This window comes from Schistocerca nitens, chromosome 2, assembly GCF_023898315.1.
Source record: "Schistocerca nitens isolate TAMUIC-IGC-003100 chromosome 2, iqSchNite1.1, whole genome shotgun sequence".
Classification (NCBI taxonomy): Eukaryota; Metazoa; Arthropoda; class Insecta; order Orthoptera; family Acrididae; genus Schistocerca; species Schistocerca nitens.
Window position 1 is genome coordinate 1068148218 of NC_064615.1, and position 1094877 is coordinate 1069243094.

The 1094877-nt window shown below is 42.4% G+C and overlaps 8 protein-coding genes and 1 pseudogene across 13 annotated transcripts; 5 read left to right on the forward strand and 4 right to left on the reverse strand.

The window, feature by feature from the left end:
* Positions 1-26952: 26952 nt before the first annotated feature.
* Positions 26953-142943, forward strand: LOC126237458 (farnesol dehydrogenase-like). The gene is made up of 7 exons (XM_049947595.1): positions 26953-27070; positions 58994-59259; positions 69433-69596; positions 77283-77412; positions 105435-105564; positions 129044-129199; positions 142697-142943. Exons 2-7 carry the CDS (start codon positions 59123-59125, stop codon positions 142736-142738), a joined length of 759 nt encoding a protein of 252 aa, XP_049803552.1. The 5' UTR covers positions 26953-27070; positions 58994-59122; the 3' UTR covers positions 142739-142943.
* Positions 142944-158923: 15980 nt separating this feature from the next.
* On the reverse strand, positions 158924-580277 carry LOC126237454 (dehydrogenase/reductase SDR family member 11-like). 2 transcript variants are annotated; one of them, XM_049947588.1, is made up of 6 exons: positions 580096-580277; positions 260616-260778; positions 228379-228508; positions 213579-213708; positions 187482-187646; positions 158924-159097 (listed from the first exon to the last, which is right to left on the reverse strand). In XM_049947588.1, exons 1-6 carry the CDS (start codon positions 580231-580233, stop codon positions 159056-159058), a joined length of 768 nt encoding a protein of 255 aa, XP_049803545.1. In that variant the 5' UTR covers positions 580234-580277; the 3' UTR covers positions 158924-159055. The 2 variants fall into 2 exon arrangements, with proteins under 2 accessions (XP_049803545.1, XP_049803544.1); XM_049947587.1 differs by lacking the exon at positions 580096-580277 and adding an exon at positions 292861-293063.
* Positions 175428-176227, forward strand: LOC126237461 (pre-mRNA-splicing factor SPF27-like). Its single transcript, XM_049947599.1, has one exon. The coding sequence runs from the start codon at positions 175584-175586 to the stop codon at positions 176223-176225; it is 642 nt and encodes a 213-aa protein (XP_049803556.1). The 5' UTR covers positions 175428-175583; the 3' UTR covers positions 176226-176227.
* Positions 294189-294306, forward strand: LOC126238517 (5S ribosomal RNA; annotated as a pseudogene).
* LOC126237453 (dehydrogenase/reductase SDR family member 11-like) lies at positions 338504-387389 on the forward strand. Its single transcript, XM_049947586.1, has 6 exons — positions 338504-338745; positions 349964-350126; positions 355672-355801; positions 372886-373021; positions 381456-381620; positions 387276-387389. The coding sequence occupies exons 1-6, from the start codon at positions 338608-338610 to the stop codon at positions 387315-387317; spliced, it is 774 nt and encodes a 257-aa protein (XP_049803543.1). The 5' UTR covers positions 338504-338607; the 3' UTR covers positions 387318-387389.
* LOC126237457 (farnesol dehydrogenase-like) lies at positions 407734-479262 on the reverse strand. The gene is made up of 6 exons (XM_049947594.1): positions 479075-479262; positions 471700-471862; positions 449661-449790; positions 448265-448394; positions 444244-444408; positions 407734-407920 (listed from the first exon to the last, which is right to left on the reverse strand). The coding sequence occupies exons 1-6, from the start codon at positions 479210-479212 to the stop codon at positions 407879-407881; spliced, it is 768 nt and encodes a 255-aa protein (XP_049803551.1). The 5' UTR covers positions 479213-479262; the 3' UTR covers positions 407734-407878.
* LOC126237456 (dehydrogenase/reductase SDR family member 11-like) lies at positions 509879-772684 on the reverse strand. Of its 4 annotated transcripts, none has more exons than XM_049947589.1 (6): positions 669982-670173; positions 655244-655406; positions 632144-632273; positions 544696-544825; positions 526553-526717; positions 509879-510070 (listed from the first exon to the last, which is right to left on the reverse strand). In XM_049947589.1, the coding sequence occupies exons 1-6, from the start codon at positions 670117-670119 to the stop codon at positions 510029-510031; spliced, it is 768 nt and encodes a 255-aa protein (XP_049803546.1). In that variant the 5' UTR covers positions 670120-670173; the 3' UTR covers positions 509879-510028. The 4 variants fall into 4 exon arrangements, with proteins under 4 accessions (XP_049803546.1, XP_049803550.1, XP_049803548.1 ...); XM_049947593.1 differs by lacking the exons at positions 509879-510070; positions 526553-526717; positions 544696-544825; ... (1 more) ...; positions 655244-655406; positions 669982-670173 and adding exons at positions 610022-610207; positions 725703-725861; positions 736849-736978; ... (1 more) ...; positions 757576-757738; positions 772497-772684; XM_049947591.1 differs by lacking the exons at positions 509879-510070; positions 526553-526717; positions 544696-544825 and adding exons at positions 610022-610207; positions 619667-619825; positions 626483-626612.
* A 37019-nt stretch (positions 772685-809703) lies between these two features.
* On the forward strand, positions 809704-905045 carry LOC126235547 (dehydrogenase/reductase SDR family member 11-like). The gene is made up of 6 exons (XM_049944264.1): positions 809704-809841; positions 862228-862390; positions 868274-868403; positions 892469-892598; positions 896580-896744; positions 905004-905045. Exons 1-6 carry the CDS (start codon positions 809704-809706, stop codon positions 905043-905045), a joined length of 768 nt encoding a protein of 255 aa, XP_049800221.1.
* A 45223-nt stretch (positions 905046-950268) lies between these two features.
* On the reverse strand, positions 950269-1052594 carry LOC126237459 (dehydrogenase/reductase SDR family member 11-like). 2 transcript variants are annotated; one of them, XM_049947596.1, is made up of 6 exons: positions 1052409-1052594; positions 1016185-1016347; positions 1003053-1003182; positions 973230-973359; positions 968582-968734; positions 950269-950605 (listed from the first exon to the last, which is right to left on the reverse strand). In XM_049947596.1, exons 1-6 carry the CDS (start codon positions 1052544-1052546, stop codon positions 950564-950566), a joined length of 756 nt encoding a protein of 251 aa, XP_049803553.1. In that variant the 5' UTR covers positions 1052547-1052594; the 3' UTR covers positions 950269-950563. The 2 variants fall into 2 exon arrangements, with proteins under 2 accessions (XP_049803553.1, XP_049803554.1); XM_049947597.1 differs by lacking the exon at positions 968582-968734.
* Between the last annotated feature and the right edge of the window lie 42283 nt (positions 1052595-1094877).

Below are 1094877 nucleotides of genomic sequence, written 5' to 3' on the forward strand. Positions count from 1 at the left end.
CATGACAGTAACGGGAGAACCAGAATCCAGAACTGCTTTTAATAGGTGTTTGCCTACTTGAATGGTAACAACAGGATGACAAAAATGCTGCATAGACTGTTCAGTTTCATGGAACAGTAAATCCCTGATGTCTTGTAAGCGAATCATACGCTCTATAATGTGTGCAGAATGCGATGTACCCTGTGTTGGCGCAGCGTCGGCGTCATCTGATGCCTGGTCAGCTAGTCATTGTTGCGTAGCGTCTGCACCGTTAGTGCGTTGCCAGATGCAACTTCAATTATTTGAACAGTGCGCTGGACTTCTGAAGGATTTCGATTATCTTGACGCGGATGAAAATGTGAATCTGATTCATTTAAGCATTAAGACTTGTTGTTATTAAACTGCCCTTTATTACTGAAATTATGATTTGAAAATGGTGGCCATTGCCATAAGAGTTTTGCTAGTACGGTTGTTGTCTGTAATGAAGGAAAGTGTTCCTACGAATAAAATTATTACTAGAATCATTTTTCGAGATTGATAGCTGCTGTAACAGCTGTTGCGGCAACGGCTGATTTATGTGTTGTCCGGAATTAGCAGGTTGCTGACTAGACTGTTGAAAATTGTGATTTTGCTGTTGGTAGTTATTAGGAAGACTTTAGTTCTGCTGAGAATGTCTTTGATGATTACCATTAAAATTCTGGGTGCTGTTGTCAAAATTCCTGTTACGTCTTTCATTTCAAAATAGTTACTCTTATTGTGACTGAAAAACGTGGCAGAATGACCACCGTTGTGATTGTAGTGAAAATTGCGGTTGTTGTTAGAAAAGTTATTATTATTCTTCTGCTGAGAAAACGACTGATCAATCTCAAGTAAGAGTTTTGCTAGTACGGCTGTTGTCTGCAATTAAGGAAAGTGTACCTGTGAATAAAATTATTACTAGAATCATTTTTCGAGATTGATTGCTGCTGTAACAGCTGTTGCGGCAACGTCACGAAAAGCATGTATGTTAGATGTTTGTTGACCTGCTCTTAACGCACATTTCAAATTTCCTGGAAGCTTTGAAATACAGAGGTGGATCAAACTTGACGGGCTGAACGGCTCAAGTAAATGCTGGTTTTGTTGTACCATATGTTCAAAGTATTGTGTTAACGTTTCCAAATTCGAGTTGTTGTAGTTCGGTAAATTTATCAATTTGTCTTTTACAGTACCCTATGTCGTCTCAGACCAGTGCGCTGCGAGGAAAGCGCTTTGAAATTCTTCAACTGAAAAACACTGGCGTGCAATCGGTAGCATTCTCGTCAATGGTTCCCCTTCCAAGAAGTTACAAATAAACTCTAATTTAAGAGAAACAGGCCAATTTGCCGGTAAAGAAAACTTAAATTGCTGAATCCAGTCCAAGGGATGCAAACTATTAGGAGCATTACGAAATAATTTGAATTTTCTGACAGATAAAAAAAATGCTTGTAGTCAAATCCATCGGTTCTAAAATTATCGAAACAATGTTGTCGACTGAAAAAAGTGCGAGAGTTGTCATGTGATTGCAGAACATCTCTTTCTCTGACCGGATTAGGAAGCTGAGGTTGCGAAGAATGTTGTATATTCTGATCGATACAATGCATGGCAAAGTTGTGTGAGCAGTCCTGAGAAATGGTATCGTTTTTATTGTCAGACAGGCGAGCCTTAAGTTCCTGTTTAATTTGGCAATTAATTTGTATCTGTCCCTGTCGAAAGTTTTCAAGTGATTGAAATTCTTCAGTGTCAGTGAAGTGTACCGGTTGTGTATCTTCAGAGTGATTGTCATGATTTAATTTTAATTGTGCTCCTGTGTCGGCGAGTTCATCTTATTCGGCTTTCAGATTGTCGTATTGGTCGTGAATTTTCTTAGTACCATCTTTAAGTGACTGTAACTGTACAGCATGGCTATGCGTTTTCTTTTGCAGAGTAGCAACAATTTCACTGGGTACTGACTTTCGAATTTTAGCAATAAGTCGAACTTTGTCTTGCAGCTGAGTTTCAGCAATGGTATTAAGTTGTTCATCAACGGCTGTTTCTCTGTCTGACACACTTTGATTAAGGTTGTAGCTATTTCTCTTAAAGGAGATGTGACATTGGTAACCTCTGTTGAAATATCATTTACGCGATCTGTTAAAGCTTTGTAACTGTCTTTTAATTCATCAGAAAGTGCTTTCTGATTGTCACGGAGCGCATCTAAAGATTTTTTATGCTATTCGAATTTGCGATTAAGCTCTTCCAAATGAGTAGCCTGTGCATCAAAACGTTCGGTAAGAGTGTCATGATTTTTAGAACATTTATCATTAAGTTCTTCAAGTTGTTTTGTAAGAGTCTCGTTGCTATTTTTAAGTTCGTCAAAACGAGTGTCAAAACGAGTAGACTGTTCACCAAAACGAGTGGACGTTTCGCAAGTGTGCTTTTTTCTTTGAGTTGCTCAGCAAAACGAGTGGATTGTTCCTCAAAACGAGTGGATTGTTCCTGAAAACGGGTGGATTATTGATCAAAACGTTCATTATTTTGTTTTTGCATGTGACTTACGAACTGAAACAAACGATCGAAATTAGCTTGCTGCGAGAAATTCATACTGTAGTCAAATGAAGTTGTTGCGTAACAGTTCTGTTGGAAAAATTCCGTAAAGGCTGAGTGTCGCGTTTTGCCCAAGGCAGAGAATCTTCCATAGTTGTATGTGTGACATCAGTATTCTCTGAAAATAAAATATCAGAATTACCATAAACATTATTATCTGAATGAGGAGTCCTGTTAGTATCAAGAGTGTCTACAATGTTCGTGACCTGTCTATCCGGTTGCAAAGACAGAATCTTGCATTATTACGTCAGAAATATGATTAGTACTAGAAACAGCATCATGATCTGCAAAGGTATTGTTGCTGTCGGTCGCATTTTGCAAATCAGATTTTTGCGAATTCATCGTAGTGCGTATTCTGTTGGTAAACGCACGATGCGGCATGATAATAGAGAAATATAAAAACAAAATCACAGATGTAAAGACAAGGTCGAAAACAATAGTACCATATCTGAAAGCCAAAACACAATATTAGGAAAATATGTGTTGCGCTAAAGTACAATAATAATTAAGACGGAGCAGTACACAATTCCTGACTACTTCTCAGAATAATCCTGTGTCTCCCGTACTGTACAAGGACGTCGCCAAGTGAAAGTTATCTAAGTACATCAAAATATAGCCTCAAGTACACTGTTTCTGATTGTAAACCTGAGCTGTGACAGTAAATGAACAGTCGTAAAGGGGAAGCAAAGCTGCACTGTAATAATAATTAATTGTCATAATGAAAAGAAGTGTTTCATATTGCAGAAGTTAGCAATCTGACTGCAAGAATTTTCTACAGTATAAACTGCCTGAATAACTTCTACATCTACATCTACATACATACTCCGCAATCCACCATACGGTGCGTGGCGGAGGGTACCTCATACCACAACTAGCACCTTCTCTCCCTGTTCCACTCCCAAACAGAACGAGGGAAAAATGACTGCTTATATGCCTCTGTACGAGCCCTAATCTCTCTTATCTTATCTTTGTGGTCTTTCCTCGAAATGTAAGTTGGCGGCAGTAAAATTGTACTGCAGTCAGCCTCAAATGCTGGTTCTATAAATTTCCTCAGGTCAGATTCACGAAAAGAACGCCTCCTTTCCTCTAGAGACTCCCACCCGAGTTCCTGAAGCATTTCCGTAACACTCGCGTGATGACCAAACCTACCAGTAACAAATCTAGCTGCTCGCCTCTTAATTGCTTCTATGTCCTCCCTCAATCCGACCTGGTAGGGATCCCAAACGCTCGAGCAGTACTCAAGAATAGGTAGTATTAGTGTTTTATAAGCGGTCTCCTTTACAGATGAACCCCATCTTCCCAAAATTCTACCAATGAACCGAAGACGACTATCCGCCTTCCCCACAACTGCCATTACATGCTTGTCCCACTTCATATCGCTCTGCAATGTTACGCCCAAATATTTAATCGACGTGACTGTGTCAAGCGCTACACTACTAATGGGGTATTCAAACTTTACAGGATTCTTTTTCCTATTCATCTGCATTAATTTACATTAATCTATAGAGTTAGCTGCCATTCTTTACACCAATCACAAATCCTGTCTAAGTCATCTTGTATCCTCCTGCAGTCACTCAACGACGACACCTTCCCGTACACCACAGCATCATCAGCAAACAGCCGCACATTACTATCCACCCTATCCAAAAGATCATTTATGTAGATAGAAAACAACAGCGGACCTACCACACTTCCCTGGGGCACTCCAGATGATACCCTCACCTCCGATGAACACTCACCATCGAGGACAACGTACTGGGTTCTATTACTTAATAAGACTTCGAGCCACTCACATACTTGGGAACCAATCCCATATGCTCGTACCTTAGTTAGGAGCCTGCAGTGAGGCACCAAGACAACGCTTTCCGAAAGTCAAGGAATATGGCATCCGTCTGATACCCTTCATCCACGGTTCGCAAGATATCATGCGAAAAAAGGGTGAATTGCGTTTCGCAGGAGCGATGCTTTCTAAAGCCGTGCTGATGCATGGACAGCAACTTCTCTGTCTCAAAGAAATTCATTATATTGGAACTGAGAATATGTTCGAGGATCTCGCAACAAACCGATGTTAAGGATATTGGTCTGTAATTTTAAGGATCCGTCCTTCTACCCTTCTTGTATACAGGCGTCACCTGTGCTTTTTTTCCAATCGCTCGGGACTTTACGTTAGGCAAGAGATTCGCGATAAATGCAAGCTAAGAAGGAGCCAATGCAGTGGAGTACTCTCTGTAAAACCGAATTGGAATCCCATCAGGACCTGGCGACTTATTTATTTTCAACCCATTCAGCTGCTTCACAACCCCAGGGATGTCTAACACTATGTCCTCCATACGGGAATCTGTACGAGACTCAAACGGCGGTATGTTTGTACAATCATCCTGCGTGAAAGATTTCTCAAATGCTAAATTTAAAATTTCAGCTTTCGTTTTGCTGTCTTCCGTTGCCAGGCCAGACTGATCAGTGAGTGAATGGATGGAAGCCTTCGACCCGCTTACCGATTTTACGTAAGACCAGAATTTCCTTGGGGTTTCAGCAAGATCTTTTGCTAAGGTATGACGGTGATAGTGGTTGAATGCTTCACGCATCGCTCTTTTTACAGCAGCACGAATCTCTTCTAACTTTTGCCTGTCCTCATTCTCCCGATATTTCTTGTACCGCGAGTTCAACTGCCTTTGCTTCCTGAGCATTCTCCGAATTGCGCTGTTAAACCACGGTGGGTCTTTTCCGTCCGTAACCCACGTTTTCGGCACATACTTGTCCAATGCGTGATTTACAATGTGTTTAAAATTTGCCCATAATTCTTCCACGTCCATCGTACCGGAAGTAAATGGCTGGTTCAAATGGCTCTGAGCACTATGGGACTTATCAGTCCCCTAGAACTTAGAACTACTTAAACCTAACTAGAACTTAGAACTACTTAAACCTAACTAACCTAAGGACATCACACACATCCATGCCCGAGGCAGGATTCGAACCTGCGACCGTAGCGGTCGCGCGGTTCCAGACTGTAACGCCTAGAACCGCTCGGCCACTCCGGCCGACGGAAGTAAATGAAGTCGATTCATTTACTAAGTGGGATGCCAACAATTGCTTATCTGCTCTTTCTAGTAAGAATACTCTCCTAGCCTTTTGACCGACTTTTTAACTTTCGTAACCATAGTCGTAATGACAACATCATGATCACTAATCCCTGTCTCAACACTGATGAGGTCTGGTCTGTTCGTGGCTACCAGGTCTAAAATATTACCATTACGCGTTGGCTGTCGATTTAGCTGCTCAAGACAGTTTTCGGATAATGTGTTCAAAAGTAATTCACACGACGGATTGTCTGTACCACCTGTAATGAATCCATAGACATCCCAGTCTATACTAGGTAGGTTGAAGTCGCCTCCGACTAATATAGCATGATCCGGGTACTTCTGCGATACAGAATGTAGACTCCCTAGTCAATTCGACATGAAACCTAGATTAATTAGGTTGGCAAAATCTGATCATAAAAACTATCTCTGAATGACGTAATTTGGCCGTGATTGAATAAATAAAACAATCAAATGATTTTCTCCTTACCTCTAATCTGCGCAAATCTGGATAACGCGTTGCAGTTCTGCTCTGTCTTGCGCGCCGCTATGCTAAAGCGGCAAATTACTGTATCTGCAGAGACACTCGACAGGTGCAATGAGTTCTCTGTTAATTGCAAATCGAACATACTTGGATGGATCATTCGTTACAGTAATTGTAAGAGAAAGGTTGGTAAGAAAATGAAATATGCACATAAATGACAACAATGTGTTTTCTTTTGTTAATGAGAAAAATTGCTCAAGGCAGATTTTAAATTTAATTAACTTTTCAACATCCAAAAAATAAACTTTCCTATGTCTCAAATCTAACAAATTGCAGAACAACAACTAAGTTCGTTGGATGGCGCAGCAGTAGTAAAAAATAATAACATCATTATTGTATTTACATCTCATTCCATTAGATTTCTTCGTTCACAGATCAGTTTCATAGTCATGTTGATTGAACAAAAGATAAATTTTACTTCGAATCATAATATCGCCATAGCTTCCTCCCTAACACTGCTTAACATTATCAGCTTCACTCCAACACAGTTGCACTTCGACTCCACTCGCTACCAGAGCTAAACATTGTCTGCTTTACAGTATGTTAACTGTAAGACGGTAGAGTTGTGAGGGGTGGTGCGGGGAGAGGAGGAAGCATGCATTGGCTGGCGAGGGGAGAGGAGCCATTGGGGAGGGGGGGGGGGACCAGGCACGCCTACCAGTTGCAGTGCTGCCACTACAAATTGCGCGCCATGCTTACACGAAAGCAGACGAAAGGCTTGGAAGTAAAACTCGCTTTAAATGTTGTTCATAAACGGAACTGAAATCGTCATGTACATTAAAATCTATATATATCAAAATGAATGTATGTATGTTTGTCTACTATGCGCTCACAAACCATTCATCCAATTGCAATAAAACTTTGGTGAGTTGTTCTCCAAACGCCCGAAAACAGTAATGGGCACTGTTTCTACAGTTAGGTCAACGTTTTATGCGTAACGCAATTGATTAGGTAAAGGCTTGTCACGCGTTTGATTCCCACTATTCGCAATTTTTTTTTCATTTTATTTCATTCCCCGCAATGTTAAACTATTAATTATAAAATTTAAATATCCTTAAACAGGTCATATAGTATAACGTAACTGTCAATCTCTATATATAAAAATGAATGTATGTATGTCTGCCCTCTGTTCGTTCCCAAACCATTCATCCGATTGCGATGTAATTTTGGTGATTCCTTCAAAGTGATCGCGAACAAAATATCTGAAATGGAAACTCACCTTTTCTTGCCAGGCGTTTGTGGTGATACGCCAGGATGATTCTTGGAAAACTGTTTGAATCTTCCAATGCTACGCATGCTTTGTACTGTGTATGTAGCAGCTCTCACTGAAGATTTGTAAATGGGGTGAAGCAATTTTTTCTGCTCCCTTTCCCTTTCGCAGCATTCAATCACACGCAATATAATTTTGCGAGCCTCGCTACATAATACCTGTCTCCTTCTAACCGTAGGCCTACCGGTAGGGGTTGTTGACGACTCCCGAGATGGGCCAGCAACTGCCTCTTCACTCATTTTGATAATGTTTAGCACAACTGGACAATAAAAACAAGCAGAACAGTACAGCGCAAAACAATAACGAAGCAGACGACAATGGCTACGTTGTACAACACAGTCAGCTACGTAATGTTGGCAGCAGTCTAAACTGCGTCCCTACCGAAGCCTCCCGACGTTTACCGACTTCTGCCGATTCAGGACTAGGGAGAGGTCTGCCATCTAAAAGTTTACACACTGTACACTAGAGTTGGGCGACACGATTCTTTTTCCCGATTCGATTCCTACGATTCAATCTCACATTGCGAATCGATTCCTACGATTCGTTCACGATTCATTCTAGTCTGCGATGGCACGATTCTTACGGAATGCAAAAAGTTCTACGTCTTACTCACAGATGGCAGGACATGTCTGAAATTGTCAATGGGGTTAGAATCGAACTGTATCATGATATGCCAGAAATAGTTTATTTATGAGTAAACATGCATATGACGTTACAAGTGTGATTCTCGATTTATACGTGTAATGCCTTAATTGATGAAAGGTCACGTTTGATTTGATTGCATCTATTGTTTTATTTCAGTGTGCCAGGACAGAGGAGTCGATTTGTGCGAAAGGTGGTGCAAAATTACGTGGTATGCCAGTTTCGTTGTGTGGCTTGAACGTATTTAACTACAGACGTCTGTTTTATAGTAACAAAATCTAGCAGTGAGGCAGACGTGGTTTGGCTCATATCATCCTATGTTTTTCTGTGCTAAGATGTCTTTCCAAGTCCACATCACCCTTGTAATTCATAACGCAGCTGACAGCCCTCCCACACAGCAAATTTAGCTTAACTTTCATTTCTTCTAAATACAAAGCATAGGTATTTTGCTTTTAATTTGTGTGAGAACTTGCCGCTGTCACTATTATTTGCGCGAGAAGATGTACTTCTAAACAGTAGGATTCAATCGTATACAGCGACATTACTTCAGTAAAATTTAATGTGAATCTGAACACGATAACATTCGAAAACTCGAACTTGAAATTATTAATTAAAAAGCTTTTGTTTAAAGACGGTAAAACTTCGTTTGTTCGTTCCGAGCTTCCTTTGTTCACACGCATCCTCCATCTGACTGCCATCTGGCGGTCGTAATCATTCGGCACGACTCGGCATGATTCGGAAGTTGCCTTCGAAGCATAGCGTACTAAGAATCGATGAATCGTTGGACTTGGAATCGTCACGACTCGGAAACACGCAGTCGTTCTTACGATTCTTTTGAACGACGATTCGTCAGTATCACGATTCGATTCTTACGATTCTTTATTTAGAGTCGTTCAAATGAACGACTCATTCACGAATCGCCACAACTCTACTGTACACAAACACAGCAAAACTTCGACTGCTCCCCTGCGCCGTCGCGCAGCTCAAAGATGTTAGCTTAACTTCTGCGATACAGCTTACCACATCGCTGCTCGCTTACAATAGATTCAAATACCAAGAATTCACATACCAAAATTATACAAGCCACCTATCGTCTTGATCACACTGGCAGTTTTCAGTGTGCCACGGCCCCTCGTGCAACCCGTCTCTCAAATTATTCTTAGACGTACTTGTAATTCGAAAACAGCCAACTCGTGTTAGCGTCTAAGAGTAAGCACTCCAAAAATGTGAAATGGGTATTAATTTTTTTTGTGAAAAAACTTGAAGTATTAGGATGGAGTCTCCCCCTAACCACAACAAGTATGTAAAGTGCATTCTATATAACAGCAGGCAACATAGGCGTCGACAGTATTCTAAGATTTTTCAACTGTATAAATGCATCTAACCCTTGATGACAGTGACGCAAAATGAACCACCCAGATAGCTGTGCACGCTTCTGGGATACCGGGAGACAAGCCTGGCCTGGATCAAACCAGCCTCACGCATTAATGACGAGGGTTGGTGAGCAAATCTGCTTGTATGTCGTTTTTACGTGGCTTCCCACATCCATGTAGGTCTATTACCCACGTTCCACCTCCGATTCACGCTAAGCAAACGTTCAGAAAACCTTCTCACACTTGAATGTGGTATTATTTACTCTGGACACCGACAGATGGGTACACAAGTTGCGTCCTGGGGGGCGGAGGGGGGGGGGAGGGGGCATCTGGCCACGGCCAGAAGCTGTCACTAACGTTGCCAAAACCCACGGAAGAGACGGAAAAAGGCAAAGAAGGAGAAGACAGTCACATTGACTGACGTTTTATAACGCTGTTATCACTGCCGCCAGAGGAGGAGGATGTCATATAGACTGCTGTAAAAATTGCCTGATGATGACCATATACAGGGTGAGTCACCTAACATTACCGCTGGATATATTTCGTAAACCACATCAAATACTGACGAATCGATTCCACAGACCGAACGTGAGGAGAGGCGCTAGTGTAATTGGTTACTACAAACCATAAAAAAATGCACGGAAGTATGTTTTTTAGCACAAACCTACGTTTTTTTAAATGGTACCCCGTTAGTTTTGTTAGCACATCTGAACATATAAACAAATACGTAATCAGTGCCGTTTGTTGCATTGTAAAATGTTAATTAAATCCGGAGATATTGTAACCTAAAGTTGACGCTTGAGTACCACTCCTCCGCTGTTCGATCGTGTGTATCGGAGAGCACCGAATTACGTAGGGATCCAAAGGGAACGGTGATGGACCTTAGGTACAGAAGAGACTGGAACAGCACATTACGTCCACATGCTAACACCTTTTTATTGGTCTTTTTCACTGACGCACATGTAGATTACCATGGGGGGTGAGGTACGCGTACACACGTGGTTTCCGTTTTCAATTACGGAGTGGAATAGAGTGTGTCCCGACATGTCAGGCCAATAGATGTTCAATGCGGTGGCCATCATTTGCTGCACACAATTGCAATCTCTGGTGTAATGAATGTCGTACACGCCGCTGTACATCTGGTGTAATGTCGCCGCAGGCTGCCACAATACGTTGTTTCATATCCTCTGGGGTTGTAGGCACATCACGGTACACATTCTCCTTTGATGTACCCCAAAGAAAGAAGTCAGAGGTGTAAGATCAGGAGAACGGGCTGGCTAATTTATGCGTCCTTCACGTCCTATGAAACGCGCGTCGAACATCCTGTCAAGGGTCAGCCTAGTGTTAATTGCGGAATGTGCAGGTGCGCCATCATGCTGATACCACATACGTCGACGCGTTTCCAGTGGGACATTTTCGAGCAACGTTGGCAGATCATTCTGTAGAAACGCGATGTATGTTGCAGCTGTTTGGGCCCCTGCAATGAAGTGAGGACAATGTTTCAAGCGTCAACTTTAGGTTACAATATCTCCGGATGCAATTAACATTTTAAAATGCAACAAACGGCACTGAATACGTATTTGTTTATATGTTCAGATGTGCTAACAAAACTAACGTGGTTCCATTAAAAAAAAAACGTAGGTTTGTGTTAAAAAACATACTTCCGTGCATTTTTGTATGGTTTTTATTAAACAATTACACTAGCCCCTCTCCTCACGTTCGGTCTGTGGAATCGGTTCGTCAGTATTTGATGTGGTTTACGAAATATATCCAGCGGTAACGTTAGGTGACTCACCCTGTATAGTATATCTGTGGTGTGACAGATATCGAATTTTGAATGTATCGAGACAGCCGTAATACAGTCAAGTAAAATTTGCAATACTGACCTAATGTAAAAACCGAAGCATTATGTACAGTGAAACATTACAAATGCAGGTATGTCATGAAGACTTATTGCGCTGCTGTAATGTGTACACAAAAAATGTTTGAAAATGTTCTCCTTCATATTTTGTTAATAACATTGCATCTTCTAATGAAGATAATGGTGTGGAAATGAAGAAAAATTTTCAAAACTACTTACCGATAAATATACTCTGACGTAAATCTTAATTAACAAATTACAAAACTTGGTTCATTCGTTACTGTATTTTTCTAGCGGTCAATGAAGTTAGTAATGAAAAATTCAAGTTTCGCCCATTAAACGCGTTCAAAATAGTTGCTTCATTGATTTACTGAGTTACGTCAATGCTGTTCAGTTATTTGAAACACGTTTTTGGAGAAAAACGACAGTTCGTTAAACGGTGATTGACTTGTCATAAAGTTTTATTGATTTTTCACACACTTAGTTTTTATGACAGTATCAGAAATGGTTTCGGCTCACAATGGCCATATTCATACATTACTATAGACAAAAATAAAGAGCTTACATTAACACCTTAAAACAAGTAAAAATATTTTTACTATATCTATTTTTGAATTAAATAATGTAAAATTAAATTACACGTTAACAAGCGTTTATGCCACTTCAATGTGAACATAAAACCAATCAGGGAAATATGCAGGGTGAGTCACTAACTATTGCCACCTAGAATAACTCCAAAAGTATGATAGGAGCTGAAACGTTTGTGGGACAAATGTTGCATGGGACAACGGGGGCCATAATATGACGTTGGTTTTTTGTTGCTAGGTTGGGTCGTGTCAGAGATATGAAGGCCAACTTTTTTTTTTTTTTAAATGGGTGCTATAGTTTGGTACTTATTTTCTGATAGCGGCTATCGAGACGAAAGCAATGATGTGTAACAGTAGGGTCTTTGAAGGTCAACGAAGGTCAAGAAGGTGACATGAACGTCCATTTACAGAAGGTGTTTGAAGTGCTGACCGTTGGCATCACTGCAGTGCTGCAATCTTCTTATGATGGGCTGATTAGTATTCCTTATCACTGCGTCACTTACCGAAGCACATGCTCTGACAATTCTCTGTCGTATATCGTGCAAATAGTAAATATTCACCGATTACGGCGTATCCATCTAACGTGCCATTGTCATGTAAACACCATTCGACGGTTTCCAACACAACACTAATAGGAACAGTAAGACTAGTACCGTCGAATCAAGCGAATGTGAATGATGTATTACTTCGAAGAACAAGTCGATATGCTTCTCATTTACGAAGAATGCCAACGAAATTCAATGAGAGCTAAAGTCGTATACGCTGACAGATATCCTCAACGTACTCACCCAACACGTCGTACGTTTAAATATGTGTATGATAAACTGGATCTTTAACACAACGGAAACATATTCGGCAAAGGAAAGTTACTATCGAGGAAATGGAAACTGGTACGCTTGCCACTGTGGTTTGAGATCCTTGTGTTAGTTCGCGTCAAGTCGCATGGGCATCTGGTATGAGTCAGAGTAGTGTTGTTCGTGTTCTGCATCGTCATATCAGTCTCCACCAACGATTAACTGGTACGGATTGTATGCGTCGCATTGAATTCTGCCGATGGGCTCAACTTCAGATTCAGAGAGATGACACATTTATCAATTTGATTTTATTTACTGACGAGGCTACGTTCACGAACCATGGAAACGTTAATTTGCGTAACATGCATTATTAGGCAACTGAAAATCCATGTTGGCTGCAGCAAGTTGCACACCAAAAACCGTAGTCGGTGAATGTATGGTGTGGGATTCTGGAGGACAGAATTATAGGCCCCTATTTCATCGAAGGAAATCTTAATGGTGGGAAGTACACCACATTCCGGCAAGAAACGTTAGGTCTGTTATTGGAAGAAATACCTTTAGGAATAAGGAACAGAATATGGTGCCAACACGATGGCTGTCCGGCACATTTTTCGCTGACGGCTAGAAATGAGTTGCAGAGACAATTCCCAAATAGTTGGATTGGTCGCGGAGGAGATGTGTCGTGGCCAGCTCGTTCGCCAGACTTGACACCTCTTGATTTTTTATTGTGGGGATTCGTAAAAGACATTATTTATAAAGACGTTCCAATTACACCTAAAGATATGCGAGAGAGAATTGTCAGAGCATGTGCTTCGACAAGTGATAAAGAATACCTCTCAATCTATGATAAGAAGATTGCAGCACTGCATTGATACCAATGGTCATCACTTCGAACACCTTCTGTAAATGGACGTTCATGCCACATTTGTGACCTTTACTGACCTTCAGAGATCTTACTGTGACACATCATTGGATTCGTCACGATAGCCGCTATCAGAAAATAAGCATCCCATTAAAAAAAAAAAGAAAGTTGAACTTCATATCTCTGAAGCGACCCCACCTAGCAACAAAAAACCAACGTCGTATTATGGCCCCCGTTGTCCCATGCAACTTTTGTCCCACAAACGTTTCAGCTCCTATCATACTTTCGGAGTTATTCTAGGTGGCAATAGTCAGTTACTCAGCCTGTATACACTGTGGAACAGAATTAAAGCTTCACTTTTTCGAAACCCTTTAATTGCCTCCCACTGCAACACAGAAGTTTGAAATTTGTTTCAAAAGTGGCCACAAACTCCCTCTGTAATGGTACAAAAGCGAGGCGTCCTGAGAGGTCGCCCTCGGGCTCCGTGAGACTTCAACAGCAATGTGTTTTCACACATACACAAAAAAAAAGGCCACAGCCCAAAAGTTCTTGTGAGATGTAAGGTGGGTTAATGATGTCACATTGGCACCAAATTTCACCACAATTCTGCCCATCACCATCGTGGACGTGTCGCACGATGCGAATGACGTCACAGCTACTCTTATCCACATTTCATCCCTTGTTTGAAGTATCTGCAATGGAGTTCATATCCGCGACACCCAACGCTGAAATCGCGGTTTTCTTATGGGTGGCTGAGAAAAACACTTCAGACACACCACCGCTCAGATGCCTTAGGGGCTGGCATAAAGGACGTCAGTGAAACCACTCTTTCCCTTGGGACCCTGATTCCCACACATTTCGCGGTCGAAAACGACATCTATGTTGGCTGCTGTTATATAGAACGCACTGCGATGACCATCGCAAAGATATTCTTGACAGCTTTTGACACTGCTGACACCCTCGGACGTTTCAACCCTTCTCTAAGAACATTGCGAGGACGCATCATCATTGATCACGGTTGCGCCTTTGGAGTGCAGCGCGACCGCCATTTTTGCCCTCGTGCGTAGGCTGAACCAATAGGGACCGCTCAGAACCATTCGACGGAATTTGAACGTGATCCGAAACAACAAAGCGTACTTAAGCTTTCCCATCCTTCCTGTTTGTCGCCCTACTGTAGTGTGATCACGAGGGAGTGCAACATTAACATGTGCTGAATAAAATGACAAGGACTTCCTCTAAGACCTTCAAATTCGGCAACACCGTCGGTGCCACCCACGCAACTTTGTTGAGCACTTAAAAATGCACCTTGAAAGGTGGCTACACTGAGCCACAGCGCCAGAGATCGCGCTAGAGAGCATTGTTCCGCCGCCTCGACTGGCAGTGATTATTGAGATGTCGTAGTGGGAGTGATTATTGAGAACTCGTAGTAGTCAGTGCTTGGGGAGAGCTCGTGGTAGTCAGTGCTTGTTAAGAACTCGTAGCAGAGAGTGTTTGTTGAGATGTGATACTGAAAAGTTCTTGTTGAGATGTGGTAATAGCGAGTCGGTGTGGAGATATATTGTAATGATTAGAGTGATTTTGGTCAATATATGAAGGTAACGAAACTTGATTTATTTTTCATTATTTAATGTCGTAAATAATGCTTCATTACAGGTTCAGTCAACAAAGCATCTGGCTTGTGTTCTGGGATTAGAGTGTAATTCTGGTTTTCTTGAGTAATTATGGTATTTCTATTTCCTTTAATTAATTCAGTATAAATGATATTTAAAATTTCTTGTGTTGTTGAAGAAGAACCGTGCCAGATGCGTACGTTGAGTCATACTTCCACACACAGAACAGTTATACTTGTGCTTTGATTTCGTAGGTTTTATAGTTGCTGGGGACTTAATTAATTAATTGTGTTAGTGAAAATTTCCATTTCATTCTTTGTTATTGTTCTATGCAGTCAGACAGCGTAATAATACTAGTCAGGGCCAACCGTTTACGAGACTTCGTAATCGGACAGACAGCTACTAAAGCAAAAAATTAAAAATTATTTGCATTCTATTTTAATTAAGCCCCCATGCACGTGGCCACCGCTGCTTCGGATCGTCCCTTGGAATTCTTCTGATTGTGTAGACAGTAGTATTGTTGTAGTAATTTGTAGTTTAGTAATTGTAGTCTATATTGCATGTGTAGATTTGGTAATTGGCATTCTTGTAATGGTATTTTGCAAAATTTTTTTTTGTTGTTGTCTTGTCTACGGGTTTGATAATTTAGTGCAATTATTTCAATTGTTCGTTAATCGTGTTTGAGGGAAGCATTTCGTGTGAATGGTATTGTTGGAGATAAAGTGTCATTGTGTGTAATTTTGGTACAGTGACGAGTTTTGTATGTTTTGTAAATGATTACGCGATCAATGAAAAAGGCAAAAATGATGAATAGTGAGAATTACGAAATTGTTAACATGGCGAACTCGCCAACAAAGGAAAACAGTATCATGAATAATGAAGTTGAAAATAATTTAATAAGTAGGGAAAATAGTCCGGAAACAGTTCAAAATTTTTCACAATCGAAAAATTCTCAGAATACGAGATTAACGACAGAAGAGATGGAGCAGTTGATGGGCGCTATATTAAATTTGGGATCACAAATAAGAAGATTTAACACGGAGATGGAAACTTTGACAATACAGTTAGGCTCACAAATAGAAACATTTGGAACCGAGATGAAAGCTGAGATGGGAACAATTAGAACTGAGATGAAAGCAATGACAACACGGTTATGCTCACGAATAGGGACATGTTTCAAAAATACGAATGATGAATCAAAGAAAGAAATTAGAGAAGAAGTACAACCGATTTTGAATGCTCACAATAATAGTTTAATTTCAACAGAAATCAGACAAGAGGAACAGGACAGAGAACGGGAAGAAAAAGATCGCGTGATAGTACAAAAATTTTCAGAGTTAAATTTACAACGCGCACACGATAAGGAAGAAATATTTGAGAAAATCGAGGAATCCGTACCAAATGACAGAATAAATAACTTAACGCAACAGTGTGAACAGTTAACTACTAAATGTGACAATACCGAAACCCGAGTTGCGGCACTTACGGAAGACGTAGACTTGTTGGAGGGAGATGAGGAGATTTCGGATAAATTGACAGGTCTTGGATTAAATGGGGACAGAGATTCGGATGATACAGCTCCATTGCCATTTGCAGAAACCGAAGAGTATCAGAACATAAATAAACATGTTGAAAATCAGGGAAAAATTAATGAAGGCGTTAAAAAGGAATTTGAGGCATTACGAAAGCAAGTCAATCAAATTGAAGGCGAAATTGTAGGAAAAGGTAGCAAAAGAAATTTAGAATCACAGGTAGCAAAGGGGTTTGAAGAAAGTAATTTATTTCATTTACGAGAAGCAACAAGAGAGCGCCAGGCGCGCGAACTTGACAATAATCGACATTCAAACTGGGACAGACGCGGTAGGTCTTTGTTGCCACGAGGCGAAAACTTTGACTATAAACACTTCTTGACTGTTCGGAAATTTAAGATCTTCCGCAATTCTAAGAATGACATACATCCATGTTCATGGTTAGATCAATTTACGTACGCACTTCCGCCAAGTTTGCCACTAAGTCACAAACTGAAATTTATGTGCAGCTATTAATGTCCTCAGGGGATTCATTACACTAAGTGAATATGTGCCGTAGCGATCACAGGGCCCCGAGCTGTAGTGGTGCTATTTCCCTTTTAGTTTTCTGCACCGCTGCCTACTCTTTCACTATTCTTTGCATCTATAAAAAACAATTCTTCTACTATCCATCTATCTAGACAGTAGATAAAGAATAACCGGATTTGACTGTTTTACCCAAAAGTGACTTTGGAAATTACCGTTTGGACTTACTATATTTTCTGCAGCATTCATTCGTAATTTAAACGAAATTTTACCTGTTTATCTTCGTGACAATATTACTTCATATGTTGACGACATTCTTATTGTTAAACGTTCTTGGAGTGAGCACAAAAAAATTTTGGATTACTTATTACGTATCTTTGCAAGAGTTGCCATTACAGTGAACTTAAAAAAAAAATCTGAATTTGGTCGTTCTCGGGTGAAATTTCTCGGTCATATTATTTCTACAGACGGTATTCTTCCTGATCCAGAGAAACTAGACGCTATTCGTAATTATGCTGTTCCCTCCACAAAACGTGCTGTTCGTAGTTTCCTTGGTGTCTGTAATTTTCTTAGACGCTTTGTTAGATTGGATGATTTGGTACACACATTTCAGTTATGCACACTTTGGTCCCAGAAAATGCTTTCATAAATTACGAGAAAATTGCTACTTCAGTAATATGGAATAACGTATTCGATCTGTTCTTGCCAAATGCAAATTATGTCAAAAGGCTAAGCCGCCAACTGTTTCTCATAGAGCACCGTTGTTTCCTATCATTCCAGCGAAATTAAAGGACATGGCTGCAGTCGATTTGTTCGGTCCAGTGGTTCGTTCTACTAATGGTTTTGCGTACATTTTCGTAGCAGTGGAATTGACATCAAAATATGTGTGTTTTACACCTTTACGCAAAGCAACAGCTCGTTCAGTATCTAATGCTTTCATCAAACATTTTCTTAAAGAAGTTGGTCATGTTGATAAGGTTATATCAGATAATGGATCACAGTTTCGCTCTAAAATTTGGCTTCGTACTCTACGGCGTCGTAAGATTAAACCAATTTTTATTTCACTTTTCCACCCTCAATCTAATGTTTCAGAGAGATGGATGAAGGAAATCAATAAATTGTGCCGTCTTTATTGTCATCGGAATCACAGAACTTGGGATCAGTATCTTCATATTTTTCAAAACATTCTGAATGAACTTCCTAATGATTCAACTTCTTTACCGCCTCTACTGATATTAAAAAATAAAGCACCGTCAAATCGCATTTCTGAAATAGTTCCTTTTCCGCCTTCACGGAAACTGCGGCATTCTGAAGTTGTCAACCTGGCTCTACGAAATATTGCGGCTGCAAGAAGAGAGAAATCAGCTAAACGTCCTGGTCGTTTAAAAATTTTGTCAGTTGGTCAAAAGGTGTTAATTAAGTCTCATCGTTTGTCTCATAAAGGAAAAGGCTTATGTCGCAAATTTTTTCTGCTTTATAACGGTCCATATAGGATTCGCAAAATTATTCATGATAACACTGTTGAAGTAGAAACTCTTAAATCTCGGCGCTCTAAGGGAATACATCATATATCGAACGTAAAAATTTTTCTGGAATGACATACTTTAGAGAAACTAACAGCTACATGTAAACATGCAGAGAATACAAGGATACCGCGCCGTATTCTGGCGGCGGCGCGTACTCAAAGCAACAGTGAAGTCTGCGCGCCGCACAAGGCAGTCGTTGACCGCAAACAATCACTTTCTACGTCACGCGCCTACAGCTGATCGAGCGCTCAGTGCGAATGCACTGATAGACGTAAACAAATACACAGTCTAATTTCTCCGACTAAATTCTGTATAAAGCTATGGTGACTTTATAAATTATGTTATTAACGTTCAGTATTTTTCAGGATACGGTTGTATAAAATATTTAAGACCTTCAGGTAAATTCTGTGCGTGTCCGACGTTAAGACGACTTACTATGGAGAAAATTTCAGGAAGAATGTAATTTCGAAGAAAAAAGGAATAAACTAAAAAGGGTAACTATTAATTGAGTTTATTTTTCAGGTAACATATTTCCACTTAGGTACGTACTTTAGACGTAATTTGCTGCTTGCGATTACGTGACTCATACTTTGTGCTACATTTCATGTTCTATGAATTTACTTGTGAAGCGACGTGCTTGTGTACATTTACTGATTTTGACAATGTTTTATTAATGAACAGTGTTATTACTTGCGTATATTATGCATCGCTTGGCTGCTATGCTTTTTCACTGATGTCATATTTTTTATTATGTGCCTGCTGTGCTTATTTATTTAAATTGTAATTGTCAACTGATTAATTGTGCTGACTGTGGTTATGTATGTAAGTTATACTTTGTGATTTATCTGCTAGCGCCTTCATGTTTACTTATTAAGATTATATATGAACATTTATTTGCTTATGCTGATATGATGCTAATGACCTGTTTATTATGTGAGATATATATTTGCTGCTTTGCGTATGGATTGCATATTAACACATTTCCTTTTGTTGTCATAAGTACTCTTTAATTTGGTGTATAGAAATGTTGATATACTGTGTACGAACATAGAGTTTAGGTCACACCATGGTGTTAATTATAGATTGTTCGCTTGACGGAGACTCATTATAGGGATTGTGCTGCATCCACTTGTTGACATTCTGTTCTCTACTGGTATATTTACTCGCTATTGCATGTTTTGCTTACGCTCAGTGCCTGATATTTTTAAGATAAGAAAATGAACTGCTATAATTCGACGAACGACATTAGTACAAGAAACTTCATAGAAGTCATCTGAGCTGGAGGTTTTATGGAAGCTGTATAAATTTATGCTAATAGGAAGGAAGCTAACGACATGACATACCAACACTAGGTTAGACCATTGACAGTTATTACACTGCATTTTTCGTGAGTAATTGAAATAGGAAGTGACACTTGACACAAGAAATACTCCACATGTTTGCTTCTGTTTGCCATAATATTTGAAGTGGTGTACACACTGTGAAATATTATGATCATTCACACTCCGTAATCGTACTTAATTACTGAGAGTTATTCGAACTAAGTCTGTTAGAGGTCATGTATTCATTTCTTTTATTTAATGATGGACAAGGAACCAAAATGTATCTTATAATTTATAATGAGTAGAAGATTTGGGTCAGATGGATTACACAGAGGTTGTGTGTTGACACTGTGTCTTCGGATTGCATGGGATGATGAACTGAAGTTTGCACTAGAATTTTATCTGTACTTGTTCGAGGAGACTGACTAGAGGAAAGAGGTGTTATGGAAGTGAAATGACATTGGTGATAAGGTTTATATATATCGACGTATTGAAGAGGTATGATTGAGGTATTGAGATTATGTGAAGTTGATGATTATTGGAGTTTTCGTGGACAAGAGGTAAGGTAAATGATATTGATGATCGACGTATTGAAGAGGTATTATTGAAGTATTGAGATTATGTGATGCTGATGATTATTGGAGTTTTGGTGGATAAGAGGTGAAGTAAGTGAGGAGCACATTTTTTTTTGTTGGTCTATATGGAACAAGGAGGATAGAGATGGCAGACTAGAACACTCAAGTAGAAGGAAGATTGTCTACACACACACTTTGTTAAATCACTAAGCAGTATATACTTTTTTTGAAGAGAGGAAGTATTTGCATATCTTGGCTCACTGACAGTTGTTCAGCAACCGTACATTTTGATCTGGCTTGGCAAACATTGGTTTTGACATGATGACTATGACGTTGACTAACTATTATTGACTGTTATACATTGCTGCCACTACTACTTGATACACATGATGAACATAAAATTTTGACAGAATTGCATTTACACAGTTAACACTATTCAATTACACAGTAGCACTAATGTGGATGAAAGATGAGTGAGTGTGTTTTGTGTGTTTTCCTTTTATAATCCCAGAGAAGTGATCCCAACCTATCTCCTAAATATTATTTTACTTGTTTGTTGTGGCTTGCACTGACACCCATAAATATTATAGGTTTACTGGTATTTGTGTATTGTAATAGTTAATAGGACAATTATCTGATATCATTTGTGTGTTTGTTATGATTTGTATGTTTAGTGTAAAAGCATTGTATGTGTATTCAAACTATTGTTCATGCCTGAACTGTCTGATTAGTGATGGTGCTGCACTTATCAACATGATGTGTGACATTTAGTCATGTTTAATTTCTGCTGATGAACTGTGTGATTAGTGATAGGGAATATTATGGACTGTTATTTGCACTTTTTCTACATGATTGGTGCCACTAGAACATGTTTAATTTCTGCTGATGAACAGTGTGATTAGTGAAAGTGAATATTATGGACTGCGGTCTGCACCTATTCAACATTGCTGGTGCCACTAATGGAACTGCTTATACTGAAATGGTGTTACTTGTTGGTGTCTGCACCTATTCAACATTACTGGGTGCCACTGATGGACTGCTTCTACTGAAATGATGTCACTTGTTGATATCTGCACCTGTTCAACATTGCTGGTGCTACCGATGGACTGCTTCTACTGAAAAGATGTTACTTGTTGATGTCTGCACCTGCTCAACATTGCTGGGTGCCACTGATGGACTGCTTCTACCGAAATGATGTCACTTGTTGGTGTCGGCACCTGCTCAACATTGCTGGGTGCCACTGATGGACTGCTTCTACTGAAAAGATGTCACCTGTTGCTGTGTGCACCTGCTCAACATTGCTGGTGCCACTAATGGAACTGCTTATACTGAAATCGTGTTACTTGTTGGTGTCTGCACCTATTCAACATTACTGGGTGCCACTGATGGACTGTTTCTACTGAAAAAATGTCACTTGTTGGTATTTGCACCTGTTGACCATTGCTGGGTGCTACTGCTGGAACTGTGAACTACTTGTTTCTTGGGCTATGGAAAGCGTTTATGTGAATATTTGTATAAACTGATTTTTTGTGTATTACTGTTTGTGAAAAGTTATGAGACTCTTACCTGCACATATTCGTCATTGCTGACGCTATTGATTGAACTGTTTAAACACATAATACTTGTGTAAACTGTTATGTAAAGTCACATGTATGAAAGAATTTGTATTGCTTACTGTATTTTATGTATTAGGTTATTGAAAGGTCAGTGCAAAGCCAAAATTTTATCTAGTTATATGATATTTATGCATGAATATTATCTTTTATTTTTGTCTGTATTTTTTTTTTTACGAATTTGGTGGTATTTTCACCACCAATGCTGGCAAAAATACCATCAAATTCTAGCCCGTGGAGGAAGGGCATATGAAAGGTGGCTACACTGAGCCACAGCGCCAGAGATCGCGCTAGAGAGCATTGTTCCGCCGCCTCGACTGGCAGTGATTATTGAGATGTCGTAGTGGGAGTGATTATTGAGAACTCGTAGTAGTCAGTGCTTGGGGAGAGCTCGTGGTAGTCAGTGCTTGTTAAGAACTCGTAGCAGAGAGTGTTTGTTGAGATGTGATACTGAAAAGTTCTTGTTGAGATGTGGTAATAGCGAGTCGGTGTGGAGATATATTGTAGTGATTAGAGTGATTTTGGTCAATATATGAAGGTAACGAAACTTGATTTATTTTTCATTATTTAATGTCGTAAATAATGCTTCATTACAGGTTCAGTCAACAAAGCATCTGGCTTGTGTTCTGGGATTAGAGTGTAATTCTGGTTTTCTTGAGTAATTATGGTATTTCTATTTCCTTTAATTAATTCAGTATAAATGATATTTAAAATTTCTTGTGTTGTTGAAGAAGAACCGTGCCAGATGCGTACGTTGAGTCATACTTCCACACACAGAATAGTTATACTTGTGCTTTGGTTTCGTAGGTTTTATAGTTGCTGGGGACTTAATTAATTAATTGTGTTAGTGAAAATTTCCATTTCATTCTTTGTTATTGTTCTAAGCAGTCAGATAGCGTAATAATACTAGTCAGGGCCAACCGTTTACGAGACTTCGTAATCGGACAGACAGCTACTAAATCAAAAAATTAAAAATTATTTGCATTTAATTTTAATTAAGCCCCCATGCAACCTTCAGAAATTTCGACACCAAATCAGCCTGGCGGCTGCTCCAGCGCCTTAGGGTTAGGCCACCCCTTTTCGTCCCTTTGGTACGATTTGGCTACCTTCAGGCGCTAGAGAAGCCACCAGGCTGAATCGGTGTCAGAGTTCCTGACAGGTCTTCAAAAAAGTTGCATGGGTTACACTGAGGGTGTTGCCGATCTTGGGCTCTTAGAGGAACCCTTTGCCGTTTTATTCAACACATGTTGATGTTGCGCTCCCCCGTGATCACGTCACAGGGGAGGGGGAGGGGCGGAAAACAGATGAGGTGAAAAAGCATATGTACCCTATGATGTTTCGGATGACGTTCAAGTCGAATGGTTTTGACTGGTCACTGTTGGTTCCAGTCTGTACACGAGAGCAAAACTTGCGGCCGCCCTGCACTCGAAGGGTGCGCAATCACTTTCAATGGCGTTTGAGCCCCTTAGTGTCTTTATAGAAGGATTTGAACGGACGAGGGTGTCAGCACTGTCAAAAAGTGTCAAAATCTTCCTGTTGCTCGTCGCATTGCGAAATATCGTTGTCTGCGCGAAGTGTGTGGGAATCAATGGCCAAAGGAAAGGACTGGTCTCATTGACGCATTTTCTGTTACCCCCCGAGACCTTTTCGTGTCAGTTCTGAGCGGCGAGTACCTTAAATGTTTTTTCAGACATCCATAAGGAAACCGCATGATTTTAACGCTTGGTGTCGCGGTTCTGACCTCAGCCATAAAGGCGTCAAAGGAAGGGGTGAAATGTAGGTAAGAAGACCAGTGACGACCTTCTCATCAAGTGACACACCTACGGCGGCTCTTGACAGAATGGTGGTGAAATTCGGTGCCAATGTAACATCACTGGCTGGCCTGTGTGGCCGAGCGGTTCTAGGCGCTTCAGTCTGGAACAGCGCGACCGCTACGGTCGCAGGTTCGAATCCTGCCTCGGGCATGGATGTGTGTGATGTCCTTAGGTTAGTTAGATTTAAGTAGTTCTAAGTTCTAAGGGACTGATGACCTAAGATGTTAAGTCCCATAGTGCTCAGAGCCATTTGAACCATTTGAACATCATTAACCTACCTTACAGCTCATAGGAACTTTCAAACTGTGGCCTTTTTTGCTTTGTTTGAAGCGTCGCTGAGCCTGAAGGTGACGTCGCAGGACGCTACGCTTTTGCACCATTACAGACGGAGGTTGTAGGCACCTTTGAGTCACATCTCAAACCTACGCACCGCAATGGGGGACAATTACCGGGTTTCGAAAACGTGATCCTTTAATTTTGTTGCGGATTGTAAATATTATGTTGGTGCACAACTTCGTAGCGTTTTCTTTTTGTGTGTTGGTATTACAGATGCTATGGGTTTATTGATCAATTGTCATTTTTTATTTGTACTTCACTGTTGTTATTTTAGTTCACATATTGTCATTTTGTAATATGGATATAGAGAGTGGAGCTGTGGACGCTAGAAAATATGCCAAGTGGAGAAATCGGAACATTTCCGGCTTATTCTTTTGTTTGAGTTCAGTAGAGGGGTGACAATATCGGAGGCAGCCAGAAACATTTGCGCCATGCGTGGGAAAATGCCATTGGACGGAGCTCTGAACGGTAATGGTTTTCTCGTTTGTAGCAGGATCTTTTTGGCAGTAGTGACTTTCCACGTTCAAGAAGACCGGAAGATCGTGTAAACGCATTAATCTACGTCAGTGTACTCGAGAACAGCCAAATGTGACGACTGCGATCATTACACTGCCGTGCGATATTTACATGCAATGGGGTAGTTCAAAGATCAGGTGTGTCGGTAACGCATGCTTTAAGCCAAAATCACAAAAATCAGCTGGTAGCCATATGTGCATCTCTGTTTGGTCGTCATCAACTAGTTCGTGAACAACACCGAACGAAGGTAAGTGTCTTTTTGCTTACATAAGGATAAGAAAGGAATGGGTGAGCCTAAACAAAGCAGAAATTTCCCATACAAAGACCTCCGTACATCCACCAAAGATAATTTTATGCATGTGGTGGAACAGCTCCCCCGAGACGGGGTGTAGCCAAAGCTACTGACATTTAGTGTCAACAACTGAGACGCTTCACAGACGCAGTCCGAGAAAAATACCAGAATGACTGCATGCGGACAACGCCCGCCCGCATTGTTCTAGACTGACAAAAAGCACTATACGGGAGTTATGTTGAGAAGTCAATCTGTACCCACCTGATTCACCTGATCTTGCGCGCTCAGATTTTCACCTTCTCCATCTACCGAACAACCGTCAACGAACTTCCTTTCCGGAAGAAAAAAGGCTCCGAACATGGCTCGACTAGTTCTTCACTTCAAAACCACGTGATTTCTACAGTCAGGAAATCGAAAAGTTACCCCAGAGTTGGCACACTGCTGTAAATATCGAAGGAGAGAATGTATTATTGATGACTAAAGTCTCTGTTGTGTTTATTAAACTTATGGAAAAACGCTATGAACTTATGAACCAACCTAATACAGATAAGTATACTTTTCTTTCCCTACTCTCTGTACTAGATGCGCGCATCCTGTGTACGACAAATCTTTAAATGTTTAAACCATAGAACACTTCAAATTTACGTTAAATCTTCAGTTAGTTATTCGTAAAACATGAAAATACAGTACAAACTGTTGAAATAGTAAGTTGATGATTAATCTAACAAAAATAACAGCAAGGCAGTTGTTATGATAGACATTTCCGGCGGCTGATGGCGCTCCAATTCGGGCTGCTAGATGTTTATGCCACTGTTCGTACGTTCAGAAGAGACGACACGGACCGAAAGACAGGACCGGCATTCAGTTGGCAGTCCTCTTCCGACTGTGACGTGTCAACGTCAGCTGGGCAGAAGATTGTGCCCGGATGGCAAATTGCAGCAGGAAGGCTCCATAATGAGCTGGAACACACATGGAGGACGCACGGGACCCCTCAAATGAATACATCGTCTAAACATTAAAATATGCATTGTTACAAACACTCCGCTCATTGAGGAGGTTGTCCACTTCCTTCCGTTTCGCTGCATAAATCTCCAGTTACCTAAAATATCCAGCCGTTTACTTTTTTCAACTTCATATAAATTTGTAGTTGTTATTTTGGAAACATGTTTCGGTATTTATTAAATGCTGAAACAGAGGTAAAATTACTTCAACATCCACAAATGCGCTCTCCTCTTAAGCGATATTTAATTTGTAAGACCAACTCTCAGATGCAGCAACAACAACAGTTTTGAATTATCATTTACACAGCTCTCACTTTGTACTCAGCTGCTTACCATGTTAGTGATTTCAGATGTAAGGAAGTTGTCTTGCGCTCGATGCACCGACAACGTCACGAGGCATGCCCTTCGGAGGTCAGTTTAGTTTCCGCCGCTATACATAGATTTCCAGAACGCGCTAATTTTAGCACAGTGGCGATTTCTACCCGCATATCTTCGTCAGCACTTTCTTCCCAGTAAGATTGTTTCCACCATTGTTTGTAATTACAAAGACTGTCAATTTGCACTTACAGAAAGTGAGTCATTCGTACGTCAATTTTACAATCGTATAAAGAACAGATTTACAACTCTTTGGCAGCGATGCAATGGCAGTACCATCTGGCGGAGATTGCAAGATGCGCTGTCCTCTCACTAGAGTGCTCTGTAGTCACTCCTCCACGCCATCGAGGAACACAGTGTCGCAGAATCTCTTGTGTGCTCTGTGGTGATTCAGCAGCCTGCGTGACATCTTGGTGTGACAGCGCTACGCCACAGGTTCTCTTCTTCAGGTACAGTACTACTTGACTGTTTCAGACTTGTGTGATGAAGCGGTTCTGAGCATCTCGTGGGAGTTACCAATGACTCCTCGGAGAGTGCTTGTTAGAATCAGCTTCTACATATAAAAATGCTTCAGATCTACCGAGAAAATGAACTCAACGTTAATTTCAATAGCAGACTTGGGAAAAACTTAGTGCTGTTGAAAAGATTCGTACACTGAACATCTTTTTTTGTCTGAAATGTTACTTTTCTGTATTTTGCTCAGTTTCAATGACATCACAACCTGATCCTAGAGCTGAGGATTTGAATAACATTTACGAGAAGAAAATGAAAGTTTATATGATAATGGATGTACTGTTTAATGTTGCAATCAGAGATAAATTTTGTTCACACACTTAAGTTTGAACCAGAGTTTTTCGCAATTGTAATACCCCTTAAACAAATTATTAGAAAAATTACATTTTTCTGTTTCGGTTTACTGTAATCGGTGTTTAATACGCTTTCCGCCTTGTTGTGAGCACAGTCAAACCCTGTCTTTGTGCACTTTACGTTGTGTTGTTGTTGTTGTTGTTGTTGTGGTCTTCAGTCCTGAGACTGGTTTGATGCAGCTCTCCATGCTACTCTATCCTGTGCAAGCTTCTTCATCTCCCAGTACCTACTGCAACCTACATCCTTCTGAATCTGCTTAGTGTATTGATCTCTTGGTCTCCCTCTACGATTTTTATCCTCCACGCTGCACTTTACGTACCCTTCCATATCTGCATAACTACTGCACCCTGCATCCATTTTAAACCTACTTACTTCATTCAATTCTTTGTCTTTCTGTTTACAATTTTACTCCACCCCCTCCCCACATTACCCTCCTTACAAAATTAGGATTTCTTGATGCCTAAGGATGTGTCCTACCAACTGATCCATTCTTTTATTCAGGTTGTGCCACAAAACAGTTTTTCAACAAGTGAATTAAGTATGGTACCTGTTTATTAGTTACGTGATCCGTGTTCAGCATTGTTTTTGCAGCGCCAGATTTCAAAAGCTTCTGTTCCCTTCTTGTCTGTCAAATTTGTCGTCTGCCACCCACTTCTGTATAAGGCCATTCTTCAGACAAATACTTTGAAAACAGAATTCCTTACAGTCAAATCTATCTTCGCTATTAATAAATTATCTCATTTCAGAAAATCATTTTTATTGTTGCCAAACTACAGTTTATGTCTGAGCTTCTCACTATTACCCTAGGTACCTATACAATGTAACAGGCTCCAAAAAATTACCACTGATCTTATAATGAAGTACTGGAAGGTTCTTTCTCTATGTTATAGGCGATATATTGCATTCAGCCATATGTCAATAGAGCTGCCATTTAATAAACTAATAGGAAGTACTGCCGGATACGATGCTTTCTTGTAGACAACGGACTTGTCAGCTAACAACCCGGCAGTGCTGCTGATCCTATGTGAGAAACCGTTCATATACGTGTTTTGAGAACATTAAAATCTTATAACGCTTTTTTTGGAACACCAAAAACGGAATGAAGCTAGGGATATAACTAACAACATGGTCGAGTGCATTTTTTGAGAATTAATATTTAATCTGTAAAGTAAAATGCCGTAACTGAAAGCAAACAGTTCAATAAAGGACTTTCACGAAACATTTGTGTTCGTTACTCCACGTATGTCTTTTATTTTTATACCGATACTAGGTGCGAAATCCCGTAGCACGCATGTGGTACCAGCAGCGCATGAGGTAGGCGGAGCTTGTTGCTCTCACATCGCTTCTTTCCCTGCGACACTGTGTTTGATCATCAGCAACTGCTTCCGTTGCTTTCCTCACCTATCCTGTGGAAACCTTCAGAGAAGTTCCACAATTAGCACGTATATGACGAGATGAAGCATGACAACAGCGATTTTCTACACGCAAGAGTTTGTTTGGTTATATGTATATTTCACCTGGCAGTATTAGGACCTCCGGGATCCACGTTGAGCCAACACAACAATATGCATGAGCGGAAGGAAATAGTAATGATATTATTAATAATAACAGTAATAGTTAATGAAAAATTAGCAAACATAATTCGTGAAACTGTAACAAATACATCTATAGTTACATTTATGGGGAAAATATCTCTGCCATTTGAAGTAAAAACTGTTGTTAGACAAGGGGACGGCTGCTTACCGTTACTGTTGAGCTGTGTTGTGAAAAAAAAGCTCAGGAATCTGGAGATAAAAAATCGCAAAATAGAACTAATAATTCCGGGAAGGAAAACGAATGGAATCAAGATAAAACGCGTGGCTTTCGCAGGGGAATTTGCGTTAGTTTCAGAAAATCTGACGGGGGCAGTTACTCAGATAGATCTTCTGGAAAAAATAGCGAAAAAAACTGAACTCAGAACCTCAGCTGATAAAAAATCCAAGATAAATATAAAAACACCAAAGTACACAGAAACACAAATAGGTAAAATAGAGTGTGGTAATTAATTTAAATATCATGGAGAAACTGCACTGCAGAATGGACTAGAAAAATTTGCAATAAATGTAAGAGTTAATAGAATAGAAAGAGCATATGACTTGACAAAAACATGTGTCAACAAGAAAGGAATATCTAGAAAAACAAAACTACTACACTACCCGACAGTGGTAAGACCAAAATATTTATATGCGTGAGAATGTTGAACGATGGACAGAATAGAGGTACTTGAAAGACCGATTATTAGAATAATAATCGATGCAATGGAACTACAGATGGCTGGAAAGTGAGAAGCAAAGAGGAAAGATACGAAATATAGAAAAAAAAATACCAAAAGTAATGACAAAACGTCGAAACTTCTACCAACACCTCTACCGACTGAATGAGATAGCGTAACGAAACGAATATGCTTGTACTGTAGGAAAAAGAAATCGATTACAGAAATAAAAAAGAACTGGGAAGAAACATCACAGAATCAGAAATAACAGACAGAAACCGTTTTAAGAATAAATCCAGAAGGCTTTTCCTCTATGAAAAAGAAACATGGGAAGAAGATGACGGAGTACTGCAAAAATAGAAGCAACAACAAAGAAAGCAGAGGAAATATAGTTGTTGCATGGTCCTTGTTGGTCAATACAAACATAAGCAAAAAATAAGCTACTTTCCTTGAGAAGACATACAGATTTTCTGAAATGGCAACATTTCCGCCTTAGCCGGTAAGTACTGTTCACTTTCCACTATTGGCAAGCAGTAGTTGACATGCTTGAGGACAGTGTCCAGCCACTGGCGTAAGGCGGTCAAACAGAAAACCTGTTACACGTAGTCATGCGTAAAATTGCCGTAAAAAGAGTATAAAAAAAGTAGCATAAACAAGGACCCTGGCCATTGCGAGTGAACTGCACCAAAATAAACCGTCAGAGTAGCGGCAATCGTGAAACAGGTAATTAACATAGCAACTGTACCAGCAATGCAGTACAGAACGAATCAGTGAGGAGCAGAAGTTGACTAATCAGAGTAAGAGCGAGAAACGGTTGTGTAAGTTTAGTCGATGAAAAAAATTAATTATCTTAATAAAATTCAATAAAACAATTTTGCGTGCAATAACTAACATATACTGTAAATGATGCATCGAAGCTCTTTTGGAGCATATCTGTTGATGAAAGTTTCTGTGGGTTCCTCGCCCCCATCTGTTGACACCTTCACACAAACTTGAAGCGTATCCCGACTTATCCTGTTTCTTAATTTTGTCATCACCCTATTCAATGTATTGAATGGACTTTCTACGCTGGAAACGGAAACGGAAATGCACGGCACAAATTCAGCGAGTGTTCTCAGTGCTACATAGCCGATATTTGTCCTTAATATAAAAGAAGCAACGTCATCTGATATACTACGCGCAGCATACTTAAACGAACGCAAGCCTACAATAACATCGTCAACGTTTTTAAGTCCTAACGTCATGCAAGTTCGAAGTATGCACTTATTGTATCAATTTCACAGCCCTCTCATTTAAATGTTTTAATTTTATTTAATGTTTCATTTTCTACACTATTTCCGTCGCAATCGCAAAACCAGTCGACGTGTCTTAAATGTCATTGAGTTCCAGTAACAAGTATACGGAGTTGCGAAATTCTGAATGATCGTTTTTTCGAAACTTTACTTCAGTTTGAGACGGCATTTAACGTATCGTCGAAAATCACTAAAACTGCAACGAAATTGTAGCTCACAATTTCTAACAAGATTGCTCCTGCCAAACCCGCACAGTCCTTGTGTTGTGTTCAATTGCTATCATAATGGACTTCTAGCATAGGAATATTCCATGCACTGTGCAGTAGGTACTGAACCAGCGGATGTCAACAGCTTCGGGTATTTTTAAAACACATTCTTCCAAAGCACATTAAATTTCATGAAAACGTTTTCTCGTTTCGAAACAGGGTGAAAAGCTCTATAAATGTCCTTAACAATAAGTAAAGTGCTTTTTATTATAGTTTGTTTATTCCTACAGTTGGTGGCAGCAACTGACAAAACATTTCTCTGATAACCAAGCACGGACCCCAGCGACGGACGCACAGCAGCATGCGAGATCCCCTCACTTTGCTAAACGTCCTGAACAGAAGTATGTCACCAGTCTCGCTAGTGAGTCCGTAGAAAGAGGTTATAAGAGGCGTACAGTTTGGTTGGCCTGCATTTTCATCCGAGATTTTCAGAGATTAAGATAATCCATCCTTGAATTATTTTATTGAGTAGTGTAGGATTTCCTCCTCCCTCTTTTGCCGTTAAGCTCTCGTGGTTGATGTCCCTCGCAGAAGCTGTAGTAGCGCGATGATATTCTCCAGAAAATACAGTTCTATGCCGTGTATTTCTAACTGACAACGCGGGTAACTATATTACTTGAAAATTATCTGTCGGTACCATTGTGATGTGTTTATTCGAAAAAACGCCGTAAACTGCTAATAATGAAACAATATATCACTTTTACGACAGAACTCGCTGGAAAGTCACCCTCTTGGTGGCTGGCGAGTATGGCGCGCCTTCGATATCTCGCACTTTTTTATCTTTTTTTGAATCATCAATCTTCTGACTAGTGTTATGCGGCCCGCCACGAATTTCTTTCCAGCGCTAACCTCTTCATCTGAGAATAGCAGTTCCAACCTACGTCCTCAATTATTTGCTGGAGGTATTCCAATCTCTGTCTTCCTCTACACTTCCTGCTCTCTAGAGCCCTCTGCAGTACCATGGATGTCATCCCTGATGTCTTAACAGATGTCCTACCATCATAGCCCTTCTCCTTGTCAGTGTCTTCCACATATTCCTTTTCTCTTCGATTCTGCACAGAACCTCCTCATTCCTCACCTTATCAGCCCACCTAATTTTCAACACTCGTCCTTATCACCACATCTGAAATGGTTCGATTCTCTTCTGTTCCGGTTTTCCCACAGTCCATGTTTCACTACCATACAATGCTGTACTCCAGACGTACATCCTCAGAAATTTCTTCCTCAAATTAAGGCCGGTATTTGATATTAGTAGACTTCTCTTGGCCAGAAATGCCTTTTTTGCCATAGCGAGTCTGCTTTTGATGTCCTCCTTGCTCCGTCCGTCATTGGTTATTTTACTGCCTAGGTAGCAGAATTCCTTAACTTCATTGACTTCGTGACCATCAATCCTGATGTTAAGTTTCTCGCTGTTCTCATTTCTACTACTTCTCATTACCTTCGTCTTTCTCCGATTTACTCTCAAACCGTACTGTGTACTCATTAGACTGTTCATTCCGTTCAGCAGATCATTTAATTCTTCTTCACTTTCACTCAGGATAGCAATGTCATCAGCGAATCGTATCATTGATATCCTTTCACCTTGACTTTTAATTCCGTTCTGAACGTTTCTTTTATTGCCATCATTGCTTCTTCGATGTGCAGATTGAACAGTAGGGGCGAAAGACTACATCCCTGTCCTATAACCTTTTTAATCCAAGCATTTAGGTCTTAGTGGTCCATTCTTATTATTCCGTGTAGGCTCTTGTACATATTGTGTATTACGCGTCTCACCCTGTAGCTTACCCCTATTTTTCTCAGAATTTCGAACATCTTACACCATTTGACATTGTGGAACGATTTTTCCAGGTCGACAAATCCTATGAACGTGTCTTGACTTTTCTTAAGTCTTGCGTCCGTTATCAACCGCCACGTCAGAATTGCCTCTCTGATGCCTTTACCTTTCCTACATCCGAACTGATCGTCATCTAACACATCCTCAATTTTCTTTTATTTTCTCGTACTGACAACTGTGAAACAGCTGTTTTACAACTTCGTTAGCTTAAACATTGTTTGTTTGGTTACTGAATTGAACCATTTCTTGCTTAGTAACACTGGTGTAAGGGAGTTTTTATGACCGTTAGAGCTTGATGATGTAGAACTCACATGTAGTACGACTGCAATCGCTACATATTTCAAAAAGAAAAGCGACAGGAAGCGATGACGGGCGAAAAAGTGGCTTGGAAGGCGTTCTAGACACGGCCGTACTAACATGCTAATAGAATTTGAAGCAGAGCCTGTTGACTATCCGAATTTTTTAAAGAATGAACGAGGAATCTTTCAACGAATTGGTGAACTTCCTTACGCCTTGTTTACTCAGAAAAAGATAGTGGAAACAGTAAGATACATTATTGTGTAGGATCGGGAGGTAGTGCTGTTACGTATTTCAGTAATGAATAGTTAAAGCTTCTGAAACGACAAAAGTAAGTAGTTGCAGTGCTATTTTCCTGTACTTAAACACATTTATCGAATGTTTCTACAGCTGACTAATGAATAAATATTAATTACGTAATCAAACTACTCCTCCGAATGCACTTCAATAGATGATTCCTGTCATCTGCTTTTCCTGATGTATTCATATTCATATGGCGTCGCTTCATCAGTTTGCATCTCCACACATCACGATTTCTCGGCAGAATCAGCCGTTTATTACTCGTCTCCCTTACATATTACGACATACTGTGCAATACGTCGATTGAGCATCAATATTTTTAATGTTGTCCAGTGCCCTTCAGTATACTGGGCAAACCATCAATACCGCTCTCAGACGGTCAGTTTTATTGTGCAATACCGATACTGTGCAATAAGTTTTGAGCATGTGAGGGTCCCTTTACGGCTAGTCAGTTCACCTCACCCTACAATCTATTGGCAGCGCCAGATGAGTCAGTGATTACTTTAGCTAGCGTGAGAACTGAAATCTTAACGCGCGCTTAATGCCTTCTGCAGTAGAGATGGGCAAAACTGTTCTTTTCAGAGATTGGATCAGAACTGTTCACTCCCTGAAATGAATTAGCTGTTTTTCATGACTCACCACTCATTTACAAAAGAAAATAAATGAAAGGCACATTGCCCTTTAAACTTGGTTTATTCCAGTACTATACCTGTATTTTGATCTTATTTGATCCTATTTTGAAGTAACATAGATAATGAGTAAGAATTTTGTATTGTTTATTGAAATTTCTACGATATGACAAAGTTTTTGATTATTGATTTATTTTGCACTAGCGTGGTTTTTTGGGTGATCGGAAAATGTTGTAACTTGAGATTTACATTAACAATATATTTGGCTATAATGTATTAAAATTTCATTAACCTCATACAAATACATCGCAAGCCATATATTTTTCCTTTCGAAGACGCCTAAAATCGCAAAATCCGTACCAGAATAAGAAAAAAAAATATAAATTTGACTGTAAAACGAAAGTGCTGCATATAGCCTTACGCAGAATAAAACAAGGAAAATATTGGTGTATCACATTTTGCGATACGTTTATCGGTTCGCTCGTAATTAAAGCGTAAATTCGAGTGTCCATAATAAAAATACTATAGTAAGAGTAGTCATCAGGAACCTAATCTAATCAGTTTAAACAAATAAAAATAAAATAAAAACAATTGATGTATACATAACATAATAATGTAATATACATAGCGGTATTACTATGAAGAACAATATCCAGTGGGGACAAACTCCGATGCAGAGGCGCTGAGTCGAGCAGGTCGAGCCGCGAGCTGTATTACTGTGTGAGCTGAGACCGCAGAGACCAGAGTGACACCAGAGTCGCTTTGCTCGACGCTCTGGCTAGAGTCGAGACGGTGGGGAGAGCGTTGAGCGGGCGAGTTCCGAGGGTGGGGGGAGCTCACCCGCTCCGAGACAAATCGTCCGCTCCCTTGCGAGCAGGTTTTTGCAAGTAGTTCCTATGTTATCCGCTAGGTGGCTCTCTGTCCTGTTGCTGGCATCAACTGCCCAGAGGGCAGGACGTGCGACTGAAACGATCGCCGACAGAGTGCGATGCGAAGTTAAGCTGCGCCAGACACTGCACAGTGCACACGGCAGACGACGCACAGAGACGGCCCGGCATATGTGAAACACAAAATCCAATGGGGCACTGCACAATGCAGGCAGCCAAGGTAGAAGCAGGGCAGAGGCCGGCGCTGGCTGTGTTGTGTGGCGTGCACTGTGCTCTGACCAGCAGAGGCGCTGCTGATATGCTCCGTCTCTCTCTCTCTCTCTCTCTCTCTCTCTCTCTCTCTCTCTGCCTGGGAAACGTTTGGAGCTACCGTTCTTTTTTTCTGAATCACTGATTGTTCACTCCTTTGAAAGATTGAACTCTATGAATTAGTTCAAGAGCGGATCCCCCATCTCTATTCTGCAGTACTGTTTGAGCTTACTCAATACTACTAATATCTGCAGACGCCAAATAAAACGTAAGTTTGGAAAATAAGGTAAATAAAAATATGGTTAGAAAATAAGGGTTACATTACAAGACCATCGAAAGAGCATGTTATTGATTTGCTACAAGAGAGTTTTCATTTCTTAAATTCACCTTCAGTTGCTATAAATCAAGTTTCAGCTGTAATACTCTTCAGTTGAACCAGACAGAAAAACTGTTCGAAGACGAAGTCGGTGTAACATAACAGAGTAGCAAAAACAATTCACTTTGGTTAAAAACACTTGTAGAATTGTCTGCCACTAAGGAAAAGTATTTACCATGGAGAACTGCTTCATCTTGACTGTCTGAAACGTCAGTAATTAAATTTAATAATTATGAAGTGGTGTATATGCTAACGTATGTGGTCCTTTCACTCTAAAATTTAGCGCATTTTTTAGTACTACCTTACGAATTAGAGGTTCGTATTTCGTTGTGTGGATATAACAAAGGAAATACACACTTCGAACTAAAGAACACACCGCTTGGCGATTTAGCACTTCTTCAATTTAATTTTTTTAATTATCTGCGATTGAATTGGCGCCTTTAATCCCCGTAATTTCCAGTTTTCAAGTGCATCGGATTTTGCAAGCTTTTCTGACTTGGCGTGCTTTTGTATTTTTCCCGTGCTTCCACTAACTTTTTAAAATTTTGTGAAAGACGCAAACATGAACACGATCCCTGTTTTTTGTACAGCTTTGATATCATTTTCTCACACAATATACAAAAAGCCCCACCCCGAAAGCGGTCAGAGTACAAGTTTCAACACTCTGCTTAGGATGGAGACTCAAGGATGGATCAAAAATATTACGTTCGAAGACTAAGGAAGAGTAACTAAAGATTCAGAAAGCATTTCACCATCACATCCACTAGCATTTCTTACAATGAATTCACGCTCGTCTAATATGTCTTCTCCAATATGATTATGCTGTATTTTACTAGAAAAGAATGCCAATAAAGTTTGTTGTTTTGACATTGTATTACGACGAATTGATGAAGACCGCATGCACAACTCAGTAACGTGGGGGTTGCAACAGTACAAAGAGAGGAAACTGAAATAACAATATTCATTCATTACATTACTCGGCATTGACACCTTCAGTGATACTACTAACTAAACTTATTAAATCAACAACACTTAATATAAGACATAAGATTCACACAAGATACATTTTTGTTTCCAAAAGATAGTTATTCCTACATATGTCAGCATAGACAGCCGAAAAGACTTGAAACTGCTGCTGGTTCAGAGCGAACATCTGTCGCACTGGAGTCATGACTCATTGGGTGAGACATCTGCCTCGTACTGTCTGACTGACATAGATGCGATACTAGGCTCTACGCCTCAGTCTCTTAATACTGGCTGTTGTACAGAAATGTAAGATGACTTAAGAGTATTCCTAAATAACTCCACCATGTCACTTACAAAGAACTAGCATACTAGGTCCAAAGAGTCTTTGATACGCACATTCGTAAACAGTGCCACCAAATCAAAACTGACCATAATGTTACCAAGACAAAGGCGGTTCATTCTGCCGATAAAATCGGATGATCTCTTAATATGACGTGCGCAGTGAACCACATGCAGAGCTAGGAGGCTGACTAAGTAGTTCGGCCGTTTGTATGTCAGTGAATCAATGATGACTGCGATGAGGCGGAAGCGTGTCCCATTCTTCTGGGTCTTAGGTAGAACATAAACAGCAGGTGGTCTTGGTACCTGACAACACCCTCTTCCAACGATGAGCGCTTAAGAAGCTCACATGTAACATTTATTATTCTCAATGATGGGTCGCGCGGGAGCTCCCAGTAAGTGCCTTTATCCAGCAACTCACAGATCTTCGTGTTGTAATCCGCGTGTTCCATAATTACGGCTGCGTTTCCCTTGGTAAGCAAGATGGACCACCATGCTTTCGTCATTGCTTAGTGGGTGCTCAATCCTGGTAATGTTTGGTTCTGTTGGCTTTGCTTTCGTGACGATACAGCTAGTTTCAGGATGTATCTCGTCCACTGTTTTACTAGGGAATGGCTGCGGAGTACTTGGTGACTGCTCGTGCCATTTTAAAAACTTGTCGATAACGTTTTATTCAATTTTACCTCCTCGAAACTCTGTGTTCTTACATAGCATCGCGTGTTTCTCTCTCTCTCTCTCTCTCTCTCTCTCTCTCTTTCCACAAAGATTGAATCTGTTTTTGGCAGTCTCCAGCTTCTTTCATATTCCGATAACCTAATTTCCACAGCTGTACATACTGAAAAAGCAATGTAACGATGGCCTCTGAAGTGGTTACTTGTATCACCTTAAGCACGTATGCCTTGAAAATGAGCATCAACCTAAGTTTCGCTATTACATTGTAAGTGGGAAGGGAGTGTCATTACGTGTTCTATGCCATTTAGGACGCATAAGTCAGCGAACTGAGGCCACGTTAATGGTGAGCCATCATCAGTCTTGACATTGAGTCAGCATTGTCAGTGATGCCTGTGCTTGTGAGGCCACTGACGTCAAAAATTTTTGTCAACGCCGTGATCATTAGCAACAGCGTGGTGCAATCAAGTCGTACGACGAAGGAAAACAACATTATGTTGACAAGTACGAGGTGCATTCAAGTTCTAAGGCCTCCGATTTTTTTTCTAATTAACTACTCACCCGAAATCGATGAAACTGGCGTTACTTCTCGACGTAATCGCCCTGCAGACGTACACATTTTTCACAACGCTGACGCCATGATTCCATGGCAGCGGCGAAGGCTTCTTTAGGAGTCTGTTTTGACCACTGGAAAATCGCTGAGGCAATAGCAGCACGGCTGGTGAATGTGCGGCCACGGAGAGTGTCTTTCATTGTTGGAAAAAGCCAAAAGTCACTAGGAGCCAGGTCAGGTGAGTAGGGAGCATGAGGAATCACTTCAAAGTTGTTATCACGAAGAAACTGTTGCGTAACGTTAGCTCGATGTGCGGGTGCGTTGTCTTAGTGAAACTGCACACGCGCAGCCCTTCCCGGACGTTTTTGTTGCAGTGCAGGAAGGAATTTGTTCTTCAAAACATTTTCGTAGGATGCACCTGTTACCGTAGTGCCCTTTGGAACGCAATGGGTAAGGATTACGCCCTCGCTGTCCCAGAACATGGACACCATCATTTTTTCAGCGCTGGCGGTTACCCGAAATTTTTTTGGTGGCGGTGAATCTGTGTGCTTCCATTGAGCTGACTGGCGCTTTGTTTCTGGATTGAAAAATGGCATCCACGTCTCATCCATTGTCACAACCGACGAAAAGAAAGTCCCATTCATGCTGTCGTAGCGCGTCAACATTGCTTGGCAACATGCCACACGGGCAGCCATGTGGTCGTCCGTCAGCATTCGTGGCAACCACCTGGATGACACTTTTCGCATTTTCAGGTCGTCATGCAGGATTGTGTGCACAGAACCCACAGAAATGCCAACTCTGGAGGCGATCTGTTCAACAGTCATTCGGTAATCCCCCAAAACAATTCTCTCCACTTTCTCGATCATGTCGTCAGACCGGCTTGTGCGAGCCCGAGGTTGTTTCAGTTTGTTGTCACACAATGTTCTTCCTTCATTAAACTGTCGCACCCACGAACGCACTTTCGACACATCCAAACTCCATCACCACATGTTTCCTTCAACTGTCGATGAATTTCAGTTGGTTTCACACCACGCAAATTCAGAAAACTAATGATTGCACGCTGTTCAAATAAGGAAAACGTCGCCATTTAAGTATTTAAAACAGTTCTCATTCTCGCCGCTGGCGGTAAAATTCCATCTGCCGTACGGTGCTGCCATCTCTGGGACGTATTGACAATGAACGCGGCTTCATTTTAAAACAATGCGCACGTTTCTATATCTTTCCAGACCGGAGAAAAAAAAAAACGGAGGCCTTACAACTTGAATGCACCTCGTAGTCCTGTGATTGATCAGCCGGGGCTAGCCATGATACTACGACTACGGGGCCACTGCCTACCTTGTTGTGCAAGAGTAAAAGCCCTGATGACGGGTCCTATGTTAGCATCAATTCATGGGCAATGTTAGCGGTTATGGCCAAGGCATTCATTCAAGTGGTGCACCAGTGTATGGGATGAAGCAAGACCAGGAACTTTAAATGTAGGTGTGGAAAAAAACTGAACAATATTGACTAGTTACTGTCACTTCCGGCAGATTCTTTGTATGTATAGTAGTGTGGTTTGTATTTCATAGCAAGCTGTAGGTCCACCCGTAAGCCTTTTCTCGGGCGAAGAACGAAAGGACCATGCCTAGCATGAGGAACAGTGGTAAGGTTTGCCATCTCGGAAAATTCATGCTGCGAACATGAAACTAAATGATCTGAGTGCTTCTCTGCGTACTTATCCTTCAGTACGACGCGTTTTTTTTGTCAACGTTGGATGATTTGATAGTAGAAGCCTGCGGTTTGGTTACTCAGGAGAAATTCGATCTCGAAAATTACCTCTTTCTCATCAGAGGAAACAGGAACAAGTCATTCATCTCAGGAGAAGACTGGGGGGTGAAGCAAAATGTAGGCAGCCAAACAAACCATCTGGATCGGCTTGATACTGCTGCGACATTTCCGCTGCCTGCTCGGTTTGAACGGTTTTTCAACTGGTGGGAGCAGTCGTGGAACAAACTGGGCTGTGACCCTCCCATGTCATTTTTCCTCCATGGGGGACAACAATCATTTAGAACTTCTTGAAAGAAATTTCCGCCACTTGGCTGTAAATTACTATTAGTTTATTTCACACAGTCATGATTTAGGCTTTGTAGCAAGCTCAAATGTCCGACCTGCCTGAAAGATATGTCAGCGTCGAAGTAAAGTACACAGTAAGGTGACAAATGTCGTGGGATACCTTATAATATTGTGTCGGACCGTCTTTTGTGCGGCGTACTGCAACAAATAGACTCCGTTGGAAGGCCCCTGCAGAAATACTGAGACATGCAGCTTCTATAGCCGTACAGCATTGCGAAACTGTTGCCGATGCAGGATTTTGTGTGTTAACTGACCTCCATATCATGCTCCATAAATGTTCGAAGGAATTCACGTCGGGTGATCTGGGTGGCCAAACCATTTACTCGAATGTTCTTCAAACAATCTGAGAACAACTGCGGCCCGGTGAACGGAGCATTGCTATCCATAAAAATTCCATCGTTGTTTGGGAACACGCAGTCAATGAATGGCTGGAAATGGTCTCCAAGTAGCCGAACATAACCACGTCCCGTCAATGATCGATTCATTTGGATCAGAGGACCAGTCCATTGCATGTAAACACAGCCCACCACCAGCTTGCACAGTGCCTTGTTGGCAATGTGGGTCCATGGCTTAGCGGAGTTTGCACCACACTCGAATCTTACCACCAGCTCTCACCAACGTAAGGTTCTCCATTCGTCTACTGTCCAACCGATATGGTCAGGAGCCCATGAGTGCAGCGCCGTCGTGCTGTAAAGACACTCGCGTCGGTCGTTTGCTGCCGTAGCCCATTAACGTCAAATTTCGCAGCATGGTCCTTCTGGTCATACGTTCGTCGTATGTCCCACAGTGATTTCTAAGTTATATCACGCAGTATTGCTTGTCTGTTAGTACTGACAACTCTAAGCAAACGCCGCTGCTCTTGGTCGTTAAGTGAAGGCCGTCGGGCACTGGGTTGTCTTTGGTGAGAGGTAATGTCTGAAATGTGGTATTCTCGGCACATTCTCGACACGTTGGGATGCGGAATATTGAATTCCCTAACGATTACCGAAATCGAATGTCCCCTGCATCTATCTCCAAGTACCAATCCGGGTTCAAAGTCTAATTCCCGTAGTGCGACCATAATCACGTAGGATACCTTTTCACATGAGTCACCTGAGTAAAAACGACAGCTCCGCTAATGCCCTGCCAGTTTATTATACCTTGTGTACGCGATACTAACGCCATCTGTACATGTGAATATCTCTGTGCCATGACTTCCGTCACCCAGTTTAACTCGTTTTATAAATTAGTCTGAGTACATATCAAAGACACATAACATAACTGACATTGGGCACCGAAAATAAACGTCAATGAGGTGTATGGAGTTTTTGACAGCCAATGTATTGCTGTGACCTGCACTCATCACTCCAGATATGTGTCTTTGATTTGTACTCAAATCTTCTTATACGACAACTGGCTGGAAAGACCAGATAACACTGTCTAGTCACGTTACTGTGACCACCTGTCAGAATCCTGAATAACCACCTTTTGCAGTACGGGAGTACAGGAAAAGAATCAATGTGGTCATGGCGGAACGTACCAACAAGGATGTCGAGCCACGCCTGCCTTGACCAGCTGCGCTAGTAGCAAAATTTTTGGAAATTTGTGGTAAGGTTCTTTGGGATCAAACTGCTGAGGACATCGGTCCCTAGGCTTACACACTAATTAAGCGGCTACCCCACATGGCTCAGCTCTCGGTTGAGGATCCATGGAGTGAACAGCCCAATCGAGGAGGTTCCGCAGATTCTCGGTCGGTGGCCGTGGGAGTACGGTAAACCCATCCTGGTGCTCTCGAACCAAGCACGCACACTGCGAGCTGTGTAACACGTTACGGTGTCCTGCTGGTAGATGCCATCCTCCTAGGAAAAACAAACTGCGTATAAGTGTAGACATGGTACCCAAGGATAGATTACATACTTGTGTTGATCATCACGTTTTCCAGGATGACAAATCACCCAGGGAATGCCACTAAATCATTCCCCAGTCCATGACACTCCCTCCCTGTTTGCTTTCAGGCGTTGCACGCCTGCCAACGACCATCTGTCCGATGGAGCATAAAACGTGATTCCTCTGGAAAGGCCACCTGTCGTCACTCAGCGGGCGTCCTGTTTGCGGTACTGGCGTGCAAACTCCAGCCCTCGTCACTGATGAACAGCAGTCATCATGATTGCATGAACCAGTCGACGGCTGCGGAGGACAATACGCAGCAACGTTCGCTGAACGATCGTCAGGGAGACACTGTTGGTAATCCCTTGGTTCGTCTGCGTGGCCAGTTGCTCAGCAGTTGCCCGTTCACAACTCCGCAGCCGTCGGTCACCCCTGACAGTGCATGGCACACCACAGTTGCCTTGGAGCCAGTTTTGGAAACGCCATTTTGCCATACACCATATACCGTGTGGTTATAATTAAATTTCCCTGTTTAATGCGTTGTAACACGAAAACTAATTACCACACGAGTACCAAACTTGGTAGCATTAATATCCAGAGTATGAGGTGCATGATTTCCATGCGTCACAGCGCCATCGTCCAGTTCCAACTACGGCCACCAGGTGCCGTGATCAGTCTTCATGACTCATAGACTCACACACCTGACCAGACGGAGGGCACTTGCTGATGTGTCAAGATGAGATTGGACAAAAGGAGCTGGCCATTATTGGTGAAGCTCTATTATCTAAACAACAGTAATGTTGCAGCTTTACTTCGAGAATATCGCCAGCTTAAAGGATTACGGAAGGGTCCTCTTTCTCCGTCTGCTGTGCTGAGCATGATGAAGAAGTTGGAATCAACTGGAGAACTAGGCGTCGCTCAGGGAAGAGGCCGACTACCGGCTGCTCTACAAGTGGTTGATGACCTCGCTGTTGCTATGGCAGACAACGCTGCGCGCAATCCCCGACCGTCAGGCAGTGCGCGTGCTGTGTAGCGACAGTTGAACATCCTGTGGTCCACTGTACGGAAGGTGCTTCGAACCATTCTCAAATGATATCTGTACAAGATACATATCGTACAGCAGCTTGCACCACAGGACGCACAACGACGTGTTGACTTCGTTCTGCACTTTCTTGCAAGGATTGAAATTGACTTCTCTATGGGTAGACGAAGCTCATTTTTCTCTGATGAGTGAGGTGAACACACAGAATTGCCAAGTGTGGGGATCTTCACCTCCAGTCACTGTGCATGAAGTTCCTCTGTATGGTGAACGTGTCACCGTATGCTGTGGTTTTACGGCTGCGTTCATCATTGGCCCATTATTTTTTGAACAGGACCAAAGACATGCAGTTTGACTGGCCAGCGTTACTGCGATATGCTTCACCAACATGTCATACCGGCCCTACGGTAGAGAGACGCATTGAACTCAACATTTTTCATGCAGGTTGCAGCTCCACCGCATATCGCTCATGAAGTTCACCTGCTTCTCCGAAACACGCTTGGAAACGATCGAATTATCGGCCGATCGTTTCCAAATGCTTGGCCGGCACGATCACCTGATCTCACTCCCTGTGATTTCTGGTTGTGGGCCTACCAGAAGGGTAGGGTTTACCAGAGGAACATTCACACATGTGCTGATCTGAAGCGCAGCATATCGAGAGAGGTAGCCAGCACACGTACGGAGATATTTCCTTCTTCTGTGCAGAATGCAATCCTGCGCTTTGAGGCTCTTCTGAACACTGATGGGCGCCATATTGAGCCCCTTTTGTAGTAATAGTGGTACCAGTATGTAATGGTATCATGTACCTTAGCAGCGCATTAAAAGTGTTTCAATTGAATCAGTATCCGTGTTATAACGTGTTAAATAGGGAAAGTTTAATTATAACCACTCGGTACTTTAACCACGGTGACACGCGGACAGTTTATAAATTTTGCCGTTTCTAAAATGCTTCTACACTTAGCCCACAAGCCAATAATCATGCCCTTTTGGACGTCAGATAAATCGCCCCGTTTGCGCTGTACGACAACGACTATACTGTTTTCTGTGAACGCTGGACACGCTCTATATACTCTCCACTGCTAGTGCTGCCACCTGCGGTCTCTGTGTGTGGTTATCGTACGTTACACATTAATATGACTGGACCGTATGTAATTATGTATATGACGACATGTCATGTAGCCATGACAGTCATTTTGTGACATTTCAACGTGCACTCGCGCTTGAGAATGGCCATAGAGCCGAAATCCTGATTGTGTGAAATAAATGGATAGTAAATTACACTCAAAGGACGGCAATTTCTTTCAAAAAGACCGTTGACATTTTCAAAATGTAGTACAAGGTGTTAAAAATGCAGCCATAGTTAATTTTCACTTTTTCCACTATCACCTCGTCTGATAAGCACAGTTATTCCAACACCAGTCACCATATCTCTTGTGATTCCCAGTCCTATACGGAGAGATGGTCTACCACATCGTTTTTCGTCGTCAGGCTTGTTCGATTCTCTGTAAACATCTGCACCAACAGACCATTGTGTTTCATGATCGTCCATTGTTGCCAGCACTTCCACCAACGTGGCACTGATTATTGCTACATTGTTTCCCTGTAAATGTAGAAAACGAAATGTCGACGTACTTCATTTTATTAGTGGTTTGAGTCACTTTATTTTGGCCCCTCTAACGGCGTTCTTTGATACTTTAAAGCGGGAATTTGAAATTGTGACAAGACTGCTGACATGTACCTGAAAACAAACAAAAAATTATTTAACCATTTTTCGAGATGAAAAATAAGACCTTATGACTATGCCTCTTAAAAACAATGTGGTGTGGAAGTCCACAGCAATGTCTCCTTTATTTTCGTTACATGTAAAGCATAATGTACGAAATTCTAATGAATCAGTTCTGTTTTTGTTTCATAACTCGACTATACTATTTGTTTATTCTCTGTAATTCATTTTTTCTCTAACAATACTTACATTTGCATGTTTTGCGTCACTGATAAACGGTTTCTTTTTAACACATTCTAAGAAAAAAAGGACGCACCACGAAGGAATTATGTGAATGGGACGGAAATCGGCAGATGTGATGTGCATGTACAGACCAACAAATGATAACAATTTCAGAAAAATTGGGTGATTTGTTCAAGAGAAAAAGCTTCACAAACCGAGCGGTTCAATAACGCGTTGGTCCCCCACTGGCCTTTATGCAAGCAGTTATTCAGACTGGCATTGATTGACGAGAGTTTCTGGATGTCCTCCTGAGGAATACGGTGCCAAATCCTGTCCAAGTGGCTCTTTAGATCGGCAAAATCCCGAGATGGTTGGAGCTCCCTGTCCATAACGTTCGAAACGTTCTCAACTGGAGAAAGGTCTGGCGACGTTGCTGGCCAAGATTGAGTTTGACAAGCACGAAGACAAGAGGTGGAAACTCTCGCCGTGTGCGGGCGGACATTATCGTGCTGAAATATAGCACCAGGATGTCTTGGCCTAAAATCGACAAAACGGGGCGTAGAAAATCGTCGACGTACCTCTGTACTGTACGGGTGACGCAGATGACAACCAAAGAGGTCCTGCTATGAAAAGAAATGACACCGCAGACCAACTCTTCTGATTGTTGGACCATACGGCGGGCAACACCCAGGTTGGTAACCCAACACTATCCAGGACGTATGCAGACCGGGGCTCAGTTCGAAGCAAGACTCATCAGCGAAGACAAATTGCACTCTAGTGAAAGAGATTTCAGACCGAAGACGTCTCTGGAGGCGCCACGGACAATGGTGGGTTACCAACTTAACTGTCGCCAGTCGTACGGCTCGGCAACCAGGAGTGATGCTCTACGGTCTCACTTCTTTTCATAGCAGGACACCTTTGGGTGTCATTCCCCCACCCTTATAGCACAGAGGTACGTCGACGATATTCTAAGCCCCGTTAGTTGCCCTTAATGGCAAGACATCCTGGGCTTAAATTTCAGGCACGATAATGCCCGCACGAACACGGCGACAGTCTTTTATGCTTGTCTTCTTGCTTGCCAAATCCTACCTTGGCCCGCAAGTCACCAAATCTCTCCCTGAATGAGAACGTTTGGATTATGTATTATGAGCAGGGCTCTCCAACGATCTTAAGATTCTGACGAGCTAACGTGTTAATTGGACAGAATTTGGCACAATATACCTCAGGAGGACAACAACAACTCTATCAATCAATCCCAAGCCGAATAATGATTGCATGAGGGCCAGAAGCGGACCAACAAGTTACTGGCTTCCTCAGTTTGTAAAGCTCTTTCTCCTGAATAAATCATCCAATTTTTCTGAAATTGTAATTATTTGTTTTTCTGTACATGTGCATCACATCTAGCGATTTCCGTACCATTCAGATAATTCCTTCGTAGTGCGTTGTTGTTTGTGCCTTGGAGTGTATCTGAAGTTCCTCCTGACTCATTTAGAAGATAAATGAAACTGTTACTCACCAACATAGTTTACGGGTACTGCGCAGTGTACCGCTTATCAATTGATTTCTGACAGCTTAACCGTGTAATTAAATTTATCTCTAGGAAGGAGCCTGTGGTTCAAGAGAAGAGACATTTCTAGACACTTTTCACTAACAAACGTGCGTATTTTCCAGGGGCAACCGCAACTCGATACCTTATCGATTAATACTGATAAACTATCTCAGGATCCGGGAATCTGTAAGGCAGTCGGCATCGTTTCAGTCACTGATAAAATGTTTCTTTGTAATCTGCAACAACAGATCTGACTCATACAGAAGTAGTGGCGGTTAGTGAGTAATTCGTAACTGTAATCGCTTTTTAAATGTTTTTGAAAGAACAGTATTGTTGTAATTGCTATTATTGTCATTGTTACTATTGTTTACTATTATCCAAATATTAATAACAGTATTGTTATTATTATTATTTTGACTTTTATTATTATTTTATTGTTTACGATTATCCGTTATTGCGTCGTGTCACGTGTTAACATTACACTGAACAATGTCGTATGACATCTGTTAAAGTACAAAGCCCAATCTCGTTAACAGTAGGGTTACTGAGCGATACCATTTATGGTATCACCACGAATAAGGATGATATTAAAAGTTTCTCTACTCGCAATTTTATTTATATTTCAGGTTAGTTCCGCGATCCTTCTGGTCGGAAACTTCAGTCACAGAGTCGTGGAATGGCACTGTTTCACGAACTTCAGCAATCGATTCCAGTGGATGACAAAATAATGTGAGAAAGTCTGCTTCGCAACTGTATATTTCGAAAATGTTTTGTTTCTCTTTAACGCCGAAAACGATCTTCCCGCCGAAGCACGGTTAAAATTAATTTCACTGGTTTTGATGCTGCAGGTACTTCTCCATTGAAACCACAGAAGGGTGAGATATTGACGTTATCTAAATACTGGCTGGTTCTGGAGTTCATGGAGTTATAGAAAAAGTTTATACCAAGAATGTAAAAAAATGCATCTATCTGTAACTGTTCCCGGCGATTACAACGGTTACTATCACGCCCCGCCCATGCACAAAAGACAGTTCTAGCAGTCGAAGAGCGATCATAAAGGCCAACCTAAGATTTGGCAATTTTTTTTTACCGAAGTTGCAATCGATGTAGAAACTTCAGAATCATCGCTTGTACAATCTAACTATACTCCATGCTTCCTGATTTATTTTTCATTCTCGTTGGACCAAAGGATAGCACCTAAATAAACAGTAATCTGAGAAACACCCGAGTGGCCATTGCGCCTGAGAGAGTAGGACACAATGACGACTTAGCTAAAAATGATTGAATAGGTTGAGGAAACCAGTGTCAACTTTTAAAAGGTATATTGAAAGAAAAAAGAACTTATTTACACCACAGATTTCATGTAGAGAGTACAAAATTAGTTAAATAATATAAATTACTTTTTTACAAGAAAAAATTCATTATCACTACTAGTGCGAAAACGTGAAGTAAAGTAATTAAAAAAAGTAGTCACAGTTTTCGCACAAAAGACCTTTTCGGTCTCACCAATAGCCACACACTCTAAGTGGGCCATAATTTTACAGCCTGGGACCTTCACCACAACTTCAATTTACTAAAATTGTGCGTAAGATTATTCCTCACGGACAGTTCAAATGCTGCGCATCGCAGAGCCTTAACTGTCATACCGAAAAATCTTGTTCCAACAACAGGAGAGGGCGGTAAAATTTCGTTCGCCGTTTTGAGATAAAAATGACCGAAATCGTCCAGATACCTTGTTGTTGTCAGTAGCACATCGATTCATGTTTAAAACTCACCTCTTCAATGTATTACTTATAGACCCATGGTCTAGGGGTAGAGTCTTTGATTCATGATCAAAACGTCTCCGGTCCCGGGTTCGATCCCCGCCACTGCCTAAATTTTGATAAATAATCAGCATTGGCGGCCGAAGACTTCCGGCATAAGAAGAAGTCAGTCTCATTCTGCCAACTGCCTTGTCAAAGAGGGCGGAGGAGCGGATAGAGGTTCAGGGCACTATCTTGTCCTAGGGGTGGGAAATTGCCGCTAAAGGCGGAAGAATCAGCAATGATCAACGACATGAGGGTGCAGAAGGCAATGGAAACCACTGCATTAAAGACACGTAACGTGTATCTACAGGACATGTGGCCTGTATTTGAAGAAGTGTCATGATGATCTCTCCATTGGCAAAAGATTCCGGAATAGTCCCCTATTCGGATCTCCGGGAGGGGACTGCCAAGGGGGAGGTTACCATGAGAAAAAGATTGAATAATCAACGAAAGGATAACGTTCTACGAGTCGGGGCGTGGAATGTCAGAAGCTTGAACGTGGTAGGGAAACTAGAAAATCCGAAAAGGGAAATGCAAAGGCTCAATCTAGATATAGTAGGGGTCAGTGAAGTGAAGTGGAAGGAAGACTAGGATTTCTGGTCAGATGAGTATCGGGTAATATCAACAGCAGCAGAAAATGGTATAACAGGTGTAGGATTCGTTATGAATAGGAAGGTAGGGCAGAGGTTGTGTTACTGTGAACAGTTCAGTGACCGGGTTGTTCTAATCAGAATCGACAGCAGACCAACACCGACAACGATAGTTCAGGTATACATGCCGACGTCGCAAGATGAACAGATAGAGAAAGTGTATGAGGATATTGAAAGGGTAATGCAGTATGTAAAGGGGGACGACTGGAATGCAGTTGTAGGGGAAGGAGTAGAAGAAAAGCTTACAGGAGAATATGGGCTTGCGACAAGGAATGAAAGAGGAGAAAGACTAATTGAGTTCTGTAACAAGTTTCAGCTAGTAATAGCGAATACCCTGTTCAAGAATCACAAGAGGGGGAGGTATACTTGGAAAAGGCCGGGAGATACGGGAAGATTTCAATTAGATTACATCATGGTCAGACAGAGATTCCGAAATCAGATACTGGGTTGTAAGGCGTACCCAGGAGCAGATATAGACTCAGATCACAATATAGTAGTGACGAAGAGTAGGCTGAAGTTCAAGACATTAGTCAGGAAGAATCAATACGCAAAGAAGTGGGATACGGAAGTACTAAGGAATGACGAGATACGTTTGAAGTTCTCTAACGCTATAGATACAGCAATAAGGAATAGCGCAGTAGGCAGTACAGTTGAAGAGGAATGGACATCTCTAAAAAGGGCCATCACAGAAGTTGGGAAGGAAAACATAGGTACAAAGAAGGTAGCTGCGAAGAAACCATGGGTAACAGAAGAAATACTTCAGTTGATTGATGAAAGGAGGAAGAACAAACATGTTCCGGGAAAATCAGGAATACAGAAATACAAGTCGCTGAGGAATGAAATAAATAGGAAGTGCAGGGAAGCTAAGACGAAATGGCTGCAGGAAAAATGTGAAGACATCGAAAAAGATATGATTGTGGGAAGGACAGACTCAGCATACAGGAAAGTCAAAACAACCGTTGGTGACATTAAAAGCAACGGTGGTAACATTAAGAGTGCAACGGGAATTCCACTGTTAAATGCAGAGGAGAGAGCAAAAAAATGGTTCAAATGGCTCTGAGAACTATGGGACTTAACATCTATGGTCATCAGTCCCCTAGAACTTAGAACTACTTAAACCTAACCTAAGGACATCACACAACAACCAGTCATCACGAGGCAGAGAAAATCCCTGACCCCGCCGGGAATCGAACCCGGGAACCCGGGGGTGGGAAGCGAGAACGCTACCGCACGACCACGAGCAGAGGAGAGAGCAGATTGGTGGAAAGAATACATTGAAAGCCTCTATGAGGGTGAAGATTTGTCTGATGTGTGAGAAGAAGAAACAGGAGTCGATTTAGAAGAGATAGGGGATCAAGTATTAGAATCGGAATTTAAAAGAGCTTTGGAGGACTTACGGTCAAATAAGGCAGAAGGGATAGATAACATTCCATCATAATTTCTAAAATCATTGGGGGAAGTGGCAACAAAACGATTATTCACGTTGGTGTGTAGAATATATGAGCCTGGCGATATACCATCTGACTTTCGGAAAAGCATCATCCACACAATTCCGAAGACGGCAAGAGCTGACAAGTGCGAGAATTATCGCAGAATCAGCTTAACAGCTCATGCATTGAAGCTGCTTACAAGAATAATATACAGAAGAATGGAAAAGAAAATTGAGAATGCGCTAGGTGACGATCAGTTTGGCTTTAGGAAAAGTAAAGGGACGAGAGAGGCAATTCTGAGGTTACGGCTAATAATGGAAGCAAGGCTAAAGTAAAATCATAGGATTTGTCGACCTGGAAAAAGCGTTCGGCAATATAAAACCAAGAGGGAATAATAAGAGTGGACGATCAAGAACGAAGTGCTCGTATTAAGAAGGGGGTAAGACAAGGCTGTAGCCTTTCGCCCCTACTCTTCAATCTGTACATCGAGGAAGCAATGATGGAAATAAAAGAAAGTTTCAGGAGTGGAATTAAAATACAAGGTGAAAGGATATCAATGATACGATTCGCTGATGACATTGCTATCCTGAGTGAAAGTGAAGAAGAATTAAATGATCTGCTGAACGGAATGAACAGTCTAATGAGTACACAGTACGGTTTGAGAGTAAATCGGAGAAAGACGAAGGTAATGAGAAGTAGTAGAAATGAGAACAGCGAGAAACTTAACATCAGGATTGATGGTCACGAAGTCAATGAAGTTAAGGAATTCTGCTACCTAGGCAGTAAAATAACCAATGACGGACGGAGCAAGGAGGACATCAAAAGCAGACTCGCTATGGCAAAAAAGGCATTTCTGGCCAAGAGAAGTCTACTAATATCAAATACCGGCCTTAATTTGAGGAAGAAATTTCTGAGGATGTACGTCTGGAGTACAGCATTGTATGGTAGTGAAACATGTACTGTGGGAAAACCGGAACAGAAGAGAATCGAACCATTTCAGATGTGGTGATAAGGACGAGTGTTGAAAATTAGGTGGACTGATAAGGTGAGGAATGAGGAGGTTCTGTGCAGAATCGAAGAGAAAAGGAATATGTGGAAGACACTGACAAGGAGAAGGGCTATGATGGTAGGACATCTGTTAAGACATCAGGGATGACATCCATGGTACTGCAGAGGGCTCTAGAGAGCAGGAAGTGTAGAGGAAGACAGAGATTGGAATACGTCAAGCAAATAATTGAGGACGTAGGTTGCAAGTGCTACTCTGGGATGAAGAGGTTAGCACAGGAAAGGAATTCGTGGCGGGCCGCATCAAACCAGTCAGTAGACTGATTACCAAAAACAAAAAAAAGCAAAAAAATAGGTAACTGCAGCGTATAGTCAAATCTTTATATCGGGAGGACGACGGTTCAATCCCGCGCCCGACAATCCTGATTTAGGTTTTCCGTGATTTCCCTAACTCGATCGAGGCAAATGCCGGGATGGTTCCTTTCAAAGGGCACGGCCGACTTCCTTCCCCGTCCTTCCCTAATCCGATGAGATCGATGACCTCGCTGTCTGGTCTCCTTCCCCAAAACAACCCAACAACCGAAATCTTTATATACTCACTTGCGAAAGAACTGATTTTACATTCGCTTGCCATATCTGTTGGCACACGGCTAATCAGAAATATAATTCTGTTAAATATTACCACAAAAATTAATTTTTTGGAATAAATGGATAACGCAACGGATTCTTTGTTCGTCACGCTCATGTAATTGCTATGACAAATAGGATGTAATTCGATAACATGATATTATTTCTGAATTTATTTTCAGTTCAAATTAATGGCCGTGTCTTCATATAATTATTCATACTCTCTGAAATGCGAGGTATGTAATACGAAAGCGGTACTCGCTTTCTCATTTAATCACGTAATCACTGCGTTTTTACAGACTATCAACAAATAATCATTTTTATTACTGTGAATAATACAGATACCATTTTATTAAGACGACTGTATTCCTCCAGAATCTACGAATGAGTGCGATTTCACAATGGCCGTACTTAATTTTATATTACTCTTTAGTGACAAGCGGGTCACGTCAATATTAGCAAGGATTCATTTTCTGTGCCTACGGTTTCTCTGTGTCGTTACGTAATCTCTGGCCGGCATCTCATGCCAGAGGTGACGCGAATTTCATAATATTTCGTAAGATGTATGCATGGAGGTAAAAATAAGGGGGGTTATGAGGCCGTCAAAAACTTGAAGCCAACTTCCACCGTCTCAGTTGCCTCAAAACATCACATTCAGGTGTTCTGGCTGTTTCAAGTCATGAAAGTTATATTACCAAAATGCTAGATTGGGTCGTTTTGAGGGTGTACTACTCGTTCTGATAATCCTTTTCGCAGATTTACCAAAAAAAGCAAATGACTATTGAATGAATAAAATGCTACCCGTCTGCAACAATCAGCTTCTTTGGTTGAAATATTAGGAAGCGAAAGATTCTTCTGGTAATCCAAACAGATTGCTTTCTTAATCACAGATTTTATGGACTTAAGCGTTTGGAACCTTTAAATTCGTAAAAACTTTCTGCTATACTCTTATGTAGTTCATTTCAAGACTTTAGATGTTGCTTCTGCTTATTCAAAGATTGTATATCAGTTGCGTCTTTCTAGCTGTTAGTCTATAAATCAAGTTAGAACAGTCTGTTGTAAACTTGTCACACACTGAACATTTGTCACTTCTGAATTACACGAAACTTCTGTTGTAGTTCGTCGCGAAAAATCAGTCGATATTATTCGTATGACATAGGATTTGGAGGATTTTTCTTTTTAATACACCAGGTGAAACACTTGAACATTAAGTTCTTCTGGTAAATAAAACCGCTTGCTGTCATGAATGCTATAATGTCATTTGCAGCCTCTTCAGTCGCTGTGTATGTTGATGCGCTCTAGATATGGTTTCTCCTTTAAGTGTGTTTGGCCTACTGTTATGTTTTCATCTGGTCTCCCCATGTGCTTTTCCTGTAGTAGCCAATACCATTCTAAGAGTAATAAGACGTCTGTTGGTGATGCAATGCAATGTCATGAATGCTGGTTGACACATCTGAACATCACGTATTTGTCCACCTCTATTAGTAGGCACCTTACACATACAGGATTAATCATGACATGCCTCTTCATCTGCACTTTACTTTGGTCTTCCTCGCATCACAGGATTTACATTGATAAGACCAGTCAGATGAGTTTTGAGTATCATACGAAGCTATTGATTGCATTCCTTCGTTAATCTATCTCCTTTTATAATTGTACATTCAGAAAACATTGCAATAGTAAGCACTTAACGTTCGTCAGATATAACGTGATCATGGCCCGTAATCTTTTTGAAGACTCAGAAATACCCCTCCCCCCCCCCTCCTATTTCTTGTATTCAGCACAGAACAGGAATGTTCATCTTCATTCTCCGACGTTTCTGATGCCTTCATTTCATTTGAGCATTAACTTTATGCACAATCTTTGTAACAGTAACACATGAGTGTTCCTGCTCAACGTAATGGAGAAAAATTAGTTTTCTAGTCTAATGTGGATAAACAATGTGGCGAAATTTTGTATGAGTCTTTACTTTATTACTAAACAACTTAACAATTTGAACTTCGTTTACAACCTGTGAGTGGCTGGCAAGTATTGTTGGAAATCCAGTAACACGAAGCTGCACCATTAGGAGGTGACAGAATATGAGAAGAAAAAGTTCTAAGTAGAAAATAGATCTTGATCGTTCTGCTTTAACACCGAGTGGTCCTTGGTCATTCTTCTTGAGCACATCAAAACTTTAGCACAGATTTTTGAGCACCTTGATCGCTCTTACCAAAAAACAAACCTTACCGCATTATAGTAATTCTGTTCCTCTATAAGATAACATTATAAACTAAATTTTAAATTTTGATGGACCTTGATTCTTATTCCTGTGTACCTTTCATATTTCTTACTATGCACACCCATGTGCATGACTGTATTTGAGAAATACATCATACCAAATTTCATCTCCTGTATGAAAGATAAATGAATGATACCATAATAACTTGTGAAAGGCATTGAATTGCTAGTTGCTCGAACACGCTTTCAGAAATGAATTTATCTCTTTTGCTATTATTAACCAACCAATCTGCAGGTCACATTTCGAACAGAGAAGAGTCGTAAACTACCATGACACTGACTCAGTGACAGCCAGATATAACAATAACTCATTTCTGCATGGAGATATACCTCCATATTGTTCTGTTTCTTTGACATTTCAATTATCTTTCACTTTCCTGACATTCACACGTCATATGGCATGCTGTGCTTACTTCTTTCCTCGCTGTACAAATTTATGGGCTAACAAAAAGAGCCTAGGTAAGTTTCCTGCAAACTTGAGCATAAGCATGCTGTACATGTGAACTGAAAGTTGTAAATTGAAAGTTGTAAATGTAACGACTAACAATTATAAATCCATTCATCATAAGAATAACCTGAAGTAAACAAACACAAATGCGGTGAGTGGTCAGATGCCGTACCACACGTACACTGGTATTCTTACTCCCTTGGAAGTAGATCCTACTTATGTATTAGGTTTATTATTACTAAGTTACGTTAAATGAAGCTTTAAGATATTCAGATGTATTGGCAGTCATCAACATTTTTGTTAATCAAGGTTTAGCTACGTAGTTTTTATTTCAAAAATTGTGTACAGTCACAACCTCTGCAGCGTTGTGCTCTGATTGCCGCACTGTTCACGTGCAGAATGAAAATGGCTGAGGCTGCTTTCCGTTCCGTAGTGAAACACGCGTGTGGAATACCGTGCCGAGAAATAGGCCGTTCTTAATGTTTTTCATAATTTTACGGAGATAATCGGCTTTGAAGTTTTCGCAGCGACTATATATAATACAGTTGACTTATAAACCCATTTTGGAAGAGTAGTGCAGTCGGAAGTGTAGCGGAATGTCAACCAAATACAATTACCGATTCGATGGATCACATTTTGCCAGTACCATTATTTTTTTTTAGTTTAATTTGAAACACCTACATCTCGCAATTATAAAACTCATCATCATTTTTATGAATAATGCACGTCTTCTTTTTTCTAATTACATATTTGACTCGAAATACCTGCATTCATTTCAAATACAAATTCTTAATTATCGATGTTGCATGAAAGACTGTTCATAAAAGTTGCTTAAATTAAGAAAACATAACAATTTAATTTTTAAGGCAAAAATGAAAAACCGAGTTCTCTTTATTTGGACTATGTCCATCGTTTTATATCACAGAGGTAGATACGTATCGTAGAAACATTAAAAACAACCATTTTCACAGCATCGAGCACATCATACAAATGGTGCATTTTTACAGTTGTTACTGCACCACAAGTGTATGAACCCAACAGAACTGATCTCGAGCCAAGTCGCGGGATTTGGCCAGAGAAGTAACAAGATTGTTAAGCTGCCAGACCTACTGGAAATAACGCACGCAGCTTTTTCACTTGTCACTGCCGAACGCTGGGTGGATGTAGAACGGCTCGTCACAAAAGAAGAAGAGAAAATGCGGCGCCTGGTTGGCTTTGAGGATTCTGTTGTTGATCGAGTCGTTATCAACGTACCAGGTGACACTTCCAGAACTAAAATGTATTTCTCGGATTCGGATAAGGAAGGACCTAAGATATAACCAGACCTGACTGTTACACACAACTCGCTCAGAAAAATTACCCAATGTTTAAGTTAGAAATTTTCATTACTCTTGTTTGTAATTAGAATACTATGTCAGGTGAGAGCGAGTGCATTTCATGCTTTCCGTCTGGTCACCTAAGAAGCACGCGGTAGTGCTGAAGTTTCTCCGAATATTATTTCGGTCTCTTTAAAAATTAAATGAAATTCGAAGCTATATAATTTCTTTGCTTGTCTCTTTTTACATCTGAACCAACTGCTCACATCACTGCAGGTTTAATTCGCATTATCGGTCAGTCTACGTGCGTGTAACACAGCATAAAACGTATCCCTATGATCGTACATGACTGTACTGGTCACAGCTTGGCTTCGGCTCCACGTGAAACGAAATCCAATGAGATTCAAGCAAACACGGAAGAATACATGGCGTAACGTTTACATCAGGTTTATTCTTATGATGAACAGATTATAGTACCTGTAAGCAAACAAACATTGTTTTCGTAGTTATAACTTCATTAGCTATCAACGCATATACAGGAAAAGGCGATTTAAATGGATTACGAAAGAAGCCTTCTCAAATAACTTGCTTCTATTCTTAGTTATCTGCAATGTATAAGTAAAAATTAAAGTTACATTTACAATGGCAAATATGTCGTATTACAGGATCAAATACGCGTTTAAGACCAAAAATAACATTTGAAAATGCCTCAATGACACTATGTTATTTGTGTGAACACTGCAATATTTAGTGTTTAAAAGAACTATCATGTGCACATTACAAACAAAAAGCGGTCGTAAACAATCTCTATGTAAACAATAGTCTGCTAACGTTTTGAGGCATGTATCATGGCGACACCAGCTTCAAACCATGTACAGTCATCGCCCCTTATTTTTACCTCCATAGATACTTATGCTATATAGCCTCAATGCGTCAAAACTATGTCAGACTGTGGCAAGACTTTTTTAAGCAATAAACGAAGCTAATGACATTTTGACGCAACTCTTTCGTTCCTTGAAAGGTCATTATTTTGACCAAGATTAAGCCTTTCATTGCTTGACGGGGAACTTTGTTTTCGTTTTTGTGATATGAGGCTATAGTTATTCATTTTTCTATTAGATGTACATTTTTTACGATTACTTTGAGTTTAACAATGTGTGTTATTTTTGTTATTCTTATTTACAAATTGTGTTTTTAGATATTGCTTTTTGCATTGTCGAACACTGGAAACGTAATTTTATTCATCTTAAGTTTGGGTTTCTTGTTCGAGTCGCATAAATTTTAACTTCAGCTTACCAATCGGTTAACGTTCGATGACAATACCGGGAAAAGCCACGAGTGAGGCTTTCGACCCTACGTTACGATTGCTTTTGTTAGACTGAATATTTTTCATTACATTTGTAAAGAGCAGACAATAATAGTTCTACGATTACCAAAAAACACATTGTGTTTAAGCACGTCTTGTCAAATAGTTCCATATAAGTATGTTTCTCTCTTGTAGTACACGGTTGTAGTATTCTGTCGTCAACGAAATAACATTTTATCAAGCTACTAAACTGTTTTTAGCCTAAAATAGATCTTTCCTCTCAACAACTCTGCTCCAGAGCAAGATTGAAAACGCTCGCAGCCAGTTTTCAATATGCTAACAGCCAGTGGTTTATTATCAAGTGAGTATGTTGCTATTTGTCCCTTAATGATGCTCACCTGCCCCAAGCTTAACGAGGAAACATTGCTCAGCAGCAGGAACCGAAAAACGAATTTACTACACAATAAAACTCACAATAAATTTCTGATTTTAACTTTGTGTTTTTATAGAGCACTCGAATCACTCAAAGCCAGGATCTTTTGAATCTTATTGTTTAACTATTTACACAGGGAAAGAACAACTTGTTGGCTTTGCTGAGATTCAGTTTGCTTTCGAAGGATAACTATTACCACATACATTTTCTCAAATATAAACATATAATCATCTTGGGGTTGAAGCCCTTCCGTGTTTGCTTTAACAATACGTATGTTTTTGGATAAGGTCCGCCTTTAGCAAAACACAATTTTGTTTCTTAACCCAAACATCTTTTACTGCAGTTGCAGCATCTTCAGTAGGCTTTTATTTTTGATCTGTTAAAGATAAAGAGTGTTCTTTGCTATTTGTATACATGTAGCTATTAGTTTTTAAATCGTAATTACCAATATCTGGAAAAACACATAAATTACGAATTCATACCTTTTTACCACATGGTGTGGTTTTTCTGATGTGTTGTGTTTCTATAGTGACCGTTTTGTTCCACAGTTTGTCATCTGCAACCACTTATACCTTAAAGTAGATAAAACTACCATCGTGCCTGCAACTTATCAACTTATTTAGCTAATACCACTGAAAAGAAAAACTCTGAAAAAGTTTAGTCATAAAATTAAATTTATCAGTAGGATTGAAACGGAGCTCCACATTACCAGTGGTTCTAGCAAAGACACATTTTCTAGACACTTTTCAACAACACGTAACGTGTAATTAAATTCGTTTGTTGCAGGAGATACCCGGAACTTGATATCTTATCGATTAAGAGCGATAAGTCATCTTGGGATCCGGGAGTCAGTGAGGCAGGCCATAAAAACACCGGGCATCCACAGTACTGTCACAAGTACTGCTGCTGCGGACCATGGGCATCGAGGAGTACAAGGGACGAGTCGCTCTGGTTACTGGCGCCAGTGCGGGCATCGGTGGCGCCATCGTGCAGGCGCTGCTCAAGCATGGACTCACTGTCGTCGGACTGGCTAGGAGGGCTGACAACGTCAAGGTAATGTGGCTGTTGCTGCACTTCTTGACGGTCTACTGTACGAAGGGACTTTCCCATGTCGCCCCGTGCTAAGACCACTGCACAATCTGAATAAAATATTTTTGGTTTTCAAGACGGCTCAATTCGAGTAAAATTCCCGACTTTTCGATAGCTATCTCTGCCATCGTCATCAGGAGAAAAGCTATTGACTGCTGGGGCTCCAGCGTGACTCTATAAGGCTTTTTGCCTTGGTATGACGTAGGTCCCCCCATGAACCATGGGGCCGGCCGGTGTGGCCGTGCGGTTAAAGGCGCTTCAGTCTGGAACCGCGTGACCGCTCCGGTCGCAGGTTCGAATCCTGCCTCGGGCATGGATGTGTGTGATGTCCTTAGGTTAGTTAGGTTTAAGTAGTTCTAAGTTCTAGGGGACTGATGACCACAGATGTTAAGTCCCATAGTGCTCAGAGCCATTTGAACCGTTTTTTGAACCATGGACCTTGCCGTTGGTGGGGAGGCTTGCGTGCCTCAGCGATACAGATGGCCGTACCGTAGGTGCAACCGCAACGGAGGGGTATCTGTTGAGAGGTCAGACAAACGTGTGGTTCCTGAAGAGGGGCAGCAGCCTTTTCAGTAGTTGCAGGGGCAACAGTCTGGATGGTTGACTGATCTGGCCTTGTAACATTAACCAAAACGGCCTTGCTGTGCTGGTACTGCGAACGGCTGAAAGCAAGGGGAAACTACAGCCGTAATCATTCCCGAGGACATGCAGCTTTACTGTATGATTAAATGATGATGGCGTCCTCTTGGGTAAAATATTCCGGAGGTAAAATAGTCCCCCAATCGGATCTCCGGGCGGGGACTACTCAAGAGGACGTCGTTATCAGGAGAAAGAAAACTGGCGTTCTATGGATCGGAGCGTGGAATGTCAGATCCGTTAATCGGGCAGGTAGATTAGAAAATTTAAAAAGGGAAACGGATAGGTTAAAGTTAGATATAGTGGGAATTAGTGAAGTTCGGTGGCAGGAGGAACAAGACTTTTGGTCAGGTGATTACAGGGTTATAAATACAAAATCAAATAGGGGTAATGCAGGAGTAGGTTTAATAATGAATAAAAAAATAGGAGTGCGGGTTAGCTACTACAAACAGCATAGTGAACGCATTATTGTGGCCAAGATAGACACAAAGCCCATGCCTACTACAGTAGTACAAGTTTATATGCCAACTAGCTCTGCAGATAATGAATAAATTGGTGAAATGTATTACGAGATAAAAGAAATTATTCAGGTAGTGAAGGGAGACGAAAATTTAATAGTCATGGATGACTGGAATTCGTCAGTAGGAAAAGGGAGAGAAGGAAACATAGTAGGTGAATATGGATTGGGGGGAAGAAATGAAAGAGGAAGCCGCCTTGTAGAATTTTGCACAGAGCATAACTTAATCATAGCTAACACTTGGTTCAAGAATCATAAAAGAAGGTTGTATACCTGGAAGAATCCTGGAGATACTAAAAGTTATCAGATAGATTTTATAATGGTAAGGCAGAGATTTAGGAACCAGGTTTTAAATTGTAAGACATTTCCAGGGGCAGATGTGGATTCTGACCACAATCTATTGGTTATGAACTGCAGATTGAAACTGAAGAAACTGCAAAAAGGTGGGAATTTAAGAAGATGGGACCTAGATAAACTGAAAGAACCAGAAGTTGTAGAGAGTTTCAGGGAGAGCATAAGGGAACAATTGACAGGAATGGGGGAAAGAAATACAGTAGAAGAAGAATGGGTAGCTCTGAGGGATGAAGTAGTGAAGGCAGCAGACGATCAAGTAGGTAAAAAGACGAGGGCTAATAGAAATCCTTGTGTAACAGAAGAAATATTGAATTTAATTGATGAAAGGAGAAAATATAAAAATGCAGTAAATGAAGCAGGCAAAAATGAATACAAACGTCTCAAAAATGAGATCGACAGGAAGTGCAAAATGGCTAAGCAGGGAAGGCTAGAGGACAAATGTAAGGATGTAGAGGCCTGTCTCACTAGGGGTAAGATAGATACTGCCTACAGGAAAATTAAAGAGACTTTTGGAGAGGAGAGAACCACTTGTATGAATATCAAGAGCTCAGATGGCAACCCAGTTCTAAGCAAAGAAGGGAAGGCAGAAAGGTGGAAGGAGTATATAGAGGGTTTATACAAGGGCGATGTACTTGAGGACAGTATTATGGAAATGGAAGAGGATGTAGATGAAGACGAAATGGGAGATAAGATACTGCGTGAAGAGTTTGACAGAGCACTGAAAGACCTGAGTCGAAACAAGGCCCCGGGAGTAGACAACATTCCTTTAGAACTACTGATGGCCTTGGGAGAGCCAGTCATGACAAAACTCTACCATCTGGTGAGCAAAATGTATGAGACAGGCGAAATACCGTCAGACTTCAAGAAGAATATAATAATTCCAATCCCAAAGAAAGCAGGTGTTGACAGATGTGAAAATTACCGAACTATCAGTTTAATAAGTCACAGTTGCAAAATACTAACGCGAATTCTTTACAGACGAATGGAAAAACTGGTAGAAGCGGACCTCGGGGAAGATCAGTTTGGATTCCGTAGAAATGTTGGAACACGTGAGGCAATACTAACCTTACGACTTATTTTAGAAGAAAGATTAAGAAAAGGCAAACCTACGTTTCTAGCATTTGTAGACTTAGAGAAAGCTTTTGACAATGTTAACTGGAATACTCTCTTTCAAATTCTGAAGGTGGCAGGGGTAAAATACAGGGAGCGAAAGGCTATTTACAATTTGTACAGAAACCAGATGGCAGTTATAAGAGTCGAGGGGCATGAAAGGGAAGCAGTGGTTGGGAAAGGAGTGAGACAGGGTTGTAGCCTCTCCCCGATGTTATTCAATCTGTATATTGAGCAAGCAGTAAAGGAAACAAAAGAAAAATTCGGAGTAGGTATTAAAATTCATGGAGAAGAAGTAAAAGCTTTGAGGTTCGCCGATGACATTGTAATTCTGTCAGAGACAGCAAAGGACTTGGAAGAGCAGTTGAACGGAATGGACAGTGTCTTGAAAGGAGGATATAAGATGAACATCAACAAAAGCAAAACGAGTATAATGGAATGTAGTCAAATTAAATCGGGTGATGCTGAGGGAATTAGATTAGGAAATGAGACACTTAAAGTAGTAAAGGAGTTTTGCTATTTAGGGAGTAAAATAACTGATGATGGTCGAAGTAGAGAGGATATAAAATGTAGACTGGCAATTGCAAGGAAATCGTTTCTGAAGATGAGAAATTTGTTAACATCGAGTATAGATTTAAGTGTCAGGAAGTCGTTTCTGAAAGTATTTGTATGGAGTGTCTCCATGTATGGAAGTGAAACATGGACGATAACTAGTTTGGGCAAGAAGAGAATAGAAGCTTTCGAAATGTGGTGCTACAGAAGAATGCTGAAGATAAGGTGGGTAGATCACGTAACTAATGAGGAGGTATTGAATGGGATTGGGGAGAAGAGAAGTTTGTGGCACAACTTGACTAGAAGAAGGGATCGGTTGGTAGGACATGTTTTGAGGCATCAAGGGATCACAAATTTAGCATTGGAGGGCAGCGTGGAGGGTAAAAATCGTAGAGGGAGACCAAGAGATGAATACACTATGCAGATTCAGAAGGATGTAGGTTGCAGTAGGTACTGGGAGATGAAGAAGCTTGCACAGGATAGAGTAGAATGGAGAGCTGCATCAAACCAGTCTCAGGACTGAAGACCACAACAACAACATGACATAGGTTAAGCAGCTTGTACTGCTGTTCCTACAGCTGCAGTGTTTGTTTCTTTTCGCTTTTTCTTCTCAGTGTCACTGACTTGTCGTCTTCGTCGCTTTTTTCACTGCTGCTGCCTGTTCGCTACTCTCGGGGTGGGCTGGCAGTGGCACAATACGCTGCTCTTCAGCCAAGAGTGGTACAAAAAAACATAAGCACATGAGGAAAGAATGCATAACAGAGAATGGTAAAAAGTGGTGAATAAACGATAACAGAAACAGATGAGTATATAAAGGTATATTAAAAAACTTAGATAAGAGCCACAGACATTTGCAGAGAATGGTCACTGTAGGTTGAAGCGAAAACAAAGAAGCACCACAGTGGGAAAACAAAAGACTAATAATGGCGACACTGTTGGTGGTGATGAAATGAAGCGGTGCACACAGCACCTGAGAAACACTGACACCACAACAAATACGTTAAATATCACTGCACCCAGGGGGGGGGGGGATCTACCACGTGGTGAAGGGTAGTGGGGGAACAAAAGGGGGGGAGAGAGACAGTAGGTGGAAACCGGAGGGGGGAGGAGGGGGCAGGGGAGGGGAGAAAAGGAGCCGGAAGCCAGAGGGGTGTTGGAAAAGAGAAAGAAGTTGGGTGGCAGGGGTAAAGGAGGAAGAAGAGAAGGTGGGAGAGGGAGGGAGAGGGAGCCCTGAGGAGAGGGGATGAAGGGATTAGATCTGGTAGGAGGGGTAGATGGAAGGCGAAAGGACATTATCTGGGAGGAGGAGTTAGCAGAAGCTGCCTCGGGTGAGGGTATGGAGTGTGTGAAGATGGAGACCACGCAGGACACTGTGGTACAAGTGCGGCAGTGGGCTGGGGTGGGAGAGGATGGGGAGGATCCAGTTTATGAGAGACATATAGGAGATGCGATAAGTGAGGCGGAGTGTGTGGCTCTCAAGGATTTGTTGTAGTTGGGGAGGGGGCGGGGCGAAGATCCAAGTGGGGTGGGCATAAAACAGGTTGGGGCGGATAGTGGAAGGGTGAAATCGACACATTCGACCGGAGAGGAATTTGAGGAGATGCAGATGGTTACATGACTCGGCTTGGACTGTGCGGAGATGGGGGTCGAGGAAAGGTGGTGGTCGAGGGTGATGCCAAGGTACTTGAGGGTGGGAGTGAGGGCAATGGGGCGGCCGTAGATGGTGAGATAGAAATCCAGGAGGCGGAAGAAGGGGGTGGTGCTTCCCACGATGATTGCCTGCGCCGAGACGACGCGATTTTCCGCATATATACCCTCGATTATGGCTGCTGGCACCAATCAGAGAGCACCGAAACGACGCATGCGCGGGAAGGTGTGTTGGGCAGCTCTGGCCCAAGGGGCCGGCGCCACATTTGAAACTGCCACTCCTGCCTCCCTACAAGCGTAAGGCCCCTGTATACGATGAAATATTTCGTCAAATGTAACTATGTTTGCCATCTTTTGACCGTGTACGGTGTTTGTCAAGCATAGGTCATCTCTGAGGTGTTTGAGAGAAACCTTGATTGACAGAAAGTTTGATAAGAGGGCGGACATTGTTTGTATTGACATTTCGCCGCATATGTTGAAACGTCCCCTTTCGAACAATTTATACAAGACTGTCCTTATACTGACACACAATATTTTTTAGCGCAACGCAATCTGACTTTCACTAATCTCTACAAGAGAATGGCCCTGACTAACATTAACCTGTACTTTTCACAAATCACTTACCTCACAAAAATCTTGGTTACTCCCACTACTGCAATACTGCGAGCGCCACTACTGCCAGCTAAATAAAAGATTCAAACTATGGAAGGCACTAACTACTGATAGGGATAGTTAGCAAATGAAAGATATTAATAGAGAACAAACAATGTATTTACCTTGATATCATCATACACTCCTGGAAATTGAAATAAGAACACCGTGAATTCATTGTCCCAGGAAGGGGAAACTTTATTGACACATTCCTGGGGTCAGATACATCACATGATCACACTGACACAACCACAGGCACATAGACACAGGCAACAGAGCATGCACAATGTCGGCACTAGTACAGTGTATATCCACCTTTCGCAGCAATGCAGGCTGCTATTCTCCCTGGAGACGATCGTAGAGATGCTGGATGTAGTCCTGTGGAACGGCTTGCCATGCTATTTCCACCTGGCGCCTCAGTTGGACCAGCGTTCGTGCTGGACGTGCAGACCGCGTGAGACGACGCTTCATCCAGTCCCAAACATGCTCAATGGGGGACAGATCCGGAGATCTTGCTGGCCAGGGTAGTTGACTTACACCTTCTAGAGCACGTTGGGTGGCACGGGATACATGCGGACGTGCATTGTCCTGTTGGAATAGCAAGTTCCCTTGCCGGTCTAGGAATGGTAGAACGATGGGTTCGATGACGGTTTGGATGTACCGTGCACTATTCAGTGTCCCCTCGACGATCACCAGTGGTGTACGGCCAGTGTAGGAGATCGCTCCCCACACCATGATGCCGGGTGTTGGCCCTGTGTGCCTCGGTCGTATGCAGTCCTGATTGTGGCGCTCACCTGCACGGCGCCAAGCACGCATACGACCATCATTGGCACCAAGGCAGAAGCGACTCTCATCGCTGAAGACGACACGTCTCCATTCGTCCCTCCATTCACGCCTGTCGCGACACCACTGGAGGCGGGCTGCACGATGTTGGGGCGTGAGCGGAAGACGGCCTAACAGTGTGCGGGACCGTAGCCCAGCTTCATGGAGACAGTTGCGAATGGTCCTCGCCGATACCCCAGGAGCAACAGTGTCCCTAATTTGCTGGGAAGTGGCGGTGCGGTCCCCTACGGCACTGCGTAGGATCCTACGGTCTTGGCGTGCATCCTTGCGTCGCTGCGGTCCGGTCCCAGGTCGACGGGCACGTGCACCTTCCGCCGACCACTGGCGACAACATCGATGTACTGTGGAGACCTCACGCCCCACGTGTTGAGCAATTCGGCGGTACGTCCACCTGGCCTCCCGCATGCCCACTATACGCCCTCGCTCAAAGTCCGTCAACTGCACATACGGTTCACGTCCACGCTGTCGCGGCATGCTACCAGTGTTAAAGACTGCGATGGAGCTCCGTATGCCACGGCAAACTGGCTGACACTGACGGCGGCGGTGCACAAATGCTGCGCAGCTAGCGCCATTCGACGGCCAACACTGCGGTTCCTGGTGTGTCTGCTGTGCCGTGCGTGTGAGCATTGCTTGTACAGCCCTCTCGCAGTGTCCGGAGCAAGTATGGTGGGTCTGACACACCGGTGTCAATGTGTTCTTTTTTCCATTTCCAGGAGTGTATATATATATATAGAGCAGTTCATGACAAATTTCAAAACTCTGCCATCTCTCTCCCCACATCCACCACTGCTGGCGGCTCACCTCCAACTGCCCAACGCTACGCGCTGTTCACAGCCAGCTGCCTAACACTACAATGGCGAGTATTACAACAATGAAAAGCAGCCACAGACTGCACACGGCACAGCCAGTGATTTTCATACTAAGGTGGCGTTACCAATAAAAAAACCTAAACAGCCTACTTACATAGCCCCCATGCTACCCACAAAAAATTTTACAAAATTTTTTTGGGCACTGGCCAATACATATTTGTTAAAATTTTTCATAATCGTAATTACAATAACAAAGAAATCAAATACACACACTTATTGATACAATGTTGGTCAAAAGCTAAAATTTTCTCACAGTCCATAAAGACAGTCCTGATCATTCATCACATTGCAGTGTTTTTTTCAAAGTCTGAGCAGTAAAAGAAAATGCACACGGAAGTAGTGGATTTCCATGCAGTCTTGAAGAAGTATCGTTGTCCTTCCAACGGAAAGACAGTGCTGACTCTCGACATGCAGACAGGTCATGGGCACCAACAGAGCAAACCCACAGCGGAGTCAGTCGAAGTTTTGAAGAGTATTGGTGGGTAGGTCATCACAGAGCAGACCCACTGTAGTCCTTGTAGAGATTACGGTATTGGTGGGCCACCAGAGGTGCAGACCCACTGTAGTCCTTGTAGAGATGGCCAGCAGCCATCTGTTGTGACTGTGCAGGTGCACAATCACCATTGAAGAGTCTTGCGGATAATTTAGCAAGACCATAACCACCACTTGTGCACTCACAAAGTTTTTGGAATTGTCCTTAGAACCAGCAGTGCTGTTATCCAGTCCCTTGCTGAATTATTAACACACATGCAAACACTATCAGTCCCTACTTCTCAGATATTGTGCATATGCTATGACCAACAGAAACGTGTGCAGTGAAAATATACTTAATTTGAAGACCTGGTGTCAATTACAATTTTATAACATAACAATACAATTACAAAGATACAAAATACATCATTAAAGAACATAACAATACAGATAACATTTGTAGTACAGGTTTTACAATAGAATAGAAATAAACATATACATCAATGTTACAGGAATTATGACATAAGTAAATACATAAAATATCAGAATAACTTTTGGAACATCAACTTCACACATAAGCATTAAAACAAAACAGAATAAATAATGTCTAAGCATCTGTACAAGGTAAATAACATATTATCAGAAAAAATTCTACAACTCTCATCAGATAAACACATAAAGACAGGAAGAACACAAACGTACAAGAGTACACAAACACATAGCGGAATAACAGAAAGGGAAAGGACAGGGTTTGTTACTTTGACAAGCAGAAAATGTGTTTTGACTTATTTGAGAAAACGGTGATGACCCAAAACCTGAATCTACAGTATTTGCGAAATTGTGTCCTGTCATTTCGGATTCCTGGGGCGAGCTGTTGCCGACCGACCGATCGATAATGCTTCCCTGCTCACTAATTGTTTCACTGTCTACGCCATTGTTTGCCGCCCGCTCCATTTCCCTATGCACAATTACCAAATTATTACTTTGAACATCAGTTAATTCATTACTCGGTGGCGCTAACACACTGCTTTCGTTTTCACTGTCATTTCGCAGTTTACTTTGGAGCCTAGTATTACGTTTTTCACACGCCATTATTGTCACAGTATTTCACACGACAACACAGAAAAACACAATTTGAAGAGCAAAAATAAGAGAACACATTAACATAACACTGAAAATAATATCTAGTTAATTGCAGCTGCGAAATACTTGGTGCAAATCTACATGCGTGTCACACCTGTTTTACTGTACAACAATGAAAGACTGCAACTACAAAGGAGATTCTCTCTACAATTACGCGCTAGCAATAAACAAAATCTACACTAATTACACAAACTACAAGAAAAAAAATCATAAGATTCCAGTGAGGTATCCTAGGCTAAGGGTCGACATATGAAACGTCCCCTTTCGAACAATTTATACAAGACTGTCCTTATACTGACACACAATATTTTTTAGCGCAACGCAATCTGACTTTCACTAATCTCTACAAGAGAATGGCCCTAACATTAACCTGTACTTTTCACTAATCACTTACCTCACAAAAATCTTGGTTACTCCCACTACTGCAATACAGCGAGCGCCACTACTGCCAGCTAAATAAAAGATTCAAACTATGGAAGGCACTAACTACTGATAGGGATAGTTAGCAAATGAAAGATATTAATAGAGAACAAACAATGTATTTACCTTGATATCATCATATATATATATATAGAGCAGTTCATGACAAATTTCAAAACTCCGCCATCTCTCTCCCCACATCCACCACTGCTGGCGGCTCACCTCCAACTGCCCAACGCTACGCGCTGTTCACAGCCAGCTGCCTAACACTACAATGGCGAGTATTACAACAATGAAAAGCAGCCACAGACTGCACAGGGCACAGCCAGTGATTTTCATACTAAGGTGGCGTTACCAATAAAAAAACCTAAACAGCCTACTTACAATGTTAAGTGCAAATTTTTTTATTACGATTAATCTCACTGGATCGTGAGTTTCCACTATTATGAAAACTACGATAAAGTATAAAAGCAAACTAGCACTGACAAGTACCAGAACGGTAGAGGTACCACATCTTTCCCAGCCATATATTGCGCATCAAGAAGCTATGAACAAAATAAATATTTTACGCATACAGTGAGAGACAAGTGGAGTGGAATGAAATAAAAGAAATCGAATTTCTCCGGTTCTTCCACGGACGATGTCGGGTATGTGTTCCCACGTTACGGTATTTTAATGTCCTGTCATTAAGGAACCAACTAGAAGAGAATAAATTTTCGCATATTTTTGTCTTCTTTTTCAATGTGAGGGTGAAGTAACGCTATACAAGTTATTAAACGTTTCACTGTCAATCCACAGAAAGTTGATGTAACCATCAGGTTATTTATTCTCCATGATATCGGAATTATGTTCGTGTGAAGTCGTGACAGTTGCTGCTAGTAATTTTTTTCGTATTAAACCTTTCCGATCTGTGTTCTCCCTTGGGCACTAGCACTGAAGGATACTCCTGGTAAACTACATGCGCTCGCTGGCAACGTGAGCAGTGAAGAAAGCATCCTGTCAGCTTTCAAATGGATCAAAGAAAACCTGGGGGGAGTTGACGTCCTCATTAACAACGCCGGCGTCTTCCCATCAGCTGACCTGACAGGTAAGATAAATGTTTGGCGTGATTAGTTATAATTTACTAAAAAGGAATTAATTTTTTGTGCAAAAATAGTTTCTGTGAGCTACGACAACAGGTGCCTACCACATTTTCAGATATCAGCACAGCCGTCTAAGTAGCTGACTTCGACATTTTGCTTACAACAGTTTGTACTTGTTGTCAAATATGGTCTGGTCGTATAAAGCCGCAATGAAGACAAGTCCTCGTAGTATGCCCAAGGTTCTGTATTATGTCTGATTTTCCTCTCGCCGTACGCATGACAATAACGTGTCCACAGTTCTGTCCCGCTATAAACACCACATGTGTGCTGACGAACTCCATTTATACGGAAGTGGAAACTTCGGATTGACGTGCGTGCTTTGACACAATGGGTACAGATTATTATTATTAACCAGCTGTACAATGTATTTACATTTTCCTGTAACTCAGGACTTTACATCAAATGTAATTTTTGTTCTCCATTCTTGCATACCTGTCCACAAATTTTCTTGAACATTTCTTCTTCTAAAATGTGTGAATTCCTTGTATCCTTGTGGAAGGTGGCTGGTGGTTCCTGCTCCATGATCCGCTGTGGCATTATCTTCTGACATCCTTTTCGTATGCCCATTCCACATGAGTTGTTTTTGTTCTACAAACTCAATAATCGAACATGTAACACCCATTTTCCTCCTGATGACTTCATTTCTGATCCTTTCCCGCCAAGATATCCCTACAGACCGTCTGCAGAAGTCCATCTCAGTTGTTATTAACCCTTTCACTAACTGAAATGAACTGTACGTATGGCATAATACTTCTAATAATTGTTACGAACATTTTTCCTTCTGTTTCCTTGCAAATCTGTCGATATCATAATATACCATTTCGGAGTATGTTGGACTAGCAACGAAGGTTAAGACGTATGTCTGTTTGTCGTTGCAAAAGTCTTTGAAATAGTAGTGCAAAGCAACTGTTACAGTTTGTGAGCGTGATTGGGTTATGGTCTAATTCACAAGAGATGTTGTAGGCTAATTCGTTTTAGCGCAGACGGTACGATTCCTGTGTAATCGAGTTAAATAGGGCAGCTTCGTCGGTATGGCGAGCTCCTTAAACGGTTACAGCGCACGCTACAGTCAGTTGTCAACACTTAAACTACGAATGTGCCGGAAATGGGCGCGCTATTGAAACTTCCAAGACTGAATCGTCTCAACAAACATCGGCTGCTCCAGCAAAACAGTAATCTTCTGTTACTACCGATAATGTGAACTCACCAGAAAAACCTGTCATCATCGACAATATCTCCAATACCTCAATAGATGACTATGTAAAATCGGTAAGTGACAAATCTCTTGCAGCAGTATGACGCATTGCCGTCGCATGTCTGGAGACATTATTTGTATTTTCACAAGAACTGTTGAAAACATAGATCGATTATTGCAAGGGGATAATTTGTGTGTTAAAGAGATAATGACGCCAGCGAGGCGTTTTAAATGTGCCAGTACACTAGTTGTTTTTCTAATGTATTCTCATTTTTTAGTAATGCTGTAACAGTTTACAAAATGTCTAAATGGAGGACGTTTGCTAGGGCATGTGAGAGAGGTTCCAACCGGCTCCACGGTTCAGGGATGCTCCCCTATGAAGGAAATTATTTCAGTGTGTATATTACCATGAATAACGTTGCATGTCATCATGGCAAAGGTGTTGGTCATATCAAGAAAAATTGCTCACAGTTACTATTCGGAATGGTGAAAGTGAATTTCCTGCTCTCGTACATAATGCAACCACACAAAAGTCCGTGCCATTGGTATAAGAAGTAGCTCCAAAAATTCCTCAGCCTCCCACAGTCTGGAAAAGAGCAACATACATCTGGAAGTGAAACGTGGTCGATAAGTAGTTTAGACAAGAAGAGAATAGAAACTTTCGAAATGTGGTGCTACAGAAGAATGCTGAAGATTGGATGGGTAGATCACATAACTAATGAGGAGGTATTGAATAGAACTGGGGAGGAGTTTGTGGCACAACTTGACTAGAAGAAGGGATCGGTTGGTAGGATATATTCTGAGGCATCAAGGGATCACCAATTTAGTATTGAAGGGCAGCGTGGAGGGTAAAAATCGTAGAGGGAGACCAAGAGATAAATACACTAAACAGATTCAGATGGATGTAGGTTGCAGTAGGTTCTGGGAGATGAAGAAGCTTGCACAGGATAGAGTAGCATGGAAAGCCGCATCAAACCAGTCTCTGGACTGAAGACCACAACAACAACAACAACGTCTGATTCTTCTACTACAATACTAGAAATATCACTATCGGTACAAAATGCAGTCCCTATAATTCCTCTTCCCCCCTCACGGTCTGGAAAAGAGCAACATATGTCTGACTCTGGCGCTACCGTTCTAGAAATATCACCTACACACACTAAAAGACGTCGATGTGATTTCTATTTTAATAAGGATATTGTCAACAGCTCAGCTGTCACTAATAATATTATTTCTTCCAATGAACACCAGCTTAAAAATCCGTCAAATGAAAATGTCAATGTCCTTCCTAAGGAAACTAAAGACTTACGTGAATTTGACGAGCTGACGAATCTAATACTAAAGTTCGCTCAGCAGCTACTATTGACCCACTACCTGCTTCTGGTGCTACACAACAAAACGATGGCGTGATAGATATGGAATGAGGTTCATCAGTATCAGATTCCTCAATGAGAGGTGCGCTACTGGCGGAAGATATCTATAAAGATGTCTCCAAAAGAGATCAAAGCCTGTTTGAAAACGACAAGAAATCAGAAAATAATACTTCCCATTACAAAATGGGATGCTAAAGATTTTGTAGCTTTCCAACAATTAACTGATAAACAACTTACAAAAACCAAAGCAATCGACGAACGCCGTCACTTACAACGATTGTTAAGTGAGATTAAGAAAGAACCGCCCGCTAAACGAGATATGTGTTCGTCACTTCTGCGTTCGAGCAAGAACAAAGCAGAAGCAGAAGCGTGGATACATCCGAAGTAAATACTAGGCTGAGTCAAATGAAAACCTTAAATATTTTTTTAACTATTATTTTTTGTGCAGAAGTGGTACAAAGCTGATCACTTTTCAACATAATCTCCCCCACGCTCAATGCAAGTCCTCCAGCGCTTTGCATAAATTCCTTTAGAAAAAAATTCTTTTGGTAGTCCGTGCAACTACTCATGTACCGCGTGGCGTACCTCTTCATCAGAACGGAACTTCTTTCCTCCCATTGCGTCTTTGACTGGTCCAAACATATGGAAATCACTTGGGGCAAGGTCTGGCGAGTATGGTGGATGAGGAAGACACTCAAAATGGTCTGTGATTGTTGCAACTGTTGTACGGGCAGTGTGGGGCCCTGCATTGTCATGTTGCAAAAGGACACCTGCTGACAGCAATCCACGCCGCTTTGATTTGATTGCAGCCCGCAGATGACTTTTTAGGAGATCTGTGTATGATGCACTGGTGACAGTGGTCCCTATAGGCACGCAATGCTCCAAAATGACGCCTTTTTCGTCCCAAAAGAGAGTCAGCATAACCTTCCCTGCTGATGGTTCTGTTCGAAACTTCTTTGGTTTTGGTGATGTGGAATAGCGCCATTCCTTGCTCGCTCTCTTCGTTTCCGGTTGGTGGAAGTGAACCCAGGTTTCGTCCCCAATAACGATTCTTGTAAGGAAGCCATCACCTTCTCGTTCAATGCATCTAAGAAGTTCTTCACAAGCATCAACACGTCGTTCTCCCATTTCAGGAGTTAGCTGCTGTGGCACCCATCTTGCAGACACTTTGTGAAACTGGAGCACACAATGCACAGTGTGGCGTGCTGACCCATGACTAATCTGTAAACATGCTGCAATGCCATTCAGAGTCACTCGGCGGTTTTCCTTCACTATGACTTCAACTGCTGAAAAGTTCTGTGGAGTCACAACTCGTTGTGCCTGACCTGAAGTCACACCATCTGTGAACTTCCTACTCCATTCGTAGACTTGCTGCTGTGACAAACATGCATCACCGGACTGAAGAGAGGCCTTAGGCAAACAGGTAAACATCAGCAAGCTGACATCGACGCTGTAGTACCTTGTGACCTGGAGGTTGACTTCACCGACGGCAGATGATGCATGTAGAACAGACCAGTAAATGAGACGAACCGCTAGCTTTGGATGCTATTTCAAATCCCGGCACTCAAAGGTTCAAATGGTTCAAATGGCTCTGAGCACTATGCGACTTAACTTCTGAGGTCATCAGTCGCCTAGAACTTAGAACTAATTAAACCTAACTAACCTAAGGACATCACACACATCCATGCCCGAGGCAGGATTCGAACCTGCGACACTCAAAGCAAACCGTGGACTACCCAGAGAGGTGCTATTTTTTACAACCATCCTGACTGTGTCCATTTTCACTACCTTAGGACGGCTGGTCAGATCCGTTAGATTGCCAGACATTGACGTCTCCTAACGGATGAAACCCACACTGTGATGAATCCATGCGCAAAACAACGTTCAAGTTCCCATAAGGTCTTAAATTTAACGGGAAACAACATCTTGGGGAAAGTTACTAATATCACAATGAGATGGACTAACGAGTCGAAAAAAAAAAAAAGAAAAGAAAAAATCCCTCTACACCTGCACTATCTGATCAAAAGTACCTGGACACCTATTATTGGACATTAATATGGAGTGTGTCCACCCTTCCCTTTTTATGATGTACCTAACACCGCTTGGGACACATTCAATGAGCTGTCTGAATGCCTGTGGAGGATTGGCAGCCCATTCTTCCTCAAGAGCCGAAACCACAGAAGTTGTTGGGCGATGTTGTCTCAACCGAAATCTACGTTCTAAGTCATCCCGGAGTTGTTACATTGGGTTCAAGTCGTGAATCTGCGCGTGACAGCCCATTTCCAGAATCTTATTATCCATAAACCACTGCCTCACAGATGCTGTTTTATGACAGGGCGCATTTTCATCGTCTCTGAACTGTTCGTCTACTGTACACAGTACACATTGCTATAAAATGTGTTCATATCTTTCTGCACTTAGCATTTTCTTAAGCTCAATAATAGGATCATGCCCTAACCACGAAAACCATCCCTCATACCGTAACACCACATCACCCATACTTCACTGTTTTAACTAAACACGATCCGGGCATCCTCCACACCTAAATCCTTCCATTGGATTGTCTGCGGATATAGCCTAATTCGTCATACGAAATCATTCGTTTTCAAATATCCACTGCCCAGTGGCGTTGCTCCTGACACCACCTCAAGCATCAATTAACAATGACTACAGAAAATTGTGGTTTGTCAATAGTTGGTCGACCAGTTCTCCGTTTTTTTCCTTGACTCCGTACGCGCAGTCATTGCGCTGGCTGGACTGGTGGTGGCGCTTTAAAACTCACGAGTGATTCCTTCCGCTGGTTTAATGCAATGTTATACAACCATTGTCCGCAATACTCGACGGTCACTCTCCGTCAGTATGTGAGTTCTTCCTGATCTTGGCTTAGCTTTAGTTGTTCCTCCGTGTGTCCACTTCACAGTTAAATGGCCAACGGTCAACATTTGACGCTTCAGATGGATTGAAATGCTGCTGATGCATTTCTTACTCTGCTGACATCCAACGATTAGACGACGTTGGAAGTCACTGAGCACTCCTAACCGAGAAATTCTGCTGTGGCTTCTATACGACGACACAACTTTTTACGCCTTCTTTGGTAGTGATCAGTCCGACTTTCTTGACATCTAGTAATTAGTTCCACTTTACGTAGGGGTTATCAAATACTTTTGATCACATACAAAGGGTGGTCCATTGATAGTGACAGGGCCAAATATCTGACGAAATAAGCGTCAAACGGAAAAACTACAAAGTACGAAACTCGTCTAGCTTGAAGGGGGAAACCAGATGGCGCTATGGTTGGCCCGCTAGACAGTGCTGCCATAGGTCAAACGGATATCAACTGCGTTTTTTTAAACAGGAACCCACATGTTTAATTACATATTCGTGTAGTACGTAAAGAAATATGAATGTTTTAGTTGAACCACTTTTTTCGCTTTGTGATAGGTGGCGCTGTAATAGTCTCAAACGTATAAGTACGTGGTATCACGTAAAATTCCGCCAGTGCGGACGGTATTTGCTTCGTGATACATTACCCGTGTTAAAATGGACCGTTTACCAATTGCGGAAAAGGTCGAAATCGTGTTGATGTATGGCTATTGTGATCAAAATGCCCAACGGGCGTGTGCTATGTATGCTGCTCGCTATCCTGGACGACATCATCGAAGTGTCCGGACCGTTCGCCGGATAGTTACGTTATTTAAGGAAACAGGAAGTGTTGAGCCACGTGTGAAACGTCAACCACGACCTGCAACAAATGATGATGCCCAAGTAGGTGTTTAGCTGCTGTCGCGGCTAATCCGCACATCGGTAGCAGACAAATTGCGAGAGAATCGGGAATCTCAAAAACGTCGGTGTTGAGAATGCTACATCAAGATCAATTGTACGCGTACCATATTTCTATGCACCAGGAATTGAATGGCGACGACATTGAATGTCGTGTACAGTTTTGCCACTGGGCACAAGAGAAATTACGGGACGATGACAGATTTTTTGCACGCGTTCTATTTAGCGACGAAGCGTCATTCACCAATAGCGGTAACGTAAACCGGCATAATATGCACTATTGGGCAACGGAAAATCCACGATGGCTGCGACAACTGGAACATTAGCGACCTTGGCGGGTTAATGTATAGTGCGGCATTACGGGAGGACGGATAATTGGCCCCCACTTTATGGATGGAAATCCAAATGGTGCAATGTATGCTGATTTTCTACGTAATGTTCTACCGATGTTACTACAAGATGTTTCACTGCATGACAGAATAGCGATGTACTTCCCGTATTTCTTTCTGTGGTGAAAGTTGAAGGATATTTGGTATCGTGATCCACCGACAACGCCTGACAACATGCGTCAGCGCATTGTCAATGCATGTGCAAACATTACGGAAGGCGAACTACTCGCTGTTGAGAGGAATGTCGTTACACGTATTGCCAAATGCATTGAGGTTGACGGGCATCATTTTGAGCATTTATTGCATTAATGTGGTATTTACAGGTAATCAACGCTGTAACAGCATTCGTTCTCAGAAATGATAAGTTCACAAAGGTACATGTATCACATTGGAACAGCCGAAATAAAATGTTCAAACGCACCTACGTTCTTTAATTTAAAAAACCTACCTGTTACCAACTGTTCGTCTAAAATTGTGAGCCATATGTTTGTGACTATTACAGCGCCATCTATCACAAAGCGAAAAAAGTGGTCCAACTCAAACATCCATATTTCTTTACGTACTACACGAATATGTAATTAAACATGTGGGTTCCTGTTTAAAAAAAACGCAGTTGATATCCGTTTGACCTATGGCAGCGCCATCTATCGGGCCAACTATAGCGCCATCTGGTTTCCCCCTTCAAGCTACACAGGTTTCGTTCTTTGTAGTTTTTTCGTTTGACGCCTATTTCGTGAGATATTTGGCCCGGTCACGATCAATGGACCACCCTGTATATATGTATGTCACTTAGCGCGCCAGACTATGATTTAGTTACCGCTGTTAAAATTGATTTATTAATTTTCACGTCCTCAAGAGCGTGTGTCATCACACTGACTCTGTGCCTGTCACCAGGCGGCAAGACAGAAGACTGGAAGAGCATCCTGGACGTGAACGTGCTGGGTCTGAGCATCTGCACGAGGGAGGCCGTGCAGGACATGCTGAGCAGGGGCGTCGACGACGGCTTCATCATCCACATCAACAGGTGGGCTTGTCATACGTCCTGTGTCAACATGGTACTCTTTTATTTAGTAACGTATGTCATTTAGGAATACTGCTTCAACAGTTATACACTGAAAGAAGAAAGCACATAAAAATAATTAATGTCCAGTAACGAAATTTCGGGAATATATTTGTCTGGAAGACATATTTACGCGACTAACATTGCGAGATGAGGGGTTAATGTAAGAGCGAGATAGGCCATCACCAAATGTGAAATACTGGTACATTAACAACGAGTGTAAGCGCCAGAATATTGAAAGCGAGCATGCAAACGTGAATGCATTGTGTAGCAGAGGTACTGGATGTCAGTTTGTGCGATGTCAGTTTCAGCTACTGTTCGGTCAGTACAGGGATGGTTAATGCTGGTTGTGGATGGCGCTAGACTTGTCACCAGCTGATGTCCCGTATGTGCTCGGCTGGAGAGAGATGTAGTGATCGAGCAGGCCAAAGGCACATGTTGACACTCTGTAGACGTAGAGAATGTTGAGTTACAAAGCGATATGTGGGCGAGCGTTGTCCTGTTGCAAAACACCACCTGGACCACTGTTCGTGAATAGCAGCAAAACAGTTCGAATCACCAGATTTGACGTACAAATTTGCAGTCAGGGTGCCTGACATAACTGTGGTGTCACTGCCAGACACCACACTTGCTAGGTGGTAGCTTAAATCGGCCGCGGTCCATTAGTACATGTCGGACCCGCGTGTCGCCACTGTCGTGATCGCAGACCGAGCGCCTCCACAAGGCAGGTCTCGAGAGACTGACTAGCACTCGCCCCAGTTGTACGACGACTTTGCTAGCGACTACACTGACGAAGCCTTTCTCTCATTTGCCGAGAAACAGTTAGAATAGCCTTCAGCTAAGTTAATGGCTACGACCTAGCAAGGCGCCATTTCTACCATTGCATGTACCTCAAGATAGAGTCTCACTTGTATCATCCAGAATGCTGTATACCAAAGGACAATATAAAAGTTAAGTGTTCTAGTAGCTACGTTCTTTTCTTTATCACATTCATTACGAATCCTGTTCCAGACTTAACGCCAGACGGCGTGAGTTGACGCGTGCCCTTTCGGCTACTTCACTGTGGACTGGCTGCCTTAACAGTCCACTACAATAACCATGAGCCATAGCCATTGGTGCATGTTCTGTGCAAATAGTCCATTATTCAGAAGTGTACGTTGTGGTGGCTCGTTAAGCCAAGTATCTGATTCAGAAGAAGACGATGCTGACTTAGCCGATATGTTACTTGCAGAGCTGTAATGGAGACCCTGGCCGACATCTTCCAATCCATCTTCAAGCTGGTTCAAGCACACGTGACTTGTTTAATGTGTGGCGGACAAGTTACGCCATATGAAAAATATGGTGCCTTGGTTACCATATTAATTTTCATATCAATTAGAAGTGGTTGCAGTTGCTGGTTTTCCCATGAATCTGATAATTTGTATAAGCAATTCTCACAAATAGTATATACGAATTGTTTATAAGTAACTTCATAAAAAAAACATTTTAATTTTAAATCTACTTTGCCAGAATGCAGTAATATCAAAAAAAGACATTGTAATCAAAGCGAGTGTTTGCCACGGAACTGGAATTCCCGCTCTTATTTTTGAAGAAGCTTCTACTGCATCATTTACTATTTCATTAATCCAGGGAACATTTTCACTTCTATCAAATGTATAACATTCTGGCAGTCTATATGAATTTAACATGAAATTGAATTTTGAATAACGGAATTCCAATAAAATATCTTCTCGTATAGTTTGTGGTATCTCCAATTGATAAACATCCAAGGCATTTTGAAGTCTTCCACAAACGGCAATTCCTGCAAGTTTGTACAAAGTGTCCATTATACAGAAATGTACTTACTGTTTCTGGCAGCTCGTCAAAGACAATAGACGTTCTCGCAGTGGATTCAGAGGACATACTGTGAAGACAACAATTTCATGCCCCTTATATACTCGATTGGTTGCTAAGCAATTTCAGTTATCAATACTCACGTGTCTGTCACTCCAAAAAGACAACTTTTACACGCGCCAACCTTTTGCTGGCGTGGGTGCTTGCTCAGATAATTGTCCTAAAAGGACAAATTATCTCGGCGGGACAGTGACGCCGCCATCGCGACCTTGGGACCCCGGGGGCCCCTTTTTTTATCAGTTGCTGACCCTCGAATCATGAAACGACGCGTCATGTTTCGATTACAGGTGTACGTCCACTTTGTCTATCCCGCAGATACGTTGGTTGCAGGCCTTACACTGGCCTCCTTTCAACCAGCACACGGCCGTCACGGGCACCGACACAGGATCAGCTTTCATCAGAAAACACAACAGACCTCCACCATGTCGTCCAGTGACCTCGCGCCTGATACCACTTCAGTCGCAAATGGCGGTGCTATAGGCTCAGTGGGATGCACCCTCCAGGGGACCTGGCTCGGAGCGTCCTAGAAGTAACCCATTTATGGCGCCGACTGCTGCTCAAACCGCAGCTGCAGATGCAGTGCAATACGCCAGAGCCATATGCCCAGCGCGGTAGTCTTCCCTTCGATAGTGCCATATGACTATCTGCAGCCCTGTCTTCTGATCTGACGCCTGAGGGCTAGAATATAGAGTAGACGATGGATCGTGTTTATCATTACAAGTATATTATTTAGTGTGCCTATTAATACACTACTGGCCATTAAAATTTCTACACCAAGAAGAAATGCAGATGATAAACGGGTATTCTTTGGACAAATATAGTAGAACTGTCATGTGATTACATTTTCACGCGATTTGGGTGCATAGATCCTGAGAAATCAGTACCCAGAACAACCACGTCAGGCCGTAATAACGGCCTTGATACGCCTGGGCATTGAGTCGAACAGAGCTTGGATGGCATGTACAGGTACAGCTGCCCATGCAGCTTCAACACGATACCACAGTTCATCACGAGTAGTGACTGGCGTATTGTCACGAGCCATTTCCTCGGCCACCATTGACCAGACGTTTTCAGTTGTTGAGAGATCTGGAGAATGTGCTGGCGAGTGCAGCAGTCGAACATTTTCTGTATCCCGAAAGGCCCGTAGAGTACCTGCAACATGCGGTCGTGCATTATCCTGCTGAAAAGTAGGGTTTCGCAGGGATCGAATGAAGGGTAGAGCCACGGGTCGTAACACATCTGAAATGTAACGTCCACTGTTGAAAGTGCCGTCAATGCGAAAAAGAGGTGACCGAGACGTGTAACCAATGGCACACCAAACAATCACGCCGGGTGATACGCCAGTATGGTGATGACGAATACACGATTCCAATGTGCGTTCACCGCGATGTCGCCAAATACGGATGCGACCATCAGGATGATGTAAACAGAACCTGGATTCATCCGAAAAATGACGTTTTGCCATTCGTGCACCCAGGTTCGTCGTTAGAGTACACCATCGCAGGCGCTCCTGTCTGTGATGCAGCGTCAAGGGTAACCGCAGCCATGGTCTCCGAGCTGGTAGTCCATGCTGCTGCAAACATCGTCGAACTGTTCGTGCAGATGGTCGTTGTCTTGCAAACGTCCCCATCTGTTGACTCAGGGATCGAGACGTGGATGCACGATCCGTTACAGCCATGCTGATAAGATGCCTGTCATCTCGACTGCTACTGATACGAGGCCGTTGGGATCCAGCACGGCGTTCCGTATTTCCCTTCTGAATCCAGCAATTCCATATTCTGCTAACAGTCATTGGATCTCGACCAACACGAGCAGCAATGTCGCGATACGATAAACCGCAATCTCTATAGGCTACAATCCGACCTTTATGAAAGTGGGAAACGTGATGGTACGCATTTCTCCTCCTTACACGAGGCATTACAACAACGTTTCACGAGGCAACGCCGGTCAACTGCTGTTTGTGTATGAGAAATCGGTTGGAAGCTTTCCTCACGTCAGCACGTTGTAGGTGTCGCCAGCGGCGCCAACCTTGTGTGAATGCTCTGGAAAGCTAGTCATTTGCATATCACAGCATCTTCTTCCTGTCGGTTACATTTCGCGTCTGGAGCACGTTATCTTCGTGGTGTAGCAATTTTAATGGCCAGTAGGGTATATTGAACTCCCCCTCCCTCCCGCTAACATTACTATTATCTCCTTCAATCAAACTCGCGTTCCTGTAGTGTTTGCACTTGTACCACTTTCGTCGCGCGTCTCTGATTGCGTCCTTTAATTTTCCAACCAATCAGATCTAAAAATCCAAAGAATTAAAAACGAAAGAAATTTGGTACACTTTTTATGGATACTGTAGCTCTTTTGATTATTGCACTTGCAAACAAAAATTGATGTGGAAATACCCGCCTTGTGCAAGACACTATGAATTAATTCCACCCCCATACATATATGTTACAGGACCTTACGTGTTGAGGATGATGCAGATATTTGTCAAGTTTGTATGGTAAAGAATAAGAAAATTGTGACATATAATATTTTAATACAGTTATAAGTTGGAGTAACAGAGTTATAAATTGAAGTCCAATGCTTATCACCTGGTAAAGGCAGATACAATAATGCAAAAATTAGACTCTGAAACCCCCTTTTTTCGTTTGCTTAGTCATTATTAGTTGTTTTTATATTAGCGTTATTTATCATTTATGCTGATGATAGGTTCAGCTATACATTTTAGTTACTCATTATCATTATAATCAGGGTTGTGGAAGTTACTTTTTGAAAATAACTAACTTAAATTTGAAGTTACTCCCCAGAAAAAGGAGCTTGGTTACAATTATAGTTCCTGTGCATCAAAAGTAACTGTATCATTTACAGCTATTATACAGTTATTTTTACAGTTACTTTTAAAAATTATAACTGTAACCCATTTGTAAATGAATAATGAGCTCTATACATCAAGAAAAGAAATAACCTTTGATGTCAATCGATAACTAAATACAAAAATGGTTCAAATGGCTCTGAGCACTATGGGACGCAACTGCTGAGGTCATTAGTCCCCTAGAACTTAGAACTAGTTAAACCTAACTATCCTAAGGACATCACAAACATCCATGCCCGAGGCAGGATTCGAACCTGCGACCGTAGCGGTCTTGCGGTTCCAGACTGCAGCGCCTGTAACCGCACGGCCACTTCGGCCGGCGATAACTAAATACATTGTCTATAATAATTAAATACATTGTATACAGCATCATCCATCCCAGTGCATTTCGGGTGAACTGCTTGGTCATTTCCAACAAAATATGTTTTTCAAATGTTCTAGCCCCAGCTTGCCCTCATTGCCTTCAACACAATACCACCTCTCTACATGTGTTCTGGTTCACATGCTTGTGTTACATTTACTAAAGAGAATCTTGATTGTGGGAAACATATTGAGAACTTGTGTATTTGTTGAATTTCCCAAAGATTGTTCGAGACCCTGTTGAGCACTTGAGATAAGAGTATTTTGTCTCTCAAAGCAGAAAGAAATCTTCTCTCGCATCCTCAAGTACTTCTACTTTTCCCTGACAGCGTCCATTAGTGTTGTGGTTTACAGTGTGGATTCCATCATATGGCCCTTCGCTACATAGGCATGTGCTTGATCATCCAGTTAGTTTTGAATTTTGGGTGGAAACATGCAGACAGATGGCTCTGAGCATTACGGGACTTAACACCTGAGGTCATCAGTCCCCTAGAACTTCGAACTACTTAAACCTAACTAACCTAAGGACATCACACACATCCATGTGCGAGGCAGGATTCGAACCTGCAGACAGAACTCGATCTGTTTTTGTTAAATGCATGTTCAAACCTTTTCTGCAATCCCAGAAGAACTCCATCAAGCAGAAGCCTGCACAGTATCAGCTTAGTGGATAACTTATTCAGCTTTTGTTTAAAAGCAGTCAAAGTTGCGAGAAGAACTCCCATGAACATGAAACTTCCTGACAGATTAAAACTGTGTGCCGGACCGAGACTCGAGCTTCTGTGAAGTTTGGAAGGTAGGAGACGAGGTACTGGCAGAATTGAGGACGAGTCGTGAGTCGTGCTTGGGTAGCTCAGTTGGTACAGCACTTGCCCGCGAAAGGCAAAGGTCCCGTGTTCGAGTCTCGGGCCGACACACAGTTTTAATCTGCCAGGAAGTTTCATATCAGCGTACACTCCGCTGCAGAGTAAACATCTCATTCTGGTCCCATGAACATGTTGTGTTCACCTTGTAGCAAAGTCCAAGCCTGTGCCAGTGGACCCTTCACTACACAGTATTCTCTCAGGAGAGACAATGGTTAATCTTAGGAATGAACAAAAATCCATGCAACTGGCATTGCCATCATCCACCGACTTGCAGTTCTGTTGGATAGCCTCATTCATTGAGTACCATTTCGTAACTACAGGTGTTAATAAATAGACATTGGAAGTGTTTTTGATATGGTCTGCAGCTTGTGTTGACTGATGATGTTTGTTCCAAAACTTGGAGCATTTCGCCATGGAATTCCTTGAAGCTTTTTTGAATTTCATAAATTCAAGTGCATGTTCAGAAACTTTCACAGAAATCAAATTTAATGTACGACTTACACAAGGTTGGTAAGCAGGCAATAGTATCTCTTCCACAGCGCTTCCAGTTCCTCTTACTGATTCTAATATACTGAAGGCATTTGTATTTACTAAAGCATTATAATCATTATCAATTTTATCTTCTTGTTCATCATTTATGTTTTTGCCTCTGGAGCAACGCAAAAGCCTTGAAAAATTTGTGCCATCGTAAATATGCCTTCCTCTCATATTCCTAGTGCCAGTTTTCTTTTCAACGCGACTGGATCAAGCCAGTGACGCTTTATTACAACGAAGCTCCTAAAACACAATAACGTAATATAACAGAAAAATGAATGAATAGACGTTGGAAACACAGGGAAAGCTAGTGAGAACTATATTGACCTTCACATTAAATTATAAAACAGATTAAGTAAACAAATAAAGTAATAAATAAACTAATCTCAAATACGAGACTTTCATGAGAGTACCTTTTCCCTTTATTGCGTACATCGGTGCTATATAGTTGCTGCCGCATCCACTTTCTCGACTTCACATTGTATTTGATGTTTCATTCTCTCAAATTCCTTGTTCAGTATTTCGCTTACAGTGTTTCTTTGTTGTGTTCTACCCACGCTTCTTATGTAGGGTGCCTAGGAAAGCTGCTCTCTCCTAATGCAAGACAATTGAAGCAAATCGTATTAATGGAGTTTAATACAAAAGAAAATGATTACAATACGTAACTTTTTGAGATATTGACGTGCCGCAAGCAGGGGGTGACAGACAAACATAAGCAGGCTCTTCGGTATATACACTCCTGGAAATGGAAAAAAGAAGACATTGACACCGGTGTGTCAGACCCACCATACTTGCTCCGGACACTGCGAGAGGGCTGTACAAGCAATGATCACACGCACGGCACAGCGGACACACCAGGAACCGCGGTGTTGGCCGTCGAATGGCGCTAGCTGCGCAGCATTTGTGCACCGCCGCCGTCAGTGTCAGCCAGTTTGCCGTGGCTTACGGAGCTCCATCGCAGTCTTAAACACTGGTAGCATGCCGCGACAGCGTGGACGTGAACCGTATGTGCAGTTGACGGACTTTGAGCGAGGGCGTATAGTGGGCATGCGGGAGGCCGGGTGGACGTACCGCCGAATTGCTCAACACGTGGGGCGTGAGGTCTCCACAGTACATCGATGTTGTCGCCAGTGGTCGGCGGAAGGTGCACGTGCCCGTCGACCTGGGACCGGACCGCAGCGACGCACGGATGCACGCCAAGACCGTAGGATCCTACGCAGTGCCGTAGGGGACCGCACCGCCACTTCCCAGCAAATTAGGGACACTGTTGCTCCTGGGGTATCGGCGAGGACCATTCGCAACCGTCTCCATGAAGCTGGGCTACGGTCCCGCACACCGTTAGGCCGTCTTCCGCTCACGCCCCAACATCGTGCAGCCCGCCTCCAGTGGTGTCGCGACAGGCGTGAATGGAGGGACGAATGGAGACGTGTCGTCTTCAGCGATGAGAGTCGCTTCTGCCTTGGTGCCAATGGTGGTCATATGCGTGTTTGGCGCCGTGCAGGTGAGCGCCACAATCAGGACTGCATACGACCGAGGCACACAGGGCCAACACCCGGCATCATGGTGTGGGGAGCGATCTCCTACACTGGCCGTACACCACTGGTGATCGTCGAGGGGACACTGAATAGTGCACGGTACATCCAAACCGTCATCGAACCCATCGTTCTACCATTCCTAGACCGGCAAGGGAACTTGCTGTTCCAACAGGACAATGCACGTCCGCATGTATCCCGTGCCACCCAACGTGCTCTAGAAGGTGTAAGTCAACTACCCTGGCCAGCTAGATCTCCGGATCTGTCCCCCATTGAGCATGTTTGGGACTGGATGAAGCGTCGTCTCACGCGGTCTGCACGTCCAGCACGAACGCTGGTCCAACTGAGGCGCCAGGTGGAAATGGCATGGCAAGCCGTTCCACAGGACTACATCCAGCATCTCTACGATCGTCTCCATGGGAGAATAGCAGCCTGCATTGCTGCGAAAGGTGGATATACACTGTACTAGTGCCGACATTGTGCATGCTCTGTTGCCTGTGTCTATGTGCCTGTGGTTGTGTCAGTGTGATCATGTGATGTATCTGACCCCAGGAATGTGTCAATAAAGTTTCCCTTTCCTGGGACAATGAATTCACGGTGTTCTTATTTCAATTTCCAGGAGTGTAGAATTCGTAATACAAGTGAACCAATACAGTTTCTAAGTCACTGCTGTAGCGTTCATAGGTCGGCTGGACTTCATGTCGGGCCGTAGCTAGGCTGCCCGGCGCTTATATTATCTTCGTGTAGACTGTAGAGGCCGCTGGTGTCTCGGTGTCGTCCTAGAGAGGGGTGCGTCAGCGTACTATTGGCTGACGTCTCACAGCCTTCTCTGCTCCTCCGTTCTTCATCGTCGTGCCGGCGCTTGTGGTTACGCCGGAACATTCTTGACACAACTGTCACAGACTTTGGCAAACCCAGACATACAAGATCTCTAGATGGTGGCTCCTTTGCTATGTGGAATGCCTGAGCAGTATTTATGATAAAGTTCATTCCTGCAGTACCTATGATAAAGTTCATTCCTCCTTTGTCAACCAATGTTTGACTTACATTTTGTGCAGTTGAAGGATTGCTCCAAAAGTTAATTGTTGTTTGTTTTGTGATTGAACCTACACTGTTACCGCTGTACTTCCTTTTTGCGCCATGCCTTTTGTTTTCCTCAGTTTGTTTTAGGAAGCATGGATGTTTGCTCTATACGAAAGTGAAAATTTGTTATAATAGTTTTTCATGTTTATATTTGTAAATGTTGAGAATATTTCTGGTTAAATAAATCAATGGCATCAATCACAATTTTATTTAAATACCGAAAGTCGCGTTTACGCTGAGTTTAAAAATGTATTTCTGTTCGCAACAGTGTTTACAGCTTGCTCTGTAACGTGATGGCAACATTGTTCGCCGTTTGCGTCCACGTCTAAACTGGCGACAAACATGTCTGCATATTCACATCGTTTTCTACGCTGAACTGACAGTAAATATTTCACATTGTGTAATCGCATCAAGAGCTACGCTACGACAAGTGAAGAGGAAGAATTAGTATGTGGGGCTGCATTGATAGTACTCGACGAAATAAGAAAAAAGACGTAGTTGTCGTTGGTAGACCAAAAACATATTACAGATAACGTGACGGGGATGACGCGCTGTGTGAGCTTTAATTTGGAAGATGGTTCTGGTTTTCGTAACTTCATCAGGACGTCGCCGTCCGATTTTGAAATTATAATAAATATTACAGATCCAGTTGTTTTAAAGGAAGACGCAAATTTCAGAAAAGCAATTCTTCCGCAGCGAGGGCTTGCTGTTAATTTTCATGTTTTGGCAACAGGAGATTCCTCTCAAAGGCGTGCATGTTTATTCTGTTCTACATTTTAAAGCCTGCCGTGTCTCACATAGCTCCTGCTGTTTTTGAAGCTTTGCATGATGGGTTATGTAAACGTAATTCAGTTATATTTGTAGCACTGAAACATTTATTTGGCTCATTATATATTTATTTTCACTTAAAAATTAACCCAAACTGTCTTTTTCAATAAATAAAACTAACTTGCCGACGATAAACGTTCCAAAGTCAGATACCAAATCTTCTTCTTGTTATTGTTGAGAAATGAGAGACTTGGTTGTTGCATCACACTTCACTGCTGCTGGTGACAGGCAACGTAGCGATGTTTTGTAGGGAGTCGTGCTTCTGTCTAATATTTCTATAAGTAGGACTTCCAACATTCCGAAGGCACTCCTCTGCGTCACGCAATGTGACGAGTTTGTAAATTGTGCTTGTTTTCCACACCGTTTGGTAAAGGATCATACGGAAAGACAACACTCAACACTACAGACAGAGCAAAAACGAACACTAGCGCTGCGGAATCGCATTTAGTGATAGCAAGCCACGAACATTGTTCCTTTACCGACACATTCGTGTAACAGGTTTTCTGTTGCCAACATGTTGCGAACATCTGTAATCCAGTACTAGCAGCGAACAATTTTGCGAACAGTGTTACAGAACTTGCTTCGAACTCATGATGTAAGCATGCCTTAACGCCAACAACAAGCAAGAAACTATCCTGTACTTTGTAACAACAACAACTGTACATATAATATTTTTCTTCTGAATTTCGATAAATTACTGTAATCAATATTCTGAATCCATTTCTTTTCTTGTTATGTCATTATGTTAAAGAAACTGTAAACACATTTCGATGTAAATTTTAATATTTATGTTAAATTTCAAATAATGTTATAATAGAAATGAAGTTTAAATAATGTTGGGAATATTGTAAGATGTGAAAGTTGTAATTGTACGCCTGGTCCATACGTAGGCAATGTATTAGGATATGTGAAATGTAAAACCTGGGGTGAATACCCTATCTGTAGGGGAGAGGTAAAAGGTGGATGGCAGGCGAGCGCGGGAAAATGCACATGGGCACGGCACGGCATAACGAGCTCAGTAGTAACAGTCGGAGTTGGGCACCGGTCTGAGGAACACGTTCCGGATCGAGGAAAAAGTGGTTTCATTTGAGCCTCGGATGTGCCGTTTCCGACGACTATACAGCATGGCTATATCCATTAGGCACTGAATTGGAAAGGATTACAACGCTAAGAAGAAGCAAAGTGCCGATACAGCAAGAGCCATAGCTGTGATCGTATGTGTGCTGTACGTCTCGCCATCTCGCTGCCCGCCAACCGCCGCATCGACTTGCACAGGTCAAATCTTTACAAGTGTATCCGTATGGACCAGTGTTAAATTTGTTCCTAACTGTTCAATAATAACTTGACTTTTACCAGAATTGCCCTATTAATTAATTATCCTAATCACTAACCTGGGCAGGGTCCTTTCCGCATGTTGTGCAATCCGAGTGTCCCGAAATGAAGATTCAAAATTCATGTCAATAAGAATTACGTGCAGAACCATCTATGCTAGAAAGATATTTAAAGAACTTTGTTGTTAATGAATATTTTGGTAAATAATAGACCTGACAAATTTTGAAGATAATGTTGAAAGTGGTTTAGTAATGAAGCTTAATTAAACAGAAACAAAAATAATGGTAGTTAAATGAGGAATTAATAAGACAAAAAGAATAGTAACCCAAATTTTTTAAATCTTGAGTGCTTCATGTTTTCAATAGTTAATAGTTTCAACGCAGTGACCATAACAGTTTCAGGGTCCCCCCACCCCCCCTTCTTTCATTCTTTTCATTTCTATTCATTTAAATGCTAAAGTGCACTGAACTGATTTGATCTGCAAAGTGAAAGCCAATATAAAACCTAAATTTATCAGTGTTTTTTCCTTATTAAGATTGACATTGTATATGTGTTTCAAAAGTGCTATTTCTAGGGCAACCTATGCCCGATTTCAGTTGGATCAATAGACAAAATGCAGTGTGTAGTAATCATTGTAGTGTAATGTTGTGTATTTGTAGCTTGTCCAAATCAGTACAGAAAGGGAAAATACTAGTTCAATAGAATTTTCGGGTTCTAAAATTTTCCATATAATGCTGTATTACTACGTGTTGTTATGTTTGTACGTGCATCCACTTGTACAAGGGAAAAACTCACGTAATGCCTAATTAGGCTGGCGACCGTATTATTAACCATTGGTAGCATCTGCTGTGTAGGTTTCTTGCCCGTACTAACGTGTAGTTACACTTTATACTAGCTTGACGTATCATTGTTGTTACTGACTGGGTATAAGTCCGATTTTGCTTCCATTCAGGTACACGCGGTCATCTTATTTAATAAAATCCTTTCTGATAAGGTGAAGCCCGTCGACTTATCATAGTACAGGCTTTAAAGAGTTAACGTACGCAAGAGCGGGGACGTTACAACTTCCTCTTTTTTAAAGTTTGCTGAGTGCCTCCGACTATTTTTTTCCATCTGCGCATAATTTTTAACAGAAGGAATCTTTTTTTTTCCATCTGACGTCAAAAACACAAACACGTCAGCATAAGCTGGCCAAGGCATGCATACCTCTGCTTCCTTCTCCATGTCGGAAAGGTGTGTGGAATGAGAGTAAACTCGGAGATAGCATGCTGTTTACGTGTGACGTGACTAGAATACACTGTTGTGTATGCAACTTTCAAATACAAATGTTATGAATGCACGAGTAGGATTAAATACAGTAACGCGACTAAAAGGCACAATTCAGATATTTCCTATGTAAACTGTTCAAAAGATTTAGCTTCGAAACAAATATTATTTCTTTTTTTTTCAATATAAAGGCTGGTGTTATGCTGTCTTGTGATTCTTACAATATCTTGCGTTACATGCTTTTAAAAAAGTAACGACACTTTCGTTAAATCGTTAGCTACAAGAATAACTTAGTTGTAGTTAAAGTTACTTTATGGAAATAATAACGCCGTTACTGACCATTGCCTTTGAAATGTGCCTGTTAACTATATCGCATTCATCATAAGAAAAAACCTGATTTAAAAATTACACCACGCATTCTTCGGCGTTTGCTTGAATCTCATTGGATTTCGTTTCACGTGGAGCAGAAGCCAAGATGTGTGCAGTACAGCGAAGTATGATCATAAGGATACGTTTTATGCTGTGTTACACGCACGTAGACGGAGGGATAATGCGGGACAATAGCTTTAGAGGCGCACTGAACTTGGGCGGCAGTGTCCAGCCCGCTGGTCCAACTAACCTCCAATTGCAGTTCAGACGTAAAATGAGACCAGCAGAAAAATAATATAGCTTCGAATGCCATTTAATTTTTAAAGAGAATGAAATTATATCCCGCAAAAATGCAGTACTACCGCACGCTTCTTAGGTGACCAGACGGCAAGCACAAAATGCTCTCTTTCTCACCTAACATGGCATTCTAATTACAAACAAGAGTGATGAAAATTCCTAACTTAAACACAGAGTAATTTTTCTGAGCGAGCTACGTGTGAAGCAAAGCATACTGCAAGGATTCCATCGTATTGTTGAATACTGAAGACAGAGGTTTTAACTACAGCCAGTCTTCTGGTATTTTCTTAGCTCCTTTCTTATCCGGATCCGAGAAATACATTTCAGCTCTGGAACTGTCATCTGCCACGTTGATAACGAGTCGTTCAGCAACAGAATACGAGGTGTGGCTAGAAAAAAACCGGACTAGTACTGGTGAAACAATAAAACGAATGCAATAAGGCTGAAAGTCGCGTGGCCTGTCACGTGACTCTCGCTCCGCCTACTGCTCGAGTTTCATCTGCCTGTCGGTAAACTTGTTCGACAAGATCGCCGTTTAACAATCAGAGCAGTGTCTGAGTTAACAGGAGTTGACAAGGAAAGTGTCGAACAAGTTAACCGATTTTTTCAATGTTTGCATCAGTTTTTGCTGACAATGGTCTGCCAGTGCGAGTGTCATCACTGGTGTCTTCGCGGCCATCTTTAAATCGTTTAAACCACTCAAACACTTGTGTTCGCGATAAACAATCATCGCCGTACACTTGTTGTAACATTACAAACGTTTCACTTGCAGATTTTCCTAGTTTGAAACAAAATTTGATGTTAACACGCTGTTCTTTCTGTTCACTCAACATTTTCCGACGCACAGACAAAACGTCAACTACTTAAAACAGACGCCACGGGCAGACTGAGTGCAGGAGGCAGATGAAACTCGAGCAGTAGGCGGAGCGAGAGTCACGTGACAGGCCACGCGACTTTCAGCCTTATTGCATTCGTTTTATTGTTTCACCAGTACTAGTCCGGTTTTTTTCTAGCCACACCTCGTATACGAAGCCACCCAGACGCCGCATTTTCTCTTTTCGTTTACGACGTGCCGTTTCACATCCCGCCATAGTTCGACAGTGACAAGTGAAAAAGCTGAATGCGTTAGTTCCAGTACGTGTTATTCGCGAGAAATCCCTTAACTTTGTTCCAGATCAGTTCTTTTGGGCTTGTACTGCAATGGTACAGAGGCAACAATAAAAATGCAGCATATGTGTGGTGTGCTTAACGCTATGAAAATTGTTTTCATGTTTCTACCCGCTACCGATTCCGCTATACATCCAATGTGTATTTGTATCACAATTGCTCTCGGAAAACTTCAGAGATGATTATTTCTGCGAACTTGTGAGAACATTAAAAACAATTTGTTTCTCGCTATTTTTAACGGTGTTCCACAGGCATGTTTCACTAAGGAGGCAGCAGCAGCCATTTTCACTCTCACTGCCTATTAACAGCGCGACAGTCAGAGCGCAACAGTACAGAGGCAGCGACTGTACACGATTTTTAAAATAAAAACTATATAGCTAAAGCGCGATTAAGAAAAACATTGTTGGCTCTTAATACATTAGAATATCTTAAAGATACATTTAACGTAACTCAGTAACAAGATATCTAATACATAAGTAGGAGCCGGACGGTGTGGCCGTGCGGTTCTAGGCGCTTCAGTCTGGAACCGCGTGACCGCTACGGTCGCAGGTTCGAATCCTGCCTTGGGCATGGATGTGTGTGATGTCCTTAGGTTAGTTAGGTTTAAGTAGTTCTAAGTTCTAGGGGACTGATGACAGCAGATGTTAAGTCCCGTAGTAAGTAGGATCTACTTCCAAGAGAGTAAGAACACCAGTCGACGTGTGCCACTGTTTCTGACCATCATCGCGCTTGTGTTTTTTTACATCGGTTTTATTATCATGACGAACAGAGTATAGTAACAGTTTTACAGGTAACGCGCTTCTCCACGATCCTAACTAAATATAATACAGCCTTGTCATCAAATTCAAAAAATGGGATTACTATTGATATCTCAGTATGTTATTACATTAAATTACTATAATTACAAAAAAAACAAAAAATGGAACAGACTAACGCAAAGACTTAAGAAACATGTATGTGTCGGGAAGAAAAGAAGTTCATAAGTTAATTACGCTTCATCAGTTTTTTAAACAGCGACAGCAAACCTAAATTCTGCTACTGAAGTAATCTTTGACAGGATCTCTTCACTTGCAATGTCTGGTATTGAGCAAATCTGCTTCTGCCTGCTAGAGGAATCATGTTTTCCGTTGGAAACTCCTCAGAGGTTTTCAACCAATCAGTGCCTCTTGCGTTTACGAACAAATATTTCTCCTTGAGTATATTGTGTAAACAGCAATACACAACGCTATTCAATTTGCAGTTTCAGTTTTTATATTTATGGGAGAGCTGTAAGTACTAAAAATGGCGCTACTGTTCTGAAACCATTTTCTGAAGCTGTTCTCGGTCTATTCGTTTCAAACACACGCTTATTGCAGTACTTTTTCGTGACATGTTCGCACAACCTAAAGGCTTCACACCTTCTATCACATGTGGTAGCAAGATCCTCGAACAAGGGAGATCCTGTGGTGAAGATGCTGAGTTTCATTTTCTACCAGAAGTCCCATTTCCAACTTTCTAACACCTTCTTTACTATACCAATCCACATCAACAAACAAGAGCTTGTAATTGGCATCAACCATGACAAGAAGCACAATCGAAAAATATAATTTGTAGCTGGAGAACAAACTTCTAGTTTTGCGGATGCTATCTGTTTCACATGTTTACCATTACATGCTTCTGTTACAGTTGGGAAAACCCGAACAAGTCCAGAAATCCTTAGCTTTTCCTTCGCAGTTTATTTGGTCAGGCGGACGTAGAAATACCGGCACAAACTCTTTTCCAAGATACAATTTTGGTAAACATTTTTGGAATACAGTGATCAATAGATTAATATATTTTAACTAAAGTTCAGGCTTGATCACAACACTTTGTCTCAATAGCATAGGTGACCGGTTTCGGTTATATTTATACAACCATCTTCAGACCTGCGAATAAATTTTAGGAAATACTAGAAACCATCTTAAAATAAAATGAAAAGTGTCTAATGACGACTAAATTTTAACAAGATAAAATAAAACTTATTATACCCATGGCTCCCTTGGAAGATGGTAGACGGAGCTCTCTTCAGCTGCTACGAAATCAACTGATGGTTATGAGTGCTGAGCATGAGCTTAAATATGCAGAGGCTCCGCCTACTTCCTCTCACACTACTTCACAACTGCCAATCAGCGTTCATAATATGACGTTATCGTCAAAGTATAAAAAATATGAACTACACTAATAACATAAAATTGATTCATTTAAAATGTCTGATCAACAGATACTTAGTATGAGTAAAACTTATTTATATTTTAGATAAAAAACCTTAATAGGTTGCCCATAGAGGGCACAACTATTACACATCGTAGTTTACGATGATTGGCAGTTGTGAAGTAGTGTGAGAGGAAGTAGGCGGAGCCTCTGGATATTTAAGCTCATACTCATCACTCATAACCAGCAGTTGATTTCGTAGCAGCTGAAGAGAGCTCCGCCCACCATCTTCCAAGGGAGCCATGGGTATAATAAGTTTTATTTTATCTTGTTAAAATTTAGTCGTCATTAGACACTTTTCATTTTATTTTAAGATGGTTTCTAGTATTTCCAAAAATTTATTCGCAGGTCTGAAGATGATTGTATAAATATAACCGAAACCGGTCACCTATGCTATTGAGACAAAGTGTTGTGATCAACCCTGAACTTTAGTTAAAATATAATCTTTTCAAAGAGCTGCCAGTAATTGTGCTATAAACAAGCATATACACTCCTGGAAATGGAAAAAAGATCACATTGACACCGGTGTGTCAGACCCACCATACTTGCTCCGGACACTGCGAGAGGGCTGTACAAGCAATGATCACACGCACGGCACAGCGGACACACCAGGAACCGCGGTGTTGGCCGTCGAATGGCGCTAGCTGCGCAGCATTTGTGCACCGCCGCCGTCAGTGTCAGCCAGTTTGCCGTGGCATACGGAGCTCCATCGCAGTCTTTAACACTGGTAGCATGCCGCGACAGCGTGGACGTGAACCGTATGTGCAGTTGACGGACTTTGAGCGAGGGCGTATAGTGGGCATGCGGGAGGCCGGGTGGACGTACCGCCGAATTGCTCAACACGTGGGGCGTGAGGTCTCCACAGTACATCGATGTTGTCGCCAGTGGTCGGCGGAAGGTGCACGTGCCCGTCGACCTGGGACCGGACCGCAGCGACGCACGGATGCACGCCAAGACCGTAGGATCCTACGCAGTGCCGTAGGGGACCGCACCGCCACTTCCCAGCAAATTAGGGACACTGTTGCTCCTGGGGTATCGGCGAGGACCATTCGCAACCGTCTCCATGAGGCTGGGTTACGGTCCCGCACACCGTTAGGCCGTCTTCCGCTCACGCCCCAACATCGTGCAGCCCGCCTCCAGTGGTGTCGCGACAGGCGTGAATGGAGGGACGAATGGAGACGTGTCGTCTTCAGCGATGAGAGTCGCTTCTGCCTTGGTGCCAATGATGGTCGTATGCGTGTTTGGCGCCGTGCAGGTGAGCGCCACAATCAGGACTGCATACGACCGAGGCACACAGGGCCAACACCCGGCATCATGGTGTGGGGAGCGATCTCCTACACTGGCCGTACACCACTGGTGATCGTCGAGGGGACACTGAATAGTGCACGGTACATCCAAACCGTCATCGAACCCATCGTTCTACCATTCCTAGACCGGCAAGGGAACTTGCTGTTCCAACAGGACAATGCACGTCCGCATGTATCCCGTGCCACCCAACGTGCTCTAGAAGGTGTAAGTCAACTACCCTGGCCAGCAAGATCTCCGGATCTGTCCCCCATTGAGCATGTTTGGGACTGGATGAAGCGTCGTCTCACGCGGTCTGCACGTCCAGCACGAACGCTGGTCCAACTGAGGCGCCAGGTGGAAATGGCATGGCAAGCCGTTCCACAGGACTACATCCAGCATCTCTACGATCGTCTCCATGGGAGAATAGCAGCCTGCATTGCTGCGAAAAGTGGATATACACTGTACTAGTGCCGACATTGTGCGTGCTCTGTTGCCTGTATCTATGTGCCTGTGGTTCTGTCAGTGTGATCATGTGATGTATCTGACCCCAGGAATGTGTCAATAAAGTTTCCCCTTCCTGGGACAATGAATTCACGGTGTTCTTAATTTCCTGGAGTGTAGCTGATGGAGAGATGCGGTAAGGAAATGCCAACTATCAGTACGATTCTCCCGTGGTAATGAACCTAAAACAAAATACAGGGGATAGACAAAATAATGTGAACACCTGTACTTACTTGGGAATAGTTTATTAATAAGGGGTTGGAACCCCATTTGCCGGATAACAGCTGCGATTCTCCTTGACATACTGTCAATAACGATTGTATAATCTCCAGTGGAACTTCATGCCACTCTTCGATCAGAACCTCCTCTAACTCCTGTAGTGACGATGGGGGGGGGGGGGGGGGCGAGGGCGGAAGTCCGCTCCAGAGTCTGCGCTCCAATACCACCCACAGGTGTTTGATAATGTTCAAGTCCGGGGATTGTGCTGGCGAGGGAAGACGCTGCAGTTCAGTTGCATGCTCCTCATACAAAGATTATAATGTCCCCGCTGTCTCAATAGTTGCATTATCATCCTGAAATATGGCATCATTGTTGGGAATCAACATTTGAATCATGGGGTGCACCTGATCACCTAAAACGTTCACATAATCGTTGGCTGTAAGACGGCCTTTGAGAGTAATGGTGGTACCAGCAGAATACCATGATATGCCTGCCCACACCATCACACTTTCACCTTCATGATTAACCGTTGGAATCAAGCAATCAGGACTGTAGACCTATGTTGGAAATAACGAAAACGTTGATTCGTCGGACTATATGACGTGTTTCCGCTGATCAGCCGTCCGAGATTTATGCTCCTGACACCGTGTTTTACGCTTCTTTGTGTTGTGTTTGTAGGCTGTCATGGCTGTTGAAACAGTTACTCTTGAAACATTCAATAATATGGCTGTCTTGGTTATTGATGTTCCAGCTAATCGGGCCCCCATTATTTGCCCCCTTTGGAACTCTGTTAGGTCTTTGGTTGCACGTCGACGTCGGCCTCTGAATGCAAAGACGAACTGTGCACTACTCGTAAACAACCTGCATTGACGCCTAGTCCGTACTGAACACGCACATTCCAGATCGACGCGTGCCATAGCTGCGTTGTTGACCGTCAAACATAACCATCCCATTACAACCACTGTTGACACTATTTCGTAGATTTGAATTACTTAATTTTTGTGTAACTGACGCACAATCCACCATTTCCCACACATCACGTGTAGAGTGACTAGTTAATGCAGTTGCGGTTTCATTTTCTGGGAAAGCACAAATGCGCGACGTATTCAAGTTTTGCGCTGTTGGCAGCGCAAAACGCTCTGTTCCGTTCGCGCGACTCAAAGTTCTATTTCTAGTAAAACCTTGCTTGACACAACGCTGAATATCGGCAGCTGAAGCTAGGGCACTAGTCTTGCAGGCCGGAGCTAGCTGCGCTTAGCACAGACGCGGTGGCTTCACTGGATTCCACGTGTAGAGTACCGCGCACGCAGGATACGGTAGACGGTGGGCAGTGACCAGTTTTCGGCTGAAGCTCTGGGCGAGTTCATTCGTTTGTTTGAAAGGGGAGTCCGACAGTGACTGCCCTCTTTCGGCCGGTCTGTTACCCGCTAGGATATCAGAATCGATGCGCACGTCGTGCGATATTTCTCAAACGATTTGACACAAACTATATAAGGTAAAAAAATCATTTTTGATTTAATTATTGGTTTATATGTCAACTTTATGATGATGAGCCCATCATTTCGTTAATGGTCATAGGTACTGTGATATTTGCGTGTAAGTAAGACAATGCGCGAAATTCTAAATGTTTGCTATGAAAAACAGGGGTCACTATGATTTTGCGTTTCGACCGTATTACATACTTTGCTGCTTATGGAATTTAGCTTACATACAGAATAACTCCTTAGACTCTGGTGGAGGTCTACATGTTATTGCGAAAACTGATCTGATGTAGCACACTCATTTGCAATCGTGCACGCCAGCGATAAAGCTAGAGTGAAATATCCACACTATTTCTCATATTTCATATTGGCAAAGGATAGGACGCCAACTGCCATATGGCTATTATGCAAAACTTCATTAACTACCGTGTCATTCCACTGACAATAGATTTTTCCGACGAAAGAACATTATTTTTAAGGGGGCGTCAATAACTGGTGAAATAATAAATGCTATAGGTTTTGGGACAATGTAAGTATAGAGGTAATACGTTTATTTTTGCACAGAGGAGGTGATTTTTCATAAGCTAGTGACGTTACTTTTCCTCAATTCCTCTGTAATAAACCACTGTTTCAGAATTCTCTGCGTCTGCACAACATTTTATTGAGGTGACATTGTGCGAACTCGCCTGTGTTTTGACAAAAGAAACAGATTTTAATATGGCCACAAGAGAAGTGTGTATTTGTTACTGAAAATTCGCCACTCATGACGCTCCTCTTAAAGTTAAAAAGCCGCGCGGTCTCAGGCGCCTTGCCACGCTTCGCGCGGCTCCCACCCCCCCTCCCCCCTTTTCCCGTCTGTCGGACGTTCGAGTCCTCCCTCAGGCATCGGTGCGTCTGTTGTCCTCGATGGTGAGTGTTCATCGGAGGTGAGGGTATCATCTGGAGTGCCCCAGGGAAGTGTGGTAGGTCTGCTGTTGATTTATATCTACATAAATGATCTTTTGGATAGGGTGGATAGCAATGTGCGGCTATTTGCTGATGATGCTGTGGTGTACGGGAAGGTGTCGTCGTTGAGTGACTGTAGGTGGATACAAGAGGACTTGGACAGGATTTGTGATTGGTGTAAAGAATGGCAGCTAACTCTAAATATAGATAAATGTAAATTAATGCAGATGAATAGGAAAAAGAATCCTGTACTGTTTGAATACTCCATTAGTAGTGTTGCGCTTGACACAGTCACGTCGATTAAATGTTTGGGCGTAACATTGCAGAGCGATATGAAGTGGGACAAGCATGTAATGGCAGTTGTGGGGAAGGCGGATAGTAATCTTCGATTCATAGGTAGAATTTTGGGCAGAAGTGGTTCATCTGTAAAGGAGACCGCTTATAAAACACTAATACGACCTATTCTTGAGTACTGCTCGAGTGTTTGGGATCCCTATCAGGTCGTATTGAGGGAGGACATAGAAGCAATTCAGAGGTGGGCTGCTAGATTTGTTAGTAGTAGGTTTGATCATCACGCGAGTGTTACAGAAATGCTTCAGGAACTCGGGTGGGAGTCTCTAGAGGAAAGGAGGCGTTCTTTTCGTGAATCTGTACTGAGGAAATTTAGAGAACCAGCATTTGAGGCTGACTGCAGTAGAATTTTACTGCCGCCAACTTACATTTCGCGAAAAGACCACAAAGATAAGATAAGAGAGATTAGAGCTCGTACAGAGGCATATAGGCAGTCATTTTTCCCTCGTTCTGTTTGGGAGTGGAACAGGGAGAGAAGATACTAGTTGTGGTACGAGGTACCATCCGCCACGCACCGTATGGTGGATTGCGGAGTGTGTATGTATACGTAGATGTAGTTTAAGTTAGATTAAGTAGTGTGTGTAAGCCTCGGGAACGATGACCGCAGCAGTTTGGTCGCATAGAAACCTACTACAAATTTAGGAAAAAAAGTTACAAATGGTCAACAAACAAGGCGAAAAATACATCACAGCGTTTTTTTGCATTTCAACGGAATTCTTTTTAGATATTAATCAAAGCAGAGGTGACAGTAGATTAAAGTTGCCATCCAAGTGCGGGCATGGAGAGGCTCCACTTAGTATTTACGAAAAATATTAGCGTTGGCTTCCGTTCAGAACGCCATTTCCCTACCATCGTCTGACATTTCCCCTACAGCGCCAACCTGTAATCCCCATCACTACTGCTCTCCCCACACGTGCCCTGCCAACAGCACATCTACCGGCCATGTTATTCTGCATGCACCCTAGCTCAGCGATGTCGAACCTCGGACTCCGAGGAACGTGGCCAGTGGTTGACAGGAAGAGGCTAACTCACCAGTCACGTATGTCCACTACACTTGTTGGTGAACTCTTCCCCGCCTCTGGCATACAAATGGCTGGCTAATTATGATTTCTGTTGGCTAGTATACTCCATGCAGTTTACCATGGCCGGTAGATGCACAGAGAGCAGGGCGTTTGTAGGGAGAATGGTAATGGTGGGGGTTACGGGCAGGGGCTGTAGGCGAAATGCCGAGTGCTGGAGGGCAAGTGTTGTTCTAAACTGAAGACTACACTCATATTTTTTGTAAATACACACATCAAAAAAAGTTTTGCATCACCCCTATTCCCAGAACTCCTGAAGATAAACGTTGACTGTGGATATTGCATCACAGACACAGTCTCTTTGACCCGAAGATGTTAACAACCATGCATGAGCAGCGCATACTAGACAGAGGGGGGGGGGGGAGGGTCCAACAGCCGATGAGTTCCACCAGGAGGCACACGGCTCCTGTTGCCTGCAGTTCAACCATGCCTAGACGGTCAATACCGCGGTTCGATCGCGCCCGCATCGTTACTTTGTGCCAGGAAGGGTTCTCAACAAGGGAAGTGTCCAGGCGTCTCGGAGTGAACAAAAGCGATGTTGTTCGGACACGGAGGAGATACAGACAGACAGGGACTGTCGATGAAATGCCTCACTCAGGCCGCCCAAGGGCTACTATTGCAGTGGATGACCGCTACCTACGGATTATGGCTCGGAGGAACCCTGACAGAACGCCGTCATGTTGAATAAAGCTTTTGGTGAAGCCACAGGACGTCGTGTTGCGACTCAAACCGTGCGCAGTAGGCTCCATGATGGGCAACTTCACTCCAGACGTCCATGGCGAGGTCCATCTTTACAACCACGACACCATGCAGCGCGGTACAAATGGCCCCAACAACATGCCGAATGGACCGCTGAGGATTGGCATCACGTTCTCTTCACCGATGAGTGTCGCATACGCCTTCAACCAAACAATCGTCGGAGACGTTTTTGGAGCCAACCCGGTCAGGCTGCACGCCTTAGACCCACTATCCAGCGAGTGCAGGAAGGTGGAGGTTCCCTGCTCTTTTGGGATGGCATCATCTGGGGCGGACGTACGCCGCTGGTGGTCATGTAATGGCTGTACGATACGTGAATGCCATCCTCCGACCGATAGCGCAACCATATCGGCAGCATATTGGCGAGGCATTCGTCTACATGGATGACAATTCGCGCCCCCGTAGTGCACATCTTATGAATGACTTCCTTCAGGATAACGACGTCGCTCGAATAGAGTGGCCAGGATGTTTTACAGATATGAACCCTATCGCACATGCCTGGAATGGATTGAAAAGGGCTGTTTATGGACGACGTGACGCACCAACCACTCTGAGGGATCTACGCCGAATCGGCGTTGAGGAGTGGGACGATCTGGACCAACAGTGCCTTGATGAACTTGTGGATAGTATGACACGACGAATCCAGGCATGCATCAATCAACAGCACACGCTACTGGGTATTAGAGCTACCGGTGTATACAGCAATCAGCACAACCACCTCTGAAGGCTCGCTGTATCGTGGTACAACACGCAATGCGTGATTTTGATGAGCGATAAAAAGGGCGGAAATGATGTTTATCTTGATCTCTATTCCAATTTTCCGGATCTCTCGGAACCGATGTGAAGCAAAACTTTTTTTGATGTGTGTATTAAGGTGGGCTCCATCAAGCCCACACTTGCATGGTGACCATTCAAAAAGATCTGTCACTTCTTCTTTAGTTAGGATCTAAAAAGAATTCCACCGAAAATACAGCGTCTTATTTACGCCTGGTTTTTTAACCATTTGTAACTTTCAGAGAAGTTTTAGGGTGGTTAATTTTGAGTAAAACCTACACATTAGTCGTGTTTCTATGTTAAAATTTGCTTCTTTTTCCAAAACTCAGCGGAATTTACACAGTTTCACCTTACTAACATATTGCGCAAACGCAATTGCGAGAGATTTCTGAAACAATTGTTTATTAAGTTTATTAAGTGAGGAAATGAGGAAAAGCGAGGTCATCATATTATGAAAAAGCACATCTTTGGTGGAACGTGTAATGGCCACTTATGTTGGTCCAAAACCCATAGCATTTCTCGTTTCACCAGCTATCGACGGCCCTTAAAAATTACATTCTTTCATCGAAAAATCTGTAATTAGTGGAATAACACGGTAGATGATGAAGTTTTACATAATAATCATATGAAAAAATACTCTCCTCTTTGTGTGCTACCAGCCGGCCGTAGTGTCCGAGCGGTTCTAGGCGCTACAGTCTGGAACCGCGAGACCGCTACGGTGCAGGTTCGAATCCTACCTCGGGCATGGATGTGTGTGATGTCCTTAAGTTAGTTGGATTTAAGTAGTTCTAAGTTCTAGGGACTGGTGACCTCCCATAGTGCTCAGAGCCATTTGAACCATTTTTTTGTGTGCTACCATTTGCCAAAATCTCATTTTAATATGTTGCACCATTTATGAAAAGTGAGGAGTGTTGTGGATATTTCGCTCTGGCTTTATCACTGGTGCAAAAAAATGGCTCTGAGCACTATGGGACTCAACTGCTGTGGTCATCAGTCCCCTAGAACTTAGAACTACTTAAACCTAACTAACCTAAGGACATCACACACATCCATGCCCGAGGCAGGATTCGAACCTGCGACCGTAGCAGTCTCACGGTTCTGGACTGCGCGCCTAGAACCGCGAGACCACCGCTGCTATCACTGGTGCAGTGTGATCGCAAATGAGCGCTATGAGACTGCTGACACAGATCTCCAGCTGTTCAATAAGTTATCTAAATTTCATATGCAGTAACATATTATGTAATACGCATCAAGTACAAAATCATAGCGACCCGTGTTTTTCATTGTCAACTTTTTAGATTTTCGCGCAGTGTCTTACTTCGACGTAAATATCACAATAACTATAGCCATTAACGAAATTATGGGCACATCATTATAACCCTGACATTTAAAGCTACAAGTGAAACAAAAATGAATTTTTTTTACCGAATAGTTCCTGTAAAATCGTTTGAGAAAAACTGCAGCGCGTGCACATCGATTCGGTCATAGCCTACTGTCCGAAAGGAGGCAAACACTTGCCTGTGTCCCCTTCCGACGACCAGCGCTTTGGACAAAAACTGCGCATAGCTATTATATCCTGCACGTCCTACAGATGTTGGGGGAGGGGGGGCTCACTTCGTTGCTTCATGTGCGAGTATAAGTAAGCCCTGATCACCGTTTGGTCGGCTGTCTGACGCCTGTGGCAGTACTGCGTCGACGAACCGGTACCATCATTTTACCGTAATGTGTGGTTAGGTTTGCAGACCACTGTGCCGTCAGCTTTGTGCCTTTGGGACGATAAGTGGATCACTGTGTCGCGGAATTCGTTGTTGTCGTGGCACGATCCGCACCGCAAAATACACTCCTCGAAATTGAAATAAGAACACCGTGAATTCATTGTCCCAGGAAGGGGAAACTTTATTGACACATTCCTGGGGTCAGATACATCACATGATCACACTGACAGAACCACAGGCACATAGACACAGGCAACAGAGCATGCACAATGTCGGCACTAGTACAGTGTATATCCACCTTTCGCGGCAATGCAGACTGCTATTCTCCCATGGAGACGATCGTAGAGATGCTGGATGTACTCCCGTGGAACGGCTTGCCATGCCATTTCCACCTGGCGCCTCAGTTGGACCAGCGTTCGTGCTGGACGTGCAGACCGCGTGAGACGACGCTTCATCCAGTCCCAAACATGCTCAATGGGGGACAGATCCGGAGATCTTGCTGGCCAGGGTAGTTGACTTACACCTTCTAGAGCACGTTGGGTGGCACGGGATACATGCGGACGTGCATTGTCCTGTTGGAACAGCAAGTTCCCTTGCCGGTCTAGGAATGGTAGAACGATGGGTTCGATGACGGTTTGGATGTACCGTGCACTATTCAGTGTCCCCTCGACGATCACCAGTGGTGTACGGCCAGTGTAGGAGATCGCTCCCCACACCATGATGGCGGGTGTTGGCCCTGTGTGCCTCGGTCGTATGCAGTCCCGATTGTGGCGCTCACCTGCACGGCGCCAAACACGCATACGACCATCATTGGCACCAAGGCAGAAGCGACTCTTATCGCTGAAGACGACACATCTCCATTCGTCCCTCCATTCACGCCTGTCGCGACACCACTGGAGGCGGGCTGCACGATGTTGGGGCGTGAGCGGAAGACGGCCTAACGGTGTGCGGGACCGTAGCCCAGCTTCATGGAGACGGTTGCGAATGGTCCTCGCCGATACCCCAGGAGCAACAGTGTCCCTAATTTGCTGGGAAGTGGCGGTGCGGTCCCCTACGGCACTGCGTAGGATCCTACGGTCTTGGCGTGCATCCGTGCGTCGCTGCGGTCCGGTCCCAGGTCGACGGGCACGTGCACCTTCCGCCGACCACTGGCGACAACATCGATGTACTGTGGAGACCTCACGCCCCACGTGTTGAGCAATTCGGCGGTACGTCCACCCGGCCTCCCGCATGCCCACTATACGCCCTCGCTCAAAGTCCGTCAACTGCACATACGGTTCACGTCCACGCTGTCGCGGCATGCTACCAGTGTTAAAGACTGCGATGGAGCTCCGTATGCCACGGCAAACTGGCTGACACTGACGGCGGCGGTGCACAAATGCTGCGCAGCTAGCGCCATTCGACGGCCAACACCGCGGGTCCTGGTGTGTCCGCTGTGCCGTGCGTGTGATCATTGCTTGTACAGCCCTCTCGCAGTGTCCGGAGCAAGTATGGTGGGTCTGACACACCGGTGTCAACGTGTTCTTTTTTCCATTTCCAGGAGTGTATGAGCGTTGGCTTCAATTCAGAACGCCACTTTCACTACAGAGCCCAGCAATTCCCCTGTAGTGCCTACTCGTAACCCCCCGCCCCCCCCCCCCCCGCCACACACACACACACACACACACTATCGCTCTCCCGACTGAACATACAAGGGCCACGTTACCCTGCATGCACTCTAGCTCAGCGATGTCGAACCTCGGACTCTGAGGAATGTAGCCAGTGGTTTGACAGGAGGAGGCTATCTTACCAGTCACGTATGTCCACTACACTTATTGCTGAACTCTTCCCTCAGTTATCATCGTAATTTACCGTACTGGGAGGAGATGATGTGTAACTGACGAATTCCTTCTATGGAAAAATAGATATTGAGGTCTGCAAATGACTCTTAATGTGCCAGATTCGTCCATTGACAGTCCATTTGCTGTACAGGCGGCGAATATACTATGGACAGTGTGTATTACCTAAGATGACTACAGGAACTGTCAAGACATTTTCTGTTAAAAATAACTCCCGTAATCTAGCTCATATGTTGTAAATCAAATCGGAAAACTTGTTAGATTTGAATTCGAGAAGTAATTAATACTACTCTCAATCCGTCAACTGGTACGAGAAACAATTTCTCAGTAGACGTACAGCACAGCTTTTCTTCTTGTTGTTTGTCCCTCTTAGTGTATAGACAGCGCATCCTGTAATACGCTGCTTCCTTATTTTCAGTCTGATCGGACACGTGTTACCCACGCACAGTTCCTTCGCCATGTACTGCGCCAGCAAACACGCTGTAAAGGCTCTGCTGGAGGGGCTGCGGAAGGACCTGGTAGAAAAGGGCAGCAAGATACGAGTCGGGGTAAGTGCTGCGCAGGGACCGTGTCTGCAGTAAGCATAGGGATGACGTCTCTTTCTATGGTCCAGAGTATCACCGTATACAGTGTTGAACACCACACTCTCAAGCCCGTAAATATAATTTTTTTATTAGCAAGACTTACTTCATACGGAACGTTGTGGCGCCTACTGTTGATAGTAAACTTAAGGCTTTGGGCTAGGGACCACACCTATGAATACTGATATTTCATGTCAGCACAGGGATTAGAATTAGCTGATGTAACTCCCTCTCACGTGAAAGGTAAATTGCTATAATTTTACTGAGATGTAATGATTCATGAGAGGAGTCATTATTTCACCCAGAACCCAGTTACTGTATGGAGATCTGTGTTGAAAATATCCTTTCAGAGACAAAAAGTAGCCTCGATGAACTGCTTTTATTATTATTATTATTATTATTATTATCATTATTATTCATTTAATCACTGCTTTGATTTTATTATTATTATTACTGATTCAAGCAGTCAGTTCTTTAGTATTCAGTCTCTCTAAGAAAAGGGTTTAGGTCTTTGAAATGAATAAATAACCGAACAGATCTCACTAGGTGACGTTTATGTTCAGGGGATTGTGCATGGTAGACTAGAGACGTGCTACTGCACGCTAACTATAAGCTGTACTCAGTGTCTCTGCCGGTCGTCGAACTGCATGCTGAATCTGTAGGAATCTTAGTCTACGTTAACTACGGTCCAATTCTCTTTCTACGGAAGCCTGTCCGTCGATGTGGATTTGTTTAAAAGTCTTTAAATTAATGACCGTATAGAGTTTGCTGGTTCGAGCTTCCACAGTCCGAAGAAATGTCTCGCAGGCATGCACAAATATTTGAAAATGTGAAACCACAAGATGGAGAATAATTTACGCAATACACACCTTGTCTGTGCTGCCGAGATACTGGTTTATTGGCTTATTATTCTCGCACAAAATCAGAAAATGACTTTCAATTAAAGATAGCGGTCAGGCAACAATGCTTTTTCTCTGAAGCCGTAATATGTACATTCGCCCATACTCATTAAGATCAGAAGTTAGACTATATCTTTTCACAATAGGTAACATCGAAACAAAGATCTCTTAGTTCAAGGAATAGAGAGACGTCAGCGATAATGCTACTTTCTCGCAGTCAGTTGCGCGCGAGTAAGCTTCAAATAAAATCTTGTTGCCCCAATTGTTCACCGTTAGTGTTGTTGTTCTGCTCTTCAGTCCTCACATTGGTTCGGTGTAAGCTTCTTCGTCTCCCAGTACTTTAGAGATGGGCAAAATGAAACACGTAACTGTTTCGAAACAAATGAAACAGTACAATGTGATGTTTCGATACGCTGTTTCGAAACAGTGAAACAGTTTGTGTTTTGTAATCCAATAAACCTACACATTTTATCATCTTAACTGTCTACTGTATAAGTATGTCCACATAAACACAAATGAGTTGCGAGAGCGCTAATCATATCGCAGAAAGTATGAAATTATCACTTAGGCGTCTTGGCAGTTTCGTATTTCTGCAGCAAATGCGCTGCTTTCGTGTCGTGTGACTTTCATACTTTTCAATTGGCTGAGGACAGCCATAGCTGAAGACAGAAAGGCCACCACGAACGGAACTGGAGGTGGGAGCAAACTACTGGGATTCCCACATTCCGTTAGTATGGGTAATATACCCATCCTGCTGATTTCCAGGCACACAAAGGGAATCATTGAGGATAATAGGCACAGTGACTATAGACTCACAAATAACGCCAAATAATTCGAATAAATAACAAAATATAACAGAAAAAAATTTAGTCTTCCAAGATGTTTCGAACCGTTACTATAAATTCACCATGCTTCCTAGTCCTTCCCGTTCACCATTACACTATCAGTGATATGTCAAACAGATTGCTTGCAATTATACCTACATCAAATTTATGTATATGTCTAATAACTGTCACTCTACGCCTTTTTTATTCAAAATGTTGTAGGCTTACTTACGTTTCTTAATATGATTACTGTACATGAGCAGAGAAGCGTATGTTATCAAAAAGTGTAATTTAACTGAATGATTTTCACATATTTATTATTTTGAATGTGAATAGTATGCGTTGTTTTATTGCTTGGTTAGTGTTTATAAAGCAGATGTTACGCCATTTCGGAATATGACAGTCAGCTAAAAACGAAGCTTTGTTTTCGGATATCTTAAGCTTCATGCTATTGCTTGTCAAAAAGATTTTGACACTCTTGAAAGTATTTCATGAAGTGGTGTGTTAAATGTGTTTCAGTACCTGTGCCGAGCCCGAATCTCGTCCGACAAAGAGGGGAATGAAACATCACTGTTTCGATACAATTAGTCCGTTCCAAGCACTGGTGGACTGAAACAGTTTCTGTGTCTGGCTCGAGACCGAATCTGGTCCAGTTATCCGAGACTGGGGTGGAATGAAACACCACTGTTTCGAAACAGTGAACCGTAGCCGTTCCGAAACACTGAAACAGTTCCACGTATCGATACACTGTATCGAAACATAGAAACAGTGGCCAAGTCTACAGTACTTACTGCAACCTACATCCCTCTGAATCGGCTTAGTGTATTCATCTCTGGGTCTCCCTCTACGACTTTTACCCTCCACGCTGCCCTCCAATACTAAATTTGTGATGCCCTGATGCCTCAGAACATGTCCTACCAACCGGTCCCTTCCTCTTGTCAAGTTGTGCCACAAACTCCCCTTCTCCCCAATTCTATTCAATACCTCCTCATTAGTTATGTGATCTACCCATCTAATCTTCAGCATTCTTCTGTAGCACCACATTTCGAAAGCTTCTATTCTCTTTTTGCCTAAACTATTTATCGTCCACGTTTCACTTCCATACATGGCTACACTCCTTACAAATACTTTCAGAAACTGCTTCCTGACACTTAAATCTATACTCGATGTCAACAAATTTCTCTTCTTCAGAAACGCTTTCCTTGCCATTGCCACTCTACATTTTATATCCTCTCTACTTCGACCATCATCAGTTATTTTGCTCCCCAACTAGCAAAGCTCCTTTACTACTTTAAGTGCCTCATTTCCTACTCTAATTCCCGCAGCATCACCCGCTTTAATTCGACTACATTCCATTATCCTCGTTTTGCTTTTGTTGATGTTCATCTTATATCCTCCTTTCTAGACACTGTCCATTCCGTTCAACTGGTCTTCCAGGTCCTTTGCTGTCTCTGACAGAATTACAATGTCATCGGCAAACCTCAAAGTTTTTATTTCTTCTCCATGGATTTTTATACCTATTCCGAATTTTTTTTGTTTCCTTTACTGCTTGCTCAATATACAGATTGAATAACATCGGGGACAGGATGCAACCCTGTCTCACTCCCTTCCCAGCCACTGCTTCCCATTTAAGCCACTCGACTCTTATAACTGCCATCTGGTTTCTGTACAAATTGTAAATAGCCTTTCGCTCCCTGTATTTTACCCCTGCCACCTTCAGAATTTGAAAGAGACTCTTACGTGTCTTAATTTGCTGGACTTATAATTTGTAAGTATTCTTCACAATTGTGAACCTATCAAAATGTTTGCTTGATCTGCAAGGACAATGTAGCCTTGTATAACACTCAAATACGGTATTTGTAGTAATTAGCTGTCAGCACGAAGAATAAGTGAGGCGATTATTATATTTTCAAGAAGTGAAGACGGTTGATGCACACAGCATAATTACACTGAGTTGCCAAAGCCACGGGATAGTGATATGCACATATACATATGGAATAAAAGGACAGTGTATTGACAGAGCTGTCATTTGTACTCAGGTGATTCACGTGAAAAGATTTCATACACGATTATGGACACAGAATGGTAGTTGGAGGGCAATGGCCTTGCCGCTGTCGATACACCGGTTCCCGTGAGATCACCAAAGTTAAGCGCTGTCGGGCGTGATCGGCACTTTGATGGGTGCCTATCCAGGCCGCCATGCGATGTTGCCAATTTTCTGGGTGCACTCAGCCTCGTGATGCCAATTGAGGAGCTACTCGACCGGTTAGTAGCGGCTTCTGTCAAAAATACCGTCATAACGACCGGGAGAGCGGTGTGCTGACCCCACGCCCATCCTATCCGCATCCTCCCCTGAGGATGACACGCCGGTCGGATGGTCCCTGTAGGCCACTCGTGGCCTGAAGACGGAGTGCTTAATGGTAGTTGGAGCTAAACGCATGGGATATTCTGTTTCGGTAATCGGTAGGGAATTAAATATTCCGCGATTCACAATGTCAAGAGTGTGCCGAGAATACCAAATTTCGGGCATTATCTCTCACCATGGACAACGTTGTGGCCGACGGCCTTCACTTAACGACCGAGAGCAGCAGCTTTTGCGTAGAGTTATCAGCTCTTCGTGAAATAACGGCAGAAATCAATGGAGGACAGTGCAGCAAAATTCAGTGTTAATGGGCTATGGCAGCAGACAGTCTCCTTGAGTGCCTTTACTAAAAGCATGACATCCCTTGCAGAGCGTCCCTTTGGCTCGTGACCATATCGATTGGACCTTAGACTACTAGAAAACCGTTTTCGTTGGTAATAGCTGATGATAGGGTTAGAATGTGGCACAGACCCCACGAAGCCATGGACCCATCGAACATTTATTTTGAGATGTAATCCTCTCTACTTCGACCATCATCAGTTATTTTGCTCCCCAAATAGCAAAGCTCCTTTACTACTTTAAGTGCCTCATTTCCTACTCTAATTCCCGCAGCATCACCCGCTTTAATTCGACTACATTCCTGCACACAATCCTACACTAGCAACACTTTCGGACTTACGGACGGCTACAGAGCAACACGCCTGCGTCAATCACCAAGATACAAGCATCAAATATGTATTCTTAAAAGTAATTACGGCACGAGAGCTTCACGTGGAGGTTTTTACATCGCCATAGCTTATTTCTCGGACATTTTTGCGAAGTGTTAACAACAACACTAACAACCGTTATGTCACTGTATTTGCCTTTCCAACATCCTTCAAATGTTGTTAAAATAGCATATCGGCTCAATTTTATACAGGGTGGTCCATTGATCGTGACCGGGCCAAATATCTCACGAAATAAGCGTCACACGAAAAAACTACAAAGAAACGAAACTCGTCTAGCTTGAAGGGGGAAACCTGATGGCACTATGGTTGGCCCGCTAGATGGCGCTGCCATAGGTCAAACGGATATCAACTGCGTTTTTTTAAAAATAGGAACCCCCATTTTACATTACATATTCGTGTAGTACGTAAAGAAATATGAATGTTTTAGTTGGACCACTTTTTTCGCTTTGTGATCGATGGCGCTGTAATAGCCACAAACATATGATTCACAATTTTAGACGAACAGTTGGTAACAGGTAGGTTTTTTAAATTAAAATACAGAACGTAGGTACGTTTGAACATTTTATTTCGGTTGTTCTAATGTGATACATGTACCTTTGTGAACTTATTATTTCTGAGAACGCATGCTGTTACAGCGTGATTACCTGTAAACACCACATTAATGCAATAAATGCTCAAAATGATGTCCATCAACCTCAATGCATTTGGCAATACGTGTAACAACATTCCTCTCAACAACGAGTAGTTCACCTTCCGTAATGTTCGCACATGCATTGACAATGCGCTGACGCATGTTGTCAGGCGTTGTCGGTGGATCACGATGGCAAATATCCTCTAACTTTCCCCACAGAAAGAAATCCGGGGACGTCAGATCAGGTGAACGTGCGGGCCATGGTATGGTGCTTCGACGACCAAATCCACCTGTCATGAAATATGCTATTCAATCCGCTTCAACCGCACGCGAGCTATGTGCCGGACATCCATCATGTTGGAAGTACATCGCCATTCTGTCATGCAGTGAAACATCTTGTAGTAACATCGGTAGAACATTACGTAGGAAATAAGCATACATTGCACCATTTAGATTGCCATCGATAAAATGGGGGCCAATTATCCTTCCTCCCATAAAGCCGCACCATACATTAACCCGCCAAGGTCGCTGATGTTCCACTTGTCGCAGCCATCGTGGATTTTCTGTTGCCGAATAGTGCATGTTATGCCGGTTTACGTTACCGCTGTTCTAAATAGAACGCGTGCAAAAAATGTCATCGTCCCGTAATTTCTGTTGTGCCCAGTGGCAGAACTGTACACGTCAAAGTCGTCACCATGCAATTTCTGGTGCGTAGAAATATTGTACGGGTGCAATGGATGTTGACGTAGCATTCTCAAAACCGACGTTTTTGAGGTTCCCGATTCTCGCACAATTTGTCTGCTAGGTATGTGCGGATTAGCCGCGACAGCAGCTAAAACACCTACTTGGGCATCATCATTTGTTGCAGGTCGTGGTTGACGTTTCACATGTGGCTGAACACTTCCTGTTTCCTTAAATAACGTAACTATCCGGCGAACGGTCCGGACACTTCGATGATGTCGTCCAGGATAGCGAGCAGCATACATAGCACACGCCCGTTGGGCATTTTGATCACAATAGCCATACATCAACACGATATCGACCTTTTCCACAATTGGTAAACGGTCCATTTTAACACGGGCAATGTATCACGAAGCAAATACTGGCGGAATTTTACGTGATACCACGTCCTTATACGTTTGTGACTATTACAGCGCCATCTATCACAAAGCGAAAGAAGTGGTCCAACTAAAACATTCATATTTCTTTACGTACTACACGAATATGTATTAAGAAAGGGGGTTCCTATTCAAAAAAACGCACTTGATATGCGTTTGACCTATGGCAGTGCAATCTAGCGTGCCAACCATAGCGCCATCTGGTTTCCCCCTTCAAGCTAGACGAGTTTCGTTCTTTGTAGTTTTTTCGCCTGATACTTATTTCGTGAGATATTTGGCCCGGTCACTATCAATGGACCACCCTGTATAAAAAAGGGACGCATACATGCTTGAGTATCTCGGTTGACACGAGACTTTCGTGGATTAGACGCGTAAAAGGATTACGTGCTCCTCTGCGTGCTATAATGTGCAGAATATCTCGTTTAGACATCTTGAACGGTTCTCAAAATAAATTGCGTCCAAATTTAAGTTGATTTACCGTTTGTAGACTGGGTCGGTGTTTCAGAAGGAATAGTAAATATTTTCGGAGGTGGTAGCATAAACTAATTCGAACAAAATAGTCCGTATGACATGTGTTCAATTTTTTATTCATTACGGAGATACAGCTGTTAGAATGTAACGCAAACGCATACTCAGAGAATTAAGCAAAGGTAAATGATTAAGTTAAAATTTGATTTTCATAAATTTCACCCTAGACTTCAATGGGCTTTCGAGCTCTCTTGACAACACGACGTCTAGCTCCTCCGAAATAGTCTTGGCTTTCTTTTATGACGGCCACTTTTTTTCGTAATGTGAATGATCTGTTCGTCTCTTGTGTTCAATTTTCCTTTGCAGACTTCTCCTCTTAACCACCCCACCGGCGAAACCTAAAGGGTTGTGGTTAGGGGACCTTGGTGGACAAGTAACGTGACCATTTCTGCCCCTCTGTCTTCTGGAAAATGTTAAGTTTAGATGATGCATCACCTGAAGATTAAAATTTCCAGGAAAAACATATCCATCCTGGAACCCAATACCACTGGAAACTCGTTTTGAAGAAAGTCTAGCTAACGCGGCCTTGGACGACAATGTGCTGTGCTTAAACGAAACATTATGAATTGGCCACAAATCACAATCACAGTCAAAGTTCAAATATTCAGTTACGCCAACTCAAGCACAGCTTTACAGCCTTGAGTTTCAAAATAAAATGAAACCCCTAGCAACTGGAGTACCACACGTGAAGTGAAAACACCCATCGGCGCGTATGTAAATAATTACAGTTGCAGTTCCTTGTGACAGGGAGAACGCCAACCAGAGTGCATTAGTTTTATTTGTGCTTTGTGTTGTTACCAACTCTGGTGGGATACATACTCGTAAGGGAAGGACACGGAGATGTCGCGTACTCGTGTGAGACAGCGCTTATCAGCACCTGACAAAGTTTGAAAGAGGCCTTATTATGGGTCTCCATTTCGCCAGCTGGTCGTCTCGAGTAATATCTACATCTGTGGGGCAGTCGCATGTGACAGCGGCCCCATGGTGGACTGCATGGGATGGTGTAGGTAGGCGTACTCGTCGCAAAGGTTCCACTCGACCACGTCTGACCACCACAATGGAGGATCACCGTATTCTGCTCCAGGCACGTTGTAGTCCCGTGACGTCCGTGCCTGTCATCTGACAACATGGTAATGCTCCTCCCTGCAATACTGTGTGTTATCCCACACCATTGGTCAGAGACTAGCAGCAGCCGGACAAGGCAGCTACTGTTGTTGTTGTTGTGGTCTTCAGTCCTGAGACTGGTTTGATGCAGCTCTCCATGCTACTCTATCCTGTGCAAGCTTCTTCATCTCCCAGTACCTACTGCAACCTACATCCTTCTGAATCTGCTTAGTGTATTCATCTCTTGTTCTCCCTCTACGATTTTTACCATCCACGCTGCCCTCCAATGCTAAATTTGTGATCCCTTGATGCCTCAGGACATGTCCTACCAACCGATCCCTTCTTCTAGTCAAGTTGTGCCACAAACTCCTCCTCAGTTCTATTCAATACCTCCTCATTAGTTATGTGATCTACACATCTAATCTTCAACATTCTTCTGTAGCACCACATTTCGAAACTTCTATTCTCTTCTTGTCTAAACTATTTATCGTCCATGTTTCACTTCCATACATGGCTACACTCCATACAAATACTTTCAGAAACTACTTCCTGACACTTAAATCAATACTCGATGTTAACAAATTCTCTTCTTCAGAAACGCTTTCCTTGCCATTGCCAGTCTACATTTTATATCCTCTCTATTTCGACCATCATCAGTTATTTTGCTCCCCAAATAGCAAAACTCCTTTACTACTTTAAGTGTCTCATTTCCTAATCTAATTCTCGCATCATCACCCGATTTAATTCGACTACATTCCATGATCCTCGATTTGCTTTTGTTGATGTTCATCTTATATCCTTCTTTCAAGACAGGGGACTGATGACCATAGATGTTAAGTCCCATAGTTTTCAGAGCCAGCCTTTCCAGACACTGTCCATTCCGTTCAGCTGCTCTTCCAGGTCCTTTGCTGTCTCTGACAGAATTACAATGTCATCGGCAAGCCTCAAAGTTTTTATTTCTTCTCCATGGATTTTAATACCTACTCCGAACTTTTCTTTTGTTTCCTTTACTGCTTGCTCAATATACAGATTGAATAGCATCGAGGAGAGGCTACAATCCTGTTTCACTCCATTCCCAACCACTGCTTCCCTTTCATGTCCCTCGACTCTTATAACTGCCATCTGGTTTCCGTACAAATTGTAAATAGCCTTTCGCTCCCTGTATTTTAACCCTGCCACCTTCAGAATTTGAAAGAGAGTATTCCAGTCAACATTGTCAAAAGCTTTCTCTAAATCTACAAATGCTAGAAACGTAGGTTTGCCTTTCCTTAATCTTTCTTCTAAGATAAGTCGTAGGGTCAGTATTGCCTCACGTGTTCCAACATTTCTACGGAATCCAAACTGATCTTCCCCGAGGTCGGCTTCTATCAGTTTTTCCATTCGTCTGTAAAGAATTCGCGTTAGTATTTTGCAGCTGTGACTTATTAAACTGATATTTCGGTAATTTTCACATCTGTTAACACCTGCTTTCTTTGGGATTGGAATTACTATATTCTTCTTGAAGTCTGAGGGAATTTTGCCTGTCTCATATATCTTGCTCACCAGATGGTAGAGCATTGTTAGGCCTGGCTCTCCCAAGGCATCTATCTTACCCCTAGTGAGATAAGCCTCTACATCCTTACATTTGTCCTCTAGCCATCCCTGCTTAGCCATTTTGCACTTCCTGTCGATCTCATTTTTGAGACGTTTGTATTCCTTTTTGCCTTCTACACTTACTGCATTTTTATATTTCCTCCTTTCATCAATTAAATTCAATATTTCTTCTGTTACCCAAGGGTTTCTACTAGCCCTCGTCTTTTTACCTACTTGATCCTCTGCTGCCTTTACTATTTCGTTCCTTAAAGCTACCCACTCTTCTTCTGCTGCATTTCTTTCCCCCACTTCTGTCAATTGTTCCCTTATGCTCTCCCTGAAAGTCTGTACAACCTCTGGTTCTTTCAGTTTATCCAGGTCCCATCTCCTTAAATTCCCACCTTTTTGCAGTTTCTTCAGTTTTAATCTACAGTTCATAATCAATCGATTGTGGTCAGAGTCCACATCTGCCCCTGGAAATGTCTTACAATTTAAAATCTGGTTCCTAAATCCCTGTCTTACCATTATATAATCTATCTGAAACCTTCTAGTATCTCCAGGATTCTTCCATGTATACAACCTTCTTTCGTGATTCTTGAACCAAGTGTTAGCTATGATTAAGTTATGCTCTGTGCAAAATTCTACCAGGCGGCTACCTCTTTCATTTCTTAGCCCAAATCCATATCCATCTACTACGTTTCCTTCTCTTCCTTTTCCTACTGTCGAATTCCAGTCACGCATGACTATTAAATTTTCGTCTCCCTTGACTACCTGAATGATTTCTTTTATCTCATCATACATTTCATCAATTTCTTCATCATCTGCAGAGCTAGTTGGCATATAAACTTGTACTACTGTAGTAGGCGTGGGCTTCGTGTCTGTCTACTTTCCCATGCAAAAGCTGCCGTTGACACCACAACACAAGTAGCTGTAGATCTGATATAATTAAATTTTCCTCGAGACATATGAAGGAAGCTGAAGAAATGAATTAAAATTCTTGCGGTTACCGGGACCTTCTTTTTGATCACGGCTCGTATAAAGAAAACAGATATTTACGGCAACTGTCGCCATGTGATGTTTCGATCCATAAGTTTTTTATAATTACAAAATATTCAGTCAGCCGAACATCCTCAGCTGAGGAACATGTTAACAAAATAAAAAAAAAAAAAAAAACGGCTGCAGTTGCCAGCAACCTCTCATTCACCGCAAGACCGGCCCCGAAGCCCAGAACTTAATCTTCATGTGGCACTTCCGTGTAGTGCTGTCGAAGTTGGCGCCACGGTTGCTCCCATGCGTTTATTTGACGTGGACATGACCCCTCCACCTCCCGTGAGTGACTGGACCCGCCGCCAAAAGTTTATGTTTCCATAATTAATTGCTGGCACCTGAAGATGAAGCTCTATGCTCCGAAACCGGCCGTGCAGTAAATAAGAAACCGCTGGAAACGGAAGATGATTTCCATTCTATTAATTTTTTGTATTTAGTTCATGTTATTACTTACCATTTTATGTTTCTGAAGTATTGTTGTTTGTGAATTTTTGGAAATACTGAAACAATTTTTTTAATGTCAACTGACCGCTTCGTCAGCCTTATTGTCATCGTGACGCGGAGTGTATGGCTAAGGACCAGCACACCGCTCTCACAGCCGCTGACTGTGTTGTAACGGCGACCGGAACGGTCGCGGGGTTGAAGTGACAGAAAGCGCGGCGGGACCCGCGGAACGGCCCGTGAACAACAACACAACGGGAGAGGATGGACACGACCAACGAAGGACAGAACGAAGAACAACCAGATCGAAATAACGGACTCACAAGGAAACCTAACAACCACGTCCACTCGTACACAGAACAAGAAAGTAAATAAGCTGTCTAAGGCGAGGTGATGTGTCCAGAGACGTACGCCAGATTAGACTAGCTGGCTGAGTTTTTTTTTTTCTTTATTGTGATTTCATTCCCCTGCCCCATATGGGCAGGGGAGGGCTGTCAGCGTCACAATCCGCCGCTATTCTGCCAAGTGACATGACAACTAAAATAAGAATAAAATGTTACATCATAAGGCGAAAAAAAGGGGAGAAAATTGAGGTAAAAATACACTGACATGGAGACGTTCACGGGGGACAGTTAAAAAGTCACCAGAAAGTTAAAAAAACACAGTTGGCGATTCTTAAAACACAGAGAAGACACTGAATGCGCATGCACAGGTTAAAAGTTGGCCACAGTATTAAAAACACTCCGAAACAACACACTTAAAACCCACTTGGAGCAAACACGACGAAGAATAAAACTACCAGGTGGGACCTGCCGAGGGAAAGGTCAGAGAGGATGGAAAAGGAGGGGAGAGCATGGGGCAGCTGGGGAAGTGGCGGGATGAAGAGAGGAGGGGAACCGTGGGTTCACGAAGAGGCAGGAGACACGTGGGGAGGGAGAGGAAAAGGGAAGACAGGGCAGGAGGGAGTGCAGATACACTGAAAGGAGGCACAAGAGATGGAGGGGGAGTATGAGGGGGAAGCCACTCAGGATGAGGGAGGGGGGAGGGGGAGCCCTGAGGAGGAGGCAGGAAGAGGGGGTTAGAGTTGGTAGGAAGGGTAGATGTCAGGGCGAAGCTCATCATCCGGGAGGGGTAGACGGTGGAAGTTGTGTTGGGAAAGGAGATGGAGGGTGTGGAGATGGAGAGAGGGTGGGACACAACGGTAAAGGCACGGCAACTGGTTGGGGGTGGAGAGGAAGGGAGACACCAGGGGGTGAGGGGGATCAAGGCGGCGGACACTATATAGTGTGCGGATGTGTTCAAGGAAAAGGAGAAGGTGGGGCTGGCTGAGTGAGAGGCAGGCGCTTAAATATTCTATCGGGGGCGCCGCTACTGGCTGCTGGAACCACGTGTTCGGTGTGGCGCCCTCACACTAAATGCAGGCCAGGACAAGCGCGCCGCCACAGTTTACGGTGCGGTGGTGCAGAGACCTCTAGGGGTCTTCGACGTCCATGACGTCTGGCAAGGCCGGCCGCTGGTGGCCGAGCGGTTCTGGCGCTACAGTCTGGAACCGCGCGACCGCTACGGTCGCAGGTTCGAATCCTGCCTCGGGCATGGATGTGTGTGTTGTCCTTAGGTTAGTTAGGTTTAAGTAGTTCTAAGTTCTAGGGGACTTATGACCTCAGCAGTTGAGTCCCATAGTGCTCAGAGCCATTTGAACCATTTGAACGTCTGGCAGGGATTCAAATTCCGCGGTGCGCGGTACCAGAGACTGGTTCGCAGATCTAGTGCTGCTACTGATAATTAGGTCCTCAGTGGCGTTACAAGGCTGAATGCACCCCGTTCCAGTCCTCCAACGAAGAAAAAATCTCTGACAGTACCGGGAATAGAACCCAGGTTTACCAGCAGCCAGTCCGCCACACTGACCACTTTTTTTTTGTAACTTATAATCCTGACACGTTTTTTTCTAATATAAACTAGAAGAGTAACAACCCCTCGGTTTCCTTGAGATTGGAACCCGGGTTCTCCGTTTCCCATCCAGTTACCTATTTTTCCCGCCCCTGGCCGGGAAAGGGAAACTACAAAAAAATCTCTACTTGCCACCGTCACTTGTGTCCTAACAGAAAAAATAAAAAATAAAATGCACCTCTTCAGGCGCTGGAGCCTAACTACGCCTGTCCCAAAACAAAGAACCTATTACTACAAGGGTGTGGGAAAGGAAGAAAGTAGGGGGGAGGAACATAGAAAGTAGCGATGAAAATGAAAGTACTTGTGTGTGGGCTTTTGTTTTTTTAGTATATTTTATTAAATTTTTTTTTGCGTTTTTGTATGTATATTTTTTACAGATTTTCTTTTATTGATGTTTTGCTTTTTATTTTTTATTATTGTATTCTTTTTATTTATTAATTAATTATTTTTCATGTTTTAGTCTATGTACCAGAATTCTAGGAGTCGCTAGCGTCTTTCAATTGGCGGAACATCCAAATGTGTCTTCGCGAAATTTTAATGGAGGTTCCGTTTGTAGTGCGTTCAGAACATCATATCAGTAAAAAAGCATCAGCACCTCATGACTTGGACGTTCCAGCTATAAGGCAGGTCATGAAAGGCGCTCCATAGAAAATTGGAAAAGAGCTACTTGTATCTGGGGGCGCGAAAAAGTGCACAGTGTCGATCGTTAAGGTACGCTCGCTGCGTGAGATTAGCCAAACGGTCTAGGGCGCTGCAGTCATGGACTGTGCGGCTGGTCTCGGTGGAGGTTCGAGTCCTCCCTGGGACATGGGTGTGTGTGTTTGTCCGTAGGATAATTTAGGTTAATTAGTGTGTAAGCTTAGGGAATGATGACCTTAGCAGTTAAGTCCCATAAGATTTCACACACATTTAATATTTTTTAAGGTACGCCCAATGAACTAATTCTGATTTCTCATTGGGGCCAAAAAAAGGTGGCAGACCGTATGACCGCATATCCGATTCACAGAGTTAGTTTTTGTTGCGGGGTAATGAATCACATCTGGGAATAAAAGCGTCTGAGTAGGTGTCTGTCGGGTGAGGAAAGCCAACATATGCTGCGCGAGACTCCAGACATCAGACGACGGACCACATGAGAATCGACGAGCGTTCGTGTCCTCTACACCACAGTGAACACAGAGGGGTGTGTCAGCGAGGCGGATGCGGTGCAAACGAAACTGGCTGACATGTTTGCCATTGACGGTGATATACCAGGTGGACTGAACCCTGGTATCGAGATAACCAGCATGCAGCGCTTTCCACACACGACGCCACATGATCTGGGGAAACTTGTTTTCGATTGGGTTGGGGGTTCGACACACTCATAATGTGTCATGTACAGTGCTTGTCTGGAGTACATGTGCAAGGGGTAAGGAGTGCAGGATGTGACTTAATTCAAGAAAGAAGTGCCGAAAGTGATAAAAGGGGGGGGGGGGTGGAATGTCTGATAACATGGCTGCCGCTGACATGGAGACTGCCGCATATTCATGCAAAAGCAGTCCAGTCAGGCTCGTCGGGGAGCGACGCCAGACTTTCAGTTGGGAGCTAACAAAAAGTACCGTAACCCTGTCTGGCACATGGCATAAGCCTACACCACCACACTCCCACGGGAGGGGAAGGAAGGAGTATTGAACTTTAAATAACATCCCGGTACAAACAAAGGATCCCAGCGCCTTCAACATACGACGCGCGAGAGTAATCGGAACGGGGAAGACTTGTACCTCATGGGGGATGCGTGAGGTGTGGTAAACATTCACGTATTGCGCACGCTGTACAAAGTCCAGGAATCTAAGCTGGTGGTCCACAAGGTAGCCCTGATCGTTTGGAGGAGACATCTACTATTCGTTGCCGCTGAATGACGGAGGTTATTCATAAAATCAATGCCCAAACAGCGGACGCTGGAGGCCACACTTAGAGGAGCGACATACCTCTCAGGTAGACCCTCACGAATGAGCAGAACCTCCGATTTGGAAAAGTTAAGAGAACTGCCCGATGTCTCCCCATATGTGGCCACCCAAGTCAGAGCCGTGCGAACATCGTCTTCATTGTGGAGGTAAGAGACTCGATCGTCAGCATAGGCTGTACAACAGAAGCGGTGCTCATGCAATGTCATGCTCACCAGGCATTGGGAAGCCCCTGGAGTAGGGGCTCTAATGCCAAAGTATACAGTATCGTGGAAAGTGGGCAACCCTGTCCGACAGAGCGCTCGATCGCAAGAGGCGCAGTGAGGCGACGATTACAGAGTATCCTTGAAGTCGCCCCGCTCAAGAGCCACATTACCACTGTTACTATACTAGCCGGAAAACCCATGTGTTGGAGGACAGATTTCGGAAAGGTTTGGTCGACGTGATCTGACTGAAGTCAAGCGATGCTAATGCGCCAGGTGAATGTTGCGACCGCGATCATGTCACTGTAACGGCAAAGGGCCGTATGGATGTTGTTGCCACCTCCCAGCGAAGTCCGATCAAGGGAGGTGACGTATCTTGCTGCCTTCTTGATTAGTGAGGCCAACAAATGGGTAAAATTTTTCATGTCACTGTTGAGTAGAGTGATGGGCCAGTAATCCGTGATCGCCGATATGGCTTAGGGACCAGGATGATGACCCCATCAAGGAAGGTGGCCGGGATTGTCGTGTGTGACATCAGTTCACGACAGATGGACGTCCAAGTAGATACCAAAAGATAACTAAAACACTTGTACAATTCGAGGGGGAGGACATCAGGGGACTTGTTGGCAGCTCCCACCTTGATAGCATCTAGGTCTTCATCGGAGGTAACTTGTTCCTGGAGTTCTTGAGCCACATACTCTGGCACGGTGTTGACAGTCAGAGCTGCTACCTCCTCAATTAAGGTCGGGGGATGTGGGATGGCAGCATAGAGCTGGCGAAAATGAGAATAGAAAGCGTGACCAACGTTCCGTTGCACAGTGTATCGTCGTCTTTCTGCATCGGTGAAATCATGGATGAGAGCTCGACGACGACGTCGGCGTTCTTTGAGGAGGTGCTACATTGATGGCGTTTCGTGAGGCATATGGTCACGGGTGCAGGATCTGACAAGGGTCCCTTTCAAATGTCGTCGCATGAGTGAAGTGATCAGCACTTTAGCACGATGCACTGTCATCTGACCAACAGGAGAGAATGCCATCGAAGTGCACTCTCGAAGCACCGAATAATAAAAGTCCATGGTGCTCGCTTGCCAAGCTTTGAAGTCTTTGCCATATCCCATCTGTGCCATGCATAGAGCTGGTTTCACACAGGATAGCCTCCAGGAAAAGGTGGATGTGTATGCGGGGCGACATCGACGACAGAGGGCCCACACATCCTCAACAATCAGTCGGCAATCAGGGAGAGTCAGGTGGAAAACGTTTAATTTCCACAGGCCGCAGCTATGCCACACCTGTTGGCAGGCAAGGATGACATTGCAGCTGTAGGCATTGTGGTCAGAGAAAGTCAGAGGCTATACTTCGGCGTGTCCAGTGTTGGCAGCAAGGGAACGTGTGATGTATATGTGGTCGAGGCGACTGGACGAATGCGCCGTATAGTATGTGAAACCTGCATGTGTGCCATAAACTTTTGTCCATGAGTCAACGAGCTGAAGTCTGTCGACGATGACGGAGAGGGGTGCATATGGAGAATGACGTGGAAGTTGGTCAGCAGGCCCTTGCGTGGGGCTGAAATTGCCACTGAGCACCATTTCATCCAGGGGACCCTCAAAAATCTGCGTTACCTCGTCAGCAAAGAAGGTGTGTCGGCAACGACGTCGACTGGAGACGAACGGCGCATTTACATTGAGGATGAGGACGCCGAACAGCGTGAGAACCATGCCTCTAGCATTAGGAAGGTAAACTACATCTTCAGCAGATCGGAGGAGGATGGCGGCTCCACTACCAGTGTCAGAAGCATGGGAGATGTGTGCCGTTTAGCCAGTGGGGACGTAGAAATCAACGACGATCACTTCTTGGAGGAGGGCAATATCGACATCAGCAGCATAAGTGGTCTCTCGAAACATTGCCAGATTGTGGGAAGCCCGAATGGTGGCCAGATTCATCGTCGTGATGCGGTACTGTCGTGAGCACACATTGGCACAGATGTTCCGGCCGATGTGTAACATGTGGTGCAGCCACTGTAGCCGCAATCACATGGTGGAAGGAGGGTCAGGCACCTCCAAGGGGCACTGCCTGATGGGAGGGCCACCATCTCGATCTGGTCCATTGTCGACATCATCAGTCCAGGAGAGTGGTAGAGGTGGCAAGCTACTGTCGCACTCATCGAGGGCGAGTTGTGGTGACGCTGCTGCAGCGGGGTCCAGGGACTCTCCCTCCAGGGGATCCATCATTGTTGGGTGGGATCGTTCCTGAGATGGGACATCATGAGCGACCCCTCCTGTCAGTAGGGCGCTCGAAGGGATATCACTGTCTTGTATCTGCTCCACTGCCTGTGATGCCACATGAATAAGTGTGTCGTCGGATGGCGTCTGATTTCTCTTCTTCCGTTTTTGGGGCACCGTTGCTTTCGGAGGTGCTGTTCTGTATCAGAATGTGGGCATTCAATGACCGAGGTCGTTCCCGTCTGAAGAAAAGCAGAGATAGGCACCGCACTCGCATCGATGGCCATTGCAGCGGACGGGCTGATCATCGAGCTCGGGAGAGTTGGTGGAAGTAGTAGCCATCGGAGGAGATGGTGCCGCTGAGGCCGTGGCAGTACCACCATTTCCGGTGGGGAGTGCCGGGGGAAGATCGAGCGCTTTCTGAAGTGACGCATTGGGGCTGCGTACGGCTGTGGCGTAGCTGTCTGATAAAAAGTGACCATTAGTTTGGGAGCTGCGTCACCGGTCGGGACCTGGATCAAACGTCGGCGGAGACAAAAAATGGTTCAAATGGCTCTGATCACTATGGGACTTAACATCTGAGGTCATCAGTCCCCTAGAACGTAGAACTACTTAAACCTAACTAACCTAATGACATCAGACACATCCATGCCCAAGGCAGGATTCGAACCTGCGACCGTAGCGGTCGCGCGGTTCCAGACTGAAGCGCCTAGAAGCACTCGGTCACAACGGCCGGCTCGGCGGAAACACTCTGACTGAACATGGCCCTCTTGTCCGCAACCGGCACACATCCACGGCTGGCCATCATACATAATGATGGCTCGCACGCCACCTATGAGCAGATAGGATGGTACGTGTTTGGAGAGTTCGATTTTGATTTGGCGGGTACCAATCAACACGTGGTTTGTCGTGAACGTTTGCCATTTTTCTGCGATGTGCCGCACAACATTGCCTTAAGGTTGGAAAGCTTCGACAACCACATCGTGTGGCGCTTCGAAGGGGAGCTCAAAAACCGGAATGGTTCGAAGACCGAAAACATCGAAAAGTGCAAAGAAAGGCAGCCCGTTTCGTGTTATCACGCAATAGGAGTGAGAGTGTCATTGATATCATACGCGACTTGGGGTGGCAGTCACTGATACAAAGGCGGTTTTCTTTGCGGAGAGATCTGTTTACGAAATTTCAATCACCAACTTTCTCTTCCGAATGCGAAAATATTTTGTTGACCTCCACCTATGTAGGGAGAAATGATATCATAGTAAAATAAGAGAAATCCGAGCTCGGCCTTAAAGACTTAGCTGTTCCTTTCTCCCACGCGCCATTAGAGAATGGAATGGTAGAAAATTAGTATGAAAATGGTTCGATGAACCCTCTGCCAGGCACCTAAGTGTGAATTGCAGAGTATCCACGTAGATGTACCTCACGCTTAGGTGAGATACAGATCTAATATAATTAAATTTTCCTTGAGACATTAATTCATTTCCTCAGCTTCCATTTCCTCAGCTTCCATCATTATTGTAGATAAAGATGAGACTCAGATTTCTCGAGTAAATTTAACTGTATCAGATCTATAGATCTCCTACAGCTGAGATACAAGTGTGATTTCCCCATCACGTCCAACTCTGGGGTGCTCTTCCAGAACTGGAGAACCTCGCCAGTAGTGATGCTCTGAGAGGATGTGACTTGAAATTTGTGTTAGGGAGGGCATTGGACCAGGGTAGTCCATGCAGCTGTGTTAGGTATAATGCTGTGGTGGTATAATGGCTTGTATACCTGCCTAGTAAGCAAGGAGACCTGGGTTCAAGTTCCGCCCATGCCACAAATTTTGATCCATTTCTTCAGCTTCCATCATTATCTTATACAGGGTGTTACAAAAAGGTACGGCCAAACTTTCAGGAAACATTCCTCACACACAAAGAAAAGATGTTATGTGGACATGTGTCCGGAAACGCTTAATTTCCATGTTAGAGCTCATTTTAGTTTCGTCAGTATGTACTGTACTTCCTCGATTCACCGCCAGTTGGCCCAATTGAAGGAAGGTAATGTCGACTTCGGTGCTTGTGTTGACATGCGACTCATTGCTCTACAGTACTAGCATCAAGCACATCAGTACGTAGCATAACAGGTTAGTGTTCATCACGAACGTGGTTTTGCAGTCAGTGCAATGTTTACAAATGCGGAGTTGCAGATGCCCATTTGATGTATGGATTAGCACGGGGCAATAGCCGTGGCGCGGTACGTTTGTATCGAGACAGATTTCCAGAACGAAGGTGTCCCGACAGGAAGACGTTCGAAGTAATTGATCGGCGTCTTAGGGAGCACGGAACATTCCAGCCTATGACTCGCGACTGGGGAAGACCTAGAACGTCGAGGACACCTGCAATGGACGAGGCAATTCTTCGTGCAGTTGACGGTAACCCTAATGTCAGCGTCAGAGAAGTTGCTGCTGTACAAGGTAACGTTGACCACGTCACTGTATGGAGAGTGCTACGGGAGAACCAGTTGTTTCCGTACCATGTACACTGTGTGCAGGCACTATCAGCAGCTGATTGGCCTCCACGGGTACACTTCTGCGAATGGTTCATCCAACAATGTGTCAATCCTCATTTCAGTGCAAATGTTCTCCTTAGGGATGAGGCGTCATTCCAACGTGATCAAATTGTAAATTTTCACAATCAACATGTGTGGGCTGACGAGAAGGCGCACTCAATTGTGCAATCACGTCATCAACACAGATTTTCTGTGAACGTTTGGGCAGGCACTGTTGGTGATGTCTTGATTGGGCCTCATGTTCTTCCACCTACGCTCAATGTAGCACGTTATCATGATTTCGTACGGGATACTCTACCTGTGCTGCTAGAACATGTGCCTTTACAAGTACGACACAACATGTGGTTCATGCACGATGGAGCTCCTGCACATTTCAGTCGAAGTGTTCGTACGCTTCTCAACAACAGATTCGGTGACCGATGGATTGGTAGAGGCGGACCAATTCCATGGCCTCCACGCTCTCCTGACCTCAACCCTCTTGACTTTCATTTATGGGGGCATTTGAAAGCTCTTGTCTACGCAACCCCGGTACCAAATGTAGAGACTCTTCGTGCTCGTATTGTGGACGGCTGTGATACAATACGCCATTCTCCAGGGCTGCATCAGCGCATCAGAGATTCCATGCGTCGGAGGGTGGATGCATGTATCCTCGCTAACGGAGGACATTTTGAACATTTTCTGTAACAAAGTGTTTGAAGTCACGCTGGTACGTTCTGTTGCTGTGTATTTCCATTCCATGATTAATGTGATTTGAAGAGAAGTAATAAAATGAGCTCTAACATGGAAAGTAAGCGTTTCCGGACACATGTCCACATAACATATTTTCTTTCTTTGTGTGTGAGGTGTGTGAGGAATGTTTCCTGAAATCTTGGCCGTACCTTTTTGTAACACCCTGTATAAACAGCTATGTTTGTTGTGTTACTGCGACCAGGAAGCATGGGTTGCTGAAGAATGGCATCACATTGTTTTCAGCAGTAAATCTTCAGTGTGCACTGTCGCGAATGACCATCTTCATCACTGAGTGTGGTGGCGTTTTGGGGGAGGTCCTGAGGTCGTGTCATGCCTGGAGCCATGGCGTGGGACTTCAGGTCATGGCTAATAATTACTGAAGGGACTCTAATGGCACAACAGTTCATCACAGATGTCCTCCATCCTGTCACCTGCCATGTGGCTGTATTGTACTGCCATTTATCAATAGGGAATGCTCGTCGTAACATGGCTTTCGTTTGGCATGGCGAGTGAACTGTCTGCATTATGTCGAGATATGCCCATGGCCAGTAACGTCACCAGATCTGTCGCCTATAGAATGTGCTTGGGGCCAGCTGAGATGTCCATTCCACCCTGCCCGTGTACAGGCTACCAAATACCAGTTAAAACAGTTGTGGGTCAGTTTGCCCCAGGAGAGGACACAGAGGCCTTATGACGCCATTCCTAACCGAATCAATGCAGGCCCCGATGTGACAGGAGATGCGACGCCATACTGATAACTGGGTGCATAGTGCCAAGTCCATTGTGAATCTATTTTTTAATCACATACGCTCTCAATCTGTGAAGTTTCATTTCATTTCTTGCTCCCCTTTTGGATAATTCACCTGTTTTCGTCTTGCAGTGTGTGTAGGGAATATCTTAATTAATAGAGAAAACTGACATGGGACAAAATACACGGTAATAGAGGAAAAGACATTTCAGCAAAAAATAAGTGGCAAACGAGCTGTTTGCGAGAGGACTGCGAATGTCAGGGCATGAGCAGCCACTGACTCAACTATGGAGTATTTTCGTAGTTATTACAAACGTGATTCAAATGCTATGCATTTGATTGAATCCATCTTCTAACTGGGTTCAGATTTCATCCTCGGCTTGCTATGATTTAATTACATGTTACTCTTCATTTTACATGCGTGTCTGTTAATGGACGTATTTCTCAAATTTGGATGCAGCACTGCAATAGCCTTTGTGGTGTGTTACGAATTCTTTCAAACACCTCTTGATCATCTCTTAAATATTATCAAGACCATACAGTTCGCTGTTCCAGTGCTTCAGTTACAGTATATCAATGGGAGTATTGTACACTTCACTTTTGTGATGACAGAAAAATACAGAGAATTGACATCAGGTGATCCTGTTGGGCATAGTACATAAACGATCTATCTAGGACCATACTGACGCTTTGTATGCCGTCTAACGTCGCCCTCAAAATGTACCAGCGCCCAAAATGATCTGCTACATACTCCAATCACGGTCATGGATGTACTTTGAATCTAATTAGATGGTGATTTAATCAAAATATTGACGTTTCAAATACATTTGCTTAAGAATTTTTGAGACAGAACGCAACCAGGCACAAATATTTTTATGAAGCTATATATTGCCCATCTTCAAATAACCACACTTGTTTCATTAAATTTGTCAGTAGCGTACCATCTGGTCCTCTCCTTCATAGGATTATTTGAGTGATAGTGCCACTTTACATGCTGCGTGGGTGACTTGTCTAAAATAGAAAGATATGCTAAACTGTATATAGTTGATAACATGCAAAATGAGTGAGTTATAAAGAGGTTGATTTCGTGATGATGTTAAAAACATTTCGGGATGAAGAACAAGGGTAAATGCATCAATCTGAGCTAAACGACCGAATCTAAAGTTGTAATCGAAAATCTTTCTGATGCCACTGACAGTGGATGTCTTCTCCCTCAAGCTCTTTGCTTTGCATATTTGTGGAGGAGCTAGTATCGACCAAAACAAGAAAACAATCGTCTAGTGCATATGTGTTCAAAATGCTTACATTACGAGCTATGAGCACTTGTTCAGTAGAAGAGATGTATTTCACAGTAGCAGAGATGAAGGGTGCTCATTGTTCCTGAGGTAGGCGCTTTAGAACCCATGTTTACTGAACATTTCTGATGCACTCCTCCATCATCCCTGAAAGTTTGTAACATCATCATTGAATCACTCTGTACACTTATGTGTGTTGCAGTGAATGACGTATTGTCTCTTTTTTTATCCTTATGTATTTATAGGAGGATATACGAAGTGTCTGAATGCAAACAGCACGCACTTATTATACAATTAACTGTGGCAGATAAGCATTTCAGAATATTCTTCATGTCAGTTTTGAACTTCAGGCATGTGCTTTAGATGTAATATTTTTGTACCTGGATCGTTGTGTGTATGTTCGTCATAACGATTTACTGGTGAAATGAAAGAATTATATTCGCAAAAAGAGGCTGGAAAACAACGTTTCGAAACATGCCACCTGTTTCAACTATTATTAATCCTCTGTGTATTAGAAAATGCCTTCCTAGTTGTGATAATGCATTTACCGTACACTGTGTTGCAGGAAATATCTCCTGGTTTAGTGAAAACGGAAGGAATTATTAGAATCAGCCAAGATGTACCAAAAGAAGTGAGGGAAGCGAGTGACTTGGCCATCTTGGAGCCAGAAGATATAGCAGAGGGCGCCATATACATGTTATCCCAGCATCCTCGTGTTCAGGTACGTATTACAATATATAAAGTGAGTCATTTATATAAATTTGGTCGTAGCTGATAAGTTGTTGCTTGTCTTGAATGCATGGAATTAGCATACTTTAACATAACAATGGATACTCAAAATGGGAAAAATGTACAATGGACTCGAAAAAGGCCATATTATAGACAGGGAGGAACAACTAGATGGAAATGGGATGCTGAATGCGATACCGCGAGAAGACTCGAAGGAGCACCAGAAGACCTAAGTCGACACAAGACCTTGGAATAGGCGGCCTACTGAGCCATAACAAAACTGTTCCATACTCAAGACGTATGAAGCAGGCTTAAAGAAGAATATAAAAATTCCAATTGTAGGTGCTGACACGTGGAGATATTACCGACTCTGTGTCGTGGTTGCAGAATGCTAACGCGAATTATTTCCAGAAGAAGGAAAAAAAAATGCAGAAGCCACCCTTAGGGAAGATCAATTTGGGTTTCAAAGAAATGTAGGAACATGCGGAACAATGCTGGTAGTATGGCTTATCTAAAAAGATAGGTTGGAGAAAGGTAAGCCTACGTTTATAGCATTTGTAGATTTAGAGAAAATGTTAGCAATGTTAACTGGAATACACTCTTTCAAATTGTGAATGTTTCAAGGATAAAATACAGGGTGCGGAAAGTTATCTACTATTTGTATCCAAACCAGGCTGCAGTTATAAGATTCGAGGAACATGAAAGGGAATTACGAGGGGAGTTCAACAATTAACGCTAAGACCAGGTACACTAGACACTCCGCTACCACCTCTTACTATGGCAACGGTAAACCATCCATTTCCAAGTGAGAAATTGTCGTTTATATCCAAACTAAAATCAAGAGAACATCCACGAAATACACAAGGTCCGTCGACGAGAGTATGGGCTGCAACACTCTTCACTGGAATGCGATTTTTCTTGTCTCCTGATGTTGTTGTAAGTTCGATGTTTTCAATGGTTTTGTAGACTGTTTTGCGAGTACGTCGATACCTTCTGTAGGGCATGTTGGCGGCGTTCAATGCAGTTGCCTGTGCAGCAGCAAGACACAGACTGAGTGTAGCGTGGGAGCGCGCTCTCTTATATACTGTGCGAGGTCTTTGACCTTAGATAAGGAGTTTTCGCAGTAGCCAGCGGAGCGTTATCCCGGACGCGTGCTGTAGTCACTTTAGCAGCACGCGTGCTGTCCCGCTGGCGCGCCGCCAACGCCAACAGATAAGAGTGTTTACATAACAAAGCTGTTGCATCCTTGAGCCTCCGGTTCTAGATGTACACTCGATGTTTAGTGGCTGACGCTAGAACCAGAGACATGGAATACGAGCCCCTATCGGACTGCCAGGCGCACCAGACCGAAGATGGAACACCCAGAAGTGGGACTGGTGGGCGCGGACCGCAGAGGGAACATCCAGAGCTGCAGCGGACGAAAAACGGAGCGGCAACGCTCCAATAGGTCGTGGTGAGCGGACGCGGACCGCAGGCGGAACGCTTGGTACCCCAGACCGTAGATGAAACCCCAAGGAGCGGGTTTGGTGGGCGCGGACCGCAGAGGGAACACCTAGAACCGCAGCGGACGGAAAACGGAGCAGCAACGCTCCAGCAGGTTGCAGGGAATGGGCGCGGACCACAGAGGAAGGGCCTGCAGCCGTTGGTGGAGGGGGAAGGCCATAGGCATAAATACTGGACCAGATCCACTCGAGGAGCAGTCTGAGGTCGCACCTGATGAAGGTTACGACCTACGTGACCGAAATATCGTGCAAGTACGACGCTGATATCCGGCAGAACACCCGACAACCCAAGATGTCAACGCTACACATGTTTTTTTTTTTTTTTTTTTATGAAAGCAAAGTGGTTTTCTTCAAGATTCCAATACATCATACTATTTACCATCCTTTGACTACAAAACTGTCATCTTCAACATAATCTCCGTTCACTGCGACGGCTTTACGCCACTTTGCTGAATGCCCGCACGGTACGACTATACTGCTCGATGTCGGATCGACCGTCTTGCTACACCTATAACCTCTACATCGCCCACGTACTGCTTCCTGCAGAGTATATCCTTGATTGGGCCAAGCAGCAGGAAGTCGAAAGCTGCGAGATCCGGGCTGCAGGGTGGATGAAGAAGAACAGTCCAGTGAAGTTTTGTAAGCCACTCTCGGGTGGGCAGAGTCGTGTGACCCCTTGCGTTGTCACGGAGAAGTTCGTTTGGAATTTTGTGGCGACGAACACATGGTGCACAGAACACTTCAGAGTTGATTGTTGCACCATGAAGGAGTCCCAGAAGGCCTTCTCCATGGCTTTACCGCCTGAGGGTGCGGCTTTGAATTTTTTCATCGGAGGAGAGGTCGTGTAGCGTAACTCCATGGATTGGGGTTTTCTTTCTGGTTCGAACTGACGAACCCACGTTTCATCGCCTGTGACGATGTTCGAAAAAAGCGCAGATGGTCCTCCATTGCTCTTAAGGGGAGTTTTACGATCTTTCGCCCAAAAAAAGCATGTTCTTTGAGGTTTTTTCTCGGGATGTGTTATAGATACTCTACTGGGCATTAAGATTGCTACACCACGAATATGACGTGCTACAGACACGAAATTTAACCGACAGGAAGAAGATGCTGTGGTATGCAAATGATTAGCTTTTCAGAGCATTCACACAAGGTTGGCGCCGGTGGCAACACCTACAACGGGCTGAAATGAGGAAAGTTTCCAACCGATTTCTCATACATAAACAGCAGTTGACCGGCGTTGCCTCGTGAAACGTTGTTGTGATGCCTCGTGTAAGAAGAAGAAATGCGTACCATCACGTTTCCGACTTTGATAAAAGTCGGATTGTAGAATATCGCGATTGCGGTTTATCGTATCGCGACATTGCTGCTCGCGTTGGTCGAGATCCAATGACTGTTAGCAGCATATGGAATCGGTGGGTTCAGGAGGGTAATACGGAACGCCGTGCTGGACCCCAACGGCCTCGTATCACTATCAGTCGAGATGACACGCATCTTATCCGCATGGCTGTAAAGGATCGTGCAGCCACGTCTCGATCCCTGAGTCAACAGGTGGGGACGTTTGCAAGACAACAACCATCTGCACGAACAGTTCGACGACGTTTGCAGCTGGGAGACCATGGCTGCGGTTACCATTGACGCTGCATCACAGACAGGAGCGCCTGCTATGGTGTACTCAACGACGAACCTGGATGCACGAATGGCAAAACGTCATTTTTTCGGATGAATCCAGGTTCTGTTTACAGCATCATGTTTGTCGCATCCGTGTTTGGAGACATCGCGGTGAACGCACATTGGAAGCGTGTATTCGTCATCGCCATACTGGCGTATCACCCGGCGTCATGGTATGGGATGCTATTGGTTACACGTTCGGTCGCCTCTTGTTCACACTGACGGCACTTTGAACAGTGGACATTACATTTCAGATGTGATACGACCCGTGGCCCTACCCTTCATTCGATCCCTGCGAAACCCTACATTTCAGCAGAATAATGCACGCCCGCATGTTGCAGGTCCTGTACGGGCCTTTCTGGATACAGAAAATGTTCGACTACTGCCCTGGCCAGCACATTCTTCAGATCTCTCACTAACTGAAAACGTCTGGCCAATGGTGGCCGAGCAACTGGCTCGTCATAATACGCCAGTAACTACTCTTGATGAACTGTGGTATCGTGTTGAAGCTGCATGGCCAGCTGTACCTGTACACGCCATCCAAGCTCTGTTTGACTCAATGCCCAGGCGTATCAAGGCCGTTATTACGGCCAGAGGTGGTTGTTCTGGGTACTGGTTTCTCAGGGTCTATGCACCCAAATTGCGTGAAAATGTAATCACATGTCAGTTCTTGTATAATATATTTGTCCAATGAATACCCGTTTATCATCTGCATTTCTTCTTGGTGTAGAAATTTTAATGGCCAGTAGTGTAGATGAACATGAACAAAAGTGAAACAAGATTAGAATTAAATCAGCCGATGTGGAGAAATTATATGAGGAAATGAGACACTAAACGTAGAAGCTGAGCTTGGATATTTTGAGGCTTCACAACTGACGTTGGCCGAAGCAGAGAGGGTACATAACGCAGTTTTTTCTTAACATGGAATATAAGTTTAAGTGATGGGGAGTTCTTTTTGAAGATATTTGCCTTGAGTGCAGCATTGTACAGAAGTGAAACGTGGACTACAAACCTTCCAGGCAAAAATATAATACAAGTTTTGTAATATGCTAGTAGAGAACGCAGAAGATTAGATAGGTACTTTGGATAACTAATGAGGAGGTACTGAAATAAATCGGGGAGAAAAGAAGTTTATGTCGTAACTTGACTAAGTGAAGGGATCTTTAGTAGGATACATCCCGAACAATAAGTTATCTTCAGGTTTGTGACGAAGAGATTAAAACTTTTAGAACCACATTCTACAGTACGTGCTGTACATAAGAGCTGTTCATCGTGTGGTTTCTCTCGAATCATTAATAGGTGGACAATCGTTATATTTTACTCAACACTAATCGCCGCGTGAATAAATAGCCAAGTTGTGTGTTTTGCAAAAGGAGACGATGCAATAAGATGTCGAGATTTACGTCGAGCTCTAAGAAAAAAATTTTTTTACGAGCACATGCACGCGAGAATTTCAAATCCAGCTTTTTTTCTGTCTTTGCAATCTAATATTGGTAAAATTTCTACAAACTGGTGAGGAAGGAGGGATGTCAAACGCAGGTAAAATCATACAAACTCCTAGAAACTTGCGGTTAATGTTGTGGCTGGCAGGAGAGCCAACCCGTATGAATGGAGGAAGCCGAAAGGCACGCGTTTTAGTTCACGCAGGCAGGCGTGAGGTCTGGAACAGCACAAGGAAGTTAGACTAAAAAAAAGGATGTAGCTGGTGGAATACTTTAATCCATTAATGTTGAACGTAGCTCTTGTCTGTACATTATTTACAATATCAATAGTAACTGAACATGGCGCCATGCTAGGTCGTAGCAAATGACGTAGCTGAAAGCTATGCTAACTATCGTCTCGGCAAATGAGAGCGTATTTTGTCAGTGAACCATCGCTAGCAAAGTCGGTTGTACAACTGGGGCGAGTGCTAGGAAGTCTCTCTAGACCTGCCGTGTGGCGGCGCTCGGTCTGCAATCACTGATAGTGGCGACACGCGGGTCCGACGTATACTAATGGACCGCGGCTGATTTAAAGGCTACCACCTAGCAAGTGTGGTGTCTGGCGGTGACACCACATTCCTCCCCCGCAAATCGGCGCACGGTTGTGGCATAAGGCTTCCGCCCGCCGTGGGGAGGACCCCATGTTGACGTATGCGACGAGGTGGGGAGCCTAACAACAGGCGAGGCTGTGCCACCCGCACCCTGCCATTCGGTCCGAGGGGAGTTAGGAAACGCCTGAAAACCTGCTCCAGGGTGCACGTCGACATGCGGTGTATGCGCCCGCAGAGAGACAGGAGGGGCCGAAGGGTCGACCTCCATCGGGCCGGGGCACCCGACGGGCGAAGGCGCCATATGGTCCGGAGCGGGCAAGAGGTCCATGTCGGAGGACAATTGGCCACGGGAAGCATCGGCGGCGCGTGACCCAGGGAGGCGACCGGCGGTTGCAGCGACGCGTCCACTGCGGGCGTCGCCGGCGGGAGAACAGGCGGCGGCGGCGCGTCGCCATGGGGCAAAATGGAAGGCAGCGTCGGTAACGCCTGGGGCTAAGGCGTGCCAGTAGATGGGTCCCCAGGGCGCTGACCGGACGGCACCGTCGCTGAAAGCAGACGGGGAGTGGCAGATCCCGTGCGGCGACAGAGGCGCAGCTGGTTGAGATGCCGGCGCACCTCACCAGAGGCCCCCAAAACCAGATACATAGCGCGGCCGAGGCAGCGAAGAATGCGCCCTTCGAGCCAACGCCGTGGACCTCGATAGTGACGAGAGTAGGCAACGTCGCCTGGAGTTAAAGCAGGTGGCTGCCGCTGCACAGGAACCTGATGCGGCGGATGTAGCAAAGACATCAAGGTTCGAGGAGGACGACCGTGGAGAATCTCAGCCGGCGAGCGACCATCTCGGGGCTGAGAGCGATACGAGGACAAAAAGGGCAATAACGCGTCCTCCCAAGAATGCGACTCTTTCAACTTCAACATCTGTGACTTGAAAGTCCTGACCAATCGTTCAGCGGCACCGTTTGAGTGAGGCGAAAACGGCGCGGATGTCAGATGTTGACTACCATTGGCCTTGCAGAATGACTGAAATTCTGCGGACATGAATTGTGGGTCATTGTCGGAAACAATAGTCTATGGAAGACCTTCAATGCAAAAGATAGCAGATAACGCTTGGATGGTGGCAGATGACGTCGTGGAAGACATCCTGAGAACAAAAGGAAAATTACTGACTGAATCGACCACAACCAACCATCGAGCATTCCAGAATGGACCATCAAAATCAATGTGTATGCGTTGCCAAGGGGAAGTGGCTTTTGGCCATGCAAAGAATTTCCGCGGTGGTGGTGATTGTTGTTTGGCACACGCCAGAGGACTGTAACGAACGTGGGACCACGACCCTGGACTGATCATTATCTGAACGCTACAGCAAAACACCACGTCGAACAAAAAGTCTCTTCTTGTGAGCAAAAAATCGGCGAACCAACGGATCCCCGATCCGCGACTTTGACAAGGGCCATTGCGTGGTAACAAAATGAAGAACGGTAGCAAGGACAGGGTCAGCAGCTGTGGCTGTAGCTACACGACGAAAATCAATGGGAAACGCTTCGACCACATCATCGGTTTCCGCATCAATGAACATGCAAGCAAGTTCGGAGGAATCGAATGCTCTATCCGCAGTAATAGGCAAACGGGACAACGCATCGGCGTTTCCGTGCTTAGCAGTGGACCGATACAAGATATTGTAGTGGTACTGCGAGAGGAAAATAGACCAGCGAATGAATTTCTGCGCTGTACGTGGAGGTACAGGCTTGTTCGGATGAAAAAGCGATGTCAAAGGTTTGTGGTCTGTGATGATGGTTAAGTGACGTCCATACAAGAAATCATGAAACTTAGTAACACCAAATACGAGAGCCAATGCTTCTTTCTCGATCTGTGAATAATGTCTTTGCGCAGACAAGAGCAATTTGGACGCAAAGGCAATAGGGCGATCGTGCGATCCATCTTTGTGCGCAAGCACAGCACCGATCCCGAAATCCGATGCATCCATCCTCAACAAAAGGGGCTTCTGGGGATCGAATGGCGTAAGGCAAGTATTGGAAAGCAACGCCGATTTCAGCTGGCGAAAGGTGCGTTCGCATTCCGCCGTCCAGACGAACGAACACCTTTACGGGGTAAGCGACGAAGCGGAGCTGAAATGGAAGAGGCGTGCTGCACATATTTGTTATAATAATTAATTTTTCCCAGCACACTCTGTAGCTGCTTCAAATTCTGCGGCGAAGGCAAGTCTTGTATGGCACGGAGGTGCTCTGGACTCGGACGTATGCCTTGGGCATTGATTACATGTCCCAGGAAGGGGAAGTCACGAGCAAAAATCACACATTTGTCCTTCCGCAAGCGAAGACCATTTTGTCGCAAGACCTGAAATAATGTTCTGAGGTTGGCTAAATGTTCTTCTTCCATCTGTCCGGAGATCACTATATCGTTCAGATAGTTTGCTGCAGTAGGGACCGATGTACAAACAGTTTGCAGATATTGCTGAAACAATGCAGTGGCGGATGCACACCCGAATGGCAGTCGTTTGAATCGATACAAATCAAGATGTGTGTTAACCACCAAAACGCGCTGGGAGTCTTCGTCCACCGGTATTTGCAAGTACGCATCTGCCAGGTCCAACTGCGAAAAATATTTACCCGGGCACAGTTTGTCAAAAAGATCTTCTGGGCGGGGTAAAGGAAAAGTTGCAATCACTAGTTGTGGATTCACTGTTGCCTTGAAGTCCACACAAAGTCTCAATTTTCCGGAAGGTTTTGGCAAAATTACTAAGGGTGATGCCCAGAGAGAAGCCTGCACACGTTCAATCACACCTTGTGATTCCAAATCGTGTAATGTTTTTGCGACCTCATCACGCAATGCGTGGGGAACATTGCGCGCTCTGAAATTTTTCGGTTGCGCGTTTACTTGCAGTTCCAAATGTGCTTTATAGTTCTTAGTGCAACCAAGGCCCGGTGCAAAAATGTCTGCAAATTCTTCACATAGACGAGAAACACTGTCTGAAGGCACAGTCTGGTTCACTGATAGGACCTGATTGACTATAGACAAGTTAAACAACTGAAATAAATCGAAACCAAAGAAGTTCACTGCAGAAGAACAAAGGACGTACAATGACACAAGTTTTGTTTGCCCTTTGTATGTTGTAAGAAGGCTGCACTGTCCTAACACAGGGAGCCCGTGACCTGAATATACAGTTAGCTTAACATTTGCGGCACGCAATGGAGGCGTGCCCAGCTGTTTGTACGTGTCTTGATTGATGAGTGAAACTGCAGCTCCGGTATCGAGCTGGAATGGTATCACTTTGCCGTTAATGTCCAAAAGTTTATTGTCCTGCTGACGACAAGAGTGACTGTCTCGTGCAACGTGAACTGACACTGGTATAGAATCACTTGTGACTTGACGGGATTTCTGGCGATGTCGACGCACACTATTTGTGGGACGAACACAGTCACTGTTAGAGAGAGTGGCACTGGGTGGAGTGGAATGAACTACATGAATTTCCATGGGCGAAGTGTCCCGAGCCAGAGTATCCATGGTTCGATTCCGATTCCGGCGCGAAGCAAAGGGCCTGGAATGGTTGTGAGTGTCCGATCTGAGTTTTGTCTGGCAAACACACTGAACATGTCCTTTTTTATTACAGAAAAAGCAAATAGCTTGGCGTGACGGGCCATTCTCACGCGAATATCTAGTAGCACACTGCGGGCATGATTTTAGCACTGCTTTTGCATGCCTGCGCGGCACACGTGCCTGAGAGCCTGGCGGCCGTTGCGCAGCCGGGCGTGAGGACTGTTTACTCTTCCGTGCAGCGCGCCCGGCGGGCCGGTTAACCTGACACACGGGTGGCGAAGTTTCAGATGATTCCTGAGCAAAGTCAAGTGTGTCCTGCCGATCCAATATGTCCATCACTTGTTCAAGGGAGGGATTGACTAGTTTCAAAATTTGTTCCCTTATACGAACATCAGGAACGTTCTGTGCAATTGCATCACGTACCATAGTATCTGAATTAGGGAGGCGACATTGACACTGAAAAGCACAATCCCTAGTAAGGCCTTGCAAGGTTGCAACCCACTCCCGATTAGTTTGACCGGACGTACATTTTGTACGAAAGAAGGTATACCTTTTTGCAACTACATTGACTGATTATTTGAAATATGCATCTGATGCAGACAAAACTTCGTCGTAGGACATAGTTGCTATTTTGCGTCGGGGAAATAATTTCACTATCACACGGTACGTTTGGACGCCTACGGAGGAAAGGAGAAAAGGCTGCCACTCATTACCTTGAATTCTGTAGGCGGCGAGATGGAATCCAAATTGGCGTGACCACTCCGTCCAGCTTTCCAGTGCAGCATCAAAAGGACGAAAAGTTGGTGCAACAGCGTGTTGTGGCTGCGGTAGCGGTGGAGCGGCGGCCGCCACATCATTTTGCATTGCTCGTTGACCCTGGACAAGCTGTCCAAGGGAATCCAGTAAGGCCTGCGTCTGCTGATTCTGTAAGCGATAATATTCGGACAGTACATCTGGAGATTGTGGCGAAGCCATTACACAAGTAAATCAGGGCAATATCGAGAAGAACGCGGAAAACCTCGTCGCCAAAATGTTGTGCCTGGCAGGAGAGCCAACCCGTATGAATGGAGGAAGCCGAAAGGCACACGTTTTAACTCACGCAGGCTGGCGTGAGGTCTTGAACAGGACAAGGAAGTTAGACTAAAAAAAGAGGATGTAGCTGGTGGAATACTTAACTTTAATCCATTAATGTTGAACGTAGCTCTTGTCTGTACATTATTTACAATATCAATAGTAACTGAACATGGCGCCTTACTAGGTCGTAGCAAATGACGTAGCTGAAAGCTATGCTAACTATCGTCTCGGCAAATAAGAGCGTATTTTGTCAGTGAACCATCGCTAGCAAAGTCGGTTGTACAACTGGGCGAGTGCTAGGAAGTCTCTCTAGACCTGCCGTGTGGCGGCGCTCGGTCTGCAATCACTGATAGTGGCGACACGCGGGTCCGACATATACTAATGGACCGCGGCCGATTTAAAGGCTACCACCTAGCAAGTGTGGTGTCTGGCGGTGACACCACAGTTAACATGTAGACAGTGCTAGAATGAAAAGACATCTCGAGTGAAAAGATAAAACGTCATATGGGGCTTATCTCTACATCCAGCACAGTATTCAATGTGCGTACTATCCTTAAGAAGATCGAAAAACGCGTAATTTAATTTCTGTGAACAGTCAAAACCTCTTGCAGACTCAGAAATAACATCGCAACTACTGCTTTCGTTAATTTCTGTACAGTTTGTTTTGTCCTTTGTTGAGAGAAAACTGAGTAATAAAGTTTGATACAGTTAAAGTGCGGTTTTATTCCAGACAATACTAAATTTACTATTTGATTCTTTTGAAGCAGAAACAAAAAGGGAGTCATACATTGGAACCACGCTTACTCGTTAACGCCGATTACGTCCATATTTACGGAACATGCAGGGCTTGGCGAGAAACGAACAGAAGTGGGAACTCCAGACGGCCAGGAATTTAGAACAAAATAACATTTTTTACGCAGGTCTGGGCGAGACATGAGACATTTGTGTTGGCACAGTTTCGAGGCAGTGGTTAATGCAGCGGTAAGAGTACATAACTGTAATCCAAAGGCCGTGGGTACGAGCAACTCTGCACAAAATTTTGCTTCTTTCTTTATTTTCAATTTTTACGTTATCTACGTTGCAAATAAACCGAAGTAATGTTCCATGAATTTTTGTTATTGATATTTTCGTAAAATGAAGGAAAAAGAGATACAAAAGAAAATTCGGGTTTGAAATGAATTGTGGCACGTAAGTAAATACTGGGCCAGAGATAACAAAATCTGTGTAGCAGTTAAACAAAAACAGTGTAAAAATTGGGGATCGAGACCCAAACACAAAAAATATTCAGGTTTAATGTCAAATATGTGTTTTTATTCTATGTCAGCAGGCGTAAGAACAAAATCTGAAGAAAATGAAACGTTCTGTATCCAACGGCTTTAACATAAATGACGATAAAAGTGTGATCATACCCACTTTCACTTATTTCACAAGGTTCTCGTAAAGCCACTTGCTCTCCTCTTTCTCAAATGGAATCATTGTAGCCAAATCCCTTCTCTTTTCTTCAGACGTCCTAGGTTCACAGTGTAGTGTTTCCAGCTGCACCTGTTCAACATCACGAGGTTCACGTTCCTCTTCACGATGTAATGTTTTTTGAACTTTTCAGTTGTATTGAGAGTCGACCGAAACTGCAGTACACTGAGCCGTTACGTGGTCAGTCTGATTCACTTTGCTTTTGAAATATGCACATTCGTGAAATTCGTATTTTTTTCAGCACCTAACTTAAAGTCGTAAGAATGACTTTCTTTCGTAAGAGTCGTAAGAGTCACTGTGAACAGTGTCGTTCGTGTAGATTCTGTGATGAAGCTAACTAAATCTTTCGGAACTTCGCACACAGTTATCCTCTTTCGTTTCTCAAGGTGAGCAAAATCACGATCGCAAGACATAAAACAATGTCCTTTCACAAAAAACTTGTCGTCTATTTCCGTAAAGTAATCCTTTTCTGTTAGGTAAGTAAATGATTTCTTGGAAGTCCTTAACTGTTGCCTCATAATCAGAACGATGGTTTTTGAAAATGCGAAATTCGTTTCAATAATAAATTAAAGGTATTAGAATAATTTAACATTACTTATATTCATTTCAAACCTTATAATAAAAGTTAAAATGGAAGTCAAGATCTACCTGGTGCTAGGAAGTCTCTTTAGATGTAACCAAGCTCTTGTCTTTTCGAGTATATTCGTTTCCTTCAATTCTTAGTTTCTTCCTTTCACATTGAGCTCTGCGATCACCTCTCTTTCTCCGTTTTGATGTAATTTTGCTTTCCAACTTGCAATATTGTCTATTATATACAGGTAATAATTACATCAGCAATGCTCTATTGTGGCAAACAAAACACAGAGATACTTCAATTGTGAGCAGTCTGAGAATTTGAACATCGATGTTGGTTGTAGACACAAGAGCGGTCTTTAATACACTGTAAACATTGTTCTCCGCTGTTGAGGTGCTTATGTCGGAATATATATTACTGGCCTTGGCATTTACAGCGGAATTTCACCAGTAACCCAAAATTTCCGTTTTTGGCGCTTCGCCCGTTTTTTGGGTACACGCCTCAATTTCCAAGTAACTATTGTAATTAAAGCGTACAGGAATTCGTATACCTTTAGTTTCATTTTGTTCTTCAAGAAGATGTCAGCATCGGCACTCTGAAAATAACTTCCCGGCGTGAGTAAAATCGGCCCATCGCACATTTGGGACAGCGCTACGTACGGCAGAGGCGTATGCCTACAAGAGAGTACTGGCTGTCTTGGACCGAGGAGTCAAGGGACGGTGGATGAGTACGCAGAAAAAATAGGAATGTCATAATTACTTCATTAAAATCGAGGAAAATTACAACAGCCTAATCAATTTTTCTTTTTTTCACGGATGCGATGAAGTCATGCATGGAGGAGAGCAAATTTCTACCTTTAATTGCCTCGTGCAGAGGGCAAACAAATGTATAGTTTCCTGCATCTCCCCACAATTTTCTAGCGTTGCGACTATATACAACTATACCATCTACGAAAAGCCTCACGGAACTTTCGAAGTTATCCACCAGCCAAAGGCAGAAACAGGAGTAGGAGCAGCCATAGCAGCAGGAAGTCAAGAAGAAAGAGAAATTTGAGCTCTTTTAGTTACAGCTGCCAAAACAATTAATATAGTAATAAGCTTTATTTCAAAAGAATTAGAAATAAATTCATAATAATAAATATAATTCAAACCATCAAAATTCAATATTCAGGCAATAGAAATTAAAATAGCAACATCATCTGTACGTAGTGTGAAAAGTAATGGTCCAAAAAGACACCCTTGTGGTAGCACAAAGTTACTTTTACGTCTGGAGATTTCTTCCCGTTGAAAATGACATACTGAGTTCTGTTTGCTAGACACTTTTCAGTCCAATCACCCAGCTGGTCTCATATTCCATACACTCGTATTTTGTTCATTAGGCCGCATTTCGAGGGAGTTACGGGATTATTCCGTAATAATGCAGCTATAAAGCTGCACTTGAAAAATGTGTTGGTAAGTGGTGAAGTAACTAGTAGTCGAGTAAATTAGGAGAAAAATGAACATTGCGTTCAATAATATCAAACTTTGTTTTCTTAAATTCAGTGACATGATTCTACTGTAAAAGGCAGTGCATTCTGCTAGCTTGTTTTTAATCTTGTTCCATTTCTTGTTTCAGGTGTACGAAATGATCATAATGCCAACAGGTACTAAGATGTAAAAGATGTTCGACGTTATCAAATATGCCTGTTGTGAATACCAGAATGGTAGTGTATGATCCTGTCCATGTTTTGAGAGTGAAAGTGTAATTCTCCCAGGAAAATAATTTGCATGTGAAATCTTAATCGTACTAAATTTTGATTGTTTTATTTCGCATACTCTGGATGGTATTAAACAATAAAATTGAAGCCTGACTTTAAATTGAACACCTGCATGTATAATTCGTGTGAATTGCTAAGGATCCGCATGAGTTCAACACCACTGCGCTTTATCAACATTTATGCTGCTCGAATCGCCTTATGGTGTGGTGGAGGGTATTTTCTGCAGCATTACAAATCATTCACATATATTTCAGTAGTGGTAGTAGATGTGAAAATCAAAGGCATAAATTTGTTGTAGTGCAGCAACCGTTCTTAGTCTGCGTAAAGTGTGAGTACATGCCCTTCAGTGTAGCTAGCCGGAGATGAGTGTAGCAAAATAAACAGCTCCCTGACACTCAAATGGAGCAAGGTATCGGCGCGATATGAATAGGAGTAAATATGCCAGACACGACCGGTGAGTTAAACCCATTAGGAAGAACTGAATTAATGGTGGTGACGGCATACACAACTCATCGAAGAGCAATTATGAATGGAAACCAGTCGGTCGACATTCGTATTGCTGAAAGCTAAAGAGGATTGCCACAATGAATCATACAGCTAATGTGACACAAATGATGTGACACATTAAATTTCTCGAACGACCTGCTTATTATGCATTCACAGTACAAGCAGTACCTGTGATTGGGCTCCGAATTACGGTTGCTGGCGTTACCCCTAGCAAATTGCGACTTCTTCAGTTCGAGGGAAGCTGAAAACAGTTGCCGAAGTACATGATAACTCGTAATGGCCGCAATATGTTCATGTTCTTATTCACTGACCGTAGTATGCACATATTATCTGCTACGGTCCCCTTACTTTTCTGTGTCTTTCAGTATCTCATTTATCCTTTGGACTGAAGTTACGGGACTAAATTGGCAGTTGAATATTTCGTCGATAAGTGACAGCATTATGAGGAATGCGACTGTTAGTAAATGCAAGTCAGACAGTTTCTGCGTTGTTCATTTGCTTATGTTTCGATGGTTCACACCATCATTTTCATTGGAGAATTGTTTATTTACATAGCTTGTGGTCGTGAAGAGTACAGACCTCTTTTCACAGTAGCAGACCAAGGGTAATGTAGTTTATGTTGCGTCTTTCGAGGGGCGGTAGAGTCGTAACAAGTCTCCATATTGCTACCTGATTATGTTGTCTCCATTGTACATTATATTTACACACTGTAAATATAATGTACATTGGAGAGGACATACGTTAGGCAGCAGAACGCAGGTTTTCCACGACACTGTCGACCCTGAAACAACGCAACATAAGCTACACAGCCCTTGGTCTGCTAGTGTGAAGAGACCTCTGAATTCTTCACCAACACGAGCTATGTAAATAAACAAGTTTCTACCCTAACAAAGCAAAATGTCTTATAAACAAGTAAGTGATAAAGAAACTGTTTTATTTCTAAATTGATAGTGTTTTTGGCTTCATTACCTGCCGGTGTTCATTCTATTTTTTTCCGTTTTCTTGTACACAAAGGATCGTGATTTATTTCCTAAAACCTTCATGTATCTTTTGATACCACGTAAACATTAATTTTCTGCACTTTGGTTTCGTGTTTACTAAAACCTGTCGATTCACTTCTGTATTACAAGTTGCAGAAGCGTTGAAAATTTTATTTTGAATTCTTCTTGTTTTTTTTTTTTTTTTAGATTTTGGCACCAGTTGATTGTTCCACATTTCATATTAAACGTGTCTCCTATATTTAGTATATTCTTTTCAGTCAGAGAACAATTTACAATTGAAGTAACCTTATCTAATATTCAATAGTCGACGAACATTTTAGTTCAAAACGGATTTTTGCTTAAAAAGTCAATATTTTAATCTAATGAGATCCAAAATATTACTGGCTGCAGAAAGAATAGAATCATTCTACTGCTGATTTAAATAATAAGTTAAAAATTAAATGGGTTGTTATAAAAAGCACACCAAACAAATGTAAAGAAAGAGTTGCTTTCTGCGTGAAAATGGATATACAAAAATTAATAACGATTTTATACGGGAACCTGCCAAAAATCCTAAGAAGTTTCCCATTTACCTTACTATTTACCAAGAATACTTAAGACTGCATGTGAGTGTCGCAGCAGAAACATCGATCACAGACGGATGCCAGCAACTGTATCTGAAGCCGCGCAAACCGCAAGTATGTACTGGAGAAGAGTTGTAATGAAAGCTGTAAAGACAATAACCGGAAACATTCGGAAGAAAACTCCATGCCAGTGCACAACAAAGACCTACACTGGAAGACGGTACCGGCAAATCAATCAGCCTATAGACATATGCCACGGTAAACGTGATTTAATCCTGGCAATATCAAGTCGCCGTAGTGTACACATTCTACCTACCTCTGTGTTTAACAGTGTAAATCCTTTTGTACACTCAATGTGACACCTTTGTTTTTAATATCACCAACGGTTATTTCGACTTAATGGAAAAGTGCGTATGAAATGAATTTGAGAGAACTTTCAACAAAATCTGCACTATTAGCTGTTGAAAGCTCATTGTTGATGCAACCTGTTTTAGTCATGATCATTATTAGACAGGCACCTGCCATACGCTGGTAGTTATAGGCTACTGCTGTTCTCCCCGTGGAATACTGTGTTCAGTAATGTCTATCCATGATGCAGCTTCTTCATTTCTAATTTCATTCACCCGTTTTTAATAATATCATCACCTCATCTTTTGCTATTTCTTTAAATACTGAAATGGACTTATGTTGTCAAGCAATTTTTCGTTCCTGTAGCTGCTACAGGCAGTGATAAAGTTTTAATTATAACCTAGAGAAAATAATGTCACGACAATGAAACTGGATAATAGTGTCAATCGTTCACCACATACAGCCTTCTATGTGACAGATTTGATCAACGATGAATGATTTGGTTGAGGCCTTGGAAATAGGAAGAAGTAAATGGGGGCCGTGTCAGGAGGATAGGGAGGGTGAGACAACGTTTGACAGCCCAAAGAAGCAGCAACGCGAGTGTGTCCTACGCAGAATGAGCTGGAGCATTGTCGTGAAGCAATAACCCCCCCAACACTCGGCCCTTGCCTTTAAGGCAACAAAGACGCCATTATCAACATCTCGCTGAATTTGGACGTGTTCGTACTGTACACGATTGCTGATAGCGGCGGTCACAAGAATGTACGAGGGTGAGTCAAATGAGAACCTTAAATTTGTAATAACAAATCGAAATTTCCCGTCGTTATCCTGTTAGTTGGTAAGCGTGCTACAAACAGCGTGCAGAATGGCCTGTAGGTGGCAGCATAGTGCAGATGTACGCATACCGTCGCAGTATCAGTATAAAGATGGCCGCCCCACTTGCGACTAGCACCAGGAAAGAACAGCGTTCTGTTATTCGGTTTTTGCGTAGTGAAGGTGTCAAACCCATTGAAATTCATCGACGAATGAAGGTTCAGTACGGTGATGCGTGTTTGTCACAGAAGCAAGTCTACGAATGGAGTAGGAAGTTCGCAAATGGTGTGACTTCAGTGGAAGATGCTCCTCGTGCAGGTCAGGCACAACGAGTTGTGACTCCACAGGACATTGCTGCAGTTGAAGCCATAGTGAAGGAAAACCGCCGAGTGACACTGAATGACACTGCAGCATGTTTACAGATTAGTCATGGGTCAGCACACCACATTATGCATGATGTGCTCCAGTTTATCAAACTGTCAGCAAGATGAGTGCCACAGCAGCTGACTCCTGAAATGAGAGAACGACGTGTTGATGCTTGTGAAGAACTTCTTCGGCGTTTTGAACGAGAAGGTGATGGCTTTCTTGCAAGAATCGTTACTGGGGACGAATCGTGGGTTCACTTCCTTTTTGAGTGTCTTCCTCATCGACCGGACTCACCAGACCTTGCCCCAAGTGAGTTCCATATGTTTGGACCACTTAAAGACGCAATGGGAGGAAGGAAGTTCCGTTCTGATGAAGAGGTACGCCACGCGGTGCATGAGTGGTTGCGGCGGACTACCAAAAGAATTTTTTTCTAAAGTAATTTATGCACTTTGCAAGCGCTGGGGGAGATTATGTTGAAAAGTGAGACAGCTTTTTACCACTTCTGCACAATAAATAATATTTAAAGAATATTTAACGTTTTCATTTGACTCACCCTCATACATTCGCAAGAAGACCAGGCTCCAGATGGCCACGTGGCGCTACCGAGAGGGAAGACCATGGTGTACGGTATATGGCTCTGGCGCATTGTACTGCATCTTCAGCAGCATCCTGAGCTGCAGTTGACAGCACAATGATACAACGATCTGTTGTAAGTCGGTTACTTTAAGCACAGCACAGAGACAGGCGCCCTGAAGTGTGCATTCCACTGACCTCAACATAGCGCCAGATGTGACTTCAGTAGTGTCAAGAGGGAGCTCACTGGAGGACAGGAGGGGCGGGGGTTCTGATGAAAGCTGCTTCCGCCTCAGTGCCAGTGATGGGCGTACGTAGATTAGATGAAGGCAACCAACCTGTCTGCGTGCAAGATGCGCTGGACCTACTCATAGAGTTATGGTCTGGGGTGCGGCTTCATATCACTGCAGGAGCACTCTCTTGGTTATGCCACGCAACCTGACTGCAAATTTGCACGTCAGTCTGGTGATTCGACTTCTTGTGCTGCCATTCATGAACAGCAGTCCAGGAGGTGTTTCCCAACAGGGCAACACTCGGCCACACACCGTTGTTGTAACCCAACATGCTATACAGAGAGTCGATATGTTGCCTTGGCCTGATCGACCACCAGCTCTGTCTCCAGTCGAACGCATATGGGACATCATCGGCCGACAACTCCAGCGTTATCCACACCCTGAATTGACCGACCCACTGCAACAGACACGGAACTCCATCCCATAAACCTGGTACCTGTACAACGCAATGCATGCACGTTTGCATGCCGCATTCAACATTCTGGTGGTTACACCAGTTATTAATGCTGAGCCATGGCTGGCATGTCTTATGCTTTGCATCAAACCTTGGTTGCCATTCTGTGTTTAGCCTCCAGTGGTTATCGCGATTATGCTATTATCGTCTCTCTCCGCGAGCGGCAGCAGCACCGTGTGTTGTGAATTGGCAGGAGCCAATTCACGGGGTTTGGAGGAAGCCGAAAGGCACGCGTTTAAGCTCACGCAGGCTGGCGTGAGGTCTGGAACAGGTAAAGTAATTATACTATGAAGAAAAGTACGTAGCTTCAGGAATACTTAACTTTAATCCATAATTGGTGAACATCGGTCTGACGGTACATGCATCACAAGATTAATAGCTAATGATAATGGCGCCTTGCTAGGTCGTAGCAAATGACGTAGCTGAAGGCTATGCTAACTATTGTCTCGGCAAATGAGAGCGTAATTTGTCAGTGAACCATCTCTAGCAAAGTCGGCTGTACAACTGGGCGAGTGCTAGGAAGTCTCTCTAGACCTGCCGTGTGGCGGCGCTCGGTCTGCAATCACTGACAGTGGCGACACGCGGGTCCGACGTATACTACCGGACCGCGGCCGATTTAAAGGCTACCCCTAGCAAGTGTGGTGTCTGGCGGTGACACCACACCGTGTATCGATATTCGCACCCTTGTACTATCTTTGGCCTTGTGCCTATAGTTCCCAGCTCTGGCGTGTATGGGCAGTTGGTCAGTTGGCGTGGAGCAGCGAGGAAGTCTCCGTGGTGCGTGTCTGGCCGGGCCAGCTGGCGGCGTCTACGCGTGGTCAGAGTGTGAGGGGCTGTTCCCATTGCTACGAGGTCCGTGGCTCACCGATTCCAGACACGAAAGTTTAGTCTTTACTTCATCTACCACCCAGTCCCAACTGTTCACACTGTGTCGTTTGAATTTCCACTAGCAACAACGTATGTTTTCAAGTTGGTGAAATTCTAGCCACCCTCCTGTGGAGTGATTATTTTTGAACGAAGTGTACCAGCGGAATCTTCTGCCTTGTGGCCGATAACGTTCCGGTTACCTGCCCAGCTGTTGTCGTAAATTTAGGCAGTGTATTTTCCTCGTCGCGTTGTGGCTGTCCAGCATGGCGTGTAGTTTGAACAGCTGAATGTGTAATTCGTTGTGGGAGCCGATAGCTTCTGCGTTGTTCCATTGAAATCCCTGTTGTGTGCTGGTTGGGTGGAGTGGAAGTTATCTTGTCGCTTGGTCCGTTGACTGTCGGTCGGTTGGGTTTCTGTCCAATTGAGAATTTGTTGGGCCGACTGCCTGACTCACCTAAGCGAGGGTTAGTGTTTGAATTCCAGGACGACCCTTGGTAACTTGGAAACTTCTGAGCGCTGTTTGATGTGCTGCCTTTTCTTATTTGTCCTTGTTTTTCGTTTTTGTATGGCTTCTAGGCGTCTTTAAATTAAAGTTGTTTTGCCCTTAAGGTGTGAGATTGTTTGGGCCTTCAGCCTAATTTAGAAGAAATGTTTGAAGATGAGGCCTTCTGCCTTTTAAAATTCTTGTTTTTGAGTCTTAAGTGATTGGCCTTCAGCCGCTTTCAAATTAAAGTTGTTTTGCCCTTGAGGCATGAGATTGAATGGCGCATTTAGCCGGTAATTAAATTCTAAAATTAATGTTTGGCTTGCTGTGTTGTAATGTTTTCTTTACTCTTGTAATGTTTGTCAAATGAATAAAGTAGTATGTTCGAGTGCAACTGACAGACACTCATTTTGACCTCTTTCCACAAATTAAACTATCTGTCCTGTCCTGCGGGTATAGCAGGGGATCTGAAATGTACCAGTATTATACGTAGGCATTGGCTTATCTCGCGCTTACATTAACCTGTAATCTTGTAACGTTAAGCACTTGAATATGTTACCTAGACAAATGTACTCCTGAAATTTCATTACTCTGCAGTAATTATTTTTTGGTGTCGCAATTTTTTTCCTTCATTGTAGATAAAGTGTCTAAACAAGTACTCCTATGTGTGTGTGTATGTGTAGTTGTATCAGTGGGAGCGGGAATGATTTTATTTATTTAAACATTTAGAGAGTCTGTTGTTGCACTAACTAGAGGGTCATCGCCGGCCACATCACTGAGACGGTAAGCAGGCTCTCGATGTGCTACTTCTAGGTTGTGCTGGCGTCCCCTGGACACCGCGCCCCATCGGATCGGTCTTCTGTGTTAGCTGAACGACGAGAGATGTCTTTGACCTTTGTATTTAAACAATTACAAAAGAACAACCAACAGTAGGTTGATAACTCAGAGGTGAAAGTGTTCGTACAGTCCGAGGAATTTATCAAGCCATTCGGAGAGGAAACTAAAGGGACGGAGAGAAGCAGGAGTAGTAGTAGAGGGTTTGTTGGGCGCACGACAGCAAGGTCTTCAGCGTCCGCTCAGTAACACAGTGAAACGGGTGTCAAGAAAATACTCAGAACAGTAAGAGAAAACAGAACATAAAACACAGGTAACAGGCTTTGGAAAATATGTGCCTTCCCACACCCAAGCGTGGGACGAAGCATGTCGTCAGCAGTAAAACATGGACGACACAGGAAGAAAGTGGTAGATGGAGGAAAAACAATGGAGAAGATGGAGGTGGCTGGCTGACCGCAAGGAAAAAAGGGAGGAGTCAGCCACTCTGCAATACACTAAAACCTCCAGCCTAAACGTTTAGGCCAGAGTCCGGACACATCACAAAACTTGGAAACCCTAGACACACACGTCTCATCATTAGCTAAAACACAGGGCAGATCCCTATCAACTTGTGCTTCTGCCCTTGCATCACGGTATAAAATGCAGTCCGTTGAAATGTGCCGGACAGAGATGTGCACACCACAAGTATCACAAAACGGAGGATCCTCCCGCCGTAATAAAAAGCTATGCGTGAGAGGACAGTGCCCGATCCGAAGGCATGTGAGGGTCACTTCTTGTCGCCTGAGCAACCGGCAGGAGGGACTCCACGGCCGAGTTGTTCACTTCACCAACCGCAGTTTATTGGCCGTCACCGCCAGCCATTCTTCCTCCCACAACTCTATGCACTTCCTATGGAGTGCAGAGATGACAGACTGCAAGGGAATAGGACACTGGACCACATCCTGCTCTCTGCAGGCCTCTTTGGCAGCCCGATCAGCCTGTTCATTCCCCCATATGCCGACATGACCAGGCACCCAGCAGAAGGATACCTCCTTACCCCGCCGTTGGAGCAAGTACAGTTGGTCGTGTATCAGCTGGACCATCTCCTCAGTCGGGTATAGGTTCTGTAGTGATTGTAAGGCACTAAGACAATCGGAGCAGAGAAGGAATCGATCGCCCCGAACACGATTCGTCTGCTCCAGTGCCTTCAGTATCGCGTGGAGCTCCGCTGCGAAAACGGTATATTCAGCAGGGAGGCGAAGCCAGGTAAGAGAAGCAGGAAGAAAACCGCTAAATTGAAGTTTTTGGCCGGCCGGGGTGGCCGTGCGGTTCTAGGCGCTACAGTTTGGAACTGCGTGACCGCTACGGTCGCAGGTTCGAATCCTGCCTCGGGCATGGATGTGTGTGATGTCCTTAGGTTAGTTAGGTTTAAGTAGTTCTAAGTTCTACGGGACTGATGACCTCAGAAGTGCTCAGAGCCATTCTTTGAAGTGTTTGTCATGTCATTGCCTCTTATAGCGGTCAAATACCGAGCAAACATACACTTTTTTTTTTTGGTCATCAGTCTACTCACTGGTTTGATGCGGCCTGCCACGAATTCCTTTCCTGTGATAACCTCTTCATCTCAGAGTAGCACTTGCAACCTACGTCCTCAATTATTTGCTTGACGTATTCCAATCTCTGTCTTCCTCTACAGTTTTTGTCCTCTCCAGCTCCCTCTAGTACCATGGAAGTCATTCCCTCATGTCTTAGCAGATGTCCTATCATCCTGTCCCTTCTCCTTATCAGTGTTTTCCACATATTCCTTTCCTCTCAGATTCTGCATAGAACCTCCTCATTTCTTACCTTATCAGTCCACCTAATTTTCAACATTCGTCTATAGCACCACATCTCAAATGCTTCGATTCTCTTCTGTTCCGCTTTTCCCACAGTCCATGTTTCACTACCATACAATGCTGTACATCCTCAGAAATTTCTTCCTCAAATTAAGGCCGGTATTTGGTATTAGTAGACTTCTCTTGGCCAGAAATGCCTTTTTTGCCATAGCGAGTCTGCTTTTGATGTCCTCCTTGCTCCGTCCGTCATTGGTTATTTTACTGCCTAGGTAGCAGAATTCCTTAACTTCATTGACTTCGTGATCATCAATCCTGATGTTAAGTTCCTCGCTGTTCTCATTTCAACTACTTCTCATTACCTTCGTCTTTCCCCGATTTACTCTCAAACCATACTGTGTACTCATTAGACTGTTCATTCCGTTCAGCAGATCATTTAATTCTTCTTCACTTTCACTCAGGATAGCAATGTCATCAGCGAATCGTATGATTGATATTCTTTCACCTTGTATTTTAATTCCACTCCTGAACCTTTCTTTTATTTCCATCATTGCTTCCTCGATGTACAGATTGAAGAGTAGGGGCGAAAGGCTACAGCCTTGTCTTACCCCCTTCTTAATACGAGCGCTTCGTTCTTGATCGTCCACACTTATTATTCCCTCTTGGTTGTTGTACATATTGTATATGACCCGTCTCTCCCTATAGCTTTCCCCTACTTTTTTCAGAATCTCGAACAGCTTGCACCATTTTATATTGTCGAACGCTTTTTCCAGGTCGACAAATCCTATGAAAGTGTCTTGATTTTTCTTTAGCCTTGCTTCCATTATTAGCCGTAACGTCAGAATTGCCTCTATCGTCCCTTTACTTTTCCTAAAGCCAAACTGATCGTCACCTAGCGCATTCTCAATTTTCTTTTCCATTCTTCTGTATATTATTCTTGTAAGCAGCTTCGATGCATGAGCTGTTAAGCTGATTCTGCGATAATTCTCGCACTTGTAGGCTCTTGCCGTCTTCGGAATTGTGTGGATGATGCTTTTCCGAAAGTCAGATGGTATGTCGCCAGATTCATATATTCTACACACCAACGTGAATAGTCGTTTTGTTGCCACTTTCCCTAATGATTTTAGAAATTCTGATGGAATGTTATCCATCCCTTCTGCCTTATTTGACCGTAAGTCCTCCAAATCTCTTTTAAATTCCGATTCTGATACTGGATCCCCTATCTCTTCTAAATCGACTCCTGTTTCTTCTTCTATCACATCAGACAAATCTTCACCCTCATAGAGGCTTTCAATGTATTCTTTCCACCTATCTGCTCTCTCCTCTGCATTTAACAGTGGAATTCCCGTTGCACTCTTAATGTTACCACCGTTGCTTTTAATGTCACCAAAGGTTGTTTTGACTTTCCTGTATGCTGAGTCTGTCCTTCCGACAATCATATCTTTTTCGATGTCTTCACATTTTTCCTGCAGCCATTTCGTCTTAGCTTCCTATTTATTTCATTCCTCAGCGACTTGTATTTCTGTATTCCTGATTTTCCCGGAACATGTTTGTACTTCCTCCTTTCATCAATCAACTGAAGTATTTCTTCTGTTACCCATGGTTTCTTCGCAGCTATCTTCTTTGTACCTATGTTTTCCCCCCCAACTTCTGTGATGGCCCTTTTTAGAGATGTTCATTCCTCTTCAACTGTACTGCCTACTGCACTATTCCTTATCGCTGTATCTATAGCATTAGAGAACTTCAAACGTATCTCGTCATTCCTTAGTACTTCCGTATCCCACTTCTTTGCGTATTGATTCTTCCTGACTAATGTCTTGAACTTCAGCCTACTCTTCATCACTACTATATTGTGATCTGAGTTTATATTTGTTCCTGGGTACGCCTTACAGTCCAGTATCTGATTTCGGAATCTCTGTCTGACCATGATGTAATCTAATTGAAATCTTCCCGTATCTCCCGGCCTTTTCCAAGTATACCTCCTCCTCTTGTGATTCTTGAACAGAGTATTCGCTATTACTAGCTGAAACTTGTTACAGAACCCAATTAGTCTTTCTCTTCTTTCATTCCTTGTCCCAAGCCCATATTCTCCTGTAACCTTTTCTTCTACTCCTTCCCCTACAACTGCATTCCAGTCGCCCATGACTATTAGATTTTCGTCCCCCTTTACATACTGCATTACCCTTTCAATATCCTCATACACTTTCTCTATCTGTTCATCTTCAGCTTGCGACGTCGGCATGTATACCTGAACTATCGTTGTCGGTGTTGGTCTGCTGTCGATTCTGATTAGAACAACCCGGTCACTGAACTGTTCACAGTAACACACCCTCGGCCCTACCTTCCTATTCATAACGAATCCTACACCTGTTATACCATTTTCTGCTGCTGTTGATATTACCTGATACTCATCTGACCAGAAATCCTAGTCTTCCTTCCACTTCACTTCACTGACCCCTACTATATCTAGATTGAGCCTTTGCATTTCCCTTTTCAGATTTTCTAGTTCCCCTACCACGTTCAAGCTTCTGACATTCCACACCCCGACTCGTAGAACGTTATCCTTTCGTTGATTATTCAATCTTTTTCTCATGGTAACCTCCCCCTCGGCAGTCCCCTCCCGGAGATCCGAATGGGGGACTATTCTGGAATCTTTTGCCAATGGAGAGATCATCATGACACTTCTTCAATTACAGGCCACGTGTCCTGTGGATACACGTTACGTGTCTTTAATGCAGTGGTTTCCATTGCCTTCTGCATCCTCATGTCGTTGATCATTGCTGATTCTTCCGCCTTTAGGGGCAATTTCCCACCCCTAGGACAAGAGAGTGCCCTGAACCTCTATCCGCTCCACCGCCCTCTTTGACAAGGCCGTTGGCAGAATGAGGCTGACTTCTTATGCCGGAAGTCTTCGGCCGCCAATGCTGATTATTTAGGCAGTGGCGGGGATCGAACACGTTTTGATTATGAATCAAAGACGCTACTCCTAGACCACGGGTACCTCACACACTACGAAACCCGTATTCTCCAACAGATTTAAGATTTATTAACATCACGGCGAGAAACAGGTGTGCCCGTCATGACCGAACCAAATTGATAGGGACAGTCATTGTAAATCTCTGCCTTTCTTTTCAGCTTCATCTCAGAAACCTGGGAATGGAGCAAGAGAGCTAATCTCTCGCAACTCATGACTGGCGCCGGAGGATTGCAGCTGTAAGTTTTTTTTTTCAATCGTTTGATTCTTTGTACTAAAAGGTGAAGTGGGCTGTTTGGGATGGGATGTATTGCAAAACATATTTATAGCATTTTAAATTTGTTTCCAGCAAAATATTGGGAAGCGTAAGATGTAAAATCTTATGTGTGTGTGTGTGTTTGTGTGTGTGTGTGTGTGTGTGTGTGTGTGTGTGTGAGAGAGAGAGAGAGAGAGAGAGAGAGAGAGAGAGAGAGAGAGAGAGAGCAAAACTGACTATTTGATCGACATATTCAGCGAACTTGGAGCGTTAATGAAACTATTTGCTCAACATACTCTGTGAACTTGGAGACTTAATGGTCTCTTTTATGTTTCATTTTCTCTTCCAAATGGTTCATCGGACTGATCTCGATTCGCCCTGTTGTAGAATCTTTTCAGTCAAATGCCGGATGACTTAGAGGTCGGACGGAGAAATTCCTTAAACGGGATTGAATGGGAGGGGATTTGCTGTTCCTTCACTTGCCAGACAAAACCAAGAGAAACTTCCTGAAAACCTTGATCACAAACCAAGAGTGGAGATACTTTTAATTTACTTATTTTACATGTAGGTTACCTGTAACTTGTACACAAACCAGACTTTGGTTGTAAGAGACAGCGGACCCGATAGGAAGACAGTACTTCAGCAAAGGTGCTAGGCAGGGTTGTAGCCTATCCCGTATGTTATGCTATCCGAACATTAAGAGAGCAGTAAAAGATACGAAGGAGAAATTTGGAAAGGGTTTTAAAGTTCAGGTAAATGAAGAAAAAACTCTAATTTCGCAGATGAAGTTGTAATTATGTCACAGACGGCAAAGGGCATGGAGCTTTGGAGAGAGGTCGTAAAAAGAATATCAACAAACGTGAATTAAGACTAATTGAATTAAGTGGACTTAAATCAGACGATGCTGACGGAATTAGATTGCGATATATGACAGAAAAAATATAAGGGCGGCAAATAACTGACGATGGCCGAGGTAGAACGAATATAAAATGTGGACTGGAAGTAGTAACAAAGGCGTTTCAGCGAAGGATAAATTTGTTAATATCGAACGTGGAAAGTGACGGGAAGTATTTTTTTGAAGGTATCTGCCTGGAAGAAGTGAAATGTGGACCATTAACTGTTCAGATGAGAAAAGAAAAGAAACTTTTTAAACGTGGTGCTGCAGAAGGACATTGAATATTGGACGGATGAATCCGATAACTTATGAAAAAGTACTGAAGCAAGTGGCGAGAAAAGAAATTTGAGGCACAACTTGGATCAGTTGATAGGACATCCTGAAGCATCAAGGAATTGTCAGTTTGGTGGTGGAGACGTGCGTGCGTTGTAAGGAAGCCCAGACGGATGGTTGATTACTCGAAGGAAGGTCAAGTAATGTGGGTTCCTGTACTTACAAAGAGATGAACAGGCTGGCACAGGTTAGAGTGGCGAGAAGAGCTGCATCAAAACAGTCTTCAGACTAGAGACCATAGCAACTCGTGGATAAAAAAAATTATCAAGTACCTAGTATGGGTTTGAATATGTGTGCATGTGTAAAAAGTACTCAGTTCGTGTATTTTACCTACTTGTGCAGCAGAAGTTTGAGCTAAACTGGTAGCCACATTTTAGAAGGTCGCGGGTTCGAAACCTGCCTCGGGCTTGTATGTGTGTGATGTCCTTAGGTTAGTTAGGTTTAAGTAGTTCTAAGTCTAGGGAACTGATGACCTCAGATGTTAAGTCCCATACTGCTCAGAGCCAATTGAACCATTTTTTTAGAAGATTCTACGAAATATCACTTGCGAGGTGTTTCACTGCGGTTATCGTTGTGAACCTAGCATGTCAACATAAACTGGAACCACTTGTTTCAGAAACCTTAGTTGTCGTCTTACATGTCTCCCGACAATAAACATTTTTGGGGCCAATGGTGAGCCATCTTATAAGATTTACCTGAGAGAGAAAGAAAGTCCAGTATACCCTAAGCACTAAATTCGTCGATTTACTACATCCTCTTGCTTTGGAAAAAGGTCGAATGACTTATATTATCAAACACAAAGTTCAAAATCGCATGTAGCAAACGAACATCCTGAAATACACATTTCTCAGTTACTTAGCTTCGCATATTTTACCACCTGACTTCACAGTTATACGAGAACTGAAACATTTGAAAGGATACTTTCAGGGTGTATAGGGAACAAGAGCAGTCCTACCACACTTCCTTGGGGCACTACTGGCGATACCTATGACGATACCTTCGTTTCAGTCACCGTCCACGACAACTTATAGGGTTCTGTTACTTAAAACGTCTTCGAGCCACTCACTTACATGAGAATCCATTCTGCGCGCTTGGACATTCGTTAACAGTTTGCAGTGGAGAGGGTGCATCAAAAAGAATAATCGGATTTGGTACGACTATATTTCTGAAACTAATAAACATATACAATGAATTTTGTTTTTTGTTGGACGAGAAACTCAAAAAGCTTTTTCATACCTTTTCATAGGTGTTCAATACGTCTCCTTGAGATGCATGGCATATGTCAATGCGGTAATCAAATTGTTGCCACACTGCAGCGAGCTTTTCTTGAGTTACAGCTTCCACAGTTGCTGCAACGCGATATCTCAGCTCATTCATTGTTGTTGGTAACGGAGGCACATAAACAGAGTCTCTTATAAACCCTCACAAGAAATAATCACATATAGTCAGGTCTGGTGACCTTGGAGACCAGTGACGTAAGGCTGAATCATTTGGTCCAGTGCGATCGATCCACCGTTCAGTAATCCCTTGATTTAAAAATTCCGCACATCCAGATGCCAGTGTGGCGGTGCCCCATCCTGTTGGTAAATGAAGTCGTTCGAATCAGTCTCTGTGGTCTCGCGGTTCTAGGCGCGCAGTCCGGAACCGTGCGACTGCTACGGTCGCAGGTTCGAATCCTGCCTCGGGCATGGATGTGTGTGATGTCCTTAGGTTAGTTAGGTTTAAGTAGTTCTAAGTTCTAGGGGACTGATGACCACAGCAGTTGAGTCCCATAGTGCTCAGAGCCATTTGAACCATTTTTTTGAATCAGTCTCTAAGTGTGGGAAAAGAAAGTTCTCAAGCATATCGAGATATGTACTTCCTGTAACAGTGTTCTCGGCAAAGAAATATGGACCATACACGTTTACCCGTGAAATTGCACAAAACACGTTAAATTTTGGAGAGTCCCTCTCATGTTGTACAACTTCATGTGATTGTTCCGTACCTCATATTCTCACATTATGACGGTTCATCTTTCCATTTAAATGGAATGTTGCCTCGTCGCTAAAGACTATGCATGGAAGAAAACTGTCATCCTCGATCTTGCCAAGAACGAATTTACAGAACTCCACAAGTAGTTTGTCACATTCATGAAGAGATTGCAGTAGCTGAATTTTGTATGGTCTCACGTGTAAATGAGGACGCGACACACGCCAGACGCACACCGGGAGCATGTGGAGTTGTCGAGCTGCACGGGGAACGGATTTCTGCGGACTCATTGTGAAACTATGGCGGATGCGTTCGACGTCTGCGTCAGACAGTCGGTGACGGCCCGGCGATTTGCCTTCACACAAACAACCTGTTTCTCGGAATTGTTCATGTCATCGTCTTATGCTCTGTGCTGTAGGAGGATCCACACCACACCTAGTACAAAGGTGACGCTGAACAATCATTACTGCCCGCACTGCGCAAAATACAGAAGACAAAACACTTTCTGTTGTCCCGATACCATTTTTACTTGAACTGAAGTGGCTGCGCACTGCTGCTACCTAGGGGGAACTGTGTAAAACTCGAGAGTTTGCTCTTTCCAACAGCACGTTGTTCATGCACATGTCTCAAATAACACAATAGTTATGATTTTTTTAAATCGGTTGATTCTTTTTGATACAATCTCATATCACATGTTGTTTCATAGGAACTGTGGCTGGGTGTAAAAGATATAAAAACACAGACATACTATTTAATAAGGGACTTTTTATTCTATAAAACATTTCCAGTCATACGATAGTAACACAGCAGTACTGTTCTCGCATCAGCACATTTGTTAGAGAAATCTTTTGCAGATAGATATAGGATCCACTGTAACTTAGTCCGGTTGGCCAGTTGGCATCACAATTATAACGTGTACCTGCAACAAAAGTTTACATTGGTATTAAGAACTTGCAAATAACTGAGCTGCATATTTTTGTTTTTCTACATGATGGATTAATTCTCTGTGAGGATGCCTCACCTCGCTCCCACCATCATTTAGCGCGGACATAGTAAAGACGATGCTAGGACTCATTTCTCAACACAGTCCTACACTACAGGCCACTAAAATTGCTACATCAAAAAGATGACGTGCTACAGACGCGAAGTTTAACCGACAGGAAGAAGATGCTGTGATATGCAAATGATCAGCTTTTCAGAGCATTCACACAAGGTAGGCACCGGTGGCGACACCTACAACGTGCTGACATGAGGAAAGTTTCCAACCGATTTCTCATACACAAACAGCAGTTGACCAGCGTTGCCTGGTGAAACGTTGTTGTGATGCCTCGTGTAAGGAGGAGAAATGCGTACTATAACGTTTCCGACTTTGATAAAGGTCTAATTGTAGCCTATCGCGATTGCGGTTTATCGTGTCGCGACATTGCTGCTCGCGTTGGTCGAGATCCAATGGCTGTTAGCAGAATATGGAATCGGTGGGTTCAGGAGGGTAATACCGAACGCCGTGCTGGATCCCAACGGCCTCGTATCACTAGCAGTCGAGATGACAGGCATCTTATCCGCATGGCTGTAGCGGATCGTGCAGCCACGTCTCGATCCCTGAGTCACCAGATGAGGACGTTTGCAAGACAACAACCATCTGCACGAACAGTTCGACGACGTTTGCAGCAGCATGGACTATCAGGTCGGACACCATGGCTGCGGTTACCCTTGACGCTGCATCACAGACAGGAGCGCCTGCTACGGTGTACTCAACGACGAACCTGGGTGCAAAATGGCAAAACGTCATTTTTTCAGATGAATCCAGGTTCTGTTTACAGCATCATGATGGTCGCATCTGTGTTTGGCGACATCGCGGTGAACGCACATTGGAAACGTGTATTCGTCATCCCTATACTGGCGTATCACCCGGCGTGATGGTATGGGATGCCATTGGTTACACGTCTCGGTCACCTCTTGTTCGCATTGACGTCACTTTGAACAGTGGACGTTACATTTCAGATGTGTTACGACCCGTGGCTCTTCCCTTCATTCGATCCCTGCGAAACCCTACATTTCAGCAGGATAATGCATGACCGCATGTTGCAGGTCCTGTACGGGCCTTTCTGGATTCAGAAAACGTTCGGCTGGTGCCCTGGCCAGCACATTCTCCAGATCTGTCACCAACTGAAAACGTCTGGTCAATGGTGGCTGAGCAACTGGCTCTTCACAATACGCCAGTCACTACTCTTGATGAACTGTGGTATCGTGTTGAAGCTGCATGGGCAGCTGTACCTGTACACGTCATCGAAGCTCTGTTTGACTCAATGCCCAGGCGTATCAAGGCCGTTATTACGGCCAGAGGTGGTTGTTCTGGGTACTGATTTCTCAGGATCTATGCACCCAAATTGCGTGAAAATGTAATCACATATCAGTTCTAGTAAAATATATTTGACCAATGAATACCCGTTTATCATCTGCATTTCTTCTTGGTGTAGCAATTTTAATGGCCAATAGTGTATTTTGTTAAAAATACCTTCAATTAAGTTAAATTGATCCCTTTATCTATGGAATCCACTCAATAAATCGTGTTTCTGTTCATTAAGTTGTCGAGGGTATATGACAGCATTCTCAATAAGAAATATTCCTCCAACGTTTCGACCACAGTTCCAAATGGTTTTCCTCAGGATGTTTTGCTTACTGAAGGAACTAAAACATCTTGAAGTAAACAAAACGTCCTGAGGAACGCTATTTGCAACAGTGGCCGAAAAGTTTGAGGAATTTTGCATACTTCGATCAAATATCCTGAAAATTGAATTTTCTCATTACGAGAATATTGAATGGCGATCTGTTGTAATTGTTAAAACTCACTCAAAAGCCAAGATAGCATCAATATTTTTTATTCAAGACAACCGGTTTCAACCGTCTTTGCTGTCATCTCACATCTTAAACACATGTAGAAAAACATGTTCATTTTACGCTGAACCTTATGCACAAGATGTCAAGTGGAAACCTAAGCATATTATAAACGTTTTTCACCGCTAAAGTATTTAAAAACACGAAGTACCTTGTCCAAAACGCCATGTTCATATACATATTGTTCACAGATGCTTGTTATATGAGACAAATGCGGTACACATCTGTTTACGTGTACAGGACACGTGTGGCTTTTGAATGGATTTTAACAATAGCCTGAAGAATTTTATGGACAGTGACAACTGCCACGGAAGCCTAAGTTTACATTACACCACTTTCCTCTCCACATGGTCTACACAGATACTGTGCAAATCACGTTTAAGTACCTGGCAGAGGGTGGAGATGTTGAAATGCGTAAATCTTTTCTGGACTATATTATCTCATTTTATTCCTTTTTTGTAAGTCATTTTCGCATCTGAAGCATTCTTGTGCCAATTAAATATATCAATGCTAATTACGAATTGCTTCAGCGATAGCAACGATTAAGCCATAACGTCCCGTTTTAGTATTCTTTCCACAGAGGGTAAGCAATTCGGGTGAAATTTTTCTGTGGCTGTATATGTCGCATAATAATCTCGGGAAGGGACAGGGATGGTTCGGTGAGTACAGGCTAGTAGGGTAGTGGGTCAGTCCCGTTTCTAAGAGGAGTGCCGCCAAAGGCCAATGGGCTATGTGTAGGCCAGATAGACCGTCGTCTCTTTTTGAATAAGCCAGATACCGACTGGCAATAGATGCAGTAGCTTGCTCTGAATACGGTGAGCTGCACAGTATGAGGGTCCATCGAATACACCTTTAAACGCCGGTATATGCAGCCATGAGGAAATCTTGCCCCTGTACAGAATACTGCAAATTTTCGCAAGCTAAAACACTGGTCTAGACAGTTAGTTTGCTGTGGTCGGTTGCCTTCCTAGAAAGTGGTAGAGTGGGGTGCCATTCGCAGATAAAAATGTCTTTTTTGTGAGAAAAGAAATAAACGATTCGCATTAGAGATCCTTTTCTCGTTTGTTGAGGTGACGCGTCGCCACCCGAACATTCTTTCCTCACAGGGTAAGCGTCCTCTCATGTTGTAGGAAGCGCAGGAAGGAACTCTATTAGCTGCCCCTAAAACTTTATCCGAGAGTGGGAGATAACAGGCCGCTTTCTAAGAATTACAAACATGGAAGAACCACGGATTGACTGAAATAATTACGTCTGTGAAGTAGTGTGTTGATAAAATATTGATATATCGAAATAACAACTTCTTTTCACCACAATATCGACAGACGTATACTATACTTTTACCCACGATATATCGATACATAGATATCAAAATGGGAATATGGCGTGCCAATATTTTTATTATGTACTATATTTTTTTCATAATTTTCGGTACATATTTGAAGCTGATCTTTTGAAATTGTAGTAGAACATAACTTTGCTTTCACTGTATGGAGGAGTCTTACTGCTTTTTGGGCTTTCATCACGTCGAATCTTTTCTTTGACTGTTTGAAGCAAGTTATTGTGGTACAAAAGAAGAAGTCAGATTGCACTGAGGGGTTGGCGGTTTCAATGGAATCACAAGTTTTGTGATCTGAAGAAACAGCACACCAGTTACGTTAAAAACAAATTTTTTTCGCAAATGGTATGCTATTTCTCCACATAGGCATTCTTCAAAAACAGTGATGAACAAAATTCTAAATGACAAGAGTGGTCTTTGAAGTGGGCGGAGAGGTGTGAGGGGAAATGTTGACGTAATCGGCGCTCGGCGATACCAGCAGAAACTGCAATATTTAGCTTCACCACATAGTTTTGAAACTGCAACTGCTAAGTCGCTGGTGTTGGCAGATATGAAAAAAAAGGAACATGGAAACCGACATGAAGCTTTCCGGACATATCCGATATGTGACGAAACCGAACGACGGCCCCATCGGACACCTTCTATTGTGCCGCTTACACGCAGTTACCATTGTTAGCGAAGTGATTATCACCAAATGGAACGTGCGTAGTTTTCCTTTCAGTTCTAGCTCTAAGAGGGACAGGCAGGCTGCTACTTTGTTCATATACAGAATATCTAATAATAAATCAATACGTAACATACAGCTCTAAAATCGGCAGTATATTTACAATGTGAAGCCGATATTTTTATGGGTCGGCACGTATATATTTTACTGTCGATATACTGATATGTCGATACTTTTTCTCAATACATCGTGAGCCGATAGTGATATCTACTTCAAATATCGATATATCTTATACCAGATATTTTTAACAATATTGACAGCCCTACTGTGAAGAGTGGAAATTTTGCACTGAACTTTGAGGAACGGTGTTTGTGGAAACACAAGCTGTTGTGGTGGCAGAAGAGCCAACACCGTGTTACTAGTGGAGGCCGAAATGGACGCGTTTCGGCTCACGCAGGCTGGCGTGGGGAGGGAAGAACTATACTGACGTGAGGTCTGGAACATGACAAGGAATTAGAATTCAGAAAGCGGACGTAATTAGTTTGATACTTAACTTTAATCCATTAATGATGAACGTCGCCCTTGACGGTACATGATTCACAAGATTATCTGTTCAGAATGCATTCTTGAAGATGAATATGGCGCCTTGCTAGGTCGTAGCAAATGACGTAGCTGAAGGCTATGCTAAACTGTCGTCTCTGCAAATGAGAGCGTATGTAGACAGTGAACCATCGCTAGCAAAGTCGGCTGTACAGTTGGGGCGAGTGCTAGGGAGTCTCTCTAGACTACACTTGCCGTGTGGCGGCGCTCGGTCTGCAATCACTGATAGTGGCGACACGCGGGTCCGACGTATACTAACGGACCGCGGCCGATTTAAAGGTTACCACCTAGCAAGTGTTGTGTCTGGCGGTGACACCACACAAGCCATTCGCTGGCTCTGATGAAACTTGTCCTGGGCGGGAGGGGGGGGGGGGGGGGGGGGCAGGAAGAGAAGATTAGTGTTTAACGTCGTATCGACAGCTAGGTCATTAGAGACGGAGCACAAGCTCAGATAAGGGAAGGATGGAGAAGGAAAGCAGCAGCGATTTTTCGAAAGAACCATCGCGGCATTTGCCTTAAGCAGTTTGCGCTGCCCCTCTCGGGCCTGTGGAGGGAGTTTAGTTTTGTTACGAACATATTCACTGGTCATAAATTGGTTCAAATGGCTCTGAGCACTATGGGACTTAACTTCTGAGGTCAGCAGTCCCCTAGAACTTCGAACCACTTAAACCTAACTAACCTAAGGACATCACACACATCCATGGCCGAGGCAGGATTCGAACCTGAGACCGTAGCGGTCGTGCGGCTCCAGATTTTAGCGCCTAGAACCGCTCGGCCACTCTGGCCGGCTAACTGGGCATAATTTAGTGGAGCCTTGCTGTTGGCGGAAGCAGAGGGGAGACATCTCTGCCGAGGCACTCTGGTTCGAGAGTTGGGAGTAGGCACTGGGGACTCAGCTCTGGTAGAGGACACTGCTCTGCAGCTACTGTTCAGGCGTCCGATTGGAGACGCCTTACTTCTGAGCCTCAAGACGACGTCCAGCAGCCAATCTGTCGGCAGTCGCCCACACTTCTCCATTTTGCAGCTCAAGTAATGGTGAGAGTCTTCGGCGTAGGCGACCGAGAATGAGAGTTGTCAATTGTTCGGTAGGTGAGTGGTTTTCACTAAGTTATAAACTCTTTATCTCGATACTTTTGATTAGGCCTTCCAAGGCTCATCAGCGACACAGTTAGTTATGGTAGTTGCTTATGACATCCTATGTCTTGTGTAACGTCGGAGCAATCACTGTGGGGACACTGTGACCGTTTCTTTTTGTCAGTGATTTGTAAGATGTCTATTATTCCCTCCTTCTTGTTCCGAGCTGATTTTTTCTAGTGTATCAGTCATTAGTTTACACTGCTCGTTATCAGTTTTATTATTTGCTCTATATATTATTCCTGTTGACGTCATTTTGTCGGAAAATTCGTATTATGTATTTGTTGCAGAGGTTTGTAATAAAACATTGAAGGAGTGTGCAAAAAGGGGACAGAAGCTCACAATGTGGATGCCAGAGTGTCTGCTGAAGTGTCGGAAGTAGGCGTTAACGCTTGGTCCGATTCTTCCGCACTTAAAGATGTTCAGCTGAGCTAGCTCAGTAAGTCACAAGCAAATCCAGTTGACGGGCAAGCTACAGTCGACACGGTGCTCAAGGCTGTTGAGGAAATTGGACAAAAAATGTGCCACGACGTAAGCAAGCGGTATAAAGAGATGGCGGATGAAGTGAGAAAAGAGATGTTGGCTGGACAGGAGGCGCGGTCAGTGGATGTTGCGCTCCAACTGGAGCAGGTTCCGATAAGACAGTAGCAGATCAGAGGGATAGAAATCCGGCGAGGGGAGAGGTCTCACGAGGAAGTTTCAGGGCGAAACAGCAATAACGGATGAGTGACGAGAGTAATCAAGATCAGGAAAGATTCGAGGAGAGAGAGCAACAATGTTAAATGGACAGTCAAGGTCTGTGAATAATGACAGTAGCTGGCGTGTAATAACGGCAGACAAGTTAGGAGACTCTACAGCGGAGAGTTAAGGACGGTAGAAGAAAAGGAGACAGAACAGAATAAGGTAAGCAATGATGAATTTTAGCCTGAAGTAGTTGTGGCACTGCAGCAAGCAAACTGTAGCGTTGCTTGCGCAGTTTCGGATGGAACCAACAGGAAAAACGCAGCTTCGAATCGTGATGACAATACTCAACTGAGTACGTGATTTCCCACTCCAGCAAGGGAGTTTGGAGATGATAAAATAGTGGCGAGTGGATCGGAAGATGTGTCGTCTTCAGTTACGAATGATGACGGAAATTTAACGTCTGGTGTGCTAGCTGCAAGCAGTACCGAGAGAAGCTCGCGTGAGCAGATGTTGGACATGCGCAAAGCGAGGTACGAGGGTTGCCCAGAAAGTACTACACCGATTTTTTTCTCAGCCGAAAACATTGCTACGAGTGCGAAACCTTACGTGTGAATACACTCCTGGAAATGGAAAAAAGAACACATTGACACCGGTGTGTCAGACCCACCATACTTGCTCCGGACACTTCGAGAGGGCTGTACAAGCAATGATCACACGCACGGCACAGCGGACACACCAGGAACCGCGGTGTTGGCCGTCGAATGGCGCTAGCTGCGCAGCATTTGTGCACCGCCGCCGTCAGTGTCAGCCAGTTTGCCTTTAACACTGGTAGCACGCCGCGACAGCGTGGACGTGAACCGTATGTGCAGTTGACGGACTTTGAGCGAGGGAGTATAGTGGGCATGCGGGAGGCCGGGTGGACGTACCGCCGAATTGCTCAACACGTGGGGCGTGAGGTCTCCACAGTACATCGATGTTGTCGCCAGTGGTCGGCGGAAGGTGCACGTGCCCGTCGACCTGGGACCGGACCGCAGCGACACACGGATGCACGCCAAGACCGTAGGATCCTACGCAGTGCCGTAGGGGACCGCACCGCCACTTCCCAGCAAATTAGGGACACTGTTGCTCCTGGGGTATCGGCGAGGACCATTCGTAACCGTCTCTATGAAGCTGGGCTACGGTCCCGCACACCGTTAGGCCGTCTTCCGCTCACGCCCCAACATCGTGCAGCCCGCCTCCAGTGGTGTCGCGACAGGCGTGAATGGAGGGACGAATGGAGACGTGTCGTCTTCAGCGATGAGAGTCGCTTCTGCCTTGGTGCCAATGATGGTCGTATGCGTGTTTGGCGCCGTGCAGGTGAGCGCCACAGTCAGGACTGCATACGACCGAGGCACACAGGGCCAACACCCGGCATCATGGTGTGGGGAGCGATCTCCTACACTGGCCGTACACCACTGGTGATCGTCGAGGGGACACTGAATAGTGCACGGTACTTCCAAACCGTCATCGAACCCATCGTTCTACCATTCCTAGACCGGCAAGGGAACTTGCTGTTCCAACAGGACAATGCGCGTCCGCATGTATCCCGTGCCACCCAAAGTGCTCTAGAAGGTGTAAGTCAACTACCCTGGCCAGCAAGATCTCCGGATCTGTCCCCCATTGAGCATGTTTGGGACTGGATGAAGCGTCGTCTCACGCGGTCTGCACGTCCAGCACGAACGCTGGTCCAACTGAGGCGCCAGGTGGAAATGGCATGGCAAGCCGTTCCACAGGACTACATGCAGCATCTCTACGATCGTCTCCATGGGAGAATAGCAGCCTGCATTGCTGCGAAAGGTGGATATACACTGTACTAGTGCCGACATTGTGCATGCTCTGTTGCCTGTGTCTATGTGCCTGTGGTTCTGTCAGTGTGATCATGTGATGTATCTGACCCCAGGAATGTGTCAATAAAGTTTCCCCTTCCTGGGACAATGAATTCACGGTGTTCTTATTTCAATTTCCAGGAGTGTATTTTTAGTCTCCTGAGTGAGCGCGCCAAGTTTCAGTTACTTCCGGCAGATAGCGTAGCTACAGGACAGTTTCTAAATGGCGCCTGTAGGTGATGGTACGTTACAAGCAACGTGCCGTCATTCAATTTCTCACCGCACAGAAGGAAATTGTGGGGAATATTCACAAACGTTTGTGCAAAGTGTTCCGGCGTAACGAAAGCGCCGGCACGAAGTTGAAGAACGCAAGAGCAGAGAAGGCTGTGAGACAACGTCAGCCAATAGCCCGCTGACTAGGACCACACCACGACGGCAGCGGCCTCAATACGAAGAGAATACAAGGACCTCTCCTGCCAGCCTTGTGGACAGTAGAAGACGGACACTAGTAGAAACATTGTACATAGCAAAGAACACTGATTATTTGCATGTCGCCCATCGCATGCGACACGTTCTTGTAAACCAAAGTTAAGTACTGTCAATCTGCTTTATTGTAATAAACCATTAATGTGATTTGCTTGAATTTGTATAGCTAGCCGGCCGATGTGGCCGAGCAGTTCTAGGCGCTTCAGTCTGGAACTGCGCGACCGCTACGGTCGCAGGTTCGAATCCTGCCTCGGGCATGGATTTGTGTGATGTCCTTAGGTTAGTTAGGTTTAAGTAGTTCTAAGTTCTAGGGGACTGATGACCACAGATGTTAAGTCCCATAGTGCTCAGAGCCGTTTGAACCATTTTGTATAGCTATCCGAGAAAGCAGCATCCTTTAGGCACCCTATAAGTGATGAGTGGGCAGGATCCCACACAAAGTTTATGGAGCAAGCATCCTCCGTCGACAGAAGTACATTTAGTTGCTGGGCACGGAGGGTGACGTCATCAGGAGGCTGTTCGACGGAGCTCCACGGCCGAGCCGAGTGGCCGCGCGGTTTGAGGCGCGATGTCACGGACTGCGCGGCCACTCCCGCCTCTGGATCAAGTCCTGCATCGGGCATGGGTGTGTGTTGTATTCTTAGCATAAGATAGTGTGATTAGCGTTTAAGTCTAGGGACGATGAACGCAGCAGTTTGTTCCCTTAGAAATTCACACAAATTGGAACATTTTTTGGAGCTCCACGACTTGCAGCGGTCGGGGAGACCATCCACGGCTGTCACACCTGACATGTTGCGGCGGGATGATGTTGTTTGGGACAGTAAGGGATGCCATTCATTGTAGACATTTTGAGCACGATGAGGAGCCGATTCAGACAGTGAGGCACTGGCTCCACCAACAGGACAAGGATTGGTACTGACAGGGAGGAAGGCCATAGAACGTAGAAAAATAGGGTGTATAGATAAAACACCATTCTTTCGTGTCTGCAATTCTCATTATGTTCAATAAAGAATTGCTGGAGGAAAAAAAAATCGGTGCATTACTTTCTGGGCAACCCTCGTAGTTCCAATCGCAGGCGATGTTAGCAATGACCCGGTTGTTGCCACCGGCGATCATAATCTATTTGTCCCTAGCATTGACACAGAAGGGATGATTCTGGTGAACCTGTTACAAAGTGGAGCTTACTAGGAGCGAGACAGTGCTGAGTAATTTGTTTGAAAATTAGGTATTAATTACTGCCAGCATACAGAGGTCGCCCTGACGGGATGTAGATACAGTCATGGTCGGAACGAGTTCGTGTGGGAGTATGATGTGCAAAGTAGATAATGTGTGGGACGATGTTAAGGTCAGTGGTGACATAATTGTTGATACTGATCACAGTCGCATTCTAGCCCCCTACACAATGAAGGTTATGGTAGCAGCGAGTCCTTCCGACCATGCTGAAAAGACGCACAAAATCGATAAGAATAAGTTTCTGGTAACGATTCATGTTTCCGAGGCGACTGGGAAGACATCGCCAACAAGGGAGAGTCAGTGGTGACGAGTAAGAAAGTTTTGTTTCCACTCGGCAGATCCACAGTGATCGGCAGGAAGGGCAACATTAAGTAGGAAAAGTATCAAACAGAGTGGTATGAACTCTTGGTGCGATATGTAGTATCTAGTAAGGATATGGGGTGTGAGAATAAGTTTCGGAGTGAACCATAGTGGCAAAAGAAATTCTTTGTGCCGAGAGGAGGTGACTTTTGGTGTAGAAGGGCCTGAACAGTTGTTCATCGAAGTGTGCAATGGACTCAGTTGGGAGCAGGTGAGGCTCGAGCACAACTAATGATCAGGTCTCAGAGACTCCTGGCGAGTTGTTGTACTTAGTTTAATGATAACTGTTTGTCCATTACTGTCTGTTTGCTAGATGTAAGGGGTATTGTAGTTAGTTTATTATCGGGGTAGTAGATGTCTGCTGTAACGTACGTAAAATTTTGAAGCTACATAGCATGAGTAGGGAAGAGTTGCAAAGGAAAAGAATGGGTGAATTGTTTCAAATGGCTCTGTGCACTATGGGACTCAACTGCTGAGGTCATTAGTCCCCTAGAACTTAGAACTAGTTAAACCGAACTAACCTAAGGACATCACAAACATCCATGCCCGAGGCAGGATTCGAACCTGCGACCGTAGCGGTCTTGCGGTTCCAGACTGCAGCGCCTTTTTAACCGCACGGCCACTTCGGCCGGCCGGTGAATTGTTTGTTCCAGGCTGTGGCAATACTATAAGACCGTTTTGAGAAGGAGGAGGTATCTGTGTCGTGGCTATACAGGGTGTTTCAGAAGTGATGACCAATAGTTCACACATGGAAAGTACAGGCCAAAAGTAACTAAAAAGCTCCAATAGACGTGCGTCCGAAAATCAACCGTTGCCGAGGTTTCGCATTAATTCGACGCAAATCAACCGTTGCCGAGGTTTCGCATTAATTCGACGCAAATCAACCGTTGCCGGGGTTTCGCATTAATTCGATGGAAATCGACTGTTGCCGAGGTTTCGCATTAATTCGAATTGGGAAGCAACTGTAAACGCCCCTGGATACCGCGGTATTTACGTTGGTATCTCAAGGTTTGGGCTCGATTATCTGTTTGTTTACGTACGCGTAATTGCTTACCCTTTCCCTCCGTGCACTGTGCCGTACCTCCTCACAGTCAGTTACGAACGTGAATGCACCATGGACAGAGGTTACACCAATGAAAAGTACACTGACATGCACTTCATGTACGGCAAAGGGAATGGCAGTGCCTTTGAGGCTGCACGATTGTATGAAGAATCTTTTCGTCTCCGCAGGCAGCCCGACAGGTGTATATTTAGTCGGTTACATCAGCGCCTTAGGGAAACCGGGAGCTTCGCACACCGTGTCGACCCAGATCCATAACACCCGATGTTGAGGGAAGGGTGCTACACACTGTACACGAACGTACGAGTACTTCAACAAGGAGGATTGCTACCCAAGAACGTGTCCTGAGTCACAGCAGTGTGTAGCGATTTTTACATCGGGAAGTACTCTATCCACATGCCCGCCAGGACAGCCGAGAGCGCAAAAAACTCTACCAATATTTGACGTTGACAACACCTTTAGTTCCACTGACGTCTAGTGTGAGTCAGCCTAAGGGAGGATCAACAACAAGAAATCCGCTACAAAACGTGACTGTGCGTGACGTAAAGGGTTGGATTTCCACGTTAGCGGGTGACGACCCTGTACTCCTTCTCCATCCCTCTCAAAACATTGACCATCGTCAAAGTAAAGTCGAAACTCCCTCTCCTCCTAACGCACTCCCCCCCCTCTCTCTCTCTCCCCACCACACCGCTAACGAGACAAATTACGTTGCCGTCCGGTTGTGTTCCGTAGGCGGCCTATATGAAAATCGCCACTTGAAATCATGGAGGCTTCTCTCCATGCTTGAAATGCATTTGTAGAACGTTTTGACCTTCCGTTCTGTGAATCGACCTGTATAAAGCCTGAGCATAGTGTAGTAACTTCGTGCTTTGTTTTTTGTCTTTGCTGAGTTGCTAAAGAACAAATGGGATTGTAGGGATTTAGGTAAGTTCAATCAATGGTTTGTAAGTAAAACCAAGTATTTGCGTCTCTGAGTGGTTTTCGATATTGCACTGTGTATGACGTTGCGAATTGAAAACGATGGCTGGTGAAGTTGTTGTGGATGCATTACCATACATTGACCAAGGTTACGATGAACCTGGGGTGCGAGAAGCTGCTCTGGCCATGGTTGAAGAAGAAACAAGGCGTTATAGACCTACGAAAAATTATTTAGAACATCTACCGCCGTTGAATTTGACAGCTTTTGAGACAGAAATAATGCGAAATGAATTTGAGAGGATGCAGCAACGCCTTCCAATGGATGTTTTGAGTATGAAGCGTTACGAACTTCCACCACCTCCTGCTGGTAAGATGACTGATATAGCTGCATGGACAGAGTGTGTTGAAAATTCCATGGCACAGTTAGAGCACCAAGCAACAAGAATTTGTAATTTGGAACTGATGGTGGAATATGGTTGTGAAGCTTGGAAGGCCTATTTGGAGACTTTGGTTCAGTTAGTTACACAGGCGCAGAAACAATTGCAGAGCATGAGGAAGCAAATTCAAGAGATTAACTGGCAGCGAAAAAACATGCAAACTCAAGGTGGTGAAAAACTGAGGCAGCTTGAAGCACAGTGGGTAGGCCTTGTGAGTAAAAACTATGAAATAGAACAAGCATGTGCACAATTAGAAAAGGAAGTGGAAAAAGTGAGGCCAAAGAAAACAGAAACTAACAATGCATGAAGTTTTGCTACGACTTTGTATTAAAAAGAATTTGATTTACTGTAACAATATATTTATTGCATAAATGGTATGTTCTGTATATTACATATGTACAGCAGTAAAATCACGTGAAACATTAAAAAAAAAAGAAAAGAGCGCTAACGCGCTGCTTCCTGGACTCAGGTAGGGGCGCTGGCCACGGGTCGAATCCACCCGGCGGATTAACGACGACGGCCGGTTTGCCGGCCAGCCTGGATGTGGTTTTTAGGCGGTTTTCCACATCCTACTAGGTGAATACCGGACTGGTCCCCACGTCCCTCCACAGTTCCACGACTCGCATTTGAAACACATTCACTCTATTTTACGATTTACTCTAGACGCAGACAGCTGGGGTACACTAATTCCGTCTCTGGGGGTATGGGGTGGCGGCAGGAAGGGCATCCGGGCACCCTTTACAATTAACCATGCCAAATCCGTACTTAGCCGTACCGACCCTACGCACAATGCGGGATAAAAGCGGTAACGAAAGAAAGTACTCTATCCATATCATCTCCAGAGAGTGCAAGCCCTCAACAGTGCGGACTTCCCTCCTAGAGAGAATTTCTACCAAAGGCACAACAACGGTGTAGCCTAAATCCCCTGTTTGTAAACAGTATTCTGTTTACGGATGAGGCTGGATTTACCTGTGACGGTATTTTTAAATGCCATAACTGTCACATTTGAGCCGACGTCAGTTCTAATGCAACACACGTATCACGACATCAGCTGCGTTATTCATTGAACCTCTGGACAGGACTGCTCAGAGACAGCATAGCTGGACCACACTTCCTACCACAGAGACTAACCGGACAGCAGTACATGCGGTTTCTGCGGACTGTACTTTTAGATGTAGATGATGATGTCCAACCTAACCAACGCCTGAACGTGTACTTCATGTATGACGGGTCTCCAGCACATTTTCATTTACGAGTGCGCCGGCTTGCAACTCGGTCGAGTCTTTGGCATTGGACAGGTAGAGGATTGCCTGTGCCATGGTCTCCAAGGTCTCCGAATTTGAATCCCATGGATTTCTGTGGGTGGGGTCATGTCGAAAGACTGGTCTACGCTACCGAGGTCAACTCTCTTGAGGATTGCCAATTGAAGCAGCCTTCTAGTTATGAAACATCCCCTTAGAAAAATTTATGAATTACTGTGCTGGTTAACCTCTTATGCTGGTTAACCTCTTGCGTTATTTGATTTTCAAACAGCTGAGCAAAACTGAACGTACTCAGACATTTCTCTCTTTACTTATTCTGATCAACACTAAACTGACACACAGCCCGCATCTCGTGGTCGTGCGGTAGCGTTCTCGCTTCCCACGCCCGGGTTCCCGGGTTCGATTCCCGGCGGGGTCAGGGATTTTCTCTGCCTCGTGATGGCTGGGTGTTGTCTGCTGTCCTTAGGTTAGTTAGGTTTAAGTAGTTCTAAGTTCTAGGGGACTGATGACTGTAGCAGTTAAGTCCCATAGTGCTCAGAGCCATTTGAACCATTTTTGAAACTGACACACAATATTTTTAGCGCAACGCAATCTAACTTTCAACAATCCCTACAAAAGAATGGCCCTGACTAACAATAACCTATACCTTTCATGAATCACTCACCTCACAAAAATCTTCGTTGCTTGAACTACTGCAGTACAGCGAGCGCCAATACTGCCAGCTAAATAAAAGATTCTAGCTACTGAAGGCACTAACTACTGATAGGCATAGTTAGCAAATGAAAGATTTTGATAGGAAACAAACAATGTATTTACCTTAATAGTGTTCAAAAATGGCTCTGAGCACTATGGGACTCAACTGCTGAGGTCATTAGTCCCCTAGAACTTAGAACTAGTTAAACCGAACTAACCTAAGGACATCACAAACATCCATGCCCGAGGCAGGATTCGAACCTGCGACCGTAGCGGTCTTGCGGTTCCAGACTGCAGCGCCTTTTTAACCGCACGGCCACTTCGGCCGGCCGGTGAATTGTTTGTTCCAGGCTGTGGCAATACTATAAGACCGTTTTGAGAAGGAGGAGGTATCTGTGTCGTGGCTATACAGGGTGTTTCAGAAGTGATGACCAATAGTTCACACATGGAAAGTACAGGCCAAAAGTAACTAAAAAGCTCCAATAGACGTGCGTCCGAAAATCAACCGTTGCCGAGGTTTCGCATTAATTCGATGCAAATCAACCGTTGCCGAGGTTTCGCATTAATTCGACGCAAATCAACCGTTGCCGGGGTTTCGCATTAATTCGATGGAAATCGACTGTTGCCGAGGTTTCGCATTAATTCGAATTGGGAAGCAACTGTAAACGCCCCTGGATACCGCGGTATTTACGTTGGTATCTCAAGGTTTGGGCTCGATTATCTGTTTGTTTACGTACGCGTAATTGCTTACCCTTTCCCTCCGTGCACTGTGCCGTACCTCCTCACAGTCAGTTACGAACGTGAATGCACCATGGACAGAGGTTACACCAATGAAAAGTACACTGACATGCACTTCATGTACGGCAAAGGGAATGGCAGTGCCTTTGAGGCTGCACGATTGTATGAAGAATCTTTTCGTCTCCGCAGGCAGCCCGACAGGTGTATATTTAGTCGGTTACATCAGCGCCTTAGGGAAACCGGGAGCTTCGCACACCGTGTCGACCCAGATCCATAACACCCGATGTTGAGGGAAGGGTGCTACACACTGTACACGAACGTACGAGTACTTCAACAAGGAGGATTGCTACCCAAGAACGTGTCCTGAGTCACAGCAGTGTGTAGCGATTTTTACATCGGGAAGTACTCTATCCACATGCCCGCCAGGACAGCCGAGAGCGCAAAAAACTCTACCAATATTTGACGTTGACAACACCTTTAGTTCCACTGACGTCTAGTGTGAGTCAGCCTAAGGGAGGATCAACAACAAGAAATCCGCTACAAAACGTGACTGTGCGTGACGTAAAGGGTTGGATTTCCACGTTAGCGGGTGACGACCCTGTACTCCTTCTCCATCCCTCTCAAAACATTGACCATCGTCAAAGTAAAGTCGAAACTCCCTCTCCTCCTAACGCACTCCCCCCCCCCCTCTCTCTCTCCCCACCACACCGCTAACGAGACAAATTACGTTGCCGTCCGGTTGTGTTCCGTAGGCGGCCTATATGAAAATCGCCACTTGAAATCATGGAGGCTTCTCTCCATGCTTGAAATGCATTTGTAGAACGTTTTGACCTTCCGTTCTGTGAATCGACCTGTATAAAGCCTGAGCATAGTGTAGTAACTTCGTGCTTTGTTTTTTGTCTTTGCTGAGTTGCTAAAGAACAAATGGGATTGTAGGGATTTAGGTAAGTTCAATCAATGGTTTGTAAGTAAAACCAAGTATTTGCGTCTCTGAGTGGTTTTCGATATTGCACTGTGTATGACGTTGCGAATTGAAAACGATGGCTGGTGAAGTTGTTGTGGATGCATTACCATACATTGACCAAGGTTACGATGAACCTGGGGTGCGAGAAGCTGCTCTGGCCATGGTTGAAGAAGAAACAAGGCGTTATAGACCTACGAAAAATTATTTAGAACATCTACCGCCGTTGAATTTGACAGCTTTTGAGACAGAAATAATGCGAAATGAATTTGAGAGGATGCAGCAACGCCTTCCAATGGATGTTTTGAGTATGAAGCGTTACGAACTTCCACCACCTCCTGCTGGTAAGATGACTGATATAGCTGCATGGACAGAGTGTGTTGAAAATTCCATGGCACAGTTAGAGCACCAAGCAACAAGAATTTGTAATTTGGAACTGATGGTGGAATATGGTTGTGAAGCTTGGAAGGCCTATTTGGAGACTTTGGTTCAGTTAGTTACACAGGCGCAGAAACAATTGCAGAGCATGAGGAAGCAAATTCAAGAGATTAACTGGCAGCGAAAAAACATGCAAACTCAAGGTGGTGAAAAACTGAGGCAGCTTGAAGCACAGTGGGTAGGCCTTGTGAGTAAAAACTATGAAATAGAACAAGCATGTGCACAATTAGAAAAGGAAGTGGAAAAAGTGAGGCCAAAGAAAACAGAAACTAACAATGCATGAAGTTTTGCTACGACTTTGTATTAAAAAGAATTTGATTTACTGTAACAATATATTTATTGCATAAATGGTATGTTCTGTATATTACATATGTACAGCAGTAAAATCACGTGAAACATTAAAAAAAAAAGAAAAGAGCGCTAACGCGCTGCTTCCTGGACTCAGGTAGGGGCGCTGGCCACGGGTCGAATCCACCCGGCGGATTAACGACGACGGCCGGTTTGCCGGCCAGCCTGGATGTGGTTTTTAGGCGGTTTTCCACATCCTACTAGGTGAATACCGGACTGGTCCCCACGTCCCTCCACAGTTCCACGACTCGCATTTGAAACACATTCACTCTATTTTACGATTTACTCTAGACGCAGACAGCTGGGGTACACTAATTCCGTCTCTGGGGGTATGGGGTGGCGGCAGGAAGGGCATCCGGGCACCCTTTACAATTAACCATGCCAAATCCGTACTTAGCCGTACCGACCCTACGCACAATGCGGGATAAAAGCGGTAACGAAAGAAAGTACTCTATCCATATCATCTCCAGAGAGTGCAAGCCCTCAACAGTGCGGACTTCCCTCCTAGAGAGAATTTCTACCAAAGGCACAACAACGGTGTAGCCTAAATCCCCCGTTTGTAAACAGTATTCTGTTTACGGATGAGGCTGGATTTACCTGTGACGGTATTTTTAAATGCCATAACTGTCACATTTGAGCCGACGTCAGTTCTAATGCAACACACGTATCACGACATCAGCTGCGTTATTCATTGAACCTCTGGACAGGACTGCTCAGAGACAGCATAGCTGGACCACACTTCCTACCACAGAGACTAACCGGACAGCAGTACATGCGGTTTCTGCGGACTGTACTTTTAGATGTAGATGATGATGTCCAACCTAACCAACGCCTGAACGTGTACTTCATGTATGACGGGTCTCCAGCACATTTTCATTTACGAGTGCGCCGGCTTGCAACTCGGTCGAGTCTTTGGCATTGGACAGGTAGAGGATTGCCTGTGCCATGGTCTCCAAGGTCTCCGAATTTGAATCCCATGGATTTCTGTGGGTGGGGTCATGTCGAAAGACTGGTCTACGCTACCGAGGTTAACTCTCTTGAGGATTGCCAATTGAAGCAGCCTTCTAGTTATGAAACATCCCCTTAGAAAAATTTATGAATTACTGTGCTGGTTAACCTCTTATGCTGGTTAACCTCTTGCGTTATTTGATTTTCAAACAGCTGAGCAAAACTGAACGTACTCAGACATTTCTCTCTTTACTTATTCTGATCAACACTAAACTGACACACAGCCCGCATCTCGTGGTCGTGCGGTAGCGTTCTCGCTTCCCACGCCCGGGTTCCCGGGTTCGATTCCCGGCGGGGTCAGGGATTTTCTCTGCCTTGTGATGGCTGGGTGTTGTCTGCTGTCCTTAGGTTAGTTAGGTTTAAGTAGTTCTAAGTTCTAGGGGACTGATGACTGTAGCAGTTAAGTCCCATAGTGCTCAGAGCCATTTGAACCATTTTTGAAACTGACACACAATATTTTTAGCGCAACGCAATCTAACTTTCAACAATCCCTACAAAAGAATGGCCCTGACTAACAATAACCTATACCTTTCATGAATCACTCACCTCACAAAAATCTTCGTTGCTTGAACTACTGCAGTACAGCGAGCGCCAATACTGCCAGCTAAATAAAAGATTCTAGCTACTGAAGGCACTAACTACTGATAGGCATAGTTAGCAAATGAAAGATTTTGATAGGAAACAAACAATGTATTTACCTTAATAGTGTTCAAAAATGGCTCTGAGCACTATGGGACTCAACTGCTGAGGTCATTAGTCCCCTAGAACTTAGAACTAGTTAAACCTAACTAACCTCAGGACATCACAAACATTCATGCCCGAGGCAGGATTCGAACCTGCGACCGTAGCGGTCTTGCGGTTCCAGACTGCAGCGCCTTTAACCGCACGGCCACTTTGGCCGGCTTATAGTGTTCAAAAGTCATAATATACTGTATATATATCAGTTCATGACATCCAGTCTTACATATTTCCTTTTTCTGACGGACACACGTCCAGATCGTCCGCTCTCTAAACTCTGCCATCTCTCTCCCCACATCCACCACTGCTGGCGGCTCACCTTCAACTGCACAACGCTACGCGCTGTTCTAATCCAACTGCCCAACACTATAAATTTGCAACTCATTTCAGAGACGAGTTTAGTGTTGCATTCAGACGCAAGAACAACATTTCCAACACCTACTTTAATGTTTAGAGATGCCACGTGTTCCTAGACACTGATGAACAGCGACAGAAAATGTATTGTATCTCGACAATGATTGATTTGTGGACCCATGTTTATTGGAGCTTTTTAGCTACTTTTGGTCCGTACATTTCATGTGTGAATTATTGACCATCAGTTCAGAAACACCCTGCTTTCAGAGTTGCTTAAGTGACCAATTGAAGCAAATTTTTAGATTGATTAATTGGGTTCATGCTGTATTAAGGTTTGTATTAAGTTTAACGGCGCTCAGTAGTTTTCACCACAAACGGAGATTAATGCAGGAAGACGTGTTTTTCTTATGGTCAATGACTTAAGGTGGTTAGTAAAATGAGACAGATTAACGCGTGCTGAAGTTTATACAGAGATTTTTTACACAGGTTTGTGTGAAATTTTTCTTTTTAGCTAGTGCTGAACGCACTGCAGCCTTTATAGTGGAGAAATGCTGGAGAGGTTTTGTAGGGAGGATTTATGGATTAATTCCCTCAGAAAGTTGATGATACGTAATTGATTATTAAGAGGAAGTAAGCAGTGTTGAGTTATTGGTGGAAGCAGCCTACTTCATCGTGTCTGGGTGCGTTGCGAGTGAGGTTATGTGCGACGTTGGGAATTTGTGAGGCTATAAGAGGGCAAGGTATGTTGTTAATATTTCTTATAACAGACACTGGATAGCCGCCACAGAAATAATTAAAAGAGGTAACTGGGAGACAACTGATTGGAGTGTGGTGGATCGAGTAAGATGACTTTTCTTTTTGTATGGAACCTCTGAAAGTAAATGAGTTTCATTTTCATGGCTCCTTTTTTTTCTTTTCCTCGGCGAATCAAATTTGAGGCCGGCTACCGTCGTTTTTCAGCAGTAAGGTAATAAAGGAATTTTTTAAATGTCTTCAGCGGTACCGTATTTCCTCTAATCTTCCAGGTGTGATGGGATAAGGAAATTATGTGTTATTCGATAGATATGTCTTAATGCTTAATAATGTGGTAGATGTTTTTAGTGAGGTTGCGAGCCGATGGATCAGTACTTCAATCTAGTGGGTAAAATGTCTGGCTGCTTGTAGAAGTAATGAGTAAGCCTACAAGTTTGAACTGGCGACCGAAGTTGTAGATAAGATGTATGAATTCATGTGTGTACATATTAACTGATTAATAGTCGAGGGTGAAATTTTCTTGTATGTTACCATAGGTGAAATCATTTTTTGCTGAGTGTTGTGTAATTTTTTTGTTATCATGAACATGATTTTGAGCTATTTTTACTTTTTACTCTCCGTTCCTGGTAACCTATTTCTAATACTACCCTGTTTAGTTATAGTTTATGTCTGCATAGTGAAGTAAGATGTCCATAAAGGGAATTCTGAGTTGTGTTGAATGCAGGGTTGGTATATGATCGATTTTTGTTGCATATTCCTGGAGAAGCAACAGTAAATCTTTTATATAGTAGAAGGTTCTGAGAGTGTGGGACGACTCGAGTAAAAAAATTTTTTATGTAACTATGGCCCAAACTTAAGTATTTTAAACTGCTGTTCCGTACATTAAGAAAAGAGATATGGGCATTAGGTTTATTACAGTATGTGACCTGATGACTAATGGAATGGTAAATCTTTCTTCTGTGTTTATCTTGTGCTAAATGACGTGGGCTATGTTGTGTTTTTCCCATATTCCGTGTCCAATTATTTTGTGTAGTGTTTCTCTAGTTAATTTTTGCGCACACTGTGTCAAGTAATTTGGAAGTCTATAATGGCTCAGGAAGCAGTGCTTTCTCCTATCAATTTATCGATGGATGGTAGGTGAAGAAGAGTCCATGCGATGTTTGTTGTGGCAGTTTTGACGCCAATTTGGTATCTATTTGTTGACGGACTTCAGAACAGGAGCGAGGGTCTGGAGTAGTGTGTTGCACTCCGATCGTTATGGACGAGAGGAGGTTTTCCTCTTGCAGTAGAGCAACGGTCCTGAATTCTTTGGCTTATGACATCCCCGGATGGCAGAGTGAGTTGAATTATGTCGTCGTTGTATGAGAGAAGAAGTGAAATCGTTTTAGTGTCCAAGTCGCATGGGCGTCTGGACCGTGTATTCAACGGATGTTTGTGAGGTTATTGGAGTATTAATTCCTAATGTTGGGCGTACGAGGGGTGTTCAATAAGTAATGCAGAACATTATTTATGGGCTTATTTCATTTGAAACAATGCGGAATTTGTTGTGAAACGTCCTGGAATATTTCTGCTTCAGCATCTATGGTTTCAGGAAGTGCCGATAGGTGACAGCACTGTATGCAGCCTTCAGAATGCCATCTATACCGGAGATGCGATTCATGTAGAGAGATGTCATTGAGTTTATTTTGGCTGAAAACCAGAGCATCGGTAGATTGTCATAGACGCCTACGGGGACCTGGCAGAGAACAAAAGCACGGTGAGTCGTTGGGCGAGGTGTCTTTCATCATTATTTCGAACCGGAAACAAAACTGCAATCCAAGGAGTGGCGCCACACCACCTCTCCTTCGAAGAAAAGGTTCAAAGCCGCACACTCAGCTGGTGACGGTCTTCAGTAACTCTGAAGGAGTTATTCCGGTGATGTCGTCCTTAATGGTGCGACGATCAAACCCGAAGTGTTTTGTACTACCCTCACGAAACTGAAGAAACGACTTCAGAGTGTTTGTCACCACAACGCAAAGCTTCACAGAAGTCTGCGCACCCGAGAGGAGTTCACAAAACTCCATTGGACTGTTCTTCCTCATCCGCCTACAGCCCGAATCTCGCACCTCGCGACTTCCAGCTGTTTGGCCCAATGAAGGGTGAGTTCTGTGGGAAGCAGAACGTGGATGAGGGGGAGACGATTGGTGCAGCAAGACGTTGGTTCTGATGTCGACCAGTAGAGTGGTACCATGTGGGCGTACAGGCTCCCCAGTTAGGAGGCGTAAGGCCGTTGCACTGAAAGGAGATTATGATGAAAAATAGGGTTCTGTAGCCCAAAGAGTGGGGAATAAAAGAGTGTATTGGAATCCTGAATACAATCAAAGTGTTTTCAGGAAAAAAGTGTTGCATCACGTACTCAACACCTCTCCTACATATGAGACAGAGTGAGAACTGATGCCAGTTATTGTTTATATTTTTGTTTAGGACTTTGGAATGAGCGAGATTTGTCGTCATTAGCTACGCAGGTTTTCATGTCTTACACAGATTAGAACGGGCAATCACAAGCGAGGAGACATAGTGCCGAATCTCAGGAGAACGCACTTGAAAGAACAAAAATTACCTTGTAGAATTGCGAGGAGACGTTGAGAGCACCACAAGCTCTTTCACTTACAAGGGGATACCGCCTGCTCGTCATCACCGATTTAGTCCAAATTTACAGTACATGCAGGGCTTGGCCAGAAATAACAGTGACAGAAATGAGAGCGCCGGTTAGCCAAGCGCCGTGAAAAAATAGCTTTTGTGGCACGGGACCTGTGTCACTATTGGTAGCGTAGTTTTATAAGTAGGCTGTTTAAGTTTTTATGTTGGTAACGCCACGTAGCGCTCTGTGTGAAAATCACTGACCGTGCTGTGTGCGGTATGTGGCTGGTTGGACTCATTGTCGGAATATTCGCTATTATAGTGTTGGGCAGTTGGATTAGAACAGCGCGTAGCGTTGTGCAGTTGAAGGTGAGCCGCCAGCAGTGGTGGATGTGGGGAGAGAGATGGCAGAGTTTAGAGAGCGGACGATCTGGACGTGTGTCCGTCAGAAAAAGGAAATATGTAAGACTGGATGTCATGAACTGATATATATATATATATATATATATATATATATATATATATATATATATATATATATATATATATTATGACTTTTGAACACTATTAAGGTAAATACATTGTTTGTTCTCTATCAAAATCTTTCATTTGCTAACTATGCCTATCAATAGTTAGTGCCTTCAGTAGTTAGAATCTTTCATTTACCTGGCAATATTGGTGCTCGCTGTATTGCAGTAGTTCGAGTAACGAAGATTTTTGTGAGGTAAGTGATTCATGAAAGGTATAGGTTATTGTTAGCCAGGACCATTCTTTTGTAGGGATTATTGAAATTCAGATTGCTTTGCACTAAAAAAAAATATTGTGTGTCAGTTTAGTGATGATCAGAATAAGTAAAGAGAGAAATGTCTGAGTACGTTCAGTTTTGCTCAGCTGTTTGAAAATCAAATAACGTAAGAGGTTTATCAGCACAGTCATTTATAATTTTTCTAAAGGGACGTTACAGTTTACACGCATCAGTTGGCGCATCGGAAAGAATACAGAGTACAGAACGGTCATCCGAGGATTGGTCGACCGAGTTCCTATGTGAAAACAATTTCTTTTTATTTTCACTATTTGCGTTACCTATGCTTGTAAGGGTTTTGTTTTATGCAAAAAATTGGATATCACGCGGAAAAGTAAGGCTTTAGTAGCATTTGAGTAATACTAGGCAACATCTCTGGCAAAGAGGTTGCGCTGCGAGGCACTTGGAGTAGGATCTTTGCTTGTGAGTTTGTGAGTGGAGTGTAGTCTTGGAGAGAGAGAGGAGGAATCGAGTTGTGATGGAGTATAATGTGTTTAGGCTGTGCTGTGTGCTGGCAATAGTTCTCTTATATTATTTTTCATTTATGAGGAGACAACTTGTAAATTCATTTAACGTCAAAAGATATTGTAATTCCGCATTTGCCGAGACATCCGAGCGTAGTAATTGATTTGGTCAGAGATTTAGAATTGGAGATCGTTAAGACAATGTAACAATGTGTGATTGACTGATTTTTCTTCAAAGAGGGATAGGATACTTGTTTCTGAGAAGGTAAAGAGAATTTGTTCAGGTTTTCCACTATTAATGTAAAGTGAATTTTTAATATTTCAAGTGTTAAAATATTTTGTCTTAGTGTTTTTACTAAGCTCTGGTTTCTATTTTTCCATCAGTCAACATTTGTCTCTTTATATCAAATTTCACATATATAATTTTGCTTTCCCAAGATTCTGAGTAACAGAAGTTTGACAAAGAGCTTTGCAGTAATGAGATTTATTAGCATAGAATTTTTGTGGATGCCTCTATAGTTTAAAGCATTGCACATCGTGTTGCTAGTAGTTTGAATTTTTATGGCAGCAGCGACTGCAGTAGTTTAGAGATAGCATGTGCAAACATGTAGGCCATTTATAAATTACGTGTGATGAATTAACATTTCAACAGTGACATACTTTTCAGGTAGGGCATTTTTGGGAGTTACTTATATTTCAGAGTCTTCTCGCAGTCAGATTGCTTCTATTATTGCTAACAGGACAGTTCTCTTAAATTTGATAGAACTGGCTGTACGCTCGCCACGAGCGTTTAATATACAATTTAATGTTGCATTTCTGGTTGACTTTTGCACTGTTCATCACTTTTCAAGAATTACAATATTACTTACAAACAACAAATACGAGCTTAACTGTTTCTTTCATCACGAGTTCAACTTCACAATACCACACAGGCAAAATACCAGTAATTACAACTGTACATTATCATACAAGACAATCTAATTAACCACCTTCACACTGCAAATAAACCAAGGTAATGCCAGATATATTCCATGTGATGCAACGAAATTCTGTGTGCAATAAAACAAATTTCTTCTGTTAATTGACTCGAGGGAGGGAGGGGGAGGGGTAACAAATCCACAATTATACTGCGATATTTTTCAATATAAGTAAGGACTTCCACTGTGCAGTAATAAAATGATTCGCTCCAAACTCACACCGCTAGTCCAACCCTACGGTGTTTATTTTTATCGTAAGCTAAGGAATTCAATCAGAAGCTACGAAACTGCTCTTATCTCCTCGAGAGAGAAAAAGAAATTATATCCCGGGAAGACATCTGACCACATTTCATTGATGACAAGCTATTAACGCCAATATTTAGCGGAACGATGCGTACGCGCTGTTTAATGCGAATATGTGCAATGAGAGGGAGCCTTTTATTTTTGTGTAAGCCAAGTTTGTATTTGTATAGAAACTTTAAAACAACCATGTATTTACAGGAAAATGCGGCGTCTACAGCCTGTGCAAGACGCCGAAAAAATTACTGCTTCCCCTCTAAATAATAGAAGTATCTAATTTCACACGTAAAGTTCTCTAAATAATAAAAGTATCTTATTTCTCATGTACTCCTTTCCTTCCACGAAATTTATTTGCAATCCCACATTTTTCTATGCCTTTCCCTTTCTTGCTTTATACGAAAATATTAATAAATACAATATATGCAACATTACTTCGCTTTATTTGCAGTTTAAGAAGCATAAAAATTATACATAAATTGATTACCGCATAGAGATTCGAACCCACGACCTCCGGATTAGCACTGTGCCAGCGCTAACTACGCTAACGCATATGGTAATTCTTCAGCCGACGAACGTCAAAAATGCTATTTTTATCTAAATACATGGCCATCCGCATCTCCCACTTCTGTCACTTTCATTTCTGGTCAAGTCCTGCGGTCTTTCTTTCTTTCTTTTTTTTTTGGAGTCATAAGTCTTCTGACTGGTTTGATGCGGCCCGCCACGAATTTCCCTCCTATGCAAATCCCCTACATCTCAGCGCAGCACTTGCAACCTACGTCCTCATTTGCTGGATGTATTCCAATCTCTGTCTTCCTCTGCAGTTTTTCCCTCTACAGCTCCCTCTAGTACCTTGGAAGTCAGTCCCTCATGTCTTAACAGATGCCCTATCATCCTGTCCCTTATACTTGTCAGTGTTCCCCACATATTCCTTTCCTCTCCGATTCTACATAGAACCTCCTCGTTCCTTACCTTATCGAATTTTCTGGATCGGCAAATCCTATGAACGTGTCTTGATTTTTTTTTAGTCATCCTTCCATTATCAACCGTAACGTCAGAATTGCCTCTCTGGTGCTTTTACCTTTCCTAAAGCCAAACTGTTCGTCATCTAACACATCCTTAATTTTCTTTTCCATTCTTCTGTATACTATTCTTGTCAGCAACTTGGATGCATCAACTGTTAAGCTAATTGTGCGATAATTCTCGCACTTATGAGCTCTTGTAGTCTTCGGAATTGTGTGGATGATGTCCCGAAAGACAGACGGTGTATTGCCAGACTCATACATCCTGCACACCAACGTGAATAGTCGTTTTGTTGCCACCTCCCCTAATGATTTTAGAAATTCTGATGGAATGTTATCGATCCCTTCTGCGTTATTTGATCTTAAACCCTCCAAAGCTCTCTTAAATTCGGATTCAAATACTGGATCCCCTACCTCTTCTAAATCGACTTCTGTTTCTTGTCCTACACATCAGACAAATTTTCCCCTCATAGAGGCCTTCACTCTACTCTTTCCACCTATCCGCTCTGTCCTCTGCATTTAACAATGGAATTCCGGTTGCGCTCTTAATGTTGCCACCCTTGCTTTTAATTTTAGCGATGGTTGTTTTGAGTTTCCTGTTTGCTGAGTCAGTCCTTCCAACTATCATTTCTGCACATTTTTCATGCAGCCATTTCATTTTAGCTTCCTTGCACTTCCAGTTTATTTCCTTCCTCAGCGACTTGTATTTCTGTATTCCTGAATTTCCCGGAACATTTTTGTACTTCCGTCTTTCATCGATCGGCTGAAGTATTTCTTCTGTCACCCACGGTTTCTTTGCAGTTACCTTCTTTGTACCTATGTTTTTCTTTCCAGTTTCTGTGGCTGTCCTTTTTAGGGTTGTCCATTGCTCTTCAACTGCACTGCCTACTGTAATATACTTTATTGCTGTACCTACAGCTTTAGAGAACTTCAAGCGTATCGCGTCACTCCTTAGTACTTCCGTATCCCACTTCTCCGCGTAGTGATTCTTCCTGACTAATGTCTTAAGCTACAGCCTGCTCTTCATCACTACTATATTGTGATATGAGTCTATATCTGTTCCTGGGCACGCCTTACAATCCAGAATCTCTGTCTGACCATCATGTAATCTAACTGAAATCTTCCCGAATCACCCGGCCTCTTCCAAGTATACCTCCTCCTCTTACGATTCTTGAACAGAGTATTCGTTATTACTAGCTGAAATTTATTACAGAACTCAATTAGTCTTTCTGTTCTGTCACTCCTTGTCCCAAATCCATATTTTCCTGTAGCCTTTCCTTCTACTCCATCCCCTACAACTGCATTCCAGGTCTCCATGACTATTAGATTTTCATCTCCCTTTGCGTATTGCATTACCCTTTCAATATCCTCGTATAGTTTCTCTGTCTCTTCATCCTCAGCTTGCGACGTCGGCATGTATACCGGAACTGTCATTGTCGGTGTTGGTTTGGTGTCGTATACCACAAATTTGGATGATATCGATCGATGCGACCTCTTTGTTAGCGGAGGTCCGGCCAAGGAAGCAGACGCTCGCAAGTGGTCATCTATGGTAGTTTATGTGCTTGGAAAGATGTGGGTCAGGAAAGTTGCACAGTATAATTGCCGAGTAGTTCAGTGCCTACAGCAAGGAAAAAATAATGATTATATAGCTTAGTTTATAGTCGAGTGTGTTGTATGCTTGAGTGAGGAAAGTCGAACCTTCAGGCCGACTGAATAAATCCACAGCTTGGACAGTTAAAATGACGTATGTCCCGCCTACTTCTTTATAAGACCTGTAGCCTAGTTGATATCACTTAATATTATTCCAGAATGTGATGGGGAACTTGTAGAGTTGCAGGGTGTTGATAGGAATTTGCTACCTTCAATCCGTTGCGTAACGGAGGCCAATGCAAAGAGATAGATCTACTACTAAGTATCTGGAGCTAAGCTTTGCAGTCACGCGCCATAAACACGTGATAATCTTTATGTAAAATCATAGAAGTGCCAGGATTTGTACTATTAGTTTCCTTAGTACGAGGTACCTACAGTATAGATATCTTACTACGGAGATTACTAGCAAAAGATGGATTAAATCTCATATTCTTTTAGAGTAACGTCATCAGTCTACAAATAGTATAAATAATGCACTCTACCGATTCTGTAGTGCATGTAACACACCTGAACACGAGGATGCTGGGACAACATGTAAACAACGGCTCCTGCTATGTCTTCTGATTCCATAGTTGGCATCTCCTTCAGTTTGGCGAAAAATTCATTTTCATTTGAAAGGGAAGCCATTACGTTTGATACTCCTTCAGTTCGTACTAGTCCTGGAGAAACTTCCTGTAAGAAAACACATTGCGCTCAAATAAAAGCACAGTCGCAGAAATCAAATTTTAAAAATACAAATTCATTCTGTCTCTGTCTCTCTCTCTCTCTTTCTTTCACACACACACACACACACACACACACACACACACACACACTCATACACTTACGCCCACACGTGCACAGTTATATACGGACACATTAACAACATAGACAAACTCATCAACACATTGGTGATTCAAGGGAATCACGATAAACATCCTCTCGGTATCCCATCAACTATCAGCAACTATAATTACTACTGTACCCGTATAAGGTACTTCAGACCAAGAATTTGTGGTTATAAGCATTATTTAGCATTTAATCGTATGATGTAGACATTATAAGTGACTATTCGAAAATGTTCTTGTCTTACATTCGTTTGTCCTTCCATAGATTGTTTTTGTAGAATCATCTGAACTGACGCCTTAGCGTATGTAGCCATCACCCACCTGGCAGAGAGGCCCTGTCTGCAACATCTTACCCTTCTCAAATCACACCAGTCACAGAGAGTAACGTAGGTAACAAACATGGGGCACATGGATCTGGTTACGGATATGGATTTGGTTGCCTTCTACCACCATAACTAAAGATTCGTTTGCCTTCCTTTCGTGGGCTGTGCCGAGGCATACGTGAAAGTAGGTGTGCGACCGCATTTAATGACAGCATTAGTACTACGCACAGTTACAGGCGGGGCTGCGCTTACAGTTCAGAGTAAGATTTGCAGTATTAAATTTTGCCACAAAAATGTAAACTATCATGTACTGTATATTTCACGTATATTAAACAGTCCAACACATTAATGTTAGCATGCAATAACCACTCATAGACAGCAGATGGCAGCACCACGAGTGGAGGATATATAAAGTGAATCGGGAGCACACGGAAAACAGTAAAGTCGTGGTCATTATATGGAAACGGAGCGATTCGTCTGATGTTCAAGAGATTTGCTCGGCGGAATCAGTTCCGAAACGGCTACGTTTGTAAACAGCTCGCGTGCCGCTTTGGTTAAAGTATACTGTGCATACCAAAACGGAGCTGTCCCACATCCCCCACGCAGATCCTTTATGACATTCCTTTCCCCCCATCTGATGCTTTTCCTCGAACATGTCCACGTCCTCTACACCTCCCACCAACTTGATCCCCCTCATCCCCTGGTTGCTCCCTCCCACCAACTTGATCCCCCTCATCCCCTGGTTGCTCCCTCCCACCAACTTGATCCCCCTCATTCCCTGTTTGCTCCTCTCCTCTCCAATCCCCGCCCCCTATCCTCCACCTCTACACCCTTCATCTCCTTTCCTGAGGTGATTTCCATCAACTCCCCCCTCCTGGATGGTGCCCTCTCACCCTCCATTTATCAATCCTACCAACTATGTCCTCACCTTCCACTCCCTCCCTCTGTCCTTTACCTGGGCTCCCCCCCTTTCCATTCTGTTTTTCCTTCACCTACTCACTCCCTGACTCCATTACCTCCCCCGTGACTCCTTTTTCCCCTCCACTGTCTTCCCCACTCCTTTCTCGTGTCTGCCCTGCTCCCCCCTTTTTCTGTGCCCTCTCCCTCCATCAGCTCCTCCCTTTTTTTTTGCTCTTCCTCTTCTCCCCCGTTTCCTCCCCTCATCTGTTCAGGTCCTCCCCCTCCCCCATACCCATATGCCTTCGTACTCTATAGTACAGTGTTTTCTGTGAGTGTTCGGTGTTGTGCGTCCCCCTTTTTAAAGTGTGGCGATCAGAAACAAGACTGTTGCTGTGTTTTTTTAATTGTGCCTGTCTATTTCTTATGTGTTTTTAACCAGCATCACTGACGCCTTTGTTTTTGGACGCCAGTACTTCAACTGGATGTCCACTGAATGGCGATAGGCGGCCTTTTCAGATGAGTCACGTCATTGGATAGATGGCCCTAGGGGGGCTACAGCATGAAACGTTTCTGAAAGCGAACACCCTGCAACAATTGCCGGATGGATCTAGGCTGGAGGATATTCCCTGGGTGATTTCATCATTCTGGAAGGCAAAATGGATCAAGTATGCATCTATCTGCGGACACCCTGTCCACCCCTTTATGCAGTTTCTTTTTCGTCGGCACGATGGCATCCACCAGCAGGATGTTTCTCCTTGGCATAATGGCATCAACCAGCAGAACCATACAACATTTCACACAGCTCGCAGTGTACATGCGTGGGTCTAAGAGCACCAGGAAGAGTTTACCGTACCCCCATGGCCACCAAACTCCCCGGATTTAAACCCAGTTGAGAATCTGTCAGACGACCTCGATACGGTGTTCGCGCCATGGATCCTCAATGGAGAAGCCTTGTCCAGCTGGCCTTGGCAGTGACGTCAGCATGGCTCCACATCCCTGCCGGTACGTTCCAGGATCCCACTAGCTCCCCTCCTGCACGTCTCACGGCGGTCCGCACTGCAACAGGTGGTTATTTATGCTTGTGACAGGTGGTCACATTAATGTCACTGGACAGCGTGCTGTGGAAGAACTGAAAAGATGAAATAAAGGCTCTTCAGCAATGTTGCGGTAAACACAAACTACTTTCAAGACGATCCTGACTTTATATTCGAGCTTTTGTGTGACGTCCAGCCATAGACCTGGATATAATGAAAAAGAAATTAGAAAAATCATTTTATATCCCGTAATACAGAAAAACAAACATTCAAGACGGAAAACTAGTAAGAAAATGGCTAACAACTACACGGAAATCTGCATTACTTCTAAAATGTAAGTAATTTGCGTCCGATGCTGTACACATGACAGTTGTTCCTAATTTTATAACTATCTATGAAAACATTACCTGAAATGTGACATTTTTGCAACAGGTAATGGAGAAATTATAGCAGTAGACAAGGAGTTACACATTGCCTTTATAGATTTAGCAAAAGCCTGTGACTCCCCATCCTCTAGAGCAAAATTGTGGGAAGTTTTGGAAGATGTAGGGATGACCATTCTTTACTGATTGGTATTGAAATATACAGAGACAATAAGCTACAGATCAAAAAAGGATCAAACTTATAAAAACCGCCGGTCGGTGTGGCCGAGTGGTTCTAGGCGCTACAGTCTGGAACCGCGGGACTGCTACGGTCGCAGGTTCGAATCCTGCCTCGGGCATGGATGTGTGTGATGTCCTTAGGTTAGTTAGGTTTAAGTAGTTCTAAGTTCTAGGGGACTGATGACCTCAGAAGTTAAGTCCCATAGTGCCCAGAGCCATTTGAACCATTATAAAAACCTGTTAATGTCACAAAAGGGCTAAGGCAAGGCCGCAGTATATCACTCACATCGTTCAGTTTGTGTGTAGAAGTACCGTGGAGGTATGGGAATCATTGTTAGTGGTGTACAGGTGTTTTCGTTAAGTTTTTCTGCTGATCAAGTCATTCTAACAGAAGATGAATAGGAACTTCATACAATGACGTTTATCTGAAAAATATGACAAATGGGGACTACAGATGAGTTTACCAAAAACCGAATATCTGATAGGAACAGTGAATAGTGCCACTAGATTTGAAGTTCTGATCAGTGGTAGAGCAGTTATGAGACAAACAGAAAAATTTAAGGACATAGAGGAATATTGACAAAAGTGGATTCGATAATACAGAATTAAAAGACGGAATACAACAAAGTTGAAAGTAAAAGGATGAAAGAATTCATTTTAGTGGCACAAGACAATTGCTAGCAAGAGTAAGAAAAGAGTGGTTTGGATAATGGGTGAGTCTGTCCTGTGCTATAGACCAGAACAATGGGTTTCAAATGCTGGCCTCAAAAGAAGACGCATAGCTGTGAAAATGAATTATGCACACTAAGATGACAGAAGACATGGGATCCGAACTAATATCGTGTCGTACCTCCTGTTGCACAGCATAGTGGAGGTTGCACAGCATAGTACAGCAACTGGACGTGAAGTGGACTCAACAAGTCGTTGAAAATCCCCTGCGCAAATACTGAGTCACGCTGCTTCTATAGCCGTTAATATCTGCGAAAGTGTTGCCAGTGCAGGATTTTGTGCACGAACTGACCTCTTGATCATGTCCCATAGATGAAACTTCTTGGCAGATTAAAACTGTGTGTCCGACCGAGACTCGAACTCGGGACCTTTGCCTTTCGCGGGCAAGTGCTCTACCATCTGAGCTACCGAAGTCGTGCTTCGGTAGCTCAGATGGTAGAGCACTTGCCCGCGAAAGGCAAAGGTCCCGAGTTCGAGTCTCGGTCGGACACACAGTTTTAATCTGCCAGGAAGTTTCATATCAGCGCACACTCCGCTGCAGAGTGAAAATCTCATTCTGGATGTCCCGTAGATGTTCGATGGGAATCATGTCGGGATATCTGGTTGGCCAAATCATTCGCTCGAACTGTCCGGAATGTTCTTCAAACCACGAGCAATTATGGCCCGTGGCATTGCGCATTGTCAGCCATAAAAATTCCATCGCTCTTTGGGAACATCAAGTCCATGAAAAGTTGCAAATGGTGTCCAAGTAGCCGAACATAACCATTATCACTAAATAACCGGTTCAATTCTACCAGAGAACCCGTATACTCGATGTAAACACAGCCACACCATTATGGAGCCACCACCAGCCCAGTACCTTATTGAGAATTTGGGTCCATGGATTCGTGGGGTCTGAACCACACTCGAACCCTACCATCATCTCTTACCAACTGAAATCGGGACTCACCTGGCAAGGTCCCAGTATTCTAGTCGTCTAGGATCCAACCGATGTGGTCACGAGCCCAGGAGAGGCGATGGAGACGATGACGTGCTGTTGGAAAAGGCACGCGCGTTGGTCGTCTGCTGCCATAACTCATTAAGGCCAAATTTCGCCACACTGACCTAACGGATAAGTTCGTCTTAAGGCTCACATTGATTTCTGCGATTATTTCACGCGGTGCTGTTTATCTGCTATCACTGACAGCTCTACGCAAACGCCGCTCCTCTCGGTCGTTAATGATGGCCGTCCGCCGCTTCGTTGTCCGTGGTGAGAGGCAATGCCTGACATGTATTCTCGGCGCTCTTATGACACTTAGGATCTCGGAATATTCATTTCCGTAACGATTTCCGAAACGGAATGTCCCATGCGTCTAGCTCCAACTACCATCCCGCGTTCAAAGTGTGTTACCTCCCTTCGTGCGGCCATAATTACGTCCAGAAACCTTTTCACGTGAACCACTTGAGTGCAAATGACAGCTCCGCCAATGTACTGCCATTTTATACCTTGTGTACGCGATACTACTGTCATTTGTATATGAGCATTCGCTATCCCACGACTTTGCTCATCTCAGTGTACGAATGAGCCCCAGAATAGCAAGAACTGAGATAAAACTAACCATGAAATAAGAGCTGGAATGAGGGCAAAAGAAACTGTGAGATATGGAACTGAAAAAACGTCATTAACATGACGTGGTCATTTGTTGCTAATCCCAGATGACCGGTGGGCCGGCCGGTGTGGCCGAGCGGATCTAGGCGCTTCAGTCTGGAACCGCACGACCGCTACGGTCGCAGGTTCGAATCCTGCCTCGGGCGTGGATGTGTGTGATGTCCTTAGGTTTAATTAGTTCTAAGTTCTAGGCGACTGATGACCTCAGAAGTTAAGTCGCATAGTGCTCAGAGCCATTTGAACCTATGTTGCCTCTGGAGGATATTGCACCGAGAAACACATGATGCTTCTTAGTCAGCCTTTCAGTTTAGTAACTGATTTTAGAAACGCAGGAAGGGATGCTCATCAGAAACCAGTACAAGCAGTTTCCAACATTTTATACTATTTTTTTTTTTTTGCTGTGACGCATGAGGTATTTTGTACAGCAGTTGTAAATGTTAGGAGTCCTACATATTTATCTCCACAATATATAAAATATATTTTGTAGATGCTATCAATTCTTCAAAAAAATGTTCAAATGTCTGTGAAATCTTATGGGACTTAACTGCTAAGGTCATCAGTCCCTAAGCTTACACACTACTTAACCGAAATTATCCTAAGGACAAACACACACACACACACATGCCCGACAGAGGACTCGAACCTCCGACGGGACCAGCCGCACAGTCCATGACTGCAGCGCCTTAGACCGCTCGGCATCAATTCTTCGATTATAGAGTTTCATAATGAGTAAAATTCTGTATATGTTTAAAAGTAGTTACCTAATGTGTGGACGGTTAAGCCGAGTTTATCGATCGTGCGCCATCTTCCACCTTAAAACTTTAGAAGATCTTCTACCACAGAACACTCGATAGCTGCGAAAGAACTAAGTTCTTTTGATGTTAAAATTTTCGCTGTTTTGAAAATGGAAACATGTGTTGGTTACCAGTACGTTTTATTTGAAAATGTTTTTAACTTGTAACTGGTTTTTGATAATATTTCTTCTTAATTTATTTTCAGTTACTGATTTTTGGCGTCTTGTAGAGTAATAATGTAACACATAGACTATTAAATACAGTATTAACAAGATATTCTCAATTGCAATACGTTTAAATTTGAGTATAGTAATTGTTCCTGATCAGATGACCACATTGTACGTTGGGAAGGTTTTTCGCACTTGTAAAAACGAGGTAACTTTCGTAATTTCAAAAAAGGACTGGAGCACACTTTAAGTGAATGCTATCATTTCAAAACAGAAAAAGAAAATATATTAAACTTCTATTATAGGGCTGGTTGAATGCGAATGTGTGAAATGTATTCCGAGTGTAATACTCTATCCTACATAAGAGGTGCACCCCGTTTCAGTTACCTTAATCAAGCAACAAGGATTCTCTTCGAAGGCAAGAAAAAATAGGCTGCACGTGATTAAAAGACGACTACTTATACACCCTCAGACAAAAGAAAAAAAAGACAACGCCCCAGGAAGGAATTATCCGAATTGGATGGAAACCCCGTGTACAGACAAACAAACCGTTACAATTTCAGATAAACTGGACGATTTATTCACGAGAAAGAGCTTCACAAATTGATCAAGTTAATAACACGCAGGTCCACCTCTGGCTCTTCTGAAGCAGGTATTCGTCTTGGCACTGACTGATAGAGTTGTCGGATGTCGTCCTGAGCGATGTCGCGCCAAATTCTGCCCAACTGACGCGTTAGACCGTCAAACTCCCGAGCTGGTTGGAGGGCCCTAGCCGTAACGATCCACACGTTCTCAATTAGGGAGAGATCCAGCGACCTTACTGGCCAAGGCATGGTTTGGCAAGCACGAAGAAAAGCAACAGAAACTTTCGCCGTGTGTAGGTGGACATTATCTTGCTGATATGTAGCTCCAGCATAGCTTGTCATGTAGGGCAACAAAATGGGACATAGAATATCGTCGACGTACCGCTGTGCTGTGAGGCTGCCACGAATAACAACCAAAGGTGTCCTATTTATGCGATAAGTTGCTAACAATTTTCTTAATTTTTTCCACGGCCGGTTTCGAACCTTAACGCTACGTCTTCAGGTACCACCAAATAATTATGAAACCATAGATGTGTAGCGGTCGGACCAATCAGTCATTGGGGATCACAACCGCGTCATACGAACGCATGGGAATCTGTAACGATAGCTCCCGCCTGGAGAGCACAACAGGGAAGTCCTCCTACGGTGCCATAGAAGAACCTCCGTGACTTGCTGCCCAGGCGGGCGCCGTGGTTGTTGGACCATCACTCTTGGTTGTGGGGACATATGGCGGCGGGCGACTTTCAGGTTTGTATCGCTCCACTGTCTAGGGCGTCTCCTGACACCTCTTCGGTCTGGACTCTCACTCACTGGAGTAGAACTGTCTTCTGTGATGAGTTCCGTTTTGAACTGAGGCCCTATGAGCAGGGAAGAAGACGTGTCTGGAGACACCACGGACAGCACTGGATACCAACCCGACTGTCGCCCGCACTATGGCACGACAACCAGGGGTGATGGTCTGGCGGGCCATGTCTTTTCACAGGAGGACCCCTTTGGTTGTCATCCACGGCACCCTTACACCACGGCTGTACCTCGATGACTTTATACGACCTGTTTCCTCGCGCTTCATGACAAGCCATCTTGGGCTTACATTTCAGCATACGCGGTGACAGTTTCCGCTGCTTACCTTGAAAGGTGGCTACACTGAGCCACAGCGCCAGAGATCGCGCTAGAGAGTATTGTTCCGCCGCCTCCACTGGCAGTGATTATTGAGATGTCGTAGTGGGAGTGGTTGTTGAAAACGCGTAGTAGTCAGTGCTTGTTAAGAACTCGTAGCAGAGAGTGTTCGTGGAGATGTGCTAGTAGGGAGTGCTTGCTGAGATGTGATACTGAAAAGTTCTTGTTGAGATGTGGTAACAGCGAGTCGGTGTGGAGATATATTGTAATGATTAGAGTGATTTTGGTCAATATATGAAGGTAACGAAACTTGATTTATTTTTCATTATTTAATGTCGTAAATAATGCTTCATTACAGGTTCAGTCAACAAAGCATCTGGCTTGTGTTCTGGTATTAGAGTGTAATTCTGGGTTTCTTGCGTAATTATAGTATTTCTATTTCCTTTAATTAATTCAGTATAAATGATATTTAAAATTTCTTGTGTTGTTGAAGAAGAACCGTGCCAGATGCGTACGTTGAGTCATACTTCCACACACAGAACAGTTATACTTGTGCTTTGGTTTCGTAGGTTTTATAGTTGCTGGGGACTTAATTAATTAATTGTGTTAATGAAAATTTCCATTTCATTCTTTGTTGTTGTTCTATGCAGTCAGATAGCGTAATAATACTAGTCAGGGCCAACCGTTTACGAGACTTTGTAAACGGACATTCAAATACAAAAAATTAAAATTATTTGCATTATATTTTAATTAAGCCCCCATGCACGTGGCGACCCTGCCAGGATCGTCCCTTGGAATTCTTCTGATTGTAGAAATAGTAGACAGTAGTATTGTTGTAGTACTTTGTAGTTTAGTAATTGTAGTTTATTTTGCATCTGAAGATTTGGTAATTGTCATTCTTCTAATGGTATTTTTTTTTTTTTTTTTTTGCAGAATTTAATTTTGTTATCTTGTATACGGATTTGACAATTTTGTGCAGTTAGGAAGATTTCAATTGTTCGTTAATCGTGGTTGAGGGAAGCATTTCGTGTGAATGGTATTGTCGGAAATAAGGAGGCATTGTGTGTAATTTTCGTACAGTAACGAGTTTTGTATGTTTTGTAAATGATTACGCGATCAATGAAAAAGGCGAAAATGATGAATAGTGAGAATGACGAAATTGTCGACATGGCGAACTCGCCAACACAGGACAACAGTATGATGAATAATGGAGTTGAAAACAATTTAATAAGTCGGGAAGACAGTCCGGAACCATTTCAAAATTTTTCTGAATCAGAAAATTCACAGAATACGAGATTAACGATAGAAAATTCTGGAATAGCATCGAACACAGATAGCCTTTCAGCTATGACGAATGAAACTGGTTTTGCGGGAAATGTTAGGGGCGAAAGGAATTTCGAACAAGTTAATACGGAGCAGTTGATGGGTGTAATATTAAATTTGGCATCTGAATTTAAAACACAGATGGGAACAATGGAATCACTGTTTAGATCTGAATTAAAAACAAATAGGGAAACAATGGAAACACGGTTAGACTCACGGATAGGAACAATGGAAACTCGGTTAGGATCTGAATTTAAAACAGAGATGGGAACTTTGGAAACACGGTTAGACTCACGAATAGGGACATGTTTCAAAAATATGAAAGCTGAATTAAAGAAAGAAATCAGAGAAGAAGTACAACCGATTTTGAATTCTCACAATAATAGATTAATTGCAGTAGAGATTAGACAAAGGGAACAAGATAGAGAACAGGAAGAAAGACATCGCGTGATAGTACAAAAATTTTCAGAGTTAAATTTACAACGTGCACTTGATAAGGAAGAAATATTTGAGAAAATCGAGGAATCCGTACCAAATGACAGATTAAATAATCTAACACAACAATATGAACAGTTAACTACCAAATGTGTCAACACTGAAACCCGAGTCGCGACACTTACGGAAGACGTAAATAAACAGAGAGAAAAAATAGGTGACTTATCGGAAAGAGTTGAGGAAATTTCAGATAAATTGACAAATCTTAGTGTGGTGTCACTGCCAGACACCACACTTGCTAGGTGGTAGCTTAAATAGGCCGCGGTCCATTAGTACATGTCGGACCCGCGTGTCGCCACTGAGTGATCGCAGACCGAGCGCCACCACACGGCAGGTCTCGAGAGACGTACGAGAACTCGTCCCAGTTGTACGGCGACGTTGCTAGCGACTATACGGACGAAGCCATTTCTCTCATTTGCCGAGAGACAGTTAGAATAGCCTTCAGCTAAGTTAATGGCTACGACTTACCAAGGCGCCATTAGCCTTAAATAGCTTGTATATAAAGAGTCACTTGTATCGCCACAATCTCCAGGTGTCTCATCAAGAACGATGTATACAAGGATGTATTAAAAGTTAAGTATATTCCAAAGATACGTATTTTCTTTATCACATTCATTAAGTCTCCTGTTTCAGACCTCACTCCATCCTTCGTGAGTTAGCGCGTGCATCTTGGCCGCCTCTTTCAATTAGTGTGCGTAGTGTTGGCAAGTCTGCCGACACTACACTTAGTTTACATGGGGACAGAGATTCGGATGATACAGCTCCATTACCATTTTCAGAAACCAAAGAGTACCAGAACATAAATAAACATGTTGAAAATCAGGGAAAATTTAATGAACGCGTTAAAAGGGAATTTGAGCCATTACGAATGCAAGTCAAACAAATTGAAGGCGAAATCGTAGGAAAAGACAGCAAAAGAAATTTAGAATCACAGATACCAGGGGGGTTTGAAGAAGGTAATTTGTTTCATTTACGGGATGCAACAAGAGAGCGCCAGACGCGCGAATTTGACAATAATCAACACTGGGACTGGGACAGACGCGGTAGGTCTTTGTCGCCACGAGGCGAAAACTTTGACTATAAACACTTTTTGACTGTTCGGAAATTTAAGATCTTCCGCAATTCTAAGAATGACATACATCCATGTGCATGGTTAGATCAATTTATGTACGCACTCCCACCAAATTGGCCACTAAGTCACAAACTGGAATTTATGTGTGGATATTTAGAAAACGAACCGGCGACGCGGATGCGCGCACTCATTAGAGATTGTAATAATCTAAATGATTTTTATCATGCATTTCTATCGGCATATTGGTCCGAAAACACACAAGACAGAGTCAAAAATAGTCTGATTATGCAGCGTAATTTTAAACAGTCTGAGTTCCGCACGCCGGCAGAATACTTTGAAGACATGATTCGAAAGAATCAGTTCCTGTCCAACCCTTATAGCCCGACTGAATTAATTCGCATTTGTTTAACTAAGCTGCCACAATCCATAAGACAAATTGCTTTAGCTGGAAGATGTAAAGACGACATTGAGACTTTTAAGACTTTGTTACAAGAACTTGAGTATGACAACGACGACGGGACTTCTTGTAACTTTTTCAGTAACAGTAATTACGATAGATTTTCAGAGAAAAGGGATAGTGATCGGAACGGGCGTTATATGGGTAATTTTGAGAATGACAGACGTAACAATAGATACCAGCCTTATGACAATAACAGACGTTCTAACAGAAATTACACAGACAATTATAATAACGGTAATTCTTACCGGAATGATCAATCATACGGAAACAGTAATCGGTATCATCAAGACAGAAATTATTCATACAATACTAGAAACTCTTACTACAGAAATAACCAGGGTAGTAGGTCTAACAGTAATTTCAGAAGTGACAGTCGAAATTATACAAGAAGTAGTTATGCAGGCAGACAGGAAAACAGAAATTTTAATAACAGACACAACCAAGAATTTGCATCTAACAGACAGGAAGGACCTAATTGGCATCCTCCGCGTGACAGAAATTCAGAGAGACAAGTGGAAATAGCAGAAATTGATCCGCGAAATGACGGGAATAATCAAAGACGTGACGCAAACAATCGACCATGACTTGCAGCTTCGGCTTCTGGCAGCAATATAGACGGTTCAGAAAGTAATGACACTACAACTTTACACTACGTACGCCTGGAAGATATGAGAGACATTTTGCTAGGCGAAAAGGAAAATAATGTAGACGCATTTTTACATCCTGTTATTGAAGTATGTGTGGGTAAGAATAAGTTCACTGCAGTTTTAGATTCTGGGAGCCCATTGAACGTCATTAGTGAATCAGTTTTTCGTATATGTGAAAGAACTATTGCCTGTCCTGTGTTACCTATTTCTAAAACTACAATTCGAGGAGCGATTTCTGGAAAAGGTGTGGAAGTTAAACAACAGACCAACCTAAATTTCATTTGTCAAGGATACGAATTGTCTGCTAATTTTATTATTGTTCCATTACTCAGTACACAGATTATATTAGGTATGGAGTTTCTTAACACACATAAGGCAATTTTGAACTTTAAAGAAGGAAGTGTGAATTTGACTGTTGCCGGAATGCCGAAATGTTTGAAATTTTTCGAGTGTTTAGCTAGATCTGAATCAGATACAAAATGTTTAAGGTTTCTTACTTCTGATGTTTTCGTTGAGCATTATGACGACAGTGTGTTTATTCATGACAATGACAATAGATACAGAGACGCGATGGAGGATGTAATTAGTAGCGAAGAATTAATTAATGAAAAGGTTAAGAAAGCTGAAGTGCCAGATGACGTTGCAAGAGAAGAGCTGCACCATATTTTGACTTCACATGCTACAGTGTTTAGTCATCACACAGGAACTATACAAGGCTTACAATATTTATTTAAAGTAAAAGAACACACACCATTTCGCGGGAAAACGTACGCTATTCCTTTGGCTTACAGAGACAAGGTTAAGAATGAACTTCAATACATGTTAGATCAGGGCATTATTGAGCCAGCGGTCAGTCCTTATACCAGCCCATGACATGTCGTTCTTAAAAAGGATGGATCAATTCGTTTGGTTCTGGATTCCAGACAGATAAATAATATTATTATTCCTGAAACTGACCGTCCACAAAATTTAGATGAACTTCTTCAACATTTCCATGGAATTAAAGTTTTATCCACGATTGATATGCGCGCAAGTTTTTGGCAAATAGAACTCCACCCTGATTGTAGAAAATATACTGCCTTTTTAGCCTTTGGTAACTGTTACCAGTTTCGGAAATTACCGTTTGGACTTACTGTATCTTCTGCAGCATTCATTCGTAGTTTAAATGAAATTTTACCTGTTTATCTTCGTGACAATATTACTTCATATGTTGACGATATTCTTATTGCTAAACGTTCTTGGAGTGAGCACAACAAAATTTTGGATTCATTATTACGTATTTTTGCACGAGTTGGCATGACAGTGAACTTGGAAAAATCTGAATTTGGTCGTTCACAGGTGAAATTTCTCGGTCACATTATTTCTACAGAAGGTATTCTTCCTGATCCAGAAAAACTAGACGCTATTCGTAATTATGCTGTTCCTTCCACAAAACGTGATGTTCGTAGTTTCCTTGGTGTCTGTAATTTTCTTAGACGCTTTGTTAGATTGGACAATTTGGCCACACCTCGTTTATGTGAACTATCTGGAAAGAATTCTAATTGGTGTTGGGATGAGGAAGCTCAGTCAGAATTTGAACAACTTCGTGATGCTTTAGTTGCTGCTCCACTTCTTTCACATCCGGATTTGTCTAAAGATTTTTGTTTGGCGACGGACTCATCATACAAAGGCCTAGGTGCACATTTATTTCAAGAGATAGAAGAAAACGGCGTTGTAGTACAGAAGACTATTGCATTTGGAAGTCGTGTTCTCTCTAAATCCGAAAAGAACTATTCGATTACGGAACTTGAAGCTTTGGCTGTTGTTTGGGCTTTCACAAAATTTCGCACATTTTTGTTCGGTAGACATACTAAGGTTTACACTGATCATCGAGCTTTGGAATTTCTTATGTCGACAAAATTAACTCATGGCAGATTGTCACGATGGGCGTTGTACCTACAGGAATTTGGTTTTAGTATTGTTTACATACAGGGATCTTCAAATATTGTTGCTGATGCTTTATCACGTGCACCTATGGGTTTGAAACAAAGTGCTGAAGAGGACTGCAAAGAAAACCATTATTGTTTGATGTACATTCAAGGTGTCGCGTTTGAGAACTTTATTTCGTCTTCGCTCCAGGACATCGCTAAGGAGCAAAATAAGGATCCAATCTGGAAGGACATTAAGGAGAAGTGGAGGAGAAAGGAAAGCGTAGCGATTAGACAGCATTATTTAGTTCGCAATGACATTCTTTTTAAACGAAAATCGGTCGACAACTGTGTTTGGTTAGTTTGTATTCCTGATGAGTGGGTTAATAAGCTGATTTGGTATACGCATTTCAGTTATGCACACTTTGGTCCCAGAAAATGCTTTCATAAATTACGGGAAAATTGCTACTTCAATAATATGGAAAAACGCATTCGATCTGTTCTTGCCAAATGCAAGTTATGTCAAAAGGCTAAGCCGCCAACTGTTTCTCACAGAGCACCGTTGTTTCCTATCATTCCAGCGAAATTAAAGGACATGGCTGCAGTCGATTTGTTCAGTCCAGTGGTTCGTTCTACTAATGGTTTTGCGTACATTTTCGTAGCAGTGGAATTGACATCAAAATATGTGTGTTTTACACCTTTACGCAAAGCAACAGCTCGTTCAGTATCTAATGCTTTCATCAAACATTTTCTTAAAGAAGTTGGTCATGTTGATAAGGTTATATCAGATAATGGATCACAGTTTCGCTCTAAAATTTGGCTTCGTACTCTACAGCGTCGTAAGATTAAACCAATTTTTATTTCACTTTTTCACCCTCAATCTAATGCTTCAGAGAGATGGATGAAGGAAATCAATAAATTGTGCCGTCTTTATTGTCATCAGAATCACAGAACTTGGGATCAGTATCTTCATAGTTTTCAAAACATTCTGAATGAACTTCCTAATGACTCAACTTCTTTACCGCCTCTACTGATATTAAAAAATAAAGTACCAACAAATCGCATTTCTGAAATCGTTCCTTTTCCGCCTTCACGGAAACTGCGGCATTCTGAAGTTGTCAACCTGGCTCTACAAAATATTGCATCTGCGGCTGCTAGAAGAGAGAAATCAGCTAAGCGTCCTGGTCGTTTAAAAACTTTGTCAGTTGGTCAAAAGGTATTAATTAAGTCCCACCGTTTGTCTCACAAAGGAAAAGGCTTGTGTCGCAAATTTTTTCTGCTTTATAACGGTCCATATAGAATTCGCAAAATTATTCATGATAACACTGTTGAAGTAGAAACTCTTAAATCTCGGCGCTCTAAGGGAATACATCATATACCGAACGTAAAAATTTTTGTGGAATGACATACTTTTGAGAAACCAACAGTTATACGTAAACATGCGGAGAATACAAGGATACCGCGCCGTGTACCGGCGGCGGCAGATACTCAAAGCAACAGTGAAGTCGGCGCGCCGCACAAGGCTGTCGTTGACCGCAAACAATCACCTTCTACGTCACGCGTCTACAGCTGATCGAGCGCTCAGTGCGAATGCACTGACAGACGTAAACAAATACACAGTCTAATTTCTCCGACTAAATTCTGTATAAAGCTATGGTGACTTTATAAATTATGTTATTAACGTTCAGTATTTTTCAGGATACGGTTGTGTAAAATATTTAAGACCTTCAGGTAAATTCTGTGCGTGTCCGACGTTAAGACGACTTACTATGGAGAAAATTTCAGGAAGAATGTAATTTCGAAAAAAAAAGTAATAAACTAAAAAAGGTAACTATTAATTGAGTTTATTTTTCAGGTAACATAATTCCACTTAGGTACGTATTTTAGACGTAATTTGCTGCTTGCGATTACGTGACTCATACTTTGTGCTAAATTTCATGTTCTATGAATTTACTTGTGAAGCGACATGCTTGTGTACATTAACTGATTTTGACAATTATTGAGTAATGAACAGTGTTATTACTTGTGTATATTATGCATCGCTTGGCTGCTATGCCTTTTCACTGATGTCATATTTTTTTATTATGTGCCTGCTGTGCTTATTTATTTAAATTGTAATTGTCAACTGATTAATTGTGCTGACTGTGGTTATGTATGTAAGTTATACTTTGTGATTTATCTGCTTGCGCCTTCATGTTTACTTATTAAGGTTACATATGAACATTTATTTGCTTATGCTGATATGATGATAATGACCTGTTTATTATGTAAGATACATATTTGCTGCTTTGCGTATGGATTGCATATTTACACATTTCTGTTTTGTCGTCACAGCTACTCTTTAATTTGGTGTATAGAAATGCTGATATACTGTGTACGAACATAGAGTTTAGGTTACACTGTGGTATTAATTATAGATTGTTTGCTTGGCAGAGCCTCGTTGTAGGGATTGTGCTGCATCCACTTGTTGACATTCTGTTCTCTACTGGTATATTGTCGCGCTATTGCATGTTTTGCTTACGCTCAGTGCCTGATATTTTTAAGATAAGAAAATGAACTGCTATAATTCGATGAACGACATTAGTACAAGAAACTTCATAGAAGTCACATGAGCTGGAGGTTTTATGGAAGCTGTATAAATTTATGCTAATAGGAAGGAAGCTAACGACATGACATACCAACGCTAGGTTAGACTATTGACAGTTATTACACTGCATTTTTCGTGAGTAATTGAAATAGGAAGTGACACTTGACACAAGAAATACTCCACATGTTTGCTTCTGTTTGCCATAATTCTTGAAGTGGTGTGCACACTGTGAAATATTATGATGATTAACACTTCGTAATCGTACTTACTTACTGAAAGTTATTCAAACTAAAGGCTGTTAGAGGTCATGTATGCATTTCTTTTATTTAATGATGGACAAGGAACCAAAATGTATCTTATAATTTATAATGAGTAGAAAATTTGTGTCAGATGGATTACACAGAGGTTGTGTGTGGACACTGTGTCTTCGGATTGTATGGGATGCTGAATTGAAGTTGCACTAGGATTTTGTCTGTACTTGTTCGAGGAGACTGACTACAGGAAAGAGTTGTTATGGAAGTGAAATGATATTGGTGCTGAGGTTTATATGTATCGACGTATTATTGAGGTATTGAGATTATGTGAAGTTGATGATTATTGGAGTTTCGTGGACAAGAGGTAAGGTAAATGAGGTATTATTGAAGTATTGAGATTATATAATGCTGATGATTATTGGAGTTTGGTGGATAAGAGGTGAAGTAAGTGAGGAGCATATTTTTTTTGTTGGTCTATATGGAACAAGGAGGATGAAGATGGCAGACTAGAACACTCAAGTAGAAGGAAGATTGTCTACACACACACTTTGTTAAATCACTAAGCAGTATATACTTTTTTTTTGGAGAGAGGAAGTAATTGCATATCTTGGCTCACTGACAGTTGTTCAGCAACTGTACATTTTGATCTGGCTTGGCAAACATTGGTCTTGACATGATGACTATGACGTTGACTAACTATTATTGACTGTTATACATTGCTGCCACTACCACTTGATACACATGATGAACATAAAATTTTGACAGAATTGCATTTACACAGTTAACACTATTCAACTACACAGTAGCACTAAATGTGGATGAAAGATGAGTGAGTGTGTTTTGTGTTTTTTCCTTTTATAATCCCAGAGAAGTGATCCCAACCTATCTCCTAAATATTATTTTACTTGTTTGTTGTGGCTTGCACTGACACCCATAAATATTATAGGTTTACTGGTATTTGTGTATTGTAATAGTTAATAGCACAATTATCTGATATCATTTGTGTGTTTGTTATGATTTGTATGTTTAGTGTAAAAGCATTGTATGTGTATTCAAACTATTGTTCATGCCTGAACTGTCTGATTAGTGATGGTGCTGCACTTATCAACATGATGTGTGACATTTAGTCGTGTTTAATTTCTGCTGATGAACTGTGTGATTAGTGATAGGGAATATTATGGACTGTTACTTGCACTTTTTCTACATGATTGGTGCCACTAGGACATGTTTAATTTCTGCTGATGAACAGTGTGATTAGTGAAAGTGAATATTATGGACTGCGGTCTGCACCTGCTCAACATTGCTGGGTGCCACTGATGGACTGCTTCTACTGAAAAGATGTCACCTGTTGCTGTGTGCACCTGCTCAACATTGCTGGTGCCACTAATGGAACTGCTTATACTGAAATGGTGTTACTTGTTGGTGTCTGCACCTATTCAACATTGCTGGGTGCCACTGATGGACTGCTTCTACTGAAAAGATGTCACCTGTTGCTGTGTGCACCTGCTCAACATTGCTGGTGCCACTAATGGAACTGCTTATACTGAAATGGTGTTACTTGTTGGTGTCTGCACCTATTCAACATTACTGGGTGCCGCTGATGGACTGTTTCTACTGAAAAAATGTCACTTGTTGGTTTTTGCACCTGTTGACCATTGCTGGGTGCTACTGCTGGAACTGTCAACTACTTGTTTCTTGGGCTATGGAAAGCGTTTATGTGAATATTTGTGTAAACTGATTTTTTGTGTATTACTGTTTGTGAAAAGTTATGAGACTCTTACCTGCACATATTCGTCATTGCTGACGCTATTGATTGAACTGTTTAACCACATAATACTTGTGTAAACTATTATGTAAAGTCACATGTATGAAAGAATTTGTATTGCTTACTGTATTTTATATATTAGGTTATTGAAAGGTCAGTGCAAAGCCAAAATTTTATCTAGTTATATGATATTTACGCATTAATATTATCTTTTATTTTTGTCTGTATTTTTTTGACGAATTTGGTGGTATTTTCACCACCAATGCTGGCAAAAATACCATCAAATTCTAGTCCGTGGAGGAAGGGCATATGAAAGGTGGCTACACTGAGCCACAGCGCCAGAGATCGCGCTAACGAGTATTGTTCCGCCGCCTCCACTGGCAGTGATTATTGAGATGTCGTAGTGTGAGTGGTTGTTGAGAACGCGTAGTAGTCAGTGCTTGTTAAGAACTCGTAGCAGAGAGTGTTCGTGGAGATGTGCTAGTAGGGAGTGCTTGCTGAGATGTGATACTGAAAAGTTCCTGTTGAGATGTGGTAATAGCGAGTCGGTGTGGAGATATATTGTAATGATTAGAGTGATTTTGGTCAATATATGATGGTAAGGAAACTTGATTTATTTTTCATTATTTAATGTCGTAAATAATGCTTCATTACAGGTTCAGTCAACAAAGCATCTGGCTTGTGTTCTGGTATTAGAGTGTAATTCTGGGTTTCTTGCGTAATTATAGTATTTCTATTTCCTTTAATTAATTCAGTATAAATGATATTTAAAATTTCTTGTGTTGTTGAAGAAGAACCGTGCCAGATGCGTACGTTGAGTCATACTTCCACACACAGAACAGTTATACTTGTGCTTTGGTTTCGTAGGTTTTATAGTTGCTGGGGACTTAATTAATTAATTGTGTTAATGAAAATTTCCATTTCATTCTTTGTTGTTGTTCTATGCAGTCAGATAGCGTAATAATACTAGTCAGGGCCAACCGTTTACGAGACTTTGTAAACGGACATTCAAATACAAAAAATTAAAATTATTTGCATTATATTTTAATTAAGCCCCCATGCAACCTTCGTGCTTGCCAAACCCTACCTTGGCCGTCAAGGTCGTTGGATCTCCCCTGATTGAGGACGTTTCGAGCATTATGGGAAGGGCCCTCCAACCATCTCGGGAGTTTGACGATCTCATGCGCCAGTTTTACAGAATTTGGCACGACATCCCTCAGTAGGAATCCAACAACTCTATCAGTCATTGCCAAGCCGAATAACTGTTTACATAAGGACCAGAACTGGATCAACGCGGTACTAACTTGCTCAATTTGTGAATCTCTTCCTCTAGAATAAATCGTTTACTTTTTCTAAAACTGTAATCATTTGTTTGTCTGTACTGGAACATCACATCTACCGATTTCCGTTCCATTCGGATAACTGCTTCATAGTGCATCGGCTTACTTTTCGTAAAGTGTACAACAAAAAGTAACGGATCTTACATACCAGAAACAAGTTCAACTCGAACAAAACTCAAAAGCAGATGATGTCCTTTCACAAAACGTCCAACGATTACTGAAAACATGCGGTGCACTACCTTATCCTATGTGATTAGGATTCGGTCGGAGTTATATCACCGAGGCCTCGCGCTGGCACTTCATGAAGTTGCGAAGGCTACCTGGCAGTTGTCGTTGGATCTGTATCTATTAGGCTATGACTGTGCCTGAAGTTATGACAGACCCAGTTGCAGTGCGCTGTCTCAACAGCTGATATGGTCGTCGCTGCTTTCAATTCAGAATTGCCCTATGTGCTGTAACAGTTCTGCTACAGTTTCTTCGCCGATAGATATGAGAGATTCCCTTAAGGTAATTAACAGCGTGTTACACGCCTACAGCAGTGTTGTATCGTCCAGAGATCACGGTGCCAAACCGAAGTTGGCAACGCGAATCGATTCCACAGACATTAGTGAGGGCTCGTTGCAATCCGCAATGACGTATGGAAGGCGCTCTTGAAGACTACGTCAGTCCCCCAACACTGTAGTCCCATCACACTGAGCTCAACCCACTTCGTGACCTCATTTGAAGTACTCAGCATAACAATGTAGGACTAACGAGTAGTTAACTTTTCTGACAAAACAATCTTTCGTAAAGGTTGCATTTCATACTGCGTGAGAACTGTTTATAAATAAGAGCATCAAGTGATTCTTTGCTTGTCAATGACAGTTGTAAATTATACAAAAATCCTGTGGCAAAAAATGTGTCAAAGTTAAGTAAATCCCTTACTCATTTACGTAATAAAACGAACTAATATTTCATGTGTTCTTGTTTGATGATCCTTCTTCCAGAACAATCAAAAATTCACAGTTATGGCCCAGCTGGCGGTGAGAAAGTTGATCATCTGGTCACAGCAAGTAGTTTTTACATAACTTCAGTATCACAAATAGCAACTGAGTTACGCTGGAAAAAATCACATAAATATTAACTCGCGGAAACAAACAACTTGGGGTACGCGATTATCATGATGGTTCTGCACAAAACTATCACATGCAAACCAGTGACTCTACAATCTGTTTATGTCATTTGTAGATAGAGAGAGAGCAATCGTATGTTTGAAAGAACGATGACAATTGGCGTTCTGAAACTGTTGGAAGACAGCTGTGAAACAGCAGGTCCGCTGTTCAAGATAATCTGAAGATGCGCTAACCAGGAGAAACGTGTCATTATTAATAAAACACTTGCAACCAGGACTGCTTTTTAATCTTGGAGCTTTGAACCACTGTTGCTGCATCAGGCCAAAATGGAGTGGAGCAATGTGTTCAGATGTGAAACCAGTTGGTGGAAAGGTTTCTATATATTATTAACTACGTGATTTGAAAGTGAAGACAGTGGTATATAGGGGACAAGTAATATGTAGAGTTGGAGAAGTGGTTCCGCGTACTTGCATCAGGGATGGTGGTAACAATTTCTAAACACATAAAAAAAATGTGCGAGTTCACCCATTTGAGCGGTTGGATTGGAAATTTCATCGGGCACTGCACACAGGGGTGGGATGTAGGCGAGAGGATGTGGAAGCATTATAAATGGAAACGGTGGGCTCCCAACTATGTGCAGTGTGAACTGCAGGTCAATAGAGGGCCACTCTCTTCATGGATGACTGGCCAAACGAGGTGGCATTCGGGAGCATGGCAGTTCAAATCCCTTATGGAGCACATACATTGATGAATTCCAGTTATTCTTATACATCTTGTAATTAAATTTTCCCTGAGGCATTTAAGTCAATCTACGATTGATAATTGAATTAAAATTTGTGCTACAGCCAGGACACAAACCCAGGTCCTCTTGCTTACTAGGCAGAATTGCTGCACTCTGGTGAAAAGTGCTGCATGAACTATCCAAGTCGAATGCCCTCCCCAACACAAACATCAGTTCATACACTCCTGGAAATGGAAAAAAGAACACATTGACACCGGTGTGTCAGACCCACCACACTTGCTCCGGACACTGCGAGAGGGCTGTACAAGCAATGATCACACGCACGGCACAGCGGACACACCAGGAACCGCGGTGTTGGCCGTCGAATGGCGCTAGCTGCGCAGCATTTGTGCACCGCCGCCGTCAGTGTCAGCCAGTTTGCCGTGGCATACGGAGCTCCATCGCAGTCTTTAACACTGGTAGCATGCCGCGACAGCGTGGACGTGAACCGTATGTGCAGTTGACGGACTTTGAGCGAGGGCGTATAGTGGGCATGCGGGAGGCCGGGTGGACGTACCGCCGAATTGCTCAACACGTGGGGCGTGAGGTCTCCACAGTACATCGATGTTGTCGCCAGTGGTCGGCGGAAGGTGCACGTGCCCGTCGACCTGGGACCGAACCGCAGCGACGCACGGATGCACGCCAAGACCGTAGGATCCTACGCAGTGCCGTAGGGGACCGCACCGCCACTTCCCAGCAAATTAGGGACACTGTTGCTCCTGGGGTATCGGCGAGGACCATTCGCAACCGTCTCCATGAAGCTGGGCTACGGTCCCGCACACCGTTAGGCCGTCTTCCGCTCACGCCCCAACATCGTGCAGCCCGCCTCCAGTGGTGTCGCGACAGGCGTGAATGGAGGGACGAATGGAGACGTGTCGTCTTCAGCGATGAGAGTCGCTTCTGCCTTGGTGCCAATGATGGTCGTATGCGTGTTTGGCGCCGTGCAGGTGAGCGCCACAATCAGGACTGCATACGACCGAGGCACACAGGGCCAACACCCGGCATCATGGTGTGGGGAGCGATCTCCTACACTGGCCGTACACCACTGGTGATCGTCGAGGGGACACTGAATAGTGCACGGTACATCCAAACCGTCATCGAACCCATCGTTCTACCATTCCTAGACCGGCAAGGGAACTTGCTGTTCCAACAGGACAATGCACGTCCGCATGTATCCCGTGCCACCCAACGTGCTCTAGAAGGTGTAAGTCAACTACCCTGGCCAGCAAGATCTCCGGATCTGTCCCCCATTGAGCATGTTTGGGACTGGATGAAGCGTTGTCTCACGCGGTCTGCACGTCCAGCACGAACGCTGGTCCAACTGAGGCGCCAGGTGGAAATGGCATGGCAAGCCGTTCCACAGGACTACATCCAGCATCTCTACGATCGTCTCCATGGGAGAATAGCAGCCTGCATTGCTGCGAAAGGTGGATATACACTGTACTAGTGCCGACATTGTGCATGCTCTGTTGCCTGTGTCTATGTGCCTGTGGTTCTGTCAGTGTGATCATGTGATGTATCTGACCCCAGGAATGTGTCAATAAAGTTTCCCCTTCCTGGGACAATGAATTCACGGTGTTCTTATTTCAATTTCCAGGAGTGTATCTTCAGCTTATAAATATGAGGCTTAAATGTCTCGGGGAAAATTTAATTACAAGATCTATAAGATCACCTATGGTACAGGACTTCCCCATTACATCCAACGCTGTGGTGCTATTCCAAAGTCGGAGAGCGGTGGCAATACTGACAATGTAGGGGGAAAATAAGCTGAAGATATGAAGTTTGTGGTGGGGAAGGCATTCTACTTGGGTAGTTCGTGCAGCTATTTGGACAACACTGCTGCTGTGGTGTAATGGTTTGCATTTCTGCCTAGTACTAGGCGCGCAGTCCGGAACCGTGCGACTGCTACGGTCGCAAGTTCGAATCCTGCCTCGGGCATGGATGTGTGTGATGTCCTTAGGTTAGTTAGGTTTAAGTAGTTCTAAGTTCTAGGGGACTAATGACCACAGCAGTTGAGTCCCGTAGTGCTCAGAGCCATTTTTTTCTGCCTAGTAAGCAAGGACAGCTGGGCTCGACTTCTGGCCCTGGAGCAAGTTTCAATTCAATTCTTCACCTTTCATCATTATCGTAGAATTCCAGTTATGGTTGTCAAGTAGATTGAGAAGTGTTTTAATCTGTTTTCAGTCGTTGAAAATCGGTGAAATTAATGCTTTCAAACGAAACATTGCGTCTCTGCTGAGTGGTACATTTTCAATTTTACATTTCCTGATAGAAATGTGTATGTGTGTTAATCTGCAGACAAAGCTTCCTTAGCAGTTACTTGATACACCCATGTCTGTTCAACATGTAACAATTTCCTTGTTTTAGTTTATGACAGTATTATTGCACCTGAATGCGTTTTTATCATTTATATTTCACGAGGACACTGTGAACCACTTGATAGTATATGCACAACTGTCTTGAAATCATTCACAGTGTGAGCGTTTTCCTTGGACACCACTGTAACTCTTGTACTATAACATCACTACATGTTTCCGACAATGGCCACGGGAGACCAAGAACAATAATCCGTGGTTGTTTGGGCCAACAATGCTTGAACATACACAGCAGAGAATGTTGTTACTGTGCTCTTCAGTCTCAAGACTTGTCTGATGTAGTTCTCCACGCTAGCCTGTCGTGCACCAGCCTCTTCATTCCCACATGCATACTATAGTCTTCAATAATTCGAACCTGCTTACTGTATTCAAGCCTTGACCTCCTTCTACAATTTTTAGCTCCTACATTCCCTTCTATTACGAAACTGACGGTTCCTCGATGCCTCAGGCTGTGTCCTGTCAGTTGATCCTTTCTCTTAGATTGTGCCACAAAATTCTTGGTTCCTGAATTCGATTCAGTACCTCCTCATTAATTACTCAATTCATCTAATCTTCAGTATTCTTCTTTAGCGACAAATTTGAAAAGCTTCTATTCTCCTTCTGTTTTAATTGTTTATTGTGCACATTACACATGTTTTAAAGGCAACATTCTGTACAAATACCTTCAGAAAAGACCTTACAACACTTTGATTCACATTAAGTGTTAACAAGTTCCTCTGTTCCAGAGGTGTTTCTTTCTATTGACAATTTGCAGTTTAAATCCTCTCTGCTTTGACCATCATCAGTTATCTTGATGCCCAAATACCAAAATTATCTTCTAATTTGATTATCTCATTTCCCTATCTAATCCCCTCGCATTGCCTGATTTAATTCGACTGCATTCCCTTAGCCTTGTTCATGTTCCTCCTGTAACCCCTTTTCAAGACACTATCCGTTTCGCTAAACTGCTCTTCCAAGTATTTTGCAATTTCTCATAAAATTACAATGTCACTGGAAAACTTAAAAGCTTTGACTTATTCTTCTAAATTTTTCCACATTTATCCTTCCTTTGCTTTGCTGCTTGCTCAGTGTACGTACAGACTGAATAGCTTCGGGGCTAGACGACAAACTTGTCTCACTCGCTTCGCAACTATTGCTTCATATTGATGTCTTACGACTCTTACAACTGCAGTCTGCTTTCTGGAAGAATATAGCAATTGATTCATTACATGATACGCAGATCTCGATCTTATGAGCTGATTTCACACACGTTTATGATTCTCACTATAGCCATGCTGCTACTCACTGAGTTAACTACCCACACCCCACAAACCAGTTTTTTTTAAAGAAAAATGGGATTCACAATACGAGGAGCACATTGTGTTAACTGACCTATACTAGACTCACCACGCCTGTACGTGGACAACATAGTCTACGCTCAAACATTGATTCTTTGTCCAGAATTGTGTTTTATTGCATGATGCATTATGTGTGATGTTCTTACACTTTGGCTATGTGATTCTATTAGACCAGTTACTTTTTCAATAGTTGGATTTGTACATCTTCTTGATCTATGAGAATCAGGATATTTTTAGGAGATCGGTGTAGGACACTAGGTACATCACTAATGATAATTGGAATAGAAGTACTCAATTTATGAAAACAGACTGAAAGAAATATCAGACTCTTAACAATACTGATATGCAAACATCTTTGACATCATAGCAGTTAGCGTAAACCTGTTGGTCTATTAGACACGTGCACCATGTAATGGATAACTTACGCCGACTCGTATCTTGCTGCCCTTGGCGGCCAGGTCTTTCCTCAGCCCTTCGAGCAGTACTTTGACGGCGTGCTTGCTGGCGTAGTACATCGCGAAAGCACTTGTATCCGGTGTCGTGTGTCCCGCAACACTGAAAATTAGGAAACACGTTGTAACAGTAGAAGCAGGCTACAACATCGCAGTTGAGCGGGGAGTCAGCACGTGAGATACCACCTTGCATGATTACATCAACTAATAATATACCAATGAGGAGCACACCTGGTGTATCACTGGCTATTCGTAAGGTGATACTTCAACATTCATCTTCCAAATCTTTTTTCCTATTCTTTGTCATTTCTTTCTGTCTCCAGTATTTTACTTTCCGTAATCTGAGCCAGCACATAAATCAATGGTGGGCCGGCCGAGGTGGCCGAGCGGTTCTAGGCGCTACAGTCTGGAACCGCGCGACCGCTACGATCGCAGGTTCGAATCCTGCCTCGGGCATTGATGTGTGTGATGTCCTTAGGTTAGTTAGGTTTAAGTAGTTCTAAGTTCTAGGGGACTGATGACCTTAGAAGTTAAGTCCCATAGTGCTCAGAGCCATTTGAACCATTTTTGAAATAAATGGTGATGATATGATGAATTGCGATTATCCCATTCTAGGCAATGTTGATAACTTCCACCGTCATATTAATTCATACCACTGTCATACTGCGTGAAGAGTTTGACAGAGCACTGAAAGACCTGAGTCGAAACAAGGCCCCGGGAGTAGACAACATTCCATTAGAACTACTGATGGCCTTGGGAGAGCCAGTCATGACAAAACTCTACCATCTGGTGAGCAAGATGTATGAGACAGGCGAAATACCCACAGACTTCAAGAAGAATATAATAATTCCAATCCCAAAGAAAGCAGGTGTTGACAGATGTGAAAATTACTGAACTATCAGTTTAATAAGTCACAGCTGCAAAATACTAACGCGAATTCTTTACAGACGAATGGAAAAACTGGTAGAAGCGGACCTCGGGGAAGATCAGTTTGGATTCCGTAGAAATGTTGGAACACGTGAGGCAATACTAACCTTACGACTTATCTTAGAAGAAAGATTAAGAAAAGGCAAACCTATGTTTCTAGCATTTGTAGACTTAGAGAAAGCTTTTGACAACGTTAACTGGAATACTCTCTTTCAAATCCTTAAGGTGGCAGGGGTAAAATACAAGGAGCGAAAGGCTATTTACAATTTGTACAGAAACCAGATGGCAGTTATAAGAGTCGAGGGGCATAAAAGGGAAGCAGTGGTTGGGAAAGGAGTGAGACAGGGTTGTAGCCTCTCCCCGATGTTATTCAATCTGTATATTGAGCAAGCAGTAAAGGATACAAAAGAAAAATTCGGAGTAGGTATTAAAATTCATGGAGAAGAAATAAAAACTTTGAGGTTCGCCGATGACATTGTAATTCTGTCAGAGACAGCAAAGGACTTGGAAGAGCAGTTGAACGGAATGGACAGTGTCTTGAAAGGAGGATATAAGATGAACATCAACAAAAGCAAAACGAGGATAATGGAATGTAGTCAAATTAAATCGGGCGATGCTGAGGGGATTAGATTAGGAAATGAGACACTTAAAGTAGTAAAGGAGTTTTGCTATTTAGGGAGTAAAATAACTGATGATGGTCGAAGTAGAGAGGATATAAAATGTAGACTCGCAATGGCAAGGAAATCGTTTCTGAAGAAGAGAAATTTGTTAACATCGAGTATAGATTTAAGTGTCAGGAAGTCGTTTCTGAAAGTATTTGTATGGAGTGTAGCCATGTATGGAAGTGAAACATGGACGATAAATAGTTTGGACAAGAAGAGAATAGAAGCTTTCGAAATGTGGTGCTACAGAAGAATGCTGAAGATAAGGTGGGTAGATCACGTAACTAATGAGGAGGTATTGAACAGGATTGGGGAGAAGAGAAGTTTTTGGCACAACTTGACAAGAAGAAGGTATCGGTTGGTAGGACATGTTCTGAGGCATCAAGGGATCACAAATTTAGCATTGGAGGGCAGCGTGGAGGGTAAAAATCGTAGAGGGAGACCAAGAGATCAATACACTAAGCAGATTCAGAAGGATGTAGGTTGCAGTAGGTACTGGGAGATGAAGAAGCTTGCACAGGATAGAGTAGCATGGAGAGCTGCATCAAACCAGTCTCAGGACTGAAGACCACAACAACAACAACAACTGTCAGCAACAAATCACATGAACTTAGCGTTGAATGTTTGCCGCGCAATCCGAAGGATGCTTTTGCACTCCACCTGGCAACATACTTCGAATGTTCACAAACCGAAACAATATCATGCTCACTACATACTTTTCTTTCATTTCCAGAGAAATAATTCCGACACAGTGACACTATGGGAACATAGTTTCTTGTGACGACATTGTTGTGGCAGAGATTCCAAGCCCTCTTGCTGCATCAAAATAGAAAAAAAATCGAGCTTTCGTTCATTATCTCCATTGCCTTCATCATGCGTAACTGGCTGTTTATGTGCCAAGAAGACAGAACATTTATACGCAGCATAGTTATAATTACTGTCATGGTTACTTCCTCTTTTATTTGACACACTGATTGGAGAATCTGCGAGTGGTCTCTTTACGAGGGCTGTTCAAAAAATTCCGGAACATTCGTAATTTCGCGCAGTGGTGTGTTGGAGCGAAATGCAGTTGGAATCCCTGCACACGCCGGGGTCTAATGTGTAACTGCCGGAAGTTCCATTCTTGTATGTCTGTTAGTTATTGTTCAGTGCTGTATTGAGTAGAATATTGTAACCCACAGTTTACAATTTCGAGTTGGCAGAGTTGGAGGAGTAAATTTTGCTTGAAAGCGAAGAAAACCTGTACAGCGACACACCAAACGATGGAGGAAACCTGCGGTGATGAGAGCTGAAGCCGTACTCGATGTTACGAATGTTTCACACGGTTTAAAAACTGCCGGACAGAAGTTGAAGATGACCCTCCTTCAGTAAGCCCATCGACGTCTACCGACGACGCTCATGAAGGAACGTCAACGAAATTGTGAGTGCCAATCGAAGACTGACTGTCCGAGAGACTGTAGAAGAATGTAACATTTCATGAAATCCTGACACAGCATCTTGGAAATGCATCTTGTTGCTGCCAAGTTCATTCCACAGCTTATGAGTCAAGACCAGAAAGACCTTGCCTCGCAGTCTTAAAAGAGCTAATGGATCGCAGAAAGAGAACGAGGTGTTCCTTAAGAGAATCACAACTGGTGATGAGACTTGGGTCCACGCTTATGCTGCTGAGACCAAGATTCAGGCTTTACAATGGGCCAGGAAAGGTACTCCAAGAGCAAAAAAGCTCGTTAGATCAGGTCAGGACAAATGTCAACCTGTACTGATAGTTTTCTTTGACTTTGAAGGATTTGTGCCACTGGGACAAACTGTTAATCGATGGTACTACCGGGACGTGTTGTGACGCCCGCGAGAAAATGTGAGAAGGAAACGGCCTGAAATGAAGGCTAAGAGCCCGCGGGCCCTGCAGCATGATAACGTACCCGCACGTTCATGCACGTTGGTGCGTGACTGTTGCACAAGAAAAGGAAATGAGTGTGTTGCCTCGTCCTCCGTACTCTCCAGACCTGGCCTTTGCAGTTTTTGTTTTCAAAGTTGAAAGGACGAAGATCTGCAACGATAGATGGGATAAGAGAAAATTCGTAGACGGTGCTTCGCGCGGTCCAACAATAGGCATACCAAGACTGCTTCCAGAACTGGATACGCGATGGGAGAGGTTGTGACATTACAGCCTTTATCACTGCGATTTTTAACATGTAAAAGTTTTTTTCTGTATTCTCGTCAGTATGTGCGAACTTTTAACATATACCAATGAATTTTGTAACCAGATATCTTTGCCGCGCTCCTGAAAAGCGCAGAATATCACGATAGCTATAAACTGTTATACGCTGCTATCGATCAGTAAAAAAAAAAAAAACGATGCACCTATGTTTCAAAATAGCAATTGCCAATTCTTACTTCTGCAGGGAGCCGCGCCGCTCTCTAGCTGTTCTGTGAATGTGATGCGAGTCGGACGCAAAAGTATTGTGCTCCATACTGATATAATCATTTTATTGTAACTTTAAGAGTTTAAGTGATTAAAAAATGTATGTGGCCACAAACAAGCGAGAATGTATATAATGAAAATTCGCTCCACCGCCACAATGGGTGGCCATGTTAATGTAAGTTTCCGTTTCATAATATAATACTTGAAGCCTTGAAGTTTATTTAATTTCAAAGAAAATCTCTCAACGTTATTTTCATTAATTATACTTGTGATAATCTTTCCTGTTTAAAAGATTTATGCAGCTTATGATCCAGCGTGTGTTCTGTCGGAACAGGAGGCTGTCGTGACGACATCGTTATAGTATTTATTCCAAGTTCTTTCAGTTCCGTTTATATGTTCGTACAAATCCAATTAGTTGGTCCCTTAGGTTTCTTTCATGTAACTTCCGTCTGTTTTTTCCGCGCGATCTTCCTCCGAAAAAAATTTCTGTTCATTTTTTTTTAGTAATTTTCGATATCGCGAATGAGAAAAGACAGCCGCCTCCTGCTCCGAACGGAACACCACGACTTTTCTAACGTCGGAGAGTACCGCACGAATTTTCCGCTAAAAGGTAATAGAATTTCTTAAAGCTGGATCAATTACACATGTTGCTGCTGTTCTCCGACAAATCTGGTATGATTAATAGTAATTTATTCTGTCACGACATAAAGAACCAATTTTATTTTTACCAAAGCAACAAAGCTTTCAATTAAATTGCTAAAAAAAAAAATCATACCAGAAGGTGTATCAGTTGTGGAGGACAGTATTTCGCTGGAGATCATACACAATAAGTAAAAGGGAAGCGTAGAAAAATTTTGTGGTCAAAATTCCAAAATTTTTTGAAGAGACCTCTTACCACGACCTCTTACGTTTTCTGATACGTTCCTTAGCAACGATTCACAAAAAAGAGACCATGACATTTTTACATACCTTTCCCATTAGCCCTTGTAACTGAGGCACCATCCGTCTCCCTAGCAGCTACATATTGTCTTTGAACTTACCTGTAAAAAGCACGTCCGGTTAGCCGTGCGGTCTAACGCACTGCTTTCTGAGCGAGAAGGCGTGCCGGTCCCCAGCACGAATCCGCCCGGCGGATTAGTGTCGAAGTCCGGTGTGCCGGCCAGTCTGTGGACTGTTTTTAAGGCAGTTTTCCATCCGCCTTGGCGAATGCGGTCTGGTTCCCCTTATTGCGCCTCAGTTACACTACGTCGGCGATTGATGCGCAAACACTGTCTCCACGTACGCGTACACCATAATTACTCTACCATGCAAACATTTGGGGTTACACTCGTCTGGTGTGAGACGTTCCCGGGGGGTCCACGGGGGGCCGAACCGTACAATATCCCTGAGTTCGGGTGTGGGGCGGCGGTGGGGTGAGTGGACTGCTGTAGCCTGTTGTGGGGTTGTGAACCACTGAGGGCTACGGCACGGACGAAGCCTCTCCGTCGTTTCTAGGTCCCCAGTTCCATGCAATACCTGAAACACGTGGTACGTCGGGTGAAATCTATTTGCAACGAAATAACCACCATAATTCGGCATTACACTCTTTGCTTGACTGTTACACGTCTACAGCGACTGTGACGACAGCGAATGCAAACACTCTGAGAACTACAGCACACTAATCTACTACGCATCTACCTTACACTGATCGGTAAAAGACTGAATTACAAAATCTCAACAAGACTTTTGTAGCTGATCACAGCTGGTATTCGGTAGCTTCGCTGATTTAGCTTAGCGTCAACGTGGTCGCCTCTTTTATACACTGTGCAACACAATGAAAGCATCACTTTTTCAGAAACGTTGTAATTGTCTCCCCGTTGCGGCGTGAATTTTGAAATTTGGTTTAAAGGTGCCCTACAAAAGCGTGGCGCCCTGGGGCGTCAACCTCGGGCTCGGCGAGACTTCGAACACCAACACGTCGATACACGTGACAAAGATGTTGATGTGTACTGTACGGTGGATTAATGATGTCACACTGACGCCAAATTGCACCCCAGTCCCTCCCAACACCAGCGTGGAAGTGTCACACGATGGGAAGGTCGTCACAACCCCTCTTTCCCACATTTCACTCATTCTTTTGACGCATCTGTGATGGAGGCCAGAACCGCGATGCCCAGCATTGAAACCAAGCGACTTTCTTACGAATGGCCGAGGAAAACATTTCAGTCACACCGCCGCTCAGAATCGACAAGAATAGGTCTCAGCATATGGTCTAAATCGCGTCAATGAAACCACTGCCCTGTTCATTCCCACACATTTCGCTGTCGAAAACGACAGTTCTCTAGGTCATGAGCGACAGGACAACGCTCTTGAAACCTTCGACACTGCTTACACCCGCGGACGCTTCAAACCTTCTCTAAGAACATCGTGGGCCTGTAAGCCTAATTAAGGTGTTCGCACCCCTTTGGAGTACATCTCTGTCACAGTTCTTACTCTGGCGTACGGCCTGGAATCACCATGGACCATTCAAAACCATCCGACGAAATTTGATCGCGATCCGAAGCAGTAGAGGGTTCTTATGTATTTTCAGCCCTCTTGCTTCACGCTCTGCTGTGACGTGATCTCGGACGGATGCAATGTTGAAACATGCTTGAATAAGACTGTAAAGAGTCCTTCTAAGAACCCCCACTTCAGCAAAACTCTTGGTACCACCAGCCTGCTTTTGTTGCGCACTTTAAAAATGTGTAGGGTGACAGTTATTGAAATATATGAAATAAAATCCTCATGACTTCTGAACAGTTTGCGTTAGGACGTTCAAATTGCACACTTGAGCCCGGGGTATCATGAGAATTAGTATGCTCATGTATGGTTAGGTTTAGAGATGAAGCACACTTTGATGTGGATAGGTTCCTCAATAAGCAAAACTGGGGGACTGAGAATCCACATTTCACAATCGAGAAGCCTCTTCACCCTCAACGGGTCCTGTGTGGTGTGCAATGTCCAGCCACGGAATAATCAGTGTGACATTCCTTGATGGCACGGTGACTACCAAACGGTTTGTGAAGGTTTTCAAAGACGATTTTATCCAAAATGGTTCAAATGGCTCTGAGCACTATGGGACTTAACTTCTGAGGTCATCAGTTCAAAAATGGTTCAAATGGCTCTGAGCACTATGGGACTTAACATCTGTGGTCATCAGTCCCCTAGAACTTAGAACTACTTAGACCTAACTAACCTAAGGACATCACACACATCCATGCCCGAGGCAGGATTCGAACCTGCGAGCGTAGCGGTCACACGATTCCAGACTGAAGCGCCTAGAACCGCACGGCCACACTGGCCGGCGAGGTCATCAGTCCCATAGAACTTAGAACTACTTAAACCTAGATAACCTAAGGACATCACACACATCCCTGCCCGAGGCAGGATTCGAACCTGCGACCGTAGCGGTCGCGCGGTTCCAGACTGAAGCGCTTAGAACCGCTCGGCCACACCGGCCGGCACGATTTATCCCCATTACCCAAAGTGATCCTGATTTCGACTAGATGTGGAGGAGGACTTTGGGGATCGCATTCTGGCTCTACGGTACACAGAGGCCACTGACATGGGCCTTCATTGCGCGCCATGTTCTCCGAGTCTGAACACATGTGACTCCTTTTTGTGCGGATATATTTAAGAAAAGTATGCACAGCAATAACCCCAAGACCATTGCTGGGCTGAAAACAGCCATGCAGGAAGTCATCGAGGGCATCGATATTCCGACGTTGCAGCGGGTCATGCAGAATTTCGCTGTTCGTCTGAGCCACGTCATCGGCAATGACGGTAGGCATATCGAACATGTCATAAACTAAATTAGAATATCTGTAGTGACGTTTACATGTTGAATAAAGTGTTTGCAACTAATTTACTTTTCCTTTCATATACGAGGATCAATCCAAAAGAAATGCACACTATTTTTTTTAATCCATCTTCTTTTCTACATGTTTGAAAGTTATACAGTGTGTAGATACATCCTTTAGGAACAATATTTTCATTTCTCCACATAATTTCCATCCGTCTCAACTGCCTTACGCCATCTTGGAACTAGCGCCTGTATACCAGCACGGTAAAATTCTCGACCTACCTGTTGGAGCCACTGTTTGGCAGCGTGCACAAGGGAGTCATCATCTTCAAACCTTGTTCCACGGAGAGAGTCTTTCAGTTTCCCAAAGAGATGATAGTCACACGGAGCCAGGTCAGGACCGTAAGGCGGGTGTTTCAGTGTTGTCCATCCGAGTTTTGTGATCGCTTCCACGATTTTTTGACTGATATGTGGCCGTGCATTGTCGTGCAACAACAAAACATCCTGCTTTTGACGATGTTGTCGAACACGACTCAGTCGAGCTCGAAGTTTCTTCAGTGTCGTCACATATGCATCAGAATTTATGGTGGTTCCAAATGTGTTCAAATGTGTGTGAAATCTTATGGGACTTAAAAAAAATGGCTCTGAGCTCTATGGGACTTAACTTCTGAGGTCATCAGTCCCCTAGAACTTAGAACTACTTAAACCTAACTAACCTAAGGACATCACACGCATCCATGCCCGAGGCAGGATTCGAACCTCCGCCGGGACCAGCCGCACAGTCCACGACTGCAGCGCCATAGACCGCTCGGCTAATCCGCGCGGCTATGGTGGTTCCGCTTGGCATGATGTCCACAAGCAAGAGTCCTGCGGAATCGAAAATCACCATAGCCATAACTTTTCCAGCAGAAGGTATGGTTTTTTCCAGCAGAATGTGTGGTTTTGAATTTTTTTTGCTTGGGTGAATTTGCATGATGCCACTCCATTGATTGCCTCTTCGTCTCTGGTGAAAAACGATGCAGCCATGTTTCGTCACCAGTCACAATTCTTCCAAGAAATTCTGTTCCAAAAGTTCCAAAAGTTCGCTGCATACCGTTTTTCTTGTTTCTTTGTGAGCCACTGTCAACATCCTGGGAACCCACCTGGCACAACCTTTTTTAACGCCAACACTTTCAGTATTCTGCAAACACTTCCATCCCCTATCCCAGCGTAGTGTGACAATTCGTTCACTGTGATGCGTCTGTCAGCAGACAGCAATTCGTTAACTCTCTGCATATTGTCTGGAGCGTGTACAGTACGAGGCCTGCCGCTGCGACGACAATCCTCAATACTGCCGTTCCCGCTTTCATCACGTAACTTGCTTGCCCACCGACTAACTGTACTGCGATCGACAGCAGCATCTCCATACACCTTTTTCAACCTCTTGTGGCTGTTTCCCACTGTCTCGTTTTCACAGCACAGGAATTCTATGACAGCACGTTGCTTCTGACGAACGCGAAGTGTAGCAGCTATCTTGAAGACATGCTGTGACGGCGCCACTCACGGGAACAAGTTTGAAAACAAGCGGGAAGGATGTATCTACACACTGTAAAACTTCCAGACATGCAGAATGAAAACTGTATTTTTACAAAAATACTGTACATTTCTTTTGGAGTGACCCTCGTAGTGCAACAGTTGTCACCCTGTGCTTGTCTAGAGACAAACCGTGGTGGAGACAGGCAACCTCTTGACAGGCCTCCAATTTCGTATGCCTACCAGCAAGCGTGAAAGCAGCAGAACAGCCTGCCTGCAGGTGTATGGGACTCTTGTCACAGTTTGTCCCTGTACAGAGACGTTTTTGGAAGTTCTCGACGGAGGTGGACAGGCGGCACAGAGGGTGTTACTGAACTGGCAGGTTTAGAGGGATCCTTTGTTGTTTTACTCACGCCACCGGAGGGTATGAAGCAGGAGGGCTGAAAATGCATATGCTCTCTTTGATGCTTCGGATCGCGGTCAAATTTCGTCGAATGGTCTTGAATGGTACATAGTGATTCCACGCCGTACACTGTGATCGCATTGGACTCCAGATGGGTGCGAACACGTTAACTGATGTTGCTGGACCACGTTGTTCTTAGAGAAGGTTTGAATCGTACGGGGGACATCTTCAGTGTCAAAGGTTGTCCAGAACGTTATCCTGTTGTACGCTTCACCGCGAGCTATCGTTTTCGACCGCGAAATGTTTGGGAATCAACGCTCCAAGGGAAGGTGTGGTTTCATTGATGCCCTTTATGCCACCTGCTGAGGCCTATTCACGTCGCTTCTGAGTGGCAGTGTGTGTGAAATGTTTTCCTCGGCCACTCATAAGGAAATAGCATGGTTTCAACGCGGTTCTGACCTACATATCGTAGGCGTCAAAAGAATGAGTGAAATGTGGGAAAGTGGGGTTGTGACGAACTTCCCATAGTGCGACAAACCCACGGTGGTGTTGGGAGGGACTGGGGTGCAATTTGGTGCCAGTGTGACATCATTAATCCACCTTACAGTACACATCAACTTCTGAGCTCTGGCCCTTTCTTCGTATGTGTCGACACCTTGCTGTGTGAAGCACCGCAGAGCCCAAGGATCACGTCGCAGATCGCCACGCTTTTCCGCCATTACAGGGGAAGGATAAAGACACCCTTGAGCCAAATTTCAAACGTTTACATCACAACGGGTCAGCCCCGATAGCTGAGTGGTCAGCGTGACGGATTGCCACCCTATGGGCCTGGGTTCGATTCCAGACTGGGTCGGGGATTTTCTCTGCTCAGGTCGCCCAATGTGGTGTCGAATGTAATAAGACCTGCACCACGGCGGCCAGACCTGCCCCGTACGGGGCCTCCCGGCTAATAACGCCAAACACTGATTTCAAATTTTCCATCACTATGGGTGACAATCATGACATTTCAACAAAGTGGTCCTTTAGTTGTACTGTGCAGTGTACAGTGAGTCCATAAAATCCATTTACAATTTCAAAATTTTATTACAACAGCAGTTGAAATATTTTACCAAAATTTATTTTATTGTAATAACTGTTTACTAAAGTTTTTATATATACTAAAATTTTGTGTTTCAGATACTCTGTTGATGGAAGGAACTTGTAAGACGTCGTGGTGTCCTGACCTTCATTGCTTACATATTCCGCCCTCACAATCATATTCCGCACATCAAGACGCGTCATTCGAACCCAGGCTCGAGAAGATAAAGTCAATGTTGTATGAATTCACGTAAACGATATGCAAATAACTAATAAATCATAAATGCGCACCGAGATTGAAATACTCGAGGCTGGCGTACACACACACATTCCAGACAGGACGATCACAGGAGCTCTTAGTTTGGGAGAGGCAGACCGCATGCCGGGAGGCCGGTCCCTTCAGAGGACAAGTTAACCTGTCTATGTTGGCCGGTGACCGCCCGTAGAGCAGACAGCATTTGCCCGAGTGAAAGGCAGAACGACCCCGTGTTCGGCTTAAAAGCAAATTCCGCTACATTATGTGGGAGAGCCCAGCCTACGCATTCTTTACAAACATAGCACACAGTTTCAGAGGTTTTCAGAGGGAGACAGCAAACGCCAAACGCCGATGCTACAGATTTCTGGATTGGTCGCCTTAAACGAAACGTCATTCTCCCGTTTTAGAAGAACAATGCTGAATGGCAGACGATATTCCTGACGCCTTGAGCTGAAGGAGTAATGGAAGAGACCGAAAGATATACCCATTCATATCTGGCGTGGAGAGGGGCCGTTCCGTTGTCGCTCTTGGAGCGAGGACACGTAACGAGAGCGTGTGCACTTGTATGTGTACTCAAAGAATGAGGAACAAGTCTCTCCTCAGTACTTCACTGGGAGAGCACCTCTGTCGAGAGGGAATCAGAGTGCGACTCTATATCGAGTCCTTGCGATTAAGCATTGTTCACTGTGTTGGCTGCCACACTTATTGTGCAGTGTGAACGGACAGATTTATAGTTAAACGCCTGTGAGCGAATTTCTGAGTGGCCTCACGGTGGACTGGTTATCTGACTGGTGTACCACGCCAATAGTTAGACTAGGGGTGAATAGGAGTCCTTGACTTCATCAAGGCATATGGAGAGTTTGATTGGCGAAGGTCAATCCAGATAGAACGAGAGTTATCTTATTTGTCAGCAGCGAGGCGCAGACAGCAGTCATCGCAGCTTACGGTATTGTGCGCTACAGCTCTTGCGAGCCCCATATTTCCTCCACAACAGTACACTTCACTGCATTTCACACATGACAGCCTCGACCGTACCTAGCAACATTCTAAGGGATAATTATTGAAGTTGAGTAGTCGCGGCTGTCAGCCATTCTGCCAAGTCAATAACAATCTTAAACACTGTATAGAAATTTCATTAGCGAATCCTATCCTTAAGAGGTAACTTCACGTTCCGAAAAGAACCCAGAAATAACTTGTTCAGTTCATAATTAAAAGTACCATTGTGATTTCTCAGAATTTTTGCAAAATAAATAATAATTTTCGTTAGATTCATGTGTTTCTTACACTGACTAGCACTACTCCAGTACCCAAGTATCCCACTAGTTATGTAAGAAATTTTGTGAATTTTTGTGTCATTTTCTTACAGCAGACGACTCCAGAAGATATTTATTGCTGAAAGTTTTTCAGGTATTTCTCTTTAGAACGTTAGGAGCGTCTGTCTGACTTCTGTAGTAGTGTGGGGGTGGAAATTTCATCTTGCAGGAGCCACAGTGTAAAGGGTACATCTCAGATTAATCCGTTGCGCAGAATGACAGAATAGCACCCACACGCTCACGAACTGAACCTTGTTACCTCCCCACAGTAAAAAATATTTATGTATAGCATTCACATTCAGTGTAACCTCTCAACAAATTACTATTCCGTAACTTCGCAATAAGAACGTGACTAATCTTCCAATAAAAAATGTGACTCATGTATATAACCTTTCAATAATTAACTGACTGTGAATCTAAACTGATAAATTTGGACGTTAGCAGTGCTGCGTCATGGCTCCGAAAGATCATACTGAACAAATTGAAAATTCTTACATCAATTAAGTCGCCGGACAACGCGTATATATCTGCTCCTATAAGAAATTTTGTGGCACAGCCCAGTGCAATGCTGGCCGATAGATTTGTCATGTATAAAAAGAAATAACTGATTTTTTTACAATAATCGGGATGACCATGGATTGGAGATATTAGTAAATTCTTTAAATTGAGATGAATGATTGTCAAAAGTTAATTTTTATAAGAAAGATTATTATTAAGAGATTTTTTTAAAAACATTTACATGGGACTTGACATAACAATAGTACATATGCGCGAGGCTGCTTTTACTTTATACTACATCGCTGAGGCACTGCCATCGCTCCCCACGACCGGCCCAGACAACTCCACACACACGACTGCTCGCTACTACTTACTCCTACTGCTACAGACACTGCTCTTAGTACATACAACACTGCTCTCTGGTCTGAGATTCTCTTATAGCTTACATATCACAGGCAGCGAGTGAGCAATCCATCGAAATTACATCTGCTCGAGTGCGCTAGCGGCAAATTCCTTAGTCATGGACCTCTTACAACCTCTATAAAATGGCAACGTCTCAAGAGAAGGCATAATGTGTGTCCCGGTTTATTGAGACAAAATCGGATGTTCAGACTCAACGAAACTTCAGAACGAAGTATGGATGGGATATACCATTGCGCCTTTCAGTCCGTGCATGACACAAAAAATTTCTGGAGACAGGGACAGTGTTCGATAAAGGGAGGAGCGGGCGACCAAGAACATCCGAGGAAAACATCGATCGTGTTTTAAACGTCTCCACTCGTTCACCTACGAAGTCCATCCGCACTGGTGCCAGACAGTTGCAACTACCACGTTCAACTGTGCATAAGGTCCTCCACAAGAACTTACGGTTGTACGCTTACAGAATGCAACTGTTACAGAACTTGAGCCAAATTACAAGCCAAAACGGACAGAGTTTGCACTCAACATGTTGGAACGCCTTTCGATGGATGAAGCAATCCTCAAGCAAGTTTGTTTCAGTGACGAGGCAAGTTTTCATGTTTCTGGGACATTAAACAGGCACATTGTGAGAATCTGGGGATCTGAACACCCCCATGTGACTAGGGACGAGTGACCGGTTACTGCAGATGTTTACCTCGACCTTCTGACCGAATATTGGACTGCATCTTCGTCGGTTCCTCAATGAAACATTTCCAGGCAGATATCACTCTCTTGGACTTTTTTATGGGGGTATATAAAAGATATCGTGTATCAAACACAGATACGGGACATTGCTGACTTGAAACAAAGGATTCGTAATGCCATTGCGACCACTGATGACGCTATGCTACTGCGAACATTGCAAGAAATCGAGTACCGTCTTGATGTTCTTCGTGCAACGAAAGGCGCCCATATAGATGTCTATTAAACACTGTCAAAATGACTTTTATAAACACTGATTACAATGAAAGAAATGTTGTTTAAATACTTCTATAACTGCTGTTGTAATAAAATTTTGAAGTTGTAAAGGGACTTTATGGACACCCTGTATTTTAAACCTCATTAACGATTGTCAGTTTAAAAAGCCGTTTAGCTATGTACAAGTGAGCCTATCCCGTTTTGTTTGTTTCTCCTTGCTGGAGGCTTTTCGTGTGTGTTCGGAGTGTGCTACAACATTTTGGGCCTGTATGCAGGTGCTCTACCTAACTCGTGCCCGCGAGAAAACCTTTCAATACAGCTTCTCCTGCTGCTGTCTCGCGCTTGTTGCAAGATGTGTTCACTAGGCGTGAGACACACCGTCATGCGTTATCCTTACGGTCGCGAAGCTGTACCAGAACTGTGTACTTTAGACTGCAAGGTACGGATGTACGTAACTGAATAAAACTAGGAGTACAATGCTGCCACAAGTCCTGTCACAAGCGCACCTGCAGATGTGGATGATGAAGCCGTCGTCGACGCCCCTGTTCAGCATGTCCTGCACGGCCTCCCTGGTGCAGATGCTCAGACCCAGCACGTTCACGTCCAGGATGCGCTTCCAGTCTTCCGTCTTGCCCTCTGCTCACAAGAACAAACAGAAATACTACTGCACTTGCATAAACATTTTTGCAGTATCTACTGGCTCATCCAACTGCAATGGCAGGCGCCAGGGGTTAGACTTACTGTTAAAATCGAGAGAGCATTGTGAAAGTTGGACATATATAGGTGGACTGGACATTTATTTACGGATGGTTTCAGAATGAGCGGAAATTTCAAATTACAAGAGCGAAACAGTCGCGTGTGACGTCTGTGGAGTAGTCTACTTACGGCAGTGACAGTAATATCTCTGAGCTTGTGTATCTTTGGCTCAGTTGTAGAGCGGAGACAAATCGAGTGTTGGACGAGGAATAAGCCGGGAGAACTTTTAGCATAGTGCGTATTGGAGAGGGATTTTGCCGAAGAAAATTGTTAGGAATTATTAATCTGACGGAAGGACTTACAGACGCAGCATTTATGTAACAGAGAGAATCAATTTGATTTATGGATATGTTGTTAAGGTAATAATTTTTGCTGGCGTGTACTGCTAATGTTAGTGATTCTTGCAAGAGAACGGTCAACCTCCTCACCTCAGATTAGGTCATTTCAGTTTAATTCATTTCAATTTGCATAATCGTGAAAGCATTGTCTTGTAAGACTTTTGTAAAGAAAGTAACGTTTTTGGTTTTCTCTGAGTTTTATGATCTTGTGAAATAGTAGTTTAAAATACGTCATTGTCATTATGACGAACAAATTACTATGTTCATTTCAAGTAAAAAGTTTTTTCTAGTATGAGAAAATCATCCTAATCTTTCTCCCAGTAGTTTAGTTTTACTTTAGCATATGTAGCCGGTGCGATTTCTTCATACTGTGCTATTGCTGGCCGGCCGGAGTTGCCGAGCGGTTCTAGGCGCTACAGTCTGGATCCGCGCCATCGCTACGGTCGCAAGTTCGAATCCTGCCTAGGGCATTGATGTGTGTGATGTCCTTAGGTCTAAGTTCTAGGGGACTGATGACCTCAGAAGTTAAGTCCCATAGTGCTCAGAGCCAGTTTTGCTATTGCTGCTGGTACTACTGTAATTTTTCACATGAGATCCTTTTCATATTTTGTTGTTTCTTTCGTTTCTCATCTTACGTTTCCACTGAGCAAATTCTAAGCATTTTCTTTGTAATTCAGATTTTTAATGACTCAGTGAACACTGTGCGTTTGTAGTGTTGCTACGTAATTGCAGTGTTTCAATTTTTTTTGGGCAGTGCACAATTTGATTTTGATTTTGGTTTTTGAGTAGCAGTTTTGATTTTACTTCCTGCACATTGAACGCCAGCTAGTTTTGCCCTTATGTGAATTTGTGCACTGAGACACGCTGTACGCAATATTAATTTCAGTTCGATCCTTTTAGAACACAGAACAGTACCTTCCGTTTTGAATAAAAAGCAGCCGAAAATTTTTATGCTCTTGAACGAACGAACGACCGAGTCGGAGCGAACAACTTTCAATAAGTTCAAAGAAGAGTCAGACAACATATAACTTTCTCTCACATGGATTTGTGCAATGTCAGTGAGGAGAAATTTCATTTGACACTGAGCCTCACCGACGTTTATTCCTCCTGTGCACCATTTGCAAATTCAACATAAAAAGGGAGACGTATGCAAAGTACTCTCCATCATATACCGCAAGATGGCTTGTGGGGTGTAAATGGAAATGTAAGCATGACACAAGTAAAAGGCAAGGATCAAGAAGTCCATATACAAGGTGCCGTAGCAGTCAGCCGAGATAACAGTACGTAAAATCCCTTCCGCTGTCTGATTTTTCGTCATACCAGTCTCGGGTTTCTTAAAGGTCGCTGACATTGCTACTCCACTCGTCATTACCGCCGCGTAAGTGACGTCGTTGGCTGGTTGTAACAGTTAGACATTTCATGAGAGTATTGCAGATAAACATGTACGCTCCAGGCACACATCACGAATGTTCTTTGTACTCACAATGCGCCGTCTACAGATGTGTACCTTAAGCAGAGGATAACTGCAGTTTCACAGACTACTTGGCTCTTGGCAATGTGCATCTAAAGATTTCTTTAGGACCCGATGATAATTTTTATTTATCACAAGATCTATCCTTGTGGAATGTGTACCGCTCGTAATCATAAGCATTTTGAAAATAATGACACACACAATGAAGTAAATTAAAACAAACTCTCACGTTATGTATGTCGATGCACGTTAAACCTCACATTGCCGCCACCCCTGCTTGTCAGTTAGATATGGAATCCCTCGCCTCAAAAGTAGCCAATCAGGGGCCAGGGAGACAACGCTTATTTACAAGGGCGTACTGTGGACAGCCAATCGTCTGTCGTCTTCTGACTGATCACAGACATAGCACGTGATCGTGTCGCAGTATGTGTCACCCAGTTGAGTTTCCTACATATTGCGCAACACACCATGATTTGGTTTCCAAAGAACTAATATCATGTCTGAAATTCTGCAGACCTCGGGGTTAGGTCTTAATCAGAACCATTACAACATATTTATTCTCGAGACTATTATACTTTTTCCTTTCTTTAGGAACCTTTTCTGTGCTTTTACAGGAAAAGTGTCAACAGAGGTTCAAAAAATCTCCAGTCACTTTCCAGAGAAAAAAAAAGCACGCACAGTCATTGTTGTTAGCAGCGATAATTGTTACTGCTCTTCAGCCCACGCTAAAAGCTTCGATAGTAGTATCCGTTGTTATATCACCTGATTCACAGTGTCTGAAATTATTTCTTATCATCCTTATCACCACTACCCACTGTCCTCTCTCACGAACATTTTATCTCGGTCAGCTGTTGCATCACCTGTGAGCGAATATTCAGGTGCACGCAACGAATAGTTACAACATTTATAACGAAAGCCTCAGCTTTAATTTCAGTTTGTACTTGGAGGCAACACTGGTATAAAATGCAAAACGAACACTTCTAAAGATGATGGAACGTCGTTGCATGTTGCAGGTTAGAGACAGCGTTGTATGCAGAGTGTCGGTTAGAACTATTAGCAGCTTTCTTCTGAAATCTGGGCTTAGGAAACGACGAAACAGGCCACTAGGAGTGCCGCTTCGTGACTGGTGCTGTGGCTCGCTGGTCCTTCAATATAAAAGTAAATTCCTCTAGCTAGGTCATTTATGAAGTTACGAAAACTCATTGATCTTCATATAAAAAACGGTGAAAAAAGCATGCCAAATTCAAAAGAACACAAAAGCTCCACGTTAGGCGATGAAGCCCGAAACTTAGAGCGAAATTCAGTGGGAGATGCTTTTAATAACTTCCACAATGGAACACTGCCTCGAAATCTGACAAAAAATCCAAAGAGATTCTGGTCGTATGTAAAGTACACCAGCGCAAGACACTATCGGTACCTTCACTGCGCGATATCAATACAATCAATGACAGCGCCACTAAATTGGAGTTATTAAGCATGGTTTTCCGAAATTCCTTCACCAGAGAAGACGAAGTAAATATTCCAGAATCCGAATCGAGAACGACTACCAACATAAGTAACTTAGAAGTAGATACCCTCGGTGTAGCGAAGTACTCTAAAGAACTTATTCGGTCCAAACAGCTCAGCAATAAGGTTCCTTACAGAGTATCCTGATACAATAACCTCCAACTTAGAAATACAACCGCGCCCTTAACGAAAGATCCACACCAAAAGACTGGCAAATTGCACAGGCCGCGCCAATACTCAAGAAAAGAAATAGGATTAATACGCTGGATTACAGACTCATATCACCAACGTCGATTTTCAGTAGGATTTTGGAACATATACTGCATTCGTACATTATGAATTACCTCGAAGGTAACGGCCTACTGACGCGCAGTCAGCACGGATTCAGAAAATATTGCTCTTGTGAAACAGAGCTAGCTCTTTATTCGCACAAAATAATGAACGCTATCGACAAGGGATTTCAAATTGATTCTGTATTTCTAGATTTCTAGAAGGCTTTTGACGCTGTACCTCACAAGAGAGTTCCAATTAACTTGCGTGCCTGTAGAGTATCGCTTCAGCTGTGTGACTGGATCCGAAATTTTCTCTCAGAAAGGTTAGAGAGTGGAACAGTAGAGAAATAGCCTCAATGTGGTTCGAAGAACCCTCTGCGAGGCACTTAGGTGTGAATTGCAGTGTAACCAGTAGATGTAGATGACGATATAGATGTAATATGTGCCTGGTCGCAGTTTGTCTAGGTGAATAAAAACAGAAATATTTTTGACAAGTGAAAAATTATTGGAGGCGAAAAAGACACACTAGCCCATATACAACATTCAGAAAGTGATGCTCACGGGTTATGTGTTTACGTGTGAGACAGAATATTAGCATCAAAGACAATTTTCATCTTACCGGTACATAGAGTCCTCTGCAGCTAGTAGATGCTGCAGACGGCAGAGTGCAAAGTGGTGGTTCGACAACAGATGTGATTTCTTCATTGCATTCCAAGACTGTCACTGATTCCTTCTGACTGCGTCTCCAGGCTTTGCTTGAGACTGGTTGTGCTGACTGTCAACATCTGCGCTGCTGAGTATTTGCGTAAATTGGGATGGTGAGTCTGACTCCAGTCTGTGAACACTCGACAAGTGACACGTCGGGAGACAGGAAGAAGACTTGTTCGCTTGCAGTTTTTGCTATATTCTTCTACTGCCTCAGCACTCCGTGTCCGTCAGCGATGTGACAACAGTTTTGACTTCCTATTGACAAACGAATACTACTTGTGGTGCAATGACTTTTTTCGAGTACAATACAGTACAAAGTAGCGACGTAGAGGACCAAAACTGGGAATCATGATCTGCAGACCTGTAGCGTCGAATAATCCAGTGTTTGTTGATGGAGCGCTGAACAACTCCGGGCTCATAAAGAGAACCACCCAAGCCATGCTGTTACTATTCCTAGAACGTCATGGAGATGTACTCTCAACAAGACCATGTGACTATGCTCACACTTCTCTTGGAAGTCAGTGCATGTGTGCTATCTCTCCCAACCAGCAGAACGCTATAACTTCCTCCAGGTCAGCCTGGGTGGGGCGTAATGGGGAGGTATTTGATGCGGAGGTGCATTATTTTGCACTAATTATTCTGACAGTGGATGGAAGTTGCAAGGAATAGTCTCTCCGAAGATGACATCTATTTGCCTCTAAGGCGGTCTGTTATGACGAGGCGAAACTACTTTCGTAGAGCCGCAACTGTAGGTTGTTGACTGCTCGGTGAGATGACATATGAAGCTAGGGCGCATGAAATATTAGTTCACTTTCTTACATAAACGAATAGAAGATTTACTTAATTTTGACACACTTGTTTGCTACAGGAGTATGAGATAATTTTGATAAACTGCAACTGTCTTGGATTGGCAAAGCGTCACTGGATCCGCTAATTAACAATTTTTCTCTTGCAGCACAGTGTTCAACAGCAACGAAGTACATTTCATCAGAAGCTTTAACTATCGTGTTGGTCCTGTACTATGATGTTGACTCCTTCAGATAAGGTCACGTCCTAGACGAGCTCTGGCATGCTCTACACTATATTGACCCCAGAGTGAGTGTGCCGCAGGGTTGTTGGGAGAGGCGTGGTCTTCAATCAGTGGGACATCGCTGATGTCTGTGGTATCGAGTCACGTTGATGACTTTGGTGTAGCAATGCGATCACTTTACGGTACCAACCAGTCTCTATGTGCGATCACTGGATATGAACTGCAGGAAGCTAAGCAAGGCAGTGAAGTTATTGTCAAGCAAACTACAGTTATACGTGCACAGCCTCTCATTTCGAATATTTATAATCTACCACGTCAGTATCCTATAAGAAACAATCTAATCGGTTGGGATGATTGTTTTGAGATGCTAATTTCTGTTTTTGTATTTGTTACTGAACCTGTGCTACTTACGAGGACACCACAGTAATAATAATTATTATTTCGTGTAGCGTAATGACCTGGTGTAAGTCTTTCAATTGGATGCTACTTCAGTGACTTGCATACTCCTAACCTACCCCAGTTACCCAACAGGAGAGAGAGGACCTACTGTTTAACGAGGAGTCCGAACGAAGAATCTTCACGTAATTGAGAAGTGAAGTCTAGGATAAAGACAGCCTGCAAAAATCTGTGGTCTGGCCCGGATTCAATCACACGACCTTTCGGTTTCAAGGCACGCGCTTTACATCTCGACCACCAGCCCCGACTGGTTTTTATAAAATAGTATGTTACTGATCACAATACACGCACTATGAGGTATAACAAAGACTCCCATGTTTAGGTAGCTGTAATGAGAGGAGGTCCCATGTCACATGGCAGTATAGCTCACAGACAAGTGGAGTATGTTTTTCTTCAGTGCAGTTGAAATCGTCTCCCGTGGGCGACGTTCACGTCATTTATTGATATGAGAGTCGATAAGCACTTGTCCATATTAGAGAACCTATAGTCATTGTTTTCGTCTGCTAGTTTTTTCTTTTGTTGGGAACTGCAAGGCATGTCTCTAGCCAGCCAATCGTATTACTCAGCGCGGAGGAGAATTCTCTTATCTGGGTCTTCGTGGTTTAGCGGACAAAGATAACCCCTCGTGTTTCGCCCCCCGCCGCGAACGACGTTCTTCACTTGCTGCCGAGAATCTGCTGACTTGTAACCCAAAAGTGGACGAATAGGCGGAAAAAAAATCGTGTAGACACAAATTTTTGTACTGCGGTAGGAGGGAGAGTCATAAACAACGTACTAAACATCTTTAATACTGATTAAAGAGACGAATGAAAATTTGTACTAAGGCTGAGATTCGAACCCGGATCACCTGCTCATTAAGGAGATTCGCTAACCGTTACACCTCCCTAGCACTATGGCATAGTGATTAGCGCATGTGTCTAGTGAGCAGGTGATCCCGGTTTGAATTTTGGCCTTGGTACAAATTTTCATTCATCGCTTCAGTCTGCAAACATACTTTGTAGACGTTTGACATTTGAAAAGGCCCCTGGGACTATGTAGTTTCACGTGATACTGAAATAACACCAGTGGAAAGTGAGCGGGGGGTGCGCTTGAAGGTCCCTTTTTTTTACGTTTTTCTTGAATAACTCTAAATCCGCTGCTTCTAGCGCACATGTCTCCCAGTACAAAGTTAAACCTTATCGACAATGTCAGTATAAAAACGAGGATCAGAGATCATGACATAATTATAGCAACTATGATTACGAAAGGTCATAAATCAGTCTAGAAGGCTAGGAGAGTGTTTCTACTAGATAGAACAGATAAGAAGTTTTAGCATCTCACTTAGACAGTGAATTGGCATCACTTAGTTCCAGTAAGACGGATGTAGAGGAATAATGGGCAAAGTTCAAGCAAATCGTAAATCTAGGTCTGGACAGTTATGTGCCTAGTGACTGGACAAAGGATGGAAAAGACCAACCATGACTGAATAACGAAATTCGGAAGATGCTGAGGAAGCAGAGGCTGTTGCACTCACGGTTAAATAGGAGACGCACAAACGACGACAAGCGAAGGCTAGTAGAGAGTTGTGCGTCTGTGAAAAGATCTGTGTGCGAAGCATACAACTGCCACCTTCACGCCTTTGCCACGGATCTGGATGAGAGCCAGCGGAAATTCCTTTCTTACATAAAACTGCTAAGCAGGACTAAGGCTTCTATTCAGTCCCTTGTTGACCAGAGTGATGTGGCAGTTGAAGATAGCAAAACGAAAGGCGAAGTTTTAAACTCCACTTTCAAGAAATCTTTCACACAGGAGAATCGTACAAACATAGCGTCATTTGACCATCGAACAGACGCCCGTATTGACGACATAGTAATAAGCATCGATGACGTAGAAAAACAACTTATATTTGAAAGAATAACTCACCAGGTCCGGATGGAATACCAGTTCGATTTTACAAAGATTACTCTACAGCATTATCCCCTTACTTAGCTTGCATTTATCATGAATGTCTCGTCCAGCACAAAGTCCGAAGCGACTAGAAAAAAGCGCAGATGACTCCGGTGTATAAGAAGGATAAAAGAACCGACCCGCGAAATTACAGACCAATGTCCTTAACTTCTGTTTGTTGCAGAATTCTCGAACATATTCTCAGTTGGAATATCATAAAGTTTCTTGAGACTGAGGAGCTTATGTCCACAAATCACCATTGTTTTAGAAAGCGTGGCTTGTGCGAAACTCAGCTTACCCTTTTTTCACATGATACGAGTATACTGAGAACTACGTATGAAAGGGAACAGACAGATTCCATATTTCTGGATTTCCAGAAAGCATTTGAAACTGCTCCCCATTACAGACTGTCAACGAAGGTACTAACATTTGAAGTAAGTTCACAGATATGTGAGGGGCCCAAAGACTTCTTAAACAATAGAACCCAGTATACTGTCCTTGAGGGCGAGTGTTCATCAGAGAGAAGGGTATCCTCAGGGGCGCCCTAGGGAAATGTGACAGGACCGATGTTGTTCTCTATATACATAATTGATTTGGTGGACAGCGTGGGTAGCAACCTGCGGTTGTTTGCTGATGATCCCATGGTGCACGGTAAGGTGTCGCAGTTGAGTGACTGAACGAAAGTACGACTTAGAAAAAATTTCCAGGTGGTGTCATGAATGGCAGCTAGCCCTAAATGTGGAAAAATGTAAGTTAATGAGGATGAGTAGGAAGAACGAACCTGATATATTCGGATGCAGCGTTACTAGCGTCCTGCTTGACGCAGTGAAGACGTTTAAATGTGTGGGCGTAACGTTGCAAAGCGATATGAGGTGCAACGAGCATGTGAGAACTGTGGTAGGGAAGGCGAATGTTCGATTTCGGTTTGTTGGGAGAATTTTAAGAAAAGTGTTCATGTTTAAGGAGACCGAGTATAGGGCGCTGGTGCGACCTATTCTTGAGCACTGCTCTCGTGTTTGGGATTCGTACCAGGTCGGATTGAAGGAAGATATCGAAGCAATTCAGAGACGGGCTGCTAGATTTGTTTCCAGCAGGTTTGAACAACACGTAAGAGTTACGGAGATGCTTCGGGAACTCAAATGCGCATCCTTGGCGCGAAGGCAACGTTGTTTTTGAGAAACACTCTTAAGAAAATTTAGAAGACCGGCAGAATCGAAATGAGCGTACGGCATTGTGGGCCGAGAGTCCCCCATTCTCCCTGAGCGGAGAAAATCTCCTGCCCCAGCAGGGAATCGAACCCGGGCCCCTTGGCGTGGTACTCCGCCGCGCTGACCTCTTAGGTAACGGGGGCGGACAGAGGACCGGCATTTTAAGCTGACTGCCGAACGATTCTACTGCCGCCAGCATACATTACGCGTAAGGACCACGAAGATAAGATACCAGAAATTAGGACTCATTGTTGTTGTTGTTGTAGTTGTGGTGGTCTGCAGTCCAGAGACTGGTTTGATGCAGCTCTCCATGCTACTCTATCCTGTGCAAGTTTATTCATCTCCCAGCACCTACTGCAACCTACATCCTTCTGAATCTGTTTAGTGTATTCATCTCTTGGTCTCCCTCTACGATTTTCACCCTCCAAGCTGCCATCCAATTCTAAATTGGTGATCCCTTGATGCCTCAGAATATGACCTACCAACCGATCCCTTCCTCTAGTCAAGTTGTGCCAGAAATTTCTGTTCTCTCCAATTCTATTCAATACCTCCTCATTAGTTATGTGATCTACCCATGTAACCTTCAGCATTCTTCTGTAGCACCACATTTCGAAAGCTTCTGTTCTCTTCTTGTCTAAACTATTTATCGTCCACGTTTCACTTCCATACATGGCTACACTCCATACAAATACTTTCAGAAACGACTTCCTGACACTTAAATATATACTCGATGTTAACAAATTTCTCTTCTTCAGAAACGCTTTCCTTGCCATTGCCAGTCTACATTTTATATCCTCTCTACTTCGACCATCATCAGTTATTTTGCTCCATAAATAACAAAACTCATTTACTATTTTAAGCGTCTCATTTCCTGATCTAATTCCCGCAGCATCACCCGATTTAATTCGACTACATTCCATTATGCTCGTTTTGCTTTTGTTGATGTTCATCTTATATCCTCCTTTCAAGACACTGTCCATTCCGTTCAACTGCTCTTCCAAGTCCTTTGCTGTCTCTGACAGAATTACAATGTCATCGGCGAACCTCAGAGATTTTATTTCTTCTCCATGGATGTTAATACCTACTCCGCATTTTTCTTTTGTTTCCTTCACTTCTCGCTCAATATACAGATTGAATAACATCGGGGATAGGCAGCAAACTTGTCTCACTCCCTTCCCAATCACTGCTTCCCTTTCATGCCCCTCGACTCTTATAACTGCCATCTGGTTTCTGTACAAATTGTAAATAGTCTTTCGCTCCTTGTATTTTACCCCTGCCACCTTCAGAATTTGAGAGAGAGTATTCCAGTCAACATTGTCAAAAGCTTTCTCTAAGTCTACAAATATTGGAAACGTAGGTTTGCCTTTCCTTAATCTATTTTCTAAGATAAGTCGTAGGGTCAGTATTGCCTCACGTGTTCCAACATTTCTACGGAATCTAAACTGATCTTCCCCGAGGTCGGCTTCTGCCAGTTTTTCCATTTGTGGTGTTAGTATTTTGCAGCTGTGGCTTATTAAACTGATAGTTCGGTGGTTTTCACATCTGTCAACACCTGTTTTCTTTGGGATTGGAATTATTATATTCTTCTTGAGGACTCATACGGAATCATAAAGACAGTCGTTTTCCCCTCGCTCTATTTGCGAGTGGAACAGGAAAGGAAATGACTAGTAGTGACAGAGGTTACCCTCCGCCAGGCACCATACGGTGGCTAGTGGAATATCTCTGTTGATGTAGATGAAATTACGTTGAATTTCCTACAAAAAGGGCCTTATTCATTTTTTCTGTAAGACTAACAGTTGATAAATCGCAAATTATTAAAAATAGTGTTTCATTGATATAAAAATAGTATTTTCTGTTAAATAAAGTGGATTAAGAACAAGTGTGTACCACTTATAAGTGCAGTAGAGCCTCATTAAGGGATAAATTGTGTTCTAGGGATGTAACAGGTTGGAGGAAGGATGTATGAGCGTGAGGGTAGGCAGGTCAGCGGATTATGGTCATGCAGTTCCCTCCTTCCTATGGATGCAAATTGAAGAGCGAGCAAGTGATTCTTCACTCTGTCTACCCCACTACATCACAAGAAGTAACTACCTTATGAACTCACTAGCGAGAGAGTGTGCCAACAGGGGGAGCGAGAGGGGGAGGGGAGTATATCTGTGATGCACACTGAACTACATTGCAAGATGGAAACTGATTTTTTGTCATCCTGGACGGTGTCTATGTTCCTGATTTCACTAAGTCACCTATTTTCAGTTTATTAAATATGTAGGTGTTTGCAGTTGTTAACAAGACAACCCGCAACTTCCGATTCACGCTTTGAGCAATGGCATTGACAGAGATAGATTGCGCTCTAGACATCCACCTCTTATAAGGGCCAAAGATCTGGAGGAAAATGGTTTCTGTCTTGAAGAACGCTGGAAAGTGGAATGTGAAGAATCAGCACCGCCACAGGTAAACACCTTACTGAAACCGTCGAACAGACCTCCAGGCTTTGACTTACCACGTAAAACCTGGACCATCCTCAACAGGATCAGGACGGGCCACGGTCGATGTGCGGACTCTCTACACAAATGGGGAAGAGCACCATCCTCAAAGTGCGACTGCGGCGCTGAGAAGCAGACGATCCGGCACAGAGTGCCCTCAGGTCAAACAACGGACTTCCTGGATGCGACTCGAAGTGTAGTTCAATATATTAAAAACCTAAATGTTAATTTGTAATTATATACAGGGTGTTACAAAAAGGTACGACCAAACTTTCAGGAAACATTCCTCACACACAAAGAAAGAAGATATGTTATGTGGACATGTGTCCGGAAACGCTTACTTTCCATGTTAGAGTTCATTTTATTACTTCTCTTAAAATCACATTAATCGTGGAATGGAAACACACAGCAACAGAACGTACCAGCGTGACTTCAAACACTTTGTTACAGGAAATGTTCAAAATGTCCTCCGTTAGCGAGAATACATGCATCCACCCTCCGTCGCATGGAATCCCTGATGCGCTGATGCAGCCCTGGAGAATGGCGTATTGTATCACAGCCGTCCACAATACGAGCACGAAGAGGCTCTACATTTGGTACCGGGGTTGCGTAGATAAGAGCTTTCAAATGCCCCCATAAATGAAAGTCAAGAGGGTTGAGGTCAGGAGAGCGTGGATGCTATGGAATTGGTCCGCCTCTACCAATCCATCGGTCACCGAATCTGTTGTTGAGTAGCGTACGAACACTTCGACTGAAATGTGCAGGAGCTCCATCGTGCATGAACCACATGTTGTGTCGTACTTGTAAAGGCACATGTTCTAGCAGCACAGGTAGAGTATCCCGTATGAAATCATGATAACGTGCTCCATTGAGCGTAGGTGGAAGAACATATTGACGAAACTAAAATGAGCTCTAACATGGAAATCAAGCGTTTCCGGACACATGTCCACATAACATCTTTTCTTTATTTGTGTGTGAGGAATGTTTCCTGAAAGTTTGGCCGTACCTTTTTGTAACACCCTGTATATGTTGTTCATGACATAACTGTATTTAATTCTTTATGTCTAGATTTTAGTTCCAAAGTTATATAGTTATTGTAGCAGCTTATTTCACTATAAACGTGATTTGTACTTGCCATACGCTAAATAAATAAATAAATAACTGAGTTTTTATGTGAAATACAGTACATTGCTATAAACAGTGCATGACAAGCGTATAAGTTGCACTTGCAATGTCAGTGATCTTTCCAGCGTTGGTGGGACAGGGACTGGATTGTTAAATGTTGCACCTTACTGCTGCCTATCGTTGACAGCACATTGTAAAGTCGTCTAATAGTATAGCAGTCACTTGGTTGTGAATTAATCAGTGAACCGAAAATGACTTCACTTCTCCCACCATTAATTGTGTAATTGGTAGACTATGTAAGTCTCTTCCATTCGGGAACTGCAGGCAACCGTAGATTGGGCTGCACTGAGTGGAGTCATCCACAGTACATCTTACATAGTGGGCATGAATATGTCTGGTCGAATGAGATTGAACATGTTCAAGCCTATGAACTAGATGACCTACTTCTTGGTTCAAATGGCTCTGAGCACTATGGGACTTAACATCTGAGGTCATCAGTCCCGTAGAACTTTGAACTACATAAACCTAACTAACCTAAGGACATCACACACATCCATGCCCGAGGCAGGATTCGAACCTGCGACGTAGCAGTCGCGCGGTTCCGGACTGAAGCGCCTAGAACCGCTCGTCCACCGCGGCCGGCTGACCTACTTCTGTTGCGATGGGAGACAACTGAAATCTTCGTGCGCTCTCAGATGTTGGGAGAGCCGAGGCTGGGAGGATGCATTTTACACACCTCATGCTGTGAAAAGTATTCCTGCCAGTGATAGCAGAGACAGTGAAACCGATATCGTCGAAAACATATTGACAGCATGTTACGTCTGAGACAGGCAATTCAACGTGGCAGACAGATGACAGATCCAGCCGTGGAGCTTTTTTACATAACGGCTCACTTTCACAACAGCAAATACGTAACTCACTAAATAAACTGAAAATTTCTCCACTATATAAACACGGGTTGAATGGAGTTATTTTGTCTACTTACATAAGACAACTGAACAGGAAATGCTGGGGTGAAAGAATCCAGAGCGATCGCGGGAAGTTGTCTTTTCCAGATCAGCGCTGTGGCTGCCGTGAGGTCGACTAAGCATCACTTTCCCCTCTAGCAGTGTAGCACAGTGTGCAGATATTTACGTATATTCCGTCCGTACGAGTTTCTACGTTCGTTCAAATGGTGCAAATGGCTCTGAGCACTATGGGACTTAATATCTGAGGTCATCAGCCCCCTAGAACTTACAACTACTTAAACCTAACTAACCTAAGGACATCACACACATCCATGCCCGAGGCAGGCTTCGAACCTGCGACCGTAGCGGTGGCGCGGTTCCAGACTGAGGCGCCTAGAACCGCTCGGCCACACCGGCCGGCTTTCTTCGTTAGTATTTTAACTCATATGTGTATTCCACGTAGTGTTAATGCACGTTGTTGAAAATAAACAACCCCAGACATGTGCACACACTGCGTCGCTAGTGATTCATAGGATCGGTATAACGTTCTGAAACACCACGTAGTTGATTCCCATAGTGTAGTGGGGTAGAGGGAGAGGAGAATCGCCCGCCCCCTCTTCAGTTTGCATACCAATGTATCGCAGCATCTTTGACGCTCATGTACTTTGTAGAGTCTGTCCTTCTTTTCATATGACGTGATGCACATTGAAAATTCGTTTTGTGACCAAACGAAAGTGTTTTATAATGCTGACCGACTTATGTCGTGGTGAAAGTACAAACATCTTTGCGAATGGAATTCATTGGAAAAAAATTACAAAAACGAGTGTTTCAGATCGACATTTCATGTAAGGTGCATTGTAACACAGATCTGTGGTGCTAATATCTTTCTCATACGTTTGTAACTGCGAATTATTGTTTATCCTAGGGCAGCTCACCAGTACGCCGATGTATCATATGTTTTGACGAAAGCATGACAGCCGTCTGTTGATGAATTGTATAAATTCCAAACCGATAACGGTACTCTTTAAATAACTAAAAACAATTTGTGGCTAATCGCTGTGCATCATCAACATTTTATTTCATGTAAGAGCCACGGTCTCCAACCATTTCTTTATTTGACAAAATTGGAGCATTTATAATAATCTGTGATATTTCCATTCCCTACTGCGGAGACTATTAGTCCTAGAGCAAACAAAAATATGACCCTTTCTGTAGGATATTTAATGAGCTGGAAGCCGCAGTGTTCGAGTTATTCAAGAAAAGCTAAAAAAACGATCTTGAAACGCTCCCACAACGATGCTTGCACCCAACTAGTGGGAATTTTTAGTATGTTTTTCATGACTCCCCCCCCCCCTCCCCTCACCAATCTCGATCTACTAATAAACAAAATATTTCCCCAAATTTTCGTTTGTATAACTACTTGTTTTTTCAGGTTTTATTTGTGTGAGGTACTCCGCAGTTGATTTTCATGTGAGCAATGCTAGTTGTTTGCTCGAATCCCTGTCTTGGTTAGAACAGTTGGAGATCTATATCTAACTTCTCTTTGGTCTTCTGAACATAAGGGTCGCTTATCTCATTATCGTCCCACTCATTAAATAATGTTTTAGGCGTTTGTATAAATCATAAACTGCCATAATTAAAAATGACAGTTATCTCTTTACGCTAAAAGCATTGAACTCCTGAATACCTGAGTAAAACTGAAGCCAAGGCCACCATCTTGCCCATAAATTATGGTAATCAACACTACAGTTATTGCCCTTTAATTATGGCGTAAATGAACAACATGTGCCCAAGTGAGCAGTATGTTTACATAAGAATCATTAAATCCGGCTAGTGCAACCGAGCGGTTTGTTTACTTAAGAACAACAATGCCCCCATTACGCCAGAACCTGTCTTATCCCCTTGCTACTAGATACACGCTCCTTCAAATTTCCCAATTGATGCAGAAAGCAAACTGAAAACTTCTTGAACTCCACTCAAAAATTTAAGAGTGACATGCGTGATAGAACTGCATCATTCATTACTAGGCGAAAGAAATTAACCACAAATAGAACAAATAGTGATCTACGATTAAGGTGTACAATTCTTTTTTGAACTCCTTCGTTTTTCCGCTTCATATTCGTACAGTTATCATATCCTTGACAACTTCTAAAGGAATCTACCGTCTTACCAACTCGCTTAACATGACATTCATCATTAGTGCCTGTAACTGGAATATAGCCAAGGAAATGTTCCTTGAAAACTATTTCTTCAGCAGGCTCTATCTCAACAAAACGAATGATTATTGACATTTCCTCTGTGCCACTCATGTCAAGTGTACAGTCTAAAATAATTCAATGGTATGTTGCTTTTTTTAAGATTCATTTAAAACGTACTCTTGAATAGATGCTGATAAGAAAGTGATGAATGCACTTTATTCTAATTTACGGAGGTAGTGAATATTTTTCGTTTTTGAAAAGCTACACTTCATAAATTCACTTTCAAAACAACATCAAATGTAGCGATGTGTTCTATTATTTCCAAGAAATTTCTGTTATTTTATTTAAAGAGAATATCTGCTTATTCTCGAGACGCCAACACCTTTGTCCCCAGGAACTGTATGACGCAAAGTAACATTTTAATACCAAACACGAATTTCAGTCTCAGCCTGAATGAGCCTGTGATTTTCTTTATCAAGCACTTTGCTAAGACGCAAACGCAAAAGTAATGCTTACCATGGGTGGTATGCATTTATATAGTTCGGGATTTTTCCGCGTTGGCTTTGATATCCCGAGTTATTTTTCCGGTCTTAAAATCCCGACGTAACTTTAGGTAGATGATAAGTTTGAAAGAGAAACAAAAAATCCAATATTTCTTCGTCGTTAATTTGTCACAGTGAATCTTTTACTTCTCTGACCACCGGAAAGTTCACATCAGATACGTGAAAAAGGCCCCTTTCAACAAGAGTTTGTCGTAAGGCACCTGTAATTTTATTCGACCATTAACCACAGTGAGCCGATAAGTTAATGATGTGTGAGCAGATTTAAATGCAACATAAAATACAATTTTCAAAATGTTAAATAAACTGATAAGCATCTAATACCCCTATCAAGTAGGCGAAAACCTGATACTGTATACACAACGAAAATCGACAAATCAGTAATTTCCGATCCTTCTACATAGGTCTATTTTAAGGCGTATCGGAGGATAGGGATAGATTTTTCGTATAACTGCGCCGTTTTACGGAAATCGAGAGCAAATAAATTCCAATAAGTCGTTAAATGTTTCTGACCATTCACAGAACTTTAACACACCATCAATCGTAAGGCTACGAGCGTAACCAGTCATTCGGCCTGGACCAACTTCTTTCCTTATTTTAATACACAGTGCTAGAGTCGATGTAAGAATCGTATTGTCTGCATTTTTCACTTGTCAAAATAACAACATATGCCAGGATAAAGCAATGGTACAGAAAGAAGTGAACAGTTGGATACGTGAAACCAGCTTTGACAAATTCAGATTGTAAACTTAGGCGTTGGTTCTCAAACTCCTGAATAGGTAACAGCGATAATCACAAACAAGATTAATAATTAACAGCGAACGTATTTCAGACTGCTTCAACCAATTCCGCAGGGACGTGGGCGTTCGTGTGCGCATAGGATTCGTGTCGTCACACATCTCGACTGAGACACAGGAACCGAGAAACACTCAATACTTATATTGCTGAGTGATGGCAATACTAATGGAAATTCGCAGGAGCTCGTTGCCCTTTTCACCAAAGCAGGTTTCCCTTCTTGGGATAAGTGCAGGACGTTACAGGCCTTTGAACGTCAAAACGTTTCACTTGAAGTCTCCTGTGTGGTGAAATTCTGTTAGATAGGGAAGATAATGGAAAAGCTTACATTTCAAATGCATTTGTACTAAATAGGCCAATATCTGATACGGAATTCGTGGTAGCTCGTTTGAAGACCCGTGTTCACGGGAACATTTTTGCTCCTACACACATCAAAAAAAGTTTTGCATCACCCCGGTTACCAGAACTCCTGAAGATAGACGTTGACTGTGGATGTCGTATCACAGACACAGTCCCTTTCACTGTTCAGAGATGTCACTAAACTCGCCCAAAGATGTAAACAACCACCCATGAGCAGCACCTATTAGACGGAGAGGGTCCGACAGAGGATCAATTCCAGTCATTCCAGCAGAAAGGAGGTGCCAGCCCGTGTTGTATGCAGTTCAACAATGCCAAGACGGTCAATACCGCGGTTCGATCGCGTCAGTATTGGTACTTTGTGCCAGGAAGGGCTCTCAGCAAGGGAAGTGTCCAGTCGTCTTGGGGTGAACCAATGCAATGTTGTTCGGACGTGGAGGAGACACAGAGAGACAGGAACTGTCGATGACATGCCTCGCCCAGGCCGCCCAAGGGCTACTATTGCAGTGGATGACCGCTACCTACGGATTATGGCTCGGAGGAAACCTGACAGCAACGCCACCATGTTGAATAATGCTTTTCGTGCAGTCACAGGACGTCGTGTTACGACTCATACTGTGTGCAATAAGCTGCATGAAGCGCAACTTCACTCCCGATGTCCATGGCGAGGTCCATCTTTGCGATGACGACACCATGCAGCGCGGTACAGATGGGCCCAACAACATTCCGAATGGACCGCTCAGCCGCTGGGATTAGCCGAGCTGTCTGAGGCGCTGCAGTCATGGACTGTACGGCTGGTCTAGGCAGAGGTTCGAGTCCTCCCTCGGGCATGGGTATGTGTGTTTGTCCTTAGGATAATTTAGGTTAAGCAGTGTGTAAGCATAGTGACTGATGACCTTAGCAGTTAAGTCCCGTAAGATTTCACACACATTTGAACATTTTTTGGACCGCTCAGGATTGGCATCACGTTCTCTTCTCCGATGAGTGTCGCATATGCCTTCGACCAGACAGTCGTCGGAGACATGTCTGGAGACAACTCGGTCTGGCTGAACGCCCTAGACACAGTGCCCAGCGAGTGCAGCAAGCTGGAGGTTCCCTGCTGTTTTGGGGTGGCATTATGTGGGGCCGACGTACGCCGCTGGTGGTCACGAAGGCGCCGTAACGGCTATACGATACGTGAATGCTGTCCTACGATCGATAATGCGACCATATCGGTAGCATTTTGTCGAGGCATTCGTCTTCATGGACGACAATTCACGCCCCCATCGTGCACATCTTGTGAATGACTTCCTTCAGGATAACGACATCGCTTGACTAGAGTGGCCAGCATGTTCTCCAGACATGAATCGCAGACATGAATCCTATCGAACATGCCTGGGATAGATTGTAAAGGGCTGTTTATGGACAACGTGACCCACCAACCACTCTTTGGAATCTATGTGGAATGGCCGTTGATGAGTGGGACAACCTGGACCAACAGTGCCTTGATGAAGTTGTGGATGTGTGCCACGACGAATACAGGCAAGCATCAATGCTAGAGGACGTATTAGAGGTACCGGTGTGTGCAGGAATCTGGACCACCACCTCTGAAGGTCTCGCGGTATGCTGGTGCAACATGCGATATGTGGTTTTCATGAGCAATAAAAAGGTGAAAATGATGTGTCTCTAATCCAAAGTTCTGAACAGCTTGTAAGAGGTCCGAGCAGATGTAATACAGATGTAATTTTATGTAAGAGGTCCCAGCTGATGTAATTTCGATGTATTGCTCATGCGCTGCCTGCGATATGCAAGGTATAAGAGAATCGCTGACCAGAGAGCAGTGTTGACAGTACGAACTGTGTAGCAGTAGCAGTAAGTTGTTGCCAGTGTGTGTCTGTTCTGGAGTCTGCTCTAGTCTGGTGTATCATGTTGGCTGGGCCGGTCACGGTGCAGCGATGCCGGAGCCTGAGTATTATTGTATAAGGTAAAAAAGCAGCCTCGCGCATATCTAGTAATATTATGTAAACTCCCATGTATATCTTTTAAAAATGTCCTAATAATAACAAGCATTCATTTCAATTTGAAGAATTTAATATTTTTTTCAATGCATGATCATTCCGATTGTTGCAAAAGAAAAATCATTTGCTTCCTTTCATAAATAACAAATGTATAGGCCAGCATTGCATAGAGCTGTGCCGGAAAAGAGCTATTGTAAGAGCAGATAGTTGCCGACTTTATCGAGGTGAGAATTTTTGCTTTTTATTCAGAATGATCTTACAGGGCCGTGACGCAGCACTGCTGTCGTCCAAATTTTACCAGGTTACTGAATTTATTTTTTTATTACGAGGTTTAGGAATTTTTCTGTTTCGAGCTTATATTAAATGAGAAAGGAATTTTGTGGGTACATTAAATGGGAACCAGTTTTGTTCTGAGGTTACACTAAAATTAGAATCATTAACCAAATAATATTTAAAAATTATATTTTTTGTGGGGAGGTTTCACTTGGCGACATCCGGCCAGGATCATATTTCTTTGCGAATCTCTGAGAAGTAGTCATATATCTGCTCTTAATTACTTAAATGTAGTTTGCATCTGGCGCAATGCATTTACTAATTTGTCACTCTTTCTTTCACAGATCATCGGCAATTTATTGCTCTTTGTTGTAATTGTGTTTGTTCCATTTTTGCTTCGTCTTTGTTTCATTTTTGTGCTTAATTTTGATTTGTGAAAAATGCCGCGAAAAACTGTTAACAGTACATCGCGATGTGCAATGAGTGAAAAAGCTGACTCGAATAATTTGACCGACAATACTAGCGACACTCAGTGTAATGATGATAATCCCCTAATTGCAGATAATCAGTGCGTACCGACCACTACTAATGATTTTAATGCTAATGAGGAGCAAATAAATTTAATAGTGTCCTCTGTTAATTTAACGACAATTGATGACGCGGCACGTTCTGTTACAATGAACGCTGCCCAGTTTAACACACCCGATTTGCAAAATTTACACAGTGAACAGATAATTGTTTCTAATGAAGGTGAACAGTGTAGTCAGAATACGTCAGATTTATTTGATTCCGAGGTAATGACCCACAGTGCACATCCGATTGGCAAACCTTTTCGAGAATCACAGAAGGACCAAATGGTTACACAAAACGTGACAATTGCAGGTACGCCATCAAACAGCACAGAGAATAGAGTAGGTAATATTGGCTAGGATCAAGTTATGGCATTATTGCTACACATTAATGAAAATCACGAAAATCTCAAATAACAACTTAATGAAAATCATGAAAATGTCAAACAACTTAATGAAAATTTCAAACAACAAATTAATGAAATTAATGAAAGACTAGACGACAATTCCAAACAACTTAATGAACAGAACAAACAACTTAGTGAACAGATTACAGCCGTTGCCGTGCAATGTCATGATACTAAGGAACAATTACGTGAGGAAATTAAGGCTTGTGCTAGGAATAGTAGTGTAGAAATTAGATCTGTGGCACAAGAATTAGGTAATACACATGCAGCTACAACGAAATTACTTAAAGATGAAAGTAGTGCAGTCGCTAAACAATGCTCTGAAAACGCAACACAGTTACGCGACGAGTTCAAATTAATGTCAGCAGAACTTTCACGCACACTGGACGCGAAAGTAGATGCGAAATTGGACCAACAGAACAGCCAAATTGACGAACGTTTTAATCACGACCTACAAAACAATGAAACGCGTTACCGTAAATGAATATACAGGAACAGAATAAAGTAAAGCGACAAGTCATGGAAACAATTAATGCACAGAGACGGGAAGATAAGCGTAAATTGTTTACGAAAGCAAAAACATACGTAGACAACAATATTGCTACAGTATCAGACGAAATTAACACTATCAAACAGTTGAACACCGAATTACATGATTAAATCTCTGATCTTAAAACAAAAACAGACACACACACACACAGTAGACTTTCAGACAGTGACCGACAGACTTGAACAATTAGAACTAATACAGGATCCCGATGCCATCAAAGCAGACGTTAAGAAGTTAAACAAAACCACACGTAAAATACAAAAAAAAATTAAGCTTGCGATACTAAAAACGACGATCAGGCAAAAATACTGACTGAAAAATATGATGAATTGGCCAGTCGTATTGATGTTATCGAAAGTAATAATGACACCAAATCAGACGATACGTCACCAGTTTCGTTTAATCAAACACCCGAATTCCAAAATTTACAGCAGACAATCAGTGAGATAGGTTCGTCCAATAATACATTACGTAGAAAATTGTCAACTTTACAACAAGAAGTAACAGAGATGAAAAATGTTTCAGCCTTTAACACATCACAGCGTACGCCACTTTGCGAACATTTGTCAGACTCACACAGCCAGTATAATTTAGGCAATTTACAAAGAGTACGTGAGTTAGATTCCGAACAGTCACAGACAAATAGATTCTCATACAATCCTGAACCTGTTCAGACATACAGAGACGATAATTTTGATTACAAGCACTTTCTATCAGTGAGAAAATTTAAAGTATTTAAAAATGACAGAACACAGATTCACCCATTGGATTGGATACAACAATTTAGCTTTGCTTTTCCACCGACTTGGCCTGTAACACACAAACTTGAATTTATTTGCAGTTTTTTGGAAGACGAACCGGCAACTTGTATGAGACCGATCGCGAGACACTGCTACTCGGTAGAAGAATTTCAGAATGCTTTTCTGTCGACGTATTGGTCGAAGACGACACAGCGCGGAATCAAGGATCAACTAATTAGTTTACCGAATTATGAGAACTCAAATTTTCCCACTGTCACGCAATTTTTTGAACACATGGTCCAACAAAACCAATACTTAAGTGAGCCATACAGTGAATCTGCACTTATCCAATTATGTATTTCTAAATTACCACGATCATTAAGAGTATCACTTTTAACAGGTCAGCAGAAAGAAAATATTTCGGCATTCAGAGATCTGTTACAGCTTTTGGAAGTTCAGCAATCAGATTATTCCTTTATAAACAAAAATTTTCCACATAATAACCAAGGTCAACAAGGATACGGCAATTACGATTAGCCACGCTATTTGAATAGCAAAGTTAATAGACGCTTCAGGAACGACAACCACCAGAACTTTAGTAACAGACAAAATTTTAATTATCAGTATCGTCAAAATTATCAGCAACAGGAACCGCATTTTGGTAACAGTAGAGGTTTTTCTCAAAAACAGCATCAAAACCAGCCGGTTAGCATACCTAACCAGCAATGCAGTCTGCAAGGTCAACCAAGCTTTAATGTTTCGCCGCCTGCACGTATAGCATCGGCTCCACCAAATAGTAACGCACCGCAACAAGGAAAACAGTACGTACAGAAAACACATCATTTCAATTCCTGTCGCAACGCGCCATATAGCAATGACTATCATGACAGACGTAAAAATAATGAGCACAATTTTCAGCGTACGTTTAATAACAGTCGGTCTTACCAGCAGCAAAATCATCCGCAACAACATATTATCATGAATGAACCAGACAGTAGATACCATCCCGAACGTAATACGTCAGGAAGAAATAACAGAACAGTACAAATAGTGGAAATGCCACAGCATCCTCCCGCAAATGATAGCACGTCAGATAGAATTTGACTAGATACAGTACAGGTTGCACCTTCCAGCAACGCAAGCAATGCTTTTGACACGCAGAATCTTGTTCACGAAAATGTTATTACTTTTGCAGGAAAGACCAGTTATTCAAAAAACCATTTCACATCCTGTCATTGAAGTAAAGATTGGATCATCCAAATTCTCAGCAGTAATCGATTCTGGATCACCTATGTCAGTTATAAATGAGGAAACTTTCAACGAATGTAACAAAGAGAATACCTATCCTACGTTACCATTAGGCAAAACTAAAGGAAAAGGAGCAGTATCTGGTAAAGGAGTAGATGTAAAATTACAGACACATTTATCATTTTGTATTGCAGGTCATACATTTCACTCAAATTTTTGGATTGTTCCCTTATTGACAACAGACGTTATTTTAGGTACGAATTTTCTGGTACTACACGACGCAATTATTGACTTTCAAAACTCCTATTTAATGTTAAAGGATGAAAATGTTCAACTGGCTTTAGACTTTCAGCACTCTTTATCTGCAGAAGAACAAACAATTAATCGTACAGAGGTCATTTCCGCATCACGTAACATAGACTGTCATTCCACATTGTTCACAGATACGTACGTACACAAATATAATACTCCAGACGAAGCCGACTATGACGTTATGCAAATGATTTCTGATAAACAGAGCAGTGCAAATACAGACGACGAACGCACACCACTACGCAAAATTCTTTTACAGCAAGCTCCAGTTTTTTACAACGTCCCTGGTACTATGTCCGGTTTTATGTATGAATTTCAAGTTAAACAGCACGACACGTTTAAAGCCAAACATTATCCCATTCCGTACATTCACAGAGAACAAGTTAAGAAAGTATGCTTGATCAAGGAATAATTGAACCGGCAGTTAGTCCGTACATAAACCCACTCCATATTGTTAAGAAAAAGGATGATTCACTTCGTCTCGTACTTCATTCGCGTCACATCAACGACATTATTATTAATGAAACAGATCGCCCACAGACACTAGAAGAACTTCTACAGAAATTTCATGGTACTGCCATTTATTCCACATTAGATTTGAAATCGGGATTTTGGCAAATTCAGCTCCATCCGAACTGTAAAAAGTACACAGCTTTTCTCTGTTTTGGTGACTGTTACCAGTTTTGCAAATTACCGTTCGGTTTAACAATTTCTTCAGCAGCATTTATTCGCGGTTTGAATACTATTCTTCCGACAGAACTTAAAGATAGAATCACAACGTATGTAGACGACATTCTTATTGCAGAAGCTAACTGGTCTGAACACAATCTGATTCTTGAACAACTGTTACGAACTTTTCGTGCACAAGGACTCACAGTTAATCTCAGTAAATCGCACTTAGGGAAAACTTCTATAAATTTTCTTGGACATGTAATTTCAGCAGAAGGCATTGCGCCTGACCCGGAAAAACTTCAAGCTTTACGTGATATTACTGTTCCTACGACGAAGAAACAACTACGCAGCTTTCTGGGTTTAATTAACTTTTTTCGTAAATTTATTCATTACTCTGCCTTAGACACCCCTAGATTAGGTCAATTGACGGGTAAAAACACTATTTGGTCCTGGGATAGCCAAGCACATTCTGAATTTGTGAATCTGAAAGAAGCTTTGTTGAATGCACCACTTTAATCACATCCAGACCTTACTAGAAATTTTTCCATTGCCACTGACCGTTCTAACACCGCTTTAGTCGTACACATTTTTCAAGAAATTGAAGAAGATGGCACTACAGTAATTAAAAACATCGCCTTTGCGAATCGCATTCTGTCACCTGCTGAACGCAATTATTCTGTTACAGAACTTGAAACATTATGTGTTGTATGGGCATTTACGAGATTTAGGCATTTTCTTTATGGAAGACACACTACCGTTTACACAGATCATTGAGCGATACAGTTTTTACTTTCAGCAAAATTTACACACGACAGGTTAAGCAGACGGAAACTTTATTTACAGGAATTTAATTTTACAATTGTTCACATTCCCGGTACACAAAATATTGTAGCAGACGCACTATCCCGTTCTCCCAGCAACAATCAGCAAGACATCGCAACCAACTTCTGCAAAGCAAATTTCAGCGTCATGTACATTCAAGAAGTTGCATTTGAAAATTTCATTTTGTCGTCATTACGAGACATAGCGCAAGAGCAGAGTAAAGACAACGTATGGAAAGAAATTAAACACCTTTGGCAAGATAGGAATAATGTTACCATTAGAAACCATTACACTGTACGCAATAATATTCTGTTTCGCGGCTCTCACCCTGACAGCAACAATTGGTTACTATGCATTCCTGACGAGCTTGTTAACAAATTAATTTGGTATACTCATTTAAGTTACGCACATTATGGAGCCAGAAAATGTTTTCTAATACTGAGACAGAACTGTTATTTTACCAACATGGAGAAACGTATTCGACGAGTTTTAGTCATGTAAAATCTGCCAGAAAGCTAAGTCAGAGACGACTTCACATATTCCTCCATTATATCCCATTGTACCTGTTAAATTGAGACACATGGCCGCTGTAGACATTTTTGGTCCGATTCCCAGAACTAATAGAGGTTTTTGCTACATCTTTGTCGCTGTTGAACTCACTTCAAAATTTGTTACCTTCACTCTGTTACGCAAAGCTACTGCTAAATCTGTTTCGAATGCATTTGTAAAACATTTTTTATTCCATGTAGGACATGTATTGAAAGTAATTTCCGACAATGGATCACAGTTTCGATCTGCAATATGGACACATATGTTACGAGCTAGAAACGTTTGTCCGATCTATATATCCAGGTACCATGCTTCTTCGAACCCTTGTGAACGACTAATGAAAGAAATTGGTAAACTGTGTAGAATATACTGCCATAAAAAACATATTGATTGGAATACACACATACTGTCATTCCAGGATGTAATTAACTCCATACCAAATGAATCTACTATGCTATCTCCGACTGTTATACTGAAAAATGTTGAACCACCTAACAAAATTAAAGAATTAGTATCCTTTCCTACATCTCGTCGACTACGACACCATGAAATAATTGACATTGCGCTGAGCAACATCAAACGTGCCGCAGAGCGCCGGAGAAGACAGCAAAAACAGGTTTGTACACGCCGTGACTTTCACATTGGACAGAAGATATTAATTAGTACGTACACACTATTTATCTAACAGAGGAAAGAATAGATGTACTAAATTTGAGCTTCTATATGCAGGTCCATATCGAATTCGCAGCATTCCTCACTCCAATGTACTACACGTCGAAACTCTGAGAACCAGAAAAAGTAAAGGCAATCACCATGTCTCCAATATTAAACCCTCTATTGAATGAACATACTTTATGATTTATCACACAGTAATGCCATATCCTGATTTTTATATGACCAATGATGCAATTATATTTATGTGACTATTTACTGATGATTATTATATTTTTTCTTGGCAAGTACCCAGCAAGGTAAGGTTAGCAGATCGCTTTTCTTGTCGTTACACATCAGACTGTGCACATTTTTTCTAGATAAACTTACACATTTTATGACCACTTATGCAATTATATTTATGTGACTACTTACTGATGATTATTATATTTTATCTTGGCAAGTGCCCGGCAAGGTAAGGTTAGCAGGTCGCTTTTCTTGTCGTTACACGTCAGACCGTGCACATTTTCTTTAGATAAACTTACATATTTTATGAACAATTATGCAATTCTATCTAGTGACATATTAATTTTATCAAATTCTTTCTCCATTAAAGTCTTCAACTCTCGCCTCTATCAACTACACAACATACAAGCTGAACACAAAGAAAGTCATTTCTTGTCGTTATATATCAGACCGTGCAGATTTTCCATTTTTCATGTATGATTGTTTTCCTGTTTGTTTGTATGCACTATGAAATCTTTAAGATATAACAAACACCAGTTGACTTTGATATTTTTGCCTTATGATATCTCAACATCGTGACTATTTTACAATTTTTTTGCTACTACATTATGATACTCTGTGTACATTTTGCTCCTGCATACTGTCTGTGTTTTTGACATATTACGTTTTCCGTCATGCTATGCTGTATGCTTAATTATATCACTAGAAACCAGTTTTTATTTAATGGGTATATGATTTAAATGCAGGACATTAATCATTGTTCATCATTTTCAGAAAGCAATAACGTGTAAATGAAATAAATGAAACAAACCACAGTGGATTACTATGAAATGGGAATTTCACATTCGGAATGAACGAAAGAATGAACGAAAGAGTAAATGGATCAGAATTAACAAAAATTAACATGAATATACTATACACATCGTATGATAGCAGTCTTAACTAATTATTTTTCTTTCAGAATACGAGGCGATTGATGCAGGCTGTCAGGCAGAACTACACACCTTAGTTTTAGTGATGAAATATGCTAGAAATAAGGAACTCTATACTATGAATAGTTGTTCGAAGTAAATGGTAATATGAATAATGAATAATGAAGTGTCTTTTTGCAGATGATAATGAATAGTGGTGAAGAATATGGTAATATGAATAATGAAGTTTTTCTTTGCAGGTGATGATAATAATGAAGTTATGGTGATATGAATAATGAAGTTTTTGTTTACAGGTGATAGTAGTGATAAACTTTATATGGCCACTAAACGCACCACTTTTAAGTTTTTCTTTGCAGATGAAGATAATGATGAAGTTTATATATTTACTGTTAGTTAAGAAATGCTATGTAGTTATTTAAGTATTTGTTGCAGTTCGTTTTGACAGTATGTCTTATGTCGCATGGTATAATGAGTGAAGGTTTTGGAAAGGACAGCTAGAGTGCATGTATATTGAGTACACATTTCATTACCTGTTAATTTGAAGTTCACTACTTTTCATCGTAATATGCATTTCTTCTTTCAGCTTAATAATCCAGTTTGTATTTTTTCTAGGAGAAGCTATTCATGAAATTAATGTGATATAAGTAGTTCATCATTAAACCTGTTCTAGTACTTGCATTTTTTTTTACACATTTGTGTGTGTCATTCATGAATGTGATGACATATACTCTACTTGTTTCATAACCTTGCTACAGCTGACTCATGACGAATGACGTTACCTATCCTCATTTGCAGCAATAAGTCAAAAGCAAATATTTTCATGCCCCAGCAATTAATTATCGATTCAACGCAATGCATTGCTAGCACAAAAAAATAGACCTTGAGTAATAGTTAGAGTGTGTTACATTTTCATTATTTCCTATGTCACTTGAATGATGAGTTCTAAGTAATACTGAATGATGTTTTATAATAATGCATAAATACTATGCCAATAATTTCTGTAAATAATATTTTTGTTATACTCAATAAATGCTATGCCAATAATTAACTCTCATTTTTAATGATAACTTCTGAATAATACTGAATAAGGTTTTATAAAAATATAAGAATACTTTGCAACTGGCCAAAGAGTGCCAATGATTACTATAACTAGATGAATTATGTAAATGGTATGCCATTAATTAACTCTTGCTTTGAATGATCACTTTTGAATGATGCATAAAAATGGTTTGTAACTGGCCAATGACTGCCAATATTTACTGTCATCAGATGACTTATGAATAATAGTCTGTAATACTCCATACATAGTACAGAAATATTTAGTAACTAGGCGATGAGTGCCACCAATTACTCAAATCGGTTGATAGACTAGTGTAATTCTCAATGATGACTAGCATAAGACTTAATGTCCTTCATCTTCTGACCTAATTACCAGAAATTACTGCAATATACGTTTGTCCTGTTTATCCTTATGATCATGGAGCACTATATTTGGTTTCTGCACTAATTCTACGTTGGTGAAAGAGTGTGGTGTTGACACATCATGGTGTCCACTACCTTGAACAATGGAGATGTTATTATGGTTCCACTGTTTGATGTACCTAATGTACTACCAAAATGATAACATTGAATATTCATACGACATTTCAGTGTCTTGGTTACACTGATTAATACTTCAGGGAAGAGAACTTCAGATTGTCTCACTTGGTGTTGTCCTTCTGTAGAAAGATATGGACTTTCAGTGCAGCTACGTGCAACCTACTGTGCTACAACCATGATGCAATCCTTCCCTTTCCTATCCTAGTTCCTGTAAAATGGTAAAAAAATACTACAGTGAGCATGCACTTTATGTCATTTGTTAATATGTTTTGTACTCATTGCGTATACATTTTGTCATTGCTAGGTATGTTCTGTACTACAGTGCCTATGCACTTTATGTCATTTGTTAATATGATTTGTACTCATTGCGTATACATTTTGTGATTTCTTGATATGTTCTGTACTCAGTGCATGTGCACTCTATTTCATTTCATGTTCTGCACTTATATATATATATATATATATATATATATATATATATATATATATATATATATATATATACTCTGTGACTGTAAACTTAGTTAATTAAGAAAAATTTGTTGCTCATGGCAAGTCCAATTGACTCACCATCGCTGCCAAATTGTTGCCCCCCCCCTAGTGGAGGGTTATGTAAGAGGTCTGAGCAGATGTAATACAGATGTAATTTTATGTAAGAGGTCCGAGCTGATGTAATTTCGATGTATTGCTCATGCGCTGCCTGCGATATGCAAGGTATAAGAGAATCGCTGACCAGAGAGCAGTGTTGACTGTACGAACGGTGTAGCAGTAGCAGTAAGTTGTTGCCAGTGTGTGTCTGGTCTGCAGTCTGCTCCGGTCTGGTGTATCATGTTGGCTGGGCCGGTCGCGGTGCAGCGATGCCGGAGCCTGAGTATTATTGTATAAGGTAAAAAAAAGCAGCCTCGCGCATATCTAGTAATATTATGTAAACTCCCATGTATATCATTTAAAAATGTCCTAGTAATAACAAGCATTCATTTCAATTTAAATAATTTAATATTTTTTTCAATGCATGATCATTCCGATTGTTGCAAAAGAAAAATCATTTGCTTCCTTTCATAATTAACAAATGTATAGGCCAGAATTGCATAGAGCTGTGCCGGAAAAGAGCTATTGTCAGAGCAGATAGTTGCCGACTTTATCGAGGTGAGAATTTTTGCTTTTTATTCAGAATGATCTTACAGGGCCTTGACGCAGCACTGCTGTCTTCCAAATTTTACCAGGTTACTGAATTTATTTTTTTATTATGAGGTTTAGGAATTTTTCTGTTTCGAGCTTATATTAAATGAGAAAAGAATTTTGTGGGTACATTAAATGGGAACCAGTTTTGTTCTGAGGTTACACTAAAATTAGAATCATTAACCAAATAATATTTTAAAATTATATTTTTTGTGGGGAGGTTACAAGGTTCTGGAACTCTCGAAACCGAGGTGATGCAAAACTTTTTTTATGTGTGTATTAACGTATGCTTTGAGCCGCGTGAGCTTTCACTGCTAATTTTGAAAAAACCTTGTATACAAATTTTGCACTTGGGCACCTATGACACCCCTGCCAGCTTGGCGCCCAAAGTGGTCGGTTGTGTTGCTTGGGCCTTAACCTGGCCCGGCACTACTGGGAAAGTGGACGTAACTAGTATTTACCGTACACTGCACAACGATACTACGGCCAAAAACGTACCCAGAGATCATGGGATACATCCTTTTTTCCGGCACAGTGCAGCAACTCGATGGGGCATGGACTCAACAAATCCTTGGAAGTCCCCTAAAGAAATATTGAGCCATGCCGTCTCTATAGCATTCCATAATTGCGCAATTGTTGCCAGTGCAGAATTTTGTGTACGAAGTGATCTCTCGATTATGTTACATAAATTTTTGATGGAATTCACGTCGTGTGATGTGGGTTGTCAAATCATTCGCTCGTATGTACAGAATGTTCTTCAAACCAGTCGCAAACAATTGTGGTCTCGTGACATGTTTTGGAGAATGAAGTCCATGAACAGCTCCAAATGGAATCAAGTACCGAACATAACCATTTCGAGTCAATGATCGGTTCAGTTGGATTAGAGGACCCAGTCCATTCCATGTAAACACAGCCGTCACCATTATGGAGCCACCACCAGCTTGCACAGTGGCTTGTTGACAACTTGGGTCCATGGCTTTGTGGCGTCCGTGCCACACCCAAACCCTGCCATCAGCTCTGACCAAGCCACGGCTTTCCAGCTCTCTAGGGACCAACCGACATGGTCAAGAGTCCAGGACAGGCGTTGCTGTTAGCAAAGGCACTTGCGTCGTTCGTCTTCTGCTATAGCCCGTAATGCTAAGTTACGCCGCACTGACCAAAACCATTAGTTCGTCGTACGCCCCAAATTGCTTTCTGTTGTTATTTTACTCAGTGTTGCTTGTCTGTTAGCACTGACAACTCTACGTAAACGCTTCTGGAGACCGTCGCCACTGTTGTCCGTGCCCAGAGGTAATGCCTTAAGTGTAATATTCTCGGTTCACTCCAGACACTGTGGATCTCGTAATACTGAATTCCCTAACGATCTCCGAAACGGGATGCCCCGTGAGTCTAGCTGCAGCTACCATTAGGCGTTCAAAGTCTGTTAATTCCCATCGTGCTGGCATAATAACGTCGGAAACATTTTCACATGAATGACCTGAGTACAGATGATAGCTCGGCCAGTGCACTGCCCTTTTATACCCTGTGTACGCGGTTCTACCTCCATCTGTTTGTGTGCCTGTCGCTGTCACATGACTTCTGTCATCTCAGTGTACATTTCGCGAAGGGTCCTTGAAGACAAGATAAGAGAAATCCACTTGTGAATGGAGCAAGAAAGCAAACGACTAGACCTGGTTTCATTTGTGAATGGAACAGGAAAGCAAATTAGTAGCAGTGGTTCAAGGTACCCTTCGCCATGCACCGTAAGGTGGCTTGCACAATGTTATATACAGATGTTGAGTAAAGCATTAGCTTTAAACATTTGGTATTTTCAGATCAGCTTAAATGAACGACAGAAGATAATGCAAAGCGTTGATCATACCTGTAACACTAGTCGGCGGGAAGACACCAGCGTTGTTGATAAGGACGTCGACGCCACCCAGGTTGTCCTTGACCCACTTGAAGGCAGCCAGGATGCTGGCTTCGTCTCTCAAATCCCCGGCAATGGCGTGCAGCTTCCCTGGGGCGTCTTTGAGTTCCAGCTCCTGTTGTGAGGCACAAACACCTTACTGTCTTCACGAAAAGACGAAAATAATGAAAGCAGCTCTCTCACTCTTAGTGAAGCCTGGTCTTTAATATTTTGCTCTGTATGAGATTGTGAACTTTCTTACCTTTACTTAAGATATTTGACTAGTACGATTTCCGTGATCCTTTTTACAGCGCGGAGATAACGCAACAAGTTTTGTACTACCGCTAACTGACCATGCCTCGTTCAGAAGTCAGATTACGGCACTTGCCTCGCGAAGTGGAGCATATTGGGTGAGACGCCCGTCTCGTCCCTTCGTTGACACGGAGCGAAACCTGTCCTGGAAGAAGTAGGCAAAGGATGAGCCGTCAGTTAGGGCCTGATAGCCAACTCGGCGTACACTGTCGTATCTCCGGATATTGCATCCGCGTTCATATTCACGATGATACTGTGCGCATACAATGAAGCACCAAAGAAACTGGTATAGGCATGCGTATTCAAATACATAGTTACGTGAGCCGGCAGAATACGGCGCTGCGGTCGGCAACGCTTCTATAAGACAACAGCTGTCTAGAGCAGTTGTTAGATCGGTTACTGTTGCTACAATGACAGGTTATCAAGATTTAAGTGAGTTTGAACGGGGTGCTATAACCGGCGCTCAAGCGATGCGACACAGCATCTCCGAGGTAGCAATGAAGTGGGGATTTTCTCGTACGATCATGTCATTAGAGTATCGTGAATATCAGGAACCCGGTAAAACATCAAATCCCCGTCATCGCTGCGACCGGAAAAAGATCCTACAAGAACGGGACCAACGACGAGTGAAGAGAATCGTTCAGCGTGACAGAACTGTAGCCCTTCCGCAAATTGCTGCAGATTTCCATACTGGACCATCAAAAAGTGTCAGAGTGCAAAACCATTCAACGAAACATCATCGATATGTGCTTTCGGAGCCGAAGGCCCACTCGTGTATCTTCGATCACTGCATGACAGGAAGCTTTATGCCTCGCCTGGGCCGGACGAGTCACATTTCAAATTGTATTGAGCAGATGGACATGTACGGGTATGGGTATGGAAACAACCTCATGAATCCATGGACCCTAGATGTCAGTAGCAGACTATTCAAGCTGGTGGAGGCTCTGTAATGGTGTGGGAGGTGTACAGTGGGAGTGATATGGGACCCCCGATGCGTCTACGTACGACTCTGATGGGTGGCACCTACGTAAGCATCCTGTCTGATCACCTGCATCCATTCATGTACATTGTGCATTCCGACGGATTTGGGCAATTCCAGCAGGACAACGCGACACCCAACAAGTCCAGAATTGTTTCAGAGTGGCCCCAGGAACACTCTTCTGAGTTTAAACACTTCCGCTGACCACCAAACTCCCCAAACATGAACATTAATGGGATGACTTGCAATGTGTTGTTCACAAGAGTTTTCCACCCCTTCGTGTAGTGACTGATTTACGGACAGCCCAGCAGGGTTCATAGTGTCAGTTCCCTCCAGCACTACTTCAGATAATTGTCGAGTCCATGCCAAGTCGCGTTGCCGCACTTTTGCGTGCTCGCGGGGGCCCTACACGATATTAGGCAGCTGTATCAGTTTCTTTGGCTCTTGAGTGTACTTGATGAAGAAAATGGAAACAAAATAAGGACGTCACTGATGAAGTAAGGAATTACTCCGTCGGCGATGCCCATATGAGAAACCATTGAAGATACCACCACTAAATTCGTCTGCATCACTGCAGAATATTTCGGATTCCTTGTGTCATTGATGGATCGGAAAATGGAAAAATATTGGATGCGAAATTGAAAGAGGCAGTAGCAGTTCGAGAAAGGCTAGCTATGACACTGGAATTCATTCGAAAGGGGGATTCAGTCTTTACACTACGTATTTAAAATGTCGAAGAGTACGATATTGAAAGCTGACCCGAAATTTTGTGACGTGTTAATTGGATATTTCATACGGTGTTTGTAAGGTGATTCATCAATCCTCTCTCACAGTGACAGCAGCGGTGTCGATGTTTTCCTCCGCGAGACCAGTAATTGGACGCCGGTTGAAATTGATTGTCTCCCTTCTTAAAAAAATGGTTCAAATGGTTCTGAGCACTATGGGACTTAACATCTGTGGTCATCAGTCCCCTAGAACTTAGAACTACTTAAACCTAACTAACCTAAGGACATCACACACATCCATGCCCGAGGCAGGATTCGAACCTGCGACGTAACAGTCGCACGGTTCCGGACTGCGCGCCTAGAACCGCTAGACCACCGCGGCCGGCTCTCCCTTCTTAACTGCAATTTAAACCATCTTCGAGCTGTGCTGTAGTGAACTCCATAGTCCTACCGTAACCTTGCGCCGATCTCAGCCGAAGATTTGTTAAGCTGCAGTGGAATTTCAACGCCGTATATTGTTCGTCACGCATTACCTCCATTGTTGCGGTAGGCCATAGTTAACATGTCTCAGTTTCATAAATTTAGACAACATTGTCCGTAGGAGAACAGTAAACTGGTGCTATAATTTGGCCAAAAGTAACAGTCTAAATCCCAATGATATTTATTTATTATGACCAGCTAACATCATTCCGATATAGTTTGTTATTTTTAATCAAATTGCACACCATTCAGAGGCGGGAAACAGGAATGCCTTCAACGAAACAAGTACGGAGTGTTTGTTGCACATTAAGCTAATAGAATGCCACAAAATTTAATTCTATAGCTAGAAATTACGACCGTAGAAAATGATGATGATTCTTTAGTGTACAGCCCTTGTATAATTGTTTAAATTTATTTGAGTTCTCCGGTCTCGGAGCCTTATTTTTTGCATGTTCAACGTTTTTTCAGCAGAAAATTATGTTTTTACATAAATCTTTACCAACAAACAAAAGTACATATCTTAAACACCACTTAAATAGTTTTTGGCCAGTAGATTAATGAGCCTATGCAGCACAAAGTGGCGGTCAAATTACTTCTGCGCAAACTGCGCAACTAAACGGTTCGCACGATTGGGGGTGAAATAGAGGCCTGCAGTCAAAATTAAACGAATTTACCTTATCAGAATTAAATTCTCTATGGCATGAAATCAAATTTCCTGAAGTGCATTTCAAAATGGCGGCTACTTGAAAACATAGGTACTGAAAAACTCTGTTGCTTTTAAATGTAAATAAATAACAAGCCTTATGGAAAATGTCTACCTTCTTAAATCTGAAACAGCATCCTCTTTTACTGAGTAGTGGTTTTTAAACCCGGGAACCAGTTTAAAAAACGCTGTCTCAGGAAACCGCATTTAAAGTTTTGATTTCGTTTTTTATGTACGGTATAATTCCCAATTTTTTTCAGATTACCACATATCTGCTATTACTGAGTCACACAGTAAACATTCCTCTTCTTCGAAGATCTCATTTTGCAAACCGCGGAGCTCTCAGGCGCAATTCCAACCTCGATGCTGGTCTGGAACCAGCGCCGGTTCGAACGCTTGAGGCGTTACTCGCACCTTTTCGTGGCGAAAGTGCAAGCCGTGGTGCAGATAACCACTCCCACGAGTTTCATATTATGCAGGACACCCTTAAATCCGTCGTTGTAAATGACGCACTCGTGATTGTTATCAATTTGGACAACTTTTACACTCGAAAATATGTGTTTCGTACCATAAGTCCAGATTAATGAATTCAGTGCTTCATTATCGTTCTGCGTATAGGCTCAGAGGCATCTCGCCTTCATATTGTCGTTAGTAACGATTGTCGGAAGGACTGACTCGGCATATAGTCGTCAAAAAAATCTTCGGTGAATTCAAAGGAGGTAACAGTAAGAGTGCAACGGGAATTCCATTGTTAAATGTAGACGAAAGAAAAAAAAAATGGTTCAAATGGCTCTGAGCACTATGGGACTCAACTGCTGTGGTCATCAGTCCCCTAGAACTTAGAACTACTTAAACCTAACTAACCTAAGGACATCAAACACATCCATGCCTGAGGCAGGATTCGAACCTGCGACCGTAGCAGTCGCACGGTTCCGGACTGCGCGCCTAGAACCGCGAGACCACCGCGGCCGGATAGACGAAAGAGCGGATAGGTGGAAAGAGTACATTGAAGGCTTCTATGAGGGCAAGATTTGTCTGATGTGATAGAAGAAGAAACAGGAGACGATTTAGAAGAGATAGGGGATCTAGCATTAGAACCAGAATTTAAAAGAGCTTTGGAGGACTTAAGATCAAATAAGGTAGAAGAGGTAGATAACATTCTATCAGAATTTCTAAAATCACTGGGAGAACTGGCAACAAAACGGCTATTCACGTTGGTGTGTAGAATGTATTAGTCTGGCGACATACCATATCATCCACACAATTCCGAAGACTGCAAGAGCTGACAAGTGCGATAATTGTCGCACAATCAGCCTAACAGCTGATGCATCCAAGCTTCTGACAAGAATAATATACACTAGGATGGAAAAGAAAACTGAGGATGTGTTAGATGATGAACAGTTTGGCTTCAGGAATGATAAAGGCACCAGAGAGCCAATTCTGACGCTGCATTTGATAGTGGGAGCAAGACTAAAGAAAAATCAAGACACGTTCATCGGATTTATCGACCTGGAAAAAGCGTTCGACAATGTAAAATGGTGCAAGATGTTCGAAACTCTGAGAAAAATAGGGATTTTAGGCTATAGGGAGAGATGGGTAATATACAGTATGTACAAGAACCAAGAGGTAATAATAAGTATGGACGACCAAGAACGAAGTGATCGGATTAAAAAGGATGTAAGACAGGGATGTAGCCTTTCGCCCCTACTGTTCAATCTGTACATGGAAGAAGCAATAATGGAAATAAAAGAAAGGCTCAGGTGTGGGATTAAAATTCAAGCTCTAACGATATCAGTGATATGATTCTTGCTATCCTGAGTGAAAGTGGAGAAGAATTACATGATCTACTGAATGGAATGAAAAGTCTCATGAGAGTAAATCGAAAAAAGATGAAAGTAATGAGCAGTAGCAGAAATGAGAACAGCGAGAAACTTAACATCAAGTTTGATGATCACCGAAGCTGATGAAGTTAAGGAATTCTACTATCTATGCAGCAAAATTACCAATGACGGACGGAGCAAGGAGGACATCAAAAGCAGACTGGCACTGACTAAAAGCGCATTCCTGGCCAAGAGAAGTCTACTGGTATTAAACACAGACCTTAATTTGAGGAAGAAATTTCTGAGAATGTATGTTTGGAGCACAGCATTGTATGGTAGTGAAACATGAACTGTGCGAAAACCGAACAGAAGAGATTCGATGAATTTGAGATGTGGTGCTACAGAGGAATGTTGAAAGTGAGGTTGACTGATAAGGTAAGGAACGAGGAGTTTCTTCGCAGAATCGGAGAGAAAAACATTGACAAGGAGAAGGGACAAGAAGATAGCACATTTGTTAAGACATCAGGGAGTGACTTTCGTGATACTAGATGGTGCTGTAGAGGGCAAAAACTGTAGAGGAAGACAGAGATTGGAATACTCCCAGCAAATAATGGAGGACGTAGGTTGCAAGTGCTACTCTGAGATGAATAGGCAGGTACAGGAGAGGCAATCGTTGCGGGCGGCAGGGCGGCATCAAACAAGTCAGAAGACTGATGACTAAAAAAAAAAAAAAAAAAAAAAAAGGCCATACACATCAGCGATAGCTTCAACAACTTGACTACTCAGTAGTGGCTTAAGGTCAAAAGTATCCAGTGTCCAGTTCATCTCAGCTTGTTTCCATTTACACCTTGTTCCAGAACAATAAGTTCGTTGAACTTCTGTGACATTGTGTCGCCATAACCGCTTTTTTATCTCATTTTCGTGGTCGAGTACAAGACCTATATTGATATTTTCTTTGACACAGATTGTTACAATAGCTTTACACAGATCCCGAACAGAGTCGTAAACTTCCCAAGGGCCGAGACAGGCTTCAGTGGTTGTACATGTGGTCCTATTGAAACGTGATTTTTAGTTGTAAAGAATACATTAGCAAGAAAATCCTTTTGATCACGTATTCTCAAGACTGCAAGAAGTCAAAATATGTAAAAAAATAAAAATAAAAAAGGTTTGTTGAGACCTCGAGACCGGACAACCCCCTTAAATAAAAAAGCTACTTGTAGACGTAAAAGAAAAATGGACGTGTACGAGTATGGAGACAACCTCATGAATTTATGGACGCTGCATGTCAGCAGGGGACTGTTCAAGCCGGTGGAGGCTCTGTAAAGGCGTGGGGGGTGTGAGGTTCTAGTGATACGGGACCCCTGATACGTCTAGATACGACTCTGAGAGGTGACACGTACGTACGCATCCTGTCTGAACACCTGCATCCATTCATGTCCATAGTGCATTCCGTAGGACTTGGGCAATTACAGCAGGACAATGGGACACCCTAAACGTCCAGAATTGCCACAGAGTGGCTCCAGGAACATTCTTTTGAGTTTAAACACTTCCGCTGCTCACAGAACTCTCCAGGCATGAATATTATTGAGCATATCTGGGACGCCTTGCATTGTGCTGTTCAGAAGAGATCTCCACCCCCTCGTATTCTTACGGATTTATGGACAGCCCAGCAAGATTCATGGTGTCACTTCCCTTCAGCACTACTTCAGACATCAGTCGAGTCCATGGCACGTTGTGCTGGCGGGGGCCCTACACGATATTCGGCAGGTGTACCAGTTTCTTTGGCTCTTCAGTATATTAGGGCAGTTATGTTTGTTGGGTTGGGTTGGGTTGTTTTGGGGAAGGAGACCAGACAGGGAGGTCATCGGTCTCATCTGATTAGGGAAGGATGGGGAAGGAAGTCGGCCGTGCCCTTTCAGAGGAACCATCCCGGCATTTGCCTGGAGTGATTTAGGGAAATCACGGAAAACCTAAATCAGGATGGCCGGACGCGGGATTGATCCGTCGTCCTCCCGAATGCGAGTCCAGTGTTATGTTTGTTCTTTATGACATTGTATATATATATTACTATATACATACTATCTACGAACACTTCTTCACTTATTTTGTAGTCTCATACCGCACTGGCGTTCAAAATTAAAGCGACAAACCGGTATTTCCCCGTCCTGAGTCTAATTGACGATATAATCGTACAGACTGTCAACAGATGTCCGTAGGATTCTGTTCTTCACGGAAGACGACATTTCGCTCAACGGAAAACCAGGCCAACTATGACGTCAGGGCACCTATCAAATGTAGTAGAGCTTGCTGGGTAGTGTCACATCCCCAAATGCTGTGTACACAGTCACAGGCGGTGCAGTATGGCACAGAAAAGATTCCTACCAGACTCTCTAAGGTGGAGGACCACAAGAAAAACGGAAGCAGAATAGTCGCAAACTCACGTGCCGCTCTTTTGTTGAGTGGAATGATTAGTCTAATGATTACAGAGTATGGATTGAGAGTAAATCGAAGAAAGTCGAAAGTAATAAGTAGTAGTAACGAGAACAACGAGAAACTTAACATCAGGATTGATGGTCAGAAAGTAGATGAATTTAAGAAATTCTGCTACCTAGGCAGTAAAATAACCAATGACAGATGGAGCAACGAGGACATAAAAACCAGACTAGCACTGGGAAAAAGGGCATTCCTGGCCAAGAGATGTCTACTAGTGTTAGACATATGCCTTCATTTGAGGAAGAAATTTCTGAGAATGTACATTTGGAGCACAGCATCCTATGGCAGTGAAATGTGGACTGTGGCAAAACCGGAACGGAAGAAAATCGAAGCTTTTTAAATGTGTTGCTTCAGACGAATGTTGAAAGTCATGTTGACTGATTAGGTACGGAATGAGGAGGTTCTGCGCAGAATCGTACAGAAAAACACTGACGAGGTGAAGGGACGGGATGATAGCGTATCTGTTAAGACATCAGGCAGTGACTTCCATGGAAGTAGGGGGAGCTCTAGAGGGCAAAAACTGCAGAGTAAGACAGAGATTCGAAAACATTCAGCAAATAATTGAGGAAGTAGGTTGCACGTGCTACTCTGAGATGAAGAGGTTGGCACAGAGGAGGAATACGTGGCGGGCCGCATAAAACCAGCCAGAAGACTGTTGACCCAAAAAAAAAGTAGGTCACTACAGTTGATGTACAATATTTTCTTCTACATTGCTATAAGAATTACAATTCAAAAATTTTTTTAAAAATAAAAATAAATTATAAAAATAATTTTGTTACCCCAATATACTCGGGTTTGAATTACATGGTTATATAATTACATACAGAATACTGTATACTGCATTGCTTTATTTACTCCTTGGATGTAACTTCTTCCTTATGCTTTATACGTTATGACTGCATTTCTGTAAGTTTGCCACTGCAGTGTCACCTGTTGGCAGTTCGTAACATTTTTGCTTTGGACTTGTGATTATCAGTCGTGTTTCATCTGTTGTGTGAATACGAGCTTGTGCAGTCGGTGCAACATGCATGATATTTTATATAAATCTTGTATTATTGACATGACGATGCTTCACTTCCTTCATGTATCTGGGATGACGTATTGCGACTTGGCACTATATATTGCGTATATGACGGAGATTTGTTCTACATCTATGTATATACTCCGCTAGCCACCAAGCGGCGTGTGGCGGAGGGCAAAATTCGCACCAAAGTTATATTTACCCCCTCTGTTCCACTCGCGGATCGCACGACGGAAAAACGACTGTCTGAGCGCCTCAGTAAGAGCTCTAAGGAATGGTGATCATTGCGCGATTTGAAATTAGGTGGTAATAATATATGCTCTACATCCACGATGAAGATCGGATTAAGGAATTTAGTGAGCAGCCCCTTCCGTTTAGCTCGTCGTCTACCTGCAAGTGTATCCCACTTCAAACTTTCTATGAGATCTGTCACGCTCTCGCGATGGCTAAATGTACCAGTCACGAATCTTGCCACTCTTCTTTAGACCTTCTCAATCTCTTGAATCAGACCCAACTGGTAAGGGTCCCATACAGACGGACAATATTCTAAAACAGGACGAACTAACGTACTGTAAGCAATTTGCTTTGTTGAAGGACTGCATCGCTTCAGGATTCTACTAATAAACCGCAATCTAGAGTTCGCCTTGCCCGTTACTTGTGTAATCTGATCATTCCATTTGAGATCATTTCGAATAGACACACCCATATACAGGGTTATTACAAATGATTGAAGCGATTTCACAGCTCTACAATAACTTTATTATTTGAGCTATTTTCACAATGCTTTTGCACACACATACAAAAACTCAAAAAGTTTTTTTAGGCATTTACAAATGTTCGAATGTGCCCCTTTAGTGATTCGGCAGACATCAAGCCGATAATCAAGTTCCTCCCACACTCGGCGCAGCATGTCCCCATCAATGAGTTCGAAAGCATCGTTGATGCGAGCTCGCAGTTCTGGCACGTTTCTTGGTAGAGGAGGTTTAAACACAGAATCTTTCACATAACCCCACAGAAAGAAATCCCATGGGGTTAAGTCGGGAGAGCGTGGAGGCCATGACATGAATTGCTGATCATGATCTCCACTACGACCGATCCATCGGTTTTCCAATCTCCTGTTTAAGAAATGCCGAACATCATGATGGAAGTGAGGTGGAGCACCATCCTGTTGAAAGATGAAGTCGGCGCTGTCGGTCTCCAGTTGTGGCATGAGCCAATTTTCCAGCATGTCCAGATACACGTGTCCTGTAACGTTTTTTTCGCAGAAGAAAAAGGGGCCGTAAACTTTAAACCGTGAGATTGCACAAAACACGTTAACTTTTGGTGAATTGCGAATTTGCTGCACGAATGCGTGAGGATTCTCTACCGCCCAGATTCGCACATCGTGTCTGTTCACTTCAACATTAAGAAAAAAATGTTGCTTCATCACTGAAAACAAGTTTCGCACTGAACGCATCCTCTTCCATGAGCTGTTGCAACCGCGCCGAAAATTCAAAGCGTTTGACTTTGTCATCGGGTGTCAGGGCTTGTAGCAATTGTAAACGGTAAAGCTTCTGCTTTAGCCTTTTCCGTAAGATTTTCCAAACCGTCGGCTGTGGTACGTTTAGCTCCCTGCTTGCTTTATTCGTCGACTTCCGCGGGCTACGCGTGAAACTTGCCCGCACGCGTTCAACCGTTTCTTCGCTCACTGCAGGCCGACCCGTTGATTTCCCCTTACAGAGGCATCCAGAAGCTTTAAACTGCGCATACCATCGCCGAATGGAGTTAGCAGTTGGTGGATCTTTGTTGAACTTCGTCCTGAAGTGTCGTTGCACTGTTATGACTGACTGATGTGAGTGCATTTCAAGCACGACATACGCTTTCTCGGCTCCTGTCGCCATTTTGTCTCACTGCGCTCTCGAGCGCTCTGGCGGCAGAAACCTGAAGTGCGGCTTCAGCCGAACAAAACTTTATGAGTTTTTCTACGTATCTGTAGTGTGTCGTGACCATATGTCAATGAATGGAGCTACAGTGAATTTATGAAATCGCTTCAATCATTTGTAATAGCCCTGTACTTGACGGACGTTACCGCTTCCGAAGACTGGGCATTTATTTTGTACTCATACATTAATGAGGATTTTCGCTTTGTTATACGCAGTAGGTCCAACGGCCTTGCCGCAGTGGTAACACCGGTTCCCGTTAGATCATCGCAGTTAAGCGCTGTCGGGCTGGCCCAGCACTTGGTTGGGTGACCATCCGGTCTGCCGGGCGCTGTCGGCAAGCGGGGTGCACTCAGCCCTTGTGAGGCAAACTGAGGAGCTACTTGATTGAGATGTAGCGGCTCTGGTCTCGGAAACTGACATACGGCCGGGAGAGCGGTGTGCTGACCACATACCCCTCCATATCCGCATCCAGTGACGCCTGTGAGGTAGAGGATGACACGGCGGCCGGTCGGTACCTTTGGGCCTTCATGGCCCGTTCGGGAGGAGTATACGCAGTAGGTTACACTTACTAATATTGAGAGAAAACTGCCAGTCATTACACCACGCATTTATTTTCTGCAAATCTTCATTGATTTGTTCACAACTTCCGTGTTGGAAATGTATACGTTATGTTGTATATATTCCTGTGGTGTAAATACGTCCCTCTGCCTGTTACATCTGACCTGTTTATGCTTGAATTTTCGATCTATACGCTTTATACATCCGATGACTTACAGAAACCGGCCATCATAAATAAAATTATAATTAGCGGTCTTGGCTATTGAAGTTGTTGCTTCTGTATTTCATACTGTACGTAAGCGGAGACCTTGAGAACGGTGCCACTCCAACAAAAATATCGTTTTTAAGGTCTTGTACCCCAGTCGGTAAAAACGGAAACATAATCTGCTAGGCTGAGGAAGAAATTCTTGGGAGAGAGAGCGAGGCGCAGCAGAAGTTTCCAACGGAAGCTTCTATGACAGCTGTCGCATTACTCCATAAACAATATTCACGACTCCTAAAGTAATGCAAACACCTGCAGATGGGGTGAACATAAAATGAGTGTACTCTATACACATGTGTTTTGATGCATTATTTGTTGACGCACCGAATCGGGAAAGGAATGCCATTCATATATCGCCTCACCCCACAAATATTAACGTCACGAACGCTACAGTTTTGATTTCATTTGCTAAGAGCGCTGCTGTCGCATCAAATAATGATATGGCCCATGAGCTTAAGTAAGTACTGAATAAGACCCAGGGGTCACCATAGCTTGCCCATACTAGGATCGCTTCATTGTCTGTCCGTTGGCAAATCAAATTAAAATTTACGTCACATACTAAGGTGTATGAAACCTTGGCGGTGTAAAAAATTTAAACTTCTAATTCAATGTAATGAAAAGATGCGGCCATATATGCCACATTGATAAGTGTTATGTATAATTTTGGTATCTGAATTTTTGGTATCTGAAGCGATAGTGAGAAAGCAGCGATGTTGTAAGCTGTATCGCAGAAGTTAAGCTAACATCGTTGACGTGCGCGAGAGCGCAGTGGAAGCAGTCATTGTTGAGCTTTGGTAGAGTGAGGCAGTCGAAGTTCAGCCATGTTAGAGGTAGGCTGAGAATGTTAAGCAGTGTTTCAGTGTGAGGAAGCTATGGCAATATTATGATTCAAATTTACTGTCTCAATTTATCATTTTGTTCCATCAACATGATTATGAAACTGATTTGTGAAGGAAGAAATCTAATGGAATGTCAGGTAAACACAATAATGTTACTTTTTTTTCACTATTGCTGCACCATCGAACTAACTTGGTTATTGTACTGAAAGTGGTTAGATTTGAGAGACAGGAAAGTGTATTGTTTGAATGTTGAGAAGTTCATTAAATTTAAAATCTGCTTTGAGCACTTTTTCTCAATATACAAAAAAAAAGTGTTGTCATTTCTGCGGATATTTCATTTTCTTAACATCATTTCTCTTACAGTTCTTTTAATGGATCATCCAACTAAGTATGTTCGATAAACTGTTCTATTTGCAATTAACAGAGAACTCATTGTAACTCTCGAGTGTCTCGGTGCAGACACAGTAATTTGCAGCTTTAGAATAGCGGCGTGCAAAACAGAGCAGTACTACAAAGCGTTATCCAGATTTGCGCAGAATACAATTTAAGGACAAAATATTATGATTTTTTATTTATTCAGTCAGGGTCAACCTATGATATTCAGAGACAGTTCTTGTGATGAAATTTTGAAAAGGCAATTACTCTAGGTTTCATGCGCAACTTAATTATTCAGGCAGGTTATACTGTTCAAAATTCTTGCAGTCAAACTGCTAACTTTCACAGTATGAATTACTTCACTTTTCGTTACGACAATTATTTGCTTTTACAGTGAAGCTTGGCTTTCTCATTACGACACTTAATTTATTATCACAGCTGCGACTTACAACCAGAAACGGTATAATTCAGTCATAATTGTTATTTAAATAGGTAACATTCAACATATTTCGATGCAACCTCACTCATCAAAACCTATAGGGTACTTCCTGGTAATTTAGAATCAGGAAATTTGGCAAGAAGCAAGGTTTCACAGTACAACTAGCTGGGAAAATTCCGAATACTGTCTGTTAAGTTGTCATTACACAACATTAAAATGCCTATAACTTCCAGTGCGATGGAGTCCGCAGCTGCGATGAAGATTTTGAAAGATTTCTTGATGCCTTCAGCTGCCATTCTCTTTATTTCATCTACGATTGTACGATTAAGTTATAATGCTCCTAGTATATCTACTTGTTCCTACATCAAAATCACAAGTGTCACTAATGTAACCAACGTATGACACTTCCGTTTTAGATACTTGAAAATGGCCTAAGGCAGAAATCGTACAATCGTATATGAAATAAAGAGAATGGCAGCTGAAGGCATTAAGAAATCTTTCAAAAAAATCATCGTAGCTGCGGACCCTATCGCACAGAATCACTGCCCAGCCAGGCACAGGGTAAAGTACTACAGTGTCAGCGGATCAAAGTGAAGATACTGAACGCCACAGAAGCCATCAAGTTTAACAAACAGTGCATACGACAGAATATCACACCGAAATATGCAAGGATCAAAATTAGAAACAAATCTAGTGTGGCACACCATATAAAAAAACAGTGCGACCGCAACTGGGTGACCAGTGAAATCTGGGATAAATTTAAATGTAAGAATAATTGAAATGTTAAACTAATCGTATATGTAGCTGATTCAGATCTTGCTAATGCCCTATTACCCTTACAAACAAATCACTATTCGACTCAGACATAAAAAGAAGATACATAGGCTCATACAAGAAAAAGATTTAAATACACTCAATGAAAACAAATATCACATGCAGATTAACTTCAAATTCTTCCAAAAGGTTGAAAATCTGACCAACATTAGATTCATACCCACAGAAATGAACGTACTAAACGAAGGTCTAAAATTTAACACGCAACCACACCATGGAAACAGGATGGTTAAAAATATTATTGCAAACACTAAAGTAGCGCTTGATACGATACAGTTCCCACCTCATGAGCGAAACCACATTACTTGTAAAACTACAAAAATAATACAAGAACAAATATAAAAGGGAAGGACACTACGATTATACGTCAGATAAATAATAAGCTTCAAGAAAATAGTGCAGTTCGTGTAAAAACAGGTAAAGGAAATACATTGACGATTATGTCAGAAGAAGATTACAACAGAAAACTTCTAGAATTTTTCGCCCAAAAAATATCAGAATAATCGACCGGGATCCAACCAACAAATTTAATGCAGAAGTAAAGAAATCACTAAAAAGATGTAACTTCATATTCACAGAAAAAGATGCAAAAGACTTCATTATAATGAATCCAACAACACCATCATTGTGTACCCAGCCCAAGATACATAAACAATAAATCCCGATTCGTCCAATTGTTAACATGGCTAATAGCCCAGCACATGCTGTCAGTAAAAATCTCAATATACTCCTTCAGCGGTATTACATATACAAGAAAGAATACACTACAAAAAGTTGTTACGATATTGATAAATTAAGAATATAAAAATACCAGAAAATGGAATACTGTTACCACTCGATATATTTAATATGCCCACAAACATTCCAGTAACAGGAACTACAGAAACAATTAAAAACAACTTTCCCAAATGTAAGATAATCACTCAAGGAGAAATTTGTGAAATAATAGAACTTCTACAATTAATCAATTCCTACAGTTATTTCTCATTTCAGTATAAAATTATCTCCTGAAAGTTGGGATAGGAATGGGCTCATGTTTAGCAGGTACATCAGCTCGTGTTTTCGTTAACACTTGAAACGTCCCCTTTTGAACAATTTTACACGACTGTGCTTAACCTGATACACAATATTTTTTAGCGCAACGCTATCTGACTTTCAAAATTCCCTACAAAAGAATGGCCCTGACTAACATTAAACTATACCTTTCACAAATCACTTACCTCACAAAAATCTTCGCTACTCAAGCTACTGCAATACAGCGAGCGCCACTACTGCCAGCTAAATAAAAGATTCAAACTACTGAAGGCACTAACTACTGATAGGGATAGTTAGCAAATGAAAGATATTAATAGAGAACAAACAATGTATTTACCTTGATATCATCATATATAAATATAGCAGTTCATGACAAATTTCAAAACTCCGCCATCTCTCTCCCCACATCCACCACTGCTGGCGGCTCACCTCCAACTGCGCAACGCTATGCGCTGTTCACAGCCAGCTGCCTAACACTACAATGGCGAGTAATACAACAATGCAAAGCAGCCACAGACTGCACACAGCACAGCCAGTGATTTTCATACAGAGGTGGCGTTACCTATAAAAAAAAACCTAAACAGCCTACTTACATAGCCCCCATGCTCCTCACAAAAAAATTTTACAAATTTTTTTGGGCACTGGCCAATACATATTTGTTAAAATTGTTTTCACAATTACAATAACAAAGAAATCAAATGCACACACTTATTGATACAATGTTGGTCAAAAGTTAAACTTTCTCACAGTCCATAAAGACAGTCCTAATCGTTCATCACAGTAAAATATCAGTGTTTTTCTCAAAGTCTGAGCAGTAAAAGAAAATGCACACGGAAGTAGTGGATTTCCATGCAGTCTTGAAGAAGTAGCGTTGTCCTTCCAACGGAAAGACAGTGCTGACTCTTGACATGCTGACAGGTAATGGGCCACAACAGAGCAAACCCACAGCAGAGTCATTCGACGTTTTGAAGAATATTGGTAGGTAGGTCATCACAGAGCAGACCCACTGTAGTCCTGGTAGAGATTACGGTATTGGTGGGCCACCACAGGTGCAGACCCAGTGTATTCCTGGTAGAGATTGTGGTACTGGTGGGTCATCAAAGATGCAGACCCACTGTAGTCCTTGTAGAGATGACCAGCAGCCATCTGTTGTGACTGTGCAGGTGCACAATCACCATCGAAGAGTCTTGCGGAGAATATAGCAAGTCCATAAACCACCACTTGTCCACTCACAAAAAAATTTGTTTGAAATGTCCTTAGAACCAGCAATGCTGTTATCCAGTCCCTTGCTGAATTATTAACACATGCACAAACACTAACAGTCCCTACTTCTCACATATTGTCCATATACTATGACCAACAGAAACGTGTGCAGTGAAATGTAACTTACAAGTTACTTAATTTGATGACCTGGTGTCAATTACAATTTTATAAGAATACGATTACAAAGGTACAAAATACATCATTAAAGAACATAACAATACAGATAACATTTGTAGTAATAGGGGCTTTACAAAAGAATAGAAATAAGCATATACATCAGTGTTACAGGAATTATGACATAAGTAAACACATAAAAGATCAGAATAAATTTTGAAACATCAACTTCACACATGAGCATTAAAACAAAACAGAATAAATAATGTCTAAGCATATTTACAAGCTAAATAACATATTATTAATGCCAATTATATTTGAGGATAACAGTATTCCTCATCATAGTGAATGTAGCTTAGTATTAGAAGAAGAAAAAATTCTATGAAACTACACAGAGACAGGAAGAAAACAAATACACAAGGGTACACAAACACATAGTGGGATAACACAAAAGGAAAGGACAGGGTTTCTTTTACTGCAGTATTTTGCAAACAAAACTTTCTTTACTTCTCGGAGATCTCCCTTCGTTCCTCACTATTTCCAAAAAGTCCTATCTATACCTGTTTTCTGTATTCTAACCATATTTCTTTCAAAATAATTATGGCTCATTGCACAATACTCATTTTGGCCCAAATCTTTTTTTATATACCTTCAATGCATTTCTTTCCATTCATCACAACTAGTTTCTTATATAGTCTACCCCCTCTTAAGCTAACTTAAATCTACTGAGCTCAGATGCTAAACTAAGGAACGAGGCAATGCAACAGCACATAAAACAATTAACGCAAACAGCAATGACAAAAATGTGCAGATTTGCAAAGGAAGCAGCATTTTAGAAATTAGCGAAGCAATTGCAATATTACGACTAATATAAGGCAATGTGCAGCAAACAAGAAAAATAAATCTGGCTTAGCAGAGTAACACAAATTAAAATTCAGTAGCACTATGCCTGGCAAACAGCATAACTTATACCTAAACATGACAAAGTTCAAGCAGAAAAAGTATTACACTAAAAATGGCCATGTCTAATACCTATGTCACATCTTAACACTAGAGTGATGCATCACAATTTATTCTACAAAAGAAATTAACAAGTACTTGAAAAGAAAACTATGATCGCAGTTCCTGTGAAGGTAAATGTCTTTTTGTGCTCCCTCATTTTTTTTGAAAAAATTATTATTTACTCGATCTGTAGACAGAAAATATTTATATTAGTACATCTATAAAATTTTATTTTAACCAATGCTGCAGTGCAGCTAGAAACTAGATTACAAATGAAATGAGCAATTATGCAAACCAAAGCATAAAAATATCATTCAATAGTCATGTGACATTTCATAAGTTAGTAGACATTCTCTCAACTCTCGTAGAAAGACGCTTGTCATAATCAGGTGTGCAGATGTAAAAATATTTCTCGTCATTTCATTAGGCATTTCTGTAAATATCATAAATTAAGAGCTCCACAGTGTCAACATATGTTTTCAAGTTCGACCGTGTCGTTTTTGCGATGCTCTCTACAAAGGAACGTCAATAGCGAGGATAATGGCCTCCCTTTTTTTTTCTACCTGTGCCGCTGCAAAGGGCTCGCAATAATGGCTTTTTCTCCAGGCGTCTGACACACCTGGCCGCTCACAACGAATTACTTCACGGTCACTTACCTTTCTTAACGAAATATTTACGACAGCAGTTTTCGCTACAGCGACAGTCTCATAAAAAAATTTCATAGGTCAAGAATTTGCGTTACAAATCTGTAGAAACAAAATCCTATAAATATAACAGCGTCCAAAAAATTTTCGCCAGCATTGTGATACATTCACGCATATACACACATTTCATAACTCTTAAAGTACGATTCTTGGTTTCCAACAACCTTCTTCACAAACCATAGTCCCTAACTTCTATTCATTATTCATATACATATAAACACGTAATCACATTCCTTATATAGCATCAGCATTGATCATGAACATACCTCAATAGCATAATACACATCGTCGTCGTAATAATAACATCATAACACCTCAGTCAACTCTCAAAATCGTCGTAGCTTCCTCCAATAGTTTCAAAACCTAAAAAAATTCTCTGCTCATTTCAATAGTGTCATCAACCTCAAACGTACTTTAAAAATCATGATCCCATACCAAATACATCATTCAAAGCTCTCATAGTACCACAATGGCTCCGAAAAAATATGAACAGTTCACAAAGTACTGACAAAATACAATTTCATAAGTATGAAATTATTCAACTGTGTAATTACGTAAACATCTGTCACTAATATAGTAAAAAATGTTTGTTTCTCTCAGGTAAGTAATCAGATAGCTGTGTAATTTGTGTGTTAGAGAAATATGGTACCGATGTGTAAATTTGTATAAGCAAATACCACATTAGCTAGGGCTCCTTGTGCTTGCCAAACACATGGTACACAAAGTAAGTGTGTACCCCCCTGAGGATTAATGTAATTATACCCTCAGGTGTTACAGATTACAGCAATGGAATGAAATGTATCACAGAAAACCTTTGTATCATTGTACTCCAAATATCTTTAAAAATAAATAATTTAAGTGCAAAATTAATCACTCAAATACGTGTCCTGTAGCGCTAAATGAGCGTCTTGTTGCAACATAATCTCTGTGGAAGTGTCGTAATTATCGTCCTCCGAAAGCTAAATTCTGCAGAAGTCAATGTAGTTACCTCATGATAAACAAAAGTGAAATGCTTTGCGTATGGATACCATAGTTATTACGTACCTTACTGTGATAAAGAAAGCACTATAATGTAACGTATTGTTGTGCTACGAAAAAGGCTGTCTCATTGTAGCTATACCACAAAAGTTACTACTAAAACATGTTTTACTTTCCAGAATAACACAGAAAAACTGTGCAGAAATAAAACAGAAACACTGCAAAAGCAACATTGTATATTGTCACTCATTAGTAGCGTCGTGATAAAATCGTGTAGCTGTCACATAAACTAACCACTGTGTCATCTGGTATCTCACAGAAAGTACTTTAAATCCAGAATGTATTTTCAAGTAAACCAAAATGTTGCATTAAAATCTCATTAGCAGTACCAGTATGTGTCCTAAGTATGTACGCCTGATAGTCGTTACGTAATCGTGCAACTAACAAGCAAGAATGTACAAATACAACACTGTGTCGTCTGTTCACTATAACAATGCATTCGTAATTTCTGTTTAAATAAGTTCTCTTGGTTCTTGACTGGATGTTTAACTTCAAACATTGTTGCATGTTAACAGTTTCTTAAGTCTGACAAAGCATACTAGAAATGTGAAGTGAAAAGTTTTATGGCAAAGACAAAGTTAAAAAGCAGATTATCTTTCAATAAACGGTTTTACATGTGAAATGTGGTGTAACCCTTTGCTCTTCCTAGTACGCAGAGTTTCAACTTTAATGCAATTATCATGTGGTATACGTCGGTAAAAAAATACTGGAATTTTTCTCAAGGTTAGCGTCTATGTTATTTTTCCCTGAGCCAGCGCGCGCACGTGGCTGCCTCCGGTGCGAATCATTGTCTGTTTCTTTGTTGGCGCGCGTCGTTATTGGGATTTGGAGACCTAACTTCTACAAATTCACTTTGCCGAGAGGGCCCTGCTCTGTTTGAAGCTCGCCAGTTCTGAAAAAATTCAGGTCTGTCGTTATGTCGGTAGTTTACATAGTTTCTTTTCTCTCTGTCATGTGGTGGAGAATTTCTCCTGGAATCGTAACTGCGCTGTGGACCATTGCGTCTAAAGTTATTCTGTCTCCCTTGATAATAATTGTTTTGGTACCCATATTGCCTGTTTCTATTATTGTCTCTGTCATATTCATTACTACGGAAATGCGATCTTTCCCTGTAATTATTATTACTCTGCCAGTGGTTGTCATATGGATGGTGCCTGTTTTGGTCACGATATGTGTTGTGAGAATAGCCTTGTCGTGTCCAGTTATTATTTCTTTCATCGTGGAATTGTGACAGATGTGACCTGTAATTGTTGTGCTCCTGTTTCCGCGTTCCCCGATTGTCAGTGTCAATTTCCAGTTCTTGTAACAGTCCCTGAAAAGCTTCAATATCGTCTTTGCAACGTCCTGCCAAAATAATATTTCTTAAATGTTCAGGCAATTTCATTAAGCAAATGCGGATGAGTTCTGAAGGGCTGTATGGGTTTGAAAGATATTGATTCTTATGCAACATGTCTTCAAAATATTTCATAAGACTGGAAAATTCTGATTGTTCAAAGTGTTTCATCATCATGATGCTATGTTTTACTCGGTCTTGTGTAGCTTGAGACCAATATGCTGAGAGGAAGGCATGATAAAATTCTCCTTCGCTGTGACAATCGTGAATGACCGATCGCATTCTTACAGCTGGTTCATTCTCCAAGTAGTCACACATAAATTCTAACCTGTGCTCCAATGACCAGTTGGGAGGAAAACAATGAGAGAATTGATGGAGCCACGCTTGTGGATGAATGTCGTTGGCAGAATTCTTAAATGTTTTGAATTTACGTGTGGTAATGAACAGCTTATAGTCAAAGTCATCATGTCGGCGAGTCGCATATCGGTCATTGTTAGGTCGTGTCGGCCGTTCCATCTCAAAATTCGGTGTGCCTTGCCAATTTCTTTCATAATTGCCGAAATGCGCTGTGTTATAATTTTGTGGCTGTTCCGTATTTCTATGTCCCTCTTCCTGTACTGGAGCGCGAGTGTCCTCTGAAATATGTAATTCTTGTATTACCTGCATCAACTGATCTCGTACTTCCCGGATTTCTCTTTTGTACTGTGTATTGATTTGATTTTGATTTTGTTTGAATTTTCTAATTTGTTCATACTCTTCTGTGTCAGTGAAGGCTACAGGTTCTTGTGTCATTCAGATCATCATCTACCTTTGTAGATAAGTTAGTGACCTGATCCGAAAGTTCGGCTACTTTCTCCGATAGGGAACACATTTCCTCAGTGTGTTTTTCTGAACCAAGTTTCAGAGTGTCCATTTGTGTTGAAATCGAATCTACTGTGTCCTTCAAGTTTTCCTGAGTTTTTGCAAGTTGCGTAACCGAATCGGTAGATGCAACTGAGTCAAATTTAGCTTGCAAGGTCTCATGATTTTCATGAACAGTAGTTTGCAGTTCTTTTATGGCTGCTTCGTGATTCTGTAGTGCATTTTCATGACGCGAAAAAATAGGTTGGAAATGCTCACAAATTTGTGTTTTTACGTCATTACAGACTTTTTGACATTTCGATTCAATGTGATGTAACTCAGTAGTTAAATCCTCACGTGTTTGTTCAAGCGTTTGCTCCAGTGAGTCTAACTTTTGAAGATTTTGTTCTATTGTGTCTAACTGTTGCTGTGTTTGTCTCTGGTATTGTTCCATTGTGTCTAACTTTTTAAGATTTTGTTCCATTGTGTCTAACTTTTGAAGCTTTTGTTGTGTTTGTCCCATTTGTTGTATTAATTGTAATAACAATGCACTGGTGTCTGGAACATGTTCCTCAGTGCTTTTCGGCAGTGAATTTGCACCGGAAACATTCACATTTTGACAAGCAGAAAACGTGTCTTGACTTATTTGAGAAAACGGTGAGGATCCAAAACCTGAATCTACAGTATTTGCGAGATCGTGTCGTGTCATTTCGGATTCCTGAGCCGAGCTATTGCCGACCGATCGATCGATAATGCTTCCCTGCTCACTAATTGTTTCACTGCCTACGCCATTGTTTGTCGCCCGCTCCATTTCCCTATGCACAATTACCAAATTACTACTTTGAACATCAGTTAATTCATTACTCAGTGGCGCTAACACACTGCTTTCGTTTTCACTGTCATTTCTCAGTTTACTTTGGAGCCTAGTATTACGTTTTTCACACGCCATTATTGTCACAGTATTTCACACGACAACACAGAAAAACACAATCTGAAGAGCAAAAATAAGAGAACACATTAACATAACACTGAAAATAATATCTAGTTAATTGCAGCTGCCAAATACTTGGTGCAAATCTACATGCATGCCACGCCTGTTTTACTGTACAACAATGAAAGACTGCAACTACAAAGGAGATTCTCTCAACAATTACGCGCTAGCAATAAACAAAATCTACACTAATTACACAAACTACAAGAAAAAATGAGAAGATTCCAGTGAGGTATCCTAGGCTAAGGGTCGACATATGAAACGTCCCATTTTGAACAATTTTACACGACTGTGCTTAACCTGACACACAATATTTTTTAGCGCAACGCAATCTGAGTTTCAAAATTCCCTACAAAAGAATGGCCCTGACTAACATTAAACTATACCTTTCACAAATCACTTACCTCACAAAAATCTTCGCTACTCAAGCTACTGCAATACAGCGAGCGCCACTACTGCCAGCGAAATAAAAGATTCAAACTACTGAAGGCACTAACTACTGATAGGGATAGTTAGCAAATGAAAGATATTAACAGAGAACAAACAATGTATTTACCTTGATATCATCATATATAAATATAGCAGTTCATGACAAATTTCAAAACTCCGCCATCTCTCTCCCCACATCCACCACTGCTGGCGGCTCACCTCCAACTGCGCAACGCTACGCGCTGTTCACAGCCAGCTGCCTAACACTACAATGGCGAGTATTACAACAATGCAAAGCAGCCACAGACTGCACACAGCACAGCCAGTGATTTTCATACAGAGGTGGCGTTACCAATAAAAAAACCTAAACAGCCTACTTACACACTTTAAAAGAAAAAAAATTTAACAACTTCACTCAAACAGCCAAAAAAATTGTCTATTACTATAGATATGTCGATGACACCTTAATCCTATTCGATGACACAATACATGAGTGCAACGTCATGCATTCGCAATTCAGCAGTTCGCATCCAAAAATTAATTTCACTATGGAAAGAGAAAAGGATAAGAGCATAAACTTTCTGAATTTAAGAATTTCAAACGAAAAATCTGAACACATATTCGATATTTTTCATAAACCAACGACAACAGACAATTATCCACAACCAGTCATACCACACGAGAGCACACAAACTCACATATTTTCATTCTATGTTACATAGACTAAACAACTTACCACTGAAAAAAGAAAAAAATTGAGAAAGAACTGGATCTTCTCCGAAATGGTTCTCCTAAAAACTTGACACGTCATTCAAAAAGAAAACCAATCAAACACATGCCATCCCCAAGGATGACATAACTTTAACTAGAGACAAAAACGATCCACAGAACAATAAAGTTCTTGTATGGCCATATCTAGGTATTATTTCCGACAAAATTTCTCGATGTTTCAAGAATAGAAAATTATACACCAGTTTCAGAATCATTAACAATCTACAACGATTATTGAGACACATACCACGTCAATCAGAACCATTTCGCAATCAGGAATCTACAAAATTAACTGTGAAGAAAGCCCAAAATTTTATATTGGGCAAACAAGAAGAAAAGTTAGAACACGATTTAAAGAACACACGACAATAAACGACAATAACCAATCGACATTTGCTGCGTACTTAAAAGACACCAACCGCAAAATACCTAATACAAATGGACCACTTCAGATATTACATAAATAACAGAAAGGATGTAATGGAAGAAATTATAATTTATTTCCATCTAAAAGATCAGTCAAGCAGAGTTTTAAATGAGCAAAAAACCTGCGAAAGGGAAACTCCTAGACGACTTTCTATCAGTTCTACGGCGAAGCATTATAGAACCATAGAATGTAAAATTATTGCTACACTCGTTAATAAATATGACTGTAATGCGAACATTACCCAACCATAAAGTAGTTTTTACTCGACTCTCGTAGTTCTCAATCCTGTTTCATTAGAGTACTATGAGAGATTTCATATATAAGATCTTCGTACCAACTATTCAAACACAATGTGCTCCTACAGTGAAAAAAACAAATATTTACAAGTTATTTTAAAGAAATTACAGTCATATTTACACCAATGATTAACGATAGTTAAATATAACTGGAAACGAAAGCATATGCAAGTTAAGTAGCAAGTTTCTGTAAAATACATGGGACTGATACATAAGAGCTTTGCAACAACTGCTCGAAAGTAACGTGCCCTTAAAGTAACGTGAACATCTCGACTCTATTTTATGAACATAACATGGTGTCATAGGAGCAACGACGCACATGGCATAAGTTACTACTAAAAATCATCCATAAAGTAAGTTATATTGCATCTAGTATATCTACAGGTATGACTTGTTCCTACATCAAAATCAGAAGTGTCACTAATCTATCCTATGTATGGTCCTACCGTTTTAGATGCTTGAAAATGGCCTGAGGCCGAAATTGTACAATCGTACATCAAATAAAGAGAATGGCGGCTGAAGGCATAAATAAATCTTTTAAACAATATCTCGTGTAGCCGTTAGAAGTTACATTACATTCATCATCCGTCAAATGCATAATAGAAGAATACTACTGCATGCAAATATAAACCTTAAGTGTAGTCATGTTTTAGTAAGCAAATAAAAAATATTTTATTTAAATCTTCCCTCTCTATATGTGTAAGTTGAAGTCTCCTGCGCGCTTGTCTTTGTATGTCCGGGCTAGCCTCAGGAACTACTGTATACATTCTGATACGTCCTTGGAATTCCCGGGAAAAATATCTTGCCAGTATCGATACCGATACCATGAAAAAAACACTCAGGATTCTCGAGTGCCAGAATGGGCGAACCATCTAGGTGCACTGGACGCATATTTAAGTTTGTAGGGAACCCTCAGTGCTGGAGTCCTTGTAGCACTTGGCCAAATTTTTATTTAAAATCTGAGACTGGCTGCTGAAGGATCACATTCATGTAGCCTCTCATTTTTTGCTTATTGGTCAAACGTTAGATGCGGTACCCCAGAAATCCTTCTCCCTTTCCAACATCTTCTAATGCTATAGTATTAGGTCGCTGAGGTGTCAAAATTCATGAGATACGTAATAATATCGTGTCGGACCCCCTGCTGAATGGCGTAGCGCAGCAGCTCGACTTGCCAAGGACTCAACACGTCGTTGAAAGTTTCGTGCAGAAATATTGAGCCATGCTGCCTCTATAGCCGTCTATAATTGTGGAAGTGTTGTCTATGCAAGATTTTGTGCACGAACTGACCTCTCGATAGTATCCCATGTCGGGCGATCTGCGTGGCCATATCATTCCCTCGAAATGTCCAGAATGCTCTTCAAATCAGTCACGAACGATTGTGGCATGATGAGATAGCGCACTGTCATCCATAAACATTCCATCGTTGATTCGGAACATGAAGTCCATAAATGGTTGCAAATGGTCGCCAAATAGCCGAATATAACCATTTCCAGTCAATGATCGGTTCAGCTGGACCAGAGGACCGACTCCATTCCATGTAAACACAGCCCACAACATTGTGGAGCCATAACCAGCTTGTACCTTGTTGACAACTTGGATGCATGGCTTCGTGGGGTCTACGATACCCTGGAACGCTACCATCAGCTCTTACCAACTGAAATCGGGACTCATCTGGCCAGGTCACGGTTTTCCAGTCGTCTATGGTGCAACCGATATGGTCACGAGCCCAGAAGAGGCTCTACAGGCGATTTCGTGGTGTTAGCAAAGGCACTCTTCCAGAATGAGATTCTCACTCTGCAGCGGAGTGTGCGCTGATATGGAACTTCCTGGCAGATTTAAACTGTGTACCGGACCGAGACTCGAACTCGGGACCTTTGCCTTTCGCGGGCAAGTGCTCTACCAACTGAGCTACCCAAGCACGACTCACGCCCCGTCCTCACAGCTTTACTTCTGCCAGTACCTCGTCTCCTACCTTCCAAACTTTACAGAAGCTCTCCTGTACAGGACTTCGAGTCTCGGTCGGGCACACAGTTTTAATCTGCTAGGAAGTTTCATATCAGCGCACACTCCGCTGCAGAGTGAAAATCTCATTCTGGAAATATCCCCCAGGCTGTGGCTAAGCCATGTCTCTGCAATATCCTTTCTTTCAGGAGTGCTAGTTCTGCAAGGTTCGCAGGAGAGCTTCTGTAAAGTTTGGAAGGTAGCGGACGAGGTACTGGCAGAAGTAAAGCTGTGAGGACGGGGCGTGAGTCGTGCTTGGGTAGCTCAAGTGGTAGAGCACTTGCCCGCGAAAGGCAAAGGTCCCGAGTTCGAGTCTCGGTCCGGCACACAGTTTTAATGTGCCAGGAAGTTTCAAAGGCACTCTTGTCGGTCGTCTGCAGCCATAGTCCATTAACACCAAATTTCGCCGCATTTCACGAATACGTTCTTCGTACCTCTCACATTAATTTTTGTGTTCATTTCAGGCAATGTTGCTTGCTGTTAGCTCTGACAACTCCACGCAAACGCCGCCACTCTCGGTCGTTGTCAGCGACTGCTTGTCCACGGTGAGAGGTAATGCCTGAAATTTGCTATTCTCGACACACTGTGGATCTCGGAATACTGAATTCCCTAACAATTTCCGTAACTGAATGTCCCATGCGTCTAGTTCTAACAACCATTCTGCGTTTAGTATGCTAATTTCCGTCGTGCGGCCATAATCACGTCGGAAACTTTTTCACTTGAATGACACGAGTACAGATGACGGCTCCTCCAATGCACTGCCGTTTTATACCTTCTGTACGCGAAAGTACCGACATCTGTATATGTGCATATCGCTATGTCAGTACTTTTGTCAGTGTACCATGCGCCCTAAAATTAAGAAACGAAAATGCACCTGAAACTGGACTCTGATTCGTGAACTCGGGTATCCTAATGCAAACATCTACCTACTTCCCTATCTGGGTCTCGTATCTGTACAATACTGAATAAAGATGCTTGTCCTATATGTGGCCACAGTGCTGCCAAGTGGCCTTTCTCTGAGGCCCATTTTCCACCTAAAATATGCACGGGGAGAAATTAGATTAGAGACACTTTTGTTCTGTTAATATGCAAGGAAATGCGCTGTGGGGATCAGGAGCGAGACTTTGGTTTCACGCTATACTCTTATATTGCACAACAGTATTGTACAGTAAAACTTCTGAATACCACACATCTATCGGGAAAATAAAAATGTTCGCTTTTAAACAGTACCTGCTATTCAGAAAGGATAAAAATACAGCATACAGTACAGTGTGTACAGTGTACTGTGAATAGAAACGTACAGTTCTATGTATATTGAATAAGTAAATTACGAGTGTGCTTTGGTAAGTCTGGTAAATTTCTACGAAAGAAGTGAATATTTTCGTGCGCCTTCACATTTGGTAAGCTTGATTATTCCAAGGATTGTATAAAGACTTTTACAATTTACAACAAACAGTTCATTGTTGACAGCCGTTTGAAATGTTCTACGTGTCAATTGTAGTTGAAAATGGAGAAAACCGAGTTTCGGGCTGTTATTAAACATTTTCATTTCCTCACAGTCAATACAGAATTGGATGACGTTCACGCGGCCCTCGTACCATCACTGAAGACCATTTACTCTTGGATTAATGAATTTAGACGTGTTCGGAAAAGTAGCGAAGACGAAGCGCGCTCCCACGTTGCAGTTGAGGTCACCGCAAAAGAAACAATTCACAAAATCCATGATGCAGTAATGCAAGACCACCGAATAAAAATTCGTGAGATTTCTGAGACTGTAGGCATCTCAACTGACCGAGTGCATAATATCCTGCACAGAGAATTGGCTGTGAAAAAATTGTGTGCGTGGATGGATGCCGTGATTGCTCACAGTCGATCAAAAGTGTACCCTGCACAACATTTCAACACAATGTCTGAGATCTCTGATAGTAATTCACACGACTTTTTGCGCTGCTCTGTGACTGTTGATGAAACCTCAATCCATGATTACACACCAAAGTCAAAACAGCAGCCAAAACAATGGACAAAGACAAGGAGCCAAGGAACATTTTTTCAGCTGATGACTGACGGCCCCTGTTTCTTTTTACTTTTTGATTCTGAAGGAATAGTTCTCATGGATTATTTGGAAAAAGACAGAACAGTAGGTGGATCCTATTATGCTTCATTGTTAGATCGTCTGAAACTTGCGTTGGCTGAAAAAAGACTAAGGTCGGCATGCAGAAAAATGCTCTTTCACTAGGACAATGCACCATCCCACACATCAGCGATAAAAATGGCGAAAGTGCATAATTTAGGCTTTGAAATGCTACCTGTTCACCAGACTTAGCCCCAAGCGATTCTTCCCTAACTTGAGGCCGGCCGGAGTGGCCGTGCGGTTCTGGGCGCTGCAGTCTGGAGCCGAGCCACCGCTACGGTCGCAGGTTCGAATCCCGCCTCGGGCATGGATATGTGTGATGCCCTTAGGTTGGTTAGGTTTAATTAGTTCTAAGTTCTAGGCGACTGATGACCTCAGAAGTTAAGTCGCATAGTGCTCAGAGCCATTTGAACCATTTTTTAAGACCTAACTTGAAACTCTGGTTTGCTGGGAAGGAATTTTCATCAAACGTGAAATCAATAGTGGCAGTCAGCGAGTATTTTGCAATATTTGAAAGAAACTGTTTTTCTACTGGGATGAAAAAGTTGGAGCATCGCTGAACCGAGTGTATGTCATACGTCGGGGAGTAAGGTGAGTTGATTTCGAAACAAACAATTTTTCTTCCTTTTTTACTAGACTTATCGAACCACCCTCGTAGTCAAGATTTATCTTTGTTTAAGTACAAATCCGCGAAGAACGGAGGTCATACGTAATTGTAAATCCGCACTGAAAATACTGGATTCATATTATAGGATAACAGTGCTGTGATTGTGCAATATATACATATAGTGAATGGATGATATATACACTAAAGGGCAGTAAGGATACCACTTTTCATAATGTTTTTGCAGAGGGTAACTATCGTAATTATAGAGGTTGTCGTAAGTGTAGCTCGCCAGTTCTATATCGTACGGTAATGACATGTGTGAGGAACGCAAATTAGCAGCGTCTATGGTATGTTTAATGCACTGTGCATCGCCAATGTTAAAGTGGGATTGCTGCGTGACTTTCGTACAGCACTGTTTATATTTTACCCAAAGTCTGAAATTTGAACGTTATCTGGTGACCTCAACAACTAACACTTTATTATGGCAGGCCAACTAACTTTTAATTAATGGTGCACTACAGAGAGACACGGATACGTGACACTACTTTTAAACATAGTCACCATAACTACGTAAACAACGATCGGAACCGGTGCCGGTCACGGAATCATTCCAGAACCGCTGTTAGACCGTCCGCATCGTTAGAAAGTCCCTCGAGGTGTCCTTTCAGCTATATAAAAGATGGAAATCGTACGGTGCATGACCTGGACTTTTCGATCAGTGTAAGAAATAGCGCCGTTGGACTTCTTTACTCTCAATTGGAAAGAGCTCCAATACTTAACTGCTCGTGTTTCTGTCACCAGACAAGCGTCATATGGAAGACGTAGGTTTGCTGTTCTAGCGTTCCTCCTCAAGTTTTAAATATATTGTGGTTAGATCAAGGTATCACGGAACAATGATTCTGGTTGTTCGACGATGCATTTAGTTTTATTTTGCTAATGCACCTAATGGTTAAAGGTGTAAGTACAAAGTTTCTTCCTTTGTGGTATAGGTATGAGTAATAACATGAGTCAACAGCCGTTTTGTACATGGAGTCTGATGTAGGAATTAATTTGTATTTTGGTACGTATAAGTATGTAGAATCCGAATCAACCTTTCAAAATATTCTAGCACTGCACCATAAACAAGAAAATTGATGGAAGGTGGAACCTTTCATTCCAAACTCACAAATATCGCCTTAGCTGCTGGTCCTCTTTCAGAACAAATGTGAACAGCTGTTTGGGCAACAGGATAGATAATAACTATGTTTCTGTTACAAATGACCTGTCCGAGAGCTGCAAGAACATGAGGTGCATAATCCCGCTTAAAATTCACATGTTACATTCCTACCTCACTTTCTTTCCGGAAAATTTGGGAACCGTAATCGATCAATAGTGTGAACACTTTCACCTAGACGACTGTACGATAGAACGCAGTTACCGAGCTCACTTTGACACTTCGATGATGGGTGACTACTGCTGGGGTCTTGTTAAGGAGAATGATCAATAGTATCGCTGTCACATTTTTCGAATAACAGAGAAGTTAAAACTTGTAAGAATGTTGTCAACTAATTTATACCTTCTATTGGCATCATATTCAGTATTAATGGACTCTAAAGGTCAACATACGTATTCCTTGTTTGTTTTAATTCTGTCAATGTTACTGTTTTTGATTCTGCTGTGTACCTAGGAAGTGTGACGTTACTGAGAAAAGTTGATTTTATCGGTGAATTCAGCACCACAGACATTACACAATTACATTTACAAACCATTTACAAACCAGATGCAGAAAAAAAGTATTAATTTGTTGATTAGTGTGACAGGTCACCAATAGAAGAAAAATAAATCCTGCAAGAGTAATGATAGCTAATATTACTATGAATTAGCAGTGACCTCAACATAGTGCCTTGAGTTACGGTATGATTTAACCCGTAAGCACACGTATAGGGTAAAATATACCCTGCCGTAGTTTTGTTGTTAGATAAATTGCACAACTATGACCTTCCACATAATTTTCAACCAAGTGTCCCTCCTTGTAACAATGTGTAAGTTCCCAAGTTTCTCGCATTACCTTGTTCAGTAAAGGTGTGTTTTGTATTGCCTGGGTAGGAAATACCACGCGCATGTGATAACGTGCCCACTGAACTTTAGGAATAAACTGCAGATTCGAACAGGATAAAGACATGGCATTCTCTGTAGAACATTGTGCAAACAATATGAGATAAATAATGAGTCTGAGAGCGACGATGACCACATTTCAGAGAATTATCTTAATACACATACTGAGTAAGAGGCTGCAATATCTCAAGCAACATATAAGGGAAATGATGGCACTCTGTGGGAAAAATCTGCACCACCAAGAAACACGTGCCGTCACTTATCAAATCTGCTGTGAGGTGTGTTACTGAAGTCGGAGAGGGAAAACAAAAGAAAACTAGATTGTCTTCTGGGGGATATCAGATCTCACCCTGGAAAAAGGACCAGAAAACCAAAACTTCCTGCAAGACTTGCTGCACGTTAATATGTAAGGTACATTAATTTTCATTTTGTGAAGAATATATCAGCAATGATTCTGATTATATAAAAGACACTCTCCAGAATACACTGTCTTGTGAGATTTATTCTTTGTCATAATGAGAAGAGAGTGTTTACGTCTTAAAGATTATTAACTACAGCTTTAAAATACTCTAAAGTTGTGTTTATACACGAACAATCCTATTACCTAAGTAGTTTCGTGAAAATATGTGTTTTTAATACGGGTAAGAAATATTCCACGTGATAGTAACGTAATAAAAATTAGCGCTTTTGCACACAGTCATTCGGGATTACTCTACCACTTTTTCCATTTTTTGAAATTACAATAAAACAATAAGTTACACATCACAACAGATATTGTATCATTTAAAGCTATAGTTACTGAGTGTTTGGGAAAGTGAAAATGTATACTAACAATGTCCTATTAGAGTAACATTTCTGTTTTAATACTGGTAAAAAGTCAAACCATCATTTAGGGTAACTTTAGACCCGTCTTAAAAACGTATTTTTCCTATATCTAATGCTCCAGGTAAATTTAGATCGTGCCAGAAGGAAATGAGATGTTAACAAGAAGCAAAAACGAACAGAGTTAATTCAGTAGTGCAGGTCTACTTTGAAATATCAAGATATATTTGCGTACACTTGGCATTTTTCAACTTAAATCAGTCTCCAGAAGCTCTCTTCACAACCAACGCAATTAAGACATAATACCAAGCTTAAGGGCTTGTGAGAAGGTGGAAAGACAACTGAAATACCGAATAGAAACCACAAGGTAATAAAACTATTACTTTTAGCACAAAATAACGCACGTAGGTGGAGCAGTAGTGATTTGAAGCAAAACTAGTAACTGACACGAAGACACATTGATTGGTAAAAATTGATTGAATGTAGGGGTTAAACGCCTTCTTGGTAATAGAAATGTTATTTTATCCCGTATATACTGCAGTGGTGAAGAGTCCTTACCTTAATTTTTTCGACCCTCCTGGCCATTCCCACGACGGTGAGTCCATGCTTCAGCAGCGCCTGCACTATGGCTGCACCGATGCCCGCACTGGCGCCAGTAACCAGTGCGACGCGTCCCTTGTATTTCTCGATGCTCATCGCTGTGACAGCTGGCTTACTGGCACTTCTGCGAGGCTAGCTGGACTTCGCCGAGACTGCGAAAAGTCGTGCCAGTACCAGCGGTTTATTCTTATAGATCTGACCTTGCGAGTGTATTACGTCACGCGTCAAGGCCACTGGTCAGTTTATCTCGGGAACAACGCGTAGCCGGCTCAAATTCAGGCACTCGCGTATACGCATGAACAGGTTTAGCGCGGTAGATATTCCTGTGTCAGGCGAAGTTTCACAATAGTTTCAGTCAGGATCTTAAACTTATTATTTCACATATTATCGGCTTTTTGGATTGCAAGGGATGGTATAAAGCTGTTTGATAAGTAACAGAATCAGTTTACCGCGGTTATAGCTATTGATCTCTGTACACTTCACTTTATTTACAGTTGGTTATTAATAACATTTTCCGTTCTGATGATTCTGTCACTAATAATAATAAATCTGTAAAACCGTCGTATCTGTCTGTCTTTGAACACACTAACCTCCAAAAGTACTGGACGAATTTTAATGGAGTTATTGCAGGTAACGTGAGACCTGTTTGGGCGTCTTATTGGCTCTACTTAATTAAAATCGGATCAGGAGAAAAAAAATACCCTGATTGAAATTTTTACTAAAGGTTTCTCTGTTGTCTGTCAGTCTGAACACGCTAATTTCCAAAACTACTTGACGGATTTTTACGGGGTTTTCACTGAACTTCAGCGTGGCTAGGGGCACCGGATAGGCTATATTCATTAAAATCGGGTCACGAAAAAAAAAGATAGTCACACATATTATAAACATGTATGTAGATATGAATGTGTGTATGTATGTACGTATGTTCCACATCTCCTCCGAAACCACTGAACCGATTTCAACCAAACTTGGCACGCATTTCACTTACTGTCTAGAAATAATCGCTGTGAGGTTAAGAACCACCTACCTATCACAGGGTTAAGATAGGGTTTAAAAAAAAAAAAAAAAAAAAAAAAAGAACACCAGTGTAAGCTACCTCGCGAGAATACCCAGATTTTATTCACCTAGTATTCGAGAATGAGAACACATGCAAGAAACTTCATTTTTATCGCTGACACCATCCACATAATCATGAAAGGATAAAAGTACACCTTGTCTTACATTTTCGCTGTTCGTTTCCGCATCAGGCATGACGTTTTAATGTAGTACTTCTTTACTTCTAATTAGGCAACGGCCTTGCCGCAGTGGCTACACCGGTTCCCGTGAGATCACCGAAGTTAAGCGCTGTCGGGCGTGGTCGGCACTTGGATGGGTGACCACCCAGGCCGCCATGCGCTGTTGCCATTTTTCGGGGTGCACTCAGCCTCGTGATTCCAATTGAGGAGCTAATCAGCCGAATAGTAGCGGATTCGGTCAAGAATACCATCATAACGACCGGGAGAGCGGTGCGCTGACCCCATGCCACTCCTATCCGCATCCTCCTCTGAGGATGACACGGCGGTCGGATGGTCCCGGTAGGCCACTCGTGGCCTGAAGACGGAGTGTGCTTTACTTCTAATTACGAGGCTTGTTTTTTAAGTAAGTACCGTTTTGAAATTAAAAAAAGACGTGCTAAGGTATCTCAATAATTTTGTTTTTACATGAAAGCCTGTACCTTAATCTACGCACTGACGCCATTACAGTCTGATTCTTCCTTGTTTACGTTGTGTACTGAGTGTGTAAGACGCCTCCGATGATCGTGAGCCCCGCCGACTGTGAAGTAAGGGCTGTTATAAGATTTCTTAATGCTAAAGGCCTAAAAGCGATAGATATTCATCGTGAGGTCTGTGCAGTTTACGGAGAAAAAATTATGAATGATGGAATGGTAAGAAAGTGGGTGAGAGCATTTAAAGATGGCCGCACAAATATGCATGATGAACAACGGAGTGGGCGTCCTTCGGTCGCTAATGAAAGTTTGGTGCAGGACATGCAAAATAAGGTGAGAGAAAACAGACGCCTTATGATTTCCTCCTTGCGGGATGACTTTCCTAATGTTTCTCGTAGTGTTTTGTATGGCATTGTGACCGAGAACTTGAATTACCGAAAATAGTGCGCACGTTGGGTACCGAAAATGTTGACGGATGTGCACAAAACCAAACGGTTAGACAGTGCGTAGATTTCTTAAGCCAAACTGTTACGGGCAACAAAACATTGGTGGCCTACGTCACACCAGAATCAAAGCAACAGTCCATGGAAGTTGAGCGAGGGCATCGTTTTGCTGCAAGACAATGCCCGTCCGCATGTGGCGAATCAGACCAAAGATCTCATCACATCTTCTCGATGGGAAAACTCAAGATCATCCTCCGCATAGCCCCGATCTTGCACCCAGTGACTACCATCTGTTCCTGCACTTGAAGAAACACCTTGGCGGTCAGCGTCTTGAAGACGATGACGAAGTCATAACAGTGGTGATGCAGTGGTTAACAAGTCAGGCGGCAGACTTCTATGAGGAGGGTATTCAAAAACTGGTACAACGTTATCACAAGTGCATCAATATTGACGAAAATTATGTAGAAAAGTAGATTAAGGTACAGGCTTTCATGTAAAAAAAAATTATTGAGATATCTTAGCACGTCTTTTTTTTAATTTCAAAACGGTAATTACTTAAAAAACACGCCTCGTATAAACGCGGCACATTTTGCAGACATTGTTCACGTATTCCAGCAAATGTACCTACATTATTTATCATTCTACGACACATAGTGCAGGATACATGACGTTGTAAACACTGAGATGCTTGGAAAACTGGAGCATCATGCATGACGTTCAAATTTATCATTAATAACTCGCTGAACCGATTTAGATGAAATCTGGTACGGAGATAGCTTCGACCCTGAGGAAGAACATAGACTACTTTAGAAACTGTGTATTGCAAGATACTTACTGATTTCAAGAATGTTACACCAATTAGGGACAAGTATATACTCTTTGATAAAGCTTAGACTTTTGAAGTTTATCATAACTGTGAAAATGCTAATTAATTCGCGCTACATGATATGATTCTAAGTAATGAATACAATGCTTGTACTATCTTCCATGCGATTAAATCACACTTCCACTCAATTTGTTTCACAATGTAGCCTACACGTTATATAATGCTTAGATACTAAGAACACTATCCAGTATTTGAGAATGAGAGCACCTAGTGGTTTGCAACAAACTCTACACACAGTTTCATGTGTTTATAAAAAATTTTCTTTCTTACAACACCCACAAAATGACGAAAGGAAAAAAATTATGACTTTCCACTGCGCTGTTCATGCATTAAAATTGCCTTACGTTTATATCCTTTCGTGGCTCATGGGATACATATGCCTCACTAAAGTAATATGCAGAGAGATACTTTCGGAACTTGGAGAAAGATACTACGGACCAACGGGTGGATATGTAGAAGGCTGTGAGCGATCGAATGGGGCGGCGTGTGTTTATAGTGTGTCTGTTTCATGAGAATCAGATCAAATCAGCATGTTCTCCATTCCAAGGCTATCAACTAACTAGTTGTGTTTTCTTATACATCACATACATTGTTTTTAAACATTACAACACATCTCAATAATTCTGCTGGTTTGTGCGTAATCTGTATTTTTTGGAACACATATGCCCCACAAACTTCATAGAATGTAGAAAAAATTGGTGTGTGCTATGTGAAAGGCATCTTCAAATATTATGTTGAAAACTTGTGTGCTATATTTCATGTTCTTCATTGCCAGCAGAGTAAATGCATTTTGGTATTGATTTGTTATGTTTCTTCCATAATTACCATCCTGGTTACATTATTATAAAATCAAATATTTAGCACTGAAAATTCTAGTTTCACATGAAAACATAGCCCTAGTTAGGCTCATGGGACACATTATAAGGTGGTCAGATCATTTAGATTTTCGTGTGTTATCGATGTGCACACCAGAGAGAGAAAGAGTTACGTTACTATTAAACAATCTTTGGTCTTGTCACGACACAATCTTTGACGCCGAGCAGTCCGTTACTCTCTTAGTAGAAGTGTGGTAGGTGATGGACGTATTCTGTAGTGCTGTGTTGACTTGTGATGGTATCTGTTAGATGAAGAAAGACTGATTGTAAAGGACAACAAGGATGACTAAGATGAATACATTAAAAAGCGAAGAGAATATATATTTTTTAATAATGTTATTATATTTGATGAGATTTTTTTTGAAGTAAGACTGCAGCGCTGCGCAGCTAGGAATGATTATTGTCAAGCAGTTAACTTACTCAGAACTGAGAGAAAGACCACCCACTTGCCTGGTCATGCGCTAACATATTAACTGATTCAGCTGTTTGCTTTTTATAGTAATTCTCTGTTAACATTGAACCCTTTTTAAATCATTGTTCGCATTGCTAAGCATAGAATTTTTCAATGTTATGTGTGAAGATTACACTAAGCTTTACACTGTCTTTTTGAATATATACTTCATTCTAAAATGTCTTGGAATATCATTTCATAGGAATAGTTATTCTCCCCATCCCATTGCTTAAAGGACTATCATTACGCATTATGACATTTCATTGTTTGAATATAGTTTGGAAATTTTATTTAGAAATAGAAATCTAGCTTAGCCTCTGCCTGTTTGCTGTTTGCTGTCGTGCTTTCGAGAAATCTGCAACAATGTTGTCAATAAGTGAAGTAAGTGGAAATTGTGATTAGGGCCAGATAATTGTTTTACATCAGAAAGCGCATGTAATATAAAGACAGGCTGCATTCAGTTACAGTTCAATTCAAATTATATTCTGTTTAGTCAAAGGTTAGCAAACGAATGTAATTTGGATAATACTTCGTGGGGACACAGTTTTGGTAGTACATATCTTTATACAGAGCGGGAGGTTAGGTTAGGCTAAATGTCTTACAGAAATACAGAGTGGGGAGGTTATGTATGTCGACCTCTCTGCCACGATAGTTCTTTGGATCTTATGGTGATGCGCAGTCAGTGTCGGATTTCTCGAAAGCAAAAACTGCCGCTGCGCTAATTTTACTAATATGGTACTCCTTTTTGAGCAATTCATTTAAAACTTTGTGTTCAATTTGTGAAATTTTGTATCGTGTGACGATCATCGATTAGTTGGCATAATAATGCAGGTTTTGTATGACTTTCTATCATTGTTGAGGATTTGCGTGCACGATACTACAATTTTGATGTTTGCTCATTGCAGCAGTTTTGTTTCTCCAAGAAATAGTATATCATCGTGTTTGGTACAACATAAAACAATATGGGAGGTCGTTGTAGCACAAGGCAACAGAGGGTGTTACAAAATAACGTTTTGGTACAGGCTGAGATAAACCACCATGAGTAATTAGCAAGTACCAGTAGTTTACATGAGACTGCAGGACATTGCGCGGATCCACAGTTACTAACCATATTAGCGAACAATATTGAAACAGATAAAATGATGGGTAAATTTTGAAGTTGATTCGGTCGGCGATAAGTTGCTACAGTCAAGAGAAGGCGTACTAAAGTCGCCACAGTCGTGCGAAACAACACAGGCCCGCATCTAGTGGGGTGGGGGCAAACCGTCGTATCTGCTTTGTTTCAAAAAGCGTCTAGTGTCCAGTGTTACGTTGATCTATCGATTATTCATATAATTTTTAAACACATCTCAGGTGGTTTTTGAACATTTTGAAGACATTCTAAGCCGATTTCTAAACGAATTGTATGTTGATTTTTGAATGAGTGCATAGTGTACGTGATGCCTCTGCCAGGTTAATCCCCGTCGCATCTAGGAATAAAAAGCTTTCCTGGAGACAAAAGGGGACGGGGCTTTACGAGCTGAGGCTAATAAACCAGAACGGGTGAATGCCAATCGCTGTTTGTTTATGTTGTTAATTGGGTGTGCGAATGATCAGCATTGTTACAATTATTAGCGGATTTCAAAGATTCAGACTACCAGAGTGGAAATAGACGGCTAACAGGAATAACAGGAAAGATAGATTACATATTAGCTTCTCGACGTATCCAAGAAAATTGAAATTGTGATAGAAAATTTCGCCAGAACCCTGTACTACTAAGGGCCAGATGTACAGCCCCAGTTAGGAGGGGCTTCAGTTCTATTCTCGGAATAGCGCGGAAAACGTATTGTACGAACACGTAATAGCACCTAGTCGGAGAATAAACCCAGGATAACTGAACCGGTGATTCTGGAAGGTTTATGGAAGATAACCAGAGAATAAGCTTTGACAACGGCAGGAATAGTTACAGAATTAGTGATGACAAGATTGTTTGTTAGAACGAGGAAAGAGAAGAAATAGAGACATCACACAAATTATATGGAAGACTATGTCGATTCCAAATTTATATAGAAATTTCGTACTACTACTTTTCGATCTCATGCTCGAGAAACTGGAGCGTATTAATGGAACGTGAAAATTTGGATTCCGTAGAAATATGGGAACACGTGAGACAATACTGACCCTACGACTTACCTTAGAAGCTAGATTAAGAAAAGGCAAACCTACGTTTCTAGCATTTGTAGACTTGGAGTCAGGAGAGCAGACCAATACCATACGACAAAGGGAGATTCTGGGTTCGAGTTCGAGTCTCGGTTCCGTACACACAGTGCTATTCTGCCACGAAGTTTCCACATTGCACAGCTGTAACGTAATGAACACTCCCTATGAATTTAAAGAAATAATATTAAATTCCATTCGATCCTTTTCATATCCACATACGATTTGCGTTAATAATACAACTATAATTTTCATAGCAATAGGGTCTGCAGCACCGATGATTTTTTTGAAAGATTTCATGATGTTTTCAGCTGCCATTCTCTTTATTTCATGTACGATTGTAGAATTGCGGCCTTAGGCCAATTTCAAGTATCTAACAGGGAAGTATATCCGTAGATATACTAGACGCTTCTTACTTACTTTATACACGGTTTTTAGTAGTAAATTATGCCATTTATGCCGTTGCTCCTATGACTCAATGTTATGTTCATAAAATAAACCCGAGATGTTTGCGCTATTTTAGCAGCACGTTATTTCGAGCAGTTGTTGCAAATCTCTTATATATAAGGCCCATGTTTTAACGTACTTAACACTAGGAAGATTATAATTGTTTTACAGAACTTTGTAAATTAAACTACATGTACTTTAGAGTACTACGATAGATTTCATATATAAGATCATTGTACCAACTATTCAAAAATGACGTGTTTCCACGATAAAAGATGAAATATTTACAATTTATTTTAAAGAAATTACATACAGCCATTTTCACCAATGATGAACCGTAATTAAATGTAATCGAGAAGAAAAGCATAAGCAGGTTAATTAAGAAATTTCTGTAAAGTAATTATAACCTTCCTAGTGTTAAGTACGTTAAAACATGAGCCTTATATATAAGAGCTTTTCAACAATTGCTAGAAAGTGACGTGCTCATAAAATAGCGCAAACATCTCGGATTTATTTATGAGCATATCGTGGAGTCATAGGAGCAAAGACAAAGGTGGCATAATTTACTACTAAAAATCGTTTATAAAGTAAGTGATAATTCGCCTTGTATATGTACATATATGACTTGTTCCTACATCACAGTCACAAGTGTCACTAATGGATCCAATGTATAATGCTTCCGTTTTAGATACTTTAAAATGGCCTAAGGCCGAAATTCTACAATCATAAGTGAAATAAAGTGAATGGCGGCTGAAGGCATCATGAAATCTTTCAAAAAATACAACTATACTTTAAAAATCTCAGTTCAATATCTTCAATACTTTTCGAGATTTGAACTGTAACCTGAAAGTCCACATAAACTTTTCTACTGGTACGAAACTGAACAACGGAATGTAATATATTCATCTAAAGTATCAGTTGACATCATAACTAAAAACGTTCAGTTCAAAGAAGTTGTCTTTCTAGACTTTCCTTAGCTTTCAATACCATAGGTGAGGACGTATTAGTGATTACTTAAAAATTATTATTTACATATGTTTTGTTGCGTGAGTGTTGCGGAGAGACAGAGAGAGTGAATGGAGGAATAAGTAAAGTATGGATGTTTTATTTTATTAAGAACTATGGAAACTTATGCGTGGGAAAATTCTTGTGCAATCATGAATCATACGACGAATGTACAAGAGTGCATGCTTTTGTAAAAACACAGCCAGAGGAAAAGTTAGATGATACATAATTAGTATTTGTTTTCTGGGTACAATCCGAGATTTGTTTTATTAAAACTAAATTTGGTTTCGTAAATGGAGAATTTCTTCTATAAATTGCTCTCTGTAATTCTGTTGGATGACTTAGCGATTGAGTGTCGGAGAGCTGGAGATTTTCTGATTGGCTGCTTAAATCATCAGACAATAGGAATTACACATCTCCGAGCTCTGTGTACCGCTCTGTGTACCGCTCTGTGATACAGTGCTGCGTCTCTTAGGGTCTCTCGAGAACCATGTTGCCGTGCAGGTGTATGAGGAACCGCGCCACTCATATTTTTGTTAAGTTCAAGGACGCCTTGCACTCGGCGTGTTCTTTTACCGTATTTATGAAGCGACTACAGTTTTGAACGCAGTGGGTAAAGTTCGGAAATTTTAAGTGACATGGTTTGGAAGTGGTTGGCCTGCGATCTTTCTTGTCGTACTTGAACTCTGCGTCGCATGTGTCGTGAACATCTCGGAACATCTAGCAGTTCACTTCTTTTTAAGGAGACCACTGAACGTCTCGGCGTAACAACTCGCGAATAGCCGTTGGTCGGTGACTGTATAGAACGTCGAAAACATTCAGGTCGAACTGGTAAATTTGTAGCTGCATTCATGTGTAACTTTCTAGCTAAAACAGTAACCAACTTGCACCAAGGAAAGCTTGTCTGTAAATAAGAACTTGACAGCCATTTACAGCAACATTTTGACGCTATAAAGCTTAATAAGGTGAATTATAAAAATTTTCACGCAAATTATTCAGAACCCCGAACGCCCCATATTTTTACGAACTTTCATGTGCTGCATCCTAGCTCCAGTTATGCGGCCTTTGTCGTCGGCTGAACCAGTACGTATCTGTAAATAGTCTAAGGTACCCCTGAAAGTCAACACCCTGCGAAGAAAAGAGTAGATGTTAACAGTGAAACCACATAACCAGTTAATAACTTCCTGTATTTTAGGCATTTGAATACGTGACTGGAAGCCCAAGAAAACGAATAAAAAGAACATTTGTAATTATACTGGGCGTTGAACTTCGGTATGTCTCTAATGCAGAACACAAAACCTGTGTGCATTTCCACGTCTTATTTATGGCGTAGTTTATTCAGAAACCGTGCACGGCTCAGTGGGTACTGGAGAGAGAATCGTAGAGAATTGACAGAAGAAACTGGACATAAAGAAATGGATCATGGAACAAACTGCTACTGAAGACGTAATTATGACAAAAATGAAAACAAAAAGAATGCTCGCGAATGGTTGGTAGATGGACCGAGCAAGTTCTTTGTTGGATACTAAGAGAAAAGACTAGAGTGAGGTAACGATCTAACAAAATTTGGACAGACGATATAAATTACGCAGGAGCAGTTTGGGTGCGTATAACTGACAACTACACCACTGCCCATTAAAATTGCTACGCCAAGAAGAACTGTAGATGATAAACGGCTATTCATTGGACAAATATATTAAACTAGAACTGACATGTGATTACATTTTCAAGCAATTTGGGTGCATAGATCCTGAGAAATCACTACCCAGAACAACCACCTCTGGCCGTAATAACGGCCTTGATACGCCTGGGCATTGTGTAAACAGAGCTTGGATGGCGTGTACAGATACAGCTGCCTATGCAGCTTCAACACGATACCACAATTCATCAAGAGTAGTGACTGGCATATTGTGACGAGCCACTTGCTCGGCCAACATTGACCAGACGTTTTCTATTGGCGAGAGATCTGGAGAATGTGCTAGCAAGGGCAGAAGTCGAACATTTTCTGCATCCAGGAAGGCCCGTACATGACCTGCAACATGCGGTCGTGCACTATCCTGCTGAAATTTAGGGTTTCGCAGGGAACGAATGAAGGGTAGAGCCACGGGTCGTAACACATCTGAAATGTAACGTCCACTATTCAAAGTACCGTCAATGCGAACAAGAGGTGACCGAGATGTGTAACCAGTGGCACCCCATACCATCACGCCGGGTGATACGCCAGTGTGGCGATGACGAATACTCGTTTCCAATGTGTGTTCACTGCGATGTCGCCAAACACGCATGCGACCGTCATGATGCTGTAAACAGAACCTGGATTCGCCCGAAAAAATGACGTTTTGCCATTCGTGCACCCAGGTTCGTCGCTGAGTACACCATCGCAGGCGCTCCCGTCTGTGATGCAGCGTCTTGTTGTCTTGTCCCTGTTGACTCAGGGATCGAGAGGTGGCTGCACGATCCGTTACAGCCATGCGGATAAGATGCCTGTCATCTCGACTGCTAGTGATACGAGGCCGTTGGGATCCAGCACGGCGTTCCGTATTACCCTCCTCAACCCACCGATTCCATATTCTGCTAACAGTCATTGGATCCCGACCAACGCGAGCAGCAATGTCGCGATACGATAAACCGCAGTCACGATAGGCTACAAAAAGTCGGAAACGTGATGCTACGCATTTCTCCTCCTTACACGAGGCATCACAACAACGTTTCACCAGGCAATTAGTTGGAAACTTTCCTCATGTCATCACGTTGTAGGTGTCGCCACAGGCGCCAACCTTATGTGAATGCTCTGAAAAGCTAATCATTTGCATATCACAGCATCTTCTTCGTGTCGGTTAAATTTCGCGTCAGTAGCACGTCATGTTCGTGGTGTAGCAATTCTAATGGCCAGTAGTGTATAATCCACAGCAAAGTCCGGAAAAAGGAACGAAGGAAGATTAGGATTTATAGTTCCGCTGAAGGTAATGTCGTTAGAGACGGCTCAGAACCTAATATTGGGGGAAGAGTACGGAAGGAAAAATCGGCCGTGTCCTCTTCAAAGTAAGAAATATCCCAATACTTACCTTAAACGATTCAGGGACGTCACGGAAAACATACACCATGATGATCATGCGGTAAGTTGAACTGATGTCGTACCTACTACGTCGATTGTGTTGTTACCACGTCACCTTGCTCGTTATTCCTTTGTCAGCGCTACTCAGTGTTCTTATTATTGTAACTATACTGACATAAGCTGCCGTAATCGTTTAACTTCCAAAAGATTACCTTATTCTCTTCTTTATACTATAAGATTAATTATACACATCTGAAAAGAGACGAAGTTTAGATATTAAATTCTGCCATTGAATTTGAACTCGTTACAAATGGAGTAAAAAGTTACGACAAGGAAATAGATGTGCGATTTTTGAAGTAAGGAATGCAGTACTGTGTTACACCGTGATGTAATTTTCGTTACACATGATCTTGAATAAAGAGTGTAACAAACGTGCTTCGTTGTGCAACCTGAGGTAACAGCAGTACTTCACTGTTATCGAAGGAGGGAAGGTAGATTAGAGTTTAAAGATTCGTCGACAGTGAGGTCATTATAAGTCGGAGCACAAGCTCGGCTCAGGGAACGAAAGTGGCCGTGATCTTGCAAAGGAAGAAACCCTGCCATTTGCCTTTAGCGATTTACGCAAACCACGAAAAACCCAAATCTCGATTTATCGGAACCTATGGTAAACCCAAATCTGGATGACTGGAGGGAGATTTTAACCTTCGTCCTCCCAGATGAGAGGTCAGTGTGGTAACCATTGCGTATCGCGCTCGGTCACTGTTCTTGGAAGCCGTATCTGCATTACGCAAAGGAAATGAGTAATGCGGCACTACAGGTAGAAAAGACTGCTATCGAGAAGGCATCTGTAGATAAAGACAGAGCTTAAAACAAGGAAAAGATCCACGCAACCCTGTCCTATAAAACCATCTCGGTGTACGGTTTAGTTTTTCTTTGGACTGTTAACCATATGTGTTGAGTCATTAATCATAACGACAACATTTTTCCCATCAATCAAGAAGAGTTTCCTTTAGCCTGACGCCGATTTCAGTCAGATTTGATAAAGTGATTTATGTACTTGCTTACAGAATGTCCCAGAAATGTTGCGACACACTTCGAGGGGTTGTAGAGGGTGTGTTGAAAATCGAGGATAGGAACCCTTATCCTGAAAGGTCATCCAGCGACGCCTCAAAGCGTCAAGCTATAGCCACAGGCGCCTGCCGTTAGGTTAGGCCACCCCTTCGTCAGCAAACGTGACTCTGTACGTTGACGGACCGTAAGCGAAATTTCTCGCAGTGCTGTTTGTTATTCACTGATCACGACTGATTGCCACCACGGCCAGTGGAGAAACTGAAGCTAACCCGTGTGTAGAAAGGCCTTCTTTTCTATGAATATGACACTCTGTTGTCATGGGCTTTCATCTGTAGTTTATTTTTCCCCTGGGGCCCTCCGCAATATACAGTGATTTTCAGTATACAGGAGAAAAATAAACTGTAGATGGGATCCCATGTTGGAAACAATGATCCACCAAGGCGACAGAGCCCCGCATTCATAGCAGACAAGGCCCGTTTACTCAGGAGCTAGCTCCATTTTCTCGCTCTGTTCTCACTAGAAAATCGAATATTTCGCACAGTTTTAGACTGTCCCAATCTCCAGCAGAAGTGTAGTATAAACGTGAGAAGCGTGCGCTACAATACAGACAAAAGAAAACTCTTAATCGAAGGGAAAATGTTGTCATTATAATTAAATTAGACAACGGATATTGTTAACAGTCCACAGAAAAACTGAGCAGTAAATAGAGATGGCTTTATAGGACAGGGTTGTGTATTTTTTCCCTCGTTTCCATTGCGTTACAGATGTTAAATTAAGCTCTGTCTTTATCTATAGGCACCTTCTCGATGTCTTTTCTACCTGTAGTACCGCATTGCTCATTTCCGTTGCGTAATGCAGATACGGATTCCAAGAACAGTGACCGAGAGAGGTGATGTAGTGATTAGCATACTTACCTCTCATCTGGGAGAACGAAGGATAAAAACGCCCTGCAGTCATCCAGATTTGGATTTCCCGTAGTTTCCGATAAATGGAGATTTGCGTTTTCCTTGGATTCCGTAGATCGCTTAAGGCAAATGGCAGGGTTTGTTCCTTTGAAAGAGCGCGGCCACTTTCGTTCCCGAAGCCGAGGTTGTGCTCCGTCTTATAATGACCTCACTCTCCACGGGTCTTTAAACTCTACCTTCCCTCCCTCAAGAAGATTGAACTACTGCTGTTTCCTCGGGTTGCACAACGAAGTACGTTTGTTGCACTGTTTATACAAGATAATGTGTAACGAAACTTACATCACGGCGTAAAACATTACTGTGTTCCTTACTTCAAAAATCTCACATCCGTTTTCTTGACCTACCTTTTGCTCCATCTCTAATGCGTGAAATTTCAGTGACAGAATTAAATATCTATACTTCGTGTCTCTTGAGATGCGTATAATTAATCTTATAGTATAAAGAAGAAAATAACGTAATCGTTTGGATGTGAAAAGATTACCGACGCTTATCTCAGTGTAGCTAGAATAATAATACTGAGTAGCGCTGACAACGGAATAAAAGTATTTATTAAACCTTCATCACTACTATCAAAAGAAGCCATTCCACAAGAACTACCTGATGAGGGACACTTCCGCACTTAACGAGCAAGGTGACATACTAAGAAGACATTCCACTGGTAGTAGGAAAGACTTCAGTTAAACTTACCACATGATCATTAAGGTCCAATGTTCAATTTCTGTTTTAGGATACTAAACGGTCTTAGTTGTCAACACTATCCCTGGAGGGCCGCTTTAATTCGCGCACGTAACGAAATGATTTAATAACTTCAATGCCAGTTAACTTGGAAACGGCGTAACATACCGATTTTTTTTTCTGAACAATTATCTCTCAGCGCGGCCTACCCTGCAACATTCTTATGAGTTTTTCAGAGTGTTTTTAATCACCCTACATATACGGAGTGTTTGTTTTAACTTGAGACAACTAAATATCTCGAAAACGACGCATCGTACGAAGAAAATGTTCTAGGTGAAAAGTTATTAATTTCCATGAATGTTTGCGCATGGAGGCCGGGGTCTCCAAACTATAGATATCGAACGTGCGACTCTAAATCGATCTCACGACTATGGTGGCGGGAGTTATGAGCATGTTTAATGGTCATTATAGCAACGACAACAGAACAGCGTTGACTAAAATACTTCCTAATTACAAAGAAAACGGCTTACCTCACTCGTCGTCGACGTTGCAGTCATGAGAAAGTCCATTTGATGCGTATGCTACGGGAAGCAGTCCCTTTTTGCCGTAACCTCGGTAGACTCTGCCTATGTCACGCAAAAGTATGGCTATAGTGTCACATGCGTCAACTTTTCCTTGCAGCCGCAAGTTATGGAACTACAGATACTGAGACCAGTAGAGTTGGTCTCTTTTGCCTGAACACCCTTCTCTTTTGATGGAAGATTTCACAGATTTTCGCAGCCGCTCGATGTTCTGCGTGTGCACACTGGGGCCATCAGAAGACACGGACTCTACACAATGGTTCACGAGCTCGTGGTTGAATTCTTCTGCTTTCAGTGTCTTGTATGACTGAAAGCCGTCTGCAATCACGTAGCTAGTATGAAGTTTCCTTCAGGGTGTATTTCGGTGAGACCCCAACCCACTGGGTGAAGTATGAAGTGCTTTATCAAATCGACTAAGGTTACCTTGTCTCTGGAGAACACTCTTAACACAAAGGATTTCCGGGACTATCGTTCTGTACCACCGAATACCCAAATATGTTCGATTTCATTCTTTAAAGGCCGTCCTTTCTGGTTTCTCGTTCTTGCTATGTGCGACTCGTGCATTTATTTGGTCCACCGATCGGTACACCGTCTTTCGTCACTATTTACGTAACACACTTCTGTGCAAAACCTGAAATAGTCTCACACGGTATTGGTGGATAAGTCAGTTTCCGATGCTGTTGCTTGCAGGGTGTAGTCTCTAATCCAGCAAGGAAATTATTCAGGTAGTGAAGGGAGACGAAAATTTAATAGTCATGGGTAACTGGAATTCGACAGTAGGAAAAGGGAGAGAAGGAAACGTAGTAGGTGAATATGGATTGGGGCTAAGAAATGAAAGAGGAAGTCGTCTGTTAGAATTTTGCACAGAGCATAACTTAATCATAGCTAACACTTGGTTCAAGAATCATAAAAGAAGGTTGTATACATGGAAGAATCCTGGAGATACTAAAAGGTATCAGATAGATTATATAATGGTAAGACAGAGATTTAGGAACCAGGTCTTAAATTGTAGGACATTTCCAGGGGCAGATGTGGACTCTGACCACAATCTATTGGTTATGAACTGTAGATTAAAACTGAAGAAATTGCAAAAAGGTGGGAATTTAAGAAGATGGGACCTGGATAAACTGACTAAACCAGAGGTTTTACAGAGTTTCAGGGACAGCATAAGGGAACAATTGACAGGAATGGGGGAAAGAAATACAGTAGAAGACGAATGGGTAGCACTGAGGGATGAAGTAGTGAAGGCAGCAGAGGATCAAGTAGGTAAAAAGACGAGGGCTAGTAGAAATCCTTGGGTAACAGAAGAAATATTGAATTTAACTGATGAAAGGAGAAAATATAAAAATGTAGTAAATGAAGCGGGCAAAAAGGAATACAGACGTCTAAAAAATGAGATCGACAGGAAGTGCAAAATGGCTAAGCAGGCATGGCTAGAGGACAAATGTAAGGATGTAGAGGCTTATCTCACTAGGGGTAAGATAGATACAGCCTACAGGAAAATTAAAGAGACGTTTGGAGAAAAGAGAGCCACTTGTATGAATATCAAGAGCTCAGAAGGAAACCCAATTCTAAGCAAAGAGGGGAAAGCAGAAACGTGGAAGGAGTATATAGAGGGTCTATACAAGGGCGATGTACTTGAGGACAATATTATGGAAATGGAAGAGGATGTAGATGAAGATGAAATGGGAGATACGATACTGCGTGAAGAGTTTGACAGAGCACTGAAATCCTGAGTCGAAACAAGGCCCCGGGAGTAGACAACATTCCATTGGAACTACTGACGGCCTTGGGAGAGCCAGTCCCGACAAAACTCTACCATCTGGTGATCAAGATGTATCAGACAGGCGAAATACCCTCAGACTTCAAGAAGAATATAATAATTCCAATCCCAAAGAAAGCAGGTGTTGACAATTGTGAAAATTACCGAACTATCAGTTTAATCAGTCACAGCTGCAAAATACTAAGACGAATTCTTTACAGACGAATGGAAAAACTGGTAGAAGCCGACCTCGGCGAAGATCAGTTTGGATTCCGTAGAAATATTGGAACACGTGAGGCAATACTTACCCTACGACTTATCTTAGAAAATAGATTAAGGAAAGGCAAACCTACATTTCTAGCATTTGTAGACTTAGAGAAAGCTTTTGACAATGTTGACTGGAATACTCTCTTTCAAATTCTAAAGGAGGCAGGGGTAAAATACAGGGAGCGAAAGGTTATTTACAATTCGTACAGAAACCAGATGGCAGTTATAAGAGTCGAGGGGCATGAAAGGGAAGCAGTGGTTGGGAAGGGAGTGAGACAGGGTTGTAGCCTATCCCCGATGTTATTCAATCTATATATTGAGCAAGCAGTAAAGGAAACAAAAGAAAAATTCGGAGTAGGTATTAAAGTCCATGGAGAAAAAGTAAAAACTTTGAGGTTCGCCGATGACATATTAATTCTGTCAGAGACAGCAAAGGGCTTGGAAGAGCAGTTGAACGGAATGGACAGTGTCTTGAAAGGAGGACATAAGATGAACATCAACAAAAGCAAAACGAGGATAATGGAATGTAGTCGAATTAAGTCGGGTGATGCTGAGGGCATTAGATTAGGAAATGAGACACTTAAAGTAGTAAAGGAGTTTTGCTATTTGGGGAGCAAAATAACTGATGATGGTCGAAGTAGAGAGGATATAAAATGTAGACTGGCAATGGCAAGGAAAGCGTTTATGAAGAAGAGAAATTTGTTAACATCGAGTATAGATTTAAGTGTCAGGAAGTCGTTACTGAAAGTATTTGTATGGAGTGTAGCCATGTATGGAAGTAAAACATGGACAATAAATAGTTTAGACAAGAAGAGAATAGAAGCTTTCGAAATGTAGTGCTACAGAAGAATGCTGAAGATTAGATGGGTAGATCACGTAACTAATGAGGAGGTATTGAATAGGATTGGGGAGAAGAGGAGTTTGTGGCACAACTTGACTATAAGGAGGGATCGGTTGGTAGGACATGTTCTGAGCCATCAAGGGATCACAAATTTAGCATTGGAGGGCTGCATGGAGGATAAAAATCTTAGAGGGAGACCAAGAGATAAATACACTAAGCAGATTCAGAAGGATGTAGGTTGCAGTAGGTACTGGGAGATGAAGGAGCTTGCACAGGATAGATTAGCATGGAGACCTGCATCAAACCAGTCTCAGGACTGAAGACCACAACAACAACTGGATCGATAATTTTGAATAGTGAAATCATATATTTCTCCTGATAATCGTTTGTTTGCCACTGTTTGTACGATGAAATTGTGAAGTTATTTCACTATCAGACTCTTCTTACGAACTTTTATAGACTTCGCCACACCGCAGTCTACACATTCCCTCCTTTCGTCATCCGGTATTAGTCCACATTTTCGACAAAACTTCTAACAATTTTCTACATTACATAAACAGGGAATTAGATTCTTCCACGCAAGTCAATCGGCCGGGAAAACGTCTACGACACCAGACATTCCAACTCACTACCGACATAAATCGTTTAGCTTTCCCTAGAAATTTACAAATAATTTATCGTAACGCCCGCCACCACAGTCGCGTGATCGATTTAGAATCGCACGTTCGATAGCTATCGTTTGGAGCCCCAGGCTTCGATAGGCAAACATTATTGGAAATTAGCGAAAAGTTAATATTAGTAAAGGAGATATCCGATTGTGCTACAACTGACCACCACCCAACCACTCCTCCTGCGTGGGCGGGGTCAACTTTATATTTTCAACTGGAAACCGCACATTTTTTTTTGCTTATTCAAATATTACGCCAAAAAATACTTACGGTTTAGTCAAACTACTGTTTCCCACTGCACTACGAATTGCGGTGTAATCGACAAATATCAGGTGTGGCTGTCTTTGTATTTAGGAACCAACGCATATAATTCTACATTTTTAACTTTTGTTTTTTCACGCCTGATATCTATGGTTCAAATGGCTCTGAGCACTATGGGACTCAACTGCTGTGTTCATCAGTCCCCTAGAACTTAGAACTACTTAAACCTAACTAACCTGAGGACATCACACACATCCATGCCCGAGGCAGGATTCGAACCTGCGACCGTAGCAGTGGCTGATATCTATGCCTAAAAGTAATTTGGGCGTAGCAGATGCGATCGTTCAGCACAAATTATATAACAAGACATTGTTTCTGGCAAATAAGCTTCTTGCATGCTAACACAATTGTTTGTTTCCTTCAGGGTGTATTTCGGTGAGATTTCGGCGTGATTTCGGTGTCCGCGCTGGAACATCGGCATCAGGGACACTGACTTCGGGGTGTGTTTCCATCCAACCGCCTAACTCTTTCGCTGGCTGCTATGTCGCAACCGTTCGAATACAAACCACAACCCTCGTGATAAGGTAAAACGTCCATGAAGTGACAGGGACATGCGCACCTGCCCTGGATACAGACCGAAATGGAGCACCCAATGGTGAGAGGCGAGGGCGCTCACGGAAATCAAGCATCCCGATGGGAGCACAAAACAATATGCACGTCATTGTTCTTGGATCACGCTAAAAGTAGTTCACGGTGTAAATGTAAACCTTTGTGTTCTAACGGTTGATATTTATGTTCTAAATTTACTTTAGTGTTGCAAATATGATTGTACAGTACAATATGGTTAGCAGTTTCAGTGTCTTGTTGGAACAAATTGATGACAGAAACCCTTGTGCAGGAACGCCATTCAACAACACTATAGAGCGTCGAAATTATAGGCGCCAGCGCCTGCCGCTATACCATCCCTTCGGCAACAAACGTGACTTTGTACGCTGACGTATACTATGTGGAACGTTTTGCACCGTTGTATTTTGGTCAGTGATTGCGACTGACTGCCGTGATCGCAAGTGGACGAGATGGGGCTAGTTGCTCTGTAGACAGGCCTTGTCTCCTATGAATATGATGCTATCTTACCCTTGTTAGTTTCGGACACAGGTTTCCACCAGCAGTTTATTTTGCTCCTGTATAAAAAAAATGGAGATTGTGTTCCAGGAGAAAAATAAAGTCCAGATGGAAACATGTGTCTGAAACCGTCAGCCACTGTCGAAACGAAATATTGCATTAATATGAGAGAAGGCCTTTCTATGCAGCAGATAGCTCCGTCCTCTCCACTTGTGATCATGGCAGTCAGTCACAATCATTGAACAAAAAATAACGGTGCAAGACATTCCGCCTACTATCCGTCAACGTACTAAGTTTGTTGCCAAAGGGGTGGACTAGCGGCAGGCGCCTGTGCCTATAACTTCGACGCTCTGTAGCGTTATTGGATGACGTTTCTGGATACTGGTTCATATCCTCAATTTGTTCCTCACGACATCCTCTACAGCCCCTTGAAGTTTGTCAGCTATGTTTTGTAATGCCCTATGTATATATAGTGATGCAAATTACTAATTCCCATAGAACGTAGGGGCAACGACCTCGTCGCAGTGGAAATACCGGTTCCCGTCAGATCACCGAAGTTAAGCGCTGTCGGGCGTGGCCGGCACTTGGATCGGTAACCATCCGGGCCGCCATGAGCTGTTGCCATTTTTCGGGGTGCACTCAGCCTCGTGATGACAATTGAGCAGCTACTCGACCGAATAGTAGCGGCTCCGGTCACAGAAAACCATCATAACGACCGGGAGAACGGTGTGCTGACCACGCGCTCCTCCTATCTGCATCCTCAGCCGAGGATGACACGGCGGTCGGATGGTCCCGATGGGCCACTTGTGGCCTGAAGATGGAGTGCATAGGACGTAGGATGATATTAGTGCATCTGAATTGAAAAAAACCAAGTAGCACTTGCACTATTATATCTATATCAACATATATACAGGGAATCATTCCCAAGCGTCAGTAAACGATATTGATAAAACTTTGTGGACGAGTAGAGGCATCAAAAAAATGCAATATTTTTTTTTCTGGGGCCCATTTTCTCTTGCACAGAGTAAAACACACCCCAAAATGTAATTTGGCATTTTAGGTTTGGAGGGAATATCTTTGATATGGTGATATACAAAAGTTGATATGTAATTAATGGTCTTGAGAACTGTACAATAATCTTTTATAATAATTTGAAATTGTCCAAAATGTCCTACCACCATTAAATATTTTTTAAAAATGAATTCTTTAGTTACAACATCAATTAAAAAAGCTTTCAAGCCACACACATCACTGTGTAACAAAGCTGATTTATGAAAAACCTTTTCTGGAAAATAATTTGTACATAATGGGCTGTTGGAGTATTTTCTGCACACCTAATTGAAATATCTAAACATTCAGTACAATTTTAATTCCTATTTTACTTGTTTTTTATAGTTTACTTGCATTTGTTTTGTGTTTTATATTGTTATTTTATACTTTACCTTTAATAGTTTTTTTTAGTTTACCGTTTCACATATATGTATTTCGTTAATGGAAAATAGTAAATAATTCATTATTGTGATAGAAAAAATTCAATAACGATAATCTATGAGGAAACACTTGAAAAATAAGTTTATTTAACACCATACACATAATATGAACCAAACATACTCGGCCCAGAGCCAATATAAAACAAATTCAGCAGGATTTCAAATTGCTCTGGTGATCCTCTAAATATCCTGATTTGTACCACATATATTCCAGTATATTGCTAAGCCTCACCGAAGAGAATTGATTATGTACTAGTTACTTTAGCCTGAGTGCTTTGTTTCTCAAGTGGAGACTGCTACCATAATCATTCAACAGAACTAGATCTGAAAGTCTTCTCACAAATTTCATCCAACGTCGAAAGCTGTATACTTCCCACGGCTGCACCTGTGCCATCAAGACCTCTGAGAGCACCAGATGAACATGTTCTTTGTCCTCAGGTACAATGTTCTAAATCAGGGTATCCAAACTACGGCCCGCGAGGCCCGGAAAACCGACCCGCGTTAGCTGGCCGGAAATCCCCGGTATCCGGCCCGCCAAATATTTGAGGTGGTACCTATACTGCCAACAATTGAGTTTCGAGGCCTATCGCGACCAATACACCGCGACATTGCCGGAGCTCTATATTTACAAAGCGGAAGGTCATGGTTAAACTTGTGGCAATCCACAATAAACAATCCATTCTCCGTGCGATAGTGAAAAAAAAGAACGGTTAACAGACTAGTTTGGCGAAAACATTTTAAGTAAAAAAATTCTTTGCATTTTATTCTACTCACGAGTCTGGTGCAAGTCTTTCCAATGGCCGCCACTTCGGCGACTAGCCTTAGTAATCAGTCATTATGGAAGATGCTTCTTTAGCGAGGTTTCACTTTCTTTTGATTACGTTGTAAAATACACATAGCAAGTACATCGTATGAAATATTTTTTTTTAAAGGTAATTTAAAGAAAATACAATACCTGGTGTACATAATGATATTGGATATTTTAGTTGTAACTGGTGTGTAAAAATAACTGTAATTAATTTATATCTTGAAAACTCACAGTGTTAGAATATTCACGTAAAGAAATTTAATATCTTATTGATAATTAGTAGCTGTAACTTTCCTTTCATGATTACCTCCAGTTGTGGAACAAGTTTACTGGTAGAGATAATCATCAGCGACTTCAAATGCTCATCACTTAATTTTGATCTGTAAATACTTTTTGCATGTTTAATTTTGGAGAAACTTTTTTCACACAAATAAGTAGTGCCAAAGGCGGAAAAAAAGCCACGGGAAAATTAATGTAAATTTGGAAACTGTGTGGATGGAAGACACTTATAAAATTCCAGTAATGTTGACTTTGAATGTTTTTCTTTAAAAAAGTCGCTACATTGCAAATCAATAATTTCAAACTGAAGTTCTGCGGGTAACGCTTGTATATCGACGGCAAAGGGATTTTGAAATATCTTGATATCGTTTGAATTTGCATCGATATCTGAAAAACGTGATTCAAAATTAAATTTTAAAGCGCCCAAAGCTTCAATTGCGAAAGTTACAGGAAACGGAATCTCAGTTTGCTTACTGAATGTTTGGCATGTATTAAAATGCATGAAGCATACTTTGTTCAACTGAGATTGAAACAAAGCAATATTTTGTAGAAAGGACTTAACATGCGTGTATAAATCAGGCAGAAGCTGGTTTTCTCCTTGCAATTTTAAATTAAGGTCATTCATATGTTTAGTTAAGTCTGTACAAAATGCTACCTTCCATAACCACTCACCGTTCCATAACCTAGCCAGAGGGCGATTCCTTTCGTTCAAAAAAATTTCAGTTACTATTCGGGGTTCAAAAAAAGGGTCAGAACTTTACCGTAGCTAAGCCAGCGCACTGCAGCATAATTTGGCAAGTCGCTTTCCTCAATATCTTCAAGAAGCTCGCGGAACTGGCGATGACTGAGTGCATGGGATCTGATATAATTAACAACTGAAATAACTGGCTTTGAAACTTCTGACATATCTAAATGTTTTCTACACAAAGACTGTTGGTGAATAATACAATGCACTACTAACGGTTTTGACCCACCGTCATTTTCTACGGCCTTAGAAAGGACAGGAACAACACCTTTATTTTTCCCGCACATGTTTTTGCCAACATTAGTTGTAATACATTTTAATTTCTTCCACTGAAGATTGTTTTTCGGAACTGCCCTTTCCACTCCTTTAAAAATATCTTCGCCAGTGGTCGTCCCGTGAATACTGCGAACATCAAGGAGCTCTTCATACACTTCATAATTTTTGTCAATCCCTCGAATAAAAAGTAGTACTTGAGCAGTATCTGATAGATCTGTTGACTCATCCACGGCCAAAGAGAACCAGTCTAAGTCTTGATTTTTGTCACGCAGTTGTGCTGATATATTTTGTGCAATGCCATCTATTCTTCGAGCCACAGTGTTTGCCGATAAACTTATGTTTTTAAATAAATTAACTTTTTCTGGACGCATTTCTTCTGCTGTTGCAATAATGCAGTTCTTAATTAATTCACCGTCGGTAAATGGCTTACACTGTTTCGCTACTAAATGAGCCACACGAAAACTAGCACGAGTTGCTGCATGTTGTTCAGCATTTACTTTCTTAAACACCGACTGCTGGGTTTTTAGTTGGCGTTTCAGAGACTCATACATTTCTAATCGTTCGCATCCTGTAAACTTAGAGTAATTCTGAGAGTGCTTAGTCTCATAACGACGTTTTATATTGTATTCTTTGAAGACTGATATTGCTTCATTGCAAATAATACACATTGGTTTGTTGCTTGACTCCACCACGAAATATTGACATCCCCGCTGCTCTTTAAAAATTCTACATTCACTGTCAACCTTTCGTTTCTTTTCCATATTTGTACAGAACTTCACAAAAGATTGTAACCTGAAAATAAAACTGTGCTATTTAATACTAATAAAACTAGGGAGTAGTCTGCCTAAACAAAATGCAATGAATTTATTTTTAAGATACGTTAATTACTAAATTAAATACAATTACACTGTAGTTCCACTAAAGATACTGTGAAAAAATACTCAAGTCGTGCTATACGTATTTCGATTTTCAGATTTTCCTTGTCTCTTCTTTGAATTGTCCCACACTACGTCGTCTCACGTACTAGTGCAGCGCATAAAACACTAAAAAACTCGTGAGACACTCGCAACATAGACACAATCACGCAACAGAAGTATCAAATATAATTATGCTCTGGCTCTGCTACTCGCTACAAGACTACATAACTAAACTTATTGTTGCGCCGCTTGAAATAACAATGCGTTCACATTACCTCTGTTACGTCATGCAGTAATAGTGTTGCTAACAATGATTTTGAGATTTCGTTAACTTTGCACGACGCTTTCGTGAAGAATGTGCAGTGACATACTTTTTTGTCGGTGAAATTCGCCAGAATAAAATACGCCAGAATTTCTGTCAGGTACGTCCACCAATCAAAATTATGTAATTAAATAAAAATCGTAGTTCGTTTCAGTGCTAGCTATTCCCACAACCTTAGGTTTTTGCGATTTCATCTTTCCATTAGCCTTACATTACGGTGATCATGGGTGCTTTAATCCCACTAGGTCGATCTTGGCCCTTATGACTTCGTGGAGGAGTTAATGTGGCTCGCGGACTAAAACGTTTGGAGACCCCTGCTCTAAACGGTTCTTTCACACTCACCACCGCAAGAATGTAACAATAATACAGGTATTTCTCCGTCACTGGAAAAGGAAACTTCTCTCAAATATTTTTTGGCCTGGTCAGACGTTTGTTTACTAGCTTTCGATGCTGTGACAAGACATTTGCGGCTTCAAAAAGAGATTGTCGAATTCTCGGCCCAAAGTTCAAAGCGTGGAAAGGCGGGTGGTCACTGTGAAAAAAAGTGTTTTGAGCGTCGTACCCGAAGAAAAGAGGCATTTCGTGACCCCAAATGGCTCTATCGCACACGTACAACTTTCGAATGTATACAAGGTTTCGACGTTGGAAGAACTTTTTCCAAAATTTCAGGTTGTTACATAGGTTGATTATACAGTTTTCAATAACTTTAACTACGTATGAAGTTTTACGTGCAACACATTTTTTATATATCATCGTTTCGAAGGTATTCCCTCTAAACCTAAAATGCCAAAGTACCTTTCGGCGTGTGTTTTACCCCCTGAAAGTGAAATATGGCAGAAAAAAATACGTGTTACACTATTTTGCCCCACTACACACTCCCGCGAAGTTTCATCAAGATCGTTCATTGACACTTGGGAATGTTGTCTCGTGAATGGGGTTTGTTTTGTCCGAAATTTATTTATTTATTTATTTATTTAACCTGGCAAGATTAGGGCCATCAGGCCCTCTCTTACATCTAACCAGGCATTCTACTTATTTTACATTCATATGTTTTAGTAGGCATGTTAAACTACATCTAGCACAAAAAGTGAAATAAACAATTAGAAAGGTACACCTGGAAAAATACATACATATAGAGTTTATATTCTTAGATCACAAGTACTGTTATAATTAGACATTATTGAAGAGACAGATTTTAGATAGGTGTGCTGGCAGCAGTGAGTATGAGGGAGACTCATGGTGAGGGGAGGAGAAGAATAGAGAGACATGATGAAACATAATTAAGGAAATATAATGGAAAAGAAGATTGCGTGGCTAATAGAGATACATGAAGAGGAAGGCATCTCAGGAGCAAGATAGCTTTGCTATTTGACAGATGAGGGGATTGCCCTTGTGCATTAATTTTGTGGAGAACTTTATGAGGATGATAGTAGGAAATGCTTCAACTTCTTCTTAAAAGCAGCAGGAGATTGAATTTTGCGGAAGGTAAGGGGCAGTTTGTTCCAGAGGCGGACAGCGGCAACTGAGAAGGAGTTTGCAAAAGTTTTTGTTTTGTGAGTGGGCACAGTTAGGATACCAAATAAGAGTGACCTCGTGTTTCGATTATGATGACATGACAGGTTTTTAATCTCTGAAGCAAGGTACTGGGGTGCTTGCGCGACGAGGAGTCGGTGAAGTAGACATAGAGTGTGGTAGTCACGCAATTTGTCCGGCCGCACCCACCCTAGCTCGGAGTATGAAGCACTAACATGATCATATCGGCGAATGTTGCAGGTGTAACGCACACAGGCATTCATGGTTAGCTCTAGCCGTCTTTTGTTTTCACTATTCATGCCTTGTTGAATCACATCACAATAGTGGAGGTTCGGTAGAACGAGTGCTTGCACGAGCTGGCGTTTCAAGTCCTGTGGAAATATGTTCCGAAACTTTTTGAGAACATAGAGACAAGCAGACGTCTTTCGGCACACTGCGACTGTATTCTCCGCCCAGTTGAGATGCTCATCCAAAGTTACACCCAAGTTCTTCACTGTTTTCTGATATGGTATTGGAGTACCGTTGAGCAGAATAGGAGGTAGCCGTTCGCGGAAATCTGAACTTATTAATTTCTGATGGGCTATTAAGATTACTTGCGTCTTTTTTGTATTTAGTTTAAGCCCCAGGTTTTTCGCCCATGTCACTACTGAAGACAGATCATCATTCATCTGAGCGATTGCAGTGTTTACATCTTCAGGTCTGACGCTTAGGTAGAGCTGGAGTTCGTCGGCATAGAAATGATATTTACAGGAGGTCAGAACCGACGAAATATCGTTGACATATAAAGAAAACAAAAGTGGTCCTAAGACTGATCCTTGGGGCACTCCCGAGGAAACATGTTTCCAGGAAGATTTTCCATTTATGCAGACAACACATTGCTGTCTGTCTTTTAAGTAGCTTTCAAACCATCTCATTGCACTATCAGAGAAATTAAGCTGTTGCATTTTTCTGAGCAATATGTCAAAGCTAACAGTGTCAAAAGCTTTGCTGAAGTCCAGTAGCGTCAAAATTGTTGCCTTTCGATTGTCGATGGCATATTTCAGGTCATCAGTTACTTTAATTAGAGCAGTGTTTGTGCTGTGATGTTTACGGAAACCGGATTGAAAATTGTCATATAGGCTGAATTCATGCAAGTGTTCAGTGATTTGGTCATGAACAATATATTCAAGTGCTTTGGAAACAGCAGGCAGTATGCTAATTGGTCGGTAATCACTAGGCAGTTGCGGGTTTTCGATCTTAGGGATGGGTCGAATTAGGCTTCTTTTCCATGCAGTGGGATATATTCCGTTCACGAGGGAAACATTAAATATGTCAGTTAAGACAGGTACTAAGATATCGGCAACATTCTTAATCATGGTTATACCGATACTGTTGTTGCCTATTGCATCAGAAGAGATTCTCATTATTGCTTTTCTTGCCGTATTTGTTGTTGCATGTTTTAGATGGAAGGTATCGTTGTTAGTTATCCTGTTTGGGGATTCTTGTGGACGGTAATTATCAGCTGTGCTGGTATTCAGAGGTGCAGAGAAGAATTCATTTAATTCGTTAGCTGACACATGAAAAGTAGTTTCCGATTTTGCCTTTCCGAGCCCCAAGCTACGGAGATTCTTCCATAGAGTCGTGGGCGTCAGATCGCTGCATACAAGGGAGCGAGCGTGCCTGATTTTAGCATTGCGAATGCATTGCTTCACTCTGTTCCGTAGCTTTCTATATTCTTCGAAACGCTCGGGTTTCGGATCTGCCTTGAAACGCCTGTGGGCAGCATCCCTATTAGTCATCATTTGACGTAATTCAGCTGTCAGCCATGGAGCAGGAGATTTTCTTACACGGATTGTGCGCACAGGTGCATGTTTGTCATAGAGGGCAGTGAGTTTATCACCAAGTTCATTAATTTTGCCGTCGATTGTGGGTTTTCTGATTATTTGATGCCATGAGATTTCTGAGCAATCGGCTGTTAGAGTGTCAAGGTCAATATGTTTCATGTTCCTACAAGTTATGTAACGCGATTTGATCCTTGGGGGCTGCACAGAGTAGGCCAGGAATATTACATCATGTGCTGAGAGGCCAGGGGCCGATGTTTGACCAACATCTCTTACATTGTCAGTCTGTTTCGTTGCGATTACGTCTATAAGAGTATGACTGTGCGCCGTATGGTGTGTAGGTTCTAATGGAAGAATGTTCATGCTATTGCAACTAAACAGTCTTCTTAGGTTTATTGCGAAGGGAGTGTCTCTTAGCAGGTCTACGTTCAAGTCACCCATTACGATGACATGTTCGTATTGACACTGAAGTGAATGTAATTCCGACTGGAAGGATCTCATTGAGCTTATTTTTGGCGGCTTGTACACGACGCCAGTCAAGAATTTCCGACTTTGTATATTTATTTCAATGAACATGAATTCAGCCTCTTTTTCTTCAGCAGGATTTGACGTACATAAGACTTTCGCTTTGAGATCTGTTCGTATGTACGCACCGACCCCGCCACCTCGCTTTTTTTATCTGTCTGCCCTAAGAAATGTGTACTCTGGGAGATGAAAAGATGCAGAGGATATGTGTGGTTTCAACCACGTTTCGGATAAGAGGATTACGTGGTAGTTTAGTTGGTTGAAGAGGAGGCTAAGTTCTTCGTAATGTGCAGGTAAAGACTGGATGTTGCAGTGAGCTGCTCAAAGCTCTGACGCGTTCCGCTGAGCAGCCTGGAGTAGGGTGGCAGACTGGTTTGTCCCTTTGTTAGGCACTACCTGCCGCGAGGGGCACTGGCCGCTGCTTCCGCCAAGTGACATAACACAGGGGTGTCCGAGATTTTGCGCGCCCTGTTTGTGACACCGCGAGTGCCGAAAGAAAGGCGACTGCTAGAGATTTCCTGAGGTTGCGGGAGTATAGAAAATGGATTAGTGGTATTCGGTGCAAGGAGAATATGACCAAAATAGTGACGGCTGTGTGTCACAGTGTATCCTCTGTCGTAAGAGGAGAAATGTAATTAGCGTATTTGAAACAGCTTAGGGTAGAAATAAGGGAAAAGAAGTGATTTAAGAGGCCGATGCTGCCAGCAGAGAGAAGTAAGCTTAATAATTAATAGATTATCGTAGGAAGCTAGAATTAAATTGAAATTTACTAAAGTGATACTGGTAGTGATTATCGTAGGAAGCGACAATTAGATTAAGATTTGCTAAAGTGATACTGATAGTGATTTTTGTTATGAACAATTTAAACCGAAGAGATGGGTAATTAATGAACTAAAGGAGAGACTAATAATTGCAATAGAACTATTTCAGAACGGAAGAGAATAAACTGAGAAAATGAAAAAAGTATTATCAGTAACTAAAATTAAGTAATGGTTAGAGCTACAGACACAAAAAAAGTGAAAAGTTAATACAGTTACAAAAACAATTAGTTGAAGGTACAAATATGGGTATAATTAAGAAATTAATAAAATTACAAGACTATATCTGAGTGTAGGACTGTTACAATTTGCAAATGGTGTTAAGTTTGCACTTTTGGCTCGAGTAGCTTCACTTAATACTATTCAGTTCTGTCATGTTTGTGACTGTCTTCTTTCCAGCTGCTGTCTTAATTATTACTCTGCCATCCTGAGTCCACACATTCTGAAGACCGAAATGGGATATGTCCAACAGAGGCAGACGCCACGTGTATAAAAATATGGTTTACTTTACGCGATTCGATGGTTCTGATGAGAGTTGCCACATTGCTACTTATCCATTTCCAAATCTCGGTCTGATCTTTGCAGATAAACCTGTGTGAGAGCGAATCAACGAGATGGCTTCGTGTGCCGGCCACTGTGGCTGAGCGGTTCTAGGTGCTTCAGTCTGGAATCGCGTTGCTGCTGCGGTCGCAGCTTCAAATCCTGCCTCGGGCATGGATGTGTGTGATGTCCTTAGGTTAGTTAGGTTTATGTAGTTCTAAGTCTAGGGGACTGATGACGTCACATGTTAAGTCCCATAGTGCTTAGAACCATTTGAACCATTTTTGATGGCGTCGTGGACACAACCAAACGGAGTTAAACTGATTTTATGCAGTTTTTCCCTAGTGGGATTGGTGTCATGAATGATAGCATACCAAGTGGCTATGATATGGGACTGTTATGTAGAATTGTTGATATTCTGCAATATCATCTGACAGTTCGTGGTAGTGTGTTTTTGTTCTATTGGGTTTTGTGAAAGGTGGTTCGTTAATTTAATGTACAAGAGCTTTATGGTAGGTCAGTTAGATACTTCTCGCAAGTAGTTGAGTTCCAAGAAATATCGATGCACATAAACCAATTTCGGATTTATAGCGCCTATGTTGATTGGCAATTAGGTGATTAGGTGATTCTAATTGCATAAAGAAGCATTCTGTTATGGTATTGTAGCTGCTACGTAGCGTTTTAGGAGTATCTTTGAGAAAAAGAGTTGTTTTTTGTGTCATGACGTTCTTCATCACTAATCCTTGTTCAATCCGGCTTAAAGTGTCCTTCTTAAAAGAAGTCTTAAATATGTTATCTCGCCAGAAGTACAAACATGCTAAACTGTTGATGTCCGTAACAACTACTGTTGCTATGGACAAGACAGATGCTAGGTAATTTATTTTCCTAACGCCATATGTGTTAACGAAATCAGTCTGGCGTTCTCACTTAATGTTCTTTAATTGTGGTTCGAAGTACGTTCAGCTGATGGGCCCAGTTATCGGTGCTCATGTTCTTTGATATGCCCGGCATATTGATTCACGGATGGGTTCTGTTTGCAGTCGCAGCCAACCAGATGTCGCGCGGTGTTCGTGCTGCTACCTGGTTCCATTAGTTGTAATTTCTGAAAGTTAATCTTTGCTGCTGCTACCTTACAACAATGCATTTGGCACAGAAGGGAATGTGGCAGAGTACGAAGAATCTTGTTAAGATGATGATGAATTGAGATACATTTGGTTTAGTGAACCCTGAGATGAAGAAATTAATTGTAAATACTTAGGATGCAACGCGTTAACGGAGAATGGAAGAACTTTTGATGTGTTTATCCGTGTAAAAGGTTGGATATATGCGACTTTATAATTTTTTATTTTTTTATTTTATTTATTTATTTTGAATCATCAGTCTTTTGACAGGTTTGACGCGTCCCGCTTCGAGCTCCTCTCCTGTGCCAATCTCTTCATCTCAGAGTTGCACTTGCGACCTATATCATGAATTATTTGTTGGATATATTCCATGTCTGTCCTCCTCCACAGTTTTTACTCTCTACAGCTTCCTCTAGTACTATGAAAGCTACCCCCTGATGTCTTAACACATGTCGTACAATCCTGTTCCTTCTTGTCAGTGTTTTCCACATAATCCTTTCCCATCCGATTCTGCGCAGAACCTCCTTATTCCTTTCCTTATCAGTCCTCCTAATTTAACATTCGTCCGTAGCACCACATCTCATATGCTTCGATGTTTTCCTGTTCCGTTTTTCCCACAGACCATGTTTCACTACCATACAATGCTGTGTTCCAAACGTACAACTCAGAAGTTTCTTCCTCAAATTAAGGCCTATGTTTGTATACTTCTCTTGGCTAGGACTGCCCTTTTTATCAGGGCTAGTCTGCTTTTGATATCCTCCTTGCTCCGTCCGTCATTGGTTATTTTGCTGACCAGGTAGCAGAATTCCTTAACTTCATCCACTTCTTCACCACCAATCATAATGTTAAGTTTCTCGCTGTTCTCATTTGTTCTTCTTCTCGTTACTTTCATCTTTCTTAGATTTATTCACGATCCATATTCTCCACTAGTCAGATTGTTCATTCCATTCAGCAGATCATGTAATTCTTCTTCACTTTCATTGAGGATAGCAATGTCATCAGCGAATAGTGTCATTGAGATCTTTTCACATTGAATTTTAATTCCACTCCCGAATCTTTCTTTTATTTCCATCATTGCTTCTTCGATGTATATGTGGTGTCACCGCTAGACACCACACTTGCTAGGTGGTAGCTTTAAATCGGCCGCGGTCCATTAGTACATGTCGGACCCGCGTGTCGCCACTGTCAGGATCGCAGACCGAGCGCCACCACACGGCAGGTCTCGAGAGACGTACGAGCACTCGCCCCAGTTGTACGACGACATTGCTAGCGACTACACGTACGAGGCCTTTCTCTCAATTGCCGAGAGACAGATAGAATAGCCTTCAGCTAAGTCCATGGCTACGACCTAGCAAGGCGCAGTTAACCATATCTGGAGAGAGTCTCCCTTGTATTATCAAGAGCAATGTACAACAAGAAATTAAAGTTAAGTATACGAGAAGCTCCGTTCTTTTCTTTATAGCTTTCATCACGTATCCTGTTTCAGACTTCACGCCAGTCGGCGTGTGTGTACGTGTGCCTTTCGGCTACCCGTCACTGTGGACTGGCTGCCTTGTCAGTCCACTACAGTATACATTAACAGCATGGACGAAAGGATACATCTCTGTCTTACATCCTTTTTAGTCCGAGCACTTTGTTATTACAATTACCAGCGGAAAATGATAATTCCAGAGGAGGTGGATTCGGGAGTGTCAACAGCGGACTGATAATAAAAACAAAGAAGGGGAAGCTGTATCGAAGGTTGAGGAGATCCAGCGGATCTTTTGATAGAAACAGTGAAGAAAGTAGAAGGGATATTGAATAGCGACGTCGAGGACGAGCCATCGGGCACTCTATTCGACATTAGAAATGAGCATAGTCTATGCTTACTGGAAGTAGGGCAGGGTAGGTTAAGAGCTAATTAGTAACAGGAATTTGGACATGTAGCGTGAAACTGAGCGAGGTGGCGCAGTGGTTAGCACACTGGACTCGCATTCGGGAGGACGACGGTTCAATCCCGTCTCCGGCCATCCTGATTTAGGTTTTCCGTGATTTCCCTAAATCGTTTCAGGCAAATGCCGGGATGGTTCCTTTGAAAGGGCACGGCCGATTTCCTTCCCCATCCTTCCCTAACCCGAGCTTGTGCTCCGTCTCTAATGACCTCGTTGTCGACGGGACGTTAACAAAACACTAACTAACCTAATGTAGCGTGAAGAGGTTAAATGTTTTCATTGGATAATGAGACTCTAGGATATTGAGGCTCTAGGAAAATCGTAGAGCGCAATGAAGTAATTTGTAGTGCAATCATTGGCAGCAGTGAATATTGTCTGCAGTTTTCATGTAGCGTTGAGGAATTGACTATCATGACTACAGGGTGTGCATAATACATTATAAAATAAGTTGTCTGTGGGTTTCGGCACAAACTGCATCATAACAGCAGAAAAATGAAGTTTTTATTTTTCATTGTGTTTAGACTTTACAGAATTTAATATTTCAGTATTAGCTATCGATCTCTCGGTATGTATCCTTCCGTCCTACATCAGTTGTACTCAATTACGTACCACGTTGCAAAAGTAAAGCACGTCGATTATAAACTAAGAATAAACGAATAGTTAGGGTATGAACTGCTGAAAGTGCATACCTTATTTAATCTCATTTCTACAGAGTCCTGTGTTTTTCGAGACGCCATTAACACTTCCAGCAAGACCTTCAGTCATAATTTTTCGTGTTTTCTTCAGTACACGATGCATTTCGGACCCTATGAGTCCATATTAAGGTGTAATTCCTCTTAGTACATGTTTTATTTGTTCTCTTGAATGTGATGAAATGCATATTGCTGTCACGAAAAGGTTTGATGTTAGGTTACGAATTTCGTAAGTCAGACGCAGAGAATATGTGCGAAATAGTGGAAGATATTAATAGCGTAAACTTACCAAATAATCCAAGAAAAATGGTTTTCTTGGGTTATTTGGTAAGTTTACACTGTTCGTCTTTTCCACTGTTTCGCACATATTTTCCTCGTCTGATTTACCTTTTCGTGACAAGAATATGCATTTCTTCTCATTCAAAAGAACAAATAAAGCATGTATTAAGACGAATTACACCTGAAGATGGACCCACAGGGTCCGAAATGCATCGTGTACTGAATAAAACACGAAAAATTGTAACTGAAGACGTTCTTTGATTCATACCTCGAGTGTATTGGGTACACTCACGTTTGAAGCTGCAAAATATGGTTAAAATTGAAATAAAACTTCGAAAGACTTCTGCAAGCTCCACTAATAAAATTCCGTCGTTGGTCGTTCAGTATCGTCCAGGTGTTTCCAGATTTTCTGTTTTTTCAAAGTTGCGAATGGTAACTTAGTGCATTGTGATGTATTATGCGTTTCAGCTTATTTACTTTTGTGTTCTGAATACATGTTAAACTCTATAGAAAAGCTGTAAGCAAAGGCATTGGCTATTAAACCATTACGTACTAAAGTTCTTCTCTGATTACTCCGCGTCTGCAGAAAAACAATAGCACACTTGTCTGTTTGCCAAGATGCAAGCACTTCATCTCCAAACTTGTTCCAGAGATAACTCGCCACCAATAGTACAAGATTAAACATAACCTTGTAGCTAATCCAAACGCCATTGAAAATTAATCTTCATCTATGAACAGTCTACGTTTCATGTGATTTAAACTGAAACAATCTTTTATATTGTAAAACACTTCAAATGAAGATTGTTAACGATGGGAAACTTTAATTTTGAATATTTTTTATTAGTTTCATGCTTATTTTGAATAGAGTACACTGTATTTTTTTCTGTTCCTTACATGTCACTTACTTGATAAAGCATTAACCTTTCCTTGTAGGTTAAGGGGGGGGGGGGCTAAAGGAATCATTTCCAAAAGGGGTAGTAAATATATTATTACATGCGTTAAACTGTAATGGTGAAGAGATTATAGTTTATACGATAAAGACAGATTGATTCAAGATTTGTTCTCCTTCATTGCAGACAGCAAAATTTAAAATGTTGAAACCACAGAAAAATAAAAAATTTGTGGTGCTATTTGAATAGGGGGTTAAGTGAAGCTTTGTAAACTGTCATACAGTTGAACAAAATACGGAAGATTACATTTTTAACTGTTCTGGTAGTTGCTACATGCATTTCCCACAGTGGAATTATTTACGACCGTCAACCTCCACATGAATATCGTGAAACCATAACTTGTACTTATCACACGTGGTCTATTACCCTTTCTTGGCAGATCTAGGGCCGTAATATCTGAACCACGAGGTATGTTTTATTCCTCCAACTCAGCTTCAGGTGATAATGAAGATGAATCCTCTTCTGGATTTGAAGATTTGTCTTGAACATGCAGCGGATTTCTGCAACCCTTGACATTTTTCTTTGGTAGTTTTCAAAATGCAATTTTCTCTTCCATCTCCTAGGACTGAGACGAACTGGTGAAGTCAAATGGCAAGCTGAAGTTTTCTCTCTCTACCGGTGATTTTTGATGGCAAACGAGAAGAAGAAGAAGAAGAAGATGATGATGATGCTGAGCTCTGCCTTTCAGAATTTCTTGGAAGATTAGAAGGAGTTGCACGATGTGCAGTTACTTCTGCTTCTGTGCTAACAGAGCGGGATTCAGCATTCTAGAATGGGGACGAAGGAAGAAATTTGTGTGATGATGTTTTGTTGGGACTGAAGCGGAAAATTCCGGTGCACCTAAATGTCTGCACGATATTTCCTGCATAATCTTCTCCGTTTCCAGCCGATGTCGCAAAATTTTACCAAAACCAAATTTTGTAATGGAAGTTGACTGATTATTGTTTATAAATAGGCTTCATAAATACTTTAATGAAGAAGAAGTTATACATATCATATGCAAATTCAGAAAGCCTCTCGAAAGCTGATTCACATAAACCCATTCCCTTATAATTTTTTGAATGTAAGCAGTAGCTCAGATTTATAACAGATATCGCTAGTTGTTTCGTTGACGGACCTGGTGGATGCTATGATGCTATACAGCTGGTAGTGGAAAGATTTGTAACTGACGTTCCTGTATTTCAACGATGGACAGTACTTTGGCTCAAATGGCCCTGAGCACTATGGGACTTAACATCTGAGGTCATCAGTCCCCTAGAGCTTAGAACTATTTAAACCTAACTAACCTAAGGATATCACACACAACCATGCCCGAGGCAGGATTCGAACCTGCGACCGTAGCAGTCGCGCGGTTCCGGACTGAATCGCCTAGAACCGCTCGGCCAGACCCTACTTTAAACAGACTTAATATTGCATGGCGGATTATTATAAGCAGTGCTGTCTTAGTTCCTCAATCTCCTTCTGGATGATTGCTGTCTTGATTAAATGTATTTGGAAAAAGGTTCTTGCGCTTGTGCACGACTTTGCTAACAACGGGCCTGAAACATAACGGCGTCCGAGTTGCGCACACGGGCTGAACAGTTAGAAGATGTTCTTATTTCTATCCACATAGCCCCATGATGCAGAAAGCCCCGACCTACCCTGCGCCATACTGCCTTTGTTGGCAATTAAACTTATTTTTGACATTGAATAACGCCTGTGTTCCAGACTACAATATCTAATTTCTTAAAAGTGAGTGGTGAGATGAAGCAGTGGATCTATAACTGACGTACACCTTCAATAAGGAGCAGCACGGTAGTGTGCGGAAGAAGTTAAATATCTTGTACCGGGTGAAAGAGTCTAAGAAGGAGTGCGAAGTGGGTTACGCTTAGTAGATGAACGTTTGAAAAGTGGAGGTCGTTGTGCCGTATGCGAGACCAGCAGCTAAGAAGACTGCAAGGTTGCGTGACAACCGCTTTTCAGCCACAGACTGGCTTGTGGTGCGTGACTAAGCAGAAGTGCGGAGCGGCATCAAGGTTTATCCGTACCTGCCAACCTTCAAAAACGGCAGATCATTTTCTGTATAATCTCTTGACAACCGATATCTTCCGCTATGACGTCACAAAGCTATATAACGACAGATAACCGCATGTGAAAACACTAGAACTACCCAATAATGTTGATTGCCTACCCCTTATCTGTAGCGTAGTGCAGGCAATAGGCTCTAGGTTGGGGTGCTTTTCACTTTTAAATAAAAAATTGTGATCCCCATAAAACAGTGTCCACTATATGGTACCACAGAGTTATATTTTTTGTCATGATGAGAAAAAGAATCAAAATACTACGAATATGATGGATAAGATAAACGTGAAAGAACCGCTTATAAAGGTGAAATAACTGCTTGTACTAAAATAAAGCCTTTCGGTGATATAGGTAACAAAATAATACACACAACCATCCGCTTTAAGCATTTTTCCCGATTATAATTTTTTTTTAATTTATTGGCTGTCGGGATGCGTCCATACAGCGTTTTCAATAGTGGAACGTCAATTATGACAATATGAACATGAGGACAAAAGAACATCCAGTCCCCGAGAGGAGAAAACCGACGCGGCCGTCAGCTTCGGTTAGCAGCCCGCTGTGCTGACTGCAAAGCTGCCGAAGCGGACCGTAAAAATGTTGATTAGTATGCGACTTCACCTAAGCACAATGATAAGATAAATCAACAACGTTGTGCCGTAAAGGCACTCAACAGGGAGGAGACAATGATGAGTAATTTGCGGAGTCTGCAATCTGCTGAACTGGTCGCAGATGAAGAAATTGCAATGCAGAGAAAACCAGAAACCTGTATCCCTTCATTTATTAATACCTTTATACGCGTTTCGGCGTTAGCCATCATTAGAATCGTGGTTTAGATAAAAACCGGAGGATTACGTAACTAGGTTGTTGATTTGTAACGAAGTTGCTCATGTTCGTTACAAGTCAACCATGTAACTATGTAATGCTCTGCTTTTTATCTGAAACAGGATCCTAGTGATGGCTAACGCCGAAACGCATAAAAATGGATTAATAAATGAAGGAATTTCTAATTTTCTTTGCGTTGCAATTCCTTCATCTGCTACCAGTTAAACAAATTGCACACTACGTAAATTATATAAGACACAAGTCCAAACAAAACACAACACTGGGCAGTACTAATACATCAGGCAAGGACTTCCGTTGCTAAATCGTGGGCTTGATTCGCATAATTAAGCTCGCAGGCCGCCTCGCCACGCTACACGACTCTAGCGCTCCTTGCGTATAAAGTAAAAACTATAGCGCCCATTACGTTCATGTTTTTGGTGCAACGCGCCAATATGAATGACACTCCTTTCCTGACATGACACGCCAGTAAAATATGCCTCAAAACACAAAGCATTCAAAGTTTTGTGTACACCTTCTTGAGATGTTTTCACTTAATTACGCGTCGTGAGCAGTGTTTCTTTACTTGCGACGTTTTACAACAGCTGTCTTAAAAACGTCCGTTGCAAAACTGTGCAACGCCGTTAGTGAAGAAACAATGTCCACGACACTTAAAAAAATGTAAACATCTGAATATGAGATGTCAGACATCCTGGAATGTCACCATGGAAAAATAAAAGCCTAGAGAAACAACTGGTCGCAGCTAACTGATTATAAATTACCTTAAATTAGAAGAGTTTCAGTGTTTCTCACACGTCCGCGCTATCTGTCCCACGAATTTTTTTACCGCAGGCTGGATTGACACCAATTGCTGGCCGGATCTGTTGCCCATATTTGGAGCATACACGGTGTTTCACAACTCATGTTACACACTTCTAGAGGACGTAGAGGGGACTTAGTAGATAAAGTTTTACACAGGAACCCCTGTCCGAAAACGTCATGCAACGGCGCTACAGAGCGTCAAAGTTATAGGCGCTGGCGCCTGTAAATGTATGTACATGCGGGGTGATTACGTGACGACGTTAAAAACTTTCTAGGACGATGGAAAAGAGTAAACGAATCAACTTGAGGTATCAACTTCAGGAAACGAACGCGTCGAATATTATAAAACTGATACCTCTGGCAGTGGAACATATGCAGCGGTGCTCTTATTGCTACGAATGTAGAGCACGCAACTTTCATAGATTGTACACTCCTGGAAATGGAAAAAAGAACACATTGACACCGGTGTGTCAGACCCACCATACTTGCTCCGGACACTGCGAGAGGGCTGTACAAGCAATGATCACACGCACGGCACAGCGGACACACCAGGAACCGCGGTGTTGGCCGTCGAATGGCGCTAGCTGCGCAGCATTTGTGCACCGCCGCCGTCAGTGTCAGCCAGTTTGCCGTGGCATACGGAGCTCCATCGCAGTCTTTAACACTGGTAGCATGCCGCGACAGCGTGGATGTGAACCGTATGTGCAGTTGACAGACTTTGAGCGAGGGCGTATAGTGGGCATGCGGGAGGCCGGGTGGACGTACCGCCGAATTGCTCAACACGTGGGGCGTGAGGTCTCCACAGTACATCGATGTTGTCGCCAGTGGTCGGCGGAAGGTGCATGTGCCCGTCGACCTGGGACCGGACCGCAGCGACGCACGGATGCACGCCAAGACCGTAGGATCCTACGCAGTGCCGTAGGGGACCGCACCGCCACTTCCCAGCAAATTAGGGACACTGTTGCTCCTGGGGTATCGGCGAGGACCATTCGCAACCGTCTCCATGAAGCTGGGCTACGGTCCCGCACACCGTTAGGCCGTCTTCCGCTCACGACCCAACATCGTGCAGCCCGCCTCCAGTGGTGTCGCGACTGGCGTGAATGGAGGGACGAATGGAGACGTGTCGTCTTCAGCGATGAGAGTCGCTTCTGCCTTGGTGCCAATGATGGTCGTATGCGTGTTTGGCGCCGTGCAGGTGAGCGCCACAATCAGGACTGCATACGACCGAGGCACACAGGGCCAACACCCGGCATCAAGGTGTGGGGAGCGATCTCCTACACTGGCCGTACACCACTGGTGATCATCGAGGGGACACTGAATAGTGCACGGTACATCCAAACCGTCATCGAACCCATCGTTCTACCATTCCTAGACCGACAAGGGAACTTGCTGTTCCAACAGGACAATGCACGTCCGCATGTATCCCATGCCACCCAACGTGCTCTAGAAGGTGTAAGTCAACTACCCTGGCCAGCAAGATCTCCGGATCTGTCCCCCATTGAGCATGTTTGGGACTGGATGAAGCGTCGTCTCACGCGGTCTGCATGTCCAGCACGAACGCTGGTCCAACTGAGGCGGCAGGTGGAAATGGCATGGCAAGCCGTTCCACAGGACTACATCCAGCATCTCTATGATCGTCTCCATGGGAGAATAGCAGCCTGCATTGCTGCGAAAGGTGGATATACACTGTAGTAGTGCCGACATTGTGGATGCTCTGTTGCCTGTGTCTATGTGCCTGTGGTTCTGTCAGTGTGATCATGTGATGTATCTGACCCCAGGAATGTGTCAATAAAGTTTCCCCTTCCTGGGACAATGAATTCACGGTGTTCTTATTTCAATTTCCAGGAGTGTAATATGGGCCAAGACAAGAAAAAGCGTCTAGCAAACATGGGCTCTAAAATGCATACCTGAAGAGGTGCAGTATGAGCTCTTGTTCAATAGAGGAGATGTGTTTTACGCTAATGAAGAAGAAAAACTGCTCACAACCCCTTAGGTATGCTTTTTACAGCTCATTTTTACTACACATTATTTCTTGTCTTGGTCGATACCACCACCTCTGAAAGTTGCATACACTACTTTCTTAGCAACAACAGTACCGGTATATGTATTCCATTATCAGGGAAATCAGAATGATTTTCGCTTGTAACTTTTGACTCGCCAGTTTCCGAACCAGGTACCCTTACCTGAAATTGATACATTTATCTTTCTGTATCATTCTTGAAAATTTGTAACATCATCACGGAATTACCCTGTATACGCAGACATTTACAGCGCCGGCGCCTATAACTTGGACGCTCTGTAGTGTAGTTGGCTGGCGCTTCCCGATATGGTTTCCTATGTAAAACTTGATCTGCTGAGTCCCCACTACATTATGTAGAAGGTGTAATATGAATTGTGAAATACCTGGTATATTGTGCAAGATGCACGAGAACAGGATAAAGAATAATCGATGTGTACATCGCGGGCGACTTAGTGATGTGCATAAACTTCGATACGCATATCAATTGAAAACAAGCGAATGAGCCAACGACGTTCCGCTATTTGTCAAAAATAGCTGAAATGGCGAGTTTTCGGGACAAATGTCTTAGGTTTGACGATAAGTGGCTAAAAATCGGGAGAAATAATGGAATCGGCAGTGTCTCGCCTAAATCGGATGAGTTGGCGGGTATGCCTATTTTTATGTTAATTAGTACTGCCTTCCACGTAAGGAACGTCAGAAACCAAATGAGTTGTGATGAGTTGCGCCATGTGCGAGGCCAGTTACTGCGACGGCTGCCTTTTCTTGCAAGCCCGGATGACTGCGCTTTTTTGGGCGGTTATCGGCTGGAGATATGATTGTAGCGTGTGCGGCGTCATGGTCTTATCCCTCGCGTGCACAGTTTATCGGCATACAGTCTCTTCGGGCTACGGAAATGGAGGAATTACGTGAAATTTGTTGCCTTAATAAACAATAACTTTGTACCAGATAGCGGCACACAGAACTACTGCTGTGACATTAATTTCACAGCCCTTTATTTCTACGCAAGACCTATGCCAAAGGTCTTGAAACAATATCTCATTCGAGTCTATCATTCAGATACCACTTTAAATAGACTTAGTAATGAATCAAGGATGAGTCTGCCTTTTTGCAAGTAAATATAATGTTTTGCTTTAACACTCAAACATGTTTTACTGGAGTTGTGGTGTCCTTGGTGGGTTTTTGTCTTTTACTTTTCTGAAGTACATGTATGCAGGGCCGGCCGAAGTGGCCGTGCGGTTAAAGGCGCTGCAGTCTGGAACCGCAGGACCGCTACGGTCGCAGGTTCGAATCCTGCCTCGGGTATGGATGTTTGTGATGTCCTTAGGTTAGTTAGGTTTAACTAGTTCTAAGTTCTAGGGGACTAATGACCTCAGCAGTTGGGTCCCATAGTGCTCAGAGCCATTTGTATGCAGGTTGTTTTTAGGTTACAAAATATGTTGCATCTGAATTTGTTGTTATTTCAATTATATATACACTTTACCTTTTATTTTACATTGTACGTGTGTCCCATGGCTGCCAACCGAAATCAACCACAGGTCTAAATTAGTACACCATGTCATCTGCAAACATGATGTACTGTATATTAGCATATCGTCTACACTGAAAATTTGTTTATAACCCAATTATTAAAATGTATGTTTAGGTTCGTAAATCGTGTCATATGCCCGTTTTTGGCCTTACCATTGTAGTATTTGGCTAGTCCTGAGTTGTGATAGGTTTCTTTTTGTGTGCTAAACCTGTTATTGTGGTTTGTGTTTTTAGACTGATCCGTGGACATCGCTAAAAATTTTGTGAAGCTTAGGGTTTGGAGAACTATTTGGCTTGTTTTGTTATTCATGGATTATGTTTCGTATTTTGACATTGTTTACTCACTTTTTTTTCCGCTCGTTTGCGAGTACAGTCTCTTGGTATGTCGGTGTGGCTTGGACACACGGTTCACTGCACGAATTAACGTTTCTGATGCACTTCTCACTGTTGTTTGTTTACAGTTTTGTTTTGGTTTAACGTCGTCGAACTTTGAATCTGTTCAGTTTGTTTTCGTCCTGCATGCGTGCGTGCGTGTGTGTGGGTTTTATTTTGTGCTGTCCGACAGTTAATTTTGAGTGTTGATTACTGTTCAGTTACATAGCACCGGCACCGTTTGGTGATTGATAACTTCTATGCAATTTGTGATAGTTTTTTGGATGTCGTAATTTTCTTATATTGCTATAAAAATTGGTACAGATGATCACTGTGTTATAGGATCTGGAGGTCTGTTTTTATGCCACTAGGACGGCGGTTGTTTTCAATAAGGTGGTCTGCAGATACGGAATGTGTGTTCTGTTCCTTTCAGTGCCCTGAAATGTTCTTCCATAAACGCCGTACCTCCTCACTGAATTAGTTGTGGCCAGTCCGATTCTTATTTACGTAATTTAATCAATACTCATTGTGCAGTATAACTTAACCAACCAACAACAGTCTCACTCAGATGAACAATACGTGTAGCACTTTTATACAATATTAATCAGCTATCATTGTTGATTGTCCTACTTCACTGTCCGTCTTCTTATTCACAACACATCATTGAACCATTACATTATGGCTGTTTTGACAGACACAAATTTGACGCTCGAAATCTCGGAACAGACTGACTTTCAGAGAGATTCAGGCCCAGTACTTATACAGCTTTGCAAAAATGACTTCTAAAGTTTCACATTGTTAAGTACGTGGAGTGTTTGATCTTCAATCCAAAGACTGGTTTCACGTAGCTCTCCCTGTTAGTCTATATCATGTAAGTTTCTTCACATCTGCGAAACTACTGCTACCTACATCCACTGGTATGTGCTTACTGATGTCAAGTTTGGTCTCTCTCTACAGTTTAAACACCCTCCACCCTTCTCCCCACAAACACACTTATTTTCACTTCCGAATCGACTAAATCTGATGTCTTTCTCAATTCACTTTAGTACACTACTGGACATTAAAATTGCTACACCAAGAAGAAATGCAGATGATAAACGGGTATTCATTGGACAAATATATTATACTAGAACTGACATATGATTACATTTTCACACAATTTGGGTGCATAGATCCTGAGAAATCACTACCCAGAACAACCACCTCTGGCCGTAATAACGGCCTTGATACGCCTGGGCATTGAGTCAAACAGAGCTTGGATGGCGTGTACAGATACAGCTGCCCATGCAGCTTCAACACGGTATCACAGTTCATCAAGAGTAGCGACTGGCATATTGTGACGAGCCACTTGCTCGGCCAACATTGACCAGACGTTTTCTATTGGCGAGAGATCTGGAGAATTTGCTAGCAAGGGCAGAAGTCGAACATTTTCTGTATCCAGAAAGGCCCGTACAGGACCTGTAACATGCGGTCGTGCATTATCCTGCTGAAATGTAGGGTTTCGCAGGGATCGAATGAAGGGTAGAGCCACGTGTCGTAACACATCTGAAATGTAACATCCACTGTTCAAACTGCCGTCAATGCCAACAAGAGGTGACCAAGACGTGTAACCAATGGTACCCCATACCATCACGCCGGGTGATACGCCAGTATGGGGATGACGAATACACGCTTCCAATGTGCGTTCACCGCGATTTCGCCAAACACGGATGCGACCATCATGATGCTGAACACAGAACATCGATTAATCCGAAAAAATGACGTTTTACCATTCGCGCACCCAGGTTCGCCGTTGAGTGCACCATCGCAGGGGCTCCTGTCTGTGATGCAGCGTCAAGGGTAATCGCAGCCATAGTCTCCGAGCTGATAGTCCATGTTGCTGCAAACGTCGTCTAACTGTTCGTGCAGATGATTGTTGTCTTGCAAACGTCCCCATCTGTTGCCTCATGGATCGAGACGTGGCTGCACGATCCGTTACAGCCATGCAGATAAGATGCCTGTCATCTCGACTGCTAGTGATACGAGGCCGTTGGGATCCAGCACGGCGTTCCGTATTACCCTCCTGAACCCACAGATTCCATATTCTGCTAACAGTCGTTGGATCTCGACCAACGCTAGCAGCAATGTCGCGTTACGATAAACCGCAATCGCGATAGGCTACAATCCGACCTTTATCAAAGTCGGAAAAGTGATTGTACGCATTTCTCCTCCTTACACGAGGCATCACACCAACGTTTCACCAGGCGACGCCGGTTAACTGCTGTTTGTGTATGAGAAATCGGTTGGAAACTTTCCTCATGTCAGCATGTTGTAGGTGTCACCACCGGTGCCAACCTTGTGTGAATGCTCTAAAAGCTAATCATTTGCATATCACAGCATCTTCTTCCTGTCGGTTAAATTTCGCGTCGGTAGCACGTCATCTTCGTGGTGTAGCAATTTTAATGGCCAGTAGTGTATATCTTCATTAGTTACCCAGTTGATCCATCTAATCTTCATCATACTTCTGTCAATTACTGTTAATTACATGGAAACTAATTAAGTCTTGGTGATCCCTTGATGCCTCAGAACGTGTCCTACCAACCGAACCCTTCTTCTAGTCAAGTTGTGCCACAAACTCCTCTTCTCCCCAATTCTATTCAATACTTCCACATTAGTTATGTGATCTACCCATCTACTCTTCAGCATTCTTCTGTAGCACCACATTTCGAAAGCTTCTATTCTCTTCTTGTCCAAACTAGTTATCGTCCATTTTTCACTTCCATACATGGCTACACTCCATACAAATACTTTCAGAAATTTTCAGTGAGAATTTTACATCTCAAATTAACTAAAGAGTGCAGAAAAATTGGTTTTGGTCTGAACTTTATTTTACAACGAGAGTTTCGACTGAAATAATCCTTCTTGATGACGAAACAGTACCATATATAGTGCTGTTAATTACATGGAAACTAATTATGCCTTGATGTTCCTACCATGTTTTGGAAATTAGCTACATGAATACTTTAAGGATTTCTGTTGGTTATTTGCTTAACTTCACTAGTAATGTAGTAGTTAATCTATTTACGTGTCATCAATCTGACTGGAATAGAAAATAATTACTATCAGTTAACGGAATAGAGCTTTAACGAAACTAGATACTTGAAATGGTTCATATTAATTAGGAAAATTTTCTGACTAAGGTATTTTAGCAAAGTTGGGCCTGGCCTTGTACTCGGAGCTACAGAATGACAGCTTTATCTTATGACACATCTCTCAGTAACAACTAATGACAAGTAAGAAGGAAAAAAAATGTCATTTAAGGAGGCGAGTAACAATACAAAATAGAAATGTGTCCCAGCTTGCTTTGCTACAAACGAAGGAACTCAGAATCAGCAAAACGATCATGTTATTAACAACTACTTGAAAATGAAGTTGATCAAAAGCTCTACCCACTACTAATATACTTCGCTACTTATCAAAAGGTTTATACGTCTCTTTACGACTCAAGTGACCCGGCAATCTGTCAGTTAGACGAAACCTATTGTTAGACGCCATAGAAAGACAAGTTTGCATGACGTAGCAATTATGACGTCGCAAAATCTGCTAATGCGCCGAGGCAGTGCGTGAGTGTTCTGCTGGACACAGAGCCAGTGGCCTTAAAAGGTGACGCAATACGCTTAGCGTTGCGCAGATAAAACGGCGGTGCCTGCGGGACTGTTTGCAGTTTCCGCAGACTCGTGTAGCTAGCCGCACAGCTGAGCCGGTAAGACAGTTCACACAGCGATGGGCATCGAGAAATACAAGGGACGCGTCGCACTGGTTACTGGCGCCAGCGCAGGCATCGGTGCAGCCATAGTGCAGGCGCTGCTGAAGCATGGGCTCACCGTCGTGGGAATGGCCAGGAGGGCCCAGAAAGTTAAGGTAAGGATTTTCCAGCACTGTAGTATATTCGGGGTAACACTTCTGTTATCAACAAAACGTTTAAATCGTAACTCTATGCACTGTGGTGAAGCTACTGGTCATTCTGATGTAAGAAGATACAGTGGCTCTCTAGCATAATATTAGATGTGGGACATGTAAATATCGAAACAGAATTGTGACAAACAATGCAGTGAAGACATACAGACAGTGGTGAAATCAAAGCACTCGGCTATAACAACATTCGTGTAAGGATACCGTTTTTCATGACCATTGGTGTAGAGTGAGGCTGTTGATATTATAACTCGAAAACTGCGGCATCTAGCGTAAATATTTCTGAGTATGAATTTAACCTGTCGTCAATTTCCTACAAAAAAGTCTTGTTCATATTTTCTCTAGGATTAATAGTTTCCGCGTTGCAGGGAAGGGAACAGTCGAAGATTCAGGTTACCTTCCACTAGGAAAGTGTGTGCACTCAGTGACTGTTAAGTGATTTATTAACTATAGAGCGCACCAATCAGTCGTCCTTTTTTCTTTTGTAGGTTTTATTACGAAAATCCAGATTTCGGCTAGTGCCTATCCATTATCAATGTACTATTTTCTAATCTAGATGCATGATAGTTCCCTAGAGTAGTATTCAAAGAATTGTGACTGATGCCCGAACAACAGGGAACTAACATGCAACGAGATAAGTAAAAAGTGCATTGATAATGGCTAGGCACTAGCCGAAATCTGGATTTGCCTAATAAAACCTACAAAAAAAGGACGACTGATTTCTGTGCTCTATAATTTATAAAACAGTCGAAGATTATTAACTCTTTCGTGGTTGATGGTATAGAAACATGCAGTTTCGAGTTTTGGGACGTCTATATCTCGTATGTATCTAGTGCTACCATGTAGGGAGATTAGAAAAAAATTCTGTAGTACAGCGGTTTGATATATAGAAGGCTGTGAACGATCAGATGAGGCGCCGGGTGTTTATAGTGTATCTATTGGACGAAAATAAGTTCAGATCACCATTTTCTCGATTCCAAGAATGTCTAAGTAACTAATTGTGTGTCCTTATGCATTACAGACATTCTTTGGAAATGTTACTACACACCTCAGCAATTCTGCTGGTTTGTACGTAATTTGTATGTGGTGGGTCATATATGCCCTAGAAAACTTCACAGAATGTAGAAAAAATTTGTGTGTGGTATGTCAAAGACATCTTCAAATGTTATGTTGAAACCTTGCTTGCAATATATCATGCTTTTCGTCATCAGGAAAATAATTGTGTTTTCGTACTGATTTTTTGCACTTCTTTCCATCATTGCCATTCTGATCAAATCATTCAAAAATGAAATATTTAACTCTGAAGAAACTAGGCTCACATGTAAACTTGGATCTAGTTTGGTTCATGGGACAAGTGTCTCCCACTTCATTTTGAAAATCGGTCAGCTTAAAATATTTTTGGTAGTAAAACTGTATTATTTATCGCAAAGGAAGACAGGTTTTGACCTTTTATTTCTCAAATATATGCTAAATAAATTTTAAGCACTAAAGGGTTAAAGGTAGTATTTATGATAAAATTAATGTTTATTGCAAAATGTAGAAGCTTAAGAACAAATATTAAAAGTTTTTACCACATCTAAGTGCAATATAGCCGTATTAAGGTATAAATTGCGCTGTGGGGGCTCAACAGGGTAGAGGTGGCGTGGACGGAGGGTAGAAGCTCAAGGAAAAGTAGGTCCCCAGATTGTGGTCTTGCAATTTCCTGCTTGATAGGTCTATAAACTGAACACATGGTTTTTGGTCTTGTATTTTTATTCTTCCGTCTTGGTTCTTATGCGTACTGCGTACTATCAGCCTTTTCCTATTTTTCATAGATTTTCGAACATCTTGCACCATTTTACATTGTCAAACGCTTTTTCTAGGTAGACAAATCCAATCAAGGTGTCTTATTTTCCTTCAATCTTACTTCTGTTGCCTGACATAACTTCAGAACTGCCTCTCTCGCAACTTTACATTTCAAAAAGGCGAACTGGTGGTTCATTGAACCCTCTGCCAGGCACTTTATTGTGAATAGCAGAGTAATCACGTAGATGCAGATGTGGATCTAACAGATCGTGAATTTTTTTCCGTTCTTCAGCGCATTAATCTTCTCAGCAACTTTAACGTGTTAGTTGTTATTTTGATTGTGCGATAGATTTCGCACTTACCCGCACTTGCAGTGTTAGAGAAAGTGTCATTGCATGCGCCCAGTCTCACATATTCTACAGATCACGTGGAATAATTGTTTGGTTGCAACAGAAATTCCGAAGGAATGTTCTCAAATCTTTACACCTTATTTAACCGCAAGTCATCCAGAGCTATGATAAGTCTAATACTGGATGACCTATGTATTCCACGTCGACTCTCATTTTTTTTTCTGTCACTTCGTCAGACAGTTCCTCCCCTCGTAGACGCCTTCAGTGAACTACTTCCACCTACTCAGTCTCTCCCTTGTGATTAACAGAGAAATCCCTCTTGCACTCTTACTGTTCGCTGCTTTACTTCTAATTTTACCAAGAATGTTTTGACTTTCCTGTCAACTGAATGTGTCCTTCCGGCGATAATTTGTCTTTTTGTTTCTTTACATTTTTCGGTGCATCCGGTTTGCCTTAACCGCCCGGCATTTTTTGTTTATTTGATTCCTAAGTGAATCACATTACTGTAATCCTGTCTTTTCCTGAGCATTTTTGTATTTCCTTCTGTCTTCGATCAAATGAAATATTTCTTCTCCGTTGACTTCCTTTTACCTTTAATCCTCAGTCCATCTTCCGTGTTTGTCCTTTTTTAGACACGTCTATTTCCGTTCAAATAAACTCTCTACTATAATGTTCACTAGCGCAGTATCTACTGTCTTGAAGAACTTCGGCGCGCGGAGTGGCCGCGCGGTTAGAGGCGTCATGTCACGGATTGCGCGGCCATTCACTCCGGACGTTCGAGTCCTCCCTCGGGCATGGGTGTGTGTGTGTGTTGCTCTTAGGATAAGTTAGTTGAAGTAGTGTGTATGTCTAGGGATCGATGACCTCAGCAGTTTCGTCCGTTATTAATTCACACACATTTGCACATTTGTAAAGAACTTCAAATGCACATCATCATGCCTCAGTATTAAAGTATCTGACTGCTTTCCACGTTTGTGCTTCCTGATTATTGTCTTAAAATTCAGTCGACCCTGAATTTCGGTCTGCGTCTACATCTACTCCTGGTTACACTTTTCAAATCTAATATCCGATTTCGGAATCTATGTCCGACCACGATGTAATCCAGCTCGAATCTCCCAGTAGTGTCTTCGTCTTTTCCAAGTATACCTCTTGTGATTTTAGAACAGTGTATTCGCTATTGCTAACTGAAACTGACTGTTTAACTCAAATAGACTCTCTCCTCTGTCATTCCTACTATCAAACCCAATATCTACCATAACTCTGTCTTCTGTTCGTTCCCCTACTACCTCTTTCCAGTTCCCAGTATTATTAGATACATATTGAATTACCTCTTCGATATCATTGTATACTTTCTGGGTCTTCAGATTGTAACATCAGGATGAACACGTACCGTTGGTTTGTTATCAATTCTGATAAGACAAACCTTGGTTTGTTATCAGTTATGATAAGACAAATCTATCAGTGATATTGTGTTCTGCCCACACGCCTAATATAGGGTTTTCTCGCATCGCTAGACAACAATTCTAGCAAATCGTTTAATGAAGTTTATTACAGTAAGTTAAATTGACAATACTTAACTTTGCGTATTCACAGAGGTGTGTCGCAAGCAAATGGCGACATGCAAATAATCAACGTCCTTCGGTATGTACAATTTCATTGCAATAAAAAAATGCAGTTCATAAGACAGTGCCGTAGCGTTAGTATGACGGCTCGTCTTCCACTCAGGCAGTGGCTAGGCGGCGCGGCGCTTTTATTCTCTTCGCATAGAGGCCGCTCCTGTGTTGGTGGCGTCCCAGTCAGCGCACGATTGGCTGACGTCGTCTCACAGCCCTCTCTGCTCCTCCGTTCTTCATCGTCGTGCCAGCGCGTCTCGTTACGCCGGAACAACTGAACTATTGACAGCAGCTCACTCTGTGCCCTGCCTTCCTATTCGTAGCAAATCCTACTCCGACTACACTTTCTATATTGAGCATACATAAAATATTATAATATGGGAAATACAGAAATATGGGAACACGTGAGGCAATACTGACCCTACGACTTATTTTGAAGCTAGATTAAGAAAGGGCAATCCTACGTTTCTAGCATTTGTAGACTTAGAGAAAGCTTTTGACAATGTTGACTGGAATACTCTCTTTCAAATTCTGAAGGTGGCAGGGGTAAAATACAGGGACCGAAAGGCTATTTACAATTTGTACAGAAACCAGATGGCAGTTATAAGAGTCGAGGGACATGAAAGGGAAGCAGTGGTTGGGAAGGGAGTAAGACAGGGTTGTAGCCTCTCCCTGATGTTGTTCAATCTGTATATTGAGCAAGCAGTAAAGAAAAGAAAAATTCGGAGTAGGCATTAAAATCCAAGGAGAAGAAATAAAAACTTTGAGGTTCGCCAATGACATTGTAATTCTGTCAGAGACAGCAAAGGACTTGGAAGAGCAGTTGAACGGAATGGACAGTGTCTTGAAGGTAGAATATAAGATGAACATCAACAAAAGCAAAAGGAGGGTAATGGAATGTAGTCGAATTAAGTTGGGTGATGCTGAGGGAATTAGATTAGAAAATGAGACACTTAAAGTAGTAAAGGAGTTTTGCTATTTGGGGAGCAAAATAACTGATGATGGTCGAAGTAGAGAGGATACAAAATGTAGACTGGCAATGGCTAGGAAAACGTTTCTGAAGAAGAGAAATTTGTTCAAAAATGGTTCAAATGGCTCTGAGCACTATGGGACTTAACATCTGAGGTCATCAGTCCCCTAGAACTACTTAAACCTAACTAACCTAAGGACATCACACACATCCATGCCCGAGGCAGGATTCGAACCTGCGACCGTAGTGGTCGCGCGGTTCCAAACTGAAGCGCTTAGAACCGGTCCAACACACTGGCCGGCGAGAGATTTGTTAACATCGAGTATAGATTTAAGTGTCAGGAAGTCGTTTCTGAAAGTATATGTATGGAGTGTAGCCATGTATGGAAGTGAAACATGGACGTTAACTAGTTTGGACAAGAAGAGAATAGAAGCTTTCGAAATGTGGTGCTACAGAAGAATGCTGAAGATTAGATGGGTAGATCACATAACTAACGAGGAAATACTGAATAGGATTGGGGAGAAGAGGAGTTTGTGGCACAACTTGACTAGAAGAAGGGATCGGTTCGTAGGACATGTTCTGAGGCATCAAGGGATCACCAATTTAGTATTGGAGGGCAGCGTGGAGGGTAAAAATCGTAGAGGGAGACCAAGGGATGAATACACTAAGCAGATTCAGAGGGATGTAGGCTGCAGTAGGTACTGGGAGATGAAGAAGCTTGCACAGGATAGAGTAGCGTGGAGAGCTGCATCAAACCAGTCTCAGGACCGAAGACCACAACACCAACAACAACAACAAAATATTATATGAATTCTGAGTAAATATTGGCAACATTTATTAGTGAACTAGCTGTTCCTGGCTGTGCGTTGCTGTTGCTATGTCTGGTTAAATAGGAAAGAAAGAAAAGAGAAAGTATACGTATGGGAACTGGATATGCGTTCTAATCTCACTCTCTCCCATGTCTCTGTCCACCTCTTTCTCCTTCGCCCTCTCTCTGTCCATCATCCACCCCCCCCTTCTTCTGTCCATCATTTCCTCCCCCTCTCTCAACGTCGCCTCCTTCCATCTGTCTCTTCCCCCATCTCTCTGTCCATCATACCCCGCCCCCTTCTACTCTGCCTTTGTCTCCATCTCATTCTACCCTCTCTCTTTGTCCATTTCCTTCTTTCCGCTTCCTATGTCCATTTTCTTCCAAGGCTCTGTTCATCCCTTCTTCTCCCTTCTCGTTGATCTGGAGCCTACTTTACTGTTGTTCCAAATTCAGATTCTGTAGTAGTATTCAAACCATAATTCCATAAGCCGTAAATACGATTTTCCCAATTTGCTAATGAAGTTTGACTGTTATGTACTTTATGTATATAGATTTATATATTATCTATATTAAAATATGTAGCCTATGTCCATTCGAATATTCATTAGAGTATTGTGTAATAATTTGAAGTAAATCGGTGAAGAACTTTTCGACTTTTTTGGTGAAACGTTTCCCCTTTATACATTACATATTTATTTATGTATTATATGTATTTAAAAGACTGGTATATAAAAACAACGTGGTCTCAAAATTTCGTAGCAGTCCCTGAAGAACTGTCTGAAATTTAAGATTTCTGTACAATGGATATGAGATTTGTGCTAACAGCATATCCCCTTACAGGGCACATGTTGTATGGATACACATTAAGCGTCTTTAATGCAGTATTTTGCATTGTCTTCTGAATCCGCATGCCGTTGGTCATTGCTGATTCTTCTGCTTCTTTGGGGTACTTTCCCACTCTGAGGGCAAGAGGTTGCCCTGAAACTCTGTCCGCTCCTCCGTCGTCTTTGACGAAAGTCGTTGCCGGAATGAGGGTGACTTCTTATACCAGAAGTCTCCTGCCGCCTCTGTGAAGATTTTTTTGTTCAGAATTTAAGTAGTGCATTAGTTCGAACCTGGGACACAGACCGTCGTGACTTCTAATCAAAGACGCCACCCCTGGTTGGCGGCGTATGCGCCGAGTACGGTACAGAGGCCTGTATACACTGAATCACCAAAGAAACTAGGCATGCGTATTCAAATACAGAAATATGTAAACAGGCGGAATACAGCGCTGCGATCGGCAACGCCTATATAAGACAATAAGTGTCGGGCTCAGTCGTTAGATCGGTTACTGCTGCTGCAATGGCAGGATATGAATATTTAAGTGAAACCTGAACGTGGTGTTATAGTCGGCGCACGAGCGATGGGATACAGCATCTCCGAGGTAGCCATGAAGTGGGAATTTTCTCGTACGACCGTTCCACGAGTGTACCCTGAATATCAGGAATCCGGTAAAACATTGAATCTGGGACATCGCCGCGGCCGGAAAAAGATCCTGCAAGAACGAGACCAATGACGACTGAAGACAATCGTTAAACGTGTCAGAAGTGCAACCCTTCCGAAAATTTCTGTAGACTTCAGTGCTGGGACATGAACAAGTGTCAGCGTGCGAACCATTCAACGAAACATAATCAATATGGGCTTTCTGAGCTGAAGTCCCCGTTGTGTACCCTTGATGCCTGCGCGACACCAAAACTTTACGCCTACCCTGGGCCCTTCAACACCGACATTCGACTGTTGATGACAGGAAACATGTTGACTGGTCGGACGAGTCTCGTTCCAAATTGTATCGAGCAGATGGACGTTTACGGGTATGGAGACAACCTCATGAATCCATGGACGGTGCATTTCAGCAGGGGACTGTTCAAGCTTGTGGAGGATTTGTAATGGTGTGGGGCGTGTGCAGTCGGAGTGATGTGGGACCCCCGATTATGTCTAGGTACGACTCTGACAGGTGACACGCACGTGAGTATCCTGTCTGATCACCTATATCCATTCATGTTCATTGTGTCTCCCGACGGACTTGGGAAATTCCAGCAGGACACTGTGACTCCCCACACGTCCAGAATTGCTACAGTGTGGCTCCAGGAACACTCTTCTGAATTTAAACAGTTCCGCTGGCTACCAAATCCCCCAGACATGAACATTATTGGGCATATCTGGGATGCCTTGCAACGTGTTGTTCAGAAGAGATCTCCACACCCTCGTGCTCTTACGGTTTTACGGAGAGCCCTGCAGGATTCAGGGTGTCAGTTCCCTCCAGCACTACCTCAGACATCAGTCGAGTCCATGCCACGTCGTTTTGCGACACTTCTGCATGCTCGTGGGGGCCCTACACGATATTAGCCAAGTGAGGACGTCGCTTGGCAACCTTGACGTCAGTTTTCAGCGTGACTCAGCAGCAGCGTTTTACTGAAGACGGCGAACAGATGGGTCACCGAAATATCGAATCACGTTGATTTCAGCATCCAGAAGCAAACCCGAGGAGACTATCAAGAATTATTACGCCTGGAAAGCCTACGAAGTGACTCTCCTTTGCTGCTTGCTAGCTTGTGCGATCCAAACTATCTACGTCCTCTTCCTCACTTCATAGATGTTAGCACGCAAACGAGGCGTCTTCTAACATATGTTTATCAGCAAAATACGCTCATATGGTACGTAACTACCAACAATCACGCCTTGTAACATACCTTTTCCATACCTCTTGCATACATGAAAAGACGGAAATAGTGAAAGCAAATCTCTCGCCCTTAGTGCAGTCTAGTCTCTAGTGTTTTGCTCTGCATGTGATTGCGAACGTTCCCAGCATTACGTAAAATTTTTGATAAGCACGATTTTCGTGATACTTTTACAGCGCGCTGATAACAAAACAAAATTCTGTATTCCCACTAGTATCAGTACAGCTCGCTTAACTGTACTGCCGGCAGGACCAGTCCAGGGCACTAGCTGTCATGTGCCATCTACACTCCTGGAAATGGAAAAAAGAACACATTGACACCGGTGTGTCAGACCCACCATACCTGCTCCGGACACTGCGAGAGGGCTGTACAAGCAATGATCACACGCAAGGAACAGCGGACACACCAGGAACCGCGGTGTTGGCCGTCGAATGGCGCTAGCTGCGCAGCATTTGTGCACCGCCGCCGTCAGTGTCAGCCAGTTTGCCGTGGCATACGGAGCTCCATCGCAGTCTTTAACACTGGTAGCATGCCGCGACAGCGTGGACTTGAACCGTATGTGCAGCTGACGGACTTTGAGCGAGGGCGTATAGTGGGCATGCGGGAGGCCGGGTGGACGTACCGCCGAATTGCTCAACACGTGGGGCGTGAGGTCTCCACAGTACATCGATGTTGTCGCCAGTGGTCGGCGGAAGGTGCACGTGCCCGTCGACCTGGGACCGGACCGCAGCAACGCACGGATGCACGCCAAGACCGTAGGATCCTACGCAGTGCCGTAGGGGACCGCACCGCCACTTCCCAGCAAATTAGGGACACTGTTGCTCCTGGGGTATCGGCGAGGACCATTCGCAACCGTCTCCATGAAGCTGGGCTACGGTCCCGCACACCGTTAGGCCGTCTTCCGCTCACGCCCCAACATCGTGCAGCCCGCCTCCAGTGGTGTCGCGACAGGCGTGAATGGAGGGACGAATGGAGACGTGTCGTCTTCAGCGATGAGAGTCGCTTCTGCCTTGGTGCCAATGATGGTCGTATGCGTGTTTGGCGCCGTGCAGGTGAGCGCCACAATCAGGACTGCATACGACCGAGGCACACAGGGCCAACACCCGGCATCATGGTGTGGGGAGCGATCTCCTACACTGGCCGTACACCACTGGTGATCGTCGAGGGGACACTGAATAGTGCACGGTACATCCAAACCGTCATCGAACCCATCGTTCTACCATTCCTAGACCGGCAAGGGAACGTGCTGTTCCAACAGGACAATGCACGTCCGCATGTATCCCGTGCCACCCAACGTGCTCTAGAAGGTGTAAGTCAACTACCCTGGCCAGCAAGATCTCCGGATCTGTCCCCCATTGAGCATGTTTGGGACTGGATGAAGCATCGTCTCACGCGGTCTGCACGTCCAGCACGAACGCTGGTCCAACTGAGGCGCCAGGTGGAAATGGCATGGCAAGCCGTTCCACAGGACTACATCCAGCATCTCTACGATCGTCTCCATGGGAGAATAGGAGCCTGCATTGCTGCGAAAGGTGGATATACACTGTACTAGTGCCGACATTGTGCATGCTCTGTTGCCTGTGTCTATGTGCCTGTGGTTCTGTCAGTGTGATCATGTGATGTATCTGACCCCAGGAATGTGTCAATAAAGTTTCCCCTTCCTGGGACAATGAATTCACGGTGTTCTTATTTCAATTTCCAGGAGTGTACTTTACATTGTACTATAATCCTGAAACTTCCTGGCAGATTAAAACTATGTGCCGGACCGAGACTCGAACTCGGGACCTTTGCCTTTCGCGGGCAAGTGCTCTACCAACCGAGATACCCAAACACGACTCCCACCCCGTTCTCACAGCTTTACTTCCGTCAGTACCTCGTCTCCTACCTTCCAAACTTTACAGAAGCTCTCCTGCGAACCTTGCAGTACTAGCACTCCTGAAAGAAAGGATATTGCGGCACACAGTTTTAATCTGCCAGGAAATTTCATATCAGGGCACACTCCGCTGCAGAGTGAAAATGTCATTCTGGGTACTATAATACTGTTCGATTCTCACAGTTCAGGGCAGGTGCTTGGAACATAGTGATCATAGCAGGCTACAACTGCCGGAAAAATCGGCGGTAGCGGAACATTGCCTGAACGAAGGATCCGTGTTGAAATTTGACCAGACTTTGCTAGTTGCCAATACTTCCGGTTTTTGAAACCGTGTTCAGAAACAAGCAATTAAGCAATTAAAGTCAGGTAATAGTGACAATGGTTTTTCTCTTAGCTGGACATCCCGCAAAACACGACGTTCTTCGATACAGCCAAAAATCGTTAAAATGGCTCTGAGCACTATGGGACTTAACTTCTGCGGTCATCAGTCCCCTAGAACTTAGAACTACTGAAACCTAACTAACCTAAGGAGATCACACACATCCATGCCCGAGGCAGGATTCGAACCTGCGACCGTAGCGGTCGCGTGGTTCCAGACTGTAGCACCTAGAACCGCTCGGCCACTTCGGCCGGCTCGATACAGCCAGTCCAAGTGTTTGTAAATAGTTTTTGAATGTGATATTCCAGTTGTCTCACCCGCGATATGCAATACATCTGTAGAAGGGTTGAGCGAGATATCATCAGGCTATGCTAAAAATGTATCGAAGATGGTGGTGGTCATGTTGAGAGCGTTTTGTAAGTCTCTTAAGCTGGTGTTTACTGACAGTAGTGTACTTTGTCCCCTTTAGTCCTTGCCTAGCTGTTATTGTCCAAACTGTCTTCGTCCTCCTCCACATTTCAGCGACGCTAGCACGCAAACGAAGCGGTTTCGAGCATAAGTTTGCTAGCGAAATGTGATCACATAGTACCCATCTACGAACCGCCACGCCTTGTAACATACATTTCGATACGGCCTGTATAGCAAGATGTTTCTGCTGCACCACAGGAACTGGCACTCAAGGATGCCCCAGGAAAGCTGCACGCCATTGCCGGGGATGTGAGCGACGAAGCCAGCATCCTGGCTGCCTTCAAGTGGATCAAGGACAACCTGGGCGGAGTCGACGTGCTCATCAACAACGCTGGTGTATTCCCGACTACCAGCCTTACAGGTAAGACTTTCGCATTATCTTATGTCACTTATTTAAGAGCATATGAAAGTGCCAGTCTACCCTGTTCCAAAGAATTAGAGGAACCTGTATCTTTCGCCGGTGTGTTAAATCTGTTTTGATACAGGAGGCACGTGTGGTCATATGTTGGCTGAGCTACGCATTACAGTGTCCTGAGAAGGAAGCGAGCACCACTGTCCCAGTGCTTTCTAGCGCACTATACAGGTGACAGTTGTCATTTTTGGACAAAGTATTCAGTCAAGCACAGGCAATACGACACCTTAATGCAGTGCAAGTTGCAAGGGCAGTCTGTTTGATCCAAAAAGGGTGGACTCAGTCGTGTTGTTGCTGATACCAAAGCCTCTCCATCCATAGGTTATGCACGCCCTATAGGGAGACAGGTTTGTACACAAGACGAATTGGAAGCATTACAACCCCACGTGAAGACCCATGCACTGCAAGACGATTTCGGAAGGACCACTGACGCCTCTGTGTCCGACCAGACTGTAGTGAGGGTTAAGACGAAGGACCTTACGAGCCTGACGTCGTGTTCGAGTAGACCGCTCTGACACGACAACATCTTGCAGCTCGCCTTCAGTTCTGCCGCTCCCGTGTCAACTGGCCACTTCGTCACGTGCGACATGTGTTATTCACAGATGAATCCAGGTATCGTCTGACGCAAGGTGATGGCCGTGTTAGTGTGCGAAGCCCCGTGGTGAGTAGTTCCAGATTTACAAGGTTCTTTGATAGCCATACGGATCTTGTCGCTGTCCATGGTCGCCTTACCGAGCAGATCCCGTTGGACCGTGTGGTGGCTGCTGCACATGGTGATGGCTCTGAATTCCTCTAATGGCAGCGTCCGTATGGTGGCGTCAGCAGGGCTGTCTAGCGAAGCCTGGACAGTGAAGTAATGGGATGGCCGGCGGCGAGTCCCAGCCAAAGCCCCATCGTCCATACGTGCGTCGTCCTTGACAGACGTCTTCGTTGTCGTCCTGTTCCACCACAGACTTCCCAAGATCTCTCAAGGGTTCTCATTGAAGACGTCTTCGTTGTCGTCCTGTTCCACCACAGACTTCCCAAGAACTCTCAAGGGTTCTCATTGAAGAATGCGAACGGATGCCACAAGGCGATCTCTGTAGCCTTATACGGAGCATGCCACGTAAGCTTTAGGCAGTGATAAACGCACGCGGAGGGCATACACGTTACTGAAGCTCTCCAAGTCCAATGAAAAACATCCAGTATGACGGCTTGAATGATTTTTTTCCATTTTATTTTTGACACCTGCCGGACATTTCAGTTCTTTTTATGTCAAAGATCCAGGATGGAATGACGTTTTGTTGTTGAAGATTAAGATATAATTTGATAACATACCATTTCTCAAGTATTGCTCAACGCAGTACAGCAGACGCCCGAAGTCATTATTTTGAGCAGTGTATTTATAAATTATCACTAGGGGAGAACGTTGTACCGTGGATCTCTTTTCAGAATCCTGGTTGCAGCCAACCCTGTAATACGATTTTAACGCATTTCAGTCACTTCATGCGTGCTGCAGCCTTTTCCAGGAAAAGTAAGGTTTTTCTAAATCTGAAAACAATGTACCAAGGTACCACATGGTAATCTACCTAGGAACAATTACTCCATTGCACTTTAAAAGGTTTCTGACAATACTGCATTTAATTGTCTATCTGTTACATTATTACTCTGCTATACGTCAACAATCAGTAGTGAAAACAAATTAATAGAATCGTTGTTAAAGCCAGGTATACATTAACTACATTTTGAAATAGATTTTATACAATCAGTAGTGGAAACAAATTAATAGAATCGTTGTCAAAGCCAGGTACACATTAAATACATTTTGAAATAGATTTTATGGAAACTTACACAAATTTCCATTTCCAAAAGAGGTAAAACTGTTGAGGCATTAAAGAAACTTGGTTGATTTCTTAATAAAACATGTTCCATAGTACAAGTCCCTCTTCCGATTCAGGGTACAAGATGGTGCACGACTGACAAAATATGGATTAACCGTCAACACGTTATACACCTAGTGTTAAAAATAAATATAATTTTACTCACCATAAAATTCTGTAATTGAAGAGTTAGAAATATCTTCCAACCAAATATAACATATTATACCGAACACAAATTTGTATAACTCAAAATATTTGTAAATGCTGCACAAAATACTATCCCATGTTTCACAACAACAAAAACTGTACGAAACGCCAGAAATTCCTTATGACAATCTCCAGTGGATATTCCTTTGTGTGAGCCAAAAATGGGACGCTAGATTGAAACACCGACCAGGAAACTGTACTTGCTCCTAGGTACACTATCCTCAAGACAGAACACTGTCCACTAATATTACTTAATCAACGTGTTTGCTTTTATTTGATTAATCTTTTATTTAGGAAAATATATGGAGATCGTGAGTGTTTTACGGATTTACATAGAATATAGGCATCAGTTTCATTGAGTTCATACCCTATTATTTCTTGTTCACACTTTCTTTATTGACGGGAGTGCGTTGTTGATAAATAAAGTATTGCATCCAGGCACAGTAAAAGGAGCTATCTACCAAGGATTCGGACTACCGGGAATGAAGCTTCAAATGCTTCAGCTATAATTTCAGTGATACTTCTCTGCCCTTGCTGAAGCATGTAAGTTGTCCATTTTCACGCGGTAATGTTTCGAAAAGTATGTGTGATCTCAGGAACGAACTAGACTCTTACTGTCTTCACGAGAAACGCATGAGATTCGAAAAGTTCGTGGACAGTGACTGTTTTGAAGCTAGCGTATCTCTGTGACATCTTTGAAAAACTCAGTTAATCTAACGTACTGATACCGACAATTGGCAACTCTTAGACAAAATTTCAGCTTTCAGAAAGAAACTACCGCTGTGGAAGTAAAACGCTGGATGATAAAGATATACATTACATTTTCCGTTCTCTTCACACGTTTTAGAAGACACTGAGTTTTAGTTGAGTGTCTATGTTTGTGGTTAATTTAACTGAACCTTGTCAGGCTTTCGGACGTACTTTCCAGAAGAAGTTCATTAACACAACTAGATGAAAGATACTTTTAGTGCTGAACTTCCATCGACACTTATCACTGAGAATCAAGAGCAACTAACTTATCGATATTTCTTTAGACTCTACAATGAAATGGAATTCGTTTCCGCATCACTGCTTGAGTTTTGGAGCTTGGTGAAGCAGAAAGATAACAAGGTTGTATATGTTTTGATTTCTTATGCAACATCCTACTTATGTGAGGTATATTTTTAGCATTGACAGCCATCGACACGAAATACAGATTGCGTATGAACGTGGGGAAAGAGATACGAGACGCAGTTTGCAACCTTGTGCCGAGATTTGAAACCTTACGAAGAAGTAAGCTCATTTTTCCCATTGACATCGTTCCAAGAATAAGGTGTAATAACATTAAAAGTTGAATAAAATGTGATACGTTAAGAGTTAATAAAGAAAAAAATACTCTTACTCATTTTTTCTAAACTTCAATTGATTTATCCCACAGTTCAAGTCAAATGTCATGTACAAAAGAAGCCCTGAGTGCTTATGTTCAGGTGAAGCGTGTTGTGGACCAGAAAAGTTTGAAAACCACTGGTCTGTGTGAAAAGAGGTTACGAATAACCAGGAAAAGAATTTTGGTGTAGCACGATTGATTTCAAGACTGCTTGCACCATTGTCAGACGTACCCGATATACGAGTATGTACACCGAACGAAGATGCAACAAGTTAATCGCAGAGCCTGCGTTGCCGACATCTGCACTGTCAGACCAGGAGACCCACAACATCAGTCACGAATCGACAACCCCAGTGGGTGGTAGCCAGGTTGGTAAGTCCAGTATCTCATCCCCCAAACTTCCAAACTTCACAGAAGCTTTCCTGCGAACCTTCCAAGACTAGCACTCATGCAAGAAAGTATGTTGAGGAGGAGACAAGGCTTAGCCACAGCCTGGAGGATGTTTCCAGAACGAAATTTTCACTTTGCAGCGGAGGGTGCACTGATACGAAACTTTGTGGCATGTTAACCGGACCTGAACTTGGGACCTTTGCCTTCCATTGGCAAGTGCTCTACCACTGAGCAGCCCCAGGACGACTCGCAGTCCGTCATTACAGCTTTATTTCCACCAGTATCTTACCTACTACATGCCAGACTTCACAAAAGCTCTTGTGCCTGGGTAGCTCAGTGGTAGAGCATTTGCCCACGCAAGGCAAAAGTCCGGCACACAGTTTTAATCTAACAGGAAGTTTCATATCAGCCCACACTCAGTTGTAGAGTGAAAATTTCATTATTTGAACCTCATTTGACACTGTTTCTGTAAAAAATGGTTCAAATGGCTCTGAGCACTATGGGACTCAACTGCTGTGGTCATCAGTCCCCTAGAACTTAGAACTACTTAAACCTAACTAACCTAAGGACATCACACACATCCATGTCCGAGGCAGGATTCGAACCTGCGACCGTAGCAGTCGCACGGTTCCGGACTGCGCGCCTAGAACCGCGAGACCACCGCGGCCGGCTCTGTAAAAACGTAAAGAAATGTTCCTAAGGTATCAAAAAAAAATAGTATGCTCAAGAAGAAACGACGTCAACGGTATTTAAGAAACACGACCAGTTTGATAAAAAACGATAAAATGGAAGGGACTTCCTCACATTTCGACGTGTATTCTGTAATCTTGTGTTAACTACCACGGAGACTTACATCGTGTTGAAGGAGGCCATAGTCCAGTTGGTTGGTTGGTTGGTTGGTTGGGGAAGGAGACCAGACACCGTAGTCATCGGTCTCATCGGATTAGGGAAGAAAGTCGGCACGTGCCCTTTCGGAGGAACCATCCCGGCATTTGCCTGGAATGATTTAGGGAAAACACGGAAAACCTAAATCAGGATGGCTGGACGCGGGATTGAACCGTCGTCCTCCCGAATGCGAGTCCAGTGTCTAACCACTGCGCCACCTCGCTCGGTGCCATAGTCCAGTTATGCACAGGTTAATCTCATTCCATGGACGCTCAGTGACATTATTCGAGGGAGTCCTCAATTCTAATCTGTGATTTGCACTTACTTACAGTCACATCTACACTCCGCGCTGGCCGATGTGGCCGTGCGGTTATAGGCGCTACAGTCTGGAACCGCGTGGCCGCTACGGTCGCAGGTTCGAATCCTGCCTCGGGCATGGATGTGTGTGATGTCCTTAGGTTAGTTAGGTTTAAGTAGTTCTAAGTTCTAGGGGACTGATGACCACAGTAGGTAAGTGCCATAGTGCTCAGAGCCATTTGAACCATTTTTTTTACACTCCGCAAGCCACGTTATGGTGTGTAGTGGTGGGTACCTTACGTTCCATCATCGTTTACCGCCATTTAAAGTACCATTCAAAATCGTTCAGAAGGAGAACAAACGTTGGTGGTTCCGCGTGCAAAGTGAAATAGTCTATGTGGGATGTAGTAATATGTTGCCTGACTGTTTCTTGATGTAAGTTTCCTGACTTTTAACGATTCTTGTGTCGTCTGTCTGATTTCATGAACAGAGGGCAAGACGGAAGACTGGAAGCGCATCCTGGACGTGAACGTGCTGGGTCTGAGCATCTGCACCAGGGAGGCCGTGCAGGACATGCTGAGGAGAGGTGTCGATGACGGCTTCATCATCCACATCAACAGGTGGGTCTGTGGCCGGTCCTGTGCCAGCATCGTGCTGATAGTTTCATCCATTTCTGTATTTCAACTGACAATGTTGTTTCTGTAGTTACACAGTGCGATTAAGCTGCCCCTACCGATGTTGTTTTATACAGCCCGCGATGTTAAATCTGGCTGTCAACAACCATGTGCAAGATTTCATATTCTCTCGCTTGCTTAGTGCAAGCTAGTAGTCGTACAGAAAAAATTAGTAGCACCTTTGTGTAAGAAATTTAATGTCATTCAATTCTGTACTGGAATACTTTTCCCTGGAGGCCGTGGTTTTCGAGTTATTTAAGAAAAACGTACGAAAATGACCTTGAAGCGAATCTTCATTCCCACACTCAAACACTACCGGTCATCGTTTCTAGTATATTGTTCATGGCACCCGCTCCTACCACGTATAAAAATTTACGACTGCCTGAATTATTTCCCACATTTGACCTTTTTTATAGTCTTCATTGATTGGCCTTATTACGCCACCGGTGTAGTGAAGCATTACGCCACCGGTGTAGTGAAGCACTTAAAAATTGTAAAACTGACGTTTGTGTAATTTTAACTAAAAGTCTTGTGACTTTTAACAGCTTAAAATAAACAATTACATTGCTTTATTAATCAGGCCTTTTGACTGAGAAACTGCTATGCTTGTAAAGGTTAAGTCTGGATCGAATTGTCAACGTAATGAGTTTTAGTGTAACGTTTACGAAACTCATTTTCTTTCATTACCCTTGCGGAACGTTTAAATTAATAACGTTAACAAAGTAGGAGAATGTGCTGGTGGCTCAGTAGCCCAATCAAAAGACTCCAAAAAAGGTCGAATTTCGGGAAAAGTTCAGAAATTTTTGTACAGTGGTGGCGGTAGTGGTAGCGGAGTGTCACGAAAAACATGCTAGAAATCCTGAGTGGTGAGGGATGGGTTTGGGGGTTAGTTGCGTTTGAAGGTCACTTTTGAACGTTTCTCTTTAAGAACTGCGACCTCCAGCGAAAACGTGACCCATTACAAAATATTACTCCTTTAAATTTCCTACAAAAAGATAGTGTTCATTTTTTCTGTAGGGTTAATAGTTTGAGTGCAGCGGGCGAGAGAATGTGAAAATCGCACGCTTGGTTTTCGAAGGCCGGATATAACATTGCGGGGTGCATAAGACGACATCGCTCGGGGCAGCCGAAACACACTCTAATAGCTTGCAGTCCAGGAGCCATAGTTTTGGTACTGCTTTTGCGAAGGTGTGAAGAACATCTTACTGTGCTTCTCACACCTAGTGAGTACCTGTTGCCATAAGTGCGAGGTAGCAGTAGCAATCATCTCATGGAGAAGTGTCAGAGAAAAGCACGCACCACTCTCTAAACGCGCAAAAACGTGTTTAGTAATCCATACAAGAAAAGCCTCCAAAAAGAAGGAACAGTCAAAACTGGACAGGCTCACTTGTAAATAACTATATAGTTTTCTCAATTGACAATCGTCAAGGAGGCTTAAAATATGGCAGAGCTCAACAAATATACGCAATAGCCGAGGTGACTTGCATAAATCTTATCACGTACTGTCACTCTGTTTTTTATCGGTCAATGTAAGGTACATGTGTAAAGAGCAGTGCACTGTTCTGAGTGATTGTGCTCTATGGTGTCACTTTTTTTTTTCGTCGTCAATCTTCTGACTGGTTTGATGCGGCCCGCCAAGAATTCTTCTCCTGTTCTAAACTCTTCATCTCAGAGTAGCAGTTGCAGTCTACGTCCTCAATTATTTGCTGGATGCATTCCAATCTCTGTTGCATGGGGGCTTAATTAAAATAAAGAATGCAAATAATTTTAATTTTTGTCGCTGACTGTCCGGTTACGCAGTCTCGTAAACGGTTGGCCCTGACTAGTTTTAGTACGCAATCTGACTGCATAGAATAGCAACAAAGAATGAAAGAAAACTTCCGTTAACACAATTAATTAATTAAGTCCCCAGAAACTATAAACCGTCGAAACCAAAGCACAAGTGTAACTGTTCTGTGTGTGGAAGTGTGATTCAACGTACACATCTGGCACGATTCTTCTTCAATAAGACAAGAAATTTTAAATACCATTTATACTGAAGTAATTAAAAAAATAGAAATACTATAATTGCGTAAGGAAACCAGAATTACACTCTAATACAAGAACACAAGCCAGATGCTTTGTTGACTGAACCTGTAATGACGCATTATTTAAGACATTGAAATAATAAAAAGAAAAGGGAATTTTTTTACCTTCATATATATTGACGAAAAGCACTCTGATCATTACAATACCTCCATTCGAACAACATCTGCTGTCTAGCCCATCAAACAACTGCATACAACGTGGGACAAGCACTCTCTACTACAACATCTCAACACCGACTGCCTACTACCACATCTCGATAAGCACTCTCCACAACGACTTCTCGACAAGAACTGCTAGTGGAGGCGGCGAAATAATACTCTCTGGCGCGATCTGACGCTGTGGCTCAGTGTAGCCACCTTTCATATGCCCTCCTCCACAGGCTAGAATTTGATGGTATTTTTGCCAGCATTGGTGGTGGAAATACCACCAAATTCGTCAAAAAAAATACAGACAAAAATAAAAGATAATATTAATACGTAAATATCACATAATTAGATAAAATTTTGGCTTTGCACTGACCTTTCAATAACCTAATATATAAAATACAGTAAGCAATACAAATTCTTTCATACATGTGACTTTACATAATAGTTTACACAAGTATTATGTGGTTAAACAATTCAATCAATAGCGTCAGCAATGACGAATATGTGCAGGTAAGACTCTCATAACTTTCATAAACAGTAAATACACAATAAAATCAGTTTATACAAATATTCACATATATGCTTTCCATAGTTCAATAAACAAGTAGTTGACAGTTCCAGCAGTAGCACCCAGCAATGGTCAACAGATGCAAACACAAACGAGTGACATTATTTCAGTAGAAGCAGTTCCATCAGTGGCACCCAGTAATGTTGAACAGGTGCAGACACCAACAAGTGACATTATGTCAGTAGAAACAGTTCCATCAGTGGCACCCAGCAATGTTGAGCAGGTGCAGACACCAACAAGTGACATTATTTCAGTAGAAGCAGTTCCATCTGTGGCACCCAGCAATGTTGATCAGGTGCGGACAGCAAGAAGTAACATCATTTCAGTAGAAGCAGTTCCATCAGTGGCACCCAGCAATGTTGAACAGGTGCAGACACCAACAAGTGACATTATCTCAGTAGAAGCGGTTCAATCAGTGGCACCCAGCAATGTTGAACAGGTGCAGACACCAACAAGTGACATTATTTCAATAGATGCAGTCCATCAGTGGCACCCAGTAATGTTGAACAGGTGCAGACACCAACAAGTGCCATTATTTCAGTAGAAGCAGTTCCATCAGTGGCACCCAGTAATGTTGAGCAGGTGCAGACGCCAACAAGTGACATTATTTCAGTAGAAGCAGTTCCATCTGTGGCACCCAGCAATGTTGATCAGGTGCGGACAGCAAGAAGTAACATCATTTCAGTAGAAGCAGTTCCATCAGTGGCACCCAGCAATGTTGAACAGGTGCAGACACCAACAAGTGACATTATCTCAGTAGAAGCAGTTCCATCAGTGGCACCCAGCAATGTTGAACAGGTGCAGACACCAACAAGTGACATTATTTCAATAGATGCAGTCCATCAGTGGCACCCAGTAATGTTGAACGGGTGCAGACACCAAAAAGTGACATTATCTCAGTAGAAGCAGTCCATTAGTGGCACCCAGTAATGTTGAGCAGGTGCAGACAGCAGTCCATAATATTCACTATCACTAATCACACTGTTCATCAGAGTTTATCAGCAGAAATTAAACATGTCCTAGTGGCACCAATCACGTAGAAAAAGTGCAAGTAACAGTCCATAATATTCACTATCACTAATCACACAGTTCATCAGCAGAAATTAAACATTTCTAAGTATCACACATCAATGTTGAACAGGTGCAGGTATGAACAACAGTTTGAATGCCCACACAATTGCTTTTACAAAATTATTCTCAATGCTCTTACACTAAACATACAAATTATAATAAACACACAAATGATATGAGATAATTGTCATATTAAATATTACAAATACACAAATATCAGTAAACCTATAATATTTATGGGTGTCAGTGCAAGCCACAACAGACAAGTAAAATAATATTTAGGAGATAGGTCGGTACCAATTATTTGGGATTAGGAAAGGAAAACACACAAAACACACTCACTCATCTTTCATCCACATTAAGTACTACTGTGTAATTGAATAGTGTTAACTGTGTAAATGCAATTCAGTCCAAAATTTTATGTTCAACTTGTGTATCAAGTAGTAGTGGCAGCAATGTATAACAGTCAATAATAGTTAATCAACGTCATAGTCATCATGTCAAGACCAATGTTTGCCAAGCCAAATCAAAATGTACGGTTGCTGAACAACTGTCAGTGTGCCAAGATATGCAAATGCTTCCTCTCTCCAAAAAAAAAAAAAAGTATATACTGCTTAGTGATTTAACAAACTGTGTGTGTAGACAATCTTCCTTCCAGTTGAGTGTTCTAGTCTGCCATCTTTATCCTCCTTGTTCCATATAAACCAACAAAAAAATATGCTCCTCACTTACTTTACCTCTTATCCACCAAAACTCCAATAATCATCAGCATCAAATAATCTTAATACTTCAATAATACCTCTTACGTCGATACATATAAACCGTATCATCAATATCATTTACCTTACCTCTTGTCCACCAAAACTCCAATAATCATCAACTTCACACAATCTCAGTACCTCAATAATACCTCTTCAATACGTCGATACATATAAACCTTATCGCCAATATCATTTCACTTCCACAACAACTCTTTCCTCTAGTCAGTCTCCTCGAACAAGTACAGATAAGATCGTAGTGCAAACTTCAATTCATCATCCCATGCAATCCGAAGACACAATGTCCACACACAACCTCTGTGTAGTCCACCTGAGCCAAATCTTCTACTCATTATGAATTATAAAATACATTTTGGTTACCTTGTCCATCATAAAATAAAAGAAATGCATACATGACCTCTAACAGCTTTCAGTTTGAATAACTTTCAGTAAGTAGGTGCGAATACGTAGTATGAAAGATCACATAAGACTTTGAGTGAATAAATCGTAATATTTCACAGTGTGTACACCACTTCAAGAATCATGGCAAAACAGAAGCAAACATGTGGAGTATTTCTTGTGTCAAGTGTCACTTGCTATTTCAATTGCTCACGAAGAATGCAGTGTAATAACTGTCAATGGTCTAAAGCTAGTGTTGGTATGTCTTGTCGTTAGCTTCCTTCCTATTAGCATAAATTTATACAGCTTCCATAAAGCCTCCAGCTCATGTGACTTCAATGAAGTTTCTTGTACCAACGTCGTTCGTAGAATTATAGCAGTTCAGTTTCTTATCTTAAAATATAAAGCACTGAGCGTAAGCAAAACATGCAATAGCGAGTAAATATACCAGTAGAGAACAGAATGTCAACAAGTGGATGCAGCACAATCCCTACAACGAGGCTCTGCCAAGCGATCAATAATTAATACCATAGTGTAACCTAAACTCTACGTTCGTACACTGTACATCAGCATTTCTATATTCTAAATTGAAGAGTAGTTATGACAACAAAACAGAAATGTGTAAATAGGCAATCCATACGCAAAGCAGCAAATATATACCTTACATCATAAACAGGTCATTAGCATCATATCAGCATAAGCAAATAAGTGTTCATATGTAATCTTAATAAGTAAACGTGAAGGCGCAAGCAGATAAATCACAAAGTGTAACCTACATACATAACCATATCAGCACAACTAATCAGGTGACAATTATAATTTAAATAAATAAGCACAGCAGGCACATAATAGAAAAATATGACATCAGTGAAAAAGCAGTGCAGCCAAGCGATGCATAATATACACAAGTAACAACCCTATTCATTAATCAATCATTGTCAAAATCAGTTAATGTACGCAAGCACGTCGCTTCACAAGTAAATTCATAGAACATGAAATTAGCACAAAGTATGAATCACGTAATCGCGAGCAGCAAATTACGTCTAAAGTACGTACCTAAGTGGAAATATGTTACCTGAAAAATAAACTCAATTAACAGTTACCTTTTTAGTTTATTAGTTTCTTCTTCGAAATTACATTCTTCCTGAAATTTTCTCGATAGCAAGTCGTCTTAACGTCGGACACGCACAGAATTTACCTGAATGTCTTAAATATTTTATACAACCGTATCCTGAAAAATACTGAACGTTAATAACAATTTATCAAGTCACTATAGCTTTATACTGAATTTAATCAGAGAAATTAGACTGTGTATTTGTTTATGGCTGTCAGTGTATTCGCACTAAGCGCTCGATCAGCTGTAGGTACGCGTGACGTAGGAAGTAATTGTTTGCGGTCAACGACTGCCTTGTGCGACGCGCAGACTTGACTGTTGCTTTGTGTATGTGCCGCCGCCAAAACACAGCGCGGTATCCTTGTATTCTCTGCATGTTTACATGTAGCTGTTAGTTTCTCAAAAGCATGTCATTCCACAAAAATTTTAACGTTCGATATATGATATATTCCCTTAGAGCGCCGAGATTTAAGAGTTTCTACTTCAACAGTGTTATCATGAATAATTTTGCGAACTCTATATGGACCGTTATAAAGCAGAAAAAATTTGCGACACAAGCCTTTTCCTTTGTGAGACAAACGATGAGACTTAATTAACACCTTCTGGCCAACTGACAAGGTTTTTAGACGACCAGGATGTTTAGCTGATTTCTCTCTCCTAGCAGCTGCAGATGCAATATTTTGCAGAGCCAGGTTGACAACTTCAGAATGCCGCAGTTTCCGTGAAGGCGGGAAAGGAACTATTTCAGAAATGCGATTTGTCGGTGCTTTATTTTTTAATATCAATATAGGCGGTAAAGAAGTTGAATCATTAGGGAGTTCATTCAGAATGTTTTGAAAAATATGAAGATACTGATCCCAAGTTCTCTGATTCTGATGACAATAAAGTCGACACAATTTATTTTTCATCCATCTCTCTGAAGCGTTAGATTGAGGGTGAAAAAGTGAAATAAAAATTGGTTTAATCCTACGACGCCGTAGAGTACGAAGCCAAATTTTAGAGCGAAACTGTGATCCATTATCTGATATAACCTTATCAACATGACCCACTTCTTTAAGAAAATGTTTGATGAAAGCATTAGATACTGAACGAGCTGTTGCTTTGCGTAAAGGTCTAAAACACATATTTTGATGTCAATTCTACTGCTACGAAAATGTACGCAAAACCATTAGTAGAACGAACCACTGGACCGAACAAATCGACTGCAGCCATCTCCTTTAATTTCGCTGGAATGATAGGAAACAACGGTGCTCTGTGAGAAATAGTTGGCGGCTTAGCCTTTTGACATAATTTGCATTTGGCAAGAACAAATCGAATACGTTTTTCCATATTACTGAAGTAGCAATTTTCTCGTAATTTATGAAAGCATTTTCTGGGACCAAAGTGTGCATAACTGAAATGTGTGTACCAAATCAATTTATTAACCCACTCATCAGGAATACAAACTAACCAAACAGAGTTGTCGACCGCTTCTCGTTTAAAAGAATATCATTGCGAAGTAGATAATGCTGTCTGATCGCAACGCTTTCCTTTCTCCTCCACCTCTCCTTAATGTCATTCCAGATTGGATCCTTACTTTGCTCCTTAGCGATGTCCTGGAGCGAAGACGAAATAAAATTCTCAAACGCAATTGTTTTCTGTGCAGTCTTCTTCAGCACTTTGTTTCAAACCCATAGGTGCACGTGATAAAGCATCAGCAACAATATTTGAAGAACCCTGTATGTAAACAACACTAAAATCAAATTCCTGTACATACAGCGCTCATCGTGACAATCTGCCATGAGTTAATTTTGTTGACATAAGAAATTCCAGAGCTCGATGATCGGTGTAAACCTTAGTATGTCTGCCAAACAAAAATGTGCGAAATTTTGTGAAAGCCCAAACAACAGCCAAGGCTTCAAGTTCCGTAATCGAATAATTCTTTTCTGATTTAGAGAGAACACGACTTCCAAATGCAATAGTCTTCTGTACTACAACGCCGTCTTCTTCTATCTCTTGAAATAAATGTGCCCCTAGGCCTTTGTATGATGAGTCCGTCGCCAAACAAAAATGTTTAGATAAATCCGGATGTGAAAGAAGTGGAGCAGCAACTAAAGCATCACGAAGTTGTTCAAATTCTGACTGAGCTTCCTCATCCCAACACCAATTAGAATTCTTTCCAGATAGTTCACATAAACGAGGTGTGGCCAAATTGTCCAATCTAACAAAGCGTCTAAGAAAATTACAGACACCAAGGAAACTACGAACATCACGTTTTGTAGTAGGAACAGCATAATTACGAATAGCGTCTAATTTCTGTGGATCAGTAAGAATACCTTCTGTAGAAATAATGTGACCAAGAAATTTCACCTGAGAACGACCAAATTCAGATTTTTCCAAGTTCACTGTAATGCCAACTCTTGCAAAGATACGTAATAATGAATCCAAAATTTTGTTATGCTCACTCCAAGAATGTTTAGCAATAAGAATATCGGCAACATATGAAGTAATATTGTCACGAAGATAAACAGGTAAAATTTCGTTTAAACTACGAATGAATGCTGATGAAGATACAGTAAGTCCAAATGGTAATTTCCGAAATCACTTTTAGGTAAAATCGTCATATCCGGTTAATCTTTAACGACTCTATAGATAGATTGATAGTCGAAGAGTTGTTTTGACAGATGCAAAGAATAGTAAAAGAGTAGGCAGCGGTGCAGAAAACTAAAAGGGAAATAGCACGACTACAGCTCGGGGCCCTATGCACGCTACGGCACATATTCACTTAGTGTAGTGAATCCCCTGAGGACATTAATAGCCGCACATAATTTCCAGTTTGTGACTTAGTGGCCAATTTGGTGGAAGTGCGTACGTAAATTGATCTAACCATGCACATGGATGTATGTCGTTCTTAGAATTACGAAAGATCTTAAATTTCCGAACAGTCAAGAAGTGTTTATAGTCAAAGTTTTCTCCTCGTGGCGACAAAGACCTACCGCGACTGTTCCAGTCCGAATGTCGATTATTGTCAAATTCCCTTTTAACGCGTTCATTAAATTTTCCCTGTTTTTCAACATGCTTATTTATGTTCTGGTACTCTTCGGTTTCTGCAAATTGCAATGGTGCTGTATCATCTGAATCTCTGTCCCCATTTAAACTAAGACTTGTCAATTTATCTGCAATCTCCTCAACTCTTTCCGATAAATCACCTATTTGTTCTTTCTGTTTATTTACGTCTTCTGTAAGTGTCGCGACTCGGGTTTCAGTATTGACACATTTAGTAGTTAACTGTTCATATTGTTGTGTTAAATTATTTATTCTGTCATTTGGTACGGATTCCTCGATTCTCTCAAATATTTCCTCCTTATCGTGTGCACGTTGTAAATTTAACTCTGAAAATTTTTGTACTATCACGCGATCTCTTTCTTCCCGTTCTCTGTCCTGTTCCTCTTGTCTGATTTCTGTTGAAATTAAATTATTATTGTGAGCCTTCAAAATCGGTTGTACTTCTTCTCTAATTTCTTTCTTTGATTCATCTTTCATGTTTTTGAAACATGTCCCTGTTCGTGAGCCTAACTGTGTTTCCATTGTTTCCATCTCAGTTCTAATTGTTCCTATTTGTGAGTCTAACCGTGTTTCCATTGTTCCCATCTCAGTTCTAATTGTTCCTATTTGTGATCCCAAATTTAATATTGCACCCATCAACTGCTCCATAGTAACTGGTTCAAAATTCTTTTCGCCCATAACATTTCCCGCAAAACCAGTTTCCTTCGTCATAGCTGTAAAGCTATCTGTGTTCGATACTACTCCAGAATCTTCTGTCATTAATCTCGTATTCTGAAAATTTTTTGATTGTGAAAAATTTTGAAATGGTTCCGGACTATTTTCCCGACTTATTAAATTGTTTTCAACTTCATTATCCATCACACTGTTCTCCTGTGTTGGCGAGTTCGCCATGTTAACAATTTCGTTATTCTCACTATCCATCATTTTCGCCTTTTTCATTGATCGCGTAATCATTTACAAAACATACAAAACTCGTCACTATACGAAAATTACACACAATGACACTTAATCACCAACAATACCATTCACACGAAATGCTTCCCTCAAACACGATTAACGAACAATTGAAATCTTCATAATTGCACAAAATTGTCAAACGCTTATACAAGACATCAAAAATTAAATTCTGCAAAATACCATTAGAAGAATGACAATTACCAAATCTACACATGCAATAAATACTACAATTACTAAACTACAAATTACTACAACAATACTACTGTCTGCTATTTATACAATCAGAAGAATTCCAAGGGAAGATCCGAAGCAGCGGTCGCCACGTGCATGGGGGCTTATTTATATAAATATGAAATGCAAATACTTTTAATTTTTTAGTAGTTGTCTGTCCGATTACGCAGTCTCGTAAACGGTTGGCCCTGACTAGTTTTAGTACGCAATCTGACTGCATAGAATAGCAACAAAGAATGAAAGAAAACTTCCGTTAACACAATTAATTAATTAAGTCCCCAGCAACTATAAAACGTACGAAACCAAAGCACAAGTGTAACTGTTCTGTGTGTGGAAGTGTGATTCAACGTACACATCTGGCACGGTTCTTCTTCAATAAGACAAGAAATTTTAAATACCATTTATACTGAAGTAATTAAAAAAAATAGAAATACTATAATTGCGTAAGGAAACCAGAATTACACTCTAATACAGGAACACAAGTCAGATGCTTTGTTGACTGAACCTGTAATGACGCATTATTTAAGACATTGAAATAATAAAAAGAAAAGGGAATTTTTTTACCTTCATATATATTGACGAAAAGCACTCTGATCATTACAATATCTCCATTCGAACAACATCTGCTGTCTAGCCCATCAAACAACTGCATACAACGTGGGACAAGCTCTCCCTACTACAACATCTCAACACCGACTGCCTACTACCACATCTCGATAAGCACTCTCCACCACGACTTCTCGACAAGAACTGCTAGTGGAGGCGGCAAAATAATACTCTCTGGCGCGATCTCTGGCGCTGTGGCTCAGTGTAGCCACCTTTCACTGTCTTAGTTTACAGCTTTTGCGCTCTTCAGCTCCCTCTAGAACCATAGAAGTCACTCCCTCATGCCTTAACAGATGTCCTATCATCCTGTCCCTTCTCCTTATCAGTGTTTTCCACATGTTCCTTTCCTCTCCGATTCTGCGCAGAACCTCCTCATTCCTTATCTTAGCAGTCCACCTAATTTTCAACCTTCGTCTGTAGCACCACATATCAAATGCTTCGATTCTCTTTTGTTCCGGTTTTCCCACAGTCCATGTTTCACTACCATGCAATGCTGTACTCCAGACGTACATTCTCAGAAATTTTTTCTTTAAATTGAAGCCGATATTTGGTATTAGTAGACTTCTCTTGGCCACGAATGCCCTTTTGGCATTGCTAGTTTGCTTTTGATGTCCTCCTTGCTCGGTCCGTTACTGTCTTTTTTACTGCCTAGGTAGGAGAATTCTTTAACTTCATCTACTTCATGACCATCAATCCTGATGTTAACTTTCTCGCTGTTCTCATTTATATTACTTCTCATTACCTTCGTCTTTCTTCGATTTACTCTCAGTTCATACTAAGTACTCATTAGACTGTTCATTCCGTTCAGCAGATCATGTAATTCTTCTTCACTTTCACTTAAGATAGGAATGTCATCAGCTAATCGTATCTTTGATATCCGTTCACCTTGAATTTTAATTCCATTCTCGAACCTTTCTTTTATTTCCATCATTGCTTGATCGATGTACAGATTGAACAGTAGTGGTGAGAAGCTACATCCTTGTCTTACACGCTTTTCAATACGAGCACTTCGTTCTTGGACGTCCACTATTATTTTTCCCTCTTGGTTGTTGTACATGTTGTATATGAACCCGTCTCTCCCTATAGCTTACCCCTACTTTCTTCAGAATTTCGAACATCTTGCACTATTTCACATTGTCGAACCCTTCTTCCAGGTCGACGAATCCTATGAACGTGTCTTGATTTTTCTTTAGTCTTGCTTCCATTATTAACCGCAACGTCAGAATTACCTCTCTCGTGCCTTTTCTTTTCCTAAAGCTAAACTGATCGCCATCTAGCACACTAAAGCAGAGCACGTAATGCAGAATTTTGATGGTCATATCGATGCAAACAGTTTTTACCCGTCCTATTACGTCTTTTAAGCCAGTTCAAAGGCAATGTTTAACCGCTAGAGAGGAGGATGGCGCCTCAGTTATTAGTGCTAACATGTTGTTGTTGTTGTGGTTTTCAGTCCTGAGACTGGTTTCATGCAGCTCTCCATACTACTCTATCCTGTGAAATCATCTTCATCTCCTGGTACTTACTGCTACCTACATCCTTCTGAATATGCTTAGTGTATTCATCTCTTGGTCTCCCTCTACGATTTTTACCCTCCACGCTGCCCTCCAATTCTAAGTTTGTGATCCTTTGATGCCTCAGAACATGTCCTACCAACCGGTCCCTTCTTCTTGTCGAGCTGCGCCACAAACTCCTCCCCAATTCTATTCAATACCTCCTCATTAGTTATGTGATCTACCAATCTAATCTCGAGCATTCTTCTGTAGCACCACATTTCGAAAGCTTCTATTCTCTTCTTGTCCAAACTAGTTATCGTCCATGTTTCACTTCCATACATGGCTACACTCCATACAAGTACTTTCAGAAACGACTTCCTGACACTTAAATCTGCACTTGATGTTAACAAATTTCTCTTCTTCAGAAACGCTTTCCTTGCCATTGCCAGTTTACATTTTATATCCTCTCTACTTCCTTTACTACTTTAGGCGTCTCATTTCCTAATCTAATTCCCTCAGCATCACCCGACTTAATTCGACTACATTCCATTATCCTCGTTTTGCTTTTGTTGATGTTCATCTTATATCCTTCTTTCAAGACAGTGTCCATTCCGTTCAACTGCTCTTCCAAGTCCTTTGCTGTCTCTGACGTAATTACAATGTCATCGGCGAACCTCAAAGTTATTATTTCTTCTCCATGGATTTTAATACCTACTCCGAATTTTTCTTTTGTTTCCTTTACTGCTTGCTCAATATACAGATTGAATAACATTGGGGAGAGGCAACAACCCTGTCTCACTCCCTTCTCAACCACTGCTTCCCTTTCATGCCCCTCGACTCTTATAACTGCCATCTGGTTTCTGTACAAATTGTAAATAGCCTTTCGTTCCCTGTATTTTACCCCTGCCCCCTTTATAATTTGAGAGTATTCCAGTTAACATTGTCAAAAGCTTTCTCTAAGTCTACAAAAGCTACAAACGTAGGTTTGCCTTTCCTTAATCTTTCTTCTAAGGTAAGTCGTATGGTCAGTATTGCCTGACGTGTTCCAATATTTCTACCGAATCCAAAGTTATCTTCCCCGAGGTCGGCTTCTACCAGTTTTTCCATTCGTCTGTAAAGAATTCGCGTTAGTATTTTGCAGCTGTGACTTATTAAACTGATAGTTCGGTAATTTTCACATCTGTCAACACCTGCTTTCTTTGTTAATGGAATAGAAGGTACGTAAAACCCTCATTGTGTGGAATCTTGGTAGCGGTGATATCGGAAAGTATAACGGGTCACAGTGAATAGAGAACTTGGAAGTTTGACCAATGCAGAAGTAACTATAACAGTAATTACGCGGTCCAGTCAACCGTAGTTCATGTACGACGTCAGCGCGCAACGCAATAACAACTCACAGACGGCAGCTGGCAATTCTGGCACTGGAGGGTATATAAAGCGTGTCGTAATGCGGAAAAGGCGAGTTTCGCCTGACGTCCAAATTGGCACAATCATGGACTTTCGGGCCAAGGGTGGAAGCATTTCCGAAACGGCTGAATTTGTAAATTGTTTGTCTTCCTCCGTGGTTAGAGTAAACCGTGCATGGCAAAATGGCGCTATCCAAAACCTGCATCGAGGCAACTGTGTTGCGCTATGGGCCACAGATGACAGAGGCAAATGGATTTATGTATAAGCGACTAGATGTGCGACTGTTGATCAAGTGATTTGCTAGATGAGCCAAGGGGTTACCAACAGTGTCTTCTCAACGAACATTTAGCAGACGTTGTTGCATGTGGGAGTCTGTAACAGGCGCCCGGTTGATGCACCCACTCAGGCTGCTGTCCATCGCCGACGAAGGCTGGCATTGGCACGCCTGTGCCGAACTGGGAGCCCACTAAGTGGCGACTGATGGCCTTTTCGGACCAATCACGTTTTGTGTTCTATCAATCAGATCGCCCTTGACGTGTACGACATGAAAAGTCTGAAAGCAAACACCCTGCAGGCGCTATGGTCTGGGGAATGTTTCTCGTGGCATTCCTTGGGCGATCATTCTGGAAGGCACAATGAAATAACACAAGTATCGGCAGCCATCCTAGAATCGCTATATGTGGTTTGCTTTTCGTCGGCACAATGGCATCTACCAGTACGACAATGCAACGTGTCGCACAGCCCGCAGTGTACGGGCGTGGTTCGAGAAGCATCAGGATGAATTTATCGTACTCCCTCGGTCATCGAACCCCTCCGCATTTAAACATAATCTGGAATCTACGGGACCACCTCGATCGGGCTGTTCGCTCCATGGATCCCACTCCGAGAATCCTAGCGCAGCTGGACACGGCACTCAAGTCGACATGGCTCCATAGCCCAGTCAGTACCTTCTAGAGTTTCACTCTATTCCTGCACGTCCCGAAGCGGTCCGCTCTGCAACAGGTGATTATTCAGGGTTTTGACAGGTGATCGCATTAATGTTACTGCACCGTGTGCAACTATGACGCGTATGAAGTGTTGACAGCCTTCTTGGCTCGTCAACAGGCAGTTACTTACGGTGAATATGCTGGAGGTAACGACAGAAAACCCGAGTTTTTACTATAATTTGATGCACCAAAGAGACCGGTAGCATCTTGCACAACGTTGTTGTCACAGGGAATTTCGGTCTCATTATGACACTGTGTCGGGGTTATTACTTTCAGAAGTCAGTGAGGATGATCCTGGTTCGGTGCATGAACATTTAATGATTGCTACCTGGTGGAATACAAAAGTATCCAATGGAAAATATGACAGAAATTCAACGTGAAGTACATGGAATTTATTAATGTCAGTGGTATGAAATACTAAGGCCACGAAGCTTAATAACATTGCCTAGCATTAGTCAATTGTAATACGGCAAATCATCAGTACTGATTAATGCACTGTTTCCAATTTAAGGAAAGTAGAAAATTACAGTCACTTACAAAATATTATCGAGCTGCCTACTAAACAGGCTGATACCAATAACAAAAGGCTCTGAGCACTATGGGACTTAACATCTATGGTCATCAGTCCCCTAGAACTTAGAACTACTTAAACCTAACTAACCTAAGGATATCACACAACACCCAGTCATCACGAGGCAGAGAAAATCTCTGACCCCGCCGGGAATCGAACCCGGGAACCCGGGATACCAATAACGGAAAAACTGATTGGGGACTACCAATGCGGTTTCCGCAGAAACAGATCCACCTTAGATATTCACCATAAGACAAGTAACTGAGAAGGCGTGGGAATTCAGTTTAGATGTTCACATATTATTTGTAGATTATTAATGAAGGAATTTAAAATACCATCAAAATTAATCAGATTAGTTAAAATGTGTATAGATGTAACTTTATGTCGCATAAAGACACCGGTAGGAGAAACTGAAGATTTTAAGGTATACACTGGACTGAGACAAGGGGATGCCACTTCACCTATTTTTTTAACTTTGTCCTAGAGAAGATCGATAGAGAATTTTCTAAAACCAGTCCACAAGGGATCCAGCTACAGGATGTGAACATCACAGGACTTACCTATGCAGATGATGTAGCACTAATAAGTAGTTTCAAAAGAGAATTAATCAGAATGATGCAAAATTACTACAAAATTGCTGAGAAAACAGGATTATATGTTAATGAAGAAAAGACAGAACAACTGCCCCTAAGTAAGAAAACCAGAAAAGATGCACCTCTGACTGTATATGGATGCAATTTCAAGACTGTTGACCACTTCAAGTACTTAGGAAGTCTTTTTATTAATAACAACAGAACAGATATAGAAACAGACGCCCGGTTATCAACAGCAAACAAGACAATTTTTAGTTTCATCAAAATTCTAGGAAAAAGATCACTTAGCAGTAACTTCAAAATCCGCTTATATTAATCGACCATTATACCTGTGATGTTATAGGGATTTGAAACATTAATATTTAGAAAGAAAGATGAAGAAAAACTGATAATATTCCAAAGAAAAGTACTAAGGGAAATTTTTGGACCTGTATACGACGAAAATGACATGCAATGGAGAATAAGAAGAAATGAAGAATTAAGAGGGCGATACAAACACCGTAACATCGTCGAAGTGCTCAAGAGGAGAAGGTTGAGTTGGGCAGGCCATATAGCAAGAATGACAGAGAATAGACTACCTAGAATGGCATTTAGCAGAACAATAGATGGAACGAGAGGAAGAGGGAGACCCAGAATCAGATGGCGAGATACCATTCGGGAGGACACAATAGGATGAACAGCAACAGCAACTGGACAAACAGTGCATTGGACAGGCAGAAGTGGAAGAGGCTCATAGAGCAGGCGTATGGTCGATAAGGCCCTTTCCACACGTAAAGTAAGAAAATTAGATAGGAAAAGGAGGAATAGAAGAAAGATTGCTTAGATGAGTGGTGAAGTAGCACATTACGAAATAGGCAACAAATAGCAGACGTATGTTTCACTGGTATATTATTACTTGAGTTTAATCATCCAAAATAGGGCCTCATTTACTGATGTGCTACTCATCTGTGACGTTGCAGCATTTTTCTAATATTGTAAACTATTCTGTAATTTTCAGTGTTGCGGGACACGTACCACCGTCTGTACTCGCAGACGGTTTGGCGATGTACAGCTCTAGCAAGCATGCCGTCAAAATACTCCTCGAAGGGCTGAGGAAAGACCTGGTCGCCAAGGGCAGCAAGATACGAGTTGGGGTGAGTCATCCATTGTGTGTGGCACATGTCTAACGGACCAGCAGGGGTGTGCTAACTCCTTCTACACTCCTGGAAATTGAAATAAGAACACCGTGAATTCATTGTCCCAGGAAGGGGAAACTTTATTGACACACTCCTGGGGTCAGATACATCACATGATCACACTGACAGAAGCACAGGCACATAGACACAGGCAACAGAGCATGCACAATGTCGGCACTAGTACAGTGTATATCCACCTTTCGCAGCAATGCAGGCTGCTATTCTCCCATGGAGACGATCGTAGAGATGCTGGATGTAGTCCTGTGGAACGGCTTGCCATGCCATTTCCACCTGGCGCCTCAGTTGGACCAGCGTTCGTGCTGGACGTGCAGACCGCGTGAGACGACGCTTCATCCAGTCCCAAACATGCTCAATGGGGGACAGATCCGGAGATCTTGCTGGCCAGGGTAGTTGACTTACACCTTCTAGAGCACGTTGGGTGGCACGGGATACATGCGGACGTGCATTGTCCTGTTGGAACAGCAAGTTCCCTTGCCGGTCTAGGAATGGTAGAACAATGGGTTCGATGACGGTTTGGATGTACCGTGCACTATTCAGTGTCCCCTCGACGATCACCAGTGGTGTACGGCCAGTGTAGGAGATCGCTCCCCACACCATGATGCCGGGTGTTGGCCCTGTGTGCCTCGGTCGTATGCAGTCCTGATTGTGGCGCTCACCTGCACGGCGCCAAACACGCATACGACCATCATTGGCACCAAGGCAGAAGCGACTCTCATCGCTGAAGACGACACGTCTCCATTCGTCCCTCCATTCACGCCTGTCGCGACACCACTGGAGGCGGGCTGCACGATGTTGGGGCGTGAGCGGAAGACGGCCTAACGGTGTGCGGGACCGTAGCCCAGCTTCATGGAGACGGTTGCGAATGGTCCTCGCCGATACCCCAGGAGCAACAGTGTCCCTAATTTGCTGGGAAGTGGCGGTGCGGTCCCCTACGGCACTGCGTAGGATCCTACGGTCTTGGCGTGCATCCGTGCGTCGCTGCGGTCCGGTCCCAGGTCGACGGGCACGTGCACCTTCCGCCGACCACTGGCGACTACATCGATGTACTGTGGAGACCTCACGCCCCACGTGTTGAGCAATTCGGCGGTACGTCCACCCGGCCCCCCGCATGCCCACTATACGCCCTCGCTCAAAGTCCGTCAACTGCACATACGGTTCGCGTCCACGCTGTCGCGGCATGCTACCAGTGTTAAAGACTGCGATGGAGCTCCGTATGCCACGGCAAACTGGCTGACACTGACGGCGGCGGTGCACAAATGCTGCGCAGCTAGCGCCATTCGACGGCCAACACCGCGGTTCTTGGTGTGTCCGCTGTGCCGTGCGTGTGATCATTGCTTGTACAGCCCTCTCGCAGTGTCCGGAGCAAGTATGGTGGGTCTGACACACCGGTGTCAATGTGTTCTTTTTTCCATTCCCAGGAGTGTAGTTAGTGATACTTGCATATCATTATTGTTGCGACTCTGTTCTTTCTTTCAGCCTATTTTTCGTAAATTTTCTGAGTACTTACATTCCAGTTATCCGTAGTAAAGTTTCTACTAGCCTACAATGGTCTCCTAAAAATACTCTGGTTCCAAAAATCAAGGCAAAAAATCACATGTACAATTAAAAGACATGAATGCAAGGTGTCTGTTCATTCGGATATGTCGGTAAGAACAGACACCATGCGCAACCCTCAACCATGATACATCATACTAAAATTGAAGGTGGAGCAGGAAGATAGGAAAGGAAAGGGAAGTAACTATTGACATCAGCTGCATGAGGATTTTATGCGGAACAGACACTACGCATTCATATAATGGATTCACCTCGATGTGCAGTGTGCGGATGCACAATTCTGTTCGGCCTCCTGTGGGAATCAAACAGAGGGCATGGACGTTGACTGCGGATAGGTGGGTTGGTCGAGAGACGTGCCGAGATAGTCTGCGTAATTACGATGAACCATGTGTCCGGATAGCGCAGTGGTTAACGCCATTTTCAAGTAAGCAGGAGATCCCGGGTTCGAATCCCTGTCGGGCACACATTTTCATTTGTCGCCGCTGATTCTGCATAAAGTTGCTATGCCGCGGCGATCACTAGTTTCTTTCCTTTCTGTCCCCTCAACGTTCAATTAAGACTTACAGGTCGAACAGAAAGCACGTAACCGAAGTGTAAGACACATCAATGTGATCAATAACGCCATGAAAGACAGTTCCAGATGAAGAATCAATGTTTTAGCATAGTGCGTCTTTGCCACATACAAATTACTATAGTACAGGTCAAAAGACGCCAATGGAGATTTTGATAACACCCAGAAAATTTTCCACCCATGGTGTTACTTATGATCTCTATGTGCTCCATGCAAAATGAATGCCATTTGTCCTACAAAGGTTAACTTTCACCGACGTGGGGGCTATGAGGAACTCAATACAGCTATAGTGGGTATCCCAAACATGATTAATGGGGTTGAGGTTCCGTAGTATTTAGTTGCTATACTATTCCAGAAACGAGACATGGCAAGGAAGCAGTGGTTGCGAAGAGAGTGACAGGTTTGTGTGTTATCACCAGTTACCAATCGCAACAGTGAGGAATCACCAAAGGAAAGCGAGGAGAAATGTGGAATCTAAATTAAAATTTCATGGAGGAGAAATAAAAGCATTGCCAATGGCATCGCAATTGTGTCAGAGATGGCGACGGGCTTGGAAGATCCAAAGAGTGGAATGGATCATTTCTTGAAAAGAAGCGAAATGGTGAGCACCAATAAAAGAAAAACAAAGTTAATGGGATGTAATTCAATTAAATCTGGTGATGCTAATAGAATTTGATTACGAAATGAAACATTAATAGTTGTACCTAGGTTTTGCTCTTTGGGCGGCAAAATAATAGACGATGTCCAAAGTAGAGAGAATATACGGTGCAATGCATACTGGAAATAGCGAGAAAAGCCTATCTGAAAAATGGATATACAGGGTGTTTCAGAAGTGATGGTCAATAATTCAGGCATGGAAAAAAACGGGCCAAAAGTAACTAATAAGCCCGAATAAACATGGGTCAGCAGATCAAGCACCGCAGAGGTATTGCTTTAGTTCGAGTTGGGAACCAACTGCACGGTCTTGGATATTTAGGTTGGTATCTCAACGTTTGGGATCGACTATCTGTTTACACATGCGCAACCACTTCCCTTCCCCCCTCCATGCACTGTGCCGTTACGGCCTCATAATCAGTTACGAACGTGAAGGCACCATACACAGAGGGTACACGAATGAAGAGTACGCCGACGTGTACTTCATGTATGGCAAAGCGAATAGCAGCGACCTTGAGGCTGCACGATTATGTGAAGGAGCTTTTCCTCTCCGTAGGCACCCCGACAGGCGTGCATTTAGCCGGTTAGTGCCTTAGAGAAACCAGGAGTTTCACACACGATGTACGAGAAGGTCGACCCAGATCGGTAACACCCGATCTTGCGGAAAGGGTGTTAACGCATTGTACATGAACGCCAGGATACTTCAACAAGGAGGATTGCTACCCAAGGGCGCGTCCTGATTCAGAGAAGTGTGTGGCGAATTTTACATCAGCAGCTACTCTATCTGTATCATCTCAAGCGAATGCAAGCCCCCAACAATACTGTTTTCTCTCCTAGAGAGAATTTCTGCCAACGGCTGCAACAACAGCGTACTCTCAATATCCTATTTGTAAGGAGTATTCTGTTAACGGATACGGCTGGATTTCCCCATGACGGTATTTTTGTGTTGTTGTTGTTGTGGTCTTCAGTCCTGAGACTGGTTTGATGCAGTTTTCCATGCTACTCTATCCTGTGCAAGTTTCTTCATCTCCCAGTACCTACTCCAACCTACATCCTTCTGAATCTGTTTAGTGTATTCATCTCTTGGTCTCCCTCTATTATTTTTTACCCTCCACGCTGCCCTCCAATACTAAACTGGTGATCTCTTGAAGCCTCAGAACATGTCCTACCAACCGGTCCCTTCTTCTTGTCGAGCTGCGCCACAAACTCCTCCCCAATTCTATTCAATACCTCCTCATTAGTTATATGATCTACCCATCTAATCTTCAGCATTCTTCTGTAGCACCACATTTCGAAAGCTTCTATTCTCTTCGTGTCCAAACTAGTTATCGTCCATGTTTCACTTCCATACATGGCTACACTCCATACAGATACTTTCAGAAACGACTTCCTGACACTTAAATCTATACTCGATGTTAACAAATTTCTCATCTTCAGAAACGCTTTCCTTGCCATTGCCAGTCTACTTTTTATATCCTCTCTACTTCGAACATCATCAGTTAATTTGCTCCGCAAATAGCATAAACTCCTTTACTACTTTAGGCGTCTCATTTCCTAATTTAATTCCCTCAGCATCACCCGACATAATTCGATTCCATTCCATTATCCTCGTTTTGCTTTTCTTCATGTTCATCTTATATCCTCCTTTCAAGACACTGTTCATTCCGTTTAACTGCTCTTCCAAGTCCTTTGCTGTCTCTGACAGAATTGCAATGTCTTCTGCGAACCTCAATGTTTTTATTTCTTCTCCATGGATTTTATTACCTACTCCGAATTTTTCTTTTGTTTCCTTCACTGCTTGCTCAATATACAGATTGAATAACATCGGGGAGAGGCTACAACCCTGTCTCACTCCTTTCCCAACCACTGCTTCCCTTCCATGTCCCTCGACTCATATAACTACCATCTCGTTTCTGTACAAATTGTAAATAGCCTTTCGATCCCTGTATTTTACACCTGCCACCTTCAGAATTTGAAAGAGAGTATTCCAGTCAACATTGTCAAAAGCTTTCTCTATGTCTACAAGTGCTATTTTTAACTATCATAGTTGTCACATTTGTGCCGATGTCAATCCTAGTGCAGCACACACGACATCAGCAGCGTTATTTATCTGGACAGGACTGCACGGAGAACCCGTAACTGGACCACACTTTCTACCACAGGGACTAACTGGACAGCAGTACATGTGTTTTCTGCGGAATGTACTTGCAGACGTGCATGACGCCGTCCCACTGAACCAGCGCTTAAACATGTGGAATGAAGCAGCCTTCCAGCGTTTACAGAATTCACCAGGACTGCTTGAGAGGATTCGCAACTCAGTTGAGAGACAAGTTGAGTGTTGCATTCAGGTGCATGAACAACATTTCGAACACCCACTTTTACGTTTAGAGATGCCGTATGTTTCTAGACACTGATGAACTGCACCAGAAAATCTGTTGTATCTCGACAACGGTCGATTTGAGGACCCGTGTTAATTGGAGCGTTTTAGCTACTTTTGGCCAGTACTTTCCATATGTCAGTTATTGATCGTCACTTCTGAAACACCCTGTACATTAACACCCACACGTTATAAAAATGTATAATGTATGTGTGTATATCCCACATCTCCTCCTAAACCAAATGGCCGATTTCAACCAAGTTTGTTACACCTGCCATTCTGTCTGTAAAGAACCGCTGTGGGGGTAAGAACCACCCATCTATCATAGTTCAGGAGGTATGACGCCATATGCAATGAGGTGCCTGAGAAACTGCTGCGTCATGCTTGACGTTTAAAGTTTGCAACATATTACGCAGACAGTATCCACATAGGCTGGTAAATGTACCTACATAAATTGCACGACACATAGTTCAAGAATTATGACGTCATAAACAGTAAAATACATGAAGGAATGCCCATTGTGCATGATATTTAAATTAGTTACCTCTTTGCTACTAACTATACACATAAAAAAGTTTTACATCGCCCCAGTTGCCAGAATCCATGAAGACAGACGTTGACTGTGGATTGTATCGCAGACACAGTCCCTTTGACTGTTCAGAGATGTCACTAAACCCTCCTAAAGATGTAAACATCCATGCATGAGCAACGCCTATTAGACGGAGGGGGTCCGACAGCCGATCAGTTCCAGTTTCTCCACCAGACAGCGGGTACAAGGCTCGTGTTGTCTATAGTTCAACCATGCCCAGACGGACAATACCGCGGTTTGATCGCGTCCGAATTGTTAGTTTGTGCCAGGAAGGGCTCTCAACAAGGGAAGTGTCCAGGCGTCTTGGAGTGAACCAAAGCGATGTTGTTCGGACATGGAGGAGATACAGAGAGACAGGAACTGTCGATGACATGCCTCGCTCAGGCCTCCCAAGGGCTACTACTGCAGTGGATGACCGCTACCTACGGATTATGGCTCGGAGGAAACCTGACAGCAACGCCAACATGTTGAATAATGCTTTTCGTGAAGCCACAGGACGTCGTGTTGCGACTCAAACTGAGCGCATTAGGCTGCATGATGCAGAACTTCACTCCCTACGTCCATGGCGAGGTCCTTGTTTGCAACCACGACACCATGCAGCGCGGTACAGATGGGCCCAACAACATGCCGAATGGACCGCTCAGGATTGGCAACAAGTTCTCTTCACCGATGAGTGTCGCATATGCCTTCAACCAGACAAGTGTCGGAGACGTGTTTGGAGGCAACCCGGTCAGGCTGAACGCCTTAGACACATTGACCAGCGAGTGCAGCAAGGTGGAAGTTCCCTCCAGTATTGGGGTGGCATTATGTGGGGCCGGCGTACGCCGCTGGTGGTCATGGAAGGCGCCGTAACGGCTGTACGATTCGTGAATGCCACTCCCGACCCATAGTGCGACCATATCGGCAGAATATTGGCGAGACATTCGTCTTCACGGATGACCATTCGCGCCCCAATCGTGCACATCTTGTGAATGACTTCCTTTAGGATAACCACATCGCTCGACTAGAGTGGTCAGCATGCTCTCCAGACATGAACCCTATAGAACACGCATGGGATAGATTGAAATGGGCTGTTTATGGACGTCGTGACCCACCAACCACTCTGAGGGATCTACGCCGAATCGCCGTTGAGGAGTGGAACAATCTTCACCAACAGTCCCTTGATGGACTTGTGGATAGTATGACACGACGAATACAGGCATGCATCAATGCAAGAGGACGTGCTACTTGGTATTGGAGGTACTGGAGTGTACAATTTGGACCACCCCCCTGAAAGTCTCGCTGTGTGATGATACAACATGCAATGTGTGGTTTTCATGAGCAATAAAAAGGGTGGAAATGATCTTTATGTTGATCTCCATTCCAGTTTTCTGTGCAGGTTCCGGAACTCGCGGAATCGAGGCGATGCAAAACTTTTTTTGATGTGTGTATATTCGAAACACATTTTGCAGACGGTATTTACATATGCCACTGAATGTACTTATATAAATATATCATTGTACGACACACAGTTCATGAGATATGACTGCAAATATGATGAGCTGTGTGAAAAAAATGCGCCATCATGCATGGAGTTTTAGTACATTTATTCTTTACCACTAAGATACTCCAACAGCCAAGTCAACATAAGGAAATTCCTGGCAACTGGCAGTGTTATCGACAGCTTTCAACTGCGAAGTGCAGACGGCAGTAAGCGAAAACAATAGCTGTGTATGGAGCTATGAGAGGCATTGTGGTGAAGATGTTTACAAAATGGCTAAGCAGATGCACCCAGCGTACAATAACTGACTCATAATTTTATAGCTGATTTCACGAATACATGGTCTAACATGTGTGAGACTGGTTCTGATCTATCTTCCTGCTATAGTTGCGCAAGGACGCTCTGGGAGTGTTTTAGAAATTTGTGTTGAGCCTACAGCCTGCAAGATAGGAAGATACTAGTTCACCATGCAGAGTTCAGAAGAGTGCAGCAGTACGAACAGCTACGTAATCAGACAATGATCTCAATGTCGGTTGCATTACACTTCCTGTAAAGGGAAAGTTATCGTTAGCAGATATTAGTGTGCGGGTTCAGGCGTAACTAAACTTGCGATTTAGCCGTGATTCGTACGGGTAGCACTAAATATGTACAGCAAGACAACAGTAAAAAATTATATACACAAATCTTCCCCAAAATTCACTCTGCTAGAGAAACTCGTATTGCAATACCCACAGTAGGTTCTGAGATAAGCATTCATTTACGGACAGAAGAAAAACGCTGGGAGACATTAGTAACATGTAAGGATAAAGCATAAATACAGAAAATTCTTCATCTACATTATCTTTCATGTATACACTAGTAATTATACTCGATGATAGTTGATGGACATTTACCTTAATATTTTTAAATTGTCAGTGTACTGATGAGTTAATCTGTGGTGTTAATGTGTCTGTATATAAGCCATGAGCATTTATGCATGCATGTGAGGACAAGACGGGGGAGGGAGAGAGAGAGAGAGAGAGAGAGAGAGAGAGAGAGAGAGAGAGAGACAGACAGACAAACAGACAGAGAGAAAGAGAATTTAGATTTTCAAAATGTAATTTCTGTTACGATACTTACATTTGAGTGCAATATATTTTCTTGCAGGAGGTTTCTCCAGGACTAGTGTGGACTGAGGGAGTTACAAACATAGCGGCTGCTCCTCCAGAAGGAAATGAGGTTTTTGCCAACTTGAAGCAGCAGCCTGCCTTGCAACCAGAAGACTTAGCAGAAGCCGTTGTTTACATGTTGTCTCAACATCCTCGTGTACAGGTGCGTGTCATGCAGTATAGAATCGGTAGATCGTAAATTTGTGTACATGCCATGTAGACTGGTAATTTCACCACAAAGTAATTCAAGATTTCATCCATATTTTCGCAGTGCTCTAGGTAATAAGATGTTTATTCAGTGTGTTTCGAAACTATTCGTTCAAATTAATACAGGAGTTTGACTGCTTGATACATACGTCTGCACCACACTGAGCCTTCTCGCTGTGTGTGACCATTCCCTAATAAGGATACAGCGTTCTTTTCCGGCTCAATATTATGTAAAAATCAACACCTATTTCTATCAGCCACTGTTTATAATGTACAGATTTTTTGTTGATATCAGGTGATGCAGCACACTTTCTAAACAAATTAGAAGTATTTTGAATATTTTTGAACCTATTTAGGGTTACTTAAAAAGTTACCAAGAAATTAATGCAAATTGTTTTCCAAAATGCTTCCTCAAATTGAGGTACCATTTAATCCAATGTCATACATTTGAAGGTGACCAAATTTTTACCAGATATGCATAACATGATGGCTGAGGTACTAGACCCATTTAATTTCACCTATTACGTATATTACAAGGATAAAAGAATATCGCATCTTACATTTTAATTTTTATAATTTTTTCCTAATAAAATGTTACTTTTTCTATAATTTAGTTGCCTCTGCAATAAGGCTTAATTCTACTACATAAGTATGGACTATTTCAAGTTACAGAAAAAATTAGAGCAATGCGTTATAAACTTTAGGAAATATTTGTACCTGAATTCCGAAAAATACAACTTGCAGGAAACTGCAAATGAAGATATGAGTCCAATTAAACTGTGCCTCTGAACATTCCTGAAGCATTTCTGCAGCATTTCTTCGTCTTCAAGCTTCCTCTTGGCATTCCTTTTAGCAGTTCTTGCTGTTTTGGAAAACCTGAACGGCGAATTTTTCAGCTTCATGCCCTCTTTGTCTGTCACATGCAAGTAATTGATCTTCCATATTAGAGCTACATTTTATGCCTAAATTTCTCAGGACTTCCAACCTTCCTATCACTTCATTATTGAAACGGTAATCTTTCCCATATGCAATGGATGAAACTTTCATTTGTATTCTGAGTGGCCCCATCAAGACATTTACTAAGCAAAACAGAGTCACTCAGGTCTCTAAAAGTCGGTTTTATTCCATTCATAACAGACTCAGGAAGAGAATGCTTATGATGGTACATTTGACCACTTTCTTTTGCTTTTTGGTAAACACACCAAGAATCTGCTTCTTTAGGGCACAGTCCGTGAATATGGTGGTCATCTGTGGACAACTTACGAAAGTAGGTGGCCCATACAGCTTTCTCATTGCTGTAACATCATTCAGAGGTGCAGTTCGTCTAATAGCCAATCCATAATAACTCTGAAGAAGGTCTATTTCAGTTTCTGTCAATCTGTCTCGGCCAGACAGAGATTTTCACATCAGATAGTAACTTTCCTTTCATTTTTCTTCGTAGCTTCCTCAATATAGCACCCATCCTCTTTTGCACATGTCCACAACACTCCAGTTTTGTTACCGAGGTATCATCATAAACATTGAACTCATTAATTTTATTGAAAGCTGTAGAGTCCCCATCGCCTAGGTACTTCATATAATCTAACATTATAAACGGGCACCGATCTCTGAAATATTTTCAGAACTCTATCACACTCCATACCTCCACTGTAGCCATCATAATTCTTAGAACTGTCCTTAAGTGGGACCATCGCAGGTGTGGCAGTACTTAGATAAGCACTCCAACAGCTTTTCCATTCTCCAGAGAATTAGCACTCACAACACCATTCAAGGAACGATGTCCTCGACGTTGCCATGTCCCATCAAGTGCAACAGCACTAATATTTACAGTTTCTACCACTGCAGGTTTCATAGACGATTTGGACCAACAGTCAAGGCACCTAAAATTATTTTATATTCTTGCTGAACCTAATGGGTGGAGGAGGAAGGTCCATCAAACCACAAAACGTTTGAGCAGCCTTTTTTCCTTTTCCAGTTGCACGCATTGCATACACTAACTTCAGGTTCACATCATATGAACTATGCGCAATGTTCGAAGTCATTTTCGACGTAGATTTATTGCAGGATCTACACAGAACAACTAATTTTGATGTTAAACCCTTCCTGCTACTTTGTTGTTCAGTTATTTCCAGACAGCCTTCGCCATCACATTGTTAAAATTTGTCCCTTCGTTTATCAGAGAAGGTAAGATGCTCACATCAACAACAACAAATCCACTACAAACAGCATGATTGTTAACACAAAAATTGGAATCACCAGGAGGCGTGCCGTGTGGGAGTTTCTTCCATGAAGAACTGATACGTTGGTTACTTTCAACAGTGTTGCTTGCTTTGTTTGTGAACTGATTACCACGGAATTTACTTTTGTTGTATTTCTTGATGCGTGGCGCAGTTCGTATTTATTGCACACTAAAGGATATGTACTTCCACAAATGTATGTAGCACTTGGGCAACAAACCTTCAGTAACACGTGAACAAACTGGTTCACTGAAACAAAAGTAAATACTAGCAAAGATAAAGACACTAAAATGTGCAATGTTACCAACATATGCAATGTATCGTACGTATAATTGCTGGAAACAGAAAGTTCACAGGTCTTTTCGAAATAGTACTGGTTTCTGTAACAGAAATAAAGGGGAGCGTGGTGGCATACATGAAGGCCTACAAGGTATATATCAGTGTAATCAGGAAAGACTGTACAATTTAATAAAGTCATAAAAATATCGATTTTTCCAACATTTATACTTGTAAGTACCCTGTATCCTTAAAGGATAGCTACAGCCGGGGCTGTGATAGCTATACCGCTACGCTATTTGTTGGCAGGCTATGTTGAAACCGTTATCAGTATATCCGCTGTCCGCCACGTGGCACATGCCGTCATCGGATCTTCCACATGTACAAATTTTTTTCCGGCAGTGTATTTTCTTTCCTCGTCCTGTGCTTCACGAAGCGAGCGGCCTTAAGACGCTTTGAACGCTCTCTCACACTTGTACAAGCGCGTGGCCTCCCTGCAAATCATCGTCCACTAATTAAGAGAGTTTGAACGACAGCTAACTAACTAGGCTGAACTCTGACCGGAACGACTTTCACTTGTACAAGTGTGAACAGGAAAACATTTCTTAGGCCATAACGCTCCCTCCTGACGATTTTTGCAGGCTCGTACAGGCCAACAGCCGGCTGTCCGATGGAGCATAAAACGCGATTCATCTGAAAAGGCCACCTGTCGCCACATGGTGGAGTCCAGTTGTGGTACTGAGTTGCAAATTCCAATCTTAGTCACAGACGAACAGCGGTCAGCATGTCTTGGAGTATTTGGTAGCGCAGCAGTGTCTCACCATCAAAGAGTGGGATCAGCTATGTTTGGCATACCTAGACTCCCTTTTTTGCCGAAGAGAGGCCATTATCCAGACTAAAGGTGGTATCGTACGGTACTAGAGAGATGTCTCCTGGGGGTAGCTAATTTTTTTTCCCGTGTGATTTTATTTTTCGATGTGGTCTTAGACAGTGAAGACTGCCCACTTCCATGTGCCACATTCTGACGCTTCATGGAGTTTTAGAGGTTCTTTCATCTTGGACAGTACTCCCCGTTCCTACTGATCCTTTCCATCGGTCCTAAAAAAAATGGTCCTACAAGATAACATTGCTGCCATATGGAAGCTAGAGCAGAAGAAAAAGCGTATTGTGTTACAATATAGCGAAATTCATAGGCCTGCCTGCATCTGCAGCTCTTACCATTCTAAAAAAGCTAATTTAAGTCCGGGTCTTTTGTGGAACCTGCTGCGTTTGACATTGCTTCACCTTAGGCGACCGATCCGATCCTCGTTAAAGCGGTTTTGTTCGTTAGTGGAAGTCCGAGTAAAAGGTAATTATGGAGGTGCACCAGACGGAAAATTTCAGTATGCTACAAACAGACTGGCAACAATCAAAGGGTGTGCTATAAACCACCCATTCAACGTAAGCATAATATGAGCAATCATATAGCTCATATGTAAAAGGATTTTTTTATATACACAAAAATACTGTGAATTCAGACAATTATAATAAAATACAATTTTGTTTGGAGACATATAGGAATACTAAGCTTTGTTTCCATACAACACTGGACTAACAATTTAATTAAAAAGTCGGCGTAAAATTATAGTTGACCATTATTAATTTAACTGCATAGTCTAAATGTAAATCATAAACTCCACTGTACATATATGGAGACATTATGTGATGAAATTTTGAAACAGGGTAGAAGGCATGGTAAAGACTCTGGAGGGACGCAATCTACCTGGCGGATTCATTCCCAAATAGTAACATTCTGACAGTATACCAAAAGATTACAAGGGGTATGACCAAAAATGCTGGCTGTGTTTCCAGCATTTATTGCAATATACAGTAGTTTTTAACATCAGTGCATGCCATCTATGTTACTTGAAACTGATTTATAAACATCTTATTAACATTTAACTGTACGCCACATGAGCTGTGCATCTAACATACCGTTTTCAGAATTTCATCACCCAGTGTCTTCTTACATGTACAGTGGCCGTTGTGATTTACATATAGGCTATGCGATTAAGTTAAGACTGGTAAATTATAAGTTTACACCAACTTGTTAATCCTGGTCTAATGGTTTATGCAAACAATGTCTTATGTTCTGACGCACTTCAAGATACGTGATTAAGAGTAAGGCAACACTTGTAATTATGCTTTTTGAACTGTTTGCCTCCAGACAAAAGTGAACTTTATTATAAATACTATGGGAACCACTTGTATTTTTATGTATGATTCTTTTTCAACTTAACCCATTCTTTTACATATGGCCAGTAAATAGAGGGCGTTGGCTGTCCAGTATCTCATAAAATGAGGTTCCCTGTGTGAATTTGTAAACAGGGGCCTCAGTTGGACTAACGCTTGTACATGCCTGAGTTAGGTTAGAATACGTGTCATTATAACTACATCCAATCTATATTACTATTTACAACGGTATGTAATTACGGAATTGTAATTGTGTATACTGTGACACGTCGTGTGATCAATGTGCTCTTTCTATGTCTGATTCTTGTGTTACTTGTATTTATAGCACAGATGGTAGCTGCACTTGTCAGGTGGTAGCTAGATATGTAATATAGTAAAAAAGACAGACGATACTACAACCGATGCTGGCCTTCTTTCTGTCCTGAATCATCAATTTCTCTTTTCTATTTAGCTGCAGTAGGCTTCCAAAAATCTTGGGCATCCAACCTGTATCCTACGCTATTATTGCTTGTTACTATGTCTTATTATCCAATTACTTGTTCATCCAATGACTTGTTTGGAAGTAATTTTCTATGGACGAAGGTCTGCTATGGCTGCGGGATTGTGGTTACGTACAGTTCTTGAACGCATCTAGGGAGAAAAAATGTTGAGCACATTCCACTAATAAGGAGGTGAACTGACTGTAACAGATGTTGTTTAAAAATTGGGGCTGTATTAAAAAACGTGTACTAAAGACTTCATCGTTACATTCACACTTAGTGATCCTGGAGATGAGGAGGTGCCTTCTATAAGATCTTTTCTGTGTAAAAGTAAATATATGAAGCTGAATTACTTCCAGGCTCTAAATATCTCAATTCTTGTTGCAGGTGCACGATATAATTATTATACCTACTGGCCAACAGTTATGAGAACAACAATGTTAGACTTCTGTTGTGTAAGTGGAAATATTTAAGAAATAAAAAGTTTCTTGTTAAATAGTGCGTCTGTGTGTATTATTTTTTACTACCCAGCCAAACTATCTATAAACCAATCTAAATGATATTAGATAATATAATGTTCATTTATAGTAGGGAATTTTGAGTGCTGTAGTTGATACATGCCACTAAGCCTTTCCTCCAGACAATGCATCGATTCGATGCATTGGACTTTCACTATCTCTGCGGTAAAGCTTATATTTAAGATACTGGACGGCTGGTTCAACAGTAGATTTATCTGAAAAGAATAAAAAAGAAAATGTCCAGAAACAGATTGCGGGGAGGTTTAAAACAATATTTTGGAAAATGTGTAAGCTGGTGATAGCTTGAATAATATGGAAAAGGTGGAATTACACCAAATATTGATTCATTATAAGGTGTTTTAGATGTATATATGAATGCAAATGAAAAATTACGGGGATATAAATAATTTCACAAGCCTTTATCCCATACCATTCGCACTGATGGAGGCGGCGCATCGAGAAATAAGTAATATGATCGATTTGTAAAATCACTGTATCCATTTCCTGTGATATCATAGATCCACAACAATGACTGTGGTGTAATATTTTGCAGTGATATTTGATGAAGCTGCCAAAATGAGGCTACTAGTTGGGCTGAAACATCTCCTGCACAATTAGGTACAATGCACAAATTGTTACACACACATAGATTGAGGTTACAAAAGTCTGGGATACCTCCTAATATGGTGCCCAGCCTAGTGCAGAATCTCGACGTGGCATGAATGTGAGATCTTGCTTGCCTCTTATACGATGCTTAGGAAGCTGTTTTCTCGGATAACTGGACAACAAACAAGCAAATCATATTAATGGAATTTATTACAGTAATTGAACTTACACTACTTAACTTTCGTTTCCACATGATGGGTCGCAAGCAGTTGGCGACATGCAAATAATCAATGTCCTTTGATATATACAATTTCCATGCAAGCTAATCACACAAGTTCACAAGTCACTGCTATCATTAATATCACTGCAGCTCTTCTAGTGCTAAAGTGCGCGTCATTTACGACGGCGGCCGAGTTTAGGTTCGTTCTGCGCATCTGACGTCACAAAACACAGTCAACCAATGAACAGAGAACGACGTTGTCAGAGCTCAACTGCAGTGCAGAGCACAGACGAGTGTCTTAAGTTTTAGAAACGTTAAGTCGTAAATAAAGTAATTGAACAAAAGCAGTGTCTTGATAGCAGACTTTCTTTTATAGAAAGTTTGGAAAAAGCATTCTTTATACCAATTGCTCCACATTTTGTTAATTTATAAGCCTTCTAATTCAGGTGATAGCAAGGAAACGTGTTTGTATCATTCTCACTAACCGCTTTCTGGCAATAAAGAACAGTGGTAATTGTTTATTTCCTATTGTACTTCGACGAAACGTGAGTAATTCATAGTCATACTAACAGTGTTTGTCGGTAATTTGCATTATATTTTAAAGTCCTTGAGGTAATCTGTTGAATGATGAGCCGCATTAGAGTAATGGTTAAACTGTTTTGCTGCTAACCGAAAGATTATGGGTTCAAACCTTGTTCGGTGCTTAATATTTTATTTATTTAAAAACAAGATTGAAGTGTCTTACTTCATGAATTTTATTCGTTTGAATGTAATTTTTTCAAATTTCTAGTGGCAACTAAAATCGACCATACGGAAAGTATACGCTATGGACTTTTACCTCTGCAAACTCTTCAAAATTTCGTGCAATGGTTTACTACATCTAATGCTGCACAATAACTGCGTTGAACATCGAAACAAAATTAAGTCTTTTGTGGGGGGAAGCTATCAGTCAAGAAGATGCGTAAAAGTCAAATTTTTGGGCCAAATAGTTTTTGTGAAATCGAATGATAAAGTGTGTCAAAGCAGTCTGAACACCATCTGTCTGCACAGGCGAGCAGTGCAGTGATGACAAAATCGCGCACAGCGCGGAATGCGGGGAGCACGTCTCTGTAGCAGCGTAAGGGTTAATGCGGCCGTGGTGGCTTTACTTCATAAACTGCGCGCTCGCTCCCCCCTAAACACAAGTTTGCGAACTATACTATACTATGGCCCTGCTTCTCTTGGCGCGTGCAACTGGCAACGCAGCAATCTCCCGCGTCTGGGTGGGCATGCGCGAACCGCCAAGATGAAAGAATTGAACTATAGTGCGGCCGAGGCTTGGCAGCGCATCGCTTTTATTCTCTTCCTGTAGAGGCCGCACCTGTCGTGGTGACGTCATAGTCAGCGTGCTATTGGCTGACGTCGTCTCACAGCCCTCTCTGCTGTATCGTTCTTGATCTTCATTCCGGCGCTTGTCGTTACGCCGGAACACTCAACGAGTAGTTGGAACTCTTCTGCAGAAATACTGAGCCATGCTGCCTCTAGAGCCTTCCATAATTGCGAAAGCGTAGCTGATGCAGGATTTTGAGCACTAACTGAACTGACCTCTCGATTATGTCCCATAAAGGTTCGATGGGATTCGTGTTGGGTGATCTGGGTGGCAAAATTATTCTCTCGAATGGTCCAGAATGTTCTTCAAAGCAGTCGCGAACAGTTGTTGTTTGGAAACATGAAGTCCATGAATGGCTATAAACTGTCTCCAGGTAGCCGACCGTAGCTATTTCCACTCAATGATCGTTTCATTTGGACCAGAGAAGCCAGTCCATTCCATGTAAACACAGCCCACACCATAATGGAGCCACCACCAACTTGCACAGTGCCTTGTTGGCAATTTGGATCCATGGCTTCGAGGAGTCTGTGTCACACTCAAACCCTACCATTAACTCTTACCAAATGAAATTGGGAATCACCTGACCAGGCCACAGTTTTTCAGCCATCTAGTGTCCATCCGACATGACCACAAGTTCAACAGAGGTCTCCAGTAGATTGTAACTGATGCTTCTCTGCCACTTTACTATAGTCCCTGCAGCCTTACAGTGACGATAGAGCACAAAAATTGCACCGCGATTCCATAGTACAGGCCCCCTTCCGACGTATTTCCAAGAGAGAAGTAGCACACTCAGGTCTCTAGTAGTTTGTAACTGGTGCATCGCTTAAACTTTACTGTAAGCCACGCACACTTACAATGACGATGAGACACAAAAACTGCCTGGAAATAGCCTACGTAACCCCAAGTGGCAAATACTGGCCTTAGGAATCTAGTAGCTAATAAGTGATGCATCGCTCGATTTTGACAGTAGTCCACACACGCTTGAAATGACGATGAGACACAAATTAGCTCCGTGATTACATACTCCAGGCTCCCTGCTGGTGAATCTCCAAGAGACAATTACCGCCCTCAGGTCTCTAGTAGCTTGTAACTGAAGGAACGCTGCCACTGTACTGTAGTCCCCGCATCGTTACATTGTCGATGACACACAAAAATTGCTTCGCGATTGCATACCACAGGCTTCCTGAAATCGTACCTCTAAGAGATACATACCGGCATCACGTCTCCAGTAGATATTAACTGATGCATCGTTGGCACTTTTCTGTAGTCCCCGCACTTTTTACAATGACAGTGAGACACCAAATTTGCTCCGCGATTGCAGACTGGAGGCTCCCTGCCGACATATCTTGAAGAGACAAATATCGCCCTCAGGTCTATAGTAGCTTGCAAGTGATCCATCCCTGCCACTTTACTGTAGTCCCCGCAGTCATACAGTGACGATGAGACAGAAAAAAATGCTTCGCGATTCCATACCAGTGGCTCTCTGCCGACATATCTCCAAGCGTCAAATTTGGCCCTCAGACTTCTAGTAGTTTGTAACTGATGCATCACTGCCACTTTACGTTAGTCCCAACACCCTTACAATGACAATGAGACACAAAAAATGCTTTGCGACTGCATACCTCACTCTCCTTGCTGACTTACCTCGAAGAGACAAAAACCGCCTTCAGGTCTCAGTAGCAGGTAACAAATGCATTGCCGCCTCTTTACCGTAGTCCCTGCACCCTCACAGTAACAAAGAGAACCAAAAATTTGTTCGCAATTGCGTACCACAGGCTCACTGCCGACGTATCTCCAAGCGATAGACATCGCCCTCAGGTCTCTAGTAGGTTATGACTGATCCATTGCAGCCACTTTAGTCCCCGCACCCTTAGAATGACGAGCAGACAGAAAAATTACTTAGTGGTTGCTTACCACATTCTCCCTGGCGACGATCTCGAAGATACAAATACTGAACTCATATCTCTAGCAGCTTAAAACGGATGCATCAGTGCCACTTTAGTTTTATCCCAGCACCCTTACAATGACGATGAGACACCAATATTGCTACACGATTGCGTACCACAGGCGATCTGTAAACGTATCTCCAATGACAAATACTGCCGTCAGGTTTCTAGCAAGTTGTGTTTTTATTTATTTATTTTTTTATTGTTCCGTGGAACCAAATTAAGGAGAAGTCTCCATGGTCATGGAACGAGTCAATAAATGAAATTATAACACGATAGTAGAAACAGATAAAATGAAATACAAGAAACGTATTCAGGCGCAATCCGTAAATTAAAATAAAGAAAATCAACAATGTAACACTGGAATTTGCTTAATTTTTCAGCTCTTCCACGAGCTCCTCGACAGAATAGAAGGAGTGAGCCATGAGGAAACTCTTCAGTTTAGACTTAAAAGCGTTTGGGCTACTGCTAAGATTTTTGAGTTCTTCTGGTAGCTTATTGAAAATGAATGCAGCAGAATAGTGCACTCCTTTCTGCACAAGAGTCAAGGAAGTGCATTCCACATGCAGATTTGATTTCTGCCTAGTATTAACTGAGTGAAAGCCGCTAACTCTTGGGAATAAGCTAATATTGCTAACAACAAACGACGTTAAAGAAAATACATACTGTGAGGGCAATGTCAGAATTCCCAGACTATTGAATAGGGGTCGACAAGAGGTTTTCGAACGTACACCACATATAGCTCGAACAGCCCGTTTTTGAGCCAAAAATACCCTTTTTGAATCAGAAGAATTACCCCAAAAAATAATATCATATGACATAACCGTATGAAAATATGCGAAGTAGACTGCTTTTCGTGTTGAACTGTCACTTATTTCAGATAGTGTTCTAATGGTAAATAAAGCAGCATTTAGTTTCTGAACAAGATCCTGAACATGGGCTTTCCACAACAGCTTACTATCTATCCGAACGCCTAGGAACTTGAACTGTTCCGTCTCGCTTATAATATGCCCATTCCGTCTGATCAAAATATCGGTTCTTGTTGAATTGTGAGTTAGAAACTGTAAAAACTGAGTCTTACTGTGATTTAACATCAAATTATTTTCCACAAGCCACGAACTTATTTCATGAACTACATTATTTGATACTGTTTCAATATTACACACAAGATCCTTCACTACCAAGCTGGGGTCATCAGCAAACAAATATTTTTGAATCACCTGTAATACTAGAAGGCATATCATTTATACACTCCTGGAAATGGAAAAAAGAACACATTGACACCGGTGTGTCAGACCCACCATACTTGCTCCGGACACTGCGAGAGGGCTGTACAAGCAATGATCACACGCACGGCACAGCGGACACACCAGGAACCGCGGTGTTGGCCGTCGAATGGCGCTAGCTGCGCAGCATTTGTGCACCGCCGCCGTCAGTGTCAGCCAGTTTGCCGTGGCATACGGAGCTCCATCGCAGTCTTTAACACTGGTAGCATGCCGCAACAACGTGGACGTGAACCGTATGTGAGTTGACGGACTTTGAGCGAGGGCGTATAGTGGGCATGCGGGAGGCCGGGTGGACGTACCGCCGAATTGCTCAACACGTGGGGCGTGAGGTCTCCACAGTACATCGATGTTGTCGCCAGTGGTCGGCGGAAGGTGCACGTGCCCGTCGACCTGGGACCGGACCGCAGCGACGCACGGATGCACGCCAAGACCGTAGGATCCTACGCAGTGCCGTAGGGGACCGCACCGCCACTTCCCAGCAAATTAGGGACACTGTTGCTCCTGGGGTATCGGCGAGGACCATTCGCAACCGTCTCCATGAAGCTGGGCTACGGTCCCGCACACCGTTAGGCCGTCTTCCGCTCACGCCCCAACATCGTGCAGCCCGCCTCCAGTGGTGTCGCGACAGGCGTGAATGGAGGGACGAATGGAGACGTGTCGTCTTCAGCGATGAGAGTCGCTTCTGCCTTGGTGCCAATGATGGTCGTATGCGTGTTTGGCGCCGTGCAGGTGAGCGCCACAATCAGGACTGCATACGACCGAGGCACACAGGGCCAACATCCGGCATCATGATGTGGGGAGCGATCTCCTACACTGGCCGTACACCACTGGTGATCGTCGAGGGGACACTGAATAGTGCACGGTACATCCAAACCGTCATCGAACCCATCGTTCTACCATTCCTAGACCGGCAAGGGAACTTGCTGTTCCAATAGGACAATGCACGTCCGCATGTATCCCGTGCCACCCAACGTGCTCTAGAAGGTGTAAGTCAACTACCCTGGCCAGCAAGATCTCCGGATCTGTCCCCCATTGAGCATGTTTGGGACTGGATGAAGCGTTGTCTCACGCGGTCTGCACGTCCAGCACGAACGCTGGTCCAACTGAGGCGCCAGGTGGAAATGGCATGGCAAGCCGTTCCACAGGACTACATCCAGCATCTCTACGATCGTCTCCATGGGAGAATAGCAGCCTGCATTGCTGCGAAAGGTGGATATACACTGTACTAGTGCCGACATTGTGCATGCTCTGTTGCCTGTGTCTATGTGCCTGTGGTTCTGTCAGTGTGATCATGTGATGTATCTGACCCCAGGAATGTGTCAATAAAGTTTCCCCTCCCTGGGACAATGAATTCACGGTGTTCTTATTTCAATTTCCAGGAGTGTATAAATAACAAACAGCAGCGGCCCCAGCACCGACCCTTGGGGAACGCCCCACTTAACAGTGCCCCATTGGGACTGAACATCACTACCACTCTCAATATTGCGGAGAATTACCTTTTGCTTTCTGTTCTTAAAGTAAGAGGCGAACCAATTGTAAGCTACTCCCCTTACTCCATAATGGTCCAACTTCTGCAGTAATATTTTGTGGTCAACACAGTCAAAAGCCTTCGTTAAATCAAAGAAAACATCTAGCGTTCGCAACCTTTTATTTAATCCGTCCACAACCTCACAGAGAAAAGAGAATATAGCATTTTCAGTTGTTAAACCATTTCTGAAACCAAACTGTACATTTGACAGCAAGTTATGTGAATTTAAATGCTCCAGTAACCTTGTATATACAAGTACAAGATATGGCTAAGTACTGGGCTAACATACATAGAACAATACTTCAGCATTCTGCTAGATACCCCGTCATATCCATGAGAGCTCTTGGTCTTTAGTGATTTAATTATTAACTCAATCTCCCTCTTGTCAGTATCATGGAGGAGCATTTCAGGTAACAGTCTCGGAACACTTTTTTCGACGAGCGCTATATGATTCCCTGTTGGGACTAGGTTTCTATTTAGTTCACCTGCTATATTCAGAAAGTGATTATTAAATATTGTACACATATGTGACTTATCAGTAACACGGACATTCCCACTACGCACTGATTCTATATCCTCGACCTGTCTCTGCAGACCATCCACTTCCTTTACGACTGACCATATGGTTTTAATTTTATCCTGAGACTTAGCTATTCTATCTGCATACCACATTCTTTTTGCCTTCCTAATAAATTTTTTAAGCACCTTACAATACTGTTTGTAATGGGCTGCTGCATTTAGATTTTGACTGTTTCTAACGTTTTGATATAATTGCCACTTTGTTCTACAGGATATTCTTATCGCTCTAGTCAGCCACCCAGGCGGCCTGTTTGTGCTAGTACCCTGTTTTGAACGTTCTAACGGAAAGGAACTTTCAAAGAGCACGAGAAAAGTCTTGAGGAAAGCATTATATTTATCGTCTACTGTATCAGCACTATAAACATCTTGCCACTCTTGTTCCTTGATAAGGTTTACAAAGGTCTCTACAGCAACTGGATTAGATTTCCTAAAAAGTTGATAACTATATTTAACATGTGTTGCAGCACAAAAATCTTTTAGAGTTAAAACTTACGCATCATGATCTGAAAGGCCATTCACTTTTTTGCTAACAGAATGCCCTTCTAGTAATGAGGAATGAACAAAAATCTTGTCTGTGGTTGTTCTACTGTTCCCTTGCACTCTCGTTGGAAAGAATACGCTTTGAATAAGATTATATGAATTAAGGAGGTCTACCAGCATCCTTTTCCTTGCAGAATCACTTACACAATTAATATTGAAGTCACCACATATAACTAACTTTTTGTATTTCCTATAAAGTGAACCAAGAACCTCTTCTAGCTTTAGCAAAAATGTTGTGAAATCGGAGTCTGGGGATCTATAAATAACAACAGTTAGAAGTTTAACTCCACTAAATTTAACCACACCTGCACAACATTCAAACACCTTTTCAGTGCAGCACTTTGAAACATCAGTTGACTCAAATGGGATACTGTTTTCACATACATGGCTACTCCCCCACACCACAAAGAGCTCATAGAAAAGCTGCCAGCCAACCTGTATCCTGGTAAAGGAAGCCTCTGAATTATCTCCTTATTTAAGAAGTGTTCAGATATACCAGTAATTTCAGAATCAACATTTATAAGCAGTTCACTAACTTTATCTCTAATACATTGTATATTTTGATGAAATATATTAATTCCTTCATTACTCGGATACCTAAGCTTTGTAGAAAGTGGTTTCTTTGTTAGAGAGACTTCCCTTAAGCAGGAATACCTATCAGCTGACTTCAGTCTAAAAAAGGTGCAGCTCTAACACCCACTAGTACAGGAATTTTCCCATGAGTGATCCCACCACCCCCACCTATGCTGTCACCTACAAGCTTTGCCAACCTCCCCTTTCCATACCTGTTGAGGTGCAGGCCATGTCTAGTGAAACCCGCCCTGCTGATAGACTCCACCGACACCACTGAAATGTGACCCATGCTTTCTGTCATCAGCGCACCCCCAAGTCATGTTATTACGCCTGACGGCTGTATTAAGATGAGGCCGATCGTGACGCTGAAACAGTTCCACGAAATGCACGTTCGTGTTGCCAGTCTGAGTGGCTATCTTTTCCAGGTCACCATCTATGTCATGCTCCCCATCCCTATCAATACTATTACCAGCCCCACCCACAATCACTACCTGATCCTCTTTAGTAAAATCCCTACATAACCCCCCTATGTTAACAGTCACCTGAGCCAATCCTGCATTAGGCTTCACAACGCTGGTGACCTGGTACTCACTTCCCAACTGCTGGCCTACACCTCTACCATGAGAACTAACTAACAGCAGAACCTTCTTCTTTCTCTTAGACTTTGCAACTGTCCCAGCCATCGTAACTGCTGAGGTCTGCTGCATACTTGCTACATCTACAGCTACTAGAGACTCCTCTCCACTAAACTCTGACAGTTGGTCATATCTATTGCAAACACCAATAGTAAAACTATCTGAAAATCTCCTTCTCCTAGCAGATCTCTTGCCAACAGCCAGCTCCCATTCCCCAACCCCCTTCTCCCTCCTCATACTATCTAGCTCCTCCTGTGCACCTGAAGGGCACAGATCTTACGCTCCTGCTCCTCTAGCAACTTACTCTTGCTACATAACCTACAGTTCCAGGAGAGGATCTCACCAGAATGCCCACTGGCTTCCCCACTGCATTCCCCCCAGTGAAAATACTTCAAACAAGTCTCACACCGCAATGCACTACTCACGAACCTACGGCAAAGCCCACACTTCTCACTCATGGTAAAATTTTACAGTTACTGAAACAAGAAAACTACTTTATCTAAGTTCCGCTAGTACAATAAGAAGATGTTAAAAAACTGACTACAGTAATCACAAACTTACTCTACAAGGGAAGTAACTACTATTATTAACAGTATTAATCAACACCAAATGAGAATATAACAAAAAACTATCACAGAAAGAAAATCAAACGTCTAGTGACACAGTAACGAAACTGAAAGCAGTTCCCAAAAATTTCTTCTGAAATTATTTCACCAGAAAACACGAAGAACACCGGTTGAAGACTACTAAAGTTCCTAAATAAACCACTATACACAAACAATTAATTAGTACTTAGCTTTCGATGCGCCGCTACAGCTGCAACTGGTCAGCGCGGAATGTAAACACAGGTAAGAGGTTAAGTTGCTCGATACGAAACACTCACGAATATCAGGTCACAACACAAGGAAGGCGGAGGTAAACCACTAACAAGTCACTTGTATAGTAAATATTATCACAAAAACCGTTAAAATACGTTTCTGAAACCTAAAAATATATAAACACTTAGAGCGCTTATGACGTCACACCAGATTAATTGCTGGCACTTTACTGTAGTCGCCGCACCCTTACAATGACGATGACATACAAATATTGCTTGCGATTGCATACATCAGGCTCTCTGCAGACACACCTCAAAGAGAAATATACCGCCCACAGGTCTCTAGCAGCTTGTAACTGATGAGTCGTTTAAACATCACTGTAGTCCCCGCACCCTTACAATGACAATGAGACACAAAAATTTCTTAGTGATTGCATACCACAGTCTCCCTGCCTATCTCCAAGAGACAAATATTGCCCTCCGATCTCTAGTAGCTTGTAACTGGTGTATTGCTGCCACTTTACTGTAGTCCCGCAACCTTAGAATCAAGAAGAGACACTAAAATAGCGTCGTTGTTGCACACCAAATTCTCCCTGAAGACTTATCTCGAAGAGATAAATGCTGTTGTGGACTGGCAAGAGCGCCAATCCACTATGAGAGGAAGCCGAAAGGGACGCGTTTAAGCTCATGCAGGATGGCGTGAGGTCTGGAACAGGACAAGGACTTTATAGTAGCAAAGAACGTACGTAGCTGCTGGAATACTTAACTTTAATCCATAATTGGTGAACATCGCTCTTGACAGTACATGTTTTACAGCATCAATAGTAACTGGTAATGGCGCCTTGCTAGGTCGTAGCAAATGATGTAGCTGAAGGCTATGCTAACTATCGTCTCGGCAAATGAGAGCGTAATTTGTCACTGAACCATCGCTAGCAAAGTCGGCTGTACAACTGGGGCGAGTGCTAGGAAGTCTCTCTAGACCTGCCGTGTGGCGGCGCTCGGTCTGCAATCACTGATAGTGGCGACACGCGGGTCCGACGTATACTAACGGACCGCGGCCGATTTAAAGGCTACCACCTAGCAAGTGTGGTGTCTGGCGGTGACACCACAAATACTGCCCTTAGATCTATAGCAGCTTATAACAGATGCGTTGCTGGTACACTACTGTAGTCTCCGCACCCTTGCAATGACAATGAGTCTCATAAATCCCTTCACGATGGCATAACACACGCTATCTGAATACGTATGTTCAAGGACAAATACTGAGCTCTGGCGTTTGACACCTTGTAACAGATGCATTGGGGAAACTTTTCTTTAGTCCCCGCACCCTTAGAATGACAATGACATACCAATATTGTTTTGCGATTGCACACCTCAGGCTTCCTGCCGACGTATCTCCAAGAGTGAAATATAGCCGTCAGGTCTCTAGTAGCTTGCAACTGATATATACGCGCTCCTTTGCTGTAGTCCCCGCACCTTTACAGTGACGATGAGACACAAAAATTGGTTTACTATTCCATACTAAAGGCCCCCTGCCGACGTATCTCCAAGAGAGAATTACCGCCATCAGCTCTCCAGTAGCTTGTAACTGATGCATCGGTTCCTATGTGGTGTAGTCCCTGAACCCTTAAAATGACAATGAGAAACAAAAATTGCTTCGTGATTGCATAGCAGTCTCCCTGCTGACATCTCCAAGGGAAAAATACTGCCCTCCGGTCTCTTCTAGCTTGTAACTGGTGTATTGCTGCCATTTTACTGTAAACACCGCACCCTTAGAATGACGAAAAGACTTAAAAATTGCTTTGTGATTGCATACCAAATTCACCCTGCCGACGTATCTCGAAGAGTCAAATACTGCCATCAGATCTCTAGCAACTTAAAACAGATGCATCGCTACTACTTTACCTTAGTCCCTGCACCCTTACAATGACGGTGAGACACCAATATTGCTTTGCTATTGCATACCTGAGCCCTCCTGCCGACACAACTCCAAGAGAGAAATACTGCCCTCAGGTCCCCAGTAGCTTGTAACTGATGCATCGCTGCCACTTTACTGTAGTCCCCGCACTCTTACAATGACGATGAGAGAAAAAAATTGCTTCACAATTGCTTACCACAGAGTCCTTTCCGACGTATTTCCAAAAGAGAAATACCGCCATCAGGTCTCTAGTAGCTTATAACTGATGCATCGCTTGCACTTTACTGTCGTCCTCGCAACCTTACAATGACGATGAGACACAAAAATAACTTAGTGATTGCATACCACAGGTTCCTTATCGACGTTTCTCCAAGAGAAAAATAGCGCCTTCAGATCACTAGTGCCTAGTAACTGATGCATCGATGCCACATTACTGTAGTACACTCATGCCTTCAATGACAATGAGACACAAAAATTACTTCGCGATTGCGTACCACAGGCACCTTGCTGACGTACATCCAAATGACAAGTACCGTCGTCTGGTGTCTAGTAACTAGTAACGGATGTATCGCTGCCACTTTGCTGTAGTCACTGCACCGTTACATTGACGAAGAGACACAATTGCTTCCCGATTGCGTACGGAAGGCTTCCTGCCAACGTATCTCTAAGAGATAATTACCGCACACACGTCTCTATTTGCTTGTAACTGATGCATCGCTGCCATTTCTCTGTAGTCGCTGCACTCTTACAATGACGATGTGCCATAAAAGATGTCTTGCGATTGCATACGACAGGTTCCCTGCCAATATATCTCCAAGAGCAAATACCACCATTAGGAATGTAGTAGCTTGTAAGTGATGCATCGCTGCCACTTTACTGTAGTCCCCGCAGTCATACAGTGACGTTGAGACACAAGAATTGCTTCTCGAATGCATACTGAAGGCTCCCCTCTGATGTATCTCCAAGAGACAAAAACAGCCCTCAGGTGTCTAGCAGCTTGTAACTGATGCATGGCTGCCACGTTACTGAAGTCCCCACACCATTCGCACCATTCGAATGACGATGAGACACAAGAATTGCTTTTCGACTCGTACTAAGCCTCACTGCCAAAGTATGGCCAAGAGATATATAACTCCCTCAGGTCTCTAGTAGTTTGTAACCTATGCAACACTGCCACTTTACTGTAGTCTCCGCAACCCAACAATGAGGATTAGACACAAATATTGCTTCGATATTTCAAACCGCAGGGTACCTTCCGATGTATCTCCAAGAGACAAATACCGCCCTAAAGTCTCTAGTAGCTTGTAACTGAAGCACCTCTGACAGTTTTCTGTATTCTCTGCACTCTTACAATGACGATGAGACAGAAAAATTGCTTCACGATTCCATACTAAAGGCTCTCTACCGACGTATATCCAAGAGACAAATATTGCCCTCTGGTCTACAGCAGCTTGTAACTGGTGTATTGCTGCCAGTTTACTGCAGTCCCGCACCCTTAGAATGAAGAAGAGCGTCGTGGTTGCGTACCAAATTCTGCCTGAAGACTTATCTCGAAGAGGTAAATACTGCCCTCAGATCTCTAACGGCTTAAAACAGATGCATCGCAGGCACATTAGTGTAGTCCCCGCATACCACAGGCTATCTGAATACATGTGTTCAAGAGACAAATACTGAGCTCTGGTCTTTGACTCCTCGTAACAGATGCATTGCTGACACTTTTCTTTAGTCCCCGCACCATTAGAATGACAATGACACACCAATATTGTTTTGCGATTGCACACCTCAGACTTCCTACCGACGTATCTCCAAGAGTGAAATATAGCCGTCAGGTCTCTAGTAGCTTGTAACTGATGCATCAGTGCCTCTTACTGTAGTCCCCACACCCTTACAATGAGGAAGAGACACAAAATATTGCTTCGTGGTTGCATACCACATTCTCAATGCCGACGTATCTCGAAGAGCAAAATACTGAACTAAGATCTCTAGCAGCTTAAAACAGATGCATCGGTGCCACTTTAGTTTAGTCCCCGGACCATTAAAATGACGTAGAGACAGCAATATTGCTTTTCGATTGCATACCTCAGCCATCCTGCCGACACACCTCCATGAGAGAAATACTGCCCTCAGGTCTCCAGTAGCTTGTAACCGATGCATCGCTGCCACTTTCTGTAGTTCCAGCACCCTTACAATGACGAAGATACAAAAAAAATTGCTTCACAATTGCTTACCATAGACTCCCTTCCGACGTATGTACAAAAGAGAAATACCACCATCAGGTCTCTAGTAGCTTATAACTGATGCATCGCTTGCACTTTACTGTCGTCCCCGCAACCTTACAATGACGATGAGGCACAAAAAATTGGTTATGATACCATACCACAGTCTCCCTGCCGACGTATCTCCAAGAGAGAATTACCGCCATCAAGTCTCTAGTAGCTTGTAACTGATGTATTGGTGACTCTTTACTGTAGTCCCTACACCCTTAGAATGATGAAGAGACACAAAAAAATTATATCGCGATTTCATACTACAGGCTCCATGGCTACGTATCTCCAAGACAGAAATACCGTCCTCAGGATTTTCGTACCTTGTAACTGATGCATCGCTGCCACTTTAGTGTAGTCCCCGCACACTTACAATGACGATAAGACACAAAAATTGCTTCGCGATCCACACAACAGGCTCCCTGCCGAAGTATCTCCAAGAGGATGATAGCGTTCTCAGGTGTCCCGTACCTTATAACTAATTCATCATTCTTCCCTTGCATTTGTCCCCGAATCTTACAATAACAATGAAACAAAAAAATTGGCACTCTATTGCAAACCACAGGCTCTTTATGACGTTTCTCCAAGAGTGAAATACCGCTTTGTGGTCTCTAGTAGCTTGTAACTGATACTTCGTTGCCACATTACTGTAGTCCCTGCACTCTTACAATGACGATGAGACACAAATATTGCTTTGCGATTCTATACTACAGGCACCCTGCCAACATATCTAGTACTTTGTAACTTATGAATCACTGCAACTTTACTGTAGTCACTGCAGCCTTAGAATGAGGATGAGACAAAATTATTGCTTCGTCAATGCATAAAACAGGCTCCCTGCCGACTTATCTCCAAGAGACAAATACGGCTCGCAGGTCTCTAGTAACTAGTGACTGATGCATCGCTGCCACTTTACTGTAGACCCCGCGTCGCGTCGCTATATATACTAAACGATACATGAAGACTTCTCCAGAAGCATCTACTGTCAACATATGGATCTTTTCTTGAGAGTCAAGTTTCTCTTTTCGCGATGCACTACTGACAGTTGTTTGTATCCCTTGCATTGTCATATTAGCGATTTAACAAAGAAAATGCGTCGCTATTGATTTCGAAAGGACGCATGAAGACTTCTGCCCAAGTGTGTGACGCTGCCAGTGTCAATGTATTGATCTCCTCCTGGGAATAAGGTACCTTTTTCCCGATGCACCGCTACCTCGTTGGTGAATCCCTCACAACTTCACATTGTCGAATTAACACAGAAATTGCGTCGCTATTATACAGGATGTTACAAAAAGGTACGGCCCAACTTTCAGGAAACATTCCTCGCACACAAAGAAAGAAACTATGTTATGTGGACATGTGTCCGGAAACGCTTAATTTATTCAAATCACATTAATCATGGAATGGAAAAACACAGCTGCAGAACGTACCAGTGTGACTTCAAACACTTTGTTACAGGAAATGTTCAAAATGTCCTCCGTTAGCGTGGATACATGCATCCACCCTCCGTCGCATGGAATCCCTGATGCGCTGATGCAGCCCTGGAGAATCTCGTATTGTATCACAGCCGTCCACAATACGAGCACGAAGAATCTCTACATTTGGTACCGGGGTTGCGTAGACAAGAGCTTTCAAATGCCCCCATAAATGAAATTCAAGAGGGTTGAGGTGAGGAGAGCGTGGAGGCCATGGAATTGGTCCGCCTCTACCAATCCATCGGTCACCGAATCTGTTGTTGAGAAGCGTACGAACACTTCGACTGAAATGTGCAGGAGCTCCATCGTACATGAACCACATGTTGTGTCGTACTTGTAAAGGCACATGTTCTAGCAGCACAGGTAGAGTATCCCGTATGAAATCATGATAACGTGCCCCATTGAGCGTAAGTGGAAGAACATGGGGCCCAATCAAGACATCACCAACAATGCCTGCCCAAACGTTCACGGAAAATCTGTGTTGATGACGTGATTGCACAATTGCGTGCGGATTCTCGTCAGCCCACACATGTTGATTGTGAAAATTTACAAGTTGATCACGTTAGAATGAAGCCTCATCCGTAAAGAGAACATTTGCACTGAAATGAGGATTGACACATTGTTGAATTAACCATTCGCAGGAGTGTACCCGTGGAGGCCAATCAGCTGCTGATAGTGCCTGCACATGCTGTACATGGTACGGAAACAACTGGTTCTCCCGTAGCACTCTCCATACAGTGACGTGGTCAACGTTACCTTGTACAGCAGCAACTTCTCTGACGCTGACATTAGGGTTATCGTCAACTGCACTAAGAATTGCCTCGTCCATTGCAGGTGTTCTCGTCGTTCTAGGTCTTCAAAAAAATGGTTCAAATGGCTCTGAGCACTATGGGACTTAACATCTATGGTCATCAGTCCCCTAGAACTTAGAACTACTTAAACCTAACTAACCTAAGGACAGCACACAACACCCAGCCATCACGAGGCAGAGAAAATCTCTGACCCCGCCGGGAATCGAACCCGGGAACCCGGGCGTGGGAAGCGAAAACGCTACCGCACGACCACGAGATGCGGGCTTCTAGGTCTTCCCCAGGTCTTCTAGGTCTTCGCGAGTCATAGGCTGGAACGTTCCGTGCTCCCTAAATCGCCGATCAATTGCTTCGAACGTCATCCTGTCGGGACACCTTCGTTCTGGAAATCTGTCTCGATACAAACGTACCGCGCCACGGCTATTACCCCGTGCTAATCCGTACATCAAATGGGCATCTGCCAACTCCGCATTTGTAAACATTGCACTGACTGCAAAACCACGTTCGTGATGAACACTAACCTGTTGACGCTACGTATTGATGTGCTTGATGCTAGTACTGTAGAGCAATGAGTCGCATGTCAACTCAAGCACCGAAGTCAACATTACCTTCCTTCAATTGGGACAACTGGCGGTGAATCGAGGAAGTACAGTACATATTGACGAAACTAAAATGAGCTCTAACATGGAAATTAAGCGTGTCCGGACGCATGTCCACATAACTTATTTTCTTTATTTGTGTGAGAGGAATCTTTCCTGAAAGTTTGGCCGAACCTTTTTGTAACACCCTGTATACTAAAGGATACATGAAGAGTTCTCCATCAGCGAGTATCGCGTCTAGTGTCAATGTATTGATTTCCTGTAGAGAGTCGTGTGTCTTTTTTTTTTTGGATGCACTATTGCCAGTTTACTGTATCGCTTGAATTCATACATTGGCGATTTTTCACAGAAATTGCGTCGATATTAAATATTAATGGATCGTTTAAGACTTCTATTTAAACGAGTAACACGGCTGCAGTCATCCTATGGATCTTCTCTTTTGAGTCAAGTGTTTTTTCCGATGCACCACTGCCAGATTACTGTATCCCTCGCAACCTCACGTTGACGAGTTAACACAGAAATTGCGTCGCTATTAAACACTGAGAGATCCATGTAGACTTCTGCCAGAGCGTGTGAGGTTACTACCATCAATCTACTGATGACTTATTTTGACCGCACTATCATTTTTCCGATGCATCACTGCCTGCTTGCTGTAACCCTCACAATTTCACATTGTCGAATTAACACAGGAATTGCGTCGCTATATTTACTAAACGATACATGAAGGCTTCTCCAGAAGCGGGTAACGCATCTACTGTCAACATATGGATCTCCTCTTGAGAGTCAAGTTTCTCTTTTTCGATTCACTACTGACAGTTGTCTGTATCCCTTGCATTGTCACATTGACGATTTAACACAGAAATTGCGTCGATATTAAGTATTAGTGGATCGTTGAAGACTTCTCCTTAAACGAGTAACACGGCTACAGTCATCCTATGCATCCATTGTAGAAAGCATTTCCAACCACTTTAAATTTTTTTGTTGGGAGACTATTGTTATTTAGTATGTGTGTGTAAGAAAGGAATCCTGACTTCTTGGCTGTACATATTTGGTGAATCTTGGAAATTACGTGATCCTTTTTTTATGTTTCATTCTCTACTCCAAATTGCATCCTTCAGTGGACTGTTCTCAGTTCACCCCACTGTAGAGCGTTTTTAATGAAATACCAGATGAGCTTCAGTTAGGATGGAGAAAATCTTTATGGGATTATATGGGAGGCGATTTCCATCTAGTTGATTTGCTATAAAACAAAGAGGAACCTGGAAAACTCGGTCTCAACTGAAGGAGTATGGGCTGATTCATTTCTGGGGTAGGGAGAGAAAGGTTATCTACAACTTGTACAGAAAGCAAGTTGTGTTTATAAGAGTCGTAGAACATGATTGGAGCTGATAGCTGAGCAGTGATGCGAGATGAGTTTGTAACATACCCACTGTTTTACTCAATCTGTATACTGAGCAAGCTCTAGAGGAAGCTAACGAGAAATTTGGAAAAGATATTACAGTTATGGGAGAAAAAGAAGTTACTCTTAGGTTTGTGAGGTTTACCGATTACATGGTGTCTTGAAAAGAGAGTGTTGGGTGATTACCAAGTAACAGATGTATCGAATTATATCAGGCAATGCTGATAGGGTTTTGGTATCATGTATCGAAACCACCCCACCAGTGTCTTCAATTTGGGAACCAAATTGTAATTTCTGTCAGATGATGACAGTAGTCGAGCAGGATCTAGCGGACCCAATGGTGCGTACCTGCTGAGCCACCTCTTCTTCAGCTCAGCACCACAAGCGCCCTCTGCTGCTGCAGTATAGGAAGGCTGGCGGCAACCACTCAACTTCGAGACACTTTGCTGCTGTGGCGATGCCACCTAATCGCGGCCCCGACTCCATTGTTTGAGATTTAGTGCAGAGAGTCCCTTCCTTGCTAACACTCTGATAGGTGGACTCTGTTTCTTTCCGGATTGTTTGTGATGTGTCTTCGCTTGGCGAAATACAACTCAAGTAAATTTTCTGTTTACTGTGTTAACCTGTTCGCTAACCATTTCTGGTCCTGTCAAAGGTTTCGTTGCGTTTGTCGAAATCTGAACATACAACCTTCATCACATCAGGCTTATACGCTAACTACTATGCTACTATGCTACCTGCGTTAAATTATTATCATGACTCTGATGACCCAGTCACAACGATCAATTGCATCCTTCAGAAATTCGGTTTCACACAATGTAAGCCAATTTCTGTGATTGTTATAACTGTATATGTGACGCTGGACTGTATCTTGTGTGAAAGGACCTAGTAGTGTTTGGTTAGTGTTGTGTACGCAGTATGCGTATTTAGTTAGCATCGTTGTGTGTGTGTGTGTTTGTGTTTGCGTCTTTGGTGTTTTTATCTTGTGCGTTGAAGTGGAAGTAAGAGCGCCAGACCCAGGTTGGTTCAAATGGCTCTGAGCACTATGGGACTTAACATCTATGGTCATCAGTCCCCTAGAACATAGAACTACTTAAACCTAACTAACCTAAGGACAGCACACAACACCCAGTCATCACGAGGCAGAGAAAATCCCTGACCCCGCCGGGAATCGAACCCGGGAACCCGGGCGCGGGAAGCGAGAGCGCTACCGCACGACCACGAGCTGCGGACGCCAGACCCAGGATTCAGGACCCAAACTCATCAAGGAAGAAAGCCAGAGAAGGAATTAAAAGTGAACTGAATAATGGTTGTGGCAGTTTGTCAACTGCGAACGGTTCGTGCATGATGTTGAGCGCTCTGATAGGAGGAAATACTGCGAGTACTTGCAAGTCGTTGTCCTTCGGTCATCGTCGAGATCCAAGTACTTCGCCGGGACATGAAGCCATTCGTTTTAGTGATGTGAGTTGTCGTTTTATTCGTCAATGTACTATAATAACTTTTTTGGGCCTACTGGTGAACTAGCTGTCAGCAACCTTATAAACTTCGCCACAGAGAGAACGAAAGTTTAATATACTGTGAACGATGCACAGAATTCATCGATTACCTACGTCCTCTTTCCTAAGAACCAAGATGAATGACATACGTTATCAACTACAACGTTAAAAATCACTTACCCTTAACGAGCATTCTAAAATGGAGTATCATTTAGAGTGTTTTATTGAAAAATATTCTAGGTATAAAAAATAACAAACAGATACACCATTTAACAAGAGACTGTTTATTCTGTAAAACATTTCCAACTATACAACTGTACCATAGTATTACTGTTCACTCATCAGTATATGTATTAGAGAAATACTGAACGCCACACAATCGTTAGCAGAGAGATACACGATCTCACTTTTCCTTAGAACGGTTGGCCGGTTGGCATAACAATTACATCGTGCACCTGCAACAAGAATTGACACGTTACAGGTAAGAGCTTGAAATAATTGAGCTACATAACTTCATTTCAATATAGAATTTTTTTTTTAGAAGAGGGAACGCCTCACGCCCAGTAACATTAGATGTGAATATAATTAAGATGTCATTAGCAAACATTTTGCAATATAGCTCCAGCTTTTTAAAATAACTTAACAAACAATAATTGCTGCAGATATTTTGTGCGATAAGGAGTATTTCCAATCTCACGACCGTATTAGCCCTTCGTCCATGGAAAACTATTTACTTTCCAGACAATATATTGTATAAACAAGACTTAATGAGAGCAGTTAAACGCCGAAAGGTACAGTGTGGGTGCCCAAGAATTTAGAAACCCTACTGCAGCTAAATAGAAAAGACGAATATTTTATTGGTACCTCCGACCACTGCACTGATGAGAAACCAGTTGCCAGGTCTTTTTATCGAATAGAAGGTTCTTAGCATACCCTGTGATTGTTAGCTGTCTCTTTTGGCACACCGAAATTTTCCATTTGATGGACGTTCATCTTCACTACTTTGGGAATACTTACGGAACACCGCTATAACGATCAGCGGTTCCGTCATTCAAAGTGCAGTGAAATTACGCTGATGAGCCAAAATATAGTGACCACTTGCTTAATAGCTTGTTTGTCCGTCTTTGGAACGAAATGTGTCACTGGTTCTTCGTATCATGGATCCGACCGTTTGTTGGTAGGTTTGTGGAGGTATGTAGCATCAGATGTTTATGCACAGGTCATGTAATTCGGTACATAAAGTGTCGCTGATTTGTGTACACGATAATGGCGCCCGATAGCGATCCAGATGGGTTCCATAGAATTAACAGGCGAATTTGGTCGCCAAAAAAAAAATCAGCATGAGTTCATTATAATGCTCCCAAAAACCACTGTAGCACGGTTCTGTCTCCGAGACACGGCGAATTGTACTGCTGAAAGATGACATCGCTGTCAGGGAAGACATCAGCAATGAAGGGATGCAGGGGGTTTGCAGCTGTGAGCGTGTCTTCGATTACAACAGCTCCTATATAAGAACGGGAGTATGTCTCCCATAGCATAAAGCCCCTATTACACGATACACCTAAACTGTACACTACGTATCAGTGCCCCAAGCGTGCATATCTGTAATTACAGGCTGGTTCACGTAGACCTTGTAACCTCCCCTCAAAAAATTCGAATGACAATACTTAATAGAAATGGAGCCAAGTGTAACCTCCCGCAAAAATATTAATGACAAGGACAATTAAATGAAAATAAGCAATCTGACTCAAGTACAAGTTCCCATTAAATAATGAAACATAATCCCATGACAATGGAAGTACAGTGATAATCAAAAATCAATTAAACCGAAAAGTCGGTGTTTGCCCTGTGCGAAACGAGAATAAATTTCTTACCTTAGTGAAACTGCATGTCAAAATTCTGCTCTTATTGTTCTCTGGCGCTTGCATGAAAAGCATTGGAAGTACCTTTTAAAAATCTTTGTTAAAAGGAAATGGAAGGAAATTTGAATGATTGTCTCTAAAATTGGTTTTAAATCAAAATTATTATTGGGGGCGATTTTTGAAAGTTAAATTACAATGAGTGTTCGTTACATTATCTGATGAGCGCAAAGCTGCATGATTATTTATTTAAATAAATTATACCTCGTCCTGAATCTCGACCATTGCGATGCCGACGCCCGCCGACTGCTCTCCGCTACTGCTAGCAACCGACTCCCAAGCACTACTGAGGACTGACTACTGCACACTGCTACTGACTGACTGACTGCTCGCTATTGCGAGTCGAGCGCAACTGCTCTGGTCAGAGATTCTACAATGTCTCAGCATCGCTGCCGCACAACATACGTGTTTCATAACCCTCCACTGGGGGGGCAAAAATTTGGCAGCGATGGTGAGTCATTTGGACTTGCCATCGTAACAAATTTTTCCTTTAATTAATTAACATTTACAAAATATTTGGATGTAATACATGAATTAAATGTTGTGCGCATGCACCAATTACAAAACATTACAGACAAGACAAAATATAAGTACAATGAGTAGAGAGCGTATCAGAAAATCAGAAAAATGTATATACAAATTATTTGACAAATAACAAAGTGCACACGCACTGTAAGATTCTGTAGCATTTTCATAACAGGCAAAAAAAAAATCATGTTGACAAGTGTCATGAGTGCACATGCACTGCAGTGGACAACATATCAGTAAAAAACGAAATGTATATACAATGAGTAACAAGTGACATAAATCATAAAAGGTATACAGAATGAACACAAATCATATCGTAAATTGGGAAGAGTGCAGAGGCACTGGAGTTCAGTTGAAAACATATTCACATAAGTGCACATGCACTGAAAAGCTTTTGAACATTTTCATAACAAATAAACACAAGGGTAAATAATCATCAAATCACAAAAAGTATATACAATAGAGATGACAAGAGTGCACACATACTGCACTTCAAAACAAATCGAAAATGTCTTTAGTATTTTGACAACAAATGGCAAAAATCATGTCGACAAGTGACACAAGTGTACTCGCACTGGAGTTCAACAAATCGAGAAAAAATGTATATGCCATGAACATAAATGGTGTTAGTAAAAAAATGATTTTCACTATTAGGATAGGAAAGGAAGGATTGCATCATGGTTGTAGCACTTTAGTTTGCACATAGCTGCACTGAAAGTCCATATCTTTCCACAGAATCACAACTAAGTGATACAATCTGCAGTTCCGTTCCCAGAAGTATTTATCAGCTTATCAAGACAGTGAAACGTCGTAGTAGTATTCCATACTATCATTTGGCAGTATACCAGGTACACCAAACAGTGGGACCAGAATAACGTCTTCATCGGTTACGGTGGTGGACAGCATGTCGTGTCAACACCACGCTTTTAAGAGGCGGCACACCAACGTAGAATTAGTGCAAAAACCAAATATAGTGCTCCATGATAATGAGGATGGACAAGACAAATGGATGTTACAATAATTTCAGGTAGTTAGGTCAGAAGGTGAAGGACATTAACTAACACACAAGTCTTGATTAGTGATTACATAAGTAGTTTGCGGTATCCATACTCTAGTCATTGAACATTTCTGTACCATGAATGTAGTATTACAGAAAAATGTTCATTAATTAATTTAAAGACAAGAGTGGTAATCAATCGCCATCAAGTATTGAGTATTACAAAACATTTTTCCTCATTCAAATGACATATTTACAAGTAACTATTAACATTCAGTGGCCTAGCAACTTTCGATTAGTACAAAATATTTATCATCATTCAGTATTAATATGGGAAGTCATCATTGAAAACACTAACAAAACGTTAAGTTACATTAATTATTGGCACTCAGTGGCCAGCAAGTATTGAATAGTATAAAACATTATTCATCATTCAGTATTCTTCATATCATTAAGAAATCATTATTAAAAATCAGTTAATTACAGTCATAGCCTTAATAATCATGGGCATAATAAGTAATTACATTAATTATGGGCACTCAGTGGCCAGCAAGTATTGAATAGTATAAAACATTATTCATCATTCAGTATTATTCATATCATTAAGAAATCATTATTAGAAAAATCAGTTAATTACAGTCATAGCATTAATAAGCATGGGCATTATAAGTTACATTAATTATGGGCACTCAGTGGCCAGCAAGTATTGAATAGTATAAAACATTATTCATCATTCAGTATTCTTCATATCATTAAGAAATCATTATTAAAAATCAGTTAATTACAGTCATAGCATTAATAATCATGGGCATTATAAGTTACATTAATTATGGGCACTCAGTGGCCAGCAAGTATTGAATAGTATAAAACATTATTCATCATTCAGTATTCTTCATATCATTAAGAAATCATTATTAAAAATCAGTTAATTACAGTCATAGCATTAATAAGCATGGGCATAATAAGTACTCTCATTACAATAGATAGTGGCAATTAAGTTTAGGTATCATTAAGAAGTCATTATTCAAGTGACATACTATTCAGAGCTGATCAATGTTATTCAGAATTATCATAAACTAGTGACATTATCTGGGACTGTTAATACATTTTGTTTTTTCTGCTAGCAATGCATTGCTTTGGGTAATTATAAGGGAAAGCAAGAAGAAATAAGAGAAAAAATTGCTTCTAGGTTGTTCCTATAAATGAAAAGATTGTGTAACGTCATTCGTCATGAGTCAGCTGTAGCAAGGTTATCACATTTATAAATGATAGACACAAGTGGGTAAGAAAAATGCAAGTACTAGAACAGGTATAATAAGTAACAAGTTTAGTAAGTATCATAAAAAGCTTCTCCTGAAAGAAAAATACAAAATGGATTATTGAGCTGAAAGAAGAAACGCAGACTATGCTGAAAAGTAGTGAACTTCGAATTAACAGGTAGTGAAATGTGTATAAAAAATGTGTTCCTTAGCTGTCCTTTCCAAAACCTTCAGTCATCCTACTACGCAATATAACACCTGCTGTCAAAGTAAACTGCAACAAATACTTAAATAACTACATAGCATAAATACATAACTTCAACATTATCCTCATCTGTAAAGAAAAACTTCATTATTCATATCATCATAACTCCATCATTATCATCACCTGTAAACAAAAACTTCATTATTCATAGTACCATATTCTTCATCATTGTTCATTATCAGCATTCATTATCATCTGCAAAAATCATTTCATTATTCATCACACAACTATTCCTAATCCCTAGCATATTTCATCACTTAAAACTAAAATGTGTAGTTCTGTCTGACAGCTTGCATCAATCGCTTTGTATTCTGAAAGAAAAAATTAGTTAAGACTGCTATTCTGCGATGTGTATAATATATTCTGGTTAATGCTTGTTAATTCTGATCCATTTACTCGTCCTCATTAGCTTATTGCATCTTCTTTCGTTTATTCCATAGGTGAAATTCCCACTTCTGTTTAATTCATTTCCTGTACGCATCATTTATTTCTGAAATTGATGAACAAAGATTAATGTCTTGCATTTAAATCATATACCCATTAAATAGTGACTGGTTAATGGTGACTCAATTAAGCATACAACATAACATGACAGAAAAACGTAATATGTCAAAAGCATAGACAGTGTTCAAAGGCAAAAAATGTACAGAGAATATCATAATGCAGCAGCAAAAAAAAAAAGAGAAAATGTAAAATAGTCACGATGTTAAGATATCACAGGGCAAAAAATTTCAAAGTCAACTGGTGTGTGTTATACCTTAACTAGTTCACAGTGCATACAAACAAAACAGGAAAACAGTCATACACACAAAAAAATGGAAAATGTGCAGTCTGATGTGTAACACAAAAAAGGCGACCTGCTAACCTTACCTTGCCGGGCACTTGCCAAGAAAAAATACGATAATCATCAATAGGTAGTCACATAAATGTAATTGCATAAGTGGTCACAAAATGTGTAAGTTCATCTGGAAAATATGCACGGTCTGATGTGTAATGACAAGAAGAGCGACCTGCTAATCTTACCTTGCCGGGCACTTGCCAAGAAAAAATACGATAATCATCAGTAATTAGTCATGTGAATATAATTGCATAAGTGGTCATAAAATGTGTAAACGGCCTCATAGCATGTTACATCGTAAAGTGGTTTCATTCGATAAAGGGTTTAATGTTTGACACATGATGGTTGCCTTTCGATTTTCTGGTTCTCAGAGTTTCGACGTGTACAACATTGGGGTGAGGAATGCTGCGAATCCGATATGGACCTGCGTATAGAAGTTCAAATTTACTGCACTTACCTTTTAATTTGCTGGATAAATAGTGTGTACGTACTAATATCTTCTGTCCAACGTGAAAGTCTCGGTGTCTACAAACCTGTTTTTGCTGTCTTCTCCGGCGCTCTGCGGCACGTTTGATGTTGTTCAGCGTAATGTCAATTATTTCGTGGTGTCGTAATCGACGAGATGTAGGAAATGTTACTAATTCTTTGATTTTGTTTGGTGGTTCAACGTTTTTCAGTATAACAGACGGAGGTAGCATAGTGGATTCATTTGGAATGGAATTAATTACATCTTGAAATGAGTGTACGTGTGTGTCCCAATTAACATGTCTTTTGTGGCAGTATATCCTACACAGTTTACCAATTTCTTTCATTATTCGTTCACAAGGGTTCGAAGAGGCGTGGTACTTGGATATATAAATCGGAGAAATGTTTCTAGCTCGTAACATGCGTGTCCATATAGCAGAACGAAATTGTGATCCATTATCTGAAATTACTTTCATCACATGCCCTACATGAAATAAGAAATGCTTTACAAATGCTTTCGAAACAGTTTTGGCAGTAGCTTTACGTAACGGAGTGAAGGTAACAAATTTCGAAGTGAGTTCAACAGCGACAAAGATGTAGCAAAAACCTCTATTAGTTCTCGGAATTGGACCAAAAATGTCTACTGCAGCCATATGTCTTAATTTAACAGGTATAATGGGATATAATGGAGGAATGTGTGAAGTGGTGTCAGACTTAGCTTTCTGGCAAATTTTGCATGACGCTATAACTTGTCGTATACGTTTTTCCATGTTTGTAAAATAACAGTTCTGTCTCAGTATCAGAAAACATTTTCTTGCTCCGTAATGTGCGTAGCTTAAATGAGTGTACCAGATTAATTTGTTAACAAGTTCGTCAGGAATGCATAATAACCAATTGTTGCTGTCTGGATGAGAGCGGCGAAACAGAATGTCATTGCGTACAGTGTAGTGGTTTCTAATTGTAACATTATTCTTATCTTGCCAAAGGTGTTTAATTTCTTTCCACACATTGTCTTTGCTTTGCTCTCGTGCTATGTCCTGTAATGACGATGAAATAAAATTTTCAAATGCAACTTGTTGAATGTACATGACGCTGAAATTTGCTTTGCAGAAGTTGGTTGCTACGTCTTGCTGATTGTTGCTGAGAGAACGAGAAAGTGCGTCTGCTATAACATTTTGTGTGCCGGGAATGTGAACAATTGTAAAATTAAATTCCTGTAAATAAAGTTTCCATCTACTTAACCTGTCGTGAGTAAATTTAGCCGAAAGTAAGAATTGTATAGCTCTGTGATCTGTGTAAACGGTGGTATGTCTGCCATAAAGAAAGTGCCGAAATCTCGTAAAAGCCCATACAACACATAGTGTTTCCAGTTCTGTAACGGAATAATTTCGTTCAGCAGGTGACAAAATACGGCTTGCAAATGCGATATTTTTAATTACTGTAGAGCTATCTTCTTCAATTTCCTGAAAAATGTGTACGCCTAAAGCTGTGTTGGAACTGTCGGTGGCAATAGAAAAATTTCTGGTAAGATCTGGGTGCGATAAAAGTGGAGCATTCAACAAAGCATGTTTCAGGTTCACGAATTCAGAGTGTGCTTGCTTATCCCATGACCAAATAGTGTTTTTACCTGTTAATTGGCATAATCTAGGTGTATCTAAAGCAGAGTGATGAATAAATTTACGAAAAAAAGTTAATTAAACCCAAAAAACTGCGTAATTGTTTCTTCGTTGTAGGAACAGTAATGTCACGTAGAGCTTGAAGTTTTTCTGGATCAGGCGCAATGCCTTCTGCTGAAATTACGTGTCCAAGAAATTTTATAGAAGTTTTGCCAAAATGCGATTTACTGAGATTAATTGTAAGTCCTTGTGCACGAAAAGTTTGCAACAGTCGTTCAAGAATCATATTGTGTTCAGACCAGTTAGCTTCTGCGATAAGAATGTCGTCTATGTACGTCGTAATTCTGTCTTTCAGTTCTGTCGGAAGTATTGTGTTCAAACCGCGAATAAAGGCTGCAGAGGAAATAGTTAAGCCGAACGGTAATTTGCAAAATTGATAACAGTCACCAAAACAGAGAAAAGCTGTGTACTTTCTGCAATTCGGATGAAGTGGAATTTGCCAAAATCCCGATTTCAAATCTAATGTAGAATAAATAGCTGTACCATGAAATTTCTGTAAAAGTTCCTCTAATGTCTGTGGTCGATCTGTTTCATTAATAATAATGTCATTTATGTGGCGTGAATCAAGTACAAGGCGAAATGAGCCATCTTTTTTCTTAACAATATGTAGCGGGTTTATGTACGGACTAACTGCTGGTTCAATAATTCCTTGGTCAAGCATATCCTGCAATTCTTTTTTAACTTGCTCTCTATGGATATATGGAATGGGATAATGCTTTGCTTTAAATGTGTCGTGCTGTTTGACTTGAAATTCGTACATAAAGCCGGACATAGTACCAGGAATGTTGTCGAAAACTGGAGCTTGCTGTAAAAGAATTTTGTGTAATTGCGTTCGTTCGTCGTCTGTATTTGCACTGCTTTGTTTAACTTTATCGGAAATCATCTGCATTACGTCGTAGTCAGTTTCGTCTGGAGTGTTATAGTTATGTACGTACGTGTCTGTGAACAATGCGGAATTACAGTCTATGTTACGTGTTGCGGAAATGACCTCTGTGCGGTTAATTGTTTGTTCTTCCGCAGATAAAGAATGCTGAAACTCTAAAGCTAATTGTACTTTTTCGTCCTTCAACATTAAATAAGAATTTTGAAAATCAACCACTGCGTCGTGTTGTACCAGAAAGTTCATGCCTAAAATAACATCTGTTGTCAATAAGGGAACAATCCAAAAATTTGAATGAAAAGTATGACCTCCAATACAAAATGATAAATGCGTCTGTAATTTAACATCCACTCCTTTACTCGATACTGCTCCTTTCACTTTCGTTTTGCCTAAAGGAAATGTAGGATAAATATTCTCTTTGTTGCACTCGTTGAAAGTTTCCTCATTAATGACTGACATAGGTGATCCGGAATCAATTACTGCTGAAAATTTCGATGAACCAATTTTAATTTCGATAACAGGATGTGAAATGATTTTCTGAATAACTGGTTTTTCCTGCAAAAGAGTGTCTCTGATGTCGTCAAACGTAATTACATTCTCGTGAACAACATTTTGCGTGTCAGAACTAGTGCTTGTGTTATTGGAAGATGCAACCTGTACAGTATCTAGTCAGATTCTATCTGACGTGTTATTATTTTCTGGAGGATGTTGCGACATTTCTACTATTTGAACAGTTCTATTACTTCTTCCAGACGCATTACGCTCTGGATGATACCTACTATCGGGTTCATTTACTAGAATATGTTGTTGCTGATCATTTTGTTGCTGGTAGGATCGACTGTTATTATATGTACGTTGATAATTGCGCTCGTCATTATTACGTCTGTCGTGATAGTCATTCCTATACGGTGCATTGCGATATGAATTAAAATACTGTCTTCTCTGTACGTAGTTATTTCCTTGCTGCCGTGCGTTACTATTTGTTGTATCAGGGACTGTACGTGCACGTGGCGTAACATTAAAGCCTGGTTGACCTTGTGCATTCCATTGTTGGTTAGGTATGTTAACCGGTTGACTTTCATGCTGTTGTGGTGGAAAACGTCTATTGTTACTAAAAGGTGGTTCCTGTTGCTGACAATTTTGATTATATTGATAATGAGAATTTTGTCTGCTATTAAAGTTCTGGTAGTTGTCGTGCCTAAAGCGTCTGTTACTTTTCCTATTAAAATTACGTGTCTGATCATAATTGCTGTACGTCTGTTGGCCTTGGTTGTTATACGAAAAATTTTTGTTTACAAAAGAATAATCAGATTGCTGCACTTCTAAAAGCTGCAACAGATCCCTGAATGCTGAAATATTTTCTTTCTGTTGACCCGTGAGAAGTGACACCCTTAATGATCGTGGTAATTTAGAGATACATAATTGAATAAGTGCAGATTCACTATAGGGTTCACTTAGGTACTGGTTCTGCTGGACCATGTGCTCAAAAAATTGCGTCACACTGGGAAAATTGGAGTTCTCATAATTTGGCAAACTAATTAGTTGATCTTTAATTCCGCGCTGTGTCGTCTTCGACCAATACGCTGACAGAAAAGCATTCTGAAATTCATCTACCGAGTAACACTGTCTCGCGATCGGTCTCATACGAGTTGCCGGTTCGCCTTCCAAAAAGCTGCAAATGAATTCAAGTTTGTGTGTGACAGGCCAAGACGGTGGAAAAGCAAAGCTAAATTGTTGTATCCAATCTAGCGGGTGAATCTGTGTTCTGTCGTTTTTAAATACTTTAAACTTTCTCACTGACAGAAAATGTTTGTAATCGAAATTATCGTCTCTGTGTGACGCAACAGGTTCATGGTTGTAAGAGAATCTGTTGAACTGTGATTGTTCGGAATCAAAGTCGTGTCCTCTTTGTAGATTACCCAAATTACACGCGTTGCGCGAATCTGACAAATATTCGCAAAGTGGCGTCTGCTGTGATGCGTTATTAACCGAAATATTTTTCATCTGTGTTACTTCCTGTTGTAAACTAGACAACTTTCTGCGCAACATGTTATTAGACGAATCAATTTCATTAATAGTCTGCTGTAGATTTTGAAATTCCGGTGTTTGATTAAATGAAACCGGTGAAGTATCGTCTGATTTATTGTCATTAGTGGTTTCAATAGCATCAATACGACTGGCCAATTCATCATATTTTTCAGTCAGTATTTTTGCCTGATCATCGGTTTTAGAATCGGTGGAATTAATCTGTTTTTCCAACTTGCGTGTAGTTTCGTTCAGTTTTCTAACGTCAGCCTTGACAACATCAGAATCCTGTGTTAGTTCTAATTGTTCAAATCTGTCTGTCACTGTTTGAATATCTACTGCGTGTGTATCTGTTTTTGATTTAAGATCAGAAATTTCATCGCGTAATTCCGCGTTCAACTGTTCCATGGTATTAATTTTATCGGACATTGTAGCAATATTGTTGTCTACGTATGTTTTGGCTTTCGCAAACATTTTACGTTTGTCTTCCTGTCTCTGAGCAGTGATTGTTTCCATTACTTGACGTTTTACTTTATTTTGATCATCAATAAATTTGCGGAAACGCGTATCATTGTTTTCTATATGAAGACTAAGACGTTCGTTAATTTGAGTGTTCTGTTGTTCGAATTTTGCGTCAATCTTTTCATCCACTGTGCGCGAAAGTTCTGCTGTCATTGCTTTAAACTCGTCGCGTAATTGTGTAGCCTTTTCAGAGCATTGTTTAGCGACTCCGCTAATTTCGTCTCTGAGTGTTTCTGTTGCAGCTGTTTGCAATTCCCTTAATTCCTGAGCAACAGCCTCAATTTCTTCGCGTAACTGTTCCTTAGTGTCGTGACACTGCGCGGCAACGGCTTTAATTTGTTCACTAAGCTGTCTCGAATTGTTGTCTAATTTTTCATTTAGCTGTTTGTTCTGTTCATTAAGTTGTCTGAAATCTTCTCTCTGTTGTCTGGCCTGTTCACTAAGCTGTTTGAAGTTTTCATTAAATTGTTTATTATCTTCACTCTGTTGTCTGACCTGTTCACTAAGTTTGTCTTGTTTTTCATTAAACTGTTTATTCATTTGTAGCAAAAATGCCATAATTGGATTCGACTCAAAGTCAGCATTTCTATTCTCTGTGCTGTTTAATGGTCGATCTGGAATTGTCTCGCTTTCTGTAACCAATTGGTTATTCTGAGATTTACAAAAAGGTTTATCAATCGGATGTACACTGTCAGACACTATTTCGGAATTAAATAAATCCGGCGTACTTTGTGTATCCTGCTCATTTTCATTAGAGAAATTTGTCTGTACGTTATTTGAATTTTCCAAACCGGGTGTGTTAACCTGGGCAGCGCTCATTCCAACAGAACGCCCCGCGTTATCAATTGTCGTCAAATTAACAGAGGAGACAATTGAGTTCGTTTGTTCATCAGTAAGATAATAATCATCATTAGAGGTTGCAACGCACTGATTGTCGGTGAACGCAGGATTGTCACAATTACTATCAGTCACAGTGTTTAAGTCGGTAAATTCATTCATAATACCTCGCGATACACTATTCATAGTTTTTCGCGGCATTTTCACAACAGTCACAATTATTCACAAAACAAATAAACACAATGCAAAAAGCAACACTCAAATACAACAGAGCAACGAATTGCCGATGATCTGAGGAAAGAAAGTCACAAATTAGTAAAAGCGTTGCGCCAAATTATAATTATATTTAAGCAAATAAGAGCAGATATCTGACTGTTTTTCAAAAGATTCTCAACGAAATACGATCCTGGACTGGGTGTCGCCAAGTGTAACCTCCCCTCAAAAAATTCGAATGACAATACTTAATAGAAATGGAGCCAAGTGTAACCTCCCGCAAAAATATTAATGACAAGGACAATTAAATGAAAATAAGCAATCTGACTCAAGTACAAGTTCCCATTAAATAATGAAACATAATCCCATGACAATGGAAGTACAGTGATAATCAAAAATCAATTAAACCGAAAAGTCGGTGTTTGCCCTGTGCGAAACGAGAATAAATTTCTTACCTTAGTGAAACTGCATGTCAAAATTCTGCTCTTATTGTTCTCTGGCGCTTGCATGAAAAGCATTGGAAGTACCTTTTAAAAATCTTTGTTAAAAGGAAATGGAAGGAAATTTGAATGATTGTCTCTAAAATTGGTTTTAAATCAAAATTATTATTGGGGGCGATTTTTGAAAGTTAAATTACAATGAGTGTTCGTTACATTATCTGATGAGCGCAAAGCTGCATGATTATTTATTTAAATAAATTATACCTCGTCCTGAATCTCGACCATTGCGATGCCGACGCCCGCCGACTGCTCTCCGCTACTGCTAGCAACCGACTCCCAAGCACTACTGAGGACTGACTACTGCACACTGCTACTGACTGACTGACTGCTCGCTATTGCGAGTCGAGCGCAACTGCTCTGGTCAGAGATTCTACAATGTCTCAGCATCGCTGCCGCACAACATACGTGTTTCAACCTATTACACCATCCAAGCGGGATATACCTAGCGCCATGTGCAGTAGGCGGTAATAACGCACGAAATGCAGACAGCACTGTCTGATCTCTTGTAAAGCCGTTCGTTCTAGAGAACGAAACACAAGGGGGACTGTGTGACATATTGGAATGTCATTCCTTCAATTTATGTGAGCTCAAGGTTCCTATTTAATAAAATTATTTATTAAGTGATTGGTATTCTCTTTTATGTTGGTTACTACTGTACAGATTGAACAGTTAGTTTCAAGGTATATATGTATTTATACAGCATTTTGCACGTGGAGGACCCACTTGTTTTTTGGAGCTATGGCCCTGGTAGTGAAAGTAAATCTTCAGATTAGGGTAAAAAGACGACGAAAACGGGAAACCTGAGTTTGTTGATTTCGAAACTGGCTGAGAAGAAGGGACGATGGGAAGGGATTATATTCACTGCTTATGAAAGAACTGAGGCTCGAAGATCCGCAAGAACATCGAAACTTCTTGAGAAGGGACATGGCCTGTTTCGAGAAGCTGCTGTCTAATGATAGAAGATGGAAGTAACAGGTGTGACACAGTCATGATGGAGGCTGTCTCATATTAAATCATACACTTACAAGTTTTGTGATGACACCAGCCCAGATCACGAATAAAATACCGGTAAAAGCCCTGTTATGTTGCAGGCTGGTTGTAACATTACATTTCCTGGCCACTTTGTACCCTATCACTGCCAGTTTCTGTTTTTCAGCTTTCTGAAATAGCGCAAGAGAGCAATCAAATCAAACATGAACTTTCCTAAGTAAGGCATTACGATACAAATCGAAAATCACCATCTAACGTTATATGCATATTAGTCAGAAAGAAACAATTGCCGACGTACTTTATAATGATACAACGGGTCATACCTACACCATTCTTCGCTATATGCCTGAATTAAGACGCTTAACGCCTTTTTGCACCATTTCATTTCTAGAATACGAAGCAATCAATAGAAAAAATGCTTTCACAAGCAACTAGTATAAAATAGTCTACGGCGTTACTACTTAGTGAAAAAAAAATATGAGGAAAAATCCCCAACACGAAAATCCTAAATTAGCCACTAGCCACCTAACAACAACCAAATAACAAGCACAAAGCACTAGGTAGTCCCCCCTTCTGCACATGTGTGAGTTATCGGTGCCTAGTGCGCATGCACAGATTGATGTCAGCTTAGAACACTGCTCTCTGTTCTGGCGTTCGGATAATGTGTCAGCTAATTTTCTTAGTTTCACTCTTTCTGCCGCTAGATGGCTGTCGCGCTAGACCAGTACCTTTCGTGGCGGATCGTCGTGTAATACCCACTTAATACTCTTCCCACCATCTTGCGACTGTGGCGCCCTGCACGTTTCCAGCCGCCATTAACCTCATTGATGGGGTTTGTGGAGACGACCAGCGACGTAGTGTAGCAAAAATGTGATTCCCCTCAGGAGCCGACACTTTTCAATTGATCGATGGTTGGATCGCGATGGTCCCGTGCCCACTGCAATCGTAACTGACGATGTCGTTGGGTCAACAATTGTACACGTAGGCGTAGTCTGCTGCGGAGCTCCATGTTCAACAATGTACGTTGAAGGATGTGCTCCAAAACACTTATGCGTGCACCAGCACTGTACCTCTTTAGCAGAGATGCCACAGGCCATCATATATCCTACTTTATAGACTAAACAAGCTTCCGAACCCCACATTCTTTGAAGAGTCGTGTACGTCCAACCATTTAGCGCCTTTTGGTAGTTTCACTGTCCTTCTACCTCTTTCCATAGATTCTCACGTCAGTAGCACGTGAATATTCGACCAACTTCGCCGTTTTCGAAATACTCGCACACAGGCTCTGCATAATAATAACCTGCCCTTTGCTAAAGCCGCTTATCTCAATGGATTTCCCCATTTACAGCCCACACCTTCTTTACGGTGATCCACCGTCCATGTCTGCTTCTCTTACATTCTTTGTTACAGTGTCACGTGCCCGAAACACCACCAGGCCGCATCCAACGTCGCGGTGGACAGTGGTCATAAGGATTTGGCTTATCAAAGTAATTTCTGTTTTTTCACGAGGTAGTGATGTGCACAGTAGATCCCACCCTCCGATGCACTGGTCGCCTTGCATCATTTGTAAAGAGGCAGTATAGTAACTCACTGGACTAAAGTACACGCATACAGTGAGCTACGATCCAGTTCCTCTGACATTTCGTCCGTTGAAGATATCCAACTTCATGTGCCGCTGTGATAATGTGCTTTTCAGAGGTAACCGACTGAAAATGTACATTGCATGTAAGTCCATTCACAAAGGTCGCTCGGAAATGGAGCTGCATTCACTCAGCAGCAATTCCAATCGGATCTGAAACCAATTGTCACTGAAAAGCCGTGACAATGGTACCCGGTCCCTGCCAGTTAGAATTGTTTACGACCACTTTTCAAACTCCGTGTTACACGGCCTTGAGTGGTCACCATTCTTTGTGTATACGTCAGATGGTATTTACTGATACACATCAGGTGATGTACGACCGTGTGAAATACCAGCACAATACGACGAAATATATCGCAATGTACAGCAATAAACCTTCGGATTTCGTTTTGAAAGCAAATAAGATTGAAGGTTGCAGAATGAGTAAGTTAATGATTCGCGTGAGAATACGCGGATGGCGTGTTGTCTCACATTACCGAAATTTTGCTTAACAGCGGAAGAATAAATCTGAAACAGAAATTACGAGCACACAAATATTGACTATAGCGTAGGATATTCGAATGAATATTGTGGTGTCACCGCCAGACACCACACTTGCTAGGTGGTAACTTAAATCGGCCGCGGTCCATTAGTACATGTCGGACCCACGTTTCGCCACTGTCAGGATCGCAGATCGAGCGCCACCACACGGCAGGTCTCGAGAGACGGACTAGCACTCGCCCCAGTTGTACGACGACTTTGCTAGCGACTACACTGACGAAGCCTTTCTCTCATTTGCCGAGAGACAGTTAGAATAGCCTTCAGGTAAGTCCATGGCTACGACCTAGCAAGGCGCCATTTGTAACATTGCATCTATCTTAAGAGTCTCACTTGATTCGTCAAGAGCGATGTACCACAAGGATGGAATAAAGTTAAGTATTTCCGCAGCTACGTACTTTTCTTTATAGCATTCATTACGTATCCTGTTTGAGACCTGACGCCATCCTTCGTGCGCTTATAGCGTGCATCTCGGCCCCCTCAAACACACTGTGTCGGCTCTCTTGTCGACACAACAAATATGAACTCAAAATATGCAAAAATTATGGTAACTTTTAGCATACGGCTTAAGCGTAATAGCAAACGAATCTTACTTTCATGGAAGCCAGCGAAAGAAAGACGAGTGTGAAGGACTCTTATGTACGTTCACTTGTCTAACAAGAAAAAAGGCGACTGAAATTCTATTAAAGATACGTAGGTTATTCTCTGCGATGTAATTGACCCAAAATTTAGCTTTCACAAGTGCCAACGTAAGACGCTTATGTTTCGCTGAGACTCAAAGTAAACTAGAAGATAAAGAATAAGTTGTCCCGTGATTCAAGAACTGGATGCAAGTCTGATTTCATATACTTACGTTGAAGTAAGTAGGACTCTTCCGCCTCTAATGGTACTTATGTCGGAAAGATGTTAAATTCTGACAATTAGTCTCTTCTGCTTAGTCCTTGATACGTAATTCTTTCAAAAATTGTGTAAGTCGTCTTGCGCATCAAATTTTTTGTTTCTTTGACCATTAAGTTATCATTTTCTTATCACGTCTCACTTATTTGTTCTTTCAGATAATCTAGGTTTTGATTCTAATACAGCGTGAAAGTTACGTGTTAAACGGGCACTCAATTTTTCAATAGTTTTTTTCAATAATCTACTTAGAAATTCGCGAACTGGTCTTTTCTCATACTTCGCAAAGTTGCTCTGTAACTACCACAGGTGTCCGTGTATGTTATTTGAGTTGTTTCTCTGAGATATTGCAGAGGAAGCGTGATAACCTTTTAGCGCACTGGCAATTGAAAGGACATGCACGTGGACAGCTTAGAAACGCACATGTTGCGGGAGGCGCGCCGGGTTGCAGCTATTGGCGAGAACGTTTCATTTTATTCGAAGTGGTTGCTCTTAGGCAAGGTATTCCAGTCATTTCATTCACGAGGTGTTTGCATCCCACTGCTCATTTTCACTAACTTCGTAAATTAAACTTGCTGTGGATTGTGAAGGTGAGCAAATATTCAGGCGTGTGTTATAACAGAATTTCCGCGTCGTTGTGCTTTCAGTAAGCTTGGAGGTCATTACAGGATAGTGGTTTGGTCATCCAGTCGGAAACGTTATTCATTCAATTTCGTCATTCCCCCCTTAAATTTTGGTCATTCTGTGCTTTCCTTGAAGTGGTGCATACGTATTCATGTTTTTGTGATTCCGACATGTTGGATGCATACCTTGAACATCAAGTGGCTTGTGTCCTCTGCTTCCTTGATTTGAAATCAAAATACAATTTAATTACATCTGATCTTCCTCATTTCCATTTTCCTACGTCGTTCATTGAAGACTCGCATATAACATAAGCGTGCTCTTTCTGCAGTCACTCCATTCATACATTGCTAAGTACCACTTTATCTCTCCATCTGTGTAACTCTAGCTCATAATAAAGATAATGAAGTCATTCAGATCTCCGGTAATTTTCCCCTATTTCTAGTAACAAACACCGCGTTCTGCGCATGCAAATTTTTCGGCGGATAAGGTAAGTGTTAGTGTTGGTGGCTGCGTGAGGAATTCCTGTGGCAGGTTCTATACAGCATACTATACGCAGATGAGCCAGAACGTCATGACCACCTACCTACTGTCGATATAAACCCCTCCCGGCGATAGCAGCGTCACAAATGTTCAAATGTGTGTGAATTTCTGAGGGACCAGACTGCTGAGGTCATCGGTCCCTACACATACACACTACTTAAACTAAATTATGCTAAGAACAACACACACACACCCATGCCCGAGGGAGGACTCGAACCTCCGGCGGGAGGGGCCACGCAGTCCATGACATGGCGCCTTAAACCTCGTAGCCACTCCGCGCGGCGCAGCGTCACATAGCGAGGAATGGCAACTAGTCAGACACATGCACGGCACATGCAGTATCAGTGAGCGTGATGTCTGTGTGTAGAATGGAGAATACACGCGATCTATCTGAGTTTGACCGAGGGCAGATTGTGATGGCTCGGTAACCACACGACTTGTTGGGTGTTCGAGGGGTGCTGTGGTGAGTGTCTTCAACAAGTGGTGAAACCACTTCCACCCCTCATTTCAGATTTCGAACGGCGTAGGATGGACAGACTGGTAAAACAGAACAGACGGCGAACTGTGGCGGACCTAAAATCAGACTTTAATGCTAGGCAGAATACAAGAGCGTCTGAACACACAGTGCACCAAACACTGCTGACAATTGGCCACCGTTGCCGACAACCCACACATGTTTCAACATAAATACCACGACATCGGCAACTACGACTGAAATGGGCAGGTGATCATCGGCACTGGACGTTCGCGCAGTGGCTGAGCGTTGCATCGTCTGATGAACCCCTCCACCTTCTTCATGGTGCCGATGAGAGGGCGTGAATCTGTCGTCTTCCAGGAGAACAGCTCCTTGACACCTCTACCGTGGTATGGGAGCTAGCTGGCGATGGCTACATTTGCTCTACGGAACATTCACGTGGGCATCCGTGGGTTCAGTGGAGCTCAAGCAAGGCACCATGACGTGTGAGGAGTATCTCACACTGGTTGCAGGCCATGTACACCCCTTCATGACGATCATGCTTCCCAGCAGCAGTGGCATTTTTACACAAGATAATGCATCATGTCAAAAGTCCAGGAGTAGTTCGAGGAACACAGTGGCGAGTTCCAATTGATGTGGTGGCCCCTCCAACTTGCCAGACCTGAACCTGATCGAACACAACTGGAATGTGATTGAACTTGGCGTCAGAGCTTATCACCCCTCTTCCCCGAATGTACAGGAATTAGGTGACCTGTGTGCGCAGATGTGGTGCCAACTCCTTCCAGCGACCTCCCAAAGCCTCATTGTTTCCATGCAACGTCGCGTCGCCGCTATTATCCGTGGACATACCGCATATTCAGTTCTTTCGATACGCACTATTATTCAAATAACTTGGACATGTAATACCAGCAGTTATCCGTTCCCACGTTTGGGGGTTGGGTTGTTTGGGGAAGGAGACCAGACAGCCAGGTCATCGGTCTCATCGGATTAGGGAAGGGCGGGAAGGAAGTCGGCCGTGCCCTTTGAAAGGAAACATCCCGGCATTTGCCTGGAGCGATTTAGGGAAATCGCGGAAAACCTAAATCAGGATGGCCGGACGCGGGATTGAACCGTCATCCACCCACGTTTGGGTACCGTGATTATAGAAAGCAGCTCTATCTCCACTGCACAGTAGACAGTATTAAGTTTATCACCCGTGTTAAGTTAGATAGGATGTGTGATGTTGTCTGAAGAGCGAGGTGTCAAGGCAGGGATGGTACCTCGCAGTTCAACTTTAAGAGACGAGAACAGCAGCAACTCACACCGGCGTAGCCACGCCCACAAACCTTTCGCTACGCCGCTGCATCGGACCTTTAACTTACGACCAAGCACTGTGGCATTCACGCCAGCCCGGGATCACCGGGTAAGACGACAGCATTGTCTTCCAGTAGGCCATCTGTGTGATCAATGTATCAGGCTGAACACTAAGTGGAAGTTATTGTTAAACATACTCTGAGTGAGAGCCTCGTAATTTGTCTGTCTCAAGTAATACGTTGACGTACAGAGACAGACGTAAGTACTCATGACATTCCTTGCAAATGGTTGTACAAAGTTAAGTAATTCTTCTTATCTATGTTGTTACAAAGTGAAGTAATATTATATGTTACATAGTATCGGAACAAATCAAGAATAAACCGTTGTGGCTACGAATGTATTTTCATCCGGTGCAACAGTATCTTTCTAATGATTTTCACAATGAGTGGTGTTTAATTATTGTGGTATGCGTACTGTAAGACCTTCGGTACACACACCATCAGATTAATTGACTTGTCGCTCTAACGAAGTAGGCGAGTGTCAGCAATATGTCGCGTGGTCTTATCGTGGCGTGTTTATCTTCTGCCGTTAGGTCAGACGATAGAAATGCCACTTGCACGCTTAGACTAGCAGATTGACGGTGATCAACTTTAAACAGAACTTGATTAATTTTCACACACATTTATTAAAATAATAAAAATCATAGATATTACGTAACTTGACTCTGGATGAGGTTTACAATTGACTACCTGAAGTTCCTTTGGTCTTGGTACGTTAATCTTATTCTCACATATCTCTGATACTTCACAAAGTGTCTATACATTTCTCTTCATAGCTATGTACAGGAGTATGATAATCTTACTAGGCACAGACTGAAACTTGACTACAGACTAATGCAGACTAACTAATCGGAGGTCTGTAGACTCGTTATAATACTCGCGTTCAGGTATCACTGCGCGAGTGTGATCCACGAGGAGAAAAGGTTCTACGTTAGCATGAATCTCATTGGCTGCATTACATATTAATACGCGGATCGGCGGAAGCAGAATCTGGTCCGTCTCTAAGACAGCGCCATCTCTTAGTGCGGAGACGGACGAGCGCTGCGCCTGCACTGTTATGCTTAGCGGGGCGCGCTCTATTGGGAAAGTTGTGTACGACCTGACTACGCAGAACTATGTACACAACATACATACCATTCACTAGTATGAGCTACTTGTTTAAATCGATTTTGCGTTATCGAAGTCAGGTAGCATTACAATATCGACTACTGGGTCTTTCATTTGTTTAAAACAAGGCATGGCTTTACTGAACCAAGGCTTAACCATACTACTTGCATTTGTAATCAAGGTTCTAAAAAAATAGCTACTTTGTAACCTGTATTGCTGGTTTCTCATCTTATTTCCCAATTCTTGTATTTTCCTCTCAGCCAAGACAGCTGGCTAATCATCCAAATACTTATTTGGATCTCTACGTGACTTGTTGTCCAACAAATGATTCAAAAAATTTTGTGTAACCATGATTTATTCCAGTTTATTTCTTTCAATGTCTACTGGAATTTTACCCGTGTTTGTTCTTCTGTTGCGATGTGTGAAGTATGTTTCTCTGTAGCCAATTGAAACCCACTATATAAAATTTTTCAGTGTTTATACCAATTGACGCAATCAGAGAATGGTGTTGGTTTGTCCGGTCTCGGCAAGGTTGCCTTGGGGACGCTCTTTTGTGACAGACGATAAAAAAGTGAAGGGGCAAAAGGAAAAGGGGAAGAGGGAGGGATAAATGGGATACAAAATATTGATACTTGTGAGTAGGGTATTTCTGTCTTCCATTTCCTTACCTACTGTAGCATTACTACCTGTCAACATTATCATATTTTCATTCTCTTTCACATGGTTTATCTAATAGACTACATCTACACAACTACTCTGCCATTCCCAATTAACTACCTAGTGGGTTCCTTAAGTGCCTGGAAGATTCTATTTTTCCATAGATTCTCTTTTATCTAAAGTTTTTCCCATCTGTTTCATCATCATCAGCTGGTAGAAGAAACATGCAATCTTGAACAATGATGGTGTGCATTATCTTCGTGTTGACCTTGAAAACAGTCATGGTATCACTGAGTTACTCGAAATATCTTGCTATGTTCATGACAATGCCAGACCCCACTATGCCAGTCATTGATGTTGTTATTGCTATCATGCAGTCACCTGGCCAGAATTCTCTCTCTTCCATTCTTCCACTTTATTGATTCCTACAGAGTCTTTATTTCAGCTTATCAGTCGTGGTTCTGTTTTCTCAGGTTACGAACAATATTCAGACTTCTTACAAGCACATTCTATTCTCAGACTCGTAAAAAGTTATCCACATTCATCATCTTGGTGATACCCACTGTGGTGTCACCGCCAGACACCGCACTTGCCAGGTGGTAGCATTTAAATCGGCTGCGGTCCGTTAGTATAGGTCGGACCCGCGTGTCGCCACTATCAGTGATTGCAGACCGAGCGCCGCCGCACGGCAGGTCTAGTCTAGAGAGACTCCCCAGCACTCGCCCCAGTTGTACAGCCGACTTTGCTAGCGATGGTTCACTGACTACATACACTCTCATTTGCAGAGACGGCCGTTTAGCATAGTCTTCAGCTACGTCATTTGCTACGACCTAGTAAGGCGCCATATGCAGTTACTATAATATGAACAGATAATATTGTGAATCATGTACCGTCAAGAGCGACGTTCATCATTAATGGATTAAAGTTAAGTGTGAAACTAATTACGTCCGCTTTCTGAATTCTAATTCCTTGTCATGTTCCAGACCTCACGTCAGTATAGTCCTTCCCTCCTCACGCCAACCTGCGTGAGCTACAACGTGTTCATTTCGGCCTCCTTTAGTAACACGGTGTTGGCTCTTCTGCCACCACTACACCCACCAAAGAACTGACTAAGTGAACAATGTAAATTCCTGTTTAGCCCCACGTATGTAATCCTAGATTTTTCTTTATGGTCTTACTCGTAAGTTTTGTGTATTTTTTTTTGGGGGGGGGGGGACTGATTGCTTGCAGACCACCTGATGATGACAAACTGTCGAAATTGCAGTGGTGATATATGAACAATAAAGTTTTTTGGTACAGCCTAAGAATTGACAACTTACATTCACTTTGCCAAGGCTGTGGACCCTATCCTTATCAAAACTTTTACGAAATAATAGATCATCATGATACTTATTTTGTCTGGTATCTTCTGCTTTTGATCAACTCCAATATTAATGACAAAATTTGGCATCAGCAGACAAAGAAGCGGTGTGATGAATATGAGTTGGAAATATGTATCAGTAGTCTACTAGAGCAGAGTTTCCAGGAGTGTTCCGCAGGTAGTCAATAAATGCTCCGCACAAAATTTTTATATCATGGCCTTTCTTCGACAGTTTTCTTAATTGTGAAAACTTTTATTGTGATTTCTGTGATATTAAATATGGTTTAATATTGTAATTACCCTGAATGAAACAAATTTTTCTCATTTTTAAGTCTTATCAAGTTTCAAAGTGAAGAAAGCATTCCGTCAAAGTAGCAAGATTCTCAAAGTTCGGAAACCCCTGTTTCAGAAAGAAGAGGGTTATGTGTATTCAGTTTATTTATTTATTGCACTTTAGGAGAAAGACTCATCACTGCCGTATGAAAGGGCAAACTGCCGCACTGGTCTCGGTAACCTCTTCCATTAACCACCGAAATAAGGGAGGTGCGGAACCACAGCCCTCCTTTGTCCTCGAACGATACAAGCGGGCGAAATCTCTGTAGATCATCGTTCATTAAAACAAAACTAGGCTGGGCGTCATTGAAGACAACTTTACCTTCCACAAAAACGAGGGGATGTTCAGACCGTTTCAGGATCGCCCTTCTCGCGAAGTACCGGAGAAGGTTCAAAAAATGGTTCAAATGGCTCTGAGCACTATGGGACTCAACTGCTGAGGTCATTAGTCCCCTAGAACTTAGAACTAGTTAAACCTAACTAACCTAAGGACATCACAAACATCCATGCCCGAGGCAGGATTCGAACCTGCGACCGTAGCGGTCTCGCGGTTCCAGACTGCAGCGCCTTTAACCGCACGGCCACTTCGGCCGGCTACCGGAGAAGGAAGCAGACTCTTACAAGTAGACATGTGTTGTTATGTTTTTCGTTACACGTGCTGCAGGATTGTTGCGCAGTGTTCCTGGTTGCTAGCTCATTGCCTTCAACTACGGAGAAATGATATATTAAAAAATGGTTCCAATGGCTCCGAGCACTGTGGGACTTAACAGCTGAGGTCATCAGTACCATAAACTTAGAACTACTTCAACCTAACGGCGTCACACACTTCCATGCCCGAGGCAGGATCCGAACCTGCGACCGTAGTAGCAGCGCGGTTCCGGACTGAAGCGCCTAGAACCGCTCGGCCACCACTGACGGCGGATATATTAATTCACCGTATATTTGGTCTAATTAAGAATGCTCTACAGTCGGAAACGTGTATGCTTGAGTGATGAAAGTCGAACCCTGACGCCGACGGAATAAACTCACAGTTCCCACGGTTAATGTAGTTCCGCGTAGTCAGCGTGCACACAACTTTCCCACTAGAGCGCGCCCCGCTAAGCACAACAGCGCAGGCGGAGCGCTCGTCCGTCTCCGCACTACGAGATGGCGCTGCCATAGAGACGGACCAAATTCTGCTTCCGCCGATCCGCGTATTAATATGTAATGCAGCCAATGAGATTGCTGCTAACGTAGAACCTTTTCTCCTCGTGGATCACACTCGCGCAGTGATACATAAACGCGCGAGGTATTATAACGAGTGTACAGAGCTCCGATTAGTCAGTCTGCGTTAGTCTGTGCCAGTCTGCATTAGTCTGTAGTCAAGTTTCAGTCTGCACCTAAGAAGATTACCAAATTCCTGTACATAGCCATGAAGATAAATGAATAGACACATTTTTTCAAGTATCAGAGATATGTGAGAATAAGATTAACGTACCAAGACCAAAGGAACTTTAGATTGTCAATTGTAAACAGCATCCAGAATCAAGTTACGTAATATCTACGATTTTTATTATTTTAATAAATGAGTGTGATAATTAATCAAGTTCTGTTTAAAGTTGGTCACCGTCAATCTGCTACTCTAAGCGTGCAAGTGGCATTTCTATCGTCTGACCTAACGGCAGAAGATAAACACTCCACGATAAGACCACGAGACATATTGCTGACACTCGCCTACTTCGTTGGAGCGACAAGTCAAATAATCTGATGGTTTGTGTACCGAAGGTCTTGCAGTACGCACACCACGGCTAAAGCCACGCATGTAGATATCCTGAAGGCGTTTGACACGGTGCCCCAGTGCAGGCTGTTAACAAAGGTATGAGTATGCGGAATAAGTTCACGCACAGATATGTAAGTGGCACGAACTAATAGAACCCAGTATGTTGTCCTCGATGGCGAGTGTTCATCAGAGAAGGGTATTGTTAGAAGCGCCCCAGGGAAGGGTGATAGGATCGCTGTGGTTCTGTATACGCACAAATGAATTGGCGGACAGGGTGAGCAGCAATCTGCGGTTGTTTTCTGATGATTCTGTTGAGTATTGAAAGGTGGCTACACTGAGCCCAGCGCCAGAGATCGCGCTAGAGAGTATTGTTCCGCCGCCTCCACTGGCAGTGATTATTGAGAACTCGTAGTGGGCAGTGCTTTGGGAGAACTCATGGTAGTCAGTGCTGAGATGTCGTAGTGAGGAGTGTTTGTTGAGATGAGCTAGTAGGCAGTGCTTGCTGAGATGTGATACTGAAAAGTTCTTGTTGAGATGTGATAGTAGCGAGTCGGTGTGGAGAGATTGTAATGTCTAGAGTGCTTTTCATCAATATAAATTAAGGTAACAAACTACTTTTCTTTTCTTTCTCATTATTTCAATGTCCTGAATAATGCGTCATTACAGGTTCAGTCAACAAAGCATCTGGCTTGTGTTCTTGTATTAGAGTGTAATTCTGGTTTTCTTGAGTAATTATGGTATTTCTATTTTCTTTAATTAATTCAGTATAAATGATATTTAAAATTTCTTGTGTTATTGAAGAAGAACCGTGCCAGATGCGTACGTTGAGTCATACTTCCACACACAGAACAGTTACACTTGTGCTTTGGTTTCGTAGGTTTTATAGTTGCTGGGGACTTAATTAATTAATTGTGTTAATGAAAATTTCCATTTCATTCTTTGTTGTTGTTCTATGCAGTCAGATAGCGTAATAATACTAGTCAAGGCCCACCGTTTACGAGACATAGCGTAATCGGACATACAGCTACCAAAATTATTTGCATTTTATTTTAATTAGGCCCCCATGCACGTGGCGACCGCTGCTTCGGATCGTCCCTTGGAATTCTTCTGATTGTAAAAATAGTAGACAGTAGTGTTGTTGTAGTAATTTGTAGTTTAGTAATTGTAGTCTATTTTGCATGTGTAGATTTGGTAATTGTCATTCTTCTAACGGTATTTTTATTTTGCAAAATTTAATTTTGTTATCTTGTATACGGGTTTGACAATTTAGTGCAGTTAGGAAGATTTCAATTGTTCGTTAATCGTCTTTGAGGGAAACATTTCGTGTGAATGGTATTGTTGGAGATAAAGTGTCATTGTGTGTAATTTTCATATAGTGACGAGTTTTGAATGTTTTGTAAATGTTTACGCGATCAATGAAAAAGGCAAAAATGATGGATAGTCAGAATGACGAAATTGTTAACATGGCGAACTCGCCAACAGAGGAAAACAGTATCATGAATAATGAAGTGGAAAACAATTTAATAAGTCGGGAAAATAGTCCGGAACCATTTCAAAATTTTTCTCAATCAGAAAATTTTCAGAATTCGAGATTAACGACAGAAGTTTCTGGAATAGTATCGAACACAGATAGCTTTACAGCTATGACGAAAGAAGTTGGTTTCGCGGGAAATGTTAGGGGCGAAAAGAATTTCGAACCGGCTATTATGGAGCAGTTGATGGGTGCAATATTAAATCTGGGATCACAAATGGGAGCAATGGAAACACGGATGGGAACAATGGAAACACGGTTAGGATCTGAATTTAAAACAGAGATGGGAACTTTGCGATCTGAAATTAAAACTGATATAGGAACAATTAAAACTGATATGGGAACAATGGAAACACGTTTTGACTCACTGGGATCACAGTTAGGATCTGAATTAAAAACAATGGAAACACGGTTAGATTCGCGAATAGGGACATGTTTCAAAAACATGAAGGATGAATTAAAGAAAGAGATTAGAGAGGAAGTACAACCGATTTTGAATGCTCACAATAATAGATTAATTGCAGTAGAGATTAGACAAAGGGAACAGGATAGAGAACAGGAAGAAAGAGATCGCGTGATAGTACAAAAATTTTCAGAGTTAAATTTACAACGTGCACACGATAAGGAAGAAATATTTGAGAGAATCGAGGAATCCGTACCAAATGACAGAATAAATAATCTAACACAACAATATGAACAGTTAACTAACTACCAAATGTGTCAACACTGAAACCCGAGTCGCGACACTTACGGAAGACATAAGTAAACAGAAAGAAAGAATAGGTGACTTATCGGAAAGAGTTGAGGAGATTTCTGATAAATTGACAAATCTTAGTTTACATGGGGACAGAGATTCGGATGATACAGCTCCATTGCCATTTGCAGAAACAGAAGAGTACCAGAGCATAAATAAACATGTTGACAATCAGGGAAAAGTTAATGAACGCTGAAAAGGGAATTTGAGGCATTACAAAAGCAAGACAAATATATTGAAAGCGAAATCGTAGGAAAAGACAGCAGACGAATTTTAGTATCACAGATAGCAGAGGGCTTTGAAGAAAGTAATTTGTTTCATTTACGGGATGTAACAAGAGAGCGCCAGGCGCGGGAACTTCACAATAATCGACATTGGGACTGGGACAGACGCGGTAGGTCTTTGTCGCCACGAGGCGAAAACTTTGACTGTAAACACTTCTTGACTGTTCGGAAATTTAAGATCTTTGGCAATTCTAGGAATGACATACATCCATGTTCATGGTTAGATCAGTTTACGTACGCACTTCCGCCAGATGTGCCACTAAGTCACAAACTGAAATTTATGTGCAGCTATTAGAGTCCTCAGGGGATTCACTACACTAAGTGAATATGTGCCGTAGCGATCACAGGGCCCCGAGCTGTAGTGGTGCTATTTTCCTTTTAGTTTTCTGCACCGCTGCCTACTCTTATACTATTCTTTGCATCTATAAAAAACAACTCTTCTACTATCCATCTATCTAGACAGTAGGTAAAGATTAACCGGATTTGACTGTTTTACCCAAAAGTGACTTTGGAAATTACCATTTGGACTTACTATATTTTCTGCAGCATTCATTCGTAGCTTAAATGAAATTTTACCTGTTTATCTTCGTGACAATATTACTTCATATGTTGACGATATTCTTATTGCTAAACATTCTTGGAGTGAGCATAACAAAATTTTGGATTCATTGTTACGGATTTTTGCAAGAGTTGGCATGACAGTGAACTTGGAAAAATCTGAATTTGGTCGTTCTCAGGTGAAATTTCTCGGTCACATTATTTCTACAGAAGGTATTCTTCCTGATCCAGAGAAACTAGACGCTATTCGTTATTATGCTGTTCCTACCACAAAACGTGATGTTCGTAGTTTCCTTGGTGTCTGTAATTTTCTTAGACGCTTTGTTAGATTGGACAATTTGGCCACACCTCGTTTATGTGAACTATCTGGAAAAAATTCTAATTGGTGTTGGGATGAGGAAGCTCAATCAGAATTTGAACAACTTCGTGATGCTCTAGTTGCTGCTCCACTTCTTTCACATCCGGATTTATCTAAAGATTTTTGTTTGGCGACGGACTCATCATACAAAGGCCTAGGTGCACATTTATTTCAAGAGATAGAAGAAAACGGCGTTGTAGTACAGAAGACTATTGCATTTGGAAGTCGTGTTCTCTCTAAATCCGAAAAGAATTATTCGATTACGGAACTTGAAGCTTTGGCTGTTGTTTGGGCTTTCACAAAATTTCGCACATTTTTGTTCGGTAGACACACTAAGGTTTACACTGATCATCGTGCTTTGGAATTTCTTATGTCGACAAAATTAACTCATGGCAGATTGTCACGATGGGCGTTGTACCTACAGGAATTTGATTTTAGTATTGTTTACATACAGGGATCTTCAAATATTGTTGCTGATGCTTTATCACGTGCACCTATGGGTTTGAAACAAAGTGCTGAAGAGGACTGCAAAGAAAACCATTATTGTTTGATGTACATTCAAGGTGTTGCGTTTGAGAATTTTATTTCATCTTCGCTCCAGGACATCGCTAAGGAGCAAAATAAGGATCCCATCTGGAAGGACATTAAGGAGAAGTGGAGGAGAAAGGAAAGCGTAGCGATCAGACAGTTTATTTAGTTCGCAATGACATTCCTTTCAAACGAAAATCAATCGACAACTCTGTTTGGTTAGTTTGTATTCCTGATGAGTGGGTCAATAAATTGATTTGGTACACACATTTTAGTTATGCGCACTTTGGTCCCAGAAAATGCTTTCATAAATTAAGAGAAAATTGCTACTTCAGTAATATGGAAAAACGTATTCGATCTGTTCTTGCCAAATGCAAATTATGTCAAAAGGCTAAGCCGCCAACTGTTTCTCACAGAGCACCGTTGTTTCCCATCATTCCAGCGAAATTAAAGGAGATGGCTGCAGTCGATTTGTTCGGTCCAGTGGTTCGTTCTACTAATGGTTTTGCGTACATTTTCGTAGCAGTGGAATTGACATCAAAATATGTGTGTTTTACACCTTTATGCAAAGCAACAGCTCGTTCAGTATCTAACGCTTTCATCAAACATTTTCTTAAAAAAGTTGGTCATGTTGATAAGGTTATATCAGATAATGGATCACAGTTTCGATCTAAAATTTGGCTTCGTACTCTACGGCGTCGTAAGATTAAACCAATTTTTATTTCACTTTTTCACCCTCAATCTAACGCTTCAGAGAGATGGATGAAGGAAATCAATAAATTGTGTCGACTTTATTGTCATCAGAATCACAGAACTTGGGATCAGTATCTTCATATTTTTCAAAACATTCTGAATGAACTTCCTAATGACTCAACTTCTTTACTGCCTCTATTGATATTAAAAAACAAAGCACCGTCAAATCGCATTTCTGAAATCGTTCCTTTTCCGCCTTCACGGAAACTGCGGCATTCTGAAGTTGTGAACCTGGCTCTGCAAAATATTGCATCTGCGGCTGCTAGAAGAGAGAAATCAGCTAAACGTCCTGGTCGTTTAAAAATTTTGTCAGTTGGTCAAAAGGTATTAATTAAGTCTCATCGTTTGTCTCACAAAGGAAAAGGCTTATGTCGCAAATTTTTTCTGCTTTATAACGGTCCATATAGAATTCGCAAAATTATTCATGATAACACTATTGAAGTAGAAACTCTTAAATCTCGACGCTCTAAGGGAATACATCATATATCGAACGTAAAAATTTTTGCGGAATGACATACTTTTGAGACATCAACAGTTGTACGTAAACACATGGAGAATGCAAGAATACCGCGCTGTGTTGCGGCGGCGGCAGATACTCAAAGCAACAGTGAAGTCTGCGCGCCGCACAAGGCAGTCGTTGACCGCAAACAATCCACTTTCTACGTCACGCGTCGACAGCTGATCAAGCGCTCAGTGCGAATGCACTGACAGACGTAAGCAAATACACAGTCTAATTTCTCCGACTAAATTCTGTATAAAGCTATGGTGACTTTATAAATTATGTTATTAACGTTCAGTATTTTTCAGGATACGGTTGTGTAAAATATTTAAGACCTTCAGGTAAATTCTGTGTGTGTCCGACGTTAAGAGGACTTACTATCGAGAAAATTTCAGGAAGAATGTAATTTCGAAGATGAAACTAATAAACTAAAAAGGTAATGATTAATTGAGTTTATTTTTCAGGTAACATATTTCCACTTAGGTACGTACTTTCGACGTAATTTGGTGCTTGCGATTACGTGATTCATACTTTGTGCTAAATTTCATGTTCTATGAATTTACTTGTGAAGCGACGTGCTTACGCACATTAACTGATTTTGACGATGATTGATTAATGAACAGGCTTGCTATTTGTATATATTATGCATCGCTTGGCTGCACTGCTTTTTCACTGATGTCATATTTTTCTATTATGTGCCTGCTGTGCTTATTTATTTAAATTATAATTGTCACCTGATTAATTGTGCTGACTGTAGTTAGGTATGTAGGTTACACTTTGTGATTTATCTGCTTGCGCCTTCATGTTTACTTATTAAGATTACATATGAACATTTATTTGCTTATGCTGAATGATGCTAATGACTTGTTTATTACGTAAGATATATGTTTGCTGCTGTGCGTATGGATTGCATATTTACACACTTCTGTTTTGTTGTCATAACTATAAGTTGGTATATAGAAATGCTGATATACTGTGTACAAACATAGAGTTTAGGTCACACTATGGTATTAATTATAGATTGTTCGCTTGGCAGAGCCTCGTTGTAGGGATTGTGCTGTATCCACTTGTTGACACTCTGTTCTCTACTGGTATATTTACGCGCTATTGCATGTTTTGCTTACGCTCAGTGCCTTATATTTTTAAGATAAGAAAATGAACGACGAACGACGAACGACATTAGTACGAGAAACTTCATAGAAGTCACATGAGATGGAGGTATTATGGAAGCTGTATAAATTTATGCTAATAGGAAGGAAGCTAACGACATGACATACCAACACTAGGTTAGACCATTGACAGTTATTACACTGCATTTTTCGTGAGTAATTGAAATAGGAAGTGACACTTGACACAAGAAATACTCCACATGTTTGCTTCTGTTTGCCATAATTCTTGAAGTGGTGTACACACTGTGAAATATTATGATCATTAACACTTCGTAATCGTACTTACTTACTGAAAGTTATTCAAACTAAAGGCTGTTAGGGGTCATGTATGCATTTCTTTTATTTAATGATGGACAAGGAACCAAAATGTGTCTTATAATTTATAATGAGTAGAAAATTTGGGTCAGATGGATTACACAGAGGTTGTGTGTGGACACTGTGTCTTCGGATTGTATGGGATGCTGAACTGAAGTCTGCACTAGGATTTTGTCTGTACTTGTTCAAGGAGACTGACTAGAGGAAAGAGTTGTTATGGAAGTGAAATGATATTGGTGCTGAGGTTTATATATATCGACGTATTGAAGAGGTATGATTGAGGTATTGAGATTATGTGAAGTTGATGATTATTGGAGTTTTCGTGGACAAGAGGTAAGGTAAATGATATTGATGATCGACGTATTGAAGAGGTATTATTGAAGTATTGAGATTATGTGATGCTGATGATTATTGGAGTTTTGGTGGATAAGAGGTGAAGTAAGTGAGGAGCATATTTTTTTTTGGTTGGTCTATATGGAACAAGGAGGATGAAGATGGCAAACTAGAACACTCAAGTAGAAAGAAGATTGTCTACACACACACTTTGTTAAATCACTAAGCAGTATATACTTTTTTTTTTGGAGAGAGGAAGTATTTGCATATCTTGGCTCACTGACAGTTGTTCAGCAACCGTACATTTTGATCTGGCTTGGCAAACATTGGTCTTGACATGATGACTATGACGTTGACTAACTATTATTGACTGTTATACATTGCTGCCACTACTACTTGATACACATGATGAACATAAAATTTTGACAGAATTGCATTTACACAGTTAACACTATTCAATTACACAGTAGCACTAATGTGGATGAAAGATGAGTGAGTGTGTTTTGTGTGTTTTCCTTTTATAATCCCAGAGAAGTGATCCCAACCTATCTCCTAAATATTATTTTACTTGTTTGTTGTGGCTTGCACTGACACTCATAAACATTATAGGTTTACTGATATTTGTGTATTTGTAATATTTAATATGACAATTATCTGATATCATTTGTGTGTTTATTATGATTTGTATGTTTAGTGTAAAAGCATTGTATGTGTATTCAAACTATTGTTCATGCCTGAACTGTCTGATTAGTGATGGTGCTGCACTTTTCAACATGATGTGTGACATTTAGTCATGTTTAATTTCTGCTGATGAACAGTGTGATTAGTGAAAGTGAATATTATGGACTGCGGTCTGCACCTGTTCAACATTGCTGGTGCCACTAATGGAACTGCTTATACTGAAATGGTGTTACTTGTTGGTGTCTGCACCTATTCAACATTACTGGGTGCCACTGATGGACTACTGCTACTGAAAAGATGTCACCTGTTGATATCTGCACCTGTTCAACATTGCTGGTGCCACTGATGGAACTGCTTATACTGAAACGGTGTTACTTGTTGATGTCTGCACCTGCTCAACATTGCTGGGTGCCACTGATGGACTGCTTCTACCGAAATGATGTCACTTGTTGGTGTCGGCACCTGCTCAACATTGCTGGGTGCCACTGGTGGACTGCTTCTACTGAAAAGATGTCACCTGTTGCTGTGTGCACCTGCTCAACATTGCTGGTGCAACTAATGGAACTGCTTATACTGAAATGGTGTTACTTGTTGGTGTCTGCACCTATTCAACATTACTGGGTGCCACTGATGGACTGTTTCTACTGAAAAAATGTCACTGGTTGGTTTTTGCACCTGTTGACCATTGCTGGGTGCTACTGCTGGATCTGTCAACTGCTTATTCTTGAGCTATGGAAAACGTTTATGTGAATATTTGTATAAACTGATTTTTGTGTATTACTGTTTGTGAAAAGTTATGAGACTCTTACCTGCACATATTCGTCATTGCTGACGCTATTGATTGAACTGTTTAACCACATAATACTTGTGTAAACTGTTATGTAAAGTCACATGTATGAAAGAATTTGTATTGCTTACTGTATTTTATATATTAGGTTATTGAAAGGTCAGTGCAAAGCCAAAATTTTATCTAGTATGTGATATTTACGTATTAATATTATCTTTTATTTTTGTCTGTATTTTTTTGACGAATTTGGTGGTATTTTCACCACCAATGCTGGCAAAAATACCATCAAATTCTAGCCTGTGGAGGAAGGGCATATGAAAGATGGCTACACTGAGCCCAGCGCCAGAGATCGCGCTAGAGAGTATTGTTCCGCCGCCTCCACTGGCAGTGATTATTGAGAACTCGTAGTGGGCAGTGCTTTGGGAGAACTCGTGGTAGTCAGTGCTGAGATGTCGTAGTGAGGAGTGTTTGTTGAGATGAGCTAGTAGGCAGTGCTTGCTGAGATGTGATACTGAAAAGTTCTTGTTGAGATGTGATAGTAGCGAGTCGGTGTGGAGAGATTGTAATGTCTAGAGTGCTTTTCATCAATATAAATTAAGGTAACAAACTACTTTTCTTTTCTTTCTCATTATTTCAATGTCCTGAATAATGCGTCATTACAGGTTCAGTCAACAAAGCATCTGGCTTGTGTTCTTGTATTAGAGTGTAATTCTGGTTTTGTTGAGTAATTATGGTATTTCTATTTTCTTTAATTAATTCAGTATAAATGATATTTAAAATTTCTTGTGTTATTGAAGAAGAACCGTGCCAGATGCGTACGTTGAGTCATACTTCCACACACAGAACAGTTACACTTGTGCTTTGGTTTCGTAGGTTTTATAGTTGCTGGGGACTTAATTAATTAATTGTGTTAATGAAAATTTCCATTTCATTCTTTGTTGTTGTTCTATGCAGTCAGATAGCGTAATAATACTAGTCAAGGCCCACCGTTTACGAGACTTCGTAATCGGACAGACAGCTACTAAAAACAAAAAATTAAAATTATTTGCATTTCTTTTTATTTAATTAAGCCCCCATGCAGTATGCGAAGGTGTCGAATTTGAGAGACTACAGGAAGATACAAAATGACTGATACAAAATTTCTGCTTAGTGTGATGAATGGCAGCTAGCTCTTAATGTGGAGTCCGCAGCTCGTGGTCTTGCGGTAGCGTTCTCGCTTCCCAAGCACGGGGTCCCGGATTCGATTCCCGGCGGGGTCAGGGATTTTCACCTGCCTCGAGATGACTAGGTGTTTGTGCTGTCATCATCATTCATGAAAGGTGCGAGATTGGACTGAGCAAGGGTTGGGAATTTCATACGGGCGCTGAAAACCGCGCAGTTGAGCGCCCCACAAACCAAACATCATCATAATCTAAACGTGGAAAAATGTAAGTTAATGAGAATGTGCAGGATGAAAACACTTTTAATGTTCGGATACAGTTACTAGTGCCCTGCTTGACACAGTCAAGGCGTTTGAATATCTGGGCATTACGTTGCAAAGGGGTTAGAAATGAGGGTGTGAAAACCGTGGTAGGGAAGGCGAATGGTCTACTTCGATTTATAGGGAGAATTTTAGGAAAGATTGTTTCACCTGTAAAGGGGCCCGCGTATAAGATGCTGGTGCGACCTATTCTTCAGTACTGGTGGAGTGTTTGGGATCCGTAACAGGTCGGATTGAAGGGAGACATCGAAGCAGTTCCAAGGTGGGCTGCTATTTGTTACCAGCAGGTTTGAATACGCAGTTGTTACGAAGTTGCTTCGGGAACTCAACTGGGAATCCCTGGAGAGAAGGCAACGTTCTTTACGAGAAACGATACTGATAAATTTTAGAGGACCGGCAATTGAAGCTCACTGATGAACGATTCTACTGCTGTCAACATACATTACGCTTAAGAATCACGAAGATAAGATGTGGGACTTTAGGGGTCATTAGGAGGCATATAGATAGTCGTTTTACCTCGCTCTATTTGTGAGTGGAACAGGAAAGAAAATGACGTAGTGTTACTGCTTACCCTCCGCCACGCACTGTTCGGTGGCTTGCGGAGTATCTATGTAGATGTACGTGCCGTCCACCTATTGATGAGCCCTATATCCCAGCTGCCTTCAGTTAGTATTACGTCCAGACAGAATTTGAGGGCTACTCTTTAGAGTTCCCGAGTGTTAACATGTTTGGTTTTCTGGTATTTGCTACCGATTCAATCCGTTGCTTAGTAACAGAGATCAAAGTAAAGTGGCAAGTCTACGAGTAAGTACGTGATGTTGAGTACCTGGATCCTCTACAAACAACCCACGCATAAGGCTTCGCAGCCGCGCACCATAAACACATGATAATCGTTATGCAAAATCAAAGAAGGGCCTGGTTTTAAATTACTGGATTACTTAATACTAACTAGTCACCATATAATCATCTTATTTCCGAGATAATTAGGAAAGAATACATGGAATGAACTGTTTTAACGTAACCATTCTACATGGTATGAATGCGCATTTGCTCTCTACTAGAAGACTGCCTACACTACGCTTGTCCGTCCTCTTTTAGAATACTGCTGCGCGGTGTGGGATCCTTACCAAATAGGACTGACTGAGTATATCGAAAAAGTTCAAAGAAAGGCATCACGTTTTGTATTATCGCGAAATATGGGAGAGAGTGTGACACTAATGATACAGGATTTCGTCTGGAGATCATTAAAAGAAAGGCGTTTTTTGTTGCGACGGAATCTTCTCACGAAATTCCAATCACCAACTTTCTCCTCCGAATGCGAAAATATTTTTTTGGCACCGACCTACATAGGGAGCAACGATCACCACGATAAAATAAGGGAAATCAGAGTTCGTACGGAAAGATATAGGTGTTCATTCTTTCCGGGCGCTATACTAGATTGGAATAATAGAGAAATGTGAAGGTTGTTCGCTGAACCCTCTGCCAAACACTTGAATGTAATTTGCAAAGTATCCATGTAGATGTAGATGTACCGAGTCTATATTTCATGTATCTCACCTGAACGCGAGGGTGTTGGGACAGCATGTAGACAACGGCTTCTGCTATGTCTTCTGATTCCAGGAAAGGTATATCCTTCAGTTTGGAGAAAAATTCAAGTACTTTCGGAGGAGCAGCTGCCATGTTTGATGCTCCCTCAGTTCGTACTGCGCCTGGAGAAACTTGCTGCAAGAAGACGTATTGCACTAAAATATAAGTACAGTCACAGAAATCAAATTTTGTAAATCTAAATTCCTCTCACTCTGTCTTTCCCTCTTTCTCTTCCTCTCTCTCTCTCTCTCTCTCTCTCTCTCTCTCTCTCTCTCTCTCACACACACACACACACACACACACACAGAACATACCCACACGACCTTACATACAGAAACATTAACACCAAGAGATACTCAAAAACATACTGACGATTCAAATTATAGATTATCGCTACTAGTGTACGTGTAAAACGTAGAATGTGGGTATTTTGCTTTATTTAGTATTAAATGCACAGCGACGCCGTAAGAACTACTGTTTCGACTGTCTTCTTCTGTTCACCGACTGTGTTCAGTGTTACGAAAGCCACGGCTGCAGTGGACTACATCGGTCACTGCTGCTAACGTGGCTGCCTCCACATCCAGAATCGCCCTTTGTGCGGTAACAGCCCTGCTACGGTTTCTTCTCCGATATTTAAAAGGGATTTTCTGATAATCAATATCGTGTTACACGACTAAAATAGTTTTTGCATAACTTTAATGAACACAAACAGGAGCGTTTAATAAGTAATGCAGCACTTTTTTTTTTTTTAAGCACGTTAGTTTGATCCAGGATTCCAGTACACCATGTTATCCCTCAATTTTTTGTTTGCAAAATCGTATTTTTCAAGACAATCTCCGTTCACTGCGACAGCCTTACACCATCTTGCTGGGCCTGTATGAGTGAAAGGTACCGCTCCATCGGTTGAAGTCGGAACTAACGTCTTGCTGCATCAATAATTCCCCGTCATCCACGTACCGCTTGCCACGGAGTGCATCCCTCATTGGGCCAAACAGATGTGCGGTACGGGGTGTAGGGTGGATGAGGAATAACAGTCCAAAGAAGTTCTGTGAGCTCCTCCCGCGAGCACAGACTTGTGTGAGGCTACATATTGTCATGGAGAAGGACAAGTTCGTTTCCATTTTTGTGGCGATGAACACGCTGTAGTCTTTTCTTAAATTTTCCAGGGAACACATAGGGCGCACACTTTATGAGTGCCCCAACTGAGAAGTCCAGTTGAGGAGCGAGGTGTTTGATTGTCATCCATCAATCACCTTGAATGAGAGTGTCCGCACGTTCGAACTTTTCGGGGTCACAGCTCTGTGTGACGAGCGGGCACACGGGAGATCGGACAGGTTTGCGCAACATTGTTGCTATGATGACAGACGCCTCGCCCAACGACTCACCGCGCTTTTCTTCCATAGACATTCTGCAAGCGGGTATGAATATCTGCGATGCTCTGGTTTTCGCCACGAGAAACTCGATGACAACTCTCTCGTGGAACACACTTCCGTTACAGGCGCCACTTTGAAGGCTTCGTAAAGCGCCCCCACCAAGCGGAAATTCTTAAAACTATAGGCGCTGAAGCGGAAATATTCCACCATGCCCCACAACAAATCCTGCATTTTTTTTGAACCGAAATTGACCAAAAATAAGTGTTCCGTTACTACAAAATTTTTGAAAAACACAGCCGTCAGTCGCGAACACAATTAATTTGTGACCTTGGTTTTGGTGTCACAAGGGACACCTTCTTCGGACAAAATTAAAACTAAATGTTACAGCATGACGTACCATTAAATACGAAATCCGCGGTCATACCTGACAGCGTCAGATAGTCAGAATTAAAATAAATGCAACAGAGGTGCAAGCCACTAGGAGCTGCCATGTGCCCTCTGCTACAGTCAACACAAAACTTGTTGACTGTAGCAGAGGACACATGGCAGCCCCTAGTGGCTTGCATGAATTAAAATAAATGCAACAGAGGTGCAAGCCACTAGGAGCTACCATGTGTCCTCTGCTACAGTCAACACAAAACTTGTTGACTGTAGCAGAGGACACATGGCAGCCCCTAGTGGCTTGCACCTCTGTTGCATTTATTTTCATTCTGACTATCTGACGCGGTCAGGTATGACCGCAGCTTTCGTATTTTTTGGTACGTTATGCTGTAACATTTGGTTTTTATTTTGTCCGAAGGTGTCCCTTGTGACACCAAAACCTAGGTCACAAATTAATTGTGTTCGCGACTGACGGCTGTGTTTTTTTTTTTTTTCAAAAATTTTGTATTATACAACAGTCGCTGCTTGACAGCCATGGTAAAAACCTTAATGTTCCGTTACTTACTGAACGGCCCTCGTACATGCTCGTGGATCTTCAGTTTCAGAAGAAAATCACAAAAATATTAACTCGCTAAAGAGTAAAGCAATTAACAACGACGCGACTGTGGTACAGTTTTCTACGCTAGTCTATTCTGTGGAAGCCTCTTCATCTCTACATAAATAGTGAAGCCAATATCCATTTGAACCTGCTTTCTGTTCCGGTCCATTACGTAAGTGGCGCTTCTTGATGACTCGGGATTTGTCCCATCAACCGAATCCTCGAATCCTTCCTTTAGTCACGTTGTGCCATAAATTTCTTTGTGCTCCAGCTTGCTTCAATGCATCCTTATTAGTTATTCGACCCCCCTCCCCCCGCCCCCTTGATGCCTCACAACGTGTCCTACCAACCGATCCCTTCTTCTAATCAAGTTGTGACGCAAATTTCTCTTCTCCCCAATTCTATTCAATACCTCCTTATTAGTTACCATCTAATCTTCAGCATGCTTCTGAAACAATAAATTTCAAAGACTTCTGTTCTGATCTTGACTGAACTGCTTTTCGTCTACATTTCACTATACAAATACTTTAAGAAAAAGTTTCCTAAGCTGAAATTTATATCAGACTTAAGCAAAATTCTCCTTTTGAGAAATACTTCTCTCCCCATTGCCACGCTGTTTGCATCAGATTTGCTTCTTGCATCGTCAGTAACTTTACTACCAAATATCAAAACTTAGGAGCTATTTTCGGTATCTCCGTTGTTAATCTAATTCCCTTAACACTACCAAATTTAATTCGACTACATCCCACTACCATTGTTGACGATTTTATCGTTTCAAGACATTCCGTTCAACTGTTCGTCCAAATCCTTTGCAGACTCTGAGCGATTTAAAATACCATCAGCAAGTTTCAGATTTTTTATTTACTTTCCCTGAACTGTAATCCCCGTTCCAAATTTTCCTTAGTTTCCTTTACTGCCCGCTCAACGTACAGACTGAATAACACCGGGGTAGGCCTGGGACATGTTTCATTCCCTTTTCAAATACTGCTTCCCTTTCATGTCCTTCGACTCTTACAGCTGCAGTCCGGTTTCTGGAAGAATGTGCCAACCAATCTCGCTCCCGTGACCCTATTTCATATTATGTGCTTGCAATGATCACTGTAGCTGTGTTATTGTTCGCCTAGTTCCTGTCCAAACACTAAGCTTCACAGACATCAGATTCTTAAAACGATTTGCATCCACATCACGCCAATTACACATAAGTCAAAAGTAACACCATGTATCACTTGTTCGCACGGCTCATTTGCTAGCATAATCAGTCTTGTTTTATTTGAACTCTAATACACTGACTTAATTTGTATGTGGCAAAGATAGTCTATGTTCAAATATTGATTCTTCGTCCGGAACTGCGTTTTCTTGTTTCATTAATCACGCGTGATGGGTCTTATACTTGGGCTAAGTGCGTTCTGTTCGACCTGTAACTTTGTAACTTGTATCTGCAATATTTTCTTGATTAATGAGAATCAGCATATGCTACGTTACTAAGAATAGCTGGAATACAAGTACTAAGATAACTTGCGAAAAACAAATAAAAGATAGTCTCGTAACAATAATGATATGCAAGCATCCTTAATTTGAAAGCAGACAGCATGTGACTTTTCCTTCATTAGACATGTGCCACTTACGATGGATGACTTACCCCAACTCGTATCTTGCTGCCCTTGGCGACCAGGTCTTTCCTCAACCCTTCGAGCAATACTTTGACAGCGTGCTTGCTGGCGAAATACATCGCCATACCATCTAAAGTCGGTGGTGTGTGTCCGGCGACACTGAAAATTAGATACCAGGTTACAACTTTTGAAACAGGATCCAGCATCACATGTGAGTAACATATCAGTACGTGAGGCCCGTCTTGGAAGATTAACATCAACTCATAATATACCAGTGAAACACACTGATTATATTTTGCTGTCTATTTCGTAAAGTGCTACTTAATTACTCTTCTTCCCAATACTTCTTCTTATTCCTTCTTACTTCTACCTGACTGTACTTTTACATTCAATAATCTGGACCCAGCACATAAATTAATGGTGATGATGAATTAAGCTTAGTCCATTCTTGGAAATGTTAATAGCTCCACGGTCGTATTAATTTTTACTACTGTCAGGGAGAAATTACGTGAACGTGATACTTTCCGAGGGATGTATTTGGAGTATCAGTATGACTTACTACTGGTTCTATTGATTGGAAAGGAACAATTAGGAGACAGTGTTATTATGGGAAAAAAGTTTCTTGTGTTGGAATTTTAGTGTAAGTCGTTAGTGGTTTTCTTGCTGCATCAAATTACGGTAGAAACCGGGCTTTCTATCATTATTTCCGTGACCTTCACTGGAAATAATTGGTTGTTGTCGTGCCAAGTAACGATCCAAACAAAAGTGAGCATGAAATTTCTACACACCGGCTACGTCGGAACTGAAGCGCCATCCGGCCCTAGATGTGGATTCTAAAGTGGAGAAGTGCGTAGTATTAAACTTGATATTAGTGAAGGTCCTTGAAATATATAATAAACCATGTGAAAACTAGACTGTGGTCCAATACATGGACAATATTTATACATCTGATCTCGGTTAGTTTGTTAGCTTCAGCTGGTCTCACTAAGCATGTAGATGTTCGGCTGTTTTATATTTTAAACCTCGTAAATGATTGTCAAATGGAAAAAAATAGTTATGTCCATTTGAGCTAACGCAGTTCTGTTATCTTTAGGGGGGGGGGCGGGGACGGGGGCTTTTCATGTACGAATCAATTAAAACGTTTTTGCTTATTAAAGGTTTGCTGAATCTTTACGAGCTTGTGTGCGGGAACTTAACCTGACACGTGTCCAAGTGAAAACCTTTCACCACCGACAATGATTGCTGGTGCTGTCTTCCACCTGTTGCAACAGCTGTTCACCAGGCGTGACACACAGAGGCTCATACATTACTATTAGGATCGCAAAGCTGTGTCTAAATTGTGTACATTAGACTGCAAGGTACAGACATACGTTACTGAATAAAACTAAGAACACAATGCCGAGACAGGAAGTGACACAAGCGCACCTGTTGATGTGGATGATGAAGCCGTCGTCGACGCCCCTGCTCAGCATGTCCTGCACTGCCTCCCTGGTGCAGATGCTCAGACCCAGCACGTTCACGTCCAGGATGCGCTTCCAGTCCTCCGTCTTGCTGTCTGTTTACAACAACAAAGATAAATACTACAGCACGTGCGTAAACATTTATGCAATCTGTGTTACTAAATGGCTAACCTGGTGAACAGTCACTTGGTTCCAGCTGAAGGTTTGCATAACCCTGTGCTTGTTTAAAATATTCACCGTGACCCCGGAAGTTAATCAAGAGCCAGACACACCATTAAGATCCAAGTTGAAATTGTTAAGCACAACGGAATGACTAATATGAAAAATATGGCGGTAGCAGTGGATTCGAAAGTGGAGAAGTGCGAAGTATTAAATCTACATCTACATCCATACTCCGCAAGCCACCTGACGGTGTGTAGCGGAGGGTATTTTGAATACCTCTATCGGTTCTCCCTTCTATTCCAGTTTCGTATTGTTCGTGGAAAGAAAGATTGTCGATATGCCTCTGTGTGGGCTCTAATCTCTCTGATTTTATCCTCATGGTCTCTTCGCGAGATATACGTAGGAGGGAGCAATATACTGCTTGACCCCTCGGTGAAGGTATGTTCTCGAAACGTCAACAAAAGCCCGTACCGAGCTACTGAGCGTCTCTCCTGCAGAGTCTTCCACTGGAGTTTATCTATCACCTCCGTAACACTTTCGCTGTTACTAAATGATCCTGTAACGAAGCGCGCTGCTCTCCGTTGGATCTTCTCTATCTCTTCTATCAACCCTATCTGGTACGGATCCCACACTGGTCAACAATAATCAAGCAGTGGGCGAACAAGTGTATTGTAGCCTACTTCCTTTGTTTTCGGACTGCATTTCGTTAGGATTCTTCCATTGAATCTGTCTGGCATCTGCTTTACCGACGATCAACTTTATATGATCATTCCATTTTAAATCACTCCTAATGCCTACTCCCAGATAATTTATGGTATTAACTGCTTCCATTTGCTGACCTGCTATATTTTAGCTAAATGATAAAGGATCTTTCTTTCTATGTATTCGCAGCACATTACACTTATCTACATTGAGATTCAATTGCCATTCACTGCACCATGCGTCAGTTTGTTGCAGATCCTCCTGTATTTCACCACAATTTTCCATTGTTACAACCTCTCGATATACCACAGCATCATCGGCAAAAAGCCTCAACGAACCCCCGATGTTATCCACAAGGTCATTTATGTATATTGTGAATAGCAACGGTCCTACGACACTTCCCTGCGGCACACCTAAAATCTTCGGGAGACTTCTCTCCATTGAGAATGACATGCTCCGTTCTGTTATCTAGGAACTCTTCAATCCAACCACACAATTGGTCTGATAGTCCATATGCTCTTACTTTGTTCATTAAACGACTGTGGGGAACTGTATAGAACGCCTTGCGGAAGTCAAGAAACACGGCATCTACCTGGGAACCCGTGTCTATGGCCCTCTGAGTCTCGTGGACGAATAGCGCGAGCTGCGTTTCACACTATCTCTTTTTCGAAACCCATGCTAATTCCTACGGAGTAGATATCTAGTCTCCAGAAAAGTCATTATACTCGAACATAATACGTATTCCAAAATTGTACAACTGATCGAGTTAGGGATACAGGTCTATAGTTCTGCACATCGACGTCCCTTCTTGAAAACGGGGATGACCTGTGCCCTTTTCCAATCCTTTGGAACGCTACGCTCTTCTAGAGACCTACGGTACACCGCTGCAAGAAGGGGGGCAAGTTCCTTTGTGTACTCTGTGTAAAATCGAACTGGTATCCCATAACGTCCAGCGACCTTTCCTCTTTTGAGCGATTTTAATTGTTTTTCTATCCCTCTGTCATCTATTTCGATATCTGCCATTTTGTCATTTGTGAGACAATCTAGAGAAGGAACTACAGTGCTTTCTTCCTCTGTGAAACAGCTTTGGAAAAAGACATTTAGTATTTCGGCCTTTAGTCTTTCATCCTCTGTTTCAGTACCATTTTGGTCAAAGGGTCTCGACATTTTGTTTTGATCCACCTACCGCTTTGACATAAGACCAAAATTTCTTACGATTTTCTGCCAAGTCAGTACATAGAACTTTACTTTCGAATTCATTGAACGGCTCTCGCATGGCCCTTCTCACTCTACATTTCGCTTCGCGTAATTTTTGTTTGTCTGCAAGGCTTTGGCTATGTTTATGTTTGCTGTGAAGTTCCCTTTGCTTCCACAGCAGTTTTCTAACTCGGTTATTGTACCACGGTGGCTCTTTTCCATCTCTTACAATCTTGCTTGGCACATACTCATCTAATGCATATTGTACGATAGTTTTGAACTTTGTCCACTGATCCTCAACACTATCTGTACTTGAGAGAAAACTTTTGTGTTGAGCCGTCAAGTACTCTGAAATCTGCTTTTTGTCACTTTTGCTAAACAGAAAAATCTTGCTACCTTTTTTAATATTTCTATTTACGGCTGAAATCATCGATGCCGTAACCGCTTTATGATCGCTGATTCCCTGTTCTGCGTTAACTGTTTCAAACAGTTCGGGTCTGTTTGTCACCAGAAGGTCTAATATGTTATCACCACGAGTCGGTTCTCTGTTTAACTGCTCAAGGTAGTTTTCAGATAATGCACTTAAAAAAATTTCACTGGGTTCTTTGTCCCTGCCCCCGTTATAAACGTTTGAGTCTCCCAGTCTATGTCCTGCAAATTAAAATCTCCACCTAGAACTATAACATGGTCGGCAAATCTACTCGAAATATTTTCCAAATTTTCCTTTTTTTTTAACACAACAGCTATTAGTAGAAGGCGTTAACAGAAAAAAGTTTTGAATCCATTAATTTAATAAACTAAAAATACACATAAACCGCATCTCACTATGGAAGAACTTTAGTTGATATTACAAAATGTGCCCTAGGTGAAGTATAACAAGTAAACCCGCTGATTTTAAGCGTTACCTCAGAATAAATGAGAAAGTGCCCTTTTGACGCAACTAAGGAACTTTTATTCCAACGAATATAGTTAGACTGAGGAACACGTGTATCTACTAAAGCAATGCTGGTCTGGGACACACAACCACAGCCATATGAGTAAATGCGGACCAAGCGTTGTCCCACGATGCCGGTGCAGCTAATAATGCTCAACATAAATATTCAGCCTGAGACGTACGGAAAGCTGCCGTCATAGTACAGGACGAGGGTCGTTCTTCAGCTAATATAAAGTCTGGGCCCCTATAGGTTAGTAAGGAGTGCCCCAGATCCGGGTCTCCTCGTCTCTCAATGGACTGTTCAATCCGTCCACGTCTCTGTCCCATAGCTCTCTATATTGTAGCTAAACTGTACAGCCTGCTCTTTTCGTCCTGGTATACAGCAGCTAGGTGCAAATCACTGTATAATAAGACTCCCCGGCCAGTGGCATGATTCCCTCCTTGGCCGAGCGGTTCTAGGCGCTACGGTCTGCAACCGCGCGACCACTACGGTCGCAGGTTCGAAACCTGCCTCGGGCATGGATGTGTGTGATGTTCTTAGGTTGGTTAGGTTTAAGTAGTTCTAAGTTCTAGGGCACTGATGACGGGACTGATGACCTTAGAAGTTACGTCCCATAGTGCTCAGAGCCATTTGAACCATTTGATTCCCTCTTACACAAAACTCCCGCCAAGAAAGTGCATTGCGTTAAATTCCTGATGACTTTCCGATTCGCCCTTCTTTCTCAAAATAGGTACAACTTCTACTCCGTATTCGGGACGTCACAAACGTTTTTACCAATGACATGTTTTCATGCGCGTAACTGCCCTCACATCATAGGTCCTCTAAAAGTAAAAAAAGCTGCAACCACTGCTAGGCTTTTATTTTTCTGCAAGCCGTGTTTCTTTGGGAAAGTGTTGGGGTTGTTTGTGGGAGGAGACCAGACAGGGAGGCCATCGGTCTCATCGGGTTAGGGAATGGCGGGGAAGGGAGTCGGCCGTGCCCTTTCAAAGGAACCAACCCGGCATTTGCCTAGAGTCATTTAGGGAAATCATGGAAAACCTAAATCAGGATGGCCGGACGCGGGATTGAACCGTCGTCCTACCGAATGCGAGTCCAGAGTGCTAGCCAATGCGCCACCTCGCTCGGTGGGAACGTGTAAGATAGTTATCTGCTGAAGGCACACTTCAGGAGATGACAAAGCGCCGGGCTCCCACTGATAAAGCTCTTTGCCCTAGCCTCTGCTTGGCCACAGGGCTGCAGGCGGCTCATAGATGCACGGTAGCTGCGAACCCTTGGAGCTAGCCGGGAGAGGCAACTATCACGGAGACAGGAGACATTCAGTGATTAGCCCACATCCGACGTCACTGAACACTTCTGTCCGACCCATTCTGCCGCTACTGCCCCTCTGCTAATGACACAGTACTAAACTCACCTCCTTTTACACCTGTCGTCGCTTCCCGACTGGAGCTGTAGGTTTGACAGTGCACGTCACTGTTAAACAAATAGATCAGTAAGATGCGGGTCCTATGATCAACGTACCGCAAATTGATATCATGTACACTACTAGCCATTAAAATTGGTACACCAAGAAGAAATGCAGATGATAAACGGGTATTCATTGCACAAATTTATTATACTAGAACCGACATGTGATTACATTTTCACTCAATTTGGGTGCAAAGATCCTGAGAAATCACCACCCAGAAATACCGAGCGAGGTGGCGCAGTGGTTAGCACACTGGACTCGCATTCGGGAGGACGACGGTTCAATCCCGTCTCCGGCCATCCTGATTTAGGTTTTCCGTGATTTCCCTAAATCGCTTCAGGCAAATGCCGGGATGGTTCCTTTGAAAGGGCACGGCCGATTTCCTTCCCCATCCTTCCCTCACCCGAGCTTGCGCTCCGTCTCTAATGACCTCGTTGTCGACGGGACGTTAAACACTAATATCCTCCTCCTCCACCACCCAGAACAACCACCTCTGGCCGTAATAACGGCCTTGATACGCCTGCGCATTGAGTCAGAACAGAGCTTGGATGGCGTGTACAGGTACAGCTGCCCATGCAGGTTCAACACGATACCACAGTTCATCAAGAGTAGTGACTGGAGTATTGTGACGAGTCAGTTGCTCGGCCACCATTGACCAGACTTTTACAATTGGTGAGAGATCTGGAGAATGCTGGCCAGGGCCGCGGTCGAAATTTTCTGTATCCAGAAAGGCCCGTACAGGACCTGCAACATGCGGTCGTGCATTATCCTGCTGAAATGTAGGGTTACGTAGGGATCGAATGAAGGGTAGAACCACGGGTCGTAACACATTTGAAACGTAGCGTCCACTGTTCAAAGTGCCGCCAATGCGAACAAGAGGTGACCGAGACGTGTAACCAATGGCACCCCATACCATCACGCCGGGTGATACGCCAGTATGGCGATGACGAATACGCGCTTCCAATGTGCATTCACCGCGATGTCGCCAAACACGGATGCTATCATCATGATGCTGTAAACAGAACCAGGATCATCCGAAAAAATGACGTTTTGCCATTCGTGCACACAGGCTCATCGTTGAGTACACCATCACATGCGCTCCTGTCTGTGATGCAGCGTCAAGGGTAACCGCAGCCACGGTCTCAGAGCTGATAGTCCATGCTGCTGCAAACGTCGTCGAACTGTTCGTGCAGATGGTTGTTGTCATGCAAACGTCCCCATCTGTGGACTCAGGGATCGAGATGTGGCTGCACGATCCGTTAGAGCCATGCGGATAAGATGGCTGTCATCTCGACTGCTATTGATACGAGGCCGTTAGGATCCAGCACGGTTTTCCGTGTTACCCTTCCGAACCCACCAATTCCATATTCTGCTAACAGTCAACAACAGTGTCGCGATACGATAAACCGCAATCGCGGTAGGCCACAATCCGACCTTTATCAAAGTCGGAAACGTGATGGTACGCATTTCCCCTCCTTACACGAGGCATCACAACAACGTTTCACCAGGCAACGCCGGTCAACTGCTGTTTGTGTATGAGGAATCGGTTGGAAACTTTCCTCATGTCAGCACGTTGTAGGTCACGCCACCCTTGTGTGAATGCTCTGAAAAGCTAATGATTTGCATATCACAGCATCTTCTTCCTGTCGGTTAAATTTCTCGTGTGTAGCACGTCATCTTCGTGCTGTAGCAATTTTAAAGCCTAGTAGTGTATATGTATCAGGTTCGAAGCCTCGAAATCGATAATGCTATAATGAAAAAAAAATTCCAAATCATTCGTAACCTCTTATTAAAACGTTTAGTGACTAGTGGCTCTTTTAACGACGACCTACACATTTATGAGATCTCGTTAACCACTACGATAACGCTATTGAAGGGTCTCTACATGAGCCTCTTCATCATTTTGTTTAACACGTAACTTAATGTGCCCACCTCTGGCACTTCCTTTCTGGGCGCAAACTGTAAACCACATAAAAAATGAGACTGAGCAGCTTAGTGTGTCTATAGAGGCCACACGATATATTACCTTTATTTCACCTCACATTTTACTAAGATTTTTGATAATTCTCGGAGCCCCACACCATATTCAATACATCTATGCCCAGTATATCAGTACATACATCCTCCCCTCCTCCTGATATATGAAAAGCATGAACGAGAGTGTACGAGGTAAATTTCAGTATCTAGATCTGTAGGAGTGAAAGTTTGCCTGCTACTGTGGCAGAATAGCTAACCCTTTAAAGCGCGTACCATGTACCAAAGACGTTTCTGTTCACCTTGGACGAGGCTCTTGGGTTGGCACCAGACAGTAGGGAGATCTCTGAGCACTTCCCGAGGCACAGGACGTGTGGGTTCCAAAGAGTTCACTCGGCGGTGTACCTGGAGACGCGAGACGGGTGACACCGACTAAGTGTGAGTGTGCCTATTCATAGTTAATTCATTACCTTATTTTTGTAGATTTAAGCTCCGGTCAAAATTAACGTCCTGCTGTCATCGGTCATTGTTCGTTGAGCGGTATACACAATTTTTCCGGTTAATTTCGGAACGTTATAAACAGTTGCATTTGGCCACGCTTGCTATCCATTGTTCTGCTCTACCTCTGCTCGGACATGTGGACTCGATTTCTGTTCGGAATCTAGTTTCCACATGTCTTTGTTGTCTCAGAACGTGTTAAGTACGGATCTAAGACCCTTAAGTTCGCAGATCGTGATTCACAGTAATGTATCCTGTCTAATTTGGTCAGCTATTTTGAATTTCACCATTCATTTTATGCAGAATTTTTGTTTGTGACGACCACGTGTTCGCGTATTTTGAGAATCATTATACGTCATAGTTACTGATTCTCGAGGTAAGACTTCCAAATTAGTTTCAGAATTTCTACTTTGGTGCAACTGTTAAGTTTATTCTTAACGACGAATTCTTGTTCACTTGCTTCGTGAACTCAAGCCAAGCGAACGACCGTTCGCCAACCACGTGCATAATGGTGAAATTTCTTCTTTCTTCTTATATTGTCCCGAATATCTGTTATATGCGTATACGTGCGTGAATGTCGCCATTAAAACATTCTCTGACCCTTCCATAATTAATAATTAATGATAAATCGTGCGGGTGTCTCCAAGACGCAGTTGTAAATGTGCTTTTGTAACTCAGCCAAGTGTGTTATGAATAACACCAACCATTTATTAGTTGTTCAAATGTTCAAATGGCTCCAAACACATCTGAGGTCATCAGTCCCCTAGAACTTAGAACTACTTAAACCTAACTAACCTAAGGGCATCACACACATCCTCGTCCGAGGCAGGATTCCAACCTGCGACCGCAGCAGCACCGTGGTTCCCGACTTAAGCGCCTAGAACCGCTCGGCCACAACGGCCAGCATTTATTAGTTGTTTAGCTTATTAGTTTGTTCACCTGTTCTTCAATAAATGTGATATTTTTACCAGAGCACATGTTTAAGAATGCCCTCGCAAAAAAAAAAAAAAAAAAGGCTCTGAGCTCTATGGGACTTAACATCTGAGGCCATCAGTCCCCTAGAACTTAGAACTACTTAAACCTAACTAAGGACATCACACACATCCATGCCCGAGGCAGGATTCGAACCTGCGACCGCAGCAGTTGCGCGGTCCCGGACAGAAGCGTCTAGAACCGCTCGTCCATCGTGGCAGGCTGCCCTCGCAAACTTTCATTTTATGTCCTACTGCTATCTATTGTGCAAGAGATAGATATACCCAAGTTATTTTTTTAATATTTATTCAACTATCATAAATGGGCAGATCCGGCAATTCAGTTCATCTAAACATCAAACGTTTTTATTTCGGGTGCATCCAGATACCGTCTTGCCACCTTCCATGTTAACAGATGCCTCATTTTCAAGGACACCGTCATCCCGAGCACCGACCCCCAACCAGATCTTTCGCCGAGAGATAACTTTCAGTATTAACATTTATTTGTTCAAGCGGTGGTGAGTGCAGTTAAGGGATGTAACTCTAATACAGGTACAGCAAGAAAATGCAGAGTAAAATCACATTGAATATTTTTTTATGTGATATTGTTGCGACCGATCGGATGGTCGTCCATATCTGTGACCCACTTTCCATGGAACCCAGTGTCGTTGAGGTCAACAATACGTGATGCGCGTGCCACTCTCGACGAACACCAGCCTCGTAGAGGCAATTGGCACTTACACAGCTATTTTTTCCAATTTGGAGGAGTTGACTGAAGTACAGTGGGACCACTCAACGTGGATCAGCGCATGTTTCCATTAACTGTAGCGTAAACTTTCTGGGGCACAGTATTCGAACGAGCACAGCAGCATAAAATACCCGTATCAACGTTTCTTTTTATGCCATATCTTAACGGATCCGTATATGAGTAATACCAAAAAAATTTGCCTCATGTAATTCTGCTAGTCTGACACAGAAAATACAATAATTCCGTTGAAAAAGTGTATGCTTCTCTCTGAGTTATTAATCAAATTACGAAAACTGGCTGGAATTCGTTTAATATTTCCCTGGTCACTATATGTCTATGTGACAGCACTACTTGAGACATTAGTCGAGTCCATGCCAAATCGTGTTGCGGCACTCCTGCGTGCTCGCGGGCGCCCTACACGATATTAGGCAGGTGTACCAGCATCTTTGGCTCTGAAGATCCACACAACATTAGGCAGGTGTCGCAGTATATATACACTCCTGGAAATGGAAAAAAGAACACATTGACACCGGTGTGTCAGACCCACCATACTTGCTCCGGACACTGCGAGAGGGCTGTACAAGCAATGATCACACGCACGGCACAGCGGACACACCAGGAACCGCGGTGTTGGCCGTCGAATGGCGCTAGCTGCGCAGCATTTGTGCACCGCCGCCGTCAGTGTCAGCCAGTTTGCCGTGGCATACGGAGCTCCATCGCATTCTTTAACACTGGTAGCATGCCGCGACAGCGTGGACGTGAACCGTATGTGCAGTTGACGGACTTTGAGCGAGGGCGTATAGTGGGCATGCGGGAGGCCGGGTGGACGTACCGCCGAATTGCTCAACACGTGGGGCGTGAGGTCTCCACAGTACATCGATGTTGTCGCCAGTGGTCGGCGGAAGGTGCACGTGCCCGTCGACCTGGGACCGGACCGCAGCGACGCACGGATGCACGCCAAGACCGTAGGATCCTACGCAGTGCCGTAGGGGACCGCACCGCCACTTCCCAGCAAATTAGGGACACTGTTGCTCCTGGGGTATCGGCGAGGGCCATTCGCAACCGTCTCCATGAAGCTGGGCTACGGTCCCGCACACCGTTAGGCCGTCTTCCGCTCACGCCCCAACATCGTGCAGCCCGCCTCCAGTGGTGTCGCGACAGGCGTGAATGGAGGGACGAATGGAGACGTGTCGTCTTCAGCGATGAGAGTCGCTTCTGCCTTGGTGCCAATGATGGTCGTATGCGTGTTTGGCGCCGTGCAGGTGAGCGCCACAATCAGGACTGCATACGACCGAGGCACACAGGGCCAACACCCGGCATCATGGTGTGGGGAGCGATCTCCTACACTGGCCGTACACCACTGGTGATCGTCGAGGGGACACTGAATAGTGCACGGTACATCCAAACCGTCATCGAACCCATCGTTCTACCACTCCTAGACCGGCAAGGGAACTTGCTGTTCCAACAGGACAATGCACGTCCGCATGTATCCCGTGCCACCCAACGTGCTCTAGAAGGTGTAAGTCAACTACCCTGGCCAGCAAGATCTCCGGATCTGTCCCCCATTGAGCATGTTTGGGACTGGATGAAGCGTCGTCTCACGCGGTCTGCACGTCCAGCACGAACGCTGGTCCAACTGAGGCGCCAGGTGGAAATGGCATGGCAAGCCATTCCGCAGGACTACATCCAGCATCTCTACGATCGTCTCCATGGGAGAATAGCAGCCTGCATTGCTGCGAAAGGTGGATATACACTGTACTAGTGCCGACATTGTGCATGCTCTGTTGCCTGTGTCTATGTGCCTGTGGTTCTGTCAGTGTGATCATGTGATGTATCTGACCCCAGGAATGTGTCAATAAAGTTTCCCCTTCCTGGGACAATGAATTCACGGTGTTCTTATTTCAATTTCCAGGAGTGTATATATATGGTGAGTCACCTAACATTACCGATGGATATATTTCGTAAACCACATCAAATACTGACGAATCGATTCCACAGACCGAACGTGAGGAGAGGGGCTAGTGTAATTGGTTAATACAAACCATAAAAAAATGCACGGAAGTATGTTTTTTAACACAAACCTACGTTTTTTAAAATGGAACCCCGTTAGTTTTGTTAGCACATCTGAACATATAAACAAATACGTAATCAGTGCCGTTTGTTGCATTGTAAAATGTTAATTACATCCGGAGATATTGTAACCTAAAGTTGACGCTTGAGTACCACTGCTCCGCTGTTCGATCGTGTGTATCGGAGAGCACCGAATTGCGTAGGGATCCAAAGGGAACGGTGATGGACCTTAGGTACAGAAGAGACTGGAACAGCACATTACGTTCACATGCTAACACCTTTTTATTGGTCTTTTTCACTGACGCACATGTACATTACCATGAGGGGTGAGGTACATGTACACACGTGGTTTCCGTTTTCAATTACGGAGTGGAATAGAGTGTGTCCCGACATGTCAGGCCAATAGATGTTCAATGTGGTGAACATGATTTGCTGCACACAATTGCAATCTCTGGGGTAATGAATGTCGTACACGCCGCAGTACGTCTGGTGTAATGTCGCCGCAGGCTGCCACAATACGTTGTTTCATATCCTCTGGGGTTGTAGGCACATCAGGGTACACATTCTCCTTTAACGTACCCCACAGAAAGATGTCCAGAGGTGTAAGATCAGGAGAACGGGCTGGCCAATTTATGCGTCCTCCACGTCCTATGAAACGCCCGTCGAACGTGTACCTCACCCCTCATGGTAATGTACATGTGTGTCAGTGAAAATGACCAATAAAAAGGTGTTAGCATGTGGACGTAATGTGTTGTTCCAGTCTCTTCTGTACCTAAGGTCCATCACCGTTCCCTTTGGATCCCTACGTAATTCGGTGCGCTCCGATACACACGATCGAACAGCGGAGGAGTGGTACTCAAGCGTCTACTTTAGGTTACAATATTTCCGGATGTAATTAACATTTTACAATGCAACAAACGGCACTGATTACGTATTTGTTTATATGTTCAGATGTGCTAACAAAACTAACGGGGTTCCATTTAAAAAAACGTAGGTTGCAAATATTGGTCTATGGGTAGCGTCTTTAATTCATAATCAAAACGTCTTCGGTACCGGGTTCGATCCCCGCCACTGCCTAAATTTTGATAAATAATCAGCATTGGCGGCCGAAGACTTCCGGCATAAGAAGTCAGCCTCATTCTGTCAACGGCCTTGTCAAAGAGGGCGGAGGAGCGGATAGAGGTTCAGGGCACTCTCTTGTCCTAGGGGTGGGAAATTGCCCCTAAAGGCGGAAGAATCAGCAATGATCAACGACATGAGGATGCAGAAGGCAATGGAAACCAATGCATTAAAGACACGTAACGTGTATCCACAGGACATGTGGCCTGTAATTGAAGAAGTGTCATGATGATCTCTCCATTGGCAAAATATTCCGGAATAGTCCCCATTCGGATCTCCGGAAGGGGACTGTCAAGGGGGAGGTTACCATGAGAAAAAGATTGAATAATCAACGAAAGGATAGCGTTCTACGAGTCGGGGCGTGGAATGTCAGAAGCTTGAACGTGGTAGGGAAACTAGAAAATCTGAAAAGGGAAATGCAAAGGCTCAATCTAGATATAGTAGGGGTCAGTGAAGTGAAGTGGAAGGAAGACAAGGATTTCTGGTCAGATGAGTATCGGGTAATATCAACAGCAGCAGAAAATGGTATAACAGTTGTAGGATTCGTTAGGAAGGTAGGGCAGAGGGTGTGTTACTGTGAACAGTTCAGTGACCGGGTTGTTCTAATCAGAATCGACAGCATACGAACACCGACAACAATAGTTCAGGTATACATGCCGACGTCGCAAGCTGAAGATGAACAGATAGAGAAAGTGTATGAGGATATTGAAAGGGTAATGCAGTATGTAAAGGGGGACGAAAATCTAATAGTCATGGGCGATTGCAATGCAGTTGTAGGGGAAAGAGTAGAAGAAAAGGTTACAGGAGAATATGGGCTTGGGACGAGGAATGAAAGAGGAGAAAGACTAATTGAGTTCTGTAACAAGTTTCAGCTAGTAATAACGAATACCCTGTTCAAGAATCGCAAGAGGAGAAGGTATACTTGGAAAAGGCCGCGAGATACGGGAAGATTTCAATTAGATTACATCATGGTCAGACAGAGATTCCGAAATCAGATACTGGATTGTAAGGCGTACCCAGGAGCAGATATAGACTCAGATCACAATATAGTAGTGATGAAGAGTGGGCTGAAGTTCAAGACATTAGTCAGGAAGAATCAATACGCAAAGAAGTGGGATATGGAAGTACTAAGGAATGACGAGATACGTTTGAAGTTCTCTAACGCTATAGATACAGCAATAAGGAATAGCGCAGTAGGCAGTACAGTTGAAGAGGAATGGACATCTCTAAAAAGGGCCATCACAGAAGTTGGGAAGGAAAACATAGGTACAAAGAAGGTAGCTGCGAAGAAACCATGGGTAACAGAAGAAATACTTCAGTTGATTGATGAAAGGAGGAAGTACAAACATGTTCCGCGAAAATCAGGAATACAGAAATACAAGTCGCTGAGGAATGAAATAAATAGGAAGTGCAGGGAAGCTAAGACGAAATGGCTGCAGGAAAAATGTGAAGACATCGAAAAAGATAGGATTGTCGGAAGGACAGACTGAGCATACAGGAAAGTCAAAACAACCTTTGGTGACATTAAAAGCAACGGTGGTAACATTAAGAGTGCGACGGGAATTCCACTGTTAAATGCAGAGGAGAGAGCAGATAGGTGGAAAGAATACATTGAAAGCCTCTATGAGGGTGAAGATTTGTCTGATGTGATAGAAGAAGAAACAGGAGTCGATTTAGAAGAGGTAGGGGACCCAGTATTAGAATCGGAATTTAAAAGAGATTTGGAGGACTTACGGTCAAATAAGGCAGAAGGGATAGATAACATTCCATCAGAATTTCTAAAATCATTGGGGGAAGTGGCAACAAAACGACTATTCACGTTGGTGTGTACAATATATGAGTCTGGCGACATACCATCTGACTTTCGGAAAAGCATCATCCACACAATTCCGAAGACGGCAAGAGCTGACAAGTGCGAGAATTATCGCAGAATCAGCTTAACAGCTCATGCATCGAAGCTGCTTACAAGAATAATATACAGAAGAATGGAAAAGAAAATTGAGAATGCGCTAGGTGAAGATCAGTTTGGCTTTAGGAAAAGCAAAGGGACGAGATAGGCAATTCTGACGTTACGGCTAATAATGGAAGCAAGGCTAAAGAAAAATCAAGACACTTTCATAGGATTTGTCGACCTGGAAAAAGCGTTCGACAATATAAAATGGTGCAAGCTGTTCGAGATTCTGAAAAAAGTAGGGGTAAGCTATAGGGAGAGACGGGTCATATACAATTTGTACAACAACAAAGAGGAAATAACAAGAGTGGACGATCAAGAACGAAGTGCTCGTATTAAGAAGGGTGTAAGACAAGGCTGTAGCCTTTCGCCCCTATTCTTCAATCTGTACATCGAGGAAGCAATGATGGAAATAAAAGAAAGGTTCAGGAGTGGAATTAAAGTACAAGGTGAAAGGATATCAATGATACGATTCGCTGATGACATTGCTATCCTGAGTGAAAGTGAAGAAGAATTAAATGATCTGCTGAACGGAATGAACAGTCTAATGAGTACACAGTATGGTTTGAGAGTAAATCGGAGAAAGACGAAGGTAATCCGAAGTAGTAGAAATGAGAAGAGCGAGAAACTTAACATCAGGATTGATGGTCACGAAGTCAATGAAGTTAAGGAATCCTGCTACCTAGGCAGTAAAATAACCAATGACGGACGGAGCAAGGAGGACATCAAAAGCAGACTCGCTATGGCAAAAAAGGCATTTCTGGCCAAGAGAAGTCTACTAATTTCAAATACCGGCCTTAATTTGAGGAAGAAATTTCTGAGGATGTACGTCTGGAGTACAGCATTGTATGGTAGTGAAACATGGACTGTGGGAAAACCGGAACAGAAGAGAATCGAAGCATTTGAGATGTGGTGCTATAGACGAATGTTGAAAATTAAGTGGACTGATAAGGTAAGGAATGAGGAGGTTCTACGCAGAATCGGAGAGGAAAGGAATATGTGGAAAACACTGATAAGGAGAAGGGACAGGATGATAGGACATCTGCTAAGACATGAGGGAATGACTTCCATGGTACTAGAGGGAGCTGTAGAGGGCAAAAACTGTAGAGGAAGACAGAGATTGGAATACGTCAAGCAAATAATTGAGGACGTAGGTTGCAAGTGCTACTCTGAGATGAAGAGGTTAGCACAGGAAAGGAATTCGTGGCGGGCCGCATCAATCCAGTCAGTAGACTGATGACAAAAAAAAAAAAAAAAAAAAGTTTATGTTAAAAAACATACTTCCGTGCATTTTTTTATGGTTTGTATTAACCAATTACACTAGCCACTCTCCTCACGTTCGGTCTGTGGAATCGATTCGTCAGTATTTGATGTGGTTTACGAAATATATCCAGCGGTAATGTTAGGTGACTCACCCTATATATATATATATATATATATATATATATATATATATATATATATATATATATATATATATATATATAAACTGGTACACCTGCCTAATATCGTGTAGGGCGCCGCGAGCATGCAGAAGTGCCGCAACACGACTTGGCCTGGACTCGACTAATGTCTGAAGTAGTGCTGGAGGGAATTAGTGAATCCTGCAGGGCTATCCATAAACCCGTAAGGGTACGAGGGGGTGCAGATAATGTTCATGTCTGGGGGGTTTGGTGACTAGCAGAAGTGTTTAAACTCAGAAGAGCGTTCCTGGAGCTACTCTGTAGCAGTTCTGGACGTGTGCGGTGTCGCATTTTCCTGCTGGAATTGCCCAAGTCCGTCGGAATGCACAATGGACAGGTGATCAGTCGCATTTTCCTGCTGGAATTGCCCAAGTCCGTCGGAATGCACAATGGACAGGTGATCAGATAAGATGCTTACGTACGTGCCACCTGTCTGGGTCGTATCTAGATGTATCAAGGGTCCCATATCGCTCCAACTACACACCATTACGGAGCCTCAACAAGCTTGAACTGTCGCCTGCTGACATGCAGGGTCCATGCATTCACGAGGTTGTCTCCATCCCCTTACACATCCATCCGCTCGATATACAACTTGAAACGAGACTCGTCCGACCAGGCAACATGTTTCCAGCGAGGCGTAAAGTTTTGTGTCGTACAGTCATCGAGGGTACACGAGTTGGCCTTCGGCTCCGAAAGCCCATATCGATGATGTTTTGTTGAATGGTTCGCCCGCCGACACTTGTTGATGGCCCAGCACTGAAATCTGCAGCAATCTGCGGAAGTGTTGCACTTCTGTCACGTTGAACGATTCTCTTTCGTCGTCGTTGGTCCCGTTCTTGCAGCATCTTTGTCCAGCCACATCGATGTCGGAGATTTGATGTTTTACCGGATACCTAATATTCACGGTACACTCGTGAAATGGCCGTACGGGAAACTCGTCACTCCACCACTACCCCGGAGAAGCTGTGACCTATCGCTCGTGCGCCGACTGTAACACCACGTACAAATCCGCTTAAATCTTGATAACCTGCCATTGCAGCAGCAGTAACCGATCTAACAGCTGTGTCAGACACTTGTATTACAGTCAAAATGAACACTTACCTTTTGTTATAGAACTTCTTCTTTCATGTGGTTGTGGGTCAGTGTGTAGATACATTTATACACACTTATAGACTCACTCTAACACTTATTATGAAATAGACTGTCATTGGTAATAGAACCCTAAGCACGTTCAAAGAAAACCGCTTCTCGTTGCCCTGTCCGTGTGTCGGTCTATTTGAAGCCAGACCGCCGACGGCGGCGCGGAGAAATCTTCTGGGTGTTTCTTGATACCTCCGCCTCACTGATGCGATAGAAGGAGCACCTATGTGGTGTCGATGGCAAGTGCCAGCTCAAACCCTATCGACTGTAACACATATTTAATGTCTATTCCTGGAATGTCTAGCAATTACGCTGACATACGTACACTTTCGAGTCGTTATCGAATCTGTAACGACAGTACGAGAAAACATGAATGAGGATGTAGAGCAATCTTCAAATCGCGGTTTATTACTAAAATAAATTAATAGCAGTCTCTAAAAAAACTATAGAAATGAGTGATAAGTTATATCGTTGCTGTTAGCCCAAAAACGCAAGTTACAATGACCAGAGCGCATTTTCTGGTCGCAGCGAAATAACAATGACATTGCTTTGCGCCCAGTCTTCGTTTGATGTAGCACATTTGTTTCTCATGGTGGAGTGGGATAAACAAGAATACAACCACTTTTCTTTGCCATAATTTTTACTTTTTTCGTCCTATGTGTGGACAATAGCAACAAAATTGTTCCAATCCCTTTTTCCCCAAACGCAAAACATTTGCTGTTATGTGTACTGCTTCTACACTACTGGCCATTAAAATTGCTACACCACGAAGATGACGTGCTACAGACGGGAAATTTAACCGACAGGAAGAAGATGCTGTGATATGCAAATTATTAACTTTTCAGAGCATTCACACAAGGTTGTCGCCGGTGGCGACACCTACAAAGTGCTGACATGAGGAAAGTTTCCAACCGATTTCTCATACACAAACAGCAGTTGCCGGCGTTGCCTGGTGAAACGTTGTTGTGATGCCTCGTGTAAGGAGGGGAAATGCGTACCATCACATTTCCGACTTTGATAAAGGTCGGATTGTAGCCTACTGCGATTGCGGTTTATCGTATCGCGACATTGTTGCTCGCGTTGGACGAGATCCAATGACTGTTAGCAGAATATGGAATTGGTGGGTTCGGAAGGGTACACGGAACACCGTGCTGGATCCAAACGGCCTCGTATCACTAGCAGTCGAGATGACAGGCATCTTATCCGCATGGCTCTAACGGATCGTGCAGCCACATCTCGATCCCTGAGTCAACAGGTGGGGACGTTTGCAAGACAACAACCATCTGCACGAACAGTTCGACGACGTTTGCAGCAGCATGGACTATCAGCTCGGAGACCACGGCTGTGGTTACCCCTAACGCTGCATCACAGACAGGAGCGCCTGCAACGGTGTACTCAACGACGAACCTGGGTGCACGAATGGCAAAACGTCATTTTTTCGGATGAATCCAGGTTCTGTTTACTGCATCATGATGGTCGCATCCGTGTTTGGCGACATCGCGGTGAATGTACAGCACATTGGAAGCGTGTATTCGTCATCGTCATACTAGCGTATCACCCGGCTTGATGGCATGGGGTGCCAATTGGTTACACGTCTCGGTCACCTCTTGTTCGCATTGACGGCACTTTGAACAGTGGACGCTACATTTCAGATGTGTTACGACCCGTGGCTTTACCCTTCATTCGATCCCTGCGAAACCCTACACTACAGCAGGATAATGCACGACCGCATGTTGCAGGTCCTGTACGGGCGTTTCTGGATACAGAAAATGTTCGACTGCTGCCCTGGCCAGCACATTCTCCAGATCTCTCACCAATTGAAAACGTCTGGTCAATGGTGGCCGAGCAACTGGCTCGTCACAATATGCCAGTCACTACTCTTGATGAACTGTGGTATCGTGTTGAAGCTGCATGGGCAGCTGTACCTGTACACGCCATCCAAGCTCTCTTTGACTCAATGCCCAGACGTATCAAGGCCGTTATTACGGCCAGAGGTGGTTGTTTTGGGTGGTGATTTCTCAGGATCTATGCACCCAAATTGCGTGAAAATGTAATCACATGTCAGTTCTAGTATAATATATTTGTCCAATGAATACCCGTTTATCATCTGCATTTCTTCTTGGTGCAGCAATTTTAATGGCCAGTAGTGTATTAATTTTCGTCTTACATCCTCCAGTGTCGCAAAACAAAGCTTCGTTAAAGGCCATCCGATCCCGACGGTGAGTCACTCCACCTTGTCAGTGATACTTAACAGCTGCAGTAGAGTGCGCTTATCTTCCATATCGAGTCACCGCTAGACTTAAACTCCTGCACACTTGAGTAAGAGAGAACGAGTGGACGAGTGTGAAGCGACCGCAGCGCCCCAGTTATCATACTCGCGAAACCACAGCGAGAACGAAGCAACTCCGTTGGTACTGATGTTAACAATGGCGCCTTGATTTGTAAGGCATAGAGTCTGCAGCATAAGACTCGTGTACTACCTGCGTCCCTGATCCCTAGCACACAAGATTTGAGCCTGGAGAAGCAGACTTGAGGCGATACGGAACACCTCTCCACCGAGACAGTGGAACCAAGAAACTGTCCCTACTCATACGGATGAGTGATTGCAATGTAAATTGTGGGAATGCAGGAGGACGGCGTAGGTTATCTTCAATCAGAAAGATTGGCAACAATTAATAATAAAATGATGTCCATGGGTTGGCAGCTGTGGCGCCTGGCTGACATTGTTATAGTTCGTACTGCCAACTCGTACACCTGCTGCACTGCGAGTGTTTCGAGAGCGGCCTATCGATTGTGGTGCGGTACTCTCCAGAGTCGTGAGTACTGTCACCACATAAATGACAACTCGCAAAAGCTCAGTGCCTCTTTCATTGCAGGAGATACTCCTCTTTTGTGACAAGTGTAGCAGACGACGGAACCTGATACATTACAAAACGCCCACAGAGCTATATCGTAGGCTTATGTACAAGGTACAGGAGACTTCAAGTATTCAAGTCTCCTGTGCGCGAGTTATTTTAGCCCAGCTAGATGGGCGTAATCGAAGACTTTACGTTTCACATACATTTACACTAAGTGGAACAGTATTTCGTACCAATATCCTCCGCTATGCACCGTACTGTGGTTTGCAGAGTATGTGTGAGCTATGCTGCGGCTCGCATTCGTACTGTTGTAGGTTTCCGTCCTCTGTTGGAGGCCAGACTGTATCGTTTAGTTGACATAGTTGCGGTTGCTTGTATTCTTCTTCGGTTCTAGGCGCGCAGTCCGGAACCGTGCGACTGCTACGGTCGCAGGTTCGAATCCTGCCTCGGGCATGGTTGTGTGTGATGTCCTTAGGTTAGTTAGGTTTAAGTAGTTCTAAGTTCTAGGGGACTGATGACCACAGCAGTTGAGTCCTATAGTGCTCAGAGCCATTTGAACCATTTGTATTCTTCTTGTGTTGACTGGCGACACCTGGTTTCGCAAGTGTTGCTTGTCCGCTTGTGGCAGCAGTGGAGTTATCGATATATAGTAAGTGTGGCCCTATTTTTGGGGTAACGTTGTTGTTCTTCTGGGTCGTGTGACTGAGCAGTTCGGTTGGGGACTCCGGAGGAGCCAAGGGGGCAGTTCGCGAACACGCCGGGTCTGCTGGCGGCACGCATGGAGTGCCGGATGGGGGGGCTGTGGTCGCGAGGGTACACGACCTAGTCGTCAGCCGGATCCAACAAGCGTTAAGTTGTGTGGATTTTAATCCTAGCAGTGAAACCTCCACCATTGTGATATCTCGCGATTCTCCAGTGACTTGGGTTTGTGTTGCTGCTGCAGTGCCACCGAGACAAAGAGCAGCGAGTGCAATGCTTGGGGAAGGCGGATCTAATTAGCTTTCCTCGACTTCTTGTTACTAATCGCTGCATTCTATGTTTTACTATTTGTTAAGTTCAACTAGCGGTATTTTTCCTGCCTGGTGACCGCTAACGCTCCGCTGAGCGGCCCTGGAGGTTAGTGTATGTAACGGCAGTGTACGTTTCCTCGCCTTGGCGCTGCTTTCCGGTAAGGCGTGTAGTTTTGACAGCTTCCTCGATTTGTAGGTCAGTTGGTGTTTCTTCTACTCTGGTAGTAGTGGTTCCTTTCTCCTTTCGGACGCTCTAAGCACAGCATTCTGAGGTCGTAGTGCTGACCACCGCCGGCCGGGGTGACCAAGCTGTTAAAGGCGCTTCAGTCTGGAACCGCGCGACCGCTACGGTCGCAGGTTCGAATCCTGCCTCGGGCATGGATGTGTGTGATGTCCTTAGGTTAGTTAGGTTTAAGTAGTTCTAAGTTCTAGGGGACTGATGACCTTAGAAGTTAAGTCCCATAGTGCTCAGAGCCATTGAACCATTTGCTGACCACCGGTTCCGGCTTTGGCGTGGTGTACCATCGTTGCATTGGTTATCAGACGTTAGGTAGTTTCAGCAGATTACCATTAGTCATTCGTTAGACTCCCACTAGTCTGAGTTACCATCTTAAGTGAATGCAACTCTTGGCTGCCTTTCTCATCGCTCGCGAAACTGTTTTTGGCCCGAACCTCTCAGAGGTCGATTCCTGGTGCACCGTCTGTGACTGGTCCTTGTATTTTATTATTCTATTTGTTGTTTTATTGTATGTTTCTAAATTTTTTATATAATTGCTATTCTTGGCGTTACAGCACGTATAAATGGTTGTGCTACCAAGTTTACCATCATTTTGTCTCACCTGTTTGGTGATCAGCTGCTTGTCCTTTTAAATTAACCTTTGCTGCTGTATTTGCTGCTCACCTCTATGTTTTATTTAAATTTTTTATGTAATTGCCATTCTTGGCGTTACAGCAGGTGTAAAGGTTGTGCTGCCAAGTTTACCAGCATTTTGCCTCACCCGTTTCGTGATCAGTTGCCTGACTTTTTAAATTAACCTTGCTATTGCATCGCTGTTTTACAGTATGTTTGTTACATTTTTTATAATTGCCGTTCACAGCGTTTAAATCCTTCAGCCGTGGTCACTTGCCTTAAAATTCTAACTGGGCTCACATTTGCTTGTTTTTAAAAGATTATTTACTGTGTTTGTATTTTATGCTCATTTGGTAAATTGTAACGCACTGAAAGCCACTATTAATTATAGAGTTGTTTATTCTTTCATTAATAACGTCTGATATCTTTATTTATTGCTGAGTCTGGAATTACCCTTTTAAATAAATATGTGTAATTGCAAAAGGGAAACAGTAGTTCAAATACAAATGGCTCTGAGAACTATGGAACTTAACATCTGAGGTCATCAGTCCCCTAGAACGTAGAACTACTTAAACCTAACTAACCTAAGGACATCACACACATCCATGCCCGAGGCAGGATTTTCGAACCTGCGACCGTAGCAGTCGCGCGGTTCCGGACTGAAGCGCCTAGAACCGCTCGGCTACCGCCGCCGGCGGAAACAATAGTAACTGATTACGACCCCGTCCACAATTGTAACCGAATCCTGCCTTCCTTAACTACCAGGTTTCAATATGTACATATGTGGATACAGATGTTGAGTAAGAGAGATTGTATTGATTTTAAATGGCTTGGGAATATCAAATGTTCTTCAAAACAGTCAGGTAAGCTAATGCAAAATGTTTCTCTTACCTGTAAGGCTAGTAAAGGGGAATACACCAGCGTTGTTGATGAGGACGTCGACGCCGCCCAGGTTGTCCTTGACCCACTTGAAGGCAGCCAGGATGCTGGCTTCGTCGCTCACATCCCCGGCAATGGCGTGCAGCTTCCCCGGCGCGTCTTTGAGCGCCAGCTCCTGTTGTCAGGCACAAATTCCATACTATACACGAGAAAAGAAGCAAATGATCGAAGCAGATCTCTCACTCTTAGTACAGACTAGTCTTTCGTGTTTTGCTGTGCGTGACATTTCGAACGTTCTCATGATTACGTCGAATTTTTGATAAGAACGATTTACGTAATTTGAATAAATATTCTCCAGTTGTACTTGAGAAATTGTTTATTTGGTTAAGATCGTACACACAGCCCAGGTTTCAGGACCTAAATCCCATCTTCAGGGGCTACAAAAAACGAGGGAAACAAGAGACATACTGTATAATATTAACTAACACTAAAAGCGTCCATACATATGAACATCTGGTCATACCTCAACTGCTTACGAGAAAATCGTACCAGCCATGTTATAAAGCCACAAAGTTATCAAGTAGCATGCGGGATCTCTTGCGGATGAGGCATGAAAAAATTCTCTGTATTTTACTAAGATGGTATCTGTTCTTTCGGACATGTCCGAAAGAACAGATACCATCGCTGCCCATGCAGCTCATTAGAATGAAATTACAACCAAATGAAAACCCTTAGCTGCTTACAGGCGTTGACGTACGTCAACGGGGACAGATGAAAATGTGTGCCACGACTGGGACTCGAACCCGGGATCTCCTGCTTACATGGCAGACACTCTATCCATCTGGACCACCGAGGTCAAGTGGCCAGTGAGCCTTACATATATGGTATCTGTTCTTTCGGACAAGTCCAAAAGAACAGATACCACCGGTGACCATGCAGCTTATTAGAATGAAATTACAATGATATGAAAACCCCTAGCAGCTTACAGATGTTGACATACTGACCATCTTCTTATTCTGTGCGGATGCACAAACAGTGACCGAACTCTTAGGGGAACGGCAACGCGCCGCGAGTAACGAGTATAATGGGCGGGGACACTACGAATGTGGGTTTTGCGGGAGGTGTGCCAGAGATAAATCCCTGCAGTCGCACTATCCTTTGTGTCCTCGGTGGTTCAGATGGATAGAGCGTCTGCCATGTAAGCAGGAGATCCCGGGTTCGAGTCCCAGTCGGGGCACACATTTTCATCTGTCCCCGTTGTAAGCAGCTGAGGGTTTTCTTTTCAGTGTAAAGATTCTTTGTGTTAACCAGAACCACACCTGGTAAACAGGGAGTGACCGAATAAAACAAGAATAAATCAATAAACAGACACTGACTGACAGAGTAATGTAACATACGAAGCAACTGCGAACGGCCCGACAAGAGCCATATGCGTAAGACCGTAAAACGGAGGAGTACATGTTGTGAAATGTCAATTTCTGAATCTCAAAAATAACTTACGTATAAGCGCCCGGCCCGCCGCATGTCGTACACGCCAAGCAAAACCGGTCAACAGACGGCCACGCGATCCGCAGTGAGAGTTCTCAGAACACGTAGTCGTCACGGAGTGTCGCCGCCACCGAGGGCGGAACAACCGACGGAATCATAGTTAATACCACGACGACGCTCCCCCGTTTTCTCCCAAACGTCGTCCACTACTAGTATTTCTGCATGAATGGCATTAACTTATCTAGGCCTGGTACAGAGTAAACAATTAAAGGCCGTTTTCCATCTAACTCGACCAATGCGGACTGGTACCCGTTAATCCGCCTCAGTTACCCTGTGTCGGCGATAGCTGCGCAAACACCGTTTCCACACCGCTTCCAGGTACGCGTACACCATAGTTATTCTACCACGCAGACATTTGGGGTTACACACTTCTGGTATGTGACGTTCACCGGGAGAGGGGGGGGGGGGGGGGGGTCCACTCGAGGCCGTACTGCACAGTAACCCTGGGTTCGGTGTAGGACGGCGGTGGGATGCGTGGACTGCTGTGGCCTGTTGTAGGGTTGTGAACCACTGAGGCCAAAGGCGGGACGAAGCCTCTCCGTCGTTTCTAGGTCCCCGGTTTAATACATACATGTATACCATAGCTTTGACATACCAATCGTTATCGTCACTTCACCAATTAAAAACTTCATGTCAATAAGAAACCCAACGGGCACACGGCTAGAACCGTATTGTCAAGCCAAACTGTCTGCACTGCGGAGGCAGAGACGGTGCCCGCTACAGGGCGCTGGAGCACCGATATGTGTGCCGGGGTCTACGACTTTGCGTGGCTTACACGGAAGCCACTGGTCAAGTAAAGAAATTCGCATATATGTTTACAGGAACCTGAAATTACGCAATGGTCCACAATCCGGTACAAAGACAATTTTTACGTTCAATTTACTGTATAATACTACAGAATAAAATTGTCTCCGTTTATTACAAATAATCGTAAAAGAAAAATTAATGGAAATCCTTTATAAAAAGGCCTGTACATCAGGCGATAACTCGTTTGTATAATTACAAATATGTATTTCAAGGTAAGACCAGTACGTATGTATTAAGTCGGTACATAAAATATCATCTATTGCGTACATTTTGGACTACATTGCTCACGTCGGTTCGCAGTAATTAGTTTATTATTTCATGAAGACATTTCTGGTGAAACAACAACGGGCCTTCAAAAGATATTGAATTGAATCATATGTTCCAGAAGTAACTGAGGAAGGTAATTGTCTTATTCGTTCCGATTGAGAAACAATACATCAAATCAAACTTCCTGGCAGATTAAAACTGTGTGCCGGACCGAGACTCGAACTCGAGACCTTTGCCTTTCTCGGGCAAGTGCTCTACCATCTGAGCTACCCAAGCACGACTCAGGCCCCGTTCTCATAGCTTTACTTCTGCCATTCTGGAATACATGAAATACTCCAAAAATACCGGATTCATCAATCAAACAATTGGGATTTGAATGGTTATTAATGTAAATTTCTAACTGCTCTCGTAATATAAATTATTGCTCTTATTATGGAGTTGCTATACATTAAGGGAACTTTACATGTCTATTAGCTTACGTTCAAGGTCTCGTAGATGTGCTTCCATGGAACTGTTGTTGCTTGTGTAATCATACCCCTAAATCGTTTTCTAATACGTCCACCCATCTGCCCGAAATAATACACCTGTATGACCCGCTTTTATTCCTTTATTTTCCCGCATTCAAAAAATGGTTCAAATGGCTCTGAGCACTATGGGACTGAACTGCTGTGGTCATCAGTCCCCTAGAACTTAGAACTACTTAAACCTAACTAACCTAAGGACATCACACACATCCATGCCCGAGGCAGGATTCGAACCTGCGACCGAAGCGGTCCCGCGGTTCCAGACTGTAGCGCCTAGAACCGCACGGCCACTCCGGCCTGCCTTTCCCGCATTACTAAATGTATTTGAGGGGGGGGGGGGGGCTCTAAACTATGGCGCAGAAGTTTGCCTAACTTTGTACTTGTCCAAAAACCTCCCTGTATGTAATCTTTACTGAATGCATGTGCAAATTTTTGAGACAACGAGCCATAAATGGCAGAGATATATATTTCGTATTAACACGAATAAAAGGATTTTTTTGTTTTCTATTTTGCGAAACACTTTTTCAGCCATATTCTCTTGTAGCCATTTGCCTTGCCTATCTAAATAATGGTGTCAGTTTCTCTATTCTTATATTTCTCATCTAACTGAAACTTATTGAAGTTTCATGATAGCTATAACACGGCTGAAACTTAATCATTGGTAGTTCAACAAACACCTCTAACGGCGCAATTTAAGCGCCACCCTTCTATCTGTTTGCAAAAAGGAAGAGGATCCAAACCATACATTTGTACGCTGTCCTCGGAGCAAGTATCACATAAACGTACCTGCAAGTAATCTTCGGGCTCTTGGTCATCAGTTCCTGAGCAGCCTCCGAACATAGTTAGAATCTAGTGATACAGCAACGTATAAAATACAGTACTAGTTCGTCAAAAGCACCAATATCACGATATAGCTCCACACGCTGCTAATCTAATGCTCTTGGTATTTGAAATTCTACGGGAAGACGAAGCACAATAAACGGACCATATTCCCACGTGCTACTCAGGGGTATATGGAACGCTCAGTCTATAAATGAATGTCGCTTCTGTATTCATGTGTCTGAATACTGGTGTATCTATACGTGTGGCTGTAATGTGCAAATGTCGCTCTTTTGTCCTGTTCTCATTTTCTGTCTAGATGGTACGTATAGACCTGCACAAATATTCAATTCTCTGTACGCAGTTTTTGAAACAATTCATGCAGGACATTTAAAAGATAATTTGCTAATTTAGATTAATTGTCATTAATATGGATTGAATGTTTACCAATGACGATTTATCATTTGTTATTGTGATCTATATATTCAGAGTGAGACGACGATTGAAAATTTGTACCAAGGGCGGCATTCAAACCCAGGTCTCCCGTTCACGAGGCAGATGCGCTAACCACTACGCCACCCTGGCACATTGGCTTTGCACAACTGCACAGACCACCTACCACGCCTCCCTTCTCAAAAATGGTTCAAATGGTTCTGAGCACTATGGGACTCAACTGCTGTGGTCATCAGTCCCCTAGAACTTAGAACTACTTAAACCTAACTAACCTAAGGACATCACACACATCCATGCCCGAGGCAGGATTCGAACCTGCGACCGTAGCGGTCGTGCGGTTCCAGACTGTAGCGCCTTTAACCGCTCGGCCACTCCGGCCGGCTACCTCCCTTCTCAATGCAAATTCCCAGCCACGCATCAGTCCAGGATCCCCTGTTATTTTCTATGCTGAGATGCTATTCCAACACAATTGGAGAGTATCTGCAATGCTTCTGAGTTTAGGTGGATAACAAGAGGGATGAGGTGTGAAAGGGAATTTGGACTGAGGAAGGAGGCATCCTAGGATAGCCCATGCTGTGGTGGAAAACCACTGTGCCAGGATGGGGTAGCATTAAGTGCGTCTGCCTAGTGTGCTGGAGACATGAGTTCGAATCTCAGCCTTGCTAAAAGATTTCATTCGTCACTTCAGTTTGTATACATACATCACAGACGTTTGAGACTTGAAAAGGTCTCTGGAATCATACAGTTTCGTTTGATTTCTTATTGTGTTACCAGTAGAATTTTTATAGCATACTACCTCTGTGTATCCTGTGTTACATTTTCGCCTTGTTTACTCGTTTCATTATACTGTGGATTTAAATTTGTTTTATATCGGAATCTGTCCCTTGTTAAACCCATATAACTTCGTAATAGGCGGGCCGGCCGCGGTGGCCGAGCGGCTCTAGGCGCTTTAGTTCGGAATCGCACGACTGCTACGGTCGCACGTTCGAATCTTGCCTCGGGCATGGATGTGTGTGATGTCCTTAGGTTAGTTTAGTTTAAGTAGTTTTAAGTTCTAGGGGACTTACGACCTCCGATGTTAAGTGCCATAGTGCTTTTTTTCGTAAAAAGTGAGACTTAAAAAAAGTAATGTATGGCGCACTCTGAGCTGTCAAAACAAACTGTACTAATGTCAAGTGTTGAGATGGTAGTAGGGGCATGTTCCGAAAGCCAATAAACAAAAATTAAAAAGGGTGTCAGCAGGTCTCTACACACTTCGCTTCTTGTGATCATCAGTGCCTGGCTCCGGGCGTTTGGTACCGCACTTTAAGAAAATCGTATTTGGTCACCACAGATTGGGAATGGATTTGGAGTGAGTACTGAGATATACAAAACGGAACTTTCGTCGTCAACGTGCATTACTCCTAAAGTCTCTACACTACTACGGAATGGATTAAAGTTTATCGGTAAGCGCTCTGCAAATTATCAATGTCGTTACATTGGCAGTAGAGACAGATCGCGTTGAAAATAATCCTGGATTTTGTGTAAGAGATTCACGGACATCTAAACAAACTGCATTCGATATCTGGAATGGTCGTGGTGTAAAGCTTTATAGAGATAGACGCTAGGGCGTTTCACTTCGTGATAGTATCATAGCTGAGCTCTCGGTAAATTTTTGTTTCGTTTTAGAAAATAAGGGCAGAATACCAATACGTTTTAGGTTTTGTAATGCACATTATTATATTACTGATTGTTTTAATCAATTATGCTGCGGCGGTGTCGTGAAATGGTTTCGTCGTACACCAACTGGTAGTGTCCCGAAAAACTTAGATTTGGTGCTAAGGCTTGCGGAAAATTAACGATTCACTTATATGTTTAAGGAAGAAAATCCGTTTTTATTTTCTGCGATAATCTTTTTAACATTTGGTCACCCCTTAAATATGAATGGCACCATAATCGTTGCCCGTGTCATAGGTCCTAATAGTACTGTTTCCTGATTGTGACTGATTTAAAATAAGTATAATGGCTTGGAGATCTATATACTCCACAGGAAATGACTCAGTCATGTACAAATCTTACCTGCAGCGTAGCACTACTGGAAAACGCGCATCTTACGAGTATTGTAGCCGTGATACATCTTTGTTGTACTTACCTTTGAAAAGCGCTTTTCGTCATTCGATTTAGTTCGATCTGCATTCCTGTCACCATTGACAGTGCCAACAAAAAAACGTATGGAAATTAAGCAAATCAATCGTGGTTTGATGTTGGCCACATGAGAATCTCTTTGCACAAAAGAAAGTGAAAGCGGTACCTATACTGGACGAACGTCTGCATTTCACCCACTCGCTAAATGCTTTTAATTACACTTCAACTGGCAACCGCATCGCTGTTTGTCCCAGTCATGCATCTGATACTACTGTTAACAACCTTAGGTATCTTCTTATTAAATATTACCAATTAGCGATGGCCTCAGGATAGTGGTTCAAAAATTGCTGAAATGGCTCTGAACACTGTTGGACTTAACATGGGAGGTCATCAGTCCCCTAGACTTAGAACTACTTAAACCTAATTAACCTAAGGACACCATACACATCCATGCCCGAGGCAGGATTCGAACACGCGACCGTACCAGCAGCGCGGTTCCGGACTGAAGGGCCTAGAACCGCTCAGCCACTCAGGATAGTGCCTTGAGCATTTAAACGCTACCTTGACAACAGATGTATTATCCCAGATACAGTGCAGTGAGGAAGAGTCCTTGCCCGCATCTCGTGGTCGTGCGGTAGCGTTCTCGCTTCCCACGCCCGGGTTCCCGAGTTCGATTCCCGGCGGGGTCAGGGATTTTCTCTGCCTCGTGATGGCTGGGTGTTGTGTGCTGTCCTTAGGTTAGTTAGGTTTAAGTAGTTCTAAGTTCTAGGGGACTGATGACCATATATGTTAAGTCCCATAGTGCTCAGAGCCATTTGAACCATTTTTTTTTGAAGAGTCCTTACCTTAATCTTCTCGACCCTCCTGGCCATTCCCACGACGGTGAGTCCATGCTTGAGCAGCGCCTGCACTATGGCAGCACCAATGCCTACACTGGCGCCAGTAACCAGTGCTACGCGTCCCTTGTATTTCTCGATGCCCATCGCTGTGTGAGCTAACTTACTGGCTCGGCTGTGAGATTAGCTAGACGAGTCGAGGGAGTCTGCGAACCTCCATGCGAGTACCAGCGATTTGGCGATTTAACGATAAGGGTATTACGCCACGGGTAAAGGTCAATGGTCCGTTTATCTCTGGAATTCTGTGTAGCCCGGAAAAACAATCTTGTACTCTGTACACTCTTCAACAGATTTGCGTCAGGCGAAGTTCTTATCCTACGTCGTTGCACAATAGTTCAGTCACGACATACTAATTGTCTTATTTGACATATCATCGTGATACTTCGGTTATAAGGAGATGTAGAAAGATTTTACATAAGTGGGGGAGTAGCCGTGTATGTGAAAAACGGCATCCCATTTGAGTCAATTGATGTTGCAAAGTACTGCACTGGAAAGGTGTTTGAATGTTGTGCACGTGTGGTTAAATTTAATGGAGCTAAACTTCTAACTGTTGTTATTTATAGATCCCCAGACTCCAAGTTCACAACATTTTTGTTAAAGCTACAGGAAGTTCTTTGTTCACTTTATAGGAAATACAAAAAGTTAGTTATATGTGGCGACTTCAATATTAATTGTATATGTGATTGCGCAAGGAAGAGGATGCTGGTAGACCTCCTTAATTTATATAATCTTATGCAAACCATATTCTTTCCAACGAGAGTGCAAGGGAACAGTAGAACAACCATAGACAACATTTTTGTTCATTCCTCATTACTAGAAGGGCATTCTGTTAGCAAAAAGGTGAATGGCCTTTCAGATCATGATGCGCAAATTTTAACTCTAAAAGATTTTTGTGCTGCAACACGTGTTAAATATAGTCATCAGCTGTTTAGGAAAGCTGATCCAGTTGCTGTAGAGACCTTTGTAAACCTTATCAAAGAACAAGAGTGGCAAGATGTTTATAGCGCTGATACAGTAGACGATAAATATAATGCTTTTCTCAAGATTTTTCTCGTGATCTTTGAAAGTTGCTTTCCGTTAGAACGTTCAAAACAGGGTACTAGCACAAACAGCCAGCTTGGGTGGCTGACTAGAAGGATAAGAATATCTTGTAGAACAAAGTGGCAATTATATCAAAACGTTAGAAACATCTAAATGCAGCAGCCCATTACACACAGTATTGTAAGGTGCTTAAAATGTTATTAGGAAGGCAAAAAGTATGTGGTATGCAGATAGAATAGCTAAGTCTCAGGATAAAATTAAAACCATATGGTCAGTAGTACAGGAAGTGGCTGGTCTGCAGAGACAGGTCGAGGATGTAGAATCAGTGCGTAGTGGGAATGTCCGTGTTACTGATAAGTCGCGTATATGTACAGTATTTAATAATCACTTTCTGAATATAGCAGGTGAATTAAATAGAAACCTAGTCCCAACAGGGAATCATATAGCGCTCTTAGAAAAAAGTGTTCCGAGACTTACCTGAAATGCTCCTCCATGATACTGACAAGAGGGAAATTGAGTTAATAATTAAATAACTAAAGGCCAAGAACTCTCATGGATATGACGGGGTATCTAGCAGAATACTGAAGTGTTGTTCTATGTATGTTAGCCCAGTACTTAGCCATATCTGTAACTTTCCTTTAGGAGTGGTCGGTTTCCTGACCGATTAAAGTACTCGGTAGTGAAGCCACTTTATAAAAAGGGAGACATTGATAATGTTGACAATTTCAGACCTATTTCTATGCCATCGGTGTTTGCCAAAGTTAACCGGAAGGTTGTATATACAAGGTTACTGGAGCATTTAAATTCACATAATTTGCTGTCAAATGTTCAGTTTGGTTTTAGAAATGGTTTAATAACTGAAAATGCTATATTCTATTTCCTCTGTGAGTTTTTGGACGGATTAAATAAAAGGTTGCGAACGCTAGGTGTTTTCTTTGATTTAACGAAGGCTTTTGACTGTGTTGACCACAAAATATTACAGCAGAAGTGGGACCATTATGGAGTAAGAGGAGCAGCTTACAATTGGTTCGCCTCTTACTTTAAGAACAGAAAGCAGAAGGTAATTCTCCGCAATATTGAGAGTGGTAGTGATGTTCAGTCCCAATGGGGCACTGTTAAGTGGGGCGTTCCCCAAGGGTCGGTCCTGGGGCCACTGCTGTTTCTTATTTATATAAATGATATGCCTTCTAGTATTACAGGTGATTCAATAATATGTCTTGTTTGCTGATGACACCAGCTTGGTAGTGAAGGATCTTGTGTGTAATATTGAAACAGTATCAAATAATGTAGTTCATGAAATAAGTTCGTGGCTTGTGGAAAATAATTTGATGCTAAATCACAGTAAGACTCAGTTTTTACAGTTTCTAACTCACAATTCAACAAGAACCGATATTGTGATCAGACAGACTGGGCATATTATAAGTGAGACGGAACAGTTCAAGTTCCTAGGCGTTCGGATAGATAGTAAGCTGTTGTGGAAAGCCCATGTCCAGGATCTTGTTCAGAAACTAAATACTGCTTTATTTACCATTAGAACAGTATCTGAAATAAGTGACACTTCAACACGAAAAGTAGTCTACTTCGCATATTTTCATACGCATATGTCGTATGGTATTATTTTTTGGGGTAATTCTTCTGATTCAAAAAGGGTATTTTTGGCTCAAAAACGGGCTGTTCGAGCTATATGTGGTGTAAGTTCGAGAACCTCTTGTCGACCCCTATTCAATAGTCTGGGAATTCTGACATTGCCCTCACAGTATATATATATTTTTTTAATGTCGTTTGTTGTTAGCAATATTAGCCTATTCCCAAGAGTTAGCAGCTTTCACTCAGTTAATACTAGGCAGAAATCCAATCTGCATGTGGAATGCACTTCCTTGACTCTTGTGCAGAAAGGAGTGCAATATTCTGCTGCATCCATTTTCAATAAGCTACCACAAGAACTCAAAAATCTTAGCAGTAGCCCAAACTCTTTTAAGTCTAAACTGAAGAGTTTCCTCGGGGCTCACTCCTTCTATTCTGTCAAGGAGCCCCTGGAAGAGCTAAAAAATTAAGCAAATTCCAGTGTTACATTGTTGATTTTCTTTATTTAAACTTACGACTTGTCACCTCAATATGTTTTTTTATATTTCATTTTATCTGTTTCTAATATCGTGTTATAATTTCATGTATTGACTCGTTCCATGACCATGGAGACTTCTCCTTAATTTGGTCCCACGGAACAATAAATAAATAAATAAATAAATAACGAAATGTACCAGGGGCAAGCAATAAGTAATGCAACACTTTTTTTCCCGGCAAATTTCAGTTGAAAAAAATGCGGAATTTGCTGTGGGACATCGTGGAATATTGCCGTTTCAGACCAGATTCGTGAAGTTCCTATAGGTGGCGGCGCTTTACGTAGCCTTCAAAATGGCGTCTGTCACGGAGGCGAGTTCCAAGCAGAGAGTTGTAATTGAGTCTATTTAGCTGGAAAAACAGAGCATCGCATATATTCATAGGGGCTTTCAGAAGGAATACGGAGACCCGGCAGTGACAAAAGCACGGTGAGTCGTTGGGCGTTGTGTCTGTCGTCATCGCAACGAGGTCGAGCAGACGTGTCTGATCTTCCGCGTGCCGGCTGGCCGCACACAGGACTGTGACAGTTGCAATGTTGGAATGAGCGGACACTCTCATTCGAGGTGATAGACGGATCACAATCAAGCATCTCGCGGCTCAGCTGTACGCCTCTGTTTGTAGTGCTGACATACTGTCACCAGTTGGATTATTCAAGAAGATTTGTGCCCACTGGGTTCCTCGCCCTCTAACAGAAGACGATAAAGAGCAACGGAGGCCCATCGGTCCCGTAAGCGAGTTCCAAGAAAAAGAGCTGTCATTGAGTTTATTTCGGCTTAAAAATAGAGCATACATATATTCATAGGGGCTTGCAGAAGGAATACGGAGACACGGCAATGAACAAAACCACGGTGTTTCGTTGGACGAAGCTCTGTGATCATCGCAACGAGGTGCTTGTGCTTCAGGAGGCTCATTGTGACAATTTTTTTCGAACATCGTCCAGGGCGATGAAACATGAGTTCATCACTCCGAACCGGAAAAAAATGGTTCAAAAGGCTCTAAGCACTATGGGACTTAACATCTGAGATCATCCGCCCCCTAGACATAGAACTACTTAAACCTAACTAACCTAAGGGCATCACACACAACCATGCCCGAGGCAGGATTCGAACCTGCTACCGTAGCAGCAGCGCGGTTCCGGACTGAAGCGCCTAGAATGGCTCGGCCGAAGAACCGGAAACAAAACGATACCACCTTTCGTCCGAAGAAAATGTTCAAAGCCTGAACCTCAAACGGTAAAGTCGTAGCGACGGTCTTCTGAGACTCTGACTGGGATATTCTGTTTGATGCCCTCCCCCATGGTGCAACCTGCAACTCCGAAACGTATTGTGCTACCCTCACGAAACTGAAGAAACGGTATCAGCGTTTCCATCGCAACAAAAATGCAGATTAACTTCATCTCCATGACAACGAAAGGCCTCACACAAGTCTGCGCACCCGAGAGGAACTCACAAAACTTGATTGGACTGTTCTTCCTCGCCCACCCTACAGCCCGGATCTCGTACCTCTCAAATTCTATCTCTCTGCCCGATGAAAGATGAACTCAATGGGGAGCAGCATGTGGATGATGGGGAGGTTACCTATGCAGCAAGGCTTGACTCCGACATCGACAACCAGAGTGGGTATCACGCGGGTGTGCAGTCCTGCCAGTAAGGTGGCGCAAGGCCGTCTCAGTGAACGGCGATACTGTTGAGAAATAGGCTTCTGTAGCCATGAGACTAAGGAGTAATATGGGGTATTGGAATCCTCAATAAAAGTGTGGGGTCCTGCCCACTCGTCTGGTATAGGTTTCCTAAAGGATGCTGCGTTCTCGGAATGCTATACAATAGTTCAAGCAAATCACTTTATTTATTTATTTACTGATTTATTTAACCTGGCAAGATTAGGGCCATCAGGCCCTCTCTTACATCTAACCAGGCATTCTACTTACTTTACATCCATATGTTTTAGTAGGCATGTTAAATTACATCTAGTACAAAAAATGAAATAAACCATTACAAAGGCACACCTGGAAAAATACATACATATAGAGTTTATATTCGTAGATCATGAGTTCAAATGGTTCAAATGGCTCTGAGCACTTTGGGACTTAACAGCTATGGTCATCAGTCCCCTAGAATTTAGAACTACTTAAACCTAACTAACCTAAGGACATCACACAACACCCAGTCATCACGAGGCAGAGAAAATCACTGACCCCGCCGGGAATCGAACCCAGGAACGCTGACGCGGGAAGTGAGAACGCTACCGCACGACCACGAGCTGCGGACACATCATAAGTAGTGTTATAATTAGACATTATTGAAGAGACAGATTCTAGATAGGAGTGCTAGCAGCAGGGAGTATGAGGGAGACTGATGGTGAAGGGAGGAGAAGAATAGAGAGACATGATGAAACATAATTCAGGAAATATAAAGGAAAAGAAGATTGCGTGGCTAATAAAGATAGATGAAGAGGAAGAAGAGAAAGGAGCAAGATAGGAGATGCTAGATTTGCCATTTGACAGATGAGAATATTGGCCTTGTACATTAATTTTGTGGAGAACGTTATGAGGATGATAGTAGGAAATGCATCAACTTCTTCTTAAAAGCAGTAGTGGATTGAATTTGGCGCAAGGTAAGGGGCAGTTTGTTCCAGAGGCGGACAGCGGCAACTGAGAAGGTGTTTGCAAAAGTTTTTGTTTTGTGAGTAGGCACAGTTAGGATGCCAAATAAGAGTGACTTCGTGTTTCGATTATGATGGCATGACAGGTTTTTAATCTCTGAAGCAAGGTACTGGGGTGCTTGCGCGACGAGGAGTCGGCGAATGTTGCAGGTGTAACGCACACAGGCATTCATGGTTAGTTCTAGCCGTCTTTTGTTTTCACTACTCATTCCTTTTTGAATGACATCACAATAGTTTTTATTACAAGTAATAAAGTAGATAGATGGTTCAGATGCCTCCAAGCACTATGGGACTTAACGTCTGAGCTCATCTGTCCCCTAGACTTAGGACTACTTAAACCCAACTAACCTAAAGACATCACACACATCCATGCACTAGGCAGGATTCGAACCTGCTACCGTAGCAGCAGCGCGGTTCTGGTCTGAAGCGCCTAGAACCGCTCGGCCAAAGTAGACAACACTTTGTATTACAAGAACGTGTCGCAAGCGATGGGCGACAGCACACAGTCAGGGTCTTCCTCAATATACTATGTCCATACAAGCAATGGATATGGATCACTAATAACTGCTGTCGTAGTGCTCTCCTAGCGCCCGTCTAGTACCGTGTCCGAGGCTGGCAGGAGCGGCGCTTATATTCTCTTCTTGTAGAGGCTGCTCCTGTCGTGGCATGGTCCCAGTCAGAGAGCCATTGGCTGACATCGTCTCACAGCCTTCTCTGCTCTTACGTTCTTCATATTAGTGCCGGGGCTTGTCGATATGCCGGAACATTCCTTCCCCTCCGCCCCCCCCCCCCCCCACCCCAAAGCGACGAACCGTCGTCGTGTAGGGAGCGCGACCACAGCGGGGAAGACAGGAGTGTGGACACCTCGCTGGACCGGAAGCTGTGGCTGCAGGGGACGTCAAGCTTCCGGTCGTGCCCCGCCATCCGGCCAGCGCTCTGGCGGAAACGTCTCCCAGAAAACAAACAGAAGGGTACGCATCCAAATCTTGATACCAGGAATCATATGAAGAAGGCGGTGATTGCTGCGGTGTGGCAGGGTGCAGCTCCATCGGTTGGACGAGGCGGAGGGGGCGAAGGCTCCCTCTCCATGGAGTTGTCCCACGGTGTCGTGAGGACACCCTCCGGCGGCTGCTTTGGCCGCGATGTCCTCAGGACCCGTGAATATGGCGGAAGAGACACTGCAAGACCATCGTGTGCAAGACAGAGGTGAAGTTGATTTTGATGTCGACGCTGCAAGCCATCTGGACCTGAAATGAGATACACGCAAGCGCCAAGTTGACGATTTAGTTCGCCTCACCCCCACCGTTATCTGCCGCTATAAACCCTGTAAAAGACAACATCAAGCGGCGTGAAGCGATACTTACGGCCTTTTTTCGGCGCCGGACGCTGAGGAGAGTGGAGCAGGTGGAGGAGTGTCCAATAGCAGCGGCAGTGAAGCGGCGATGGCCCACTCGTGGGTGCGAACGATATGAAGCGAGAAACAGTTCTAGTGCTTGATCCCTGGTGTGTGCGGCGCGAACTATGTCCGTCTACTGCTTGAAGGTTCTGACAAAACGTTCCGCTTCGCCGTTTGACTGTGGATGGAACGGTGCACCAGTTACATGTTGTATGCCATTGTGTTCACAGAATGTTTCAAATTCATTTAACGTGAAATGAGATCCTTTGTCTGACACTATTGCTTCAGGTAAACCTTCTAGGCATAAAATAGACGACACCTGAATTGTGCTACGTGAAGTTGTCGAGTTCATTGGCACAGCAAAACGGAACTTGATATACGAGACAATCACAATCAACCAGTGAGTTTTCCAAAAAGGTCCCACAAAGTCTGTTTACACACGTTGCCATGGTGACTGCGGCTTAGGCCAAGCAGAGAATTTTTATGGCGGAGCGGACTGATTATCCGCACATGCGTGACACTGTGACGTCATATGTTCTATTTGGGCGTCCACACCCTGCCAAGTACACAGTTCTTTATGCTAGGCAAGAAGCAAGGCCAAGATGTGCGAATATATGTTCAAATCTGGATCAGCTTCCGTGGCCTGTGCAAATTTTCTTATAGTTCAGCGGAAAAGACTGAAGCAATTCAGAATCCTGAGCATCGATGTGACAAAAATATATAGCAGAAGCGCCAAAGTCTGCACCAGGGTTAATCAGGAAACGTGTAAGCGCATCCGCATTACCATGTTAGGCCGTCGGACGATACACAAGCTCGTACTGGTGTACTGAGACAACAACAAAGCCCGTCTTTGCAATTTTTGGGCAGTTCGTACAGGAACCGGTTCCGTCGGATGAAACAAGGACTGCGAAGGCTTGTCATCCGTTACTAAGTAGAATTTTCTGCCATACAAATAGTGGTGGAATTTGGTGACACCGTACACAATAGACAAAGCCTCCTTCTCGATTTGTGAATAGTTACACTGAGCTTTGGATAACGCTTTCGACACGAAAGCAATAGGCCAGTCTTTATCACCAACTCTGTGCGAAAGCACTGCACCGATTCCGTAAGCGTACAACTGGTTTGTCAGGATCAAAGTGAACTAAGCGTCGATCACTGAGCAATGCATCTTTAAGTTTTTGAAAAGCTACTTGGCACTCATCTGTCCAAATAAAGGGGACATTCTTGCGACGCAACCGATGAAATGACGCTGCTATTTGCGCAGCATTTGGTATGAACTGAATATAATACACTACAGGCCATTAAAATTGCTACACCAAGAAGAAATGCAGATCATAAACGCGTTTTCATTGAGCAAATATACTATACTAGAACTGGCTTGTGATGACATTTTCACGCAATTTGGGTGCATAGATCCTGAGAAATCAGTACCCATAACAACCACCTCTGGCCGCAATGACGGCCTTGATACACCTGGGCATTGAGTCAGAACAGAGCTTGGATGGCGTGTACAGGTACAGCTGCCCATGCAGCTTCAACAAGATACCACAGTTCATCGAGAGTAGTGACTGGCGTATTGTGACAAGCCAGTTGCTCGGCCACCATTGACCAGACGTTTTCAATTGGTGAGAGATCTGGAGAATGTGCTGGCCAGGGCAGTAGTCGAACATTTTCTGTATCCAGGAAGCCTGCACAGGACCTGCAACATGCGGTCGTGCATTATCCTGCTGAAATGTAGGGTTTCGCATGGATCGAATGAAGGGTAGAGCCACGGGTCGCAACACATCTGAGATGTAACGTCCACTGTTCAATGTGCCGTCAGTGCGAACAAGAGGTGACCAAGAAATGTAACCAATGGCACCCCATACCATCACGCCGGGTGATACGCCAGCGTGGCGATTACGAATACACGCTTCCAATGTGCGTTCACCGCGATGTCGCCAATCACGGATGCTACCATCATGATGCTGTAAACAGAACCTGGATTCATCCGAAAAAAATGATGTTATGCCATTCGTGCACCCAGGTTCATCGTTGAGTACACCATCACAGGCGCTCCTGTCTGTGATGCAGCGTCAAGGGTAACCGCAGCCATGGTCTCCGAGCTGATAGTCCATGCTGCTGCAAGCGTCGTCGAACTGTTCGTGCAGATAGTTGTTGTGTTGCGAACGTCCCCATCTGTTGACTCAGGGATCGAGACGTGGCTGCACGATCCGTTACAGCCATGCGGATAAGATGCCTGTCATCTCGACTGCTAGTGATACGAGGCCGTTGGGATCCAGCACGGTGTTCCGTATTACTCTCGTGAACCCACCGATTCCCTATTCTGCTAACAGTCATTGGATCTCGACCAACGCGAGCAGCAATGTCGCGATAGGATAAACCGCAATCGCGATAGGCTACAATCCGACCTTTATCAAAGTCGGAAACGTGATGGTACGCATTTCTCCTCCTTACACGAGGCATCACAACAACGTTTCACCAGGCAACGCCGGTCAACTGCTGTTTGTGTGTCAGAGATGGGTTGGAAACTTTCCTTATGTCAGTACATTGTAGGTGTCGCCACCGGCGCCAACTTTGTATGAATGCTCTGAAAAGCTAATCATTTGCATATCACTGCATCTTCTTCCTGTCGGTTAAATTACGCGTCTGTAGAACGTCATCTTCGTGGTGTAGCAATTTTAATGGCCAGTAGTGTATGTTGGCGGTATCAGAATCGTTCTGTAGTTAGCTTCAGATACCGGTTCTCTAAAGCTTCTCAACAGTGTTTCTCGAAAAGTATGTCGTCTCCCCTCCATGGATTCCCATTTGAGTTCCCAAAGCATCTCCATAACACTTACATGTTGTTCAAACCTATCGGTAACAAATGTGGCAGCCCGCCTCTGAATTGCTTCGATGTCTTCCTTCAATGCGACCTGGTACAGATCGCCAAACACTCGAGCTGTACTCAAGAATAGGTCGCACCAGCGTCCTAGATGCGGTCTTCTTTACAGGTGAACCACTGTTTTCAAAAATTCTCCAAATAAACCGAATTCGACCATCAACCTTCCCTATCACAGTTCTCACATGCTCATTCCATCCCATAACACCTTGCAGCGTTAATCACAGATATTTAAAGGACTTGACTGTGTCAAGCAGGTCACTAGTAAAACTATATCCAAACATTACAGGTTTGTTCTTCCTACTCACCTGCACTAACATTTTATCGCATTTAGAGCTAGCTGCCATTCATCACTCCAACTGGAAAATTTGTCTGAGTCGTCTTGTATGTTCCAACAGTCAGTCAACTTCGACATTTTCCCTACACCAAGGCATTATCAACAAACATCCGCAGATTGCTACCCACCCTGTCTGCCAAAACATTTATGTATGTAGAGAACAACAGTGGCCCTATCACACTTCCTTGGGGAGCTCCTGACCATACCCTTGCCTCCAATCAACACACACCGTCGAGGACAACATACTGCGTTCTATTACTTAAGATGTCTTCGAGCCACTCACAGATCTGTGAGCTTATTCCATATGCCCGTACTTCGTTAACAGCCTGCAATGGGGCACCGTGTCAAATGCTTTCCTGAATTCTATAAATATGGAATCTGCCTGATGCCCTTCATCCACAGTCTGTGATATAACATGTGAGAAAAGGGCAAGCTGAATTTCGCACTAGCGATACTTTCTAAAACCTTGCTGGTTCGTGGACATAAGCTATTCAGTCTCATGAAAGTTTATGATATTCTAACTGAAAATATGTTCAAGGTTTCAAGCAGAATTTAGGAATATTGGTCTGTAATTTTGCGGGTCTGTTCTTTTACGCTTCTTGTATATTGGAGTCACCTGCGACTTCTTCCAGTCGCGTGGGACTTCGTGCTGGACGAGAGATTCGCGAGAAATGCAAACTAGGTAAGGGGCCAATACCGTAGAGTACTCGACGCAAAATCGAACTGGGATTCCATCCGGACCTGGTGATTTATTTGCTTTTGGAATCTTTCAGTTGTTTCTCTACACCAGGGATGATTATTACTATGTCGTCCATACAGAAGTCTGTCCAGTGGTCAAATGACAGTATGTTTGTAGGATTCTCCGGTGTGAACTATTTATTGAACGTGAACTTCGACTTTCATTTTGCTTTCTTCACCTGCCACACAAGACTGGTTCATCGATTGGCTGAGTCCACACTCGCACTGAAGATCGTTCGAGACGACCCATGTTATCATCATCTCCCAACATCATCCGATGCCTTGCCTCACACGTTTTAGGGTGACCCATACTCTTCTCGAAGGTTATATATATATGGATCATCTATATTTCGATGTTCTATTCTTGACTTTGCTTCTGCCCCAAAATCTTTTCCAGTCCTTTCCTGGTTGGTTGGGCAACATCTCTTCGCTTGTTTACCATAGGGTGACATTGATTTTAAGCGGTGTTTTGCTGTCAGATCCTGGTGTAGAGGAAGTTTTGAGCTCGACAGTATTGTACTATATTCTCTGAATATTGTCTAATTTCTTCTGGTTTCTGTACAGGTAGCCAATCAACAAGTGTAGGTATAAACGTTCCAGTATTATTCTCAGTGCTTGTCTTAGGTAAGTATGGATTTTTGACACTTATGTACTTCTAGCCCAAATAGGTGCACAGTACTCGGTCACCCAATATACAGTACCAAGGCAGAAGTTCGCATTGCATTTACATCACACCCCCAGTTTGTTCTAGTGAGTTTGGAAATGATGGTATTTCTACATTTCAGTTTTTGTTCTGTATCCATCTCCTATGGGCTTTGTATGTTGTAGGCCGGTCAAGCTTTACTCCAAGGCAGAGAGGGTTACCTTCATGTTTAATGATCTGGTTATTCACTCAGATGTTTAAAGTTATTTTGGCTTCTCTTTTATTAAGGTGTATGTTTACACTGTCTGTCTTGTCTGGTTTGAGTTGAAGATGCAATTTAGTGTAATATAGGCGAAGCTGGTGTAGATCTTCGTTCGGTTTCTGCTCTGTTTTTTCAAATGATTTACTTTGATAAGTTATTGACATATCTACCGCGACTATTAACTTATGGGACGTTGTATTTGTAACATGCGCAGTGTACAAGTTAAATAATAAGGGTGCTAGTACTGAGCCCTGTGGGAGTCTATTATTGGGCGCCATGCATGTGCTTGTCTGGCCATTAAGTGTTGCTCTTATCTTTGTTCCACTTAAAATGTTCTTCACGAGTTTATAAACCTGGTTGCATTGAGTTTTTTCTGTCAGTTTATAAAGTAGGCCATTCCTCCACATAGTGTCGTATGCTGATGTTCTATCCACCAGGACGATGCCCGTTTTCTTCTTATGCTCTTAGCCATTTTCGATAAGAGTTGTAAGAGCAAGGACTTGATCACAGCAATTTCTTTTAGGCCTAAAACCTGCCTGCTTTATCGGTAGGGAAAGTTCTACAACTAATCATCAAAATTCTGTTTCTTCTTTTCAGTGCTCTCGATAAATTCCTTTCCTGACCTATTCTGCGGAGAACCGGTTACCTTACTTGTCCACCTAATTTTCGACATCCTTCTCTAACCTCAATCTCAAACGCTTCCATTATAGTCTTCTCTGGCTTTCCAAAAGTCAATGAAACATAATAACATTACTATGTGAACACTAAAATTGAAGTACTGACGTTTAATATTAATTATTCAAGGAGGCCATTGAAACTTCATATAATCTTGAAAGGTAATCTGGCATAGTGCATGGGGGCTTAATTATAATATAATGCAAATAATTTTAATTTTTTGCTTTAGTAGCTGTCTGTCCGATTACGAAGTGTCGTAAACGCTGGCACTGACTAGTATTTGTACGCAATCTGACTGCATAGAACAACAACAAAGAATGAAATGGAAATTTTCATTAACACAATTAATTAATTAAGTCCCCAGCAACTATAAAACCTACGAAACCAAAGCACAAGTATAACTGTTCTGTGTGTCGAAGTGTGGCTCAATGTACGCATCTGGCACGGTTCTTCTTCAATAACACAAGAAATTTTAAATATCATTTATACTGAATTAATTAAAGAAAATAAAAATACCATAATTACTCAAGAGAACCAGAATTACACTCTAATCCAAGAACACAAGCCAGATGCTTTGTTGACTGAACCTGTAATGACGCATTATTTAAGAAACTGAAATAATGAAAAAAAACACAGAATATTTTACCTTCATATATATTGACGAAAAGCACTCTGATCACTACAATATTTCCATTCGAATAACATCTGCTGTCTAGCCCATCAAACAACTGCATAAAACATGGAACAAGCACTCCTTACTACAACATCTCGACAAGCACTCTCCACCACGACCTCTCGACAGGAACTACTACCACGAGTCCTCAACAAGCACTGCCCACTACGACATATCAATAATCACTGCCAGTGGAGGCGGCGGAACAATACTCTCTAGCGCGATCTCTGGCGCTGTGGCTCAGTGTAGCCACCTTTCATATGCCCTTCCTCCACGGGCTAGAATTTGATGGTATTTTTGCCAGCATTGGTGGTGAAAATACCACCAAATTCGTCAAAAAAATACCGACAAAAATAAAAGATAATATTAATACGTTAATATCATATAACTAGATAAAATTTTGGCTTTGCACTGACCTTTCAATAACCTAATATATAAAATACAGTAAGCAATACAAATTCTTTCATACATGTGACTTTACATAATAGTTTACACAAGTATTATGTGGTTAAACAATTCAATCAATAGCGTCAGCAATGACGAATATGTGCAGGTAAGACTCTCATAACTTTTCACAAACAGTAATACACAAAAAATCAGTTTATACAAATATTCACATAAACTCTTTCCATAGCCCAAGAAACAAGTAGTTGACAGTTCCAGCAGTAGCACCCAGCAATGGTCAACAGGTGCAAAAACCAACAAGTGACATTTTTTCAGTAGAAACAGTCCATCAGTAGCTCCCAGTAATGTTGAGCAGGTGCAGACAGCAACAGGTGACATCTTTTCAGTAGAAACAGTCCATCAGTGGCACCCAGTAATATTGAACAGGTGCAGACACCCACAAGTAACACCATTTCAGTATAAGCAGTTCCATTAGTGGCACCAGCAATGTTGAACAGGTGCAGATATCAACAGGTGACATCTTTTCAGTAGAAGCAATCCATCAGTGGCACCCAGCAATGTTAAACAGGTGCAGACACCAACAAGTGACATCATTTCAGTAGAAGCAGTCCATCAGTGGCACCCAGTAATGTTGAGCAGGTGCAGGCATCAACAAGTAACACCATTTCAGTATAAGCAGTTCCATTAGTGGCACCCAGTAATGTTGAGTAGGTGCAGACACCAATAAGTGACTTCATTTCAGTAGAAGCAGTTCCACCAGTGGCACCCACCAATGTTGAACAGGTGCTACAGCAACAAGTGACACCATTTCAGTATAAGCAGTTCCATTAGTGGCACCAGCAATGTTGAACAGGTGCAGATATCAACAGGTGACATCTTTTCAGTGGAAGCAATCCATCAGTGGCACCCAGCAATGTTGAGCGGGTGCAGACATCAACAGGTGACATCTTTTCAGTAGAAGCAGTCCATCAGTGGCACCCACCAATGTTGAGCAGGTGCAGACATCAACAGGTGACATCTTTTCAGTAGAAGCAGTCCATCAGTGGCACCCAGCAATGTTGAGCAGGTGCAGATAGCAACAAGTGACATCATTTCAGTAGAAGCAGTCCACCAGTGGCACCCAGCAATGTTGAACAGGTGCTGACCGCAGTCCATAATATTCACTTTCACTAATCACACTGTTCATCAGCAGAAATTAAACATGTCCTAGTGGCACGAACCATGTAGAAAAAGTGCAAGTAACAGTCCATAATATTCCCTATCACTAATCAGTCAGTTACTCAAAGTTCATTAGCACAAATTAAACATTTCCAAGTGCCACCCATTATGTTGAACAAGTGCAGGTAACAGTCCATAATATTCACTATCACTAATGAGACAGCTCAGTCATGAACAATAGTTTGAGTGCACACACAATTAACAAAATTATTATCAATGCTCTTACACTAAACATACAAATCATAATAAATGCACAAATGATATCAGGTAGTTGTCATATTAACTATTACAATACCCAAATAGCAGTAAACCTATAATATTTATGGGTGTCAGTGCAAGCCACAACAAACAAGTAAAATAATATTTAGGAGATAGGTTGGGATCACTTCTCTGGGATTATAAAAGGAAAACACACAAAACACACTCACTCATCTTTCATCCACATTAAGTGCTACTGTGTAGTTGAATAGTGTTAACTGTGTAAATGCAATTCTGTCAAAATTTTATGTTCATCATGTGTATCAAGTAGTAGTGGCAGCAATGTATAACAGTCAATAATAGTTAGACAACGTCATAGCCATCATGTCAAGACCAATGTTTGCCAAGCCAGATCAAATTGTACGGTTGCTGAACAACTGTCAGTGAGCCAAGATATGCAAATGCTTCTTCTCTCAAAAAAAAAGTATATACTACTTAGTGATTTGACAAAGTGTATGTGTAGACAATCTTCCTTCTACTTAAGTGTTCTAGTCTGCCATCTTCATCCTCCTTGTTCCATATAGACCAACAAAAAAAATATGCTCCTCACTTACTTCACCTCTTATCCACCAGAACTCCAATAATCATCAGCATCACATAATCTCAATACTTCAATAATACCTCTTTCGTCGATACATATAAACCTTATCATCAATAATACCTCTTCAATACGTCGATACATATAAACCTTATCATCAATATCATTTACCTTACCTCTTGTCCACGAAAATTCCAATAATCATCAACTTCACATAATCTCAATAATACCTCAATAATACCTCTTCAATACGTCGATACATATAAACCTCAGCACCAATATCATTTCACTTCCATAACAACTCTTTCCTCCAGTCAGTCTCCTCGAACAAGTACAGACAAAATCCTAGTGCAAACCTCAATTCATCATCCCATACAATCCGAAGACACAGTGTCCACACACAACCTCTGTGTAATCCATCTGACCCAAATCTTCTACTCATTATAAATTATAAGATACATTTTGGTTCCTTGTCCATCATTAAATAAAAGAAATGCATACGTGACCTCTAACAGACTTAGTTCGAATAACTCTCAGTAATTAAGTACGATTACGAAGTGTTAAGGATCGTGATATTTCAGTGTGTACACCACTTCAAAAATTATGGCAAACAGAAGCAAACATGTGGAGTATTTCTTGTGTCAAGTGTCACTTCCTATTTCACTTGCTCACGAAGAATGCAGTGTAATAACTGTCAATGGTCTAAACCTAATGTTGGTGTGTCATGTCGTTAGCTTCCTTCCTAGTAACATAAATGTATACAGCTTCCATAAAACCTCCAGCTCATGTGACTTCTATGAAGTTTCTTGTACTAATGTCGTACGTAGAATTATAGCAGTTCATTTTCTTATCTTAAAAATATAAGGCACTGAGCGCAAGCAAAACATGTAATAGCGAGTAAATATACCAGTAGAGAACAGAATGTCAACAAAAGGATGCAGCACAATTCCTACAACGAGGCTCTGCCAAGCAAACAATCTATAATTAATACCACAGTGTAACCTAAACTCTATGTTTGTACTCCGCATCTCAGCATTTCTATATACGAAATTAAAGAGTAGTTATGACAACAAAACAGAAATGTGTAAATATGCAATCCATACGCAAAGCAGCAAATACATATCTTACATAATAAACAGGTCATTAGCATCATATCAGCATGAGCAAATAAATGTTCGTGTGTCATCTTAATAAGTAAACATGAAGGCGCAAGCAGATAAATCACAAAGTATAACTTACATACATAACCACAGTCAGCACAATTAATCAGTTGACAATTACAATTTAAATAAATAAGCACAGCAGGCACATAATAGAAAAATATGACATCAGTGAAAAAGCAGTGCAGCCAAGCGATGCATAATATACACAAGTAACAACCCTATTCATTAATCAATCATTGTCAAAATCAGCAAATGTACACAAGCACGTCGCTTCACAAGTAAATTCATAGAACATGAAGTTAGCACAAAGTATGAATCACGTAATCGCGAGCAGCAAATTACATCTAAAGTACGTACCTAAGTGAAAATATGTTACCTAAAAAAATAAACTCAATTAATCGTTACCTTTTTGGTTTTTTACTTCTTTTTTTCGAAATTACATTCTTCCTGAAATTTTCTCCATAGCAAGTCGTCTTAACGTCGGACACGCACAGAATTTACCTGAAGTTCTTAAATATTTTATACAACCGTATCCTGAAAAATACTGAACGTTAATAACATAATTCATCAAGTCACTATAGCTTTATACTGAATTTATGCGGAGAAATTAGACTGTGTATTTGTTTACGGCTGTCAGTGCATTCGCACTGAGCGCTCGATCAGCTGTAGGCGCGTGACGTGGGAAGTGATTGTTTGCGGTCAACGACTGCCTTGTGCAGCGCGCAGACTTCACTGTTGCTTTGAGTATCTGCCGCCGCCGGAACACGGCGGGGTATCCTTGCATTCTCCGCATGTTTACGTATAACTGTTGGTTTCTCAAAAGTATGTCATTCCACAAAAATTTTTACGTTAGATATGTGATGTATTCCCTTAGAGCGCCGAGATTTAAGAGTTTCTACTTCAATAGTGTTATCATGAATAATTTTGCGAACTCTATATGGACCGTTATAAAGCAGAAAAAATTTGCGACATAAGCCTTTTCCTTTATGAGACAAACGATGAGACTTAATTAGCACCTTTTGACCAACTGACAAAATTTTTAAACGACCAGGACGTTTAGCTGATTTCTCTCTTCTAGCAGCCGCAGATGCAATATTTTGCAGAGCCAGGTTGACAACTTCAGAATGCCGCAGTTTCCGTGAAGGCGGAAAAGGAACGATTTCAGAAATGCGATTTGTTGGTACTTTATTTTTTAATATCAATAGAGGCGGTAAAGAAGTTGAGTCATTAGGAAGTTCATTCAGAATGTTTTGAAAAATATGAAGATACTGATCCCAAGTTCTGTGATTCTGATGACAATAAAGACGGCACAATTTATTGATTTCCTTCATCCATCTCTCTGAAGCATTAGATTGAGGGTGAAAAAGTGAAATAAAAATTGGTTTAATCTTACGACGCCGTAGAGTACGAAGCCAAATTTTAGAGCGAAACTGTGATCCATTATCTGATATAACCTTATCAACATGACCAACTTTTTTAAGAAAATGTTTGATGAAAGCGTTAGATACTGAACGAGCTGTTGCCTTGCGTAAAGGTGTAAAACACACATATTTTGATGTCAATTCCACTGCTACGAAAATGTACGCAAAACCATTAGTAGAACGAACCACTGGACCGAACAAATCGACTGCAGCCATCTCCTTTAATTTCGCTGGAATGATAGGAAACAACGGTGCTCTGTGAGAAATCCTTGGCGGCTTAGCCTTTTGACATAATTTGCATTTGTCAAGAACAGATCGAATACGTTTTTCCATATTACTGAAGTAGCAATTTTCTCGTAATTTATGAAAGCATTTTCTGGGACCAAAGTGCGCATAACTGAAATGTGTAAATGAGGTGTGGCCAAATCATCCAATCTAACAAAGCGTCTAAGAAAATTACGGACACCAAGGAAACTACGAACATCACGTTTTGTGGAAGGAACAGCATAATTACGAATAGCGTCTAGCTTCTCTGGATCGGGAAGAATACCTTCTGTAGAAATAATGTGACCGAGAAATTTCACCTGAGAACGACCAAATTCAGATTTTTCCAAGTTCACAGTAATGCCAACTCTTGCAAAGATACGTAATAATGAATCCAAAATTTTGTTATGCTCACTCCAAGTATGTTTAGCAATAAGAATGTCGTCAACATATGAAGTAATATTGTCACGAAGATAAACAGGTAAAATTTTGTTTAAATTACGAATTAACGCTGCAGAAAATATAGTAAGTCGAAATGGTCAACATATGAAGTAATATTGTCACGAAGATAAACAGGTAAAATTTCGTTTAAACTACGAATGAATGCTGCAGAAAATATAGTAAGTCCAAACGGTAATTTCCAAAGTCACTTTTGGGTAAAACAGTCAAATCCGGTTAATCTTTACCTACTGTCTAGATAGATTGATAGTAGAAGAGTTGTTTTTATAGATGCAAAGAATAGTGAAAGAGTAGGCAGCGGTGCAGAAAACTAAAAGGGAAATAGCACCACTACAGCTCGGGGCCCTGTGAACGCTACGGCACATATTCACTTAGTATAGTGAATCCCCTGAGGACTTTAATAGCTGCACATAAATTTCAGTTTGTGACTTAGTGGCAAATTCGGCGGAAGTGCGTACGTAAATTGATCTATCCATGCACATGGATGTATGTCATTCTTAGAATTGCGAAAGATCTTAAATTTCCGAACTGTCAAAAAGTGTTTATAGTCAAGGTTTTCGCCTCGTGGCGACAAAGACCTACCGCGTCTGTCCCAGTCAGAATGTCGATTATTGTCAAGTTCACGCGCCTGGCCCTCTCTTGTTGCGTCTCGTAAATGAAATAAATTACATTCTGAAACCCCTCTGCTATCTGTGATTCTAAATTTCTTCTACTGTCCTTTCCTACAATTTCGCCTTCGATTTGTTTGACTTGCATTCGTAATGCCTCAAATTCCTTTTTAACGCGTTCATTAAATTTTGCCGGATTTTCAACATGCTTATTTATGCTCTGGTACTCTTCTGTTTCTGCAAATAGTAATGAAGCTGTATCATCCGAATCTCTGTCCCCATTGAAGCTAAGACTTATCGATTTATCTGAAATCTCCTCAACTCTTCCCGATGAGTCACCTAATTGTTCTTTCTGATTATTTACGTCTTCCGTAAGTGTCGCGACTCGGTTTTCGGTATTGTCACATTTAGCAGTTAACTGTTCACACTGTTGCGTTAAGTTATTTATTCTGCCATTTGGTACGGATTCCTCGATTTTCTCAAATATTTCTTCCTTATCGTGTGTGCGTTGTAAATTTATCTCTGAAAATTTTTTACTATCTTTCTTCCTGTTCTCTATCTTGTTCCCTTTGTCTAATCTATTATTGTGAGCATTCAAAATCGGTTGTACTTCCTCTCTAATTTCTTTCTTTAATTCATCCTTCATGTTTTTAAAACATGTCCCTATTCGCGAATCTAACCGTGTTTCGTCATTCTGACTATCCATCATTTTTGCCTTTTTCATCGATCGCGTAATCATTTACAAAACGTACAAAACTGGTCTCTGTATGAAAATTACACACAATGCACTATATTTCCAACAGTACCATTCACACGAAATGTTTCCCTCAAACACAATTAATCGAACAATTGAAATAATTGCACTAAATTGTCAAACCCGTAGAAAGACAACAAAATTAAATTCTGAAAAAAATACCATTAGAAGAATGACAATTGCCAAATCTACACATGCAAAATAGACTACAATTACTAAACTACAAATTACTACAACAATACTACTATCTCCTATTTTTACAATCAGAAGAATTCCAAGGGACGATCCTGGCAGGGTCGCCACGTGCATGGGGGCTTAATTATAATATAATGCAAATAATTTTAATTTTTTGCTTTAGTAGCTGTCTGTCCGATTACGAAGTGTCGTAAACGGTTGGCACTGACTAGTATTTGTACGCAATCTGACTGCATAGAACAACAACAAAGAATGAAATGGAAATTTTCATTAACACAATTAATTAATTAAGTCCCCAGCAACTATAAAACCTACGAAACCAAAGCACAAGTATAACTGTTCTGTGTGTCGAAGTGTGGCTCAACGTACGCATCTGGCACGGTTCTTCTTCAATAACACAAGAAATTTTAAATATCATTTATACTGAATTAATTAAAGAAAATAAAAATACCATAATTACTCAAGAGAACCAGAATTACACTCTAATCCAAGAACACAAGCCAGATGCTTTGTTGACTGAACCTGTAATGACGCATTATTTAAGAAACTGAAATAATGAAAAAAAAACACAGAATATTTTACCTTCATATATATTGACGAAAAGCACTCTGATCACTACAATATTTCCATTCGAATAACATCTGCTGTCTAGCCCATCAAACAACTGCATAAAACATGGAACAAGCACTCCTTACTACAACATCTCGACAAGCACTCTCCACCACGACCTCTCGACAGGAACTACTACCACGAGTCCTCGACAAGCACTGCCCACTACGACATATCAATAATCACTGCCAGTGGAGGCGGCGGAACAATACTCTCTAGCGCGATCTCTGGCGGTGTGGCTCAGTGTAGCCACCTTTCAATAGTTGCGCACGAGAAGTCATGTGCACACGTAGCCATCAAGAGAGGTAAAAGGAAGTAGACATACGCACGTGATATAAGTTTCCCTCTGTGCCTCACATTGCTACGATTTTCTACCACGCCTACCAATCAAGTGCCATGGTAGAAATGACGCACGAAACTAACAACGTTTCGTGAAAACGCATTCTAGGGCGTTCACCTTTAAGTGTGGCAGACAGAAGATTTTCAGTAGCACACGTAGAACGGGCAGTTACCATTCCACAAGTGCTACGTCGTTGATGCTGTGTGCAGTGGAAAATGAAATTTAGTAACGGAGTCGTTCCTCATTAGTGTCGTTTTCAGACTTCCATGCCTCAGTCTCTGAAAACGGAGCCGTTATTGGATCGTTTTGTTGTCCATCTGACTGTCTGCCTTTCTGTCAGGCTGTTAAGAGCCCTTTTTCTCAGGAACGAGTAGACGTATGAAGTTCAAAGGTATATGGACGCTTGTTGGTGAAAATTTGTAAGCTTGTAAGTCAATTCTGTTACGGCTCAAAGTCAGCGTCGGCATGCCGGTCGGGACCGACAGGGAAGAGAAGGCTGTGAGAAGAAGTCAGCCAATCGCACGCTGACCGACCTCCCTTCCAGGACGACAACGCGACACCAGAGGCCCCTAGGTGAAGAGGACATAAGCACCGCGCCTCACTTGGTGGCGGGGCATTTCGTTAGCAGCTTCGACGTTAGGCACCTGGATATCAGTGTCAACATTAGCGAATTCGTTAGGAACCTCTATGTACCACAGACTTGTGTTTGTCTACTCTGAAGAAGACCGATTATTTTGTATGTCGCCCTTTGCTTACGACACATTTATCAAAGTTAAGTATTTTTAATTTTCTTATTGTAATAAACCTCATTAATACGAGTTGTTTGATTGTTTGTCTGACGAACCGAGTATGCACGATTCCTAGACACAACAAATTCAATCAAAAGATGCGGCCATTTGTGTTACATATTTTTATAATAGAAAACTCTCTCATCAAAACTTATAGGGTGCTTTCCGTTGACCCAGAATCATGAAAATCGGCAAGAAGTAATCTTTCACATACATGTAAAGGAAAAATTCCGAACTATCTTAATTCCTAATTATATAACACGAAAAAATATTTTTTGTCATATTTTTAACCGCCTCTCTGTCTGTCCGACGATTACGATCGTTTTTCTCTGGAATAGATTGTCGAGTTAAGTTCAAATTTATATCATGTACTGAGGACTATGGTCCCTTGGCGGTGGAAAAATTTTGAGCTTCTAAGACAATTCAATCATAGATACGATCATTCATTTGACGTATTTTGACACCCGAAAACTCACACATCAAAACCTATAGGGTACTTCCGACTGACATAAATTCATGAAATTTCGCAAGAAACAAGTTTTCACGGCACACGTCGTTTCCCGGAATGGGTAAACTGTCTATATACATGATTAACGTGAGAGTTGGCAATACTCTCTTAGGATTTAAAGGTTGACTACAGCGTGCATACACAAGCTCTGGAATCTAAGATATTGTTGTCGCGCTTCGCAGCGCACGGATTAAGTAGTGGCAGTTTGGAAGCCAGTGTAGGAGCCCGCCTGCTGTGGTGCGCACGTGTGTTGGGCGAGCGGTCGTCGCCGAGCTGCCGTACTGCCGTGTCCGCCAGCAGCGACGCAGGGTTTGGTAGTGAGTCGATATTTTTTATAATTTGCATCGCGCTTATCAATTTAAAGAAAAGGGTTTGCGTATGTGCGTAGCATGGTGATTTTGATAATGATAGGAGTTGAGTTCTTAAGGGAAACCATTGTTAGGCGAATAGATTAAGTATTGATTTTTGTCATTGATTTCTTTTGTGATTGTCAGGGAATTGTTTCACTATGTATTTAATTGAGAAGTATTTCAGTCTTTCTCAAGAGTTTGATTAATTTGTAATGCCACTGGAGGCAGATTTACATACAAAGCGATTGCTCAAGGAACTTCTAGTGTTTTGTTAATTGAATGAGAAAGAATCGCTTTCAGAATATTTTTTAAAAAAGGAATTACTTGTTTGGGTTAACATTTATCGAGTTTAGATTTGACCAAACCCTTTCTCTTGAATTATATGTAGTTGTAGTAAGCAGCAGCAGCAACAGCAGGAGCCGCCATACAGAACAAGCATTGCACTCAGCATGAATAATAGGTTTTTTATTTTTTTGTTAAATAATGGAATGCAGCAGATCAAGCAGTGGCAGCAGAAAGACCAAGTAAGTTATCTGTTGCGCACAGGACCAATAAAAAAATAGAGTTTAGGCGATCTCTGTAATAGTAAAGTTAACAAGGGTACAAGCACAAGATTTTCAGTGGAAAACATGAGATAAGAAGATAGAGCTCGCGACTTTTACCTGGCGACCCTGCCATGATCCTTTCTTTTTTTTTTTTTTGTGGATGAGTTGTAGTTAGATATGCTTCGTCTTTCTACTGCCAACTGCAAGCTTACGCAACAGTAATCATTAGTGGTGGCATAGCATTTTGATCGCTTGTGCACTGCTTTGTATTAACACAAAATTTTACTTCAGCAGTTTTGTCTTTGAATTTGTTGGTGTATTGTGTAATAGTTAATTGAACAGTGGTATTTTTAGGATAGCGGTGTATTTTAGTGACATGTTTTCATTCGTATTGCGACAATGATGACGCGAGTACAAAAGAAAATGGAAAAGAATGCAGATGCTACTGCAAACGTGAACGTAGATACGGTTCCGAACATGAATGTAGAAGCGGTTTCAAACGCAGTTTCCGAAAATTCGGAACAGAGAGTAGAAAATTCTTTTGAGAGTATTGAGATTGGGGGAATTTTCGTACAATACTGCGGAGAATCGGAATGTAGGCGACCATTTGCCAACAATGCGTGATGAACAACTGTCTGCTACACGCAACTTAGGACATGACAATACAGTGACGCAAACCGAACTCATTATGAGAAATTCCAGCGTTGCTTCCGCCTCAAAAGTGCAGAGTAATTTTGTTTTCCCCGCTTTCGGTGGATATTCAGGCCTCGTTGGCACTCCGATAGAGCGGAGTAATTTTGCCTTTACTTCTGTTAGTGGAAATGCAGGTACTGCTTCTGCTTTAACAGAGAAGAGTAACGTTGTACTCCCTGCCCCAGTAATGATGTTTTACAATTATTACTGAGTAAACCCACTGAACTTAACAACAATAATGCAAAGAATTTCAAATCGCTTCAGAACGAAATTAACGAGAATCTCACATTGTTTCGGGGTAGGGTGAATGACAAGTTAAATCGTAAATTTTAAGAAATGACCAGTCAGTTGAAAAGTCAGGTACGTGAAGAATTCAAATCAGATCTTAATAATCTTGTATCCCGACTTGATCACGTACAAAATGTTGATATTGTTGAAGTGAAACGACAGACGTCACAACAAGAACTGCAAATAGAGGAATTAGCGAAAAATGTCGAGTCATTGCAATTACAGACCACCACTGAAGTTCCAAAGATAGAAACTCAATTAACGACAGTAGCTAAACAGGTAGATGAATTATCCATGAAAGTGACAGAACTGAGTAGCGGGTTAGATACGAGGTGAGATGACACTCAGCTGGTACCGATCGCGGATACCAAAGAATTTCAGTCTGTGCAACGTTTTAAACAAGGGCAGATGACAATAAGAAAAAGAAACGTTACGTGAAAAATATACAGGAACAGCTTGCCAGCATCGAAGAAAAGATCGATCGCAGCAATGACACTGTTAGATCCGATAATTACCAAATTGGTAACGACAATGAGCGCGTTCATTATGGAAATGCTGACCACTTTTCTCGTGAATATGACACGTTTGCGGGACGTTGTGAAGGAAACGTGAGTCATGCTGTAAAAGAAAACTCATTCGCTAAGAAAAATGACGAGTTTGACTATAAGCATTTTCTCACAGTTAGGAAATTTAAAATTTTTCGGAATGCTAGTCACGAAATCCACCCTCGAGAGTGATTACAACAATTTGATTATTCTTTACCACCAACATGGCCAATTGGCCACAAACTGGAATTCATTTGCAGTTATCTTGAAGGAGAACCTTCAACAAGAATGCGCTCAATAGTACGTGAATGTCACACATATGGTGACTTTTATCACGCATTCTTATCTGCTTACTGGTCAGAGACTACACAAGATCGTGTAAAACATTACATCATTATGATGCAAAGTTATGAGCAGTCGAAATTTTCAACTCCAGTGCAATATTTTGAAAACATGATGCGCATGAACAGACATTTAACGAATCCGTACAATCAGTCGGAGTTAATTCGTATCTGTGTGACAAAACTGCCGATCAGATTACGCCACATAATTTTGGCAGGTAGGTGCAAAGATGACTTAAAGGCATTCCAAGCTGTTTTGCAAGAATTAGAATTTGACAACTATGAAAACACACAAAGAGATAATAGTAATCAGTATTGGGAAAATAATAATCCGCGGCGTCACCGTAAACGCGTATGGAACTCGGACGAAGAAGGGCGGAAGAAGATAGGCGCGATATGCGGCATCAACCGTATAACACAGATCATAGACGCCAGAGAAATGATTTTTATGTTCATAGGAACTCTCAATACAGTAATAGAGATCGCGGACCGCGAGAGCAAAGGCGTTATGGAAACGAGAATTATTTTAGAAGGAATGGTCGCGGTAGAGACAACCGAAATTGGCGCGGACACTCAAATTACAATTCGGAACGCGGTGCTCATGCAGAATACAGAGCATCGAGCCCACGTGATAATTATGGTCATAACAATTATGAGAACCAAAACAGTTATGATGAGGGGACAAATCAAAATTGGCAGGATCGCAGAAATTTCAATTTAGAGCGTGGCGACAATGTAGAGATCAGACCACCCAACCCAAGCAATAATTCATGGCAACGCGAGCCGGCACAACAATGACTAGCAACAAGGACTACAAACGAACCGTTTGTAGCGGCGGAAAGCCTACACACAAATTATGCTGTTCATTGCATTTGACAGGTCCTGCAATTCTTCCTGACATTCAGAGATTGCAACAATGCCATCAACGAATCTTATCGTTATATCCCATCACTCCGCAGTTGACTCCCAATCTCGAACCATCTCTAAACGGGCCAAAGAGTACATATCTGTCTCATATTCTTTGTAATCCGAACACTTTCTTCTTGGCCTTCCACTATTATTTTTCTCTCTTAGTTCTTGTATGTATGTGTATGACCCGTCTTTCCCTGTAGCTTACACTTCTTTTCCTTAGAATTTTGAACATCTGACGTCATTTTAAATTTTCGAACCCTTTTGGGGTCGTGCTTCCATTATCAAGCACAACGTCGGAATGGCCCCCCTAGTGTCTTTATCTTTCCGAAAGCCAAACTGATCGTCATCTAAAGTTATCCCCGTGTTGTTTCAATCCGTCTGCACATAATTTTTGTCGGTAACTTGCGTGCAGAAGCTGTTAAGCTGGCTGTAACAGTTCTCCTATTTGTCTATCCTTGAAATTATCATGAGAGTCTTGATGACGTTTTTCTGCTACGTTTGTTGGTACGATTGCTACATCCCCCAATGAATTTGGAAATTCCCAAGGAATTACTAGCACTCTCAATAACTGAAATGCTTTGGAAAGTATGAAAGATGGCCATGTAAAGAGAATACTGGCTTGTCTACCTGATCGAACGATCCCTACATGGGTTTTCTGTGGTAGTGTCCTATCATTCCTGACAAATGAACTGATAGTTGCTGCTAGAAATCCATGATCTGTAACTACCCACTTTCTTGCCTGTTATTTCTTGCGAACTGTAATACTTCCTCATAAACTTTATTTTCTACATTCATAATAATTTTCATCTTGATGTTTTGTGTTTCCATATTTTATTACTTCGTTTTCTTTTCTTTCAATAATCTCTGTGTACGTTATGAGAGAATCCATTGTATTAATCACTGACGTATACATCTAATTGAATGCACACCAAATAAACAATGGTATTACAGACTAATCGATCTACTCTCTTCGCATTACTTCGGCACACGACATTGGGTTGGAATTTACTATGGTACAGAGTTGAACGCACAACATTAGGTATTGAATGTCCGATTCATCTGATAAGTACCGCCGTGCCAAACTTAAATTCGATCTCTCATTTTCATTAGGGTTGTGTAAGATAGTAAATGAGACAGGCCTGAAATCTGACGAACAGAACAGAGCACACTGTATGCGAAACGGTGAGGAGGGGGGGAGAGGAGGGGGGGGGTTGGTTGGTGTGTTCATAAGGGGCAATCAAATGTAACGAGGCAGATAGAAAAAAGTAACTAAACAGTTTATTATTTTAAAAGCAATCACCATAAGTGTTAAAATTGTGAGACAAGACGTTCAGTGCTTTCATGTAAAAGTATTTGCGGTTGCCTACGGAACAATGGTGGTACCCAGATTTGCACCACCAAAGCAAATCGACGGCAATGAATGTTTTTCTTCAGAGCTCCAAGTACACTATCTGAGTGCAACAGAGCTAATAGTTCTGTCTCACTCTCTCTCTCCCTATCTTTCTTCTCTCCAGTTATGCTTTCATCGGTGAACTTCTCCACTATATGTTCCTGAAAAGAAACCCGTCATGTATTGTCAGTACTTTTTACTTTCAATTGGCTGCTGCCTTTTAGAAACGGGAATAACAAAGAAAAGGGATAGATCTTCGTGAAGTAAATTAAATGCAACATATCGTGATAAAATTATAGTTCTCCTTCTTGTTAGACCTACAGCTTTATTCTTCAGGGCCAAAAAGTTATAACGCTTTTTCCCGTCCTACTAAGACAAATAATCCCTAAAGTGGAAAAAAATTTAAAGGGAAAGAAAGTGTACCATTAACGTTCTCTTGTAGAGCTGGGTTCTCTCATCTTTTTGTTATATATTTAGTGCAGTTGATTTAAACATTTTAAGAATAGAAACTGTAAAAGTTAACTGAATCTTCTAGCGTAACAATAAATTGCGTTTATCACTTTTAGTGTTTTTAGGCAGTTAAACTAAAATGTCTTTTGTGCTCAGGTGATTTTCATGTAAGTGTTAAAGAATTTTAGAAATTAGTTGAAACAAGGTTTCTGCAGAATTTTAGGACTGCCATCTTTGTTCTTGGTTCTACACGTCTGCGTATATACATGGATCATATTTTGCACTTAGTTTCGTATTTTTCAGCATTTTCCATCTTTCTTTCCCTCAGTGGTAATGGAATTTTTGTGCGTTGCTGCAGTAAGTTTAGCGCTTCTTTCCGTTACATATGTTTTCACAATGTATATGTCATTCTGCGACAGATCATCATTACTTACTATTCTTATCTTGAAGTTCGGCTTCATTTGGTGGATGTGATGGGTCATCTGCCCAGAATACAACGTTTTGCTCCGCAGCCTTTTTATGCAGCTCATGGAATTCTCTGTGATGCAAGGCAGAGACTAGCGTGATTTCATTGTCTTTCTTTTGTCTTTTATGTTTCTTCACTATCGCAACTGGAGTTGAGATTTCAATTCTCAGCTTCTTCCTTGCTTTTCGTGTCTGTTGTGAACAAAGTACTGTTGTGGTCTGTGTGCTTTCATTGGTCATGATTGGTAATCACATTTGTTTCCTGCTTATTCAGAATAGATATTTACACTGTTTTTCAGTTGTTATTTGCTTTCGTTAACGCTTGTTGGTATCTTCACATGCTCTTCTACTTCCATAGGTCCCTTATGGTGTTCCTTACACGTGTACTATCAGTAACGCCGACGTAATCCTCGTCTATTTTCTTTTACCAGCAGTTTCATCGCCCTTAATTTTGTTCACGTGTTATTCTCCGGTATTTTCTGTAATCATATCATTCATATTTTTCCGATTTCCAGGCTCCGATTTGTCCATGGAGGGGTCAGCACGCCCTAATACACCGACCAGCCAGAACTTACCTGATAGTCGGTATGTCCAGCTTTGGCACGGATAACAGCCACGGCGCGTCGTTGCATGGAAGCAATGAGGAGTTGATAGGTCGCTGGAGGGAGCTGACGCCACATCCGCTCACACAAGTCAACTAATTCCTGTAAATAACTGTATCTGTGATGCTGAACTCCATCTTGAGTGGAAGTATCCAGTAGTGTTTGGCTAGTGTTGTTATGTAACATTTGTAATTCGTTAGCATTGTTGTCTCTCTCTCTCTCTGTGTGTGTGTGTGTGTTTGGTGTGGTTATCATGTGCGTTCAAATACAAAATAAAATGGACAGATCCACGATTCAGGACCCAAACACAAGGAAGAATGCCGAAAAAGGATCTGGAAGTGAACTGAAAAACGGTTGTGGCAGTCTGGCAGTGGGGAACGGTTCGTGCTTGACAATGAGCGCTGTGATTGGCGGAAATATCACTGTCCAGGCGTTGCTCTACGGTCATGGTTGTGATCCAAGCATGACACCAAGATATGAAACCAGCTGGTTTAGTGATCTGTCGTCTTATAAGTCACTGGATAATAACCTTTTTGGGACTGCTGGTGAATCAGCTGTTAGCCACCTGTCAAGCTTTGCCACAGAGAGAATGGAAGTTTAATATATCATAAATGATGCTTGAAATTCATCGATTAATTTCGTCGTCTTTCCTAGAAATAAAGTTCATTGAAATACGTTACCAACTACGAGGTTCAAAATCGCACACCATTAACGAACGTTTTGAAACGTACTGTCATTCTGAGTGTTTCTTTCTTTCTTTCTTTTGAAAGCGCCTTGTCCCGCATCTTTGAGGAGGGTCGGCATGGTTAAGTCGGATTTGGAATGGTGAATGTTAAGGGGTGGCTGGATGCCCTACCTGCCACCACCCCATACCTCCCAGGATGACATGAGTGTAGCCCAGCTGTCTGCACCTAGTGTAAACTATGAAATAGGGCGAACGTGTTTCAAATGTCCGCGAGATGGGTAACTGAGGCGGAATGTGGGGACCAGGCCAGTATTCACCTAGAGGGATGTGGAAAACCACCTGAAAACCACATCCAGGCTAGCTGGCACACCAGTCCTCGTCGTTAATCCGCCAGGCTGCTTCGAACCGGGGCCAGCGCCCTACCCGAGTCCAGGAAGCAGCGCACTAGCGCTCACAGCTAGCCTCGCGGGTCGTACTGTTATTCTGAAAGTTTCATTGCAAAATATCCTAGGTATAAAAAATAAAACACAGATACACAATTTAATAAGAAACTGTTTATTCCATAAAATATTTCCTATTACACAGCTGTACCACAGCATTACCGATCCCTCATCAATAAGTCTGTAATAGAAATACTGAACGTGAGACAATCGTTGGCAGAGGGATACAGGATCTCACTTTACCTTAGAACGGTTGGCCAGTTGGCATCACAATTATATCGTGCACCTGCAACAAGAATTGAGACATTATGGGTAAGAGCTTGCAAATAATTGAGCTACATAAGTGTATTTTAAGATACTGTTTTTTTGGGTAGAGGGAACGCCTCACTCCCAATAACATTAGATATGAATATAATTAAGACACGAGTAGAAACATTTTGCAATATAACCTCAACTTTTTAAAATAACTTCCTTTACATTCAATTCATTCGTTTATCATTGGAATCCGTGTCAAAAACAATTTCTTGCTGCAGGTATTTCCTGGTAGTAAGGCGTACTCCGTATCTCACGATCGTATTAGCCCTTCGTCCATAGAAAACTATTTAAGTTCCAAATAAGTCATTGTTTAAACAAGACTTAAGCAGTAATGCTGTATGATACAGGGTGATTGCCCAAGAATTTTGGAAGCCTGCTTAAGATATACAGAAAAGACAAATACTTGAGTGGTACCTCCGACCACTGGAGTGATGAGAAACCAGCTGCCGGGACTTTCTATTGAATAGACAACTTTTAGCATACCCTGTGGGTGTTGGCTATCTCTTTTTGGCACTCCAAAATTTTCCATTTGATGGACGTTTATCTTCCCTGCTCAAACTGGGACTACTTACGAATTCCGCTGTAACGATCAGCAGTTCCGTCATTCAGAGCACAGTGAAATCAATTTCTGGTTTTCCGCTATGTAATGATACGCGCAGTAGAGCCCACCCTCCATAAACTTGCATTAAACGACTCATTGGCTGTCGGTGCACTCAAGGCGTTGCATCATTCGAAAAGAGGCAATGTAGTGACTCACTAGATTAGACTATAGACATCCAGTGAGTTACGATCCAATTGGTCTCATGTTTCGTCCGTTAAAGACGTGCAGATGTATGTGACACTGTGAGAATGTCCTTTTCTGAGGTAACCGACTGCAAGCGTACACTAATGTTAGGAACAGAACACCTTGAACGACTAGAGATAGGACGTTCATATTCACAAGATATGTACATTAGTGTCTTCTGCAAAAATGATTAGAATTTGAACCATGTCGGCCAGCGTGTTCAAGGTCAACATCGATATCGCGGCTCAACACCACCTACCGGTAAAATGTGCCGGCGGCTCTCGCTGTTGCTATAAAGCGAAGGTGGTGGATCAGTGTGACTTGAGCAGACGTCCAGGATACCTCGCTGACGTATGCCCGAACCGTACCGTCAAATCAGTGAGTTTGAAAAAAGATGCATTATTGCCATGAGAGCATATGATGCGTCCATCCGCGAAACTGCTGCTCGTGTGAGATGAATTGTTTTGGCAGTGCAGTGGATGTGTGCAGGTGAATAATTTACGGCTCAAATGGCTCTGAGCACTATGGGACTTAACATCTGAGGTCATCAGTCCCCTAGACTTAGAACTAGTTAAACCTAACTAACCTAAGGACATCACACACATCGATTTCCGAGGCAGGATTCGAACCTGCGACAGTAGCAGCAGCGCGGTTCCGGGCTGAAGCGCCGAGAACCGCTAATGATTCACGGAGGGCCGTAGAACACGACGAGATGGGTGAAGTCGCACCACCCCACGAGAAGATCGACACCCCGTCCGAATGGCATTGCAGATCAGATCTGCGTCGTCTTCGACTCTTGGCGCAACAATGGAACGCGATGACAAAGCGTTACCGTTTGTTACGGCAAGGGTTAAGTGCGCGTCGTCCTCGGTCTATCTTTGACTAATGTGCAGAAACATACTAGACGGCAGTGGTGTGTGGAAAGACGTCACTGGTACCGGAATTGCATCACAGTGTTTTCAGACGAACCCAGGTTGTGTTTGTTTGAAAATGTTGGCCGCATTTTGGTTCGCAGCAGACAGGGGGAGCGGCATCACAGTGAACGCGTTCGCACAAGTCTTACAGCGCCAACTCAAGGCCTTATGGTGTGGGGTGCTATCGGGTAAAACCACAAACCACAACTGGTGCGAGTTCAGGGCACTGTCACCCGTGTGACCTAAGTGAATGGGCCGGCCGCGGTGGTCTCGCGGTTCTAGGCGCGCAGTCCGGAACCGTGCGACTGCTACGGTCGCAGGTTCGAATCCTGCCTCGGGCATGGCTGTGTGTGATGTCCTTAGGTTAGTTAGGTTTAAGTAGTTCTAAGTTCTAGGGGACTGATGACCACAGCAGTCGAGTCCCATAGTGCTCAGAGCCATTTGAACCATTTTTGAACCTAAGTGAATGACATACGGCGACCCGCAGCCGTACGCTTTCTGGACAACAACCAAGACACAATTTTACAGTAAGACAGTACGCGATCACATGTTGCTCCGCGAACACGTGCCTTCTTGGTGTCACAGGATGTCTGCCTTTTGCTCTGGCCCCGCCCGATCGCCAGACTTGTCGCCAGTCGAATGTGTGTGGGATAGGGCGAAATGACGTGTGAAGCTCTGTTACCCAATGCCAACCATCACAGACGAACTTTGGAACCAAGTGAGTGCAGCATGGATGGCTATACCACATGGCGCCATTCGCGCCTCATTCGCGTCGATGCCATCACGCATGGAACACCTTATCAGTGTCCCTGGTGGACCTTTTGCCTACTAGGCATGCTGAAGTGAGGTGGCTAAAATATCAATCATTACTGGAGAACATACCAATGTACATGTCCTGTGAATACGTACGACATATCTCTAGTCGTTCAAGGTGTTCTATTTTTTGTGAACATGAGTGTATATTACATGCAAGTCGATTCACAATGTTGGCTCGAAAATGTAAGTGGAGCTGTACTCACTCAGTAGAAATTCCTGTCGAGTTTGAAACTGATTGTTATCGACAAGACGTGACACTGGTACTTGATCCCTGCTGGTTAGAATTTTTTACGACTGCTGCTCAAACTCCTTGTTACAAGGTTGCTGGTGGTACCATTCCTCGTGTATACGTTAGACAGTCCTCACTGATACACCAACGACTCGGGTAAGTTCGTCCTGGGTGTGGTCCTCGGCTCGTCCATATACGGTGGCTCATTTCTGCCATTCTGACTTCTTCACGTCGACCCATCTTACTGCGCTCATTCTATACAGCTGACTGGTACATACACACCACTCGACTGCCATAACTTACTCCAACGTGGAAGGTCACACCACCACCTCGTCACAATTCTACATCATCTATAGCGCTCCAAAGCCACTCGCGTACTCTACAAAGGGGTGGACTTGTATTTCACCCCAGTGAGTTTTAATCCAATCGACTACCGAGAAAAATTTTTCATGATTCTATTTGAGAGACGTGTTTGTGCAGTTTGAGCTGTTAGGAACTGGACCTTCAGATGCGTGCATATGCAGGTCGAAACTAAGAACAGAATCTGATAGTAAAGTTTCGACCTGCAACTCTCGTCACATGACCTGTCTGTTAACATTTGTAGGTAGTCTGACTGAACCATCCTTTCAGATATGTAGCGTGTAGTAAGTGAGAACTGTAGGAAGCTGCAACTAGTGTGCGGCTTTAAAACATCGACTGCACATCGACCAACCCAGCGCCACGAAACGTCATCAAGGACGCGCTGACACGCCAGCCAATGGAAAGAGCGGACAGCGCCACACCTCCAGTAAGACAGAGTTCAGCGCCCACTCTCAACGCTGGTTTACCCATTCGCCCCCAGTTAGATCCCAGACTTCGAGAACATCACTACTGAGTATAAGAAAGACGATACATAGCCTGGGTTCTGAGAGGAGTTATAGTGAACAGTAATTGCTTGTAGGGGGCACAAGCAGCACCTCAAGTTAGGTTATATTTATATTTTTTTTAGCAATAAAGTACTGTAATAATTTGAAAGTTTAATGTACACGTTATTTTTGGATTCCTGTCACCTGCCATCGCAAGTTCTCTCATTCCTTTTTTTGGATTTGAGGTCCGCCAGTTATGCAAAACACCCTTTTTCTCAGTACCCAAACATGTTTCGGCATCACTGTGCCATCATCAGTGAGTTTTCGTTTTTATTTATTGTGCAATGTGAACATTTTTGTTACATGATTATAAAATTATGTGCATTTTTAGTTCAAACAACAGGTCGTTTGTTATTGTAAGTGCCTTTACATTTGGTGAGCATGAATTTTCTGGACCACTTTTGTGTTAATTATTACAGGTAGCTTGTCATCTGCAATCAAATTATGTTGATGAGAAAGTTTTTTTTTTTTTTTTTTTTTTTTTTGCTGAGAGTTAACCTATCTTCTAGAGTGTAATTTAGTTTTTAGCGATGTTTTCAAAATGGTTCAAATGGCTCTGAGCACTATGGGACTTAACAGCTGTGGTCATCAGTCTCCTAGAACTTGTTGTTGTTGTGGTCTTCACTCCTGAGACTAGTTTGATGCAGCTCTCCATGCTACTCTATCCTGTGCAAGCTTCTTCATCTCCCAGTACCTACTGCAACCTACATCCTTCTGAATCTGCTTAGTGTATTCATCTCTTGGTCTCCCTCTACGATTTTTACCCTCCACGGTGCCCTCCAATGCTAAATTTGTGATCCGTCGATGCCTCAAAACATGTCCTACCAACCGATCCCTTCTTCTAGTCAAGTTGTGCCACAAACTCCTCTTCTCCCCAATCCTACTCAATACCTCCTCATTAGTTACGTGATCTACCCACCTTATCTTCAGCATTCTTCTGTAGCACCACATTTCAAAAGCTTCTATTCTCTTCTTGTCCAAACTAGTTATCGTCCATGTTTCACTTCCATACATGGCTACACTCCATACAAATACTTTCAGAAACGACTTCCTGACACTTAAATCTATACTCGATGTTAACAAGTTTCTCTTCTTGAGAAACGCTTTCCTTGCCATTGCCAGTCTACATTTTATATCCTCTCTGCTTCGACCATCATCGGTTATTTTACTCCCTAAATAGCAAAAATCCTTTACTACTGTAAGTGTCTCATTTCCTAATCTAATTCCCTCAGCATCGCCCGACTTAATTTGACTACATTCCATTATCCTCGTTTTGCTTTTGTTCATGTTCATCTTATATCCTCCTTTCAAGACACTGTCCATTCCGTTCAACTGCTCTTCCAAGTCCTTTGCTGTCTCTGACAGAATTACAATGTCATCGGCGAACCTCAATGTTTTTATTTCTTCTCCATGGATTTTATTACCTACTCCGAATTTTTCTTTTGTTTCCTTCACTGCTTGCTCAATATACAGATTGAATAACATCGGGGAGAGGCTACAACCCTCACTCCTTTCCCAACCACTGCTTCCCTTTCATGCCCCTCGACTCTTATAACTGCTATCTGGTTTCTGTACAAATTGTAAATAGCCTTTCGCTCCCTGTATTTTACCCCTGCCACCTTCAGAATTTGACAGAGAGTATTCCAGTTAACATTGTCAAAAGTTTTCTCTAAGTCTACAAATGCTAGAAACGTAGGTTTGCCTTTTCTTAATCTTTCTTCTAAGATAAGTCGTAAGGTCAGTATTGCCTCACGTGTTTCAACATTTCTACGGAATCCAAACTGATCTTCCCCGAGGTTGACTTCTACCAGTTTTTCGATTCGTCTGTAAAGAATTCGCGTTAGTATTTTGCAGCTGTGACTTATTAAACTGATAGTTCGGTAATTTTCACATCTGTTAACACCTGCTTTCTTTGGGTTTGGAATTATTATATTCTTCTTGAAGTCTGAGGGTATTTCGCCTCATACATCGTGCTCACCAGATGGTAGAGTTTTGTCATGACTGGCTCTCCCGAGGCCATCAGTAGTTCTAATGGAATGTTGTCTACTCCCGGGGCCTTGTTTCGACTCAGGTCTTTCAGTGGTCTGTCAAACTCTTCACGCAGTATCTTATCTCCCATTTCGTCTTCATCTACATCCTCTTCCATTTCCATAATATTATCCTCAAGTACATCGCCCTTGTATAAACCCTCTATATACTCCTTCCACCTTTCTGCCTTCCCTTCTTTGCTTAGAACTGGGTTGCCATCTGAGCTCTTGATATTCATACAAGTGGTTCTCTTCTCTCCAAAGGTCTCTTTAATTTTCCTGTAGGCAGTATCTATCTTACCTCTAGTGAGACAAGCCTCTACATCCTTACATTTGTCCTCTAGCCATCCCTGCTTAGCCATTTTGCACTTCCTGTCGATATCATTTTTGAGACATTTGTATTCCTTTTTGCCTGCTTCATTTACTGCATTTTTGTATTTTCTCCTTTCATCAATTAAATTCAATATTTCTTCTGTTACCCAAGGATTTCTATTAGCCCTCGTCTTTTTACCTACTTGATCCTCTGCTGCCTTCACTACTTCATCCCTCAGAGCTACCCATTCTTCTTCTACTGTATTTCTTTCCCCCATTCCTGTCAATTGTTCCCTTATGCTCTCCCTGAAACTCTCTACAACCTCTGGTTCTTTCAGTTTATCCAGGTCCCATCTCCTTAAATTCCCACCTTTTTACAGTTTCTTCAGTTTCAATCTGCAGTTCATAACCAATAGATTGTGGTCAGAATCCACATCTGCCCCAGGAAATGTCTTACAATTTAAAACCTGGTTCCTAAATCTCTGTCTTACCATTATATAATCTATCTGATACGTTTTAGTATCTCCAGGATTCTTCCAGGTATACAACCTTCTTTTATGATTCTTGAACCGTTAGCTGTGATTAAGTTATGCTCTGTGCAAAATTCTACAAGGCGGCTTCCTCTCTCATTCCTTCCACCCAGTCCATACTCACCTACTATGTTTCCTTCTCTCCCTTTTCCTACTGACGAATTCCAGTCACCCATGGCTATTAAATTTTCGTCTCCCTTCACTACCTGAATAATTTCTTTTATCTCGTCATACATTTCATCTATTTCTTCATCATCTCCAGAGCTAGTTGGCATATAACTTGTACTACTGTAGTAGGCATGGGCTTTGTGTCTATCTTGGCCACAATAATGCGTTCACTATGCAGTTTGTAGCAGCTAACCCGCACTCCTATTTTTTTATTCATTATTAAACCTACTCCTGCATTACCCCTATTTGATTTTGTATTTATAACCCTGTAATCACCTGACCAAAAGTCTTGTTCCTCCTGCCACCGAACTTCACTAATTCCCACTATATCTAACTTTAACCTATCCATTTCCCTTTTTAAATTTTCTAACCTACCTGCCCGATTAAGGGATCTGACATTCCACGCTCCGATCCGTACATACACACACACACGCGCGCGCGCGCGCGCACACACACACACACACACACACACACACACACAAAGATAATATGCATATAAAATTCAAATTTGGCGCCGAACTCTGGTGAACAAATGAACACTGACGGGGCTGGGACACACAACAAACCACAATCACACTGTGTTCTGGTTCATGGGGGGGCCCTAGAACTTAGAACTACTTAAACCTAACCAACCTAAGGACATCACACACATCCATGCCCGAGGCAGGATTCGAACCTGCGACCGTAGCAGTCGCGCGGTTCCGGACTGCGCGCCTAGAACAGCGATATTTTCGTGTTTACTTACGTTTTCGTGTGGCGAGCACTTCCATTCCCCGCATCATGCTGTGATGTTGTGATGCATACGTAGCTATTTCCACAAATAACGTAGTAAAACGCTTTTCATTAGACCAGAACACAGTGTGATTGTGGTTTGTTATGTGTCCCAGCCCAGTCAGTGTTCATTTGTTCACCAGAGAGTTTGGCGCCAAATTTCAATTTTATTTGCATTTTATCTTTGTGTGTGTGTGTGTATGTGCGCATCTGTATGTGTGTGTTTTCTGTGTGCTTCTTAGATGTGTGTGTTGTCTATCATATGGTGTTCCTATTTGTGTGTAAATGTTGCATCTTTGCAGATTTTAGTGTATTTATTTTTCGTGTGTGTCTGCGCACATACACACACACACACACGCGCGCGCACACACACACACACACACACACACACACACACACAAACACAAAGATAAAATGCATATAAAATTCAAATTTGGCGCCGAACTCTGGTGAACAAATGAACACTGACGGGGCTGGGACACACAACAAACCACAATCACACTGTGTTCTGGTGTAGTGAAAAGCGTTTTACTACGTTATTTGTGGAAATAGTTACGTATGCATCACAACATCTCAGCATGATGCGGAGAATGGAAGTGCTTGCCACACGAAAACGTAAGTAAACACGAAAATAGGCGCGAAAACATCGCGAAAAACTAAATTACACTCTAGAAGATAGGTTAACTCCCAGGAAAAAAAAAAAAAAAAGAAACGAACTTTCTCATCAACATCATTTGGTGTTTTGCATAACTGGCGGACCTCAAATTCAAAAAATTTTAACTGCAAACACGGCCAATACAAGGAGCTGCAAGTCAAAAAGGTGGATATCTCTCATTCCTTGTTTGTGTCGGTGCTGACTCCGACGGTGGCCGTCAGATCAGCTAGTCGAGTAGTTGCTTAGCCACTAAATACTATCTAATTTCTATTCTGTAAAGCTTACACTATCTGATCAAAGTATCCGGACACCAATATGGAATGTATAAAGGGAGGGTGGGAGTACTGTGTTGTCAGTGGAGAAGCAGTAACAGGACAATGGGTTGTTTACGAGAGCTCTGAGGCTTCGAACCTTGGCTAATCACTGGATATCATCTGAGTAAGAAATTCATCAGAAACATTTCAACCCTTCTAATGCCGCTCTGGTCCAATGGTGGTGGAAACCACAAGTACATCAAGATGTGGCGGACCTGATCTGACGGTCAGGGACCGTCGACCATTGCGGAGGATGGTTGTATAAAATTGCACTATGTCAGCGGAAGGAATGACTCGTGAGTACTTACTACAATGACTGTGCGTAGGGAGGAAAAAGAAGAATAAAATGGTCGAGCAGATTCTAATAAACCAGTCAGTTCAATAGTCAACACTAGCCGACGCGTGAGAAGCTATAACAGTGACCACACTGGACAATGCATAACTGCAAACGAGTGATTTGTTGTGATGAATCACGATATACAGTATGGCAATCCAATGGAAGGGTTTTGGTTTAACGAATGTATGCTGAACTTCACTGAGCCGTGCTCTCTCCCTACTTCACTGTCTATCTGTGTTTGGTTTCTTCCTTGGTTTGGTTCTTCTTCCTTCTACATGTGGCAGCAGTGACGTGTATCGATATTTGCGCCCGTGTACCATCTTTGGCTTGGCGCATATACACTCCTGGAAATTGAAATAAGAACACCGTGAATTCATTGTCCCAGGAAGGGGAAACTTTATTGACACATTCCTGGGGTCAGATACATCACATGATCACACTGACAGAACCACAGGCACATAGACACAGGCAACAGAGCATGCACAATGTCGGCACTAGTACAGTGTATATCCACCTTTCGCAGCAATGCAGGCTGCTATTCTCCCATGGAGACGATCGTAGAGATGCTGGATGTAGTCCTGTGGAACGGCTTGCCATGCCATTTCCACCTGGCGCCTCAGTTGGACCAGCGTTCGTGCTGGACGTGCAGACCGCGTGAGACGACGCTTCATCCAGTCCCAAACATGCTCAATGGGGGACAGATCCGGAGATCTTGCTGGCCAGGGTAGTTGACTTACACCTTCTAGAGCACGTTGGGTGGCACGGGATACATGCGGACGTGCATTGTCCTGTTGGAACAGCAAGTTCCCTTGCCGGTCTAGGAATAGTAGAACGATGGGTTCGATGACGGTTTGGATGTACCGTGCACTATTCAGTGTCCCCTCGACGATCACCAGTGGTGTACGGCCAGTGTAGGAGATCGCTCCCCACACCATGATGCCGGGTGTTGGCCCTGTGTGCCTCGGTCGTATGCAGTCCTGATTGTGGCGCTCACCTGCACGGCGCCAAACACGCATACGACCATCATTGGCACCAAGGCAGAAGCGACTCTCATCGCTGAAGACGACACGTCTCCATTCGTCCCTCCATTCACGCCTGTCGCGACACCACTGGAGGCGGGCTGCACGATGTTGGGGCGTGAGCGGAAGACGGCCTAACGGTGTGCGGGACCGTAGCCCAGCTTCATGGAGACGGTTGCGAATGGTCCTCGCCGATACGCCAGGAGCAACAGTGTCCCTAATTTGCTGGGAAGTGGCGGTGCGGTCCCCTACGGCACTGCGTAGAATCCTACGGTCTTGGCGTGCATCCGTGCGTCGCTGCGGTCCGGTCCCAGGTCGACGGGCACGTGCACCTTCCGCCGACCACTGGCGTCAACATCGATGTACCGTGGAGACCTCACGCCCCACGTGTTGAGCAATTCGGCGGTACGTCCACCCGGCCTCCCGCATGCCCACTATACGCCCTCGCTCAAAGTCCGTCAACTGCACATACGGTTCACGTCCACGCTGTCGCGGCATGCTACCAGTGTTAAAGACTGCGATGGAGCTCCGTATGCCACGGCAAACTGGCTGACACTGACGGCGGCGGTGCACAAATGCTGCGCAGCTAGCGCCGTTCGACGGCCAACAACGCGGTTCCTGGTGTGTCCGCTGTGCCGTGCGTGTGATCATTGCTTGTACAGCCCTCTCGCAGTGTCCGGAGCAAGTATGGTGGGTCTGACACACCGGTGTCAATGTGTTCTTTTTTCCATTTCCAGGAGTGTAGTTTCCGGCAAGTGGGTCTGGAGTCAGCCGGTCGGCTGTTCCGGACGAGGGAAGTTATCTCCGCGCGGTGCAGTCGGCTGGGGCCGCTGGCAGCCCCTGCGCAGTGTAGCAGAATGTGTGGAGCTGTCCGATCGCTACGAGCTCCGTGGTTCACCGACCCAGGACGTCAAAGACGAGTAGTGGTTTCAACTACCCAAGCCACGTCCATTCTTGGGGTGATGGTTCGCTTCGGTGGTTTGCTATTGGGGAGGATTTCCGGTGAGGAACACCGAGTGGTTCTACGAGGTGCATTCAAGTTCTAAGGCCTCCGATTTTTTTCTAATTAACTACTCACCCGAAATCGATGAAACTGGCGTTACTTCTCGACGTAATCGCCCTGCAGACGTACACATTTTTCACAACGCTGACGCCATGATTCCATGGCAGCGGTGAAGGCTTCTTTAGGAGTCTGTTTTGACCACTGGAAAATCGCTGAGGCAATAGCAGCACGGCTGGTGAATGTGCGGCCACGGAGAGCGTCTTTCATTGTTGGAAAAAGTCAAAAGTCACTAGGAGCCAGGTCAGGTGAGTAGGGAGCACGAGGAATCACTTCAAAGTTGTTATCACGAAGAAACTGTTGGGTAACGTTAGCTCGATGTGCGGGTGCGTCGTCTTGGTGAAACAGCACACGTGCAGCCCTTCCTGGACGTTTTTGTTGCAGTGCAGGAAGGAATTTGTTCCTCAAAACATTTTCGTAGGATGCACCGGTTACCGTAGTGCCCTTTGGAACGCAATGGGTAAGGATTACGCCCTCGCTGTCCCAGAACATGGACATCATCATTTTTTCAGCACTGGCGGTTACCCGAAATTTTTTTGGTGGCGGTGAATCTGTGTGCTTCCATTGAGATGATTGGCGCTTTGTTTCTGGATTGAAAAATGGCATCTACGTCTCATCCATTGTCACAACCGACGAAAAGAAAGTCCCATTCATGCTGTCGTTGCGCGTCAACATTGCTTGGCAACATGCCAAATGGGCAGCCGTGTGGTCGTCCGTCAGCATTCGTGGCACGCACCTGGATGACACTTTTCGCATTTTCAGGTCGTCATGCAGGATTGTGTGCACAGAACCCACAGAAATGCCAACTCTGGAGGCGATCTGTTCAACAGTCATTCGGCGATCCCCCAAAACAATTCTCTCCACTTTCTCGATCATGTCGTCAGACCGCTTGTGCGAGCCCGAGGTTGTTTTGGTTTGTTGTCAGACGATGTTCTGCCTTCATTAAACTGTCGCACCCACGAACGTACTTTCGACACATCCATAACTCCATCACCACATGTCTCCTTCAACTGTCGATGAATTTCAGTTGGTTTCACACCACGCAAATTCAGAAAACGAATGATTGCACGCTGTTCAAGTAAGGAAACGTCGCCATTTTAAGTATTTAAAACAGGTTTCATTCTCGCCGCTGGCGGTAAAATTCCATCTGCCGTACGGTGCTGCCATCTCTGGGACGTATTGACAATGAACGCGGCCTCATTTTAAAACAATGCGCATGTTTCTATCTCTTTCCAGTCCGGAGAAAAAAAATCGGGGGCCTTAGAACTTGAATGCACCTCGTACTGCTGCGATTTAGCCGCCATGCGGTGCAACTGACTATTTTGGTCGACTACAATTTGAGTGCACCAGTGGAATTTTCTGTCTTGTGGCCGTTAGTGTTCCGGTTACGTGCCCTGGCCACTAACGTAATTTCAGGCAGTGTCCTTTCCTCACCTGTTGTCGCTGCCCAACATGGTGTTTAATTTTGACAGCTAATACGTACTCCATTGTGGGTTATCACATTTGTAACACTGCCGGTTTGAGTTCTCATGTATTGATTGACGGGAAGCAAGTCGTGTCGGTCTGTCCACGGCTGTCCCCTGGTTGGGTTCCGACGGATGAAGTATAGCTGGGCTCACCACCTGTCTCACCTAAGTGAACGAGGGCAGACCGACCTTCCTGGAGGCTTTCTGAGTGCCACCGGTGTTTAATTATCTGTTGTCAGCTATTTTAAGTTTTAGGGTTATGGTTGTTTGTTTTGTTTTCTTAAAATTTTACAAAATTAATTTTTAAATTTATCTTTCAAGATTAAAAACTGCGGCCTTCTGCCTTTAAAGATTATGGTATTTTAAAAACTTTGAAGTTTAATTGCAGTCCTCAGCCATTAGTAATGCACCTTGCATATGTTGCTTCTATGAATTATTTTATTGCTATCTTAATTTGATTTTAAGATTTCTTGTTGTTAAACATGCTGGCCTTCTGCCTTTAAGAGTCTGTGGTAATATATTCTGAAGTTTTGAAATTTAATTGTTACCCTCAGCCATTTGTGTTGCACCTTGCATATGTTACTTTTTGGGTTTTAAATTATTTTATTGCTATCTAAATTGAATCTTGTATTTTTCAAGATTTCTTGTTGGCCTTCTGCCTTTAAAGGTCTATGGTAATACACTCCTGGAAATGGAAAAAAGAACACATTGACACCGGTGTGTCAGACCCACCATACTTGCTCCGGACACTGCGAGAGGGCTGTACCAGCAATGATCACACGCACGGCATAGCGGACACACCAGGAACCGCGGTGTTGGCCGTCGAATGGCGCTAGCTGCGCAGCATTTGTGCACCGCCGCCGTCAGTGTCAGCCAGTTTGCCGTGGCATACGGAGCTCCATTGCAGTCTTTAACACTGGTAGCATGCTGCGACAGCGTGGACGTGAACCGTATGTGCAGTTGACGGACTTTGAGCGAGGGCGTATAGTGGGCATGCGGGAGGCCGGGTGGACGTACCGCCGAATTGCTCAACACGTGGGGCGTGAGGTCTCCACAGTACATCGATGTTGTCGCCAGTGGTCGGCGGAAGGTGCACGTGCCCGTCGACCTGGGACCGGACCGCAGCGACGCACGGATGCACGCCAAGACCGTAGGATCCTACGCAGTGCCGTAGGGGACCGCACCGCCACTTCCCAGCAAATTAGGGACACTGTTGCTCCTGGGGTATCGGCGAGGACCATTCGCAACCGTCTCCATGAAGCTGGGCTACGGTCCCGCACACCGTTAGGCCGTCTTCCGCTCACGCCCCAACATCGTGCAGCCCGCCTCCAGTGGTGTCGCGACAGGCGTGAATGGAGGGACGAATGGAGACGTGTCGTCTTCAGCGATGAGAGTCGCTTCTGCCTTGGTGCCAATGATGATCGTATGCGTGTTTGGCGCCGTGCAGGTGAGCGCCACAATCAGGACTGCATACGACCGAGGCACACAGGGCCAACACCCGGCATCATGGTGTGGGGAGCGATCTCCTACACTGGCCGTACACCACTGGTGATCGTCGAGGGGACACTGAATAGTGCACGGTACATCCAAACCGTCATCGAACCCATCGTTCTACCATTCCTAGACCGGCAAGGGAACTTGCTGTTCCAACAGGACAATGCACGTCCGCATGTATCCCGTGCCACCCAACGTGCTCTAGAAGGTGTAAGTCAACTACCCTGGCCAGCAAGATCTCCGGATCTGTCCCCCATTGAGCATGTTTGGGACTGGATGAAGCGTCGTCTCACGCGGTCTGCACGTCCAGCACGAACGCTGGTCCAACTGAGGCGCCAGGTGGAAATGGCATGGCAAGCCGTTCCACAGGACTACATCCAGCATCTCTACGATCGTCTCCATGGGAGAATAGCAACCTGCATTGCTGCGAAAGGTGGATATACACTGTACTAGTGCCGACATTGTGCATGCTCTGTTGTCTGTGTCTATGTGCCTGTGGTTCTGTCAGTGTGATCATGTGATGTATCTGACCCCAGGAATGTGTCAATAAAGTTTCCCCTTCCTGGGACAATGAATTCACGGTGTTCTTATTTCAATTTCCAGGAGTGTATATTCTAAAATTTTGGAATTTAGTTGTGGCCCTCAGCCATTAATATTGCACTTTACGTATGCTATTTTTTGAATTATTTTATTGCTATCATAATTGGATTTTTATCTTGTTAAGATTTCGTGTTGGAGGCCTTCAGCCGTGAAAGAGCTGCATTCGGTAAAGATTTGGCTATGAGCCGTTTTGGTTGTAAAGTTTATTAAATTACAATAAATGACAATTAGAAGCAGAAACTGATATCAACCCTTGGCCATTTCCACAATCCTATTACCTGTTCTGCTCAGCAGGTTTAGTGGGCGTATCATATACCTGCTATCACGTGTAGTGGACGTATGGACGAGCCAGTGTTACAGTGTAGGGTTTTTTTTCCTGGTTAGTGTGTTGTCCCCTAATTGCGTTTAAGAAAACGCTAAATGTGGAAGGATATCAATGCAGTTTATAGCATTGTGTACCGACAACAGTAGATGAACAGTTCGGAGATTATGATTGTCTGCATCAGCCCGACAACACACTGTCATGAAATAGCATTTGTAAGTGGCAGTGATTTGTGGGCAAATATATTCCCCCAATGGAGTGGCCGTTGCAGAGTCCCTGTCTGAACCCAGTGGAAAAACTTTGCGATGACTCAGGACATCGACTTCGCATCAGACCCCAGAGGCCTACGTCAGTAGCTTCTCCAATTTCGGCTCTTGAGGAAGACAGGGCTGTCCTTACTTCACACACATTCAGACAACTCACTGAATGTGTCCCTAGCAGAGTTCCAGGCCTCATAAAGCAGAAGGACGGGCACACTACGTATTAATGTCTATTAATAGGAGTTCTGATACTTTTTATCAGGCGGCGTATATTTGAAACGTCAAGAATACCAAACGCTATTCAATAATGTAACTGGGTGATGAGCAAACAGTCTTTATCATTGTGACAGCAACAACTGTGTGATTCCGTACTAGGTGCATTTACTCACCAGGATGTAATGGGCAGTTTGAAATTCGCTTCACGGAATCAGCTGTATCATCTCTGTGCGGTCTTTCGCAGCTAGCTCCAGACACTGTGTTGCCTAGAGTATACATGTCACACAGAGAAACAAGATGATCAACAGAAACGAGTCACAACAGTTAAATCAGAGGCCTCAACTACCATCCCAATTGCCCGTCTCAACAAGCACCCAATGTATGAGACCAATACGGCGACGGCGAACAAAACACAAGACTTGTCGAACAGTATTATGTTCTTGTTGTGGGAGCTGCTCTTCAAGTAACTGGCTGACAATGACTTGGTTAGTGTGACCTACATATTTTCAGTGTGAATATGTATTTATTCAAAAATCATACTTTTGTTGTTAATTTTATCATGAATGTGTAGGAACGCAGATAATATTTATGTAGATATAGATGTAGGTGACAGAATTTTGCTCTTGTTGTGGCAGCTGTTCTTCAAGTAACTGGCTGAAAATGACTTTGTTAGTCTGACCTACATATTGTCAGAGTGAATATCTGTTTATTCAAACACCACACTTTTGTTGTTAATTTTATCATGAATGTGTAGCAACGCAGATAATATTTATGTAGATGTAGATGTATGTGGCGTCCACTTATTTGATGAACCCTGTCTCTCAGCTGCCTTCAGTTAATATTACGTCCACACAGTGCCTCGTGGCTACTCTTTAGAGTTTCCGAGTGTTAATATGTTTGGTTTCTGGAATTTGCTGCCGACTCAGTCCGCTGCTTAGGAGAAGCCGAAGCTAAGTGATAGGTCTACTGGTAAGTACGTGATGGGGGCTACCTGTAGCCGCTACAAACAACTCACGCATAACGCTTCGTTACCCCGCACCATAAACACATGACAGTTTCTATGCAAAACCATAGAAGTCCCTGCTTTTAAACTATTAGGTTACTTAATACCAGGTAGTCACCATATAATCGTCTTATTTCCAAGATTAGTAGGAAACGATACGTGTAATGGACTATTTTTAGAGTAATGCTACCAATCCACAACGTATGAATACACATTTGTGCTCTACCGATTCGGTACTGCATGTAACTCACCTGAACGCGAGGGTGCTGCGACAGCATGTAGACAACGGCTTCTGCTATGTCTTCCGTTTCCAGGAAAGGTGTATTGTTCAGTTTGGCGAAAAATTCACGTAACTCTGGAGGAGCAGCTGCCATGTTTGGTAGTCCCTGAGATCGTACTGGCCCTGGAGAAATTTCCTGCAAGAAGACGCATTGCACTAAAGCAAAAGTACAGTCACAGAAATCAAATTTTGAAGTATCTGTCTTTCCCTCTCTCTCTCTCTCTCACACACACACAAGGACACACAACATACACACACGACGTTATATACAAACACATTGACCATTCGAATTATAGATTATCATTACTAGTGAAACTTCCTGGTAGATTAAAACTGTGTGTCGGACCGAGACTCGAACTTCCGACATCTGCATTTCGCGGTCAAATGTCCAACTGAGCTACCCAAGCACGGCTCACGACCCGTCCTCACAGCTTTAACTCCGTCAGTACCTCGTCTCCTTCCTTCCAAACCCCACAGAAGTTCTGCGAACCTTGCAGAAGTAACACTCCTGGAAGAAAGGATACTGCGGAGACATGGCTTACCCACAGCTTGGGGGATGTTTCCAGACTGAGATTTTCACTCTGCAGCGGAGTGTGCACTGATATGAAACTTCCTGGCAGATTAAAACTGTGTGCCAGACCGAGACTCGAATTCGGGACCTTTGCCTTTTTTGGGCAAGTCCTCTACCAACTGAGCTACCCAAACACGACTCACGATCCGTTCTCATAGAGCACTTGCCCGCAAAAGACAAAGGTCCCGTGTTCGAGTCTCAGACCGGCACACAGTTTTAATCTGCCAGGAAGTTTCATATCAGGGAACACTCCGCTGCAGAGTCAAAATCTCATTCTGGGATCATTCAAAATGGTTCGAATGGCTCTGAGCACTATGGGACTTAACATCTGAGGTCATCAGTCCCCTAAAACTTAAATTACTTAAACCTAACTAACCTAAGGACATCACACACATCCATGACCGAGGCAGGATTCGAACCTGCGACCATAGCAGTCTCGCGGTTCCGGACAGACGCGCCTAGAACAGCTCGGCCACCGCGGCCGGCTCTGAGATCATTACAAGTGTTCATCTAAAAGGTGGTGTAGGCCAAGATATTGTGTATTTATGCCATATGTAAAATTAAATTCACTACGACACCACAAGAACTACAGACTCGTCTGTCTTCTTCTTTTTTCGGACTGTGTCCAGTGTTACGAAAGCCACGGCTGCAGTGGACTGCATCGGTCACTGCTGCGATCGTGGCTGCATCCACATTCAGAGTCGCCCTTTGTGCAGCAACATTCCCGCTACAGTTTCTGCTTCGATATTTACGAGGGATTTTCTCATCACACATAATGTATTACACGACTAAAATAGATTTTACACAACATTAATGAACACAAACTGAATTACGAGGAACGTTCATTAAGGGTAGGTTTACTATCTTTTGGTTAGATAAATGGATTTTTTAACTTGCATTTTTGGCTCCATAAAAGTGTTTAGAATCCACCCCTGAAACGGTTTTTCCGAATACGGAACGGAAATGTTTGTTATTCGCTTTTGAACAAAAAAAATGCACCTGCCTGAAATCGGGCTTTTCACGAACCAGTTTTTTTGTTTCGGAGGACGAGTTATTGTACCGGTGCTTGGGAGGAAACACACAAAACTCAAATGAAAGTTTGAAGGCGTGTGTTTGGAAGTTAGCCCCCAAGCATTTGAATTCTGGTGCGAAAACTGTGGAGATTGCGACTTTCCTGACAGTAAGCAGCTTCAACGAAGGGTATTCAGTAATTCTGAAGACCATGACAACGATGGACGTCACCCTGGGACTCTATTCTACGCAGTTCGCCAAGCATTCGGACGACCACCGGATTCAAGCGGCAGAAAACCTATTGTCACCGGCCATACGAGCGGCTCTGGAGCAGCGCAGGATGGCCCAGATCGAGCAAAACGCCCTCTGTGACGAAGAGGAAGGACTTGTTTATGGACCCGGAATAGCAGATTGAACGTAAGTTGCATAATATTGCATTTATATGTAGTCAAAACTTCTAACACGTTTTTCTCGAAATGACTTTCTTTTTATCGCGCGGTGCGCTAACTTGAAATCTACTGAACCGATTGACATGATTCTTTGTTTCCGAGGAAGCTAGCTAAATTGTCTAGGAGTTGTACCATTTTTATTTCAATCCATCAACTATAAATATTTTTACTTGGTCGAAAAATGGATGAAAAAAATCCTAACTTTTTTCAAATGGCCGCCAATTTGTTTCTCATGGTCCAAATAACTTAAGCGTGGTACAACTCCTATAGAACTTATATACTTCGCTAACGTCAACTCAATTTTGATTTCAGACGAGCAGGCTGACCTGTGACATACCGCGCGTGGAGGCCAACATCGAAATTTTGTTTCGTTCCGACGGCACTTCTACCTTTGCTCTTCGACATATCCGGTCGAAAAAATTCCAACTTGTAGAGGCAATATCAATAAACATTTTGACCAAATTTTAGAGTGATATCTGTAACACATTCTGAGAAAAAAATTCTCAAAGAACATGCTTTTTCCGGGCCAAAGATAGTAAACCTCCCCTTAAGTAAGGCAACATATTTTTTCTCGAAAGCAGCTTGGTTTGATTCAGGATTCCAATATATCATATTATCCTCCACTCTTTTCGCTACAAACTCGCGTTTTTCAACATAATCTCCGTTCAATGGTGAAGGCTTTACGACACCTGACCCGAATGGTACCGCTCTACATGTCGACCTAGGAGCCAAAGTATTGTTGCATCTGCCGGCCGGCGTGGCCGAGCGGTTCTAGGCGCTTCAGTCTGGAACCGCGCGGCTGCTACGGTCGCAGGTTCGAATGCTGCCCCGGGAATCGATGTGTGTGATGTCCTTAGGTTAGTTGAGTTTACGTAGTTCTAAGTTCTAGGGTACTAATGACCTCAGATGTTAAGTCCCATAGTTCTCAGAGCCATTTTAACCAATTTTTACTGTTGCATCCGTAATTCCCCATCATCCACGTACTGTTTTCCACGGAGTGCGTCCCTCTTCGGGCCAAACAGATGTAAGTAGGATCGTGCGAGAACGGGGTAAAGGGTGGATGAGGAAGAACAGTGCAATAAATTTTTGTGAGCTCCTTTCAGGTACTGGGACTTGTCTGAGGCCATGTGTTGTCATGGAGAAGGACAAGTTTGTTTGCATTTTTTGTGAAGCCGAACACGCTGAAGTTGATTCTTAAATTTTCCTAGGAACCCAGCGGGACACACCTTTGAGTAGCCCAACTAGTGGACGAGTGTCTCAGCACTACCAACAGTGGCGTCCGGTTGAGAAGCGAGCTGTCTAATTGTGATTCCTCCATTACCTCGAATGAGAGTGTCCACACGTTCTGACACTGCCGGAGTCACAGCCGTATGTGAACGGCTGACACGCGGGAGATCGAACAGACCTGCACGACCTTGCAATGATGACAGACGCCTCGCCCAACGACTCACCGCGCTTTTGTTCACTGCCAGGTTGCCTCAGACATTCTGCAAGCGCCTATGAATGTCTGCGATACTTTGCTTTTCCGCAAAAAGAAACTCAATGACACCTCTCTGGCTGAAGACACTTCCTTTGCAGACGCCATTTTGAAGGCTTCGTGTGGCGCCCCCACCAATCGGGAGTTCATGAAACTGGAAAGGCTGAAGCGGGAATATTTCGCGATGCCCCAGAAGAAATCCTGAATTTCGTCAACCGAAATTGGCCAAAAATTAAGTGTTGTATTACTTATTAAACGCTCCTCGTATATGCTCGTCGATTTTCAGTTAGGTAAAGAAATCAAAAAATATTAATTGGCTAAAAAGTAAAGCAGTTAACAATGATGTGAATTATGCTAGTACTATGTCAGCCCTACACAAGTCATCATATGCAAACCGGTGACTCTACAATCTTTGTGTCATTGGTAGAGACTATGTCATCTCTGCATGAACCGTGGATTTTGCCGAGGTCGAGTGGGTTACGTACTGCGACGATACAGATAGGTGCAACCACAGGGGAGGGGTTTCTATCGAGGGACCAGACAAGTCTATTTTTCCTAAAAAATGGCGGCAAACGTTCCAGTAGTTTAGTTGGAGGGGCGTTGGAACATCAGCCAACATGGCCTTGCAATACTGGTACTGCGTACTGCTGAAAGCAAAGTGAAACTACAGCCGTTATATTGAAAGAGAGGATAAAACTCGTGTGGTTAAATAGTGATAGCATTCAGGAGGTAAAAATAGTCCCCCACTGCGATCTCTGGTGCAAGGGTGTCGTCACCAGGAGAAATAAAAGTAGGATCCCACAGGTTGCAGCTTGGAATGTTGGATTCATTAATTGAGTAAGTAGGTTGGAGAATTTAAAAAGGAGAAATGGATAGGTTGAGGTTAGATATAGTGGGAATTAGTGAACTACAGTGGTAGGAAGGAAAGGACTTCTGGTCAGGTGAGTAAGGGGTTACTGTGGTGTCACCGCCAGACACCACACTTGCTAGGTGGTAGCCTTTAAATCGGCCGCGGTCCGGTAGTATACGTCGGACCCGTGTGTCGCCACTATCAGTGATTGCAGACCGAGCGCCGCCACACGGCAGGTCTAGAGAGACTTCCTAGCACTCGCCCAGTTGTACAGCCGACTTTGCTAGCGATGGTTCACTGACAAATTACGCTCTCATTTGCCGAGACGATAGTTAGCATAGCCTTCAGCTACGTCATTTGCTACGACCTAGCAAGGCGCCATTATCATTTGCTATTTATCTTGTGATGCATGTACCGTCAGACCGATGTTCACCAATTATGGATTAAAGTTAAGTATTCCAGAAGCTACGTACGTTCTTTGCTACTATAACTTCCTTTACCTGTTACAGACCTCACGCCAGCCTGCGTGGGCTTAAACGCGTGCCCTTCGGCCTCCCGTCCTAGTGGATTGGCTGTCTTGTCAGTCCACAAAAGTTACAATGACAAAATCAAATGAGGGTAATGCAGGAGTAGGTCTAATAATGAATAAGAAAATAGGAATGCGGGTAAGCTATTAAGAACAGATAGTCAACGCATTATCCTAGCTTAGACACTAAGCCACTCCCGCCAGAGTAGTACAAGTTTATATGCCAACTAGCTCCGCAGATGATGAAGAGATTGATAGAATGTATGATGAGATGAAAGAAATTATTCAGATAGTTAAAGCAGACAAAAATTTAATTATGACGATGCACTGGAAATCTGCAGTAGGAAATGGAAATGGAAAACTAGTAGGCGAACGCGGAGAATAGAAATCAAAGAGGCAGCTGCCTTATAGGATTATGCACAGAGCATAATTTAATCATCGCTAATACTTTATTTAAAAGTCGTAAGAGGAAATTGTGTACGTGGGAGGGACTTGGAGACACAGAGAGGTTTTAAATATATTGCATAATGGCAAGGCACAGATACCGAAATATTTTAAAGTGCGGAACACTTCCAGGGGCAGATGTGGATTCTGACCTTAAGTTATTAGCAGAAGTAAAAAAATGCAGACAGGTAGGAAATTAAGGAGAATGGACTTGCATAAATTGAAGAACCTGAGGCTGTTGAGAGTTTGAGAGAGGTAAGAAACATAACAGTAGACAGTGATAAAATACTGCAGGCAGCAGAAGATTAAATCGGCAAAAACACGAAGCGCAATGCAAATTATTGGACAAGGCACGAGGTAATGAATGCAAAGGACAAACTGAAAAAATCAGCATATGAGACAGGCAAAAGGGAATACAGACATCTACAAATTGAAGCAACGACAATGCAGAAATAGCCACACGAGAAATGTAATGATATAGAAGCTTGTGTTACTAGCGAAAAGGTAGGTGTCACCTACAGGAACATTACAAAAGCGAGAAGCAGCTGTATGAATATCAAGAGGGCATATGGCAAGACATACTAAGCAAAGAAAGGAAATTTGAAAAGCGAAGGGAATGTATAGAGTGGCCATAGAACCGAAGTGAACTTGAGGGCAGTAGAGGGCTATTCAAAAAGAAGGAACTCAGTTCAGAAATTTTTTATCTCCCAAATTACAAAAGGTAGCAACGTGATTCCTGTGTTCCTGAACAGACAACAGTTTAATATTTGAACAGTTCTGGTAGACGTAAGAATAACCGCCGCAGTGGCGCTGTTGCTTGCTTCTTGGTGGAGAAAACTGTGACAGGATTAACCAAACTAGACATGCTTCAAAACTGGATTCCTCATCAACTCGAAGATGATTCAGATGACTTAAGCTTCATGCAAGATGGTCCCCGTCTCGTTTCTCTAAGCACCTCCGACGTTACCTGAATGACACCATTCCAGGACGTTGGATTGGAAGAGTGGCCTCCCATGTCTCCAGACCTCACACCTTGAGGCTTTTATGTGTGGTGTTACGCAAAAGACGGTGTTTATATCCCCCCTACGCCTGACACTCTTGAAAGTCTGCGACATCGCATTGTGAATTCGATAACGAGAGACGAGCTACTTCGTGTGTGGGAGAAAATGAGCGGCCGTTTTAATATTTGTCGTGTAGCACATGGTGCTCATATTGAATGCATAAACATTTGAACTTTTCTCTTTCCAGGAACGTTGGAATTATGTTTCTGTCTTTTGTAGTTCGGAAGGGATAAATGTTTTAAATCTGTTCCATGTTTTTGAATAGCCACGTATAATAGAAATAGAATAAGATGAGGTGGGGATCATGATATTGTCAAAAGAACTGAACAGAGCATTCAAACACCTAAGTCGAAATAAGACCGCTGGAGTAGACGACAAATGAGATTCTTGGTAGATCCATCCACGACAGAACTATTCCACCAGGCGTGCGAGATATAGGAGACAGCTGAAATACCTTCGGACTTCAGGAAGACCGTAGTAATTCCTGTTTCAAGGAAGGCAGGCTCTGAAAGTGTGAATATTGACAAACTATCAATATAACACGTTACGGTTGCAAAACATTGACATGAATTATTTACAGAAAAGTGGGAAAACTAGTAGATGCCGACCTCTGTGAAGATCGCTTTGGGTTTCGCAGAAATGAAGAAACGCGCGAGACAGTAGTGCCATACGATTCATTTTAGATGATAAACAAGACAAACTTACCTTTATAATATTTCTAGATTTACAAGAAGATTTTGACAATGTTAACTGGAATACGTTTCTTAAAATTTTGAAGATAACAGCGATAAAATAAAGGTAGTAAAAGGTTTTTTACAACTTGTGCAGAAACTACATTGCAGTTTTAGGAGTTGAAATATATGAAAGGGAAACAGTGATTGAGAAGAAAGTGAGACGGAGTTCAGTCTGTAGACTGAGCGTTCTGTGAAGTTAATCAAGAACACATTTGGAAAGGGAATTAAAGTTCTGGGAGACGAAATAAAACCTTGGGGTTTGCTAATGACATTGTAGTTCACTAAAGAACTTGGAAGAGCAGTTGATTAGAATGAACAGCCTTGAAAAGAGGTTATCTAATGAATATCAACAACAGTAAAACTAGGATAATGGAATGCAACCGAATTCAGTCAGACGATGCTGAAAGAATGAGATTGAAAGACTACATGAGTTCAATTAATTGGGCAGCAATAGCTGATAATGGCCGAAGTATAAAGGATATAAAATGTAGACAAGGTATAACACGAAAAGAATTTCTGAAAGAGAGATGTTTGCCAAGATCTGATGTGAACTTAAGTTTTAGGAAGCCTTTTGTGAGGGTATTTGTCTATAATGAAGCCTTGAATGTAAGTCAAACGTGGATGATGAACAGTTGTGACAGGAAGTGAATAGAAGTATTTGACATGGGGTGCTACAGAGGAACGCAATTGATTTGATGTTTAGATCAGAATAACTAATTAGAAGAAACTTAACCAAACTGTGTAAAAAATAAATTTATGGCACGACTTTCCTGAAGGAAGGATACGTGTTGAGGCATGATATAATCATCAGGTTGGTACTGGAGAGAAGTGTGCGGGCGGGGGTGGGACGGGGGGGGGGATACAGAAGATAGAGGGAGACCAAAGGATGAATATAGTAGTTTCAAATTGATCTAGTTTACAGATGCACGGGTGTAAAGCATTGTACGGGGTAGAGCAACGTGGAGAGCTGCATCAAACCGCTCTTCGGAATGAAGACCACAAAAACGGCAATCGTGTGTATGAATGAAGTAAGGCGCTCTGTGTCCAGAATGTGAGAAAAGACTCATGTAATAACCAGCTGGTCGGATGGCGTACGCACATCCATACTTTGCTGAGAAATCTGCAATGTTGAGCCATTGACAGACAGGAGACAAGTCGTTTCTAGAATCGAAAAAGTGATCAGATATATCTACATCATGGGTGGTGGCAACAATTTATAACCGCAGAAACGAAGCGAGACTGTTCACCCATTGGAGGAGTTGGAATGAAATTATCAACGAGTACTGAGCACAGAGATGACAGGTATGCGAGGTTATGTGGAAAGCGTCAGAAACAGATTCGGGGGAAACCTGTGAGGACCGCAGGTGAAGAGAGGGCCATTCTCATCACGGGTGAGTCGGCAAGCGAGGTGGCATTCGGTGCGTGGCAGTGCAAATTTCTGAGCGGCCACGCAGATTTGGGTTTCTCGGGTTTCTCTATAATCGCGTAAGCAAATGCATGAATTGCACCTTTGATGAGAATATCTTTCTTCATTCATTCCCAATCTGAACTTGTAATATCACTAACGATCATATCGTACACAGTACATTGTACCCTAATGTCTCCCCTTCTTGAGTTTTGATTGCAAAGCAGCCTGGGACGCACTTTAATTGAAGTGTAATCTGTTATGATTTGTCGAAAATTGCTGCAATTAATGCCTTGAGACGAATCATGTCTTCTCTGCAAGTTGACAAATTATAGATTTCATGCACAGACCTACTAGTTTCCCATATGTGCAAGTGTAAGTCTGTAGACAAAGCACCCTTGACGCTTATTTGATGTACGCATGTTTACTCGACTAGTAATGATTTCATTCTGCAGGGCAAAGTTTATACAGGATATGTCGTCCAGAGCTCGTCTTGTGGAAGTATGTTCTTGTTGTTCTGGTGGTGTTCAGTGCAAAGACTGGTGTGATGCAATTTTCTACACCAGTCTATTCTGTGGAAGCCTCATCATCTCTACATAGCTGGCCGGTGTGGCCGAGAGATTCTGGACGCTTCAGTCTGGAACCGCGTGACCGCTACGGTCGCAGATTCGAATCCTGTCTCAGGTATTGATGTGTGTGATGTCCTTAGGTTAGTTAGGTTTAAGTAGTTCTAAGTTCTAGGGGACTGATGAACTCAGATGTTAAGTCCCATAGTGCTTAGAGCCTTTTGAACCATCTCTAGACAAATCCTGAAACCCAAGTCCATTTGAACCTGCTTTTTGTTTCTTTCCACTACCAAATTAACGATTCCTTGATGCCTCGGGATTTGTCCTATAAGCTGATCCCTTCTTTTAGTCACGTTGTGCCATAAATTTCTCTGTACTGCAGTTTGCTGCACTACATCCTCGATAGTTATTCGATCCATCCGTCTAATCTTCAGCATGCTTCTGTAACAACACATTTCAAAGGGTTCTATTCTCTCCTTGTCTGAACTGCTTATTGTCTACATTTCACTTCAGAACAAGGTATAGACCGTACGAATACTTCAATAAAACATTTCCTTATACTGAACTTTATATTAGATTTAACCCAATTTCTCCTTTTAGATATACTTTTCTCGCCATTGCCATGCTTTTTGTATCAGCTCTACTTCTTTCATCGTCAGTTATTTTTCTGCCAAATATCAAAATTTATCTTTCGAATCTAATTCCCTTATCACTGCCAGATTTAATTCCGCTACATTCTACCGGGTAGTTATAATTAAATTTTCCCTTTTTAACACGTTATAACACGGGAACTAATTATCGTTCGAGTACCAAAGTTGGTAAGATTAATGTCAAGGGCATGGGAGAGAGAAATAATGCAGAATCGATTCGTCTGAAACACTTTTAATGTGCTGCTACGGTACATCATACCATTACATACTGGTACCACTATTATTACAAAAGGGGCTCAATAAGGCGTCCCTCAGTGTTCAGAAGAGTCTGAAAGCGCAGGATTGCATTCTGCACAGCAGAACGATGTATGTCCGTAGGTGTGCTAGCTACCTCGCTTGATACGCTGCGCTTCAGATCCGTACATGTGCGAATGTCCCCCTGGTAAACCCTACCCGTCTGGTAGCCCCACAACCAGAAATCCCATGGCGTGAGATCAGGTGATCATGCCGGCCAAGCATTTGGAAACGATGGTTGATAATTCAATTGTTTCCAAAAGTGCTTCGGAGAAGCAGATGAACTTCAAGTCTTGCATGAAAACTGTTGACTTCAATGCGTCTCTCTCCTATAGGGCGGGTATGAAATGCTGGTGAAGCATATCGCAGTAACGCTGGCGAGTCACACAGCATGCCTTTGATCCTCGAGCGCCAACCTGTTCAAAACAGGAATGGGTGAATGATGAACATAGTTGTAAAGCAATAGCATACAGTGACTCGTTCAATATGCAGGGTTATTACAAATGATTGAAGCGATTTCACAGCTCTACAATAACTTTATTATTTGAGATATTTTCACAATGCTTTGCACACACATACATAAACTCAAAAAGTTTTTTAGGCATTCACAAATGTTCGATATGTGCCCCTTTAGTGATTCGGCAGACATACAGCCGACAATCAAGTTCCTCCCACACTCGGCGCAGCATGTCCCCATCAATGAGTTCGAAAGCATCGTTGATGGCAGCTCGCAGTTCTGGCACGTTTCTTGGTAGAGGAGGTTTAAACACTGAATCTTTCACATAACCCCACAGAAAGAAATCGCATGGGGTTAAGTCGGGAGAGCGTGGAGGCCATGACATGAATTGCTGATCATGATTTCACCACGACCGATCCATCGGTTTTCCACTCTCCTGTTTAAGAAATGCCGAACATCATGATGGAAGTGCGGTGGAGCACCATCCTGTTGAAAGATGAAGTCGGCGCTGTCGGTCTCCAGTTGTGGCATGAGCCAATTTTCCAGCATGTCCAGATACACGTGTCCTGTAACGTTTTTTCTGCAGAAGAAAAAAGGGGCCGTAAACTTTAAATCGTGAGATTGCACAAAACACGTTAACTTTTGGTGAATTGCGAATTTGCTGCACGAATGCGTGAGGATTCTCTACCGCCCAGATTCGCACATTGTGTCTGTTCACTTCACCATTAAGAAAAAATGTTGCTTCATCACTGAAAACAAGTTTCGCACTGAACGCATCCTCTTCCATGAGCTGTTGCAACCGCGCCGAAAATTCAAAGCGTTTGACTTTGTCATCGGGTGTCAGGGCTTGTAGCAAATGTAAACGGTAAGGCTTCAGCTTTAGCCTTTTCCGTAAGATTTTCCAAACCGTCGGCTGTGGTACGTTTAGCTCCGTGCTTGCTTTATTCGTCGACTTCCGCGGGCTACGCGTGAAACTTGCACGCACGCGTTCAACCGTTCCTTCGCTCACTGCAGGCCGACCCGTTGATTTCCCCTTACAGAGGCATCCAGAAGCTGTAAACTGCGCATACCATCGCCGAATGGAGTTAGCAGTTGGTGGATCTTTGTTGAACTTCGTCCTGAAGTGTCGTTGCACTGTTATGACTGACTGGTGAGTGCATTTCAAGCACGACATACGCTTTCTCGGCTCCTGTCGCCATTTTGTCTCACTGCGCTCTCGAGCGCTCTGGCGGCAGAAACCTGAAGTGCGGCTTCAGCAGAACATAACTTTATGAGTTTTTCTACGTATCTGTAGTGTGTCGTGACCATATGTCAATGAATTGAGCTACAGTGAATTTATGAAATCGCTTCAATCATTTGTAATAGCCCTGTACAGAGGAACTTCATGCACAGTGACTGGAGGTGACTCGGCAGTTCTGTGTGTTCGCCTCACCAGCCAGAGAAAAATGAACTTCGTCCGTCCATAGGATGGTCCATGGCCAGCCCTCTGAACTTCAGTCCTTGCGAAAAAATAGAGAACAAAGTCAACACGTCGTCGTGCGTCCTGTGGTGCAAGCTGCTGTACGATACGGATCTTGTACGGATACCATTTGAGAATGGTTCCAAGTACGTTCCACACAGTCAACTACCGGATGTTCAACTGTCGCGACGCTGTACTCACACTGCCTGACGATCGGGAATTCCACGCAGCGTTGTCTGCCGTGGCAACAGCGATTTCATCGACCACCGGTCGTCGTCCTGTTCCCGGAGCGACGCCAATTCTCTAGTTGACTCGAATTTTTTCATCATGCCCTGCACAGCAGGTGAGGAAAGAGGACCCTTCAGTAATCTTTTCAGCCGGCGATATTCTCTAGGTGCAGCTGCAGCATTACCGTTTTTTTATTTTTTATTTTTTATAACTGAGCTCCACCAGTAATTCCCCGCTCCTTTTGTCCAAGCTTATGTTGACGCATTAACAAGTACACTGCGACTGGTCAGGTTTGTGAGACTATGAACTACGACGACTGATCACGGCACCTGGAGGCCATAGTTGAAACTGGACGGAGGCGCTGTGACGCATGGAAATCATGCACCCCATACTCTGGACATTAATGCTACCAAGTTTGGTACTCATACGGTAATTAGTTTCCGTGTTATAACGTGTTAAATAGAGAAAGTTTAATTATAACCACCCGGTGTTAACACTGTTGACGATTTTTATCGGTTCAGGACATTCCATTCAACTGCTCGTTCAAGTCCTTTGTAGTGTCTGAGCGATTACAATACCACTAGCAAGTCTCAAAATTTTTATTTACTTTCCCTAAACCGTAATTCCCATTCCAAATCTCTCCTTAGTTTCATCTGCTGCTTGCTCAGTGCATAATTTGCGCAGGATTCTGTGGCTTATGAGTAGTGACCAGTTTTCGACCAAACCGCTGGGCGAGTTCAGCTTTTTTGTTCGCAATGCGAGGCCGATAAGCGTTTTCCACCTTTCGGCCGATCAGCGATAACAGAGTTGAGGCGCGCGCCCTACAATTTTTCTCAAACCTCAAACGATTTTACGGAAACTATTAGGTAAAACATTTTATTTTTGCTTTACTCATAGCCTTATATGTCAGTTTCATGATGATGTTCCCAGCATTTCGTTAAAAGCAATAGTTATTGTGATATTTACGAGAAGCTAAGGCGCTGTGCGAAATTCGGAAAAGTGTGCAGTGAGAAATAGAGGTGGCTATGATTTTGTGTTTAATGTATATTAGATAATATGCTGTTGCGTATGAAATTTACCTAACATATTGCAGTTTTCTTCAGGTTGGGTAAAAGTATCTATCTGTCACCATTCTCGAGAAAAATTGATCTGATGTTGCACACTCATTTGCTATCGCGCCGCGCCAGCGAAAAAGGCAGAGTGAAATATCCACAATATTTCCAGAATGAGATTTTCACTCTGTAGCGGAGTGTGTGCTGATATGAAACTTCCTGGCAGAGTAACACTGTGTGCCGGACCGAGACTCGAACTCGGGACCTTTGCTGTGAGGATGGGGCGTGAGTCGTCCTTGGGTAGCTCAGATGGTAGAGCACTTGCCCGCGAAAGGCAAACGTTCCGAATTCGAGTCTCGGTCCGGCACACAGTTTTAATCTGCCAGGGAGTTTCATATGAGCGCACACTCCGCTGCAGGCTGTGGCTAAGCCATGTCTCCGCAATATCCTTTCGTCCAGGAGTGCTAGTTCTGCAAGGTATGCAGAAGAGCTTCTGTGAAGTTTGGAAGGTAGGAGACGAGGTACTGGCGGAATTAAAGCTGTGAGGACAAGTCGTGAGTCGTGCTTGGGTAGCTCAGATGGTAGAGCACTTTCCCGCGAAAGGCAAAGGTCCTGAGTTCGAGTCTCGGTCCGGCGCACAGTTTTAATCTGCCAGGAAGTTTCACCCACAATATTCCTCATATTTCATAACCGGTTTCAGAGATCGAAATGAGATTTTGGCAAATGATAGCTTGCAAAGAGGAGAGTATTTTACCGTATCTACCGTGTTATTCCAATAACTACAGACTTTTTGGGTAAAAGAATGTAATTTTTAACGGGCATCGATAGTTGTGCGAAATAAGAAGTGCTATGGGATTTGGAACTAGTTTTAAGATATAGAAAGTTTTTGTAATGAGGATGCGCTTTTTCCTAAAATATTGACTTTACTTTTCGTCATTTCATCCGATAATAAACTTAATAAATGTTTCAGGATCCTCTCGTAATTGTGTCTCCACAGTGTGTTAGTGAGATAAGACAGTGTGAACTCCGCTGTGTTTTGGCAAAAGAAGCAAAGATGGCAACCAGAGAAGTGTGTAGGTTGTACTCGAAATTCGCCACTCATGACGCTTCTCTGAAAGTTACAAGTGGTGAACAAGCCAGGTGAAAATAAATCGCGGCATTTTCGGCGAAATTCTTTTTAGATACTAACGAAAGCAGAGGTGATGGTAGATCTTTTTGTGTGATCACCATTTAAGCGTGGGCGTGGAGGGGCCTCACTATTTACAAAGTAATGTGAGCCTAGGCTTCAGTTTAGAATGGCACTTCCCCTACAGCGTTCTGAGCGACTCCCCACCACTGACACCCTTGCCATGCTTCCCCAGCCGACTGCGCATCTAGCGGCCACGGCATATTGCACGCACTCTACAGACAATAACATTGAGGATAGGCCTGAATATGTTTCATCCCCTTGTCAAGTACTGCTTCCCTTTCATCTTCTTCGACTCTTTGTAATATTATTACGTTTCGGATGCTCAGTATATAAACTCTTTGTCATAAAAGAGAAGAACAGCCATCGAGTTGTAGCTGGTAAAATGTTATATTTTTGTAATGCGCGTCTACACAAAGACGCGCGTCCAGAATTAACTGCCGGCCGAAGTGGCCGTGCGGTTATAGGCGCTGCAGTCTGGAACCGCGGGGCCGCTACGGTCGCGGGTTCGACTCCTGCCTCGGGCATGGATGTGTGTGATGTCCTTAGGTTAGTTAGGTTTAAGTAGTTCTAAGTTCTAGGGGACTAATGACCTCAGAAGTTGAGTCCCATAGTGCTCAGAGCCATTTGAACCTTTTGAACCAGAATTAACTGCTTCAAATAAACACTATGACCCGCTGGGCGCAGATATTTAAATCATTGCCGCAGTGCCCGATCGTAATAAGATGCGAAACATACGAATGTTAAAAAGCTATCTTTTCGTACGTATAGTTCTAGAGACTTGATTACCTTTTACTGTTTTGTTGCCGACATGTCAAGAAGTGCAGTGTAGCATAGCTACAAGTTATACTATATTCTGTGTACTAAAAAATGTAAATCTTCGAACAAACGCTTCAAAAAACAGTGTGACGCAATTAAATACTCACGCGCAAGCAAGGACAACTAATTCCAAGAAAATATTGGACAGACAAAACAGGACATTGTTGTACCACGTGGTCGTGCGGTAGCGTTCTCGCTTCCCGCGCCCGGGTTCCCGGGTTCGGTTCCCGGCGGGGTCGGGGATTTTCTCTGCCTCGTGATTAGTGGGTGTTGTGTGATGTCCTTAGGTTAGTTCGGTTTAAGTAGTTCTAAGTTCTAGGGGACTGATGACCATAGCTGTTAAGTCCCATAGTGCTCATAGCCATTTGAACCATTTTTGTTGTACCACGCAATGTGTGAAGGAAAACAACAAATGAAAGTTCTGTGTTCCTTAGATATTTACTCATGTTCAGCGGTATGGATTGTTTTAGAATATACTGATGACTCATAACGAAATCTTTTTCTTTCTGTTCTTTTCTTTAAGTAACCTCAGTGTTCTTTTGACGTATGCTAACTGTGTTACAGGTCAGCTCTTTATAGCGGTATCTCTCTTCTTTTCGGGAGGCTACTAATGTATTCAAACTCAGATTTGATAACCATTACCAAAATCCACTTTCGTGTATACATTTCCCTTTTTTATGTTCAGTTTGGTCCCTTAGGTCTCTGTATCGAAGAATCAGATTGCGTGAAGGCAATCCGGGTTAACTGCCAGGCTCAAGCCATCTTTGCGTAATCAGACAATATTCCTCCTGAACGCAATAGTGAACCGACGCAACGCAGTTAAAAACTCTGCTCTGCCTCCCAGACATGCACCAATAATGTGCAAAGAAATTGCCACGAGTGCCGAATCTAGTATAAATTACATTATCATTATCATTTGTAATATTATCTATATCACATTACTATCAATATACCACATTTCGCTATTTTACCTTCTCTTTCTTTTCGCGATTTATACTACACTCCTGGAAATGGAAAAAAGAACACATTGACACCGGTGTGTCAGACCCACCATACTTGCTCCGGACACTGCGAGAGGGCTGTACAAGCAATGATCACACGCACGGCACAGCGGACACACCAGGAACCGCGGTGTTGGCCGTCGAATGGCGCTAGCTGCGCAGCATTTGTGCACCGCCGCCGTCAGTGTCAGCCAGTTTGCCGTGGCATACGGAGCTCCATCGCAGTCTTTAACACTGGTAGCATGCCGCGACAGCGTGGACGTGAACCGTATGTGCAGTTGACGGACTTTGAGCGAGGGCGTATAGTGGGCATGCGGGAGGCCGGGTGGACGTACCGCCGAATTGCTCAACACGTGGGGCGTGAGGTCTCCACAGTACATCGATGTTGTCGCCAGTGGTCGGCGGAAGGTGCACGTGCCCGTCAACCTGGGACCGGACCGCAGCGACGCACGGATGCACGCCAAGACCGTAGGATCCTACGCAGTGCCGTAGGGGACCGCACCGCCACTTCCCAGCAAATTAGGGACACTGTTGCTCCTGGGGTATCGGCGAGGACCATTCGCAACCGTCTCCATGAAGCTGGGCTACGGTCCCGCACACCGTTAGGCCGTCTTCCGCTCACGCCCCAACATCGTGCAGCCCGCCTCCAGTGGTGTCGCGACAGGCGTGAATGGAGGGACGAATGGAGACGTGTCGTCTTCAGCGATGAGAGTCGCTTCTGCCTTGGTGCCAATGATGGTCGTATGCGTGTTTGGCGCCGTGCAGGTGAGCGCCACAATCAGGACTGCATACGACCGAGGCACACAGGGCCAACACCCGGCATCATGGTGTGGGGAGCGATCTCCTACACTGGCCGTACACCACTGGTGATCGTCGAGGGGACACTGAATAGTGCACGGTACATCCAAACCGTCATCGAACCATCGTTCTACCATTCCTAGACCGGCAAGGGAACTTGCTGTTCCAACAGGACAATGCACGTCCGCATGTATCCCGTGCCACCCAACGTGCTCTAGAAGGTGTAAGTCAACTACCCTGGCCAGCAAGATCTCCGGATCTGTCCCTCGTTGAGCATGTTTGGGACTGGATGAAGCGTCGTCTCACGCGGTCTGCACGTCCAGCACGAACGCTGGTCCAACTGAGGCGCCAGGTGGAAATGGCATGGCAAGCCGTTCCACAGGACTACATCCAGCATCTCTACGATCGTCTCCATGGGAGAATAGCAGCCTGCATTGCTGCGAAAGGTGGATATACACTGTACTAGTGCCGACATTGTGCATGCTCTGTTGCCTGTGTCTATGTGCCTGTGGTGCTGTCAGTGTGATCATGTGATGTATCTGACCCCAGGAATGTGTCAATAAAGTTTCCCCTTCCTGGGACAATGAATTCACGGTGTTGTTATTTCAATTTCCAGGAGTGTAGATCATTTAGATCTTACAGCTGCAGTCCGTTGATCACTATAGCTGTGTTATTGCTCACAGAGTTCCTGTCCAGACCCTAAATCCCACAGACATCAGCTTTTTAAGACGGTTTGCATTCACATCCCACGGAACCTACATATATCATAAGTAACACCATGTATCGCTGTTTGCCCGCCTTAATTTGTGTGTGGCAAAGATAATCTACGCTCAAGCATTGATTCTTTGTCCGGAACAGCGTTTTGTTATTTTATTAGTCACTGTGATGTGTCTTATACTTGGACTATGTGCATTCTATTCGACTCGTAACTTTTCAGTTATTCTATTTGCGAAATTTTCTTTATTAGTGAGGTACATTACTGTAACAATTGTGATATGCAAGCATCCTTGAATTGAATTGAATTGAAAGCGCCTATTCGTTCGTTAGACATGTGCCACATACAATGGATGACTTACCCCAACTCGTATCTTGCTGCCCTTGGCGACCAGGTCTTTCCTCAGCCCTTCGAGCAATACTTTGACGGTGTGCTTGCTGGCGAAGTACATCGCCATACCATCTATATTCGGTGGTGTGTGTCCGGCAGTACTGAAAATTACATAGCAAGTTGCAACATTTGAAACAGGTTGCAGCATCGCATGGCGAACAACATATCAGTACACGAGGCCCAATCTTGGAACATTAATCATAACTATTAATATACGAGTGAAACCCAATTCTTCCATTTTCCTGCCTATTTCGTAAAGTGGTACTTAATTACTCATCTTCCCAATATTTCTTCCTGTTCCGTCTTATTCCTACCAGACTGTAGTTCTTTACTTTCCATAATCTGGAGCCAGTACATAGACCTGTGTTGATGAACTGCTGAATTGCCTTTAGCTCAATCTGAGCAATGTTAATAGCTCCACGATCGCATTAATCTATACGACTGACAGGAACAAATTACGTGAACGTGACACTCAATATTTGCCTCAAACTTTCCGGTGGATGTTTTTGCACTCCAGTTGCCAAAGTACTTTGTTCATGTATCGGACCAGCATCAGTATCACTTACTACTGGGTCTGTTGGTTCCAAAGGAATAATTCCGGGACAGTGCTGTTAGGGGAACAAAGTTTCTTGTGATAGTATCCTTGTGTTAGTTGTTAGTGCTCTTCTTGCTTCATCAAATTAGAGTGGAATTCGGGCTTCCTGTATTTACCTCATGACTTTCACTGGAGCTAATTGGCTGTTGTCGTGCCAAGTAACGATCCACACAGAAGCGACCATGACGTCTTTACACGCCTCCTACATCGGAACTTATAATTGAGGCGCCATCCGTCTCTCTAGTTGGTACACATTATCTTTCAAGTTCCTTGAAAGACATAATAAAAAAACTGCTCCAACATAACCACTAAAAATCTACCATTGCACTCTTTGTTTTATTGTGATGACTGTGAACACATTCGTTTTGAGTACAACAGTTCACTACTGTACTATATATCATCCTTACTTTGACCTATAAAAGACTGAGTAGCAATATGTGAATATGTACATATGATGTCGGCTAGTGTTGGTTACCCTGATTTCCCTAATTGTATACATGTTCAACTGTTTTATATTTATACCTAATTAACGACTGTCAAATAAAAAACAAAATAGTTATGGGCATTTGAGCCAGCTCAGTTCTCTTGTCTTTCTGGGGGCTTTTCGTGCGCGAATCAGTTAACACGTTTCTGCATATTAAGAGTTTGCTCAATATTTACGAGCTTGTATGGAGAGGCTTTACCTGACACGTGTCAGTGAGAAAACTTTTTAGCATTGGGAATGATTGCTGTTGCGATGTTATGTCTTTAGCAAAAGCTGCTCCCTAGGTGCGTGAAACTTCCTCGGACATTCTTCTCGCGATCGCAAAGCTGTCCCAAAACTATATATGTTAGACCGTTGCCTTCAGAAATAATAAAAATACGTAAATGAATAAAACTATGAATACAATGCCGACATAGGACGTGTCAGGAGCCCACCTGCAGATGTGGATGATGAAGCCGTCGTCGACGCCCCTGCTCAGCATGTCCTGCACGGCCTCCCTGGTGCAGATGCTCAGACCCAGCACGTTCACGTCCAGGATGCTCATCCAGTTTTCAGTCTTGGTATCTGCTCACAAGAACGAAGAGAAATTCCACTACACTTCTTCCGTAAACCTTAATGCAATCTGTGTTACTAAGTAGCTAACCTGGTGGACAGTCACCTGGGTTCAGAACCCTGCTCATCTTTAAAATATTTACCCTGACCTGGGAAAGCTGAACACATCTCTTAAGATCTGAACTGAAATTATTATCGACAACGGAGTGACTTGCATAATAATTTATGGCTCTAGCTGTGGACCCTAAAGTGGAGGAGAGCACAGTATTAAATTTCATGTTAGTGGAACGTGTCAACAGAGACAAGTTTTACATTAATACATTAATTTAATCAACTAAAAACATTCATTAACCACGTCTGACTGTAAAAGAACTTCAACTGATATTACAAAATGTGTCTTATGTGAATTATAGCAAGTAAACCTGCTGGTTTTCAGCGTTATCTCCGCATAAGTGAGAATATGACCTTTAGAGCCAACTGACGTTCTAAAATTACTCACTAGCTTTTATTCCAACGAATACGGTGACTGTTGCCCTGAGTGTTGGACTGGGGAAGACATGCAATGCTGGACTGGGTCAGACAGCAACAATGATCTGTACAATTGCGGACCAGGTGTTGTGCTGCGATGCTCGTGCTGCTAATAATGATCTACGTAAAGACTCAGCATGAGACGTACAGAAAGAAGCCGTCGCCCCTGTGACTCTGTGGTGCAGAAAGAGGGTCGTCCTTGAACCAACACAAACTCTGGGCCCCGATAGGTTGCTAAGAAGAGCACCAGATCCGTGCGTCCTCGTCTCCGGATGAACTCTACGATGCGTCCACTTCTCTGTCCCATAGCTCACTACACACCAGCTGAACTGAACAGCCTGCTCTTTTCGTCCTGGCAAACAACACATACGTTAAACTTACTGGCAGATTAAAACTGTGTGCCGGACCGAGACCCGAACGCGGGCAACTGCTGTACCATCTGAGCTACCCAAGCACGAATCACGACCCGTCCTCATAGCCTTTTTCCACCAGTACCTCGTCTCCAACCTTCAAAACTTCACAGAAGCTCTCCTGCGAAACTTGCAGAACTAACATTCTGGAAACATCCCCCAGGCTTTGGCAAAGCCATTCTTGCAGGTGCGCTGGTTCTGCAAGTTTCGCAAGAGAGCTTCTGTAAAGTATGAAAGGTAGGAGACGAGGTACTGGCGGAAGAAAGCTGTGAGGACTGGTCGTAAGTCGTCCTTGGGTAGCTCAGTTGTTAGAGCGCTTGCTTGTGAAATGCAAAGGTACTGAGTTCGAGTCTGTGTCTGGCACGGAGTTTTAACTTGCCAGGAAGTTTCAAATTATTGTATAAACCTTCTACATCTCGTTGCTTACGGCACCTACATTTGTATCAGGGTTTTATGCGCACTAGAACAACAACGAAATACCTAACTTGTAATTAAGGTCTACCTGGAGCGATCTTAAGACATCAGGTGCTTGAGCAGAACAGCTGATGATCAATGGCAGAGCATACATTTTCTTATTCGAATGTCCACCTTAAATGAACAGAGTACATAAGCACGACGACTAACGACTCCGGTAATAGTACTACTCAGCCACAGAAGGATTTTTCTTGAATTCTTTCCTATTCATGCAGCAGCACTTTGTTTTCCTTGTTTCCTCCACAATCGGTCTCACTCCACTCCTCAGTCGGCAAAAATTGGAAGCCTTCGATCAAGTAGCATAACTGCTTCATTAATCGCTCGGGGACCTTTGAGACACCAAAGCAGCAACAAGAACTCTACTGTGCGTTTGAGATAGGACGTCATAAATGTAAAAAGTCGATTTTTCAACAATATGTTCGTTTTATAGCGCACATCTTTCTGACGAGTATGATGTTTAAAACATAGACTGAGGCTCCAAAGGAGCAGGTGTAGGCATGCGTATTCAAATACAGAGATATGTAAACAGGCTGAATATGGCGCTGCGGTTGGCAGCGCCAATGTAAGACAAGTTTCTGGCGCAGTTGTTACATCGGTTACTGCTGCTACATTGGCAGCAGTACAATGGCCATGTGGGAAGAGTGTCAGCCCAGTACACATACACACTGAAGCGCCAAAGAACCTGGTATAGGCGTGCGTATCCAAATACAGGGAAGTGTAAACATGCAGGTCGGCAACACCTGTATAAGACACCAAGTGTTTGTCGCAGTTGTTAGGTCGTTTACTACTGAAGCGATAGCAGGTTATCTAGAATCAAATGAGTTTGAACGTGGTGTCATAGTCGACGCACGAGTGATGGGACACAGCATCTCCGAGGTAGCGATGAAGTGGCGATTTTCCCGTACGACCTTTCCACGAGTACACCGTGAATAACAGGAATAAGGTAACACATCAATCTCCGACATCGATGCCACAGGAAAAAGATCCTGCGAGAACCGGACGAACGACGACTGAAGAGAATCGTTCAACGTGACAGAAGTGCTACACCGTGAATAACAGGAATAAGGTAACACATCAATCTCCGACATCGATGCCACAGGAAAAAGATCCTGCGAGAACCGGACCAACGACGACTGAAGAGAATCGTTCAACGTGACAGAAGTGCTACCCTTCCGCAAATTGCAGCAGCTTTCGATGCTGGGCCATCTACAAGCGTCAGTGTGGGGTCCTGCTCACTCGTCTCGTATAGGAGGCCTAAAGGATGCTGCGTTCTCGGAATGGCATAAAACAATTTAACCCTTTATGTCACAGTGGTTTCACTGCGAAACCACTTTTTGCTGCATTGTATCCGTTTGCGGCGTATGTGACTCACTGTGAAGCCACCGTCAAACCCTAGAGAGCCTGTATAGGGAGAGAGTGGCTATAGGTGAAGTTGCCCGTGATTGGTTGATTAGCTGTGGAAGAAAAATGGCGCCAAACATCTCTCGCGCTTCCTATGTTCGCCGTGCTTTTGAGTTGATTGAAGTTCAGAGGACTTCTGAAAACGATTAAAAGGTATTTGAATTATTGAAAGACTTGTTATGCGCTGTGCATGCATTTTCGATTTAGTTGTATATCGTTTTTAGTACGTAATTAGCGTTTGCGATCTTAAATACGAGTTGAAATATTGTGATGAAGTCGGTAGGCCTATATGTTTGAAGTAAACACATTAGTAATTGTACAGTATTGTTTTTGACATCTGTAATTCGTTCTGCAGACGTTCGTAAACGATGCCAGGTTGTGCTGCATTTGGTTGTTCCAATAGAGGCGAAGATGGATTTCGCATGTTAGCATTTCCACGCAATGAAGAAAGACGAAAGCAGTGGGCAGTCGCAGTCAACAGGGCTGACATAAATCAAACAGGAGCCTTGTGGAAACCTACCAAGTACTCATCTATGCGAAGTAAGTCGTTTTTGCTTTTTAATACATATAAAACTACTTGAAATACACATAGTTAAATTTGAAAACAGACCTGTAAATTGGCCGTGTGAAAATTATTATAACACATTATTCTTATAAACAAAGGCATTTGACGAATAATTTCGCCATATTGTCTTGTGCTTTTGATTCGGTGAATGCGTACTCCACTACTGCCATTCAAAAGTTCCGCCCGCAGTTTGGCAGAAAAATGGCCGCCGTATCGTCCGATTGGCCACTCTCTCCCCATACAGGCTCTCTATCTCACCCTTGTTTGGGGTGCACTCTAGCGGATTTTCGATGAACCAACTAACAAATCTTGAGAGAGCAACGCTGCGAGCGGCCACTGGCATTCAGCTCGTGTCTTCCAAGCAAGCGCGACATATTGTGATTCACACACGTTGTTTTGTGTTATTCAGAAGCTGTACTTTATTCAATGTAAGTAAAATTTTTATACACATTACCATATATGTTCTAGATTGAAAATATGTCTATAGATTGAATATAGCACATTATTTGAAACAATGAGAAGCACAAATGTTGGTGGTTTCGCTGTGAAACCACTATGCTAATACGATACCTTTACCATACAAAGCTTCTATTCTTATATACAGCAAGTTATTTAACTTTTACCTCTATTTAGATGTATAAGAGACACACCTTGACGGAATTAGATGAGGCTACTGTCTACAACATACTTTTTGAGGATATTTCAAGCGATTTGTCAGAATGTGAAGAGGATGAAGATGGTGATCTGGAGGGTATTACTCAGGCCCTTGGATAGGAAACCCCCGCACTCCTACCTTCTTTATCAACTGAGAAAGCAGTTTCTGAAGCTCCAGCTGATGTCAGTGAACTTCTTCCTTCCATCCAAGACTTTACAGAACCAAAATGGGCACATGAGTTCGGTGATTATGATCATGTAAATTTTGTGGAGGAAACTGGGCCTTCGGCCAATTTCGGTAATTTCTCTTCCCAAATTGACTTTTTCCTTGAACGTTTTACGAATCAGACAATGGAGGAAACAGTGTATCAGACAAATTTATAAGCTATGCAAAAGGGTGGTGGCATCGATCCCCACCCTACAAATATAGATGAGATGAAAGTGTTTTTAGGTGTTAGTTTACTTATGGGTGTAAAAGTACAACCTAATTTTAGAGATTACTGGTCATCTTTCCCAGAATTGCGGGATGAATACATTGCCCAAAGAATGCCATTGAATAGATTTGTGTGGCTCCTTTCTAATTTACATGTAAATGACAACTAAAAACAACCACAGAGGGCATCAGCAGGTTATGACAAACTATATAAACTACGACCATTGCTAAATTCTCTGTCCACAAACTACCAAAGTATTGATGAGTCAATGATTAAGTTCAAAGGGCGATCATTTATGAAAATACCCACAAAAAGGGGTTACAAAGTGTGGGTAAGGGATATATTTATGAGTTTCAAATTTACACAGGAAAAAATGGAACCCAGGTAGAAAAGGACCTAGGTGGGACAGTTGCTACTGATTTGACAAGATCACTGGTAGGTTGGAGTTATGAAATCTACGTAGACAACTATTTTACATCAGTGCCATTGTTCAAAAACCTTCTATTAAATAAAATATATGCCTGTGGCACAATTAAAAGTGTCAGGAAATACTTGCCAAAAGATTTTAAATCTGATAAATGTTATACTTGTGGGGAATCAGAGTGGAGGAACTGGGAGGGAGTAACCAGCACTAAATGAATGACCCAAAAACCTACTCTTTTTCTCTCAGACTTCCATAATCCAAACCAAGAAGCCACAGTGACCCGAAGAAAAAAGTTGGCTCTCAGGAAGCAATAAGATGTCCGAAAGTACTATGTGACTACAATACTTCAAAAGGTTATGTTGACAAAGCAGACATGCTCAAATCAACTTATGAATTAGACATGAAAACCAAGAAATGGTGGCACAGAATATTTTTACATTTCTTGGACGTCACTGTCGTGAATGCCTATGTCATATATAAAATAAAAAGTGGAGGAACACCACTGAAATTAAAAGATTTTGAGATACTAGTGGTTGTTTGTGCAAGTCAGCATTTCTCCTGGCAGAAAAAGGAAAGCAATTTCCCGTCCATCATCATTTAAGAAGACATTTAGAATGGAAGTCTCTGTGGATAAAAGACAATCCAATGAACCATATATTCCTGTTCGTAGCAGATCTAAACGCTGCGCAAATTGTAGTTCAAAAAAGGAGACTCATAGGACCAAAAAGTCATGCAAAGTATGTGTTGTCGGATTGTGCCTAAAAGATAAAAAAAACTGTTTTTTGGAGTATCATGAAAAGTAGAAAATAAGTGTTGTATGTTACGTACTTTGAAATTTTGCATAAGAAAAGCTTTTTTTGGGACACCAATTTATAAAAAATATGTCTGAAAAAATGTAACATTAGTTTAATAAAATATTAATATTAAAAATTAGTGAATTTTTGAAAGATGTTGAACAACCCCTTGCATCACAGTGGTTTGATAGTGAAACCATCTATGTATATTTTTTATAAAAACTGAAAAATTTTTAAAAATTTGTAATGTGCTCCAGTAATGCAATAAAGAAGGGTAAGATCAAATTTCAGTGCATATCAAGTCCAAAAGTATTTGTGACTCAAAGGGTTAAGCAAAAAAACATTAGTAGTATTATTTCAAATAAGAAGACTGGCCATACTTACCTTTGAAATAACAATGGTGTCGCGACGGGTGACATGCAACATAAATCCGAGTCTTTTGCTATCTATAATGTCCAAAAAAGCAACGGATGTGGATCACTAATAACTGTTATCGTAGCCCTCTCTGCTAGGCCGTGCTTATACTCTGCGAGTACTGTCCACTAATGTCCGGCCGTGGCTAGCAGTAGTGGTGCTTATTTTCACTTGGGCTAGATGCCGCTCATATCATTTTGACGTCCTGGTCAGCGCGCTATTGGCCGATGTTGTTTCACCGCCTTCTCTTCTCTTGCGTCCCTCATCTTTATTCCAGGGTTTTTGGTTACGCCAGAACAGTCAGCGTGCGAACCACTCAATGAAACATCATCGATATGGGCTTTCGGAGACGAAGGCCTACTCGTGTACCCCTGATGACTGCACGACAGTAAGCTTTAAGCTTCTCCTGGGCCCGTCACCACCGATATTGGCCTGTTGATGACTGGAAACATGTTGCCTGCTCAGACGAGTCTCGTTTCAAATTGTATCGAGCGGATGGATGTGTACGGGTATGAATCCATGGACCCTGCATGTCGGCTGGGGACTGTTCAAGCTGGTGGAGACTCTGTAATGGTGTGGGGCGTGTGCAGTGGGAGTGACCGCTGATATCTCTAGATTCGACTATGAGAGGTGACACGTATGTAAGCATCACGTCTGCTCACTTGCATCCATTCATGTCCATTGTGCATTCCGACGGACTTGGGCAATTCCAACAGTACACTGGGACACCCCACACGTCCAGACACTCTTCTGAGTCCAAACACTTCCGGTGGCCACCAAACTCCCCAGACATGAACATTATTTAGCATCCCTGGAATGCCTTGCAACGTGCTGTGCAGAAGAGATCTCCAACCCCTAGTACTCTTACGGATTTTCGGACAGCCCTGTAGGATTCATGGTGTCAATTCCCTCCGTGATACTTCAGACATTAGTCGAGTCCATGATACGTCGTGCTGCGGCACTTCTGCGTGATCACGGTGGCCCTACACGATATTAGGTAGGTGTACCAGTTTCTTTGGCTCTTCAGTGTATATTACAGGGGAATACAGTTTACCACTGTGTAACAGATGAAGATGAGAAGGTTTTGTAGGTGCTAGTGGGAGGCATGTTGATCATATTGCTATCCTAAATGCATTCGAAGATGTATGATAAACTGTTTATTGTATTGTAAATTTTTACTTTGCTAACTCTCAGTGTACTTTAGGCTGTAAATTAGATCTGCAGTAATGCTCTAGACGTGGTTAGAGTTGCCAGTCAGCAAGTGTGTATTTTAACATGTTATACATACAGTTTAGGTGTGGAAATAATTAATTTGAAGGACCATTGTGCTTCTCAAGTTTGGTAGGAACATTGAACATTCAGTTTTAGGAAAAAGTTGTAGACGTGACAGTACCACTGATAATCCATGGTGCATTTTAAACTGTATGTTAGAGTTGCACTAGTGCACATGTGTGCATTTTTGCAACCACTTTCATGTACTTAGATCAATTTAATGTGTGGTACAAAGATCGAAATAAAGTCGTCTACTAAACTACAATTTATTGAAATAGTGCCAATAAGCGAGCTGTGTGTATTTTAATAAGCAATACAAACAATTTACTTGTGCAAATACACTCCTGGAAATGGAAAAAAGAACACATTGACACCGGTGTGTCAGACCCACCATACTTGCTCCGGACACTGCGAGAGGGCTGTACAAGCAATGATCACACGCACGGCACAGCGGACACACCAGGACCCGCGGTGTTGGCCGTCGAATGGCGCTAGCTGCGCACCATTTGTGCACCGCCGCCGTCAGTGTCACCCAGTTTGCCGTGGCATACGGAGCTCCATCGCAGTCTTTAACACTGGTAGCATGCCGCGACAGCGTGGACGTGAACCGTATGTGCAGTTGACGGACTTTGAGCGAGGGCGTATAGTGGGCATGCGGGAGGCCGGGTGGACGTACCGCCGAATTGCTCAACACGTGGGGCGTGAGGTCTCCACAGTACATCGATGTTGTCGCCAGTGGTCGGCGGAAGGTGCACGTGCCCGTCGACCTGGGACCGGACCGCAGCGACGCACGGATGCACGCCAAGACCGTAGGATCCTACGCAGTGCCGTAGGGGACCGCACCGCCACTTCCCAGCAAATTAGGGACACTGTTGCTCCTGGGGTATCGGCGAGGACCATTCGCAACCGTCTCCATGAAGCTGGGCTACGGTCCCGCACACCATTAGGCCGTCTTCCGCTCACGCCCCAACATCGTGCAGCCCGCCTCCAGTGGTGTCGCGACAGGCGTGAATGGAGGGACGAATGGAGACGTGTCGTCTTCAGCGATGAGAGTCGCTTCTGCCTTGGTGCCAATGATGGTCGTATGCGTGTTTGGCGCCGTGCAGGTGAGCGCCACAATCAGGACTGCATACGACCGAGGCACACAGGGCCAACACCCGGCATCATGGTGTGGGGAGCGATTTCCTACACTGGCCGTACACCACTGGTGATCGTCGAGGGGACACTGAATAGTGCACGGTACATCCAAACCGTCATCGAACCCATCGTTCTACCATTCCTAGACCGGCAAGGGAACTTGCTGTTCCAACAGGACAATGCACGTCCGCATGTATCCCGTGCCACCCAACGTGCTCTAGAAGCTGTAAGTCAACTACCCTGGCCAGCAAGATCTCCGGATCTGTCCCCCATTGAGCATGTTTGGGACTGGATGAAGCATCGTCTCACGCGGTCTGCACGTTCAGCACGAACGCTGGTCCAACTGAGGCGCCAGGTGGAAATGGCATGGCAAGCCGTTCCACAGGACTACATCCAGCATCTCTACGATCGTCTCCATGGGAGAATAGCAGCCTGCATTGCTGCGAAAGGTGGATATACACTGTACTAGTGCTGACATTGTGCATGCTCTGTTGCCTGTGTCTATGTGCCTGTGGTTCTGTCAGTGTGATCATGTGATGTATCTGACCCCAGGAATGTGTCAATAAAGTTTCTCCTTCCTGGGACAATGAATTCACGGTGTTCTTATTTCAATTTCCAGGAGTGTATTTAATATGAGTGTCCAAAGGGCTTGAAAAGTGTCCCAAACCTTACATATTTTAAGAAATAATACAATTCTATTTTCCTCGAATTTGTGTAGAGATCTGTAATTGAACTTTCATGTTACGGTAAGAACGCAAGCCGTGTGTGTTTTGATAAGTAGAACAGAAAGTTTAGATGTAGAAATTTTCAATTTGAAGGTCCGTTGTGCTTACAAAGTGCGAAAAATCATATATATATATATACAAATAATACACTGTACTTGTATTACAAATACTGCAATGGGGCGTGTTATAAATAAACAAATAAAAAATAACAGGTTTTTGATCGAATTTTTGTTCAGTTCTGTAATTATACTTGCATATTACGTCAGTACATAAGTAATACATACTTGTGTGTGTATATGTGTGTGTGTGTGTGTGTGTGTGTGTGTGTGTGTGTGGGTGTGCGTGCTCGATAAATGATAAATAATTTTATCAAAGAGTTTATTTTCTAGATATCGACTCTGTCTAGTTGCACCATCGTTCTTGGCGGTGTTTCAACTCTGTCATCGTCTTTGGCTAAAGATATGCAGTTTAAGTGCCACACTGCAATGAAAACGTCAAAAGACCTTCTTCCTTCCTAAGTGTTAGCTCAGTTTGTTTGTCTTTTGGCTGTGTTGCGTGTGCAAGTGTGTGCTTTCACATCACATATTTTTACTAGATGTTGGTGTTATTTAACTGTTGACTGTACGAAACAGAATCTATAAAATTTAGAGAGCCAGTTGATACATATTGCAACGTGCGTCGAAAGTTTTTATTGTACACAACTTAGTAGGCCTGAGTAATTTGGAATGAGATAGTAATAGGTGCTATCAATATCATAGATTACATTTTTCTAATATAGGCTGCCTAGTGCATATGTAATGTGACGTATTATCTTTGTCCCTTCTAAGATTGTGCTTGAGAGCAATTTAGATGAGGAGATATTCATTTTGAGAACATATTTTGACTTACACCAAACACACATGTATTTAATAATATTCTTATATAGATATATATAATGTGTGTATGTGTGAATATACATGGGGAGTAAATAACATTCTATTGATTTCAAACTATTTGGTATTTTCATATGCTCTTAAAATCGCTTAAGATAATGCAAAGTGTATCCCTTACCTATGAGGCTAGTAAATGGGAATGTACCAGATACACCAGCGTTATTGATCAGGATGTCGACCCCACCCAGGTTGTCCTTGGCCCACTTGAAGGCAGCCAGGATGCTGGCTTCGTCTCTCAAATCCACAGCAATCGCGTGCAGCTTCCCTGGGGCGTCCTTGACTGCCAGCTCCTGTTATGAGGCAGAAACAAGTTACTGTCTACGTGGCAAGAAGGAAATAAGGAAAGGAGATCTCTCACTTTGGTGCAGTTTAGTTTTTAATGTTTTGGTCTTCACGTGATTGCGATCATCCGCATGATCATGTAAAATTTGTAGAAAGACAGATTTACGTAATTTTTCGTCGTGAATGTATCCGTTACAGTTGTACTTGAAAGTCCTTTATTTGAATAAAGTCGTCCATACGATCCGCGTTTCAGGATGTAAATCAGATCTTGAGGCTCTGCAAGAAATGACAGGAACTAAGAGGGATGCTACGGGGTGGGGAAAATAAAACGAATGACAATATTAAAGGGGGAGGAAAAGCCCTAGAGTTACTTCTAACAGTATGGAGCAACTGCCCATACAGCCGGCTAACCGTGGAGCACATTGACGTAGTCTTCATGCCTGACACAGTGGTTAGCAGAGGTCAGTCTGGTCGTAGTCCTAGCTGGCCACCCAGGTCACCTGATCTGTGACTGTGCGATTACTTTGTATGGGGAGCCCTCAAGTCTAAGGCGTACCGCAATAACCCTCAAAGTCTTCAGCAACTGCAGCAGAACATATTCGGATCATAGTGCAGCAATTCCAACTGTCCAGCTTCGATCCGCCTTCAGCAACTCTTGACCATGGCCCAAAAGGACCAAGGTCATGAATGGTGGTCACTTTCAACATCTGCTGGAGTCAGGTTGATACTGTGTTTAATTTCCTCTGCTGTATTTCTTTGTATGCTGGGACTGTGTTCTCCGGCCCACTTTAATTTACCCCCACCCAGTATATATTATTTATTAACATTAAAGAGGTCCATACAGAAGAACATCAGGTCATTCCTGGATTGAGTATGAGACAATCGTACCAGTGTTGTAGAAATTCAGCAGGTTTATCAAAAAACATGCGAGATACCACGCGGGTGAGACATAAAAAGATTCTTTCGGTTAACCAGTATCATACCGGACAAAGTGAAATAAAACTGGCCGGCTACGAGTAGGTCTCGTGCATTGAGGGTTCGGTACAAAACGTAATTATGTATGCAGACAGTTCATTCAGCTCGGGCTTATAGAACCTCGACAACTTCTGCCTGTTATCGACACTGACACTTTCAAGATATCGGTCTCAGACATCCGCAGATTTTCGAGACACTTTTAATTTCAGTAATATTAATGTGACATAAAGTCATGCAGGAGACAGCCGACCATGATTATAATAATTAGCATTTCTCCATGCAGGCTGAGTGAGTAGCATTGGTAAAACTCAAACATGAGGCAAGGGATGACTTTACTGCTCATATGAATCGTTTTCGAATTTATCCATCATCAGATATCTGTGAGCGTTTACTGCACGTAGACAAGGCATTTCAAGATGTACGTAAAACAAACATTTGCGGACTAGTCCTGTCTGAAGTCATTATCTCCCATCTTTCATTTCAGTTCAAGGCGGTTTGGTCCCATAAGAACTCACCACAAATATCAGTATAAGGCAGTTTGGTCCCACAGGAACACACCACAAATTTCAGAACAATGTAACAGTCCAGTCAGTTATCTTCAGTAAAGAATTCCTATCATTTAAATTTGCATTTGATAGCAGAATTCCATGTTTTGTAAATGCTGTCCTTGGCATTGTCAGTCTGCGTTTTGTATTTTCTCTACTTAAAGTTTAATGGAATGAAATGGTTTTTAAACCACCTTGCACAATACTAACTTAATTTATTTTTATTTGAGAAAACTACTGGCAACAAAAATAATTCGAAAAACACTCAGTTCTACAGTTTCGAAAATATGATTTAATTTCGTATAACTATAAACAGTGAAGATTCATGAGTGTCCACTCTGTGGTGGATTCCTTGTTGTCGCTGCTCCTCGCCTTGTGCGAACTGCACTAGACACTGTGATGAGCAATGGAAGACTGAGTCAGACAAGACTTGTCGGGCCAGAGAAAGACATCATAAACTCGAAGCTTGGAGGCTCCCGCAAAACCCCAAATGAATTTCCGTTTTTTATTTCATAGATGAGACAGTGTACCTAGGGATCACATTTATCTCCTCCCAAACAGTCTCCTTTCTTTTTTTTTTTTTTTGTCCCCTTTGTATCTTCAGTCTCCTCACTGGTCTGATGTGGTCCACCACGGATTCCTCTCCAGAGCAAACAACTTCATCTGAGAGGAGCACTTGCACCCAATGCCTTCAGTTAACTGTTGGATATATTCCAATATCTCTGTCCTCCACTACTGTTTGCATCCGTCGCAGATTCTGCCGAGAACCTCCTAGTGTTTATCTTATCAGTCCAGTTAATTTGGTAGTCCTGTATCTCAAACACTTTCAATCTCTTTTCCCACTGTCCATGATTAACTTTCATTGAAAACTGTATCCCAAACGTATATTTTCAGGAATGAAATAAAACGATCGTGTAGCACTGATGACCAGGAGTCCCCACCTGGGAAAGTTCTCCCGCCGAGTTGCAAGTCTTTTCAGTTGACGCCACATAGAGCGACTTGTGTGTCGATGGCGATGATATGATGGAGATGACAACAACATCCAGTCCCCGACTGAGGAAAATTACCGACCCGGCCGGGAATGGAACCTGGACCTGCTGCGTGGCTGTCCTACGCACTGACCCCTCAGCTGAGGGGGTGGACACATTTTCATACGGGTAAATTTATTTCTCAAATTAAGTGCCACGTTTGATACTAGTAGACTTCTTTTTAGTAGGAATCCCCTCTTTGCCTTTCTTGTCTGATTTTTATGACTCCTCGTCCGTCATGTGTTTTTTGATTCCAAAGAAGCAGAATTCCATCACTTCTTCTACCTCTTGGTCCCCAATTTCAACTATAAACTTTATCGCTAATCTCAATGCTGCTACTTCTCATTACTGTCGTCTTTCTTCCGTTCGGTCCCAACCCACAGTGTCTGCACATGAGATTGTTCATTCCATTTTAACAGACCGTGCAGTTCTTCCTTTCTTTAACTGATGATAGTAATTTCATTCGAGAATATTACGCTTGATATTATTTATCACTCTAATTTTTAACGCTACTCCTGAACGTTTCATTTTTCCCATGATTGATACTTTGATGTATACGCTGATCAGCAGGAGAGAAAGACTACATTCCTGCCTTATAACTTTCCTTACCGAAACACTTTGTTCTCTGTCTTCGATTCTCTCTTACAAGTTGTTTCCACCTAGACGTGTGGCACAGCAGTTAACATCATGGACTAGGTTTTCCGTGATTTCCCTGAGTCGCACCAAGTAAGTCTCGGGATTACTCCTCTGAAAAGGGTACGGCCGATGTACTTCGCAATCCTCACCTAATCCGCGCCTGTGCTCCGTCTCTGCTGACGCCGTTGTCGACAGGACCTCAAACTCTTGATCACCTTTATTAGTGCCCCAGTGTGATGGTACTTTCATTTGAAATCCCACGAAGGCGAAGAGGTTTTCTAGAGCTCGAAGAGACAGATACTTTCATCTTGGTTCATGGTCTCCCGCGCAACGAGTAACGACTTTTAAACATCGCGAAATTAGAGAATCTAAGCTCTTTGATATGCGCCAAAAAGTCTCTCGTGATTGCCTGAATGCGAAACAGCCTAACGCAATACGCCTCGCCGTGGAGACCAGGTCATATCTGCTGTGGGAGGCTGTGTGTGAGTGTGTGTGTGTGTGTGTGTGTGCGTGTGTGTGTTTAAGGGATCAAACTGCTGAGGTCATCGGTCCCTAGACTTACATACTACTTAAACTAACTTACGCTATCCTGATAGACCTCATAGGTCCGTGAACTCTGTGAAGGAATATTTGTCAAAAATGGTACGTTTTGCTTTTCACACAATTAAAGCATTATGAATGATGTTGCCACATGGTACACATCCAGTGTCTGCTGTGTTATTTATATTCGGTGGAGCGTCTGCCATATATCTGTTCACAGAGGTTAACGCAAAGCACGATAGTCAGTGCAACGTTTTGGTGAACAAGATACTGGTGCAATCCATGCGCCGAATGACAACCTTTGTCGTACACTGCCGAGTCTCAGAATGTACCATTATTCGTCAGACCTCTGGAGGACCACGGTACTTTCTGACACTCGACAGTGTACAACGAAGGTGGTCATTTGGCGCGTGGATTGCACCCGTGTCTGGTTTACCGAAATGTCCCACAGACCATCGTGCTTTGTGTTAACTTACGTGAACAGATAAATGGCAGACTTTTTACAGAATATAAATAATACTGCAGATACTAGGTGTGTACCATGTGACAGCATCATTCATCATGCTTTGATTGTGTGAGAGCTAAATTTAACTCTTTTTAACAGCATGAGCTTCACTACTAATTCTTTCTTCTGGCCTTTTTGTTTTTGTAAACATAGCCAGCATAAGCTTCGATAAAATCTGAATATCTCTGCATTTTTTATTGTGGTACTTTCACTTTAAGCATTTTGTCATTCGATCACGTTCACTGTGGCCAGTCGTTACATGAGTATATAGTCGTTGCCGTCCCTCTTTCGTCCAGATGTGATTCGTACTTTTATCAGCCCACGAAGACACAATTATAAGGGGGTCTCCCCGTTCCGCTCTATGATGTTCGTATAACTTCACTGATTCAACCATAGCTGCCGTCCTGCCAACGATAATTGCACTGCTGTATAACATAACAATAACCAACCAACGCAGGCTGTTAACGAAGGTACGAGCATATGGAATAAGTTCACAGATATGCGAGTGGCTCGAATACTTGTTAAGTTGTAGAACCCAGTAGGTTGTCCTCGACGACGAGTATTCTTCAGAGACAAGGGTGTCGTTAGGAGTGCCACAGGGAAGTGTGATAGCACCACTTTTGTTCTGTATATACATTGTAAGGTGTATGCTTCGCCGGCGATGGGCGAGGCATGACAGAGTCTCTGACCAGAGAGTAGTTTACCGTTAGTTGTTGCTTGTCGCGTGTCTGCGCTAGTCTGCGCGAGTCGACAGTAGAAGTCAGTCGGAGTCTGTCTGCAGTAGTAGTCGATCGGCTTTAGTAGCGAGTGGACGGTAGTAGTCGGCGGGAGTCGGCATGCGTCGGCTGTGTGCTCTGCTCGCGACTCTGGTCAGGATTCTGGACGATGAGTATTGTTGTAGAAGGTAAAGAAGCAGCATTGCGCATATTTAATAATGTATGTTAATTGTAATTTAATTTGTTAAAAAATGCCCCAATAACAATTTTTTTATAAAGTAACTCTTTTAAAGAAAAGTATTCATTTCAATTTAAAGAATTTTTCCACTCTTTTGAAGAAAAAGCATTCATTTTAATTTAAAGAATATTTCCTATGCATTCCTTCCAAGAATAAAAAAAATATATATATACGCCGGCATTGCACGAAGCTGTGTCGACAAATAAGAGCAGATATAGTTGCAGTTTTTATTGAGGTAAGAATTTTTGCTTTTGTTATTCAGAATACAGGGCCGAAGGTCAGCGCTGCTGTCCTTATAAAATTTACCAGATATTATTATTTCTGTTAGGAGGTTACATTTCGTTCATGGTTCATTAATTAATTGATATTATTGTGTGGGTTTTTGGTCAATTTCCATTTGTCAATTTTGCGGGGAGTTTACGCTTGGCTCCATTCTCAATTTTCATTTTTATGTGGGGAGGTTACGACAAATTATTTGGCGGACAGGTTTGGCAGCAATCTGTTTGCTAATGATGCCCTGGTGTACACTAAGGTGTCGAAGTTGAGTGACCATACGAAGATACAAGACGACTGAGTCAAAATTTCCAGTTGTTGTTATGAAAGGCAGCTATACCTGAACGTGGAAAAATGAAAGTTAATGCGGATGAGTAGGAAGATCAAACCTGTAATTTTCGGATACATTAGTAGTAATGTCATTCTTGACTCATTCAAGTCGTTTAAATATTTCTGCGTAACATTGCAAAGCGATATGAGCTGCAACGGGCATGTGAGAACTGTGGTATGGACGGCGAGTGGTCGACTTCGGTTTATTGAGAGAATATTAGGAAAGAGTGGTTCACCAGTAAAGGAGACCGCACATAGGACGCTGGTGCAAGCTATTCCTGAGTACTGCTCGAGTGTTCGGGATCTGTACCAGGTCAGACCGGAGGCAGCAGTTCAGAGGCGGGCTGCTAGATTTGTTTACCGGTAAGTTCGAAGGACACGTAAGTGTTGCGGAGATGCTTCAGGTACTCAGATGGGAATACCTGAAGAGAACTAACCTCGAATGATTGCGTGCGTTACATCTGCAACGTCAGTCTATTTGACCATGACAGTACTTCTTACGCAGAGCAACGCTGGTTGCTGTGAGACAAGTCACGTGACTACCACACACCATGTCTGCTTCGTTGACTCCTCAGTGTCCACGCAACGGTAGCAGCTCGCAGAAGGGGTTAAGTACCGGTCATCTCATCATAATCGGAACCCAAGATCTCACTTGTCCATTACCGTAGCAGGACCAAAACATGAAAAAAACATTCGTAAACTACTTCTCTATTACTGATGCCTGTGTGTGGAACAAGCTAACCTTCAATCTGCCAACAGTTAAATGCCGTCTCGCTTTTAAGAACAAGCTAAAGCACTTCTTCCAGTCATCCTCATAACGTTTCCCCGAAAATCCACGCTATCGCCGGTTTTTACTTCTGTCAAACAGTAAAGAAAATGTTCTCCTTTTCTTCCATTTATGTTTCTTGCTATTTCATTTCTCACTCATTCACATCGCTTTCTTTTCCCCTGCCTCCATTCAGTGCCTTTTATCAATTTCTTTCTCTGCTTCTTCCACCCTTTCACCAGTTTCCACAGCTGCTACTGCTCATAATTTGAAAGTACCTCTATGCTGCCTCTATTTAGTCATGAAAGAATGTAAACTGCGTTTATTCTTATTTCGCTTTCTGTACTACAGTAGTTATGAAATGTTTTATAATGTATATATTACACGGTCTAGTCAGATTACTGTGACCACCGCCTGTGTTCGACGCCAGTATGCAACAACCGCTCACAGACTGTAGGTGGCATCACCATCAGTGGAGTTCACATAAAGCGTGTCGGGGAGCCGCGGAAAATAGTGCAGTCGGTGTCAAATGCGAAAACAGAGTGATTCATCTGATGTCAAAAAGGGCATATCATTGGCTTTCAGGCCAAGTATGGAAGCATTTCCGAAACGGCTAAGTCTGTAAATTGCTCACGTGCCGTCGTGGATAAAGTGTATAAAGTATACAGTGCGTGCAAACGGAGCCAAGGCAATTGGATCGTAGATGGCACACTGCGGAGATGTGTATGGACAAATAGACAGTTGAGAATCTGATCTCCCAGGAAAACCAAGGGCTATCAACAGTGTCTCCTCAACAAGATTGGTTGGTTGGTTTAAAAGGTGGGGGGGGGGGGGGGAGAAGGGATCATCGGTCCCTTGTTTCTGTTAAAACAATCCCGCAAGAAAAAGAAGAAAACAAACGAGATGTATAGCACAATACCGAAAGGAAGGAAGAACCACAAGAACGACAGAAATGCAACAAACACTACAAGGAACAATAGAGGACAGGAAAACCACAGAGAGACGCAAGAGACCGGTAGAAGAGATTAAAACAAGAAACCAGATTACTATGTCTGGCTGACCACGGGAATAAAAAGGTGAATCCAGCCCCTCCGCAACACGTTAAAAGCTCCAGCCTTAAAAGCACTACAGTGGAGGACACAGAGGGACAAAGGGCATGAGGTAAAACGTAGAGAGAATGACAAAACGCTTCCTCACAGATAAAACGTAAAGCTATGTCAGCTAAAATTAACGGCGAGTGTGGTAAACGAAGATTATGACGAAGGGCAGCCGAAGGAGGACAGCTTAACAGTATATGGGCCACCGTCAACCGGCCGCCACACCGACACTGAGGTGGGTCTTCACGGTGCAGGAGGTAGCCGTGGGAGACCCAAGCGCGGCCAATGCGTAGCCGGCAGACAACCACAGAGTCCCTGAGAGAGGCCCACATGGAAGACTTACATACATTCGTAGTCTCCTTAATGGCACGCAGTTTGTTGAGCGTACTGAGACTATGCCATTCCGTCTTAGGTGGTTACTCAGGTTCTTGGCAAAAGGCCACATTAATGCGACTAGACAGTGTACATCTGACTTACAACATGCTTGTCGTAATGAATGTATTTCAAAAAGTATCGAATGCCTGGTAATGCGAAACGGAGTTTTTGTCTTTAACATACATTGTTCCCAAACTCAGTAGAGTACGTAACGGGACCGAACGAGGTGGCGCTGTGGTTAACACACTGGACTCGCTTTTCGAGAGGACGGCTTTTGAAACCCGCATCCGGCCATCCTGGTTTAAGGTGTCCGTGATTTTCCCAAATCGCTTCAGGCAAATGCCGGGATGGTTCCTTTGAAAGGGAACCACAGACTTGCATCCCCATCCTTCACTTATCTGATGGGACGGATGACCTCGCTTGGAGATCTGTGTGATTCAGAGGAAATGACTCAGACTGTCATACACAAATCTTATCTGCCTGGAAGCACTGATCGAAAACAGGCCACTTACATTGATGATAGCGAAGATATCCCTCTGAAAGGTCACTTTTCGTCGTTCGTTGTATTTCGATTTACATTCCTAGCAGCAACTGTTACTAACAATTTCTGTCATCAACAAAAGAGCATTTTTAATCTGAAACAATCTGAAACAGTCAATATTAGCGCAAATTATTAACAAGCAACATTATACGAAAGTCACGCAGCAATCCAAAAAATGGCTATTCAAATGCCTATGGGAATTATAGAACATCTGAGGTCATCAGTCCCCTAGGACTTAGAACTACTTAAACCTAACGAACCTAAGGACATCACACACATCCGTGCCCGAGGCAGGATTCGAACTTGCGACCGGAGCGGTCGCGCGGTTCCGGACTGAAGCGCCTAGAACCGCTTTTTTTTCTAATCTGAGTTTGTTCTGTATTGTTCGTTGCCTTTGTTCGTGGCGGACGTCCGATGACACTAGTTCTGGTTGTTCGTTGATCCATTCACTCAGTTTTTTTTATTACAAAGGGTAGCTAAACCCTCTGACCGAACACGCTGAGCTACCGTGACGGCCAACCGCTCGGCCACTCCGGCCGGCGCAGGAATTCCAGTTTGATGTTGGCGGCATGCGCGGTACACACCTTGAAACTTCCCCTTTGAAAAGTTAAGAATGACTATACTGCTAAACTTGTACGTTATTTGAAATTCAAACAGCTGAGCAAAACTGAACGTACTCGGACAGTTCTCTCTTTACTTATTCTGATCATCACTAAACTGACACACAATATTTTTAGCGCAACGCGATCTGACTTTCAATAATCCCTACAAAAGAATGGCCCTGACTAACAATAACCTATACCCTTCATGAGTCACTTACCTCACAAACATCTTCGTTACTCAAACTACTGCAATACAGCGAGCGCCAATACTGCCAGCTAAATAAAACACTCTAACTACTGAAGCCACTAACTACTGAAAGGCATGGTTAACAAATGAAAGATTTTGATAGAGAACAATCAAATTATTTACCTTAATAGTGTTCAAAAGTCATATATATATCAGTCCATGACATCCAGTCTTACAAATTTCCTTTTTCTGACGAACACACGTCCAGATCGTCCGCTCATAGTAACCTCTCAAAACTCTCTGGCATCACTCTCCCCACACCAACCACTGCTGGCGGCTCACCTCCAACTGCCCAACGCTATACCAGCGAATAATCCAACAATGAGTCTAACCATCCACAGACTGCACACAGCACAGTCAGTGATTTTAATAGAGAGCGCTACGTGGCGTCAGCAACATAAAAACCTAAACAGCCTATTTACAACCTGCTCTGCTTTGATCGCCCACGAAAATCTGTGGACATGTAAAATAAGCGTGATACACCTACGGCTTCTTTTAAATTGTCGATAGTTGCGCTCTGCACCGAAGATTATCAAATGTTGTACGGTCGAATGTTTCCATTTCATCTACTCGATACTTCCATCTACCACACTTCAACTGTTTGCCCCAATCCTGTTATGAAATTAGTAGATTCTGCTCCTGATATTACTGTTAACGAACCAAAGTATCTTCTTACTAAATACTATGAATTAGCAGTGGCCTTGGCACAGTGGTTGGTTGGTTGGTTTTTTGGGGAAGGAGACCAGACAGCGTGGTCATCGGTCTCATCGGATAAGGGAAGGATGGGGAAGGAAGTCGGCCGTGCCCTTTCAGAGGAACCATCCCGTCATTTGCCTGGAGTGATTTAGGGAAATCACGGAAAACCTAAATCAGGATGGCCGGACGCGGGATTGAACCGTCGTCCTCCCGAATGCGAGTCCAGTGTCTAACCATCGGCACAGTGCCTTGAACATTTGGATGCTATGTTGATAACAAATGTGTTGTCCCGAATGTACTGCAGTAGTGAAGAGTCCTTAGGTTAATCTTTTCGACCCTCCTGGCCATTCCCACGACGGTGAGTCCATGCGCCTGCACTATGGCAGAACCGATGCCCCCGCTGGCGCCAGTAACCAGTGCGACGCGTCCCTTGTATTTCTCGATGCCCATCGCTGTGTGAACTGGGTTACTGGCTCGGCTGTGGGACTAGCTGGACGAGTCCACGGGGACTGCGAACATTCCTGCCGGTACTGGCGATCTGCCGATGTAACGATAAGAGTATTGCGTCATATGTCAAGGCCACGGGCCTGGATGTCGCAGAAGCTCTGTCTAGGTACCGGCGATTTATCAGAGTAGCCAAAAGCGATAAGCGTGTTACGTCTTGCGTCTAGATCAAGGGTCCGATTATTACCCTATACGCACGTGACCAGAAATCCTTGTCTTCTTTTCACTTCACTTCACTGACCCCTGCTATATCTAGGTTGAGCGTTTGCATTTCCCTTTCCAGATTTTCTACTTTCCCTACCACGTTCAAGCTTCTGACAATCCACGCACTGACTCGTAGAACGTTATCCTCTCCGTTGATTATTCAATCTTTTTCTCATGGTAACTTCCTCCTTGGCAGGAGTGGTATGGAAGCCGAATGGTCCACTTCGGTTTATTGGGAGAATTTAAGGAAAGAGTGATTCGCCTCTAAAGGACACCACATATAGGATGCAGGTGCTAGCTATTCTTGAGAACTGCTAGTGTTTGGGGTTTGTACCACGTCAGACTGAAGGAAGACTTCACAGCAATTCAGATGCGGGCTGCTAGATTTATTACCAGTAGGTTCGAATGACTGGTAAGTGTTACGGAGATGCGTTGTAATGAAGTCCCATGCTTCTTGACAGAGCGTAGGGGAACGATGCAGGGGACAAGCGCCGCCATACTAGGCTAGGTCCTAATGGAGACGGTTTGTCGTTGCCTTCCTCCAACTGTAATGGGAATGAATGATGATGATGATGAAGGCGACACTGCAACAAACAATTATCCAAGAACAGGTGAAAATGCCTGATCCCTCAGGGAATCGAAACCGGACACCGTGTTCGGGAAGCGAGAACGCTACAGTGAGACTACGAGCTTCAGGAACTCAAATGGAAATACCTGAAGAGAAGTAACCACGAATGTGGTTGTGTGCGTTATGTCTGCAACGTCTGTCTACTTGACCACAACAACACTTCTTATGCAGAGCTGCGTTGGTTGCTGTGAGACAGGTTACGTGACTACCACACTCTGTGTTTGCTTCGTTGACTCCTCAGTGTCCACGCACCGGTAGTAACTCGAACAATGGATTAAGTACCGGTCATCTCATCATACTCGGAACACAAGATCTCACTTATCTATTACCGTAGCAGTGCCAAACCATGAAAAAAAAATTCGCAAACGCTTTCTCTGTTGCTGAAGTCTGTGTGTGTGGAACAAGCTAAACTGTACTTAGCGCACAGTTAAATGCCGTCTTGCTTTTAAGAACAACCTGAAGCACCTCTTCCAGTCACCCTCATAACGTTTCCCCCAAAATTCATGCATATCGCCGGTTTTTCTTCTGTCCAACAGTAAAACCAATGTTGTCATTTTCTTCTATTTATTTTCATTCCTCACTCATTCACATCACTTTCTTTTCCCCTGTCTTCATTCAGTGTCTTTTATCAGTCCCCTTCTCTGCTTATTTCACCTTTCACCAATTTCCACAGCTGCTACAGCTCATAATTTGATAGTACCTCTACCCTGCCTCTGATTTTGTAGGCATGAAAGAATGTTAACTGCGTTTATTCTTATTTCTATTTCTGTACTACAGTAGTTGTGAAACGTTTTATTTTGTATACCGGGTGTTACAAAAAGGTACGGCCAAACTTTCAGGAAACATTCCTCACACACAAAGAAAGAAAATATGTTATGTGGACATTTGTCCGGAAACGCTTACTTTCTATGTTAAGCTCATTTTATTACTTCTCTTGAAATCACATTAATCGTGGAATGGAAACACACAGCCACAGAACGTACCAGCTTGACTTCAAACACTTTGTTACAGGAAATGTCCTCCGTTAGCGAGGATACATGCATCCACCCTCCCTGGAATCCCTGATGCGCTGATGCAGCCCTGGAGAATGGCGTATTGTATCACAGCCGTCCACAATACGAGCACGAAGAATCTCTACATTTGGTACCGGGGTTGCGTAGACAAGAGCTTTCAAATGCCCCCATAAATGAAATTCAAGAGGGTTGAGGTGAGGAGAGCGTGGAGGCCATGGAATTGGTCCGCCTCTACCAATCCATCGGTCACCGAATCTGTTGTTGAGAAGCGTACGAACACTTCGACCGAAATGTGCAGGAGCTCCATAGTGCATGAACCACATGTTGTGTCGTACTTGTAAAGGCACATGTTCTAGCAGCACAGGTAGAGTATCCCGTACGAAATCGTGATGAAGTGCTTCATTGAGCGTAGGTGGAAGGACATGGGGCCCAATCAAGACATCACCAACAATGCCTGCCCAAACGTTCACAGAAAATCTGTGTTGATGACGTGATTGCACAATTGCGTGAGGATTCTCGTCAGTCTACACATGTTGATTGTGAAAATTTACAATTTGATCACGTTGGAATGAAGCCTCATCCGTAAAGAGAACATTTGCACTGAAATGAGGATTGACACATTGTTGAATGAACCATTTGCAGAAGTGTACCCGTGGAGGCCAATCAGCTGTTGATAGTGCCTGCACACGCTGTACATGGTACGGAAACAAATGGTTCTCCCATAGCACTCTCCATACAGTGACGTGGTCAACGTTACCTTGTACAGCAGCAACTTCTCTGACGCTGACATTAGGGTTATCGTCAACTGCTCGAAGAATTGCCTCGTCCATTGCAGGTGTCCTCGTCGTTCTAGGTTTTCCCCAGTCGCGAGTCATAGGCTGGAATGTTCCGTGCTCCCTAAGACGCCGATCAATTGCTTCGAACGTCTTCCTGTCGCGACGCCTTCGTTCTCGAAATCTGTCTCGATACAAACGTACCGCGCCACGGCTATTGCCCCGTGCTAATCCATACATCAAATGGGCATCTGCCAACTCCGCATTTGTAAACATTGCACTGACTGCAAAACCACGTTCGTGATGATGCTACGTACTGATGTGCTTGATGCTATAGTACTGTAGAGCAATGAGTGGCATGTCAACACAAGCACCAAAGTCAACATTACCTTCCTGCAATTGGGGCAACTGGCGGTGAATCGAGGAAGTACAGAACATATTGACAAAACTAAAATGATCTCTAACATGGAAATTGAGCGTTTCCGGACGCATAACATCTCTTTTTTTTTATTTGTGTATGAGGAATGTTTCCTGAAAGTTTGGCCGTACCTTTTTGTAACACCCTGTGTATGACACAGTCTAGTCAGACGAGTGTGACCGCCGCTTATGTTCGCCGCCAGTGTGCAACAACCGCTCAGAGACGGGAGTTGGCAGCACTAGCAGTGGAGGGTATAGAAAGCGTGTCGGGGAGACGAGGAAAATAGTGCAGTTGGTATCTGACGTACAAAAGGGCATGATCATTGGCTTTCAGGCCAAGTATGGAAGCATTTCCGAAACGGTTAAGTCTGTAAACTGTTCACGTGCCGTCATGGTTAAAGTGTACAAAGTATACAGTGCGTGCAAACTGATGCCATAAGAAACGGAGTCAAGGCAATTGGGTCTTGGTAGCTGGCAGGCTGAGGAGATGTTGAAACGTCCCCTTTTAACAATTTTACACGACTGTGCTTAAACTGACGCACAATATTTTTTAGCGCAACGCAATCTGACTTTCAAAATTCCCTACAAAAGAATGGCCCTGACTAACATTAAACTATACCTTTCACAAATGACTTACCTCACAAAAATCTTCGCTACTCAAGCTACTGCAATACAGCGAACGCCACTACTGCCAGCTAAATAAAAGATTCAAACTGTGGAAGGCACTAACTACTGATAGGGTTGTTAGCAAATGAAAGATATTAATAGAGAACAAACAATGTATTTACCCACATATATATATATATATATATATATATATATATATATATATATATATATATATATATATATATATATATATATATATATATATATATATATATATATATATATATATATATATATATATATATATATATATATATAGAGCAGTTCATGACAAATTTCAAAACTCCGCCATCTCTCTCCCCACATCCACCACTGCTGGCGGCTCACCTCCAACTGCGCAACGCTACGCTGTTCACAGCCAGCTGCCTAACACTACAATGGCGAGTATTACAACAATGCAAAGCAGCCACAGACTGCACACAGCACAGCCAGTGATTTTCATACATAGGTGGCGTTACCAATAAGAAAACCTAAACAGCCTACTTACATAGCCCCCATGCTCCCCACAAAAAATTTTACAAATTTTTTTGGGCACTGGCCAATACATATTTGTTAAAAATTTTCATAATCGTAATTACAATAACAAAGAAATCAAATGCACACACTTATTGATACAATGTTGGTCAAAAGCTAAAATTTTCTCACAGTCCATAAAGACAGTCCTGATCATTCATCACATTGCAGTGTTTTTCCCAAAGTCTGAGCAGTAAAAGAAAATGCACACGGAAGTAGTGGATTTCCATGCAGTCTTGAAGAAGTAGTGTTGTCCTTCCAACGGAAAGACAGTGCTGACTCTTGACATGCTGACAGGTAATGGGCCACAACAGAGCAAACCCACAGCGGAGTCAATCGAAGTTTTGAAGAATATCGTTTGGTAGGTCATCACAGAGCAGACTCACTGCAGTCCTGGTAGAGATTACGGTATTGGTGGGCCACCAGAGGTGCAGACCCACTGCAGTCCTTGTAGAAATAATGGTACTGGTGAGTCAGCAAAGACGCAGACCCACTGTAGTCCTTGTAGAGATAATGGTACTGGTGGGCCACCAGAGGTGCAGACCCACTGCAGTCCTTGTAGAGATGGCCAGCAGCCATCTGTTGTGACTGTGCAGGTGCACAATCACCATTGAAGAGTCTTGCGGATAATATAGCAAGTCCATAACCACCACTTGTGCACTCACAAAGTTTTTGGAATTGTCCTTAGAACCAGCAATGCTGTTAACCAGTCCCTTGCTGAATTATTAACACACGTGCAAACACTAACAGTCCCTACTTCTCACATATTGTCCATATACTATGACCAACAGAAACGTGTGCAGTGAAATGTAACTTACAAGTTAATAATATGATGAACTGGTGTCAATTACAATATTATAACATGAGAATACAATTACAAAGGTACAAAATACATCATTAAAGAACATAACAATACAGAGAACATTTGTAATACAGGCTTTACAAAAGAATCGAAATAACATATACATCAGTGTTACAGGAATTATGACATAAGTAAACACATAAAGATCAGAAGAACTTTTGAAACATCACCTTCACATGTGAGCAACAAACCAGAATAAATAATGTCTATAAACATTTTTACAAAGAAAATAACATATTATTAATGCAAATTATATTTGAGGATAACAGTATTCCTCATCATAGTGAATGTAGCTTAGTACTAGAACAGAAAAAAATTTCTATGAAACAGTACACAGAGACAGGAAGAAAAGAAATACACAAGGGTACACAAACACATAGCATAATAACACAGGGGGAAAGGACAGGGTTTGTTTTCAATATAACATTTAGTACTGCAGTATTTTGCGAACAAAACCTTTTTTGTTCTTGGAGATCTCCCTTCATTCATCATTATTCCCAAAAAGTTCTATCTGTACCTCTTTTCTGTATTCTAACCGTATTTCTTTCAAAATAAATATGGCTCATTGTACAATACTCATTTGGCCCAAATCTTTTTCATATAACTATGAATGCATTCTTTCCATATTCTCCATAGTTAGGTTCTTATATAGTCTACCCCCTCTTAAGCTAACTTAAATCTACTGAGGTCAGATGCTAAACTAAGGGACGAGGCAATGCAGCAGAACAAATCAAGTAACACAAACATCAATGACAAAAATTTCAAGCTGGCAAAGCAAGCTACAGTAAATCTAAATTACCAAGCAATTCAACATTACAACTAATATGAGGCAATGCACAGCAAACAAGAAAAATAAATCTGGCTTAGCAGAGTAACACAAATTAAAATTCAGTAGCACTATGCCTGGCAAACAGCATAACTTATGCCTAAACATGACAAAGTTCAAGCAGAAAAAGTATTACACTAAAAATGGCCAAGACTAATACATATGTCACATCTTAACACTAGAGTGATGCATCACGAGAACTTACACTAGCAGATAAGTTACCAAATCGTAAAGAAATTGTTTATGCAATTCCTGTGAAGGGAAATGTCTTTTTATGCTCCCTCATTTTTTTTGGAAATATATCACAAAACTATTATTTACTGGATCTGGAGACAGAAAATATTTATATTAGTACATCTATAAAATTTTATTTTAACCAGTGCTGCAGTGCAGCTAGAAACTAGATAATAAACAAAATGAGTAAATAAATACATAAAGCAAGCCATATGGCATTTCTCTCAATTCTCGTAGATAGACACTTGTCCTAATCAGGTGTGCAGATGTAAGAATGTTTCCAAGTTATTATTAGCGTGTCGTATTTATGATGCTTTCTACAAACGAATGTCAATAGCGAGGATAATGGCCTCCCTTTTTTTTTTTTACCTGTGCTTCCGGAAAGGCACACCCTAATGGCTTTTTCTCCAGGCGTCGGACACAGCTGTGTGCCCGCGACGCATTACGTGCAGGTGGTCACTTAACTTTCGTACGGAAATATTTACGACAGCAGTTTCCGCTACAGTGGCAGTCTCATATAAAAATATCTCACAGGTCAAGAATTAGCGTTGCAAATCTGTAGAAACAAAATCCTATAAATATAACAGTGTCCAAGAAATTTTCGCCGTCATTGTGATACATTCACGCATTTACACACATTTCATAACTCTTATTAAAGTACGATTCTTGGTTTCCAACATCCTTTTTCACAAGTCAAGAGTCCCTAACCGCTACTCATTACTCCTTACCTTATTTTACATATATATATATATATATATATATATATATATATATATATATATATATATATATATATATATATTCGTCGACGCTTCTTTAATAATTCATCATAAGATACATAGCATAATCAAATTCCTCATATAGCATCAGCTTCTTGACCATAAACATACCTCAGCAGCATAATACACATCGTCGCCGTAATAATAACATCATAAAACCTCAGTCAAATCTCAAAAACGTCGTAGCTTCCTCCAATAATTTCAAAACCTAAAAAAATTCTCTGCTCATGTCAAAAGTGTCATCTGCCTCAAACGTACTTTAAAATCATGATCCCATACCAAATACATCATTCAAAGCTCTCATAGTATCACAATGGTTCCAAAAAAATATGAACAGTTCACAAAGTACTGACAAAATACAATTTCATAAGTGTGAAGTTATCCAACTGTGTAATTACATAAACATCTGTCACTGATGTAGTAAAAAAAATGTTTATCTCTCAGTTAAATGATCAGATAGCTGTGTAATTTGTGTGTTAGAGAAATATGGTACCGATGTGTAAAGTTGTATAAGCAAATACCATAAGAGCTAGGGTTCCTTGTGGTTGCCACACACATGGTACACGAAGTAGGCGTGTACCCCCCTGAGGATTAATGTAATTATACCCTCAGGTGTTACAGATTATTGCAATGGAATGAAATGTATCACGGAAAAACTTCGTATCATTGTACTTCAAATATCTTTAAAAATAAATGTTTTAAGTACCAAATTAATCACTCAAATGCGTGTCCTGTAGCGCTAAATGTGCGTCTTGCTGTAAGATAATTCTGTGGAAGTGTCGTAATTATCGTCCTCCGAAAGCTAAGTTCTGCAGAAGTCAATGTACTTACCTCATGATAAACAAAAGTGAAATGCTTTGCGTATAGATATCGTAGTTATTACGCTTATTGTTGTGATGAAGAAAGTACTGTACTGTAACGTATTGTTGTGCCACGAAAAAGGCTGTCTCATTGTTGCTATACCACAAAAGTTACTACTAAAACATGTTTTACTTTCCAGAAGAATTCAGAAAAACTGTGCAGATATAAAACAGATACACCGCAAAAGCAACAAGGTGAATTGTGTCACACATTAGTAGCGTCGTGATATAGTCGTGTAGCTGTCAAATAAACTAACCACTGTGTCACCTGGTATCTCTCAGAAAGCACCTTGAATCCATAATGTATTTGCAAGTAAACCAAAATGTTGCATTAAAAAAAAGCAGATTATCTTTCAATAAACGGTTTTACATGTGAAATGCGGTGCAATTCTTTACTCTTCATAGTACTCAGAGTTTGAACAATGCAATTATCATGCGGTATACGTCGTTAAAGAATACTGGAATTTTTCTCAAGGTTAGCGTGTATGTTGTTTTTCTCGGAGCCAGCCGGCGCAGGTGTCTGCCTGCGGTGCGGGTCATTGTCTGTTTCTTTGTTGGCGCGCGTCGTTAATGGGATTCGGAGATCGAACTTCTACAAATTCGCCTTGCCGAGAGGGCCCACCTCTGTTTAAATCCCGCCAGTTCTGATGCAATTCAGGTCTGTCGTTATGTCGGTAGTTTACATAGTTTCTTGTTTGTCGGTCATGTGGTGGAGAATTTCTCCTGGAATCGTAACTGCGCACCGAACTGTTGAGTCTGAAGTTATTCTGCCTCCTTTTTTTTTTTTTTTCTTTTTAACAGCTTATAGTAAAAATCATTGTGTCGACGAGTAGCATATCGGTCATTGTTAGGTCGTGTCGGCAGTTCCATCTCAAAATTCGGTGCACATTGCCAATTTCTTTCATAACTTCCGAAATACCCTGTGTTATTATGTTGCGGCTTTTCCGTATTTCTATGTCCCTCTTCCCGTATTGGGGCGCGAGTGTCCTCTGAAATACGTAATTCTTGTATTACCTGTGTCAGCTGATCTTGTACTTCGCGGATTTCTCTTTTGTACTGTGTATTGAATTGATTTTGATTTTGTTTGAATTTCCTAATATGTTCGCACTCTTCTGTGTCATTAAAGACTACCGCTTTTGTGTCATTCAGATTATCATCTACCTTCGTAGATAAATTAGTGAACTGATCCGAAAGTTCGGCTACTTTCTCCGATAGTGTACTTATTTCCTCAGTGTATTTTTCTGAACCAAGTTTCAGAGTATCTACTGTGTCCTTTAAGTTTTCTTGAGTTTTTGCAAGTTGCGTAACCGAATCGGTAGATGCAACTGAGTCAATTTTAGCCGACAAGGTCTCATGATTTTCATCAACAATGGTTTGCAGTTCTTTTATGGCTGCTTCGTGATTCTGTAATGCATTTTCATGCCGCGAAAAAATAGGTTGAAAATGCTCACAAATTTGTGTTTTTACGTCGTTACAGACTTTTTGACATTTCGATTCAATGTGATGTGACTCATTAGTTAAATCCTCACGTGTTTGTTCAAGAGTTTGCTCCAATGAGTCTAACTTTTGAAGATTTTGTTCCATTGCGTCTAACTGTTGCTGTGTTTGTCTCTGGTGTTGTTCCATTGTGTCTAACTTTTGAAGATTTTGTCCCATTTGTTTCTGATTTTGTTCGAGCGTTGTGACTAACTTTTGAAGATTTTGTTCCACTGTGTCTAATTTTTCAAGCTTTTGTCCCATTTGTTGCATTAATTGTAATAACAATGCACTGGTGTCTGAAACACGTTCCTCAGTGCTTTTCGGCAGTGAAGTTACACCGGCAACATTCACATTTTGACAAGCAGAAAATGTGTCTTGACTTATTTGAGAAAACGGTGAGGACCCAAATCCTGAATCCACAGCATTTCCGAGATTGTTTCCTGTCATTTCGGATTCCTGAGGCGAGCTGTCGCCGACCGATCGATCGATAATGCTCCACTGCTCACTATTTGTTTCACTGTCTACGCCATTGTTTACCGCCCGCTCCATTTCCCTATGCACAGTTACCAAATTACTACTTTGAATATTAGTTAATTCATTACACGGTGGCGCTAACACACTGCTTTCGTCTTCGCTGTCATTTCTCAATTTACTTTGGAGCCTAGTGTTACGTTTTTCACACGCCATTATTGTCACAGTATTTCACATGACAACACAGAAAAACACAATTTGAAGAGCAAAAATAAGAGAACACATTAACATAACACTGAAAATAATATCTAGTTAATTGCAGCTGCGAAATACTTGGTGCAAATCTACATGCATGCCACAACTGTTTTACTGTACAACAATGAAAAACTACAACTACAAAGGAGATTCTCTCTACAATTACGCGCTAGCAATAAACAAAATCTACACTAATTACACAAACTACAAAAAAAAAAAATCAGAAGATTCCAGTGAGGTATCCTCGGCTAAGGGTCGACATATGAAACGTCCCCTTTTAACAAATTTACAGGACTGTGCTTAACCTGATACACAATATTTTTTAGCGCAACGCAATCTGACTTTCAAAATTCCCTACAAAAGAATGGCCCTGACTAACATTAAACTATACCTTTCACAAATGACTTACCTCACAAAAATCTTCGCTACTCAAGCTACTGCAATACAGCGAACGCCACTACTGCCAGCTAAATAAAAGATTAAAACTGTGGAAGGCACTAACTACTGATAGGGATAGTTAGCAAATGAAAGATATTAATAGAGAACAAACAATGTATTTACCTTGATATCATCACACACACACACACACACACACACATATATATATATATATATATATATATATAGAGCAGTTCATGACAAATTTCAAAACTCCGCCATCTCTCTCCCCACATCCACCACTGCTGGCGGCTCACCTCCAACTGCGCAACGCTACGCTGTTCACAGCCAGCTGCCTAACACTACAATGGCGAGTATTACAACAATGCAAAGCAGCCACAGACTGCACACAGCACAGCCAGTGATTTTCATACAGAGGTGGCGTTACCAATAAAAAAACCTAAACAGCCTACTTACAATGTGTATGGGAGAACAGACAGTTGAACATCTGAACTCCCGGGAAAACCAAGGGCTGCGAACAGTGTCTCCTCAACAAGATTGTTTGGTTGGTTTAAAAAAGGGAGGGGGGAGGCCAAACTGCTTGGTCATCGGTACCCCGGTATGTCTTTAACATACGTTGTTCCCAAATTCGAGTAGAGAACGTAACGGGACCGAGCGAGGTGGCGCAGTAGTTAGCACACTGGACTCGCTTTCGGGAGGACATTTCAAACCCGCATCCTGCCAACGTGATTTAGGGTGTCTGTGATTCTCCAAATCGCTTCAGGCAAATGCCGGGATGGTTCCATTGAAAGGGAGCGACTGACTTGCATCCCCATCCTTCTCTTATTTGATGGGACCGATGGCCTCGCTGTTTGGTCCCCTCCCTTAAATCAATCAACGACGTAACGGCATAAGGTATAGCTGTAAGCGCCCTGCATATATCATTCCATAGTTAATTCAGACAGACATCGTTGAAACGTATCATGGATTTTCTATATGCCATTGACTTGCATCTTCTGCATATCCATATCCAGTGACGCCTGCGGGCTGAGGATGACACGGCGGCCGGTCGGTACCGTTGGACCTTCACAGCCTGTTTGGATGGAGTTTAGTTTTTAGTTATAATTGACGTGTATCTTAATACAGTGTATTCGATGTCTGGAACTGACGCGGCTAAGGGCTTTATGGAGATAAACGCAAGTGCGTCTAGTTTCGTAATGACTGGTGTTACAGCTGAAGGAACTGTAATTTTTTGGTTTGATTTTGGACAAGCACTCATGGATACCAGTGATTTTTCAATGTTGCATTGCACATCATTGTGTTACGGAGTCTTTGTTTTAATAAATTACGCTGTGGCGTCGTTGCGAAACTGCTTCGTAGTACGTCAAAGTGGCAGCGCTCGATTTGGAGCTGTGGCGTGCGGAAAATTCGCGATTTATCTCACATACACACTTAAGAACGAAATTCCTTTTTCACTTTACAGGGTAATCTTCGTAACACTTTTTTGCTCATAGGGAAACTTACATATTAGTCACACATCATCGCTCTCCACGTCATAGGTCCTAATAGTACACTTTCCTATTGCGTCTGATTTAAGATACGAATAATGGCTTGGAGATCTGTGTGATTCAGAGGAAATGACTCAGACTGTCATACACAGATCTTATCTGCGTGGGACGACAGCTCGAAAACATGCCACTTACATGGATGATAACGAAGATAGACCTCTGAAAGGTCACTTTTCGTCGTTCGATGTATTTCGATTTGCATTCCTAGCAGCAACAGTTACTTACAATTGCTGTCACCAAAAAAGAGCATTTTGAATCTGGGCAAATACGTGTAATCTGAAACATTCAACATTAGCGCAAATTACAAACAAGCAACATTATACGAAAGTCACGCAGCAATCCCAGTTTGATGCTGGCGACATGCGCGGTAAACACCTGCTCTGCTTTGCTCGCCCACGAAAATCTGTGGACATGTAAAATAGGCGTACTGCACCTACGGCTTCTTTTAAATTGTCGATAGTTACACTCTGCACCGAACATTATCAAATATTGTACGGTCGAATGTTTGCATTTCATCTAGTCGCTGGGTGCATCTATCACACTTCAACGGAAAACCACAGTACTGATTGTCCCAATACTGTTATGAGATTTGTAGATCCTGCTCCTGATATTACTGTTAACGAACCAAAGTTTCATCTTACTAAATATTATGAATTAGCAGTGTCCTTAGTACAATGCCTTGAGGGCTTGAATGCTACGTTGATAACAAATGTGCTGTCCCGAATGTACTGCAGTGGTGAAGAGTCCTTACCTTAATCTTTTCGACCCTCCTGGCCATTCCCACGACGGTGAGTCCATGCTTGAGCAGCGCCTGCACTACGGCAGAACCGATGCCCCCGCTGGCGCCAGTAACCAGTGCGACGCGTCCCTTATATTTCTCGATGCCCATCGCTGTGTGAACTGGGTTACTGGCTCGGCTGTGGGACTAGCTAGACGAGTCCACGGAGACTATGAACATTCCTGCCGGTACCGGCGATCTGCCGATGTAACGATAAGGGTATTGCGTCATATGTCAAAGCCACGGGCCCGGTTGTCTCAGGAGCTCTGTCTATCTACTGGCGAATTATCAGAGTAACCTTAAGCGATAAGCGTACTATGTCTTGCGTTAAGATTAATGGTCCGATTATTACCCTATTCGCATGTGACCAGATATCCTAGTCTTCTTCCCATTTCGCTTGACTGACCCCTACTATATCCAGGTTAGGCGCTTGCATTTCATTTTCCAGATTTTCTAGCTTCCCCTACCACGTTCAGGTTTCTGACAATCCACGCCCCGATTCGTAGAACGTTATCCTCTCCGTTGATTATTCAATCTTTTTCTCATGGTAACCTCCTCCTTGGCAGTGAGTGGTAGGGAAGCAGAATGGTCCACTTCGGTTTATTGCGAGAATTTAACGAAAGAGTGATTCATCTCTAAAGGACACCACACATAGGATGCAGGTGCAAGCTATTCTTGAGTACTGCTAGTGTTTGGGGTTTGTACCACGTCAGACTGAAGACTTCACACCAATTCAGACGCGGGCTGTTAGATTTGTTACCGGTAGGTCCGAATGACTCGTAAGTGTTACGGAGATGCTTTGTAATGAAGTCCCATACTTCTTGACAGAGCGTAGGGGAACGATGCAGGAGACAAGCGCCGCCATACTAGGCTAGGTCCTAATGGAGACGGTTTGTCGTTGCCTTCCTCCAACCGTAATGGGAATGAATGATGATGAAGATGAAGGCGACACTGCAACAAACAATTATCTAAGAGCAGGTGAAAATGCCTGACACCACAGGGAATTGAAACCGGGACGCCGTGCTCATGAAGCGAGAACGCTACAGTGAGACTACGAGCTTCAGGAATTCAAATGGGAATACCTGAAGAGAACTAACCACGAATGTGGTTGTGTGCGTTAGGTCTGCAACGTCTGTCTACTTGACCACAACAGTACTTCTTATGCAGAGCTTCGTTGGTTGCTGTGAGACAGGTTACGTGACTACCACACTGTATGTCTGCTTCGCTGACTCCTCAGTGCCCACGCACCACTAGCGACTCGAACAAGGGATTAAGTACCGGTCTTCTCATCATAATCGGAACACAAGATCTCACTATTCTATTACCGTAGCAGTGGCAAACCATGAAAAAATTTCTCTCTTGCTGAAGTCTGTGTGTGTGTCGAACAAGCTACCCAGCACTCTGCGCACAGTTAAATGCCGTCTTGCTTTTAAGAACAAGCTAAAGTGCTTATTCCAGTCTTCCTCATAACGTTTCCTCCAAAATTCATGCATATCGCCGGTTTTTACTTCCGTCAAACCGTAAAGAAAATGTTCTTCTTTTCTTCGATTCATGTTTCTTCCTATTTCATTCCTCACTCATTCACCTCACTTCCTTTTTCCCATGTCTTTATTCAGTGTCTTTTACCAGTTTCTTTCTCTCCTTCTTTCACTCTTTCACCAATTCGACAGCTGCTACAGCTCATAATTTGAAAGTACCTCTACGCTGCCTCTGTTGTTGTAGTCATGAAAGGATGTAAACTGCGTTTAATCTTGTTTCTCTTTCTGTACTGCAGTAGTTGTGAAATGTTTTATAATGTATATATTACACGGTCTAGTCAGATTAATGTGACCACGGCCTATGTTCGACGCCAGAGTGCTACAACGCTCACAGACTGCAGGTGGCAGCACTAGCAGTGGAGGGTATAGAAAGCGTGTCGGGGAGCCGCGGAAAATAGTGCAGTCGTTGTTAAATGTGAAAACGGAGTGATTCATCTGACGTCCAAAAGGGCATGATCATTGGCTTTCAGGCCAAGTATGGAAGAATTTCCGAAACGGCTAAGTCTGTAAACTGTTCACATGCCATCGCGGTTGAAGTGTATAACGTATACAGTGCATACAAACTGGTGCCATAGAAATGGTGCCAGGACAATTGGATCGTAGATGGCACACTGCGGAGGTGTGTATGGGCGAATAGACAGTTGAGCATCTGATCTCCCAGGTAAACCAAGGAGCTATCAACAGTGTCTCCTCAACAAGATTGGTTGATTGGTTTGAAAGGCGTGGGGGTGGGGGTAAGGGACCGAACTGCTTGGTCATCGATCTCTTGTTTCTCTTGAAACAATCCCAGAAGAAAAAGAAGAAAACAAGCGAAACGTATAGCACAATACCGAAAGGAAGGAAAAACCACAAGAAAGACAGAAGGGCAACAAACACTACAAGGAACAATAGAGGACAGGAAAACCACAGAGAGACGCAAGAGACCGGTAGAAGAGATTAAAACAAGAAATCAGATTACTATGTCTGGCTGACCATGGGAATAAAAAGGTGAATCCAGCCCCTCCGCAACACGTTAAAAGCTCCAGGCTTAAAATCACTACGGTGGAGGACACAGAGGGACAAAGGGCATGAGGTAAAACTTAGAGAGAATGACAAAACCCTTCCTCACAGATCAAACGTAAAGCTATGTCGCTAAAATTAACGGCGAGTGTGGTAAACGAAGATTATGACGAAGGGCAGCCAAAGGAGGACACCTTAACAGTATATGGGCCACCGTCAACCTGGCGCCACACCGACACTGAGGTGGGTCTTCACGGCTCAGGAGGTAGCCGTGGGAGACCCAAGCGCGGCCAATGCGTAGCCGGCAGACAACCACAGAGTCCCTGAGAGAGGCCCACATGGAAGACTTACATACATTCATAGTCTCCTTAATGGCACGCAGTTTGTTGTGCTTACTGAGACTACGCCATTCCGTCTTAGGTGGTTACTCAGGTTCTTGGCAAAAGGCCACATTAATGCGACTAGACAGTGTACATCTGACTTTCAACATGCTTGTCGTAATGAATGTATTTCAAAAAGTATCGAATGCCTGGTTATGCGAAACGGGGTTTTTGTCTTTAACATACATTGTTCCCAAACTCAGTAGAGTACGTAACGGGACCGAACGAGGTGGCGCTGTTTTTACCACACTGGACTCGCTTTTCGAGAGGACGGCTTTTGAAACCCGCATCCGGCCATCCTGCTTTAGGGTGTCCATGATTTCCCCAGAACGCTTCAGACAAATGCTGGGATGGTTCCTGTGAAATGGAACCACTGACTTGCATCCCCATCCTTCACTTATCTGATGGGACGGATGACCTCGCTTGGAGATCTGTGTGATTCAGAGGAAATGACTCAGACTGTCATACACAAATCTTATCTGCCTGGAAGCACTGATCGAAAACAGGCCACTTACATGGACGATAGCGAAGATAGCCCTCTGAAAGGTCACTTTTCGTCGTTCGTTGTGTTTCGATTTGCATTCCTAGCAGCAACAGTTACTAAAAATTGCTGTCATCAACAAAAAAGCATTTTTAATCTGAAACAATCTGAAACAGTCAACATTAGCGCAAATTATTAACAAGCAACAGTATACGAAAGTCACGCAGCAATCCCAAAAATGGCTATTCAAATGGCTATGGGAATTATAGAACATCTGAGGTCATCAGTCCCCTAGGACTTAGAACTACTTAAACCTAACTAACCTAAGGACAGCACACAACACCCAGCCATCACGAGGCAGAGAAAATCCCTGACCCCGCCGGGAATCGAACCCGGGAACCCGGGCGTGGGAAGCGAGAACGCTACCGCACGACCACGAGATGCGGGCGGAGACCAGACAGCGTGGTCATCGGTCTCATCGGATTAGGGAAGGATGGGGAAGGAAGTCGGCCGTGCCCTTTCAGAGGAACCATCCCGACATTTGCCTGGAGTGATTTAGGGAAATCACGGAAAACCTAAATAAATCAGGATGGGCGGACGCGAGTCCAGTGTCTAACCATCGGCACAGTGCCTTGAACATTTGGATGCTAAGTTGATAACAAATGTGTTGTCCCGAATGTACTGCAGTAGTGAAGAGTCCTTAGCTTAATCTTTTCGACCCTCCTGGCCATTCCCACAACGGTGAGTCCATGCGCCTGCAGTATGGCAGAACTGATGCCCCCGTTGGCGCCAGTAACCAGTGCGACGCGTCCCCTGTATTTCTCGATGCACATCGCTGTTTGAACTGGCTTACTGGCTCGGCTGTGGGACTAGCTAGACGAGTCCACGGAGACTGTGAACATTCCTGCCGGTACCGGCGATCTGCCGATGTAACGATAAGGGTATTGCGTCATTTGTCAAAGCCACGGGCCCGGAAGTCGCAGAAGCTCTGTCTAGATACCGGCGATTTATCAGAGTAGCCATAAGCGATAAGCGTGTTACGTCTTGCGTCTAGATCAAGGGTCCGATTATTACCCTATACGCATGTGACCAGAAATCCCTGTCTTCTTTTCACTTCACTTCACTGACCCCTGCTATATCTAGGTTGAGCGTTTGCATTTCCCTTTCCAGATTTTCTAGTTTCCCACACCACGTTCAAGCTTCTGACAATCCACGCCCCGACTCGTAGAACGTTAGCCTCTCCGTTGATTATTCAATCTTTTTCTCATGGTAACCTCCCCCTTGGCAGTGAGTGGTATGGAAGCCGAATGGTCCACTTCGGTTTATTTGGAGAATTTAAGGAAAGAGTGATTCACCTCTAAAGGACACCACATATAGGATGCAGGTGCTAGCTATTCTTGAGTACTGCTAGTGTTTGGGGTTTGTACCACGGCAGACTGAAGGAAGACTTCACAGCAATTCAGATGCGGGCTGCTAGATTTATTACCAGTAGGTTCGAATGACTGGTAAGTGTTACGGAGATGCTTTGTAATGAAGTCCCATGCTTCTTGACAGAGCGTAGGGGAACGATGCAGGAGACAAGCGCCGCCATACTAGGCTAGGTCCTAATGGAGGTGGTTTGTCGTTGCCTTCCTCCAACAGTAATGGGAATGAATGGTGATGATGAAGGCGACACTGCAACAAACAATTATCCAAGAGCAGGTGAAAATGCCTGACCCCTCAGGGAATCGAAACCGGACGCCGTGTTCGGGAAGCGAGAACACTACAGCGAGACTACGAGCTTCAGGAACTCAAATGGAAATACCTGAAGAGAACTAACCACGAATGTGGTTGTGTGCGTTATGCCTGCAACGTCTGTCTACTTGACCACAACAACACTTCTTATGCAGAGCTTCGCTGGATGCTGTGAGACAGATTACGTGACTACCACACTGTATGTTGTCTGCTTCGTTGACTCCTCAGTGCCCACGCACCGGTAGTAGCTCGAACAAGGGATTAAGTACCGGCCATCTCATCAGAATCGGAACACAAGATCTCACTATTCTATTACCGTAGCAGTGGCAAACCATGAAAAAAAATTCGCAAACGCTTTCTCTGTTGCTGAAGTCTGTGTGTGTGGAACAAGCGAAACTGTACTCAGCGCACAGTTAAATGCCGTCTTGCTTTTAAGAACAACCTGAAGCACCTCTTCCAGTGACCCTCATAACGTTTCCCCCAAAATTCATGCATATCGCCGGTTTTTCTTCTGTCCAACAGTAAAACCACTGTTCTCATTTTCTTCTATTTATTTTCATTCCTGACTCATCCACATCACTTTCTTTCCCCCTGTCTTCATTCAGTGTCTTTTATCAGTCCCCTTCTCTGCTTATTTCACATTTCACCAATTTCCACAGCTGCTACAGCTCATAATTTGATAGTACCTCTACGCTGCCTCTGATTTTGTAGGCATGAAAGAATGTTAACTGCGTTTATTCTTATTTCTGTTTCTGTACTACAGTAGTTGTGAAACGTTTTATAATGTATACGGGGTGTTACAAAAAGGTACGGCCAAACTTTCAGGAAACATTCCTCACACACAAAGAAAGAAAATATGTTATGTGGACATGTGTCCGAAAACGCTTACTTTCTATGTTAGAGCTCATTTTATTACTTCTCTTGAAATCACATTAATCGTGGAATGGAAACACACAGCAACAGAACGTACCAGCTTGACTTCAAACACTTTGTTACAGGAAATGTCCTCCGTTAGGGAGGATACATGCATCCACCCTCCGTCGCATGGAATCCCAGATGCGCTGATGCAGCCCTGGAGAATGGCGTATTGTATCACAGCCGTCCACAATACGAGCACGAAGAGTCTCTACATTTGGTACCGGGGTTGCGTAGACAAGAGCTTTCAAATGCCCCAATAAATGAAAGTCAAGAGGGTTGAGGTCAGGAGAGCGTGGAGGCCATGGAATTGGTCCGCCTCTACCAATCCATCGGTCACCGAATCTGTTGTTGAGAAGCGTACGAACACTTCGACTGAAATGTCCAGGAGCTCCATAGTGCATGAACCACATGTTGTGTCGTACTTGTAAAGGCACATGTTCTAGCAGCACAGGTAGAGTATCCCGTACGAAATCGTGATGAAGTGCTTCATTGAGCGTAGGTGGAAGAACATGGGGCCCAATCAAGACATCACCAACAATGCCTGCCCAAACGTTCACAGAAAATCTGTGTTGATGACGTGATTGCACAATTGCGTGAGGATTCTCGTCAGTCTACACATGTTGATTGTGAAAATTTACAATTTGATCACGTTGGAATGAAGCCTCATCCGTAAAGAGAACATTTGCACTGAAATGAGGATTGACACATTGTTGAATGAACCATTTGCAGAAGTGTACCCGTGGAGGCCAATCAGCTGTTGATAGTGCCTGCACACGCTGTACATGGTACGGAAACAAATGGTTCTCCCATACACTCTCCATACAGTGACGTGGTCAAAGTTACCTTGTACAGCAGCAACTTCTCTGACGCTGACATTAGGGTTATCGTCAACTGCTCAAAGAATTGCCTCGTCCATTGCAGGTGTCCTCGTCGTTCTAGGTCTTCCCCAGTCGCGAGTCATAGCCTGGAATGTTCCGTGCTCCCTAAGACGCCGATCAATTGCTTCGAACGTCTTCCTGTCGGGACACCTTCGTTCTGGAAATCTGTCTAGATACAAACGTACCGCGCCACGGCTATTGCCCCGTGCTAATCCATACATCAAATGGGCATCTGCCAACTCCGCATTTGTAAACATTGCACTGACTGCAAAACCACGTAGTGATGATGCTACGAACTGATGTGCTTGATGCTAGTACTGTAGAGCAATGAGTCGCATGTCAACACAAGCACCGAAGTCAACATTACCTTCCTGCAGTTGGGGCAACTGGCGGTGAATCGAGGAAGTACAGAACATATTGACAAAACTAAAATGATCTCTAACATGGAAATTGAGCGTTTCCGGACACGTAACATCTCTTTTTTTTATTTGTGTGTGAGGAATGTTTCATGAAAGTTTGGCCGTACCTTTTTGTAACACCCTGTGTACGACACAGTCTAGTCGGATGAGTGTGACGCCGCTTTTGTTCGCCGCCAGTGTGCAACAACCGCTCAGAGACGGGAGTTGGCAGCACTAGCAGTGGAGGGTATAGAAAGCGTGTCGGGGAGACGAGGAAAATAGTGCAGTTGGTATCTGACGTACAAAAGGGCATGATCATTGGTTTTCAGGCCAAGTATGGAAGCATTTCCGTAACGGTTAAGTCTGTAAACTGTTCACGTGCCGTCATGGTTAAAGTGTATAAAGTATACAGTGCGTGCAAACTGATGCCATAAGAAACGGAGTCAAGGCAATTGGGTCTTGGTAGCTGGCAGGCTGAGGAGATGTGTATGGGAGAACAGACAGTTGAACATCTGAACTCCCGGGAAAACCAAGGGCTGCCAACAGTGTCTCCTCAACAAGATTGTTTGGTTGGTTTAAAAAAGGGAGGGGGGAGACCAAACTGCTTGGTCATCGGTACCCCGGTATGTCTTTAACATACGTTGTTCCCAAATTCGAGTAGAGTACGTAACGGGACCGAGCGAGGTGGCGCAGTAGTTAGCACACTGGACTCGCTTTCGGGAGGACATTTCAAACCCGCATCCTGCCAACGTGATTTAGGGTGTCTGTGATTCTCCAAATCGCTTCAGGCAAATGCCGGGATGGTTCCATTGAAAGGGAGCGACTGACTTGCATCCCCATCCTTCTCTTATCTGACGGGACCGATGGCCTCGCTGTTTGGTCCCCTCCCTTAAATCAATCAACGACGTAACGGCATAAGGTATAGCTGTAAGCGCCCTGCATATATCATTCCATAGTTAATTCAGACAGACATCGTTGAAACGTATCATGGATTTTGTATATGCCATTGACTTGCATCTTCTGCATATCCATATCCAGTGACGCCAGCGGGCTGAGGATGACACGGCGGCCGGTCGGTATCGTTGGACCTTCACAGACTGTTTGGATGGAGTTTAGTTTTTAGTTATAATTGACGTGTATCTTAAGGGGCTCCGGAAAGGCTCAAAATCATGAAAAGTTCAATTTTTACTTTTTTGCGTTTTCTGAATCTGCAGACTATTACCTTTTAATAGATATATAATTTATTCAATTCCGAAGACTACAACTATTTTTAAAATTTTTTGAAATGTGTTCTACATGGGCGTGACCCACTGTGGCGCTGTTAAACTGCTGTCAAATGGTGTTATTATTAACGTCCGTGTTCATCAGGTACATTTTAGTGATTTGAGATAAAGTATGTGTTGTGGCTAACCTGTGATGGTTCAATATATATCGCTGGTGTGATTGTCGATTGTTTCATGTTTATTTACTCTGTCGTTATCTCGAAAATATTCGTAATTAATTCTGTTTCTTGAGTCTCTGTTTTGTTGAAGTATAATAATGAGTAAAAGTAAAGTTATTAGAAATCCTCTGAAGGCTTTTAAGAAAAGGAGAAATGTTGGAAAGCCAAAGGTATGTGTTATTACTGTAAGCAATAAAGACGATTACCAAGTGAGTGAACCTAACCTCTCAAGTACACCTGCCCATAGCAGTCAAAGTGGGAAAGAAAATACTTTACAGAAGAAGCTTGGTTCAATGAGTGAAAACTATGAATGTTTTATGGGCGAATCGGATGTGAATGAAATATTTGATATGTCGGTTCTCAAAGGAATTTTTTCAAACTGTGTAAGATGTATTCATTGTAGTGAAGTTGGTCTGGAACTCTCCATAATAAAGCACGTAGGAGTTGCTAGTGAAATACAACTGAAATGTGATAAGTGTTCATACATGACCACCTTTTGGTAACTGCAACTGAAGAAAATGGTAGCAAAATCTACGAACACAACATGGTACGAACGATGCTTGCTTTAGACAAGGAACGCCTTCGGGCTGCAGACAGGGCTGTAAAGAGTCTAGAAATACAAGCATGAGTAAACAGGAGGAGGAACAAGAGGAAGCTGGAGGAGGAGTTGGCAGAGGATGAAGATAATCCATCCTATGGACCTGGAATGCACTAAAAAGTTAATCCAATCTTTGTCGCTCGATTCCCAAAACTTTTATTTTCTCATACTAATTACATGTTTTCTAAGGATCTTCCAAACATATTTGTTTCAAACTTTCAGTAAATGTTACACAGTACCTTCTGCATAATTTAACACAGCCTTTTTCCAAAAAACTGTATATTTTTGAATATATAAATAAAAAATTGCAAAAAAATGTTGTGAATTTTCATTACAATTGAAAAAAAATCATCTTTAATAACTGAACTAAAATTTTGTAAAATCCCAGTTAAGTTGTAGCCCATATTCCAATAAATAATCTGTAAAAAGTTCAACTTCCTACCTCAAATACTTTGTGAGGAAAGATGTAATTTATAAGCGTTATTTTAACATTGCAAGTATAGGGCGTTCCGGAGCCCCTTAATACAGTGTATTCGATGTCTGGAACTGACGCGGCTTAGGGCTTTATGGAGATAAACGCAAGTGCGTCTAGTTTCGTAATGACTGGTGTTACAGCTGAAGGAACGGTAATTTTTTGTTCTGATTTTGGACAAGCACTCATGGATACCAGCGATTTTTCAATGTTGCATTGCACATCATTGTGTTACGGAGTCTTTGTTTTAATAAATTACGCTGTGGCGTCGTTGCGAAACTGCTTCGTAGTACGTCAAAGTGGCAGCGCTCGATCTGGAGCTGTGGCGTGCTGAAAATTCGCGATTTATCACACATACACATTTAAGAACGAAAACCTTCCTTTTTCACTTTACAGGGTAATCTTCGTAACACTTTTTGCTCATAGGGAAACTTAAATATTAGTCACACATCATCGTTGTCCACGTCATTGGTCCTAATAGTACACTTTCCTATTGCGTCTGATTTAAGATACGAATAATGGCTTGGAGATGTGTGTGATTCAGAGGAAATGACTCAGACTGTCATACACAGATCTTATCTGCGTGGGACGACTGCTCGAAAACACGCCACTTACATGGATGATAACGAAGATAGACCTCTGAAAGGTCACTTTTCGTCGTTCGATGTATTTCGATTTGCATTCCTAGCAGCAACAGTTACTTACAATTGCTGTCACCAAAAAAGAGCATTTTGAATCTGGGCAAATACGTGTAATCTGAAACATTCAACATTAGCGCAAATTACAAACAAGCGACATTATACGAAAGTCACGCAGCAATCCCAGTTTGATGCTGGCGACATGCGCAGTAAACACCTGCTCTGCTTTGCTCGCCCACGAAAATCTGCGGACATGTAAAATAGGCGTACTGCACCTACGGCTTCTTTTAAATTGTCGATAGTTAGACACTGCTCCGAACATTATCAAATATTGTACGGTCGAATGTTTGCATTTCATCTAGTCGCTGCGTGCATCTATCACACTTCAACGGAAAACCACAGTACTGATTGTCCCAATACTGTTATGAGATTTGTAGATCCAGCTCCTGATATTACTTTTAACGAACCAAAGTTTCATCTTACTAAATATTATGAATTAGCAGTGGCCTTAGTACAATGCCTTGAGCGTTTGAATGCTACGTTGATAACAAATGTGCTGTCCCGAATGTACTGCAGTGGTGAAGAGTCCTTACCTTAATCTTTTCGACCCTCCTGGCCATTCCCACGACGGTGAGTCCATGCTTCAGCAGCGCCTGCACTACGGCAGAACCGATGCCCCCGCTGGCGCCAGTAACCAGTGCGACGCGTCCCTTATATTTCTCGATGCCCATCGCTGTGTGAACTGGGTTACTGGCTCGGCTGTGGGACTAGCTAGACGAGTCCACGGAGACTATGAACATTCCTGCCGGTACCGGCGATCTGCCGATGTAAAGATAAGGGTATTGCGTCATATGTCAAAGCCACGGGCCCGGTTGTCTCAGGAGCTCTGTCTATCTACTGGCGAATTATCAGAGTAACCTTAAGCGATAAGCGTATTATGTCTTGCGTTAAGATTAATGGTCCGATTATTACCCTATTCGCATGTGACCAGATATCCTAGTCTTCTTCCCATTTCGCTTGACTGACCCCTACTATATCCAGGTTAGGCGCTTGCATTTCATTTTCCAGATTTTCTAGCTTCCCCTACCACGTTCAAGTTTCTGACAATCCACGCCCCGACTCGTAGAACGTTATCCTCTCCGTTGATTATTCAATCTTTTTCTCATGGTAACCTCCTCCTTGGCAGTGAGTGGTAGGGAAGCAGAATGGTCCACTTCGGTTTATTGGGAGAATTTAAGGAAAGAGTGATTCATCTCTAAAGGACACCACACATAGGATGCAGGTGCAAGCTATTCTTGAGTAGTGCTAGTGTTTGGGGTTTGTACCACGTCAGACTGAAGGAAGACTTCACACCAATTCAGACGCAGGCTGTTAGATTTGTTACCAGGAGGTTCGAATGACTGGTAAGTTTTACGGAGATGCTTGGTAATGAAGTCCCATACTTCTTGACAGAGCGTAGGGGAACGATGCAGGAGACAAGCGCCGCCATACTAGGCTAGGTCCTAATGGAGGTGGTTTGTCGTTGCCTTCCTCCAACCGTAATGGGAATGAATGATGATGATGATGAAGGCGACACTGCGACAAACAATTATCTAAGAGCAGGTGAAAATGCCTGACCCGTCAGGGAATTGAAACCGGGACGCCGTGCTCATGAAGCGAGAACGCTACAGTGAGACTACGAGCTTCAGGAACTCAAATGGAAATACCCGAAGAGAACTAACCATGAATGTGGTTGTGTGCGTTATGCCTGCAACGTCTGTCTACTTGACCACAACAGTACTTCTTATGTAGAGCTTCGTTGGTTGCTGTGAGACAGGTTACGTGACTACCACACTCTGTGTTTGCTTCGTTGACTCCTCAGTGTCCACACACCGGTAGTAACTCGAACAAGGGATTAAGTACCGGTCATCTCATCATAATCGGAACACAAGATCTCACTATTCTATTACCGTAGCAGTGGCAAACCATGAAAAAATTTCTCTCTTGCTGAAGTCTGTGTGTGTGTCGAACAGGCTACCCAGCACTCTGCGCACAGTTAAATGCCGTCTTGCTTTTAAGAACAAGCTAAAGTGCTTATTCCAGTCTTCCTCATAACGTTTCCCCCAAAATTCTGTCAAACCGTAAAGCAAATGTTCTTCTTTTCTTCCATTCATGTTTCTTCCTATTTCATTCCTCACTCATTCACCTCATTTCCTTTTTCCCATGTCTTTATTCAGTGTCTTTTACCAGTTTCTTTCTCTCCTTCTTTCACTCTTTCACCAATTCGACAGCTGCTACAGCTCATAATTTGAAAGTACCTCTACGCTGCCTCTGTTGTTGTAGTCATGAAAGGATGTAAACTGCGTTTAATCTTGTTTCTCTTTCTGTACTGCAGTAGTTGTGAAATGTTTTATAATGTATATATTACACGGTCTAGTCAGATTAATGTTACCACGGCCTATGTTCGACGCCAGTATGCTACAACGCTCACAGACTGCAGGTGGCAGCACTAGCAGTGGAGGGTATAGAAAGCGTGTCGGGGAGCCGCGGAAAATAGTGCAGTCGTTGTTAAATGCGAAAACGGAGTGATTCATCTGACGTCCAAAAGGGCATGATCATTGGCTTTCAGGCCAAGTACGGAAGCATTTCCGAAACGGCTAAGTCGGTAAACTGTTGACGTGCCATCGCGGTTAAAGTGTATAAAGTATACAGTGCGTGCAAACTGGTGCCAAACAAAACGGTGCCAGGACAATTGGATCGTAGATGGCACACTGCGGAGGTGTGTATGGGCGAATAGACAGTTGAGCATCTGATCTCCCAGGTAAACCAAGGAGCTATCAACAGTGTCTCCTCAACAAGATTGGTTGATTGGTTTGAAAGGGGTGGGGTGGGGGGAAGGGATCTCTTCTTTCTCTTGAAACAATCCCAGAAGAAAAAGAAGAAAACAAACGAGACGTATAGCACAATACCGAAAGGAAGGAAAAACCACAAGAACGACAGAAATGCAACAAACACTACAAGGAACAATAGAGGACAGGAAAACCACAGAGAGACGCAAGAGACCGGTAGAAGAGATTAAAACAAGAAACCAGATTACTATGTCTGGCTGACCACGGGAATAAAAAGGTGAATGCAGCCCCTCCGCAACACGTTAAAAGCTCCAGGCTAAAAGCACTACGGTGGAGGACACAGAGGGACAAAGGACATGCGGTAAATATTAGAGAAAATGATAAAACCCTCCCTCACTGATCAAACGTAAAGCTACGTCAGCTAACATTAACGGCGAGTCTGGTAAACGAAGATTATGACGAAGGGCAGCCAAAGGAGGAGAGCTTAACAGTATATGGACCACTGTCAACCGGCCGCCGTACCGACACTGAGATGGGTCTTCACGGTGCAGGAGGTAGCCGTGGGTGACCCAAGAGTGGCCATTGCGGAGGCGGTGGAGAGCCACAGAGTCCCTGCGAGAGGCCCGCATGGAAGACTTCCACACACTCATAGTCTCCTTAATGCCACACAGTTTGTTGTCCGTACTGTTATGCCATTTTTCGCTCCCAATTCCGAAAAACCTTGTGGCGTAATGAGGAATCCAGGTAAGTTACAGAAATGCCGATCTCCATAAGCGGTTTCCGCGACGCCTGTTGGGCCAGCCTGTCAACAAGTTCATTGCCTGGGATGCCGACATGTCCGGGGGTCCAGCAAACACCGCTGTACGACTGGAGCGTTCCAGGGCATATATGGACTCCAGGATGGTCGCTACAAAACGATGGCAAGGGTAGCACAGTCGATAGCTTGGAGGCTGCTCAAGGAGTCAGTACAGAGAAGAAACGACTCTCCAGGGCATGAGCGGATGAGCTCAAGAGCACGAGACATGGCCAGCAGCTCTGCAGTGAAAACACTGCAGCCATCTGGCAAGGAGAGCTGTTGAATATGCTCTCTGTCGACATAGGCGAAGGCAACAAGACCATCAGCTATCGAGCCGTCGGTGTAAATCACTTCAGAACCCTGGGACATGGCAAAAAAATTGTTCAAATGGCTCTGAGCACTATGGGACTTAACATCTGAGGTCATCAGTCCCCTCGAACTTATAACTACTTAAACCTAACTAACCTAAGGACATCACACACATCCATGACCGAGGCAGGATTCGAACCTGCGACCGTAGCAGTCCCGCGGTTCCGGACTCAAGCGCCTAGAACCGCTCGGCTACCACGGCTGGCTGGACATGGCAAGAATCGAGATGAAGTGAGAGTGGTGAGCTGCGGGAGTAGCTGAGTCGTTAGGGCCAAGCGAAAGGTCTAGGTATACACCACGGAAGTATATGTGAATGGACCCGGAGGGGAAATGGTAAAGAAAAGGACTATAGTTCACACAGGAGTGATCGGGTACGAACTGTGATCGTAAGCCCTGACCTGGACCACCGATGTGGGAGATGAACCGCCGTGGGTGCTCTGAAGAACTATGAATGTGTGCAATGTAATTGGAATTTGCACGCCAGTCTCCCAACTGGACGTCCACTGACTGGCGGCGTGTGAACTTCTCAGATGAAGCACATTTTATGCTCCATTGTACAGAACGTTGACGTGTACGGGTGAAACGTCTGAAGGCAAACGCCCTGCAAGAATCGTCAGAAGGTGAATGTTTTCGTGGCATCTCCTGGGTGATCTCGTTATTCTAGAAGGCATATTGGATCAACACAAATGCGGATCTATACTCGGACACCTTGTCCACTCCTACATGCAGTTTGTTTTGCCCCTTACACAGCTCGCAGTGTACGTGCGTGGTTCGCAGGGCACCAGGATGATTTGTGTGTGTGTGTGTGTGTGTGTGTGTGTGTGTGTGTGAGAGAGAGAGAGAGAGAGAGAGAGAGAGAGAATTCCTAAGGGACCAAACTGCTGAGGTCATCGGTCCCTAGACTTACACACTACTTAAACTAAGTTATGCTAAGAACAACACACACACATACACAGACACACACACACACACACACACACACACACACACAACCCATACCCAAGGAAGGGGTTGAACATACGGCGGAAGGGGTTGCACAATCCGTGACTAGGCGCCTCAACCCGCGCGGCCACACCGCGCTGCTAGTACCATGGTGAATTTACTGTACTCCTCTGACCACCACCTCTTGGGTTAAACCCAGTGGATAATCTGTGGAACCACTTTGTTTCGGCTGAGCGCCATGGATCCTCAACCGAGAAACCTAGAGCAACTGGCCACGTCACTGGCTCCACATCCCTGTTGGTACATTACAGAAACTCATTGACTGTCTCATTGCACGTCTCGCGGCAGTCCACGCTACAACAGGTAGTTACTCAGGTTCTTGGCAAAAGGCCACATTAATGTAACTACACAGTGTCCATCTGACTTACAACATGCTTGTCGTAATGAATGTATTTCAAATAGTATCGAATGCCTGGTTATGCGAAACGGAGTTTTTGTCTTTAACATACATTGTTCACAAACTCAGTAGAGTACGTAACGGGACCGAACGAGGTGGCGCTGTGGTTAGCACACTGGACTCGCTTTTCGAGAGGACGGCTTTTGAAACCCGCATCCGGCCATCCTGGTTTAGGGTGTCCGTGATTTCCCCAAATCGCTTCAGGCAAATGCCGGGATGGTTCCATTGAAAGGGAACGACTGACTTGCATCCCCATCCTACCCTTATCTGATGGGACCGATGACCTCGCTTGGAGATCTGTGTGATTCAGAGGAAATGACTCAGACTGTCATACACAAATCTTATCTGCCTGGAAGCACTGATCGAAAACAGGCCACTTACGTGGATGATAGCGAAGATAGCCCTCTGAAAGGTCACTTTGCGTCGTTCGTTGTATTTCGATTTGCATTCCTAGCAGCAACAGTTACTAACAATTGCTGTCATCAACAAAAAAGCATTTTTAATCTGAAACAATCAACATTAGCGCAAATTATTAACAAGCAACATTATACGAAAGTCACGCAGCAATCCCAAAAATGGCTATTCAAATGGCTATGGGAATTATAGAACATCTGAGGTCATCAGTCCCCTACCACTTAGAACTACTTAAACCCAACCAACCTAAGGACATCACACAAATCCATGCCCGAAGTAGGATTCGAACTTGCGACCGGAGCGGTCGCGCGGTTCCGGACTGAAGCGCCTACAACCGCTTTTTTTTCTAATCTGAGTTTGTTCTATATTGTTCGTTGACTTTTTTCGAGGCGGACGTCCGATGACACTCGTTCTGGATGTTCGTTGATCCATTCACTCAGTTTTTTTATTACAAAGGGTAACTAAACCCTCTGACCGAACACGCTGAGCTACCGTGCCGGCGAACCGCTCGGCCACTCCGGCCGGCGCAGGAATTCCAGTTTGATGTTGGCGCCATGCGTGGTACACACCTTGAAACTTCCCCTTTGAAAAATTAAGAATGACTGTACTGCTAAACTTGTACGTTATTTGAAATTCAAACAGCTGAGCAAAACTGAACGTACTCGGACAGTTCTCTCTTTACTTATTCTGATCATCACTAAACTGACACACAATATTTGTAGCGCAACGCGATCTGACTTACAATAATCCCTACAAAAGAATGGCCCTGACTAACATTAACCTATACCTTTCATGAATCACTTACCTCACAAAAATCTTCGTTACTCAAACTACTGCAATACAGCGAGCGCCAATACTGCCAGCTAAATAAAACACTCTTAACTACTGAAGCCACTAACTACTGAAAGGCATGGTTAGCAAATGAAAGATTTTGATAGAGAACAAAGAAATTATTTACCTTAATAGTGTTCAAAAGTCATTATATATATATATATATATATATATATATATATATATATATATATATATATATATATATATATATATATATATCAGTTCGTGACATCCAGTCTTACAAATTTCCTTTTTCTGACGAACACACGTCCAGATCGTCCGCTCATAGTAACCTCTCAAAACTCTCTGGCATCACTCTCCCCACACCCACCACTGCTGGCTGTTCACATCCAACTGCCCAACGCTACATTAGAGAATAATCCAACAATGAGTCCAACCATCCACAGACTGCACACAGCACAGTCAGTGATTTTAATAGAGAGCGCTACGTGGCGTCAGCAACATAAAAACATAAACAGCCTATTTACAACCTGCTCTGCTTTGATCGCCCACGAAAATCTGTGGACATGTAAAATAAGCGTGATACACCTACGGCTTCTTTAAAATTGTCGATAGTTGCGCTCTGCACCGAAGATTATCAAATGTTGTACGCTCGAATGTTTGCATTTCATCTACTCGATATGTCCACCTATCACACTTCAACTGTTTGCCCCAATCCTGTTATGAAATTACTAGATTCTGCTCCTGATATTACTGTTAACGAACCAAAGTATCTTCTTTAAATACTATGAATTAGCAGTGGCCTTGGCACAGTGGTTGGTTGGTTGGTTGGCTTTTTGGGGAAGGAGACCAGACAGCGTGGTCATCGGTCTCATCGGATTAGGGAAGGATGGGGAAGGAAGTCGGCCGTGCCCTTTCAGAGGAACCATCCCGGCATTTGCCTGGAGTGATTTAGGGAAATCACGGAAAACCTAAATCAGGATGGCCGGACGCGGGATTGAACCGCCGTCCTCCCGAATGCGAGTCCAGTGTCTAACCATCGGCACAGTGCCTTGAACATTTGGATGCCATGTTGATAACAAATGTGTTGTCCCGAATGTACTGCAGTAGTGAAGAGTCCTTAGGTTAATCTTTTCGACCCTCCTGGCCATTCCCACGACGGTGAGTCCATGCGCCTGCAGTATGGCAGAACCGATGCCCCCGCTGGCGCCAGTAACCAGTGCGACGCGTCCCTTGTATTTCTCGATCCCCATCGCTGTGTGAACTGGCTTACTGGCTCGACTGTGGGACTAGCTAGACGAGTCCACGGAGACTGTGAACATTCCTGCCGGTACCGGCGATCTGCCGATGTAACGATAAGAGTATTGCGTCATATGTCAAAGCCACGGGCCCGGATGTCGCAGAAGCTCTGTCTAGGTATCGGCGATTTATCAGAGTAGCCATAAGCGATAAGCGTGTTACGTCTTGCGTCTAGATCAATGGTCCGTCTATCACTGGAACTGTGTGTAGGTGGCAAAACGGTCCTGTACTCTGAAAACTCAAACTGATTTGCGCAGCAGTTATTCCTGAGTCAACCGAATTTGTTTTCGTACGTCGTTGCACAATAGTTCAGTCACGACCTAGTATTTGACATACGTGACATACCTTTTTTTTATTATTAAGAGGTGGAGCCCCTTCACGCCCACACCGGCATGATGGTGGTCGTTGGTGTGGAGGCGAAGTTGGTCTGTCTTCTGGAGCAACAGCAGCAGCTCATGCAGCAGCAGATCCAGTCAGACATCTTACAAAAGTCGCTACAGTTGCCAACGGACGAAGTCGATGCTCGGGACGAGTTACCGCACCAGCTCCAGGGTCCTCGGGTGTCCGAAGCTTTCCCGCGTCCGCCCTTTAATGACGCTAAAGAGGACTGGGAAACCTACTTACATAGGCTGAAACGAAATTTCACGGCTTTTCAAGTCACTGACGACTCCTTTGCAGCGGTCGTTGTTTTCGTCTTGGGTCTCTCCGGACACGTTTTTTCTTCTCCGTAAGTTGTCCGATCCTGTGGCTCTCTCTTTCCAGGAGATCTGCCTTTTTCTGACAAACTATTATTCCCAACGCTACCATGTGGTCGCCTCTCGGCTGGAGTTCCACCAGTACCATAAACAGCCTGGTCAATCGTATCGTTCCTGGGTCATTGACTTGCAGCGTCTCAACCGTCAATGCCATTTTACGTGCCCCAATCAGCAGTGTAAGGCTTCGTATGCGGAGTCCCTGATCCGGTATGTGATGGTTCAGCTGGCTCCCGATCCTTAGGTGCGTACTGCGGCACTGAAACTCGACAACCCCTCCTCGGAAGACATTCTCCGCATTGCCCACTGCTCAAGCGGCTAACGAGCGTCTTACGGCGCGACCGCAGGTGGCAGCGATCGTGGCGTCCCGCGGGTGCCGCCCTCGTGACGTCGACGTGGCCCGACTGACAGAGGCCAGCGCCGTTGGGACTCCTCGTGTTCCGACGTCTCTGTGGCATCGGCGCCTTCGGTCGCCCCTCGTCGCCGGTCCCGCGGCCCACTTCCGTCTTGCCCACAGTGCTTTACTGCGCATTCGCGGGCTGATTGTTCCCACCGCTGGAAAACGTGCACGCTGTGTAACAAGGAGGGCCACATCCGATCGGTTTGTCGTAGTCACTCGACTCGATCCAGTCCTGCTCCTCCTGGGGTCCAAGATATTGTCCACGCTCCGCAATCGGTCGTCCCACAGGGTGATGCATCAACACGGAAGCTTTTCCTCACGCTCCGCATTTTCACAGAAAATGCCAGTTTTCAGGTCGACACTGGGGCCCCCGTCTCCCTGATTAATATGGCGACATATACACGGCTGGGCTCTCCTGCGTTGTCGCCTCCCTCTCGCCGTTTGGTCGCCTACGGAGACGGTTCCATTCCCCTTCGTGGGTAGTTCGTCGTCCAGGCGGCATACAAGCATGTTCCGCGGCTCCTTACCCTCTTTGTCGTCGAGTATCCGTCGACTTCGAATATTTTTGGCCTGGATGCGTTCCACCTGTTTGGCTTTTCAATTTCCGACCAAGTTAAGGTCGTTTCCACGGCTGTCCCCTTTCAGCACTTGGACGATCTGTGCTCCGCTTTTGCGTCGTTGTTTGCACCGGATCTCGGATTTGCTTCCGGCTTTCAGGTGCACATCACCCTACGGCCGGATGCACAGCCTCGCTTTTTCCGGGCCCGGCCCCTCCCGGTAGCCTTACGGCCAGCGGTCAAGCAGGAACTTGATCGGCTCCAGGCCGCTGGCGTGCTGGAACCTGTAACCTATAGTGCATGGGCGACGCCACTGGTGGTCATACGGAAACCCAATGGGTCCCTTCGGCTGTGTGGGGACTTCGGCGCTACAGCCAATGCTCAATCCCTCGTTGACACACCATTCCCTGATAGGAAGACCTTCTTGCCAAGCTTGCCGGGGGAGAGCATTTTTCCAAGAACGACCTGGCCGAGGCATACCACCAGTTGCCCTAGGATGCCGAATCTCAGAACATCATGGTTATCAACACGCCTTTCGGATTGTATAAGTACAAGCAGTGCCGGCCCTTTTCCAGCGATTCCTGGAGCATCTTACCCAGCCTATCCCTGCATGTGTGAATTATCTGGATGACATCTTGGTCACCGGGCGTTCCCGCCAGCAACATTTGCAAAACCTCAGCGCCTTATTTCACGCTCTGCAGTCTGCTGGTCTACACTGTCAGCTGGACAAGTGATGCTTTTTTCAATCAGAAGTGGAATACTTGGGCCACTGGCTTAGCAAAGATGACATTCGCCCTTCGGATCGTAATGTCGCAACGATTGAGGCCCTTCCTCGTCCCAAGGACTTATCGAAACTGCAGGTGTTTGTGGGCAAGGTTACTTATTCAAGTTCTTGCCTCAGGCTGCCTCCGTTGCACAACCCCTCAATCCCTTGCGTCGCAAAGGGGTACCTTTTGTTTGGACTCCTGCCTGTGGCCAGACTTTTCTCCGTTTAAAGGCGATGCTGAAGTCCGCCCCTCGCCTTACTCCCTTTTCTCAGGACTGCCCCTTGGTTGTGGCAGCTGATGCGTCGGCATACGGCATTGGGGCCGTCCTCGCGCACCGGGATGCCGATGGCTCTGAACAGCCCATCGCTTATGCCTCTAAGACGTTGACCCCAGTGCAACGGAACTACTCTTAAATTGAGAAGGAGGCCCTGGCAATCGTGTTCGCCTTCCAAAAATTTCTTTCCTATCTCTTTGGGGCAAAGTTTACCCTCCTGACGGATTGTAAACCTTGGTTAAACTTTTCGGACCCCATTCTCACCTTCCCGAGAAGACGACTCAACGTCTCCAGCTCTGGGCATTGCTTTTACGTAATTACGCTTACACCATGCGGTATAAGCCCACCGCCCACCACACTAATGCGGACACTTTGTCACGTCTCCCAGCGGGCCCTGATCCTGCCTTTGACCAACAGGTGGTCATCTGCTTTCAAATTGATTCCGCCCACCGGGATGCACTGGACGGTTTTCCTCTTATGGCTGCTGACATTGCTGCGGCTACCCGCCGCGACCCTGTCTTGCGGCAAGTTCTGAACTACGTGGTCCACGGGTGGCCGTCCTATGTTACTCGTCGGATGCAGTCCGATTTCAGCCCCTGGCGCCACCTGTCCCACAGGCTCACCGTGGTCGATGATGTTCTTCTGTTGGCCACGGAGTCAGATGCCCACCAGGTGGTCATCCCTCCGGAATTGCGGCTTCGGGTGCTCAGTCTGTTACACCGCAGGCACTGGGGTATGTCCCGTATGAAGCTTTTGGCTCGCCGGCATGTGTATTGGCCTGGCATCGATGGCGATATTGAGCGCCTGGTCCGTGGCTGTACAGTCTGTGCATGTCACCAGGCAAGTCCCCCCCCCCCTCCCCCCTCAGTCGTTTGCACCCTGGCCTGTGCCTCGCCGACCCTGGGATCACATCCATGTCGAATTTGTGGCCCGTTTTTGGGGTCAATGTGGTTACTTATCGTTGATGCCTACTCCAAATACCCATATGTTGTCCGAATGGTATCCACCACCACGGAGGCTACACTCACGTCCATGGCCCGGGTTTCCGCCATTGAAGGCCTGCCCCACACGTTGGTCTCCGATAATGGTCCCCAATTCACAGCATCCTCCTTCCACGACTACTGTCAGGCCAACGGTATCAAGCATATCCGTAGCCCCCCTTTCCCCCCCTTCGTCCAATGGCGCGGCAGAGAGGCTTGTCCGCACTTTTAAACACCAGTTGACTAAGGCTGTCGACACGTCTCCAACCACATCGGCCCTCACCCTGTTTTTGAGCACCTATTACACTACGCCAATTGACGGACGCAGTCCGGCAGAGCTCCTTCATGGGCGACAGCCGCGGACCCTGCTCCATTTGCTGATGCCGTCTTCTTCCCTCCCCCACTCCCAGCCCTCGCAGCGGTATGCCCCTGGCAGGGCCGTGAGGGCCCGCGAGTACGGGCGCAAGGCGGGTTGGACACCCGCCACGGTCGTCGCAGCCCATGGGCGGCATGTGACGTCGGTGTAGACGTCGAAAGCGTTGGAGCGCCGCCATCATGATCAGCTCCGCCCTCGTGCTGCCACGGGACTCGCGCCGCCGACTCTTTCCCTACCTCCTTCGGGTGCAGACGTGGTCCTCGAGTCACCGTCCCAGCCCCCGGTTGCCGTCTCCCCGAGGGCCCGCCGCCGGCCCTCTCCGCCCCTGGGTGGATCGGCGGCTCCCTCCCCCGCCCTGGACTCTGGATCGGCTGTCATAGATACCTCGGGCGTCCCTTCCTCCCCGCCGCTAGCGGTTGATACGCCCAGTTCCCACTGCCACCCACCTCGCCACCATCCGGGGTGTTTCCTCCCCTACGCGCAAGTTTCAGGGGGGGGGGGGGATGGGATCTGGTACCGCGCGCCGCGGAATTTGATTCCGTGCCAGTCGTCATGGACGTCCAAGACCCCTAGAGGACTCTGCACCATCGCGCCTTAAGCTGTGGCGGCGCACGCCTCCTGGTCCGCTTTTAGTGTGGGGGCACCACAGTGGAACACGTGCTCCCAGCGGCCAATAGCGGCGCCCCCGATAGCGTACTTAAGCGCCGGCCACTCGCTCAGCCAGTATCCTGTACACCTCCCGTAAACTCGACCCTCCTCACCCGCTCGTCTCCCCGATCCTCACCCACCCCCGCCCGCTGCCGCGCCTGTATTCCCACGTCCCACCCGGTCTCCATCTCTCAACCCTCCTTACCCTCTCCCAAGGTGGCTTCCGCCAGCTCCCCCTCCCTGATGATGTCCTCCTCCCCTGCATCTACCCCTGCTATCAACTTTGATCCTCCCCCCCGACCTCCTGTGTCCTTTCCTTTAAGCACCCTCCCTCCCCCCTTTCCCTTCCCTTCTCTTTCCTTTCCCCCCTCCCTCCTACCCTCTCCCCCGGGCTTCCCCTCCTCCTTCCTCCCTCCCCCTCTCTCCTTTGCCCATGGCATCTCTGCTCTCCCCTCTCCCATTTCCCCTTCCTCCTCCTCCACCTCCTCTCTTGGCAGGTCCCCGGACTCGTACACGCTCAGTGAACATTCGCGCGCCGGAGATCATCGCCATCAGTGTCTAGTGTGTGTGCATCGTTTTGTGTTTTGTGCAGTTACAACTCAACTGTTCACATGTGCCGTCGCCGTTCTCCGTGTTTTGTGCGCCGTGTCTACCAGTGTTAGTGTTTTTACCGTCCAACGTGAACGGCTTCTTGTTTTTTGTTTTTTGTATCTCCATCTTTGCCCGCCGTTTTTTGTATTGTATATATCACCTCTCTGTCATGTTTATTGTTCCACTTAAGGCTGAAGAGCAGCGTACTATGCTGCTGACAGCCCGCCTGTATAGGTGTTTAAAATTACAATAAAGGAAAAAAAAAAAAAAACAAGCTCAGCCAGTCAGTCTAATCTCGCTCACGTCGGTGTACACCTCGCTTCGCGCTAGACAGCTTACTTCCTTGTTCTGTGTACGAGTGGGCGTGTTTGTTAGGTTTCCTTGTGACTCTGTTGTTCGGTCTTGTTGTATTCGTTCCGTCCTGCGCTGGTCGTGTCCGTCCTCTTCCGTTGTGTTGTTCGCGGGCGCCTCCGTGGGTCCCGCCGCGCCTTCCGTCATTGCTACCCCGCGACCGTCCTGGTCGCAGTTACAACAGACTTTCTCTCGGAAACATATTTATCGTGTATGTAGCGGTATCTGTCTACTGCGCTGATGTTTGCGCAGTATTTTCGGTCTGCGCGTAAACAGAACTGCTTCTCACTTGTCGACGTTTACTTTAGTACGCCATCGTTCCAACCTAGGCTCGGCAGTTCTGAGTGCCGTCTGTATTCGTGAATCAATGTTCGACGGTTTCCAATCTTGCACAAGGATGGCTGTGTCATCCGCTTAGATGGCTAACGTCGTATTTTGTGTTGCTGTGAAGTCGTTAATGTACAGGTTGAACAACATGAGCTCTAAGATGCTTCCCTGGGCTACTCCAGCTTGGATACCAAGTTGGCTGGCTCTGAGCACTATGTGACTTAACATCTGACGTCATCAGTCCGCTAGAACTTAGAACTACTTAAACCTAACTAACCTAAGGACATCACACACATCCATGCCCGAGGCAGGATTCGAACCTGCGACCGTAGCGGTCGCGCGGTTCCTGACTGAAGCGTCTAGAACCGCTCGACCACAATGGCCGGCGGATACCAAGTTGTGTTGATTGTTTGTCCTGCACGTCACATAATGTGACATACCACTGGGTTACTTGGGTTATCAGGATATGTATAAAGGTTTCTCATAAGCAACGAAATGTACAAGGGGTGACATATCACTGGGTTGAAGTTAAAATCTGGGTTATTACGCCGCGTCAAGTTTCTTCTAAAATGATCGATGTTTCAACCCCTCTGCTAGGATCTTGCTCAGGAACTGTACTGCTAGAACACTGCTGAGTGTTCTAGCAGTAGTGGACACCAGAAGATCCTGAGGAAGATCACAGCAGAGGGGTCGGAACGTCGATCATTTTAGAATAAACTTGACGCGGCCTAATAACCCAGAAGATTTTAACTTCAGTGCCAACGGCCACGAAAGCCTGCAGACTTACATATCACTGGATTACTTGGGTTATTAAGAGATCTATAAAGGTTTCTCATAAGTAACGAAATGTACGAGAGGTGTTCGATAAGTATGCAACACTTTTTTTTTCTCGGCCAATTTCGGTTGAAAAATGCGGAATTCGTTGTGCGACATCGTGGAATATCGTCGCTTCAGACCCTATAGTTTCATGAAGTTCCGATAGGTGGCGACGCTATACCTAGCTTTCAAAATGGCATCTGTAATGGAGCTGAATTCGCAGCAGAGAGCTAATATCCCTTGGCGGAAAACAAGAGCATCGCAGATATCCATAGGCGCTTGCAGAGTGTCTACAGAGACTTGGCAGTGAACAAAAGCACGATGAGCCAGTGGGCTAGGCGTCTGTCATCATCGCAGCAACGTGGCATAAACCTGTTCGATCTCCCGTGTGTCGAGCGGCTGCACACAGCTGTGACTGGTACTATGATGCAATGTGCGGACATTCTCATTCGAGGTCATCGGCGCATCACAATAAAATACCTTGCTGCTCAACTGGACGCCTATGTTGGTAATAGTGACACACTCGTCCACCTGTTGGGGTACTCAAAGCTGTGTGCCCGCCAGGCTCCTCGCGGCCTAACAGATCATAAAGAGCAACGAAGGACCATCTGTGCGGAATTGCTTGCGCGTTACGAGGCCGATCGTGACAGTTTATGTCGCGTATCGACACAAGCGATGAAACATGAGCTAATCACTCCGAATCAGAAACAAAACGGCAGACCGTGCAGTGGCGGCACACCAACTCTCCTCCGAAGAAAAAGTTCAAAGACACACCCTCAGGAAGTAGAGGTATGGCGACGGTCTTCTGGAACTATTAAGGGATTATTCTGTTTGGTGTCCACCCTCATGGTGCAATGATCAAATCGGAAGTGTACTGTGCTACCCACAGGAAATTGAAGAAAAGGCTTCACCGTGTTCATCGCCACAACAATGCAAACTAACTCCTTCTCTATGCCAACGCAAGGCCTCATACAAGTATGCGCACCTGAGAGGAGCTCACAGAACTTCATCGGGCTGTTCTTACGTTCGAACCCTACAGCCCGGATATCTGCAGCTTCCGACTTCCATCTGTTTTGGGTCAATGAAGGACGCACACCAAGAGAAGCAGTAAGTGGACGATGGGTTGGTTGTTGATGCATTGGCTCCGACGTCAACCAGTAGAGTGGTACCACAGGGGTATGCAGCCCTCCTAGCAAGGTACCAGGCAGTCGCACTGAACGGAGATAATGTTGAAAAATTGGGTTTTCTAACCAAAAGGGTGTGCAATAATATGGTGTATTGGGATCCTGAATGAAACTAATCTGCCTTTAGAAAGAAAAGCGTTGCATTACTTATTGAACGAGCCTCATATTAATTGTGATTAAACTTTGTGACCTCTTTTTGAAGGACAGCACCTTTACGCCAGTGACTGTTATAGGTTCTTATTACACTATTTCAATTTCGGGCTTAGGCCGTTATCAAGTGATATTATTCCTTTAAGCCATGTCAACGTAATGTAAGCTGACACATTTGTATATCGTTCTCAATCCTGTTAAATACATTCGTGTCGTTGTTACACAAGGCAAGATGGACAAAGACTTACAAATGTGTCAGCTTTCATTACGTTGACATGGCTTAAAGCTATAACATCACTGGATAATGGCCTAAGGCCAAAATTGCAGTAGTGTAATAAAAACCTGTAAGTGTCACTGGCGTAAAGATGATGTCCTTCAAAAAGTTTTGTGTGACTGTGAATCCCAGCTACAACAAGTATATTTGTGATCTCTGTTACAGTGTTCTTTATTTTCAATTAGTTATTACTTACGTTTTCTGTTCTGGTGCTTCTACTGTTCCTATGTTGGTAGAGACAATTCACTCAAGATGACAAGTAAAATTTTAGGTACTTGGTGAATTATATGACAGAACTGCATCTTCTTCACAAAGATTTTTATTTCACTACAGCATTTTTTTGTCCACATTTAGAATTCGAAAGAACAGTAGTAGGGAATTATCTGAATTGTCAAATTATTTTTTTTAGCAGACTTTCAGAGTCATCTAGTAGCACACTAATTACAATTTTCGTAAGAGAAAGAGAAGTTTGCGTAATGCATTTCCGATCACATGAGCTATCATTGTACTCTTGTTGCTCCTATCTTTAATTACAATAATATGCCCGCTAATTCCTGATATTTTTGAGCACCTGTCCCATTATTCGAGAAGCGTTGGCGCACGAAAATTCTGTTCATTTATGGGTACTTTAAGCCTACCTTTATTTTTCCTTCAGTCTTGTCACCGGTTTGATGTGGTCGGAAACGTACTTCTCTCCTGTACCAAACTCATAAACTCTTCATCTCAAAGTAGCGCTTACGCAGAACGTCTTCCATTATTTCTTTGACATATATTGCAATCTCTTTCACCCATATACATTAATTCCCTCTATCGCTTCCTCGATTGCTTCAAAATTTATTCCGTTATGTCCTATGACCTTTTTCTTATTTATTCTTTCGGCATTTATAAGGCGAATACTAAAAAAGGAGATTACAGAAAAAAATAACACAGATTCAGCACTACAGAATACAACATTTTACACAATAAGACATTTTTAAGCCAGTCGATGGCATTGTCCGGATTTTATGTATGCTCTCAAGTTCACCATTAAAGCCATGAAGAGTGCACTCGATCAGGTGGTCCATTGATTGGTTGAGTTCACACTGAGGGCAGTTCGAGAAGCCCCATGTAGTCCTCATCTCCCTACAATCTTCAACGCCTGTCTTCACACGGTGTACGGTAGTCCATACTCTTCGCGATGGGTTAAAGCTCTCGACTGGTATGTTTGGATCATCACCCAGGCTTCTATTCTCGACCTTGCTTCTATTCCACAATCTTTTCCGTTAACTTCCTGGATCGCAGGGCAACATCCCTTCACATATTTGTCATAGGATTAGGTCCTAGTGTTACAAAGAGTTAGGTTCGACAGTATTTCACTGTATTGTCCGAATAGTATCTGATTTCTTCTGATTTCAGGTGCTCCTATATTAGCGAGTACAGGTAACCATTAAACAGGTGTAGGTCTGTGTAACCGTTCCAGATATTATTCTGATTGATTTTATTAGCTAAGCAACGATTTTGGATACGTGTGCCTTTCTCACCCATACAGACGCAGTGAAATACCGGATGAACTGTAGATGGAGCAGAGTGAGTGTGAAATAGGATTATTTGTGGGGGGGATTTCCAGTTCTGTCAGTTGCCAGAGAACCAACCTCCTGAAAACAATGGTAACAAACCGGAAGAGTGGAGCTATTTTTAAGAGAGAAAGGAGCGAAACATTTTCTGCAACTTGCATAGAAACCAGACTGCGGTTATAAAACTCGATGAACATGATAGCAAGGCAGAACTTGGCCAAAGGTGCGAGACAGGGTTGTAGCGTTGGCCTTGTGTTATGTTATCTGTACTATGAGCGAGCAGTTCAGGACAGCAACGCGAAATTTCGAACAGGGATTGAAGTTTAGGAAGAAGAAATAAGAAGTTCTAGGTTATCCAATGGCATTGTAATTCTGTCAGAGACAGCAAAGGACTTGGAGCAACTGCCGATGCTTGAAGAGGGGTTGCAAAATGAATATCAACAAACCTGAACGAAGATTAATGGAACGTAGTCGAATTAAATCAGATTATGCTGATAGAATTAACTACGATATTGAGACACTAAAAGTAGTAGATGATCGCTATTTGGGCGGCAAATAACTGACGACGCCAGCGAATATAAAATGTGGTCTGGCAAAAGCAAGAAAGACATTTCTAAGAAGAAGAAATTTGTTAACACTGAATGCAGCAAGTGACGGGAAGTCTTTCCTGATAGTGTTTGCGTGGAGGAACTGAAAAGTGAACGATTAATGGATCTGATAAGAAGTGAATACCAAATGTTGCATGGATGATTCCGATAACTAATGAAGAAGTACTGAGACAATTGGGGTAAAATGAAATTCATGGAAAAAACTTGTGTAAAAAAAGGGTTCGATAGATAAGACATCTTGAGACATCAAGGAATTGTCAGTTTGGTGCTGGAGGGGTGAGTGGGTTATAAAAAAGGAAGACCGAGGCTTAAATACTTATTCGAGGTTGCAGTAGTGACACAGAGACGAACAGGTTCGTTAGTTTAGTCTAACGTGAAAAGCTACGTCAGAGCAATCTGCAGACCAGACGGACAACAACAATAACATAAGGTAAACAAAAATATAGAGTTCCGAGTCCGTGTCTATGTGTGTACGTGTGAAAAGTGAAAAATCGACGGCTTGTTCAGTTAGTGGCTTGTATCTACTTCTGCAGAAATTACAGCTAAATTAGTAGCCACATTTTGGCACGTTGTACTAAATGACACTTGCGAAGTATTACTCTGCGGTTATTGTTGTGAACCTAAAATATCGCTAAAAATGGAACCAACTGTTTCAGAAATCTCGCTTGTCGTCTTACAGACATTTTTTGGGGTCTACTGGTAAAGCACCACAGAGAAAATAAACGTCCAATATGTCATAATATATGCAAGAAATTATCGAGTACCTACGTCCTCTTGCCTTGAAACGGCTTTGAATGACGTAAGTTATCAAAACAATGTACACGCTAGCGTTCTGTAGAAGAACGTTTTAAAATGTAGTATACTTGGACAGATTTATGGGAAATGTGGCTGGGTATAAAAAAATAACACACACAGAGACACTATTTAACAAGGAACTATTTATTGTATAAAATATTTCCAACTATACAATAGCAATATAGCATTATTCTTCTCATATCAGCACTGAGAAATATTAACGTTATGCGATCGTTAACAGATGGATACAGCATCTATCTTTATCTTAGATCTATCGGCCAGTTGGCATCACAATTACATCGTGCACCTGCAACAAGAGGTGAGAATGGTGTTAAGGTCTTGAAAGTGATTTAGTTTTACGCCTATACAAGCTTACACATATAAAAAAGAAACAGGACTGTAATTTTATAAAACTCTTTGCCATCTCTATTACATGGAAGTGAGTCGGAAGTGAATCATTGGTATTGAACCAAAGGCAAGGAAATCAGATACAAGGAATAAAAATGAGATTTATTACAAAGGTGAAGGAATGAAAGAGAACAGATAAAATGCGAAATGAAGATATTCGTAAGGAGTTGGAAACGTGGAGTGCAAAAGAATAGGAACTTTAAACCAGAAGGCAAAACAGATCCAGGTAGACCAAGAGGAAGATGGAACACGTAACAGATCACAGTTAGCCTAATAATAAAAGTGCAGAGGAAGTAGTAGAAGAGCTTTATTTTTATTATTTTTATAAATAATAGCTTGATTTCCTGAGAAGAGGCGTTGTCTGACTCTCAGTGTCATTAAGTATGAACTTAATTCAGAGGTAATTAGGAAACATTGTTTGTAAGACAGCCCCAGTTTTTTAAAATAACTTCCATTATACTTAGTTCATGTGTTATCAATGGAGTCCACTCAATAAAGCATTTTTCTCTCCAGACGCTTTCTGGCAAGTACGCATATTAACAATCGCACGACCATAGTAGCCCTTTGTCCATAGAAAATTACTCACCTTCCAGATGAGTCACTATATAAACAATGCATACAAGTAACAATGTCTGAGGATATAGGATGTGTGACCTAGAATTTTATAAATATAAAAGCCAAATATTTGATTGGTGGTGCCAAGAATTATCGTGACTAAGGAATCAGTTGTCAGGTCTTTACGTTCACTAGATGGTTGTCAGTACTTGCTGTGAGTGTTGACAATCTCTTTTTAGTACTCCGAAATTTTCGAACTAATGCACCTTCCTCTTTGTTACTAGAACTGTGACAGCCTACAAACACCACTGCAACGAATAGCGTTCCGTCCTCTAAGCATCAGGAGGGGGGAAACTGTGAACGTACTGCATGTAAATGGCAAAGGAGTCGTACTGCATATGACTTGGTTCTGCATTTCACATTTCTCAACCGCAAGACAAATTTTCGGTATTATTTAATTATTTTTGACACCCAAGCATACGTAGTATAATTTTTATCTGATACAAACTCTCGGCATGTGGACAGACACAGACGATTTCACGAATTTTCGCACTCATGTTGCAACGTAGTTCTCATTCATTTAGTTTCATAGTCGAGAAAAGACTTTTCACATGCATATGGTGAGCGAAGTATGGTGTCAGTTTTACAACTTAATTTGGAGATGTGGAAACTTTACTTCAGGAAAACAATGTAGGTATCCTGGACAATTTTAACGTAAAAGGGTTTGTCTAGGAAAAGAGAACTACACTGCAGATCAGTCAGTTCCATCTACAAATGCACAGCAGCGCTTTCAACTGTAAAGGTGAACAGTCTGGAAAACAGCTTGAAAACAGATGTGAGATTGGCAGTGCTCTCAAAAAATTGAGAAGTTTATCCTTGTGATTCTTTCAGTGCCACAATGGATTATCCTCACCTAGCGTTTTATTTAATGTGAATGAGATTAGTGAACTGGTGTGTGTTTGTCAGAATTCGTCCCTTCTACAATGTGAGGTTTGCAATCCATTCCGCATATTCTCATTTTCATAGGCTTTTTTTTTGTGTCATCAGTCTTCTGTCTGGTTTTATGCGGCCTACTACGAATTCCTCTCCTGTGCCAACCTCTTCACCTATTCTTCTCAAGGTAGTAGTTGCAAAATACGTCCTCAGTTACTTGCTGGATATATTCCAATCTCTGACTTGCTCTACAGTTTTTACCTTCTACGACTCCTTCTAGTACTACGGAAGTTGTTCCCTGATGTCTTAAGCGACGTCCTGTCAGCCTGTCCCTTCTTCCTCTCAATGTTATCCACATGTTCCTTTCCTCTCCAATTCTGCCAAGACCCTCCTTACCTTAAGGGGCTCCGGAAAGGCTCAAAATCATGAAAAGTTCAATTTTTACTTTTTTGCGTTTTCTGAATCTGCAGACTATTACCTTTTAATAGATATATAATTTATTCAATTCCGAAGACTACAACTATTTTTAAATTTTTTTTGAAATGTGTTCTACATGGGCGTGACCCTCTGTGGCGCTGTTAAACTGCTGTCAAATGGTGTTATTATTAACGTCCGTGTTCATCAGGTACATTTTAGTGATGTGAGATAAAGTATGTATTGTGGCTAACCTGTGATGGTTCAATATATATCGCTGGTGTGATTGTCGATTGTTTCATGTTTATTTACTCTGTCGTTATCTCGAAAATATTCGTAATTAATTCTGTTTCTTGAGTCTCTGTTTTGTTGAAGTATAATAATGAGTAAAAGTAAAGTTATTAGAAATCCTCTGAAGGCTTTTAAGAAAAGGAGAAATGTTGGAAAGCCAAAGGTATTTAGAAATATGGGAATGAAGATAGGTTCTAACATGGTACGAGCGATGTTTGCTTTAGACAAGAAACGCCTTCGGGCTGCAGGCAGGGCTGTAAAGAGTCTAGAAATACAAGCAAGAGTAAACAGGAGGAGGAACAAGAGGAAGCTGGAGGAGGAGTTTGCAGAGGATGAAGATAATCCATCCTATGGACCTGGAATGCACTAAAAAGTTAATCCAATCTTTGTCGCTCGATTCCCAAAACTTTTATTTTCTCATACTAATTACATGTTTTCTAAGGATCTTCCAAACATATTTGTTTCAAACTTTCAGTAAATGTTACACAGTACCTTCTGCATAATTTAACACAGCCTTTTTCCAAAAAACTGTATATTTTTGAATATATAAATAAAAAATTGCAAAAAAATGTTGTGAATTTTCATTACAATTGAAAAAAAATCATCTTCAATAACTGAACTAAAATTTTGTAAAATCCCTGTGTTAAGTTGTAGCCCATATTCCAATAAATAATCTGTAAGAAGTTCAACTTCCTACCTCAAATACTTTGTGAGGAAAGATGTAATTTATAAGCGTTATTTTAACATTGCAAGTATAGAGCGTTCCGGAGCCCCTTAACAGCCACCCAATTTTTTAACGTTCTTCTGTAACACCACATCTCAAATGCTACAATGCTCTTCTCTCCTGGTTATCCCGCAGTTCATGTTTCACTATCATACAATACTGTGTTCAACTACATTTTCAGAAATTTCTTCCTCTTTGATACTGGTAGACTTCTCTTGGCCAGGAATGTCCTTCTCGCCAGTGCTGTTTTGCTTTTTATATCCTTCTTTGTCTGTCCATGATCGGTTACTTTGCTGCCTAGAGATCGAAATTCATCTTCAGGTTGAAGCTCTTTCGTCTGTGTTTGCTTTAACAATAGATATGTTTTTGGGTAGGGTCCACCTTTAGCAAAACACAATTTTGTTGTTTCTCCCAGACATGTTTCACTGCAGTTGCAGCATCATCAGTGGGTGTTTTATTTTGTGGTTGTTAAACATAAGCAAACTTCTTTACTGTTTATATACATTCAAACGTTAGTTTTTAAATATTAATTACACATTTCTGAAGAGCACATAAAATTACGTATTCATACCTTCTTACCAGATGGTGCGTTTTCCTGCTATATTACATTCTTACAGTGCCTGTTTTTCTTTACAGTTTGTCATCTGCAACCATATACAACTTAATGTAAACAAACTATTTACGCAAAACTACTGCCAATGAGATCTTCAACTGTTCCACTGTCCACCATCTTGTTTTAACACCATCAACTGTTCGACTGTCCGCCATCTTGTTTTTACAGTTGGTAAACAGTGCCAGTGACAACTCAATACACAGAACTTGATAGTGAAGAAAATGAGGAAAAAAGAAAACGTAAGTGAAACATCATGTAAATACATGCACACTCATACACACACACACACACACACACACACACACACACAACCTTTCACATAAAATTACTTAATTTCAGGCATAGCTATAACAGTTTGGAAATCATAATTTTTATGTAAATATTTTGTTTACATCAAGTTCCTTGCTGTGCTGGTACTGCGAATGGCTGAAAGCAGGGGGAAACTACAGCCGTAATTTTTCCCGAGGGCATGCAGCTTTACTATATGGTTAAATGATAATGGTGTCCTCTTGGGTAAAATATTCCGGAGGTAAAATAGTCCCCCATTCGGATCTCTGGGCGGGGGCTACTCAAGAGGACGTTATCAGGAGAAAGAAAACTGGCGTTCTACTGATCGGAGCGTGGAATGTCAGATCCCTTAATCGGGCAGGTAGGTTAGAAAATTTAAAAAGGGAAATGGATAGGTTAACGTTAGATATAGTGGGAATTAGTGAAGTTCGATGTCATGAGGAACAAGGCTTTTGGTTAGGTGAATACAGGGTTATAAATACAATATCAAATAGGGGTAATGCAGGAGTAGGTTTAATAATGAATAAAAAATAGGGATGCGGGTAAACTACTACAAACAGCATAGTGAACGCGTTATTGTGTCCAAGATAGACACGAAGCCCACGCCTACTACAGTAGTACAAGTTTATATGCCAACTAGCTCTGCACATGATGAAGAAATTGATGAAATGTATGATGAGATAAAAGAAATTATTCAGGTAGTGAAGGGAGACGAAAATTTAATAGTCGTGGGTGACTGGAATTCTGTAGTAGGAAAAGGGAGAGAAGGAAACGTAGTAGGTGAATATTGATTGGGGCTAAGAAATGAAAGAGGAAGCCGCCTGGTAGAATTTTGCACAGAGCACAACTTAATCATAGCTAACACTTGGTTCAAGAATCATAGAAGAAGGTTGTATACATGGAAGAAACCTGGAGATACTGACAGGTTTCAGATAGATTATATAATGGTAAGACAGAGATTCAGGAACCAGGTTTTAAATTGTAAGACATTTCCAGGGGCAGATGTGGACTCTGACCACAATTTATTGGTTATGAACTGTAGATTAAAACTGAAGAAACTACAAAAAGGTGGGAATTTCAGGAGATGGGACCTGGATAAACTGACTAAACCAGAGGTTGTACAGAGTTTCAGGGAGAGCATAAGGGAACAATTGACAAGAATGGGGGAAATAAATAGAGTAGAAGAAGAATGGGTAGGTTTGAGAGATGAAGTAGTGAAGGCAGCAGAGGATAAAGTAGGTAAAAAGACGAGGGCTAGTAGAAATCCTTGGGTAACAGAAGAAATATTGAATTTAATTGATGAAAGGAGAAAATATAAAACATGCAGTAAATGAAGCTAGCAAAAAGGAATACAAATGTCTCAAAACTGAGATTGACAGGAAGTGCAAAATGGCTAAGCAGGGATGGCTAGAGGACAAATGTAAGGATGTAGAGGCATATCTCACTAGGGGTAAGATAGATACTGCCTACAGGAAAATTAGAGAGACCTTTGAAGAAAAGAGAACCACTTGTATGAATATCAAGAGCTCAGATGGAAATCCAGTTCTAAGCAAAGAAGGGAAAGCAGAAAGGTGGAAGGAGTATATAGAGGGTCTATACAAGGGCGAAGTACTTGAGGACAATATTATGGAAATGGATGTAGATGAAGATGAAATGGGAGATACGATATTGCGTGAAGAGTGTGATAGAGCACTGAAAGACCTGAGTCGAAACAAGGCCCCGGGAGTAGACAACATTCCATCAGAACTACTGACATCCTTGGGAGAGCCAGTCCTGACAAAACTCTACCATCTGGTGAGCAAGATCTATAAGACAGGCGAAATACCCTCAGACTTCAAGAACCAATATAATAATTCCAATCCCAAAGAAAGCAGGTGCTGACAGATGTGAAAATTACCGAACAATCAGTTTAATAAGTCACAGCTGCAAAATACTAACGCGAATTCTTTACAGACGAATGGAAAAACTGGTAGAAGACGACCTCGGGTAAGATCAGTTTGGATTCCGTAGAAATACTGGAACACGTGAGGCAATACTTACCCTACGACTTATCTTAGAAAATAGATTAAGGAAAGGCAATCCTACGTTTCTAGCATTTGTAGATTAGAGAAAGCCTTTGACAATGTTGACTGGAATACTCTCTTTCAAATTCTGAAGGTGGCAGGGGTAAAATACAGGGATAAAGGCTATTTACAATTTGTACAGAAGCCAAATGGCAGTTATAAGAGTCGAGGGACATGAAAGGGGAGCAGTGGTTGGGAAGGGAGTGAGACAGGGTTGTAGCCTCTCTCCGATGTTATTCAATCTGTATATTGAGCAAGCAGTGAAGGAAACAAAAGAAAAATTCGAAGTAGGTATTAAAATCGATGGAGAAGAAATAAAAACTTTGAGGTTCTCCGATGACATTGTAATTCTGTCAGAGACAGCTAATGACTTGGAAGAGCAGTTCAACGGAATGGATAGTGTCTTGAAAGGAGGATATAAGATGAACATCAACCAAAGCAAAACGAGGATAATGGAATGTAGACGAATTAAGTCGGGTGATGCAGAAGGAATTAGAATAGGAAATGAGACACTTAAAGTAGTAAAGGAGTTTTGCTATTTGGGGAGCAAAATAACTGAAGGTGGTCGCAGTAGAGAAGATATAAAATGTAGACTGGCAATGGCAAGGAAAGCGTTTCTGAAGAAGAGAAATTTGTTAACATCGAGCATAGATTTAAGTGTCAGGAAGTCGTTTCTGAAAGTATTTGTATTGAGTGTAGCCATGTATGGAAGTAAAACGTGGACGATAAATAGTTAAATCAAGAAGAGAATAGAAGCTTTCGAAATGTGGCGCTACAGAAGAATGCTGAAGATTAGATTGGTAGATCATATAACTAATGAGGAGGTTTTGAATAGGATTGGGGAGAAGAGACGTTTGTGGCACAACTTGACTAGAAGAAGGGATCGGTTGGTAGTACATGTTCTGAGGCATCACGGGATCACCAATTTATTATTGGAGGGCAGCGTGGAGGGTAAAAATCGTAGAGGGAGACCAAGAGATGAATACACTAAACAGATACAGAAGGATGTAGGTTGCAGTAGGTACTGGGAGATGAAGAAGCTTGCACAGGATAGAGTAGGATGGAGAGCTGCATCAAACCAGCCTCAGGACTGAAGACGACAACAACAACAACAACAACAAGTTGTATATGGTTGAAGTTGATAAACTGTAAAGAAAAACAGGCACTGTAAAAACATAGCACAGCAGGAAAACAACACCATGTGTTTTTATGTTCCCTCCTTTCATAAATTAAACTGAATATCTCATCTTTTACCCATGGATTTCTACTACCCCCGTCTTTTTGCCTATTTGATCCTCTGCTGCCTTCACTAGTTCTGCTCTCAAAGCTATCCATTCTTCTTCTACTCTTTCTCTCTTTCCCCTGGTCTTGTCAATCGTTCCCTACTGCTCGCTTTGTAACTCTCTGCAGCCTCTGGTTCTTTCAGTTTATCCAGGTCCCATCGCTTTAAATTCCTGTCTTTTTCAGTTTCTTCAGTTTTAGTCTAGTGTTTATAACCAATAAATTGTGGTCGGAGTCCACATATGCCCCTGGAAATGTCTTACGATTTAAAACTTGGTTCCTAAATCTCTGTCTTACCATTATATAACCTATCTGAAACCTTCCAGTATCTCCAGGCTTCTTCCATGTATACAGCTTTCTTTCATGATTCTTAAACCAAGTGTTAGCTCTAGATTAAGTTATGCTCTGTGCAAAACTCTACCAGGCGTCTTCCTCTTTCACTCCTTACTCCCATTCCATATTCACCTGCTGCTTTTCCTTCTTTTCCCTCTATCGAATTTCAGTCCCCCATAAGTACTACATTTTCGACTTCCTTACCTATCTGAATAATTTCTTTTATCGCACTATACATTTCTTCAGTCTGTTCATCATCTGCAGAGCTAGTTGGCATATAAACGTGAACTACTGTGGCAGTCGTGGGCTTCCTGTCTATTTTCTAATGCGTTCACTATGGTGTTCGTAGTAGCTTCTTCGTGTTCCTACTTTTATTCATTATTAAACCCACTCCTGCAATACCTTTATTTGATTTTGTATTTATAACCACTTACTCACGTGACCAGAAGCCTTGTTCCTTTTTCCACAGAACATCACTTTCCCCCTATATCTAGCTTTAACCTATCCGTTTCCATTCTTCAATTTTCTAACCTACCTGCCGATTAAGGGATCTGACATTCCACGCTCCGATCCGTATAACGCCAGCTTTTGTTTCTGCTGATTAGTCCTCCTGAGTAGTCCCGGCCCGGAGATCCGAATGGGGGATTATTTTACATCCGGAATATTTGACCCAAGAATATGCCATCTCATTTAACTACATAGTAAAGCTGCATGTCTTCTGTAAAAATTATGGCTGTAGTTTCCCCTTGCTTTCAGCCTTTCGCAGTATCAGATGTTACGAGGCCAGATCAGTCAATCATCCAGACTGGTAGCCCTGAAAGTACTGAAACGCCTGGTGCCTCTCTTCAGGAACCATGGTTTGTCTGGCCTCTCAACAGATACCCCTCCATTATGGTTGCACCTACAGTACGGCTATCTGTATCGCTGAGGCACACAAGCTTCCCCACCAACGGCAAGGTCCATGGTTTACGGGACGCTCCGGGTCTACACCGTAAAAAGAAGAGTCAGAAGAGTCTGTAGACATGTAAGGCAAGCAGATCTTCTAAAGATGAGAATGAAACGTCTTCTTTTCAAAGAGACCTAATAGTTAACAAGAAAATCAGATGATTGGGTAAAGTATTTATAAAGTGTGAGACGTGGGACCATGAGGCTTCTACAGGTTGGGTCGAAGATGACTTGCGTAAGTATCGGTGTAGCCCATACCCCAGACAAGAAATATAAAAAAAAAATGCCCGTTTGTGCTCCACAGAGTACCTCTTTTGCCCCAAGGTATGTTGTATAAGTGTATAGTGCACAGCGCTGAGTTTTATTAAATATAATTTAGACCTTAAAAATATATCCTCATAGTTCATATATGTCGTTCATGACTTGTTTACCTTTCACTGAAATAAATTTGAAGTCCCAACAATGAAAGCTGTCATTGTTATCTACTTTTCTGCTTAGCTACCCGATTATACCCAACTTTCCCTACAACGCTTCTCATACACGCATCATAAATACACTGTAATCTTTATGCAGAATCATAGAAATACCTGGATTTGTCCTTTTGGATTCCTTACCATACAAACATTACTATCCGATAGTACTAGGAAAAGATGAATGAAATCTCGTATTATTTTAGAGTAAAGTTATATTGATGACAATGTGTTCTTCATCCAGTTTTGTGATTCGACACTGCACTCATTTATTAATTGATCTGAAGATAGCTGATTGTTCGGCCGAAACTAGTCATCAATAATTGTTAAAATATTGCCATCTGGACTGTTAAAGTATTTTATATAAGGAAACCTTAATATTACGCAAAGGTATCAAGCCATAAACAGTATGAATACAAATTCGCATTCTATAGTGCATGTAACACACCTGAACGCGAGGATGCTGGGACAACATGTAAACAACGGCTTCCGCTATGTCTTCCGACTCCATGGCTGGCATATCCTTCAATTTGGCGGATAAGTCCTTTGGAATAGTAGCCATTCCGATTGATAGTCCTTCAGTTTGAACTACTCCTGGAGAAACTTCCTGTAACAGGAGGTGTTGAACATGAAGTAAGTATAGGTTCAGAATCAAAATTTTGAAAATTCAAATTTCCTCTTTCCTTCTTTCATACAGACAGACAGACAGACAGACAGACACACACACACACACACACACACACACACACACACACACACACACACACACACACATATATATATATATATATATATATATATATATATATATATATATATATATATATATATATATATATAGCATCTAGAAATTGTACTGGTTAATAGTTCTGACCGAAAATTTGTTAATTTATAAGTAATATAATATTTAATCGTGTGGTTTGTACGTTATTGTACGTTAAAGGTGGCTGTTCAAAGACGTTCTTGTGTTATATTCACATTTTCTCTCCTCTTTTTTTTTGTATATATATTGTAGCCATCACCTACCCGACAGAGAGGCGCTGTCTGCAACGGCTTTCCCAACTCCCCCCTCCGCTCTTTCTGAAATTCGGTCAGTCAGAGAGACTAACACGGATAGCACACATGGGGCACGTGGTTTGAGCACAAATACGGATTTGACCGCTTTCATCCCGGGGCTTGTAAGCAGAGCTATGAGAGTCTAACATTACTACGGCGACACCACCGTAACTGCAGACTCGGCTGTGTTGTCACGCACTGTGCTGATGAATACGTGAAAGCAGTTGCTCGACTGCTTTGGGGCCAAAGAGATATGCGGGCCCTGCAACGAACACGAGACATCACACTAGCAGGCTTGTCCGCCACACTTCTGGAACGTTCGGCTCCCTGCTGGTCTCATGGGAAATCAATATCCCATTGAAGAATTACCCACTAAAGGTCTCAATTTTGTCGCGTGGTATCGAGTACTTGCATGCATTTGAACGCGAATTATTAAACTGATCTGAACTAGTTGGTTGGTTGGTTGGTTAGTGGTGTTTAACGTCCCGTCGACAACGAGGTCATTAGAGACGGAGCGGAAGCTCGGGTTAGGGAAGGATGGGGAAGGAAATCGGCCGTGCCCTTTCAAAGGAACCATCCCGGCATTTACCTGAAACGATTTAGGGAAATCACGGAAAACCTAAATCAGGATGGCCGGAGACGGGATTGAACCGTCGTCCTCCCGAATGCGAGTCCAGTGTGCTAACCACTGCGCCACCTCGCTCGGTCTGAAATAGTTCCTCGCTCCCCGCCATAGATGGCTGGTGGCACTAGTAAGACCTGGAGTGTCACGTGCTGTAATGTACGTGCCGAGGCCTATCTTTCTTAAGGGCCTTGCAACTGCTTGTAGTGACGTCACAGTCTGAGTTGTGTTCAGAGGCGAGAGCGGTTCGGCACTTACTGTTCACGGAGCGGTTTCCAGTACGAAATTGTGGTGCAAGAGTTTAAACCGTCATTTACGGTGCATTTCACGCATATTACATTACACCGCAGAAGAAACGAAAAGGCGAAATAAATTCAGCAATATTACTTTAAATGCAGATAACCTTCAAAGAGATTTCTGGTTTAATTCACGCCTTTTGCAACCTTAGATGTTAATGTAATATGAAGGTAATACAGGTTTTGTATCTCGTTGCGCATAAAAACAAAGATTCAGGAGGGAAAACTAGTAAGGAAGAGACTAATCACTAAACTACAGACCTATATCATTGACGTCGGTTTGCAGTAGGGTTTTGGAGCATATACTGTATTCAAACATTATGAATCACCTCGAAGGGAACGATCTATTGATACGTAATCAGCATGGTTTCAGAAAACATCGTTCTTGTGCAACGCAGGTAGCTCTTTATTCGCACGAAGTAATGGCCGCTATCGACAGGGGATCTCAAGTTGATTCCGTATTTCTAGATTTCCGGAAAGCTTTTGACACCGTTCCTCATAAGCGACTTCTAATCAAGCTGCGGGCCTATGGGGTATCGTCTCAGTTGTGCGACTGGATTCGTGATTTCCTGTCAGGAAGGTCGCAGTTCGTAGTAATAGACTGCAAATCATCGGGTAAAGCTGAAGTGATATCAGGTGTTCCCCAGGGAAGCGTCCTGGGACCTCTGCTGTTCCTGATCTATATAAATGACCTAGGTGACAATCTGAGAAGTTCTCTTAGGTTGTTAGCAGATGATGCTGTAATTTACCGTCTAGTAAGGTCATCCGAAGACCAGTATCAGTTGCAAAGCGATTTAGAAAAGATTGCTGTATGGTGTGGCAGGTGGCAGTTGACGCTAAATAACGAAAAGTGTGAGGTGATCCACATGAGTTCCAAAAGAAATCCATTGGAATTAGATTACTCGATAAACAGTACAATTCTCAAGGCTGTCAATTCAACTAAGTACCTGGGTGTTAAAATTACGAACAACTTCAGTTGGAAAGACCACACAGATAATATTGTGGGGGAGGCGAGCCAAAGGTTGCGTTTCATTGGCAGGACACTTAGAAGATGCAACAAGTCCACTAAAGAGACAGCTTACACTACACTCGTTCGTCCTCTGTTAGAATATTGCTGCGCGGTGTGAGATTCTTACCAGGTGGGATTGACGGAGGACATCGAAAAGGTGCAAAAAAGGGCAGCTCGTTTTGTATTATCACGTAATAGGGGGGAGAGTGTGGCAGATATGATACGCGAGTTGGGATGGAAGTCATTAAAGCGAAGACGTTTTTCCTCGCGGTGAGATCTTTTTACGAAATTTCAGTCACCAACTTTCTCTTCCGATTGCGAAAATATTTTGTTGAGCCCAACCTACTTATGTAGGAATGATCATCAAAATAAAATAAGAGAAATCAGAGCTCGAACAGAAAGGTTTAGGGGTTCGTTTTTCCCGCGCGCTGTTCGGGAGAGGAACGGTAGGGAGATAGTATGATTGTGGTTCTATGAACCCTCTGCCAAGCACTTAAATGTGAATTGCAGAGTAATCATGTAGATGTAGATGTAGATGTAAACAGGAATATGCTTTTATTTTGAAAATTTTAATAATTTCCATTCGCTGTTGTGTACATGACTGTTGCCCCTTATTCGTGTTACTGATATTGACGCAGCTCTCCATGCTGCCGTACCCTGGGCAAACCTCTTCATCCCTGAGCAATTACTGCAACCCAAATCCTTCTGAATCTGCTTACTGTATTCATCTCTTGGTCTCCCTCTACGATACTTCCCTCCAGTATGAAACTGGTGATCGACTGATGTCTCAGAATGTGTGCTACCAACCGATCCCTTCTTCTAGTCACGTTGTACCACAAATTTCTTTTCTACTCAGTTCCGTTCAGTACCTCCTCGTTAGTTACGTAATCTACCCATCAAATCTTCAGTATTCTTCTGTAGCACCAAATTTCAAAAGCTTCTATTCTCCTCTTGTTCAAACTGTGTATCGCCCACGTTTCACATTCGTTAAAGGCTATACTTCATAGAAATACAATGACGGAAATATACGACAACAATAAAATGTAATTGATGCAGAGTAATGGAATTTCAGAATACATTTGTCTAGATAACATATTCAAATGATTAATGTGGTGCGCGTACTGTAAGACCTTCGGTACACACACCAACAGATTGACCTGTCGCACTAACAAAGTAGGCGAGTGTCAGCAATATGTCTCGTGGTCTTATCGTGGCGTGTTTATCTTCTGCCGTTAGGTCAGATGATAGAAATGCCACTTGCATGCTTAGAGTAGCAGATTGACAGTGACCAACTTTAAACAGAACTTGATTAATTTTCACACACATTTATTAAAATAATAAAAAGCATAGACATTACGTAACTTGATTCTGGATGCTATTTACAATTGACAATCTGAAGTTCCTTTGGTCTTGGTACGTTAATCTTATTCTCACATATCTCTGATACTTGACAAAGTGTCTATACATTTATCTTCATGGCTATGTACAGGAATATGATAATCTTCTTAGGTGCAGACTGAAACTTGACTATAGACTGGTACAGACTAATGCAGGTGGGTACAGACTGGTGGAGACAAATGCAGACTGACCAATTGGACGTCTGTACACTCGTTATAATACCTCGTGCGTTCAGGTATCACTGCGTGAGTGTGATCCGCGAGGAGAAAAGGTTCTACGTAAGCAGCAATCTTATTGGCTGCGTTACATATTAATATGCGGATCGGCGGAAGCAGAATTTGGTCCGTCTCTAAGGCAGCGCCATCTCGTAGTGCGGAGACGGACGAGCGCTGCGCCTGCGCTGTTGTGCTTAGCGGGATGCGCTCTAGTGGGAAAGTTGTGTACGCGCTGACTACGCGGAACTATGTACACAACAATTAACATTCCAAGATCACAGGTTATTGTAAGTGCGAGAAAAGCCATTGCAAATATGAAGTGTCGTAACATCAATAGCATATGTAACGACCAGAAAGTTGAACACAACCGTGGAAACGTCCACGCAGTGTATTGTGCAGGTGTCACGTGTCAGTTTGTGGGATGGAGTCCCACGCCTGTTGCCACTGGTTGGTCAATACAGGGACGGTTAATGCCGTTTGTGGATGATGAGGGATTTATCGTCCGTTGATGTCTCGTATATGTTCGACTGGAGAGAGATCTGGTGATCGCACAGGCCAAGGTAACATGTCGACACTCAGCAGAGTATGTCGAGTTACAACTGCGGTATGTGCACGAGGGCTATCTTGTTGGAAACCATCCCTAGGAATGCAGTTCATGAATGGCAGCCACCAGGCCGAATCACCAGAGTGACGCACAATTTTGCAGTCAAGGTGCGTGGGATAAACACGAGAGTGTTCCTGTCATACAGAATCACACACCAGGTGATAATTTCAGTAGTAGATCCCACAGAGTTCAGTCTTGGGTTCCTTATTGTTCTTAATATATATTTACGACTTGCCACTCTATATTCATGAAGATGCAAGGTTAGTTCTTTATGTGATGATACAGGTATAGTAATCACACCCAAGAAGCAAGAATCAGCTGAGGAAATTGCAAATAATGTCTTTCAGAAAATTATTAAGTGGTTCTCTGCAAATGGACTCTCACTAGATTTTGAGAAAATACAGTTTATACAATTCTGTACAGTAAGTGGCATAACACCATTGATAAATACAGACTATGAACGGAAGTCTGTTGCTAAGGCAGAATACTCAAAATTTCTGGGTGTGTGCATTGATGAGAAATTGAATTGGAAGAAACACATCGACGATCTGCTGAAACGGTTAGGTTCAGCTACTTATGCTATTAGGGTTATTGCAAATTTTGGTGATAAACATATCAGTAAATTAGCCTACTATGCCTATTTTCATTCACTGCTTTCATACAGCTTCATATTTTGGGGCAATTCGTCATTAAGAGAGAAAGTATTCGTTGCACAAAAGCGTGTAATCAGAATAATAGCTGGAGCCTACCCAAGATCACCTTTCAGACATTTATTCAAGGAACTCGGGATATTCACAGTACCTTCGCAGTACATTTATTCACTTATGAAATTTGTCATTAATGACCCATCCCAATTCAAAAATAACAGGGAAGTGCATAGCTACAAAACTAGAAGAAAGGATGATATACACTATTCTGGATTAAATCTCACTTTGGCACAGAAAGGGGTGAATTATGCTGCCACAAAAATCTTTGGTCATTTGCCAAATAGTATTAAAAGTATAACAGATAGCCAACCAACATTTAAAATCAAATTAAAAGTGTGGTGTCACTGCCAGAGACCACACTTGCTAGGTGGTAGCCTTTAAATAGGCCGCGGTCCGTTAGTATACGTCGGACCCGCGTCTCGCCACTATCAGTGATTGCAGACCGAGCGCCGCCACAAGGCGGGTCTAGTCTAGAGAGACTCCCTAGCACTCGCACCGGTTGTACAGCCGACTTTGCTAGCGATGGTTCACTGTCTACAGACGCTCTCAATTGCAGAGACGACAGTTTAGCATAGCCTTCAGCTACGTCATTTGCTACGACCTAGCAAGGCGCCATATTCAGTTACTATAAGTACAGATAATATTGTGAATCATGTACCGTCAAGAGCGACGTTCATCATCAATGGATTAAAGTTAAGTATCAAACTAATTATGTCCGCTTTCTGAATTCTCATCCCTTGTCATGTTCCAGACGTCACGTCAGTACAGTTCTTCCCTCCTCACGCCAGCCTGCGTGAGCTAAAACGCGTGTACTTCGGTCTCCACTCGTAACACGGTGTTGACTCTTCTGCTAACACAAAACAGAGTCATGCAAAGACCAGCTATGTAAGACAAATGGCATTCCAATCGCATGGAGCACAAAGTAATCATAACGAACGCCGTGTACTGGTGGTTATGTAAACCTGCTTTGATGTTAATTGACCTACACTAGTTTGGACGTGGACAATATAGTCTGTGTTCAAACACTGATTGTTCATCTGGTATTCTTTTCTTGTTTTATCAATCATATGTGATGTGTCTTACACTTTAGTTACGTGCACCCAATTCGTCTTATAACATTTTTATTTGTTGCATCTGTCTTTTTCTTCTTGATTTATGAGAACTAGTGGATGCTACTAGATGCATTACAAAAGACTGCTGGAATACATGTTCCCAGATAATTTGCAAAAAGAGTTCTGTCGGGAACACTGGGACAGATAAACAGACTCATAACAGTAGTGATATGCAACTATCAGTAATGTAAAAGCATACGCGTTCTTGTCCGTTACACATGTGCGGTATCTAAAGGATAACTTACCCCAACTCGTATCTTGCTGCCCTTGGCGACCAGGTCTTTCCTCAGACCTTCGAGTAGTATTTTGACGGCGTGCTTGCTGGCGTGGTACATTGCCATACCTTCTATAGCCGGTGGTGTGTGTCCGGCAGTACTGAAAATTAGATAGCAAGTTGCCACATCAGAAACAATCTGCGACGTCTGAGGTGCGTGGGAAAAAATCAGTACCTGACGTTCAATCTTGGATGATTAATTAAAATAATAATACAGCTGTGAAATGCACGACGCTACTTTGCTGTCTATTCCGTAAGTTGCTACTTTCTTATTCATCTTCCAAATCTTTTTCCCTATTGATTGTTATTCCTCTCTCACTACTATTTCTTACTTTTCGTGATCTAGAGCCAACACATCAACCACCGTTTATGATTTACTGAATTGTATTTAGTCCGTTCTACGCAGTTCTAATAAGCTCCATGGTCATATTAATTTATAACAATGACAGGAAAAAATTACATGAATTTAACATTAGATGTTTGCTACACTTTCCGAAGGATATTTTTACACTCCACATGGCGACATAATTTGAATATTCATATACTGATAACATATCAGCTTCGATTATTGTCAGTTTACGTTTCCAAGGGAGTAATAACGACACAATGTTATTATGGGAGCAAAGTTTCTTTTGATGACATCATATTTAAGCTATTCTCGACTTTCTTGCTGCATCAAATCGGAGTAAAAACGTGAGCTTTCGTTCATTATCGCCATCACATCCATCAGGAGTAATTTGTTGTTAATGTGCCAAGAAGGCTGTGAATACTTTATACATAGCGTTGTTACAATTGCCGTTTTAGTTAAGCCCTCATTGGTTTCGCCCAATGATCGGAGAAATTGTGAGAGTTCTCTTTACTAACCTGCTACATTTTCTGATATCGTTCTGAGCAAGGATTCACACAAAAGTGACCATGACATTTTTACACACTAGCACGTTGGCGCTCACAACTGAGGCATCACCCGTCTCTCTGGCAGTTATACAATGTCAATGAACGCATTTGAAAGACGAAGTAGGTAGGGTGAAAACAATTTGCACTCAACAACCACCATAGTCCGGCGACGCTATCATTCTGAGTACAACAGTAAAGATGTACCTCAAATTGCGCGATGAAAAGACTCAGTTACGATATCTGAGCAAAATACCTCATCTCGGCTGGTGTCGGGCAGCTTCGGCCTATTTAACATAACGTACAAGTGGTCGGCTGCCTTACACATTCAGATGAGAATTGGTGCAGCTGTCACTCATTTGCGCTCAGGTGATTCATACGAAAACATTTTCGAAGTGATTATAGCCGCACGACGGGAATTAAGAGACTTTGAACGCTGAATGGGACAGTCCATTTTCGAAAGGTTAGGTAATTCAATATTTCTAAATCCACAGTGTCAAATGAGTGCGGAGAACACCAAATTTCAAACATTACCTCTCACGGCAGACAACTCAGTGGCCAATAGCCTTCACTTAACGACCGTGAGCAGCGACGTTCGCGTGGAGTTGTCAGTGCTAACAGACAAGCAACTCTGCGTGAAATAAACGCAGAAATCAACGTGGGACGTACGACGAACGTTTCTGTTAGGACAGTGAGGTGAAATTTGAAGTTAATGGGCTATGGCAGCAGACGACCGACACGAATGTCTTCGGGAACAGAACATTGCAGCGCCTCTCCTGGACTCGTAACCAAAATGGTTGGAACCCAGACGACAGGAAATCCGTTGCCTGGTCAGATGAGTCCCGATTTCATTTGGTAAGAGCTGATAGTACGGTTCAAGTGTGGTGCAGTCCCCACAGAGTCATGGACCCAGGTAGTCCATAAGCCATTGCACAAGATGGTTGTGTAGCGGTGGCTGTATAATGGTGTGGGCTGTGTTTACATGGGGAGAACTAGGTCACTGACAGGAAATGTTTATGTTTGGCTACTTTGAGACCATTTTCAGCCACTCACGGACTTCCTGTTCACAGACAGCAACTGAATTTTTATCGATGAGAATGTGCCATGTCATCGGGCCACAGTTGTTCGCGATTGGATTGAAGCTCCTTCTGGACAATTCGAAGGAATGATTTGGCCACGCCGGCTGGAGTGGCCGAGCGGTTCGAGGCGCTACAGTCTTGGCTACTTTGAGACCAGTTTCAGCCACTCACGGACTTCATGTCCACAGACAGCAACTGAATTTTTATCGATGAGAATGTGCCATGTCATTGGGCCACAGTTGTTCGCGGTTGGATTGAAGCTCCTTCTGGACAATTCGAAGGAATGATTTGGCCACGCCGCCCGTTGTGGCCGAGCGGTTCTAGGCGCTACAGTCTGGAGTCGCGCGACCGCTACGGTTGCAGGTTCGAATCCTGCCTCGGGCATGGATGTGTGTGATGTCCTTAGGTTAGTTAGGTTTACGTAGTTCTAAGTTATAGCGGACTGATGACCTCAGCAGTTAAGTTCCATAGTGCTCAGAGCCATTTCAACCATTTGATTTGGCCACTCTGATCGCCCTACATTAATCACACTGAACATTTAAGGGGCAGAATCTAGAGGTCGGTTCAGAGCCAATATGGATCAATATTTATGCAAGGGGCCTGTCAACGACTTGTCGAGTCCGTACCACGTCGAGTTGCTACACTACGCCAGGAAAATGACGTCAGGAGGTATCCCATGCTACTGGTCACCTCAGTGTATTTCAAACCTTATTAATCATTGTCGCTTCAAAAAACTAAATACACTCATGCTCATAAATTAAGGATAATGCTGATACACGGTGAAACAACGCTCTGGTGGGTGGTTTCCGGGAGTAAACCACTTCGGGGTATGACCATTCGGTGCATTTTACCTGCGGTCGTCGCACGGTGGCGCTGGCAGCAGTCCCCATACGCAGAGGTGTGTTGGTGCATGTCAGAGTACGGTGCAGACGTTTTCAGACGTGCTAATGGTGACTGTGTGTTGAAAATGGCTAAAAGAACACATACTGATGACGTTATGAGGAGTAGAATACTAGGGCGACTGGAGGCTCGTCAAACACAGCAGATCGTTGCTTGGGCCCCTCGGGTGCCACAAAGTGTGATCTCACGATTATGGCAACGATTCCGGCAGACAGTAAACGTGTCCAGGCGGTACAGTGCGGGACGTCCACAGTGTACAACACCACAAGAAGACCGATATCTCACCATCAGTGCCCGCAGTCGGCCACGGAGTACTGCAGGTAGCTTTGCTCGAGACCTTACCGCTGTCACTGGAACAGCTATCTCCAGACACACAGTCTACAGACGACTGAACAGTCATGGTTTATTCGCCCGGAGACCTGCAAGGTGCATTCCACTGAGCCCTGGTCACAGGAGAGCCCGTAAAGCCTGGCGTCAAGAACAAGTACATAGTCAATGGAACAGTGGTTCCACGTTATGTTCACGGGCGAGTCCAGGTATAGTCTGAACAGAGATTCTCGCCGGGTTTTCATCTGGCGTGAACCAGGAACCAGATACCAATCCTTTAATGTCCTTGAAAGGGACCTGTATGGACGTCGTGGTTTGATGGTGTGGGTGCACGTACACCCCTGCATGTCTTTGGCAGAGGAACTTTAAGAGATCAGGCGTATTGGGACGTCATTTTGCACCAGTATCTCCGCCTTTTCAGGGGTGCAGTGGGTCCCACCTTCCGCCTGATGGATGATAACGCACGGCCCCACCGAGCTGCCATCGTGGAGCAGATATGAGGCGAATGGAGTGGCCTGCCTGTTCTCCAGACCCAAACCCAATCGAGCACGTCTGGGATCCTCTCGGTCGACGTATAGCTGCACGTCTTCAAACCTCTACGATATTTCAGAAGCTCCGACAGGCATTGGTGCAAGAATGGGAGGCTATACTCCAGAAGCTGCTCGAACACCTGATCCAAAGTATGCCAACCCGTCTTACTGCCTGTGTACGTGTGCATGGTGATCATATCCCATATTGATATCGGGGTACCTGCGCAGGAAACGCGTTTTGTAACATAGGTGTTTCGGGACGGTTTTCTCAACTAGTTTTTTTTTTTTTTTAAGCATCGACCATGATTGCTTCTGCTTTTCCTTCCAGTAGGGGTGAGAAACTCCTTCAAACGTTTTCTTCACGATCGGAAATCTGTGCCAAAACTATGTATTTTAGACTGAAAACTTCAGAAATAACATATATATGTAACATAATACACTCCTGGAAATGGAAAAAAGAACACATTGACACCGGTGTGTCAGACCCACCATACTTGCTCCGGACACTGCGAGAGGGCTGTACAAGCAATGATCACACGCACGGCACAGCGGACACACCAGGAACCGCGGTGTTGGCCGTCGAATGGCGCTAGCTGCGCAGCATTTGTGCACCGCCGCCGTCAGTGTCAGCCACTTTGCCGTGGCATACGGAGCTCCATCGCAGTCTTTAACACTGGTAGCATGCCGCGACAGCGTGGACGTGAACCGTATGTGCAGTTGACGGACTTTGAGCGAGGGCGTATAGTGGGCATGCGGGAGGCCGGGTGGACGTACCGCCGAATTGCTCAACACGTGGGGCGTGAGGTCTCCACAGTACATCGATGTTGTCGCCAGTGGTCGGCGGAAGGTGCACGTGCCCGTCGACCTGGGACCGGACCGCAGCGACGCATGGATGCACGCCAAGACCGTAGGATCCTACTCAGTGCCGTAGGGGACCGCACCGCCACTTCCCAGCAGATTAGGGACACTGTTGCTCCTGGGGTATCGGCGAGGACCATTCGCAACCGTCTCCATGTAGCTGGGCTACGGTCCCGCACACCGTTAGGCCGTCTTCCGCTCACGCCCCAACATCGTGCAGCCCGCCTCCAGTGGTGTCGCGACAGGCGTGAAAGGAGGGACGAATGGAGACGTGTCGTCTTCAGCGATGAGAGTCGCTTCTGCCTTGGTGCCAATGATGGTCGTATGCGTGTTTGGCGCCGTGCAGGTGAGCGCCACAATCAGGACTGCATACGACCGAGGCACACAGGGCCAACACCCGGCATCATGGTGTGGGGAGCGATCTCCTACACTGGCCGTACACCACTGGTGATCGTCGAGGGGACACTGAATAGTGCACGGTACATCCAAACCGTCATCGAACCCATCGTTCTACCATTCCTAGACCGGCAAGGGAACTTGCTGTTCCAACAGGACAATGCACGTCTGCATGTATCCCGTGCCACCCAACGTGCTCCAGAAGGTGTAAGTCAACTACCCTGGCCAGCAAGATCTCCGGATCTGTCCCTCATGGAGCATGTTTGGGACTGGATGAAGCGTCGTCTCACGCGGTCTGCACGTCCAGCACGAACGCTGGTCCAACTGAGGCGCCAGGTGGAAATGGCATGGCAAGCCGTTCCACAGGACTACATCCAGCATCTCTACGATCGTCTCCATGGGAGAATAGCAGCCTGCATTGCTGCGAAAGGTGGATATACACTGTACTAGTGCCGACGTTGTGCATGCTCTGTTGCCTGTGTCTATGTGCCTGTGGTTCTGTCAGTGTGATCATGTGATGTATCTGACCCCAGAAATGTGTCAATAAAGTTTCCCCTTCCTGGGACAATGAATTCACGGTGTTCTTATTTCAATTTCCAGGAGTGTAGAAATAAGAGTACATTTGTGTCAGAAGACGTATCACAAGCGCACCTGTTGATGTGGATGATGAAGCCGTCGTCGACGCCCCTCCTCAGCATGTCCTGCACTGCCTCCCTGGTGCAAATGCTCAGACCCAGCACGTTCAGGTCCAGGATGCGCTTCCAGGTTTCCGTCTTGCCCTCTGGTCACAAGAATGAAAGTAATTTTACTGTACAAGCTTAAAAGTTTTGCCATATCAACTAGCTCATGCAACGATTGTGGCGGACGTTAAAAGACAAGCTTGCTATTAACATCCGGAGAGTGTAGGAGCAAAGAAGGGTACTTCCTGCCACATAAATCTTGTCAACTGCCTATGAGGAGAAATTTCAACGATACAGAGGCTCACAGACTTTGTTCTTCCTGTGCGCCATCTGCGAACGTAACATCAAGTCGGGCAAATGGTAGAGATACCCAAAGTATTCTCAACCACACTTCGACACACTTCGTAAGGTGGTTTGCAGGATGCAGCACAATCAAGAAGCCAGAATCGATATGTTGATCGACCAGTGTGTTTCACACGTATAGACGGACTACGGTCTAACCTCAGTACGATGTAAGGTGGTTCAGATGGTTTTGAGCACTATGGGACATAACATCTATGGTCATCAGTCCCCTAGAACTTAGAACTACTTAAACCTAACTAACCTAAGGACATCACACAACACCCAGTCCTCACGAGGCAGAGAAAATCCCTGACCCCGCCGGGAATCGAACCCGGGAACCCGGCGATGTAAGGTGGCATCGTAGTAATTTTGTAGGGAGCACATTGTGCTCATGTGGGAGCAACCTAGATGCTTGTAAAACAATAAACTGGTAGCCAAGACCGCAGTAATTCTTTGTATTCCATGATTACCGGTTTCGACGAAACGAAAGCCGCCATCATCGGATCTTAGGACACATTCAGGTTACAACATCAAAGCAAACAATGGTGATACTAATAGTTGCCTATAACACGCAGGCCTTGCGACAATTTTGTAAGTCCTGGGTGTTATAGGCAACTGTTAATATCACCATTGTTTGCCTTGATGTTGTAACCTGTATGTGTCCAAAGGTATGTAACTAAATTTGTATGTACACATGTTATATAAGTAGAATCCAAGCCCACTTTTATAGTGTTTTCTGTCCTCCCTGGATTCGATGATGGTGGTTTTAGTTTCGCCGAAAGCGGTAATCATGGAATAAAAAGAATTCCTGCGATCTTGGCTACCAGTTAATTCTTTTGCAGGCATCGTAGTAAGACAGGATAACAGGATGAACGTCGCAGTATGAGAATGTTTCTTGTTTTTCACTGTATCAGTGTTGGGTTTCTCAAATGCCACTGACATTGCCATTCCACTCGCCATTACTACCGAAAAGTGATGCTGTGGAGTGACTGCAACAGCCAGACATTTCATGTGGATGTTGCAGGTCAACATGTACACTCCACGCACACCTCACAAATGTTCTTTCCACTCACCTTACGTCATCTATAGTTGTATCCCCTGATCACAGTCATTGGTCCAATGATAACTGGAGCCTCCAGGCCAACAATGCCATACGATCATTTCATTTCATTTATCAGAAGAACAACTTTTGAAAACAATGGCACACAAAGTTTTTGAAAATAATGGCACACAGTAAAACATACTCTCACATTATGTACGTCTTTCTCCACGCACGTTCAATCTCATATTGCTGCCATTTCTAGTTCTCACTTCGATCTGGAAGTCTCTGTTCTCAGAAAGTGGACCATGAGAGGAAAGAAAGACAACACTACTTTTTAAGTGCCTGCTGTGGACAGCCAATGGGAGACAAGAAGCCGTATTTCTGTCGTTTCCCTTCTTTACGGATTTATTTTTCTCGTTTGTCCAGAAAGATTAGCACCTGAAGTTCAGATAATCTCCAGCCACTTCGTAGGAAGAAAAGGCACAAGATAGTCACTGTTCTCAGCTGTGATAACTCCTGCTGCTGCTCTCCAGCTGACACTGAAAGCTGTGATATACTTCGTTAGTGAATTCCGTTGTTGTCACCTCTTCCACCATCAGAGATAATTTCATTTCATTGTTATCACCGCTAACGACCATCCCCCTCACAAACACTTTGTCTTGATTAAATGTTGCTCCAATAAGGAGCGAATTTTTAGGCTCACCCAAAATTGGTTAAAACATTTACAGTGTTAAGGCAAAACATTATGACCACTGCCTATCACGCCGTTGGACGCCGCCTGGTAGTGATTCGGGTCCCTAACGCTGTAACAAAAGAATGTAAGCGGAGCAGACACGGACGGTAGATACGCTAGCGAAAATATGGGCTGCAAATGGGGAAATATATTGGGATAAGCGACTTTGACAAAGGACAGATTATTGTTACGCAGAGCCTGTGAACGAGTATCTCAAAAACGGCGAAGCTGATCGAATGTCCACGTGCTACTGCTGTGTGAGCATCTACGGAAAGATGTAGAAGGACAGTGAAGCTATCACTAGGCGCTAAATGATTGGACGTCTATGACTCTTTACAAAACGTGGCGTTCGGGGGCTTGTTTTCTCTGTAAAATAGGATAGATGGTGATGTGAGGCATTTCTGCCTAATGAACACAATGCTGGTGCACGCACAAGTGTTTTGGAGCACACTGTTCATCGTACATTATTGAATATGGCGCTCCGCAGCAGACCTCTCCTAAGTTTTCACACGTTGACGCAACAAAATCGTCGATTATGATTGCAGGGGGCACGGGACCATCGGTATTCCACCGACGATCAGTGGAAACATGTCTGCTCTTCGGGCGAATCACTTTTTTGCTATACTAGGTCTATGGTTGTCTCCACAAAAGACACCATCGAGGTGAACGTCGGCTGGAAACGTGCAGCGCGCCACGGACGCAGGCTGGTGGGTGCGGTATTAAGCTATGGGAGACATTCTCCTGCTCTTGCATGGGACCTGCGATGGTAATGGAAGACATGCTGACAGCTGCGAACCCGTTGCATCCCTTCACTGTTGATGTCTTCCCCGAGGGCGATGTCATCTTTCAGCAGTATACGAGGGCAGTTCAATAAGTAATGCAACACATTTTTTTTCTCGGCCAATTTTGGTTGAAAAAACCGGATATTTCTTGTGGAATATTTTCAAACATTCCCGCTTCGTCTCGTATAGTTTCATTGACTTCCGACAGGTGGCAGCGCTGTACGGACCTGTTAAAATGGCGTCTGTAACGGATGTGCGTTGCAAACAACGGGCAGTGATCGAGTTTCTTTTGGCGGAAAACCAGGGCATCTCAGATATTCATAGGCGCTTGCAGAATGTCTACGGTGATCTGGCAGTGGACAAAAGCACGGTGAGTCGTTGGGAAAAGCGTGTGTCATCATCGCCGCAAGGTCAAGCAAGACTGTCTGATCTCCCGCGTGCGGGCCAGCCGTGCACAGCTGTGACTCCTGCAATGGCGGAGCGTGCGAACACACTCGTTCGAGATGATCGACGGATCACCATCAAACAACTCAGTGCTCAACTTGACATCTCTGTTGGTAGTGCTGTCACAATTGTTCACCAGTTGGGATATTCAAAGGTTTGTTCCCGCTGGGTCCCTCGTTGTCTAACCGAACACCATAAAGAGCAAAGGAGAACCATCTGTGCGGAATTGCTTGCTCGTCATGTGGCTGGGGGTGACAATTTCTTGTCAAAGATTGTTACAGGCGATGAAACATGGGTTCATAACTTCGAACCTGAAACAAAACGGCAATCAATGGAGTGGCGCCACACCCACTCCCCTACCAAGAAAAAGTTTAAAGCCATACCCTCAGCCGGTAAAGTCATGGTTACAGTCTTCTGGGACGCTGAAGGGGTTATTCTGTTCGATGTCCTTCCCCATGGTCAAACGATCAACTCTGAAGTGTATTGTGCTACTCTTCAGAAATTGAAGAAACGACTTCAGCGTGTTCGTAGGCACAAAAATCAGAACGAACTTCTCCTTCTTCATGACAACGCAAGACCACACACAAGTCTTCGCACCCGAGAGGAGCTCACAAAACTCCAGTGGACTGTTCTTCCTCATGCACCCTACAGCCCCGATCTCGCACCGTCGGATTTCCATATGTTTGGCCCAATGAAGGACGCAATCCGTGGGACGCACTACGCGGATGATGAAGAAGTTATTGATGCAGTACGACGTTGGCTCCGACATCGACCAGTGGAATGGTACCGTGCAGGCATACAGGCCCTCATTTCAAGGTGGCGTAAGGCCGTAGCATTGAATGGAGATTACGTTGAAAAATAGTGTTGTGTAGCTAAAAGATTGGGGAATAACCTGGTGTATTTCAATGCTGAATAAAACAACCCCTGTTTCAGAAAAAAATGTGTTGCATTACTTATTGAACTGCCCTCGTAATTGTCCGTGTCTCGGAGCCGGAACAGTGCTACAGTGGTGAGAGGAACATTATAGTGAACTCACGTTGATGTCTCGGCGACCACATTCGCCTGATGCAAATCCTATAGAAACTATCTGGGTCGCTATCGGGTATCACTACCGCGTTCGCAAATCAGGCGCCTGTTATTTACGAGAATGTACTTGGACATCTAATGCCACACACCTCCACAAGCCTACTAACAAACTGTCGGATGCGCGATACGCACAATCGGTGATGTATTTCGTTCTAAAGACGGACAAAGAAGCTATTAAGCATGTCGTCGCGATGTTTTGGCTATCAGTGTTTAAGGGGCTCCGGAACGCCCTATACTTGCAATGTTAAAATAACGCTTATAAATTACATCTTTCCTCACAAAGTATTTGAGGTAGGAAGTTGAACTTTTTACAGATTATTTATTGGAATATGGGCTACAACTTACACAGGGATTTTACAAAATTTTAGTTCAGTTATTAAAGATGATTTTTTTTCAATTTTAATGAAAATTCACAACATTTTTTTGCAATTTTTTATTTATATATTCAAAAATATACAGTTTTTTGGAAAAAGGCTGTGTTAAATTATGCAGAAGGTACTGTGTAACATTTACTGAAAGTTTGAAACAAATATGTTTGGAAGATCCTTAGAAAACATGTAATTAGTATGAGAAAATAAAAGTTTTGGGAATCGAGCGACAAAGATTGGATTAACTTTTTAGTGCATTCCAAGTCCATAGGGTGGATTATCTTCATCCTCTGCAAACTCCTCCTCCAGCTTCCTCTTGTTCCTCCTCCTGTTTACTCTTGCTTGTATTTCTAGACTCTTTACAGCCCTGTCTGCAGCCCGAAGGCGTTCCTTGTCTAAAGCAAGCATCGCTCGTTGTTGTGTTCGTGGATTTTGCTACCATTTTCTTCAGTTGCAGTTACTGCAACACTGTTCCAAAAGGTGGTCATGTATGAACACTTATCACATTTCAGTTGTATTTCACTAGCAACTCCTACGTGCTTTATTATGGAGAGTTCCAGACCAACTTCACTACAATGAATACATCTTACACAGTTTGAAAAAATTCCTTTGAGAACCGACATATCAAATATTTCATTCACATCCGATTCGCCCATAAAACATTCATAGTTTTCACTCATTGAACCAAGCTTCTTCTGCGAAGTATTTTCTTTCCCACTTTGACTGCTATGGGCAGGTGTACTTGAGAGGTTAGGTTCACTCACTAGGTAAACGTCTTTATTGCTTACAGTAATAACACATACCTTTGGCTTTCCAACATTTCTCCTTTTCTTAAAAGCCTTCAGAGGATTTCTAATAACTTTACTTTTACTCATTATTATACTTCAACAAAACAGACACTCAAGAAACAGAATTAATTACGAATATTTTCGAGATAACGACAGAGTAAATAAACATGAAACAATCGACAATCACACCAGCGATATATATTGAACCATCACAGGTTAGCCACAACACATACTTTATCTCACATCACTAAAATGTACCTGATGAACACGGACGTTAATAATAACACCATTTGACAGCAGTTTAACAGCGCCACAGTGGGTCACGCCCATGTAGAACACATTTCAAAAAAAATTTAAAAATAGTTGTAGTCTTCGGAATTGAATAAATTATATATCTATTAAAAGGTAATAGTCTGCAGATTCAGAAAACGCAAAAAAGTAAAAATTGAACTTTTCATGATTTTGAGCCTTTCCGGAGCCCCTTAATGAACTCTCAGATTTGATTTCATTTCCTACATGGTAACTATACAAGTAACTTCATTGGAGATTAGGGACAGTGTTGTATGCAGTTTGTCATTTGCGACCATTAGCAGTTTTTCGCCTAAAGCTGGACTTAGGAAACTACATAAACGCTCGCTGCGGGTGTCATTTCGTGACTGGTGTCGTGGTTCCCTGGTCGTTCAATACAAAAGTAAAACCCTTTATGTGGGTGATTTATGACGTTACGAAAACTCGTTGGTCTTCATTTAATATGTGTCTGGTCGCTATCTGTTAAGGTTCGGTGTTTTTCGAAATATGATTAACAACTGAAAAATTATTTTTGAGGTGAAAAGACACCTCACCCTCCATTAACGTAGGCTACATACAGTAATGGTCGCAGTTTATATCAGCATCAGAGACAATTTTCGGCTTACATAAAGTCCTCTGGAACAAGTAGATGCTGCAAAAGGCTGAGTCCAAATTGGCAATTGCTGGATTCGGTAATTTCTTGACGCCGTTCAAATACTCTCACTGATTCCTTGTGGCTTCGACTCCAGGATATACATGAGAGTGGAGGTGCTGGCTGTGTTCACATGACCTGCTTAGCATTTACGTAAATCTGGAGTTCCATGGATGTCCCTTGTCTGTGAAGGACGGGAAGTGATGCGCCACCTGTTCAGGCTATATTTTTCTACTGTCTCAGCATTGATTGTCTGTGTGGCTGCGGTGTGACTACTATTTATGTTTCTTGTTGACAAACTGGTGTTACCTGCGGTGCAATGGCTTCATCCTATTCCAAAAGAGTACAAGGCAAAAACATGCATGACCAAATTAAAACTGTGTGCCCGACCGAGATTCGAACTCGGGACCTTTGCTTTTCGCGGGCAAGTGCTCAGCGCACACTCCGCTGTAGAGTGAAATTTCATTCTAGAAACACCCCCCAGGCTGTGGCAAGGCATGTCTCCGCAATATCCTTTCTTCCAGGGGTGCTAGTTCTGCATGGTTCGCAGGAGAGCTTCTGTGAAGTTTGGAAGGTAGGAGACGAGGTACTGGTGGAATTAAAGCTGTGAGGCCGGGGCGTGAGTCGTGCTTGGGTAGCTCAGTCGGTAGAGCACTTGCCCGCGAAAGTCAAAGGTCCCGAGTTCGAATCTCGGTCCGGCACACAGTTTTAATCTGACGGGAAGTTTCATATCAGCGCACACTCCGCTGTAGAGTGAAAATTTCATTATACAGAACCAAGTCTGGGAATCATGAGCGGGAAATCCGTAACGTCCAATAACCCGTGCTTGTTCAGGGAAAGCTTAACAGCTCAGCGCACATCAAAAGGATCATTCAAGCCATGATGTTGCTATTCCTATAATGTGCCCACGCACACAGTTCTCCCTTAAGTCAATTTGGTCATCAGCGAGTGTGCTCTTTTCCTGAGCCAGCACGATCTCCGCAACATCTGAGGGGACGTATCTGAAGCGGAGATGTTTTACACTGTGAGAAAAGTCATTGGATAGCTATGTGCATATAAATGATAATTACTTGAAACCCTCAGCTGCCGACAGGTGTTGTTGGCTCTGGTTCAAATGGCTCTGAGCACTATGGGACTCAACTGCTGAGGTCATTAGTCCCCTAGAACTTAGAACTAGTTAAACCTAACTAACCTAAGGACATCACAAACATCCATGCCCGAGGCAGGATTCGAACCTGCGACCGTAGCGGTCTTGCGGTTCCAGACTGCAGCGCCTTTAACCGCACGGCCACTTCGGCCGGCAGGTGTTGTTGATATACCTCAATTGGGACAGCTGAAAATGTGTGCCCCGACCGGGACTCGAACCCATATGTACAGTTGGCAGTAGTATCACGTATACAAAGCATAAAAGGGCAGTGTATTGGCGGAGCTGTTGTGTGTACTCAGGTGACTCAAGACAAAAAGTTTCCGGGGTGATTATGGCGGCAAGACGGGAATTATCAAACTCTGAATGCGGAATGATAGGGACATTCCAATTCGGAAATCGTTGGGGGTTTCAATATTCGGAGATCCACAGCGACAGGAACGTGCCGAGATACCAAATTTCAGGCATTACCTCTCACCATGGACAAATCAGTGGCCGACGGCCTTTACTTAATGGCTAAGGGCAGCAGCGTTTGCATAGGGTTGTCAGTGCTAACAGAAAAGCAACACTGCGTAAAACAACCGCAGAAAATGTGGGACGTACGACGAACGAATACGCTTAGCCCTCTCCACACAGGGACAGCAGTGGCGGCCAGCAGAACTACTCAATACTGGGTGCTAGTAATTGAGGTGTTGAGATCAGAAACGGGACGTCATCATTTTTGGGGTATATGAGTTATTACTGTAGTTGGTATTTTCACACGATTCCGCATCTGTTGGTTCTAAAATGGGACTTGTTCAGCGATTTTTCCCTGTCAAAATCAGTGTTGAAATTACGTTTCGTGCAGAAAGAGGACTTGTCACAGTTACAAGTCCCCATATTGCACGAAAGAACGTGAGGCGTAAGAGCAGCACTGTAGCGGTTTGCAGTAATCAGCTGTGAGATTTCCGAATGGCTTCGTTGACGGAACCGTCAGACGAGTCCGAAGACGATTTACATGAATTTAGAAGGAAGAAAAGACGCCCCGAATTGTGGAGGAGGAATGTGATTAAACAAAAGAAGGTCAAGGGTTTGGAGCATACCAACTGCAAACGAAACATTGTTCCAAGGAGGGAAACAGGTGCAGATTGCAGGTAAATAGTCATACAATGTTCATTGTTTGAATTGTCTCTACATAATGTAATATGGAACAGTTGAACGGAATGGACAGTGTCTTGAAACGAGGATATAACATGAACGTCAACAAAAGCAAAACGAAGGTAATGGAATGTAGTCGAATTAAGTCGGGTGATGCTGAGGGAGTTAGATTAGGAAATGAGACACTTAAAGTAGTAAAGGAGTTTTGCTATTTAGGGAGCAAAATAACTGATGATGGTCGAAGTAGAGAGGATATAAGATGCAGACTGGCAATGGCAAGGAAAGCGTTTCTGAAGAAGAGAAATTTGTTAACATCGAGTATAGATTTAAGTGTCAGGAAGTCGTTTCTGAAAGTATTTGTATGGAGTGTAGCCATGTATGGAAGTGAAACATGGACGATAACTAGTTTGGACAAGAAGAGAATAGAAGCTTTCGAAATGTGGTGCTACAGAAGAATGCTGAAGATTACATGGGTAGATCACATAACTAATGAGGAGGTATTGAATAGAATGGGGGAGGAGTTTGTGGCACAACTTGACAAGAAGAAGGGACCGGTTGGTAGGACATGTTCTGAGGCATCAAGGGATCACCAATTTAGCACTGGAGGGCAGCGTGGAGGGTAAAAATCGTAGAGGGAGACCAAGAGATGAATACACCAAGCAGATTCAGAAGGATGTAGGTTGCAGTAGCTACTGGGAGATGAAGAAGCTTGCAAAGGATAGAGTAGCATGGAGAGCTGCATCAAACCAGTCTCAGGACTGAAGACCACAGCAACAACAATGTAATATGCTGTAGCAGAAGCAAGTTGTGTAGAAACATTGTACTAAAATGGGAATATAAATTCCTTTCATGAAAACAAAGTCGAAATTTATGTTTTTGTTGTAATATAGAAAATCGGTAAAAATATGTTATTCGCCGAGTATATAGGTTAATAATACGCTAATAACTGTTTACACGTGCCGGCGTATATGTTTTGAGAAGTTCTCATTTGCTCAGAAGGAACTATTGTTGACAGAATACAACAATATGCCCAACAAAGATGGACAGGATGGGTAATTGAGTGCTCTCATTCTTCCCATCTTTCCAAAAGCAAGGAGACCACGCGCAAATTCCATTACCAATCGTGGAAGGACAGCAAATTATTTTTATAAGGTAACTGGCCTGACCACTGTAATATTAATTTATTAACCATTTCGTTCCCGAATTATGTACATCTTTGATCCACGTTTTGTAAAATCTTTAAGGCATTATTTAAGGCATATATTTAATAGAGTTACAGAATTACGATTATGTAGATTTTTGTTTTATGATACTAATTCACATGTATCTGCAGGTTAAAGTTGGCTTCAAGGAAACTATGCTATGCAAGAAAGCTTAATTATTGCCCTCCATGGCATATCAAAACGCCGAGTGAAGAGACTGTGCCGCATAAGTCAATATTTCAGTACAACGACTGTTGTTTTAATCAAAAAGTGGATATGTTCAGTCATTTTCTGACACCATTTTCTATTATTTGCCTTCATCCTATGATTACAGATTGTTGGTATAGCATTGCATTTTTCCTCACTAGTCTTTGGGACTAACTATAAGCTTTGGAAGTAACGCTATTCAGAATTATACACTTTTTTCAATGTATTTCAGAACATCAATTGTGTGACATATCCCCTTTTTGATCTCAACGCCTCAATTATCCCTCCTTTGTCCGCGTGTGGAGTGGTACTTCGCCTTCGCCGTCCAGTAGGCTATTGACAGCCAGCAATCTCAAGCAGTTTTGAGACTAGCAGACGTCAGAGGGGCAGTGACACGGACACATGGCCTAGTGGCAGCCATTACTGGAAGTGTCTTATACTTTTATTGCAAAATGTCTTCAGTAGCTGAAGAAGCGCAGTCAAAAGCGACTCCTTGCGTAAAATAGAATTAGGACAATATACATATATTTTTAGAAACTTACGCGAACTATGAACTACACTCCTGGAAATTGAAATAAGAACACCGTGAATTCATTGTCCCAGGAAGGGGAAACTTTATTGACACATTCCTGGGGTCAGATACATCACAGGATCACACTGACAGAACCACAGGCACATAGACACAGGCAACAGAGCATGCACAATGTCGGCACTAGTACAGTGTATATCCACCTTTCGCAGCAATGCAGGCTGCTATTCTCCCATGGAGACGATCGTAGAGATGCTGGATGTAATCCTGTGGAACGGCTTGCCATGCCATTTCCACCTGGCGCCTCAGTTGGACCAGCGTTCGTGCTGGACGTGCAGACCGCGTGAGACGACGCTTTATCCAGTCCCAAACATGCTCAATGGGGGACAGATCCGGAGATCTTGCTGGCCAGGGTAGTTGACTTACACCTTCTAGAGCACGTTGGGTGGCACGGGATACATGCGGACGTGCATTGTCCTGTTGGAACAGCAAGTTCCCTTGCCGGTCTAGGAATGGTAGAACGATGGGTTCGATGACGGTTTGGATGTACCGTGCACTATTCAGTGTCCCCTCGACGATCACCAGTGGTGTACGGCCAGTGTAGGAGATCGCTCCCCACACCATGATGCCGGGTGTTGGCCCTGTGTGCCTCGGTCGTATGCAGTCCTGATTGTGGCGCTCCCCTGCACGGCGCCAAACACGCATACGACCATCATTGGCACCAAGGTAGAAGCGACTCTCATCGCTGAAGACGACACGTCTCCATTCGTCCCTCCATTCACGCCTGTCGCGACACCACTGGAGGCGGGCTGCACGATGTTGGGGCGTGAGCGGAAGACGGCCTAACGGTGTGCGGGACCGTAGCCCAGCTTCATGGAGACGGTTGCGAATGGTCCTCGCCGATACCCCAGGAGCAACAGTGTCCCTAATTTGCTGGGAAGTGGCGGTGCGGTCCCCTACGGCACTGCGTAGGATCCTACGGCCTTGGCGTGCATCCGTGCGTCGCTGCGGTCCGGTCCCAGGTCGACGGGCACGTGCACCTTCCGCCGACCACTGGCGACAACATCGATGTACTGTGGAGACCTCACGCCCCACGTGTTGAGCAATTCGGCGGTACGTCCACCCGGCCTCCCGCATGCCCACTATACGCCCTCGCTCAAAGTCCGTCAACTGCACATACGGTTCACGTCCACGCTGTCGCGGCATGCTACCAGTGTTAAAGACTGCGATGAAGCTCCGTATGCCACGGCAAACTGGCTGACACTGACGGCGGCGGTGCACAAATGCTGCGCAGCTAGCGCCATTCGACGGCCAACACCGCGGGTCCTGGTGTGTCCGCCGTGCCGTGCGTGTGATCATTGCTTGTACAGCCCTCTCGCAGTGTCCGGAGCAAGTATGGTGGGTCTGACACACCGGTGTCAATGTGTTCTTTTTTCCATTTCCAGGAGTGTATTATGGAGCATACGTCGTCGTGATTATGCCAACAAGGAGAAGAGAGAATTATGGTAGCTGCTCTTTCGAATTCACGCCTTGGTTAGAACAAGTGATGCCAAACATGTAATATCCTATATTTGAGCATCCATGTCCCATTATTTTCCCACTCATTAAATAATGTTTCCGGCATTTGTAAGAATATGATGTTTTTTTCTGTCTTGTATAAAAATACAATTAATTTTGCGGAGAGAGAAACGTATGGTGGTAGTCTAGTTCTCAGCAGCGCCTGTTAGTTGGTAAAGTTTATTCTTTTACACAAACATCATGCAGGATATGACGTAAGGGACTGCTTTCAACCCTTCTGCAATTTGAATTTGAAATGATGAGTCTTGAACTATTTCCGTTAATGATAACTACCTCTTCTCTCTCATACGGCGACAATGCCGATGATGATGCTGCTGTCGTCTTCTTGAGGATTATTCCCATGCATCCGAAGGCTCGCTGCAATCGTTCATGATGCGCATAGACGGGAGCAAGTATACATGAATCTCGTAGAGCTATCCACTTTATAATTGTTAGACACACGGAGAACAAAAATAAGCCCGTACACCACGGCGTACAACAGAAGACCTTTGTTCTAGCACTAAAACAAGAAAAGTGTTGAAAAAATGAAAGTACACCTTTAACTTTTCCGCCGCCCTTCACATTAAATTAATGCAGCGTAATACGAAGTAATATATCTTTGACCCATTCAGTTGGCGTCTATATGAATTAGTACATCTCGTTTGTCTATGCAGATAAACCTTATGGGCACCTACACAGTCTCTCGTAAATGTTTCTGGAAAGAAACATGGTCCGCTGAAGGATATTTGTATGTATTCTACATAGGACTTTGCATCCATCCTCGTAACAACACAAAAATTTATGTTTAATTTTGGTACAATTTGGTTTTGTTACGGTATTGTTCCGGTTTACTATTCAAAAAGTCTCAGATGTGCTCACTTATGGCTGGTTCGTGAAAGAACCACATTCGAGTGCATCATATTCAAATATGCTAGAACGTGAATTGACCTCAGCAGATATAGTGTTTCATATTTTAAACGAAATTTTCAGAAACAATGTAAATGTGGGTCGCAGTGGATTTTCAAGACACGTGTTTTTGTGTCGATGAAGACCTCTACATCTTTCAGTTAAATGAGTCATTTTGAACTAGGAACAAGAAATGATTTATGTGCTTTCTATCTTTACTCCGTATATGCTGAAGGAAATTGATAAACACTTGCAACATCATTCGCGTTATCTCACCCTCCCCCCAGAGCAAAGTCGCTTTATTTATGACTGCTCCACGGCTTTTGTTCAACTTTCCCAATGAGTACCGCTGAGAGATTTTGCTGTCATATATAGCCGGAATATAGCTTCCTCAAAATTCCCGTAGATGCAGAAAATAAATTGGAAACTTCTACAATTGTACTCAAAATGTTGACAGGAATAGCTATTACAGCACCGAATCATTCACGATAAGATTAAACGAATTAGACCCAAATATGTTCGACGGTTAAGTTGTCCAATTCTTTTTAATACACATATTTTTCCATTTCATATTCGAAGCGTCATCATACTCTTGAGGCTTTTCAAAGGAATCTGTCGTATTGCCAACAACTTCAAAAGAACGTCGGTTGAACAAAAACTGGTTCAAATGGCTCTGAGCACTATGGGACTTAACATCTGTGGTCATCAGTCCCCTAGAACTTAGAATTACTTAAACCTGACTAACCTAAGGACATCACACACATCCATGCCCGAGGCAAGATTCGAACCTGCGATCGTAGCGGTCACGCGGTCCCAGACTGAAGCGCCTAGAACCGCACGACCACATTCGGTTGAACACTCAACAGTTGTAACTGTAAATGGAATAAGACCAATGAAATATTCTTCGATAATTATTTCTGTCTGAACAAAACGAACGCCCATTTACATTAGTTCTGCGTGGCACACGCCAGGATTACATTGTAAAGTAACTAAATAGTATGTTGCTTTTTAAGGCACATTTAAAACGTAATCTTGAATACGTTTTCATAATATGATGACGAATTCAATTTATTTTATTTTAGGTAGTGAATACCGGCTTCATGAGAACTAACTCTGCACACACCTGCGTGACAAGGAACTGTGTTTCGCAAAGCAGACTTTTTAAAACACCATAGCGATGTTCAGTATTGGCCGGAATGAGTTTCTGATTTTCTTCATAAAGCATTTTCCTAAGATGTAAATTAAGTTGTAATTTCGCTATGAATGGTAGCACTCACATGCGGTTCTTTTTGCGTCAGCCTTGATATCCCGCCTTATTTTAGTGGTTTGAAGATCCCTACGTGCTTGCAGCTTTATTGTATGATTAAATGATGATGGCGTCCTCTTGGGTAAAATATTCCGGAGGTAAAATAGTCCCCCATTCGGATCTCCGGGCGGGGACTACTCAAGAGGACGTAGTTATCAGGAAAAAGAAAACTGGCATTCTACGGATCGGAGCGTGGAATGTCAGATCCCTTAATCGGGCAGGTAGGTTAGAAAATTTAAAAGGGAAATGGATAGGTTAAAGTTAGATATAGTGGGAATTAGTGAAGTTCGGTGGCAGGAGGAACAAGACTTTTGGTCAGGTGAATACAGGGTTATAAATACAAAATCAAATAGGGGTAATGCAGGAGTAGGTTTCATAATGAATAAAAAAATAGGAGTGCGGGTTAGCTACTACAAGCAGCATAGTGAACGCATTATTGTGGCCAAGATAGACACAAAGCCCATGCCTACTACAGTAGTACAAGTTTATATGCCAACTAGCTCTGCAGATGATGAAGAAATTGAAGAAATGTATGACGAGATAAAAGAAATTATTCAGGTGGTGAAGGGAGACGAAAATTTAATAGTCATGGGTGACGAATTCGTCAGTAGGAAAAGGGAGAGAAGGAAACGTAGTAGGTGAATATGGATTGGGGGGAAGAAATGAAAGAGGAAGCCGCCTTGTAGAATTTTGCACAGAGCATAACTTAATCATAGCTAACACTTGGTTCAAGAATCATAAAAGAAGGTTGTGTACCTGGAAGAATCCTGGAGATACTAAAAGGTATCAGATAGATTATATAATGGTAAGACAGAGATTTAGGAACCAGGTTTTAAATTGTAAGACATTTCCAGGGGCAGATGTGGATTCTGACCACAATCTATTGGTTATGAACTGCAGATTGATACTGAAGAAACTGCAAAAAGGTGGGAATTTCAGGAGATGGGACCTGGATAAACTGACTAAAGCAGAGGTTGTACAGAGTTTCAGGGAGAGCATAAGGGAACAATTGACAGGAATGGGGGAAAGAAATAGAGTAGAAGAAGAATTGGTAGGTTTGAGAGATGAAGTAGTGAAGGCAGCAGAGGATAAAGTAGGTAAAAAGACGAGGGCTAAAGAAATCCTTGGGTAACAGAAGAAATATTGAATTTAATTGATGAAAGGAGAAAATATAAAAATGCAGTAAATGAAGCAGGCAAAAAGGAATACAAACGTCTCAAAAATGAGATCGACAGGAAGTGCAAAATGGCTAAGCAGGGATGGCTAGAGGACAAATGTAAGGATGTAGAGGCTTGTCTCACTAGGGGTAAGATAGATACTGCCTACAGGAAAATTAAAGAGACGTTTGGAGAGAAGAGAACCACTTGTATGAATATCAAGAGCTCAGATGGCAACCCAGTTCCAAGCAAAGAAGGGAAGGCAGAAAGGTGGAAGGAGTATATAGAGGGTTTATACAAGGGCGATGTACTTGAGGACAATATTATGGAAATGGAAGAGGATGTAGATGAAGATGAAATGGGAGACAAGGTACTGCGTGAAGAGTTTGACAGAGCACTGAAAGACCTGAGTCGAAACAAGGCCCCGGGAGTAGACAACATTCCATTAGAACTACTGATGGCCTTGGGAGAGCCAGCCATACTGCCATGTGGTGAGCAAGATGTATGAGATAGGTGAAATACCCACAGACTTCAAGAAGAATATAATAATTCCAATACCAAAGAAAGCAGGTGTTGACAGATGTGAAAATTACCGAACTATCAGTTTAATAAGTCACAGCTGCAAAATACTAACGCGAATTCTTTACAGACGAATGGAAAAACTGGTAGAAGTGGACCTCGGGGAAGATCAGTTTTGATTCCGTAGAAATGTTGGAACACGTAAGGCAATACTAACCTTACGGCTTATCTTAGAAGAAAGATTAAGAAAAGGCAAACCTACGTTTCTAGCATTTGTAGACTTAGAGAAAGCTTTTGACAACGTTAACTGGAATACTCTCTTTCAAATTCTGAAGGTGGCAGAGGTAAAATACAGGGAGCGAAAGGCTATTTACAATTTGTACAGAAACCAGGTGGCAGTTATAAGAGTCGAGGGGCATGAAAGGGAAGCAGTGGTTGGGAAAGGAGTGAGACAGGGTTGTAGCCTCTCCCCGATGTTATTCAATCTGTATATTGAGCAAGCAGTAAAGGAAACAAAAGAAAAATTCGGAGTAGGTATTAAAATTCATGGAGAAGAAGTAAAAACTTTGAGGTTCGCCGATGACATTGTAATTCTGTCAGAGACAGCAAAGGATTGGAAGAGCAGTTGAACGGAATGGACAGTGTCTTGAAAGGAGGATATAAGATGAACATCAACAAAAGTAAAACGAGGATAATGGACTGTAGTAAAATTAAATCGGGTGATGCTGAGGGAATTAGATTAGGAAATGAGACACTTAAAGTAGTAAAGGAGTTTTGCTATTTAGGGAGTAAAATAACTGATGATGGTCGAAGTAGAGAGGATATAAAATGTAGACTGGCAATGGCAAGGAAATCGTTTCTGAAGAAGAGAAGTTTGTTAACATCGAGTATAGATTTAAGTGTCAGGAAGTCGTTTCTGAAAGTATTTGTATGGAGAGTAGCCATGTATGGAAGTGAAACATGGGCGATAACTAGTTTGGACAAAAAGAGAATAGAAGCTTTCGAAATGTGGTGCTACAGAAGAATGCTGAAGATAAGGTGGGTAGATCACGTAACTAATGTGGAGGTATTGAATAGGATTGGGGAGAAGAGAAGTTTGTGGCACAACTTGACTAGAAGAAGGGATCGGTTGGTAGGACATGTTTTGAGGCATCAAGTAATCACAAATTTAGCATTGGAGGGCAGCGTGGATGGTAAAAATTGTAGAGGGAGACCAAGAGATCAATACACTAAGCAGATTCAGAGGGATGTAGGTTGCAGTAGGTACTGGGAGATGAAGAAGCTTGTACAGGATAGAGTAGCATGGAGAGCTGCATCAAACCAGTCTCAGGACTGAAGACCACAACAACAACACGTGCTTGCAAGTGACATACGAGCAGTTTCAGCACTGAAAAGCTCGTAAAAAAACCAAAAGTAAAATTTTTTGAAACAAGTAAAGTGAGCTTTTCTTTGAGGGTGTCTTCTGCAGGAAAGTTAACATCAGCTACTTGACTAAGGCCTCGTTCTAGAAGAGTTCGTCGTGCGTCATCAGTAATTTTATCTTGCCGCTGGCGGCGTCAGCTGACAAGTTAAAACGTGTGCAGTCATTTAAATACATTATAAAGTACAATTTTTAAAATGTTAAATAAACTGATAAGCAGTTCATACACCTATCAAGCAGCCACAAAAAATTATGCTTTGCGCACAACGGAGACCAAGAAAATACTTTCCGAATGATTCAAGTGGCTCTGAGCACTATGGGACTTAACACCTGAGGTCATCAGTAACCTAAGGACATCACACACATACATGACCGAGGCAGGATTCTAACCTGCGACCGTATCGCCTAAAACTGCTCGGCCACAGCGACCGGCCAAAATACTTTCCGATTCACAGGGGCATACTCTAAGGTATGTCATGGAACAGGAATAGATTTTTGTATAAGTGTGCCTTTTTGCATAATTAAAGAATGAAATAATTCGAACAAGGTTGTTTGTCCATTCTCCGGGTGTCAATACGCCAGTAACGATAAGGCTCTGTGCGTAGTACACCATGTGACCAAAAGTATCCGTACACCCCCAAAAACATACGTTTTTCATATTAGGTGCATTTTGGTGCCACCTAGTGCCAGGTGCTCTATATCAGCGACCTCAGTAGTCATTAGACATCGTGAGAGAGCAGAATAGGGAGCTTCGCGAAACTCATGGACTTCGAACATGCTCAGGTGATTAGGTGTCACTTGCGTCATACATCTGTACGCAAGATTTCCACACACCCCTAAAAAGCCCCAGGTTCACTGTTTCCTATATGATAGTGAAATTGAAACGTGAAGGGACACGTGCAGCACAAAAGCGTACTGGCCGACTTCGTCTGTTGACTGACGGAGACCGCCTACAGTTGACGAGGGTCGTAATGTGTAACAGCCAGACATCTACCCAGACCATCACACAGGAATTCCAAACTGCATCATGATCCACTGCAAGTTCAAAAAATGTTCAAATGTGTGTGAAATCTTATGGGACTTAACTGCTAAGGTCATCAGTCCCTAAGCTTACACACTACTTAACCTAAATTATCCTAAGGACAAATACACACACTCATGCCCGAGGGAGGACTCGAACCGCCACTGCAAGTACTATGACAGTTGGTGGGAGGTGAGAAAACGTGGATTTCATGGTCGAGCGGCTGCTCATAAGCCACACATCACGCCGCTAAAGGCCAAACGACACCTCGCTTCGTGTAAGGAGAGTAAACATTGGACGATTGGACAGTGAAAAACGCTGTGTGGAGTGACGAATCACGGTACACAACGTGGCAACCCGATGGCAGGGTGTGTGTCGTAGCGGCCCCTTATTGTTAGAGGGCCCGCAGAACCGATACGCAAGATGGGTTGCTAATCCCCTTTCAGTAGTCCGAAGAGAAACTTCGCCAGCGGACAGAAACAGTAACATACTTTCCAAATAAACACAGAACTACTTCGCCAGACAACATGTGACAGTGCTCCACCAATTAGGATTCATACGACTGCTGTAGCACTCCGCCGACCTGGGTTTATAAAGACGCCTAGAACGTCAGATAGGCAGCGTTTACCAACAGATAGAAACAGCTCCGGCCAGTATTTACGCCGGCCGTAGCATTGTATTGTCTCTCCGTAGTCTTCTAGCAGCACATTGTATTTTGTAGAGTATTTTTGATCAGTATTTTCTTCCATTGTCTTGTTTCCTTATCTGCTTTGCTACCACAGAGTTGTGGTGGTTTTTTTTTTTCTGCATGGAAAACTTTGTGTATGCCAAGAAGGCGTTTTTATTTTGAATTGTAATAAGTGTGTTCAAATTGATTGTTAGTTCTTCCCTGCTGACGGCAGTACACTACTGTATAGATATGGTGAATGCCCAGTGAACGTCATCTGTGTAAAATTCAGAAGCGATAATGTTGTGGTGTGGTCGTGTTTTTCATGGAGGGGACTTGCACCCCTTGTTGTTTTGCGTGACAGTATCCCAACACATGCCCGCATTGATATTTTAAGCACGTTCTTGGTTCCCACTGTTGAAGAGCAATTTGGAAATGGCGACTGCATCTTTCAACATGATCGAGTACCTGTTCATAATGCACGCCCGGGGCGGATTGGTTACATGACAATAACAGCCCTGTAATGGACTAGCTCGGACGGAGCCATGACCTGAATCCTATGAACACCTTTGGGATGTTTTGGAACGCCGAGTTCGTGCCAGGCCTCACCGACCGACGTCGATGCCTCTTCTCAGTGCAGCAATCCGTGAAGACTGGGCTGCCATTCCCCAAGAAACCTTCCAGCACCTGACTGAACGTAGTGCCTGCGACAGTGGAAGCTGTCATAAAGGCTAAGGGTGGGCCAACACCATATTTACTTCCAGCATTACCGATGGCGGGCGCCATGAACTTGTAAGTCATTTTCAGCCAGGTGTCCGGATTCTTTGGATCACATAGTGAGGCTAAATTCAAAACAGTACAGACTACCTCTACCAGTCATACGTACATACCACTGTGCGCTCTTCGAATCAGTACTCAGCTTTGCAGCTAGCACGTGGGCACATAGACTGAACGTGGTCACCAACAAAGCATCCGTCAGACGAGGGCAGAGAAGTGTCCTACTTAGGCTATCTGGAGCCTTCGGTACCACCTCAGCGGATACACTGTGTGTGGTGCTCGGAATATGCCACATAGATATCACGATCAAATACAGAGCTGCAAGGTACTGGTTAAAGGTGGGGAGACTAGATAAGGTACACACAATAACCGGTGTTCCCATAGAGACGATACGTCACCTTAAAAGTTGGCGTTTGGATACATGGCAAGGTGAGTGGGATGTAAGTGATAAGGGACGTAGACTGCACGACTTCCTCCCTGACATAAGGGAGCGGTTGAGAATGAGACATATCGATCCCAGCCGCGGTATGGTACATTTCTTAACCGGGCACGGACCTTATCCCACGCACTTAAACCGCGTGAGTCTGAGGCAGACACCTACATGCACATGCGGGGAAGAACGTTCCCCAGAACACACTGTCTTTTTTTGCGGGCAATACGCGAACAATAGACATACACTACACTTAGATTACACAGATACAGACATAGATATATACACAGCAATAAGAGACGAAGAACAATGGGCACAATTAAACGCACTGACAAACAGTATTTCAAAAACAACACATGAAGAGTATATGCGGACACGACATCACAGACATGCCTATGTGCAGTGTAACAGAAATCTCCAGAGGATGGACAGCGATACCCACGGTGACAGCGGAAATAGTGACAATGAGGAGGAACAGGAGGAGGAAGCTGAGATGTGAACGTAAATAAGCAAATTGCTGGCAATCTAGCCAAGAAAACACCAAATGCTGTACATGGATGCGCACCTAATGTAGTTAATACATAGGATTGGTAACAAATAGGATAAGAAACATTATTTCTCTACTAATAACCATTTGTGTGTGTCTGTGTGACTGGCGGTCAACGGCTCGATGAAACCATTCCGAGGTATTCACCGTCAGTCACACTCGGTGATGGTACTAACAAATCTCTCATCTATCCTATCTTCTTTTTATATTCTTCTTAAAAACAACAAAATTTATTTATATTTCAACCTCAAATTATTGTTATTTTGAATCATTCTTTGTAAATGTTGTAGATAAAACAAAAGGAAAGAAAACTGTAAAAAGATGAAAAACGAAAATTGTAAGATGTACGACCTGTTTTAAACATCAGGTAACAGGTCTATAATTTGGCAATAAATAATAAAAAAAATAATAATAAATAAATCACATAGTGTATTTCCTTCACCAGATTTTCACAGGTATAAGAATTACTTAACATTAAGCAATGACTGTGATTGGACCAACGTATTCTTATATTAGATATGCTAGAATCAATGTAAGTAATGTACTGTACGTATTAATAGATATTTTAAACAACAAAATATGCCAGGAATAAAAAAGAGAACAGTTGACTGAGCGAAGTCATGTGTGTAAATTTGGGTGTTGTTTGTCAAACCTCTCAACAGGTAACGGCGATACTGACAGACGCGATTAATTGTTTCAGAATGGTTGAAATGGCTCTGAGCACTATGGGACTTAACATCTGAGGTCATCAGTCCCCTAGAACTACTTAAACCTAACTAACCTAAGGACATCACACACATCCATGCCCGAGGCAGCGGTCGCGTGATTCCGGACTGAGCGCCTATAGCCGCTTGGCCACCGCGGCCGGCGAATAATGGTTTACAGGGAGCTTATTGCAGGATACTCCAACTAGTTCCCCATAGGGCATGGGCGCTGGTTTGTACATTGGGTTCGTGTCCGGTGAAAGGGTGACTTGAGGCGATTCGTCACACTCCGCGACCGAGACAGAGGAACGGAGAAACGCTCCCTACCAATGTCGCTGAATAAGGGCGACATTACTGACGATTCGCTGAAGCTCGTTTCCCTTTTCGTTGGAGATGTACCTTCTTCTGACAAGCACAGACCTCTGTAGAACATTCTACGTCGCGAAATTCTCCACAGAATTAGCTCGTAGGCTATAGATCAACATACGAGAGACTTCAAGTTTTGAAGTCTACTGTGTGGGTGAAATTTCAGCCGTGTTGCAAGAGTACATAAACGAAAAGTCTAAATTTCAAATACATTTATACTAAGTGGGACAACATTTGATTCTGAAGCCAGCGGCACTTCGAAACCACACATTCTCATTATCCCGCAAATGGATCATTTGCGGACCCGTGTTTACTGGAAAGTTTCTGCTTTTGTTGTAGACTACTTTCACTGTGTCAGTTCTCGCTACTGTGATACCATTTGTATACAGATCTGGCACACCTATCAACTTGGCGGCCCAAGCAGAGCTTATGTCAACTGGGGCACAAACTGGCACTGCACTACTAGGAACGTTGACACAACTAACATTTGCGACAGACTGCAGACCGATCCTGTGGCCACCAATATATATCTCGCGAAATGACGTCGGAGACAAGATAAAAGAAATCGTGGCTTGTAGGGAAACGTATAGACAATCGTTTGTCTCTTGTTCCACTTCTGAATGGAACAGGAAAGCGAATAATTACCAGTGGTTCAAGGTACCCTCCATAACGCACCGTATGGTGGACTGCAAAGTGTGTAGATGTAGATCTACATGCTGAGTACATCACTATTTTTCAATTGGTTGATTTTGCAAGTGCTCTTAAATAAACGAAATACGATACTCCAAAAATGCTGCTCATACCTGTAAGACTATTGTTCGGGAATACACCAGCGTTGTTGACTAGGGGACTAATGACCTCAGAAGTTGAGTCCCATAGTGCTCAGAGCCATTTGAACCATTTTTTTCTTCAAAACAGTCAGGTAAGCTAATGCAAAGTGTTTCTCTTACCTGTAAGGCTAGTAAAGGGGAATACACCAGCGTTGTTGACGAGGATGTCGACGCCGCCCAGGTTGTCCTTGACCCACTTGAAGGCAGCCAGGATGCTGGCTTCGTCGCTCACATCCCCGGCAATGGCGTGCAGCTTTCCTGGGGCATCCTTGAGTGCCAGCTCCTGTTATGGGGCACAAATACATCACTGTATACAAGAAAAAAAAATAATGAAAGCAGTAAGTCATTAAAGCTTTGCTCTTTATGAGATTGCGAACTTTCTCACGATTACGCGAGATTTTGACTATTTACGTGATTCTTTTAGGTCGTGGAGATAAAGCAACAAGTTCTGTATACCCTCAAACTGACCACGTCTTGTCCAGCTGTGCATTTACAATAACTGTTTCGCGAAACAGGATATTTCGTGAGACGCCTGTCTCGTCCCTCCATTGACACGGAGCGAAACCTTTCACGGAACAAACAGGGGAAGGATAAGCCAACAGTTAGGGCTTAACAACTAATTCGACGTACTGTGTCGTAACTCCGGATATTACGTCCACGACTGCAGTCATGATGATGCTGTACACATATTTCATGAAGGAAATGGAAACAAAATTAGGACACCACTGGTGGGGTAAGGAATTACTCCATCGCCGATGCCAGCGTGGCAACCAATTTATATGGCAAACTTCAGTGTAAACCATCATCATTACCATCAGTAAATTCATCTACATCACAGCAAAAGATTTGGAATGGTTCGTTTCAATGATCGATAGGAAAATGTAAAAACTGAGACAAGCAGTAACTGTTCGAGAAAGACCGGCTGTGTGATTCATTGGGAAGTCGGTTCACATTGTTCTTGTGGTCTTCAGTCCGAACATTAGTTTAAGGCACCTCTCCATCTACCCTATCGTGTGCAAGTCTCTTCATCTCTGAACAACTACTCCAGCCGACAGTCATTTGAACCTGCGACTGCAGGCCACCTCGTCCCTTCGTCTCCATCTGCAACTTTTATCCCCCCAGTACACAACCGACGATTTCTTGACGTCTCAGATTGCGTCCTCTCAACCGATCCTTTCCTCTAGTTTAGTTATGCCAGAAATTTCTTTTCTACCCAATTCAATTGACGACCTCCTCACGGGTTACGCGATCTGCCCATCTAATCTTCAGCACTCTTCTGTAACACCACATTTCAAAATCTTCTCGTCTGACCTCCTTATCGTCCACATTCCTCTTTCGTACAAATGCCTTCACAAAATACTTCACATCACGTAAGTTTCTATTCAGTGTTAAGAAATTTCTATCCTCCAGAGACTCCTTTCTTGCCATTTGCCAGTCTAGTTTTATATCCCCGTAACTGTGGCCAGAGTCACTTATTTTTACTGCCCAGATAGCCAAAATCACCGACTATCTTCAGTGTCTCGTTTTCTTATCTAATTCTCTCAACACCGCATAATATAAATCGGCTACGTTCAATTACTCTTGTTTATATCCTCCTTTGAAGAGACTGCCATTCCACTCAACTGCATTTCCATGTCCTCTGCTGTCTCTGACAGAATTACGATGCCATAGGCAAGCCTCAAACTCTTTATCTCTTCTCCCTGTACCTTAATTCCTTCTCAAAATTTTTCCTTGCCTTCCATTACTGTTAACTCAGTGTGACACCAGGGATAGACTACAACCCTGTCTCACTCCTCCTTAACCACTGCTTCCCTTTCAGGCCTTTCGACTCTTACAACTGCAATTTGGTTTCTTTAAAAGTCGTATATAACCTTTCTGACACGCGCGGAGCTTTGATATGGAATCGAATGCTCGATATCAGCTCTTTGCCTACGTAGCTAAGCAACCAACTCCTTCGCATCCCACCAGGGGTCAAGCACGTTCTTTGTCGCGCCGACTTCACTGCTATGAGTTTGAACTGAGTCTCAGACATTTTTCGGCAGGTACCTGCGGGATGGGACACTAAAAAAAAAAAGAGATATCAGTCATGTCGGACGTGAATACTATAAGCAGTTATCGAAGTTGTACATCCTCCGGAAATACGTCGCTAGGATTTGGTGGAAGAGAGCTTAGGAACTTTGTCTGCTGTTTGGTGTTTACAGAATTTGCGGAAAGTGGGATTACGGACCCGAAATCATTGTCGCCTGTTGGACTTGTTTTGTGAGTACTTTAGTGAGTTATTTGGATGGTGGTGGTGGTTAGTGTTTAACGTCCCGTCGATAACGAGGTCATTAGAGACGGAGCGCAAGCTCGGGTTAGGGAAGGATTGGGAAGGAAATCGGCCGTGCCCTTTCAAAGGAACCATCCCGGCATTTGCCTGAAACGATTTAGGGAAATCACGGAAAACCTAAATCAGGATGGCTGGAGACGGGATTGAACCGTCGTCCTCCCGAATGCGAGTCCAGTGTGCTAACCACTGCGCCACCTCGCTCGGTTGTGAGTTATTTGGAGTTATCCGCTTTGCGGTAGGGCTCTTCATACTGTGTGTTTTAGGTGTGAGCTGACCCTGACTTCATTTAAAGAGCCTGTCGGTTCCGACTTGGGTACGATTTTATTAATAATGGATATGAGGTCGTGGTTGTCAAAATCAATGTTAAAATTTCGTCTCAACAACCTATTTACACAGTAAAAACATTAGAATTAACGCATTTCGAAGGACAAGCCTTTATGTTCATAATTACTGTAAAAAAAAACCTCTAAGAGCGACCAACATAAATCACAAACAAGAGCAATTAAATAACAAAAAGGAACGTTGTTACTTCCCTTGCAGCCGTGTCTTCCTAAGATGCATATCCACATCACTGTCAAATGATAAAATAGATTAACATGCCATGACATATTTTAAAGCCTATGTTACTGTGACGTTGCCATTACCTGTGGACGACATATGCCATTCCATGTTCATCTGTTTTATCAGCTGACAGTGATGTGGTTGTACATCTTAAGAAGACACAGTTGCAAGGGAAGTTATTTATCCTTTTTATTGCTCGTGTTTATGTTTCATATTGGTTGCTCTTAGACTCATCTTGTACAGTAACTCTGGAGACGAAGTGTCGATCTTCGAAACGCGTAAGTTCTATTTTTTACGCTGTGAATAGGTAGTTGTGCCGATATTTAGCATCCAACATGGCTAAATTGCATTGAGTAAAGTTTTCCGGTTGTTTCCCCGACAGTTATACCTGTCTATTTGGTCTGAAAATTTGTGTAATTTATTTGGTACTCAGGATTAATGTAAGATCAGTTTACTGCTTGCTGTTTTAGTTGAAGTTATGTGGGGGTTGTTGTTTAAAATATGTGCACAGTCTTTTATAGAAATAGCCTGAGTTATTTGATTTCTATTTAAAGACTTCAAATAATATTCCCTTGATTCACATAAAGCTTATATTTTAAATTGCTTCATAGCTGCTCGTTGGTAATCCTAATCTGCTATGCTTACAGCGATGTTTTAACTAAATGTTTAGTAACGCTTAAAGTATTTTTTTGGGAACTTGTGTTAACTGAAATATTTTATCTTTGTTCGAGTAGTGCCGAATTCATGCTGTGCTTTACCGTATTTATTCTGTCACAATGTCAAACCTCAACTAAAAAGTGTTCAAAGTTCAGATATTAATGTTTATGGGAGTTTTCCTTACATTAATTCGAGGTTGTCGAGTTTTACGTGTTAAAAGCAAATTGATAATAAGAGATTGGAGAGCTTTGAATAAATTTATATTTTCTGAATGAAGAGTTATGTTTTTGGTAGTCTCACACCTTGTCACTCCAGCCCCTCGCTTCTTAATGAATTTCATACTCGCTCACTATATTTTACCCCTGATACCTTCATAATTTCAGAGAGTGTTTTCCAATCAACATAGTCAGAAGGTTTAAGTCTGCAAAACCTATCATCTAAGCTATGTCACAGGGTCGGTATTGCGTCGCGTGTTTCAACATTTCGCCAGAACGCAAACTCATCTTCCTCGAGGTCAGCTTCTACCAGTTTTTCCATTCTTCTGTAAATAATTCGTGTCACTATTTTGCGAACATGACTTATTTAACTAATACTTCGGTAATTTTCACACGTGTCACCACCTTCTTTCTTTGAAATTGGAATTACTACCTCCTTGAAGTCTGAGGGTACTAGCTGCGCCTCACGTATCTTGGACGTCAGGTGGTATAGCTTTGTGATGGCTGGCTCTCCCAAGGGTGTCAGTAGCTCTGATAGAATTACATCTGCTCCCGGAGTTTTGTTTCGACTAAGATCTTTCAGTGCTCAGTCAAATTCTTCTCGCAGCATCGAATCTTCCTTCTCGTCTTCTTCTTCACTTCCTATAATATTGCCTCCGAATTCATTTCCCTTGTACAGCTCCTCTGTATGTTCCTTCCATCTTTCATCTTCCCTTCTTTCCTTAGCACTGACCTCTTGATTTTCATACAGCTTCTTCTTTGTTATCTGAGGGCTATTTAGTTTTTTATTTAGGCGGAATCTATCTTCCCCTTAATTATACATGCTTCTATAGACTCATTTATCCTTTAGCCAACCCTGTTTAGCCATTTTGCACTTTCTCTCAATCTCAACTTTTAAATGTTTGTATTCTCTTTTACCTGTTTCATTTGATGCATTTTTGTATTTCCTCCTTCAACATATTAAATTCAATACCTGCTTTGATATCCAATTTTTTCTACTACTCCTTGTCGTTTTACCTATCTGAACCTTTGCTTTCCTTCACTGTTTCATCTGTCAAAGCTACCCCTTCCTCTTCCACTGCATTTCCCTCTCCTGTTTCAGGCTGTCGTTTTTAATACTATCTTCGAAACTCTCAACAACACCTAGTTCTGGTTCTTTCAACTTATGTAGGTCTCATCTCCTTACTTTACGAACTATTTTTTTCAGATCCTCCAGTTTTAATCTACAGTTCACCAAATGAAAATTATGATCAGAGTCCACATCTGGTCCTGGAAATGGCTCACAGTTTGAAAATCTGGTTCCAAAATCTTTGTCTTACTATTATATAATCAAATTGCCATACAATATCTGTTTAAAATCTGAAAGAGGACGATATCTGGAACTATCGCAACAGTTTAAAAGAGTACGGTCGAAGCAGACGTTGTGATGTTGTCTCTGCCAATACCATTATGTGAGGCGGTTTTCCTCCTAACTCGACTGCGCAATGAGGATTTTCTTTAGCCCAAATGACAATATTTCTAGTACGTGAGCTGCTGTAAGTGGCACATTCATCTGGGAACGTAGCGTTGCCACTTTCACTGCATTTGTAAACTGAATTAACAAAGCACGGCACGCTGAAACGCGCTCATTTCGATCTCTATCCGATAATACGTTTACTAACGTCGGTCGAAAAGGTCTGACCTTAACGTCTTTATTCACGTAATCTCGAATTGTCGTCCTCTGTATACGGAGCTCCGAAACCCGTCTACTTTATAGGAGATTGTTCAATCGAAGCGGAGACTGGGGCACATGTTTCTTTTCGTTTCTCTTTCCTTCCATTCCGCGGCCTCGCTTTAACAATGCCAAAAGCAAAAGCACATCTTTCCCTATCCAGTAGTGTTGTCTTTCGCTGTGGATCCTTATTAGCTCTTTCCAGGAATGCCCCCATAATCTGTTTCATTGTCTGCCGTGTGTGTTGTCGTTCGTTCACCCACTCGCTTGTCACTAAACGCTCCTCAATACTGCAGCTATGACCGCTCCCATCTGCCGTGGCTACATATTAAAACACGACTGCGAGTGCTGAAACATGTAAACAGTTATTCTAGCAGCTGATTCCAACCAGACTTCTCATCCACCCTGTAGTTTGATGTAGCTCTACACGCCAGTCTGTCTCGCTCTACGATCTCCCCCCCCCCCCCCCTTCACCCCTCCCAACTTTCCTTCATTACCAACTCGACGGTTGTCAACCGTCCTATTGTACAGTTAATCTGTGTCATACGTTTATTTTTTCTTCGGTTCAGTACCTACTCCTTAATTATCCTATATACCCATCTAATCTTCATTAGAACCAGCTTTCAAAAGCTTCTATTCTCTTCCGACCTCAAGTGATACTGTCCTCTCTTCACTTCCGCACAAAGCTACGCCCCTGTCATCCACGGTCAGCAAAGATTTTGTCTTCTTCTTTTGCATTTGCCTTTGTCACGCATCGGCGCAGGGTCGTCATGGTTATTAATGGATATGACATGGTTGGTTTAAGGGGTGGCCGAATGCTCTTCCTGTCACCACCCAGTTACACCCTGGAACGAAATATGCGTATCCTGCCGAGAAAGGTGCCGCAGTGGTTAATACATTGGACTCGCATTCGAGTGGACGACCGTTCAAACCTGCGTCTGGCTATCCTGATTTCGGTTTTCTGTGATTTCCCTAAATCGCTTCAGGCAAATGCAGGGATGGTTCCTTTGAAAGGGCACGGCCGACTTACTTCCCTCATCGGATGGGATCGATGACTTCACTGTTTGGTTCCCTCCTCCAAATCAGTCAACCAACAAACGCGAACCCCAACTGTCTGTGTGTAGCGTTATTTATGTGAAAGAGAAGAAAGTTTTCTAAATCTTTACCAATCGTCTAACTAAGGTGTGACTTGGTTATCAGACCGGTATTCACCTGTTGGGGTGTGGGAAACAGCCTAAAAGCCACATCCCGCCTGGCCAGCACGCCAACCCTCGTCGTTAGTTCGCGGAGTTGAGTCGATCCGGGGCCAGGTCACCTTCCCATCCCCGAAGCGACGGTATAACACGCACGGCTGTCAGGGCGGATTTCAGTAGAGACTTTCTAAGATATATGTACTGATGAGCCAGAACATTACCTGCTTAGTAGCTGTTGGTCCGTCTCTGAAACGAAATGCCTCACTGATCCTGCGTATCAAGGATCGCACAATCTGTTGGGAGGTTTGTGGAGGTATATATCGGTAACGTGCATAAATAACGGGTCACTCATTTGCGTGCGCTGTTATGGCACCCGATAGCGACCCACATGGTTTCCATAGGAATTACATTGGGTGAATTTGGTCGCCGAGACATCATCGTGTGTTCACTATAATGCTTCTCAAACAATTATAGCACGGTTCTGATACACTAGCAATTGCACTGATGAAAGATGACACAATGATATGGAAGACATCATGCATGAAGGGATACAGGTGGTTCGTAGCTGTCAGTGTGTCTAAGACTGCCACCTCAGATCCAATACAAACGCTGGCGAATTTCTACCATAGCATAATAGTGCTGCCACAGGCCTACGTCCGTGGCGCGGAGCATGTTTCGTGCCGGCGTTCACTTCAGTGACGCCGTGTGCGGAGACGACCATCGACCCAGAGTAGCAAAAAATGTGATTCACCCGAAGAGCCGACATGTTTCCACTGGTCGACGGCCGAATCACGATGGTCCCGTGCCCACTGCAACGGTAACTGACGATGTCAGTGCGCCGACATGTAAACACGTAGTGGTGGTCTGCAGCGAAGCTCAATGTTGAGCAAGGTATGACGAACGATGCGCTCCGAAACAGTTCTGCATTCACCAGCACTGTGCTTATTCGGCAGAGACGCCTCAGATCGCCATCTATCCTACCCTACAGAGCAAACGTTCTGTGAAGAGTCGTGGACGTCCGACCATTCAGCGCCTAGTGGTGGTTTCACTGTCCTTCTACCTCTTTCCGTAGATGGTCACGACAGTAGCACGTGAACATTCGACTACCTTCGCCACTTTCGTCGTTTTCAAGGTTCTCGTTCACAGCCTCTGCGTGATAATAATCTGCCCTTTGACAAAGTCGCTTATCTCAAAGAATTTTCCCATTTGAAGCGCATATCTTTGCTAGAGTGATCCCCCGTCCATGTCTGCTGCGCTTACATTCTTTTGTTACCGCGTTTCGTACCCGCAACGTCACTAGGCGGCATCCAGCGTCGCAGTGGCCAGTCGTCATTGTTTTGACTGATCAGTGCATAGGGGGCAACAAAAAATTTCTGTTACAGCGGGTTGCTGCAGCCTATATGTATGGTAGAGTAACACCGATGCGAGTGCACAAGTACCGATATCTAGGCTAGGGGTTAGTGTTACTTTCATCTATTTCCGGCGTGTGAGCGGTAAATCCGGAAACGTGAACTATAGTGACGTTATTACCAAATGCGTCCAAACAAGACCAACGTGCTGTTATTCTTTTCTTGACTGCCGAAGGGAAAGCACAGTCATTCATCAGAGAATGAAGGATGTGTATGGGGCAGCACGTCTGTCGAGAACCAACGTTCTGAAATGATGCGGGACAAAAGATGGGCCGTGCGTGGCTCATCTTCCAGCCATCGTGTATTTTACACCCTGCTTCCACCTCACTACGTTAATTTAAATTACTACTGTCACTGAGTTGCTGCTTTGCCTGACCGTGACCGGCGCTAGCAGAGCATATCGATATATCCCCTCTCGTAGTATCTTTGCTCGACTGCTATTACTTCCCGGTCGTTGTCTGTCGTTGTGGAGTTCGCGTCGTCAGTTCGGGTTGCGAGTTCGGGTCGAGAGTTCGGGTCTGCCCGTCAGTTGGAACGTGTCTGGAGCGCAGTCTGGACCTGCCAGTCTGGGAGTTGCAATGTGGCACTAGCGCAGTCGTGTTGGAGCAGTAGTGAGGTCTGCGTCGACATGGCTCGCCCGACCATTGCCTCCATGCATCACTTGGGCCGGGCCACGGTCTTGGTGGATCGTCGGTCGGTAGTTCTACCGGACGAAGCGTATCGGATCGCCGATCGTTCATGAGACGGCTGTGTGTGTGTACATTGATTCCCGATTTGTCTTCGTGTGTGCTTAGTTACTATTCGGTATCGTCCAGGTCTTCGTGCAAGTGTTTGTCAGGTTGTGTGTGTAGTTGGCGTGTTTTCCTCTGACTACTATTTTAGATGTTGAAACTTCCTGGCAGATTAAAACTGTGTGCCGGACCGAGAATAAAACTCGGGGCCTTTGCCTTTCGCGGACAAGTGCTCTACCAAACGAGCTACCCAAGCACGACTCACGCCCCGTCCTCACAGCTTTACTTCTGCCAGTACCTCGTCTCCTACCTTCCAAACTTTACAGAAGCCCTCCTGCGAACCTTGCAGAACTAGCACTCCTGAAAGGAAGGAGAGCTTCTGTAAAGTTTGAAAGGTAGGAGACGAGGCACTGACAGAAGTAAAGCTGTGAGTACGAGGCGTGAGTCGTGCTTGGGTAGCTCAGTTGGTAGAGCACTTGCCCGCGAAGCGCAAAGGTCTCCGAGTCTCGGTCCGGCACACAGTTTTGATCTGCCAGGAAGTTTCATATCAGCGCACACTCCGCTGCAGAGTGAAAATATCATTCTGGATTTTAGATGTTGTCGGCATTCTAAGAGGAGTTGGTCGGTTGCTGCGGACCAGCGAAGTTATCTCCGCGCGGTGCAGTTGGCGGGGTCCGCTGGTGGTCCCTGCACAGTGTCGGAGCGTATATGGAGCTGTCCGATCGCTACGAGCGTCGTGGATCACCGACCCAGGACGTCAAAGTTGAGTAGTCGTTTCAACTACCAAGCCACGTCCATCCATGTTGTGTGGTTCGTTTGCGTGGTTCGCTGTTGGGGAGGTTCTCCTGTGAGCAACACCGAGTGTTTTTATTGCCGAAATTTAGCGGTCATGCGATGCAATTAACTATATTGGTTGACTACAATTCAAGTGCACCAGCGGATTTTTCTGCCTTGTGGCCGTTAGTGTTCTGCTTGCCTACCGTCGCCACTGACGTAAATTCAGACAGTGTTCCTTTTGGGTGAAGTTAACTATATTGCCGTATTTCAAATTCAAGTGTACCAGCGGAATTTTCTGCCTTGTGGCCGTACGTTTTCCGGTTACCTGCCCTGGCTACTAACGTAATTTCAGGCAGCGTCCTTTCCTCACCTGTTGTCACTGTCTAACATGGTGTGTAGTTTTGACAGCTAGTACATATTTCATTGTGGATAATCACGTTGCTGTCTTCTGGTGTTTGAGTTCTCATGCACCGATTGGTGGCAAGCAAGTCGTTGTGTCGATCGGTCCGCGGCTGTCCCCTGGTTGGGTTCCGACGGATCAAGTGTAGTTGGGCTCACCACCTGTCTCACCTAAGTGAACGAGGGCAGACCGACCTCCCTGGAGGCTTCTGAGTGCCGTTTTCGTTATTGCCCATTTCACCGATTTTTAATTGACTGTTTATAATCTATCATAGCCAATGATTTAAAGATTTTTTGGTTTTACTGGACTTTATGTGGTGTCACTGCCAGACACCACACTTGCTAGGTGGTAGCTTAAATCGGCCGCGGTCCATTAGTACATGTCGGACCCGCGTGTCGCCACTGTCAGGATCGCAGACCTAGCGCCACCACAAGGCAGGTCTCGAGAGACGTACGAGAACTCGCCCCAGTTGTACGACGACGTTGCTAGCGCCTATACGGACGAAGCCTTTGCTCTCATTTGCCGAGAGACAGAATAGCCTTCAGCTAAGTTAATGGCTACGACTTAGCAAGGCGCCATTAGCCTTACATAGTTTGATAGTTATCGTATGAAATGTCTCATCAAGAATGCTGTATTCACAACAAGGATAAATAAAAGTTAAGTATTAGAGGAGCTGCATACTTTTCTTATTAGAATTCACTACTTATCCTGTTCCAGAATTCACGCCCGTCTGCGTTAGATAACGTGCATTTCGGCCTCCTCTATCTACAAGGTGTTGGCACATTCACCAACACATCACTTTATATATTTCTGAATTTTGGAAAATCAATTTTGGTCCTTAAGCCGCTTAAAACCTTATTCTTGCAATTACCCTTTAAGGAAAAACATTGCGGCATTCTGCCTTAAAAAATTATGGTAAATTAATTTCAAATTTTCAAATTTAATTGTGGCCCTCAGCCCCTTGTATTGCACCTTGCATATCTACTTTTGCCATGAGACTTTCCAGCCTAGCTGTGATACCATACATATTTTAATTATTTTATTTGGTATTTTAACTGCATTTAGTTTTATTGACTTTGATTTCTTTTTTGGAGGCCCTCAGGCGTGAAATAATGGCCTTTTTGAAACTCGTAGTTCTAATGGTTCAGCTACGTGCCGTTTTGGTTTAAAGGTGTTATTAAATTAGAATAAATTACAATTTTGAGTGAACCTGACCAACACCTTATTTAGCCCTTTCCACAATTCTGCCCTGTGGGTTTAGCGGCCGTCTCAAAAGGTGCTGCTGTTCCATAATAACGCACGTCTCCATATCTTGTGTTATGTCAACTCAAGTGGGAGTCACTCCAGCACACAAGGCCTTGAAGTGTCGACAATTCTTGTTGAAGCAGCGGGACAACGTGTTTTAACAAACGGATATCTTCAATCTGGTGCGTCCGTGAGGTGATTGGCTCAATACTCAGGCCTATTTTGCGTGGTTGGCATACCAGTTATGGACTGTGTGTCCTTCGAACGGAAACTTTTTGATCGCCCCTCATATTTATATTTAATAATAAATTCATCTTCTTGCTATTACCGACCTGCATTTCGTATCTTCTCTACTTAAAACCACGTGGCATCAAATGAATGTTTTTGAAATACCGGAAATAAAAATGAAAACAAGTAATTAGTTACTTGTTTTAGAAAATAAGGGATGGATACCACTACTTTTTAGGCTTTGTACTGCACTTTAGCTTATTTCTGAGTCTCTTCTTTAATAAATTATGCTGCAGTGACATTTGAAATAGCTTTCTAAAACGACAATGCGGGAGTGTTCGAAAAAGTTCGATTTGGACCTATGACAGCCACTAAATTAGCAGTGTTTCAGTCTTATGTGCTTAGGGACAAAATCTTCCAAATTTAATTTCTGGTATTATTTTTATAATCTTGTCCATCCTTGCCGAATCTTAAATCTTAATTAATCTCATATCACCATTCTCTCCATCAAAGGCACTAGTGTACGGTTTCATGTTGTAACTGCTGCAAAATACGTAAATGGCATCGAGATGTGCGTAATCCAAAGGAAATGACTCAGACCGTTATAAATGAATCTTCTCTGAAGTAGCGCCACTTACGAGTAAGATAACCACAATTTGACATTTTTGATACTTATCTATGAAGAGCAATTTTCCTCATTGGATGTATTTCGATTTGCAGCAGTAGAAGCAACAATTACATTCGCTGTTACCGCTAAATACGTAACTGTGTAGAAGCAAAAAGTACGTGTAACATTAAAGCATCAGCCTTAGCGCAAAATGTGAAGAAACGGCGTTATACGAAACTCACGTAGGAATCCCAGTTTGATGTTGGCGACATGCGTCCTACACTAAACTCACACCATTCACATTCCTACTCTGCATTCCCCTCACACGACAATGCCTGAAGACAAAACTGACATGTTCTGCCTAATATTCCCTCTAAAACGTCGATAGTTTGCACTCTGCACCAAATGTTATGAAAAGTATTACCCTTACTGGCCATATGCTTACACTTCATACAATCACTACATGCTTATATTACACGTCAGCCGACAATCACAGCACCGTTTGTCCCATTTATGCTATGAAATTACTAGATCTTGCAGCTAATATTCCTAACGCACCAAAATACCATTTTACTAGAGCGTGTCCGGAAAGTAAAAAATGGCTCTGAGCATTATGGGACTTGACTTCTGAGGTCATCAGTCCCCTAACAAACCTAAGGACATCACACATATCCATGCCCGAGGCAGGATTCGAACTTGCGACCGTAGCGGTCGCGCGGTTCCAGACTGTAGCGCCTAGAACCGCTCGTCCACTACGGCCGGCTCCGGAAAGTAGGGACGGGTATTAAAATGCTATAGAACACAGAAAATTTATTGAAAATCTAATGTTTTTTTTACAATCACATTTATGTATGAAAAATAATATCCTCCATTTGACCACCCAAGGCAGCGCGGCCACGAGCAATGCGTTCATTGAAGTTCTCGATGGGACGCCGTTAACAGCCTTTTTATATCCCATCCATCAATTGGTGTATTGTTTGTGGTTTGTTCACGTACGCATTTGATTTCACAAATCCCCACAAAAAAATCACGAAACGTAAGATCACGTGATCTAGCAGACCATTTCTGGTTGCCACGTAAACAGATAATTTTTTGAGGAGACTTTTCATTCAGCAGAGTAATCGTTTCACGGGATGTGTGAGGTCGCACTATTTTGTTGAAACCAAAAATCGTCTTCTTCATCAATAAGATTGAAAAACCAATCAGAAAGCACGATTCGGTAACCGTCACCGTTCACAATGACGTAAGCTCCCTCATCATTTTCAAGAAAAGTACGGGCCGATCACTCCTGCCCATAACCCACACCATACAGTCCTGCGTTGTGGATGCATCTACATCTACATCTACATACATACTCCGCAATCCGCCATACGGTGCATGGCGGAGGGTACCTTGTACCACAACTAGCATCTTCGCTCCCTGTTCCACTCCCAAACAGAACGAGGGAAAAATGACTGCCTATATGCCTCTGTACGAGCCCTAATCTCTCTTATCTTATCTTTGTGGTATTTCCGCAAAATATAAGTTGGCAGCAGTAAAATTGTACTGCAGTCATCCTCAAATGCTGGTTCTCTAAATTTCCTCAGTAGCGATTCACGAAAAGAACGCCTCCTTTCCTCCCGAGACTCCCACCCGAGTTCCTGAAGCATTTCCGTAACACTCGCGTGATGATCAAACCTACCAGTAACACATCTAGCAGCCCGCCTCTGAATGTCCTCCCTCAATCCGACCTGATAGGGATCCCAAACGCTCGAGCAGTACTCAAGAATAGGTCGTATTAGTGTTTTATAAGCGGTCTCCTTTACAGATGAACCACATCTTCCCAAAATTCTACCAATGAACCGAAGACGACTATCCGCCTTCCCCACAACTGCCATTACATGCTTGTCCCACTTCATATCGCTCTGCAATGTTACGCCCAAATATTTAATCCACGTGACTGTGTCAAGCGCTACACTACTAATGGAGTATTCAAACATTACGGGATTCTTTTTCCTATTCATCTACATTAATTTACACTTATCTATATTTAGAGTTAGCTGCCATTCTTTACACCAATCTCAAATCCTGTCCAAGTCATCTTGTATCCTCCTACAGTTACTCAACGACGACACCTTCCCGTACACCACAGCATCATCAGCAATAAGGCGCACATTGCTATCCACCCTATCCAAAAGACCATTTATGTAGATGGAAAACAAAATCGGACCCACCACACTTCCCTGGGGCACTCCAGATGATACCTCACCTCCGATGAACACTCACCATCGAGGACAACTTACTGGGTTCTATTACTTAAGGAGCATCTTATCTTCCACAGTCACTCACGGACTTTCGTTACCCCAAATTCTACAGTTCTGCTTATTAATGTACCCACCGAGGTGGAAGTGCGCCTCATCTGAAAAGATTATTCTTTTTGTGAAGTTCCCGTTCTCCGCTTGTAGAACGGTTGCCGTGGGAACCTCACTGTTTTTGTAATAACTTTTTATCACTTGGATACGTTGCTCAGTTGTCACCTGCTCCATGACGAAAATAAACAATGCCCACCACACAAATCCTATCTAACTACTAATGGAAAGGATGGCGGATAACAAGCATGAAAAAACCACGGCTGCTAACCGTCGTATGAGAAAATGTTGCAAAGTTCAAATAAGTCCTTACTTCCCGCACACCCGTTACATGTTTCGAATTAGCAGTGGCCTCAGAATTGCGTCTTGAACTATATTGCGATCTAACAGCTTTCTTGATAGCACAAGTGTTAACCCGAATACTTTGCAGTGCTGGAGAGTCCTTACCTTAACTTTTTCGGCCCTCCTGGCCATTCCCACGACGGTGAGTCCATGCTTCAGCAGCACCTGCACTATGGCAGCACCGATGCCTGCGCTGGCGCCAGTAACCAGGGCTACGCGTCCCTTGTATTTCTCGATGCCCATTGCTATGTGGACTGACTTACTGTCGCTGCTGTGCGACTGGGTATACGGGTCTGCAGAGACTGCGAACATTGGCGCCGGTGCCGGCCATTTATCCATGTAACGATAAGCGAATTACGTCATGCGTCAAGGCCACTGATCCGTTTATCTCTGGAAATCTGTGTAGCCGGCAGCATGGCCATGCAGTTAGTAAACGCTCAAAAAGATTTTGCGCTGCAGGTCTTCCCTTGTCAAACGAAGTTATTTTTCTATGGCGTTCCACAACAAATTTAATCAGGACCTAATAGCTGATTTATGTGATGTATCATCGGCTTACTTGTTTTGTAACAAGTTGTATAAACGTTTTTGATACGTAACAAAGTATATTAAAGGTGCTTAAGGGTTTTGATCTCTGTACACTCCACTTTATTTTCAGTTAGTCTGTACACCGATATTTTACTGTCAAAATCTTTTGACAAAGTTTCTTTGTCAAATAAAATTTGATAGGGTAATATGGAACTTTATCAAAGTTAGATCATCGTCAAATTTTCTTTGATGAAATCTAGCGCCTCGCCTTAAATTTGCCGAAAGAAAGTGTTCATCTTCTGTTAACTGAATGGAGAAATGTAGCCGTTTGGAGCCCTAGCGTCGCTGCAGTTGTTTGCCGTTTAACGTAGTGTTTATAAATATAGCCATGGCCACAAATTCTGTGAACACACGTGATGCTGGCGCATGCGCAGTGTAGAAACTATGGCGAAATATTTGAGGGGAGTGTAAAACCCCGTTTTGCGCCACGTCAAAGATATTTGTCAAAGAAATATGGAGAATATTTGATCAAATTTCTTTGTAAAGGAAATTTTTGTAGTGTAACTTCGCAATTAGTAACATTTTCCGTCAAGATGATTCTATTGTTGCTACCTTTCTGGCCCTATTCAGTATATCCTACTTCAGACTCGAAGTTAAAACATTCTTGAATGTCTTCGAAACCTTGGGACCGATATCTTGCCAGTATCAATGGCGATAATAGACAAAAATTGCCAGTATAATCGATTCCAGAAATGGGTGATACATATAATTTTACGGAACCCGTACTACTAACACCTGGCCAAATTTTTGAGTCATTCCTTCTTCAGTTTATAGATTCAACAGTATGGCTGAAGTGTACATCCTATTCCTGTTTCGTTTCTAATCGTAGCACCTGTTTTTTTCCCCTTCCACCCTCATTTTTCCCAGTTGGTTCTTGTTTTATAATATCTGTCTTCCCCCATATCTTACATCTGTCATTCGGAAAATTTCGAACTTTTCGCATCATTTTATGCTCTCCTGCCATCAACAGAAGTGTTGTAAGAGCGTAACAAGTCTGCGTTGCAGTACTGCGTAAAGGGAACTCTTTATTAATGGGAAAATAATATCGTTATTATTAAACTACGCGCCAGGTAATGTTAATAGTCCAAAAGAAGACTAAACAGTGTACTGAGATGGCTATATAGGACAGGGCTGTGCGTTCCATTGTCATATATTGCTCAAGACGCTGCCTTACAAATGTTAAACTGACCTCTAGATAAAGACGCCTTCTCGAATGCTCGATAATCTGTTTTAAATTTGTAGCACCACCTTACTCATTTCAGATACACTTGGTAGATACCGCTTCCAGCAACTATGAAGTGTTACAGTTTTCTCGGATTGCACAATGAGTGACGCATGTTGCACTGTACACACAAATCGCGTTTAATGAAAATTACATGCAGCTGTAAAGCATTACTCGAGTACATCGTTTTCTTCAGAAAGGTCGCAGCCGATTTCTCTCTATACTTTTTTACTCTACCTCTGATGAACTGAATGTGAATGGGACAATTAAATATCTAAACTTCATCTGTTTCGAAATTCGTTTAATAACTTGTATAATATCAAGAAGATAATAAGGTAATCGTTGGCATGAAAAAGGTCTTATCTCATGTAATAAGAATACAGAGTAGCACTGTTAACAGACGAAAAATCTTTATTACACCATCGTGATCAGAAGCAGCATTACTAGAAACAGCCATTCTAAAAGAAATGCCGGATAAAGAACCATTTCGGACTTACCAAGAGAGGTGACTAATTGATAGAACACTGGAATGGTAGCAGGAGGGCCGGAAATTAATTTCCCTATATGGTCATTATCATGTAGGTTTCCTATGATTTACCTTTATAGTTTGAGCAAATTTGTGATAGTTGCTTGCAAGAGAACTGATGTTTCCATCCCTACTCTTCTTCCAACGCTAGGTTGAAACCCACATCTAATTATGCAATCTTCGGCGCAACGATACACGTTAATCTTTGTTCCTTCCTCCTTCCGGACTTTTGCGTGGATTATGGTTGTCATTTACACGCACCCAAATTGCTCCCGCATGTTCTATGTCGTCTACCCACATTCTGCCGGAACGTCATTTCACTTTAGTCTTTCCTCTTGAAATTCAGCTGAGAAATGCTTTGTCCAACTACCATCAATTCGCCTAGCTACTTGTTCTGCCAAACATCCTGTCCATTCTAATCACAGTAATAATTTCGTCTCCCATTCCTGTCAGTTTCACGACCCATTACTCTGTTTCTTGTATTTTTTACAAGTTCTCCACAAGTGCCTCTTCATTGCTCACTGAGTCACATGCAATTACTGCATAATTTACGGCACAAATCGAAAGTAGTAGTGCACGCAGGTTTTGTACTCTCCATTAAAGACATACCGGAAGCTCTGTTATGTAAACTATTTTTATTTCACAAAAAAAACTCGTTCTGTGCCGTTTTAACTCTTCTTTGTATCTCTTTTCTCGGTCTTCCACACAATATACTCAAATACACCTAATGCAAAACTTATCAACTGGTTCTTCACAATATGCTGTTCTTCAGGAGTACTTTTAAAGCCAGCTACAGTAATTTCTTCCGTCGTCGAGAGGACAATGGCAAATTAAAACTGTGTACCTTAGGCTTTTCCGGGAAAACGCTCTTACCGAGTGAGCGATCCAGGTACGACTCATGAACAGATTCACAGCTTTACTTCTGCCATCTTACGTCCGTTCCTACCTTCCACAGCTGCGTGGCGGGTTGTCAGTCGTGTCGGCAGACATCAATCGTCAGTAGTATTCAGCGTGGTTCGAGTCCCGGCCCGACATACTTTTAATCTGGCAGGACGTATCAGATAAACACTCAGTCAAAAGCAGAGTGAAAATTAATTCAGAGTACAATGTCAAGAATGTGTTTCAGACGTGCCCCATTAGCACGCATTCCTTCTTCGTTCCCGCAGTTACAAGATTTGGTAACTTCCTCTAACGTTGCTCACATTACTTTCCATAGTACGAAAATTCTTTGCCAGACTCGTGTTCCAGTTCTAAACTTCTCTCTATCGTGATGAGTTCTGACGAAAGCTGTGTGTCACTACACTGACAGTGACATTGTTTTATCAGCGACTAATTTCTCAAGGACTCTCAATGCAGATTTGGTCAACATTGAGTATTCTCAAAATTTTTGATATCAGATTGCTCTATTGAGACCTGAGAAATCTTTTGCATTTGACCAAAATATGGATACGTTCAAACGTGCAAGAACTACAAGTGTTCGTTATAGACCCTTTTGCAGAGGGTAGAAAAAATCAGTTATCATATTTCAGTGCGTCGAGACTTTGCAGAATTTGAAATTTCAGTGCTACTTGTCGACCTCAGAGTATGTGTCCTTCTGTCTTGCATTAATCGTACTCATTTACACGTCACGTTTCAAACGAAGAGCTCGTCGATTATAAACCAATAATAACTGAAAATGATTAGAGTACGATAGGCTGAAAGTGCGTAGCTTCTCTAGTCTTATTTCTAAAGTCTCTGTATCGTTCGAAACGTAATTGATATATCGAAATAAATCGTTGCTAGCGCCACGAATGAAATTCCATCACCGGTCGTTCACAGTCGTGCAGGTGTTTTCGGAATTTCTGTTTCTTTCAAGCTGTGTAAGGTTATTTACCGCATCGTGATGTATTACACGTTTCAAACTGGTGTACTTTTGTGTACTGGGTATGCATTAAAATCTCAAGGAAAGCTTTAACCAACTATATTGACTGTTCATCCGCTATGCACTCAATCAATGTCTTCTCCTCGTTCAAACACGTTTCAGTGATAATTCGCCACCAGTAGTATTCTATTATTCATAACCTTGAACTTAATCCAAACGCCATTGAAACTTAATCTTGCTCTACTAACAGTCCACATCTCATGTATTTTTAAAATAAAATAATCTTTTTTAGTTCTAAAAGGCTGCAAATACAGACTGTTAATATTCGAAATTGTTATTATTTCTGTTTTTAGTGCTTTCACTTTTATTTTCATTAGAGTACATTTTATTCTTTCCTATTCCTTACACATTACCAACTTAACAATGTATAGTCCTTAAAATGAGTGCTTGAAGGCAATTAAACTCATTTTTGACATTAAGTAATGTCTGCATTTCAGTATGTGATGTCTAACTATCGTAGAAGTGACTAGTTAAATGGAGCAATAAACCTATAGTTAACGCATACTTTCGGTATCAAGCTGTTTCGAAGATTTTAAATATCTTGTGTCGGACGTACACATCTAAGACGGAGGCGAAGTGGGGTAAGGTTTTTAAACGAAAGTTGGAGATTGGAGGTAGTTTATGTCTATTCGTTTGACTGGTTTTGAGTTTGTAAGACGCCATCGTAATGTGTAAAACGTAGGAAAGCATAACTGTCCATGAAACTAGACGAGTTGCAGTAAGTTGCGCCATACTCGTGTGCGAGGCCAGTTGCTGTGAAGGCTGACTTTTCTTGCAACGTTGGATGATTAAGTCTTTTTAACCACAGACCGGATCGAGAAGTGTGACTCAGCCGAAGTGCGTAGCAGCGACATGGCCTTGTCTCTCACGCTCTCTTTATCAGCGGAGGATCTCTTCGAGTACGGAACGCGAGAGTTAACTTAGAAATTTGTTTTCTCAACTAACAGTACTTTAATCCTGAACAGAGACACACACAACCTCTTCTGTGACACGAATTTTATAGCCCTTTATTTCTAAGCAAGTTCAATACCAATAGACTTGTGACATTTTCTTATTCAAGTCTGTCTCTGAGATTTCTTCAACGACCCTGTTCGCGAAACTACACAGACTATCTCTAACTCCATACATTCAACAATATACCACTTCAGACACGATTATTACACATTCATTTCTAGCAGCATGATTATTTAGTGCTCATCATCAACAGCATATAATGAAACAGCTGTGATGATCCCCCCCCAGGGGGTCCACAACTCTTTTGTGGACACGTGCGTAGCGAGCTAATGTGGCCCTCCTTCCTTTCCGGGCTGCATACCTTCCCTTTCCTCATCCTTCCCCGTCCCCCATCTTCGCCCCCCCCCCTCACCCCTGGCTCTTTCCTTCCCTTTCTCCCCCTCTGGGAGTATGGTTTGTGCCTACGTCCGGAGACGGACACTCGAAACTGTTACAAATTCCTTGCTTTCTACACTTGCAAGTCTTCGTCCTTCCTCTGTCCTTCTCTTTTCCTTCCCTCTTCTCTTTGCACTTTTCTCCGCTGCGGCGTTTGAGACCCCTCTTCTTTCCTTTCCCTTTCTCTTTTTTCCTCCCTGTGCGTGTCTGAAGGCCGACCCACGCACTTTCATGCGTAGCCGGTGACGGGGTAACGCGTAATTCCCCACCCCGGGTAGACAGGTAGGACACGTACGTACCCCCTGGTAACGGCCAGGCCCAGGGAGGGGTGATTACCCGAGCTGATACCTTCCGAAAGTGCCGATTGGTCCCTCCGTCCGTTTGTCGGGAGGTGTGACCTGAGGTGTGAACAATCACCTAAGGCGGGAGTGCCCTCAGTGAGGGCCCCCACAAGGGAGGAGCGCGCCATCGGAGACGCCGGTAATCATGGGTGATTCTTCCGCAATGTTTTCCTCACCTTCCACTATGCCTGCTCACAAACGTAAGTTCACTGAGTCTCAGCCACAGACACTTCTTCCATCGTTGCCACAGTTCCTTGTTGTTTCTCGGTCTGACGAAGATCACGACTTCTCCACGGTCAACCCTTTCATTATTCAGAAAGGTGTCGACGCAATTGCAGTTCCTGTAAAGTCTTGTTCCAGATTACAGAATGGCACCCTGTTGTTAGAAACAGTCAGTGCCCTCCAGGCACAAAAATTGCTGCGTACGTCTCTGCTCCACACCTTCCCTGTCCGGGTGGAACCGCACTGTACCTTAAATTCCTCGCGTGGAGTCGTTTATACACGCTCCCTCGATGGATTGTCTGACGAAGAAATTCAGCACTACCTGTCTGACCAGGGCGTAACGGCTGTTCATAGAGTTATGAAAAGGGTTGACACGAACATCATTCCAACCCGCACTGTCTTCTTGACATTTGACGAAGTTTAACTCCCATCGAAAATCAAAGCAGGCTATGAGATAATTTCCGTTTGCCCTTACGTCCCAAACCCTACGCATTGCTATCGATGTCAGCGGTTCAATCACACCAGCCAGTCCTGTTCCAATCCAGCCAAATGTGTTACGTGTGGCAAGGATGCCCATGAGGGTGCTTGTCCACCTCCATCCCCTCGCTGCATCAACTGTATGGGTGACCACGCTGCTTCCTCTAGAGATTGCCCCGTTTTTAAGGACGAAAAGCTCATCCAGGAAATAAGAGTGAAGGAAAAGGTGTCGACCTTTGCTGCTCGAAAACTATTCGCCAGTCGACAGCCCACCGTGCCTCAGACAGGAAAATACAGCACTGTCCTTGCTTCTCCTCGGCCAACAAATGAGGCGGCCACGCAGACTTGCGACCTCACCTTTAGTGCCACGGTCGTCAGATCGGCCAGCGCAAAGATCGCCCGTTCAACCTCACCACTTTCGCCTGCCCACTCTATGGCTCACCCTTCGTCGGGTTCTGCTAAATCTCGAGCCCAAAAGTCAGACACCAAGACTTCCAAAAAAGAGCATACTCGTGAAGAGTTTTTACGTACCGCAACTTCACAACCATCGGTTCCTCCTTCATCTAAACATCATACTTCCAAGAAGGCTACAAAGAAACCCAGTTCCTCTCCTTCTCCGCCAAGGCGTGTCCCATCTACAGCACCACCTGGCGGAAATCGCCCTCGGCCGTCTTCTGTGTCACCGAGGCGCACTGCTGGTGGCCGGTCAACCAGCCGATCGCTGGTGGCAGGAGCTGTTCCTGAACAACCTATGGATCAGGATCTTCTGCCTTCGGCTGAATGCCATTCCATGCTGTCGGTCGCTAGTTCCGAGCAGTCTTTGAGTTGACAGCAACTTTTGGTCACATTCCTCCATTTTCTGTTCACCCTATGTCCATTATCCACTGGAATATCCGCGGCATTCGAGCCAATAGGGATGAATTGTCGATCCTCTTACGATTCTACTCGCTGGTCATCTTCTGTCTTCAGGAAACAAAGCTGCGTCCCCATGACCGCTTTGTTCTCCCTCATTTTCAGTCCATCCGATATGATCTCCCCTCTGTTGAAGGCACTCCAGCACATGGCGGTCTCATGATTCTTCTCCATGAAACTCTCCATTATTACCCAATCCATTTAAACATTTACTTCCAAGCTGTCGCCGTCCGTCTTTCCCTTTCCGGATACACGTTCTCTCTTTGTACTGTATACATCCCATCGTCCACACCAATGGCACGAGCAGATCTCCTTCATCTTCTTGGTCAGCTTCCAGCCCCCCCCCCCCCCCCCCCCATTTGCTGGTTGGGGATTTCAATGCCCACCACCCGCTTTGGGGATCTCCACATCCTTGTCCACGTGGCTCACTATTGCTAGACGTCCTCCACCAAGCGGATCTAGTTTGCCTCAACACTGGGGTCCCTACATTTTTATCTGCCTCCACGACAAATTTATCTCATTTGGACCTTGCGGTCGGTACTGTTCCGCTAGCTCGGCGCTTCGAATGGTTCGCCCTTGATGATACACACTCGAGTGACCACTTTCCATGTGTCCTTAGACTGCAGCCTCAACTGCCATACATGCGCCCGCGACGCTGGAAGTTTGCCCAAGCTGATTGGACACTTTTTTCGTCTCTAGCGACATTCGATGACCGTCACTTTCCCAGCGTCGACGATGAGGTCACACATATTACCGACGTTATTCTTACCGCTGTGGAACATTCAATACCACGCACCTCCGAATTGCCCCGGCGCCCCCCAGCTCCTTGGTGGAACGAGGCATGCCGTGATGCAATACGTGAGCGGCGACGTGCTCTCCGCGTTTTCCGCCACCATCCTACTTTGGCCAACTGTATCCGCTATAAGCAGTTCCGTGCGCGATGCCGTCGCGTCATCCGCGATAGCAAGAAGGCAAGCTGGAAATTCTTTATTAGCTCATTTAACACCTTCACTCCCTCCTCGGAAGTTTGGAGTCGGCTTCGACGGTTCTCAGGCGCGCCTAGTTTCTCCCCGGTCTCTGGGCTCACTGTCGCGCATGATACATTCGTGGACCCTGTCGCAATTTCTAACTCGTTGGGTCAGCACTTTGCTGAGATTTCGAGCTCTTCCAATTACCCGCCAGCGTTTCTCCCGAAGAAACGTGCAGCGGAAGTGCGACCTCTTGCTTTCTCCTCTCAAAATCGCGAAAGCTATAATACTGTTTTCTCCATGCGGGAACTCCAACATGCACTCTCTTCTTCTCGCTCCTCCGCCCCAGGACCGGATGGTATCCACGTCCAAATGTTGCTGCATTTATCAACCCATAGTCTGCATTACCTCCTTCGCCTTTATAATCGAATTTGGACCGACAGTACTTTTCCCAGACGATGGCGGGAAGCTATCGTCGTTCCTGTTCCGAAACCTGGAAAGGACAAACATCTTCCCTCTAGCTATCGCCCCATTTCTCTCACGAGTAGTGTCTGTAAGGTTTTGGAGCGTATGGTGAATTACCGTCTAGCGTGGTGGCTGGAATCCCGCAGTCTTTTAACACCTGCCCAATGCGGATTCCGAAAGCATCGTTCTGCCGTTGACCATCTTGTTGCTCTCTCCACTTATATCATGAACAACTTTCTCCGGAATCGCCAAACAGTAGCAATATTTTTTTTTGATCTGGAGAGAGCATACGATACCTGTTGGAGGACAGGCATCCTCCGCACACTGTTCTCTTGGGGCTTTCGAGGTCGGCTACCCCTTTTTCTTCGCGAATTTATGGCAGAGCGCACATTTAGGGTGCGGGTGAACACTACTCTCTCCCGTACTTTCTCCCAAGAAAACGGAGTACCCCAGGGCTCCGTGCTGAGTGTTGTACTGTTTGCCATTGCCATCAATCCAATTATGGATTGTCTCCTTCCTGATGTCTCGGGCTCCCTCTTTGTGGACGATTTTGCCATCTACTACAGCTTTCAACGGACCAGCCTTCTTGAACGACGTCTTCAAGGATGTCTCGATCGCCTCCACTCTTGGAGCATCGAAACCGGCTTCCGTTTCTCTCCCAGTAAGACCGTTTGTGTTAATTTTTGGCGACGTAAGGAGTTTCTTCCGCCCTCCTTACATCTAGGTCCTGTCAACCTTCCGTTTTCAGACGTCGCTAAATTCTTGGGTCTTACGTTTGACAGAAAACTGTGCTGGTCCTCCCACGTTTCCTATCTTTTGGCTCGCTGTCTGCGATCCCTTAACACCCTCCGTGTCCTGAATGGTACCTCCTGGGGAGCGGACCGAGTGGTCCTTCTCCGCCTCTATCGCGCCTTAGTGCGCTCGAAATTGGATTATGGAAGCATAGTCTACTCCTCTGCTCGGCCGTCTATTCTTCGGCGTCTCGACTCTATCCACCACCGTGGATTACGTTTAGTGTCTGGAGCTTTTTACACTAGCCCTGTGGAAAGCTTTTATGCTGAGACTGCTGAACCTCCGCTGTCCAATCGGCGAGCAGTCCTTCTGAGTCTTCCATGCCTGCTAATCCAGCCCATGACCCTTTTTTCGACGCCTCCTTTGATGTCGGGTATGCAGGCCGCTCCTCCTCCCTACTACCCCCGGGAATCCGCTTCCGTCAACTGCTCCATTCTCTTTCCTTCCGCTTTCCTAAAACCGGGGTACAGCACCGCCTTGGCTCCGTCCCCGGATCTGCCTGCTCCGTGACCTTTGTCGATTTCCCAAGGATGGTACCCCTACACTTGTTTATCGTCGGGCATTTGCTGCTCTATGTGCACAAATGACGGACGCCACATTTATTTACACCGACGGCTCGAAAACATCGTTAGGTGTAGGGAGTGCCTATATTGTTGGCGACACCCCAAATCACTTTCGGCTTCCCGACCAGTGTTCGGTTTATACTGCGGAGCTTTACGCTGTTCTCCAGGCTGTCCACTACATCCGCCGCCATCAGCGGATACAGTACGTAATTCTCTCAGCTCTCTCCTCAGTCTCCAAGCTCTTTACCCTGTGCACCCTCTGGTCCACCGGATTCAGGACTGTCTGCGCTTGCTCCACCTGGGGGGCGTCTCGGTGGCGTTCCTCTGGCACTCGGGACACGTTGGTATCTGTGGAAATGAGGCAGCCGATATTGCAGCCAAGGCTGCAGTCTCTCTTCTTCGGCCAGCTATTCCATCGATTCCTTTCGCCGATCTACGGAGCGTTTTATGTCGTCGTGTCGTTCATTTATGGCACCCGCATTGGTCAACACTTCCCCATAATAAATTGCGGGAAGTGAAAGCTCTTCCTTGTGCTTGGACCTCTTCCTCCCGAACGCGTCGTCGGGAGGAGGTAATTTTAACTAGACTCCGGATAGGGCACTGTCTTTTTAGCCATCGACATCTTTTAAGCGGCGATCCTCTTCCACTCTGTCCCCACTGCTCTCAGCTGTGGACGGTAAGACACCTTTTAATTGAGTGCCCCTATTTTAATCCTTTACGCTCCCGTCTACAGCTATCGCCTGATCTATCGTCGATTTTAGCAGATGACACGCGTTCAGCCGACCGCGTTCTCCAGTTTATTAGTGCCAGTGAAATGACGTCAGTCATTTGAAGCTTTTTTTGGGGACAACCAACCGCTTTCTGTAGTGGATTTTTACGCCTTCCTTCTGCTTTTAGTTTCTCCAATTTTATGACTTTGTTCCCATTGCTGCTGGTTTCCAATTTCGGTTTTTTACTGTTTCCTGAGTCACGGGCTGGGCGCTAATGACCATAGCAGTTTTGCGCCCTAAATCCAAAAACCAAAACCAACCAGCTGTGATGATCACGAAATGGAAGCCCTTAGTGCCTGAAGGTATGCGTGCCTACATCATTGTATAACAGTAAGTAATTCGAAATGGTGGCTCAGCTCCGTGGATATGAATGATAACAACTGAACAAATCCCGAAACTAGCTATTTCTTTCAGTATGACTTTGTTTATGCCGAGACACGTTTCGTGTTTTAACCTATGTTCAACAGACGTAATACATCTATATTCTTAGGTGTACAACTTTGGCTGGCCGCTGTGACAGAGCGGTTCTAGGTGCTTCAGTCTGGAACCGCGCTCCTTCTACGGTCGCAGGTTCGAATCCTGCCTCCGGCATGGATGTGTGTGATGTCCTTATATTAGTTAGATTTAAGTAGTTCTAAGTCTAGGGGATGGTGACCTCAGATGTTAAGTCCCATAGTGCTCAGAGCCATTTTTTAGTGCAACTTTGTATCGGCTGCATTTTAAACTTCGCAGCAATCAGTTATTCTATAACTGGTAGCTCCTTGTCTCACATTTGTACTCACAACACGCACCTCTAGATTTACTGATGCAATGATGCAGTGCACCATTAGACACTGGAATATTGAACATTAGCGAATGTTGCAAATAAACAAAAAGGTAATTATGCAAGTTTATTTTTTTTTCAGAAGATAATTAAAGCGTTATGAGTACAGAAAAATTCTTGTAATTTTAAATTACAGTCATAACTACAGCTTCCCTCCACACCGTTTCCTGACCACTGTTATTATTTCCCTGCGTCTCCCAGCGGTTACTAAATCTATGTCTTCGTTTATTCCGTTGTTCTCTTTGGTATGATCATCTTATATTAAGCCCCTCTGGAAATAACACCGAACAGGGTAGTGTTGTGCTTATGACATTGAAATCACAATCGTGACGGCAGTAATTCAGATCACTGTCTGGTCATACACATGTAAGGTTTTCGTGCTTTCTCTTAATCACTTAAGGCAAATGCTGGGATGGTTCCTTCGAAAAGGACACTACCGATTTTCGACCCTCATGATTATTATTGTTCTTGTTATTATTACCGTTATTATTGTTTTGTCTCAGATGTCTGACTGACCCGGCCCGCCACGAGTTGGTCTCCTTTGCCAGCCTCTCCATCTCAGAGTAGCAGTTATACACAACGTCTACGATTATGTGTTGGATATATTCTAATCTCGGCCATACCCCAAAGTTATTACCCTTTACAGCTCTCTCTGGTACCACGCAAGATATTTACTAATGTCTTAGCCAGTCCTTCCATCCCGTCCCATCTTCTTGTCAATGTTTTCCACACATTTCTATTCTCACCCATTCCGTGGAGAACCTCCTCATTACGTATATTAACAGTCCACCTAACTTTCAGTCTCCTTCTATAGTACCATCTCTCAAACACTTCGAGTCTCTTTTTCTTCGCTTCCCCTACAGTCCGCTTGCATTTAGTGATATGCTCCAGAAGTACCTTCTCAGAAATTTCTTCCTCAGATTAAGACCGATGTTTGATACTAGTACACTTAGTTTGGCCAGGAATGTCCCCTCTGGCTGTGCTAGTTTTTTATATCCTCCTTGGTTGGTTCGACACATGCTATTATGCTTCCATGATAGCATAATTCCTTCGCTACTTGAGGTCTCCAATTTTTATGTTAATTTCATCATTATTCTCATTCCTGTTACTTCTCATCATTTTCGTCTGTCTTCGGTTTACTCTCAGTCCACATTCTGTTCACAGTACAAGAGTGGACGTCAATCTTTTTCGTTAAGAAGTCTGTCCTGATATTGCAGGGCGACATCTTCGGCAGGGTAAACAATGGAGGGGGGGGGGGAGGGGGAAGGGAGGAAGGGGGGAAGAGAGATGGGTATAAAGAGGCCACAAACGAAAATTGCATTTTCACCAATCCGTGGTGTAATGGATTGCCGGCACGGTAGCTCAGCGTGTTCGGTCAGAGCATTAGCTGCCCTCTGTAATAAAATAAAATTACTGAGTGAGCGAATCAACGATGAAACTGAACGAATAGAATGAGATCAACAAAAAAAAAAAAAAAGAATAGTAGCTCCACATATTGTGGGTTCGAATCTCGCCAGGTCCAGTGCAGTATTTGATTTTATCGAAAAGATTTTGATCATCTTTTTTATTTAATTGGTTTAAATGTAGTTTTTTATTTCCATTCGTTTACGGAGTGTCTCTTTCCTTTGCAAGGTTGGATGACTACGTCTTTTTAGCCGCAGGCAGCTCAAGATGTGTGACTAAGCAGAAGTGCGAAGCGGAGTCATGGTCTTCTCTCACGCTCTCTTTATCAGCGTAGGATCTCTTCGGGGTACAGGACTGGGAGAGTTAACTTACAAACTATTTTTCTCAAATAACAGTAATTTAAACTTGGACAGAGGCACACACAGTTTTGCTGTGACACAAACTTTATAGCCCTTGGTTTCTAATCAAGTCTAGTACCAGTAGTCTTGCACCATTCTCTTATTCGAGTCTGTCCCTCAGATTTCTTCAACTACGCTGCTCGCGAAACTACGCATACTAGATCTAACTTCATACATGCAAGAATCTACCACCTCAGACGCGATTGTTACACATTGACGTCTAGCTGCATGATTATCTAGCGACTGCGAGTGCTCATTATCAGCAACAGATAATGAAGCAGCTGTGATGATCACGAAATAGGGCTCTTAGTGCCCGAAGGTACGCGAGGCTACATCGATGTACGAGTGTAACAGACAGCACTCTTCTCTTGTAGTAACTCATGGATCAGCTGCGTGGATATGAATTACATAACTTGGACAAATACCCTAGTTAGCTTCTTCTTTCAGTAGACTATTTATGCCAAGACATGTTTCGTGTATTCAGCCATGTTGAACAGTCGTAATACATCTATATCCTCAGGAATACAACTATTTGTCGTCTGCATTTTAAACGACGCATAAATCAGTTACTGTATAACCGGTAGCTCCTTGTTTCACATTTGTATTCACGACACAGTTTCAGATTTACTGATGTGAAGGTGCAGTGTACCATTACACACTGGTATATTTTGCACTGGCGAATGTTACAAATAAACAAGATACTAATTGTGCAAGTTTGTCTTTCTAGACAATAATTAAAGCATTATGACTACAGAAATATTCTTTTAATTTTCAATTACAGTCATAACTACGTCTTCCCTTCATACCGTTCGCTGACCACGTTATTATTTTCCTGTCTCTCCCAGCAGTTCCTAAATCCATCTACTCATCTGTCCAATTTTTCTCCCTGATGTCGATCAGCCTTTATTACTTTCCTCTGAAAAGAACACCGAACAGGATACTGCTGTTTTTATTACACTGAAATCAGAGTCATGATGACAGTAATTCGCTTCCGCGTCTAGTCATCCACGTTTAAGGTTTTCGTGCTTTCTCTTAATCGCTTAAGGCAAATACTGGGATGGCTCCTTCGAAAAGGACAATACCTATTTTTGCACTTCATTATTATTATTGTTACTATTGTTCAAAGTTGTTACCTTCTACAGCTCTCTCCGGTACCACGCAAGGTATTTACTGATGTCCTAATCAGTCTTATCATCCCGTTCCTTCTTCTTGTCAGTGTTTTCACCAAATTTCTGTTCCCACCAAATCTGTGGAGAACCCCCAGATTGCTTATCATAACAGTCCACCTAATTTCCAGCCCCCTTCTGTCAAACACTTCGAGTCTCTTCCACTGCGCTCCCCCACAGTCCGTTTGCATATGGTGCTATGCTCTAGACGTACATTCTCAGAAATTTGTTTCTCAGATTAAAACAATGTTTGATGCTGGTAGGCTTAATTTAGCCAGGAATGTCCTGTCTGGCTGAGCTAGTCTATTTTTCATATCCTGCTTGCTTTGTTCGTATACGCTATTTTGCCTCCATGATAGCATAATTCATTCTTCACTTTAGGTCTCCGACTTCGATTTTAATTTCATCGTTAATCTCAACGCTGTTACTTCTCATTATTTACGTCTATCTTCAAGTTTACTCTCAGCCCACATTCTGCACACAGTCGTCAATCATTTTCGTTCAAGACCCCATACTGATATTGTGGGGCGACATCTTCGGTCGCGTAAGCATGGGGGTGGGGGGTAGGGGGGAGTGCGGAAGATAGATGAGGGTAAAGGGGCCACTTAAAGGACAATTACATTTTCACCAAACCGGCGGTACCGATGAAAGCTTACCACTTACACACTCTGAATCTAAGTATTATAAGGTACCACACCAAATATTTTTTAAGTGGAAAAGAAAATAATATATAGGAACCAGACCCATTTTCTAAGAGTTATATAGTGAAAAATTTTCCGTAGATAGCGAACAATGTGGCTAGAGCCATTGCAACAAGATCGCATGATTGTTGTCTTCCAGGTATATTTTCCAGACATCTTCAGCTTCTAGTATCTGAAAGGCTACCAAGCAGTTGCAGCACATCGTATTCAAACGAACTTTCGTATTAGGCAGAAAACAACAGAACACAGGCGGTTTTAAATACCAGAAGAAAATTAATTCGTAACTGTCACAAACGGATAGAATGGTGGATGGTAGCTTAGTGTATAAAAGAGTTTAGAAGTCAGTTTCATCTATCGTATGCGTGTTTTTGGAAGTAACTAACTCTTATTTTGATAACCAACTTGACAACTTTTCCCAACAAGTAGTGTGGGCACTTTTCCCATTAGGACTTGATGCCGGCACTAGTGACCGACAGACAATGCTACCAAACTAAAGGAACTGAAAAGGAACTACATTTGTGGGACAAAGGCGTAAACTTTGATATACAAGTAAGACAACGATAATAATAATACACTAATGGCCATTAAAATTGCTACACCACGAAGATGACGTGCTACAGACGCGAAATTTAACCGACAGGAAGAAGATGCTGTGATATGCAAATGATTAGCTTTTCAGAGCATTCAAACAAGGTTGGCGCCGGTGGCGACACCTACAACATGCTGACATGAGGAAAGTTTCCAACCGATTTCTCATACACAAACAGCAGTTGACCGGCGTTACCTGGTGAAACGTTCTGATGCCTCGTGTAAGGAGGAGAAATGCGTACCATCATGTTTCCGACTTCGATAAAGGTCGGGTTGTAGCCTATGGCGATTGCGGTTTAACGTATCGCGACATTGCTGCTCGCGTTGGTCGAGATCCAATGACTGTTAACAGAATATGGAATCGGTGGGTTCAGGAAGGTAATACGGAACGCCGTGCTGGATCCCAACGGCCTCGTATCACTAGCACTCGAGATGACAGGCATCTTATCCGCATGGCTGTAACGGATCGTGCAGCCACGTCTCGATCCCTGAGTAAACAGATGGGAACGTTTGCAACACAACAACCATCTGCACGAACGGTTCGACAATGTTTGCAGCAGCATGGACTATCAGCTCGGAGACCATGGCTGCGGTTACCCTTGACGCTGCATCATAGACAGGAGCGCCTGCGATGGTGTACTCAACGACGAACCTGGGTGCACGAATGGCATCACATTATTAGACGGAATATTGTTTCTGATGGGTAAAGGAATAAAAGAGCCAACTCAGCAGCAGTAGGAGGAGCAACAAAAATACGAGGAGAACTGGTCCAACATTGGAGACATCACTTCTCCCCTTGCACAAACCTTAACTAGCGTCCACCATAGTGTGGTGCTTGCAAAGGAAATGTGTGTAAACCGATTTTCAGTGTGCACAAAAAGTTTAGCGATATGAAATATTTTAATACTACGAAACATTTTGTGCTATAATGCTGAAACACTCTTTTTATACCTTTATTTTGCGCATAATAATTATAGCGTCATCAACGTATGTTACGCTTTCTACGTCAGGATCAAGTATTCAAAAAGCACCAGATCAAAATTACACGGAAGAAGATATCGTAAAGCTCAATCTGAGACTGAATTTATAGATAACGAAAAAGCCTACAGAAGTAACAAAAGTGAAGAACCAGTTAGAGAGGACATTCACGAATAATATGAAGAGCTCGTGTAAACGCAGGAAACCTTGGGAGTAATAGACAGGGATTAGAAGAAAGGGGTAAACTGACAGTTGAGGTCTGATTGGTTAGAATATCAGTCGGCCAAACAGTGAGAAATTGAGATCCTAGATGGCATACTCATTTAAAAACAAAAGTGTTAGCTGCTATTGCTGTAAGCGAACTTGAGTAGTAAAACAATATATCTAAATTAGTTACTGGTTTTCAAACATAGTAGAATCTTAGTCCAGAAGCTTACAACCATGAAGACAAGCTTGTTTTGAAAAAAGAAAAACTTTAAGAAGAACTCTTAATTGCCAATACAACAACTGATCATGTTACCAAGACAACATGTAAATCAGAAGAAAGAAGAAAATAATTCATTCCGTGGGTACAGAAAGCAAATCATAATAGAAAACGAAGGGAATATTTTGCACCTTATTAGACTATCTAAATATGAGATTGTACTAAGGGAACCCTTGATAAAACACGAACAGTCCACTCAGACACAGTTGCCCAAAATACATTATAAGACGAAAAACATCGACACACCATGAGGGAATTATCCCAATAGGACGGAACTCAGTAGATGTGATGTACACGTATAGACAAGGAAATGATTACAATTTCAGAAAAATTGGGTGATTTATTCAAGAGAAAGAGCATCACAAATATGCAAGTGAATAATTTTTGGTCCGCCTCTGACCCTCATGCATGGCCGAGCGGTTCTAGGCTCTTCAGTCCGGAACTGCGCTGCTGCTACTGTCGCAGGTTCGAATCCTGCCTCCGGCATGGATGTGTGTGATGTCCTTAGGTTAGTTAGGTTTAAGTAGTTCTAGGTTCTAGGGGACTGATGACCACAGCAGTTAAGTCCCATAGTGCTCAGAGCCATTTGAACCATTTCGACCCTCATGCAAGCAGTTATTCGGCTTGATAGAGTTGTTGGATGTAATCCTGAGGGATATGGTGCCACACTGTGTCCTACTGGCGCTTTAGATCGTCAAAATCTTGTGCCATCAAGACATTTTTATGTTTCTAAGTTGTGCTAAATTTGAATGGTCGCCTGCCTCTACCATGGCTGTAGTGTAAAAAAGTCACCCGACTGTTCAGCTTATCGCGATGCCTCATGGTAACATTGCCAAGAGATTTCAGCAGTATGTTCCTGCGACGGTTTGCTGTTAATGAGCATAATGTGCTAGCACCTCACGAAGGCAGACCCAAAAAGCACTCATCAGACGGTGCCCTAGAATGATCGGTCTTCGCTATTTCCGACGGAGGTGAATCTAAGTTTCCACTGCTGGCTTTGCTGTTTATCCTCGGGGTCGTAGTGATATATGGAGCACTCATCCATAGAGATTAGGCGGCTAAAGAAGTCACATGGCTTGGTCTGACATAGCTGCTTCGGAAGGATGAATGGTGATGTATCTTTCCGTTGAAGATAACGTAATAAGAGACGAATCACAAGCTCTAAATTAATAGAGCTGTACGTGCTACCACAAAGGTTAACTAGGGTGCATTATCTGGACTTTCTCATTAATGCCCTGTGTAGCTGAATTGACAGCCTTTATATTTGTGTAATTTGTCATGTAACGTAAATTTCACGTACTTCTTTAATGTTCGTGTGGATGGCCTCACACATTTTATTGTTTAGAGTCAACTGGCACTTTTCATCCCACTGTTATTGTCTACATCATTTTGCTAATGGTACTGATCTTCTGATGACTTTACTAGACTGTAAACGACAGCATCTTCTGCATACAATCTAAAAGAGCTGTTCAGACTGTCTCCTTCATTGTTTATGTAGATTAGGAACAACAGAGGGCCTGTAAGACTTCCTTAGATAACACAAGATGTCACTTCTTTTTTACTCGACGACCTTCCATCATTTACTACGAACTTTGACCTTTCTGACAGGAAATCACGAATCCATTCGCTCAATTGCGACGATACTAAGTAGGCACACAATTTCATTAAAACCCGCTTGTGAGGAACAGTGTCCGAATCTGCAAATGTGGAATCAGTTTGAGATCCCATATCGACAGCACTCATTAGTTCGCGTAAATAAATATACGATTTTGTTTTGCAAAAACGATGTTGTCTGAATTCGTGGTGACTCTGTCTCAATAGTTTTCTTCGAGGACGGTCAAAGTGACTTAGTACACGTACACACCAACAGCGGATGTGTGAATGATTACCGTTACAATTTCCTGTGACTGGTACAACGGACACCAAAGAGCAATAACATCATTCGTGATCAGTTTTGTTACCAGGCCTCGTAAGGTACAGCACTGGAAGTGAACAGCGTCAGATGTCGAGTGGGTAACTGTGAAGGGTCTGCTTCATTAGCCGTGCAGCTAGCCCGGGTTCGACTCCCAGCCGGGTCGGAGATTTTCTTCATTGACGGACTAAGTGTTCTGTTGGCTTTATCATCATTTCATCATCACTGACACGAAAGTCGCCCGATATAGAATCAACTGCAAAGGCTCGCAACTCGGCGACCGAACTTCACCAGGTGGTGACTACTGGCCATCAATGCCATACGATCGTTTCATTTGGCTTCAGTGTGAAGGACATGGAGATGCCGCGTACGGGTGTGAGATCGTGTTGTCAGCACTTGGCAGAAATTGAAAAGGGCCTCACTGTAGCTTATTAATTGGCAGGCTGGTCCAGTCGCGCAGTATTCAGATGCATGGGGCATTCGAATGCGACAGCATGGGAGCGTGAGAGTAGTCATACTCATCAAAATTCTACACTCCTGGAAATTGAAATAAGAACACCGTGAATTCATTGTCCCAGGAAGGGGAAACTTTATTGACACATTCCTGGGGTCAGATACATCACATGATCACACTGACAGAACCACAGGCACATAGACACAGGCAACAGAGCATGCACAATGTCGGCACTAGTACAGTGTATATCCACCTTTCGCAGCAATGCAGGCTGCTATTCTCCCATGGAGACGATCGTAGAGATGCTGGATGTAGTCCTGTGGAACGGCTTGCCATGCCATTTCCACCTGGCGCCTCAGTTGGACCAGCGTTTGTGCTGGACGTGCAGACCGCGTGAGACGACGCTTCATCCAGTCCCAAACATGCTCAATGGGGGACAGATCCGGAGATCTTGCTGGCCAGGGTAGTTGACTTACACCTTCTAGAGCACGTTGGGTGGCACGGGACACATGCGGACGTGCATTGTCCTGTTGGAACAGCAAGTTCCCTTGCCGGTCTAGGAATGGTAGAACGAAGGGTTCGATGACGGTTTGGATGTACCGTGCACTATTCAGTGTCCCCTCGACGATCACCAGTGGTGTACGGCCAGTGTAGGAGATCGCTCCCCACACCATGATGCCGGGTGTTGGCCCTGTGTGCCTCGGTCGTGTGCAGTCCTGATTGTGGCGCTCACCTGCACGGCGCCAAACACGCATACGACCATCATTGGCACCAAGGCAGAAGCGACTCTCATCGCTGAAGACGACACGTCTCCATTCGTTCCTCCATTCACGCCTGTCGCGACACCACTGGAGGCGGGCTGCACGATGTTGGGGCGTGAGCGGAAGACGGCCTAACGGTGTGCGGGACCGTAGCCCAGCTTCATGGAGACGGTTGCGAATGGTCCTCGCCGATACCCCAGGAGCAACAGTGTCCCTAATTTGCTGGGAAGTGGCGGTGCGGTCCCCTACGGCACTGCGTAGGATCCTACGGTCTTGGCGTGCATCCGTGCGTCGCTGCGGTCCGGTCCCAGGTCGACGGGCACGTGCACCTTCCGCCGACCACTGGCGACAACATCGATGTACTGTGGAGGCCTCACGCCCCACGTGTTGAGCAATTCGGCGGTACGTCCACCCGGCCTCCCGCATGCCCACTATACGCCCTCGCTCAAAGTCCGTCAACTGCACATACGGTTCACGTCCACGCTGTCGCGGCATGCTACCAGTGTTAAAGACTGCGATGGAGCTCCGTATGCCACGGCAAACTGGCTGACACCGACGGCGGCGGTGCACAAATGCTGCGCAGCTAGCGCCATTCGACGGCCAACACCGCGGTTCCTGGTGTGTCCGCTGTGCCGTGCGTGTGATCATTGCTTGTACAGCCCTCTCGCAGTGTCCGGAGCAAGTATGGTGGGTCTGACACACCGGTGTCAATGTGTTCTTTTTTCCATTTCCAGGAGTGTAGTTGACCATGTCTGCCAATTACAAGAAAGTATCACAGTGTTGTGCACTAAGCATATCGTAAAACCTTCACAACCGTGCCTGCCTTCTATCAACAAGTGATATCTCCCTGAAACATTCTCCGTCATCCCGCAGCATGGTTGGAGACTAAAAGCAGATGGATAGGATATTATTGTTCCATGCGGAGATGGCCAGTAACACAACAACAAAAACGGGTGCATTTGGGGTGATGCAGTGACCGGGTAATACGGACTTTTGATTTGTGGCTTCGAATAGTCTTCAGCGATGAATTGCGGTTCAGCACTACCAAAGATGTTCAATGTTGGCGAATAAGGTACCGAACTGGGAAGAGGTCACATCCATCCAGTTTGTTGTAGAGGCACATTGTTGTTACTGCTGGCGTTACGGTGTGGGGAGCTTCTGGTAACGACTGAGGGAACTTTGACAGCACAAAGGTATGTCATGGACATTCAGCGCCCTTGTGTGTTACCTCTCATCCGACAGTATCGTGTGCGGGATCAGCTCGCACATTAACCCCATCCCAGTGGCAATAATCCAGGATTCATTGACTAGTAACATAAGCCAGCTTGCGTCAGAAGAAGATACAACAGCTTCATGACACCCTCCCCAACCGAATCACCGGATGCATCCAGATCAAACGTTGTGCAACGTCACACTGATGAATGGGCTCATACTGCCAAGATCTTGTAAATCTGACATGACTTTGTAATCATTGAAATAACATCACATACTCTCTCAACCAATGAAGTCTCATTACATTTCCTCGTCCCCTTCTGGGTGCCTCACTTTCTGTGTCAGGCAATTTACACATAATATACAGGGTGAGGAAAAATTCGCGCACCCGGACTTTTCGCACCGTGATTCCTCACATACAGTACAAAAATGTCTCTCACAAAATTTCTCCCTGCGCGTATTTCGGGCAGTACGAGGTGCATTCAAGTTCTAAGGCCTCCGATTTTTTTTTCTAATTAACTACTCACCCGAAATCGATGAAACTGGCGTTACTTCTCGACGTAATCGCCCTGCAGACGTACACATTTTTCACAACGCTGACGCCATGATTCCATGGCAGCGGCGAAGGCTTCTTTAGGAGTCTGTTTTGACCACTGGAAAATCGCTGAGGCAATAGCAGCACGGCTGGTGAACGTGCGGCGACGGAGAGTGTCTTTCATTGTTGGAAAAAGCCAAAAGTCACTAGGAGCCAGGTCAGGTGAGTAGGGAGCATGAGGAATCACTTCAAAGTTGTTATCACGAAGAAACTGTTGCGTAACGTTAGCTCGATGTGCGGGTGCGTTGTCTTGGTGAAACAGCACACGCGCAGCCCTTAACGGACGTTTTTGTTGCAGTTCAGGAAGGAATTTGTTCTTCAAAACATTTTCGTAGGATGCACCTTTTACCGTAGTGCCCTTTGGAACGCAATGGGTAAGGATTACGCCCTCGCTGTCCCAGAACATGGACACCAACATTTTTGCAGCACTGGCGGTTACCCAAAATTTTTTTGGTGGCGGTGAATCTGTGTGCTTCCATTGAGCTGACTGGCGCTTTGTTTCTGGATTGAAAAATGGCATCCACGTCTCATCCATTGTTACAACCGACGAAAAGAAAGTCCCATTCATGCTGTCGTTGCGCGTCAACATTGCTTGGCAACATGCCATACGGGCAGCCGTGTGGTCGTCCGTCAGCATTCGTGGCATCCACCTGGATGACACTTTTCGCATTTTCAGGTCGTCATGCAGGATTGTGTGCACAGAATCCACAGAAATGCCAACTCTGGAGGCGATCTGTTCAACAGTCATTCGGCGATCCCGCAAAACAATTCTCTCCACTTTCTCGATCATGTCGTCAGACCGGCTTGTGCGAGCCCAAGGTTGTTTCGGTTTGTTGTCACACGATGTTATGCCTTCATTAAACTGTCGCACCAACGAACGCACTTTCGACACATCCAGAACTCCATCACCACATGTCTCCTTCAACTGTCGATGAATTTCGATTGGTTTCACACCACGCAAATTCAGAAAACGAATGATTGCACGCTGTTCAAGTAAGGAAAACGTCGCCATTTTAAGTATTTAAAAAGTTCTCATTCTCGCCGCTGGCGGTAAAATTCCATCTGCCGTATGGTGCTTCCATCTCTGGGACGTATTGACAATGAACGTGGCCTCATTTTAACACAATGCGCATGTTTCTATCTCTTTCCAGTCAAGAGAAAAAAAATCGGAGGCCTTAGAACTTGAATGCACCTCGTAAATGGACTTCAGGATCGCCAATCAGGCAACATTGTAATCACGTGTACTGTTAACTATCTCTGTCAGCGGATAGTAATAGTGCTGTGCAGTTGACGCGGTAGTTAGAGTTTTGGGTTAGCAAAGCAGATCGAGGGTTCGATTCTGGGTCGTGGATTATTCGTTTTTATTTGCTAAAAGTAGTCTCTGTGGTACGGTCCTACAGCGATTACAGTAGGGCTTCTACAAAACATATGCAGTTACGTATTACGAACATACAAATCGTAATACAATCGTTTTCATTTGTCAGCTTTTAAAGAAACCTTTTGCGTGTCGTGGACGCAAATTGTTTCGCACCACTGCATCTACTAGATTCCAAACCTGTTTTGTGCGCACCTGCATCCTGTGGCGCCATCGATTAGTACCAACTATTATTCTTGCCACGTTCAGGTCCATTAACCCCGTTAGGACCATATGTCACCAGTAGGGCTAGCAACGTGCTTTGCAAATAATTTCGGTGGCTCCATTGGTGGGAAGGTATATAGAAAAGATTTGGGATCTAGTAGTTGCAGTTGCGCGAAACAATTCGCCTCCACGACGTACAAAAGGCTACTTTAAAATCTGACCAATGAAAACAATTGTACTTCCAGTTTTGTGTTCGTAGTACGTAACTGCAAATGTTTTGTGGAGGACGCACTGTAATCGCTGTATGACTGTTAAGACCAGATACCGTACCAAGCACATTACTTTTAGCAAATAGAGACAAAGAATATGCCTCGACTCGAATCGAACCATCGACTTCCTGTATGCCATCCAAAAACACTATCCGTTGCAGAGCAGTGCTCTGTTTGCTGACAGTAGTTACCGTACATGTGATTGCAGTGTTGCCAGATTCCCAATCTTTTACGTCCATTTACTGCCCGAAATACGTGCAGGACGAAATTTTGTAAGGGGCAGTTTTGTATTGCCAGTATGTGAGGAATCGCGCTGCGAAGTCCGAGGGCGCGAATTTTTCGTCATCCTGTATATGTGTGATATTCTTAAACGCATTTCGAAAGTGGCGAAGATTAGATGTTTAAATGAGCCTCTGAAATTGAATTCTTTGGGATAATGTCAAAAAGGCAGGCAAGGGAAGAAACTGATGGGGCCTTTTTGAAGAAAAAATGGCCAAGTAATGTGTTATCTCTTCCTGCAACTATCATTAAAATGCCATATAATACATAACAGAAGACTTTGCACATACAGTGCAATATGTAGTGTTGCTGGAAGACATATCGATGTTACTCATCTGTAAAGAGTCAGGCTATGCTAGAAATATTAGACTATCAAGAATTCTATCTTAGCTACAGGCTAATGTATCATCTGTAACACAGCGTCTTGAGCAAAATGCTATAAACAAATGAACATCTCTCTCCTACATCGATTGGTTTTCTTAGGACAATTAACGTTTGTTGAGTCATTCGGTAGTAATGACTATATTTTTAAAATAAGGAAATGTTTCCTTTAGCAAGTATTGCAACGTACTTGTTTTTAAATTGAAAGCTATAGGGAAAGTCAGGTCATATGCAATGTAACCCACAGCTGCACTTGCGTATTGGAAGTTTTGTTGCGATGGTGAGTAAGTTACCGTACGTGCAATAACATCAGCTGCCCTCACATGTCTGCTGGTTTGGGTAAGTGCAGATCGTGATGTGCACCGCACGCTTCAAAGCTAGTGACATGCAAGTTGCTTTTTCCCCTCCCAAGCTGTCCCGTCGCATGTCGCATCGACTTGTACAATGTCCCTGCTGAGCAATGCGTACAGAGGGGCATGGGCAGGAGCACGCATCTATGTATCGTGTTACTGAAGTAGCTACAACATTATACACTGTGTACATTATGCAAATAATAGTGTGGAACTATGTATGTTTAATGTGAACATTGTATTTATTACTTTCAATCGTATCACTTAGCTCGTATCACCCAATGAAAGGATTTTCACAGATATGATAAAGTTCTAAAGTCAAAGAGTAAACAGCTTCTTCAAAGAGTAAATATTTTTCTCTGTATCTTGTAATATTCTTCAAATCAATCAGTATCTTCTCCTAGGTACTTTCGAAACGAGCCAATGTTCTTTCTGAGTTCAAGCAACAGACAGAGCTACTTTCGCTTTTATGACAGTAGTACGGATAAAACTTCCAATTACGATATCCCTTTTTTTGGTGATGCGATTTTGATGCAATAAAGCCCTTATGGTGCCCCAAGCTAAGCATAAAATATCTGTGAAAACCCCATGAAAAAGGTTATCGTGTTCATACAGGCACATACGACTGGTTTGGATAAAATTTTAATCTCGAAATCGTTTTTTCTTTGCGATTCAAAAATGGTTCAAATGGCTCTGAGCACTATGGGACTTAACTTCTGAGGTCATCAGTCACCTAGAACTTAGAACTACTTAAACCTAACTAACCTAAGGACAGCACACACATCTATGCCCGAGGCAGTATTCGAACCTGCGACCGTAGCGGTCATGCGGTTCCAGACTGTAGCGCCTAGAACCGCACGGCCACCCCGGCCGGCTTTGCGATTCGATTTTGATAAAATACAGCCTATACGCTGCCACAAGCTGTGCTCAAGTCACCTTGAAAAGTCGTCTCGTGATTTTGGAGATCAGCGTGTTCAAACAGAGAAACATAGATACGACAATTTTAGATAAAACTTTAAATCACGAGACTTTTTTTCCGTGATCCGATTTTGAAGAAATTAAGCCTATCCGTTGTCCCAAGCTATGCTCATATTACCTCTGAAAACTACATAAATTTCCTCTAGTAGTCTGGAGATTAGCATGTTCAAACAGAGAAACAGGCAGATAGACGGGTTTGGATAAAACCTAAAATCACGATATGTTACTTAAGTGGTATGATTCTGATGAAATGAAGCCTGTACAGTAGCCCAAGTTATGCTCAAGTTATCTGCGAGAACCGCGTGAAATGTTGTCTAATAGTATTGAAGAAGCGTGTTCAAACAGACAGGCGCACACGACGGTTTTACAGTTTTATTGTTAGTATATAATAGATTAAAATAACCAAAAGGAAACAACAAGAATGGAACACCAAGAACGAAGTGCCCCAATTAGAAAAGATATAAAACACGGACGTAGTCTTTTGCCCCTTGTGTTCAATCCTGAAGAAGCAATGACGGAAATAACAGAAATGTTCAGGAACGAGATTAAAATTGACGGTGAGAGTATGCTGGGAAATAAAAGAACTGAAGCGTCGGCAAGACTCAGCGGAGCAGCGCCTCTGAGGAAGTCCAGCGCAGTCCTGGACGAAACGTAAGGAGCAGAAAAGTTCTTGGACCACGACCTCACATCCCGGAAAGTATATCAACAGCTCGTAAGTTTGCTTACAATGAATGCTTCACATAGAACCACGTTAAACCAAGTTTTTTGGTTACATTTGGACAAATTCCTGCTACCGCAACTTGCTATTGTCAGAAGTAGTTGTCGAGGTCCTTCCTTGTGCATTGCTACGATATGAAGACCTTTCCTGATATGCTGTCTATTTTAAACTTTTTTCTGCACGAAACTTTTTTTCTCGCAAACTCGACAATATAAAACAACTCCATCACATGTAAATGTTCCAGGATGGTCAATTATCCACGAAACGACGTTTCTTTTTCCGGGCGGCATGGTGCAAAACACGTTACACACTACACCTTCAACTGTATACAATTGAACAGAAAGCTAAACTGAAACAATAGATGTGCGACTGAAAGCTTGCGTAGTTTAATTGTTGCCGACGCGTACGGTACGACAGCGGAAGCGCGAGCGCAGGAACGTTGACTGTCTGCCTGTTCCTGTTCCTCTTCTGTAATGATTTCGCTAGGCAGTGGCCTCTAGGCTAGCGATTACACGCAGCTCTAGGTCGCGGTCAATCTGCGAGACATGCAAACTTGATCGAGCTAGAGACCGCCCGTCTAAATTATAAACATAGTGCGAAAATTTGCATCGTCACTAGTTTTTAGTTAAAATATGCAATAACCGGTGAAAAAGAGCCAAATATGCAAATAAATATGCAGCATGCAAATTCATATAATCAGGCCTCTAATAATAAGCAATAGAGTATACTGAGATGAAAGCTACGAGTATAAACGCGATTCGTATATGCTGTTATCCAACAAAAATTTTATACGTCTTTTTACCACCAAAGTAAGCTGGTGATGTGTCAGTTAAAACAATTATTAGGATCTGACTAAACCTATTGTTCAACGCCTCAGGAATAATTGCAGCGCAAAATCTGCGTAAGCGTTTAACTAGAGCATAGTCGTTTTGCCGGCTACACGGTGGTTCAGAGATAAGCGAACTAGTGCGCTTGAGGCATGACGCAATACGGTTCGCGTTACATACATAAACCGCCGGTACCAGCGGAAATGTTTGCAGCCTCCGCGGACTAGTCTAGCTAGTCACTCAGTTGTGGCAGGTCGTCAGTTCACGCAGCGATGGGCATCGAGAAATATGAGGGACGCGTCGCACTGGTTACTGGCGCCAGCGCAGGCATCGGTGCTGCCATAGTGCAGGTGCTGTTGAAGCATGGACTCACCGTCGTGGGAATGGCCAGGAGGGTCGAAAAAGTTAAGGTAAGGACTCTCCAGCACTGCAGTGTATTCGGGATAATTCATCTGTTATCAAGAAAGCATTTAAACGCGCAATACACTACGCTGAGGCCACTGCTAATTCATAGTAGGTAATAAGAAGATCCAAGGTTCTTCAGCAGCAACAGCAGCTGCAGTCTTTACATATCTCGTAAAAGGATTGGACGAACAGTGCTGTGATAGACAGTCGGGGTGTAATAAAGGCATGTAGCGAGTTCACAAAACGGAAGCATTCGGCCATGATGAACTTCGAGCAAGGGTACCGTATCTCTTTTCATAATCTTTGTTTGGTGCAGAGTGCAACTATCGATATTTTTGAAGTTTAGAGCGTGTCTTCTGTGCAGCACGACAGTTTCAGATCTTCATGTCATGTCGCGTACGAGCTATGCAGAATAGTAGTATCTATGATGTGAGTTTAGTGCACTGCGCATGTCACCAACATCAAACTAGCGTTGCTACGTGACTTTCATGAAACATTTGATGACTGGGTGTTGTGTGATGTCCTTAGGTTAGTTAGGTTTAAGTAGTTCTAAGTTCTAGGGGACTGATGACCATAGATGTTAAGTCCCATAGTGCACAGAGCCATTTGAACCAACACTATCACCTGTGCAGGTTGAAAACAGTGTGTTACACAAACGTATCACAAAAGCAGCGCTGAAAAGATATGATAACCGCATAGTCAAAATAGAAGCGCAAACGAAGCAACAATTACAGAAATTGCGAACAGAGTTGTTGCAAACTATTGAAGAGCGTAGTGAACAGGATCGAACAAGCACTGAGTCTGCAACCACATCCGTATCTGTAACAGCACCGGAAAAACAAGCAATTGGCTCAAATGGCTCTGAGAACTATGGGACTTAACATCTGTGGTCATCAGTCCCCTAGAACTTAGAACTACTTAAATCTAACTAACCTAAGGACATTACACACATCCATGCCCGAGGCAGGATTCGAACCTGCGACCGTAGCAGTCGCGCGGTTCCGGACTGAGCGCCTAGAACCGCTAGACCACCGCGGCCGGCAACAAGCAATTAACGAAGATATTACGCATTTGCGATTCCAATCACAGGCGGAAAATATACGTGAAATCAGACAGCCTGCACAGCAACAAACACGTTTCGAAATTCTTGATGAACAAACGGCACCACAAACACATGCAGAACCACAAATGTATGTTTCAAGACAGTTTGGATCGTGCAATGAAGCGGCAAGGTTAGCCAGACAAGATACCGAACCAATACCTGACAATGGAAAGCCAGGTCGCGAAGAGTACAGTGCAATGCATTCAGCTACACGTTCACAACCGATGGAAGAAAATTATTGCGTACCACTCCAACGATACTACGAAAAAGCACGCGAAAGTTACAGTGGACAATATCCAATGGATCTACCACAACCGGAAAGAAATACGGGAGAAATGATCAGAAACAAAAGTGGCGAAGAATCGCGAATTTCATATGGAACTATGACGAAGTACGACAACGATCATTTCCTCACAGACAGAAAATTTCATCACTTTCGAGAAGGAAACTCATTACATCCACGAACTTTTATTGATCAATTCCGAGTAGGATTACCAGAACACTGGACGCTAGCACACAAATTAGACTTAATATGTGCACACATGTCAGGAACAGTCGCAGGAACCATGCAGAATGTTGCAGCGACATGCCGATCGTACGATGATTTCAGAGAGAAGTTTCTCTCACGATATTGGTCCAGCGAAGCACAGAACAGAGTGAAGTACGAATTATTACAGAACCCATATTTTGAAAATTCAGGACAGAAGAGTCCCGTGAAATTTTTCGAATTAATGGCAAAAAAAAAAATCAATGCTTAGATGTACCATACAGTGAGGGAGAGTTGATTAAATTATGCGCGATGAAGTTACCATTGAAATACCAGCAATCATTAGTAGGTCGCGGAGGCAATGACGTCGAAGCATTTAAAGGTATTCTAAGGGAACTAGAGTTCATATTTTCGGAAGATGACGCAAGAAAAAGACGAAGCGCACGTGAAAACGAAAGCAAAAAGCAATGGAATCCACAAGACACAGTACGAAGAAACAATAATTACGAACCACGTGATAACTTCGCACCAAGAAACGACAATAAATTTCAACAAAGAACCGGTTATGGATTTAGAAGAGAATATAGCAATAACTATAATTCACCCAGGAACGGCAACAATTATTACAGAGGGAATAACGACAACCGGAACGGGTACTGGAGAACCAATAGACCGACAAATTATCAACAAAGAAACCAATATCAACAAGCGGAGCAAGAAAAGAGAATACAGATAGAAGAGGTGGAGGTAAGACCACCAAACCCCGAAAAACGTTCGAATTGACAGCTAAGCGCCCATGCCAAAGGGAATGACGAACCGACCCAGGACAATTGTAGCACCTTGAACAGAAAAGTAAGCACCTTATCACGAGAAGAGAAGAAGGAAGAAACAAATCCGCAGGGACCAGATGAAAACGAAGACGGGAAAATAATAATATCGTGTTGGGACGAAATTAATTGGGAGAATACTGACGAGGAAGATGAATTACCAGAGGCATGCACAACGAATGTAGGAGGGAAGGACGAAGTAATGAGTATTGCAGAGCTATTTGAGATGGAAACCAGGGAAAGCGAATTCAATGAGGATAATGCGCAGTCGACAGAAGTTGAAAATAAGTTACTAGTGGGCGCACAACCCAATCTAAATAATGAAGGAAGTTATGAACCGATAATTAGAGCATTTAAATGCGATTATGTGGAAGTAGCGACGAAGAAGGGGAAGATAGACGAGGATGAGGAAAAAGTAGAGGATGTTAAAGAAAGCGGAAATGAAGGAAGAAATAGAGAAGAGGAAATAAAAGAGAGAGAAGTAGCAGTCGAAGCTTATCCTACAGAAAGTTCGAATTCACAGGGGAAAGTCCTGAAAAGACTCATGTATGATTCAGTGGAGGATTCGTTGATGCAAGAAGAAGAAGATCAGAACCAACCCTTTAAAATTCAACCAATTATGAAGGCCATGGTAAAACATATCCCAGTCAATATTGTAATTGGTAGCGGAAGTGAACTGACTGCGATCTCAGAAAATTTATTCATGTAGTGTAATGCCAATGAGGAATTGCCAGCTCTGAAAACACGTAAGATTAAAGTAAGAGGTCCTATTAGAAACATTGCTGCGGAAGTTACGAGACAAACAAGGTTAACTCTTTCGTGCCAATGTCAAAAGATCGAAGCCAACTTCGTCATTATACCTAAACTAACTGTAGATTTGATTATAGGTGCAGATTTTTAAAATGAGAGACGAGCGGCAATAGATATGGGGAAAGGTAGCGTAACATTCGGGAATGTCACACTTCTCTTTGAGAAAAAGCTAAAATTAGAAGAAATACCAGTTATAAACAAACAAGAATGACGCGAGATAAAGAGGATGAAGAATTAGCTTGGTATGCACAAAAGGGGGAATCGCCTCAACTCATGTTAGAAGTCCATAAAGAAATCGACGAAAAATTGCAAGAAGTTCAAGGTATTTCGGAACACAGTAAAAGAGAATTAGAGGGCATTTTACGAGATAAAGCAGAGGTATTTTTACCTAAGACTGGCAGTGTTAAACACTTTCAGTACAAGTTTGAAGTAAAACAGCACAAACCATGTAGAGTGCCACCCTATACAATCCCATTAAGCTACAGGAATAAAGTATTCCAGGAGATATCTAAAATGTTAGACGATGATATTATTGAACCAGCTACCTCCACATATAATAGCCCGCTCCATATTGTACAAAAACGAGATGGGAGCATTAGGTAGTGCTTGATTCCAGACAGATCAACACAATCATAATCACTGAGACAGATCGCCCAGAAAAATTAGAGGAATTGATACAAAACTTCCACGGTGCTAAGATATTTTCATCAATTGATTTACAGAGTAGTTTCTGGCAAATAGAATTGACCCCAGAATGTAGAAAATTTACAGCATTTATCGTATTCGGTACATGTTACCAGTTTAAACGATTGCCATTTGGTTTAAACATATCATCAGCAGCGTTTGTTAGGGATTTAACACTATACTCAGTCCTGAAATTTTACAAAAAATTACTTGTTATGTTGATCATGTGATTATAGCAGAACCCTCTTGGGAACATCACAACGACACATTAAATCAGTTTTTACAGATCATGAAAGAGCATGGGGTCACAGTAAATATAACAAAATCCAAATCTGGAAGACGAGACGTCAAATGTCTAGGACACATAATTTCAGAGAAAGGGGTAATGCGCGACCCAGAAAAACTAATGGCAATCAAAGAATTCTGTACTCCATATAATCAGAAAACTCACAGAGAATTTCTAGGTCTCACCGGATTCGATAAAAAATTTATTTGGATCGACTCTCTCGCAACACCACGCCTATGTGCATTGACTGGAAAAAACACGCCATGGGTGTGGGATCAACAAGCCAATGAAGAATTTTTAAAAGTGAAAAACGCAGTAACAACAGCACCGATTTTAGCACATCCTGATCTAACACAAAATTTTTGTATGGCCACTGATAGCGCGAAAACAGGTTTAGGAGTTGTTTTATTCCAAGAATACGAACAGGCAGGGCTAAAATCATATAGAACAATTGCATTTGCCAGTCGGGTACTCACAAAAAGCGAGAAAAACTATTCAGTCACGGAGCTGGAAGCATTGGCCATTGTATGGGGCTTCCAACGTTTTCGATACTTCCTATTCGGAAGAAAAACAAATGTATACACTGACCACAAAGCATTAGAATTTCTGTTATCCGCCAAACTAACTCATGGGAGGTTAGCCAGATGGATGTTAATACTTCAAGAATTTGACTTCACTATTACACACATACCAGGACCAGCGAATGTATTAGCAGATGCTTTATCACGATGTCCACAGGGTGCATCCAATAACATAGGTTTGGAAGCAGCAGAAGACCAGTTTACAAGTACCTTTCGAAAACTACATTACGACAGCACTGAAAAACATAGGCAAAGAACAGGACAAGGATCCCGAAATACTAGGAATGAAACACAAGTGGAGAAGTAAGGATTTTCCAGACATTCGACAGCACTATCTCGTAAAAAACAATGTTTTGTTTTTTAGACGAAATGTTGCAACAAATGAATGGTTAATTTGTATCCCAGATGAACTAATTAATAAGTACATATGGTATACACATTTAAGTAATGCCCACTTTGGACCAAAGAAATGCTTTTTAAAAATAATACAAACAAGCCATTTTCCTAAAATGGAAAGACGAATTAGAATAGTATTAGTCAAATGCAAAAAATGTATGAGGGCTAAACACGTCACTTTCCAAACCAAACCACCTATGTTTCCAATAATCCCTAAAAAATCAAAACAAATAACTGCAACAGATTTGATGGGGCCCCTCCCACACACAGAAAATGGGTATATTTTCATATTTGTCGTTTTGGAACTTACTTCCAAATATGTTACCTTGACACCATTAAAACAGGCAACAGGTCTTAGTATAAGTAAAGCATTTAGACAAGATTTTGTCAGACAAGTAGGTCGAGTGGAACGAATAATTTCGGCTAATGGCACACAATACAAATCAGTGCAATGGCAGAACACGTTAAAACAACACAAAATAAAACCCATCTACATATCTAAGTACAAACCCAGCGTAAATCCAGCATAACGATCTATGAAAGACATAGGCACTTTATGCCATTTATATACAGGAAAAAGACACAACACTTGGGATATATACCTTAAAGATTTTCAAGAAGTAATATGTGAAATGCGACATAGCACTACACTATTACCTCCAGTTACTGTACTTAAAAATATTGAACCCCCAAACATAACCAGAGAAAATGTTAGATTTCCTATTGTACCACATAGACAGCACAAACAAGTCATAGCAACAGCACTCTCCAACATCAGAAAGGCAGCCATTAAAAAGAAAGAGGAGATACAACAGCAATTAAAAGAACATTCTCAGTAGGCCAGAAAGCATTTGTAAAAACACACCATCTCTCCAGCAAACAGAAACACAAAATACATAAGTTTTACGCTGCATACAAAGGACCTGTCATAATTAGCTGAATTGCTCATGATAATGCTGTGGAACTAATGAACACAAAAACAGGCAAAACGTTAGGACTTCACCATGCGAGCCATATCAAAAAGTTTGAAGATTAATTTTATTACTGGTAAATAATTAGCACAATATTTCAAGTTTATTTTGCAGATAAGATCGTCAGGAGAAAGAAGAATGAAGAGAGAGGAAGGTGGGAAAAAGAAAGTAGTTTCAATAATAACAAAAACAAAAATAACACCAATAGTACCATAGATTAAGGTGAAGGGGTAAAACGTAGATAGTCTAACAGCATGAAATACTAAAATTCTATACACCACGACACTACACAAAAATAAAAAACGAATTTGAGGATTCTTGTAGAAGTTAAGACTCAAAATATCTTAGAATTGTAACATGGAAAGGGCGCCAAAATTTGTGAAGCTTTTTAAGAAGGCGTAAAACAATGTAGGTACTAGACATATGTTAGATGATTATAAGTAAAACTTTTTGTAAGAACCATTGTAAAAACTCCAGCAAAGACCAGATGCAAAGATGCAACGACCCACAAGTTGCAACGTGAGAAGTATCAAGAAAGAAAAGGACGTAAGTAGCAAGACACGATTCCTACAAGGCAGAAGCATCGAGAGAAGGGAAAGGACAGCAAGACCAACAGAGGGCTCTTGTAGCCGAAGTGGACAGTAGATCTGCTGGGACAGAACATGGAACCACAGAGTAGTGGAACCCTGCTGGGACAGAACACGGAACTCCAAGAGGGTCTTGGAATGCCCCGACTCAGCGGAGTGAGCAAAAAACAGCCCGACGGGAAGACCACTTGGGCAAGCCACCACTGTCAAAAAAATATGTGTAAAAGTCACACTACTGCTATTAAACAGCACGCTGATGCACGAAACTGAAGAAAACTTCCACAAAGTAAAAATGACACGCCCAAACAAGTTATCAAACTGTTACTAAGAGGAGAACTTCAAAGCCACTAGTTGTCAATAAATATTTCCATATCCTGCCCAGAGAAGAACCAAGAAGCAAGTAAGAAGCAGAGAAAAAGCAGGAAGAACATAAGTTGAAGATTCGCAAGATTGAGACCAGGAAAGAAGGTGGGTGAAGAATAGACGACATACCTTCCCAAATCCATATCCTATTGTAAATTAGTCGTCTGCGAAGTATTACAACGAAAAACGACCGCTTTCAGCGACACATAACGATGACTTTCACGCATACAAAGCCAGTAAACCACGAGATTCTGCACTCACAGCTCCATTCCATTATGGGACCTCCACAACAGCAACACACACTTGCAAAGCCAACAAGGAACGATGAACGAAGCTGTACATCAAATACTAGCCCACATCCATCTCGCTCAAGTCCATCACCTTTGTGCAAAAACATTCGCCAACCTCATGCTTAAACATTCATAGGATTGTGTGAATGTGTGAAATCAAATTATGTGATGTAGGAATTGTGGAAAAGAAACATGTGAAAAACTAAATAAGTTAAGCACACCAGACAGCTATTAAACTACAAAATAACAGTCACTGACTATGGACTTAAGTAAAAAATAGACTATCGATTAAAATAAGTCATTAGTTCTGAAATGGACAGTATATAAAGAACAAAAGTAAGGCATAATAAACACTAAAACTATATGCCACTTATTTTCTCCTCATAAAAATAAAAGAATAACTATATTTTACTTATTTTCTCCTTATAAAAACAAAGAATAAAAAATTATCTTGTTGGATATTTTCCCTTTTTTTTAACATTTGTACCATTTGTTAAGATAATATCTCTATACTTGTGAATGTATATTTCTTCGTCAAAGCAATTCTTGGAAATAATTCTTTTTATTAGTTAGTGTAACAATGTTGAAATGAGTGTTTAGAAACAAAAACATTTTACTTGTACATGATATTTAGAAAATGTGTTAGGAATAGATTTTACTTAAGTACTACATTTATAAAAAAAAAATTTCTAAGAAAGTCGATGTGAAAGACTCCTCACTTTCGATAACAAACTTCTTAAAAAACAAACTTCACACTTAAATAAAGAAAGAAAATAATTAAAAATTAATAATAATAGCATAAAAATATTCTTCTCTTGTCAATATAAACATATTTTTGAGAATAATGTGGAAGAATATAAAAATATAAATTAGTAATACAAACTAGCATAGAACCGGAATAACGTGGCTGAACAGTAGGCAACAAAATTTAGATAAAGGAATAATTTTTGACTGACTTAGACAATGATTCAATCATTGCCTAACTTCAGTGCAAAAATTAAGTTGGAAGGGTGGTGATATGTAAGGTGTCAGGCAAATCCAACACCTTCCATGAAAACCCTGACATGATAAGCAAATCTAGTAGTATGTCACATAGCTCTGAATAAATCGTGACATTAAATTAACCATAGTAATATGAGTAACGAGTGAGCAATTGGAATACCACAGACTAACACAAGAATGCCTAAATGCATGTCATACCTTCCCACCGTGAGACAGACGCAGTTCCGAGGGGAGAAACGAGAACAGAAGCTGAGAGCAGAAACGTGTTAAGCTAGAAGGCCCTACGATAAGGGCCGGACACCCACGGCGCCAGCTAACCACCAGGACCACCCCCCAGGCCATGTTAAAAGCTAGAGCCCTCCAGAAGAACATTATAGATCTTACGATAACACTAAAAGGGCCACACCAGCTGCAAGTTTTAGCATGAGACTTTTCGCGTCTCTGTTACGTTGCAAACTTTAAAAACATTGCCCCACCACGAAAAGTATAACGTTTCTCATTGGATGGACAGAATTTTTGTAGGCGGAGCTTAAGGTTAACATTGAGACCCTGATTGGTCAGATGAAAACACAGCCAGATAGTTTTTTTTAAAACCAACTTCGGTAAATTGTAGTAAGGAGAAGTTAGGAAGGAGCTGCTACCGAGACGGCAAGCTGTATGGAGCTGCGCCGGCCGCCGCCCCCTGACGAACACTGACAAGGTAATGAACGCACGCGATGCCGCATTTTTGAGTGCATAAGGCTTCACTCAGAACTGCAGAAGTCTCATCTGTTACATCCCCTTTTTACGTAATACTAGTGTCGATCGTCAATTGAAGCTCATGGTATTCACATTTGCTACGTAAGTTAAAATGTGGAACGCGATGATTTTTCTGTTATATAATTATTGAGAAGGCACATCAGCCACTGTAATTTACGACAAGTTAGATAAGTAATTAAAGATAATTGAGGGTCACTGTAGACCATTTTGATAGTTTTCTCTTTTGTGAAACTTAATTTAAACCTAGATTATAGATATTATATGGCATAGGTTATCCTTCGATCCATTGTAGAACTTGGAAACCCATTCAGGGAATATTCGTTCACATTTTTGTTGAACGCAGTTGGTTTTTATCATCCTGTATTAAAACATATCCTTTTATCAATAGTGCAATTTATAAACAATGTTTTGTGAGTAGAATAAAATTTCCAATGGTAAACTTAACTGCTTTTTCGACGTTATTTACTAAAAATAGGAAAGCCTTGAACCCCTTCCACTAAATTTAGTCAGTATTAAGATTCTTTTACAGGGAGTGCAGTGGAGCTGACACTGAAATCATTAAGTATTTGGTTATATCATCGCTAGTCTCACTGAACTCTTCTGACCTCTACATGTCATGTATGGTCTGGCGTCTCCTTACCAGCATCAGGTCCCAGGTTCAAACTAGTCAATTCCATAGAAAACACGCACAGAGCGTCGTTTCGCGAAAGTGGTAGGGAGACACGACATATAACAACAGACACCACGCAGAATGTTAGATCGCCAATCAGTCAACTACTTATAGGCATAAGGTATATCTGTAAGCGCCCTGCGTATATCATTCAAAAATGGTTCAAATGGCTCTGAGCACTATGGGACTCAACTGCTGTGGTCATAAGTCCCCTAGAACTTAGAACTACTTAAACCTAACTAACCTAAGGACAGCACACAACACCCAGCCATCACGAGGCAGAGAAAATCCCTGACCCCGCCGGGAATCGAATCCGGGAACCCGGGCGTGGGAAGCGAGAACGCTACCGCACGACCATGAGATGCGGGCGCGTATATCATTCCATAGTTAATACAGACATATATGGTCGAAACGTATCATGGACTTTCTATATGCCATTGACGTGCATCTTAATAAAGTGTATTTGATATTTCAAATGGACGTGGCCTAAGGCTTCATAGAGAGGAAAGCATGGGCGTCTCGTGTCGTAATGACAGGTGTTACAGCTGAAATACGGTAATTTTTCGTTTGCTTTAGGACAAGCTGTCATGGATACCAGTGCTTTTTCAATGTTGCACTGCACATCATTTTGTTACGGAGTCTTTGTTTTAATAAATTATGCTGTGGCGGCGTTGCGAAACTGCCACATAATACGTCAAAGTGGCAGTGCCCCGATTAGTTGGATTTGGAGCTGTGGCGTGCGGAAAATTAATCTCACATACACACTTTAGGACGAAAACCTTCCGTTTCACTTTACAGGATAATCTTTGTAACATTTCTTTGCTCATAGGGAAACTTAATTACGAGGGTAGGAACTTTAATAGTGGCAACTATTTATTTACAGCTCATACAAAATAGATATGTGTTTCAAAGTTTTACTGTTCTTCGAAGTTGTCACCAGCATTGCGTATAACCCGCTGCCAGCGACGTGGAAGTCGTAGGATGCTCTTAGCAGTGCCAGTTGTGTCGACAGTTCGAGCGGCGCGGTGTTTTGCCCGACGAATTTGTAGCAGTTCTGAAGCGAATACCGTGTAGTGTTTCCTTCAGTTTAGAAATCGAGTTGAGCTTACGAGGGCTTAAGTCAGGGGAGTGCAGTAGGAGGTATAGCACTTAGCAGCCCCATCAGTCAAACAAATCAATAACAGCTTGCACTGTACGTGCTTGAGCATTGTCCTGCAAAATGATGGTCATGTCCTGCAGAAAGTGTGATCACTTCTGTCTCTAAGCTAGTCGTAGGTTGTGTTCCAAAAATGAACAGCATAGAAGACAGTAGGCTGTGTTCCAAAAATGAACAGCTTAGAAGACAGAAGTGATGACACTTTCTACAGGACCTGACCATAATTTTGCAGGACAATGCTCAAGCACGTACAGTGCAAGCTGTTACTGCTTTGTTTGACTGATGCGGCTGCTAAGTGCTATTCCACCTACTGCACTCCCCTGACTTAAGCCCTCGGAAGTTCAACTCGATTTCTAAACCGAAGGAAACACTTCACGGCATTCACTTCAGAACTGCTACGTCGGCAATAGACCGCGCCGCTCCAGCTGTCAACACTGGCACTGCTAAGAGTGTGCTACGACTTCCATATCGCTGGCAACGGGTTACTACTCTGAAAGTCATAAAACTTTGAAACACGTATCTATTTTGTACGAGCTGTAAACAAACATTTGCCACTATTAAAGTTCCAACCCTCGTATTAATCACACATAATCGTTGTTCACGTCATAGTTCCTAATAGTAGACTTTCCTATTGTGTCTTATTTAAAATACGAGTAATGGCTTGGAGATGTGTGATTCAGAGGAAATGACTTAGACTGTCAGACACACATCTTATCTGCGTGGGACCACTGCTCGAAAACACGTGACTTACATAGATGATAAAGAAGATAGATCTCTGAAAGGTCACTTTTCATCGTTCGACGTATTTCAATTTGCATTCCTAGCAGCAACAGTTACTCACAATTGCCGTCATCAACAAAAAGCATTTTGAATCTGGGCAAATACGTATAATCTGAAACATTCAACATTAGCTCAAATTACAACCAAGCAATATTACACGAAAGTCACGCACCAATCCCAATTTGATGTTGGAGACATGAGCAGTACACACCTCCTCTGATTTGCTCGCCCACGAGAATATGTGGACATGTAAAATAAGCGTACTTCAACTACGGCTTCTTTCAAATTGTCGATATTTACACTCTGCACCGAAGATTATCAAATATTGTACTGAATAATGTTTGCATTTCATCTACTCGCTATGTGCATCTATCACACTTCAACTATTTGTCCCAATACTGTTATGAAATTACTACACTCTGCTCCTGATATTACTGTTAACGAACCAAAGTATCTTCTTACTAAATATTATGAATTAGCAGTGGCCTCAGCACAGTGCCTTGAGCATTTGAATGCTACGTTGATAACAAATAGCCGGCCTGAGTGGCCGAGCGGTTCTAGGCGCTACAGTCTGGAACCGCGCGACCGCTACGGTCGCAGGTTCGAATCCTGCCTCGGGCATGGATGTGTGTGATGTCCTTAGGTTAGTTAGGTTTAAGTAGTTCTGAGTTCCAGGGGACTGATGACCTCAGCAGTTAAGTCCCATAGTGCTCAGAGCCATTTGAACCATTTTTTTGATAACAAATGTGTTGTCCCGAATGTACTGCAGTGGTGAAGTGCCCTTACCTTAATCTTTTCGACCCTCCTGGCCATTCCCACGACGGTGAGTCCATGTTTCAGCAGCGCCTGCGCTATGGCAGAACCGATGCCCCCGCTGGCGCCAGTAACCAGTGCGACGCGTCCTTTGTATTTCTCGATGCCCATCGCTGTATGAACTGGGTTACTGGCTCGGCTGTGGGACTAGCTAGACGAGTCCACGGAGACTGCGAACATTCCTGCCGGTACCGGTGATCTGCCGATGTAACGATAAGGGTATTGCGTCATATGTCAAAGCCATGGGCCCGGTTGTCTCAGAAGCTCTGTCTATCTACCGGCGAATTATCAGAGTAACCATAAGCGATAAGCGTGTTACGTCTTGCGTCAGGATGAATGGTCCTTCTATCTCTGGAGCTGTGTGTAGGTGGCAAAACGGTCCTGGACTATGAAAACTCAAACAGATAGCAGTGCAGTTATTCCTGTGTCAGCCGAATTTCTTTTTCCATGTCGTTGCACAGTAGTTACACGACTTGGTATTTGACATACGTGACATACCATTTTTATAAGAGGTGAAGCCCCTCCACGCCCACACCTGCATGATGGCCAACTCAAAAGGTCTATTGCTATCTCTGCATAAGGGTTACTTTTCACTAGAGTGAGGTCTCGCGGGATGTGGGTACTGCGGTGTTTGCTTACTTCTGGTTAAGGTTAACCATTAATACGCGCTCATCTGGAGATAGATTGGGTCGAAGTCGGACGAAGGGTAGCGGTTTGAAGGGCAGAGGAAGAAAAGTGTCAAGGCAAGAGCCAAGTGGGAAAAAAAAGTCTGTGATAGTAAGGTCGGGTGGTAAGAGCAGTAGCGGGTGTCTTGCTTTCTGCGATAGGTCAGGCAAGGGTAGGCCTTGTTAATAGTGGGTATCATGCATGTCAGTACCTTTGACGTTATGCGGTGCTGTAGTTCAGTGGTTGTCACTGGGTGCCGGTGTTGATCTCTCGATCAACGTCAACATACCTGCAACAGTTAGTTTATCGTCGTTTTTGTGTCCGTTAGGTCATATATCAGATGCACAGTGTAGGGTGATGTTGGCGATTTCTTTGTGCGTCAGTGGGCGAGCTCTTCGGTGTCCCTGGTGTGGCCTGTTGGTCGGCTCTAATACACTACTGGCCATTAAAATTGCTACACCAAGAAGAAATCCAGATGACAAACGGGTATTCATTGCACACATATATTATAATAGAACTGACATGTGATTACATTTTCACTCAATTTGGGTGCATAGATCCTGAGAAATCACTACCCAGAACAACCACCTCTGGCCGTAATAATGGCACTGATACGCTTGGGCATTGAGTCAAACAGAGCTTGGATGGCGTGTACAGGTACAGCTGCCCATGCAGCTTCAACACGATACCACAGTTCATCAAGAGTAGTTGCTCGTCCACCAGACGTTTTCAATTGGTGAGAGATCTGGAGAATGTGGTGGCCAGGGCAGCAGTCGAACATTTTCTGTGTCCAGAAAGGCCCGTACAGCTCCTGCAACATGCGGTCGTGCATTACCCTGCTGAAATGTAGGGTTTTGCAGAGAGAGAATGAAGGGTAGAGCCACGGGTTGTAACACATATGAAATGTAACGTCCACTGTTCAAAGTGCCGTCAATGCGAACAAGAGGTGACCGAGACGTGTAACCAATGGCACCCCATACCATTACGCCGGGTGATACGCCAGTATCTCGATGACGAATACACGCTTCCAATGTGCGTTCACCGCGATGTCGCCAAACGCGGATGCGACCACCATGATGCTTTAAACAGAACCTGGATTAATCCGAAAAAATGACGTTTTGCCATTCTTGCACCCAGGTTCGTCGTTGAGTACACCATCGCAGGCGCTCTTGTCTGTGATGCAGCATCAAGGGTAACCGCAGCCATGGTCTCAGAGCTGATAGTCCATGCTGCTACAAACGTCATCGAACTGTTCGTGCAGATGGTTGTTGTCTTGCAAACGTCCCCATCTGTTGACTCAGGGATCTAGACGTGGCTGCGCGATCCGTTACAGCGGATAAGATACCCTGTCGACTGCTAGTGATACGAGGCCGTTGGGATCCTGAACCCACCGATTCCACATTCTGCTAACTGACATTGGATCTCGACCAACGCGAGCAGCAATGTCGCGATACGATAAACCGCAATCGCGATAAGCTACAATCCGACCTTTATCAAAGTCGGAAACGTGATGGCACGCATCTCTCGCCCTTACACGAGGCATCACAACAAAGTTTCACCAGGCAACGCCGGTCAACTGCTGTTTGTGCATGAGAAATCGGTTGCAAACTTTCCTCTTGTCTGCACGTTGTAGGTGTCGCCACCGGCGCCAACCTTGTGTGAATGCTCTGATAAGCTATTTATTTGTATATCACAGCATCTTCTTCCTGTCGGTTAAATTTCGCGTCTGTAGCACGTCATCTTCGTTGTGTTGCTATTTTAATGGCCAGTGGTGTAGCAGCTGGTATATCCAGTCAACGTTGCTGATAAGGAGGGGCTTGCCGACGTTTGTCGCTTGTTGGTGTATGTTAGCTTACTATAGGTGGTTATGCCTTGGCTTGTAGTGTCTCTGACCGCTTATGCTACCACCTACGGTTGTGACCGTAGTTTCCCAGAGTAAGGAAGAAAGGATTGTATAGTCGCGTGGTTTGTTTTCTGAATACTTCCTTGAGGGTTTCAAGGCGGTATTCTTTGTGAAGGTCCAAGGTGCGCGTGTAGCGTGGAGCGTTGCTAATGATTCGTAGCGCTTTGGTCTGTATGATCTACAGGCGGCGCAGCCATGTAGGAGCTGCATATCCCCAGACGGGAGCTGCGTACGTCACCAGCGGTCTAATCAGTGTCATGTATATGGACGTCGACACCCTCCTATTCAGTGGGCTTTACCTGTTGAGCATTGGGTAGAGTTGTTTGAGCCTCGCGTGCGTACTGTTGGCAACTTATTCGATGTGGTCCCCCCACGTAAGTTTCCGGCCCAGCCAGACACCAAGATATCTGACTTTCTCTCGGAAACATATTGGGCGTGTATGTAGCGTTATCTGTCTGCCGTGTTGATGTTTGCGCAGTATTTTCGGTCTGCGTGGAAACAGAACTGCTTCGCACTTGTCGACGTCTACTTTAATACACCATCGTTCCAACCAAGGCTCGGCAGTTCTGAGTGCCGTCTGTATTCGTGAATAAATGTTCGATGGTTTCCAATCTTGCGCAAGGATGGCTGTGTCATCCGCGTAGATAGCTAACGTCGCGTTTTGTGTTGCTGTGAAGTCGTTAATGTAGAGGTTGAACAAGATGGGCTCTAAGATGCTTCCCTGGAGTACTCCAGCTTGGATACCAAGTTGTGTTGAATGTTTGTCCTGCACATCACATAATGTGACATACCACTGGGTTACTTGGGTTATAAGATGTGCAAAGGTTTCTCATAAGTAACGAAATGTACGAGGGGTGTTCAATAAGTATTTAACACTTTTTTCCTAGGCCAATTTCGGTTGAAAAATACGTTATTCGTTGTGCGACATCGTGGAATATCGTCGCTTCAGACCGTATAGTTTCATGAAGTTCCGACTGGTGGCGACGCTATACCTAGCTTCCAAAATGGCGTCTGTAATGGAGGTGAATTCCCAGCAGAGAACTGATATCCTTAGGCGGAAAACAAGAACATCGCAGATGTTCATAGGCGCTTGCAGAATGTCTACAGAGACTTGGCAGTGAACAAAAGCACGGTGAGCCGGTGGGCGAGGCGTCTGTCATCATCGCAACAACGTCGCGTAAACCTGCCCTATCTTCCGTGTGCCTTCCGGCCGCACACTCGTGCTATGATGGGATGTGCGGACATCCTCATTCGAGGCCAACGACGTATCACAATAAAATACCTCGCTGCTCAACTGGACGCCTATATTGGTAATACTGACACACTCGTCCACCTCTTGGGGTACTCAAAGCTGTGTGCCCGCTAGGCTCCTCGCAGCCTAACAGAAGACCATAAAGACCAACGAAGGACCATCTGTGCGGAATTGCTTGCGCGTTACGAGGCCGATCGTGACAGTTTATGTCCAGTATCGACACAGGCGATGAAACATGAGTTCATCACTCCGAATCAGGAACAAAACGACAGACCGTGCAGTGGCGGCACATCACCTCTCCTCCGAAGAAAAAGTTCAAAGCCAGACCCTCAGGAAGTAGAGGTATGGCGACGGTCTTCTGGAAGTATTAAGGGATTATTCTGTTTGGTGTCCATCCTCATGGTGCAATGATCAAATCGGAAGTGTACTGTGCTACCCACAGGAAATTGCAGAAAAGGCTTCAGCGTGTTCATCGGCACAACAATGCAAACTAACTCCTTCTCTATGACAACGCAAGGCCACATACAAGTATGCGCACCTGAGAGGAGCTCACAGAACTTCATCGGGCTGTTCTTCCTTTCGAACCCTACAGCCCGGATATCTGCAGCTTCCGACTTCCATCTGTTTGGGTCAATGAAGGACGCACACCAGGAGAAGCAGTAAGTGGACGATGGGGAGGTTGTTGATGCAGCAGGGCATTGGCTCCGACGTCAACGAGTAGAGTGGTACCACAGGGGTATGCAGCCATCCTAGCAAGGTAACGTAAGGCAGTCACTCTGAACGGAGATAATGTTGAAAATTTGGGTTTTCTAGCCAAAAGGGTGGGCAAAAATATGGTGTGTTGGAATCCTGAATGAAACTAATCTGCTTTCAGAAAGAAAAGCGTTGCATTACTTATTGAACTGGCCTCATATTAACTGTGATTCAACTTTGTGATCTCTTTTTGAAGGACATCATCTTTACGCCAGTGACTGTTATAGGTTCTTATTACACTATTTCAATTTCGGCCTTAGGCCATTATCAAGTGATTTTATTGCTTTAGGCCATATCAACGTAATGTAAGCTGACACATTTGTATATCGTTCTCAGTCCTGTTAAATACATTCGTGTCGTTGTTACACAGGGCAGGATTGACAACGACATACAGATGTGTCAGCTTACATTACGTTGACATGGCTTAAAGCTATAATATCACTCGATAATGGCCTAAGGCCAAAATTGCAGCAGTGTAATAAAGACCTATAGCAGTCACTGGCGTAAAGATGATGTCCTTCAAATGGTTTTGTATTACTGTGAATCCCAGCTACAAGTATATTTGTAATCTCTGTTACAGTGTTCTTTATTTTCAATTAGTTATTACTTTCGTTTTCTGTTCTGGTGATTCTACCGTTCCTATGTTGGTAGAGCCAATTCAGTCACGAAGACAAGTAAAATTTTAAGTACTTGGTGAACTATAAGACAGAACTGCATATTCTAAACAAAGCTTTTTATTTCACTACAGCATGTTTCTTTGTCCACATTTAGAATTAGAAAGAACAATAGTGGAGAATTATCTGAATTGTCAAATTAATTATTTTAGCAGACTTTCAGAGTCATCTAGTAACACACTAATTACAATTTTCGTAAGAGAAAGAAAAGTTTGCGTAATGCATTTGCGCTCACATGAGCTATCATTGTAGTCTTGTTGCTCGTATCTTTAATTACAAAAGTATTCCCGCTGATATTTTTGAGCACCTGTCCCATTATTCGTGAAGCATTGGCGCACGAAAATTCTGTTCATTTATGGGTACTTTACGGCTGCCTTTATTTTTCCTTCAGTCTTGTCACCGGTTTGATGTGGTCGGAAACGTACTTCTCTCCTGTACCAAACTCACAGACTCTTCATCTTAAAGTACACAACGTCATCCATTATTTCTTTGACGTATATTCCAATCTCTTTCACCCATCTACATCAATATGGCTTCCTCGATTACTTTAGAATTTATTCCGTGATGCCCTATGATCTTTTTCTTGTTTATTCTTTCGGCATTTACAAAGCGAATACTAAAAAAGGAGATTACAGCAAAAAATAACAAAGATTCAGCACAACAGAATACAATATTTTACACAATAAGACATTTTTTAAGCCAGTCTATGGCATTGTCCGGTTTTTATGTATGCTCTCAAGTTCACCATTAAAGCCATGAAGAGAGTACTCGATCAGGTGGTCCATCAATTGGTTGAGTTCACACTGACAGTGAGGGCAGTTCGAGAACCGCCATGTCGTCGTTAGCTCCTTACAATCTTCGACGCCTGTCCTCTCACTGTTTACGGTAGTCCATACTCTTCGCGATGGGTTAAAGCTCTCGACTGGTATGTTTGGATCATCACCCAGGCTTCTATTCTTGACCTTGTTTCTATTCCACAATCTTTTCCGTTAACGTCCCGGGTCGTAGGGCAACATCCCTTCACATTTTTGTCATAGGGTTAGGTCCTAGTGTTACAAAGAGTTAGATTCGACAGTATTTCACTATATTGTCTGAATATTATCTGATTTCTTCTGATTTCAGGTGCTCCTATATTAGCTAGTACAGGTAGCCATTAAACAGGTGTAGGTCGGTGTAACCGTTCCAGATATTATTCTGACTGCTTTTCTTAGCTAAGCATCGATTTTGGATACGTGTGCCATTCTCACCCATACAGACGCAGTGAAATACCGGATGAGCTGGAGATGGAACAGAGTGAGTGTGAAATAGGATTATTTGTGGGGGGGGCGGGGGATTTCCAGTTCTGATTTCCAGTTCTGTCAGTTGCCAGAGAACCAACCTCCTGAAAAGACTGGTAGCAAACCGGAAGAGTGAAGCTATTTTTAAGAGAGAAAGGAGCGAAACATTTTCTGAAACATGTGTAGAAACGAGACTGAGGTTATAAGACTGGACGGACATGATAGGAAGGTGCGAGACAGGGTTGTAGCATTGCCCTTGTGTTATTTTATCTGTATGAGCGAGCAGTTCAGGATACCAACGAGAAATTTCGAACGGGGATTAAAGTTTAGGAAGAAAAAATAAAAAGTTTGAGGTTAGCCAGTGGCATTGTAGTTCTGTCAGAGACAGCAAAGGACTTAGAGTAACTGCTGTGAAAGTAGTAGATGGTGTTTGCTATTTGGGCGGCAAATAACTGACGACGCCAGCGAATATAAAATGTGCACTGGCAAAGGCAAGAAAGGCATTTCTAAGAAGAAGAAATTTGTTAACACTGAATGCGGCAACTGACGGGAAGTCTTTCCTAAAAGTGTCTGCGCGGAGGAACTGAGAAGTGAACGGTTAACGGATCTGATAAGAAGGGAATACTAAGTGTTGCATGTGTGATTCCGGTAACTAATGAAGAAGTACTGAGACAATTGGGGAGAAAAGAAATTCAGGGAAAAACTTGGGTAAAAAAGGGTTCGATTGATAAGACATCTTGAGACATCAAGGAATTGCCAGTTTTGTGCTGGAGGGGTGGGTGGGTTATAAAAAAAGGAAGCCCGAGGCTTAAATATTTATTCGAGGTTGCAGTAGTCACACTACTTCAGACCAATCTCCAGGCTACTACGGTACACAAAAATATGGAGTGCCGAGTCCGTGTCTGCGTGTGTACGTGTGAAAAGTGAAAAATCGATGGCTTGTTCACTTTGTGTAAGCGGTTCTAGGAGCTTCAGTCCGGAACCGCGCGAGTGACACGGTCGCAGGTTCGAATCCTGCCTCGGGCATGGATGTGTGTGATGTTCTTAGGTTAGTTAGGTTTAAAGTAGTTCTACGTTCTAGGGGACTAATGACCTCAGATGTTAAGTCCCATAGTGCTCAGAGCCATTTCACTTTGCGCCTTGTACCTACTTGTGCAGAAATTACAACTAAATTTGAAGCCACATTTTGGCACGTTGTGCTAAATAATACTTGCGAAGTATTACCCTGCGGTTATTGTCGTGAATCTAAAATATCACTAAAAGCTGGAACCAACTGTTTTAGAAATTTCGCTTGTCGTCTTACAGACATTTTTGGGGTCTACTGGTGAAGCACAACAGAGAGAATGAAAGTCCAATATGTCATAATATATGCATGAAATTCATCGAGTACCTACGTCCTCTTGCCTTGAAACGGCTTTGAATGATGTACGTTATCAAAACAATGTACAAACTAGCGTTCTGTAGTAGAACGTTTTAAAATGTAGTATACTTGGACCGATTTATGGGAAATGTGGTTGGGTATAAAAAAATTACACACACACACAGATACTAATTAATAAGGAACTATTTATTGTATAAAATATTTACATCTATACAATAGTAATAGAGCATTATTTTTCTCACATCAGCACTCATAAACATTGACGTTACGCGATCGTTAACAGATGGATACAAGATCTATCTTTATCTTAGATCGATTGGCCAGTTGGCATCACAATTACATCGTGCACCTGCAACAAGAAATGAGAATGGTGTTAAAGTTTTGCAAGTGATTAAGTTTTATGCCTTTACAAGGTCATACACGTAAAAAAGAAACAGGACTGTAATTTTATAAAACACTTTGCCATTTCTATTATAAGGAAGTGAATCGGAAGTAAATCATCGGTATTGAACAAAAGGCAAGGAAATCAGATACAAGGGATAAAAATGAGATTTAGTAGAGAGGTGAAGGAATGAAAGAAAACAGATAAAATACGAAATGAAGATATTCGTAAGGAGTTGAAAATGTGGAGTGCAAAAGAATAGGAACTTTAAATCAGAAGGCAAAACAGATCCAGGTAGACAATGAGGGAGATGGAACACGTAACAGATCACAATTAGCCTGATAATAAAAGTGCAGAAGAAGTAGTAGAAGACCTTTATTTTTATTATTTTTATAAAGAGTTGTTTGATTTCCTGAGAAGAGGCGTTGTCTGACTCTCAGTGTCATTAAGTATGAACATAATACAGAGGTAATTAGGAAACATATTTTGTAATAAAGCGCCAGTTTTTTAAAATAACTTCCATTATACTTAGTTCATGTTTTATCAATGGAGTCCACTCAATAAAGCATTTTTCTCGCCAGGCGTTTTCTGACAACTGGGTATATTAACAATCGCACGACCACAGTAGCCCTTTGTCCATAGAAAATTACTCACCTTCCAGATGAGTCACTGTATAAACAATGCATAGTCACAAGAAGCATACAGGATGTGTGACCTAGAATTTTTGGAGCCTATTACAACTAAATATAAAAGCCAAATATTTGATCGGTGACGCCGAGCATTATCGTGACTAAGGAACCACCTGTCAGGTCTTTATGTTTACTAGATCGTTGTCAGTACCTGCTATGAGTGTTGACAATCTCTTCTTAGTACACCGAAATTTTCGAACTAATGCACCTTCCTCTTTGCTACTGGAACTGTGACAACCTACAAACACCACTGCAACGAATAGCGTTCCGTCCTCTAAGCATTAGGAGGGGAAAAATTGTGAACGTACTGCATGTAAATGGAAAAGGAGTCGCACTGCATATGACTTGGTTCTGCATTTCACATTTCTCAACCACAAAAAAAATTTTCAGTATTATTTAATTATTTTTGGCATCCAAGAATACATAGTATAATTTTTATCTGATACAAACTCTCGGCATGTGGACAGACACAGACGATTTCACAAATTTTCGCAGTCATGTTGCAATTTAGTTCTGATTTATTTAGTTTCATAGTCGAAAAAAGGCTTTTCCCATACATACGGTGAGCGAAGTATGTTATCACTTTTACAACTTAATTTGGAGATGAGGAAACTTTACTTGAGAAAAACATTGTAGATATCCTGGACAACTTTAACGTAAAAGGATTTGTCTATGAAACGAGAACTACATTGCAGATCAGTCAGTTCCATATACAAATGCGCAGTAGCGCTTTCAACTGAAAAGGCAAACAGTCTGGAAAACAGCTTAAAAACAGATGTGAGATTGGCAGTGCTCTCAAAAAATTGAGAAGTTTATCCTTGTAATTCTTTCAATGCCACAATGGATTATTCTCACCTAGCGTTTTATTTAATGTCAATGAGATTAGCGAACTGCTGTGTGTTTGTCAGAATTCGTCCCTTCTACAGTGTGAGGTCTGCAATCCATTCCGCATATTCTCATTTTCGTAGGCTTTTTTTTGTGTCATCAGTCTTCTGCCTGGTTTGATGCGGCCTGCCACTAATCCCTCTCCTGTGCCAACCTCTTCACCTCCTCTTCCCAGAGTAGTAGTTGGACCGTATGTCCTCAACTGTTTGCTGGATGTATTCCAATCTCTGACTTGCTCTACAGTTTTTATCTTCTACGACTCCTTCGAGTACTATGGAAGTTATTCCCTGATGTCGTAACAGACGTCCTATAATCCTGTTCCTTCTGCTTGTCAATGTTTTCCACATATTCCTTTCCTCTCCGCTACTACGAAGAACCTCTTCATTTCTTACCTTAACAGCCCACCAAATTTTCAACATTCTTCTGTAGCACCACATCTCAAATGCTACAAGGCTCTTCTGTTCTGGTTACCTTACAGTTCATGTTTCACTATCATACAATATTGTACTCCAAACTACATTTTCAGAAATTTCTTCCTCAAATTAACTCCAATGTTTGATACTAATAGACTTGTCTTGACCAGGAATGTCCTTTTCGCCAGTGCTGTTCTGCTTTTTATACCCTCCTTTGTCTGACCCTCATGGATTATTTTGCTGCCTAGGCACCGAAATTCATTAATTCTGTCTACTTCGTGATCACCAATCCTGATGTTAAGTTTCCCGCTGTTCTCATTTCTGTTACTTCTCATTGCTCTCAACTTTCTTAGATTTACTCTCAATCTATTTTCTGTACTCACTAGCTTCTTCGTTCCATTCAGCAGGTTATGAAACGTCCCCTTTTGTCAATTTTACACGACTGTCCTTAACCTGACACACAATATTTATAGCGCAACGCAATCTGACTTTCCACACACAATATTTTGTTAACGCAACGCAATCTGACTTTCAAAATTCTCTACAAGAGAATGGCCCTGACTAACATTAACCTGTACTTTTCATAAATCACTTACCTCACAAAAATCTTGGTTACTCCCACTACTGCAATACAGCAAGCGCCACTACTGCCAGCTAAATAAAAGATTCAAACTATGGAAGGCACTAACTACTGATAGGGATAGTTAGCAAATGAAAGATATTAATAGAGAACAAACAATGTATTTACCTTGATATCATGACAAATTACAAAACTCCGCCATCTCTCTCCCCACATCCACCACTGCTGGCGGCTCACCTCCAACTGCCCAGCGCTACGCGCTGTTCACAGCCAGCTGCCTAACACTACAATGGTTGAGTATTACAACAATGCAAAGCAGCCACAGACTGCACACGGCACAGCCGGTGATTTTCATACTGAGGTGGCGTTATCAATAAAAAAACCTAAACAGCCTACTTACAAGGTATTGTAATTTTTCTTCACACATCTCCAAGTAGGAACACAATAATGATTATATTGCTTGGTTTATAGCTGAGTGTGTTCCATGATTAAGCGAGTGAAGTCAGTTCCTCAGGCCAACGGAATAAACCCACAGTTTACATACTTCCCGCTTACTATTTTGATGAACAATCTCTGTAGTTGATATCAGTAATATTACGTGAAGACAGCGTGTGGTGAAGAACCTACGAAGTTCTTGAGTGTTTTTGGTTTCCTGGAATTTTCTAGTGGTTCAGTACGTTGCGTAATACAGGCCAAAGTAAAGTGATAGTCTACCAATAACTACGTGATGTGGAATACTTGGAGCCGCTTCAAGCAACAACTCACGTTTGGGATATTCGGTATATTCAGCATGAGGGTGAAGCCCGGGACCCTCATATTTCGTAACGTCTTTTGGCCTTAGACCACGAAGACAGCCTGCAGCTTTAGTATCGCCATGAGGCTTGATAGCGTCAGATACATTGCTGTTGAGAAAACTAATTTGTTAGATTTTGTGGTTGTTTATTTTACTTTGCGATATGTTTTATTCAGTAAGGGACTTGCACCATCTTTTTTCAAGTCGAAACTAGTGATATAACGAATAATACTTTTACCAGGCCTTATGAACGTACGCCACGTTAAACGATTCTTCTCTTTGTTTCTTATGCGGAAGGAATTTTGCAGATAAGGTATAGCTGGGGTAAAACCGGGTAGGAGCAATGGGGTGAAACTGGAACTGCCTGGAACTGCCTGATATTACCGTGTGACATCGTTACATATAACTTATATTTGTAGTAATTACATCTGGAGTTTACATTTTCTGCACTACTTTGTAGATTATTTTTGTCACTGATAATTTGATTAATTATTGGTCACTGAAGAGGTATATCTTCATTTGAGCTGGGACCTTTAAGAGCTTGATATGGTCAGAAAATTAAAACATGGTTTAACAGCCATTTGGGAAGAGTAGCAACACAGTATGTATATACACTGAAGCTCAAAAGAAAGTGGTACAAGCATGCGTCTTCAGATACAGAGACATGTAAACAGGCAGAATACAGTATAAGACAATAAGTGCCTGGTGCAGTTGTTAGATCGGTTATTGCTGCTACAGTGGAAATTATCAAAATTCAAGTGAGTCTGAACGTGCTGTAATAGTCGGAGACGAGAGATGGGACACAGCGTCTCCGACGTAGCGATGAAGTGGGGATTTTCCTGTACGACCATTTCACTATTGTACCCTGAATATAGGAAACATCAAATCTCCGACAACGCTGCGGCCGGAAAAAGATCTTGCGAGAAAGGGACGAACGACGACTGAAGAGAATCGTTCAATGTGGCAGAAGTGCAACACTTCTGCAATCGGTGTGGGTTTTCGGAGCTGAAGGCTCACTCGTGTACCCTTGATGACTGCACGACAAATAGCTTTACGCCTCGCCTGGGCCCGTCAACACCGACATTGGACTGTTGATGAGTGGAAACATTTTGCCTGGTCGGACGAGTCTCGTTTCAAATTGTATCGAGCGGATGGACGTATACGGGTATGGAGACAGCCCCATGAATCGATTGACCTACTTACGAGCAAGGAACTGTTGAGGCTGGTGGAGGCTCTGTAATTGCGTGGCGCGAGTGCAGTTGGAGTGATATAGGACCTCTGGTACGTCTAAATACAACACTCACAGGTGACACGTACGTAAACATCCTGTTTCATCACTTGCATCCACTCACGTCCATTGTGCATTTCGACGGACTTGGACAATTCCACCAAGACAATGCGACACCCCCACACGTGCAGAATTGCTACAGAGTGGCTCCAGGAGGACTCTTCTGAGTTTAAACATTTTCACTGGCCACCAATCTCCCCAGACATGAACATTATTTAGCATATCTGGGATGCTTTTCAACGTGCTGCTCAGAAGAGATCTCCATCCGTTCGTGCCGGCCGGGGTGGCCGAGCGGTTCTAGGCGCTACAGTCTGAAACCGCTACGGTCGCCGGTTCGAATCCTGACTAGGGCATGGATGTGTGTGATGTCCTTAGGTTAGTTAGGTTTAAGTAGTTCTAAGTTCTAGGGGACTGATGACCTCAGAAGTTAAGTCCCATAGTGCTCAGAGCCATTTGAACCATTTTTTTTCCACGCCCTCGTTCTCTTACGAATTTATGGACAGCCGTGCAGGAGTCATGGTGTCAATTCGCTCCAGTACTACTTGAAACATTTGTTGAATTCGTGCCACGTCGTGTTGCGGCACTTCTCCCTGCTCGCGGGGCTCTACACAATACTAGCCAGGTGCATCATTTTCTTTGGTTCTTCAGTGTGCTAGAACAGCAACAACACTAAATGACCTATCTGGTTTTCAAAAGACGGGTATTTTCTCGCTTAATGCAAATGCATTTGGAGAAGGGGAATTTGTATCATCAGATGCAACAGAAAGAATAATGCCAGATTCCCAAAACGCAATAGAATCAGTTACTGCCTCTTCTTCGCATTGTGGTCCATCGACTAATGTGCAGACAGAGTCTTCATTCACTGTACCAGCGGAGAGTGTAAAGCTGGTTATTCATCATGAGCACCATCACCAACCAGGTGAAGAGAAAAATGCGCCGTGATCACAGAGTCTCCCTTCAAAAATGAACTTAGTGCACGAAAAGCATCTTCCCGGCAGGTTATAAGAAATATTAAATGTTGAATTACCTCCGGGATCTAGACATTAAAAAAGAGTTAGAAGAGTGTGAATACGTGCGAGGCAAACAGCTCTTCTGAAGATGAGAATGAAATGCCTTCTTTGCAAAGAGACCTAATAGTTAACAAGAAAATCAGATGATGAGTAAAGTATTTATGAAGTGTGAGACGTGAGACCATGAGGCTTGTACAGGTTGGATTAGAGATGACTGGCGTAGGTATCGGCGTGTCCCATATCCCAAACAGAAAATACAATATTGCCCGTTTGTGCTCCACGGAGTACCTCTTTTTGCCCCAAGGTATGTTGTATAAGTGTATATTGCACAGCGCTGAGTTACATTAAATATAATTTAGACTACAAAAATATATCCTGATAGTTCATATATGTTGTTCACGGCTTGTTTACCTTTTGCTGAAATAAATTTGAAGTCCCAACAATGAAAGCTGTTATTGTTATCTAGCTTTCTCCTTAGCTACCACATTATACCCACTTCCCCTACAACGCTTCAGACACGCATCATAAATCTTTATACAAAATCATAGAAGTGCCTCGATTTGTCCTACTGGATTCCTTTATACTAGATATTTACCATATGATCATCTTACTGTACTAGATTACTAGCAAAAGATGATTGAAATCTCGTATTATTTTAGAGTAAACTTACATTGATGGCAATGTGTTCTTCATCCAGTTTTGTGATTCGACACTGCACTCATTTATTAATTGATCTGAATATGGCTCATTGTTCGGCCGAAACTAGTCACCAATAATTGTTAAAAAATTGCCATCTGGCCTGTTAAAGTATTTTATATAAGGAAACCTTAACATTACGCAAAGATATCAAGCCACAAACAGTATGAATACAAATTCGCATTCTATAGTGCATGTAACACACCTGAACGCGAGGATGCTGGGACAACATGTAAACAACGGCTTCCGCTATGTCTTCTGATTCCAGGGCTGGCATATCCTTGAATTTGGCGGATAAGTCCTTTGGAATAGTAGCCATTGCGTTTGATACTCCTTCAGTTTGAACTACTCCTGGAGAAACTTCCTGTAACAGGAGGCGTTGTACATGAAGTAAGTATAGGTTCAGAATCAGAATCAAAATTTTGAAAATTCAAATTTCCTCTTTCCTTCTTTCACACACACACACAAACACACACACACACACACACACACACATATATATATATATATGGTTCAAATGGCTCTGAGCACTATGGGACTCAACTGCTGAGGTTATTAGTCCCCTAGAACTTAGAACTAGTTAAACCTAACTAACCTAAGGACATCACAAACATCCATGCCCGAGGCAGGATTCGAACCTGCGACCGTAGCGGTCTTGCGGTTCCAGACTGCAGCGCCTTTAACCGCACGGCCACTTCGACCGGCTATATATATAGTGTTCTGAACTGTATATGTGCATCTAGAAATTGTACTGGTTAATAGTTCAGACCAAAAATTTGTTAATTTATAAGTAATATAGTATTTAATCGTGTGGTTTGTACGTTATTGTACGTTAAAAGTGGCTGTTCAAAGACGTTCTTGTGTTATATTCACATTTTCTCTTGCCTTTTTTTTATATTGTAGCCATCACCTACCCGACAGAGAGGCGCAACGGCTTTCCCAACTCCCCCCTCCGCTCTTTCCGAAATTCGGTCAGTCAGAGAGACTAACACGGATAGCACACATGGGGCACGTGGTTTGAGCGCAAATATGGATGTGACTGCTTTCTTCCCGAGGCGCAACGGCTTTCCCAACTCCCCCCTCCGCTCTTTCCGAAATTCGGTCAGTCAGAGAGACTAACACGGATAGCACACATGGGGCACGTGGTTTGAGCGCAAATATGGATGTGACTGCTTTCTTCCCGAGGCGCAACGGCTTTCCCAACTCCCCCCTCCGCTCTTTCCGAAATTCGGTCAGTCAGAGAGACTAACACGGATAGCACACATGGGGCACGTGGTTTGAGCGCAAATATGGATGTGACTGCTTTCTTCCCGAGGCGCAACGGCTTTCCCAACTCCCCCCTCCGCTCTTTCCGAAATTCGGTCAGTCAGAGAGACTAACACGGATAGCACACATGGGGCACGTGGTTTGAGCGCAAATATGGATTTGACTGCTTTCTTCCCGGGGCCTGTAAGCTGAGCTACGAGAGTCTAACATTACTACGGCGACACCACCGTAGCTACAGACTCGGCTGTGTTGTCACGGACTGTGCTGATGAATACGTGAAAGCAGTTGCTCGACTGCTTTGGGGCCAACGAGGTATGCGGGCCCTGCAACGAACACGAGACATCACACTAGCAGGCTTGTCCGCCACACTTCTGGAACGTTCGGCTCCCTGCTGGTCTCATGGAAAATCAATATCCCATTGAAGAATTACCCACTAAAGGTCACGATTTTGTCGCGTGGTATCGAGTACTTACATGAATTTAAATGCGAATTATTAAACTGATCTGAAATAGTTACTCGCTCCCCGCCATAAGCGGCTGCTAGCACTAGTAAGACCTGGAGTGTCACGTGCTATAATTTACGTGCCGAGGCCTCTCTTTCTTAAGGGCCTTGCAACTGCTTCTAGTGACGTCACAGTCTGAGTTGTGTTCAGAGGCGAGAGCGGTTCGGCACTTACCGTTCACGGAGCGGTTTCCAGTACGAAATTGTGGTGCAAGAGTTTAAAGCGTCATTTACGGTGCATTTCACGTATATTAAATTACACCGCATAAGAAATGAAAAGGCGAAATAAAAACACTTCAACAATGCTACTTTAAATGCAGATAACCTTCAAAGAGATTTCTGGTTTAATTTCCGCCTTTTGCAACCTTAGATGTTATTGTATTGTAAAGGTAATACAGGTTTTGTATCTCGTTGCGCATAAAAACAAAGATTCAGGACGGAAAACTAGTAAGGAAAAGACTAACCCCTAAACTACAGACCTATATCATTGACGTCGGTTTGCAGTATGGTTTTGGAGCATATACTGAATTCAAACGTTATGAATCACCTCGAATGGAACGATCTGTTGATACGTAATCAGCATGGTTTCAGAAAACATCGTTCTTGTGCAACGCAGCCAGCTCTTTATTCGCACGAAGTAATGGCCGATATCGACAGGGGATCTCAAGTTGATTCCGTATTTCTAGATTTCCGGAAAGCTTTTGACACCGTTCATCACAAGCGACTTCTAATCAAGTTGCGGGCCTATGAGGTATCGTCTTAGTTGTGCGACTGGATTCGTGATTTCCTGTCAGCAAGGTCGTAGTAATAGACGGCAAATCATCGAGTAAAACTGAAGTGATATCGGGTGTTCCCCAGGGAAGCGTCCTGGGACCTCTGCTGTTCCTGATCTATATAAATGACCTGGGTGACAATCTGAGCAGTTCTCTTAGGTTGTTCGCAGATGATGCGGTAATTTACCGTCTAGTAAGGTCATCTGAAGACCAGTATCAGTTGCAAAGCGATTTAGAAAAGATTGCTGTATGGTGTGGCAGGTGGCAGTTGACGCTAAATAACGAAAAGTGTGAGGTGATCCACATGAGTTCCAAAAGAAATCCGTTGGAACTCGATTACTCGATAAATAGTGCAATTCTCAAGGCTGTCAATTCAAGTAAGTACCTGGGTGTTAAAATTACGAACAACGTCAGTTGGAAAGACCAGCGTTTCATTGGCAGGACACTTAGAAGATGCAACAAGTCCACTAAAGAGACAGCTTTCACTACACTCGTTCGTCCTCTGTTAGAATACTGCTGCATGGTGTGGGATTCTTACCAGGTGGGATTGACGGAGGACATCGAAAGGGTGCAAAAAAGGGCAGCTCGTTTTGTATTATCACGTAATAGGGGAGAGAGTGTGGCAGATATGATACGCGAGTTGGGATGCAAGTCATTAAAGCAAAGACGTTTTTCGTCGCGGTGAGATCTATTTACGAAATTTCAGTCACCAACTTTCTCTTCCGATTGCGAAAATATTTTGTTGAGCCCAACTTACATATGTAGGAATGATCATCAAAATAAAATAAGAGAAATCAGAGCTCTAACAGAAAGGTTTAGGTGTTCGTTTTTCCCGCGCGCTGTTCGGGAGTGGAATGGTAGGAAGATAGTATGACTGTGGTTAGATGAACCCTCTGCCAAGCGCTAAAATGTGAATTGCAGAGTAATCATGTAAATCTAAACAGGAATATGCTTTTATTTTGAAAATTTTAATAATTTCCATTCACTGTTGTGTACATGACTGTTGCCCCTTATTCGTGTTACTGTTATTGACGCAGCTCTCCATGCTGCCGTACCCTGGGCAAACCTCTTCATCCCTGAGCAATTACTGCAACCCACATCCTTCTGAATCTGCTTACTGTATACATCTCTTGGTCTCCCTCTACGATACTTCCCTCCAGTATGAAACTGGTGACCGACTGATGTCTCAGAATGTGTGCTACTAACCGATCCCTTCTTCTAGTCACGTTGTACCACAAATTTCTTTGCTACTCGGTTCCGTTCAGTACCTCCGCGTTAGTTACGTGATCTACCCATCAAATCTTCAGTATTCTTCTGTAGCACCAAATTTCAAAAGCTTCTGTTCTCCTCTTGTTCTAACTGTGTATCGCCCACGTTTCACATTCGTTAAAGGCTATACTTCATAGAAATACAATGACGGAAATATACGACAACAATAAAACGTAAATGATGCAGAGTAATGGAATTTCAGAATACATTTGTCTAGATAACATATTTAAATGATTAATGTGGTGTGCGTACTGTAAGACCTTCGGTACACACACCAACAGATCGTCTTGTCGCACTAACAAAGTAGGCGAGTGTCAGCAATATGTCTCGTGGTCTTATCGTGGCGTGTTTATCTTCTGCCGTTAGGTCAGACGATAGAAATGCCACCTGCATGCTTAGAGTAGCAGATTGACGGCGACCAACTTTAAACAGAACTTGATTAATTCTCACACACAATTATTAAAATAATAACTTGCCCCCCTTCTAACAGCCGTGTACCGCAAGTCTCTAGAGGAACGGAAGGTTCCAAATGATTGGAAAAGAGCACAGGTAATCCCAGTCTTCAAGAAGGGTCGTCGAACAGATGCGCAAAACTATAGACCTATATCTCTGACGTCAATCTGTTGTAGAATTTTAGAACATGTTTTTTGCTCGAGTATCATGTCGTTTTTGGAAACCCAGAAACTACTATGTAGGACTCAACATGGATTCCGGAAACAGCGATCGTGTGAGACCCAACTCGCTTTATTTGTTCATGAGACCCAGAAAATATTAGATACAGGCTCCCAGGTAGATGCTATTTTTCTTGACTTCCGGAAGGCGTTCGATACAGTTCCGCACTGTCGCCTGATAAACAAAGTAAGAGCCTACGGAATATCAGACCAGCTGTGTGGCTGGATTGAAGAATTTTTAGCAAACAGAACACAGCATGTTGTTATCAATGGAGAGACGTCTACAGACGTTAAAGTAACCTCTGGCGTACCACAGGGGAGTGTTATGGGACCATTGCTTATATATATATATATATATATATATATATATATATATATATATATATATATATATATATGACCTAGTAGATAGTGTCGGAAGTTCCATGCGGCTTTTCGCGGATGATGATGTAGTATACAGAGAAGTTGCAGCATTAGAAAATTGTAGCGAAATGCAGGAAGATCTGCAGCGGATAGGCACTTGGTGCAGGGCGTGGCAACTGACCCTTAACATAGACAAATGTAATGTATTGCGAATACATAGAAAGAAGGATCCTTTACTGTATGATTATATGATAGCGGAACAAACATTGGTAGCAGTTACTTCTGTAAAATATCTGGGAGTATGCGTGCGGAACGATTTGAAGTGGAATGATCATATAAAATTAATTGTTGGTAAGGTGGGTACCAGGTTGAGATTCATTGGGAGAGTCCTTAGAAAATGTAGTCCATCAACAAAGGAGGTGGCTTACAAAACACTCGTTCGACCTATACTTGAGTATTGCTCATCAGTGTGGGATCCATACCAAATCGGGTTGACGGAGGAGATAGAGAAGATCCAAAGAAGAGCGGCGCGTTTCGTCACAGGGTTATTTGGTAACCGTGATAGCGTTACGGAGATTTTTAACAAACTCAAGTGGCAGACTCTGCAAGAGAGGCGCTCTGCATCGCGGTGTAGCTTGCTCGCCAGGTTTCGAGAGGGTGCGTTTCTGGATGAGGTATCGAATATATTGCTTCCCCCTACTTATACCTCCCGAGGAGATCACGAAAGTAAAATTAGAGAGATTAGAGCGCGCACGGAGGCTTTCAGACAGTCGTTCTTCCCGCGAACCGTACGCGACTGGAACAGGAAAGGGAGGTAATGACAGTGGCACGTAAAGTGCCCTCCGCCACACACCGTTGGGTGGCTTGCGGAGTATAAATGTAGATGTAGATGTAGATGTACGTAACTTGATTCTGGATGCTATTTACAATTGACAATCTGAAGTTCCTTTGGTCTTGGTACGTTAATCTTATTCTCACATATCTCTGATACTTGACAAAGTGTCTATTCATTTCTCTTCATGGCTATGTACTGGAATATGATAAGCTTCTTAGGTGCAGACTGAAACTTGACTATAGACTGGTACAGACTAATTCAGACTGGTACAGACTGGTGCAGACAACTGCAGACTGACCAATCGGAGGTCTGTACACTCATTATAATACCTCGAACGTTCAGGTATCACTGCGCGAGTGTGATCCGGGAGGAGAAGAGGTTCTACGTTAGCAGCAATCTCATTGGCTACATAACATATTAATACGCGGATCGGCGGAAGCAGAATTTGGTCCGTCTCTAAGGCAGCGCCATCTCGTAGTGCGGAGACGGACAAGCGCTGCGCCTGCGCTGTTGTGCTTAGCGGGGCGCGCTCTAGTGGGAAAGTTGTGTACGCGCTGACTACGCGGAACTATGTACACAACAATTAACATTCCAAGGTCACAGGTTAATGTAAGCGCGAGAAAAGCCGTTGCAAATATGAAGTGTCGTAACATCAATAGCATATGTAACTACCAGAAAGTTGAACACAACCGTGGAAACGTCCACGCAGTGTATTGTACAGGTGTCACATGTCAGTTTGTGGGATGGAGTCCCATGCCTGTTGCCACTGGTTGGTCAATACAGGGACGGTTAATGCCGTTTGTGGATGATGAGGGATTTATCGTCCGATGATGTCTCGTATATGTTCGACTGGAGACAGATCTGGTGATCGCACAGGCCAAGGTAATATGGCGACACTCAGCAGAGTATGTTGAGTTACAACTGCAGTATGTGCACGAGGGTTATCTTGTTGGAAACCATCCCTAGGAATGCAGTTCATTAATGGCAGCCACCAGGCCGAATCACCAGACTGACGCACAATTTTGCAGTCAAGGTGCGTGGGATAAACACGAGAGTGTTCCTGTCATACAGAATCACACCCCAGGTGATAATTTCAGTAGTAGATCCGACAGGGTTCAGTCTTGGGTTCCTTATTGTTCTTAATATATATTAACGACTTGCCACTCTGTATACATGAAGATGCAAAGTTAGTTCTTTATGTGATGATACAGGTATAGTAATCACACCCAAGAAGCAAGAATCAGCTGAGGAAATTGCAAGTAATGTCTTTCAGAATATTATTAAGTGGGTCTCTGCAAATGGACTCTCACTAGATTTTGAGAAAACATTTATACAATTCTGTACAGTAAGCGGCGTAACACCATTGATAAATATAGATTATGAACGGAAGTCTGTTGCAAAGGCAGAATACTAACAATTTCTGGGTGTGTGCATTCATGAGAAATTGAATTGGAAGAAACACATCGATGATCTGCTGAAACGGTTAGGTTCAGCTACTTATGCTATTAGGGTTATTGCAAATTTTGGTGATAAACATATCAGTAAATTAGCCTACTATGCCTATTTTCATTCACTGCTTTCATATGGCATCATATTTTGGGGCAATTCGTCATTAAGAGAGAAGACATTCATTGCACAAAGGCGTGTAACCAGAATAATAGCTGGAGCCCACCCAAGATCACCTTACAGACATTTATTTAAGGAACTCGGGATATTCACAGTACCTTCGCAATACATTTATTCATTTATGAAATTTGTCATTAATAACCCATCCCAATTCAAAAATAACAGCGAAGTGCATAGCTACAACACTAGAAGAAAGGATGATATTCACTATTTTGGATTAAATCTCACTTTGGCACAGAAAGGGGTGAATTATGCTGCTACAAAAATCTTTGGTCATTTGCCAAATAGTATTAAAAGTCTGACAGATAGCCAACCAACATTTCAAATCAAATTAAAAGAATTTCTGAATGATAACTCCTCCTGCTCAATAGATGAATTCTTAGATATGAAGTAGTAACTGTAAAAAAACTATTTAATTAATTGAAACTTCCTGGCAGATTAAAACTGTGTGTCCGACAGAGACTCGAACTCGGGACCTTTGCCTTTCGCAGACAAGTGCTCTACCAACTGAGCTACCGAAGCACGACTCACGGCTGGTACTCACAGCTTTACTTCTGACAGTATCTCGTCTCCTACCTTCCAAACTTTACAGAAGCTCTCATTCTGGAAACATCCCCCAGGCTGTGGCTAAGTCATGTCTCCGCAATATCCTTTCTTTCAGGAGTGCTAGTTCTGCAAGTTTTGCAGGAGAGCTTCTGTAAAGTTTGGAAGGTAGGAGACAAGATACTGGCAGAAGTAAAGCTGTGAGTAGCGGTCGTGAGTCGTGCTTCGGTAGCTCAGTTGATAGAGCACTTGCCGGCGAAAAGCAAAGATCTCGAGTTCGAGTCTCGGTCGGGCACACAGTTTTAATCTGACAGGAAGTTTCATATCAGCACACACTCCGCTGCAGAGTGAAAATCTCATTCTGGAATTAAGTAACCAATTATTTTGTGTAAAGAAAACAGGTCGTCTTGGTCGGAGCTGTCCTTGAAGTAACCGATTTGTATCAGGTGACTGTCCGGAGTGCATTCTTCTTACGAGCGTACATTCTCGCGGCCACCGCTACCAGTAGTCATTTACAATGGCTAATTTCCTGCCAAGTCTTTCTGCCATGTTGCAGAAGGAGCATTCGGCTTCTCCTAGCCCTGTTACACGACCTTGTTCAAACTGAGTCTTAAATGCATTCTTGAATAACATAAACTCGCCACGTCCAGTCTCAGACTTAACTAACGTTCTCTACCATTACAGCATGTATTTAAAGAAAACCTGATTGGCATGCTCTTAGTGGCGCGAAATGTGAACAGACATCATGCTTCAGACGCCAACCAACTTTCGTGCATGTCGCACCTCCTTCTTAGCGTTGCCATTTTTTTCTGTCAGTGTACCTTGGAAAGGACTTACTAACACTTTAATTTACATTATGTCAACAAATTCCTCTTCTTCAGCAATAAGTTTCTTGGTTTTGCCGATCTAAAAAAATGGGTCAAATGGCTCTGAGCACTATGGGACTTAACTTCTAAGGCCATCAGTCCCCTAGGACTAAGAATTACTTAACCCTAACTAACCTAAGGACATCACACACATCCATGCCCGAGGCAGGATTCGAACCTGCGACCGTAGCGGTCGCGCGGTTCCAGACTGTAGCGCCTAGAACCGCTCGGCCACCCTGGCCGGCTTTGCCGATCTGCATGTTATATAAGGTAGAGGGAGGGATGTTTGCCAGGGAGGGAAGTTCGCCGTATTTGCGTTTCTATTGCAACAGATCTGCTAGCACTCACTTCCATCTGTTGGCTATCATGAGAAAAATTGATTCAAAGTATGCCCATTCTACGTTGACATCTGGTGGTAGCACAGAAAATTACTTATTGTCCTCACAATCAGTAGTGGAACACATTTCGTGAGAGGACTGACACTGAGACAGGGGACATTTTTCCGTCTCCACCATCTGAGATCCGTTTTCGCTACTGTAAGTATAAATAAATTATTGTTTTGACTGCTAAAGTGTATAAATATGTGCTGCGAGTGAAACGACAAAGAATTAATTTTAAATTACTTAACAATGCTGTGATATATTATTGTTTAATAAAGCGTACTTCTTGAGGGAATTTCGCCATTAGTGTGGCGAATTTCCCTCCCGTTCTCGTCTGACAGCATACATCGACATTTATTAGACTAGACTCGTGAACAATAAAAGAGATTATTGTAGAAGAGCTACCTTACCTAATATTTTGAGAATACTCCCTATTTCGACCGTCATCAGTTATTTTGATCCCCAAGTAGCAAAACTGAGCTTCTACTTTTAATATCTCTTTTCCTAATCTAATCCTAATTTTAAATTACTTAACAATGCTGTGATATATTATTGTATAATAAAGCGTACTTCTTGAGGGAATTTCGCCATTAGTGTGGCGAATTTCCCTCCCGTTCTCGTCTGACAGCATACATCGACATTTATTAGACTAGACTCGTGAACAATAAAAGAGATTATTGTAGAAGAGCTACCTTACCTAATATTTTGAGAATACTCCCTATTTCGACCGTCATCAGTTATTTTGATCCCCAAGTAGCAAAACTGAGCTTCTACTTTTAATATCTCTTTTCCTAATCTAATCCCTGATTTAATACTACTACATTTCATTAGCTTTGTTTTACTTTTGTTGATGTGCCTCCTACAACTCTTTTTTCAAGACACTGTTCATGCTGCTGAACTGCTGTTTCTTTCAAAATTAAAAAGTTCTGATTTATTTTTCCTTAGTTGCAATTCCCGTCCTGAATATCTCCTTGGTTCCCTATGCTGTATGCTGAATATGCAAACCGAAAAATACTAGGAATGGGCTACAAACTTTCCTCACTCGCTTCGCAAGTACTGCTTTCCTTTCTGTTTTTCGACACTTATAATAAACATTTTGCTTTCTGGAAGAATCTAGTTACAAATGCACCACAAAATATGGGAACCCTGATTATATGCCTTGATCTCATATATCATGTTTGGAATGCTCACTATAGCCGTGCTGTAGCTTGCAGCATTTTAACTCAGACCCAGAGTGTGGTGTCACCGCCAGACACCACACTTGCTAGGTGGTAGCCTTTAAATCGGCCGCGGTCCGTTAGTATACGTCGGACCCGCGTGTCACCACTATCAGTGATTGCAGACCGAGCGCCGCCACACGGCAGGTGTAGTCTAGAGAGACTCCCTAGCACTCGCACCAATTGTACAGCCGACTTTGCTAGCGATGGTTCACTGTCTATAGACGCTCTCAATTGCAGAGACGACAGTTTAGCATAGCCTTCAGCCACGTCATTTGCTATGACCTAGCAAGGCGCCATATCCAGTTACTATAAGTACAGATAATATTGTGAGTCATGTACCGTCAAGAGCGACGTTCATCATTAATGGATTAAAGTTAAGTATCAAACTAATTATGTCCGCTTTCTAAATTCTCATTCCTTGTCATGTTCCAGACCTCACGTCAGTATAGTTCTTCCCTCCTCACGCCAGCCTGCGTGAGCTAAAACGCGTGCACTTCAGCCTCCACTCGTAACACGGCGTTGGCTCTTCTGCTAACACAAAACAGAGTAATGCAAAGACCAGCTACGTAGGACAAATGGCATTCCCATCGCATGGAGCACAAAGTAATCATAACGAACGCCGTGTACTGATGGTTATGTAAATCTGCTTTGATGTTAATTGACCTACACTAGTTTGGACGTGGACTATATAGTCTGTGTTCAAACACTGATTATTCATTCGGTATTCTTTTCTTGTTTTATGAATCATATGTGATGTGTCTTACACTTTAGTTACGCGCACTCAATTCGTCTTATAGCATTTTTATTTGTTGTATCTGTCTTTTTCTTCTTTATTTATGAGAACTAGTGGATACTACTAGATGGATTACTAAGTACTGCTGGAATACATGTTCCCAGATAATTTGCAAAAAGAGTTCTGTCGGGAACACTGGGACAGATAAACAGACTCATAACAGTAGTGATATGCAACTATCAGTTATGTAAAAGCATACGCGTTCTTGTCCGTTACACATGTGCGGTATCTAAAGGATAACTTACCCCAACTCGTATCTTGCTGCCCTTGGCGACCAGATCTTTCCTCAATCCTTCGAGCAATACTTTGACGGCGTGCTTGCTGGCGAAGTACATCGCCATACCTTCTAAAGTCGGTGGTGTGTGTCCCGCAACACTGAAAATTAGGAAACAGGTTGCCACTTCAGAAACAATCTGCGACATCTGAGATGCATGGGAAATCAGTACCTGAGGCTCAATCTTGGATGATTAATTAAAGTAATAATACAGCAGCGAAATGCACGACGCTACTTTTCTGCCTGTTTCGTAAGTTGCTACTTTCTTATTCATCTTCCAAATCTTTTTCCTTATTGATTGTTATTCCTCTCTCACAACAATTTCTTACTTTTCGTGATCTAGAGCCAGCGCGTCAACCACCGTTTATGATTTACTGAATTGTATTTAGCCCGTTCTATGCAGTACTAATAAGCTCCATGATCATATGAATTCATAACACTGATAGAAACAAATTACGTGAACTTAACATTCGATGTTTGCCACTCTTCCCGATGGATATTTTTACACTCCACATGGCAACATAATTTGGATGTTCTTATACTAATAACATTTCAGCCTCGCTTATTGTTGGTTTACGTTTCCAAGGGAATAATACCGACACAGTTTTATTATGGGAACTAAGTTTCTTTTGATGACATCATATTTAAGATGTTCTCGACTTTCTTGATCCATCAAATCGGAGTAAAAACGTGAGCTTTCGTTCATTACAGCCATCACATCCATCAGGAGTAATTGGTTGTTAATGTGCCAAGTATGCGGTGAATACTTCATACATAGCGTTGTTATAATTACCGTTCTAGTTAAGCCCTCACTGGTTTGGCCCAATGATCGGAGTAACTGTGAGAGGTCTCTTTACTAACCTGCTACATTTTCTGATACCGTTCTGAGCAAAGATTCACACAAAAGTGACCATGACATCTTTACACACTAGCACGTTAGCACTTACAACTGAGGCACCACCCGTCTCTCTGGCAGTTATACAATGTCAATGAACTCGTTTGAAAGACGAAGTAGGTAGGGTGAAAACAATTTGCACTCAAACAACCACCGTACACCGGAATTAAATTGTTTACCTCACTGTGACGGCACTGGACGCTATCATTCTGAGTACGACAGTAAAGATCTACCTCAAATTGCGCGATGAAAAGACTGAGTTACAATATCTGAACAAAATACCTCATCTCGGCTGGTGTCGGACAGCTTCGGCGTATTTAACATAATTGCCGGAGCTGTCATTCATTTGTACTCTAGTGATTCATGCGAAAACATTTCCAAAGTGATTATAGCCGCACGACAGGAATTAAGAGACTTTGAACGCTGAATGATCGTTAGAGTTTGCTTGATACGTCGGACATTCCATTTTCGAAAGGTTAGGTAATTCAATATTTCTAAATCCACAGTGTCAAAAAAATGGTTCAAATGGCTCTGAGCACTATGGGACTTAACTTCTGAGGTCATCAGTCCCCGAGAACTTAGAACTACTTAAACCTAACTAACCTAGGGACATCACACACATCCATGCTCGAGGCAGGATTCGAACCTGCGACCGTAGCGGTCGCGCAATTCCAGACTGTAGCGCCTAGAACCGTACGGCCACTCTGGCCGGCTCCACAGTGTCAAGTGAGAGCCGGGAACACCAAATTTCAGGCATTACCTCTCACCACAGACAACGCATTGACCAATAGCCTTCACTTAACGACTGTGAGAAGCAGTGCTAACAGACAAGCAACTCTGCGTGAAATAAACGCAGAAATCAACGTGGGACGTACGACAGACGTTTCTGTTAGGACAGTGCGGCGAAAGATAAAGTTAATGGGCTATGGCAGCAGACGACCGACACGAATGTCTTTGGTAACAGCACATTGCAGCGCCTCTCCTGGGCCCGTAACCAAAATGGTTGGACCCCAGACGACAGGGAAACCGTTGCCTGGTCAGATGAGTCCAGATTTTATTTGGTAAGAGCTGATATTAGGGTTCAAGTGTGGTGCAGATCCCACGAACCCATGGATCCAGGTTGTCCATAAACCACTGCACAAGATGGTTGTGTGGGTTGGCTCTATAATGGTGTGGGCTGTGTTTACATGGGGTGGACTGGGTCACTGGCTGGAAATGATTATGTTTGCAGAATGAGATTTTCACTCTGCAGCGGAGTGTGCGCTGATATGAAACTTCCTGGCAGATTAAAACTGTGTGCCCGACCGAGACTCGAACTCGGAACCTTTACCTTTCGCGGGCAAGTGCTCTACCATCTGAGCCACCGAAGCACAACTCACGCCCGGTAGCACTCCTGAAAGAAAGGATACTGCGGAGACATGGCTTAGCCACATCCCCCAGACTGTGGCAAAGCCATGTCTCCGCAGTATCCTTTCTTTCAGGAGTGCTAGTTCTGCAAGGTTCGCAGGAGAGCTTCTGTAAAGTTTGGAAGGTAGGAGACGAGATACTGGCAGAAGTAAAGCTGTGAGTACCGGGCGTGAGTTGTGCTTCGGTGGGTCAGATGGTAGAGCACTTGCCCGCGAAAGGCAAAGGCCCCGAGTTCGAGCCTCGGTCGGGCACACAGTTTTAATCTGCCAGGAAATTTCGTGTTTATGTTTGGCTACTTTGAGACCATTTTCAACCACTCACTGACCTTATGATTTCATGTTCACAGACAGCGACTGAATTTTAATGGATGAGAATGTGCCATGTCATCGGGCCACAGTTGTTCGCGATTGGTTTGAAGCTCCTGTACAGTTCGAAGGAATGATTTGGCCACCAAGATCGCCCTACATGAATCTCACCGAACATTTAGGGGGCAGAATCGAGAGGTCGGTACGTGCACAAAATCCAGCACCTTCACCACTTTCGCACTAATATATAGGTATAGAGGCAATATGTATCAATATCTCTGCAAGGGGCTTCCAACGACTTGTCGAGTCCATATCACGTCCAGTTGCTACACTACACCAGGAAAATGACGTCCGCCGCGATACACTGGTCACCTCAGTGTATTTTACACCTCATTGATGATTGCCGCCTCAAAAGTACATAAATTAAGGATAAATCTGATACATGGTGAAACAACGCTCTGGTGGGCGGTTTGCGGGTTTAAATCACCTCGGGGTATGACCATGCGGTGCATTTGACCTGCGGTCCTCGCACGGTGGCGCTGGCAGCAGTCCCCATACGCAGAGGTATGTTGGTGCATGTCAGAGTACGGTGCAGCGATAAGTGTGCAGACGTTTCCAGACGTGCTAATGGTGACTGTGTGTTGAAAATGGCAGGTAGCTTTGCTCGAGACCTTACCGCTGCCACTGGAACAGCTATCTCCAAACACACAGTCTACAGACGACTGAACAGTCATGGTTTATTCGCCCGGAGACCTGCAAGGTGCATTCCACTGAGCCCTGGTCACAGGAGAGCCCGTAAGCTTGGCGTCAAGAACGAGTACATGGTCAATGGAACAGTGGTTCCACGTTATGTTCACGGGCGAGTCGAGGTATAGTCTGAACAGAGATTCTCGCCGGGTTTTGATCTGGCGTGAACCAGGAACCATATACCAATCCTTTAATGTCCTTGAAAGGGAGCTGTATGGACGTCGTGGTTTGATGGTGTGGGTGCACGTACACCCCTGCATGTCTTTGACAGAGGAACTGTAAGAGATCAGGCGTATTGGGACGTCATTTTGCACCAGTATATCCGCCTTTTCAGGGGTGCAGTGGTTCCCACCTTCCGCCTGATGGATGATAACGCACGGCCCCACCTAGCTGCCATCTCGGAGCAGATATGAGGCGAATGGAGTGGCCTGCCTGTTCTCCAGATCCAAACCCAATCGAGCACGTCTGGGATCCTCTCGGTCGACGTATCGCTGCACGTCTTCAAACTACGACATTTCAGAAGCTCCGATAGGCACTGGTGCAAGAATGGGAGGCTATACTCCAGAAGCTGCTCGACCATCTGATCCAAAGTATGCCAACCCGTTTTGCGGCCTGTGTACGCGTGCATGGTGATCATATCCCATATTGATGTCGGGGTACCTGCGCAGGAAACTGGCGTTTTGTAGCATAGGTGTTTCGGGACGGTTTTCTCAACTTATCACCACTACCGTGGACTTACAGATCTGTGTCGTGTGTGTTCCCTATCTGGCTATGCTATTAGTGCAAGTTTTGTGTAGTTTTTTTTTTAAGCATCGACCATGATTGCTTCTGCTTTTCCTTCCAGTAGGGGTGAGAAACTCCTTCAAACGTTTTCTTCACGATCGGAAACCTGTGCCAAAACTATGTATTTTAGACTGAAAACTTCAGAAATAACATATACACGTAACATAATAGAAATAAGAGTACATTTGTGTCAGAAGACGTATCACAAGCCCACCTGTTGATGTGGATGATGAAGCCGTCGTCGACGCCCCTGCTCAGCATGTCCTGCACTGCCTCCCTGGTGCAGATGCTCAGACCCAGCACGTTCACGTCCAGGATGCGCTTCCAGGTTTCCGTCTTGCCCTCTGGTCACAAGAATAAAAGTAATTTTACTGTACTAGCTTAAAAGTTTTGCCATATCAACTAGCTCATGCAACGGCTGTGGCGGACGTTAAAAGACAAGCTTGCTATTAACATCCGGAGAGTGTAGGTGCAAAGAAGGGTACTTCCTGCCACATAAATCTTGTCAACTGCCTACGAGGAGAAATTTCAACGATACAGAGGCTCACAGACGTTTGTTCTTCCTGTGCGCCATCTGCGAAAGGAACATCAAGTCGGGCAAATGGTAGAGATACCCAAAGTATTCTCAACCACACTTCGACACACTTCGTAAGGTGATTTGCAGGATGCAGCACAATCAAGAAGCCACGATCGATATGTTGATCGACCAGTGTGTTTCACGCGTATAGACGGACTACGGTCTCCCTCAGTACGATGTAAGGTGTTTCAGATGGCTCTGAGCACTATGGGACATAACATCTATGGTCATCAGTCCCCTAGAACTTAGAACTACTTAAACCTAACTAACCTAAGGACATCACACAACTCCCAGTCCTCACGAGGCAGAGAAAATCCCTGACCCCGCCGGGAATCGAACGCGGGAACCCGGCGATGTAAGGTGGCATTGTAGTAATTTTGTAGGGAGCACATTGTGCTCATGTGGGAGCGACCTAGATGCTTGGAAAACAATAAATTGGTAGCCAAGACCGCAGTAATTCTTTGTATTCCATGATTACCGGTTTCGACGGAACAAAAGCCGCCATCATCGGATCTTACGACACATACAGGTTACAACATCAAGGCAAACAATGGTGACTTAATAGTTGCCTATAATACGCAGGCCTTTGTAAGGCCTGCGTGTTATAGGCAACTATTAATATCAACATTGTTTGCCTTGATGTTGTAACCTGTATGTGTCCAAAGGTATGTAACTAAATTTGTATGTATACATGTTACATAAGTAGAATACAAGCCCATTTTTATAGTGTTTTCTGTGCTCCCTAGATCCGATGATGGTGGTTTTAGTTTCGCAGAAAGCGGTAATCATGGAATAAAAAGAATTCCTGCGATCTTGGCTACCAGTTAATTGTTTTACAGGCATCGTAGTAAGACAGGATAATAGGATGAACGTCGCAGTTTGAGAATGTTTCTTGTTTTTCACTATACCAGTGTTGGGTTTCTCAAATGCCACTGACACTTCCATTACACTCACCATTACTACGGAAAAAGTGATGCTGTGGAGTGGCTGCAACAGCCAGACATTTCATGTGGCTGTTGCAGGTCAACATGTACACTCCACGCACACCTCACAAATGTTCTTTGCACTCACCTTGCGTCATCTATAGTTGTGTCCCTTGGTCACAGTCATTGGTCCAATGATACCACTTTACTGAAGATCGTTACAAGTTTCATGGGATGCGAAGCTATTGGAAATGCCTATTTAAATAACTCTTGAGGGATCTGAAGATAATTTTTATTTATCAGAAGAACAGTTTTTGAAAACAATGACACACCAAGTTTTTGAAAATAATGACACACAATAAAACACACCCTCACATTATGTACTTTCTCCATGCACGATCAATCTCAGATTGCTGCCATCCCTAGTTCTCACTTCGATCTGGAAGTCTCTGTTCTCAAAAAGTGGCCAATGAGAGGAAAAAAAGACAACACTACTTTTTAAGTGCCTGCTGTGGACAGCCAATGGGAGACAAGAAGCAGTGTTTCTGTCGTTTCCCTTCTTTACGGATTTATTTTTCTCGTTTGTCCAGAAAGATTAGCACCTGAAGTTCAGATAATCTCCAGCCACTTTGTAGGAAGAAAAGGCACAAGATAGTCACTGTTCTCAGCAGTGATAACTCCTGCTGCTGCTCTTCAGCTGACACTAAAAGCTGTGATATACTTCGTTAGCGATTTCCGTTGTTATCACCTCTTCCACCATCAGAGATAATTTCATATCATTCTTATCACCACTAACGATTATCCTTGTCACAAACTCTTAGTTAAATGTTACTCCAACAAGGAGCGAACATTTAGGCGCAGCCAAAATTAGTTAAAACATTTACAGTGGTAAGACAAATCATTATGACCACTGCCTATCACGACGTTGGACGCCGCCTGGTGGCAATGCGGGCCCATGACGATGTAACAAAAGAATGTAAGGGGAGCAGACAATGACGGGAGATCACACTAGCGTAAATATGGACAGATTATTATTACGCAGAACCTGTGGACAAGTATCTGGAAAACGGCGAATCTGATCGAATGTCCACGTGCTACTGTTGTGTGAGCATCTACGGAAAGACGTAGAAGGACAGTGAAGCTATCACTAGGAGCTAAATGATTGGACGTCCACGACTCTTGATAGAACGTGGGTTCAAAAATGGTTCAAATGGCTCTGAGCAGTATGGGACTCAACTGCTGTGGTCATCAGTCCCCTAGAACTTAGAACTACTTAAACCTAACTAACCTAAGGCCATCACACACATCCATGCCCGAGGCAGGATTCGAACCTGCGACCGTAGCAGTCGCACGGTTCCTGACTGCGCGCCTAGAACCGCGAGACCACCGCGGCCGGCGATAGAACGTGGGGTTCGGGGGCTTGTTTGCTCTGGAAAATAGGCTAGATGGTGATCTGAGTCATTTCTGCCGAATGAACACAATGCTGGTGCACGCACAGATGTTTTGGAGCACACTGTTCATCGCAGATTATTGAACATGACGCTCCGCAGCAGACCTCTCGTAAGTGTTCACACGTTGACCCAACGACATTGTCGATTATGATTGCAGTGGGAACGGGACCATCGGTATTCCACCGACGATCAGTGTAAACATGTCTGCTCTGCGGGCGAATCACTTTTTTGCTACACTAGGTCGATCTCCACAAACGCCATCATCGAGGTGAGAGTCGGCTGGAAACGTGCAGCGCGCCACGGTCGCCGGCTGGTGGGAGCGGTATTATGCTTTGGGAGACATTCTCCTGCTCTTGCATGGGACCTGCGATGGTAATGGAAGACATGCTGACAGCTACAAACCCGTTGCATCCCTTCATTGTTGATGTCTTCCCCGACGTCGATGTCATCTTTCAGCAGGATAATTGTCCGTGTCTCGGAGCCGGAACGGTGCTACAGTGGTTTGAAGTACATTATAGTGAAATCACGTTGATGTCTCGGCGACCATATTCGCCTGATGCAAATCCTATGGAAACTATCTGGGTCGCTATCGGGTATCACCACCGCGTACGCAGATCAGGGGCCCGTTATTTACGAGAATTACATGACCTGTACGTAGACATCTAATGCCACACACCTCCACAAACCTACCAACAAAATGTCAGATCCGCGATACCCACAATCAATGATGTATTTCGTTCTAAAGACGGACAAAGAAGCTATTAAGCATGTTCTCTCAATGTTTTGGCTCATAAGTGTTTAATGAACTCTCAGATTTGATTTAATTTCCTACATGGTAACTATACAAGTAACTTCATTGGAGATTAGGGACAGTATTGTATGCAGTTTGTCATTTGCGACCATTAGCAGTTTTTCGCCTAAAGCTGGACTTAGGAAACCACATAATCGCTCGCTGCGGGTGTCGTTTCGTGACTGGTGTCGTGGTTCCCTGGTCGTTCAATACAAAAGTAAAGTCCTTTATGAGGTTATTTATGAAGTTACGAAAACTCGTTGGTCTTCATTTAATATGTGTCTAGTCGCTATCTGTTAAGGTGCAGAATTTTTGGAAATACAATTAACAAGTGCAAAATTATCTTTGAGGTGAAAAGACACCTCACCCTGCATGTAACGTAGGCTACATAAACTAATGTTCACGGCTGATGCAGCATCAGAGACAATTTTCGGCTTACATGGAGTCCTCTGGAACAAGTAGATGCTGCAGAAGCCTGAGTCCAAAGTGGCAGTTGCTGGATTTCGGTAATTTCTTGACACCGTTCAAATACTCTCACTGATTCCTTGTGACTTCGACTCCAGGATGTACATGAGAGTGGAGGTGCTGGCTGTATTCATATGACCTGCTGAGCATTTACGTAAATCTTGAGTTCCATGGCTGTCCCTTGTCTGTGAAGAATCGAAAGTGATACGCCACCTGTTCAGGCTATATTTTTCTACCGTCTCAGCACTCATTGTCTGTGTGGCTGCGGTGTGACTACTATTTATGTTTCTTGTTGACAAACTGGTGTTACCTGCGATGCAATGGCTTCATCCTATTCCAAGAGAGTACAAGGCAAAAACATGCATGACCGAATTAAAACTGTGTGCCCGACCGAGACTCGAACTCGGGACCTTTGCTTTTCGCGGGCAAGTGCTCAGCGCACACTCCGCTGTAGAGTGAAAATTTCATTCTAGAAACACCCCCCAGGCTGTGGCAAGCCATGTCTCCGCAATATCCTTTCTTCCGGGGGTGCTAGTTCTGCAAGGTTCGCAGGAGAGCTTCTGTAAATTTTGGAAGGTAGGAGACGAGGTACTGGCGGAATTAAAGCTGTGAGGACGGGGCGTGAGTCGTGCTTGGGTAGCTCAGTCGGTAGAGCACTTGCCCGCGAAAGGCAAAGGTCTCGAGTTCGAGTCTCGGTCCGGCACACAGTTTTAATCTGACAGGAAGTTTCATATAAGCGCACACTCCGCTGTAGAGTGAAAATTTCATTATACAGGGCCAAGTCTGGGAATCATGAGCGGGAAATCCGTAACGTCCAATAACCCAGTGCTTGTTCAGGGACACATTGAAAGGATCATTCAAGTCATGCTGTTGCTACTCCTATAACGTCAGGAAGTTGTGTTCCCAGTAAGACACTGTACCCACGCACACAGTTCTCTCTTAATTCTATTTGGTCATCAGCGTCCGTGCTCTTTTCCTGAGCCAGCACGATCTCCGTAACAGCTGAGGATGGGAAATGCTTTACACTGAGGTGAGAAAAGTCATTGGATAGCTATGTGCATACATACAGTTGGCAGTAGTATCACGTATACAAAGGACAGACAGTGTATTGGCGGAGTTGTCATTTGTACTCAGGTGATTCGAGACAAAAGGTTTCCGCCGTGATTACGCGGAATGGTAGGGACATTCCAATTCGGAAATCGTTGGGGAGTTCAATATTCCGAAATCCACAGCGTCGGGAACGTGCCGAGATACCAAATTTCAGGCATTACCTCTCACCATGGACAAATCAGTGGCCGACGGCCTTTACTTAATGACTGAGCGCAGCAGTGTTTGCATAGGGTTGTCAGTGCTAACAGAAGAGCAACACTGCGTGAAACAACCGCAGAAATCAATGTGGGACGTACGACGGACGGGTACGCTAAGCCCCTTCCATACAGGGACAGCAGTGGCGGCCAGCAGTACCAGCCAATACTGTGTACTAGTAATTGCGGCGTTGAGATCAGAAACGGGACATGTCATCATTTTTGGGGTATATGAGTTATTATTGTAGTTGGTATTTACACACGATTCCGCATCTGTTGGTTCTAAATGGGACTTGTTCAGCGATATTTCCTTGTCAAAGTCAGTGTTGAAATTACGTTCCTTGCGGAAAGAGGACTTGTCACAGATGCAAGTTCCTATATTGCACGAAACAACGTGAGGCATGAGAGCAGCAATGTAGCGGTTTGCAGCAATCAGCTGTGAGATTTCCGAATGACTTCGGCGACGGAACCGTCAGACCAGTCCGAAGACGATTTACATGAATTTAGAAGGAAAAAAAGACGCCCCGAACTGTGGAAGAGGAATGTGATTAAATAAAAGAAGGTGAAGGATTTGGAGCATACCAACCGGAAAGGAAACATTGTTCCTAGGAGGGAAACAGGTGCAGATAGCAGGTAAATAGTCATACAATGTTCATTGTTTGAATTATCTCTACATAATGTAATATGGAACAGATGAACGGAATGGGCAGTGTCTTGAAACGAGGATATAAGATGAACGTCAACAAAAGCAAAACGAAGGTAATGGAATGTAGTCGTGTGGTGTCACAGCCAGACACCACACGTGCTAGGTGGTAGCTTAAATCGGCCGCGGTCCTGTAGTACATGTCGGACCCGCGTGTCGCCACTGTGTGATCGCAAACCTAGCGCCACCACAAGGCAGGTCTCGCGAGACTGACTCGAACTCAGCCCAGTTGTACGGACGACAGAGCTAGCGACTAGGCGTACGAAGCCTTTCTCTCTCATTAGCCGAGAGACAGAATAGCCTTCAGCTAAGTTAATGGCTACGAACTAGCAAGGCGCCATTAGCCTTACAGTGATTGTAATTAAAGTCTCCTTTGTGCGATGTACCACAATGAGTTATTAAAGATAAGTATTATACCAGCTACGTACTTTTCTTCATAGCATTAATTACGTATCCTGTTCCAGTACTTCACGCCCGTCTGCGTTAGTCTCGCGTGCCTTTTTAAGCCAGCTCTATCTACAAGGTGTTGGCCCAGCTGCCGACACATCAAGTCGAATTAAGTCGGGTGATGCTGAGGGAATTAGATTAGGAAATGAGACATTTAAAATAGTAAAGGAGTTTTGCTATTTGGGGAGCAAAATAACTGATGATGGTCGAAGTAGAGAGGATATAAGATGCAGACTGGCAATGGCAAGGAAAGCGTTTCTGAAGAAGAGAAATTTGTTAACATCGAGTATAGATTTAAGTGTCAGGAAGTCGTTTATGAAACTCTTTGTATGGAGCGTAGCCATGTATGGAAGTGAAACATGGACGATAAATAGTTTGGACAAGAAGAGAATAGAAGCTTTCGAAATGTGGTGCGACAGAAGAATGCTGAAGAGTAGATGGGTAGCTCACATAACTAATGAGGAGGTATTGAATAGAATGGGGGAGGAATTTGTGGCACAACTTGACAAAAATAAGGGACCGGTTGGTAGGACATGTTCTGAGGCATCAGGGGATCACAAATTTAGCATTGGAGGGCAGCGTGGAGGGTAAAAATCGTAGAGGGAGACCAAGATATGAATACACTAAGCAGATTCAGAAGGATGTAGGTTGCAATAAGAACTGGGAGATGAAGCTTGCACAGGATGGAGTAGCATGGAGAGCTGCATCAAACCATTCTCAGGACTGAAGACCACAACAAAAACAACAATACAATGTAATATGCTGTAGCAGAAGCAAGTTGTGTAGAAACATTGTACTAAAGTGTGAATATAAATTCCTTTCATGAAAACAAAGTCGAAATTTATGTTTCTGTTGTAATATATGAAATCGGTGAAAATATGTTATTCGCCGAGTATATAGGTTAATAATACGCTAATATCTGTTTACACATGTCGGCGTATATGTTTTGAGAAGTTCTCATTTGCTCAGAAGGAACTATTGTTGACAGAATACAACAATATGCCCAACAAAGATAGACAGTATGGGTAATTGAGTGCTTACATTCTTCCCATCTTTCCAAAAGCAAGGAGACCACGCGCAAATTCCATTACCAATCGTGGAAGGACAGCAAATTATTATTATAAGGTAACTGACGTGACCACTGTAATATTGCTTTATTAACCATTTCGTTCCCGAATTATGTACATCTTTGATCCACGTTTTGTAAAATCTTTAAGGCATTATGCAAAGCATATATTTAATAGAGTTACAGTATTACGATTATGTAGATTTTTGTTTTATGATACTAATTCACTTGTATCTGCAGGTTAAAGTTGGCTTCAAGGAAACTATGCTATGCAAGAAAGCTTAATTATTGCCCTCCATGGCATATCAAAACGCCGAGTGGAGAGACTGTGCCGCTTAAGTCAATATTTCAGTACAACGACTGTTGTTTAAATAAATAACTGGATATGTCAGTCATTTTTTAATTCCATTTTCTATTAGTTGCCTTCATCCTATGATTACAGATTGTTGGTATAGCATTGCATTCTTCCTCACGAGTCTTTGGGACTAACTATAAGGTTTGGGAAAAAGGCTATTCAGAATTATACAGTTTTTTCCAATATATCTCAGAACATCAATTGAGTGACATATCCCCTTTTTGATCTCAACGCCTCCATTGTCCGCGTGTGGAGTGGTACTTCGCCTTCACCGTCCAGTAGGCTATTGACAGCCAGCAAACTCAAGTAGTTTTGAGATTAGCAGACGTCAGAGGGGCAGTAGTAACACGGACACATAGTCAAGTGGCAGCCATTACAGGAAGTGTCTTATACTTTCATTACAAAATGTCTTCAGTACCTGAAGAAGAGCAGCCAAAAGCGACTGCTTGCGTAAAATAGAGTGGGGACAATATACATATATTTTTAGAAACATACTTGAACTATGAACTATTACGGAGCATACGTCGTCGTCACTATGCCAACAAGGAGAAGAGAGAGAGTTATGCTAGCTGTTCGTTCGAAGTCACGTCTTGGTTAGAACAAGTGGTGCTAAACTTGTAATATCCCTTTGGTTATTTGAGCATCCATGTCGCGTAGCCCATTATTTCCCCACTCATTAAATAATGTTTCAGGTATTTGTAAGGATATGAGGTTATTTTTCTGTCTTGTATAAAAATACAATTAATTTTGCGGAGAGAGAAAGGTATGGTGGTAGTATAGTTCTCAGCAGCGCCTGTCAGTTGGTAAAGTTTTTTTTTTTTACACAAACATCATGCAGGATATGACGATAGGCACTGCTTTCAACCCTTCTGCAACTTGAATTTGAAATGATGAGTCTTGAACTATTTCCATTAATGATAACTACCTCTTCTCTCTCATAGGACGACAATGCCGATGACGATGCAGCTGTCGTCTTATTGAGGATTATTCCCATGCATCCGAAGGCTTGCTGCAATCGTTCATGATGCGCATAGACGGGAGCAAGTATACATGAATCTCGTATAGCTATCCACTTTATAATTGTTAGACACACGGAGAACAAAAATACGTCCATACACCACGGCGTACAACAGAAGACCTATGTTCTAGCACTAAAACAAGAAAATGTTGTAAAAAAATGAAAGTACACCTTCTTTAATTTTTCCGCCGCCCTTCACATTAAATTAATGCAGGGTAATACAAAGTAATATATCTTTGACCCATTCAGTTGGCGTCTATATGAATTAATACATCTCGTTTGTCTATGCAGATAAACCTTATGGACACCTACACAGTCTATCGTAAGTAATATTTCTGGAAAGAAACATGGTCCGCTGAACGATATTTGTATGTATTTTACATGGGACCTTGCATCCATCCTCGTAACAAACAAACATTTATGTTTAATTTTCGTGTAATTTAGTTTTGTTACGTTATTTTTCCGCTTTATTATTCAAAAAGTCTCAGATGTGCTCACTTAGAGCTGGTTCGTGAAACAACCACATTCGAGTGCATGATATTCAGATATGCGAGAACGTGAATTGTCCTCAGTAGGTAAAGTGTTTCATATTTTATACGAAAATATCAGAAACAAGGTAAGTGTGGGTCGCAGTGGATTTTCAAGATACGTGTATTTGTATCGACGAAGACCTCTACATCTTGCAATTAAATGAGTCATTTTGAATTAGGAATAGGAAATGCTTTATGTGCTTTCTATCTTTACTCCGTATATGCTGCAGGAAATTGATAAGCACTTGTAACATCATTCGCGATATCTCCCCCTCCCCCCCTGAGGAAAGTGGCTTTATTTATGACTGCTCCACGGCATTTGTTCAAATTTCCCAACGGGTACCACTGAGAGATTTTTCGGTCATATATGCTTCTTAAAAATTCCCGTAGATGCAGAAAAGAAATTGGAAACTTCTAGAACTATACTCAAAATGTTGACAGGAATAGCTACTGCAGCTCCGCATCATTCACGATAAGATTAAACGAATTAGACCCACATGGAATAAAATATGTTCGACTATTAAGGTGTTCTATTCTTTTTTATACTCTTTATGTTTCCATTTCATATTCGAACCGTTATCATACTCTTCAGGCTTTTCAAAGGAATCTCACGTATTACCAACTACTTCAAGAGAACGCCGGTTAAACACTCAACAGTTGTAACTGTAGATGGAATAAGACCAATGAAATATTCTTCGATAATTATTTCTGTCTGAACAAAACGAACGCCCATTTACATTACTTCTGCGTGGCACACGCCATGATTACATTCTAAAAGAACTAAATAGTATGTTGCTTTTTAAGGCTCATTTAAAACGTAATCTCGAATACTTATTCATAACATAATGACGAATTCAGTTTATTTTACATTAAGTAGTGAATACTGGCTTCATGACAACTAACTCTTCGCACACCTGCGTGACAAGGAACCGTGTTTCGCAAGGCAAACTTTTTAAAACACCATAGCAATGTTCAGTATTGGCCGGAATGAGTTTCTCATTTTCTTCATAAAGCATTTTGCTAAGATGTAAATTCAGTTGTAGTTTCGCTATGAATGGTATGCACTCACAAGCGGCGTTGATATCCCGACTTCTTTTAGTGGTTTGAAGACCCCGACGTGCTTGTAAGTGACACAGGAACAGTTTCAGCACTGAAAAGCTCGTAACAAAACAAAAAGTAACATTTTTTGAAACAAGTTAAATGAGCTATTCTTTGAGGGTGTCTTCTGCATATCTTGCCCTGCAGGAAAGTTAAACTCAACTACTTAACTAAGCCCTCGTTCTAGAAGAGTTTGTCGTGCGTCATCAGTAATTTTATCATGCCGCTGACGGCATCAGCCGACGAGTTAAAACGTGTGCAGTCATTTAAATACATTATAAATTACAATTTTTAAAATGTTAAATAAACTGATAAGCAGTTTATACACCTATCAAGCAGCCGAATAAAGTATGCTCTGTGCACAACGGAGACCAAGAAAATACTTTCCGATTTACAGTTGCATAGTCTAAGGTATGCCAAGGAACAGGAATAGATTTTTGTATAACTGTGCCTTTTTTCGTAATTAAAAAGTGAAATAATTCGAACAAGTCGTTAAAAGTTTGTTTATCCATTCACCGAGTGTAAATACGCCGGTAACCAGAGGGCTCTGTACGTAGTATACTACTTGATCAAAAGTATCCTGACACCCCCCAAAACATACTTTTTCATATTATGTGCATTGTGCTGCCACCTACTGCCAGGTATTCTATATCAGCGACTTCAGTAGTAGTTAGACATCGTGAGAGAACAGAATAGGGCGCTCCGCGGAACTCACAGACTTCGAACATGGTCAGGTGATTGAGTGTCACTTGTGTCATACGTCTGTACGCGTGATTTCCACACTCCTAAAAATCCATAGGTCCACTGTTTCCGATATGATAGTGAAATTGAAACCCGAAGGGACACGTACAGCACAAAAGCGTACTGGCCGACCTCGTCTGTTGACTGACAAAGACCGCCGACAGTTGAAGAGGGTCGTAATGTGTAATAACCAGACATCTACCCAGACCATCACACAGGAATTCCAAAATGCATCATGATCCACTGCAAGTACTATGACAGTTGGCGGGAGGTGACAAAACTTGGATTTCATAGTCGAGCTGCTACTTATAAGCCACAAATAACACTGGCAAATGCCAAACGACACCTCGCTTGGTGTAAGTAGCGTAAACATTGGACGATTGGACATTGAAAAACGCTGTGTGGAGTGACGAATCACCGCACACAATGTGGCGATCTTATGGCAGGGTGTGTCGTAGCGGCCCCTTATTGGTAGAGGGCCTGCAGAACCGATACGCAAGATGGGTTGCTAATCCCCTTTCAGCAGTCCGGAGAGAAACTTCGCCAGCGGACAGAAACAATAACATACGAGGGGCGTTCAGAAAGTAAGCTCCGATCGGTCGCGAAATGGAAACGACTATGAAAATCCGATAAAGCTTTGCACAGATATGTTGGGTAGTGTCTCTAGTATAACCCCAGTTAGCATCACGTCGCTCTTCTCATTTCTGAGCTCGCAGTGAGTGCGTAAAGATGTCTAGAAAATAGTGTCTGCCGCCAAGTACGAGGGCCTGGTGAGAAATTTCGCCTGAAGCTATGCAGCTAACATTACATAACTGTCGTGCTGTTTCTTCTTCAAGACAATTCTCAGCCGCATTCTGCAGGGGCAATGAAGATGTTCCTGCATCGTTTTCAAATGGAAATGTGAGATTACCCACAATACAGTCCGCAATTGTCTCCCCCTGAGTTTCATCTCTGGTCACATGAACCGCTGTCTGTGAAGACAACATTTTGACACAGACAACGAGGTGTAGGCCATCGTGGAGAATTGGCGGAAAGCACTGGCGGCTGCCTTCTATGATGAGGCTATTGAAAAGTTGGTACAACGCTATGACAAAAGTCTAAGTCAGAACGGCGACTACGTAGAGAAGTAGCTGAAAGGTGTAGCTAATTGTTACAAGTAAAACATTTCTGATGTACACTGTGGTTTCAATTTGGCAATCAATCGGAGCTTACTTTCTGAACAGGCCTCGTACTTTCCAAATAAACACAGAACTACTTCGCCAGACAACATGTGACAATGTTCCACCAATCAGAACTCATACGACTGCTGTAGCACTCCGACGACCTGGCTTTATAAGCACGCCTAGACCGTCAGATAGGCAGCGTTTACCAACCGCTAGGAACAGCTCCGGCCAGTATTTACGCCGGCCCTAGCATTGTATTCTCTCTCCGCAGTCTTCTAGCAGCGCATTGTATTTTGTAGAGTAGTTTTGATCAGTATATTCTTCCATTGTCCTGTTTCCTTATCTGCTTTGCAATCACAGAGTTGTGGTTTTTTTTTTGTTCTGCATTGAAAACTTTTGTGTATGCCAAGAAGGCGTTTTTTTATTGTAATAAGTGTGTTCAAATTGATTGTTAGTTCTTCCCTGCCGACCGTAGTAGACTACAGTATGGATATGGCGAATGCCCGGTGAACGTCATCTGTGTAAAATTCAGAGGCGGTAGTGTTGTGGTGTGGTCGTGTTTTTCATGGAGGTGGCGTGCAACCCTTGTTGTTTTGCGTGGCACTATCACAACACAGGCGTGCATTGATGTTTTAAGCATCTTCTTGCTTCCCACTGTTGAAGAGCAATTTGGAAATGGCGACTGCATCTTTCAATATGATCGAGTACCTGTTCATAATGCACGCCCGGGGCGGATTGGTTACATGACAATAACAGCCCTGTAATGGACTAGCCTGCACGGAGCCATGACCTGAATCCTATGAACACCTTTGGGATGTTTTGGAACGCCGAGTTCGTGCCAGGCCTCACCGACCGACACCGATACATCTCCTCAGTGCAGCACTCCGTGAAGAATGGGCTGCCATTCCCCAGCACCTGACTGAACGTAGTGCCTGCGAGAGTGGAAGCTGTCATAAAGGCTAAGGGTGGGCCAACACCATATTGAATTCCAGCACTACCGATGGAGCGCGCCATGAACTTGTAAGTCATTTTCAGCCAGGTGTCCGGATTCTTTGGATCACATAGTGTATTTCCTTCACCAGATTTTCACAGGTATAAGAATTACTTAACATTAAGCAATGACTGTGCCTGGACCAACGTATTCTTATATTAGATATGCTAGAATCAATGTAAGTAATGTACTGTACGTATTAATACACTCCTGGAAATTGAAATAAGAACACCGTGAATTCATTGTCCCAGGAAGGGGAAACTTTATTGACACATTCCTGGGGTCAGATACATCACATGATCACACTGACAGAACCACAGGCACATAGACACAGGCAACAGAGCATGCACAATGTCGGCACTAGTACAGTGTATATCCACCTTTCGCAGCAATGCAGGCTGCTATTCTCCCATGGAGACGATCGTAGAGATGCTGGATGTAGTCCTGTGGAACGGCTTGCCATGCCATTTCCACCTGGCGCCTCAGTTGGACCAGCGTTCGTGCTGGACGTGCAGACCGCGTGAGACGACGCTTCATCCAGTCCCAAACATGCTCAATGGGGGACAGATCCGGAGATCTTGCTGGCCAGGGTAGTTGACTTACACCTTCTAGAGCACGTTGGGTGGCACGGGATACATGCGGACGTGCGTTGTCCTGTTGGAACAGCAAGTTCCCTTGCCGGTCTAGGAATGGTAGAACGATGGGTTCGATGACGGTTTGGATGTACCGTGCACTATTCAGTGTCCCCTCGACGATCACCAGTGGTGTACGGCCAGTGTAGGAGATCGCTCCCCACACCATGATGCTGGGTGTTGGCCCTGTGTGCCTCGGTCGTATGCAGTCCCGATTGTGGCGCTCACCTGCACGGCGCCAAACACGCATACGACCATCATTGGCACCAAGGCAGAAGCGACTCTCATCGCTGAAGACGACACGTCTCCATTCGTCCCTCCATTCACGCCTGTCGCGACACCACTGGAGGCGGGCTGCACGATGTTGGGGCGTGAGCGGAAGACGGCCTAACGGTGTGCGGGACCGTAGCCCAGCTTCATGGAGACGGTTGCGAATGGTCCTCGCCGATACCCCAGGAGCAACAGTGTCCCTAATTTGCTGGGAAGTGGCGGTGCGGTCCCCTACGGCACTGCGTACGATCCTACGGTCTTGGCGTGCATCCGTGCGTCGCTGCGGTCCGGTCCCAGGTCGACGGGCACGTGCACCTTCCGCCGACCACTGGCGACAACATCGATGTACTGTGGAGACCTCACGCCCCACGTGTTGAGCAATTCGGCGGTACGTCCACCCGGCCTCCCGCATGCCCACTATACGCCCTCGCTCAAAGTCCGTCAACTGCACATACGGTTCACGTCCACGCTGTCGCGGCATGCTACCAGTGTTAAAGACTGCGATGGAGCTCCGTATGCCACGGCAAACTGGCTGACACTGACGGCGGCGGTGCACAAATGCTGCGCAGCTAGCGCCATTCGACGGCCAACACCGCGGTTCCTGGTGTGTCCGCTGTGCCGTGCGTGTGAGCATTGCTTGTACAGCCCTCTCGCAGTGTCCGGAGCAAGTATGGTGGGTCTGACACACCGGTGTCAATGTGTTCTTTTTTCCATTTCCAGGAGTGTAGATATTTTAAACAACAAAATATGCCAGGAATAAAAAAGAGAACAGTTGACTGAGCGAAGTCATGTGTGTAAATTTGTGTGTTGTTTGTGAAACCTCTCAACAGGTAACGGCGATACTGACAGATGCGATTAATTGTTTCAGAATGGTTCAAATGGCTCTGAGCACTATGGGACTTAACATCTGAGGTCATCAGTCCCCTAGAACTACTTAAACCTAACTAACCTAAGGACATCACACACATCCATGCCCGAGGCGTGGTTCCGGGCTGAGCGCCTATAACCGCTTGGCCACCGCGGCCGGCGAGTAATGGTTTACAGTGAACTTTGTGCAGGATACTCCAACCAGTTCCCCATAGGGCATGGGCGCTGGTTTTGTACATTGGGTTCGTGTCCGGTGAAAGGGTGACTTGAGGCGATTCGTCACACTCCGCGACCGAGACAGAGGAACGGAGAAACGCTCCCTGCCAATGTCGCTGAATAAGGGCGACATTACTGACGATTCGCTGAAGCTCATTTCCCTTTTCGTTGGAGATGTACCTTCTTCTGACAAGCAGAGACCTTCTGTAGAACATTGTACGTCGCAAAATTCTCCTCAGAATTAGCTCGTAGGCTAAAGATCAACATACGAGAGACTTCAAGTTTTGAAGTCTCCTTTGTGGGTGAAATTTCAGCCGTGTTGCAAGAGTACATAAACGAAAAGTCTAAATTTCAAATACATTTATACTAACTGGGACAACATTTGATTCTGAAGCCAGCGGCACCTCGAAACCACACATTCACATTATCCCTTAAATGGCTCATTTGCGGACCCGTGTTTACTGGTAAGTTTCTGCTTTTGTTCTCGTAGAATACTTTCACTGTGTCAGTTCAAGCTACTGTGATACCATTTGTACACAGATCTGGCGCACCTATCAACTTGGCGGCCCAAGCAGAGCTTATGTCAACTGGGGCACAAACTGGCACCGCACTACTAGGAACGTTGACACAACTAACATTTGCGACAGACTGCAGACCGATCCTGTGGCCACCAATATATATCTCGCGAATTGACGTCGGAGACAAGATAAGAGAAATCGTGGCTTGTAGGGAAACGTATAGACAGTCGTTTCTCTCTTGTTCCACTTCTGAATGGAACAGGAAAGCGAATAATTACCAGTGGTTCAAGGTACCCTCCATAACGCACCGTATGGTGGACTGCAAAGTGTGTAGGTGTAGATCTAGATGCTGAGTACATCATTATTTTTCAATTGGTTGATTTTGCAAGTGCTCTTAAATAAACGACATCCGATACTCCAAAAATGCTGCTCATACCTGTAAGACTACTGTTCGGGAATACACCAGCGTTGTTGACGAGGATGTCGACGCCGCCCAGGTTGTCCTTGACCCACTTGAAGGCAGCCAGGATGCTGGCTTCGTCGCTCACATCCCCGGCAATGGCGTGCAGCTTTCCTGGGGCATCCTTGAGTGCCAGTTCCTGTTATGGGGCACAAATACATCACTGTATACAAGAAAAGAAAATAATGAAAGGAGTAAGTCATTAAAGCGTTGCTCTTTATGCGATTGCGAACGTTCTCACGATTACGCAAGATTTTGACTATTTACGTGATCCTTTTAGGTCGTGGAGATAAAGCAACAAGTTCTGTATACCCTCAAACAGACCACGTATTGTCCAGCTATGCGTTTACAATAACTGTTTCGCGAAACAGGATATTTCGTGAGACGCCTGTCTCGTTCCTCCATTGACACGGAGCGAAACCTTTCGCGGAACAAACAGGGGAAGGATAAGCCAACAGTTAGGGCTTAACAACTAATTCGACGTACTGTGTCGTACCTCCGGATATTACGTCCACGACTGCAGTCATGATGATGCTGTACACATATTTCATGAAGAAAATGGAAACAAAATTAGGACACCACTGGTGGAGCAAGGAATTACTCCATCGCCGATGCCAGCGTGGAAACCAATTTATATGGCAAACTTCAGTGTAAACCATCATAATTACCATCAGTAAATTCATCTACATCACAGCAAAAGATTTTGAATGGTTCGTTTCAAGGATCGATAGGAAAATGGAAAAAACTGAACTGTTCGAGAAAGACTGGCTGTGCGATTCATTGGGAAGTCGGCTCACATTGTTCTTGTGGTCTTCAGTCCGAACATTAGTTTAAGGCACCTCTCCATCTACCCTATCGTGTGCAAGTCTCTTCATCTCTGAACAGCTACTCCAGCCGACAGTCATCTGAACCTGCGACTGCAGGCCACCTCGTCTCTTCGTCTCCATCTGCAACTTTTGTCCCCCCAGTACACAACCGACGATTTCTTGACGTATCAGATTGCGTCCTCTCAACCGATCCTTTCCTCTGGTTTAGTTGTGCCAAACATTTCTTTTCTACCCAATTCTATTCTCGACCTCCTCGTGGGTTACGCGATCTGCCCATCTAATCTTCAGCACTCTTCTGTAACACCACATTTCAAAATCTTCTCGTCTGACCTCCTTATCGTCCACATTTCTCTTTCTTACAAATGCCTTCACAAAATGCTTCACAACACGTAAGTTTCTATTATATATTAAGAAACTTCTTTCTTCGAAAAACTCTTTTCTTGCCATTTGCCAGTCTAGTTTTATATCCCCGTTACTTCGGCCAGATAGCCAGATAGCCAAAATCACCGACTATCTCCAGTGTCTCGTTATCTTATCTGATTCTCTCAACATCGCATAATGTAAATCGGCTACGTTCAATTACTCTTGTTAATATCCTCCTTTGAAGAGACTGCCATTCTACTCAACTGCATTTCCATGTCCTCTGCTGTCTCTGACAGAATTACGATGTCATAGGCAAGCCTCAATCTCTCTATCTCTTCTCCCTGTACCTTAATTCCTTCTCAAAATTTTTCCTTGCCTTCCATAACTGTTAACTCAGTGTGACACCAGGGATAGACTACAACCCTGACTCACTCCTCCTTAACCACTGCTTCCCTTTCAAGCCTTTCGACTCTTATGACTGCAATTTGTTTTCTTTAAAAGTCGTATATAACCTTTCTGACCCGCGCGGAGCTTCGATATGGAATCGAAAGCTCGATATCAGCTCTTTGCCTAAGTAGCTAAGCAACCAACTCCTTTGCGTCCCACCAGGGGTCAAGCACGCTCTTTGTCGCAGCGACTTCACTGCTATGCGTTTGAGCTGAGTCTCAGACATTTTTCGGCAGGTACCTGCGGGATGGGACACTAAAAAAAAGAGATATCAGTCATTTCGGACATGAATACTATAAGCAGTTATCGAAGTTGTACATCCTCCGGAAGTACGTCGCTAGGATTTAGTGGAAGAGAGCTTAGGAACTTTGTCTGCTGTTTGGTGTATACAGAATTTGCGGAAAGTGGGATTACTGACCCGAAATCATTGTCGCCTGTTGGACTTGTTTTGTGAGCACTTTAGTGAACAGACTATACGAACAGTTATTTGGAGTTATCCACTTTGCCGAAGGGCTCTTCATACTGTGTGTTTTAGGTGTGAGTTGACCCTGACTTCATTTAAAGAGCCTGTCGGTTCCAACTTGGGTATTCTTTTATTAATAATGGATATGAGGTCGTGGTTGTCAAAATCAATGTTAAAATTTCGTCTCAACAACCTATTTACACAGTAAAAACATTAGAATGTACACATTTCGAAGGTCAAGCCTTTATGTTCATAATTACTGTAAAAAAACCTCTAAGAGCGACCAACGTAAATCAAAACAAGAGCAATAAAAATAACAAAAAGGAACGTTGCTACTTCCCTTGCAGCCGTGTCTTCCTAAGAGGCATATCCACATCACTGTCACCTGATAAAATAGATTAACATGCCATAATATATTTTAAAGCATATGTTAATGTGACGTTGCCATTACCTGTGGACGACATATGCCATTCCATGTTCATCTGTTTTATCAGCTGACAGTGATGTGGTTGTACATCTTAAGAAGAAACGGCTGCAGGGGAAGTACCCAAGTTATGTTATCCTTCTTATTGCTCGTGTTTATGTTTTATATTGGTCGCTCTTAGAGGCATCTTGTACAGTAAATCTGAAGACGAAGTGTCGATCTTCGCAATGCGTAAATTGTGTTGTTTTTTACGCTGTGAAAAGGTAGTTGTGCCGATATTTAGCATCCAACAAGGCTTAATTGCATTGATTAAAGTTTTCTGGCTGTTTCTCCGACAGTTGTATCTGTCTGTTGGGTCTAAAAGTTATTTGTGCTGGTTTTGTGTAATTTATTTGGTACTCGGGATTAATATAAGGTCAGTTTATTGCTTGCTGGTTTAGTTGAAGTTATGTGGCCGTTGTTGTTTAAATTTTATGTGCGGAGTCTTTTATAGAAATAGCCTGAGTTATTTGATTTCAAAAGTTCAAATAATATTCCTTTGATTCACATAAGGCTTATTCTTTTAAATTGCTTCATAGCTGCTCGTTGGTAATTCTAATCTGCTATGCTTCAGAGATGTGTTAACTAAATGTTTAGTAACGCTTAAAGTATTTTTAGAAACATTTGTAACCTGAAATCTTTCATGTCTGTACTAGTAGTGCCTGAATTCATACTGTGCTTTACCGGATTTATTCTGCGGCAGAAACTCTACGCCACGTCACAATATCAAACCTCAATTAAAAAGTGGGCAAAGTTCAGATATTAATGTTTATGGGAATTTTTCTTACATTAATACGAGGCTGTCGAGTTTTACGTGTTAAAAGCAAATTCATAGTAAGAGATTAGAGAGCTTTAAATAATTTATCTTTTCTGAATGAAGCGTTATGGTTTTGGTAGTCTCACACCTTATCACTCCAGCCCCTCGCTTCTTAATGAATTTCATACTCGCTCACTGTATTTTACCCCTGATACCTTCAGAATTTCAGCGAGTGTATTCCCATCAAAATTGTCAGTAGGTTTGTCTAAGTCTACAATACCTACCTTCTAAGCTATGTCGTAGGGCCGGTATTGCCTCGCATGTGCCAACATTTCTCCAGAACCCAAAGTCATCTTCCTCGAGGTCAGCTTCTACCAGTTTATTCATTCTTCTGTAAATAATTCGTGTCACTATTTTTCAAAAATGACTTATTAAACTAATAGTTCGGTAATTTTCACCACTTTCTTTCTTTGGAATCGGTATTACTACCTTCTTCTTGAAGTCTTAGGGTACTAGCTGTGCCTCACATATCTTGGATGCCAGGTGGAATAGCTTGTGATGGTTGGCTCTCCCAAGGGTATCAGTAGTTATGATGGAAAGTCATCTACTCCTGGAGCTTTGCTTCGACTAAGATCTTTCAGTGCTCAGTCAAATTCTTCTCGCTGCGAATCTTCCTTCCCGTCTTCATCTACTTTCTCTTCACTTTCTATAACATTGCCTCCGAATTCATTTCCCTTGTACAGCTCCTCTGTACGTTACTTCCATCTTTCATCTTCCCTTCTTTCCTTAGCACTGAGCTCTTGATTTTCATACAGCTTCTTCTTTGTTATCTGAGGGCTATTTAGTTTTTCTTTAGGCGGTATCTATCTTCCCCTTAATTATACATGCTTCTACAGACGTATATTTATCCTTTATCCAACCCTGTTTAGCCATTTTGCACTTTCTCTCAATCTCAACTTTTAAATGTTTGTATTCTCTTTTACCTGTTTCATTTGCTACATTTTTGTACTTCCTCCTTCATCATATTAAATTCAATATCTGCTGTGATATCCAATTTTTTATACTACTCCTTGTCGCTTTACCTATCTGAACCTTTGCTTCCTTCACTGTTTCATCTGTCAAAGCTACCCCTTCATCTTCCACTGCATTTCTCTCTCCTGTTTCAGGCTGTCGTTTTTAATACTATGTTTGAAACTCTCAACAACGCCTAGTTCTGATTCTTTCAACTTATATAGGTCCCACCTCCTTACCTTACAAACTATTTTTTTCAGATTCTCCAGTTTTAATCTACAGTTCATTACACGAAAATTACGATCAGAGTCCACATCTGCTCCTGGAAATGGCTCAAAGTTTGAAAATCTGGTTCCAAAATCTTTGTCTTACTATTATATAATCAAATTGCCACACAATATCTGTTTAAAATGTCAAAGAGTGTGATATCGGGAACTATCGCATCAGTTCAAAAGAGTACGGTCGAAGCAGACGTTGTGATGTTGTCACTGCCTATACCATTATGTGAGGCGGTTTTCCTCCTAACTCGACTGTGTAATGAAGACTTTCTTTAGCCCAAGTGACAATTTTTCTAGTTCGTGAGCTGCGATAAGTGGCACATTCATCTGGAAACGTAGCGTTGGCACTGTTCACTGCATTTGTAAACTGAATTAACAAAGCACGGCACGCTAAAACGCGCTCATTTCGATCTGTATCCGATAATACGTTTGCGAACGTCGGTCGAAAAGGTCTGACCTTAACGTCTTTATTCACGCGAACTCGAATTGTTGTCCTCTGTATACGGAGTTCCGAAGCTCGTCTACTTTACAGGAGATTGTTCAATCGAATCGGAGACTGGGGCACATGTTTCTTCACGTTTCTCTTTCCTTCCACTCCGCGGTCTCTCTTTAACACTGCCAAAAGCAAAAGCACGTCTTTCCCTATCCAGTAGTGTTGTCTTTCGCTGTGGATCCATATTAAATCTTTTCAGGAATGCCCCTATAATCTGTTTCATTGCCTGCCGTGTGTGTTATCGTTCGTTCACCCACTTGCTTGTCGCTAAACGCTCCTCAGTACTGTAACTATGACTGCTCCCATCTGCCGTGGCTACAAATTAAAACACAACTCCAACTGCGGAAACATGTAAACAGTTATTCTAGCAGCTGATTCCAACAAATGATAAAAAGTAACATAACTACCAACCAACCTAATAACATCTATTAGTAACAAGGGGCTACAGAGGTACGGAGACTTCTCGTGCACCCTGTAGTTTGATGTAGCTCTACACGCCAGTCTGTCCTGTGCTCTATGTCTCACTCTACGATCTCCCCCCCCCCCCCCCCCAACTCTCCTTCATTACCAAATCGACGATTGTCTACCGTCCTATTCTACAGTTAAGTACCATAATTTTATTTTCTCTCCGATTCAGTACCTACTCCTTAATTATCCTATCTACCCCTCTAATATTCAGCAGTATGCTGTAGCACCACTTTTTCGAAAGCTTCTATTCTCTTCCGACCTGAAGTGATTATTGTCCACTCTTCACTTCCGCACAAAGCTACACTCCTGACATCCACCTTCAGCAAACATTTTGTCTTCTTCTTTTTCATTTGCCTTTGTCACGCATCGGCGCAGGGTCGGCATGGTTATTAACGGGTTTAACATGGTTGGTTTAAGGGGCGGCCGGATGCCCTTCCTGTCACCATTGTTACACCCTGGGAGGAAATATGCGTATCCTGCCGAGCGAGGTGCCGCAGTGGTTAATACATTGGACTCACATTCGGGTGGACGATGGTTCAAACCCGCGTCTGGCTATCCTGATTTCCGTTTTCTGTGATTTCCCTAAATCGCTTGAGGCAAATGTAGGGATGGTTCCTTTGAAAGGACACGGTCGACTTACTTCCCTAATCCGACGGAATCAATGACCTCACTGTTTGGTTCTCTCCTCCAAGTCATCCAACCAACCAATGCGTACCCCAACTGTATGTGTGTAGTGTTATTTATGTGAAAGAGAAGAAAGTTTTCTAAATGTTGACGAATCGTCTCAAGCGGGACTCGGATACCAGAGCGGTATTCACCTGGCGGGGTGTGGGAAACCGCCTAAAAACCACATCCTGGCTGGCCAGCACGCCGACCCTAGTCATTAATTCGCGGAGTTGAGTCGATCCAGGGCCAACGCATCTTCCCATCCCGCAAGCGGCGCTGTACCACGCACGGCTATCAGGGCGGATTTCAGTAGAGACTTTCTAACATATATATACTGATGAGCCACAACATTAGGACCACTTGCTTAGAAGCTGTTTGTCTCTGAAACGAAATGCCTCACTGATTCTGCGTATCAAGGATCGCACAATCTGTTGGAAGGTTTGTGGAGGTATGTATCAGTAACGCGCATAAATAACTGGTGGCTCATTTGTGTGCGCTGTTATGGCACCCGATAGCGACCCACATGGTGTCCATAGAAATTACATTGGGCGAATTTGGTCACCGAGACATCAACGTGAGTTCACTATTATGTCTCTCAAATAATTATAGCACGGTTCTGATACAGTAACAATTGTAGTGCTGAGAAATGACATAGATGATGGAGAAGACATCATGAATGAAGGGATACAGGTGGTTCGTAGCTGTCATCGTGTCTTAGATTGCCACCACAAGTCCAACGCAAACGCTGGCGAATTTCTCCCATAGCATAATAGTGCTCCCACCAGCCTGCGTCCGTGGCGCGCTGCATGTTTCGTGCCGGCGTTCACTTCAGTGACACCGTGTGCGGAGACGAACATAGATCTAGAGTAGCAAAAATGTGATTCACCCGAAGAGCCGACATGTTTACACTGATCGACGGCCGAATCCCGATGACCCCGTGCCCACTGCAACGGTGACAATGCCACTGGGTCAACATGTGAACACGTAGGGGTGGTCTGCAACGAAGCTCAGTGTTCAGCAATGTATGATGAACGATGCGCTCCGAAACGTGCATTCACCAGCACTGTGCTTTTTCGGCAGAGACGTCTCTGATCGCCATCTATCCTACCTTACAGAGCAAACAAGCCTACAAACTCCACGTTCTGTGAAAAGTCGTGGACGTCCAACCATTTAGTCCCTAGTGGTAGTTTTACCGTCCTTCTACCTCTATCCGTAGAACGTCACGACAGTAGCACGTGAACATTCGACCGCCTTCGCCACTTTCGCCGTTTTCAAGGTACTCGTTCACAGCCTCTGCGTAATAATAATCTGCCCTTTGACAAAGTCGCTTATCTCAAAGAACGTTGCTCACTTGAAGCCCATATCTTCGCTAGAGTGATCCCTCGTCCATGTCTGTTGCGCTTACGTTCTTTTGTTACAGAGTTAAGTGCCCGTAACGTCACTACGCGCTGCTGCAGCCTGTATATATGGTAGGGTGGCTCCGATGCGAGTGCACAAGTACCGATATGTTGGCATGGGGTTAGTTTGGCTTTCGTGCACTTCCAACGGGTGAGCGGTAAATCGGGAAACGTGAACTATGGCGACGTTATTACCAAATGCGTCCAAAAACAAGACCCACGTGCTGTTATTCTTTTCTTGACTGCCCAAGGGAAACACAGACAGACATTCATCGGAGAATGAAGGATGTGTATGAGGCAGCACGTCTCTCGGGAATCACCGTTCTGGAATTGTGCGGGACAAAAGGTGCTGCTGTTTCATAATAACGCACGTCTTCACGTCTTGTGTTATGCCAACTCAAGTCGGAGGCACACGGATAGACCAACACACGGTCTATCGGTCTGATCTCTCCCCATGCGATTACCACGCCTTCGGTCTCTTAAAAGAGGCCTTGAAGGGTCTACGATTCTTGTTGAAGTAGCGCGACAACATGTTTCAGCAAATGGGTATCTTCAACCTGATGAGTCGGCGACATGATCGCGTCAGTACTCACGGCTCTTTTCCCTGCTTGGCATACCAGTTATGGACTGTACGTCCTTCGCACTGAAACTTATCTCTCCTCATATTTGTATTTAACGATGAATTTATTGCTATTACCGACCTGCATTTCGTATTCTCTCTGCTTAAAACCATCTGACAACAAATGAATGTTTTTGAAATATCCGAAATAATACTAATCCAGAAATAATGAGAACAAGTAATTAGTTATTTGTTTTAGAAAATAAGAGATGGATACCACTACTTTTTAGGCTTTGTACTGCACTTTAGCTTATTTCTGAGTCTCTTCTTTAACAAATTATGCAGCGGCGGCATTTTAAATAGATTTCTAAAACGACAAAGTGGGAGTGTTCGAATAAGTTCGATTTGGAGCTATGACAGCCACAAAATTAGCAATGTCTCAACCTTATGTGCTTAAGGACAAAATAACCCAGATTTAATTTCTGGTATAATTTTTATCAAGGGCGATGTACTTGAGGACAATTTTATGGAAATGGGAGAGGATGTAGATGAAGATGAAATAGGAGATATGATACTGTGTGAAAAGTTTGACAGAGCACTGAAAGACCTGAGTCAAAACAAGGCCCCCGAAGTAGACAACATTACATTAGAACTACTGACAGCCTTGGGAGAGCGAGTCCTGACAGAACTCGACCCTCTGGTGAGCAAGATGTATGAGATAGGCGAAATTCCCTCAGACTTCAAATAGAATATAGTAATCCCAATCCCAAAGAACGCAGGTGTTGACAGATGTGAAAATTACCGAACTATCAGTTTAATAAGTTACAGCTGCAAAATACTAACACGGATTCTTTAGAGACGAATGGAAAAACTGGTAGAAGCTGACCTCGGGGAAGATCAGTTTGGATTCCGTAGAAATATTGGAACACGCGAGGCAATACTGACCTTACGACTTACCTTAGAAGAAAGATTAAGGACAGGCAAACCTACACTTTTAGCATTTGCAGACTTAGAGAAAGCTTTTGACAATGTTGACTGGAATACTCTCTTCCAAATTCTAAAGATGGCAGGGGTAAAATACAGGGATTGAAAGGCTATTTACAATTTGTACAGAAAGCAGATGGCGGTTATAAGATTCGAGGGGCATGAAAGGGAAGCAGTGGTTGGGAAGGGAGTGAGACAGGGTTTTAGCCTCTCCACAATGATATTCAATCTGTATATTGAGCAAGCAGTAAAGGAAGCAAAAGAAAAATTCGGAGTAGGAATTAAAATCCATGGAGAAGAAATAAAAACTTTGAGGTTCGTCGATGACACTGTAATTCTATCAGAGACAGCAAAGGACTTGGAAGAGCAGCTGAACGGAATGGACAGTGTTTTGAAAGGAGGATATAAGATGAACATCAACAAAAGCAAAACGAGGATAATGGAATGTAGTCGAATTAAGTCGGGTGATACTGTGGTAATTAGGTTAGGAAATCAGACACTTAAAGTAGTAAAGGAGTTTTGCTATTTGGGGAGCAAAATAACTGATGATGGTCGAAGTAGAGAGGATATAAAGTGTAGACTGGCAATGGCAAGGAAAGCGTTTCTGAAGAAGAGAAATTTGTTAAAATCGAGTACAGATTTAAGTGTCAGGAAGTCGTTTCTGAAAGTATTTGTATGGAGTGTAGCCATGTATGGAAGTGAAACATGGATATAAATAGTTTGGACAAGAAGAGAATAGAAGCTTTCGAAATGTGCTGCTACAGAAGAATGCTGAAGATTATATGGGTAGATCACATAACTAATGAGGAGGTATTGAACAGAATTGGGGAGAAGAGGAGTTTGTGGCACAACTTGACAAGAAGAAGGGACCGGTTGGTAGGACATGTTCTGAGGCATCAATGGATCACCAACTTAGTATTGGAGAGCAGCGCGGAGGGTAAAAATCGTAGAGGGAGACCAAGAGATAAATACACTAAGCAGATTCAGAAGGATGTAGGTTGCAGTAAGTACTGGGAGATGAAGGAGCTTGCACAGGATAGAGTAGCATGGAGAGCTGCATCAAACCAGTCTCAGGACTGAAGACCACAACAACATCATTTTTATAATCTTTGTCCATCCTTACCGAATCTTAAATCTTAATCTCATATCACCATTCTCCCCATCAAAAGCAGTAAGTGTACGATTTCATGTTGTAACTGCTGGAAAATACGTAAAATTGCGTCGAGATGCGCGTAATCCAAAGGAAATCACTCAGACTGTTATAAACGAATCTTATCTGAAGTAGCGCCACTTACGAGTAAGATAACCTTGATTTGACATTTGTGCTACTTACCTGTTACAAATAAATCTCTTCTGCAGATGAACATTGACTGAAGCTGTCACATTTACGAGTAAGATAACCGTAAATTGACCTTTGTGATACTTATCTATGAAAAGCAATTTTCCTCATTAGATGTATTTCGATTTGCACCAGTAAAGCAACAATTACCTTCGCTGTTACCACTAAATACCTAACTGTGTAAAAGCAGAAAAGTAGGTGTAACCTTAAAACGTTAGGCCTTAGCGCAAAATGTGAAGAAACGGCGTTATATGAAACTCACGTAGCAATCCCAGTTCGATGATGGCGACGTGCGCCCTACACTAAACTCACACCATTCATATTACTACTCTGCGTTCCCCTCACACAACAATGCCTGAAGACAAAAGTGACGTGTTGTGCCCAATACTCCCTCTAAAACGTCGATAGTTTGCACTCTGCACCAAATGTTATGAAAAGTACAGGGTGTTTAAAAAATGACCGGTATATTTGAAACGGCAATAAAAACTAAACGAGCAGCGATAGAAATACACCGTTTGTTGCAAAATGCTTGGGACAGCAGTACATTTTCAGGCGGACAAACTTTCGAAATAACAGTAGTTACAATTTTCAACAACAGATGGCGCTGCAAGTGATGTGAAAGATATAGAACACAACGCAGTCTGTGGGTGCGCCATTCTGTACGTCGTCTTTCTGCTGTAAGCGTGTGCTGTTCACAACGTGCAAGTGTGCTGTAGACAACATGTTTTATTCCTTAGAACAGATGATTTTTCTGGTGTTGGAATTCCACCGCCTAGAACACAGTGTTGTTGCAACAACACGAAGTTTTCAACGGAGGTTTAATGTAACCAAAGGACCGAAAAGCGATACAATAAAGGATCTGTTTGAAAAATTTCAACGGACTGGGAACGTGACGGATGAACGTGCTGGAAAGGTAGGGCGACCGCGTACGGCAACCACAGAGGGCAACGCGCAGCTAGTGCAGCAGGTGATCCAACAGCGGCCTCGGGTTTCCGTTCGCCGTGTTGCAGCTGCGGTCCAAATGACGCCAACGTCCACGTATCGTCTCATGCGCCAGAGTTTACACCTCTATCCATACAAAATTCAAACGCGGCAACCCCTCAGCGCCGCTACCATTGCTGCACGAGAGACATTCGCTAACGATATAGTGGACAGGATTGATGACGGCAATATGCATGTGGGCAGCATTTGGTTTACTGACGAAGCTTATTTTTACCTGGACGGCTTCGTCAATAAACAGAACTGGCGCATATGGGGAACCGAAAGGCCCCATGTTGCAGTCCCATCGTCCCTGCATCCTCAAAAAGTACTGGTCTGGGCCGCCATGTCTTCCAAAGGAATCATTGGCCCATTTTTCAGATCCGAAACGATTACCGCATCACGCTATCTGGACATTCTTCGTGAATTTGTGGCGGTACAAACCGCCTTAGACGACACTGCGAACACCTCGTGGTTTATGCAAGATGGTGCCCGGCCACATCGCACGGCCGACGTCTTTAATTTCCTGAATGAATATTTCGATGATCGTGTGATTGCTTTGGGCTATCCGAAACATACAGGAGGCGGCGTGGATTGGCCTCCCTATTCGCCAGACATGAACCCCATGTGACTTCTTTCTGTGGGGACACTTGAAAGACCAGGTGTACCGCCAGAATCCAGAAACAATTGAACAGCTGAAGCAGTACATCTCATCTGCATGTGAAGCCATTCCGCCAGACACATTGTCAAAGGTTTCGGGTAATTTCATTCAGAGACTACGCCATATTATTGCTACGCATGGTGGATATGTGGAAAATATCGTACTATAGAGTTTCCCAGACCGCAGCGCCATCTGTTGTTGAAAATTGTAACTACTGTAATTTCGAAAGTTTGTCTGCCTGAAAATGTACTGTTGTCCCAAGCATATTGCAACAAACGGTGTATTTCTATCGCTGCTCGTTTAGTTTTTATTGCCATTTCAAATATACCGGTCATTTTTGAAACACCCTGTATTAGCCTCATTGGTCATATGCTTGCACTTCATACACTCGCTACATGCTTATATTACACGTCAGCCGACAATCACAGCTCCGCTTGTCCCATTTATGCTATGAAATTACTAGATCTTGCAGCTAATATTCCTAACGCACCAAAATACCATGTTACTAGAGCGTGTCCGGAAAGTAAAATATGGCTCTGAGCACTATGGGACTTAACTTCTGAGGTCATCAGTCCCCTAACTAACCTAAGGACATCACACATATCCATGCCTGAGGCAGGATTCGAACCTGCGACCGTAGCGGTCGCGCGGTTCCAGACTGTAGCGCCTAGAACCGCTCGGCCACTCCGGCCGGCTCCGGAAAGTAGGGACGGGTATTAAAATGCTATAGAACATAAAAATTTTTTTGAAAATCTAATGTTTTTTTACAATCACATTAAGTATCTTCTCCCATTTATGTATGAAAAATAATATCCTCCATTTGACCACCCAAGGCAGCGCGGCCACGAGCAATTCGTTCATTGAAGTTCTCGATGGGACGCCGTTAATAGCCTTTTTATATTCCATCCATCAATTGGTGTATTGTTTGTGGTTTGCTCATGTACGCATTTGATTTCACAAATCCCCACAAAAAAATCACAAAACGTAAGATCGCGTGATCTGGCAGAGCATTTCTGGTTGCCTCGTAAACAGATAATTTTTTGAGGAGACTTTTCATTCAGCAGAGTAATCGTTTCACGGGATGTGCGAGGTCGCACTATTTTGTTGAAACCAAAAATCGTCTTCTTCATCAATAAGATTGAAAAACCAATCAGAAAGCACGATTCGGTAACCGTCACCGTTCATAATGACGTAAGCTCCCTCATCATTTTCAAGAAAAGTACGGGCCGATCACTCCTGCCCATAACCCACACCATACAGTCCTGCGTTGTGGATGCATCTACATCTACACCTACATACATACTCCGCAATCCGCCATACGGTGCATGGCGGAGGGTACCTCGTACCACAACTAGCATCTTCGCTCCCTGTTCCACTCCCAAACAGAACGAGGGAAAAATGACTGCCTATATGCCACTGTACGAGCCCTAATCTCTCTTATCTTATCTTTGTGGTATTTCCGCAAAATATAAGTTGGCAGCAGTAAAATTGTACTGCAGTCATCCCCAAATGCTGGTTCTCTAAATTTCCTCAGTAGCGATTCACGAAAAGAACGCCTCCTTTCCTCCCGAGACTCCCACCCGAGTTCCTGAAGCATTTCCGTAACACTCGCGTGATGATCAAACCTACCAGTAACACATCTAGCAGCCCGCCTCTGAATGTCCTCCCTCAATCCGACCTGATAGGGATCCCAAGCGCTCGAGCAGTACTCAAGAATAGGTCGTATTAGTGTTTTATAAGCGGTCTCCTTTACAGATGAACCACATCTTCCCAAAATTCTACCAATGAACCGAAGACGATTATCCGCCTTCCCCACAACTGCCATTACATGCTTGTCCCACTTCATATCGCTCTGCAATGTTACGCCCAAATATTTAATCCACGTGACTGTGTCAAGCGCTACACGGCTAATGGAGTATTCAAACATTACGGGATTCTTTTTCCTATTCATCTACATTAATTTACACTTATCTATATTTAGAGTTAGCTGCCATTCTTTACACCAATCTCAAATCCTATCCAAGTCATCTTGTATCCTCCTACAGTTACTCAAAGACGACACCTTCCCGTACACCACAGCATCATCAGCAATAAGGCGCACATTGCTATCCACCCTATCCAAAAGACCATTTATGTAGATGGAAAACAAAATCGGACCCACCACAGTTCCCTGGGGCACTCCAGATGATACCTCACCTCCGATGAACACTCACCATCGAGGACAGCTTACTGGGTTCTATTACTTAAGAAGCATCTTATCTTCCACAGTCACTCACGGATTTTCGTTACCCCAAATTCTACAGTTCTGCTTATTAATGTACCCACCGAGGTGGAAGTGCGCCTCATCTGAAAAAATTATTCTTTTTGTGAAGTTCCCGTTCTCCGCTTGTCGAACGGTTGCCGTGGGAATTTCACTGTTTTTGTAATAACTTTTTATCACTTGGATACATTGCTCAGTTGTCACCTGCTCCATGACGAAAATAAACAATGCTCACCACACAAATCCTATCTACCTACTAATGGAAAGGATGGCGGATAACAAGCATGAAAAAACCACGGCTGCTAACCGTCGTATGAGAAAATGTTGCAAAGTTCAAATACGTCCTTACTTCCTGGACACCCGTTACATGTTTCGAATTAGCAGTGGCCTCAGCATGGCGTCTTGAGCTATATTACAGTCTAAAAGCTTTCTTGATAGCGCAAGTGTTAACCCGAATACTTTGCAGTGCTGGAGAGTCCTTACCTTAACTTTTTCGGCCCTCCTGGCCATTCCGACGACGGTGAGTCCATGCTTCAGCAGCGCCTGCGCTATGGCAGCACCGATGCCTGCGCTGGCGCCAGTAACCAGGGCTACGCGTCCCTTGTATTTCTCGATGCCCATTGCTATGTGGACTGACTTACTGGCGCTGCTGTGCGACTGGGTACACGGGTCTGCGGAGACTGCGAACATTGGCGCCGGCGCCGGCCATTTATCCATGTAACGATAAGCGAATTACGTCATGCGTCAAGGCCACTGATCCGTTTATCTCTGGAAATCTGTGTAGCCGGCAGCATGGCCATGCAGTTAGTAAACGCTCAAAAAGATTTTGCGCTGCAGGTCTTCCCTTGTCAAACGAAGTTATTTTTCTATGGCATTCCACAACAAATTTAATCAGGACCTAATAGCTGATTTATGTGATGTATCATCGGCTTACTTGTTTTGTAACAAGTTGTATAAACGTTTTTGACACGTAAAAAAGTATATTAAAGGTGCTTAAGGGTTTTGATCTCTGTACACTCCACTTTATTTTCAGTTAGTCTGTACACCGATATTGTACTGTCAAAATCTTTTGACAAAGTTTCTTTGTCAAATAAAATTTGATAGGGTAATATGGAACTTTATCAAAGTTAGATCATCGTCAAATTTTCTTTGATGAAATCTAGCGCCTCGCCTTAAATTTCCCGAAAGAAAGTGTTCATCTTCTTTTAACTGAATGGAGAAATGTAGCCGTTTGGAGCCCTAGCGTCGCTGCAGTTGTTTGCCGTTTAACGTAGTGTTTATAAATATAGCCATGGCCACAAATTCTGTGAACACACGTGATGCTGGCGCATGCGCAGTGTAGAAACTATGGCGAAATATTTGAGGGGAGTGTAAAACCCCGTTTTGCGCCACGTCAAAGATATTTGTCAAAGAAATATGGAGAATATTTGATCAAATTTCTTTGTAAAGGAAATTTTTGTAGTGTAACTTCGCAATTAGTAACATTTTCCCTCAAGATGATTCTATTGTTGCTACCTTTCTGGCCCTATTCAGTATATCCTACTTTAGACTCGAAGTTAAAACATTCTTGAATGTCTTCGAAACCTTGGGACCGATATCTTGCCAGTACCAATGGCGATAATAGACAAAAATTGCCAGTATAATCGATTCCAGAAATGGGTGATACATATAATTTTACGGAACCCGTACTACTAACACCTGGCCAAATTTTTGAGTCATTCCTTCTTCAGTTTATAGATTCAACAGTATGGCTGAAGTATACATCCTATTCTTATTTCGTTTCTAATCGTAGCACCTGTTTTTTTCCCCTTCCACCCTCATTTTTCCCAGTTGGTTCTTGTTTTATAATATCTGTCTTCCCCCATATCTTACATCTGTCATTCCGAAAATTTAGAACTTTTCGCATCATTTTATGCTCTCCTGCCATCAACAGAAGTGTTGTAAGAGCGTAACAAGTGTGCGTTGCAGTACTGCGTAAAGGGAACTCTTTATTAATGGGAAAATAATATCGTTATTATTAAACTACGCGCCAGGTAATGTTAATAGTCCAAAAGAAGACTAAACAGTGTACTGAGATGGCTATATAGGACAGGGCTGTGCGTTCCATTGTCATATATTGCTCAAGACGCTGCCTTACAAATGTTAAACTGACCTCTAGATAAAGACGCCTTCTCGAATGCTCGATAATCTGTTTTAAATTTGTAGCACCACCTTACTCATTTCAGATACACTTGGTAGATACCGCTTCCAGCAACTATGAAGTGTTACAGTTTTCTCGGATTGCACAATGAATGAGTGACGCATGTTGCACTGTACACACAAATCGCGTTTAATGAAAATTACATGCAGCTGTAAAGCATTACTCGAGTACATCGTTTTCTTCAGAAAGGTCGCAGCCGATTTCTCTCTATACTTTTTTACTCTACCTCTGATGAACTGAATGTGAATGGGACAATTAAATATCTAAACTTCATCTGTTACGAAATTCGTTTAATAACTTGTATAATATCAAGAAGATAATAAGGTAATCGTTGGCATGAAAAAGGTCTTATCTCATGTAATAAGAATACAGAGTAGCACTGTTAACAAACGAAAAATCTTTATTACACCATCGTGATCAGAAGCAGCATTACTAGAAACAGCCATTCTAAAAGAAATGCCGGATAAAGAACCATTTCGGACTTACCAAGAGAGGTGACTAATTGATAGAACACTGGAATGGTAGCAGGAGGGCCGGAAATTAAATTCTCTATGTGGTCATTATCATGTAGGTTTCCTATGATTTACCTTTATAGTTTGAGCAAATTTGTGATAGTTGCTTGCAAGAGAACTGATGTTTCCATCCCTACTCTTCTTCCAACGCTAGGTTGAAACCCACATCTAATGATGCAATCTTCGACGCAAAGATACACGTTAATCTTTGTTCCTTCCTCCTTCCGGACTTTTGCGTGGATTATGGTTGTCATTTACACTCACCCAAATTGCTCCCGCATGTTCTATGTCGTCTACCCACATTCTGCCAGAACGTCATTTCACTCTAGTCTTTCCTCTTGAAATTCAGCTGAGAAATGCTTTGTCCAACTACCATCAATTCGCCTAGCTACTTGTTCTGCCAAACATCCTGTCCATTCTAATCACAGTAATAATTTCGTCTCCCATTCCTGTCAGTTTCACGACCCATTACTCTGTTTCCTGTATTTTTTACAAGTTCTCCACAAGTGCCTCTTCATTGCTCACTGAGTCACATGCAATTACTGCATAATTTACGGCACAAATCGAAAGTAGTAGTGCACACAGGTTTTGTACTCTCCATTAAAGACATACCGGAAGCTCTGTTATGTAAACTATTTTTATTTCACAAAAAAAACTCGTTCTGTGCCGTTTTAACTCTTCTTTGTATTTCTTTTCTCGGTCTTCCACACAATATACTCAAATACACCTAATGCAAAACTTATCAACTGGTTCTTCACAATATGCTGTTCTTCAGGAGTACTTTTAAAGCCAGATACAGTAATTTCTTCCGTCGTCGAGAGGACAATGGCAAATTAAAACTGTGTACCTTAGGCTTTTCCGGGAAAACGCTCTTACCTAGTGAGCGATCCAGGTACGACTCATGAACAGATTCACAGCTTTACTTCTGCCATCTTACGTCCGTTCCTATCTTCCACAGCTGCGTGGCGGGTTGTCAGTCGTGTCGGCAGACATCAGTCGTCAGTAGTATTCAGCGTGATTCGAGTCCCGGCCCGGCATACTTTTAATCTGGCAGGACGTATCAGATAAACAGTCAAAAGCAGAGTGAAAATTAATTCAGAGTACAATGTCAAGAATGTGTTTCAGACGTGCCCCATTAGCACGCATTCCCTCTTCGTTCCCGCAGTTACAAGATTTGGTAACTTCCTCTAACGTTGCTCACATTAGTTTCGATAGTACGAAAATTCTTTGCCAGACTCGTGTTCCAGTTCTAAACTTCTCTCTATCGTGATGAGTTCTGACGAAAGCTGTGTGTCACTACACTGACAGTGACATTGTTTTATCAGCGACTAATTTCTCAAGGACTCTCAATGCAGATTTGGTCAACATTGAGTATTCTCAAAATTTTTGATATCAGATTGCTCTATTGAGACCTGAGAAATCTTTTGCATTTGACCAAAATATGGATACGTTCAAACGTGCAAGAACTACAAGTGTTCGTTATAGACCCTTTTGCAGAGGGTAGAAAAAATCAGTTATCATATTTCAGTGCGTCGAGACTTTGCAGAATTTGACATTTCAGTGCTACTTGTCGACCTCAGAGTATGTGTCCTTCTGTCTTGCATTAATCGTACTCATTTACACGTCACGTTTCAAACGAAGAGCTCGTCGATTATAAACCAATAATAACTGAAAATGATTAGAGTACGATAGGCTGAAAGTGCGTAGCTTCTCTAGTCTTATTTCTAAAGTCTCTGTATCGTTCGAAACGTCATTGATATATCGAAATAAATCGTTGCTAGCGCCACGAATGAAATTCCATCACCGGTCGTTCACAGTCGTGCAGGTGTTTTCGGAATTTCTGTTTCTTTCAAGCTGTGTAAGGTTATTTACCGCATCGTGATGTATTACACGTTTCAAACTGGTGTACTTTTGTGTACTGGATATGCATTAAAATCTCAAGGAAAGCTTTAACCAACTATATTGACTGTTCATCCGCTATGCACTCAATCAATCTCTTCTCCTTGTTCAAACACGTTTCATTGATAATTCGCCACCAGTAGTATTCTATTATTCATAACCTTGAACTTAATCCAAACGCCATTGAAACTTAATCTTGCTCTACTAACAGTCCACATCTCATGAATTTTTAAAATAAAATAATTTTTTTTTTGTTCTAAAAGGCTGCAAATACAGACTGTTAATATTCGAAATTGTTATTATTTCTGTTTTTAGTCCTTTCACTTTTCTTTTCATTAGAGTACATTTTATTCTTTCCTATTCCTTACACATTACCAACTTAACAATGTATAGTCCTTAAAATGAGTGCTTGAAGGCAATTAAACTCATTTTTGACATTAAGTAATGACTGAATTTCAGTATGTGATGTCCAACTATCGTAGAAGTGACTACTTAAATGGAGCAATAAACCTATAGTTAACGCATACTTTCGGTATCAGGCTGTTTCGAAGATTTGTGTCGGACGTACACATCTAAGACGGAGGCGAAGTGGGGTAAGGTTTTTAAACGAAAGTTGGAGATTGGAGGTAGTTTATGTCTATTCGTTTGACTGGTTTTGAGTTTGTAAGACGCCATCGTAATGTGTAAAACGTAGGAAAGCATAACTGTCCATGAAACTAGACGAGTTGCAGTAAGTTGCGCCATACTCGTGTGCGAGGCCAGTTGCTGTGAAGGCTGACTTTTCTTGCAACGTTGGATGATTAAGTCTTTTTAACCGCAGACCGGATCGAGAAGTGTGACTCAGCCAAAGTGCGTAGCAGCGACATGGCCTTGTCTCTCACGCTCTCTTTATCAGCGGAGGATCTCTTCGAGTACGGAACGCGAGAGTTAACTTAGAAATTTGTTTTCTCAACTAACAGTACTTTAATCCTGAACAGAGACACACACAACCTCTTCTGTGACACGAATTTTATAGCCCTTTATTTCTAAGCAAGTTCAATACCAATAGACTTGTGACATTTTCTTATTCAAGTCTGTGTCTGAGATTTCTTCAACGACCCTGTTCGCAAAACTACACAGACTATCTCTAACTCCATACATTCAACAATATACCACTTCAGACACGATTATTACACATTCATTTCTAGCAGCATGATTATTTAGTGCTCATCATCAACAGCATATAATAAAACAGCTGTGATGATCCCCCCCAGGGGGTCCACAACTCTTTTGTGGACACGTGCGTAGCGAGCACGGGACCCCGAGCTAATGTGGCCCTCCTTCCTTTCCGGGCTGCATACCTTCCCTTTCCTCATCCTTCCCCGTCCCCCATCTTCGCCCCCCCCCCCTCACCTCTGGCTCTTTCCTTCCCTTTCTCCCCCTCTGGGAGTAAGGTTTGTGCCTACGTCCAGAGACGGACGCTCGAAACTGTTACAAATTCCTTGCTTTCTACACTTGCAAGTCTTCGTCCTTCCTCTGTCCTTCTCTTTTCCTTCCCTCTTCTCTTTGCACTTTTCTCCGCTGCGGCGTTTGAGACCCCTCTTCTTTCCTTTCCCTTTCTCTTTTTTCCTCCCTGTGCGTCTCTGAAGGCCGACCCACGCACTTTCATGCGTAGCCGGTGACGGGGTAACGCGTAATTCCCCGCCCCGGGTAGACAGGTAGGACACGTACGTACCCCCTGGTAACGGCCAGGCCCAGGGAGGGGTGATTACCCGAGCTGATACCTTCCGAAAGTGCCGATTGGTCCCTCCGTCCGTTTGTCGGGAGGTGTGACCTGAAGTGTGAACAATCACCTAAGGCGGGAGTGCCCTCAGTGAGGGCCCCCACAAGGGAGGAGCGCGCCATCGGAGACGCCGGTAATCATGGGTGATTCTTCCGCAATGGTTTCCTCACCTTCCACTATGCCTGCTCACAAACGTAAGTTCACTGAGTCTCAGCCACAGACACTTCTTCCATCATTGCCACAGTTCCTTGTTGTTTCTCGGTCTGACGAAGATCACGACTTCTCCACGGTCAACCCTTTCATTATTCAGAAAGGTGTCGACGCAATTGCAGTTCCTGTAAAGTCTTGTTCCAGATTACAGAATGGCACCCTGTTGTTAGAAAGTCAGTGCCCTCCAGGCACAAAAATTGCTACGTACTTCTCTGCTCCACACCTTCCCTGTCCGGGTAGAACCGCACTGTACCTTAAATTCCTCGCGTGGAGTCGTTTATACACGCTCCCTCGATGGATTGTCTGACGAAGAAATTCAGCACTACCTGTCTGACCAGGGCGTAACGGCTGTTCATAGAGTTATGAAAAGGGTTGACACGAACATCATTCCAACCCGCACTGTCTTCTTGACATTTGACGAAGTTTAACTCCCATCGAAAATCAAAGCAGGCTATGAGATAATTTCCGTTCGCCCTTACGTCCCAAACCCTACGCATTGCTATCGATGTCAGCGGTTCAATCACACCAGCCAGTCCTGTTCCAATCCGGCCAAATGTGTTACGTGTGGCAAGGATGCCCATGAGGGTGCTTGTCCACCTCCATCCCCTCGCTGCATCAACTGTATGGGTGACCACGCTGCTTCCTCTAGAGATTGCCCCGTTTTTAAGGACGAAAAGCTCATCCAGGAAATAAGAGTGAAGGAAAAGGTGTCGACCTTTGCTGCTCGAAAACTATTCGCCAGTCGACAGCCCACCGTGCCTCAGACAGGAAAATACAGCACTGTCCTTGCTTCTCCTCGGCCAACAAAGGAGGCGGCCACGCAGACTTGCGACCTCATCTTTGGTGCCACGGTCGTCAGATCGGCCAGCGCAAAGATCGCCCGTTCAACCTCACCACTTTCGCCTGCCCACTCTATGGCTCACCCTTCGTCGGGTTCTGCTAAATCTCGAGCCCAAAAGTCAGACACCAAGACTTCCAAGAAAGAGCATACTCGTGAAGAGTTTTTACGTACCGCAACTTCACAACCATCGGTTCCTCCTTCATCTAAACATCATACTTCCAAGAAGGCTACAAAGAAACCCAGTTCCTCTCCTTCTCCGCCAAGGCGTGTCCCATCTACAGCACCACCTGGCGGAAATCGCCCTCGGCCGTCTTCTGTGTCACCGAGGCGCACTGCTGGTGGCCGGTCAACCAGCCGATCGCTGGTGGCAGGAGCTGTTCCTGACCAACCTATGGATCAGGATCTTCTGCCTTCGGCTGAATGCCATTCCATGCTGTCGGTCGCTAGCTCCGAGCAGTCTTTGAGTTGACAGCAACTTTTGGTCACATTTCTCCATTTTCTGTTCACCCTATGTCCATTATCCACTGGAATATCCGCGGCATTCGAGCCAATAGGGATGAATTGTCGATCCTCTTACGATTCTACTCGCCGGTCATCTTCTGTCTTCAGGAAACAAAGCTGCGTCCCCATGACCGCTTTGTTCTCCCTCATTTTCAGTCCATCCGATATGATCTCCCCTCTGTTGAAGGCACTCCAGCACATGGCGGTCCCATGATTCTTCTCCATGAAACTCTCCATTATTACCCAATCCATTTAAACACTTACTTCCAAGCTGTCGCCGTCCGTCTTTCCCTTTCCGGATACACGTTCTCTCTTTGTACTGTATACATCCTATCGTCCACACCAATGGCACGAGCTGATCTCCTTCATCTTCTTGGTCAGCTTCCACCCCCCCCCCCCTATTTGCTGGTTGGGGATTTCAATGCCCACCACCCGCTTTGGGGATCTCCACATCCTTGTCCACGTGGCTCACTATTGCTAGACGTCTTCCACCAAGCGGATCTAGTTTGCCTCAACACTGGGGTCCCTACATTTTTATCTGCCTCCACGACAAATTTATCTCATTTGGACCTTGCGGTCGGTACTGTTCCGCTAGCTCGGCGCTTCGAATGTTTCGCCCTTGATGATACACACTCGAGTGACCACTTTCCATGTGTCCTTAGACTGCAGCCTCAACTGCCATACATGCGCCCGCGACGCTGGAAGTTTGCCCAAGCTGATTGGACACTTTTTTCGTCTCTAGCGACATTCGATGACCGTCACTTTCCCAGCGTCGACGATGAGGTCACCCATATTACCGACGTTATTCTTACCGCTGTGGAACATTCAATACCACGCACCTCCGAATTGCCCCGGCGCCCCCCAGCTCCTTGGTGGAACGAGGCATGCCGTGATGCAATACGTGAGCGGCGACGTGCTCTCCGCGTTTTCCGCCACCATCCTACTTTGGCCAACTGTATCCGCTATAAGCAGTTCCGTGCGCGATGCCGTCGCGTCATCCGCGATAGCAAGAAGGCAAGCTGGAAATTCTTTATTAGCTCATTTAACACCTTCACTCCCTCCTCGGAAGTTTGGAGTCGGCTTCGACGGTTCTCAGGCGCGCCTAGTTTCTCCCCGGTCTCTGGGCTCACTGTCGCGCATGATACATTCGTGGACCCTGTCGCAATTTCTAACTCGTTGGGTCAGCACTTTGCTGAGATTTCGAGCTCTTCCAATTACCCGCCAGCGTTTCTCCCGAAGAAACGTGCAGCGGAAGTGCGACCTCTTGCTTTCTCCTCTCAAAATCGCGAAAGCTATAATACTGTTTTCTCCATGCGGGAACTCCAACATGCACCCTCTTCTTCTCGCTCCTCCGCCCCAGGACCGGATGGTATCCACGTCCAAATGTTGCTGCATTTATCAACCCATAGTCTGCATTACCTCCTTCGCCTTTATAATCGAATTTGGACCGACAGTACTTTTCCCAGACGATGGCGGGAAGCTATCGTCGTTCCTGTTCCGAAACCTGGAAAGGAGAAACATCTCCCCTCTAGCTATCGCCCCATTTCTCTCACGAGTAGTGTCTGTAAGGTTTTGGAGCATATGGTGAATTACCGTCTAGCGTGGTGGCTGGAATCCCGCAGTCTTTTAACACCTGCCCAATGCGGATTCCGAAAGCATCGTTCTGCCGTTGAGCATCTTGTTGCTCTCTCCACTTATATCATGAACAATTTTCTCCGGAAACGCCAAACAGTAGCAATATTTTTTGATCTGGAGAGAGCATACGATACCTGTTGGAGGACAGGCATCCTCCGCACACTGTTCTCTTGGGGCTTTCGAGGTCGGCTACCCCTTTTTCTTCGCGAATTTATGGCAGAGCGCACATTTAGGGTGCGGGTGAACACTACTCTCTCCCGTACTTTCTCCCAAGAAAACGGGGTACCCCAGGGCTCCGTGCTGAGTGTTGTACTGTTTGCCATTGCCATCAATCCAATTATGGATTGTCTCCTTCCTGATGTCTCGGGCTCCCTCTTTGTGGACGATTTTGCCATCTACTACAGCTCTCAACGGACCAGCCTTCTTGAACGACGTCTTCAAGGATGTCTCGATCGCCTCCACTCTTGGAACATTGAAACCGGCTTCCGTTTCTCTCCCAGTAAGACCGTTTGTGTTAATTTTTGGCGACGTAAGGAGTTTCTTCCGCCCTCCTTACATCTAGGTCCTGTCAACCTTCCGTTTTCAGACGTCGCTAAATTCTTGGGTCTTATGTTTGAGAGAAAACTGTGCTGGTCCTCCCACGTTTCCTATCTTTTGGCTCGCTGTCTGCGATCCCTTAACACCCTCCGTGTCCTGAATGGTACCTCCTGGGGAGCGGACCGAGTGGTCCTTCTCCGCCTCTATCGCGCCTTAGTGCGCTCGAAATTGGATTATGGAAGCATAGTCTACTCCTCTGCTCGGCCGTCTATTCTTCGGCGTCTCGACTCTATCCACCACCGTGGATTACGTTTAGTGTCTGGAGCTTTTTACACTAGCCCTGTGGAAAGCCTTTATGCTGAGACTGCTGAACCTCCGCTGTCCAATCGGCGAGCAGTCCTTCTGAGTCTTCCATGCTTGCTAATCCAGCCCATGACCTTTTTTTCGACGCCTCCTTTGATGTCGGGTATGCAGGCCGCCCCTCCTCCCTACCACCCCCGGGAGTCCGCTTCCGTCAACTGCTCCATTCTCTTTCCTTCCGCTTTCCTAAAACCTTCTTGACAACTTGGGGTACAGCACCGCCTTGGCTCCGTCCCCGGATCTGCCTGCTCCGTGACCTTTGTCGATTTCCCAAGGATGGTACCCCTACACTTGTTTATCGTCGGGCATTTGCTGCTCTATGTGCACAAATGACGGACGCCACATTTATTTACACCGACGGCTCGAAAACATCGTTAGGTGTAGGGAGTGCCTATATTGTTGGCGACACCCCAAATCACTTTCGGCTTCCCGACCAGTGTTCGGTTTATACTGCGGAGCTTTACGCTGTTCTCCAGGCTGTCCACTACATCCGCCACCATCAGCGGATACAGTACGTAATCTGCTCAGATTCTCTCAGCTCTCTCCTCAGTCTCCAAGCTCTTTACCCTGTGCACCCTCTGGTCCACCGGATTCAGGACTGTCTGCGCTTGCTCCACCTGGGGGGCGTCTCGGTGGCGTTCCTCTGGCACTCGGGACACGTTGGTATCTGTGGAAATGAGGCGGCCGATATTGCAGCCAAGGCTGCAGTCTCTCTTCTTCGGCCAGCTATTCCATCGATTCCTTTCGCCGATCTACGGAGCGTTTTATGTCGTCGTGTTGTTCATTTATGGCACCCGCAATGGTCAACACTTCCCCATAATAAATTGCGGGAAGTGAAAGCTCTTCCTTGTGCTTGGACCTCTTCCTCCCGAACGCGTCGTCGGGAGGAGGTAATTTTAACTAGACTCCGGATAGGGCACTGTCTTTTTAGCCATCGACATCTTTTAAGCGGCGATCCTCCCCCACTCTGTCCCCACTGCTCTCAGCTGTGGACTGCAAGACACCTTTTAATTGAGTGCCCCTATTTTAATCCGTTACGCTCCCGTCTACAGCTATCGCCTGATCTATCGTCGATTTTAGCAGATGACACGCGTTCAGCCGACAGCGTTCTCCAGTTTATTAGTGCCAGTGAAATGACGTCAGTCATTTGAAGCTTTTTTTGGGGACAACCAACCCCTTTCTGTAGTGGATTTTTACGCCTTCCTTCTGCTTATAGTTTCTCCAATTTTATGACTTTGTTCCCATTGCTGCTGGTTTTCAATTTCGGTTTTTTACTGTTTCCTGAGTCACGGGCTGGGCGCTAATGACCATAGCAGTTTTGCGCCCTAAATCCAAAAACCAAAACCAACCAGCTGTGATGATCACGAAATGGAAGCCCTTAGTGCCTGAAGGTATGCGTGCCTACATCATTGTATAACAGTAAGTAATTCGAAATGGTGGCTCAGCTCCGTGGATATGAATGATAACAACTGAACAAATCCCGAAACTAGCTCTTTCTTTCAGTATGACTTTGTTTATGCCGAGACACGTTTCGTGTTTTAACCTATGTTCAACAGACGTAATACATCTATATTCTTAGGTGTACAACTTTGGCTGGCCGCTGTGACAGAGCGGTTCTAGGTGCTTCAGTCTGGAACTGCGCTCCTGCTACGATCGCAGGTTCGAATCCTGCCTCCGGCATGGATGTGTGTGATGTCCTTATATTAGTTAGATTTAAGTAGTTCTAAGTCTAGGGGATGGTGACCTCAGATGTTAAGTCCCATAGTGCTCAGAGCCATTTTTTAGTGCAACTTTGTATCGGCTGCATTTTAAACTTCGCAGCAATCAGTTATTCTATAATTGGTAGCTCCTTGTCTCACATTTGTACTCACAACACGCACCTCTAGATTTACTGATGCAATGATGCAGTGCACCATTAGACACTGGAACATTGAACATTAGCGAATGTTGCAAATAAACAAAAAGGTAATTATGCAAGATTATTTTTTTCAGAAGGTAATTAAAGCGTTATGAGTACAGAAAAATTCTTGTAATTTTCAATTACAGTCATAACTACAGCTTCCCTCCACACCGTTTCCTGACCACTGTTATTATTTCCCTGCGTCTCCCAGCGGTTCCTAAATCCATGTCTTCGTTTATTCAGTTGTTCTCTTTGTTATGATCATCTTATATTAAGCCCCTCTGGAAATAACACCGAACAGGGTAGTGTTGCGCTTATTACATTGAAATCACAATCGTGACGGCAGTAATTCAGATCACTGTCTGGTCATACACATGTAAGGTTTTCGTGCTTTCTCTTAATCACTTAAGGCAAATGCTGGGATGGTTCCTTCGAAAAGGACACTACCGATTTTCGACCCTCATGATTATTATTGTTATTGTTATTATTACCGTTATTATTCTTATGTCTCAGATGTCTGACTGACCCGGCCCGCCACGAGTTGGTCTCCTGTGCCAGCCTCTCCGAGTAGCATACACAACGTCTACGATTATGTGTTGGATATATTCTAATCTCGGCCATACCCCAAAGTTATTACCCTTTACAGCTCTCTCTGGTACCACGCAAGGTATTTACTAATGTCTTAACCAGTCCTTCCATCCCGTCCCATCTTCTTGTCAATGTTTTCCACACATTTCTATTCTCACCCATTCCGTGGAAAACCTCCTCATTACTTATCTTAACAGTCCACCTAACTTTCAGTCTCCTTCTATAGTACCATCTCTCAAACACTTCGAGTCTCTTTTTCTTCGTTTCCCGTACAGTCCGCTTACATTTAGTGATATGCTCCAGAAGTACCTTCTCAGAAATTTCTTCCTCAGATTAAGACCGATGTTTGATACTAGTGCACTTAATTTGGCCGGGAATGTCCCCTCTGGCTGTGCTAGTTTTTTATATCCTCCTTGGTTTGTTCGTCACATGCTATTATGCTTCCATGATAGCATAATTCCTTCGCTACTTGAGGTCTCCAATTTTTATGTTAATTTCATCATTATTCTCATTCCTGTTACTTCTCATCATTTTCGTCTGTCTTCGGTTTACTCTCAGTCCACATTCTGTTCACAGTACAAGAGTGGACGTCAATCTTTTTCGTTAAGAAGTCTGTACTGATATTGCAGGGCGACATCTTCGGCAGGGTAAACAATGGCGGGGGGGGGGGGAGGGGGAAGGGGGGAAGAGAGATGGGTATAAAGAGGCCACAAACGAAAATTGCATTTTCACCAATCCGTGAGTATTGATAGAAGCTTACCTCTTACACACTTTAGATGTAACAAGGAGAGGTCTTCAGTGGTGCGATCGACCTTTTCAAAGCATCTATACGGTTATGTAGGCTAATATCCCAGGTATCACACACTGCAGTCATTCACCCTGGTGGGCGCTCATTAGCGAATAATTTAGGGAAAAAATTCGGAATTTTGTATGACCCACAAAAGCGTAAAAAACATTGCATCAGTCTCGCTGCGTGGTGTAATGGATTGCCGGCACGGTAGCTCAACGTGTTCGGTCAGAGCATTAGCTGCCCTCTGTAATAAAATAAAATTACTGAGTGAGCGAATCAACGATGAAACTGAACGAATAGAATGAGATCAACAAAAAAAAGAATAGTAGCTCCACATATTGTGGGTTCGAATCTCGCCAGGTCCAGTGCAGTATTTGATTTTATCGAAAAGACTTTGATCATCTTTTTTATTTAATTGGTTTAAATGTAGTTTTTTATTTCCATTCGTTTACGGAGTGTCTCTTTCCTTCGCAAGGTTGGATGACTACGTCTTTTTAGCCGCAGGCAGCTCAAGATGTGTGACTAAGCAGAAGTTCGAAGCGGAGTCATGGTCTTATCTCTCACGCTCTCTTTATCAACGTAGGATCTCTTCGGGGTACAAGACTGGGAGAGTTAACTTACAAACTATTTTTCTCAAATAACAGTAATTTAAACTTGGACAGAGGCACACACAGTTCTGCTGTGACACAAACTTTATAGCCCTTGGTTTCTAATCAAGTCCAGTACCAGTAGTCTTGCAGCATTTTCTTATTCGAGTCTGTCCCTCAGGTTTCTTCAACTACGCTGTTCGCGAAACTACGCAGACTAGATCTAACTTCATACATGCAAAAATCTACCACCACAGACACGATTGTTACACATTGACGTCTAGCTACATGATTATCTAGCGACTGCGAGTGCTCATTATCAGCAACAGATAATGAAGCAGCTGTGATGATCACGAAATAGGGCTCTTAGTGCCCGAAGGTACGCAAGGCTACATCGATGTACGAGTGTAACAGACAGCACTCTTCTCTTGTAGTAACTCGTGGTAGTGATGGATCAGCTGCGTGGATATGAATTGCATAACTTGGACAAATACCCTAGTTAGCTTCTTCTTTCAGTAGACTATTTATGCCAAGACATGTTTCGTGTATTCAGCCATGTTGAAAATTCGTAATACATCTATATCCTGAGGAATACAACTATTTGTCGTCTGCATTTTAAACGCCGCATAAATCAGTTACTGTATAACCGGTAGCTCCTTGTTTCACATTTCTATTCACGACACAGTTTCAGATTTACTGATGTGAAGGTGCGCCGGCCGAAGTGGCCGTGCGGTTAAAGGCGCTGCAGTCTGGAACCACAAGACCGCTACGGTCGCAGGTTCGAATCCTGCCTCGGGCATGGATGTTTGTGATGTCCTTAGGTTAGTTAGGTTTAACTAGTTCTAAGTTCTAGGGGACTAATGACCTCAGCAGTTGAGTCCCATAGTGCTCAGAGCCATTTGAACCATTTTGATGTGAAGGTGCAGTGTACCATTACACACTGGTATATTTTGCACTGGCGAATGTTACAAATAAACAAGATACTAATTGTGCAAGTTTGTTTTTCTAGACGATAATTAAAGCATTATGACTACAGAAATATTCTTTAATTTTCAATTACAGTCATAACTACGTCTTCCCTTCATACCGTTCGCTAACCACGTTATTATTTTCCTGTCTCTCCCAGCAGTTCCTAAATCCATCTACTCATCTGTCCAATTTTTCTCCCTGATGTCGATCAGCCTTTATTACTTTCCTCTGAAAAGAACACCGAACAGGATACTGTTGTTTTTATTACACTGAAATCAGAGTCATGATGACAGTAATTCGCTTGCGCGTCTAGTCATCCACGTTTAAGGTTTCCGTGCTTTCTCTTAATCGCTTAAGGCAAATACTGGGATGGTTCCTTCGAAAAGGACAATACCTATTTTTGCACTTCATTATTATTATTGTTACTATTGTTCAAAGTTATTACCTTCTACAGCTCTCTTCGGTACCACGCAAGGTATTTACTGATGTTCTAATCAGTCTTATCATCCCGTTCCTTCTTCTTGTCAGTGTTTTCCCCAAATTTCTGTTCCCATCAAATCTGTGGAGAACCTCCAGATTGCTTATCTTAACAGTCCACCCAATTTCCAGCCCCCTTCTGTCCAACACTTAGTCTCTTCTTCTGCGCTCGCCCACAGTCCGTTTGCATATAGTGCTATGCTCTAGACGTACATTCTCAGAAATTTGTTTCTCAGATTAAAACAATGTTTGATGCTGGTAGCCTTAATTTAGCCAGGAATGTCCTGTCTGGCTGAGCTAGTCTGTTTTTCATATCCTGCTTGCTTTGTTCGTATACGCTATTTTGCCTCCATGATAGCATAATTCATTCTTCACTTTAGGTCTCCGACTTCGATGTTAATTTCATCGTCAATCTCAACGCTGTTACTTCTCATTATTTACGTCTATCTTCAAGTTTACTCTCAGCCCACATTCTGCACACAGTCGTCAATCATTTTCGTTCAAGACCCCACACTGATATTGTGGGGCGACATCTTCGGTCGCGTAAGCATGGGGGTGGGGGGTAGGAGGGAGTGCGGAAGATAGATGAGGGTAAAGGGGCCACTTAAAGGACAATTACATTTTCACCAAACCGGCGGGACCGATGAAAGCTTACCACTTACACACTCTGAATCTAAGTATTATAAGGTACCACACCAAATATTTTTTAAGTGGAAAAGAAAATAATATATAGGAACCAGACACATTTTTTAAGAGTTGTATAGTGAAAAGTTTTCCGTACATAAGCGAACAATGTGGCTAGTGCCATTGCAACAAGATCGCATGATTGTTGACTTCCAGGTATATTTTCCAGGCATCTTCAGCTTCTAGTATCTGAAAGGCTACCAAGCGGCTGCAGCACATCGTATTCAAACGAACTTTCGTATTAGGCAGAAAACAACAGAACACAGGCGGTTTTAAATACCAGAAGAAAATTAATTCGTAACTGTCACAAACGGATAGAATGGTGGATGGTAGCTTAGTGTATAAAAGAGTTTAGAAGTCAGTTTCATCTATCGTATGCGTGTTTTTGGAAGTAACTAACTCTTATTTTGATAACCAACTTGACAACTTTTCCCAACAAGTAGTGTGGGCACTTTTCCCATTAGGACTTGATGTCGGCACTAGTGGCCGACAGACAATACTACCAAACTAACGGAACTGAAAAGGAACTACATTTGTGGGACAAAGGCGTAAACTTTGATATACAAGTAAGATAACAATAATAATACACTAATGGCCATTAAAATTGCTACACCACGAAGATGACGTGCTACAGACGCGAAATTTAACCGACAGGAAGAAGATGCTGTGATATGCAAATGATTAGCTTTTCAGAGCATTCAAACAAGGTTGGCGCCGGTGGCGACACCTACAACATGCTGACATGAGGAAAGTTTCCAACAGATTTCACATACACAAACAGCAGTTGACCGGCGTTGCCTGGTGAAACGCTGTTGTGATGCCTCGAGTAAGGAGGAGAAATGCGTACCATCATCTTTCCGACTTTGATAAAGGTCGGATTGTAGCCTATGGCGATTGCGGTTTATCGTATCGCGACATTGCTGCTCGCGTTGGTCGAGATCCAATGACTGTTAACAGAATATGGAATAGGTGGGTTCAGGAAGGTAATACGGAATGCCGTGCTGGATCCCAACGGCCTCGTATCACGAGCAGTCTAGATGACAGGCGTCTTATCCGCATGGCTGTAACGGATCGTGCAGCCACGTCTCGATCCCTGAGTAAACAGATGGGAACGTTTGCAAGACAACAACCATCTGCACGAACAGTTCGACGATGTTTGCAGCAGCATGGACTATCAGCTCGGACACCGTGGCTGCGGTTACCCCTAATGCTGCATCACAGACAGGAGCGCCTGCGATGGTGTACTCAACGACGAACCTGGGTGCACGAATGGCAAAACGTCATTTTTTCGGATGAATCCACGTTCTGTTTACAGCATCATGATGGTCGCATCCGTGTTTGGCGACAGCGCGGTGAACGCACATTGCAAGCGTGTATTCGTCATCGCCATACTGGCGTATCACCCGGCGTGATGGTATGGGGTGCCATTGGTTTCACGTCTCAGTCGCCTCTTGTTCGCATTGACGGCACCTTGAACAGTGGACGTTACATTTCAGATGTGTTACGACCCGTGGCTCTACCCTTCATTCGATCTCTGCGCAACCCTACATTTCAGCAGGATAATGCGCGACCGCATGTTGCAGGTCCTGTACGGGCCTTTCTGGATACAGAAAATGTTCGACTGCTACCCTGGCCAGCACATTCTCCAGATCTCTCACCAACTGAAAGCGTCTGGCCAATGGTGGCCGAGCAACTGGCTCGTCACAATACTCCAGTCACTACTCTTGATGAACTGTGGTATCGTGTTGAAGCTGCATGGGCAGCTGTACCTGTACACGCCATCCAAGCTCTGTTTGACTCAATGCCCAGTAGTATCAAGGCCGTTATTAGGGCCAGAGGTGGTTGTTCTGTGTACTGATTTCTCAGGATCTATGCACCCAAATTGCGTTAAAATGTAATCACATGTCAGTTCTAGTATAATATATTTGTCCAATGAATACCCGTTTATCATCTTCATTTCTTCTTGGTGTAGCAATTTTAATGGCCAGTAGTGTATAAATGACTTGCCTGACACTAGACTTCCCAAAAGGAAAAGAGTTTTTACAGTGTCACTGACAACAATGGCGATGTGTTTTAGAACCGGTCTGATCATTTCTCGGCAGGCAGCACCTCTGTTCAGGGGAACAAATATGCGGTGGCCTTTTTTTCCCGTCCAGACGACTTTACCACACCTTCCCCTACTGATCTTACTACTAATTGATAACCTATATAATTAATATTATATTACTTAGTAACAGTAACTGCGATGTATGAAATGATCACAAATATGTACTAAACGTTTTAGATGTCATTTTCTTATCTTCATTGTATTGTGTTACAGCAGCCTTGATATGAGTTCAGACGTATTACTTGCTACAAACTGCAAAAATGTTCTGCTGTACCAGATTTGAATATGACGCTCTCTATAACGCTTAATCACGAATCCATGCTGCTTTCGTTTGACATTTATGCCACAGTAGTTGATCGGTGCGAGTTAAGCACTGCCGTGAGTGCAATGGAAGTCAAACAGCAACATATTTCCCTTCTCACTTCTTTTAAGCCCGCAATGGCCACGCTACTTACTCTCAGCCCCTCAGGTCTCCGGCAGACTTTACATAACTCACGGTCAAATTCACCGACGTCAATTAAAATTAGGCGTATCTTACAATATTACTGTCCCTGTAGGTATATTTGTTTGTTGCTGAGCACGAAAAATACACTCTTCAGTACCTGTTAACGTTAGTTGTTTTTGTTAGACGTGAGAAGCAAATTATCATAAAATAGGCTGAGAACCCCGGGCTGCACGAACACATGATTCGGTTTGACAAGCACTGCAGTAGAGTGTTCATTCCGTGTAATTCGATCTTTTTTCAATTATACGTATCGTTGCTGATATTATTGTTTCACAATAAAATTCCATTATTGCACGTCTCAACCGACGCGAGTACTGTCATTCCTCTACTGTATTATCATGCGTGGCCGGACGCAAGTGGATCTTCTCTTCCGCAAGATATAGTTTACAGAACATCGAATAAAATATTTAATCATTTGAAGGTAAGTAAATATAATTATTTATGAATATTTCTTGTATATCATCTTGTCGTCTTTATGATTATTTTTTGTATATCATCTTTCCTTAGTCGAAGGACAGGGTTGTCATATCTCGTCGGGACACTCTGACATAGTGGTGTAGAAACGAAGTAAAACATTTAGTTAATATAATTGCTTTTTATTTAGAACGCAATTTTGGTCCTAGCAGTGGACTGCTTTGCGGCGATTTTGGAGTGAGGATACATTGCGGCATTCAGTTTTACGGTACATTTAAGTTGATGATGCTTGACAACTTTATAAGCTGTTGTTAGTTCTGCAGCGGCAACGAGCAGTTCTTGCTGGGGATATTCTTTAATCGTGAGTGTAGAGATAGGCTTTCATATCGATGCTATCGCTAATCTATTTGTATCATTCTTCGTAGAAATGTGATGCCTCACATCTGCCTCATCTCCGTGAGTTACTGAAATGAAATAGCTGCAAATCTCACACAACATTTCCTGATCCGTACGTACTTTCTTGACAAATGCCAGTCTTTTTGTGTAGTCACCCGAAAAGTGACACTTTCGCTTTCCACCCTTAGGCACTTTCATGAGCTATGATAAGTTTATTAGACGGTAAACAGTCGTGAATATCACTAGTTATCGAAGTACATGTTACTATACACTTCATGCCCATACCCCTAGTAAACACTTCCAACATCACTAACTTGCACTCGTTGTTCGTATTAGGTTTAGAAAGAACCGTCTTATCTGATCGCTATTGAAATGGAAACTGCTCGATTCTTTAGCGTGGCGCTGCTTAAATAGTTTCAGCCCCGTACTACTGGAGAAGTGTGGTATTTTCTCGAACGATGGCACTATATCTAGAAAAGTGTTCGCATTGTCAATACAGAATACGCAACGTGCAACGCCATCTGTGAGGCGACCTTGTCAACATCAAATTGTTGACATCAATAAAACTAACTGAGGCTGCATTTACATGTTGTTCAATCAGTCGGCGTTACTTCGGTACTTGAGCCAAGCTCATAACAGTATTTTGCAAAATCGGGACAAAATTGGGTCTTGTCGGTATGTCGGGAAAAGAAAGTCCATAACGGTGACGGTCGTGATATATAGGGTCTGATAGCAACCCTACTTAAAAAGATGACATATTTTTCTTCTTTCTTGATGCAAGATGCCGGAAATTCTGCCAGAATTACTTTGCGACGACAATGACAATGATGAGACAGTGAGAGGTTTCTCTGCGCTTCGCCATGAAAAGGATGAAAAAGTAAATACGACAGTTTTTCTGATATTGTTACCACTCCTAGTGTTTATACGACCACTGTGAATAATGGTTTCTTTTTTTTCTGATCTGAAAGGCAGGACCAAATGAAACAACCAGCCATTTAGTCAAAGGAGCCCATTTAATGAAAAACGCAGTCTTATTATCACACATTTATCTGGAGCTAGGCTGACCCAGTGCTCAGATGTGCAAAAGCGGGACCCAACCGTGAAATTTTCTACCACAAATACGGAGCCGTTTTCCACTGTTGCTACTAGTGTGGTACATTATGTTGTACAGTGCAACAATGAGACATTGAAAACTACAAGAAAATGCAATACAGATTCATTATTTGATGCAACTGTGACGTCAGATAGTAACGTCACTAGGTATTCACACATTAAGTAAGTGACCCTTACAGGAAAAAAAAAATACACGAAAGCATATTCTCATATTCTCTGACGACAAATGAGAACTCATTCCATTTCCAGAGCGTTACTCGTTTAAGCAGTATTTGACTAAAAATCCAAAGGAATTTGGAATAGAAGGTGGTTGGTAGAGAAGAATACAGAAACTTCTATTTGCACACATTGTAGATGTATAAAGATATGCAGTATGACGGCTCGTTCTGAGATGTTAATATGACCGGACGAGCTGGACGTGTGTCCATTGTTCATTCTCTATCAAAATCTTTCATTTGCTAACTATATGCCTACAGTAGTTAGTGCCTTCAGTAGTTAGAATCTTTTATTTAGCTGGCATTATTGGCGCTATCTGTATTGCAGTAGTTCGAGTAACAAAGATTTTTGTGAGGTAAGTGATTCATGAAGCGTATAGGCTATTGTTAGTCAGGGCTATTCTTTTGTAGGAATTATTAAAAGTCAGATTGCATTGCGCTAAAATATTGTGTATCAGTTTAGAAATGATCAGAATAAGTAAAGAGATAACAGTCTCAGTACGTTGAGCTTCACTCTGGAGTTAGAAAAACAAGTAACGTACAAGGTTTACCAGCATAGTCATATTTTGCAATCAAAGGGGAAGTTTCAATGTGATGTACACGTGCAGACAAAGAAATGATTACAATTTCAGAAAAAATTGGATGATTTATTCAAGAGAAAGAGCATCACAAATTAAGCGTCTGTAAGGCTTTGGTCCGCCTCTGACCCTCATGTTAGCAGTTATTCGGCTTGGCACTGATTGACGGAGTTGCTGGATGTCCTCCTGAGGGATGTCGTGTGTCCTACTGGCGCTTTAGATCGTCAAAATCTTGTGCCATCAAGACATTTTTATATTTCCAAGTTGTGCTAAATTTGAATGATCGCCTGCCTCTACCACGGATGTAGTGTAAAAAATCATTCGATTGTTCAGCTTACCGCGATGCCTCGTTGTAACATCGCCAAGAGATTTCGGCAGTATGTTCCTGTGGCGGATTGCCGTTTATGAGCATAATGTGTTAGCACCTCACTAAGGCAGACAAAAAAAAAACAGTCGTCACACCGTGCCCTATAATAATCGGTCTTCGCTATTTCCAACGGAGGTGAATCTAAGTTTCCACTGCTGGCTTTGCTCTTTAGCCTCGGAGTCGTAGTGATATATGGAGCACTCATCCGTAGAGATTAGGCGGTTAAAGGAGTCACATGGCTTGGTCTGTCATAGCGGCTACTACTTCGGAAGGAAGAATCGTGTTGTACCGTTCCGTTGAAGATAACGTCATAAGAGACGGATCACAAGCTCGAAATTAATAGGGCTATCGTGCTAGCACAAAGGTTAACTAGGGCGCATTATCTCGACTTTCTCATTAATGCCCTGTGTAGCTGAATTGACAGCCTTTATATTTGTGTAATTTATCATGTAACGTAAATTTCACGTACTTCTTTAATACTCGTGTGGATGACTTCACACTTTTTATTGTTTAAAGTCAACTGGCACTTTTTACCCCACTGTGATTGTCTACATCCTTTTGCTAATGGTATTGATCTTCTGATGACTTTACTAGACAGCATCGTCTGCATACAATGTAAGAGAGCTGTTCAGATTGTCTCCTCAATTGTTTATGTCGATTAGGAACAGCAGAGAGCTTATAAGACCTCCTTAAGTAACACAAGATGTCACTTCTTTTTTACTCGGCGACCTTCCATCATTCACTACGAACTTTGACCTTTCTAACAGGAAATCACGAATCCATTCGCTCAACTGCGACGAAACTAAGTAGGCACGTAATTTAATTAAAAGCCGCTTGTGAGGAATGATGTCAGAATCTGCAAATATGGAATCAGTTTGAGATCCCATGTCGATTAGTTCGCATAACTAAATATACGATTTTGTTTTACAAATACGATGTTTTCTGAATTCGTAGTGACTATGTCTCAATAGACACTTTTCTTCGCCGGCCGGAGTGGCCGAGCGGTTCTAGGCGCTACAGTCTGGAACCTCGCGATCGCTACGGTCGCAGGTTCGAATCCTGCCTCGGGCATGGATGTGTGTGATGTCCTTAGCTTGTTTAGGTTTCAGCAGTTCTAAGTTCTAGGGGACTGATGACCTCAGCAGTTAAGTCCCATAGTGCTCAGAGACATTTTTTTAACACTTTTCTTCGAGGACGATCAAGTTGACTTAGTACACGTACACACCAACAGCGGATATGTGAATGATTACCGTTACAATTTCCTGTGACAGGTAGAACGGCAACCAAAGTGCACTAACACATTCGTGTTCAGTTTTGTTACCAGGCCTGGTAAGGTACAGCACTGGGACTGAACAGCATCAGATGTCGAGTGGGTGACTGTGGAGGGTCTGCTGCCTTAGCCGAGTGGCCAATGTGACTGACTGCCATGCAGCGAGCCCGGGTTCGATTCCCAGCCGGGTCCGAGAGTTTCTTCATTGAAGGACTACGTGTTCTGTTGGCTTTATCATCATTTCATCATCACGGACACGAATGTCGCCCGATATAGCGTCAACTGCAAAGCCTCGCACCTCGGAGACCGAACTTCACCAGGTGGCGACTGTCGGCCATCAATGCCATACGATCGTTTCATTCGATTTCAGTGTGAAGGACATGAAGATGTCGCGTACGGGTGTGAGATCGTCTTATCAGCACCTAACAGAGTTTGAAAACGGCCTCATTGTGAGTCTTAATAGTTGGCACGCTGATTCAGTCGCGCAGTATTTAGATGCATGGGGCATACGGATGCGACAGCATTGGAACGTGAGTGTAGCCATACTCGTCAAAATTCTGGTAGACCACGTCTGGCCATTACAAGAAAGGCTCACAGTATTGTGCACTAACCATATCGTAAGACCTTCACAACCGTGCCTGCCTTCTATCAACAAGTAATAACTCTCCAAACATTCTCTGTTATACCGCAGCATGGTTGGAGACTAGCAGCAGATGGATAGGATATTATTGTTCCACGCGGAGATGGCCAGTAACACAACAACAAAACTGGTGCATTTGGAGTGATGCAGTGACCGGGAATTACGGACTTTTGATGTGTGGCGTCGAATAGTGTTCAGCGATGAATCGCGGTTCAGCACTACCAAAGATGTTCAACGTCGGCGAGTAAGGTAGCGAACTGGGGAGAGGTCACATCCATCCAATTTGTTGGAGAGGCACAATGTTGTTACTGCTGGCGTTACGGTGTGGGGAGCTTCTGGGTATGATTTCAGGTCGCGTCTGATAACGACCGAGGGAACTTTGACAGCACAAAGGTATGTCATGGACATTCTGTGCCCTTGTGTGTTACCTCTCATCCGACAGTATCGTGTGTGGGATCAGCTCGGACATTAACTCCATCCCAGTGGCAATATTCCACGATTCATGGACTAGTAAAATTTATATGCCAGCTTGCGTCAGGAGAACATACAACAGCTTCATGACACGCTCCCCAACCGAACCACTGGATGCATCCAGATCAGCCGTTGTACAACGTCACGCTGATGAATGGGCTCATACTGCCAAGTTCTTTGTAAATCTGACATGAGTTTGTAATCATTGAAATGACATTATATACTCTCTCAACCAATGAAGTTACACTACATTTCTTCCTCCGCTTCTGGGTGCCCCACTTTCTGTATCAGGCAATATACACATAACATACAGGTTGAGGAAACATTCACGCACTCGGACTTTTCGCATCGTGATTCCTCACATACAGTACAAAAATGTCTCTCACAAAATTTTGTCCTGCCCGTATTTCGGGCAGTAAATGCACGTTAAGGATCGGCAATCAGGCGACATTGTAATTATGTGTATTGTAACTATCTCTGTCAGGAGATAGCAACAGTACTGTGCGCTTGACGCAGTAGATAAGAGTTTTGGGTTAGCATGCAGCAGGTTGAGGATTCGATTCTGGGTCGTGGATTATTTGTTTTTATTGCCTAAAGTAGTCTGTGTGGTACGGTATCTGCGGTCTTAGTCACCATACAGCGATTATAGTTGGTCTTCTGCAAAACACATGCAATTACGTATTACGGCCATAGAAATCGGAATATAATCGTTTTCATTTGTCAGCTTTTAAAGAAACCTTTTGCGTGTCGTGGACGTATATTGCTTCGCAGCACTATTATTCTTGCCACGTTCAGGTCCAATACACGCCGTTAGGACCTTATCTCACCAGTAGGGCTAGCAACGTGCTTTGCAAATACACTCCTGGAAATGGAAAAAAGAACTCATTGACACCGGTGTGTCAGACCCACCATACTTGCTCCGGACACTGCGAGAGGGCTGTACAAGCAATGATCACACGCACGGCACAGCGGACACACCAGGAACCGCGGTGTTGGCCGTCGAATGGCGCTAGCTGCGCAGCATTTGTGCACCGCCGCCGTCAGTGTCAGCCAGTTTGCCGTGGCATACGGAGCTCGATCGCAGTCTGTAACACTGGTAGCATGCCGCGACAGCGTGGACGTGAACCGTATGTGCAGTTGACGGACTTTGAGCGAGGGCGTATAGTGGGCATGCGGGAGGCCGGGTGGACGTACCGCCGAATTGCTCAACACGTGGGGCGTGAGGTCTCCACAGTACATCGATGTTGTCGCCAGTGGTCGGCGGAAGGTGCACGTGCCCGTCGACCTGGGACCGGACCTCAGCGACGCACGGATGCACGCCAAGACCGTAGGATCCTACGCAGTGCCGTAGGGGACCGCACCGCCACTTCCCAGCAAATTAGGAACACTGTTGCTCCTGGAGTGTCGGCGAGGACCATTCGCAACCGTCTCCATGAATCTGGGCTACGGTCCCGCACACCGTTAGGCCGTCTTCCGCTCACACCCCAACATCGTGTAGCCCGCCTCCAGTGGTGTCGCGACAGGCGTGAATGGAGGGACGAATGGAGACGTGTCGTCTTCAGCGATGAGAGTCGCTTCTGCCTTGGTGCCAATGATGGTCGTATGCGTGTTTGGCGCCGTGCAGGTGAGAGCCACAATCAGGACTGCATACGACCGAGGCACACAGGGCCAACACCCGGCACCATGGTGTTGGGAGCGATCTCCTACACTGGCCGCACACCACTGGTGATCGTCGAGGGGACACTGAATAGGCACGGTACATCCAAACCGTCATCGAACCCATCGTTCTACCATTCCTAGACCGGCAAGGGAACTTGCTGTTCCAACAGGACAATGCACGTCCGCATGTATCCCGTGCCACCCAACGTGCTCTAGAAGGTGTAAGTCAACTACCCTGGCCAGCAAGATCTCCGGATCTGTCCCCCATTGAGCATGTTTGGGACTGGATGAAGCGTCGTCTCACGCGGTCTGCACGTCCAGCACGAACGCTGGTCCAACTGAGGCGCCAGGTGGAAATGGCATGGCAAGCCGTTCCACAGAACTACATCCAGCATCTCTACGATCGTCTCCATGGGAGAATAGCAGCCTGCATTGCTGCGAAAGGTGGATATACACTGTACTAGTGCCGACATTGTGCATGCTCTGTTGCCTGTGTCTATGTGCCTGTGGTTCTGTCAGTGTGATCATGTGATGTATCTGACCCCAGGAATGTGTCAATAAAGTTTCCCCTTCCTGGGACAATGAATTCACGGTGTGCTTATTTCAATTTCCAGGAGTGTAATTTCGGTGGCGCCATTGGGGGCAGGGTACATAGAAAACAGATTTGTGATCTAGTAGTTGCAGTTGCGCGAAACAATTCGCCTCCACGACGTGCAAAAGGCTACTTTAAAAGCTGACCATGTAAGTAGGCTGTTTAGGTTTTTTGTTGGTAACGTCACGGAGCGCTCTCTATGAAAATCACTGACTGTGCTGTGTGCAGTCTGTGGCTGGTTATACTCATTGTTGGAATATTCGCTTGTGTAGTGTTGTGCAGTTGGATGTGAAAATAGCTTTGGGCCGTTGGAGGTGAGCCGCCAGCAGTGGTGGATGTGGAGAGAGAGATGCCCGAGTTTTGAGAACGGACGATCTGGACGTGGGTCCGCCAGGAAAAGGAAATTTGTAGAGATGGATGTCATGAATTGATAGATATATATATGATGACTTTTGAACACTATTAAGGTAAATACATTGTTTGTTCTCTATCAAAATCATTCATTTGCTAACTATGCCTATAAGTAGTTAGTGCCTTCAGTAGTGAGAATCTTTTATTTAACTGGCAGTATTGGCGCTCGCCGTATGGTAGTAGTCCGAGTAACGAAGATTTTTGTGAGCTAAGAGATTCATGAAAGGTATAGGTTATTGTTAGGGCCATCCTTTTGTAGGGATTATTGAAAGTCAGATTGCGCTGTGCTAAAAAAAAATATTGTGTGTCAGTTTAGTGATGATCAGAATAAGTAAAGAGAGAACTGTCCGAGTACGTTCAGTTTTAGTCAGCTGTATTTGTATCAAATAACAATTGTGCTTCCATTTTTGTGCTCGTAGTACGTAACAGCAAATGTTTTGTAGAAGACGCACTGTGATCGCTGTATGACTGTTAAGACCAGATACCGTACCAAGCATACTACTTTTAGCAAATAGAAACAAAAAATATGCCTCGACTCAGAATCGAACCATCGATTTCCTGTATGCCAACCCAAAACACTATCCATTGCACAGCAGTTCTCTGTTTGCTGACAGAAGTAGTTACTGTACATGTGATTGCAGTGTTGCCAGATTGCCAATTTTTAACGTCCATTTACTGCCCGAAATAAGTGCAGGTCGAAATTTTGTGAGGGACCGTTTCGTATTGCCAGTATTTGAGGAATAGCGCTGCAAAGTCCGAGGGCGCGAATTTTTCGTCATCCTGTATATATATGATATACTTAAACGCATTTCGAAAGAGGCGAATATTAGATGTTTAATGAGCCACTGAAATTGAATTCTTTGGAAATATGTCAAAAAGGTGAGCACGGGGAAGAAATTTGATGCGGTCTTTTTGAAGAAAGAATGGCCAAGTGATGTGTTACCTCTTCCTGCAACTATCATTAAAATACCTTATAATACATGACAGAAGACTTCGCACACACAGTGCAATATGTAGTGTTCCTGGAAGACATATCGATGTTACGCATCTGTAAAGAGTCAGGCTACGCTAGAAATATTAGACTATCAAGAATTCTATCTTAGCTACAGGCTAATGTATCATCTGTAACACAGCGTCTTGAGCAAAATGCTGTAAACAAATGAACATCTCTCTCCTATACTGATTGGTTCTCTTTGGACAGTTAACGTCTGTCGAGTCATTTAGTAGTAATGACTATATTTTCCAGATAAGGAAATGTTTCCTTTTTTTAAATTGAAAGCTATTGGGAAAGTCAAGTAATACGCAATGTTACCCACAGCTGCACATGCCTATTAGAAGTTTTGTTGTGAGGGTGAGTAAGTAAGTTACCGTACGTGCAATAACATCAGCTGCCCTCAACGTGTCTGCCGGTTTGGGTAAGTGTAGATCGTGATGTGTACCGCGCGCTTCAAAGCTAGTGACATGCAAGTTGCTTTCTCCCATCCCAAGCTGTCCCAACGCATGGGCAGGAGCATGCATCTATGTATCGTGTTACTATACATACATACATATATATATATATATATATATATATATATATATATTAGTGTACATTATGCAACTAATAGTGTGGAACTATGTATGTTTAATGTGAACAGTGTATTCATTACTTTCAATCGATCACTTAGCTCGTATCACCCAATGAAAGTATTTTCACAGATATGATAAAGATCTAAAGTCAAAGAGTAAACAGCTTCTTCAAAGAGTAAATATTTTTCTCTGATTCGTGTAATATTCCTCAAATCAGTCAGTATCCTCTTCTAGATATTTTTGAAAGGAGCCCATGTTCTTCCTGAGTTCTAGCAACAGGCAGAGTTACTTTCGCTTTTATGACAGTAATACGGATAAAACTTCCAATTATGATATCCAGTTATTTGGGGTCTAGTTTAGCAGGGGATACAAGCCGTCGGCTTTGACCAATGACGTCAGTATTCGCCAGAGAGCATGTATTACAAAGATGAAAGAGCTGAGGAGAATGTTCAGAAACAAAGGAATGCCAGAGAGAAAAACTGTACCTCGAAATATGTTACTAGCAAAGAATACATCACGTTACATGTATGTCAGTTGTATCTCGAAAGTCTTTCGAACTGTATTGCTTAAGTGCAGTACGGGATACAAGTTCAGCGTAGTCGATTTCTTAGTTTCAACTAGCATTGCTGTCCTGTTGTTCACTTGAACTATGTATCCCCTGCTTCACTAAACCGCAAATGAAACACCCGATACAAATTAAAAGCTCATTCGAAGTGTGTTGCTTAAGTACAGTCCGGAATACGAGTTTGTCGTAAGGCGATTTCTTCGTTTTCACTAGCATTACTGTCCTGTTCTTCACCTGAGCGATGTATCCTCCGCTTCAGTAAACCCTAAGTGGAACACTGGATACAAATTGTAGATGTGCTGTTTTTTCGTCTCCGCTATTACTAACAGTCTTTTCTTACGTACATATCAGTATTATTGATGACAGAAGGACCTACGTATGTAATATATGTATACCAGACTTCCATTGACCTCGATATATGTACACTGGTAACGAATAGGTGGAAATACACGTACGTTACATTTGCAACCTGTTTCATTTTATATGTTTTGATTGTTTATTTAACCTTTGTGTTTCACTTGTTGAAAGGGAACTAGACATTGATCTTGTCAAAAGCCGAGAAGCGATTCTTCTTAGTGTTGTAGCTCTGGGATGCTCTCTGGGTCACTCTGGGATTCTCTGGGTCACTCTGCCTTGTCCTGGTCACTTTGGTATTGTCTTCGTAATATATTCTATTTTCAGTTTACCATTTTCGCTTTTGCTGTTACGTTTTAGTTTAGTTTTTTTATTGATTGCTTAATAAAGTAGGATCAGTTTATTCTATCTCGTGAGATTTTTTTTTTAAAGCCAAAAAACACTTATCAGCTACTGCAGCATCTGTATCTTAGGATCAGTTTATTCTATCTCGTGAGATTTTTTTTTAAAAAGCTAAAAAACACTTATCAGCTACTGAAGCATATGTATCTTCTAATGGGTGCGGGAGTTCCGACTCCTGGGGAGGTGGGTGGGTGTTATGCATGGCTGTCTTAGGTTCAGCTGTGTCGCTACGAAAGGCGGAGACAAGAAGACGACACATGTACAATTTGCATCCCGTACTTCACTATGGGGTACAGTTTTCGTGTTGACTTCGACGCTAACAGTATCCCATTCGTTACTTGAGCTATATAGCTACACGCAACATTTTTATCTTGCTCTCGAATTGACATATATAGTGTCAGTGTAAAGGCGAAGTGAAGGACGGGATACAAATTATAGTTGTGTCGTCAGTGTAAAGGCGAAGTGAAGTACGGGATATAAAATTTAATTGTGTCGGGGGTTTCGCCTGTAATATAGCAATAAACATTCGGAAATGTCGAACTGATACTAGTGCTGGGAAACGAAAGAAGATCGACAGCTGAGAAATTTCTATTACGTACTTCACAACACGAAAACACACATATTGGTGGAATAAAACTGTGAAATATGTCAAAATTGTGAAATACAGTGAAAGAAGCAAATGGAAAAGTGAGCATACCACACGGAAATATCGAGGAATAACCGAAGCTCGTCTAGACAGACAGTAACGAAAATTACATACCCACAAACAGGCAAATCCATTTCTATAAACGAAAATAATATTAAAAATTGTTCTACAATAACAAACTAATACTCCAAATTACCTCAATATCATTATGAATAATTATTTTAATGTACAATGATAGCGCTTATCCGGAACGCAGAACTCATTTATTATCTATGCCTCGAAGTGAGGACATTACTATCTATGACTAAGGAATGACGTCATTGTTCAAAGCCGACGGGTTGTATCCCCTGCTAAACTAGACCCGTTATTTGGTGATGCGATTTCGATTAAATAAAGCCCTTAGGGTGCCCCGAGCTAAGCATAAAATATCTGTGTAAACCCCATTAAAGGGTTCACGTGTTCAGGCACATGACTGGTTTGAATAAAATTTTAATCTCAATATCGTTTTTTCTTTGTGATCCGATTTTGATAAAATAATATGCTGCGACAAGTCACCTTGAAAATTCGTTTGTCGATTATGGAGATAAGCGTGTTCAAAAAGAGAAACAGATAGATACGACTATTTTAGATAAAACCCAAATCACGATATCTTAATTACGTGATGTGATTTTGATGGAATGAAGCCTATACGGTAGCCCAAGCTATGCTCAAATTATCTGCGAGAACCGTATGAAATGTGTAGTAGTATTGAAGAAACGTGTTCAAACAGATAGACACATACGAGAGGTTTACAGACTTATTGTTAGTACAACAGAATTCCTACAACAGAATTCCGCTAATCCGAACCCCGGTAATCCGAACGTTCGGTTAATCCGAACATGAAAAATGTTAGTAAAAGTGTGGAAACTGTGCGGTAAACGTCTGTACACACACACTGTCTTAATTTACACAGTACAGTAAACATGTATTAGAAAAAATGGCAAAAACATTAGGGATAAACAATGCATAATAATGAAAGAAAAGCTGTCAAACTTACTAAAATACAGCGGAACTGTTATCCCTACATTTTAGATGACAAAAACTCAGTCATTGTTTTTTGGCGTAATGAAGACAGTCTGTTATATGACGCATAGTTGCGCCATCGTCTCATAAACATAAAATTAGCAGGTGTAGCAGTGGGCAGTTGCTCCAAATAACGTAGCGCGAAGTCAAGGGCTTCTGCTGCGCCACTATGTGGTACCAGCTCTCCTTTGTCGCTTTCAGGCTCATTGTCACTTCCGTCACAGCAGTCCACTTCTTCTTAGTCTTGACTCACAGCAGCAACTAAATCAGCATCAGTAAGGTTCTTCACGCATGCCCCATCCGCTGTCATCCACTCATCTACTTCTCCTTCACTAGCTTCTTAACATCCAGGGATTGCTTGTATCATTTGTAGCAGATTCTCCTCTTCCTTTTCAACTAGGTTGTCCTGAAATTCAAGAGATTTCCACAGTTTTCTCCACGATTTTCTGAAAGATTCTGCCATGCCTCAGTGGCCCAATAAACAACATCCTTCACATTGGTCTCTTTTATTTTGTCCACTAAAGGAATGCCATCATCTTGGATCAGCATTCTTAAAATTCTTTTCTGTAAATCAGTTTTAATGTTTGCAGTACGCCCTGGTCCATCGGCTGTGGAAGTGGTGTAACATTCGGCGGCAAAAAACTTCGCCACAATATCTCAATCGCATAATTCCTTAGTGCTGGGGTGAGATGGCGCGTTATCAACCAAAAGTATTGCATTGGGAGACAAATGATCATCTTGAGAAAACCGTCGAACAGAGGGAACAAACTGGTCATGAAACCATTCTTTGAACAGCTTGCCATCCATCCATGCTTTTTTCTGGTTGCGAAAATATACGGACAGGGACTTCGTGTTGCAGTTTTTAAAAGCTCTGGGTGCAGCGGACTTGTCGATCGGCGTTAAAGGCAGCTTCTCATCACCAGCAGCGTTGCTGCTTGCTAATAAAATCACACGATCTTCGCACATTTTAAAACCAGGAGCATGGTCTTCTGCTTTTGATGCCAGGCTTTTTGTTGGCAATGCCCTAAAATTATGGCCAGTCCCGTCAGTGTTATAAATTTGTTAGGGAGAATACTTTCCCTCCCTTATCATTTTTTCAAACTCACCCAAGTATTCATTCACTGCATCACGGTCAGAAGAAAGCTTCTCTCCAGTAATTGTTAGCTGACGGATTCCATGACGTTTTTTGAATCTGTCCAACCAACCTGTACTGGCACTAAAAGACTCATCACCATTCATTAACTTGTTCAGGTAAACAGCTTTCTCCTGAACCAGTGCTCCCCTTTCTCCTTCCTGCGTAAACCAAAGGAAAAGAGCTTCACCCACTTTATCGTACTGGGACTGTTTCAAAGTTTGCCGAATTTCGAGTGTTCTTTCCGAAGACGTTTCACAGGACTGTTCAAGCTTCACTCGGCTCTACTTCCAATCACAAATGATTGTTTTACCAATACCCAGTTCCGTTGCCAGTATAGATACATTCTCACCATTGTCCGCTTCAAAGCATTCAGTTTTTCTTTGAGAGTTAACGTTGTATGTTTTCGTTTAGTCATGACGAAAATACGTACGCCACTACACCTGAACGAATACAATACAACTGTTAAGCGTGCCAGCGATCGATAACTTACATAAGCAAGCGCTTTGTCAGCCAACTGGCAGTGGATTGACCGCAGGCACTACAAAGGTCTCAACAATGCATAACAAAAAGGGCAGGAAGTGAGAGTGAACCATTGTTCCTACACTTATTCCCATTTGTTACCATGGTGTACCTACTCATCTGCTTGGTATACTTCATTCTAGAAACTGGTCAGTGTAATTCCAGGTAATCCGAACAAATCGGTAACTGAACAAGGTTCGGTCCGAAGTTCGGGTTAACGGGACTCTACTGTATATAATAGATTAAAAGAACCAAAAGGAAACAACAAGAATGGAACACCAAGAACGAAGTGCCCCAATTAGAAAAGACATAGGACAGGGATGTAGTTTTTCACCTGTTGTGTTCAATCTAAACCCCGAAGAAGCAATGATGGAAATAATAGAAATGTTCAGGAACGAGATTAAAACAGGGTGATAGTATACTGGGAAACAAAAGAACTGAAGCGTTTGAGATGTGGAAAGTTGAAAATTTGGAGGATCGAAAAGGTAGAAAACGTGGAAGCTCTACGCAAAATAAGCGAGGAAAGGGATAAGTCGGTTAGAAAAAGGACGATAGGACATATATTAAGAAATCAGGGAATAACTTCCAGCAGTAGAGCGTAATAACTTTAGAATAGGGCAGAAATATGAATATATCTAACAAATAACTGAAGACTTTAGATGTAAGTGCTCCTCTGAGATGAAGAGTTTGGCGACTTGTGACCCCTGGGGTAATATATTACCTAAAATATTATTTTAATCAAACGCAGGAACAACAAGGACAAAAATGACAACTCCTGTGGCTGTGTATGGATTACGGCAACAGGTCGTTTTCTATCAAACATTGTTAACCTCTTCCAAGATGAATATTACAGGTTGTTAAATTAAAATTAATTTCTCAGTTCAGATAAATCCTTACCTAAACCTCACTTGAATGAAATCTCACATGTGTTCTTTACTGAATCGGGTGTAGGAATATAGGAACTATTGAATCATCAGAACAGTAAATGTTACTAATACGTAGAGACCGGATTATATGCATCATAAAAACCTACAAATATGCATGTAAATAAGCATGAAAAATTCTCAAAAAAGCATGAAAAGTATCTAAATATGCAGAATCAAATAATAAAAGAACATAGTGAGGAAAATCTTAGGAGCAAGAAGTAAAGATGGCGTGCATTATCCAAAACTCAATGCAGAAATATATAAAAATATTTCCAAAATAACGGACAGAATGCGCCTGAGAGGAATCCAATTCATGGGGCATTTAGAAAGAATGGACTCAAACAGGTTAATGCACAAAATCCGTACATTTTAAAGAACAAAACTACAAGACCGAAATGGTACAAACAGACGGAAAAAGACCTGAGCCAATTAGGGTCTCCAACTCTACATGACAGAAATGAAATCAGAAAAATCACAAACGCACGCGGTTTTGAGGAAGAAGAGAGAAAAAGTAACTGACATACGTTGTTTGATCAACGAAAACTAGCCCATTAGTTGCGTATGAAGGACTACTGGGCGAAAAGGAAGGCCAACAAATGTTGATTACGCATGGTCGTAAGTGATACATCCGTGAAGAAGAAGAAAAGAACATGGTGGTTACTATGTGCATTATACGTCAAAGTGGAACCTGTGCATATCAATTACGAGGAAGAGCGCTGGCCACGCGAAAAATCGGTACATTTAGAAAGCTGATATCATACTACACTTTCTGGTAGTGGTTAGGAAGGGGGCCTTTCTAGGATTATTTTCTAAAAATTCACAAAATGAGGACGCGTACCGTGTTTCAAGAATAGTTCCTATTTTGCTATTGTAGTCGGTAACAAGCGGATGCGATGCGAGTAATTCGCAGCGAAACAATCAATATGTACAGGACCAACTTCGAGATACGTCGCACGCAGAGGGGCACGTTCAAAAACTCCGTAATTTTTTATTTCAAAAACAACATACAATCATGAAATTTTTCGAACAGCATTAACTGTTAATTGATACTATTAGACCAAAGCATCACTTACAGTTAATTTTACATTTTTCTACTCTTGTAAACATAAACGACCAAGTATTATTCCAAATGTTTGGTAGTAAGATTGTGTCGTCGATCACTTGAACATTTTTATAAGCGGAAAAGGACCGTTCTATATCAGCTGAGGTAACTGGGTAGTGTTTGAATTTGGGTGCTATGTTGGCACTAATGGTTTCTGGTAAAAGTACATCTGTCCCACTAATAAAGCTATAAATTTGGCACAAGGATTCATAGCCTGGATTATTGTTTAAAATGTTTTCAGACTTCGCTTTAAATTTTCTTGGGAATACCTCCGGCAAGGAGGAGTTCACTAGAATAATTTTATTCGTTAACTGAATAGATTCAATCAGCGCCAAACCTTGAGTTTCAAGCTTTGTAATACTTGCAAGTATATGGGGAAAAACGAGTGCTAATCACAGCAATTTCTTTTTTAATATCGGAATCATTAAAAGCTTCCTTGCACTGGCAAACTGCCAAAGCTTCTGAAATATGTAAGTCGTTTACTACCCCTCCAAGGGCCTCGAAATGTTCATTGTAAAACAATACAGCTTCGGCCTACGTACCCCAACCAGTTATCACTTGTTCGGGAGATAAAGGCACATTTGATAATTTTCCTTTGTAGGTCTTGATGCGAGCAGGAGTCCTTAGAAACACTTTCTTTGTGGGTGAAATCAGTTTATTCACATTCACAAACGTGGAAAGTACTTCTTCAGCAAGGAGATGTACTCCATGAGCAAAGCACGTCACATGAATGAAATTGGGATAAAATACTCGGAGGGCTTTTCATATAGGGAGCAGTATCTGAAATAAACACAAACAACCTTTCATCTGCGGAAGATTCTGGAAATTCAAAATCTGGCGATCGTAGAATGATTTACTTTTTCAAGTTCTTTGCAGGCTAAATAGGATGAAGAAGGCTCTTCTTTTAGCACCAACAATTAAATTTGCAATGTAACGGCCACAAGTATCTGTAGTTTCGTCAACTGAAATCCAGATAATGCTGTCCTTGAGTTCATTGCGCATTTCTTCCAGAATATTTACGTAAATTGTCGGTATGTAATTTTTACGCAACGTTGATTCATCTACTATATTTTTATTTAAGCAACATTTGCGCAGGAAGTCTTTGAGGAGAGGGCTTGTTAAGTTTGATTGCAATGAATGCTTCACATACATCCACGTTAAACCAACTTTTTTGGTTACATTTTGACAACTTGCTGTTGTCAGAATTTGTTGTCGTGGTCCTTCCTTCTGCTTTGCTACGATATGAAGACTTCTCTTGAAATGCTGACTATTTTAAACTTTTTTTGCGCGAAACGTTTTTCTCGCAAACACGACAATATAAAACAATTCTATCATATGTAAATGTTCCGGATGGTCAGGTATCCACGAAACGACGTTTCTTTTACCGGGCGGCATGGCGCAGAACACGTTACACACTACACGTCGTAAACTCGTACAACTGTGTACAAGCAAGTAGAAAGCTAAACTGAAACAATAGATGTGCGACTAAAAGCTTGTGTAGTTTAATTTAATTGTTGCCGGTACGGTACGACAGCGGCGGGAATTGACAGGGGGCGCGAGCGCAAGAGCATTGACTCTATCCTCCTGTTCCTCTTCTATGATGATTTCACTAGGCAGTGGCCTCTCGGTTAGAGATTGCACGCAGTTCTAGGTCGCGGTCAATCTGTGAGACACCCAAACTAAATCGAGCTACAGACCTCCCGTCTAAATCTTTAAAATATTGTAAACATAGTGCGAAAATATGCATCGTCACTAGTTTTTAGTTAAATTTTGCAAATAACCGGTGAAAAGGAGCCAAATATACAAAATGCAAATTCATCTAATCCGTTCTCTAATAATAAGCAATGGAGTATGTTGAGATGAAAAGCTATAAACGCGATTCGTATATTCTGTTACCCATCAAAACATTTATACGTCTTTTTACCACCAAAGTAAGCTGGTGATGTGTCAGTTGAAATAATTATTAGGATCTGACTAAATCTATTGTTCAACGCCTCAGGCATAATTGCAGCGCAAAATCTGCGTAAGCGTTTACTAGTGCATAGTCGTTTTGCCGGCTACTCGGTGTTTCAGAGATAAGCGAACTAGTGCGCTTGAGGCATGACGCAATACGCTTAGCGTTACAAACATAAACCGCCGGTACCAGCGGAAATGTTTGCAGCCTCCGCGGACTAGTCTAGCTAGTAACTCAGTTGTGCCAGGTGGTCAGTTCACGCAGCGATGGGCATCGAGAAATACAAGGGACGCGTTGCACTGGTTACTGGCGCCAGCGCAGGCATCGGTGCTGCCATAGTGCAGGCGCTGCTGAAGCATGGACTCACCGTCGTGGGAATGGCCAGGAGGGTCGAAAAAGTTAAGGTAAGGACTCTCCAGAACTGCAGCGGATTTGGGATAATTCATCTGTTGTCAAGGTAGCGTTTAAATGCTCAAGACACTACGCTGAGGCCACGGCTAATTCATAGTAGGTATAAGAAAATCCAAAGTTCTGTAGCAGCAATATTAGCTGCAGTATTTACATATCTCGTAAAAGGATTGGACGAACAGTGCTACGTGACTTTCGTGAAACGCTGTTTGTTTACACTCTTCAGTAAGACCGAAAACTTACTATTACTAGTTTTTTTCCCTGTTTTACATACATATTATTATTAATAACAGGAATAGTGAATAATTATATGTACCACAAAGGTATAATCACGGCTATCACGCTAGTGAAAGGCGCTTTATATGTTGAAAATGTAGCGAGACAACGCGTAATTAAGATTACCTTCGCAAGACTAATTTATGATACTGCATGGTCTTATACTTACTACTGAAGTGCCAGATAAACTGGATAGTGTGGCAGCGTGCTGGAACTCACCCCACTAACGTTTACATAAGAGAGTCATTTCCTCTAAATTATACAGATCTCCAAACTACTGTGGTTATTTTAAGATTGTACAATAGGAACTGTATTTCTTCTACATTTTATGAAGAGAATGATTACGTCCGATTGACATTTAAGCGTTCCCAAGAATGAACGTAGGTTTAAAAGATGGAAATACTTTTTGGACAAAATTTTTCCCTTTTTCATTTCTGGAAAAAACTGTAACAAATCACTAATGTCCTGCGTGCCATAGCTCCAAATCGATGTATTTAGGGACATTTATTCTTTGACTATTAAGCCACGTCACATAATTATTTAGAATAGAGACTTTGTAATACAATAAAGTGCAATACAAAGCCTAAAAATAGCGGCAGCTAACCCTACTTTTCCTTGGACATAGTAAAAACTATCAAAATTGTCGCAGAGAGGAGAAATGGCGTTGTGTTTATCTGTTCGAAGCTGTAAGAGAAGTTCTTTCCAATAATGGAATGCATATTGTTAAGAAATTCACGAATAGTGTGTACAAAAATCCCACACACATTTGAACAGCATCGTCTGTACCACAGTACAATGAAATAATCTTGATCATCATGAACTCGGCGGCTGGTTCGTTTTAACATTAGTCAGAAAACATCAAAACTGTATTGATACACATGTATTATGTTATAACTAGTTACGTTCAAAAGAACATGAGTAAGTTACCTGCACAACAAAACAAATATTTCGGATAAAAGCTACATTTATATTCTATATGCAACTCACACAGCCAAAAGTTTTCATAAGAAATTATCACTGAGTTGCGCCGACATCATGATTTAGGAAGTCTTAGTTACCCTTCATAACTTTAACGGCCGGCCGCGGTGGTCTAGCGGTTCTAGGCGCGCAGTCCGGAACCGCGCGACTGCTACGGTCGCAGGTTCGAATCCTGCCTCGGGCATGGATGTGTGTGATGTCCTTAGGTTAGTTAGGTTTAAGTAGTTCTAAGTTCTAGGGGACTGATGACCTCAGATGTTAAGTCCCATAGTGCTCAGAGCCATAACTTTAACGGCAAATTGTGGAAGATGACGATCATAGAAACAGATGCACAGCGACAGAGGGCAGACAGTGTGTTTACGTGTTTACCTGTCATGGAGCAGCCTTCTCTGGAAACTGTATTGTACACAACATGCCCTGTAGTCTGCACTCACTGCTCGCTGTACTTCTGGCAGGCGATCTGCAAAGTGTTTATAAGACGGTCATGTTTCAGAATTGGCCTGACCAGAAAATGGCCTCCAGTCCCGCTCTTACATCGCACAAAGAACAACATACAACTATAAATATTACAGAAACCTTCTCAGTTCTTATGTATATTTGTGGGTGAATTATGTACATATGAGAAATAAATATGACAACAATTATAACTGAAAGAAGGTGCTAACCTACGATGGTGAGTCAAATAAAAACCTTAAATTTGTAATAACAAATCGAAATTTCGCACCGTTATCCTGTAAGTTGGTTAGCCTGTTACAAACAGCGTGCAGAATGGACTGTAGGTGGCAGCATAGTGCAGATGCACACATATCGTCGCAGTATCAGAATAAAGATAATCGCCCCACTTGCGACTTGCACCAGGGAAGAACAGCGTTCTGTTATTCGATTATTGCGTAGTGAAGGTGTGAAACCTATTGAAATTCATCGACGAATGAAGGTTCAGTACGGTGATGCATGTTTGTCACAGCAGCAAGTCTACGAATGGAGAAAGAAGTTCGCAAATAGTGTGACTTCAGTGGAAGATGCTCCTCGTCCAGTCATGCACGAGTTGTGACTCCACAGAACATTGCAGCAGTTGAAGCCATAGTGAAGGAAAACCGCCGAGTGACACTGAATGACATTGCAGCATGTTTACAGATTAGTCGTGAGTCAGCATACCACATTGTGCATGATGTGCTCCAGTTTCACAAAGTGACTGCAAGATGAGTGCCAAGGCAGCTGACTCCTGAAATGACAGAAACGTGTTGATGCTTGTCATGAACTTCTTCGGCGCTTTGAACGAGAAGGTGATGGCTTCCTTGCAAGAATCGTTACTGGGGATGAAACCTGGGTTCACTTCCACCAACTGGAAACGAAGAGAGCGAGCAAGGAAGGGCGCCATTCCTCATCACCAAAACCAAACAAATTTCGAATAGAACCATCAGCAGGGAAGGTTAAGCTGACTCTCTTTTGGGACGAAAAAGGCGTCATTTTGGAGCATTACATGCCTAGAGGGGCAGTGCATCATACACAGATCTCCTAAAAAATCATCTACGGCCTGCAATCAAATCAAAGCGACATGGATTGCTTTCAGCAGGTGTCCTTTTGCAACATGACAATGCAAGGCCCCACACTGCCCGTACAACAGTTGCAGCAATCGCAGAAGCTCTCCTGCGAGGAGGAGAGCTTCTGTGAAGTTTGGAAGGTAGGAGACGAGGTACTGGTGGGATTAAAAGCTGTGATGACGGGGCGTGAGTCGTGCTTGGGTAGCTCAGTTGGTAGAGAACTTGCCCACGAAAGGGAAAGGTCCCGAGTTCGAGTCTCGGTCCGGCACACAGTTTTAATCTGCCACGAAGTTTTTTATGCTTGTGGAGCGAGGGAATTGTTGGTCATGGTGGAAATGAGGTCGAATCCTGTATTCTGAAAGAGCTGTCGTCTTTCAGCACCATCCAACGACATTTACAAATATGGACCAACAACTGTACAAGGCGAAATAAGAAGCCTGTGATTTTAATGGTCCTAATTTAACTTATCGAACGAACTATTTTGCTTCTGTGGATTTGAAATTCATAGTTTCAGGAAATTCCTATATGTCTTGTGACAGGGAATTTTGCAGCACTGAGAAAAGAAGAAGAAATGCAAGACCATGATTCCAGAAGAGGTAGCGGAAATAATTCGAAGTGCTAAAGATGTAAGGTAATAATGCAATAATGACGAAGGATGACGACTTCATTAATTTTTCTGCAGACTGTGACAAAGCTTTGGACACAGCTCATTTAAAATCTGTTGCGTCAGCTGTATTAATTTTTCCATAATAAAAACAAGACAGTCAGTGAATGACACTGAAATGTGCACACAACGTAGATTTTTTTAAAAAAGGACAGTAATTCAGGTCAATCAGTAGTCTGCAGTGCTTGCAACACGTTCAAAGATGACCAGTTATCACCGATGTAACAAAAAAAAAAAAAAAAAAAAAAAAAAAACTTAATGTCTATGGGGAACTTCCTTGATGACAAGCACCATGCATCTTAACTGCAAAATTTGTGCATAAACGAGAAGTAACAGCAATTCTCATTTTGGATAAGGAGTGATTTTGTGTATCTCATTTACAGAAAGTGGGATTTCATAGACAAAAATATACCAAATTTTTCAGATGTCAAAATGGTTTAAATGGCTCTAAGCACTATGGGACTTAACATTTGAGGTCATCACCCCCTAGACTTAGAACTACTTAAACCTGACTAACCTAAGGACATCAGACACATCCATGCCCGAGGCAGGATTTGAACCTGCGACCATAGCAGCAGCGCGGTTCGGGACTGAAGCGCCTAGAAACGCTCGGCCACAGCGGCCAGCTTTTCAGATGTCATATGTAATACAATGCATCAGTGTACGTCTTCCATTTCAAGCAGTATGTCTAATAATGTTAGTAAAAACGAATCCATAAATTTGTTTTTCGGCTGAGAAGTTTTCTTCTTGCCAGCTACTACTTTTCCCGTCCCAATGCATAAATTGTTCGTAGTAAGGAGTCACAGGGTCCAAACATCAAAAGTCGCAAAGGTATCGCACACAACCATTCAATTCCAATCCCAGCCGGCATGAATTTTCATACGAATGTACTTGAAAAGTAGGAACAGAATAACGAAGTACGAAAAGTATTAATCATTCTACGAATTTCTATCTAAGATTGGCAGGAAATGCTTATTGATGTATCTGTAGTGAATGATGTGATGCTGATACCTTGTCACAGACTGCTACTGTGAGTCCATTGTATTTTAAGTGATGGTGCAGGTCCCCAAGTTCTTTGAAGAGTTATTTCTGTTCTATATAGGATTTCAGGTGGAAAAGATACTCTTAAACGAGGGTTATTTGGAACACCTATACATTGAAAGCGTCTGCGCTAAGTAATAAGTTACTCTATACCTTTAGAGCATTTGGTACAGCCCCGCCTCTGTCCCCTACCAAAAATAAATAAATAAATAAATAAATTCTCACCTCGCTCAGTCATACCAAAACATATTTAAACTTTAATAGCTTGTTGCTCAGATGCATACTACAAATTGTAATGTGCCTTTATGTGGTTTAGTGTGGGATTTGACTACACAAAAAAAAAAAAAAAAACGGACCCACATTACCGAAGTGGCACAGTGCCAGAACCAGTTAAAGTCAGTGAACAATAACTGAAATAATACTGGCTGACCTTTGGTTACCATTTACAGTGTTTACTATGCTAGCACTAATCTGTATACGAAATACGAGAAAAAGTAAGGAAGATTACTGTTTAACGTACTGTCGTGTACGACGTCATTAGGAAAGGAGTGCGAGCTCGTATAGCGTAGTATTTGGGAAAGAAATCGGCAATGTTCTTTTCTTTTAATACTTTCAATGAAACCATGGAAAAACAAAATCTGGAAGGCTGGATGGAGATCCGAAACCCGGTGCTCCACTAAGCGAGACTAGTTAAGGTTAGTGAGGATTAGACTGCCCCGGGGGTGCACTAAAGATAGCGCTAATTCTTTTGAGACGCTGTTTACCTATACATTACATCCTTCTTTGTACTTTTGAGTCTGAAAAAATCTCGAGTCTTTTCACAAGTAAGCTGACAGCTTATTTCCATGCAGTTCTGAAGAGAGTACGTGTTTGAACCGTTCTCAGAAATTCGTGTTCCCTTCGTATAGTCACACATACATAAACTGAAGCTTTTAATATATAAAATGCAGTTGAGGAAATCGCCTAGTGTTGATTTTCCGAATTTGAAATTTTAATTTAACATGTAAGATGTTCTCTAGCTTGAAAAGCATAAATCACAGAAGCAATGTTTAGATGCATTTGCAATGTGCTTCTGATCTATCTACAAATAACTGTGAATATATTGCTAATACTACAGGGTATGCTCTAGTCTTCAACATGAGTCTCGAACTTAACAGTACCGACCTGCACAGATAATCGAGCGCGTTAACGCGCCGCTTCGGGGAGTCGGGAAGTCGAGCCTGCCCCGGATAGACGACGAGGGCTGGTGAGCCGGCCAGCCTGCATGTGGTTTCTGAGAGGTTTGCTACATCCAACCCGGTAAATGTTGAGCTGGTTCTCCTGCCTGAGATACACGCTACGCAAACTGCAAAAATTCTGTAGCGGGAGCGTAGTGGCTTCAGAAAGGGCATTCCGCCACCAACTACCACCTTCGGTGCCGAAACTCGTATAACAAATCCGAAGGGAACAGGCAAGTAAGAAGAAGCTGACAAGCATAGAAGTGTTACTACACTCCTGGAAATGGAAAAAAGAACACATTGACACCGGTGTGTCAGACCCACCATACTTGCTCCGGACACTGCGAGAGGGCTGTACAAGCAATGATCACACGCACGGCACAGCGGACACACCAGGAACCGCGGTGTTGGCCGTCGAATGGCGCTAGCTGCGCAGCATTTGTGCACCGCCGCCGTCAGTGTCAGCCAGTTTGCCGTGGCATACGGAGCTCCATCGCAGTCTTTAACACTGGTAGCATGCCGCGACAGCGTGGACGTGAACCGTATGTGCAGTTGACGGACTTTGAGCGAGGGCGTATAGAGGGCATGCGGGAGGCCGGGTGGACGTACCGCCGAATTGCTCAACACGTGGGGCGTGAGGTCTCCACAGTACATCGATGTTGTCGCCAGTGGTCGGCGGAAGGTGCACGTGCCCGTCGACCTGGGACCGGACCGCAGCGACGCACGGATGCACGCAAAGACCGTAGGATCCTACGCAGTACCGTAGGGGACCGCACCGCCACTTCCCAGCAAATTAGGGACACTGTTGCTCCTGGGGTATCGGCGAGGACCATTCGCAACCGTCTCCATGAAGCTGGGCTACGGTCCCGCACACCGTTAGGCCGTCTTCCGCTCACGCCCCAACATCGTGCAGCCCGCCTCCAGTGGTGTCGCGACAGGCGTGAATGGAGGGACGAATGGAGACGTGTCGTCTTCAGCGATGAGAGTCGCTTCTGCCTTGGTACCAATGATGGTCGTATGCGTGTTTGGCGCCGTGCAGGTGAGCGCCACAATCAGGACTGCATACGACCGAGGCACACAGGGCCAACACCCGGCATCATGGTGTGGGGAGCGATCTCCTACACTGGCCGTACACCACTGGTGATCGTCGAAGGGACACTGAATAGTGCACGGTACATCCAAACCGTCATCGAACCCATCGTTCTACCATTCCTAGACCGGCCAGGGAACTTGCTGTTCCAACAGGACAATGAACGTCCGCATGTATCCCGTGCCACCCAACGTGCTCTAGAAGGTGTAAGTCAACTACCCTGGCCAGCAAGATCTCCGGATCTGTCCCCCATTGAGCATGTTTGGGACTGGATGAAGCGTCGTCTCACGCGGTCTGCACGTCCAGCACGAACGCTGGTCCAACTGAGGCGCCAGGTGGAAATGGCATGGCAAGCCGTTCCACAGGACTACATCCAGCATCTCTACGATCGTCTCCATGGGAGAATAGCAGCCTGCATTGCTGCGAAAGGTGGATATACACTGTACTAGTGCCGACATTGTGCATGCTCTGTTGCCTGTGTCTATGTGCCTGTGGTTCTGTCAGTGTGATCATGTGATGTATCTGACCCCAGGAATGTGTCAATAAAGTTTCCCCTTCCTGGGACAATGAATTCACGGTGTTCTTATTTCAATTTCCAGGAGTGTAGTTATTACGCGCATGTGCTTTAACACAGGCTGACAATTACTGACCTATATGAAATGAAATCGTCATAACTTCTGAACAGTTTGCATTAGAACATTCACACTGCACGACTGGACGTGGGGCAAGATGGGAATTAATAAGTGCATGCGCATGCGCCTAATTGTTCTCGGCCATTTGCACGTGATAATGTCACGGTACAGCGCGCCTGAGCGCATAGCGTTTGTGAAGTTTGCAACCGTCTTGTCTTCAAGCTAGCAACCGGTCCAAGTGTACTAAAAATCAACAATTTGATTCGCAAGTTTGATAGAACGTGCAGTGTTCGTGTTACAGTGCTGGCAATGTCAGTCGTCCAAAAAAGACTAAAACGCCTGAAAACTTCGAGAAGACGCGCTCTGTGTTTCAAACCAACCCCAGGAAATCGATCGGACGAGCTGCACAACAGGGAGGAATTAACTGGGAGACACTGCGACAAACTGTTGCTGACGACCGGCAACTCTTCCCATGCAAAATTCAAACCCATCAGCCATTAAGCCCCAGTGCCATGGAACAGCGGTTGTGTTCCGCCAACACTGCTGCCCACAGAATTGATGAACAGGGCTTTTATGTGAATATGGTTTTGTTTGGTGACGAATCTCGCTTTCACTTGGATGGATGCGTCAGTAAGCGAAATTGACGCATTTGGGAGACTGAGAAAATGGATTTCGCGATCGAGAAGTCTCTTCACCCTCAACGGGTGGCTGTGTGGTGTGCAATATCCAGTCACGGAATAATCGGTGCCATAGTCCTTGATGTCACGGTGACTACCAAACCGTACCTGAAGGTTTTGGAAAATGATTTCATTCTCATTACCCATAGTAACCCTGATTTCGCCAATAAATGGTTCATGCGAGACGGATCTTGACCCCAGCGAAGCAGAACAGTGTTGATGTCCTGGAGGAGCACTTTGGGATCCGTGTCGTGGCTCTGGGGTACCCAGAGGTCACTGACATGTGCCTCGATTGGCCGCCATATTCTCCGTATCTCAACACATTCAAATCCTTTTTGTGGGGCTGTTCTAAAGATAAGGTGTACAGCAATAACCCAAAAACCATTGCTGAGCTGAAAACAGCCATTCAGGATTTCATCGACAGCATCGATGTTGCGATGCTGCAGCAGGTCATGCGGAGTTTCGCAATTCGTCTACACCAGATCATCGCCGACGATGGAAAGCTTATCGAACATCTCATAACCTAATCCGAATATGTGTAGTAACTTTTAGATGTTGAATAAAGCGTCTGCACGTCGTACTTCGTAACTAATTTACGTTTTTTTATGTGGTTCAATAATTGTCACCCTGTCGATTGGAGAAAACAGTTTCAATCGTGAAATTAATTATTAAATGAATGAGGTATAACAATGACGTAAAACTCTATTTTGTGCCAATAAAACTGCATAAAAATCTCTGGGCAGCAAACGTTTCAGGCATGTCACCAGAAGAACAGTGCTTGGCCGCGCAAATGTGCCAGTAACGAAGGAGGCTCTAGGAACATCGCGTTTTCGTACACCTTTCGTCTGAGTAAAACTACTTGCTGTTTGACAAATCGCGCCTTCCCGCAATCAGAGCTCTCAGTGTCTTGCGGCTACTGTTCACCTGTGGCCGTTTATGCCACGAAAAGGGTTGCCTTACGGGACGCATACATTTACTTGTCTCCTGTGGCCTGATCGGAGCATGCTGGGAGCGGAAGCTTGCGATCGGCTTGTACCACACTGGCTGCTGCGACGAGCCTCACCTCCGTTTCCCAGAAATAAAATGATCGTGAGGCATTGTTGGCCGTCAAGCCCCGTACGGGGAAGTTCGGCCGCTGGGTGCAAGTCTTATTCCAGGTGACGTCACATTGGGCGACTTGCGAGTCGATGATGATGTGGACAACACAACACCCAGTCAACGGGCGGAGAAAATCAACCCCGCCGGGAATCGGACCCAGGTATGGTAAGCAAGCACGTTACTACTCAGCTAAGTACAGAGGATAGGGGAAATATTGTGAACACCTGTACTACCTTGGGAATGGTTTATTAATAAGGGGGTTCGATCGCCCGTCATACAGCTGCGTTTCTTGGTTCAAATGGCTCTGAGCACTACGGGACTTAACTTGTAAGGTCATCAGTCCCCTAGAACTTAGAACTACTTAAACCTAACCAACCTAAGGACATCACACACATCCATGCCCAAGGCAGGATTCGAACCTGCGACCGTAGCGGTCGCGCGGTTCCAGACTGTAGTGCCTAGAACCGCTCGGCCACCCCGGCCGCCTACTGCGTTTCGTTTTGGAATACTGGCATATAATGATTGTATAGTCTAAAGTGGAATGTTATTCCACGCTTCGAGCAGAACCGCTTCTAACTCCTGTAGTGACGAGGGAGGTGGAAATCTGCTCCGGAGTCTACGCTCCAATGCTGGCCACAAGGATTCGATAATGTTTAGGTCCGGGGACTGTACTGGCCAGGGAATACGCTGCAGTTCGGTTGCGTGCTCCTCATACCAAAATTGTACTGCCCTGGCTGTGTGAATGTGTGCATTATAGTCCTGAAGTATGGCATCATTGGAGCAATATTTGAATCATGGGGTGCACCGGATCACCTAAAATGTTCACATAATCGTTGGCTGTAACACAGCCCCTGAAAGTAATGATGGGACCAGCAGAATACCATGACATGGCTGCACACACCATCACACTTCCACCTCCATGTTTAACCGTTGGAATCAAGCAATCAGGATTGTGGGCTTCTTTTGGCGTTCTCCAGACATAAACCCGGCTCTATGACGGAAATAACGAAAACGTTGACTCGTCGGACCAAATGACGTGTTTCCATTGATCAGACGTTCAGGATTTATGCTTCTGACACCACGCTTTACGCTTCTTTGCGTTGGTTGTCGTCACTAATGGTTTTGGTACAGCAGCTCGTCCATGAATATTCGCTTTATTGAGTTCTAGACGGACAGTGTCAACAGACACTGGGTCTCGAAGATGGCTATTGAGCTCTTCAGTCACTTTAGCCGCCGTAGTTTTGTGTTGTTTTGATACAATTCGTCTTAGCGTACGACTATCTCTATCATTTAGTTTTGATTTGCGCCCAATATTATGTTTACACGGTGATGTCTTTCCATGTTTTGTGTAGGCTATCATGACTGTTAAAACAGTTGCTCTTGAAACAGTCAATAAGTTGGTTACTTATGCTCCAGCTAATCGGGGCGCCACTATCTGCGCTTCTTGGAACTCTGTTAGGTCCTTCATTACAAGTCGACCTCGGCCCCTGAATGCAAATATGAAATGTCCACTATTCGTAAACAACCTGCCCTAATGCCTAGTCTGTACTAAACACACACAGTCCAGCGCGACATGTGCCTTACCTGCGTCGTTGACCGCCAAACACAACCATCCCATTACTACCACCGTTCACATTATTTTCCCTATAGGTGGACCCTTTTCCCATAGCAGCCAGCTCATACCCTAAAAAAAAAAAAAAAAAAAAAAAAAAAAAAAAAAAAAAAACATGTAAAGGATTGTCAACCCAGTTTTATTTGTTTATATACATGGTGTCCCATCTATCTTGACCACCCTAAATAACTGTTGGTTCAGATGCAAATTACCCAATGTGTCAAGCTAATATTGTTTAGCCGTCAGGGAGACGTCAATTAGCATGATTGTCTTCGTTGTCGCTTTGTATTTTACAAAGATATGTACAGCGGTATGAGTTTTTTAAATGGCACCCTGTATTTTTTATTCGGTAATACATTTCCTCTCTTAAAGACCTATTCAGAAATGTATCACAATGTACGATTCACTTAAACAGAACGTTATTAATTATACAGGGTGATTCAAAAAGAATACCACAACTAGGAATTTAAAACTCTGCAACGACAAAAGGCAGAGCTAAGCACTATCTGTCGGCGAATTAAGGGAGCTATAAAGTTTCATTTAGTTGTACATTTGTTCGCTTGAGGCGCTGTTGACTAGGCGTCAGCGTCAGTTGATGCTAAGATGGCGACCGCTCAACAGAAAGCTTTTTGTGTTATTGAGTACGGCAGAAGTGAATCGACGACAGTTGTTCAGCGTGCATTTCGAACGAAGTATGGTGTTAAACCTCCTGATAGGTGGTGTATTAAACGTTGGTATAAACAGTTTACAGAGAATGGGTGTTTGTGCAAAGGGAAAAGTTCTGGACGGCCGAGAACGAGTGATGAAAATGTAGCACGCATCCAGCAAGCATTTGTTCGCAGCCCAGGAAAATCGACTCGCAGAGCTAGCAGAGAGCTGCAAATTCATATTTCATCAGGATGGAGCGCCACCACATTGGCACTTATCTGTCAGTAACTACCTGAACGTCAACTACCCGAGGCGATGGATCGGCCGCCAGACAGCCTGTGACAGAGCACTTCATCACTGGCCTCCAAGAAGCCCTGATCTTACCCCCTGCGATTTTTTCTTATGGGGGTATGTTAAGGATATGGTGTTTCGGCCACCTCTCCCAGCCACCATTGATGATTTGAAACGAGAAATAACAGCAGCTATCCAAACTGTTACGCCTGATATGCTACAGAGAGTGTGGAACGAGTTGGAGTATCGGGTTGACATTGCTCGAGTGTCTGGAGGGGACCATATTGAACATCTCTGAACTTGTTTTTGAGTGAAAAAAAACTTTTTAAATACTCTTTGTAATGATGTATAACAGAAGGTTATATTATGTTTCTTTCATTAAATACACATTTTTAAAGTTGTGGTATTCTTTTTGAATCACCCTGTATAATTCAACATCGACTTTGAGCCCGGGATCACAAACTCGTCCACTTGCTGGAGTTGTCAGAAAACAAATGAAAACCAAGTAAAAACATGACACAAACTTGACTTTGACTCTCGTGTACCGTTGCCCAGGAGTAGAACACTCAAAGGTGCTCGAAGTGGTGACCCTGGACACAGATATACTGGCGCACTCGTTGAAAGAAACAAGTATTTACTGCTTCCAGTGTTGCCTGCTGAAGAGAATTACAAGCAAGCACGATACGTACCTGCATGTCCTCTGGAGTTGTTGGAATATCGCGATAGCCAACATCTTTAATGCATCCCCAAAGAAAGAAGTCCAGAGGATTTAAATCAGGAGAGCCAGCAGTCCAAGTAACTGTTCCTCCAAGACCAGTTCATCTGGCAGGATAGCTTCGGTTCAGAACGCATACAAGGCATTGTGTGCTGGACATCCATCGTGTTGATACCACATAAGCATTCTGGTCCTTAGCGGCACTTCATCCAGAAGAGAAGGAAATATTCGTCTGGGAAAGTTGGCATACGCTGTGCCGGTTAGACTACCATTGATGAAATAAGGGCCAATAATTGTAGTACCAAGCATCCCACACCAGACATTAACTCTCCATTGACGCTGATGTTCCATCCGTCTAAGCCATCGTGGGTTGTCGCTGGACCAATAATGCATGTTCCTTGTATTTACCTGTCCTTTGTTTGAGAAGGAACATTGGAGAAGAAGTTCGGGTTGGCGAGAATTTGCTGCTGTGCCCACTGACAGAACTGTACACGATTCTGGAAACCATTCCCATGCAATTCTTGATGTAGGTGTACATGGTAAAGATGGAACCGGTGACGTGTAAGAATACGATGTACGCTGGTTTTAGGAATGCCAATCTCTTGTTCAGTCTGTCGTATGCGCACATGTGGATTCATAGCAACGGAGGCGAGAACAGTAACTTCGGCAGCTTCGTCTGTGCGAGCGCTACGATTGCGTTGTCGTGGGTTGAAACTTCTCGTTTTCTTAAGCGTCGCACATCACACACATACATGCCCGAGGCAGGATTCGAACCTGCGACCGTAGCAGTCGCGCGGTTCCGGAGTGAGCGCCTAGAACCGCACGGCCACACCGGCCGGCGAGCGGCACGAAGTCGGCCTGGTATGTTTTTGTTAGAATAGCAGCCAGTGTAACTTTCTAACGACTGGCGATTAAATTTGGTGAGTAAAAGAATTACCTGATGTCTTAATGGCTATTTATTTTCCTTGAATACAAATAAAATTAAATATAAAACATCCCACTTGGGCCATGACTGTTAACTGTTCCGGCTAAACATACGATAATTTTCCTGTCGTTCGTATGGGTGATTTTGTATTATGTCACGACCTAAGAAAACCAGACACTCTGCTACCAAAACAACGGTACTCCCTTCTAATCTGCGCTGATCGCTTTCTTTCACGGTGCAGTAACATTCAAACCCAGATCTCGCCTATTGATATTGAACTGACCCACCACTTAACAGTTGTACGTGCTCATGTAGAGAAGAATTTGTTGACTGTGCGTTTTCACTAGCGCACTCTCGAATCCATGCAACAATGAGCCTTAGAAAATATCGCCGAGAATGGGAAGCAAAGGACTGGGCGAAAGGAATGTAGTACCTACATATATTATTAATTGTTCAATTGTGGTGCGTCCTTACATATTTATACTTAAACTAAACAGTTATACTACTCAACATTAATTTAGACTACAATACATACTACTGCATTGTAGCTGGGTCACTGACAGTTCAAAAGATGCCAGCATCTTCGAAGACAGCTATTGCAAATCTACGCGCCCACAGGACGTATCTGCAGAATCATGCAGAAACCGTGTCTCAAAAAATGAAAAGTCGGTACCCTCAAAAGCAACAGCAGAGATTAAATAGTTTTGTACAAGTCGTTGATGAAGTGCAAGGAAAAGTAACTATTTGTATCTGTTTGCGTCTCATGAACTCTTCGATAAAAACCGTTGATCATCTAAGAGTTTTGATAAATAGGATGACTTAAGAAATAATTCACAGAATCAAATGCTATGCTCTCATCAAACATGTTACTGCATCATGATTACTTGATGCTTTATTGCGTGACGCAATGAACCGTACTCGTTAATTACTGACGAGAGCACATATTTGGGGGACATATATCTCTGTATTTATGTGAGGTCCTAAAAAGGTTGCCCACAAGCTTCAATCGTTTTAAGAAACTCCATTACCTCAGTCCTAAGATATGCCTGTGAAAAGCATCAAAGGCGAATTTCAAAGATTTGCCACTCGTAGATAGTTGATTAACAAATGATATGGATGTTACTGAGAATCAGTTTAACTTCATTGATCAAGTTAACTGGGTTGAGTTTTTGTGGCTGCGACGTTTTGAAGAGTTAGTACAAATTTTGGTCAACAGTTTTATACCGTAGGGATGCTGGAGGCTCATTAATTTTCAGAGAGTTATCTGCATTTGCGTTATTGCTGGTATCACTACCTATTTCTAATGCTGCAGTGGAATGTTCAGCATTATGAAAGCAACGAAAACAAAAGTCAGATATAGACTGAAAGTAGAAATACTAAGTGCATTGTTACGAATTAAAGTCCATCTCAGCCCTAAGGGTTGTACCATCTTTGTGTGAACCAAAGAAATGTTTGAACGACTGAATAACTCAGTTTATTCAACAGCTGTAAACAGCAATATTGAAGAATATGAAAGGTTCTGTTTTGTAATCGAAGCTATGCGTGAGCATATCCCTCGCACAAGGTGGTATAACGATTCATGAACCATTTCATGTCATGAATGTTATAAGTTCTTAAATTAATAAATATGATAATTAAATGCAACTGTATCTGAATTTAGTAACTATTGTACTTTCCAGTTTCTCACTATTGCAGTAATATGACAGTATTTTGACTGGCTTCATGGCTCAGTTGGTGGTACGACTGGGTTCAGTTCCAGACTGGACTCGAGAAATGGTTTTTTGAAGAAGGTTTGTCGGTTTTTCCAGTCGAACTAAGTTAACTGATTAAAAATGGCGACAGTTTATTTTTATTGATAAGAAGATACCGATATTTTGGCTACTTTTTTGTTCAACAGTTGGCTACAGAGAAATGGAAGAACCTGGCAACACTCCACAGAGGGGCCAGGATAAAGTCACGATCAGTACTTGAGACCTGGGATATTGTAAAGCAAACGAGTTCCGTCATTTGTGTGTTGTATCCATATCATTTATTTCTGTTGCTGTTTTCGGTATGATTATGCTGCACGTTGAAATACGAAGAAACAGACCCAGGGCACGGGAGTCAAACGAAAAAAGACAGTGTTATAAAAGGATAATAGTCTCAATGTCTGTGCTATTTCCAAAGTATTCTTATGAACCGCAGCCACGGTTTAGTATAGTGTGATGGTTGTCAGTCGACTTCATAATCAAAAATACGGATAGAAAGGCAGTGAGGAAACGTCATGTTCTGAAACTACAGGTAGGAACAGAACAACAAACCTGGATCATTCCTCACGTCTCAAGATTCAACGTTAGGTACGCTGTTATCATACTTAGATAATCACCAGTAACCCCCCGATTGTTGAAAGAATCGAGCTCCCATGCATACGACGGCTCCAAACTTTTGATTACTTTACAAATGAGTTAATTTAACTTTAACCACGTGAGCGAGAAAAAGTTTACAACAGGTTTCAATTTTATTGGAAGACGCTAAGTGCTCCGATTATGAAACGCTGAATGAATATGGCCTGGGTAATTTGAGGCCTATTTTAAGTAAAAGCTAGTTTCTCACGCATCTCAGTGTTATGACGTTATATCTCCGGAACTCGGTGCCGTACACAACGTTGTAATTTGTAGGCGTATTTAGTGATATATGAAAATACTGTCTGCGAATATCTGCAGCTCGTGGTTTTGCGGTAGCGTTCTCGCTTCCCGCGCACGGGGTTTCGGGTTCGATTCCCGGCGGGGTCAGGGATTTTCTATCCCTCGAGATGACTGGGTGTTGTGTGTCTTTCATCATCATTTCATCATCACTGACTCGCAAGTCGCCGAAGTGGCGTCAGCTAAAAATAAAAAATAAAATAAAAAAAAAGACTTGCACTTTCGGCGGCCGAACACCCCGCATGGGGTCTCCCGGCCAACAATGCCGTACGATCATTTCACTGTCTGCGAAGTGTGTTACGGAAATACTTGGTGATAAAGAAGTAATTAATTAAAACGTCATAACTGATGCTGAAGTTCGACTGCATGAACAGCGAAAATGCAGTAAGTCACAAAGTTTCTTCGTTTCGTTATTTTGTGGGGGAGTCAGCACGAGGACAAGTTTCATGAAGATTAGAAATTGTGTGTAAGGTTTTTCGAAATTCGCTAAGTGCTCTCATTCACAGATACGGGATATCTGCGGTAGTCAGTTGAGCTGCCTCAAGACAAATACACAGTTTATAACTCTCATACTGTCTTATTGTGTAACACTTTTAACATAATATCATACTTTCAGGATGACAATTATTGATCTATATGAAAAAAATGTAAATTAGTTACAACCTACGGCGTGCACACACTTTATTCAACATCTAAACGTCACTACAGACATTCGGATTTAGGTTATGACGTGTTCGCTATGCCTGCCATCACCGGCGATGATGTGGCCCAGACGAATAGCGAAATCCTGCATGAACCGCTTAAGTGTAGGAATATCGATGCTGTCGTTGACCTCCTGAATGGCTGTTTTCAGCTCAAGTGGTGGTTTTACGGTTATTGTTGCACACTTTCTATGGCCCCGCAAAAAGGAATCGCATGTGTTGAGATCCGGAGAATATGGTGGCCAATCGAGGCCAATGCCAGTGGATTCTGGGTACCCCAGAGTCACGACGCGGACCCCGAAGTGCTCCTCCAGGACATCACTCTCCTGTTTCAATGGGGTCGAGCTCCGTCTTGCATGACCTGCATCTGGTCGAGATCAGTGTCACTTTGAATAATGGGGGTGAAATCATCTTCCAAACCCTTCACGTAACGTTCGGCAGTCACCGTGCCATCAAGGAATATCGCACCGATTTTTTCGTGACTGTACACTGCACACCAAACAGTCACCTGCTGAGGGTGAAGAGACTTCTCGATCTCCAAATGGGATTTCTAAGTCCCCCAAGTGCGCCATTTTTGCTTATTGACGAACCCATCCAAATGAAAGTGGACTTCGTCGCTAAATTATACAACAATGCGCATAGCAATTCCTATCATGTCCCGCGACCTACAGCGCACTCTGAACGTGCTGACGCAATCGATTCAGAAGTTATGACGATTTTATTTCGTATAAATGATAATTAATTGAAACTTTCAGCTGCCGACAGGTGTTGTTAATATACCTCGATGGGGACAGCTGAAAATGTGTGTCCCGACCGGGACTTGAACCCGGGATCTCCCGCTTACATGGCAGACGCTCTATCCATCTGAGCCACGGACGTCAAAGAGGATAGTGCGACTGCAGGGACTTATCCCTTGCACGCTCGGTGTGAGAGCCACATGCCCAACTGTCCACAATCTACATACGTAATGCTCCTAATAGATATTTGCCCACCTGTATTGGTGTCATCGGACGTCCGTCACGAACACATTCAACGAACAGTATAGAACAAAATTAGATTTAAAAAAAAAGATGGATAAAGCGTCTGCTATTTAAGCAGGAGATCCCGGGTTCGAGTCCCGGTCGGGGCACACATTTTCAGCTATCCCCATCGAGGTATATCAAGAACACCTGTCGGCAGCTGAGGATTTCAATTAATTATCATTTATTCTAGAGAAGCTGCACGGTCATAAATGGTATCGGTTCTTTAGAGAACAGTTACTATCTCCGTATTTATTTCGTGTACTTCAATAACTGTCACTCTGTATAGTTTACTAGATTTCGATAGAACTTTAAATTTTTGAATTCAGTCAATAATTACACGAAATAATGAAAATCAAATTTTTGTTGCCCCTAGTAGCTGTTAGATAGCTAACCTGCAACTGGTACCGAGTTCTGTGATAGTAGTTTAGTAATGTAGACAGGTCGTATTCTACTTCAGGAACACTTCTTCTCATATTATGTGTGCCCGAAAGTATAATTGTCGCTGTGACTCGTTCCCAAGAGTCTCTGTTTCAAACAGAACATTATTTGAGGCCTTACAATATTAATAAAGTGAGCAGGCGTAGCTGTATGGCGATGGCAAATTTTTACAAGAAGCCAAAGACGTTATTTTCGTTGACACATTTTGCGTTTTCTGTAGTACGTAGCACGCGGCAAGGCTGTGATTAGCTCGGCACACGAGAACCTAAGCATTTTCCACGCAGCGGATGTGTTTAATAGTCAACGCTAGCTGCCGATGGTTGCCAATTGGCGTTTTGCTCGACTAAATGCACAACGCGAGTTTGTGTTAAGGTTAGGATGCGACTTTAGCCTGATTAATTGCAACAGAATACGTCGTGTGCGTGCTGTTCTCTATTGGGTCCTTAAAATCAGTTACCGATAATAGCATTGTTTCGGGAGAGACGTGAGAAACAGCAGTTTTGAAATGACCCGCTGCACGTGTGTTGCCCATAAACGCGCGTCAGTTAACAGCCGATACGGCAAACGCTGTTGCGGTACGTGACAAACTTCAAGCAACAGCTAGTTTTAATCAGGATACAGTTTATCACTTGTTTTCCTCCTCCTTTGCGTGTTGCCCTCACATCAGTGCAGAGCGGAGCGGAAGTCTGTTGACTATCGAACACAGTGCTACCAAAGCAGAGTTACTTCAAATGGTTCAAATAGCTTCAAGCACTATGTGACTTAACATCTGAGGTCATCAGTCCCCTAGACTTAGAACTACTTAAACCTAACTAACCTAAGGACATCACACACATCCACACCCGAGGCAGGATTCGAACCTGCGACCGTATCTGCAGCGTGGTTCCGGACTGAAGCTCCTAGAACCGCTCGACCACAGCGGCCGGCCGCATAGTTACTAAACACAGCCTTCTGAAATGCCTTCAGAAAAGAAGACGAAGTAAATATTCCAGAATTCGAATTGAGAACAGCTGCCAAAATGAGTAACGTAGAAGTAACTATCCTCGCAGTAGTGAAACAACTTAAATCACTTAACAAAAGCAAGTCTTTTGGTCCAGACTGTATACCAATTAGGTTCCATTCGAAGTATGCTGATGTATTAGCCAATCATATACAACCGTTTACTGGACGAAAGAACCGTACCCAAAGACTGGAAAGTTGCACAGGTGACATCAATATTCGAGAAAGGTAGTAAGACTAATCCATTAAATTTCAGGCCCATATCGTTAGCGTCGACATGCAGCAGGATTTTGGAACATGTATTGTATTCAAACATTATGAATTACCTCGACGAAAACTGTCTATTGACACACAGTGAACATGTGTTTAAATAACATCGTTCCTGTGAAACACAACTAGCTCTTCATTCACATGAAGTGTTAAGTGCTACTGACAAGGGATTTCAGATCGATTCCGTATTTCTGGATTTCCGGAAGGCTTTTGACACTGTACCACACAAGCGGCTTGTTAGTGAAATTTAGCGTGCTTATGGGATATCGTCTCAGTTATGTGACTGGATTTGTGATATCCTGTCAGAGAGGTCACAGTTCGTAGTAACTGGCGGAAAGTCATCGAGTGAAACAGAAGTAATTTCTGGCGTTCCCCAATATAGTGTTATAGGCCCTTTGATGTTCCTTATCTATATAAAAGATTTCGGAGACAATCTGAGCAGCCGTCTTAGGTTGTTTGGAGATGACGCTGTCGTTTATCGACTAATAAAGTCATCAGAAGATCAAAACAAATTGAGAAAAGATTTAGGAAAGATATCTGAATGATGCGAAAATTGGCAGTTGGCCCTAAATAACGAAAAGTGTGAGGTCATCCACATGAGTGCTAAAGGAAATTCGTTAAATTTCGGTTACACAATAAATCAGTCTAATCTAAAAGCCGTAAAGTCAAATAAATACCTAGATATAACAATTACGAACAACTTAAATTGGTAGGAACAAATAGAAAATGTTGTGGGGAAGGCTAACCAAAGACTGCGTTTTATTGGCAGGACACTTAGAAAATCTAACAGATTTACTAAGGAGACTGCCTACACTACTCTTGTCCGTCCGCTTCTAGAATACTGTAGCGCTGTGTGGGATCCTTAGCAGATAGAACAGACGGAGTACATCGAAAAAAGTTCACAGAAGGGCAGCACGTTGTGTATTATCGCGAAATATGGGGGAGAGTGTCACAGAAATGATACAGGATTTGGGCTGGACATCATTAAAAGAAAGGCGTTTTTCGCCACGACGGAATCTTCTCACGAAATTCCAATCACCAACTTTCTCTCAGAATGCGAAAATATTCTGTTGACACCGATCTACATAGAGAGAAACGATCACCACGATAAAATGAGGCAAAGCGGAGCTCGTACGGAAAGGTATAGGTGTTAATTCTTTCCGCGCGCTGTACGAGATTACAATAATAGAGAACTGTGAAGGTGGTTCGTTGAACCCTCTGCCAGTCACTTAAATGTGATTTGCCGAGTATCCATGTATATGTAGATGTAGATGTAGACTTTGACACATGTGTGTCGTCGCGGAACAGAAATATATATTGTTGATGCTTGCGTGGTTCCAACAGCAATGTAATAAATGGACTGGGCGTACTGTGTTAGCGAAACAGTGATCGACTTATAATTTATTATTATTATTATTTATAAGAAGCTCAGGTCGCAGGAATCGTATTACCCTTTCAGTTTACAACTGCCGTTTTAGCTGGGCGCGCTGCGCATTGTTGACGAGTGCTGCTACTGGATGTTTCGGATGACGCACGTACGGTATAACAGGGCTCAATGAAAATGTAACACAGCTCATGAACTGTACTTGGTATACGTGCAGCAGGTAAAACATATATACATTCTGTTAACAAATTCTTTCACAGAATAACAATCGATATGAACACTAATATAAAACTTTTGTTTTACGGTCGAACAATGCAGCTGTGCATTCGTTTAGGAGACAGCGGTTCATTCACTTTTAATATGTTCTTCTGCAGGCAGACGTAAGAAATGAAAAAAACTGTTGTGTTACGATCTAATAACTGAGGCGAAAGAGTAATACATTTGCTAGTAACACATTCTTGAACAGGGAACCGTGGGAAATTTAAACGAAGACGTTTTTGGATCTAGTAACTTGAGTTGGGCGTACAGCAGTTAAAAACACATTCGCTCTTAATTCATTATAGGAGAGCATAAGAAACGAAAATGAAATAGAAATTCTGGTGTACGGTCTAATAACTAACAAAGAGAGCTTTCGTCTGTGGGGGGTCGACTTGTGAAACGGACTGTACGTTCGTGTGGGTAATAACCTCCTGGAGCGATTCACCCTAGTGGGCCACCGTTTGCAAGTAAGGGACACACAAAAAAGTTTCGGAATTTCGTGCGAGAATCTATACCATTGAAATAAAAAACAATTACTGTCAGCTGAACTAGTGCAGTGGACAACACGTCTGCTTACTGTACTGTCCGCCCCCTGTAGCTGAGTGGTCAGCGCGACAGACTGTCAATCCAAAGGGCCCGGGTTCGATTCCCGGCTGGGTCTGAGATTTTCTCCGCTCAGGGACTGGGTGTTGTGTTGTCCTAATCATTATCATTTCATCCTCAACGACGCGCAAGTCGCCGAAGTGGCGTCAAATCGAAAGACTTGCACCCGTCGAACGGTCTACCCGACGGGAGGCCCTCGTCACACATTTCATTTTACTGTACTACAAGAGGTTGTGGATTCAAATTTTTTCATATGCTGTAACATTTTTTATTTTCATATCTTTATCGAAATGACTATGATCACTACATTGTTAAATCTTGCACAATCAATAGAAACAGATTATTCTACTTTTGTTTTTTAATCAATACATCAGCATTTTCAAACGCGTAAATATTATGACGGATAAATAAAAATGAGAAAAACAAAGACAGGAGCAAAAAATGTGACCTAGTGAAAAACGCTAATATAATGTTTTCAACACCTTTTAATTCGTATGTAAGGGCTGCCTCATCTGCTGACTCGGTAGAGCTGTTGCTGATGTCCGAAGCAGGTGTCTCCGCCGAGTGTGGGTGTGCCGCGTCAGATACATCCTCAAAACCACGCGATGAAATTTCACTGTCGCTGTCTGGTTGAAGTTGAATAATTACGCTCTCAATAGCTTCGTCCAGCAGTGCGTCTCCATACCAGTATTCATCCACAATAGTTTTCACTTTATCACACGCCTTCTTCCAGTCGTCTTTCGTAATGCACTGTATTGCAGCCGTAGTCGCTTATTTAAGTTGGGAAAGAATAACGATGTTGACATTGTTCGATGAAACTTTCTGTTTCATTAAATTCCAGATAAGTCCGATAGGGTTCAAATCACAGTTGTATGGTGGAAGGCGTAAGACTGCAACTCCTTCCCTGAATTCTTTTAGTACACTATCTACTGTGTATTCTGGCTTGTGTTTGTAACGTTTCACAACTTCCAAGAGCTCGTTGCGTATTAAATCCGCACCGGACGGGATTTTATGCTTAGGCAGCCATGATTGTATTATCTGCTTTACCAGAAGATGTGTTAGGCGCATTATTTGCGTCAAAACAATGGTAGGGTGCATTGTCTACCACAACAATACTTCCAGGTGGAATATTTATTATTAGACACCCTAGTAACCATTTTATACAATTTTCACTGTCCATTTCGTTATGATAATCTTCCGATGTTGATCTCAATCACAGATGAGCCCTGTACCCTCAATGAACCCCATTTCTCTTCCCGCATGAACGTCTGTTGCTCTTTGTCGCCGGCCGTTGTGACCGAGCGGTTCTAGGCGCCTCAGTCCGGAACCGCGCTGCTGCTACGGTCGCAGGTTCGAATCCTGCCTCGGCCATGGATGTGTGTGATGTCCTTAGGTTAGTTAGGTTTTAAGTAGTTCTAAGTCTAGGGGACTGATGACCTCAGATGTTAAGTCCTATAGTGCTTCGAGTCATTTGAACCATTTTTTGCTCTTTGTCGAGAACCTTCATTTTTCCGCACACCTCGTACGTCACTGGACTGCCAACATTTGCCGACAGTACAGTGTGTATGCACCCATGTTTCATCGGTATACACCGTGGGTATCTTCACACCTTTCTCGTTTTCTCTCAAAGTTCTAGGAAAGCGTGCACACCATGCTACAATGTCCTCCTTATCAATCAGAAATGTTCGTCCGTTTTTATATTTTTTAAAACGAAACCCCACGTCATTCGAAATATTCCTGAAAGTGGTTCGTTTCCCCTTGAAATTAATGCCTGTATCCTCCTTCACGCAATTGTAAAGCTTTCGAAGAGTGGGTATTTCTATTTTAACGTCGTAATATTCCAAGAACTTTCTTTTCAGTAAACACTCATCAAAATTATCGAGACACTTCGTTTTGATCCTCAAATGGCTCTGAGCACTATGGGACTCAACTGCTGTGGTCATCAGTCCCCTAGAACTTTGAACTACTTAAACCTAACTAACCTAAGGACATCGCACACATCCATGCCCGAGGCAGGATTCGAACCTGCGACCGTAGCAGCAACGCGGTTCCGGACTGGAGCGCCTAGAACCGCACGGCCACCGCGGCCGGCGTTTTGATCCTCAGTCTCTTCTTCCTTGGTGTCACAATTTATTGACCACTATGTCTGGCTTTCTTAACATCTTTCACAGCGTTACGCACTCTTCTTACACTCTTTCACACTGCGGCTGCTACTCTCTCCAGACCTCTTAATAACGACACTAGTAAACCTTTCAGTTTTTGTCCTCGACAGAACTGAATTGCATTATTAATCACGACATTTCCGTCTGAGCGTACTTCAGCAGACGCTAAGACTAGACAGTATTAGTAACGCACTATGACAATAATGTGACTGTACAATTCCGAGCCACGTGCTTCCTTCGTGTATTGTCGAGTATTGTCGGACGCATTCGGCCTTGTCAAGCTTTGTTCTGCGTTCTGCCGTCGGCAATTGTAAAATGAACAGCTAATAACATCACCGGATTATCCATGTTACCAAGTCATCATCTGGTGACAGACTATCTTCTATAGAAACTCATCTGCTCAGAAGCCGCTCTGTTATGTCTACATTGTCAGCGCTTCTCAGAACCTGCTCACTTGTAAATTTATAATTCAAATTAATCAATGATCTGATGATGACCAGGTAAGAACGTAAACCGGTAATGATATCATTTGTGTGACGTTCGGCTGTAATACTTTTATATTACGCTCATCAGGAGGTACAACAACGGAAACGTACAAAAAGGTCACATTCTTGAAATTTTCTGTATTCCCTATTAAAATTTGGTGCTCTCCAGATTCAAGCGCCTTCTAGTTCGCCAATACATGTTCCTGATTCTTTTGATCCGACCGACCACGAATTCCCCTCCTGTGCCGCCCTCTTCATCTATGAGTATCTCTTGCACCTTACATCATCCATTATTTGTTGGATTTATTCCAATCGCGGTCTTCCCCTGGAGCTGTTATTCTCTACAGCTTCCTCTAGTGCCCAGGAATTTATTCCCTGACGTCTTAATAAATGTATCATCCTGTCCCTTCCTCTTGTCTGTGTATTCTCTATGTCCCTTTCTTCGCAAATTCCTCGCTCCCTACTTTCTATTCTGCTTCTTACGTCTTCAAACATCAGGCTGGTTAGCAGCAGTTCGCCATGAGAGCGTTATATGGTATCTTCCATGAACTGTTGATGTGTTTAGTCTGGGCCTGCCTCTTTGATTTTTTTCTCCCACTGCCCCTTAAACGATACTTTTAATGGCCGACCCACGTGACCTTTCTGTGTAAAATTAGCTTCAGGTGACAAGGATTCTCTTCTTCCATTCTAAGCAGCACCTCTTCGTTTTATATCCTGTCTAGCCAGAAAATCTTGAGCATTCTTCGGTGGCACCACTACTCGAACACTGTTATTTTATGTTGTTTTATTTCCTTCTCCAAGTGTGCCTGTTTCACTTCCGTACGGCAGCGCACTCTAAACTAATATCCGTATGAGGCTTTTGCTGAGATGTTTGTCTATACTGTTGGATGTGAAAAGGTTTCTTCTCTTGTTGAAAGCAGCTTTTTCCTGGTGGATTCGGCTTGCAGTATCCTTCCTTGACCTTCCGTCTGATGTAATGTTACTCCCTAGCTAGGCGAAGTGTTCAACAGTGTCCAGTTGCTCATTGTTTAGTGAACGTTGGGTAGCTGTGTTTTGTCTGCTCACCACTAAGATTTCTGTTTTAGCTTTATTATTTTCGTATTATAGGAAGAGCTTATGATGTTTTCCATTTGGGACAGCATAGCTTCTAATCGTGCTGCATCTTCACTTAACATTGCGATATCATCAGTAAATCTCGGCATGTATATTTTCTGTCCAACAACTTTAATTTCTCCTACGTCTCCTAGCTTTATCTGTTCCCCTCTGAATGTATCGAATGAGCCCTGTCTAATAGTAGCTTCATCTTGCTGTTCCACACAGCCGGCAGCTGTGGCCGAACGGTTCTAGGCGCTTCAGTCCGGAACGGCGCTGCTGCTACAGTCGCAGGTTGGAATCCTGCCTCGGGCATGGATGTGTGTGATGTCCTTAGGTTAGTTAGGCTTAAGTAGTTCTAAGTCTAGGGGAATGATGACCTCAGATGTTAAGTCCCATAGTGCTTAGAGCCATTTGCACTATTTTGTTCCACACACCTTATCAAAGCCACTTCTTCTCTAAACAATCTCTGCATTACTCTTGTGCCCTTATTGTTTATGCCAGCCGCTCTCAGCAACTTAAAAAGCTGTCGCCAGTCTACCTTGTCGACTGCATTTTCTAAGTCGATGAAGGCAATATATGTTTCTTGACCATTCTTTAGTCTTTTCTCAAGAATTAATCGTAAGCCGAGTATTGCTTCTCTTGTTCATACGCCTCTACTAAAGCCAAACTGGTTGTCTGTGATCATTGCATCTATCCTACCTTCTATCCTTCTGACAAGATAGAGGTCAAGAAAGTCGATGCGTGTGTTACCAGATTGAAGGTTCTATATTGTTCACATTTATTTGCAGTTGCTTTCTTTGGTGTTGGCTCTGTGATAAATTTTTAGGGTCTGTTGGGAGCTCCTCAGTTTCATATATAACATACGAGGTGTGGCTAGAAAAAAACCGGACTAGTACTGGTGAAACAATAAAACGAATGCAATAAGGCTGAAAGTCGCGTGGCCTGTCACGTGACTCTCGCTCCGCCTACTGCTCGAGTTTCATCTGCCTCCTGCACTCAGTCTGCCCGTGGCGTCTGTTTTAAGTAGTTGACGTTTTGTCTGTGCGTCGGAAAATGTTGAGTGTACAGAAAGAACAGCGTGTTAACATCAAATTTTGTTTCAAACTAGGAAAATCTGCAAGTGAAACGTTTGTAATGTTACAACAAGTGTACGGCGATGATTGTTTATCGCGAACACAAGTGTTTGAGTGGTTTAAACGATTTAAAGATGGCCGCGAAGACACCAGTGATGACACTCGCACTGGCAGACCATTGTCAGCAAAAACTAATGCAAACATTGAAAAAATCGGTAAACTTGTTCGACAAGATCGCCGTTTAACAATCAGAGCAGTGTCTGAGTTAACAGGAGTTGACAAGGAAAGTGTTAGGCAGATTCTTCATGAAAGTTTCAACATGAACAAAGTGTGTTCAAAAATGGTTCCAAAGTGTCTCACAATTGAACAGAAGGAACGCCGAAGAATGATTTGTTCTGACATCCTGGAAAACATTGAAAGTGATCCCACCTTCTTACAAAATGTTATTACTTGCCATGAATCGTGGTTTTTTACTTACGATCCCGAAACTAAACGCCAATCGATGCATTGGAAAACTCCTGGTTCTCCACGACAAAAAAAAGCACGAATGTCAAAATAGAAATTCAAGGCAATGATGATTGTTTTTTTTGACATCAAAGGGATTGTGCACATTGATTGGGTACCAGAGGGACAAACAGTGAATCAGCATTACTACATTAGCGTCCTGGCTACCCTACGTGAGCGAGTACGGAGAAAACGGAACGATTTGTGGAGAAAAATGTCATGGATCCTTCACCAAGACAATGCCCCAGCTCACAGTGCGTTGTCAGTGAAGACGTTTTTGGCAAAACACAACATTCCCATCTTAGATCATCCACCCTACTCACCTGATTTGGCCCCCTGTGACTTTTTTCTTTTCCCTAAAGTCAAGTCAGCTTTGAAAGGAACTAGATTTGAGACTGTTGAAGCAGTAAAAGAAAAAGCGACGGAAGTAATGTATGGACTTACCGAAAATGATCTGCAGCATTGCTATGAACAGTGGAAAATTCGTATGGAGCGGTGTAGAGACCGAGGAGGAGAGTACATTGAAGGAGATAACATGAAATTGTAAATAATTGTAAATAAATGTTTTTTCCAGCATCAGTCCGGTTTTTTTCTAGCCGCACCTCGTATATGAGATGGAACACTTCTTCGTGTAGCAGCCTCCATGAGTTCTGCCATATACCATCACCCAGTGGCATTCGGAGGTTTAAGCTGACTGCAAGGTTGAACTTATTGCGCAACTTATCCCTCTTCTTCCGGATCGATTGCCTCAGTTCCAGGTCTGCATTATTTTCTGCATAAAGTTTTTCAAGGTATTGTTTCCCCCTTTCCATTACGTTTTTCTGATCATCTAATACTATTCCATCTTCATCATGGATTTCAATGCATTTTATTTTTCTGCTTTCAAAGAACTGTTTAATTGATGGAAAGGCAGATATCAGTCTTCCTACCTTGTTCATTTCATTCACGTATTCGCATTGTTCCTTCAAGAAAAATTGTTTAACCTTTTTTTGACTCACGGTTGATTGCGTTCCTCGATGCACTATATTGCCTTACACCTAACTCAGTGATGGCTTGTATCAGATTACGAATTAAATTTATTTTTGTTGCTATGCTTCCCATAATCCATTCTTTATTATGCTTCTGTATTGCAACTATTTCGTTTGCTGCAGGTAGGATACTGCTTTTCAAGGACTCCCATGTTTCATCAAAATTTCTGGTGTTGTCCATGACTGTAGCCATGTTTGTTTGTTCCTCGTATGTCGACCGAATCACACCATACTTTAGTGTATTCAGACCCTATTTCTCACACGTTCTTTTCTTAAGTTTTTCGAATTTCAGATCACATCCTCGCATCACTATGTTATGGGCACTATCGATGTCTGGCCCTGGGTAGCTTCTAGTCTCTTATTTGACTCCGGAATTTCGAATTTCAGATCACATTCCCGCATCACTATGTTATGGGCACTATCGATGTCTGGGCCTGGGTAGCTTCTAGTGTCTTATTTGATTCCGGAATTTCGAATTTCAGATCACATCCTCGCATCACTATGTTATGGGCACTATCGATGTCTGGGCCTGGGTAACTTCTAGTCTCTTATTTGATTCCGGAATTTCGAATTTCAAATCACATCCTCGAATCACTATGTTATGGGCACGATCGATGTCTGGGCCTGGGTAGCTTCTAGTCATTTATTTGATTCCGGAATCTTCGCCTAACGATAATGAAGTCGATCTGTTACATCTTCCTATTCCGGGGGCTTTCCATGCATACCTTCTTCGTGAATGGTGTTGAAAACAAGTGTTACATATTACTAGCCTATGTTTTGTACAAAATTCTACTAATCTATCTGCATTATCGCAGTACCAACAGCCTTCCAGAACTTCAAACACACGCCATCATTCCTCAGTACTCCACTATCTCACTTCCTTCCACACTAATTCTTCCAGACGATTCTCGGCTTGCGCTGGTGCTGTTTCTAGGTTTCCGCCCTCTGTTGCAGGGCAGACAGTATCGTTTAGTCGGCATGGTTGCGGTTTTTTGTCTTCTTCTCGTGTTGACTTTCGCCACTCGGTTTAACAAGCGTTGCGTGCTAGTGGCAGCAGCGGCGGTTATCGATATGTAGTAACTGTTGCCCTATCTTTGGGGCGACGTCGTTGTTTTTCCGAGTCGTGTGAGTATGCTAGTTCGGGTTGGGGACTCAGGAGGAGCCAGATCCGCGCAGTGCCAGAACACGCCAGGACCACTGGCTGCAGGCTTGGACTGCCCGATGGAAGGGCTGTGGTCACAAGGGTGCACGACCTCGTCGTAAACCGGATCCAACAAGCTTAAGAAGAGTGCATTTCAGTCCAAGTAGAGCAGGGTCACCAGTGTGGGCCCCGTTGTACGTATGTGATGTTGTGACAGATTATGATCGCGCCGTCATGGGCAGTTTGTTGGATCTGCGTACAGCTTAGTACTTGAAGACCCTACTATGTTAAAAGCACTTGGCTCAGTGGTAAGACGGTGTGGTTACTCAACTGTGAATCAATAAAGCAGCGAAGAGATTTGTTTCACATTGAGTTCAGTGTGCGTTTGTGTGCCTAATGAATTTGATATCACTTATTTGGTACTTGGTTTTGGCTCGCTTTGCGTTTGTTTCCGCAGTGATGTGTGCTTACTGATTCTGGAGTGGTTACATTTCGGGTTTGCCTCGCACGCAAATCGAGTGGGGTTTTAGTTACTGTTGGTTTGTCTGGTGTTCTCTACTGTGACTTGTTTGTACAGATTTTCGGGTTTGTGAAATCGGACGGAAATCTGGTAGTGGTTCCTTTCTCGTTCCGGGCGCTGTAAGCACAGTATTCTGGGGACTTAGTGCAGACCGCCGGTTCCAGCTTTGGCGTTTTGTTCCATCGTTGCATTTGGTTTATAGGACGTCAGGTAGCTTCAGCAAGATCATCATTAGTCATTCGTTAGACTGCCACTAGTCTGAGGTACCATCTCGTGAAGTGAATGCAACTCTTGGCTGCCTATCTCATCGCTCGCGTCGCCGGACGTTCTCAGAGGTCGATTCCTAGAGCACCGTCTGTGACTGGTCCTTCTGTTTTATTATTGTATTATTTATTACCATACCTTGTAATGCCTACATTAAAGGTTATCTATGTCTAGTTAATAGTTACGGTCGCCTTCTGGAGTAAATCTAGCAGTGTAAGGGTTGTGTTACAAAGTTACCATCATCTTATTTCACCCGTTTGGTGGTCAGTTGCTGGTTCCTTTTAATTAAGCTTTGCTTGTATTTGGTGTTTAACAGCAGGTTTCTAATTTTTTTTTATATAATTGCCGTTCCTGGCGTGTAAGACTTTCAGTCGTGATTGTGGTAATTTTTTTTTGAAAAAAATAATTCGATATTTGTATTTTAGCAATAAGCCTTAAAACCTTATTTGCTGCCATTCCTGGCGTCTGATACCTACTGCTGTGTTTGTGGCCACTTACTTTTTAATATTTCAGTACCTGTAAGTTGTAATTGCAGCGAGTCCTTAAACATTCTTAACTTATTGCTATTCTTGGTGTCTAAGGCCTTCAGCCGTGATCACAGTGGCTTGTGTGTTTTGTTAAACATTATCTGTATCTGTATTTTATGGTGATTTGCTAAATTGTAACGCACTGAAAACACTATTATTTACACAGTTGTTTATTCCTTCATTAATTACGTGTGGTATTTTTTATTTATTGTTGAGTCTGATATTACTGTTTTAAAAATAAATGTGTTACTGTACAAGGCAACCAGCAGTACCTGATTACCGCCCCGTCCACGATCGTAACCGAATCCTGCCTCCCCGTGAGTACCAGGTCACAACCTCGGTTTACTGGCTGTATCCTATCCTGTTTAGGCCTTCAAGCTGAATATCTGATTTCGGAATCTCTGATGTTGATGTAATCCAGCTGGACTACCCCTTTGTCTGTGGGCCTTTTCAAAGTATATCACCTCCTGTTGTGCTTTTTGATTAGTGTATTTGCTATTACGTGTACTAACTGAATTTTTTTGTGGAAGTCAATTAGTCTTTCTTTCCTATTACCACGTCCCGATCCCCATGATTGTTGGATTTTCTTCTCCCTTTACTTACTGAATTACCCTTTCTAAATGCACATATTTACTTCTTTGTCTCCTTTTCTTCTGTTTGTGACGTCGACATGTATACCTAAACTATTGTTGTTTGAGTTGGTTTTACTGCCTACTCTGAGGAGAACAACCATATCACTGAACTGTTCAGAGAAACTCACTCTCTGGTCTGCCGTGCTATTCATAACGAGTTCTACTCCCTTTATACCATTTTCCGATGCTGTTTTATAGTACCCTACATTTTATGTCTCCCTGCTCGTTGAAGTATATGCAGGGTCTAGGAAACCTTCATACTCGGATCGCTAGACAACACTCAAACAAATCGTATTGGTAAGTTTTATTACAAAATGAGAAGAGACAGTACTTATCTTCGACAACTATACAGAAGTGTCGCAAGCAAAGGGCGACATGAAATAACAAGCTTCTTCAGTATGTACAATTCGAAGTCGGTGCTACATAGAGATTACACAGGAAGTAATAAGAGTTCACGCTTCTATCCAAGTCGCTAGTCTCGAAGCTACTATTGAACTGGGGCGTAGCTAGTCGGTCGCGGCGCTTATGTCCTCTTCACATAGAGGCCACTGTTGTCGCGTTGTCGTCCTGGAGGGAGGTCTGGTCAGCGTTCGATTGGCTGACGACTTCTCACAGCCATCTCTTCTCTATCGTTCCCGACTGGCGCGCCGGCAATTGACTTTATGCCGTAACACTATATTGGTTTGACCATTTCCATGTCACTACTAACACTAACGTCTAGACTGGGCGTTTGAAATTTCCTCTTTCAGAATTGCTAGGTTCTCTGCCATGTTCTAACTTCCACGCCCTGATGGTAGAATGTTGCCCTTTCATTGTAATCCAATCTTTTCTCATGGTTACCTCCTGCCGTCCAGAACTTTTCCCTTTGCATAAACACCCATTCTCTGTAAACTGTTTATACCAACGTTTAATACACCACCTATCAGGAGGTTTAACACCATACTTCGTTCGAAATGCACGCTGAACAACTGTCGTCGATTCACTTCTGCCGTACTCAATAACACAAAAAGCTTTCTGTTGAGCGGTCGTCATCTTAGCATCAACTGACGCTGACGCCTAGTCAACAGCGCCTCAAGCGAACAAATGTACAACTAAATGAAACTTTATAGCTCCCTTAATTCGCCGACAGATAGTGCTTAGCTCTGCCTTTTGTCGTTGCAGAGTTTTAAATTCCTAAAGTTGTGGTATTCTTTTTGAATCACCCTGTATTTCCTGTAGACACACATTGTGTATTTTTAATACAGTGGTTTCTATTGTCTTCTGAATACTCATGTCGCTGATCGTTACTGCTTCTGCCGTCTTTTAGGAACAGTTTCCCACCCCAGTGGCAAGAGAGTGCCCTCAACATCTGTTTGTTCCTCCGCCCTCTTTGACGAGGACGTTGGCAGAACGAAGGTGACTCCATATACCGGGTCTTTGACTGCCGTTTCAGATGATTTTTATTCAAAACTAGCGAACCTAACAATGCTTCGAAATTGCTAAATAATTATGCGATTTGGATATATGTCGTAAACTCTGTCTCCCTCCTCTTTGTCCATCTCCTCCTCGCCTCTCTTTGACCATCTCCTTATCCTTTCCATCCTCTCTGTCCATAAAACTCTCCCCCTCACCTCTCACTGTCCATCTCTCTTTCCCGTCTCTCTGTCCATCTCCCCCTTCATGTTGTCTAGTGCAAATTCTTATTTCGTACTAGAATTCTAATTGTAAATTGACAAGCTACGAATACAACTTTTCCTTTTTCTTTGAAAACTAACCGTGAGGAAGAAATCAAAACAGGAAATGGATTTATATATAATTTTTGTCTAGAAATGTATATAGTGGGAATGGATATGTCTGGGAGAAACAATATTTCTAATAGTTTAAATGTCCTACTGTCGTAGTTAAAAATATTGTGGGGTAGAAAACATGACCGCACATATTCAAAGCAGTGCATTTTCTTTCTTACAGTCGGTTTTAACGGAAATCTATACGTTGTTGTTTAAAAAATAATGTTGGCTATGTGCATATGAATGTTTATTAGAGCGTCCTGTAAAAATTTGAAGTAAATTATTCAACAATTTTTCGAGATGTTTGCTAACAACTTTTCCTATTCTATATTTTATATTCATTCATGTATTACACATATTAAAAAATAAATAGACTATGTCTACCACAACGTTTATTAGAGTAACTTGTAAAATTTTCAAGTAAATCAGTCAACAACTTATCGAAATTGTTGGTAAACGTGATTCCCTTTATACATTACATATATATTTACATGTTGTATACATTAAAACGATATATAGCGTGTGCCCATCCAAATGTTCATTAGAGCGTCGATTAAAAATTTGAAGTAAATCGGTCCAGTACTTTATTTTACAGGTCCGTCTTCATCACATAAATTTTTTACATTTCACTATGACCGGTTTAGGCTACTGCCATCTTCTGTTCTGTTACGAAAACAAAAAGTGTGTAACAAGTAACCTAGTTTGCTGACACTAAATCTACAAAAGTCCTAGTGCTACATAAAAAACATAAAATGTTTACATGTATACCAGCTATACTTACCATATGTAACGTCCCCTTAGAAAAATTAATGAATTACTGTGCTGATAAACCCTCGTACATTATTTGATTTTCAAACAGCTGAGCAGAACTGAACGTACTCACACATTTCGCTCTTTACCTATTCTGATCAACACTAAACTGACACACAATATTTTTAGCGCAACGCAGTCTGACTTTCAAAAATCCCTACAAAAGAATGGCCCTGACTAATAATAACCTACACCTTTCATGAATCACTTACCTCATAAAAATCTTCATTACTCGAACTACTGCAATACAGCGAGCGCCACTACTGCCAGCTAAATAAAAGATTCTAACTACTGAGCGGACTAACTACTGATAGGCATAGTTAGCAAATGAAAGATTTTGATAAAGAACAAACAATGTATTTACCTTAATAGCAGTCCATGACATCCAGTCTTACAAATTTACTGTCTCTGATGGACACACGCCCAGATAATCCAGTCTCAGAACTCCGCCAGCTCTCTCCCCACATCCACCACTGCTGGCGGCTCACCTCCAACTACGCAACGCTACGCGCTGTTAACAGCCAAGTGCCCAACGCTACAATGGCGAGTATTACAACAATGCCAACCAGCCACAGACTGCACACAGCACAGCCAGTGATTTTCATACATAGCGCTACGTGGCGTTACCAATATAAAAACCTAAACAGCCTACTTACACATGTAAGTACATAGTAAGTGCTGGTAATGATCAGAATGCGTCTGATATTTATGCAAGGAAACTGAGGCCAGCAGAAGGCACTATAACTAGGCTACATGATTAACCAGTATCGCAATTGTAATGGTTAAAATGTGGTATGCGTAGCCATTAATTAAAATTACTTCACACGACAATGATAAAACATGTACTGACATACTCCAAGTGGAGTTGGACCATAATTAAAATCCACGTAAAAAGTGCAAATATTAATAATGTAAAGGTAAAACAAACAGTTGTATAAAAGCCAGTATAAAAAGTATAATATTAAAAACACCTATAAAATAAAATCTTGCAGCCTGACAGATCAATTAGCATAAACGTAATTGTAAGTTAATTAACAAAGCAGTGACTACTAATTAAAAATTAAAAAATCGATAGTCGATAATACATCTAGAGTGTGGTCTCACTGGCGGCACATCGTGGATTCTCTGTATGACATTCTTGTTTTCCTGCGGCGGACCTTGCGGAGGAAGGCCCAGTCTCCTCGTCGCCGGCGGCCGGCGCAAACGACCGCACGGCAGTCCGCTGGGGCGCTCGACGCTGCTCAAACCAGTAGGTTTCTCAATACATCAAAATAAGCATTTTGTTCATTCAGCAGTAATTCCGGATGCCGTTTTCTGTGCACATAAATCCCCATTTCTTCGAGTAAGATCAGTAACCGTCCCTTTGGCGCCCTATGCAACACTTTCATATTATTTTCTATGTTTCCATCGAATGTTTGTCTAAATGTGTACCGAAAGCGCTCTTATTTTGGTCATATGTATGCTCTCTAAAACGACTCTTGAAATTCCTTCCTGTCTGACCGATATAAAACCTGTAAGTCTTGGCAGTTGACCCTATAGACACCAGATTCCGAATATTTGTTGCTGTTGTTGACAACTTTGTGGCGTAGCCTACAACTGTACTTTTCGTTTGAAATCCAATTTTTATTTTCGTTTTTCTGAAATCCTGGGCAATTCCGTCGGAAAATGCATCATTGTATGACATAGCAACAAACTCTTATCCTCCCGTTCCATTGTCTCCGTTTTGTCACATACTTTTGATTTTAGTCCATTAGAAAGTTTCACTATATCACGCTCCTTATATCAGTTTGTCTTGACTACGTGTCTAATCTCACTTAATTCTTCAACCTCGTCATTAGAGGTGAGTGGCAGTTTTAGCATCCTTTTGATCATAGCTCTGAACTATGCCCATTTATGAAACTTCCTGGTAGATTAAAACTGTGTGCCGGACCGAGACTCAAGCTCGGGACGTTTGCCTTTCGCGGGCAAGTGCTCTACCAAATGAGCTACCCAAGCACGACTCACGCCCCGTTCTCACTGCTTTACTTCCGCCAGTTCCTCGTCTCCTACTTTCCGTACTTCACAGAAGCTCTCCTGCGAACCTCCAGAACTAGCACTCCTGGAAATAAGGATATTGCGGAGACATGACCTAGCTACAGCCTGGGTGATGTTTCCAGAATGAGATTTTCATTCTGCAGCGGAGTGTGCGCTGATATGAAACTTCTTGGCAGATTAAAACTGTGTGCCGGACCGAGACTCGAACTCGGGACCTTTGCCTTACGCGGGCAAGTGCTCTACCAACTCAGCTACCCAAGCACGACTCACGCCCCTTCCTCCTTACTTCCAGGAGTACTAGTTCTGCAGGTTCACAGGAGAGCTTCTGTGAAGTTTGGAAAGTAGGAGACGAGGTACTGGCGGAAGTAAAGCAGTGAGGACGGGGCGTGAGTCGTGCTTGGGTAGCTCAGTTGGTAGAGCACTTGCCCGCGTAAGGCAAAGCTCCCGGGTTCGTGTCTCGGTCCGGCACACAGTTTTAATCTGCCAGGAAGTTTCATATCAGCGCACACTCTGCTGCAGAGTGAAAATCTCATTCTGGAAATATGCCCATTTATGCTTCTTAGGGTGACAGGATCTCGCATTTATAATCGTGTCAGTGGCTGTCGTCTTCCTAATTTTGCTAATCTTATGCCTTCCATCCCTTTTAGTTAACCTAAGTCTCAAAAAACTTATATTATCTTCTTCTTCTTCCAGTTCCACTGTGAATTTAATTTTTCGTGCATGCCACTCATTCTTTGTTACTTCGTGTACTTCACTTTCGTCACCTTTGTACGGTAGTATCATGTCGTCTACATAACATCTACGTATAATAGACAATTTTTTCGCAGATGTCAGGATTTAGACCAAAAAACTTATTTTCTAGCTCATTTACAAATATCTCAGCTAATGTACCAGACAAGCTGTTACCCATTGGGCGTCCGTCCTTCTGATACAAAATTTTAACGTTAAACACAAAGTCATTAAAAGATACTAAAATTTCCAAAAGTGCTACTATTTCACCCTGACTAATCTTCTTATACGTTACCATGTTTTTCCTTAAAATATCCATCGTATCGTTTACTGGGACGTTGGTATAAAGGTTAACAATGTCGAAAGAAGCCAATGTAGCTCCAACTGGGATTGGTTCATCCTTAATCTGATCCGCAAATTCATAACTGTTCTTGACATTGAATTATTTTTTATAAGTATATGCTACTTTGTATCCTGTTGCATTCCCGGTTCAATTTGCAATTGGAACATGGCATATTATTAATAATCAGCCGAATCGGTTCCCCTCTCTTGTATAACTTAGTTTCCAAATGATGCACAGGAATGGATGGATTCATCATTTTTAATCTAAGTTTCTCTTGTTCATCTGGAAACAAAAAGATACTGCTCTCAATTTTTTGCGTTATATATGACTCAAATTTGTTCAATAGTGATTTTTTTTAGGTTTTTTGGATGTAATCGCAATCATAAATTACGAGAACCGAATTCCCCTTGTCAGCCCTCGTAACTAACACCCTTTCCAGTTTCTGATTTAGACTTTTAAGTGCTTCTAAATGATTTGAATATTTACGTTCGTAGCGGCCTTCTTTGGATATACATTTGTTAGTTTTTACTGTTATGTCCATTTGATCAAATTTACTGTGTTTAGCCACGTCACAAGCAACCTTTGCTTCCGCTCTAGTGTTTTTGATTACGCATGGGCGCAATTTTGGAGTGATACTAGAATGTAAGCCCTTATTCAGGAGATCCATTTCACTATCCGCCATTTTTATGTTTGAGATTAACCACCCCATCCGCAAATTTATGTTTGCCTTCCCGCTGTTCGTCTAATGTTACATTATTCTCCGTCTGTAAACCGGAGATTTTCTTCCCATGCTCATTGTAATCTGTTTCTGTTCATTGTCCACTACACTCTTAACACCTTTGTACATGCATGAGAATTGTAATGGCGAGAGTAACGTGCATAAAGGTAACTGTAGTCTGATTACTTCCAAATTACATTTTTCTTTATCCTTGTATGCCTCCTTGATCTCAGTCCTTATCCATACAACTACACTTTTGCCTTTCACACATTTCGCTGCTGTAGAATTATTATTAATCCTTACATTAACATATTTAAGAACAATCTCCTCATTCACACAGGATTTGTTAAACCTATTAATTAATGACTACGCATACCACATTTTAACCATTACAATTGCGATACTGGTTAATCATGTAGCCTACCTATAGTGTCCCCTGCTGGCCTCAGTTTCCTTGCATAAGTATCGGACGCATTCTGATCATTACCAGCACTTACTATGTACCTACATGTTTACTTTGACGTTGAGACTACATCAGAATATTTTATGGTATGTATAGCTGGTATACATGTAGCACTAAGACTTTTATAGATTTAGTGTCAGTAAACATAGGTTAGTTTGTTACACACTTTTTGTTTTTGTAACAGATCTGAAGATGGTAGTAGCCGAAACCGGTCAATGTAGTAGTAGTAGTAGTAGTAGTAGTACGGTATTCTGCCTTACGGCAGGTCTCGTCTTACACTTTTGTCTGTCCACAGCCAGTATTTTCATTTCTGAATATTTGTCTCCTTTGATATTGTTCTGCATTTGATATCTTTCTTTTCCTCTTCCCCTTTTTCTCTCCACCATTCCCTCTATTCCTTCCTACAATAAACAGTCCCTCCTCAAACAATGTCCAATCCAGTTCCGTTTTCTCTTTCTAATGACTTTCAGCATGTTTCTTTCTTCTCCAACTATTTTTAATACTTCTTACTCGGTCTTCCCATTTCACTTTTCCATTCTTCTCCATATCCACATCTCTAGTGCCTCCCGTCTTCTTTCATCTTCCTTCCTCAATGTCCAGGTCTCCGCACATATAATGCAACGCTCCAGATGTAACATTTGGCAAGTCTTTTCCTCAGATCTTTGTTTAGTGGTCCACAAAGTAATTTCTCTTTCTTCTTCAACCCTTATTTTGCATTTCAATTCTTTTCTTAATTTCCGTTTGAGCAATGCATATCACCCATTATTACACTTCCCAAGTACTCGTAACTGAAGTTATTCACTTGCTCTATTTCCTCTCCTCCTATTATCATACGGCGCCTTTCCTCCAATTACCTTGCTTTTCGTTTTCTTCTTGTTAATCTATATTCCATATTATTCTGATTTTGTGTTTATATCATCTAACATTTGTTCCATCTCTCTTGCACCCTATGCTATCACAACCACGTAGTCTGCAAATCTTACACATTCCACTCTCCGACCCGCTATACGAATTCCTCTCCTTCCATCAAAACTTTCGCTAATAATTTCCTCGAGATATATATTGAACAGTGTTGGTGATAAACAACAACCCTCTCTTACACCTCTTCCCAGTTCAATTTCTTCACTCATCACACCTCCTATTCTTACTCTTGCTCTCTGGTTCAAACCTAAATTTGTAATTAGCCGTCTATCCCTCCAGTCAACTCCATGTTTCCTTAGGATTTCCATCAGTTTGTCCTATCTGACACAGTCAAAAGCCTTCTCAAGGTCAATGAACACAACATACACCTTCCTTTTCTTCTCCACATACCTCTCCCCTATCACTCTCAGTAGCCCAATGGCATCTCGAGTTCCCACTCCTCGCCTGAAACCAAATTGTTCGTCTCCTATTACGCAATTCAGCTTTCCATATAGCCTTCTGTTGAGCGTCCACAGCAAGACTTTGGCTGCATGCGATATCAGGCTCACTGTTCTATGATCGTCACACTTTTTGCTGTTTATTTTTTCTTTTCTATAGGTATTAAGATACTTTCTGTAAAGTCCTTTGGTCATTTTCCTGTCATGTATATTTGATTACACAATTCAGTCAACTCCCATTTTCCCTTCTTTCTCCAATGACTTTAACAGTTCTGCAGGAATCTCATCAATTCTCATTGACTTTCCATTTTTCATCTCCTTCATAGATTCTTCAGTCTCACTAGTTAGTATTGCATTTCGTTTATCATCATCTGCAACTTTATCTTCTTCTTCTATCCCAAGGTCTTCTTCACTTGGTCGGCTGTCTGCAGCGTATAGCCATTCAACATATTCTTTCCATCTTCTCATTATTTTTGGGGTTCACTCACCTTTTTAGCGTCTGCTGCCTCAACTTCCTTTAGTCCATTGTTGTTTCTTTTTCTCTGAATGTCAAATCCATAGCTTCTTCGTACATCATATCATGTTTTCCTTCGTTCTCTAATTTCTCTATCTTGTCACACTTTTCCGTCAGCCATTTCTCCTTTGCTTTTCCCGTCTCCCGGTCATAGTGATTGTAAAAAAATTATGTAATCAAGACGGACCTCTAAAATAAAGTGACAAAAATATGATCACGGACTCGTTTCCAGACTTTATGTCTTCAACTGATAAGATCAAGTACTTTTTTGATAACAATGTTTACAGTCGCACAAAAGTGGCGCTAGTAGCCCCACTCTGGGGATGCAAATCAGGTCTGCTTTAGATACGGTCGTGAGCGCTATTTACCTTTGAGATTGGACGTTCAAATGGTTCAAATGGTTCTGAGCACTATGGGACTTAACATCTCTGGTCATCAGTCCCCTAGAACTTAGAACTACTTAAACCTAACTAACCTAAGGACATCACACACATCCATGCCCGAGGCAGGATTCGAACCTGCGCGCCTAGAACCGCTAGACCACCGCGGCCGGCTGAGATTGGACGTGGTGAGCTGATATTAGGTAAAAATACCTATAAATGACAAAGTTGTCATTATCAGCACTTCAATGGGTTTGAACAAGGTCGTGTAATAGGGTCGGTAAGGTGGATGTTCCATTTGCGATACTGCAAGAACACTTGGCAGGTACGTAGCCGCTGTACATCACTGTTGGCAGCGGTGATCACGAGAATGTACAGTCACAAGAAGACCAGGTTCTGGACACTCAAATGTTCGGCGTGTGGCTCTGGCGCATGGTAACTGCTCGTGAAGCAGCAATTTGACAAACAGTTGGTACCACAGGGAAACAATGAACTGCTACAAATCGGTTGTTTCAGCGAGAGCTTGCTGGAGAGTAAGGTCTTTTGTGTTTCCTGATGAAAGCTGCTTCTGCCACAGTGCTAGTGATGGCCGTGTGTGGGTTAGAAGGAGGCCAGTTGAGAGCCTGCAACCAAACTGTCCGTATGCTAGAAGCACTGGACCTATACCTGGAGTTACGGTCTGGGGTGCGATTTCGTATGAGAGGAGAGCTCCTGCGGTTATCCCACACACCCTGACTACAACGTTGTACGTCAGTGTGGTGATTCGACCTGTCGTCCTGCCTTTCATGAACAGCATTCCACGGATGTTTTCCAACAGGATAACGCTCACTCAATTACCGCAGTTGTAACCCAACATGCTCTACAGAGTGTCGACATGTTGTCTTGGCCTGCTTGATCATCAGATCTGTCTTCAAGCGAGCACATATGAGACGGGAAAATGGAAATGATCCTTTGGCGTCATTGGTCGGGAGGCCCTTACGGGGCAGGTCCGGCCGCCTTGGTGTAGGTCTTATTACATTCGACGCCACATTGGGCGACCTGCAGGCCGGATGGGGATGAAATGAGGAGGAAGACAACACAACACCCGATCCCTGAGCGGAGAAAATCCCCGACCCACCCGGGAATCGAACCCGCGCCGCTTAGGACGGCAGTCCTTCGCGCTGACCATTCAGGTATTGGGGCGGACACGTATGGGATGTCATGAGACGACAACTCCGGCGTCATCCACAAACAGTATTAACCGTCCCTGTATTGTCCGACCAATTGCAACAGGCGTGAAACTCCTTCCCACAGACTGACATCCGGCACCTGTGGAACACAATGCATGCACGGTTGCATGCTTGCATTCAACAGTCTGGCGATTACACCGGTTATTGATTTACCAGCATTTCACATTTGCAATGACTTATCTCGCGCTTAGACTAAGCTGTGATCTTGCGATGTTAATCACTTAAATACGCTACCTAGACAAAGGTATTCCCGAAATTTCATTCCTCTAATTAAATATTTTTTGGTGTAGCGGTTTTTCTCTGTCAGTATATTATAAGATTGCGCTTCAGCAGGTATACAGAACATGTGCATATTCGATTGCAATGTTGAGTGAAAATTTCAAAGCAGTCGGTGAAGAACTTTCACCGATTTAAGATATTCAACAGACGAGAATTTACAATATATAAGCAATGGTTGGGATCGAACCTGGGATCCTGGGCGTGTTGGCTATTAATTAAATTCGCTACATCACGTTCTTTCCCTACCCATTGCTTTGCCGTTTTTCTTCTGAAGCTATCTGCGGATGTTGCATGATAGTCTCTCAAATTTCATCGATGCAAAATTTACTCAGTTTTTTCTATTTTTAATACACAGTGTGGCCAGGGCCCTGACAGAACACTCTGAGCTACCGTTTCGGTATCCTCTAGATCACAAGATATAGTCCGATTTAAAATACCAAGTGGTTATAAATGAAGCGAGCTACTCATAGAGATCCAATATGGATTGTAATTATCATATGGCAGCGTGACTTGGTAGATATTCTAGAGCGATGATACAAAACCGATTTACACTGGAAAAAAATGGTTCCCATTTTGGTCGCCTGGAAAAACCTGGCATTGTACACTGTTTGTATGGCAGTATAACGTCTACGATGCCGTTCGACAAGCCGTAACGTGAGTGAACAGTGTGGATATCCAGAAGGGAGACCGCTCGCTGTTAGCGAAATACACTCCTGGAAATGGAAAAAAGAACACATTGACACCGGTGTGTCAGACCCACCATACTTGCTCCGGACACTGCGAGAGGGCTGTACAAGCAATGATCACACGCACGGCACAGCGGACACACCAGGAACCGCGGTGTTGGCCGTCGAATGGCGCTAGCTGCGCAGCATTTGTGCACCGCCGCCGTCAGTGTCAGCCAGTTTGCCGTGGCATACGGAGCTCCATCGCAGTCTTTAACACTGGTAGCATGCCGCGACAGCGTGGACGTGAACCGTATGTGCAGTTGACGGACTTTGAGCGAGGGCGTATAGTGGGCATGCGGGAGGCCGAGTGGACGTACCGCCGAATTGCTCAACACGTGGGGCGTGAGGTCTCCACAGTACATCGATGTTGTCGCCAGTGGTCGGCGGAAGGTGCACGTGCCCGTCGACCTGGGACCGGACCGCAGCGACGCACGGATGCACGCCAAGACCGTAGGATCCTACGCAGTGCCGTAGGGGACCGCACCGCCACATCCCAGCAAATTAGGGACACTGTTGCTCCTGGGGTATCGGCGAGGACCATTCGCAACCGTCTCCATGAAGCTGGGCTACGGTCCCGCACACCGTTAGGCCGTCTTCCGCTCACGCCCCAACATCGTGCAGCCCGCCTCCAGTGGTGTCGCGACAGGCGTGAATGGAGGGACGAATGGAGACGTGTCGTCTTCAGCGATGAGAGTCGCTTCTGCCTTGGTGCCAATGATGGTCGTATGCGTGTTTGGCGCCGTGCAGGTGAGCGCCACAATCAGGACTGCATACGACCGAGGCACACAGGGCCAACAACCGGCATCATGGTGTGGGGAGCGATCTCCTACACTGGCCGTACACCACTGGTGATCGTCGAGGGGACACTGAATAGTGCACGGTACATCCAAACCGTCATCGAACCCATCGTTCTACCATTCCTAGACCGGCAAGGGAACTTGCTGTTCCAACAGGACAATGCACGTCCGCATGTATCCCGTGCCACCCAACGTGCTCTAGAAGGTGTAAGTCAACTACCCTGTCCAGCAAGATCTCCGGATCTGTCCCCCATTGAGCATGTTTGGGACTGGATGAAGCGTCGTCTCACGCGGTCTGCACGTCCAGCACGAACGCTGGTCCAACTGAGGCGCCAGGTGGAAATGGCATGGCAAGCCGTTCCACAGGACTACATCCAGCATCTCTACGATCGTCTCCATGGGAGAATAGCAGCCTGCATTGCTGCGAAAGGTGGATATACACTGTACTAGTGCCGACATTGTGCATGCTCTGTTGCCTGCGTCTATGTGCCTGTGGTTCTGTCAGTGTGATCATGTGATGTATCTGACCCCAGGAATGTGTCAATAAAGTTTCCCCGTCCTGGGACAATGAATTCACGGTGTTCTTATTTCAATTTCCAGGAGTGTAGTTTTACGTGAACGGCAGCAATTACAGTGCTGCATTCAGAGAATGTCGCCGACTGAAAGATTTGAGGAGAGGCCCGATGTCATTGCATGGTTTAAAGAAGATGGTAATGAAATTCGATTATATGGGGAGCTTGGTGTGGAACCTGGAAGAGGAAGGCGTCCTGTCCCGATGGAAGTTATTGTTGAGGTTGCTGTTGCTGCAGCTGACCATGCAGCACGTGCCGCAGTTAGTGATAGTACTCGCGCAGTGTCACTACAGTTGTCCATCCCATGGTCAACAGTATGGGGAATTCAGCGGTCTGTTTTACACTGATACCTTTACAAAATCCAGACGGTGCAGCAATGTTCTGAATTTCCTCTTCAGTTCTGGCACGGGTCGAAGTTGCTGACTTATGGCTGGGCAATATTCTTTGGATTGTCGAGGCACATTTTACACTATTGACTGCAGTGAACACACAGAACTGCCGAATTTGAGGTACTGTTAAACGGCGCATTGTGCACGAAGAGCCACTGCACTCCCCGCATATGGCTGTATGGCGTGAATTCACAAGCACTTTTATTCTTCGTCCGTTCATCTTTGAAGGGAATACACGCGAGGGCCTGTCAGGTGTACTGTGACGTCTGCACGTTATCGAGACCTCCTTGAACGGAAAGTGATTCCTGCTTTGGGAGAGCGCAACTGTGTGGAAACCACAGATCTTATGAAAGATAGGGCATTGCCAGGTTTCATTTCCATACGATGACTACAGCCCACACTGGACCTCTTGTGAGTAGCTCCACTTTAATCATCACCACCTGTTACATCCTGTTACAAAACCCACATTGAGACTCGGCGGTGTACCACAAAAGCGGTCGTCATTCGTTATGCGGATTTGACTCATGCCTGCTTTACCGTAAGTCTCACAGACCAGCGCGCTTTGCTTAAACTTGCACTAACATGTAGGTGGCAGACAGTTCTTCAAATTTAAATGATACAGCAACTACTTTCAATTACGTTGGTTTGATTCTGTGACAAACAAAAAGTACGATTGTTGACAACAATTCCTCTACATAATTCACAGACTACAACCCCTCTATCTCTTATTGTGTATTTCCAATCTGCACATACAATAGTCTTAATGCCTCCCATTTCTGTTGTTACTGTAAGGAAGTAGGACAGCATCAGAAATGAATATCTTTCTAAACATGTTTTTACACTATAGGTCACAGACTCAAATAAAATAACAAAACGAATTTCTATCTTGAAATCCATGTGATGAGGTATATTTCTTCAGAATAGTCAATCCAAATTCGAGAGTATGGATACGCAAACTGACATTAGACACGACACTTTAATCATATTCAGTTTGAAACCGGAAATTGGGTGAATATTCAGTTGAGTTAACGTATATATTCTACTAATATGTACAGGGTGACAATTATTGATCCATTCCCGGCGGGGTCAGGGATTTTCTCTGCCCCGTGATGGCTAGGTGTTGTGTGCTGTCATTAGGTTAGTTAGGTTTAAGTAGTTCTAAGTTCTAGGGGACTTATGACCACAGCAGTTGAGTCCCATAGTGCTCAGAGCCATTTGAACCATTTGATTTGACAATTATTGAAGTATATGAAAAAAGGTAAATTAGCTACAAACTACAGCGTATACACACTTATTCAACATGTAAACGTCACTACAGGTATTCGGATTTGGTTTGTGACATATTTCATGTGCCTGCCATCATTGGCGACGACGTAGCGCAGATGAATAACTAATTTTTGCACGACCCGGTGCAGTGTCGGAGCATCGATGCTGTCGATGACCTCCTGAATGGCTGTTTTCAGCTCCTCAGTGGTCTTGGTGTTGTTGCTGTACACTTTGTCTTTAATGTAGACCCATAAAAAGAAGTCGGGAAAATATAGTGCGCAATCGAGACCCATGTCAGTGGGCTCTGGGTACCCCAGAGCCAGAATGCGGTCCCCAAAGTGCTCCTCCAGGACATCACTCTGCTGCGTCGATGGGGTCGAGCTCTCTCTTGCATGAACCACGTCTCCTGGAAATCAGGGTCACTTTGGATAATGGGGATCTACCAAAACCTTCACGTACCGTTCGGTAGTCACCGTGCCATCAAGTAATATCGCACCGATTATTCCGTGCCTGGACATTTCACATCACACAGTCACCCGTTGGGGGGGGGGGGGGGGGGGGGATAGGAGAGACTTATCGATCTCGAAATGCGGATTTTCAGTCCCTCAAATGGGCCAATTTTGCTTATTGACGAACCAATCCAAATGAAAGTGGGCTTCGTCGCTAAACCAAACCATATTCACATCCAGGTCCTGCTCGTCAGCTCTGTGGACAACAGTGTTGGCGAAACACAACCGCTGTTCCGTCCGTGGCCCTGGGGCTTAGTGGCTGGTGGGTTTGAAGTTTGTATGGGAAGAAATGCAGGTTTTCAACAACAATTTGTCGTAGTGTCTCCTAACTGATTCCCACCTGTTGTGCAGCTCGTCTGATCGATTTTCTGTGGCTGGTTTGAAACACACGCGGCTTATCGATGTTTTCAGGCGTTTTCACCCTCTTTGGGCGACCGACATTGCCGACTTCCCGTTCTATCAAACTTGCTAAACAAATTCTTGATCGTTAGCGCACTTGGACCGGTTGTGTTCAGCTTGAACTTGGTCGCAAACTTCCTTTGAGCCACAGTTGAGCTATTATTGCTGGCATAGTTCAAAATGGTTCAAATGGCTCTGAGCACTACGGGACTTAACATCTGAGGTCATCAGTCCCCTAGACTTAGAACTTCTTAAACGTAACTAACTTAAGGATATCACACACACCCATGCCCGAGGCAGGATTCGAGCCTGCGACCGCAGCAGCAGCGCGGTTCCGGACTGAAGCACCTAGAACAGCTCGGTCACAGCGGCCGGGTGCTGGCATAGTAGGCCTTCACAAGCGCTATACGCTCAGGCGTACCGTGCCATTTTCAAGTGACCAATGGCCGACAACAACAAGACGTGTGTTCATGCAGATACTAATTCCCATCATGCCCTGCGGCCTACCGTGCACTTTGAACGTCGCAACGCGAACCGTTCGGAAGTTTTATTTCCTATAGTTCAATAATAATAATAATAATAATGGCGTGTGACGAGGGCCTCCCGTCGGGTAGACCGCTCGCCCGGTGCAAGTCTTTCGATTTGACGCCACTTCAGCGACTTCCGCGTCGATGGGGATGAAATGATGATGATTAGGACGACACAACACCCAGTCCCTGAGCGGGAAAAATCTCCGACCCAGCCGGGAATCGAACCCGGGCCCTTAGCATTGACAGTCTGTCACCCTCTACATCGGCTACACTCATGTCTTTGCCTGTGGTTTTAGTGCGAGTTTTGGCTCATTGGATGAAAGTCGCGGGCGCGGTCGCTTTACTTACGCAGGCCAGTTTTCGCATTCAGGTGGCAGTTGGAGTGTGGTAGTAGGTGCGAAACAGTCAGTTGGAATGTGTTTGTTGTTGTGGTTGCGAATAGCAGACAGTACTGCCTGGTAAGTGTCATCGGAAGTTGGGGTGTGCCGGTTCCACAATTGTCTGATGCATTCTGTTTAGGCACTTAAGTGGATAGAAGGCGTGACATTGGTAGAAAGTGATACAATAAGATGCACAGAAATAGAGAGAGATAGAGCCATGCTTGAGTGCAGTAATAAGTTCTTATTGAGGACGTGAAAACAACACGCATATACCCAGCCCCTCCATTTGTATGCTCATCAACACAAAGTGAATTTTGCTTTTTCCTTACGACTTGGCACGTTACATTGGAGCAGTGTGGTTGATTAGGCCTTCTTGTCGAATGTGTAGCAGACTGGCTCTAATGGCGACGATCATCGTGTGGCGGATCTTGCTCTGTTTATGATCTGAATTTAACACGTGATTAGGTATAGTAACTCGGCACTTCATTTACCAAATAAAACTTGCACTTTTCTACCGCTTTCAAACATATTTGTACATTCATCAGTTGGGGTACACGGGTTGTAGGAAAGCTTGCTATTTGCCTGTTTAACATTGCACGCAAAAACGGGAAATTTTTCGAAACTCGACACCTACAAAAAACGAGTCTTGTTAAGTGTGAACATGTCGTAGACATTTATTGTTAGTTGTCGACAAATCAGCTTACTGCTTGCCAATCAGGAGTCATATTTTCTGTGCATGTCACTTGCTATGCTATTTTATGCCATTAAAAAGCAATTGAGAAAACCTGAAACTATAACCTTGTCATCACGTTACTAGGAGACCCTAAGTCTCCAGAGTACCTGCATCGTTATGGGCGACGACTGGCGAGAGTAAGATTTCAGGACCAGTGATAACAGCTTAACAAAAGAGAAGCCGGAGTTATTATTTATGTAAATAAGCACACTCGAAGAAATTTTTCCTCTCTGATCATTGCTGAAGTAAATAAAACCCATATAGATAGTTTCAGGGACATTGATCAGTCAGCTGTAATAAAATGCAGAAAAACGCGCGTGTCAAGAAAGCTGACAATGTCAAGAAAGTAAAAAGATTTTTAGAACGTCATCAGAAGCAGCCCGAGAGTTCTATGGGAGGCCCTAGAGTGTTGTGATGAACTTGTCAATGAAAATAGTGAAGTACAGTACTTTAAAGAAACAGTTTATTAAATTATTTTTTGTTCAGTAGGTTAAAATAATGGAATAATGAATCTGTAGATGTCCAATTTTGGAGAAAAATTCCTGATTTTTACAATTTTTTTCTTTACAACTAAAAGCTGATAGACTGTTTTTCCACCGTTGAATTATGTATCTAGAGGTTATTTGTGAAATATAATTTTGTAAGACGCCAACTATGTATACTGTTCGCCGGCCGAAGTGGCCGCGCGGTTCTGGCGCTGCAGTCTGGAACCGCGAGACCGCTACGGTCGCAGGTTCGAATCCTGCCTCGGGCATGGATGTGTGTGATGTCCTTAGGTTGGTTAGGTTTAACTAGTTCTAAGTTCTAGGGGACTAATGACCTCAGCAGTTGAGTCCCATAGTGCTCATAGCCATTTGAACCATGTATACTGTTCAAGTAATTCAATACAATGTGCTTCCCGAATTTTTTTTTACCGTAGTTATCGGCTTGTTTGATATTAGTCCTCAAATATTCTAATATTTATCGCAAGCCTAGTTTTCACCAAAAACCGTTTCGGTTGGTAAATAAGGTAAGTCACTTCGAGAGCTTCCAGACGGCGGTTTGCCGACATTTTATTCATTTCTATGTGCTGTTGTGGCGTTGATAGGTTATATCGACGGAATATACCAACTTTATATTGGAAAGCACAAATGTGAGTCTCTGTCTCGTTAATCTAGGAGTTATCAAATGTTGTTTGGATTCATTTCGGATTCAGCAAGGGGAAAGTTAACCACTAGACAACGTTAACATCAACTTCAACTATTAAATAAAACGTCTATTGCTCTGTGGAAGTGCGGACGCCTGTAGAACCACAAGTGAGAACAGTTAGATTTTATGTGCAGCAAGCCGCGTGGGATTAGCCGAGCGGTCAGGGGCGCTGCAGTCATGGACTGTGCGGCTGGTCCCGGCGGAGGTTCGAGTCCTCCCTCGGGCATGGGTGTCTGTGTTTGTCCTTAGGATAACTTAGGTTAAGTAGTGTGTAAGCTTAGGGACTGATGACCTTAGCAGTTAAGTCCTATAAGATTTCACACACTTCACACACACACACACACACACACACACACACACATGTGCAGCAAAATAAGCCACTCAGGAATAAAATTAACAGCAAATGCGTGGAAGCAAAGGCGAAAAGGTAGCAGGAAATGTGAAGAAATAGAAAGACGACTGTTTCAGCATACAGAAAAAATGAAAGGACTCAACATTGAGAGTGGAAGAGGAGTCCTACCGTTATATGCAGAGGAGGGAGCAGATAGGTAGAACGACTACGTTAAAGGCCTTTAAGAGAAGAGGGACTACATAACGGTGTTATCTAAGGAGGACTGGAAATCGATACAGATGACACGGGTGATTCAATATTACAATCAGAGTTTGACAGAGCTTTCGAACCCTTGTGATCAAATAAGGCAAAAGGGATAGATAAAATTCCTTTGGAATATCTTAAATCCTTGTTGGAGGCGGCAACCAAACGACTGTTCAAGTTGGTAGAAGTTTGAGACTGGAGACAAACCATCCGAATTTCGAACAAATACCGTACACACAATCCAGAAGATCGCAAGGGAGGTTAGGGGGAAAACTATCACGTTTTCAGCTTAACACCACATACATCAAAGTTCATGAAATGAATAATACACTTAAGAAATTTGAGGATAAGTTGGATGACGATCAGTTTGGCTTTAAATGCATAAAGTAGACAGATATTACTTTACGGTTGATAATGGAAGCAAAACTTAAGAAAAATCAAGAGACTTTCATCGAATATGCCGAAATAGAGAAAGTTCACGACAGTGTAAAATGGTTCAATATGTTCGAAATTCTCGGAGGAATAATTCTAAACTGTAGGAGAATAGGGGTAATGTACATTATACACGAAGCACTCAAATTAAAAAGATGTGATGCAAGTATTTCTCCTCTGCTGTTCAATCTGTACATCAATGAACCAATCACAGAAATAGAAGTTAGATCAAGAATTGGATTAAAATTCAGGCTCAAAGAATATTAACTGTTAGATCGCTGATGTCTTTGCTGTCATCAGAGGAAGAGAGAAAGAATAACAGGGCATAGTTAATCACATGGATAGTCTAGTGAGCACAGCTTTGTACATAAGTGAATCATAGACCGAGGGGGAACTGAGAAGAAGAGAAAAGGAGCATTTGAGAGGTGATGCTACAGAACGATGCTGAATATTAGGTGGACTGATAAGAAATGACGAGTTTCTCCACAGAATCGGCAAAGGAAGGAAAAAGAGACAGGATGGTGGAAAATGGGTTAAGACGTCAGTGAATAATTTCCGTGGTACTTGAGGGGGCTGTAAAGGATAAAAACTCTAGAGGAAACTCCGGATTGCACTATATTCAACAAATAACTAAGGACATTGTGTGTAAATGTCACTCTGAAGTGATAGAGGGACAGAGGGGAAGTTGTGGGGGGCCGCATTAAATCAGTCAAATGATCATTGACCAAAAAGAATTTCTTTTAAGTAATCCATGAGCAACCGTTGGGGTAATTACTGATATCGTACTGAAATGAATCAGTGTCACAGGCGGCCTTTTTCTGATGGTTACTGGTTCTCGTAGATTCCTATTAATTTTTTTCAATTTTTGTATTGATTAGCGATGCAAGATGCTAAAAACGTTCTACTTTGATGCAGATCAAATTTTACGTGGTATGGTCAAAGGATTCCATTGCCATTTCCCTCATAAGATGGTTTCCATATTAGTATCGCCCGCAGGGTATTTCCTTCCATCGCCCGTGGTGACATGACTGCGTTTCCTTTTTCTTTTTCATATGTGTCTACCGAACCCAGTCCCAGTGACTAGAGATACGGCAGAACACGTCGAGATGGTTATGTCGCACTGATGGCCCATCCTTTTACTGATTACTTCGTAACAGATTTCGCCCCATATAAATGATGGAGCGAAACAGCCATCTCATGAAGCAGCCTCGTACAACTGCTTCGTCTGGCAAGTATCGCTTAGTAGAAATACAGATTTAGGCTTGATCAGCTGGTATGAATACAGACCTGATTACGTCAGTTCGACGATGTAGAAATATCAGGGAAAATATGTATCAGTAATCTTATGTAATCACGAAAATGTTTCAAATCACATTGAAACATCCCCTTAGAAAACTTTATGGATTACTGTGCTGGTAAACCTCTTACGTTATTTGATTTTCAAACAGCTGAGATCAAAAGAATGGCCCTAACAATAACCTTACATTTCATGAATCACTTACCTCACAAAAATCTTCGTTACTAAAACTGCTGCAATACAGCGTGCGCCAATACTGCCAGCTAAATAAAAGATTCAAACTACTGAAGGCACTAACTACTGATAGGCATAGTTAGCAAATGAAAGATTTTGATGGGGAACAAACAATGTATTTACCTTAATAGTGTTCAAAATATCAAAAAGATATATATATATATCTCAGTTCATGACAGCCAGTCTTACAAATTTCCGTTTTCTGACGGACACACGTCCAGATCGTCCGCTGTCAAAACTCTGCCATCTCTCTCCCCACATCCACCACTGCTGGCGGCTCACCTCCAACTGCGCAACGCTACGCGTTCTTCACATCCTACTGCCCTACACTACAATAGCAAATATTTCAACAATGCAAACCAGTCACAGACTGCACACATCACAATCAGTGATTTTCTTACAGAGCGCTACGTGGCGTTACCAATATAAAAACCTAATCAGCCTATTTATAACACGCACAGCAAAATATTATATTAATGACGAGTTTTATATAGTAAAGTGTTTATGCCTCACAACAGGAGCTTGCACTCAAAGACGCACCAGGGAAGCTGTACGCCGTTGCCGGAGATGTGAGCGACGAAGCCAGCATCCTGGCGGCCTTCAAGTGGGTCAAGGACAACCTGGGTGGCGTCGACATCCTCATCAACAACGCTGGTGTATTTCCCATTACTAGCCTTACGGGTAAGAGCAACGCCTTGCATTACTTTGTACGACTTACATACGGACATTTGAAAATAATAAATAATTTAAAAATTAGTACGATGCTACCATGCCATTCCACAGTAATTAGGAACTATTGTATTTATCCGCCGACCCCAGGTGTTCGACTTTCAAGTAAGAGGTACCCATGTACGAAAATATACATGAAGTATGTACGAATACAGCTTGTCGACACATGGTTTACAGGATGTGGGAGTTCAGACCTGGCCATCAGTCGTGGTCTGATAGCGTAAGGCTAGTTCGGCTCGCGCAGCCATGATACGCGGACGTCTGCTGCGTCCTGGCTGTGGTGGAGCTGGAGCGCGCTTTCGTTTACTTCTTGCCGCGGTTTTGAGTCCCTCTTACGAGCGAGCCATGGCAAAGTCTTACCGGCGGACAGCGATCAAGATCACATACCACGCAGTATATGCACGACCAAGACCTTACGAAATTGAGAACTTTATACCGGATTATCTTCACCTGGATCCGCAGGATGTCATTGGCGTTCACTTTTCCATCACTGGGAACGCTGTATAAGTCCAGATGCGAGCTGAAGAGATCTGTGCACCGAAACTCGTGAGCCGCCACGAGCGAAACCTCAAGTTTCGTCACCCCGACAGAGAGTTAGATGAAGTAGTGGTTGACCACGTGGGTTTCGGCCTGCGTACGATCACGGTTTTCGAACTCCCATTCGAGGTCCATATGCCAATGTACTTAGTCGCCTGGTCAAAAAATGGAAAATCTTTGAGACCTATCCTGCAACAAACGGCGTCCGTCAGGTGAAAATGGAATTGCTGAAGTATGTGCCGTCTTACTTGGTTATAGGAGGATGCAGGGCCGCCATTATGTATGACGGATACCCCCTTACCTGCGATGGCTGCGGCCAAAACTGTCTCCAGCGCCGGACTGTACAGACACCACTCAACGACGCCGCCTCCACTGCGCCGTCCTCAGCTCTTCTTATCACCAATACTGCGGTCACAACACCAACTGCCGATCTTCTGCACGACCCACGCGACCCGTCGCAGGTGATGACTACCGTCGTGGAGGCTAATCCGACGTATTTCAAAAAATGGCTCTGAGCACTATGGGACTTAACTTCTGAGGTCATCAGTCCTCTAGAACTTAGAACTACTTAAACCTAACTAACCTAAGGACATCACACACATCCATGCCTGAGGCAGGATTCGAACCTGCGACCGTAGCGGTCGCGCGGTTCCAGACTGTAGCGCCTAGATCCGCTCGGCCACCACGGCCGGCCCGACGTTTTTCACATCGCTGCAAACAGAACCACTGTCGGGAGGAGACACTCGCCTGCCTAGAACCGCTGACCGCGACACGGATCTGACGCCTCGCGTTGTACTGACTATTGCCTTCTTTCCATCTAGCAAGGAGGCGATAGCCAACCGTTCGCATTCTAACACAGAACAGCGTATACGTGAACAAAAGGCCCCATGGAAGCGCCGGAAACGGCACCGTAAGCCCTTGGATCATTATCTTCAAAGAACGGGATAGACGATGACGACAACATGTCCGATGACGCAGTGTGGGACGGTAATGTTCCACTAGCTCCTCCAAGACAGCTCAATGCCACAGTGCCGGGGCCGCGCCAAACCCTCCTGCAAGTGTCCTGGGTGGCGTTCCTCTTGCTGTGCCAACTGCAGCTGGGTGCACAGCTCACGTCCCGTCGAGAGACATCCGTACCGACGAGCTCTGGGCTGATGACGTCGAGGATGACACTGTACTACTGTCTGGTGCCGCGGAAGGGCACGTCCTGATGAAGGGCTACGGCTGCGGCTGCGGCTGGTCCACCCCTGACGGCCGCCAGCGGAGTGGACGCCACATCCTGGCGGCCATGGAGACCCAACAACACGACTGGCGACTCTCAACATCAGTACCATCTGTGCGCGCCATGAACTGACGTTGTAGCAGGGTACGCTTAATCCGGCAGATATAGACATTGTCCTCCTCCAGGAGGTCTCTGTCGAGGATTCCGTCGGCACTTTTGGGTACACTGCTCAAGTCTCCCGCTGGCAGTAGTGTGCCAATGCTTCTACGCGATGTTCTAACTGCCTAAGGCGTCGCTTTCCTGCCTCAGGTAGAGAGACACTGCGCTCACTCTCCATGACGTCAGAATCGTTAATACCTATGCGCCCTCCGAATCGGGACGACGCCATGAATCGTCCGCTTTCTTTGCAGATGCAGTCGCGCCCCTCTGTGTGGGACGCTAGGATGCCTTAATGTTCAGTGGGGCTTTTACCTCCACTGAGGCGCCGAAAAGGCGACGGCCTTGCCGCAGTGGATACACCACTTCCCGTCTGATCACCGAAGTTAAGCGCTGTCGGGTGTGGCCGACACTTGGGTGACCATCCGGGCCGCCACGCACTGTTGCCGTTTTTCAGGGTGCACTCAGCCTCGTGATGCCAATTGAGGAGCTACTCGACCGAATAGTAGCGGCTCTGGCCAGAGAAAACCATCGTAACGACCGGGAGGGCGGTGTGCTGACTGAGGATGACACGGCGTTCGGATGGTCCCGACGGGCCACTTGTGGCCTGAAGACGGAGTCCAGGTGCCGAAGGATCAATTGCCACACTACGTTCCATGTCTGGCGCTCTCCACCTTCATAACGAACCTTCGACTAGTGGAAAAAAAAGGTTCAAATGGCTCTGAGCACTATGGGACTTCTGAGATCATCAGTCCCCTAGAACTTAGAACTACTTAAACCTAAATAACCTAAGGCTAAGGACGTCACACACATCCGTGCCCGAGGCAGGATTCAAATCGTAGCGGTCGCGCGGTGCCAGACTGTAGCGCCTAGAGCCGCTCGATCAACCCGGCCGGCTGACTAGTGGACTCGTGGGAGTATGTACATAGCAATAGTGCGAGTTTCACGCACTGTACCAGCCACTCCTCCAGCCGTGTAGACCATATCTGCCTCTCGTGTTTCATTGTTCGGGTCCAACCGGCTGCTGAAACTGGCCTGTTGCTTTTTCCTACCATGTGCACAGTCACCTTGGGCGCCAGATAGTACGGTATGGGCGAGGCTCCCGGAAATTGAACGTGACACACCTACATTCGCCTGAATGCCGACAGATCGTGGAAGCAACGTGGACGTCATGCACCCGTCGGCAAGGGGTTTACCAGACGGCACTGTCTTGGTGGCTACTATGTGCCAAGCTGGCTCTTAGGAAGGCATTTATTGGTCATGGCAGGAAGATCGCTGCCTGGAGGCGGCGTTCACTAGATTTTTACTATCGCATCCTGCGTGATTGTTCCACAATGCCAGACTCACTTGCCCGTCTGCAAGCAACGAACCGCGCAAAAGCGCGGATCACAGGCTCACGAGGCACCACCTCGAAGGGACGATTGTTCGTCTGTGCACCGTGGATGGAATGGACCGAAGCGTCGTCGTCTACGACGGACGCCGATCCATGCTTTAGCCGATGGTCGCTGTGTCACAACATGTGATCGGAAGTGCTCTCCATGCTCACTATAGTCAACTGGTCGTGGACCGCCATTATCCTCCAGACACGACTGAAGAAATCCCTCACCTTGCATATGGCACACTACCGCGGGATGCGCAGAGGCATTACTTGAGGACGTGACTGAGGAGGAGGTCACTGCAGCTAAACTGGCCGCCGCGCCTCTCAAATCGCCAGTACCCGACGGCCTCCCGTTAGAATTTTACAATTTCTCAAAAGATTGCTCATTACTGTCCAACCGGTGGAACATCCATCAGTGAATATCACCTCCCCTTCCCATATCGCTCCTGAACTGTGATATGAAGATGTTTACCCGCGCATTTGGCAGCAGATTTCAGGATAGCCGCCCGACCCGTTATGCACCAGTATCAGGCCTCTTTAGGAGGCAATCACAACATCTGGACTGCCTAATGTCGATAACGTGACGTGACGGGGCTTGCGCGGACGTGGCGCATCAGAGGTGTCCTAACCTTCCTTGATTTCAGTCAGGCCCCTGGCAAGGTTGATCGCTTCTATCTGACTCTGGTGATGTGGAATATGGGATTGCCAGACAGCTTCGTGGAGGCCGTAATACGTCTACAATGGGGCCTTACATCTAGGATCCTCAACTTCGGTCGTCTTACGCCGCCCGTCCTGGTACAACGATTAATGCAGCAAGGATGCCCTCTTTCCACGATCCTGTATGCTCCCGCCATAGAACCGTTACCTTGCAGCCGCCACCAACGCCTCAGAAGGATGACTCCTTTTCGTTACGCGGCCTATGCAGAGGACTTCCTACACCTGCGCAACGTCAATGATGTTCAGGAAGCGCTGGAGTGTGTGGGGTCCTACGGCGCTGCCTCAGGCAGCGTCCTTAAAATTCGCAAATCTTCCGTGTTGCCTACAGGCTGTAAGTGCCCAGTGAATGGGAAGCTCCCCTGCGGATTTGCGCTGGGTACCGCTTTTGCAACCGACTTGAAGCGATCAGTGACCCTTAACAGTAGGCGGTCATTACACCGGATCCGAACAGAGCTCCATGACCAATGACTCCGGACCTTGGACATGCTCCAACGCACCTGTTTTTCTGCCGGTCGCTGTGGCCGAGCGGTTCTAGGCCCTTCAGTCCGGAACCGCGCTGCTGCTACGGTCGCAGGTTCGAATCCTGCCTCGGACATGGATGCGTGATGTCCTTAGGTTAGTTAGGTTCAAATGGTTCAAATGGCTCTGATCACTATGGGACTTTAACTTCTGACGTCATCACTCCCCTAGAACTTAGAACTACTTAAACCTAACTAACCTAAGGACATCACACACATCCATGCCCAAGGCAGGATTCGAACCTGCGCCCGTAGCGGTCGCGCGGTTCCAGATTGTAGCGCCTAGAACCGCTCGGCCATCCCGGGAGGCGTTAGTTAGGTTTAAGTAGTTCTAAGTCCAGGGGACTGATGACCTCAGATGTTAAGTCCCATAGTGCTCAGAGCCTTTTGAACCATTTTGAACCTGTTTTTCTAATGTTTGTATCACATCGCAAATTCCGCTTGTGGCCCATACTTTCCCCATCCCGCCGTCAATGGGCAGATGCATCTTGGCTTCCTTTGTGAGTCAAGGCTTGTCATTTAAAGTCAGCTATGAGTCCCTCACCTTCCCAAAGGACAAAGGAGGTCTCAATCTCTGTCTCGTCCACTATCGAGCAACAGCCCTCTTTGTAAGCGGGCATGTTAAGATGTGGCGACGCTCTCCGACATGACCCACATACCTACTGATGAGGGCCCTTACCCCGAGCTCAGTCATTGCCCCAGTGCCGCTGATCGATGTTGCAGCGCCCGTTTTCTACTTGAGCTATTTTTTTCCTTGATTATAGTTACATCAAGCCCGTGCTTCTCCTTCCTCATCTACCGACGGCCAAGACATGCTGCAATCGCGGCTTCCGCCGAATGTGATTGAACGAAAACATCCCCTCGTCCGGTGGAATGCCGTGTGGCGGGCGGTGCACTCCCTCTCTCTTGCGTCGGACGTCAAATCCACGTAGTATGTGACGGTTAATGGGAAGCAGGTTTGCAGTCGCGTAATCACCGGGTCTGTATGGCGCGATCACCATTATGTACCACGCATGCGGTGCAAGACGACAGTGGCCATCGACTTGTGTGCGGCGAGTCAAGTAATGTCTGGCTTTTGGTTCTCCAGATGCTGGCATTCATCACACGCATGACCCCTGACAGTATCACCCACAAATTATTCTCTTCCCGGACATGAACATGTCTTTTTTGAATCTTCTTTGAACTATTCTCTCCGTATTTTAAAAGTAAACCTCTCTAATAGCGTCTGCTGCTACAGCTGGATGAGCTAGTTCATACCGTATAAATGTTTACAGAAATGCAGTAGAATTTTTTTTTCTTGTGACCAGATGGCAAGACGGAGGACTGGAAGCGAATCCTGGACGTGAACGTGCTGGGTCTGAGCATCTGCACCAGGGAGGCCGTGCAGGGCATGCTGAGCAGGGGCGTCGACGACGGCTTCATCATCCACATCAACAGGTGGGTCTGTGGCCGGTCCTGTGTCACCATCGTACTCTCACTTTTATTCAGCAACATTTCATGTTATTTATGTAGTTAAATAAGCTTGCTGTCTTGCCTACCATGTTTCTGGTACAGCTTTCCGACTGCGAGAAGAAAGTCTGAAAGTGTTTCTCACACCCAGTGAACACCCGTTGCAACAGGGCACAGGGTAGCACCAGCAGTCATTGTCCGTGCTGAAAGGTTTTATCACGTACAAGCTCAGGTAAAACCCTTGAATTTAAGCACGTAAAGAATACAGGCATTTTAACACACAAAGAAGTACTAAGTGATCCATAAACGAAAATACTCCGCAATGGAGAAATGAATTAAACTGGACAGTCTCACCAGTACATAACTATTAAATTTTCTGGCTAGCAATTCGTTTGGAGGTTTAAAAAAATAATTTTTAACATATTTTTTTTTGCAGCGACAGCAACTGAAATTGTTTATATAAGAACTGTAGGCTATAGGCTCTATATTCTTATATATTTAAAAAATAACAATTGAAGAAGATACGCTAAGCAAAATCAGCCAAAGCTACCCAATGCTAGCCATGTAAGTCTTGTCCTGATATTGTAACTCGGTCTTTTATCGGTCCATGTTAGATAGAGTTGCAGTAGGGCGGTATACTGTTTCATTATTTTCATCATAGCAACAACACCAGCAACCGTTACGAAATTGTTTCGAATGAAAAACAGCCACAACTGCACTAATTACAGATGTACTAATGCACTAATACACTAATAACTGATGTAGTGGCGGAGGACATACAGAGCCATATGTAGTTTTACTTGTGATCGAAACAGGCTTATGTCCGTTGAAGTTATTTTCACCGATCGTGACGCAGCCGCTGGGTTAAGGCCTTTTTCATTTTTAAAAGCTTATGACTTCTGAAGAAGGCTATATTATTATAGTTGAAACCATGGTCAAGATTTAGTATAAACGTAATTAGTGCAACTGTAGGCTGTTTTTCATTCGAAATAGTGTACTGTTGTACTCAGAGTGAATGCGCTCATTGTCATCACAATAAAGCAAAGAACGTATTGCAGTAGTCTGTTGGCTATTTCTGTGCAAATGGCTTTAATCTGATCTATTATGTTTAAGGCAATTTAAAAAACAATCTTTAATCCCTACATAGATGGACGACGCCTCTGTTAGTAGTGTTATTTCAGCCAGCGCAGATGACTTCGTTATGACTAATGAATGAATTTGAACTTTACTAAGTCCGTGTACTGTTACGCGTACACTACCATTTCTTTAGATTTGCAGTTTCGTCTGTCTTGAGGTGATAACAGTTTCTGTCAGGAGAGGTCGTAATCTAGTTGTTGTTTATCCGCATTTCTCAGCTAGCCAATGACAACACTTAAATTGCCCTTTGCTGAATCCACCAAATCTTTGATTCGCTAGCACTCAAATAAGGAATCAAGTATTTTCCGCTTCAATGTAATCTGTGGATAAGTTCAGTCAACTGAAGTTCAATCACTTTCATTCACATTTCATTTGTAGATCATTCATATTTTTAAAAAAATCAAACAGTGTTATGAACATACTGCATATAATGGTTACAAGTGCAGATATCTTTGAATTTTGTCATAATGAGAGTATTGAAGGGCGATCTGTATTCCGGCGTATCGACAAGCGCCGGCACGAAGACGAAGAACGCAGGAGCAGAGAAGGCTGTGAGACGACGTCAGACACTAGTTAGCTGACTAGGACCGCACCAGGACAGGAGCGGCCTCTGCAAGAAGAGAATATAAACGCCGCTCCTGCCAGCCCCGTCCGGACAGTAGAAGATGCGGACAGTAGTAGACCAGCACTAGAAGACCCGGTCTAGAAACCACGAAGACGCACCCTGGTAGGGCCGTCATCCTAACTGTTGTACTGAGACTTCTGCCTTATATCAAGTGCTTAGATGGACATTGTACTATAGTGAAGTACTGAGTACAAGACAAGTAATTCGTGTTTCTGTACTAGTTTAGATGTACTAAGGAGGTCACCGTGTTGTCACTCCGATGAAAGAACACGCCTTCCTTAGACAGAACCTACACGTGACACATTATGATCTTTCGTTTATACGAGTCAGTGCTATAATCCAGTTTTATCCTGATCATTTAATGGGCCTTTTATTCAGAATAGTTTCACCCCCCACTATCATGATCGTTCTCGTAAATAAATGAATAGTCAATAAATTTAAACTAGTAATTTTATACATGACCAGGTTTATAAGTATAGGAGAAATGAGTGAGTGCTTATGGTGTAGTGATGATATAAATGTTAGACTTTAGTCGTCCAAGTAAGTGGGTGATTAGGCGTTTCAATGATTGATGTTGACTTTTGTCAATCCTTGACTAGATTACGTATAACAATACGAGAGTTATACTCTGTATACCTTACTGTGGGCTTTTCTTTAGTAGTTAGTTATTAGAAGAACTACAAGTATTTTACATATGTGAGGAACTGTTTCGACTGACAACATCCTGTTTACTTCTATTTGAAGCACTGATATGTACTTGATCGTTCTTTTACTAATGCAGGTCTATTAGTATTTGATTATTTTGACTTGGGTTACGGCCTTAAATGAAGCACCGACATTGAAATGGTACATTTTGGTGGCATGTTAGCGTACATTTCTCTTGCTGGAATGAGTAGATTAATGAATTGAATCATATGTATTTATTTTACGCCATTTACTGCCTTTTAATGTATTAACTGGGTTCCATACCATTCTTCCAGTTCCTCCTCACTTGTGTTTCGTATCGTTATGAATGATGCTGCTTCAGCAACCTATTTCATTTTGTTACTTTATAGTAATGTCGATACAGTGTTACGCAAACGTAACTCCTTTCCACATTTCCCACCTTTCACTATTTATAAACAATGGGATCATACCTTACATATGTCTGATTAGCAATGCATATTTTCCGTCCTGTTAGTTAAACTGTGCACACAAAGAAGGGTTTAGGGTATTGTTATTCGCTTTCAACACAATTTTAGTACTGTTTCATGCCTATATTATTATCTCTAAGAGTAACGGTTTGTCACCTAGACTTATATATAACCCCATTTTTATTCAAATGTCTGGTGTTGATCTATAATGGAAATAACCGTGTATATATATGTATATCCTCATTTGTACTTGTTTGTACCATATAAATTGCTAATGTCAAGGTAAATTGCATCTTAGTGAAAATGAACTACTTTTAATGAATTCATCCTTTATACAATATGTTTGTATAATATATTTATTTTGTACAATAGCTCACAGACTACTGATGTCTCACATTGTTTTATGTATGGTGTCTTATATAGGGCCGGAAGATGGCGTTGATGCAACGTCGAAACTAGTAGCCAAATATATATGAAATATTAAGTACAGCTGGAGGAGTTTCATTTTTAATAAAAATTATACCAGCTGATGTCTCACTATCATCCAATTTAAATATCGATGCACAAAGATTAATGTGATTTGCTTAAATTGTTGTATAGTTATCCGAGAAAGCAGCATCCTTTAGGCACCCTATAAGATACGAGTGGCCAGGGCTCCCCCAGTCTGTTTTAATTGTTAAAAGCAATTCAAAACCCAAGATAACACAAAATATTTTTTTATTCAAGACAATCATTTTCAACAGTCTTAGCTGTCATCTTCAGGTGTTAATCATTCTACTGTAGTAAAACACGCTCATTTTACGCTGAACCTCATGTACAAGATGTCAAGTTGATAAAACTCAGTACATTATAAACGTTTGTCATCGCTGAAATATTTTAAAACATACAGCACCCTGTTCAAAAGACCATGTCCGTATACATATTGCTCACAGGGGATTGTCACATGATACAAATACAGTGCACAGTAGCACATCTGTGTACATGTCATATGTACTACAAAGAGATGTTCAAGACCTGAAGATGACAGCTAAGACTGTTGAAACCGGTCGTCTTGAATAAAAAATATATTTTGTGCTCTCTTGGCTTTTGAAAGGTATTTAGCAGATATTTTTATTGGTGTCCTGGACAACACTGCGTCAGTATTTAATTCATTTGCAGACTGATATTTATAGCTATAATATATTTAGGTTGGTTGGTACCTCCAAGTAGACGTAGCAAGGGCAAGCTATTAGTTCTTATTTTTACTCCTGGGCAGCGGGTCATGTGTTAAAGTGTGGACGCATGGACACGAAATGGTTAGTGTACACTGACAGGTGTAGTGACGTTAGTAGTGCAGTTACGACTATGGGAAAACAATACGTAGTAAGCTATGTGATGTGTTTGCGGGAAGACTATTCGACACAGAGGGAAAAAAACCAACATACTGATGTGTGTACATATCAATATATCAGATGTAAACATACCTGCACTTATACCCTTCACACCCCGAATATTTTGGCGAACTGTTTTAAAACCACTTGCATGGGGGCTTAATAAAAATATTGAATGCAAATAATTTTAATTTCTGCTTTAGTAGCTGTCTGTCCGATTACGAAGTCTCGTAACGGTTGGCCCTGACTATTATTATTACGCAATCTGACTGCTTAGAACAATAACAAAGAATGAAATGGAAATTTTCATTAACACAGTTAATTAATTAAGTCCCCAGCAACTATAAAACCAACGCAACAACAAGCACAAGAGTAACTGTTCTGTGTGTGGGAGTGTGACTCAACGTACGCATCTGGCACGGTTCTTCTTCAACAACACAACAATTTTTAAATAACATTATACTGAATTAATTAAAGAAAATACAAATACCATAATTACTCAAGAGAACCACAATTACACTCTAATCCAAGAACACAAGCCAGATGCTTTGTTGACTGAACCTGTAATGACACATTATCTAAAACATGGAAATAATGAAAAATAAATCAAGTTTCGTTACCTTCATATATTGAGCAAAATCACTCTCATAATTACAATATATCTCCACACCGCCTCGCTATTACCACATCTGAACAAGAACCTTTCAGTATCACATCTCAGCAAGCACTCCCTACTAGCACATCTGAACACGAACTGACTACCACGAGTCCTCGACAAGCACTCACTACTACGACATCTCAATAATCACTCTGCCAGTGGAGGCGGGCGAACAATGCTCTCTAGCGATCTCTGGCGCTGTGGCTCAGTGTAGCCACCTTTCATATGCCCTTCCTCCACGGCTAGAATTTGATGGTATTTTTGCCAGCATTGGTGGTGAAAATACCACCAAATTCGTCAAAAAAAATACAGACAAAAATGAAAGATAATATTAATACGTAAATATCATATAACTAGATAAAATTTTGGCTTTGCACTGACCTTTCAATAACCTATTATATAGAATACAGTAAGCAATACAAATTCTTTCATACATGTGACTTTACATAACAGTTTATACAAGTATTATGTGGTTAAACAGTTCAATCAATAGCGTCAGCAATGACGAATATGTGCAGGTAAGAGTCTCATAACTTTCCACAAACAGTAATACACAAAAAATCAGTTTATACAAATATTCACATAAACGCTTTCCATAGCCCAAGAATAAGCAGTTGACAGTTCCAGCAGTAGCACCCAGCAATGGTCAACAGGTGCAAATACCAATAAGTAACATTTTTTCAATAGAAGCAGTCCATCAGTGGCACCCGCAATGTTGAGCAGGTGCAGACACCAACAAGTAACACCATTTCAGTAGAAGCAGTCCATTAGTGGCACCAGAAATGTTGATCAGGTGCACACAGCAACAGGTGACTTCATTTCAGTAGAAGCAATCCATCAGTGGCACCCAGCAATGTTGAGCAGGTGCAGACATCAACAGGTGACATCTTTTCATTAGAAGCAGTCCATCACTGGCACCCAGCAATGTTGAGTAGGTGCAGACACCAACAAGTAACACCATTTCAGTAGAAGCAGTCCATTAGTGGCACCAGCAATGTTGATCAGGTGCACACAGCAACAGGTGACTTCATTTCAGTAGAAGCAATCCATCAGCGGCACCCAGCAATGTTGAGTAGGTGCAGACACCAACAAGTAACACCATTTCAGTAGAAGCAGTCCATCAGTGGTACCCAGCAATGTTGAGCAGGTACACACAGCAACAAGTCACATTTCTCAGCAGAAGCAGTTCAATAAAATACACTGTCACTGATCACACTGTTCATCAGAGTTTATAAGCAGAAATTAAACATGTCCTAGTGGCACCAATATTGTAGAAAAGGTGCAAGTAACAGTCCATACTATTCACCATAACTACTGAGACAGTTCAGTCATGAACAATAGTTTGAATGCACATACAATTTCTTTAACAAATTATTATCAATGCTCTTACACTAAACATACAAATCATAATAAACACACAAATGATATCAGGTAATTGTCACATTAACTATTACAGTACACAATAACAGTTAACCTATAATATTTATGGGTGTCAGTGCAAGCCACAACAAACAAGTGAAATAATATTTAGGAGATAGGTTGGGATCACTTCTCTGGGATTATAAAAGGAAAACACACAAAACACACTCACTCATCTTTCATCCACATTAGTGCTACTGTGTAATTGAATAGTGTTAACTGTGTAAATGCAATTCTGTCGAAATTTTATGTTCATTATGTGTATCAAGTAGTAGTGGCAGCAATGTATAACAGTCAATAATAGTTAGTCAACGTCATAGTCATCATGTCTAGACCAATGTTTGCCAAGCCAGATCAAATTGTACTGTTGCTGAACAACTGTCAGTGAGCCAAGATATGCAAATACTTCCTCTCTTCAAAAAAAAGTGTATACTGCTTAGTGATTTGACAAAGTGTGTGTGTAGACAATCTTCCTTCTACTTGAGTGTTCTAGTCTGCCATCTTTATCCTCCTTGTTCCATATGGACCAACAAAAAAAAATATGCTCCTCATTTACTTTACCTCTTATCCACCAAAACTCCAATAATCATCAACTTAATCTCAATACTTCACTAATACCTTTTCAATACGTCGATCATCAATATCATTTATCTTACCTTTTGTCCACGAAAACTCCAATAATCATCTACTTCACCTAATCTCAATACCTCAATAATACGTCGATACATATAAACCTCAGCACCAATATCATTTCACTTCCATAACAACTCTTTCCTCTAGTCAGTCTCCTTGAACAAGTACAGACAAAATCCTAGTGCAACTTCAATTCATCATCCTATACAATCCGAAGACACAGTGTCCACACACAACCTCTGTGTAATCCATCTGACCCAAATTTTCTACTCATTATAAATTATAAGATACATTTTGGTTCCTTGTCCATCATTAAATAAAAGAAATGCATACATGACCTCTAACAGACTTAGTTCGAATAACTTTCAGTAATTAAGTACGATTACGAAGTGTTAATGATCATAATATTTCACAGTGTGTACACCACTTCAAGAATCATAGCAGAAGCAAACATGTGGAGTATTTTTTGTGTCAAGTGTCACTTCCTATTTCAATTGCTCACGAAAATGCAGTGTAATACTGTCAATGGTCTAAACCTAGTTTTGGTCTGTCATGTCGTTAGCTTCCTTCCTATTAGCATAAATTTATACAGCTTCCATAAAACCTCGGCTCATGTGACTTCTATGACTTTCTTGTACTAATGTCGTTCGTCGAATTATAGCAGTTCATTTTCTTATCTTAAAAATATAAGGCACTGAGCGTAAGCAAAACATGCAATAGCGAGTAAATATACCAGTAGAGAACAGAATGTCAACAAGTGGATGCAGCACAATCCCTATAACAAGGCTCTGCCAAGCGAACAATCTATAATTAATACCACAGTGTAACCTAAACTCTGTTCGTACACAGTATATCAGCATTTCTGTATACTAAATTGAAGAGTAGTTATGACAACAAAACAGAAATGTGTAAATATGCAATCCATACGCACAGCAGCAAACATGCCTTACACAATAAACAGGTCATTAGCATCACATCGACATAAGCAAATAAATGTTCATATGTAATCTTAATAAGTACCCATGAAGGCGCAAGCAGATAAATCACGAAGTATAACTTACATATCTAACCACATTAGCACAATTAATCAGGTGACAATTATAATTTAAATAAATAAGCACAGCAGGCACATAATAGAAAAATATGACATCAGTGAAAAAGCAGTGCAGCCAAGCAATGCATAATATATACAAATAACAACCCTGTTCATTAGTCAATCATTGTCAAAATCAGTTAATATGCGTGAGCACGTCGCTTCACTAGTAAATTCATAGAACATGAAATTAGCACAAAGTATGAATCACGTAATCGCAAGCAGCAAATTACGTCTGAAGTACGTACCTAAGTGGAATTATGTTACCTGAAAAATAAACTCAATTAACCGTTACCTTTTTTTGTTTATTACTTTCTTCTTCGAAATGACCTTCTTCCTGAATATTTTCTCCAAAGCAAGTCGTCTTAACGTCGGACACGCACAGAATTTACCTGAAGGTCTTAAATATTTTACACAACCGTATCCTGAAAAATACTAAACGTTAATAACATAATTTATAAACTCACCATAGCTTTATACAGAATTTAGTCGGAGAAATTAGACTGCGTATTTGTTTACGTCTGTCAGTGCATTCGCACTGAGCGCTCGATCAGCTGTAGGCGCATGACGTAGAAAGTGATTGTTTGCGGTTAACGACTGCCTTGTGCGGCGCGCCGACTTGACTGTTGCTTTGAGTATGTGCCGCCGCCAAAACACAGCGCGGTATCCTTGTACTCTCTCCATGTTTACGTAAACTGTTGGTTTCTCACAAGTATGTCATTCCACAAAAATTTTTACGTTAGATATGTGATGTATTCCCTTAGAGCGCCGAGTTTTAAGAGTTTCTACTTCAACAGTGTTATCATGAATAATTTTGCGAACTCTATATGGACCGTTATAAAGCAGAAAAAATTTGCGACATAAGCCTTTTCCTTTATGAGACAAACGATGAGATTTAATTAACACCTTCTGACCAACTGACAAGATTTTTAAACGACCAGGACGTTTAGCTGATTTCTCTCTTCTAGCAGCCGCAGATGCAATATTTTGTAGAGCCAGGTTGACAACTTCAGAATGCCGCAGTTTCCGTGAAGGCGGAAAAGAAACGATTTCAGAAATGCGATTTATCGGTGCTTTATTTTTTAATATCAGTATAGGCGGTAAAGAAGTTGAATCATTAGGAAGTTCATTCAGAATGTTTTGAAAAAGATGAAGATACTGATCCCACGTTCTGTGATTCTGATGACAATAAAGACGACACAATTTATTGATTTCTTTCATCCATCTCTCTGAAGGATTAGATTGAGGGTGAAAAAGTGAAATGAAAATTGGTTTAATTTTACGACGCCGTAGAGTACGAAGCCAAATTTTAGAGCGAAACTGTGATCCATTATCTGATATAACCTTATCAACATGACCAACTTCCTTAAGAAAATGTTTGATGAAAGCATTAGATACTGAACGAGCTGTTGCTTTGCGTAAAGGTGTAAAACACACATATTTTGATGTTAATTCCACTGCTACGAAAATATACGCAAAACCATTAGTAGAACGAACCACTGGACCGAACAAATCGACTGCAGCCATCTCCTTTAATTTCGCTGGAATGATAGGAAACAACGGTGCTCTGTGAGAAACTGTTGGCGGCTTAGCCTTTTGACATAATTTGCATTTGGCAAGAACAGATCGAATACGTTTTTCCATATTACTGAAGTAGCAATTTTCTCGTAATTTATGAAAGCATTTTCTGGGACCAAAGTGCGCATAACTGAAATGTGTGTACCAAATCAATTTATTGACCCACTCATCAGGAATACAAACTAACCAAACAGAGTTGTCGACCGATTTTCGTTTGAAAAGAATATCATTGCGAACTAAATAATACTGTCTGATCGCTACGCTTTCCTTTCTCCTCCACTTCTCCTTAATGTCCTTCCAGATTGGATCCTTATTTTGCTCCTTAGCGATGTCCTGGAGCGAAGACGAAATAAAGTTCTCAAACGCAACACCTTGAATGTACATCAAACAATAATGGTTTTCTTTGCCGTCCTCTTCGGCACTTTGTTTCAAACCCATAGGTGCACGTGATAAAGCATCAGCAACAATATTTGAAGATCCCTGTATGTAAACAATACTAAAATCAAATTCCTGTAGGTACAACGCCCATCGTGACAATCTGCCATGAGTTAATTTTGTCGACATAAGAAATTCCAGAGCTCGATGATCGGTGTAAACCTTAGTATGTCTGCCAAACAAAAATGTGCGAAATTTTGTGAAGGCCCATACAACAGCCAAAGCTTCAAGTTCCGTAATCGAATAATTCTTCTCTGATTTAGAGAGAACACGGCTTCCAAAGGCAACAGTTTTCTGTACTACAACGCCGTTTTCTTCTATCTCTTGAAATAAATGTGCACCTAGGCCTTTGTATGATGAGTCCGTCGCCAAACAAAAATCTTTAGATAAATCCGGATGTGAAAGAAGTGGGGCAGCAACTAAAGCATCACGAAGTTGTTCAAATTCTGACTGAGCTTCCTCATCCCAACACCAATTAGAATTTTTTCCAGATAATTCACATAAACGAGGTGTGGCCAAATTGTCCAATCTAACAAAGCGTCTAAGAAAATTACAGACACCAAGGAAACTACGAACATCACGTTTTGTGGTAGGAACAGCATAATTATGAATAGCGTCTAGTTTCTCTGGATCAGGGAGAATACCTTCTGTAGAAATAATGTGACCGAGAAATTTCACCTGAGAACGACCAAATTCAGATTTTTCCAAGTTCACTGTCATGCCAACTCGTGCAAAAATACGTAATAATGAATCCAAAATTTTGTTATGCTCACTCCAAGAACGTTTAGCAATAAGAATGTCGTCAACATAAGAAGTAATATTGTCACGAAGATAAACAGGTAAAATTTCATTTAAGCTACGAATGAATGCTGCTGAAGATACAGTAAGTCCAAACGGTAATTTCCGAAACTGGTAACAGTTACCAAAGGCTAAAAAAGCAGTATATTTTCTACAATCAGGGTGGAGTTCTATTTGCCAAAAACTTGCGCGCATATCAATCGTGGATAAAACTTTAATTCCATGGAAATGTTGAAGAAGTTCATCTAAATTTTGTGGACGGTCAGTTTCAGGAATAATAATATTATTTATCTGTCTGGAATCCAGAACCAAACGAATTGACCCATCCTTTTTAAGAACAACGTGTAATTGGCTGGTATAAGGACTGACTGCTGGCTCAACAATGCCCTGATCTAACATGTATTGAAGTTCATTCTTAACCTTGTCTCTGTAAGCCAAAGGAATAGCGTACGTTTTTCCGCGAAATGGTGTGTGTTCTTTTACTTTAAATAAATATTGTAAGCCTTGTATAGTTCCTGTGTGATGACTAAACACTGTAGCATGTGAAGTCAAAATATGGTGCAGCTCTTCTCTTGCAACGTCATCTGGCACTTCAGCTTTTTTAACCTTTTCATTAATTAATTCTTCGCTACTAATTATATCCTCCATCGCGTCTCTGTATCTATTGTCATTGTCATGAATAAACACACTGTCGTCATAATGCTCAACGAAAACATCAGAAGTAAGAAACCTTAAACATTTTGTATCTGATTCAGATCTTGCTAAACACTCGAAAAATTTCAAACATTTCGGCATACCGGCAACATTCAAATTCACACTTCCTTCTTTAAAGTTCAAAATTGCCTTATGTGTGTTAAGAAACTCCATACCTAATATAATCTGTGTACTGAGTAATGGAACAATAATAAAATTAGCAGACAATTCGTATCCTTGACAAATGAAATTTATGTTGGTCTGTTGTTTAACTTCCACACCTTTTCCAGAAATCGCTCCTCGAATTGTAGTTTTAGAAATAGGTAACACAGGACAGGCAATAGTTCTTTCACATATACGAAAAACTGATTCACTAATGACGTTCAATGGGCTCCCAGAATCTAAAACTGCAGTGAACTTATTCTTACCCACACATACTTCAATGACAGGATGTAAAAATGCGTCTACATTATTTTCCTTTTCATCTAGCAAAATGTCTCTCATGTCTTCCAGGCGTACGTAGTGTAAAGTCGTAGTGTCATTACTTTCTGAACCGTCTATATTGCTGCCAGAAGCCGAAGCTGCTAGTCATTGTCGATTGTTTGCGTCACGTCTTTGATTATTCCCGACATTTCGCGGATCAATTTCTACTATTTCCACTTGTCTCTCTGAATTTCTATCACGCGGAGGATGCCAATTAGGTCCTTCCTGTCTGTTAGATGCAAATTCTTGGTTGTGTCTGTTATTAAAATTTCTGTTTTCCTGTCTGTCTGCATAACTACTCCTTGTATAATTTCGACTGTCACTTCTGAAATTATTGTTGTATCTACTATCCTGGTTATTTCTGTAGTAAGAATTTCTATTGTTGTATGAATAATTTCTGTCTTTATGATACCGATTACTGTTTCCGTATGAATGATCATTCCGGTACGAATTACCGTTATCATAATTGCCTGTGTAATTTCTGTTAGAACGTCTGTTATTGTCATAAGGCTGGTATCTATTGTCCTGTCTGTTACGTCTGTCATTCTCAAAATTACCCATATAACGCCCGTTCCGATCACTATCCCTTTTCTCTGAAAATCTATCGTAATTACTGTTACTGAAAAAGTTACAAGAAGTCCCGTCGTCGTTGTCATACTCAAGTTCTTGTAACAAAGTCTTAAAAGTCTCAATGTCGTCTTTACATCTTCCAGCTAAAGCAATTTGTCTTATGGATTGTGGCAGCTTAGTTAAGCAAATGCGAATTAATTCAGTCGGGCTGTAAGGGTTAGAAAGGAACTGATTCTTTCGAATCATGTCTTCAAAATATTCTGCTGGTGTGCGGAACTCAGACTGTTTGAAATTACGCTGCATAATAAGACTGTGTTTGACTCTGTCTTGCGTGTTTTCGGACCAATATGCCGATAGAAATGCATGATAAAAATCATTCAGATTATTACACTCTCTAATGAGTGCACGCATCCGCGTCGCCGGTTCGTTTTCTAAATATCCACACATAAATTCCAGTTTGTGACTTAGTGGCCAATTTGGTGGGAGTGCATACATAAATTGATCTAACCATGCACATGGATGTATGTCATTCTTAGAATTGCGGAAGATCTTAAATTTCCGAACAGTCAAAAAGTGTTTATAGTCAAAGTTTTCGCCTCGTGGCGACAAAGACCTACCGCGTCTGTCCCAGTTTGAATGTCGATTATTGTCAAGTTCGCGCGCCTGGCGCTCTCTTGTTGCATCCCGTAAATGAAACAAATTATTTTCTTCAAACCCCTCTGGTATCTGTGATTCTAAATCTCTTTTGCCGTCTTTTCCTACGATTTCGCCTTCAATTTGTTTGACTTGCTTTTTTAATGCCTCAAATTCCCTTTTCACGCGTTCATTAAATTTTCCCTGATTTTCAACATGCTTATTTATGTCCTGATACTCTTCGGTTTCTGCAAATGGCAATGGTGCTGTATCATCTGAATCTCTGTCTCCATGTAAACTAAGATTTGTCAATTTATCTGAAATTTCCTCAAGTCTTTCCGATAAGTTTACGTCTTCCGTAAGTGTCGCGACTCGGGTTTCGGTATTGTCACATTTAGTAGTTAACTGTTCATATTGTTGTGTTAGATTATTTATTCTGTCATTTGGTACGGATTCCTCGATTCTCTCAAATATTTCTTCCTTATCGTGTGCACGTTGTAAATTTAACTCTGAAAATTTTTGTACTATCACGCGATCTCTTTCTTCCTGTTCTCTATCCTGTTCCCTTTGTCTAATCTCTACTGCAATTAATCTATTATTGTGAGAATTCAAAATCGGTTGTACTTCTTCTCTGATTTCTTTCTTTAATTCATCTTTCATGTTTTTGAAACATGTCCCTATTCGTGAATCTAACCGTGTTTCCATTGTTCCCATCTCAGTTCTAATTGTTCCTATTTGTGAGTCTAACCGTGCTTCCATTGTTCCCATATCTGTTTCTAAACGTGTTGCCACTGTTTTTAATTCAGATGCTATATCAGTTTTAATTTCAGATCGTAACTGTGATCCCATATTTAATATTGCACCCAACAACTGCTCCATAATAGCCGGTTCGAAATTCTTTTCGCCCCTAACATTTCCCGCAAAACCAGTTTCCTTTGTCATAGCTGTAAAGCTATCTGTGTTCGATACTATTCCAGAATCTTCTATCGGTAATCTCGTATTCTCTGAATTTTCTGATTGAGAAAAATTTTGAAAGGGTTCTGGACTATTTTCCCTGCTTATTAAATTGTTTTCAACTTCATTATTTATCGTACTGTTGTCCTGTGTTGGCGAGTTCGCCATGTCAACAATTTCGTCATTGTGACTATCCATCATTTTTGCCTTTTTCATCGATCGCGTAATCATTTACAAAACATACAAAACTCGTCACAGTACGAAAATTACAGAGAATATAACACGTTATCACCAACAATACCATTCACACGAAACGCTTCCTTCAAACACGACTAACGAACAATTGAAATAATTGCACTAATTTGTCAAACCCATAGACAAGACAACCAATATTAAATTTTGAAAAATACCATCAGAAGAATGCCAATTACCAAATCTACACATGCAATATAGACTACAATTACTAAACTACAAATTACTACAACAATACTACTGTCTACTATTTTTACAATCAGAAGAATTCCAAGGGACGATCCGAAGCAGCGGTCGCCACGTGCATGGGGGCTTAATAAAAATATTGAATGCAAATAATTTTAATTTCTGCTTTAGTAGCTGTCTGTCCGATTACGAAGTCTCGTAACGGTTGGCCCTGACTATTATTATTACGCAATCTGACTGCTTAGAACAATAACAAAGAATGAAATGGAAATTTTCATTAACACAGTTAATTAATTAAGTCCCCAGCAACTATAAAACCAACGCAACAACAAGCACAAGAGTAACTGTTCTGTGTGTGGGAGTGTGACTCAACGTACGCATCTGGCACGGTTCTTCTTCAACAACACAACAATTTTTAAATAACATTATACTGAATTAATTAAAGAAAATACAAATACCATAATTACTCAAGAGAACCACAATTACACTCTAATCCAAGAACACAAGCCAGATGCTTTGTTGACTGAACCTGTAATGACACATTATCTAAAACATGGAAATAATGAAAAATAAATCAAGTTTCGTTACCTTCATATATTGAGCAAAATCACTCTCATAATTACAATATATCTCCACACCGCCTCGCTATTACCACATCTGAACAAGAACCTTTCAGTATCACATCTCAGCAAGCACTCCCTACTAGCACATCTGAACACGAACTGACTACCACGAGTCCTCGACAAGCACTCACTACTACGACATCTCAATAATCACTCTGCCAGTGGAGGCGGGCGAACAATGCTCTCTAGCGATCTCTGGCGCTGTGGCTCAGTGTAGCCACCTTTCACACTTTTTGTACAACTTAAATCTGAAATACTTCTTTCAGCTTAAGCAGTAAGTTAATTATGGGTTCCTCAAAAAAGATAAATTTCTTCTGTTGACACTTTAGGAAGTATTGATAACTCAGTGAATATTTATTATTATTACAATAACTCCAAGTTGGTTTACTCACCACCACAGAATACAGTATCGTGCAATGTGTTCGCGAACTTCAAGTGGTGTAGTAACAAAACAGCTGACCTGATCATGATGAGAACGAAAACTGGTTTCAACATTGATACACAAGCGTTCATACAGTTTATTAATTTCGTTTCATTGTGCAAATATCATTGCAGGAGATGTAGTGCAGATTCAAACCGTTTCTTGTTATGAACGGCCGTAGACCAAGTGAATGCTGAATGTAGCGTCGTAAATTTCCGAGTGCACATCTCGACCAATCTCCGCGACGTTGAAGCAAGAAAAGAAAACAACAAAAAACCTTTGTAGTTTCACTTTGATCAGCTTTCTTCTTTCAGTAATTCTGTTCTCAAACAGGGGACTGATGACCCTAGAAGTTAAGTCCCATAGTTCTCAGAGCCATTTGAACCGTTTTGTCCTCAGACAGGTTTCAATCGACATCCTCCATATTTCTCTGTCCCGAACGTTCTCCTTCGTTTGGTTGTAACTTCTTCCCCTCTTCATACCTGTTGACATTCCAAACCATTTTCTCCCTCTCCCTCTTTTTCGTTCTACTTTTTCCTTCATAAAAGAAATGATCGTATGGCATTGTTGGCCGGGAGGCCCCAAGCGGGGAAGTTCGGCCTTTTTAGTTGACGCCACTTCGCCGACTTGCTAGTCAGTGATGATGTAATGATGGTGAACACGCAACACCCAGTCATCACGAGGCAGAGAAAATCCCTGACCCCGCCGGAAATCGAACTCGGGACCCCGTGCGCCGGAAGCGAGAACGCTACCGCAAGACCAGATCATAATTCTCTGTAGTAGACAATTACCACGTAATATGTGTCCAATCAAACATATTTTTCTCTTCTTTATCATCTTCATGAAGTACCTCTCCTCTCGTACCCTGCTCAGCACCTCCCCCTTTCTCATTCTGTCGATCCATTTCACTTTCTCATTTCTTCTCCATAACAACATTTCAAAACCTTCTACAAATTTTTGTTCTTTCTATATAACTTTCCACATTTCAGAACCATAAAACGCCACACTTCACATAAAATATTTGGCGAACCTCTTTCCGGCTGTCAGCAAACCCTTCACTCTCCAGAAAACTCTCTTTTCGATGGAGATTCTGCGTTTCATTTCCTCTGGACAACTTCTGCTGGAAGTTATCAATCTTCCCAAATATTGGAATGACTGAAACTGTTCTAATAACATTTCCTGAAGTGACATACTAATCGAGTCGCCTTACTTTCCGATTCTCATCACCTCGGTCTTGCCAATGTTCAGTTTCATTCCACATTCTTTACCAACACTTACCATACTCCCCGTTATAACCTGGAGCTCTTCCTCCGTTTCTGCTAGCACAGTCATATTGTCAATGTACTTGGCGGTTTTTATTCTTTCTTGTCTCAGTGCAAATCCTTTTGATTTTTTCAGGAAACATATTGAAAAGTGCTGGTGAAATACAGCAACCCTGTCTCACATCTCTTCCAGTCCCACCTCTTCAGTTTGTCTACTTCTACTCGAACTACCATTTTTTGTCCTGTATAGAGTTGCTTTATCAACCCTCTGTCTTTCCAATCTGTACCTGAATGTTTCAAAATCTTCAGTAGCACATACCGGTCGTCCAATCAAGTATTTTTTCTCAGTCAGCGAAGTAAACACACGTTTGTCTGTTCCCTTCCAAAAACGTTTCTGCCATCTTCCTCAGACAGCCAACTCTTGTGTCTCTTCATTTTCTACACTCTCCTCTCACATTAATTAAGAATTATGACGTTCCTGGAAATGAACAGCTTCTCTATAAAAATCGACATGGATTCGGCAAACAGAGATGATGCGAAACTCATGAGATCCACAGCGCAGTGGACAACGGCGCTCAGGCTGATGCCGTGTTCCTTGATTTCAGTTAGGCATTTCACCCCGTCCCCAATTGCCGTTTAATGAAAAAAATAGGAGCTTACAGAATATCGGAACAGACCTGCGATTGGATTCAAGACTTCCTTGCAGATAGAACTCAACACGTCGTTCTTAACGGAACTAAATCGACAGATGTAAAGGTAATAACCGGAGTACCACAGGGAAGTGTGATAGGACCGTTGCTGTTCACAATATACATAAATGATCTAGTAGAAAGCGTCGGATGCTCTTTAAGGCTATTCGCAGATGTTGCAGTTGTTTATACCAAAGTAGCAACGCCAGAAGACAATAAGAATTTGCAGAACGACCTGCAGAGAATTGATGAATGGTGCAAACTCTGGCAGTTGAACCTGAACGTAAATAAATGTAACATATTGCGCATACATAGGAAAATAAATCCACTACTGTACAGTTACACTATTGACGGCGAACAGCTGGAGACAGCGTCTGCCGTAAAATATCTAGGCATAACTATCCAGACCGACCTTAAGTGGAATGACCTTATAAAACAAACTAGTGGGAAAAGCAGACACAAGACTCAGCTTCATCGGAAGAATCTTAAGAAACTGTAACTCATCCACGAAAGAAATGGCTTCCAAGGCGCTTGTTCTCCCGATTCTTGAGTCTTGTTCATCTATCTGGGATCACTATCTGATAGGGCTGATAGAGGAGATAGAGAAGATCCAACAAAGAGCGGCGCGTTTCGTCACGGGATCGTTTTGCTGGCGAGAGAGCGTTACGGAGATGCTAAACAAACTCCACTGGCAGAAGTTACAAGAGAGACGTTGTGCACCACGGAGAGATTTACTACTGAAATTTCGGGACATCACTTTTCAGGAGGAGTCAAACTACATATTACTTGTTTTGTAAATAAAACTGTCTTTTGCTGCTGCTAGCTACTTTATTTATCCCATACGCGTTTCGCCTTTTCCTTTTCCAAGGCATCATCAGTGGTATCTATAACGATACAGTTTTGTTAGTTACAGATTATCAAACAGTTCACTTCGCGATCTTTTTGTAAAAAAAAGTAATTACTTACAATTCGCTGATCTGCGTTTCCTCACATCTGGTCTGGAGGTCGCACTACGACTTTTATCATTGCCATATAATCTCATCTTTGTGTTCTCGCCATTCACACACTGTTCATCATGTTTCTGACTCTTTTTTGTGGTGGCCTGTTGTTCTTTTGGCACTCGATACAAATATTTCGTCGTACACTGTTTTTCACAACGTAAATATTGCGACTCCATTACGTGTTTCATCTATTTTCGGTATGTTTACCTATTTGGTGCCAACCTACCGAAGTATATGTTCGAGACTAACTTTTATTTATGATGTTTATACCGTGTGTGTGTGTATTAGTGAGAGAGAGATGGGGATAGAGCCGACGAGTTTGTTTGTTTGTATTTTTTTTTTTTTTGGGGGGGGGGGGGTGCGGGTGTACTTGCTGTTAGCGAGTCGTTGGAAACTTTGGTGACAGCAGATTTGACTTTTCAATATTCTGTGGAGGATTCTGTGGAGGGGTTCATGCATGACTGAAAAACAATGTAGGACGAAATAGTTGTATCGAGTGACAAAAGAGCACTTGCCCGCGAAAGGCAAAGGTGCCGAGTTCGAGTCTCGGTCCGACACACTTTTAATCTGCCAGGAAGTTTCGTATCAGCGCACACTCCGCTGCAGAGTGAAAATCTCATTCTGCAAACATCCCCCAGGCTGTGGCTAAGCCATGTCTCCGCAATATCCTTTCTTTCAGGAGTGCTAGTTCTGCAAGGTTCGCAGGAGAGCTTCTGTAAAGGTTGGAAAGTAGGAGACGAGGTACTGGCGGAAGTAAAGCTGTGAGGACGGGGCGTGAGTCGTGCTTGGGTAGCTCAGTGGTAGAGCACTTGCCCGCGAAAGGTAAAGGTCCCGAGTTCGAGTCTCGGTCCGGCACACAGTTTTAATCTGCCAGGAAGTTTCATATCAGCGCACACTCCGCTGCAGAGTGAAAATCTCATTCTGGAAGTATTTATATGCTTGCTGCGGAGGATGGCCGTACAAACAAACATATTACTTCCCCTGACATACATCTTGCGTATTGACCACGAGGAGAAAATTCGAGAAATTAGAGCCAATACAGAGGCTTACCGACAATCATTCTTCCTAGGCACTATTCGCGAGTGGAACAGGGTTGGAGGGATCAGATAGTGGTACACACACCATTATGTTGTGGAGTAATATGTGGATGTAGATGAAGGAAGAGACCGGTGAGGCTCTGGAAGGTACCGACAGGGATGCGGCGCCATGCCGACTGCATTGCCGTGTCCAGCTGCCTATATTTCTCAATTAAGGGTCCATGGCTCGAACAACACGATCAAGGTGGTCCCATATATTCTCGAGCCCACAAATTCTCGCATGGTTTAATCCCTGGGAATTTGGTGGCCAGGGGAGCGTGGTAAACTCATCCTGCAGATCTTCGAACCACGTTCATACACTGCGAGCTGTGTGACACGTTGAATTATCCTGCTGGTAGATGCCATCGTGCCGAAGAAAAACAAACTGCATGAACGGGTGTACATGGTTTCCAAGGATAGATGCATATGTGTGTTGATCCATTGTGCCTTCCAGAATGACAAGATTACCCAGGGAATACCACGAAAACATTCTCCAGACCAAAAGCTCCCTCCTCCGGCCTGACCCTTCCGACGATACAGGGTGAGCACAAAGTCTTGCCCTGATTATAAAAATTTATTACAGAATAACCGTTTGACATAATAATTTACATTTGATGCCGTTACATAGGTTAGTGTTATTAGTTTTTTTTTTAAGACCACTTACGTTAGTAAACCTCAACGTGTGCTCCCTTGGTAGATCGGAGAATGTAGAGGCGGTATTCCAGTTCACGTCAGGTGTTTCGTAACATGTGTTCTGTCACAGTACCCACAGCAGCTTGTGTCCTAACCCTCAGTTCGTCGACGTCAGCAACTAGTGTGACGAAGACTCTGTCCTTGACATAGCCCCAGAAAAATAAGTCAAGGGGCGTAATGTCTGGAGAGGATCGGTGGATTGGAGGGAACGGTCCAACACTTTGGCCACCCCACTCTTCAGACATTGCGCCCTTGACTTTTTTTCTGGGGCTATGTCAAGGACAGATTCTTCGTCACATTAGTTGCTGACGTGGCCGAGCGGTTCTAGGCGTTACGGTCTGGAGCCGCGCGACCGCTACGGTCGCAGGTTCGAATCCTGCCTCGGGCATGGATCTGTGTGTTGTCCTTAGGTTAGTTAGGTTTAAGTAGTTCTAAGTTCTAGGAGACTGATGACCTCAGCAGTTAAGTCCCATAGTAATCAGAGCCATTTGAACCATTTTGAACTAGTTGCTGACGTCGACGAACTGAGGGCTAGGAGCACACGTTGAGGTTTACTAACGTAAGTGGTCTTAAGAAAACTAATAACACTAACCTATGTAACGGCATCAAATGTAAATTGTTATGTCAAAACTGGCGCTAATAGCATAGGCACATAGGGAACACGCACGACACAGATCTGTAAGACCACGGTATTGGTGATAAGTTGAGAAAACCGTCCCGAAACACGTCTGCTACAAAACGCCCATGTTTCCTGCGCAGTTACCCCGACATGAATATGGGATATGATCACCATGCACACGTACATAGGCCACACAACGGGTTGGCATACTCTGAACCAGGTGGTCGAGCAGGTGCTGGTGTATAGTCTCCCATTCTTGCACCAGTGCCTGTAGGAGCTCCTGAAGTGTCCTAAGGGTTTGAAGACGTACAGCGGTACGTCGACCGAGAGCATCCCACACGTACTGGATGGGTTTTAGGTCTGGAGAGCAGGCAGGCCACTCCATTCCCCTGATATCTTCTGTTTCAAGGCACTCCTCCACGATGGCAGCTCGGTGAGGCAGTGCGTTATCATCCATCAGGAGGAAAGTTGCACCCACTGCACCCCTGAAAAGGCGGCCATACTGGTGCAAATGACGTTCCGATACACCTGACCTGATACAGTTCCTCCGTCAAAGACATGCAGGGGTGTACGTGCACCAATCATAATCCCACCCCACACCATCAAACCACGACATCCAAAACAGGTCACTTTCGAGGACATTAAGGGGTTGGTATCTGGTTCCTGGTGCACGCCAGATGAAAACTCAGCGATAATCACTGTTAGGACCATACCTTTACATGTCCATGAACATAACCTGGGACCACTGTTCCAATGACAGGCTTTACGGCCTCTCCTGTGACCAGGGGTCAGTGGAATGCACCTTGCTGGTCTCCGGGCGAATAAACCATGTCTGCTCAGTTGTCTGTAGACTGTGTGTCTGCAGACAGCTGTTCCAGTGGCTGCGGTAAGGTCCCGAGCAAGGCTACCTGCAGTCCTCCGTGGCCGTCTGCGGGCACTGATGGTGAGATATCGGTCTTCTTGTGGTGTTGTACACTGTGGACGTCCCGTACTGTAGCGCGTGGACATGTTTCCTGTCTGTTGGAATCGTTGTCATAATCTTGAGATCACACTTCACGGCATACGGAGGGCCCGTGCTACGACCTGCTGTGTTTGAGCAGCCTCCAGTCGCCCTAGTATTCTACTCCTCATAACGTCATCAATATGTGTTTTTTGAGCCGTTTTCAACACAGTCACCATTAGCACGTCTGAAAACGTCTGCACACTTACTCGCTGCACCGTACTCTGACATTCACCAACACACCCCTGCGTATGTGGACTGCTGCCAGCGCCACAGTACGACGACCGCAGGTCAAATGCACAGCATGGTCATACCCCGAGATGATTTAAATCCGCAAACCGCCCACCAAAGCGTTGTTTCACCATGTATCAGCGTCATCCTTAATTTATGAGGATGAGTGTACTTTAATCACGGCCATACGCGAACGGTTTACATACTTAGCAGATTCGGAAATATTTCCACTCTTCACCCAAAAGCCAGTGACCACGCCCTTTTGATCGTTAGATAAATCGCTCCGTTTCCAAATTACGAGAACGACTGCGCTGTTTCCCATATCCCCTGAACATGCTTTATATACCCCTCCCCCTCCCGCACTATTGGTGCTGCCATTTACAAAATGTGAGTGGTTATTGCATGTTGACATCGAACATAGGCAGCAGTCACATTAAAGTGACTGGACTGTACAAATTCGAACCGATCTCCACCTATATTCTCCCCTAGCTTCTTTTCTATTCGTTTCAGCACTATTCTGGTCACAACCCTGGTAAAATGGCATATAAAACTAATTATCCTATAATTTTTACGTTGACTGGTGTTGCATTTCTTTGGTAAGGGAAACATTGTGGTTTTAAGGAGGTCTTCGGGCCCCATACCAATGTTATATATTTTGTTGATCAGGTTTGTAATTACAATTATAGCATCATTTCCTAAGGTCTTCAGAGCCTCAGATGGAATTTAATTACAACCCATCGCTTTCCTTTCCTTAAGATCCTGAATCGCTTTCTCCACCTCACATTTTTCTGTAATCGGTCCTAAGGTGTTTAAACAATTACCAGTGTGGAAAAACATTAACATTAACATACGATAAACTCTGTGGTGCACTTTATCGTGTATCGTTTACAAAGCCAATTCTTCAGTAGTACAGCAAAAAATCTGAGTCACTACTAGTTACAAATACTAACGTAGAATATGTGGATATCTCATAATCGCTGTTGTGTGGATCCTTACTAGGGACGATATGAGCAACGCCAGTCATAGCAGTAGAGTAACACTCACAGGTCCTCCGATCAACATGTCAAATGAGAGAGGAAGTAAGCGTAGCAGTAACAGTAACTATGGTGTGAGAAAATGCTCTCAGCCTTCTTGGCACTCCGTAGCCTGTTACTCCTGATAAAGGTGATACAGGTAATAACAGAAAGCTCGATTTTATACCCTAATTTAATGCCGCAAGAACACCGAGAACATCTTTCACGAATATAACATCACATTAAACTTTGCTCCCGTACTAACACCGTGTCGGATTTACTCCTGTTGAAACACTTGGCGCATCAATAAGCAAAGCTAATGTTAGATCGCTACATAAACATTCAGAGTATGGTGCAAGGTTGCGTACGAGAGTGTTTCTCGAAATGTGTGGTAAACATTGAAGTTACGTTCATGGAATTTTTCCCTGTCAGTCGTATGAATTACTATGACTGTGGAGTTTATTGACATGCCTAGAAAAATCTAAACACAGTTTCGCAAATCATCACCACTGAATGATGTGCTATCTTCAGTTTGAGTAAAGGAGGAATATCAAAGGAACAGTAGGTATATCAAAGGAACAGCAAGAAAGATGCGGGAGATGTATGAAGAAGTAGAACACTATAAGAATAGGCAGAAAAATACCACATGTGTGTTTCACTGTTAAACTATTAGTTGAGATTAATCATCCAAAGTAATGCTGCACATACTGACTTCCAATTCACCTGCGAAGTTGCAACCAGTATCTAATGTTGCAATCTGTTTCCTAATTTTCAGTGTTGCAGGACACACACTGCAGCTTACAGATGGTAAGGCGATGTATGCTGCCAGCAAGCACGCCGTAAAAGTCCTGCTCGAAGGGCTGAGAAAAGATCTCGTGAGCAAGGGTAGCAAGATACGAGTTGGGGTAAGTTATCCATTACATGTGGTACATGGCTAGCAGGTCTATGTCAGTCGTTTTCATGTCAATTATATTTCCAAATCACTGTTGTTACGAGTACTTTTATCGTTTTCCGTTTTTCTGACACAACTTGTTTTTCACATATTCATATTCCAGCCATCCTTAGTAATGTAGCATATATCTATCTCCTAAAAGTACGCTGGTTCTCATAAAACAAGGAAAACTCAGACTACAATCAAAAAACTAAAATGTCGTATAGAACGTACTTTGCGAAAGTATAAGACACATGACACATGGTTAATTGTACAAGGAAACACAGTTCTGAATGAAGGATCAGTGTAGTATGCTGTTTATGTTCACCACATAAAAAATAGAGCAGTTTGTTTCAAATACGCCATATTGACCGTAAATTTTTTTACATAAGCTGCTTGCAGGCAGTAGTTTATTTAACGGGACTAGTCTCAGGCGTTGCCCACCATCAAGGCTGTCTCTACTACACAAAAGACACATATTTCTTATAATGCGTTACTTATAGTTTGCATAGTAGTGTTTTATGCACATGTGACTTTTCAGTTCTTTGAAAAGCGATTTCCAGTATGGTAATGCACTCTAGCGTATGCCAATGACAGTATTTAGTAGTATCCATGTAATAATGCATTTTGGAATTTGTATGTAAATATATGTAATCAGCATAAGGTTTTTTTACTAATATATACAGAATTATCATTGGTAACTGCTGTAAATGCGAAAATTATTTTGTTATACATAATAGAATATATAACACCACTTCTAATTTGTTTTAGCTTTGTTAGAAGAAGAAAGACGTGTGTTATCATTAAAGAAACTAGTTCTGTTAAATAAACTGCTACCAACAAACAACTTATGTCAAACAATTAATGATTAATATGACTTATTTATACTTTCCACAAGCTGCAGAGCACCTTATGCACTAGACATTCTAGATAAGTTTACTACAAGTAAAATAACACTCTTGCGGATTTTTGCAACCCTCAGCAAATGAACTACACATAGAACGAACTTTGGTGCCATTTATCATTGCTGTGTGCTCCGTGCAACGTGAATGCCAGTCGTCTTACAAAGCTAGCCTCTGCATGACCATTCCAAAGTTGTTCTATGAGACCGGATTGTGCGACTGAGGTTTTCACATCACGTGATGAATTTATTGTGTAGCACAGGATTTTCGTGGGAGTTGTGTTTGGCTGGATGTTGTGTAACTATGGGTTTTTGAATAAATGTTTTGTTTTACAATAACAATTTACGATGCCAGGGTACATGCATAAATAAGGAAGTCGATATTTGCACCCCGTCTACGAATCAACAGCTTCAAATGACACAATACTTACGAAAAGTAATGTTCCTAAAGTAATAAAATAATAACAGTTTAAAAGAGGTACTAAATACATACAGCAGTAGTTAAGATACGTGCATAGATATCATTCATAAGAAATACAGCTCCAACCAACAGAAAGAGACTTTGCAGAGGCTACAGAAATAGTATTGCACAGCAACGTTGGATTAGCAAAAGTTACAACAACATCCAACTACAATCCTCACCTTAAAAACACACAGAGCGACAACACATATGAATAGCACAGTGTACACTGACAGAATAAGCTAACGTACAGTCAAACTTAAAATACTGAAACACCGTTGGCTACCAGACCACATCGCGTGGTTCAAATGGTTCAAATGGCTCTGAGCGCTATGGGACTCAACTGCTGTGGTCATAAGTCCCCTAGAACTTAGAACTACTTAAACCTAACTAACCTAAGGACAGCACACAACACCCAGCCATCACGAGGCAGAGAAAATCCCTGACCCCGCCGGGAATCGAACCCGGGAACCCGGGCGTGGGAAGCGAGAACGCTACCGCACGACCACGAGATGCGGGCCACATCGCGTGTTAACTGCTGCTGTCCCAATGCCCTCCTTCTTTCACCAGTCTCTCTAACTCCACCGCACTGCCTCTTTCTCCAGGGTCCGTCTCGTTTGCTAGCGTAAATTCACTGTCACTCCACTCCACTGCACTGCCCTCATCTGACGACTGTGGCCAACCCTTTGGCCAGCTATGCTAATGACAAAGACAAGCACAGCAGACACGCCTTGTTATGGCTGGTGTGGAACTCAAGGCTTATCGTCTGGCCACAGCCCCCCCCCCCCCCTCCCCAGTACTCTCTCAAGTTGCTGTGACACCTTCCACTCCTTACGGCTGCCACTATATCCACTGCCTGCAGTGAACCTACAGCAATCTGTACAGGGTCTACTTTTCGGTGGCTAACTCCCACAGCCAATAGCCCCGTCATGTAAACAGGACCCAATGGCATGCCCTGCATTGCCTTATAACACACATTATCTGCTGCCACTGCTGAGAGGATCCAGAGATGGCTTCTGGTTCACGCTACTTTCAAGTCATGTCGTTTTGCCACCGCAGACCTCAGAGTGTCGCTGCCTATCCCAATTTTGCCGACGCATGTGTCCCATGATTAAGGCTCCATACCTGCACTAGCGCGACCAGTTGGGTGGGCAGTAAATCAGAAGTACCCCAAAAATTCTTTTTAACAGCACAAACTCCATGCCCCCTCCCACCCACAAAACTGGACGCCACCCCAACCAGTAAGGCAACAGAGCACCGTATTCATAGGAGACAAGACCTGTGTACATAGCAGTTAGCTCCATCTTCTCCATTGGCGATCGTGGCAATCAGTCGCAGTTACAGAACGACAAGCATTGCGAGACGTTCAGCCTATGGTCCGTCAGCCTGAAAAGTCACATTTGCTGCTGAAGGGGTGACCATCAGCAGGCGCCAACGCCTATAGCCTCAACACTCTGTACGTTCGTTGGAGGACGTTTCCGGGCACAGGTTCCTATTCTCAATTTGTTCCTCACAACACCATCTACAACCCCTCAAATTTTATCAGTATCATGTTCTAACAGCCTGTATTTACTGAGGGCTTAAAATGGAGGGCAGTTAATCTGAACAGGCTGTACTAAGTGAAGTCATTAACTAAAGAACTGTGATATTTCTAAGTTGGCATGAGAAATGCTTGCTGTATATGACATACACATTGCTGATGAATTACTGCTTTCTAACGCCGTTTTCTAGCAGCCATGAACATATCGATAAAAACACCAATATCTCGTTAAAGCATTCCGTCATCAGGCCACAAGTGGCCTATCGGGACCATCCGACCGCCCTGTCATACTCAGGTGAGGATGTGGATAGGAGAGGCGTGTGGTCAACATACCGATCTCGCGGTCGTTATGATGGTTTTCTTTGACCGGAGCCGCTACTGTTTGGTCGAGTAGCTCCTCAATTGGCATCACGAGGCTAAGTGAACCCCGAAAAGTGGCAACAGCGCATGACGGCCCAGATGGTCACCCATCCAACAGCCAGCCATGCCCGGACAGCACTTCGATGATCTGACGGGAACTGGTGTATCCACTGAGGCAACGCCGTCGCTAATATCTCGTTAAGTACATGCTCAATTTTGAAGAAACTTGTCGAAATTTGCTTTCTTGCGCTTCTTGCATTGACCGTGTAATATTTACTGCACAAGTTTTCTTTAGCGGTTGTAAAATGAATGTACAATGGGCTGTGATGTCATCACTGGAATCTTGATATGGACGGTTGACAGAGTGGTCAGTTGTGTGTAAACAGATAGCAGCTATGAGGAAGCCTCATTTGCTTCCCCACATACACTACCTTTTTACACGCGCAGTAGTAACTATACTCACTGATAGCTGATGGTATACAGAGAGAATGTTAATTGTGATTAGTCTGAACTGCCAATGTACTGATGAGTAGTGTTAATCTTTCTGTGTATAAACATGTATGAGCACAGGCATATCTGTGTTTGTGTGTGTGTGTGTGTGTGTGTGTGTGTGTGTGTACGTGCGTGCGTGTTTTTCAAAATTTCATTTCTGTGACTGCACATACTTTTTATTGCGACACATGTTTTCTTACAGGAGGTTTCTCCAGGTTTAGTGCTAACTGAGGGAATAACAAACGTAGCGGCTGCTGCTCCAAAGGGAAACGATTTTTTCTCCAAATTGAACGATATACCTTCTTTGGAATCAGAAGACGTAGCAGGAGCTGTTCTTTATATGTTGTCCCAGCATCCTCGCATTCAGGTGTGTACCATGCGCTATAGAATCGATAGAGTGGAGTTTTGGGTTCATTCCGTGTAGACTAATAATTTTACTTTAAAATAATTCGAGACTTCATCCATGTTTACCTAGCAATCTCTGTAATAAGATGTTTGAACGGTGACTACCTAGTGTGAAGTGACCTAATAGCTCAGATCGAGCACTTCTACTTTTTTTCATTTTTTGCTTAATAATTATCATGTACCAGCTACAAAGTTTTATGTGGGAGTTGTGTGTAGCGGCTCTAGCTTGCGTAGTTTTATCACTATGCTTTGGCCTCCGCTATGCAATTAATTGGACTAACAGCAAGTTCCAGAAAACCAAACACATCAACACTCGGCAACTCTAAGATAGCCACCACACCCTACCTGGATGTAGTATCACTTGGTACGACTTAGGAGACAGGGCTAATCAAAGTAGTAGGTATAACATGAAATATTTTAACGGCGGGAATTGTGGGTATAGACAGACGAATATTATGATGAACATTATTCAGTACATGATGTAAAAGGCAAAATTTAGTTTGACAGCGGCAGATAAAGTTACATTTTTTCTACATCAGAGCTTAGAAGTACACCTTAAAGTATGAAAACATCATTATAGAAAATACAAAAACTGCTGAATGACACAGCTTGTAGAAAACGATATAACATTAAGTACAGCAAATAATCCACTTAATAAATGAAAAATTATGAGTTGACTTAGACGGAAAAAACATTTCGGTAACAGCAGGAAGAGATCCGAAATTAAACGTCAAGTAACGGCTTTATATTGTTGAAGATATTTTTATTACAGAACTGCAGCTGCTCATTGAGAATGAGGCTGTCATTTCGAGAAAGATGTTTAAAAATTTTTAATTCTTCAAGAATATCTAATCTACGCCCTTTCTTCTCGGTGTGCAAAATGTTGATATCGTCACTAGCATGAGGCGCGTGACCTGTAATCACAAGGTAGTCGGCAAAAGACGAGTTTTGGGTGCTAGTGCCATTTTTTTCTTAAAAGATGTTCTTTGTATCAGACTGTAAAGGCACGTCCTATTTGTCCTACGTAGTAAGAAGAGCAGGTGTCGCAGAAAACCTTATAGACGCCAGAACATTCTAAAGGGGAACGAGTCGATTTTAAATTATGAATGAATTTTTTTTTTTCAAATTATTATTGGTAGAAAAGTCAGCGTTGCAGTTGTATTTATTACGAAGAAGGCGTTGGATCTGATAGGAGATGGGCCCCAAGAAAGGAATAGAAAAATATTTTTTTGGGTTAGATTCAATGATAGAGGTGCCGAGCGTAGTAACTCATTTAACAGTTTCCTTTTTAAGGATGTCATCTACTACGCCGTGTTCGTATTCGTTATTAACTGCTATCGTTTTGAGTAAATTGATTTCATCATTGAATTTTTCTTTCGAAAGTGGAATAGAAGTAGCTCGTTGAATGGCAGAGTAAAAGAAAGTAGTTTTATGAGATTGTAAGCACCAAGTCAAGAAAGTTTAATTGGCGGGTCTCGATTTCGGGTTCGATGGTGAAAGGTTTTTTTCTCATGAAGTTCATTGAAGAGATTGAAAATTCGTTCAGTGCCATCAGCAGGTCCCTTGTAGAAGACTAAAATATCATCAACGTATCTGAAATAGGAGAGAATGCCCAATGCTGTAACTGTATAACAGTTGAAAAACTTTTCTTCTAGAGAGTGGATGAAAATATTGACAAAAATACCAGCTAAGAGATTTCCCATAGCGAGACCCTCGGATTCCCGGTACATTAGTTCATTAAATTCAAAATAGTTGTTTATGACCACAACTGTGATGAGATTCATGAAGTCCGTGATTTGTTCACCTGAAAGATCATTTTTGAAATGATGTAAATTTTTTTCTACGATTGTAAGCGTTTCTTGCAACAGGGACGTTAGATTAAGATTTTTGGTGTCTAATGAAAATAACTTGGTGTCTGAATTGCATTATAAATCTTTTATTTTATGGACTAAGGTGTGACTATTGGGGATGGAATAATTGTTCTCGGAAAACAATGATTTTTTTTTTAGTGTTAGTAAGGGGTCCGTAGGCCCTTACTATAAGTTTGCACTCGGCACAGGTCGACAGGGCAACTATCGATTAGTGTGTCGTGTTGCGAGAGCGAGAGTAGAGTCGGTTGGTTCCCATGTGGCGGGCCGAGCTGTGCGGAAGCCAGCAGTTGTTGTAATGCAAGGTTTACCGACAAAGGGAGTGGCCATCGCCGCGGTTTAACCCCTTTGTGTTAGAATAATACGGGGAAAGTGAAAAAGTATAATTACGAGTGTGATCAGTGATATTTCTGTGCCGTTATTTTGATTTCGCGTCTACCGCGCCGGCATTTATTTTGGATTAGCAGTGTTGGATTGCAGTGATTGAATTTGCGTGTGACGAATATGAACAACGAAGAAGCCTGTGCTGAGATTAGCAGTCATTAAAAGTGTATAGACGAAGGCAGTGGCTGTCTCCTCCTTATTGTGTTTCTTGAGACGAATATAGATTCTTGATTAGTGAAGCTGTGTTGTTATTACTAGACATTTCATTATTACAGCATTTGAGAAGGACAAAATGGAATGTAACAACTCCGTAGCAGTCCATTCCGATTGCCAGCCCCATTAGGTACACGGTCACATTAATTAATAATTTATTGGTCTGCTATCAGATCCCGATCGAGCGGGATACATAAATACGGACGTGTTACAAGTTTCATGCAGAAATTTGACCAAATCATGGTACGCGCTATTCATACTATTAGATATCGGCCGTATCGGGCGATTAGGTTTGTGAATTTGACATTGAGACCGAAGTTTTTGGGGCTGATGCTACCTGTAGCTCGACATATGCGAGCAGCCCGTAGAGGCTCGCTTTCCACGCACTTTACTTTAAAATTGTGACTAAAGCTTTTTCGCTAAATATTTATTTTATACATGAGGTGTAAGTACTGCTTCTTCTTGTACTGTTAATCAGTTTCACACTGTATTTCTATGCTTCTACATGAGCAAAAAGTTACCACGTCTGCTGTTGTAATACAAAACTTTGCCTGTGGGTTCATGTACTAAATACTGTTCATTTTAACATTCAGTTGTCGATATTTTAAATGTTAAGTTGCCTACTTATATTTATGGCTACTAGATGGCACTCTTGGTGTAATATTCACCTGCCCGCACTTGCCAACGCTCTTAATAGCTGCTGGCGACATCTAAAACTATGTGTTCCTGAATACTGGACCCCTTTTGGGATCAAAATAAGTTGCGTCAAGTCTTTATGTCACTTGTTTTTATTCCTGGTACTGTTCCAGTGTGTTGAGCTGTTGGTTGGAAAAATAAACATGTTACTTACAGCAAAAGTCGGTAAGGAATAAATATACTAAGAAGCAGAAGTGACTATATCCAATTCTTTGAATAAGTTTCGTCATGCTGTTCATGAACTTACACCAAGAGTCTTACTACAAGGTTTTGTTCTCTAAAGACTTTCTCTTTGTTTGTAAAGTTACTCCAAAACATGATACTCTTCGACACAACACAGTAAATACAAGCGAAGTTTGCCAATTTTTAAATATTTAGATCTCGATTGTCACCGGTTGCAAGAAAATGTGGTGCAGCTGAAATTTATTGTGAATAAATCTCCCTTGAACCTCCCTTAAAATCTTGTTCAATTTCTTCCTTAGATCCGTTATATAATAGCACTATAGCAGATATCTTGGTCAATTATGTTGAAATTCAATTTTTCAAAAATAATCCAGAAATAACAAATAAAATTATGTACTACAAAAGATATGTTGATGACACATTGCTATTATATAACGGTTCTAAGGAAGAAATTGATGCTTTCGCTAACAACTTAAATAATTTACATCCAAAACTTGTATTTACAGTAGTACACGAAAGTAACAATAATACTAATTTCCTGGACCTCACAATTGCAAACAAGAATGGAAAACATAATATCGCTATTTATAGAAAACCCACGTCAACCGATGTAATAATAAATGCTACACCATGCCATCCATTAAGATACAAAATTGCATTTTTTTAAATCTATGATACATAGGATACTGAAATTACCTCTTCAACCTGATGCAATCCAGAAGGAAATTGATACATTAAAACAGATAGCAGTTGCTAACAATTATAATTCCCATCAGGTTGATCTCTTATATTAAAAATTACTATAAACAAATGATGCTGTTATAAATTCCAAGAAGAGATTTACAAAAATGACATACATGGGACCTATTTCAGATAATATAAATAAATTATTTAAGAATACAAGCGTGACAATAGCATTTAAAACCAATAACCCACTACAGATGAAACTGAAACACACAATTGGGGAATCAAATATTACCAAAAGTCAGGCGTTTACAAAATAATATGTAATGACTGAGAAACAATATATGGGCCAAACTGGCCGTAAGTTTCTAACACGTTTTAAAGGACATACTACTGGTACTGCACGTACCAAATCAATATTTGGTCATCATCTTGATGGATACTATCCTTCTGAGGGTTGCATTTCTAACAATTTGAAGATATTACATACTGTGCCAAAAGGACTACTGTTAAATACTTTAGAAGAAATTGAAATCTTTTCACTTCACAAAAGTAATCCATTATCTGTTTTAAACGAACAACTTCAGTTCAAAGACAAACATTTCTTTGAGCTTTTCGATGAGCTGTTTTAGAATGTTCACTCTTCAGTCCTATGTTTTTTAAAATTATTAAGACTTTAAGAAATATTTTATCTTTACTTTTCAATTTTATTTCACCAAACATTATTTTATGACTGAGTATCTGTTTTAGAATGTTTGCTTAAGCTTTTAGACTGCATATTGCTAATTCACATCCTTATTTTTTACGGCTCATAGTATTATAATTCTATATTCCTTCCATTTCTTTATTAGTTTTATTTGTTTATAAGACTGGCATACAACTTAAAGAACACCAATGCCTTTTAAAAATTGTCACATGTAATAAAAAATGCAATCTACATACGAACTTCATAGACAATATTTCATAAATATGAACAACTACTTCGTATCGTATTTGTGCAGCATGTAGTATACATGTCAGCTAAAGATTATTGCAACCTACTCACTGAAAATCGTTTCAATAAAGACATGTTGCTGCACAATGTACATCGTCTGACGATGACAGTCTTCGCCATTGCACTTTTGCATCAACTTCGTTAGAAAGAAGCCTGCTGGTACATCTTTGCACTGGCGTTTGTCCTCACCATGACAACCACTAGTTCGCATATCAAATTTACAACTTTAGTGGAAAGAAACTTACTGCCTCATCTTTGGAACGGCGTCCAACTTCACCATGGCAACCAGTGGTTCCAAATGGTTCACTAACAGGCCTTGAGAGGGCAACCCATGAACTGCCAAACCGAAGTTCATTTATCTTACATATTTAAATATTTTTAACGCTTCTTAATTGACAATAGCTGTTCAATAAGCTAAGTTTAGTGTGTGTTTATTTTTATTTCTTGACAATGTTCTTTAACTAAGAAATTTTACATTGTTATTCGACTAATAACTCATTGGTTAGTAATGACATCATGCCGTCAGAAGTGGGCGCAACCTCCATTATACGAGGGCAGTTCAATAAGTAATGCAACACATTTTTTTTTCTGAAACAGGGGTTGTTTTATTCAGCATTGAAATCCACCAGGTTATTCCCCAATCTTTTAGCTACACAACACTATTTTTCAACGTAATCTCCATTCAATGCTACCGCCTTACGCCACCTTGAAATGAGGGCCTGTATGCCTGCACGGTACCATTCCACTGGTCGATGTCGGAGCCAACGTCGTACTGCATCAATGACTTCTTCATCATCCGCGTAGTGCGTCCCACGGATTGCGTCCTTCATTGGGCCAAACATATGGAAATCCGACGGTGCGAGATCGGGGCTGTAGGGTGCATGAGGAAGAACAGTCCACTGAAGTTTTGTGAGCTCCTCTCGGGTGCGAAGACTTGTGTGAGGTCTTGCGTTGTCATGAAGAAGGAGAAGTTCGTTCTGATTTTTGTGCCTACGAACACGCTGAAGTCGTTTCTTCAATTTCTGAAGAGTAGCACAATACACTTCAGAGTTGATCGTTTGACCATGGGGAAGGACATCGAACAGAATAACCCCTTCAGCGTCCCAGAAGACTGTAACCATGACTTTACCGGCTGAGGGTATGGCTTTAAACTTTTTCTTGGTAGGGGAGTGGGTGTGGCGCCACTCCATTGATTGCCGTTTTGTTTCAGGTTCGAAGTGATGAACCCATGTTTCATCGCCTGTAACAATCTTTGACAAGAAATTGTCACCCTCAGCCACATGACGAGCAAGCAATTCCGCACAGATGGTTCTCCTTTGCTCTTTATGGTGTTCGGTTAGACAACGAGGGACCCAGCGGAAACAAACCTTTGAATATCCCAACTGGTGAACAATTGTGACAGCACTACCAACAGAGATGTCAAGTTGAGCACTGAGTTGTTTGATGGTGATCCGTCGATCATCTCGAACGAGTGTGTTCGCACGCTCCGCCATTGCAGGAGTCACAGCTGTGCACGGCCGGCCCGCACGCGGGAGATCAGACAGTCTTGCTTGACCTTGCGGCGATGATGACACACGCTTTGCCCAACGACTCACCGTGCTTTTGTCCACTGCCAGATCACCGTAGACATTCTGCAAGCGCCTATGAATATCTGAGATGCCCTGGTTTTCCGCCAAAAGAAACTCGATCACTGCCCGTTGTTTGCAACGCACATCCGTTACAGACGCCATTTTAACAGCTCTGTACAGCGCTGCCACCTGTCGGAAGTCAATGAAACTATACGAGACGAAGCGGGAATGTTTGAAAATATTCCACAAGAAATTTCCGGTTTTGTCAACCAAAATTGGCCGAGAAAAAAAAATGTGTTGCATTACTTATTGAACTGCCCTCGTATATAGTAAGACGTGCACTGGTTTCTCCAATAGTGATTCTCCAGATGAAAGGGGTTCCTACTCAATGGTAATTCATCGTTTTATAGCTTTATAACTTTATGTATTTTCTTTAATGTATGTAGCCCTCTAATTAAAGCTTTGTATATTACTTGTAGGTCTGAAGATGACCACAGAGTGGTCGAAACCGGTCACCTTAATAAATATAAATCGTGATCAAGACTGTTTTTAATAGTAAATATTTGTAACACATTGATCACTGCCTCTCCCATAATGTATACAAAGGTAATATAATAAAGTGTGAATATAATAAAGAGTGAATATACTAAAGTGTGAATTTCCTTGTCAGTCTGTTAACACCTCCGAGCTGCTTTCCATCTTCTAAAAACCACGATGTAAGCAAAACAACAAGCGAAGATAATCTTCTCACAACCTTCTAAACTCATCTGCAGTTAGTTTCGATTGCGGAAACGAAGACTTAACCCACAAAAAATTTCTGGCGTAGAGAAGTTATCGATCACAGGAAGATGGGGCTCGGCAGGCGCAGACGCCCAAACAAACTTATTTGAAACATACTTCTAGCCAGAATTCGATTATGAAACTGTGCAAAGTTATTCTTAAAGAATCAATCTAATAAATTACGCAACAAAAAAAATCGAATTTTTTCACACTCTTGCCTACGTCTGCCCTTAAAACGGCCGTACCGCTCTTCGTTAGAGCATTGTTAGGCGTTAGTCGCAATTCGACTAATAGCTTCGTTAATATGGAGGCGCATCGGGCGGAAAACTATTACCAAAACTCGTGGGGTATGTTGGAAACCATCTATTCAGCATAATGACCTGGTAGCCGATTACTTAGCCACTGTAATACTCGGCGGTACCAGACAAATTTTTGTCTTTTCTGTTTGATTGTAATAGTCTTCGAAAACTCTGTCATCCATACCGTATGCAACAACATTTCTGCTTGTGGCTATGCATTGTTCATGCAGTAATTCGTCTGTAAGGTAAGTAATTTTCTGTGGACGAAGGGCTGCTAAGAGCGTGGAGTTGTGAATACACCGGATTATGAGAAAACATATGGAGAGGAAAATGGCTTCTTTAGTGGATTTCACTGATAGAGAGAAGAATTAAAAAAATTTCTATGACTGTCATGCAACGTTTCCTAATAGCCTCTGTGCTACGTTCGCATTTTGAGAGACTGGCGGTGAGACGACGCCTCATGTCAGAAGGCCAATCTATTCTGTATAAAAAGAAAGGTGTAATTCTTAATCATTTGCAAGCTCTTAACACCATTCTCAATTCCTGTTGCAGGTGCGCGATATAATTGTATTACCAACTGGCACTCCGTTCTAAGACAAAGCAAGGTCCTGCTGCCATCTACTAACGTTTGTGTAGATGTGCTAGGGTAAGAATAGTAATGCTATGTTACTGTTGTATTAGCGGAAATGCTTTAAAGAATAAACAGCCTTTTGTTAAACAGTGAGCGTCATTTTTTTCTACACAACCAAACTTTCAGTTAAACTGTCAAAATGATACTACATTTCTGGATCATCGTTTATGGTATGGATTTTGAATGCTGTAAGAGGTAACGTACGTAATTTAGTCTTATTCCAAGGAAAAATTTCGCAGGTAATCGATGAATTTATTTCATACGTCGAATACAGTGTACTGGACTTTCTTCCTTTCTGAGGTAAGGCTTATGATATGGCTGGCACCTTGTTCACCAACAACCGTAAAAACGTTAATTATTGGATGATTTGTAAGACGGCAATTCAGATTTTTAAACAGCTGGTTCTAGTTTCCGATGATTTGCTGGGTTCACGTCAGTGTCGGCAGGGTAACGATTCGCAGCTCATATTTGGCATAACGTGCCAAAACGTGACTACTAACTGAGATGGAACGTCTCCTGCTTATGCAGATAAAATGCACAAATTACTTACACGTAAACATATATTGAACACGCTCTAGGGTCAACATATTTTTATGTTACATTTGCTGTTGTTATTGTATTTAGCACAAAGGCTGTTTTCTGCAACTATTCACGCTAGCCTAACCCGTGGGAGCCTGCTCATCTCTGTGTGACTACTGCAATCTGCATTCATTTCAACTGACATATGGTAGTGAAGCCTATGTCTCCTTTTTTGTACTATTCTCAAGCCGCATCAGTACCAAACTGCCAATTCTTTGATGCCTCGGGATATCTCCAAACTGATCCCTTCTTTCCGCCAATATGTTCCGTAAATTTGTTTTCTGCGCATTTCGATCAGTACTTCTTCATTAGTTAGTGGATTTACCCATCCAATCTTCAACATTCTTCTGTATCACTACAATTTAAAAGCTTCTATATTCTACGAATAAAAAGGAAACGCGCAACGAAAGAATTTTCCGAATGGGAAGAAATCAGTAGATGTAATGGACATGTACAGACAAATGATTACAACTTCAGAAAAATTGAAAGATTTATTCAAGAGGAGTCAATAACGCGTTGATCCATAACTGGCCCTTATTTGGATACTCTGCTTAGCATTGATTGACAAAGTTTTTAGATATTCTCCTGTGGATATAGTTCCATATTCTGTCCAACTGGCACGTTAAACCATCAAAATTCTGAGCTGGTGGGAGTGCTCTGCCCACATTGCTCCCAACGTTCTCAACTGGGGAGTGATCTGGCGACCTTGATGGCCAAATAAGGTTTGGAAAGCACGATGACAAGCGGTAGAAACTCACGCCGTGCGGGCAGGCATTATCTTGCTGAAATGTAAGCCCAGGATGGCTTACAATGAAGGGCAGCAAACCGGGTATAGAATATCGTCGCCACTCCCTCACCACCAGACACCTCAAGTATACAGGGTGAGTCACCTAACATTACCGCTGGATGTATTTCGTAAACCACATCAAATACTGACGAATCGATTCCACAGACCGAACGTGAGGAGAGGGGCTAGTGTAATTGGTTAATACAAACCATAAAAAAATGCACGGAAGTATGTTTTTTAACACAAACCTACGTTTTTTTAAATGGAACCCCGTTAGTTTTGTTAGCACATCTGAACATATAAACAAATACGTAATCAGTGCCGTTTGTTGCATTGTAAAACGTTAATTACATCCGGAGATATTGTAACCTAAAGTTGACGCTTGAGTACCACTCCTCCGCTGTTCGATCGTGTGTATCGGAGAGCACCGAATTACGTAGGGATCCAAAGGGAACGGTGATGGACCTTAGGTACAGAAGAGACTGGAATAGCAAATTACGTCCACATGCTAACTGTTGTGACTTGGCAAGACAGCCAAGTCACAATGGGAGGAAGCCGAAAGGCACGCGTTAAGCTCACGCAGATTGGCGTGAGGTCTGGAACAGTTAAAGGAATTAATAGTAGCAAATAAAGTACGTAGTTGATATAATACTTAACTTTAATCCACAATTGTAGAACATCTCTCTTGACGGTACATGTTATAACCACAATATAAAATAATATCAAATGCTATGGCGCCTTGCTAGGTCGTAGCAAATGACGTAGCTGAAGGCTATGCTAACTATCGTCTCGGCAAATGAGAGCGTAGTTGTCATTGATCCATCTCTGGCAAAGTCGGCTGTACAACTGGGGCGAGTGCTAGTACATCTCTCTAGACCTGCCGTGTGGCGGCGCTCGGTCTGCAATCACTGACAGTAGCGACACGCGGGTCCGACGTATACTAGCGGACCGCGGCCGATTTAAAGGCTACCACCTAGCAAGTGTGGTGTCTGGCGGTGACACCACACAAACACCTTTTTATTGGTCTTTTTCACTGACGCACATGTACATTACCATGAGGGGTGAGGTACACGTACACACGTGGTTTCCGTTTTCAATTGCGGAGTGGAATAGAGTGTGTCCCGACATGTCAGGTCAATAGATGTTCAATGTGGTGGCCATCATTTGCTGCACACAATTGCAATCTATGGCGTAATGAATGTCGTACACGCCGCAGTACATCTGGTGTAATGTCGCCGCAGGCTGCCACAATACGTAGTTTCATATCCTCTGGGGTTGTAGGCACATCACGGTACACATTCTCCTTTAACGTACCCCACAGAACGAAGTCCAGAGGTGTAAGATCAGGAGAACGGGCTGGCCAACTTATTCGTCCTCCACGTCCTATGAAACGCCCGTCGAACATGCTGTCTAGGGTCAGCCTAGTGTTAATTGCGGAATGTGCAGGTACACCATCATGCTGATACCACATACGTCGACGAGTTTCCAGTGGGACATTTGCGAGCAACGTTGGCAGATCATTCTGTAGAAACGCGATGTATGTTGCAGCTGTTTGGGCCCCTGCAATGAACTGAGGACCAATGAGGTGGTCGCCAATGATTCCGTACCATACATTTACAGTCCACGGTCGCTGTCGCTCTACCTGTCTGAGCCCGCGAGGATTGTCCACGGACCAGTAATGCATGTTCCGTAGATTCACTGTCCCGTGGTTTGTGAAACCCGCTTCATCGGTAAATAGGTAGAACTGCAACACATTCTCTGTTAATGCCCATTGACAGAATTGCACTCGATGATTAAAGTCATCACCATGTAATTGCTGATGTAGCGACACATGAAACGGGTGAAAGCGGTGTCGATGCAGTATGCGCATGACACTACTTTGACTCAGTCCACCGGCTCTCGCAATGTCCCGTATACGCATGTGTGGGTTCATGGCAACAGCAGCTAACACACCAACTGCACCCGCTTCTCCTGTGACGGGCCTGTTCCGGACCCGTTTGCGTGCTACGACCATACCTGTTGCATACAGTTGGCGGTAGATGTTTTGCAATGTGCGGCACGTTGGATGCTCTCTGCCCGGGTACCGTTCTGCATACACCCTGCGGGCTTCAGCTGCATTTCGTCGACACTCGCCATAGGTGAGTATCATCTACGCCTTTTCAGAGTTCGAATAAACCATGGTCACAGTTCCTACAACACTACACTATCACAGACGTCTGGTAAAACGGTGTACTACAGTTGGTCTGCGTGCGGAGACGAATGCAGAATAACAATAGCAGCAAGCGCTACATGCGGACACTGCGACAGCTAGACCAAACCACAACAGTGCACTACAGCCACACTCGTAAACACGGTCGTCATCGTAAACATGTCCCTGCAGATGCTGCTCGCCGACCGTGGCCCGTGTTTGTTACAACACGCAACTGAATGTCGGAGGTTTCAAGCGTCAACTTTAGGTTACAATATCTCCGAATGTAATTAACATTTTACAATGCAACAAACAGCAGTGATTACGTATTTGTTTATATGTTCAAATGTGCTAACAAAACTAACGGGGTTCCATTTTAAAAAAAACGTAGGTTTGTGTTAAAAAACATACTTCCTTGCATTTTTGTATGGTTTGTATTAACAATTACACTAGCCCCTCTCCTCACGTTCGGTCTGTGGAATCGGTTCGTCAGTATTTGATGTGGTTTACGAAATATATCCAGCGGTAACGTTAGGTAACTCACCCTGTATATATCGTAACTGCTTATGGTTGGGGAATCACAGTTTACTGTGGACAGATACACAGATAGAGAAAGAGAGAGATTGGGGGAAAAGAGAGAGAGAGAGGGAGAGAGAGAGAGAGAGAGAGGGAGATCAGGTAATCCACCGATAGCATTCAGGAAAATCAGGGCAATCATGCACCTTGCTCACCAACAATGGTCGAACACCACCTACACTGCTGATAGATCGAGTGGAGTGAGATGGAGAATACTTCCTCTCTTTGTTACAACTGAAGCGGCGAACTGCCGTAACACTAGGCTCACCTCTAGCTACCGTAAGGCCAACAGACCGATCCGTCAGAGATACCATCAACAGAAGAGGATGATGTGCATTAACTGCTATAATAACTTTTATTACAGATCTAATTCCCAACAACATTTCCCGAATTCAATGGTTATTATAATCATTCCATCACAAGTAGGCACTCTTCCATCAGTGTAACATTCTTTAGTTCTTGTCCAAAACTCAATGTACACATATGAAATCAGTGGTTTGATTTCCACGTGGCAGTGGTGAGCCACTCATTATGGTATTCCTTATACCCTTCGAACGATTTGCTGTAGTAAATCGATTAGCTGATTGCTTTAACGACTTACCTTTTTTTGTGATATGTTACAATACAGCGTCACCGGTCTATTGCGGTCTAACTGTGTTGGTGAGGCAGTAAATTTATCCACAGGGCAGTGACTGCGTCACTGCAATTCACTTTGGAGGTGTGGCTGTGGGACTTGTAGTCCTGTACCACCCTCTGACGGTGACAGTACTACATGATTCAGGCAGAAAAATTTAGCCTAACGTGGGCAGGTATGATTGGAAAGTATTGGACGTGTAGAATGGGGGCTAGTCCCGCCAAAGGATGCGTCCGTGGTGGGCGTGCCAGGCCTATCGTTAGCCATGGTCGGAATCCGATTCCTCTAGGATGGTTAGGGGAACCGGATGTCGATGCCAGCGGCGTGGAAGTGTGGTTCCAAACTGGCGTAACCCATGGACAGTGTCCCGCAAGGCATCCACTTTCTCATAGAGCCGCCGCGCGTTGTTGCGTGTGGTCGTCTTTAGGGGGACGATATCCGCTTCCTCGTGGAGAGTGACAATTCTCGTGAGTGGCGGGGCGTGCAGGCTCCACCTGAGCACCTTGTTCTGCAGGCGCTGCAATGTCCGCATCCTGGTGACACTAATCGTGGCCCATGCAGCAGATCCATACGTGAGGGCAGGCAGGATAACTGTTCGGTAAATGCGGAGCTTGGTATGCAGGTTAAGTTCCCTACTGCGAAAGAGCGGGTACAAAGCCCTGGTTAGCTTTTGCCCCTTGTTGGTGACATACTCCGCATGACAGTGGAAGAGCAACTTGTGGTCCATCTGGACCCCGAGATAGGTGGTTGTCGGGGACCAGGGCACCTGCACACCTGCAATCGAGATATTGCGACGGAGGGCTGGGCGCCGTTTCGTGAAGTAGACTGCCGTAGTTTTGGCGGCATTGAGAGCTATTTTGTTTGTCCGGCACCAGGTGATAGTGGCGTCCACCTGTCGCTGGAGGCGGGCGACGACGCCGTCAGTAATGCGGCCAGTGGTGTATAGTGCTGTGTCGTCAGCGTATTGTGCAAGGTGGCACTCGGGGATGACCGGCATATCATTGACATAGATATTAAAAAGGTTGGGAGATAGCACCGAGCCTTGCGGAGTGCCTGCCGACAATTGGCGAATGCCAGAACGCATTCCCCGTTGAGCCACTAGGAAAGTCCTACCACGGAGGAAGTCATCCACGATCTTGACATAAATATCCGGTATAGGAGTCTGTGTCAGCATCTTGTGTACGAGGATGTCTTGCCAGATCTTGTCGTAGGTGTTTTGCAAGTCCAGAAAAACGGCAGCTGTCGACTTGGCAGTGTTGAAGCCTTTGCTGATGTGTTCAGTGATCCGTAAGACCTGAAGTTCAGCAGAGAGGTGCGAAGTGAATCCGAACTGTTCAGGACGGATCGTCCCAGCTGCCGCAAGAGGATGGGAAAGTCGGTGAAGGATTACAGATTCAAGGATCTTCGCCATAGTGTTTGGGAGGCTGATGGACCTGTTGTTAGTGGGGACTGTAGGGTCCTTAAACCTCTTGGGGATCGCAATCAGCTTGGCTTGTTTCGACTGAGGGGAGAAAATACCAGATGTGAGCTTCGAAGTTAATATATGCCGTGTGGTGGCGCGCTTCTCCTGCACGAGCGAAATATTTATTCCTTGACTTAGCGTTGCTCCATGGCGAGAGAAAAAAAGTAAGAAAATCGGTATGTGACCGGACTTTGTAGCGAGACAGGATAACTAGAGGACGTGTATGAAGTTTTAGCCGTCATATTGTATAATTTGTGTTTCTGAGATTCGCGAGCGATAAGTAACGTTAATGTGGAGTTTAGTAACAGCCATAATACAGTCTGACGCATTTCAAAGGTAATTTCAAGTATTTATTTTTGATCAAAAGATTCTTTGATGAACTATAATGTACGACAAGCTTGTATAGGACTTCGAACATTTGGTGGTCGATGTTTGCTGTAGAACCTGCTTCAGTAACACGATCGAAAGCATAGAGAAAGTTTTCTCTGCTAAAACGAACTCATTTCACTCGCAGACAATCATCCTATGAGCAAATGCGAATGGCAGTCCCCCAATTCGAGAAGATCCTACAGAAGTTTTCTCTCACTTCCACCTCAAGAATTTTAAGGGCAACCGTTGGAATCGGCAGCTGCTTCTACACGACGAAACTTACTTTTGTACGTGTACGAAATTACGTACGCTGTGGTAGTAGCTGACGCCGTTTTGGAAATTAATGTTGTCCTTCACAGACATACAAACAGAGACATACACACGCTAGTTCACTAACAACGAGTTTAATATTACCAGCTTAAGAACGTTAATTTCTTCTTTTGAGACTTAATATTACAGTATAAACCACGTTCTTGTCTTGAGTTCTGGAAATGCTGTGATGTCCTTACACATTGCTTGTTTTGTGTTAATTTCATTAACACTCACTGACAGTAATCTCACTGATTTAATCTTTACTCACTCACACAGGTACGTAACTTTGTGGCAATTTACTGCTTTGTGTATGGGTGTGTTAACCATACTGCAGTGCTGGCGCTAGGGTGACTTGCCAGTTTCATTTTGTGGCGACGTAATGCTCTCAGGTTAGATCATTTACAAACATTTACGCCACTAATGGTGTGTGAGAGCCAATGTATTTGTCGATGAGTTCTATCCATAAGGTCTTCCCGTTTCAACCTTTATATTTAATATGGCAAGGAGTTTTTCTGAATGTTTAAAATAACTGGCTTTTTCATAAAATATCTTTCACTGGGAATAATACATATGTTGCGGTTTGTAGGGTCTGAGAATAGTTGCTAGCATGTGTAGCTTGTGTATTTTCTGCTGTGATACCCCCTGCAGTCTTTAGTAAATCCGACCGACTTACAGACAGTTTCAGCGTATTTATTATATTCTTCACGGCAAAGGCTACACATTTTGTCTCACAATCTATTAAACTTAGCCCACCTTCTGCAGGTGATTTCGTCATCTGATCCATGAAACAACATGCCTGTTCAAATGAACTGTCCTACGTATTTTTATTTGTGCTACATGTTTTCTATCAGTGGGTAGGGCTTGTGCAACATGCCACATATTGGAAAGGGCTACTTTGTGGATGCGTTCAATCCTCTGAAAGATATTCAATTTTTTGTACTACAGTGCCGGAAAAAATGTTACATCCTTACAGAGGTTTCCAATTCACTCAAGATTTACTGTTGCAACAGTGCATGGGTATTACATGAAATTATTACATTTACAGATGAATACCACAAGTGGTTCTGATGTACCAGGTATTGACCCTTGCTGAAATACCCTTAGTACGTAGTGTAGCCCCCATGGGCGACAATCCAGGCGCTGTCTCTGGCATCCATTCGATCGTACAGATGGCGAACACTGTCCTGGGATACATTATTTCATGCCTGCTCGACCTGTTCGCGTAGTTCTACAATAGTTGTTGGTTGACGAGTGCACGACTCAATGCTGGTCCCATCGTGCCCCATACATGCTTGGTTGAAGACAAGTCCAGAGTTCATGCTGGCCAGGGGAGTTCACGCACGCCTTGCAGAGCGCGTAGAGGTTCATGGGCAGTATATGGGTGAGCATTATCCTGTTGGAACAACACACCACGCTCTTTTCGCAAGAACGGCAAAAGATCGGATCTAGCAACATTCTGCACGTGCTGAGTGGTAGTGAGTGTCCCATCTAGAAAGGCCAAAGGTGAACGAAAGTTATAGCTTATCACAGACTAGACCATAAGCCCTGGGGTGCGGCCAGTGTGTCTTGGCCGAATCCAGTCAGTGAGACAGCGTTCACGAGGTGTGTGTTGTATACTCAAACGACCATCACTCGCATGCAGGCAGAATCTGCTTTCAGCACCGAAGACCAAGGCGCGCCATTCCATCTTCCATGTGATCCTCTGAAAATATCAGTCGAGTCGTACACTTCAATGCTGTGGCATGAGTGGAAGACGGGCCGTAGATGTGCATGCCCTTAATCCCAGTGCTAATAACCGGTCCGCAAGAGTTCTTACTGTGGTGATTGTACGATCTGCCACTGCTGTCCTTTCAATACGATGATCATGGTGGGCGTCTGTGCTGTGTGACTGTCCTTGACATTGTCTACAGATGTGGGAATGTTCACGTGACAATTAATAACAGCGTCATTGCAAAATTGGCACAGCACGTCAAGCCTGTGTGGCAGTTCTCCGGAAAGAATATCCCGCCAATCGGAAGGCTATAATTTGGCTCCTCTAAAACTAGTTTAGTTAGCTGTAGGAAGCAGAAAGTGTCTCCGTGGATTGGTTCCTTGCTGGCTTCACACGTCTGCATCATATCAAGCCATCTGGCTGTGAACGTTCCCTGTTAAAGGGTAGACGAAGGTGGCGCTCTGCTATCTATGCCACTACGCTACGTGTTGGCGGGGTACGTTGAAATCATTATCAGTACATTTTCTATTCCCCAGGTGGCACATACAGTCATCGGATCAAGATCGACAGCGTCTTTCGAAATGTACAAATTTTTCCCAGCAGCATATTTGCTATGAGCACCGCTTACGTTTCCTTGTATTCCCTTGGAATTACGTCTATTAAGTCGTCTATGTTTTTCCTTAGTTTCAAGTCCAACACTCTCTTTTCGGCGCCTTTGGTAAAAAGACATATCATGGAATTTACACATTCAGTAAGTCACAAGAGCTGTGTTTTATAATTGCTCGAAGTTACCGCCGTTGCTCACTTGCAGAAGTCCATTATGTCCGAGATTTCACCAATATCTTGGGGTGCACTTTTTTCGTTGCACTTTTCATTGTAACAGAAATACAACGGTAACAACTCATTTGCTTTCTTCATAGGCATCACTCAGGTTTGTTACAATGACGCAGCTCAGATTGTTGGCGCTGTTTTCAAACACTCCCGCCACCGTTGACATGACTGTAGCTAGAAACAAAAATTCACTCAGTCACCTATTATTTACATGTGTCTGAATACCTAGGATAATCGGATCAACACCCACCTTCTCCGCAGTCCAGATTTGACACAATCAAAGAATAGAACTTCCAATGGCCACACACAGGCAAACAGCTAGTAATATTTGCAAGCAATGCATGCTGAGCGCAAAATTTACTCGTTAGCAACACTTCTGACATCCAAGACGGGAAGGCCCTGCTATTGTAGCTGTACGACACTGAGAAAAAGTTTTTCCAGTCAAAATGAAATCAAGAAGCTACTCAAATAATGCTCAGAAATATAAAAAAGATAACATGAACTATGTCGTGGACAAGTGTCAGCAAAGCAAGTTAATTCTCGCTGTTTTGAAATCAAAAAAATGATTGCTGCAAGAACTTACTTGATTTCGTACAGGCTTAATGCTATGGACAAAAACATTAGACAACAATGCACTGAATACTAATCATCTCCCAATGAATAAAACGACACAAACCAAATTAACTTATGAATGAACGAAGGTACCTAACATCTTATGCTACCTACATTAAAGCACTTCATTCAGATTTCCATCTTCACAATTAGCTGATTACTATCTGTTAACAGGTGGTGTGTGACCAAAACAAAATCACCATCACATCAAATGCTGAAAGACTGGTGCAATCGAAGTTACCAATACTTCGATAATAATAACCCCACTTCGGATGCGGTTATTAGGAGATAATATCCAGACTTACATAGCTGTATCCGTCAACAGCAACGATGTGCATGCCTGTCAGCCATTAATATCCCTCCATATTCCAAAAACAGCCCATACATCGACGTAATTTCAACATTTATTATGAGCAGCCGGTACCTCGGATGATGAAGATTGACTTCTCAACCGGCATGTCTGGAATCAGAAAGATGACACGTAAACGAAATGTGAGTAGGGAATATACTAACTCGTTTTTAATTATTTTGACCTCCCTCAAATTTTCTGGGTGTGTCGTGTATCAGGGTGATAGAATACAGTGTGAGGTGGAGGGGTGCTGATTACATGTGGCTTAGCGGTGCATTAGAATACCGAAAGATTCAAAAATCAACAATAGATTTATTACTTGACAAAGACGAATCATTGTTATATACATCTCCGAAAGGAATTCATGAGGCTCATCTTTGTAAGTATCAGTACTCTGTAATCAAACTCCTCATGGACAGTTCCAGTCACGAACACTGGTGCAAATAATTTGAAAGGGTAATTGCAGATACGATTATTAGCGCGGTATGGCTTTTTGGATTACGGGAGGCTGCTCCAAGGAAGAGGCAGAAAGCACTGAAAACACTGGTGTACGGTTCTTTGTATAAAACTACAGTAACTCCTCAACAACCAATTCCTATTCTCGATACCAGAGAACAACCAAGAGTGTCAGGAACGTGCACCCCGCAGGTTGGGGCAATTCCACGGTTAACACTCGAACCATGTTTGTCCGTCCTTTTCTAGTGTACTGCTGCGCCGTATGGGATCCTTACCATGTAGCAATGACGAGGGATACCGACAAAGTTAACAGAAGGGCGGCTCGTTTTGTATTATCACCTAATGGGGAAGAGAGTGTCAAGGATAGGATATGCGAGTCTGGTTCGAAATCACCTTTCCGTTGCAATGAGATCCAGTCACAAATTTCTGATTGCTAAATTTCCATCCTGAACGGCAAAATATTTTGTTCACTACCACCTATACAGATAAAGGTGACAACCATGATAAAATAAGAGAAACCAGATCTCGCACGGAAAGATTTAGGTATTCACCTTCACAACGTGATAAATATTGTGAAAGTGGTACTATGCATCTTCTGCCAACACTTACGTGCAATGTGCAGAGTATTCAAGTACCTGCAGGTGTAGCTGTGTACTGGCGATCAATGTTTATAACAATAGACACTTAGTCACTGTACGCTTTCCGTACCCTACTGTTTGTCTTTCTAAACAGTAGTTTTACAACGTATTCCTTTCGGAGTGGGACCACTTTCATCTTCGACATTTTACCAGTATGGATGCAAGTTTCAATTAGACACACTCTTTTATACCTAGGATACGGAGTAGCTGCACAGTTCAGTGAAATTTCCAGGACTAAAGTAACGTACGCCAGCCGTCTGAAAATCGTGCAAAAAGTTTTTTTTCCTTGTCTTGTCGTACTGTAGCTGTTACGTTATCGTGTTTTCTGTGGCAGAGATTGGGAACCACCCCAGCATTTCCCAAACAGAGCGTTAAAAAAGCGCCAAAAACCACACACAGGCTGGCCGGAGTATCAGAACAACGGTCATTCATCCACTGCGGTGTGAGTTTTTATTTATTTATTTATTTTTAAGCGGGGAGGAGGCTTTCACCTCCGTTTCCTTTCGCTCACCTCTAGTTGCCTTCTCGTTCTAGCTTCTGTGCCATTTTATTATGGGTACTTCTTGTTATATGACAAGACTTCTTTATTTCATATGGTTTCTTAAAAATCATAGTTTTTCGGAAGTAAGGCAGAAAATAATTGATTAACAAATTAAGACTTTTATCCATTGTGGATGTGGAGCACTGCGACTGTGGTGTGAACAGGTTTTCAGAAATTACTGCAACCAGTCGCCTTTTATGTAGATGTATTTTATTTAACCATGACCAGTTTCGAGCTGCCTAGCAACTCAACATCAGATGGTGTATACATTTAGTGCTTTTTTGTACCCATTGTGTGGGTGGTTGAGTATCTGTGGCTAGACAGAAACGAGAACAAGTAATCGCTACATGTGGTACAGTAACACGAAATATTTACAGCATAATTTATGTTTAACGTATAAGAGCAAATAATCACTACATGTGGTACAGTTACATGAAATATTTACAGTTTAATTTACGTTTTGACGTGTTACCTACAAATAAATCTTTTTGCAGGTATATATATCTCTTTTAGGACGTATTTTTGAAACCATTGTGTCTTGTTTTTCACAATTTCACAAGTTAAAACTTCCACTAGATGTATATTACTTTTATGAGGCACTGTTGGAAACATATATCCCGTTTTTCGTAAACATCGCTGAACACACTTAGCCACAGATACGAATACAGGATTTACACATTATAAACAAGCCAAAGATTGCAATATAACTACAGTATCAAAGATTTCAAGTTGACCAGAGGCATTATTAGTCATCACACACACTGACAAGAGATTTGTCTTTATTACATAGAAAATAAATGTAAATTAGCTTAAACTAGTAAAATGTTTATTTATAAATTAGCTGTGCAATTTAACAGGTATATAAAACTAGATTTTATACATTATATTTCAGTTACATTTAAGATTATTGGTATTGAGAGTATTATGACAGCTAATTTCTTGCTCCTTCCATTGGCTGATCTTGACATATGATGTCTGGGATGAGAGGTTGATGGTTAACTTGAAATAATAAGTAATGCTGGAACTTGTAAGGGTGTGGAAAAGGAGTTGGCGGTGGGGGGGGGGGGGGTGTTGAGAGGGTGATGTGGAAAGAGAAGAGAGCTGAAGGGGGGGGCGCAGAAGTGGTACAAGCTTTTATGTGTGTGTGTGTGGGGGAGGGGCATTTTGTTACTGAATGACTGTTTAGTTTTTTAAGTTCAAAGAATCCTTAAAATTCTGAAAGAAGGAGTTATTCGCCAGTTCTGTCTGCTCATTTAAAATGGTATGTGGGGAATTATGTTTGTGGGTAAAAATCTCTAATTGTTCGAGAAGATCCATCTTGAATCCCTTGTCTACAGTGTGTAGGATTTGAAGGTTAGTTTTAATGTCTGTTATGGAATGTTTATTATCTGCTAGATGGGTAGCAAAAGTGGATCTATTTAAGTTGTTTAGGCGAAGTGCATCAGTGTGCTCTTTGTATCGGATCTCAAAATTTCTACCTGTTTGCCCTATGTAGTAGCAGGAGCAACTGTCACATCTTAATTTATATATACCAGATTTTTGGTAGGGTGTGCTGGCTCTTTTGGTGTTGTGGACTATTTTGTTCTGTATTTTGTTGTTAGTGTGAAAACTTATTTTGACATTATGTGGTTTGAATAGTTTAGCAAGTTTGTATGAGATATTGCCGAGAAACGGCATACAAACGAATTTGGTTTCTTCTGCTACTGAGGTCTGGCTTGCTAGTTTTGCTTTGTTAGATATAATGTTTTTATCTAATTTTTCAATTATGCTTGGGTCATAAGCATTGTTTGATGCTATTGTTTTTAATATATTGATTTCATTAATTTTTGCAGTAGGATCAGCTTGAATCTTGTTGATACGGTTAAGTGCTGATTTGAAAAAAGCTAGTTTATGCTGATTTGGGTGGCATGATGTATTGTTTATTATAACATCTGAAGTGGTGGGTTTCCTATATATCTGAAATTTATGTTTGTTGTTGTGATGTGTTATGTTTAGGTCAAGAAAATAGATACCTTTTTTGGTTTGGTGTTCTACTGTGAACTGTATTTTGGGGTGAACCTTATTAAGTTTACCAGCTAAGGCCTCAATTTCAGTGGCTGTCCCATCATATAACAACAGGGTGTCATCAACATATCGTTTATAATAAATGATCTTGTCTGTTTCTATTGGGTTTGCTTTAAAGAATTTAATTTCAAGATCATTAATGTAGATGTCAGCAAGAAGGCCAGCTAGACTACTGCCCATTGCTAGACCATCATGTTGAATATATATTTTGTTGTTGAAGGTGAAGTAATTGTGGGACAGCACTAATTCAAGTAAATCCATCAGCTCACAGATTTCCATGTCACTTAACTTTTTATGTTGTAATAAGTTATTTTTTATTATTCGAAGTGTGTCTATTATAGGTATGTTTGTGTACAGGTTGACAATATCAAGGGATGCAAAGTTAGCTGCATTGGGAATGGAAATTTCTCTGATACTGTCAATCAAATCATAGGTGTTTTTTATGGAATAATTGGTTGGGAATGTATAATATTTCTTGAGTATTTCATGCAGTTTTTTAGTCACTTTGTACCCTGGGCTATTTATGGAATTCACAATCGGGCGTATCGGGTGTCCATCTTTATGAATTTTAGGTTGTGATCTAAGCTTTGGTGCTGTAGGGTTCATTATAACACATTGTTTGGCTTCAATGGATGTCAGCAGAAAGTTACAATTTTTTAACATGTCTTTTATTTTAGCTTGGTATTTGGGGGTGGGGTCAGATTTCAACTCAGTTATGTTGTTATTCTTGAAAAATTCTAGGGTTTTCTTAATGTAATCAGACTCGTACATTATCACGGCTGTGCTGCCTTTGTCAGATTTAACAACAAGGGCACTACTGTTTGTTAGCTTTTTGTTAATTTGTTTCAGTGTTGCAGATTCATCATGTTTATTAATATGGAGCCTTTGTGCATCTATGGTTTTCTTTATTATTTTGTTTGCATCATGGGCTAGAGCATTTTGATCATTCTGATCTAGTTTTGATGTTATACATGCTATTTTGGTGTTAGTTATTAGGTCTTTAACACTGTTGTAATCAAGTTTTGTGGCAATATTATGTTTAAGTCCCTTATTTAACAAATTTAATTCTGTGCTATTGAAATTAATGCTTGTTGTGTTAACTACTCTCTCAAAGAATTTATGTTGCACGGGAGGGCATTCATTTGGTGGAATGGGGGATTTTTTGGCAATCAGGAGTGAGAGCTTTTCTTTTTGTTTATGTGCAATTTTCAACATCTCTTTATGCACATTTAGTTGGGTTAGATCTAAGAAATTCGTGATTTGGCTTAGAGTGAGATAGTTGCTTAACTCTAGGTGCAGCATGTAGATGTCCCTGTTTAACAAGTCTTTTCGTTTGTAATGTGATCTAATTTCATTTTTGATCCATACAATTTCACATTTTCTCTTGGCTGCTTGTGCAGATTCACTCTGGTCTTTAACTACAACTCTTATGTAATTAGGAGTTACATTCTCTAAGATACATTGCTTATTAAATTTGATGGCAAGAATAGTTTTCATTAGTTTCACTTTGCACTTCCTGTATTTGTTCATTGTTCCTTTTACCTGGCTAGGTAGCAAAATAAGACTTTTATCCATTGTGGATGTGGAGCACTGCGACTGTGGTGTGAACAGGTTTTCAGAAATTACTGCAACCAGTCGCCTTTTATGTAGATGTATTTTATTTAACCATGACCAGTTTCGAGCTGCCTAGCAACTCATCATCAGATGGTGTATACATTTAGTGCTTTTTTGTACCCATTGTGTGGGTGGTTGAGTATCTGTGGCTAGACAGAAACGAGAACAAATAATCGCTACATGTGGTACAGTAACACGAAATATTTACAGCATAATTTATGTTTAACGTATAAGAGCAAATAATCACTACATGTGGTACAGTTACATGAAATATTTACAGTTTAATTTACGTTTTGAGGTGTTACTTACAAATAAATCTTTTGGCAGGTATATATATCTCTTTTAGGACGTATTTTTGAAACCATTGTGTCTTGTTTTTCACAATTTCACAAGTTAAAACTTTCACTAGATGTATATTACTTTTATGAGGCACTGTTGGAAACATATATCTCGTTTTTCGTAAACATCGCTGAACACACTTAGCCACAGATACGAATACAGGATTTACACATTATAAACAAGCCAAAGATTGCAATATAACTACAGTATCAAAGATTTCAAGTTGACCAGAGGCATTATTAGTCATCACACACACTGACAAGAGATTTGTCTTTATTACATAGAAAATAAATGTAAATTAGCTTAAACTAGTAAAATGTTTATTTATAAATTAGCTGTGCAATTTAACAGGTATATAAAACTAGATTTTATACATTATATTTCAGTTACATTTAAGATTATTGGTATTGAGAGTATTATGACAGCTAATTTCTTGCTCCTTCCATTGGCTGATCTTGACATATGATGTCTGGGATGAGAGGTTGATGGTTAACTTGAAATAATAAGTAATGCTGGAACTTGTAAGGGTGTGGAAAAGGAGTTGGATGTGGGGGGGGGTTGAGAGGGTGATGTGGAAAGAGAAAAGAGCTGAAGGGGGGGGGCAGAAGTGGTACAAGCTTTTATGTGTGTGTGTGGGGGGGGCATTTTGTTACTGAATGACTGTTTAGTTTTTTAAGTTCAAAGAATCCTTAAAATTCTGAAAGGAGTTATTCGCCAGTTCTGTCTGCTCATTTAAAATGGTATGTGGGGAATTATGTTTGTGGGTAAAAATCTCTAATTGTTCGAGAAGATCCATCTTGAATCCCTTGTCTACAGTGTGTAGGATTTGAAGGTTAGTTTTAATGTCTGTTATGGAATGTTTATTATCTGCTAGATGGGTAGCAAAAGTGGATCTATTTAAGTTGTTTAGGCGAAGTGCATCAGTGTGCTCTTTGTATCGGATCTCAAAATTTCTACCTGTTTGCCCTATGTAGTAGCAGGAGCAACTGTCACATCTTAATTTATATATACCAGATTTTTGGTAGGGTGTGCTGGCTCTTTTGGTGTTGTGGACTATTTTGTTCTGTATTTTGTTGTTAGTGTGAAAACTTATTTTGACATTATGTGGTTTGAATAGTTTAGCAAGTTTGTATGAGATATTGCCGAGAAACGGCATACAAACGAATTTGGTTTCTTCTGCTACTGAGGTCTGGCTTGCTAGTTTTGCTTTGTTAGATATAATGTTTTTATCTAATTTTTCAATTATGCTTGGGTCATAAGCATTGTTTGATGCTATTGTTTTTAATATATTGATTTCATTAATTTTTGCAGTAGGATCAGCTTGAATCTTGTTGATACGGTTAAGTGCTGATTTGAAAAAAGCTAGTTTATGCTGATTTGGGTGGCATGATGTATTGTTTATTATAACATCTGAAGTGGTGGGTTTCCTATATATCTGAAATTTATGTTTGTTGTTGTGATGTGTTATGTTTAGGTCAAGAAAATAGATACCTTTTTTGGTTTGGTGTTCTACTGTGAACTGTATTTTGGGGTGAACCTTATTAAGTTTACCAGCTAAGGCCTCAATTTCAGTGGCTGTCCCATCATATAACAACAGGGTGTCATCAACATATCGTTTATAATAAATGATCTTGTCTGTTTCTATTGGGTTTGCTTTAAAGAATTTAATTTCAAGATCATTAATGTAGATGTCAGCAAGAAGGCCAGCTAGACTACTGCCCATTGCTAGACCATCATGTTGAATATATATTTTGTTGTTGAAGGTGAAGTAATTGTGGGACAGCACTAATTCAAGTAAATCCATCAGCTCACAGATTTCCATGTCACTTAACTTTTTATGTTGTAATAAGTTATTTTTTATTATTCGAAGTGTGTCTATTATAGGCATGTTTGTGTACAGGTTGACAATATCAAGGGATGCAAAGTTAGCTGCATTGGGAATGGAAATTTCTCTGATACTGTCAATCAAATCATAGGTGTTTTTTATGGAATAATTGGTTGGGAATGTATAATATTTCTTGAGTATTTCATGCAGTTTTTTAGTCACTTTGTACCCTGGGCTATTTATGGAATTCACAATCGGGCGTATCGGGTGTCCATCTTTATGAATTTGAGGTTGTGATCTAAGCTTTGGTGCTGTAGGGTTCATTATAACACATTGTTTGGCTTCAATGGATGTCAGCAGAAAGTTACAATTTTTTAACATGTCTTTTATTTTAGCTTGGTATTTGGGGGTGGGGTCAGATTTCAACTCAGTTATGTTGTTATTCTTGAAAAATTCTAGGGTTTTCTTAATGTAATCAGACTCGTACATTATCACGGCTGTGCTGCCTTTGTCAGATTTAACAACAAGGGCACTACTGTTTGTTAGCTTTTTGTTAATTTGTTTCAGTGTTGCAGATTCATCATGTTTATTAATATGGAGCCTTTGTGCATCTATGGTTTTCTTTATTATTTTGTTTGCATCATGGGCTAGAGCATTTTGATCATTCTGATCTAGTTTTGATGTTATACATGCTATTTTGGTGTTAGTTATTAGGTCTTTAACACTGTTGTAATCAAGTTTTGTGGCAATATTATGTTTAAGTCCCTTATTTAACAAATTTAATTCTGTGCTATTGAAATTAATGCTTGTTGTGTTAACTACTCTCTCAAAGAATTTATGTTGCACGGGAGGGCATTCATTTGGTGGAATGGGGGATTTTTTGGCAATCAGGAGTGAGAGCTTTTCTTTTTGTTTATGTGCAATTTTCAACATCTCTTTATGCACATTTAGTTGGGTTAGATCTAAGAAATTCGTGATTTGGCTTAGAGTGAGATAGTTGCTTAACTCTAGGTGCAGCATGTAGATGTCCCTGTTTAACAAGTCTTTTCGTTTGTAATGTGATCTAATTTCATTTTTGATCCATACAATTTCACATTTTCTCTTGGCTGCTTGTGCAGATTCACTCTGGTCTTTAACTACAACTCTTATGTAATTAGGAGTTACATTCTCTAAGATACATTGCTTATTAAATTTGATGGCAAGAATAGTTTTCATTAGTTTCACTTTGCACTTCCTGTATTTGTTCATTGTTCCTTTTACCTGGCTAGGTAGCAAAATAAGACTTTTATCCATTGTGGATGTGGAGCACTGCGACTGTGGTGTGAACAGGTTTTCAGAAATTACTGCAACCAGTCGCCTTTTATGTAGATGTATTTTATTTAACCATGACCAGTTTCGAGCTGCCTAGCAACTCATCATCAGATGGTGTATACATTTAGTGCTTTTTTGTACCCATTGTGTGGGTGGTTGAGTATCTGTGGCTAGACAGAAACGAGAACAAATAATCGCTACATGTGGTACAGTAACACGAAATATTTACAGCATAATTTATGTTTAACGTATAAGAGCAAATAATCACTACATGTGGTACAGTTACATGAAATATTTACAGTTTAATTTACGTTTTGAGGTGTTACTTACAAATAAATCTTTTTGCAGGTATATATATCTCTTTTAGGACGTATTTTTGAAACCATTGTGTCTTGTTTTTCACAATTTCACAAGTTAAAACTTTCACTAGATGTATATTACTTTTATGAGGCACTGTTGGAAACATATATCTCGTTTTTCGTAAACATCGCTGAACACACTTAGCCACAGATACGAATACAGGATTTACACATTATAAACAAGCCAAAGATTGCAATATAACTACAGTATCAAAGATTTCAAGTTGACCAGAGGCATTATTAGTCATCACACACACTGACAAGAGATTTGTCTTTATTACATAGAAAATAAATGTAAATTAGCTTAAACTAGTAAAATGTTTATTTATAAATTAGCTGTGCAATTTAACAGGTATATAAAACTAGATTTTATACATTATATTTCAGTTACATTTAAGATTATTGGTATTGAGAGTATTATGACAGCTAATTTCTTGCTCCTTCCATTGGCTGATCTTGACATATGATGTCTGGGATGAGAGGTTGATGGTTAACTTGAAATAATAAGTAATGCTGGAACTTGTAAGGGTGTGGAAAAGGAGTTGGCGGTGGGGGGGGGGGGGTTGAGAGGGTGATGTGGAAAGAGAAAAGAGCTGAAGGGGGGGGGCAGAAGTGGTACAAGCTTTTATGTGTGTGTGTGGGGGGGGGGCATTTTGTTACTGAATGACTGTTTAGTTTTTTAAGTTCAAAGAATCCTTAAAATTCTGAAAGGAGTTATTCGCCAGTTCTGTCTGCTCATTTAAAATGGTATGTGGGGAATTATGTTTGTGGGTAAAAATCTCTAATTGTTCGAGAAGATCCATCTTGAATCCCTTGTCTACAGTGTGTAGGATTTGAAGGTTAGTTTTAATGTCTGTTATGGAATGTTTATTATCTGCTAGATGGGTAGCAAAAGTGGATCTATTTAAGTTGTTTAGGCGAAGTGCATCAGTGTGCTCTTTGTATCGGATCTCAAAATTTCTACCTGTTTGCCCTATGTAGTAGCAGGAGCAACTGTCACATCTTAATTTATATATACCAGATTTTTGGTAGGGTGTGCTGGCTCTTTTGGTGTTGTGGACTATTTTGTTCTGTATTTTGTTGTTAGTGTGAAAACTTATTTTGACATTATGTGGTTTGAATAGTTTAGCAAGTTTGTATGAGATATTGCCGAGAAACGGCATACAAACGAATTTGGTTTCTTCTGCTACTGAGGTCTGGCTTGCTAGTTTTGCTTTGTTAGATATAATGTTTTTATCTAATTTTTCAATTATGCTTGGGTCATAAGCATTGTTTGATGCTATTGTTTTTAATATATTGATTTCATTAATTTTTGCAGTAGGATCAGCTTGAATCTTGTTGATACGGTTAAGTGCTGATTTGAAAAAAGCTAGTTTATGCTGATTTGGGTGGCATGATGTATTGTTTATTATAACATCTGAAGTGGTGGGTTTCCTATATATCTGAAATTTATGTTTGTTGTTGTGATGTGTTATGTTTAGGTCAAGAAAATAGATACCTTTTTTGGTTTGGTGTTCTACTGTGAACTGTATTTTGGGGTGAACCTTATTAAGTTTACCAGCTAAGGCCTCAATTTCAGTGGCTGTCCCATCATATAACAACAGGGTGTCATCAACATATCGTTTATAATAAATGATCTTGTCTGTTTCTATTGGGTTTGCTTTAAAGAATTTAATTTCAAGATCATTAATGTAGATGTCAGCAAGAAGGCCAGCTAGACTACTGCCCATTGCTAGACCATCATGTTGAATATATATTTTGTTGTTGAAGGTGAAGTAATTGTGGGACAGCACTAATTCAAGTAAATCCATCAGCTCACAGATTTCCATGTCACTTAACTTTTTATGTTGTAATAAGTTATTTTTTATTATTCGAAGTGTGTCTATTATAGGCATGTTTGTGTACAGGTTGACAATATCAAGGGATGCAAAGTTAGCTGCATTGGGAATGGAAATTTCTCTGATACTGTCAATCAAATCATAGGTGTTTTTTATGGAATAATTGGTTGGGAATGTATAATATTTCTTGAGTATTTCATGCAGTTTTTTAGTCACTTTGTACCCTGGGCTATTTATGGAATTCACAATCGGGCGTATCGGGTGTCCATCTTTATGAATTTGAGGTTGTGATCTAAGCTTTGGTGCTGTAGGGTTCATTATAACACATTGTTTGGCTTCAATGGATGTCAGCAGAAAGTTACAATTTTTTAACATGTCTTTTATTTTAGCTTGGTATTTGGGGGTGGGGTCAGATTTCAACTCAGTTATGTTGTTATTCTTGAAAAATTCTAGGGTTTTCTTAATGTAATCAGACTCGTACATTATCACGGCTGTGCTGCCTTTGTCAGATTTAACAACAAGGGCACTACTGTTTGTTAGCTTTTTGTTAATTTGTTTCAGTGTTGCAGATTCATCATGTTTATTAATATGGAGCCTTTGTGCATCTATGGTTTTCTTTATTATTTTGTTTGCATCATGGGCTAGAGCATTTTGATCATTCTGATCTAGTTTTGATGTTATACATGCTATTTTGGTGTTAGTTATTAGGTCTTTAACACTGTTGTAATCAAGTTTTGTGGCAATATTATGTTTAAGTCCCTTATTTAACAAATTTAATTCTGTGCTATTGAAATTAATGCTTGTTGTGTTAACTACTCTCTCAAAGAATTTATGTTGCACGGGAGGGCATTCATTTGGTGGAATGGGGGATTTTTTGGCAATCAGGAGTGAGAGCTTTTCTTTTTGTTTATGTGCAATTTTCAACATCTCTTTATGCACATTTAGTTGGGTTAGATCTAAGAAATTCGTGATTTGGCTTAGAGTGAGATAGTTGCTTAACTCTAGGTGCAGCATGTAGATGTCCCTGTTTAACAAGTCTTTTCGTTTGTAATGTGATCTAATTTCATTTTTGATCCATACAATTTCACATTTTCTCTTGGCTGCTTGTGCAGATTCACTCTGGTCTTTAACTACAACTCTTATGTAATTAGGAGTTACATTCTCTAAGATACATTGCTTATTAAATTTGATGGCAAGAATAGTTTTCATTAGTTTCACTTTGCACTTCCTGTATTTGTTCATTGTTCCTTTTACCTGGCTAGGTAGCAAAATAAGACTTTTATCCATTGTGGATGTGGAGCACTGCGACTGTGGTGTGAACAGGTTTTCAGAAATTACTGCAACCAGTCGCCTTTTATGTAGATGTATTTTATTTAACCATGACCAGTTTCGAGCTGCCTAGCAACTCATCATCAGATGGTGTATACATTTAGTGCTTTTTTGTACCCATTGTGTGGGTGGTTGAGTATCTGTGGCTAGACAGAAACGAGAACAAATAATCGCTACATGTGGTACAGTAACACGAAATATTTACAGCATAATTTATGTTTAACGTATAAGAGCAAATAATCACTACATGTGGTACAGTTACATGAAATATTTACAGTTTAATTTACGTTTTGAGGTGTTACTTACAAATAAATCTTTTTGCAGGTATATATATCTCTTTTAGGACGTATTTTTGAAACCATTGTGTCTTGTTTTTCACAATTTCACAAGTTAAAACTTTCACTAGATGTATATTACTTTTATGAGGCACTGTTGGAAACATATATCTCGTTTTTCGTAAACATCGCTGAACACACTTAGCCACAGATACGAATACAGGATTTACACATTATAAACAAGCCAAAGATTGCAATATAACTACAGTATCAAAGATTTCAAGTTGACCAGAGGCATTATTAGTCATCACACACACTGACAAGAGATTTGTCTTTATTACATAGAAAATAAATGTAAATTAGCTTAAACTAGTAAAATGTTTATTTATAAATTAGCTGTGCAATTTAACAGGTATATAAAACTAGATTTTATACATTATATTTCAGTTACATTTAAGATTATTGGTATTGAGAGTATTATGACAGCTAATTTCTTGCTCCTTCCATTGGCTGATCTTGACATATGATGTCTGGGATGAGAGGTTGATGGTTAACTTGAAATAATAAGTAATGCTGGAACTTGTAAGGGTGTGGAAAAGGAGTTGGCGGTGGGGGGGGGGGGGGGGTTGAGAGGGTGATGTGGAAAGAGAAAAGAGCTGAAGGGGGGGGGCAGAAGTGGTACAAGCTTTTATGTGTGTGTGTGGGGAGGGGCATTTTGTTACTGAATGACTGTTTAGTTTTTTAAGTTCAAAGAATCCTTAAAATTCTGAAAGGAGTTATTCGCCAGTTCTGTCTGCTCATTTAAAATGGTATGTGGGGAATTATGTTTGTGGGTAAAAATCTCTAATTGTTCGAGAAGATCCATCTTGAATCCCTTGTCTACAGTGTGTAGGATTTGAAGGTTAGTTTTAATGTCTGTTATGGAATGTTTATTATCTGCTAGATGGGTAGCAAAAGTGGATCTATTTAAGTTGTTTAGGCGAAGTGCATCAGTGTGCTCTTTGTATCGGATCTCAAAATTTCTACCTGTTTGCCCTATGTAGTAGCAGGAGCAACTGTCACATCTTAATTTATATATACCAGATTTTTGGTAGGGTGTGCTGGCTCTTTTGGTGTTGTGGACTATTTTGTTCTGTATTTTGTTGTTAGTGTGAAAACTTATTTTGACATTATGTGGTTTGAATAGTTTAGCAAGTTTGTATGAGATATTGCCGAGAAACGGCATACAAACGAATTTGGTTTCTTCTGCTACTGAGGTCTGGCTTGCTAGTTTTGCTTTGTTAGATATAATGTTTTTATCTAATTTTTCAATTATGCTTGGGTCATAAGCATTGTTTGATGCTATTGTTTTTAATATATTGATTTCATTAATTTTTGCAGTAGGATCAGCTTGAATCTTGTTGATACGGTTAAGTGCTGATTTGAAAAAAGCTAGTTTATGCTGATTTGGGTGGCATGATGTATTGTTTATTATAACATCTGAAGTGGTGGGTTTCCTATATATCTGAAATTTATGTTTGTTGTTGTGATGTGTTATGTTTAGGTCAAGAAAATAGATACCTTTTTTGGTTTGGTGTTCTACTGTGAACTGTATTTTGGGGTGAACCTTATTAAGTTTACCAGCTAAGGCCTCAATTTCAGTGGCTGTCCCATCATATAACAACAGGGTGTCATCAACATATCGTTTATAATAAATGATCTTGTCTGTTTCTATTGGGTTTGCTTTAAAGAATTTAATTTCAAGATCATTAATGTAGATGTCAGCAAGAAGGCCAGCTAGACTACTGCCCATTGCTAGACCATCATGTTGAATATATATTTTGTTGTTGAAGGTGAAGTAATTGTGGGACAGCACTAATTCAAGTAAATCCATCAGCTCACAGATTTCCATGTCACTTAACTTTTTATGTTGTAATAAGTTATTTTTTATTATTCGAAGTGTGTCTATTATAGGTATGTTTGTGTACAGGTTGACAATATCAAGGGATGCAAAGTTAGCTGCATTGGGAATGGAAATTTCTCTGATACTGTCAATCAAATCATAGGTGTTTTTTATGGAATAATTGGTTGGGAATGTATAATATTTCTTGAGTATTTCATGCAGTTTTTTAGTCACTTTGTACCCTGGGCTATTTATGGAATTCACAATCGGGCGTATCGGGTGTCCATCTTTATGAATTTTAGGTTGTGATCTAAGCTTTGGTGCTGTAGGGTTCATTATAACACATTGTTTGGCTTCAATGGATGTCAGCAGAAAGTTACAATTTTTTAACATGTCTTTTATTTTAGCTTGGTATTTGGGGGTGGGGTCAGATTTCAACTCAGTTATGTTGTTATTCTTGAAAAATTCTAGGGTTTTCTTAATGTAATCAGACTCGTACATTATCACGGCTGTGCTGCCTTTGTCAGATTTAACAACAAGGGCACTACTGTTTGTTAGCTTTTTGTTAATTTGTTTCAGTGTTGCAGATTCATCATGTTTATTAATATGGAGCCTTTGTGCATCTATGGTTTTCTTTATTATTTTGTTTGCATCATGGGCTAGAGCATTTTGATCATTCTGATCTAGTTTTGATGTTATACATGCTATTTTGGTGTTAGTTATTAGGTCTTTAACACTGTTGTAATCAAGTTTTGTGGCAATATTATGTTTAAGTCCCTTATTTAACAAATTTAATTCTGTGCTATTGAAATTAATGCTTGTTGTGTTAACTACTCTCTCAAAGAATTTATGTTGCACGGGAGGGCATTCATTTGGTGGAATGGGGGATTTTTTGGCAATCAGGAGTGAGAGCTTTTCTTTTTGTTTATGTGCAATTTTCAACATCTCTTTATGCACATTTAGTTGGGTTAGATCTAAGAAATTCGTGATTTGGCTTAGAGTGAGATAGTTGCTTAACTCTAGGTGCAGCATGTAGATGTCCCTGTTTAACAAGTCTTTTCGTTTGTAATGTGATCTAATTTCATTTTTGATCCATACAATTTCACATTTTCTCTTGGCTGCTTGTGCAGATTCACTCTGGTCTTTAACTACAACTCTTATGTAATTAGGAGTTACATTCTCTAAGATACATTGCTTATTAAATTTGATGGCAAGAATAGTTTTCATTAGTTTCACTTTGCACTTCCTGTATTTGTTCATTGTTCCTTTTACCTGGCTAGGTAGCAAAATAAGACTTTTATCCATTGTGGATGTGGAGCACTGCGACTGTGGTGTGAACAGGTTTTCAGAAATTACTGCAACCAGTCGCCTTTTATGTAGATGTATTTTATTTAACCATGACCAGTTTCGAGCTGCCTAGCAACTCATCATCAGATGGTGTATACATTTAGTGCTTTTTTGTACCCATTGTGTGGGTGGTTGAGTATCTGTGGCTAGACAGAAACGAGAACAAATAATCGCTACATGTGGTACAGTAACACGAAATATTTACAGCATAATTTATGTTTAACGTATAAGAGCAAATAATCACTACATGTGGTACAGTTACATGAGATATTTACAGTTTAATTTACGTTTTGAGGTGTTACTTACAAATAAATCTTTTTGCAGGTATATATATCTCTTTTAGGACGTATTTTTGAAACCATTGTGTCTTGTTTTTCACAATTTCACAAGTTAAAACTTTCACTAGATGTATATTACTTTTATGAGGCACTGTTGGAAACATATATCTCGTTTTTCGTAAACATCGCTGAACACACTTAGCCACAGATACGAATACAGGATTTACACATTATAAACAAGCCAAAGATTGCAATATAACTACAGTATCAAAGATTTCAAGTTGACCAGAGGCATTATTAGTCATCACACACACTGACAAGAGATTTGTCTTTATTACATAGAAAATAAATGTAAATTAGCTTAAACTAGTAAAATGTTTATTTATAAATTAGCTGTGCAATTTAACAGGTATATAAAACTAGATTTTATACATTATATTTCAGTTACATTTAAGATTATTGGTATTGAGAGTATTATGACAGCTAATTTCTTGCTCCTTCCATTGGCTGATCTTGACATATGATGTCTGGGATGAGAGGTTGATGGTTAACTTGAAATAATAAGTAATGCTGGAACTTGTAAGGGTGTGGAAAAGGAGTTGGCGGTGGGGGGGGGGGGGTTGAGAGGGTGATGTGGAAAGAGAAAAGAGCTGAAGGGGGGGGGCAGAAGTGGTACAAGCTTTTATGTGTGTGTGGGGGGGGCATTTTGTTACTGAATGACTGTTTAGTTTTTTAAGTTCAAAGAATCCTTAAAATTCTGAAAGGAGTTATTCGCCAGTTCTGTCTGCTCATTTAAAATGGTATGTGGGGAATTATGTTTGTGGGTAAAAATCTCTAATTGTTCGAGAAGATCCATCTTGAATCCCTTGTCTACAGTGTGTAGGATTTGAAGGTTAGTTTTAATGTCTGTTATGGAATGTTTATTATCTGCTAGATGGGTAGCAAAAGTGGATCTATTTAAGTTGTTTAGGCGAAGTGCATCAGTGTGCTCTTTGTATCGGATCTCAAAATTTCTACCTGTTTGCCCTATGTAGTAGCAGGAGCAACTGTCACATCTTAATTTATATATACCAGATTTTTGGTAGGGTGTGCTGGCTCTTTTGGTGTTGTGGACTATTTTGTTCTGTATTTTGTTGTTAGTGTGAAAACTTATTTTGACATTATGTGGTTTGAATAGTTTAGCAAGTTTGTATGAGATATTGCCGAGAAACGGCATACAAACGAATTTGGTTTCTTCTGCTACTGAGGTCTGGCTTGCTAGTTTTGCTTTGTTAGATATAATGTTTTTATCTAATTTTTCAATTATGCTTGGGTCATAAGCATTGTTTGATGCTATTGTTTTTAATATATTGATTTCATTAATTTTTGCAGTAGGATCAGCTTGAATCTTGTTGATACGGTTAAGTGCTGATTTGAAAAAAGCTAGTTTATGCTGATTTGGGTGGCATGATGTATTGTTTATTATAACATCTGAAGTGGTGGGTTTCCTATATATCTGAAATTTATGTTTGTTGTTGTGATGTGTTATGTTTAGGTCAAGAAAATAGATACCTTTTTTGGTTTGGTGTTCTACTGTGAACTGTATTTTGGGGTGAACCTTATTAAGTTTACCAGCTAAGGCCTCAATTTCAGTGGCTGTCCCATCATATAACAACAGGGTGTCATCAACATATCGTTTATAATAAATGATCTTGTCTGTTTCTATTGGGTTTGCTTTAAAGAATTTAATTTCAAGATCATTAATGTAGATGTCAGCAAGAAGGCCAGCTAGACTACTGCCCATTGCTAGACCATCATGTTGAATATATATTTTGTTGTTGAAGGTGAAGTAATTGTGGGACAGCACTAATTCAAGTAAATCCATCAGCTCACAGATTTCCATGTCACTTAACTTTTTATGTTGTAATAAGTTATTTTTTATTATTCGAAGTGTGTCTATTATAGGTATGTTTGTGTACAGGTTGACAATATCAAGGGATGCAAAGTTAGCTGCATTGGGAATGGAAATTTCTCTGATACTGTCAATCAAATCATAGGTGTTTTTTATGGAATAATTGGTTGGGAATGTATAATATTTCTTGAGTATTTCATGCAGTTTTTTAGTCACTTTGTACCCTGGGCTATTTATGGAATTCACAATCGGGCGTATCGGGTGTCCATCTTTATGAATTTTAGGTTGTGATCTAAGCTTTGGTGCTGTAGGGCTCATTATAACACATTGTTTGGCTTCAATGGATGTCAGCAGAAAGTTACAATTTTTTAACATGTCTTTTATTTTAGCTTGGTATTTGGGGGTGGGGTCAGATTTCAACTCAGTTATGTTGTTATTCTTGAAAAATTCTAGGGTTTTCTTAATATAATCAGACTCGTACATTATCACGGCTGTGCTGCCTTTGTCAGATTTAACAACAAGGGCACTACTGTTTGTTAGCTTTTTGTTAATTTGTTTCAGTGTTGCAGATTCATCATGTTTATTAATATGGAGCCTTTGTGCATCTATGGTTTTCTTTATTATTTTGTTTGCATCATGGGCTAGAGCATTTTGATCATTCTGATCTAGTTTTGATGTTATACATGCTATTTTGGTGTTAGTTATTAGGTCTTTAACACTGTTGTAATCGAGTTTTGTGGCAATATTATGTTTAAGTCCCTTATTTAACAAATTTAATTCTGTGCTATTGAAATTAATGCTTGTTGTGTTAACTACTCTCTCAAAGAATTTATGTTGCACGGGAGGGCATTCATTTGGTGGAATGGGGGATTTTTTGGCAATCAGGAGTGAGAGCTTTTCTTTTTGTTTATGTGCAATTTTCAACATCTCTTTATGCACATTTAGTTGGGTTAGATCTAAGAAATTCGTGATTTGGCTTAGAGTGAGATAGTTGCTTAACTCTAGGTGCAGCATGTAGATGTCCCTGTTTAACAAGTCTTTTCGTTTGTAATGTGATCTAATTTCATTTTTGATCCATACAATTTCACATTTTCTCTTGGCTGCTTGTGCAGATTCACTCTGGTCTTTAACTACAACTCTTATGTAATTAGGAGTTACATTCTCTAAGATACATTGCTTATTAAATTTGATGGCAAGAATAGTTTTCATTAGTTTCACTTTGCACTTCCTGTATTTGTTCATTGTTCCTTTTACCTGGCTAGGTAGCAAAATAAGACTTTTATCCATTGTGGATGTGGAGCACTGCGACTGTGGTGTGAACAGGTTTTCAGAAATTACTGCAACCAGTCGCCTTTTATGTAGATGTATTTTATTTAACCATGACCAGTTTCGCTGCCTAGCAACTCATCATCAGATGGTGTATACATTTAGTGCTTTTTTGTACCCATTGTGTGGGTGGTTGAGTATCTGTGGCTAGACAGAAACGAGAACAAATAATCGCTACATGTGGTACAGTAACACGAAATATTTACAGCATAATTTATGTTTAACGTATAAGAGCAAATAATCACTACATGTGGTACAGTTACATGAAATATTTACAGTTTAATTTACGTTTTGAGGTGTTACTTACAAATAAATCTTTTTGCAGGTATATATATCTCTTTTAGGACGTATTTTTGAAACCATTGTGTCTTGTTTTTCACAATTTCACAAGTTAAAACTTTCACTAGATGTATATTACTTTTATGAGGCACTGTTGGAAACATATATCTCGTTTTTCGTAAACATCGCTGGAACACACTTAGCCACAGATACGAATACAGGATTTACACATTATAAACAAGCCAAAGATTGCAATATAACTACAGTATCAAAGATTTCAAGTTGACCAGAGGCATTATTAGTCATCACACACACTGACAAGAGATTTGTCTTTATTACATAGAAAATAAATGTAAATTAGCTTAAAACTAGTAAAATGTTTATTTATAAATTAGCTGTGCAATTTAACAGGTATATAAAACTAGATTTTATACATTATATTTCAGTTACATTTAAGATTATTGGTATTGAGAGTATTATGACAGCTAATTTCTTGCTCCTTCCATTGGCTGATCTTGACATATGATGTCTGGGATGAGAGGTTGATGGTTAACTTGAAATAATAAGTAATGCTGGAACTTGTAAGGGTGTGGAAAAGGAGTTGGCGGTGGGGGGGGGGGTTGAGAGGGTGATGTGGAAAGAGAAAAGAGCTGAAGGGGGGGGGGGCAGAAGTGGTACAAGCTTTTATGTGTGTGTGGGGGGGGGGCATTTTGTTACTGAATGACTGTTTAGTTTTTTAAGTTCAAAGAATCCTTAAAATTCTGAAAGAAGGAGTTATTCGCCAGTTCTGTCTGCTCATTTAAAATGGTATGTGGGGAATTATGTTTGTGGGTAAAAATCTCTAATTGTTCGAGAAGATCCATCTTGAATCCCTTGTCTACAGTGTGTAGGATTTGAAGGTTAGTTTTAATGTCTGTTATGGAATGTTTATTATCTGCTAGATGGGTAGCAAAAGTGGATCTATTTAAGTTGTTTAGGCGAAGTGCATCAGTGTGCTCTTTGTATCGGATCTCAAAATTTCTACCTGTTTGCCCTATGTAGTAGCAGGAGCAACTGTCACATCTTAATTTATATATACCAGATTTTTGGTAGGGTGTGCTGGCTCTTTTGGTGTTGTGGACTATTTTGTTCTGTATTTTGTTGTTAGTGTGAAAACTTATTTTGACATTATGTGGTTTGAATAGTTTAGCAAGTTTGTATGAGATATTGCCGAGAAACGGCATACAAACGAATTTGGTTTCTTCTGCTACTGAGGTCTGGCTTGCTAGTTTTGCTTTGTTAGATATAATGTTTTTATCTAATTTTTCAATTATGCTTGGGTCATAAGCATTGTTTGATGCTATTGTTTTTAATATATTGATTTCATTAATTTTTGCAGTAGGATCAGCTTGAATCTTGTTGATACGGTTAAGTGCTGATTTGAAAAAAGCTAGTTTATGCTGATTTGGGTGGCATGATGTATTGTTTATTATAACATCTGAAGTGGTGGGTTTCCTATATATCTGAAATTTATGTTTGTTGTTGTGATGTGTTATGTTTAGGTCAAGAAAATAGATACCTTTTTTGGTTTGGTGTTCTACTGTGAACTGTATTTTGGGGTGAACCTTATTAAGTTTACCAGCTAAGGCCTCAATTTCAGTGGCTGTCCCATCATATAACAACAGGGTGTCATCAACATATCGTTTATAATAAATGATCTTGTCTGTTTCTATTGGGTTTGCTTTAAAGAATTTAATTTCAAGATCATTAATGTAGATGTCAGCAAGAAGGCCAGCTAGACTACTGCCCATTGCTAGACCATCATGTTGAATATATATTTTGTTGTTGAAGGTGAAGTAATTGTGGGACAGCACTAATTCAAGTAAATCCATCAGCTCACAGATTTCCATGTCACTTAACTTTTTATGTTGTAATAAGTTATTTTTTATTATTCGAAGTGTGTCTATTATAGGTATGTTTGTGTACAGGTTGACAATATCAAGGGATGCAAAGTTAGCTGCATTGGGAATGGAAATTTCTCTGATACTGTCAATCAAATCATAGGTGTTTTTTATGGAATAATTGGTTGGGAATGTATAATATTTCTTGAGTATTTCATGCAGTTTTTTAGTCACTTTGTACCCTGGGCTATTTATGGAATTCACAATCGGGCGTATCGGGTGTCCATCTTTATGAATTTTAGGTTGTGATCTAAGCTTTGGTGCTGTAGGGTTCATTATAACACATTGTTTGGCTTCAATGGATGTCAGCAGAAAGTTACAATTTTTTAACATGTCTTTTATTTTAGCTTGGTATTTGGGGGTGGGGTCAGATTTCAACTCAGTTATGTTGTTATTCTTGAAAAATTCTAGGGTTTTCTTAATGTAATCAGACTCGTACATTATCACGGCTGTGCTGCCTTTGTCAGATTTAACAACAAGGGCACTACTGTTTGTTAGCTTTTTGTTAATTTGTTTCAGTGTTGCAGATTCATCATGTTTATTAATATGGAGCCTTTGTGCATCTATGGTTTTCTTTATTATTTTGTTTGCATCATGGGCTAGAGCATTTTGATCATTCTGATCTAGTTTTGATGTTATACATGCTATTTTGGTGTTAGTTATTAGGTCTTTAACACTGTTGTAATCAAGTTTTGTGGCAATATTATGTTTAAGTCCCTTATTTAACAAATTTAATTCTGTGCTATTGAAATTAATGCTTGTTGTGTTAACTACTCTCTCAAAGAATTTATGTTGCACGGGAGGGCATTCATTTGGTGGAATGTGGGATTTTTTGGCAATCAGGAGTGAGAGCTTTTCTTTTTGTTTATGTGCAATTTTCAACATCTCTTTATGCACATTTAGTTGGGTTAGATCTAAGAAATTCGTGATTTGGCTTAGAGTGAGATAGTTGCTTAACTCTAGGTGCAGCATGTAGATGTCCCTGTTTAACAAGTCTTTTCGTTTGTAATGTGATCTAATTTCATTTTTGATCCATACAATTTCACATTTTCTCTTGGCTGCTTGTGCAGATTCACTCTGGTCTTTAACTACAACTCTTATGTAATTAGGAGTTACATTCTCTAAGATACATTGCTTATTAAATTTGATGGCAAGAATAGTTTTCATTAGTTTCACTTTGCACTTCCTGTATTTGTTCATTGTTCCTTTTACCTGGCTAGGTAGCAAAATAAGACTTTTATCCATTGTGGATGTGGAGCACTGCGACTGTGGTGTGAACAGGTTTTCAGAAATTACTGCAACCAGTCGCCTTTTATGTAGATGTATTTTATTTAACCATGACCAGTTTCGAGCTGCCTAGCAACTCATCATCAGATGGTGTATACATTTAGTGCTTTTTTGTACCCATTGTGTGGGTGGTTGAGTATCTGTGGCTAGACAGAAACGAGAACAAATAATCGCTACATGTGGTACAGTAACACGAAATATTTACAGCATAATTTATGTTTAACGTATAAGAGCAAATAATCACTACATGTGGTACAGTTACATGAAATATTTACAGTTTAATTTACGTTTTGAGGTGTTACTTACAAATAAATCTTTTTGCAGGTATATATATCTCTTTTAGGACGTATTTTTGAAACCATTGTGTCTTGTTTTTCACAATTTCACAAGTTAAAACTTTCACTAGATGTATATTACTTTTATGAGGCACTGTTGGAAACATATATCTCGTTTTTCGTAAACATCGCTGAACACACTTAGCCACAGATACGAATACAGGATTTACACATTATAAACAAGCCAAAGATTGCAATATAACTACAGTATCAAAGATTTCAAGTTGACCAGAGGCATTATTAGTCATCACACACACTGACAAGAGATTTGTCTTTATTACATAGAAAATAAATGTAAATTAGCTTAAACTAGTAAAATGTTTATTTATAAATTAGCTGTGCAATTTAACAGGTATATAAAACTAGATTTTATACATTATATTTCAGTTACATTTAAGATTATTGGTATTGAGAGTATTATGACAGCTAATTTCTTGCTCCTTCCATTGGCTGATCTTGACATATGATGTCTGGGATGAGAGGTTGATGGTTAACTTGAAATAATAAGTAATGCTGGAACTTGTAAGGGTGTGGAAAAGGAGTTGGCGGTGGGGGGGGGGGGGGTTGAGAGGGTGATGTGGAAAGAGAAAAGAGCTGAAGGGGGGGGGGGCAGAAGTGGTACAAGCTTTTATGTGTGTGTGGGGGGGGGGGCATTTTGTTACTGAATGACTGTTTAGTTTTTTAAGTTCAAAGAATCCTTAAAATTCTGAAAGAAGGAGTTATTCGCCAGTTCTGTCTGCTCATTTAAAATGGTATGTGGGGAATTATGTTTGTGGGTAAAAATCTCTAATTGTTCGAGAAGATCCATCTTGAATCCCTTGTCTACAGTGTGTAGGATTTGAAGGTTAGTTTTAATGTCTGTTATGGAATGTTTATTATCTGCTAGATGGGTAGCAAAAGTGGATCTATTTAAGTTGTTTAGGCGAAGTGCATCAGTGTGCTCTTTGTATCGGATCTCAAAATTTCTACCTGTTTGCCCTATGTAGTAGCAGGAGCAACTGTCACATCTTAATTTATATATACCAGATTTTTGGTAGGGTGTGCTGGCTCTTTTGGTGTTGTGGACTATTTTGTTCTGTATTTTGTTGTTAGTGTGAAAACTTATTTTGACATTATGTGGTTTGAATAGTTTAGCAAGTTTGTATGAGATATTGCCGAGAAACGGCATACAAACGAATTTGGTTTCTTCTGCTACTGAGGTCTGGCTTGCTAGTTTTGCTTTGTTAGATATAATGTTTTTATCTAATTTTTCAATTATGCTTGGGTCATAAGCATTGTTTGATGCTATTGTTTTTAATATATTGATTTCATTAATTTTTGCAGTAGGATCAGCTTGAATCTTGTTGATACGGTTAAGTGCTGATTTGAAAAAAGCTAGTTTATGCTGATTTGGGTGGCATGATGTATTGTTTATTATAACATCTGAAGTGGTGGGTTTCCTATATATCTGAAATTTATGTTTGTTGTTGTGATGTGTTATGTTTAGGTCAAGAAAATAGATACCTTTTTTGGTTTGGTGTTCTACTGTGAACTGTATTTTGGGGTGAACCTTATTAAGTTTACCAGCTAAGGCCTCAATTTCAGTGGCTGTCCCATCATATAACAACAGGGTGTCATCAACATATCGTTTATAATAAATGATCTTGTCTGTTTCTATTGGGTTTGCTTTAAAGAATTTAATTTCAAGATCATTAATGTAGATGTCAGCAAGAAGGCCAGCTAGACTACTGCCCATTGCTAGACCATCATGTTGAATATATATTTTGTTGTTGAAGGTGAAGTAATTGTGGGACAGCACTAATTCAAGTAAATCCATCAGCTCACAGATTTCCATGTCACTTAACTTTTTATGTTGTAATAAGTTATTTTTTATTATTCGAAGTGTGTCTATTATAGGTATGTTTGTGTACAGGTTGACAATATCAAGGGATGCAAAGTTAGCTGCATTGGGAATGGAAATTTCTCTGATACTGTCAATCAAATCATAGGTGTTTTTTATGGAATAATTGGTTGGGAATGTATAATATTTCTTGAGTATTTCATGCAGTTTTTTAGTCACTTTGTACCCTGGGCTATTTATGGAATTCACAATCGGGCGTATCGGGTGTCCATCTTTATGAATTTTAGGTTGTGATCTAAGCTTTGGTGCTGTAGGGTTCATTATAACACATTGTTTGGCTTCAATGGATGTCAGCAGAAAGTTACAATTTTTTAACATGTCTTTTATTTTAGCTTGGTATTTGGGGGTGGGGTCAGATTTCAACTCAGTTATGTTGTTATTCTTGAAAAATTCTAGGGTTTTCTTAATGTAATCAGACTCGTACATTATCACGGCTGTGCTGCCTTTGTCAGATTTAACAACAAGGGCACTACTGTTTGTTAGCTTTTTGTTAATTTGTTTCAGTGTTGCAGATTCATCATGTTTATTAATATGGAGCCTTTGTGCATCTATGGTTTTCTTTATTATTTTGTTTGCATCATGGGCTAGAGCATTTTGATCATTCTGATCTAGTTTTGATGTTATACATGCTATTTTGGTGTTAGTTATTAGGTCTTTAACACTGTTGTAATCAAGTTTTGTGGCAATATTATGTTTAAGTCCCTTATTTAACAAATTTAATTCTGTGCTATTGAAATTAATGCTTGTTGTGTTAACTACTCTCTCAAAGAATTTATGTTGCACGGGAGGGCATTCATTTGGTGGAATGGGGGATTTTTTGGCAATCAGGAGTGAGAGCTTTTCTTTTTGTTTATGTGCAATTTTCAACATCTCTTTATGCACATTTAGTTGGGTTAGATCTAAGAAATTCGTGATTTGGCTTAGAGTGAGATAGTTGCTTAACTCTAGGTGCAGCATGTAGATGTCCCTGTTTAACAAGTCTTTTCGTTTGTAATGTGATCTAATTTCATTTTTGATCCATACAATTTCACATTTTCTCTTGGCTGCTTGTGCAGATTCACTCTGGTCTTTAACTACAACTCTTATGTAATTAGGAGTTACATTCTCTAAGATACATTGCTTATTAAATTTGATGGCAAGAATAGTTTTCATTAGTTTCACTTTGCACTTCCTGTATTTGTTCATTGTTCCTTTTACCTGGCTAGGTAGCAAAATAAGACTTTTATCCATTGTGGATGTGGAGCACTGCGACTGTGGTGTGAACAGGTTTTCAGAAATTACTGCAACCAGTCGCCTTTTATGTAGATGTATTTTATTTAACCATGACCAGTTTCGAGCTGCCTAGCAACTCATCATCAGATGGTGAATACATTTAGTGCTTTTTTGTACCCATTGTGTGGGTGGTTGAGTATCTGTGGCTAGACAGAAACGAGAACAAATAATCGCTACATGTGGTACAGTAACACGAAATATTTACAGCATAATTTATGTTTAACGTATAAGAGCAAATAATCACTACATGTGGTACAGTTGCATGAAATATTTACAGTTTAATTTACGTTTTGAGGTGTTACTTACAAATAAATCTTTTTGCAGGTATATATATCTCTTTTAGGACGTATTTTTGAAACCATTGTGTCTTATTTTTCACAATTTCACAAGTTAAAACTTTCACTAGATGTATATTACTTTTATGAGGCACTGTTGGAAACATATATCTCGTTTTTCGTAAACATCGCTGAACACACTTAGCCACAGATACGAATACAGGATTTACACATTATAAACAAGCCAAAGATTGCAATATAACTACAGTATCAAAGATTTCAAGTTGACCAGAGGCATTATTAGTCATCACACACACTGACAAGAGATTTGTCTTTATTACATAGAAAATAAATGTAAATTAGCTTAAACTAGTAAAATGTTTATTTATAAATTAGCTGTGCAATTTAACAGGTATATAAAACTAGATTTTATACATTATATTTCAGTTACATTTAAGATTATTGGTATTGAGAGTATTATGACAGCTAATTTCTTGCTCCTTCCATTGGCTGATCTTGACATGTGATGTCTGGGATGAGAGGTTGATGGTTAACTTGAAATAATAAGTAATGCTGGAACTTGTAAGGGTGTGGAAAAGGAGTTGGCGGTGGGGGGGGGGGTGTTGAGAGGGTGATGTGGAAAGAGAAAAGAGCTGAAGGGGGGGGGGCAGAAGTGGTACAAGCTTTTATGTGTGTGTGTGTGTGGGGGGGCATTTTGTTACTGAATGACTGTTTAGTTTTTTAAGTTCAAAGAATCCTTAAAATTCTGAAAGAAGGAGTTATTCGCCAGTTCTGTCTGCTCATTTAAAATGGTATGTGGGGAATTATGTTTGTGGGTAAAAATCTCTAATTGTTCGAGAAGATCCATCTTGAATCCCTTGTCTACAGTGTGTAGGATTTGAAGGTTAGTTTTAATGTCTGTTATGGAATGTTTATTATCTGCTAGATGGGTAGCAAAAGTGGATCTATTTAAGTTGTTTAGGCGAAGTGCATCAGTGTGCTCTTTGTATCGGATCTCAAAATTTCTACCTGTTTGCCCTATGTAGTAGCAGGAGCAACTGTCACATCTTAATTTATATATACCAGATTTTTGGTAGGGTGTGCTGGCTCTTTTGGTGTTGTGGACTATTTTGTTCTGTATTTTGTTGTTAGTGTGAAAACTTATTTTGACATTATGTGGTTTGAATAGTTTAGCAAGTTTGTATGAGATATTGCCGAGAAACGGCATACAAACGAATTTGGTTTCTTCTGCTACTGAGGTCTGGCTTGCTAGTTTTGCTTTGTTAGATATAATGTTTTTATCTAATTTTTCAATTATGCTTGGGTCATAAGCATTGTTTGATGCTATTGTTTTTAATATATTGATTTCATTAATTTTTGCAGTAGGATCAGCTTGAATCTTGTTGATACGGTTAAGTGCTGATTTGAAAAAAGCTAGTTTATGCTGATTTGGGTGGCATGATGTATTGTTTATTATAACATCTGAAGTGGTGGGTTTCCTATATATCTGAAATTTATGTTTGTTGTTGTGATGTGTTATGTTTAGGTCAAGAAAATAGATACCTTTTTTGGTTTGGTGTTCTACTGTGAACTGTATTTTGGGGTGAACCTTATTAAGTTTACCAGCTAAGGCCTCAATTTCAGTGGCTGTCCCATCATATAACAACAGGGTGTCATCAACATATCGTTTATAATAAATGATCTTGTCTGTTTCTATTGGGTTTGCTTTAAAGAATTTAATTTCAAGATCATTAATGTAGATGTCAGCAAGAAGGCCAGCTAGACTACTGCCCATTGCTAGACCATCATGTTGAATATATATTTTGTTGTTGAAGGTGAAGTAATTGTGGGACAGCACTAATTCAAGTAAATCCATCAGCTCACAGATTTCCATGTCACTTAACTTTTTATGTTGTAATAAGTTATTTTTTATTATTCGAAGTGTGTCTATTATAGGTATGTTTGTGTACAGGTTGACAATATCAAGGGATGCAAAGTTAGCTGCATTGGGAATGGAAATTTCTCTGATACTGTCAATCAAATCATAGGTGTTTTTTATGGAATAATTGGTTGGGAATGTATAATATTTCTTGAGTATTTCATGCAGTTTTTTAGTCACTTTGTACCCTGGGCTATTTATGGAATTCACAATCGGGCGTATCGGGTGTCCATCTTTATGAATTTTAGGTTGTGATCTAAGCTTTGGTGCTGTAGGGTTCATTATAACACATTGTTTGGCTTCAATGGATGTCAGCAGAAAGTTACAATTTTTTAACATGTCTTTTATTTTAGCTTGGTATTTGGGGGTGGGGTCAGATTTCAACTCAGTTATGTTGTTATTCTTGAAAAATTCTAGGGTTTTCTTAATGTAATCAGACTCGTACATTATCACGGCTGTGCTGCCTTTGTCAGATTTAACAACAAGGGCACTACTGTTTGTTAGCTTTTTGTTAATTTGTTTCAGTGTTGCAGATTCATCATGTTTATTAATATGGAGCCTTTGTGCATCTATGGTTTTCTTTATTATTTTGTTTGCATCATGGGCTAGAGCATTTTGATCATTCTGATCTAGTTTTGATGTTATACATGCTATTTTGGTGTTAGTTATTAGGTCTTTAACACTGTTGTAATCAAGTTTTGTGGCAATATTATGTTTAAGTCCCTTATTTAACAAATTTAATTCTGTGCTATTGAAATTAATGCTTGTTGTGTTAACTACTCTCTCAAAGAATTTATGTTGCACGGGAGGGCATTCATTTGGTGGAATGGGGGATTTTTTGGCAATCAGGAGTGAGAGCTTTTCTTTTTGTTTATGTGCAATTTTCAACATCTCTTTATGCACATTTAGTTGGGTTAGATCTAAGAAATTCGTGATTTGGCTTAGAGTGAGATAGTTGCTTAACTCTAGGTGCAGCATGTAGATGTCCCTGTTTAACAAGTCTTTTCGTTTGTAATGTGATCTAATTTCATTTTTGATCCATACAATTTCACATTTTCTCTTGGCTGCTTGTGCAGATTCACTCTGGTCTTTAACTACAACTCTTATGTAATTAGGAGTTATATTCTCTAAGATACATTGCTTATTAAATTTGATGGCAAGAATAGTTTTCATTAGTTTCACTTTGCACTTCCTGTATTTGTTCATTGTTCCTTTTACCTGGCTAGGTAGCAAAATAAGACTTTTATCCATTGTGGATGTGGAGCACTGCGACTGTGGTGTGAACAGGTTTTCAGAAATTACTGCAACCAGTCGCCTTTTATGTAGATGTATTTTATTTAACCATGACCAGTTTCGAGCTGCCTAGCAACTCATCATCAGATGGTGTATACATTTAGTGCTTTTTTGTACCCATTGTGTGGGTGGTTGAGTATCTGTGGCTAGACAGAAACGAGAACAAATAATCGCTACATGTGGTACAGTAACACGAAATATTTACAGCATAATTTATGTTTAACGTATAAGAGCAAATAATCACTACATGTGGTACAGTTACATGAAATATTTACAGTTTAATTTACGTTTTGAGGTGTTACTTACAAATAAATCTTTTTGCAGGTATATATATCTCTTTTAGGACGTATTTTTGAAACCATTGTGTCTTGTTTTTCACAATTTCACAAGTTAAAACTTTCACTAGATGTATATTACTTTTATGAGGCACTGTTGGAAACATATATCTCGTTTTTCGTAAACATCGCTGAACACACTTAGCCACAGATACGAATACAGGATTTACACATTATAAACAAGCCAAAGATTGCAATATAACTACAGTATCAAAGATTTCAAGTTGACCAGAGGCATTATTAGTCATCACACACACTGACAAGAGATTTGTCTTTATTACATAGAAAATAAATGTAAATTAGCTTAAACTAGTAAAATGTTTATTTATAAATTAGCTGTGCAATTTAACAGGTATATAAAACTAGATTTTATACATTATATTTCAGTTACATTTAAGATTATTGGTATTGAGAGTATTATGACAGCTAATTTCTTGCTCCTTCCATTGGCTGATCTTGACATGTGATGTCTGGGATGAGAGGTTGATGGTTAACTTGAAATAATAAGTAATGCTGGAACTTGTAAGGGTGTGGAAAAGGAGTTGGCGGTGGGGGGGGGGGGGGTTGAGAGGGTGATGTGGAAAGAGAAAAGAGCTGAAGGGGGGGGGGCAGAAGTGGTACAAGCTTTTATGTGTGTGTGTGGGGGGGGGGGCATTTTGTTACTGAATGACTGTTTAGTTTTTTAAGTTCAAAGAATCCTTAAAATTCTGAAAGAAGGAGTTATTCGCCAGTTCTGTCTGCTCATTTAAAATGGTATGTGGGGAATTATGTTTGTGGGTAAAAATCTCTAATTGTTCGAGAAGATCCATCTTGAATCCCTTGTCTACAGTGTGTAGGATTTGAAGGTTAGTTTTAATGTCTGTTATGGAATGTTTATTATCTGCTAGATGGGTAGCAAAAGTGGATCTATTTAAGTTGTTTAGGCGAAGTGCATCAGTGTGCTCTTTGTATCGGATCTCAAAATTTCTACCTGTTTGCCCTATGTAGTAGCAGGAGCAACTGTCACATCTTAATTTATATATACCAGATTTTTGGTAGGGTGTGCTGGCTCTTTTGGTGTTGTGGACTATTTTGTTCTGTATTTTGTTGTTAGTGTGAAAACTTATTTTGACATTATGTGGTTTGAATAGTTTAGCAAGTTTGTATGAGATATTGCCGAGAAACGGCATACAAACGAATTTGGTTTCTTCTGCTACTGAGGTCTGGCTTGCTAGTTTTGCTTTGTTAGATATAATGTTTTTATCTAATTTTTCAATTATGCTTGGGTCATAAGCATTGTTTGATGCTATTGTTTTTAATATATTGATTTCATTAATTTTTGCAGTAGGATCAGCTTGAATCTTGTTGATACGGTTAAGTGCTGATTTGAAAAAAGCTAGTTTATGCTGATTTGGGTGGCATGATGTATTGTTTATTATAACATCTGAAGTGGTGGGTTTCCTATATATCTGAAATTTATGTTTGTTGTTGTGATGTGTTATGTTTAGGTCAAGAAAATAGATACCTTTTTTGGTTTGGTGTTCTACTGTGAACTGTATTTTGGGGTGAACCTTATTAAGTTTACCAGCTAAGGCCTCAATTTCAGTGGCTGTCCCATCATATAACAACAGGGTGTCATCAACATATCGTTTATAATAAATGATCTTGTCTGTTTCTATTGGGTTTGCTTTAAAGAATTTAATTTCAAGATCATTAATGTAGATGTCAGCAAGAAGGCCAGCTAGACTACTGCCCATTGCTAGACCATCATGTTGAATATATATTTTGTTGTTGAAGGTGAAGTAATTGTGGGACAGCACTAATTCAAGTAAATCCATCCATGGTTAAATAAAATACATCTACATAAAAGGCGACTGGTTGCAGTAATTTCTGAAAACCGATTAACAAATTGTCAGATCTGATAATTTATTTTTTATCAAATGCTATTTTTTATATTTTGCTTAAATTAAAGATCTTCTTAATAGTAAATTAAATCGTAAGGGAAGATGTTCATTTGGTGAAAATGGAAGAAAAAACAGTAGTGAAATAATAAAGTCCCTTTCGATGACTGTAGACCCGTTTACTGTTACAATTTAAAGTAATCTCGCCTTCTTCTGAAATTCTTTATGTCTGTGTCACTCTCTGTTCTATAAAAAACAAAGCATTCTGATATTCTGCGTAACTCCAATCACTTACCTTCTATAGAAACTGAAATTCTTGCTTTATGTTAAAAATAATTCTGCTCTGTTGTAGCAGTTGTATTGTATCATTTTTGTATACCCATGCTGCAGATTTATATAACAAATTTCATAATTTTGATAGGTCATTCCCACCATGAGGTGGGCAAACAAGGGTGTGCGTTTAGTTAGGTCGAGTTGAAGACGAAACTTTCTTCTGGGACCGTGTTGTTCAATATGATATTTTTCATTACATGTGAAGCATGCTGGTAGTTACCGCACGTTTGCGAAGTGTGGTTGATAGCCCCCAATACTCATTACTGGTGGTATTCGTTTTTCTAACTTCCATTTGTATAGATCGTATTCTATTTTGGACAGGGAGTGGATAAAATAACTCCGAATTGCAAGAACTTTTCTATAATTGAGCAATTTGAGTTTTATTCCTTTCTTCAGAACTTCCACAGGAATGTTAAAAACTCGCAAATCTATCAGGTTGCCTTCGACTAGACCAACTGTGATTTTAAGACAGAGTCTGATGTTAAAGTTAACTCAAAGATACCAGTGCACTCACAGATTACTAGCTCTTACATTAACGTAGAGCTAAGATTGACATAGTAGTCTGTTCCGTTAGTATTAGTTTAGACACTATCTGCTTATCTCTTCTTAAGCAGGTATTACATCACACACGTACCGTATACAAGTCTGCAATGGCGCCCCAAGCGTGCAAGTCTGGAACTGCGAACGTTTTCTAATATCATGAAAGTAGTAACTTGTAAATTTTGAGAGGTATTAACCGCTCGAGCGAGGTCCTTGTCGAATTCTAGTTTAACAGTATTTTTCTGAGGGTACGTTTCCATTGTTTACACTTTTTTTACACACTTGAGGAAGTGTAAATCGTAGGACTTTTCACGTAACGCAGCTGTGTAATATGTTACGCGAAACGTCACAAATAGTGCGCAACTTCTAAATACTGGATGCGGCGCACACAAATAAACAACCCTGTGGCCGAACGCTAAGAGCACTGAGACGAAACTTGTGGATTACGCTATACGAGCAGGTCCATATTTCTTATACTGCTTCCAAGGATAAATTTGGTGATTTGTCTAGATAGCAAAGAAGGAAATGCCACAGTCTTTGGTTGGTTGGTTGGTTGCTTGCTTTGGGATATGAAGGGACAAACTACAGCTTCGTCAGTCCCCACAGTCTTTTGCCAAGGAGGACAGTACTTCTGAAGAAATGGCTCTGAGCACTATGGGACTTAACATCTGAGGTCATCGGTCCCCTAGAACTTAGAACTACTTAAACCTAACTAACCTAAGGACATCACACACATCCATGCCCGAGGCAGGATTCGAACCTGCGACCGTAGCGGTCGCACGGTTCCAGACTGAAGTGCCTAGAACCGCTCGACCACACCGGCCGACGTACTTCTGAAGATCCAAGGACTGCGAATTAACTGTTGTCTACTCTGAAAAGTGGATCATTGCATGGGAAAGCGGAAACGAGTATGGAACTGCTGTTGCCACTGACATCCGAGGTGAGCATCGATTGCAGCTACACGCAAGGTTCCACTGTTAAGGCACGGTGGAGCAGCTCTTCGATCAGAATAGAAGTGGGGGCGACACAACAGTGTCACATATACCTGTTTATTAGTTAACAGTTTCATATAACAGCTGTCCTACAGGGTCTAGAAATGAAAGTTTGCCCTGTATTTAGAAGTTATAGATATAGTCTTACTTTTACTAATGACAAAACTGGCCTACAGTACCAGACATGCTTTTCCGACAAGGACTTGCTATTTCATGCAAGTCTGATGTCTTTTGACGTGTAAATACATTTTTGTACTTGAAAATGTCCTAACACAGAAATTTAAATTGTATAACAATAAAACAAAAATTATTGCAACCAAATGACGACAGCATCATTCAAAAAATTTACCGTGACTGTGTCTACAGTCCAAATAAAAATTATCATTTTGCCAATCTGTTGATGTTTTGCAGACTTGAGACCGTGATGCCGTTTGCAGTTGGTGAAGCTTCAACGCAGACATATAAACATATGGCAAATGTTTATATTCATAAGAGTATTTTTATATTTTTTTATCTAAAAAACGCCATCGTAACCGTTTGCCATAACGATAACTTTTATGGTTATCCATACATGGGAATCACATTTATTACGTAGCAAACGATATTAAATAGAATGTTCTACGCACGTGTAGACGATCTTTTGATGTAAAATATTCTCAACAATAATCAATACATACTTGCGCCTGCTATTTAGTGGTTAGTAATGACGTTCTACAAAGAATATGTAAGTTAGCATTTAGCATCACTTTTTCATAAGTAGTCGGTTACTGGTTCACTCGTCAGTAAACTACCAATCACGCACAAGAACGTGCACACACGTGAACACTTTTAGTGTGGTTTATTAAATTTATAACACGCAGACAGGAGGTTTCAACATGTCGTTTTTATTTGAGAGCTTGATACAACTCGAAAGAACAGCTAAACGATATCTCTTCATGAGACCCTTCTATTACAAATGTCTCATTACGTGCAAAGTGCAAGACGAGAACTGTCTTAGACATGTTTCATTTAGTAGCAGGGGAAACACGTGCAATATTTTGCTCCCACTTTCTCATTTTGTTTCGCGAAGCAAATTCCACAAAATTATCACGTCAGTTTTACCATATCTTCTGGTTGATGTACGTATTATGCAGGAGGTGATGAGAAGGCGAGTTCGTTTTATAGTGCACTTGCAGTCGGAATGACCAGCATTTCATAGACCTGCAAATAAAACAAAATAAATTGAAATATTACTAACAATCATCAACAAAGTAATTTCTACAAAAAATTGGTCTGTACTTTCTATGTATGAATTACTGACCATCACTTCTGAAACACACACACACATATATACAGGGTGGTCCATTGATAGTGAGCGGGCCAAATATCTCACGAAATAAGCATCAAACGAAAAAACTACAAAGAACGAAACTCGTCTAGCTTGAAGAGGGAAACCAGATGGCGCCATGGTTGGCCCGCTAGATGGCGCTGTCATAGGTCAAACGGATATCAACTGCGTTTTTTAAATAGAAAACCCCATTTTTTATTACATATTTGTGTAGTACGTAAAGAAATATGAATGTTTTAGTTGGCCCACTTTTATCGCTTTGTGATAGATGGCGCTGTAATAGTTACAAACACATAAGTACGGGGTACCACGCAACATTCCGCCAGTGCGAACGGTATTTGCTTCGTGATATATTACCCGTGTTAAAATGAACCGTTTACTAATTGCGGAAAAGGTCGATATCGTGTTGATGTACGGCTATTGTGATCAAAATGCCCAACGGTCGTGTGCTATGTATGCTGCTCGATATCCTGGACAACATCATCCAAGTGTCCGGAACGTTCGCCGGATAGTTACGTTATTTAAGGAAACCGGAAGTGTTCAACCGCAGGTGAAACGTCAACCACGACCTGCAACAAATGATGATCCCCAAGTAGGTGTTTTAGCTGCTGTCGCGGCTAATCCGTACATCAGTAGCAGACAAATTGCGCGAGAATCGGGAATCTCAAAAACGTCGGTGTTCAGAATACTACATCAACATCGATTGCACCCGTACCATATTTCTATGCACCAGGAATTGCATGGCGACGACTTTGAACGTTGTGTACAGTTCTGCCACTGGGAAGAAGAGAAATTACGGGACGATGACAGATTTTTTGCACGCGTTCTATTTAGCGACGAAGCGTCATTCACCAACAGCGGTAACGTAAACCGGCATAATATGCACTATTGGGCAACGGAAAATCCACGATGGCTGCGACAAGTGGAACATCAGCGACCTTGGCGGATTAATGTATAGTATGCATGGTGCGGCATTATGGGAGGAAGGATAATTGGCCCCCATTTTATCGATGGCAAACTAAAAGGTGCAGTGTATGCTGATTTCCTACGTAATGTTCTACCGATGTTACTACTAGATGTTTTCTTGAATGACAGAATGGCGATGTAGTTCCAGCATGAGGGATGTCCGGCACATTGCTCGCGTGCGGTTGAAGCGGTATTGAGTAGCGTATTTCATGACAGGTGGATTGGTCGTAGAGGCACCGTACCATGGCCCGCACGTTCACCCGATCTGACGTCCCCGTATTTCTTTTTGTGGGGAAAGTTGAAGGATATTTGCTATCGTGATCCACCGACAACGCCTGACAACATGCGTCAGCGCATTGTCAGTGCATGTGCGAACATTACGGAAGGCGAACTACTCGCTGTTGAGAGGAATGTCGTTACACGTATTGCCAAATGCATTGAGGTTGACGGACATGATTTTGAGCATTTATTGCATTAATGTGGTATTTACAGATAATGACGCTGTAACAGCATTCGTTCTCAGAAATGATAAGTTCACAAAGGTACATGTATCACATTGGAACAACCGAAATAAAATGTCAAACGTACCTACGTTATGTATTTTAATTTAAACAACCTACCTGTTACCAACTGTTCGTCTAAAATTGTGAGCCATATGTTTGTGACTATTACAGCGCCATCTATCACAAAGCGAAAAAAGTAGTCCAACTAAATCATTCATATTTCTTTACGTACTACACGAATATGTAATAAAAAATGGGGGTTCCTATTTAAAAAAAAACGCAGTTTATATCCGTTTGACCTATGGCAGCGCCATCTAGCAGGCCAACCAAAGCGCCATCTTGTTTCCCCCTTCAAGCTAGACAAGTTTCGTTCTTTGCAGTTTTCTCGTTTGACACTTATTTCGTGAGATATTTGTCTTGGTCACGATCAATGTAGCACACAGCACAGCATTTTCCTTCATGCAATCAGTTGAAATAGAAAACCTGTAAATTGTCGTTATTGTCGTTTACAACAAGACATATAGCACATGCCCATCTGAATATTTATCACTGTCGTGAAATTTGTAGTAAGTCTGTCAACAACTTTTCAGGATTTTTGCAACCAACATTTCCCCTTTCTATATTAAATATATATTTATAAATTATGTACATTAAAAATATGTAACACATCTCCGTCTGAATCTTCTTTAGAGTATCGTGTGAAATTTGAAGTAAATCGATCAAAAACGTTTCTCATTTTTGGTAACAACTTTTCCCAAATATATATTACACATATATTTAAATGTTGAAAAATATATAGCCTATAGACCGGTCGAATGTTCATTAGGGTATTGCGTAAAAATTTTAAGTTAACTGTCAAGCACTTTTCGAGACTTTTGTTTATAAACTAAAACGATGACTTGTCTTTGTAGTATAGATTGATATTACGAGAAATTTGACGCCAGGGTGTCAACTATAATTTATCATCTAACGCTTTGAAGGAATACGTCATAGTTCTGGTGTAGAGGCAACGACAAATATCCAAGGCAAAAGTGTATTCTCCACTATAAGAAAAATCGATCAGTAAGTGGATGAAGTGTTCAGCACTTGTGAGATCCTTGTGTCTCAGGGTGACTCTTACAACGTACCAAGTGGAACCGAACTCGCCCTTATCACGTACGAGACACTGAAAGCCATGGATCGAGGCAGTGAGGTAGATTCAGTTTTCTCTGATTTCGAAAATCATTTGACTCAGTACCATATATACTCTTTTTATCCAAAGTGCGATCGTTTGGGGTATCGGAAGAAATTAATGACTGGATTAGGGATTTATTGGTAGGGAGGAGGCCTCATCTCATCTTGGATGTAGTAGTTACTTCCGGCGCGCGCCGGAGTAATGTACTGGGACCCTGGCTGTTCAAGTTTTATACCAGTGACGTAACAGACAGTGTTAATTGTAACCTCACACATCCCGCAGATAATGCTGTTATCTGTAATGAAGTACTGTCTGAAAACAGCTGCAAAAATATTCAGTCGGATATTGATAAGATTTCAAAGTCGTACAAAGATTGGTATCTTGATTTAAATGTTCACAAATGTAAAATTTGGGGCTTCACAAAACGAAAAAACGTAGTGGGTGACTACAATATTAGTGACTTACTGATGGAACCGGTCAACTCATATCTGGGCGTAACAATTTGCGAAGATATGAAATGTAAAGACCTTGTAGACTCAGTCGATGGTAAACAAAATGGGATACTTTGATTGGTTGAATACTAGGGAGGCGTAATTTACATATAAATGATTACTCTGCAATACACCATAAATTATGAGAGGATTTATCGAATTACCTTCAAGATATCTCTCTATCGTTCCACTCTCGAATGCGTGCGAGAAAAACGAACACTTAAATCTTTCCGGGCAAGCTCTGACTTCCCTTATCTTATTACAACGACCATTTCTCCATATGCAGGTGGACGCCACAAAATATTTTCACACTCTGAAGAGGAAGTTGGTGATTGAGATTTTGTAAAAAGATCCTATCCCAACAAAAAGTCCTTGTTTTAATGAATGCCACCACAGTTTGCTTCTCATATCCGTGACACTCTCTCCTTCACGATAATACAAAACGAGTTGCCATTCTTTGAACTTTTTCGATGTTGCCCGTCAATCTTATCTGATACGGATCACACACCGCGCGGCTGTACTCCAAAAGAGGAAGGACAAGAATAGGGTAGGCAATCTCTTTAGTAGACCTATTGCGTCTTCTAAGTGTCCTGTAAATAAATCGGATTCTTTGGTTAGCTTTCCTTGGAACATTATCTACACTATGGGATCAAAAGTATCCGGAAAGTCCCAAAATTATGCTTTTTTCATATTAGGTGCATAGTGCTGCCATCTACTGCCAGGTAGCCTACTCTATATCAGCGACCTCAGTAGTCATCGTGAGAAAGCAGAATGGGAAGCTCCGCGGAACTCACAGACTTCGAACGTGGTCAGATGCTTCAGTGACACTTGTATCATACGTCTGTACGCGAGTTCTCCACACTCCTAAACATCCCTAGGTCCACTGTTTCCGATGTGATAGTGAAGTGGAAACGTGAAGGGACACGTACAGCACAAAAGCGTACAGGCCGACCTCGTCTGTTGTCTGACAGAGGCCGCCGACATTTGAAGAGGGTCGTAATGTGTAATAGGCAGACATCTATCCAGACCATCACACAGGAATTCCAAACTGCCTCAGGATCCACTGCAAGTACTGTGACAGTTTGGCGGGAGTTGAGAAAACTTGGATTTCATGGTCGAGCGGATGCTCAAAAGCCACACATCACGCGGGTAAATGCCTAAGGACACCTCGCTTGGTGTATGGAGCGTAAACATTGGACAACTGAACAGTGGAAATACGTTGTGTGGAGTGACGAATCACGGTACACAATGTGGCGATCCGATGGCAGAGTGTGAGTATGGCGAATGTCCGGTAAACGTCATCTGCCAGCGTGTGTAGTACCAACAGCAAAATTCAGAGGCGGTGGTGTTATGGTTTGGTCGTATTTCTCATGGAGGGGGCTTGCACACCTTGTTGCTTTGCTTTGCACTATCACAGCACAGGCCTACACTGATGTTTTGAGCATCTTCTTGCCTGTCACTGTTGAAGAGCAATTCGGGGCTGGCGATTGCATCTTTCAGCACTATCAAGCATCAGTTTATAATGCACGGCCTGTGACAGAGTAGTTACACGAGAATAACATCCCTGTAATGGACTGGCCTGCACGAATCCTGACCTGAATCCTGTAGCACATCTTTGGGACGTTTTGGAACGCTGACTTCGTGCCAGGCATCACCGACCGACATCGATACCTCTCCTTGGTGCAGCAGTCCGTGAAGAATGGGCTACCATTCCCCAAGAAACCTTTCAGCAGTTGATTGAACGTATGCCTGTGAGATGGGAAGCTGTCATCAAGTCTAAGAGTGGGCCAACACCATACTGAATTCCAGCATTTTCGATGGAGGGCGCCACGAACTTGTAAGTCATTTTCAACCGGATACTTTTCATCACATAGTGTGTGTGATAGCTCCAATTGAAATTATTCGTAACAGTAATCCATAAGTATTTAATAGAATTCACAAACTTTAGATCTGTGTTATTTATCGCATAACCGAAATTTAGCAGATTCCTTTTAGTGCTCATGTGGATGACTTCCATTTTCTCATTATCTAGATCTAACTGCCATTTTTCGCGGCATACAGATACCTAAATCATTCTGCAATTGGTTCTGATCACTTTACAAATAGAAAATGGCAGCATTATCTGAAAACAATCTAAGAGGGCTTCTCAGATTTCCTCCTAAATGGTTTATACAGATTAGAAACAGCAGAGGACCTATAACACTGCCTTGGAGAAAGCCAGATTTCACTTCTGTTTTTCTCGGTGACTTCCCAGCAATTACTGCGAACCGTGTGACCTTTCTGACAGGAATCACGAATCCAGTCTCATAACTGAGACGATACTCCACAGGTACTCACTTTGATCTTAAGCTGCTTGTGAGGGACGGTGTCAAAAGCCTTCTGGACATGTAGAAATATGGAATTAACTTCCGTACACTGCCGATAGCACTCACTGCTTCGTGTGAATGAGAACTAGTCTTGTTTCACAAGAACGATATTATCTGGGATATTTCTTGGTAGGGAGTACGCCTCATTTTATATTGTATGAAGGGTCATCAACAGATGTTTAAGTTACTTCCTGCGAGCCCGCGAGTAATGTGTTGGGTTACGTGCTGTTCACGTTGTGTATCAGTGTCACAGCAGACAATACAAATTGTAACCTCACATTTTTCGCAGATGATGCAGTTATCTATAATGAAGTATTCTTCCAAGAAAACGAGTTATTGTCAATAAATTCTTTTATTGTAGAAGTACTGCAATATAGATAACTGCAGTATCTGCGAAAAGTTTGACGTTACAATTAATATTGCCTGTTAGGTCACTAATGCACAACAAGGGTACTACCACATTACTCGAGGGTATGCAGGAATTAACTTCTGCATCTGTTTAGTCAATAAATCGTTTTCTTGGAGGTAATTCACAATGATCGAAAACAGTATGTGTTCCAAACCCCTACTACAAATCGACGTTAGTGATATGTATCTGTAATTCAGCTGGTTACTCCTATTTCCTTTCTTGAGTATTGGTGTGATCTGTGCAGGTTTTCAGACTTCAAGTAGGGATCTTAGGTCGAGCGAGCGGTTGACTTTGATTGCTAGTTATGGAGCTATTGTATCAGTATATTCTGACAGCAACCCGCCTGATATAAAATTCATACCGAACGTCTTTCCTTTATTGATTTAAGCTGATACACCATGCTGAAGGTATCTACACTACTGGCCACAAAAATTCCTACACCAAGAAGAAATGAAGATGATAAACGGGTATTCATTGGACAAATATATTATACTGGAACTGACATGTGATTACATTTTCACGCAATTTGGGTGCATAGATCCTGAGAAATCAGTACCCAGAACAACCACCTCTGGCCGTAATAACGGCCTTGATACGCCTGGGCATTGAATCAAACAGAGCTTGGATGGCGCGTACAGGTACAGCTGCCCATGCAGCTTCAATACGATACCACAGTTCATCAACAGTAGTGGCTGGAGTATTGTGACGAGCCAGTTGCTCGGCCACCATTGACCAGACGTTTTCAATTGGTGAGAGATCTGGAGAATGTGCTGGCCAGGGCAGCAGTCGAACATTTTCTGTATCCAGAAAGACCCGTACAGGAACTGCAACATGCGGTCGTGCATTATCCTGCTGAAATGTAGGGTTTCGTAGGGATCGAATGAAGGGTAGAGCCACGGGTCGCAACACATCTAAAATGTAACGTACACTGTTCAAAGTGCCGTCAATGCGAACAAGAGGTGACCGAGATGTGTAACCAATGGCACCCCATACCATCATGCGTGTGAAACGCCAGTATGGCTATGACGAGTACACGCTTCCAATGTGCGTTCACCGCAGTGTCGCCCAACACGGTTGCGACCATCATGATGCTGTAAACAGAACCTGGATTCATCAAAAAAATGACGTTTTGCCATTCGTGCACCCAGGTTCGTCGTTGAGTAAACCATCGCGGGCGCTCCTGTCTGTGATGCAGCGTCAAGGGTAACCTCAACCATGGTCTCCGAGCTGATAGTCCATGCTACTGCAAACATCGTCGAACTGTTTGTGCAGATGGTTGTCGTCTTGCAGACGTCCCCATCTGCTGACTCAGGGATCGAGACGTGGCTGCACGATCCGTTACAGCCATGCGGATAAGATGCCTGTCATCTAGACTGCTCGTGATACGAGGCCGTTGGGATCCAGCACGGCGTTCCGTATTACCCTCCTGAACCCAACGATTACATATTCTGCTAACAGTCATTGGATCTCGACCAACGCGAGCAGCAATGTCGCGATACGATAAACCGCAATAGCGATAGGCTACAATCCGAACTTTATCAAAGTCGGAAACGTGATGGTATGCATTTCTCCTCGTTACACGAGGCATCACAACAACGTTTCACCAGGCAACGGTAGTCAACTGCTGTTTGTGTATGAGAATCGGTTGGAAATTTTCCTCATGTCAGCACGTTGTATGCATCGCCACCGGCGCCAACCTTGTGTGGATGCTCTGAAAAGCTGATCAGGTGCATATCACAGCATCTTCTCCCTGTCGGTTAAATTTCGCGTCTGTAGCACGTCATCTTCGTGGTGTAGCAATTTTAATGGCCAGTAGTGTACTTCTAAGTTATTCTTCATTTGAATTCTAGAACATTTACTTCGTCTTCTTTGGTGATGGAATCTCGGAAAACTGTGAAATAAAGTCACCTTAGTGGCTCTGTCATCGGTAATATTAACATTGCTGTTGCGCAGTGAAGGTGTTGTTTGTCCCTTGCCGTGGTTGTACTTTACTTACGACTCTATCAATTTTCTGTCAGTTTTAGAGGCAGAGTTTGATTGTGGCAGCTATTAAAGGCATCTCTTACTAAAATCAACGCTAGGTTTCGAGCTGCAGTAAAACATCAATGCACTACAGAACTGTTTGTGATCGTCTTCCTATGTAACTGCTATGTTAGTGATAATTTGTGAACAGTGACCAAGAGAGCCACGGAAATGGATACACCGCAACGCATCACAACGAGACCGCCACGCCAGAAGAACAAAGATGTCCAGAGCAATTACGAAAAGACTATGTAGTGTCAATATGACCTTATTGTGAAGTTGTTTTTGCAGTGCCATTTAGCCTGAAGGTGAGGTTTAACCCTCGAAACATGTCGCTAAATAAATAATTAATACAGTGGTTGACAAAATTTGTGACTGGTAGCGGTAATTAAAAAAAAAAGCCTTTCCATATTAAGTGACAGGTTTGCTTGACCCATTGTAGAGCGTTCGGGAGATGCTGCAAGACCAGAATTAACTGGCAAACGCCTGAACTTAGACGCTAAATAACCCTTGAAATCCTACTTACAAGGGAAACGTGTCTGGTCGTTATAACCGGTTTCGTCCGCATTTATGGTACATGTAATGTTTGGCCAGAGATGAAAGTGACACAAGTGGGAGCACCAGACGGACAAGAGTCTAGAAAAAAAAAATCCAAGTAAGGGCAAGCAGGACTCACGCGCCGAGGGTTCCGTGCAAATTTAATTATGTAGGCCTACCTGCAGGGGGTTTCAGGAAGAGCGTGCAAAAATTTATCAGGACATAGAGGATGCTCTACTGAACAATTTGACGTAGCAAACCTGGGGTCTTAGGATCAGCTTAAGGAGATAATGGGAATAAAATAATATGTCTATTTTTTATGTACGTTAGTTATAGTTCAGATACCATCATTAACACAATGAATCTACACACATCAAAAAAAGTTTTGCATCACTTCGGTTCCGAGAGTTCCGGAAACTGTACAGAAAATTGGAATAGAGATCAACATAAACATCGATCCCGCCCTTTTTATTGCTCATGAAAACCACACATTACATGTTGTAACACCATACAGCGAGGCCTTCAGAGGTGGTGGTCCAGTTTTCTGTACACACCGGTACCTTAAATGGCTCTGAGCACTATGGGACTCAACTGCTGAGGTCATTAGTCCTCTAGAACTTAGAACTAGTTAAACCTAACTAACCTAAGGACATCACACATCCATGCCCGAGGCAGGATTCGAACCTGCGACCGTAGCGGTCTCGCGGTTCCAGACTGCAGCACCAGAACCGCGCGGCCACTTCGGCCGGCGGTACCTTAAATACCCATAGCACGTCCTCTTACTTACATTCCTCGTGGCATACTATTCACAAGTTCATCAAGGCACTATTGGTCCAGATTGTCCCACTCCTCAACGGCGATTCGGCGTAGATCCCTCAGAGTGGTTGGTGGGTAACGTCGCCCATAAACAGCCATTTTCAATTTATCCTAGGCATGTTCGATAGGGTTCATGTCTGGAAAACATGCTGGCCACTCTAGTCGAGCCATGGCGTTACCCTGAAAGAAGTCAATCACAAGATGTGCACGATGGGGGAGCGAATTGTCGCCCATGAAGACGAATGCCTCACCAATATGCTGCCGATATGGTTGCACTATCGGTCGGAGGATGGCTTTCACGTATCGTACAGCCGTTACGGCGCCTTCCATGACCACCAGCGGCGTACGCCGGCCCCACATAATGCCACCCCAAAACAGTAGGGAACCTCCACCTTGCTTCACTCGTGTGCCTAAGGCGTTCAGCCTGACCGGGTTGCCTCCAAACACGTCTATGATGACTGTCTGTCTGAAGTCATATGGGAGACTCATCGGTGAAGAGAAGGTGATGCCAATCCTGAACGGTCTATTCGGCATGTTGTTGGGCCCATCTGTACCGCGCTGCATGGTGTCGTGGTTGCAAAGGTGGACCTCACCATGGACGTCGGGAGATCAGTTGCGCATCGTGAAGCCTATCGCGCACAGTTTGAGTCGTAACACGACGTCCTGTGGCTGCACGAAGAGCATTATACAGCATGGTGGCGTCGCTGTCAGAGTTCCTCCGAGCCAAAATCCGTCGGTAGCGGTCATCCACTGCAGTAGTAGCCCTTGGTCGGCCTGAGCGAGGTATATCATCTACAGTTCCTGTCTCTCTGAATGTCCATGTCCGAAACGCCTGGAGAGCCCTTCTTGGCACAAAGTAACAATGCGGACGCGATCGAACTGCGGTATTGATCATCTAGGCAGGGTTGAACGACAGACAACATGTGCCGTGTACCTCCTTTCTGGTGGAATGACTGGAATTGATTGGCTTTCGGATCCCCTCCTTCTAATAGGCGCTGCTCATGCATGGTTGTTTACATCTTTGGGCGGATTTACTGGCATCTCTGAACAGTCAAAGGAACTGTGTCTCTGATACAATGTCCACAGTCATCGCCTATCTTCAGGAATTCCGGGAACCGGGTGATGCAAAACTGTTTTTGATGTGTGTACCATTTGTACTCTATCTCACTAAATGAGCTGAAACTGACAGCCATCAACCTCAATGCAACTATGACATCGGCGAACAAGATTCTGGTGTAGCCTAACAAACATCCCTGGTCTGTTTAGAATCATATCACAGGTAGCTACAATTCTGGCAGTTAATTCCTTCCCCTTACCCACTGGGGTCTCACAGACAAATGACATTAGATATCCCCATAAGAAATAAGCAAGGGGATTCAGGTTAGGTGCCCTCTCAGGCCATCGGACAGGACCTCCCCTTCCAATCCAGCGACCAGAAAATGCAGCACTGATATGGTTGCGGACACCCACATTGAAGCAAGGCGATGCACCGTCGTGTTGTATCAACATCCTCTCACGAACAGCCAAGGGTACGTTCTCCAACAACTCAGGTAGAACTCTTTGCACAAACCTCCAGCACAGGTGGCCATTCACACGGCCAGATTGTCGCCTGCAATGCCGGTCCGGATGTTCACACCAAACCGTTTTGATTGTGTGACCCTACTACAGCGTGGACGTTTCCCTCATCCTACACATGGTTGTTCCTGCTGTTCGAAACACCATCATGGCCGCATGAGGTCCCGTCAGTAAACAGCACGATTTGGAGGAAATCTGGTCGATCAATCCACTGTTGGTGCATCTACTGACACAACGCGACCCTTAGTGCATGGATCCGTTGTGGGTTATATGGGTGTAATTGTTGTTCGTGGAGTGCTCGGCACAAGCTAGTAGGTGCGTCGCCCATTTGGCGTGCAATAGGACGAGTACTTGTAGCGAAGTCCGCTGTAACACGTTTCAGCACCTCCGCTTCAAAATCGGGTGTGCGAGTGGTCCTCATGTTGCCAGGTCCCTCGTTTCTTCTGTTCAATGAACCAGTCTCCCGCATTTGTCGATCGAGAGATGCCTGTTAAGGAACCTTTCCCTGCACAGCCTTTCAGCAGCTAAAGTATTGCAAAATACTTCCCCATACACAGAAAGTGCATGTCAGTGAGTTCTGCGAAACTGTACCGGTACTGCTCTATCATGTTGTAACGTACGTCCCTGAATAGCACTGGGTAATGAATTGGTATGTCGATGAGTCATAGAACGTTCCGTCATGAGACAATGTAAATACGATACAACAGAGCCACCTTAATGGACAAGTAAGGTAAACAAAACCTGTATCACGACTTCCTAGTATTCAGGCTCGTCCTCCTTGTTTCCTTTCGGATATAAAGAATGTACATCTAAACAAACAGCATAGTACCGCGTAAACTTGTACGCACGTTAGTTGCAAATAAGCTAGAAAACAGTAAATCTGGACAAAACGGCAGACAAGTTTACTTCAGTATCTCCGTAAAATGGTTTCTCCTACCCCAGGTTCCCTACCTCAAATTATTCAGTGGTGCATTCTCTATGTCCTGTTACATTTTTGCGCGCTCTTGCGGGAAATCCTGTAGACAGTTCATCCATTCCGGGAATCGAGAATTTCGGCGATTTTTGCCTGTTACCGATATCGATACAGGCTCGATGTACGTTTACCTATTCCTCAACAGGACAGGCAGTCGGAAAACAGATGACAAAAGTTTTGTTTTCATGTGATATAATTACAAATTAAAATTGTCGGATTTATTTCCTCACTTCTACTATGAAATATTGCTACACGCCAAATTTCTTGAATGTAGGTCAACGAAAAGTACCTTGTACGGTTCGATTGAGTTTGCGAATATATAAATAAGTGACATAAATAGCCTTATCCTCTGATTATGTTGACTTACAAGGATAAATTTCTTAGAACGCCAAGAGACCAGAGACTTTAGCAAGTGATGTCAATTTCAGCTATATACGTCCACTCATTCCTGAGAAAAAGGATTCTTAACAGTCAGGCAGACAGGTGGATAACACATTGTTAAAATATATTTTCTTCACGTAATGTAATTATAGATTGAAAGTTTTCTGATATTTTCCTTTACGTCTACTGCGATTTTTTTTTTGTGCAAATTTCGTGATTCTAGGTCAACGGGAAGTACCCTTTATGTTTTGATGAGTGAATTTGCAACCATCATAATATGTGACATAAATGGCCGTAACTTTTGACTGCATTCACGTGCCAGATTCAATTTTCTTAAACCGCCAAGGCCCTGTAGCTCCTAATATGTGTCATGACTTTCAACTTGATGCGTCTACCCGTTCCTAGGAAAAATGGTTTTTAACAGTCGGACAGACAGAAAGAAGTAATCCTGTAAGAGACCAGTTTGTACCGACTGAGGTACAGAACCTTGAAACCGGTATTACTGGCGTGGGTATGACGAGACATGAGCCATTTATGTTAGCGCACGTCCTATGAAGCTGTTTTCGTAGTGGAAAATTTCTGGTAATCCGAGGATCAGAGGGTTGAGAGCGTGCGTGGAACCTTCCTTTTTAATCTTCAGGCTCTGTTTTACCTGTATTGCAAGTAAACCGTAAAAATGCTTAGTAAACGATATTTATTAATATTTTCATAAAAGATATGAAAATTAAAGGCAAAAATAGAGATCTTAGGGTTTATAATGAATCACTCGCCTCTAACATTATCTTTTTTTTTATGGAGATAACGGGTACTATGTATACTATCGATTCTTGCACAGGTGAAGATTATCTCAGCTGTTTCATTAAAAGATTTGCTATGATTTTATATACGATGTATTATATTTCCAGCTAAAATCTATAAAAAAGAAATTAATGTGTTACAGTCGATATGTACTAACAGATAAAATTACTATTCTTTTAAAAATATTTGAAATCACGAAATTTCTGGCATACTTAATATTCATGCTATTAATTGTACAATCTATCTCTAATTACGAAATTTATTTCTGGATTTATTTTTAAACTAAAGATATAATTTTGTGAAGATTCTTCCTTTGCAAAGAAAGTTTGTAAACTCTTTTGCTTTGTAAACTCTTTGGAATAATGTGAGTACCGCCGAATGTAAGTGGTGGTGGAAATGCCTCTGATGGAAACGGACGTTTTCTAAGTTTGTCATCAACAATGTAATTATTGGTTTTATCTTAATGTGGATAATGCAAAACCGGTGAGATGTTGAAAGGTGTGATGAAGAATAAATTTCAAGAATAATACAGGCAAATCATATTCTGTTATTTAATCATCAAGAATCTACAAATTCGAAATTTCAGTTGCAAGAATGTACCCCGATACAAGACTTTGAGCTAGCGACAACAACAAAGAGACAATGAAGATACGTAAAAAGTTATTCTTTGGTATATCTTACGCCTCGCAAAGTTTTCAAAATTTATGCAAAGACGGAGAATTTTAATAGTGATGTGTGGGAGGGCAATGTTACAGGTTGCAGTAGCGGAGTGTACTTGGGGTAATTACTTTAATGCCATACTATGGCAATCATTCTTCATATTGAAAAATCTCGCCGAACAATAGTGGATCTGTGAGGACCCCCTCCCCGCTCCCCTTCCATGAAATAGTTAAGAGGAGAAATTTGTTCTCCTGCACTCAGGACTTAAATTTCAGTCGCAAATTTTCCTTTCTCTTTCGATTTTCTCTCTTTTATGAAAACAGTAATAAATGAATGAGAGGAAGGAGGTCAGCATCGAGCATAATACCATCTGTCTCTCTTACTACAGATCTAGATTTTAGGCGAGAGCGCAGTGTGTCATATGTAGTAATGTAGTTCACATGTATGGCATGAACTGTCAAAAATTATAGGAAATGTCTACAATATTACATCAAAATATTACGCCACACTGTATAAAACAGTTCAAAATGTACGTAACATCGATATTTTAGAATTTCACTTGAAATATAACGAGGAAAGTCACCAGATATAGTGATACTGTAAACTTACTTACTTTCTGAAGTCCCGTGATACTTCCGAAAATATGTCGACAATATATCGAAAGCTAAACTGGGGACAGTACTGTGACGGAGAGGGTATCGCATACACCACTGGGAGCACTGCAGTTATGTCTTCCAAAATACGCTACCGAACGTACACCTAAACGGTCATATAACAAAAGTAATTGTGACTAACAGAGATGAGACAAGGTAGCTGCGTAACTCCCACTGTTTTTAATATTTATACGGACAAGAGTGAAACAACCAAACAACAACCATATTCTGTTTTAATATTGACACAATCTTAAATTCTCCTTTGAATGCCGACGATTTGGTAATTATACGACGAATTCAAAATGGCGTTTCAAGGTAATGAATTATCAATATTGAAAAGCAATACAAATATGTATTATAGACTTCGCGGATAAAAATTTTGTACCAGCCAAAACAGTGCTAATAAATCATAAGTGCCACACTTTTCAGGTTTCAGATACCTACAATGTATTTTGACTTTTAGGTACTGACGCCATCATCAAAACAGAAAGTTCAGTCACATGTGTGGCCCAACACAAAAATTCTTGAGAAACAATTCGAGGAAGGCAATAACAACAAAATTTTACAAAAGAATAGCGATTGCAGCCCTAGACCACTAGACTGAGGCACTTGCGAGCTGTGTGAGAGGTTCTCTAGAAAAGACATGATCAGAAGCAAGGATATCCGCAAGGAATTAAACGTTTACAACGTGCTGAACGAATTAATGGAATACAGGAGACAATGGAGTGATCATATTACATGTATTTCGAAAGCTGGCTGACTCTGAAAACGTCGAGATTCCGACCCTCTATCAAAGAAGACCTTGGAAGACTGAGTACAAGAATGACGCCAGAAGTCGCTTGAGGAATGCTTGAATAACAAGACGAAAGACGATCAAATTTTTAAAGCAGTTTAGCTTTCATCCAGTATACGTCCTAAGTATGCAGTCAGGCCTGAGACGTTCGCAACATGTGTTCACTACTTGCAGGTATCGAAAGACTGATTTTTATTAAAAATCCAAGCAGTAAGTATGTTGAAATTCGGATCCGTAAGTTAATACTAAAAGATGTTAAACATTAAGTGTACGTGATAACATCGTTTCTGAGGGACCAGTTTTTTTCTTTTGTTCGCGTAAGGCGTCCTGAATGTTACGGGAAACACACATGTGGTAACAACCTACAGCCGTGCACACGAATGCGTGCATATACAAAGTTGTAAATTTATGTTTCGTTGTCTTTTGTCTACGCAGTGCAGAATGTAACTGCGTATAATTTATTTTCATAAATGCTACGTAATATCCGTCTGGCCAAGCGAATTCTAGAGAAAAGTACTGACACGCACAAGAAATGGAATTCATTACGGAAGCTGAGAGGATTTAGTACTGCTGTAGTGCAACAGATGGTAACACTTTTCAAGCTGTAAACGAAAGAAAACAAGAAAAAGTTCTGGGCTAAATATTCAAAGAATATCCGATGAATTGTATAATGTGCATTACTAACGTGCGATGGAAGGCCATAAATGTGAACTAGATAACGTCTATCTTTAATATTGTAAGATATGGATTTAATAATGTTCTCTCATGATAGTTTTTTTTTTTTTTTTTAATATAGAAGGAGAAGGTATGTGACCAGTAACTTATGTTACAACCAGTGACGTCACAACTTTGTTTTGATGATATAAAAAAAAGAGAATGATGGAATGCAATTTTTTATGTTGCTAATAACTAGAATCACTACATCTATAGGACCACTACATCTATTAGATGTGGTGTTGAACCTAACACCCCTCTTGCAAGTAATACTGTCTGCAGTATAGGATGCTGTGTAGGAAGTATAAAAAAGGATCCATTTACTTTTTTGTATTTCAAAGAAGACAGTTTTCTTGAATTTTGCATTTAAAATTGGTAGTATAGAGGTTCGTGAGGTACCGATCAGGAAACTAACTATAATCTAAGAATCACGTTTTGATATCGTGAATATGTGAAGATGTCTAGACATAGTTCTGGATCGACGAATTTCATTTTAATCGGTAAAAAAATTAATCGAGTGCCTTATTACATTTTACATATCTGGTACAGCATCAGGTTTAAGTCAAACATTAATTTGATGAAAACACCAAAAAATGGTTCAAATGGCTCTGAGCACTATGGGACTCAACATCTGTGGTCGTCAGTCCCCTAGAACTTAGAACTACTTAAACCTAACTAACCTAAGGACATCACACACATCCATGCCCGACGCAGGATTCGAACCTGCGACCGTAGCGGCCACGCGGTTCCAGACTGAAGAGCCTAGACCCGCACGGCCACACCGGCCGGCAAAACACAAAAAAAAAAACCACAAAAAATTTGATACACTTTTAAGTACTATTTTTTCACTTGTTGGTCATCGCATACAAACAAAATATTATCTTTCTGTACATGAATTTAATATACGATACTCTCTGGCGTCATGTAGAGATAAATTTCAAATAGGAGTGCTGATCTGGCGATGTTGTATTATCAAATGTCATTCGCAACTCAGCACAGTATTGAAGCCATTTAAATAATAACGAATTCGTTCATCGATAAACGGTAGGAAACTTTCCTATTGACGTTGTCAGTGCATTCGATGCGTCGTGACCGCTTTCAGTTTTTCGTAGTATTCCATAGCTTGACGTCTAAGCGACAATCTTCGAAATATTAAAACAGCACTCCAGATTGCGGTTTGCTCTAGTGCCGACCACTGACGCGATCCTAAACAAGTTGCATTATGTGGATCCCGGATCCTTACACTTGGGGCTATGATATCTTTTTTATTTTATTTTTAGCTTTACTGAGTGAAGTGCCACATCTATTAGCTGCTCTCAAAGCTTATAAAGCTTATTGAAAGGTGACGTCAAAATGACGACTTCCAGAAAACTCGATGTGACAAAGAAACTTGACAGCTGTCGACAAATGGGCTGGACGAGTATACGCCATTTTGACGTCACTTTCCAGTAAGTTTAGAATGAAAATAGCGTCTTCCGTCATATCTGGCAGACCTTTGTCTAATAATAACGGGGAGAGGGTGACATTGAGGGTCACGGAAGGCGAACTGGATGTAACGGCTGGCAGTACAGTGCAGTACGAGTCTGTTCGTGGAACTGCTAGGGCTGAGTATGAAGCGGAATGACGATGGTTATTGGTACATGGAGTAAATCTTTTAAATACATGCTAAATCCGTACGATCTTTGTGAAAATATTCAGAGTGTACCATCTGCAAAACTGGCTTTAATTTCAGTCAAAAAAGTCCTGCTCATGTTCGGTCCGAAATTAGCAATGTCACAGCAGTAAATGGTAAATGGAGTCACGTTCGTCAACAGTGAAGGGGAAGAAATTAACAGGGGCTTATTCACCATGCAATACAAGTGTCTGGTAGCGGAATAGTGCGATGTCCGCCTGCCGCAATGTTATGTGTTCCCTCTTATGCGACTCGTCTTGATACCAGAGCTGTTCCCTGATAGCTTCATTTAGTTACTCGGAATGTGAGACCAGGATTGCAGGTCGTAGGAAACAGCACTACTGACCTGTACGCGCGGATGTCGCGACAGCATGTAAACAACAGCGTCAGCAATGTCCTCTGGATGCAAGGCAGGCGACTCTTTTACCTCTTTGGGCAAGTCGAACTTCGGCAACGATCTTCTCAGTCCTTCGGTATCCACCATACCAGGGGAAATTTGCTGCAATGAAATGTTCATTACTTAGTTACAACTAGCATAGCCATGTACTAAAATTTGGTCTTTGAACGAAAATCGGTGGAATACGATTCTATTTATAACATGAAGCTGAAGAATGATGCAATTTTACAATAAAAATGAGTGCAAAATACAGGTGTAACAAAACTACGTATGCAAAATTTTTGAGATTTTACAGGAGATAGGATGGATGATTCTCTTATGTGACAAAAATATCACTTTCCCCCCTCCCCCCAGGCGTCCATTGACATTTACATACAGCGCCCGCTCTACGTGAAACCTTGACCCACGATTATCGTTTTAATTTGCTTTTGGCATTTTACGATGTGATATTGGTTATAACATATTTTTCCCAGTGTATAAAAGATATTCATGTCACAGGTTTATAATGAGAAGACATTAATTTTACTCGTGTATGTATGGCAATAGAAGAGCGTCAGCTATAATTTTCAGATTTACCATTAGAGGGACCTAAAAAATCTATTCAAATTTAAAATGTTCATTTGACATCATAAACGGTCGTCAAGCCATAGTTACTAAAGTAATGAATTTTTTAAAAGGCTGCGTAACTACTTCTGGCGCTGTCAGTCGTCTTTTTCAAATTGTAATCACAAACCTGGAAAACGGCATTACTAATTGCAACCACACTTCTTTCGAATATTACGGAAAATACAATAAAACCAGTAAACTGAACCGAAGGCAGCACAAACGGGTTACGTCATGACAATTTTTGGTTGATCAGTCATTTCACACCTTAATGCATTGCAGATGAAAACTGCATCGGGAAGAAAGACATTATATACTCTTGCATTACGATACGATCCTGCAGCGATACAACAATCATTTTGCAAACGTAGGATCACACGTCCCACTCCTATAACGTGCAGCAAGCCCAAACCTAGAACACAGCACCCAGTCGTACTGTGTTCTCCTAGTGAAATCTTACAAAGACGATGCACTCCCATTTGGGCTAACACAAAAATGATCATTGCATCACTGCAGGACGTAATACAATAGTACTGTATATGTGTAACCCAGATGCGAAAGCCGCTAACTGCATGATAAGCGAAACTGAGATATCCCGAAAAACTCATCTCACCCAAACTATTAAAGTTAAAGACTTCAATTCTTTTCTAAAAATAGGTGAAAAATAATTAAATACACGGTATTAATGGCTGAAATCTATAACTGTGTTTTATACGTTAAAATCGTAAGTGAATTATTGACTTAGTTGTTTTTTTTCACCAGATTTATCCAGTTAGTGGATTTTGCAAATGTATCTATCTAGTTACTTATTAAAAAATATTCGGCTGCAAAATCCGCTACTCGGTGTTAGTTACGAATGACGTAAGGTGGAATTTACTTATTGCGAGTATAAAAGCAACACGTTTTATATCAAAGAAAAATCTGAAAATTCTACGAAACTGGCTTATAAAAATACGAAGGGAACATTATTTTACCGGGAAAAACTGACTTATTTAATGCCAGAAAGAGAACAGAGATGAATGCTCAACATTGTGGTTTTTTTACAAAAAAATATACCATTCCGTTTTTCACATCAAAAGATATAGCAGAAAATAAAATAAACTTGTAATTGCATATTAGTAAACCACCGAAATTGATTTGGAAAAGAATAAAATTGGCGGGAATTTGCATCTTAGTTAAAATAGCAACAAAAAGTTCTACAAAATGAAATCAGCTGAAAATTGCTTGTAAGTGACATCGTCCTCAACACTACCCATTAATTCAAAATCGCTTGCCGCATCTTCAGGTGCAGCGGTGTCCCTGCCTGCTCGTGTAAAACCTCGATTAGAATTTGAGTTTGCTGTTGGTCGCCTAGTCGTGAAGACTAGCTATAAAAGCTATAAAAGCTTTTTGATGTTTCCGAGTTTGGCTTCTGAAAGTTTTATTCCAGCTGTGATTGGTGTTGGCCGTTTCCTTTTCAGGATACTCTTCCCGTCTCCAGTCTCAAAGTTGTAGAAGGGCTCTCCACGAACTAGAGAAATCATCTTGTTTAAGCTTTTCGTGAACACCATTTTTTTGGCTTCCTGAATCTGTAAATGTCACTTATCAATTCCTTTCTCTAATCCTTCCACGTATGTCATAACAATTACTGTAAACAGAGTACTCTTTGCATAATATTGCTTTAGTAATACTTTTCATGTTCTTACATTTTTCTTCTGGTAACATTTCTCTCTCACTGATCAGGCTGCCTCTTGCTTTTCCATGAGGGGCTTTCGCCCTCCTTCTGGTCATTTGCAACTGCTACGACAGGTTCGACCTCTTGTGGAACTCCTACTGTTTCAATTACGCAAACTTTGTTTGTACCATCTGCTGCATTTAAGCCGCCCACAAAATATCTTGTTTTCTTCAAAAGACTCACGCAAATACATCAACAAACATCCTACTGACCAGCTGAACTGTGCTCACCAGTGCATATTTCAACAAGTAATCGGCAGCGAGAGCTTCATTGTTGCGTACACGTTCGTTACAGCGTAGCCACCCTAACTCTGAATGAGAAAAATGTCCCTTCGAATCGTAACAAACTGAAAGGTAGCTTTGAATGTCTAGATTGGTAACTCTGGTGTCAGTTCGCGTTCCTTGCATCAGGATCTGGTACAGCAACTGCTACGCCTATTGAACTTCGCAGGTTTTACAAATTTAGGACATTTATCAGACTTTGCACCAGAAGACAACGTGCAGTTAGCGGCTTTAGCAAACCAAACAACATCTTCTACAGCCAATTTCAAAGGTTTATAGCGGGTTTTGCGCACTGAAACCTATTTTTGCATCGGGGCTACTCATATAATACCTTTCGTCCAGATGCAGTTTTCATCTACACTGTGTGAAATGACTTATCGACCAAAAATTGTCGTGACGTCTCGTGACCAGTTTCTGCTGACTTTGCGTAAGTTTACTGGTTTTGATGTATTCTTCATCATATTTCAAAGAAGGCTTTGCTTCGGTTTAAGGTTTTAATGTATTCTTCGTAATATTTCAAAGAAGTGTGGTTGCAGTTATTAAGTCAGTTTTCCAGGTTTGTGATTACATTTGAAAATGATAACTCAGTGACGAAACTAGTTACGTAATCTTTTAAAAATTCCGTTGTTTGAGTGATTGTGGCCTCCACGACTGTTTGTGGTGTAAAACAAACATTTTAAATTTCATTCAGTCACACTCCTTGATGACAGTTATCTCAAAATACAAAATCTATTCACATTATACTAAAGCTGTTGCTTACAGCTGTTGCTTAAAGCTACTTTCACTTGACAAATTCTTTTAAATGATGCAGTGTTATGATTTTATCATCTGCTTGTTTTGTAACTTTCGTCACTATTGTTATATAAATTTATTCGAGTCTTTGTAATTTAATATTATAATTTGCTGATTTTTAGTGAGCACATTTGTGTACAGTTTAACTGACTCCTACTGAAACTGTCATCAGATTGTTTTTCCTAATAGTTGGCCAATTGTTTATTTCATTTTTTGATAGAGACCTGAAACCAAATTTATGAAGTGAGTTTACTCGTTTAGTCGAAAAGTCTATACTGTGGTGGGCACCACTCGTGATAATATACACATTAATTTTTTGCTTGTTTTTGTTACACATGTTTGTAGATTGTCTATCAAAATGTGTTTGCTAAAGATTTGGGTAAATAATAAATAATGTTTCAGTTTAGTTTACTAATGGAATGTAAATCGTTGTAGGCTGTAATGTGTAAAATAGTTAAATTTTGTCTCACAGTTGTTTACTAATATTTATAGAGATGAAAATGTTGACAAACATAGAAAAATGAGAAAACTATCAATAGTTACATTACAAATAAGACAAATTCCAGAATAGTAATATTTCGTAAATATGACACCATGTCAAAGAATTATTTTCTGAAGTAAGGCAAGAGAATGTGTTTCAATCAGAACATCTCAGACTACCACATTTGAAAATACCGTCCTCTCAACTCTGATATATTGCTTTTTCCTGGTTGCCACTTTTTGAAATATGAAGAGCACATTTTAAATTCTTAAAATATGGTAGCGGTGGCTGAATTGATTGTCTCTTCCTTTTGCTCTTTCTTTCATCACGTTCTTCCTCCTCAATTTATGGGATTCATATTGAGAGTGCTTCCTCTTGCAGTGGCGTTGCTCATCAGATTTTTGGCAATATCTGTCTTAAAGAAATTACATTATTGGTTTAGTTCCTATTTTTTTATTAGATGCATCATTCCTGGATTCACTGTATTATTCAGGAAAAAAAATTAAGGAAAAGAATGAATAACTGTTCCCACCATATCCTTGGGGCCCCAGTTCACCTCTCTGTCTTACAAACTAGTGTGTACAACCAGTTCAGATTCGTCACAGTAAGTGGAACGAATATTACAATGACAATTCAGACTGCCCTAGCGTTATGCAGGTTCACTCAGTGCACTAGCAGGGTTTGTACCCATCTGCTGCATTGTTGTGACTACATTAGGTGACTTACCCCTACGCGTATCTTGCTACCCCTGGCCGTGAGGTCCTTCCTCAACCCTTCCAGCAAGACTTTCACTGCATGCTTGCTGGCACTGTACATCGCTCCTGCGGCTATGAACGGCGGCATGTGTCCTGCGATGCTGGAAAATAGAACGGATAGTTGCAGGACTCGGACATAGTAGCTGACTGCCTTATGAGGAGAAAAACTGCACTCTGATACTTTACTCTAGGGCGGCCTGTACAGACAACTAAAACATTTCTCAAATAAAGACTCATAGGCCTGATATTCCACTTTTGTATATCAGGTGTTGTTGTAGTCATCACTTTGAAGAATGGTTAATGCAGTTCTCTATGTTACTCTACAATATATAAGTAGTTTCATAGCAGGATAACTGCTAAATCTAAATTGGATATCCACTTGAACCTGCTTACTATATTCAGTCCTTTGATTGCTCTACAATGTTGATTCCCCTACTCTGTGCTGAAATACTAAATTACTAATTCCTTGATACTTCACTATGCTTCCTATAAATCTATCCCTTCTTTCGGTCAAGTAATTCCAATAACCTCTTTTCTCCAAAATTCGACTCAGTATTGCCTGATTACTAACACCATCTACTAACGATCATCGTTTATCCGTTTGTTCCCCACATTTCTCGTACACACAAGGCTACATTCCAAACTAATACATTCATAAAAAGCTTCCTGTCGCCCAAGTTTATGTCTTTATGTCAACATATTTCTCTTTTTAAAAAGAGTTTTTTTTTTCCTTGCCGTCATCAGCTATTTGAATGCACAGAGACCAAAACTTGTCCACTACTTTTAGTATCTTGTTTTATCACCTAACTCCCTCTGTATCGTTTTACTTAATTCGAATACCCTCAATTACCCATGTTTTACTTTCATTTCTTTTTACCTTATAATTTTTTTGAGGACATGTAATATCCCCACGGAAAATTACCCTCTACCATGCACTAATTAATAGTGATCAATCAAATTATCCACATTTATTTACGTTTGAAAAGTATCGGATTAGATTTTTCTAGTAAAATATGCGCCGACAGCTCGTCGACGCCAAGGTATTTTTCTAGTACGTTTATTCTTTGGAACAACAGAGGTACAGATATGTATACTCCATGGTTATTATAGTAGAGAGAGAGAGAGAGAAGGGAACAGTTTCGGAAATATCGGTGGGAGGATTTTTGGATTCCTAAAGAAATTTAGGCACTCTTCTTCGCACTAAAGCGAACAAGGGAAATTTGTGCCGATAGCGGGATAGATAAAGAAATGATAAACCTGTAAAAAGGTAAATTTCCTGAGACTTAAAATACACGGAAACGGAACCTGTAATTAACAAGGATTCAATATACTTCTTTCATCAGAAATAAGGTTTGTGACCATTTTTTTACAGAGTGAATGAAGAATGAGTTCTCTGTATGAATCATTGATGATTGTCTAGGCCTGTAATTAATTGGGAAGTTTCAGCTGTGACGAAGAGAACCTGCAATCTATGAGTTTTATAAATCGTCCAAAAAGGCTTCGTCCACATCTGAAATATTAGATCTGTCGTAAACTGAACGAATTGTTCAAACGATCGATTTTCCCAACTGAATGCAGCGCTTAATAATAATAACAAATGTAAAGATTTTTTCTAGCAAGACCGCCGCTGAGTATTAAGACGAAGGGCTCTACCGGAGATTGGACCAGGCTGATCTCAAGTAATTTATATTTGAATTGTACACAGATAAATTAGAGAGAGAGAGAGAGAGAGTGAATGTAATTCTAGAAATTACTTAGAATCCTCCAGTAGTATAATTGTTTGTCTGTCCTCTTACGGATCAGCCAGCCATAATACACGAAGCCCTGACTTTACTGTACTGATTCAGGTGTGAGAGTGAAGGAGCGATAAATAAGACAGATACACTTCTGTACAGACAAACATTACACCAAGTTAGCGGCAAGCTGCATTCATCACACACATAGACTTTCATCAGAATCAAAACCACAAAACAAAGTAGTAATCAAAGAATTCATTAGAATGGCCAATCCGTGACAGGACACGTTTTTGGACGGTGTTAAAATAATTTTGTTCTTTGTTTCATGTGAACGACGACGAGACAACCTAACTTAAAAAAAAAAAAAAAAAAGAGAAGAAATACTCGCAGTCGAATTACTTGGATCCACAGATATACAGCACGCAGGGCGCAGACAAAAGGCCAGATCTATAATATTTTAATTAAAGCTTGCTAGTATTCTGGAAGTAGACGTAGATTTGAACATTTACTAATTGTGTTCATACAAGACGTAGTTTGATTGAACTGCCCCAGTTGCATTTAACCGTATAAGTACTATACGAAAGTATTCTTGTGTGAAGGGAGATATATATAAATCTTGACTGTAGAACATTTATATGGTTTCAACTAGGGCAATGTTTAAGATGAGTCAAGCAGAGCAGAGCAACACGCAACAGCCTTCAGCTGTGAGCACCGATGATAATGAGGTAGTAAGAAGTGTTGTAGAACCGATCGCTACAGATAGCGCAATAGAACGCCCGGTAGACACGGCTGGAGATGTAACAGCAGGGATGCAACATGGATTAGATCCATTAGTAATTATAATGAGACAGATGCAAATGATAACGGAGAGTATGAATAATATGAAAACCGACATTAACGCGAAATTAGCCTCAGTTACTGAAGGGCAAAACCATTTGAATACAAAATTAGCTTCAGTTACTGAAGGGCAGGAAAATTTGAAAGCTGAGATTAAGCAGCAGTTACATGATAGTTTTTCCGAATTAGAGCAGCGGATAGAGGAAAAGACAAAGGAACTAAAAGATCAGGCCGAAGAGACGGAACGAAAATTAACTGCACAAATCGAATTAGTTAAAGCTCAATGTGAGGAATCTACTCAACGCGTTCGTGTAGAAATGAAGGAGTACGTGGCTATTAAGATAGATACCGTACGGGAACAGGTGGAAATGGTTCCGCAGTTAGTACAAAAGCAAGATGCCATGTCATGTGCAATTGCGCAACTCCCTGAATTGGCACGTACGCAGACGAACCTAAAGGAAAGTGTGGAACATCTGACAGAACGTCAAGACTTTATTGACCACCAGATTAATGTATTAACGGGTAAATTATCCGAAATCACATTAGAAAACAAAAGGCTAATGTGTGAAAACGTTGAGCAAAATGTTAAAGTAGCATTCCAGAGTCTATGCGGCAAACAGGAAGAGAATTTGTTTGCGAAAGGACTTGAGGAAGTGCGACAGCAGTTAGGTGCTGATTTCGAGCATTGGAAACAAACGATCGAAGAGTCGATACGCGTTTCACAACAAGGCTCAGAACAAATGAATACAGGCCGACAGCAGAAGTTGTCAGCGACTATAGACCCAGTTACTGCACATTCGCACACAATACCGACATGTGTAAGTAACTCGAATATCAAATTGCCACGAGCTAGTTGTTCGCGTGACGTTTTAGCGGATGGAGATTACGAAAGCCTTTGTCATGCAGAAGAAAAAATGATAAAGCATCGGCAATTTCAGATTTTTAACACTGACAAAAGGGGGGTCCACCCGATTGTTTTTATTCGAAGTTTTAGAGGAGTGCTACCCAGAAATTGGTCGGAGTGGCAGAAGATCAGTTTCGTTACTGGGTATATACAAGGTTCGGGGGCGATCTGGGCCTCGGACATGACTTCTGTTTGCGCGACCTATGAAGATTTTGAAAAAGCGTTTTTAGCAAAATTCTGGTCAGAAGGGGTACAGGAACGCCTAAGGCAGGAGGTGCTCTACCCAGAGCCTTTCTCTTTTTCGAAAGGAAGCCTTAGGAAGTATTTTGAAAAATATATAAATAAAACAAGATATTGGGACAGACCTATGCCTTTGCCAGACATAATAAACATACTTAAGGCAAGATTACCAACTAGCATCCGGAATCAATTAATTTACGGCAACGATAAAGACCTGGAGTCGTTCCTCACGACGTTAGATCATATAGACATTATAGAAGAGAACAGCCAGAAAGCCCGTAATAACAGATTCCAGTATAGAGAGATAGAACTTCCGGCAAATGGTAGGCAAGGGAACGCACAGAGATCGATAAATAGTGGAGAAACCCCTCAAAATATCAACAATAATACCGGCAATAGTCTTGCGAGGGGCTATCCAAGGAATAACAGGAATGGGAAAAGATACAATCCCGTATGGGGAAACGAAAGGAATTTTAGACCGCAAGCTTGGAATAATAACGGTAATAGAAAGTGGAATCAACCGGGGGGAATAAACTCCAACAATCAACATCAGTGGGGACGGACATCTACGAATCAACCGGTAATTACCGAAGTGACGGACGATGTCAACCACCAGGCGAATCAAAATCCAACAAACTTGTAAGGACCCACTCGTGCCCCGGAGGAGCGGTCAACAATAGGTTGAGGGGCAACAGGATATGTGTACCCATGCTAACGTATAATGATGGACGATTACTGGCAGATGAATTGACCGAAGACTTAGAACCCAAAGATGAAGATAAGGAACAGGTGGCAGTAGCCGAAGTGCAAGTAATTTTGGAGACTGTACCTATAACGGCGGTTTTAGACACAGCTGCAACCACGAATGTTACTTCGGAGGCTCTATTCAACAAGATCAGAAATATAAGAAGAGTACCAATGTTTCCAGTTCAAAATTGCAGAATGATAGGCGCCGTTGGGGCTCGATCGGCGAATGTAAAAGTGCAGTCACTACTTAGTGTAGAAGTAGGAAATGTAGCAATATTAAGCACATTCCTTGTTGTGAAAAATTTGGTGGTAGACTGCATTATCGGAGTCGACAGCCTACGTCAATACGGATGCAGAATAGATTTTAAAACAGGAAAATTTTGGTTAAATATAAATAAACAAGAAATTGAGTTGGACTTGTTGAAAAAGGAAGGCCTTACCAGAAAATATAATAGTGGGATCAGTGTGCAAGTAATCAGGACTGCACAGAATTCTAAACAGCACGCAAATAATGAGTTCCAAGTCAAAGGAGATTTCGGTCAATTAGTGTATGAGAAGTTAAATGAATCCGACTGCATCACTGAAGATCAGAAGAAGCAGCTCAAAGAATTATTATTAGTTTATGAAAACGTGTTTGATGAAAGGCCAGGAGTGATTAAAGGATACATATGCCATCTCTACGTTAAGCCGCACGAAACATATTGTCGAACTTTCTATCCTGTTCCCTGGAGGTTAAAGGCTCAAGTTCAAAAAGAAAGAGATCGCATGTTGAATTGGGGTTTGATCGAACCCTCCACAAGCCCCTACTGCTCACTATTGTTGGTCGTGCCAAAAGCATACACGGGATCGAACAAAATAAAAGGGTAATTTCCTCATAATGACTTAAAAAGATATAATGAAGAATAGGAGATAGGGAGGAATGGGTTTCCGAGTGACAGAGATGAACGCTCGTAAAAAATATAACGATGAACTGTGTGTGTGTAGTGTTAAAAACCTTTAAAGTGAAGTAGTTAATCAATGACATAGAATATAGAAATAGTGACTAATTACTACTATTGAGTGTTGTAAAAAGGATAGTGGAGATAGGCTTCACCTGTGGTTTGAGTGAACATAGAACTTTAGCTTTGCTAATGTGATCAAGATGTATAAAGTATCTGAATGACCTGCGAGAAGAATGAAATGTTTCCCGCAAATGACGCTGAGTAATAAAAAAAAAGGTTTAAAGTGAATATTCATATATAATCTCATGTGAACGCTTAGATGGGTAAACGTGTGAAGGGATGTGTTGTGGTAGTGAATCGTGAGTGACGGTTAACGCCGCAAAAACAATTTCCCGCGCAAAACAGTTGACGTCGGCGCGAGAATTAAAATCGATAGAGACGACACAGATATGCTTTATAAGAGACTCGCACCAAACGCGAGGATAAACTGATTCATGTTGAACTTTAAAAGGAATAGGTGTTATAATTAGAAGTTAAGAGTTTTTAATTTATTAATGAATAATTAAAAAAAGTAATATTCATAGAATTAATAGATGTTTAATGGTTTGTGTTCGTTTGGGAATTCTGTTTGAAAAATCCATTTCCATAGATGAGCATGGATGAACGCAGTATGAATCAGAGAGTAAATGAAAGAAGCGAATCCGCATTCCTCAATGCTAATAATTTTTACATTTCAGCACTAAAGCGAAGAAATATATGTGTTTAGAATAAAAAGTTTTTGAGGATAGCTAAATTATAGGACTTATTAAGGAAATATGGATGATGTCTTGGTATAAAATAAACTACACTTTCCATTATTCGATGATTTGAATCCAAAATCTATAGTAAGTTACATGAATCCTTTAAATTACGAAGAACAAATCAGTCATAGAAAATCTGTTAAAGCGTTTGGACTTCTAAGTACAAGTGGGGAGACAAAGTAAAAAGGAGTATTCAAACGAGAGTAAATCGGATGATGCTTTTGGCAACATCATTTATTAAGAGTTGAATTCATTGAAATACGTCGTAACAAAAAGGATCCATGAAGCCATAAGGATTTTGCTTTCAAAAAGGAGAATCTTGGATGGTGCAACCTAATCAGTTCTCTTACAGGAAGAGTCTTCCTTTTTGGTCATTGCTAATTCTTTTGGAATGAATGTTGCATGTGAATTCGAGTATCCCTGTTCCTTCTACTCTTCCCATTGTGGTCCGCGTAGAAGATCAACTACAAAGGGGGCCGCGTAGAAGACCGACTACAAATGTGGACGTCGGGGACATGCAAGACCCGGGGGAGTTTAGCACCGCAAGATACTGTACTAGGAGCAAGATTGTAAAACGCAAATTCACGTTATTTATTGTAAAAAGTTTTTTTTTGCTAGAGGCACAAACTACCCTTTTCCAAATCGTGATACAAATTGATCCCTATCTTTTCTTTAGAGATAAATTTCAAAATTATTTTTGTTCTTCTATAGGCTTTCCTATCTTCTATGTACCGTAGGCTGGGGGTCTAAGCTTAAGAGGTTTTCCAAGGTTTCCCTGCTTAAGAAAGTTCCCGAATGGGTAGACCCTGACAACAGTTCATGAAAGATCATCTTCCTTGGTTGTGCACAGCAAACATAACACCGAGATGCACGTAAAAGCAATACAGTCGCGGTACTTGTCTCTTCATTTCTTCTGTTTTCCACATTTCTTTTCTTCGTCTGTTTCAAACAGAATATTCTTTTTCAGTCGGAGGACTGACAATCATCACTTCCGGGTTATCCACACTAATAGATAGCTCGCGAAGTGTGTTCGGTGAATCAAAATTGAGCTCACAAACTTCGCTCGCTGCGAGGGGCATTGTAATATCCCCACGGAAAATTACCCTCTACCATGCACTAATTAATAGTGATCAATCAAATTATCCACATTTATTTACGTTTGAAAAGTATCGGATTAGATTTTTCTAGTAAAATATGCGCCGACAGCTCGTCGACGCCAAGGTATTTTTCTAGTACGTTTATTCTTTGGAACAACAGAGGTACAGATATGTATACTCCATGGTTATTATAGTAGAGAGAGAGAGAGAGAGAAGGGAACAGTTTCGGAAATATCGGTGGGAGGATTTTTGGATTCCTAAAGAAATTTAGGCACTCTTCTTCGCACTAAAGCGAACAAGGGAAATTTGTGCCGATAGCGGGATAGATAAAGAAATGATAAACCTGTAAAAAGGTAAATTTCCTGAGACTTAAAATACACGGAAACGGAACCTGTAATTAACAAGGATTCAATATACTTCTTTCATCAGAAATAAGGTTTGTGACCATTTTTTTACAGAGTGAATGAAGAATGAGTTCTCTGTATGAATCATTGATGATTGTCTAGGCCTGTAATTAATTGGGAAGCTTCAGCTGTGACGAAGAGAACCTGCAATCTATGAGTTTTATAAATCGTCCAAAAAGGCTTCGTCCACATCTGAAATATTAGATCTGTCGTAAACTGAACGAATTGTTCAAACGATCGATTTTCCCAACTGAATGCAGCGCTTAATAATAATAACAAATGTAAAGATTTTTTCTAGCAAGACCGCCGCTGAGTATTAAGACGAAGGGCTCTACCGGAGATTGGACCAGGCTGATCTCAAGTAATTTATATTTGAATTGTACACAGATAAATTAGAGAGAGAGAGAGAGAGAGAGTGAATGTAATTCTAGAAATTACTTAGAATCCTCCAGTAGTATAATTGTTTGTCTGTCCTCTTACGGATCAGCCAGCCATAATACACGAAGCCCTGACTTTACTGTACTGATTCAGGTGTGAGAGTGAAGGAGCGATAAATAAGACAGATACACTTCTGTACAGACAAACATTACACCAAGTTAGCGGCAAGCTGCATTCATCACACACATAGACTTTCATCAGAATCAAAACCACAAAACAAAGTAGTAATCAAAGAATTCATTAGAGACACTAAACCATTCAGTTTAACTCATCTCCCATTACCGTCTCCAACCGAATTACAGTTCCAACGGTAAACGTGGATTACTTCTGTCTGAACTTTAATTTCCTTCATTTCTCCCTAGTTTCCTTTCGTGTGTCCGCAGCGTTCAGACTGAGTGGCATAAGAGATGAGTTCCAAACCTATTTCATTCTTTTCTCAATTACTGTGCTTTTCATGAACGTGGACTCTTGGAACTGCATTCTGGTGTTTGTACAATTTGTCTCTAACGTATCGCTCACAGGACTCACATGTGTAACACATTCTATTGAACACAAAATTAAATGCAAAATCAATGCTCCTACTCGATACGACTTTGTCTGTGTTATCGTTCCTGTAAATAATATTGCAGTGGTCTATACATTACGGCTCCAAGTATGCAGTAATGTACCCTTATGAGAAGTATTATTCTCCCACTTGTTCTCAATTTGTCTCGTTAATGACAACAGAAGATTTACTTCCTCCTATCGGTATTTCGAGATATCGACTAACAAGCGAATATATAAGCCAATACTTGTTGTTAGACGTTGTATATGTTTTATTCATGATGGATTCCTGCACTTTCTATCACGTATGTCTTCCAAAGTCCAACTTCTCATTTCAGTCATGTGCAGTTGGAGTCATGACTTATAACTGCTATGGTAGCTCAAAGGATCTTTGAAGAGTGCCAGAAAATCAGAGCTCTGGTGAAACCGTGATACACCCACAAAACCAACAATAGATCTAAGTAGGATGTATATGGGATTTCCGCAGCACTTTTTTTACAAACCTGCAGCCGTATGTACAGGTCATTTACAGTATCCATTATGTCACAAGCCATAATCCGTTTCTATGATGTTGCAACCGAAGAAGTCACACCTTTTATCTTGGAACAACTGTGGCAAATCAAACGAAACAGCCAATGACATCACAGTATCCTACTGACCATTAAAAGGAAGCAGCTAATCACAACATAGCTGTTGAACCTCCACCTTCGCCTTGTTGAAACATACTCACCCAAAATGAATACAGTATCATGCTTAAAATCAATCGATTAATTATGAAAAAATATAAAGATATAGTTAAAACCAGTGTAACTCGGCCAATTAAGCAGCTCTTGTCAAAGAGCTTGTTGGATCTTTGTACGACACTTGGCGTAAAGCATAATGGAGCCCATAAGTTAAATATATCTATATCCAGACTGTCTGTACGATTTATTAAAAGTATATAGCCACAGATATATATAGACACACACACACACACACACACACATGCACAAACACACACTCATGCACATAGACACATTACATCTGGTGAACAACATTAATTCTATATCTAAATGGAAGGTATGTAAAAGACACATCAGGTATGTACACACCTTTTATTTTTCATACTGTTCATACTGTTATTACCACATCTACAGTATGTAAATGATGTAACATCCAGTAATACCACTTCTACAATGTATGTGAAAATAAACTAGCAACAGAATGTTTAAACTGAGTGCCAAAATATCCGTGAAAAACGTAAAGAGTGTTAACATTTAATCTGAGGTACATGTGATGCTATGTTACTGGGGATAAACATTTGTAGGTGTTTTTCAATAATGCTTCACTCCACCAAGCACTGTTTTAGGGGAAATGAAAAGACTGCATCATGTTCTACACTAGAAAATATAACCAATATTGTTGACTAGTTAATTCATATTTCCGATGACTTTTTCACTTGGACATATCTGGAGTTTTGTTCTACTGGTGTTCAGTACAATGACGTCACGTTTCCCAACACTTTATCACAAGAAACTGTACTAAAAATGATACACTTTGACAAAGTGTTTAATTTGTTATATCTCTTAAACTTTATATTCTCGTAGTACGATACACAAAATATAGGTTGTAGTCATAACATAACATGGCCAAAGAGAATTATGGAGCAAGCTTCTACATACAGAGAGGAAAAGACGAGATCTAAAAAGCATTACCTTTGTACAAAAAAAAATTATTATAATATATTAAGATTTCAAGTACAAAACGAATTCAGGTTGCTTATCTTAATATGCAAGGGTATTTACAGATTTATAATCATGAACGAAAATTCATTCTTGCTCCAAAAAAAAACTTAACTCTCTTACTTGTCAAAATACATACAGAATTGTGATTCTTGAGTTTCTCCCGGCGTATTTGATAATCAAAATATCCACAGGTGTGCTGCCGGTCTATAGTGTCCAACGGGCACAATATTTCGGCGATCATACATGTCGCCATCATCAGGTGAACTGACGGACTGAGCTCCTGTGAACGTGCCGGCACGGAGATCCGTACGCTATGGCTGCTCAGAGGGAACTGGGTTCGGTCGCGGCGGCGGCCGATTTAAATACCCTCCGCCCGCGGCGCGCTCCCTCCGCCGTCCGCGCCCCGCGCCACGGTCGCGCGGTGGAACAGATTGCGACGGCGTCTGAGATGACGTCGGTGTGATGGCTCTGTCCGCCGTGGTCGTCACAACTATACGTTTGCTCGATTTACTCTTGATCAACCCAATCGCTGGTTCCCAAGCCTTGCTAAGATTATAGCCACAGTCACGGTTTATGAGGTAGTCATTGGTGCGAATTTCGATGGCCTCTCTAACAACGCTGTCCCAGTATCTCGACGTCTGTACCAGAATCCTCGTGCGGTCATACTCCATGGCGTGATTTTCCGACAAACAATGTTCAGCGACCGCCGACTTGCTCGGATACATCAGTCGAGTGTGCCTCTGGTGTTCACGGCATCGATCCTCGACGGTACGCATCGTCTGACCAATATACGACTTGCCACATTGACACGGAATCTGGTACACGCCGACCTTCCTCAAACCGAGCAAACGTATAGTTATGACGACCACGGCGGACAGAGCCATCACACCGACGTCATCTCAGACGCCGTCGCAATCTATTCCACCGCGCGACCGTGGCGTGGGGCGCGGACGGCGGAGGGAGCGCGCCGCGGGCGGAGGGTATTTAAATCGGCCGCCGCCGCGACCGAACCCAGTTCCCTCTGAGCAGCCATAGCGTACGGATCTCCGTGCCGGCACGTTCACAGGAGCTCAGTCCGTCAGTTCACCTGATGATGGCGACATGTGTGGTGTCACCGCCAGACACCACACTTGCTAGGTGGTAGCCTCTAAATCGGCCGCGGTCCATTAGTATACGTAGGACCCGCGTGTCGCCACTGTCAGTGATAGCAGACCGAGCGCCACCACACGGCAGGTCTAGAGAGACGTACTAGCACTCGCCCCAGTTGTACAGCCGACGTTCATAGCATAGACCGGCAGCACACCTGTGGATATTTTGACATACAGAATTGTTTCGGAGGAGGAGATTAGTGTTTAACGTCCCGTCGACAACGAGGTCATTAGAGACGGAGCGCAAGCTCGGGTGAGGGAAGGATGGCGAAGGAAATCGGCCGTGCCCTTTCAAAGGAACCATCCCGGCATTTGCCTGTAGCGATTTAGGGAAATCACGGAAAACCTAAATCAGGATGGCCGGAGACGGGATTGAACCGTCGTCCTTCCGAATGCGAGTCCAGTGTGCTAACCACTGCGCCACCTCGCTCGGTAATTGTTTCGTAACATTACAAAACACATATTAAACTTCTAATAATCTAACATATGGCTTAATTCGAACTTACGGTTAGAATAATTTTCTGTTTGTATAAATGATAAGAATGTCATTCCCATGTCTAAATCGTGTATGTTGTTAGTAAAAAATGCGTCTTTGTTTAGTTAAAATGTTTATCAAATTCAATAAACATTGTAGTGATCCCCATGCTATGATATTATTCTATATCTTAACTAAGAAACGTTTGTCAGCTTCTGCTGATAGTGACAATTAGTGCTATTGCACAATGTAAACTACAAGACCATTTGTCCTTGTACATCACTGTGTTACAAATTGCCCTATGCATCACCATGTTACAGCAAATTTGTAGCAATTTTCCTATATTATATTTGGTTACAGATAAACATCAAAATAAATTGTAACAAATTGCTGCATACATTGTCATGTTACAGCAAAGTTGTAACGAATAGCCCTACAAAATGTTATATCCCATACATCAACGTTGCATACACTAATTGTTAACATGTACACCAATCATCACAGACATATACTGGATAAAACTGGTGAAATGATGGACACCATTGCCACAATAATAGTGAGAGGCATTACTCCAATGGTATGGTGGATACCATTCTGGGATCAGCAATGGTCAGTTGATATGGTGACTGACACTAACCTTAATTCATTTTTGGGGTAATGTTGGTCAGCTGATATGGTGACTAGCATACTAGTGGATGGGGCAGTTATGGTCAGTTGATAATGGTATTCACCATAAACCTCAATTATGTAAGGTGGTTCAGTTATTGTCAATTGAAATCGTTGCAACTATTACACTAAATACTATTGATTGGGGCAAGGATGGTCAGTTGGTATGGTGACATTGTTCGTCACGAAATGGCAGCCATTACATGATAATTCAGTCCTAATGCTTAGCAGAAATACACAACCCTCCTCAGAGGATTTATAACAATATACAATTTGCACTTGCAATTTTTTTCGTATGGTGAAAACTTCAATGAAACAGAGCTCAAACATCTGCAACAATGAATATTTAAGAATGTAATGTATACTTGCTATTCCATAAAAAGATTTACAGACGAAAGACTAAGCAGGTAGCCATAAATGTCTAGTTTTTTTGGAACTTTATGGACCAAATGGACGAAACTTACACATCAAACTGTACAACCTACATCTGAACACACAAGGGATTATAATGAAAAATGCAGTGCATTAATTCATGCTTATACGTGTGAACTCACCATACCAAATGTGGGTCTGGAACTGCAATCATACTTATGATTATTCATGTGTCCTGCAATATGTGATAGTTCATAAACAAAACGAAATCGCTAATAATGTGCATCTTTTTACACTATGAATCATATATATTGGACATGTAATACTTAAAAAAAACAGTTCAGAAGCTATGTGTGTGTGTTTTTATAGGCTCCTACCCTATAAAACATAATCATATAGTTAAAAAATAAGTGAATGGGAGAAACACCCTCTCCACAATGACTTCGTATCAAATTCGTAACGATGATACAGAAAAAACTACTAATTCAAATGGGAATGTAATTAGCCAGCACACTTTCACACAAGTTGAGATGTGTTCTAAATGTAGGAGTTGTATCTGGAAATGACATGATTTTGTAAGAGAGATTGCGTGCTAAGATGTGTATATATGATTAGTCACTAAGGTCTCAAGTGATGTATAGATTTTGTTTGACTGAGCTCCAATAGCTGATACCCACTGTCTGGTTATGGCACACATCACAATGCATTTGTGATCATGGTAGTCACATTCAGTGGGGTAACTGCTGTAACTATGTTAACTGACCTTCACTGTTGCAGCCAATAGTATGTGAAGTGCTGTAACTCCCCATATCAGCTGACAATAATTGTCCCAATTGCATCTGGGCTAATGACAGTCACTACATCAACTGACCATCATTGCCACCAGAACTGTATCCACTAAGCATCCAGTAAAATGTAGTCCTATTGCCAAGGTTATAATGACAATCATTGACCCAGTAGTACATACTACCATCTTCATTGTAAGGAGCAATCTAATACAACTTTGTTAACATTGGTCTGTACAAGGTAATTTGTTACAATTTTGCTGGAACATAGCGAAGTGTCAGGCACTTTGTTACAATTTTGCTGTAAAACAATGGTGTAGGAGGCCATTTTGTTACAATTATTCTGTAACTTAGTTATATAGCATATAATTTGTTACAATTTTGCTGGAACATAGCGAAGTGTCAGGCACTTTGTTACAATTTTGCATAAAACAATGGTGTAGGAGGCCATTTTGTTACAATTATTCTGTAACATAGTTATATATCATATAATTTGTTACAATTTTGCTGTAATGTAGTGACTTATGGGGCAATTTCTTACAGTTTTGCTGTAACATCATTAGGTATAGAGCAATTTGCTACAATTTTGCTGTAAAATGACAATGTATGGGGCTCTCTGTTATAATTTTGGTGTAACATTCAATATGTGAGGCAGTTCATAACATTTATGTGTAACAGTGGTGATGTTTACTTTGGCATGTACAGCTGCAACTACAAGTGCTGGCAGTGGTTTATAGTTCATTCGACACCATCTGTGTCATAGTATCTACCTTGCACACAGGTTTCTTCATAAAATAATTAAAGAACAGCAAGAGCGGAGGTTTCTTTGCTATATATTCTTTTTTGGCTTCAGCGAAGGGATGTACTCCATCCTTCATATCGGGAATTTTTCGTTTCTGAGCGAAAATCTGCCCATCTCAGCTTCAGACAGGGTGATTCCCACCGCAGTTAATGCATATTGCTGGAGATGATCAGTCAGTGTCAGTCATTGGCTACCTTTTCACATTTTCCGCAAGCTGCTTCCCCTCCCCAACTCAGCATTGTGTCGCCAGATCACTGGCATTTGAAACACCTCATGGGGCTGGGTACATATATCAGGGCTAGCTATAAGCCAGAGGAGCCCTGCCATTGTGTATTCAGGTCGTCTCAGAGAACTGAGGTCACAACGAAAGTGGCAGTCTTCTCATCTTTCTATTTTTCTTATCTCTCTATTATTCCATTGGTTCCATTGTTTCACTTCTACTATCCTCTGTAATGACTATTCTTGACTGAGTTCTGAGATGTCTATAATATCATGGTATGCGATCACAGCCTTGCTTGAAATGAGGGAGTTACGCATCTAAAAAATTACGTCATTTCTTTTTGAGTCGTCATCAACTATTTGTTGGATTTCTTCCATTCTTTGTCTTCCTATATAGCTTTTAATCTCTGTAGCTCCCTCGAGTACCATGGAAGTTAGTCCCTGATGTCTTAACAGATATCCTATCATCCGGTCCCTTCTTGTTGTCAGTGTTTTCCACACATTTCTGTCCACGCCGATTCTGTCGAGAACCTCCTGGTTCCTTACCTTATCAGTCCACCTAATTTTCAACTTTCTACTCTACCAGCACATCTCAGATGCTACTTTTGTCTTTTGTTACAGCATTCCAGCAGTCCACGTTTCACTCCCATATACTGCTACACTCCAAACGTACTTTCTCAGAAATTTCTTCCTCAGATGTAGGTCTGTTTCATCCTAGTATACTTCCCTACGCCACTGCTAGTCCGATTTTTTGTCCCTCTTTCTTCGTCCAGCCCTCTGCCCAGGTACCTGAGTTCCTGAACTCTGTCCACTCTATGATCCCCAATTCTGATGTTAACCTTGTCACTGTTCTCATTTCTACTACTTCTCATTACTTTCGTTTCTTCGATTTACTCTCAATCCATATTCCATACTCATTCGACAAAAGATACTAAGTTCATCAGCGAAACTCGTCACTGATATCCTTTAACCCCAAATTTTTATTTCTTTTATTTCTATAAATGTTTCTATGACATACAAATTAAAAAGTAGGGGCGAAAGGTTACACTCCTGTCTTACACCCTTTTTAATATGAACTCTTCGTTCTTCGTCTTCCAGACTTATTATTCCTTGGTAGTTCTTGTACATACTGTATATTACCCGTCTATCACAGTAGCTTATGCCTATTTTTCTCAGAATTACGAATACCATGCACAATTCTATGTCGTCAAACGCCTTTTCCAGGTCGTCAAATGCTATGAATGTGTCTTGATTTTTCTTCATTCTTGCTTCCATTATCAACTGCAGTATCAGAACTACTGTCTCGTGTCTTCACCAGGCCAAACTGATGGTCATCTAACAGACGCTTAATTTTCTTTTATATCCTTACGTATATTATTCTTGTCAACAACTCTTTTAAGCTGATTCTGCGATAATTCTCGCACTTGTCGGCTCTTGCTATCATCAGAACTTTCTGGGTGATGTCTTTCTGAAATTCTGACGGTATATCGTCAGTCTCAAACATTCTACAGACCAATGTGAATAGTTGTTTTGTTGCCAATTGTCCCGATGATTTCTCAAATTCCAGTGGAATATTATTTATTCCTTATGCCTTATTTGACCTTAAGTTGACCGAAAGTCTTTCAAATTCTGATGCTAATACTTATCACCTATCCCTTCTCTGTCGACTCCTGTTTCTTCTTCTATCATGTCATGAGATAAGTCCTCCCCCTCAAAGAGAATTTCAGTGTACTGTTTTCACCTATACGCTCCTTCCTCGGCATTTAACCGTAGAATTCCCATTGCACTCTTAACGTTACCGCCATTGGTTATAATTTTATCGAATAATGTTTTCACTTTTCTACATACTGAGTCAGTCCTTCTGATAATTATTTATTTTTCTATTTCTTTACATTTTTCATTCATCCATTTTGCCTTAGCTTTCCTGTACTTCTTATTTATTTCATTCCTAAGTGACTTGTACATCTGTATTCCTGAATTTCCCTGAACATTTTTGTACTTCCTTCTTTCATCTATCAGCTGAAGTATTTCTTCTATTACCAATGGTTTACTCGCAGTTGCCTTGCTTTTACAAATGGTTTTCTTTCCAACATCTGTGATTTCTCTTTTTAAAAATGTCATTACTCTTCAACTGAACTACCTCCTGGGCTCTTCATTATCACAGTGTCTATAGCCTCAGAGAATGTGAAGCATAGTCTTCATTTCTTAGTGCTACCACATCCTACTTCTGTGCACAGTGACTATTCCTGACTAGTCTCTTGAACTTCAGCCTATTCTTCATCACTACTAAATTATGATCTGAATTTGTATCGGCATCTTGGTTCAGGGTGTGGGTTCCTGTTGTCATGTTGTAGTTCATGACCCACGGGCAACGTATGAGTGGCCAAGTAAGTGGTCCTGACAGTCGGGATATCAGTTACTTTGGAATAAGGCTGGCATCTCGGACATATTCTAAGTCGTGGATACCTTTGTGCTCAGACGGCAAAGACTACCAAATTCACCCGTTAGTCCATCAACTGTTAGGGGTAAAACTCAATGGGACCCAGGGCAAGTACGGCTAGCAATCTGCTTCCCTGGTACTTTAAATATGATGCTGGCAACAATCAGAGCAAAATGCCTCGAACCTTTGGAGGTGACGGAGTCCCACCTCTGACAAACCAGGGACCCCTAAGATACGACTCGGCAAACGAAAGGTAACGAGATGGGGAGCTATTAATATCAATGGGGGCTACTCTGAGAAGAAGGTAAAGCTGGCAGAGGCTGCAAGTAAGATGGGGTTGGACGTTTTAGCAGGTAGTGACATTCGGGTAAGGGGTGAAAAAGAAGAGGAAGTGGGAGAATACAAGGTCTACCTGTCAGGAGTCAAAGCAGGAATAGCACAATGGGGTGCAGGGCTTTACATCAGGAAAGAAATGGAACCCAGCTTAGTTGCAATAAGGTATGTGAACGAACGACTGATGTGGATAGATTTGACAGTGTCTAGCAAGAAAATTAGGATTGTGTCAGTATATTCGCATTGTGAAGGGACAGAGCTAGATAAGATGGATAGTTTTTACGACGCACTCAGTGATGTAGTTGTTAAAGTAAAGGACAAGTATAGTGTTCTGCTCATGGGTGATTTTAATGCCAGGATTGGAAATCGAACAGAAGGGTTTGAAAAGGTTATGAGTAAATTTGTAGAGGATATGGAGGCCAACAGGACCGGGAAACAACTCTGTGCGAGTATGAGCTTAGTGATCAGGGGAACCAGATCTGTCATTGACTATATAATAACAGATCAGGAATTCAGGAAGGCTGTGAGGGACACACTTGTATTCAGGGGATTCTTTGATGACACTGATCACTATTTAATCTGCACTGAAATTGGCATTGTGAGGCTGAAAGTGCACGAGGTCATGTCCATTTGTAGGAAGATAAGAGTGGAGAAACTTCAGGATAAGGAAATCAGGCACAAGTACATAACAGTGATCTCAGAAAGGTACCAGTTAGTTGAATGTAGTCAATTACAGTCATTGGAAAAGGAATAGACAAGGTACAGGGACATAGTACTAGAAGTGGCTAAAGAATTTCTTGGAACAGTAGTGTGTAAAGGTAGGATGAAGCAAACAGCTTGGTGCAATGACACAGTCAAGGCAGCCTGTAAAAGGAAAAAGAAGGCGTATCAAAAATGGCTGCATACTAGAACTCAGGTAGACAGAGAAAGTTATGTTGAAGAAAGAAACAAAGCCAAACAGATAATTGCAGCATCCAAGAAGAAATCTTGGGAAGACTTTGGAAACAGGTTGGAGACTTCGTGTCAAGCTGCTGGAAAACCATTCTGGAGTGTAATTAGCGGTCTTCCAAAGGGAGGTAAGAAGGAAATGACAAGTATTTTGGACAGGTCAGGAAAACTGCTGGTGAATCCTGTTGATGCCTTGGGCAGATGGAGGGAATATTTTGAAGAGTTGCTCAATGTAGGTGAAAATACGATCAGTAATGTTTCAGATTTCGATGTACAATGGGATAGGAATGATGATGGAAATATGATCACATTTGAGGAAGTGGAGAAAATGGTCAATAGATTGCAGTTCAATAAAGGGGCTGAGGTGGATGAAATTAAGTCGGAATTTATCAAATCAGTGGAATGTCAGGTCTTAAAAGATTGTAACAACTACAGAGGTATCTCCTTAATCAGCGTTGTGGGTAAAATCTTCTCAGGTACTGTTGAAAGGAAAGTTCGAGTATTAGTTGAGGACAAATTGGATGAAAGTCAGTGTGAGCTTAGGCCTCTTAGAGGTTGTCAGGACCAGATCTTTAGCTTACGGCAAATAATGGAGAAGTGTTACGAGTGGAGCAGGGAATTGTATCTATGCTTTATAGATCCAGAAAAGGGCATATGACCGGGTTCCTAGGACGAAGTTATTGTCTGTTCTACGAGATTATGGAATAGGAGGCAAACTTTTGAAAGCAAATAAAGGTCTTTACATAGATAGTCAGGCAGCAGTTAGAGTTGACGTTAAATTGAGTTCATGGTTCAGAGTAGTTTCAGGGGTAAGACAAGGTTGCAACCTGTCTCCACTGTTGTTCATATTATTTGTAGATCATATGTTGAAAACAATAGACTGTCTGGGTGAGATTAAGATATGCGAACACAAAATAAGCAGTCTCGCATATGCAGATGACTTAGTTGTGATGGCAGATTCGATTGAAAGTTTGCAAAGTAATATTTCAGAGCTAGATCAGAAATGTAAGGACTATGGTATGAAGATTAGCATCTCCAAAACGAAAGTAATGTCAGTGGGAAAGAGATATAAACGGATTGAGTGCCAAATAGCAGGAACAAAGTTAGAACAGGTGGACGGTTTCAAGTACTTAGGATGCATATTCTCACAGGATGGCAACATAGTGAAAGAACTGGAAGCGAGGTGTAGCAAAGCTAATGCAGTGAGCGCTCAGCTACGATCTACTCTCTTCTGCAAGTAGGAAGTCAGTACCAAGACTAAGTTATCTGTACACCGTTCAATCTTTCGACCAACTTTGTTGTATGGGAGCGAAAGCTGGTTGGATTCAGGTTACGTTATCAATAAGGTTGAAGTTACGGATATGAAAGTAGCTTGGATGAATGCAGGTGCTAGTAGATGGGAACAATGGCAGGAGGGTGTCCACAATGGGGAAATCAAAGAAAAACTGGGAATGAACTCTATAGATATAGCAGTCAGGGTGAACAGGCTTAGAAGATGGGGTCATGTTACACGCATGGGAGAAGCAAGGTTACCCAAGAGACTCATGGGTTCAGCAGTAGAGGGTAGGAGGAGTCGGGGTAGACCAAGGAGAAGGTGCCTGTATTCGGTTAAGAATGATTTTGAAGTAATAGGCTTAACATCAGAAGAGGCACCAAAGTTACCTTCCTATTCACAGTGTTTCCTACTCCCTTTACACCATTTTCTGTTGCTGTTAATATTACCCCATACTTTTCCGACAACAAATCCTTGTCTAGTTTCCACTTCATTTCTCTGACCGTCACTATATTTACATTTCCCGTTCAGATTTTTTGGGTCGCTACCACATTAAAACTTCTGACATTCCAAGCTCCGACTTGTACAACGTTATCGTTTTGCTGGTAATTCAATAGTTTTCTCATGATCACTTCCCCATTGGCTGTCTGAGTGAAAGAATAGTACGGGTTCTTTTGCCAATGGAGACATCGTCGTGACACTTTTCCTATTACAGTCCACGTACTATGTGGGTGCACATTACACGTCCTTAATGCAATAGTTTCCATTGCCTTCTATATTCTCATGCCATAGATCACTGCTGATTCTTCCGCCTCTTACGGACTGTTTCCCACTCCAAGGGCAAGAGAGTGCCCTGAACCTCTGTCCGCTTGTCTGCCTTCTTTGGTAAAACCGGTAGCAGAACGAGGGTGACATCTCGCGCTGGAAGTCATCAGCCGCCATTTCTGGTGATTTTATTCGTATTGTAAACAGTGGCAAGATTCGACCTGAGAACGAGAACGTTTAGATTACTAGTAAAAGATGCTAAACCTTATCATAGTCACCCAATTTTTGTGACTTCCTAAGAAGTTCCAGCAGGTTTAGCCAGTTAGTCTCAAACAACAAGGTACTATTTCGTAACCGTTTAATCGTCTTTTAAGCGTTTATGAATGCACTCGTAGAAAGGAGACACATTTTCAAATGTCTCATTCTTCCTCTTAAGCGCTACAGATACATTCTGATTTATGACTCCTTCAGCCCCGTTGCTAAATACAATCTTATTTTTCACAAGCCTTCCTCATTTGTTTTGATTAGTGGATGTGAGTACTCCCAGACGTTAATTGGATCTCATTAGGATTTGCCATGATGTTCCCACGAACAGTTAGGGACATACAGTAGTGGAAATCAGTATATAGAGGGTTTTCCTACTAAAGTAATAGCCAATGTCTGTAGCATCCTGTATCGTATTTATTATGAAAGTAGTAGATAAAATAAGACATAAACAGGCACGGCCCGCATCTCGTGGTCGTGCGGTAGCGTTCTCGCTTCCCACGCCCGGGTTCCCGGGTTCGATTCCCGGCGGGGTCAGGGATTTTCTCTGGCTCGTGATGGCTGGGTGTTGTGTGCTGTCCTTAGGTTAGTTAGGTTTAAGTAGTTCTAAGTTCTAGGGGACTTATGACCACAGCAGTTGAGTCCCATAGTGCTCAGAGCCATAGTGCTCAGAGCCAGGCACGACGGAATTACATAGTTTCTTTCATAAAACGAGTAGCAAAATAAGGTGTATGCATTTCCTGGGTGGAGACTGGTATAAAGACTCTCACTTGCTTGTTGTGTTATTGCATTGTCAGTACTCTGTGGAACCTCCGCTCTTCCTATTTACCTCTAAAATTCTTTTCGGCATCGATTTCGTCAGGGTTTGTAGTTCTTGTAGTGAATCTGTCGCACACCCTTCTCGTATCGAACTTTTCAGCCCACATACAGCCTCACATTGCCTTTGAATTCCTATAAATACGCGTTTCAAGTATTCCGCAACGGTTTTCTATAGTATGCATATCCAGGCTACATGCACGGCACAGCAAGACATCCGTATCTTTATCTTCAAACCGCTTTTAGATGTAGCACAAACATGCACCAATGCACTATCTTGTGGAAACATTACACTTTCATTCCCCATGAACTCATACATTCTAATCGATTCTGCCTCTAGAATCCAACTGTTCATGTAAGAGTTCACGGTTTTGTTCAGTCAAGCAGTGAGTGATTTATCTTTAGCGCAGAAGGCCGCCAAAATCATAACACTTCTGCCACCAAAATTTTTGCTCACTCTTACCTGCTGATCTGTTCTCAGTTCATTCCAATAATGCTGAAATCCATCCAGCCCATGTAAATTAAACTTCATGTCATCACTGAAGATCACTTTATCCTATTTTGAAGTCCCTGACAAACGTTTCTCAGGAAACTTCAATCCAGTCTGCTTATCTTTGAATGTTAGAACAGGTTTCTGCAGTCTCCTGAACGGAACATGTTTTCATTTGATAAAATTTGTTGTTCGCGTCTGGCAGTTACCGAAAATTTTAAGTCGGAAACAAGTCAAACAAGTTTAAGCCAGAAACAAGTTGAGAAGAATAACGGTTTGTGGCCCTCGCTATGCGCAAAAGGAACCGTTTCGATGGCTCAGATAAATTTCCACTTTGCCGGTATTTTACGTTCTGTTTATACCGTGCCCCGCCAATCTAACGAAATTATCGATCACTGTACATGTGCAGTTCAACTTCTTCGCGGTTTGGCAATGAGAGCGTTCCATTTCCTTGTACGCACCAATTTCTGCACTTTCGTCTCATGATAACTGCTTTCCACGTGGCATTGTCACAATTGTGGTTTATGTTCACAACACGCGCTGTCATTAATAGTGTCTGTTTCCTACACTAACACCGGACGGAGTAGACTGCCTTTGTACTGAGTTCTACCCTCTACCATCTGAATCGTTGTTGTCTGTACTACTGATATCAAATGCGTTACCACTTGACTGCATTTGTCAGTATTTTGGATCTCGTACTGCTGCGTATACACTGTGCACAACTGAAAAGGCACCAGGTTTCGACAACGTTCACCCTGAATTCATAATAAACTGTGGCAAGTATACAAAAGTATGGCTGGCTCAATTTTTCACAAACATAATGCAAACTGGCAGTATCCCACAAGAACTCAAACGATCTAAGGTTATAGCTATTCTAAAGCCTGGGAAGCCAGCTGACAACCCAAAAAGCTACAGACCAATTGCCCTGCTGTCTGTAATTTACAAATTACTAGAGAGGCTTATAAATAACAGAATTAGCCCAGAATTGTTCAGGGCAATCCCAGTTGAACAGGCAGGCTTTCGGCCAGGAAGAAGTTGTACTGACCAGGTGTTGTCACTCACTACTTACACTGAGGCGGGATTCCAGAGAAAATTGAAAACATCAGTCGCCTTTATTGACCTCTCAGCAGCTTACGACACTGTGTGGAGAGAAGGCATCATGTACAAAATTCTTCGAGTAATTCCTTGCAAATCTATAGCACGCTTAATAGACAGCATGCTCAGTGATAGGGTGTTCCAAATAAGTATGGACCCTGACTACAGCTCCATCGAAAAACTAAAGAATGGCTTACCACAAGGATCATTGCTTGCACCACTGCTGTTTAGCCTCTATATTGCAGAGCTGCTGGAAACACAATCAATAAAGTTCGGGTATGCTGACGATTGGGCCCTCACTACAAGATTTAGCACAATTGAAGCATCTGAGGATATCCTAACGAAAGACCTGAAGATAATGGGTGAATATTTCCGTAAGTGGAGACTTCAACCAAATGCTTCCAAAACAGAGGTTAGTTGCTTCCATCTCAACAACAAACTCGCTGGAAAGGAACTCAACATTCGATTTGAAAACACCGTTCTCAGGCATAATAAAAAGCTGAAGTACTTGGGCATGACGCTGGACAGAACACTATCTTTTAAACAGCACCTAACAAAGACTGCCGAAAAATTAAAGACAAGAAACAACATTATTCAAAAGCTCTGTGGTACTACCTGGGGAGCAGCGGCCTCCACTCTCCGCACCTCTGCTTCCCTGCTTTAGCAATTGTATTCTCAGCTGCCGAATACTGTGCTCCGATTTGGCTAAACAGCCCACATGTAAAAAAGGAGGATGTCCAGTTGCATAACACTCTAAGGATGATTTCTGGAGTAATTAAACCCACTCCAACGCAATGGCTCCCAATATTAAGCCACATCCCGCCGCCACATCTGGCGACGTACGTGAATACAAAAACATCATGGGAAATCGAAGCCTGCCAATCCATCAAGACATTGAGGCTGCAAACACTAACAGGCTTCGATCTAGGAACCCGCCAACAAGAACAGCAAGGAACTGTGTACAAGACGGTTTCAGTATCACAAACGCATGGCCTGAAAAATGGAACGCATGGCAAAATCATAACATGCCTTGCATCACACAAAAGCCACCTGGTTTTGACCTACCACGCAAAACGTGGTCCACTCTATACAGGATTAGTACTCGTCATGGCAGATGCGCTTACTCCTTGTATAAATGGGGTAAAATACCATCCCCTCATTGTGACTGCGGAGAAAGTCAGACCGTCAGCCACATTGTTGAAGAGTGTTCCAGAAGAGCCTATAATGTGAGCCCCGACGACTTCCTGCTCGCAGCTCCAGAGTCGATAGATTATATTAATAGACTTGATGTTTGTTTGTAATCCGTAAACTTTGTTATATTAGTAATGTTGGTTTGCAATTATTAACGTTTGTTATATTACTGATTGGTCTGTTTCTTTATTATGTGTCTGTATTGTTATTCGATAAATAATAAATAACAATTATTCCAACCGATTACGTTAACTGCGTGGCTGGTCCTGGCAGAGGTTCGAGTCCTCCCTCGGGCATGAGTGTGTGTGTTTGTCCCTAGGGTAATTTAGGTTAAGTAGTGTGTAAGCGTAGGGACTGATGACCTTAGCAGTTAAGTCCCATAAGATTTCACGCACATTTGAACACTTGATTTGACTACGTTAATTTTCCTGTAAACGTCCATGCCTTTATACTGATTTCCTCTACCATATAGGCTTACGCAGACAGAGCTCTACATGCTTGTGTAAGCCTTATACAACTGAGATGCGGCATGTTTCCTAGACGTTGCCCGCTAATCTCTGTTCCACCTGAACGTCCATGCGTCTCATCAGCGTGCAGCACACCTTGCGACTGAGGCTTCTCTTGACGAGGTGTGTAACATCCTCGTGATAAGGGCGGCAAAGCCGAGATCCTCACTTTCTGTGATATACAACGTTTCAGCGTAACGCTGCACGGTGATAGCTGAATCATATCCAGAGCTTACGGTTCCTGAGGACGGGCGGAGCTCACCAGTTCCCAGCTCAGGAAACCCAGGTCTGCCAAGTCCACACCCAGCAAGCGAATGCTGATCTCCCTGAGGTGTTCGCCGTTTAGAACGAGCGCGGGGGGAGGGGTGCCATTATCGAAAATATGACTTCTGGTTGGTTGGTTGTTTGGGGGAAAGAGACCAAACAGCGAGGTCATCGGTCTCATCGGATAAGGGATGGATGGGAAAGGAAGGAACCATCCCGGCATTTGCCTGGAGCGATTTATGGAAATCAAGGAAATCCTAAATCAGGATGGCCGGACGCGGGATTGAACCGTCGTCCTCTCGAATGCGAGTCCAGTGTGCTAACCACCGCGCCACCTCGCTCGGTACACTTCTGGTTGAAGAAAGTATTATGGAGAGAAGAGGAAACGAGGCCTGGGTAAGAACTGAGGGGTGGTGGGAAGACACATGTGGCAAATATTACACCTGTCAAGAGATGAAGAGGAAGGCCTAGGGATAATGTAATTAAAACACATGGAAGACAGCATGCAGGAGATAGGAGAAAACGAGTTCAGGGTAAGAACTGAGAGGTGGTCGGAAGACTGCAGAAAATGGAAGGAGCTGTAATACAAGATACTCTGCGAGTGGAAGGAAACTGTTGAATCAGATATGTCTTAAAAAACGTTTATGTGAGACGAAATCTCTCGATTGAACTACGTATTCCTGAGAATTAAATATGTTACTTTACACTTCTGACGCCATTGTAAAGTAAATGCTCATTCTAATTTATATCTAAGGGATAACTGACAATGAATGTGATAAACACGTGTTATTGCTGCCTGATGGCTTCCTATTCGAACACAATCAACAAGTGCTCATTTTTATAGCTTTTGCAGTGATCTGAGACTTCGGCATTATTGTGACTGCTCAGAAACAATACTGATGTAGGCTTTTTATGTTTCACTGGAGCCTCCAACTAACTTCTGATTTGAGGTCCATACTCTAAAGGCAATCCACAGATATTACTCTAGTAGACCACTTGTATGTGAACTGGATAGTGTACGTGTTATCACAACCAAGGCAGGCCCATTACAGTAGTCCACGTGTATGAGGGTTTGACTATTATAGGTAGAGAAGAGTGCAGCTAGTACACGACAATGCACCAAACAAAAAATCTTAATAAATGCAGGGTGTAACGTGTGTAAGTGCTGATATTTTTATTGGCAGATGAGGAAAGTGTACTGAACATCATTACATCAGTATTTACATTATTTTCAGACCAATAATTATAGCCATTACAACTCATATGTTTTTAGGTTGGTTAGTACCTCCAAGCACATGTAGCAAGAGCAAACCATTAATGCTTTTCTTCCCCTGGACAGCAGGTCAAGTCTTGAAGTGTGGACACGTGGATGCAAAACGGGTAGTCTATACTGATAGGCGTTGTTCATTAGTGATGCAGTATGTCAATGCAGAAAGCATCACGAAGTAATTTTGTGACATGTTTGTGGGATTCATGTTCGACACAGAAAAAAGCAAGCATCACACTGATGTATGTACATGTTAAGGTACCACATTTTAGAATATTTGCATTTATACCCATTACACCCTGCATAGGTCCGGAAACCATGCGTTCCTGAAAAACAGAAATGTTTATAGGAATCTTTCGTTACTGTATTTGTCATGAGTGCAGCATTGTACAAATGTAAAACATGGATGATAAACAGTGTAGACATGAAGAGAATAAAAGCTTTTAAAATGTTGTGCTACATAAATGGGTAAGTTGTGGATGGGTAAATGAGATAATTTAGTGGTCATCAAACTGTTTCCGATGGGCTGCACGTGATCCGAATCGAGTGTTAGTGTGGTCCACAGTCGTTAGCTATACTTAATAATTAAATGCATCTAGCAATTAACAGCCGAATTCAAAAATGTCTACTACTGTTAAGAGGTTCTTCAGAGCATTGTTTTCCTGCTCAGCAACAAACAAAAATACTTAAATAGAAAGTAATTTTTAAGGTACGCTTTATTGTAGTTGACGTTGACCAAGTTGTCCGAGAGCTAACAGTAAGAACAGTTGACTGCTCACATCAGGGGCAGACGGGTAGGTAGCGCTGCCACTTTGGGGTTAGACGATGTGCGAGGGGAAATGTTTTATTGTTTGCCTTCCAGTACTGACAAGTCACGGGTGTTCGCAACTCATACCGATCAGCTGCTATGGTACACCCATGTTCAGAAAAAACAGAACGCCTTGAGCGTCTAGAGATAAGATGTTCATATTCACAGGACATGTACATTAGTAGGTTCTGCAGAAAGAGTTAGCATTTCAGGTTCAGCATGTGTCCTGTTGCCTAGTAGGCACATGGTCGGCTATTCACCCTTATAACTTGTACCATATGTGATGGCATCAATGCATATAATGCACGAATGGCGCCCTATGGTATAGCCATCCATGGCGCGTTCACCCACTTCCAGAGATCATCTGTGATGGTTGGCACTGGGTCACAGTCCTGCACATGTCGTTTCACCATATCCCACACATTTTCGATTGGCAACAAGTCAGGTGACCAGCTGGGCCAGAGCTATAGGCTAACACCCTGCGACACCAAAAAGACACATATAGAGCAACAAGTGGCTGTGCATTTCCTTGCTGAAAAATGGCGTCTGGGGTGTTGTGCAGAAAGGGTACACCTACGAGTCACTGGGTGTCGTTCACGTACGTCACATTGGTCACAGTGCTTTGGATATGCACCAACTGTGATTTGTGGATGTAACCAATAGTACCCCACACCACAAAGCCTTAAAATGGCACTGTATGTCTTGTGCAAATGCAGCTCCCCCTGTCTGCCGCGAACCAAAATGCGGCCATCATTATCACAAAAACAGAAGCTGGACTTGTCGGAAAACACTATGTGATCCCCTTTCCGTCCCCAGTGACGTCATTCCATTCACCATTGCCGCCTAGCATGTTTCTGCACATTCGTCAATGTTAGGCGGAGAAGCGGACGACGTGCTAGTAAACCCATGCCATAACATACGGTGACAGACTGTCACCCCTGATAGTGTACGATGTGTTACACTGTTCCACTGCTGCGCCAGAGCCGAGTATGACACAGCTATGTCCTGCAATGGCATTCAGATGAGGCGTCGATCTTCTCGGGGGGTGGTCTGCATGGTACGACCTAACGCATCTCGTTGTGTTCTACAGCCTTCCATGAACAGCTGTGCACACATCCGTTTAACTGCCGAAAGACTTTGTCCTACAAGAACAGCAATTTCCTGGATGGATGCATCACATCTCTCATGCCAATAATGCGCGCTCCACCAAACTCACTAATTTGGCGGCACAGTTCGCGCATACCTCTGAGAGGCATCATCCACGTCTGCTCAAGTCACACCGATCCATTACCTTCAGTTTATAGCGACAACAAGAGCCACATGCATATTTTACCGGTGGGTGGTGTTGCACTGCATTGTCGATATTGACCTTGAAACTGCCCTTGAGATGCTAATCATTTCTGCAGAACGTACTAATGTACATGTCCTGTGAATATCAACATCCTATCTCTCATCGTTCACGGTGTTCCGTTTTTTCTGAACGTGGGTGTATGAATTTCAAACGCAAGTAACATGGGTTTGTGATTGAGCATTATAGAGACAATCATCTTTAAATGTGGTACATGTTTATAGCAAGGAATATGAAATTAAATTAAGGCTGTTATAGTACAACGCAAGGAGTAGAAAAAAAAAGACATTCAGAACATTCGGTAAACATTTATCATCTGATATCAAACTGCATAATGCTTTTATATATAAGTAAAATTACTATCAATAACCAATTAGTCATTCACTCACACAGACAACACCATAACAAAAACAACACCACAACAGGAAATTATAGAGTGACGGCTTTCAGGTCTCTTAGGCTCGCAGCAATATGAAAAGGAGAACAGTCGACACCAAGTATTCCGAATGCTGCAGACTTTTTACGGTCTGTCCTAGAGGGCCGGTGGCCAGCATGTCATGTCCATTCCATGGCTAGTCAATTGGGGGTTCATAACATACTACTTTATGTAGGTTATCACTGATTAATAATATCAGCACATAAGCGACTCCAGGTGTCACCCCACAATGTCTCTATTGGTTCTTGCGCAAGGACGGTTGATGGCACTGGGATAATTAATCAGCGCATAACACGAATTGAGTAAAGGGAGGGATTGTTTGCTAGGCCACATCTTTATGCGCCAAGGAATTGTCAGTGTGGTAACAGAAGGAATTGTAAACGGAAAAAATGTAAAGGGGGACAAACACCAGACTACAGTAGGCAGGTACAAAGAGATACATGTTGTAATAGTTACTCAGAGATGATGGGGCTTGCACAGAATAGACTACCACGCAGAGATGCAATTCAGTGTAAGGAATGAAGATCCCCAACAACAACAACAGCAGATATGGATGTTGGATACACTTGATGTTTAATGGCTGTTAACAGGCTATACCACTATGGACAGGTGATACTAAGTGATTGGGAATGCAGGTGATCCCATTTTTCCAGTAGGGTTGGAGTAACCCACCTGTTGATGTGGATGATGAAGCCGTCGTCGACACCTCTCCTCAGCATGTCCTGCACGGCCTCCCTGGTGCAGATGCTCAGACCCAGCACGTTCACGTCCAGGATACTCTTCCAGTCTTCTGTCTTGCCATCTGATTGTCAGGAAAGGAAATTAAACGTTGGTAAACGGTATATTTAAGGAATAATTTTTATAAATACGAATATTTAGAGAGTTTTAGATGTATCCTCCACCCATTTAAAGTTTTCCTCATATTGAGCTGTTGTTGTTGCGCGGTTATTTATTAAAATATACTACAAAACCTGTCGTGGTGACAATGCAGTAAACAACTGCCATGATTTCTTCATGCATTACAGGCTTCAGCTGTGTACATGCATGTTGTTAAGTAGTGTTTTCTGGCATCGTAAAGGCGCCTTCTGTAAGATCTGGTTTCGTAAACGCGATTTCCATAAGATTGTCTTCTCAGTCCATTCTTATGTCTTGGAATGCAGTAGAGTAAGTCGTTGGTCAATCGGCTGTTCACTTGACTGCACATCCCTCCACCCTTCATAATCCTTGTATTTGTTTGCTTAACCTTTTCTGATTAGGGCTATCAAGCCGATTCTTACTTCGAACCTGGGTTTGACACACAGAGTACATTTTTTGCATCACAGTTCCCTAAGAAATAACAATTTTGATATGACAGGATTAAAATGATTTGAGTGTCTGAAGTGACAATTTAAGCAAATATTACAGGCTACGACTAATGAAATTAATGCTTCAGCTGCTGCCACTACAGTGATAATAATAATATAATAATTATAATAATGACAATAATAACAATGATGATAGTTTCAGATATACGTCCGAGAGATGGCACCACCGGCGCGTATCGAGGTCATGTTTAGCTACTAGCATCTTTGGAATGAACACACACCAAGTTTCAGCCATATTGGTCTATTTATCTGTGTTTGGCACTTTTGTGAATAAAGGAAGTCGAGTGATTGTCAAAAAATGGACGAAAAAGAATTTCGTGTGATGATTAAATATTACGTTATGAAAGGCAAAGCACCTCAGGAGACTAAAGAGAAGCTTGATAAACATTACGGTGATTCTGCACCTTCGATTAGAACAGTTTATAAGTGGTTTCAAAATTTTCGGAGTGGCTATATGGGCACAAGTGATGCTGAACGTTCTGGACGCTCTTTGGAGGTTCCGACTTCAGAAATCATTGATGAAATCCATGATATGATGATGGATGACAGAAGAGTTAAGGTGCGTGCGATTTCTAGTGCTGTGGACATCTCGAATGAACGAGAACATAATATTTTGCATAAACATTTGAACATGAGAAAGCTATCTGCAAGATGGGTTCTGCGATTGCTCACGCTTGACCAAAAACGGAATCGTGTGAAGTACTGCAAGGATGGTTTGCAGCTGTTCAGGAAGAATCCGCAGGACTTTAAGCGTCGTTTCGTCACTGTGGATGAAACATGGATACATTACTATAGTCCTGAGACCAAACAACAATCTAAACAATGGGTTACCAAGGGAGAATCTGCACAAAAAAAGGCGAAGACCATTCCTTCAGCAACTGTCTTTTGGGATTCGCAAGGGATAAGCCTCAACGCCTATCTGCAAAAGGGTAAAACTATTACAGGTGCATATTATTCATAGTTATTGGACCGTTTGAAAACCGAGCTGCAAGAAAAACGCCGGCGATTGGACCGCAAAAAGTCCTTTTCCATCACGACAATTACTCCTCACACACCTCAGCAGTTGTGGTCGCAAAAGTAATGGAAATAGGATTCCAACTCGTTTCACATCCCCCCCCCCCTATTCTCCAGACGTGGTTCCCTCAGAATACTACTTGTTCCACACTTTGAAGAAATGGCTGGCGGGATAAAGATTTTATTCAAACGAGGAGGTGATTGCTGCAACTAATAGCTGTTTTGCAGACTTGGACAATTCCTATTATTCAGAAGGGATCAACAAATTAGAACAGTGTTGGACGAAGTGTATAAGTCTAAAAGGAGACTATGTCGAAAAATAAAAAAGGTTTACCCCAAACACATAAGTAGTTTTAATTTTTGCACGGACTTTTCAAACGCCCCTCGTAGAAAGAATTTTTAGATGTTCGAGATAGATGTTTTCTGAAATACAGCGTTCTAGGGAAAGGTGTAGACTGCACAGAATAACGCGGCTGACAGATGCGCAGTCGGCAAGACAGGCGTGGGGAGAGCAGTAGTGGTAGGGGAAATGCTGAGCGCTGGAGAGGTGGGGACATTCTCAACTGAAATTCACTTTTTTTGTAAATATTAAGCACGGTTTCTGCACATCCGCACTTGGATAGTGGTCATTCAAAAAGATCTGTCACCTCCTCTTCAGCTAGTAACTAAATAAAATTCTGCTGAAAATACAGCGATTTGTTTTCGCTTGGCTTACTAACCATTTGTAACTTTGAGACAAGCGCCGTGAATGGCGAATCTGGATTAAAATCGATACTTTTCTCTAGTTGCCGTGTTAAAATTTCTTCTTTTTCAAAACACAGCCGAGTTTACAGAATGTCACCTCACTAACATGTTGTGCAACTGCGAGAGAGTTCTGAAACACTGGTTTATTCAGTTTTTTGCACGAGGAACTGAGGAAAAGTGAGGCCAGTATATTATATAAAAGCACATCCTCGGTTCAAAATAAATGTGCGCTGTCTTCAGTTATGTCATTCCCAAACCTGTTGCACTTCTTTCATCAGCTGCCAATGGCCCTTAAAAGTAAATAACCATTAAATAAGTCCGTGTTCATGAAATAACACAATAGATAATTAAGTTTTGTATAATAAACTTACGGTAAAATACTCTCCTCTTTAAATGCTATAATTTATCATAATCTCTTTTCGATATCTCAAATGGTTGACGAAATATGAGGAATGTATGGATATTTCAAGCTGGTTTTATCGATGGCGCAGCGCGACAGCAAATGAGTATGCTACATAAGATCAATTTTCTCGATATTGATTTCATATTCAGACCTCCATCCAAGTCTAAAGAAAAAATTTATACCTTAAATAAATTTCATATACAGCAACGTATTATGTAACATGCGCCGAAAGCAAAATTGTAGCAACCCGCAATTTTCATAGAAAATTTTTTCGAATTTCTCATAGTATCCTACTTTCATGTAAATATCGCAATAACTATAATCATTAACGAAATAATGGTTACACATCATGAAACTGACATACAAAGCTAAAGCAATAGTATCCGTAAAATAGTTTTAGAAAGATTTCAGGGCGTGCGCCTTGAGACTGTCATCGCCGATCGGCCGAAATGTGGAAGACACTGATAAGAGAAAGATCTGGTTGGGAAGAAGAATGTAAGGGAATACCGGGTGTGTACAAGAACAAAATGGTTCAAATGGCTCTGAGCACTATGGGACTTAACATCTGAGGTCATCAGTCCCCTAGACTTAGAGCTACTTAAACCTAACTAACCTAAGGACATCACATACATCCATGCCCGAGGCAGGATTCGAACCTGCGACCGTAGCAGCAGCGCGGTTCCGGACTGAAGCGCCTAGAACCGCTCAGCCACAACGGCCGGCTGTACAAGAACAATGGTAATCTTGTGGCCGTGCGGTTCTAGGCGCTTCAGTTTGGAACCGCGTGACCGCTACGCTCGCAGGTTCTAATCCTGCCTCGGGCATGGATGTGTGTGATGTCCTTAGGTTAGTTAGGTTTAAGTAGTTCCAAGTTCTAGGGGACTGATGACCTCAGAAGTTTAGTCCCATAATGCTCAGAGCTATTTGAACCATTTTGAGAGGTCGTTTCAGAGTCGGGTTCCTGCTTCTGAGAAGGATTTCGAGAGAGTGGCAGAACGATGCAGTGGGACAGAAAAGATTTTTATCTGATGGGAACGAGTATTACTGCCATATTGTTCAAGTAAGAGCGTTAATGTCAAGGAAGGATAAGAGGACAGTGTCCGTTGATAAGACATTAGAAGAGACAGAGGGTATGGAAATCTCTGCGTTTGTCCGCCCACAGCTAGGATGTCTGTATATAAGCCAAATAAATATAATCAAAGAGTCGAACATCACATACATAACGAACGCAAGCATTCATAACCAATTCCAGACCCTGTAAGCTTTCGTGAGAAAGGCCTTGGAGGATAACATTTCTGTAATCTGTCATCGGAAGTATAAGTGTTTGTACAAGCTTCTTTTTCAGGTCAAGAGGAAACAGCTTTTTATATTTTTGTAGGGTATGGAGAGATGCTGATGCCCTCTTGCACATTGGACATCGCAGTTATGTGCTCAGTCCAATGTATATTCCCATCTACTAGTACTCCTCGACACTTCCTAATGGGACAATCTGATAGTTGTCACATTTGTGGCTCAAGATGGAAGAGATTCCCGACATTTCAGGCTAATGAGCCTAGAAAGACCAACCAGTACCACTTGTGTTTTGGATGGGCTGTGTTTTGACCTTTGATCCTGTTGTCATTTTGAAAGTGAAAATAGGTCGGTACTGTGATTCTCAATGGATGTCTTAAGGTATGTTGGTTTTGCACTTAGATACAATTCCACGTCATCAGGGTCCTTGTGGTAAATGCAATAAGACAAAACTGTTCAAAATGATTTCAGGCCTGCAGCCAGTCGTCGAAAACTTCATTGCACGATATTTCGGCTGGACAACTGCCAGCCTTCTTCAGTTGAGCCGAAGAAGGCTTTTTGAATAGTTGATTCGCCCGGAAATTTTCAAATTTTACAGGAGAAAACTGGTAACACATCATTTACATACAATAAAAAGAGTACAGGAGCTAACACTTAACCCCAGGGTACACTTGATAGACGCTGCCCCCATTGTGACTTTATGGTACTGTGAGAAGTCAGGTATGAGCGAAACCATTGCACTGCACTTGCTGAGAAATTTAGGCTGCTAAGTTCGGCAAGTAAAATGTCGAAGTTGATAGTGTCAGAGGCTATGATAAGCTGTTAAGGGGCACATGATAGCCACCTCTGGTGCATCCATAGCAAGCTTCAGATCATCTGTTGCTTTCATTAAGGCACATATTGTGCTACCATATTCACAGAAACGTGACTGGTATTCACCTAGTACATTGTTTGTAGTCAGTAAGTTTGTTAGCTGCTCGTGGGCTGTATACTCTAAGGTGCAGGAAGTAAGCAAATAGTTCGGTAATCAGAAGGTGCAGTGGCAATGTCTTGTTTTAGTAGTGGTTTAACTAATCCGTTTTCCAGGCCTTAGGGAATTAGTGGACCAGTAATAATCTTCATCATTTGGACTGTGATGTCAACATGTCCAGTAGACGACGATCTGATTTGCATGATGACTTGTTTGACGGTATTGTAGGTATTATTACTTACGTGGTAAAATCTACATCATTGCCATACCATAGTAATGTATCTCGCCTATTCTTGCTGAGAACCTCTAAGTACAGTGTAATTTCCAGTTCAAATTCTGTGTCCCAATAATTTTCTTTTTTGAGACATACTAAGTAACACAATCGATAAAATAAATAAATGTAAAACGCCGTTTAACATACTGCGGGAACAACTGGCTATCAAATGTAGCTTACAAAGCTCAAAAAGCTTAAAAAAGTACAAATGAAGGATATCACAATACCCCGTCCCAGGGTGGAGAAAATTTCCACCTGACCGGGTGCTGCTTCTTAAAATCCTCCCACCCACATTGCTTAAGGCCCTTGTACAGATCCTCGATCTGCACACGCCAATTACTTACTTCCGCTAATTCATTCTCGCCACTTACTTCATTGCTAACACTGCTTACCGCACCTCTCTGTGTATCCGCAGTTTCATCTATTATTTCCTTCGCCACGGAATTACCACTCGTTATGTATTCACCAGTTCTTACGGCAATGTTCGTACCTAATGCTGCCGCCTTGCTAGCGGCTTCTCTCTGAACAGCTGTTCTGCTAGACTGGGCCGTTGCCCTCTGATGCTCCACTCGCCTGTTAACAAGTATCGCTCTCGCACCTGACGCTTGTTTTGCAACAACACGTTGCGTCGTTCCACGCCTGTCCCTAACCTGTCTCGTAACTTTACTGTCAGTTCGGTAACCTTTCTTAAATTGGGGCCGGTATGTACTGTCCGCTTCCGTTTGGCCCGCAACGTTCGCGGAAATCAGTTTCCCGCGTCATTATTATTTTGCGCGGTGCACCCTCTACCGCAATCTGTATAACTTCCTCTTCCTCTACCTCTCTGTATCATATTGACGCGAACCCAATCGCCGTCATTTCTCTCGTCATTATTGCGGTTATTCCTGTTACCAAAATTCTGAAAATTGGCACGACTTTCGCGCCAGTGGTCTTCGTCTTCGACCCTTTCGAGAAATGCTTGGAAGCTGCGATGATTGCTTCCCACGTATCTCTTTGAATCTTCTGGAAGCTTTTTGTATAGCTCCCATATTATTTCAGAATCGGATCTTCTCCCTCTTAAGTGTGTCAACTTTCTGTACCAATATTCGCACAAATCTTTCAAAGAATTTCTGCCCCTGTTATCATGAAGCTTGGCCATGATAAACTCGCGCCACAGATGATCCTGTTTTTGTTCGGACCAATATTCTTCCGTAAACTTTTGCTTAAATTCTTCGAACGTCATTCGTTCGGTATTCAAATTAATTCCCCAGCGCTTAGCATCACCTGCTAAGGCGCTAATTACAACGTTTATCTTTTCCTGATCAGACAAGTGTTCAGGAAATATCCTCTCGCAATTTTTGATGAAATCTAACGGATGCCATCCGTTATGTTTCTTGGCGGGATCGAAGCGTTCCTCACCTTCCAACAGCTTCGCAAATGGTGTGCCATTACAGACAACACCAGGTCTATCTTTAATTTTACTCTCAAGATCGAAAATTTTGCCTTGAATTTTCGAAGTATTTTGTTCACATTTTTGTACACATCCGGTAACTTTTTCACCTAAATCTCTTTCAGTGTCTGAAACTGCCTTTTTCAACTGTGCGATTCCGTGTTGACATTCGTTTACGATCTCAGTTTTAAGACCGAAAACGTTTTCGTCTACTTTTGTTTCGACTAGAGGCTCTACTTTCTCTTGGATGTTGAGAATTTCAACATCGAACCTACTGTTAATGTTGCCAATTTCCCCCTGCATAGTATCCATATTTTTGTTAATGGTGTCAATTTCAAATTTCATAGTATTTACCACAGAACTTAAATTACCCACTTTTTGTTCTACCTGTTCTATTTGTTTACTAATTTTAATTCCTTGTTCTTCGACCTGTGCTTTAATCTGACCAACTTGTGTTTTAAGCTGCTTGTCAACGTGTGTTTTAAGCTGATTAACCTGATTACTGACTTGTTTTTGAAGCTGATCATTCTGTGTTTTGAGATGATTACTTTGTGTTTTGAGCTGCTCGTCAACGTGTGTTTTAAGCTGACTAACCTGATTACCGACTTGTTTTTGAAGCTGATCATTCTGTGTTTTGAGCTGCTCAGCAACGTGTGTTTTAAGCTGATTATTCTGTCCTGCAATTTGTTTGGTTAATTGTTCAAATAAATCGTTCATGCTTACAATTTTCACACTGTTTTGTTCTACGGAATCTGTGTGTTCCGATCCTACTTCAAAAGTTTCTTTCGGTTCTTTCTTTATCTGTGGTGAATCAAACATGTCAGTGGATTCATTCACATACCCACTATCATCTACAAAGTCACCCTCTACTTCTTGTTTTATCCCTTGCTGTGTTCGAGGCACTCTCGACATTTCAATCTGTTCGTTAACATGTTCGTGATATTGTATGTACGCCAATTATCTTCCGCTAACGCCATCTGTTATCTGGCTGCGTACACTCCTGTCATTGCCAGCCGCATTTTCCATTACGCTCGGCACATCTACTGTTTCTACGTTCTTGTCCATACTGAACGCAAATTACACCACACTATCGTACTTGACGTTCACTGCTATTTACTTTACTAATTATTATTGCAATTCGTGCCACTGAACATCCACTGTTCGGTATTCACTTTAATTTGTGACCGACAACAACTGGATGTCCTGTCACCGGGAGCCACTTGTAACACTACGTTACTGCGCACGATACTCTTTAAAGCCTGTACTATGCTAAGTTGACGGGCTTCACCTTATAAGAAATGATTTTGGTATATATGTTGACCGCGTGTACCTGAATGGAGGCGAAATAAGACTTTCACCCACTCAGTAACAACAATGATACGTCAAGCAAGTCTGAAGTGCAACTACACGTTAGGACGGACAAGAAACAACACAGCAGACGCTACCAAATTGTTAATAATACAGTCGCCAGCCTAATTAGGCATTAACTGAGTTTCTTCCCAGTACAAGTTGATGTACGTTCATACAAAACAACACGTAATAACACTGCATAATATGGTAAATTTTAGAACCAGAAAATCTACTGAACTAATAATTTCACTTTCTGTACTAATATGGACAAGCCATAAATACATAACAATACACTATAATGTTTACTACAAACTTCGTACTATCTATTGATCTGATTAAAATCGGGCATAGGTTACCCTAGAAATAGCACTTTCGAAACACACATACAATGTCAATTTTGAAAAAAGTAAAACACTAATAAATTTGGTTTTATATTGACTTTAACTTTGCTGGTCAAATCAATTCAGTACAGTTCAAAATTTACACGAATAGAAAAGAAAAAAAGGGGGGGGGGACCCTGAAACTGTTATGATCACCGTACTGAATTTTTGATTATTGACATCATTAAGCACTCAAGATTTCCAATATATGAGTTACTACTCTTTTTGTCTTATTTCTTGCTCATTTAACTACCATTATTTTTGTCTCAAATTAACTAAATTTCATTACTTAACCAATTTCAACATTATCTTCCAACTTTGTCAGACCTTTGTTCTTTACTTATTGATTCATTAACAATAAAGTTCTTTAAACAATTTTCTAACATATCTAGGTCTGCAGGTAATTATTACTAACATAAACTTTAATTCTTCAGCTCGGGACACTTGGGTTGCACAACATGTGGAAAGGACCCTATCTAGGTTAATGATGAGGATAATTAAATGATAGGACAGTTATGGTAAAAGTTAAGTTATTATTGAACAGTAAGGAACAAAAGTAACACTGGTCCACACGAATACAGTACTAAAAGAATCAACCTGTTCGTATCGATGCGGCGGTTGGCGGGCGGCGAGATGGCGAGGCGCAGAGCACACATACAAGCACAGCTATGGCTCTTGATGTATCGGCACTTTACTTCTTCATGGCGTCGCAATATTTTTCCATTTAGTGCCTATGGAATTTTGCCATGCTGTATAGTCGTCGGAAACGGCACATCCGAGGCTCAATGAAACTACGTCTTCCAGGGGAGCCTCCTCGGTCCAGAACGTGTTACTCAGACCGATGCCCAACTCCGACTACCACTGCTGAGCCCGTTATGCCGTGCCGCGCCCGTGTGTATTTTCCCGCGCTCGCCTGCCATCCACCTTTTACCGCTCCCCTACAGACAGGGTATTCACCAAAGGTTTTGCATTCCACATATCCTAATACATTGCCTACGTATGGACCAGGCGCAGAATTACAACTTTAACATCTTACAACACTTTCAACATTTCTTACATTTCCATTTTGTTATAATATTGCTTGCAATTTGACATAAACATTAATATTCACATAGAAAATTGTTTACAGTTTCTTTAACACAATGGCAAGAAAAGAAAAAGAAATGAAATCAGAATATCGATTACATTAATTTACCAAGAATCAGAAGAAAAAATTATTATATGTACAATAGTACAGCGTTGTTGTTGTTACATACTTATTGCAGAAATAGAAGCCTTACTTTGGGGAAGTAGAATAACATAGGTGAAAAAACATATTATTTACTGCAATACAAATCTGCACGAGCAGCAGCAGAAGATACGGAATCATTTAACACTATTCTTCTTGCAACTACACTAAACATGTAGTGACACCATTACATTTTCTGTCCTCGATCAATTTGCTTTTGGCAGACAGACGTGAAGATCCACTGTTAACTTGTTAGTTACTGATAGAAATTCCGTTTTTCAGCTGGGGTATGCTGTCACATGTCAAGTAAGGCTTCTTCTAGGGAACCTAATTTTTACTGGCAGTATTTTATCGCAGGAGATAGGAAAAACTGACGTGTTATGTATCGGCAGATTTATTTTCCTAGTGGCTCTCGGCTTCTGTACAATGCTTTGACAAACCTGCGGTCGCTGGATGACATGACTTTTCTAGAGTTGTCAGTTGAAATGTGTAGCCAGACATACGGTGTTATTTTGAATGAGCCTCTATGTAACCCGTCGTCCAGTGCGCTAAGACCCCTGATATCCTCTGATTACATCTTACACGGAAGAAATCCGTTGTCCTTTGGCTTGACAATGACTGGAATTCAGTTTTGTACGCGAAAGAAGATTTTGTTCCTCTCTACAAGGGCAAAATCACTATCATGTGATAGAAAACTGTGACATGTAGCTAGGAGTTTCTGGTCTACAGTAGTGAAATATTTACGGATGACCAGATTTTGGAAAAGTGTCCTAATATTTCGAACATCTCTCAGAAAATCAACAACATTTAGGCTGTCGTTCAAATGAAAAACTGGTATTATGACAAAAACATTCCAGTTTCGTTGCTTTCTCTGAATGCTTTCCATCATTGTGTGTAGCACAGTATAGAAACGCCTTTGAGACGTACTGTAAAATTTCTGCAAATGGTCGGGCACACATGTTCGATTCTGTCATTACTTCGGATGTACCATATTTCTTTCCTTTTTTTTATCCAGAATGGGTGAACACAGTATGGATGTACTCAGCATTCACGATTTTCAAAACTTACGGAGCATCAATCTCTTCGTCTGATGATTATGATGATGAACGTATGGCATCGGTGGCCGGGAGACCCCTCGCGTGGCGGTTCGGCCGCCGCTCCACAAGTTCTTTAACGCCACCACGGCGACTTGCGAGTGAATGAGGATGAAATGATGATGAAAGACGCACAACACCCAGTCATCTCGAGGCAGAGAAAATCCCTGACCCCGCCGGGAATCGAACCCGGGACCCCGTGCGCGGGAAGCGGACTCTTCGTCTGATGAATACGACATATTCTGATACATTCGTAGCAGGAGCGTTCCGTGTCTGACAGCGCCACTTCAGTACGAACTGCTAACTTTCTATCCGCGCCAAGTCCCTGACCCGTCTCTGCCAGGCGTCCACGCACGCCATTTCTGCTTGAATTGGTCCCACGGCAACTGGGAATGTCCTACTGAGTTAACTTCCTCATCTTAAATGAGCATGATAACGACGATGAAAAATTCCTTCCTGTTAAACAGACAGTACAAAATTGCGACCGTCTCAAAAACTTGGATCGTATTTTACGACTGCTCATTTATTCTGGTAGATCTGCACTGAATTCCATTCCATACTTTTCATGCAAATTCCTGGGTGATTCGTTTGAAAAGGAACGGCCGACATCCTTCCGCACCCTCTCCTAATCCTATGGGACCGATGACCTCGCTGTTAGGACCCCTCCCGCGAATCAACCAACGAATCTACCATTCGATTCTCCCAATTTTGTCTTTGCGGGTAATGTCTGAGTAACTGTTTTAACTGACATCAGGCGCCCGACCATTAACTGACAGGTCCACAACATGTCTCGGTACTTGTTGTGTTGTTTGACAGATATTGATTGCACAATTTGGGAGTAGATCAGTCCTTTTAAATGTTTGGCAGTGTGTACAGAAACTCCGTTGCGCCGTACCGTTTCTTATCCACTAATATAAGTGCATACAGCTATTTACACCAATATTTCAAGAAATATATAATACGTAGTTGGAACTTAAATAGTGGCAACACAACTGTGCAGATACTACTCCATGGAATCTACTACTGTCACTGACAGCGCACATTGTTAACATACCTACCTTACCTCCGACCAAATGAACTCGCCCGTCCCACGTCACCGGCGTGCTCACAATCGAGGGAAACACAGTCACTTGTGAGCGAGCGGTCTAACGTAACCGTGTCACTATGTTTCCGAAACAGGAACAACGGAGTTGGATCAAGATTGACTGTCGTACAGCACGACAGTGTCATCAATGTCTTCAAGAGGCGTGCGGGGAATCGGCATTGCCGTACAGAACATGGGCACATTGGGTAAAAGTCATTAACGAAGACCGGCAAACTGTGGCAGACTTGCATCGGGCAGGTCGTTCTAGCGTTTCTGAAGAAGAAGAGCATGCTGTTGCCGCGTTAGTGGACAGTGATCGACGCCATAAGATTCGTGAGCTCGCCCACGAAAGCGGATTAACGCATACGACTGTGCTTCACATCCCGAAGGAACGCTTGGGCATGCCAAAAATTAATGATGGGTTCCGCATGACTTGACGGAAATGCAGAAACGGATGTGTTACGACGCTGCTCAGACGCACTTGGAGCGCTATGACACTGGACGAGGCATGGGCCACATCGTACGAGCCAAAACCGAAACGCCAATCCAACGAATGGTGTCATTATGGGGCGTCGCGAAAGTCGAAAGTGCATCAGAGCCCTAGTATGGTGAAAGTCAAGGTGATTCTCGTGTACGACTGTGATGGTGTTATCCTAACGCATTACGTTCCTCCACGACAGACCGTCAATGCACAGTACTACTGTTCGGTTTTGAAGCATCACCTACGACCAGCTTTGCGAAAGAAGCGGCGACACTTTCTACGCAACCCACCCCTCATTTTGCACGACAATGCGCGGCCGCATACAGCGCAAGCTGTGGTTGCTCTGTTTGATCAATGGGACTGGGGAGTACTGTGCCATCCACCATACTCCCCGGACTTAACTCCTTGTGACTTTGATTTGATTCCGAAGAAGATGGAACCACTTCGTGGCATTCGCTTGAGAACTGTTCCTTAGATTCGACAGGCAGTAGATCGCTGCAATCCCACCATCAACAGAACAGGCTGTGCTAACGGTATACTGCCCCTTCCACATCGGTGGCAACGGGTTTTACACAACGCAAGTGACTACTTTGAAGGACAGTAACAGGTGCAAATATGAAACTCTTTCGTATCGGTTGTGAATAAATAGTTGCCCCTATTTAAGTTCCAACCCTCGTATTAATAATAAATTTTCCTTACCGGTCGGTTGGTTGTGTGGAAAAGAAGCAGCATTGTTAATCAGGACGTCGACGCCTCCTAGGTTGTCCTTAATCCACTTAAAGACAGACAGGATGCTACCTTCGTCACCCACATCTCCGGCGATGGCGTGAAGTTTACCGGGAGCGCCCTTCACCTCAAATTCCTGTCAAAAGAGAAACAGCAGAGTCATAACAGAGGTTAAGGGAACTCGCGTGACGCTTCTTATCTGTGTTTGTTGACGGCGAGCGTATCTGCCTCTTTAGCCAACTACTCATACATTGACACAATCCACTCAAAGATAGCCAGCTCGAATACTGACAGATTCAAAATTTCATATCCTGAAAGTGGCAGTGAGTTTAGCGCGTTTAATTCTCACCACTTTGTGTTCAAACCCTCAGTCTCTCTCCACTGTCTCAGTGTGGATTGTGGAGTAGCTGGGTGTCAACTGCCTCTCTACACTAGGTCGTGAAGGACAGGCCGCCCAGCAAATATTCGACAAAGGTGAATGAGGCAAATGCTCGCTTAGAAATTTTCACCAGATACTCTCGGAAGAGAACGGATTGACGTGGCTATTTCCAACATCACTGAGTTGCAATGTGTATCACATACCGAAAGAGAATGAATGCAGTATCGAGTTTACGTCAAAAGTTGGTTTTGACTCGATTGAGTATTTTCCGTTTTCGCACTCATATCACTGATTTTGAATGCAGTGATACAGCTAATGCAGAGCGGCACTGATTGAGTCCAATGCTTGGTGCCCCCCTACAAAAATATGTTTTAACTTCTACTATTGTACACAAATTGTCAGTGACATTATTTCGCTCTGGGGGAGGGGGGGGGGGGGGGCATCATATGACTGATACGAAAAGAGAGGTAACAGATCAACGAAGCCACCATCGCTTTGGTAGAGCATTCATTCATAGTACCGGTTTCGGATCTGAAAAACATAGATCTGGAAGGCACAAAACTGAGTGTGGGGTACCCACAGAACAAATGGTTCAAATGGCTCTGAGCACTATGGGACTTAACATCTATGGTCATCAGTCCCCTAGAACTTAGAACTACTTAAACCTAACTAACCTAAGGACATCACACAACACCCAGTCATCACGAGGCAGAGAAAATCCCTGACCCCGCCGGGAATCGAACCCGGGAACCCGGGCGTGGGAAGCGAGAACGCTACCACACGACCACGAGCTGCGGACTACCCACAGAACATTTTTAACATACCCTGTGGTGACAAAAAGTCATGGAATACCTCCCAAAAACTGGTCGGATCTCCTTTTGCCCAGCATAGCGCAGGAGCTCGACGTGGCATGAACTCAACAAGTCGTTGGAAGTCATCAGCGCTGAGCCATGCTGCCTCTACAGCCGTCCATAATTGCGAAAGTGTTGCTGGTGCTGGATTTCGTACACGAGCTGATCTCTCGATTACGTCCACACAAATGTTAGATTCGATTCATGTCACGTGATCTGGGTGGCCAAACTGTTCTCTCGAATTGTCCAGTATATTATTCAAACCAAGCGAGAACAATTACGGTTCGATGACATGGCGCATTGTCATGGGAACATGAAGTCCGTGAATAGCTGGAAATCGTCTCCAAGTACCGAAACATAACAATCTCCAGTCAGTGATCGGCTAAACTGAACCATTGCACCCAGTCCATTCCACGTAAACTCAGTCTACTCCGCTATGTAGCCATCACCAGCTTCTGGAGTTTCCAGCTGACAACTTGGGTCCACGGTCTCGTCGGGTCTACGCCTCACTTGAAACCTACCATCAACTGAAATCGGGACTCATCCGATATGGCCACGATTTTCCAGTAGTCTAGGGTCCAATCGATATGGTCACGAGCCCCTCTGGTGGCCATGTCGTGCTGCTAGCAGAGGCACTCGCGTCTGTCGTCTGCTGCCACAGCCCATCCACGCCAAATTTCGCCCTACTGTTGTAAGTAGGCTGTTTAGGTTTCTATGTTGGTAACGCCACGTAGCGCTCTGTATGAAAATCACTGACTGTGATGTGTGCAGTCTGTGGCTGGTTTGCATTGTTGGAATATTTGCTATTGTAGTGTTGGGCATTTGGATGTGAACAGCGCGTAGCGTTGCGCATAGTGTTGGGCTAAACTGCAATTTTCCGATATCAATGATTTCTGTGAATGCTACTTTTCAGTATCTGTTATTCTTAACTGTGATTTGTCGCAATTAAGAGTCGCAGTTAAGGAACCTAAGTCGCGTATCCCTCCGCCACTGCTATTTCTGCGATTTCTGCTACTTCCTCGATTTCTGCGATTTCTGTGGCTTCTGCTACTTCTGCGATTTCTGTGACTTCTGCTACTTCTGCGATTTCTGTGACTTCTGCTACTTCTGCGATTTCTGTGACTTCTGCTACTTCTGCGATTTCTGTGACTCCTGCGATTTCTGCGACTTACCACCGTATGAAAAACCTACATCTGTCCACAGAAAATTGCATCTCAACAAACCTGTCATTGGTAAGTATGTTTTACGTTTGTTCTTCCGTTGGCTTTAATCTTGTATTAAAGAAACAACTGTGAAAATATTAATAGTGTAATTAATATGTAATTAGCCATACAGTACCGTAATAGTTCGTGTTTAGAAAATGAATTCTAACATGTTGTTATGTTCTCAGGTACCCGAACTACATTTCAGTCACTCAGTAAAGTGATAACTCAAAATATCATTGTCAGCAGATTTGGAGAAATTGCCACTGCGTATTTAGACCGTTTTCGTCAGACGAGAGGTTAGTTTCTAAGTGTTTCGATGGACTTAATTACTTAAGTGAGATCGTTCTTGCAAATGTGAAATATACGCCATTGAGTGGCTTTCATTACAGCAAATATTAGCAATCTACTCTGTCAATTATATCGCTTGTAATTAGTGACAGCAAAAATTGTTTAATAATTCTTGTGATTTTGCAGACACAGTTCTGGTTGCTGTACGTATCTATCCACATCAAGGCTGTTGGGAGAGACTCGTGAAGATTCAAGAGAGCTCTTAGAGGATTTGCAGTTTAAAAGTGACATTATTGCGAAATAAGTGTGCAGATGAGTGATTAAACTGTGTTTTATTGAAGTTGTTGTGCGATTTTAAAGGAATAATAAATGTTAAATACAGTGAGCGAATAATGAAAATCTCATTTTCCACATGTTAAGCCGTCCTATACCCGTAATTTTCCGCCACGTATTTATTGGTAAACACTTGTTGGAGAGTAGCATGCCGCCCCCCCCCCCCTCACCCCCCTCTTTCTCCACAATCTTGGTGTGACACTGACCTGTAACATATCCCGAAGTCTACAATATGCATTTTGAGGCTGTTGATACGAAAGTGGGAAGTACAGATCTTACAGTTAAATCAGGAATAGCTTAAGTGAATTACTTGAAAGTAACACAGGAAAAGCTTACTTATGTAGGTGGTAGTAGTGTCGGCAAAAAGTTCTTGTGTGTGAAGTTGCCATGTAGAACACCAGGTGTAAAACTTTTCTCCCGAGTCTTGAACTGTGTCGGAACAAAAGTGAGGCATTCATATGACACAATAATACTGTTTTTATTTCACTACACTTATACAGGTGTCTGAGTTCTGCTGTGTTAACATTGCAAAGTCCTGTAGGCATGTGGAGTATTAACCAAAACTGTCATATTGGAAGCAGAATCAAACACATTTGTTACGTTACTTGATATTTTCAGGAGAAAAAGGCAATGTTGCTTCTTATTAATATAATACATTCAGAGTCACAGCTGTGTTTGACCAACCATAACTGATGCTGAATGTGCATGTCGTCATATAATATGAAGGGCTTATTTCAATAGTGGTACAAGTCCATTACCTCCACTTTTTTGTCTATAATGCTTCTGTAATTAATGATCCAAACAAACATAAATAAAGGTTCATCTCTAGCAAGAAGCCATATGCTTGAATATTTCTGGTATCTCAACTGCAGATTTTTCAGCACTCATTTAACTTTACGAGTCTGTATCTCAAAATGATCAAAAGTGGACTTGTACCACTATTGAAATAAGCCCTTCATATTATGCACACAGTCACACACAGCACGTCGATCTCGTGAGGCACAAGGCTCTCGTAACGAAGTACGTACGTCGGTCAACAGATGGCACTAGGAAAAGAATGTTAACCGCGCTTTTTAGTTGCTACTTGCGATTCTTACAAGGGAACCTCCCCATCGCACCTCCCTCAGAATTAGTTATAAGTTGGTACAGTGGATAGGCCTTGAAAAACTGAACACAGATCAATCGAGAAAAGAGGAAGAAGTTGTGTGGAACTATGAAAAAATAAGCAAAATATACAAACTGAGTAGTCCATGTGAAAGATAGGCAACAACACAGGTATGTGCAAAGCCATGAGCGCCGTGGTCCCGTGGTTAGCGTGTGCAGGTGTGGAACGATAGGTCTTCGGTTCAAGTCTTCCCCCATAATTTTTTATTTTCAGACAATCATCAAAGTTCAGGCACTCACATATAATCAACTTCGCTCTCCAAAATTCCAGGACATGTTCAGTTTTGCTTGGCCATATGCAGGATTTGACGGTCTACACACGGAAAAATTTGAAAACGTTAAAAACATATGTTTTGACAGAGCACAGACAAAACTGTGCGACTGTGAAACTGTTGCATTCATTTGTTGCAGTTTATGTGACAAACTCTTACGTTTTCACACTTTTTTGAGAGTGATTATCACATTCACAAGAAAACATAAATTGGGCAAGGTAGAAGAATCTTTTTACCCATCCACCAAGTGTACAAGTTAGGTGGGTCGACAACATATTCCTGTCATGTGACGCACATGCCGTCACCAGTGTCGTATAGAATATATCAGAAGTGTTTTCCTGTGGAGGAATCGGTTGACCTATGACCTTGCAATCAAATGTTTTCGGTTTCCATTGGACAGGCACGTCCTTTCGGCTACTAATCGCACGGTTTTGCGGTGCGGTCGCAAAACACAGACACTAAACTTATTACACTGAACAGATACGTCAATGACAAAACGGGCAGATCATAACTTTGCAAAAATGAAGAAAATAAATTTTTCACTCTAGGGAAAATTTGAACCAAGAACCTCTCGTTTCACAGTTATTCACGCTAACCACGGGACCACGGCGCTCCTAAACTCACATTGTCCTAGATGTTGCCTATATTGCACATGGACTACTCAGTTTGTATATTTTGCTTAGTTTTTTCATAGTTCCACACAACTTCTTCCTGTTTTCTCGATTGATCTGTGTTCAGTTTTTCAAGGCCTATCCACTGTGCCAACTTATGTTAGTTGCTACTTGTCACGGAAATCGCAGTTAGACTCGATATCGTGTCGTAGAGATGAGCGTAGTACGAACTTTGGCCAAAAGATAGCACTGTAAATTGCGCTTTTTAGTTGCTACTTGCGACTTCTAGCCGCGATTTGTCACTGAAATCGCAGAAAGCAGTACGGAATTCGGCCAACAGATGGCTCACGGCGTTGAATGTGAAATGCTACTTGCGACTGCTAACTGTGACTGAAATCGCAGTTAGATTTTGTAAAGTTGTTATTGTGATATCTGTGACTTCTCAATCACTGTGATTTCTAACAGATACGCGATTTCCTGCCCACCGCTAGTTGCGCAGTTGGAGGTGAGCCGCCAGCAGTGGTGGATATGGGGAGAGAGATGGCAGAATTTTGAGAGCGGACGATCCATCAGAAATAGTAAATTTGTAATATTGGATATCATGAACTGATATATATATATGATGACTTTTGAACATTATTAAGGTAAATACATTGTTTGTTCTCCATCAAAATCTTTCATTTGCTAACTTTGCCTATCAGTAGTTAAGGTAAATACATTGTTTGTTATCCATCAAAATCTTTCATTTGCTAACTATGCCTATCAGTAGTTCGTGCCTTCAGTAGTTTGAATCTTTTGTTCAGCTGGCAGTATTGGTGCACGCTGTATTGCAGTAGTTTGAGTAACGAAGATTTTTTGTGAGGTAACTGATTCATGAAAGGTATAGGTTATTGTTAATCAGGGCCATTCTTTCTTAGGGATTATTGAAAGTCAAATTGCGTTGCGCTAAAAAAATATTGTGTGTCAGTTTAGTGATGGTCAGAATAAGTAAAGAGAGAAATGTCTGAGTACGTTCAGTTTTGCTCAGCTGTTTGAAAATCAAATAACGTAAGAGGTTTTCCAGCACTGTCATTTATAAAATTTTTCTAAGGGGAGGTTTCACTGTCCTAGCGGATACTTTCGTTGTACGGCCCACATTGATTTCTGCAGCTATTTCATGCAGCGTTGCTTGTCTGTTAGCACTGACAACTCTTCGCAAAACCGACAGAGGTGGCGAGGTGGTTAGCACACTGGACTCGCATTCTGCAGGACGACCGTTCAAACCCGCTTCCGGCCTTCCTGATTTAGTTTTTCCGTGATTTCTCTAAACAGCTTCAGGCAAATTCCAGGATGGTTCCTTTGAAATGGCACGGCCGATTTCCTTCCCCAGCCCTCCCTAAGCCGTTGGGATCGATGACTTCGCTGTTTGGTCCCCTCCCCTGAGTCAACCACCCTTTACGCAAGCGCCGCTGCTCTCGCTCGTTAAGTGAAGGCCGTCGGCCAGTGCGTTGTCCATGGTGGTAGGTATTGCCTGAAATGTGGTATTCTCATTGACGCAGTGGATCTCGGAATACTGAATTCCCTAACGATTTTCGAAATGGAGTGTCCCATGTGTCTAGTTGCAACTGCCATTTCACGCTCAGTCTGTTAATTCCCGTCGTGCGGCAGTAATAACGTCGGAAACTTTTTCACATGAACCACGTGAGTTCAAATGCCAGCTCCTCCAATGCTCTCCTCTTCCATACATTACCTTCTGTACGCGATACTACCGCCATCTGCATATGTGGATATCGCTGTCCCATGAGTTATATCACCTCATTGTAATACGGATCCATATACACAATCTCTCTGGTAGCTGGCGAATATTCTGGGCCGTATGAAGGCGAACCGCCGGAACCAGAATGGTCGACACATCTAGCAAGTCCTTACACACTGTCAAGGGTGGAGTCTCTCGTAAATAAATTGCGTTCGATACAGTATTAATTTCTCAGATGGTATCAAAATTAATTTTCTAGTTTTCTTAACAAGTTTCTCGCCGGAAGTTTTGTACAATGTCAAACAGACCACAAAAATTTATCAGCGACACCGATTTTCGTTACATGGGCGCCACGGTTTGACACCCATCACGGTATTTTATTTTTTATCCCTGAAAAGTGTTACGTTTTCACGGTAAAATATGTCTTAGTGACTATAATTTTTTAGAAATTTCTCATATTTTTTGACCTCAAATATGTTACTGTTTCTGGCTATTTCCACAGACTGAAGAATATATTCTAAAGTCAGTTTTTACTTTTTCTCGTAGTGACTCGCAAGAAGTTTCATTTGAAAAGTACTGCACTACACTCTGGCTAAAAATAAAGATGTACAATTAAAAAAAAATTGTGCTGACATTTGAAGTTAGCAATAATTGACAATATTGTAAGTGGCAGAGATGAGCTGCCTACTTTCCTGACGACTACTATAGCACTATGGATCGAATAGCAGTGAATGATCTCTGTGGCCCGCCCGATATGAAAGCTTATTAAAAATGCAATAGAGCTCCGATTGTAATGGAGCAGGCCGACTCTGCTGAATTCTTCCTGAAGCTGCAGCCTGGAGAGTGGTGAAGGGGAAAGTGTGGCTGTGGCCGGGGGGGGGGGGGGGGGGGAAGACGTGGCCTAACGTGCAGACCCGTGGCAGGTGAGCGGCTGCGACCTCTGAGACTTGACTTCGAGGTAAATCTGCAACATTGATGGCGTAGTAAAAAGTCACTTCGTACTCAACAGATGGTTGACTGGGAGAAAGTTGTGAGACGTTAAGTGGATCTTAACAGTTTTCTTCGGTATATCGTCAAACTGAAGTACCGACAATGTTAATTGTGATTTCACCGCCAGACACCACACTTGCTAGGTAGTAGCCTTTAAATCGGCCGCGGTCCGTTAGTATACGTCGGACCCGCGTGTCGCCACTGTCAGTGATTGCAGACCGAGCGCCGCCACACAGCAGGTCTAGTCTAGAGAGACTCCCTAGCACTCCCTCGTACAGCCGACTTTGCAAGCGATGGTTCACTGTCTGCATACGCTCTCATTTGCAGAGACGACAATTTAGCATAGCCTTCAGCTACATCATTTGCTACGACCTAGCAAGGCGCCATATTCAGTTATTATGAATGTATTCTGAACAGTGAAACACGTATGTATTCAGTAGCAGCGATGGCGAGGCATGACAGAATCTCTGACCAGAGACTTATTTATCGTTGCTAGTCTGCGCTTGACCGCGCGAGAGTTCTGTAGAGTTGCGAGGCTGCTGTTGTACGTAGCGAGTCGCGAGAGCATGTAGTACAGTCAGTGCTAGTAGCGCGTGAGAGACAGTCGGAGTTGTGTGTGAGGAGTCGGCGGGCGGCGACATGGGTCTCTGGTCAAGATTCGGGACGAGGTATATTTTTGAATAAGGTAATGAGGCAGCATTGCGCACATGTGATAATGTAATGTATATTAACCGTAATTAATTTGTTGAAGAATTGCCCCAATAATAATTTTGTTCTGAAAGCAATTTTTTAAGAAAATAATCATTACAATTGAAACAATATTTCCTTTGCTTTTCCTCCCAGAATCAATTTATCAGGTTGATCTTAAAGTTAATTTTGTGAGGAATTAATATTTTTGCACATTGTTATTATCATTGAGTTTTACTACTGTGGGAAGCTAACATTTGGGTCTATTTGCATTTTTATTATTTAATTCATATCATTTAAAAATAATTACGGGGAGGTTAGACTTAGCAGAATGAATATTCACATTTAAAAATTATCTTTCTATTTTTTGTGGGAAAGTTACACTTGGCTCTATTCCCATTAACATTTGATTATTACCATTTGCAAAATTCTCCGGGAGAGCTACACTTGGCGACATCCGGTCCAGGATCGTATTTCGTTGAGAATCTTCTGAGAAGTAGTCAGATATTTGCTCTTATTTAATTAATATAATTAGCATTTGGCGCAACGCTTTTACTAATTTTATGACTTTCTTTCCTCAGATCATCGGCAATTCGTTGCTCTGTTGTATTTTTGTTTGTTGCTTTTTTCATTGTGCTTATTTCATTTGTGAATAATTGTGACTACTGTAAAAATGCCGCGAAAGACTGTGAATAGTGTATCGCGAGGTATAATGAATGAAACTACCGATTTAAACAACTTCACCGATAGTACTTGTGACACGCAGTGTAATGATGACAATCCTGCGTTCACTGACAATCAGTGCGTTCCAACCACCCATGATGATTTTTATCTTAATGATGAACGAACGAACTCAATTGTGTCCTCTGTTAATTTGACGACAATTGATGACGCGGGAAGCTCTATTGTAATGAGCGCTGCCCAGCTTAACACACCCGGTTTGGAAAATTCAAATAACGTACAGACAAATTTTTCTTATGAAAATGGACAGTGTACTGAAAGTACGACGGATCTATTTAATTCCGAAATAGTGCCTGACAGTGTACATCCGACTGATAAACCTTTTTGTAAATTACAGAATGACCAAATGGTCACACAAAACGCGACAGTTGCAAATACACCGTCAAACAGTACAGAGAATGGAGTAGGTAATGTTACTTTGGATCAAATTATGGCATTGTTGCTACAAACGAATAAACAACTTAGTGAAGATCTCAAACAACAATTTAGTAAAGATTTCAAACAACTTAATGAAAAATTAGACAACAATTCCAGACAGCTTAGTGAACAAATTAGAGCCGTTGCCGCGCAGTGTCAAGACACTAAGGAACAGTTACGCGAGGAAATTGAGGCTTGTTCAAAAAAAAGTAGCGAAGAAATTAGATCTGTTGCTCAAGAATTAAGGGATATGCAAACAGCTACAACAGTAACACTTAGAGAGGAAATTAGTGCAGTCGGTAAACAATGCTCTGAAAAAGCTACACAATTACGCGACGAGTTTAAACTAATGACAGCAGAACTTTCGCGCACAATGGACGCAAAGATAGACGCGAAATTCGAACAACAGAACAGTCAAATTGACGAGCGCTTTAATCACCACATACAAAACAGTGATACGCGTTTCCGCAAATTTATTCAGGATCAAAATAAACTAAAACGTCAAGTTATGGAAACAATCACTGCCCAGAGACAAGAAGACAAACGTAAAATGTTTGCGAAAGCAAAGACATACGTGGACAGCAATATTGCTGCAGTGTCCGATGAAATTAATACCGTCAAACAGTCGAACACAGAATTACGTGATGAAATTTCCGATCTTAAATCGAAAACAGACACATACACAACAGATTTTCAAACAGTGACCGACAGACTCGAACAACTAGAACTAACATAGGATTCCGATGTCGTCAAAGCTGACGTTAAAAAACTGAACGAAACTACACGTAAATTGCAAAAACAGATTAATGCCTCTGACACTAAAACCGATGATCAGGTAAAAATACTGACTGAAAAATATGATGAATTGGCCAGTCGTATTGATGTTATTGAAAGTAATAATGACAACAAATCAGACGATACTGCACCGATTTCGTTTAACCAAACACCTGAATTCCAAAATTTACAGCAGACAATTAATGAGATCGATTCATCTAATAACACCTTACGTAGAAAATTGTCATGTTTACAGCAAGAGGTAACAGAGATAAAAAATGTTTCAGGGTTTAACACATCACAGCAGACGGCACTTAGTGAACATTTGTCAGACTCACGCAGCGCGTATAATTTGAGCAATTTACAGAGAGACTACGCGACTTAAAATCCGAAAAGTCACGCGACTTAAAATCTGAAAAGCTATGCAACTTGAAATCCGAAATGACACAGACAAACAGATTCTCACGCAAACCTGAACGTGTTCTCAAATTCAGTGATAAGAACGTTGATTATAAGCAATTTGTATGTGTTAAAAAATCTAAGGAACTTAATAATGACAGAGCACAGGTATACGCTTTGAACTGGATACGTCGATTTATTTTTGTACTTTCACCACCTTGGTCTGTAACGCAGAAACTAGCTTTGAACTGGATACGACAATTTGCTCTTGAATTTTTACCAACATTTCATGTAATGCAGAAACTACAATTAGCATGGATACAGCAATTTATTTTTGAATTTCTACCGCCATTGCATGTAACACAAAAGCTAAAATTTATTTGCAGCGCGTAATTGACCTCAGGGGATTCATTATGCTTTAATGAGTATGTGCCGTAGCGTGCATAGGGCCCCGAGCTGTAGTAGTGCTGTTTCATCTTTAGTTTTCTGCACTGCTGCCTTCTCTTCTACAATCCTTTATATCTATCAAAACAGCTGTTTAACTATTGCTCTATCTAGGATTAAGAATATGTACTGAAAACCCGGTAAGACACGTTATACCGAAAGTGACAATTTTTCATTAGACGCTCCAGGAATGACAACTACGAGAACTTTAATATCAGAGAAAATTTTAATCATCGGTATGCGTAAAATTATCAGCAATCGGAACCACATTTTTGGTAACAATAGACGTTTTTCACCACAACAGCATCAAAGCCAACCGGTTAGCATACCTAACCAACAATGCAGTCTACAAGGTCAACCAAACTTTAATGTTTCGCCGCGTACACGTATAGTCTCAGCTCCAACAAATAGTAACGCACGGCAGCAAGGAAATAACTACGTGCAGAAAACACAGTACTTCAATTCCTATCGCAATGCGCCGTATAGCAATGACTATCACGACAGACGTAAAAATAATGAGCACAATTTTCACCGTACATTTAATAACAGTCGATCTCGTCAGCAGGAAGAACATCAGCAACAACATATTATCATGAATGAACCAGACACTAGGTATCATCCAGAGCGTAATACGTCACGAAGAAACATAGAGCAGTATAAATAGTTGAAATGCCACAGCATCCTCCTGAAAATAATAACACGTCAGAAAGAATTTGATTAAATACAGTACAGGTAGCATATTCCAGTAACGCAAACAATACTTTCGACACGCAGAATCTTGTTCACGAGAATGTTATTTGAAACATGCTTTGTTGAATGCACCACTTTCATCGCACCCTGATCTTGCCAAAAATTTTTCCATTGCCACCGACAGTTCTAACACCGCTTTAGGCGTACATATTTTTCAGGAAATTGAAGAAGATGGCTCTACAGTAATTAAAAATATCGCATTTGCAAGTCGCATTCTGTCAACTGCTGAACGAAATTACTCCGTTACAGAACTGGAAACATTATGTGTTGTATGGGCTTTTACGAGATTTCGGCACTTTCTTTATGGAAGACACACCACCGTTTACACAGACCATAGAGCTATACAATTTTTACTTTCAGCTAAATTTACTCACGACAGATAAGCAGGTGGAAGCTTTATTTACAGGAATTTGATTTTACAATTGTTCACATTCCCAGCACACAAAATATAGCAGACGCACTATCCCGTTCTCTCGGCAACAATCAGCAAGACATCGCAACCAACTTCTGCAAAGCAAATTTCAGCGTCATGTACATTCAGCAAGTTGCTTTTGAAAATTTTATTTCGTCGTCATTACAGGACATAGCACAAGAGCGGAATAAAGACAACGCATGGAAAGAAATTAAACACCTTTGGCAAAATAAGAATAATGTTACGATTAGAAACCATTACACTGTACGCAATGACATTCTATTTCGCCGCTCTCATCCTGACAGCAACAATTGGTTATTATGCATTCCTGACGAACTGGTTAACAAATTAATCTGGTACACTCATTTAAGTTACGCACATTACGGAGCCAGAAAATGTTTTCTTATACTGAGACAGAACTGTTATTTTGGCAACATGGAGAAACGTATACGACGAATTTTAGCATCATGTAAAATTTGCCAGAAAGCTAAGTCAGACACAACTTCACATATTCCTCCATTATATCCCATTGTACCTGTTAAGACACTTGGCCGCTGTAGACATTTTTGGTCCGATTCCCAGAACTAATAGAGGTTTTTGCTACATCTTTGTCGCTGTTGAACTCACTTCAAAATTTGTTACCTTTACTCCGTTACGCAAAGCAACTGCTAAAACTGTTTCGAAAGCATTTGTAAAACATTTTCTATTTCATGTAGGGCATGTGTTGAAAGTAATTTCTGACAATGGATCACAATTTCGTTCTGCTATATGGACACACATGTTACGAGCTAGAAACATTTCTCCGATCTATATATCCAAGTACCATGCTTCTTCGAACCCCTGTGAACGATTAATGAAAGAAATTGGTAAACTGTGTAGAATATACTGCCACAAAAGACATATTGATTGGGACACACACATATTCTCATTCCAAGATGTAATTAATTCCATTCCAAATAAATCCACTATGCTATCTCCGTCTGTTATACTAAAAAACGTTGAACCACCAAACAAAATTACAGAATTAATAAATTTTCCTACATCTCGTCGATTACGACACCACGAAATAATTGACATTGCGCTGAACAACATCAAACGTGCCGCAGAGCGCCGGAGAAGACAGCAAAAACAGGTTTGTATACGCCGAGACTTTCACATTGGACAGAAGATATTAGTACGTTCACACTATTTATCCAGCAGAATAAAAGGTAAGTGCAGTAAATTTGAACTTCTATACGCAGGTCCATATCGGATTCGCAGCATTCCTCACCCCAATGTAGTACATGTCGAAACCCTGAGAACCAGAAAAAGTAAAGGCAACCACCATGTCTCTAACATTAAACCCTTTATTGAATGAAGACACTTTATGCCATTTACACATTTTATGACTATTTCCGCAATTATATTCACATGAACACTTATTGATGATTATCGTATTTTTTCTTGGAAGTGCCCGGCAAGGTAAGGTTAGCAGGTCGCTCTTCTTGTCGTTACACATCAGACCGTGCACATTTTTCCAGATGAACTTACACATTATATGACCACTTATGCAATTATATTTATGTGACTACTTATTGATAATTATCGTATTTTTTCTCGGCAAGTGCCCGGCAAGGTAAGGTTAGTAGGTAGCTCTTCTTGTCGTTACATATCAGACTGTGCACATTTTTTTTTTTAGAGAAACTTACGTATCTTATGAATAATTATGCAATGTTATTGTAGTGGGCTGACAAGGCAGCCAGTCCACAGTGACGGGTAGCCGAAAGGCACGCGTACACACACGCCGACTGGCGTTAAGTCTGAAACAGGATACGTGATGAAAGCTATAAAGAAAAGAACGGAGCTTCTCGTATACTTAACTTTTATTCACTTCTGCGGTACATCGCTCTTGATAATACAAGTGAGACTCTCTCCAGATATGGTTAATGGCGCCTTGCTAGGTCGTAGCCATGGACTTAGCTGAAGGCTATTCTAACTGTCTCTCGGCAATTGAGAGAAAGGCTTCGTACGTGTAGTCGCTAGCAATGTCGTCCGTACAACTGGGGCGAGTGCTAGTAAGTCTCTCGAGACCTGCCTTGTGGTGGCGCTCGGTCTGCGATCACACAGTGGCGACACGCGGGTCCGACATGTACTAATGGACCGCGGCCGATTTAAAGCTACCACCTAGCAAGTGTGGTGTCTAGCGGTGACATCACAGTTATCTAGTGATATATCAATTTTTATTAAATTTTCTCTTCATTAAAGTCTTTAATTCTCGCCTTTATTAACCAAACAACATACAAGCTGAACACAACGAACGTCACATTTTGTCCTTTTTATGGTTGTTTCATGTTTTGTTTGTATGCACTATGGAATGGTTAAGATATAGCAAACACCAGTTGACTTTGAAATTTTTTGCCCTATGATATCTCAACATCGTGACTGTTTTACTTTTTTTTTTTTTTTTTTTGCTGCTGCATTGTGATATTCTGTGTACACTTTTTGCATCTGAACCCTGTCAATGTCTTTGACATATTACGTTTTCTGTCATGTTATGCTGTATGCTCAAATTATGTTACTATAAACCAGTCATTATTTAATAAGCATATGATGTAAATGCACGACATTAATCTTTGTTCATCATTTTCAGAAACGAATAACGTGTAAAGGAAATAAATTAAACAGAAATGGGAATTTCACCTACGGAATAAACGAAAGAAGATGCAAAAACCTTATGAGGACGAGTAAATGGATCAGAATTAACAAGCATTAACAAGAATATACTATACACATCGTAGAATAGCAAACTAACTTTTTCTTTCAGAATACGAAGCGATTGATGCAGGCTGTTAGACAGAACTACACATCTTAGTTTTAGTGATGAAATATGCTAGAGATAAGGAATAGTTATGTAATGAGTAATGAAGTGGTTTTTTTGCAGATGATAATGAATGCTGATGAATAATGATGAAGAATATGCTACTACGGATAATGAATTTTTTCTTTACAGGTGATGATAATAATGGAGTTATGTTAATATAAGTAATGAAGTGATGGATAATGACGTTTTTTTTTTCTTTACAGATGAGGATATTGTTGAAGTTATGCATTTATGCTATATAGTTATTTAAGTATTTGTTGCAGTTTGCTTTGACAGTAGGTGTTATATTGCGTAGTATAATGACGGAAGGTTTTGGAAAGGACAGCTATGGAACACATTTCTATACACATTTCACTACCTGTTAATTCGAAGTTCACTACCTTTCAGCATAAAATGCGCTTCTTCTTTCACCTTAATAATCCATTTTTTTTATATATTTTCGCAGGAGAAATCATTTATGAAATTAATGTGCTATAAGCAGTTGTTCATTAAATCTATGTTATCTATGAATGTGATTACATATACTCTACTTGTTTCATAATCTTGCCACAGGTGACTTATGACGAATGACGTTACACATTTTCATTTACACCAACAACCCAGAAGCAAATTTTTCTCTCTTGCTTTCCCCTATAATTACCCAACGCAATGCATTGCTAACAAAAATAAATAAATAAATAAATGTGTTACCAGTCCCAAATAATGATAGCAGTTTAAAAGAGTTCTGAGTAATGCTGATCAGCTATGAATAATATGTCACCTGAAAAATGAATAGTACTAATTACTGTATAGAGATGACCAATGCTTTGTAACTAGAAAGAACTGCTAATAATGCTTTGTAACTAGGAAAATACTACTAATTACTATATAGAGATAACCAATGCTTTGTAACTAAAAAGAATACTACTAATTATGCTTTGTAACTAGAGAATGAATGCTATTCATTATGCTTTGTAACTGAGAAAAGAATGCGATTATTTAATGCTTTGTAACTAGGAAAAGAATGGTACTAATTATGCTTTGTAACTAGAAAATGAATGCTATTCATTATGCTTTGTAACTGGGAAAAGAATGCGGTTATTTAATAATGCTTTGTAATTAGGAAAAGAAGGCTACTGATTATTACTATATTGAAATGACAAATGATTAATTAATAATGTTTTGTAACTGGAAAATGAATGCTACTAATTAATAATGTTTTGTAACTGAGAAATGATGACTGCATTGGGATGACCAATGATAGAGTATCAACATTATTATTGACTACCTCCTGTTTTAAGTATTGACTTCTGATGATTTGTAATTAGAGAATGGGTGCAAATATTCTACGTAAAACAATTAATGAACATTTTTCTGTAATACTATATACATGGTACAGAAATGTTCAATAACTGGGCTATGAATGCCGAAAACTACTAATGTAATTCCTAATGAAGACTAGTATGTGACTTAATGTCCTTCACCTTCTGACCTCACTACCCTGAATTACTGCAATATCCATTTGTCCTGTACATCCTCCTGATCATGGAGCACTATATTTGGTTTTTGCACTAATTCTACGTTGGTGTGCCTTGTAAGAGCGTGGTGTTGACACGACATGCTGTCCACCACCGTGAGCGATGGAGACGTTATTATGGTCCCACTGTTTGGTGTACCTAATGTACTGCCAAAGTGAAAACATGGAATATTACTACGACATTTCAGTGTCTTGGCTACGCTGATAAATACTTCAGGGAAAAGAACTTCAAATTGTCTCACTTGGTGTTGTACTTCTGTGGAAAGTTATGGACTTTCAGTGCAGCTACGTGCAACCTAAAGTGCTACAACCATGATGCAATCCTTCCCTTTCCTATCCTAATTCTTGTAACATAATGAAAATCATTTTTTGCTAACATCATTTATATTCATGGCCTATACATTTTTTTTCGATTTTGCACTTATGTCACTTATCAACATGATTTTTTTGCCATTATGTTTATTGTTGTGAAAATGCTTAAGAGGTTTTCAATGCGTGTGCACTTATGTCATTTGTTTTGTACTCACATTTTGTCATTGTCGCAAATGTTTTGTACTTGATGCATATGCACCATATTTCCTTCATGTTCTATATCTGTATATATGCTGTAATTGTAAAGTTAATTAGTTAAGAAAAAATTTGTTGCTCATGGCAAGTCCAAATGACTTACCATCGCTGCCAAATTTTTGCCCCCCCCAGTGGAGGGTTATGAAACACGTATGTATTCAGTAGCAGCGATGGCGAGGCATGACAGAATCTCTGACCAGAGACTTATTTATCGTTGCTAGTCTGCGCTTGACCGCGCGAGAGTTCTGTAGAGTTGCGAGGCTGCTGTTGTACGTAGCGAGTCGCGAGAGCATGTAGTACAGTCAGTGCTAGTAGCGCGTGAGAGACAGTCGGAGTTGTGTGTGAGGAGTCGGCGGGCGTCGACATGGGTCTCTGGTCAAGATTCGGGACGAGGTATATTTTTGAATAAGGTAATGAGGCAGCATTGCGCACACGTGATAATGTAGTGTATATTAACTGTAATTAATTTGTTGAAGAATTGCCCCAATAATAATTTTGTTCTGAAAGCAATTTTTTAAGAAAATAATCATTACAATTGAAACAATATTTCCTTTGCTTTTCCTCCCAGAATCAATTTATCAGGTTGATCTTAACGCTAATTTGGTGGCGAATTAATATTTTTGCACACTGTTATTATCATTGAGTTTTACTACTGTGGGAAGCTAACATTTGGGTCTATTTGCATTTTTATTATTTAATTCATATCATTTAAAAATAATTACGGGGAGGTTAGACTTAGCAGAATGAATATTCACATTTAAAAATTATCTTTCTATTTTTTGTGGGAAAGTTACACTTGGCTCTATTCCCATTAACATTTGATTATTACCATTTGCAAAATTCTCCGGGAGAGTTACAACAGATAATATTGTGAATCAAGTACCGTCAAGAGCGACGTTCATGATTAATGGATTAAAGTTAAGTATCAAACTTATTACGTCCGCTTTCTGAATTCTCATGCCTTGTCATGTTCCAGACCTCACGTCAGTCTAGTCCTTCCCTCCTCATCCCAGCCTGCGTGAGCTGAAACGCTTGCATTTCGGCCTCCACTAGTAACACGGTGTTGGCTCTTCTGCCAACACAACATTAATGACAGCATATAAAGAATAATGATCAAACAAAATTCCTCTTCCTACTCACGCGCTTCTATATCAGAGGTTAGTTAGGAGTTGTTCAGTTATTTCCAGGCCCCGGATCTACAATATTTCCGAAACGGGGCAAAAACTGGATCCATCCCCCATATCCCTCCCTCCCACTCGAGCGATTGAGATAGAACGTAAAAAAATTAAAAGAAACGACTTTCGAAAAATATGTTCATTTTGTAGAGCTAGTCTCTCTAAAGTGATTAATGTATAAAATATATGTGTTTGAGAAAACGTAAGACATACTATTTGGTCTTAAGTTGGAAAAGTTCACACAGCATTCTTCTATCGCACGTCACTGTATTTCGCTGTGTGGGATTCAAAGTGTATATTTTGTAATGGAAGCCATCAAACCCATATTCAGGACAGTGGAAATTAAAATGTTCTGTGGTGCCTCTCTTACGCCCAGTCGGCAGGTTTGACGTCCAAGCACCCTTAAAAAAACCCACAGTGAATACTGGGTGAGATTATTTGTGACCAGGAGAATAAGAACTCTTTAGAAAATTTGCACTCTTTATTGTCTGTTAGCTAATAACTTTCTCTTTTGTGTGACTCAAAATTAAGTATAGGAAACATAAAAGCAGTAAAGACAAGTCACAAGCAAGACAGTACACATTTCTTCAATCCTTACGTCCCTTACGAAAGCTTTACACGGCGTGCTTTCCGTTTTGGAAAGAATCTGTTACCACATCAAAGTTCGTTAAACGTTTTCCTATGTGACAATTCAAAATGTTGTCGTCTAATACTGAAAATGCTATTAATACGAATAGCACCCAAGACTGGTGTGGTTTCTCGATTTGATTACGTCAGTTTTGTCACTGTCTGCTAGATAAAACGAAATAGGCCTTCCTAATATTGCAGCAGTTGTAACAAACGCGAAATAAGCGAGACTGTTTTGGCACAAATCGTCATTTTTATGTTCCCCATTTGCATAAATAACACGACAGAACATAATTCACGAAGTACCAATATCAAATGCCTATTAGGCCTATTACAAGCAAGAAGTTTTATTTTAGGAAACAGTTTCACATGTCCACTACAAACACTAGTTTCTCAAGCATGAGATCCAAAAGTACTATTAGTACGAAATATTTATTTAAATCTGGAATCTTCTTATTCTTCCATGTAATTTGTGCGATATCCCCGTGTCTTTTCCTTCCTCGTTCAAACAAACGTTACTCCGCGTTCATTCTCTGGTTAGGCATTATTACTTGTTCGTACAAAGCATTTTCCGCGCTGTTCCGAGAATAGAATTTAAGCAGCAGTTGTTTCATGTACTGTACAACTGGCCCTTAGTAGTGTACGCTCTGGCAAACATTTTCTGTCAAAATTCATTTTCTTGGATAGAGCGATAAGACATTTTGTAATCTTTCTTACGTGCTATTCCTGTCAGTCATTTATTTCCACTCTGGTAGTATGAATCAATGGATTTCTCTAATAGTTATAACAACGCTTCTCATTCGCTCACCCAGTCAACCACATAAACAAACATCTGTTTGGGTTTATTCGGCTCAGCTCGTATAGCCCCATCCTCTTTTGTGTGCAAGAAAGTTTTTTTTTTATTTCTTGGTGTGACAGAGATTCCCCAGGCAGACAAATCACGTACACTATGCACGTATTGGAAAACCAACTTACGATGCTCAGAACTCAACTTAGACTTCGTTAAAATATTCAAAGCCAACAGGGCTGCGTTTCAAAATCATATGAACAATCGACACATCAATGTGCGCTTGATGCTAGGCGCTTTATGAAACAAGTTTTTTTCTTCAAGATCACTGTTGTGTACATAGTTCTGCGTAGTCTGCGTGTACACAACTTTCCCACTAGAGCGCGCCCCGCTAAGCACAACAGCGCAGGCGCAGCGCTCTTCCGTCTCCGTACTTCGAGATGGCGCTGTCTTAGAGATGGACCAAATCCTGCTTCCGCTGATCCGCGTATTAATATGTAACGGAGCCAATGAGATTGCTGCTAACGTAGAACCTTTTCTCCTCGCGGAGGTATTATAACGAGTGTACAGACCTCCGATTAGTCAGTCTGCATTAGTCTGTAGTCAAGTATCAGTCTGCGCCTAATAAGATTATCATATTCCTGTACATAGCCATGAAGATAACTATGTAGACACTGTGTCAAGTATCAGAGATACGTGAGAATAAGATTAACGTACCAAGACCAAAGGAACTTCAGATTGTCAATTCTAAACAGCATCGGAGTGGCCGTGCGGTTCTAGGCTCTTCAGTCTGGAACCGCGGGACTGCTACGGTCGCAGGTTCGAATCCTGCCTCGGGCATGAATGTGTGTGATGCCCTTAGGTTAGTTAGGTTTAATTAGTTCTAAGTTCTAGGCGACTGATGACTTCAGAAGTTAAGTCGCATAGTGCTCAGAGCCATTTGAACCATTTTGTAAACAGCATCCAGAATCAAGTTACGTAATATCTATGATTTTTATTATTTTAATAAATGTGTGTGAAAATTAATCATGTTCTGTTTAAAGTTGGTCACCGTGAATCTGCTACTCTAAGCATGCAAGTGGCATTTCTATCATCTGACCTAACGGGAGAAGATAAAAACGCCACGATAAGACCACGAGACATATTGCTGACACTCGCCTACTTCGTTAGAGCGACAAGTCTAATAATCTGGTGGTGTGTGTACTGAAGGTCTTACAGTACGCACACCACAATCACCCACGTTAAGCGCTGTCGGGCTGTCGAGCGATGTTGGCAAGCGGAGTGCACTCAGTCCTTGTGAGGCAAACTATGGAGCTATTTGATTGAGAAGTAGCGGCTCTGTTGTCGTAAACTGACATACGGACGGGAGAGCTGTATTCTGACCACATGCCCCTCCATATCCCCATCCAGTGATGCCTGTGGACAGAGGATGACACGGCAGCCGGTCGGTACCGTTGAGCCTTCCAAGGCCTATTCACACGGAGTTTAGTTTTAATATGAATTTGGTGCCCCCTGAAATTGCCGCCGGAGCAGCTATGGCGGTTTACCCTGTAAGGTGTCAGGCAAATCCAACACCTTCCTTGAAAACCCTGACATGATAAGCAAATCCAGTAGTATGTCACATAGCTCCGAATAAATCGTGACATTAAATTAACCAAAGTAATACGAGTAACGAATGAGCAAATGGAATACCACAGACTAACACAAGAATGCCTAAATGCATGTCATACCTTCCCACCGTGAGACAGACGCAGTTCCGAGGGGAGAAACGAGAACAGAAGCCGAGAGCAGAACCGTGTTAAGCTAGCAGGCCCTACGATAAGGGACGGACACCCACGTCGCCAGCTAACCGCTAGGACCACCCCCAGCCCATGTTAAAAGCTAGAGCCCTCCAGAACAACAGTATAGATCTTACGATAACACTAAAAGGGGCACACCAGCCGCAAGTTTTAACGTGAGACTTTTTCGCGTCTCTGTTACGTTGCAAACGTTAAAAACATTGCCCCACCACGAAAAGTAACCGACAGGACCACCCTCCAGCCCACGTTAAAAGATAGAGCCCTCCAGAAGAACAGTATAGATCTTACGATAACACTAAAAGGGCCACACCAACCGCAAGTTTTAGCGTGAGACTTTTTCGGGTCTCTGTTACGTTGCAAACGTTAAAAACATTGCCCCACCACGAAAAGTAACCGACAGGACCACCCTCCAGCCCATGTTATAAGATAGAGCCCTCCAGAAGAACAGTATAGATCTTACGATAACACTAAAAGGGCCACACCAGCTGTAAGTTTTAGCGTGAGACTTTTTCGCGTCTCTGTTACGTTGCAAACCTTAAAAACACTGTCCCACCACGAAAAGTATAACGTTTCTCATTGGATAAGGTTAACATTGAGACCCTGATTCAAATGGTTCAAATGGCTCTGAGCACTATGGGACTTAACATCTATGGTCATCAGTCCCCTAGAACTTAGAACTACTTAAACCTAACTAACCTAAGGACATCACACAACACCCAGCCTTCACGAGGCGGGGAAAATCCCTGACCCAGCCGGGAATCGAACCCGGGAACCCGGGCGTGGGAAGCGAGAACGCTACCGCACGACCACGAGATGCGGGCAGACCCTGATTGGTCAGATGAAAACACAGCCAGATAGTTTTTTTTTTTTTAAACCAACTTCGGTAAATTGTAGTAACGAGAAGTTAGGAGAGAGTTGCTTCCGAGACGGCGAAGGTGGAGCTGCGCCGCCTGCTGCCCCCCTGAAGCTGCCTAACCAACGACAAGGTAATGAACGCACGCGATGCCGCATAACAGCGCATAAAGCTTCACTCAGAACTGCAGAATTCTCATCTGTTACACCCCCATTTTGCTTAATACTAGTGTCGATCGTCAATTAAAGCTCATGGTATTCACATTTGCTACGTAAGTTAAAATCTGAAACGCGATGATTTTTCTGTTATATAATTATTGAGAAGCCACATCAGCCACTGTAATTTACGACAAGTTAGATAAGTAATTAAAGATAATTGAGGGCCACTGTAGACCATTTTGATAGTTTTCTCTTTTGTGAAACTTAATTTAAACCTAGATTATAGATGTGATATGGCATAGGTCATCCTTCGATCCATTGTAGAACTTGGAAACCCATTCAGGGAATATTCGTTCACATTTTTGTAGAACGCAGTTGGTTTTTATCATCCTGTATTAAAATATTTCCTTTTATCAATATTGCAATTTATAAACAATGTTTTGTGAGTAGAATAAAATTTCCAATGGTAAACTTAACTGCTTTTTCGACGTTATTTTACCAGCTAACTAAAAATAGGAAAGCCTTGAACCTCTTCCACTAAATTTAGTTAGTATTAAGATTCTTTTACAGGGAGTGCAGTGGAGCTGACGCTGAAATCATTAAGTATTTGGTTATATCATCGCTGGTCTCACTGAACTCTTCTGAACTCTACATGTCATGTGTAGTCTGGCCTCTCCTTACCAGCAACAGGTCCCAGGTTCAAACTAGTCAATTTCCTAAAAAACACGCTCAGAGCGTCGTTGCGCGAAAGTGGTAGGGAGACACGACACCACGCAGAATGTTAGAACCCCCCCCCCCCCCCCCCCCCGCAAACCCCTAATATCCGGGCCTAATTATTTCGATTTCGTCTGGTATTTTGTAACCATACTTTAAAGGAGCAAGAATAAGTGCTTCGGGCGGTAACATGCATTTATCCTCAATACACAAGCATGGCTGTCTTATTGCCAATTGAATATCTACATTCTTATACAGTTTCATCTCTGACTATAACGTCATATTTTGAATAATACAATTGCTAAGCAAACTATCAGAACCGATGTCCGCCAAACAGAAACAACTAGTAATGAGAAACGTGCTTAGATTTTGGTTGGTTCAGGAATTTTTTTTTTTCCACATTCTGCGCACAAACTGTTTGGAAAATGTGTAGTGGGTTGCCTAATGAGTCATTTGCCGAATGAGTCATTTGCCATTTACCAGACAGGACTGACTGAGTACATCGAAAAAGTTCAAAGAAAGGCACCACGTTTTGTATTATCGCGAAATATGGCAGAGAGTGTCACAGAAATGGTACAGGATTTGGGATGGACATCATTAAAAGAAAGGCGTTTTTCGGTGCGACGGAATCTTCTCACGAAATTCCAATCACCAACTTTCTCCTACGAATGCGAAAATATTTAGTTGACACCGACTTACATAGGAAGGAACGATCACAAAGATAAAATAAGGAAAATCGGAGCTCATACGGAAAGATATAGGTGTTCATTCTTCCCGTACGCTATACGACATTGGAGTAATAGAGAATTGTGAAGGTGGTTCGATGAACCCTCTACCAGGCACTTAAATGTGATTTGCAGAGTATTCATGTAGATGTAGATGTAGACTGTAGATCGACTTCCATAGCTGAATGGCACGTTTACCAAGAACGGATTGCGGCTGCCTGCCCCCGTCCTAAGATGGTATATTTGAAAGTAGCCCGATATTATTTCTTCTGGGCAGTTGTTGCTGTTCTACAGACGACTGTTTAGTGCAAAGATGATACTTGTGCTCAAAGACTGAAAACTGTTTCCTGTTATGGTACCAGTCTGTAAATGAGCGGCACGCTATCACATAATATTCCGTAAAATGACTCGTTCCACATCATTAAGATGCATTGTGGCAAGTGACCCTTGGAACAGACAGCCACGGAACAAGTCAGTGTGATTTGTCGTTCTCTTGCCTACCATCCTTTCCCCATTCCGCTGTATTGCGGCCACCTAGGGTAGCTCGCCCCCCCCCCCCCATTCCCCCACCCCCTCACCGATGACACAGTGGATTTCTGCGAAGATGACCGGACAGTGAGAAGTCCCGATTTTGTCTTTCGGTCAGTGGTCGCGTCACACGAGGCCCAGGAGAAAGACAGGCCGTGGCACGTAAGTCACAGTACGTGAAACTGCAGGAGTGCCATAAGCCGTCTCTGGTGGCGAGCGAGTAACTATTTCAGACGACTTTAATAAGTCTTGACTGCGCATTGGAATGCATGCAAGTTCTCGACAGCACACGACTAAATTAAGACCTTCAGTCGCTTCCTTTTCAATTAAATATTGATATCCCTGCAAGCAGCCGAGCGTTCCCAAAGTACGGCGAACAAGTCTACTGGTGTGACGTCACAAGTTCGTTGCAGGACCCGCGCAGTTCGTTGGCCCCGTGGACCACACCCGTGACCACTGCCAGCTTCATGTATTACAAATTATTATGTATCAGAAAAATCTATTATTTTAGTCTGGCTTCTTCTGATGTGTTAAAAAATTTTGCTTTGTATAATCACAGCTGCTTCACATATCTGCTTAATAACGCTAGTATCTATTATCTGTTTGTAATTTAAGACGTATTAAAGTCAAGATTATTTTGTTCAGCCACATCTTTGCAGCATGTCACCATAGTTTATTGTCCAGTTTATTTTCTTCTATGAACAACTTTTGTAATTTATATGTAGTTCATTAGTCAATGTGTCAGATATTTTACCTTAGTTCATTAATTTTACATCGCGTTTACACTGAAACAATCCATCTTGCTTTGTTCCTGAATCCAACACGGACATTTTTCAACTCCGGAAAAGAAGTTGCTCTGTAGATGCACTAGTTTAAAATCTATCATCCAATAAAATTTCACCGCACCACATAGTTATCTTTGTACCTGATGATGGCGTAACAGCCGAAAACGGGTTTGCGGTGTAAATAATAAATGCTGTATAATATTACACCAGTGGTGTGTGTGTTCTCTAAATTTAACTTAAATGTTAATCCATTATTCGAAAAGTTAACTTCGTTAATTAATGGTTAACGGATTAACGGTCTCATGCCCAGCTATGGCGGCTGTATACCGTGTAGCAGGGGTGCACAGAGCCCGTAGTACAACAGGCCGCAAACTCCTGACTGTCACTACGTAAAGAGCAGCAAGAGGAGAGAGAAAAAGTTATTTGTTAGACAAATATTCACTTTAATAAACAAATGTAGTTCCGATGTGACTTCTGAAATTTTCCCGGCGTATTTCTTCTTCTAATGATTTCCGGGTATGCAGCCGGATCCCGTCGACATTCTGCCACGATATTTCGGCCCAGAGACGTCGGGCCATCATCAGGTGAGTACACAGCTACTGAAGAGCCCAGGTGCAGTCGCGGTATTTATGCCGAATCTCGCGCATGCGAAATGTACTGGCATCCTACAGCATCAAGGAATCAGTGGAAATACGTCTTGCCAATAATCTTATAAATCGTGACAACGGCTTTCAGCTGGATAAAAATTGGAATCCTGTTATTAATCGACAGTGTCATTCGATACTCAATGAGTAGATGAACCTTTATTTTCACCGCCGAGGGCAGCACGTACAACTCGGCTATGCTGCGCATGTCAACACCTGACGCATGCGCTGTAGGATGCCAGTACATTTCGCATGCGCGAGATTCGGCATAAATACCGCGACTGCACCTGGGCTCTTCAGTAGTTGTGTACTCCCATGATGATGGCCGGACGTCTCTGGGCCGAAATATCGTGGCAGAATGTCGACGGGATCCGGCTACATACCCGGAAATTATTAGAAGAAAAAATGTAGTTCCAATAACGTATTATCAAAACAAATGTTTCACAAGAGAAAGTCCTCTCCTTTTAGGGAAGAAGATAAGCTGAATAAAAATAATTGCTAGAAAGATCCTGAGGATCGGTTGCCATCAGGCTAACTGCCGCCCGCGGTGTCTGCATGCGTGTTTGTATGTATCTGTGTGTGTGTGTATGTGTGTGAGTGCGCATCACTGCTGTGTATCGTCGAGAGCTACCAACACCTGCGACCTCATTCCTGCACAACCAGAATTCCAAGTTATTGCACGGTACTTTAAGGAATCTAATTCATGTAAAAAACAGCTTTAAGCGTCTGATTACTTTACAAACGACCCTGACCACATTGGAAGAAGACGAGTATATTTGGAACGCACATAATATACTTTGCACTACTAGTGATAACTGCTGAAGAAATGGCAGAGGAAAAAAATACAGGACAGAACAATGAGAGAATAGCATCGTATGGCAGGAGTTGCAGATTGAAAATATTTATCATAACTTTAAAATAACGAAATTTTATAGAATTTCTTTTTTTACCGGTTGTATGATAGATTCTTGGGGAGAACTGGTCCTTGCTTTGGGCCGCATGGGACCCACGCGCCCCCGGTTGGCCATCCCTGGGTTAGGAAGTTGGTAGGACACCAAGACAGGCCTTCAAAATGAAAGTAGCAGACAAGAGTTTTAGAGAGAGCCCGAGAGACAGGTGGATCCCTGGAGTGAAGGAATATGTGATGAAGAGGGGATAATAATTGGCCGGAGTGGATAGAGAAAAGGAAAAGTGTGTGAGATTTATGTTCTAAATAGACACAGCCAGGGACTGGAATCTATAGAGGATGATATTTGAAGTGTAGCAGCAGTTCAGCGCTACTTCGTTAGTAAATCCAGTGTAGCAAGTTAGTCTGGTATTTTAAACCAGGCACAACCTGCGTTTAAGAGCATTGCCGCAACCGGCAGACAAGGAAACAAGTGTTTTAACTAAGGAGACCACATGGTAAACGGACTAAAGATTTTTTTTTATACTTCTATTTATGGTACATGCACTTATGATCCCAAACATCATTTAACCAAAGCAGTTCAAGGTTACTCTCAAAAATTCTCGAGTAAATCGGCGTTGAAGATTTCCGAGCGTTCTTGATAGCTTAAAGTACAGTAAGGCCCGAAAGTGCTGTCACACTCCTTTTTTTTGGTTATGGTGTACATTTATGCCCCGTAAGTCTTTCCTGATGGCGGACACAAGTACCTGGAATGTGGAAGAAGGTGTTCCGCCATGTGGATAGACTCATGAATGTACACACACCGGCAAAACCGTAAGAAACGAGCAGTGGCATTTTGAGGCACGATTGCACAAAGAAGGTGTACGAAAGCGAAAGATACTACGATGGCAACAGACTCTCTTCAGAATCGGATCCATTTTGGATCGAAAGAGGACAGGTCGACCATCAATTCGACAACAAACACGTGCAGCAGTGGCGGACTCTATGATTAGACCACCCATAAAATCGATGTAGGGAAGATCTGCTGAACTTGGAATTCCAAAAACGACTTTGCTGACACACATGAAAAACGATCTGGAATTAGAATGGTTTAGGCCTACATTTGTAAATGGGTTGAATGATGAAGACATGCTGCGAAGACATGAAGCCTGCCCAAGAGTACTAGATGTGTTTGTAACCCTCCCACAGCGGGTAAACTTTTCTTCTCAGACGAATTTAAAATTTATCGATCTTGTCGGAATAGGAGTTTTTTTTCTCTGGAGCAAGGAAAACCAATATTGTTATAAAGAGTTAAAGAATAACCCCCCCCCGCCCCCCACACGTTGTGATAATGGGCTTCAATGTCCAGTAGGCAATCATAGGACCGTATTTCTTCCACGGTCTGTGAATCAGCGTTATTACTTGCAAATGTTGCATGAATGTTTTATTCCAGAGATCCACAGACTGACAGTTGGCTTCAACAACATGGAGCTACTGCCCACTACCCTCTCCGCGTTCGAAAATTCGTGGATGAAGTGTTAGCCCAGAGGTGGATGGGGAGAGGATCAGCGCATCTGCCAGCGCAAATTCAGTGACCTCTTAGGAGTCAGACCTGACGCCATGCGACAATTCCATGTGGAGAATAATGAAGACCGTGTCGCGAAACAACGATACCAGACAACTGACGAATTGAAGTAAGCTGTCAAGGATGCATTCAAGGAAATCACAATGCCTATACTTTGGAAAATTTCACACAAGACATAGTGCCGCTTCATTTTGTGGCGCGGCAATGGTGGTGCCAATACTGACGTTCTGGATCTCTAAACAGGCTGGAACGTAGAGAATCGACGTTTGGTACACATCTGCTACGACCTGTTCGCAATAAATAAATACACATCATGACCAAATAAGAGGGGGGGGGGGGCTGTGATAGGACTATCGTTCCAGACTGTAGGTTCACGTTTCCGGCGAGCCCTATGGCTCTTCGTTGAAATAACGGCGTAACATGTAGGTGGCCAAGGTTCGATCTCTGCCTGAGGTAAAATCTTAAAGAGAGGTGCATGTTCCATGTCCATTTCCGTTAAGCGTCGAACATGTGAAGATGAAAAAAAATTGTAATGTCTTTTTTAATTCGAAGTATCTATAATAAAGATCTTTTAAAAGTGTGGAAACTAGAAATCTTTATTTGCAATGTAAAATGAAATTTTGTGTGTGATATGTAGTTATAAATAAGTAAGGCATGCATTTCTCGTAAAAATGATAATTACATACGTGCTAATTTGCATATGTGATGAATATCATTTTTAAATGACGTAGGTATTCTAATCGCAGGGAAGAAAAGCAATGACCGAAACTACATTAGAAACTGCGATTATCTGTCACTCGAACTACTGACTTCTTTTCATGTTTACGTGTTTTACGCTTCACGGAAATGCTAACACAACATGCAGCTGTATTTAAAAGCTTGCGTCGGCGCAGAAACGCACGCAGGATCTGCACAAGAAAGATGGGCATTATATTACAGAGCCAAGCTCCCTTTCGAGGAAAATCGACCTTGCTTGACGATTGTAAAGATCGGAAAACTTCAGAGTCGATTCTTTCAGGAATATCTGAGGGTCGCCTAGTCCTGCTTTGGTTAATTGATACAGTGTATTCGCAAAGTCTCTCCACAAGACGCGTAAGGTTTTCAGCACATTCATATCACTGTATAAGTTACTATCCAGGATTCACTGCTAGTGGCATCAGCTATTTTGAGAGAAGGGATTCAACATGATTACAATAAAATTAATTAATTACATTAATTACAGTTAAATACACTGTTCTCACAAATATCACAATCAGTGCTGAAAATGTTTTCCTCTTTCTTGAAGGCACATTTCAGCACATTTACATTTATTTGCGATCACCTTTACCAATGTTTCACATGTAATCGCATGCAGGTAATCAATTATCGGTGTCTCCAGTTCCTATATTGTCTTTTAGTCACACCCTGAAGCAAATAGTCGAGCGGAGACAGATCAGGTGAGTGTGGGGGTCAAAGACCTTTCATAGTTACTCTTTCTCCAAAGATTTCATCTAACAGTCGCAGGGAATGGTGTGCTGTATGAGGAGATTTTCATTCAGCAGGGCAATAAATGGATAAATTTTGTGGGAACAATAGACATCGGAAGTGACCGTAGTATCGGAAAAGATTGGTCCTCTAATGGCATTATGGCAACCCACACTTCGATATTCTTTGCGCACAATCGCGTTTCTCTTAACGCACGTGGATTTTTTTATGAAAAAATTCGTGAAATTTGCACGTACGGCCTGTCATCGAAGAAGTATTATGATAATCTCTCCATTGGCAAAAGATTCCGGAATAGTACCCCATTCTGATCTCCGGGAGGGGACTGCCAAGGGGGAGGTTACCATGAGAAAAAGATCTGATAATCGACGGAAGGATAACGTTCTACTAGTGGGGCGTGGAATGTCAGAACCTAGAACGTGGTAGGGAAACTAGAATATCTGAAAATGGAAGTGCGCAGGCTCAGCTAGATAATGTAGTGAAGTGGAAAGAAAACAAGGATTTCTGGTCAGATGAGTATAGGGCAATATCAATAGCAGCAGAAAACGGTGTGACAGGAGTAGGATTCGTTTTGAATAGGAAGGTAAGGCCGAGAGTTGTAACGTTCCCTGGCAGAACACACACTGTTAATAAACTGAAATAACGTTTAATTGCACTATGTACGCCGCTATGAAGCAATTCGTATGTACTGTAATTGTTTAACAAAAAATATTATTTAATTTTGTATAAACAACGTTTATTTATTATTGTAATATTTTCTGTAATAATTTTCTCGATGTATTTATGATTGTAATATTTCTATACTCATAATGTAATTACGAAATATGTTAATACCTGCGATGAAAAAATGTAAAATATAGCCAAGAGGAAAATAATGTTGTAAGATTACAAAGAGATATTAATAATCAGCAATAGTATAAATAGCACTACATAATGTGCATTCTTTGTCGTCTTCCTCGAGAGCTGAGAGAGAGAGGAACCTGTGACGTAGCACTATATGCATGAGTAGACTTCTTTTGTCTGTATCTGTCTTTAGCCGCCATTAGAGGAGGAATTATGAAGGTGTGTAATTTTAATTATTGTTGTGGTCTAAATACATTATAATTTATCAAAATTGTGTATTGCTAATGTAAATTAGCTTGCCCATGTCATCTATAATATTTCTTTAAAGAATTTTCAGCACTTTTAGCGATTATCGTTGGCGTTGCTGGAGTGTGCCGCGACCGAACGATTTGCAGCGGCGGCACATTTAAAAAATTGTTCCGCTATAAAATTAACCAAACCCGTAAATCGGGAGCAGGTAAAATTAGCAGTGAATTACGAAATATTTTTCTTTTACAGCGATCCTGAGGCTGAATGAATTTATTACTGGTTTTACATTTGTGCATTCATAGGCGGATAATTAACGTTGAAGTTGTTAATCTGTTGGTTCTTTCAATTTCTAAAGCAAATAACTTAAACGTATAGTGAAGTGTGTTTTGTCAATGATAATTAAACGTTCAGGTCGGCTTGGTAATATTTAACCATTTTATGCTAGCAGAGACAGTCTTGTGTTCCATAGCTAACGCAGGGAAAGAATTCAGTAAATATTTAAAAACCCACTGCATTTAGAAAATGTGTGCCAAGGCCGAAATACGTACAAAAATTTAATTTAAATAATTTTCAAAGTCATAAATGTTAGTAATCAGTTAGTTTGAATATATCAGCATGAGAGGGTTGCTAAAGTTCACGTAGTTTTTAATGTGCTTAATTCTGTCTAAATGAATCTTTATTACAACACGTAAAAAAAGGGTTCTACAACAAAGTTCGTACTGAAAGAGTAAATAACAAAAGTATTTAAAGCCATTTCTTCCCCATTTTCATACATTCATTTCACATTATATATATATATATATATATATATATATATATATATATATATATATATATATATATATATATATATAAGAGTGTGTTTCTGTGAACAGTTCAGTGAAAGGGTTGTTCTTATCAGAATCAACAGCAAACCAACACCGACAACGATAGTTCATGTATGCATGCCGACGTCGCAAGCTGAAGATAAAGAGATAGAGAAAGTGTACGAGGATATTGAAAGGGTAATACAGTATGTAAAGGGGGATGAAAATCTAATAGTCATGGGGGACTGGAATGCAGTTGTAGTGGAAGGAGTAGAAGAAAAGGTTACAGGAGAATATGGGCTTGGGACAAGGAATGAGAGAAGAGGAAGACTAATTGAGTTCTGTAACAAGTTTCAGCTAGTAATAGCGAATGCCCTGTTCAAGAATCACAAAAGGAGGAGGTATACTTGGAGAAGGCCGGGTGATACGGGAAGATTTCAGTTACATTACACCATGTTCAGACAGAGATTCCGAAATCAGATACTGGATTGTAAGGCTTACCCAGGAGCAGATATACGCTCAGGTCACAATATAGTAGTGATAAAGAGCAGGCTAAACTTTAAGACATTAATCAGGAAGAATCAATACGCAAAGAAGAGGGGTACGGAAGTAGTGAGAAATGAAGAGGTATGCTTGAAGTTCTCCAAGGCTATAGATGCAGCAATAAGGAATAGCTCCGTAGGCAGTACAGTTGTAGAGGAATGGACATCTCTAAAAAGGGCCATCACAGAAGTTGGGAAGGCTAACATAAGTACAAAGAAGGTAACGGCGAAGAAACGATGGATAACAGAAGAAATACTTCAGTTGATTCATGAAAGAAGGAAGTACAAAAATGTTCCGGGAAACTCAGGGATACAGAAATACAAGTCGCTGAGGAATGAAATAAATAGGAAATGCAGACGAAATGGCTGCAGGAAAAATGTGAAGACATCGAAAAAGAAATGATTGTCGGAAGGACAGACTCAGCATACAGGAAAGTCAAAACAACATTCGGTGACATTAAAACCAAGGGTAGTAACATTAAGAATGCAACCGGAATTCCACCGTCAAATGCAGAGGAGAGAGCGGATGGGTGGAAAGAATACACTGAAAGCCTCTTTGATGGGGAAGATTTGTCTGATGTGATAGAAGAAGAAACAGAATTAGAATCAGAATTTAAAAGAACTTTGGAGGACTTAGCCACATAAGGCAGAAGGGATAGATTACATTCCATCAGAATTTCTAAAATCAATGGGGAAAGTGTCAAAAAAACGACTATTCATGTTGGTGTGTAGAATGTATGAGTTTGGCGACATGCCATTTGACTTTCGGAAAAGCATCATCCACACAATTCCAAAGACGGCAAGAGCTGACAAGTGCGAGAATTATCGCACAATCAGCTCAACAGTTCATGCATTCAACTTGTTTAGAAGAATAATATACAGAAGAATGGAAAAGAAAATTGAGGATGTTCTAGATGACGATCAGTTTGGCCTTACGAAAGGTGAAGGCATGAGAGAGGCAATTCTGACGTTGCGGTTAATAATGGAAGCAAGACTAAAGTAAAATCAAGACTTAATCATCTTGTGGTGCAGTTCTTCTTGTTGTCTCCGTGCTTGTTAAGAAAATGGGATGAGAAGTTCCGCCTTATGCAGGACACCTTTTTACTTTTGTTTCACCCATACATGTTTCAGCACTTTTGTGCTATCGTCAGTGGGTTCTATTTTTTTATATTTTTTTAAAATTTTTAACTGTAAATTTGTTGTTAACATATTAACATTTGTGTTGTTTGCAACATTATGTAGAAGTTGCATTTATAACTTAATTGGCGAAAAGTGGGTGTAAGCATTAGTTAACATACCTTACATGATGTTATTGTCCATTTATTTTGAAGAACAGCTACCAAAAGAAATGGACAATAACATCATTTAACGTATGTTAACTAATGCTTACACCCACTTTTCGCCAATTAAGTTATAAATGCAACTTCTACATTATGTTGCAAACAACACAAATGTTAATATATTAACAACAAATTTACAGTTAAAAATAAAAAAATAGAACCCACTGACGATAGCACAGAAGTGCTGAAACATGTATGGGTGATACAAAAGAAAAAAGGTGTCTTGCATAAGGCGGAACTTCTCATCCCATTTTAAAATTAAGACACTTTCATAGGATTTGTCGACTTGGAAAAAGCATTCGACAAGTAAAATGGTGCAAGATGTTCGAAATTCTGAGAAAAGTAGGGATAAGCTATAGGGAGAGACGGGTGATATAGAATATGTATAACATCCAAGAGGGAATAATGAGAGGACGACCAAGAACGAAGTGCTCGTATTGAAAAGGGTGTGAGACAAGGATGTAGCCTTTCGCCCCTGCTGTTCAATCTGTACATCGAGGAAGCAATGATGGAAATAAAAGAAAGGTTCAGGAGTGGAATTGAAATTTAAGGTTAAAGGATATCAAATGATGCGATTCGCTGATGACATTACTGTCTCAAGTGAAAGTGAAGAAGAATTACATGATCTGCTGAACGGAATGAACAGTGTAATGGGGTCAGAGTATGGACTGAGAGTAAACCGAAGAAAGACGAAGGTAATGAGAAGTAGCAAAAATGAGAACAGCGAAAAACTTAAGATGAGGATTGATGGTCACGAAGTAGATGAAGTTAAGTAATTGTGCTACGTAGGCAGTAGAATAACCAATGACGGACAGAGCAAGGAGGACATTAAAAGCAGACTAGCTACAACAAAAAAGGCATTCCTGGCCGAGAGAAGTCTACTAATATCAAATATCGGCCTTAATTTGAGGAAGAAATTTCTGAGAATGTACATCTGGAGTACAGCATTGTATGGTAGTAAAACATGGATTGTGCGAAAACCGGAACATAAGAGAATTGAGTCTACTAACATCAAATATCGGCCTTAATTTGAGGAAGACATTTCTGAGAATGTACATCTGGAGTACAACATTGTATGGTAGTGAAAGATGGATTGTGGGAAAACCGGAATTTATGCGTTTGAGATGTGGTGCTACAGACGAATGTTGAAAATTAGGTGGACTGATAAGGTAAGGAATGAGGAGGTTCTGTGCAGAATCGGAGAGGAAAGGAATATGTGGAAAATGCTGAGAAGGAGATGGCACAGGATGATAGGAAATCTGTTAAAACATGAGGGAATGAGTTCCATGGTACTGGAGGGAGCTGTAGAAGGCAAAAGCTATAGAGCAAGTCAGAGATTGGAATACGCCCGGCAAATAATTGAGGACGTAGGTTGCAAATGCTAGTGTGAGATGAAGAGGTTATCACAGGAAAAGAATTCGTGGAGGACCGCATAAAACCAGTCAGATGATAGATGATAAAAAAAAAGAAGAAATGCACCCCGATATGTGAGACAAAGCCTCATCAGGCAAAAAGTTTCGAACTGAAACGGGGTTCATGACGGTTAACAGATAAATGATACGATTCACAATATGCTATTCCTCCTCCATGGTCCATATAACATACTGTAATTCTTGTGCAGCAGTAATTTTATACAGATACATCCCCGTCTCTTTGGTTACGGCATTTTGTGCTGTCATAGGAGAGATTTCAGCCTCTTGCGGCAATCACTTCACGGATTTGTTAGACTCCGCAACATGATGTCAGAAATGTCGTCAATCTTCCAGTCTGTTAAAATTTTGGGACTACTAGTTCGTGGTGCATCATGAACTGATCCTGTTGTCGGGAATTTGCGAATTAAATCACCCACATTGTCACGATGTGGACACTTCGAAGGAGGAAAACGCAATCTAATTTGCTGCCTCACATGCTCCATAAAGTTTTCTCCTGCACGGAAAACCGCTTCCACTAAAACACTGTCTCGGCAACAGTAAGCATTCAGACCACACACTCATAACACAAGAATTAGACAATAACAAAACTTACAGCTGCAAACATATACACAACAATACCACTCCCACCCTATCGTTGCAGGTCCACGGAACACATGCTGGCAGGACTTGAACGTGCTGCCAAGTTTATGTGCATCACAAGGCGAGACACACAAGACTTGCCGATGTGGAAAGAATTTCAGTTCTCAAATTCAATAAAATAAAACATCTGATTGGCATATGGTCTCCTTGTAACACTGTATCTAGAAATATAAGTTAGGACACATGGTGTGTGTATGTGTACCTTGATCTTTTCAACCCTCCTGGCCATTCCCACGACGGTGAGTCCTTCTTTCAGCAGCGCCTGCGCGATAGCGGCGCCGATGCCCGCACTGGCGCCAGTAACCAATGCGACACGTCCCTTGTACTTCTCGATACCCATGGCTATGTGGACACAGCGGTTAGATGGTCAGTATCTCAGGCACAACTAACAGAGTGACTACGACCTCACTGCCTTATATATGTGCACATGCACATGACAAGCTATCAGCAAAATTAGCTGCGCTGTCGCAACATAACACTTTACGTAATTACTGATATGTTATCGTCTTCATAAACAACTGCAGCAGAAAAACCCAGTATTTTTAGCAGTGTTCATCCTGGATAAGATATGGAGAAGAGACAAACTTGTGATTACGTAGGCTTTCCCGGCGTAATAAGTCATGAAAGTCTCTTCGGGTTTGCTGCCGGATCTTAAAATCAACTTGACTCGATATTTCGGCGATCCAACTGGTCGCCATCTTCAGGAAAATGCTGCTTCTGCAGATGAGTCCCGCTGAGAACTGACGCCAGGTTGCAAATCGACGTCCTATATAGGCCACCGTTCAGTACACGGCGCATGCGTCGCCCATCACGGTTTCTGCCTTCCAAAACAGGGAGGTGGCGCCGCCCTTAGTGAAACACTGCTGGCAACGATATATCGCAATCAAGGCTTCACCGAAGACCGTTCAGTTTTGATGTGAGGTAATACAGGATTCCACGTTTTGCTAAGAGGAAATCCATTGTCTCTGTTGATTAAATTATCAGCCAACCGAATTTCAATCGCCTCTTTATAGACACTTCCAAAAACCTAAAATGTTTGCAACCACAACAGTTTCCTCAAATTTCATTTTGTGTCCCTCATTTAGGCAACGTTCTGCTACCGCCGATTTTTCCGGCTGTCGTAGCCTCGTATGACGGCGGTGTTCCACACACCTGTCATGCACTGTGCGAATAGAACGGCCAACGTAAGGTTTCCCACATTGACACGAAATTTTGTACACACGGGGTTTCCTAAGCCCCAAATCATCCTTCACAGAGCTGAGCAGAACCTTAATCTTAGAAGGTGGATGTAACACACTCTTAACGTTAAAATTCCTTAAAATTCGTCCAGTCTTAGACGATAAGCCTCCAGCATAAGGAAGAAAGGCTACAGATCTATGTTCCTCTTCGTACACCTCCGGAGATGGTCCAAACTCCATGGCCCGACGAATCTGCTTCTCGGCATATCCTCTTTCCTTAAAAACAGTCATCAAATGCTCAAGTTCTTGGGTTAAGCTGTCTGCTTACTCGAGGCTGGCGTACACACACACATTCAAGACACGACGGCCACAAGAGCATTTAGTTCGGAAGAGGCGGACTGCACGCTGAGAGGCCGGTCCCTTCAGAGGACGATTCAGCCTATCTACATCGGACGGCGACCGCCCGTGGAGTGGACAGCGTTTGCCCGAGTGAAAGGGGAGGACGACCCTGTGTTCGACTTAAAAGATAAATTCCGCTACATTGTGTGGCAGCGCCCAGCCTACGCATTCTTTACAAACATAGCACGCAGTTTTAGAGGTTTTCACGGGGAGACAGCAAACGCCAAACGCCGATGCTACAGATTTCCGGATAGGTCGCCTTAAACGAAACGTCATTCTCCTGTTTTAGAAGAGCAATGCTGATTGGCAGACGATATTGCTGACGCCTTGAGCTGAAGGAGTAATGGAAGAGACCGAAAGACATACCCCTTCACGTCTGGCGTGGAGAGGGGCCGTTCCTTTGTCGCTCTTGGAGCGAGAACAAGTAACGAGAGCGTGTGCGCTCGTACATGTACTCAAAGAGCGAGGAACAAGTCGCTCCTCAGTACTTCAATGGGAGAGCACCTCTGTCGAGAGGGAATCGGAGTGCGACTCTATATCGAGTCCTTGCGATTAAGCATTGTTCACTGTATTGGCTGCCACACTTATTGTGCGGTGTGAACGGACAGAGTTATAGTTAAACGCCTGCGAGCGAATTTACGAGTGGCATCGTGGTGGACTGGTTATCTGACCACTGTACCAAAACAATAGTTAGACTAGGGGCGAATAGGAGTACTTGACTTCATCAAGGCGTAGGGAGAGTTTGATTGGCAAAGGTCAATCCATATAGAACGAGAGTTATCTTATTTGTCAGCAGCAAGCGGCGCAGACAGCAGTCATCGCAGCTTACGGTATTGTGCGCTACAGCTCTTGCGAGCCCCATATTTCCTCCACTACAATACATTTCACTGCATTTCACACACGACTGCCTCGACCGTACCTAGCAACATTCTAACGGATAATTATTCAGGTTGAATAGGCGTGGCTCTCAGCCATTCTGTCAAGTCAATAACAAATTTCATTAGCGAATCCTATCTTTAAGAGGTAACTTCACATTCCGAAAAGAACCCAGAAATAACTTGTTCAGTTCATAACTAAAAGTGCCATTGTTATTTCTCAGAATAAATAATAATTTTCGTTACTTTCATGTTTTTCTTACAGTAACTAGCACTACTCCAGTACCCAAGTATCCCACTAGGGACGTAAGAAATTTTGTGTCATTTCCTTACAGCGGACGACTCCAGAAGATATTTATTGCTGAAAGTTTTTCAGGCATTTCTCTTTATAATGTTAGGAGCGTCTGTCTGTCTTCTGTAGTAATGTGGGGGTGGAAATTACATCTTGCAGGAGCCGCAGGGTAAAGGGTACAGCTCAGATTAACCTGTTGCGCAGAATAACAGAATAGCACCCACACGCTCACAATGTGACCGAAAACAGTCAGAACGAGAGCAGTCGCGCATTGTAGGGAGAGTCTCAGGTCCCCCTTCCCCATTGGACATTCTGGGCACGAGCCCAGGACCCCGAGATCGATAGGCGCCTCCTCAGTTCCTCCCAGATCCCCAAACGGTAACCGATATTTATTACTGAAAAAACAAATTTATTTCGAAGAAAATCGAAGCATAATGACTGGCTAGAATGCCCACTTGCTTACTAGCTTGGCCCAGTTCACAGTTCTGCACGGGGCCAACAGTGACGTAAAATTAAACGTGACCGGCCGACTTAAATAAACCGACCCGACGAACGGAAATTCCCCTGTACCTGTCTGCGGTGTTGTGACGTTTGTTTTGTTTGTATAAGTATGTGACAATAAATGCACACTTATAACAGTAAGTAGTAGTAGTAGTAGTAGTAGTAGTAGTAGTGGTAGCGTTTGCATCAGAAGATGCAAAAAATGCATCTGGATGGGTTACATATATTGCCAAAGAACATCCACAAAGGATTTAAAAGTGTGGAGATGGAAAGTCCAAATCAAGATTACTTATGAAGTAATCTGACACTCCTGCTGCTGATGAGTATTGAATTAAATCAGTTAATTACAGTATTACTTAACATAAAAAATGAGAACCATGCATACTTGTAAATGAAATACAGAGAGAGACAGTAGAAGTGATAAATGAAGTCTTCACTTTTACGTAAGTGCAGATTCACAAAGGTGAAATTTCTCGAGAAAGTAATACTCCCATCCTCACTGTGTAGAAAGCTTAGATACAAAGAAGTTTTGTCTAGAGCAACATATAGAAGCATGTGCCTGTCAACTTAAACTGAAGGAGGGCTCTTTTATAATTGTAACAGTATATAGGTCACTTTCAGGAAACTTTCATTTATTCCTGGAAAACTTGGATGCCTTGTTGTGCTATCTGTCAGATAGGGGAAGGCAAATTATTATTTGTGGGGACTTCAATGTTCATTCATTGAAAGAGTTTAATAGGAAGAATGACCTGGAAGTCTTGCTCGGTTCTTTCAATTTGACATCTGTCATTAATTTTCCTACTCGGCTGGTAAAGGACAGCAGAACATTGATAGATAACACTTTTATAGACCAAGATAGGTTTAAAAACATAAATTCTTGTCCTGTTGAGAATGGGCTTTCTGATGATGATGCTCAGCTAGTTATAGTATATGACATAGGCTCCATTCAGTAATTCAAAACTACCCTCCAAAGTTGTGCGTTCAATTAATGACTCAACAATTAGAAATTTCAGAGAAAATCTTCAGCAGTTAGACTGGGATGAGGTGTACAAGGAACAGTGGTTAAATGGTTTAAATCACACCTAACTGGAAGGGTGCAGAAAGTTGAAATAAGCAGTTCACATAATATGCAAAATACAGGTGATTTCTCATGCTGGGGAACAATCAAGAATGATGTGCCGCAAGGTTCGGTCTTGGGTCCTCTGCTGTTCTTAATATATATTAATGACTTGCCATTGTATATTCACGAAGATGCAAAGCTGGTACTTTTTGCCGATAATACAAGTATAGCTATCAGACCCAACTGACAAGCATTAACTAGTGAAAATGTAAATGATGTTTTTCAGAAAATCATTAAGTGGTTCTTTGCAAATGGGCTCTCATTAAACTTTGACAAAACACAGTATATACAGTTCCACACAGTAAATGGAATGACCCCATTAATAAATATAGACTTCGATCAGAAATCGTTAGCTAAGGTAGAATATTCAAAATTTCTAGGTGTATGCATTGATGAAGGGTTGAACTGGAAAAAACACACTGAGGATCTGCTGAAACGTTTGAGTTCAGCTACTTATGCTATTAGGCTCATTGCAAATTTTGGCGATATACATCTGAGTGAATTAGCTTACCACGCCTATTTTCATTCTCTGCTTTCGTATGGCATCATATTCTGGGGTAACTCATCATTGAGTAAAAGAGTGATCATTGCACAAAAGCGTGTAATCAGAATAATTGCTGGAGCTCATCCAAGATCATCCTGCAGACACTTAAAGAGCTAGAGATGTTCACTGTAGCCTCACTATATATATATATATATATATATATATATATATATATATATATATATATATATATTCACTTACGAAATTTGTTATTAACAATCCGAACGAATTCAAAAGTAATAGCGGTGTACATGGCTACAACACTAGGAGAAAGGATGATATTCACCACACAAGATTAAATCTAACTTTGGCTCAGAAGGGGTAAATTATGCTGCCACAAGTCTTTGGTCACTTACCTAATAGCATCAAAAGTCTGACAGATAACCATATAGCATTTAAAAGGAAATTAAAAGAATTTCTTAATGGCAACTCCTTCTACTCATTAGATGAATTTTTGGATATAGTAAGTGGGTAATTTCCCAACCTCCACAAAAAAAAATAAAAAAAAAATTATTGAGTGTCATGTAATATTTTGTCTAATGTAATATCTTGTATAGACACCTTTTATTAACCTGACACGTTCCACATCATTACAAAGTGTCGTACTCATTATCTATGGAACAAGTACTAATCTAATCTAATCTAATCTACTTCTGCACTCTGATCGAATTAAAATCACAAAATGTTTCAATTATAGTACGTTTAAAATTAGTTGCGACTTTTGGCGTTTGGTTGGAGGGGGGAATGACGCCGTGGCCCTGGTAACACCAATGGCGAGCTGGATTTCCCTATCACGCCACCAGCGGTTCGTCTGGTAAAGCGCCCCTGTTGCCACTACGTGGATAAACAGTACCACGTGGTGTCACGCAATAGATACATCAGTGATCGCCATCTCCCGTTGTGAAGTCGTACTTTCTGCCGTTGAAGTGTTCTTTAGCCGGCAAGTATTGTAAACTGGTGTCTTGTGCTGGCGTTGCATTGGTAACAACAGTGCAGTACATCTGAATACGAGATTTACAATAAAAGTGTCGTCAAAGACACAGACACCGGCTGAGAAGATAACGTTCTGCTGCGAAACATTCGTCAGAATTCGGCAATACTAAAGGGCAAAACGCCATAGCACTCTGTTGTGATGCATGTAACTCCAACAACGCAGTGAAAGAAAGCGGATATTTTGCTCTCGGTACAAAGAAATCTTCCATGAGATAAAGTTCAACCTAGTATGTATTAGGCGAAGTTAATGGAACTTGTATCGCTGTAGAAGCCAAGACTTCATGCTACCAGGTCGGCGAACTGGCTAACGGTAAAGGGATTAGTTTTATCAGGCTTCCTCCGTTTCATGTTCATTTGAATCCGACAGAGTATATGGGCCTAGGTGAAAAGTAATGTGACAAAAAAAAGTTTACGCTTACTTATTTAACTTATTTTATTTTATTGCGAGTGCCGTTGATCCTGATAGCAATAGAGTAGCTTGAAATGCTGACAAAAGAAGCCAGTGCATATGTTACAACGACAGCACTGGTCTTGAGTTGTCAGACATACCAAGAAGGTAGTTTAGGAGACATTGAATTGCCAAGGATTGAGATGAGTTCTGAGGAATGCTTTATTTCTCTTGTTGACAAGTTTGTTAAAATCTGCTGCTTCTACCAAAACACAGCAGAGTTTACAAATACGCGTCACAAGGACATTCTAATGCAGTGGAAACTGCTACAGAACCCTGAAAGAGTGTGTTATTAAACTAATAACTGAGGGCAAGACAGGTCAATAGTTTCCGAAAAAGCCCCTTCGAGGCAAAAAAATAAATGTGTAACTTCTTGATTTATATTGTTACGAAACCCACAGCTGTTCTTGTCACCAGCTATCGATGGATCTTAATAATAACATTATTTCATTGAAAAAGTTTATAGTCACTTGAATATCGCGGTAGATATGGAAGTTTCGCATATTAATCATGTGACAAAACACTCTTGTTTTTGTGCGCTATCATTTGCCAGAATCTTATTTCGATATCTCAAATCATTTATGAGATACGAGGAATTTATGAATGTTTCATTCTAGTTTTTTCACTGACGGAAGAGTTCGTGATGGCGCGCCTTACATTTTCTCGATACTGGAAACAGACAGCGATATCCTTCCAAGTTTAAAGAATAATTCAATGTATTACTACATTTAATACGCAGTATCATGTAACCTAACATGCACCAAACATAAACGCACAGTGATACCTATTTTTCACTGCAAACTAAGAGTTTCTTGCAGCATTTTACCTAGTACGGAAATACTACTATGACCATTAACGAAATGATAGGCGGTTCATCGTGAAGCTGACGAATTAGACTATGAAATGTGTGAGATTGCGAGTGTTGTACCGGACAGTTTCTTTTAAATCTTTTGAGAAATCTCGCAGATCGGCCGGCTTTGTCGGCGGTCGAGCGAGCCTGACAGGTTCCGCATTGTACACTCCTGGAAATTGAAATAAGAACACCGTGAATTCATTGTCCCAGGAAGGGGAAACTTTATTGACACATTCCTGGGGTCAGATACATCACATGATCACACTGACAGAACCACAGGCACATAGACACAGGCAACAGAGCATGCACAATGTCGGCACTAGTACAGTGTATATCCACCTTTCGCAGCAATGCAGGCTGCTATTCTCCCATGGAGACGATCGTAGAGATGCTGGATGTAGTCCTGTGGAACGGCTTGCCATGCCATTTCCACCTGGCGCCTCAGTTAGACCAGCGTTCGTGCTGGACGTGCAGACCGCGTGAGACGACGCTTCATCCAGTCCCAAACATGCTCAATGGGGGACAGATCCGGAGATCTTGCTGGCCAGGGTAGTTGACTTACACCTTCTAGAGCACGTTGGGTGGCACGGGATACATGCGGACGTGCATTGTCCTGTTGGAACAGCAAGTTCCCTTGCCGGTCTAGGAATGGTAGAACGATGGGTTCGATGACGGTTTGGATGTACCGTGCACTATTCAGTGTCCCCTCGACGATCACCAGTGGTGTACGGCCAGTGTAGGAGATCGTTCCCCACACCATGATGCCGGGTGTTGGCCCTGTGTGCCTCGGTCGTATGCAGTCCTGATTGTGGCGCTCACCTGCACGGCGCCAAACACGCATACGACCATCATTGGCACCAAGGCAGAAGCGACTCTCATCGCTGAAGACGACACGTCTCCATTCGTCCCTCCATTCACGCCTGTCGCGACACCACTGGAGGCGGGCTGCACGATGTTGGGGCGTGAGCGGAAGACGGCCTAACGGTGTGCGGGACCGTAGCCCAGCTTCATGGAGACGGTTGCGAATGGTCCTCGCCGATACCCCAGGAGCAACAGTGTCCCTAATTTGCTGGGAAGTGGCGGTGCGGTCCCCTACGGCACTGCGTAGGATCCTACGGTCTTGGCGTGCATCCGTGCGTCGCTGCGGTCCGGTCCCAGGTCGACGGGCACGTGCACCTTCCGCCGACCACTGGCGACAACATCGATGTACTGTGGAGACCTCACGCCCCACGTGTTGAGCAATTCGGCGGTACGTGCACCCGGCCTCCCGCATGACCACTATACGCCCTCGCTCAAAGTCCGTCAACTGCACATACGGTTCACGTCCACGCTGTCGCGGCATGCTACCAGTGTTAAAGACTGCGATGGAGCTCCGTATGCCATGGCAAACTGGCTGACACTGACGGCGGCGGTGCACAAATGCTGCGCAGCTAGCGCCATTCGACGGCCAACACCGCGGTTCCTGGTGTGTCCGCTGTGCCGTGCGTGTGATCATTGCTTGTACAGCCCTCTCGCAGTGTCCGGAGCAAGTATGGTGGGTCTGACACACCGGTGTCAATGTGTTCTTTTTTCCATTTCCAGGAGTGTAGTTGCAGGCGCGTCCGCCACCGGTAGCTGAGTGGTCAGCGCGACAGAATGTCAATCCTAAGGACCCGGGTTCGATTTCCGGCTGGGTCGGAGGTTTTCTCAGCTCAGGGATTGGGTTTTGTGTTGTGCTAATCATCATCGTTTCATCCCCATCGACGCGCAAGTCGCCGAAGTGGCTTCAAATCGAAAGACTTGCACCCAGTGAACGGTGCACCCGACGAGAGGCCCTAGTCACCCGACATTTACATTTACTTGCTGGCGCGCCCAGCACACGCTGGCAACTACTCTTCCATGTAAGGCTGCAGGCTTTCGTGGCCGTTATCTTCTGCGGTGTTAAGCCGTGTCATATTTCCTCTAAAATAATCGACGTTGCGACCCCTCTGCTGGAATCTTCTTCAGGATCTTCCGGTGTCCACTATTGCTAGAACACTGTGTTCTAGCAATAGTGGACACTGGAAGATCTGTGTTCTAGCAGTCGTGGACACTGGAAGATCGGTGTTATAGCAATAGTAGACATTGGAAAAATCTGTGTTCTAGCAATAGTCAACATCGGAAGATCCTGAAGAAGATCCAAGCAGAGGGGTCCAAACGTCGATTATTTTAGAGGAAATACGACGTGACTTAACACTCCAGAAGATTTTAACTTTACTAACTACGCTTCCTTCCACTCATTCCGTACTCAACTGTCAAAACTGGTGGCTTGTTTTAACCACCCTATAGACGTTACTTGTGATGCTACTATGCAAATTCACGCACTATTTAACCATCATGTTACTGGTAGAATAGCAAAGTACCGGTACACAGCATAGCAGACATTTATTTCAAATGGCTACAAATAGTCAGAAATTTGAATATAACGACAAAATTAGCCCGAAAATATTCCCCATGCACTTAAAAGTGGTTTTCAGAATATCTAACACTGGGAAAAAGTCGGTGTCGACTAAATATTCAAACCTGAAAACAATAACTGTGCGTGCATAATGGCGTGGATGACGATAATGGTGTTGCCACGCTATTTCGTGGTATATAATGTTCGTACAGAAATTCCAGGCTTTAGAAATACCACAAAGCTGGCGTATACACCTACACCTACCAGTTGTACAGTCCTCGGTTAGCAGGTGCTTAAGTACTTGTCTCAGAACAGCGCGGAAAACGCGTTGTATGAGCACGTAATAACGCCTAACTGAAGAATGAATGCGGGATAACTGAACTACTGATTCTGGCAGGGTTGGTGAAGTTAACCGGAGAAAAAGTTTTGACAATGCAGGAATAGTTACATAATTAGTGATGACAAGATTGTTTGTTAGAACGAGGATGGGGAAGAAACGAGGACATCGGACAAGTTATATGGAAGAATATGACGATTGCAAATTTATATAAAAATTTCTTACTACTATTTATCGATCTCATGCTTGAGCGTATGAATGAAATATGAAAACATTTCCTAAAGTAAAACGTTTTTCCTTGTAGTAAGCCTAATAGAGGCATTTGATGTCGGTAGTTGGTGAATTGCCGGCCGCGGTGGTCTCGCGGTTCTAGGCGCGCAGTCCGGAACCGTGCGACTGCTACGGTCGCAGGTTCGAATCCTGCCTCGGGCATGGATGTGTGTGATGTCCTTAGGTTAGTTAGGTTTAAGTAGTTCTAAGTTCAAGGGGACTGATAACCACAGCAGTTGAGTCCCATAGTGCTCAGGTCCATTTGAACCATTTAGTTGGTGAATTACGTTCTGTCGTGTCATTTATGCAAATGAGGTACTTAAAAATAACGACTTGTGCCAAAGCAGTCTTGCTTATTTGGTGTGCAATATTAGAACGGTCTATTTAGTTTTATTTATCAGACAGTGACAAAATAGACGTAATCAATTCGAGAACCCACACCAGTCTTGGGTACTATTCGTATTAACAGCTTTTTCAGTATTAGACAACGTATAACACTACTGGGCTGCGTGGTGGCGCAATGTTTACGTAGCTTGCGTAATCAAATAGCAAGTTTGGTATATTACTTATTATGTCCTAACAGAAAAAGTAATCCTGTCAAAGAAAAGCCACGTATAACACTACACTCTGCTACTATTACACCATAACCCCAAAGTAGGAGTCAGTTTACAAAACAAAATTATTTTGTTATAGTAATTATGGTATAACGCACTCAGAACAGTGTTACCCTCTGAGAGGAATTTTGTTGTTTGACCATGTTGTACCTAACGGAAGTGGCTTATCGGAAATGAAAGTCAGAATTACGTAACTAATTAAACAGTGACTAACGAAGAAATTGCCTTCCTGCACTGTTAAACTGATAATGGTAAAACGGCCGCCAGCCTAACTAGGCAAAAGAATGATCAACATTCTCGTTGAAGAAAATAGTAATTAATAATTTTAACAGATAAACACAACCTATACTTGACCACAAGCGAGTGCAATTAACTCTGATACATACATATACATATGATAAAGTTGAAATCAACAATTAGAGCAGCAGAAGCAATTTGCAAAATTATAACAGCTACTAAAACACACTATTACTTTACACAAAGTGACTTGTCTTTATAACGTTATTATTAATATGCACTTCTAATACACGAGAGAGAGAGAGAGAGAGAGAGAGAGAGAGTAAACCTGAATATATAATTTCCTACTATTGCAGTTTTCCACTTTTACTGCAGTGAGACACAAAAATAACATATATGCAAGACACTGGCTCACCTTCTGCTATTTGCAATAATAAGCAGTAATGTAATCATTTACTAAGCAAGAAACATTATAAGCCTCAGTCTTAAGAACCTTTACTTGAAATTGGCAACAACACGTTAATAAGCAGTTTTCACTAGGAAAATCAATTTTCAGTTCAAGAGGCTTTAATTAACAAAATCACTCTAGGCTCCAATGTACTTTCAGTAAGGACACTCGGTAATCAGTATAGTCCAAACGGTGAGGATCCTAAGAGGTTATGATGAGGAGAAAAGTCAAGGTAGATACACAAATTCAGATATAATGTACCTTATATTTCAGCACATTAGCACATCCTTTAAGCTGATCCTTCACTGTACATCATAATGTTACTATGATGCAATGATTGCGCAATGTGGTGGCAACTGCATGCAGGTAGGTGGAATTGCAGGCCGATTTCTTGATGGCGATGATAAAGACAAATTCCAGAATATTTCCAATTATTCGAGCCCTTGGAGAGAAGCATGAAAATCCTCTCTTGGAAATCAGCACAATATGCGTCTTTCCCATGGAATAGCACGGACTCGTAACTCGTGTCCGTCTGGTGGCTCGTCTCCGACGGCTTCCGTCTCCGTCTCCGTGTGCTTTCCGACTGACTCTGTCGTCTACTTCCGTATCCGTCTCCGACCGGTGGCTACCAGTCCCACCTTCTTCCGCAAGGCCAAACACAATTTGCGCATTCTGATGCAATACCGTTCCCGTGGGGGAACCACTACACCTTATGGTGCAATAATTGCTAAGATTCCTAAGTGAGGATCAGCAGTTTACATAACAACAAACAAACGCATTGGATAACACAGAACTTTTGCACATATTAACAAATAAAGAAATATACAGTTATGTGTTACCCATTCAATCACACACATTTACGGAAGTAACATTAAATAAATAAAAGCAAAATAAATCAGTAGATCATTAGAGCTATGGTGTTACAAACGGCATTTGGATTTTTCATTTAGCAAAACGTTTGACCAACTTTGATGAGGTAATAGATTCTTTCGCAGAAAGGAAAGCACGCCGTGCAAAGCTGTAGCAAGATTAGAGAAAAAAAAATTCTTTGACCTAAAGGTTGAATAAATGTGTACTGTCTTGCTTCTCTCTTGTCTTTACTCGTTTTATATTTACTATGTTTAATTTTATAACTCACAAAAGAAGAAGTTATTAGCTAATAGGCAATGAAGAGTGGAAATTTATTAAAGAGTTCTTATTCCCTCGGTCAAAGATAATCCGACCCACTACTAATTGTGAATTTTTAAGGATATTAGGATATCAAATCGGCGCAGGACAGGCACCACAAGACATTTTAATTTCCACTGTCCTGAATATATGTTTGATAGCTTCCATTACAAAATGTACACGTTTGAATTCCACAGAACAAAATACAGTGACGTGTGATAGAAGAATTCTATGTGAAGAGACATGGCACTGCACTTTAGCACACGTAGGACAGTACAACATCCTTACGTTTCCTCGAACATACATGTTTCACATATCAAACTGTTCAGAAAGATGTGCGCTACAAAATTAACAGTTTTGAAAATTCGATTTTATGAATTTTTACGTCCTATCTCAAAAGTACGAGGGGAGGGGAGGGGAGGCGCCACTGTCGAGTTCTTGCTCCGGTTCCCAAATATCGTTGATCCGGGGCTGGGATCAGCTTAGGTAAAGTTCACTCCAGATCTCATCCTCTCTGTCAGACAGTCTTGTTGTTACAGTGCGGAGTTACGTTCGTGGGAGCGTTATTTAATTTCGGGAATTTTATTTGTGGAATTATTATAAAAGCATTTTGGACATTTATTCTTTTAGAATTCTATTCGTATTTTCTGTACAATTTATATTCTGTTGGTTTTGTGTGTCACAACCGCAACTCGCGTACTGTGACGTCACACGTTGTACCACTGTTCATTGCACTGTGCAGTACAGAACTGCACAGGACAACTCCTTTGGGGTTCAGTTTTACATTTTCTAAAAGTTAATTGTAATACAGTTGTACAGTTTCAGATGGCTTTGGCTGCCCTTTTAACACATATCGTTTGCGTAGGCACGCCATTTCAGTTGTTCAGGTTAACGTTCAACACAGCCATACATGAAAGCTAAGAACAGGAGATCAGAGTACAACATCAACATACAAGACGGACAAAGTAAAATATAACAGTTACAAGACTGTACCTGTACGTTGCAAGACTTTTCTTCAGAATCGTTCAAACCAGTGACGGTATGTAAGGTACTCCTTATTTGCAAATAGGAGAGCATTTTCCTTTGTTTCCCATTTTGCTGTTTGGCATATGTGAAGTGAATCTAATACGTGGGGAGTGAGGAGCGAGCGGTCGTTTCCCGCACAGGCAAGCAGCCGTTGGCCATCTGGCGCTCTCAGAGCCGATGAGGTGCCGATGCAGAAATCGCTCGTGATGTCAGCTAAGAAATGCGTAGGAAAAGTACATTTATTCTGGAGCGAATCAAGTAATTGTTATTAATAAATATTTGCTAATAAATGTTGCCTTTTGTCACTCAGGCATTAGGAAGAGTCTATGGGTGATAAAAACAAACTTTACAATTCCAGGAAACGTCGATATTTAACGAATAGCTTTGGCATAACCGAAGTTGTACGATCTTATACGAACTATATCGACTATATGCTCGAGTTACAGACTGTGCGCCATAGTCGGTAGTCGCCGAGGTCGCCGTTAAGATGCCTTTCGGTCTAGTCCTGCAGTAGCCCATTCTTTCGTACCGTTAATATTTAGCTTATAATCAGAGTGAACAAGTTCATTTTATGGTGTTTCTTAAATAAACGCACCGTAACAGCATCCCGTCTAAAAAAATATTTTGGACAAACAGACTCATTCTCGCTTCATTATGTAAAACATATATTGTGTCTAGGAATCCTGTCTATTCGTTTGCTAGACAAACAATGAAACATTTCGTATTGTAATATTTCTGGCTTAGTCAGCCATCATATTAGGCTCCAAGAAGCTGTTCCCAGAGCAGTGGAGATGCAAGAAGTATATAGATGACGAAATGTGGTGTGAGGTACTTGTGACAGATGTTAGATTCGGTACCATTCCCGTGAGAAAGACCGCCTGCATAATGCTACTGCTCTGTGATTGGCTGCTGTGTTCGGAGCAAGGGCGCCAAAACGTTAAAGCATAGTTATTATTATTAGTTCAACTACTCATTGGAAAGACTTCACTTTTTAATATAAATAACTCTCAACAGCTGACTATCAATCGGCCATTGTAGAATTATTAAAAACAATTTAAATCAAAAAGAAAAGACTGACGAAATTACAGACGAAGAACTTCGGAAGCGTTCGGGTCACGCCTTTTCTGGTATGGCGCGCGAAGTGTTTCGGGCTGTTCGTCACTCTGAATTAGGCAGTCGAGAAGAACAGACATGCCGGCCGCGGTGGTCTCGCGGTTCTAGGTGCGCAGTCCGGAACCGTGCGACTGCTACGGTCGCAGGTTCGAATCCTGCTTCGGGCATGGATGTGTGTGATGTCCTTAGGTTAGTTGGGTTTAAGTAGTTCTAAGTTCTAGGGGACTGATAACCACAGCAGTTGAGTCCCATAGTGCTCAGAGCCATTTGAGCCAAGAACAGACATGTTGTCTGTCGTAGGATGTGTTTCCAATTTTTATTTAAGTTCCTGTTCGTCACTCTGGGTTAGACAGTCGAGATGTACAGTCATGTTGTCTGTGGCAGGATTTGTTTGCCAGTATTCAGTATTAAAAGATTCACTCCGGTAGTCATGAGGCAAAGACACGTGCCACAAATAGTGTAAAGATACATTTTCGTAAACATTGTGTTTGACCATGTACTTTACTGTATCGGAAGGTCTTGTATTAGGATCGTGTAGTCTTCTCGTGTGGCTATATTAAAATACGCGAGTGGCATCCCAAAGAAGTGATACATTATTTCAGAACAGAACCTCGCTAAAAGTCAGTTTCAGCCTCACGACACAGAACCTACGACCTGCGTGCTGTTTTCTGCGCTGGGGACATCAACTTGAAGACAGCAGGTTAGTGAACTATAACAGAACCTTCGTATTCCACACAGTGCAGTGGAAACAATAGGCACCTCTTGTGTACTGCATGCACAGAACAAATGTGCTCAGTGACACGTCGTCTGCAGTATTGCAGAGGAGGTAAAGGAGGATGATCGTTATTAAAACCAACAATCAATTCATTCTTTCTACCTTGCCATAGTATTAATGAGTTTCATTACAATCAGAACAAATACAATACTTAACTTTGATAAATGAGTCGCAAGCAAAGGGCGACATACAAAACAAACTGAACTGCAGTGATTGCTGATCTCTAACTTACATATGTCTGTCCTGAACTGCTATCGAAGTCCTAACACTGACGCTGCTATCCAAGAGGGGCGCCACCAGTCGGGCGCCGGGCTTATGTCCTCGTCACATAAGGGCCGCTGGTGTCGCGTTGTCGTGCTGGAAGGTAGGTCGGTCAGCGTGCGATTGGCTGACTTCACCTCACAGCCTTCTCTTCTCTTTGTTCCCTAGTCGCGTGCCGGCGCTTGACTTCGCCGTAACAACATACACAGTAGCGTTGTCCTTTCTGAATCCGACGGTGCTGCTACGCCTCTGCAAGGAGTCATAAAACTACGAGAGCACCTCCACATAACAGGAAAGAAGAATTCCTGCGCGGCTGCTCACAAAGTCCATTCAAGGACGGACTGGCTTAATTATCGCAGGAAAGCGTGGCCGGTCATACTGTGCGCCCCTTATATCACCATCTACAGACTCACCGGCTAAACTAAACATTTCTGGAGGTATACTATGAGTGGGCGGTTCTTGCAAGTTGACGATTAGTTTACTGCCGACGAAAGGCAAACGCACCAGAACTCGTGATCAACCTCTGGATTAACGCAGGGATATTCCGAGGAGCGGAAAGAACGAACACTGCAGTTTGTGTAACAAATAGGGCCCACAGTGAATGCCCACTCGTCTTTTAAAGGGTGCCTAAAAGATGCTGCTTTCTCGGATAGCTATACAACAATTCAAGCAAATCACACTAATGGTTTTTATTACAATAAAGTAGATTGACAATGCTTAACTTTGGTTTACAACGAGTTGGTTCAAATGGCTCTGAGCTCTGAGCACTATGGGACTTAACGTCTGAGGTCTTCAGTCCCCTAGACTTAGAACTACTTAAACCTAACTAACCTAAGGACGTCACATACATCCATGCCCGAGGCAGGATTCGAACCTGAGACCGTAGCAACGGCGCGGTTCCAGACTGAAGCGCCTAAAACCGCTCGTTCACAGCGGCCGGCTACGAGGAGTTGTCGCAAGCTATGGGCGACATGCAAATAATCAATATGCTTCGCTATAGACAATGTCCATGCAAGAAATTAATATGGGGCACTTGTCTCAGTATAACAGTTAGGATGACGACTGTTCTACTGTGTGGTTTCTAGTCCGGATCTGCTAGTCCCGGGCCGCGCGGGGTTAGCCGAGCGGTCTTGGGCACTGCAGTCATGGACTGTGCAGCTGGGCCTGGCGGAGATTCGAGTCTTTCATAGGGCATACGTGTGTGTTTGTCCTTAGGATAATTTAGGTTCAGTAGTGTGTAAACTTAGGGACTGATGACCTTAGCAGTTAAGTCCCATAAGATTTCACACACATTTGAACATTTTTTTGCTAGTCCCGGTCTACTACTGTCCTGCCGAGGTTAGCAGCAGCGGCGCTTATATTGTCTTCTTGTAGAGGTCGCAACTGTCGTGGTGACGTCCTAGCCAGCGTGCTATTGGCTGACGTCGTCTCACAGCCTCCTCTGTGGTTACGTTCTTAATCTTCGCGCCGGCGCTTGTCGTTACGACGGAACACGACTAACATCAGATTTGCAGCATGAATCCTTTCAGTGCTTTTGTCGTCTGTGTGTATGTCACACATTTTCCGGAAAAGTATAGGAACATGTAGCAATCTGTCCGTCCGTTGTCACTTAATAGATCAGTTTTTCATGAAACGTATTACAGCATAACGACGCAAATCGAACTGGAAATAAAGCCTCGCACCAAATATTACGAAATTAGTCTCCTAGTCCAATGAGTAGCTGAATTTCTTTTGTGGCGATATAGTATACGGAATGATTCTCTTCAGCTTCCATCGATCAATACGTACAGGAAGAAATTTAGTGTACGGTATGACGAAGCACACTCTCTGCCACGTACGACATTTACAGAGAATAAATATGGATATCGGTGACAAGAAGAAAATGAGTACCGTTAACGCATTTGTGACGGCTTCCTTCCACTGTGTTCCTGCGGCCGATTAGACATAAGAGGTGACCCATCAGATCACTGATACGCTATCTACAGTATCTACAGCTATGTTCCGGGCATTACTGCTGACTCACCGTGACAATTCAAGGTGCGTCACATGGCGAAACAATTGCATAATCTACGATTACTACCACAAGAAGTTATTTCCCGCTTTGCGGCTAACTGACATACAATCTAGATCACAAGACGATGTGTAAGCCACACTTACTATCCTGCTGTACAGTTGAATCACATACTAGGTACCATAGCTAAGTTCAAATGTGTGTGAATTCCTAAGGGACCAAACTGCCGAGGTCATCGGTCCCTAGACTTACACACTACTTACACTAACTTACGCTAAAATGGAAATGCTGTGTGGCTAGGGCCTCCCGTCGGGTAGACCATTCGTCTGGTGCAAGTCTTTCGAGCTGACGCCAGTTCGGCAACTTGCGTGTCGATGGGGATGAAATGACGATGATAAGGACCACACAAAACCCGGTGTCTGAGCGGAGAATATCTCCAACCCAGCCGGGAACCGAACCCGGGCCGTTAGCCATGACTTTCCGTCGCGCTAAGCACTCATATACGAGGGGCAGACACTAACTTACCCTATGTACAACAGACACACCCATGCCCGATGGAGGACTCGAACCTCCGGAGGGAGAGGCCGCGCAGTCCGTGACATGGCGCCTCATACGGCGCGGCCACTCCGCGTGGCATAACTAAGTCATGAGTGCATCGCCGGCCCGGGTGGCCGAGTGCTTCTAGGCGCTACATTCTGGAACCGCGCGACCGCTATGGTCGCAGGTTCGAATCCTGCCTCGGGCATGGATGTGTGTGATGTCCTTAGGTTAGTTAGGTTTAAGTAGTTCTAAGTTCTAGGGGACTGATGACCTCAGAATTAAGTCTCATAGTGCTCAGAGCCATTTGAACCATGAGGGCATCAGTATAGAGTAGTAATAAATTAAAAGGCTATAATACAGGGTGTAAAAGATAACTGAGGGGCTGAGAGTGCAAATGATACAAGTGCTTCACGAAGCAAACTCAGTAATGACTGTCAAAGTTAAATGGCTAGTTATAAATGTATGACTTACTATAGAAACATATTTTTTTTTTCTAATGGTCAGTTAATCTGTCCATAGTTCTACATAGAGTTAGAGATTGTAGTGAGCCGGCATTATTTTTTATAACATAAGAGATGTGTTCAAGAAATTCCGGAACATTCGTAATTTCGTGCCAATGGCGAGTTGGAGCGAAATTTGATTCGCACCCCTGCACCCGCCTGTGTTTAACGTGTGACTCCCAGAGTTTAATTGTCGTACTTATGTTAGTCAGTGCTGAACTGCGTAGAAAGCTGCGTCGCACAATTTACGAAATTCGAGACGCCCGAGTTAGAAAGCAACGCGTTTGCATTACACTTTGCGTGAACCTCAAGAAAATCTTGACAGAGACACACCAAATGTTGTAGACGAGTACTTAAGACATATTCGGTGTTACGAATCGTCCACACAGTTTAAAAATGGTCGGACGGAAGCTAAAGATGACCCTCGTATAGGACGCCCTTCGACGTCTGCTGGCGACGCGCATGACAGGAACTCCGACGAAATTGTGCGTGCCAATCGAAGACTGACTGTCCGAGAGATTTCAGAAGAATGTAACAATTCAGTTGGATCATATCATGAAATCCTGACACAGCATCTTGGAATGCATCGTGTTGCTGCCAAGTTCGTCCCACAAGAGTCACGATAAGAAAGACCTCCGCCCCGCAGTCAGTGAAGAGCTTTTGGATTGCGCAAGTGAGAACGCTATGTTCCTTAAATAGAATTGGAGAGAAGAGAAATTTATTGCACAACTTGGCTAGAAGAAGGGATCCGTTGGTAGGGCATATTCTAAGGCGTCAATGGATCACGAATTTACTATTGGAGGGCAGCATGGAGTGTAAAAACCGTAGAGGGAGACCAAGGGATGAGTACACTAAACTGATGCAGAAGGATGTGGGTTGCAGTAGGTACTGGGAGATCAAGAAGCTTGCACAGGATAGAGTAGCATGGAGAGCTGCATCAAACCAGTCTCTGGACTGAAGATCACAACAACAACAACCTGGTGAATTGACGTGGGTCTACAGTTATGATGATGAGACCAATATTTAATCTTCGCAATGGTGCGGGAAAGGTTCTCCAAGACCAAAAAAAAAGCTCATCAGGTCAAATGTCAAAGCCATGCTGACAGTTTTCTGTGACTTTGAATGATTAGATTACCATGAATTCGTGCCACAGCGACAAACTGTTAATCGACGGTAGTATGAGGATGTGTTGCGATGCTTGCGGGAAAATATGAGAAGGAAAGGGCCCGAAATATGGTGAGATAATTCATGGATCCTGGATCATGACAAGACATCCTTACATTCTTCCCTTTTGGTGCCGCTCTATTGTACAAGAAACGAAATCATCAAGCTGCCTCATCCTCCATACTCTCCAGACCTGGCCCTGCGGAATTTTATTGCTTTCCAAAGTTGAAATCCCCGTTGAAAGCACGAAGATTTGGAACGATAGACGAGATAAAGTTCGCAGACGGCACATCGCGCAATCCAGCAAGAGGCGTGCAAAGACTGGGAGAGGTGATGGGAGCGGTGAGTCAGTTGTGGAGGAGAGAATTCGAAGGAGATCACGGAAAGGAAGTAGAAAGTAACTGTAGATAAATCTGGCGGACAAAGTTCAGAAATTTTTTGAATAAACCTCGTATTAAAAATACTTATACACCTTTTAAAAGTTTTTAGAGTAAAACAGGTACAAGTGGTAATATGTTTTACACTACTGGTATTAAAATTGCTACACGACGAAGATGACGTGCTACAGACGCGAAATTTAATCGACAGAAAGAAGATGCTGTGATATGCAAATGATTAGCTTTTCAGAGCATTCACACAAGGTTGGCGCCGGTTGCGACACCTACAACGTGCTGACGTGAGGAAAGTTTCCAACCGATTTCTCATACACAAACAGCAGTTGACCGGCGTTGCCTGGTGAAACGTTGTTGCGATACCTCGCGTAAGGAGGAGAAATGCGCACTATCACGTTTCCGGGTTTGATAAAGGTAGCCTATCGCGATTGCAGTTTATCGTATCGCGACATTGCTGCTCGCGTTGGTAGAGATCCAACGACTGTTACCAGAATATGAAATTGGTGGGTTCAGGAGGGCAATACGGAACGCCGTGCTGGATCCCAACGGCCTCGTATCACTAGCAGTCGAGATGACAGACATCTTATCTGCATGGCTGTAACGGATCGTGCAGCCACGTCTCGATCCATGAGGCAAAAGATGGGGACGTTTGCAAGACAACAACTATCTGCACGAACAGGTCGATGACGTTTGCAGCAGCATGGACTATCAGCTAGGAGACCATGGCTGCGGTTACCCTCGACGCTGCATCACAGACAAGAGCGCCTGCGATGGTGTACCCGACGACGATCCTGGGTGCACGAATGGCAAAATGTCATTTTTCGGATGAATGCAGGTTCTGTTTACAGCATCATGATGGTCGCATCCGTGTTTGGCGACATCGTTGTGAACGCACATTGGAAGCATGTATTCGTCATCGCCATACTGGCGTATCACACGCATGATGGTATGGGGTGCCATTGGTTACACGTCTCGGTCACTTCTTGTTTGCATTGACGGCAATTTGAACAGTGCGCGTTACATTTCAGATGTGTTACGACCCGTGGCTCTACCCTTCATTCGATCCCTGCTGAACCCTGCATTTCAACAGGATAATGCACGAACGTATGTTGCAGGTCCTGTAGGGGCCTTTCTGGATACAGAAAATGTTCGACTGCTGCCCTGGCCAGCACATTCTCCAGATCTCTCACCAATTGAAAACGTCTGGTCATTGGTGGCGGAGCAACTGGCTCGTCATAATAAGCCAGTCACTATTCTTGATGAACTGTGGTATCGTGTTGAAGCTGCATGTGCAGCTGTACCTGTACACGCCATCCAAGTTCTGTTTGACACAATGCCCAGGCGTATCAAGGCCGTTATTACGGCCAGAGGTGGTTGTTCAGGGTACTGATTTTTGTCAGGTTCTACACACCCGAATTGCGTGAAAATGAAATCACATATCAGTTCTAGTATAATATATTTGTCCAATGAGTACCCGTTTATCATCTGCATTTCTTCTTGGTGTAGCAATTTTAATGGCCAGTAGTGTATTTACTATGTTATATTTTAAAGATTTTTTGGCACAATGCACTTGATATCTAATGGAATTACATTTTGCTAGAGACATGTGAGTCTCAGCATTATTTTCGAAACAGATAGCAATCACAGTTTGTGTCACTGGCGGGACTTGAACACTGTCACAAGTACGTTTGAGAAGACCACACACAGAATCGTGCTTTTGCTGGGGTGAGGCGCGGTGGTGGTGGAGGGGAGGACCTTGGTGCTCGATTCCTGTTTGGCGGCGCGCGTCTCCTGGCCCGCTTTGTGACGGCGGCACAGTGGAACACGTGGTCCCAGGGGCCAATAGCGGCGCCCCCGATAACATACTTAGGCGCCTGTCTCGCGCTCAGCTAGCAGTCTAACATCGCGTGCGTCTCAGGACATATCGCCTCAGCGTATTTACTTTCGTGTTTCTATTCCAATGGACGTGGTTGTCTTGTTTGGTTCGTTACTCTGTTGTCTGTTCTTGTTGTGTTGTAAGGTCCTTGATTGGTCGTGTCCGTCCTCTCCCGTTATGTTGTTGTCCGCGGGCCGCCGCGTTTCCGTCACTACAACACCGCGACCGTTCCGTTGGACGAGGAAGCGGAGGTGGGGTCTAGGCAGAATGTGCGCTTTTGGAAAAGATGTTAATTGGGCTGAAATTAATGCTCAGTTAATGGCACTACTTGTATGTGCGCCGTTCGGATTTTACGTGTGAAAACAGTCAGCCTTATATATGTGCGGACTAGAGCGAGACTGATGGTCAACGGATCGGATCTCGGCCGTTTATAAGGTTTCACAGTTTGAGAAAAAATCTTCCTCCGTTTGGATTTTACGTGAAAGAACCATCTTCTGGGTGGTTTTTGAAGCGCGCTAGTTCTATACTTTAAACTTGTACGAATCGGGTTAAACTTTGTAGGTAGATAAACAGATAAGCCCAAAACGAAAATTTTTTAATCCAATATTCTTCGTATCCAGCAATCTTTATCGGTTTCGGAGATACTATGCTAAAAAGTCGAGCTAAATGTAACATAAAGAAACCATTCTAATTTGGACTGATTACACGGAAACAGTTTAAAATGCATTCTTACCATAAAATGGAAAAGTTGCTCAAAAATTCAGCTTCACTCGGTTGTTGCCTGCAATAAACACTTTTTTGTGAGTTTTTATGTGCGCGCCACTTATATATTTCAGACATGTGCAAATCGGTTAAAAATTTGTAGGAAGATAGGAAAATACATGTAATTAATGGTCGCCTTGTTCCCTTGTGAAAGTTTTATCCATTGCCACGATATAAACAAAATAGATCCATGGACAATACAGTAAACAGATACAAGGTCAGTCGTCGCCCAAGTGAATACAAATCTACATCGTTCGCGATCTAATGTCAGAATTATGGTAGAGTAAAAGATGGGAAGCAGAGTAAAAAATGCCCCACAATGGCACAAAAAACGCGGATAGACAGGCTTTGGGCGTAAAAGAACGGAACCAGCTTTTCAGCTTATCTGCCACCTACAACGACATTAAAAGATTACAATTAAAGGGTCTTCGTTTGCGATCCCAGCCACGTTCGGTTCTCCCCGGTGAGTTGTTCTCTCTGTATCATCTAATTCAGCTTCGAACGCAATCTCAAAGGACGTGTGTCAGTGCCATTGGTTCTACTGAATGACGTGAGTTATCATCCCAACCTGCTTTTACTTCCCTCCTTGATGGTGTTGTTACGCCACCTCTCCACGAGGAATTTTGGCAGCTTTTAACCGCGCTAAGGTGTCTGACACCGTAGTTCACTCCGCTTCCTGCAAATCGCCGTATTTGGATGGGCCTCCCATAGAATTTTATGTTCGGTTTTGGCCTCTGATAGGAGATACGATAACATCTAAGGTCGAAATAATTGTTTTAATTCCCAAATAGACTGGACGTCTGTCCTTGGATTAGGTGCGACTTGTAACGCTACTCAATTTTGATTATAAAATCGTAGCGCGGGAGATGAATAGCTCGGTTTTGCTTGTTGTAATTGTCTCGCACTGTCGTAGTGAAAGGGTACAGTACCGCCCAACATTGTAAATAGGTACGAAATTCTTGTCAGAACAACACATTTTTTGTGTAAAAGTAACTCAATTTCAATTAATACAGCGAAGCCGGATACCAGTGTGGGAAAGAATGACAATTTATTTATTTAATTGATCACATGTGCACTCCCTCAAAATAAATCCCTACATCCAGTTTGGTGAGATCTGTGAAATGAATGAATGTATGGTCGTCTGCTAACCACAGATAGTGAATCGGAATATATGATCATCTTTGAGTCGATCCTTTGGCTACCTTTGGTGAGACCAAAGAGATGGAAGTTACCAGAGCTTTGAGCGTCTGAAATGGGGCTGACCAATAAGGTAGCAAGGTGCTTCTCCCACTTCGACAGAGGTGCGAGAGAACCGGAAGACGGCCATGTTTCGGCACTCTGGCGCTGAACCTTCTGCTGTAAAGACCTGTTTTTTTGTTGTGCTCCGTAATGAAAGTGTGGAGGCATGGTATGGATGTGGAATATTTAAGAGTAGTTAGAACTAATCATTTCTCTTTCCCAGGAACTTTTGTGGGGAAAATTACAAAGTGAGGCAGGTAATTTTAAGGGGGTTGTAGTAAACCAACGGTCACAGTGAGCCCACATGTAGTTATAAGTTGAGATACTAGCGTGTGTACAATAAGCTGAAATATTTAAGAATTAATAGCGTGTGTACAATAAGCTGAAATATTTAAGAAATAGCGTGTGTATCATAAGTTGAAGTATTTAAGAAATATCATTCCGTGTGACGCTAAATTTAAACTCTGAGAGAGAATCAAGGTGAGTCGGCCGTTTTTCCAGCAACGCCACTTGGCTTGCATTCCACAGGAAGACGTGCGTTTATCTCCAGAGTTCACAGTAGGAAAGTAGAATTACAAAGTGGGGCAGTGTCGTGTGAAACTGGGATAAATATTGATTGAAGTGGGAAAGCGGAAAGTGATGAAGTTGTAACCGTTCTCTGTGTAATATTTCATATTGTTGTGTTGTGTATGTCTTGTAATTTGGGTATGTGTGTTTTGCATGGGAGTAGCAAGGTAGTTTCGAACGATTTGTGGGTTATGCTTGTTCCTTCTGTATCGCTCGATCTGGAGGAAAGTTTCGTGAGGATGATTGTGAGGGGCGAAGTGTGAGGTATAATAAAAGATCCACCATCCGATCCAGGGAGTGCACTGTTGCGGTAAATAGATTACGAGACCATAGTAGAGAGATTCACTAACGTAAAGCCATGCCCACTGGGCGGAATTTCTCATGTGATTTTGTTGTAGGTTGTAGAATTTGTGTGTTTAGGAATAAATCAAATAGTGAAAAGAAAGAGATTGGTGGCGTTTTTCATTAAATTGTATGTTATCGTAATGTCCCGAATTTATATAAAAGCCGTTGAATCAAAGACAAAAAGTAAATGTGGTATTGCCAGTGCGTAGTGTACAGTCAGAGTTCTATAAATCACTGATAGTCAGATGCGTGTTTCCGTTGCGTATTATTCATGCAGGAGGATAATTTGTAACTAAATAGTAAGATACGAGAATTCATGTTGCTCGATAAATTAAGGAAGAATCCACTCGCTTGGCAAACCACTCATCTTGCAGGCCTGACTGCTTGATGCCACAGTATGAGAAAGGCAAGTGGGTGCCTCTCATAATTTCGACCCTGCCAGGATCATTTTTGTTAGGATATTTTATTGTTAGGGTTTGCTGTTAAATTTTTTTATGGAATATATTGTGATAGCGCTAAGAAGTAAAATTTTTTTTGTTTGCAATTTCTTTCTGGATTGGTGAGGATCTTTTATTTTTTTTAATTGCTATATCGTACAAGGCTGGAAGATCGTGGTATAATTTTTTTTGCGTAATGTCCGTAGTAACTAGGTCGCAGTCTAAAAGTGTAGTCACCATGGAGAATAGCGATTCTGGCGTGAACGTAGCAGTGCAGCAGGAAGTAGCTGTTGACCATGTGTTAACGAGCGAGAAAGACAAACACTCGGAAGGGGTTGAATTGTTCACTGGACCGCTCCTGGGTGATCCTTTATGCGGCGGGCTTTGTCCCCAAACGCGGGCCTTTCCCGACGACGCGGGCGAGCCGAGATTAGGACAGGTATGCAGTGAAAGTGCAGCTACTCTTAGCGAGGCTACGGTTTCACAGGCGAACGAGGTGAGCGCGTCGAAAGTTGCAAATGACGATATGATGCTACAGTTGTTACAGAGTTTGGTGAGAGATAATAAGGAGAGAGATAGGGAGGCTAAGGAGAGAGATAGGGAGGCTAAGGAGAGAGATAGGGAGACTAAGGAAAGATTGGAAGCAAATAAGGAAAGGTTGGAGGCGTTGGATAAGGGAAATAAAGAGGCAATGAGGAAGCTACACACAGTTATCAATGAGCGTCTGTCCGCAGTTAATAATCGGTTAGATGAGGGGGAGAAGAATCTGGGTGCGGTGAAGCAAGTATGTGATGCCGTGAAAGAAAAAACCAATAATTTGGAGGTACGAGTAAGTGCAATAGAGAGTGATACTACTGAGCGTAGGGACGTGTTGCCGGATGAGCGAATCAAAGAGGTAGTGGTCAGAAAGAATACGATTAGTGCAGATGCAGAAAAGATCAGTACAAGAGGCGAGACAGGATCTGACAGTACGCAGCGAGAGGTTTATGCCGACCAGGAGGAGATACAACTGCCATTACAGTTTAAAGAGGCACAATTAGAAATAAGTAGGAAACATAGTGAGCTAGCACAGTTGCAATTAGCGTGCAGTAGCGAAGGTGACACACCACCAGGTAGATTGCAGAGGGAGAGTGAGATAAACTCAGAAAGCGAAAATAGGCAGAAAGAAAAAGGCGAATTCACAGAGTCAGAAGAACGGTTGTGTCAGATAAAACAGGTGGCAGACCCAACTGGGTATAGTCCAAGGCTGTCTCAATTTCAAGAATCATTACCTTCATCGAGGGGATTGCTCCGCAAAACGAAGTTTGTGTATAACTATTTGAGGGACGAGGCTAGAGCGAAAATGCAGGAAGACCTTAAAGACTGTAGTAGCTATTTAAATGAATTCAGGCCGAAAAGTAAGCAGGACCAGGTTACGCTAAGCATATTGATGATGCAAAATCGTAACGAAGGTGGCATAAGGGATTCAGTGTCGTGCTATCAGGAAATGTTCAGACGAAACGGGTATTTGAATGTGACATACGAACCTGGGGAGCTCTTTAGGATCTGTATAACGAAGTTGCCAGTGAAATTGAGCAGAGGTATAGCGATGGCAGGCAGAGGCTTAGACGATTCCGCGTCATTTCAGCACTTGTTACAAGGATTGGGTAATGAGAGCAATATCGTGAACGGAGACACGACTCATAGGTCAGTTAGTGTCGAGGATAGGAACGGCAGAAACTATCATAATGACAGGAGAGCGTGGAATCCAGGCATTTCATTCTTGTCATAATGGATTCATGAATAGGAGAAACTAATCCAACATATCAGCCCTTAATATCTTGCTCTTAAAACACATGCAGCTGGCACTGAAAATTGTCTATGTAGCAGACAAACTCAACTAATATGTAGGAATGCAAATACCATACTTCTGATCAGAGAATAAAACGCCAGTAATGGAATCTATTAGGCTGGTATCTCAGTAAAATTTGCAAATTTTATTTCGAACAGTAAAGTAAAAGAATTGTTATGTAATAATGCCAATGAGTCCAGTTGAATTAGTGTGATTCGACTATTGTAGATACTAAACAAGTAATGTAAGAGGTAAACATTGTGATCGAAGTTTTTAAATTAGATGCCATCTGATCTATAGTATGTCATTGTCGTGGTGACAGTTATAATGAAGTGCTGTGTATGGTTGTTCGGAATCTGGTGTTAGTGAGAGAGGCCACTAGCACCTAAGTTTCTAACACTTGGGCTGCCCAATTCTCCCAGCTTGTATATTCTCAGCACACATTTAATTTTCAAGTAAGCACATATTCCTAACTAGGAAATTCTTTATTGTGTATAGTGGACCATTCAGAGTGAGGCGGATTGTCCATGAAAATGCTGTACTGATTGAGACGATCAAGGGAAAAAAATCTCGTGGGCTTCATCACATTTCTAACATCAAATTATGGAAAAGTTAAGGATAGATCTAAGGTAGGCAATTTATGGTAGATAGTCAGTGTATTTATTTGTGGTGTGTAACGTTGTGCAGGGTCAAATCGAACGTAAGAATTTTCAGGCGGGATGTCAGGAAGTATGACGGAATAGACTGGTCAAATGAGTCATGAACAGGAGTCGACAGAGTGGTGTATGTACGTATTTTTTGTCATATGAAAGAGGATCAAGCAGAAACGACGTGATGATTAATGAGTGAATAAAGATAGTAGATAGAGAAGCGACGTGATAAATAGTAGTGGATAAAGGGGGTATATGAGGAGAAGCGACGTGAAGCAAGGTGATTAATAAAGAGAGATTCGACGTGATGAAACAGTGGTAAATAAAGGTGAGTAGAATTGAATAATGTGGAGATGTCTTAGATGTATGTTACAGAGAGGCCTGTGTATGCTGCAATAGAGATTGATGCCAATGATGAAGGAAGACCAGGAAATGATGGAGTAATGGACGGACGGAGAGCCGAAATACGAATGAAGAGACGAGGACAACTGCACAATGTGAAAGGACGTAAAGGGAGTATGAGACCCAGATGGTGAACGTTGTGGAATACTGACGTAAGATGTGATATAAGTGTAGATCTAATTCTTAGCATAAAATTTGCGATTGGGCAAAAATAATATTTTTTGTTGTTGTTGAAGCCTGGTACCAGTATAACCAATCAAAACGGTACCAAGAATGTGTGCAGTTATTTTTGCAAGATGATTAATTTGTGTATTTTTGTTCTTAGATGAAATGTCGCGATTCTAAGTTGATATTTAGCATAAAGTGAATGCAGAGGTAAGCCGATGGAGAGAGGTGCCAGAGTGAAAGGACGAATTCGGAGACTGGAACGCTATCTCCGAAGCAGCTTCATGTGTTATGTGGTTGAGTATAAGGGAGCAAAGGTATGGTATGTTGTAGTGAGTGTGGTGGTGTTAAGGTTAGCTGACTTCTAGACCTATTCTGTTAGTGTATCAATGGATTGAATGAGAGGGAAAATGTGATGTCTGGTGAGTGAGAGTCGTAGAGTAGTGTGATCAATGCACACACTCCTGTAAAGGGGATGCTACCGATCCATAACTAAAACATTATTGTGTTTTATTGTTTGTTGGGATCAGGTCAGGATCTGTCATACGTGTCCTAGAAACGTTGCTATATATAATGAAATGTAAAATATGTGAAGAGATACTGATTTCAGCCTGTCACAAGCACAAAGGTGCATTATATGTTGTAGATTTAGTCACCAGTTCCTAAAATGTTTATTGTGTTAGGATGTTAAAGTAGTTTAATATTTAATAACCTGTGGTAGGTAATTGAGAGTTGTGTAGATTATTTTCTCATTTTTTTGTTAGAACACTTTCAAGGGGTTTTAATTTCAGTCTGTCACAAGCACAAAGGTTCATTGTATATTGTAGCTTGAGAATCAACAGTTTCTAATATTTTCACTGTGATAGGATGTTAGAGTAGTTTACTATTTTGTATTGTAATTATGAGTTGTATAGATTGTTTCTTATTCATTTTGTTCTTTATTTTACACCTTCATGTTTTGTATGAGGGACGACAGGTACAATGAATAGCGCGAGTGTGGGCTGTCTATAGAAAAGGGAGAGATAAATGTTGATGTTGTATGTGTAGAAAACTAGGGTGTATAATTTTATGTTCTTTTTAGAACAAAGGTTCTTTTATTACCAATGTATCTAATAGATCATACATGTAATCAATGAGTATTTAAATAATGTAAGAATATCCTTTTGTCTGTAATGTTGCGAGATGCACGGAAGATCTGGCTAATTGGGTGACGTAACGCCCATACCGCTAACGGGCCGAGCTGACGTCGCCATGGCGACAGGCGACACAGCCGCGGCACTCCCCACTCCACTGTCGGACGAGGTACACTCCACGCGCCCGCTACAGCAGGTCAACGGCCTGGGGCGACACGCACGTATCACTGGCCATTCATGAGTTCCGCCACCCTTACGACTGGGGAAGGTATCCCGCGGAGGCAACAGCGGGTGGTTTCTTCTGCTCAGCGGCGCGCGCAGCGGCGCTACTGCAGAATGGACGAGGCGCGGCAGAGCCCGGCGAGCATTTTTTACCAGCAGCTATTAACTTGTACTGGACTGTGGAGCAGTGAAACAAAATGACTGCGACTTTCCATAATGTGGAAAGTGAAGGACTGGTGTTTCCACGTTGTGAGTGGTGGAAAAGATTTTGTCTGTAGCAGACAGGACGATTGTTTTGTTTTGTCTTGACCACTGAATGGTGGGATCCATACACTTTTGACAGTGACTTGTTAAGTGTGCTTTGTGAATTGCATGTGGGACACTTGGTATACTTAGAGGACAGTTGTCGTATGGTGAACAATTATTGTATGAAGGCAAGAAACTAGAGTGGGACATTGACATTTGCGTCTGTAGTAGGAGACATTTCTTGAATTGGCGCGGGAATAAGTGCTGTTTGTTGAAACTTACGACTTTTAATTACACCATGAACTGAAAGGACAGAACCGTGGGTAATAGTAGTTGTAGGGCCATTTTTTGGACGAACAGATTCGTGTGGGTGGTACTCTGAGAGTGACTATGACATTTGTGTTTAATGAGAGATACAGTTTACTGTTCAGTGCGTGTTCAAAATGCCGAATTGAGTGACTCAAAGACTTTCGTCCGGGTAACCATGGGAGAGCTTTGACACCGAGACAGTGGTTCTAGGAAAACTATCAGCAACCTTTTGACCCCAAGAAAATCACAGAATTAAATGTTTCCGTGTGACTCGCAAGATAGGGAATAATGTATTTGTAATTGTGTAAATGTTTTTTTATATGTTTCATTCCTGAAGGGACAGCAAGCGTAATTGTATTTTATTAATATTTGTGTTTAGAATAGTTAGTTTTTTTTTTGTTTGTTCTGGGTTATCAAGTTCACGCAGCATGTTTATTAGAATATTTGGTACAATGATGCTTTAATTATAAGCCAGTGGCGTAATACTAACGTAGAGGTTCATGTAGCATTGATTAGTAAGATTGTCACAGGGGACAAAAGTTTGCATTGCACAACAAATATCGGAATTAACTGATGTATTTTGATGTCGTGCATAGTAATAATCTTGTTGGTGTTTTGACTGAAGCCACTTATTTTTATTATCACAGTGGTGATATTTCACATTAAAGTGTAACGAAGGCTAGTCGAAATGCAAGTTCTTGTCGTCTATATGTGTGACAACAGAGAAATGAACAGTAGAGTAAGATAAGAGAGCTACTGGTAGATTCAAGCACTTATTGCTAACTATTTATTGCGAGTATTGATCAAAGTTGATGGACTGACTAGCTCAGCAGCAGGTATTTGTACTGATGGACAAGGATAAGGTTAAACTCACTGTCGAGTAGTTGTGGCAATTGCTTAGGTGATGATAGTTAATGAGGTATGACATGATGTCTTAGACGAACTATATTACGTAACCAGTATGTAACTTGTGGTATATTTCATTGTTTTCCTTCTCAGTTTTATTTCGCTGTAGGTTTGAGGTATATTTTAGAGTAATGGTATGGAGCCTGACATTCTACGTGTAACTAGTGTACGAAATTTTTTTCTTTTGTTGATTTTGTTTTGTATTTAGACTTTGCTGTGTAAGGGTTTTTACAGCGCAATTTATGAATGTCAGATTACTTGCTCTGTGTTTGGACGGTGAGCTATTTAAAATTTCATGAGTACAATTAGTATTTTTTTTATTTGTTTTAGAATTATTGAAATTTGGATTACTCATAAAAATAACGAAGATCCGAGTAACTAAAGCAAATTTTTATATCAATATTATTTTTTCATTTCTATGATGTGATGTTTTATTTGTCATGTGGATTGTTATATATTTGTATGTGTACGTTACTCCGGATTGTGGAGAGTACAATAATGCAACAACTGTCAATAATTTGGTCGTCTATTTGAGGTCACCAGGGGCTAAGGTCTCCTCCTGGTTATTTTGATGAATTGCTACGTTTGTTTTAATACAGTTTTCTTAAAAAAATGTTCGGAACTACCCTCGCATTGCAAGGATAGTACCGTGCCATTTTTTTTCTGCATGGGTAGCCGGTGGTGAAAGGGTACAGTACCGCCCAACATTGAAAATAGGTACGAAATTCTTGTCAGAACAACACATTTTTTGTGTAAAAGTAACTCAATTTCAATTAATACAGCGAAGCCGGATACCAGTGTGGGAAAGAATGACAATTTATTTATTTAATTGATCACATGTGCACTCCCTCAAAATAAATCCCTACATCCAGTTTGGTGAGATCTGTGAAATGAATGAATGTATGGTCGTCTGCTAACCACAGATAGTGAATCGGAATATATGATCATCTTTGAGTCGATCCTTTGGCTACCTTTGGTGAGACCAAAGAGATGGAAGTTACCAGAGCTTTGAGCGTCTGAAATGGGGCTGACCAATAAGGTAGCAAGGTGCTTCTCCCACTTCGACAGAGGTGCGAGAGAACCGGAAGACGGCCATGTTTCGGCACTCTGGCGCTGAACATTCTGCTGTAAAGACCTGTTTTTTTGTTGTGCTCCGTAATGAAAGTGTGGAGGCATGGTATGGATGTGGAATATTTAAGAGTAGTTAGAACTAATCATTTCTCTTTCCCAGGAACTTTTGTGGGGAAAATTACAAAGTGAGGCAGGTAATTTTAAGGGGGTTGTAGTAAACCAACGGTCACAATGAGCCCACGTGTAGTTATAAGTTGAGATACTAGCGTGTGTACAATAAGCTGAAATATTTAAGAATTAATAGCGTGTGTACAATAAGCTGAAATATTTAAGAAATAGCGTGTGTATCATAAGTTGAAGTATTTAAGAAATATCATTCCGTGTGACGCTAAATTTAAACTCTGAGAGAGAATCAAGGTGAGTCGGCCGTTTTTCCAGCAACGCCACTTGGCTTGCATTCCACAGGAAGACGTGCGTTTATCTCCAGAGTTCACAGTAGGAAAGTAGAATTACAAAGTGGGGCAGTGTCGTGTGAAACTGGGATAAATATTGATTGAAGTGGGAAAGCGGAAAGTGATGAAGTTGTAACCGTTCTCTGTGTAATATTTCATATTGTTGTGTTGTGTATGTCTTGTAATTTGGGTATGTGTGTTTTGCATGGGAGTAGCAAGGTAGTTTCGAACGATTTGTGGGTTATGCTTGTTCCTTCTGTATCGCTCGATCTGGAGGAAAGTTTCGTGAGGATGATTGTGAGGGGCGAAGTGTGAGGTATAATAAAAGATCCACCATCCGATCCAGGGAGTGCACTGTTGCGGTAAATAGATTACGAGACCATAGTAGAGAGATTCACTAACGTAAAGCCATGCCCACTGGGCGGAATTTCTCATGTGATTTTGTTGTAGGTTGTAGAATTTGTGTGTTTAGGAATAAATCAAATAGTGAAAAGAAAGAGATTGGTGGCGTTTTTCATTAAATTGTATGTTATCGTAATGTCCCGAATTTATATAAAAGCCGTTGAATCAAAGACAAAAAGTAAATGTGGTATTGCCAGTGCGTAGTGTACAGTCAGAGTTCTATAAATCACTGATAGTCAGATGCGTGTTTCCGTTGCGTATTATTCATGCAGGAGGATAATTTGTAACTAAATAGTAAGATACGAGAATTCATGTTGCTCGATAAATTAAGGAAGAATCCACTCGCTTGGCAAACCACTCATCTTGCAGGCCTGACTGCTTGATGCCACAGTATGAGAAAGGCAAGTGGGTGCCTCTCAGTAGTTGTCTTCCGGGTCACACTCCCCCGACTCCCGTTGCTCAGTGTCGTGACCTTTTCTCGATTGCTTCCACAGTAAGTGAAGCATTTTGGTAGTTACCACACTATGTAACGTGGGGTTGATAGCACCCAATGCTCTGTTTCTTTAACTTAAATTTTTATAGCTCTTATTGCATTTCGGGCAGGGGGCGAGTAAACAGTCTACCAAAAATCAATTTCGAATTGCATGAGCTTTTCCACAGGTGAGCATCCTGAGTTTTATTCCTTCACTTACAACTTCCATGACAATGTTAAAAACCCCCATATTTGTCAAGTTGCCTTCTATTAGACTAAATGTAAAGTTTGAGACAGAGTCTGTTGCTAAAGTTACGTTACAGATTACTATCTCTTACATAAATGTAGTGCGAAGATTGAAATAGTAGGTTGACTTGCAGTATTAATTTGCACACTACCAGCTTACCTCTTCTTAAGCCGGTACTGCACGACACACTTATCGTATACGAATTTGCATCAGCGACCCAAGCGTAGAAATCTGGAACTGCCAATGTTTTCTAGTCTCATGAAAGTGGTAACCTACCTATAAATTTCGAGAACTATTGGCCGCTCGTTGTCCTTGTCGAATTACAGTTCACTGCCTATTTCTGAGGGTATGTTGCCATTGTTTATACTTTTTACACACTTAAGGAACTGTAATCGTAAGTACTTATCACGTAACGCAGTTGTGTAATACGCTACGTGAGACGTTACGAATAACGCGTAACTGCTAAATTCTAGATGCGGCGCACACAAACAACCGTGTGGACGACCTCTAAGACCACTGAGGCGAAACTTGGATTAAGCTATACGAGCAGACTCATATTTCGTACACTGCTGTCAGGGATAAATTTGGTGATTTATCCAGACAGCAAAGAAGGGAATGCTGCAGCCTTTGGTCAAGGAGCACAGTACTTCTGAAGAGCCATGGACTCTGAATTAACTGCCGTCTGCGCTGAAAAGTGTAGCATTACGCAGAAACACGGAAACGAAAACGGAACTGCTTGTGCCACTGATACCCGAGGTGAATATCGATTTTTGTACTTGAAAATGGCCTAAGACCGAAATCTGAATCGCATAACAAAAAATAAAAATTATTTCAACCTAATGGCGGCAGGACCATTAAAAAATTTACCATGACTGTGGCTCCAACTACAATAAAAATTATCATTTGATCAATCTGTTGATGTTTGGCAGACTAGAGACTGCGATATCGTTTGCAGTTGGTGATGCTACAACACAAATGTATAACAGACATGGCAAATATCTGTATTCATAAGAGTATACTTCTTATGATTTTTGATCTAACAAGGGAACTTCCCTATCGCACCCCTCTCAGATTTAGTTATAAGTTGGCACAGTGGATAGGCCTTGAAAAACTAAACACAGATCAATCGAGACAACAGGAAGAAGTTGTGTGGAACTATGAAAAAAATAAGCAAAATATACAAACTGAGTAGTCCATGTGGAAATCTGAGCTTAGGAGCGCCGTGGTCCCGTGGTTAGCGTGAGCAGCTGCGGAACGAGAGGTCCTTGGTTCAAGTCATCCTTCGAGTGAAAAGTTTAATTTTTTATTTGCAGACAATTATCAAAGTTCAAGCACTCACACATAATCAACTTCGCTCTCCAAAATTCCAGGACATGTTCAGATTTGCTTGGACATATGCAGGATTTCACGGTCTACACACGGAAAGATTTGAAAACGTTAAAAACATATGTTTTGACAGAGCACAGGGAAAACTGTGCGACTGTGAAACTGTTGCATTCATTTGCTGCAGTATATGTGACAAACTCTTATGTTTTCATCACTTTTTTGGGAGTGATTATCACATCCACAAGAAAACCTAAATCGGGCAAGGCAGAAGAATCTTTTTACCCATTCGCCAAGCGTACAAGTTAGGTGGGTCGACAACATATTCCTCTCATGTGACGCACCAGTGTCGTATAGAATATATCAGAAATGTTTTCCTGTGGATGAATCGGTTGACCTATGACCTTGCGATCAAATGTTCTCGGTTCCCATTGGAGAGGCACGTCCTTTCGTATACTAATCGCACGGTTTTGCGGTGCGGTCGCAAAACACAGACATTAAACTTATTACAGTGAACAGAGACGTCAATGAACGAACGGACAGATCATAACGTTGCGGAAATGAAGAAATTAAAAATTTTCACTCAAGTGAAGACTTGAACCAAGGACCCCTCGTTCCGCCGCTGCTCACGATAACCACGGGACCACAGCGCTACTAACCCCACACTATCCTTGATGTTGCCTATCATACGCATGGACTACTCAGTTTGTATATTTTGTTTATTTTTTTCATAGTTCCACACAACTTCTTCCCGTTTTCTCGATTGATCTGTGTTCAGTTTTTCAAGGCCTATCCACTGTGCCAACTTATAACTAAATCTGAGGGGGGTGCGATTGGGAGGTTCCCTTGTAAGAAACCTCCTTCCTAATCTTTTGCTATAACAGTAACTTTTGTGGGTATTCTTTACATGGGAATCATGTTACTGCTTAGCAGATGATATTAAATACAAGGTTCTACATATATACAGAGGATCTTTTCATCTATAATATTCTGAACAATAATCAATATATACTCACGCCCGTTATTCGGTGATTATTAATGACGTTCTACAAAGAAAACATAAGTACAAGAACGTGTTTACATCTCATAGCTGTCACACCTTTAGTATGGTTTATTAAATTTTTAAAATGTAGACAAGAGAATTCGACATGTCATTTTTATTTGAGAACTTGATACAACTGGAAAGAACAGCTAAACATCTCTTCATAAGACACTTTTATTACAAATGTTTCATTGCGTGCACAGTGCAAGACGAGAACTGTCTTAGACACGTTACATTTAGTAGCAGGGGAAACACGTGCAATATTTTGCTCCCACTTTCTTATTTTGTTTCACGAAGCAAATACCACATAATTATCACATCAGTTTTACCATGTCTTCTTGTTGATAAACGTATTATACACAAGGTGCTGAGAAGGCGAGTCAGTTTTATAGTGCATTTGCAGTTGCGATGACCACCATGTCATACACCTGCCAATAAAATAAAATATGTTAAAATATTGTTAACGATTAACACCAAAGTAATCTCTAAAGTAATATATTCAATACAATACAAACACGATTATAGAAGGGATTGAGTTTTATGGGTCACCTGGATCCATTCTCCGAAAAAGTATAACATATGTGACACATTCCTCATCACGACTAGCACATAACTTTGCATTTTTTTCCCCTCCATTTCATCAGATATTGCAGGGCGCACATTTACTCTCCCAGTATATATTATCGAGCATTTCTGTACACGTAATTACTGGAACTAAACCTGAAAGAAATGTGACCGCTATCATCTGAGTGTAGCAGATTAATATTTGCGATTAGGCCCATTAATTACTGAGTATATTCATAGCTACTTACTATTAAAATATTTTTGTTTATTAATTATTAGTAATATCACACATACACACACACACACAAACACACAAACGGAATTACAACTATATATCATATTGATGACTGGTTGTGTAACACTGTAGTGGAGATTTCAGCTGAAAAATCGATGGTGGTACCTTGAAACGATACAGTAGTTCCCGCTCTATAAGCAACAGGTTTCGCTGCTCGCTCGCACCGGGAAATAGAAACAGAGGCGGCTCCGCAGCCAATTTTATTACACGACGCGGCCGGCCGCGGGTGCAACAGAACCCATGTGGACGGGTGTAAAGAAATGTGTCAGGCTTCATTATACGTATTTATATGTGTCGTGTATTATGCATTTCTTGTACGTGGATGTGAATCTGCATATGAACTTTCCTAATCCTCCTCACACCTTTCCGTAAAGCGTGGCCAAATCTTTGTTGGGCAGTAGTTCTCTAGTATAGTAGTGCCAACCTTATTCCTGGCTAGGGGATCAGAGAGACAGCACAGGCAGGTAAAAGTCAAAGACTTTCCAGTGTCACAAGATTTGGGGTGGGGAGGTTGGTCACGGCCAAGTGGTTCGACCACCCCCTCCACCGGGGCCCAGGAAGACCTCCGGGTGCCCGCCATATTTTGGAGTGTTACAGAAGACGGGTAAGTGAGCAGACGTGCCCTCAGTGCGTCTGTCTCAATGTTCACGCATGGAAGAGAGGTATTTGAATATTTGTACCAGTTCTTTTATTTTTAGCTTCGGATTGTGTAAGGTAATGAATGTGCTCGTTTAATTCCGGAAATTTGACCCCCTGTGTTAAAGTATCTGCTCCCCAGTTTCCCATTATCCTCCTCACATAGTGAATGTCCTATGTAAAATATAGGGAGACTTTGGTGGTATACATTTGGCCAATGCAATTCCGTCTTACCTGTAGAAATGTGCGTGCAGATTAGTATATAATATACTCGAGCTATAAGTCGTAAAATTGTAATATCAGTAAACTGAAACAATTGCTGGTATCGCTGTAAAGTCGAGTGATAATGTTTAAAATAAATAGGAAATCAACTGTCATCAATCTTTAACATACCTTAAAAATCACAAAGAAGTCAAGTTAAAGGAATTTATTTAAAATAAAAGCTATAGAATGCAGGGACCCACACATCAGCGTGTGAGCCCTCCAGCCCCTTGCCTAGTATCGCACAGAAAGGACACGCTCTCTAGGTAGCGCTTTCAAGCTCCTCTCCCCAGTTATCCGTTGCGCAATTTTGATTCACGGCTCAACTTTCATCTGGCGTCCCTAGGCAAGGAGGTAAGACGGTAAACTCTCACCTGGCGAATCCTGCCAGGATAGATTATTTAATCGCCGAATCCTAGGCACTTCTATAAAACAGCCAGATGAAATAATTATCCTTCTTGTTTCAGGAATTCGTGTAGATTAGCATAATTAATCATTTTATTTTCGGGAAATGTTCTATGTTGCTTTGTTGAAGATTGATCAGCGTTGTTTTGCTCGTACTCAGCGTTGTTCGAAACGAGTGTGTAGAGATTTTCAATACTGTTGATTTTTATTTGTCACTGATTTTGTGAATGTTGTAGGGGAGATATTGGAGAGGTACAGCAAGTTTTGGTTGCTAATTTTGTGGTTGCTATAAGGTAATGAGCGTAATAACTAGGTCACGGGCAAAGAGTAACGCGAACATGGAGGCAGAAAATTTAGTCGAGTTACGTGATGTAGGCGAACAGGAAATGGTCGCCAGTGGCGACTTTCCCTCCCTGAGCGCAGGTCGTTGTCCCAACGCTGGCAGCGATCCGGTTTGTGCTGGGGAGGGTGGACAAAGGCCTCAGAGGGGTCGGTCGAGCTTACCGTTAAGCCCGGTCCACACGCAACGATCTGTCTGCGCAGAAATCGGCGCAGATGTCTGTACATGCAAAAGATCGCTGCAAATGTGGTGTGTTCACACGACACAAAACCCAATCTACTACTCGCCCGCTATCTGTCGGTGTAGAAAAGAAATATCAGTGGCAAGCGACTACGCTCCCCGTAAACGTCAAAAATTTAATTCAGTTATTTTGAAATATAGAAATGGGAAAAGTTCTGTTGTGGTCTGTGTTCGCAACTTGTGTTGGAAAAAACATTCAGATCAACCGCAGGAAACAGAGAAAGCGGTCAAAATGGTGTAGACAGTGGCTGCTTCAGCGAAAGCAGTTTTCTCACCTAAATTTACTGCGAGAGTTGCTGGACGAACCTAACGACTGGCGAAATTATTTGCGGATGGATGTCGAACTTATAATTATCTCTTAAAGCTTGTAATCCCTCATATTATGAGAAAAAATACTTATATGAGAAGGACACTTTCTCCTCACGAACGGCTGGCCAAGCAGATCAAAATACCATAACGTTGGCTGGTATACTTGATCTACTCCTACAACAGATCTTCTAGATTTCTGAACTTTGGATAACTCTTTTCGGTAAACAGTTCGCAACGAATTTTTTAAAAATATATATTACTGTTTCTCGGTTTGCCGAGGCGTCAACTGCCCGCAATTTTTCAATTAGAACGTTGTATGCTGCTGTCTTTTTGTCTCGGTCACTATATTCTTTACTTTTAATCTTCCACAAATATGGGTGGTTTCTATATATTTCAATGAATTCACTTACAAACTCTCGAGAAAACCAAAGAGTATCAGCCATTTTAATGCCCTGTGCGCACAAATACAAACACTAGACTGAGCAAACAGCTGTTTCGCGCCAGATTTGCGGCGATCTCCTGTCCACACGCTCCAACTTGTCTGCGCAGATGTGGTTTGAACCCACAGATTTGAGAGGTTTCGCTCAAACCTCCAACTCCAACTTCCAGGTTTGCACACACCTCAGGTTGGTGCAAATCTTCTGTCCACACGCAACGATCTGTCTGCGCAGATGTGATGTGCGCAGACATTTGCACAGACAGATCGTTGCGTGTGAATGGGCCTTTAGGAGAAGCCGCTGCCGAGGAGCGCGAGCCAGGGGGACACGCCTCACCAGGCTCAGAAGCAACAAATCGTGACATTCCAAGTGAGGCTCATGTCAGTGATGTGCCAGCATGGATGAGCGTTCTTCTGAAAGAAATAGAACAGAGATTTGAAGAGGTAGATATGAAGTCTAGCCAGAGGTTTGAAGAAATAGGACAGAGGTTTCAAGAGATAGATAAGAAGTCTGGCCAGAGATTTGAAGAAATAGGACAGAAGTTTGAGGAGATAGGCAAGCGGTTTGACGATTTGAGGGAAGAACGTAATAGGCAATTTCAGGAACAAAAAATTATAATAGATTCACTACAAGAGAGGGTCGAGGGGTATGAAAGGACAGTTAACGAAAGATTCGAGGCAGTGAACGAATGCATAGAAGGCGTGATTGCAGAGGGCGTTGTAACGACGACTAGTGTCGAAAAGAAAATTAACGAATTTGGTAAGCGACTAGATGCGCTACAGGCGCATAATGTAGTAAAAGATAGTGAGGAAGTGCAGTCGTTAATGAGTTTCCGTCAGGCACAAGAAGATATCAATCGCCAGAACAGGGAGGCGTTAGCGAAACTGTTGAGAGATGAGACGGCACAGCGAAATGAAGAGGCAAATTCGATGAATGCCGATGATTCAATGGGCGCGCATAGGCGACGCCGCGCTGAATCGGAGGAGATAAAAGAATTGGAGGAGCGTCTTTGCGAAATAAGAGAGCCAGCAGCAGGCCCCACCGTGGGAGCCCGTTCACGAGAAGTCGATGAAGATGAGGAGGAATGCCGCAGGCACCTTGTGTCAGTACTAAATTATTCGGTATATCCTGACTCGAATAATCCACAACACCCGCGTGTGTGGTTGGGGCAATTTCAAGATACGATGCCGACTTCGTGGGGTGATAAAATGAAGATACGCTTTGTGTGCACTCACCTTCGTGACGAAGCAAGTGCCAAGATGCAATTAGCGATAAGAGACTGTGTGACGTATCAAGATTTTTGTAAAGCTTTTCTGAATGAGTTCTGGTCGAAGAGCATACAGGATAGGATAAAATTGAACATTTTAATAAAAGAAAATTGCCAGAACCATACTGAGAAGAATCCTGTACGGTACTTCCAGGAAATGGTCAAAGATAACCAATACCTGGATGTGCCGTATGGAGACGCGGAGTTGATCAGAATATGCCTGACGAAACTACCGTATAGACTACGTAGGGAGATAACAATCGCGCGAAGGAGCATGCATGAGGTGGCTGCCTTCCAGCAATTGTTACAAGAATTAGGGGAAGAAAGTGTGCCGAACCAAGCGCAAGAAGTGCGGAGAAATGAGCACGAACGCCATGAGCATAACGGCTATCAGCAAAGGAACATGAACGTACATTATGTGTCATACCCGCAAAATGGTAACGGACGTGGGAGAGGTTTTGGCCCTTCAAATAACCGGGAACGAAATCAACGGAGGCGGAACTATTATGGTAATGGAGCGAGCCATACTGGCTACTCGGACTCTCCTGATGTCGAAATAAGGCCAGCAGATCCACGACAGGATATTAGGGAGAACGATGCGGCAGTAGTGGCGAACGAAACAATTGGACAGGCAAGCGCGGCTCCTGAGTCTGATGATAAAGGGGATAATAAGTTAGATTTGTACATAGATTATGGTGAGATGAGGGAAGTTCTTTTGGAAGAACCGGAGGAGTTTTCGGGATTTAAATTACCAACTGTCAGCGTGGATGTAAATAACGTAATAATTCCTTGTATCTTAGACTCAGGGAGTCAAGCGTCTGTTATAAGGGAAGACTATTTAATTGTTGTGGGGGAGATGTGAAGTGGCCGACGTTGCCACTACAGCGTACGAAGGTGCGAGGTGCTGTGCCTGGGAAAAGCATCGAAGTGAAAAAGCAAAGTCAAGTTGGTGTGTGTACAAAGAGAAAACTATTAGTGTTGTGTTCTTGGTTGTAAAAAGAATGACGGTTGAGGCCATATTAGGGATTGATTTTCTCGGCCGGTACCAACCCACCTTGGATCTGCAACGTGGATTTGCCACCATAAAAATTGGTGACGAACAAATTAGGATGGAATTCGATGACGCTATAAAAGTAGACGCGCATATAGTCGAGTCTCTTAGACTGTCAGTGGACACAGTACATTTGGGCCAAGGCAATGCGAGGATCAAACTAGAAACACAGGATAAGAGAGAATCAGATGCGATAGATTTGGAGTCTGTAATGAACGAGAAAGTGGGTCACATTAAAGATGATGGGATCCGTAACGACGTGAAAGGGATTTTGCAAAGGAACGGCCGTGTGT

Bases quoted from the DNA above. Each gene is read 5' to 3' on its own strand.
- LOC126237458 (XM_049947595.1), top strand. From the start codon at position 59,123: ATGGGCATCGAGGAGTACAAGGGACGAGTCGCTCTGGTTACTGGCGCC. The intron at 77,413-105,434 runs GTGGGCTTGTCA...CCTTATTTTCAG, and splicing joins TTCATCATCCACATCAACAG to TCTGATCGGACACGTGTTAC. The intron at 105,565-129,043 runs GTAAGTGCTGCG...ACTGTGTTGCAG, and splicing joins GCAGCAAGATACGAGTCGGG to GAAATATCTCCTGGTTTAGT.
- LOC126237461 (XM_049947599.1), top strand. From the start codon at position 175,584: ATGGCTGGTGAAGTTGTTGTGGATGCATTACCATACATTGACCAAGGT.
- LOC126237453 (XM_049947586.1), top strand. From the start codon at position 338,608: ATGGGCATCGAGAAATACAAGGGACGCGTCGCACTGGTTACTGGCGCC. The intron at 338,746-349,963 runs GTAAGGATTTTC...GCTGCACCACAG, and splicing joins GGAGGGCCCAGAAAGTTAAG to GAACTGGCACTCAAGGATGC. The intron at 373,022-381,455 runs GTGAGTCATCCA...ATTTTCTTGCAG, and splicing joins GCAGCAAGATACGAGTTGGG to GAGGTTTCTCCAGGACTAGT.
- LOC126237457 (XM_049947594.1), bottom strand. From the start codon at position 479,212: ATGGGCATCGAGAAATACAAGGGACGCGTAGCACTGGTTACTGGCGCC. The intron at 444,409-448,264 runs GTAAGTCATCCA...GTCTTCTTGCAG, and splicing joins GCAGCAAGATACGAGTTGGG to CAAGTTTCTCCAGGCGCAGT. The intron at 407,921-444,243 runs GTGAGATACATG...TTCTTGTTGCAG, and splicing joins CCCAACACCCTCGCGTTCAG to GTGCACGATGTAATTGTTAT.
- LOC126237454 (XM_049947588.1), bottom strand. From the start codon at position 580,233: ATGGGCATCGAGAAATATAAGGGACGCGTCGCACTGGTTACTGGCGCC. The intron at 228,509-260,615 runs GTATGATCAACG...TCTTGTGAGCAG, and splicing joins CCCGCCGACTAGTGTTACAG to AGGGCAAGACGGAAGACTGG. The intron at 187,647-213,578 runs GTAAGTTATCCA...GTTTTCTTACAG, and splicing joins GCAGCAAGATACGAGTCGGC to GAAGTTTCTCCAGGACTAGT.
- LOC126237456 (XM_049947589.1), bottom strand. From the start codon at position 670,119: ATGGGCATCGAGAAATACAAGGGACGCGTAGCCCTGGTTACTGGCGCC. The intron at 655,407-669,981 runs GTAAGGACTCTC...GCCCCATAACAG, and splicing joins GGAGGGCCGAAAAAGTTAAG to GAGCTGGCACTCAAGGATGC. The intron at 510,071-526,552 runs GTGAGTTACATG...TTCTTGTTGCAG, and splicing joins CGCAGCACCCTCGCGTTCAG to GTGCACGATATAATTGTGAT.
- LOC126235547 (XM_049944264.1), top strand. From the start codon at position 809,704: ATGGGCATCGAGAAATACAAGGGACGCGTTGCACTGGTTACTGGCGCC. The intron at 868,404-892,468 runs GTGGGTCTGTGG...CCTAATTTTCAG, and splicing joins TTCATCATCCACATCAACAG to TGTTGCAGGACACACACTGC. The intron at 896,745-905,003 runs GTGTGTACCATG...TTCCTGTTGCAG, and splicing joins CCCAGCATCCTCGCATTCAG to GTGCGCGATATAATTGTATT.
- LOC126237459 (XM_049947596.1), bottom strand. From the start codon at position 1,052,546: ATGGGTATCGAGAAGTACAAGGGACGTGTCGCATTGGTTACTGGCGCC. The intron at 1,003,183-1,016,184 runs GTAAGGAAAATT...CCTGACAATCAG, and splicing joins TCCACACAACCAACCGACCG to ATGGCAAGACAGAAGACTGG. The intron at 973,360-1,003,052 runs GTGGGTTACTCC...TCTATTTTCCAG, and splicing joins TTCATCATCCACATCAACAG to CATCGCAGGACACATGCCGC.